Source organism: Ambystoma mexicanum, chromosome 2q, assembly GCF_040938575.1.
Source record: "Ambystoma mexicanum isolate Mex_15411 chromosome 2q, UKY_AmexF1_1, whole genome shotgun sequence".
In the NCBI taxonomy this organism is placed as follows: Eukaryota; Metazoa; Chordata; class Amphibia; order Caudata; family Ambystomatidae; genus Ambystoma; species Ambystoma mexicanum.
This window is the reverse complement of record NC_090924.1, coordinates 672,035,494-673,051,239: the sequence shown is the minus strand read 5'-3', so window position 1 is coordinate 673,051,239 and position 1,015,746 is coordinate 672,035,494. Positions and strand designations below refer to the sequence as shown.

The 1,015,746-nt window shown below is 46.1% G+C and overlaps 1 protein-coding gene across 1 annotated transcript; it reads left to right on the top strand.

Moving 5' to 3' along the window:
• The first annotated feature begins 190,730 nt into the window (after positions 1-190,730).
• On the top strand, positions 190,731-831,397 carry LOC138568797 (transmembrane protein 104-like). Its single transcript, XM_069646572.1, has 8 exons — positions 190,731-190,801; positions 191,614-191,701; positions 342,697-342,786; positions 532,969-533,055; positions 656,927-657,013; positions 709,422-709,527; positions 812,892-812,991; positions 831,385-831,397. The coding sequence occupies exons 1-8, from the start codon at positions 190,731-190,733 to the stop codon at positions 831,395-831,397; spliced, it is 642 nt and encodes a 213-aa protein (XP_069502673.1).
• The last annotated feature ends 184,349 nt before the right edge of the window (positions 831,398-1,015,746 follow it).

The window sequence follows — 1,015,746 nt, the reverse complement described above, 5'->3', positions numbered from 1 at the left end:
ACCCTGCAACAATTAAAACTCCTGAGAGGTCTGTGCACGGCTCATTAAACTCCTCGAGTATATAGCAAGTTAGATATTCACAAAAGGGTTATTTAATCAAGCAGGGACACACTTGCAATGAATTTCCTTCATTATGTGTGCACATAACATCCAGGCAGAGCGAGGACACATGGCATGCTGCATCAGGGTCTCCCATGAAAATCGTCAGTGAGCCTACACGACCTCCACCTATGCAGGACTGCAACAGTGCATAGCTAGCTTCCACCATGGAGCACAGTCCTCCCCCTTGCCACAACGCCAAACTGCTCTCCCAGACACCCTGCATAGAAGTCCTGCACCACTTACTGCAGGTACAGTATCAGAGCAGCCAGCCTTTGCCGCCCTCACATCATCTATTCAGGGTTATGGTTACCCATAGCCTTTTAACTGCTGCCTGCCCACTGCCCTTCTGGCTGACTTTGAAAAAACAGGTCAAAATGCCACAGCGCCTGAGCGGCCCTCCCCTGCCTGGAGCTATTCTTCCCCAGGAAAAGTATTTCAATGTTATGGCTTGTAAAGGAGGTTGAATTACAAGCACCAGGTGGACCAGAGGCTGCCAAGTGATAAGAGTAATAGTGTTTCTTGCCACTCACTGCCAGAATTAAAAAATAAAAGAAACCTTGCGTCAACAGCTCAGTGGGTTAAGCACCTGCAGCAGAGATCATTGTCTGATCTGCGATCACAGGTAAGGTTTGGAAGTTGACTGGATAACTGGGTACTCATTTTATTTACTTCACAAGAGTGCATGGATGCCAACATCTATTCCATGCGGGAGACACTTCTGCAATCCGGTTTTTAGATTTGCATTCTGGGAGTTGTAGTCTTGGATTGCCCCATTATAAACCTAGGACTAAGCATCCGAGAATGTAAAGTTAAAAGCAGGACTTGACTAGTGTCCCCAGAATGGATACTTTTCCATGCATAACAGTCGAAAATGAGTTTTGTGTAAAAACGTGAGCCAATGTGTTTAGTAAATGGGAAAAAAGAGACAATAGAAAAACATCAGATAAGATGGTGCTATGCGAACAAGGTAAAATATGCCTGCTGAGCGAAGTAGACTGCGTCAGCAGGGCACAGAGTACTACATGTCTGTATGTGCACAGGTCGCGAGGGCAGGGCAGCACTTTGGAAAGTGATTGTTCCATAATATACACCAATCGCAGAATTTCTCAATTCTTCATTTTTTACGATGGGTAGGTTACATTAAATAAGCAGGAGTTCTACAAGTTAGTGCCTGTTTGAAGTTGCTGTATTGGAATTTGTGTTACATGATGACGGTCTCACTCACTCGAGAGTTAAATTGCTTTTTGTGGTGCAGCCAGCAGCGGGTGACACTCCTTTTCATTTGTATGGAGGGCATAGCTCTCAACTCACCCGCTTTTGGCAGGTGTCACCCGCCTTGCAAAGGGCTGACTCACCCGCCAAGCCTCCTGCACGCCCATTCATTCCAATGGGCGTCTCACCCGCCAGAAACAAAATCGGGTGATTTCACCCGCCTTTGCGAGACAAATGGTTGAGAGCTATGATGGAGGGGCATGATTTATTTGAATGTTTCAATTGTAAAAGCACGCAAACTGAGCCGAACCGCATACAGCCCTAGTCTACATTCAACTTGTGTAAGAGTAATCCTTCATTCATCCGTGCATCACGGCAATCTAGGGAGTAGTGTGCCCCCCCTGTGGGGGCGGTGTTGCCTATCCGAGGAAATTTACCTGTGCTGTGAAATTTATTGTGGGTGTGTTTGGTAGCTTGCACTGGCCTTGTCCCCGCCGCGCATATACTCTCCTTCTGAGAGGAACCTTGCAGTAGGGCGGACCATGCAGTGCATACATTCTTCATGTTTTTAGTAAGCCTACGGGCTATAGGTGACGCATATGGTATTCATGGGAGAGAGGTTTGCGCTGGCTGTGCATATATTCTAGACAAAATTGCACTGCCCTGCCTGTGCTGACTGGCACTCTGGCTGCAAATAAAAAGGAGGGAAGTGGGATGGGGGGACAGATGGAGTGTGGGGGCGCGGGGTACGATTGTCTAGTGGGTCAGGTGTGACCAGGATCACACACTTTGGCTCAAATTGTTGGATTTCAACAGTCATAATGTCTTATGGAGTTGAATTACAAAAAACACAAATTGCATAATAAAGCCACATGACATGTACATCCTTATAGCAATATGTTAAGGCAAAAGAATATAATTGTGGCTTTAATTTTCACCTCCTGAATGGTAAACTATTATGTGCCAGAATACAAGATAATGCCACTCTGAAAAATCTAGTTAACTCCACTGTACTTTCAGTGATTTAAGACTGGTAATACAAGAAGTTGTGTAATAAACAAAGCTAGATATGCAGATTCTTTGTCACAAACTTACTTATTCTTGTATTAAATGTGAGTCATATTATATTGATATTGTGACCATATTTTTCTTAGTGTACGAGGGATATTGCCTTAGGATGGCACTTCCGGCAATGTCACTCAGGGCGGCGGGGTCAAATGACATCACTTCCGCGACCCCAGGCATTTTGGTGAATGACGTCCCTGTTAATACTCTTGACATTCTTGCCTCAGTAATGAGGATCTGCCTGAAACATGCCTCCAAGCGTAACTCCTGGTATGACTCCGAACTTGCAGCTCTGAAACGGAAGTGCAGAGCTGCAGAATGGAAGTGGCAGACCTCAGGCTCACCTTCTGACAAACTGGCATGTCGCCCGCTCCAATGCCAATACCGACCCTCCATTTCCTCCAAGAAAAGGTCCCACATCCAGGCTTGAGTCTCTGGTGCATCCAACAACACGGCTGACTCTTTAAAATCTGAAAGGACCCTTCCGTAGTTTCCTCCTCACCTCTTCCCTCCCAGGCCCTCTGCAACACACTGGCCGCACACTTCACTGCAAAAACTCAGGATATCCTGAGCACCCTTGCCTCCCTCTCCCCCTCCCCTTACCCTACCACCTACCTCCTATAGCCTCCCATCCCCCCTCTGCCTTTCTCTCCTCCTTCTCTCCTATCACACCTGATGAGATCACCAGAGTTGTCCGCTCCATGATAGTCTCCTCCAAACAGGTCTCCCCTGTTCCTCCAGAACCATTAAGGACAATATTGCCTCTCTTGCCCCTGCACTTGGTGATTTTTGCAACCACTTCTTTGCTACTGGATCTTCCCCCTCCTCCCTCAATCACTACCCTGTGCGGCCCCTCCTGAAAAAACCTTCTGCAGACTCGTCTTGTCCAGCCAACTACCACCCCATATCTAGCACACCCTTCCTTGGACTTCCACCAACTGACCCGGCACTCTGTACTTGTTGGTTGCCTACATGACCATCAATCTAGATTCCGAGCATCCAGAGGCACGGAAACTGTTCTTCTGAACACCTGTGAGGAACTGCTTGCATCTCTTGACTCCAACTCTCCAGCTGTTCTCATTCTACTTGATCTCTCCTCTGCATTTGATACAGTCAACCACTCCATCCTCATAAAACGACTCCACAATACTCTAGGTATCTCGGAGCGGGCACTGGACTGGCTGGCCTCCTTTCTCATTGACCCTCCATCCCAGGTTATTCTGGACTTTTTCTCCTCCACCACCTCTATCTCCACCTGCTGTGATGCACAGGGCTCCAACCTTTCTCCCTTGCTCTTTAATACCTATCTTGCTCTGCTTGCACACCTCATGTCCACCTTTTTCCCAAACTTCCAGTGTTATGCAGATGACACACAACACTTCTTCAAACTTCCCTCGGATCCTCTCCTTACCTCCTTTATCATTCCTGACTGCCTATCTGCCATCCAGTCCTGGTGTACTTACAATGATCTCTGTCTCAACGCCAGCAAAACTGAGATCCACCCAATTGGGACTCCTCCTCCCGCTTTCTTCCCCTCACTCGTGCCATCTTCTATGGGTGCTCCCCCTTCTCCTTCATCTGAAGCCAGAAACCTTGGAGTCATCTTTGACTCCTCTCTTTCCTTCCTCCGCCACATTCAGGACCTTGCCAAGAAGGCCCACTTTCAACTCCATCTCCTCAAAGGAATTCTTCCTTTCCTCACTTACTCATACATAAGGCTGTCTGGGGCTGGGGGACCATGCCATCTACAAATGGCTCTCACTAAATACTCTCCCTCCAGATCTTTACATTCCTCAGGCACCAACTCTGTGTGTCAAGCGCTTTTTTTAAATAGTGAGCCGGTGGCCGCACTCTTTCCTCGGCAGGCTCTGTCCTATGGAACAGCCTCCTCCTTCCTCTTTGTCTTGAGCCGGATCTCCTCAAATTCCAGACGCTCCTCAAGACCTTTCTTTTCACCTCCTCCTTGCCTCCCGCCTCTGTTAAACTCCACAGTTGCTGAGATTGGTGACCAGGGCCCTTATGTGTCCTCCTGGGTCCTAGCCTCCCACACCCAATCGCCTTTGGCCTCCGCCCGACCCAACACTTGCTGGCACCCATTTGCCTATACCACCACAGGCCTGCACTTATTTATTGGCAGCTGACCATTCTGACCAAGTCACCTAACAGCTGCTTACCCCCTAGCACTTCACTCTTTGTTACCCCTAGCACTTACCCTCACTTCCTCATCCCTTCTCTCTCTGTACTTGCACATTCTGAATGCTCACAAGGCCTAGTAGGTCCACCTCTATCTTTCATTGTTATATTGGCTTTTCTTTCCCATGTTCCCTCCGTATTGCCCTGTGGGTGCTTTCAAACACAATTTACTTGATGTAAAGCGCCTTACAAATGCACAATAAATAAAAAAATAACCATATAAAGGCCCCAAAGTTTATGTGCTTTGGGCTATCATGTTCGGACGTGGTACTATGCTGGTTTACCAACCTATTTCTGTATAGCTATATAGAAATAAGGCTTGTCTCAACCTTTTCTGCCTGGTTTCCTATTTGGTGAAAAGCTATAGGATTCAACACTTGCTTCTTGGCTTTGCAGTCACAGGGTTATAGAGCAAAGCTCACTTCTTGGGTGCACTGTCTCGAGGTTACCATGTTCAGCTCTCTTCTTGATGTCACATACCAACAAGTCCTTCTCCTCCCCTTGGCATAGGGTATGTGTCAGTCTCAGATACCCTTACCTTCTAGGTGCAGGTCTCCCTCCTGGGCTTGCATTAGTATTTTAAACACCCTCCTGCTAGTATTTCCTTCCCATGCCTAGGGGATTTGTCAGGGTCTGTTTTTGCAACCCTGGTACCCTGGGTTGCACTCCTGGGCCATTGTCTCCTCTGGTGTTTATCAGCATCTTTTGCTCTTTCTATAGCTCTCAGCAGGATTTTGACTTTCCATTCTCTGTGTCTGGTCACAGTAAATGTCTGAGATATGGCCCTCAACAGGGACTTGGATTCCTCGCCTTCTCTGTGTCTGGCCAGAGCATGCAACATAAACCTTAGCAGGATCTTGGACCTCTCTCTCAATTCTACCCCTCCGGAGCCTCTCCCAGTTTCTGGCTCTCTCCTGGGACTTCTCTTCTCTGTCTGTTCCAGAGTCTGTAGTCTGGTCTGTCACACTAATGGCTGAACCCCAGGCCCTTTTATAGGGATCCCGATTGCTTTGATTGTCTAATATTCCTCATGATAGATATTTATCTTACTCTTGTGTCTCCTTGTGAGTGGCTAATCGTCCTTTCCCATCTTTTACTGAGTGCTGTTCTCTTTAAATGAATAGGGGTTCCTGGTTGTTGTTGGTTAATAAGCTCCTGTTTTAAATTATTGTTCCTGCAGCAATGTGTGGCAGGAGTCGAGGGTTCAGAAGGCTGGACTGCAGTCAGGCAAAATCAGTCTTCAGTGTATAACCACGCGTGCATGTTGTGAGTATGGTTCCAGTATTCTGCTGCCAAAATGTGCAAATTCCTGTAATCCTCCAGAGGGAGAGCCTGAGGACCCGTGGTATACTCCCTGACTCCATGGGTGATATTATAAGAGAATACAGGAGAGATTATGAGTGCCATTTCATGGGGTAAGAAAGGGTACTGGCTGAAGGGGAATGCTTTCTTTTATCCCACCTGGACTTGATGTGCAGACTCTGTGCAGCCTCTATTCCCACTAAATAAGAGTAGACATGATGATCTGTGAAATCCACATAGGTTCATAAACTCCTTACCTAGAGGTCATGGGGTTTGGGAAAAGTGCAGAGCATTTCTCTTTCTGAGGGCCTCGAACCGGACAAACAGGATGCAGAGGAAGGGACTGTCTGGATAGAATCAATATAATTCTCTATTTATAGTTTGGTTGATGTTTTGCATGAGGTACGAGGACTTTAAGCTGTCCCACCATAGTCATAGTCATGTAAGAGGGACTGCGACCCTGATTCACCCCTATCTGGGTCCGTTTTACAAGAAGGAAGGAGTATATGGTCTGCTCCTCACAGCGTCCAGGATACATTAGACGGCCTGTGGATGCAATTGGAGATATTCTGGGGATTCCCCCATATATCACATGCAGGCTGCGTTTCTCACAGCTAAGCATCCCTGATCCTCAGAGCCCCTCTGAGACAAAATGAGGTGTAAACAATGTGACTTTGTCACAGGTTGGATACTTGAATGGTGATTGCATTTCTTACAGGAAGTCACACCAGAGTTTTTCTTATGATCACCAAATGTTTGAATCAATACAACATTGTGATTGAGAACTTGGTTTGAACCGCACTCCCAATGTTTATATTTAACCTCGATGAAACTAGGGATGGGTCCCAAAGCATGAAAAGGCTGGCCACCAAAGATGAATTTTGAGAATCTCTGACAAACTGCAAACCTTTCAAGTCTACCTTCCATGGTGAAGCACTACCAGTTAGTAAGCATACCAGCATTCCTCCAGTGACCAGAGCAGGAAAAGCCTGATGCTGTCTTCCTTTCACGTAGTAGAACCATCCAAGTCACATACTCCCCAGAATCATTGCCCTCAGATAAGTGGCAGTCACCCATGCTTGGATCCTAAAGCGAGATGATGAGGACACTGGACTTGTGAGAGCAATGGCAGCCAGAAACTTCTACGACCTGTTGCTGTGACAAGCATCTTGATTATCCAAATCAACATTGCCCGGTGGGTGCGGTTTCCAGCATTAGAGGAAATCCTTGTGGCCTTCTGAATGATTGAACCATGAAGAGAGATGCTGGAAACTACCACACTGGCCACTGCAATTACTGAAATCACTTCAAAGGCATCTTGGGTAATTCTTTGCCACTGCAGTACATACGAGCGTTTTAAACACCTAACCCTTGTCAGAAGATCTGAGCATCCCCTGACCAGGAAGTTGTGCAGTGAAGCATTGGGCTGTTTCGAGAAAAACAGCTCCCCTATTGAATTGCAGAGCTGGGCATCAGAAAAGTACCACCGAACGGGTGCATTCTCACAGGGATTTTCATTGGAACACTGCATTGCTACATTTTGAACTCCCATCAAAGGCATTATTTGAAACCACAGCAGAAGCCCAACCATGAGCTTGTTTGAAGTGCGACGAAGTAACACTGCATGGGCTGCCTGTAGAAATGCAATGGTCATTGTGGAACCAGGTAGGGACCCATTAGGCCATAAGCTATGCAAAAGATTTTACCTACCTGCATCGAAGACAGCCACACAGAATCCCACCCCATGAAACTCAAGTCGCTGGAAGGTGCAGGGACAGGCATATGTGGCAGTGTGCGGGAGACAAGCATTCGGGGGTTGGGGTAGAGCTGCCTTGAAGAGAATCGGTGGGGGGGATTCAGTGAGTCCAAATAGGTGGGCCAAATATTCGGAGGGGACAGATTTGGGAAAGACACATAGATCCATGTGAAGATCTGCCTGGAGGTGGTGTACAAGGGATTCCCCAGAATCTTTACACACCCAGATTATCATGCCTCATATGATCTTTGTATATGTACTCTCTATCCACCCACACACTTTAGCCCACATCTAGGGCAAATTAAGGGAGTAAGACAATCCTTTTCTCTCCACACCAACCCACTACTATATAATGCAACACTTCCCAAGTGACCAACCATTCCATTCCCACATTCCAAGAGTGGACGGAACTGAGCAATTAGTTACTTCAGGAGAGACAAGCAGAGTAGAGGTTGAATTGTGTGCTCTAACTTGGGATACCCTCTGTGACGCTGGAAATGCATTGGAGGGACAGTGCCTCCATATCCTTGTCCTTTATTGCTTCTTCATGTGTGTTCTGTCTTGTTTTCTGCACAGGAGTTCATGTGGGACTCCTGGCGGTGCGGCTCTTCCTCTTTTTGGTCGTGGTGAACAGACCCTTGGGATACACTTATGGCACCCATGGGATACACTTATGGCACCCATGGGTGGGAGTACGTCCCTGTACTCCTAGTGTATGTTTTTGGGCACCTCTGTGTGACCCACAGCTCAGGGTATGGGCTGGTTGCAGCTTCATGCTGAACTGACAGGTGCTCTGAGTATCCTCCATTTTGGGATACCCAGGCCCTGCCATTGGAATCAGTTGATTCCTGATAGGAGACAAGATGGCCCCAGTGGCCTCATGCTTTCTATCGTCTGTTACTTTATTTTCCTGAAAAACACAGGAAGCCCTGACGCTGTCCCTTCCCCCTGGATGGCTGTTGGGTGGAAGTTCCATTATGGTAGTGTGGGGAAGTCTAGGCCAGACTGGCTGGAGCCTTCCCGATGACTGTATGTTGTGGGTACGCTTGTGGGGTGGGACCTGGGTGAATTGAGTGAATGACAAATACGCATTTCATGTTATGGGTGTCTAGTATCTGGTGGTTGACACAATGACTGAGACAGCCCTGCCTGAAACTGGTATGAATGCAGTGTAGAGTGCTGAATGGCAGAGTGCTTGTTCAAATCCACATTCCGTGTTGCGAGTGTCTGGATGGAGAAGAATGGCCTGAATGCACTGTGAGCCTTATTGGCCGCCCGACTGCCTGAATGCCCTTCTGAATGATTGGTTGGCTGAGTGTGACACAGCAGTGAATGGGTGATCAACAGTATATCTGGGGGACTCTCACTGATGGAAATCGTTCAGAAGCTGAAGTTGATACTTGATTCTTAACCTTGAATCCCACTGGAAGAAGAAGAATTGCTGCTGTTGTCCTTCGCCAATCTGAAAGCTGCATGACTGTCAAGGAACTGATCCAAGAGAGGACCTGGCTAAGAGACCTCTTCCCGAGCTACGAGGGACCATCATGCACCTGCTGATCTATACCAAAGCTCCCTGGACGCCAGACCCTCGAAAGGCTGCCAACCGGAGAAGGGGACCACCGCAGAATCACAAAGCGAAGCACCCGGACATTGAAGTCCATCACCGTCGACGACCGCCAGCGACGACCAAAGCCGCAGTGCTCCTACTTTTGATCCAAGGACTTCCTTGCACATTGTCGTCGACCGCTTTCGTCCTGCCGGAGAAAGTCAAGGCCGCCGATGACCGAGGAATAACCGCTGGTGGGTTTCCCGCCGCCGACGACCGAGGAGTAACCTTTGGTGGGTTTCCCGCCACGGACGACCGAGGAGTAACAGCTGGTGGGTTTCCCACCACCAGAAGACCACAGAGACGCTGACGACCCGACGCCCTTGCTGGGCCAAAGTTCTTCATCGACTCTTTGCGTCAACGAACACTTGTCGTCGAGGTGCACCGCACGCCTCAGCTTGCAGGACGTTTTCGACCAATTGTCAACAAGCACCGCAAGAACCGAAGCTGCTGCCGCAACGACAGTGTTCACCCTTTTTCTTCACCAGCCTGTATATATTTACCAATACAGTATTACCAGAGTACAAAGTGTGTTATTGTGATTGTGTATATAACTTTGAATCTTATTTATATAAAGACAGTGTTTTCACTAACATAGTGTGTGGACATTCCTTTGTGGGTGCTTGGGGACTACACTGTACTTAAGAACCAGCCTGCATCACCTCAAGAGAGCTAAGCGTTGATTGCTCCACTGCGTTACCAATAATAGAGAATCTTGGCTGTGGTGCTCTGTGCCTCTCCTCTGTCATATAGAGAGCAGGAGTGCAGACACCCCCCTCCGGTGATTTACACTGGCGGGAGCGGTGGGATGCGTATGGTTTTATGAATCAGTGTGTAACCTTGCCACTTACAAAATATCTACACTTTGTTAAATTGAGGTTTAGTGGTGTACTAGATAACTACATTACAAGCAATGGAATCTATTGCAAATGGTAAATTGACTAGGATGAGCTTAGGGGCTCTCCAGAGTGCTCGTGAAGCTAGGGAGTTAGACTTTGAGGATACGTCTAGAGCTGAACTGATAGGTGCCCTGGTGGACTACCAGACTGATTGTGAAGCTCTCAATGAAGAGGGTGGGGGAGGGTGCAACCATTGAGGCCCCTGCCCATGGGGGTGTTTTTGAATCTGATACTGGGAATGCCACGCCTCTGTCTGTTCTGACCTCCAGCAATGTTTCTTCCGGGAATTCCTTGGAACTTGAATTACTAAGGATGGAATTGGCGTTTGAATATAGAAAGTTGGAAACTGAAGCTGGACTTAAGAAAGAGGAGTTGGCACTGCAAGTTATACTCAAAAATAAGGATCTAGAACTCAAAAACAAGGACACTGAATGTCAGAAAATCCAGCTAGAAAAAGCTAGAGTGGAGACTTCAGCTAAACCAGTTGAGAGTGTCAGGCCTGCAGCCACCAAGTGTATGAAATATTTGTTTGGTATATATGTGGAGGGTTCTGATATCCTCCAATGGATTGAAGCATTTAAGATGGATTGTGGAATCCATGATGTGACAAAGGAGATTGGGCTAAGTGTTTGCTAAACAGAGTTCCTCAGACTGGATATGACTGTATTCTGAAACTGAGTGTGGAAGAAAGGGGTCAGTATGAGTGCATGATGTCTGCTTTGATTGCTAAGTTTGGCAAGACACATACCCAATACCTTAAAAGATTAAGGGAATTTAAGAAAAGAGAGAATGTGTCTTGGATTTCCTGGGTGAGTGCTTCACATATGAACATGATGAGGTGGATTGAGAGGTACAAGGTGAAAACCTTTGTTTAATTGTCCCACCTTTTGTTTTTTGAGCATTTTTCTGAAGCCTACTCACCAGAGCTGCATCAGTATGTTGCTGACCAAAATATTTTAGATCCCTTTAAGCTGTCCAGGCTCGCTGACAAGTGGGTCTCTCACTGGGTGTCCCCTAAGGACTCCAGTGGGAAGAACAAGGACAAAGAGAAGGGGTCTCTCAGAAGTCTGAGGAGTCCTAGAAGCAATCACAGTCGGGTAAACTAAAACCTTCCTCCTAAGACCCATACATCTAGTGGGGATAAGTCTTATGTGGGTGGGAGTAAGGGTAATGGTCCTCCTGCTCCAAAGCAGACTCCCAGTGGCTCCAGTACCGTACCCTGCATTCATGGTACTTGTTGGGACTGTGGGGCTCTGGACCACAAGAAGGGTGACCCCAAGTGTAAAGGTAAGGCAGTTGGAGTCCAGGCTGCCAGCCTGACCTACCCTTACGCCATGCCTGAGGTGGAGACCACTGTCCTCCCCTCCTCTACAGGAATCACATTCAGTGCTCCTGTAGAGCTTTCCCTAGTGTCTCTTGGGGCCTGGGACCAGTACCCAGAAGTACTGGCTACAATCCCACAGAACACCTGTAGGTTTTTGAGAAGTGTCCTCTTGAATAGCCAGCTTTCTACTGGCTTGAGAGACACTGGGGCAAGCATGACAGTAGTGGACAGGACCCTGCTAAAGCCAGAGGACTATGTAGGTACTCCTCTGAGAACCGCCAGGTTAGCTGGTGGACCTCCCAAATTATCGCCTGTAGCCTTATTCAAAAATACGATTGGAGACAAGACAGCAAAGCTTCCTGTCCTGGTTCAGGACAATGCACCTGCTAACATTTTGTTAGGCAATGATTTGGTGGAAATGGGGATGATCACAGATGGTCTACCGATGGCTGCTGCGGCAGTCACCCGATCACAGGTCACAGCGGGTCCAGCTGCGAGTTGGTACCCCCGCCGATAGGGAAAGCCAAGGCACAAAAAAGGAAGAGCAAGAAGGCCACCTCTGCGAAGGGAGCCCCTTCTTTTCCTGCTGCTTCAGCAGCACCCACTGGGATTCATGCTCCGGACGGGCTGGGTCCAGTGGTAAACCCAAACTCGACTCCTGAGGGAGATGAGGCAGAAGACCTCCTGCGGGAGAGGTGCTCAACTGAAGGGGGCCCCTTTAGGGATGACTTCTGTAGGGGTCAGAGAGAGTGCCACTCTCTCGAGGGTCTGAGGAAACAGGCCCTGGCCCAGGCACAAGGAGAAGTGCCTAGGTCATTCCAGATATATTGGGAAGGTGAGCTCCTTGTTAGTGAGCCCACTAAGCCTGAACCTGGTACCCTCAAGAGGTTGGTGATACCCCAGGTTTACAGGCCCTTCCTACTGCAGTTGGCGCATGAGGTGCCCTTGGCTGGTCATCTTGGTACCAAGAAGACTAAGCAGAGGCTCTCTGCCAATTTCTACTGGCCCTGAATGGGAGTAGAAGCAGAATCTGCCCCACTTGTCAGTTGTCTGGCAAGACTGGAGGCAGTATCATTGCCCCACTGCAGCCACTGCCAGTGGTTGGCATCCTATTTGAGAGGGTTGGCATTGACATTGTCAGTCCCTTTGACCCTCCCACTTCAGGTGGACATCGGTTCATCCTGGTCTTGGTAGATCAGGCCACCAGGTACCCTAAGGTTATACCCCCCCCAGACTGTTACTGCCAGGGCGCTCCTGGGTATTTTTACCAGAGTTTGATTCCCTAAGGAGGTTGTCTCTGACAGAGGGTCCAACTTCATGTCGAGTTACATGAAAACGATGTGGAAAGAGTGCTGGGTAACCTAAAAGCTCTCCACCTCTTACCATCCCCAGACCAATGGTTTGGTTGAGAGATTTAATAGGGTCTACGCACGTTCTCTCCACGCCGTAGGGTCCTTTCCTCTAACGGAACGCGGAGCGGCGGTGGAGCGACGGAGGAGCGGCTGGTTTTGCCGAAGTTCGTGGCAGCAGACGAGTATCTACATGACGAGTTTCTGCGTGGTCCTCGGTCCCCCTACGCCACGGGAGCCGCTGTGTAGGCGGAGTGGCGAAAAGACGGGGACTGTGACCACGAAGCCGGCGAGGGGAGTCCCGGAGCGGAATAAGGAGGAGGGGTACTGTGCTCTCTTCTGCCGACTCCCATACACACGGAATCTGGTGATACAGCATCACGAGGGCTTTGCTGTGAATATTGGAGGTGAGTGGTGAGCTGTGAGGCATATCCCTGGGGCCGCACCTTACGTTCTCCGCATCTGATCCTGATATAGTCACCATTGAGGCTCATTGGTTACTATGCTCGCGTCTGTCAGCATAGTAAAATCAGAGTGCCAGCTGTGATAATACAATAACCTGGTGTAGAGTTTCTGCGCCCTATTAACCTCCAGCTGAGCGCAAACCTTCACCTACCTTGAGCAGTGGGGCTTTCGTAGGAGTTTTGCTGGACCCCATACTCATACCTCGTGACCATTTTTCTGTTAAATTTGAGTAGTGGGGACAGTGCTGCCCAACATACGCAATTGGGCCTCAAGGTCATACGTACAAGAGACTGCGGGCTTAGGCCTTTGATCCTGGGCATGTTGTGCTATTGTGAGTGTTGAGCAATTTCTCTGGCCCCAGGTGTGAGGGACTGCCTGGATAACAGTGGCCAATCCCTCCCCATTTCCTCAGGGGTAAAGGGGTTGATAATCCTTCTCCAGTAGTTGCAATACCTTTTTCTTGATATTGTCCCTCGTGATATCTAAGTGCGGAGGACGCTAACTTGTGAAAACCCGTATGCCTCCGAAGAAGAGAACTACACAGTCAAAGTACAACCTTAGAGGAACCAAGGGAATGGAGACAGCTAAGAGTCCCTCGAACAATCCTACTGTGCGGGTAAAACCCAGAAAGAAAGCTAAGAATGGCATACCTGCGGACCAGGGAATGATCACTGAGTTTTTTCCACAAAACCCACTTCCTGAAACTAATTCTACCATGATTGAGGAAGCCTTGGTTCTCGTGCCCTCTAATGTAGGGTCCTTATGTGCCTCTAATTACGATGACATTGACAATAATTCATTATTGGAACTATGTCTTAATATCCAAAGGAAAATTACTCCTGCCCCGGGATCGATACCTACCAACATGAACTGCACCAATGCTAATAAGCTGAGAAATACTCCATCTGTATCCCCTACTCCAGTTGAATCCATGGGCAGACTATCAGCATCACCAAATCTGGCGATGGCTTCTATGGAAGACAGCCCCATAGCTGAAAGTGTATGCCTGGCTGATACATATCCGGGAGCGACAGAGATTGCTGAGATCCAGTCCTCAGTTGCATCGCTGCAATTTGCCCTTAAGGTCTTACTGAAAATGACGGGGAAAATTCTAGATAATTCAAATGCCCTAACCCTAGAGATGGCCGCGCGAGAGAAAGTAGAGGGCACTGCTGAAGTTGATCAATCAGCAGAGTCCAATCTATCGGAAGCCATAAAACTGGCGGACGTAAGTGAAGAACATCTTTCTGAAGAGCTACAAAGCCCGGGGACGGAGACAGACAAAGAAAACGAAGAACCATTCTTTTCGCGTAAGCAACGCAGAATGGCCAGGAGGGCAGCGGGGATTAAAAGAGCTAAAGAAATGGCCATCTCCAAGTCTGTTAGGGAATCCGCTGGGCTCCCCTCAAAGAAAGCCAAAAAACGGGCAGCCAGAGCAAAGAAAAGGAAGAACAGTGGTAAGGGCTGCTTGACTAGTTGGCTAATATCTGACAGAGAAAAAATTATTGAGCCTGAGGAGGTGGAGGATATATGTGAGGAGGAGAATCCGAGTGAAGGGCCGGAGATTGTGGACAAGGACAACCTCGGGAGTCCATTAGAGTTATCAGCAACATCTATCATAACTCGTCCCACCGAATCTACATCTACCATGGAAGGAAATCGAATATGTCTTATAAAGAATTTATATCTAAGTGAAAACTCAAAATGGCTCTCTCGCTCAGAACTGCTAATTAGACTGAGCTATGTGCCACAACTGAGGGTCCTCAAGTCAGACGATTTCCAATTTGTGGAACCACTAAAAGGCCCTAATCCTCAGGTCTCAGCATTGCATTGTAAGTTCCTATCTACCGCGACATTGCTAAGGAACTATAAGACCGAATTGAAAGCAGTTGATGTGGAGGTTGATGCCGATCTCAATGAACCAGACTTAAGACAACTGCCCGCAAAGACAGACCTGACAGCTGAAACCAACCCCCGCCCCAATTTCGCTGAAGGAAAAAAGGTGGACATTTCAGACATACAACAAGCATTAAAATGGCTTGCGGATTCACTACCTGAAGTGCTGCTAAAGCAATGAGATATGTCTATCCTGTCCTGGAACTGTAGGGGTTTTGCTCATTTGTTGTCAACTGAGGGCTCTATTAAGATTTTAGATAAACATAGTTGTTTTTGCCTTCAAGAAACTTGGGCAACGGAGCCATTGATTTTGGATGGCTTTGTCATTTATCAAATGGCAGCTAATAAAGGTACAAAGGGAAGACCCTATGGCGGACTTATCATAGGGGTGGCTAACACGTTTGGTTCTAAATTAGTGAAAACTGATTGTCCCAGTAATCTGATGGCAGTTGAGGTCGACTATAATAACCAGACAGAAATGGATCACTTTCTACTAGTTAGTCTATATAACCCCCCGGGTGCACTAATAAGAGAACAACTCCAGGAGGCCTTACATAATATATTGGCTACCTGGCTGCTAAAACTTGGGAACATTGGGGTAATAGTGGTTGGAGACTTCAACTGCCACATGAGCGGTAACATAGGGAAGTCCTATAACCCTAAGTTAAAAGCAAAAAATTATATGCAACACACCAAAAAAAACGATCCCGAAGGTCAAGGATGGAAACATTTGTTTGACCTATGGGACATTGAAATGCTTAATGGTAAAACTGTGAGCGACTCTCCAGGTAATTATACCTGGTCCAATGGCACTTCAAGAAGTACCATAGACTACATTTTTGTTTCCCCTAGTCTGTATGAGATAGTGGAGGATATGCAAATAACCCCTAATGAGTGGAGTGATCATGCTACACTCATATGCAAATTAAATATCGGGACAAAAGCCCCATCTAGTATTAACATGGGTAACATCGTGCCAAATAAAGCTGGCACTAGGATCAGCTGGTCAGATAAAAACGTCGCTCTTGCTGTGGCAGCTTTGGCTAACATTGATCTAAATTTGTTATCGAACTTCCAGGAGATGTCGAGTGACGCCATTGAATACTGGATTTGCCCCTTTGCTGAGAAACATGCGGTCTGTCGGAGGAGGTCTATGATTAGCTGCGGTAGGGAAAAGCCACCCTTTGACATAGCTATGAGAAACCTGAAGAGAGAGCGTAGAGCGGAACTCCGGCTGGCCAAGAGACAAGCTTATCCTTTAGACCTATATCTTATTAAGGTTAGGAGCGAAAAAACCAAATATAGAGCTATGATCAAGGCCAAACGGAAATTAGACAAAATCATGGCCTGGCAAAGATTAGTAAACACGATCTGTACAGGCAAAACGCGTAATATCTGGGCTCTGTTGGGTGATGCGCAAGGTACTGTACAAGGCAAATTAGCTAACCCTATTAATGCTGAAACATGGATAGCTTTCCTCGAAAATAGGAATTCCAAGGCAGACACAGCGGAACCCCATACATTGATCAATAGGCCGTCAAACCCTCCATTTAATGTGACATATCAAATGGTGCTGAATACAATCTCAGAATTAAAATCCTCCCGAGCCCCGGGCCCAAATGGCCTAGCAAATATTGTGATGAAGGTGCACCCTGAATTCTGGGCATCCCTGTTAACTATAATGTTTAAAAAGATCTTAAAAGAAGGGAGAATACCCCGATCCTGGCAAACAGCGGTGCTCATACCAGCCTTCAAGAAGGGTAATCGAGCGGATCCTAACAATTATAGACTGCTCTCAATGCTGGATGTCACGGGCAAAATATTTGCCTCTCTCCTTCTAAAGGAGCTGCAGCTCTGGGTAGAGCAATCTGATATACTCTGCAAATTCCAGAGTGGCTTTAGGCAAGGGTATTCTACGGCACACAACATCATGGTGCTGGACCTTCTGAGAACACGAGCCAGATCAGGAAGGCAACCACCACTATATGCCCTCTATATAGACTTCTCGGCGGCATTTGACTCTATTCCAAGAGAGGCCCTCTGGCGGAAGTTAAAAGCAATGGGTTGCCCGGAGGGCCTGACCTATTATCTCAGACTACTCCATCAGAACACATATGCTAAAGTAAAATTAGATCAGGAAGGACGCACTACTAGAAGTGTGCTCCAAAATAGGGGGGTCAAACAAGGTTGTGTCACGGCCCCGCTGATCCATAATATGTACGTACATGACATCCCGGAGGCCATTAGGGCTGCGACAAATTGTCCACCGAAAATAGGAGATTCCATCTGCCCTGTCTTGGCCTATGCGAACGACCTGGTTATACTGGACCACACTGTTAGTGGGCTTCGAAGGTCGGCCATCGCTCTGTGGGAATACGCTGAGAGGAACGGCCTCAAAATTAATCTGGAAAAAACTAAGGCAATGAGATTCACCAACAAGAACACCACTCGTGTACCTCTCAGAGTTGGTTCAGATACCATTGCCTATTCCCCTCATTACCGCTATCTAGGTATAGAATTTGAGAGTATCGGCGACTATGGACTCTGCAAGCAGTCACGCAATGTAAAGGCAACCCAACTGACTGCACTGTTCCATAGATTCACACTAAACCAGGGGGGATTTACCATCTGGGGCACGAGACAACTATACGTGCAGGTATTATCCCCTATGATCACCTATGGTCTAGAAGCCCTCCTCAACTCTGACCTGAAATGGCTGCAGGTGATTGAGGGGAAATTCTGGCGCGCTATCCTGGGCCTACCTCCGGGAATCCCAATGGCAATATTAAGACTGGAAATGGGGCTGACCTCATTGAAAGCGATAGTACTAAAAAAGCGTGCCCTACTCTACCTGAGAATGAGGGATGAGACTAAGAATGGGCTACTCAAGGCGGTCTACCTAGAGATTTCGAAGGATAAATCCTCGTGCCCCTTGAAGGAGCAAATGTCTAAATTCCTGATGACCATTGGGTGGCAAATTAGGGAGGGCAGTGTAACTGTAGAAATGCAAAGGGCTCTGGTCAAACGCATAGAGCTCTGGGATTGGCTGGAGAATTACGCTCATCTTCAGAAGCTATAGACTGTATAACTACAAAAATCTGCAGAGCTATCTCAATTTATGCCCGGATAGGAGACTTAGACGTTTTATATTACTTCTAAGGCTAGAACAACTACCTACTTTAATGATAACAGGCAGAAGAGACATGATCCCCCCAGAATTACGGCTTTGCCGGTTATGTAACGGAGTGAATCAGCTAGAAACGGCCAGACATGTATTGACTGAATGTCACAAAATGTCAAGTACCATAAACCTTGGCGTGGGTCAGTTTGTGCATAACCAAGGTTACATTAAAGAGGAGCTATTTTGGCATCACTGTATTAACTCCAACAGTATAAGGCTCCTGATGGCACTGTACAATGTTTGGCTGAAGGTGGAAATAAGACTTAATATAACCATATAGGAGAATATAAAGAGGAGTTGATGTATAGTCATTGTTGAAATTCATGAGAGGCTGTTGGCCAATATAGGCCCCATGTATATAGGAATTGTAACAATACTGAAATTAGATTGTTATTCCATCTGAAACTCTTATTGGAGAATATGCGGTAGGATGTGGTAAGATCTGGTTCCAGAACTATTGTAAATGTGAATCTAAAATGAAGCTGTTTTATATGGTTTTTAGGAAATATATACTTAGAGAATTTAATATATTGTTTTTCTTATTATAATTTTGCTCTTACTTAAGATATATTTTATGTGTAAAGTTTCATTGTAAACTAAGTCATAATAAATAAAAATTAAATTAATAAAACTCTCAAGGGCATGCTAGGTGCTTTGGAAGGATGAAATGGGATGTCCTCCTGCCATGCCTGCTGTTCGCTTACAGAGAGGTACTTCAAGAGGATGTTAGTTTCAGCCACTTTGAGTTACTCTTTGGATATCCCGTGAGGGGGCCCCTTGCCTTGATCAAAGAAGGTTTGGAAGCCACCCCTCCAGGTCCTCAGATGGAGTATGACACAGATGATGGGTCAGGCGACAGCAGAGGTTCATTTATTTATTTGTTTATTTATATATGGGGGCACCAAAACATCGACACAAGAAGACAAAGGAAGACAAGACATATAGACATAGATCAGAGGGGCTAAATCAGATCACAAATAAAGATTACTTGAAGAGAAAGGTTCTTGTCTCAAGGCCAGGGGTAGAGAGTTCAAAAGCTTGGCTGAAAGGACTGTGAAAGATTGTCCCAGTCCATTGGTCCGCTTATAGCTTGGCTTGGTAATCAGCGATTGAGTGGTTGAGCGCAGAGTTCATCTAGGCTCGTAAAGGGTCACCATTTTTTTCAAGGTAGGCTTGCAGCATCCCATGTAAGCATCTGTGAATGAGCACCACTGCCTTGAAGTGGATCCGTGCATGTACTGGGAGCCAGTGTAGGTCGTGTTGACTGCTGGAGATATATTCCCATCTAGATTTAGTTTTGTTAATGCGGACAGCATTGTTCTGTGTAACTTGCAATTTTTGGAAGCATTTTTTGTTAGCTCCTATTAGTAGAGCATTAGCGTAATCAATCCTCGATAGTATTATGGCCCGTGCAATAGATGTCCAGTTGGGCTCAGAGAGGTATGGACGGATATTTTTCAATAATCAGAGATAGTAAGCACAGTTTTTAACCACCTGGTTGACATGAGTCTCATAGCTAAGGGAGGACTCAAGGTGAGTGCCTAATGTTTTTACCTTCTCAGATACCTTAATGTCAGAGTCTTGAATTGAAAAAGATAGATATCTGGGATCGAGTTTAAGCCTTGCCTGGGGTGACCCAAATATCAACAGTTCTGTCTTGTTTTCATTCAGACACATCCAGTTTAAGTTCCTCCAAGACTCAATCTGGGAGTAGATGTGTTTCCATGGCAAGAATGAAGAGCAACGGGTAGAGAGGGCACCTTGGCATGTCCCCCGTCCGATCAGGATAAAAACAGAGGTTGCACCATTGACTAGAACTGCCGTCACTGGGCAATTATTTATTTATTTGTTTAATTATTTAAATTTTTATAACATGCCACATGCCCGTGGGCCTCGGGACGCACAAAGAACAGAGACAAGACAGACAACAAAAGCAGTGGCAATTACATGGGGGGAAGAGCGGGGTTCAAACGGTTAGATGAAAGTGCTTCAGCCTGGTTTGAAGTTGAACAGGTGGGACTTAGTGTATTTAATGTTCTCAGTCCAAGAGGAGCTCATTCCATGCTGAAGGAGCCTGGACATCGAAACTAGTACCACCGAATCTGACTAGCTTAAACCTAGGTTGCATCAGCTTATACCGTAGATTGCGATTAGGATTGCTGACCTTGATGCAATATGATTGGTATTTGGGTGCTTCATTATTCCAACATTTATAGGTCAGGGTGAGGAGTTTATGTAAAATTCTGTGTTTTATGGGGAGCCAGTGAAGGTCCCTCCTTGCATTGGTAATATGGTCTCGTTCTGCTAAACCATGAACCGCACGGACAGCACCATTTTGGGTAACTTGAATTGCTTTGATATTAGCTTGGGAAGTACAGCGCATCACACTATTACAATAGTGCAAGCAGGAGTTCACCAAAGCTGTAGCAAGCAGAGATCTATTACTGAGAGAGATGTAGGGGTGAATTTGGTTGAGAGGTTTTGTGATGTATATTCCTAATATACCTTGCACTCTTCTACCTCTAGTGTTTAGTACTTTCAAGTTTGAATTATGATGTTGGATTATTAATTTTGTGTATTTTTGAGATTGCAGGTGCAGAGGAGAAAACTACATCCCTGGCATATGGGTTGTGTAATAGAAAACTAGAGAGATAAATTCCCTATTTGGGGAACTCACGTCCCCTGCACACTGTTTGTGGCTCAATATATAAGCCCAACGTTTTAGAAAATGCTAACCATGATCATGGGTAGCTGTTAGGTACTTTTTTGCATAGTTCTTTGTAAACAATTTCACGGTGTTCGTATAGTAATTATTTAGTAACAGTGCAACTCCAAATTCAATTCTTCAGATGTTTATCTTTTATTGCCCAACACGTTTCAAGACTATCTATCTCTTCTTCAGGGCTGTTTTTAGACAATATCTACAAAGAATATTAAAAAAATACAATTAGAAAGTTATCAAATTCTCAATATTTCAATATTTCAATTATTCAAAAAGTTTCTAATTTATACTCAATTAATCAAAACAACAACACTTCAACTAGACTCATGTATCTGAGTTGACATTGTGGACTCACATATTCCTTCACTTAATCTTTGATTTCTTAGTATAGTGTACAAACTGTAATTTCTTCCGATCAGTGTAAATGCAGTCTAAATACACATTCCACATATAAAATACCATTCATCTTGTGTGCGTCAGTTCTGTTAGTCTTATACGTTTTTATGACTTAGCTGACTATGTATTTCCATATCGTTGTGACTAATGTATATCCAATAATCTGTCTTATTCATGTCTGTGCCCAAATCAATTGTAATAGACAAATGTTAACAACTTGCTAACCTTTCTTTTTTAAATAAAACAGAGGAAGAAGTCCTATTCTATCTTCTGTGGCCTGATTACTCTGTAGGTTGCACAGGGTCCTTATTCTTAATATCTTCCAAATTTCTTTAATCCACCTAAATAGATTGGATTCAATTAATTTCTTATTAGGTATCCTCAACTAAATTCTATTGGTAGCAATGAAGTATCTTTTACACATACTCTATGTACCTGTATCCATTCAGAGCTGGATTAGTTGGACACCAGTAGTTTAGTTGCAATCTCCTAATTAGGTTTCAAGTCTCTTCAGTGTGGAGTAAAGTTCCTCCCCACTGATCTGTTTGAATAAATAAGGACATGAACATTTTATGTAGGTTTTATGTATTAAGAATAGGGAACCTATCTCTCAGGTTTTGTGATGTAGCCACAAATGGCCCGAATGTGTGCGACCTGTGGTCTCATCGTGAGTTCAGCATCAAGAAAGATGACCAGTGTCTTAATGCTCTTGGACACTGTAATTCTGCTGCCTGCAATGGTGAAATTCTCGTAGTCAGTGTGGAGTTTTTTTAAAATCTTGGTGCTGAAGCAACAATCAAAAGCTCTGTTTTGTCCGCATTGAGGGCAAGTGAATTAGTAACCATCAATGCTTGGTTTGACTCATAGATGGAATTAATGGCCAATGAGTCCTGTGTATAGATGCCTGATAATTCGAGGACAACCTGAGTGTCGCCAGCGTACTTGGTATATTGTACAACGAGGTCATCAAGAAGAGAAAAAAGGGGCATGAAATACATGTGGAACAGCGTGGGAGAAATACAGGGCCCCTGGGGGACCCCACAGGTAATGGCAGCTGGTAACAAAGTGGCATCATCCATAGCAACTCTTGCATTCTGCGGCCCCAGGAAAGATGCTATCCACTGTGGTGTTGTGCTGGAACATGAAACCTGATCCTCTAACTTGGTCACCAACAAAGAGTGGTCGACCAGGTCAAAGGACGCTGAGAGGTCCAGCAGCATGAGGAGGGCTCGTTGACCTTTATCCACAATGCTGACGAGATTGGACTTCAGATCAACCATGTCTAGCTCTGAAGCCTGACTGCCATGGGCTGCGGATGTCATTGCTTTCAATAAACTCCTGGAGCTGGATATAGAGCAGTTTAATCTATTGTGTAAAAGCCAGTTTGAAACCCATCCTAATCATTACCTCACATACGAAATCCCAGCGGGCCGAATTTAAATCTTTCTTGAAATCAATTGCTACTAGGTCTGCGGATTAGTCTCGCTCTACCCAGAGCAATATGGAGTCTGCGATATTCATATGTGTCTCCCTGACTGGCAGGAACCCGCTTTGATCCAGGTGGATCAGAGAGGGCAGAACTTTCAACATCTTTGGTCTAGGATTTTAGCTAGTATTTTAGTTTCAATGTTTCATATTAGCGATATCGGCCAATATGAGGACAGTCACTTGGTGTTTTATCCATCTTGGAGGTAACAATGATACTAGGCTGGGGCAATTCGGTGGGAAGCTCACCCCTATCTCTACTCCCCAGGAACATTGAAAGCCTAGTTTGAAATACTTTGTCACTCATTCTTTTCCATATTCCCACCAGGAATCCATTAGGACCCAGGGCCTTGCACACTTGGAGTGACATTGTAGTCGCTGCCACCTCTTCTTCTGTGTCGTCTGATTTCAGGACACCTCTCTGTTGTTCTGTAATACTGGGAAGAGGGATATCATCTAGTAAATCCACATTGATGGGGTCCAATGAGTCCCTGAGGGCTATTTATAGTAGCTTGTAATAATATGCAAAGGCTTTGCAAATTTTATTATCATACCTGACCATATCATCCTTACTTGTAGTAATTCCCCTCACATATCTTGAGGGTGTGTACCGCACTCCCAACCATGCCAGCATCTTTCCGGCTTTATCATCACTCTCAAATAGTCTGGCCGAGTTGCCAGGTAGGCTTGACGGGCCATATCCATCGCGCATTTGTGGCATGCATTGCTGGATTGCATTAGCAATTTTTGTATCCACTAGCAACAAACTGAAATTAATTATATTTCTAGCTTTCCAAGCTGGATCTCTATGTTGACAAGTTTCTGCAACATTTGTTAAGGATACCAATTGGGCGTCACACACCGGACCAGGACGCTTGGTCTTATCCTGTCATCTGCCACTGAATAGGAATGCTTTTTCTTTAATTTCAATGAATTCAAATTGAGCCGATACCTGACCCGTATCACACCCCCTTTTACAAATACCCCAGGTCACAAAGGACTAGAAATCAGGCTGGTTGGTGAATAATACAATATTTATTTATTTTGAAAATTCACAAAATCACACACATTTTAATATTGGGCAGCAATCACCAATGGGGTGATAATTACAATAGGAATGGAAGCAATGCACTTGGTAAACCTTCTACATGAACATAACCAAAGCACAGTTGAATAGGAGCACTTTTTGAATTAGGATAGATAGAACCCAAGTTAAGGTTTCCCCCTGAAATGTTCCCTCAACCCACCAATATTCGAATTCTGAGTGGATAGAAAGAAGCATCGGGTAGTCAGGGATAAGAGGCAGCAAATAGAATCAAAATCCGACCTTCCCTCACAAAATAAAGGGGGACAGGCCTAAAATGAGACTCAGATTTTGATAAATAATTAATTATATATGTTTTGAAATAATGCTGTGCATATGGTTTATCACAGTATCGGGGATGTTATATCACTAGCGACCATAAGGTAAGGTATCCCAAAAGCATACAGTTCACAAAAAAAGATTTGAAATTGAAAACCCAGTGCAGTCAAATCACACGTTGGAAAGTTGCATTTTTACACAGAAGCAGTTTTAAAGGCAAAAACGGTTTTAGGGGTTCAAAATTTTTATTTTCATAGTAACAAACAAGAACAGAATGAACAGTATTCCAAGAAATTTGCATATAACAACCAAGTGAAAGCAAAGTAACCACCACGTCACAACCAATCCAAAACATCATATAAATATTAAAAAAGAGAACAAGAAGGAAGAAAGGAAAAAAGAAAAGGAAAAAGACAAGGAAGAAAAGAAAAAGAGCATAAATGTAGGAGAAAGGGACCAAGAATGACAATTGCAAAATACTATACATCAAACAAAAGGCACTACAATATCATCACACAAACCATAAGTTACATACAGAGCATGAGCATATAAAGGCATGCATATGATACCCCAGAGCAAAGTCCAGAATTATCCATAGGCGTCAAGAAAGCAGCTCCAAATGTCCCAAAATTTGTCATCAGTGAGTTTATAAATGGCTCTTTCATACGTTGAAACAGTAAGAAGCTCCTCCACCCAGTCATCAATGTTAAATGAAGCACTCCCTTTCCAGGACCTCAATATGATTTTTTTAGCAACCATGCACACACGTAGCAACCAAACATTCTTACCAAAGTCAATGTCCTCCAGCGAAGAGACATCACCCAAAACCAGTCATGAGGCATTCATGGGGATTGTGATGTCCAAGAAAGTTACATTTTTACACAGAAGCAGTTTTAAATGGAAAATCGGTTTTAAAAAAAACACAGGTGAAAAACACTGAATTTGAATGTGGTTTTTGGGCTGGGGGACAGATGTATATCAAAGGGACAATATGGAGGTGAAATGAGGTGTACAGGTGGTGAACTGAGAGAGATTTGGAAGGTACAATGAGGTTCGTTTTTAGGAAAATAGAGCAGTTAAAAATAAGAAAATCGTTTTTGAAAGAAAGGCAAATTTGCCTTAAACTAAATTATCTAGACTATATTGTTAAAGAGGACACAGTAAGCTCTAAGGTTGATTTGCAGAGTCAACCTTGTCACCCCAACGCTCAACTTTATCTGGAAATTAGCTTGATTGCTCAAAATATGACTAAGGTCTTATGATTTACACCAGACAGAAATGAAAAGAGAGATGGCGCTCGCACTTAGAAAGTCAAGGGCAGGGTGCATGGATAATTCTAACAGTTTTAAGTTTTACCAAGTTACCAGGGTATGCATAGGATTGCTTAGAGAGGGAAACAAAGACAAAAGAGTCAAGATGGGGAGACTATGTGTTTCTCTGGGATGAGGAGATACTCAATTTCCACGCTTGGGTTTGGAATTTTGGAACAGCCAACTGGGTCTGGTCACCACACGGCGGGCGTGGTTTACAGCAAACAGTTGGGCAATTCTGGTCACCGGATGGCAAGTACAGCTGGGCAATTCGGGTCAATGGATGGCAGGGTGGCAGCGGACATGCAGTTAGTGGGCAAAAGCCAGGATGGTTTTAGGATGCTTCCTATAAAAATACCACAGCCTCTCCCTTTGGGTATTGGGATTTTTAGTATGGTTTCAGGATTGAGGCCTTGCTGGGATGGCCAGCAAGCTTTGGCCTTGCTGGGATAGGATCAGCTATGCTCTGGCTTTTCAGTGGGATCTGGAGTCTGGCAAGATGTATGTGGAAGATCAGGAACGCCGGCGCAGGAAATTGAGGAAGAGTATCTGTCCAGAGTTCTGTCAACCATTATTTATATAGAGCATGGTGACATCACAGAATTATTGATGGGCAGAACTGAGCTAGGCCTACCTCCAAGACTCGGATAGGTCAGCCTAAGTTAATCGCCTCATCGAGGAGGAGTCCCAGTTTATGAGGTTGCATTTTATGCAGTAAAAAGCCATACCACAGTCCGTTTTGCCAAAATCCAAAATAAATGGCACATTTTTATAGTAGGGGCGTCTAAACAAATTACATAAGCAGGTTACATATTTTATGCAGAACATACCAGTCTAACTCAGCAGTCTGTAAAACATTGTTTCGCCCTTCTAATAATCTCTAGTCATTTTTAATGTGAAACATTCAACCTAGAATTCTATAACTTTAGGTGTGTGTACATATTATCTTGGGGCTTATTTCTGTTCATTTTTAACGTTCCTTCATATGTCCTTTCCCCGAGATTCACATTCTTCTGGCACTTGTGTCCCATACATGCTATTGACAGCCAAGATATCTTATTTGAAAGCCACGAAAAACATATTTAAACTGTATAACTTTTACATTTTTGTGAAGTCCTGTTGCAAAGATAAAAGTCTTACAAGTTTTATTTAAAAAATAGTCTTTGAAACAAATGGGCATCCTTTGTCCTTAACTGGAACAATTTATTTCTCTCCAGCTACCCCCCAACTGTCAGTTCTGCCCATTGTGGAGGGGGTTTCCCAGTTTGTTTGAAGGTTCATGACTTCACAGGTTGGCATCCCAGAAGTTCCATTGTAAGAGACTGGAGCACAGACCAAAGTCTGTAATGATAGCAATTATCACTTGTTTGTTAGGATCTACTGTGAATGGCCTTCTGTTACTAGCATCCCCCCACCCCCAGCAGAAACCTATCTTGGGCTGACTTCTCCTAGGTTGCCAATGCAGTTTAATTTATTTTATTTATTTTTGCTCTGAATTAGAAGAAAACCTGCTGAATAAAACCATCTTATACGTGTATTTCACAGCACAATCCCTTTTCACATTGCTAGGCAAGGATATGTTTTTGTTCAACATAATACTTTTAAAACAGGCATTTTCTCCTTTGGTTTGTGTTAGGGAGACTTCTCAAGAATGTGCTAATTTCCCTTACCTCTTGAGACCCCCAGCAACTTTTCTGGATTTCAAGGATTTAAATGTTTACCTGGAAAGAGTGTGAGCCTTTTTTCCCACTCTTTCATGTATTTTGATGTGTGTTTTACTTTTGTGTTCTTTGGATATGGAGTTTTAAAACAACTCCATAGTCATCATCATTTTCTTGTGTGTCACACAACACCTTTAGTGCAGTGGCACAGTGGTGTCTTTCAGACTCCCCAAGGTTTAAATACCTTCCCTGGGACTGACTACTGTCTCCCAGAGCTAGTGAATTTAAATTGACTTTACTAGTCCTTTTAAATTCATAGACCCAGCACCCCCCTTCTTCCTATAGAGTGCTGGAGGGGTTACTTTGCATCCCCTGTGTCTAAACACTCATGTAACAGTCAAATGTTACCCTTTCCTCTTGAAATAGCTGGTGGCAGTGGTTTTAGAACCAACTACCATGATTTTTCCCTACCGCGAACCCTGGTAGCTAAAAATTGGGCCAGCCATGTTTTTCAATATGGCGCCCATAACCCCTCTGTAAAAACAGACTCTGGTCATCTTTTTTCGCTGTTTCTTTTAGGAAAGGTCTTTCTTGTGTTTAACTCTGCCCGCCAAACCCAGTTTGGTGCCTTTGTTCGATGCCCTTTGGCGGGCTTCAGTGCTGAAGCCCTCCTCTGGTGCCTGAGTGTCTGGGTGGACAGGATGTGAGAGAGGTGCCCAAAACTCCCTGTGCTTAGTCTCCTAGGAGACCTAGGAGACCTGAACGCACTCTGGCGTGATTGGCTGGCTGACTGTCTGGCAAGGTCAGCCACCCTGCTGTGTGGGTGGCTGCTAGGCTGGGATGAATGGGAGAAAACTGTTTAAAAGGCGAGCCTCCAGGACTGGAAGGCAGAGTCGACCACTGGAACGAAAGAACCGAAGACGAGCTGAAGGAAGACGACTGCTGCAACTCCTGGACCGTTGGTTTTCCCGGTAAAGCCCTGCTGCAGTTCCAAATTGCCTGAAACTCCATCAACAGAGAAGCTCCTTCAAGGACGACTTCTTCCCTTGAGCTGGTGGGAACAACCAACTCATAAGCCGCCTGGACACCGTCTCCATACTGGTCGAATTTTCTTTAGAGTGCTGTTAAAAACCGGATAGCCAGTGAGAAGGATACCAGTTTGTGGGCTTTAAGGCACTCACACCTTAAACCAACACTTAGCCAAGCTTGTGGCCTCTTCCCTGGGCAGGGCAGGAACCTCCCTAAGTCCTCCTTCTTGTCCCCACGACTGAAGCTCAGGAACAGCGAGATCTTCAGGAACTGCCAGGAACAAATGCCTCAGCTGCAGCTTTTCTTCATACCTAAGGTACTGTGCAAACGCGATGTGGAACTCGTTTCTGCCGCGGTGAAAGTTTGTGAAACTTTCCTAACTTTGGGGCCTTGTTCACTCCTAAACCAACATATAACTCCTTTTCTGGCAAACTACTTCCTCGAACATTGGCAAAGACTTATCTGTTTACTACCAGAACTGTGCTATCCTATCCAAGACTCTGAACCATTGACTTTGGCCCAGGCCTATTGAATTGAATTGCTGGTTGTAATGAACTGAAACTATTTGCCTTGACCTATGAAAGTAATTGTCCTTTAAATTCTTTTAACCTTGTCTTTCTACCCTTTTGAAAGTAACTGAAGTGCCATTTTGTTCCCACTTCAAGGGAGCTTAACTTGTTCAGAAACATATTGGTTGTGTACTGTAGTGTATTAGAGTGTGATATTGAGCTGCTTTCCTACTAGTGGAATGTTTTCCAAATGACTGCATAAACAAATGTATATTCTTTTACCAATAAACCTTGAATAGTGTTTGTTTGAACTACTGTGATTGTAAGTCCTTTGTGTAACATCTTGTATTGCTCACATTACTATGCTCAGCCACTGCTACCACATAACTGTGTTGTGGGATGTATTGACCCACTAGGCTCTGCCCTGCGACATCCCTGTGTGCTGGTGGCACCAGAACCAGCAAAATGACCACAAAAAGCCTTATGCGCGCTAAACCTATCGAAATTGCACTGTGAAACCGGAAAAGATGGCTGCCAATTTACTTTGCCTGTGTCAGTGGTGGAGGGAGACCACACTGCTGAAACCTGTCACTGGGCTGCCCACCGAGTGAACATGGAAACTGTTTGAAAGGGAGTGCTTTATTGCAAGGAAACCCAGAAATTGCTCTGAAATCCTTTTTTCCTTGTTTCCTGAAAATACAAAATAATGGTTCAAAACATCAGAAAATATCCAACATCCTTGCTGGGTGTTATCCGTCACTTTATTTAAGGAATCAACATGAGCACACAATGCCAGGAAAAGCAGAATCTATCATCAGGATAGCCACATTAAAAAGTGTGCTTGCCTGGGAAAATCTGTCAGAATATGGGCGCAGTACCACCGGCCGCCTGTATGACAGCTGTCATTTAATTGCATTAGAAGCTGAAACTTGTGCAGTTAAAATCAAATGGTTGAAATTAAGTGGCTTGCTATCGAAAGTAATATAGGTTGCAACTATTTAATCTCCTTGTTTTAGAGAATGGAATTGGATTTCTGTTTGCCTGTTTTAAAATTATAAGTTTATTTTCATCAAAGAAAAACTTAACAAAGTGATTTTAAAGTCAGCCTGATGCCAGCCAAAACTACAACACAAATTCCACAGCTTGCCCCAACAAAAGGCCCCACTCCTGCTTCCCACCTAAAGCCAGGAAATCACATTCAGTTGTTGATGAAAAGGGGAGGAGATTTGGGCTGCTGCTCCTGGGAGAGACAAATGACTTCCTTGGCTGAAAGTGTATGAGGATTCAAGTGTCAACAGAAGCCCCTGCCAGAGGAAGAAGGCGGGGATTGCTCTTGAGCCACCAGGAACTTTGTGGGCGGGAACAGACAGTTATGTTGATTCTTAAAGCACAAGAAAGTATATATTTTAAAAGGACTGACAAAGGACTGTGCGAATTTATAAAAATTGTAAAATTACAGTATGGTTAATGTGAATTTTTGATGCACCGTTTAAAAGGACTCAGAACTCTGTGTGATGTTCTAAGAAGGCGTAGTGAAAAATCTGGTTTTGTAGCAATTGTCTTGATGTCAGAAGCATGAAACTTCATATGATTATGCCCAGATATCATGCGCACATATGTATACATTTGTGGACAAATCAGACAATTGTGTCCCAGACAAAAGTGCGAAAAGTTGCCAAATCCGGGCCCAAGCTCTCACAGTAACGGGGCTTGAATGAATACTTGCTCCACCAAATATGTGATATAGATATGCTATTGCTATCAAGTTTGTAAAATTGTAAATATGTATAATATGAAAGTAGATTTCATGTGCAAAAACAAAGGGGAGGTTTTTCCCTGGATCATAAAACACATCATCATGATGACACTCTGTTTCTTCTCCAACCAAGGGAGAGGAAATACCCTAACCAATGGAATACTTAAGGGGGTGTGCCAGGATAATTCAGCATACTGACCCCTTTAGTAAAAACATAAATAGAGACAGCTCAGGACCTAGAAAGACACACACATTCACCCACCAACTGATTGCTGGCGTAGCACTTTGCAATAGAAATCCATATTCCAGACTCCAGAACCCAGAAACTTTGAAAGCAGAAAGGACATTTCCAAAGCTGAACCATTCTCAGCGTGGCCTTTAAAAATCCAGAAACCAGATTTTACCCCAGACCTCTAAGGGGAACCAAAGAACAGCCTGGCTGCGCTGGAGCTGCTATCCTGCTAAGAATTATTGCCAGAATTCAAAGATCCAACCCAGTAGAGCCTTGCTGTGACCAGATAGCTGTGAACTAGAACCAGAGCCTGTGAGATCCAGTCCAGTCCCACCATGTGGTGTCCAGAGTGCTTTGCTGATTGCAGACCATAGCGCCTTGAGTCCAGTCCGGTGTGCCTAGCAGAATTCCCGTCCTAGAAAGTATCCCTGACCAGATCCCTGACGGGTCCTGTCAAAACCCATGTAGTGAGTATCCTTAGCATAGGACTGTCACTAGAATTTACTGTCCGTAGTCATCCCTATTCAAATCAAATCTCTCTTATATCCAGAACTGCATTGTTAGAATATTGTGTCTTGCCTGAACTCTTTCTCATCCCTATAGTCCTTTTGTAATAATACAATAATAGTGTTAAAATCATCTTTGCGCTGATATATATTTTCTGAAGAAAGGCGAGCGTCTCGGCAGGCCAAACCAACCAGAGATATCCTGGGGTGGTGGCTGTGCTGTTGTGTAGTTTGCACCTTCATAGTCTACCCATAGTGTAAAGAAACCTTGTTTGTCATTTTAAAAGCGCATCTTTGTTTTGCAATTTTGCCTCTGTCTGAAAAAAATGACCTCCACAAAAACCTTCATAACTTCTTCACCATATATGCTAGAAACGAAATTTAAGTGTCTACTTGAAGCTCACACCCTAACCTTTCCGATGAACCCAACTCCTATAGTTTTTCGACAATCACGCTTACCACGCGTGGAACAGTTTGGCGCAAACTTTTTGTTTGGCTCAAATCTATAACGGTATGTAATAGCTTTTCATTGCACCCGACCTCAGAATTAAGTTTTCAACTTGCTAGTTACTCTATAATCATTGCTAGTGTTTGTCTGAAACCATACAAAACAGCTCCCACTAGTATTGAAACCATTTCAGTGAATTCAATCCATTTTCAGTGTTTTTACCATTCATGCAAAGCCAACTTTAAACCATTTTTGGCAAGTTTGCCTTCATTCCTGTTTCTCTCTCTGCGTTTGCTGGGGGATATTTGAATTGATACTATTTTGTTGAATTCTGTATTCCTGAAATCTGTTTTCTCTCCTTCCATCTCTGTATATTGCATATTGGGGAGGATTGAGTAGTGTGAAGGGGGAAAGAGTAATCACATTGCATTTTGATTGAACCCACACAAAAGTATTATCTCTGTGCTGCATTATTTTTCCTATCATTACTCCTTGAGATTAAAGAGATTGTTAGTGTGACATCACCCATTGGTGATCATTGTAAAACCATTAAAATAGTTTGATATATATTGTGAAATCCATAAAATAAATATTTTGTAACTTTGCAAACCAGCCTGCTTCCTGGTTCAGTGTGACCGGGGGGGTATTCAAAGAGAGGGGCGTGATATAAGAGGTACATCATTCAGAAATTAAAGAACTTATAGACATAAATAAATCATTAAGGGTTTCAATTGTGCATCACACTCTAGGCATTGACTGGTGAAGTGCCGGGTTGAAATCACTTAGTGTAGTACAGGCTTGTACCAAAGGTGAAATTGTGCTTACACTTGTAGTATTAATTATGTATAGTGTTCCCAAAGGGTACTGCATGTAATTCTGCCTAACAGTTTGCAAAAGCCCAATTTTGACACATGTGGTGACAGCTGCTGGCATTTTCCTTTCAAATTAGTTTTTTTTCCATCTGACTTCCCAATACTGTTCTGTGGCTGTAGCCAGCTTCTTTTACACAATAGTCTGCACAAGGCAAAGGGCTCCATGAAATTGACATGTGCAGAGAAAGCTAAACATTTCTTTTCAAGCAGTGATTTTTGACATTTTGTAGCAAAAGTTTAACCGTTTTTCCGTGCAGCTCAAGTAAAGCTTTTGTGGCTTTTCTCAGATTTGGCTGGCACAGAGCCTGTCATTCAGGGATCATGCTTTCTTCTCCTGAAGCACAATGTGGATATGGATGGGCATGGCAAGGCCTTATTAATAAAAGTAGTTTGATGAAACTCAAATGAAAATAGCGTCAGAGCATCCTCCTTCTTAATGCGAAATATTCCCTTTTTCAATGGGAACTTTTGCCTTGCCTTTGCTTGCAGCAAAGCAGCGCTGCTTTTTCACTGCTCTTATTTTGTACATGTAAGCAACACACTGGTAGGCTTTTTCAGTGTGCCCCCTTGTTTCATCCTGCCCAATATATGCTTCGCAAGGTGGTGCAGCCATCTTTTTGTCGTTGCAAAACACAGTTTTGGTGTGAGGCAATGGTGCTCACAGCACAGTCATTTTGCTGGTTCTGCTGAAGTGCAGCTTTGGTGATGTGGGGAAGTACTGCTGAGAGGGTAAATGTATCCAACAAATGCCCTCCCCCTACTGACTCTTCTGAGATTCTTTATCAAGGGAGAGTAGGGGAAAGGGGGATTCATCAATGGGGCAAAGCGGGGTCCATCAGGCAGGCAAAACGGGGTTAATGAGGTGGGCAAAACGTGTTTCATCGGGTGGATTCCTTCCATCATCAGGGAGCAGCACTCTACGATCCACCCGTTGTCTCTCGTTGGAGCATGGAACGACACCCAGAGCTTTCCCCGAGGTCTTCCTTTATGGTGTTGAGCGACACCCCCAGATTTTCTTCGATTTCTCCTTTCCAGATCCCCGGGGAGGTCCTCCGTGGTCTTTGAAGGGTACAACCAGCAGGAATCTATGAAATAAACACAAACCGGTTACTAAATTTTCCCACTAACTGCCCTCCAAGAAGGTGGACAGCAGTGGGACACACATGCATTCAATAATGACAGTATTTTATACAATAAAGACAAATGATGAAAAATACTCCCTATCAAATAATTATACCTATAAATCTATCGGACCCCTTCTGGTTCTTCTTTTTCTTGTTCTTATTCGTTAGTTGTCTCCTCTATTTGATTTTCTCTTGGCTCCTCAATAAGCTGCAAAGTGTGCCTAGGGTGGCAACTTTTTAGCTGATTAATATGGACATTTCTCTTCTGTCAGTTCTCCTTTGGGGATATGGATTCTGTAGGCGAGGCCTGGGATGGTGATCTCTTCTCAATTTTTTAACTTCAATTGCCTGCGGTAGCAATGGGGCTGACCGGAAGGCTTTCTTTAGGACTGCCAGGGCCCTGAGATTTACTCTCCAATTGGGACCGGTCTTGGCAATAAGTGGGATCCAAATGAATTTCGAGTCAGTTGAGGATATGACTGCCCATGTAAAAGGCGGAAGGAACACCTTGCATGACCCAACAATTATGTTCTATGCTTTTGTCACCTATAATTCTTTTTAGCATAAAACTGCTAAGAAGAAGATGTTTGGAGTGGGGAATTTCCAGGCCCCATACCCACTGATAAACTGACTCCAAAGCGGGTAGGGTCTGGTCTTTTGGGAGTTTCATGAATAATACTTCGCTGATGAAGCTTTCTTTGCTTTTCAAGTCAACTCGGGCGGGAACAGATTCCTTCCCGTCATTTAACTGAATCGGGAAGAAGAGCTGTTCGCCCTTCTTCTGAATGGCAGTTATGGTTTGTGCTGGTTTGTCATCAATTTTGGCTATAGAGTTGGGATTTTCAGATTGTGAATCAGTATAAAATTTCAAAGTATTTCCTTCCAGTGTTGAATGCCACTTAAAACTGGAAGGAAGGTTGATTTTCAGGAATGGAGAGTAGTTCCCATCAACAGTTTGTTGTCCTACAGAAATTATTGTGACACCGGGTATTTCATTGTTTTGAAGATGAAACTTAATTTGATCTGATTTCTGTTCAACCATGTGGCATGTGCCATTTAGACTAACATGGTTGACACTCTGTTTTAATTTCATTGGCCTGTCAGTCTGGGTCCAGAGTACCTTGTTCACACAGTCGATTAGGGGAGACAACCTATGAAGGATGCCATTCCCTAATAGATAGGGGGTTCCCTCTGGAGACACGACTATGACCGGGTGCTTCATCTTGTGTCGCCCTATTTTAATTTCCAGCTCTGCAGTCCCCTCGACAGGAATTTCATTCCCGTCGAAGCTCTGGAGTTGTCCAGGAAGAGGGGTGAGAGAGATATGGTATCTCTCCCCCCTTCCTGAATTTAGCTGTTCAAAGGCCCTTTTTGACAGAAGAGTGGATTGGGATCCACCAGTGCTGGAAATGCACATTGCCCCTGCACTTGAACAAAGGCGTAGAATCTACCTTTTTTCTCCTCCAATGGGCAAAGGTAATGGGCATTCTGGGCAAGCTGGGTAGTCAATTTCTTTATTTTGGACTCAGACACAGGGATAGTTTAGGCATAATTCTGTGTTGGAGTTTGCGAATCTGAAAGCAGAATTTGACATTCTGATATTTGGGGAGTTTCGGGCTCCCCTTTTTCTGATTCTGGGCTTCCCCCACCCCCTTTTTGGAGAGAGTCACCAGACTTCGTTTGGGACGTTTGGGAATCCTCTTGTGCTAGTTCTGGGCTGCCCCCCCCTCTAAGAGGCAGTCACCAGAATTGATTTGGGAAGTTTGGGAATCCTCTTTTTCTGATTCTGGACTTCCCCCCTTTTTTGGAGGCAGTCACCAGAATCAGTTTGTAAGGTTTTGGATCCCTCCTTTAAGATTTGATTCTCTGGATCCTCATTCTGGGGTTCAATGAGGGTCGATTGTGAATCAGTCCCCACATCCACCCAGTCTTCATTTAGATCTCTTGGGACCCATTTTCCTTTGGGAGGAAATCCCCCGTCACTGAAGGAGAAGATTTTTTTCCCAGAATCCTCTGAGGATTCTTCCCCTTCAAACTGGAGGACGCTAACTTCCTCCCCAAAATGGGCCTTTTTGAGGTCTCTATTTCTCCTACCCACCCTCTGTTCCCTGGGTGGCAGATTTTCAGGGGCTGGAGATTTTTGTTCAGGTTCCTGGGTATCCAGGGGCTTTTCACAGGTGAGGAAGGAAGCTTCCTCTAGAGCTTCACACCCCCCTTCCCCCTGTGCCTCCTCCTCTGAAACTGTTGACTTGTCGGGGTTTTCTCCCCGTCAATGTTCTGGGGTGCCAGACGCTCGGTTTGTGGGGTTCTGAGCCGCCATGTTCCACTGAGGGTTCTGTTGAGCCCTCAACATGCGACCCAAATCCTGGGCAAGGTTCCGGACCTGGCGCTCCAGTTGGGACACCCATTCCGGCTGGTACGGGGGTCTTTGCTCATACTTTGGTTGTTCACGGGAAGGGTAACTATCCCTTCTCCCGTAGTACCCTGGAGATGGTGGATTTTGGCAGCCCTCCCCCCTTGGCCTCCCCTCTCCCAGATTGGGTTGTCTGGGCTCCTGAAAGCGGGGAAAGAAAGGAGGGTTGCCCTGCAGGTTGGGGTTTGGTTGATACCGGGGGAAGAAACTTAACCCATTATTGGGGGGATTACTGCCCTCCTGGGGGAAGTTAGGAGGGAAGTTTCCCAGGGCGGTACTTACCTGATTAGGTCCCCACACTTGGGCTGGGGGAGTCCATACAATACCCCAAGATAGCTTGGTTGCCCTTGTATCTGGGACTTATATAATATGGGGAGTTAGGGGTCCCATTGGTGGGATTGCCTCCCTGATTGCCACCTGTTTGTGATTGGCCTGAACGCCTTCTTGGCCTCTGGTTTTGCTGGTTTGGGATTGGTGAATTTTTAGGCTCCCCCATTTCTAGGTTTAAAATGGGGGTAACCTTCACCTCTGCTATCTTAGCAACAGTAGGGGTGTTGGCTGGTTTGGGGTTTTTGTTCTAATTTTTATTTTCAGCAGGTTTTTGGACTTCATAAATGCGGGTTGCCTGCTCTATTACCCAGTCTAGAGACCTTTTATCGTGGAAATCCCTCACCAGCTGGGTCATGATATATTTTGGGAGCGCATGAAGGAAGGTAGTTATAAATTCTCTGCTATCCGTGCGATGTGTGGGATATATTGACCCACTCAACGGCATTCACCACATCACCAAGCTGCATTTGCGCAAGAAGCAGCAAACTGGCTGTGCTGGCTCCAGTGCACACCGGGACCTCAAAACTGCGTTTTGACAGCAACAGCAAAAATGGTTGCACCATCCTGCCTAGCACACTTCAGGCAAAATGGAACAAGGGGACACACTGAAAAAGTATGCCAGTGTGTTCTGAAACCTATATATGGAATCAAGTGAACGGGTAGCACTGCTTAGCTGCAAAAGCCAAAATCCACTTCAAAATGAAACATTTTCACCCTTTCAAATGCTGTTTTGGCGATAATTCCATCTGCTCATTCTGAAACCACTGTGAGTAAAAAGGCCCCGTCATGCCCAGGATATTTCACTTTGCTTCACCAAAACCAGACATAATTCTTGAATGACAGGCCCAGTCTAATTAGCTCTGAGAGAAATCAAGAAGAAACTTCATTTTCACTCGCACAGGAACACGCGTTTATACTTTCCAAATGTATCCAGGTGCAGCAGTTCAATGAGACTTCTAACTCTCTGAGCCGGTCAAGTGGAAATGTATTTATACTTTAGATAAAACTCCTGCTTCAAGGTAATGACTACTGCTGAAAAGACAGTGGGGTCAATCTGAGGCAGCTGCAAAACAAAATTTAAAGAAAGAAATGCTAATAGTTTTAACACATGTGGAAAAATGGGCTTTTGATCACTGAAGAAAAATTGGCCTGTTTAAAAATAAATTGTTGCAAAAAATCCTGCTTACTTAGCAATGTAAAGGGTTTATGTTAGTGGTAATAATACACACATAGGCTATCTTCTTTCACAGGTTTGTTTAATTCAAGTCCCCAAATAAGAAATTAAAGAGTTTAAAACACATGGGCTGGATTTACAAGCTCTCAGAAAAAACAGTCATTCCAGTTGCCTGCCATGAAACTTCCCCAAGGAAGGGAGGGACAATAGAAGTCCTGGGACACTAACCTGTCAAGTGTAAGGGGCAATACAAACTTAAATTAAGATGGGAAACCCCCCTTGCCTACAAGGAAATTGTCATGATGCCTACCTCTAAGGAGCCAGGCCGGGCCCAGCAACCCCAGAGGCAGACATCATTTTCCCCAGGGAAGTCTCAGCGGGCCCAAGTCGGGGCCCTTTGGACTCAGTCCTGGCGACTTAGGCGCCAGGCTCATAGCGGACCCAAGTCCTGGCGCCTTAGGCGCCAGGCTCATAAAAGAGGATATGTGTTTAAGTGCTTGGGTGCACACTTACCTGATGCAGACCTTGCTGCTTCATCCAGGCCCTCTTGAGGCCTGAATGGGACTACTTAACCTGTAGGACTACTTCACCACCGGGGTGTGGTCGGGGAAGGATACATACCTGATTGGTGGAAGGATACATACCAGGAACTTCTTCCAAGGCTATTTAAACCCCACCCGAACAGCCACACATGCTTCGCGTTGTTCTGCACCTAGCAGCTGGACGCTCACCGTGTCAGCTCCTGCATCCTGACTTCAGCCACGCCTGCCAGCACCCTGGAACACCTGCAAGGGGAGAAAGGAAGAGAATAGGAGAAGAAAAGCCCTTACCTGCTAAATTTGCATCCCGGAGTCATTTCTCCAACGGCCCTGAAAAGGAAGACATCATTTTCGTTTCGATCGCTGCAGCGCTGCATTTTACTCACCTTTGCAAGGCGCTTCCATCTTCAGCAGCGATCTTCCGGATTCAGCTACGCCCCGGCGCCTAGAGGAAAAAAGACAAGAACAAAGGTGAGAGGGAGAAAAGGAATAAGGAAAGCTCAGTTTCCTTTTAAGTCTTACCTGTTGGATTATTCCCACTGCATTTCGGGTCCTGCCGCTTCCTGGCATCTCCGGACCCCGGCCCCTATGGGGAAAAAAGACAAAGACATTGAATGAGCGAATGTAAAGACATTACCTGAGCGCTCATCCAGAACTGTTTCACTTCGGGTCGGCGCCATATCTCCGGCACTCCGAACCCCGGCCCCTAAGGGGAAAAAGACATAAGCATTAGCCCTTGCTGCAATTAGACAACGAACATTATTATTAAGCTTGAACTTTTGAACAGAACTTTTACAGCGCCTTACCTGAACAGTCAAGCTTACCTGAACTCCCATCAATCCTCAATCCAGTGAAGTAACTGGGTTTCAACGCGCCCCTGCATCCGAAGCAGGATGGAGAGCTCATCCTTCCAAACCCTAAGGTGAGGCTTCACGGGGAATCGTGGAGGAGGTATCGTGGAGGGTTGGAAGGGAGTGGGAGGCTTGAGCATTGTTCCACAGTTGGTAATACTCCCTTTTCACGCACAGGAGGGTATCCAACGAGCCAGGGAAGCCAGAATAGAGGGGCCCTTCCTGTCCATCTTCAGAGTTCTGCGTCTGCGCCTTCGACGCCGCGCCTCCGTGGGAACCAGGTGAGCGTTACAGAACGCGAAGCCTTACCACAATTTCCCACCTGGGCGCTATGGAGACTTCCGAGACAGATCAGCTGGCCCATCTTTTAGGGGAATTACGGGCAGAAGTGCACTCAGCCCGCCAGGAGACTAATGCTCTAGGAAGGGAACTAATCCTATCCAAGGAAAGAACTGATGATATGGCAAAAAGGTTATTGCAGGGCCAGGCAGAGCACACTCCTTTACCTGTTTCCGGAGATATTTCTACAACAATGGGTTCGAATAACCCGGTACAAATCAATCTACCTGGACACATGCCTTTGGCCCCGCCGGAACGTTTTGCGGGGGATCCCAAGAAATATGCCGTTTTTATGAACCAATGCCGTTGTACTATCTTACCTCAGTGGCTGTGCTGCCGATTGGTCTATTCCATTGGTAAATCAGGATGATCCCATTCTCCGGGATTTCCAGGGCTTCCAGGCCAGCATGGAAAGATTGTTCGCTCGACACTCGCAGGGACAGGCCCTTGACAACGAACTGCTATCCTTACGACAAGGTAATCAGGATCTTTTGTCCTATATCGCCACCTTTAATAGACTAGTTGTGGAAACCGGATGGCCTGAAAATAAAAGGATCACATTGTTTCATCGAGGCCTGCGCGGAGAGCTTAAAGATGTTATAGCTCAGATAGTAGATCCACCCCAGGCCTGCGCAGACTACATAGACTTAGTGGTTCAACTTGATCACAGACTTCAAAATAGAAAAGCAGATCGGCTCAAGTATGAAACCAGAGTACCTATCAAGACCCACGTTAACTCCAAGAGTACTGACGTTTCCGAACCTATGCAAATTGGCAGTGTTAAAGGACCATTAACGCAGAAGGAACGAGAGAGAAGGCGACAAATGCAACTTTGTCTGTACTGCGGAACTTCTGGTCACTTTCTTCAAAGTTGTCCAGTTAAACCACCCAAGAAGGTGGTTGGAGCCACTGATAACGAGTTATTGACACCTGGTTCGGGAAACGACCTAGCCCGACAAGCGTAGGGGTCCGCTTGCCGAGCTTGAAAACAAACTCTTTGACCTCGCATTTTGTCATGCCAATGGTGCTTGTGAACCCAAAACAGCCTCAGCAGTTGCATGCTATAAAAGCATACATAGACAGTGGAGCTATTGGAAATTACATAGACCGTGAATTGGCTTCCAGGATTAAGCTTCCTCTCCGCCCGAAAGTAACCCAAGATGTAATTACTACAGTTGATGGAACCGAAATAGCCTCAGGGCCTGTAACGCATTCCACAGTTGAAATCACTCTGGTGGGTCAGGACAGACATCGGGAAGCAATCGTGTTTGATGTGATCAAGGCCCCACAATTTCAAGTACTTCTTGGAATCCCTTGGTTAGAAACACATAATCCGAGAATAGACTGGCGAGCAAAGAAGATAACTTTTCCTGATTATGAACCAACCTGTTACCCAAGGAATCCAGCTATGGGTCTAGCCTCTGTAACTTCCACCCCTGTACAGCTACCATCTGAATACCAAGAATTCCAAGACGTTTTTCAGAAAGAGCAGGCTAACACCTTACCTCCCCATCGATCTTACGATTGCCAAATCGACTTGGTACCCAATGCACAACTACCTTGTAGTAGGATTTATGCTCTTACTGAACCTGAGAACCTGCATTTGCGCCAGTATTTGGATCAATACCTGGCCAATGGTTTCATTCGCCCATAAAAGTCACCAGTCTCTTCCGCTTTGTTCTTCGTACCTAAAAAGGAAGGAGACCTTAGGGCCTATATTGACTACCGCGCCCTAAATCAGATAACGATTAAGAATCGTTACCCTTTGCCTCTGATACCTGAGCTTATCGACCAAGTAAAAGATGCTCGTGTGTACACCAAGCTAGATCTCCGAGGAGCTTACCACCTGGTACGTATAAAAGAGGGCGACGAGTGGAAGACTGCATTCCGCACCAAATTTGGGCTCTTCGAATATCAAGTAATGCCCTTCGGTTTGTGCAACGCACCTGCCGCCTTTCAGTACTTCATGAATGATGTTCTTCAGGAACTTATCGATGTTTGTGTCATCGTTTATATTGACGACATCCTGGTGTATTCCTCCTCAGAATCTGATCACAGAAACCATGTTAGGGCAGTTCTTGAGAAATTGCGCCAGCACAAATTATTTGCCAAGCTCGAAAAATGCGTTTTTCATACCACAGAAGTGGAGTTTCTCGGATTCATCCTGACACCTCAAGGAATCCGAATGGACTCGCGGAAAGTGGACGCCATTCTCAAATGGCCATCTCCTAGCTCTGTGAAGGGAGTGCAAAGCATGCTTGGCTTTGCCAATTTCTATCGAAGGTTCATCCCGGAATTTTCTCAAACTGTTCAACCCATCACAGCTCTCCTAAAGAAAAATAAACGCTTTGAATGGACTCTTGAGGCTGAACAAGCCTTTCAGGACCTGAAAACCAAATTCACCTCTGCACCTGTATTGAAGCACCCGCGCCCAGATCTCCCTTACATCGTGGAAACCGATGCATCCAGTTCGGCCATGGGAGCTGTCCTGTCGCAAAGAGACCCAGAAACTAACCAACTACACCCTGTAGCCTTTTGGTCCAGAAAATTCTCTCCACCCGAACTCAATTACGCAATTACCGACAAAGAACTACTGGCTATTAAATCAGCTTTCAAGGCTTGGCGTCACTATCTTCTCGGTGCAAGACACACCATCACCGTAATTACGGACCACAGAAATTTGCAGTATTTAAAGACGGCCAAAGCTCAATCTTCGCGACAACTCCAATGGGCTTTATTCTTTGCGGAATTTGATTTTGTAATTACCTATCGCCCTGGCTGCAAGAATGGTAAGGCAGATGCCTTATCCCGGATAGGCATGGAAGAACCCAATTCGAGTTTAGAACCTGTGCCAATCATACCGGAACAAAGAATTCTGGGCTTGACTTCATTGCAAACCATTGAGGACATCCAAGCTCAAGTAAAACAGCTTTTTGACTCTTCTGCCTTACTGGAATGGAGTCAAAAGGGTCCTCACTACACCGTTAAGGATGATTTACCCTACTTCCAAGAGCGGTTATTTCTGCCAAGTAAAGAATTGCAGGAACTTGTCATTACCCGTCATCATGAATCATTAATGGAAGGACACCCCGGTATCGCGAAAACAGAAGAAAAGATCAAACGCCACTTCTGGTGGCCTTCTTGGAGAAAAGACATAAAGTCATTTGTGTTGTCTTGCGGAATCTGTGCCCAAAATAAGAGTCAAAAGAAAAGGCCAGCCGGCCTACTTCAACCTTTGGACATTCCACCAGCACCTTGGCACACCTTGTCAATGGACTTTATAACTGACCTGCCTCCTTGTGGTGGTTACAACACGATTCTCGTAATAGTGGATCTATTCTCCAAAATGGCCCATTTTATCCCTTTGAAAGGATTGCCGTCAGCTTCCACCTTGGCCAAGGAATTTATGGAAAATATAGTGCGGTTACATGGTTTCCCTTCCATATTAGTCTCAGACCGTGGAAGTCAATTTATCTCCCACTTTTGGAAGAAATGTTGCCAACTAGCACAAATAGACGTGCGGTTATCCACCAGCCACCACCCCCAGACCGACGGACAAACCGAGAGAACCAATCAGACTCTCGAGCAATATCTGCGGTGCATGTTACACCAATCCGAGTTGAATTGGAAGGACATCCTTTGGATTGCAGAATATGCATACAACAATTCAGTGCATTCTGGAACCGGACAGACTCCTTTTTATACCCTGTATGGTCACCATCCTCGGACCTCTGACCTAGATCCACCTCTGACCCTGGAGATGCCTGCAGTAAATCACCTACATTCCACAATAACCCAAGCCTTCAAAGAAGCTACAACCCACTTACAGCAAGCCAAGAAAAAGTATAAAGAAAACGCTGATTTGCACCGAAGTAAAACTCCTCCTTACCAAGTAGGAGATCAGGTATGGCTAGCAACTAAACATCTACCCCTCAAGGGTCAGCGAACTTTTAATCCCAGATTCATTGGGCCTTACCCCATCAAAGCTATTATCAACCCAGTGGCCTTTAAACTCGATTTACCATCCAACATGCGGATTCATCCCGTTTTTCACGCATCTCTTCTAAAACCAGTACAACCTGGAACCAGACTGTCTGAGCCCCCAGGCCCTGTCCAAATTGATGGAGAATTAGAATTTGAAGTGAAAGACATTTTAGATTCCAAGATAGTTAAGTCAAAACTCTTCTATCTTGTTGATTGGAAAGGATATGGACCTCAGGAAAGATCTTGGGAACCCAGTAACTATGTTCACGCACCACGATTAATTAAAAGATTCCATCGAAGATTCCCGCACAAACCAAAACCGCCGGAGGAAAAGACCTTGGGAGGGGCCTTGAGGGGGGGTACTGTCATGATGCCTACCTCTAAGGAGCCAGGCCGGGCCCAGCAACCCCAGAGGCAGACATCATTTTCCCCAGGGAAGTCTCAGCGGGCCCAAGTCGGGGCCCTTTGGACTCAGTCCTGGCGCCTTAGGCGCCAGGCTCATAGCGGACCCCAGTCCTGGCGCCTTAGGCGCCAGGCTCATAGAAGAGGATATGTGTTTAATTGCTTGGGTGCACACTTACCTGATGCAGACCTTGCTGCTTCATCCAGGCCCTCTTGAGGCCTGAATGGGACTACTTAACCTGTAGGACTACTTCACCACCCGGGTGTGGTCGGGGAAGGATACATACCTGATTGGTGGAAGGATACATACCAGGAACTTCTTCCAAGGCTATTTAAACCCCACCCGAACAGCCACACATGCTTCTCGTTGTTCTGCACCTAGCAGCTGGACGCTCACCGTGTCAGCTCCTGCATCCTGACTTCAGCCACGCCTGCCAGCACCCTGGAACACCTGCAAGGGGAGAAAGGAAGAGAATAGGAGAAGAAAAGCCCTTACCTGCTAAATCTGCATCCCGGAGTCATTTCTCCAACGACCCTGAAAAGGAAGACATCATTTTAAAGGCATTTCGTTTCGATCGCTGCAGCGCTGCATTTTACTCACCTTTGCAAGGCGCTTCCATCTTCAGCAGCGATCTTCCGGATTCAGCTACGCCCCGGCGCCTAGAGGAAAAAAGACAAGAACAAAGGTGAGAGGGAGAAAAGGAATAAGGAAAGCTCAGTTTCCTTTTAAGTCTTACCTGTTGGATTATTCCCATTGCATTTCGGGTCCTGCCGCTTCCTGGCATCTCCGGACCCCGGCCCCTATGGGGAAAAAAGACAAAGACATTGAATGAGCGAATGCAAAGACATTGAATGAGCGAATGCAAAGACATTACCTGAGCGCTCATCCAGAACTGTTTCACTTCGGGTCGGCGCCATATTTCCGGCACTCCGAACCCCGGCCCCTAAGGGGAAAAAGACATAAGCATTAGCGCTTGCTGCAATTAGACAACGAACATTATTATTAAGCTTGAACTTTTGAACAGAACTTTTACAGCGCCTTACCTGAACAGTCAAGCTTACCTGAACTCCCATCAATCCTCAATCCAGTGAAGTAACTGGGTTTCAACGCGCCCCTGCATCAGAAGCAGGATGGAGAGCTCATCCTTCCAAACCCTAAGGTGAGACTTCACGGGGAATCGTGGAGGAGGTATCGTGGAGGGTTGGAAGGGAGTGGGAGGCTTGAGCATTGTTCCACAGTTGGTAATACTCCCTTTTCACGCACAGGAGGGTATCCAACGAGCCAGGGAAGCCAGAATAGAGGGGCCCTTCCTGTCCATCTTCAGAGTTCTGCGCCTTCGACGCCGCGCCTCCGTAGGAACCAGGTGAGCGTTACAGAAATGACATTTGGTTGCAGTTGAAGCTACAGAAAAAAAATGACCCAACAAAGGAACTGCCTTTTGGTTACAAAAATATTTTTATAAAGAAACTTTAAAGACTTTTTATCTCTGCAGCAAGAATTAGTAAAATGTAAAAAGTTTGCAATTTCAAATCTACTTTATGGGCTGTCTTTTAAAACTTGCTAGAACTCATTGCCGCATGGGGAACAGAAGTTACAGAATATGACAGATTACAAGAAAAGCATCCATGCTGCAAATGTAAACTTTTGTACATACATCCCTAATGACAATACCCACCTCTGTATAAAGTTGTAGAATTTTGAGTGATATAAATCCCATTGAAAAGCGCGGAAAACTGTTAGAGGAGCAAAACCAGGCCTCACGGAATGGAGGTTTGAACTGAAATGTGATGCACAAAATATGTAACCTGTGAATCTGATTTGTTAAGAGATTGCAATTGTGTAAACATATGTTTGTGGCAAAATTAGATTTTAGTTCCAGTAACTATGGGAGGTTTCTGGACACTGCAAAACTCACCCCATAAACCTGACATAATTTTTCTGAAATCCAACCAGCAAAAAGCTAGGCAGAGACTATTAGCCCTGCCCAATCCGGTTGATAGAGGCGGGTGTAGTAAAGCCTGCCCCAGTCATATACTGTGATGTCACTAGGCATTATAAATAAGAGCCCCTGACAACACACCAGGAGACACTAATTCCTGATGTCCTACGCCGGCGTCCTGTTCCTGTCTTCATCTTGCATTTATCCATTTAGACTCCAGATCCCAAACACAAGGCCACGCATTGCTGATCCTGCTTCAGCTAGGTCTCAATTCTAAAATGATCCCAATAACCAAAGGAAACAGTGTGGTGTTTTGGCAAGCATCCTGAATTAACCTGGCTTGCTGCTCACTAAATGCATGCCAGCTTCAAACCTGCCATCCAGCTGATCTGTAGTATCCAGTGACCAGTCCAGTGCCAGTCCAGTGCCATCCATTGACCAGAACTGCCCAGCTGTCTTGCCAGGCGCCTTGTTGTGTAGTGACCAGAACCCTTGACGGTCCAATATCCTAAACTAAAGTGGACTGTAAGTATTATCCCTACCCCATAGAAATCCATAGTCTACTTATTTTGCCTTTGTCCCTATCCCATCTCTATACCATCCTATTCTGACCCCAAGATCCTGTTAAAATTGTCAGACTTATTTGTGCAAGCCTGCTTTGATTCTTAGTGGTAGCGCAGATTTTCTCTTCATTTTTGTTTTGCTAGAACATAACCTGTTAGCGATTTTGATTAAATAAATACATTTTCCAAAAAGGAAACGGGGTACACCACGCGAAGGGTTACAACAGTCGCGTAACTGTGGAGATTCACGAGTGACATTCTCTTTTCCTTAGTCACCAAATCTAGTTTATGTCGAGTTTGTAATCCATTTAAAAGCCGCTTTTCTGTTTTTCTCTGCTCTATTTTCCTAAAAATGAACCTCACTATATCTAGCATATCTCCCTCAGTTTTTATCAAAAACCGTTTGGTTAATTCCAGGTGGGAATCGAAATATTTGCAAAAGTTCCCACGTGTCATTTTGATTATAAACTGTTTTAAATCTTCCATTCAATTTGAATTGTATGCTTTTGCTAAATGCATTGCTTGTGATTGCTAGTATCTTTCCAGTGTTGCTCTAGTAAAGAATTATTTTTGTTTCAAGATTCTTATACACATTCATTGTTTCATTCGGCCATTCCCGAGTGTCATTTTAACATTGCAAGGGTTTCAAATCAGTTTTTCACTCGCATTTGTGGAGGGAAAGTTAGATTTGAATTCCGTTTCCAGAATTATATTCCTAACTGCGTGCTACTTCCTTATATCCATTCAGAAGTGATTATTTGTGGGTTGAGAGAACATTGTAAGGGGAAATCTTAACTTGAGTGCTATCTTTCCGAAAATCCAAAAGTGTTTCTTTTCCCTGGTGTTTTCTATCTGTTTTACTAAAGGGTTGAATTAAGTGCATTGCCTACCTTCCTATTGTTATTATCATCACATTGGTGATTGCTGCCCCATTTGTTAAAACAGGTATGATTTCTTTTGAATTTTTAAATAAACAAATACTTATATCCTTTACCCACCAGCCTGGTTCTTGGTCCATCGTGACCCGGGGTATTTGAATAGGGGGGGTGATATGAGTGGTGTATCTCTCAAATATTGAATCTATATATAAATAAATAAGCATTTCAGTTGTGCGCTGCATACCAGGCTGAGACCAGGGTGTGTCGCCTGATTTAAATCCTTAACAGCACCCTCCTAGTGGTTTGTGCAAAGGCGCGTTTTAGCTCCTGCACAAATTCTCATGGGCCTGATCTTCCCGCACTGCAAATTGTAGGCCGCTTTGCGAGCCTCTTGGGGGTTTCTGTGGCTGGAAAGGTGTTTCAAGATGGCTGCCCTGTAGGTGGACCATCTTGAATGGTTCTGGTCCTCCAGTCCAGCAAAGAAGCTGGAGTACTCTAGAGAGAACATCCATTTAACATACTCTATGCAGTTCTGGTTGTCTTTAAGGTGAAAAGTGTCCATCATTTGCTCATAGAGATCCATATGCCCCCAGACAGAATACTTTGCGTTTTTATTGTAGAGTTTCATGAAACTCCTGATGGCCTTGATGTGCCTAATGGGGTCTTTTACCAGAACTCTTTTTGGTTTATGTACCTTCTTTCACCACGTCACCTGAGTCCATTCGCCCTCAGACTCAGCAGCGCTGCTATTTGAAGTCCCCTCATGATCATCTAGGCGCTCCCTGATTCTTTGAGTTTGGGAGAGGCTCGCAGAATGGTGGCACCTAGTTTCTACTCCCCTATGGCGCACAGGAGAGTAGTCTTCTGACTCCTCCCTGATTCCAGGCTTGGCGGAGGATCCCCCCCCCCCACTGCCCTGATGGGGTGGAGGTCTTTAGGATGCTCTTTTGGGGCCTCTTTACATGTTGTTCCTGTGCAAATTGAACCAACTGGTCCCTTTGTAGGTAGTGATTCTGCAGATCTGATTCCCTGACCTTCTCCTCATAGAAGGGTTCCTGGTCAGAGGCATCAACCTTTTGTACCTGTACAGGGACGCCCTTCTATCAATTTCTGGGGGACGCTGACCTGTCAGCTCCATTATGCTAGGCCTATTTAACTCTGATGGCCTCATGATTTCCGGCTCATGTGAACCGGTTGCCATGAAGTCAGCAGTGCAAAGAGTGTTAAATGGGTTTGAGTCCCTTAGTGCAGAGGTCATTACACTATGATCAGGGGTTGCCCTGTCCCTCTCTGCCTGTTTGGGGTCCCTCCAGTTTCTATTAGATCTAGGATGCTCTTTCTCCAACCTCGCTAGTTTTTCTTTCTCAGGCCCTATCTCTTGATAATAGGCAAAGATCTGAGCCTTTTGCTCGGCTATTAGGGTTTTACTGGCCTCTATGACTCACACTTCAGCTACCACCTGCTGGCGTAGCCCTTCTTTCTCCTCACAGAGGGCCTCATTGTCTCTCTGTGCTTCCTGTATGGTTTGGGAAAAATTAGACAATTTCTGTTGAAGGAGGAGAACCTCCTTTTTCTGCACATTTAGAGCCTCTAAGGCCTGCTCTAGCTCGAGTTGCATTTGTCTCCTATGTCCCATTATTTTATCATATTCTTCTTTTAGGCCAGTCAGTACCTGAAGGTCTGACTCCCTTTTCTCCAGATTGGTTTTTAAATTACACATTTCCTGGTGGAGGGCTTCTTTCTCCTGATACAGAGCGCCCTTTGTTCAGCCAGGCCATCCCTTTGTTGTGTTATGGCGCCTAATTTCCGGCGCTCTTCATCAAATTCTGCTTGGGAGTGGAGGTCTCTCATGATTCATTTACTATTTTCATCTTCCAACCTTTTGACCTGATCTTGCAGCATTTGTCCTGAGCAGACCCTGTTATATATTAATTGTTGAGTCAGCTTCTGTTGACTCTCTTCCAGGGAATCAACCTTTTCCTGACAGTCTACTTTTAATGCGTCTAATTGGGCCTCTTGGTCTACATTAATGTGCTGCTGGAAGACCAAGTCCTCTTTTATTTTTTTATGTAATGTCCAGATTCTACCTCAGAATCTTGGTTCTTTTGCAATTTTTGGTTTGCTAATTTCAGTTCAGTCTGGATTTGAGCTAAAAGTTTGGATTGATTTTGCGCAAGAGTTCTATTTTCCTCATGCTTTTCCCGCATCACTCCCATATGAACATACATATTGGCCGCAATTCTGACAATTTTACTCTGCTCCTCTTTAACTTTTGGAGTCATGTATAATTCGCTCAATGCTTGGTGTAATAGGCCACAGTCCTGCCATATATCCATGTCGATGGCGGTGACCTGTTGCGTTATTTCTTCTAGCCAGACTTTTTCATCCTGTTTTGGCCATTCCCCCCTGACAAATAGTTTGTACAGAAGGTGCTCCCTAGCTATGTTAATCTCTACTGTGGCCATTTTGGTCAGTGTTCTTTCTTTATTAATTTGCTTTTTGTCTATTTTTGGGGTTGCTTTAACTTAAATTTTATACAAAGGCCTGGTACTTAGGATTTTTGTTTTGGGCAGGTGCTTCTACAGTGTAACCCAGTATTCCAACTACACAAACTATCACCACTTTGCAGGTTTGTCTGCTGTGTTAGGCTGTCACGGATGAATAAAGAAACTCAATCCCGGATGAGCCCCCAATGTCTTAAGGATACCAATCGGGCGTCACACACTGGACCAGGAAGCTTGGTCTTATCCTGTGATGTGGCGCTCAATAGAAATGCTTTTTCTTTTATTTCAATTAATTCAAATTGAGCCGATAACCGACACGTCTCACACCCCCTTTTACAAATAGCCCGGTTCACAATGTACCAGGAACCAGGCCGGTTGGTGAAAAATACAATATTTATTTATTTTGAAAATTCACAAAATCACACAAATTTTAATATTGGGCAGCAATCACCAATGGGGTGATAATTACAATGAGAATGGAAGCAATGCACTTGGTTAACCTTCTAGATGAACATATCCAAACCACAATTGAATAGGAGCACTTTTTGAATTAGGATAGATAGCACCCAAGTTAAGGTTTCCCTCAGCAATGTTCCCTCAACCCACCAATAATCGAATTCTGAGTGGATAGAAAGAAGCATCAGGTAGTCGGGGATACGGGGCAGCAAATAGAATCAAAATACGACCTTCCCTCACAAAATAAGGGGGAAAAGGCCTAAAATTACACTCGGATTTTGATAAATAATTAATTCTATGCGGGGTCATTACGACCCTGGAGGTAGCTATGCTGCTATTTACGGCATGGCTACCCCCATTCCGGGTACCGGGTCCGGGTTCCTGGAATGGGGAAATACTGGGCCATTCTGACCTTGGAGGGCCCAGTATTTCCCCATTCCAGGAACCCAGACCCTGTACATCCCCATTCCCATTCGAGCCCCCATAGGGCTCAATGGGGAGGATGCAAACAATGGGCCCGTTAATAACGGGCCTGTTGTTTGCATCCTGGTCTGCTCGTGGGACCTGCTAAGGACGCCTGGTTTTACCAGGCATCCTTACTGGGTCCCGCGAGCAAACCTCGGAATGCGGCGGTAGGGGTTTACGGGGCCGGCAGCTCTACTGGCCCCGTCAACCCCCTACCGCCAGGGTTGTAATGACCCCCTATGTGTTTTGAAATAATGCTGTGCATATGTTTTATCACAGTATCAGGGATGTTATATCACTAGCGACCATAAGGTAAGGTATCCCAAAAGCATACAGTTCACAAAACAGATTTGAAATTGAAGAAAACACAGTGCAGTCAAATCACACGTTGGAAAGTTACATTTTTACAAAGAAGCAGTTTTAAATGCAAAAACGGTTTAAAAAAGAAATGGGTGAAAAACAACGAATTTAAATGCAGTTTTTGGGCTTGGGGATAGATGTATATCAAAGGGACAATATAAAGGTGAAAGGAGGGGTATAGGTGGTGAACTCAGAGAGATTTGGAAGGTACAAGGAGGTTCGTTTTTAGGAAAATAGAGCAGTTGAAAATAAGAAAATCGGTTTTGAAAGAAAGGCAAATTTGCTTTAAACTAAATTATCTAGACTATATTGTTAAAGAGGGACACAGCAGGCTCCAAGGTTGATTCGCTGAGTCATCCTTGTCACCCCAGCGCTCAACTTTAACTGGAAATTAGTTTGATTGCTCAAAATATGACTAAGGGCTTATGATTAACACCAGACAGAAATGAAAAGAGAGCTGGCTCTCGCACTTAAAAAGTCAAGGGCACGGTGCATGGATAATTCTCACAGTTTTAACAAGTTACCAGGGAATGGATAGGATTGTTTAGAGAGGGAAACAAAGACAAATGGGTTAAGATGGGGAGACTATGTGTTTCTCTGGGATGAGGAGATACTCACATTCCACGCTTGGATTTGGAATTTTGGAACAGCCAACTGGGTCTGGTCACCACACGGCGGGCACACCTTACAGCAAACAGCTGGGCAATTCTGGTCCCCGGATGGCAAGTACAGCTGGGCATTTACGGTCACTGAATGGCAGGGTGGCAGCGGGCATGCAGTTAGTGGGCAAAAGCCAGGCTGGTTTCAGGATGCTTCCCAAAAAAATACCACAGCTTCTCCCTTTGGGTATTTGGATTTTTAGTGGGGTTTCAGGATTGAGGCCTTGCTGGGATGGTCAGCAATGCTTTGGCCTTGCTGGGATAGGATCAGTTATGCTCTGGCTTTTAAGTGGGATCTGGAGTCTGGCAAGATAAATGTGGAAGATCAGGAACGCTGGCGCAGGAAATTCAGGAAGCGTCTCTGTCCAGAGTTCTGTCAACTACTCTTTATATGGAGCATGGTGACATCACAGAATAATGGGTGGGCAGAACTGAGCTATGCCAACCTCCAAGACTCGGATAGGTCAGCCTAAGTTAATCTCCTCCTCAAGGAGGAGTCCCAGTTTATGAGGTTCCATTTTATGAGGTAAAAAGCCATCCCACAGTCCTTTTTGCCAAAATCCAGTTTTGCCATAAATGGCACATTTTTATAGTTGGGGCATCTTAACAAATTACATAAGCAGGTTACATATTTTATGCAGAACTTGCTAGTCCAACTCTGCAGTCTGTAAAACATTGTGTTGCCCTTCTAATAATCTTTGATCATTTTTAATGTGAAACATTCTGCCTAAAATTATATAACTTTAGGTATGTGTAGATATTATCATGGGGCCTATTTCTGTTATTTTTTAACGTTCCATCATATGTCCTTTCCCCATGATTCACATTCTTCTGACGTTTGTGTCCCATACATGCTATAGACAGCCAAGATATCTTATTTGAAATCCACGAAAATCATATTTAAACTGTACAACTTTTACATTTTTGTGAAGTCCTGTTGCAAAGATAAAAGTCTAACAAGTTTTATTTAAAAAATACTTATTGAAACAAATGAGCATCCTTTGTCCTTCACTGGAAGCATTTTTCTCTCCAGCTACACCACAACTGTCAGTTCAGCCCATTGTGGAGGGGAGTTTCCCAGTTTGATTGAAGGTTTATGGCTTCACAGGTTGTCGTCCCAGAAGTTCCATTGTAAGAGACTGGTGCACAGACCAAAGTCTGTAAAGTTTGCAATTAACACTTGTGTGTTAGGATCTACTGTGAATGGCCTTCTGTTGCAAGCCCCCCCGCCCCCCCCCAATCGGAAACCTGTCTTGGGCTGACTTCTCCCAGGTTGCCAGTGCAGTTTAATTTATTTTATTTATTTTTGCTCTGAGTTAGAAGAAAACCTGTTGAATAAAACCATCTCATACATGTATTTCACAGCACAATCCCCTTTCACATTGCTAGGCAAGGATACGTTTTTGTTTAACATAATACTTTTAAAACAGGATTTTCTCCTTTGGTTTGCAAAAGCCCAATTTTGACACATGTGGTGACAACTGCTAGCATTTTCCTTTCAAATTTGTTTTTTTCCATCTTACTTCCCAATACTGTTCTGTAGCTGTACCCAGCTTCTTTTACACAATAGTCTGTACAAGGCAAAGGTCTCCATGAAATTGACATGTGCACAGAAAGCAAACATTCCTTTTCAAGCAGTGATTTTTGACATCGTGTAGCAAAAGTTTAAGCATGCAGCTGAAGTAAAGCTTTTATTTCTTTTCTCAGATTTGGCTGGCACAGAGCCTGTCATTCAGGGATCATGCTTTCTTTTGCTGAAGCACAATGTGGATATGGATGGGCATGGCAACGCCTTATTAATAAAAGTAGTTTGATGAAACACAGATGAAAATAGCATCAGAGCAGCCTCCTTCTCAATGTGAAATATTCCCCTTTTCAATCGGAACTTTGGCCTTGCAGCAAAGAAGCGCTGCTTTTTCACTCCTCTTATTTTGTACATGTAAACAACACACTGGCAGGCTTTTTCAGTGTGCCCTCTTGTTCCATCCTGCCCAATATGTGCTTGTCAAGGTGGTGAAGTCATCTTTTTGTCGTTGCAAAAAGCAGTTTTGGTGTGAGGCAATGGTGCTCACAGGAGCCAGCACAGCCATTTTGCTGGTTCTGCTGAAGTGCAGTTTGGTGATGTGGGGAAGTTGTTTGTTTGTTTGTTTTATTATTTCTGATGCGCAGGCATACCCCAAGGTATCAGGGTGCAGCAGTTACATGAATTTGCGAAGCTTAGTTACAGCATTACGAATATATACATAACAAAGCGGTGATAGCAGGATAATATACATATATACAGAAAAATACAGGTGGGTACGATATGTGCAGATGGCAAGAATATGAGAGACTAGACACCTGGGTGTGTTAGTCAACTTGCGTTTCCAGCCATAAGACAACCTTAGATCGGAAGTTTTGATAGGGTAGGTCAATTCTGAGAGCAGGAGGTAGGGAGTTCCACAGTTTGGCTGCTTTCACTGGGAAGCTATTGCCCCCTATAGTGGAACGTTTGAAGTTGGGAACAGAAAGGCAGTCTTTCTAGGCTGTTCGTGTGGGTCTCAGGGAAGTCTGTCTGTGGAATCTGTTGATTAAATAAAACGGGGCAGCGTTATTGAGGGATTTGTGAGTAAGTGACACAGTTTTTAAGAGAATTTTGTCTTTAATAGAGAGCCAATTATTCTGATGGCTATGTAGTGTGATATGATCTCTTCTGGAGATACCCAATGCTGCTCTAAGAGCATTATTCTGAAGAGTTTGTAGTTTGCTAGTGGTGGCTTTAGAGAACCCAATATAGAGAGCGTTGCAGTAGTCCAGGCGCGACAGTATGAGGGCTCTAGCGAGTGTCAGGCAACTAGTGTCGGACAGAAAGGGTTTGGCTGCACGGATCAGTTTACACGTGTAAGCCGTGGAAGAGGCTAGGGAGTTTACCTGTCTGTTGAAAGCCCAGTGTTTTAACCTCTTGTCCTACTTTGATACTATTGCCATCGATCGTGAGGGAGGAGTAAATAGGGCCTAATTTCTTTAAGCTGGCGGTAGTATCCAGGATGATGAGTTCAGTTTTATCATCATTCAGGCATAGTCCATGCCTGGATGATGGATGATGATGTACACTCTATTCACCAAGGCCAAATCCTTCTCATAATCCCCAGAAAGCGGAAGGAGGATCTGGGTATCATCTGCGTAGTTGGTGTAGGTGATACCGAGATGATCCAGATCATCGAAAAGGGGCTTGGTAAATATATTGTACAGTGTGGGGGAGACACAAGAGCCCTGTGGCACACCACAGGTGATAGGTATGGGGTCTGCTGCAGCTGTAGGTGAAAAGACCCTCATGATTCTGTATTTGTATGTAGGCGACCTTATCCAAGATGTTTGGAAGGAATGGTACCGTCGTTATAGGTCTATAGTTTGTAGGCATGGCTGGGTCAAGTGTAGGTTTTTTTAGTAGTGGAAGTACCCAAGATTGTTTTAAGTTGGTAGGGATAGAGCCAGTGGAGAAGGATGCGTTGATTAACTTCGTGATGAAGGGGGAAAGGTCACGGGCGGCATCTTTAATAAGCTGTGCAGGGCACAGATCTCCTTGGCAATTGGAAGGTTTCAGTGACAAAATGATTTTTTCTACTTCAAGTGCGGTGACTTTAGAGAAACTGAAGCGGGCAATTTCTCTTTAGATGGGCTTCTCGGATGGTTTGGAAGGGGGGCGGTCATTCAAGGAGGCTTTTTTACAGGAGATTTTGTTTTGTGGGGTGGTAATCTTGTTAGCTAAGGCATTTTGGATATCTGAGCACCAATTGTTATCTTTGGTACAAGTATCTGGTGGCACTATTGGGGTTTCCACTTCTTTAAGGATGGAGAATAGTTCCTTCATGTGTGATTTGGCTTGGTATATACTGAAGTCAAAGGAGGTTTGTTTTGCTAGGTTGATTTCTTTTTTGTAGAGGGCCCTGCTGATCGGCAGGTGTGGGGATTGGGTAGTAGAAAGAATGAACAATACCAAGTGGTGGTCGGTCCAGGCTAAAGGAGAAATATTGGTGATTTTAGCTAGACAGTTGTAGTCAGCCACCCAATCGAGTATTCTACCTTGGGCATGTGTGGGTTCCATACTTCTTTGGGTAAATCCTAGTTCAGAAAGGGTATTAAACGTAGTGCTGGCAGACTGGTCTTCTGGGTCTTTGAAACCCATATGGAAGTCCCCGAGGGTGAGTACTTGAGTGGAAATTTTAAGGTTGCTGGATAAGATGGTGTTAATGCCCTCATCAAATGTACCTAGTGGGCCTGGAGGTCGATAAATCAAGTGGATGTTGATGGTTTGGGCGTTAGTGAGTGGGACTTTAACTGATAGTAATTCACAGGAGAGGACGCTGATAGCGGTTTCTAGTCTCAAGGTAAGATTACATTTGTGGATAATCGCAACACCTCCTCCTCTAGAGTTAGGTCGGTCTTGTCTCAGGATGGAATAATTATCTGGGACTGCAAACATGAGCATTGGGCCTGCTGCCGGGTGTAACCATGTCTCCGTTATAGCAAGGAGGTCGAGGTCTTCTTTGAGGATCAGGTCTGCAATTTCTGTTTCATGCGCTACTAACGATCTGGCGTTGATCAGGGCTCTCTTGATTTGGGTGCTCACGGTGGTTGTGGTAGTTATGGTGGGGGGGTGGTCTTGTATTAAATCAGGATTGCTCTGTTTGGAGCTGTGTGGAGGCTTATGGTTAGAGTTATGCGATGAGTTAAATTTTAATGTGGTAGGGCTAAGCCGGACTGTTGCGGTTCTTGGTCTGTGTATAGTAGGCATAGAACGGGCAAGAGGCTCGTAGATTTTGGCTAATCTAGCTCTGAGTCTTAGATTCCTGTCAATAATAGGGCAGGGGGAGCTAGTGGGTAGCGATGAATTTGAGTCATGTATATCTAGAGGTGAACTATTAGATAAGTTGATATTGGGTATAGTCAATTACAGGCTCAAAACCTGCATCTTGGATGTCCAGTGCATACTTGCAGCTCAACCCCTCCAAGACCAAATTCCTACTACACACCAACAACACTGAACATCCAGACATCCAGACCTGGCTAGCAACCATGAACATTGAGGGCTTCATAACCTGCACCAAGTCCCTCCGGTTCCACATCGACAAACACTTCTCCTTCAGAGACGCACATAGCTAAGAAATTTCAGACAGCTTGGTATCAGCAATGCCTCCTGCAGAAAAGTCAAGCCCATCCTCCCCCAGACAGCTTTAGATCCACTGTACAAGCACTGGTCCTATCTCCCCTGGATGGGGCCAATGCCTTCCTTGTGCCCCTGAGAGGTGTACTACATGCAGCGGCACACCTCATCAAGGGTCTACGCAGATATGACCACATCACACCGGCCCTTATCGACCATCACTGGCTGCCACTGTACACTGCACGCACAAATGAGCTTCAAGACTTGCTGCATCATTGAAGTGAGGGACTTCCAGGAGCCAAGGTGAGTCTTCACAAAAAGTATACATTTTCATAAAGAATAGAGGCCTTCCTGCTGCAGATGAATCCGGCACCAGAGGAACCTGTTCACATAGATATACAGTGCTGTGAAGCCTTACAAAGATTCCATGTCTCCTGGGAGACTACAAAACATGTTTGTTGTGATTTGTTACATACATGGCAACAATAGCAAGATGCACATTCAAATTGGTCATGAGACCAGAACAGGTTTATGCTTACAGTTCCCACTAGAACCACAACATGTTTATTTTTCACAGTAACCAGGATGTGTATGTCCTTACATGGAAAAGGCATCATAACAAGTTTATTGCAAGCGCTTGTAAATCCCAAAATGTGTATTACATAACAGACAAAATTGACCTTTTAAGGTAACGTTATCTTTATCCAAATTAATTGATAATCTGCTATTATTTGAACAAAATAGGATCAGTGGGAGATATCTAACAATCATCTATAAGGCAGTTGCCCTCAAGTCACCCAGCTACCTCGCTGAGAAACTCAGCATCTACGGCAGACAGCGCACCACCAGAAGCAAGGACACGTGCAGACTTGAAATCCGCTGCTGCAAAAAGGAAACAACCAGAAAACAAGCATTCTCTGCCTATGCCCCAGGACAATGGAACCTCCTCCCTGTCAGCAACAGATTCGCCCCCACGCTCCTATAATTCGGAAAGGAACTCAAGACCCACCTTTCCACAGAGTCTCTCCTCCTCAACACCTAGGCCATCACATCAGCCCCACCCCACCTGACTCACTAGACCGCCCCTCTCTTCCCTGCCACCCTGTACAGCTGTACTCCCCCTCTATGCCCCTCTGTATCCTACCCCCGCTGCATATCTGTTCTGTTGTTACCTCTGAAAAGCACTCGTTATGTATCTGTATTGGTGTATACCTCTATAAAGTGCTCTGTTGCTTCTCTAAGCTAGGTCTGCGCTCAATAAATACCATAATAATAATAATAATTATTATTATTATAATAATACACAATGTAATTAAAATAATTCTGGTATTTTATCTGCTAGTTTCCCCATCTGTGAATCCCAAATAGTTGGCGTTCAGTCACCAGACGAATTGATCATGCGTCCGTGGTTGTCCCATCGTCAACAATAATGGCGAGTGGTCTAAAATTCCCTGGGGGGAGATTTAGAGCATCAAAAACTTGAGAGAGATCTGTATCTGGCATAAAAAAAATAGTCAATACATGATGAGGAGAGGTGCGCTCCAGAGTGAAATGTGTAACCCTTGTGGTGGGGGTGGAGATCCCTCCATACGTCCATCAAGCCCAGCGTTTCGACAAAGTTATAGAGCTTGGTTCAGAGTGGTCCCCAGCTCTAACATTTGGAAACCTATCCTGTGCTTGGTCCATGACATTGTTAAAGTCACCCCCTATGAGGCATAGGTCCACTGTGTGTCTTGCTAACAACCCCTGGAGTTCCAACTGGAGATCCATTCCTGGTGGTGGGGCAGCATTAACATTAAGAACCCTGATTGTCTCTCCCTGCAACAGCCCAATTAATAGAAGTTTACGCCCTCTGGGATCTCGAACTGTCATCTTGAACTCAAAGGGGGTATTTCTACGGACCATAATGATCAGCCCACTGGGTCCCATTGTAAACCCTGCGTCAACTATTCTTTCATAGTTGGTTTTCCGAAACAACTTACATTCATCTCCAACCAGATGTGTTTCTTGCAGAAACACAAATGTCTGCTTGTGTCTATTAAGTAACTGGAGCACTGTACCCCTTTTGATTATATCACACAACCCTTTAACGTTCCGGGACATGTGTGAAAACGTACTGTTAGTAGGGGTACTCATCAGGCCTTTTCAATTTTTGAGGCAGGGACCACAACAACGTGTCTATAAGTGTAGTTAACAGCATATAAAGTAAACCACAAATGTGCACTGATTGCAACCCACTGAAGCCCAACAACTTCCCCAACCCAATACATCCTAGAACCTTGATGTATCCGTCGCCCAACAATAAGAGTTAACTAAATCAATTCATAGTTGGGGCTGAAACAAAGCATAGCGAAATAAACTGCCCCTCTGACTTACTAACATGTCCCCTGTACTTTTAGTCATCGTGGCCAACTGAAAAGCACTATGTCCATATTGCAACAGGCAAGGATATCTGACGCCAACCATATGGTCCCTGGTGTATCCCAGCCAGTTGTGACAGGATGTGTTTCATTACACGGGCAGTGGGGTGATTGTTGATACATCGGCCCCTTCCTGTCCATGATTAGGTGACGTAGTCGCAGTGGCTGGCAGAGATTCCTCAGCACAGAAGGACTCCCCCTCCCCCTGTTGGCAGTCTGGTCTATGCCCATGTTGCATTTCCAGATAAATCACATCAAACTGACCTTTCATCAAATTCACGAATGTAACTTCTAACCTGTAATAAAATAGATTCAATTACCAGATGCCCTAATTACATATTTCATGATTATGAAATAATGATTATGAAATATGTAATTAGAGCATCCGGTAATTGAATATATTTTATTACAGGTTAGAACTTACCTTCATGAATTTGATGAAAGGTCAGTTTGATGTGATTTATCTCTGAATTCCTTGAGTATACTGCCCTTGATAGACCAATGAAATAAGAGTATATTACTTGTTGTAGGTCCAGAAGAATACACAAGATTAACTCACAACAATGAAAGGACAGTTTATAGCCCTGAAGATGGATAGCATTACATTTCCGAAACAATTGAATTTGAAATCTGATTGATTGTTTCATTTCACATTCTACATTCTCACAATTAAACTTTACTGTTTGTTTAAGTCCATACAGGTTTATACACCAGCCTTGCAACTGAAAAGACTGTTTATCTTATAAAATACAGGAACCCCAGGAATTTTGTTTTGTGAAATTTTGATTAAACTCTTTAAGTTGTTAGTAACACGATTCAGTGAAGTATTCTTAGACAGACTCTGGTCCATTAGGAGTGCAAGTGGGTTAACCCGTCGGGAACAACAGGCTTTTCTTTATGTATTTTTCAAAGGTGTACCCACGTGCACCTGAAATATATGCAAACATTAATGGTTAAAGGTACTGGAAGCTTTAGTATACAGATAGACTGAAACTAAGCTGTTGCTCCTCCATTTCATCTCATGATGCATTTCCAGCCACTCCCATGCCTGTGCAGGGTCCCTGAAGGATAAATCTCAGCCTTTTTTGTAGATTTTCAAATTAGCCGGGTAGTGCAGGGCATATTTGATGTCCATAGTCAGTAGTTTTTCTTAATGGCTTCAAAAGATTGCACAGCGTGGGTGAAATCTGGGAAAATCGAGACTTTGGCCCCTTGCCAGTCCAATGTTCCCCTCCTTCTTGAGGGTTCCATGTGATAATATCGCAGCAAAAATATCGCCGTACAAAAATTTCGCCATATTTTTGCGGCAATATTACCCCATGGAACCTGCGGGGGACATCCCCGCAACCCCCATATATTTTAAAAGGGAGCGGGGGATAACCCCCCAACCCTCCCATCCATTTACCCCATAAATTATCCCCACAAAAAATATCGCCTATGGCCGTTCCCGATGACCATATGTACGGCAATATTTTTGGTGGCGATAATATTACCTGACACCTTCTTGAGGCCTATAAAATTACATCTCGATCTCTATAGTTTAGAATTTTGGCCACAATCACCCTAGGCAGGTGTAGGTGCCTTTCCCCGGCTTACTACGTGTGAGAGAAAATAAAATAACCACCCCTGTCGGGGAAGGAGGCACTGAGACCTGGCTGCAAGAGTTCAAAGGATGGTTTATTTCTCCAGCTAGGAAATAACCCAAAAAACCCCTACCAAACATTTACATCATACTCGTATATACATCAATTAAAGTAACTCTAACAAAAAGTGCTAAATGGACCCGATTGGCCAGGCGGTGTGGTGCTGTAGGTGTGGGTGGCATCTCTTCCTTCTGGTTGGCTGAGTGACAGACGTCAAATATCTTGTGCTCCACGCAGGTCAGGGTCCGGTCACTGTGGTCACTACCTAAGCTAATATGTTGTATTCGAAAAACACTAAATAACAAATTATCTAAAACATTTTATGCTACTTTTCATATTTCTACACAAGTTACACATAATAATTATTGTCAGTACAATTGGGTAATTCCTGGCTTTAATTAGAGGCCTTCACCGTTATTGCGCATGTATAAAGGATCAAGCTGTGTTTCACATATCTCCTAAACTTCAAACCTATTAGTATGAGAAAAAACATATATTGTAGTAAAATGCTTAAGGTTAGTAGTGGGTGTGTTGGGTGGGTTTCGCAGCACAGGCGAGGGTCTGGCACTTGAAAGAAATACCTTACAGGGAGCGCAGGGTCAAGATGGCAATAAATTGTTCTAAATGGGGGTGGGTGGCTTGCACGTTTATGGGGGCGAACAAGCAGAAAGTGCTTAGCTCATCCTGGTTCACATGCTGGTTCTCATGCTAGCAGTGATCTCAGAAGAAGAAAACTGTATCATATTGGTTGTTGCAACTTTCTCCAGCTTCTGCGTGAGAATGGGTGCGCAGAGCTTTCCTTCGCAGGGGGAGTGCAAGGGTGGGGGCCAGCCAGCTGCCTGCGCGCCTTGTGTGTGTGTGTGTCCCTGGTCTTGGCTGCTACGGTGGAAGGGGAGCTGAGCATTGCTGTACTATCGCAGTGAGGCCTGTTTACCCAAGATGGAGTCGAAAGGGGGCACAAAAGATGGATGCCCCGTGTCCTGCTCAGTAGTCCCATCTATGTAGCAGTCAACCGTGGTTAACTTTACATAAGGGCAAGGGGCAATCCCACTACCGGAGGCACGTGGTCCAAGCCTTGTACTGAGGAGTGTACGGCACGAGGGGGCCTGGGGACCCCTCACTCCCATACATTCCCCCCTTTCGTTACATCTAAAGTAACAAACTACTTATCTTGTTCTTTCCGTTCTCCCTTCGGTAGCGTTCAGCTTCAGCCACAGCCTCATCCCAAGCGGGTGTACCCTTTATTGGCATCCATGCTTTGCACACACTTCTTAAGCTGTTACATCTTCTTACGTATTCTTCTGGGGTGACCATTAAGTATATCCCACCATCTCCATCTAAATCTATCCAAACCTCGTTATACCACAGCAAGTTCTTTGGTTCTTTAATGGTAGTGTGATGTAGACTATCGACCACGTCCCCATACTGCCTACAGATGGCAGTCATTCTATACTGCGGTGTGGTGTATTCTCCAGTTTGTACTTGGGTATATATCATGGTAGCCACCGTTGTCTGTCGGCCCACTCTTACCATCATCATCGCTGAATTAGGCATATTATTTTCACAGCATCTTAGTCCCAGTTGGCACACACAGAATATTAGGAGAAGAAAGACAATAATCAGAATGAGTATCTTCGCTGCTATGTTCACCCATGATGGTATCCAGCTGAACAGATTGTCGAACCACGTGTTGTTGTCTGCTCCACCTTCTGCTCTCATTCTTTCTCCTAAATTATGCACTGCTGTTATCACGTGTGACAGTGTCCCGTTATCAGCATCTGAAGTTGGTACGAACGCGCAACACGCCCCCCAATTCTTTTGCCAACACCTCCGTCCATCGCCGTGATAAGATCTAAGACATATCTGTTTTGCATCTTCATCAGGCGCAGTGCACAGAGCTCTATTTTTATGATGTTGAATCCTTCTTCAGTGTCGTTAGCCAGCTGGATGAGCTCCCAGCGTGTTATCTGCAGCCATTTCGCGTTTGTCCTTGCTTGAACGCCTGGTGCTAGAAATGATGCAAAAAATGTCTCTGCAGATGAGAAAAGCTTATACTGCTGCGGGATTTCAGCAAGGAGTTCTGACGATTTGGACAAAATATAATTGGATCTTTTGCTGCGTGACAACTTGGTTCTCAATGTTTCTTCTGACAATAGTTTGTATGCTGGGGGCTCCGTGATTGTCTCATTGGGCGCTGTCGATGGTTCAGCCGATTGCCCTGCTGCCGATATGTCAGCCGATTGGCCTGCTGTCGAACTGTCAGCCGAAGGCCTTGCTGTAAACTGAACGTGGCTCTCTGGTATCACCATTAGTGCTGAGTGAAGTGTGGCTAGGGCACAAGTGCCCCTCCAGGATGCTGGGAGATGCAGGTAAGCTCGTTTGCCACAGATCCAGTATATGTCCATTAATGCAGCAGTGCCTTTTTTCATATCTGGTATTATTAAAGTCTTATTGCACTGTTGTGCGGTTCCCATATTCACCTTCCCTTCTCCATGGAAGCAAAGTTCGTGCAGTATTTCCCTTTGAATCTTTATGGGTCTCTCCAGGGGTGTGACCCATGTCAGCTTGGTGATATGCTGTGACCAGATGGGGATGCACGTTTCTTTTGCCCACTCGTATGTTTCGTCTGGCAGCCCTCGAAGCCCCTCAGCTTTGCATTTAATTGTTTCATCATGCCACTTGTCGTCTGCATACCTTGTCCTTTTTATGATGAAAAATGGCTCTTGGAGGCAGATTACTCCTTGTCGTCTGCTGGTGCATGTTTGTTCGTTTTCAAATTTTTCCGACTGTGTGTGCCTGAAATGTCTTTTTTATTCTACACAGCATCAGATGAATCAAACATTGGGCCTCAGACAAGGGTACTTTCTGTGGAACTAACATTTTTGGGGTTCCAGTTGCATGAGGAATAAGTGAGCACACGTAGCAACTTTCATTACTTGCTTGCTTTGCTGCGGTGCTCATGTCTGAATACCATTTATTTGATTGGTTAGGGTGTCGGGGGTCCTCTATTTCATCTAACCCCAGATTGTGATAAATATCATATCTGTTTTTTCCCGCCCCCCTTTTTCTCCTCCTTCTTTTGCTTTTTCATTGGGTACCAACTCGTTGATATTGCAGTGGGAATATTCTGGACCATGCATCATCAATGTTGTTCATAGTGACGTGTGTATTCAGTAGTGGTTTCTGGTGCCGTGTGTGTGTGCATGCTTGTATTTCTGGAGTTGGTCAACCAATAGTAATCGTCATTTACATTCCATCCAAGCTCTATTTCCTTAGCCATAGTATTACTCAACAATGGAATAGCAGTTTTGTTCACGTGTAATTGTACATAGGGTGGTGTTGCATTTATGCTATTTGATTCAACATTATAAGTGTCCTTCAAAATGGTTGTTACTCCAGTCCATATTAGTTTAGACCCTGGTTTTGTCATATTAGCCCCGCTCCCCCTTAGTTCATTTCATTTGCCATAAATAAAACAACATTATACCAAATAAAATAAAACATCATTATTGCAAATAGTATGGCAGCATATTTTATAACGCATTCCACATTACTTAATCTACTGGCCCTAGTGGCATCCCTATTTCTATCTAACATTTCAGCCTGCTCAGCCGTTTCATCGCATTGGCTCATGTTGAACCTATGTGGGCGAGACAAATTCGTTAAGTCATCATGAAAAGAAACATATTTGCATTTGTTCATTCTTTTTCATCTTTTTGCTCAATTAGGCATTTAACAATTTCTTTCCATTTGTCATGTAAATAATGAAGAAAAATAGAAAAAATAACACGATTCATTTGAAATTTAAAAAGGAAAAAAGAAAAAAGAGAGAGAGAGAAAGACAGAATATATATAAAAAAAACATTTTGCTTTTTCACTATTCTTTCCCTGTCTTAGTTGCAGTTTTCATCGTGTCAGACTGTGTTAGCGGTGCCATCCACGCAGTCTGTTTCATTTTGGGGGAGTGCGACACTGCGCACCCTTCTCACATCTGATAGGTGCACCCAGTATTTCAGTCCCTTCACTTTAACTGCAGTTGGGGTGCTGTACACCACTGTGTATGGACCATGAAATCTTGGTGAATTCCACCTTCTTACAAAGCTTCTAACATAGATGTGTTCCCCTGGCATTAATGGCCCCACCGGGCTATCTGCTGCCGGCATGGAGGTGTCTGTTGCTACATCTTCAGTAAAAGGCGGAGCAATTTGTTTTGCTATGCTGCGTACTGCGCGCGTTAGTTGTGCTCGTTAGTTGTGCTAGGTATTCCTTAAACTCTTCCCCCAGCACTGTGGCAGCCAATACGTTAAGCAGTGTTATCGAGTCTTCTCTACACTCTTCTTCTGTTTTGCTGCAGACGAGTAAATCATCTACGTACTGTATAATGGTGCTCCCTACATCTATGTTGCCGATGTCTTCTCGTAGTACTCTGTTAAAAATGCTTGGGCTCTCGCAATACCCCTGTGGGAGTCCGCGGTGTTCATATCTGCTGTTTCCTAATGTAAAAGCTGTGAGGTACTGCGATTCTGGTGCAAGTGGCACAGAGAAAAGGGCATTTTTCAAATCAATGACAGTGAAGCAAGTTGCCTCTTGGTATACTGCACAATATTGATGCCGGGTTAAGCACTAATGGGAACTCTTTTTGGATGACGTCATTGAGTGGGCGGAGGTCCTGGACCATTCTCCACACCCCTCCTTTCGCTTTCTTAATCGGAAAAATCGCTGTGTTGCATGGGGAAGTTGATGGCACTAAGATACCTTGGCTTAGGAGTGCATTCACTGTTTCTCTAATACCTTCCTCTGCTTCTTTGGATATTGGGTATTGTTTCACTCTGGGCGGGAGGGCACCTGGTTTCAGTTTTATCTTTATGGGAGTCACCTCATGCAAGAATCCCACATGTGTGGCCCTGTAATCCAAATTTCAGGTGCTACCCTGGCCATGTCTTCCTCAAATATTGTCAGTGGGGCCTTTATGTTAGCCATGAGTGGGTTGTGTATTTCTCTGAATTGGATCATAATGTCACATGGTATGCTTATTTCCATTATTATTTCTCCATCCCCCTCGTAATCGGTAAACAATTCTTCATCAGTTATATCTTTTAGCATTATGTTTGGCTCTATGCATAGCACACTTCTCCATTTGCGTCCCTGCGCGTCCAGGCCTATGACCACAATGCGTTTGTTGGAAACTTGAACTGCCTCAATGTCTATAGATATAATTGTGCCTGGCACTACATCTGTTGGTGTGATTGGGTGGAATATGAAGTCTGATGGTATTCTCCACTCTTTTTGTGTTATTTCAGGCACTACTCGGGCTAATACCTGTATTCCATAGATGAACATGTCCATGTCAATGGGGATCCCTCTTACTGCAACTTCCTTTGTAATCGTGCTTATCAGGAGTGCTCGTACGGGGCATACCCCTGGCGTCGAGCACACTATCCCTCTTTCAGTAAAGGTTATGGTCATGTTTAACTTACTGAGCAAGTCTCGTCCCATCAAATTGATTGGCGCGTCTTCGTAATACAATAAGGGTGCACGCACTGTTTTTCCCCCTACTTTTACATCAAGATCTTTTGTATAAGGAACTTTTAAAATAGCCCCAGAGAACCCCAGCGTCTCCAAATTTCTTCCCGAGAGCTGAAACCGCCCTTCTGTGAGACATGATTTTTCTGCTCCAGAGTCTACCATAAAGATAAACTGCTTGTTTCCTATCTCTGCCGCCACTAGTGGTTCCTCATTTGCATTTTGTGTGGTGAATAGGACTAGACACGCAAGTGCTCCCTGTGGGCTGTCCTAGTCTTGGTATCTTTGCTGACCTGGCACTGAAAAAACGTTGTCACCTATGACTGTTATGCCACGGAATGGTGCAGGGGCACCGTTTGCGGCCGCTGCAAAAGGGTTATTATTTATGTTCCCTACTGAGTTTTGTCTTGCCATGGGCTGTAGTGCGTTTTGCTGTTGTGGCTGCTGCTGCTGTTGTGGGGCTGGCTGTCTTTGTTGCATTTGGGGGTCATAGCAGTACTGATCTTGTTGTCCCCCTCTTCCCATTAGAGCTCCACAAGGGCTACCTGGGTGTGGGCAGCCCCACCCCTGTTCATTGTTCATGGGCTGCTGCTGTTGCTGCTGAAAATACCCTGATGGTCGCATTCTACAATCTCGTGAATAATGCCCCATCTTCCACAATTCCAACACGACCCCTGTTGTCCTCCTCTTGGTCCTTGCCCACCATACCCTCTGTTTCCCATTCCTCCATATCCACCCCTCTGCCCACGGTACCCACCTCTTCCTTGGGCCGGCCTGTTCTGCCACTGTGATCCTTGGCATGGCTGTTCCTCTCCGTTCCACTGTCCTTGGTCCTCTCCAACCCACTGCGCTGCTATCCCAATGGGTCTTCCTCCCGCGTTTTCCTCTCCTTCGTTTCCTCTGTCTGCAGTTACACTGGCAGTAATGGCGGCGACCTTCGCTAATTTTGTCTGCACTAGTTTTGCTTCGTCGGCCAGCCTCTTTTGTGTGACCTCCTTTTCTTTCTCTTTGATCCTCCTCCAATGGTGTACAATTATGCTCTGAATTTCAGGCCACCCTTTGGCTTAGATCCCAGCTATTTTGTCCAAGGCCTTCTGCACCTCTTCCGGCAACCCCTTTTTAACACTCGTTTCTCTCCCCACTCCACACCATGAGAGCAAGGTCTGCCCCACGATCGCCCCATCTCCCGACCGTCACCCACCAGGCAAGCGTTTTACAAGTGCCGATGTGGTGAGTTTATGTAGAAAAAACAGTATATATTACAAGGTTAGTTGCAGAGCCCTCTGACACTGCGACTACATCCGGTCACAGCGCTCTAGTGCCCCCACAGTGTGCTGTTTTAAGAATGTATCTTGTTTGTAAAGTTAAAGTGTACAGTATTTCATTCGAACAGTTTCAGTTGCCTCTATATAAAGGATTATCCTCTGCATATTTTGAATGGTCTGAATTTATTCAAGAGTTGTAATATTCAACCTGATTTAAAGTTTTATCCCATTGAGCTGTGTAAATACTACTTTTATATCATCTCTCCATGTCAGAGTGAGCTGCTGTTATTCTGCTGTGCTGTTTATCATTTGCAATTACCTTGCATATTATTCTGCCTTGGCGTTTATCAGTTGCATTTCCCTTGTATGTTATTCTGCCATGCTGTGTACTATGGTTTCAGTAATCGTTGTCTTGGGTCTGAAGCCATTCTTGTCTGTGCATTAGGTGTCCCATTACCTTGTTTAAGTGTCAACATGTTTCATTTGCTAGGTTATTTTTTCTTCTTTGCCCATTATTACCGATTGTGGATTGAGGTCTCCAGTCTCCCCGCCCACTTCTACCCTCTTCCAGGTGTCTCCATTGGTGAGGTTTGCACAGCAGATATCCCATCCACACTGTTGATTCAAACTCAGGAACATGAATTCTTCATTCGGCGCTGATTTTGTGGGGTCACTTGCTAGAAAAATCCATGGTTTCCAAGCCTTAACTCAGGGAGTGCCCTTCAAGTGATCTGCCTTTAACTAAACTTCTATTCCACATCTTCACGCCCATTGATTTTAATTTGGGATAAGAAGCAGGAATCTGAATGCAGTACCACCCGGTTTTGGCACATTCAAAGACCAAGTGGAATTGATCCTTGTAAATGCTGCCTGCCATGCACGGACAAGGCAGGCGGCATGTTCCATTAAGTTTATGAATTGGTGTAAAATCGCACAGAAACCAGGTCGCCCAGATTTCGATGCCGAATAACACCTGTTCCTAAAACTAATCAACATGGCACAGAGGACTGCTGCTGCGTTTGAGTATAAGTAAGCGACTTCTACATGCAGTATAGGTGCATGACTAAAACGAACCTTTTGACTACACATTTGATACCTCAAACAAGATAGAACGCATAAAGTTCATTTTATTTCACGGATATTTGTACTGTAGAATACTTTTCCCAACCGTAACCAGCCAGTGCTGACTCTCCCTCTGATTCAATGAAACAGTACTATGCTACTACCACATAGGAAAGCTTTCGGCTATGCCTCAGCCTCAGGTAACATGTCACCCCTCTTGAGAGCATGGTATCTCCCAGGATTTGTGTAATGGTCACATGGTTGCAACCATGTGGCCAAACCAATAAAAGGGACAAGCCGTTTCCGCCTCGTCAGTCGATCCAGAACTGACTCCTGCGTCGTGGTTGTATGCACCATGCTGGTGCCGCGCAGCATGCCGAGGGCCCGTCCACGTGGCCCGGCATCCGAACGGTGCCCCTGCTGGGCAACACAGTCCCAAAGGTTGTATCCTGCCATGTGTACATGGCCGTTGGTGCAGCCCTGCCCTGGGTGCCCTCAGAGCCTAGGTTGCTGTGGGCTGGGTGCCCCCAGTAGAGGTATGCGGCTCTGGTGATCTGGATGCCGCAGGGTGCCCCCTGCAGTCTGCTATCTATGGTATGTGGCTCTGGTGATCTGGATGCCTTAGGTCAGTGGCGTCGGTAGGGGGATATCCGGGGGGCCGGGCCCCCCCTGTGAACCCCTGTTCCCCCCCTTGTGCCCTCCCACCTAAGAGGAGCAGTGACCATGTTCTCCCCCTACCTTTGTCTGCGCCCCCCCTACTTTTTTCTTTGGCCCCCTCTGTGCCCCTCCTAAATTTGATTCCTGGCGATGCCACAGCCTTAGGATGCTCCCTACGGTCCGCCCACTGCATGCCTGCAGAGCGGGTGCCTGTCTGGTGACCCAGGGGCTCGGTGTGGCCTGCCCAGATGCCCATGGCCAGGCCACCACAATACCCAGCTGAAAAAGGCAAAACAGGCTGTATGAAGCTCACCACTTAAAGAGCTTCTTTACTAAAAACATATTGTCACACTGTCTCCTTGAGAGTGTGATTGATGTAATCAGTGACCCATTCTCAAGAATTCTTCTGAGATTGCACACAATCAATAAAAAGTCATCTGTGTACCACCAACAGATGGTACTGTTCTAGACAAGAGTCTTCTTTCAGTTTTGTTTTCTTTCTTCGTGATTGTACGATACTGCCACTGTGTGGTTAAAATTTAATAGTTCAATTTTAAATGTATTTTATACGTCCTTCCTTTAAATTTAACTTATTCGCTTCTCATTCTGTTTCAGGTATAATGCTTCTCAATAGAATGTATATTTTGTTACTGAGACATTGCTCTTTCCCAAGGTCTTAAGAAAATGTATGTGGTAGTGTTTCGCTGTTTCTTCTGCCGACATGCATTCCTTGGTTCCTTGGAGTTTGTCGTCCTACTAGGCACACTTCATCAAGCTTTACCGATTTCACGGCCAACACCATTTTGGAGGCCCTTACGTCCACCAGTTTGTGGGAGCATCCTAGTTCGAGGATCCTGAGGAGTGTGATGCCTGCTTCTCGCAGAATCTGTTTCCGGTGCTTTACCGAGTGACATCCAATGATAATTTGGAGTTTAATCTCATTATTTTTAATTATTATTATTTATTATTTAATATTTATATTGCGCCGGTAGCTAGCAAGCCTCGGGCGCAGATACAGGAACACGATACAGATAGACATAACTACTTGAAGACGGGACAAACCGAGAGATTTACACAGGAGCTAGGTAGTGGACCTCCAGGTGGTTATTATTTGAAGATATGGGTTTTCACCAGTTTGCGGAAACGCATGTAGTTGGTTTCCAATCTTATGTGGTTGGGAAGTTTGTTCCAAAGGTCGGCTGCAAGTATGGGAAAGGATCTGCGTAGGCCGCACTTGAGTTTGTGTGGGGCCACTATGATTTTACCAGGGTAGGAAGATCTTAGTGTTCTGCTGGGTACATATGATTGAATCCTGGATTTTAGGTAGGCTGGGGCTTTTCTAAAGAAACATCTGTGCACGAGTGTTAGTGCCTTAAAGTGTACCCTGTCTTCGGTTTTCAGCCAGTGTAGCTCCCTTCTGGAGTCACTGATATGCTGTGATCTGCTTTTGTACTTAACAATCCTTACCACATTGTTCTGGACAACTTGGTAACTATGCAAACACTGTTTAGTGGAACCCAAGGCCAATGCGTTACCATAATCAAGGCGAGACATTATGATGGCTCTTGCAATAGTGGCGCAATTGTCCTCTGATATGTATGGCTGGATGGATATTAGTAGTCTGAGATGGTAGGCACAGTTTTATTTTATGTATTGTGCTTGAGCATCGGCCCCCAACTATGCTTCCAGCATCATACCAAGGGTTTTGACCTTATTCAAGACCAGTATGTGTGTATCTTTGATCTGGAATGACCTAAAGGAGGTGGATAATTTTGCTCTGGCTGAAGGAGAGCTTAATACTATGAGCTCTGGTTTTTTTTCCGTTGAGACAGTTCCAATTGGAATCCATCCATTGTTCCACGTTGTTGTAGATCATAGTAAGCTGGTCACTATCTTTCTGATAGTCGCCACTCAGCTCAAACACCAGCTGCGTATCGTCGGCAAAGTTGGTAAAAAAAGGTGTTAATATGATCAAGGACAAGGCATAGGTATCTCAAGTAAAGGTTAAATAGCAATGGCGACATGCTGGCTCCTTGGGGAACTCCACATAGAATTTCCTTTTCCAGGGAGAACTTGTCCCCCCAATGAACCCTGGATATCCTGTTTTTTAAGAATTACATTATCCAGCCGATGGCTTAATCTGAACAGTTGGCGATTTTCTTTAGTGCAGTCTGGAGTAAGTTATGGTCAAGTAGATCGAACGCTGCGCTTAGGTCAAGGAGAATGAGGAAGCCTGTCTTTCCCTTGTCTATGATGCTGAGCATTTTGGTCTGTAAGTCTAGCATGGCCGTCTCCGTGCTATGGGCGGGGCGGAAACCCGACCTTTGGTGGTGAAGGGAGTTCGATGTTTCCACATGTGCCTGAAGTTGCCTGGTGGCAATCATGTCCATGATCTTTAGGACAAAGTTGCAGTTAGTAATGGGTCTCAGATTGTTGGGATCTCTTTGGTCGAGGTTGGGTTTCTTAACCAACGGCATCACTGTGACCCTTCTGATGGAGTCAGGTACTTTCTGGTCTCTAAAAGATGCTTTGATGATTTTAGTTAATATAGGAGCGAAGATGTCAGTGTTATCCAAAATTATTTTAGGCAGGAGAATGTTCTCCACACATGTGGTGGGTTTCATGGAGGCAGGTCCCTTAGTCATGCCATTGATGGTAATTTCTGTGACCTTGAATGTTTCGGTGTTGAGGTGATGTCTCAGCCGGCATAGTGACTGTAGTCTTTTTGTTGATCAAGGAGTTTGTAATAGAATCCTTGGCTTTGGAGATTTTATTAAAGAAGGCAATCTGAGTTGCATCACATTCTTCTTGTGTGGGTGAGAATGGTGGGGTGATGGCTTTAGGTTTTTCTACGGATTTCAAAATATTGAATAGTTTACTGGTGGAGTTGGCTGCTGTGGTTATCTGTTTGTTATAGAAGTTTTTCTTAGCCTCTAGTATCATGTGTTTATATTTGATTTCACTTTCCTTCCATGAGGCTTTATTGGCCGTGAAAGGTTTTTTCACCAGCCATTTTCTCTATTTCGCTCTCTTCATCTTCGTTTTCACACTCACAGGTTGAGGCCAGGTATCTGAGCCGACCGTGATATTTGTCCAGGTTTTTGTCACTTTGCTGCATGGCTGTGCGCATCACAGATTTCTCGTAATCCGTGTAATCCGTGTTCACCATAGGGTTGATGTAGTCTGTCAGTGTCTTGATGGCTGCGTTATATGAGCCGTCTGCGGGGCGCAAGATTTTGACAAGCTTGTGGACTGCGGGTCTGGCTGAATATATCAGGGTGCACTTCCTAGTTAGGTCATCCTTTTCCCCTGTTGCGTTGAAATACATATCTAGACGCTCCCGCCACAGTTCCCATCTAGGTCCCAGTGGCCCCATCGATGTCGAATACGCATAGGGGAGCAAGTGAGCCACGTTGCTGGGATGACCCTCCCTGCATGTGTGGTGGTGTGGGGGCTGCTGCAGCGTCTTCAATCAACATGACTCCTGGTGTGAGGTGTCAGCGCAGTTATGGATTTAGGGGTGCACAGGTTCTCCGAAATGAGCCGCTGCCCCTGTTCCCTGACAGTACTGTGGGGATGCTGCCATTTCCACAAATACATTTACAGGAAAACGGTGAAGGTGGTCACCGATCACAAACCCCTTCTTCCCATCATGACGGGTGGGTCGGCAAACCCTCCTCCTCGCATTGAAAAGTGGCTGCTGGCACTCCAGGAATACAATGTGGACCTGAAATACAAACCTGGACAGAGCAATGCCGCAGACTATTTGTCTCGACACCGCAAACTGTCAAACACGGTCTCCGAGGAGGAGGTGGTGGCAGCTGAAGCGCACTTATGGCTCGCCATAGAGAGTTCCGCCCCCAACTGCACACTGCGGAAAACAAAGCAGCTTCCGCAAGCGATGGATGCTTCCAAATCCTGTGTGATGCCATGGAGTCAGGAAAATGGAAGTCTGTTCTGGAGGACATGGGCTCCAAGACACAAGAAGCCGAACACACGTTGGAGCAACTGTGGAAAGTACAAGGTGAACTTACTTTCACAGACGAGGGGCTCCTGCTGAGAGTGCCCCACATGATTATCCCCAAGGATCTGATTAACCGAGTGATAACGGCGCAGCCAAAACAAAAAGCTGCCTCAGGCTCAAGGTTTGGTTCCCAGCATTTGAGTTAAAGGTTGAAGAGTTTATCAAGGCCTGCAATTGGTGCCAAGCCACTCACGTCAGAGAACCGGCTATCCAGACCATGCCCAGAAGTGAGGAGCCATGGCACACCGTCCACATGGATTTTGGATCAATGTGAAGAGACTCGCACTTCCTAGTGATGTTAGACCAGTGGTCCCGGTACCCAGAGGTCGAATATGTCCTGTTCTTAGCCCTACAAGACATCATTCCAGTAACGGAAAAAATATTTGCAACCGATTGCTTCCCCAGGGAAGTATGCTCGAACAATGGCTCCCCTTTCCAGAGTGCGAACCTAGAAGAATTCCTAGCTAGACGAGGCATCAGCCACAGAAAAATAACACCAGTGTGGCCATGCGCAAATGGCGAAGCGGAACGCTTCATGCGTACGCTCAACAAGTGTTTCCGCATAGCACTTGGACAAGGATCATGTGAAAAGAGGGCTGTCTTCCAATTCCTCCTTGAGTATAGGACGACCCCACACTTCTCGACAGGATTATCTCCAGTAGAGGCTCTCTTCCAAAGGTGTCTGCGCACATTTCTACCCGAACTGGAGGGGAGAGATCCAGGATCAATAAACGATAGAAGCTATCTCTTCCACATGAGCCCACACTGTTTAAGGTAGTGCGAGTGCAAGGTTTGCAAGTAATGGCCCCCAACAACCACAGGCCAGTTACAGGAAACTTCAGCTGTTTCAGGAGGCTATCAGGCCCACCTCAGCTGCAGACCGACTGGCATGCACAAAATAGGGACACCACAGTCCACCATCCTTATGCAGGCGACATGGATGATGACATATCAGGAGACCCCTACCCAGAAGCTTCCACCCAGCCAACACCCAGGGAACCTGGATGTCTCTTAGGACCGGCGCCTGCAAGCGAGACAGAAAGGCGCTACCCTGCCAGAGATTTGAGAGGGCCTCCGGTGCGACTGAAGGACTATGACCTGAGCATCTGAGAAAGAGACACTCAGGGGATAGAGATCATGACTGGAGAGTACTGTGAGTCTCTCGACATGCGGGGGGTTATGTGATTTGCATGTTTATTTAAACCCAGTTTTACACTTTTGTTGTTTATAAACTGTTCTGAGGGCCCAAGGCCTGTTGTAATAAAAATTGGGAGGAGTGTGGAAGACATGCCAACATTCCGAAGCCCCTGAGAGGGAGATTTCAGCACCGAAATCGGGAGAATGCATTTTCCCCATAGGAATGCATTGGGGATATTGTTATTTTAGGCGGGAGACAGTAAAAAATAGCACTGTTTTGAATGAAAAAATCGGGAGTCTCCCACCTAAATCGGGAGGGTTGGCATGTATGGTATGGTGTCAAGATAACCGTGTCATGACGCGGAAGGGTCAATAAAGAGGCCTGTTTTGCGCCCTTGCGGCAGACCCTAACGGGACCTGAAAGCCACCAGCAGTGTGTGTCCCTCATTGCGCGCTGCGCTGTGCCACGCGCCTAGGCCACAGAGAGCCCCATAACAATATATGTATGTGTTCATCACAGCATTAACCACCGAAATTGTGACTCCCCATGTGTACCAACTGTATAGGCATCTAATATTGTACCAGATCCCATGTTTTACTTCAAATTCCTCTTACACGTTGTTTTTTTTGCCCTCTTTGAGCGAAGTTCAGTAAAACTTTTTAAACACAAAAAAATAACCCAGCTATTTAGAAGGCCAGCTGTTCAACCAGCGGTTACGATATTTCTTAAGCACTGATTTTGTAATGTATAATGCAGCCAGTGTATTAATTCAATTAAAGAATCAGAAATATTTCCAAAATTAATCTTCGAACGGTTTTTCATTCAATGGTTAAAACACACAGAACCGACGAAATTCTCGTAAAATAATTATAGTCCAGTAGTAAATGTTCAGTTGATGTGGTAAAATGCACGCATATATGATATTTTTTACTTGCTTGTTGCTTTCACGGAATGCATCTTCTGAAATAAAGCTTGGTGAAGATGAATAATAGTCACATCCTATGTTTTGCCATCTGCTCTAGGAAGTGTTCAGTACTGTACTGTATGACCGATGCTTCACCAGTCACCACAAAGGCGTTAGGACTGCTAAGTCCAGCTGCGAAGGATGAATGTACTAGCTATGGGCGTGGATAGCGCAGCGACTAGGCGGGCACGGCCCACCCAATGGGTGGACATTGATTGTCCGCAGCTAAGCAGCGAGGGCTGCTCCCCATCTCCACGTCACAAGTCAGGAACGAGGAAGCTCTCCCTGCTTCCTGGTTCCTGTCTGTGGGGAGCCTAGAAGCCGGGAGGCCTGAAGAGCACCTTAGAGGGAGTCATGTCAAGTCTGAAGAGAAATGGGTAAGGGAAACAAAGCATTTTTGTCAGTGTGTAGGCGTGTGTGCGAGGATTATATGTATTGTGTGTATGCAAGGGAGTGCCTGTGCTATGGGGGTCTATGCAAGTACGTGCATATCGTGTGAATGGTCTGGGTGCTCGTGTTAACGACAGAAATCCTGTATGGTTGTGTGTCTGGTGTGTAAATATTGAAGAATGTCCGTGTGGGGAGGATAGCAAGACAACACAGAGCAACACAGGTTTGAATCCCGGTCCGTACTTAGAGACTGGCACCCGGTGTTAAGCGTGTTATAAATGATTAATTAATGTGTGTGTGTGTGTATGTGTATGATGCTGGAGGCCAAAGGGGCATTGGAGCATGGACGTTATCTTACAGGGGCATGCCATGTTTTACTGGAATTTCTGGGCAAATCAAAGCCACCTTGATAAGTGTTATTACATGGAGGAGGGGTTGGGCGTGGGGAGGATATTGCAATGGGGCAGGCATGCTGGATCTTTCTTACTGTGGAATGACTTTGTTTACTATCATTAAGGGCAAATCCACCATAATGAGTGTTGTTACATTAGGGAGGGAAGGACAGCAAGTACATGTTTTCCTACTGTGGAGTGGATTTATACAGGGCTATATTCTTACAGGAGTATAAAGTCATATATTTGCAAAGCCAGCATGCACATATTTTCTTATAGTATCATCACTGGGATTATGGGCAGAGAAAACATGAATATGTTCTCATGTGGGAATAGTGCCATATATAGGTGCACCAGCATGCAAACTGGCAGAATACTTGCATATGGTGGGAAAAGGCATCATGAAAATGAGTTGGGAAAATGCTCCTGTGCATTGTTGGTGATTCGACATCTAATGGAATTCTTTTGTGTCTTACCATAAAAGACTGATTGTAAACTGTGACTTTTAATCTATTTTTTCACTGTGTACTATAAAATGCACAATTTTAACCCATTCTATATAACATTTTCTCATCGGGAGAACTCCCCTCCCCCCAATCTCCCTTAGTTCAGGCTCCCCACCTACGTTTGGTCACTCCAGAAAATGTGGGTGCGGTGGTGGGTAGACGAGAGAACAAACCCCCTTCCCTGTGCATGCACCCCTTGGGGTGTTCCCAAATACTTTTGCTGTAATCATCTTGTTAAATTAATCAAAATGTAGTCATGGGAGCCCCTCTGGAGAACGAATTTTTAGAACAAATTTTGATTATTTCAAGGGCCTTAGGTCAAGTCACCCTACGTTTCGCAGGGGCATCCAGACGTGGACCCCTTGCTCACTGTGCTCAGAGAGGCACAGCTCCACCTCACAGATGATGCCGAACAAGGCCGAAACACGTGTATGCGGTTTCTGTTGGTACACTTGTTCAGAAGCGAATTGCCATAGCATTTCGGTGCTGGACTGCCCATATGGGCGGGGGGGGACAAGGACTGATATGCAAATGGATATTTCCCATCTGTGAATGGTACACTGAGCTAAAGTGTGGCTGCAAACTCTTGAGTGGGTACCTTCCCAAAGAACAGGTCAATGGGCCGTGTTCGATCTCGCACAGGGGCGCCTATGACTACATTTTGATCTTGTTAAACTATCCTGGCTATGTCTCGGTTACTAGTAAATGGAATGGGACATGGCATCACACCTGTTCCCTGGCTCTGCGACAGCCCTACCACCCTTTTAAAGGTACTGCCCTGTCCCCGCTGTCATTTCAGTGTTAATCACTGATTGGCTTAAGTACTGTTTTCCATAGAGTGCAGTATGTTTACACTTCTTTGGATCTAGTGCCTAAGCTGATGACTGTGGTCTTTGGTGACCTGGAGTCTAATCCTGGCAACCTTTGCGTGACCATATTGAGCAATATTGGGCAAATCACTTTACCTCCATGTACCAGAGTTTGCTTCAGTGACAAATTTATGGGCACTGTAATGACAGCATATGAATGTAAGAAATAGATGAAAAATAGATGAACTGCCAGTAATATAATCTGGTATGTTTCATGTGCTCACCTTTAGGTGTGCATGTGTCATATGACTATACTGTACATTATTAACAAATGCAATTAAAAACAAGTCGGGTGTCCAGGAGCGAGCCAAGGGGCACATTACTTTGGTTGTGTGGAATACAGGAATTGCCACTTTTATTATTATTTATGTGATTTATTTTAAAATAATGAACTATATCACGTCTAGCAACTGGCAAATTGGAAAAGTAAGAGGCATTGAGATTAAATCAGTTACCCAGGATCACACAGTTTTGTTAAGCGCTGCAGCAGCAATTTACGGTACATGAACACATATTTTCCAAGCTCCAGTTGTACAGCAATGTGCACTTTTTCCTAAATGTTTTTATAAATAACATACCCTTTTCCTTTATTTGTTTCTATAAGGGTTGAACTATAGCTTTTATCTGGTGTGGATTTTCCATGTCTTAATGGAAGAATAAAATGTCTAAATATCCTACTCTAGGTTTTACTAATGTATTTTAAAGATGCAAAGACACTCAACTAACGAAACTGCATGATAAGTGTAAAGACTGGAGGGGGGTTATCTGTACCTCCATTTGGCAGAGTAGAAGCACCCCAGCCAAATTTCTCTATTGTTGGTGCTATTGTTGGTGGCAATGGACGAGCAATCAAGGATTACAGTTTCAGGAGGTGATGCAGGTTGGTTCTTAAGTACAGGGTTGTCCCCAATCCCCCACAAAGGAATGTCCGCACACTATGTTAGTGATAACACAGTTCTTTATATAAATGAGGTTTTGATTATGTGCACATACAATAACACACTATGTGCTCTGGAAAGTATATAATGATAAATATATACAGTTTCTATGTGGTACCACAATTATTACCCTTTGATTCCATGCATCAATTGCAGACAGTTTCCAATGGCATACAAATCAATTAATAAAGTGAACCAACATTAGACTTGAGGAGGAAAGCAAGTTGGTTAAACAATTGGCAGTATAGTACTCTAGATACTAAGTCACAGTTCTGTGTGAGGATACCCCCACCTGGGCAACCTGGAAATAAAATAATAAACAAACCCAGTCCATATATTGTTTATCAGAGTCTTATTTCCTTCTATAAAAGTTCTACCACCCCAATGTACCTGGTGTAGCAGAGTGCAAGGTCGGGTCGTCAACGGATCCTTCTTGAGTGACTCCCTGTAAGGCAAGAGCCACGGACTCCCGAGATCCCTCGAAGAAAAGGTGCACAAAGGCGTTGAGACAGCAGCTCCGGTCCTGGTGGTGCTCGTCAACGATCAGTCGTGTATGTCCTGCGAAGATGAGGCGTGCAGTGCACCTCGACGATGATAGTTAGTTGCTGTCAATGAAGAACTTTGGCCAAGCAAGGGTGTCGGGTTGTCAGCGTCTTTGTGGTCTTCGGGTGGCGGGAAACCCACTGGCGGATACTCCTCGGTTCATCAGCGACCTTGACTTTCTCTGGCGGGACAAAGCAGTCGACAGTGATGACCAAGGGAGCCCTTGATTCAAAGTGTTCTTAGGCAATGGAGCGTTGCGCTCTGGTCATTGGTGGCACAGCGTCAACTTGTCCCCGGTTCTGGGCAACACGGCGGTCCTCCAAACCCTGGTCAAGGATGGTGGACAGAATGTCTGGGCGCTTCTCTTCAGTTTCCTCGGCGGTCCCCGTCTCCGGTCGACTGTCTTTCGAAGGATGACTTCCAGGGAGCCTTGGTGAAGGTTAGCTGGTGCATGATGGTCCCTCCTACCTCGGGAAGAGTAAGGTAAGTATGTAAAAGCATAAAAGAAGATCCAGGACATTGCGCCTTATTTAAGGTGATTTTAAATGTATTTTATTCTCCTTTCTCAAAAAAGTTGCCCTTGTAATTACGCATGTTTCGGCCCCTGACGGCCTTTTTCAAATTAGGGCTAATGTATCGAATCTGTGATCAGTGAAGCCGAAGCGAGTGATTACCTTCCTTGTCAAATAACAATGGGATTCGACCCAATACATTTTTCTTGAATAAGAAGCCAGTGAGCCCCAGTGTGGTTCGATACATTATCGAACCGTCAGGGGCCGAAACACGTGTAATTACAAGGGCAACTTTTTTGAGAAAGGAGAATAAAATTAATTTACAATCACCTTAAATAAGGCGCAATGTCCTGGATCTTTTCTTATGCTTTTGCATACTTACCTTACTATTTTTGATGGGTTTCTTTGTGGCTTACCGTCGGCCCAGTGATTAGCAACAGATCATTGAATGTCAGTAACAGGGGTTACTGATCCCTGTTTACACTTTGGATCTTTTGCACTTAATTAATTTTGAATGAGTCGCCCAACAGACCAGCTGTAACCCTAAGCCCAGCTTTTCTGTTTATAGCTCGGGAAGAGGTCTCCTAACCAGGCAGGTCCTCTCTTGAATCAGTTCCTTGAAGGCGCAGCAGCTTTCAAATTGCGTCAAAGGTAACAGCAGTCAACCTTCTTCCTCTGGCTCGGCTTCGAGAATAAGCATCTAGTTTCAACTTCAGCTTCTGAATGATTTCCATCAGTGAGAGGTCCCCAGATATACTGTTTGGTCTCTCATTCACTCTGCTGGGACACACTCAGACAACCAATCATTCAGAAGGGCATTCATGCAGGCAGGATGCCAATCAGGCTCACAGTGCATTCAGGCCATTCACTTCCCTCCAGACACTCACAACAAGGAATGTGTATTGGGACAAGTACCCATACATTCAGCACTCCACACTGCATTCATACCAGTTTCTGGCAGGGCTGTCTCATTCATTGTGTTACATACCAGAAACCGGACACCCATAACATTAAGTGCATATTGGTCTCACACTCCATTCACCCAGGTCCCACCCCAAGGTCATTGGGAAGGTTCCAGCCAGTCTGGCCTGGACTTCCCCACAATACCATATATGGAACTTCCACCCAACAGCCAGTCAGGGGGAAGGGACAAGTCTTCCAAGGACTTTGGGAAAACAAGGGAACAGCCAATAGAAAGCAAGAGGCCACAGGGGCCATCTTGTCTCCTATCAGGAATCAACTGATTCCAATGGCAGGGCCTGGGTATCCCAAAAGGGAGGATACTCAGAGCACCTGTCAAATTCAGCATGTGGCCGCCACCAGCCCATGCCCTGTTCTGTGGGCCACACACAGGTGCCCAAAAAACATACACTAGGGGTACAGGGTTGTACCACAAACCCATGGGTGCTATAAGGGTATCACAAGGGCCTGTTCACCATGACCAAAAAGAGGAAGAGCTGCACTGCCAGGAGTCCCACATGGATGCCTGGGCAGAAAACAATACAACATACACATGAAAAAGGAGTACAGGACAGGGTGACCCTGTCCCTCCAATGCATTTCCAGCATCACAGTCGCCCCCCCAGACTGAGGTTAGGGTGGTCTAATCTCGCACGAGATTGACACCTTCACCCAGACGGTCAACATACCTTCTGGAAAGGCCATTTGCATTATCGTGACTCTTCCCTGGTCTATGCTCAATGGTGAAGTCTAGTCCTTGCAGGCTAATGGACCACCTGAGCATTTTATTCACCCTTCATCTGCATAAGCCACTTCAGGGGCTTTTGGTCTGTTTGGACCTTGAAGGTAGATCCCGTAAGGTAGGGTCTAAAACGCCTAAGGCTCCAAATTATGATGAAACATTGCCTTTCAACAGTAGCCCACCTAAGTTCTCTACCTTTGAGTTTTCTACTGATGAATATGATAGGATGACAAGACAGCTCCAATTCCGGTGTCGCAGGCATCAGTCTGAACGATAAAGGTTTTGCTGTAATCAGGCGCACACAACACAGGTGCCCTACACAGACTTTCCTTCAAACCAATTGTAATTGTATTTGTTTATTCATTTATAGTGTGCGCCGGACCCGTGGGCATTTGGGCACAGAGCAGGTTACAGCTTTACATATAACATGAGATATGAGAGAGAAATACAGGGTATATACAGTGTGCAGAAATATACAAGTGAGGAATACATTTACATATATACAATAGATATAGTAGTTATTCTATTTTATTTGGGAGATGTCTGCAGAGAGAGGTATATGAGAACAGTCCAGGGGTCAGTGGTCTAGGGAGTGCAGCCAGTTTTTGACGTTCGTCTTAAAGTGGTGGAAAGGAGATATGGCTCTTAGCGAGTCAGGAATGGAGTTCCAAAGATGCACAGCCAGGAATGGAAAGCTGGCGCCTCCTGTTTTTTTCAGCTTGAACTTGGGTATTCTGAGACTGTTGAATTGTGCTATTCTGATGGATCATGTAGAGGTGTGTTTAGTGAATCTGTCTGTGAGGTAAAGGGGTGCCTTGTTGGACAGACATTTGTGGGTAAGGTTCAGCAATTTAAGCTTGATTCTGTCATTTACGGAGAGCCAATTGATATCACGTCTTACGTGAGAGATGTGTTGAGCCTTGGGTATGCCTAGGGCTGCTCTTGAGGCATTATTCTGGATTGTCTGTAGTTTAGTGGAGTTGCATTTGCTGGTACCTAGATATAGGGCATTGCAGTAGTCCACTTTGGAGAGGATTAAGGCTCTTGCAATTGTGGTGCAGCTGGTTGTAGATAAAAATGGTTTGCATGCATAAATCAGTTTGCACGTGTAGTTGGTGGCAGATGCTGTAGCGTTAATTTGTTTATTGAGGTTAAGAGCCGAGTCTAGGTAAAAACCTAGTGTCTTGACCTCCTTAGAAACTTTCATCCTAATTCCATCAATGAGGACAGATTTATACAGGGTAGGTAGGTTGGTCTGTTTTTTTGGGGACCCAACCATGAACAGCTCAGTTTTTTCGTCATTGAGACATAAACCATGGGTGCCCATCCATGTTTGTATAATCAGATACATTTTGTTGATCATGATTACGTCTTTGTTGTAGTCGCCTAGAATGGGGATGAGAATCTTGTTGTCGTGTGCATAGTTGGTATATGAGACACCCAGATTCTCAACTATGTCAAACAGGGGCTTTGTAAATATATTGTACAAAGTAGGGCAGCCGCAGGAGCCTTGTGGTACTCTGCATGTAATAGGTACTGGGTCTGCTGCTGAGGAGGGGGAGAAGACTTGCATGGATCTGTTGTCCAAGAATGAGCTTATCCATGTGGTGGCTTCTGAAGAGAAATGGGCGGCTTTTTTAAGGTGATTGCATAGGACCTTATGGTTGACAAGGTCAAACGCGGCGGACAGGTCTAACAGGCGAAGGATGGAGGCTTCACCTTTGTCTTTCCGGTCATCTAGTTGATTTTTCAGGTCTATGAGGGCTGTCTCAGTTCTGTGTCTAGGCCTGAAGCCTGATTGGCGATTTCCCAGTAGGTTATTGATCTCCAGATAAGCTTGAATCTGGAGATAGGCTGCTTTTTCAAAGATTCGGAGAAGAAGGGGTACAGTTGTGATTGGTCTGTAGTTGGTGGGGATATTTGGATCTAGGTTACGTTTTTTTAGTAAGTGTAGTACCCAGGCATCTTTGAGATTGGTCGGTACTGAACAGGATTTTAAGGAGGTGTTTATGAATGTGGATATGAACGGGGCTAGTTTCTGGCGGCTTCTTTAATAATAGGAACTGGGCAAGTGTCTCCTAGACATTTAGATGGTTTTAGGGAAGAGATGATTTTTTCAGTCTCAGTGATAGAAATTGATTTGAATTTAAATTGGTGGCTAGGTCTGGTTTGTTTGGAGGAAGTTTCTTGCAGAATGATCTCTTGAGTTTCTAAGGCAATCGTATGTAGGGTGGCTTTTTTCACATACATTTTTTCTTGGAGCAGTGTTATTTTGTTACATAGAGCATTTTGGATGTCTGTGCACCAGGATTTATTTTTGATGCAGGAATCCTTGGGAGTGACTGGGGTTTCTAATTGTCTTAGGATTGTGAAGATTTCTCTGGTGTTGGAACTGGCTTTTCTATTCTCTCATTAAAGGTGTCTTTTTTTGTTTGAATGATTTCCTTTTTGTATTTAGTGGCCAGGGATGTGAGAAGGATCTTGTTCTGAGTTGTCGGGTTATTTCTCCATCTAGTTTCGGCAAGTCTTTTCTCGATGCGTAAGGCTTTTAGGCTGGGAGTAAACCATGAGTTTAGGTGAGCTACAGGTTTTTCTTTGCTGAGTTTGAGTGGTGCAATAGTGTCTATAGCTGAGTTGATGGTATTATTGTACAGGTCCACCAGATCCGTAGGATTGGAGGGTAAATTCGCTGGATTGGTGATGGGTTGTAAGTTTGGGCAGGAGGTTGGGGACTGTGATGTTTTTTCTGTTTCTGGTTAGGGTTGGAGGGGCCATGGGTCTATCCGCGTTAGTTTGAAGACTGTCTTGGATGGTGAATGAGATCAGGTTGTGATCTGTTTGCGCGCATGGTTCAGAATTTGTAATGGATGATAGGCAGTTCATGTCTGCAATCCAATCCAGGGTGCGACCTTATGTGTGCGTAGGTCCATTGTTCCTAATGGTGAGGCCTGCTTGTGTGATGGCATTAGAGAGGATGGTGGCATTTGGGTTGTTAGGGTCATTCAGCCCTAGGTTGAAGTCTCTGAGTAAGATAGTTGCGGAGCTAGGTTTGTTGTTGAGTAGAGTTGTTATGTCTTCCTCAAATGTCCCTAGAGAGCCTGGGGGATGGTATATCAGGTTCATGGAGATGGTACAGGATGCAGATAATCATAGTTTGGCTGATAGCAGTTCGGCAGAGTGAAAAGGTGTAGATTCTGTTTCTCTTATGTCAAGGCTGGTTTTGCATATAAATGCTATGCCTCCTCCTTTAGAGTTTTCTCTGTCTTTTCTGATTATGGTGAAGTTGTTAGGGACAGCCTGCTGCTTTTTTGTGGAGCCATGTCTCTGTGACGGCAAGGAAGTCAAGCTGGTTGGTTGTGATAATGTCAGCGATTTCAGTGGCGTGGGCTATGAGAGATCTAGCATTGATGAGTGCACCGCTAATTTTGTGGGTTTCCTTAGTCTTTTTGTTAGTGGGGATTTTCTGGGGGGGTGTTGGAGGAACGGATTCCTTGGTAGATTTAGAGTTGTGGTTGGTGGTGCAAGTGTTAGGTTTTGAGGCTGCCTGGATGGTGAGTCTGGAGCCTAGTCTGTGATTTCTCCAATTAGTGGAGCACGGTTGGTTAGGTTTGGGCTTACTTGCGAAGCAGAGGATCCATTACGCAGGTGACAGTATCTCTGTTATGAGTTGGGTGTCTTTGTTGATAGGGTGTGTTTTCTGTTTTGTGGGATTAATAGGTGGTAGGAAGTGGGTGGGCCTGATTTGATCCGACGGTGGCAGTGGTATTTTCAAGGGTAGGAGTCTGGGAGTAGGGATGGTGAGGGCCATAGTGGTATGAGCCGTCATGTTGGGTGGCGAAGACAGGTAGGTAGGTTTGGGTGATGAGTGGGTGTTAGTGTTAGCTAAGAAATTTATCATTAGGATGGTGATAATTTTGGCTAGGACAAGATACATTGCTTTTTTGGTGGGCACTGTGGGCTAGATGTGGGTTTCTGTGGTCAGTCACCGTAGGCTGGATGCTAGATACAAATTCCCAGTAAGGGCTGAATGCTGAGGCACTATGGGTACAGTACAGTTTTAATTATGGGCACAGTACAGTTTTCACTATAGGCACAGTGCAGTTTTCACTGTAGGTGCAGTGCAGTTTTCTACTATGGGCACAGTACAGTGTTTTAGTCTAGGGTGTAGAGATAGGCACTAATGGCTAAATACAGTTTGCAGTGTGGGCGTGGAGATGGACATTATGGCCTAAATGCAATTTTACTATTCTAAGGTCCAGGATGATGCATTATAGGCATAAAACAATTCTCCAGTGAGGGTGCAGATGTAATGCACGTATACAAAGGCATGCAATGGCAGATGCATGGATATACAGGGCACAAAGTGGCATACAGGCAATGAGAGCACAGTGTTGCACAATAATGCACAATATTACAATAATGCACAGTAATACACCTATCTAGGTCAAGTATACAGTGACAGGTACTGGTATTGAGGACAATGGAACTAACAAGATGTGAGAGCTAAGACAGGTGGGTGGAAGACACTGTGCGAGTCACAGCAGCATTCGTTCTAGGACCAGTAACAGGTGTTTAGGTAATGGCTATGCAGGCTGGGTCACAGTGAGGCAGACCCGAGAGTTAAGCAAAATGCACGAGGGCCAATAAGGGGGTAGTGCCGGCATGCATGCTGTAGTTAGGGGGCAGGCCGTTGGAGGTGAGGTAGCAAGGTCTACAAGTTATAGGAGTGAAGAGGGTGAGGCCGCCATTATTAAGCGTTATGAAAGGATAGGATAGGGGCAGCTGGAGGCATGGTCCAGAAAAGTATGTTTGGTAATAACAATGGGGGATGCATACAAACTAGCAGATACCATGCAAGACGTTGGAGCAGTGTAGCGCCGGATACGTGCTGCAGCATTATATATAAAGACCTTTCTAGTGCAAGTGGAAGCTTATGATACAAAACATGCAATAGTCTCTGCATTCAGAATGTGCCCAGGTGATTACAAGTCATATGTTATGGGTGTTTGCAACTGTGAGCGTGAGGCTCGTGGTTGTGGTGTAGAGAAAAATAACCCATCTTTATAATCTTGAACATCAGGTCGTGCACTGTGAAGAAACATGGGGCTGCAGATAATAAGTGTTCAAATGAAAGTCAAATTGGATTGCGGCAGTGCTGTGATAAAGGTAGTAAAGGTTATGGATTCGCAATTAAGTACTTACAGCTCTGGTTATGTCTTGTGAGGAAGACGAAGTCGGGCCAGGATATTGGGCTAGAGACCCTGCGGGCCGGACAGGTCCAAACGGGTGATAGCCTTGCTCTTATGGGGCCTTAGGTATAGGGGGCACGGCTAACGCCTCACAGTGGTGTACGGCAGCCTATGAGCACGCTCGTCGGCGGTTGCTTAGCAACCAGGTAAACAGATGGGGTTTGCGCCAGCCATTTTAGGGAGAAATTGAGCCTGTAGAGAGCGCAGATCACGTGGGTAATGGCAGCAGGTGGCTGGGATCAGCTTGATGCACTCCGTTGTGGGAGATTGACCTAAAGTAGAGATCATATGTTTGGGTGTACGGCCTGCAAGGGCGCTGTGCTGGCAACTGAAGGTACAGCTGCTCCTGCAGCCTAAGCAGATCGTAGGTACAACTGCTCCTGCAGCGTACGTGTGGTGAGGGCTTCTTCCCAGTGGCGAGGGGTCTGGATGAAAGCCCTCTGACAGTCCAATTAACCTTCCTCAGTTGTTTAGGCGAAGCCAGAGCTGTCAGAGGGGCATCTATGGTTCCATAGTCCACCATGAAGTTACATTAATACTCAGTGAGGTCCAAAAAGGCTCTCACTTGGGTTTGAGTAGTGGGAGTCTCCCAGTCATGTACATCCTGTACTCTACTGGAGAGAGGTTGGATTCAACCCCCTCCTATCCCATGACCAAGATAAGTGACTTTCCCCTGAGCTACCTGGCACTTGGTGGCCTTGATAGTGAGGTTAGCCCTTTTCAAGGTCTGCATCACCTTATCCAAATGAGTCAAATGCTCTTACCAGGTGGAACTGTAGACAGCAATGTCGTCTAAGTAGGCCACACAAAAGGCCTCCAGCCTACTGAGCGCATGGTTAGACTAATCTTTGGAAGATGGCAGGTGCATTTTTCAACCCAAAAGGCATGACTCTAAATTGGTGAAGCCCCTCAGGTGTTGAGAATGCAGTCTTTTCCTTGGCATGGTCTGTCAGAGCTATTTTCCAATAGCCTGAGGTAAGGTCAAAGGTGCTAAAGAATTTGGCAGCACCTATCGTGTGCATGAGCTCATCAGCCCTGGGCAATGGGTGCGCGTCAGTTTTGGTGACGGAATTGACCCCTCTGTAGTCCACACAGAACTGGCAATCCTTAGTACCTGCCAGGGAACTTGCCTTGGGGACCAGGGACTGGTTGAGGGTTCAATAACACCCAGATCCAACATCTTGGCAACCTCAGCCTGTATGTAGTTCTTCACAGTGTCTGACATCCTGTAGCATCTGCTTTTGATAGGTACACTGTCACCAGTGTCAATTTTGGGCCTGCACTATGGGGTGAGGCCTGGTGTTAGTGAGAACAGAGGGGCATACTGCTGGAGCAAAGCCCTGCAGGCCCTCTGCTGCTCTGGTGCCAGATCTTGAGAGAGATGCATTCCATCCATTGAGCCATCCTGAGAGTTGCTATGAAGCAAATCAGGAAGGGGCTCACTCTCATCCTCTTCTTGCTCTGAAGCTAGCAAGAAGCATGAGACATCTGCTCGCCTGTGGAAAGGCTTGAGCCTGTTGACATGGAATACCCGAGGGGCTACCCCAGGGACTCCCATGTCAACCAGATAATTGACTTTGCCCATCTTGGAGAGTATCCTGAAGTGTCCAGTCCACTTATCTGCCAAGGCTCGAGGCTTGGTAGGCTCCATTACAAGGATCTCCTGTCTTGGAGTCCAATCCACTTGGGATGCTTTAAGGTCATGCTAGTATTTGTTCAATTCCTGGCTTGCCTTAAGGTTCGCTGTCGCCTGGCCCGTCATCTGTGTCATCCTCCGTCTGAGGCCTAACATATAGTCTCCCACTTGCTTGGCAGGACCTGGAGGGGTGGCTTTCAAACCTTCTCTGATCAAGGCAAGAGGCCCCCTCACGTGATGTCCAAAGAGTAACTCAAAGGGGCTGAAACCAACACCCTCTTGAGGTACCTCTCAGTAAGCAAACAGCAGGCATGGCAGGAGGAGATCCCATTTCCTCCTTAGGGGCTCTTCCAAAGCACCCAGCATGCCCTTGAGAGTTTTGTTAAATCTCTCAACCAGATCATTGGTCTGGGGATGGTAGGAGGTGGAGGACTTGTAGTTTACCCCAAACTCTTTCCACATTGTTTTCATGTAACTCGACATGAAGTTGGATCCTCTGTCAGAGACTACCTCTTTAGGGAGTCCAACTCTGGTGGAAATGCCTAGGAGAGCCCTGGCAACCACCTTGGCAGTAACAGGCAGAAGGGGTACAGTCTCAGAGTACCTGGTGGCATGATCAACCAAGATCAGGATGATCCGATGTCCACCGGAAGTGGTAGGATCAAGGGGACCGACAATGTCAATGCCCACCCTCTCAAATGGTGGGCCAACTACTGGCAACAGCTGCAGTGGGGCAATGACACTGCCTCCAGTCTTGCCAGACAATTGACAAGTGGGGCAGGTCCCGCAGTGGGACTCCACTTCTACTCCCATTCGGGGCTAGTAGAAATGGGCAGAGAGCCTTTGCTTTCTCTTCTTGGTCCCAAGATGACAATCTAAGGGCACCTCATGCACCAACTGCAGTAAGAAGGGCATGTTAACCTGGGGTACCACCAACCTCTTGATGGCACCAGGTTCAGGCTTAGTGGGCTTACTACAAAGGAGCTCACCAACCCAGTAAATCCGGAAAGACCTAAGCACTTCTCCTTGTGCCTAGCCAGGGCCTGTTTCCTCAGCCCCTCGAGAGAGTTGCACACTCTCTGACCCTTGCAGAGGTCGCCCCTAGAGGGCCTCCCTTCAGCCAGTAGGCATTGAAGGTCAGGGTGGTCCTCTGGGTTGAGCACCTCTCCCGCAGGAGGGTATTCTCACTCTTCTCCCTCAGGAGTTGAGTTTGGGTTTACTACTGGACCCAGCCCGTCTGGAGCCTGAATCCCAGTGGGTGCTGCTGAAGCAGCAGGAAGAGAAGGAGCCCCCTTCACAGAGGTGGCCTTCTTACTCTTCCGTCTTGCCTTGGGTCTCCCCTTTGGCTTGGGTACCTGACTCAGACCCGGTGTTACCTGTGACCTAGTGACTGCAGCAGCAGTCAGGTGGAGACCATCAGAGATCAACCCCAACTCCACTAGATCATTGCCTAACAAAATGTTAGCAGGTACATTGTCCTGAACCAGGACAGGAAGCGTTGCTGTCTTGTCTCCAATCATGATTGTGACTAGGGCTACAGGAGATAATTTGGGAGGGCCACCAGCTAACCTGGTAGTTTTCAGAGGAGTACCTACATAGTCCTCTGGCATGAGCAGGGTCCTGTCGACCACTGACCACTGTCATACTCGCCCCAGTGTCTCTCAAACCAGTAGAAGGCTGGCCATTCAGGAGGACACTTCTTAAAACCTACAGGTGTTCTGTGGGATTGTAGCCAGTACTTCTGCGTACTGGTCCCAGGCCCCAAGGGACACTAGGGAAATGTCAACAGGAGCACCGAATGTGATCCCTGTAGAGGAGGGGAGGGCAGTGGCTTCCACCTCAGGCATGGGGTAAGGGTAGGTCAGGCTGACAGCCTGGACTCCAAATACCTTACCTTTACACTTGGGGTCACCCTTCTTGTGGTCCAGAGCCCCACAGTCCCGACAAGTGCCAGGAATGCGGGGTACGGTACTGGAACCAGTGGGAGCCTGCTTTGCAGCAAGAGGACCACTACTCTTACTCCCTCCCACATAGGATTTATCCCCACTAGATTTGTGGGTCTTAGGAAAGGAAGGTTTTGGTTTACCCAACTGTGATTGCTTCTGGGACTCCTTCGACTTCTGAGAGGTCCCTTTTTCTTTGTCCTTGTCCTTCCCACTGGAGTCCTTAGGGGACACCCGGTGGGAGACCCACTTATCAGCCAGCCTGGCCAGCTTAAAGGGATCTAAAATGTTCTGGTCAGCACCATACTGACAAAGCTCTGATGAACAGGCTTTAGAAAAATGCTCAGAAAACAAAAGGTGGGACAATTCAACAACGGTTTTCACCTTGTATCCATCAATCCACCCCATCATGTTCATATGTGCAGCACTCACCCAGTCAACCCAAGACACATTTTCTCTTTTCTTATATTCCTTGAACATTTTAAGGTATTGGGTAGGTGTCTTGACAAACTTGGCAATCAAAGCAGATGTCATGCACTCATACTGACCCCTTTCTTCCACACTCAGTTTCAGAATACAGTCATACCGAGTCTGAGGCACTCTGCTTAACAAACACTTAGTCCAATCTCTTTTCCCAACATCATGGTTTCCCCCAAGCCATCTCAAATGCTTCAATCCATTTTAGGATATCAGAACCCTCCACATACACACCAACCAAATCTTTCATAAACTTGGTGGCAGGGGACCTGACACTCAACTGGTTTGGCCGAAAGTTTTTTTTTGAATATTTTTTTTAATTTGAATTTAGCTGAGTAAACTCAACTTTTTCAAAACAAATTACATTACATCCATAGAAAATGACAAAAACGAAAGTGAATGCAATGAAAAACCGAGTCAATGATCCATATAGGTTAAAACAAGACAAAATACTTATATAACAATAAGTATGAGGTAATACAAGAACAGGCAAACATACAACAGGAGTAAAACAAAAATAAAACAAGAATAAAAAGCATCACAAAACAATAGCAATAATTTGAGCCAATGAAACAATTCACACGATGAAGTCCAATAAGACAACAGCATTAGGTGTACAGTGATGTTGAACTAAGGTCAATCAATCAATCAATAGTCGGCACAACACACCCATCTAATTATATCAACTGCTTTGCATGTGATGCAACATCATGTAACAGGATTTGGCTTTTTAAGATTAGTTTGCCTCAGTATCATTGGTCACACCCAATTCCAGTGCATTCAGAAAATTAAAAGTGTACTAAACATTTTTGGAATAGAGCACACAGGTGCCATTCATAGACAGACAACAGTGAGGTCAGGCCCAGCTCATGTAGCAGCCACGGTCCAGGTATGCATGCTTGAAGGCGCAGAACACACCTCCAAAATTTAGCCTCAAATTTATTCAGAAACACAGCTGAGATTATATTTTTAGACTCTAATCCATATAAGATAGTTGGCATCACTTTTTGGCACCAGTATGTGACTGATGGGCCAATAGAAAATGTGCCATAATTAGATAAAATGAGCCACGTCTGTGAAATGGCTGAGTCAAGCTTGTCGACAAGCATTTTTAACTGCGAATCAACATGCGGAAGGCCGTCCATTAAGAGTCCCAAGTATAGGTAGGTGGGAACAATTTCATCGTTAACATTGTTTTTGTCATTCCAGTCCATTCTCAATCTATTATTTAGTTTTGGCGCATAGATCACAACTTGTGTGTTTTTTTAAGATTAATAATCAATCCATTCTCATCTAAGTATGCACTTAGAGCAGTTAAAAGAATCTGCAAACCACTAGGAGTTTTTGAGACCACAACAAGATTATCAGCGTACCATAGGGCCCTGACTGCAAGGCCCTTCAATTTGGGCGAGTCTGAACATAAGTGAGAAAAGGCGGACTTCACATCATGAATGAAAAAGTTAAAGAGGGTTGAAGCAAGGATGCAACCCTGCTTCAGCCCTCTATAATTTGCTATGGCCGCAGACAGTAGACCTGCCAATGACAGCCTAACCTTTATTGTAGCGTTAGAATGCAAAGCATAGATGATATTGCACAGGGTGGCAGGGCACTTGGCATTCAATCATTTCGACATCAGTTTGCCTCTTGAGACTGAGTCGAAAGCCGAATGCAGGTCTCCAGAGGCAAAATACAGCGGTTGTTTCGTTGTCTGTGCGTGGTCTTGAGGGCATTCAAAGTTAGCAGATTGACTGCCGTTCCAAGGCCGGCAACAAAGCCTGTCTGGCAGGGATTGTGAGTCCACAGGGCAAAATCTCTCAAGACCAGTCTTGAAAAGATTTTACCAGGTGCATCAAGTAGTGCAATCGGCCGATAGCTAGCAGGTGCTCCACTGTCGCCTTTTAAAAAAATTGGCACAATCACAGCCGCCATGAGTCAGGTAGCTTTCTAGAGAGTAAAATCTGTTGGAATACGTTATTGAGAATACAAGCCCATTTTTGTGGATTTGCCTTAAACATAAAATTGGGCAGGGCATCAGGACCGGCCCTGCACGGGAGGAAGAAGATTTGCATATATATTCCTCATTTAACTCTTCAGAACGCTCTAAGTGCCAGGTTGTAGTGGATTGTGTTTCATATTTATAGTCAATAAAGTTTTCATCCGCATACAGCTGGGCAAAGTGAGGCAACCATTGCGCTTCTGAAACCCCGTTCAGTTGCAAGGTAGTTTGCGGTTGATGTGACGATCCACACCTGCACAGAGCTTTTATTCTGGATAGCACTCATGAAAGCCTCACTGTCAAGCTGTAACAGAAGGGTCTTCCCAGCACAAATCCAGTTCCGATATTTACACTTGATTGTTTTGCGGATCTGTGTTCGTTGAGGTAAAGGTAATTTCAGATTATCTCTTAATTCTTTCCTATTTGCAATTTTCGCCTGTTGTGTAAGCAAAACAAACTCATGTGTATGATTAGACCGGAAAGTGGATTTATCAATGTAGATGTTTTTGAAAGAGGATAACGCCTCTACATAAGAATCCTGTTGACGCTCTTTCTGATTGTTTAGAATGGTCCTATTTAGCACCCAAAGTGAGTGGTCAGACCATCTAAAGCGAGTCTTGGCATTGTTTATTGTTAACGTTTGAGTGTGCCATTGTTGTGTATTGCCCAAAGGCTCCTGATCCCATTGCCAATGTACCAAATGTGGATGATGATCACTGGTAGACTGAGGAATGATTTCTAACTTTGTTGCTTGTTGGAATAGAAAACTAGACAGATAGATATAGTCTACGTGAGATTTAGACTTGCCCCTTTGCCAAGTGTGATGTGCTGGGATATCTCCCATGAGGGCACCATTCATCATATGAAGATTATGATCAGCAACAAAGTTATTCCATCTCTCTTTGTCTTGGGTACAAGAGGATTTGCACACCCCCAGACAATCCAAGTTGATGTCACCTGCTAATATAATAATACCCATGATGTTTGGTGTTTGTGTGTCAGGCTGAGAGGTCCTGTATCCGCGGAAGCTGCTGAACCCCCGACAATCCCCCTGAGATGTATTTCCCAGAACTAGTTTTCAATACAGCTCTGTAAACTACACCCCAAAGGGAAAGGGGGAATGGGACAACAAAACAACACCAGGCAGACTGCGTCAAGGCTAATCAGTGCTGAACCTGCAGAGGATAAAGAATAACATATACACTTCCTTAATTCACTTACTTAACCTTATGAATGGGAAATCATTAATCCTTAACTAATAATTGAGAATCCTACCTGGTTCTTCTCTTGAAATTTCTTAGAGAAGCGGATAAGAAGCTGAAAATCTCTCTTACTTGCGATACTTGAAATTCCCAGCAACTTCTTACATTAGGCAAAACTGGAAGTCTTAGTTCTTTGTTTGTCTTTTTTCCAACATGCACTGGTAGTTCAATTAGATTGTCTTTAAAATGTTCTTTCTTGTCATTTCAAAACTTTTCAAACTATTTATAATTATCTTGAGTCTTTGAATCCTTGAAGAAAGAGGAAACACGTGCTAACTGCACACGCAGGTTATTTCCATTAAAATTATCGATGAACTTCACATAGAAATCTTCCTGGTTGAAGAACACGCGCAAACGGATGAAGACGCGCGATCAAAATAATCCACACGCGCAAAAAATCCACACGCGCAATAGTCCACACGCGCAATAATGTTCTCCTGCGAGACACGCGAAATAAGAACACCCGCGCTATTGAGTTCAAACGCAACGAAGTGATTCTCACGCGCAAAATCACTCGCGATGGAAAAAACACACGCGCACTCACAAGGCACGCGACGAACAGATTCTCGCGCTTTGTACCCCCGCGCTAAAATCACACGCGCTTTGTATTTCACACGCGCTTTGTATTTCACACGCGCTTTGTACACTCGCGCTAAAAATCACACGCGCTTAGTATTTCACACGCGCTTTTTATTTCACACGCGCTTTGTACACTCGCGCTAAAAATCACACGCGCTTTGTATTTCACACGCGCTTTGTATTTCACACGCGCTTTGTAGTTCTCACGCAGCGTATAGCTTTTCGCGCAAAGGATCACCCGCGCAATAAAACACACGCGCGTTTAAAATGGCACGAGACCAACCTCTACTCGCGCTCGAAATACACACGCTAGAAAGCACGCGCTCACTTGAATACGCACGCGACAGACAAAATCTCGCGCTAAGGAACACCGCACTGGAAACACAAGCGCATTCCGATAGTTCAATAGTTTTAGTAGAAACACTACTTTTAACGAATTTTCAAGGAGACTGTTATTAAGATGAACAGATTTACAGTAGAAATAAAGTCACTTATCTCCTGAGCGAATTCACAAAGATTTCCTGCTTTTCCTATCTTCAAAACGAATTCCTGCCAGCTGAAGACTTCTCCTGAACCCCCAAGAAAGTAGCCGCTCAACTGCTGAGATCTGAAGGATAAAATCCACCAGGCCTAATACTAAAGCAGGAGCAGCCACTGAACACGTCCTCTCAGATGGGGTATTGATGATGAAAGGCACAGAGTGACAGTTTAGAATGTTCATTGTTGTTCAGCATTGTCTTCCAGCCAATCAGAGCTGTCACTGTGAGGCTCCATCTTGCCTTGGGTCAGAACCAGGATTCTGAATTAACAAGTTAAGGCCTAACCAACTATAATGGAAAACTTCCCACCCACACAAAGCTAATCTGAAAAGGATAATAATAAAAAGGAAACTTGAATAAGAGAAGGAAACCTGACATTGTGATGCTAATTCTACAACAGCGGATAGATCTTTGTAAAAATTGTTATCTGAAATGCCCATAGGATTACGATGGAGATTAATCACCGCCACAGATTCGGTAGATTTTGAGATCTTGACCATTTGAATAAAATTGTTTGGGGAAGACCACTTGTAGATCCTCAATCCTCTACTGGATTTGACCGCCACCATGAGACCCTAGTGAGCCACACACAAACACGTCTCTTGGAGAACTACTATGTCAAATTGGTTTATGAAATTATTTGTGCCCCACTGCAAGTGAGAGTGCCCCCTCATGTTCCAGCTAGCTAGTGAAATGTTTTTTGATGTAGTTTCTGTTAATGGTTATGCCTGATTGAGAGGACCATTCTCACGTTTCTGCGACACCAACGGACCACAATATGGACAAGAACAAAGTTATTTACACAGAAGATCAAATTGAGGGGTGCTCTTTTTCACGATTAAGCGTTCTGGGTCTTGCGCGATCAAAAAGCCCAATTTGAATAATTCCATCTTTGCTCTCTAGATCGTATTTAAGACTAGGCCTGATTTGATCCAGAGCCGCACGATGGAAAGATTTCGAGTACCCACAAACTCCACCTGGTCAATATCAGTTGATACAATGTCCTCCAAACTATCAACATCCCAAATATGTTTAAAATGCTTGAGCGGCATAGGTCATATTTGTCGAATGGAGCATCACGACACTTAACGATGAGAGAGTGACAATTGTTAAATGAGTTTTTGTTCGATCGATTCGGAAGGCTTGATCTGACAGGTGGTTTGTTGTTCACGCTTTTGGTGGATGGTAAAAGTAAGCCCTGATCCGCTCGTGAACAAGGTGGGTAAGACGGGCTCACACCTCCTTTATTTTGTAAATTGGAAGGTACCCCGTTTGCAACGTCAACATGCATAGGTGGAATAATTCTTGACGCTGACAAAGCGGGCACCCCAACTGTTAGCTGTGAGGGGTTTACTGCCATAGCTTGGGTAACACATTGCAATAAGTAAGAATCAACAGCAGCTTTGATTGACAGAGATCGCTCTCAAAAATCTCGCTCTTCAGCCGACTCATTATTGTTAGTTAACTTAATCGGATTGTGACAACCTGACACTACTTGGCCGTTGATATGTTTAGGATGATTCGTGGGAATGAGAGGTTGATTAACAGGAGATCCAATTAGATCAACTAAGTCCGACAACGGAGCATAGTAATTTAATGGAGCGCTGTGAGGTTGGACTTGAGGAATTGTGATCACCTCTCCCGGTAAAGATATTGCAGCAGAATTTTTAGGTGCATTATTGACAATTTCTGGTTCTGCTCTAGCTGGTTGCGATTGCAGTGTTGAAACTACTGTAGTATTGTGTGGCTGTGAGTTAGAATTTGGAAGAGCTTTAGTTGTTGATTTACGGAAGACCACTCTGGAGTTTGGACATGTTCTTTTAGCACGTGTTTTAAGGTTCGGAATAATGGAGGAGGGTGCACGTGTCACAACACTTGGTTTAGACCAAATTTTTTTTTACCTTCATCTACACTGATCCAAGAGTCATTCAGAATTATCACATTAGGAATTGGAGGTTCAATCGGACATATGATGTTCTTAAATGTGGGCACTGACGGAATAAATGTGTTGTTAGTGGTATGTTTGTTAGTCATAATGGGCAGTCCAGACACTTCCTCGGTCAGGTACACATTTTCATCGATTTGCTGACTAGGCATTCGCAAAGAAACAGGGAATCCAGTCTAAAATGTGTTGGATTTGTTTATTTTGCAACACAATTTTTGTGTCCAATGTTTCAAATAATTTGAATAGACTGGCAACGGTAGTTTTAACCGCTGCCAATGTAATTTCAATTAAGGCCAAATTTTCTGAGGGGTTATCAGCACTGTCAATAGGCAATCTGCGTCGTGGTGTTGGTTGTAGAAATGAACCCACAATTGAGTGAATAGACTGAATTGTGGAGTCCATCGAACCTGGAACTTTATAGTTCGAGGTATTCGAACCAGGCGAGCTAATGGACCTCGCATGGATCGAAATATCAGCGAACGAAGTTTCAATGCCCTCATTGACTGGCGACATGTGATCAATATGGTTATTGCTATTCCTTTTATTGGGTGTGGTAGCAATTGTCAAGATGGTAATGTCAGATAAATCTTGGGGAATAGGTTCCGTACGAGGGCCGCAACTAGAGCGGTTCGTCAAGTCTACCGGACAACATTCTCCTTCTAATCGTGCATCCGGAGGCCCTTCCTCCGTCATGCACTCCTTCCTTTTTGCACAAAATGTGCAAACGTCCCTGTTGGACAGTTGGGTTCTCAGAACCGGAGTTAGAGTTATGGTTTTTATTGGAGTGCGCATGGCAGATTTTGATTTGCCACTCATGTTTTTTAGTGAATTTAGCAGCAAGCCTATACCGTCAGGTATGTTTGATTTTAGAGTATACTGACGGAATGACATAAACTCACTCTGAATCCAAGTCTGTTAAATTAAGACCAAATCAAGTAAATAATGTAAAATGCAATACAGAGTGTGTACACGGATTAGGCTGAAACAAAATAACTTACTCTCCCCAAATACAGACCAAATCAAGTAAATAATGTAAAATGCAATACAGAGTGTGTGCATGGATTATGCTGAAACAAAATAACTTACTCTCCCCATAAATTATCTGCAGCAGAACGCTCTGCTCAATGACAAAACAAAACACAGAGGCAAAATGTCAGGCACCAGCACACGGCAAAGCGGCCAAGCGGGACTTGCAGGGACTTGCTCGGGTGCAGATACAGATCTAATTAGAGATCAGCTTCAATACAAATTGTTAAAAGGTGCATTTCAACTGAATCCAGAAGTTATTGCGGCGTAGTCGCCCTAGGCCCACACTCACCGCAAAGATATAGTCACAGCGTAAGGATTGCTATAATGTTGAAAAAGCACAACTTTAGTACTTTCAATAAACAATGCGGTTCAAAGGCCCTAGGCCCGCAGTCACCGCAGTTCAGTAGAGCATACAATTCTCAGAATGCATTTAGTTAGACAACTCTAAGGTTGTTATGATATAGAACAAACACAACTTTTCTACTTTCAAAAGTCAATGCGGTTCAAAGTCCCTAGGCCCACAGTCACCGCAGACAAAATAGAGCACGCAAATTCTCAGAATCCACTTTTGATTGTACAAAGAGTCAACACAATACAAAAGACAGTGGTTCCACTGTATTACTTAGATCTTGTAATGATCAATGCAGCTCACAAGCCCTAGGCCCACAGTTGCTGCAAAGATATAGAGCACACAATTACCAGAATGAACCTTTGATAAATAAAAAAGCAATGCAATACAAAAGGTGCTAATTCCAATATAGAGCTTTAGTTCTTCACAATAATCAATGCAGCTCAAAGGCGCTAGGCCCGCAGTTGCCGCAAAGAAGTAGAGCACACAGTTCCCAGAATGCACCCTTGATGGATAAAGAGTCAATGAAATACAAAAGAAGTGCTGGTTCCACTGTAGTACTTAGTTTTTACGATAGTTAATGCAGCTCAAAGGCCCTAGGCCCACAGTTGCTGAAAAAATGAGGAGCATGCAATTCCCAGAACGCACCTTTAATGGTTCACGTTATCAAAATAATTCCCAAGGCACTGATCCCATATGTGCAGAATTTCAAGTTAAAAAGCTTTACAATCCGCTTACAGGGAGGCAAAGGGACAAGTATCACACAAGCGGAACTCCCCACTGGCAATGATTTATGAGCTCTAGTATAGTATCAGTATGATATCACATGTCAGCAACTGATATGGACGCCACTGACCGGGGACTCCAATCCAATCAATACTTCTGCTCGAGTGAAGCACACCAAAGTTACTCATGAGTACGGTAATGATGCAATGAAATGAAGACAGGCGAGTCCGGTGAACACTACCGTTGAACTTAGGATAGTATCAGCCTTCCACTTTGCGATACACAGTGTGGGAGAAAACGAAGAAAATGTCTTTTACTTTTAAAGGTATCTCGGATCACGGCAGGCGAGCAGGCGTGCACAGACTGCTCTTCCCCACTCTTGTCCACTCCGCCCTGAATATTCTGCTGCAGATTTCCAAACAGAGACAAAAAGATGTTCGCTGCCACCACTCCCCCACGAACACACTGGTCCTCACACTCCTCTTCACGCACAGCTGCTGTGGGGATGAGGAGGCAGCGCTCACTGGAGCAACAAAATGAGTAGAGAAACTCTCACAGCAGTACAGCTTCCACTTAGATTCTCTGCAAATGGCCGAAGTCTCCACTCTAGCTTTCTCCAACTGGATTCTTTGATATTCAGTGTCCCTATATTTGAGTATCACTTGCTGTGCCAACTCATCTTTCTTAAGTTCAGCTTCAGTTTCCAACTTTTTGTATTCAAAGGGCAATCCTTAATAACTCAAGTTCCAAGGCATTCCCTGAATAAACATTGTTGGGTTTTGGAATAGAGGCAGCCGGAGTGGTGCCACTCCCAGAAACAGATTCAGTAACAACCCCAGGGGCAGGGTCCCCAATGGTTGCATCCCCCCCTTCAAGAGCTTCACAATCAGTCTGGTAGTCCACCAGGGCAGCTATCAGCTCAGCCCTAGACTTATCTTCAATGTCTAACTCCCTGGCTTCACAAGCACTCTGGAAAGCCTCTAAGCTCATCCTAGTCAATTTACAATTTGCAATAGATTCCATTGCTGTAAGGTAGTTATCTAGTACAAAACTAAACCTCAGTTTAACAAAGTGTGGATATTTTGTAAGTGGCAAGGTTACACACTGATTCCTAAAACCATTAGCATCCCACCGCCTCCACCAGTGCAAAGACTGGAGAGGGGTTATTTGTACTCCTGCCCTCTATTTGGCCGAGTAGAAGCACATAGCACCCCAGCCAAGATTCTGTATTGTTGGTAGCAATGATATGATATGATATAGCATTTATAACGCGCCTATACACAAGTGTTTCAAGGCGCGACGAGGCAGGGGAGAGGGAACAAAGGGAAGACAGAAACAGCAATCCCACTAGGCCAGGTATCATTCAGATCGCGCAAGTGCATGGGGAGGAGGAAAGAGGGGAAAGTGCAGTACATGGGATAGTTGGAAGAATAAGATAAATAAACTTTCTCAGGTGGCAAGTGCAAGGTAAGTGCAGACATAAGTGCTTGTAGGGGGACTGTAGGGATACAGAAAACAGTCCGCAGGTGCCGAGGTTGCCAGGGAGGCAGTGCAGGTGGGCAACTGGCGGGGCCTGGGCCCGAGAATCAGAAGGGGTGGCCAGGTAACCAGTGCCGTTTCAGCCAGGGATTCAACAGGGGAGAGGTAGAGAGAAAGCAGAGGCAAAGAGGAAGGTTTTGAGGTGCTTGCGGAACCGGAGATGGTTCTCCTCAAGTTTCAGGGAGGCAGAAAGGCTGTTCCAGAGGGAGGCACCTGCTGAAGAGAGAGATCTACCACCAACTCGTTGCTTGGAAAAGCGACTGACCCTGAGGGAGTTGGATGAAGGTGAGCGAAGAGCTCGAGAAGGAAGAAATTTAAGAAACGAGAGTTGAAGGTATTGCGACCCCAGTAGGCCTTGTGGACAATGCAGAGGGTTTTGAACTTAATCCTCACAGCCACTGGGAGCCAGTGAAGAGATTTCAGTCCTGGAGAGATACGGTCCCTGGGCTTGAGGCCAAGGACAAGTCTCGCAGTCCTGTTTTGGATCAGTTGCAGAGGGCGGAGAGTAGAGGCAGGCAGATCTAGATAGGGACTGTTACAATAGTCCAGCCTAAAGAGAACCAGGGCTCTGGAAACAGTGAGCTTCTAGGGGAAGGAGAGGAAAGGAAGGATACCTCTGAGGAGGACGAGCAATCAAGGCTTAAGCTCTCAGGAGGTGATGTAAGCTGGTTCGAAGTGCAGGGTAGTCCCCAATCCCCCACCAAGGAATGTTCTCACAATATGTTAGTGATAACACAGTTCTTTATATAAATAATGTTTTGATTATGTACACATACAATAACACACTTTGTGCTCAGGCAATTCTATAATGATAAATATATATAGAGTTTCTATGTGGTACCACAATTACTCTTTGATTCCATTAAAATGTATCAACTGCAGACAGTTTCCAATGGCATACACATCAATTAATTGTCATGATGCCTACCCCCGGGGACCCAGACCAAGTCCAGCAACCCCGGAAGCAGGCATCAAGTTATCCTAAGCAAGCCCAACAACCCCTGCTAGGGGCTATTTGGGTCCAGTCCTGGCGCCTATGGCGCCAGGCTCATATGGAGAGTCAGTCCTGGCACCATAGGCGCCAGACTCATAGATTAAAACTTCCCTGAAGCAGACCATACTGCAAACTTACCTGATGCAGAGCATGCTGCAAGAGCTCCAAGCCAAAAGAGGCTTGGAAGGGACTACTTTACTTAGGGACTATTTTTTTACTCGGGCGGGGCTGGGGAGGAATACTTACCTGGGACTACTTTGGAGGCTATTTAAACCATGCCCGAAGAGCAGTACACGCTTTGCGTTATTCTGCATCCAACAGCTTAACGCTCACCGCGTCTGCAAGTCTGCATCCAGCCTTCTGCCACGCCCGCCTCGAGTTTGGAGCTCCTAGAAAAAGGATCCATCGCGCCTTCGAGCTGGAAGAAAGAAGTTATTTTATGCGCGTCGCCTCGCCTGCTGCAGCGCCATGCTGAACTCACCGGCCTTCGCAGCATCTTCACATTCCACCGCATCCTCCTGCATGTTCCCGCCGCACTCCGGCACCTAAGGAGAAGACAAGAACAGCAAGGTGAGCCAAGGGAATACCATAGAATTACCTGATTTTACCACTGGGGGTACTATTCCTCTTCACAGGTTGGCGCAGCTTCCACTGCATCTTCGCCAAACCTCGGCCCCTAAGGGGAAACAAAAGGACAGCAAGCTGAAACAAAGGGACTAACAAGGGGAACCCGCCTCACCCACAGACTTACCTGATTTTACCGCCAGAGGTATTATTCCCTGAGACTTCATACTTTCTCTCAGCGCCTGAATAAGGGAGAAAGCAACAGGTTACATATTGACATTATTTTATCGAACTGTGTTGGAAAATACAAATCCTTACCAGAATACTACCGGTTGCCATGAGGAACTCTTCATTAGGGTCAAGCTGCAACCTGCAAGGAATCGGACAAGAGTGAAAGTCAGGCATTTGAACTCTTATGAACTTTATACTTACGGCGTCTTGCCGGGAATCTCGGAGTCAATATTGTTCTGGAACTCACCAATTCCTTCGAGCCAGTCAAGCAACTGGTTATCAACACGCCCCTGCGCTCAATGCAGGATGGAGAGCTCATCTTTTCAAACCATCAGGTGAGACTATAAGAGGGGACATCAAAGGTGATCTGTGGGGAGAACAGCAGGGGTGGGGGGATTTACGCTCAACTCCACGGGTGGTTAATTCCCTTTCTCCATTTGCAGAAGAATATTCCTATGGGCCAAGCAAACGAAGCTAGGTGGGCCTGTCCAGTCTGTCATCTCGGCCCTACGCGTCACATTGGTGGAAACCGCAGCTGTCCAGTTCCGATCGACGCCTCTGTGGGAGCCAGGTGAGCGTAACATTAATAAAGTGAACCAAAAATAGACTTGATGAGGAAAACGAGTTGGTTAAACAATTGGCAGAATAGTACTCTAGCTACTAAGTCACAGTTCTGTGTGAGGATTCCCACACCTGGGCAACCTGTAAATAAGATAATAAACAAGCCCAGTCCATATATTGTTTATCAGAGTCGTATTTCCTTCTATAAAGGTTCTACCACCCCAATGTACCTGGTTTAGCAGAGTTTGACGTCGGGTCGTCGACGGATCCTTCTTGAATGACTCCCTTTAAGGCAGGAGCCACGGATCATCGAGATCCCTTAAAGAAAAGGTGAACAAAGGAGTCGAGGCAGCAGCTTCGGTCCTGGCGGTGCTCGTCGACGATCGGTCGTGGACGTCCAACGAAGATGAGGCATGCGGTGCACCTCAATGACGATAGTTTGTTGCCGCAAAGAGTCAATGAAGAACTTTGGCCCAGCAAGGGCGTCGGGTGGCGGGAAACCCACTGGAGGATTCTCCTTGGTTTTTCGGCGACCTTGACTTTCTCTGGCGGGACAAAGCGGTCGACAGTGATGAGCAAGGGAGTCCTTGATTCAAAGTGTTCTTAGGCAATAGAGCTTTGCGGCTCTGGTCGTCGGCGGCACGGCTTCAAGCTGTCCCTGCATCTGGGCAACAAGGCTTCAGCAGGCTTCCAGCGGTCACAGTGGTCCTCTGAACCCTGGTCGATGACGATGGACGGAATGTCTGGGCTCTTCTCTTCAGTTTCCGCAGCGGTCCCCGTCTCCGTTCGACACTTTTTCGAAGGCTGACTTCCAGGGAGCCTTGGTGAAGGTTAGCTGGTGCACGATGGTCCCTCGTAGCTCGGGAAGAGGTCTCCTAACCAGATCGTCTTTTGGATCAGGTCCTTGAAGGCACAGCAGCTTTCAGATTGCGTCGAAGGTAACAGCAGTCAACCTTCTTCCTCTGGCTCGGCTTCGAGAATAAGCATCAAGTTTTGACTTCAGCTTCTGAAGGATTTCCATCAGTGAGATGTCCCCAAATATACTGTTGGGTCTCTCATTCACTCTGCTGGGTCACACTCAGGCAACCAATCATTCAGAAGGGCATTTATGCAGGCAGGCAGCCAATCAGGCTCACAGTGCATTCAGGCCATTCACTTCCCTCCAGACACTCACAACAAGGAATGTGTATTGGGACAAGTACCCAGCCATTCAGCACTCCACACTGCATTCATACCAGTTTCGGGCAGGGCTGTCTCATTCATTGTGTTACATACCAGAAACCAGACACCCATAACATGAAGTGCATATTGGTCACACACGCCATTCACCCAGGTCCCACCCCAAGGGTGTACGCAAAATATACAGTAATTGGAAAGGCTCCAGCCAGTCTGGCCTGGACTTCCCTACAATAACATGTATGGAACTTCCACCCAACAGCCAGTCAGGGGAAAGGGACAGAGTCAAGGCTTCCAAGGTCTTTGGGAAAACAAGGTAGCAGGCAATAGAAAGCAAGAGGCCACAGGGGCCATCTTGTCTCCTATCAGGAATCAACTGATTCCAACGGCAGGGCCTGTGTATCCCAAAATGGAGGATACTCGGAGCACCTGTCAAATTCAGCATGCAGCTGCCACCAGCCCATTCCCTGCTCTGTGGGCCACACACATGTGCCCAAAAACATACACTAGGGGTATAGGGTTGTACCCCCACCCATGGGTGCCATAAGGGTATACCAATGGTCTGTTCACCATCACCAAAAAGAGGTAGATCTGCACTGCCAGGATTCCCACGTGGACTTCTCGGCAGAAAACAATACAGAGCACATAGGAAAAAGGAGTACAGTACAAGGACCCGGAGGCCCTCTCCCTCCAATGCATTTCTAGCATCACAGTAAGGCCATCCGCTTTTACACAGTCATAACTCTAGTTTTTATTGATGCAAAGGACACTTGAAGTTCTAGCTAAAAATCCAACAAAGCAGTTTAAAGACAGGCATTTATTGTAGGTGATTTACATATAAAATGGACTTGAAAGAATTCCCTGACAATCCATTCAGCAGAGCTGCATGCAGTGTTTCAGATGCAGAAGCTCACACTGCACTTGTAAGCACCAAGTCATTAGCACCTGTTTGAGAACAGCTTTTACAAACAATGGGCACACCTTGGTCCATCCAAACATGTTAGGAGTGTTCACAAGCAAAGAGGATGGTGTGGCCTGCAAGGTTAGGCCACACCAACAGGCTTCGGGGTAAGTAGAATGCATAGCCTCTTGTTGGTTTTTCCCTATTCCCCATGGCCCAGTTCACCACCACGAACATGCGCGAATGGTGAGTATCAAACTGGGATCACTTACACATGTTGCAAAGGTCACACAACCATGTGGATACCAAGTTGTCTGCATCCTTCTCTGGACACATACAGTGATGCAGTGATCGGTTCCAGTGTGGGTGGATCAGAATCTTGGGTAAGTGCCCAATAGTGATGATTTACAATTGATCAGGATTGTTCCCACTGTTCCTCGTCTGGCATTAACAAGAGACAGATAGTAGGACACAGCAAACCACTCTTTCTTCATTATTAGGTTCACATTTCCTCAAACCTCTGGGCCTTGCAAAGGTTGGAAAGAGGTTTAACATACACTGCAAACTGCTTTAAAAAATAAAACAAAAAAAAGAATGGACATCATATTTTAGTGTAATTTCAGAACTCACAAGCATTGTTGTAAGCAGATGTACACAAGTAAGTGTAAGGTGTGTTTGCCCTTGGTTTAGGATGGATGGTGTCACTATATCTGTTCTCCCCTAAAATGCAATCTGTTCACCAGGAACCTTTAGTCAATAGAAGCTGGTCACACACCTTACCGCACACATGCACTCTTTGTTGCTTCCCGGGAAAGTCCTAGGGAGGTAGAATTTAGTTTCAGGTACTACCCTTGTGATGTAGTGCATCCACAAGGAGTGGGATAGGGGCTACCTCCTGGGATTCCACAGCTGTAGAAGTAAAAACTGATACACTCCTTCCTCATATGTAAAGTGCGAATAAATACAGTTGAACTTGCAGGCACAAAACACCCCACGATACACCATTTTTATAAGTGAAACCAGCAAATGCAACCTTTATATAAGAATGTGCATGAACAGCTACAAATTAAATAAATAAATACATAAATACATAAATAAAGGCCAGTGATGGGGAATAAATAGACCACAGATAAATCACTTTGGTCCTTTAAATAACTATTACACAACATTTGCATGGTCAGAGGAACAATTCATTCATGTACCAGTATCATTATGATTGTCCCAGGAGCATAAATCACCCAATCCCCGCAGGTTGTAGAATTGGCACCATTCTTTACAGCTCCTAAAACAGAGGGCCTTATTATGAGTTTGGATGTAGCCATGCTGCTATTAGCGCCATGGCTGCCTCCAAAATAGGGTCTGGGTCCGGGTTCCTTGAATGAGGAATTACCGGTTCATTCCAACCTTGGAGGACCCGGTAATTCCTCATTCAAAAAACCCATCCCCATTCCCATGTGAGCCCCTATAGGGCTCAATGGGGATGGAGCTAATAACGTGCCTGTTAATAACAGACCTGTTATTAGCTCCCTGGTCATCTTGCGGGACCCGAAAAGGATGTCTGGTCTGACCAGACGGTCTGAGTGGGTCCCTCAAGGGAACCTCGTAATAGGGCGGAATGGGTTTACTGGCACCAGCACCATTACCGGTGCCGGTAAACCCATTCCGCCCACCTCGTAATGAGGCCCAGAGTCTCAATGTCCTTTGTAGCTACACATAGTTAGTCTGTGTTTGTATCTTTCTCCTTACAAGAGCTTCCCCTAAGAGTGTTAATGTTCAAAAACCAATGTAGAAATCTAATGGCAAATGCAGGACACCAAATGTGACAACCTAACTGCCACCGTTAAACAACAAAAAAAAACACAATCCACAGAGGGGGTCCCCATGAAAACATTTGATACGCTGTGTCCAAGGGGATGCTTGCTCCTGCATACAGGACTCTGGTAGGATCAGCTAGGGCTGTTCTTTGTCTTGTCAAGTGGCCATAACACAGTTGTTTGATGCACAAAAGGTATGTTCTCCTCTTGCTGATTTATGGCAGCTCTGCTGTGCTTGAGGTGTTGTTTCCTTTAGATTTAAACTGGTGCTTAACTGGTTAATGGACCAGTAATGGTGAATGTAGACAGACCTTAGAGCTAGGTGTAGGTTTAATGGGTGACCCCACAGAGGCAGTTCTGGGCAAGAGGAGTAAACGGCAGCTAGTACTCAAATGATCCCAGCTTGATTTTGATGCAAGACTCCTATACTTGGATGCACAGCTTGACGCTTTCCAGGCAGGCAAGGCTGGAACTCAGTTAATACTCCTAGTGTGAATTAGCCCAGAACAGGTACATTCTGGTCACAGAATATTTGTTTAGCAGCAGGTTTACGACGCTGTGACAAGAAAAATCAAGTGGGAGGGATAATATTTACTGTTTGACAAATTGTGTCTGGAAAAGAAGGTTATGCCTTTTCTCTTTCTGTGTTAACAGCTACTATATCAAATATGGGCTTTCCTTAATAAAACTCCAAACGTGAACGGTAACTGACTTTCACCCATTATTAACCGTCCATTCATTTAAAGACAAAATCCCCTATGCGATCAGTTGTCAATCTATGTTACTGTGCACAAACAGAGAGAACACTAATACCGGCCTGCACCGGATATTAACAGTAGTCTGAAATACAATGAGATCCCAGAGCACCCACTACTACTCCCAAGAGAAACTCTCCAGATTTACTCCACACAAGCACAGAGGGGCTTTGGGTTTTTATACTTCTCTTGTTTAACTTCATGGCTGATGTCTTTCATTCGCTGACTACAGCCACCCCAGGGTAAAAACAAATACTCAGTTTGTGAATGTGCTAATAAACAAAACCCATCCCTCTCACATCCATTTAGCATTAAACTGGAATACTGAGTAACCATCAACATAAACAGAGTGCATTAACCAACTCTCTTGCATAAGAAAAACATAATTGTTGGATAATATCGAGTGTCTACCCAATGTGCTAGCTCCACCTTAGCTTGTGACCTTGTAGGAGTTGCACAGCTTTATTTTTTCATCTAGTTGCAAAAGTTCATTTTCATTCGAAATCTACCGTTTGCTGCACTTACGTGTAGTTCCAAAAAGACCACACTTCCCTGGTGGTCTAGCAGCAATTTAGGTCCCTTAGTGGCACGTCAGCGCCGGCGCGTAAGCAGAGGCTGGTTTTCGCCTACTTATAGCCTGCTTTCACCTGCATGCATCATTATTGCTTTAGACTACTGTGAGGCTCTGTGTGACTGACCTTTACTAATTGTGTGCTTCAGGAATAACTTGTTAGCACAATCCATTTCCTGTTTCATTATTCATTTATTTTTTCATCTAGTTGCAAACGTTTATTTTCATTCGAAATCTACCGTTCGCTGCACTCAGCGTGTAGTTCCAAAAAGGCCACACTTCTCTGGTGGCATAGCGGCAATTTAGATCCCTTATCGGCGTGTAAGCAAGGGCCGGTTTTCGCCGGTTTGCACCATTTTGCAGCATTCGGCACAGGACTCTCCATCTCCCTCCCGCCGCAGGATACACTTTGCTATGATGGGCACATTACAGCAGAATAGACATATGGGGAGATTTAACGATACAGGAACTATTTCCTCTGAGCCGGTAACTTTTTTTTATGACAGAACCCTTACAGCCCCTCGCACGGTCCACATTGAAGGAATTTGTTGAGGCCGTTAAGCGTCGTCTCTCCAACTCAGTGACCACAGTAATTACAGCGGACAACAACAATCACTTGAAAATAGACCACGCTGATAGTAACTTGAGACACGTAGGGGCCCTTAATTAAATGCATGCTCTTAAATACACGGTTGCTCATCAAACATTCAGTGGATGTAGCAGATTATATTGAATCACATGAAATCACCTTTTGTGCCTTTACGGTATCGTGGCTGCACTAGGCTGCGGGACGTGCCCTAACACTCGCCTTGGCCACTGATTTCAATGTATTGAGAGCAGATTTCGGTAAAGGTATGGGTGGAGGGGTATCCCTTTTGTACCATAACTCACTTCACATTAGGAAAATTGATAACATCTGCCTAGCAGATTGCGAACTATTAAAAGCCAAGCTATATATAAATCCCAATGAGACTGTAAATATCTTCCTCATTTAAAGGTCACCTCAGAGCATGCCAGACTTTCTAAGTAACTTCAGTGGCCTTATTGCAGCCAGCACCAAACCCAAATCAAAAATACTGATTTTGGGTGATTTTAATCTAGGCTATGACGACACATCAGTTTCCCAATCGACACTAGTTAATAAACACTGATTGTTGAGACATGTTAAGACACCCGCCCACGTTAAGGGTAGCATCCTGGACTGGGTTCTTACCCAACATTTCTCCATTAGCAATTTGTTGTGTATCCCCTGTCCCTGGTCCGATTATTTTATATTGGACTGGAGTATGTCTTTTCCAAGCTCCCAGAAAAATAAATCTGAAAAGATACGGGTGACTTGCAGGAATTTGTGCAAACTGACCGCGGATACTATGGCCCCTTTTATAGCCGCCACTATCCATAACCTAGACTCTCTCAACACCACCGAAGAGCTGCCCAAGGCTTATGATGATACTCTTATAAGATCCACAAATCACCTGGCTCCATTGAAAACACGCTTGTCTAAAGACAGGACAAACAAAAAATGCTTTTCTCCTGATATTCACTCCCTACGCACAGCTACATTTAGGGAACTGAAACAATGGGGAAAAAAAAACATTCAGCAGAAGATAAAACCATGTATGCCGATACGAAAAAAAACATATAAAAGGGCTATCTTAAACGCCAAAAAAGGTTACTATGATAAAAGAATCTCCGGAGCAACTTCCAGCTCAGGTCAACTATTTAAGATTCATAAGGAACTGGAGGATCCTTGCCCAGTTGCCTCACAGGTGGCAAATGATGCCTGCTTGTGTACATCTATCCAACAGGCCATGATGTATAAAATAGAGAACATACAAAAAAATCTAGTAACCAAAATTAACTCTGGTGTTGAACCTAACGTGACTTCGCCACCGGTATGGCCCAAAAAGGACTCTGTTGAATTTGAGTTTCAGCCCATTTCCGAGCAATACCTCTGTAAGGTACTCAGTCGACTTAAACCAACTAACTGCAAGGGGGATGTTTGCCCCGCCACAATAGTTATAGAATGCAGCAGCCAATTTGTCCACTCATTACCAAATGTATACATCTCTCTTTTAAAGAGAGTATTGTTCCCACTTACACCATAAAGGCCTGGATCTCCCCACTTTAAAAATAAAAACACCCTGGACCAGAACGTGCCAGGTAACTATCGACCTATTACGAATGTGCCGTATCTACTGAAGATACTTGGCTAAGTGGCACAGTTACAGATTGAGGAATTTGTGCTTGAACTTAAGGTTCTGGGGCCAAAGCAATCAGGCTTTCGACGAGGCTACAGTACTGAGTCAACTCTTCTCGACCTAAAGACCAGTATGTTCAACATCTTTGATAAGGGAAATTCTGCATTTGATCTTGTGGATCACTCCATACTTGCGGACAGACTATGTAGCACGGCACATTTCTCCGCCGCAGCAGCAAGATGGGTCCAATCATTTCTATCTGACCTTACTGCAAGAGTTTTCATTCAAGACTCATGGGCAGAGGAATTGTGGGTCTCCTGGGTGTGCCGCAGGGTTTCTGTATATCACCAATGATATTTAACATCTTCATGCTCCCACTGTTTCAACAAACGGTTGCAGCAGAGATCATTTTATGCTAATTATGCTGATGATACCCAGTGCCTTATGCCACTCTCAGTTGACCATCTCACTGACTCTACTGCCCTAAATTGTATCTATAGGAGGATACAATCTTGGATGCAGGTGAACAGACTAGCACTCAACAACTCAAAGACCGAACGGATGGTCGTGGGTACAGCTCCCCAACTGCAGAAACTTGGTCACAAATACTGCCAGTTCAACATAGCCAGATGCCCCATCAAAACTCAACCTAAGGTTAAGACTTTGGGAGTCACCCTTCGTCAAAACCTGTCAATGAAAGCACATGAGTGCAGCCTGGTCTCCTGCTCTTCATATTATCTTCAACTATTAGCCCAGCTTCAACCCTTTTTGAGCAATGCTAACTGTGCCATGATCGCCCATGCCATTATAGGGGCCAAGCTTGGCTATTGTGCTAGACTTTTGCTGGGCATAACCAAAGGGGAACTACTTCGACTGCAGGTGGTCCAGAATAATGCTGTGCGCATTGTAATGGGGGTGGGCAGGGCAGACCCTGTTTCTCTAGCCAGAAGGCCTTTGCAATGGCTGCCAGTAAATAGTCGTGTCCTGTTCCACGTGCATTGCATAACACACGATGCCTTTATGGCTTGAGGCCAGAATATCTGGCCAAACATCTTTGCTGGTTGCCTGCTCACAGGATATTGCGCTCGAACAACACTTCACTTCTGGTGATGCGATACCTCTAAACACTCCTGTGTGGCAAGAGGGTAATTTCCACATGCAGCCCAAGGCTCTGGAATGTGCTTCCTCTCAATCTGAGAGCTTGTACATCCCTTCCTGCCTTCAAGAAGAAGGGCTTGAAGACAGCACTTATCTGCTGAGCCCTCTATGAACTATAACTGGCCCAGCTACTTTCTGCTTTCTCACTTTTGTCATGTTGTTAACGTCTTGTTGAAGTGCCCCTTGTCTATTCGCTATATGAATAAAATAAATAAATAAATAACTAAAAGGTGAGCCGAGGGAAGGCCACACTCTAAATAGGGGTGCGAATGTGATAACAGTAGCAACCCAAACACCAATAGTACACAAGTTCCAAAATAAAAGAATGTCCAATCAAGGTTCTATAAAAATATATATAGTTTAACCAGACAATAATACAACTGACCATTAAATACACTATAAAAACCCCACCCCTGTAAAAGAAGTAAGTGCAGAACATGTATGTATAAGCTCACTGAATACTTTAACCATGAGGGGATAAAGGCAATAATTGCAACAGTGTAACTGAAAAGGATATGTTTTTCAGGAAAAAGGTGTAAAAAGGACTTTTACAAGTCACTAAGGCCCCTAAAATATACTAAAGAGACAAGGCCTCTCAACAGTACTTGATTCCAGCTTTTTGGCGATTCGACAGGTAAAGCCAGGCTTCGAAATGCAACGCTTGTAGGCCGAACTGAGTTCGAAGGCAGTGAGTAACGTTGATCCCAAGTGGAGAGTCAGTGTTGAGTCTGATTCAAAATAGTGCTCTGTGTGGTTCAAAGGCAGTGTCGAGTGATATAGGTTGGTGGATCACCACGCTAGATTGTGGACCCCTTGCTTTATCTGTGATATTATAAAAATGGGTTCTGGTGAGAGAGGTAACTCAGATTGTACTTTATTGGAGCCCTTCAGAGGAGGTTTCCATAGGACTGGTATTTCCTCCTTTCCTTTCATGTGGCAAACAAAATGTTCATCCCCTGTTTGGGATTGGTTCGCTACCCTCACACTAACTTCCATTTTGAGTGAGTCATTGAGATATGTTTCTGAAAAAGGTGGCTCTTGTTCTTTCTGCCCAAGAGGATAGTCTTCAGTAGGGAATCTTGCTGTGAGGGATCTGGGTCCTGTAAAGACAATAGCGGATAGTCAGAGGGTACCTTTTTATCAGAATAGAGTGTTATCTTTGAAGACCTATCTCTCTTAGTGTAAGGCATTGTTTCCTTTTTTCTACTAAATGGGTCTGGATGGTCATTCTGATTCTTGGAAAAATCTAGTATCTTTGGGGTTTTTATGGATTTCTGGGATAGGATTGCCCCCATACTCTAATATACAAGGTTTCTCCACTACCTCACCCCTTATTAATCTTTATGGGAGGGGAAGAGAAATTGAGTAGAACAAATCACAATTCATCTCCAGAGGAGAGAAGCGGTAGTATTTTTAATTGTCTCTCTCTGCGGGGTATCACTTAGATACAGAAGCTGGTGGAATAATATATTTGTAGATTATTTTTGGAATAACTTATTTGTGGATCCACAATCTAGCGTTGTTCAATGAGTACCACTGGTGCAGGTCGATGAGTGATGTGATGCTCCAGCAATTTGAGGCAAGGTTCGATACTAAATCCAGGGGGTTTGATACTTGGTTTAAAGACACAGTTGTTTGAAGTCATCCGCATAGTGCTCTGGTGCTTGAGCCAGAGAGGTGACAAGCTCTGCTGGGACAATGCGGCATCCAACCGGGTCAAAGGATGCAAGCAGTGGTTTGAGGTTTTTAGACAAAGGCAGCAATGTGGGTCCTGGTGGTGCAAAGGTGTTTGAATTCAGTTTGAAGTGCTTTAAGCAATGAAATCAGGAGACCTGGCTGCTTTGGCTTCTCTGGAAGCTATGATACCCACCGCAACAGCTTTTATATTTTCTTTTCTTTTTTATTTATTTCGCATTTTGGCTTATTTCAAACCTTTCACTTTAGAAAATTAATCGAAAAAAATGACCATTATATACAAGATAATGCAAAAATGCATCTCCAAATTATATTTAGTACATACACCCATAAAATGTATTACAAATCATACATCAAATCGCAATTCTAAGGATCACAAAATATTGATTTTTAAAAATGGAATATATAGCTAAAATCATCACTCTACTCTCACCGCTTGTTAGGCAGAATTATATGCAGTACCTTTTGGGAAGACCACACACAATTAAGACTACAAGTGACAGTACAAATTCAACGTTGGTACAAGCCTGTACTACACAGTAAAGTGGTAGCGATGGCTGAGCAGCCAGACTTATCTCAAGGGTAAGTGAGCAGCATCAAATAGTTACACAAAGGACAGCAATTACTATGATTCAAACAAACACTGACTCAACGTTTCTGAGTAAAAGAATATACATTTATTTACACATCAGTTGTATAACATTTCACTAAAGTAAAGCAGTTTAAAAATCGCACTCTTAATATGCCACACTACTCCCAATAAGTTCCAGACAAGTTAAGCTCACAAAATGAAGTGGGAGCAAAATGTCACTCCAGCAATTTAAAAGGGAGGGAAAGACAAAGTTAAGCAGAAATTAAACCACCTCAACAGGTAAGTACTCAGGACAATTGAGCAAGAGGAACCACAGTGATAGAATCAGGTAAAAAAGGCTTAGGGCCAAAGTCAATAGGACACAAGTCTTTTGCTCAAGATCACACGGTTCAGGGTAGTTCGCAGTAAAGTTCGTGCCACGAGTGCTGGACGAAGTTGGTAGGCAGAAAAGTTAGTGTTAAGAGAAGAGAAGGACAAGCCCTCGGATTGGAGAAAGATTTCACACACTTTTACCGTGGCTGAACGAAATGAACAACCAGAGTTTGCACAAAGTGGAGAGGGAGCTGTAGCTGAGGCGGACGTTCCTGGTAGTTCCTGCAGGCTCACGGTTCCTGAAGCGACTGTCGGACTGACAAGAAGTAGGAAGACTGGAGGGTCCTGCACTACCCAGGGAAGAAAACCAGCAGCAGAGCAAAACAACAAATAAAAGGTGCGCTCCTTAAAACCCAAGCAGGGTCCAAACTTCCTGGCTATCCGGCCCACTGTAGCTCTGTACAGCGAATTTGACCAGAGGAGGGGTCCTGGCTTGAAGTTTGGGCGAACTGGTTGGTCCTTCCAGCTCAAGGGAAGAAGATTTCTGGAGGATCCACTCTGTCGTTGGAGTTTGAAGATTCGAACCTGCAGCAGGGCTTCACTGGACGGTTCAGTCGTGGTAGGGGTCCTCTTCTATCAGCTCCTTGTCGGTTCTTTAGTTCCAGTGGTGACTCTGCCTTTCCAGTCCCAGAGACCTCCTTTTTATGCAGTTTTCCCCCATTCACACAGCCTGGCTGTCAATCACACAGCAGGGTGGCTGTCCTGGCAAGGGCAGTCACCCAGCCAATCAAACAAGAGTCCGACTTAGGTTACCAAGGGAACCCATGGCAGGGGTCCTAAGACCCCTCCCTCACATCCTGCTTACCCAGACTTTCAGGCGCCTTAAGGAGGGCTTCTGCAGAAGCCCGCAAAAAGACGGTGAACAAAGGAACCAAACCTGGTTTGGCGCGCAGCGTAAAACACGAGAAAGAGTTTTACAAAAAGAAATGGCAAATCAACCCAGCCGGAACCGAAATAAAATATATTTGGTCAAGCGGGTTTATGTTTGAGGCTAACAAAATAGCCTAAAACAATATCATGGTTATTTAAAATAACCGCAGTATCAAAAATAGGTTAGTTACCACTGCCACCAGCCAAGTCTTGATGAAAAGGGAGCGAAACAGTGCTCCAAGAGAAACAGACAAAAAGGGATAAAGATGAACCCTTTCCAATACTCATGTAAGATGGGGTGTACTGGGTCAGTGGTTAAAGAGACTAAATAAAGTTAATGGCAACTTTATCTTTTCTGGGGGACAGTAGTCAGCCCCAGAAAAGGGAGCCAGAGGTGGGAAGTCTAAAAGACAATCCTGTGTCACTGCACTGAAGGTGATGTGTAACACACAGTAAAATACTGAGGAGTAGGTGAGGCTCCTCAGCCCAAGATCACACAAATTGTAAAAACACACACAGCAAAGCACATGTAAGTGTGGGAAAAAGCCTCACACTCTTACCAGGTGAAAAAAATAAATCCTAGAAATCCAGCAAAGCTGCTGAGGGACTCAGTAGGGAAGGGAAAATAGCCATTCTGGAGAATTCTCCCTAACACCGCTGCAAACCATCCTCCAACATTCTTTGGTAGTTAAATGTTTTAATTCTCTAATATATGACTGAAGTACAGAGTCCTGGTCACAGTTAAGTGAATGCAGAACACTATCAAATGCTTTAGGGTTTCAATTTCGGTATTAATTCCAAAGAACCTATGCACACAGTCATTTCTTTCAAGTTAAGAACGGAAACAAGCACTTCAAGGGTGGGGGTACAAAATAAAACAAACCCTTAAAAACTGATTTCTACATAATTGATTGGGGAATTTCTCTAGATAGGCTAGTAATGGGTTTACTTCATGCTTAAAGTGATAATACTGTTTATATAATTTACAATCGTCCTGAGTATTTATCACTCCTTCACAATTTTACTTTGATAGCCATTGGACTTTCAATCAGAAGATCACATGTGGTATCTAATGAATTTAAAATCTCCAAACAGTCAATTTCCCACTGCAGCACAATTTTGTCCTTACCACCGCTTAACGCCCCATTCAAGAACTGGAACATGGACCTGCCTTCAACTACCAGATATTTCTGATAGAAGGTGAGCACTTTAGATCAGACCATCAACTGCAAAGATATCAACCCAAGCTTCTAGCGGATAATCTGTATTAGTATGCTTTTTGGCAGAGTCAAAGCTGTCTTCCAATAATGACCCTCCAAAACGCTACATACTTTTGATGTCAAACACAAAAAGATTTCCACCCCGTATGTTAAAACTGGGATAGTCTTCATTTTATATAATTGGAGGGCAGAAATGGGGGGAAAAGCACCCAAAACATTTATCCAAAGCGCACCTTTGCGCTGCTAAACCAGTATCCTTCGTTCTAAGAATTTCTTCATTTGGAGCGTCTGAAGAGCTAGAGTTTATACACTGACGTAGCTAATTGAATGTGTCTACTCTCATTAATGGACCCTTATTCAGATGCCATTTAACTACACTTTTCCTCATGGATTGCATTATCATGACAGTTGACTTTGTAACATTTAACGTTAAATAATTAATATTGGCATGCCTCTGAAGTATCTCAAGTTATTTCTCCAGACCAATTTCCATCTGATCCAGTAACACCAGATCATCGGCAAACAAAATGCATCCAATAAGTCGGCCGTTTATGCGTGGGGGAAATATCTTGCCCTGGTCGGAGTCTCTCCAAGATCTGATGTATGAAGATTGAATAATGCAGGTGCTAATCCCCCGCCCGCACTGCCAGTCTCTTTCTCAATCATACGACCCATGAAGCGAGTGTCATTTGCTGGTTTTGCTGCCACTTTCACTCCCACTCCTGCAATTGACTCTCACTCTGACACAGCCCTTGCTAACCTTCAATTCTCCATCTCCAACACTCTGCACATCCTTGCCCCTGCCATAAGAATCCGCATGAAACCTGCCTCCAAGTTCAACTCCTGGTATAACTCTGACCTGGCCTCTCTGAAACGCAAATGCAGAGCAGCTGAGCGGAAGGGGTGGGCTTCAAACACATCCTCTGACAAACTGGCCTGCCATAAAGGCAATAATGACTTTCCATCTGCTCGAAGAAGAGGGCCTATATCCAAGCCTGCATCTCTGGGGCCACTAACAACAAATCTGCAAGGAACTCACCAATCCTACTGCTGTCTCCATTTCTCCTCTGCCTTCCCTGGCCCTCTGCACATCCTGTCCTCTATCTCAACACCCCACTCTTCTCCCTCACCTTCTCCTTAACCCGCTCTCAGACCTCCCTTGCCCTCCCTTCTAGCCTACTCCCTTCTTTCTCTCCCATATCAGATGATAAGGTTTCTAGACAAGTTCGCTCTATGAAAGTCTCAGCCAAACACATGCTCCCCTGCTCCTCCAGAACTACCAAGGACATTGTCTCCCTTGCTCCAGTCTTGGTTGATTTCTGCAATCACTTCTTTGCCACTGGATTCTTCCTGTCACTCCTCAAGCACTCTTGTGCACCCTCTCCTCAAAAAGCCTTCTGCCGACCCTTGCTGTCCTGCTAACTGGCACCCTATCTCTATTGCCCCCTTCCTTGGCAAACTCTTGGAGAAGCTGGCCATCTCCTCTTTCGTGTGTGGCAGAACCCGTTCTAGTATTTGAATTTCAGGAAGGAGTTCCAATTCACAGGAACTCTTGGCAGACGTATTTTCAAAATAGCAAACTGTGAGAAATCTGAGGGCAGTCTCATATTTAGCCCTCTTAGGACCCCCTCTCAGACAACCAAGAGAAAGGCAAGGCCACTGGATCCCAACCCCGGTGGTGAATCTGCGAGACACTACTTGGGTAGAGGGTACTTGAAGAGCAGGATTAGGAAGTCAGAGGGTGAGACATGGTGTCCCCCCTTTTCCAAATATGACCTACCCTACCCTCCCTCAACCTTCATGGTGTATTTCCACTCATGCCCTGTCATTTCCTTTGAGATCCCACAAAGTACTGTGAAAAAGAAGAGGCAAAGAGGTAGTGCAGATCTCCTGTTGTAAAAACCACTAAAGTACTAGGACGAAGAAGAGGGACCAGAATGAGTACAGGACCGAAGGTCAGGCATGTCCCACTGATTGGCTTAATAATGGTCAGGCAAGTCAGGTAATGCAAACCCAGAACTCACACCTGAAGCCTATTAGCCAAACACAGGTGCATAAAAGGTGGAGCTGCCAACAGCAGAGGGTCAGTTAGGAGAAGGAGAAACTACAGACCTGTTTGTTGAAAGCAGCAGTAGAGGCTATAAGGAAGCAGAGGAGTAACATCAGCTGTGGGAACTGTGGCAGACCATTGACTGCTGAAGAAGGCGCTGAAGTACACCCTAAGGACCAGAGACTGGATGAGGGTGGCGCTGGAGTGGGAGCTCTGTATCACAGAGGCGCATAGTGGGACATGGCCTGGCAGTATGCCAGCCCCTGAAATCCTGTGAAAGCTGTTGTGAAAGCTGCTTGTTAACTCAGCAGACGATCAGGGCTCCGGAGCGTCAGAGGGGCAGATTGAAGACCCCTGCGAGTGGCACCAAGCAAGAGAAAGTGTTCGCTGGACATACCAAGTCAACAGGATATACCAGTGAGTGTAACTGCGAACTGAGGCACCGGGTTGCTCTATACGAGAACAATTGAAATAGTATCTAAGATCGAAGTGAGAATTGTCGAAGATATAGTTTTGTGACGATCGGGTATACGTGCGCATGAATAAAAAATGAATACTTTGTATCAGAGAGGTCGCTGGCGGCTTTCTGAACAAAGTAACAATAAGTGAGCATATATCGAATATCATACTGAAAATAGGCAATATATTGAACACAGCACAGCAAAATTAGAATACTGAATAATCATTTGAACTGAAATGCTGAACATAAGGAAGGACTTGAGGCTTACTCTAAGATTGAATGCAGTAAAGAGGGCTACTGAGCCCGTGGCATTATCAAAGTGCTAGTATTGGCTGCAAATGTGGAAAAGGGGCTAAGGGAGCCCATATAGTGAATCTTTAGTGACTTTGGCTAGATGGGCTGTCGTAACCCACATCACAGAAACTGTATCCTGCTATTGTTGCCAAAGAAATACCTCAAAAGAGATTTTAAACTTGTGAACCATTGAACATCAGCTAAAGGGAACCTGTGGTTGCGAAATCTGTGATGAGTGGACCGTATGGTCGGACAACTGCGCCTAGACCATTGGGTTTCCTTATGTACACTTTGCTAAGAGAAAGATTCAAGCTACAAGCAAGACAGTTGGCTTCTGGTTGTGTGACCTGTGATGGGTGGACCGTGTGGTCCGACAACTGCGCATGGACCAGCGGCCATTAAAGGTTTGACATGTCACAAGAGGTGTAAAAACAACTGGTGAAACTAACCAAAGGAGGGTCAGGCAGATCCTGGGTTTTTCTAATGAACTTGTGAACCAAAAATACTTTGAAGTTGCTATTTCAAAAGCTAGGAGAGCGACTCTTGGTGAAGAGCCCTGAAAGGTAAAGTCTGGAGAGCCTTTGTCTTGGGGAAGGGAGTCCTGAAGTGTTGTGTGAACATTTCATTGCATTTGATCTTGGGGAAGGGAGACCCCTGAATCTTCATATTTATTTTTATTTTGTATTAACTTTATTTATTGAGCACTTGGTAACCAGGCTGCATGAAGTCACATTACAAGAGATCCAATTTGACACATTCAAGCAAAATTATTGTTAACTCAACACTTAAAGAAACATACAGCTGCATATGGTCATTATAAATCATATAATAGGAACCAGAAGGAGTGTAGAGGGGCTTCAAGTAGCAGTCCTAGCTAGATACAAACAAAAGTCCTGCCAAATGTCTTTGGGGCGGCATGTGTTCAATAGCAATTGTGCATATAGTTCCTCATTGTTATTTGCCCATATTACATCATGTAGCCAGTACAACATCTTAGGTGGAGTCTGCCAGGACCAACGTGTAAATATTGCCCTCTTGGCTAGCAATAGTCCCAGGTTTATAAATCTTTACTGCAAAGTAGCCATCTTCCCAGTATACCCCAACATACAATCCGTGGCCGTTAGATGCAATTGTCGCTTTAATATTTCATCCATTGCCTGGCATATCGCTTCCCAGTAACCAGCGAGCTCGGGGCAGTCCCACAGCATCTATCTATATATAATATATAATATATAAATAAAAATGTAAATGTTTGTTTGTTCAAAACCTCAAATCTCCGAAAGTTCTTCACTGTTTGCTTTGAAATTATTACACAACGTTGCATTCGAATAGGCGTGTGTTTTGACATACCTACTATACAGAGATATCACACCTCTGACAGATAAAAAACATGCTTTTTCTGAAGAACAGCGCCATCTGTTGGATGTAAAAGCAACACACGCTATACTAAACATTTTACTGAAAACCAGCACCATCTGTTGGACGTAAAAGCAACACATGCTGGCTAAAATACGTGCCGAGGAAGCAGCAGAGCAATGTGCAGCCAGATTTTAGGATGCACGGTTGCGAGCATGGCGATCGCGTTCTGCAGCTTCAGATCTAATTCAAACGCGACAGGCTAAGAGTGGCTGAGCAGACCAGCATCAAACACGACTCCATGCTCAGCAATCACGCTATTACAATTGCCTTGCATTCCGGTACAACCAAGCTGATGATTATAGTTTAAACCGGCATGTTCTCATCGGCACCATGACAGAAGTGTGTCCTTATTGGAGGGCTCTGAAATTTGATGGAGAAACGAAAGGAATGTGTTGCGCCGCCGGGAAAATGAAACTGCCTCAACTTGGAGAACCGCCAGAGCCATTAAAAACTACCCACAAGCATTGTGCGTCAAACACAACTCCGTGCTCAGCAATCACACGATTACAATCGCCTTGCATTCTGGACAACACAGCTGATGATTATAGTTTGAGCCAGCATGTTCTCATCGGCACCATGACAGAAGTGTGTCCTTATTGGAGGGCTCTGAAATTTGATGGAGAAACGAAAGGAATGTGTTGCGCCGCCCGGAAAATTAAACTGCCTCAACTTGGAGAACCGCCAGAGCCATTAAAAACTACCCACAAGCATTGTGTCATGATCTCTGCTTCCAAAAGGTCAGGGTTTTCCAAACTCCCTTGGAAGCAGATCCATAACCCAGGTTCTGAGTGCCAACCAGTCCCAATTGGGACCTTTTGGACCCAGTCCTGGCGCCAGTGGCACCAGGCTCATAAATATGCCCAGTCCTAGCGCTGGAAGCGCCGGGCTCATAATGCTTGGGTAGACTTACCTGCAGCAGACCATGCTGCTTACTTGCCTGCCAGTTGAGCCTCTGATCCTCTTCTGTTTGGAACTACTTTTCCTGTTGGGTGGGGCAGGAGCCACTCCCTAGATTCAGAACACTGGAACTCTTCTGGAAAGCAGGAACTCTTTTCTTACCTAGGCGTGGCTGTGGAAGGAGACATCTAAGCACTACAGGAGGCTATTTAAACCACACCCGATGGATGAATCTTGCTTTGCGTTATTCTGCATCCTCTGCAGCAGAACGCTCATCGTGTCTTCTGCATCTGATCCTGGGCCTAAGGAAAAAGGCTTACCATCCTGAATCCAGTCTTCAGCAACACCTATAAAGACAAGAAAGAACAGGTTAGCATTACGGTCTTCAGTGACAGCTCTTCACTTACCTGGTCCATCGGCTGTCACCAACGCCTCGCGCTGCATTCCGGCATCTGAAAGACAAAGGCTTCCCTACTCTTCGTGCGCTCCGCAGGTCTTCACACTGAATTCCGGCATCTGAAAGACAAAAGCTTACCAACTCTTCGCACGCTCCGGAGGCCTTCGGCGCTGCATCCCGCATCTGAAAGACAAAACAAGGTGCGTTTAAAGACATTGGGGAACTTTAATACTCACGTGCCATTACTCCTTTCCACATCTAACCCAGTGGGTATTCCGGCACCCTGCAGCCGCTCCGAACTTGTACCTGCAAAATAAAAAGACAGTTAGAGCGCATCGTGAAGCAGGCAACAAGCGCTTACTTACATGCTTCCAGGCGCTTCTATTCATCACACGGGCTCCATCTTCAACTCACTTCAGCCCGTCATCCGCCATCGCCGGAACCCTGCAAAACAAGAAACATCATTACTAAAGACTTTAAAAACATTAGAATTACTCAAAACTTACCGTTCGTGCAGTAAACGACGGACAGCAGTCCTCTGAAGTCAAGAGGCCTGCTCCCCTTATCCAGTGAAGAAACTGGTTACAGCACCCTGCCCCGAGGCAGATGGAGAGCACGGCGTTCACTTACCTAAGGTGAGAGCGTTAACCTTTGGGTTCTACAGGAGAAGAGAAAGGGAAGAAGAGAGAGACATTCAATAACCCAGTTCCTTAATCCCATATTTTCTATCTGCAGACATCTTACCCTTCGAGTCAGACATACAGTGCACAGAGGACCAGCCCAAAGAGCCAGCCGTGTGTTACACATCACCTTTGAAGATACGGTATACGCCCAGTCAAGACCGGCGCCTCTACGGGAATCAGGTGAGCGTTACAGAACGCAAAGCCTACCACAAAACTCCCGTCCAGGCGCTATGGAAACCTCGGATACCGACCAGCTAGCCCAGTTACTTGGGGAACTAAGGGCAGAAGTGCATGCAGCCCGTCAGGAAACGAACGCTCTAAGAAGGGAACTGATTATTTCCAAGGAGCGAACAGATGATCTCGCTAGACAATTGCTACAGTCACAAGCCGGACAGACCCCGTTACCCGCATCTGGGGGAAATCTTCCTTCTACATCCTCTATGAATCCAGTGCAGATCAACCTACCTGGGAATGCACCTCTGGCTCCGCCCGAACGATTTTCTGGTGACCCAAAGAGGTTTGCAGTATTTATCAATCAGTGCCGGTTGCATTTCTTATGCCGGCCAGCAGCCTTTCCAACTGATCAAGCTAAAGTAGCTTTCGTGCTTTCGTACCTTAGTGGCAATGCGGCAGACTGGTCGATCCCTCTAGTAAATCAAGATGATCCGGTCCTCCATGATTTTCAAGCTTTTCAGCTCAGTATGGAAAAACTGTTCGCAAGACATTCACAGGGGCAGGCCTTGGACAATGAGCTTCTTTCGTTGCGACAAGGTAATCAAGACCTTTTGGCTTATATTGCGTCTTTCAACAGACTGATAGTGGAAACTCAATGGCCTGAGTACAAAAGGATTACGCTGTTTTATAGAGGTCTACGTGGAGAGCTCAAAGATGTGTTAGCCCAAGTAGTGAATCCCCCACAAGATTGTTCGGACTATATAGACTTAGTCTTTCAAATAGATCACAGACTGCAGAACAGGAAGGCCGATCGTTCCAAGTTTGATGCTCGAGTATTTTCCAAACCGCCAACTCCTTCCAAAGGAGTAGACTCCGGGGAACCCATGCAAATAGGGGGTCTGAAAGGTCCTCTAACACAAAAGGAGCGGGAAAGGAGAAAACAGTTGCAATTATGCCTCTATTGCGGAAACTCAGGGCACTTTCTTCGAGACTGTCCGGTGAAACCTGCCAAGAAGGCAGTAGGAGCTGCAGTTACCAAAGTTACAAACTCTGAGCAGGGAAACAACCTCGCCCGACAAGAATAGAGGTCCTCTTGCCGAGCGTGAAAACCAGTTCCGTGACCTCGCATTTCGTGATACCTATGGTCCTCATTAGCCCTGATAATCCGGATCGATTACATGCAATTGAAGCTTACGTCGACAGCGGTGCCATCGGCAATTATGTGGATCATGAAATGGTTTTGAGGATGAATCTAACTCTTTGTCCCAAGGCTGTAAAGGACGTCATTACTACGGTGGATGGTACGGAGATAGCCTCCGGGCCAGTAACGCATACCACTCAAGAGGTGACGCTAGTAAGTCAAGATGGACACCATGAGAAGATCGTGTTCGATGTGATCAAGGCCCCTCAGTTTAAGATTATTCTAGGAATACCTTGGTTAGAGAAACACAATCCTCTGATCGATTGGCGAGCAAGAACGGTCCAGTTTCCAGAATGTGTCTCTACTTGTCACCCTCCACCTGGTGTTGCACTGGCAGCAATTTCTTCAGAGACTCCCCAGTTACCTCCCGAATACCTAGAATACCAAGATGTTTTCCGGAAGGATCAGGCTAACTCTCTACCTCCTCATAGGTCTTATGACTGCCAGATAGACCTGATACCTGGATCTACTCCTCCTTGTAGTAGAATTTATGCCCTCACCGAGCCTGAGAACCTTCACCTTCGACAATACCTGGATCAATACCTGGCAAATGGGTTTATTCGTCCTTCCAAGTCCCCTGCTTCTTCAGCTTTGTTCTTCGTTCCAAAAAAGGAAGGAGACCTTAGAACTTGTATAGATTATCGCTCCCTGAACCAGATCACCGTTAAGAATAGATATCCGTTACCTTTGATCCCTGAACTCCTGGACCAAGTCAGAAAAGCATGCATATATACAAAGCTGGATCTTAGAGGAGCTTACCACTTGGTACGAGTAAAAGAGGGCGATGAATGGAAGACGGCCTTCCGCACCAAGTATGGGCTATTTGAATATCAGGTCATGCCCTTCGGACTTTGCAATGCCCCGGCCGCCTTTCAATATTTTATGAACGATGTCCTCAGAGAGCTCATAGATGTGTGTGTTGTTGTTTACATTGACGACATCCTCGTTTATTCTTCATCGGAATCTGAACATCGGAAACACGTGAAAATGGTCCTCGAAAGATTGCGTCAACACAAACTTTTCGCTAAGTTGGAAAAATGTGTTTTCAACGTGACTGAAGTTGAATTCTTGGGATTCCTATTATCACCTGGCGGAGTGCGCATGGATTCAAAGAAGGTCGATGCAGTTCTCAAATGGCCATCACCATCCTCCGTAAAAGGTGTGCAAAGCATGTTAGGCTTCGCTAACTTTTACCGCAGGTTTATCCCCGAATTCTCTCGAATAGTCCAGCCCGTCACTGCCTTGTTAAAGAAAAACAAACGTTTTGAATGGTCTACCGAGGCGGAACAAGCTTTCCAGGATTTGAAGACTAAATTTATCTCTGCACCAATCTTAAAACACCCTCGCCCCGAACTCCCCTACATCGTGGAAACTGATGCTTCAAGCCTTGCCATGGGGGCAGTTCTATCACAAAAGGACCCGGTAACCAATCAGTTGCATCCCGTGGCATTTTGGTCCAGCAAATTCTCGCCTCCTGAAATCAATTACACGATTACTGACAAGGAACTTCTGGCTATAAAGTCTGCCTTTAAGGCTTGGCGGCATTATCTGCTGGGGGCCCGACACACCGTTACTGTGATTACGGATCACCGAAACCTGCAATATTTGAAAACCGCAAAAGCCCAATCCTCTAGACAACTCCGTTGGGCATTATTCTTTGCCGAGTTTGACTTCATAATTACCTATCGACCTGGTACAAAGAACGGTAAAGCTGATGCCCTTTCTCGGATGGGAGTGGAAGAACACTTGATCAACCCTAAACCTGTACCAATCATTCCCGAACAAAGAATTCTGGGTGTAATCGCCACAGAATCCATAGAGGAAGTTAAGGATAAAGCCAGGCAACTTGTAACTCCAGCAGACATACAGAATTGGCATCTGCAGGGAAAGGACTTTGCAGTAAAGGACAACTTATTGTATTTCCAAGAACGATTATACCTACCCAGCACAGATTTACAGAAAAAAGTAATCTCTTGTTATCACGATTCTTTAATGGAAGGACATCCCGGTATGGCCAAGACCTCAGAAAAGATCAAGCGCTACTTCTGGTGGCCGTCTTGGAAAAAAGATATCAGAGACTTTATAATGTCCTGTGGAGTATGCGCCCAAAACAAGAGTCAAAAGGAAAGACCAGCAGGCCTCTTACGCCCTATTGACATCCCACCTCGCCCTTGGCATACGCTTTCTATGGACTTCATCACCGATCTACCTCCATGCTCCGGATACAATACAATTCTAGTAATCGTGGACTTATTCTCCAAGATGGCGCATTTCATTCCGCTCAAAGGCTTGCCAACAGCAGCAACTCTGGCCCGAGAATTTCTCGAAAACATCGTCCGACTGCACGGTTTTCCTTCGGTTCTAATTTCGGATCGAGGTAGTCAATTTATTTCTCATTTTTGGCGAAGTTGCTGTCGGTCGGCTCAAATTGATGTGAGACTATCGACCAGTCACCACCCTCAGACCGACGGACAAACCGAGAGGACCAATCAAACTCTGGAACAGTATTTACGCTGCATGCTGCAACAAACTGTAAAAACTTGGAAAGACATCCTTTGGATAGCCGAATATGCCTACAATAACTCTGTCCATTCGGGAACTGGGAAAACCCCGTTTTTTCTTTTGTACGGCAGTCACCCTCGAACCTCGGGGTTGGATCCCCTCCAAGATCTTGAAACACCAGCAGTAGACTACCTGCATTCTACAATCACCCAAGCCTTTAAGGAAGCTGTTTCTCACCTTCAAAGGGCTAAAGAACAATACAAGAAAGGAGCAGATCAACATCGGAAGGAAGCCCCTCAATATCAAGTAGGGGATCAAGTCTGGTTATCCACCAAATATCTACCTCTAAAAGGGCCACGCACATTCAACCCAAGATACCTTGGTCCCTATTCCATCACTACCATAGTAAACCCAGTAGCGGTCAAGTTGGACTTGCCCCCGCACATGAAGATACATCCGGTCTTCCACGTCTCTCTATTAAAACCCGTGCAACCTCAAACCCGACTAACTAAATCTCCAAAACATATCCTAGTTGATGGAGAACTCGAGTTTGAAGTCAAAAGCATTCTGGACTCCAAGATCTCCAAATCTAAACTATTTTACCTAATTGACTGGAAAGGCTACGGCTCCCAAGAGAGATCCTGGGAACCTGCTGAATATGTCCACGCTCCTCGCCTAATCAAAAGATTTCACCGAACATTTCCTGACAAGCCAAAACCCCCGGAGAAGCCCGGTTTGGGAGGGGCCTTGAGGGGGGGTACTGCCATGATCTCTGCTTCCAAAAGGTCAGGGTTTTCCCAACTCCCTTGGAAGCAGATCCATAACCCAGGTTCCGAGTGCCAACCAGTCCCAATTGGGACCTTTTGGACTCAGTCCTGGCGCCAGTGGCACCAGGCTCATAAATATGCCCAGTCCCAGCGCTGGAAGCGCCGGGCTCATAATGCCTGGGTGGACTTACCTGCAGCAGACCATGCTGCTTACTTGCCTGCCAGTTGAGCCTCTGATCCTCTTCTGTTTGGAACTACTTTTCCTGTTGGGTGGGGCAGGAGCCACTCCCTAGATTCAGAACACTGGAACTCTTCTGGAAAGCAGGAACTCTTTTCTTACCTAGGCGTGGCTGTGGAAGGAGACACCTAAGCACTACAGGAGGCTATTTAAACCACACCCGATGGATGAATCTTGCTTTGCGTTATTCTGCATCCTCTGCAGCAGAACGCTCATCGTGTCTTCTGCATCTGATCCTGGGCCTAAGGAAAAAGGCTTACCATCCTGAATCCAGTCTTCAGCAACACCTATAAAGACAAGAAAGAACAGGTTAGCATTACGGTCTTCAGTGACAGCTCTTCACTTACCTGGTCCATCGGCTGTCACCAACGCCTCGCGCTGCATTCCGGCATCTGAAAGACAAAGGCTTACCTACTCTTCGTGCGCTCCGCAGGTCTTCACACTGCATTCCGGCATCTGAAAGACAAAAGCTTACCAACTCTTCGCACGCTCCGGAGGCCTTCGGCGCTGCATCCCGCATCTGAAAGACAAAACAAGGTGCGTTTAAAGACATTGGGGAACTTTAATACTCACGTGCCATTACTCCTTTCCACATCTAACCCAGTGGGTATTCCGGCACCCTGCAGCCGCTCCGAACTTGTACCTGCAAAATAAAAAGACAGTTAGAGCGCATCGTGAAGCAGGCAACAAGCGCTTACTTACGTGCTTCCAGGCGCTTCTATTCATCACACGGGCTCCATCTTCAACTCACTTCAGCCCGTCATCCGCCATCGCCGGACCCTGCAAAACAAGAAACATCATTACTAAAGACTTTAAAGACATTAGAATTACTCGAAACTTACCGTTCGTGCAGTAAACGACGGACAGCAGTCCTCTGAAGTCAAGAGGCCTGCTCCCCTTATCCAGTGAAGAAACTGGTTACAGCACCCTGCCCCGAGGCAGATGGAGAGCACGGCGTTCACTTACCTAAGGTGAGAGCGTTAACCTTTGGGTTCTACAGGAGAAGAGAAAGGGAAGAAGAGAGAGACATTCAATAACCCAGTTCCTTAATCCCATATTTTGTATCTGCAGACATCTTACCCTTCGAGTCAGACATACAGTGCACAGAGGACCAGCCCAAAGAGCCAGCCGTGTGTTACACATCACCTTTAAAGATACGGTATACGCCCAGTCAAGACCGGCGCCTCTACGGGAATCAGGTGAGCGTTACATATTGTGAAATTAAACATGTTACAAACGTGCGCTTTCTCTTTTCTTTCTTTTCCATTTAACCAGACTGAGCCACAGCAATGCGTGGCCGGGGACAGCTAGTATGTAATAAATTAGCCTCTGGGCTATAACATCTGGGAAATACCCAGGGTTCCTCAAGCCGAAAACGTCATGAGTCTAATAAGGGTGTAATACAATCTATTTAGTACCTTGAATTGTATAAGGCAGTATTTTGAGTTTAATTAAATACCTCTCGTTAATGAGCAAATGTGTTTCCACTGCTGGTCCATTAATTCAGTGTGTAAGTCACCCTCCCACCTGGCTCTATTATTCGGACCCTGTCTAGTCTACACGACTGAGCCAGTTTTATAAGACCGATATTGATTTCTTACCCACATTGTTTGACAGAATATAAGATAAGCATGGGTGTGAGGCTGGTTCAGTCGGGAATGTCAGCCAGCACGCAGCAACCACTGCCTTAGGGCGATAGTATTGTAACATTTGAAGTGGCATGTCCCCAACGTGTTCCTTAAATCATCCCATTCAATGAAATGGCCAGACACATACAGATCACCCAGCATCCAAATACTAGCCCTACCCCAGACTTCCTCCACTAATCTGTCTGTAGTGGGCTCCATCACCGACATTCTCCATAGGGGCATACCTTTGTCATATGGGGCCATAATCTTTGTCCATCTGTATAATTTCTGCCATGCATCCCCAATGGCCTCCACCGGATCTACAAGAAACAAATGAATGGGGACACCTGGTATGTCGAACAACTCCAGTCGTACCTGGTCAGCAATAATATATATATAGGGGTACAGAAGAGACTGGAGTTGTGATGCTTCTGTGAAGTGAAATACAAGGTAATAAGACTGTCTACTGATAGCACCTAATCACATGTCTCATCTAAAAAATAGAGACTGACATAGTTGAACATGAAAGGATTCAATTAATAACCAATGATTCAAATATACAATACATTTATTGTTTTATCTTAAAAAGATCCATTGAAGGAATTGTAAAAATTCATAATATAAATGTTCTCTGACAAATACAAACATAATTAACCAACACACTTTAATTATAAACAATAAATGTGTAGTGTAGAAAATATCACAAATATGGGAAAAAATCAAAAAGAACCTGTGTATATCTCAACAAACTATCCATACCAAAAAAATCACCCAAATCAAATTTCAAAGATTAGGTAGCAATTGAAAAATCAATCAGAACTGAAATTTAAGTACATATTTAGCTAACAACAAAAACTAAATATAATATTCCAAAAAAGCAAAACACAGTTAAATACAATAGTTGCCTACCTAGATGAATCTAGCCGGTAACTGTTAATATTAGGTCGTAATTCTTAAAATCATACTAGAAAACCCAACATGTTTCTTTCCATCTCCGCTGTAATCTTCAATTGTGTGGAAATTCATCAAGGGTTGGGTAACATAAAAGTCTTCGAGTGATAGCAGTTCTTTAATAATTGTTATACACCACAGTCATGTGCCTTGGATTTCACTCGGTAGACAATTTATTAGTCATTCTGGGTGGAACAGAAGGAATATAAATGTCTTCCTGAAACTGGAACAATGTCATCCAAACCACAGTGTATAAAAGTCAAGATGGATGGTTCATAATAACTGTAGAACCATAATCGTAGGTGTGGGCTAGTGCTGTGTAATCAGTCACGGATACATGGTAACCCCATACAAATTGCAGGAGGTCTGCTACCGCAAGCAAAATGAGGATTCACACAGCTCTTCTGTGCTCTTGAGACACAAAGTGTGTCTCGTACGGATGCTCAATACAGTAATCGTCCCATCAATACGATATCCTATATGCGTCCTCCTCGATCAAGAATCCATCTCGTCACTGTAATTCCACCGGATCTAAACAGTGTGTACAGCAGTGTGTTTTGCCGGCGAGCAGTAGTACCACAGGAGAAGAACCTGGCTGTAGCCTTTCTTATCTGGCATGAGTAGCCTCTGGATACTCTGCTGTCCAATAAACGGCAGAGTGCATTTGAGCCATCAAACAGTATAGTTCAGAGCCCGGCCCTGACCGTCAACCCCTCTCATAGGGGCGGGTAAAATGTTCCCACTTCATCCTGACCTGCCCATCTGCCCAGAGAAAGGATGAGCACACAACCACCAGATCAGGAAAAAACGCCTGCCCCGGCCAAATTGGAATGTTGTGAAAAAGGTAAAGAAGTTTAGGTAATACTGTCATCATGATCAACGCCAGTCTTTCTGCCTAAGGGCAGTGGTATTTGACTCCATTTCTGTTAATCGTTTGACGTATGTCCCATAGTTGAATTCTAACATTAATGGAGCCGACCGTGCCACTCTAATCCCCAAGTAACGGAAATCATTTGCAGCCCACATGAGTCCCAACAAGTCATCTGGTTTTTGTCTACTCTCCAACAGTGGGAATATTTCGGACTTGCTACTATTAAGGCAAAGGCCTGAATATTTATCAAAATCCACCACTGCCTGAATCATACGTGCCAAGTGGAGTTCAGGCTCTCTCATGTATAGCAAGATATGAACAGCGTATTATGATATGATTTTGGGTTTCCCTCCCAATCGCATACCAACCCCCTTAAATCTATCCTGTATAGATCCGCCAATGGTTCAATTATCAATGCAAATAATAAAGGCGATAGGGGACATTCCTGTCTTGTGCCACCTTTCAGATGAAGGATCAGGGAAAACATAGCATTAGTGTGCACTCGAGTGAACGGTCATGAGTACAGAAGCCTCACCCAAGAAATGAAGTTGGGGCTAAACACAGAGTTAGCCATCACCCGAAAAAGGAATGGCCAGGAGACTGTGTCAAAGGCTTTCTGCATATCCAAAGCCACCGCCACTGCTTGGCAATCTAGCGGGATATGTGCCAGAATATTATAGAGCCTGCATGTATTGGACGATGTTGAGCGACTATAGAACTCAGCACAGTAGCCATCTGATACTGGAGCCTTCCCCTCAGGAAGCTCCATGATTGCGTTTCTTATCTCTTCAATCGTAATCAGAACTTGAAGTGCATCACTGGCTTCATTAACCAACAGGGTTGTTGAGATCCCGTTCAGGTATTGATCTAAGTCTGGTGGCCTATCCAAATGTTGCAACTCCCTTTCAGCTACATCTCTAAATGCATCTAGCTCAGTCTTTATAGGACTCCTCAGAGTAGAGAATGGGGTTCGAGCGTATTGATGTTGCAACACAGACAGGGCTGTTTCACGTTGTCCCATTTCCCTCCTGATATTCTTGAGGACTTCAAACTCTGTTGACAGCGCTATCCCTGTATGTACACCTTGAATGCTTGCCACAGTGTGGCAGCTGAGGAGGCTGAGCAAGTGTTCGTCTCGAACTACAATGAGACATGCTCGCGCATGTTCATTGAGAAAATTGGGTCTCAATGCCGCTGACTTAAAGTGCCAGGGAGCCCACACTCTGCTTCCCTTCTCCTGTTGCTGATTAAGTAAAATGGGGGTGTGATCCGATAGCGTGTGGGGAAGAATGGTGCATTCCCCTACGCTATTGCGCAATGGGCCAGATACCAGCCAAATGTCTATTCTGGGATGCAAATCATGTGCAGATGAGTAGTACGTGTATTCCCTCCCCTGCATGTTCAGTGAACACCAAACGTCCTGTAGGTTCAGGTCTTTCATATTGGTGCATATGGCACGGCCACATTGGTAAGTTCCCTGGGTCTGTTCGACGTGTGGCCCAGTGCCGTACACAGTATTGTGTTCAAATCACCTCCACAAATCACTGCAGCCAACGGGTACTGCAAGCAAAGCCGAAACACCCCTTTGTAAAATTCAGGGTCATCTATGCCCATAAATATTTGCCATGAGGACCTCTTGCCCGCAAGTGCCTTTTATACCATGAACGAGTACATATCGCCCACTTTCATCCACCTTAGTATCTAATTGTACACATGGGAGAGATCGATGTATCAGGATCATAATTCCTCTGGCTCTAGTCGAGTAGGTTGTGAAAAATCTGTTCGTACCCCAGCCCACAGCAAAACGCTTGGCTTGCCTACTCAACATATGTGTCTCCTGTAAGAATAGGATGTTAGCCCCTTTTCTATTTGCGTAAGCAACTATCTTGTGAGCCATTATGGGGCCCCCCAAACCCCTAACATTCCAGCTGAGTAAATTCACTGCTGAGCTCAACCTATCCATCTGTGCCATAGGTGTGTTACTGTACCACTGCAGCCTCTTAGTGCAGAGTCACACTCCCTGTTACCGCTGCAACCCGCCACCAAGGGCCTTTTATGCCTTCCATCCCCAACAGACACCCAAACTCCTCCACTACCCGCCCTCGTAGCCACCTAAACATTGGCTGTGCATTCCCCCTTGCTCCCCAACCCCAACATTAAACCTTCCAAATGCACCTGCATCGGGACAACCATTTCCTTACAGAGTGGAACAATTAGATGTGTCACTGGACATGACGATAGGATGCATATGTGTTCTCTCCGGCTCAAAACTTACTGAGCTACAATCTACACTTATTTGTGAGATCTACTTGGTACATTAAATATCGACCTTGTATTAGGGGCAACCGCCGTCCTGAGGGGCGGGTAGCAGGATTTGCACTTCAATTAAAGACAGTGCCTCTTCTAGAACTGTAAAAAAGTAGGATCTGTTGTTATGCTGGATCTTGAGGCGGGATGGAAATAGCATGGCATAGGGAGTATTGCTCTCCCTGAGTAACGTCTACACCCCCAGGAAGGTGCGCCTTTCTTGTTGCATCGCCATTGTGTAATCCAGGTAAATGTGTCCTGTATTAGACCCAAGCTTGAGCTCCTCTTTTTCCCTCCCAGCAGGCAGTGTTAAGTCTCTGTCCCGGTAGCTCATGGTGCGTGCTATGACTGGACGTGGGTAGTCCCTGGATTTCGGTCTTGCTACAAGTGCTCTGTGGGCATGCTCCACTGTGAAGTCTGGTGACCAACCCGGGTCGTCCAGCAGATCCCAAAGTAAATTCTCCACTGCTGTTTCCACATTGCCATGGAGCGCATCTTCCGGTATGCCAATAGTGCAAATATTATTTCTGTAGGACCTGTACTCTAGGTCCTCACATTTTGCCTTCCCTCATGTCTCTGGTGAGCTTAGAGACTGCCGCCTGTAACATTGTCACATTATCTTCCATAGTACTCATCAGACCTTCAGTGTCTGTGATACGCTGTGTCTCTTTTTCCAGCAGAGTCCGCATAGATGATACATTAGCAGAGATACTGTCCAATTTGACATTAACTGAGGCGAAGAACTGCTGCATCATTTCCAGTATGTGGCCAAGATCAATGTGGCCCCCCGTCGCTGGGTGCAACGCAGGACCCGGAGGTTGTGACGTTTCACTGTTAACTGTGGCAGGCTTCGAAGCAGGTTTGTCAAAGCGATCTATTACGCCGCCTTTTTTTGCTCCTAAGCCTTTGGTCAACTCGGTCCCACAGGCAGTAGATTTCTGTAATTCCACCTTGATGAGTGAGAGCAATAATGCTACCAGCGAGGGCACAGCACCAGTCTTTGATGTCTCTGAAGGCAGCTGTGTGTCAAGCACAGTCAACAAGCAAACCATGTCCCTCGCGCAAGGCCTTATTTGATGTTTGAACCTTGCCTTTTATATACGATATACAGCCCGATAAGTTTCTTCCACACAGTGGGGTGGCACACACTTCCAGTCACGCAGACCTTTTCTTCACTATAAATTACCTTTCCTGCGCCGCCCTCTCCAATGTACTGCTGACCTCCGGACCTAGTTTCCCTCTGTCATCGTTAGCCTACCGGTGTCCGTCGCCATCCCGCTACAGTGTTGATGGAAGCAACCCGGGGCCCCTCTGCTGCTCACTGCTCATTGTAGTTTTGTTGGCCCACCAGTCCTGCCTGGGCCGTCTACGGCCCTGCACCTCCAAGCTCCTCCACCGCAGTGAGTGCTGTGACCCATTCCTTCATGCATCAATGGCACTGGAGGACATGCCACACTCCTCCCCCTCATGGGTCCGCCGGTGTCTTGCCTCTGGCACAGTCGCAATCACCAGTCCAATGATGGGTTCCGAGCAAGGGACACCATGCAGTCCGTGACCGCACGCTAAGCCTGCACCACTTAGCGCCAAAATCTCCACCAGGGTGCCCTTCCTCTCATGCTACCCGTTGGTAGTTCAGAGCTAATGTGGCGCAAGAGGTCCCCAGAGCGAGGTCTCGATATTTCAGTTTTCACAGTATGGTGGCCATCCGCTGCAGGGTCTTTGTGCACTCGACTTTGTTGTATCCCAGAATATTACTAAAAAAATTACTGGAAAACACGTAAGATCGGAGAGAGTAGCGAGTTTAGTTCCACTCTGTATGGCGATTAAGAGTGGTCTGCCATGTTGGCTCGCTGCTCAACAGCAGCCCACCACCCTCCCTGAATCTTCGTTTTGATGTGAACTGTGATATTAGTGAATCCATAGAGGGTAACCTCAGAACTTGTACAATTCTTTCTGAGAAAAAACTATATTGGAATTGTGTTGAACTTGAACCAGAGAACTTTATGGGAACTTGAATTGACATTTTTTGAACATTTGCTTTGGAACACTGACCTTGGTTGAGAGCATTCCCCCACTAGTTTTGCTGTAGTTGTGAGGATAGCATAGATTTATGACACAGACAGACTTTTGCTTTTGGACATTCTGACACTGACGTTCCATAGGTTTCTTTAGGCAGGGAAGTCCCGCCATATTATAGGGTTTGTTAGGCGTTACACCTTCCTGATTATTAATAAAGTGGTTGAAAATATACTTTTGTTGTCAGTGTCATCTCTCTTGATACTATGACTATCTCACAAAACCCAATCTACTTCTGACACTGGGTGGAATAAGCTTCCATACTTCAGGTGAGTGTTTCTTACACACTGTAGATAGCATTTTCTCGGTATCCTGTTGAATTAAAATTGCTTTATGCAAGCGCAGCCAATAGTTATAGGCTAATTTAAATGTTTTAGTTTTAGGTACACTTTCTACCCTAGGTATTTAACCCAAAGTTCTTATTTCCTCTTTAAGCTGTCTTTTCTTAAATTCTTTTGGGTCAAAAACATGCTCGCGTTTATAATATGTTCTACACCCATCCGGTTCTGACATGTACAATCTGGTTAGGATTGGTACATAGTCTGTTCTGGCCTTCTCCTCCACCCCCCATTCAAGTATTCCATATAACTCGTTTTAAATGTCTTGACTACTTACGTCTTATATAATAGACAAGCACTTCCTAATGTTACCTCTACTTTTGGCAAATAGCCCGTTCTTGCACCTATCTTCACAAACAACTATGGCATTTTAAGGATTAAATCGTCACTTTGAGAAGTTACAATCACCTGCAGTAAGGCTGCGTATGTAAAAATATGACTTGTAAAAAACAAAACATATAGTCCAGGGTAGCAGTTTATTGACCTCTGGACCAAGTTGAGTTAGTGGGAATATCGCCCCTGACCTAACGGTTCAATATATCACAATAAACCTGATTTGGATGATGGAGTTATACAATCGCTAATATTTGTGAGGGGGATTCCTCTGAGCATCAAAGCATGTTGCAATGCATTTAAATCACCTGCAATTAACACTCCTTGCAAGAGGGGTCGACTCTGCAGTTATCTAACAAATCGGCCACATAGTCTAAAAATTCTTCGTCCGTCATTGCTGTTGGGTTGCAATATAAATTTATTAGGGCAAACGTCCCAATACCTGGAAAGCACATCTGATCCCACACTATCTTCACCACCTGGATGAGGGAGTTCGGGTTCTCCAACTAATTCTATCCCCAAGCCATTCCTTTCTGCTATTAACAGGCTTGAAGCTGGTCTCCCCCTTTGTTGCAGGATTTAACAAAATTGAATACCCATCCAATAATGGCATGGACGGTAGCTATGTTTTCTGTAATAGGAGGATGTTGAATAACTCAAATTTAAAGTCTCCTACTCTACGTAGGTGAGTAAATCCATAGGTATTCCAGGGCCCAACGACAATGCCATTCAAAGTATTTATTAATTTATTTATTGTGAAAATTGTGTTTCAAAGCGCCCACAGGGCAACGGGGAGGGAACATGGGAATGAAAGCAAAATTTAAAAAATGAAAGAGAAAGGTGGTCCTATTATGCCTTGTGAGCATTCAGAACGTGCAAGTACAGAGAGAGAAGGGATGGGGGACGGAGGGTAAGTGCTAGGAGTGCCATGGAGGGAAGTGCTAGGGATTAAGTTGCAAGCAGCTGTTAAGTGACTGGCAGAGATCACTTGGTAAGAGTGGTCAACTGCCAATAAAAAAGTGCAGGCCTGTGATAGCACAGGCCAGTGGGCGCTAAGGCAAGTGCTGGTAGAGGGCGGAGTCTGAAGGCGATTGGGTGTGGGAGGCCAGGACCCAAGTGGACACTTAAGGGCCCTGATCACCAATTTCAGCGACTGCGGGGTTTAGCAAAGGAGGGAGGGAGGGAGGGAGGGAAGGAGGGAAGGAAAAGGTGAAGAGGAAAGTCTTGTGGAGCTTCCGGAATTTGAGGAGATACTGCACAAGACGAAGCGGAATGGGGAGGCTGTTCCATAGGAGGCAGCCAGCCGAGGAGAGAGATGGGCCACTAGCTTGCTGTTTAGCAAAGCACTTGACACACAGCAGAATTTAGCTAATCTTAATTAGCCGTAACAGCTGCTGCTAGCCAGACCAATCCAATCCTTGGCAACTTGCTAGGTCATTAGGAGTATCCAACACAACCTTACGAGAATTAATACTAGCTTTGTCACATCTCTCTTGCAAAGGTGCATCATTTGGAGACTGTTTAACCTTCAACAACCCAAACCCATCTTCTACCTTATCTTCACCCCTTGACATATGCACCACTGTCGTTTGCCTCAGCATATTTTCCGATAAAGCTTCTGACTCTTTAAAATCTGCAAGGAGCTGGCTAACCCTGCTGCAGTCTCTACCTCTTCTGTTGCCTCCCAGGCCCTCTGCACGGCCCTTGCCTCTCATTTCATCTAAAAAACCCAGGACATCATGCCCACCCTCTCGCCCTCTCCTCCTCCTCCCCCTTCTCTTTCTGATACCTCTGGCCCCCCTGCAGCCACCTCTCCTACCGCTTTCTCACCTTTTCCTCTGTTCTCCCCTGATGAGATTTCCATACAAGTCTGATCTATTAAGGTCTCGTCAAAACAGGTTCTCCCCTGTTCATCTAAAACCATCAAGGACCACATTACCCACGGGGATGATACAGGCACGGACACGGCTACGACAGGTACAGATGACGACGGAGACGACGACGGGACGTGTCCCCCGTCACCCCCTGCTCGGGCGTCCACGCCCGACGAGATTGGATCCTTCCATGCCATGATTTCCAGGGCATCCGAGCTCTTCCAGCTCTGCCCCGAAGAGAAGAAGAAGGAAGGGTTCCTTTACCAACGGCGCAAGGCTAAAAGGAAGACGGTCCTCGCCGTACCACTTCTTGATGACGTCTGGGATGAGGGGCTCGCCCTCCTCAAGAACCCTGCCACAGCGCCTGCAAAGAGGGACCGGTACGAGAAGAAGTACCGGGTCCCCGACGCTGCCCCCTTGTGCCTTTGGGCGCAATCTACCCCAGATTTGGTAGTCTCGGTGGCGGCAAAGAAGAAAGCTGGGGGGGCATCGGCCTCAACATCAACTTCCCCGCCGGACGGCGAGGGCAGAAAGCTCGACACGATGGGACGACGGGTCATCTCATCCGCAGCGATGACTATCAAGGCTGCCAACGCCCTGGCTATCGTAGCCCGCTATGACAGGGAATTGTGGTTCAAAATCGCCCCTCTATTGGACTTCCTTCCGGATGCCAAAAGGGCTGAGGCCCTTGAAATCTTACAGGAAGGTGAGATTGCTTCGGACCACGCCATCACGGTGGCAATGGACATTGCCGACACCGGTTTCCGTCAGTTGGGCAACGGCGTTTGCCTGAGACGACGAGGATGGCTCAAGGCGACGGATTTCCGAAAACCAAAGTTTTGGACATGCCCTTCGACGGGAACAACCTGTTTGGGAAGGCGGTTGATGAGTCCCTTCAGGCTATCAAGACAGACACGGAGACTGCTCGGGCTCTGGGAGTGCTCCAACAACGACCGGCCGTCCTTTCGGAGCTCCGGAGGCAGACAAGGTGCCTCCAAGGGATCTGGCAGTGGCTCCTCGACGTACCGCCAAGCGGCAAGATCTTCGTCTCTGGAGGCCTACAGGGTATGCGGCAAGTCAGGTGGTGCCCGTCGTCGTCGACAGGGAGGTCAAGGAGGCATGGCGGCCTCCAAACAAGATTGAACCGACCGTGGGGTCGGGCCCCCACCGAAGCACCCCGGTGGAAGGCCGGCTAACAAGGTTCGTCAGCATGTGGGAGTCCATCTCCACCAACCGTTGGGTGCTGAACGCCCTGGCCCAAGGGCACGCCCTCGAGTTCCAGAAGAAGTGCCCTCGCGTTCCACCCGTGGCCAGGAAGGAAAATCACGTCCCTCAGCTACTGTTGGGGCCCTCAGGTCTTTTCTTCCGTCCCTCAAGGGCAAGGTGGTGAGGATATTCACCGACAACACCACCACGATGTTCTACATCCGGAAGCAGGGCAGAACCAGATCCCCTGCCCTATCCAAGGAAGCCCAGGATCTCTGGCATTGGGCCGTCGCCCAAGGGATGTTTCTGGTGCCTTTTCATCTGGCAGGAATAAAAAACACCATCGCCGACTCACTCAGCACAGAGCTGCGCTCGTGGCACGAGTGGGAACTACGCCAGGATCAAGTGGATTGACTCTTCCGACGATGGGGCGAACCCCAGATCGATCTCTTCGCGACGGCGACGAACTCCAAGTGCCGGAGGTTCGCCAGCAGGTTCCCCCAGCCGAGGAGCATGGGCGATGCGTTCCCCTGGGACGGCCTATTTCTTTATGCGTTCCCTCCGTTGCCGTTGCTGCTCCGGCTCATCAACCAGCTCAAGAGGTCCCGGTGCAGGATGTTCCTTGTTGCACCGGCGTGGCCGAGACAGATCTGGTTCCCGGACCTTCTGGACTTGTCAGCGTCCACACCAGTCAAGCTGCCGACGGACCCGGATCTTCTCTCCAGAAAAGGAGGCTCCATTCTTCATCACAACCCAGTCGCTGAACTTGCAGGCCTGGCTCCTGCAGCACTAGAGTTTGGAGGGTACGACATCCCAGCCGACCGTTCTTGCAAAGGCCAGGGCGTCCTCAACTCTCAAGTGCTACGGGCATAAATAGAAGAGGTTCTCTGTCTGGTGCCGTGCACAGAAGATTAACCCTCTGCGGATTACGGCCCCTCAAGTATTGCCGTACCTACTGTCATTGGCCAAGGCTGGACTAGCTCACGCTTCCATCAAGATACATCTGGTCGCCATCTCACGATACACCAGAACTACGGGACGGGCGTCCTTGTGGTCTCATCGGCTGGTGAAGGAATTTATGAAAGGATTGTTCTGATCATTCCCACCGGTGAAGGCCCCTGCCCCGGCGTGGGAGCTCAACATGGTGCTGGCCAGGCTCATGGGGGCCCCGTTTGAGCCTATGCATTCGGCACTGTTGAAATTTCTGTCGTGGAAGCTTTTCTCGTGGCCATCACCTCCGCACGACGAGTGGGAGAGATCCAGGCCCTATCTTGCAAGCCACCATACTTGAGTTTTCACGACACGAGGGTGGTGCTGAGGACGCACCCCTCCTTCATGCCCAAGGTGCCGTCGGACTTCCACCTCAATGAACCCTTGGTGTTGCCAGTTTTCTTCCTGTCGCCTTCGTCGTCGGCTGAGAGGACTTTGCACTCGCTGGACGTAGCTAGAGCGCTGAAGTTCTACGTGGACCGCACAAAGAGTTTTTGGAAGACATCACAGCTGTTTGTAAACTTTGGACCTGTGAATCAAGGGAAGGCTCTCTCGAAGGCTTCCATTTCCAGATGGCTCTCCGGCTGCATCATGCACTGTCACCGGTTGGCAAACCGACCGCTGCCCGGCCGTCCGAGAGCCCACTCGACCGAAGCGATCGCTGCTACCACGGCGTTCCTATCTGGTGTGCCCCTGCTCGACATCTGCAGGGCTGCGACGTGGAGGTCGACACACACCTTCACGAGATTCTACTGCGTCGATCGGGACTCCATGGAGGAGTCTAGGGTCGGCCAAGCAGTGCTGCACAACCTGTTCGCTTAAGGTGAGCCAGGTGAGGAGGTAAGAGATGCTTAATGTTGAGTTTTTTGTATTGCTTAATGTTGAGCCTGTTGCCACCTCCCGTGGTTGTGCATGTGTATACTGCTATGTATTCTTATATTCATGAGCATGTGAATCCATGCCAGACCCCATGCTGGAGAAGGAACAAGTTACTTACCTGTAGCTGTTGTTCTCCTGCATGGGTCTGGCATGGATTCACATGTGAACCCTCCCGCCTACCCCTCTGCGGCTCTTCACTTGGTCATACTGCCACTTTACGTGCTACCAAATCTGAGGATGGCTGCCAGAGGCTGGGCTTAGGGAGAGGGCTGTCATTGGCTGGGGGCAGATTGGTTACTACTAAGAAAGACAGATCAGAAACGAAACTGATACTGATTTTTTCTATACCGAGGATTCCCAGCCTGACGACTGGAAATATTCATGAGCATGTGAATCCATGCCAGACCCATGCTGGAGAACAACAGTTACAGGTAAGTAACTTGTTCCTTCTCTCTAGGCTGGACTATTATGATATGAGATGATATTTTATTTGTATCACGCTCATGCACAAGTGTTTTCCGAGCTTGACGAGGCAAGGGAGGGGAAAAAGGGTGAACAAACGACGATCTTACTAGGTCCAGTGACATTGAGAACGAGCAAGTGCAGGGGAGAGGGAAGGGGGAAAGTGCAGGGGGAGGGGAGAAGTGGAAAGTGTTTTTCCGCACACTTTTCTTTTATTGTAACAGCCTCTTTCTAAATCTGCCTGCAACCACTCCTCTGCAGCTCATCCACAACAGGACTGCAAGACTTGTCCTTGGCCTCAGGCCTTGGGATCTTATCTCTCCAGCCCTTAAATCTCTTAATTGGCTTCCAGTACCTACAAGGATTAAATTCAAGACCCTTTGCATTGTCCACAAGGCTTTCTGGGGCCTGGGTCCACAATACCTTCAACTCTCCCTCCGTAAATACATTCCTACTTGAGCTCTTCGCTCCTTCACCTCCAACTCCCCCAGGGCCAGTCGCTTCTCCAAGCAACAAGTTGGGGGTAGATGCCTTTCCTCGGCTGGGGCCTCCCTCTGGAGCAGCCTCCCTACCTCTCTGAAACTTGAGGAGAACCCTCTTCGGTTCCGGAAGCACCTCAAGACCTTCCTCTTTGCTTCTGTCTTGGCTCTTACTCTTCCCTGCTAATCTGTTATGCTTTGGCACCGGGCATCTGGTTACCCTCTGATTCCGGGCCCAGATCCCTGCCCTCACAGCCACACACCCGCACTGCCTCCTGGCAACCCCTGCACTTGGGTCTGTATTTGCAACCCTACAGTCCACTTCCAGCACTTATCAGACACCTGTTGTCTACACCTTATTCTTGCACTTACCACCTGCTGGCCACACTACCTGTTGTTGTTCTATCACGTGTTCATCACTTTCCACTCCCCCCTAACCCTTGCACTTTCCCCCTTCCCTCTCTCCTGCACTTGCACATTCCCAATGTCACTGGGCCTAGTAAGATAGTTGTTTTGTCCTCCCTTGTTCCCCTCCCTTGCCTCGTCACTCTCTGAAACACTTGTGTATGGGCGCGATACAAATAAAATATCATATCATACATATCATGTATCAGAGAAGGATGGGGATCTTCTAAAGGTAACATAGGTGGGGTGGGTATGGCTTCTAGATCAGCTTCCAGATCTGCTGCTGCCTCTGGATACATCTGCGACTGACCAAGTTCCTGATTACCAGATTGTCTTGGACTAATCAGGGATACCAAGTGAGACCTCTCCTTAGAAACCTCTTTTGGAGGAGCCTTTTCAGTTGAAATAGTTTCTAGGTCGATACTGCCTTGGTGCTCCTGGTAGACCTATGTGGAGTTAACTAGCCTGATTTATAGGTTATTTGAATGGTTTAGATTAGCTTTGAGAGCGGTTATAAAACCTTCAATGAAAATCATTTTGGAGTTTAGCATGGCGAGCAGTGATGCCTGAACCTTAAAGTTATCATTAAGCGATTCATGCAACTTCAAAAAAGGCATGAGTGCCAGGGTCACTGTCAATGTGATGCGGGCATTCATCACTGGAGCCGCTGCTGACGTCTGTGGTGGAGACAGCGTAGAGTTAGCTAAAAATAGTGAGGAAGATGCACTTGATGTAATAAATGAATCCTCTATCTCTCCCCATAAGTCCTCTGTATAGCAGATCAGTTCCAGACAACCATTGTCTCTTGTTTCCTGATGGTTTAAAGCCGTATTTGTTGCTGAATTAGGTGCTGGAACAGGTGATGGAGTGAACATAGAATCTCCTGCAATTACATTTAAAACTGTCATCTGTGAATTAGCATCGGACAGTTGAAGAGGCAGAGGGAAAGATTGGGAAGGAACACACCTTGATGGAGAGGGGTCAAGTTGAATATGATGACTCTCAGCCCCCTCCAATAAGTCAGCATCTGACATCTGATATCACATTTGCTGTTATATTTTCAAAACTGAATTTAGTCTCCCTCTCGGGTGCATATTTACAAAAATATGCTGTGATTTTGCTCGAGGCTTAGAGGGCTCACTGTCAGGTTCCTCCGGTAAAAAGGAGATCTACATATTCTTCTCAAGCAATCAGTAAAGTACACAAACTTGATCATGCATTAGCTGGACCAGGTGTAGAGAGACATTTATAGTACACCATGCTGCTGTTAAAACTGCATTCACGGTTTCCGTTCCTTCTGGTACTTCAGATGTTTCAATGTCATCAAGATGACTTTGGCTTTCTGAAATCAATCACTCACCTGGTTTTCTTCGGGCCTTTCGAACCCTTCCCGTGTCCTTCCAACACCAAACTACAATTTGCGCCTTGCCGATGCCTAATAAGTTTTAATTGTTGCACACCCTACAACCTGAACACAGCTTCCACATTTGATCAGGTAAGGCAAGTAGAACAGGATACTGGCTCAGTCACTACCAACACAGCCTGCACACGCCCTGGACACAGCTTCCACGTTAATCAGGTAAGTCAACTAAGTCTCTTAAAACAGGATGCTTGCTCCGTCACTGCAGACTCCTTCAGTTCAATTCAACCAATGATTCAGTTATGATTGAAAATTGCACAGTGTTTTCAGAGGAGTCAGGTGAGCTGTCAGGTAAGGGGTCTGCAAGTCAAGCCGCACTGACTACATTCCCATCAGCCACTTCCGACTCGCACACTCCCTTGACACCTTTGAAGCAAAGAAAGCTGTGGCACCACAGTCAACAATAAGATGTACCAAAAATTCTTCTGTGCTCAGACCTCAACCAACCAAGACTAACCCAGGCCTGTCTTCTTCTTTGGTCTTGTGGTCAGACCCACCCGCACACCAGCACGACCCCTGCGTGGGAACTGCCCACTACTGTTGCTGATACGCTTGTGCTTGGGCTTCAGAGTTTTTCAATACACACCCAAAACGCTTGCTGCTCTGCCTCACACAGTGCTAAAAATCAATCAAATCAAACCTCACTGCTCACTGCAGGAACTGCCCGCTACTGCTGCCGCTACGCTGGTGCTTGGGCTCTGGCGTTTTTTAATACACTCCCAAAACCTTTTCAGTCACTACTTTTCCAGTCTAGTGAGTTGTGCTAACAGAGTGGCAGGCCTTTGTCCGAGCAAAAGTCACATCCAATGTGCCCTGCAGATGGGTAGGGAGCAGAGCATGCCCCTTACTTGGAAAACCTGTCTTCACCTGTTGCAGAGGGTTTTGGAAAGGACTGCTCTCCCAACAGTGTGAATTCTGTCGGATATCCTTGGCAGTTCAAAAGTGAATCAAAGAATGTGTGGGAGTGCCCCTATTTCAAAGGTAAAAGTTCACAGTGGATTGGAGGAAAGTACACCTGCTTTAAGGGGTCCAATGCCTGTCCCTGAGACAAAGGACCTTTGTCTCCTGATGTCATCCCGAGAGTGCCTTGCTCCAGAGAAAGTGGAGAGGACAAGGGAGGAAAGGGAAGCTCACAGAAAAGCAAGATGGAGGAATCTTTCCTCAAGACCCCTTGTGCCCTCTGGCTGCCCTATCTCCGCCCCCTCACTCAAGCTTGAAACTTCAACAAAGGCTCTCTGGTGTGCAGCTTCCTAACGTGAGGCAGACCTTTGATATGAAATTGCCTCATTGAAGTTAGGCTTGCAGGAGATCTCCTGGTGGGAGCAACATGAACTGGCAAGGAGGAGATCCTCATCCTCCCAGAGAGTAAACAGAGGTAGACATGCACCACTGGAATGCAGACAGTCAGGCTGCCTGGAAAACACATCTCTCCTGGCTGGTGTGAACTCACAGGGTTCACACTTGTGCGATCCCAACTTGATGTGGCTTTAATAATCGTGTTTCTATCAGTCCCCATATTGAAATCAGTATGACTTTCTCTCATAGTTTACCATGACACCAGATTGATAGATTATGATAGTTTAAATCAGAGGTGCTTAACCTAATGCAGCCTCTGCCTGCAAGAGCATTGTGCTTCAGCAGTTGTCAAAAGGGCACATGTGAGCTTTGAACATGCTCTGTGCCACTGGAGAGCATATGTTGCAGCTCTATCAGGAGACTTGTGCAGCAGTCACATGTGGACAATATGCTTTTGGCATGGCATTTTATTAAAGGGTGGGTCTGGTTAGCATACCACCCTTTCAAAGATGTATTTCCTGCATCATTTTATTGTTAATAAAAATCAGAAAAGCTAGGGCCTCGGCACCATTTCCAGATGTAAATTCTTCACACTATGAGCATGACTAGTTTTAATACCCCTAATCCCACACAGGTGCCATGTAGCAATGAAGAGCCCAACATTTCCTTCATGGCCCAGGAGGGCCTCCATACCTCAGAGGATTGGGACTTTGGCTATGCCCCTTTTCCATTTCAGGAGCGGTAATCCCTGCCTGGGCCAAATCCCCCCGGGGACAAAGGGCACATGGTGGCCCACAGCATTTCCTTCTTGACCCAGGAGGGCCTCCATATCTCCAAGGATCTGGACTTTGGCCACGACCCCTTTTCCATTTCAGGAGCGGTAATCCCTGCTGGGGGCAAAGAGGCGGGGTGTTGAGCTCCGTAAGGGTGTAAATGCGACCGAAGGGGTCGAACAACCTGATGCCATCTCCCACCGATTGAAGATCCATTGAATGGGAAACTGATGGAAAACACAAAGGAGCACTCTTCCCCTGTTTCTCCAAGGCATCGCGCACAGGTGAGGATGCATAGGGGGCTGCACCTTATCTGAGACCCCTCTGAACTGTTATTGAACTGCCACTTTACTATTAGATACTGACTCCCTTGCTTTTTTGTCCTGGTTTGCACTGACATGGCGATGGCTGCTGTGGTCACGGATGGTGTTATCTCTCCTTCCTTCTCCAATACAAAGCCCACCTGCGCTCTTCTTGGTCAAGAGGAAAATTGTACTAGGGAAGTGGAGGTTACTGGATCCATTCACTTTAGCCTGTGACTTGGATGAGAAGACCAGTGCCCATAGGCCGGCCATGTTAACGGGTGATGCCTACAGTTTGATCAATGTAATCAACACATTCTTGGGAAGTGCCCCATCCATCTTGGGGGGTAATGCAGCCACTGACCCCTTGGAAGGCTGCTTAGATCGGCAGGAGACTGTGGAAGCCAGCATACCATCTTGTTCGGGGAATTCCTGCCCTGTTCCCTCAGCAGCAAGCACAGTTGCGAGTGATACCTCTCTTCGGGAACTACCGAGTAATGGAGGGCACACATCAGATATGTCGGGTATAGCTCTTTTGGGGACTGGCGGCCTAACTGTCTCGTCATTTATGGATGTATCCGTTTTCGCCTTTCCTTATTTTCCATGCCCATACCCACACCCACACCTTTGTTTTTGAAGACCCAGACTGTGACTCCTATGAATAAGCCACAGGTGAAGTATAAATGCGACCCTGACCCTGCCACTCCTGCTACTCCTGTACCTTCCAACACAGAGGTAGTCCATGCTGCCCCTGTCAAGAAGGTGCCATCTAGCCCGCTATATACAGGTATGTAGGTAACAGGTGCACAGGAAATGTGGACCGCCCTCTGCGCAAAGGATTGCCCCCCCGGGTACCATCGAAAGACACCGTCCATCATGCAATCGGCACACGAGATCCATCCAATGGGAGAGGGCTTCTGACGGGTACTAACTCCCCTGCGCCCCCCCCCAAAGAACACCTGTTCCCCTTTCCACACCCATTGCTCCACCTGTTGCTAAGGAACCAGCACAGGGCTGTCAATGCTCTCTGGTCCTTGCTGAACATGTGGCTCTCAAGAAGCTTTTTACATCATTTATTTTACAAAAGGGTGGAGGCAAAGGAAGGGGTAACCCAGGGGAGCACCAGCCAAATATCAAAGACGATACAAGGGGATCAGACCCACTAGTAAAGAAAAGCTGAACTGCCCCAAAGACAGATGTGTTTCAACCTGACAGGAGTGACCATAGAGTGTCCATTGAAGTGGTGCCTATAGCGGATTCTAGGGGTATCTACCTATGGTACTTCCAGTAACTATCTGCTTAAATCTGCTTGTACTCCACAGCAGGGTGACCATGGGGCCCATGAACAAGGGGACCAGTACACCCGCCAGGGGGGCAAGGCATGGGGGGGCACCGCAGTTGACCACGGAGTGACCATAGCCCTGCCAAACTGTAGAGCACCTGAATCTCAGGCCCCTAACTTCCCAGGAAATCAACACCAAGAGTTGGTGCATGGATCCAAGGGGGGGAAGGGGGCTGCGAAGAATGGGTGTGATTGCACACGGTCCCTAAATGCCCCAGCAACAAGTTTGAATCAAGAAATAGAATCCCTCATAAATAAGTGCACTCACTGGCTGAGAACAGTCTATGGCTGTTATTTCCTGATTAGGGAGGACATCTTATGTTGTAAACGACTACCTTATAATGCGGATGGGTCCCATGATTACATCCGAATAGAACTCAGGTTCCCAAGCTTGGCCAATGGCCTCTTAGGAATTAGCATGCGGCGGGACCCAATGTTAAGAAGTCTAGTTGTTATTAGCGACTCCCCCCTTCTGAAGAACCTGGTACCAACAGGAACTATGCTCCCAGTGGGAACTGGGTGCCAGACTACAAGACTCTCTGGAGCTATTCTAGTGCAACTGGGGACAAGACCAGCAGGGCCCACTAATGTGGGAGGAAATCTCCCTAAGGTCCAAATATAGCAAGGCTCAAATATAGTAATTAGTTATTCCACTCGTGGTAGTAGACTTCGGAACTGTTGGACTATTGTACTGTAATTGATATGTTGGATATGTTCACTTTTATGGCCTTAGGGCCGAATGAAGTTAAATGAAATGAATTTAAAGGTACCAATGAAACAAAGAATGTTAACATTTATTAAAGTAGTTATGAAAAATTCTTTTTAGGGAAACGGGACTATGTGTAATTCCTTCTCACTTGCCCATGGTGGCCATCTTGTTTTGTAGTGTTTTTCAAGTTGAAAAATGGAAAACAAACCGTTTCTCAACTTTAAAAAAAAAACGACTAGCATCCTGGTAAAACATACCGGATGCTAGCAGCAAAAAAACTCCTCCGGGCGTGACATTACCGGATCGTGTATTACCCGGGGCTAACGGTAAAGCCTTCACTTTGCTCGGCCTGTAACTCAGCCCTGGAGCATTATCTGACCCAGTAATGCCCCACCCGTCGGGGTTTACTGCTTAATTGATAATAAATCGGAATCAATCTTGGATAAAGATAAACACCCTATAGAATACTGTGGCTGCAGCGTTCTGCTTATATGCTATTATACATGTTTGTAACACTTTGGTCAAGAACATTACGCCAATGACCCATTTTATACTTGTTATTAGAAAGAAATATGGGTTCTATGTGATAATTCTGCATTTTAAAGACCGAACACAAAGAAGGCCGAGTATTTTTGCTTTTGTGTCGGCTTTAAAAATGACTGCTCCCCCCCTCGCATGTTGATCCTTTCCCCACCCCACCCTCTCCTGCTGTTTGTATTCTTAATCGGGGGGGATCAGCCCACCCCTTGACCTCCCATTTGCCCACCCATCACCCCCTTCCCAACACAACACACCCTTACTACACACACATACACATACAGATACACACACAGTGTGTGTGACAGTTCGATTTAGAAAGACACTGCTTTTTTCAGTAAATTGATAACTAGCTTTTTACTTAATATCAAAATATGTATATGGGAATCAGTTGGGGTTCCTAGACTAGAGATGGTCCCTGCAGCTTGCCTCGACCTTTATGTGGGCTTTCACCTCCGCAACCCAGGCTTACTTATTCCCTCATAATGATTCTCAAAATACTGGTAGACTATTGCAAGGTGACACCCTACTGTCTTGATCTATCCCTTATCCTAGGGTGGGGCCTAAAGGGCATGGCCTTATCTAGTTCTCTCCCTCATGGAATTCCTAAGGGACCTAAAATTTTGTCTGGTTGTACTGTCTCTTTAACTTTGCTAACTCCACAGATTCCTCTCTCTCTCTCTCTCTCTCTCTCTCTCTCTCTCTCTCTCTCTCTCTCTCTCTCTCTCTCTCTCTCTCTCTCTCTTTCTCTCGCACACACACACACACACACACACACACACGTGTGCACACGCAGCTCCTTCTCATTCTATCTCTCTCTTTCTCTTCTCCTATCTTGTACTCTAACTGGTCTCTCGCTATACTCCTGGTCTTAACTATCTCTCGTTATACCTCTTTGCCCACACTATGTCCTCTGTTCTTGACATAGTCCAGCCTACCCTGTTATGGAGTTGCTCCTGGTTCTGATTGGCCCTTTAGATCAGGTGTTCCCAATTGGTAGATGATCTATTCCCCTGTGGCCAGGAGGTCCCCTGGAAGTCTTTAAGAAAGCTTATGACCCTGCCCCCTTTCAATCTCCATTCTTGTGCAGACAGTCATGTGCTGAGGCTGATCATTTTTTCCACGATTCTCTCCAAGCTTTGGTGAGTTTTGCTTCCAACTGGGGTTGGGGAGAATTTTTGGGTTTCCCTTGCAGTCTCTTTTGATTCTTTGTCCTTTTTCTGTTATCCCCCTATTCACTTGAGGTCTTCCTGGGGTTGGTGGGTCAGTTGTTGGGTGTCTCATTCATTTTGGGAAGGGACAATTGCAGTCCCTTTGAAATCTGGTTATGGCTCTATTCCCCTGCTTTCAGGCACGGTGTGCCAGTCTGCACCCAGTTGCATTCTGGGAGTTGCTGTTCCAGTCTCCCGCTACTTGTTCTTGTTTCCTTGGTTCCAGGATTTCTATCAGGCTTCACAGAGGTTAGGTTTTCAAAGGTCCTTCTGTGTTCAGAAAAAGAAGAAAAGGTGACTAGTCCAGGAGAGAGGCTGATAGGTTTTGAGGTAGGGAGAGGGGTACCAACATCCCTGCATATATTCAAGCCCTCTTGGGTGCCAGGGACTGCAGTTCCTTTCAGCTAACCCACACTACCCGCACCGTGTAGGAACAGCTCTGAGTGTACCCCGATAGGACACCTATGCCAGATTGGGAGGGGTCGCTATGCACTTTATTAGCCAGCCTAGAGTTGTACGTGGAAAGTGGAACGCTGCTGCCAAACTCTGCATTTATATAATTACTGACCATCTGAAAATGTAATGAGGAAACTGAAATGAATCATGAACAACCTTCTTAGCATAAAACAATCTACATCCCAAGCCCAAGCCCAAGAGTGAACCTACTAGCAGATACCTGCCCAAACTCATTAGGAAATATTGTGAATCCATAAGAATTTGAGAATCTCACCTCTATATGCATTATAGCCTTGAAGAAGACCACCCAGGTCGAAAAACATGTTGGCATTTGCACTAGAGGTTTATATTATATAATAAAACCTCAATAGAATACAAGAAAGGATTGTTATACATTTCTATGAAAGTAATCTAGTACTAGTTGCGACATGAGCACACCTATGCACAACACTCCAATTAAAAAGTAATATTGACTGAGGCCTTGTGTATAGCCACACTGTGCGTGCGAGTGTTGCCATCCTAATCACGTAAAGTAACCTTAACCTATCGCAGAACACAGTGGGCCTCATTACGAGCATGGAGATAATGAAAAAAGGAAGGCGGAATGGTTTTACCGGCATCAATTACCGGTCCGTCCATTACGAGCCGACAACCCGTTAATGCCGCCCGTACCGTGCCCCTTCTTACCGGCATGCGTGCGTACACGTGCCCCTTCGCGGCGGCAATACCGGGATGCCGCTAACAGGAGGACATCACAAGTCACGCAGGGATGCACTTACCGGCATCCCGAAGGCGATAAATAGGGCCTGCACAATGGCAGGCGGTATTACGGGCATCACGGACCACCCGTAAATAGCAACCTGCAGTGTAGCCAACTGCCACAGGTGCACACAATCACCACAGGTGGAGCCAATGGAGCCTCTCCCAGCACAAAAGGAGCACACCCACACCCCACACCCCTTCCAACACCAAAATGATCCCACTTGCTGTAGCAATCCTGGGGCTGGAGAACATGCCTGCACTGCTACATCAGCAACAACAACAACTACAATGACAACAACAACAACAGCAACAACAGGCAGCACAGAGGAGATGCAGGAGGAGAAGGAGGGTGGGACAGGCCCAGCAGGTCCCACCAGTGCAGCCAGTGGTACCACATAGGCAGCCACCAATACCTTGCCTCAGAGCCAGTCCATTCAACCTAACCCCCATGCAGATCCACACCCTGTACCGTTTGGACCGGGACACCATCACCACCATAGTGGACATGATACACGACGACATCGTCAGCCTGATAGAAATCCGTACTGCCATCCCCCCTCTACTGAAGGTGGTGTCTGTGCTCCACTTCCTGGCCACAGGCACCTCCGAGCACACAGTGGGCCAGCTGCATGGCATATCACAACCACTCTTTTCTCGCATGCTGACCCAAGTGCTTGATGCCCTCCTGAAGCATGCAAGCATCCACATATCCCTACCACGGGCTGGCCAGGAGCTCGCTGACACTAAAGTAGGCTTCCATGCACTGGCAGACATGCCCAATTGCGTCGGTGTCCTCGCTGCACCCATGTAGAATTGGTGGTCCCTCATGCCAATGAGGTGGTGTAACGCAAGCGTAAGCAATACCATGCCATCAATGTACAGATGGTATGTGACTCCAGCAAGATGTTCACACATTGTTGCACTCGATTTCCCAGATCTACACATGATTCCATGGTGCTGCGTAACTCCACGCTACCCCGCTACATGGAGCGACATGCTGGACAACGTGCCTGCCTGCTTGGTAAGTTGCCTGACTGGGCCATGGCAGTGCAGTGGGGTTGTGAGATGGGGGGGGATGCATACTCCACCTGGCTGAGATTGGGGGGGAGGCATGCTCCACCTGGCTGAGATTGGGTTGTGGGATGCATGCTCCAAATGGTTGAGATTGGGGGGGGGATGCATACTCCACCTGGGTTAGATTGGGCGGTGAGTGGACAATGTACTTACAGCTATACACTGTTGCCCTGAACATCCCATCCTGAACATGACACATCAATGGCATACATAAGACCAATGCTGCACAGCAGTGACATCATGCTAGAAGCACAAGCAGGCCACCATGGGCATGTCAAGCGATGGATGACTAAACATGATTACACCTGTGGCAATGTTGCTAGTGGGAATACGTACAGAGTACCATACACCGCAAATATGGGTGACAAGACATTTGTTCCGCATCCACAGTACATCTGCATCAGCATGCAAGTAAACACCCTGCATCATCTGTACAACGCAATCCACACCAGCAGACTATACTCTAGTACACAATGCATCAAATGAACCTGTGTGCATACATCCAGGCACATGTGCATGTCAATACCAAATAACTGCAGCCATGGCAGTGATTCCTAAAGGTGTCAGGTTACATATTGACTCACACATACCTCATTGTGCTCCCATGCAGGTGATGGTGGCTATCCCTTGAAGCCGTGGCTTTTTTACCCCTGTACAGCACAGAAGGATTCTAATTTTGGGCAATAAATTGGAGGTAATTTTGGAGCCTCCAAATGACATGTAGGCCTTGGACATTTCTAAGGTCACTTCAATATGCATGTTTAGCCATCTTCATGATACATTGGTGTTCACCTGGATGATGAGACAATTTAAGTGATTTTTGTCTTTTCTCAAAAAATGTTCTTTAAGAAGTGAGAAAAACACAATCCACACCTACACCTGAAGAAGGGGTCTGGGTAACCCCGAAACACGTAGTGGACAAGAACATCTGATTGTGTGATTATATATTTTTGAACCACTTTTGGTTGACAAGAGATTTAGAAATTCTGAAATTCTATTGGTTATTTCTCTGAAGTCATTATTTTTGAAAACAATGTCTGTTAATTCATTGAATAATTGTTACTTTTGTATTAATGAATGACGTAATTCATGTTATTTTGATATTTTGTAATGAATCCCTAATACAATTGATTAAAAAAAAAGATATACACTTTGTATCTTCTCTTTTTCTTTATCTTAGATTTAATTGTGTAAATATATTTTTTACACTACATCTATTGATCGGGAAGAGATTTTTTCCTGATTAGAGTGACCAGGTTTTCGCCTTTCAGGTTTCTGTGGTAATAATTCTAGTGATTCCTAAAGGTGTCAGGTTACATATTGACTCACACATACCTCATTGTGCTCCCATGCAGGTGATGGTGGCTATCCCTTGAATCCGTGGCTACTTACCCCTGTACAGCGCAGAAGGATTCTAATTTTGGGCAATAAATTGGAGGTCATTTTGGAGCCTCCAAATGACATGCAAGCCTTGGACATTTCTAAGGTCACTTCAATAAGCATTTTTAGCCATCTTCATGATACATTGGTGTTCACCTGGATGATGAGACAATTTAAGTGATTTTTGTCTTTTCACAAAAAATGTTCTTTAGGAAGTGAGAAAAACACAATCCACACCTACACCTGAAGAAGGGGTCTGGGTAACCCCGAAACGCGTAGTGGACAAGAACATGTGATTGTGTGATTATATATTTTTGAACCACTTTTGGTTGACAACATATTTAGAAATTCTGAAATTCTGTTGGTTATTTCTCTGAATTCATTATTTTTGAAAAAATTGTCTGTTAATTTATTGAAGAATTGTTACTTTTGTATTAGTGAATGACGTAATTCATGTTATTTTGATATTTTTGAATGAATCCCTAACACAATTGATTAAAAAAAAAAAAGATATACACTTTGTATCTTCTCTTTTTCTTTATCTTAGATTTAATTGTGTAAATATATTTTTTACACTACATCTATTGATCAGGAAGAGATTTGTTTCTCGATTAGAGTGACCCGGTTTTCGCCTTACAGGTTTCTGTGGTAATAATTCTAGTGATTCGTAAAGGTGTCAGGTTACATATTGACTCACACATACCTCATTGTGCTCCCATGCAGGTGATGCTGGCTATCGCTTGAAGCCGTGGCTACTTACCCCTGTACGGAACCCGCAGAACAGGCACGAGGACGAGTACAATTGGGTTCATACCCGTACTCGTGTTGTGATTGAGCAGAGCTTTGGCCTGTTGAAGGCACGGTTCCGCTGCCTCAGCAGGTCTGGTGGATCACTCCTTTATGGGCCTGAGAAGGTGGCAAAGATCACCATGGTCTGTGTCATGCTGCACAACATGTGCATCCGGAGAAACATACCACTGCCACCTGATATTAACCTGCATGCTCCGGGTGAGGATGATGAGGATGATGATGGAGGAGAAGCAACACCCCTGGCAGTTCGTAATCCACAGATGGCCGTGCTGCGTGCCAATCACTGATTGACGATTACTTCTGAACCACAGGGACGTTGATGGTTATGTGTTAGTACTACACTGGGCACTGGGATCGTGTGGACAGGGACACAGGGTGTGTGGGGAGTTGGGCATTGTGCGCTATCATGAATTGAATAAACACACACAAAATGAACAATGTCCAGTAATGAAATGATTTTGAACACAACAGGTGTATTAGGAAAAATAACAATATAGTGCTTCATCCCTCCACCTCTCACATGTCCTCCTCTGTCCCCCCAAACACCCCATACCCCCCAAACACCCCATAACCCCCCAAACACCCCATACCCACAATAAACACCCCCAAGACTCCCCAAACACCACCAACACCACCTCCCCCTCACCCATTGTCATCCCACACACGGTGTGGGTGGGCTGGCTATTTCCGGCCTCTTTTCGAATCTGGGGGCAGCATGTCTGTGTGCCTTGCACTGCGCCTCATCATCCGCACAGGGCTTGAGGGAGTTGAGCTGGCAGGTGTGGTTGATGGGGTGGAGGTGGTTGGATGTGGCACCACCGGTGCAGGTTGTTGCTGCTGCATGTGGTCCAGCATCCTGCTAAGGACCTGTGTCACCGCCCCTACACTGTCACGAATTACTATGGCGCTTGCGTTGATGGCATTTACGGTTGTGGCATTTGCCTCCCGTATTTCACGGCGTGTCTGATACCCCTCGGACACATACTGGCGGACCAATTCTATCATGGAGTCCTAGCGGACCTCTACCCTGGTCAGGCGTGCCTCCATGTCAGCGGGGGCTGTGGAGGTGGACGGTGCTGTGGCTGGATGGACCATTGCAGGGCTGCCCTATGATGTGCTGGACAGATGCGGACTCCCCAGTAGAACCACTGGTACCTGCATGGGGCATGCTGGTGTGCACTGTGTGGAGTGGTGGGAGGTGGACTGGGGGCTTGGAGTATGGGGACATTCAACATGGATGATGTCATCAATGTCCTGGTATTTCTCAGCGTGCACATCCACGTCACTGAGGGGGACCTCACCTACAGAACTGGTGGCGGCGGACTGCGTACCATCAGCCTCTCCCCCTGCAATTGTTGCCGACTCTGTATCTGCAGTCTCGTCAGCTGCTGTATTCTCCTCCTCAGCTGGCCTGGCCTGTACTGGTGCCCTGGGTTGCACTCTGGCCCTAGGTGCTGCCCTGGAGGTGGAATGCCCAGTGCCCTCTGGTCTGGCCCTGGATGACTTAGAGTGTGTATATGCCCTTGGGACAGGGTCCTGCCCTTCACTTTCTGCATCAGTGCCTGTTGGGGAACAAGAGATGCAGGGCATCAGTGATGGTGTTACATGCAAGATGCATGAGTTGGTGCTGTACAGTGTTTCATTTTTCATGCATTGCATTCTTGTAGGTGTGTCACACAGGGTACTTTCAAGGGGGCGGGGGGCATATTGGCATAAGCCATGGCCTGTCCATTATGTACTGATGTGTACCAGGTGGCATATCGTTGTATTGCGGTTTGCGTTATATGTGACATGTGAATGGTCCCTGTGTGTTGGGTGTCTGTTGGTAATGGGATTGGCACGCAGCAAGCATTTCATTGTGCCAGGGTTTGGGCCTCCATCTGGACATGGATCTGTATATGTGTGTATGATGGCCCATGCATTGGCTTGGTTCACTTTCACATCTGTTGTACTACGTCATGTTTTGGTCTACTGGGGTTTGCAGGGTCACTCACCTCCATCTGCCGATGTCGCTGCACCCGTCTCCATTTCACCGAAGCCCTCAATCGACTCCATATTTATGGTGGTGCTGCAGGTCTCTTCCCATTGCAGCAATTTGACAGGTGAGTGGGCACCCCCGCCTGTAGCCATGGCCTCACTGCGATTTGATGCTAGGATGTTATGCACCTGGAGACGTAGGTCATCCCATCTCTTCTTACAGTCTTTCACCATGTGGGGGGTGGTGCCAACCGCTGTCACCTTCCGTGCCACCTCCTCCCATATTTGTTTTTTTCTGAGTTGCACTTCCCTTTTCAGGTTGTTGGCGAACACCTCATCTGCATGGGCTTTAAGCAGGGGGCATGGGCTTCAAGCAGGGGGTGGTCTTGCGGGTTGCCTGAGACATGATGGATAGTATGGCCCTGCTCTCAACTCTGTAGCACTGCTGGATTGACAGGATTGCAATGGATTGTGTTTTTTAAGATGGCCGCCGCTGCATTTCCCATTCCGGCGCAATGACGTTACTTCCGGGTCCGGTATTACGAGGCTGGTATTTGCATGATGATATTACCGGGTCGTTATTAAGGGGTTGCTCCTTGGTGATGGTGCTATTGGGGGGATGGAGGGGATGGAGGGGGATGGAGGGCCTTTGGCGGCATGGCGGTGCACCATTACTGGCATGGTGGTTTGCGTGTGCTCGCGCACTCGTAATCAGCTGCTATTAGCGGCGTCAAGGGTGCACGGATGCGCTATTACCACCATGCCGGTAATGACTCCGTTTTTACCTCCATGCTCCTAATGAGGCCCAGTGTATCTGTATGTGTTACGCTCACCTGGCTCCCACAGAGGCGTCGATCTGGACTGGACTGCTGCGGTCTCCCCCAATGTGACGCGTAGGGCCGAGATGATGGACTGGACTGGCCCACCTAGCTTCGTTTGCTTGGGCCGTAGGAATATTCTTCTGATGATTTGAAAAGATGAGCTCTCCATCCTGCATTGAGCGCTGGGGCGCGTAGATAACTAGTTTCTTCACTGGCTCGAAGGAATTGGTGAGTTCCAGGACAATATTGACTCCGATATTCCCGGCAAGACGCCGTAAGCATGTAGTTCGTAAGAGTTCAAATGCCTGACTTTCACTTTTGTCCGATTCCTTGCAGGTTGCAGCTTGACCCTATTGAAGAGTTCCTCGTGGCAACCGGTAATGTTCTGGTAAGGATTTGTATTATCCAACACAGTTCGATAAAATAATGTCCATATGTAACCTGTTGCTTTCTCCCTTATTCAGGCGCTGAGAGAAAGTATGAAGTCTCGGGGAATAATGCCTCCGGCGGTAAAATCAGGTAAGTCTTTTGTGGTGAGGAGGGTTCCCCTCGTTAGTCTCTTTTTTCACCTTGCTGTACTTTTGTTTCCCCTTAGGGGCCAGGGTTCTGCTAGGATGCAGTGGAAGCTGCGCCGACCCGTGAAGAAGAATACCACCCCCGGTGGTAAAATCAGGTAAGTCTATGGGGGTATTCCTCTGTGTATTCCCTTGGCTCACCTTGCTGTTCTTGTCTTCTCCTTAGGTGCCGGAGTGCGGCGGTAACATGCAGGAGGAAGCGGTGAAATGTGAAGATGCTGCGAAGGCCGGTGAGTTCAGCGCGGCGCTGCAGCAGGCGAGGCGAGACGCATAGAATAACTTGTTTCTTCCAGCTCGAAGGCGCGATGGATCGGGAATTCAGGTAAGGATTAAAGGTATTGCTCTTGTTCTAACCTTTTCTCCTTCTTTCTCCCTTTTTCTAGGAGCTCCAAACTTGAGGCGGGCGTGGCAGAAGACTGGATGCAGACTTGCAGGCACGGTGACCGTTACGCTGCTGGATGCAGAATAACGCAAAGCGTGTGCTGCTCTTTGGGCATGGTTTAAATAGCCTTCAAAGTAGTCCCAGGTAAGTATTCCTCCCCAGCCCCACCCGAGTAAAAAAATAGTCCCTAGGTCAAATAGTCCCTTCCAAGCCTCGTTTGGCTTGGAGCTCTTGCAGCATGGTCTGCATCAGGTAAGTTTTAATCTATGAGCCTGGTGCCATAGGCGCCAGGACTGCACCCAAATAGCCCCTAGCGGGGGTTGTTGGGCTTGCTTGGGGTAACTTGATGCCTGCTTCTGGGGTTGCTGGACTTGGTCTGGTTCCCCGGGGGTAGGCATCATGACAGCACTCCCCCCCAAGGCCCCTCCTAAAGTCATTCTTCCCTGTGGTTTCGGTTTGTCTGGGAAATTTCGGTGGAATTTTTTCACCAATCGGGGTGCATGAACATGGTCACTAGGTTCCCATGACCTTTCCTGTGGTCCGTAACCTTTCCGGTCGATTAAATAAAAAAGTTTTGACTTTATCAGCTTGGAGTCCAGGATGTTCTTAACTTCAAATTCGGGTTCTCCGTCTACAAGGATGGGGTCTGGTGGCTTAGTTAGTCTTGTCCCTGGTTGTACTGGCTTCAAAAGTGACACATGAAAGACGGGATGAATTCGCATATTAGCAGGTAAGTCCAACTTGACAGCCACCGGGTTGATAATGGCCTTAATAGAGTAAGGTCCCAAATATCTGGGGTTAAAGGTCCATGTTCCCTTTGGAGGTATATGTTTTGTGGCTAACCATACTTGGTCCCCTATTTGGTATTGTGGAGAATCACTTCTATGCCGATCAGCATCTTTCTTGTATTTTTTTTCCACCTGTTTTAAATGTGTAGTTGCTTCCTTAAAGGCTTGTGTAATCGTAGCGTGCAGATGGTCCACTGCGGGCATTTCTAAGTCTTGGGGTGAGTCATGGTCGGAGTTTCGAGGATGGTGCCCATATAAGGTATAAAAGGGGCTTTGTCCAGTTCCAGAGTGTACTGAATTATTGTATGCATATTCGGCGATCCAAAGAATGTCTTTCCAATTACTCTCCGTCTGATTTAACATACAAAGCAGGTATTGTTCGAGAGTCTGGTTGGTCCACTCCGTTTGACCATCGGTCTGGGGGTGGTGACTGGTCGATAACCTCACATCAATCTGCGCCAATTGACGCCATTTTTTGCAAAAATGTGAAATGAATTGACTGCCCCGGTCAGAGACCAACACAGACGGAAATCCATGTATGCAAACAATGTTTTCGAGGAATTCTTTGGCCAGGATTGAGGCTGAAGGTAGTCCTTTGTAAGGAATAAAGTGGGCCATCTTGGAAAAAAGATCCCCAATAACTAGAATAGTGTTAAACCCATTACAAGAAGGTAGATCGGTAATAAAGTCTAATGATAAAGTGTGCCATGGTGTAGGCGGAATGTCTGAAGGTTGTAAGAATCAGGCTGTTTTTTTTTTTTTACTTTTGTTTTGGGCGCAAATGCCACAAGACATCACAAATGATTTAATATCCTTTCGCCAGGTGGGCCACCAGAATTGTCTTTTAATTTTAGCTTCAGTTTTTGCAATACCTGGGTGCCCCTCCCTTAGGGTATCATGATAACGGGAAATTACTAGCTCTTGTAGTTCCTTGTGTGGCAGAAATAGCCGCCCTTGGTAATAAGGCAGATCATTGGTGACAGAGTAGTCCGGGCCTTTCTTTACCCAGTCCTGCAGGGCTGTAGGATCAAAGAGTTGCTGGATCTTTACCTGAATGTCCTCTAGTGTCTGTAGAGTAGTCATGCTAAGAATCCTTTGTTCGGAAATTATAGGTACTGGTTCTGGGTTCACTTCTGCCTCTCCCACCCCTATGCAGGATAAGGCGTCTGCTTTACCATTCTTACAACCTGGTCGATAGGTTATCATGAAATCGAACTCTGCAAAGAACAATGCCCATCGGAGTTGACGTGACGATTGGGCCTTGGCTGTTTTTAAATACTGTAAGTTCTGGTGATCGGTGATCACAGTAATGGTATGCCTGGTACCGAGAAGATAGTGTCGCCAAGCCTTGAAGGAGGATGTAATGGCTAATAACTCCTTGTCGGTAACCGCATAGTTTAACTCGGATGCCGAGAACTTTCTGGACCAAAATGCTACTGGATGAAGCTGGCCAGTTTCAGGGTCCTTTTGAGACAGGACAGCTCCCATGGCTAGACTGGATGCATCAGTTTCCACTACGTATGGAAGTTCAGGGCGTGGGTTCTTTAACACAGGTGCAGACGTGAATTTCGCTTTCAGCTCTTCAAAGGCATTTTCAGCTTCTTCAGTCCACATAAAGCGTTTATTTTTTCGCAAGAGTGCTGTGATGGGATGTACGACATGTGAAAAATCTGGGATGAATCTGCGGTAGAAATTGGCAAAGCCGAGCATGCTTTGTACTCCTTTAACTGAACTTGGTGATGGCCACTTAAGGATTGCGTACACCTTCCGTGAGTCCATTCGGACTGCCTTTGGGGTCAGCATAAACCCAAGGAATTCAACTTCTGTGGCATAAAAAACGCATTTTTCTAGTTTTACATATAGTTTGTGCTGGCGCAATTTCTCAAGCACTGCTCGGACGTGTTTCACATGGTCAGATACTGAAGAGGAGTATACTAGATTATCATCGATATACACGACAACACAAACGTCAATGAGTTCACGAAGAAATCATTCATGAAGTATTGGAAGGCTGCTGGTGCATTACACAACCCGAAAGGCATCACCTGGTATTCGAATAACCCATACTTAGTGTGGAAAGCAGTCTTCCATTCGTCGCCCTCTTTTACACGTACCAGATGGTATTCCCCCCGGAGATCTAATTTAGTGTATATACAAGCGTCCTTCACTTGGTCTAGTAGTTCAGGGATCAGAGGCAACGGGTATCGGTTCTTAACAGTTATCTAGTTCAATGCGCGGTAGTCTATGCACGTTCTGAGGTCACCTTCCTTTTTGGGTACGAAGAACAAAGCTGAAGATGTAGGGGACTTGGATGGGCGAATAAAGCCATTGGCAAGGTACTGATCTAAGTATTGTCGTAGGTGACGGTTCTCAGGTTCCGTAAGGGCATAGATCCTGCTACAAAGGGGTTGTGCACCGAGTATGAGATCGATTTGACAATCGTACGATCTGTGAGTTGGGTAAGGTGTTTGCCTGTTCCTTTTGGAAGACATCCTGGAATTCTTGGTATTCTGGACGTAGTTGCATGACTGTTGTGGTTACTGTGCGTTCTGATTTTTCTTTGGGTAACAGGTTTGTGCACAATCCGGGAAGGTTATTCTCTTCTCTCGCCAATCAATACAAGGATTATGTGTTTCCAACCAAGGTATCCCCAGTATTATTTGGAACTGTGGGGCTTTGATTAGATCAAGCACAATAGTCTCTCGATGCCCATCCTGACCCAATAGTGTCATCTCTGCGGTGGAATGAGTTACAGGCTCAGAGGCAATTTCGGTTCCATCAACTGTGGTGATGACATCTGAGGTGGTTTTTCGGCAGAGAGGTAGATTCATCCTGGAATCCAATTCATAGTCCACATAGTTTCCTATGGCCCCGCTATCAATGTATGCCCTTACTGCGTGCATACGCGACGGCTGCCCTGGATCTACGAGGACCATTGGTATGATGAAATGCGAGGTCTGAGCATCCTTCTTCAAGCTCGGCAAGTGGACCTCTACGCTTGTCGGGCGTGGTCGTTTCCCGAGTCTGACTCCATATGGCTTTTATCAGCAGCTCCTACCACCTTCTTAGATGGTTTTACAGGGCAATCCCGTAGAAAATGTCCAGAAGTTCCTCAATATAGACACAATTGCATTTGCCTTCTCCTTTCTCTTTCCTTCTGGGTTAAGGGTCCTTTAACCCCTCCGATTTGCATGGGTTCTGAAGCATCTGCTCCTTTGGGGTTAGCGTGGGTTTTGACCAACACCCGATTCTCAAACTTGGCTCGATCAGCCTTTCTGTTCTGAAGTCTGTGATCTAACTGGACCACTAAGTCTATATATTCCGCGCAGTCTTGAGGTAGGTTCACGACTTGAGCCAAGACATCCTTGAGTTCTCCTCGAAGCCCTCGATGAAATAACGTGATTCGTTTTACCTCAGGCCATCCAGTTTCCACTATTAACCTATTAAAGGTCGCGATGTAGGATAGAAGGCCCTGGTTACCCTGTCGTAGGGACAAAAGTTCGTTACCTAGGGCCTGTCCTTGGGAGTGCCGGGCAAATAGTCTTTGCATGCTAGTTTGAAAGCCCTGAAAATCCAAAAGAATTGGGTCATCCTGAGTAACTAGTGGAATTGACCAATCAGCTTCACTGCCGCTGAGATATGACAATACAAAGGCTACCTTGGCTTGATCGTTTGGAAAGGGTCCAGGTCTGCATAAAAAGTGCAAACGGCATTCGTTCATAAACACGGCAAACCTTTTGGGATCTCCGGCAAAGCGTTCGGGTGGGGCTAAAGGAATATGTCCTGGTAGGATTATTTTCACAGGGTTACTCGATAACACAGGAGCTGGATTTCCCCCGGAACCAGGTAGGGGGTGCTTGTCCAGCCTGGCTTTGCAATAGTTGCCTAGCAAGATCATCAGTTCGCTCCTTTGACAAAATCAGTTCTCTCCTAAGAGCATTGGTTTCTTGACGGGCGGAATGCACTTCAGCCCTCAGTTCCCCTAGTAATTGGGCTAATTGGTCAGTCTCTGAGGTATCCATAACGCCTGGATGGCAATTTGTGGGTAGGCTTTGCATTCTGTTACGCTCACCTGGCTCCCACAGAGGCGTCGATCTGGACTGGACAGCAGCGGTCTCCCCCAATGTGATGCGTAGGGCCGAGATGACGGACTGGACTGGCCCACCTAGCTTCGTTTGCTTGGCCCGTAGGAATATTCTTCTGACAATTTGAAAAGATGAGCTCTCCATCCTGCATTGAGCGCAGGGGCGCGTAGATAACCAGTTGCTTCACTGGCTCGAAGGACTTGGTGAGTTCCAGGACAATATTGACTCCGATATTCCCGGCAAGACGCCGTAAGCATGTAGTTCGTAAGAGTTCAAATGCCTGACTTTTTTGTCCGATTCCTTGCAGGTTGCAGCTTGACCCTATTGAAGAGTTCCTCGTGGCAACCGGTAATGTTCTGGTAAGGATTTGTATTATCCAACACAGTTCGATAAAATAATGTCCATATGTAACCTGTTGCTTTCTCCCTTATTCAGGCGCTGAGAGAAAGTATGAAGTCTCTGGGAATAATGCCTCCGGCGGTAAAATCAGGTAAGTCTATGGGGGGTATTCCTCTGTGTATTCCCTTGGCTCACCTTGCTGTTCTTGTCTTCTACTTAGGTGCCGGAGTGCGCGGTAACATGCAGGAGGATGCGGTGAAATGTGAAGATGCTGCGAAGGCCGGTGAGTTCAGCGCGGCGCTGCAGCAGGCGAGGCGACGCGCATAAAATAACTTCTTTCTTCCAGCTCGAAGGCGCGATGGATCGGGAATTCAGGTAAGGATCAAAGGTATTGCTCTTGTTCTAACCTTTTCTCCTTCTTTCTCCCTTTTTCTAGGAGCTCCAAACTTGAGGCGGGCGTGGCAGAAGACTGGATGCAGACTTGCAGGCACGGTGAGCGTTACGCTGCAGGATGAAGAATAATGCAAAACGTGTGCTGCTCTTCAGACGTGGTTTAAATAGCCTTCAAAGTAGTCCCAGGTAAGTATTCCTCCCCATCCCCACCCGAGTAAAAAAATAGTCCCTAGGTTAAATAGTCCCTTCCAAGCCTCGTTTGGCTTGGAGCTCTTGCAGCATGGTCTACATCAGGTAAGTTTGCAGCATGGTCTGCATCAGGTAAGTTTTAATCTATGAGCCTGGCGCCTATGGCGCCAGGACTGACTCTCCATATGAGCCTGGCGCCATAGGCGCCAGGACTGCACCCAAATAGCCCCCAGCGGGGGTTGTTGGGCTTGCTTGGGGTAACTTGATGCCTGCTTCCGGGGTTGCTGGACTTGGTCTGGGTCCCCAGGGGTAGGCATCATGACAGCATGTCACACCTTCAATATTATCTTTAAATTAAAGGTTTGCTGCCAGAACATTTGGAGAGACTAAAAATTGTCAAAAACTGTAAAAAATATCCTATTGTTTGCACCAATCAATTTCCACCCCTTGGTATGGTCCTTGGCTCTGTTCATTGGCGGTCACAACATAACAGAATATCCATCCATTAGGGGCTCATCCATTAATAAACCCTTTTGAAGCATACAAACATCATGGGAACAATCCTTAAAAAGCAATTGTCTGTGGCTCCCGGCATTCCATGAAATAAAATTAAGATTTTGAAAATGATCTAAAGAGACTTGGAATTATTCCTCCCTGCAACATGCCAAGAAGCCACACGCAATCACTATCACTATTTTGTCTAATCGTTATGTCCCTGTGATGTCACTCCACTTTCCAGGGTCTTCGGTGTTGCACGAATAACATATTTGTCGCAATCCTTGGTGTCAATTTGTCTTAGTTTCAAGGGCTGATCCCATCACACCCATCGTTAGCATCCATGAGGTTATGTTTCCCCAATATGTTTCATATTAAAGCCTATTATATTCAGTTTCCAAGTTTGAGCCAGAATTAAAATGGCAACTGCTAGAGATCATAGATTAATTTTCACCTTACATACATTTTCATCTTCTATAAATTCCACATAATCAATGTCCTCTGAGATACTTAGATCTTAGATACTCCTGAAGAATGGGCACTAAAATCCCAACCACAGTGACATGTACTTTTCCTCATTTCAGCATGAGAAATCTGGAGTAGTTTGTTCATGGACCTATTGGGATTACAAACACTCGCCAACAAATTTCAGTTGGGATTACAAACACTCGCCAACAAATTTCAGTTGAATTAGAAATTAAGGTGGTTTTAAATCTGCTAGGAAAATTTGATTTCATGAATGTTCAACTGTTCCATTCGGGCCCTACCAGGGCTACTGATCAGGGCTGGCTTAAGCCTTGCAGGACCCAGTACGCAATCATTCAGGGGCCCAAGTGATTGAGAACATCTCTGCAGCAAGCCAGCGCAAATATGTTACTAGGATTGAAACCTGTAACCAGCAGGCTACACATCGATCTCTGCAGCAGGCACCTTAACATGCAGAGATAGGTGATTGGGATTGGAGTCCATAACGGCTGCGCTACCTCAACAATTTACTGTAGTTGATTTGCATAATGTGGACAGTCATCCATGTTTTGCTAGGCATTGAGGGCTATTTTTTTTTCTTCAAATTTGATTTTGTTTTATACATGAATAAACAAATAACATACGTTTGGAATTAGTATCAAGTTACAATCACTTATTGAACCTAGGTCCATCCTGTTATCCAGAGATACTGTACCAGCAAAAATAATGTACAATCCCCCTGTCCCACCCCCCTCCCTCCATGACAGGTCACCAGCACATTTGTATTACATTACCATGCATGCATATTTATTCCGTGTGGGGCCAGCTTTAAGGCGTGTTTGACATGACTAACAATTCAGAGAGTCTCAATGTCCGTAGCAGGGTACTTCAAAGATTATTGGGCTATCATGATGCGGTTTCACTCGAGAATGTTACTGGTTCCGTCCTCAACCATTGTCGCATTCATGTAAGGTTCCTTACAGGGTAGGAGCGTACATATCTACAAAATCATTCCACAGTACTTCATGTTGGGCCGATATCTCGTGGAGAGCAGCAGTGATTCTTTCCATTGTACATATATTTGTGGCCACTCCGATCCATTCTTTTTTAGAGGGGGGATGCTGTGCCTTCCACCTGAGCACCATGCAGGCTCGAGCCGCAAGTAGTAAGGGGGCCGCAATTCTGCCTACTTTTGTTACTCCGTCATCGGCTTCTTCCAGACCAAACAATACGAGAAGAGGTGTTGCGTCTCGAGAGATTCCTTCAATCTGCCTAATCCAGACCAGGACTTAAATCCAGTACACCCGCACCCGAGGGCACTCCCACCACATGTGCCAATAATTGGCTCTTTTTCCACACTCCCGCAGCACATAGGACTAGTAGTCTGAAACATTTTGGATAGTCTATGGGGATCATACTGCCACCTATGCAATAATTTAATAGCATGTCATTTATACTATGCAGCAATCGATACAAGTGAGGGTGTTTTACATATCTTCGCCCAGGTGCGTTGGGAGAATTCTCTACCAAAATCTAATTCCCACCTTTGTTTGAGCTTCGTGATTGATCCAGAGCCGGTTTCTAATAGTGCACAGTACATTTGCGTAATCAAACCCTTAGTTTCAGTCACCGTATCGAGGAGCTTCTCAAACGGTGTTCTCTTTGTGTTTTTACTCGCCAGTCTTCCCTCGATAGTATGCCTTTAAGCCGTAAGTAGAGGAAGGCTGAGATCGTGTTTAGTTGGAGCGCCTCCTCGAGTTCCAGGACTGTCAGGAATACCCCTCCCCTCCACAACTGTCCGACTCTCTCCAGACCTGCTTTGAACCATGATTGGTATCTCGAGTGATCCGGAATCTCTTCACGGATGTCCAGGGCCCATAAGTGGCTTAAGGGGGATGGCCACGTTGTGACACCTACCATGTCCGTCCCTCCCTTCCATATGTCCCACATAGTAACAAGTATGGGGTGGTCTCGGAGTCTTCGCAAGAGTTTGGGTCTCGGAACCCATAACCATTCTGAGACCGTGGCGGGGGCTAGATTATCATTGTCTAGTTGGACCCATTGTGGATCTTTCCTATCCCTTAGATGGGGGATCAGCACGCGCAATTGGACCGCTGGATAGTACAATTTGATGTCCAGGAGGCCCACCCCACCTTTTTCCTTGGGGAGTATGAGGACATTACATGATATTCTCGGTTTCTTTCCCTCCCACAAAAAATGTAGCATGGTGCTTTTCACTTATCTAAAAAACCCATCTGGGATCTTCAACGGGAGGACCTGGAAAGGATATAAAAAGCGAGGGAGGCATACCATTTTGATGGCGTTCAACCTCCCCATCCAGGCCGCCATTTTACCAAATCTCCATGAAACACGGAGAGGAGCTGTGGGAAGCTAGCCTCATTCATTTCATAGAGGTTTCTTGTCAGATGAATCCCCAGGTAGCGTAATGTTGAACCTCCTATCACCAAACCTAGCTGAGAGAGTTCCCTGGATGACTCGGGAGTGGGTTCATGTAAGGGACAGAGAATAGATTTAGATCGGTTGATTTTGAATCCTGATAACGCGCCGTAGGTCTCAATAAGTTGTATGGCCCGGGTTACTGAGGTCAGAGGATTCTGTACATGGAGTAAAATGTCATCACTATACAGGGCTAGTTTGTATTCTCTTCCGTTTACCCTCGAGCCTTCCACCCGGCTGTCAGCCCTGAGCGTTTGGGCAAGGGGTTCCAGAGAGAGCGCAAACAGTATTACCGAGAGGGGGCAAACCTGTCTTGTGCCCCTCTCAAGGGTGAGCCACCTAGAGTATTCTGAATTCACCATGACCGACGCTTAGGGCGATGTGTACACTGCTTTAACCCCTTTCCTGAGTATCGGCCTAGTGCTATTTTACTTAACACGGCTTCCAGGAAATCCCATTCCACTCTGTCAAATGCCTTCTCAGCATCAATAGACAGGAACGAAGGGACGTTTGAGATTTTCCATGCTTCATGTATTAGATGTAAGGTTTTACGAGTTGTGTCGGCACCCTGTCGGGCCAAAATGAATCCGACCTGGTGGGAATGTATTAATGATGGCATATGGGTTTCCAGCCTCTCTGCTAACACACATGTGTAAATGTTTGCGTCTATATTAAGGAGGGAGATGGGGCGGTAAGATGCGCACTGTTTGGGGTCTTTACCATCCTTAAGAATTAATGAGATCAACGCTTGCTAGAAGGATTCAGGTGCTACCCCCGTTTGAAAAATGTGATTGAACAGATCAACCATAAAGGGAAGGAGGGGTCAGAGGAAGGTCTTATAAAACCCTGCGGTGTACCCGTAATTTCCCAGTGCTTTCTCCATTGGTAGGCTTTTAATGGCATTCTCCACCTCATCAGAAGTTATTGGAGACTCTAGAGATTCAACTTTGTCCCGGGAGAGTTTGGGCATATTTACCTCATTCATGTAACGATTTATGTTTGCCTCCCCTTGTATAGTTTCAGATTTATAGAGGTGCTCATAAAAGTCAGCAACGTCCTCGGGAATACTCTTAGGGTGCATAGGTAGGGAGTTATGATCGCTTTCTATAGCTGCAACCCATCGCTCGGCTCGTTGCCCTCTTAGTCTAATGGCCAGGTGTGCATCAGCCTTGTCTCCTTTTTCGTAGTATTTTTGCTTATGGAATTGGAGCTTGCGTATGACTAGGCCTTCCTCCAACAGCCGAGTTCATCCCTCTTTTGGACCGCCTCAGCTATTCTGTCTCTCCTCCCCTGGTCGTTGGATTGCACCAGAAGGTCTAATTGCGCTATCTCTTTTCTTATAAGTTCCCTCCTTAATCAATATGCCCCTCCCGGTTGCCTTCTCAGCCTCCCACACTGTTTTTGGATACCTCCCCTGTATCATTGTGATCAAAATACTCTGATCTCCTTTGCTAGTTGTTCTCGAAAGACGTGGTCCTTCCACAGTGGTTCATTGCATCGCCATCTTGAGTTTTTATGCGGGAGAGCCAGGAGGCTAACCGTAGTGGTAACCATATCATGGTCCAACAAGGAGATCAGGGAAATCTCTGAGGCAGATGCAGCGTTGCTTAAACCAGCGGTAAGATATATATAATCTATTCTCGTAAATGTGGAGTGTGGGGCCGAATAGAATGGATAGCCAGCGTGGTGAGGGTGGAACTGGCGCCATATATCATGTAACCCGTATAGGCCCAACATTTTAGTCACCTCGGTATGTCCACCATCACGTGGTTCATTTGACTGCGGGTTGACGGCTTGCCTATCAAGTGTGGGGTCTGCCCACATGTTAAAATCGCCCCCAAGGATGACCTCCCCTTTGGCCTCAAGCATAATCTTTGGGATCATGTGCTGAAGGAATCGAGACTGTCCTGTGTTGAGTGCGTAAAGGGATGCCATAGTGAGAGTAGTGTTGCACAGTTTGCCTACCAGGACAATGGCTCTCCCTCCTACGTCTGACCATGTTTTTATAACTTCAAATTTGAGTCCCTTTCTAACTAGAATACCCACTCCTGCTTTTCCTAAGCGGCCCGACCCCCAATATTCAAGTCCTGTTTTGGCATAAAGGACCTTACGTTCATCCCCCCGTATATATCTAGTCTCTTGAAGGAAGAGTATGTCTAAATTGGTCCTCCTAAATTCTCGGGAGACCAATGATCGTTTGGTGGGGGAATTAAGACCCTTAACATTCAAGGTGCCAGCCCTAAGAAATCCAGATTTGCCTGCTAAACTGTCAGTTGTCATGGACATAATTGTTATCAAGATGTCTGTTCATTGGCCCTAACCAGTAATCGTGAAAACATCCATGTTATGACTTTGCATGTATCAATATAATTACCTGCCTTGATCACCCCTGCTCCCCCCCACCCTCTCTGTGCGGCTTCCGATCCAGCTGGGTTATCCTCACCCAGTCAGTCTCGGACTACCAGCGAGGACCATACCCCTTGTGGTCTTTTAACATAACACTTCAACTAACAATGAGCCCCCTGTGATTTGCCCCTCCCCCGTTCCCATGTAAATCCCACTATCTGGTAACCTTGTCTTCATTGCCTGTTGCTTGGTTGTGGCTGACCTTGTTACGGGAGTTCCTTCTCTGGAAGAGGTCAGCTAATTGCCAACCTGGGCCGATTTTCCGGCAACATGTCAGTTCATAGCGAAGAGTTCAATGTTCCATGTCGGGGGATGCGTTCATCCTCCTAAACTTCCTTGAACATGGAATCTTTCTCCGCCTTGGTCCTTTGATCCTCCACTCTCTGTCCCTATTCCTTCCTGGATCTGTGTGCCACATCTAGCCTTGTCAAGAATGCAAGCTTTGTTTGCATAATTGTGGAATCGAGCTAAAATTGTTCTTGGGCCCCCAGCCAAACCGTCAGCACGATGGATGCGATCAAGTTTGGACTCATCCACGGAGTCATCCTCAAACAGTAGTTTCATCAGTGTGTGCAAAGTTATTTTTAGATCGATCTCTGTTTCCCCCTCTCTTTCCGGAACTCTGAAGACGCGTATATTATTGTGTCGCTCACGATTTTCCAGACCGTCGACCTTCCAAAATCTGCAATCCTGGAGTCCATCTGTGATTCCAATGCAAGGAGGTCTGATTGTGCTCCGCTTCTTCCAGCCTCTGCTCCATTTTCTCGATCATTTGAGTTATTTTGTCTATTTTTCCACTTATATTGGCTCTCATACTCTTCATTTCAGACGAGGTCAGCTTCGTCCACCTTGGTTGCAGCTGCTTCTGGTCCTGAGGATGCCATCGCAATGTCGGGGTGGAGGGCGTTGTGAGCGCGATGTGGGGAAAACTTGTAAAATGCAAGCTTTTCCTTAATGTTCATGTGTACACAACTCAAGGCTCTTATAGGGGTGGTATTTGAGGAGATGTGTTAAGGCGATGGACGATCCAGTCCGTTGTCTCTCTTCCGTCGGGGGAGAAGAGGGCACACGCCCCTAAAGAAAAGGGGGCCCAACCTTCTCGGTAGAGTATGGGGTTCAAGGGCAGCGAAGAAGATGAATTTTCTCCTTGGTAATTGCGTTTGGTGCGAGAAACAATAGGTCTTGATGTACCCTCGTCATGCCCCAGCAGTTGCACTTTGGTTATTGGTAGAGTACAAGGTTGGACATTGTCACAAGGGATTTACCGGTGCAGGGAAGGGTAGAATCTGTGATCTGTACTGTTTAGGGAGAGAGCGCCCGCACTGCAGGGCCGGGGCACAACCTTCTGTTGAGTGGCTCAATAGGCGAGTACTTAGGAGTGTCGCAAGCGCCAAATTGTTGCCTGTCTCCTCAGGATGCGCCGTCGTTCACATTTGGAAGTGTTGTGGGTTTCACAGAATGTCTGTGGTGCTGTGGGAGTGTCTGTCTGTCGCTCGGTGAAATGTTTGACTACTGTGATCTTCCTTTATTGTCAGTTATTATAGCTCTATGTGAGAAGGATCTCACCACGCCACTTGCGGAGTGATTTCGGGCTGGCCGGCTACGTCTTTAACGTTCTAAAGTGAGGACGGATGTGTCCAGAATGATTCCAGTAGTAGGTGGTCTGAGAAGTACACTAATCAGATGCGCAGCGGCTCTCTATAGTAGGGGAGCTGCAGAGTTCTGTTAGGGTGTATTACGCTGCAGCGGAGCCCCACCCTTCGTTCACCTCTGTCTTCGGAGGGAGTCACCTGTTTGCCCACACATCATGGCTGCCCAGGACAGAGCCCAGAACGTAGTGCTGGAATTCACTTGGGTGGGGGTATTCGCCCTTTCACAAGGGCGGAAAGAAGTCTATGTCCAACAGGCTATAATTGCAGTGTTGTTTCCCTACGACGGGTGGGGATTAGCGTTTCTTATTTCCCACTTTCTTCTTTATGCCGTGGTAAACCGGGGGTCCGTGCGTGCAGGGGACTATGTTGTTCACGGATGCATCACTCCTGTGCAATCTCTGCTTCTCAGATTCTAGGCGGCGTCAGAATGAACCTAGGGACACAATTTTTGCTCTGTCCCTCGCTCGCCAGGCACACGTGAAGCGCATAGCTCGTATCCGTATCCGTATGTATGGTAGGTTCTACTTATAGTTCCAATTGACCGGGCCCCCCACCGGAGCGTGTGTTATAGGGCAGGTCTGAAGCCCTTGCTAGCCCAGCGTATCCGTGTGGAATCTGGACCACTGATATTTCCACTATGGGTTAATGGGGATCACTTACTGCGTCTTTTGCTGCTTGTGTTTCAGGTTGCCATAATACGGTCTGGGTTCAGCCAGTCCAGGGTGTCCGCCGGTCAGTGGGCGCACCACTTCCTGTACCAAAGTTCTCTTGGGGTGTGCGCCTTAGGTCCGTTGGAGTTCTTCAGACCGTCCAGAGTCAGCCGAGCACCCGGGACGTCTCTTCGGCATCTCTGTATGTGCTCGCGGCCGCGGAGGGCTTCTTCTTGCGTAAGGGGGATGATATGGGAGTTCTCTCGGGTCCGCTGTTCCCTGGGCGGCCACGTACTGTGAGCCACTAGGCCCCCAAACCATTCACCTCGGATCAGCTTCTGACAAGGAAAGCTCCAGATGGTCTGCCCTAGAAAGGTGGAACAAAGCGGTTTCCCACTGCATCAGCGGGGCTCACCTTATCCGCTTCGATGAGTTTGTGGTTTGCCTATCTCCCCGCACACCAGATTCACTGCACACCCTCCAGAGGTTGTGTGGGACGGTTGTCAGACTGGACTTCGTGCCCCACTCCGGAGAGACACTCCAATTCCACCGTACATCCTGTGAACGTCGCAGCACAATTAACATGCACCGGGTTTAGTTTTGCTTCAGTGTTGACATCACGTGGGGGACCGTCATGTTCACTCGGTGATTTCTTCATGAAATCTTTACCATAGATTGCACAACAGGAATTAACATTATTGCAGCAGCAAAATCTAGATCATGCTTTCAACAATGAACATAAACATGCAATGATAAAAGCAAATTATCTTTTGCAAGACACATGTCTGATTATTAATTTTAAGTACCTTATTTACAGGTTGATAAAACTATGTTTTGTTTATATTAACTCTGGTAGTGTTTCACCCTGGTGCACTATATTGTCTACCACTAAAGGCCTGTGCCTCGTTTTCCATGTTTTGGCACTATTTTGAACCACAGCTAAATATGTTGCTGGTTTAAAAATTCCTAACCATAACACCTTAGTCAGTTCTTGAATTAAACATCAACTGTATTGCATCAAAACTCATTTATTGACAATGCCACACAAACTAAATGGCTTGAAGTTTTACAACATATATTGTCTGCCCTTTTTAGAGAGCAAATATTCATATCATTAATACTTTTAGAAATGTTGCCAAATTTAGTTGCATAAAGACAGAGCATGGCACATGCTGCTAGGAAACAGTCCTTGAAGTTTAGTATTTGTTCTTTGATACCATCCCAGTTCACATGCAAATTACACTTAGTGGCTCCTGGCATTTATGTGCCAAGGAAGTCGCCCGTGCAGCAGAAGGGCACAGTGGCCACGCCGTCAGCACGCCGGAGGAGCACTTAAGGCAAGCCCGTCTGTGCCCGGGATGTGCAGGATGTGCGGCATGCTGCCGGAACCGGGATGGTCCCTTGCAGGTTGGAGGGCAACATGCTGCTCTCACTGGCCCCTCCTGATACCCGAAGGCCCACTGGTTTTACAAAGCCCCCTGCTACCCCTAAAACTACAAAGCAACAGGCTGCTTTGAAGTGCGGTCTACTGAACACATGCTCCTTGGTTGGTCGCTCATTCTATGGACTGTTATGATCTTATATCTAACAATGATTTCAAGCTCCTGTTTCTCACTGAAACATGGTTGAGAGACATCGGGCCCTGCTCTTGTTCAGGCCCTTCCTGCTAACTATGCTGTGGTTCACCTGGATGGTGTGGCCCCCCACCCTGGTGGTGGGGTGGCCATGATCCATAAAACCAAATATAAGGTCCGTTGTACCACCCCTAAGCATTCCCTAAAAATAGAATGCCTTTTGATTTGTATTTTAGCATCCTCTAATGACACTCTTTCTGTTCTGCTGGTATACCGGCCGCCAGGGACAGACAGTACTTTTTCACAGCGTATCCAAAGCTGGTACGTGAGCTACAAATCACACACCCTTGCTTGGTAGTTATTGGGGATTTCAATGTTCCCATTGTAGCTAACTTTATGGCTCTTATGTCAGACTTAGGGCTCCCGCAGAGGGTTAATGAACCAACCCATCACCAAGGTAATTTCATGGACCTTATCTTCGCCCCTGAGACACTTATTGATATTGCCCCCGCCCCCATTGTCCTGTGGCATGGTCAGACCACTTGCTCGTGCCCTTTTTATTTCTTCTCAAGACACCCCCCCTCTACTTTTCTTAAACCTGCCATCTGCAAACATAGTTGGCTAGGGGTCACCAACCTTTAGCTGGTTACCTCCCTTTTAGCTCACTGTGGTCAGATAATTGCTCCCTGCTTACTTTAGAGAACGCTTGTATTGCAACGGCTGACCTATTAGTCCCCATGCAACTATGCAAACAAAGAAGTCGTCCTCCTGAACCCTGGTTTTGTAAGGAACCTAGAGCTTGTGAACTTCAATGTAGGCTGGCTGAGAGGAAATGGTGCTCTACGTACTCAGACGAAGCTAAAACCATCTTTCACAGTGCTCTCACTTCTTACCATAAAGCAATTATGAATGCCAAGAAAGCCTACTTCAGCCACACGGTGGAGGAGGCTCTAAACAAACCTTATTTGACTTGGTCCAGTCACACTCTACTCCGGAGACAGGTTGCCCCTCGGTACCGCCTTCCCAGGATCTGTGTGACTCTCTTTCTACTTTCTTTGTGAATAGAATATCGGCTATTAGAGACACGATAAAAGATGAGGCGGTTGCATTGACCACTGATAGGGTACATGTTGAATCCCCCCCAGTTACGGGGTTGTGGTCCACTTTCCCCCTTTTCTCCCACTCTGATATTCTTTTAGCTATTCAGCAATTAAAATCTGCCTCCCCTGCGGACGCCATACCTCTGGCCCTTATAAAGGAGTCATCAGGTGATATGATTGCTCACATTACCTGCTGGTAATCTTTCATTTGCTACTGGGGTTATTCCACCTTCACTCAAGCATGCTCTGGTAAGTCCTTTGTTAATAAAAAAACCTCTTTGGACCCTGAAGTGCTGCCCAATTATCGCCCATCTCACTGTTCTCGTTTATGATGAAGCTCCTGGAAGCCTTGGTATCTCCCCATTTGTCCAACTTCCTAGAGTCCTCTCGGTAATTTTATGTGTTTCAATCTGGCTTTCGGCCGGGAAGAGGCACTGAATCTGTCCTGAATTCGGTACTTGATGACCTAGTATGCTTGGTCGATCAGGGTGGTGTCTGAGCCATCCTGTTATTAGATCTGTCGGCGGCGCTCGACACGGTCGATCATCCTACCCTGGTCTCCCAGCTGTCTGCGGCGGGATTATCCAGCCAAATTCTTGATTGGTTCTCAGCTTTTCTTGCAGACCGCTCTCAGTCGTTATCTCTCCCTCCTTTCTGCTCGGCTCCCATCTCACTTGTATGTTGGGTCCCGCAAGGATCCCCCATCTTGTTTAATGTTTATATTAGACTCTTGCTAGTCCTTAATCCTACTCCGACGACACCCAGATCCTTGTTCGCCTGGACCTATCTCAGTCCGAGACAGCTGACCGACTGAGGAAAGGCCTTGAGGAGTTGGTGGGATGGATGCCATCTAACTGGCTAAAGCTCAATGCTAGCAAAACTGAGGTTTTGGTTGTAGACACTACCTCTCCCCATCTGTTCTGGAACGCTGATTTCTGGCCTTCTCTTGGCACCCCTCCCAATGCCTGTTCTGTCGGTCAGAAATCTGTGGATAAAAATCACTGCCTCCCTGTCCATGGACGAGCACGTGGCTGCAGTCTGCATGACTGGCCATTTTAAACTGTGGGTCCTGCGGAAGGTTCTTCCTTTTATTCCCACAGCCTGCCAAGCACCGGTGGTAGCTGCCCTAGTTTTGAGTGGAGTAGATTACTGCATTTCACTGTATCTAGGGCAGCCTCTCTACCTGATCAGGCGGCTACAACTTCTTCAAAATGCAGCGGCCAGAGCCATTCTTCGCCCTCCATTTGGAACACACCTGTCCCCCTTGTTGAAACAACTGCATTGGCTCCCTTTGGTGGCTCGGATTATGTTCAAGTCTGTGTGTATTGTGCATCAGGCTTTCTACGGTATTGGAGCAGAGTATATGCAAGCCAAATTTGTGCGCTACTCTTCCACTTGTGCTCTCCGTTCCCAGTCAGCCCTCTTGATAATTGTCCCTCGGTTTAGGCTGGCCCGCTCAGGGGGGCGTGCCTTTTCTGTGGTGGCCGCAAAAGCTTGGAATGAGCTTCCTCTTGCTTTATGGAAGATTGTCGATCACCTTGTCTTTCTGCGGAAATTGAAAACTATACTATTCTAAAACCGCACTTTACTGAAATCTCCTGTATGCCTCCGCGCCATGATGCCTTTGGGCGTACGTGCGCTCAACAAGTTCCGATAACATAACAAAAAGGAAATAGCGTTCTGGTTACATAATATTTTTGCCCGTTTTTTGATGTATAGCAATGTTGTCTTGTGTAGCACAATTTATGACATTTGGGCCGTCTCTTTTCTCTTTCACTTAAAGCACCACATTAAGAGAAAATACTAACCTTATTTGCATTATAGGTGTGTGCTGGGGAGCATAAAAGCACACAACGCCCTTGCATGTTGGTCAGTTTACAAAAGAATATACAATGATCTGAACATGCTTTTATTGGCAAAGACACGTCTGACAAACATAAGTGTGACTGCAAGTATGAAATAAAAAGCAATGTTTTTTTAAATTATCAATTGTAATACTTTTTGCATCATACATTTAATGACAAACAACAATAAATAAATGTTAAAAAGTCCTCCATAATTAATGAATCAACTTTTAAAATTACTTAAAGCACCACATTAAGAGAAAATACTAACCTTATTTGCATTATAGGTGTGTGCTGGGGAGCATAAAAGCACACAACGCCCTTGCATGTTGGTCAGTTTACAAAAGAATATACAATGATCTGAACATGCTTTTATTGGCAAAGACACGTCTGACAAACATAAGTGTGACTGCAAGTATGAAATAAAAAGCAATGTTTTTTTAAATTATCAATTGTAATACTTTTTGCATCATACATTTAATGACAAACAACAATAAATAAATGTTAAAAAGTCCTCCATAATTAATGAATCAACTTTTAAAATTACAAATAAACTTTTATTGACAGACTGTTTCGCACTACTTCATGTCCCATCGTATCAAACAGTTAATTGTATTATAAATGATATCTCTCCATCCAAAATTCATGTTTCTCATTTAACAGATAAGTCCTGTGAGTGCCAGTATGTCCCTATTATGACCATATCATTCATTTACTATTTTAACTCGGTAGCTATTCTCTGCGACAGCCTAAATAATGTCAAATTTAGATGAGTATTGCTTTTTATTGATATGGTAGAGAAAAGTCAACCTTTCAATATATACAAGATAACAATTTAAAAGTTAGTATTAACATCAAAAGGACAAACATATCACATTTGAAAATACAAATATATCATAATACATTGAAACTCAAACTTAAATTACAATTCATGCAAACAGTAACACTGACTCTTGGGGGACAATTGTGTTGTGTCTGGCCAGTTCAATATAATGATTCAGAATTCAAAGAACAGAAAAAAGGGGGTACAGGAGAATTGAAGTGGACATATGCATTCCAAATTTAAGGATAGCAATAAAATATAATTTTGACACATATGCACTGACAGTTAAAGATGTTCTCCCACAAGGACTCACATGTCAAGATTACGTAATCTCGAAAATGATGCTGCAAGTAAAATAGTCGCCTCCCTAGTAGCGCCGGGCAAGAGGTCAGCAAATGTTTCAAAGTTTCATGCTTTTTTGGATCATGACAGAATGTACTTACTTTGCCAGATTTAGGAATGATTCTACGCTTTGCTAGAACATCCTTAGTTGGCCACAAATTCAGCCAGAAACTCAAGAACAAGTTCCTGTAGTTGGAGCATGGGAACCTATGTAGATATGGTTCAGGGGTATGACATTTCTTTATATCCAATCGCTCTGTCTGAAAATAGCGGTAAGTCATGCATGATTGTCTCGTGCAAATCCAGTCATATTGCCACCATTTTTGCTTGGCTCGAGTGGAATTGGTCAACTGCAGCTCAATTAATATGTCGGCCGCTGCCATGATACCAACTGTCTTCTGTCTCCAGATTGCCATGGAGGAGTGTTCAGTAGAGCTCACATACATGGATAGGGCGTTCAGTAGAGAGCCTGGATTGGAGGTTGACAGATATTTCCTGTATAAGGAACCCATTTTCTAGGCATATGAGATGTTTAAGGACTGTTGGCCCAGTTCGTGCCTCACTATACACATTGATGACTCTGAGGGAGTGATAAAACTTGCTTCCAAAATAGAACTTCTAGTCATAACCAAAAAGATTCAGGTCTCCAGGCTCTAGCTTCAGCACCATATAAGTCATGAATTGGACTTTCTGGTTATAAAATGTAAGTAATGGGACAATAGAGAATCTGCTCTATTTCGCATGTATGATGCAAGTTTGGGCAGAGGCTGTCTGCATCATCCTCCTTAGTTCTAACAGATAGGGAAGGTCAGAAACGTGGTTGTTAGTGTTTAAACGCAGGTAACTGTATTCATTGACCACTTGTAAGCGCTCCCTATGAAAATACCAGGTGTAGGAAAACATTTTAATTTGTTGTTTAGAGGCGGATAGCAGAACTTTTATCTTCTCTAGATTAATCGTGAGTAAGTTTGAATCAGCATATTTCTCTAGAGCGGACAAAAGATTTTGCAGCCCCTTAGGGGTCTTTGCCAAAAGAACAAGATCATCCGCATAAAACAACCAAGACACAATTTATTTTCCCAATTTCGGGGAATCAGAACGGACTTCGCTGAACTGATGTCTCATGTCCGATATAAAGATAGTAAATAGTGAAGATGCCAATATACAGCCTTGCTTAAGGCCCCTGAACTTTGGAATGGGGGCCGGGAGTTTTCCATCTAGGGTCAAACGTATCTGAACCGTTGTGTTAGTGTGCAGTTGTAAAATCAGCACTCGAATATGAGTGGGGAACACAGCGTTGATCAGCTTGGTTCTCAACAGATCTCTGGAGACAGAATCAAAGGCGGTTTTAAATCAATGAATGCCATATAAGTAGGTTGCTTAATTTGGAACCTGTGTATTTTTATTGCATTTATGGTTTGCAGATTAACTGCCGTGCCTAAACCCCAGACAAAGCCCATTTGAAACAGGTCATGGAGATTTTTGGGAAGCCATCCTTGAATTGAAGTCTCTTAGAATTAGATAGGCAAACAGCTTGCCTGGGGCATCAAGCAATGTAGTAGAACGGTAATTCTTTGGCGAATGGCGATCTCCCTTTTTAAAAATTGGGACAATAATTGACTTGTGCCATGAAGGTGGAATTTGTTGAGATTTCAATACATGGGTAAAGATGGTGTGGAGGATTCTGGCCCAAGCTTCAGGATACAGTTTGAGCATGGCATTGTTAAGCCCATCGGGGCCCTGAGCTCTGGAAGAGCTGAGTTTTGAGATATAAAAAATGTCTTCTAGATCGAAAGCGATAGCGATATCGCTGGAAGAGGTTTGTACTGGTGGCTGACCGCAACAAGGAGCTGGGGCATACAAGGCATGATAATAAAGGGCCCAGACATCCTCCGGGACTGCATTAATTTGCATGGGAGTTTGGGTGACATGATTGGCCCGATTCAATAAGCCCCAAGTCAAAGCTGAGGTTTTGGAGGTTAAGGCCTGGAGCATCTGTTCAGCATCTTTCTGCATAGTTAAAGCTTTCCGCGACTTGATCCAGTTTTTATACTGTGTTTTAAGTTGTCTCAATTTTTATGGATCTAGTCATCGGAGACAGATAGAACAGGTTTCTTTTAGCTGAATGAAAGGCGTTTTTCCTTATGTTCAATACAAGATCGTAGGCGTGCTTGTGTTTATGGCTAGGCTTAGCGAAAGAGGATGGTTGTAATTTGAACATCTGCAAGGCTGTGACATAGAGACCATCAATGTATATTAACTCAGGACTCAATATGTCATCTGGGTTCTGGATTTGCATATTCAAATCACTCAATAGGCTTGGGGTCCACCTGAATCAGTTTCTGCCACCAGACAAGCTAAGAGCAGAATTGTAAAAAGAAAGAGGGCAAGACCATGTGAGGGATAGAAGCTCGTGATCACTAGATTTCTGAGGTTTCACTTGAAAGTCATCAATGACAGTAAATAGATCACGGTCTGCATAGACACAATCAAAAATTGCTTTTTGTTTGTCTCTCCTCCTGGTGTTTTGAAGAGGGATGTCACTAGTAGTTCCATTGATCATGATTAGCTGTCTATCATCCATTAATGAGGACCAGCGATGTACAAGGGCTGCATTTTGTGCAGATCCTTTAGACAGGCAAATAATATTAAGATCGCCAGCTAGTATTATGTGATCTCTTGAGCTATCATTGATGATTAGATCCAATACTTCTTCTAGATCGTAAAAAAACACATCAGTCTTTATACTGCCATGATTCCAGTATATGTTAATAAAGGCCAAGGTTTTAAAGGGGGTTTCGATTTTTACTAGCTGTGTAAACATGTTTGGGGAAGCCCATAATTCAAGTTGCAGACCTGTCGCAGCTTTCACTGCTACAAGAAGACCAGCCATAGGCCTGCCTCTAACTGGAGCTTTGGCTGGAAGTATAGAGAGTCTGTAACTATCCCAAACTTGCAGAGCAATGATGTCATAGAAGTTCAGCGGGTTCGAGACAGTTGTCAAAAGATTCTTAAAGCCTCTGGTGTTCCAGCAAGCTAGGCTATAGGCACAAAGTTTACTATCATCCTTGAGTTGTTAATTTTGATTTGCATAGCGCGATTGTGAAGGGTGATTTGTTATAGGATCTACCTGACGGAAAGATTCAAAGGCTCCTTGAGTACAAGTTATCTTTAAGGGCAGGGAACATAAGTCTGTGCCCGTTGACAAAGCACTCTCATCTCAGGATTCGTGCACTGTAGATCGAGCTAGTAAAGGCTGTTGGGTGAACAGAAAGCCCAGACTGAATAAAGCATCTCTGGATTGCCATATGGTGTTGACCCGATATACCCGATTGCATCCAAAGTCTTGCAATCGATAGATCATTGTCATTTAGAAACTCAACCTATGATATGTTGGAGGAGCATAGATCTTCCAGCAATGGAATATCGCTGAAGATTTTTAAAATGCTGATCATCAAAATCATAGATGGAATAGGGGCTACCTCTGCCTTCGAGGGTTAAATGATGATAGCCAAAGAAGGTATTTGCGGCGTCCTTATGGTTGGAGACAGGCTCACACAGAGATTTCTGGGACATTTTTGGGTCAGAGCAGGAGCACCATTAGTTGTTGGTTATGATTGGGGCCACATTGCTTGCTCGGCTGGGGAATGCAAAGTCTGTGACTGTTTTAGTAGAGGACGCTTATGCATTGTTTTTTTATAATTCCAAACGTGTGTGGTTGAGCTATGTAGCCTAACTTGTGGAAGAGTAGTGAATAGGGCAATTGACTTTGCAATTTCCGACCGCTTTTGTTCTAAGGTTAGGAAGTCATTACCTCAAGGTGACGGAAATCCATGAGCAGGAGCAATAGAAACAGGGGTAGGAACTATTTGAGAGGACGGAATGGGCTTTGAAGTTGTTTGATCTTGAAGTTCTACTTCTTGTAAAAGGTCGTCTAGTGGTTTATCAAAGTCAAAGAATGGATAAACTGCTGTGAGCTCGACCTATTTGCTGTCACTGATGACTTCAATTTTTTTTTTAGGGGTCTTGAAGTTTGGTATGATATGGAATTTATAACGCGCCCATACACAAGTGTTTCAAGGCACGACGAGGCAAGGGAGGGGAACAAAGGGAGGACAGACAACGATCCTACGAAGCCAGGTGTCATTCAGATTGCGCACGTGCGTGGGAAGGGGGCAGGGACAGCGCAGTACATGGCAAAGATGATAACAATAAGTAAGTAGCGGCCAGCAGGTGGCAAGTGCATGGTAAGAGCAGACATCAGGTGTCAAGGGCTGGGAGGCGGACTGTAGGGATACAGAGACAGTCCCCAAGTGCAGGGGTTGCCAGGTGGGCAGTTCAGGTGTGAAACGCTGGTTGGGAAGGACCTGGTCCTGAGATCAGAGGGTGTGCAGGTAGCCAGTGCAGTTCCAGTTACAACTAGGAGGTCAGCAGAGGAGGGGAGGAGAAAAAGCAGAAGCAAAGAGAAAGGTTTTGAGGAGCTTCCGGAACCGGAGATGGTTCTCCTCCAGTTTAAGGAAGGCAGGGAGGCTGTTCCAGAGGGAGGCCCCAGCCGAGGAAAGAGATCTCCCACCAACTCGTTGCATGGAGAAGCGACTGACCCTGAGGGAGTTGGAGGCGAATGAGCGAAGTGCTCGAGAAGGGAGATATTTAGGAAGAGAGAGTTGGAGGTATTGAGGCCCCAGCCCCCAGAAGGCCTTGTGGATGATGCAGAGGGTTTTGAACTTAATCCTCACAGCCACTGGGAGCCAGTGCAGAGATTTCAGTCCTGGAGAGATACGATCCCTGAGCTTAAGGCCAAGGACAAGTCTCGCAGTCCTGTTCTGGATAAGTTGCAGAGGGCGGAGAGTAGAGTAGAGTCTATCCAACTAACTATAACCACACTTGAATTCCGCCAGCTGCATTTATTCAAGCCAGGTCCTAATTGATGAATCCAATGCTTCAGGATTAGCCACTACTACGGACATCTTAGCAACTTATTTTACAAAGATCCATTGATAAATGTTGGTGCGTGATCATTCGTGTGCTGTATGCGCCGGGATGGACACTAGGGTGACTTCTGCACCTTGCAACTTTGCCTAGAAGAATTCCCCCCTATATTGATTTTGGGGATTACTACCTCTTACTCTTGCCCTGAGGAAGGCGTTGTTCTTTGACATCAAGGGCCTTACGTAATTTTGGTCTCTTTTCGTTGGAACTCAAACCAGATTTTTTATGAGATCATTTCTCTTTTCAACATGAAGTAATGTGAAAAGTTGACGTTGGCAGACCTGTTTTTATGCATTTATATTCGTGCACAAATGTCTTTCCTTCATGTAATTATATTTTTTTCAAACTTTGAACATCTGCTTAAACTAAGGTGCTTTAATGTTCTTTAGGCACCATGCTATCACTATTACCATTGAATGTTAAATTATGATTATGGTTTTATTATGCTTCCCCTTTTTTTCTTTGTTAAATAAATCTGTTTTCATATACATTGGCTTCATATTATGTGAGATTCCCTTAGATTGTCCTCAGTTGCCACTAGGGATAATTTAAGGATATCTTTTGATACCTTGTCCATTAATCATTTGAATTAAGACCGTAGTCTAATAATTGTATACAGCTTTTGAATTTGTTTGTTTGAATACTTGAGACCCCCTCATTAGCTGTACCACCAATTGGGGCAATCCCCTATTTTTGTAACGGAGAGTAGAAGCAGGCAGATTTAGGAAGAGGCTGTTGCAATAGTCCAGCCTAGAGAGAACCAGAGCTCTGGAGACAGTGAGCTTCTGGGGGAAGGAGAGGAAAGGAAGAATTTTTAGGAAGAGAGAGTTGGAGGTATTGAGGCCCCAGGCCCCGGAAGGGTGAGCTTCTTTGTCTTAGCAAAGGCGGCAAATTCTGGTCTAATTGGGGATTGTGGCAAAATAGGCTCATTATGGGGTTGAGTATTGGGAATTATTATAATCTCTTCAGTTAGGGACAGAACTGCATCTGATGATGGAGTCACACCTTCTGCAGGGGTTCCATTGGAGTTGTCATTAGCTAATGTGACTCTATTAGTCGGCTTCTGATGGAGGGTGTCTGTAGAAGCACGTGATTCATGTTTAACTAACTGCACTATCATGGCAGTCTGTGTATTCATTTTGGTGACTAAGTTTTCAAAAAGCTTAGTCAGGGACAGAAATGCTGTTTTCGTGGAGCTAAAAGTAAGCTCGGCAAAAGTTATGGTGAAGTGTCTAGGAGATCCAGACTGATTGCTTCGTGCAAAAACTGGTCTTCTTGGGGTGGGGTTTGCAAAGGAAAGTGAAAGAACAGATGAGTTGTGCGTAGAATTTGTAAACATAACCGGGGATTGCGATAGCTTAGTCGGGCAAGGATTAGACAAAAAAACAGGGGGAGACACATGGGGGTCAGCTGCATGTGAGGAGAGAGGAGCATCGGGAGAGTCATCGGAAAGGTCAGTTTCGGCATAGCTGGAGAAGGGTCCCGCTTCCGGGTTCTGAATATGACCGGATTGCGCATGTTCGGTGTATTCTGAGCTCAAAGTGCTAAAAAGGTGTGGGGGGCAATTGTGCACCTGGGCTACAATAACAGTTTGAGCACAACCATCAGAAGTTGCAGCATTAAAGTTATTTGAGACTTGGGGAGGCATAGCTGACAAACTCATAAAGGGAGAGGCTGAAGTGAAGGCACTGATGATGAGGTAAAGCCAGCTGCCAATAGCGAATCAGGTGGTGTACACAGGTCTATTAACAGCAGATTGGCAGTAGAGTTGTCTGCAAGAGAATGAAGAACCGCTTTGGGTACAGAGTCACTGTTCAGGGATTTGTGAATCGACTTAGCAGGACTACAAAGCCTCGAATATTGTCAATTAAAGACTACGAACGAAGTTGCGTGGAGGACTTGCCGTTCCGGGTGACATTCAAAATGTGTGTCACTGGTTTTGGCGTGCGTTTGGATTGCTCAAGTAGTATAGTAATTTCCTTAGGAGAAGGCATCGCTGTTCTAAGTGAATATACGCCAGTCATATAGCTACAAGAATATGCCTGAATTGTAATCACTACAGAGCAGCACGATTTAACAAAGCTCAAAATAATTATTTATAATACACTCACTAGCGAAACATCACTTGACACAAGCACTTCCCACAAATGCACGCACTCACCGTTGATATAGGGCATCTGGGGCAAGTGGGAGGAGCAAGTTCCGTTATACACAGAATGCTTCAAAAGAACAGTATAATGCCTAAAGGATGAAAGAAATAATATCCAATTAGGGTATTGCAGGCAGTTATATATATATAAAGTACACAGCATTAATAAGGAGTAATGCATTCACAGTATCTTCGCCGTACCCAAATTGTTTTTCCAAGGGACCACGGGAGTCGGGACAATCAAGGACAGAGAAACAGCACTTGACACAAGCACTTCCCACAAATGTGTGCCCTCGCCGTTGGTATAGGGCTTCTGGTGCAAGTGGGAGCAGCCAAGTTCCATTATACACAGAATGCTTCAAAAGAACAGTATAATGCGTAAAGGGGCCGTGTTTGAGCCGGTAGAGGGGCTCCCAGAACCACCCTTGTTTTGCATATTAAGTAACTTTGGGATTAACCCTAAGTTACCAGGGGAATCCAGACGCTCCACAACACTGATGAGCCCCGACGAGGCCGAAACACGTGTCTGGGGTTGCTGTTGGTACTCTTGTTCAGAGTAGAATTGCCTAGCATTTCGGTGCCGGACTGCCCCTGGGCAAGACAAAGACTGATATGCAGGGATATGTCTCCTCTGTGAAAAGGACAGTGAGCTAAAGACTAGGTTGAGACTCTCCCGGGGGCCATCCACCCAAGAACAGGTCAATGGGCTGTGTTCATGCCGGTAGAGGGACTCCCAGAACCCCCCTTGTTTTGCATATTAAGTAACTTTGGGTTTCACCCTAAGTTACCAGCGGGGAATCCAGACGTGGATCCCTTGCTCACTGTTCTTAGAGAGGCACAGCTGCACCTCACTGATGAGGGCAGAAACATGTTTCTGGGGTTGCTGTTGGTACTCTTGTTCAGAGGAGAATTGCCTAGCATTTCGGTGCTGGACTGCCCCTGGGCAGGACAAAGACTGATATGCAGGAATATTTCTCCTCTGTGAAAGGGACAGTGAGCTAAAGACTTGGTTGAGACTCTCCCGGGGGCCGTCCACCCGAGAACAGATCAATGGGCCATGTTCGTTCCAGTAGAGGGACTCCGAGAATCCCCCCTTGTTTTGCATATTAACTAACTTTGGGTTTCACCCTAAGTTACCAGGCAAATCAAGACGTGGACCCCTTGCTCACTGTTCTTAGAGAGGCAAAGCTCCACCTCACTGATGAGGCCCCACTAGGCCAAAACACTTGTCTGGGGTTGCTGTTGGTACTCTTGGTCAGAGGAGAATTGCCTAGCATTTCGGTACTGGACAGCCCCTGGGCAGGACAAAGACTGATATGCAGGGATATTTCTCCTCTGTGAAAGGGACAGTGAGCTGAAGACTTGGTTGAGACTCCCAAGAACAGGTCAATGGGCCGTGTTCGTGCCAGTAGAAGGTCTTCCAGAACCCCCCTTGTAGTGCCTAAAGGATGAAAGAAATAATATCCAATTAGAGTATTGCAGGCATTTATATATGTATAAAGTCCAGAGCATTCATAAGGAGTAATGCATTCGCAGTCTCTTCGCCCTACCCACATTTTGTTTCCAAGGGACCACAGGAGTCGGGACAGCCAAGGACAGAGAAACAGCACTTGACACAAGCACTTCCCAACAGTGCACATGCGCAAATGTGCGTGCTAGCTATTGATATTGGGGTTCTGGGGCAAGTGGAAGGAGCCACATTCCGTTATACACAGAATGCTTCAAAAGAACAGTATAATGTCACAATCTTTTTTCCAAGGGACCACAGGAGTCGGGACACCGAAGGACAGCGGAACAGAACTTGACACAAGCACTTCCTACAAACGTTTAAGTGCATGTGCTCAACGTTGTTATAGAGCTTCTGGGGCAAGTGGGAGGTGCCAAGTTCCGTTATACACAGAATGCTTCAAAAGAACAGTATAGTGCCTTCACACGAGTGCACGCCAACTATAGTGTTGTCTCTATCGTTGCTTTCTAAGACTGAAGAAAAGATGGCCCACTCTGCTCCTGCACTCCGCTCAGCTTAGATGAGTATTCACTGCCATTACAGAATGTCTCCAAAATGCATTGGCCTTTATAGTTTCCAAGTTGTGCACAAATTCTCATAAAAAGGTCATGCACGTGCAAGCCTGGGTTCTACACCTTGTCATAACATGTCTATTAGTTTCTGTCACTTCCTTGATTTTACACAACCTACATCCCCTCTAACCAGGCTGAAGCCCCTTTATTGGACCAGTAACACCTAAAGTGGCAAGCTGATTGAGGAGTAGTAATACAGTGAATCAACAGATCTCTGGAGAAGGGGATAATTCCAAGTAAGGTTTGGGCTTGGGAATGCCTCTTGGGATCACAAATAATCTTTATGGGTCTTTAGATTTTTCAGATGGTCATGATTGCTTCCCCAATCCCAATCTTTTATCTTTCTTGTGAACTCCTGCACAAGTGAATGTAATTATGTTCCAAGTTCGGGCACAACTCAGTTAGGTTACAAATGGCTTTATTCGCCATGAAATATTCCTGAGCTACCCTCCCACACGAGGCTATCATGTTATTACCCAGTAATGTAAATAAGGGGCACTTAGGTTGTTTTAACACCCGTAGTAACAATATTGCTTGTCTTAAGTATAAGTGTCCGCTAAGTGAAGTCAGACTAAGTTCCAACCTGATGGCCTCTTGGGCACATACTGAGGAAGCCCTGGTATACACCTCCAGATTCTTCCTTCAATCTGTTTAATACAACTGCTATCTGTTATAGTTGTTCCATCAAGCCCATAGATGAGTGACAATATTATACTCTGTTTGTAAATTAGCATGACAACACGCATACTGAACCCTGCAGACTTTACAGCAAAGCTTTTCAAGGAGCCAGCTAAGACAAGTGCATTACTAATCTTACCCAATCTTTCCTATTGTCCTTCCTTATGTTTTTTATACCCAGTTACCTAGTGTCGTTGGGTATTTATACCCAGTTACATGCTCAATACAGCCTTCTTCTAGTCTAAGGCGACGTTCAAGTTTATGTCCTTGCCCACTCTCACAAATGTAGTCTTTTCATAATTTATATGCAGTTTGTTCTCTTTAGAATATCGAATTAACTGTGATCCTTATAAACTCTGCCAGAGTGTGGTCCATCAGGACCACATTGTTGCCGTAAGATAGCCTGATCACATGGTTCTCACCAATACATCAATACATCATCAATAGTCGCTCGGGTAAATCAGCCAGGTACAAGTTGAATAGGATGGGGGCCAGCACACATCCTTGTTTTAATCCTTTTCTTTTACTGATTTCTCTTGTGCAGGCTCCCATACTATCCAACCTGAGCTGGACCCATGTGGTTTCATGAAAGTGTTTCAGAATGTTTAACACATTTGATGAAATCCCCCATCTGTCTTTGACCACAATTTTCGTCTGTTGACAGTATCAAATGCTTCTTTAAAATTGATATGAAGAATAGATAATGGTGGAGTGTTATTTTTACGTGCACCATTGTTCAAGGAGTTAATAAAGAATAGTTATGGGACGTTGCTGAGCCGGCTGTGAACCCAGTTTGGAAGGGCCCCTAGATATTTTGGTCTTCAACCGATCTGGTGAATGCCTGTAATACAATAGAGGTACATATCTTTCCAGAGACATCAAGTGAAGATAAGAGTCTATAATTTCCAGACTCGGTTCGTAAAATCTTTTTGTAAACGTCAATAAGAATAGCTAATTTCTATGAGTCAGAGATGAGACATTTCCGACACACTCTATTAAAAAGAAACTATAGTATCTCACCCCACACAACCAGATTATTGATTATCACCACATATTGCAGACTATCAGGGCCTGGGGCTCTAGATACTTTTTGGTTTTTTATGACTTCAAGTACTTCTTTTTCAATGTCCAGTTTGAAGGGGTGAGATGATGTTTCAACATTATCTTCTTTCCAAGAACTGTTACCTCCAAATTCCCTTTTTATGTATCTTATCCTGGATTCCTCATCAATGGGATTAATTATGGTTTCTGTTTTACTCATCCTGCGTTCATTGAAGACTATCCATAGTCTTTTTGAGTCACCCTTACCTACAATCTCAAGCATATACAGCCACTGGGCGTTTTTTGCATATATCCTCCACCCTTTCACCCAGTTTCTGTATTCACATTTTAGACTTTTAACTTGGGTATGGGCTCTTTCCGCCACAAGTCCCTGTTTTTTTAATCTGTCTGATTCCCTTCCTTAACTGTCGCTTGGTGGATTTTATCGCAGGGTTGTAGACTCCTTTATGTCTGGGGCTTTCTTTGTAGGCCAAATGTTTTTACTGTGTTTTCGAACAGCAATGTGTAATACATAATACAATTAATAATATTGCCCACCGAGTAGGTGTCACTATTACATATATTCTTGATTTCGTTCCCTTGCATATAGGCATTCATAGCAATCAGGTTTTTGTTAAAACACTTTATCCTGTTTTCCCCAAAATCTATCTCAATATCTCCAATTTATTTTTTCTGAGGATGAGTGTATACACAACTGCAATGTGGTGTGGTCACTATATTGATTAAAATCAGAGGTAGGCGATTCTACGAAATCAATGTAGCAGCTTTTAAAAAAAAAAAAGAATCTAATGTTGCCAATTTATCGCCCATCCACCACGTGTAGTTACCTGGGATGTCATTCTTAGTCCTCCCATTCAACAGATTGAAACTCCAGTCATTACCAAACGCACACCAACATTGACCTTGCCCACTAGAGTTATGATGTTTCATTGTACATACAGCCGTAACACAGCCAATAACATCTGCAATTCCTTCATCAATACAATGAGCATTTAAATCGCCTCTAATAGCACCAGCATCTCACCATTTCATTTTGTCCATTCAGCAATAAGTTCACTTACAGTTTCCTTTATGCCACTTGTAAGAAGGCCCCCAGGAGGATCATAAATATTCTTTATTCCTATTTTCTCCTGCTCGTCCTTTTCATTATAAGTAACTTCCACCGCCATAAAATTAGCTTGATGGTCATGGATCTCTATTAAACGGGTGCTCATATCTGCTCTCACCCCAATTAACATACCACCTGAGGGCCGCCTTCCCACGTTCCTCCTTTAGCATTAGACTGGAATACTGAGTAACCATCAACTTAAACAGGGCGCATTAACCAACTCTCTTGCATAAGAAAAACATAATTATTGGATAATATTGAGTGTCTACCCAATGTGCTAGTAAAGTGAAAATGAGCCCTTGTACTCTACAATATTATAACCATTAATCATGGCCTTTTTAGAGGTTTACTCTTTAACAAATCCCGGGCCTGGGCCGCCAGATCCTCATTAAAATTTACTTCCCTGACAACCATTCTCCCAGACCTTGTTGTGGTGATTTTCAAACCACCAGCCCCTTTATTAAATCCCTAATTACCACATTCCTAGGGGTATCTGCCCAGACCCTCGGAGGGAGGGTGTGGATTTGCCTCAGCGACCGGCCACCAGATTTGTTATCAGTGATAGCCATATTTTCTCTGCTTTTCATGTAGGTCACTGGTTAAATATCATTTCCTAATTTTAAGAAACATGATAGGTAAGTTCTATCCAAATCCACCATGGCACTACAATAACAGTGCACTTTTGTGGTCGGTACTTCAAACTCTTCCAGTAATTCAATGTAGTCAAAATCACTCAATTTTAACACACGCAGTTGTGCGATTGTATCCAATAACAGGAGGATTTGCAGCCTATTGATTACCTTTCTCCTTTGGTTTGTCTTACAATAAACTTGTTGAAATCCGTCCCCACCCTCTCTTTTGTCAGGCTGTTCTTAATTAAAGTGACAGATCGATTATGAATTGGCGCGGGTTTACCCATGCAGATTTGTCTGGGGCTGAGCAGTTTTCCAGTGCATAGGGGCATTCTCCCAATGTAGCGTCACTAATCTCATTGTTCCATTTCTTAATATATTCCTAGTGAATTAAACAGTCATTATTATATGTCCATGGAACTATATTCCCCTTTGCAAATTTGTAGAGTTAAATCAGTTCTGTTTAGTCATGGGTGGTATTTTTCCAAGCAATTATCCCGGGAACACGCAGAGCGCTGCCATCAGATTTGAAATGCCCAGGTGAGGATAATCATCCAGAACAGAATCAAGAATTAAACAGGACATAGCTGGAAATAGACCACGATCTACAGCCACACACCAATATACGTTGATGTGGATTAAAGCAATAACACATAATTACTTTGAAAAATAGTAATATAAAAATAGTAATAATAATAATAATAGTATACATATAATAATGACCTATAATAATGAAGGGTTTTAAAGGAGGCCTATTATACTGAGACGCGGACAACATGGTCAACAAAGGTTTGAAGCAATCACTCACCGAACAAACCTAGCTAGCAAATGTTCCTTCTTGCAAGAAAGTTATTTGTACTGGATGGAGCCATTTTATAGTGAGCAACTCTTCCTCAAATTTCACTATGCAATATTTCTGTTAGCTTCACACACCAAGAATTCGACCACTGGAACTACAACATTTTGCTTATTGCGCAAATGCTTACAATCCAATGTCCCTCCATCCGCTTCAAAATCAGATGCAGGCAGAGAGGCAGTGGGATTTGAGAGACGGAGTGGATGGGGAAGTGCATTCGGAAAATAAGATCTGTGCCCTCCCCATGTCTCAAATCTACCAAAAGCGCAAAGTGAGTAAAAACTACACAATATGCACTCATCACTACTACTAACAAAATGACCCTCATAGTGTATTTGCAAATCTAGCTTCTTTGTACGCTATGAATAATTGTTTTCGTCTCCCTAATCTACTGTGATTAATTTTTTTTAAAAATCAGAGCATTGCGTTTACACATGGTATTTCTTCGATACACAGACATTAGTATAAACTGTGATGTTTTGTGTTACTTTTCCAGTTATATCACAGTGACCTTCATGATAGAAGTCATGGCCTCTGCTAACGCCCATATAATCTGGATCCGAGGAAGGGACCAGCAGGACGAGGTTAGTCTGTGTATTGCTTTTACTACTTCTAGATCGAAATCTTTACATTGGTAACACTGCCCAATATAGTTTTGCAACATAGTCACTGTTAATTTTTCAGCAAAACCAAGACCTGCAGGATTCGCCCAAATTGTCGTTGATCAATGCGACCATGTAGATACTGCACACTACGGCGGAAGTCATCCTCTTGACGCTGTTGATCTCAGACCTCAACATCAGACATTCTTCCATGGAGAATAGATGAGTTTTAAGCAGTGTCCTAAAGCAAAGATGACGGGCTTCAGAGCGAATGATGAGAGGGAGGAAATTCCACTGTTGAGGTTCCTAGATGCTATAGCATGTGTCTCCTCTAGTTGAATTCTTGAACCCAGGGACAGTCAAGAGAAAGGTGTTATTTGAGCTGAGGGCCTGATAAGAAAGCTAAAGAGAATAAGCCTCCCCTTTCAAGCCCCCTCCACCCTAGTTTTCTCTCCCAAAATTTCAGACTCCTTTTCGACTTGTCTGTCCTCTCGTTTGCCAACTTTCACTGTGGCCACTACTTCCCCCACTCTATGCCCGGTGGTTTCAACTGTCACATCCTGCCTTATTAGAACCCTGTGACTTCACCACTCCTATCAGTTTGTTCTGGGATACTAATACCTGTAATGCTCTCACCAATGGACTTTTCATGGTGGCAAGAGAGCCTATGGGCCACTCAAAGGGATTTTAACTTGGATTACTGGCTGTTCGTGGTGATGAAAGCCTGCCAGAATGTGTATTACCACTTGTTGATTGTTACTTCAAACAGTAACTTCAAACGCAGACAGGGAAACCACAATGCAATTTCCAGGAAAGACTTCTTTCTACAAGACACGTCTTCTCTGGGAGGGCTTTTTTTTACAGCGACTTCCTATTTAACACACTAGAGAGAAAGCTTAAACATGCTTTCACTTTCTTATTGATAAACAGTTTACTTTTACATGATAAACACACAAGAGGATCTTAATGGGATGGCCGGAACCTGTACAAAATCCCAAATACTAAACACACACAAGGTACAGGTCGATCGTGCTTGCTTCTAAAGTTTAAGTTGCTTACAAATAGCCTACTTAGCCCTCCATCCGTGACTAGCTGACCCCTGAGAGTGGACTATCCCTAGATGGAGGGGACGAGCCGCCTATCTAGGGTGAGGGGACAGAGAAGAGACGTGTCCTCCTTTAAATTAGGGTTGAAAGTCCAAATGAATAGATTTTTGCTAGAGATCTGCTCAAGTAAAGGTCTGGGAAAAGAGGCCAGACTCAAGAAAACACAGAAGGAAAAAACACTTTAATACTTCCACTTATATGCTTAGAAACAATAAAAATTAAGAAATGTAAAAGAGATTTCATATTCAGGGTGCCAGTTACCAGATGAGCATCCCATTATGGTATACAGTTAACTGGTTTCAGTGGGCTATTTAATTGCTTTTCTCCCACTTTCTTCAGGACCCAATAGTAGATAAAGGCAATTTTACAAATACTGCCAAGCTGGTCAGAGGTTTGAAGGCTGGGCCACTGTGTCTCAATAGTCTGGTTCCCCATGGAGTACAATGGTACTTAATCCCAATTCGATAACTTTTGCTGATTTAATTACGGGGATAGCAGCCATCTGAATTTAGACTTCTAGAAACACCTTATCACCAGGCCAGTGACAGATTACTGATCACTGTGGCACATTGTTCTGCCAATTATGTGTTGTGTCAGTAGAGTGTACCATGTGTTGGTAACATTTATTTTCAGACACTGTTCACTGCATACATTGATCTATGGATATCAAGATCATAAATGAGTGCATGCATCCTTCCAAAGTTGTGTTTGATGTCTGTCTTCAAAAATTACTCTCTGGTCAGTTCAGTTCAGTGTTTCTCTCTTGGTAGGAGTATTGACTATTTTGTTGGGGTTCTCCTGTTGAGGTACGTGCACTGCAAGAAACATCATTACACTGGAGAAATCTGCAGGTTCATGTTGTGTGGGCCACGTTAATACACTTGTTAGGGATCCTCCTAATGATGGGATATTGTTTTTTTCACTGTAGGTCTGACTATTGTAAAATGCTGCCTAACCGCCCTTGTAACGCTTGGCTCTGTGTGTTAGAGACACCTCTCTGGTCATGCTGATTCATTTTTCATTGAAAAATGTAAAATAATTTAGTCACTGTCTTTGTATGGCAACATAGACCATCAAAGTGCCCTAGGGTTAAATACTTTCTCATGGTTACAGGTGGTTTGATATTTTGAAATGTAGGGTCCGTCTCCAGAATGTCTTATCTCTTGATCCTGCAGTTATCTTTAACCTTCTCGTGTTTAAAAATAAAATAAAATAAATCATCTTATTTCACTGTAATATGCCTTTGAGGTAATTACCTTTTGAAGCCCACCTAGCCATGTTCCAAAAGGCGATTCGGTGTGGCTATTTCACTTTACAAATTGATTAACTAATTCGCTCACAGGGGCACTGTTGTGCGAACGGCATGATGGATGCCTTTGCGTGAACTTCGTGGGAGACGAAGAGTATCCGGCATAATTCAGCTGATTAAATGGAGGGATAACCGCAGAACTTGTTGGAAAGGAGCGTGAAGGGGTCCAGAGGTTCCTGACCGAGCCGCGAGAAAATCGCCCCGGCAGGACGAGAGATATTCGATGAAGCCTGGCAGGCCCTGACAGGTAGAACACACAGCAGCACTGCGACAGCTGAGAAGCTCCTTGCTTCTGCGGGCCTGGCGACTGCTGACGAGCGGCAGAGAGCAAAGAAGAAAAGGCACACATGGGGACCATACGCCTGCAACTGAAGATACTGAGTGTCGCTGCATAGTAGCCCTAAGTCGATAAGGATTGAGGCTGAACCAGCAAAATCTATTTGGGCTCCGAGGTGGAGAAGGAAGCATCCAGCGCTGCTGGCTGAGCCTGCAGGTGGGTCTCGAGCCAACGGACGGGCGGGTGGAGGACCCAACTCCCCCCTGTGTTGCGGCTCTGGTCCGGCTTGAATAGTGCAAAGAGTACCAGCGAGACCAGGAGGGGACCCCACCGGTAGGTTCTGGATCTGAGCCGGTGGGGCCATTGACGATACGACTGCACTGCGGGCTCTGGGCCACGTGTGGGAACTCCAGTGTGTTGCTGCTTCGCCCGAAGGGAAGGGGCGAGCTGCCCCGTGACCACACAGTGAAACACTAATATTGTGAACAGTCTCAACAATTCAAGGAGACACTTCCTGACACCAGTAGTGCCCGAACCCAGAGGGAGGGCATCTCCACGGGCTGGCTGACACGGTCACTGAATTACTGATGTGACGCTCCGGCCCACTGATGGAGAGTCACTAGCTTTGGTCCCGAACACTGAAAAACTGATAAGGTGCTCATAAGCCTGCACAGCTATAGGGGGCCACAGGCGCACGGCACCAGCGTTTGAATCGCAGCTTGCTGTGCGCCCTGGCGACAAGGAGGAGGATAGCCCGGAGAGTGTGCTCCTGAGCACAGCGCAGAGACAGAGGACATGCTGACCTTGGTGGAATCAAGACCTCGGAGTCAGAATGCACATTGGCGCTGTCCCACACAGGTAAGAACCATTCGAATCAACGCTGGCGAGGCCCCGATGCGAACACTGGCTAATGGTAGGGGAGGGAGTTTACCCTGACCCATAATCTGACCTGTTGGCGAGGTCCTGCCTTCAAGCATAGCTCATTGAGCTCTTTAAATAGAGCCCCGCTGGCCGCCCGTGGGTCAGCACCACCTGGGAGAAAAATGGACACTACCTTCGCTGTACCGTGGGGGCAACCTGCGGGTGCTTGGGGCAGCACGGTGGAAACCTAGACTATAGGGACCGGACGGAGTGATGTCTGCGAGGGCCCTGATTATATCGGAGAAGCTGGGGAAACAAATGTGAGAGACATAAAGTGTTGTATTATACCGGGCTCCCCAGAAGATGGGCATTGGAGTGCAGGCTGACAAATAAACCCCTCGGGAGGACTGACTCTCGCAGACTCAGCCGGCGAATACTACACTGTAGATTCCTGTTGTGCAACAAGAGACATTAAACACCAAGTTGGAACCAGATCTGGCCTTGGCCCGTACTGTTGAGAGGGCGGTTTACTGAGAACCCATATTAGACTAGGTGGAGGGGCTGGCCGTGACAGACACACCAAGAGCACTTTTAGTTACAGCTTTAAGGCGAGTCAAGAGGCGACGCCCCGGGCAGGAGCTGGACATATCATTGTGTATGAACACACTAGCTGGAGAAAAAAAGGGAAAAAAATAAAACACTCTTTAGACAAGGGGAACCTCTGAACTTACCCACACCGTAAACTGCGACGTACTGAATACAGTGAACCTTCCAGTGGAATAATTTAATGCCTAAAGGAGCCCCATAAAAAAAAAGTGTCACAATGGACAAATTCACTTAACCGACCACTAAGGTTCAGGACGCTGCAGGCGAAGGGATAAGCAGCCAGGAACTCCCAACGATAGCCCCGGTGACAACCCCTGTAGATTTACAAGGAGTTCTGACCATGATGCAGCAGGTGTTATTATAACAAATAAGAAGCTGGATGACATAAACATCAGCGTCACTGCGATCCACGGCCAGCTAGAAAAAACTGTGCAGCGTATTACAGAAACTGAAACTCGGATTGGCATGGCAGAGGATGGGATAGAAGCATTGCAAGCACAGTAACAACCATGGCGAAGGACCTAGGCACCATCAAGCTGAAATGTGAGAATCTCGAAGCAAGATCACATCGGAACAATATCCGTATTATGGGGGAACCAGAAGATGCCCTAAAAGGCCCCATGGAACTGGCTGTAGAGGGACTACTAAAGGATCTGCTGGGGGACCCCGGCTGGTCTCAAATGTTAATTGTGGAGCGCTCACACAGAACGCTAGCAGCAAGACCTAAGCCAGGCGCATTCCCCCAGCCGATAATAGCACGGCTAATGAACTATAGGGACAGGGACATGGTTTTGAGGGCTGCAAGAGACAAACAAGAGCTGAGGATGGGATCCAGCGTGATCCACATTTTCCTGGACTACACTCTGGTTGTGCAGCAAGAGAGGTGCCCATTTGTCAGGGTTAAGAACCTACTGAGAGAGCGCAACATACTCTATGCCATGCTATACCCGGCTAGATTGCAAATGCAGTTAAAAAACAAAACCTACTTCTTCACGTTTCTGGAAGAGGCAGTATCCTTTGTGGAGGCTAACATTCCTATTGATGAGAAGCAACCACCAGGAGAAGCGGACTGATTGTTGCAATGTTGTATAATATACCTTGAGGGTACTGAATACGCTATGTACTTTAAATATGTAGACACAAAATGTCTGAAAATGTCTGATTACGTGATACATCAGAGACATAATTGGGACCAGTGGGAGTGTATTGTGTACAAAGGGCGACATAGTAGGCCTGGGATGGTACGCATGGTGAGGGAAATCCTGTGCTATGTAGGTGGCTATGATAATTCATAATGTATTCTTGTAACGTTGAATGTTGGTATCAGCTGGAAAAGTATAGCCTAGACAAAGTTTGAATGTAGTACAAGTCGGAAATCGAACCACCACTGAAGCAGCCGCCCCCAATGCGAGTGCACAGTTTGATTAAACGGGGTGAAGAGTGGGTGGAGGTTGTAGGTTTGGGCGTAACATAGAAGTTCGGGGCACTATGAGGGAGGGGGAGGGGGAAGTTGGGGAATGTTGGAGTGAAACAGTTACAAAAATGCAAAGGTGGAGTACAATAGGTCAATACCAAGTTGAAAGAAAGTACAGAGCCGTGAAAAATGCCTGGGGATATGTGAGAGACGATGGTGGACAGTGGACCGACGGTGGTCAAGTTACTTAGTTGGGATGCAAGAGGCCTAGGCATACCCGTGAAAATGCGTAAAGTGATGGCATCTGTGAACAGACATGGATCTCAGATATTATTCCTTCAGGAAACACATTTACTAGAGCATCAAGCACGCAAGATCCTCCCGGGGTTGGGCGAGTATTGCTGTTACACTTCTTATTCGACCAGGGCCATAGGGGTTATGATTATAGTTCATAAATCACTTCGATTCACACACTATATGACAGAAAGTGACCCTTGCGGCAGATTTGTGATTGTACATGGAAGGCTGGGGGGTACCGAAGTGTTATTAATGAACATATATGGTCCTAATGTGGATGATTCCGAATTTAACAACAAAGTGTTTAAAAAATGTGCCAGATACCCTAGTGTACACGTGATCTGCGCAGCAGACTTTAACACTATACTCAACACAGACCTGGATCGTACATCTGTTGTGCCCAGAGCACTGACGAGTCCAGCGTGTACAATACATGTACACATAGAAGATCTGGGCCCGAGGGATGTTTGGCGCTCATTACATGGGACGAAGAGGGCCTTTACATTCTGCTCCTCAGTCCATGATATGCACTCCCGAATAGATCTGTGGTTAACATCGCGAAGGGTGCTGAGTTAGGTAACAAAATCCCTAAAACTACCTAGAACACTGACGGATCATTCCCCTGTGACGATTTCACTGAAAAACCTGGAGGGTACCCCCCACAGAATGCAATGGTGTTTCAAAGCCACGTCCCTGCTAGATCCAGTGTTTAAGTCCAGTATGGCACAACATGTCGAGACCTTCTTCGAAATCAACGAGGGGTCAGTGAGTAAAGAGGGTGTTCTTTGGAAAGCGTTTAAGGTGTATATATGGGGAGTGGCGATGTCCACTGTGTACAGGGTGCTGTGTCATATAAAAAGGGGACTTAAAAGGCGGGAGAACACCTTAGCAAAACTACAGGCCAAATATGCTGGTAACCCGACACCACATATTAGTGCAGAAATGAAAAAGCAATTGGACGAATATCGAGAGGCGGCAGACAGAGAGCTGCGCTATTTCGAAAGACCGGCAGCTGCACGCAGATATGGGGAACAGGAGAGACCGGGAGACTCCTAGCATATGCGGTACTCAATGAGAGAGGTGACATCACCAGCCCATGTATTATCAAACAGGACAGAGTGGTGGTTACTAAAATTGAAGAGCTCGCAGAGGTTTTTTATGAATTCTATGAACACCTTTAATCGCCCCAATGCAAGGCTACAGCCGGTAAGATTAATGCATATTTGGCCAGGATACCAACGACGCTGCTGTCGGCAGGCGCATGTGAAGCACTGGAAACCCCTATAATGCTGGCGGAGATAAAGGAAGCGATCAAGAGTTTACCGAGAGGGAAAGCTGCCGGTTAAGTGCAGAGTTTTACAAGGAGTTTAAGGACGCATTGGCCCCCGTCCCTTATCAGTGTGGACTGAGTCATTAGAAACTGCCATTCTATCAGAAACTTTGTGAGAGGCGATTATAACTCTATTTTTGAAACCCAGGAAGCCGCCAGCAGAATGTGAGTCGTACCGACCGCTATCTCTCATTAATACAGACGCAAAGATAATGGCAAAGATATTAACAACCCGACTTAATCCATTCATGCCCTATATTGTGCATGAGGATCAATCAGGATTTATCCAGAGGTGGTCGACGGCATCGAATATTCGTAGGTTCTACAATATACTAGCAAGAATCCAACAGGATACTGAGGGGGTCGCAATATCCCTATACATGCAGAAGGCATTTGACACTGTATGCTGTTTTGGGTATTACACAAGTATGGATTCGGCCCCCACTTTATCTGGTGGGTACAGGTTCTATACACGCAACCATATGTCAGGATATGTGTGAACAGGGTACTATCCTCGCTTCTATCACTAGCCGGAGGCATTAGACAGGGATGCCCGCTTTCTCCTTTGTTATTCACACTGGTGATAGAGCGACTGGCAGATCTTATGAGGGCTCGACAAACGTGAGGACGTATTCCTATGGCAGGTCGAATAGAGTTGATAACATTATATGCAGATTATATCTTGCTTTATGTGAGGAACCCCGTGAAATATCTACAGAGGGTCTTAGATGCGGTTGAAGAGTTTGGGGAATACTCGGGGCCCCGTCTGAATACCAGAAAATCCGAAGTATTTCCGTTGACAGATACGACGGGTATACCGAACGATTTGTTCGGACTAAGAGGGGCCCCCCAACAAGTGAAATACCTAGGTGTAGAGATGGCACGCACAGCAAATATGGTACGCTCCCTTAACTATGACACTCTGGCCAATGCAATATGTACTAAATTAGATTGCTGGAACCAACTCCCTCTTTCTCTCATGGGATGATTAGCATTAGTGAAAATGATTGTTCTGCACAAACCTTTCTATCGCTTCAGCAAGATACCATTGTGGCCAGGTAGACCCTTTTTCACGAAGATAACTGATGCATGTTCTGTGTTTGTGTGGAAAGGTCAGATGCAGGTGAGCTGGAAACATCTTACGCTGCCATATGATCAAGGGGGGCTGGCTGAGCCTGATTACAAGCTGTACTACCTGACAGCACAGGGGCTATGCAGCCCACTGGGCAGAGGGCGGGCCACACACATCATATGTGGACTTGGAGAGACAAGGGAGGGATAAAGTCTCACTATTGGAGTGGCACCCGGGAGGCGGGTAAATAGCAATCATCTGAACCCTGTGTTAGTCACACAACAAGCATGGGTGAGGATAGTTCAGTCCCCCCTAACACTATAATGTACAGCCCTGGTATACCTATCTGGAATGCACCTTATCTGAGCCCGTCAAGGGACTCAGTGCTGGCAGCACATTGGCAGGGGAAGGGTATGTTACACTTTGGAGATCTGTATCGAGATGGCCACTTTGTGTCCTGGGATGATGTTAAGATGCAGGTAGGGGCCCCATTACAGAAGCTACAGTATTTCAGGCTCCGCTCTACGGTGGCGTCACTGTGGGATGGATTCCGACAGGCACCAGTCTCACATCAGAGTCCGAACTATGTAATCTCCTCTTTTGCGATGAAGAAAACAGCCTCAGCGTTATATAAACTTGTATAGCCGACTAGAAGGGTACTGGCACCAGATATCAAAAGTGATTGGGAAAAGGACCTGGGGGTCACCTTTACGGAGTTACACTGGCTACAAATATGCAGACTTATGAAAAAGGAATTTAACTCCAGGTACAGCTTGATCCACTTTAATATATTGAATAGAGTACATCTCGCCCCGGCCCACCTTTAGAAAATGTATGTGACAGCAGAGGGGAAATGCCTGAGATGTGGGACGGACGACGCTGATCTAGTGCATATGTTGTGGTCTTGTAGGGCGCCGTCTTTGTACTGGGGTAAGGTGTGTGATGTGCTGGAAGAAATGGTGGACCAACCTGTTAACTGGGAGCATACATCATGCATACTGGGTTATACATCTAAAATGAACGCAGTGAGGCGTAAACTTATAAATAAGGGACTATTGCTGGCCAAACGTGCTATACTGATGCAGTGGAAGAGTAAGGCACCCCTACGGTCGAAGAATGGATGCGTGACATGGCCTGGGCGAATGACAGGGAAGAGTTGTATTCCAGCCTGCTCCCTCCAACTAATCTCCCTAGAGACATATGGGGAGTACTCCGCCAGTACCTGGCTGATAGAGATGAAGGGGGAAATTATGGAAATGTACCACTGTGAAAACGTGTAAAATTGGCTAATAATTTAGGACTGTGAAACAACTACTGTACTTGCATTACTTGATTATATGGATGGATTATATGGATTATATCATACTCTGTGCAAAGTTAATAGAAGTTTTTTTTAAAAACGAATTCACTCACTGGGCCACATGTACAATTATATTTGCTTTAAAAGTAAACAAAATCTCAAAATGGACTTCTCTGGCCTTATTTTCTATCTGCCTTCGACATGGTAAACCACAACATCCTTATATACCATCTCTGTGATACCCTGGGCATCACAGATCTGGCCCTGGTGTGGCTTGCCTCCTTCCTCTCTGACCATCCCTCCCAGGTGGAACTTGGGTCCTTTCTCTCCTCTATCATTATTTCTACTTGTGGTTCTTCAATGTCTACATGGCCCCTCTAGCCCACAGGATCTCTACCTTCACCTCAAACGTTCAGTGTTATGCTAATGACACTCAGCTCTCCTTCAGGCTACCCTCAGCCTCTTCTTCCTCCTTGCTCATTCCTGACTGTCTACAATTCAGTCTTGGTGTGCTGCTAACGATCGCTGCCTCAGTGCCAGTAAGACAGAGATAGTCCTCATTGGGACCCCTTCCCCCGCTTTCTTAATTTCCCACTGGCCAGCCTCCCTTGGCTCTGCACCCTCACCTGCTAGTGAGTCATAAAATCTGGGGGGCATCTTTGACCCCACTCTCTTCTTCTCTTCTCACATCTCGGACATCTCTAAAAAGTCCCACTGCCAGCTGCACCTCCTCAAAGGTATTCAATCTTTTCTCACCTTCCCCCAAAGGATCACTGTCCCCAGAGCCCTTTTTTCTCTCCAGGCTGGACTACTGCAACAGCCTCTTTCTCAATCTTCTCAATCTTCCTACTTCCACTCTCAGTCCGCTACAACTCATCCAGAACCGCACCGCAAGACTTATCCTTGGCCTCAAGCCCAGTGACTGCATCACTCTGGCGCTGAAATCCCTCCACTGGCTCCCTGTGGCTGCTAGGATCAAGTTCAAGACCCCCTGTATAGTCCACAAGGCTTTCTGGGGCTGGGTCCCGCACTATCTGCAACACTCTCTTCCTAAATATTCTCCTTCCAGAGCCCTCTGCTCGACCTCCTCCAACTCTTTGTGTGTGAGCCATTTTTCCAAGCAAATATTTGTGGGTAGATCTTTATCCCTTAAGGTGCCTCCCTCTGGAACAGCCTCGCTGCCTCTCTCCGTCTTGAGCCGGAGCTTCTTAAGTTCCGGAAACTGCTCAAGACCTTCCTCTTTTCTTCCTTTTTCTCCTGCCCTCTCCCTTGCTAACCTCCTCTCTCTTTCTCTCCAGTTTCACTCCTACATCTCTTTCTCACTCTGTTCAGCTTTGCTGACTGGTTGCCTGGCTCACCTCCAGAGCCTCATAGGTTCCAGGCTCCCCCCGCCAGTCTTTGCAGTTGCCTCTGGGCCTCTGGACTATGCACAGCACTACTGTACTTTCAGCATATGCTCCATTAGAGGGGTTACCTCTCTGCACTTAACCCTGGGCCCTACTGGATTTGGCGCGCATGTTCCCCCTCCCTTGCACCTCCGACTCTACACTTGCATGACCTGAATTTACCAGGCCTAGTGAGTTCTGTTTTGCCCCTCCTTTATCTCACCTCCCTTATCTGGTTGTGCATGTTACACTTTCATGCACTTGCACTAGGAGAAATGCTGCAGGTCTAGTATGCTAGTTACTTTTTTGTTAGATCATTAGAAACGTCTACTGTAGACTGACTACTGAATTCCCTTGTTCCCTTCCCGCCTTGGAGTGCTTTGAAGCACTTCACTTGTGTATAAGCGCCGTACAAATAAATGATTACACAGATTTGCAACCCGTATACTGTTTGAAGATACCCGTACGGATGCTTTGACATCTTCAGAATGTTCCACAGCCCATTCAGAGAGGTCAGTGAATTACATCCAACAAGCTTCAAAAGAACCCACTGATCTAAAAAGAAATTGGAGAACTGTCAAAAGCAGTAACCTTTGAGAGACAGCGTGTATTTTAACAGCTGGATGATGCCTCAGGCAGGCCCCGAAGAAATGGCCTGTGCCAGCCAACAAGCGTCACATGTTGGATTTATGGAGGTTTGTACATCTCATTCCACAAATCCTGGATGTTTTGAGGGCCAAGGATGGGGTTGCATGTTCTCGCCGATCAGCAATGGGCATACCTTGATTGCATCCCCCGCAAGGGCCGATGGAATGTCGGGGAGCACCAACACAATGGAGTTGTTTTGCAGATGCAGCAATGGGCATGGCTGGATTGCAGTCCGAGCAAGGGCTGATGGAATCTCTGGGGGCCCCAACGAGTGACAAAAGATTGTTTAAGACCCTAGTGGGCTATTATGGTTTCTGTGCTGTTCCCACATTGGACCGTGACAACCAATATCTTGGGAATGGGGCAACAAATGTACACCTAACTGGGGTTTTGGCGAACTAAGTTACTCCCCTGTGTTCTACCAGTTCACAGGGCCATGCAACGTAAATAGCACATTTAACACATCATCAGCCCTGGAGTGCTATAGCGGGTGGCCTGGTTTCAAACTCTGGTCATGAGGTTGCCCCCCACACTGCCGGTGCGCACAAGGGATATCACAGGGCATTTAAATGCCGAAGCTTCCTTTGTTCGTTTGGGAGGGCCTCTCTATTACCAGCGTCTTCAGGGACACCTTTCATTGGTTTAGGGGTGAAATGCTGTTTTAAAAGTGTACAGCCGCAGGCCAGGCATACTCTAAAGCAGGAGCTGGAGTGTGGCAAAAGTCATGGCACAATGTTGAGAATTAATTTCATGTCGTGAGACACTCACAGTGTCGTGGCTCCCGGATGTGGCTCAGAAAAAGTATAGGTCCTCTTTTACACAATAACAATTCCTATCAATACACAACACGTCTTACACAACATATCAAGTCCAAATTTACCCTTCTACACTTTCCCACAGCAATCTGCGTTTCCCTTACACAGAGAATAGACACATTTTGTTTTACTTTGTGCCACTTTGCGCGCAAAGTAAAATAAATTGTAACACCTACTTAAAAGTATAGGATTAATTCAACACAATCTACAACATGAACTGAAACGGTCACAAAAACTTAAAAGAAGCCAGTTTATAAACATTGCCAAACACCTCTTTGAAAAATCCTAATATCCATATATATGTAACACCCCAACACTTGTCACCTTAAAAAATGTCATTTACTCCACCGCTTTGTGCAAATAAATCTCAGCGACACCATTTCTGCAACATTTGGAATCTTCGATAAAAACTCAAATACTTAAATAATAACTTTACATTGCACTAATTGTGAAACCGAATCATGATCTGTCTGTGCTGAATATTCACACACTTGAAATATTTTACTAAGTTTATCAGCATGTGTCATTCCTAAAGGTTAATATAGTCTGGCCCTTTGTAACAAGGAACAACAGGGAATCAGAAAAGTTTTGAAAAATGGCGCAGTATTACAGGCCATTTAGCGCCTCACACTCAAGATCCATAAATAAATATTAAGGTTTATTGGCGTGTGAACTATAAAACTCATTTTCAAACTTGCAAATTGTTTGAAGTCATCCGAGCCGCGCTGGCCGCTGAAGATTACATTTTGTTCTAAAATGTCATCTCTTGGGGGTGTAAGGTTATAGGCTTAAGAGTGCTAAATTTTCAGTATTACTTAAATAAGCCCCAACTGCCCAGTGTGTATACTTAGAGCAGTGTAGGCTTAAATAATTATACAGGGGTGTTAGGAAGGGATTTTACCCCCTCTATAATTTTGATCTGATACTTTCTTAGCTTTAAAATGTAGGTGCTGGATTGATTGTGTGACCATTAAAACACTTACAAACACTGCTACACATTATCCAAGCCAACATATAAATCCACAGAACACAGGTTAGTGCCTTTGGGTGCCTTCCTAAGCACTAAAAACATATTTAAGCGGCCTGCCTCTGAAAAGGGTTTGCAATATCAGTGAAATACAGTATCACACAAGTCTGTGCTCTTTACATTTGAATACAATCTAAATAGTTCACACTTACAAATACCTCTACACATTATCCAAGCTCACGTACACATCCACAGAACACATGATAGCACCTTTGAGTGCCTTTTAAACACTAAAAACATATTTAACCAGACTGCCACAAAAAGGGTGTGCACTATCAGTAAAATACAGTATCACAAAGGTCTTCAAACACCTTTAAAACAACATTTTTGATAATCCTTCAATATGAAAGCCCACAAAAACAGTTTTTCTATTGATATAGTTGACTTGCAGTTTTTCAACATATACAACATAAATATGCATTTTTTTATTTAATTATATGTATAAGTATAAAAAGTGACAATCTTCTGAAATTCAGAAAAGAGAAAACTGGCATATTAACAGATATAACAATTAAAATGCTTGTTAAAATTCATATCAACAATTATATATAATAAAAATAAGATGCAAAATAGTGCAAGACAGAATATTCAGTCTCACCGTTATTTCGCACACAACTTAATAAAAGCATGGAGATTGCACATGTTATTTCAGCTATGAGTCTAAACTTTGATATTTATCAATTGTTTCAGGATGTTAATCATCTATGCGATCGAGTTGCAAAGATTTAAAAAAGACATTGCAGCTATGGTTACTGAGTTACAATCTCCATTAAAAATGCTAACCCATAATGCATCATGTGAAACAAATTAATATTTCTGGAATAAACGTTCTAAGTAGAATCTTCTTATTTGGAGCAAATCGGTGCAGTGTACCAATAGATGCTTAAGTAGTGTCTCAACTGCCTTAGGGTTTTTACAGAAGTAACACCGTCTTGAGAATTTCAGCGTTTTTGTTCATTGTCCTGTAACCTCACGGGTTGTCCATAAATTGAGCCTAAAACATAGGAACCATGGTCCGTCCTCAGTTTAGGGTCTAGAAATGTTATTAAATATTGTTCTGGATTGTTCATGCTCATTTGTTATATAAGTTAAGCATTTTCCAAGAGCATATTGCACTAAGGGATTGCAGACCCAATTTGAGTCGAATTAGACACATAGGTTAACTTGGTGGGAGCAAAAGCACTTTTTTTCTCCAGAAAAAGACGTTCTAACCTAGTCCAATACTTTGTGTCTTTAAAAGCTCTAGTTTCTGCACCATACATTATAGCAGGGACTGCTTTTTGTCTATTTTATTTATTTATGTATTTATTTGAATGTATATAGCGCACATCACCGCAGGGGCATCGCAGCGCTGTTACAGTATGCCCACTTGGTACAGGAATACATTACAAGAGGTAGGCACGTTCATGGCGTCTATAACTTTAACTTTATGATTGGTTCTAGCGAGAATTTACCATATTTTGTATGTATGACTGTCACTTGAGCTGCGGTGGTCTGTACTTTTCTAATTCACTCCATTTTGTATGGTAGGTCAGAGGGATGATCATTTGTATTGAGGCCTAACTAGCAATATTCTTTTGTGATGTCTATCCGATTGTCATTTAGAAGACAATTAAAATTGGATTTTGTATTACTTTTGGATTTACCACAGATCAAAATTTAAGTTTTACTTTAATGTATCTTTAGCTGGTTGTCTTTAGCATAGGATTCCAGACCTTTAAGTGTCTTATACAGCAACACCAAATTGTCAGCATACAAAAGCCAAGGAAGCTTATATGCACCAATTTAAGGAGTATCTGCCGTTACGGATCTGAATTGATGACCTATGTCAGATATAAAAAGGTTAAATAATGAGGCAGCTAATATGCAACCTTGCTTAAGGCCACAGTTAGTTATTATTGGTTCTGATAATTTACCATCAATGCTTAGGTGAATTTGAATAAAGGTATTTGTGTGTACTGGTAGTCCGGGTCCAATATATAAGGTGGACAATTTGCTCTCTTTAGTTTCTCAAACAGTAGATCTCTAGATATCGAATCAAAAGCTGCTTTGAAATCAATAAAGGCCATGTAAATTGGTTGTCTAGTCTGTTGTCGATAGCTCTTAATTACCCATAATGCAAGCATATTAATTGTAGTACCCAATCCTGGAACAAATCCAGTTTGGTGCAAATCCAGGGCATTTTTAAAACATGTCATTAGAATACACACAGTTGTTTAATTTGCAAGTAAATACAACTCACCTTTTTTCTGGGTGTTATCCGAATAAAATACCAGGCCTGTTTCCAATAAAAAAAGCTGTGCAGGGATTCCCAGAGCCATGATCAAATTCAATTAACTCCAGATAGCAAGGTTTCCTCATAGAGTTAGAATCAGATGTTCCAATCAATTATTCGTTCAGTGGTGAAAACACCAGGGCACAGCTGTGCCGGAATTCCCAAGCCCAGACAAGAGATACCCCTGTGCAGTCAGAAGCTGGTGAAAATGCAAAAGTCTTTAGTTTGGCAGATATAAACCCCACCACACTGCAGCGCTGCTTCACAGCTGATCAGCCCCGTCATTTCTCTCTGGCACACACCACATGTGGCCCTGCAGCCCTTTTAAATCGCATTCATTCTAAGAGAACTGTGCATTGTGTTCATTTAGAAACTGACAAAGCCAATAGCCTATGTTTTTGTATAGGTGTGATAAAGTCAAAGTTTAATGGCGAGTTAAACTTGTGTATAGACTCTGTGAAACACACTTTGCTTATAATATAAATCATTTTCATTATTTAAAAGAAACATGACTTGTCAAAGACCATAGTTTGGACTTTTGTATAGGCTCTAGAACACACACTTTACTTATGAAACAAATTGTTTTCATTATTTAAATCAACATACATTGTCCAAAGACAATAGTTTTGGGTCTTTTGTATAGGCTCTAGAAAACACACTTTACTTATAAAACAAATTGTTTTCATGTAGCACAAATTCACATAGGTCCAGCGTGCCAGCCTCTATTTACACTCTATATCAAATCTATATCCAAATTTAATGTTACTAGCCATTGATGCTAACTCTCTAGCCAGTTTCATTAAAATGATAAAATCCTGACATCATCTATACTATATATAGAATTTATATACACTTCATATAACATTAAAGGCCAAACACCGCTCCGGCATCATCACTGCGTCACTCTGCAAAACCCTAGGTTCACAGTCCCTGTCTTCAGAGCTCATTTCACCCTCAATAGTTATCCAGGCAGCACCACCACAGGCTGCTCCAATGTTTATACACATTTTCACATAAAATGTATATTCACTTTATATCAAATCATCTCAACATACTATCAAAATATTTTGATAACCATTTTATACCCACTTTATATAAAATATATATTTTATATCAAATCAATCTAATTTTTGATATCATTTTTATATAAAATGTACATTCACTTTATATCAAAGCCCTATCGAAAGGGAGAGGGACTAAGACCAGAAGCAGGGGTTGTTCCCACCTGTCAAAATGTTGATATGAGTGAAAGGGGGCCCATACACTACTTCTATCATTTGATTGGCTTTTGCTCTCTGTCTCACAATCAACGTAGGGAAATTAACACTCATCACGACACACAGAATACAATACCTCAACCTAGTTTGGGATTATACCTAGGGCAGGGTCTATCCCTCATTAGAATGGATCCAGTCCATATGCACTGCATGCAAGGGATTCCTGGGGAATGCATGCATCCCGGAAATAACATGTCCGTGTCTACTGGGGCTGATGGCCTTGTGCATCATGGTTGTCCCTTATTTCAGGCTGCACATGTGACTAACACAGATTCACCCCACAGTGAACTAGTCACAAAACTCAGTCACACATCCTGGTGTCCTTGCACCCAGACTGGCCCGGCAATGGTGGATGTAGGAAGACAACTTCTCGGGGGGATTGCCCCTCCTCTCGAACTGCCTACCAGAACTCTCTCCATGACTCAAGTCTCTCGGGGTGGAGATCAGTGCTGGAATGGTGTGAAGTTCATGATTTCTGTAGCTCGGAAGAATGCCTTCTCTGTATGAATCTGCTAGAATTGAAAGCCATCTTTCTGGCAATGAAGACCTTCCAGTCCCATATGCAGGGTCAATGTGTGCAGAAGTACACGGACAACACAATGGGCATGTTTTATCTGAACAAGCAGGGTGGTATGAGATTGCCCCCGCCCTTTTCTTTTCTTGTTCAGGAAATGTGTAACTGGTGTCTACAATATTTCATTTTCCCAATTAACCTCCTTGAAACAAACAAAAGAACATGGTAATTGAACCCAGTGGGCACTCTTCTGATAATTTTCACATAATGGTCATCCTTATCAGAATGTAAGCATGAACTAAATAACCTTCCTTTTTTTCAATGGTTTAATAGACAACAAAAATTTGAAGTGCCTCCTGCCAAGTTGCCAAATTTGATTCACGAGGTGCACGTGGCGCACAAGACCAATTGATAATCGCCAGCAAGGATTTTTTGGACTGCTATCTGTTAGGGAGAAATCTCTGTTAAGGCTAATTTCCCAAACCTAGCGAGTCCCCCAGCAGCTTTGCTGGATTTTTTTTTTTTTTCCTGCTAAGAGTGAGACCCTTTTTCTCCCACTCTTAGGCATGATTTGAGAATGTCCTTTGACTGTGAATGTATTTTATGGGCTATGGGGTCTTTTACTCCATAGGGCTTCATGTGTTTTTGGTATGTGTGTTACACAATACCCTCAGTGCAGTAACACAGGGGTGTCATAATAACCCCCAAACATAGACTCCATACCCTGGGACTGACTACTGTCTCCCAGGGCATGTAAAGTCACCATTGGCTTTACTAGGCTCAAATTGTGAACAGAACCAGTACAAACCATCATATTGAGGAAGTATTAGTAGGGGTAATTCGATTGCCCCTGGGTCTGTTTTCCAAGGGGGCGCTGTCCAGTACCCCCTTGTCGAGTTTCTGGCTGGTGGCAGTGAATACCACGCGATTTTCCTATTGATTTTAAACGCACCACTTTTTGGTGCAATGTTAAAGATACCGCCGGGTTATTTATTTAGTATTTATTCCCCAGTTGGGTCTTTTTGCCAGGACTCGGTTTTAAAATGGCGTTTGTGTTTGCCTCTCAAACTCCAAACCAAGTCGAGCCCTTTGTTCCACTTTTTGGCAGGCTTCTGCACAGAAGCCCTCCAAATGGTGCCACTCTGTCTGGGGTCTACAAGAGGTGTCGGAGGGGGATTAGGCACCCTGGACTGAGTTGCCTTGGCAACTGAAGTCACACTCTTGTGTGATTGGCCCAGTGGTGAGCCGGCCGGCTCACCACTTAGCATGTTTGAGTGACAGCTAGGCTGTTGAATGGGGGTTTTTCTGCATAAAAGCAGGGCTTTGGGGACTGGAACTTCAGAAGTCACCACAGGACCTAAAGAATCCGAAGAGGGGAGAAGCTGAACCATCTACAACGACGGTGGAGCCCTGCTGTACGAACTCACCACTACCCCGACGACAGAGGAGATCTTCTGCCAGGAGTGTCTTCTTCCCTTTGAGCTGGTGGGACCAACCAGTTTGCCTTTTTTGTCTTCCTGGACGTCTCGTGGTCGAATCGCTCGTGCCAAGCACCCCGGCAGCCGGATAGCCACGCTTCACCACTACCGTGAATAAAAGGGTTGTACCTTTTAATCGGGAACTCCGCGGCTGGTTTCTTCCCTGGCAGTGCAACGACCTCCAGCTTTCTTCCTCGTCAAGATCATCTCTTCCCCTGGTCGAAGCCACGACTGGCACCCGCTGCCAGGAACAACCACCACTGCTGGAGCTTTCTCACCATTTCAGGTACTGTGTCCCACCTAGTCTCCCTTGCACCAGATTGTCCAAGGTGTCCCGTAAATCCTTGACTTTCTAACTGGGTTGACCTCAGACCTGCTAACTTTGCCTGTCTGAACTGATCCAACCCCTTTTTGACTTTTCTGCAAAGACTTTGAGTGCATTTCCACTGTGTGATCTTGGGCACATTCCGCCTTGCTCTCTCCAAGAGTGGGCCTGGCCTATGAACTTTTTGTTCTACAGTAGACCCTGCCTCTCTTGACTTGCTGTGGTTTCTTAAAAGTGTTGGTACCCTGCTTTTTCTCTCCCTTTTTAAACGAATTATTGGAGTGCCATCTACGGTTACGCGCTCACATCTGTTTTGCTAAATAAGTGGTGTCTTAACCTAGATTTGTCGAATAATTAACTAGGGAGGTGTATTTCTAGCCCTATTGTGTATACTCAATATACTGCCTAACTCTTCTTGAGAGAAGTCTGACTGCTCAGCCACAGCTACCATGTAAATCTGGATGGTGCAGACTGCTACCAATTGGGTTTACTGCTTACTCCTCTGGTCTTAAACTTTTTGCAGTGGTCCCTAAGGGAACTGCACAGGTTTCTGCCTAACACTGGTGTACAGCGGTGGGATTTGTATTGAGTATATATTTTAGTGTGCTTTTAAATACCTTAGTGCAACTAACCACAAAGCTTAGCACTAAAAAGTGTATTTTCTAACCTGTCAGCTATGGAAAGTTATAGTCAAGAGTCCCTTGCTACAAAAACTGCTGATTGTTTAAGAGTTCTCTGTAAGCATATCTCCTGACTAAAGGCAAGAGAATGGAGCTAATAGAAATATTGTTAGCAAACCAAATTCTGGGTAGTGGTTCAGAGGAGCCTACTCTCCCAGAAAATGTAGATAACAGTGATGATGTTGATATGGATCAAAGTATTGATAATCTTGAGGCAGAGTCAGAAGAGGAGGGTGAGGCTGTTGTAACTGTCCCCCCTAGGCCTCTGTCTGCTCTACCAGCTGTACCTACTGGACCTTTGCCAGGTCCCACATTTAGTCCTCAATGTATTGAACTAGAGAAAATGAAGCTTGAATTGGAGTTTAAGAGACTTAATGCTCAAGCAGAACAAAGGCACCAAGAATTAAACCAAGAACTAATGCTCAGAGAAATGGAGCTCAAGCATGAGCTAGAGATGAAGAAATTGTCTGTTGAAAATGATTCTCTCTCCGGATCCTCTAGGAGTTCCAGTCCCAAAAGACCCTGGATGCCTAAAGAGATTGTGGCTATGTATGAGCCTATGTTGGATGTGTTAGATTGGTTGGCTATGTTTGAGTATAATCATGGGCTCCAGGACATCTCAGGGAATGAGTTATTTCCTTGGTTGTTCTCTAGGCTCCCCCCTGTTGCATCTGATGTGGTAATGGAGTTGGAGGAGGTGGATAAGAAGGATTATGAAGGATTATGCATGTGTGAAGCTAGCTTTAATAGCTAGATTTGGGAAGACCCCTTCCCAGTACCTTAAGAGGTTTAGGACCCTCAAAAACCATGATGGTACCCCTTGGGCTAACTGGGTGAGTGAAAGTTTGAAGAATTTAGAGGGATGGATTAAGGGTTACAGGGTGAACACTTATGAGGGAATGAAGAATCTTGTGATGTTCGTGTCAATTTATGATGCCTGCTCTCCTGAGCTCAGACAGCACTTGGATGATTCAAAGGAATTAGATTCCAGGAAGCTAGCTAAGGCTGCTGACTTGTGGGTTGCCACCTGGGCTACTCACAAGGACTCTGGGGCAACTCAGACAAAGTATGAGGGAAAACAGCCTAAAAAGGACTCCAAAGAGAATTCTAATTATTCCAATCCCAAAGAGGGCCCCAAACAAAACAATAAGGGTAAGCCACAAGGGAAACCAAATCAGGCTAGTGTACCTTCTGGTGCCAAACCAGAAGGAGGTCAGAACAAGCCACCATTCCAAAAAGCATTTGGTAAATGCTATGTTTGTAGCTCTACTGACCATGTGAAAGGGGATCCCAGATGTAAGGGTAAACCTTCAGGGGTCCACACTGTTTCCTTAGCCTTCGCTCCAGAGGAGGAAGTACACATGGCCAGTGGAAACTTTCTACTACTGGCTGATGATCCCATTGGAGTCTCAGCCAGTGTTTCTTCAGTGTCCCTGGGGTTGTGGGAACAACAGAATTTAGATGTATATAATTCTATCCCAGATAATACTAAAGAGTATTATAAGGACAGTGTCCAGGTGAATGGTCAGGAGACTCCTGCCATTAGGGACACTGGGGCCAGCATAACTGTGGTGGATGAATCATTTTTCAAGGCAGAGGATGTTGCTAAGGCACCCAAACGCCTCACCAAGTTAGCTGGAGGGCCTGTGCAGATGCTTCCCCAATTACCAGTTCTCATCCAGTGCAATGATATGACTATGAAGATACCTGTCAGTGTACAATGTGAGGTACCAGGAAGGGTCATGTTGGGAAATGACCTGAAAACTCTTGGAGTAGTGTCACACACCCCCTGACCTCCTAGTAAAAGGTTACAGGAGCTAACCAGACCTGCAAGAGAGAAAACCATAAGAGGTTCTTCTCTGGAGATGATGAAGAAAGATATGACTCCTTCTCCACTGGAGCTACTTACTGCAGTCTCTAAACAAACAGAAGCAAAGGGGCAACCCAAGACATCTAAGAAGAAGCCAGCAGCAAGCACTCCAGTGCTTCCCACAAGGACTTCCCCTAGGTTGTCCAAAGTTACACCTGTAACTCCACCTCCAGCTGAGGCTGAGAGGGAGGCACAACCCTGTGTGGTTGAACTAAACTCTGAAGAAGAGCTAGTAGAACTTATTGGAGATCTGGGCCCTGTTAACCATCCTGAGCTGCAGTCTTTACTGGCAGAAGGTGGACTCAACAGGGCAGACTTCAGTAAGGGACAAAGAGAATGTCCAACTTTGGAAGGTCTTTGCCACCAGGCAGCTTCTCAGGCAGATGGGAAAGAGCCTGGGAAGTATAGGTTGCACTGGGAAGATGGCCTCTTCTACAGTGAACTGACTGAGTCTGCACCTGGAGACTACAAGCGGCTTGTAGTGCCTCAAGAAAACAGACAACAGTTCTTGCAACTAGCCCATGAGATTCCTTCGGCTGGTCACTTGAGTTTCAAGAAGACCAAGGAAAGGCTCTCACTCTACTTTTATTGGCCACAAATGTGTCATGATCTCTGCTTCCAAAAGATCAGGACTTGCCCGACTCCCTTTGAAGCAGACCCATAACCCCGGTTCCGAGTTCCAGCCAGTCCCAATTGGGACCTTTTGGACCCTGTCCTGGCGCCAGTGGCACCAGGCTCATAAAGATGCCCAGTCCCAGCGCTGGAAGCGCCGGGCTCATAATGCTTGGGTGGACTTACCTGCAGCAGACCATGCTGCTTACTTACCTGCCAGTTGAACCCCTGATCCTCTTCTGTTTGGGACTACTTTTCCTGTTGGGTGGGGCAGGAGCCACTCCGTAGGTTCAGAACACTGGAACTCTTCTGGAAAGCAGGAACTCTTTTCTTACCTAGGCGTGGCTGTGGAAGGAGACACCTAAGCACTACAGGAGGCTATTTAAACCACACCCGATGGATGAATCTTGCTTTGTGTTATTCTGCATTCTCTGCAGCAGAACGCTCATCGTGTCTTCTGCTTCTGATCCTGGGCCTAAGGGAACAAAGGCTTACCATCCTGGAATCCAGTCTTCAGCAGCACCTGTAAAGACAAAGAAAGAACAGGTTATCACTACGGTCTTCAGTGGCAGCGCATCTCTTACCTGGTCCATCGGCTGTCACCAACGCCTCGCGCTGCATTCTGGCATCTGAAAGACAAAGGCTTACCTACTCTTCGCATGCTCCGGAGGTCTTCGCACTGCATTCCGGCATCTGAAAGACAAAAGCTTACCAGCTCTTTGCACGCTCCGGAGGCCTTCGGCGCTGCATCCCGCATCTGAAAGACAAAAGAAGGTGCGTTTAAAGACATTGGGCAACTTTATTACTCACCTGCCATTACTCCTTCCCACGCCGAATCCAGTGGGTATTCCAGCACCCTTCAGCTTCTCTAAAGCTCGGAACTTGTACCTGCAAGATAAAAGGGACAGTTAGTGCGCATCGTGAAGCAGGCTACAAGCGCTTACTTACGTGCTTCCAGGCGCTTCTATTCCTCACGCGGGTTCGATCCTCAACTCTCATCAGCCCGCCATCCGCCATCGCCGGAACCCTGCAAAACAAGAGATATCATTACAAAAGACTTTTAAGACATTTGAAGTGCCCAGAACTTACCGTTCGTGCAGTTAACGACGGACAGCAGTCCTCTGAGGTCAAGAGGCCTGCACCCTTATCCAGTGAAGAAACTGGTTACGGCACCCTGCCCCGAGGCAGATGGAGAGCTCGGCGTTCACTTACCTAAGGTGAGGGCGTTAACCTTTGGGGTTCTACAGGAGAAGAGAAAGGGAAGAGGAGAGAGGCACCCAATAACCCCAGTTCATTAATCCCATATTTTCTATCTGCAGACATCTTACTCTTCGAGTCAGACATACAGTGCACAGAGGTCCAGCCCAAAGAGCCAACAGTGTGTTACACATCACCTTTGAAGATACGGCATCCACCCAGTCAAGACCGGCGCCTCTGCGGGAATCAGGTGAGCGTTACAGAACACAAAGCCTACCGCAAAACTCCCACCCAGGCGCTATGGAAACCTCGGATACCGACCAGCTAGCCCAGTTAGTTGGGGAACTAAGAGCAAAAGTGCATGCAGCCCGTCAGGAAACGAATGCTCTAAGAAGGGAACTGATTATTTCCAAGGAGCGAACAGACGATCTCGCTAGACAATTGCTAAAATCACAAGCCGGACAAACTCCGTTACCCGCATCAGGGGCAAATCTTCCTTCAACATCCTCTACGAACCCAGTGCAGATCAACCTACCTGGGAATGTACCTCTGGCTCCGCCCAAACGATTTTCTGGTGACCCAAAGAGGTTTGCAGTATTTATTAATCAGTGCCGGTTGCACTTCTTATGCCGGCCAGCAGCCTTTCCAACTGATCAAGCTAAGGTAGCTTTCGTGCTTTCGTACCTTAGTGGCAATGCGGCAGACTGGTCGATCCCTCTAGAAATCAAGAGGATCCGGTTCTCCATGATTTTCAAGCTTTTCAGCTCAGTATGGAAAAACTGGTTGCAAGACATTCACAGGGGCAGGCCTTGGACAATGAGCTCCTTTCATTGCGACAAGGTAATCAAGACCTTTTGGCTTATATTGCATCTTTCAACAGACTGATAGTGGAAACTCGATGGCCTGAGAACAAAAGGATTACGCTGTTTTATAGAGGTCTACGTGGAGAGCTCAAAGATGTGTTAGCCCAAGTAGTGAGTCCCCCGCAAGACAGTTCGGACTATATTGACTTAGTCGTTCAAATTGACCACAGACTGCAGAACAGGAAGGCCGATCGTTCCAAGTTTGATGCTCGAGTATTTTCCAAACCACCAACTCCTACCAAAGGAGCGGGAAAGGAGAAAACAGCTGCAATTATGCCTCTATTGCGGAAACTCGGGGCACTTTCTTCGAGACTGTCCTGTGAAACCAGCCAAGAAGGCAGTAGGAGCTGCAGTTACCAGGGTCACAAACTCTGAGCAGGGAAACGACCTCGCCCGACAAGAATAGAGGTCCTCTTGCCGAGCGTTAAAACCAGTTCCGTGACCTCGCATTTCGTGATACCTATGGTCCTCATTAGCCCTGAACATCCGGATCGATTACATGCGATTGAAGCTTACGTCGACAGCGGTGCCATCGGCAATTATGTGGATCATGAAATGGTTTTGAGGATGAATCTGACTCTTTGTCCAAAGGCTGTAAAGGACGTCATTACTACGGTGGATGGTACGGAGATAGCCTCCGGACCAGTAACGCATACCACCCAAGAAGTGACGCTAGTAAGTCAAGATGGACACCATGAGAAGATCGTGTTCGATGTGATCAAGGCCCCTCAGTTCCAGATTATTCTAGGAATTCCTTGGTTAGAGAAGCCCAATCCTCAGATCGATTGGCGAGCAAGAACGGTTCAGTTTCCAGAATGTGTCTCTATTTGTCACCCTCGACCTGGTGTTGCACTGGCAGCAATTTCCTCGGAGGCTCCCCAGTTACCTCCTGAATACCTAGAATTCCAAGATGTTTTCCGGAAGGATCAGGCTAACTCTCTACCTCCTCATAGGTCTTATGACTGCCAGATAGACCTGATACCTGGATCTACTCCTCCATGTAGTAGAATTTATGCCCTCACCGAGCCTGAGAATCTTCACCTCCGACAATACCTGGATCAATACCTAGCGAATGGGTTTATTCGTCCTTCCAAGTACCCTGCTTCCTCAGCTTTGTTCTTCGTTCCAAAAAAAGAAGGGGACCTTAGAACTTGTATAGATTATCGCTCCCTGAACCAGATCACCGTTAAGAATAGATATCCGTTACCTTTGATCCCTGAACTCCTGGACCAAGTCAGAAAAGCATGCATATATACAAAGCTGGATCTTAGAGGAGCCTACCACTTGGTACGAGTAAAAGAGGGCGATGAATGGAAGACGGCCTTCCGCACCAAGTATGGGCTATTTGAATATCAGGTCATGCCCTTCGGACTTTGCAATGCCCCGGCCGCCTTTCAATATTTTATGAACGATGTCCTCAGAGAGCTCATAGATGTGTGTGTTGTTGTTTACATTGACGACATCCTCGTTTATTCTTCATCGGAAACTGAACATCGGAAACACGTGAAAATGGTCCTCGAGAGATTGCGTCAACACAAACTTTTCGCTAAGTTGGAAAAATGTGTTTTCAACGTGACTGAAGTTGAATTCTTGGGATTCATATTATCACCTAGCGGAGTGCGTATGGATTCAAAGAAGGTCGATGCAATTCTCAAATGGCCATCGCCATCCTCCGTAAAAGGTGTTCAAAGCATGTTAGGCTTTGCTAACTTTTACCGCAGGTTTATCCCCGAATTCTCTCGAATAGTCCAGCCCATCACCGCCTTGTTAAAGAAAAACAAACGTTTTGAATGGTCTACCGAGGCGGAACAAGCTTTCCAGAATTTGAAGACTAGATTTATCTCTGCACCGATCTTAAAACATCCTCGCCCAGAACTCCCCTACATCGTTGAAACTGATGCTTCGAGCCTTGCCATGGGGGCAGTTCTATCACAAAAGGACCCAGTAACCAATCAGTTGCATCCCGTGGCATTTTGGTCCCGCAAATTCTCGCCTCCTGAAATCAATTACACTATTACTGATAAGGAACTTCTAGCTATCAAGTCCGCCTTTAAGGCTTGGCGGCATTATCTTCTGGGGGCCCGACACACCGTTACTGTGATTACAGATCAGCGAAACCTGCAATATTTGAAAACCGCAAAAGCTCAATCCTCTAGGCAACTCCGTTGGGCACTATTCTTTGCCGTTTGACTTCATAATTACCTATCGACCTGGTACAAAAAACGGTAAAGCTGATGCCCTTTCTCGGATGGGAGTGGAAGAACATTTGATCAATCCTAAACCTGTACCTATCATTCCCGAACAAAGAATTCTAGGTGTAATCGCCACACAATCCATAGGAGAAGTTAAGGATAAAGCCAGGCTACTGGTAACTCCAGCAGACATACAGAATTGGCATCTGCAGGGAAAGGACTTTACGGTGAAGGACAACTTATTATATTTCCAAGAACGGTTATACCTGCCCAGCACAGATTTACAGAAAAAGGTAATCTCTTGTTATCACGATTCTTTAATGGAAGGACATCCCGGTATGACCAAGACCTCGGAAAAGATCAAGCGCTACTTCTGGTGGCCGTCTTGGAAAAAAGATATCAGAGACTTTATAATGTCCTGTGGAGTATGCGCCCAAAACAAGAGTCAAAAGGAAAAACCAGCCGGCCTCTTACGCCCTATTGACATCCCGCCTCGCCCTTGGCATACGCTTTCTATGGACTTCATCACCGATCTACCTCCATGCTCCGGATACAATACGATCCTAGTATTCGTGGACCTATTCTCCAAGATGGCGCATTTCATTCCACTCAAAGGCTTACCAACAGCAGCAACTCTGGCCCGAGAATTTCTCGAAAACATCGTCCGACTGCACGGTTTTCCTTCAGTTCTAATTTCGGATCAAGGTAGTCAATTTATTTCTCATTTTTGGCGAAGTTGCTGTCGGTCGGCTCAAATTGATGTGAGACTTTCGACCAGCCACCACCCTCAAACCGACGGACAAACCGAGAGGACCAATCAAACTCTGGAACAGTATTTGCGCTGCATGCTACAACAAACTGAAAAAAACTTGGAAAGATATCCTTTGGATAGCCGAATATGCCTACAATAACTCTGTCCACTCGGGAACTGGGAAAACCCCGTTTTTTCTTTTATACGGTAGTCACCCTCGAACCTCGGAGTGGATCCACTCCAAGATCTTGGAACACCAGCAGTAGACCACCTGCATTCTACAATCACCCAAGCCTTTAAGGAAGCCGTTTCTCACCTTCAAAGGGCTAAAGAACAATACAAGAAAGGAGCAGACCAACATCGGAAGGAAGCCCCCCAATATCAAGTAGGAGATCAAGTCTGGTTATCCACCAAATATCTACCTCTAAAAGTACCACGCACATTCAACCCAAGATACCTTGGTCCCTATTCCATCACTACCATAGTAAATCCAGTAGCGGTCAAGTTGGACTTGCCCCCTCACATGAAGATACATCCGGTCTTCCACGTCTCTCTATTAAAACCTGTGCAACCTCAAACCCGACTAACTACATCTCCAAAACCTATTCTAGTTGATGGAGAACTCGAGTTTGAAGTCAAAAGCATCCTGGATTCCAAGATCTCCAAATCTAAACTATTTTACCTGATTGACTGGAAAGGCTACGGTCCCCAAGAAAGATCCTGGGAACCTGCAGAATATGTCCACGCGCCTCGTCTAATCAAAAGATTTCATCGAACATTTCCTAACAAGCCCAAACCCCCGGAGAAGCCCGGTTTGGGAGGGGCCTTGAGGGGGGGTGCTGTCATGATCTCTGCTTCCAAAAGATCAGGACTTGCCCGACTCCCTTGGAAGCAGACCCATAACCCCGGTTCCGAGTGCCAGCCAGTCCCAATTGGGACCTTTTGGACCCTGTCCTGGCGCCAGTGGCACCAGGCTCATAAAGATGCCCAGTCCCAGCGCTGGAAGCGCCGGGCTCATAATGCTTGGGTGGACTTACCTGCAGCAGACCATGCTGCTTACTTACCTGCCAGTTGAACCCCTGATCCTCTTCTGTTTGGGACTACTTTTCCTGTTGGGTGGGGCAGGAGCCACTCCCTAGGTTCAGAACACTGGAACTCTTCTGGAAAGCAGGAACTCTCTTCTTACCTAGGCGTGGCTGTGGAAGGAGACACCTAAGCACTACAGGAGGCTATTTAAACCACACCCGATGGATGAATCTTGCTTTGTGTTATTCTGCATTCTCTGCAGCAGAACGCTCATCGTGTCTTCTGCTTCTGATCCTGGGCCTAAGGGAACAAAGGCTTACCATCCTGGAATCCAGTCTTCAGCAGCACCTGTAAAGACAAAGAAAGAACAGGTTAGCACTACGGTCTTCAGTGGCAGCGCATCTCTTACCTGGTCCATCGGCTGTCACCAACGCCTCGCGCTGCATTCTGGCATCTGAAAGACAAAGGCTTACCTACTCTTCGCATGCTCCGGAGGTCTTCGCACTGCATTCCGGCATCTGAAAGACAAAAGCTTACCAGCTCTTTGCACGCTCCGGAGGCCTTCGGCACTGCATCCCGCATCTGAAAGACAAAAGAAGGTGCGTTTAAAGACATTGGGCAACTTTATTACTCACGTGCCATTACTCCTTCCCACGCCGAATCCAGTGGGTATTCCAGCACCCTTCAGCTTCTCTAAAGCTCCGAACTTGTACCTGCAAGATAAAAGGGACAGTTAGTGCGCATCATGAAGCAGGCTACAAGCGCTTACTTACGTGCTTCCAGGCGCTTCTATTCCTCACGCGGGTTCGATCCTCAACTCTCATCAGCCCGCCATCCGCCATCGCCGGAACCCTGCAAAACAAGAGATATCATTACAAAAGACTTTTAAGACATTTGAAGTGCCCAGAACTTACCGTTCGTGCAGTTAACGACGGACAGCAGTCCTCTGAGGTCAAGAGGCCTGCACCCTTATCCAGTGAAGAAACTGGTTACGGCACCCTGCCCCGAGGCAGATGGAGAGCTCGGCGTTCACTTACCTAAGGTGAGGGCGTTAACCTTTGGGGTTCTACAGGAGGAGAGAAAGGGAAGAGGAGAGAGGCACCCAATAACCCCAGTTCATTAATCCCATATTTTCTATCTGCAGACATCTTACTCTTCGAGTCAGACATACAGTGCACAGAGGTCCAGCCCAAAGAGCCAACCGTGTGTTACACATCACCTTTGAAGATACGGCATTCACCCAGTCAAGACCGGCGCCTCTGCGGGAATCAGGTGAGCGTTACAAAATGGGGGCTGAGGTAGATACGTTTTGCAAGAGCTGTCACACCTGCCAAACTTCTGGTAAGGTTGGTTCCAAGAATGTGGCACCTTTAGTGTCTCTCCCAGTAGTGGGAGTCCCATTTGAGAGGGTAGGGATTGACATTGTTGGTCCCCTTGATCCCCCAACCTCCTCAGGCAACAGGTTTATCCTTGTTGTAGTAGACCATGCTACTAGATACCCTGAGGCAATTCCTGTGAGGACTGTTATAGCTCAGGCTGTGGCTAAGGCCCTCCTTGGTATTCTTACCAGGGTTGGCTTTCCTAAGGAAGTAATCTCTGACAGGGGGTCAAATTTTATGTCCCACTACATGAAGGCCATGTGGAAAACCTATGGCGTTACTTAAAAGTTCTCAACCGCATACCACCCTCAGACAAATGGATTGGTAGAAAGGTTCAACAGAACCATGAAGAACATGATAGGTGCTTTAGAAGAACCCCTTAAGAGAAAGTGGGACCTTCTACTGCCATGCCTTCTCTTTGCTTATAGAGAAGTCCCTCAGGAGGGAGTAGGTTATTCTACCTTTGAACCTCTTCATGGCCATCCAGTCAGAGGTCCATTGGCCCTGATTAAGGTGGGGTTGGAGAGTGCTCGTTCCCCCAAGCCATTCAGAGTGACTGACTATGTGATAGGTCTCCAGAGGAGAATGTCACACATGATGGCAGAAGCTAGTGATAACCTGAAAGCTGGACAAGCTTTGGTCAAGCATTGGCATGATCAAAAGGCTAACATGGTTGAGTTCACTGAAGACCAGCTAGTTCTAGCTATGATCCAACAAGGCAGAGGGCCTTGCAAAACAAGTGGATGGGACCCTTCAAGGTTGTGAACTATCTGGTGGACTTGGGCAATCCCAAGGAGGCTCCCAGAGTCTTTCACACCAACAGACTAAAGGCGTATGTCTCTAGTCCTGAAGTAGGAGCCTTGCTTCTAGCTTCATCAGAAGACAAAGAAGAGAGTGAAGCTCTCCCTGATCTCCTCAGAGGCTTACCCTTGGATGAAAAGATTGAAGGAGTGAATCTCTCTTCAAATTTGACATCTGATCAACAAGAGGAGTGCAAATCTATGTTAAATCAGTTTGCCTCCCTGTTCTCACTTTCACCAGGCTTGACCCCTTGGGGCCAGCATGATATACTCACTGGTGACTGTCTGCCTGTCAAAAGCAGAGGATACAGAATGTCAGAGAATGTAAGGACCCACATCAAAGGGGGAGGTCAGCAAGATGCTTGACCTCGGGGTAATAGAGCCCTCTACTAGTCCATGGTCTAGCCCAGTTGTGTTAGTACCAAAGGCAGGATCCAAAGAATTGAGATTCTGTGTGGACTATAGAGCTCTTAATACAGTCACAAAGACTGATGCCCACCCTTTGCCAAGGACAGATGAGTTGGTGGATAGACATGGTTCAGCCAAGTTCCTCAGCACATTTGATCTGACGTCAGGCTATTGCCAAATAGCCCTGACATACCATGCTAAGGAGAAAACTGCATTTTCTACCCCAGTTGGCTTATACCAATTTAAGGTTATGCCTTTTGGACTGAAAAATGCACCTGCTACATTCCAAAGGATGGTAAATCAGGTTCTAGCAGGGATGGAGGAATTCTGCATTGCATACTTGGATGACATTGCAGTGTTCAGCCACTCCTAGGAAGAGCATGTGAACCACCCATGACATGTTTTGCAGGCTCTTGAGAAGGCCAATCTGACCATAACGGCAAGTAAATGCCAGATTGGACAGAGTAAAGTGGTCTACCTTGGGCATGAGGTAGGAGGTGGAGAAATAAGGCCTTTGCTCAGTAAGTTTGAAGCTGTGCAAAATTGGACAACACCTACTACTCAAACCCAGGTGAGAGCCTTCTTAGGCCTCACTGGGTACTACATGAATTTCTTCGAGAACTATGGGACCATAGCTTCTCCACTGAATGTGATCTCCTCTCCAAAATTCCCTAAGAAGGTCAGATGGAATGAGGAGTGCAATCAGGCCTTTGAAAACCTGAAGAAAGTTCTTTGCCAAGCTCCAGTATTGAGAGCTCCTGACTACCACCAAACTTTCGTTGTTGTCAGGGCTGGCTGGATTAGTAATCAGAAAGAGTATGTACATAGAATTGGCTGAGTAGTAGTCAGAAAGAGTTTGTACATAGAATTGACATTGTGCTTGCCCAAGTCAAGATGGAGAGAAAGAAACTTAGTCTGATTGATTGGAGGAACAATGGTATGTTTGGTTTACCTGATTGGTGGATAGGACAATGGGTTTGATTCTTTTGAGGTGAGCAAGATTCTGAACTGCCTTTCATCCATAGAAATTCAGTGGCTGGTTGTACATTAGTTAAGCTCCTTAAATAAGACCCTGTCCGAGTTCAGAAGATTTACCAAAGAAGTAAGAAAATCGTTGGCTGAGCCAGAGTGAACAAGAAGACATCAGGTGGGATTGTTCTTTTTAAAGGCTTTAAGATTTTCACAGTGAACTTACATTTTTTCATAAGAAAACTTAAAGAATTAACAAGTTTTAAAGTTTACTGAGAAAAAAGACATTTTACAGTTAAGTTACTATAAGGAAACAAGTTTGAAGACTGTGCGCTCAAGTTTAAAGTTTGTTAACTACGTGTAATGTATTTAAAGACCGTTTAACGCGTGCGTGAGTTCGCATGACGTCGTTGGCGTTTATATGGGAGCGCGCGGGTATTCGGAGCGATAGAGCGTGTGTCCAAACGAAATGCGTGAGTGGATTTTAGCACGTGCACAACTTTAACGTGAGAGACGTTGCGTGATAACTGCGCGTGTTGGGTTGCGATATAGCGCGAGTCCATTTTTAACTAAGTGCGAGTTATTTTGAATGCGTGTACTATTTTTACGTGATTTACGTTTCGTATAACCGCGTGTGTTCGGTAGCGATACAGCACGAGTCCATTTTAACTAGCGCGAGTTGTTTTTTAGCGCGTACACGTATTTTCACGCGCATATGTTTCGTTAAGTTGCGCGTGTGTATTTTAAACACAAGGACAATTCTTCACGTCTGGTGATTTCACGTGTTTATCGCACACGCTTGTCAAGAAAGAATCTATACGTTTGTATGTGTAAAAAAGAAAAACGATTCACACGCAGAAGGAAAGCAGCATTCAAGAAAGTTAATGAGTTTCTTTTTAATGTAACTTTATGCAAATGGAATTCAATACTTCAGAGAAAGACTGCATTTTACAAAAGCATTTAAAACTCAACCTTCACAGAGCTAAATGAACTTAAAAAAGTAAGAAGAATATCTAAGTCTGCAAGGTGCTTGCAAGGGTCATTACTTTAGGATTCTAAAGAGACTTGAATGGCTTGAAACTATATGCCCCAGCAAGATAATAATTTACAAGATATTCCACACAGATAATTAGCCTCTAAGTCTTTTACTGAGGTTTAAGAGGTAAAGAAGCTAGAGTTTGTTTTAGAATAATATTGGAAAAGATGTTTGTTAACATATAAGTAATCAAGTGTATTTGTTTACTACAGATACCAGAGCCTACCAGAAGGTTGCAGGGCTGCAGTGTCTCCGTTGTTATTTTCTCCAAATTCCCCTTTCCCTTTCTTGGGGTTCTCAGCTCAGCTTATACTTGAGGGTTGAGAGGTGAACTCCTGGTGAGGGTCTGTGGGGCCAGCATCAGCTCCTGTGGAATTCAGTTAAGCCGGACCTTGACAGTTGTACAGACAGATGCTTCAAATGTAGGTATAGGTGCAGTCCTTAGCCAACTGGATGGGAAAGGTAGGGAGCACCCCATTTGCTTCAACAGTAGAAAGCTGAAGGATCCTGAGACAAGGTGGGCAACAATTGAAAGAGAGCGTTTTGCCATTGTGTGGGCTCTGAAGAAGTTTAGGCCATACATGTATGTTTCTACTTTTGCCATTCAGACTGACCACCAACCCTTGAGATGGTTGATGCAAATGAAGGGGGAAAATCCAAAACTATTGAGATGGTCAATCTGCCTTCAAGGGTTTGATTTCACCATTGAGCACAGGTCAGGGTGTTACCACCAAAATGCAGATGGTCTCTCAAGGATGTATGTCATCGACTAGAGGTATGAGATTCATCCAGGAGTGGATTAAATCCTCCTGTCCCTTAGTCTGGGGGGGGCAGTGTTAGGGAGAATTCTCTGTTAAGGCTAATTTCCCAAACCTAGTGAGTCGCCCAGCAGCTTTGCTGGATTTTTGGGGTTTATTTTTTTCTCCTGCTAAGAGTGAGACTATTTTTCTCCCACTCTTAGGCATGATTTGAGAATGTCCTTTGACTGTGAATGTGTTTTATGGGCTATGGGGTCTTTTACTCCATAGGGCTTCATGTGTTTTTGGTATGTGTGTTACACAGCACCCTCAGTGCAGTAACACAGGGGTGTCATAGTGACCTCCAAACATAGACTCCATACCCTGGGACTGACTACTGTCTCCCAGGGCATGTAAAGTCACCATTGGCTTTACTAGGCTCAAATTGTGAACAGGACCAGTACAAACCATCATATTGTGGAAGTACTGGTAGGGGTAATTCGATTGCCCCTTGGTCTGTTTTCCACGGGGGCACTGTCCAGTCCCCCCTGTCGAGTTTCTGGCTGGTGGCAGTGGATACCACGCACAATATTCCACCAGAATATTTACTATGGGATTTTCCCATTGATTTTAAACGCACCACTTTTTGGTGCAATGTTAAAGATACCGCTGGGTTATTTATTTAATATTTATTCCCCGGTTGGTTCTTTTTGCCAGGACTCGGTTTTTGCCAGGACTCGGTTTTTAAAATGGCGTTTGTGTTCGCCTCTGAAACTCTAACCCAAGTCGAGCCCTTTGTTCCACTTTTTGGCGGGCTTCTGCACAGAAGTCCTCCAAATGGTGCCACTCTGTCTGAGGTCTACAGGATGTGTGGGAGGGGGATTAGGCACCCTGGACTGAGTTGCCTTGGCAACTGAAGTCGCACTTTTGTGTGATTGGCCCAGTGGTGAGCCGCCCGGCTCACCACTTTGCATGTTTGAGTGACAGCTAGGCTGTTGAATGGGGGTTTTTCTGCACTTTGGGGACTGGAACTTCAGAAGTCACCACAGGACCTAAAGAATCCGAAAAGGGGAGAAGCTGAGCCATCTACAACGACAACACCACCGGTGGAGCCCTGCTGTACGAACTAACCACTTCCCCGACGACAGAGGCGATCTTCTGCCAGGAGAGTCTTCTTCCCTTTGAGCTGGTGGGACCAACCAGTTCCCCTTATTCGCCTTCCTGGACGTCTCGTGGTCGAATCGCCCGTGCCAAGCATCCCGGCAGCCGGATAGCCACGCTTTACTACTACCGCGAATAAAAGCGTTGTACCTTTTAATCGGGAACTCCGCGGCTGGTTTATTCCCTGGCAGTGCAACGACCTCCAGCTTTCTTCCTCGTCGAGATCATCTCTTCCCCTGGTCGAATCCACGAATTGAACCCGCTGCCAGGAACAACCGCCACCGCTGGAGCTTTCTTACAATTTCAGGTACTGTGTCCTGCCTGGTCTCCCTTGCAACAGATTGTCGAAGGTGTCCCGTAAATCCTTGACTTTCTAACTGGGTTGACCTCAGACCTGCTAACTTTGCCTTTCTGAACTGATCCAACCTCTTTTTGACTTTTCTGCAAAGACTTTGAGTGCATTTCCACTGTGTGATCTTAGGCACATTCCTCCTTGCTCTCTCCAAGAGTGGGCCCAGCCTATGAACTTTTTGCTCTACAGTAGACTCTGCCTTTCTTGACTTGCTGTGGCTTCTTAAAAGTGTTGGTACTGTGTTATTTTCCTACCCTGCCTTTTCTCTCCCTTTTTATAAATAAATTATTGGAGTGCCATCTACGGTTACGCGCTCACCTCTGTTTTGCTAAATAAGCGGTGTCTTAACCTAGACTTGTCGAATAATTAACTAAGGAGGTGTATATACTTATAGTGACTGTGTTTGAACTTGCTTGATATATTAGTGCCAGTGTATTTTCACAAGTGTGTTTTTAAATACATAATTATATACTTTTATACCAAAGCTCTGAGAGAAGTCTGACTGCTCAGCCACAGCTACCAGGTAAATCTGGGTGGTGCAGACTGCTACCAATTGGGTTTACTGCTTACTCCTGTGGTCTTAATATGTTTGCAGTGGTCCCTAAGGGAACTGCACAGGTTTCTGCCTAACACTATCCAGTCTAGATGCCATAGAGCTACGCTGTGGCTTCTTACTAACACGAGCGAACAGGACCCTCCCACCACAAATTCTCTTTTGTCCTGATGATGGCATACCAATACGCAGCTACACAGTGTAGCAAGAAATGGCCGAAACACAGTTGTGTCGACTTCTTTTCCCAGTGTCCAACACCCACACTGTTAAAGCTGTGTAATTAACTACTCTTTTTTTGAATTTTTACATTTGTCTCAATGTTATTCCTCGCTGACTGAAGGGTATTTAAATGTCTTGTACTGTGACCCAAGTTAATTCTCTTGGGTGAACACCAGTGTATCATGTGTAGATACTGTTCCTGTGAATTGATGAATGTCCTGTAAATATGTTTTAACTCAAATACAATTTTTGTTGTCTATTAAATCTTTGAAAAAAAGGAAGGCAATTTAGTTCATTTTTACGTTCTGATAAGGATGACCATTGTGTGAAAACTATCAGAGGAGTGCACACCGTGTTCAGTGACCCTGTTCATTTGTTTGTTTCAATTGTCAACCCACCTGGGTAGAGCAGGGCTGTAACCATGAGCCCTTATATTTGATAGCCCAATTAACCTCTGACATTGGTGGGTAGATGAAAATCTTTCCCACCCATGCCCCTCCATGAGTGGGAGCTGCACAAAGACGTGCTATGCTGTATTTTTCCAACCTTTGGGGACACTGATACTTCTCCTTTTTCCCACTTAGCAGAACGGGAAATGCACCTTGTATGCCTCCTGTAAGGGGGAAAGTAGAGCAACACAGTGGTAGAGGATCATTCTTCCTCCTGAGGGGCGGACATACTCTCTACGCATTCCTGCCTATCACATTAGTTTCGAGGGTTTTGCAGTAGTTACAATGAACAAGGTGCCGGCACCTTTTCAAAATAGCACAAAATTACCCAAAAAGAATCTGGTACTCAGACTTCAAGATCAACGTACCGTGACTCCTGCCCGTGAGACCAGATCTTCTACAGCAACAAGGGGGATGATTCTGCAGCCCAATACACAATCACTTTCCTGAGTGGCTTAGTCCATGAGGACCTCGTTTTTGGTCACCTTAAGCTTTCAGAAAGGAATATGGAGACTATTAGAGCTACACGGAAGAGCACTAAAAGATCGCAATATGTGAATAAGTGGACTCACATCTGCCATCGCTGCCTAGCGGGCCACAAAAACCCACTTGAGGTGGGTCTTGATGATGTGCTCTCTTTTGTCATACACTTAGCAGCATGGAGGAAAGGGAACTGGATCTAAGAGTAAGAAAAGGTTACTCAACATAGTAACAACTATTTTCTTAGTCCACAGTCCCCTTTCCTCCATACGCCCACCTGACATTCCCGCTAATAAGTCTACAAGTCTGTTGAAGTAAAGGGACTGATTGGTAGGCAGGGCAAGCAGTGGAGGTGCCACATGGTGGATGTACCACTCTGCTGCTTAGCAGAAAGTTATAGAATATCTTGCTTTGCAACAAGCTCCAGTCCTGTCCCTATTCCGTGCAAAGTCCCAAGCGAATGGAGCAAAGATGACTGTGGACTAAGAGTGCAGTTGCCACTACAGTGAATAACATTTTCATATTAAGCTCAGCATACCCTGAGGTAGAGAGTAAATAATACTCAGCTGAGATAACTCATGTTTGAAAGACATAGAAAACAAATTAAACTCATGAAATAAACAAGCTCACAATTAAAAAAGGAATGCTCAGTCTCCAAAAGAGGGAACAACCGCAATGAAAATCTGCAGTGGCACATTGCGGGAGAGCAACTGGAGAAACTCAAGAGCTTTATATATTTGGGCATAACACTCAATGGTAGCCCGCAGGAAACCACAATGCAGACAACACTCTGTGCCCAAATCAAGAGCCTAACTTCACAAACAAAGGTAATGGACAAAAAATGTGGTCGCTTCTCAATGAAGCCGGCGATTAACTTTTACAAAGCCAAAGTGATACCATCTATTGCCTATGGAGCAGAAGCCATGCCATTTATTCCCGAAAGGATCTGGGTAAAATTGGAGGTATACTACTGGTGGAAAGTATTAAGCCTACCATCTTCAACCCCGATGGCCTCTATCAGGAGAGAGCTGAGTTTGGTCTCACTCAAGGCCATGGTGGATTTAAACGGCTTGTTGCTGTTTAGGAAGATCCAAGTAGCCCCTATGCCAAAACATTTTGAGATTATCCACACAGAAATGGAAGGTTGAAAAAACAAAATGCTAAAAAGTTTACTGGGCAAAAAAAGAACTTAACATTACTGCACATGATTGGAAGCACGGAGGAAGAACTCGAGAACAATCCAACAAAAACAAAAAAATGACTAAAAGAGTGGGACTGGATCCAAACACTGGAGGCAGCGTCCACGAACAAGTTAACTGTACATTTACCAAGAAACACACAAAAAGTGAATGAAACAATGGAATGCCGATATTGTGAAGAAAAGGACAAAGTAGAAATGATAAGACATCTATTTCTGTCGTGCCCAGGAACAACTAAAACAAGAACCACATACATGGGATACCTTCTTAAAGACCTTCCGATTCATGATGAGGAGACTTGGTGGTACCACCTGATGAGCGGAAAAAAGACAAAATCACTGATTGCCTTAGCACTATTTTTCCAGAACATAGGTCTGGAGTTGGTTGAGGAAATCAGAATCTGTAACTGAAAAATTGACGTTTTTGAATTGACGTCCAAGGAAACAAGCTGGCAGCGTAAATCTGAATTGAAGACATAGGCGAATCCACTCTTCGATTACTCTACTCTTCATATTTTATTCTTTTGAGAAAGGAGAAACGTGAATTTTTCTTGCAAAAATTGTAAATACAATTGAGTCAAGAAAATAACAAAAATTAAAAAAATTCAAAAAGAGAGAACAAGTACACCATCATTAGAACAGAAAGTGACACATTGTAACCATTCTGTTGTTCAGAAGAGTGTGTCCTTCGCAGACGGACATTTAGAAACTGGCAAAATTAAATCAGGAAGATAACACTTCTGGATTACAATTGACAGAAGACACAATACTTTCCCTCTAACAAGGGAAGCCATTTGATAGAACACTGCAAAGGAGCAAGTTTAACAGACACTAAGGTACAACCTAAATGGTTCTCAGCTAAGATATACTGTGTTGAGGACACCATTCAAAGACTTGTAAAACAAATTTGACAATCCTACAACTAATAAAAGGAAGGCCCAATCTCTAAAAGTGGAACCAAGCATGCCGGCAGTGCAGCAGGAAGGCAGACTCTTAAAAATTGGTAACATTAAATTAGAAAGACAACACTTCTGTACTAATACTGACAGGAGACACACTTCTTCTCCTCTAAAGTGTCAGGCAGACGAATCTACGTCAAGCAAGTGGGTGAAAATCTCTCTATATAAAACACTTAGGTATGTTTCCTTACATTTCTGTACATTTCTGTTCAAGTTTCATATGTTTCTGTACATTTCCGTACAAACTTTGTTACATTTCCCTACAAGTTTCATATGTTTCTGTATGGTTCCGTACAAGTTTCGTTACATTTCTGTACAACAAAAATGACATGTAAACACGCTAAGACTAAACACATGACAGACTTCATGATGGCTGAATCGTGGAAGAGCATTACCTACGGAATATGTCTTGCAACTGTGTGCACTGTAATGCAAGATATCGGGGACATGAGTTCAACACATCAATGCGAATGATCAACAAGCTGTGATCAACGTGGATGCAATGGAGTTTGTATCGCTGGGCGCCAACATCAAATCACTGCCTGCAAATGGTCCATACTGTTTTCGACTACACAGCCACATTTACCATTTGGTCTCACCACTATATTCAAACAAAGCAGATAAGGCAGTGTATGGACAACATTATATTGTTCTTCTGAAGCAACAAGGTGCGATCATATTTTATGAATTACCTTTAAGATACGCTAGAGCGGCGTATGTTACCGTGGGAACAGCTAGTATTCTCAGAAATCCTTTAGAGACCTTTCAACACATTAAAAGGTGCTAGAAAAGAAAAACTCCATAACAGAATCCTGAGGGCCTATAACTGCATGATTTCCAATAAAATGGCAGATGTGAAATAAATCCACATTTACCATTTCGAGTAAAGCCTATTCTGAAAACACAGCATTCAATTCAATAATACATGTTCAGGCTACATGTGATACACAGCCAGCAATGAAGAAGGCATCCAATAATAACATATACAAAAGCTAATTTCAAATAAAACCAATCAAATTAGTAACTGAGTAGGAAATACTTTCTGGCTTTACAAAAGCATTCAGACTGTCCAAACATGCATCCGTGCACATCTGCATAATAGTGATACAAAACATATCTGTAGCATTAGCTAATAAAACAGAGGTATATTTTATTATACATTGGAAAGGGACTATATTATGCTGTAAAACAGTATAAGTGTAATGATTTTTACATTATACACATGTGTTCACAAATGATTGGTACTGTAGAATCCTACAGCTCATTACCAAACAATGCAATAGGAAACTAGGCAGGAAATGTAGCGACAAGGGCACAGAAACCTCTGGGGTTTTATAGACTTTTACCAAATGAGTCTTATACACAAAGGTATGTATGATACATTTAGCTGGTTACTTTAACAATTGACTTCCTAGCGGTACATCCTCTGGCCATGGAGAGCATGGCTTTACAGCACAATTTGAGACTTTCACAATTCTGCTCTGCCTACCCAATTGATATAACCATTGCTCCTAACTGTTTATTCCATTACACACAAAATAAAGCTTGATTGGGCACTCAGTGCCCATGTGACTCTCATTCCGGTTTGCCGTCCGTATAGTCCACCTTCAGTGATACTGCGCTGGAATCTGGGTGTACAGTTGCCCTGAACAGAGGCTGATTTAACACCCGCCGTATGGGTTCCTGCATGCGTGCCAATCAATCGGCTTCCTCACTAGGCCCTAAACAATGCTGCGGTTGCCAAGTCATCTAATATCATGGCTGTGTCTATTCTCCGTCCAGGGCTCTTATACATCTACGACTAATGCAGAAATAAAATGTTGTCAGCTTTGACAGCTCTTTTTCTAAAAAACATAAATACAGACAAAATTCAAACAGATCAGTTTTGATTACAGCTCAATTGTCTTAGATCAATGTTTACTAGAAAATGCCCTGTGTGTTTACACCAAGTAATATAACCAATACATTTAAGCAAACACATATGTTAAGCTAATTTATTCACAGACATAGCACTTAAGAGGGCATAATGGTGCCTTTATGGTGCAACAATAAGCCTGTTCTCCAAGAAAGAGACACGAATATCAGTCAGTTGGCAACAGTGGAGGTTAAATAGAAAGCAGCCCTCCACTTTACTGCAGACAGTAGGCGGGGGAGGGGAGACAAGATCATATTACAGAAATGTGTGTACCTTCTCTACTCATGTAGAAAGAAAATAAGAGAGATTTAAGAAATTATGTTCCAGAAACAATGTTTTCCAAAACAAAGTGAGCAAATTAATAATATACATTCTTCTATACATTGCCTAAACCAGAAGTAAAGGGCAGCACATGCACATATAGCCAAACTGCCTCAAACTGAATATGATGCAGGGGAAACATACAAACAAACTTTAAGAGAACACAGCAATATATACAAAAGAGAGAAAGGTAAACATAACACATTCAGGTTCAGAAATATAGCTATACATTTCAGATAGTATTTTTCTATAATTGCATGCAGTACACCTATATAAAATGTACTCCCCAGAAAATAGTTTTTACAACCACAGACAAAATGCAAATTATTTTTACAAAATTGAAAGACAGAATTTCAAGAGGTGAACTTACAGATATTAAGCGAACATAGGAGGAATTATAACATAAAACTATAACCATCCAATACTTACAAAAATAAATGCTATAAACTAAACATACATTAGTACTGGAAGACAACAGACGAAACACGTCTGCATGCAGATACATGACATCATGTCACATGATACAAAGTCAACTAGAAACCTCATCATAGCATAAAAGAAATGCAGAAGACTGCCTTACTGTAGTTAAGTGCATACAACAAGACCTGTTAACTAGTGCCGTCATATATACATGCTCAGCATCCAATAAAGGCCAACCAGACAACTTAGAAGCTGTTGGGGTTAATTCTACAAGACCGTGGATATCACAAAGAAGGGATGTCATACACTCTTTTTACACTTACAGCTCATTCCACAAAGGCGAGGGATTATAGCTGAGTTAAAATGCCTGTTAATATAATACAGCATAACAGAAGTTGTGCTAAAATACTGTCTACACTCAAGCTGTAGATGCACACATGAGGCAGACATACTTCTCTGTCGTGCTGCTTTCCATCCTTCCCAACTGGCTGGAAACACCTGCATATGCATATGCATATGCAGGCAAGTTGGAAAAGGCTGGCTTCGAAAGATAGCAGTCCCTTTAAACTTATGAGACTCTTTTACGTGCGCGCATCCTTCTGCACGCAAGTCCAACCCTTCACCCCCATGTCACCAACCGCCATGCCCAGTTCCTGTTTTTTCAACTTAATACGTGGGTCGGAAATGCTGCGCTCCGTGACAATCCATTTTTGGAAGGGCCTTACTTTTTACTGTCTGCTAAAAAGAATTATTCAGGTTGGTGCGTTTTTCTTTTTCTTCAATGTGTTGCCTTCCTCTATACCGTGGGATTCAAGCAATGCATCCATTGCATGAAGCTGTTTTTGGTGGCTGATCGTCACAATGTATGTGTCCGGTGCCTGGGGATATATCACCCGGTAAGATCATGTGTACCTGCTGTGGATTTCACTGTGGTTTCTGCAAAGTCGTCTTCTTTCCATGTCGGAGCTGGGACGGGTACTGAAGGCGATGCAGACTTTGTAAGGACCAGGAAGGAGACTGACATTGGTAAGAGGGAAACCGTAACTGTAGGTGGGGTATGTGTATCGGCACTGGCCCTCTGTACTGAGGTGAAGACCGCAACCTCTGTTCAAGGGTCTTCAACAGACCATTTAGAGGAATATCCTGGGCGTCTATATCTGCGAGTATCCCGGGGTGGGAAACCATTAGTACCTCTTAGTGGGAAACTGTGAGTACCTCCAGGTGGGAAAGAATCCAAAAGGATCCACCTAGTAGGGTTTGTTCATTCCTGACACAATTGTTACGGTACTGGGGTAGAGCTCTTCTGTCTCTGTTAAGAACGAACTGGCAAGATTAGCCTTAAAGAGGAAAGATGCTCCAGGGTTGAATCAGTACCAACTGACTCCCTGTAGCTGTGTCTCTACCCAAATTGGCTACTGCAGACAAAACTTCCAAATCTTTAGTATCGAAAAAAAAGACCTCTTATAGAAGGGACAAAGAGCATTCTTGGTCAGCACTGGGCTGGTTATGACCTTTTCTCCAAAAAGGCAGAAGAAAAAGAAATTGTTAAAGGAGAGATGCAAAGAGAATGCATCGGGACTGAGGGTTAAACATGAACCATGGATCTCATTTCTGATTCTGAGGAACTGGAACTGTGAAAAATGTTTACAATACCATCATAGGAACTTTTTGTCAATCCAGGTGCAAGACCCTGGATATTTTTCTTCAGTTTTCTCCAGAGGCTCAAGAAATGTTGGTTGAGCTGGCTCATTATACACTGCAGTTGGTGTTAGGGAGATTTCTCACACAAGTGCTAAATTCCCTCTACCTTAGAGCCCTCCAGCTCTTTTGCTACATTTTGGGGCTTTGAACTTTTCATTTTCAATGTGTTTTACTGTTGTGTTCTTTGGTTATGGAGTTTTAAAACAACTCCATAGGAATCATCTTTTTATGTGTGTCACACAGCACCTTCAGTGCAGTGGCACAGGGATGTCTTTCAGACTTCCCAAGGTTTAAATACCTTCTCTGGGACTGACTACTGTCTCCCAGAGCATGTAAAGTTAAATTGACTTTACTAGTCTCTTTAAATTTACAGACCCAGCACACACTATCTTCCTATAGAGTGCTGGAGGGCTTGCCTAGCATCCCCTGAGTCAAAACACTCATGTAACAGTTAAATGTTACCTTTTCCTACTTGAAATTGCTGGTGGCAGTGGTTTAGATCAAACTACCATGATTTTTACCGACCGGGAACAACGATAGCTAAAAATTGGGTCAGCCATGTTTTTCAATATGGCGCCCAAGACCTATCTGGAAAAACAGACTCCGGTCAACTTTTTTCACCATTTCTTTTTGGAAAGGTTCTTCTTGTGTTTAGCTCAGCGAGCCAAACCAGATTTGGTCCCTTTGTTTGTTGGCCTTTGGCGGGCTTCAGTGCTTAAGCCCTCCTCTGGCGCCTGAGTGTCTGGGGTGGACAGGATGTGAGGGAGGTGCCCGAAACTCCCTGTGCTTAGTCTCCTAGGAGACCTGAATGCACTCTGGCGTGATTGGCTGGCTGGCTGTTCATAAGGACAGCCACCCTGCTGTTTGAGTGACAGCCAGGCTGGAATGAATGGGGGAAAACAGTTTAAAAGCAGGTCTCTGGGAACTGGAAAGCAGAGTCGACAACTGGAACGAACCGAAGACGAGCTGAAGGAAGAGGTCTGCTGCAACTCCTGAATGACCGGTGAAGCCCTGCTGCAGGTCCGAATTGCCAGAAACTCCATCGACGGAGAAGCCCTTCAAGGTTAACTTCTTCCCTTGAGTTTGGTGGGAACAACCAACCCGCAAGCCACCTGGACACCGTTCCCATCTGGTCGAATTTTCTACAGAGTGCTGTTGAAAACCGGATAGCCAGAGGGAAGGAAACCAGCTCGTGGACTTTAAGGTACTCACATCGTAAAACCGACGTCTTGCTAAAAGCTTTTGGCCTCATCCAGGGGCAGTGCAAGAACCTCCCGATGTTCTCCTTTTTGTCCGCACGACTGAAGCTCAGGAACAGCGAGATCTGTTTGAACTGCCAGGAACAACTGCCTCAGCTACAGCTCTTCTTCACTAACAACGTACTCTGCAAACGCGGTCCGGAAATCTTTTCGGCCATCGCAAAAGGTTGTGGAATCTTTCTCAAATTCAAAGGCTTGTCCTTCCCTAAACATTCACCAAACTTTTCACCTAGCCAAATTCTCCTAAACTCCGTGGCAAAGACTTAACCCTTATCTACCAGAACTGTGCTATCCTATACAACGACTCTGAACCACTGACTTTGGCCCAGGCCTATTGAGAAGAATTGCTGGTTGTAGTTAACTGAAACCCTTTGCCCTGCCTATGAATGTATTTGGGCTGCCTTTCTTATAACCTTGTCTTTTTATCCCCTTTTTAGGTAAACTGAAGTGCCATTTTGCTTCACTTCAGGGGAGCTGAACTTGTTCAGTAACATATTGGCGTGTATTTTAGAGTATTAGTGTGTGATATTGAGCTGATTTTACTAGTGGAATGTTTTCTAACTCACTGTGTAAATACATGTATATTCTTTTACCAAGAAACCTTGAGTAAGTGTATGTTTGAATCACTGTATTAGTTGGTCCTTTGTGTAACTTGTTCTACTGCTCACTCAACTCTTGAGATACGTCTGGCTGCTCAGCCACTGCTACCACATAACTGTGTAGTACAGGTTTGTACCAAAGGTGAAATTGTACTGACACTTGTCTTAATTGCATGTAGTGTTCCTTAAAGGGTACTGCATGTGATTCTGCCTAACAGTTGGTGTTGACAAACATTCAGGTACCGAGACCTGTGGCATTTAACCTTTATAACCCAAGTAATTCAGGGTTTGATACATCAGCCAGTTAGAGTAGATTCTTCTACGTCTCCTATGAGCACGGAGGAAGATCAATGAGTACACCATGCTGTTTGAACCTGTCCTAGAGGTTTTTGCACAACAGATTAATAAAAAGAGGGGACCTTGGACGATTTCTCAAAAGGTGGGTTCTACAGAAACCCAACCATTATCTACATCAGCACCTGTAAACACTGTTCAGTAGGGAGATGCTCCTCAGAACAAGAAGCAGAAGGTGTTGATAGATACAGGCACAGATTCAGATGGCAAACACCCATCTATTTCACCTTAGAAATTGCTTCATGAAATCTTGGCATACGCCATGCAGGCACTGGAGACTGTTCCAAAGGACAAACCAGAGACTTCCGGTGCATTTGGAAAGTTGCCTACTCAGCAGGCATTGATGTTATTAACAATAGAATAATCAGTGATGGAACACACATTCAGCCATTTGGATAAGCCTTATTCAGTCCTGCATGTTTCAAAACACTGGATGCCAAATATAAGGTTCCCAAAGAAGAACCATTTGTACTAATGGGAAACCTACTGAGTCAGTCTTCAGTGGTGTCTGCAGCCTTAGGTTCAAAGGGCAAAGGGCCAGCACCATCACCCACAGCAGTGTTGGACAAGAATGCAAAGGGATGGTAAACACAGGGGAAAAAAAGTCCTATGCGAATGCTTCCTTACAGCTGAGGCAGATCCATGCAGCCAGGGTACATTTAGGCTTTAAAATCCTTTGTTGGGAGAATTTAGATTGTGTTGCATAGTTTCTCTCACAAGAAGCGGCAGACGAGTTAACCTTCTGGGTCTCAGAAGGGAGAAAGGCAGCTATAGAACACATACAAGTCATAAATGACTTGACTGATAACACAGCAAGAGTGTAGTCTGCATGGGTAGACATGCATATTTGTCTGCTACATCTTTGTTTGATCAACAACTGATGAGGTATTACGAAAATGCAAGGCAGCAACTTATTTGAGCTCTATTTTGGTTCGACAACCTTACCATCAGAATTTCAGGTTGTTTAAAACGACTACTACAAGTAATAGTAACGCATCCTCATCTCCGACCAAGCCTTATTACTCTGCCTTGAAGAAAGGAAAATACAGGCCGAAGGTAAAGACAAGCGGTACACCTTCAACAGCTACGCCACAGGATCAAAGAAGTCTGTTAGACTTCCATCTGGGGATTTATGAACCATCTGTTCAGATATTCATCAAGGTACATAGATCCTCACATAGATCCCCAGTAGCAGGAAGGATTGCAAAACTCCTATATCAGTGGGAAAACATCACGCAAGAGTATTGTGTCTTCAATATCATTCATATAGGTTGCTCTCTAACCCTTCCTGCTACACCACATTGTTCACCAACAAAGCTCTAGAAGTCCTCACCAAAGCTTCTCAGAGAGATGCAAAAACTTCTCTCTTTGGGGGCAATAGAATTGGTTCCAGAAAAAGAAATAATTCTGGGGTTTTACTCGTGGTATTTTAGAATTTAAAAAAAATGGCAATTCTTGGATCTTTCAGATTTGAATCAATTCCTCTTAGTGCAGATATTTCACATGGGAACAGTACCTCAGATTCTAGCGGCACTCCAACACAACAATTGGATGGCGTTTCGGGACCTTCAAGACACCTATTTTCACATACCCATATTGAAGGATCACCATCAGTACCCGAGGTTCACTTTAGGAAAAGTGCATTACCAGTATACATATTTTCCCTTTGGGCTAAATTCGCTCCCAGAGTCTTCACCAAGGTTTTGGTCGCGGTTACAGCCCACCTGCGGTTGAAAAAAGGTACATCTTTAACCATAACTAGATGACTGGCTGATAAATGCCAAACCTTTGTAAGAGGTGTTGCAAAAGGTGCGATAGACATGCACTGCAATGACTGTTCAAGCTGAGATTTTCGATAAATTAGGCCAAATCAAAATTACACTAAGGCATGCCACCATAGTCGAGGATATTCTTGGTGTAGGTCAAAAAAACGACCAAATACACCATAATTCTGAGACCCGTTCTTTGGCTTTTTTATCTGCTTTTACCTGTGATCCTCCATATTTGTATTCCGCTGACCTGGCTGTACCCTGCCAAGTCACACAGTGGATGCCTCCCATTGGCATAAGGCTGTTGTTTTCTGCCACATGAAGTTAATTGAACTAATTGATTTGATATGCAGAGCTCCTTGGAGGCGTTGATCGGCTCATGTTGTCTATGGAGTCTCGTGATGCAGGTTGATCCAACGGCCTCAGGAGTTCTCCGCCTAAACAGACTATTAAGTTTAGATCTTGGTGTGCTTCAGACCCGGCTGCCAAATTAATGGATAACTTTTGTTTATTTATGGAGTCTTTTGATACCTCAATGTTGCAGGAGACAGGTGTAACCCTTTATTAATGCAGGGGTGTGACCATTGTGTAAAGCAATGTCATTACGTGTATTTTATGTCAGCATATTTGTAATATTTTTTTGCATGCATTAGTTACAAAACTTTAAGCACATTTTAAAATATGACAACACAGAGCGAATAGAATCGATAACATATAAAATTCACCACAAAAATGACCAAAAATGGTCCTTCATAAAATCAATACATTTTAATTTTTTACTCCAATAACAACATACGATCAAACATTTCCTCCTTAGACTTGATCCTCTATTTTATCCTTAGTAACTCGCTATTAGCGGCATGGCTACTCCCTTACCGCATACCGTGTCTGGGTAGGCGGTATGGGGACTTACCGGGTCATTCCGACCCTGGAGGACCCGGTAAGTCCCCATGCCAAATATCATTCCCCATCCCCATTGAGCCCCAGAGGGCTCAATGGGAATGGGGAAGGAGCTAATAACGGTACCCCAATTTGCGGTACCGTTATTAGCTCTGAAGCCCCTCAGCGGGTCCCGTCCTTAATGCCTGGTCAGACCAGGCGTTGAGGACGGGACCCGCTGAGGGACCTCGTACTAGGGCGCTAAGGGATTACCGGCACCGGTGACCTTACCGGTGCCGGTAATCCCTTGGTGCCTACTGTGTAATGAGGCCCAAAGTATTTTTAAAACAACATAAGAGTGATTGTGTTGTTTACTGTGTCATTGTGCAGGAACTGCTCCACATGGGATTACAACTCAAAGCCAAATGAGAAAGAGAATTTAAGTGCGGACAAAAAGAAATTGGTAACTGAATTCGGGCTTTATACAGCTGTGATGTATTTTGAGCACTGTGGCGAATCAGAAGAAGGACTCAAACCAGAAGGTTTAGGTTAAGACTTTGTTATTTAAATAAAAAAAGAAAAACGCCTTTCAATTCCTATTGCTAAAAGGGGGGATACTCTTCCTAACAAAACTATACTAAAGTGCTCGTGAATAGTCAAAATAATAAATGAAGGGCTCTGTCCAAACCTATCTTCTATCTGACCCTGCCACTGAAGAAAACGTAACCCAAACTAAGCAGGAGATCCTGCCTCCAGAGTTTTGTAATGTGATCTCTCCTGGGTCTGTAGGGGGATCTCTTCTTCAGTACCCTCTTTTGTCCTTGTCAAAAAGTTCACAAAAAGGCTCTAAAAAAATACCAATACAAAGTCTCAACTTTCCAAAAATATTGAAGATCTGAATTTGTGTAGATGGAGGGATGTCTCCTTAATCCCTTTCTACCGCTTGGCCTCTCCTCCCTATATTCACACTTTGGTTTTCCCGTGAGTCTTTATTGAACTCGTTCTATATTTATCTCTGTTTGTTCTTCTGGTGCAGGGGGCTCTCTCAGTTTCACATTCTCATTTATTCTGCAGGGTCGCTGGTAACCCCATATCAGATACTCTTCCCTGGGTTCTGCATAGTGTCTGCACGCTGTTTGGCTGGTTGTAATACTTGGGTCTGCTGCCCTCTCACAATCCTTATTCTTAAGGTGCTCTTTGTCTTCCACTGGGCCTTTGCGTCCTTGGTCTGAGACTGGGGCAATTCCTCCGGTTTCCTATTGCTCTCTCTGGCTTCTCTTCTCACAATCTTTATGCTTAAATGTCACAATCCTGGGTGGTTAATGGTATAACACTCTCAAAGCGACACTTCACTCGAAAGTCTTTAAACTGACTTTTAATAGACTTTCCCCACAAGAGCGGGGCCTGCAGGATAATAATTCACCTAAGAGGGGCTTGAGTGAAAAGGCAGGAGCAGCAACAACAGAACTAGGGAAAAGAACAATAACAATAGTTCAGAACAGCAGCCGAATATACCAACTTGGTAACAACCACCCTCACCTTCCCACTCTTACCTGCTGAATAAAGGAGAAAACCAGAAACCTACTTGGTGCCAAAGACGTCAGTGAAGTATTTGATACTCCACAATCCCAGAGAGTTCATGTTTGACAGTCTACAATCCCAGAGAGTTAGTGTTGAACCACCTAACCCGAACAGCACAAGGGCGCCAGCTAAAGCAAAGTCCCAAAAGAAATCCTTTGGAAACCAGCAGAGCATACACAAACAACCAAAACAATAGGTGACCAGTGGTGAAGTCAGGAGAGCGTCCAAGGGGTCACCTGCTTTCCAAGATAGGGGTCCTTGAATCTCAGCAGAGCGTCCAGGGGTGCAATCAGCAATGGAAAACAAAAAACAAAACCTTACGAGAAGTGACAGGGTGTGTGTTTTAGGAAGTTGGGATGTGGTAGAAAGTGCTTGTAAGATGAAAACAGAGAAAAGTCAAAAAAAAAGGAAATAGTGCACAGGAATTCGTTGTCAGGGATGTGTTAACCGCTTAAAAGATAAGCGCTAACACACGGAACGGAAACTGGAAACCAAATAACGTTACTACGGGGCAGAGCAGAACAAGATAATCCATAAATGCGAGAGCCAGCGTCCGGTAGCCAAGTGAATCAATCATAGGGAGCCAAGCGCCGGAGATCAAAGGGTAATCCAAAATGCAGGAATCCGTGGGAACAAGCAGGGTCAGAGAGCCGGAATCACGCTGCAGAAGAAACAGGATAAAGTGCACTCAAAAACTGGCACGTAACACAGTTAAGGAGCACCGGAGCCGTGGCTCGAATTACTATAAATAGTTAATACACGTGAGGACGCAAAAAACATATTACGCGCGCATCTCACTTGACTGCTATGGACGGGACATGCTGCTGGCGAGGTGTGCTGGGAAATGTGTTCCGATTAGGACCGCAGATCATGTTGCACTGACAGAGGCGCCAGGGCAACCTCCAGATGACATGAGGTAGGTCCAGACGCTGCTGCCGCCGCTGCACAGGGACCCGAGGTATGACAGTATCCCCCCACAAAGGGCGCCATCTCCTGGCATTTCGTGAGCGTTCCAGCCAGAAGGCGTGTAGGAGCCGTGGAGCATGCAGGTTGGAGGCTGGTTCCCAGGTCCTGTACTCTGGGCTATACCCTTTCCAATCTATCAGATAGAATGCACCCTGTGTCGCAGCCGGGTATCCAGTATAGCGCGCACCTCATACTCATCCTCCCTCTGCACTGAGAGCAGAGCTGGGGCAACAGGAAGCCGGGTGCCGGGCACAAAAGGGTGGAGCAGGGAGACATGGAAAATGGGATGTACTCGCCAATGGGACGGAATGTCCAGACGAACATCAGCGGGATTGAGACAGTGTAGAATTTTATAGGGACATAAATAACAGGGTAACAGCTTCCGCTTACCCTGAATGGTGAGGTGTTTCGTAGAGAGCCATACGCGATCCCTGCGGGCATAGGAGGGAGCCGGTGAACAGTGTTTGCCTGCCTGTTTCTTTGTTCGAGACTGTACAGCCCGAAGATGACAAAGAACCGTGTTGCGTATGGCAACAAGGGAATCCCTTGCGTTCTTAGCAGCAGGAATCTGGTCCAAGGAAGGGAGAACAGGTGGAAGGACCCTTGGATGTAGACTGTACAGGGCATAAAACAGAGAACAACTCACCGACAAGCGTCTGGAGTTGTTGTATGCAAATTCAGTGGTCCCCAAAACTGATAACCAGTCTGATTGATGTTGTAAGCACAGGCAACGGAGGTACTGTTCCATGGTAGCATTAGTACGCTCGGTTTGTCCATCGGTCTGCGGGTGATAAGCAGAGGACAGTCGAGCATCAATACCTAATGCATTGGTTAGGGCGCGCCAAAAACGTGATGTAAATTGTGAGCCACGGTCAGATATCATTACCGTAGGAAGCCCAAAAAACCGAACCACATGATCAAAGAACAGAGTTGCCAACAGGGGGGCTGTCGGTATGCCGGGACACGGTATGAATCGTGTCATTTTGGTGAACACATCAACTACCACAAGTATGGCCGACATACCCTTGACTACGGGAAGTTCCACCACAAAGTCAAAAGTAACCATATACCAAGGATGCAGAGGTAAGGGCATGTTCACCAGAAGTCCCATGGGTTTCCCCGGTTGTCGTTTACACTGGGTACATATAGCACACATAGAGATGTATAGATCAGTTTCTTTTTTCATTCCGGCCACCAACACCATCGGTGTAATAGTTCATATGTTTTGGTTTGACCTGGATGTGCTGCCAACCTGGAGTCATGCGACCACTCGAGAGCCATTCTCCTAGTCCTATTGTCCGGAAGTTACAATAGTCCATGGATGTAGGGAAGACCCGAAACAAGCGTAGCGCCCAAACCATCAAGAGATGAGGCATGATCCCTGGCCCATTGCCGTACCCTGTCCAAGAGAGACGGAGAAGCCGAACACCCACATTCCACTGAACCAGAGGGCAGAATCGGCGTGACCGGTTTCTGGGTGTTGAGATCGGTACCTATACAGGATAGGGCATCAGCCTTCCCGTGTAGAGGGCCAGGGCGATAGGTAACCGTGAAGTCGAACAACGTGAAGAACAGGTGCCAACGTATTTGCCGGCATTGGTACATTTTGCATGAGACAGGGCTTGGAGATTCCGATGATCGGTATATACCGTTACCGGGTGTCTTGCCCCCAAGAGGGGATGTCTCCACTCTTTAAATGCCGCTCTGATGGCCAGGAGTTCTCTGTCCTTTATAGTATACTTGCGCTCCGCTGGTGACAGCTTCCAGGAGTAGTACGCTACTGGATTTAGTTGCTGTGTAGAAGGATAGACCTGTGTAAGGATAGCCCCCACTGCAATAGCAGAGGCATCAGCTTCCACAGTAAAAGGGAGAGACGGATTGGGATGCTGCAGAACAGGGGCGGTAGTAAAGGCCTCTTTCAGGGCTTGGAAAGCAGACTGTGCAACGGAATCCCAAAGGAACGGAACATTAGGGCTGGTAAGACGGTAAGTGGGGCCACAATCTCGGAAAACGAGACTATAAATCGTCTCTAAAAGTTCGAAAAGCCCAAGGAAGACTGCAGTGCTTTCACTGAGGTTGGGACAGGCCAGTCCAATACCGCCTGGACTTTGGAAGCCCACAGGTGCACCCCTTTTGCGGATATTTGAAAACCTAAAAACTCAACCAAGGATGCGTGGAAGACGCATTTCTCCAATTTTGCATATAAGGAGTGCTCACGGAGGCGTTGTAGAACAGAGCAGACATGTTGACCATGTTGTTGTAGCGAGTTCGAGAAAAAAAGTATATCGTCCAGATATATTACCACATAGCAATCTAACATGTCTCTGAATATATTGTTGACAAAATGTTGGAAAGTGGCTGGGGCGTTACAGAGCCCAAAGGGCATAACAGTATTGTTAGAGCCAGAATTTGGTCTTAAACGCGGTTTTCCATTTGTCCCCACTTCGCATTCTTACCAGATTATAAACCCCTCTTAAATCGAGCTTAGTGAAAATGGTGGATGAAGTCAATTTGTCAAGCAGTTCCAATATAAGAGGCAGTGGGTAATGGTTTTTAACAGTGACCTTGTTAAGAGCCCTGTAATCCACACAGGGTCGTAGGTCCCCCTCTTTCTTTGGTACAAAGAATATCGGGGAGGCAGCAGGGGACCGAGACGGTCGTATGTGTCCCAAAAGCAAAGCGTTGTCCACATATTCTTGCAGATGGTCTTCCTCTTTCTGTGTCGGGGAATAGACACGACCATGCAGGACGACAGCCCCAGGTAACAAATCAATGGGGCAGTCATAACTTCAGTGTGTAGGGAGTTTTTCAGAAAGTCCCTTGTCGAAAACATCAGAAATTCTCTGTATACCGAAGGGATTTCTGAAGTAGAGTTTCGCAACGTGACGCTAGCCACCATTGCCAAACAAGGTGATAGAATCGGTACATCCTGAGGATGAAGGCACTGCTGACTACAATATGCAGAAGAAAAATGCACCGTCTGCTGGACCCAGTTGATAGCAGGGTTATAGGTCTGTAGCCAAGATAGGCCGAGTATGATCCCAAACTGGGGAGCGGAGATAAGGTCGAAGACGATGTGTTCAGAATGGCCTTTCGGGGTAGACATCCGAAGAGGACCTGTCTGCTCTGTTACTTGTCCTGAAAGTAGGCGAGAGCCATCTACCGCATGTTCTTCCTCAGGTCTCTCCTTGGGAAATATAGGTAACCCATGGCCGTTGGCCAACTGTACGTCCATGTAGTTACCGCTGGCACCTGAATCAATCAGGGTTACAGAAGGAGACAGAACCTGGGGCTGTGAAGCACATAGAAAGGAACATATGACAGATGAAAGGGTGCTCACCTGAGACGTCCGTTAACTGACTCATCCTGCAGGCACGGGTTAAGGACGAGTCTTGGCGTTTCCCGCCGTTTTGACTGGTCTCTTGGGGCATACCCGAATGAAATGACCTGATTGGCCACAATAGAAGCATAGATTGTTGGCCATGCGTCTCTCTCGCTCAGCCTTGGTTAGTGGGCCCCTGGTTGCCCCTATTTGCATAGGTTCCGCTTCTCCTGACAAAGCAGGAGTGCTTGCCTCAGACTTGGACGAGGTGCAGAGATTAGGGACCCTGCGTTCACCACTTCTCTGCCGAAGCTGGGCATCTACCTGTAAGACCAGGTCCACAACTCTGGAAAACCTGATGGTACTGCTGGTACCACTGACAGAGCGTCTTTTAGTTCTTCAGAGAGTCCTCTATAGAAAAGGGCCGCTTTGTTCTGTTCAGGCCACACGGTCTCGGCTGCTAACTGGTTAAAGCGAGCGAGATAGGTGAAGAGATATGCCTTGCCCTGAGTAATGGCAAGAAATTCAAGGTCAGAAGTCTGTGCCTTGTGTCGCATATCAAAAACAGCATTAATGGCCTGGATCAGGGTATCCAAGTCATACAGAGCCGGACCGTTTGCTTCTAACAGACGATTAGCCCATGCCGCGGCAGTCCCACCCAAATGGGACAGAACAAAAGCCGCGTTAGTAGTGGCGTCCGGGAAAGCTAGCGGGCGACAAAGAAAATGCAGATGGCATTGATTCACAAAAGTCCGGAAGGGCTTAGGAACACCCATAAAGCATTCCGGCGGAGCTAAAGGAAAGGCCCGGGCAAAACAACCACGGATGGAGCAGGTGGTTGGGCTTGGTGTACCGGAGGGGCTGCATCACTGAATTCCTCATCGTGAGGTAATGGTTGCACAAAACTCTGTAACATGTCCATACACTGATGTAAGGTCGCTTGAGCAGATGCCATGTCAGTGTGCAGAGCAGCGAAAGCCTGCATGAGCGCCACCATCGGATCCGCCCCAGGATCCATGCCTGAGAGGCGTTATAAGGGCTCCTTAATCTGTCACAATCCTGGGTGGTTAATGGTATAACACACTCTCAAAGCGACACTTCAATCGAAAGTTTGGAATCTGACGTATAATAGACTTTCCCAACAAAAGCGCAGCCTGCAGGATAATAATTCACCTGACAGGCCAGGGGCTTGAGTGAAAAGGCAAGAGCAGCAACAACAGAGCTAGGGAAAAGAACAATAACAATAGTTCAGAACAGCAGCCGAATATACCAACCTTGGTAACAACCACCCTCACCTTCCCACTCTTACCTGCTGAGTAAAGGAGAAGACCAGCAACCTACTTGGTGCCAAAGAAGTCAGTGAAGTGTTTGATAGTCCACAATCCCAGAGAGTTCGTGTTTGACAGTCTACAATCCCAGAGAGTTTGTGTAGAACCACCTAACCGGAACGGCACGAGGGCGCAAGCTAAAGCAAGGTCCCAAAGGAAATCCTTTGGACATCAGCACAGCGTCCACAAACAATCAAAACAATAGGTGGCCAGTGGTGAAGTCAGGAGAGCGTCCAAGGGCCCACCTGCTTTCCAAGATAGGGGCCATTGAATGTCAGCAGAGTGTTCAGGGGTGCAATCAGCAATGGAAAACAAAAAAAAAACCTCACAAGACGTGGCAGGATGTGTGTTTTAGGAAGTTGGGATGTGGTAGAAAGTGCCTGTAAGATGAAAACAGAGAAAAGTAAAAAAAAAAAAAAAAAAGGAAATAGTGCACAGGAATTAGTTCCCAGAGATGTGTTAACCGCTTAAAAGATAAGCGCTAACACACGGAAAGGAAACTGGAATCCAAATAACGTTACTACGGGGCAGAACAGAACAAGACAATCCATAAATGTGAGAGCCAGCGTCCGGTAACCAAGGGAATCAATCATAGGGAGCCAAGCGCCGGAGATCAAAGGGTAATCCAAGATGCAGGAATCCGTGGGAACAAGCAGGGTCAGAGAGCCGGAATCACGCTGCAGAAGAAAAAGGATTAAGCGCACTCAAAAACTGGCACGTAACACAGTTAAGGAGCACCCGAGCCGTGGCTCGAATTACTATAAATAGTTAATCCACGTGAGGACGCGAAAAACACATTGCGCGCACGTCTCACGTGACTGCTATGGACGGGACATGCTGCTGGCGAGGCGTGCTGGGAAATGTGGTCTGATTAGGAACGCGGATCGTGTTGTGCTGAAAGAGGCGCCACGGCAACCTCCAGATGACATGAGGTATGTCCAGACGCTGCTGCCGCCGCCGCACAGGAACCCTAGATATGACATTAAAGTACTCTTTCTCTTCCTCAGGGCCTTTGTGCCCTTGGTCTAAGTTTGGGGCAATACTTCATGTTTCCCCTTGCTCTCTCTAGCTTCTCTTCTCACAATCCTATGCTTAAGATATTCTTTAGCTTTCTCAGGGCCCTTGACCCTTTATATGAGACTGGAGAAATTCTTCATGTTTCCCCTTGCTCTCTCTGGCTTCTATCTGCCCCTCCACCGTGAGCAACATATGTACCTTCTCTGACGCAGGGCTAGCTCCAGTGAATCGGCTACCACTAGTTTGCAGTGTCGCTCTCTGGCATTTTCCTGAGTGTTGTACCTCATTCGTCTTGATTTCTCCTTGCTTGTCGACGGTGAGTGGAGGACTCGTTCCTCCCTCGCTGTCTGGATTTTGCCACGTTTCTTATGCCCCATGACCCCCACATCCCCTGCATGGTCATGCCTCCAGCTGGGAACGGGTTTGCTCAGTCCTGTTTTTCGTGTGGTTGCACAGCTCCTTCTCCACTCCTGCCCTGCGCTCCGCTGTGAAGCACAGCTCCGCCTACAACTGACATACACCTTTTTGGATGGTCACCGCTGCTTATTCCTTATCCTCCATTCTAGGCTGATTGCGCTCTTATTCTTGGCCCATGACCAAGAAGAGGATTGGTGGGTATGATCAGCTGTCAAGCCTTCCGAATAACCAGCGTTACCTTCAGATAAATGTTCGTAGGTAATTTCAAGATTGTTTTGAGTCCCATGGTTAAATTAAACATCTTCTTCCTGAATTACCATCTATGCAGATATTGCTTTCTTTAAAGGGAGTTCCGCACAGGAATGGGAGTCCGTGTTCCTAGAGGCAAGTCACTCTCAGTGAGGTCCCGCTTTCCCACCCACCTAGGGAGGATTTTGCTTAGTGGCCCCACCTGTCACGATGCCCGCTCCCGGGGAGCCGGCTCAGGCCCTGCGTCCCCGAAAGCGGACATCAAGTCCCCGGGGAAGGTCCCAGCAACCCCTTATAGGGGCCCTTTGGAAAGCGTCCTGGCGCCTATGGCGCCAGGCTCATAGAAAACGTCAGTCCTGGCGCCATAGGCGCCAGGCTCATTATGAAAGTGTTTGGGTGCACTTACCTGATGCAGACCATGCTGCAGAACCCCGGCCTCCTTGAGGCCTGAAAGCAACTACTTTACCTGTGGGACTCATTTACCACCCGGGCGTGGTCGGGGAAGGATACATACCTGATTGGAGGAAGGACACATTCTAGGAACTTCTTCCAAGGCTATTTAAACCACACCCTATCAGCCACACGTGCTTCGCGTTGTTCTGCATCTAGCAGCTGGACACTCACCGTGTCTGCTCCTGCATCTTGACTTCTGCCACACCTGCCAGCATCCTGAATCACCTGCAAAGGAAGGGAACAAGAGAACAGAAGAAGGAAAAGGCCTCACCTGCTAAATCTGCATCCCAGAGACATTTCGCCGACAATCCTGAAAAGGAAGACATTTATTTTTAAAAGCACATCGCATCAATCGCTGCAGCGCCGCATTCTACTCACCTTTACAGGGCGCCTCCATGTTCTGCAGCGACCATCCGGATTCGCAGTCGCGCCCCCGCGCCTAGGGAGAAAAAGACAAGAACAAAGGTGAGAGGAAGAAGGGAAAAGGGAAGCTAAAACTCCATGTCAAGACTTACCTGTTGGGTCATTCCCTTTTCATTTCGGGTCCACGCCACATCCAGGCATTTTCGGACCCTGGCCCCTAAGGGGAAAAAGACATCAGCGTTAATTAGTGAATGAAAAGACATTACCAAAACACTCATTAAAGACTTACCTGATTTCCACAAGGATTTCACCGCTCACCTCGGGTCGGTGCCTGTTCCCCGGCATTCCGTACCCCGGCCCCTATGGGGAAAAAGACACTAGCATTAGAACATTAATGCATGGACACAAGGGGAACCACTTATAGAAGACTTACCTGGAAACCAAGCAAGTTTGGTTCTCACCCATCCGAAAATCCAGTGACGTAACTGGATACCAACGCGCCCCTGCATCAGAAGCAGGATGGAGAGCTCGTCCTTCCAGACCCTAAGGTGAGACGCTACGGGGAAGCACAGAAGGGTTTTGAGGAGGGTGAGAGGGGTAAGTGGGAGGCCGATTGTATTACCCCGCAGACAGTTAACCCCATATTCTCACCTACAGAAGGAAACTTCTGCGAGTCAGACAAGCCAGATCTGGGGCCCGGTCCAGTCCGTCTTCCGAACCCTGTGCATCACCTTAGACGAGGACACAGCAGCGCGAACCAGGCCAGCGCCCCCGTGGGAGTCAGGTGAGCGTTACACCACCTCCCTAGCCTCAAAGAGGATGGTTTCTCCTATTGAAGAAGGAACGAATACCCTGGAGTCATCACATGACACTGTTTTAAGCCCCCTTAACTTTTAAAAACGTTTATTCAATGTTGTAAATTATTATTTCCTTTCATTCAAAAACTTTGCTCATAGATATTTCAGAAGGGTACTTAATGCTTATTTTTTGTCAGAAGCTATTTGAGAACTGCATCTAATTTATATAATGGTTCACCCTGAGAGGGGTTTGAAGAACACTTCTGTGCGAAACCGAATTATTGGAGCTCTCACTTACTTCGACTTTATGCATTTGTGCCTGTGATTGTATGGGTATTTAATGTTTCCATCACAGCTTGGAGTTCCTGGAGTACATCACTGATTATCAGTAGTAGGTATACTACACTCACACACGTATAACCTGTATTACCAATTCATTTAGGCCAATCCCCTGATCCTAGAAAAGAAATTAGTTTCTCCTAAAGAGTTTCTAAGACCCTCTTGAGGCATTTGATGATGAATAAAAAATCCTCCAGATTATTGGAGTGCTTTCAGGAGTCTAAATCACTAGAGAGGCCAAGGAAGTTTCAAAATCACCATTAAGAGGCCCTCATGATGAGTTGGCAGGTCCGGAAATAAAGTGCGGGTAACAACGTATACCACCACCTTTCCGGACTGGCCAACTCGATGTCTGCTATTAGGGACTCTGATCTACTGGAGAAGCAGGTGTATGTTCTGAGTTGGGATAGAATGGGGCTACAATGGGGTTATAGGCAACCAAAAGTCAGTTAACAGGCCCAAACCAAGAGTAATAATGTTCCTTGGTTCTGTGAGGTAATAGAAGCTATGCAGTAAATGAATAGTCAATGGGAAGCAGAGGTCAGGTAAAGGGTGAGGTCGGCACGGGCCTGGCTTAAGCATGGGTGGGGAGGCTAACAATAAGTCATCTACATATTTTGCCAGCGCTGACTTTACAGGAAATATAACGTCATCTAAATGTTCACATTTTTATTGAACAATTTCAGAGTTGAGAATCAAAGACCGTACATAACAATATAAAAATAAAGTTTTTTTTGCTTTGGGTGAATATTATCAGTCTGTGTGCTCTACCCGTGGTTTAGTTTGTTTGATTTCCTTTCTGTTGTTATGTTTCGCTCATAACTGACCTGTCCACATTTAGATGGGGGGTCAGTGTCTGCATGGCTCAGTAGGGACCGATATTCACCTGTCATCTATTTGTTATGAGAGAAGGGGTTTTTCCAAAGTGAGCCTTTGCGTTTAAAGTTCGGGTGTCCCCACAGGTTCACAAATCATATTATTATTGTGTGGTACACACTTGTTAGTGTTTTTCATACAGTTTATACAATATTCAATATATTCTACATTCATATCATAAACACAAGCAGTTTCACTTAATGTTTGTTCTGTTTTGTTCCACATTCATCAATACGACACAAGTTATGTCAATTAGTGTATTCCCTTGTGACATTAGCAGTGACTTTTTTAGTGAGAGATGCGTTATTATTTCTTGATACACGCATATTCTATATATGCTTGCAGGTATATACACAAGATTATTTCATTTTTTCATGTTTTCCGATCGTGCCTCCATTGCTTGCATGCTTCTCGAATAGCCAAATAGCTCCTATTCAATCACTGCATAATGACACTGGCTAGTGGTGAGTTTGCGGGATAAATAGGCTATGTGATTTTCCAGCAAGGTGACAGGGTTGGCTTGTAGCAGTATAGTGCCTATGTCTCTAGCTGATGCATCGTTTTCAATGATGAAAGGTTGCGTGTCATCAGGATGTCGCAATATGGGTGCCTGCATGAATGCATTTTTTATGGCTAGAAAGGCATTCTCTGCCATTTCTTCCTAAGTAAAGGTTTGGTTGGCTTTAAGGAAGCGGGTCAAGGAGACAGGTAGATGGGCATATCCAGATATAAATCTACGTTAGAAGTTGGCAAACCCAAGAAACCATTGTGTGGTCTTGATGTCATCAAGGCTTTTCCATTTAAAGTTAGTTTGCACTTTCTCAGGGTCTATTTCCATGCCCGTTTCACTGATGATAAATTCCAGGAGCTCCAAGCGGCTTTGGTGAAAGATGCATTTTTCATTCTTGGCATAAGGGCGGTGTTCAGTGAGTTGTGCCAGGACCTTTTTCACGTACTGCTGATGGGTTGTTAGTGAGGGGGAAAGATGAGAATGTTATCCAGGTGAACCCAGACTGAGAGACCTATGAGATCTGAAAGGATGTGATCCAGGAAACTCTCGAAGATGGCAGGAGCATTACAAAGCCTGAAAGGCATTACATGGTTTTCGAAATACCCGAGCGTGGTCTTGAATGCGGTCTACCATTCATCTACTCCCTTGATCCAGATGAGGTGGCAGGCTCTGCGCAGGTCTAATTTGGTGTAGCTGATAGCAGACTTCAGGGATTCCATGGTGTCCCTAATCAGAGTTAAGGGATGTCGGTCCTTGCAGGATATCTGGTTGAGGTCCTGATAGTTAATGCATGGCCTGATGCCTCCTTCGTTCTTCGGAACAAAGAATAACAGTGCCCTGTCCGGGGAATGGGAAGGAGCGATGTAGCCTTTGACAAGGCTATCATCTATTTTCTTGCAGTACCTCCCATTCTTGTGGGGTCAGTGAGTAGACACGGCCATGTAGTATAGGTTTGTTGGGTATGAGGTTCATTTCACAATCATATATCCTAATGGGTGGCAAAGGTATGTCTTCTGGATCTGAGAGTACAGTCCAATAGCAATGGTGTCCGATAGCAAAGGTATTCCACTGGGACTGCAGGCAAAGAGCATATACACTGGACTGGGGAATTTCCTGTAGATAGAGGGCGCCGACAGGAAGCAAGATAACAAAGAACAGCATTGTTGCATGCATTTATCCCATCCAAAGATCATGGTCTGTGGTGCCCAACTGGCGTAGGGGTTGTGGTGAGTCAGCCAAAGTAATCCTAACATGATAGGGTAGAATGGTGCCCTGATCACGTACAAAGCTATCTTCTCTTCTGAATGTTGATCTATCGAGAGCGTGAGTGCTGCTGTCTGGATAGGACCTGAAGAAAGAGATGTGCCATCTATGGCTTCCACTCTGATCAACGTTGCTTTTCCCATCAACGGGGGCGCCATCAGCTCAGGAGAAGACTGAATCAATATAGTTCCAGTTGCCCCAGAATCCAGGGGAGCAAAGGTCTCTAGAATGGCCCGAGATGAGTGCCATTTTATTTCAATACCAAGTGCTAAAAGATGTGCAGCTGGGATGGGATCAGTGGACCTTATGTTTTGGGGAAGAGCATCAGAGTTTTCCGGGATTGTGCGTTTCTGCCCAACTGGCAACAAGCCCATTAGTTTTCCACTGGCATAGGTGGGCACAGAGGGCAATTCCCCATGTAGTGAACAGATCATCCACAAAACAGACACAGATGTTGAGTGCGTCTTCTTGTATTTTCTGCTTCAGTAAGGGCCCCCAAATTGATCCACCTGCATGGGTTCTCCGGCATTTGCTTCGGTAGTGGGACTTGGAAGCAATGATGGAGGTCTATTCATAGACTGGTCGGTTCTCCTCTTTTCACCCCCTCTTTTGGAGAAACAGTGATCGATCTGTATAACCGGATTGATGAGAGTTTGCAGATCTACTGGTTCAGGGACATGTCCTAGCTTATCTTTCAAGTCTTCTCTTAGGCCTTGCCGGAAGAGATTTCTGTGGGTGACTTCAGGCCATTAAACATCACTGACTAATTGCTGTAAATGACTTTTGCAAGTCACAATGTCTTGATGACCTTGTCGTGCATCAACCAGCTCGTTTTGGGCTCTAGAGACCAGGTTCGGTGACTGGAACACCTCAAAGAATGTTTTTCAAACTCACAACGTTTTTCAGCAAAAGGTTGAGACGTAGGCCGCAGACCAGGCCAAGATGCTTCCAATGAGGTTCCCAAGTAAGTTGTCCGGGTGTGAATAGAAACTGTATTTTGCAGTGATTTCAAAATTCCAAAAGCTTCAGAGGGTCCCTGTTGAACTTCACCGTGGTTGAATGTGTCATGGTATTATCGTTGACGGCGGTAGAAGCGCCCTGTGTCATGGCATCCTTCAGGGCAGCATTCTCTTGCCATAGTGTGATGACTTCAAGACGCAGTGCTTGGAGTTCATCCCTCAGTGATTGAACTGCGTCCATCTTGGAATCGTATGGTAGGCATCTTAATCTGTCAAGCTGTGCCTCTATCCGGCACCGACTAGCTGTTTCATGGGTTGCCGTCTTCTTCCTACTGGCTTCCAGGCTGAGTTTGTAGAAGCGGCATAGAGTGTAGTGCAGAGGGCCAAGCCCACATGATTCCACGAAAGTGGTAAATGGGGATTAGTGGAATTCATCTCCCTGCAACACAGGACAGCCTCTCAGTAATTAACGGGGTGCAGAGATAGTGCAAGCACTGTAACTGAGAGGCAAAGATGGAATGTCCAGGATCAGGTGAAGCAGGCAACAGCCAATAATAGGCAGTCGTCTGGCGGGGCAGCAAGAAGTAAACCAGACAGTCAAACAGGGAAAAGGACAGAACTGGAAATAGGAGGGGAAAAAACGGACTGACAGGGAACAGAGCTGAAGTAAGAAGGAGAACCAACCTGGTAAGGAACAGGGCTGAAGAAAGCAATAAAACAGAACTGGCAGGGAACAGGGCAGGGAACAGGGCAGGGAATGGAGCAGGGCTGAACTGGCAGGGAACAGGGCTGTAGTCAGGAGACAAGGCAAAAGGACAATAGATAAGGAAGGTCAGAAAGCAGGAGACCAAGGACTAGTGGGGAGCCTCTAGCAGCATAGGAGACATGGGCAACTAGTAACGGCATTAAGAGGCAGGGTCCGAGAGGAGGAAGAAGCCTTATAACCACCAGAATGAAGCCCTAGGCCGGTGCCAGCGTTAATGGTCATGGGACTAAGGAAGGAAGACGTTGGGCGTATGTGGGAACGCATCATCACATTACCACAAGAATATGATGGGAAGATGGTGTTGCTTGCCGTGTGACCCTGCCCGGTCCCTGCCAGAAGATCCCTGGCCATGCCGGTCTGTCATCCATGATCTCCTGCACCATCGGCAGTACAGTCACCAGCCTCTGCTGACCCCAGGTGAGTCGTTCGGTGCAACCACGTGCGTGACACACTATCCTTCCAGTGCTTATAATAATTATAGGCCATCGGGTCTATATACTTTCCAGGATGTCAAGGTGGATTCCCATTTGGAACTCCACTTCTCCTTCCTCTCCCTTTCCCCCAATCCACCTCTGAACCCCCTCACCCTCATCTACTGGGGTCCCCCTGCCTCTGTAGATTCTGTATTGTTAAAGTGAAACGTTTACTTTTAATAGTTTCTTTCTTCTTTTCTTGGTACTTTACATTGTGATTTGAAACCATCACTAATTCCGAAAAAGTCTTTTTCTACCACCCCATGCAAATCGTTTTCATCTGTGCTTGGAGCCTAGGCGGAAGCCCAGAGACAAAGGAGTTATCTCATCCTGTTTTGTGATAACTGAATGCTGTGTGAACACTACCTTCAAATAGTTCAAGTAGTCAGCTTGTCATTCTCCCTTGTTTGGCTGGCATTTACTTACTTTTACCCAATATATATTTCTGGGACATATTTCAGTAATAAAGTAAGTCTCTGTCTAACCTCTGGCGCATAACTACCCTTATGAGCTGGTTAATATCCTCCCAGGCAGGAATATAACACTATATCACTGTTTTGGAACTCCTCAGTGAAATGCTGAGGCTCCTCCCAGATGTTAGGGAAATCCATAGCCAGGTTTGTGAAATTACATGGAGTTCATGGAATATGAACTATCAAAAATCGATTGTCGTACCCATCACCTCCCTCAAGCCTTGGCATATGCCTGAGGGTTGCCTGGAAGGTCACGCTGTCCCATCCATAATTTGTGCCACCCCTACTCATTGATGCAGCAAAAAGGAAGCAGCAGGTATTTGTGTTAATTTAGGGCCTGCCTCCCCCCCCAAAATCTGTGACTAGAGGTTCATGAGCGCTTGCTGTATGTTGATGCTCAACTGGTACGAGATGCAGTTTGGTCGGTGCAGGTGGTCGGAATGGCCGACTGTGCCCCCTGAATAACCAGTGTACATATAATAAGGAAAAGGTCTATGACGTCCTAGGCAGCTTCCTCATCCTATTCTTCGTCCACAATCTGTGGGCACAGTAGTGTATAGGTCTATCCATTTCCCATCACCCCCATTTCCCTACATGTTTCGTTTGGTCACACAATGTTTAATTTGAATTCTTCAATTCCCTTATTTTGAATGCATTGTGTTACTCTGAAGCTTACTCAAATCATGTGACACACACCCTTAATTATTCTGGACCTGTTTACCCTTCTTTGATTCTAATGTGTGCTTTAATGTGGACAACCGTTCCAAATGGACGGTACCTTCCTGCGTCAAATGATGCCAGACTGTGATATAGTCGTATGTGGCAGTGTTACTGTTAGTAAACGCATAGTGATCAGGCATGCCCCTAAGTAGTAAAGAAACCTGCTTTAACTGACCTGTGCTCATAAATGTCCCAGATATTTGTGCAACTCATTGAAGGTTCACTCGCCCCTGTTCCACTCATACTGCAAGTCAACTTTCTATCCAATTCTGGAAGGAAGGGACTCAAAAACAGAGACAAAGCTAAGGGATCAGGGCATGCAATTTCATTAACTTTACATACCGAACCTAGCTAGAAAATTATCAAGCTAGAACAAATGTACCAACACCAATATCACGCCGATCAACCAGTCTACCACAATTGCCAGACCAAAATAACCAAACCAGAATCTCAAATCACTATTGGCATAACGCCGAAAGATGTCAGTGTCACTGTGAAATCCCTTGGCTCCCCTGAGCAGTTACGCAAGTGCAACACTTATGGTCAGCCTAATTGGACTACCCCGTGAGAGATTTTTAAGTATGGCTCCTTATCTCCTATTTATGTGCGCAGGGTCGTTTGAGAGCAAGATCCCTGAAAATAACCGATGCACCCACATTGCGTGGCAGGTCCAAGTGGCGGTACCAGGATTGTCAGAGAAACCAAACTTACACAACAATTTTGGGTGACCACAAATATTATCTCACAAGATAAAAAACACAGCAACTTACATCTAATGGGATCTGACTGTACTAAACTAACACGCTGTATAGACCCCTCGTCTTTACTTGTCAAAGGCTGCCTGAATCAAAACTAAGAACATTCTGGAAAACATCACTAAGTCTTATGGAAGGAGCATTCTGCCTCCCTCCACACAATACATCCTTTCATTTCTGTTTAGCCCTTTCCCTATATTCACTTCCGATTACTGCATCATGTGGCGACTTTCTGTCTCGCGCTTCATGTTGAGGACCATAGGCATCCTACCGTCATGACGACATCTTCACACCATGAGTAGTAGCCCATTGTACTAACCAAACACAACCAGTTTCTTTGGTTCTTTGGAAACATCACAAAACTACAAACTCTGCTGGATAGAAAGAATTATTCTAAGAGCTTACCAGTGCAATGAGGGTGTGGCCTGATTTTCATTTTTATTTGGGTATTTTACTTTATTGATTATCTTTATTCCTTTCACTTCTCCCTTCTCCTAGTCACCTATTTTGACTTTCATCTTCTAATCTCACATCAGAATCACCTTTAGCTGCCACTTGGTCCTCTTGCTGTCTCACTGTCTTGTCCAGGAAATAATCTTCTTTTATGCTGTATACATTTTGTTTTTCCGATAGGTCTTGCTGACGGGTCAAGAGGTTCGTGTACTGTGGGCTTGTATAGTTGTGGTCTCATTATGAAACCGCAACTATCCGAGCCCGCAGTGCAGGTTTTTTAGTTCACCAGACAGGATTAGATACTGGCCCTCATTACGACCCTGGCGGAAAGTGACTGACCGGACCGCCACAGCGTAAATAGCGTTTCCGCCATTGCACGAAGGAGCAAATTGCGGCCCATTCCGACCCATCGGGCACGAGCACCACGGCATGGCGGAAGTGCAAAGTCCGCGATGGCGGAAATGACCCCAAAACGGCCCACACCGCCGCCGTACGGCGCCCTAGGTGCAATACCGCCACCCATCACAGCGGGCACCGCAGAGTGCGCCTACCGGAAAGTACGGTGACCGGAAATATACGGAAACGGAAGTTAAAACATGGTCCCGGAACGGGAAACATCCCGCCGTGCACCTATAAAACCACCAAAACCACACAACCACTAAAAACACTACCCCGAGACACACCCCAACCCGTCATCCACCCTAGCGAAACCAAGAAAAATGGGAAAAGTAGCGAAGAAAGCGTGCGACCGCAAGCGGCAGGTCCACTTCTCCCGTGAGGAACTCACCGTGCTAACAGAGACCCTCCAGGAGAATGCTGCCGTCGTCTTCTCCACGCAAATGACCAGGACGGCACTTGCGAACAAGAAGGCCATATGGGCTCTGGTGGCACAGCGGGTAAGCGCGGTGGGGACCGCACCCCGCAACCCACAGCAATGCAGAAAGCGGTGGGACGACCTGCGGATACGCGTCCGCAGCATACTCTCTGCCAACCGCAACATTGCCACAGCCACCGGGGGAGGTCCTGAATCACCCATCAAGTTGACCCCCTGGGAAGAAATCTGTGCCTCCACCATCGGAATGGAGAGCATAGAGGGAGTCGGAGGGATGGAGAAAGGAGTGCAGACATCAGAAGAATCAGGTAGGTGGCCCAGATAAAACAATGCCAAAACCACAATGTCCAATCATGTGAAGTACCACGTGCCCACATAGTGCAACAGAAACACATGTCCAGGAGAACGTCCACACACATCGCCCTGATAGTGCACCTTAAAACCACAATAAATACATAAATAATTAAAAACCCCTAAAACACCCACCACACGTCCAGCAGGCACACCCTAACTGCAGGCTGCCAAACAACTGCACCCTCACCCCACACACAAATAAAAGCACCTCCAAGGCACCGACCCAAATCACCCTCATGTACCACCCCAATGCATGTGATACAATGCCATTCCAATACCCACAGACCCATTAATAACCCTCGCCCTCCTTTACTCCACCACAGGCTCCGATCCAAACGACGAGCATCAGGACACCCCTACCAGCACACCTGCAAAGAGGGCCAAGACCAACGGCCAAAGACCCTCCACCTCAGCTGCACGCATCAAGACACGGCAGCAGCACAAATCAGGTGGCAGCACAGAGGGGGGAACATCAACAGGCACCCCAGCAGCCAGCATGCCCACAACACCACCACCACAGGTCCCCCCAACGGATGCCACAGAAGGCACTGCCTCTGGTGGCAGCAGCACCATAGGTGACACCCCATTGATGGCAGCATGCTCCGACACAGAAGACGGGGATGTCGAAGTCAGATCCATCCATGACCTGTCCCATTCCCCCTGTCTGTCCCATCCCGTACAACATGAGGATACCACGCAGGGGCACCCACAAGACGACGACTGGCCATCCCCCCCAAGCCCTGTGGCAAGGCAACATGAGGTCAACAGCCCCTCTGTGACACCCCCGCAAATGGCCATGGCCCAGCAGAGGCAACAGTCCCTCGACCAGTTAATCGTGCAACAGCAGCAACTGGCCACGCTCCTCAAGGACCATGCCGATGAATGTGGGCGCACTAAGTCAGACATAGAAACATCAACTGAGACACTCAGGGCAGAAATGGAGAGAAGTACAGAGACACTAAGGGCACAAATGGAGAGTAGCACCGAGAGCCTGAGAGTCCAAATGGAGAGAAGCACCGAGAGCCTGAGGGGGGAACTGCATGCGACGTCCAAAGACGTATGTGCCGAACTTGCCGCAGTGCGCCGTGTGCTCACTGAGCTCTCACAAACCCTTAGGGACATGCATGGACGTGAGCAGGCAGAGACGTCATCCGTTGCAAGTTCCGTCCAGGGCAGCCCCCAACGTAGATCTGGGAGGAACCTGCGCTCCACAGGCAGGGGTGCCCCTGATACCCGCAGAGGGGGCTTGCAATAGCGACAGCCCACTGACAATGAGCTTCTTTGGACACTGGTGTTCGGGGGGGAGGTAGGAGGGTGGAGGGGGTGTGTTGGGCTCACTTGGGTGGCGGGTCGATAGGGTGTTCAACATGATATCACATATGCCATAAACAGTGCACGATCAACCAATGAGATGTGTGGACAATGATCTTTGTGTACTAGGCCATCATAGGCGTACAGTCCATATTGTGCATGTACCAGACACACACAGTGCCACGAGTCCCGTGTCCATGTATCAGCCACCAGGCGTGAGTGCTAGAAGCATGCATCAATGAGATGCTGACGAATGTCACGGCCCTCCGGTGCCTCGCAGACTCCTTGAGGTGCTGCCACATCCCCACCCTCATCATGACCATCATCAGGTGCTTGCAGTTCAGCGTCAGGGGGCATGGGCACATTTCTACGTACGCACATGTTGTGGAGCATGACACATGCCATGACCATCTTTGCAACCTTCTCATGGCGGTACAGGAGTGCCCCGCCAGACCTGCTGAGGCAGCGGAAACGAGTCTTCAGTAGGCCGAATGCCTGTTCAATGACTACACGGGTACGTGAGTGGGCATGGTTGTAGTCCTCCTCATGCTGGTCCCGTGGGTTCCGGACTGGTGTGAGGAGCCATCTCTTCAGTGGATACCCAGCATCACCTGTATGTGGACGATAAACGTATGATGTGGAATGCCATTGCTACGTACGCACCCCCCCCCCCCTTCCTGGCAGTTCATTGCCGCATCACATACCCCACATCATCATGCATGAAATGAGACTCACCGAGTAGCCAGGATCTGTTCCCTGCGTGTCGCTCCATGTAGCGTGGTATAGTAGAGTTCCTCAAGACCATAGAATCATGGGTTGATCCAGGGAATCTGGCACAACAATGTGTAATGATCCTGTTGGAGTCACACACCATTTGTACATTCAGGGAATGAAATTGTTTTCGGTTGCGGTACTGGGCCTCCATGGCATGTGGAACGACCAATTCCACATGGGTGCAGTCGATGGCACCAATGCAACCCGGTATGCCGGCAAGTGCATGGAATCCCACTTTTGTGTTGGTAATTTCCTGCTCCGAGCGTGGTAGAGAGATGTAGTCGTCTGCGTGCTGCAGGAGGGCATCGAGCACTTGCAATAGTGTCCGTGAGAACAGTGGCTGTGAAATGCCATGCAACTGTCCGACTGTGTGCTGGTAGGTGCCTGTGGCCAGGAAGTGGAGTACAGACACCACCTTCAGTAGGGGTGGGATGGCGGTTGGGCTATCTATCATGCTGACAAGGTCAGCCTGTGTCATGTCCACGATGGCGGCTATGGTGTCCCGGTCCAAACGGTAGAGGGTGTGGATCTGCTCATCAGTGAGGTTCAACGGATGTGCTCGGAGGCGTGGGATTGCGGGCTGCCTGCGTGGTGGTAGTGGCTGTGCTGGCGGCCCTTGCTGGCCCTGCCTTGCCCTCCTCCTCCTCCTGCGTCTCCTCCGTGCGGCCGGTTGTAGTTGGTGTTCGTCTTCTTCTTGGAGTTGGAGTACTTGCAGTGCTATCAGGTCCCCCAGGGCCAACATCGCGAGTCCTGCCGGTAGCATTTCGGAGTGGGTGTGGTTGTGGGAGGAGACTGGGTGTGCAATTTATGTGTTTTCAGGCTGTATGGCCTCCACCTGTGGTGATTCATTCCACCTGTGCAAGCTGCTCTCCCCTTTGGCCGAGCACGTCCCGCACACAACGCTGCAATTCGAGGAATGGCATCTTGCTCTTGCATTCATGTATTTGTACCCGGTGGCCGTGTAACATTTGTTGATATGTACATTTGGCTATGGTCCCATTGTTTCACATACAATCTTTGCAGTCGCGAACAGACTTGTGATGGGTCAGTGGGACGTAGTACTCGAGTAACGGTGGGCCCTCATGCATCACTGTACCGAGTTGCAACGACGGGCGGGGCGTCCCATTCGTGGGTGAAGGCAGTTGCCATTTTCACACACAGCCGCACTCGATGGATTAATTTGTGATTTCAAACGGCCACAGATGCCTTTTCGACGTGATGTTGCAAATGAGGAATTCGAAGGCCGGCGCTTTCGGTTTTCAGCTAGCGCCGGGGAGATGCCCACAGGTCTGACTGCAAATATAACGTTCTTTTGTACGATGTCCTTGAGACAGGGGCCATGGCGAGGAAGCAATGATTGATATGAATAGTTTTGGATGCGCAATAGTGACGTGGGCGATGAGGCCGGACGTTCCCAAATACATGTAACTTCACAACACTGGAATTACGGGCTGGGGCACTGTGGATTTTGCAGGCTGCATAACGCACAGACTCAATGGTAAGTTCGAATGTTTTGTGAGTAAATATTCAGGCGTTTTTATAACAGGATGAGGGAATGATGAATGGATGCATGGGCAGGTGATTTGATACAGGGTTTGCCATGTACAGGGCTTGTTGGAATCTATCCGCCTCCCCTGCGCTATGTGATGCAGGGCTGCCATAGTGGGACCATCGTCTATCTGGCCTTGTTGAGGCCTCCCTGTCTCGACGCGCCTTCAGACACTTGTGTCCATGCACGTTAACATTCCCATCTGATGGAATCTGTTCTGACAGACGCATGCACAGGTACACTCGTTTGTGATGGTGTTTACACCTCGATATAGATAGTTATGAGTCGCAAGTGGTTTCGGGGTGGTGATGATCCTTTGGAGTGGGCTAGCATGCATATGACTGTGGATTTAGTGTGATCATTGAAGTGAGTTGTTCGAATGTAGTTCTGATGGCCATTCTGTTCTTTTTCTTTTCTTTTGGTTGACAGGTATCTCCTCCCCTTTTGCCACTGCCATCTGTATGCCACTCCTGCAGATGGCGTTTACTCCCGACACCTGCTGCTTCGTGTTAATCAGTGGAGCAGCATTACGATCTTATGGGACGATCGCCAATGGGCCACATGCCCTTACGCAGTACTAGTGGCTCGGAGCAACATTTCGGCCTTTCAGCTGGACTAGTGCCTCCCCATTGGGACGGCCCTGCGGGTCTGTGCGCTTCCATGTTGCCTTTTCGTACGTGAATGTGGCTCTGTGTACCATGATGGAACAGGGCGTCACACAAGTAGTAGCTGGTCATTCCTTGCGGATGCAGCCCACAATGGTGATATGTGTTTTGGAGTTCATGGACTAATGGCTGTATGGGCTTGGTGATTTAGTTGTGCATTAAATTTCTATTCTGATATGGGCCGTGTAGCGTTCTTCTTTGCGAGTGATGTGGCATATTCCTATTTGGGGAGCGATGTATTGTGAGGAGATCTGCATTGGGTTCCAGCTTCGGAGTTTAGTCGCGTGGTACTGTGCTGGGCGCGTTTGCCTACGGAGCCCAGTGAGGTCAGGGATGGGGGCTGCCAATGTGACTGTTTGAATGTTGTCATGCTCAGGGGCGGGGGAATGGGTTTTGTGTAACAGATGCCGGTCAGCCAGGTGGACTGGTGGAATGTTGTGATTTTCGGAATATTGCTGATCACAGGTGCCTGTGTTTGCGTGCGTTTCGGGGGGGGGGACTGTGGTCATGTCCATTGGAATGGCTTCTGTATTCGTGCCATCTGTGCCCTGCAGCTCCCATTGGCCCCTCTTGTGTTTCTTTTGTTCGTTGGCATGCATGGGTGACTTGTACATTTCACTGGTTGCATTGTGACTTCATTGCACCTACGGGGAGTTGTACTTTGTGGGCAGGGAGCGGTGTACAGGCACTCAGTGGGGCCGTTTACGGTTGATTCGCGATGCCGTACTTCTCACCATGGCGGATTGGTGCTTTCCGCCATGCTTGATGGCGTTAGGTACATGTCCGCTAGGGTCGGAATTCGCGTACCCTTGCGCCATGGTGGTATTTACGGTTTGGCATGGCGCGCGCGCGCGTACTTGGTGCAGTTAGCGTTGGCGTTCACTACGGTGTCGCTAATGGCTTCGTACTTTGCGGTGACGGGTCATAGTCGCACCGAGCGGTATTTGATGGCGGTATTGCATTTCCGCCATCGTTTTTCGGATTCCGCCAGGGTCGTAATGAGGGCCACTGTCATTTGTGTTCACTATATTTTGTTTTGGATGGGAATTCTTCTGTTTTTAATTGGTGTATGTTGTTACTTGGGTATGATTGACGTGTGGGTTATTTCTGGGTAGGGCTGTGCATGTAACCATGAATTCTATTGGATGATGATTCTTTCTGTTTGTTCAATCGGACATTTGTTTTTTCCGTGTTTGTATTGCTTTACAGTTATTGCATTTATTGTGCCTTTGTTATTCATTTCTTATATTGCATTTTACCTTTGATTGTTTCAATTGTATACACAGGACCTTCTTTATTGTGCTTTTGCCATTTGATCCCCATTGGTCCCAGGTGTTTCCGATTAGATTGGGGTAACCTCTTGTTTGTGGTGGTCTCACAGTCTTGTTGCAGCAGCTCATCTATTATCTTGCACAGACACCTAAACTGAAGCACATGCAATAATGAGTGTTGCCGTAGAAACATAGCAACAGCTAGGAAACAGCTACGGAAAATAGCAATATTTTGATCAGAAAGAATAGAGTCCAGCATCCAAATTATGGATTGTTGCCATGTATAGGCACACCTACTTCCTAAACTGTATGGTACTGTAAACCAGTACTCCAGTTAATCCTTTTTTGGATGTTTTTAAGTACATAAAATGGGTCAAAACCTCAAAAGGTCTGTGAGTACAACAACCCACAACACCCCCTCACCTGCTAATGTATACTGGATTGTGCAACTGTACTGATGCTTAATTACCGTGTTATGTGGATGTGCTTTCCACTGATATGATAGTAGATGTCAGAATTAATAAAGTGAATTCAGAGTGACAAATCTTTGCTGCATTTCTGTAACGGAATACCAAGTGCCATAAATCTCTTACAGCTTGGCACTCATCTCTGGGCTGATGCATTTAGGCATGGGCCTCATCACGAGTTGGGCGGTATCCCAGCGCTAATACCACCAGCATACCGCCTAATGCTAATAGCACTACCACAACTCGGTCCGGCGCAAATTGTGGCGGATCACAAGTTGCGGCAGGTGGTAAATCCCCATTGGGTCCATGGGTTGGGGAGTGCTATTACCGCTGGTGGTAATTGCACCAGTGGCAATAGCGCCAAAAACGGCCAAAAACGTCCCGAAACGGTCATTTAAGGCCTCATCACCAGTTGGGCGTTATCCCGGCTGGGATACCACACAACTTTATTAGCGTTAGTGCCCAACACGTCTGGCGATATTACTGCTGGACCACAGGTTGGGCGCTAACTGTTACTTCTCATTCCCCATTCGGTCCACTGGACCAAATGGGGAATTTTTGGTGCAATTAACGCACAGTAATACCACCAGCGGTAATTGTGCCGAAAAGGGGATTTTTTTCGGCATGTTTATCTTCAGCTCTGAGTTGGGGGTAAACACGCCAGACTTGAGATTGGGTGGCCCCTTAAATGCAGCGGTAATTCCATTACTGCGGCATATTAGGGTTGCCGCCCAACTCATGATGCTCCTACCTCAAATGACAGACACCTCTGGAACTGACTGTGGAAAAGGATCTAAAAAGAGAAGATAAGTTTTGAGTTCATATTGCCTACAGTATGTTTTTGTTTAATGTGTTGCAAGTGAACAAAAACAACAAAACAAAATACATTTTAAAAAAACATTTAAAAAAAGGCTTTACCAGTGTTGCAACCCTGCTGTCACAGACTTCTCCTCATTTGTAGGCCACGCCGTAAGCACTTCACAATCCATTGCAGAATGTGTTAAGCCCATAGAATTGTAGATACACATTAACATTCCCTCATATGTCAACAATGTGCTGGTATAGGCCAAAACCTTTCGCATGGGCAGTGCAGTTTCTATCTAGCAGCACACCATGGAGAGAGTGGAGGGGTTGAACAATGTGGTCTAAAAACAGGCAAAAGCTGCACTGCGCGATGGGTGAAATAAATTCCGATAACAAGTATTGTACCTCACTGAATCCATACCTTTATACTCTCCAGCACTCCCCTTTGTAGTCCTCAACAACCTCTCTGCCACACACCACCTGTACTGCCTCCTGACTCCATTCCTTTATCTTACCAAACCCTCACCACTCAAATGTTCTTGAACTGTGTTGCTCTCAGTCTGCACCCAATGTTCTTTTTTTAATCTTCTATGTTTTTTCAGCGGTTTACAAATCACAACTAGTGTGAATGAAATGGCAACTTTAGCATCATATTTTAAGTGTAAATTAGGGTTGCAAAGGTTTCCAGAAATCGAAGTTTTGTTCAATATAATGTTAACTGGATTGTGCATTTTTCAGTATACATTCAGTTAGCAAAGATTCACAGAAATTAAAGTTTTGGTAAACCCAATGTTTAAAAGGTTTTGTCATTAGAGTTTAAAAAATGGTTTGCAAAGTACTGATGTTTTGTAGAAAATGGTATTCAAAATATATTTGCAAAATTCTCGAACTGGAGTTTCAAATGGACTTGCATGGCTACATGGCTTGCTCATGCGTTAAAGAAATGTAAATCCAAACTTTACACTAAAGTTTAACATGTGCAATACTTTCAAACGTATGGAGTATGGAGTCAACTCACAATTTGTGTTGTGGGTGTCTGGTTTTGGTTGTGTGACACAATGCCGGTGAAACTGGAGTGAATGCAGTGTAGTGCTCTGAAAGGCTGGGTGTTACCTCCAATCCACATTCTGTGTTCCACATTCTGTGTTATGGGTGTCTGGTTTTGGGTGAATGGCCTTAATGCCTGTGAGCTTGATTGATTGCCTGCCCACATAAATGCACCTGTGTGTGATTGGCTGGCTCAGCCTGGCCCAGCCTGAGTGAAAGGCGAATATTTGTGTATAACTAGGGGCCCCTGACTCACCAATTTGTTCTGAAGCTGATGTCCACGGAAGCTTGTATTCTGGGTCCAGTTGGAGGAAGGAGTCTGCGGCTGCAAGCCTTCATCAAATCCGAAGACTGTTGAGCTGATCCAGGAACGGAATTGAGAGAGGACTTCGAGAAGCAACCTCTTCCCGTAGCTATGAGGGACCATCGTGCAGCTGTTGCTCTTTACTCAAAGTGTCCTGGAAGCCAGTCCTGTGTGCCTGCCGTCCGGAGAAGGGGTCTTTGTGGGTCCAGAAGAAGAGTGCCTGGACATGCTGAGCCCAAGATGTTCATCTGTGGCGCCCAGAGTCCGGAGGACTCTTTGTGACCACTGGAAGCCCAGCTGCTGAGTATCGCCAACAAGAGGGGGTACCCCAGCATAGTGCTGCGTGACACCTGGAGCTGCGAAAGTTCAAAAACACTGAAGAATCCTTCAAGGGGCATTGCTGCTATGACACCTATCCACTTTTCCATGCTGGAGACAGTCCAGGGTCGCTGTCTGCAGAGGAGTGTCCACCCAAAGGTTGCCCGCCACCAATCCATGAAGAAAGTGTGCAAAGGGTCCAGACTTGGTGAGGGTCTGCAGCCCAGTGGTCATGTCAAGGTCACCAGAAGCCATCCTGAGGCCTGCGCTACAGATGCAGCACCAAATAACCAAAAGGCTATGAACTGCGAAATCCTTAAACCCGACACCCTCTTCTGCCACTGCACCCATTGCCACCTAGAGTCATCAAAGCACTTATCTTCTTCACCCAGGCCTTGCCAAGGTCCACAGCAAGTTTCATCTTCATGGGACCTCCACAGCTGGCATAACAACCCAACATCGGAGACCACCGCGACAGACCTGCATTGCTGCCTTTCCGATACTACTTGGCTCCCTTCTCCTGCTTGATCCTGACGTCAAGTGGCTCCTTCTTCCAAGGAGGTGGTCCATCCTCAAAGGGCATCAAGTGAAACCGAAAAACTCCATCACATAGTCTTCCCACTCCAGGTACTGTGACACGGAAGAGCATGTTCCTTCCTCAGCATTTATCCAGGGGTCCCAGATTCATGTTGGATCCGGTTCTCCTGTGTCCTCCCAGGTACTTTGAGGTAGTGGGATATGAAGAAAGAGAAACATACTATTAATTAACATATTTGGACTGGGCTGTAATGTACATCATAAAGCACACCTTAACTTTTCTTTATGGTTGCCCAGGTGGGAGGATCCTCACACAGTATTGTCTTTTTATACTAAAGAAAACATTCTGCCTATGTTCTAATTATACTCATATGTCCTGTCCCCTTTCCTCCATCCTTGTGGGAGTCTCCCAACATAAGGACTGATCCCAGAACATTTTGTAGCAAAAAAATGAGATTCCCCTTTAACATTTAATATAAGAATTGGAATGCCCTGCCCTGCCCTTTGGCACCTCACCTCAGTCCCTTTTTCCGCACGGACGGTGTTGCACGTGGCAGCCAGCGCAGAAACTTTTTTAGGTGTCCGATTGCTCCCTGTTTTTGTCAATTCTCATTTCCCTTCCCTTCGGTGCCTCGCCTCCCCCAGGGAATGTCGACCGTAGGAAGCTTCACAAGATATGCCTCCTGTGACCATTTGTTCACGGCCTCGGACCCCCAAGCTCTCTGTCTTGAGTGCTTGGGGACTGACAACTGTTCGGCCTGCCGCGCTCTCGTTCACAGGGTATTGAAAAATCTTTTGTCGCAGTGGAGGGAGATCTTCCACACTTCTCCTCAGACCCACTTCAAGGACTTTGTCTCCAGTGCCTCTCGACAAGACATGGTATGCGTTCTGTTCAGCACGGCTCCACAGTGCAGATTCAGGTTCTGGCAGGCCCGAGGCCTCTAATGCTACCAGCTCCAAACCCGAGGGGCTCAGGAGCTCTTTCAAGTGGTCCAGGGACAGACCTGAGGCCTTCCAGGCTACCGGCCCCAAAGCTGAGAGGCTCAGGGACCCTACCAGGCTGTCCTCGGAAGGACGATCTGGCTCACTCACTTCTTCTACCACAGGGGGTAAGGGATCGTCGAGTGCCACCTCCAAGAGTCTGTGCTCGGCTAGATCCAGCACGGCTACCGCCAGAGGTGCTGAGGGCTCCAAACCTCGCTACGAGGTCATGAATCAGGGCCCAGCGGCTACCCGAAGGATCTCTGAGGTCGACGCTGCTGCTTCAGATGCAAGACCCAAGCTGTATCCTCTCATGTCTGAGGCCTCCCTCGGCTCAGGGCCTCCATGCGTTCCTGCCCAGGGCATGGTTCAAGGCTTCAAAATGGCAGGGCGGGATGTGCGGAGCTTGCCAGGCAGGCTTGCCATCTTGAATCCGGCTTAGGGCTCGCCAGTGCTTTTGTCCATCGAATAGGCTTTGCTGGATGATCCTAGCCCCCTTCCTTCCGGAAGCGGCAGCAGATCCTACGGTTCAGGTAGGATTAGGTTTCTGATCCCCGCAGGGATTTATCTACCCATCACAGCCGTATGGCAACGTACACCACATGCCTCAGGACTTTGACCTGGAGTGGAGGCCCAGTGCCCAGTGCCTCGGAGGGCTGGGCTCCTAATGATCTGGCTGCTTGTGAGGACTGCTTCTTTGATTGCTTCCTCCTCCTCATGCATTCCCCTGAGATGAAGGGGCTCCTGAAGGACATTGTGAAGGAGGTAACCCCGCAGGTGGTGCCTCTCGGCCCCCTTCTCTGGTTACTACGCCTGTTCCTGTAGTGCTCCCAGTTCCGGTGTCAAGCCCTCCACCGGTTCAGGCCCCTCAGGTTGTTCTGACCCCCCCACCACCTCCTGTACCACCAATGCCTCCCCTCAACAGCCGTTGGACCTGTCTGTGGATTCAGACCTGGGGGGGCCTCTGCCGGCACTTGTGTCCCAGGGCCTAGATTCCCCTCGGTTTTTAGAAAAGGGGGTGCAGAACTGGCGATGATGATGTTGATGACGGTGACGGAGAGGGGGGTGAATCCCCCTACATACATTGAGTCCTTTCATGACCACCTTCAGGGCCTGGCGGTGTTCTTGGGGGTCCCTCTTCCTGAGGAAACCCCTCAGAAGTCGGGTGTGCTAGCAGAGGTCTTGGGCAAACGCATGATCCAGTCTGGCATCCCCTCCAGAAGATGTACTGCAGGTGGTGCGGAAGAGAAGCCCAGGACCAACACCCAGATGAACAAGAAGTTGGAAAGCAGGTATAAACTGATGGAGGGGGATCCAATCCTCCTTGCCTCCCACCCACAGCCCCATTCCTCTGTGGTGGCTGCAGCCTCGTTGTATTCTAAGCCATCATCTTCTTCCTCCCGAGGAGTCCCCTCCAGTTGCCTCGCCAAGGAGGATAACGTTTTTGAGTCTTTGGGAAAGCACTTTTACTCAATCTCAGGACTGCATCTGCGGCAAGCCAACACGGATGCCCTCTTGGCTGCGGCTAATCAGAAGCTGTGGTGGGAGCTTGGGGAATTTCTGCCCAACCTACCTTCGGACAAGCAATCCTCCTTCAAGGCCGGTCTGGCAGATGCTCAAGCCATTGCGCAGGACCTCATGGAGTCTTCAGTCTCCCACATCGACACAGCCAGCAGAGGATTGTGCTTGGGGTCGAAATGAGAAGGACGGCGTGGATGTATGCCACAAAGTTTTCTTCTGATGTACAGGAGCGGATCCTGGATCTGCCCTTTGAGGGCATGGACCTTCTTCATTCGTCAACCGATGACAAACTGACAAAGAAGAAAACCTCTACTCAAACTCAACAAGTATTTGGCCATCCTGACAAAACCAGGTCAGAAGTCCTTTCCTCAATCCCAGGGTAGGTCAGAGTTCAAACCCTGCGCGTTCTCCAGGTTAAATGGGTTCCGAGACTGTGGTACACAGAGGCCTAACAGGTCACCCAGCAACAACAGGAGGAAGCAGCAGAGGATGTTGCACAGGTTTTTCCACTCCACCTCCTCTGCCCATGCCTCTAATGCCAAGAAGCAGTGACATCAAGGTCAGGGAACACAGCTTTCCTGTGGGGGGGCTGTTTGGCTCTGTTCCAGGACACCTGGAAGCGTCTCTTCAGCAACCCGTGGATCCACTCTGTAGTCTCCAGAGGCTTCAGCCTTCCTCTTCCTATGCCTCTTCCATGCTCTCCTCCTCTTCGTCAGATCGGGTCCCTGGCTCTTTTACGAGAGGTCCTTTTGCTCTTGGAGATGCAGGTTATAGAACCGGTTCATCTTGTAGACAGGGACTTCAGTTACTATGCCAGGATTTTTGTGGTACCCAAGAACAACCAGGCTGGCCTGTGGATAGTCCTGGACCTGTCATTTCTAAATCAGTCCATATCGCTGAAACGCTTCAAGATGCTTACTCCTGCGCACATAGCCAAGTCTCTGTGTGCAGGGGACTGGATGTGTTCCCTGGACCTCAAGGATGTCTACCTGCATTTACCCATATATCAACCACATCAAAGAGTTTCTGCGATTGACGAGTATGTCGTACTACTTTCAGTGCAAGGTGCTGCCCTTCAGCCTGAACTCTGCCTCTCGTGTCTTCACGAAATTGATGAACGCAGTGGTGGGCCTTTTGCATTTGGAGGGCCATCATCTATACCCTTAACTGGATGACTGGCTGGTGAGGGCTGGGTCATGCGAATGGGTGGTACACTCCTGCCAGAGACTGGCAGATATCCTTCATCTGCTGGGGTTTTCCCTCAACCGGAGGAAGTCACAGTTGTGCCCATCTCAGGAACTGGTCTTCCTTGGGGTGCGTTGGAACACTACCGTTCAGTGGGTTTTTCCTACGCCCAAGAGGCTTCTGTCCCTCCGCAAGGCGGTGGGGCACTTTCTGGCCAGCGCAACCACCTCACCATGCTGGTTCCAGCACATTCTGGGCCTGGTGACCTCCTGTGTGCTCACTGTACAGCACACCCGCCTCAAGATGAGGCACCTCCAGCTCCACCTGATGGCCAATTGGGATCAGGAGATGGTGTCTTAGTTGGACAGGATCCTTATACTGCTGCTCCTTGTGCCGATCTTCGCTGGTGGCTGATGTACAGCAATACTTTCAGAGGGAGCCCCCTTCACCTGGTGGTGAGAACGGACTCCTCTCCTTCAGGCAGGTGTCTACTCTGGAGGGCTTTGCGATTCATGTAACATGGTCCAGGATGGAAGCCCTCCAACATATCAATCTGCTCGAGCTCAGGGCAGTGGGCCTGGCCCTCAAGGCATTTTTGACCCCCATCAGGGATAAGTCGGTTCTGGTCAGGACGGACAATTCTACTACGATGTTTTACCTGAAGAAGCAGGGTGACACATGTTCCCCCCTCCTCTGCATGGAGGTGGTTTTGATCTGGGAATGAGCCCTGATGGAGGGGATTTGGATTTCGGCAGTCCACCTGCCGGGGGACAGCAATGCAGAAGCGGATCAGCGGAGTCGCTTGGGGTTCAACACCTACAAGTGGAAGTTGCACAGCAACCCCTTGGTGCCCCTGTTTCAGCATTGGGGGTTTGCAGACCTGGACTTGGTCGCATCCCCCCAGAATGGCAAGTGCCCCCAGTTTGCCTCATGGGCAAGTGGGGGTCAGGGGTCACGGGAGAAACCTTCCAGATCTGTTGGCACAGCCGCAGGTTTTATGTGTTCCCGCCCACCCCTCTGCTCCAGCTGGAGAAGGCTGCTGAGATTGCGAAACCCAAGGTCTTTCCAGGCTTCATACAGATGGTTGAAGGACGGGTCATCCTCGCTGAGGCCTGTGAGACCAGGACCAAAAGCAAAAGTTGAAACAGGTGTTTTTAGATTTTAAAGATTTCTTTGCTGTGGACTTGTACGACTGCGGTCGCACTGAGATACATACCACCTCAATTCCCACGGACCCTGGAATGACTCCTGTATTCATGAAGCAATATCTCTTGCCTCTCTCGTCTATGGAGTCCCTTACAGAAATGATTAAAAAAACCTAGAATTCCGTGGGATAATTTTTCCAGTCCACAGTACCTTTAATAATATGGTACTGGGGATTTTAAAACAAAATGGCCAATGGAGACTTTGCACAGACCTTAGGGCGCTGAATAAATGGGTCCATATGTCCCGATGGCCTCTTCCCTACCTTGACAAGGGACTGGCCCAGATCCAGGGGTCAAAGGTGTACACCGCCATTGACCCGACCAACGGATACGGACAGTACCCGGCAGTAGGAAGGACCAGTACAAGCTGGCCTTTACCTTTGGGGGGCAGCAGTACACATGGACCTGGATACATAAACCCCGGAAATGAATTCAACATCTTCCTAAACAAGGCCATGCCCGACTTGGGTGAAAGGGGTAACCTGGCCTATGTGGATGATGTCCTGATTAAAAGCTCAACTGTGGAGGAACACATAGCGGAAATCTGCTATGTTCTAACCCAATGGAGGTTTGCCAGAGCAAAACTTTCCTTCCAGAGGGCACAGTGGTGTTGGACCCGTGTAAACTTCTTGGGACATGAAATCGCCCCTGTGGGTATCTGTCCCCAAGCGAAGAAATTGGAAGCACTACTAAAACTGAAAGACCCCACAACTTTGCATGAACTAAGGAGCCTTCTTGGACTGACTAATTACAGTAGGAAGTTCATTGAGGATTACGCAGAAGTAGCAAGACCCCTGGTCCATCTGTTGAAGGGGGGGGTCAAGTGGGAGTGGGTTCCAGAACAAGCCGAGGCAGTAAAACAACTCAAAAGAAGTCTCTCACAAGCGCCTTGTCTAGCTTGCCCTGTCGAAAACAAGGAGTTCTTCTTGGAAACGGGGTTCTCAAATACAAGCTTAACTGCAGTATTATATCAAAAGCATGACAAGGTCAATAAAGTCATCTCCTGTGCAAGTAAGACTCGATTGGGGTCTCTAATAAAGTTTTCAACAATAGATCGGACATCCAAGCTTGTAGAGTATGTTTGAAACAACAAAACTAACACTTGGTGATCATTTTTATTAATGTATATTGGAATCCCGTCTGCTCCAGCTGCAGGATTTCCTAGAGGTCTTGTCGAAACTCCTGGAGGACGTCAAATTAGCACACGAGGGAGCACAGATAATACTGGCTGGGGACCTAAACTCCCAGTGTGTTACATTGTTGCAAAATACTGTAAACAGGAGCACACCGAGAATCTCAGAGAAGGGCAGAAATTGGGTGGAGTTCCTTGTGGGTTGGGGCCTTAAGGTTGCAAATTGGTCAATCCCACGGGACATCCCTCCCAGCCCTACCTGGTATAGAGGCAAGTCCACCTCAACTCTGGACTATATTTTTTTGTCATCTGAATTGTTCACTCAAAAGATCTCCCTGAACATCAGGCCGGAGGGTGAAAGCGATCATTTGCAGTTGTTGCTGACATTTGCTGATATTGCGGTCAGATTGCCGGATAGTCAAAAACAGTCCCTGGGTGAATTGGAAAGGGAAAGTCTGTCTCCACAAATATAATAGAGATGGGAAAGCCCTAAATAGCAACCTAACAGCAATCCCAGACAATGTTCAACAGGAGAATTTTCGCCCGGATAACTTTGTCAAATTCATCTGGTCTTCACTCCCACCAAGTGTGGGTGGGGGTGTGGGATACAACAGGTGCATCACCATGCCTTCAATGAAGAAACAAGGCAGGCAAAAATACTACGGGCTCAAAAATTAAGACAGCTTAGAAAACTGGCATTGACTGAGGAAGACTATAGGAGGGAACTCAGATGTTGCCCTCGCACTACAAACAATGGACAGTAGACAGACAATTATCCGTCTCCAACAGGATGGGGAATTAATGCTAAAATTGATTAACAACCAGGAATCCCGGAACTTCTGGTCGGTGATCAATCAACTGGAGGGAAATTATCATAGTGGTCAGTGCAATCTGGTGAGGGAAAGAGAGTGGGTGGATTTTTTGTCTGGTGTCTTTAAGGACCCAATACAATCAAATTTCTGTCCGAAGATGGATGCTGCATGGTGCCTTCCGTTGGATGAACAGAGTTTGAGAGAACTAATATCTAAGTCCTCACCCTCAAGCGCCGCAGCGCGAATGGCCTAACATATCAGGTTTTGAAGAACAATCCAAACCTATGGACGAAGTTACTTTTTTGGCTCTTTGAGGACATCTTGGTAAGGAAGACATTTCCCTTATCATGGAAGACAGCAACTATCATCCCGCTGTTCAAGGGGGGCGATCGGACTTAACCTATAAATTATTGTCCGATCGCACTCCTGGACATCCAGAGCAAGATATTCATGAGGATCCTTTTGGGCGAATTGGAGGGTTAGGTACAGGAAGCAGGCAGCTTGTCCAAACACCAAATGGGCTTTAGAAAGGGTCTTTCTACAGCATTAAATGGTTTGACGTTGAATGTCCTGAGTGAGAAGACAGGGCACAGAGGAGAAAAACAACTGTATGGGGCCTGGTTCAATTTCTCGAGGGCGTTCGACCTAGTCGACCGAAACAGATTGTGATCAAAACTTAGACAGTGGGGTATTCCGGAGGGCCTTTTGGCAATGCTGGTCAAACTTCATAAAGATACAACAATCAGAGTTAGGCTAGATCAAGATGGACACCTTTCGGATCCCATCAGGGTCGACAGAGGCGTCCGCCAGGGCTCTCTGGGGGCTCCACTGTTTTTCATCTTATACCTAGCTGATCTGGGGATTTTTTGGTACCTTCGGCATTGGCCAGTCCCGTGATCAATGGTTCTAAGATTCACTGGCTGGCCTATGCCGATGACGTGGTTCTATTAGACCCAACTGCAGTTGGGTTACAGCGGCTGCTAATCAGATTGGACTGTTACGCAAGGGAGAATGGCCTTGCAAAGAAATCTAAAATTGTGGTGTTTAGACACCCGCATAAAAGGGTGACATTTGCGCAATGGTTGTTGGGGGGCCAGCCAGTAACAAGAGTGGAAGAGGTGATCTCTCTGGGTTACAAAGTTTACGCTTCCCCATCCATCTCCAAAGTGGAAGCTGATATCGGGAACAAGCTGATACAGCTAGTTTCCCAGATGGAAAAGGTACTGACAAAATTCGGTAAGTTCTCGATTTTTCCTTTGATAAAATTCTATTCTGCTACGGTGGTTCCCGTACTGTTGTACGGACTTGAAGATAAGCCTTCCTTATGGAATGTGGATTGGCAGCGGCTGGAAGGTCTAATTTGGAAAAGGGTCCTTGGTCTCCCCATGAATCTCCCCATGGCCAGTCAGAGGTTCAAATTGGGCTTACGTTCACTGAAGACCTTGGTGGGCTGGAAATTAAGCTCTCTCCTTTGTCTTATCATCACGGCCAAGGAGGGCTCGCTGTACTCTGATATTAAACATCATTTGAGCAATCAGAGGTCCACCCTCCTCTCTGGACTAAAAACAAATGGTTGAAGAATGGTTAGCTTGGGCAAATACAAATCGGGAAACACTGATGGATAACCCAGGAAAAGCAAAGAGAGCCTTGGAACAGATGGGCTGCTCGGAAACGATTGGCAATATGCGATCATTGGTCCCAGTCAATCTGTTGCAGAAAGTGGATAAAAACAGGGGTTTCTAGCCAGATATTTAGTAAAATTTCCAGATTGGAGAATTCGGATGAATTTTATGAGCATTCGCCTAAATGTAGCCCATACAGGGGAAATTTTGCACAAAAGGGTCTTGGAGAGATCTGCAATTGCCTTGTGTAGAATCTGTGCTAACCCAGCTAACCAATTTCTCAAACATCTGTTGTTAGATTGTGAAGGTACTAGGCCAACAAGACTTCTATTGTTTGGCAGGTTTGTGGTGGGAAATGAGAAACACCTGGAGGGTATGTTCTGGGACAGACTTGTGGCGGGTCACAATGTAGCAATGACAGTCGCAGTGGTTCAAGTCCTGGAGAAAATAAATATCGTACTCTAGGACTTTACTTCTATGCAAGAGGTCTGGCATAACTTCTTTAAGGTTTTTTTTTAATTGTTTTTTATGTTGTACTTACAGCACCGCCACTCCATTCAGCCTCCCCCACTCAAGTCAATTGGTTTAAGCTCCCTTCCTTCTCCGTCCCCTTTTCCTTGTCTCACAATGGGGTCGTTTCAGCAAAAAGACAAGCAATTGTACCTTTGGGGGGATGCTATGTTATTGTTTAAGGGGAAAAGACCTTTAAATGTCCATCTTCTTGTTTCTTTTTTTTTTCTCTCCCCCTCTTTCGGTTATACTGCTGGACTGCCTCTTGACCTCTACCCCAGTGTGTATATTTGTGTATTTATGTGTATTATTGTGTTTTATCATGTATTTTTGTGTTTTTTAAAATTTTTATTTTACTATTGTATTTTATGACATCATGTTGCGTTCATGTAGTATAGTTTTTTTTTTAATTGATTGAATAGTGTGTAGGCTCTGTGATTTTGTATTGTAAAAGGTTTTTCTTTACCATATACAATTAAACAAAAAGTAAGACTTAATCCTCTGTGTAGGAAAAATTCAACGATTGTGAGAAGGCACTCCTGGCAACTGTGTGGGCATTGAAAAATGACTGCCCGTTCATCCAGGGGGAGCACATCATAGTGGAGACTCTGCACCAGCCTTTACAATACCTCCAAAGTGACAGAATCCGGCCAGGAAATGTAAATAATTCCAGAATTACTTCCTAGATTCTGTCCATGCAAGCCTTTCCTGTGGAGGTCAGATATGGACAACACAAGAAGAGCCCCTCGCGCAATGTTTGGCTGACTTGCATGATTGTGCCCGAGAAAACTGTCCCGAGGATGAAAGTCTCCAAACCCAAGACAACATGGAGGTGTACCTGAATTCCCCGCACAAGGTCCATGAAGAAGACACATGCAAAGGAATGCCCACAGTTTATGTGGACGGGTGTTATGCTCACCTGGTATTCACGGGAACGCCACCCAGCACTTGTTGGATGATTTGCACTCTCAAACCCTCTCCTGGTCCCTTGGTAAGGCCTCTGGTTAAAGATGGGTCTGCAATATAGGAGAGCTGGATTCAATACCAGATTGTATTTATGTTTTCCCACCTTACTTGGCCTCAACTCCTTCCTCCCCCCTGTGCCTTCTCTTCACCTTAATATTGTAAAATATTGTAAAAGGTAGATTCTCCCTCCTGCTCCTCATGACAGGGGCGCGTAGATGTGGGGAGCAAGCAGCAACCAAGTTACTTCACTGGTGCAAGCCCCCCTGTGGGAATCCAGGCCTGCTGCGAGTCCGTAGGTTTGCTGCTTTACAGGCTTCATATGCTGTTCTTATGTTCCTCTTAGTTCGAATAATAATGTCTTGCTTCTTTCCTTTTAGGTATGGAAAGGTATTTTGGTGTTGTCATGCAGTTTAAAGATAAGCATGGGCCAGTAGGCGAAAGTGCGGTGTGCGAGATGCTGTCCGGTGAGTAATGCGCAATGCGCGGCGCTGTTTCACCTTTTATATTGCTAACCTGTGTCTTTTCTCTCCTTGCAGGTTGCGATGTTCCTCGCCGAGCGCCGTAATGTTCCAGCAATGATACTGACCCGGAGATGACTACCCAGGTAAGAATTGTGTGTCTTTCTTCATTCGGGAGGAAACGTGAGTAAACGCTTACTAATGCTGTCTTTCTTTCTCCTCTTTCCAGGTTATGGTATTCCAGGATACATATGGTGCCGGATGATGGAGTTCGTACCATCAGGTGAGTGGAACTGAAGTCAGCGATGGATTGAAGACAGGATTCTGTATCAGGTAAGTTTCGTAGTGTTCTTTCTCTCTCTGCAGGTCCTTGGTTTCAGGTAAGCTGGAATCAAAGAACTGGACACGGTGAGCGTTACGCTGCCCATAGCAGAATAACGCAAAGCATGTTCTGCTGTTTGGGTGCAGTTTAAATAGTCTCAGGTAAAGTAGTCCAGGTAAAATAGTCCCAGGCCTGCCACACCCAAAGTAGTCCAGGTAAAGTAGTCCCAGGCCTGCCACACACAAAAGACTAGACCGCATAGCTCAGTTCCTTGTAACTGAGGTATGTGTGTGCCTCCATGTTGGCTGAACCCCCCAAGTTAAATAGTCCCAAGTAAATAGTCCCATTCTAATGTTGGTCTTCATGATGGTTATGAGCCTGGCGCCAAAGGCGCCACGACTGACTCCAAGAGAGTCTTGGATGAGGTTTTACGGCCTTTGACCTGGCCCTAACTGGAAGGCTGACTTGCCAGTGAGGGCCAGGGGCAAGGGTCATGACAACGGGTGCTCCTACCATGTTGATAACAACGGGGAAAAGGAACTGGTGGCCTGTGTTGGGAATGCCTGGGTGAATGATGCCCCGGAGCCCTCGGCTGGGTAAAAAATGGGTCCCTGCAGCAGTCAGGTGGTGGAGTTGATGGCAGTTCAGCAGGCCATCCTGCCGTGCAACACCGACTCCACGAACTGCTCATAATCACTGATTCAGATTATGTCCGGAACGGGTTAGTGGAGCACCGGATCAATTGGAAAACCAGAGGCATGCTGTGTGCAAACAATAAACCACTTAAACATGGCAAGCTCATACACAATATTGATGATCTATTGGAAAAAGATTAAGGGTCATTCCAGAATAGAGGGACCAGACAAAACTGGAAACGACCTGGCTGATCAGTTGGCCAAAACCGGAGCCATTCAGGGGGATCTCCTTGAGATCGAGTCCCTGTTGGGGGAAATCCAGGGTACTGCTGTCACCAGGTCCCAGATAATTGCTCACAATGAACTTTCAACTGCCCAGTGGGGTAAGGAGACTCCAGATGCTGATTTAATTACGGCACAAAAAGGGGATCTGATTATTGGGAAATTTTACCAACAAATTGAGGACACTGTGAACTTTCCTCTGATGGAAACAGATTACATTGGGAAAGAGGATCTCAGGGTGTTGATGAAGTTTCCCAAAATGCTCCGAATCCAAGACAGTTTGTTGGTAAGGAGATCCATCTCTGGATGTGACCAGTGGGTGGTACCATCCTCATTCTGAAGCCTGATGCTAAGTCACTCCCATGACGCAGCCACAGCCGGTCATCGGGGGTTTCACACTACTTCAGAAATCTTGCCAGAGGTTGCATACTGGCCACACATGGGGCAGGACCTCGACCAATATTTGAAGGGGTGTCTTGTGTGTGCACAATTTGACACAAGTTCACTCACACACCAAGCTCCCCTCCAGAAGATGAGGATGACACTGCCTTGGTCAGATTTACAAGTAGATTTCATTGGGCCCGTGATTCGCTTCCCTAGAGAGAACAAGTACATATTAAAAGTAACATGCATCTTTACCAAATGTGTGGAATGGCTCCCGGCCACAAATTGCAAGTCAGAAACAGCAGCTGCCCTGATGACATCTTCTCGCGTTTTGCCCTTCCCCAAAGTATTGAGTCAGACCGAGGAAGTCACTTCACTAGCGAAGTGATGACAAAGAAGTGGGAGATACCTGGGGTAAAAAGGAAACTCCATATTGCATACCGCCAGCCTCTAGTGGGGTAGATGAGCGGTACAATAAAACCATTGTGAGCATTCTCAAGAAGTTTGTGGCAGATTCTGGGCCAAGTTGGGACATCTGATTACCACTTGTCCTGATGGCCATCAGATCTACACCATCTTCTGAGACCAAAATGTCTCCATTTGAGCTAATGACTGGACGAAAAATGGTGCTACCTCAGAATCTGCTCTATAGAACACAAGAGCAGACACTGATAAACGCCTCCACAACACATGAATATGTTGAGAATCTAAGAAAACACCTTCAGCATGCTTTTACGTATGCTCAGCGGAATCTGGAGAAATCAGCAGAGTGGATGAAAACCCACTACTATTTAAAAAAAACTGAAAAAAGAATACCAAGTAGGAGACAGGGTCTACTTATACAATTTTCAGAGGAACCAGACTAAGGAGAGACAATTCTTCCCCTCCTGGCGCGGTCCCTTTGAAATTGTAGACAAAATTTCACCTGTCGCCTACAGAATCTGCATCCCCAAAGGAGAGCTGTCAGAAGAGAAATGGGTCCACATCAATCAGTTAAAAAGTTGTCATCCAAGACACACTTTGCAGCTGATTGATGAGCCAAAGGAAAATCAAACAGAGGAACTGTCGGATGAATGAAAAGAAAGAAAAGAAAGAAAAAGAAAAAGCAGAAGGACATATATAGGTGCCATAGGTATAGTATTTTTCTTTAGTGTTACTGTAATAATGAATAAAATGTGTTTTAAAAATCAAATGGTTGTTTTGTTCGGTTGCGTAATCTACTTGGTGTGATGGTAATGCTGAGAAATGTTTATGTCCTAGAAAGCTTGAGTTGTAATTATTGTCCCGCTGTCTAACTCTTCCAGGAATACTGTCATTTAAATATACTAAAACCTATTTTTATCTATCTCCTATTATATAATTAACTTAATTAACTCCTAGTCTGGCGAGGACGTCACCGGGGACCTGGAAAGGGAAGGAAAGGGGGTGCCGATCCATACCCTCTAACCAAAAGACAGAAGGAAATCCTGGTGTGCCGTTCCCTGATGAAAGAGAACTCCGTCAAATGAACCCCACTCTGCCCTACTCTCCCTAAACAAGAAGGAGCAGGGGGGATATGTGGGGTACATTTAAGGCCTAAGGCAGAACCCTCCTACAACAAAAACTGCATTTCAGCAGTTACCCAAAAATGGCTGTGCTTTGGTCTGCTAAGCACATATGGGGCGAGAGTTGATCACAGCCACCCCAAGAATAGCTGCATTTGGTTGTCATTTACGTGAATCCAGAGAAAACAACTCAAAATCATAATGGCTGTGCATTGATGTTCTGTCATTTAAATATTCAAGGCTGCACAGGAAAATGACTTGCATTTAAAACGGCATTGCACTGGTGCTACTTTCATTTCAGTTTGGTTCTATTAAAAACACAGCCCTGTCCGTGTATTTCATTTTGAACACCATCAAATAAGGCCATCCCTCCCAGAACGGCATTGTTTCTTCAGTAAAGTCCATGGAAAGCAAAGGATTGCTGCTTCCAGTCGGCACGGCTTGGATTTACTTTTTGAAATAAATCAACACACGCAAAGTACTTCAAAGAAAAGATGCTCTCTCTTGCCTTTGTCAATTACCAGAAACAATTTTCAAGCATATCTCTGTCTCCAGAAACTGACCAGATCTATAAAGAGCACTTCAGAAAATAAATGCCAAGGAAGCTGTGTGCGCAGAAAAAACACATATTGTGAAATGAACAGGAGAGAAAAAGAACATGTGTAAATCTGCTTTTGCAGGAAAATTACATTTTGAAAACTAAATGTGAAATAATACCATTACTCGCACAGAAACAGTATTATATATGTGGGGATGGGGTTGGCTCTGAAATGTATATTGTATGTATTCCCAAATAGACTTGGTTTCTGTTGAAAGAAAGAAAAAACTTTTGAAACCAGCAGAACAGGTTTGGCCTAGGCAGGCACTTCAAAGGTGCTCTGCCCCCCATGGGAAATGAATTCCCTCCACAAATGGACCAGCCCCCATGAGCATATGAAAGGGCTAAGTGTGGAAGTTTGCGCCCTCATCAGATTGACTGGATGCTCTGCCAGAATGAACGAAGGCGGCCAAATTGGGCTGGGCATAACAGTAAGGTGTGATTTCCTCAAGAACTGTCGAAAATTTCAAAAGACATCATAAAAAACTCTTTGTTGCCAGCCAAGCTGGGCAGAGACAGTTGCTGTGGGGGTTGGAAAGACCACCCACATTTGGGACAAATCCACCCCATTTGATTTTTAAGACCTTTTCATATTAAGACATTTCTCCCAATGCCCTGAATAAGCAGTAATGTTATATTATGCCGGTATTTTATGTGAGTTATAGACAAACCCAAAGAGACTAAGCACTTATTCCTATCACCTGGGGAACTGGAACAGCAGAAAAAATGCAATTCTGGGGGAAGCGTAAATGGCACAGATATTAAATGTGGGGAAAATATGCCAAATACTGTTATGCATATGTGTAGCCATTTGCAGAATTTTAGATAAAATGTTTCTCCCGGCATATTCCTTGTAAAATATGGGATCTGCCCATCTGATTTTTATGATGGTGACTATTGTAAATATGACGTTTTGTTCTATAAGCCACTTTTGTGAAAAATAGGCTTGTGAGACAAATGGAGTCATAAAGGTACAGACATTTAAGGTGAGGTCACTTCTCCTGACCAATCAGCCAGCAGGGAGGAGGGGACACCTGTAGCCTGGCCTATCCCATGCAAGGGGTAGGTCCAGAGTATTTCCACCCAGATTGTAAAATTCTGGGATGTCACTTTAGCTAAATAAGGGGTAGACAGGGAGACACAGGGATATTCAACATTCAAAATTCACCCTTCAGGATTCCAAGACTGCAAATCCAGATCCAGGCAGAACCACCTATTCAGATCCAGTCCTACCCAATAATCCAGGGAGAAAGAAGGAAAGGCAACTGATTCCCCTTAGGAGAATCCAGTGACCAGAGTTTTTGCCCAGCCTACTTATCCTGATGTCCACAATGACCAGACTTTCCCCAGCTGCTCCCCACCAGGATAGCCCAGCTGACCCAGGAACCAGAGCTCTTGACCCCGCTGCCCGTGACCAGATCTGTGGCCCTACCATCTAGAGACCCAAATTACCAAACCCAAGCTTGCCTTATAAGTATCCTATCACCCAGTACCCAAAACTACAAATCCGGCTATCATACCTTGCACCTTGTTCAAACCCTATTCAAATCCCATTCAAATCCCATAAAAACCTTAGTCATTTTCCCAATTCCCAGTATCGTTTGTTCATCCTTTCCCTAGAGGAATCTGTTTAATCTATATCTGTTAGCATATATGTTCTTTATTTTCTTCAGTTACCTGTGTAATTCCCTAATATCATTTGGAATAAATAAATTAATTCCCCATTGGAAACGCACATTCATTATTGTTGCACTTTGAAAGTAACAATTCTGTCAGGTATTTTAACTAAAAAAAAAGAATCATAATAATTATAGCCTTAAAATATGGTTTCAGTGCAACTAATCATTGTGCTAACAAAAACGATTTTGCCCGTGTAGTTTGCTTTCTTAAACAACACTTCCCATAATAAAACCCATATCATCATCCCATAAGAGTAATCCCTTTCCCTTAGCATCCTATCTGTTCTGTGTCTTTGTTCCCATCCCAAAAACCGATTTCCAATTTTGCCTGCTAAGCCAATTTTCCTAGCTGTTTGCCAGATTAAAGCCTGTGTGAAATAAGAAATTGCAATTTTGCCACGTGTGATTTTTGTTGCATTGTTTTCCTCCCAAAATCGATCTTCTCACCTGTGTCCACGTTGCTTAAGTGCTCTGATCAGTAGCCTGCAAGCTTCCTTGTCTCTTTAGCGCAGCTGCACGAAATTCAGTCCTATCTACCCTACCTCAAATGTAAACTGATCTCTAAGTAACAAGTGCAATCCGAGTATGATATTTTGCTTGCTCAATTTGAAGGTTTTTTTTTTTTGGCCTCCCATTTTGGGGTGGTGGGTCGAATTTAAAAAACGATTTTTCCCTCTTCTTGTTGACTCCTTGCCACTGCTTTCCATCCACACAGAATTTTGTTGGTAGGTGTTTGGGGGAGTGTTGCAGGGCGAGTGCATAACGTAAGTGCCATCGTTGACTGGGAAAAAAAGTGATTTTATTTCCATTTCTATTTAAGGTTTATGTAGAAGTGTCAGAAAGTTAAAATAATTGTATTATAACATTTTGCATTATATTTTTACCACACTTTTTTAAAATTTGTTTCGCTTAGATTTTTCATTTGGATTTAAAAAATAAATAAATATTTCTTTGTTACACACTGGCCTGGTTCATGTCCACTACGACCCGGGGTATTTGTTAAGGTGGGTGTGAGATGGGTTGGGTGCCTCTTCAAGAAAGAATCCAGGGTTCCAATAAAAATAGAAAGGCGTGTTTTATTGTGCGCCACCTTCAGTGTCCGTAGAAGAAGTCCCTCGCAGGAGTGTGCCATGCCATACAATCTGTTACAGAATTCTGGCACTTGCAGAACTCCTATCCTGTTCAGCTACCCAAGTCTCAGTCTGTTATGGGTGAATGTGTGTAAAATGTTTGGGCCCTATGGGATTACCCTGTAGGGTAGTCCTAGGCACAAAGGCTTTATGGCATGCAGTCAGAAGCACACCTTTATGCTTTCACTCTACTATTAGGGGAGTTCCATTTTGGAAATCTACTTGTCACCAGTTGTGGGTGTCCTTGCTCCCACCTCTCTGCTCTCAGTCCTTTCTATGCCTGCCATGTCAATGACAAAGAGGGCATTGACACGGATGAAGGACGAGAAGTGGAAAAGTAACCCCTTTGGTGGTGGTGGAACACTTTCTTTTATTCTACCACGAGACCCAACACATGGCACTTCAGGTGATACCACTACTTTGTCTTGTCTATGGTAAGGGCATGGGTGGAGCTGGTGACCATCTTGTCCCGATTCCTTGGCCTGCTGAGCATCGAGTCAGTGGTTTTGGGACTTGAACTGCCCATTCAAGTGGAGTTCCTCCTTGTCAGCTTCCTCTGCAAGGACCTCCAACTGCACTGCTGGAATGGGGCAATGCAATGCGTCAGACCACTGCTTGTTCTGTGTTCAGACAGCAACAGTGTTTCTAGTTTTTTTTGTGTTGAGGTTGCAGATTGGAAGTACCCTGAGCTCTGCATCCTTGTAAGCTTTCTAGGTGTAATTGTAGGAGGCATCAACGGCTTTGTGTACGGTGGGGTGGCCTTATGCCTATAGTGTGGGTTTATGCTGGCCAGGGGCAGATTATTTCAGTTGTAGATAGAAATGTACATTTGTGATGTTTGAAGTATGGGGAGAGGGTTTTTAGGTGGTTTGCATTTGTGTGTGGTGAGTACTTTGGAGAGAAATTTAAGGGTTAGTCCAAAGGTCTGGGGTGCTTTTTGGGTTTGCTTGGGGCTTTAATAAAGGCATTGCTGTCAGTTGCATTATGGTGAGAAGTGTTTGGCTTTAATGGTTTATGTGTGAAGATGTCCCGTGTTGAGGTTTAGATATTCTGGCAGACATGGAAGGCATTCTCTTAAGGTTTATGCAGTGCCTTGTTGTGATGTCTTTCAGTCATTTTAGTTTTGTGAGTACCATGTGATGTGTTCTTAGGCAGAAGGTTGGGGTGGCAAAAATGCTGTTCCCCTAGGTTGTTTCTGAAATTGTTAAGTAAAACTATTGACAATAGTTGGTTTTGTTGCTTGATGGGTGTAAGCATTGAAGAACCGGGTTTTTAGACTTTTTCTGAATTTCAGGTAGTCCTTTAGGGTGTGAATTGACCTTGGTGGCACTTTCCAGTGTTTGCCGACCATAGTTGAAAAAGGCAGAGACTCTGTGTCTTTCTCTTGAAAATCTTCTGTCTTCTAAAAGGTATGTCATTTCTCAATATTAGGTCTCTGGTTGGTTGGTAGAGTGAGATTTTGTTTTGGAGGAATCCTGCTCTTTGATCTTCACTTGCTCTGTGGATGATGCAGGGGCCCTAAACTGGACCCTTTTTTTATTAGTAGCCAGTGAAGTGCTCTGTGAGGCGGTGTTATTTGTTCCTTCCTGATGAGTCTGGGTAGTACTTTTGCTGCTTTGTTTTGGATCTGTTGAAGTTTTTTTGTGAGGTACCTAGGAATATGCTGTTTGTGTAGTCGATTATTGAAGGCATCATGGAGATGATGGCCAGCCCTGTGTGTGTAAAGAAGAGGTAGGGCATAATCCATCGGATAGAGTGGGGATGGTAGAAGCACTTTTTGACTGTTACGTTGACTTTCGGCTCCAACCATGAGTCTGTTGTCCATCAATGTGCCTAGTTTCTAGATCACTCTAGATGGTTTAAGTCAGTTACATATTTCCAAAGGCCATGGTAGAGGTGTTTAAGGGCCAGCATGACATCAGATCATCATTAATTCCAGTTTATTCTAGGTTGAGTTTTAGGTTGTTGGCCATCATCCATTCATTTATTTGCATGAGTCAATTGCTGAGGGTGGTGCTGGAATTACAGTTGTCTGTCATTTTGTGTATGATTTGCATGTCATCCGCATAGTTATTACAAAGGATCCCATAAAATGTTATGATCTTCATTAAAGGGATCTTATAAATGTTAAAGAGGAGCATCGAAGGGGGACTTGACATGTAATGGGTTTTGGGTTTAAACTGAAACGGGGGAGCCAGGTGATATCTGTTTGAGCACAGGGAGAACAATTTTAAATTCAGCAGTTCCCTAAACAAAATGTGTACCTGAATTTTAATCTGGTATGGAAATCTGCATAGATCTGAGTTTTCATGCTGATTTATGACTAAACACGACAGAATGTAAATGATGTATGCCGTGTTTGTGACTTGTAAGTGGCATTTACATAAATCCCAATGGATTCCGTCCAGTTCATGCACAAATTCCATCCTGATTCTAGCCTCTGCCCTTAATAAAGTAAATGTAGTGAGTGATCCATGTGCGTGGGGTGAGGAAGGCGAATTCGGTTCTTGCCCTTTGCCACCCTGATTCCTGCAGTAAATGCAGAAATTGAATGCTTAGTAATTTTTTACTTGCCTGCTTATAATTGGCCCTGACACTAATATCAAGAATGCGACATAGGATTCATGCCAATTAAGTTCCAGGCCTTGCAGGCAATATTCACCTTTTTGGTAAACGTCGCTGATGGCTCTCAAGAATCAAGTCACTGTTTAAGCTGCCATTGAATCTGGATACCTCCTCCTTCTGCTATGCCCATACGTAGATTCTGGTTAACAGCTGCCACCCCCCTCCTCCCGTTGTTGCCTCCTTCAATGTGATCTCTGCCATGCCACCATTCACCTCGGGCACAACTGAAACAGGTGAGAGAATTTTTTCTCCAGGTTGCCAAATCCCATTGCTCGACAGCCATCTTTGTGTGTCCTGATCTGTCCTTTTCAACAAATAAAGTGGCACAGCCTAGGAACCAGTTGTATGGCTAAATGCTAACAGCATTATAGCCTCTGCCCTCTGGCAATTCGGACAGTTATGTTGCCTGAGTCCTTCGTATACGCCCTCGCCTTTGGTTTAGGTTGTTAGGTCATTATAGCCAGTCCCTGCCCGATTGCCTATAACGTTTAATTAAAATACCCAATTTCAGAAAGGTATCTGTCCAGAGAGCTTTCAATACGTTTATTACAAATGCCATATCCGCAGAAATTCATTAGCAATGTGATATTGAGAATTTAAATAGTGCTATGTTTGTATTGTATTTAGAAAACTCCTCTCGTTTCCCGCTGTAGTGCAGTTTGGAGGGCGCAAATTCATCAAATTGTGTGGGAGGTTTAGATCTATCAATAATGTCAGGGAATGTGTGTTGGCTATGGTATCCTTAAGTTGTAGTATGGTATTCTTTCAAGATTTGACTAATTTACAGTCTTCTTCTTTGTTTACATTTTAGGATGAAAAACCAGCAATAAAAACATCATCTAAAGCAGATATTGACCCGCCTTCACAATCTAAAGAAGACCATGTCAATGACAAAAAAGACAAGGTTTTGTAAATATTTAATGTTACTGAATCTAAAATTAATTGTGCATAGGGGGTGTAAAGCAAGCAAGGCATTGGCATGATGCTGCCTACACTACAATCACATGATACAGGACACATCTAAGCCAGATGATGCAATTTATTTGAGCCCAAGTGTGTGACTGGACAATGATGAATATTAGGGAGAATTCTCCAGAATGGCTACTTTCCCTTACCTTCTGAGTCCCTCAGCAGCTTTGCTGGATTTCTAGGATTTATTTTTTTCACCTGGTAGGAGTGTGAGCCTTTTTTCCCACTCTTACATGTGTTTTGCTGTGTGTTTTACAACTTTTGTGTTCATAGACTGTGTGTCATGATCTCTGCTTCCAAAAGGTCAGGGTTTTCCCAACTCCCTTGGAAGCAGATCCATAACCCAGGTTCCGAGTGCCAACCAGTCCCAATTGGGACCTTTTGGACCCAGTCCTGGCGCCAGTGGCACCAGGCTCATAAATATGCCCAGTCCCAGCGCTGGAAGCGCCGGGCTCATAATGCTTGGGTGGACTTACCTGCAGCAGACCATGCTGCTTACTTGCCTGCCAGTTGAGCCTCTGATCCTCTTCTGTTTGGAACTACTTTTCCTGTTGGGTGGGGCAGGAGCCACTCCCTAGATTCAGAACACTGGAACTCTTCTGGAAAGCAGGAACTCTTTTCTTACCTAGGCGTGGCTGTGGAAGGAGACACCTAAGCACTACAGGAGGCTATTTAAACCACACCCGATGGATGAATCTTGCTTTGCGTTATTCTGCATCCTCTGCAGCAGAACGCTCATCGTGTCTTCTGCATCTGATCCTGGGCCTAAGGAAAAAGGCTTACCATCCTGAATCCAGTCTTCAGCAACACCTATAAAGACAAGAAAGAACAGGTTAGCATTACGGTCTTCAGTGACAGCTCTTCACTTACCTGGTCCATCGGCTGTCACCAACGCCTCGCGCTGCATTCTGGCATCTGAAAGACAAAGGCTTACCTACTCTTCGTGCGCTCCGGAGGTCTTCACACTGCATTCCGGCATCTGAAAGACAAAAGCTTACCAACTCTTCACACGCTCCGGAGGCCTTCGGCGCTGCATCCCGCATCTGAAAGACAAAACAAGGTGCGTTTAAAGACATTGGGGAACTTTAATACTCACGTGCCATTACTCCTTTCCACATCTAACTCAGTGGGTATTCCGGCACCCTGCAGCCGCTCCGAACTTGTACCTGCAAAATAAAAAGACAGTTAGAGCGCATCGTGAAGCAGGCAACAAGCGCTTACTTACGTGCTTCCAGGCGCTTCTATTCATCACACGGGCTCCATCTTCAACTCACTTCAGCCCGTCATCCGCCATCGCCGGAACCCTGCAAAACAAGAAACATCATTACTAAAGACTTTAAAGACATTAGAATTACTCGAAACTTACCGTTCGTGCAGTAAACGACGGACAGCAGTCCTCTGAAGTCAAGAGGCCTGCTCCCCTTATCCAGTGAAGAAACTGGTTACAGCACCCTGCCCCGAGGCAGATGGAGAGCACGGCGTTCACTTACCTAAGGTGAGAGCGTTAACCTTTGGGGTTCTACAGGAGAAGAGAAAGGGAAGAAGAGAGAGACATTCAATAACCCAGTTCCTTAATCCCATATTTTCTATCTGCAGACATCTTACCCTTCAGGTCAGACATACAGTGCACAGAGGTCCAGCCCAAAGAGCCAGCCGTGTGTTACACATCACCTTTGCAGATACGGTATACGCTCAGTCAAGACCGGCGCCTCTACGGGAATCAGGTGAGCGTTACACTGTGGAGCCTCACCTACTCCATAGGCATCATCTTTTTACTGTGTGTTACACAGCACCATTAGTGCAGTGACACAGGGTTGTCTTTTTCAGACTTCCCACTTTAAACTCCATTTCTTTGATTGACTACTGTCTCCCAGAACATGTAAAGTTGCCATTGACTTTATAAGTCTTTTTAAATTCACAGACCCAGTACAAACTATCTTACATAGAGTACCGGAAAGGGTTAATAGTTATCCCTTTTTGTCTGTTTCTCATGGAACATTATTTCGTTCCCCTTTCTTTAAGATTTGGCTGGTGGCAGTGGTATCTACCCTATTTTTTCTACCGCAGTATTTGTATTGTATTATATTTATTTGTATAGTGCACCAGGCCCGAGGGCAACCAGGCGCATATCTTAGAGCAAATAGGTACATGAATGGCATGGATACAGTTACAGTCAGTCAATTACATTCATAAGTAAAGTACAAAGCAGTTCAGGTTGGCAAGCAAAGTAGCAGGAGAGAGGGTGGAGAGGATCAGATGGCCTGAGAAGGCAGTTGGTCATATGGAACGGATAGCCAGAGCTTGGCTTTGTGTTTGAATAAGGTAGGAGAAGGCAAGGTTCTAATGGTGAGTGGCAGTCCATTTAAATAGCCTTGGTACTGTTTTAGGCGAAGTTAGACTAAGTTAGTAGCCTCAAACTTAAATCTGCTGGACCCCATTTACTTTTATTTGGTTCCGGCTGGGTTTATTCGCCATTTCCTTTTGTAAAGGTCTTTCTCCAGGTTTGTTTCCTTTTTTCGCCGTCCTCTGGCGGGCTTCTGCATAGAAGCCCTCCTTTGGCACCTGAATGTCTGAGGGGGACAGGATGTGAGGGAGGGGTTTGAGACTCCATCCACAGGGCCTCCTTGGACACCCATGTTGCACTCTGTATGATTGGCTGTGGTGACTGTCCCGCCAGGACAGCCACCCAGCTGTGTGATTAACAGCCAGGCTGTGTGAACAGGGGGAAAACTGCATAAAAAGCAGCTCTCTGGGACTGAGAAGGCAGAGTCACCACTGGATCGAGAGAAACGAAGAGAAGCTGACAGAAGAGGACCTCTACCATGGCTGAACCTCTGTCATGATCTCTGCTTCCAAAAGGTCAGGGTTTTCCCAACTCCCTTGGAAGCAGATCCATAACCCAGGTTCCGAGTGCCAACCAGTCCCAATTGGGACCTTTTGGACCCAGTCCTGGCGCCAGTGGCACCAGGCTCATAAATATGCCCAGTCCCAGCGCTGGAAGCGCCGGGCTCATAATGCTTGGGTGGACTTACCTTCAGCAGACCATGCTGCTTACTTGCCTGCCAGTTGAGCCTCTGATCCTCTTCTGTTTGGAACTACTTTTCCTGTTGGGTGGGGCTCGAGCCACTCCCTAGATTCAGAACACTGGAACTCTTCTGGAAGGCAGGAACTCTTTTCTTACTTAGGCGTGGCTGTGGAAGGAGACACCTAAGCACTACAGGAGGCTATTTAAACCACACCCGGTGGATGAATCTTGCTTTGCGTTATTCTGCAACCTCTGCAGCAGAACGCTCATCGTGTCTTCTGCATCCGGTCCTGGGCCTAAGGAAAAAGGCTTACCATCCTGAATCCAGTCTTCAGCAACACCTATAAAGACAAGAAAGAACAGGTTAGCATTCCGGCATCTGAAAGGCAAAGGCTTACCATCCTGAATCCAGTCTTCAGCAACACCTATAAAGACAAGAAAGAACAGGTTAGCATTCCGGCATCTGAAAGGCAAAGGCTTACCTACTCTTCGTGCGCTCCGGAGGTCTTCACACTGCATTCCGGCATCTGAAAGACAAAAGTTTACCAACTCTTCGCACGCTCCGGAGGCCTTTGGCGCTGCATCCCGCATCTGAAAGACAAAACAAGGTGCGTTTAAAGACATTGGGGAACTTTAATACTCACGTGCCATTACTCCTTTCCACATCTAATCCAGTGGGTATTCCGGCACCCTGCAGCCGCTCCGAACTCGTACCTGCAAAATAAAAAGACAGTTAGAGCGCATAGTGAAGCAGGCAACAAGCGCTTACTTACGTGCTTCCAGGCGCTTCTATTCATCACACGGGCTCCATCTTCAACTCACTTCAGCCCGTCATCCGCCATCGCCGGAACCCTGCAAAACAAGAGACATCATTACTAAAGACTTTAAAGACATTTGAATGACTCGAAACTTACCGTTCGTTCAGTAAACGACGGACAGCAGTCCTCTGAAGTCAAGAGGCCTGCGCTACCTATCCAGTGAAGAAACTGGTTACAGCACCCTGCCCCGAGGCAGATGGAGAGCTCGGCATTCACTTACCTAAGGTGAGAGCGTTAACCTTTGGGGGTCTACAGGAGAGGAGAAGAGGAAAGAGATAGGGACACCCCAATAACCCCAGTTCATTAACCCCATATTTTCTATCTGCAGACATCTTACTCTACACGTCAGGCATACAGTGCACAGAGGTCCAGCCCAAAGAGCCAACCGGGTGCTACACATCACCTTTGAAGATACGGTAGTCGCCCAGTCAAGACCGGCGCCTCTGCGAGAATCAGGTGAGCGTTACAGAACGCAAAGCCTACCGCAAAACTCTCGCCCAGGCGCTATGGAAACCTCGGATACTGACCCCCTAGCCCGGTTACTTGGGGAACTAAGGGCAGAAGTGCATGCAGCTCGTCAGGAAACGAATGCTCTAAGAAGGGAACTAATTATTTCCAAGGAGAGAACAGACAATCTTGCTAGACAAGTGCTACAGTCACAAGCCGGACAGACCCCGTTACCCGCATCAGGGGCAAATCTTCCTTCAACATCCTCTATGAATCCAGTGCAGATCAACCTACCTGGGAATGTACCTCTGGCTCCGCCCGAACGATTTTCTGGTGACCCAAAGAGGTTTGCAGTATTTATCAATCAGTGCCGGTTGCACTTCTTATGCCGGCCAGCAGCCTTTCCAACTGATCAAGCAAAAGTAGCTTTTGTACTTTCGTACCTTAGTGGCAATGCGGCAGACTGGTCGATCCCTCTAGTTAATCAAGATGATCCGGTTCTCCATGATTTTCAAGCCTTTCAGCTTAGTATGGAAAAACTGTTCGCAAGACATTCACAGGGGCAGGCCTTGGACAATGAGCTTCTTTCGTTGCGACAGGGTAATCAAGACCTTTTGGCTTATATTGCATCTTTCAATAGACTAATAGTGGAAACTCAATGGCCTGAGGACAAAAGGATTACGCTGTTTTATAGAGGTCTACGTGGAGAGCTCAAAGATGTGTTAGCCCAAGTAGTGAATCCCCCACAAGACTGTTCGGATTATATAGACTTGGTCGTTCAAATAGATCACAGGCTGCAGAACAGGAAGGCCGATCGTTCCAAGTTTGATGCTCGAGTATTTTCCAAACCGCCAACTCCTTCCAAAGGAGTAGACTCCGGGGAACCCATGCAAATAGGGGGTCTGAAAGGTCCTCTAACACAAAGGGAGCGGGAAAGGAGGAAACAGTTGCAATTATGCCTATATTGCGGAAACTCAGGGCACTTTCTTCGAGACTGTCCGGTGAAACCTGCCAAGAAGGCAGTAGGAGCTGCAGTTACCAAAGTTACAAACTCTGAGCAGGGAAACGACCTCGCCCGACAAGAATAGAGGTCCTCTTGCCGAGCGTGAAAACCCGTTCTGTGACCTCGCATTTCGTGATACCTATGGTCCTCATTAGCCCTGATAATCCGGATCGATTACATGCAATTGAAGCTTACGTCGACAGCGGTGCCATCGGCAATTATGTGGATCATGAAATGGTTTTGAGGATGAATCTAACTCTATGTCCCAAGGCTGTAAAGGACGTCATTACTACGGTGGATGGTACGGAGATAGCCTCCGGGCCAGTAACGCATACCACTCAAGAGGTGATGCTAGTAAGTCAAGATGGACACCATGAGAAGATCGTGTTCGATGTGATCAAGGCCCCTCAGTTTCAGATTATTCTAGGAATACCTTGGTTAGAGAAACACAATCCTCTGATCGATTGGCGAGCAAGAACGGTCCAGTTTCCAGAATGTGTCTCTACTTGTCACCCTCCACCTGGTGTTGCACTGGCCGCAATTTCTTCAGAGACTCCCCAGTTACCTCCCGAATACCTAGAATACCAAGATGTTTTCCGGAAGGATCAGGCTAACTCTCTACCTCCTCATAGGTCTTATGACTGCCAGATAGACCTGATACCTGGATCTACTCCTCCTTGTAGTAGAATTTATGCCCTCACCGAGCCTGAGAACCTTCACCTTCGACAATACCTGGATCAATACCTGGCAAATGGGTTTATTCGTCCTTCCAAGTCCCCTGCTTCTTCAGCTTTGTTCTTCGTTCCAAAAAAGGAAGGAGACCTTAGAACTTGTATCGATTATCGCTCCCTGAACCAGATCACCGTTAAGAATAGATATCCGTTACCTTTGATCCCTGAACTCCTGGACCAAGTCAGAAAAGCATGCATATATACAAAGCTGGATCTTAGAGGAGCTTACCACTTGGTACGAGTAAAAGAGGGCGATGAATGGAAGACGGCCTTCCGCACCAAGTATGGGCTATTTGAATATCAGGTCATGCCCTTCGGACTTTGCAATGCCCCGGCCGCCTTTCAATATTTTATGAACGATGTCCTCAGAGAGCTCATAGATGTATGTGTTGTTGTTTACATTGACGACATCCTCGTTTATTCTTCATCGGAATCTGAACATCGGAAACATGTGAAAATGGTCCTCGAAAGATTGCGTCAACACAAACTTTTCGCTAAGTTGGAAAAATGTGTTTTCAACGTGACTGAAGTTGAATTCTTGGGATTCATATTATCACCTGGCGGAGTGCATATGGATTCAAAGAAGGTCGATGCAGTTCTCAAATGGCCATCACCATCCTCCGTAAAAGGTGTGCAAAGCATGTTAGGCTTTGCTAACTTTTACCGCAGGTTTATCCCCGAATTCTCTCGAATAGTCCAGCCCATCACTGCCTTGTTAAAGAAAAACAAACGTTTTGAATGGTCTACCGAGGCGGAACAAGCTTTCCAGGATTTGAAGACTAAATTTATCTCTGCACCAATCTTAAAACACCCTCGCCCCGAACTCCCCTACATCGTGGAAACTGATGCTTCAAGCCTTGCCATGGGGGCAGTTCTATCACAAAAGGACCCGGTAACCAATCAGTTGCATCCCGTGGCATTTTGGTCCCGCAAATTCTCGCCTCCTGAAATCAATTACACGATTACTGACAAGGAACTTCTGGCTATCAAGTCTGCCTTTAAGGCTTGGCGGCATTATCTGCTGGGGGCCCGACACACCGTTACTGTGATTACGGATCACCGAAACCTGCAATATTTGAAGACCGCAAAAGCCCAATCCTCTAGACAACTCCGTTGGGCATTATTCTTTGCCGAGTTTGACTTCATAATTACCTATCGACCTGGTACAAAGAACGGTAAAGCCGATGCCCTTTCTCGGATGGGAGTGGAAGAACACTTGGTCAACCCTAAACCTGTACCAATCATTCCCGAACAAAGAATTCTGGGTGTAATCGCCACAGAATCCATAGAGGAAGTTAAGGATAAAGCCAGGCAACTTGTAACTCCAGCAGAGATACAGAATTGGCATCTGCAGGGAAAGGACTTTGCAGTAAAGGACAACTTATTGTATTTCCAAGAACGATTATACCTACCCAGCACAGATTTACAGAAAAAAGTAATCTCTTGTTATCACGACTCTTTAATGGAAGGTCATCCCGGTATAGCCAAGACCTCAGAAAAGATCAAGCGCTACTTCTGGTGGCCGTCTTGGAAAAAAGATATCAGAGACTTTATAATGTCCTGTGGAGTATGCGCCCAAAACAAGAGTCAAAAGGAAAGACCAGCAGGCCTCTTACGCCCTATTGACATCCCACCTCGCCCTTGGCATACGCTTTCTATGGACTTCATCACCGATCTACCTCCATGCTCCGGATACAATACGATTCTAGTAATCGTGGACTTATTCTCCAAGATGGCGCATTTCATTCCGCTCAAAGGCTTGCCAACAGCAGCAACTCTGGCCCGAGAATTTCTCGAAAACATCGTCCGACTGCACGGTTTTCCTTCGGTTCTAATTTCGGATCGAGGTAGTCAATTTATTTCTCATTTTTGGCGAAGTTGCTGTCGGTCGGCTCAAATTGATGTGAGACTATCGACCAGTCACCACCCTCAGACCGACGGACAAACCGAGAGGACCAATCAAACTCTGGAACAGTATTTACGCTGCATGCTGCAACAAACTGAAAAAACTTGGAAAGATATCCTTTGGATAGCCGAGTATGCCTACAATAACTCTGTCCATTCGGGAACTGGGAAAACCCCGTTTTTTCTTTTGTACGGCAGTCACCCTCGAACCTCGGAGTTGGATCCCCTCCAAGATCTTGAAACACCAGCAGTAAACTACCTGCATTCTACAATCACCCAAGCCTTTAAGGAAGCTGTTTCTCACCTTCAAAGGGCTAAAGAACAATACAAGAAAGGAGCAGATCAACATCGGAAGGAAGCCCCTCACTATCAAGTAGGGGATCAAGTCTGGTTATCCACCAAATATCTATCTCTAAAAGCGCCACGCACATTCAACCCAAGATACCTTGGTCCCTATTCCATCACTACCATAGTAAACCCAGTAGCGGTCAAGTTGGACTTGCCCCCGCACATGAAGATACATCCGGTCTTCCACGTCTCTCTATTAAAACCCGTGCAACCTCAAACCCGACTAACCAAATCTCCAAAACCTATCCTAGTGGATGGAGAACTCGAGTTTGAAGTCAAAAGCATTCTGGACTCCAAGATCTCCAAATCTAAACTATTCTACCTAATTGACTGGAAAGGCTACGGCCCCCAAGAGAGATCCTGGGAACCTGCTGAATATGTCCACGCTCCTCGCCTAATCAAAAGATATCACTGAACATTTCCTGACAAGCCAAAACCCCCGGAGAAGCCCGGTTTGGGAGGGGCCTTGAGGGGGGGTACTGTCATGATCTCTGCTTCCAAAAGGTCAGGGTTTTCCCAACTCCCTTGGAAGCAGATCCATAACCCAGGTTCCGAGTGCCAACCAGTCCCAATTGGGACCTTTTGGACCCAGTCCTGGCGCCAGTGGCACCAGGCTCATAAATATGCCCAGTCCCAGCGCTGGAAGCGCCGGGCTCATAATGCTTGGGTGGACTTACCTTCAGCAGACCATGCTGCTTACTTGCCTGCCAGTTGAGCCTCTGATCCTCTTCTGTTTGGAACTACTTTTCCTGTTGGGTGGGGCTGGAGCCACTCCCTAGATTCAGAACACTGGAACTCTTCTGGAAGGCAGGAACTCTTTTCTTACCAGGAACTCTTTTCTTACTTAGGCGTGGCTGTGGAAGGAGACACCTAAGCACTACAGGAGGCTATTTAAACCACACCCGGTGGATGAATCTTGCTTTGCGTTATTCTGCAACCTCTGCAGCAGAACGCTCATCGTGTCTTCTGCATCCGGTCCTGGGACTAAGGAAAAAGGCTTACCATCCTGAATCCAGTCTTCAGCAACACCTATAAAGACAAGAAAGAACAGGTTAGCATTCCGGCATCTGAAAGGCAAAGGCTTACCATCCTGAATCCAGTCTTCAGCAACACCTATAAAGACAAGAAAGAACAGGTTAGCATTCCGGCATCTGAAAGGCAAAGGCTTACCTACTCTTCGTGCGCTCCGGAGGTCTTCACACTGCATTCCGGCATCTGAAAGACAAAAGTTTACCAACTCTTCGCACGCTCCGGAGGCCTTTGGCGCTGCATCCCGCATCTGAAAGACAAAACAAGGTGCGTTTAAAGACATTGGGGAACTTTAATACTCACGTGCCATTACTCCTTTCCACATCTAATCCAGTGGGTATTCCGGCACCCTGCAGCCGCTCCGAACTCGTACCTGCAAAATAAAAAGACAGTTAGAGCGCATAGTGAAGCAGGCAACAAGCGCTTACTTACGTGCTTCCAGGCGCTTCTATTCATCACACGGGCTCCATCTTCAACTCACTTCAGCCCGTCATCCGCCATCGCCGGAACCCTGCAAAACAAGAGACATCATTACTAAAGACTTTAAAGACATTTGAATGACTCGAAACTTACCGTTCGTTCAGTAAACGACGGACAGCAGTCCTCTGAAGTCAAGAGGCCTGCGCTACCTATCCAGTGAAGAAACTGGTTACAGCACCCTGCCCCGAGGCAGATGGAGAGCTCGGCATTCACTTACCTAAAGTGAGAGCGTTAACCTTTGGGGGTCTACAGGAGAGGAGAAGAGGAAAGAGATAGGGACACCCCAATAACCCCAGTTCATTAACCCCATATTTTCTATCTGCAGACATCTTACTCTACACGTCAGGCATACAGTGCACAGAGGTCCAGCCCAAAGAGCCAACCGGGTGCTACACATCACCTTTGAAGATACGGTAGTCGCCCAGTCAAGACCGGCGCCTCTGCGAGAATCAGGTGAGCGTTACAACCTCCCCATGAAGCCCTGCTGCGGGTCCGAATCTCCAAACTTCGACGACAGGGAAGATCTGCAAGGAATTTGTTTCCCTTGAGCTGGTGGGACCAACCAGTTCGCCAAACCACAAGCCAGGCCTCCCTCCTCTGGTCGAATTCTCCGTGCACAGCTACAGTGAACCGGATAGCCAGGAGGATTGGACCCTGCTTGGGTATTAAGGAGCGCACCTTTTATTCGTCACTTTGCTCCGCTGCTGGTTTCTTCCCTGGGCAGTGCAGGACCCTCCAGTCTTCCTTCTCCTTGTCAGTCCGACAGTCACTTCAGGAACCGTGAGCCTGCAGGATCTGCCAGGAAGGTCTGCCTCAGCTACAGCATTCTTCTGCTCTAAAGGTACTCTGCTAACCCAGTTGTTAGTTCCGTCCGACCGTGGTGAAAGTGTTTGAAATCTTTTGCCAATCTGAGGGCTTGTCCTTCTCTATTCTTTAAAGTAACTTTTCTTCCGACCAACTTCGTTCCGAACTCTTGGCAAAGACTTAACCACAAACTACTCTGAACTGTGTGATCCTCTCCAAAGAGTCTGGTCCATTGAATTTGGCTCAAGGCTCTTGATTTGATTTCCTCACTGTAGTAGCCTTTTCTAGATTGCCCTGCTTACTTACTTGTTGGTGCTGCTTAATTTTTGTCTAACCTTGTCTTTCCCTCCCTTTTAAATTGCTGGAGTGCCATTTTGCTCACACTTTATTTTGACCTTAACTTGTCCAGAATCTATTGGTTGGTGTGTAGTATATTGAGAGTGTGATTTTTCTACTGCTTTACTTTAGTGAATTGTTTTACAACTGATATGTAAATAAATGTACATTCTTTTACTCAGAAACCTTGAGTCAGTGTTTGTTTGAACCATAGTAATTGCTGTCCTTTGTGTAACTATTGATACTGCTCCCTTTACTCTTAAGATAAGTCTGGCTGCTCAGCCATTGCTACCACTTTACTGTGTAGTACAGGCTTGTACCAAAGCTGAATTTGTACTGCCACTTGTAGTCTTAATTGTGTGTGGTGTTCCCAAAGGGTACTGCATATGATTCTGCCTAACACTTGTGTTCAACGGTGAGGATCAAGTATAGTGATTACACTTAGAGTGCTGCTATTACCTTGGATCAACTAACCACAAGGCTAAACATCACTAAAAAGCAATATTAATCGTGTCTGATATGGAAAGCTACAGTCAGGAGACCCTCCTTAGTTACACTGTTGATTATCTGAAAAAATCTGTCTAGAGATAGGAACCTCTCTGTTAAAGACAAAAAGTCAGAATGGATTGAAAGGTTGCTAGAGAAACAAAGTCTGGACATTGGGTCTGAAATACCTAACCGCTCAGCAACTGTGGAAAATAATGAGGATGATAATGTATCAATTTATGAGTTAGATGCGGCAGATGTGTCTCACAATGTAGGGTTCACTGATCCTCTGCCTGCTCAGCAACCTCAACCTTTGTCCACTGTGACCTCTACAGGTCCTACACTCAGTCCTGAATTCATTGCTCTAGAAAAGATGAGGCTTGAATTGGAATTTAAACGTATAAATGCTCAAACTGAACAAAAGCATCAAGAACTTAAGCTCAGAGAACTGGAGTTGAATCATGCCTTAGAAATGAAAAAGTTGTCTTTGGAAAATGCTTCCCTCCCAGAGTCTTCTAGGTCTTCCAGTCCTAAGAGACCCTGTATGCAAAATAAATTGTTGGTATGTATGAGGCTAAGCGTGATATTTTGGATTGGTTGGCAATGTTTGAATATAACCATGGGATTCAAGACATTACAGGGAATCAGTTGCTTCCTTGGCTCATCTCTAGGCTACCCACTGTTGCATCTGATGTTGTGATGGAGTTGGGGGAGGTGGATAGGATGGATTATGAGTGTGTGAAGCAAGCTTTAATTGCTAGATTTGGGAAGACCCCTTCCCAGTACCTTAAGAGGTTTAGGACCCTCAAAAAGCATGATGGTACCCCTTGGGCTACCTGGGTATGTGAACGTTTGAAAAACCTAGATGGTTGGGCTAAGGGTTACAGAATAAACACTTATGAAGGTATGAAAAAACCTGTTATGTTGGAGTCAATTTATGATGCCTGCTCTCCTGAGCTCAGACAGCACTTGGCTGATTCTAAGGAGATAGATCCAAAGAGGTTAGCTAGGGCTGCTGACTTGTGGGTTGCCAACAGGGCTACACACAAGGATTCTGAGGCAACTCAGAAGAAGGATGAGGGAAAGCAGCCAAAGAAAGATAACAAGGAGAATTCTAATACCTCCAATCCAAAAGAGGGCCCCAAACAGCAATATAAGGGTAAACCACAAAGAAAACTGAATCAGACTAGTGTACCATCTGGACTCAAACCAGATGGAGGTTAGAACAAACCCCCATTCATCAAAACATTTGGGAAATGTTATGTTTGTGGGTCAACTGACCATGTGAAAGGGGATCCCAGATGTAAGGGTAAACCTTCAGGGGTTCACACTGTCTCCTTAGCCTTCTCCCCAGAGGAAGAAGTACGTATGGCCAGTGGAAACTTTCACCTACTGGCTGATAAACCAATGAGAGTCTCAACTAGTGTTTCTTTAGTGACCCTGGGCTTGTGGGAACAACAGAATTTAGATGTATATAATTCCATCCCAGATAATACTAAAGAATATTATAAAGATAGTGTTCGTGTGAATGGCCAGGAGACCCCTGCCATCAGAGACACTGGAGTCAGCTTAACTGTGGTTGATGAAACATTTTTCAAGGTGGAGGATGTTGCTAAGGCACCCAAATGCCTAACCAAGTTAGCTGGAGGCCCTGTGCAAATGCTTCCCCAGTTACCAGCTCTCATCCAGTGTAATGATATGACTGTCATAATACCTATTCGTGTGCAGAGTGAAGTGTCTGGGAGAGTCCTGTTGGGTAATGACCTGAAAACTCTTGGAGTTGTGTCTAGCACCTGGAAGCAAGCATCCCCAGAAGGCAGTACGCTCCCCACAATGAGAGGCAATAAGGACACACCCCAGGAGGGAATGAGACCAGGACCAAGTGCAGGTGATGTAAAAGGGCGTTTTATGTAATCAAAACTAGGGCATGCAAAGGACTCTGCAAGCTCCGAGAGCGCTCTGTCTGACAATAGCAAAGCCAGTCATATTTATTACAAAACCACGTCATAAATCCTATCCGCTATAGGGGGCACATCATCTCGGGGATTGGGTGGCATCGACTAAGCTATAGGTGGTTCGCTGATGGGCCGCTCCGGGATTGGTGGACATCCGTGTGGTGTCAACGTGGGGTGGACGTGTCAGCTGGGCTCGTTGGGGTGGAGCTGTTAGGCCAGGCGCGGTCTGAGTCAATGATTGATGGCTGCACTAACACTTTGCCCTTGTGGCCACACACACACAAATCCAGATGTCCTGTACATCCTACAATATGTTACTCTAAGAAATACTAGGAGACGATAGAAACAATATGCAATGTGAGGCTTCACCAATACATCAGTGCACTATTACCTCTGACCTGCTGACCGTGTGTCATAAGTCTGGGTGTTTGATCTGAGGGCATAAGGTGAGCTGCCTTGGCCTTCTGTTCTGTTAGATGTGGTGAGGAATCACTTTATGATATGTTAGTACAGGGTTGAATACCTATCTCCAAAACCCATTAACTTGGGGTGAACTGGAGTATTACTGGATCAGCGAGTGTGCACCTCTGGCCCCTAGAGGCGGTGGGGTTTAGGACCAGGTTGTAAATAATTCATTTGGCTGACCATGGCGGCCTCGGATATTGGGGAGGTGAATACTTGATGCGGGTCCAGCAGAATGAGGGGAGGTGAGGCTGTGCTGCCCGCGCACCAGCAAGCCCTGTCGGGCCTTGGCGGGAGGAGGGGGAGATGGCCTTGTGGCTCTGCGTGATTCTCGGTGCGTGGGCTGCACAATATACCATATGCGAGGACAGTTAATAAAGTTAGTAGCATTAGGATGATTACATATTTCTATTGGTTATACATTCATGTACTTCTTCATACGTAGCTATGAGAGTCTGGCAGTGTCACAAATATCACATACCATTAGTTGAACACATATTGGTAATTCATAAGGCGACAGATGGATAACACGTGAGGTAGCATCAGGTTGGGTTGTGTACTCAGGAGCATAGAAGCAATACGTTCATATGTGATTAAGCATTTGCATTCTTGGCTATAACACTTACACGTGTCCCACTATATGACACACAAGTATTTTTAGTAATGCTTTTTCGCCTTCCTTTGTACATTAGCAGCAATCGTTAGTTAGCACTAGGTGGGCTCCAACAGGCCCTTTCATTGAGTCTTCAAGGCACATGGTGTCTTACAACGGGCTGAGGTAATTCTTACTTTATCAGCTTTATATACTTCATCCCTTCCAAACACCCGTATTATATTTTTCAAAACCACTCTGTGAATCGTTGGGCTCTGGTATGCAGTAAACACTTCATTTGGGGAATGTGGGCAGGGGTTCATACATTGAGGTTATTGACACAATATATTTTAAATGTTAGGGGTTAGATGCCGGGTCGAGGCCTATTCAATTGGGATGGTTCTTGTTATTTTCCAGACTTAAACCATGAGTCAGGTCACTTCGGGGACAGTGATGTACTGCAGAAGGTAAATGATACAGTGTTTGTTCTGATACTCGTTTGTGTCTGGTTGCTCATGAGAACGGGCCTTCAGCGGATCTGCCATGAGGTGGAGGCGCAGGGGGAGTGCATGGCTCCCTATGCACAGTGAGCAGGGGCCAAGCTGCAGCTTTCGCAGGCAGGCTGTTTCATTGGGGTTTTGGTCGCCTCTACCTAAAATGGAGTCTTGAAGCTTTCAAAATGATGTCCATGGTATGTTACAGTACAAGCCGATTGGCCCTGTGTGTCGATCAGCAGCCACTCTGCCACCCGAGCACAGGTTCATGGGGGGCTGCTGTCGAGCCACGAACCTCCCATACATTTCCCCCCTTTCGTTACTTAAGTAACAAATACTGTAACTCGGCCAACCTCTGGCGCTCTTTCTCATTCGCAACAGCCTCATCCCATGCTGGTGTGCCTTTTATTGGCATCCAGGCTCTACACACACCCCGAAGGTTCTCCCCCCTCCTAGCGTATTCATCTGGTGTGCAGGTCATATATATACATCCCACTCTTCTTCCAAGTCCACCCATACCTTTGTATACCACTCCTGTTCTTGGGGCTCCTTTATTGTGGTATGATATAACCTATCTACAATGTCCCCATCATAGTATAAAGGCACCATTCTATACTTTGGTTCTGGGTCCTCACCTGTTTGTACTTGAGCTTCTTGCATGATCTGCGCCATTCCTCTAGTGTTGCCCATTGTCACCATCATCATTGCGCTATTTGGCACTGCATTTGCACAACATCGAAGACCCAGCTGGCACACACAAAAAATCAAGAGTAAAAATACCATGATAGGCATCAGCATTTTGACCGTCAGTCCAAGCCATGATGGTACCCAGGAGAAAAGGTTGTCGAACTAGGTGCTGGCGTCTGCTCCACCTTCGTTTTTCATTCGTTCCCCCAGGTTGTGAACGGCTGCGATAACATGTGATAGCGTACCATTGTCTGCGTCTTCAGAAGGCACGAATGTGCAACATGCACTCCTGATTTTTCAGCAAACTCTGCCATCCATCGCCGTTAACAAGTCTAGGACATACCTGTTCTGCATGGTCATTAACCGCAGGGCCCTTAGCTCCACCTTGATCACGTTAAACCGTTCTTCAGTGTCGTTGGCCAGCTGGATCAGCTCCCAGCGCGTTATCTGGAGCCATTTTGCGTTTGCTCGCGCCTGGATGCTCGGGATAAGGGAGGCAAAGAATGTTTCTGCGGAATTGAACAGCCGGTACTTGTCTGGAATCTGTGCCAACAGCTCTGAGGAGGCTTTGGATATGTAGTTGGATGATCTCCGCCGACTCGATAACACATCTTGCACATTGCCTGGAGACAGGGCATATAATTGTGGTTCTTCTGTTGGCTGGGTGTTTTGTTCGCGATCGGCAACTGGCACTTCTCTTCCTCCTGTGATGTGGCTCTCCGGAATTACCATTAATGTGGAATTCAACATTGCCAAAGAACATGTGCCCCTCCAGGATTGTGGGAGGTGCAAGTACGCCTGTTTACTGCAGACCCAGTAAGTGTCCATAAGTGCTGCTGTTCCTTTCTTCACGTCTGGGAAGATGAGTGTCCGATTGCAGTTCTTGTTTACACCTATAGTGTTCTTTCCTTCGCCATGGAAACACAGATCGTATGATATTTCTTTTCTGCAGTTTGAACAGTTTTTCTATGGCGGTGACCCAGGTCAGTTCCGTGATGTGCTCCTTCCAGACTGGTGTGCAGGTTTTCTCGATCCACTGTAACTTTTCTGTCGTCAATCCTCGTAGTGCTTCAGCCTTGCATGATATTACTTCATCTTTCCATTTATTGTCCAAAAATAATGTCCCGTTAATCACGAAAAAAGGTTCTTTCAAACATATAACTCCTTTGGCTCTTGAGTGACAGGTTTTCTCGTTTTGCAGCACTTCGAAAGATACTTTGTGTGCCTGGAAGGTGTTCTTAATTCTGCACAGAGTGAGAGGAAGGAGACACTGGGCATCTGCAAGAGGGAGTTCTTTAGGCAGGAGGACTTTAGGCGTACCTGAGGCGTGGGGAATCAGGGAACAGACATAACAACTCTCGTTGGTTGTCTGTTTTGCAGTGGAGCTCATAACTACGTACCATTTATTTGACTGATGTGGGTGTCTAGGGTCTTCTATTGTATCTAGGCCCAGGCCAGAATATTTGTCTTATTTTTTCCTCCCCACCTCCCTCCTTCTCCTACTGCTTTTAAGATAGCTCTTTGTTTCTCTTGCCGCTTGTGACATCATCCCCACTCTCCCCATGCCCCCCTTTTGCCATTCATCATATAGAGCCTAAAACCTCTCTGCCATTTCTTCATTCTCTTCCTTCCTACGCACAGGTGGTCTAGTCTCTGCAGTTGTGGTGACTTCTGGTGTGCGCATTGTGGCAGTAGTGTCGTACAACCATGATATGACAGACGGGTTACGATCATTTAGACTATAAACATTATATTCTAAGACATTTGAGGGCGGGGCTGGGCTTGTGATCGGGCTGTTGTTAGTGTCGTTTGGAGGTTGTACATGGGTACGGTCTGTATCATAGCCCCATATAAACTGAAATCCATCCCATATTAAATAGGCCCCCTCCTTAACCATTTTGGTACCATTCCCCATGTTAGTTCCATTCCTTCCCCACTCATTCATCTTGATAGAGATGAATGCCCAGAACCAGTAAGTGACAAGACCAAATATCATGGCAAAAAATAAAACAGCACACACAAACAGGCCACATTCATACGAATATCTGCGTAAGTCAAATGCATTATTTATATTTCTAACTGCCCTAATATTATTTGTTGCGGGCTGCCCTTTCGTTGCCATGGTTACTCCTATATGTTAAAACAGAAAAGTGCATTAAGCATACTCAAACATTTATATTCATCACTTTACTATCTAATGGAGGAGATATATAAGGAGAGAAAGACAAAGAGAGAGAGAGATTGAGAGAGAGAGAGAGAGAGAGAGAGAGAGAGAGAGAGAGAGAGAGAGAGAGAGAGGGATTTCACATTTACAGGTCGATCTTATTTACATTTTCCATTTGTTGCAGACATAATTGTGCATAAATTAATTTTCTTGTTATCATTCGTTACCCTGTACCCATGTATAATATAGATGTTTCTTGTGTTATTTTAGGGTGAGACATCTGCTGTGGTTTGTACCTCTTCCTCTTGTTCCTCTCTGACACTGTCATGTGCTTTGCGTACGTCTGTCAATTGTATCCAATATCTCCGGCCCTTTATTTTTACAGCTGTCGGTGTGCAGTACACCACCTCATATGGGCCATGAAACCTTGGGGCATTCCACCTACGTACAAAGCTTCCTACATATATCATCTCACCTGGCATTAACTGGCCTTGTGGGTTTTCTTCTACAAATTGAACTGCCTCATTTCCTTCTTCTCGTGTGAATGGTGGTGCGAGCTGTCTTGATATCATGCGGGCTGCTCTGGTGAGTTTTGTCAGGTAGTCATTAAATTCTTCACCTAATATTGTGGCGCTTTCATGGGCATCTAAATGTCTGCGGAGTGGAGAGTGTGCTGTGTGCATGCGCCTTACAGTTACGATCTCGTGCGGTGACAGATGGTGGTCCTTGCTGGGCTGATTTCTCAGCTCGAACAAGGCCAGAGGCAGGCAATGCACCCAGTTCTTTTTAAGGGAGAAACAAAGTTTTGACAATCTCCCTTCAGAAGGCCGTTGATCTTCTCAACCATGCCATTGCTTTGTGGATGATAAATCGAGCACACTTTATGCTTAATTCCTAACAGAGCTGTAACTTCTTTGAAAAGTTCATTGACATTGACTTCCCTCACTAAGAATTTTGCAGCACATTTGGCATCTGGACGTGCAAATGGCCCTGCTTCAACCCATCTGGAAAATGGACAAACTACCACTATCATTCACCGCGCCCCATTGCACCTTTCTCCCATATCTGCATAATCTATATGCAGGTTTCTGAAGGGCCCTACAGCTTTGGGTATTGTTCCTCGCAGTGTCCTTAGGGTCATTCCTGAGTTGTATATTTGACAAGTTGTACATTCCATTGCAAACTTTGATATATGTTCCTGTAGACCTGGCACAAACCAGTCCTCTTGTATCTCTGCTGCAATATGCTGTTTGGCATTGTGTGCTGGGAAGTGTAGTTGCTGGAATGCTATTTCCAAGAGTTTGATTGGCATTACCACCTTCCCTGTGTTATTCTGACGCCACAAAAGATCAGTTGATGACTGTCTGCATCCTCTCTTTTCCCACAGCCCTTTTTCTTCTTCACTTGCTCCTTCTTGTAACTCTAGTATTTGTGACACAGGCATAGTGTTGTAGCCATCTGGGAGATCTTCCTCTACTCGTTGGTGCATTAGGTAGTCACCTGTCCGTTCCTTCACTAGATAAGAGGCTTTCTTGGCTGCAGCGTCTGCTGCTGCGTTTCCCAAAGAGATAACATCTGTGTTGGTAGTATGGGCCTGGCACTTGACTATGGCTACCAGGGTGGGCTCTTTCAAAGCCTCAACGAGCTCCTTTAGGAGTTCTGCGTGTTGTACTGGTGACCCATCTGCTCTGTGGAACCCTCTCCGTCCCCACCTTGCCAATCCACCGTGTACTGTAGTGGTCATGTAAGCTGAGTCTGTGTAGATGGTGACTGCGCACCCTTTCGCTGCATGCTTCAATGAGTGCTATGAGTTCTGCTGCTTGGGTTGAGTAATGGGCTTGCAGGCAATGCTGTACTATCACTTCGTACTCACCTTCATCCATGCTCACAACAGCCACCCCCACATGTTTTTCCCCCGTGTCTGGGTTTATTGAGGCTGACACATCTATGAACAAAACCTCTCCTCCGTTTAGTGCGTTTTCGCTTACAACAGTGCTTCCTCCCTCCTCCCCCTTGTAAGTAGTACAGTTGTGTGCCTGCATGTCTTCTAATGTGCATGGTTCTGTAATGAATCTCACTGGATTTACTGTTTTACATCGAACTACGTGGATATTTGCACTGGATAATATTATTTCATAGGCAGTTGCTCTTTGTGTTGTCAGTGTGCTTTTTGATCTTTCCAATATAGCGAACAGGGAGTGTTCCACAAACAGTGTCACAGAGCATCCCATCATTATTGTTGCACTTTTTTCAATGGCGAACGCTGCGAGAGACTGCTCGCAAGCGAAGTGTCCTTGCATTACTGCGTCTAGTGGGCCGCTGTAGTATGCAAGAGGCTTGTGCCCCAGGGACGTTTTCTGTGTCAGTCCTGCAGTCATGAGGATCCCCTTGCAATGGGAGAACAGGTAAAACTCGTGTTCGTAATCTGGGTTTGTGAGCACGGGTGCACTTGAGATCAGTTCCTTGAGTCATGTGAATGCGTCACTCAGCTCTGCGGACCGTTGTATTTCTGTGTTTTCTCATTGGACCTCTTTGAGTGCCTGTAATAACGGTCTTGTGTATGCTGCATAATCTAATATCCATGCTCGGCAGTAATTACACATGCCAAGAAATGTTTGCATTTCCTTCACTGTGTTTGGCCTGCTTACAACTGTGATGGCAGCTACTCTGTCTGGTATTATTTTCTTACCATCTTGTGTGATTAGTTGTCCCAAATACAACACTTCTCATTGTCAGTACTGCAGTTTTCCTCTGTCGACCTTGTAGCGTTTATGGGCCAGCAATGTCAAGAGAGAAATTTAGTCTTTTCTGCATTCTTCCTCATTCTTTGTGCAGATGAGTAAATCATCTACGTATTGAATAATCGTGCTCTCTGCTGTCATGTTCCCTAGATCTTCATGCAGGATGCGGTTAAATATGCTGGGACTTTTACAGTACCGGTGGGGTAATCTGCAATGCTCGTATCTCTTTCCCCCCAATGTGCATGCTGTCAGATATCTACACTCTTCTGCCAGTGGGATGGAGAAGAAGGCATTTTTCTAATCCACTACTGTGAAATGTGACGCATTCTTTGGGATGCTGCACAGTATCGATGCCGGGTTAGGGACCAACGGGAATTCTTTTTGGATGACGTCATTTAGGAGGCATAGGTCCTGGATCATCCTCCACGCCCCACCTTTTGCTTTTTTGATTGGGTAAATGCAAGTATTACATGGCGAATTTGAGGACACTATTATTCCCTGGGCTAGTAATGCACTTATTGTTTCTTTTATTCCTTCTTCTGCTTCTTGGGACAGGGGTACTGTTTACCCTTGGTAGAATGGCTCCAGGTTTAAGTTTTATTTTAACTGGTGTGACGCCATGCAATAATCCCACATCATGGGGGCCTGTGGTCCACAAATTACTGGGCACTGATTTCATGTCAACAACGAAAAAGGAAGGAGGTGCTCCTACCATTGCCATTAGTTGTACTGGCACTTGTCTTTCTTGTATAATGATATCACATGGTATGGCTATCTCCATTATTATCTCACCATCACTTTCTGAGTCTGAGAAAAGGTCTTCATCTGATAGATCTCGCAATGCAATGTCAGCATTGATGCACAATACCGTGCGCCACTCACAGCCATGTATGTCCATTGCAATGATGGCAATTCTTTTAGATGAGATCTGAACTGCATGCAAATCTAAGGACATCACTGTCCCGGGCATAATCTCTGGGCGGGCTATCGGTCGGAAGATTAACTCTGCGGGTACTCGCCATTCTAGCTTTTTCAACTCTGGGACCACCCGCGCCAATGTTTTTAGCCCTTGAATAAACACATCAGGATCTACCGGTATGCTGCGCACTTCTGGCGCTGTTGCTCGTGCATGCACCACCAGCATTACGTGCATGGGACAGATCCCTGGAGTTGAACAAACTATTCCTCTCTCCGTAAAGGAGATAGTCATATTAAGCTTACTGAGGAGGTCCCTTCCCAGTAAGTTAATCGTGGACTGTTCGTAGTACAGTAGGGGTGCCCTCACTGTCTTACCCTCCACGGTGACATCTAAATCTTCTGTGTAAGGAACTTCGACAACAGCCCCAGAGAACCCCTGCGTCTCCAATTTACGATTAGATAGCGGAAACCGGCCTTCACGTAAACATGATTTTTCAGCTCCCGAGTCCACCATAAATATGAACTGCTTATTCCCTATCTGCGCCCCTATCAAAGGTTCTTCTGCTGCATTGTAGGTCGTAGATAGTACAGGACACGCAAGTGCTCCCTGTGAGCTGTCCTATGCTGGATGTCTCGTGCTCCCCCCTTGGCTAAAGACATTACCCGATACCACTGCCACTCCACCGTACGGTGCAGGCGCACCGTTAGCTGTTGTGGCGAAAGGGTTGCCCTGGGTGTATTGTATATGCTCGCGGCTTTGTGGATGCTGTTGTACATTATGAGGTGGTTTTCTTTGTTGCTCTACATACCCTTGCTCTGGTTGCCCTTGTGCCCCTCCCATGGGTAATCCGTATGGGCTTCCCAAGTGTGGATGACCATAGGGTTTATCGTCTTGGTACACATTATTTGGTCGACTTCTGCATTCCCATGAGAAATGTCTCCACATACCACAATTCCAACAGTTCCCTTGTCCCCCTGTAGGACTTTTCCCTCCATATCCGCCATTTCCCCCATACCCTTGATCACCCCCTCTGCATCCTCTGTACCCACCTCGTCCTCCGTGGGGGGCCCACACTTGCCACTGCGGTCCTCCGTACTGCTCCTGTCCATTCCACTGTGGCTGCCCGTTGCCTGCCTAATTTGCTGCCATCCTCCACTGTATTGCTACCAGTCCCTCCTCCCCTCCCCCTCCCTATCTTGGGGGTTTGCTGCTACAGCTGTGGCGACCTTCACCAGTTTCGTTTGTACTAGCTTTGCCTCATCTGCCAACCTTTTTTGTGCAATTTCTTTCTCTCTTTCTTTTATTCTTTTGCAATGGTGAACTATTATGCTTTGAATTTCTGGCCAACTCTTTGCTTCGATCCCTGCTATTTTGTTGAGTGCTTTCTGTACCTCTTTTGGGAGCCCTCTCTTTATTATAAAGTAAAATAGGGATGTTGACTTGTCCCAGGGCATACCCGTCTCGGCTCGCCACATCTCCTACACCCGAAAAATGAAATCCATAGCATCCTCCCCCTCATTCATGGTGCACTGCATCACTGACTGTAAGTCTGGTGTGTCTGGAAATGTTTCCCTCAATGCATCCCAAACTCTTGCACGCACTGTGTTAAAAGATGCTCCGTCATGGCGATCACAATCCAATGTTACTACTGGGAAACCAGCTTTTGACCACACTCCTATCTAGCTGGTCACCTACTGCCGACACCAGTAAGCTTTTAACATCACCTACTGACAATGGCACTCCTGCGGTATGTTTCTAAATGCATATATCCACTTATTTGCCCCTCCTGATAACGGGGGCAAGGACTTTAACAGATTGGCTTTGTCTATCTGGGCCCAGGGTATGCAATTTGGCCTCCCTCCTCCCCTATGTATCAATGGGAGTTGTAGTTTGCTCTTTGTCATTTTGCCTGTACTCACCTTCAATCCTTTCCTCCCTAACGTGGCATTTCTTCCCATTCTATTCCTTAATCTTCCCGTCCCCTCATCTTCCATGGTTCTTCCCAGGGGCGTCTCGTCTCCTCTACCTGATCTTCCTCCTGCCGCCACACCTAGCCTTCCACTTTCCTGTTCTTCATCCTCAATATCACACCACAGCTCCTCCACCCCCCAGTAGCCATTCCCTCCTCACCTGTGTTTTCTTTCAGTTCCTGTGGCCCCAGTTCTATTATTCGAGTTGGTTCTTCCTGAATTCTAAATAGTATTTCCCCCTTCTTGCACCCTTCTTCGGACGACTTGCTTACCTGTCCACGCTGTCGGGGACACTCATATGGTGGCAGTGCAGTTGGTCGTGGGGTGGCTGTAGGGGCCGCGGTGGGCACGTATGTGGGATCACTATACCTTTCTGCTGGCACTGGTTTGTTTAGGAGGGGGTACAACCGTGTTACCTCTATCGATCCTTCTTTCCCTGTACTCTCGCTTCCATTTTCATGTGCGGTTAGGGGAGTGTTAGTGGTGGTGGGCTGATCAGGTACTGTCTCTTTCTTTTTCAGTTGAGGCACTTCTTCAAATAGCCTCCACAAATCTAATATCTCTCTTCTATTATGAAACAGTTTTCCTTTGTATTTTATGAATATGCACGTGGCTACCATATCCAAGACACCTTTTTCAAATGATCCCCCTTGTGGCCATACCTGGGGTAATCCCTCTGCTTTTCATTCTGTGACCCACTGGTCATGGTACTTGTTTATACGTTCTGCATAACCAGGTAGATTTTTGAAAATGTGGGCCAGGGGTGTTTCTGCCCCCATACTGTATGTTCGTTGCTCACCTTCCTGTATTAATTGTAACTCTCACTGTGTGTCTCTTATCTCTATCAATTCTTGTTTGGTTTTTTCCCCCTCTCTCTTTTTTTTCTTTTCTTTTAAACTTGTTCACAAAGTTACTATACTAGAAGCTCACCGGGTCACACTTACAATGACCATATTACAGAACCGTTTAACATCACTAACTTAACATCACTCTTGTATAATACAATTCTTTAAAACATTACGCGCTCATCATATGCAACATGGAATCGACATTTAACAGACTTTTTAACTTACAACACATAACAATTGCCCCCCTCCCCTTTCTCTTGCTGTGCACTTATCTTCCCAACACGGCCTCCTAACCCTTGCCCACTACTTGTCCCTTCACCTTTACGAGTTATGCCACTTTCTCTAGTATTGAGGTACTGTTAGGCAGAAACCTGTGCAGTTCCCTTAGGGACCACTGCAAAAGGCTTAAGACTACAGGTGTTGGCAGTAAACCCAATTGGTAGCAGTCTGTACCACCCAGATTTACCTGGTAGCTGTGGCTGAGCAGCCAGACTTCTCTCAAGAAGAGTTAGACAGTATGTAGAGTATACAAGATAGGTACCAAAATACAGTAGCACAAGCAAACACTGACCAGAGCTTTGGTAACAAAGTATATAATTATTTATTTAAAGACACACTTAGAAACACTCCAGCACTATTATTGTAAGCAAGTTCAAAACACAGTCACTATTACTATATATACATCCCTTATTCCTTATTAGACAAGTCTTAGTTAACACCACTTATTTTCAGACAGAGGTGAGCGCTTAACTCAAGATGGCACTCCAATAAGTTAGAGAAAAAGGGAGGGAAAAGGCAGAAATTAGAAAAGCACACAACACAATACTTTAGAAGCACTCAGCAAGGCAGGAAAGTCAAAGTCTACTGGTGAGCCCAAATGTTCAGAGGCCCGGCTCCCTCTTAGAGAGAGTAGGACACCAATGCGCCCAAGATCACACAGTTAAAAAGGCTTGAAAAGTCTTGCAGAGAGTTTAAAAAGGAATTAGTTCAGCTCAGAAAAGTTCAGTTAGTCAGCCTAAGGCCAACCCAAGTGGTAAATTGAGGATTTACTAGACACCCCACACACACCGTTGCGAGGGAGGCCAGGCGGACACAGTACCTTGAAAGTGGAGAGGATCCTCCAGCGGGGGCAGTTGTTCCTGGCAGTGGGTGCAAGTCGCGGCGTCGTCCAGAGGAAGAGAAGATCTCGACGTGAAGGAAAGCTGAAGGTTGTTGCACTGCCAGGGAAGAAACCAGCCACAGAGTTCTTTGGTTAAAAGGTACTACCCTTTTATTCGTGGTAGTGGTAAAACGTGGTATCCCGGTTGCCGGGGTGCTTGGCACAGGCAAGGCAGCCACGAGATGATCTGGGAAGGCGAAAAGGCTGCCAAACTGGTTATCCCCACCAGTGAAAGGAAGAAGACTCTTCGGGATGAAGATCTCCTCTGTCGTTGGAAGAAGTGGTGAGTCGGTTCAGCAGGGCTCTGCCGGTGGTGTCATTGCAGGTCGGCTCATCTTCTCCCTCTTCGGATTCTTTGGTTCTTTGGTCCTGTGGCAACGTCTGAAGTCCCAGTCCCCAAAGCCCTGCTTTTATGCAGAAAACCCCCATTCATCAGTCCTAGCTGTCACTCAAACATGCTAAGTGGTGAGCCGGGGGGCTCACCACTGGGCCAATCACACAAGAGTGCGACTTGAGTTGCAGAAGCAACTCAGTCCAGGGTGCCTAAACCCCCTCCCACACCTCCTGGGGTACCCAGACAGAGTGGCACCACTTTGGAGGGCTTCTGTGCAGAAACCCGCCAAAAGTGGAACAAAGGGCTCAACTTCCGGTTGGAGTCACAGAAGCGAACACAAACGCCATTTTGGAACCGAGAACTGGCAAAAAATACCAACCGGTGAATTAATATTAAATAAATAAACCGGCGGTATGTTTGAGGCTATGTTAAGAAGTATTAACCTCGAACAATGGGAAAATCCCATAGGAATATATTTGCGGTCGAATATAAAAAGTAGTATCCACTGCCACAAACCAAAACTCGCTCAGGGGGGACTGGACAGTGCCCCCTCGAACAACAGACCCAGGGGCAATCAAATTGCCCCTACCAGTACGCCCACAATACGATGGTTTGTACTGGTTCTGTCCACAATTTAGGACTAGTAAAGCCAATGGTGACTTTACATGCCCTGGGAGACAGTAGTCAGTCCCAGGGTACAGAGTCTATGTTTGGGGGTCACTATGACACTCCTGTGTTACGGCACGGAGAGTGCTGTGTAACACACATACCAAAAACACATGAAGCCCTATGGAGTAAAAACCCCAAAGCCCATAAAACACGTTACAAAGTCAAAGGATATCTCACATCATGTCGAAGAGTGGGAGAAAAAGAGTCTCACTCTTAGCAGGAAAAAAAATAAACCCCAAAAATCCAGCAAAGCTGCTGGGGGACTCACTAGGTTTGGGAAATTAGCCTTAACAGAGAATTCTCCCTAACAGGTACCGAGAATTAATGAGAAAAGAAAAGCAGTTTCTAACGTATACACAGTGTCTCCCTATTCTCGGACACTTTTATTTTATTCTCCACTATTCAACTTATTCCCAGCACTAGTCGAAATAGCACTACGCGACGCCGCCTTCTACCCCCTTACAGAGCTAGGTTCCCGTCTTTATCTTCGCTTATTTCACATTTTCCTCCTAATAGCCATATGCAGAGAAAGAAAATAGCATTACTAGATGAAAGTACCAGTTAACTGACCTTGTATAATATGGCTCCCTCCCCTTCTCCTTTTATAATCATTCGCACTTAATACTCACGTGCCCATCTTGATTCGAGATTCGCCGGACTGGGTCCATCCAGGCGGCACTGCCTCACACTCAATGGCCGCCCCCTGGCTCCGGCAAGCGGTACTAAGGGGTTTTTTGGAACGGGACCCATACCCTTTGGTCTACTGTGTGCGCACGTCTAAGCGTACCAGTTGCGTAGGCGGGCAGCTCTCTTGAGCGGGCGCACCGTGCGTCTCCACTGTCGCCCGGCATTTCTCGTGCCAGAGGGGACGATCAAAAAATCTATCACGTCTTCGGTGTCACCACTGAAAGCAAGCGTCCCCAGAAGGCAGTACCTTCCCCACAATGAGAGGCAAAAAGGACACACCCCAGGAGGGAATGAGACCAGGAGACCAAGTGGTGGTGATGTAAAAGGGTGTTTTATGTAATCAAAACTAGGGCATGCAAAGGACTCTGCAAGCTCCGAGAGCGCTCTGTCTGACAATAGCAAAGACAGTCATATTTATTACAAAACCACATCATCTCGGGGATTGGGTGGCGTCGACGAAGCTATAGGTGGTTCACTGATGAGCCGCTCCGGGATTGGTGGACATCCGTGTGGTGTCAACGTGTGGTGGACGGGTCAGCTGGGCTCGTCGGGGTGGAGCTGTTAGGCCAGGCGCGGTCTGAGTCGATGATTGATGGCTGCACTAACACTTTGCCCTTGTGGCCACACACACACAAACACTCATCCTGTAGACGAATGCAGTTGTGCTGTAAATCCTACAATATGTTACTCTAAGAAATATTAGGAGACGATAGAAACAACATGCAATGTGAGGCTTCACCAATACATCAGTGCACCATTACCTCTGACCTGCTGACCGGGTGTCATACATCTGGGTGTTTGATCTGAGGGCACAAGGTGAGCTGCCTTGTCGTTCTGTTAGATGCGGTGAGGAATTACTTTATGATATGTTAGTACAGGGTTGAATACCTATCTCCAAGGCCCATTAACTTGGGGTGAACTGGAGTACTACTGGATCAGTGAGGGTGCACCTCTGGCCCCTTGAGGCGGTGGGGTTTAGGACCAGGTTGTAAATAATTCATTTGGCTGACCATGGCGGCCTCGGACATGGGGGACGTGAATACTTGAAGCGGGTCCAGCAGAATGAGGGGAGGTGACGCTGTGCTGCCCTCGCACCAGCAAGCCCTGGCGGGCCTTGGCGGGAGGAGGGGGAGATGGCCTTGTGGCTCTGCTCAATTCTCAGTGCCTGGGGCTGCACAATATACCATACGAGGGGACAGTTAATAAAGTTAGTAGCATTAGGATGATTACATCTTTCTATTGGTTATACATTCATGTACTTCTTCATATGTAGCTATGAGAGTCTGGCAGTGTCACATATATCACATAACATTAGTTGAACACATATTGGTAATTCATAAGGCGACAGATGGATAACACGTGAGGTAGCATCAGGTTGGGTTGTGTACTCAGGAGCATAGAAGCAATACGTTCATATGTGATTAAGCATTTGCATTCTTGGCTATAACACTTAAACGTGTCCCACTATATGACACACAAGTATTTTTAGTAATGCTTTTTCGCCTTCCTTTGTACATTAGCAGCAATCGTTAGTTAGCACTAGGTGGGCTCTATCAGGCCCTTTCATTGAGTTTTCAAGGCACATGGTGTCTTACAACGGGCTGAGGTCATTCTTATTTTATCAGCATTATAAGCTTCATCCCTTCCCAACACCTGTGTTACATTTTACAAAACCACTCTGTGAATCGTTGGGCTTTGGTATGCAGTAAACACTTCATTTAGGGAACGTGGGCAGGGGTTCATGCAGGGAGGTTATTGACACCATATATTTTAAATGTTAGGGGTTAGATGTCGGGTCGAGGCCTGTTCAATTGGGATGGTTCTTGTTATTTTCCAGACTTGAACCACGAGTCAGTTCACTTCGGGGACAGTGATGTACTGTGGAAGGTAAATGATACAGTATTTGTTCTGATACTCGTTTGTGTCTGGTTGCTTGTGAGAACGGGCCTTATGTGGATCTGCCATGAGTTGGAGGCACAGGGGGAGTGCATGGCTCCCTATGCACAGTGAGCAGGGGCCAAGCTGCAGCTTTCGCAGGCAGGCTGTTTCATGGGGTTTTGGTTGCCTAAAATGGAGTCTTGAAGCTTTCAAAATGGTGTCCTTGTTATGTTACAGTACAAGCCGATTGGCCCTGTGTATCGAGCCATGTCGAGCACAGGTGCATGGGGGGCTGCTGTCGAGCCATGAACCTCACGCAGGTGGGGCATGTCGGGAGGGGGTCTTATATACCTATCCTCCCATACACACCCCCAGGCCTCCCAGTAAAAGGATACAGGAGCTCACTAAGCCTGCAAGGGAGAGGACCTTGAGAGGCTCTCCAGGGGAAGAGATAGAGGAAACTATCAACCCCACTCCACAGGAGTTGCTCACTGCTATTTCTGGAAAGAGGCAAAGCGGAAACCCAAGACCTCCAAGAAAAAGACAGATAGCCCTGTGCTACCAACAAGGACATCCCCAAGGTTGTCCAAAGTTACACCTGTGGCTCCTCCACCTGCTGAGGCAGATGTGAGGTACAACCCTGTGTAGTTGATCCAGTTTCTGAAGAATCAGATCTGGAAGAAGACATTGTTTTAGTTGGAAATCTGGACCCTGTTGAGCATCCTGAGCTGCAGTCTTTACTGGCAGAAGGTGCACCCAACAGGGCAGACTTCAGCAGAGGACAAAGAGAGTGTCCTACTCTTGAAGGTCTTCGCCTACAGGCAGCTTCTCAGCTCGATGGGCAAGAGCCTGGGAAGCATAGGTTGCACTGGGAAGATTGCCTCTTCTACAGTGAACCGACTGAGTCTATCCCTGGGGACTGCAAAAAAGTTGTAGTCCCCCTAGCAAACAGACTCCAGTTCTTACAGTTGGCCCATGAGATACCTTTGGCTGGTCACTTGAGTTTCAAAAAGACCAAGGAAAGGCTCTCACTATACTTCTACTGGCCTAAGATGGGTTCAGAAGTTGACACATTCTGTAGGAGCTGTCACACTTGCCAAACCTCTGGCAAAAGTGGAGCCAAGAATGTGGCACCCCTAGTGCCTCTCCCAGTGGTGGGAGTTCTTTTTGAGAGGGTGGGCATCGACATTGTTGGTCCCCTTGACCCTCCCACATCTTCAAGGAACAGATTTATCCTGGTTGTAGTAGACCATGCTAATAGGTACCCTGAAGCTATACCTATGAGTACTGTTTTGGCTCTGGCTTTGGCTAAGGCTCTACTTGGTATTTTTACCAGAGTAGGGTTTCCTAAGGAAGTGATATCCGACAGCGGATCCAATTGTATCTCCCGCTACATGCAAGCCATGTGGAAAAACTGTGGTGTCACTTGCAAGTTCTCTACAGCCTACCATCCACAGACAAATGGACTGGTAGAGAGGTTTAATCATACTATGAAGAGCATGATAGGTGCTTTAGAAGAACCCCTTAAAAGAAAGTGGAACCTTCTGCTGCCATGCCTTCTCTTTGCTTATAGAGAAGTCCCTCAGGAGGGAGTTGGTTACAGTCCCTTTGAACTTCTCTATGGCCATCCAGTCAGAGGTCCATTGGCCCTGATTAAGGAGGTGTTGGAGAGTGCTCCTTCCCCCAAGCCAGTCAGAGTGACTGACTATGTGATAGGTCTCCAGAGGAAAATGTCTCACATGATGGCAGAAGCTAGTGATAACTTAAAAGCAGGTCAGGCTCTGGTCAAACATTGGCATGACCAGAAGGCCAGCATGGTTGAATTTACTCAAGACCAGCTTGTACTAGTTGTAGTGCCAACAAGGCAGAGGGCCTTGCAGGACAAATGGATAGGACCCTTCAAGGTTATGGGCCAACTTGGAGAGGTGAACTATTTGGTGGACTTAGGCAGACCTAAGGAGGCTCCCAAAGTCTTTCACACCAACCGTTTGAAGGCGTATGTCTCGAGGCCAGAAGTGGGAGCTTTGCTTCTAGCTTCAGCTCAAGAGGAGGAGGAGTGTGAACCTCTACCTGACCTCATCAGAGGCCAACCTTTGGATGAGAACATAGAAGGAGTACAGCTCTCTTCTAATCTGACATCTGAACAACAGGAGGAGTGCAAGGTTCTGTTAAATCAGTTTGTCTCCCTGTTTTCACTTTCACCAGGCTTGACCCCTTGGGGCCAGCATGATATTCTCACTGGTGACTGTTTACCTGTAAAAAGCAGAGGTTACAGAATGTCAGAACATGTGAGATCCCACATTAAAGGAGAGGTCAACAAGATGCATGATCTCGGGGTTATAGAGCCCTCTACGAGTCCATGGTCTAGTCCAGTTGTTCTAGTACCAAAGGCAGGATCCAAGGAGTTTAGATTCTGTGTGGACTATAGAGCTCCAAATGCAGTCACTAAGACTGATACACATCCTTTGCCAAGGACAGATGAACTGGTGGATAAACTTGGTGCAGCCAAGTACCTCAGTACGTTTAATCTGATGTCAGGCCATTGGCAAACAGCCCTGACAGACCATGCCAAGGAGAAAACTGCATTCTCAACCCGAGCAGGTCTCTACCAGTTTAAGGTTATGCCTTTTGGATTAAAGAGTGCACCTGCTATATTCCAAAGGATGGTCGATCAAGTTCTGAATGGAATGGAGGACTTCTGCATGGCATACTTGGATGTCATTGCAGTGTTCAGCCCTACTTGGAAAGAACATGTTGATCACTTAGGATATGTTTTTAAGGCTCTTGAGCAGGCCCATCTGACCATAAAGGCAAGCAAATGTCAAATTGGTCAGAGCAAAGTGGTCTACCTTGGTCCTGAGGTAGGAGGAGGTGAAATAGGGCCATTGCCTTGCAAAGTACAAGCTGTACAAAACTGGGCCACGCCTACTGCTCAAACCCAAGTAAGAGCCTTCCTAGGTCTCACTGGGTACTACAGGAATTTCATTGCAAACTATTTGTCCATAGCTTCTCCTTTGAATGTAATCTCCTCTCCAAAATTCCCTAAAAAGGTCAGATGGAATGAGGAGTGCACTGAAGCCTTTGAAAACCTGAAGAAAGCCATTTGTCAAGCTCCAGTCCTAAGAGCTCCTGATTACCACCAACCCTTCATTGTGCAGATAGATGCATCCAATACAGGTATAGGTGCAGTCCTTAGTCAACTGGATGAGAAAGGTAGGGAACACCCCATTTGCTTCATCAGTAGGAAACTGAAGGAGCCAGAAACAAGGTAGGCAACCATAGAGCGTGAGTGTTTTGCCATTGTTTGGTCTCTGAATAAGTTTAGACCATACTTGTATGGATCTACTTTTGTGATTCAGACAGATCACCAACCCTTGAGATGGTTAATGCAAATGAAAGAGGGGAACTCAAAACTCCTAAGGTGTTCAATATGCCTGCAAGTGTTTGATTTCACGATTGAGCACAGGTCAGGATGTCACCACCAAAATGCTGATGGTCTCTCTAGGATGTTTAAAACCGACAAGAGTGAAGAGATTCATCCAGGAGTAGATTAAATCGTCCTGTCCCTTAGTCTGGGGGGGGTGGGGTGAGTGTTAGGGAAAATTCTCCAGAATGGCTAATTTCCCTTATCTACTGAGTCCCTCAGCAGCTTTGCTGAATTTCTAGGATTTCTTTTTTTCACCTGGTAAGAGTGTGAGCCTTTTTTCCCACTCTTACATGTGTTTTGCTGTGTGTTTTACATATTTTGTGTTCATAGATTGTGGAGCCTCACCTACTCCATAGGCATCATCTTTTTACTGCGTTACACAGCACCTTTTGTGCAGTGACACAGGGTTGTCTTTTTCAGACTTCCCACTTTAACCTCCATTTTCTGGGACTGACTACTGTCTCCCAGAACATTTAAAGTTGCCATTGACTTTATTAGTCTTTTTTAATTCACAGACCCAGTACAAACTATCCTACATAGAGTTCTTGAAAGGGTTAATAGTTATCCCTTTTTGTCTGTTTCTCATGGAACATTATTTCTCACCGCTTTCTTTAAGATTTGGCTGGTGGCAGTGGTATCTACCCTATTTGTTCTAAATAGCCTTAGTACTGTTTTAGGCTACGTTAGTAGCCTCAAACTTAAATCCTCTGGACCCCATTTACTTTTATTTGGTTCCAGCTGGGTTTATTCGCCATTTCTTTTTGTAAAGGTCTTCTCAGGTTTGGTTCACTGTCCTTTGGCCGGCTTCTGCACAGAAGCCCTCCTTAGGCGCCTGAATGTCTGAGGGGGACAGGATGTGAGGGAGTGGTTTGAAACTCCCTGCACAGGGTCTCCTTGGAGACCCATGTCACACTCTGATATGATTGGCTGTGGTGACTGTCCCGGCGGGACAGCCACCCTGCTGTGTGATTGACAGCCAGGCTGTGTGAATGGGGGAAAACTACATAAAAAGCAGGTCTCTGGGACTGAGAAGGCAGAGTTGCCACTGGATCGAGAGAACCGAAGAGAAGCTGACAGAAGAGGACCTCTACCAGGACTGAACCTCCCAGTGAACCCCTGCTGCAGGTCCGAATCTCCAAAATTCGACGACAGGGAAGATCTGCACGGAATCTTCTCCCCTTGAGATGGTGAGACCAACCACTTTGCCAAACTACAAGCCAGGCCTCCTCCTCTGGTCGAATTTGCTGTGCACAGCTACAGTGAACCAGATAGCCAGGAGGATCGGACCCTGCTTGGGTTTTAAGGAGCGCACCTTTCATTTGTCGCTTTGCTCCGCTGATGGTTTCTTATTTATTTATTTATTTATTTATTACATTTATATAGCGCACAGGCAGCCCTGGGGCATTGTGGCGCTGTTACTTGTAGGGGAACTTAGTTACAGGTACAGGTACAGGTTGTGCCATGGGTTACAGTAAGGCAAGATCCTTTGTTGAGCGATAAGGAGTATCATACACCATAATACATCATACACCATAGTACATCATACATGTTAGTCATGAAGGTTTAAACATGTGGGGTTGGGTAGGTGAACAAGGTAGTTTTCATGGCTTTGCGGAAGGCAATAATGAGGGTTCAGCTCGCAGAGAGGTGGGCAGGGTGTTCCAAGAGCAGCAAGGTAGGGGAAGCTGGCGCCACCTGCTCTGGCTCTTTTTACCCTGGGTACGGAGAGCATATTGGCATAGGGTGTCCTGGTGGGTCTGGTGGAGGCGGCCGGGTGGATTCTCTGGGATAGGTACGCTGGGGCTGAGAGGTGGATGCATTTGTGGGTGATGCTTAACGCTTTGAATAAAATCCTTTCCTTTATGGCGAGCCAGTGGGATGCTTTTCTGGCAGCAGTGATGTGCTCTTTCTTGGCAATGCCTTGTGCAGCACGCAGGGCGCTGTTCTGGATTACTTGCAGCTTCTCGAGGTTTTTGTTAGAGGTCCCTAGAAAGGGAACATTACAGTAGTCTAGCCGGGAACCAGTTATGGCTCTGGCTATGTTGGTGCAAGTGTCTTTGGACAGAAATGGCCTGATTGCGTTGAGGAGTTTTGCATGGTAAGCCGCAGAGGAGGCGATTGCATTTACTTGTCTGGTCAAGGACAAGTTGGAGTGAAGATAGACCCCTAGTGTTTTTACTGTGTCCAGTACTGCAATTCTGATTGAGTCAATGGTGAAGTGGCTAAACTGGGCGTCAAGTTTCTTGAGGGTGTCTGGGGAACCTACAAATAGGAGCTCAGTTTTGTCGGAATTAAGGCAAAGGCCGTTGATGGCCATCCACATTTGGATTGTGTCATATATGTTGTTGAGAGTTGCGCAGTCAGTGTCATAGTCACCTGTTAATGTGAGAAGGATCTGAGTGTCGTCGGCGTAGTTGGTGTATGAGATGCCCATGGCGTCGAGGATAAGGAAGAGGGGGCGGGTAAAGATGTTGTATAGGGTAGGGGAAAGGCAGGAGCCTTGGGGCACACCACATAGCATGATGGTGGGTGACGCAGTGGCTAGGTCAGAGAAGACATGCATGGTCCTGCCTTGGAGGAAGGAAGTGATCCATGTGGTAGCTTCTTGGGAGAAGTTGGTTGTGGAGGTGAGGTGATGGCAAAGGATGTCGTGATCTACAAGATCGAAAGCTGCAGAGAGGTCGAGGAGGAGGAGCAGGACAGGTTTGCCTTGGTCCCTTGCGTCATCCATTTGGTTTTTGAGGTCGAGTAGGGCGGTTTCTGTCCCGTGTCTAGGCCTAAAGCCAGATTGTCTTAGTCCTAGGAGGTTGTGCTCTTCGAGGAAGTGCTGGACCTGCAGGTAGGCTGCCTTGTCTAGAATCTTGAGGAGGAATGGGACTGTGGTTATGGGGCGGTAGTTGTTATGGGAGGTGGGGTCAAGTGTTGTTTTTTTTATGAGAGGTAGGACCCATGCTTCCTTGAGGCATGAGGGGACTTTCCCCGTGGTGAAGGAGGCATTGACGAAGGCTGTTAGGAAAGGGGCAAGGGTGTCTGCGCAGTCTTTGATGATGGAGGCGAGGCAGGGGTCTCCTTTGCAATTTGATGGTTTTATGTTTTTCATGATATTAATCATGTCTTTCTCCTGGATGGTTTTGAATGAGAAGGTAGGGGGAGCCTCTGTGGCTGAGGAGAGGGGAGGTGTTGGTGGGGGGGTAAGGGGAGTAGGGAGCGCTAGTTTGGTATTCCGAATTTTGGTTTGGAGAGAGCTGATCTTGTTTTGCATAGCTGTTTGGATGTCATCGCACCATGCTTTATCTTTGGTGAAGTTTTGGGGGGTGGGTGTAGGGGTCTCAAGTTCCCTGAATATGGTGAACAATTCCTTGGAGTTTGATTTGGCCTCAGAAATTCTATCTTCAAAGGATTTGGCTTTGGCTTTGATGATGGCTTTCTTATAATCATTTGCGCGGGATTTGAAGTTGAGTTTGTCTTTATCATCATGGGTTGATTGCCATTGGGCTAAAGCTGCTCGTTTGTCTGTGCGCAATTTGAGAAGGTCTTGGGTGAACCAAGCATTAGTGTGTCTGGTAGGTTTGGTTTTGCGCGGTTTAAGTGGAGCGATAGCATTGATTGCTGACGAGATAGCAGAGTCGTACTTCTTGGCAAGAGTTTCTGGGTCGTTGGAGAAGGGAGGTCTAAAGGCAGGTCCCTGTAGGAAGGGTAAGAGTCTTTCTTTGGTTAGTTGGCGGCCACTTCTTGTGAGGGCTGGTGGAAGGGGTGGTGGTGGGGATGTTGAAGATGATGGTGTGGTGGTCGGACCACGGGGTGGGGGTATTGCCTGTGACTGTGAGGGGGCAGTTGTGATGGGCTATCCAGTCTAATGATCTGCCTAGGGCATGAGTGGGGTCTGTGATGGTATTGGCGAATCCTAGAGTGGCTAGGGCTGCGTCATGTGATTTGGCAGCAGGGTCTTTGGTGTCATTTAGGCCTAGGTTGATGTCACTGAGGAGAATGGCTTTGGATGACTTTTTTAGGTTGTCAGCCAGGAGGTGGGTGAGGGAGGCCTGAAAGTCTCCCAAGGGGCCTGGTGGCCGATAGATGAGGTGTAAGGTGATGGTGCAGTGGTGTGAGATAGTGAGTTTCAATTGAAGGTAGTCGCTGTTATCGTTGATAGTTTTGTCTATTTTTCTGATGGTGATCGAGTCTTTGGCTATGAGAGCGACACCGCCTCCTGTGGTCAGGCGATCTTGTCTTGTGATAGCATAGCCTTGTGGGAGAGCGAGGGATAGAGCGGGGCCTGAGGCTTCGTGTAGCCAGGTCTCAGTGACCATTAGAAGATCTAGATCTAGGGTGGTGATGAGGTCGTGGATGTCTAGGGCGTGAGCATTGATGGATCGGGCGTTGATGAGGGCACATTTGAGGTGGGGTCCAGGGGTGGCATTGGTGGTTGTGGATCGCATGTATGTGGTAGAAGAATTGCACATTGCGGTATTCACATTCAAAGTAATGGGGGGCACATTTTCTGGGGTCCTAGACACAGGTAAAGTAGCATTTGCATCAGTGGGTAGCAAGGTTGTGGTAGAAGAATTGCACATTGCGGTATTCACATTCAAAGTAGTGGGGGGGCACATTTTCTGGGGTCCTAGACACAGGTAAAGTAGCATTTGCATCAGTGGGTAGCAAGGTTGTGGTAGAAGAATTGCACATTGCGGTATTCACATTCAAAGTAGTGGGGGGCACATTTTCTGGGGTCCTAGACACAGGTAAAGTAGCACTTGCATCAGTGGGTAGCAAGGTTGTGGTAGAAGAATTGCACATTGCGGTATTCACATTCAAAGTAGTGGGGGTACATTTTCTGGGGTTCTAGACACAGCTAAAGTAGCATTTGCATCAGTGGGTAGCAAGGTTGTGGTAGAAGAATTGCACATTGAGGTATTCACATTCAAAGTAGTGGGGGGCACATTTTCTGGGGTCCTAGACACAGGTAAAGTAGCATTTGCATCAGTGGGTAGCAAGGTTGTGGTAGAAGAATTGCACATTGCAGTATTCACATTCAAAGTAGTGGGGGTACATTTTCTGGGGTCCTAGACACAGCTAAAGTAGCATTTGCATCAGTGGGTAGCAAGGTTGTGGTAGAAGAATTGCACATTGAGGTATTTACATTCAAAGTAGTGGGGGGCACATTTTCTGGGGTCCTAGACACAGGTAAAGTAGCATTTGCATCAGTGGGTAGCAAGGTTGTGGTAGAAGAATTGCACATTGCGGTATTCACATTCAAAGTAGTGGGGGGCACATTTTCTGGGGTCCTAGACACAGGTAAAGTAGCATTTGCATCAGTGGGTAGCAAGGTTGTGGTAGAAGAATTGCACATTGCGGTATTCACATTCAAAGTAGTGGGGGGCACATTTCTGATAGTGTTAGCCATTGTTCCAGTTGCATTATGGTCAGGGCCTTGTATACTGTGTGGGCAGGGGGTCATGGTGTGGCGCAGCCAATGGGATGTATGAGTTGCTGAGGAAGGAACGTTAAGGTACCCTCCAGCCTTAACGTTCCTCCCTCAGGGACCTGGATTGCAGACGTGTGTTGCGAACGTCTGTGGACAAAGGTTTTGAGTGCAGTGCACATGTAAGGGTGCAGGCACGCAGACGCTGAAGTCTGGAGGAGAGTGCTTTGAGTAGCTCAGGAGTTAGGGACTCCTTACCTTGTACATCGGGCAGGGTTCCACGGCAAACGGCAGACTTCGAGCAGCGGAGCTGCAATGAGGAGTGCAGGCCTTGTCCTCTGGCCTTCTCTTCGCGGCTTCGCCTGGCGGTGAGCCCCGTCTCCCTTTATGGTGGGGGGGGGTGGAGCCGGCAGGGCGGGAAGCCGTATCAGGCTGCGGGCTGCGGGCGGGAAGAGGCATCGATTCGGCGGGAGATTCAAAAGATGCTTTTTTAAAAGCATTGTAGGCGGTGATCATGCCTTCCATGGTGGAGGCCTTTGCAATATGCGCGAGACGCGCTGGATCAGCTGGGGCTCCGAAACGAAGATTAAAGTCAGCAGACAGCTGATCGAGCACAGCTGATGGAGGCACTCGCAGAGGAGCTGCAAAGAGGAGTGCAGGCCTTGTCCTCTGGCCTTAAACTCGCGGCTTCGCCTGGCGGTGAGCCCCGTCTCCCTTTATGGTGGGGGGGCATTTCTTCCCTGGGCAGTGCAGGACCCTCCAGTCTTCCTTCTTCTTGTCAGTCCGACAGTCGCTTCTGGAACCGTGAGCCTGCAGGATCTGCCAGGAATGTCTGCCTCAGCTACAGCATTCTTGTGCTTTAAAGGTACTGTGCTAACCCAGTTGTTCGTTCCGTCCGACCGTGGTGAAAGTGTTTGAAATCTTTCGCCAATCTGAGGGCTTGTCCTTCTCTATTCTTTAAAGTAACTTTTCTTCCGATCAACTTCGTTCCGAACTCTTGGCAAAGACTTAACTGCAAACTACTCTGAACTGTCTGATCCTCTGCAAAGACTCTGGTCCATTGACTTTGGCTCAGGCCTCTTGATTTGATTTCCTCACCGTAGTAGCCTTTTCTAGATTTCCCTGCTTACTTGTTGGTGCTGCTTAATTTTTGTCTAACTTTGTCTTTCCCTCCCTTTTAAATTGCTGGAGTGCCATTTTGCTTACACTTCATTTTGAGCTTAAGTTGTCCAGAATTTATTGGGTGGTGTGTAGTATACTGAGAGTGTGATTTTTCTACTGCTTTACTCTAGTGAATTGTTTTACAACTGATATGTAAATAAATGTATGTTCTTTTACTCAGAAACCTTGACTCAGTGTTTGTTTGAACCATAGCAATTGCTGTCCTTTGTGGAACTATTGATACTGCTCACTTTACTCTTGAGATAAGTCTGGCTGCTCAGCCATCACTACCACTTAACTGTGTAGTACAGGCCTGTACCAACGGTGTATTTGTACTGTCACTTGTAGTTTTAATTGTGTGTGGTGTTCCCAAAGGGTACTGCATATGATTCTGTCTAACAATGAAACATCTAAACATGTGACTGAAAATGGATGCAGCAGGTAGAAGATGAGAGGAATCAGTATTTATTGTTGTGTTTGTGTGCACAAACAGCATTCTGAATATAGTTCCAACATTTATTATGCATTGCTTGTCAGATAAACATTTTTCATGTAAAAATATACAACTGTTAATGTAATCTTTTTATCTATTCACATAGCTACAGCAACATAGAATTAGTGTAAAAAAATACTCCACAAAAAGTGAAGACCCCAAGCTACATTGCTTGCTGTAGCACCAACGTCAATAAATGCCCAAAAAAGGGTAATCATTTCAGAAAATATACAGGAAGAAGGGGAACAGGGAGACAATGGGTTGGAGGGCCGGGACAAGAAGGGGAAGGAGGAAGAGGGACCAGGGCAAAGAGGGGGTGTCAAACCAGAGAAGAGGGTTGGAGCAAATGATATAGATCAAGATAAGGAAACCCAAATCGACCTCAATAACCAATGATTTCCTTCAAACCGCACACCATCCCCCAGCCTTGCAAGTATGCCATCAGGCAACTCCTTCTATAGAGTATGGATTTCCTCAGCAATCATCACAAAAAGGAAAAATAAACTCTACAGCTTTTCTCATGGAGGATTGGCGATCACTCCTCAACACCATAGTTTTATGCGATCCCCTTATGAAATACCTCTGCTGCATCGATCTCCACAACATAAAATATTTGCCTTGATCTCTCTTGATATCCATCATCTTCCTCACTTGACCTGGGGTAGACTCTGAGATCAGGGCAAACAAAATCTTTCTACTGTCCATCTCTACAGGTCCTGCTTTGCAATATTTCTTAAAAAAGTCCCCATGAATAGGGCTACCTGTGTGCCATTATTACAGTTTCACCCCAGAGTGTCCTTGTGGATTGAACCTCCACGAAGTGAGTGAATAGGCTCCATCGCCATTGTGCCAAAGTCTCACTATGCACAGTAACATGGATTGAAGAGATTCAATTAACTGGGCCGCTGTCACTCAGGTAACCCCAAAACACGCACATTTGTGGATTATCTTTGATTGTTGGCAAACTCAAGTTTATTTTCATGAAAAAAACATTGATTCAGCCATCCTCTTCTTTATTCCCTGCATGTCCTGTAGCCATGTTTCAAAGGGTTCCACTCACCAGTCTAAATTGAACATCTGGACCACTCAGCAGAAAGACTCTGCTCTGCACCTTAAATATGTGTCTCCATCAGCTTCAACAAGCCTCCACATAGGTTATTGATTTTTTCACTTTCTCCATAGCCGCCCACAGAGTCATAATGCCACCACAACTTCCCTGAACACAGAGACATATCCAGGGCCAGACAGAATGAGCACTCCCTACTGGGAGCATACAGTCTGGGAGTAGGTTGCAGGCCAAATACATCCTCCTTCTCTCTTGATTGCCATAGGTATTGCCAACAATGCCCCTCACTGCACACAGCTGCTATTCCTTGGTCACCAGTCCCACTGGGTGGGCAGAGACTACCAACTGAGGTATGATCACTTCTCTTGAAGAGCCGTCAGGTCAATTGGGGCACCCGAATAAGTGAGGGTCTGAGTCTGCTCCATTCCTTAGTGTGCTACAGATAAGCATTTTGAAGCCCTCACACAACAATTTCACTGGATCGTAAAAGAAGCCCCTTCAACACTCCGACAACAATGCTCCACCTGGGCGTACAACCTCTGATTTCACTTTTTTGTCTCCCTTAATTGTGACGGCACCACTGCCTGATTTTCATTGTGCAGGGAATGGGATACATGTCACAAGACCATGCCATTTGATGCTACCATGGGTATGCTATGTGTACGATCCCCCATAGTGTCAATCAGCCCCCCCGGAATGTCCCTGTATGTACTTGTCTAGTGAAGGTCCAAGAGTGGGTGTAAAGTGTGGTGATTATCCTTAGGTGATGAAGGCAATGTTTGATACCCTGGCAGGCCTCTGGCCTGGGATTCAACTTTTGGAAACCTATAGGGATGTGATGAAGAATGATGCAAAGGAGCCATCTCGCCCTTCAAGTTGTCTCAATTGCCTCTAGTGCTGCATCCTCTTGATGATTTCTGAGAGGAGTGTAAACCTTACGGACATGGCCTCCTGCATTCACTGTGCATGCAGCATTGCAATAATTGTACCTTTGGCCTGCAGGAAGCATGGTGACTGAGGTGCCTGCCCATCTTTCTCCCTATTCCCATTGTTGGGGGAGGGGTTGTCTTTCCCACCCCCTCATCATTCCCACAATTAATAGATCTCATGTGTGCCAAAGGGGGGAGACATCCCCCTCTCCTTTCTATTATTCACACTACTTACTAGTAGTAAACACTCAAATAACCACGCCTTCATTAATGCATAAGAGACTCAATTTTGTGCCAAAATGATCTCTAAATGCTGCCTCTCCCCTGCCAAGCACCTCGCACAGACAGCCCAGGCCACCCCCGCCTCATGCCAGCTCTACACAAGCCCTGCTCTCACGGAAGTCCAGCCATTCATTGTTGCAACATTTAGTATCATCCCAGGTCAGATGAGCTCACTGCACTGTGTGAGACCAGAGCAGGCCCCAGCCTGTGTGCACATCCATCTCCACATCCATCTCCACTAACCTGCCTGTGCTCCCTCAACCCCCACCCCACCAGTCCACTGAGCCCATGCCCCTATGCTCTTTGATGCAGATACACATCCGGCCCCTTGCAGTGAACAGATGAGGACACCCACCATAGCCATAATCCTATGCACCAACATATCCTCCTACACCTAACACATGTCCACCCATATCATGAGGCATCAGGTAGATCAAAACCCACAAGGCAGGCACCTGGGTCTGGGGCGCTGTGTTTTATGAACGCCTGGTTACAAGGGTTGGAATGCCAATATATTTGTTAGTAAATTCTGAAAGTATCCCCATCTATGCCAAACTTTTATGCTTGCCATTTGTCTCATACCATCAGTTCCTGTTGTCTCAGCTTAGATAGATAGAAATGTAGAGCTCCTCTGACCCGACCTTCACACCGCAGGGATGAGCCCAGCAGACCCACGTGTATCCGGAGCGAAGGGGAGCAACGTCCAATTAGCATCCAACCTACTCAATACTATCCAGTATGGCATATGCCTTCCCCCAATCAATTGCTAAAATTGTACCCTATTTTGAAACGTCATGACTGACAGTGTGTGTCCTTTTAATGTGCTGCCCGTGTATTGTTTGGCAGAGCACTCTCGAGCAGCAGAGTCCTCTACTTGCATTTTAATTATATACATTTGTTTGACTTGCAATTATTCTCCTGGCCTCATTCCCTAGCGGGGTGTGTCCATTATTTGGTCTCAGTTATAGGTGCAATGTTGGGTGTGAGCCTTCATTTGGTGACCCTCATGCGTGATATTCCTCGAGATACCCCCGCACTTGCGGAGAGATCCAGGGCTTCCCCAGAAGGGCCTCTCCCACCTACGGCTGACCAGTCCACAAACAAAACGTGTACGCAGAATAAAAGGTTTTGTGGGTCCCGGCTTTGTGAATACCCAACTGCTCGCCAGAGCCGGATGAGGTCACGACAGGGAGGCCCAGACGTTGTGGATAGACTGCAAACGGAGGCTCTTGGAAGAACGCGGGCGCCTGAGTATTAATTGCAAGGGAAAACAAATAAGGGAAAGTGGGAAAATGTTCTATGGGGTTTAATAAGGGAAGGGAACATGCATGGTTAGGGTATGAATGAGTAGGATGAGTGTTTGAAAATAAGTATTTTCTTTTATGGCCATTGTTTTTATATGGAAGAACAAGTTGAAGAATAGAGGAGAAACAGGAACCTAGCTCTGCAAAGGGGTAGAAGACGCCGCTGCAGTGCACTGTCTGGACCAGTGCAAGGAATAAGTGGAAAGGAGGATAAAAGCAGGAGCCTCGTATAATTAGTCGGCTCGGGAATAATTAGTGGTTATTGTTTTAGTTTATTATTTTAGTGTTCTTATAAACTTTGTGGAGGCAGGCCCAGAAGGGGCAGAGATGATGTGAATGCTGAATGAGAGAGGGGGTATGGTCTAACAGAAGGGTCCAGGGTACAAGTGAATATTTCAAGGTTTACGTTTTATTGTTCAGCATTGTCAGCATATTTGTTGGTTGTGTTTTGTCAAAGTATTCAATGGTTCATGTTTTATGAGTGTGTCCTGAAAAAGTTAAGTAATGTTTTAAGTGAAAAATATTGTATTGTTGTTGTTACACCAGAGATTCAGATGTAAAGGTGAAAGTGGGAGAGAAAGAGGCCCCTTGTAGAGCATCGGGATGGATACCCCACTCTCACACATTTGTAAGCACCTCCCCTTGTACAGTGACCGAATAAAAAAGTACCACGGTCAATGGGTAACTGAAACAAAGGGGGATGGATCACCTCATGCATGGCCAGAAGAAGGGGATACTTGATGGCCAAATACAAGGGGAAACCGCTACAAAATAGATAGGAGGTGTTAGATTTGTGGAAGATGTTTGAGGAGACGCCCGTCCCGCATAGCACGGGAACAGCAGGGAAGGGGGCCATGGAAGTAAAAGAAAGCGAGGAGAAAGAAGGGCAAGGGAGTGAAGAACCCAAGAAACTATACCCACTACTCACGAGACCCGCAGATGGATACGCTGACCCAGTGTACGTGCCCCGAGGAAGTGCGCCAACCAGACCTGCCACCGCTCCTCCACCCCATCCTTATGTTACATTAACCACAACTCCTTCCCCCGCAGGACCAACTTACTGAGACTTAGAAATAGTACTAACGTCCACTCAGGCAAAATTGGCCCAATTACGCACATTGTGCGAGACAACACTGCCACTACCCGGGGGAGGGCAAGCACCATTACAAGCCCATTGAAAAGCTCTAACTTGTTGCCAGAAGACAAATGGAAATCAGGGGACTTCCTCTTCAAGATAGATAGTGCCCCAATCAAAACAGTTTGGGAAGAAAAGGGGGGGGGATAGAACGTGCGGGATATGACACAGTGGCATCAGTGAGGGATGAGGAGTGTTGGAGTGATTTTGACGAATACGATGAGGGGGCTGTGGGAGGGGTACAATGGGTCTCCCCGCAGGTGATAGAGGAAGAAGAGGGATGGGAACACAGACTCTGCAACAGAATAGGGAAAATAGCCCTAGCGAAATAATAAAGGAGTAAAGGTAAGTAAGGGAAAGCTGAGATAGAAATTACAAATGCCTCTCATCCACAAGGGAGCAGGGCGGCCTCATTATGTGCCATGGGCGATGATAGATAAAAACAACCTCCTCAAGTCCCTCCCCCTGCTCACGGCGGGCGTGGGAAAATGGATCTATGCCTTTGAAAAGAATACTTTGGGAGTGCCTCTGGCCATAGGGGACATCAAAAGCCTGTTAGTATCTGCACTGGGAGATCAAGCAGACTCTGTGTGGGTGAAGGCAGGGTTCCCGGGGGTCACCACATGAAATAATACACATGATGGAGTGTCTTTTAACAATGTCCGTGCAAAAGTTTGGGATGTACTGCGAAGGACCTTCCCAGACACCCCCAATCTACACTCAAAAATGCAATGCACTATGGGGGATGCGGAAGATGCTGTGCAGTTCATTCTTCGGGTGTAGAAGATGTGGTGGGTGGAGACGGGCACGGCATACACTCAAAAATGCAATACACTATGGGGGATGAGGAAGATGCTGTGTAGTTTATTCTTCGGGTGCAGGAGATGTGGTGGGCGGAGACAGGCACGGACAATCCACCTCCCTATTTTACTTCATCATTAAACAAGGCCTCCCGAATGAAGTACAGAAGGTCCTTGATAAAATAGCTGGGATAGAAGCCAAAGAGTGGCGAGAGATTCAGAGCATCATAGTACACCATTGCAGGAGGATCAAAGAAAGGGAAAAAGAAACAGCTCAGAGGAGATCAGCAGAAGAAGCAAGACTTGTACATTGCAAGTTAGTGAAGGTTGCAGCAGTAACCACAGTTCCGCCCCCAGAGCAGCAGGGAGAGGAAGGGGAGGTGTAAGTAGCGATATAGGCTAGGATGGCTACAGCATGGGCAGAGAATGGCCAGGTACATGGGAACCCAATGACAAGGAAGACCCGGAAGAGGGAGAGGTGGGTACAAAGGACAACGGGGAGGAGGAGGGGCATATGGAGGACAAGCACCAAGCCGGGCTGGACCCGGACCATGCTGGTCGTGCGGGAGCTGGGGTCATTTTGCAAGGGAATGCCACATTCGGCCGTGGCCGATTATCAGACAACCAGAGATATAACAATGAACAGCAATATGGGCACGCACAGCCAGGTAGCCCATATGGCCTGCCCATAGGAAATTATGAATCAGATGGCCAGCCTGATAGTAGACCTATACCAGGGTACAATACGCTTAGATACCCTCTGCAGTCCCGCCCAACCTGTCAAAATCAAGTGACACATACGCACGGTGCACCATCTCCTTGTCAGGGAACACGTGTACTGAGTGAAAAAAAAAATTCTTGCCGTGGAACAAACACCCATCTAGATTAGTACAGCCCACAGAGAGCACTTGCGTGTCCAGTCCTATCAACTACCTTATGCCCCGACGAGGAACCACTGGTGGGGGCAGAGATAGGAAATAAACAGTTCATCTTTATGGTGGACTCGGGCAGAGAAATCATGTCTATGTGAAGGTGATTTCCCACGATCTGGCAAAAATCTCGAGACGCAAGGATTCTCTGGGGCTGTGGTCACGGTTCCTTACACAGAAGATTTGGATGTTAGAATAGGGGGTAAAACAGGACGAGCACCCCTCCTTTACCATGAAAACTCACCTGTTGTGTATGTAGTGAAGGAGAGGAGACATGCCTGAGAGACTCTGTTGCCATGCTCAAATTGCTGGCCCAAAAAGGGTACAAGGTAGACAAAAACAAATTACAGTAGTGTCTGAATGAGGTCCTGTACTTGGGCCAACTGATTTCAAAAGATGGTAAAAGGATAATACCTGACAGGACGGCAACAGTGCATGCCTCAGCCAGACCCCATACTGTTAAGGTCATGCAGAGGTTTCTCGACATATGTAATTATTGCAGGGCATGGATATTGGACTATGCCACCTACACATGACCCCTATTGCAACGATTAAAAGAAGCTCAGAAAGACAAAACAACAATTACATGGAGACCTGAAATGCACACTGCTTTCACAACATTAAACGAAATGATATGTACTGCTCCGTCATAGCCACACCAGACTATGAACTGGACATTTTTCCTATTCTCACACTCAAATGGAACACTGATGATTGCAGCGCAGACACAAAAGACATCCTAGGGCCATAAGCTACTAGCTTATTACGGCGACACTCTTGATTCAGTAATGCAAGGGCACTTTTCTTCTGAACAGGCTCTTGGAGCAGCTGCCTCCGCAATTGAAAAAAGCTCCACAATTGTGATGGGGCGTTCCATTACATTGTTCGTTGAACACTCCCTGTTTGCCATACTCAAATGATCAAAATGCACATTCACCACACAGAGTGCCTCAGCTTACGAGATCATAATATTAAGCCCAAATGCCCATGTAATGCTATGCAAAACTGTACACCCAGCCACGTTCCTCCCAGAACCATGCATGGTAGAGCACATGCAAGATCATGACTGTGCCACTTATGAGGGACAAGGGGACGACATTCCCAAAGCCAAAGAAAATGCCTTAGAAGAGGGGAGAGTGTTCTTTGTAGATGGGTCAGAATCTATTTGCCCAGAGACTGGTGAGAAACATGTTGGTGCAACAGTAGTGAGATTGGAGGAGGGAGTGTACGCGATTCTGGTACAAAAACGCTTATCCAGGCACTATTCGGCCCAAGCAGCAGAATTAGTAGCACTAGTTGAGGCCCTCCATGCAGCGAAAAGATGCGCAGTAACCATGTATTGCAACTCAGCATATGTCACCACTACGGTACATGCTGGATTATCTCGCTGGAGAATAGGGGTTCAGAAGGGCAGATGGGTCCCCAGTACAACATGCAGAGTTACTGAATAAGCTAATCAAGGCCCTCGCTGAGCCATCCGTGGTAGCCCTGGTAAAATGCCAAGCCCTTGCAAACAACAGTGATGAAATATCACTGGGAAACGTGGAGATACATGCTGCTGCAAAGCAAGCAACGTACTTCCAAAAACCACAAACCATAGAATGTCTACTAAAGGGGAGACAAGAAGAGCCCAAGGGGGAAGGATACAATGCACTGCCAATAGCAGAAATAATGGAAATCTTAAGAAAAGCACCATGTGCAGAACAGGAGCTATGGACAAAATGAGGGTGCACCCATTCAACTACTGATCTCTTATGGAGGCAGGACACATCAGGGAATGTAGTGAGGTCTGTAGAGCTGATGCAGGTAGCATTCCAACAACTACACTTTCCGGCCTACACCTCCAAGCAGCACATAGCCGCAGATATCCAAGAGGATTGGTTCATACCAAACCTCCAGGAGTATCTTACTAAAATGACCATTGAATGCATCACATGTCAAACATTCAACTCGGCGATGACTCTCAGAAAACTGTGAGGAATGTTGCCCCTGTCCCATTGGACCCTTCTGTGAACTGCATATTGACTATGCAGACATGGGAAAGAGGTGCAATGAGGCAAAGTATTTGATAGTGGTGGTCTGTCACTTTTCACGCTGAGTGGAGGCAGGGCCCTGCGCCTGTCCAGATGTGAAGTGTGCAGAAAAATTCTTAGTGAGAGAAGAGGGAATATGCAATGTCATATGATCCGACAACGGAACACATTTTGTAAATTACCTCTTCAAGGAAGTAATAACCTTATTAGGAATAAAACATAAAATGTGTTCAATTTACCACCTGCAAGCAGATGGAATGGTCGAAAAAATTAATGGCATCCTTAAAAGCAGACTGTCCAAACTATGCCATATTCTCAAAAAGAACTGGGTTCATTGTTTACCATTGGCCTTATTCCAGTTGCGCAAACAGCCCAGCAAGGACCACCACTTTCCCTCCCATGAAATAGTGACTGGTAGACGTATGTAAACACCAGTGGCCCCAGAGAGAAGAATGTCAGATGCACACAGAACAGTGACATGGTTAGGTGAGTAATTCAATGAATACCTCACACAACTCACAAGAGCGGTAAGGAGCATTGTAAAACAAGTTGCCCCACCATTTACAAGAGAAAGGTGAAACAGACACCACTACTGCCTCAGCTGACAGCCCAGCAAAACCTGAAATGCCTGGTGGACTAGTATATGTTCGAAGCTTTGTGCGGAGGTGGAACTCGCCAAGATTCCACGGCCTTTATGAGGTAGTGTATTGCACTCCTCTAGCAGTAAAAGTAAAAGGACTCAAATATTGGGTCCATTTGTCAGATGTCAGAAAACCGCATGATAGTGTAGCACCACAGAATACACAAGAGAATGAGTGAGAAGCAGCAGTGCCTTAGAGAAGCAATAACAAACTAGAGAAACATATTGACACAGGAAGACAGATAAAAAAGTCACAATTGTAAATGCAGTAATTGACACAACATGTACATCAAATGAAATATTATATTGTGATGTGCAAAGATTTGTCTTTTTCTCTTTACACCCCATTTCCATGCTTTGCTCTGTTTCTCCACTGATCTTACATCTTATTCAGCCTCAAACCTTATTAACCCCCGTCCCCGTTATGTCCCTCTCTGTAGGTGCTATGATGCTAGAGAGAACACCACTTATGACTGTTAGAACTCAGATAGCAGTAGAACTGAAATAAGTGCCACTAGGGCGCTCTCTTATGAATTTGGGCTGTATTTTATGGCCATAGTTTTTTCTAGTATCATGCTTGGTTTGGGAATATATTGGGGCACCTCTTTTATGATCGGAGACATAAAAGAAGGTGGGGAAACTAATATAGGAAGGGGGACAACTAATATGGGATGGGGTTACACTAATATGGCATGGGAAGGCATCACCAAACCTCACTACCTTACACAAGAATCACACAAAAGTAATCCCATAGCCTGGGTTAGTGGTAAATAATGATAATGAAAGAGTAATGTATGTACAAAATGATTAATTTTCTACTCCAACAATGATTACAATGCCACAAACTGCCTCACAGCCAACCGAGAAACCTACCTCAAATGTTGATGATGTGTATACTATGTCTCCCACTGTTAGGCCAAGTGCCCTCCTAAGTACCCAATACTGGCAGCTTAATATGGACACAAATGTAAATATGGATACTGGTATTTTTCCAATCTCCCGCCTGAAAATCATGAATGTACACAGACACCCAGGGAAGACAGACATTTTGTCCAAAAGGTCATTTGCTAATGATAGATATCGATTGATCAATAGAAGGAAAAGGCAAGTGCAACAGTACAAATATGATGTGCATCATGGATTGGGGTTGAACAAGGTAGAAGACCTCCGCCATCCGGACCAGTCTAACAAATGGTACTCTGACATGAGCGCCACTGGGAGACAGGCCATGAATGGTAGCTGCTATGTGTTGGTAGCTGCTATATGTGTTCACTGATACCTCAGGAACGATTATGTTTTTAGTACCTCAAGAAACTCTGCTAGTCCAATGCCTGGTTCATCTCACGCTATGTAGAATCAGGAGCACCTTCCAGGCACACACAGTAAAACTACAACTGCTTCCTCCCGATGAGAAGATATGCAAAAAGAAACCTGAAGGTGCAATATGTTTTAAGGAGCCGTTTTTAGCAATAAAAGGGACAATGTTCGCTGAAAACACATGGCAAGATGCAACATTAATGTGCAAGGCAGAAGCGCTACTCGGCTTATCAGATGAAAGACTGCAATGGATGGAAGATACATGTGCCCAGATATGGTCCCAACACATCACAAAGCTGACGCCAGTCACTGCCCTAGAAAAACCGATGAAGATCCAACATGAAGAAAAATATCAACTGTGCTTTCACAGGGAAAGAAAAGTACCCATGGGTTCAAACACACATTGCAACAGAACCCTCATCATCCCTGATATGCAGAAAGGAACAGCTGCCCTGATGGACCATTACTGGGTGTGTGGCAAACAGGCATATTTGCACTTCCCGTCATCATGGAGGGGTTACTGTGCTCTGGCAATGCTGCACTCTGCACTGTTGGTGATACCGGAAAAGCATGTCCAGGGAAGGGGTGTCCAACAACCAGCAAGTTGCACCCAAACCAATGAATGAAGCGCCCCCCATCTATGACATACTGTCGGAAGATAAGATGCAGGATCAAGTGTCACGCAAAAAGAGAGCATCCAACTACCTCTCTAAGGACTCTTCTGACCTCTTGGCACAGATCCCTGATGAATATAAACTTTTGAACTCAGCAGAGATACTTTTTGCATTACTGATCCCCAGTATTCAAGCATGAGCAAATGCCAAGTGGCTCCAGATCATCCCCTGGGAGATGATCCAACTGGCAAACGACACTGAGGAGGGGTTCAACGTCATCAAGGTAGAACTAAGAGCACTGAGACTAATGACAATGCTAAATAGGTAGGTGCTCGATTTCCTCACAGCTATGAAGGGCAGTGTTTGCCGAAAAATTGGGTGTGCATGTTGCACATTCGGGACCTCTTCAGACGCTGATAACGGGACACTTTCACACGTGATTGCAGCAGTACATGAACTCGGAGTAAGAATGAAGATAGAAGGTGGCGTACAGCCGAACGATTGGTTCAGTGCAGCATTCGATTGGGTACCGTCATGGCTTGGAACGGTAATGAGGATGCTGGTCCCCATCATCGTCTTCCTTCTGCTGATCTTCTGTGTGTGCCAGTTAGGGGTTTGATGCAGTGCAAAGGCGATTCCTAGTAGTGTGATGATGATGGTGACTATTGGTAAAAAAAAGAGTAATGGTAAAATGCCTGATGATACTAGGGAAGCCCAAGTACAAACTGGTGAGAGTTATGAGCCCAAATACCGCATGGTGGCCATATACAATACAGGGAATGTAGTAGATAACTATTATCACACTACCATTAAACAACCTAAAGACCTTGAAAATTATAAAGAGGTGTGGGTTGACCTGGAAGGGAATGGGAACAGTATATATATATGGCATGCACACCTGAGGAATATGCATGACGTGGGGAAAGTTTGAGGAGCGTGTGTTGAGCTTGGATGTCTATAAAAGGTGCCCCCCCTGGGATGAAGCAGTAAAGAGGGCTTAAGAACGTAGCCGCACTAGGGGAGGGTATTCGTTACTTAAGTAGTAACGAAAGGGGGGAATTTCGGGGGAGGCGGTCTTTCCCACCCCCTCATCATTCCCGCAATGAATAAATGCTGTAGTTGCCAAAGGGGGGAGACGTCCCCATCTTCTTTCTATTATCCGTACTAATTACTAGTAGTAAACACTCAAATAACCAAGCCTTTATTAATGCATAAGAGACTTCATTTTGTGCCATACTAGACGCCATCTTTTACTAAGCCCAGAAATGGTCTCTAAATGCTGCCTCTCCCCTGCCCAGCACCTCGCACAGGCAGCCCAGGCCACCTCCGCCTCCTGCGAGCTCCACACAAGCCCTTTTCTCACAAAAGTCCAGCCATTCATTGTTGCAATATTTAGTATGATCCCAGGTCAGATGAGCTCACTGCACTGTGTGAGACCAGAGCAGGCCCCAGCCCGTGTGTGCATCAATCTCCGCTAACCTGCCTGTGCTCCCTCAGCCCCCTACCTGCCAGGCCATAATCCACTGAGCCCATACCCCTCTGCTCTTTGATGCATATACACATCTGACCCCTCGCAGTGAACAGATGAGGACACCCACATTAGCCCTAATCCTATGCACCAATATATCCTCCTCAAACCTAACACATGTCCACCCGTATCATGAGGCATCAGGTAGATCAAAACCCGCAGAGCAGGCACCTGGGTCTGGGGCCCTGTGTTTTATGAACGCCTGGGTACAAGGGGTGGAATGCCAATATATTTGTTAGTAGGTTCTGAAAGTACCCCCATCTATGCCAAACTGTTATGCTTGCCATTTGTCTCATACCATCAGTTCCTGTTGTCTTAGCTTAGATAGAAAAGAAGTGTTCCTCTGACCGGACCTTCACACACGGGAGATGAGCCCAGCAGACCCACGTGTGTCCGGAGCGAAGGGGAGCAACGTCCAATAAGCATCAAACCTCCTCTATACTATCCAGTATGGCATAGGCCTTCCCCAATCAATTGCTAAAATTGTACCCTATTTTGAAACGTCATGACTGACTATGTGTGTCATTTTAATGTGCTGCCTGTGTATTGTTTGGCAGAGCGCTCTCGGGCAGCAGAGTCCTCTTCTTGCATTTGCATTATATACATTTGTTTTACTTGCAATTATTCTCCTGGTCTCATTCCCTAGCGGGGTGTGTCCATTATTTGGTCTCAGGTATACGTGCAATGTTGGGTGTGAGCCTTCACCATGAAGGTCTGCTGTACAAAGCACTGGGCCTTCACCTTTCGTACTTCCAGCTGCGCATGAGTATCATGCTGCATGTCCATGCCACAGAGCATCTTCAATACCAGCTGGTGAGCAGAAGAAGGGTAAACATGTGGGAGCCCTGGTACATACCCTCATCTCCTGGTAGGGGATGAAATGAGGGTCTGCAACATATACATGATCATCGCCCTAGTCATCATCTGTACTGGGTGGCAGGTAATTCTGATGTTGACTAGAGAGATATGTACGTGGTTTTCAAATCATAAAAGCAGGTTACAAATCAGAATAGACAAAAACGACAGTAAAACACAAAAGCAAAAATAATCAATTATAAGTGTTATAAATCTAGTATTTATATGAAAACCAAGTCTTACATATAAAAACACATGCCAAAGAAAAACAGCAAAAAACAAATCAATGCGAAATCCCAGTTAGATTTATCATTTCCAGAATTGTTTACTGCAGTTCCAGGCCCTGAGTAAATTACTAGAGATTGCCTATGCTCTAGACATACAATTAGGCATTTTGTAAAACTCCAGGGCCTCTACCGCAGTGCTTATATTGTCTGCCTTTGGGGTCAGAACAAGTCACCTTCTCCTGAATTGCCTCAAAACCGGACAAAATAAAAGAAAATAGTATACATCCTCCCTTACAAACTCACAGATTGGACAGCAACTGTGTGGACCAGTTCCTGGAATTCAAATGTAAGGGTAAAACATCTCAACAAAATTGTACATAAAGGTTTCTTGCACCTGTCTGATCCAAGAGAGATATCCAGGAGGTTTAGATCTATCAATGATATCAGGGAGACTAATGAATGTTTGTCGGTTACAGTATCATTAAGTTGTAGTGCGTAATTTTTCAAGATTTGACTAATTTGCACTCCTCTTCTTTGTTTACATTTTAGGATATAAAACTAGCAGCAAAACCATCTAAAGCACATATGGACCTGCCTTCACAAGCTAAAGAAGAACATGTCAAAGAAAATAAAAACCAGGTTTTGTAAATATTTCTTGTTATTGAATCTAAAAGTAATTACACATAGGGAGTGTAACAACAATCACATGATATAGGACATATCTAAGCCAGATGATGCAGTGTATTGGAGCCCAAATGTGTGAATGGACAATGATGAAACTTCTAAATACGTGAATGAAAATGGTTGCAGCAGGTAGAACATAACAGGATCAGCATTTACCGCTATATTTGTGTGCATAAACAGCCATTCTGAATGTAGTTGTAACATTTATTATGTATTGTTTGCCAGATAAAAGTTTTTTATGTAAAAATATAAAACCGTTAATGGAATCTTTTTATTTGTTCGCATAGCTACAGCAACATAGAATTGGTGTAAAAAAACCTTCACAAGAAGTGAAGACCCCAAGCTACATTCCTTGCTGTAGCACCAATGTCAATTAATTACCACAATGAAGGTTCAGCATTTAGGAAAATATACAGGAAGGAGGGGAACAGAGAGAGAGGGGGTTGGAGAGCTGGGACAAGAAGGGGAAGGAGGAAGAGGAATCAGGGAAAAGAGGGGGTGTCAGACGAGGGTAAGAGCAAACCAAATAGATCAAGATAAAGAAACCCAAATCAACCTCAATAACCAATGATTTCCTTCAAACCCCACACCATCCCCAATCCTTGCAAGTATGCAATCAGGTAGCTACTTCTATAGAGTATGGATTTTATTCAGCAATCGTCACAAAAAGGAAAAATAAACTCTACAGCTTTTTTCACAGAGAATTGGTGACCCCTCCTCAACACCATGGTTCCACTGGATCCCCTTCATAAACGCCTTAGTTGCATCGATTTCCGCAGAATAAAATATTTGGCTTGACCTTTAATATGGTGGGGTGCCATCTGATGCTGCCACTCCTTTATTCAGTAAAGCTCTCCTGATATCCATTATCTTCCTCACTTGACCATGGGGTAGACTCTGAGATCAGGGAAAAGGAACATCTGTCTACTGCCCATCTGTACAGGTCCTGCGTTTGCAATCTTTCTTTAAAAAGTCCCCATGAATAAGGTTACCTGTGGGCCATTATTACAGTTTCACTTCAGAATGTCCTTGTGGATTGATCCTCCATGAAGTGAGAGAATAGGCTCCATCACCATTGTGCCGAAGTCCCACCACACACAGCAACATGGATTGTACAGTTTCACTTAAATGGGCGGCTTCCACCCAGATAGGTAACCCCAACTCAAAACATTTGCAGATTATCTTTGATTGTTGGCAGCCTCTAGTTTATATTGATGAGAAAACATTGATTCAACCATCCTCTCCCGTATTCCCTGTATGTCCTGTACCCGTGTTTCAAAGGTTTCCACTCACCAGTCTAAATTGAACATCTAGACCACACAGCAGAGAGACTCTGCTCTGCACCTTAACTGTGTCTCTCCATCCGCTTCAAACAAGCCTCCACAGAGGTTACTGATTTTTTTCACTTTCTCCATAGCCGCCCACAAAGCCATAATGCCACCACAACTTCCCTGAACACAGAGACATATCCAGGGCCATAGAGAATGAACACTCCTTACTGGGACAATCCATTCTGGGAGTAGATTGCAGGGCAAAGACATTCTCATTGGCCCTCATTACGACCCTGGCGTTGGACCATGGTGCTAATAGCACCATGGTCCATGCCGGTAACTTACCGACTCCGCCATGGCGGAATGGGGAATTACCGCCCCATTCCGAGGTTGGCGGGGCGGTAATTCCCCATGCCGCCATGGCCCTTCCCCATTCCCATTTTTGCCCCATAGGGCTCAATGGAAATGGGGAAGGCGCTAAGTACGGTGCCGCAAATTGCGGCACCGTACTTAGCACCAAGGTCCCTTTGCGGGTTGGTTTTTAACGCCTGCAAAAAGCAGGCGTTAAAGTCTCCGACCCGCAAAGGGACCTCGTAATCAGGCGTTAAGGGTTTAACGGCGCCGCCACCTTTTACAGCGCTGTTAACCCCTTAACGCCTGGGTTGTACTCTCTTGATTGCCAAAATGCCCCTCACTGCACACAGCTGCTATCCCTTGGTCACCAGTTCCACTGGGTGGGCAGATGCTACCACCTGAGGTATGATCATCTCTCTTGATGAACCTGTAGGTCCATTGGCGCCCCTGTGGAAGTGAGGGTCTGAGTCTGCTCCATTCCTCAGTGTGCTAAAGACAAGCATTGGAGCCCTCACACAACAATATCAATGGATCGCGAGAGAAGCCCCTTCAACACTCTGACCACAGTGTTCCATCTGGACGTACAGCCCCTGATTTCACCTTTCTGTCTCCCATAATTGGGTCAGCACAACCGCCTTATTTTCATTGTGCTGGGGCATATGTCACAAGATCATGCCATTTGATGCTACTACGGGACTGCTACGTGTATGGTCCCAGATAGTGATAATCAGCCCCTCTGGAAGATCCCTGTTTATATTGGTCCAGTAAAGGTCCCAGAGTGGGTGGAAAGTGTGGTGAGTATCCTTAGGCGATGAAGGGGAGGTTTGAGGCCCTTGCAGGCCTCTGGCATGGGCTTCCATGTATAGAAACCCATAGGGATGTGATGGAGAATGATGCAGTGAAGTCATACCGCCCCTGGAATTGTCTCAATCTCCTCTAGTGCTGCATCCTGTCAAGGATTTCTGAGAGGAGTGTAAATCTTTGGGACATGGCCTCCTCCATTCAATGTGCATGCAGCATTGAAATCATTGTACCTTCGGCCCACCGGACACATTGGCGGCTGAGGTGCCTGCCTATCTTCCTCCCTATTCCCATGAAGGTCTGCTGTACACAGTACTGGGCCTTCACCTTTCATATTTCCAGCTGCTCATAAGCAACATGCTGTATGGCCATGCCGCGGAGTCTGGACAATATCAGCTGGTGAGCAGAAGATGGATCAAAAATGTGCTGGCCCTGGTACATACCCTCATCTCCTCTTAGGGGATGGTATGTGGCTCTGTAGCATATGCATGATCATCGCTCCAGTCCATCTATACTGGGTGGCAGGTCAATCTGATGATAGCTAGAGAGATATGTACGTGGTTCTGCACTCTCAGTTCTTTTATGCACATCACTTCCCCCTACTGCACTACCAAGACAGCCTAGGCAGGCCTGAGGAGACTAATGACTACAACTAGTATTGCCAGTGATGTGGTGGACACCTGTGCTGGGGCTAATGGTTCAGCTGTAGGTAGATCTGGCCCTGCTGCAGATGTATGAGCAAACAACCTGCTGAATCTTTGTTTCAGCCAGCATTTGCCCAAGGAGCAGGGCACAACCCAGTTGAATGAAAGAATTAAAGAATGCTTTATGTGATGAATCTGATGATGTCATCACTCCTTTTCCTGGTGTATCCTCTTCTCATGTGGCCAGGAGACGGCATCCGCTACCTGATGCTGACCATGAGTGCGGCTATATGTGGGTGGTCCACATGGGAGGAGGCGACCCTCAGGGGGATAACACAGCATCATCAGAACCAGCTGAATACCCCTCGTTCCCTTTTAAGGAATGTTCCCTCTCTTCCTCATGCCTTGATGGCATATTGTGGTACTCTCCCTGAATCTCTCACCAAGTTTACTTCAGGTATTCCACAATACCCCCTAAAGAATAGATTATTAACAACTGAGACGAGGAAGAAGCACGGAACAGTGATGATTACTCCCAAAGAAGTTCAATGTCACCTTTCTCAACATTGCACCAGAAACAATGCAACCACTGAGAAGAGATAGAGGTGAGGAGTGATGTTGATCACTTCCCACGAGGACCATGAGCAGCAGTATAGTCGCTGAGAAAAGACCATTGGCCCGACATGGGTTAAATCCATGCTGGGAAGAGGAGCAGGGAGTTCTCCAGCTCACGGTAGAGCAAGGTACCGGTGGTGGTGCAGGAGTCCAGACAGCTACGAGGTGTGAGAAGGCAGCCCGGTGAGTAGCACCCTTTGAAGAGGCTTGGAAAATGTGGAGAAGATCTCGAGGAAGCAAGTTGTGCTTTCTGAGGACTACAAAGGCTGGGACACCGTCCAGAGTGCAGACACTTACCTAAGAAGACAACAGCAGTAGGGGGAGCCAGAGAAACACCTTACTTGGAGCCAGGAATGCTGAAAAGCCATAAACAGAAAGCCGGTGAACCCAGGGAAAAGGTTGGGACATCGAAGTACTGTTGGGCAGCATCACGAAGGCCCTAGATAGTGGCACTGGGATCTGGGACCCTCAATAACAATTCGGGGAATACTAAGGAGGGAAACCAGAGAGCGGATGAAAAGTATCAAACATACAGTCGTGATAATATGAGTAGATGAGAAGTATCGGTACGCAGAATGCCCACACGTCCTGGCAGGAGAGTAAACCAGGCAAAGTCGAGCATTAGAAAGGAAATGCACACTTGTCCTGGCGGGGAAGTAAACCAGGCAAAGCCAAGTGTTGAAAATAAATAAGCGTTTGAAAGGAAATGCCCACAAGTAAACCAGGCAAAGTCAAGTGTTAAAAACAAATGCATGCAAGTCATGGCTTGAGAGCATACTAGGCATGATTTTAGATGAGTACATTCTTTAATATATTAAGTAGTTCATGCTAGGTCTCCAGATCACCCCTGACATCTTGTTACCAACAATATAAACACAACTCCTTGTAGGGACTATTCATCAAAATTTATTTCACATGTGATGTCATCAATGACATTTGTGATGTCATCTTTGATGTCCTGGGTGTTAGTCTTAGCAGTGCACGGTGGTGGCGCGAGTTATGTTTGCTTAGTTTACCATAACTGGCGAATTTCTGGGGTTTTTCGGTTTTACTTGTAACCTTAAGATCCCTTTAACAAAGTTTTTTAGTGAATTTCAAAGGTTTTTATTAGTGCAACTTAACCATAACGTCCCCTTAACAAAGTTTTTTCATTGAATTTCATAAGTTTTTTTAGTGCGTGCTATTTTCCTACAACTTACTAATATCATACTTACCCAAAATAGCTATCTTTTTTTGTCCATTTTACATAATGTCACCTTAAAACATTTCAATTTCCCACCTTCCAGAATCATTCTTAACACTGCTATACACTTTTTGCAACAATTTCAACTAGTTTTGCATCCGTTGACGTCTACGAACATCTGACTTCATTGCGAAACCTCCGGACAGTGCCACATGACCATACGCTGGCGCACAGCAGGATGTCGTGTCCGAGATCCCGTCTGCACTTCATGATAAAATCTGTACTTCGCGGACAGTTCAGAACTGCATTTGCTACTGATCTAGGAACTTTCAACTTCAAAACGTCACTTGCACAGCTCCAACACCTATTCCTACTCATCCATTAACAATCTAGTGCACGGTACATACTTTTAGCAAAACTCCTATTTATCTTAAAATGGAATCAGCTAATGCCATCCCTCCTCCCCAAGAGACACCACCACTGCTGTAATCAAGGAGCATGAGAAACACTGCCCCCTACCTTAGAAATAACACAAGCGCAACATTTTCCCCTATCCACCTGCCCCTCCATATTAGTGTTTGGTTCCTCTTCCCTCATTTCCCTCCCCACCTTTCGTTCTAAGATCTCCTGCCAAAAAAAAAAATACATCCAAAAACAATAAAAGAAATGTTCCTTTAGGAACCACCTTTCTCAGTTAAAAAATAGAGCTAAAAAAACTTATCGAATAACTTCACCACAAAGCCAGTCCCAGGTGGACATGGCCACTTTAACCCCATGTGTTGTCCCTCGTGGTCATGGCCAGTAGCCAGATTGTTCGGATCATCCCCTTATTCCATGACCCGGACAATCTGGGCGCTGCCCATGGCCATAGGCTGCACCACAGTCACCAAAGGTATATCGCTATTTTTTGTACATATATTATAGCACTTGTAAAAAAATAAAACACGGGCACATTTGCAAAACCATGCTTTCAGGTCCTTGCCAATGTTCCGTACACAAGTTTGCTGAAATCCACCCAAGTTTAATTTTTTCAAAAGTGTCAAATGTATGCACATACAATAGTCATATAACCTAGCCCACTTGACAAAATCCATTCTGAGTTTACGAAAACATTTATAGCTAGATCTATAATCTTTTTACAAACCTTTGTGTAGATTTCTCAAATGGCACCACATTTATAAGCCTTTACAATATTTTGGAACCCTCCCTCTAATTTTGCCCCCTCTTCAGAAAATCCCACCAAACTTTTCAAAAACATTTATATGTAGATCTATTATCAGTGCACCAAAGTAAGTATAGATGTGTCAAATGGCACCTCATTCATAAGCCTTTACATTATTTTGGGACCCCCCTCTAATTTTGCCCCCGCTTAACAGAATCCCACCAAACTTTGCAAACTCATTCGGAATTAGGTCAGGAATAAAACTGCAAAGTTTCATGCAGTTTCATTAAAGGAGTATCACGCTCAAAAATATTATCCCAAGCGTTCGGGCAAGTGTGTTTACGCATACTTTGATCGATCGTAAAAACTTTTCCTATGCACCTTACTGTGGGTTTCCTCACTTTTACATATGCGAAATCAGGTAGCAGGGCACGGCCATTTTGTGCTAATCTTATCCATTGCCGCATCACCCTAAGTTCAAGTGTCCCTGCCCCTGAAGCTGATATCACCATTCCTAGCGATATTCTCCACCTATATCCGTGATGCTACTGTACAGCGTAGCCAAACGCAGCCAATCATCACCTACGTCCAGACATCAGTTGACGCAAAACCCGGAATATCAACACACATCCTTTCACAGCACAGCACGTCCCAATTCTGAATACAAAACACTATCTTTAAAGGAAATCGCAATACTCTGCAATTTAGAATGTGCTTTTATTTCACAATAAACGCTCCAAGCCCATCTGCCGATTTCCATATTCAACCACATTTTTTGTTGCATTCTTTGTTTTCGATACAGAAATGTTTATCGTGAGTCACACAGTGTTCCTTTGGGTATAAGCTCATTGGATGGAGGCACTGTGATTCGCAAGGCCTCGGCATCAGCTTGTTGCTACACCACTGTAAACGATGTCAAGGTACTCCTTATTGCCGGTACAGCTAACGGGCATATGGGCACAGGGCGATCATCCCAAAACAGCGTTATGCTCATCCAAACATTAAGGTGTATCATCAACTGCCGGATGAAGAAGCCATCAATTGGTATCTGGAAATTATGACATTCGCAGTAGGGCAGGATGTGGCTGTGTAGAAAACATAACAGAAATGTGTCTCAGTAGCCATTCTTAATTCTATTCTAATCAATCCATTACTTATGCACCGTGTGAAAACTAAGGATGAACACAAACGAGAAACAATGCAAACACAGAGAAAACAACGTGCAATGTTGGAGTCAACTATGTAATTGAGAGGTTAGTGCTATGCAGTGTGTTTAGCTCGCAATGGGAGGCCGATGCAGAAGATGACTGAAGAATTCGAATAACACAAAGACAGCATTTTAATGTAACATTAGCCTAAAATCGGCCGTTGGTGGTACATTTCGGTGCTGGACTGCCCACGTGCCATGGGACAAATACAAGTACACACCGGTTTTTTCTGAGTCTCCTCACCAATTGTCAACAAAGAAAAAAACATTGCAATGTTAGTCAGCCATCCATACCGGTCATAAAATGAAACCTTGACTCTTTTGTCTACAAGTTCGTGTACAGCAAAACTTACATAATAATCGGCATTTCCATTCTCTTGGCGTAACTCAGAGTGTCTTTTCAGATCAACACATTTTCATCAAAGTAAATGAAACGTTACTTTGTCCAGTTTTGGAATGCTGACCCTTATCATGTTTGACGTTTTTACATACCTCATTCTATTCCTTTCCTTTCCTTACGAATCCTCCCTTTATTTCCAAGGACAAAAAACAATACAGGCTTATGCCTAGTGAAAGTGAGCATCCCCCAATACGGCATTTAAAACTCCCCAGTGAGAGTCAATAATGGACACACCCCAAATGGGAATGAGACCAAGACTAAGTGCGGGTGAAGTAAAAAAGTAAAAGTTTATCTAAACCAATATAGGGCGTGCAGAGAACTCTGAAAACTCCGAGAGCACTCTGCTGGACAATAGAAAGACATTCATATTTATTACAAAGTAACGTCATCAGCGAGGTAAGCTATAGGGGGCACATAGTCGTGGGGATTGGGTGGCGAAGACTAGATACTATGTATTGTGTAAGGTCGGTGCTCCAGGATTGGCGGAGAGCCACGTGGTGCCAGTGCGGGGTGCTCAGGTCAGCTGGTCTCATCTGGATGGAGCACTGGGTCCGAGGAAATCCAAGCTGTTACAATTTATGCTACATAACAGTTGCCCTTGTGGCCACAAATACTTTGACCATATTCTATCTAAGTTAACACATGAGAGACATTCTCTTAAACGTTTAACCTGAACAATAAAAGTGAGAACACATGGGTCCAAGTGGCAAAAGTCACATTCACCAATCATTCTGTTAGATCTCCTAAGGCAATTATTTATTGTTTGTTTGTGTGAGAAGAATATATTGCCACACAGGGGGTTAGGGGTTAGCTGGGGCGGTACACTTCAGGACGGGCATTCACTCTTACTTCAAAAAGCATTACGATTAAGATGAGGGGCTTACTGCATATATTTCATTAACCAGAGTCTGGGGGGGCCAGGCAGATTCATGGTAGCATCGTGAGTTACCGGGGCTGAGGAGAGGGTGCATGCTTGGTGCAGGCTCAGCGAAAGGGTGAGAGGTTACAGTTGTAGCATCACATCATTCACAGGGCTGAGGCTTCGAATCCTGGCTCTGCCAGAGGGGGAGGGTAGGTAGAGGCTGTGAACGCGGTGGTACCCGAGAGGGGTGAGGGAAGAAACGGGCAGTAGCATGTTGGGCCGTACATTCACTACATTGTGAGGGGCACACATAGAGCTTACATTCAAAAGAGGTAGAAAAAGGTTAGTGTGTGCATTGGTACAGTGAGAAGTCTGCAACGTTCTGCTTATAATATGACATGCATAACTCAATGCTCATAGGGTAAACAAATGCTACAAAGGACACTCTATTATACAGTCAGCACCCATTTCATTAAAACCATACATATTGCAATACTTAATTGGATATATTTGAAATCGTACATTTTTAGGGCATCATTGTGTATATATTGGTATCTTACATTACTTTGTGTATTGTGCAACCACAGTAATCCTTGATTAGTAATGAAAGGCTTGGTCATACACTTCATGGTTTCGTATGCGATCTGGGATGGGTGAGGGCCATTTTAGAGCAATATGTATGTCATGGGTACCAGGCAGGTAGTTGGGGCAAGTTGGGTGGAGGATTGGCAGGCCTGGCATAGACCCATAGCAGATACCTTCTTTTAATTCCTTCCTAGTGTTTATAGAACTTCCTGGTTTCCACTTCCTGTTGCCAAACAGGAAGTGCAAGACAATTCATGAACTCTCTGGTGTTCAGGTGTGGCTGGCTATATAAGCCACACCCAAGATTCTTCCAGTGCTTCGTGTTGCTTACTTGAGCTGCATCAGCAACACACTCGCCATTCTCCGGATCATCCAGCTTCTGCTTACCTGCTCCGGATCATCCTGCTTTTGCTTACCTGCTCCGGATCATCCTACTTCTGCTTACCTGCTCCGGATCATTCTGCTTACCTGCTCCGGATGAACCTCTGTGCTTTCTCCACACCGCAGCTTTCTCCGGTCAAGAGGGGACTTCTACACCGGCACCTGTAAGCACAAAGAAGAACTGCGTTAGCGCGTGCACTTCAGTAACGCTGCGCATACTCACCTAATCTTCCCGCGATGCTGGAATCCAGGTCTGTAGTCCGAGCGCTCAAAGTCTTGCAAAAAAAAAGAAGACACATTATTCATTGCGCTCGCTCCAATAACGCAGGGACTTTATTCACTGCGCTCTCTCTAATAGCGCGGTTCATACTTACCAAAGCCTCCGTGCATACTCACCAGACGACTAAGTCTCCAGTAGCGCTGAACCCAGACTCGAGGCGCTATACCTGCAAGGGAAAGGAGAGATATTACCAGGCGCGCTTGAATCTGAGACGCTGCGCATACATACAAGCGGCTGACTCTACATGCAGTGCTACTCACCCAAAAAATACCGTAGCAAATAAAGACAATACGAACTATTCTGGACACTCAACATTCTCCGCGCAACGTTCACTTGTGGAAAGGACTTACTAGCCAGTGAAGAAACTGGCGGATTGAAAACTCTGCCTCGCTGTGAAGGCATATAACAGTGTCTGGCATCAGAACTCAGCCAACAGACATTGCCATCATTCCTAGGAGTGAATTGCGCCCCTGCGAATGCAGGATGGAGTGCACACCCACTAAAAATCAAGGTAAGCCCTTAGGGGACATCATTGAACACAGTAAAGAGAAGGGAAGGGCCCAAGGGAATCAGGTGAATTCAGGTCCGAGTGTACATCTTGTATTGGACAGGTATCCCTCTGGGTGAAACAGGGGAAGTGAGAACTCGGGCTCAAGGGGGCTCATCCATTTCTCCTGCAGAGACACAGGTGAGTGTGACAGAACACAAAGCCATCCTCAATACCTCTGCCCGAGCGATGGAAACCTCCGAGGTAGACCAGCTTTCCCTTTTGTTAGGCGAACTACGGGCCGAGGTGCATGCAATCCGCTCTGAGACAAATGCCTTAGTCAAAAGGGACAAAACAGACGACTTGGCAAGACAGCACTAACAGACCAAGCTGGTCTAGCACCCCTACCAGGTGGAGTCCCTCAGGGGCAGCCTACCGTGGCACCTGTAGTCACACCTGTTCAGGTATTGCTTCCAGGCAATATCCCTTTAGCACCCCCAGAACGCTTCTCTGGGGAGCCCAAGAAATTTGGAGCGTTCATGAATCAATGCCGCCTACACTTCATATGCAAACCAGACACTTTTAAGAACGGCCAAGCTAAAGTAGTTTTTGTCCTCTCCTATTTAGGAGGGCACGCGGCAGACTGGTCTGTCCTGTTAGTGCTTAGGGATGACCCTTTACTGAGAAATTACCCAGGTTTTCATCGCAAACTGGAAAAACTATTTGCCCATCGGACTCGAGGTCAGGCCCTGGATGACGAGCTACTCCCTCTGCGACAGGGTGGTCAGGATCTTATTTCATATGTCGTCACATTCAATCGTGTAATAGCTGAATCATGTTGGCCAGAAGAGAAACGAATAATGTTATTTTATCGAGGACTGAGAGGAGAATTAAAAGATGTCTTGGCGCAAGTAGTTAATCCTCCCGAAGATTGTAGTGAATACATCGATCTAACTATGCAACTAGACCACCAGTTACAGGATCGCAAGGCCGACCAAACCAGATCGGAATATAGACCAGTGTATGTCCGACCAAAAGAAGCGTCCCATCGACAGGCCTCAGAAACACACTCAGAGCCCATGCAATTGGGTGTTCTCAGGGGACCACTCACCAAAGCAGAGAGAGAACGAGGCGTCAGGAAAAACTTTGCTTATATTGTGGTCAATCTGGTCACTTCCTCCGGAACTGCACGGTTAAACCACCATGGAAGACAGTGGGGGCACTAGATAACACAGGGGAAGACACTGAAGTGGAAAACTCCAACGCCCGGCAGATGTAGAGGTTGGTCTGTCGAGCCAGGAACGGAGCACTCAGATCTCACATTTCAGCATTCCTGTGGTTCTGGTAGATCCTTCACAGCCTGCCCGAATGCATGCCCTCAAGGCTTTCGTAGACAGTGGGGCTATAGGGAACTACGTGGATATAAACACTGCAAAGACCTTGGGATTCGCATTCCACTGTAAGCGCACCGTTGAAAGCGTGACAGCTGTGGATGGGACACAACTCCTTTCGGGACCAGTAACACAGTGTATTTCCACCCTCACCTTAATCTGCCAAGATGGCCATAGGGAAAGTATTAGATTCGACCTTATCGCTGCACCCCAATTCCAGCTGATTCTTGGGATACCATGGCTAGAGACGCACAACCCAAAGATAGATTGGCGAGCTCGAACCTTACTCTTTTCCATGAAATGTTCCTCTTGCTACGACAACAAAGGGATCCAAAGAAGCCCATTGTTAGCTTCACAGGAAAAGATACCAGCTTTAGGCTTGGTGGGCACCTTACCAGCGGAATACCTGGAGTTCCAGGATGTGTTCGCGAAGGAGCAAGATAATACGCTACCGCCACATCGAGTTTATGACTGCCAGATCGATCTACAAACAGGGGCACAAGTACCGTGCAGCCGCATTTATGCATTAACCGAGGAAGAAAACACTCCTCTACGGACCTACTTGGACCAATACCTGGCCAACGGCTTCATTAGGCCATCTAAGTCACCAGCCGCCTCCCCACTCTTCTTCGTACCGAAGAAAGAGGGGGACTTACGATCATGTATTGATTACCGGGACTTAAATCAAGTCACCATAAAAAATAAGTACCCATTACCTCTGATACCAGTACTCATAGACCAGGTGAGACAAGCGAAGATATTCACAAAGCTAGACTTACGCGGCGCATATCACCTGGTACGCATGAAGAAAGGGGACTAGTGGAAGACTGCGTTCCGTACCCGCTATGGCTTGTATGAATACCAGGTCATGCCCTTTGGGCTTTGCAATGCCCCGGCTGCGTTCCAGCATTTTATGAATGAGGTGTTACGGGAACTCCTCGATGTCTGCGCAGCCGTCTACATCGATGACATTCTGATTTACTCCACCAATCCCCAAGAACACGGAACCCATGTGCGAGCAGTACTCTGCAAACTGCGTGAAAACCAACTGTACGCAAAACTAGAAAAATGCTCCTTCCACGTCACTGAGGTGGAGTTTCTGGGATATTTACTGACACCGCAGGGAATCAAGATGGACAATAGAAAAGTGGAGGCAGTCCTCACTTGGTCCTCACCCACGTCTGTAAAGAGAGTACAGAGTTTCCTAGGTTTTGCAAACTTCTATCTATGCTTCATACCAGGATTCTCCCATACTGTACATCCAATTACGTCCTTGCTGCGCAAACACCAAAAGTTTGAATGGACACCAGCGGCGGAAGCAGCCTTCCGAGCCCTCAAAGAAAAATGTACCTCAGCCCCAATACTGCAACACCGACAGCCCGATTTACCGTACATCGTGGAAACGGACGCTTCAAGCATTGCCATGGGGGCCTTATTGTCTCAACAAAATCCGAAACTGGATGCCTTCATCCCATTGCCTTTTGGTCAAGGTAATTCTCCCCAGCAGAATTAAACTATGCAATTTCTGAGAAAGAACTCCTAGCAATTAACAGTGTACTGTGTGAATGGCGACATTACTTAATAGGAGCAAAACACATCATCACAATAATAACAGATCATCAGAACTTGCAATACTTACGCTCAGCAAAAGCTCAGTCTTCTAGGCAGCTCTGTTGGGCCCTATCTTTAATGGAATACGACTTTGTGATCACCTACCGCCTCGGAGTTAAGAACGGGAAGGCAGATGCGTTATCCCGCATTGGCACAGGAGAGGAAATCTACAATGCCCCTAACCCAGTGGAGATCATATCCGGCTTCTGCATTGGCCCATCTCCGTTAAACACACTGCAGGAAGCAATAACAGAAAATATGTCTGAAGAAGACCTACTGGCTTGGGACACAAAGGGAGATCAGTTCACCATTCAAAACAAACTACCATACTACCACAAACCCCTCTACGTTCCAACTAAGGATCTGCAACAAGCAATTATATCAGACTACCACGACTCGCCATTAGAAGCCCATCCAGGTATAGCCAAAACCAGAAGAAAGTAAGCAAATCGTACTGGTGACCAACTTGGTGAGAGGCTACTGCCACCTACATAGGCAACTGTGAGGTGTGTGCACAATACAAGACATCCAGGCAAAAACCAGCCAACCTCCTTCAGCCAATCACCATTCCGCCAGCGCCCTGGCACACAGTATCAATGGACTTTGTCACTGACTTACCTCCTAGCTCAGGTTATAATACCATCCTCGTAGTAGTGGACCTCTTCTCCAAAATGGCCCATTTTATAGCTCTAAAAGGTCTTCCCTCAGCTCAGACTCTGGCGCAGGTTTTTCTAGACTGAATCGTCAAGTTACACGGATTCCCTACCGTAATCGTTTCTGACAGAGGCAGCCAATTTGTATCTCGTTTTTGGAAGAAATGCTGTGCCCTGGTAAGAGTAGAAGTCTGTCTGTCTTCTAGTCACCATCCTCAAACGGGCGGCCAAACCGAGCGCACAAACCAGACCATGGAACAGTATTTGCGCTGTCTATTACACCGAACAAGCCAAAGCTGGACAGAAATACTATGGATGGCAGAGTATGCCTACAACAATTCAATACATTCATCAATCCAAGCAACACCCTTCTTTACTATATATAGTCGAAACCCCAGAACATCGGTCTACGATCCGCCAGAAAACATTGAGATGCCCGCAGTAAAGAATCTGCATGTCAGCATCATGAAAGCAGCCAGAGAGGCCAGCAAAAACCTACAGCAAGCCAAAGAAATACAGAAAAGAAACGCTGATCGCCATCGACGAAAAGCCCCAGATTATCAAGTGGGAGACTCGGTCTGGCTGGCAACTAAACACATTGCTCAAAAGGGTCCCAAAAAATGTCAGCCTAGATACATCGGCCCATATACGATTGAGACAGTGATTAATCCAGCAGCTTGAGACTGGCGTTACCTCAACATATGCGTATACATCCCGTATTTCACGTGTCAATATTAAAACCAGCACACCCAGGAACCCGAACTTCCACACCTCCCACACCCATACAAGTGAGTGAAGAAGCACCAGAATATGAGGTAAACAACATATTAGATTCCAAACTAGTACTTAAGACCCTGATTTGCACACACGGGCATGCCCCCCAATTGGTGCGAAAATTCCATCGGGACCATCCTGAGAAACCAAAACCCACACACACACCATTGGGAGGGGTCTTGAGGGGGAAGACTGCCATGTGTACCAGGCAGGTAGATGGGGCAAGTTGGGTGGAGTCTTGGCAGGCCTGGCATAGGCACACAAAAGACCCATAGCAGATACCTTCTTTTAATTCCTTCCTAGTGTTTGTAGAACTTCCTGGTTTCCACTTCCTGCTGCCAAACAGGAAGTGCAAGACAATTCATGAGCTCTCTAGTGTTTGAGTGTGGCTGGCTATATAAGCCACACCCAAGATTCTTCCAGTGCTTCGTGTTGCTTACTGTGAGCTGCATCAGCAACACACTCGCCGTGCTCCGGATCATCCAGCTTCTGCTTACCTGCTCTGGATCATCCAGCTTCTGCTTACCTGCTCTGGATCATCCTGCTTCTGCTTACCTGCTCCGGATGAACCTCTGTGCTTTCTCCATGCCGCAGCTTTCTCCGGTCAAGAGGGGACTTCTACACAGGCAGCTGTAAGCACAAAGAAGAACTGCGTTAGCGCGCACACATCAGTAACGCTGCGCATACTCACCAAATCTTCCCGTGACGCTGGAATCCAGGTCTGTAGCTGAGCGCTCAGTCATGCAAAAGAAAGAAGAGACATTATTCATTGCGCTCGCTCCAATAACACGGAGACTTTATTTACGGCGCTCTCTCTAATAGCGCGGTGCATACTTACCAAAGCCTCCGTGCATACTTACCAGACCACCAAGTCTCCAGTAGCGCTGAAACCAGACTCGAGGCGCTATACCACATAATCCACTCCTGCAAGGGAAAGGAGAGACATTACCAGGCGCGCTCGAGTCTAAGACGCTGCACATACCTACCAGCGGCTGACTCCACCCAGCGCTACTCACGCAAAAAATACTGTGGCAAATAACGACAATACGGACAATTCTGGACACTTAACATCCTCCGTGCAATTTTCACTTGTGGAAAGGACTTTCTAGCCAGTGAAGAAACTGGCGCATTGAAAATTCTGCCTCGCTGTGAAGGCATATAACAGCGTAAGGCATCAGAACTCAGCCAACAGACATATGAGTGAATCGCGCCCCTGCAAATGCAGGATGGAGTGCACACCCCACTAAAAATCAAGGTAAGCCCTTAGGGGACAACATTGCACACAGTAAAGAGAAGGGAAGGGCCAGGGGAATCAGGTGAATTCAGATCCGAGTGTACATCTTGTGTTTGACAGGTATCCCTCCGGGTGAAACAGGGGAAGTGAGAACTCAGGGTCAAGGGACGCTCATCCATCTCTCCTGCAGAGACACAGGTGAGTGTGACAATGTACAATCAATCTCATGGACTCGAAGCAAATTTATTATCCCTTCAGATGGCTTCGTTGCATGGGTGAAACAGGGTGGCACACAGGCTTTGCATATATGTCTGGCACTTCAAACGGGGAACAGGATTGGGGGTTATACCCAGCTTCAGTCCGATCATCTGCAGGTCAATGATGGACTGCAGAAGGTGAAAGATACAGTGTTTGTCATGTAACTAGTTCGCGCCCAGTCTCCCATGAGAACAGGACTGCAGCAGGGACGCAGAGGGGAGGAGAGCGAGGGAAGCGCCGGGCTCACTCTGCACGGTCAGCCGGGGAGAGCTGCAGCCCTGCAGGCTGCTTGGGCCTGTGAGGCCTAAGTAGTTTTGTCTCAAGATGGAGTCTGAGTGTGTCATAAAATGGAGTCTGGTACCATCCTAACAGATGAGCATTGCACCCACATGTGTCGGTCCGCAGTCATCAAATTACCTCGTGGGCAACGAGGGAGTAGACAGCTCAAGGCATTGACCTTCAGGCCTACTGCATTGATTCCCATGTGAACCACTGTAGCATTAGGAATATTTCTGAAAAACAAATGAATTGTTTGCTTGCATACAACAATGCCGCGCAATATTTCCAGAGATTTACTCATTTTATGAAAACACTCGGAATTCATAATCAACCTGTCAGCTGAGTAGGTCTCCAGTTTTCTACTAACGAGCTCCGCGCACAGGGAACAGCAACAGCCCCCACATTTGCAAAGGCTGCGCACAGTGAACAGTATTTATTTATTTATTACATTTATATAGCGCGCAGACAGCCCAAGGGCATTGTGGCACTGTTACTTGTAAGGAAAACTTACTTACAATGGGTACAGGTTATGCCTTGGGTTAACAGTGAGGCAGTGACCTGTGATCAGATATAGGTGGTGTCATACCACGTAATGCATCATACATGAACATTCATGAAGGCTAGGCATATGTTTGTTAGGTGAACAGGGTCGTTTTCAAGGCTTTCCGAAAGGCGGCCAGTGAGGGTTCAGAGCGCAAGGAGCTAGGGAGGGTGTTCCAGTGTACGGCAGCGAGGTACGGGAAGCTAGAGCCCCCTGCTCTGGCTCTTTTTACCCTGGGTACTGAGAGCATGCTGGCATAGGGTGACCTGGTGGGTCTTGCGGAGGAGACCGGGTGGATCCTCTGGGAAAGGTACATTGGGGCGGCAAGATGGACGCATTTGTGGGTGATGCTTAGAGCTTTGAATAAGATCCTTTCCTTTATGGGGAGCCAGTGGGATGCTTTTCTGGCAGCGGTGATGTGCTCTCTCTTGGCAAGCCTTGTGCAGCACGCAGGGCATTGTTCTGTATTACTTGGAGCTTCTCAAGGTTTTTGTTGGAGGTCCCTAGGAAGAGACTATTGCAATAATCAAGTCGCGAGCCAGTTATGGCCCTGGCTATGTTAGTGCATGTTTCTTTTGACAGATAAGGTCTGATTGCGTTAAGGAGTTTTGCATGGTAAGCAGCAGAGGAGGCAATGGCGTTTACTTGTCTGGTCATGGATAGGTCGGAGTCTAAGTAGACGCCTAGTGTTTTTACTGTGTCTAGTACTGGGATCCTGATTGAGTCAATAGTGAAGTGACTAAACTGTGCGTCAAGTTTTTTGATGGTGTCAGGGGAGCCTACGAGTAGGAGCTCAGTTTTGTCGGAGTTAAGGCAGAGGCCGTTGATAGCCATCCACATTTGGATTGTGTTGTAGATGTTGTTGAGGGTGGCATAGTCCGTGTCATAGTCTCCTGTCAGGGTGAGAAGGATCTGTGTATCGTCGGCATAGTTGGTGTAAGAGATGCCCATGGCGTCAAGGATGAGGAAGAGGGGGCGGGTGAAGATGTTATAGAGGGTGGGGGAGAGGCAGGAGCCTTGGGGCACCCCACATAGCATGATGGAGGGTGATGCCGTGGCTAGGTCACAGAAGACCTGCATGGTCCTGCCTTGGAGGAAGGAGGTGATCCATGTGGTGGCTTCTTGAGAGAAGTTGGCTGTGGAGGAGAGGTGGTGGTAGAGGATGTCGTGGGATACAAGATCAAAGGCTGCCGACAGGTCCAGGAGAAGGAGCAAGACAGGTTTGCCTTGGTCCCTTGCGTCGTCCATTTGGTTTTTAAGGTCGAGTAGGGCAGTCTCTGTCCCGTGTCTGGGGCGAAAGCCAGATTGTCTCAGTCCAAGGAGGTTCTGTTCTTCAAGGAAGTGCTGGACCTGCAGGTAGGCTGCTTTGTCTAGAATCTTGAGGAGGAAAGGGACAGTGGTGATGGGGCGGTAGTTAGGGGAGGTGGGGTCAAGTGTGGGTTTCTTTATGAGGGGTCGGACCCATGCTTCCTTGAGGCATGCGGGGACTTTCCCTGTGGTGAAGGAGGCGTTGACGAAGGCTGTTAGGAAGGGCGCCAGGGTGTCTGCACAGTCTTTGATGATGGAGGCAGGACAGGGGTCGCCTTTGCAATTGGAGGGTTTTATGTTTTTCATGATGTTGATCATGTCTTTTTCTTGGATGGTTTTAAAAGAGAAGGTGGGTGGGGCCTCTGTGGGTGAGGGGGTGGTGGTGGCGGGGAGGGTGTAATGTGGGTGGAAAGTGATAAAGTGATAATTTGGTGTTCACGATTTTGGCTTGGAGGGTGCTGATCTTATTGCGCATGGCTGTTTGGATGTTGTCACACCATTCTTTATCCTTGGTGAAGTTTTGGGGGGTGGGTGTGGGGTTTTCAAGTTCCCTGAATATGGCGAACATTTCCTTGGTGTTCGATTTGGCCTCCGTGATTCTATCTTCAAAAGATTTAGCTTTGGCTTTAATGATGGCTTTCTTATAATTATTTGCAAGGGATTTGAAGTTGAGTTTGTCTTTATCATCCCGGGAAGTTTGCCAAAGGGCTAATGCTGCTCGTTTGTCGATGCGTAGTTTTAGAAGGTCTTGGGTGAACCACGCATTAGCGTGTCTAGTGGGTTTGGTTTTGCGTGGTTTAAGTGGGGCGATGGTATTGATTGCTGCCGTGATGGCAGTATCGTAGTTTTTGGCCAGGGTTTCTGGGTTGTTGGGGAATGGGGCTCTGAAGGCAGGTCCCTGTAAGAAGTGAAAGAGTCTTTCTTTGGTCAGTTGACGGGCACTCCTTGTAAGGGCTGGAGGTAAGGGTAGAGGGGAGTGGGAGGTGGTTGTCGTGGTGGGGATGTTGAAGATGATGGTGTGGTGATCAGACCAAGGGATGGGGGTGTTGCCTGTGACTGTGAGGGGACAATTGTGGTGGGCGATCCAGTCTAGAGATCTGCCTAGGGCGTGTGTGGGGTTAGTGATGGTGTTGATGAATCCTAGGGTGGCTAGGGCTGTGTCAAGAGCTTTGGCCGCGGGGTCTTTGGCGTCATTGAGGCCAAGGTTAATGTCTCCAAGGAAAATGGCTTTGGAGGACTTTTTAAGGTTGTCCGCCAGGAGGTGGGTGATGGAGGCCTGGAAGTCTCCTAAGGGTCCTGGTGGTCGATATATGAGGTGTAGGATGATGGTGCATTGGTGAGAGATGGTGAGTTTCAATTGAAGGTAGTCGCTGTTATTGTTAATAGTTTTGTCCACCTTTCTGATGGTGATCGAGTCTTTGGCTATGAGTGCGACACCCCCTCCAGTGGTCAGGCGATCTTGTCTCGTGATGGCATAGCCAGGTGGGAGAGCGAGGGATAGGGCGGGGCCTGAGGCTTCGTGTAGCCAAGTTTCGGTGACCATTAGAAGATCTAAATCTAGGGTGGTAATGAGGTCATGGATGTCTAGCGCGTGCGCACTGATGGATCGGGCGTTGATGAGGGCACATTTGAGGTGTGGTTCAGGGGTGACATTGATGGTTGAGGGTGGCACATCCGAACCAGTGGGGTGCGCATTTTCTGGTGTCATAGACACAGATAAAGTGGCATTTGCATCATTAGGTAGCATGGCAGTGGTAGAAGAATTGCAGATTGCGGTAATTACATTCAGACCAGTGGGGGGCATATTTTCCGGGGTCATAGACACAGATAAAGTGGCATTTGCATCATTAGGTAGCATGGCAGTGGTAGAAGAATTGCAGATTGCGGTAATTACATTCAGACCAGTGGGGGGCATATTTTCCGGGGCCATAGACACAGATAAAGTGGCATTTGCATCATTAGGTAGCATGGCAGTGGTAGAAGAATTGCAGATTGCGGTAATTACATTCAGACCAGTGGGTGGCATATTTTCCGGGGTCATAGACACAGATAAAGTGGCATTTGCATCATTAGGTAGCATGGCAGTGGTAGAAGAATTGCAGATTGCGGTAATTACATTCAGACCAGTGGGGGGCATATTTTCCGGGGCCATAGACACAGATAAAGTGGCATTTGCATCATTAGGTAGCATGGCAGTGGTAGAAGAATTGCAGATTGCGGTAATTACATTCAGACCAGTGGGTGGCATATTTTCCGGGGTCATAGACACAGATAAAGTGGCATTTGCATCATTAGGTAGCATGGCAGTGGTAGAAGAATTGCAGATTGCGGTAATTACATTCAATCGTGTGGGTGACAAGTTATCGTGAGACTTAGACATTGTATCCAATGCAGATGGGTCAAGGCGATGCTTAATTAGTGGGCTCGGTTTCGCTGTGTGGCTAAGTCTACGGGATCTATGCAGTACTGAGGAAGGAGCCTTTAGGTTAGTGTCAGATTTCATGGTTCTTGACTGTAGGCGTGTATTGCGTGCACTTGTGGGGATGGGTAGAGCGAGCAATACGCTCGGGAGAGTACGTGTGTGTAAACGCTGTTGCCTTTTTGCAAGTGAATTGAGGAGTTCAGGAGTGCGGGACTCCTTACCTTGTGATTCCTGCAGGATTCCACGGCGATCGGCAGACTGCGAGCAGCGAAGAGCTGCTAAGAGGAGCGCTGGCCTTTTTCTGCGGCCTTCTTCTCCCGGCTTCGCCTCACGGCACCCTCTACCTCCGTTTAAGGCAGGAGGGGAGGGGAAGGCAGCTCGGGGGAACGAATCAGCATCCGGGCCTGCGGCGGTGATTTTTGCGGCCTGCAGGGACGCTCCTGGAGTCAGGTGGATGGCGGCAGCCATCTTAGGAGCCGCGTGGCTCGCGGCAGGCAGATGGTGAACAGCTGATCCGAAAGAAATGAGATCAGCTGTTGTGGCCTCCGCTCTCAGATGCGCTCGCAGCGGAGCTGCTAAGAGGAGCGCTGGCCTTTTTCTGCAGCCTTCTTCTCCCGGCTTTGCCTCACGGCACCCTCTACCTCCATTTAAGGCAGGAGGGGAGGGGCATGCAGGTCGGGGGAACGAATCAGCATCCGGGCCTGCGGCGGTGATTTTTGCGGGCTGCAGGGACGCTCCTGGAGTCAGGTGGATGGCGGCGGCCATCTTAGGAGCCGCGTGGCTCACGGCAGGCAGATGGTGAACAGCTGATCCAAAAGAAATGAGATCAGCTGTTGTGGCCTCCGCTCTCAGATGCGCTCGCAGCAGAGCTGCTAAGAGGAGCGCTGGCCTGTTTCTGCGGCCTTCTTCTCCCGGCTTCGCCTCACGGCACCCTCTACCTCCATTTAAGGCAGGAGGGGAGGGGCAGGCAGGTCGGGGGAACGAATCAGCATCCGGGCCTGCGGCGGTGATTTTCGCGGGCTGCAGGGACGCTCCTGGAGTCAGGTGGATGGCGGCGGCCATCTTAGGAGCCGCGTGGCTCACGGCAGGCAGATGGTGAACAGCTGATCCAAAAGAAATGAGATCAGCTGTTGTGGCCTCCGCTCTCAGATGCGCTCGCAGCAGAGCTGCTAAGAGGAGCGCTGGCCTTTTTCTGCGGCCTTCTTCTCCCGGCTTCGCCTCACGGCACCCTCTACCTCCATTTAAGGCAGGAGGGGAGGGGCAGGCAGGTCGGGGGGAACGAATCAGCATCCGGGCCTGCGGCGGTGATTTTCGCAGGCTGCAGGGACGCTCCTGGAGTCAGGTGGATGGCGGCAGCCATCTTAGGAGCCGCGTGGCTCGCGGCAGGCAGATGGTGAACAGCTGATCCGAAAGAAATGAGATCAGCTGTTGTGGCCTCCGCTCTCAGATGCGCTCGCAGCGGAGCTGCTAAGAGGAGCGCTGGCCTTTTTCTGCCCCCCACCTTTTTCCTCCAGCACCTGTGTCAGACTAGCCTATTTGTCCCGGCTGGTCCACCGCAAAGTGTTATAATTAAAACAGTGTATTGGTTTTGCTTCCACAATTTATACTTTTGATAGATTTGAAATTCAAGTTACATATGTTTTCCATTGGTCATTGCAAATGTGTCAAAATTGTTGAACATACAAATAGCTGATAATCATTTGTTTCGGGAGGCCAACTGTTCCATGAGTTCTGCTTTCGTTGACCAGAGCATGTTTGCAATGTTTTGTGGCAATGTATGTGTCTTAGGAACCAAACCACGAACGATTCCATGAGTATGCATGTCCAACACACTCAAAATCAGATCTTTCACGAAATCGAATTCCTTTTCCTGGTATATTGGCTTGACCACCGACTTTTTGGTTCTTTTTCCTAAGGCCATTTCGTATTGAAACATCCCAAATTGGCCAGCAGTTCTTGATTGTTGCCTACCTATGTTCTCGTTATGCACTAATAACGCAAGTAGTGTGCGAGATTCCATACCCTGTATACCGAAATGCAATCTCTTGGGACGTTACTTTAGGCACAAATTGTGAAACACCTCCAAATCTCCTGTGTGACAGAATTCTGTCAGTCCCTTCAGATCTCTTGATAGAGTTTTATCAAACATGATCTTCTCAAGATTTTTTGTGTGCAGGTGAAGATGGAACCAACCACTTCTTCTTGCGTTCCTGCTCCTCCGTTAAAGGTCTATGTTCACATTTGTGAAATTGTTGGTTTTCTGTCCATGAGTGAACGTTGGACCAGTGGTGCAGCAATGAGCGCCATTTTTCAATTAGAATTTCCAACTGCTTTTCACCAAACCTGTAATGCTAAGGTGTCCACGAACTTCTCACGATCTTTCGTGGTGAAAAGCACCCATTTTTTTGCTTCTTGCAGCCATATCGCATCCCATCCACATCACCCCTCACCTCCCCAGAGAATATTTGATAAGTTTGACAAATGCAATGTTGTGTTTTTTAATGTTTTACCTCGATGTCCGAGGACACCGGTTGCTCTCCGCGAATCCAAGATGGCGGGCGTTTCCAAATATCTGACGCACTTCACGCTTTTCACCAGCCAATCAGTTGTCACGTCTGATGTCCCCGGACACCACGTTGCCTTCTAAACCAATCAGAATCCTGTCCGCGGAGCAAACAGGGAAGTGTGTACGCGGAGAGGACATAGATATCATACATTTTTTGGTACCTACTCTTTGGTCATTTACAGAAAACTACTGGACGGATTTCCACCCAAAAAAATCTGTCCAGCGGTTTGGGCTGTAGACGTGCGCAAAGTTATTTTTACATTCAGTCTATGGGAAAAAAATAAATTTTGGGATCCCCCTATAACTTTGCCTCCTCTTCACCAAACCTCACCGAACTTTGCAAAGAAAGAGTGGCCCATATACTTTTTCTGCAAAGTTTGGTGAGGATTCGTCCAGGGGGAGCGAAGTTATAAGCCGCCCAAAAAGTGCTCTTCCTATGGGTTTAGCAACTCAACCATAACTACATGGCCGCTACTGCAGGCCATGTAATATAAAAACCAAGTCTTACATATGAAAACACACGCCATAAATAAACAGCAATAAACAAATCACTGCAAAATCCCAATAAGATTTATCATTTGCAGAATTGTTTGCAGCAGTTCCAGGCCCTCAGTAAATAACTAGAGATTGCATGTACTCTAGACATACAATTAGGCAATTTGTATCAAAAGGCAATTTTTACCATAACGTTTTTACCATGATAAAACCATACTTAGTGTTTAACCTGGTTATTCTGAAGAACATTCATCATTTCCCCCTTATATCCCTTTAGTTCTTTATTGGTCTATAGATTGACCCTGTGTGGTATAGTGAGCGGGGTGTTGCAGCGGACTCCCCTGCAGCACACCCAAAAAAAAAGAAACGGGGGCTGCGGGGGTGTCCCCCGCAACATCCCGCTCACTATACTTTATGGTATAGTGAGCGGGGGTTGCGGGGGAAACCCCTTCAGCCCCCGTAAAAAAAAAAAAAAAGACCCTGCGGCGCCGGTTCCCGATAACAAAGTGAAAGGGAACTGGCGCTGCAGGGAGACAGCGCGAAGAGAAGGTAAGTAGGGTTTGTTCATGTTGGGGGTGTGGGTAGGGGTTGTGTTGAGGGTGTGGGTGTGGGTATGTAGGAGTTTTGTACGTGTGTTCGCATGGGAAATGTACAAACCTTTGTGTTTCGTAACTTTTCACATGCACATTTTTCGGCCGCGGTAAAATCAGCTGCGGTCGGATCATGTAGATCCTTCAACTGTGCATGGTAGTCAATTCTACAATTCTAGACTGCCGAATTTCCAACTTGACAGCCACACTCAAACTGCTTGTGGGTATCCCTAATAGCTTCTTAAGGAATTTGTTTTCATAGATTTTCAGATACAGTGTTTGGAGGAACCCCCACATTTCAGCAGCATACAAGACAGCCAATTGTGTTTGGGCCCTGTATACCTCTTAGGTAGATTCAATTACAGAGCCCCAACATTTTTGGGGGTCTGTTTAATGCTTTTTATTGGCAGTCATTACACTGCCAAAACAATAACAAAACATAAAAGAAACGTATATAAGAAACAGCTTGCCGATAGCTTTAGTCCCAGAGGGAATTATATCCATAAGAAATAAGAATTTCAAATTAAATGCTGAGTCAGTGAATATACACTATTGGCAACTGTAATCCCGCCCTGGGCCCATATTCCATAACAATCACATTCCCCAGTCGTAGCAGCTAAGAAACAGAGTATTTCAATGTTAGGCAGAATCATATGCAGTACCCTTTGGGAACACCACACACATTTAAGACTACAAGTGACAGTACAAATTCACCTTTGGTACAAGCCTGTACTACACAGTAAAGTGGTAGCGATGGCTGAGCAGCCAGACCTATCTCAAGAGTAAAGTGAGCAGTACCAATAGTTACACAAAGAACAGCATTACTATGGTTCAAACAAACACTGACTCAAGGTTTCTGAGTAAAATAATATACATTTATTTACATATCAGTTGTAAAACAATTCACCAAAGTAAAGCAGTAGAAAAATCACACTCTTAATATACTACACCCCACCCAATAGATTCTGGACAAGTTAAGCTCAAAATGAAGTGTGAGCAAAATGGCACTCCAGCAATTTAAAAGGGAGGGAAAGACAAGTTGAGCAGTACCAACAAGTAAGTAAGCAGGGCAATCTAGAAAAAGTAATTACGGTGAGGAAATCAAATCAAGAGGCCTGGGCCAAAGTCAATGGACCAAAGTCTTTGCAGAGGATCACACAGTTCGGTGTAGTTCGCGGTTAAGTCTTTGCCAAGAGTTCAGAACGAAGTTGGTCAGACGAAAAGTTACTTTAAAGAATAGAGAAGGACAAGCCCTCAGATTGGCAAAAGATTTCAAACACTTTCACCGCGGTCGGACGGAACGAACAATACCTTAAATGAAGAAGAAGGCTGTAGCTGGGGTAGACGTTTCTGGCAGGTCCTGTAGGCTCACGGTTCCTGAAGTGACTGTCGGACTGACACGAAGTAGGAAGACGGGAGGGTCCTGCACTGTTCAGGGAAGAAACCAGCAGCAGAGCAAAGCAACAAATAAAAGGTGCGCTCCTTAAAACCCAAGCAGGGTCCATTCCTCCTGGCTATCTGGTTCACTGAAGCTGTGCACAGCAAATTCGACCAGAGGAGGGAGGCCTGGCTTGCAGTTTGGCCAACTGGTTGGTCCCAGCAGCTCAAGGGGAGAAGATCAGTCGTGGTAGAGGTCCACTTTTGTTAGCTTCTCTTTGGTTCTCTCGATCCAGTGGCGAGACTGCCCTCTCAGTCCCAGAAACATGCTTTCTATGCAGTTTTCCCCCCTTCACCCAGCCTGGCTGTTAATCACACAGCAGGGTGGCTGTCCCGGCGGGACAATCATACAGAGTGCGACATGGGTCTCCAAGGAGACCCTGTGCAAGGACTGTCAAACCCCTCCCTCACATCCTGTCCCCCTCAGTCATATAGGCGCCTAAGGAGGGCTTCTGTGCAGAAGCCCACCAAAGACGGCGAACAAAGGATCCAAACCTGGTTTGGCGCGCAGAATAAAACACGAGAAAGACCTTTACAAAAAGAAATGGCGAATAAACCCAGCCAGAACCAAATAAAAGTAAATGGGGTCCAGCGGATTTAAGTTTGAGGCTACTAACTTAGCCTAAAAGAGTACCAAGGCTATTTAAATAGACCGCGGTAGGAAAAATAGGGTAGATACCACTGCCACCAGCCAAATCTTAAAGAAAGGGAAACGAAATAATGTTCCACAAGAAACAGACAAAAGGGATAACTATTAACCCTTTCCAGAACTCTATGTAAGATAGTTTGTACTGGGTCTGGGAGTTTAAAAAGACTAATAAATTCAATGGCAACTTTACATGTTCTGGGAGTCAGTAGCCAGACCCAGAAAATGGAGTTTGAAGTGGGAAGTCTAAAAAAGACAACCCTGTGTCACTGCACTAAAGGTGCTGTGTAACACACAGTAAAAAGATGATGCCTATGGAGTAGATGAAGCTCCATAGTCTATGAACACAAAAATGCTAAACACACACAGTAAAACACATGTAAGAGTGGGGAAAAAAGGCTCACACGCTTACCAGGTGAAAAAAATAAATCCTAGAAATCCAGCTAAGCTGCTGAGGGACTCAGTAGGTAAGGGAAATTAGCCATTCTGCAGAATTCTCCCTAACATTCAGCACCCAAGTGGTTCTATGTTCAAAGTGCCATATCATCAGAAGGAAAGAACAGTGATTGTATAAGTGAGTTCCAAGCCAGAATATTATCATTTTCATCTTGTGTACTCTTGTATACATTCCCATACCGACGTGATCCCTAAACGGCATGTCAGTTAATGCCTCAGCCCTCAGTCTCCATGTCAGCATGGGGGGTGGACTCCTACGTAGCAGTCAAGTGGTAATCAGCAGAGCATGGTCAGATAGTGACAAACCCATTTGACTTGTGGTAAAGAACTCATGCAAATACTATGTTCCAGTGAACAGGTAGTCTGCGTTAAAACCTTGTGGGGGGAGGGGGGGTCGAGTATGCTCTATGCTTTGCATTTTCAAATGACCAAATATCTACAAGGACCAAATCAACCAAGGCTTTGTTCAGGGTCCCTGCAGGTGGATAAGGCCATGTGAATTTATCGTCTGACCTATCTAGCACTGGGTCTAGGGTACAGTTAAAATCCCCCTACCCCAAATCCACAAGCCATCCCTGAATGGGGCCAATCTCCTATATAAGAAAAGAAAAAATCTAGAGGCATCCTGGTTGGAGCCATAAGTGTTAATAATACACACCTCCTTATGTTCCACTTATCCATGGACTATCACCATTCTACCCTTGTTATCAGTACGGACCACTAGTAATGTAAAGGATACTGAAGCCACCACCCAAATCAAATCTCTCCTGGCACATGTGGAGTAATTAGCCCTGTGTCCCATTACTCCCCATCTACCTATGAGGTCAGCCTGTCTGGCATCTGTAAGATGAGTCTCTTGTAAGAGTGCTATCATCACCTGTTTCCTGCAAATATATTGTTGTAAGGGTCCATATACAGCGCCACCCAGTGGGACGCACATAGCAGTTACGTAAGTAACGTGATGACGTCCAAGTGACGTGGCGGATGACAGCCGAATCAGGGACGTCATTGAACATGGCGCAGGTAGCATAGGTATGCGTTTTTATGACACAGGAGCAGGCCCAGTGCAAGAAGAATGGAATGGAGGGTGTGTAATTTATTTAGAGATGGGGTAGAAGAGAAGGCGCAGCGCGGCACAGGTATAGGGGCAGGGCTGTAAAGAGTTTTAGGGGGTAACATAGTAGGAGGGTTTTGAGCATTATGGAAACAGCAGAGAAGCCATTTTTTGTAGGCCCAAGCAGGAAAGCATTTTTGTAGACAGCTTATAAAGGGCTGCAGGCCTATATTCAGCAGAACCAGTGCACTGTAATGTTGCAAGACTGAGGTTTCCCAAGAGAACACATAGCACAGTCTCTTCATGAGATACTTTCGAGGCACAGAGCTAGGCACCTGGGTGTCCAAGAAGAATTGGCAGAGAAATAGAAATCAAATACTGTTTATTAAAATCCAGCCACAGTGTGGTGCTGTTTTCCAGAGGACATTTGGCAGCAACGTGTGAGAAGGAAGCTGGGGGGCTAGAGCGATGGGGCAGGGGCATATGACAGGGAGCCAATCAGCAGAGAGAGGATTTGGTGTCCTTTTTTGTTCAGCAAAAGTGGCCTCGCTGATGTCCATGGTGCTCATGATTGGCTAGACTCAGTGAGAATGTCTCGCCTATTGCCATCTCAAGATGCCACGCCCAATCAGTATGCATCAGGTTATCCATCTGTATACTGGGCATTGCCAACCAATGGCATATAAGTGTTTTTGTCTGATAAACACAATTACGTAATTGAGAGGTGGTGTGGAAAGGTTAAGGCAGTCATGAGGAATGTCAATGCGATTCTATTACCAAAAATGTTTTATCCAATAAGATCCAAGTTCAGTATAGCTTATTATATGGGTCTGACGTAGTTCCACCAATCAGCTCCTGTGACCTGCCCTAAAAATATAGCTCAAATGTCTTATTATAATTTTGTAAATTGTGTATAAAGAGTTCAGCCGCAGTGGGCGGTGTCGAGAGCTCATTTTGTTCAGTTCAGTTCCGCTGGGCTGTCTGAACCGTGTCTCCCAGCTGTTTGGGTCCAATACATTTGTGTTACTTCTTGCATGATGTATACTCTTTATTTGGATTGCTTTTTCTTTATTGAGGTTACGTTTTGACAGAGGTCCCCTTGTACATTGTGGAGGACCCAGCGAGATGCTCAGTTCCCTCGGCAAGCTGAGGGTATTCTTGCTGCACACCTGGGGGCATGGGCCAGATGGGGTGAGACCAGTTCAGAGTGCACTAACAAGGAGGCCCTGCAGATGCCGAGTTCACAAAGGTCTGCTGGTCCTGAGCAACACCCACGATCTAAGTCAGGTGCAGGCCTTGGGTGAAGACTCAGCGCCAAAATGACTTGAGGATCTCTAGAGCACATGAATGTACGCTTACATGAACATGCATCGCTGTGCATGCACGCAGGCGGCAGGGGTTTTATGGTGAATAGGATGTATCCCACATGGGGGAGGACAATCAGCCGTAGTAGTTGTAGATATTAGTTCCACCTCTCTGATAGGGAGAGAGTGTGTGGCGGGCACATCTATAGTAGAATATATCATTTTGTAGACAGTGGCAGACTTCCATTAGATGGAGTGGTGCGTAGCACAGATGATTTTATAGTTGTGTAATTTTTCTTTTTATTATAGGGATTGAGATGAGATTATTGAGGTTAGCGCTGGTTATTGTTGATGAGCTTGCAGTAGATTAGAAATGTTGTGGTGTACAGCCATAAATCGCCTCTCATACACAGAAATAAAACTCACTCCTATTTACAAAGTATTTTCTCGCCCCCACTCATTTGCCCAAAATAAACTAACATTCTATCCCTATACAGCGCTGTATTTCCTCTCCTAAGAGCAGTTCCCAAACCAATCTCTGAAAGTAGTGTGCTCCTAACAGCGTCTGCTGCTGTGGGGTTATTAGTTCTGTTACTCGATTAAACGCTGAGGTAGTCGTTCTAGCCCCCATTTTCTTCTTGGTCACCCCTTTTTGGGCCTTCTGCTCATGTCAGGGGTGTCCCGGCTGCACAGCAGCAGTCTCGGCCAGTCAACGAGACTCCAGGACCAAACACACAATCTCTAGGTTCCTCACATACCCGTTTGATCCACTGCGGCCGCGTTACTTCAGGAGTACTGGCCAGCCAGCTTCAGGGACAGGGGCGTGTCATCTCGCTTCTCCCAGCACAGTCCCTCCGTCCCTGACTACCACAGTGGCAACTTGGAAAGGCCGGGGCCTAAAGCACAATTCTTGTGGATCGAGTTCAGCTCACAGTCCGCAATGAATGGGGAAAATCAGGGCTTGGGACGACTGCGCTTGCCGCACCTCACTTTTCAGTGCCTCAGGCGACCTCCAAGCACAGACAAATCATCAAATAGGCAGGATCACCCAGAAGCTCGAGAGAGCTGTATCTTCACGCCATGGAAGTTTGCCACACCCCCACGCTTTACATAATTAACATACTTTTCTGTGTGTGGGAACTCCAGTCCCCATATTTGTTGAATCATACATAAATATATATATATAATATATATATATATATATATATATATATATATATATATATATATATATATACTAGCTTATCTCCATTCAGCTCTAAATCAATAAGAGGTAATGTTTTTTGTTCTTTCTATAACATATCCAGACTTGGTTTTTGTTGTACTAAGTATATGTTCCTACTTAGCGATGTAAATTTATCAAAGGCCTTCTTTATGCCCTGCTTCGTTGTAGATGATAAAAGCGCGTCGTCTGCAAACAATAAGCTGGTCCTGCCTCTGCCTGCCTGCTGCTGGTGGCTCTCCTCCCAAGGGTACAAGGGTGCAGAAGGGTACAGAAATATAAATGGTATCGAGTGAGTGCACGGCGAGTGCTGTTCTGCTGGGGAGCTACTTTGGAGCTAAGAAGCACCCTACGCTGCTGGATTGCTGTTGGGTCACTCGTTGGCTGACTAATCACATTGGACCATTTGGATTTGTTTCTGTTGAACTTTTTCTTTGCTGAACTGTGGTGCGATATTCACTCACTCCTAGCATTTACTGTAATCCCATATAGCTCACAAACAACTAAACAATCTTCTTTTTTGTCATAGTGGAACGCTAAACCCTGCCCCCTCACCCGGAACCACTACAAATACCAATAGGCGCATGCATCGCGGGCGCATCTCAAGTGAGTGCCCAGTGAGTGCTGTTCTGCTGATGAGCTACTTTGGAGATAAGAAGCACCCTACGTTGCTGGAATGCTGTTGGATCACTCGTTGGACGACTAATCACATTGGACCATTCAGATTTGTTTCTGTTGAACTTTATCTTTGCTGAACAGCGGCATGATATTCACTCACTCCTTGCATTTACTGTAATCCCATATAGCTCACAAAAAAACTAAAACAATCTTCTATTTCATCATAATGGAATGCTAAGCCCCGCCCCTTCACCTGGAACTGCTACAAATACCACTGGGCGTGCGCATTGCGTGCGCGCATCGAATGAATGCACAGCGAGTGCTGTTCTGCTGTTCAGCTGAGCAGCTAGCAGCGGGCATCTGAAACTGTAAGTGGGGTTCCATACACAGTGCGTTTCTTGGTAGTGGTGCTCAAGTCACGACACAATCAAATGCCTATTTAAACTTTTAAAACAGCTATGCCATTGTATGCGGATAAACTGCTTACAGCAGAATTAACAGAGAGGTCCACATCCTATAAACCAAAGTGTACAACCAGGACAAAAAATATTAATAAAAAAAACAGAGCGCTCAAAATCACTAACTGCTGATATCAGACAGTTTTTTGGCAACATGGCCCGCGGGGTGTGACTGCTGCCTCGGATATACAGGCGGCCGCTAGTATCAACCACAATAATCTGCAACCACCAATGCCTGTTTTTGTAACTAACAGTCAAACTAGCATAATTGATCTACACCATATTACTGATGCTGACTTATTGATAGTACCAACTCAAAGTAATTCAAATAGTCAAAAGACCTCATTGACACATAATCCCACGACTGCAAATCTCCAAGAAGATACAGTAGTAATAACACCTGTAACAACTGAAGCAGTAATACATGCAATTGATAATACACAATTACCAACCCTCTACTATCAAATTGTCAAAACCACAGCGAAAGAAACAGCGGCCACACAAGTGTGGCAACTTGCAAGTGGGCCCTGTTTACCATATCCCATACCTACTGACATCCCAGTAGGTCTTAATATTAAAATTGCAAACACTTCTCACATAGGTGTGAAACTCTATTAGACGAAACTTTGCGCATTTGCCCGTTACATTTATCACACTTACCTATTTTATATCCTGATTCAGCTAACTCAACCTTTAACTCTTCTGCTACTTGCCCCATGTCTTTTGTAAAACCAACCAAGAGACCCTCCTTTGGGCTGAATCCAGCACCCATCCCCTTGTATGAGATCACTCTAACAGAAATGAACAACGGCATGACTGGTCTAACCAAAATCTTTGAAACTCTGGATAAGAAGACCAATGCTCAGACTTCTCGTCTTAATCTTCTGTCATTAAAAGTCGATTGGCTAGCATCGCAACTGAGAAACCAACAGCAGCTCTTGTTGGAAGAGTGATCTAATTTGGCCTTGTTTACACCTCCTTCTGAGGTTCCTTGTGTGACTCTGTAACCCGCAATGGTGCTCAGAGTTGGTTCACAGACCGTGGAAGAGGTAGATATCATAGATCAGGGTGGCACCATTATACAACTTGACCCCACCAAACCCCTCAACTGCTGAAGCTGTTATTGAAATACAAGATCCGCAGGATTGAAATACAAGATCCGCAGGAGCCGTTATTTGATGTATTTAAAACACAAAAACAAAGGAAAAGACTCAAACGTACTGTTAACACCAAAAAAAAGCTAAAAATCAACCTGCTACAGTAAGACCTGCAACAAGTACAACAAAAGAATTCATAGAGGCATTGACCACCCGTTTACGTAACACATCGCCTACGTTGCGACTCAAATCTCATAAAAATGCCGTTGACCAACTCATAAAATCCAAAGGTGAGGTTAAGAGAAAACATTCCTTCTCTAAATCGTCTGATCCCCTAGCAGTTGATACAACCGTAACGAGTTGTATGGAAGACGATGAATTAATGAACCTATCAACATACTCCATTTCCTCCTTACCGCAAAGTACATCGATCCAAGATTTCCTTGTCTCCATGTCTCCCAATCGGGAAGTTTGAGCGAATAACAAAGAAGAAAGTAGCATTGAGACCTCTGAATTTGTTACACTGGAGTAAAAGAGAACCCGGTCTTGCAAGCTCCTGAGAACTTCAGAGACTATACCCCCAACCGTGGAAAGATCAAAAAAACTGTTTCTTTAACATTCAAGAAGCTCGATTTAGTCCTCAAAGAAAATCGCACAATAAAGAGTGCTTAAATTCATTTAAAAAAGAAAGATATGCAACTTCATCACTAGCTGATAGTCGAGATGTCCCCCATACTGAAAACTATGACCTCAAACAACTGGATTCCCTCATTTTAACTATGAAAGACAGACAAAGAGAGGATCCCTTCCCTAACAGGATCATAATTTTAACCATGTTCAAATCTATATCTAATTTGAAATGAGTACAATCCCAAGATATTCAATACATTCAATGTATTAACAATAACAGGGTGGATACAGTCAAATTGACTATTCCTTCGCAGATAGTAAGGGTGCCATTATGGAGCACGAAAGATAAATTGAGACATCATGGCTTCAAACTTAAATTGAACAGAGCAACTAACCTGTGTAAATCGTTGAGCACACCCCACTTTAGCGGTGTGCTATCTTATTCATCACAGCCTAATACATTTGAAACTTTATTCATCAATTGTCAAGGTAAACAGGGACATCTAAGACGTGAAGTATCTTTTAAAGATGCTGAAAGCGAGCGTCCCCAAAAGGCAGTACCCTCCCCACAATGAGAGGCAATAAGGACATACCCCAGGAGGGAATGAGACCAAGACCAAGTGCGGGTGATGTAAAATGGGGGTTTTATATAATCAAAAGTAGGGCATGCAAAGGACTCTGCAAGCTCCGAGAGCGCTCTGTCTGACTATAGCAAAGACAGTCATATTTATTACAAAACCACGTCATAAATCCTGTAAGCTGTAGGGAGCACATCATCTCGGGCATTGGGTGGCATCGACTAAGCTATATGGATATCCGCGTGGTGCCAACGTGGAGTGGACGGGACAGCTGGGCTCGTTCGGGTGGAGCTGTCAGGCCAGGCGCGGTCTGTGTCGATGATTGGTGACTGCGCTAACATGTTGCCCTTGTGGCCACACACACGCAAACACTCATTCCTTAAATGACTCTTGTTGACCTGCAAATCCTGCAATACGTTATTCTGGGAATATTTAGGAGACAGGAGAAACAATATGCAATGTGATCCGTCACCAATACATCATTACACAATTACTTTTGACCTATTGACCAGGTGTCACAAGTCTGGGGGTCTTGTCAGAGGGCACAAGGTGAGCTGCATTGTCGTTCTGTTCTGTTAGATGTGGTGAGGAATTATTTTATGATATGTTAGTACAAGGTTGAATACCTATCTCCAAGGACCATTAACTTGGGGTGAACTGGAGTACTATTGGATCAACGCAGGCACACCTCTGGCCCCTCAAGGCGGTGGGGTTTAGGACCAGGTTGTAAATAATTCATTTGGCCAACTTTGGCGGCCTCGGACATGGGGGGAGGTAAATACTTGAAGCTGGTCCAGAAGAATGAGGGGATGTGAGGCTGTGCTGCTCGCACACCAGCAAGCCCTGGCGGGCCTTAGCGGGAGAAGGGGGAGATGGCCTTGTGGCTCTGCGCGATTCTCTGTGCCTGGACTACACAATATATGATACGAGGGAATAGTTAATAGAGGTAGTAGCATTAGGATAATTACACATTTCTATTGTTTATACATTCGTTTGCTTCTTCATACATAGCTATGCGAGTCTGCCAGTGGCATATGCATTACATAACATTAGTTGAACACATAGTGATAATTCATAAGGCAACAGATGGATAACACGTGCAGTAGCATCAGGTAGGGTTGTGTACTCAGGAGCATAGAAGCAATATGCTCATATGTGATTGTGCATTGGCATTCTTAGTTATAACACTTAAACGTGTTTCACTGTATGACACACAAGTATTCTTAGTAATGCTTTTTCACCTTCCTTTGCACATTAGCAACAATCATTAGTTAGCATTAGGTGGGCTCTATCAAGCCCTTTCATTGAGTCTTCAAGGCACATGATATCTTACAACCGGCTGAGGTCATTCTTACTTTATTTATGTTATAAGCTTCATCCCTTCCCAACACCCGTGTTATAGTTTACAAAACACCCCTGTGAATCGTTGGGATTTGGTATGTAGTTAACACTTCATTTGGGGGACGTGGGCAGGGGTTCATACAGGAAAGTTATTGACACCATATATTTTAAATGTTAGGGGTTAGATGCCAGGTCGAGGCCTGTTCAATTGGGTTGGTTCTTGTTATTTTCCAGACTCAAACCACGAGTCAGGTCACTTCAGGGACAGTGATGTACTGCGGAAGGTAAATGATACAGTGTTTGTTCTGATACTCTTTCGTGTCTGGTTGCTCATGAGAAGGGGCCTTCAACGGATCTGCCATGTGGTGGAGGCGCAGGGGGAGTTCATGGCTCCTTGAACGCAGTGAGCGGGGCCAAGCTGCAGCTTTCGCAGGCAGGCTGTTTCATTGGGGTTTTGGTCGTTTCTATCTAAAATGGAGTCTTTAAGCTTTCAAAATGGTGTCTATGGTATGTTACAGTACAAGTCGATTGGCCCGGTGTGTCGATCAGCAGCCATTCTGCCACCCGAGCACAGGTGCATGGGTGGCTGCTGATGAGCCACGAACCTCACGGAGGCGGGGTATGACAGGGAGTGGGTCATATAGACCTATCCTCCCATACATTTCCCCCCTTACGAATACTGTAACTCACCCAATCTCTGGCACTCTTTCTCATTCAACCCATGCTGCTGTGCCTTTTATTGGCATCCAGGCTCTACATACCCCCCAAAGGCTCTCCCCCCTCCTAGCATATTCATCTGGTGTGCAGGTCATATATATACATCCTCCATCTCCTTCCAAGTCCACCCATACCTCTGTATACCACTCCCGTTCTTGGGGCTCCTTTATTGTGGTATGATATAACCTATCTACTATGTCCCCATCAAAGTATAATGGCACCATTCTATACTTTGGGTCGTCACCTGTTTGTACTTGTGCTTCTTGCATGAGCTGCACTACTCCTCTAGTGTTGCCCATTGTCACCATCATCATTGTGCTATTTGGCACTGCATTTGCACAGCATCGAAGACCCAGCTGGCACACGCAAAAAATCAGGAGTAAAAATACCACGATAGGCATCCGCATTTTGACCGTCAGTCCTAGCCATGATGGTACCCAGGAAAAAAGTTTGTCGAACCAGGTGCTGGCGTCTGCTCCTCCTTCTTTTTTCATTTGTTCCCCCACGTTGTGCACCGCTGCGATAACATATGATAGCGTTCCATTGTCTGCATCTTCAGAAGGTATTAATGTGCAACATGCACTCCCGATTTTTCGGCAAACACCTCCATCCATCGCCGTTAACATGCCTAGAACATACCTGTTCTGCATGGATCAGCTCCCAGCGTGTGATGTGGAGCCATTTTGCATTTGCTCGTGCCTGGATGCTCGGGATAAGGGAAGCGAAGAATTTTTCTGCAGAATTGAACAGCCGGTACTTGTCTGGAATCTGTGCCAACAGCTCTGAGGAGGCTTTGGATATGTAGTTGGATGATCTCCGCCGCCTTGATAACACATCTTGCACATTGCCTGGGGACAGGGCATACAATTGTGGTTCTTCTGTTGGCTGTGTGTTTTGTTCACGATGGGCAACTGGCACTTCTTTTCCTCCCGTGATGTGGCTCTCCGGAATTAGCATCAATGCTGAATGCAATGTTGCCAAAGAACATGTGCCCCTCCAGGATTGTGGGAGGTGCAAGTATGCCTGTTTACCGCAGACCCAGTATGTGTCCATAAGTGCTGCTGTTCCTTTCTTCATGTCTGGAATAATGAGTGTCCGGTTGCAGTTCTTGTTTATACCCATGGTGTTTTTCCTTCGCCATGGAAACACAGATCGTACGATATTTCTTTCTGTAATTTGAACGGTTTTTCTATGGCAGTTACCCAGGTCAGTTTCGTGATGTGCTCCTTCCAAACCGGTGTGCAGGTTTTCTCGATCCACTGTAGTTTTTCTGTCGTCAATCCTCGTAGTGCTTCAGCCTTGCATGATATTACTTCATCTTTCCATTTATTGTCCAAAAACAATGTCCCTTTAATCACGAAAAAAGGTTCTTTCAAACATATCACTCCTTTTGTTCTTGAGTAGCACGTTTTCTCGTTTTGCAGCATTTCAAAAGATACTTCGTGTGCCTGGAAGGTGTTCTTAATTCTGCACAGAATGAGATGAAGGAGACACTGGGCATCTGCAAGAGGCAGTTATTTTGGTAGCAGGACCTTAGGTGTGCCAGAGGCGTGGGGAATCAGGGAACAGACATAACAACTCTCATTGGTTGTCTGCTTTGCAGTGGAGCTCATGTCTGCGTACCATTTATTTGACTGATGTGGGTGTCTAGGGTCTTCTATTGTATCTAGGCCCAGGCCCGAATATTCGTCATATTTTTTCCTCCCCACCTCCCACCTCCCTCCTTCTCCTACTGCTTTTAAGGTAGCTTTTTGCTTCTCTTGCCGCTTGTGACATCGTCCCCACTTTCCCCACGCCCCCCTTTTCCCATTCATCATATAGGGCCAAAAACCTCTCTGCCATTTCTTCATTCTCTTCCTTCCTAAGCGCAGGTGGTCTAGTTTCTTCGGTTAGGGTAGCTTCTGGTGTGAGTATTGTGGCAGTAGTGTCATACAACCATGAAATGACAGAAGGGTTACGATCATTTAAACCATCATAAACATTATATTCAGAGACATTTGAGGGTGGAGCTGGGCTTGTGATCGGGCTGTTGTTGGTGTCATTTGGAGGCTGTACATGGGTAGGGTCTGTTTCGTAGCCCAATATAAGCTGAAATCCATCCCATATTAAATAGGCCCCCTCCTTAACCATTCTGGTTCCATTCCCCATGTTAGTTCCATTCCTTCCCCCCTCATTCATCTCGATAGAGATGAATGACAAAAACCAGTAAGAGACAAGACCAAAAATCATGGCAAAAAATAAAACAGCACATACAAACAGGCCACATTTATACGAATATCTACGCAAATTAAATGTATTATTCACATCCCTAACTGCTCTAATATTATTCGTTGCGGGCTGCCCGTTCGTTGCCATGGTTACTCCTATATATTAAAACATAAAAGTGCATTAAGCATACTCAAACAGTTATATTCATCATTTTACTATTTAATGAAGGAGAGATAGAAGGAGAGGAAGACACAGAGGGAGAGAGAGAAAGATTTCACATTTGCAGTTCAATCTTATTTACATTTTCTGTTTGTTATAGACATAATTTCGCATCAATACATTTTCTTGTTGTCATTCATTACCCTGTACCCATGTATAAAATAGATTTTTTTTTTTAAACTAGTGTGACACGTCTGCTGTGGTTTGTACTTCTTCCTCTTGTTCCTCTCTTACACTGTCATAGGCTTTACGTACGTCTGTCAAATGTATCCAATATCTAAGGCCCTTTACTTTTACAGCTGTCAGTGTACAGTACACCACCTCATATGGGCCATGACATCTTGGGGCATTCGACCTACGTATGAAGCTCCTCACATATATCATTTCACCTGGCATTAACTGGCCTTGTGGGTTTTCTTCTACAAATTTAACTGCCTCATTCCCTTCTTCTCGTGTGAATGGTGGTGCAAGCTGTCTTGATATCATGCGAGCTGCTCTGGTAAGTTTTGTCAGATAGTCATTAAATTCTTCACCTTATATTGTGGCGCTTTTGTGGGCATCTGAATGTCTGTGGAGTGGAGAGTGTTCTGTGTGCATGCGCCTCCCAGTCACAATCTCGTGCGGTGACAGATGGTGGTCCTTGCTGGGCTGGTTTCTCAGCTCGAACAAGGCCAGAGGCAGACAATGCACCCAGCTCTTTTTAAGGGAGAAACACAGTTTTGACAATCTTCCCTTCAGGAGGCCGTTGATTTTCTCAACCATACCATTGCTTTGCAGATGATAAATCGAGCATAGTTTATGCTTAATTCCTAACAGAGCTGTAACTTCTTTGAAAAGGTCATTGACAAAATGTGTGCCATTATCCGAGCGAATTCCCCAGCGTGGGAATACTTCCCTTACTAACAACTTTGCAGCGCATTTGGCATCTGGATGTGCACAAGACCCTGCTTCGACCCATCTGGAAAATGGACAAACTACCACTATCATATACCGCGCACCATTGCGCCTTTCTCCCATATCTGCATAATCGATATGCAGCTCTCTGAAGGGTCCTACAGGTTTGGGTATTGTTCCTCACAGTGTCCTTAGGGTCATTCCTGAGTTGTATATTTGACATGTTGTACATTCCATTGCCAACTTTGATATATGTTCCTGTAGGCCTGGCACAAACCAGTCCTCTTGTATCTCTGCGGCGATATGTTATTTTGCATTGTCTGCTGGGAAGTGTAGTTGCTGGAATGCTATTTCTAAGAGTTTTATCGGCATTATCACTTTCCCTGTATTATTTTGACACCACAAAAGATCTGTTGCTGACTGGCTACATCCTCTCTTTTCCCACAGCCCCTTCTCGTCTTCACTTGCTCCTTCTCGTAACTCTAGTATTTGTGACACAGGCATAGTGTTGTAGCCATCTGGGAGTTCTTCCTCTACTCGTTGGTGCATTAAGTACTCTCTGTCCATTCTTTCTCTAAATAAAAGGCTTGCTTGGCTGCAACGTCTGCTGCAGCGTTTCCCAAAGAGATAACATCTGTGTTGGTAGTATGGGCCTGGCACTTCACTATGGCTCCCATGGTGGGCTCTTTCAATGCCTCAATGAGTTCTTTTAGGAGTTCTGCATGTTGTACTGGTGACCCATCTGCTCTGTGGAACCCTCTCTGTCCCCACCTTGCTAACCCGCTGTGTACTGTAGTTGTCATACAAACTGAGTCTGTGTAGATGGTGACTGTGCACCCTTTCGCTGCATGTAATGCTTCAATGAGTGCTATGAGTTCTGCTGCTTGAGCTGAGTAATGGCCTGGCAGGCTATGCTGTACTATCACTTCGTACTCACCTTCTTCCATCCTCACAACAGCTACCCCCACGTGTTTTTCTTCTGTGTCTGGGTTTATTGATGCTGACCGTCTATGAAGAAAACCTCTCCTTCGTGTAATGCGTTTTCACCGACAACAGTGCTTTCTCCTTCCTCCTCCTTGTAAATTGTACAGTCGTGTGCCTGCATGTCTTCTAATGTGCATGGTTCTCTGATGAATCTTGCAGGATTTACTGTTTTACATTGAACTACGTGGATGTTTGCACTGGATAATATTATTTCATAGGCGGTTGCTCTTTGTGTCGTGAGTGTACTTTTTGATCTTTTTAGGATAGCGAACAGGGAGTTCTCCACAAATAGTGTTACGGAGCATCCCATCACTATTGTTGCACTTTTTTCAATAGCAAACGCTGCGGCTGCGAGAGATTACTTGCAAGTGAAGTGTCCTTGCATTACTGTGTCTAGTGTGCCACTGTAGTAGGCAAGAGGCTTGTGTCCTAAGGACGTTTTTTGTGTCAGTACTGCAGTCATGAGGATCCCCTTACAGTGGGAGAACAGGTAAAACTTGCATTTGTAATCTGGGTTCGCGAGCAATGGCGCACTTGAGATCAGTTCCTTGAGTGATGTGAATGCTTCACTCAGTTCTGCGGACCATTGTATTTCTGTGTTTTCTCATTGGGCCTCCTTGAGTGCCTGTAATAACGGTCTTGTGTATGCTTCATAATCTAATATACATGCTCGGCAGTAATTACAAATGCCAAGAAATGTTTGCGTTTCCTTCACTGTGTTTGGCCTTCTTACAGCTGTGATGGCAGCTACTCTGTCTGGTATTATTTTCTTTCCATCTTGTGAGATTAGTTGTCCCGAGTACAACACTTCTCGTTGGCAGTACTGTAGTTTTCCTCTGTCGTCCTTGTAGCCTTTATGGGCCAGCAATGTCAAGAGAGCAATGGAGTCTTTTCTGAATTCTTCCTCATTCTCTGCGCAGATGCGTAGATCATCTACGTATTGAATAATCGTGCTCTCTGCTGTCATGTTCCCTAGATCATAATGTAGGATACGGTTAAATATGCTGGGACTTTCACAGTACCCCTGGAGTAACCTGCAATGCTCGTATCTCTTCCCCCCCTATGTGAATGCTCTTCTGCCAGTGGGATGGAGAAGGCGGCAGTTTTCAAATCCACTACTGTGTAATGTGACACATTATTTGGGATACTGCACAGTATGGATGCCGGGTTAGGGACCAAAGGGAATTCTTTTTGGATGACGTCATTGAGGGGGCGTAGGTCTTGGATCATCCTCCACGCCCCACCTTTTGCTTTTTTGATTGGGTAAATGCAAGTATTACATGGCGAATTTGAGGGCACTATTATTCCTTAGACTAGCAATGCACTGATTGTTTCTTTTATCCCTTCGTCTGCTTCTCGGGACAGGGGGTACTGTTTTACCCTTGGTAGAATAGCTTCAGGTTTAAGTTTTATTTTAACCGGTGTGACTCCATGCAATAATCCCACGTCATGGGGGCCAGTGGTCCACAAATTACTGGGCACTGATTTCATGTCATCATCAAAAAAGGACAGAGGTGCTCCTACCACTGCCATTAGTTGTACTGGCACTTGTCTTTCCTGTATCATGATATCACATGGTATGGCTATCTCCATGATTATCTCACCGTCACTTTCTGAGTCTGAAAAAAGGTCTTCATCTGATAGATGTCGTAATGCAATGGCGGCGTTGATGCACAAATCAATACAATACAACACCGTGCGCCACTCACAGCCATGTATATCCATTGCAATAACGGTATTACCCAAATTGGTTGTTTACAATTGTTCGAATGAACAATTGACCGAATTTAAAGGGTCACAATTGACCTATTCACAATTGACCAAATATATATATATATATATATATATATATATATATATATATATATCGGTTTGGTAATATATATATATATATATATATATATATATATATATATATATATATATATATGGGTTTGGCGTTGGGTGGGAGGTTGTGGGGGGTTTCCCCCCACATATATGGTACAATTGACCTTCACAATTCAGTCAATTGTGAAAAGGTCAATTGTCATTCGAGCAGTTGTAAAACGATCAATTCGTATACAACCGCAATAACAGCTATCCTTTTAGCTGAGATCTGAACTGCATGCACATCTAAGGACATCACTGTCCCGGGCACGATCCCTGGGCGGGTTTTTAGTCAGAAGATGAACTCCGTGGGTACTCGCCAGTCTAGATTTCTCAACTCTGGGACCACCCTTGCCAAGTTTTTTAGCCCTTGAATGAACACATCAGGATCTACCGGTATGCCGCGCACTTACGGTGCTGTTGCTCGTGCATGCACCACCAGCATTACACGCATGGGACAGATCCCTGGAGTTGAACAAACTATCCCTCTCTCCATAAAGGAGATGGTCATATTAAGCTAACTGAGGAGGTCCCTTCCCAGCAAGTTAATCGGGGATTGTCCATAGTACAGTAGGGGTGCCCTCACTTTCTTACCCCCCACGGTGAAATCTAAATCTTCTGTGTAAGGAACTTCAAACAGGCCCAGAGAACCCCTGCGTCTCCAATTTACGATTAGATAGCGGGAACCGGCCTTCACATAAACATGATTTTTCAGCTACCGAATCCACCATAAATATGAACTGCTTATTCCCTATCCCTGCCCCTATCAAAGGTTCCTCTGCTGCATTGTAGGTCGTAGATAGTACAGGACACGCATGTGCTCCCTGTGGGCTGTCCTACGCTGGATGTCTCGTGTTCCCCCCCCTTGACTGAAGACATTACCCGATACCACTACCACTGCACCATACGGCGACCTTCACCAGTTTCGTTTGTACTAACTTCGCCTCATCTGCCAACCTTTTTTGTGCAATTTCTTTCTCCCTTTCCTTTATTCTTTTGCAATGGTGAACTATTATGCTTTGAATTTCTGGCCACCCCTTTGCTTCGATCCCTGCTATTTTGTCGAGTGCTTTCTGTACTTCTTTTGGGAGCCCTATCTTTATTATAAAGTAAAATAGTGATGTTGACTAGTCCCAGAGCGTACCCGTCTTGGCTCTCCACATCTCCTGCACCCGAAAAATAAAATCCATAGCATCCTCCCCATCATTCATGGTGCACAGCATCACTGACTGTAAATCTGGCGTGTCTGGAAATGTTTCCCTCAATGCATCCCATACTCTTGCACGCACTGTGTTAAAAGATGCTCCATCATGGCGGTCACAATCCAATGTTACTCCCGGGAAACCAGCTTTTGCCCACACTCTATCTGCCTGGTCACCTACTGCTGACACCAGCAAGTTTTTAACATCTCCTACCGCTAATGGCACTCCCGCGGTATGTTTCTCGAATGCATATATCCACTTACTTGACCCTCCTGATAGTGGGGGCAAGGACCTTAACAAATTGGCTTTGTCCATCTGGGCCCAGGGTATATAATTTGGCCTCCCACCTTCCCTATGTATCAATGGGAGTTGTAGTTTGCTCTTTGTCATTTTGCCTGTACTCACCTTCAATCATTTCCTCCAAAACGTGGCAATTCTTCCCGTTCTATTTCTTAATCTTCCCATCCACTCCTCTTCTATGGTTCTTCCCAGGGTTGTCTCGTCTTCTCTACCTGATCTCCCTCCTCCGCCCAGCCTTCCACTTTCCTGTTCTTCATCCTCGATATCACACCACAGCTCTTCCATCCTCCCAGTGGCCATTCCCTCCTCACCTGTGTTTTCCTCCAGTTCTTGTGGTCCCAGTTCTATTATTCGAGTTGGTTCTTCCTGAATTCTAAATAGTATTTCCCCTTTCTTCCATCCTTCTTCAGACGACCTGTCGAGTGCCTGTGCCCTAGGTGTTTGTTCCGTTCTTGCGAAACTTGTTCCACTCTGCTCACAAATATCTCTTATTCTAGATAACTTGTCTCTTGCCATTGAGAGCCTAGAGTCTAGGTCCTCTGTTAATTTTCAAATCTACTGCCGGGGTACTTACCTGTCCACCTTGTCTGGGGCACTCATATGGTGGTAGGGCAGTTGGTTATGGGGTGGCTGAAGGGGCAGTGGTGGGAACATATGAAACGCTCACCTGACTCCCACGGAGGCGCTGGCCTGGTTCGCGCTGCTGTGACCTCTTCTAAGGTGATGCGCAGGGTTCGGAAGACGGACTGGACCGGGCCCCCAAATCTGGCTTGTCTAGCTCGCAGAAGTATCCTTCTGTAGGCGAAAATAGGGCATTAACTGTCTGCGGGGTAATGCAATCGGCCTCCCACTTTCCCCTCTCACCCTCCTCGAAACCCTTCTGTGATTCCCCGTAGCGTCTCACCTTAGGGTCTGGAAGGACGAGCTCTCCATCCTGCTTCTGATGCAGGGGCGCGTTGGTATCCAGTTACTTCACTGGATTTTCGGATTGGTGAGAACCAAACTTGCTTGGCTTCCAGGTAAGTTTTTTGATAAGAGGTTCCCATTGTGTCCATGCATTAATGTACTAAAGCTAGTGTCTTTTTCCCCATAGGGGCCGGGTTACGGAATGCCGGGGAACAGGCACCGACCCGAGATGAGAGGTGAAATCCTTGTAGAAATCAGGTAAGTCTTTAACGAGCGTTTTTTGATAATGTCTTTTCATTCGCTCATTAACGCTGATGTCCTTTTTTCCCCTTAGGGGCCGGGGTCCGGAAATGCCAGGATGCGGCGCGGACCCGAAATGAAGAGGGAATGAATCAACAGGATTTAGTTTTCCTTATTCCCTTCTCTCTCTCACTTTTTGTTCTTGCCTTTTTCTCCCTAGGCGCAGGGACGTGACTGCGAATCCGGGTGATCGCTGCTGAACATGGAGGCGCCCTGTAAAGGTGAGTGGAATGCGGCGCTGCAGCAGTCGACGCGATGAGCTTTTAAATAAAAGTCTTCCTTTTCAGGATTGTCGGCGAAATGTCTCCGGGATGCGGATTTAGCAGGTAAGGACTTTTCCTTCTTCTGTTCTCTTCTTCTCTTCCTTTGCAGGTGATCCAGGATGCTGGCAGGCGTGGCAGAAGTCAGGATGCAGGAGCAGACACGGTGAGCGTCCAGCTGCTAGATGCAGAACAACGCGAAGCACGTGTGGCTGTTCGGGTGGGGTTTAAATAGCCTTGGAAGAAGTTCCAGGTATGTATCCTTCTTCCAATCAGGTATGTATCCTTCCCCGACCACGCCCGGATGGTAAATTAGTCCCACAGGTAAAGTAGTTCCTTTTAGGCCTCAAGGAGGCCGGGATCCTGCAGCATGGTCTGCATCAGGTAAGTGCACCCAAGCACTCCCATAATGAGCCTGGCGCCTATGGCGCCAGGACTGATGTCTTTTATGAGCCTGGCGCCATAGGCGCCAGGACACTGTCCAAAGGGCCCCTATATGGGGTTGCTGGGTCTTTCCTTGGGGACTGGATGTCCGCTTTTGGGGATGCAGGGCTTGAACCGGCTCCCCGGGAGTGCGCATCATGACAACATATGTGGGATCGCTATACCCTTCTGCTGGCACTGGTTTGTTTAGGAGGGGGTACAATCGTGTTACCTCTATCGATCCTTCTTTCCCTGTACTCTCGCCTCCATTTTCATGTACTGTTAGGGGCGTGTTAGTGGTGGTGGGCTGATCAGGTGCTCTCTCTTTCTTTTTGAGTGGAGGCACTTCTTCAAATAGTCTCCACAGATCTAATATCTCTCTTCTATTATGAAACTGTTTTTCTTTGTATTTTATGAATATACACGTGGCTACCATATCCAAGACACTTTTATCAAATGATCCCCCTTGTGGCCATACCTGGGGTAGTCCCTCTCCTTTTAATTCCATGACCCACTGGTCATGGTACCTGTTAATAAGTTCAGCATAACCAGGTAAATTCTTAGAAATGTGGGCCAGGGGTGTTTCCGTCTCCATACTGTATGTTCGTTGCTCACCTTCCTGTGTTACTTGTAACTCTCACTGTGTCTCGTGTACGTGTGTATCTTATCTCTAACAGTTCTTGTTCGGTTTCCCTCTTTTCTTTTTTTTTTTTTTAACTGGTTCACAATATTACTATCTTAAAATATTACCGGGTCATACTTACAATGACCATACCACAGAACTGTTTAGCATCACTAACTTAATATCACTTATTGTACAATACAGTTCTCTAAAACGCTGCACGCTTAACATATACAACATGGAATCAACATTTAACAGACTTTTAACCTACAACACATAACAATTACTCCCCCCTTTTTCTTGCCCTGCACTTTTTCCCCAGCAAGGCCTTCTTACCCTTGCCCAATATTTGTCCCTTCACCCTTAAGAGTTATGACACTTTCTCCAGTATTGAGGTACCCAGAATGAAGAAGAAGAAAAAAGCAGTTTCTAATGTATACACCGTGTCTCCCTATTCTCAGACACCTTTATTTTATTCTCCACTGTTCAACTCATTCCCAGTACTAGTCAAGATAGCACTACGCGGCGCCGCCTTCTACCCCCTTGCAGAGCTAGGTTCCCGTCTTTATATTCCCTTATTTCACCTTATTGTCCTAATGGCCATATGCAGAGAAAGAAAATAGCATTAATAGTTGAAAATACCCATTAACTGACCTCATATAATCTGGTTCCCTCCCCTTCTCCTTTTGTGATCACTCACACTTAATACTCACGTGCCCGTCTTGATCTGAGATTCTCCGGACTGGGTCCATCCAGGCGGCACTGCCTCACACTCAATGGCTGCCCCCTGGCTCCGGCGAGCGGTACTAAGGGGTTTTTGGAACGGGACCCGTACCCTTTGGCCTACTGCATGTGCACGTCTAAGCGTACCAGTTGCCGTAGGCGGGCAGCTCTCTTGTGCGGGCGCACCGTGCGTCTCCACTGCCGCCCGGAATTTCTCGTGCCAGAGGGGACGATAAAAGAATCTATCACGCCTTCGGGGTCACCACTGAAAGCGAGCGTCCCCAAAAGGCAGTACCCTCCCCACAATGAGAGGCAATAAGGACACACCCCAGGAGGGAATGAGACCAAGACCAAGTGCGGGTGATGTAAAAGGTTTTTTTTATATAATCAAAAGTAGGGCATGCAAAGGACTCTGCAAGCTCCGAGAGCGCTCTGTCTGACAATAGCAAAGACAGTCATGTTTATTACAAAACCACGTCATAAATCCTGTAAGCTATAGGGGGCACATCATCTCGGGGATTGGGTGGCGTCGACTAAGCTATAGGTTGTACACTGATGAGCCGCGCCAGGATTGGCGGATATCCGTGTGGTGCCAACGTGGGGTGGACGGGTCGGCTGGGCTCGTCGGGGTGGAGCTGTCAGGCCAGGCGCGTTCTGTGTCGATGATGCCCTTGTGGCCACACACACACAAACACTCATTCCTTAAATGACTCCTGTTGACCTGCAAATCCTGCAATACGTTATTCTGGGAATATTTAGGAGACAGGAAAAACAATATGCAATGTGATCCGTCATCATTACACAATTACTTTTGACCTATTGACCACGTGTCACAAGTCTGGGGGTCTTGTCAGAGGGCACGAGGTGAGCTGTCTTGCCGTTCTGTTCTGTTATATGTGGTGAGGAATTACTTTATGATATGTTAGTACAAGGTTGAATACCTATCTCCAAGGAGCATTAACTTCGGGTGAACTGGAGTACTATTGGGTCAACGCAGGCACAACTCTGGCCCCTCAAGGCGGTGGGGTTTAGGACCAGCCAACTATGGCTGCCTCAGACATGGGGGAGGTAAATACTTGAAGCGGGTCCAGAAGAATGAGGGGAGGTGAGGCTGTGCTGCTCGCGCACCAGCAAGCCCTGGCGGGCCTTGGTGGGAGAAGGGGGGGATGGACTACACAATATATCATACACGGGAATAGTTAATAGAGTCAGTAGCATTAGGATAATTACACATTTCTATTGTTTATACAATTGTTTGCTTCTTCATACATAACTATGAGAGTCTGCCAGTGGCATATGCATTACATAGCATTAGTTGAACACATAGTGGTAATTCATAAGGCAACAGATGGATAACACGTGAGGTAGTATCAGCTTGGGTTGTGAAATCAGGAGCATAGAAGCAATACGTTCATATGTGATTGTGCATTGGCATTCTTAATTATAACACTTAAACGTGTTTCACTGTATGACACACAAGTATTCTTAGTAATGCTTTTTTGCCTACCTTTGTACATTAGCAGCAATCATTAGTTAGCTTTAGGTGGGCTCTATTAAGCCCTTTCATTGAGTCTTCAAGGCACATGATATCTTACAACGGACTGAGGTCATTCTTACTTTATTTACGTTATAAGCTTCATCCCTTCCCAACACCCGTGTTATAGTTTACAAAACACCCCTGTGAATCGTTGGGCTTTGGTATGTAGTTAACACTTCATTTGGGGGACGTGGGCAGGGGTTCATACAGGAAGGTTATTGACACCATATATTTTAAATGTTAGTGGTTAGATGCGGGGTCGAGGTCTGTTCAATTGGGATGGTTCTTGTTATTTTCCAGACTCAAACCACGAGTCAGGTCACTTCGGGGACAGTGATGTACTGCGGAAGGTAAATGATACAGTGTTTGTTTTGATACTCGTTTGTGTCTGGTTGCTTGTGAGAACGGGCCTTCAGCGGATCTGCCATGGGGTGGAGGCGCAGGGGGAGTGCATGGCTGCTTGTACGCAGTGAGCGGGGCCAAGCTGCAGCTTTCGCAGGCAGGCTGTTTCATTGGGGTTTTGGTCGTTTCTATCTAAAATGGAGTCTTGAAGCTTTCAAAATGGTGTCTATGGTATTTTACAGTACAAGTCGATTGATTCCTGTTTGTCGATCAGCAGCCATCCTGCCACCCGATCACAGGTGCATGGGGGGCTGCTGACGAGCCACGAACCTCACGGAGGCGGGTATGACTTGGAGGGGGTCCTGTAGACCTATCCTCCCATACATTTCCCCCCTTTCGTTACTTAAGTAACGAATACTGTAACTCGCCCAACCTCTGGTGCTCTTTCTCATTCGCAACAGCCTCATCCCATACTGGTGTGCCTTTTATTGGCATCCAGGCTCTACATACCCTCCGAAGGCTCTCCCACCTCCTAGCATATTCATCTGGTGTGCAGGTCATATATATACATCCCCCATCTCCTTCCAGGTCCACCCATACCTCTGTATACCACTCCTGTTCTTGGGGCTCCTTTATTGTGGTATGATATTACCTATCTACTATGTCCCCATCATAGTATAATGGCACCATTCTATACTTTGTCTCTGGGTCCTCACCTGTTTGTATTTGTGCTTCTTGCATGATCTGCGCTACTCCTCAAGTGTTGCCCATTGTCACCATCATCATTGTGCCATTTGGCACTGCATTTGCACAGCATCGAAGACCCAGCTAGCACACGCAAAAAATCAGTAGTAAAAATACCACGATAGGCATCAGCATTTTGACCGTCAGTCCTAGCCATGATGGTACCCAGGAAAAAAGGTTGTCGAACCAGGTGCTGGTGTCTGCTCCTCCTTCGTTTTTCATTTGTTCCCCCAGGTTGTGCACCGCTGCGATAACATGTGATAGCATTCCATTGTCTGCGTATTCAGAAGGTATGAATGTGCAACATGCACTCCCGATTTTTCAGAAAACACCTCCATCCATCGCCGTTAACAGGTCTAGGACATACCTGTTCTGCATGGTCATTAACCGCAGGGCCCTTAGCTCCACCTTGATCACGTTAAACCCTTCTTCAGTGTCGTTGGCCAGCTGGATCAGCTCCCAGCGTATGATCTGGAACCATTTTGGGTTTGCTCGCGCCTCGATGCTCGGGATAAGGGAGGCGAAAAATGTTTCTTCGGAATTGATCAGCCGGTACTTGTCTGGAATCTGTGCCAACAGCGCTGAGGAGGCTTTGGATATGTAGTTGGGTGATCTCCGCCGCCTTGATAATACATCTTGCACATTGCCTGGGGAAGGGCATGCAATTGTGGTTCTTCTGTTGGCTGTGTGTTTTTTTCACGATGGGCAACTGGCACTTCTTTTCCTCCCGTGATGTGGCTCTCCGAAATTACCATCAATGCTGAATGCAACGTTGCCAAAGAACATGTGGGAGGTGCAAGTATGCCTGTTTAACGCAGACCCAGTAAGTGTCCGTAAGTGCTGCTGTTCCTTTCTTCATGTCTGGAATAATGAGTGTCCGGTTGCAGTTCTTGTTTACACCCATGGTGTTTTTGCCTTTACCATGGAAACACAGATCGTACGATATTTCTTTCTGTAATTTGAACGGTTTTTCTATGGCGGTTACCCAGGTCAGTTTCGTGATGTGCTCCTTCCGAACTGGTGTGCAGGTTTTCTAGATCCACTGTAGTTTTTCTGTCGTCAATCCGCGTAGTGCTTCAGCCTTTCACAATATTACTTCATCTTTCCATTTCTCCAGCATGGGGTCTGGCATGGATTCACATGCTCATGAATATTCCCCGTCGTCAGGCTGGGAATCCTCGGTAAAGAAAAAACCAGTATCAGTTTCGTTTCTGATCTGTCTTTCGTAGTAATAACCAATCACTGGTCTCTGCGTCATACTGACCACAGCCAATGACTGCCCTCTACCTAAGCACCGCCTCTGGCAGCCATCTTCAGATTTTTACCGCACGTTCATGTGTTGGGATCCTCGTGCTATTGCTCTCGAGCGTTAGTGCTATTTTTTCGCGCTTTTTACAAAAAACTTCGATTCTTTCGGTCAAAAGAGCCTCAAGCTCCACCGATCCTACATCCGATCAACGGGGACCCGTGTCGGATTCATCTGTGCCCCTCAAGGGTGAAGATTTCGTCGAGCTACACTTCGGAGGACTCCAGAAGCTTCTCAGGCCCTGTCTCGGAGATGGCCCAGGAGAAGGGAAGCTCGACGCCCGGAAAGCTGTTCAGGGTCTGCCCTGGATGCCAGCTGCAGAACGTCTTCAAGGAGGACGAACACTCTTTCTGCCTTTACTGCCTTCATGAGGACAAGACGCACGTGGAGAAGGACTGTGCGTTTTGCGGCAACATGTCGGAACGGACCATGAAGGACCGCCATCAACGTCTCGCCAACTGGCTGGAGGGTAAGAGCCCGTCTGGCGAGAAGAAGAAGAAATCCGAGCGGTCTTCTAAGACCTTTGAGGGCGCCCCGGCGACGGGGGCCCAACATAAGGCCAAGCACCGCGAGTCCGCTGGCACCGGGAGCGCCGAACGGTCGGGCTCTGCGGGCGCCAGGCAGGGCGCACCCTCCCCGGCACCATCAACCACGAGCCAACGCTCTGGGTCGGGTAAGAGGAAGGCCGAGCACCCGGCGAAGCTCCTGGAGAGGCCCCGGTCGAGCTCTAAGGCAGAGGAGGAGCGTGGCAGTGCCCCCTCCCTCAAGGATAAGGCGGTGAGCGCACCTAAGGTGGTGAAGGCCTTGATCCATCCGGCCAAGCCCTCTATCGAAACGGTCGCGGCGGCCCTGGCTCAGCCTGTGGTGGCTGCACCAGTGGTGGCGACCTCAGGGCCCAGAATCTCCCTGCCTCCTCGGAGGGAGTCTTCCTTTGTGCCCATCGATAGGACCCCCGTGAAACCCTCCGTGGGGAAGAAGAAGGGGGGGCAGGGCGTCGTCGTAGAGTCGGCCTCAACCTCAGAAGAGGAACTGATCGAGGTCTTAAGCCACGGCCTAGGCGTGGAAGAAGGCCAGCCCGTCGGAATGGACCCCGACGCAGGTGACGACGACGACATCGTCGAGGATACCGACGGGGCCCCTGCTCGCCTGTCGGATTCCCCTCTGCCAGCGCCGCAAGACAACTCGGCGGCCATTTTGTTGGCCATACAGTCCTTATGCTCCGAGATAAGGACGAGGCTACCGTTACCGACGGAGGAACCTCTCCCGTCGGGGGATCCAGAACCGGGACCTTCTGGTGTTCCCCCTACCAAGAAAAGAAGGATCCATCCACCACCTCCTTTTCAACCGTCGCGCCCCTTCCAGCCCTCCTCCCCGTCCACCCGAGGGGATGATACGGGGACTGACACGGCAGCGACGGGTACGGACGACGAGGCATACGACGAGGATTTTCCGTCGTCGCCTCCCACCAGGGCCTCTCCGCCCGACGAGATCGGATCTTTCCACTCCATGATCTCCAGGGCTTCCGAGCTTTTCCAACTCTGCCCTGAGGAGAAGAAAAAGGAAGGCTTCCTTTATCAGCGGCGCGAGGCCAAGAGGAAGACGGTCCTCGCAGTGCCTCTGTTGGACGACATTTGGGATGAGGGCCTTTCCCTCCTCAAGAACCCTTCCACGACGCCAGCTAGAAGAGACCGGTATGAGAAAAAGTACCGGGTCCCGGACACGGCCCCCCTATGCCTCCGGGCGCAGCCTACCCCGGACTCCGTCGTCTCCGCGGCAGCCAGGAAGAAAGCGGGGGGGGGGGTGCGGCCTCCACATCGACTTCCCCGCCGGACGGCGAGGGAAAGAAATTGGATACTATGGGGCGTAGAGTCATCTCGTCGGCAGCGACGACGATTAAAGCGGCCAACGCCTTGGCTATCGTGGCCCGCTACGACAGGGAGCTCTGGTACAAGATGGCTCCCCTGCTGGATTTTCTGCCGGACGACAAGAGGGCGGAGGCCCTTGAGATCCTGCAGGAAGGTGAGGTGGCCTCGGACCACGCCATCACCGTGGCGACGGACATCGCCGACACTGGATTCCGCCAGCTGGGCAACGGTGTTTGCCTTCGACGTCGTGGATGGCTCAAAGCTACGGACTTCCGGCAGGACGTCCAGACCAGAGTCCTGGACATGCCCTTCGACGGGAACAACCTGTTTGGCAAGACAGTGGACGATTCCCTTCAGGCCATCAAGGCGGATACTGAGACGGCCCGGGCCCTTGGAGTCCTGCAACGACGGACGCCCTTTCGGAGCGGCGGAGGCAAGGGCGCCTCCAAAGGTTCCGGCGGCGGTTTCGCTTCCTACCGTCAAGCGGCCCGCTCGTCGTCGCAAGAGGCCTACAGAGGACGAGGCAAGTCTAGCGGACCCCGCCGTCGTCGCCAAGGAGGTCAAGGCGGCAAAGCCGCGTCCAAGCAGGATGGAACCGGCCTTGGGGTCGGGCCCCCACCGAAGCACCCCGGTGGGAGGCCGGCTGGCGGGCTTCGTCAGCGTGTGGGAGTCCATCTCCACCGACCGTTGGGTGCTGGACGCCCTGGCCCGGGGCCACGCGCTCGAGTTTCAAAGAAGGTGCCCGCGCGTCCCCCCCGTGGCCAGGAAAGAACTTCACGTCCCTCAACTTCTCCTGGAGGTAAAGGCGATGCTCAGAAAGGGCGCCATCGAACTCGTCCCAAAGAGGCTTCGGGGCTCCGGAGTCTACTCGAGATACTTCCTCGTGAAGAAGAAGACGGGAGGATGGCGCCCCATCCTGGACCTGCGACGTCTGAACAAGTTCATCAAGGCGCAGAAGTTCCGGATGGTCACCCTCCAGCACGTCCTGGGTCAGCTGGAGGAAGGAGACTTCCTATCGTCATTGGATTTGGAGGATGCCTACTTCCACATTCCCATCCTAAAGGGGCACCGCAAATTCCTCAGATTCGTGGTCCAAGGGCGTCATTACCAGTTCAAAGCCCTTCCCTTCGGACTACGGTCGGCACCCAGGGTATTCACCAAGTGCCTTGCACCGGTGGCGGCGCAGCTGCGCCGCGAGGGGATCCACGTCTACCCCTACCTGGACGACTGGCTCATCCGCGCCAAGACGAGGGAGCTCGCCGTGGTCCACACGGCAAGGACCGTCCAACTCCTCACGGACCTGGGATTCTCCGTGAACTACGCCAAATCCAACCTGGTGCCCGCGCAAGTCGCACTGTTTCTGGGAGCGAGGCTCGACACAGTGTCCCTTCTGGCCTCCCCGTCGGAGGAGAGGACCAGGACCATCTTGGGCAAGGTGCAACGGATGTTGGTGGCCGACGCGGCCAAAGTGAGGTCCATCAAGTCCCTCCTCGGGATGATGTCTTCCTGCATCTACCTCATTCCCATGTGCAGGCTCCGGATGCGCCCGTTGCAAGAATTCCTGGATGCGCGCTGGATCCAGACGACGGGCAGCTTCGAGGAAAGGATCAAGCTCGACGAGAGTTTCCGACGAGCGATACGGTGGTGGGGCACCCGCGCGCATCTGACGGCGGGCATGGACTTCCAGACCCCAGCCCACCAGGAGACTGTGACCACGGATGCCTCCCTGGAAGGGTGGGGAGCGCACACCGAAAATCTGCACGCAAGGGGACTCTGGCTCCCGACGGAGAAGTCCCTACATATCAACGTCCTGGAGCTCCGTGCAGTGTTTTGGGCCCTCAGGTCCTTCCTTCCGTCCCTCAAGGGCAAGGTGGTGAGGATCTTCACCGACAACACCACCACCATGTTTTACATCAGGAAACAGGGCGGAACCAGGTCCCCAGCGCTGTCCAAGGAGGCGCAGGACCTGTGGCATTGGGCCGTCGCCCAAGGGATTTTTCTGGTGCCGTTTCATCTGGCAGGGATAAAAAACACCATCGCCGACTCACTCAGCAGGGAGCTGCGCTCGTGCCACGAGTGGGAACTACGGCAGGATCTGGTGGATCGCCTCTTCCGACGGTGGGGCACACCCCAGATCGACCTGTTCGCGACGGCGACGAACACCAAGTGCCGGAGGTTCGCCAGCAGGTTTCCCCAGACGAGGAGCATGGGCGATGCTTTCTCGTTCCCCTGGGAGGGCCTGTTCCTCTACGCGTTCCCTCCCTTGCCTCTGCTAATCCGGCTCGTCAACCAGCTCAAGAGGTCACGGTGCAGGATGATCCTCGTCGCACCTGCGTGGCCGAGGCAGATATGGTTCCCGGACCTTCTGGACTTGTCAGCGTCCCCGCCGATCAAGCTGCCGGCGGACGCGGATCTACTCTCCAGGGAAGGAGGCGCCATCCTCCACCACGACCCGAAGTCGCTGAACTTGCAGGCCTGGCTCCTGCAGCACTAGAGTTTGGAGGATACGACATACCGGCCGATTGCAGAGAGGTTCTTGCAAAGGCCAGGGCGTCCTCGACTCTTAAATGCTACGGACACAAATGGAAGAGGTTCTCTGTCTGGTGCCACGCACAGAAGATTAACCCTCTACGGATTACGGCTCCCCAAGTACTGCCGTACCTGCTGACGCTGGCCAAATCTGGTCTGGCACATGCGTCCATCAAGATTCATCTTGCTGCGATCTCCCGATACACCAGAACCACGGGCCGGACGTCCTTGTGGTCTCATCGTCTGGTGAAAGAGTTCATGAAGGGACTGTTCAGATCGTTCCCGCCGGTGAAGGCTCCGGCCCCGGCGTGGGAGCTCAACGTGGTGCTGACCAAGCTCATGGGACCTCCGTTCGAGCCTCTGCACTCGGCCCCGTTGAAGTTTCTATCGTGGAAAACAGCTTTTCTTGTGGCCATCACCTCCGCACGACGAGTGGGAGAGATCCAGGCCCTTTCCTGCAAGGCCCCGTACTTGACTTTCCACGACACGAGGGTAGTGCTCAGGACGCACCCCTCCTTCATGCCCAAGGTACCGTCGGACTTCCATCTCAACGAACCCTTGGTGTTACCTGTGTTCTTCCCGTCGCCTTCGTCGCCGGCTGAGAGGACTTTGCACTCCCTGGATGTAGCTAGAGCGCTGAAGTTCTACGTGGACCGCACGAAGGGTTTTCGGAAGACGTCACAACTCTTTGTGAACTTTGGACCTGTCAATCAGGGGAAGGCTCTCTCGAAGGCTTCCATCTCCAGATGGCTCTCCGGCTGTATCATGTGCTGTCACCGGTTGGCAAACCGACCGCTGCCTGGCCGTCCGAGAGCCCATTCCACCAGAGCGATCGCAGCTACCACGGCGTTCCTATCTGGTGTGCCCCTGCTGGACATATGCAGGGCTGCTACGTGGAGGTCGACGCACACCTTCACGAAATTCTACTGCGTCGACCGGGATTCCAGGGAGGAGTCCAGGGTCGGCCAAGCAGTGCTGCGCAACCTGTTCGCCTGAGGTGAGCCTGGTGAGGAGGTAAGATGCTTAATGTTGAGTTGATGTGATGCTTAATGTTGAGCCTTTGCCACCTCCCGTGGTTGTGCATGTGTGTACTGCTATGTATTCTTTATTCATGAGCATGTGAATCCATGCCAGACCCCATGCTGGAGAAGGAACAAGTTACTTACCTGTAACTGTTGTTCTCCAGCATGGGTCTGGCATGGATTCACATGCGAACCCTCCCGCCTACCCCTCTGCGGCTCTTCACTTGGTCATACTGCCACTTCACGTGCTTCCAAATCTGAAGATGGCTGCCAGAGGCGGTGCTTAGGTAGAGGGCAGTCATTGGCTGTGGTCAGTATGACGCAGAGACCAGTGATTGGTTATTACTACGAAAGACAGATCAGAAACGAAACTGATACTGGTTTTTTCTTTACCGAGGATTCCCAGCCTGACGACGGGGAATATTCATGAGCATGTGAATCCATGCCAGACCCATGCTGGAGAACAACAGTTACAGGTAAGTAACTTGTTCCTTATTGTCCAAAAACAATGTCCCTTTAATCACAAAAAAAGGTTCTTTCAAACATAACACTCCTTTTGTTCTTGAGTAGCAGGTTTTCTCGTTTTGCAGCATTTCAAAAGATACTTCGTGTGCCTGGAAGGTGTTCTTAATTCTGCACAGAGTGAGATGAAGAAGACACTGGGCATTTGCAAGAGGCAGTTCTTTAGGTAGCAAGACCTTAGGTGTGCCTGAGGCGTGGGGAATCAGGGAACAGACATAACAACTCTCGTTGGTTGTCTGCTTTGCAGTAGAGCTCATGTCTGCGTACCATTTATTTGATTGATGTGGGTGTCTAGGGTCTTCTATTGTATCTAGGCCCAGGCCCGAATATTCGTCATATTTTTTCCTCCCCACCTCCCTCCTTCTCCTACTGCTTTTAAGGTAGCTTTTTGCTTCTCTTGCCGCTTGTGACATCGTCCCCACTTTCCCCGTGCCCCCCTTTTCCAATTCATCATATAGGGCCAAAAACCTCTCTGCCATTTCTTCATTCTCTTCCTTCCTACGCGCAGGTGGTCTAGTTTCTGCGGTTGGGGTAGCTTCTGGTGTGGGCATTGTGGCAGTAGTGGCATACAACCATGAGATGACAGAAGGGTTACGACCATTTAAACCATAAACATTATATTCTGAGACATTTGAGGGTGGAGCTGGGCTTGTGATCGAGCTGTTGTTGGTGTCATTTGGAGGCTGTACATGGGTAGGGTCTGTATCATAGCCCCATATAAGCTGAAATCCATCCCATATTAAATAGGCCCCCTCCTTAACTATTCTGGTTCCATTCCCCATGTAACCCTAGAGAGACAACTTGGTTATGGTTGAAGAATGCGATCAATGATACCAACTATTGAGATAATCATTAATGCCAGGCAAGCTTGTTGTCCCATAACCTCAAGATGGCTCTGGGGAATACAAGAGGATTCAAACATTTGATGCGAAATAACAAAAACCATTCCCTAGCCTCTTATGATATTATTGCGCTCCAAGAAACATGGTTAACCACTGAGCCATCTTTGCCGGGCTACGAAATCTGCTGGATTGCAGCAATTAAACATGCTAAAGGGAGACCCCCAGCAGGACTCCTAACAGCAGTGAAATTAGACTTGGGTTGCAGGTTATCACAATTGGCATCTCCTCATCCATTTATTCAATTACCTAAACTTACTTCTGCAAAGCTTCTGAATCCTCTCGTCAAAGATACAGCCATCTTGAATTTGTATTGGAACTAAATTGCAAATCCCAACGACTACTGTTTTGATCTAGTAGGCAATATGTTGGACTTAAGTAGGAGTGAACCTTCCGCTGACAAGATCCTAATTGTTGGTGATCTCAATATTAGATGAATTAGCGCCAACGATTTTCACCTCTCTACTCGAGCGGCTCAATGGCCGAATCTCATGAGAGAGAGGGGTTTCAGTATGCTAAATGGAACGCTCGAAGGTGACACTCCCCCACGTCCAACTTGTCATAGAGATACATTGTCTGCTATACTCTATTCTGTGTTTATAACCACATGGTCAATTAACAATTTAGAAAGATTTGAAATCATTCCAACAATAGATAGTGACCATAACATTCTAGGAGTGACCTGGACACAAACAGACCATACGCAACGTGATTATTAAAAGTCGTCCATTAAACTACACAGGGGGAAAAACAGGGTGAAATGGTCTGCATCTAAATGTATTAAGGTTAGTTATACAATGACTTCTATGGCTTAGATATGCATATGAGTGTCCCTTATACTGAAACATTGCATCTCTTTGCTGAAGCAGTCCAAAGTGGCTTTCGCCTGGTTCACACATAGACATCCCTATGACCCCTTAGTTCAAAATATGAAGGCCACAGTGAGAAGAGAAATGAAACGTATTAAGTTAGTTAATTCTCCCCACATACTATCTGAATTAACTAGAATTCGTACCTTCTGTAAAAATTGGGTCAGACAGCACAAAGCACACAAATTACAACTAGATGGAGAACGCATGATAATGGCCTTAGCATCTAAATCTAGTGCCCAGATCTGGGGATTACTTAAAGATGGTATGAACACTGCCAAGTCCTCCCTGTTGCTTAATGCCATCAGTGAACAAGCATGGGTCACTCACCTTTTGACCTTATTTGCCGAGCCTACTTCCTCCATTAATTCTCCTACTCTTTGTACAAACGATCTTCATCTATTAGTATTTGATCATGTCGACATTCTAATGCAAATCAATAGATTAAGCACATCTAGAGCCCCTGGTCCAGGTGGATTATCCAATACTACTCTGAAGTCCCATCCTGATTTTTTGCCCTCCATTCTGCCCTTAATATTTCAAAAAGTGATACTTACTGGTCAGATCCCTTTATCGTGGAAATACTCTATAATTATTCATATATTTAAGAAGAGTGATTGGAAGGAACCTACCAACTATCGTCCGATAACCCTTCTTGATATCCTGAGGAAACTTTTTGCACGCTTAGTCTTGAAAGAACTACTCAAATGGTTGAAGGCGACTGCTCAGAAGGACATTTACCAATCAGGATTTGTCCCAGGTTTAGGAACAACTGTTAATCTATTTCTCCTAACAGCCATTAAAAATCGCGCTTTATTAACTAATCAACCGATATACTTAGCTTTCAGCCTTTGATTCCATCCCAAGAGATTTACTATGGCATAAACTATATAAAGCTGTCTGTCTCTCCATCATCCTTAACTTACTCTGCCAACTTTACTTTAATACCTATATTTGAGTAAAGATAAATCAAGAGGGCCTATTATCTCAGCCTATTGCAACATACCGAGGCCTGAAACAGGGATGCATTTTTAAATTTTACATCAAGGACTTGAATATACATTTGCAAGCAACCAGATAATTTACGCCCAAAGTAGGAGAATCACCCGTGTCTTGGCTCCTCTATGCGGATGATCTTGTCTTGATAGACAAGACATCAATAGGCCATCAGAGAAAACTAGGTGCCTTGGAAAACTATGCACTGTCTAATTCTTTATCGATTAACATACAAAAATCAAATATTCTGATTATGTCCCCATGTAAAAGCAGAAAAAACGTAGCCTTTAAATGGTCAATTGGAATGCAAACATTGGACATAATCCATCAATTCAGATATCTAGGGCAAAATATCAATGATAACAAACACGATACGCCATACAAAAGAAAAATCTTATATAAAATGGAAATCATGACCTCTCAAGCCTTTTTAGTACATCAGAAGTAGGGCAAATTCTCCTGTCCGCCAGTAATAAACTTTTACAAACAGAAAGTTGTCCCAGTTGTCATATATGGCGTTCAAGCCAACTTACCAGAGGATCAGCCAAAATGGGAGTATTTAGAGGGCCTCTATCTAAAAGTTATCCACTTTGAACTAGGTCTGGTATTGTCATGATGCCTACACCCGGAGCACCAGGCCAGGCCCAGCACCCCCGGGAGCAGGCATCACGCCCCCGGGTAAAAGCCCAGCAGCCCTTTATAGGGGCTCTTTGGACTCTGTCCTGGCGCCGTTGGCGGCAGGCTCATGTTGGACATCAGTCCTGGCGCCATAGGCGCCAGGCTCATAGGGGGAAGTGTTTGGTGCACTTACCTGAAGCAGACCATGCTGCACACTCTCCTGATGCAGACCATGCTGCATGAAGAATCAAGGCAAATGAGGCTTAGGAGGGACTATTTTTCTGAAGGAACTATTTTGTTACTTGGGTGGGGCTGTGGAAGAATACTCACGTGGAACTTCTTCCAAAGCTATTTAAGCCACGCCCGGACAGCCACACGTGCTTCGCATTGTCCTGCATCCCAGCAGCTGAATGCTCACCGTGTCTGCTCCTGCACCTGGAATCCAGCCACGCCCGCCTCGAACCTGGAACACCTGTAAGGGAATAAGAGAAGAGAAAGGTGAAAACGAAGAACTATTTCACCCTTCTTACCTGCATCCGGAATCTTCACGTCAGCATTCCTGAAGGAAGACTTCTATTTAAAAGCACTGCGTTGCTCGCTGCAGCGCCGCGCTTCACTCACCTGTTCCTGAGACGCCGCCCGGCTCCATCGCGGTTCTCAGCACCGGTCGCCACATCTCTGCACCTAGGGGAGAGAAGAAGAGACAAAAGGTGAGCAAGGGAACACAAGAGTAAAGCCGAATTTTCAGCCATATTACTTACCGGCTTTTCTTGGTGAACCATTCCACATCTCGGGTCGGCGCTGCATCTTTGGCAGGTACCGCACCCCGGCCCCTATGGGGAAAGGACAAAAGACATTACTGGGGAATTATAAAGACATTTAGAGGGGTCGCCCTCATCACTAACTCACCTGATTTAACCACCGGCAATTTAACCCCTCAACGCATCGCCTTTGTTCTGCACCTGAAATAAAGGACAGAAAAAAACAACATAAAAAGAGGCTCACACTTGAACTTTGCATCTTCATACTTACGGCGTATCGCTCAGAAAAGTCAAGTGGATGTGCCAGCGCCATTCTGAAAACCAGTGAAGTAACTGGACGAACGCGCGCCCCTGCACCAGAAGCAGGATGGAGAGTTCATCCTTCCAAACCATAAGGTGAGCTTAAACAGGGGGTTTTGAAGGAAGTCAGAGAAGAACGAAGGGGGAAGGGGGAGCAAGCACACTATTCAGCAGACAGTTAATCCCCTTTCTCATCTGCAGAAGGATATTCCTACGGGCCAGACAAACAAGATTTGGGGGTCCTGTTCAATCAGTGGTCCGAATTCTGCGCATCACGCTTGAAGAGGCCACAGCAACCCAGACCAGACCAGCGCCTCTGTGGGAGCCAGGTGAGCGTTACAGAACGCAAAGCCTTCCTACAAATTCCCACCCAGGCGCTATGGAAACTTCCGAGACTGACCAGTTGACCCAACTACTGGGGGAATTACGGGCCGAAGTACACGCCGCTCGTCAAGTGACCAATGCTCTCAGGAGGGAAGTCATTGTAACAAAGGAAAGAGCTGATGACCTGACTAGACAACTTTTGCATGGTCAAGCTGGACAAACACCTTTACCCGATTCCGGAGGGGACCCCGCTCCTGTGCTTTCCAGTAACCCGGTGCAGATTAATCTACCTGGAAACATGCCGCTGGCCCCACCCGAACGCTTTGCTGGGGACCCCAAACGATTCGCCGTATTTATGAATCAGTGTCGTTTGCATTTCCTGTGCAGACCTGGGGCCTTCCCTAATGACCAGACCAAGGTAGCCTTTGTATTGTCATATCTCAGCGGCAGTGCTGCCGATTGGTCAGTTCCACTGGTAACTCAAGTGTGATTTTCAAGGATTTCAAGCAAGCATGGAAAGGTTATTTGCTGTTCACTCCCAGGGGCAGGCTCTAGATGACGAACTTCTATCTCTGCGACAGGGCAATCAAGACCTCCTTTCCTACATTGCAACCTTTAATAGACTAATTGTGGCCAGAGGATAAAAGAATCACGTTATTTTATCGAGGTCTACGCGGAGAACTTAAAGATGTCCTGGCCCAAGTTGTAAATCCGCCCCAAGAATGCTCAGAATATATAGACTTAGTGGTCCAATTGGATCACAGACTGCAAAACAGAAAAGCAGATCGGCCCAAGTTTGAGACCCGGGCGTTAGTCAAGACCCACACTAACCTCAAGGGGGCTGAAGCCTCTGAGCCAATGCAAATCGGAGAAGTTAAAGGACCTTTAAGGCAAAAGGAACGTGAAAGAAGACGGCAGATACACTTATGTCTTTATTGTGGATCCTCTGGACACTATCTACGAGATTGCCCGGCAAGGCCGCCCAGGAAGGTGGTGGGAGCCACTGATAAAATCCATGAAACCTCTGTATCGGGAAACGACCCCGCCCGACAAGCGTAGGGGTGCGCTTGCCGAGCTTGAAAACGAACTTTCAGACCTCGCATTTCACTGTGCCAATGGTCCTCGTGGATCCGGAACAGCCTAAGAGGTTGCATGCAATAAAGGCATACATCGATAGTGGGGCTATAGGAAACTACGTGGATCGTGAATTGGTCTCTAGGATTAACCTCCCTCTCCGTCCTAAAACCAGCAAAGATGTCATCACCACAGTTGATGGAACTGAAATTGCCTCTGGATCGGTAACACATTCCACTACTGAGGTGACTCTTATTGGTCCCGACGGCCATCGGGAGGGTGTTGTGTTTGATGTAATCAAGGCTCCACAGTTTCAGGTTATTCTCGGAATCCCTTGGTTAGAGACACATAATCCTCAAATTGATTGGCGAGCGAAGAGAATAACCTTTCCGGAGTGTGCACGAACCTGCTACCCAGAAAATCTGAAGATCAGTCTAGCATCAGTAACCTCTGTCTCCATGCAACTACCTCCGGAATACCAAGACTTTCAGGACGTCTTCCAAAAGGAACAGGCCAACACGTTACCTCCTCACAGATCATACGGTTGCCAAATCGATCTGGTGCCCGGTGCACAACCCCCTTGTAGCAGGATTTATGCCCTTACTGAGCCGGAGAATCTGCATTTGAGACCATATTTAGATCAATACCTAGCCAATGGTTTCATTCTCCCGCCTAAGTCTCTGGCATCCTCGGCTTTGTTCTTCGTGCCAAAAAAAGAAGGCGACGAATGGAAAACGGCCTTCCGTACAAAATATGGACTATTTGAATACCATGTGATGCTTTTCGGGTTGTGCAACGCGCCTGCTGCCTTCCAATTCTTCATGAACGATGTCCTTCGGGAACTCATCGATGTCTGTGTTGTCGTGTATATCAATGACATTCTGGTGTACTCCTCTTCGGAATCTGATCACAGAAAACATGTCAGGGCCGTCCTTGAGAAATTGCGTCAGCACAAACTGTTTGCAAAGCTGGAAAAATGCGTTTTTCATACCACCGAGGTTGAGTTTCTTGGATTCATCTTTACACCTAAAGGGGTCCGAATGGACTCACGGAAAGTGGATGCCATCCTCAAATGGCCATCACCTAGTTCGGTGAAAGGTGTCCAAAGCATGCTTGGTTTTGCCAATTTTTATTGCAGGTTTATCCCGGAATTTTCACGGGTGGTGCAACCCATTACTGCACTCTTGCGGAAGAATAAACGTTTTGAATGTACCGAGGAAGCTGAACAGGCCTTTCAGGAATTAAAAGCTAAATTTACGTCCGCACCTATTTTGAAACACCCGCGTACTGATCTCCCATATATAGTCGAAACCGACGCATCTAGTTTAGCCATGGGAGCTGTCCTGTCTCAGAGAGACCCCGAAACCAACCAACTGCACCCCGTAGCATTTTGGTCCAGAAAGTTCTCACTGCCGGAGATAATTATGCAATCACCGATAAGGAATTATTAGCCATTAAGTCCGCCAGGCATACCATCACCGTGATCACTGATCACCGAAATTTACAATATTTAAAAACTGCCAGGGCTCAGTCTTCACGACAGCTCCGATGGGCTTTATTCTTTGCTGAGTTCGATTTTGTAATCACCTACCATCCCGGCTGTAAGAATGGGAAAGCGGACGCGCTATCTCGAATTGGAATGGGAGAAATGGACACAAACTCAGAACCTGTGCCGATAATTCCCAAACAAAGAATCTTGGGGATAACCACTTTACAAACCCTTGAAGACATTCAAGCACGGGTAAAACTGTTCCTGGACTCTTCAGCCTTGCAGGATTGGATCAAAAGGGGGTCTGCCTTTTCAATCAACGATGGCTTACCTTACTTCCAAGGATGTTTATTTTTGCCAGAAAAGGAATTGCAAGAACTGGTTATTTCCCGTCATCACGATACTCTGATGGAAGGACATCCTGGCATTGCCAAAACAGAGGAAAAAAATTAAACGACAATTCTGGTGGCCGTCCTGGCGAAAGGATATTAAATCTTTTGTGATGTCCTGTGGAGTTTGCACCCAAAACAAAGGTAAAAAAACAAAACCCACTGGTCTTCTTCAACCCTTAGACATTCCACCAGCACCTTGGCACACCTTGTCACTAGATTTTATCACGGACCTGCCCTCTTGTAATGGATACAATACTATTCTGGTTGTGGTAGATTTATTTTCCAAGATGGCCCATTTTATTCCGTTGAAAGGATTACCTTCAGCTTTTGTTCTTGCCAAGGAATTCCTCGAAAATATCATCCGTCTGCATGGATTCCCGTCCATACTAATCTCCGATCGGGGAAACCAGTTTATTTCTCATTTTTGGAAAAAGTGTTGTCAACTGGCACAAATCGACGTAAGACTCTCAACCACCCACCACCCACAGACCGATGGTCAGACGGAGAGAACGAACCAGACCCTTGAACAATATCTACGATGTATGTTGCACCACTCGGAGGGTAATTGGAAGGATATTTTATGGGTGGCTGAATATGCATCCAATAACTCGATACACTCTGGAACTGGTCAGAGCCCCTTTTATACCCTATATGGACATCACCCTCGTACTTCAGACTTGGACTCACTTTTGAGCCTCGAAATGCCCGCAGTGAACCATTTGCATTCTACGATTACTCAAGCCTTCAAGGATGCTACTGCACACTTACTACATGTGAAAGGGAAATACAAAAAGAATGCGGATCTGCATCGAAAGGAGGCGCCTCCATACCAAATAGGGGATCAAGTATGGTTGGCTACCAAACACTTATCGCTCAAGGGACCTCGGACTTTTAATCCAAGGTATTTAGGCCCTTACTCGATCAAAGCTATAATTAACTCATTGGCAGTCAAGCCAGGAACCAGATTAATAAAGCCACCAGAACCAATCCAGATAGATGGGGAGCCTGAATTCGAGGTGAAGAACATTTTGGACTCTAAGATCTCAAAATCAAAACTTTTCTATCTAATTGATTGGAAGGGGTACGGGCCTCAGGAAAGATCTTGGGAACCCAGCGACCACGTACATGCACCTCGGCTAGTAAAAAGGTTCCATCGGAATTTCCCGAACAAACCGAAACCTCCTGGAGAAACGACCTTGGGAGGGGCCTTGGGGGGGGGGGGGGACTGCTGTCATGATGCCTACCCCCGGAGCACCAGGCCAGGCCCAGCACCCCCGGGAGCAGGCATCACGCCCCCGGGTAAAAGCCCAGCGGCCCTTTATAGGGGCTCTTTGGACTCTGTCCTGGCGCCGTTGGCGCCAGGCTCATGTTGGACATCAGTCCTGGCGCCATAGGCGCCAGGCTCATAAGGGGAAGTGTTTGGTGCACTTACCTGAAGCAGACCATGCTGCACACTCACCTGATGCAGACCATGCTGCATGAAGAACCAAGCCAAATGAGGCTTAGGAGGGACTATTTTTCTGAAGGAACTATTTTGTTACTTGGGTGGGGCTGTGGAAGAATACTCACCTGGAACTTCTCCCAAAGCTATTTAAGCCACGCCCGGACAGCCACATGTGCTTCGCGTTGTTTTGCATCCCAGCAGCTGAACGCTCACCGTGTCTGCTCCTGCACCTGGACTCCAGCCACGCCCGCCTCGAACCTGGAACACCTGTAAGGGAATAAGAGAAGAGAAAGGTGAAAACGAAGAACTATTTCAACCTTCTTACCTGCATCCGGAATCTTCACGCCAGCATTCCTGAAGGAAGACTTCCATTTAAAAGCACCGCGTTGCTCGCTGCAGCGCCGCGCTTCACTCACCTGTTCCCGAGACGCCGCCCGGCTCCATCGCGGCTCTCAGCACCGGTCGCCACATCTCTGCACCTAGGGGAGAGAAGAAGAGACAAAAGGTGAGCAAGGGAACACAAGAGGAAAGCCGAATTTTCAGCCATATTACTTACCGGCTTTTCTTGGTGAACCATTCCACATCTCGGGTCGGCGCCGCATCTTTGGCAGGTACCGCACCCTGGCCCCTATGGGGAAAGGACAAAAGACATTACTGGGGAATTATAAAGACATTTAGAGGGGTCGCCCTCATCACTAACTCACCTGATTTAACCACCGGCAATTTAACGCCTCAACGCATCGCCTTTGTTCTGCACCTGAAATAAAGGACAGAAAAAACAACATAAAAGGAGGCTCACACTTGAACTTTGCATCTTCATACGTATGGCGTATCGCTCAGAAAAGTCAAGTGGATGTGCCAGCGCCATTCTGAAAACCAGTGAAGTAACTGGGCGAACGCGCGCCCCTGCACCAGAAGCAGGATGGAGAGTTCATCCTTCCAAACCATAAGGTGAGCTTAAACCGGGGGTTTTGGAGGAAGTTAGAGAAGAACGAAGGGGGGAAGGAGGGAGCAAGCACACTATTCAGCAGACAGTTAATCCCCTTTCTCATCTGCAGAAGGATATTCCTACGGGCCAGACAAGCAAGATTTGGGGGTCCTGTTCAATCGGTGGTCCGAATTCTGCGCATCGCGCTTGAAGAGGCCACAGCAACCCAGACCAGACCAGCGCCTCCGTGGGAGCCAGGTGAGCGTTACAGGTATTGCTTAGAACCACTGCAGCTTTGCATTCGCTAGCACTTTTTAGAAAGTGCTTACTGAACAAAACATTCCCACTAAGTCTAGTACCAGTACTTCTGTCTGCTTTAGAAGAAAAATATGATAAATCATTAAAAACATGAAAAGCACATTGTTCAACAGTAATGAAGAAAGCTGACATTGAAGAAAAATTACTTATCTTTAATCATGACCGTGAAAAGAGGAAATTGTGGCAGTTCGACTGGGGCGCAACCTGGGACAAGTTAATCAGTACAAACTATTCTCTAATGGAAACTTTATAATAAAACACCTTCATCAAATATCCATATATCTTCGAACATTTCCGGACCAGAACTATTGTGCCCACTTAATGAGATTGCATTTTAACTTATGGTCCACTGAAGCACTCTTAGCCTCTCGCTCCAAAGATTTGGGACATGACAATTCTTGCAGATTCTGTGGTCTGGCTAATCAAATTGAGACCTTAGAACATTTGCTTGTAGAGTGCAACAGTCTGGCTGTCTTGAGAAAAGAACAGTTTCATACATATTTTTTTGCAATGTTATACTTCTATCGCCCCATCAAATGTGGATTATGATATTTAATGCAAAACAAATCTCTCTAAATCTAGCTACGATAAGTTATCTCTTTACATTTAAAACTGTAGTTGTGAATTAACATTGATGTGGTTGGTCCAAAATGTTGTATATTTTGGCTGACTTTAGCCTTTTAAAGCAACTATTTCAAACTAATGCACCTTGCTTATTTTGCACATGTAAATATAGACACAACAATGTCACTATACTTACAAACTGTGACTATAACTATAAGAATGTATTTTACCATTATTTTTTATGATTGTGTTTTTCAAGTGTGATTTTATAAGGACATTTTATCATGTGTATGACAATGTGTCGTTCAAGTGTGGTTTTATGCGTTGATGAATTAATTTAAATGCATAGGAATAACCATGATTATAACTATGTCAATGTATCTTAAAATTGTGCTATAAAACTGTGTTTTTTTGCTGTTCTGTTTTAAACTGATGGATGAATGTATTCTTATAGGAATCTTCCCGACTGTGAAAATGAACTGTAAACAAATGTGTACTTTATTTTGTGATTTGAAAGGTTCTCATTTGTTCAACCAAATAAATAAAATAAAATATAAAATATGTGGACACGTTCCTTATTTATCAGTGGGGAACCAGACCAATGATGAATAATATTAATAGGTACGTGGCCATTACACATTCTTGTCTTACATACATTCTTGACCACAAAGGGCTCTGCCATTTCTCCCTTCTGGCCCCACCAGACTACAGCTGTGTTATCAGTATAAAGGGTCTTAACACATTTGATAAGCTGAGGCTGAAGTCCAAGATCAAACAAAGTGGCCTACAGCAGCCTCTGATGAATTTTATCGAAGGCAGCCATTAGGTCAATGAAGACCTGGGACAAAGGCATATCCTTCGATTTTGTCTGGTGGGAACAACCAATCCCAAGACAAACTTTGATTTGAGCCATCTCCCGAGTTCCTGTGAGTTTCCAGAGCTGCGGAACCCCAATACCAGGAGACCTTCTGCCCATTCCAAGTGTATCGTTGTGGAAAGGCCGAATCCATCCAAGTCTTTTCTGAGCCCTCAAGGCCACTCCAAAGACACAATCCAACTTGTCCAGAGAGTATGGGACTGCAGGAACCAAAGAAGTTTGACCGGACAAATCGTGTCCTTTGTTGGTGTTGAAGAAAAGGCTCCTAAACCGCAGAGTGACCAGAGAAGTTGATGAAAGCCATGCCAGAGGTCCTCCCTCCAGACTGCTGCTGAGAGATCCAGGCCACTGTCCTGCCTTTCATTACCAGACCGAGGAATCCAGAGGTCGGGTCCAGAGCTGCAACATCGCGAGCATCCACTATGAATGTTTTCTTTAAACCTAAGGTACTGTGGGGACAAAGGTATTACTAAACGTATTCTAGAAAGTCGCTGCAGATTGTTGGAGTGCACACAGAGGTGTCCAGTGCAACCCCCTCTTACCTTCGACATAAGCCGCTGATTGTGTCCCTTTAGCAAGTCCTTTTAAAGGCTCTCCAACGTTGGTTAAGCCTTCTTGTATCTTCTTTCCTAGAGACTAGAAAGTATCCACAGGAAATGTTGACTTCTGCTGCTTTTTGAGAATGTAAGCCTCTCCGAATTGTCTTTTAGCTAGGGTTGCGTTTTGGACTTTAAAAGACTTGCTGTGCAGGGAAACTGCCTCTAGAACCTGACGCTCTGCTAGGATAACACTAACCAACTGTTTTCCATCCCAAAATCACTATCTTATATATGTATGCTGACTAAATGCAATTACTGTCTTACTTTTTGGGTGCACGTTATTATCGATAATATGGTAGACCTGTCAAACCTCTGTAACAATTGTGCACGTTCAGCAACTACCAACTAAGAAGTGGCCTTTTGAAAGTATTGAGATGTATGCCTATTTGTGTTGGTTTATTGTGCTAAGTATTTAACAGTGACTATTGTATAAATATAATAAATCTATATTTTAATATAAATGTATTTGTAAGTGTTTCTTTGATGTTCATTACTAACTAGGTTCAGTGTGCTTACCTACAGCTCACATCTTCCTCTTAAAATAAGCCTGACTACTCTGCCACTCTGCCAATGTCTCTGAGTAAAACAGACTGATACTAAGAGTTGGAGATCTACAAACCACTGAGATAGCTTACTGAAGTCTTACCTCCAAGTGGGACATTAGGAAAATTCCCCTAACAATAGGGAACCTGGAATTATCATAACTGGGGCTAGATCAACATTTAAACTCCCTTAACACTATTTTCCAAATGTTTTTTGATCATGTTCATGAGTCGCTTTTATTAATTCCTCCCATCTCGACTCAATTTCTGCTTCTTTGTTTGATTTCATCATATATTTATACAGAGATTTCTATAATTACTTCTGTTTTATCCTTACGGTTAGATTTAATGGCATTCTGATGATTTTTGTTGGCAAGCCTATCATCATTACCAATCCATTATTCCTTTTTTGACATATTAGCAGCACTTATATTCTTAGCAGGTCAAGTAAAAAAGGGTTGTAAAAACCTAATGAAACTTTCATGAAAATTCTGTTTTGGGATGCATGTGTGGAGTTATCACCTCATGGATGTGCGCCCTCACTTCTGTACTATTTATAGAATTCTGTTTCAAACAGCAACCGCTTATTGATCTATAAATACCTTCAATTGGTGATATCTCTTGATTACCTTGTACTGCGTAGTTCAATTCGCCATTGCCTTACATCGATTAGACAATAATCAGTTAGACTAGAGGTATATTCGAAGCCCGGTATGTTGCCCTAGCCGGGATGCCACCCTCTATACGCCTGTTTAATGCTCTGAAACCTCTTGCAGTCAAAATAGTGGCACGTTCTAAGGCATGACCAAAAGGAGATTTTATTTTAGTCACCATAGCCCTTGGGACACTCCAAATTGCATCGTACTCATCCTCAAATATGTCAGCCAAACATTTCTGAGGTTCCAGTTGAGCATTTAAATTCCCCAACGATCAGAATTGCATCTGTCCTACTGTTGTCCTCTGGTGTGGTTAAAACATCAATCCATTCAGTTAAGCAAGTAATGGCTTTCGCAGAAGACGCACAAACAAATGATCAAACACAAACATTATACATTTAAACCACTAGGGAAGTAAATCTGAAGAAGCTGCACATCCAGGTAACCAGTTTCCAATTCCATAACTTTGGCATGCAAACTCATTTGTATCCAGATTAATAAACCACCCCTGGATCTACCTCAAGTCCCCTTTAAGGCAGGGACTGCATAACTTGCATACAATTGCCTGACAGGCAACCTACCTACCCGGGTCCCTTGAAATAGGATTATGTGAAATTCTTCCAAGAAAATATTCCAGTCTGAATCAACATCCTTGGAGCAGAAACCAGCTACATTGCATGAAATGAATTTAAACAAAGATAGTACTTTCCTTTTTACAGGTATACACAGAGGGGGGGCAGGGTGTCATGTTATATATGCCATATCATAAGAGGCTTCAGGGTCCCATCATTATAATTGTGAATAGGATCACTAGGCAAACGTCATACCTGGCGTTGGTGCTGCCTCAACATAGGGGAATGAAGCCCTTTATCAATTTTGATTATTATCTGTATTGATGAGGTCCCTGGGCATGACCTCCTATAGTCTAGAATGTGTAGCTCTTCTGCCATTGTTATTGGAGCCAGTCATTCAATGATGTCAGGTTCATGATCACTCTGTTCAGTGATTGTAGTGACTTTCATTATGTCACCCCTGATAAATTATAAGCAGCCTCTAACGTGACGGTGCCAGTGGGAATTGTATTTACTAATGATTTTACATTTTCATATGTGCTTCCAGAAGGTTTGGGAACACCTATTAAATACCCTTGACCTTCCTCCTCATGTTTTCCTTCAAGCCAATTATGTCGATTCTGGTTAAAGTCTCGATAATACCGAGGCAGGGCAAAAGTGCCCTGCAAGATACAAGGGACATGTCGGACTTGGGTAGGTTTAACTCTTGCTTGCATTTGGCCATGGTGCTTTCTGAGCCTGCCTTTTTATAACACTTAACACAGGGTCCGGAGCCTTTGCTTGGGGTTGCTGGACTGCAGGAGGCTTGGAGGCTATATGGGTTTTGGATGTTAGTGACCCCCCTGGCCAGTAATTTTCTGGTCACAAGTTATACCGACATCCTTATTTAAGGTTCTAAGCTCCAGGGCTCTATTACAATCTTGCGAGGCATTGCTTCTGGGCAACCCTCTATTATCACTGAGTGATTTCATTTCTCCAATAGCTCTTCTCATATCTGCCACCAATTTTTGCAAAGATGAAAATTCTGCCTTAAGTTCCAAAATGTCCTTTCTCAGGGAAAGACAATCAGAGCATCCTGTATGGACTAGTACTGTTAATGTTGGGCTTGTCACTGTTTGATGTGTGGTTAGATCCGTTAAGGGTAAATAACCATCACCCAAGGAAGTTTGTTCAACAATACCTAGGTGAGGATTAACTGTGCCATTTGTGTTACCCTGAGTACCCATCAGGAGTTTAAATCAATTTAAATGTGGGATCGAGGGCACATAAATGGTGTCTTCACTACGTATTGCCTTGTTCTGATCATCAGGACTATTTCCCCCAGTAACACTTTGACTTTGGGCCTCCTGGTTCGCCACACTGTGGTCAGGTTCAGATTGTTAAAAGGGCAAAGCGTCGCTGGCAGTTAACCCATAGCAATTAGCCGTGGTGGCATAACACTTGCTGCCTTCCTGGGTTGGTGGTTGAGCGATTTCACACCAATTTGGCCATGGAGCTAGGGAATTAGAGGATAGGCTATTTGAAAAGGTTTAAAAGGTACAGTAGATTGGGAACCTCCGCTTTTAATTTCACTGCCAGTACTTCCTGTAATTGAATTTTTAGAGTTTTTAGAATTAACATGATTTTTGCCCTTTTTACCAGTAGATGCGGGAGGACTGACTGTCTTTATCAGTTTCTGTAGGGGTCAAGTCTTCCAGGAGGACTTCAATATCATTCATTAACATGTTTGTGTCATCAATTGGCGCCATTCATTTCGCAGTTTTTCTAGCCTTTCCATCATGTAAAGACAGGATAGTTGCATTCCTTTGAACATCTACACCTGTGTTGGGGAGCAAAGTGCAATACACAAGTGCAAAGACAAATCTCAATAGCAGTTAGAGCTGAGTAATATATGAAAGATTAAAACACATGCATTTTGTTATGACAGTGAAATTACAAAGATTCTGTCAAACAAACCAACAGTTAACAAAATGTTTAAATATAAAATGCAACGAAGCAGCCGACAGAGGCACACCCGATTGGCTTAGAGGGCTGCCAGAGTCCATATCCCTCCCCTCTGGACTGACTCACAAGATAATATCCATAGAAGCCAATCAAGCTAAAGAAGGGCTTAATCAAATGATTTAATTGAGAAAATCCTTTTCCAGGAGCTATTGTTTAAATATTAAATGTAACAAAAGAGTCCACCGAGGCACGACCGAATGGCTTAGAGGGCTGCCAGAGTCCGTTTCCCTCCCCTCTGCTCTGGCACACAAGATTTAATCCATATGGACCAGCAATCAAGTCAAAAGTTGGCTTGATCATATTATTTATTTGGAAAAATCCTTTTCCAAAGGTTGTTAAATAGCAACTATTGCCCTCCCCCCAAAAAGGAGACTAGTAGTAGTGACTCAAGCAGCAATCAAAAAATGCAGCAAATAATCAGAAAGTAGCTTACATAAGCCTCTTGAAACTCACCCGGAGACTGATTATCTGTCCAGCTAGGCTGAACTTTTGTCATTGGATTTAGCCACATTCTAATGACATGGTGTTGTGTGATATGTCATCAAGTAGCGTATTATTGAAGATGAGTGCAGGTGGGTGGCCATGCCTAGGGATATCTTCCATTGACATGGAGTGTGATATGTACCTGTGTGTCCTGGCTGGTTTCTTGTTTCGTTGACATGGCGTGGATCCTGTCCTTCGGTCTGCTGGAGTCCTTTCTCTGTGTCACTCAGGTCCGGCACCAGCAGGGGGGCCAACGGGGCCTGGCCCCCCCAGATCTAGCCACTGCCCCCCCCAAAGAGAGGAGGCCATGTCAGTGGTGTTATACATAACTGGTAACCGAGGGAGTGGGGGGTGGATGTCACTCTAAACATTCAGCAGCACCCTCAGAGACATCATTCTGAAAGGCTGAATTGCTGGAGGCCCAGCCAGGATTTGTTTTCTTGCCCCAAACAATTATCTATGCCCCGCAGCCATGAAAGTACAAATGACCAGGGAGATCAATGGCCATTCACACCGATACGTGAGGTAGCTTGCTGCCTACAACTATTTTCTCAAACCTAAAATCACAATTTTGGTTTCTGTAATTTAAAGTATGTTTGTTCTTTGTGAGAATATGGTGGTTTTCCACATCATGCTTAATAAAGTGGTTAACTATATCAAACAATAAATTACAGCTAAATTGCTTGAACACAGATTTCTGCAGAAGTTGCGTCAATTGATTGGGGGCACTTCCAAATTACATTCAAAGTATATATTTTGATGCATTAACTTCTTGAGTATAAGTGAAAAGATAAGGTTGACAGTAACGCAAATTTTATTCTGGAGGGCAGAGTGTAGTAAAATCAAAAAGTGATAGATGCAAGGCTTTGATTAAACATTTCCACTACCGTTGCTCTGCGCAACTTTCCAATGCCATAATTCTGTAGTATGTCTGTGCGATTAGAGAAGGGGACAAGCCTTTAGCAAATGGTGCTGCCACTAAAAGGTGAAATTCATTCTCAATTGCTAGGCCGTGTTCCATCTACACTGGAACACAAGCAACCACATGCATTTTTAGGTCTTGTGATCTAGCAGTTTTGGAAGGGATTCCGACATTAGTGACAGGGCCAAGGCTGATATGCAAACAATGGTATGGAAGGCTGGCCATAGCAATGCCAGTGGTTCTCATTTATTCAGAGACTTTTTACCTATAAAATGTGGCAATAAAATGTGAGGAGAAACACACATCCTATGGGTGTGTTAGGTCATTTACCCACCTAATGACCAGTCATGGCTATGTTAATGCCTCACCACCAAAGCCTAACCTTTCTAGATCTCTTTGACCAAGGACAATCACAAAGTAACCCCAAACGTGTTGCTGTATAGGGCCTGTGAGTGTTATATCTAAGCATTCTTGTGTGTGTTTAATTACTTAATTGCCTCTGTAAATGAGCTCCTGGTGTAGGAAAATTCTCTTAATGTGTGTCTTCAGCCAGTTGATTTTATAAGCAATATGTTTGTCAATGCCTCTGTGACTTGCACTGAAGTCCTGTCTTGAACAAGCAATCACAAACCCAACAGTTCTGGTTTGCGTATAGGTATTAGCAGACATTTGCCAGGCAATACCATAATATGCCCAGTTACTAGCACCCTTTTCCAGCTGTTCCCATTTTGTGGCCAGGTGGTACAATTATGGCAGTGCCTGGCAAATGCCTATCCATGCCTAATCAAAAGCCCACGCTGTTGGCTTTGCCAATGCATGTTGGCTTCTGTGTGTCTCCCTAAGTGGATGTGTATATGCCAAGATGTGGGTGTCTTGCCTGCTCCACCTAGGGAATCAAGCTGCACCTCACTGAGCTGGTCCAACAAGGCCCTACCTGACAATTATAAGGCTAGGTTGGCAAGTTTTGACCAGTTTCAGAATGTTCTCATGCATAGTTACCAGTTGGGCTCCGACCTAAATAGAATGCATCTTTGTTTGGAAGCCTAGTCTAATCCACCAGAACGTTTCATGATTCAAACTGATAAGTATTGACTTGATAGCCTCATTCTGTTTGAGTAACTTCACAGAGCTCGCATTCAAACAATATATGTCATGTGTGTTGTGGGATTGTTTGGAAAGTATGATGTAAAGTATGTTTAGGCAGTGCTGGAAATGAAACATGAACGCCTGTAAATTAACAAAAAAAGAAGAGCATTTTCTATAATGTTACGGGCAAAGAATACAGGGTGTACATCTTCTATAACTAAAAAGCAGTATTTAAATATTTTCTAAAAAGTGTAATTAGAGGTGAATTTAACATTTGGAAAAGGGACAAATGCCAATGCCGCCCCCTCCCCTCCTGCTCTACTCTCTCCTCTCAAATAGAAACAACAGGGCTAAACAGGCCCTATCAGTGAGATATCACCTTTCTAACATGTCTGAGAGGCAGATTATTTACAACAGGAAGTGAATGGAGATGAGAAAAGGTAAAAAGCCAATGGCCATTGCTGTGGTACTTTAAAAAATAAATATATATAGGGTTTTAAGAAGCTATTTAAGTGTGATTGTTGGGTGATTAGTAATTAAGGGGATACAGAACAAGCTGTGTGAAGCAATACCTTGTCATGCACTTAGCTAAAGTCATAGGGGATTATTTTCCAGGTCAAGCGGAGCTGAAGAAGTGGCGCTAAATGCATTTAGCTCCACTTTTTAAGAGCTGCAGGATTTTGTATGATTTGATAGGTGAAGCTGCAGAGCAGATTGGACTAAACAAGGTCCCCCTGCCAAATGCGATTGGTATTCCACCAGCATGTATTTTTACATCTGCAGAAAACCAATGGATTCCAATGGGATCTGCCTGACTTTTACACCTGGGAAAAGCGGGCAGAGTCCAAAGGAATCCATTGTGGATGGCTCCCACCATCGTTAATTGTGGAAGTGATATACACTTTTCCAGACATGTAGTGGTAAAGTAAAGAGCAAAGACGATATTCGCCTGTGCTTTACTCTTTGCTTTTCCAATACATGGTGGAAACAATACAAATTTATGGATGACCCCTTTTGCAAAATGTGTAAACACGAGAATTCCGCTCAGTGCAATTTAGGATTCAAAACAAAATGCCCCCTTAATCTTTTCATCAACATGTTTCTACAATGATGAATACATTGGCAGGTTGGTTTATCATGTGACTTGTGCATTTTTAAAGTAATCTGTATAAAATGTAGTATAATTTTAGGTATTCAAAGCCAAACTTCAACACATATTTGTACCAACTTGAGCTCGGAAGATGAATGGTCACGTATCTAAATGTCAGGCTAGGTTCAAATTATGGCTTTACCACATGACCAAAGTGTGATCCTGGGCATATTTTTTAATTTCACTATGCCTTACCTGTTAAAACTATGTGTCCCTAGAAGTGATTCAGTTTGCATTATGAGCTATTCCATAAATTGTGTCAAAATCAAAGTAAACACATCAAACAAAGAGTCATCATGGACAATTGCATATTTTAACCAGTATGTAAACAATATGTACCAGAAAATGATATAGAGGGGCACACCCCACCAGGAGCGATATCAGGAGGCTGCAAACCCCTCAACCAGCACTGTTTTCCTAATGATACAGCCGCTACAGTCCTAGAACTCCCTTGCACTCTCAACTCAATTAAAATGTGCTGCAAAAATGCAACAAAAAATAACATTTTGTATTTAAAATGTATTTTTGGACATGAACCATTGATGGGAGACATTCAGAATGGAACTACTGCAGGGGTTCGGTTGGAAAGGGGGGGTTTGAATGGGTGGGTGAAGGGCGGATTGTATGCATTTGTATGTTATTGGAGGATATGTTGTTGTGCTGGAAATATTTTTAAGATCAACAAGACTACCTGTATGGATTGGACATGGTATGTTCTTTTCTTGAAATTAAAAGACGTTTGAACAAAATGTAATGCTTTAGGAAACAAAATCTCACATTCTTTGCTTCAGTATTCGGGGAGGGGAGTCTATCTTTCACAACAAGATGGAGGGAGCACAAGCATCTCCTCCGGCGCCTGCTCGGAATCGCCACAGTGCTCAGGAAGGTATTGTTGGGTGGACACCATCTGAGATGGAAGAAAGACTGGGGGCCTCACTGCTCAGCCCTCTCAGAGGATGAGGCGGCATCACCCTCAATTCTCCCAAGCCAGGAAAGACATGCTGGGTGCTGGTGTGAATAGGTGGGGGGTAAAGGGGAACAGTGGTTAGGGCAGCTGAAGGAAGGTGACTCGATGGTGAAAGGTGAAGGATGATCCGATATAACAGAAAGGGGAGAGCTGATCGGATGGGAAGATAGGTAGATTGATGTTGCAACACTATTTTCCTTGCTACTCTTTTGCTATCTATTGTTTTTTTTATAGAGGGGTGCAAATGTATTTTTTCAGATCTGGGAAGACATTTTTGCTGGATCAAGGATCTAGGAAATCTGTATCAACACCAGCACTTTGTTTAGGGTACTCCTAGACCCACACCCAACGGAATGTGGGCCCCCCTGATTACAACCCTGGCCCACCCAGATGAAAATTCCTGGAGCCGGGCTTGGCTGTCACTCAGTACATTCTTTTTTTTTTTTTTTTTTTTAACTTTTATTTTTATTGGCAGAGGTTCACAGGGTACAAACATCGGGACAACAAGCATATGAATCGAGTGACTCGTAGAGCTGCTAGCGGGCCACTTTAACATCTTTACAACAATGATTACAATATTTTACAAACAAAGGAGGAGACAAGAGAAGATCACAATGCATGGGTGGATGCCGGGGATGGACAAGACCCCGATGCGGCATCGGACTGATTATTGAGGTATGTGGTGAATTCACTCCAAATGTTCTTGGGAACAGAACGGGCAGGCAGTGTACCCAAATATTCCTCCTCGCAGTTCCGTGACCATGTGAGCAGGCCCAACCATCTCTGAGGGGTCGGGGGATAGGAACACCTCCAGTTCTGGAGTGTACACTTCTTGGCAATCATGCAACTTATATCTAAAAACTTTTTCAGGCGTTTAGTTTCCTCTGTGCTCCAAACCCCAAACAAAACTGCCAGAGGATCGGGATCAATAATGGTCTCAGTTACTGCACTAAGTGTGTTCATGACCCCTTCCCAGAAATCAGACAGCTTATGACAGGACCAGAACATATGAAGATGATCAGCATCTGTGGCCCTACAGCGCGGGCAGAGGCGCACCTCGGAGCGAGCAAACCCAGAGGTCCTGTGAGGTGTGTAGTATAGCCTGTTGAGGAGTTTATACTGCATGGCCCGAAAGCGGAAGTTGAAGGAGACTCTTTTGGTGTGGAGACACATGCTTTCCCACAGCCCATCAGGCATCTCTAGACCCAACTCATCAGCCCATTTGTTACGCGCCCCAAGAACCGGAGCAGGGGAGGCATCCTGCAGGATGTGATACAGGGATGAGACAACGCCCCGTGCCCCGCCCGAGTTGGCAATGTACGCTAAAGCCGGGTCATCTGGGGGTTCATCTGGGAAGGAGGGCCACATAGTGCGGAACGCAGCGCGAAGCCTGTAGTATTGAAGGGTCTCTAAGGGAGATCTAGTGTGACCCGGCCTCCAAGTCTGGGGATCTATAAATTTGCCCTCTGGATAGAAGTCAGACAATGCCCTATAACCCAACGCCTCCCAGTGGCGGGTCAAGGCCACGTCGAGCGTGGGTTCCAGCCCCGGGAAGGCCCACACGGGCAGCCACTTGTAATACGGGGAAGTCCCAGCTGATGGGCTTAGTATGTGTGACCAAGCGAACAAGGTCGCGGCTATGGGGTCAATGGGGGAGTCCGGTGCATAGTGTCGGTGCAGCACTAGGGTCATCAGATTAATACCCGAGGATGCCAGCCGTTCCAGCTTGACGTGAGGGCGCCCTGGGGCGCCAGGGTACCAGTGGGTGGCGTACTGGGCTTGGGCCGCGATCCAATATGTAGCAAGGTCAGGAGCAGCCATACCCCCCCGTCTGTACGGGAGTGCCATGTCAGTCCACTTCTTGCGCACCGCACTAGAGTGCCAGAGGAACTGTGCGCAGAGCGTGTGAAGCTTAATGAAGTATGCCTTCCCAGGCCATAGGGGCACGTTACTAAAGGTGTACAGGAGCTTGGGGAGGAGGATCATTTTGATCAGGGACAGTCGACCCGCGACGGACAACGGGAGAGTGCGCCATCGTGAAATTTTAGTCTCAACTGTCCGCGCTACCGCGGAGTAATTATCGGTGAGTAGGGTGGGTTTAGTGAGGGATACATGTACTCCCAGGTATTTAATACCGTTAGGGGCCCAGCGCAGAGGATATTCAGAAGTGGGGTGTGTGGTAGTTTTAGTGAGCGGGAAGATCTCCAACTTGGAGTAATTGATCGTAAAGCCGGAATGTGTACCAATGCGAGTGATGTCTCTCAATATGGGATTGAGGTGAGTTGTGGGATCTCTGATGTAAAGTAGGACATCGTCTGCATATAGGGATATGATTTCAGGCTCCTCTATCAATCTTATTCCCTTGCGGGAATGTCTTGAACGTACATAGTCCGCCATCGGTTCAATCGCCAGTGCGAAGAGAATCGGAGAGAAGGGGCAGCCCTGCCGGGTGCCTCTGAATAGCGTGAAGATCTCAGATGTAAGAGAGTTAACATGAACACGCGCCACAGGGGATGTGTACAAAAGTCTAATGAACCCTATCATGTTGGGGCCAACACCCATTGTCTCAAGGACCAGCCACATGGAAATCCAAGAGACCATGTCAAAGGCTTTCTGGGCGTCCAACGTAACCGCTATAGCCTGGGCGTCTTGATCTATGCGGGACATGACATTAAACAGTCTCCTGATATTGTGGGAGGTGGACCTGCCCGGGACAAAGCCCGCCTGGTCCTCATGCACAAGGTGCGTCATGATTGGCAAGAAACGGTTGGCAATGATTTTAGCAAAGATCTTTGTGTCAAGGTTCATGAGAGAAAGGGGTCTGTATGACCCACACTCGTCTTCAGGCTTACCCGGTTTGAGCAACACCGTGATTACCGCTTCCCGCATGGAGGGGGGAAGGATGGAGGCTTGTAGTGCCTTGTTCCATACCTCGAACAGACGAGGGGCCAGGACAGCTATGTGCTCCTGATAAAAGTCGGCGGTAAGGCCGTCAGGGCCAGGCGCCTTGCCTTTGGGCAAGTCAGAGATGGACGACACTATCTCGTCTAACGTGATCGGGGAGTCTAACTGGTCCCTAGTCTGTTGGGAAATTTCTGTAGTGGGGATTTGCCCGAGGAGTTCGCGCATATGCTGCTCGGTGTGCTCTGCGGGCTGGGAATAGAGGGAGCTATAAAACTCAGTGAATGTCTCTAGTATTTTTGGGTCCGCCCACTGAGCGTCACCATTTCGATCTTTGATGGAGGATATCTGTGTACGGCCCAATTCCCCCCTAACCAGGGTCGCGAGCGTTTTCCCAGGTCTGTCGCCCTCCCCATATCTCCTGGCGGCCTGGGGGCGGCTGAAATAACTGACTTCGGAGGTGGCCAGTGTATTATATACTTGGAGTTCGTCAGAGATCTGGGCAAGAATGGAGGGGTCAGAGCCGGTAGTGGCGCGTTGCTCAAGTTGTTTCAATTTGGTCTCAGATTGCCCCAGGGCAGTTCTAATGGCCTTCAGCACCCCGGCCTCCCGGGAGATGGACATGCCTCTTATATATACCTTGAAGGCCTCCCACCTAACCGCGGCGGTCGTATCATGGGGTGAGTTAAGTTCAAAAAACGACTCGATATCCGCTAGTATTTCGGCCTTAAACACGATGTCTTTTAGGGCCTCAGACTTAAAGCGCCAAGTGCTGACCGTTGGGACAGGAGTGCCCAGTCTCAGGGACAGTGTGATTGGAGCGTGGTCTGAGAGCGTGCGGGCCAGAATGCCCGCGCCCTCCACCCCGCCCATCACCCCACCAGAAAGCAAAAACAGATCTATCCTGGACGAGCTGTCATGCACAGATGAGTAGTAGGTGTATTCGCGTTTCTGCGGGTGGAGAGTCCTCCAGGCGTCACAAATGTTGAGGGATTGCATATGGCCCCGTAACCTGCGCGCCGCGCGAGAGACTGCCCTAGGAATCGTGGATGTTCTGTCTAAGACAGTGTCCAATACAAGGTTTAGGTCTCCTCCCCATATAATGTGCCCTCCCACAAAACCCAGGAGTATGGTGGCTATTGCGTCAAAGAATTCCGGTGAATCCACATTGGGGCAGTAGGTGTTGACAAGCAGGTATTCCCTATTGACTAATGTGCAGTGTAGTATAACGTAGCGACCCTCGGGGTCGATGTAGCTTGTATGAAGTCCAAACTTAATTGATTTATGGATAAGCGTGAGAACCCCCCTAGATTGCGTGGAGTAGGAAGTGAAAAATCTGGCGGGACCCCAAGATGGGGCAAGTGCCCTTGGTATCAGACCATTGGAGTGTGTCTCCTGCAGTAGCAGGATCCTAGAGTTATGCCTGTTGACATACGCCATGATCTTGCGGGCTTTGGTATGGTTGCTCAATCCTCGAACATTCCAGGACATTATGACAGTAGGCATTTCAATTGTAGCCATATTCAACCGCAATGTTCATCCTCGGTGAACATCCCAACCCAGGTGGCCGTGTGGGCTCCCGTAGTTAAGACAGCATGCGCGCTTGTGCCCCCTCAGTATGCGCCTCGCGAAACCTCGTGTGCCTTTTGAAAAAACAGCCCCCTCCCCACCCCCCACCCGCACCACTAACCGTAAATCAGCAGTGTACCCATCACCCACCCTTAGCCACCCAAAGATAGGCCAACCCCAACCTGGCCAGAACTTCCCAAGGGCCCAACGGGGGCCAACCCATTCCAGCAGAACAGAGAAGAACAGTGCAATCGCAATGGGGTGCGCCGTTGCCACGCACTAGCACGCTTAGAGCCAACGGCTCTGTTACCAAACAAACAGTAGCAGTGGACTTCTAGCGCAAGTGCCCGCCCGCAAGCGGGAATGCGGGGACAGCGCGCAAGCCCCTGCGGTTCCGCAACTACCAGACCAGTGTCAACAGTCGAATAGCATCTACCCCATGTGTCCCCTGAGTGGGGAACTGGAGCGGTCTTAACGAGGGGGGGGTCTCGTAGTGGTGCCGTTGAGGGAGGAGAACATAACAGTTGGGCAGCAAAACATTACAATGTTGGTCTTATGTAAAGTGTCATTTCAGTCCCAAGGAAGATTAGGGCCTGGGCATTACAACCCAGGCAGTAACGGGTGCATAGACCATCACAGTGAGATATTGTAATTACAAAGACAGCAAATGCAGCGAGTAAACCCACTCCCCAACACCCCGTCAATTTTCATCAGCAATGGCATCACCAGGGCCCTGGAGCGGTATCTCCATTTCAATAAATTTTGCCGCCTCTTCAGGGATGGTAAAGAAAAAGAGTTTGCCCCTGTGGGTGATTTTGAGTCTGGCAGGAAATAAAATGGCATATGGGACTTTGCGCTCCCGAAGCATCTTCTTGACGCCGAGGAACTGACGCCTTTCCTGCTGCACAGCCATTGAGAAATCCGGGAAGATTCGGATAGTATTAGACTCCAAGCGCAGCTCACCCTTCTCGCGTGCCAGGCGGAGAATGAGGTCCCTGTCCCGGTAATTGAGGATCTTGGCTATAATGGGCCTGGGGATATCGCCAGGCTTGGGGTGCGGGGACAAGGCCCGGTGAGCTCGCTCAACAGTAAAGTAAGGGGAAAGGTCCGGGTCACGCAGCAAATCCTTAAGTAGACGCACGACCGCCTCCTCCATTCGACCCTTCAGGGCGGTTTCAGGGACCCTGATGATGCGTAGGTTGTTTCTACGGGAGCGGGATTCCAAGTCGTCGCATTTGGCCTTTACGTTCTTCATGTCGCGCGACAAGGCAGCCACAGTGTCCTGTAGTGTGTGTATCACATCTTCATTGGTCGAGATCCGATTCTCGGCCTCCGTAATTCTGGAGCCAGCCTGATCGACACGTGTTTTGAGCGAGGCCACATTAGCATTGATGTCGTCAAGCTTCTCATGAAAGGAGGCAAAGTTTTTGGCCATCGATTCCATCATGGCAGTGAGATCAGGGGATGGAGCCCCGGAACTCAGCTCGGTATCAGGTTCCTCCGGCGTAGTAGATGCGTGGCCCCCCTCGGATCGAGGGACCGCCTTCGTAAATTTGTCCATGGCCCCCCCTCTAGCGCCGCTCTTAGAGCGATTCGACATGATCGGTAGAAGAGAATGAGAGGGGAGATGCCAAGCTGAGAGTAGCCAGATACAGCTGCACGTGCTGCTACGGGCACGTAGGAGGTGGCCAAGTAGGCCTAGGTCGGTAAAGCCCCTGAGCCGGGAGGAGAGAAGACCATATGCGTGGGAATTGAGAGTATTTACCAAATGTAGGGCTCACCAGAGGGACCAGCAGCCCTCCCAGCGCAGTCCCCGTGGTGGTCTCCACCAGAACGAGCAGCATGCAGTCTAGAAGAGGTTGGGGCGCTGAGGAGGTGAGGTGCGCGGTAGAGGTGTTGCGGAGCCGGAGCGAACGGCCCGGTGCGGTATAGTCCACCGCTAGTGGCGGGACTGCTCGATGTGGTGAGGGGTGAGCAGGACCAGGCAAGCGAGAGTCCGTTGGGTGTGGTGCAGGTCACCCACCCGAAAGGAGGTATAGTGCAGCTTAGACTCAGGAGCGGGGTGAGGCCCCAATGCAGACCCCAGCAGGGAGGGCCGCGCACAGTGCATCCAGGCCTCAGCAGGCCATCGCGCTGGGAAGACGGAAAGACACAGCCGCCCCTAGGCCTCACCTCATAGTTCGCCGCGCAGCAGGCCCGATCCAGGCAGGGCCGCCGCAGCGAAATGGACCGCCAGCAGCCCCTCGATCGCGGAGGGAGAGGTCGCAGATCTGTGGGTCACCTCCAGGGTCCGCAGTCGGGCGGGCGACGGGCTCCGCCGCGGTAACACTCCAGCAGGCCCGCTCAGCCCACGCCCCCAGCCGCGGCCCGGCGGCCGGCGCAGTAATGTTCCTCCCACGGGAGGGGCGGGCAGGCGGAGACAGCAGGGGCTCCGGTCCAGTGGCGAAGAGGAGCCGCGCCCGAGACGCAGGCACGAACCAGCAGCGATGGGGGCGGCGGCGAGCGCCCACTCGAGGCCCACTCGAGGTCCGGGGCACTCGGAAGACGTCCGATGGCACAGGGCCGCGCCGCCGCCCGCGTAGCACGTAGGCAGATTACGGGCACCTGGTGTCCGATTTCCTCCGGGATTCGGCGTGCAGAGAGCCCCCTGCAGCAGCTGTCGTTTGTTCGAGGCAGGGTTACAGGATCAGGCAGGGAACCGCAGATGTAGCCGGATAGAAGGCGGCTAGGCGTGGAGCTCAAACACTAAGCGGCCATCTTGCAGGCTGCTCAACAGCGCCCCCCCCCCCCTCAGTACATTCTTTAAGGAATTCATTGATGCCCCAGCCTATCTGACAGGAGTATAAATTAACCCGATGGGCGGAATGGAATTCGTCAGGGTGCAGGGGGGAAAAGCCAGGTCTTGCGGGCCTTCTGGAAGGTAAGGTGATTCTCTAAGCGGCAGATCCTAAGGGGAATCGCGTACCATATTGTGAGTGCTTGGACGGAAAAGGAGGCTGCCCCTATTCTGATCAATTTGATGGAAGTTATGACAAGGAGGAGTGAGGTGCCTTATCTCAGGTTTCAGTTGGGTTTGCATGGGGGAGCTTGTGTAGTAGGTATTCTGGGTCTGTTTTGTGCTTTGAAAGTGGACCATCGACCGACAGGGAGCCAGTGGGGCAATCAGAGGGCATCTGTGATGTCTCTCTGGGGCCAAGGCCTAGGAGGAGCCACCCTGATGTGTTTTGAACCCTTTGCAGTTTTATGAGTTGAGATGTGGGGGCTCCCAGGTATGGGGAGTTAGCGTAGTCAAGGCGAGAGAGGACGTGTGGCGAGAGAGGCGAGAGAGGTAGGTGAAGATGCATTGGAGAATGCCACAAGGTGGTTTTATCCCTCGCATCTTCCATCATGGCCGCCGCCATCCCGCTGCACACTAGTGCTGGGCTGCCTACCCGGCCTCCCATCTGATTGGGCAGCCCAACCTACTTCTGCGCCAATCGGCAGCCGTTAGGTGGAAGTCGGCCCCTGATGCAAAAGCTCTCATTCAAAGGCCCTCTCTGTGCCTGTCTGCACCTGGGTTGCCTGGTTGCCCCCCCCTCCCCTTTTAGTTCTCCATCTCTACCCCCAGCACATCCCTGCAAAATCAAATGGTTTTAGGGGTTGTTTGGTGACCTTTCCCCGCCTGGCCAGGATTCATGGCACACATGCAGTCCTTCCTGTGAGTAGCCAACTCATCTTTTCTTGCATCACCGTGACTTTGATATCTGCAGCCAGTGCTGATCCATGTGTCATTAGTGTGCCCTGCTTGAAAATCGAATGTAGGCGTTTTAACATCTCAGCCACTGTTGATTCATGTGTTATTAGTGTGCCCTGCTCGAAAATCGACTTTAGGCCATTTTCTTGTGCCTGGTTGTGTTGAGTGTGCCACCCCCACCCCCCTCACCCTCCCCCCTCTCTTTCTTTTTTCGTGTGCACTTATTTTTGTTTTGTGCATCTTACCCCACTCCCCCTCCTCCCCTCTCTCCTTTCTCTCCTTTCTTCATGTTAGCTCTTGCATTTTGTAACGGCCGTCAGGCACGTGCAATATCCCGGTCATATGTTGTAACAGTTCTGTATTCCGTCTGTATTATGTTGTACCTCTAAAACGCATTGCACTTGCCCATTTTGGATATCCCAATGCTTAGTAAGAATGTTATTCCTTGTCTAGCCTTTTACCCTCCCTGCGTTGGAGCACTTTGAAACACTTGTTTAAGTGTATAGGTGTTATATAAATGACCAATAAATAAATAAAGGGGTAGATAGCATGATTTATACACAGAATGGATGTGGTGTGACAGTATCAGATCTGTGTCCATGGTACATCCATGTTACTGAGTTGGATGTAGTGGAAGAAGGGCCTAGGGAGGACGGCTACATGTGAGTTGGGGGAAGAGGGTAGTCTTCCCGCAGATCAAGATTTTGTTTTTTCTGGGGTTGACGAGGAGGTAGTTACCTGTCATCCAGTGGTCGAGTTCTGTGAGGCATGAGCGAGGTCAAGGGGGGGGGAGCGACTTGGGGATATTGAAGATGATCTGGATATCATTTGTGTAGTTGTAGTACGTTAGGCCATGTGAGCGAATAAGAGCAGGAAGGCTCAGGTAGAGGTTAAAGAGCAGGGGGGAAAGCGAGGTGCCCTGTGGTACTCCATTGGTGACAGGTGTATGGGGTTGAGGAGAAAGGCAGTAAGTGCGTAATTTGTGATCTGGTGGTGAAGTAGGATATTCACGTCAATGCTGTATCTGTGATGCCGAGCAAGTGGTGTCTGTCTGCGAGGATGCAGTGATCGATAGTAAAGGCAGCCAAGAGGTAAAGGAGGATAAGTGCGGCACAGCCTTCTGAGTCTGTTGTTCTTTTGAGGGAATCCCAGGGAGACTTGGGATGATTCAGTTCATCGTACGGGTCAGAAGCCGGAGTGGGCGGGATTGAGGAGGCGGTTGGATTCTGTCAAAAAGCAAAGCTGGGAGTAGGCTGTTTGGTCAATTAGTTTGGCTATGAAGCGGTTGTTAGAGTTGTAGTTGGCCGGTAGGAGTGGGTCAATGAGTTTATTTTTTAGCAGGGGTTTGGTGTAGTTTGATGTGGGTGGGATGTCTTGAAAGATGCTCGGAACGTGCACCAATGTGCCTGATGTGAGAGAAGAGTTAATGATAGACCCTGTGATGCTGCCTGCACAGATTGAGGAAAGGATATCTTTTAGGAGAGTGGGAGGGCACGGATCTGCTGAGGGATGGCTGCATGCAAGTAGCTTCAGGAATTCAGGATCGCAAGATGGGAGAGAAGGAGAAGATAGGGCTGGCATTGGGAGAGTCTGTGAGATCGGGTTGCCTGCAAGCGATCAGGAGCGCTACAAATTAAGCGCCAATGGTGAGATTTCTTTCCACTGTTATGTTGTGGAAGTGGTCAGAGAGGGCATCTCAGAGTGCTTGGGAAGTGTGACAGGGGGAGGAAGTGCAGGGAGGGGCCTTAAATTCTAAGAGGATCTTGTGGCGTTCCCTGCTGGTGTTATTGGCGTTAGAGATTCTGTTCCAGAAGAAGGATTTTTTGGCCTTCTTGATTTCTGCCTTGTAGGCTTTAATCTGCCAGACGTATGTAGCCCTATTCTGGGGTGAAGGGTTGGCATGCCATCTGCGTTCCAGGTTGTGGTTGTGGTTTTGTGTTTTGAGGGATTTGAGAGATGGAGTGAACCATCTGGGGGAAGGGTCTTGTCTGTGGGAGGAGGATCTGAAGGGGGTGAGAGGTTCGAGGGCAATGGAGAGCCACTGGTCAAAATGGCAGATGGAGGGCAGACCTCCCTGGAGAGAGAGACTGGGAGTCTGCCAAGTCTGGAGTTTCTATGACCTTGTTCCACTATGGGAACCAGGTCGCTGGTTCAGGGTTATTCAAGCAGGGAGTAGGGGTTGCTGTCAATAGCTTGAAGAAGATGGTTGTGTGGTCCATCCAGATTAGTGGTTGGGGGGAGCGTAGAAATCAGATTGGAGGAGGATCAAAATGCATATTATGATGCATGCTTAGGTGGATAGATTTTGGAATGGATGTGTGCATCGTTGTAGGTCACCTTCAGTGGCCTCCCTGATCAGTGTCATCAGCCATGGTAACTGCAGATAGCCATATTCACCTGAAAGATGAAGTCCGATAACAACGGTTTATTGGCATGTGCCAGAAATCTTTACCATACTCAAGCTGTGGAGGAGCCCCAATCTGTCATGATTTGTGCCTAGTGAAGCTGTTTATGTGCATAATTGCTGGTTGCTGGCGCTATCTCTTCTGCTGTGGTGGCGGTGGCAGTGATGGAGGTGGTGATGTTGGTTGTGGCAGTGATGGCAGTAGTGGCAGTGATGCTGCCGACTGTGTGTGGTGTTCATAATGGCTGGATCACTCTACCACCTTGAGAGTCTTGATTTAATTAAAAGTTGTCAGGATGGAAACCACCAGGGGCGCGGAGCATGCCAGACGTGTAAATCTCTCACCCCTCCTGCACCGCCGGGCCTAGTGAGCTTTCCCAATCCCCGGCCAGGATTAGCTGGCGAACCCGGAGAGGACCCTTGCCCAGGGTGGCCCTCCCCTCCGAGCCTGTGGACTTGGGGACAGAGCCCAACACAGCTGAAGACCAGGGTGCCTGGGGAAGGCACCCAGAACGATCTCTCTGGCCGCGCACTGCCTATGCTCGAGCCCCCGGGTACAGGACCCTGACTTGTGCCAGTGACCCCCTGGAGGACCGCGCAGGGACCCGGGGGGTCTGAGACATCCCCCGCAGCTGCTGGACGCACCCGGAGAACTTGGGCGGGGGTTGGCGCATACGCACCCATAGCACCGGAGCAGTGTGGGGGCGCTCTGAACCCCGTAAAGATGAAGACACCGGAGCGGGCTGAAGGAGTCCCCCACCGCCAACGACGGAGAGAACAGCCCACTAGATCTGAGGGGGTGGTCCCTTGACTCGTGCCCCTACCAGAGCCGCCTGACTGCTGACTGGCGTAGACCTCAGCGCCTTGGACCATCGAGCACCAGAGCCCCCGGATACGCCTCGTGCGGCTGTGCCACCGGCCCCCCGGCGAGGCCGCGGCGGGCCCAGTGGGGCTGGAGCTCCCCCCTGCCCTCTGATCACTTCTGGAGCCCGAGAGCGGGGCACCCTGGCGCGCGAGGCCCCCCCACCCGCTTACATCAGGCCATGGCCCAAGTACAGTGGAGGGTCCAGGGGGTGTCCTGAAGAGCCCCCCGTTTGACCGCAGGGGGAGCACCCCGGCCCACCCTGAGAGAGGAGGCCGGCGTGGCCGTCTCTACCCGCTGCCACCAGCGGAAGGAGGAGCCTGGGACTAGAGTGCTGGCCTGTATCGTAGAAGACTACAGAGAGAAAGGTGAGGAGACCAAGGGGGGAGGCGGAACACTGAGGAGCGTGGGTGGGCTCCCCCAGGTGGGCCCCCCCCCAAAACTCGTCTGGGGCCGTAGTCCTCACCCCACCTCCCCCCAAAATAGAAGGGAGACACAGAGCGGAACGCAGCCCGCCGTCGGAGCCTCATTTCCTCCAGCCTACACAGCAAAGGCCCACAACATCACGCAAGCTACGGCCTCGTTCGCTGGAGGCCCGGGGGCCCCCCTGCACATTAGCAAAGCGAAGAGCGGGACACTCGGCGCCGGGTCCACTGGGTGGAGCTGGGGCCCCCCCACTGGGCCTGGGGACCCCAGGGAGCCTGCCCCGCTTAAAGCACCACCTCAAGAGGCGTCGAATCAGCAACATCCTGGAGAGGCCCACAGCCTCCAGGGCAATCGTCTCCCTCCAACGCTTCCACCGCTCATAATTAACCTCGAATGAGGCCCGTGGTGCCACCATACCCTCAGGCAGCGACCCCCCTCCGCAGTGTTAACGAAGGACGACCTTAAGGACATCCTTCTGGAAATCAAGGCTATTTGCACTGGCATACAGGCCTCCATTGTGGACCTTAGAGGGCGAGTGGACACCTTGGAGGAAAAAATGGAAGGAATGGAGAACAGCCATCTCCAGACAGACCTGTTGGACATGAAATATGAGGCCAGGCTAACGGACCTCGAAATGAGGGAGGAGGACATAATTTGGAAGATGGACGACCTCAGAAACAGGGAACGCCGAAACAACCTACGCATTATGGGTGTGACCCAGCAAAGAGGGAAGACGGCTGCCGATGTGGGGAGGAAGGTCCAGGGATTGATCAACCAACTCTTCACACTAGGAGGGGGCAAGGAAGTCCAGCTGGAGAGAGCACACAGGGGTGGGGGGGGTGTAGAAGGGGGCCCAAGATCCATCGTGGTGCGATTCCTCAGGTACAGAGAGAAAATGGAGGTCCTGGAAAAGGCAAAAGGGCTTGAAAGCTTTCAATTTGAAGGGGACACAATCAAGATCTACCAAGACCTCTCCAACCTCACACTCACCCATAGAAGAGAGTGCCACCCGCTCACCCAGTGGCTTACCAGCCAGGATATAAGATATAGATGGTCGTTTCCATTCGCCCTCTCTTTTGAACGAACGGGCGTAGATTACAGGGTGACCAGTGGTAAGGAGGCCCTGCAGGTGCTCCGAGTACTCAAGGGCGATGTGCCCGAGGAGGGGAACGAAGAAGGTACACAAGCGTGGCCAGAGCCTAGGCGACAACCTGAGGGCCCCTAAGTTCAAGGAGAGACCAGCGGTGTATGGATACCCACTTATCCTGGTGGCTTGCCCGTTGGCAGGCGTCCAGAAGTACGAAGGGAGGGGGTTGGGGGGAGGGGAGGGAGGGTGGGACAGGTGTCCTCAGGTCCAGAACTCACCACGCACCAAAAGGGTACTGGGCAACTCCTATAATACCAGGGTAAAGAGGAGCACAAGGCAAGCAACTAATGTCACACAATGAGAGGAAGGGCTGGACCGAAACCCTTAGAACAGGCTCTCTCAATGTAAAGGGGTTCAATTCCCCAACGAAGTTAAAAATGCGAGAAATTAAAAATGCGAGAATCGATATCCTCTTTGTACAGGAGACCAGAACGATCATGGGGGAGGAGAGGGCCATCCCGGGATCCCATGTGGATCAAACCTTCTGGGCATCCGGCCACACCAAGAAAGGGGGTGTCGGGATTATACTGCACAAGAGTCACACGCTGACAGAGGTAACCCAATGGGAAAGGGAGGACGGGAGAGCCATGGTACTAATAGGCAACCTACACAACGCTAGAATCACCCTAGCCACTGTGTACTGCACTAACGTGGGACAGGTGGGATTCATTCAGGAAGTCCTGGGGGAGGTGTTGGCCAGAGAGTAAGGACTCCTCATTCTGGGGGGGGGGACTTCAATATGTGGGCTGATCGGGAGCTGGACCATAGTGGTAAAACCACTCTACCAGGTTGTGGATGGGTACGACCAAGCAGAGTGCTCCGGGACCTCATGTGGGAACAGGGATTGGTGGACATATGGAGGGAGTTCCACCCAACGGAGAAGGGTTACACCTTTTACTCCGCGGTGCACGGCACAAGGACAAGAATAGATTACCTATTCACGGGGCACCAGTACATGAGCAGAGTGGAAGCCTCCGAGATCCGCCCAGTCAGCTGGTCAGACCATGATCTGGTCTGGTTTGACACTAGCATATCGGGCCTAAAATCTAGGGAATCCATTTGGAGATGCAACGACTTCCTTCTCAGGGACCCGTTCTTTAAAGTAGAAATGACAAAGGCCATCAGAGAATACTTTGAGCTAAACGACACCGGAGAAGTCGCTCGGGAGATAGTATGGGAGGCGGCGAAGGCAACCTGGAGGGGTAGGTTGATCAGTGAAGGGGCTTCCAAAAAAAGGAAGAGGACTCACAGGCTGAGGTCTGAGATTATAACCCTTGAGAGATTGGAAGTGAAGTGGGAGGCGTAGATGGAGAGGGACCTGGGAACTGCAAGAGGGAAAAGGCAGGAATTGAAAGACCTAGAGTTGGGCAAAACGGTAGCGGGACTCCAACACATACGCCAAACATTTTATGAAAAAGGCGACAAGACCGACGCTATGTTGGCAGCCAAACTTCGAGGTCAGTGGGCTGAAAGATGGGTGAAAAGAATCGTAAGTGGGGAAGAGGGAGAAACATCAGATCCTAAGAGAATAGCGGAAAAGTTCACCGGTTTCTACGAAACTCTATACAGGAGGGAGGGGGATGTGGAGAAGGAAAGGCTAGATGCATACCTCCACGGGGTTACCCTCCCCACCCTTCCGGCCCCTGAGGCTGCCGCCCTGGACGCCCCAATTACTGAGGAGGAGGTACTTAAGGCAATATCAGGTCTCAAACTGGGAAGGGCCCCGGGAGAGGATGGGTACTCCGCAGGCTTTTTCGGGCCTCCTGGCGGGATTTCTGGCAAGCCTATTTTCCAACATCATGACCACAGAGAGGGCACCCCCATCATTTGGTAAAGCACTAATCACTATGATTCTGAAGGAGGGGAAGGACCCGGCAGACTACCGCTCCTATAGACCAATCTCCCTCCTGAATGTGGATGCAAAACTTTTTACCAAGATCATCGCTACGAGGATCGATGGCCATATGCCGGGGCTAATCCACACCGGCCAGGTGGGCTTCATACAGGGGAGGCAGGGGGCGGATACCCTTCTCAAGACCCTCCACGTTATGAGGGAGGCAGCACCTAAAGGGGATAACCCGGTTCTAGTGTCCATCAATGCCGAAAATGCGTTTGACCGTGTGGACTGGGGGTTCTTGCACGGGGTGCTTGAGAAGCTGGGCTTTGGGGCGGGTATCAGACAAGCAATTAAGGCCCTATACGCAGCCCCTTCAGCTAGAGTTACGGTCAATGGCCACCTGTCACACATTTTCGGACTTCAAAGAGGGACCAGGCAGGGTTGCCCCCTCTCCCCACTCCTGTTCGACATGACCATGGAGATTCTCGCAGGATACCTTAGAGGCTCCCAGATAGTGCGGGGTATAGGCATAGGTGACCGTACCTTCAAACTCGGTCTCTATGCAGATGATATCCTGCTACACCTGAGGGAACCAGCACGATCGGTCCCAGCTGCCCTGCAGGTCATTGAGCGGTTTGGTTTCTTCTCAGGCTTCAGGGTAAACATAAGCAAGTCGATGATGTTCCCTTTTGCTGTAGCCCCAGAGAGGAACCTGACCGAACTGATCCCCCTGGGTCTCCAAATTTGCACGAGGGTATAAAATACTTGGGGATTCAAATTGTAAGGCCTGACTAGGATCTGAGCCAGGCGAACTACCCCCCCTCTTCGATAAACTCTTCAGGGACATGGAGGGCTGGGCGATGGGGCAAATCTCATGGATGGGAAGAATAAACGCCATTAAGATGAACCTCCTCGCCAGGGTATTGTATGTCTTCCAGATGCTCCCCCTGGAAGCCCCGGAATCCTACCTCAGTGAAGCCAAAAAGCGAATTACCAAATTCATATGGCAGGGCCAGAGACCCAGAATTGGATATGAGACTCTCACCCTCCCCAGGGAAAGAGGAGGAGTAGCCCTCCCAGACTTGCAAACATATCATAGAGCGGTTCAACTCAGGGCGCTCGCCCCACATCTCAGGGAGGACCCCAACAAACAATGGGTTTATCTCGAAAACTTCAACCTGCACCCAGTCACAGTAGGCGAATGGTTATGGGTTCCTCTGAAGAAGTTACCAAAAAGAATTAGGGACCACCCCATCCTTGGAACTATGTGGAAAGCTCTTGCAGGAAAGGGCCCAAGAGAGCAAGTAACTACATGGCCCTCGCCACTGAGCCACATCTGGTCCACGCCAGTCCTAGAGGAGATCCCAGGCCATGAACACTACCAATCCTTGTTCGATGCTGGTCTAGCTAGAGTCGGACAGCTGGTGAGGGAGGACACCTTCATACCGATTCAGGAGCTGGAGGAAGCTCTGGGAATCGGTAGTCTCTCCCCGCTCCTATACTTACGACTCAAGGGCGTCCTAATGAAACCAAAACTAAAACCATGTATACAAAGAAAGCTCACCCCTGTCGAAAATGTTTTAGATTTGCACACCGAAATGAAAGGACTCATCTCCCTCCTTCATGGAGCCCTCATGATCCCACCAGACGGAACAACTAAAAGCCTCTGAAGGAAATGGGAAAGGGACCTGGGCTGTGGAACCGGGATGGCCTCTGGGGACGCATTTGTAGTAGGGCATTCAAGACATCCATCTCCTTCCAATATAAGACACACACTGTCAAACTTCTTCATAGATGGCAGTACGATCCAATCACCCTCTCCAAGATGTTCCCAGAGGTGGACCCGGTGTGTTGGCACGGATGTGGAGAAAAAGCCAACTACTGGCACTTGTGGTGGGCATGCAAGAATGTTCGAGCTTACTGGTCAGAAGTCCTAAATTGGATAAGGGAGGCGGGAGAGGGGACCTACCCACAAGACCCGATCCTGGTAATGTTTGGTCTGCAGCTAAGGGATGATCATTGGGAAAGACTCCCGAACCTGACACACTCGCTTCTTTTGGCAGCCCAAGCAGCCCGAGCCAGGTCATGGAAGAGGGCCATCCTTCCCACGAGAAGAGAGTGGGTGGCAGTGGCCAAGGACATTTATTTTATGGAAAGACTCACAACAGCAATACAGGGCCCATGTACCCAGATAGAGACGGACTGGTTACAGTTCATGGAGGCGTTCGGCCACACAGAGGAAACGCCTGGAGATCCCCAGAGGCCCACGACCCGGCCCGAAACCACTCCTATCACGTAACGCCTTGCACCAGTCCTGGGGGAGTCGGTCAACCACCGACGGCCAAAGGCCCGGTTGGAGTTGCCCAATCAGATGTGTTATGATCCTTCTGTTCTTGCGACCAGAGACAATGTACTGGGGGGAGGGTGGGGAGAAAACATCGAGAGAACAATGTTTAGATTTTTGAGTTATGTGGGGCTTCAGCCCGAAAGTTTGTGTTCTAAAAGCTTCCTGTTACTACGAAAAAGCAATAAAAATTGTTTTAAAAAAAGAAAAAGTTGTCAGGATAGTTCTTCTCCTCAGTGGTGCAGTGCTCTGGGAAAACCTATCTAAAGAAAATTTCTTTCATGAAAGTAAAGTGTCACAACAAATGTTCTGCGATTATTCTGTAAGCCCATGCGATGGATGTCACAGTGAAAATCCACATAGTGCTTGTGCGTTCACTGTTCTGGGTTTAAATGTGTCCCTGCACCCAATTCTTCACCATTTTTGGGTTCTTCTCTCTTGAGTTCTCTGTCTTGGGTCTAAGGGTTCCCACACCCTGTTTCCCAGAGTTCTCAGGATCTTTTCTCCTTGACTCTTAACGCAGTACTTGAAGCTTGTGGGTGGATTTGACAAGTAGGGTCATCAGCGGCAGATCTTCTAGGATGGATTTGAGCCAGAGCATGGCAAGAGGCTTCCCTGATGCCGAGACAGGGTTCACACAAGGTTCCCCACTTCCTTCCTTTCTGTCAGGGTTCTGCTCCTCTCTGTGTCCTAGTATTTAGTCTCAGGTCTCGCTCCCACAATATCTTTTTCTCTGTCCGCTACCTTTCTTGGGGTAGCCCTTAATGTCTTCTGTACTACTACCTCCTCTTTTCTAGAATGTCCCCCATATACCTCTCTGTAATACACCCTTCCCTAGTCCTTCACAGGTCTTCACTTCCTTCTACAAACTCCTCTTTCTGAAAGTTCATCCACTTGTCAACCTGATACAACACTTCCGCTACCTACTCTGCTTCATTCCCCCCTTTCTCCTGTTCTTCCCTGATCCACCCCTCATCAATAGTGTCTTTGAATTGCTTTTTATGCGTAACCCCTTTGGGCCCCTCTCTCACCCACTAAAAAAATACCAAATCTCTTCCATTTCACTGATCTTCTTCATCCCTTTAGGCAGTTCCATCATAACCAAAACGGTTCTCTACTTCCACCCTGTCACTGCCACTTTTCTGGAACATCTTTTTGACAGCCAACTGAGTCCTTCTTCGGCCAGCCCTCTGGGTCTCTTATCTCCCCACCTCTTGGGTCTACCTTTAACCATCTGCCTAAGTTCTCCTTGCAGCCTCCTGTCTTCTCTTTATGCCAGCCTTCTGGGTTGCTCCTCCAGCTTTCTTCCTCATGCTTTCCCCGGCTCCAGGGGCAGTGCTGAGGTTTCCTGTCTTCATCTCCTCCCACAGCTTCTTCTCTTCCTTTCTCCAGCCAGCTCCAAAGAAGCTCTTCCTCTTACCTCCACTACCTAATAACTGAGCAGCTGAGATTTTATGGGGCTTTGGCCCCTCTTTCCAGCCTCCCTCTGGAAGAATGGGTATCAGGCATGGAAGTTTCATATGTGCAACTTGGCAATGATTGATCTTTGGGCAGCCTGGATGGGTCAGGACTGCATCTTTGAAAACCATGTACGCCAGACTGAAGTTTCCAACCCCCTATTGTACCTTTAGCTGCTAGCTGACTATAATGGGGAAATCCTGGTCTAGTACATGTCCTCCTCTTGGTTTAAACAGATTTGGGACCAGCTTCAGAACTCGTGTGAGGGTAGTCCAGCATACCAGCACTGCTGGCCCCGCAGCATGCTGGGCTGGAGTATTGACTGTTATCCTATGACGTGTGCTCAGTTTGAGAATCCACCATCCACACATTTGGATAAACAGGGCACGTCATCACATCAGTTACTCGGTTGACTGAGTAAGTTGAGAGTGTGCCTACCAGCAATGACATTTGGTGTCCATCAGCGTATTATGTGTCAGAGATACAAGGACCTATTAGTTCTTTGTGCGTTCCTTCGTATATGGCCATGGGAAAGATCGTCTTAAGAAAATGTCATGTTGCCCTGCACCATGTGACCATATGTACTGTTCCTTAAAATATCTATGAATGTTGATTGAATGTCACCATGAGGTCTTGTCACTGTTGCAGCACCTTCACATGATGTATTTTGCGATGTGCTATGTGGGCAGGTGGGAAGACCTGCTAGTTTGTGTTCATTCAGTCAGGGGATAACATCCATTTGTAATGTAAAGATGACAATAGTAGAGTCTGATAATGGTAGTGTCGAAGAAACTAGGCTCACACATCAATTTCATGTAATGACAGAAAGACATAGCTTTATTTTTGTTTTGCCAGACAGGTATCACAGCATCCTATGTTTGCTGGGATCTGATTGCTCCACCTGACCCACCCTCAACTTTTTAGGACACTAGTCAGCTGACAGATTCAAAACCTGCGAACATTCTGGAAACCATCACTAAGCCTTCAGGCAGAAATATCCTGCCTCCCACAAACACAATACATCCTTTCAGTCCTTCTTTGATATCAACTTCTATAACCGAATCAAAAGTCTTTCATGAAAGTGCCCCACCAAGTGGCATACACACCCATCTTATTGTGTCATCATTCATACTCTCTGAGAGATCCTTTGTGATGTGTTTTGGTTTTCAACAATAATGCCACCACTGTATGGGGAACTGCTATCACTAAAGGAGAACCGAGAAATCTATGTTGTCACAAAATCTGCACTGCTATGGCTGGAGCAGCTTCTGACTAGAGACATGGAGGCATTCTTGCTGCTGGCGAACGTAACTTTTCGCAATAGTATGCAATGGGTCTCTGATGCTGACTATGTGTTTGCGTAAGTACTGTCAATGCAAACCTATGTCTCTCATAACAATACAGGCTGAATTTCCTCAATCCTGGAGGACTAATGCAAGCAAATTTGCTAAAACTTTGTTGAATGTATCAAATTTCCCTTTTTCCTGTGGTATCCATTAAAGCAGTTCTATTGTATTATAATTATAATTGTTCTTTTATAACACGCTTAATACCAGCCAGTGGTTTCTAAGCGCGGGATGGGGATTCGTACCTGTGTTGCGCTGCGTTGTCTTGCTCCCAAGACAAACACGTTGCCCCTGAGCTATCCTTCCTCACCATTGGCATTTGTATAGTGTTTTAATGGTTTGACTATCTCAGCATAGCCTAACACCCATTGTGTACAATAACCTACCAAGCATAGAAAAGTTCTAATTTGTGTGACAGTCAGAGTCTGTCATGATCTCTGCTTCCAAAAGGTCAGGACTTACCCAACTCCCTTGGAAGCAGACCCATAACCCAGGTTCCGAGTGCCAACCAGTCCCAATTGGGACCTTTTGGACCCTGTCCTGGCGCCAGTGGCACCAGGCTCATAAATATGCCCAGTCCCAGCGCTGGAAGCGCCGGGCTCATAATGCTTGGGTGGACTTACCTGCAGCAGACCATGCTGCTTACTTACCTGCCAGTTGAGCCTCTAATCCTCTTCTGTTTGGGACTACTTTTCCTGTTGGGTGGGGCAGGAGCCACTCCCTAGGTTCAGAACACTGGAACTCTTCTGGAAAGCAGGAACTCTTTTCTTACCTAGGCGAGGCTGTGGAAGGAGACACCTAAGCACTACAGGAGGCTATTTAAACCACACCCGATGGATGAATCTTGCTTTGCGTTATTCTGCATCCTCTGCAGCAGAACGCTCATCGTGTCTTCTGCATCTGATCCTGGGCCTAAGGGAAAAAGGCTTACCATCCTGAATCCAGTCTTCAGCAACACCTATAAAGACAAGAAAGAACAGGTTAGCATTACGGTCTTCAGTGACAGCGCTTCTCTTACCTGGTCCATCGGCTGTCACCAACGCCTCGCGCTGCATTCCGGCATCTGAAAGACAAAGGCTTACCTACTCTTCACGTGCTCCGGAGGTCTTCGCACTGCATTCCGGCATCTGAAAGACAAAAGCTTACCAACTCTTTGCACGCTCCGGAGGCCTTCGGCGCTGCATCCCGCATCTGAAAGACAAAAGAAGGTGCGTTTAAAGACATTGGGTAACTTTATTACTCACGTGCCAGTACTCCTTCCCACGCCGAACCCAGTGGGTATTCCGGCACCCTTCAGCAGCTCCGAACTTGTACCTGCAAGATAAAAGGACAGTTAGTGCGCATCGTGAAGCCGGCAACAAGCGCTTACTTACGTGCTTCCAGGCGCTTCTATTCCTTACACGGGTTCCATCCTCAACTCACTTCAGCCCGTCATCCGCCATCGCCGGAACCCTGCAAAACAAGAGACATCATTACAAAAGACTTTTAAAGACATTTGAAATACTCGGAACTTACCGTTCGTGCAGTAAACGACGGACAGCAGTCCTCTGAGGTCAAGAGGCCTGCACCCTTATCCAGTGAAGAAACTGGTTACGGCACCCTGCCCCGAGGCAGATGGAGAGCTCGGCGTTCACTTACCTAAGGTGAGAGCGTTACCCTTTGGGGTTCTACAGGAGAAGAGAAGGGGAAGAAGAGTGAGACACCCAATAACCCCAGTTCATTAATCCCATATTTTCTATCTGCAGACATCTTACTCTTCGAGTCAGACATACAGTGCACAGAGGTCCAGCCCAAAGAGCCAACCGTGTGTTACACATCACCTTTGAATATACGGTATTCGCCCAGTCAAGACCGGCGCCTCTGCGGGAATCAGGTGAGCGTTACAGAACGCAAAGCCTACCGCAAAACTCCCGCCCAGGCGCTATGGAAACCTCGAATACCGACCAGCTAGCCCAGTTACTTGGGGAACTAATAGCAGAAGTGCATGCAGCCCGTCAGGAAACGAACGCTCTAAGAAGGGAACTGATTATTTCCAAGGAGCGAACAGACGATCTCGCTAGACAATTGCTACAGTCACAAGCCGGACAGACCCCATTACCCGCATGAGGGGCAAATCTTCCTTCAACATCCTCTATGAATCCAGTGCAAATCAACCTACCTGGGAATGTACCTCTGGCTCCGCCCGAGCGATTTTCTGGTGACCCAAAGAGGTTTGCAGTATTTGTTAATCAGTGCCGGTTGCATTTCTTATGCCGGCCAGCAGCCTTTCCAACTGATCAAGCTAAAGTAGCTTTCGTGCTTTCGTACCTTAGTGGCAATGCGGCAGACTGGTCGATCCCTCTAGTTAATCAAGATGATCCGGTTCTCCATGATTTTCAAGCTTTTCAGCTCAGTATGGAAAAACTGTTCGCAAGACATTCACAGGGGCAGGCCTTGGACAATGAGCTTCTTTCGTTGCGACACGGTAATCAAGACCTTTTGGCTTATATTGCGTCTTTCAACAGACTGATAGTGGAAACTCAATGGCCTGAGGACAAAAGGATTACGCTGTTTTATAGAGGTCTACGTGGAGAGCTCAAAGATGTGTTAGCCCAAGTAGTGAATCCCCCGCAAGACTGTTCGGACTACATAGACTTAGTCGTTCAAATAGATCACAGACTGCAGAACAGGAAGGCCGATCGTTCCAAGTTTGATGCTCGAGTATTTTCCAAACCACCAACTCCTTCCAAAGGAGTAGACTCCGGGGAACCCATGCAAATAGGGGGCCTGAAAGGACCACTAACACAAAAGGAGCGGGAAAGGAGAAAACAGTTGCAATTATGCCTCTATTGCGGAAACTCAGGGCACTTTCTTCGAGACTGTCCGGTGAAACCAGCCAAGAAGGCAGTAGGAGCTGCAGTTACCAAGGTCACAAACTCTGAGCAGGGAAACAACCTCGCCCGACAAGAATAGAGGTCCTCTTGCCGAGCGTTAAAACCAGTTCCGTGACCTCGCATTTCGTGATACCTATGGTCCTCATTAACCCTGATCATCCGGATCGATTACATGCGATTGAAGCTTACGTCGACAGCGGTGCCATCGGCAATTATGTGGATCATGAAATGGTTTTGAGGATGAATCTAACTCTTTGTCCCAAGGCTGTAAAGGACGTCATTACTACGGTGGATGGTACGGAGATAGCCTCCGGACCAGTAACGCATACCACTCAAGAAGTGACGCTAGTAAGTCAAGATGGACACCATGAGAAGATTGTGTTCGATGTGATCAAGGCCCCTCAGTTCCAGATTATTCTAGGAATACCTTGGTTAGAGAAACACAATCCTCAGATCAATTGGCGAGCAAGAACGGTTCAGTTTCCAGAATGTGTCTCTACTTGTCACCCTCCACCTGGTGTTGCACTGGCAGCAATTTCTTCGGAGACTCCCCAGTTACCTCCCGAATACCTAGAATTCCAAGATGTTTTCCGGAAGGATCAGGCTAACTCTCTACCTCCTCATAGGTCTTATGACTGCCAGATAGACCTGATACCTGGATCTACTCCTCCTTGTAGTAGAATTTATGCCCTCACCGAGCCTGAGAACCTTCACCTCCGACAATACCTGGATCAATACCTAGCAAATGGGTTTATTCGTCCTTCCAAGTCCCCTGCTTCTTCAGCTTTGTTCTTCGTTCCAAAAAAAGAAGGGGACCTTGTATAGATTATCGTGCCCTGAACCAGATCACCGTTAAGAATAGATATCCGTTACCTTTGATCCCTGAACTCCTGGACCAAGTCAGAAAAGCATGCATATATACAAAGCTGGATCTTAGAGGAGCCTACCACTTGGTACGAGTAAAAGAGGGCGATGAATGGAAGACGGCCTTCCGCACCAAGTATGGGCTATTTGAATATCAGGTCATGCCCTTCGGACTTTGCAATGCCCCGGCCGCCTTTCAATATTTTATGATCGATGTCCTCAGAGAGCTCATAGATGTGTGTGTTGTTGTTTACATTGACGACATCCTCGTTTATTCTTCATCGGAATCTCAACATCGGAAACACGTGAAAATGGTCCTCGAGAGATTGCGTCAACACAAACTTTTCGCCAAGTTGGAAAAATGTGTTTTCAACGTGACTGAAGTTGAGTTCTTGGGATTCATATTATCACCTAGCGGAGTGCGTATGGATTCAAAGAAGGTCGATGCAATTCTCAAATGGCCATCACCATCCTCCGTAAAAGGTGTTCAAAGCATGCTAGGCTTCGCTAACTTTTACCGTAGGTTTATCCCCGAATTCTCTCGAATAGTCCAGCCCATCACCGCCTTGTTAAAGAAAAACAAACGTTTTGAATGGTCTACCAAGGCGGAGCAAGCTTTCCAGAATTTGAAGACTAAATTTATCTCTGCACCAATTTTAAAACATCCTCGCCCCGAACTCCCCTACATCGTTGAAACTGATGCTTCGAGCCTTGCCATGGGGGCAGTTCTATCACAAAAGGACCCAGTAACCAATCAGTTGCATCCCGTGGCATTTTGGTCCCGCAAATTCTCGCCTCCTGAAATCAATTACACTATTACTGATAAGGAACTTCTGGCTATCAAGTCTGCCTTTAAGGCTTGGCGGCATTATCTTCTGGGGGCCCGACACACCGTTACTGTGATTACGGATCACCGAAACCTGCAATATTTGAAAACCGCAAAAGCCCAATCCTCTAGACAACTCCGTTGGGCACTATTCTTTGCCGAGTTTGACTTCATAATTACCTATCGACCTGGTACAAAAAACGGTAAAGCTGATGCCCTTTCCCGGATGGGAGTGGAAGAACACTTGATCAACCCTAAACCTGTACCTATCATTCCCGAACAAAGAATTCTGGGTGTAATCGCCACACAATCCATAGAGGAAGTTAAGGATAAAGCCAGGCAACTTGTAACTCCAGCAGACATACAGAATTGGCATCTGCAGGGAAAGGACTTGGCAGTGAAGGACAACTTATTGTATTTCCAAGAACGATTATACCTGCCCAGCACAGATTTACAGAAAAAGGTAATCTCTTGTTATCACGATTCCTTAATGGAAGGACATCCCGGTATGGCCAAAACCTCAGAAAAGATCAAGCGCTACTTCTGGTGGCCGTCTTGGAAAAAAGATATCAGAGACTTTATAATGTCCTGTGGAGTATGCGCCCAAAACAAGAGTCAAAAGGAAAAACCAGCCGGGCTCTTACGCCCTATTGACATCCCACCTCGCCCTTGGCATACGCTTTCTATGGACTTCATCACCGATCTACCTCCATGCTCCGGATACAATACGATCCTAGTAATCATGGACTTATTCTCCAAGATGGCGCATTTCATTCCACTCAAAGGCTTGCCAACAGCAACAACTCTGGCCCGAGAATTTCTCGAAAACATCATCCGACTGCACGGTTTTCCTTCAGTTCTAATTTCGGATCGAGGTAGTCAATTCATTTCTCATTTTTGGCGAAGTTGCTGTCGGTCGGCTCAAATTGATGTGAGACTATCGACCAGTCACCACCCTCAAACCGACGGACAAACCGAGAGGACCAATCAAACTCTGGAACAGTATTTACGCTGCGTGCTGCAACAAACTGAAAAAACTTGGAAAGATATCCTTTGGATAGCCGAATATGCCTACAATAACTCTGTCCACTCGGGAACTGGGAAAACCCTGTTTTTTCTTCTATACGGCAGTCACCCTCGAACCTCGGAGTTGGATCCACTCCAAGATCTTGGAACACCAGCAGTAGACTACCTGCATTCTACAATCACCCAAGCCTTTAAGGAAGCCGTTTCTCACCTTCAAAGAGCTAAGGAACAATACAAGAAAGGAGCAGATCAACATCGGAAGGAAGCCCCCCAATATCAAGTAGGAGATCAAGTCTGGTTATCCACCAAATATCTACCTCTAAAAGGACCACGCACATTCAACCCAAGATACCTTGGTCCCTATTCCATCACTACCATAGTAAACCCAGTAGCGGTCAAGTTGGACTTGCCCCCTCACATGAAGATACATCCGGTCTTCCATGTCTCTCTATTAAAACCTGTGCAACCTCAAACCCGACTAACTAAATCTCCAAAACCTATCCTAGTTGATGGAGAACTCGAGTTTGAAGTCAAAAGCATCCTGGACTCCAAGATCTCCAAATCTAAACTATTTTACCTAATTGACTGGAAAGGCTACGGCCCCCAAGAAAGATCCTGGGAACCTGCAGAATATGTCCACGCTCCTCGTCTAATCAAAAGATTCCATCGAACATTTCCTGACAAACCCAAACCCCCGGAGAAGCCCGGTTTGGGAGGGGCCTTGAGGGGGGGTGCTGTCATGATCTCTGCTTCCAAAAGGTCAGGACTTACCCAACTCCCTTGGAAGCAGACCCATAACCCAGGTTCCGAGTGCCAACCAGTCCCAATTGGGACCTTTTGGACCCTGTCCTGGCGCCAGTGGCACCAGGCTCATAAATATGCCCAGTCCCAGCGCTGGAAGCGCCGGGCTCATAATGCTTGGGTGGACTTACCTGCAGCAGACCATGCTGCTTACTTACCTGCCAGTTGAGCCTCTAATCCTCTTCTGTTTGGGACTACTTTTCCTGTTGGGTGGGGCAGGAGCCACTCCCTAGGTTCAGAACACTGGAACTCTTCTGGAAAGCAGGAACTCTTTTCTTACCTAGGCGAGGCTGTGGAAGGAGACACCTAAGCACTACAGGAGGCTATTTAAACCACACCCGATGGATGAATCTTGCTTTGCGTTATTCTGCATCCTCTGCAGCAGAACGCTCATCGTGTCTTCTGCATCTGATCCTGGGCCTAAGGGAAAAAGGCTTACCATCCTGAATCCAGTCTTCAGCAACACCTATAAAGACAAGAAAGAACAGGTTAGCATTACGGTCTTCAGTGACAGCGCTTCTCTTACCTGGTCCATCGGCTGTCACCAACGCCTCGCGCTGCATTCCGGCATCTGAAAGACAAAGGCTTACCTACTCTTCACGTGCTCCGGAGGTCTTCGCACTGCATTCCGGCATCTGAAAGACAAAAGCTTACCAACTCTTTGCACGCTCCGGAGGCCTTCGGAGCTGCATCCCGCATCTGAAAGACAAAAGAAGGTGCGTTTAAAGACATTGGGTAACTTTATTACTCACGTGCCAGTACTCCTTCCCACGCCGAACCCAGTGGGTATTCCGGCACCCTTCAGCAGCTCCGAACTTGTACCTGCAAGATAAAAGGACAGTTAGTGCGCATCGTGAAGCAGGCAACAAGCGCTTACTTACGTGCTTCCAGGCGCTTCTATTCCTTACACGGGTTCCATCCTCAACTCACTTCAGCCCGTCATCCGCCATCGCCGGAACCCTGCAAAACAAGAGACATCATTACAAAAGACTTTTAAAGACATTTGAAATACTCGGAACTTACCGTTCGTGCAGTAAACGACGGACAGCAGTCCTCTGAGGTCAAGAGGCCTGCACCCTTATCCTGTGAAGAAACTGGTTACGGCACCCTGCCCCGAGGCAGATGGAGAGCTCGGCGTTCACTTACCTAAGGTGAGAGCGTTACCCTTTGGGGTTCTACAGGAGAAGAGAAGGGGAAGAAGAGTGAGACACCCAATAACCCCAGTTCATTAATCCCATATTTTCTATCTGCAGACATCTTACTCTTCGAGTCAGACATACAGTGCACAGAGGTCCAGCCCAAAGAGCCAACCGTGTGTTACACATCACCTTTGAAGATACGGTATTCGCCCAGTCAAGACCGGCGCCTCTGCGGGAATCAGGTGAGCGTTACAGAGTCTTAGGAATCTTATACGCAGTTTCCTTTTGGCCGTCCGCTATGAACCTTTGACCATCATAAAGTCATGCCGCAGATAGTGTTCCCTTTTCCTGCATAACTGCACTTTCTGTTTGTATGCTTTAAGTCCTTTCATCACAAATGCAGTTAATAAAACTTGGGTGTCTTGTTTGCATGCTTCATATGATGGGGAGACTAACAGATTGTCTACATACAGCACCAAAACTGACTCTCCAGGGAATCTAATGTCATGCAAATCCTTCTTGAGTTGTTGTGCAAAAATAGTGGATAATTCTCTGTACACCTTTGGGAGACTTGTTCAAGTACACTGAACTCCATGCTAAGCAGATGTGAATATAAACTGGATTTCTTGGTGGTGGGAATAGGCAAGAACGTAGAACACAGATTTACTGCAGCAAACTGTGAAGCAGTCAGAGGGAATCAGGTTCTGATCGTAGCTGGGCTAGGCCACAGAGAAAGCAGGAAAATAACGACTAAATTTACAGTTCTTCTTAAAGGAATTTTTGAACCGGCATAATCAGAGTGTTACAGGAACCAGAAATTGTCACTATTGTTCTGTGCGTTAATAAGGACTCTATTAATGGTGCTATACTCGATTTAGCTTTCGGATGCAAAGCATACTGGGGAATACGTGGCAGTTGCTTAGGCTGCTCTATTCCAATCTTAACCAGTTCAGCACTTCTACTACAGCCTACTTCATTGTTTTGTCGTGACCAATGGGATTTGGGAACTGTATTACTCAAACCTTGTAGGTCTGGAGACCAACTATTATCTGTACTGTTCTAGTTGCTCCTGTCGGACATATAACATGGCCAGGGCTGCCTCAGTGTTCTTACTGGGGACACTGAAGAAGACTCTGTACAGAGTACTGTAAATGGTGTACAATTTTCTTTTCACAATGGAGCTCATGTTCCTTAAAATTGTAATGTTTCAACGGAGAGCCGTTATGTTTGCACTGCGGCTCTCTGCCACCAAATGTTGGTCATTTGAATGATGGGGTGCAAAATTGCAGGGCAAAAGGTGGCGTACACATGTGTACACCGATTTTGACCTGAACATTTGTACTCTGCTGGGCAAAGTGAGTAAACGCTGCCTGGCATGCGGGCTGACTTTATCCTGTTGTAATAAGATCTAATAGGTTGGGATGAGGCAATGGGTGTTTCCCGTTGGACTCTCGAGAATGTTCACATGGTAGGACTGGAAAAGTATATTCTTACAGAAGCCAAGTTCTTTTAGACCCACCTAACTGTATAAACTGGTTAAATCTGGTACAGTCAAAGAATCGTTCAGCGGGCTTGAATGATGACACTATGAAAGGCGTGGGCACACCCCGCAGCGGCACACTTTAACGGCAGACTTGTCATGTGATGCAGTAACCGGAAGCTGATCTGAAGAAAAGGACTACACCAAAATGAATGGATGTATTGTGGTTGAGAAAACAGGATATTTCTGGTAGAAGGCCTAGATGTGCTTCCAGAATGTTTTTAGGTTACAAAACTGTCATCTGACTTGTGACCTACAAAGGTGAGGTATCTGAAGGGCAGATGAAGTTAGAGCTTTGAGTCCCCAGCAGATGAAGAATGCTGTGATACTTGTCTTGCAAGACAACAATAAAGCTGTCTCTATTTGTCATCACCCAAAATTGATGCATGAGTCTGCTTTCTCTGGCAATTCTGGTGGCATGGACTCAGACTTGATGTGCGCTACTCGAACACAAATGACTTGCAGGCTTCTTTCTACAAATACCTCTGGTGACCTTCAGCAGCGGTAAGGAGTCCTAGTTCAAAACTCCATGGGGGTGTTCAGCAGGAGGCTGACTGTATATAGTGCACTTGCACAGCCACTTAGGGTAGCTGACGGTTTTCACAGTGACGAAGCATGACACAGAATTTGTTCAGGTTACGCTGATACTGGATGCCACTGAAATTCTGGTTAGGGTATTTTGGTCTGATAACTGTTGTGACATCGTTAATCAGTATGGTACTTGTTCTGTTATATTTATTATGGTGCGGTAATGGTCTGGCAACCTTTTAGTAAACTGTTCTGCTTGTGTTGGTATTTTTATATTGGTCTGTTAATGGTCTAGCGACCTTAGGCAAACTGATTTGGTCAAATGTTAAAACAGGTTTATTTAATGAAACAAGAATGAGAGACAGGGGTAGTTAATTCTAAGTAGGGTCATATGGGGTGAGTGCAGAGGGAGTGTGCAATCCCTTTTTAGGACTACTCAGCGATGTATCTGGTTTGTGAACCCCTTCCCTCTTAGGAACTCAGAGAACGTGGAGTTGCAGTATGGGTGTAACAGGCAATGGTGGACATTAGATTGACTGGTGCTAAAACAAGGGACAGTCATCTGCACGCGTTAGTTAAAGCAGGTGCCTATACAACTGGATAAACCTGCCAATTTTATCTTTACTAATTATATTAGTGCCCTGCGCAAGTATATCAATGTCTGTCACTATTTGGTGCGAGAGAACAGACATATGCGCATTCCCGCTGGATGAAATGTTCCATTTGGAACCGCTAGCCTCGTTGAAGCACACATTTGAATCAAACAAGGGAACAATAGGTTGGAGTCAGTGTGGGGCTTATGCTGCCTGGTTTGAGGAGGCTTAGAGAGGGATTGAAGAATTCAAATTAAAAACTACAGGGACAAATGAAGCTGGAAAAAGAAACTGCTGAAGATGACATTGGATTTGTTACAGTCTGTGCCTCACGGACTTCGGATGACTTGAGAAGCATGGCTAAATATATCTCCCCAATATCTGGGAGGCGCCTGAGTGTTTCATTGAGGAGCTCCAAATGGTTATTCAATGTAACAAACCTACCTGGGTGGTCATGAAGTCGTCCATGACGATAATTAGGCCTCCAGATGTGAGACATAGTTGTACTCTGCAGGCCCAATGACCAATGACATGTTGCTGTGTAGGAGACCTGTTAGAAAAACCCCAGAATAGAATAATAATAGCTACCCCAAAGGTATATTTCAGAAAGACAGATTGGGGAATATAAGCAACTGCAGGCAGGATAATGGAGAATCCCCGGCCAGTTAGTTAGACCAAATGAAGTTAATGTTCACTCACCATTCAGCCATCACCAGGTGCGATGGCCAAAGAGGTGATGGCTAACTTTTTCGTCTCCAACCCAAGCTCCAAACTCAGTTACTGACGACATGTGTAGGGTGGCAAGATTAACCCTTATCAGAATTGGTGACGGTTGTGAATCACTATGTAGTATGCCAAGAACACAAGAAAAAGAATATTGAAAACAAACTCATTGTGCTACAGTTATAGAATTTACTGGGGTAGGGGCCAACCATGGGTAGGAGTAGATTTAGCGGTAGCTTTGGAGGAAGAGGCAGGGGGGCGGGGAATAGGAGCACCATCAGTAAAACCAACAGTGGCATCCTAGGGAGTATCCAAGTCCTATGGCTTGTAATTATTGCAAGCAGAGGGGCACTGGAAGAACAAATGCCCATACTGGTTCCAGTGTAACAATCCTCCTCTCCCTCCTGGATAGGGCACATTATCTAACTCTAATGCACCAAAATTCCCACCCAATAAAACACACACATACCCAGCCAGACTCTGTTTCTGAACCAGTATTGATTACCCTAGGGCCAATCATTGACAGACACACTTTTCTCCTTAATCCTTCTGCATCTGCCAACCTGTTAGGGAAATCATATTGGGGCTCATGTTCCATAGAGCCGTAACGTGAATCCAAGGCATAAAAGCAAACTTGCTTTTTCGCAGCTCCCTTCCTCTACGCCATACAGATGCTCCAGCATTTGCGCTGGCATGGATTTTCATGCTGACGTAAATCAATTGTTTAATTGTAATTGTGAGAACCAAGTGAATGGGGCATTCTAAGCATATTTTTAAATTCCACAGTTGGTAGAAGTCATATGCACCCTGCTAGTTTTGCTCTTCAAAAATGTGATCAATTGGGGTGTACTACACATAAGGGTTCCATCTTTCTCCTTTACTGTTTAATATCTGTATTAGACAACTATTTGAAATATTTCCAACTGACACTGCCACTCCTGGTTGGTCCTGCATCTTGCTATCCTTCCAAAGTCAAGAACTCTGGCTCCCATTGGCAATACTATCTCGACTTTACTGTGCAGATAAATGAGACAGGGGCAGTGACATAATTTACACTTTGTATGCTGTATAGAATACTCCCGTACATTGATAAGGCTTATCATCAAATGATTAGGTACTTCTGAATTGCAAAGATCACACCTGCAGAGAATTCCAAACATGGCTATCTTTCATATTTTCAACATAGCAATATCTGTTCACATCCCTTTCTGTCAATCACTCTATTGGCTTCCGGTACGTTGCTAAATTGTTTCCAAGATGTTGTGTTTGGTGTTTAAATGTCTCTATGAGCTTGCTCTGAGATTTCTAGCACAAAGGATTAATTGGTACCAATCCCTGCCAGTACTACGCTCAGCTAATACGTTGATGCTCAAACTCCCCAAATCTAAATTGACATTTTGTGGAGATCACATTTGTGGTAGCAGGTTCTCAGTTGTGGAACGCCTTACCTCCATATCGGCAATAAATAAATGACTATGACAGTTTTTGAAAATCCTTACTACTTTCCTTCTTTGCTAATAGTACTTTATCCATTCATGTATTTACCTATGCTCCTTGATGCAGTTAGGTCTCCCCTTAGCAAGTTATAAATCCCATTAATAAATTAATCTTTTGCAACAGGCTAATTACCGGAGACCAGGTCGGACCCGGGATTCAGACCTGTATTGCTCTGCGTTTTCTTGCTTCCAAGGCAAACGCGTTGCCCCTGAGATATCTTCCCGGCCTGTAATTACATTACATTATATTGCATTGTCCTACCCGGTCCCTTTCATGTCTAGCACTCAGGAATGGATTAGTGTACAGGGGTTTGGAGGCCATGGTGGATTAACCACACTTCTGTGCAGTGTATCCTGGTTGTGTATGCATTTTATGTGTGAGGCGTTGTGGTATTATTCCAAGTGGGTCAGTCTCCCCCGCTTTTATTTCCATCACACGTACAATATCTCTACCACCCACAATCAGCATATAATGAAACCCTAAACAGTGAGAGAACTTCATACTGATTGATGACAACACAACAGGCCTCCAGTTTCTTCATAAGGACAGCCTGGACGTCTATCAGTTTAGGCAATCCCTGGACTCCGATAACAGGACTCTTGAAGAGTACTCAACCACGTTCCCTTCTCCACCTAATCAATTCACCCTCCACCTATTACAGCCCTCACTCTACACACAAACCTCTGACACATGGCAGCTGTATCCCTGCTGCTCATAGCATCACCTCCATGAATGTACTGTCGCTCACAACCCACTGAACGGTCTGTTACATCCTTAGACATATTACTCCTCAAATTCCCAACTGCAGCTCTGCTGGTGCTCCAGAGCTATTGTTTTTTTCCCCCTGCTCGAATAAAAATATACCAAAATGTGACTGCCACAAATCACATAGAACCATACCACCAATAACTACTCTAGTACTTCTGGCCTGCATTTACCAATGCCAAAGGACTCCATGCTGCTTCTCCCTCTACTCCACTTACCAACACCGCCTCTGCTTCTACTCGCAGATGTATGCATCATAATGTGCTGAGGTACTCTTTACAATACTGGTTTACATCATACTGTGGGACGTATTTTCTCACTATCATCAGTCACTGTGTCTACATGTGACAGACAACTGGGCGTTGCCTGCTAGATGGCTCCCCCCATGGCATGTGGACACAATGACAGTTAGCACAATGGACTTTAAATGGCTGTATGGTGCAGGTATCCTACTTGCCAACATACCCTATTACATTCAGGAGATGCTTATCCAGTTCGTGCCATTCTGAGACTTGTAATCCTGGATTTTAAATGAGGAATCCAGGTATGAAAGCCCCACAATGTGAAGGTATGAACTGGACTGTACTGAAATCTTCTGCATAGAAGGGGATTGTTAATATGTATGGATATGAGTTCCTCCTTGCTCCCGATTCCCTTCAGGCTGACAATGTCCAGTGTACCAGCAACCTTTCCTCCCAAGCCAATATTACCAGCAATGGCACACTTCCCCCTCCAGTGGCCATGGTCTCCCTCCAGTGTTGAGACACAAGAGCTGCTTGTGAATGTCATCTGTGGGCCTGCAGACCTCCATTTTGTCCATAATCTGCTGCCATATTTGCTCTTTCTTTGTACCACTTGTGTTGATGCAAAAGGCTCTGAAGAGAGTTGGGCTCTCCTTCAACGCCTTATCTGTCATAATTGTGGACTGGTGTTCACTGAAGATTATGTTGTGCAGGTATTCCTCCCTTCATGCATCTCATCTCCCTGTACCTCTTTCCTGGGATTTCTCCAATGGATGGGATCAGTAAGGCAGTGATTCAAAATAGATTTGCATTTCACAAAATTGCCACCACATCATTTTCAGTCCTAGTTAGGGTGATAGCCTGCCTATACTAACAGTATGGGCCTCACTACAAGCATGGCGGTCCAGGAACTATGGTACTAGTAAGCATGCTGGTACCGTAGTTCCCGAACTGCCATACTACCTGCTCTGCTCGCGGGTGCCGTTTCAGCCGCCAGGTTTTTCCTGGCGGGCGTAATGACACCCGTGAGCAGAGCACATCGGATGCACCGGCACAACTCTGTATGTGCCGGTGCATTCAACCTCCCCATCCCCATTCAGCCCTATGGGGCAGAATGGGGATTGGGAGGACCTTGATTCTGGCACCAGAAAATGGGCAAGAACCGGGTCCGCCAAGCTCGGCATTACCTGGTTCTTGCCCATTCGCGGATGCCGGAAAAAATGCAACTCCGGCAGCAGCCGTGTCCTTAACAAGGGCACGGCTACCGCCAGAGTTGTAATGAGGCCCTATGTGTTTCAAAGTCTAGCGGCATTGACTGTCTTTTCACAGTGATCTCTGGTAGAAATGGTGTTTTGGTCATTTACCATCATCAATGGATTAACATTACAGCCGAGTAGGTGGTAATTCTCTTATGAGGTTGGCTTACTCGAATAACCACCAACTGAAGTGCTAATTACTGCTGCAGTATTTTGGCCATTAAAGCTGCAGAGGGGGTAATGAGACCTTAATAGTATCCAAACATGGAGTAAGTTTCTTATCTAGAACATACTGTGATTCATCAACAGGCATGTACCAGTTTTAACCAAAAGGCAAAAGGACGTCCACTGAACTAGCACTGAACAACCCCCTTAGCTGTGCTCCAGCATCACCCACATCTGCACTTAATACCAGCAAAAGTTGCAAAGCTTCTACAACCACAAGAAAATTACTTAAATACAAGGGATCATTCTAGTAGTTTAATGAGTGAACACTAATCTAAGAACAAGTGAATTCCTCGACTAATTATTTCAATTATTGGATTAGTTTCAGCCTTGAAAAAGCCCAGTTGGGAAAAACTAGTGTTGGCTGGCTACTTTTCGCTGATTTGTACAATTAGGTTGAAAAGCAACTAATGGTTAGAAATAAATTGGTTTATGACAATAAACTAGGCTGTTTATGAACATTTATTAAGAATAATATTAATTTAGATAAAGAATGGCAAACATTTGATAAGCAGATTAAATTTTCTCTAAGGATCCTTAATGTATACCTAATGTATACGTAACTTAAAACGAGCGATGAACGCGTAATACCTGGAAAAAACCATATGCATCTACAACCATGTTTCATCACCCCCTGCTTCTTCTGAACCCACGCCAAGTGAAACCCTCCCTCACTCACCACAGAAAACACACTCCTTCTATCCTTGTACTGCCCATATGAAGAGCAAGTCATCCTAACGTAGAAAGACATTTAGCACCTAGGAAGCAGTGTCTCCACTCCATCTAACAGTCAACCATCCTTTTTGATAGCCTGTGCCCCTATAAGCTTGTGTGCTCGAAAATCCCAGCAGCCATGGGTTGTACATTGTTCAACAAGCATGGCTGGGACGTGCTTCACAGTAACCAGATGCAGCACACATGCACGGACGCCCATGGAAGGAAGGTACACTAGTGCACGGCCTACCGGCCATTGTCTGAGAACAAGTAGTGGCCACAAGAAGACAAGCATGCCTGCAATTAGTTCCAGCACAAGGAGGTGCAAAGACATATAAAAGATGTTAGTATTGTTGAATCCCTACCTTCATATGGGCCAACAAACATAAATGAACATATGCATCAGAGAACAGACGTGCACCAGCTACACACACCATTGGCATCTGTGAACACCTAATCATGGCCAAACGATTTGTGAAAGTAATGTGATGCATTGAAAGTGACTGATCATGCATTGTTGAGTGGGCAGCATCTGTACAACCATCACCGACCTGATAATGCAATGCAAGCACACACATCCACTATTTGAGTGCCACTCATTGTGTAACTCCCCCCATGTGGCTGGAGGACGGCAGACGCTACCTGGTCCTGACCCTGGGGCTGACTATATGAAGGAGGATCACATGGGAGGAGACCACCTACGGGAGATGGCATGGCTTCTTTGGATGAGACATGGTATCCTCCATTTGCCCATGAAGATAATCCTCCCATGCCCTTATGGCTTTTTGTCATTTGTCTTCACCTCCCACTTTGAAGAATAGGGAAAACCTTTCCCCACAACAAATGAGCCAGACCTCCAACCTTGAACTATCTTGTAGAAATTACAATACCACCATCTCCAGTTCCATTTTTCAACCATTTTAAAGTATTTTGCCATTTAAAACTATTTAAGTGATTATTCAAGCTTTGGAAATCAATCATCAACAACAGACTTCTTGTTGCAGAATCGCTGAAGTACTGGGACGAAGAAGAGGGAAAGAGTAATGCAGAGTGGGAGAAGCCACAAGCCCAGAGAGCGTTCTAGTATTTTCCCTCAGACACCTGTGCCTGGTTAATTTAAAGGATGGACTCAAGGAGCTAGAGGCTGCTGTTGGGAAGACAATGTTTCACCTCTTGTTGAGGTGCAAAGGACCGAAAAGCAGAAGCAGGTGTGCCGGAGCCGGCTGGCTCACCAGCAAAGAGAGCGGATCATGCTGCCGGGACGCCAGCTGCCAGGGAAAGTCTCCTGGGCGTTCGCTGACCTCCACATGCAACCCTTTTCTTACCGGAGTCTGAGGCAAAGCAGGCAATGGAAGAGACGCCGCAAGAAATGGGAAAATTAACAGGAAATAGCCACGAAGGGAAATCAGATGGCGTACCGTCACTGAGCTACTGCGAACAAGCCAGGCGATGCAAGCAAGAGCCGGTAAGTAAGCCCAAAGACAGTGGGGACCTGGGGCATATCAGTGATCACGCCAAATACCAACAACGGTAACAAGAACTGCAGAAAGTGCGAAAGCGAAGAGACTAACTGTAAAAAGAGGAACAGAATGAAAACCCTTTTGTGTATGTGCATGTATAGAATCTAAGTTCATGGGAACACCAAAGCGAAATGTATATTAAGAGGATATACTATCCAACCAGATAAATATACAATTGTGGAAATGGTTAGAAACCATGTGTGAATGCAAGAAGCCCTGGATGGAGAATATCCCAGGCAATTACATGTTTGGGAACACGAGAAGTCCTGGCAGGAAAGTATACCTGGCAGTTACAAGTGTATAAGCACAAGAAGCCCCACAGCAGAGTATACCGGTCAATTACAATTGTGAAAGGAGCAGAAGTCCTGGAGAACTGGAGAACCACACACCTGCGACCCTTGAGGTCTCCCTTGCTATCGCTAAAAAAAAGAAGAAAAAAAGAAACGTTTTTTTCATTTAAAACAAAAACAAATTGAAGCTCCTGGTCTGTGGCCAGTGCCATGTGGCTCTTTCTTTCTAGAGTGGCTGATTTTCTTGTTCCGGCTTCTTAAAAAAACAGGGGGTTCCATAAGTGTAACACTTTGAGCACTGACCCTAAATAAAAAAAGAACAGGAATAACAAATAATTGTTCTTTCTGGAACTCTATACAATAATTGCTACATTCATTAAATGTTTATTTCAGGCACACTTCACGGGGTGAGTCACTGATTTAGTCTGCTCTTAAATACATCAAATTTACAATGCAGACAAAAACCTCCCAAAAACATTTAGAGTAGAATAAGCATCCATTTCAAACTGTATTTTGCTTTTCCCAAGTTGCATTATAGCATGTTTTTTTCTGCCGTTGCTTCTGTTACGATCATCACAAGACATTCCATCTCAGTGTCCTTGGTCACTTGACAAAATCCTTGTGCCTTAAAGCTTGTGTACAGTGTAGAAATGTTTGACCGTAGCACATAAAGTGGCCCTCGATTTCACTGTGCCACAATGAATACTTTGTTGTAATGTATTTTCCTATCTCCATGGCATGCTGTTCAGGATGTTTGTTTGCATGTATGAGGTAACAACTGCCCAGAGTACGGGATGCCTTGGGAGAGTGCTGCTTTCCCTGCGCTACTCTAAATTCTTTAATACACAGTTATGAACCCTCCCAGTGGTATGTATTCTGCCAACCTCCGTAGCCTGAAAAGTAGATCAACGCAGGCTTGACATGTGGCCAACTTTGAACCAGACCTGCAGATGAGCTGGCCTTCTGTTAAATCTCAGTTACCGGTTTACTACAAAGTGTAATTTGCTTTCTGACTTTGAGAAAATTCAGACATGTAATTGCTCATTTTACTATAGCCGGTAAACTAACTATAGCCTGTAAGAAAGCTCAGGGGGTTGAGCGCTTGCTGCTGCGTTGTGTTTGTGATCTGCAGGTTGCAGGTACGAATCCTGGCAAGGCTAAATCAGCCTTCTTCTTTCTGGGGTTGATAAATGAGTATCAACACAGGTTGGTGATATTGTATGTATATTTGTTCTATATAAAGCGTTTAAGTGTAAGTGCTATATATCAACACATCATTATCTTTTGGCCTTGGCCATCTGCCTGCATTCACAGTCATTTGGACATATGGGGCTATACACACTGATATTAATGATACATAAGCAATCCATTCTTGTATGAAATGTATATCACATTACAGTGATATTATAACCATATTTTTCGTAGTGTACTTAGGAAAAATGCTATGTGGTGCCACTTAGCTTTGAATATTCTCATACACAGTTGCCTTACAGGGACAGCTATTTCCCCAATGCTTTTCAACCTGAATCTGCAGCCACTCTCCAAATTCCTTCATTCTTTTAGTGTGAGATTTTATATATGTGCTGATGATAACTAGTTACTTAAACATCTGAAGGAGCTTCCCATCACTGATTCCAATTGTTCTCGCAGTACAGCGGCAGTCAGGGGCTGGGTGCATACAGCAGGTTGACATTTAATACAATGAAAGGTGGGATTCTTTGAAGTGGAGTCACCGGCAATATTGGTGATCCCCCTGTTTGTCCTTCTGCCCTTTGCCCAAGTCCATTATCTACTGACCAGGTGCATAATCTGGATGTCACAGCTGACAATGAATTTGCACTGTTGCCACAGATTAAAAGGGGATTGGAGTCTTGCATCGGTACTTTATGCCCCATTAAGAAACAGTTGTCTCTTTTTATATTTATCACGTTCAAATGACTAATGCTTTTGTGTCCTCAAGTTTGGATTTCAGTATTGCGGTATGTATTGGATTGCCCAATTGGTTACTGGAATACCTTCAAGGGGTGATCGGTCATGTTCCATCGCTTCCCGTGATGTCACTTCCGGGTTGGGGGTCCAATGACATCACTTTCTGTGCTATTATCAGAGGTGAAGGGTCATGTGATGTCACTTCTGCTGCCCCTGGCATTTTGGTGAAATGACGTCCCTGATAAACAAAGCAAAAAACAAAAATACAAAGTGAAAATAACAAGGTGCATGTGTATATACAAATGTGAATCAAATGCAACATAGCAAAATAATAAACACATATTTTGTGCCAAGATCGGTAACAGGAATTCACTAACGGGGGATACTGTGCTAATGACTCAATTATTTAGCTACAGGCAAAGCAACAATTCTTCTGGAAAGCACATTACGTTTCCACAATCCCAATTTGTGGCCGAATTAATCTGATCCTTAATCCGAAAAACAGGGTTGACTGTAACTAGAGTGTTACAGGAAGTTTCGGCGAAATGGATGGATACATTACTGTATCTTCAGCTATTTGTCTTTTTCCACAGTTTTTACGCTTCAGGCCGGTTGGGTTTTTCATGAGCCCTCCATTCCTAGGCATTGTCCCATATTGACACTGGCCGGCTGTCCCTCCCACGTCATCGTGACGTTTTTCCATAACACGTCATTCGTGTTGCGTGTCTCTGGTGTTACCCGGAGTGCCCGTGAGTCCCCTCACGCCTACACACTCGGGCTGACGCTGATGTGATTGGTTCGGGCTCCCCGGTCCCTCTGCAGCGGCCGGGAACACCCCTTTTATTTATAGGGCACGCAGCAGAGTGCAACGTCACTCCGATGCGTGTGTGTGCCCTTAAAGGGGCAGCACCACACTCCTCCTTTTTCATAACAACAACAATGAACAAAGGATTACTAGCTACCAAAACATATAAGCACACAGCACACCAACATTACCAGAGACCCCTTTAATGACAGACACGCTGGTTCCCTTTACGACTGTCAGTACCCCGGGCATTACTACCAGTTCAGGACTCCAGCACATAATCAGCGAGGCGGGCAGGTTTCCCTTGCCCAGTCCTCTGGGGGACCTCCTGCCAGCCTCCCTGATTGGAGTTCCGTCACCTGCCTCACTTTAGCTGGAGAGCTTGGCATACACACAAGGCCACCGCCCTCGTCGGGCACTTCCGTCATGTCCTTGCTCTGTGCCGTCTCTGTCCTGGACTCGCCTAGCGTCTTGAAGAAACTGGTGTTGTGAGTGACGGACGCAGTCCCATCAGAGGCGGTCACCATTGACCCTTTCACCGCCACCACATCCATGGGCCACGGCTCATACGTTAGTGCCATCTTCCCGTGGGGGTGCCTGTTCCTTACCAGCACCTCATTGCTGGGAGCAAAGTGCTGAGGTCTCAGTCCCGTCTGAATGTTCTCCTGATCCGTTCTTTCCTTCCTCTCCCTTTCCACCCGCTCATTGTCTATGACGGTGGGCTCACACTCCTCCGTTTCTGGAAAGAAACCCCGCAGACATCGCTGAAACATTGGCTCAGCTGGTGCCACCCCGGTGGATATGTGGGGGGTGGTTCAGTATTCCCGCAGAAACTTGTACAGGGCCCTTTGCAAACACTGACCGTGTCCCTGAGCAATGCAGAACACTTTGTTGAGAGTCCTCATCATCCGCTCTGCCTCACCATTCGCCCTTGGCCAGAGCGGTGTGACTTTACAGTGATGTATTACATACTCCTCCATCAAACCAGCAAAACTCTCGCCTTGGAAGGGTGCACTGTTGTCTGAGCACAACACCTTGGGCAGTTCATGAGTGGTGTTAGGCAGAAACCTGTGCAGTTCCCTTAGGGACCACTGCAAAAAGTTTAAGACTACAGGAGTAAGCAGTCAACCCAATTGGTAGCAGTCTGCACCACCCAGATTTACTTGGTAGCTGTGGCTGAGCAGTTAGACTTCTCTCAAGAAGAGTTAGGCAGTATATAGAGTATACACAATAGGGCTAAAGATACAGTAGAACAAGCAAACACTAGTGGGCCTGATCACGACTTCGGCGGTAACCCTTAAATCCGGCGGTAGCGCTAATACCGCCGGATTTAAGGGTCCGCCAAATCAGGGCTTCGGTGGATTTCGCCCCAGCTCTGAGCTGGGGGGAAATCCGCTGAAAATTCGCGCTATTACCGCCGGCAGAAAATGCGCCGGCGGTAAGAGCGTGAAAATTCCCCATTGAGCCCAATGGGGAATGGGGCATTCCTGAATGGGCTCAATGAGGAATGGGGAATTACTTTACCGCCGAACTCGTGATCCGGCGCTATTAGTCGTGATGTTATAAAAGTATATAATTATTTATTTAAAAACACACTTATGAAAATACACTGGCACTAATATATCAAGCAAGTTCAAACACAGTCACTATAAGTATGTACACCTCCCTAGTTAATTATTCGACAAGTCTAGGTTAAGACACCACTTATTTAGCAAAACAGAGGTGAGCGCGTAACCGTAGATGGCACTCCAATAATTCGTTTAAAAAGGGAAAGAAAAGGCAGAGTAGGAAAATAAGACAGTACCAACACTTTTAAGAAACCACAGCAAGTCAAGAAAGGCAGGGTCTACTGTAGAGCAAGAAGTTCATAGGCCAGGCCCGCTCTTGGAGAGAGCAAGGCGGAATGTGCCCAAGATCACACAGTGGAAATGCACTCAAAGTCTTTGCAGAAAAGTCAAAAAGAGGTTGGATCATTTCAGAAAGGCAAAGTTAGCAGGTCTGAGGTCAACCCAGTTAGAAAGTTAACGATTTACGGGACTTTGGACAACCTGTTGCAAGGGAGACCAGGTGGGACCCAGTACCTGAAATGGTAAGAAAGCTACAGCGGTGGCAGTTGTTCCTGGCAGCGGGTGCAAGTCGTGGCTTCAACCAGAGGAAGAGATTATCTCGACGAGGATGAAAGCTGGAGGTCGTTGCACTGCCAGGGAAGAAACCAGCCGCAGAGTTTCCCGGTTAAAAGGTACGACCCTTTTATTCTCGGTAGTGGTGAAGCGTGGCTATCCGGCCGCCGGGGTGCTTGGCACGGGTGATTCGACCACGAGACGTTCCAGGAAGGCGAAAAAGGCAAACTGGTTGGTCCCACCAGCTCAAAGAGAAGAAGACTCTCCTGGAAGAAGATGTCCTCTGTCGTCGAGGTGAGTTCGTACAGCAGGGCTCCACCGGTGGTGTCCTTGTAGATGGCTCAGCTTCTCCCCTCTTCGGATTCTTAAGGTCCTGAGGCGACTTCTGAAGTTCCAGTCCCCAAAGCCCTGCTTTTATGCAGAAAAACCCCCATTCAACAGCCTAGCTGTCACTCAAACATGCTAAGTGGTGAGCCGGGCGGCTCACCACTGGGCCAATCACACAAGAGTGCGACTTGAGTTGCCAAGGCAACTCAGTCCAGGGTGCCTAATCCCCCTCCCACACATCCTGTCGACCCCAGACAGAGTGGCACCATTTGGAGGACTTCTGTGGAGAAGCCCGCCAAAAAGTGGAACAAAGGGCTCGACTTGGGTTAGAGTTTCAGAGGCGAACACAAATGCCATTTTAAAACCGAGTCCTGGCAAAAAGACCTAACCGGGGAATAAATATTAAATAAATAACCCGGCGGTATCTTTAACATTGCACCAAAAAGTGGTGCGTTTAAAATGAATGGGAAAATCCCATAGGAAATAATCCGGTGGAATATTTCGCGTGGTATCCACTGCCACCAGCCAGAAACTCAACAAGGGGAGACTGGACAGTGCCCTCTTGGAAAACAGACCCAGGGGCAATCGAATTACCCCTACCAGTACTTCCACAATATGATGGTTTGTACGGGTTCTGTTCACAATTTGAGATTAGTAAAGCCAATGGTGACTTTACATGCCCTGGGAGACAGTAGTCAGTCCCAGGGTATGGAGTCTATGTTTGGGGGTCACTATGACACCCCTGTGTTACTGCACTGAGGGTGCTGTGTAACACACATACCAAAAACACATGAAGCCCTATGGAGTAAAAGACCCCATAGCCCATAAAACACATTTACAGTAGTAGGACATTCTCAAATCATGCCTAAGAGTGGGAGAAAAAGAGTCTCACTCTTAGCAGGAGAAAAAAATAAACCCCAGAAATCCAGCAAAGCTGCTGGCGGACTCACTAGGTTTGGGAAATTAGCCTTAACAGAGAATTCTCCCTAACACTTGGCAAAGATCTTCTCAACAGCCACCACTACATTTTCAAACGCCACCGATTCCACGAACTCCCCCTCTGGGTACCGGGACCACTCATCCACAATGACCAAGAAGTGCGTGTCCCGGGTCGTGGATCCAGAATCCACATGGACCACCTCCCACGGCTTGGTGCCCCGCGTCATGGTCTCTAGGGCAGGCTCCTTCTGTGCTGGTGACGCCGCCTGGCATCACACACATGCTGCCACAAAGTCCTCTACCCGCCTCTCCAAATCCAGGAACCAGACCTTCTGGCAAAGACTGGCCTTCGTTGGTGGGGCCAGCTCGATGATCTGCAGTATCCTCTTTTGCGGGATCACTATCCGTTCCCCTCTGAGCAGCAAACCAGTCTCACCAGTCTCCGAGAATGCCAGTCTGTCCCTCACTCTCCACAGTTGTTCCAACAATGCTTAAGTTCTTAGGGCCAGCGTGTCCAGTACCGTCTTCCACAAACCCTGCTGGATGGCCGCCTTGAGAATGAGGAAACATTCATCCTATGCTGAGGCCTGCTCCAACTGTCCCAACGGCACTGAGTTCGGTGTGGCCGCCTCCACCACCAGCCGACCGTACTCATCCGCTTCTTCCACGCAGATGTTGCAGGGCTCTTCTGACTCATCTCTCGGGTGTCTGGAGAGATAATCTGCGGCGTTGTTGCTGCCAGGCCGGTACACCAGGGAGACCCCATACTCTAACAGCGCCAGCATCCATCGTTCAATCTTCACTGGTGGCTTGGAAGATGACCGTGCCAGAATGGGTAGCAGGGGCTTGTGGTCCGTAACCACCATCACCGGTCTCCCCAGCACGTACAGCCTGAAGTGTCGACAACCCCACAGGACTGCCAAGGCTTTCCGCTCAATCTGCGAATACCTTTGTTCTGTTTCCGACAGGGCTTTGCTGGCGTACGCAACAGGGTGGACTCCCAGATTTGCGTCCACCTGGGTGAGCACGGCCCCTAGACCAAACGGGCTGGCGTCCACCACGATCTCTGACTAAAGGGCCGGGTCAAAAAAGGCCATGGTGTCCTCCTGGGTCAGAGCCCCCTTGATGTCCTCAAATGCAGCCTGCTCGAGTGGCCCCCACTTCCAGGTGACATCCTTCTTGTTAAGGGCTTGCAGCGGCTCAGACCGTGTCATGATGCCTACCCCCGGGCATCCGGATCGAGTCCATCAGCCCCGGGAGCAGGCACCCAGAAACTCATTAAAACCCCAACAGCCCCTGGTGGGGACTGTTTGGATTCCGTGCTGGCGCCTTAGGCGCCAGGCTCATCATAGAAATCAGTCCTGGCGCCATAGGCGCCAGCCTCATAGACTTTACTTACCTTATGCAGACCCTGCTGCAAATGTGTCCAAGCCAACGTGAGGGCTGGATGGGACTATTTTATTACAGGGACTATTTTTCACTCGGGTGTGGTTCTGGGGAACTTCTTACCTGGGACTACTTTGCAGGCTATTTAAACCATTCCCGAACAGCAGCCCATGCTTTGTGTTATTCTGCATCCAGCAGCGTGACGCTCACCGTGTCTGCAAGTCAGCATCCAGTCTTCTGCCACGCCCGCCTCGAATCCGGAGCTCCTAGACAAAAGGCAAAGAAAGGAGAAGAGGTGAGATCACAGACATTATTTGATTCCTTACCTGATTCCGGACCCAGCACATCTCAGAGCCTGGAAAGGACATCATTTCAGCACGAGTTGCTGTGCCAGCAGCAGCGCCGCGTTGTACTCACCAGTCCACTGCATCTTTTGACTCGGCGCTGCCTCCATCATTTTCTTTGTCGAAACTCAGCACCTGGGGGGAAAACAAAAGGAATAACAAGGTGAGCTGAGAAAACCAACAAGGACAATCTCTTTGCCACCATAGGCTTACCTGCTTTGCCACCAGAGGTATTATTCTTTAATTTGCCGCATCTTCCTATGCCACACCTATAAAGGGAGAGAAAACAGTAAGTTAAACTCATGCAACTTTTACCGGACAGTGTTTGGTAATACAGACTCTTACCTGAACGCCATCAGCTGCCTCTAGGCAATATTCTTTTGGACCCAGCTGCAACCTAACGAGGGAATGGAACAAGAGTGAACATCGGACATATTCAACTCTTTGAACTTTATAGACATTGGAGTCAATATTCCTCCGGAACTCCTCTAGTACCTTCAACCCAGTGAAGTAACTGGTATCTATGCGCCCCTGCATGCCATGCAGGATGGAGAGCTCATCATTTAAAAACATAAGGTAAGGTTACCAAAAGGGAATATCGGAGGTGATTAGTGGGGAGAACGAGAACTGTTGGGGGCCATCACTAAAGTCCACGGGTGGCAAAATCCCTTTCTCCACTTGCAGGAGAATACTTCTACGAGTCCAGCAGACAAGATTAGGCGGGCCAGTCCAGACTGTCATCTCTTCACTACGCATCACGTTGGTGGAGACCGCAGCTGTCCGGGTCTGATCAACGCCCCTGTGGGAACCAGGTGAACGTAACAGAACGCAAAGCCTATCTACAAATCCCCACCCGGGCGTAATGGAGACCTCAGAAACCGACCAACTAGCCCAATTGTTAGGAGAACTTAGGGCAGAAGTGCACTCCGCGTGCCAAGAAACTAATGCCCTCAGGAGAGAACTGATTGTGTCAAAGGAGCGCACTGATGATCTTGCCAGACAACTGCTGCAAAACCAAGCCAGGCAAACACCACTACCTGGACTTGGGGGGAATTCAACCCCCGTTTCATCGAGCAGCCCTGTGCAAGTGGTTCTACCAGGGAGCATTCCTTTAGCTCCACCCGAACGCTTTGCTGGGGACCCGAAAAGGTTTGCCGTGTTCATGACCCAATGCCGCTTGCACTTTTTATGCAGACCAGGAGCTTTTCCAAATGACCAAGCCAAAGTAGCCTTTGTACTGTCCTACCTTAGTGGCAGCGCAGCGGATTGGTCAATTCCATTAGTCAACCAGGATGACCCTCTTCTCCGGGATTTTCAGGGTATTCAATTGAGCATGGAAAGATTATTCGCCAGACATTCACAGGGACAGGCCCTGGATAACGAACTTCTATCCCTACGGCAAGGAAACCAGGACCTGCTAACTTATATCGCAACCTTCAATAGGTTGGTGGTGGAAACCAGATGGCCAGGGGTAAAGCGAATTACATTATTTCATCGTGGACTTCGGGGTGAACTCAAAGATGTTTTGGCCCAAGTTGTGAACCCACCTCAGGATTGCGCAGAATATATAGACTTAGTGGTCCAGCTAGACCACCGACTTCAGAATAGAAAAGCTGATCGAGCTAAGTTCGAGAATCGGGTATTGGTTAAACCCAATGTTACTCCCAAAGGAACAGATGCATCAGAACCAATGCAGATCGGGGTGGTTAAGGGACCCTTAACTCAAAAAGAAAGAGAAAGGAGACGACAGATGCAGTTGTGTCTGTACTGTGGGGCCTCAGGACATTTTCTACGGGATTGCCCTATAAAACCATCCAAGAAAGTAGTCAGAGTTGCTGATAGAAATCAAACAGAGCCTGATTCGGGAAACGACCATGCCCCACAAGCGTAGAGGTCCGCTTGCCGAGCTTAAAGAAGGACACTCAGACCTTGCACCTAATCATACCAATGGTCCTTATTGATCCAAGGCAGCCATCACGTATGCACGCAGTTAGGGCATACATTGATAGCGGGCCGTAGGAAACTATGTGGACCACGAATTGGCTTCTAGGATGAATCTACCTCTTTGCAAAAAGACCACTTCGGATGTTATCACCACAGTCGATGGAACTGAAATTGCCTCTGGGCCTGTAACTCATTCCACCACAGAGATGACGCTGTTGGGATAAGATGGGCATTGAGAGACTATTGTGTTTGACTTAATCAAAGCCCTGCAGTTCCAAATAATACTGGGGATACCTTGGTTGGAAACACATAATCCTTGTATTGATTGGCGAGAGAAGAGAGTAACCTTCCCGGAGTGTGCACACACCTGTTACCCGGAAAAAACCTTGAACAAAAGCCCGGCCGCAGTCGCTAATCCAGTCATGCAGTTACCTCAGGAATATCAAGAATTCCCGGATGTTTTCCAAAAAGAACAGGCAAACACCTTACCACCTCATAGATCATACGATTGTCAAATCAACCTCATACCTGGTGCACAATCTCCATGCAGTATAATCTACGCCCTTACGGAACCCGAAAACCGTCACCTACGACAATACTTGGACCAATACCTTGCTAATGGCTTAATTCGTCCATCTAAGTCCCCTGCATCTTCAGCTTTATTCTTCGTGCCCAAAAAGGAAGGTGACCTCAGAACGTGCATAGACTACCGCGCAATAAACCAGATCACGGTGAAGATCCGATATCCATTGCCTCTGATCCCCGAACTACTAGACCAAGTAAAGGATGCTTGCATCTACACTAAATTAGATCTCCGAGGGGCATATCATCTGGTACGTGTAAAGAAGGGCGACGAATGGAAGACTGCTTTTCGCACCAAGTATGGATTATTCGAATATCAGGTGATGCCCTTCGGGTTGTGCAATGCACCAGCAGCCTTCCAGTATTTTATGAACGATGTCCTTCGTGAACTCATTGACGTCTGTGTTGTCGTATACATAGACGATATTCTAGTGTACTCCTCCTCAGAATCAGACCATGTTAAGCACATTTGTGCAGTCCTTGAGAAACTACGCCAGTACAAGTTATATGCAAAATTGGAAAAATGTGTTTTTCATGCTACAGAAGTTGAATTCCTTGGATTTATCCTGACTCCAAAAGTAGTCCGAATGGACTCTCGAAAGGTGGACGCAATTCTCAAATTGCCATCACCCAGTTCAGTTAAAGGAGTGCAAAGCATGCTTGGATTTGCTAATTTCTACCGCAGATTTATTCCTGACTTCTCATATGTTGTACACCCCATCACAGCACTTTTGCGAAAAAACAAACGCTTCTTGTGAACCGAAGAGGCTGAAAAAACCTTCCAAGAACTGAAATTGAAATTCACGTCGGCACCTGTCTTAAAGCATCCACGCCCCGAGCTCCCATACATAGTTGAAAACGATGCATCCAGTTTAGCCATGGGGGCTGTCGTGTCCCAGAAGGATCCAGAAACCGGTCAACTTCATCCAGTAGCATTTTGGTCCAGAAAACTCTCGGCCCCGAATTAAACTATGCGGTTACTGATAAAGAGTTGTTAGCCATCAAATCCGCCTTCAAGGCTTGGCGGCATTATCTTCTCGGTGCCAGGCATACCATTACTGTAATCACCGATCACAGGAACTTGCAGTATTTAAAAACAGCCAAGGCCCAATCATCGTGTCAACTTCGATGGGCCTTATTCCTTGCCGAATTCAATTTCGTGATCACTTACCGACCAGGTTGTAAGAATGGTAAGGCAGACGCTTTATCCCGAATCGGGATGGGAGAAGCATATTCGAACTCGGAACCGGTGCCTATAATTCCTGAACAAAGAATTCTTGGGATAACTACTCTACAGACCTTAGAAGATATTCATTTAAAGATCCAACAACTTTTCGATTCAGCAGCCCTGCAGGACTGGGTTAAAAAGGGCCAAGATTTTTCAGTTGTCAATGACCTACCTTACTATCAAGGGCGTCTATTTCTACCACACAAGGAACTACAAGAATAAGTCATCTCCAATTACCATGAAGTTCTGATGGAAGGGCACCCAGGTATTGCAAAAACAAGCTAAAATTAAAAGACAATTCTGGTGGCCCGCCTGGCGAAAAGATGTAAAGTCATTTGTACTGTCTTGTGGCATCTGCGCCCAGAACAAAAAGAACAAAAGCCAAAAGAAGAAACCAGCTGGTCTTTTACAACCTTTAGATATTCCACCCACACCATGGCACACTTTGTCTTTAGACTTTATTACAGATCTACCACCATGTAATGGATTCAACACCATTCTAGTTATTGTGGATCTTTTTTCCAAGATGGCCCACTTTATTCCTTTAAAAGGATTACCTTCTGCTTCAATCTTGGCCAAGGAATTTCTCGAAAATATTGTTCGAATACATGGATTTCCTTCCGTATTGATCTCTGACCGAGGTAGTCAGTTCATTTCACAATTTTGGCAGAAGTGTTGTCAATTGACACAAATTGACGTAAGGTTATCAACCAGTCACCATACCCAAACCGATGGTCAGACGGAGAGAACCAACCAGACTCTTGAACAATACCTACGTTGTATGCTCCACCAAACCGAAGGTAATTGGAAGGACATTTTATGGATTTCTGAATACGCAAACAATAACTCTGTACATTAAGGAACCGGACAAAGCCCCTTTTATACCATATGGACATCATCCTTGAACCTCAGAACTCAATTTGCCCCAGCATTAAGAAATGCCGGCAGTAACTTATCTGCATTCTACTATTACACAAGCCTTTAAAGAGGCAACAAAACATTTGAAACAAGCAAAAGAGAAATACAAGAAAAATGCTGATCAACATAGAAGTGAGACCCCACCATATCGAATCAGAGACCAAGTTTGGCTGGCTACAAGACATATTCCTCTGAAAGGAACTCGGACTTTTAATCCTAGATATTTGGGACCTTACACCATTAAGGCCATTATCAACCCGGTGGCCGTAAAATTAGAATTACCCTCTACTATGCGGATTCATCCTGTCTTTCATGTTTCACTTCTAAAACCAGTTCAACCCGGGACAAGATTAACCAAACCACCTGTCATGATCTCTGCTTCCAAAAGGTCAGGGTTTTCCCAACTCCCTTGGAAGCAGATCCATAACCCAGGTTCCGAGTGCCAACCAGTCCCAATTGGGACCTTTTGGACCCAGTCCTGGCGCCAGTGGCACCAGGCTCATAAATATGCCCAGTCCCAGCGCTGGAAGCGCCGGGCTCATAATGCTTGGGTGGACTTACCTTCAGCAGACCATGCTGCTTACTTGCCTGCCAGTTGAGCCTCTGATCCTCTTCTGTTTGGAACTACTTTTCCTGTTGGGTGGGGCTGGAGCCACTCCCTAGATTCAGAACACTGGAACTCTTCTGGAAGGCAGGAACTCTTTTCTTACCAGGAACTCTTTTCTTACTTAGGCGTGGCTGTGGAAGGAGACACCTAAGCACTACAGGAGGCTATTTAAACCACACCCGGTGGATGAATCTTGCTTTGTGTTATTCTGCAACCTCTGCAGCAGAACGCTCATCGTGTCTTCTGCATCCGGTCCAGGGCCTAAGGAAAAAGGCTTACCATCCTGAATCCAGTCTTCAGCAACACCTATAAAGACAAGAAAGAACAGGTTAGCATTCCGGCATCTGAAAGGCAAAGGCTTACCATCCTGAATCCAGTCTTCAGCAACACCTATGAAGACAAGAAAGAACAGGTTAGCATTCCGGCATCTGAAAGGCAAAGGCTTACCTACTCTTCGTGCGCTCCGGAGGTCTTCACACTGCATTCCGGCATCTGAAAGACAAAACAAGGTGCGTTTAAAGACATTGGGGAACTTTAATACTCACGTGCCATTACTCCTTTCCACATCTAATCCAGTGGGTATTCCGGCACCCTGCAGCCGCTCCGAACTCGTACCTGCAAAATAAAAAGACAGTTAGAGCGCATAGTGAAGCAGGCAACAAGCGCTTACTTACGTGCTTCCAGGCGCTTCTATTCATCACACGGGCTCCATCTTCAACTCACTTCAGCCCGTCATCCGCCATCGCCGGAACCCTGCAAAACAAGAGACATCATTACTAAAGACTTTAAAGACATTTGAATGACTCGAAACTTACCGTTCGTGCAGTAAACGACGGACAGCAGTCCTCTGAAGTCAAGAGGCCTGCGCTACCTATCCAGTGAAGAAACTGGTTACAGCACCCTGCCCCGAGGCAGATGGAGAGCTCAGCATTCACTTACCTAAGGTGAGAGCGTTAACCTTTGGGGGTCTACAGGAGAGGAGAAGAGGAAAGAGATAGGGACACCCCAATAACCCCAGTTCATTAACCCCATATTTTCTATCTGCAGACATCTTACTCTACATGTCAGGCATACAGTGCACAGAGGTCCAGCCCAAAGAGCCAACCGGGTGCTACACATCACCTTTGAAGATACGGTAGTCGCCCAGTCAAGACCGGCGCCTCTGCGAGAATCAGGTGAGCGTTACAGAACGCAAAGCCTACCGCAAAACTCTCGCCCAGGCCCTATGGAAACCTCGGATACTGACCCCCTAGTCCGGTTACTTGGGGAACTAAGGGCAGAAGTGCATGCAGCTCGTCAGGAAACGAATGCTCTAAGAAGGGAACTAATTATTTCCAAGGAGAGAACAGACAATCTTGCTAGACAAGTGCTACAGTCACAAGCCGGACAGACCCCGTTACCCGCATCAGGGGCAAATCTTCCTTCAACATCCTCTATGAATCCAGTGCAGATCAACCTACCTGGGAATGTACCTCTGGCTCCGCCCGAACGATTTTCTGGTGACCCAAAGAGGTTTGCAGTATTTATCAATCAGTGCCGGTTGCACTTCTTATGCCGGCCAGCAGCCTTTCCAACTGATCAAGCAAAAGTAGCTTTTGTACTTTCGTACCTTAGTGGCAATGCGGCAGACTGGTCGATCCCTCTAGTTAATCAAGATGATCCGGTTCTCCATGATTTTCAAGCTTTTCAGCTTAGTATGGAAAAACTGTTCGCAAGACATTCACAGGGGCAGGCCTTGGACAATGAGCTTCTTTCGTTGCGACAGGGTAATCAAGACCTTTTGGCTTATATTGCATCTTTCAATAGACTAATAGTGGAAACTCAATGGCCTGAGGACAAAAGGATTATGCTGTTTTATAGAGGTCTACGTGGAGAGCTCAAAGACGTTTTAGCCCAAGTAGTGAATCCCCCACAAGACTGTTCGGATTATATAGACTTGGTCGTTCAAATAGATCACAGGCTGCAGAACAGGAAGGCCGATCGTTCCAAGTTTGATGCTCGAGTATTTTCCAAACCGCCAACTCCTTCCAAAGGAGTAGACTCCGGGGAACCCATGCAAATAGGGGGTCTGAAAGGTCCTCTAACACAAAGGGAGCGGGAAAGGAGGAAACAGTTGCAATTATGCCTATATTGCGGAAACTCAGGGCACTTTCTTCGAGACTGTCCGGTGAAACCTGCCAAGAAGGCAGTAGGAGCCGCAGTTACCAAAGTTACAAACTCTGAGCAGGGAAACGACCTCGCCCAACAAGAATAGAGGTCCTCTTGCCGAGCGTGAAAACCAGTTCCGTGACCTCGCATTTCGTGATACCTATGGTCCTCATTAGCCCTGATAATCCGGATCGATTACATGCAATTGAAGCTTACGTCGACAGCGGTGCCATCGGCAATTATGTGGATCATGAAATGGTTTTGAGGATGAATCTAACTCTTTGTCCCAAGGCTGTAAAGGACGTCATTACTACGGTGGATGGTACGGAGATAGCCTCCGGGCCAGTAACGCATACCACTCAAGAGGTGACGCTAGTAAGTCAAGATGGACACCATGAGAAGATCGTGTTCGATGTGATCAAGGCCCCTCAGTTTCAGATTATTCTAGGAATACCTTGGTTAGAGAAACACAATCCTCTGATCGATTGGCGAGCAAGAACGGTCCAGTTTCCAGAATGTGTCTCTACTTGTCACCCTCCACCTGGTGTTGCACTGGCCGCAATTTCTTCAGAGACTCCCCAGTTACCTCCCGAATACCTAGAATACCAAGATGTTTTCCGGAAGGATCAGGCTAACTCTCTACCTCCTCATAGGTCTTATGACTGCCAGATAGACCTGATACCTGGATCTACTCCTCCTTGTAGTAGAATTTATGCCCTCACCGAGCCTGAGAACCTTCACCTTCGACAATACCTGGATCAATACCTGGCAAATGGGTTTATTCGTCCTTCCAAGTCCCCTGCTTCTTCAGCTTTGTTCTTCGTTCCATAAAAGGAAGGAGACCTTAGAACTTGTATCGATTATCGCTCCCTGAACCAGATCACCGTTAAGAATAGATATCCGTTACCTTTGATCCCTGAACTCCTGGACCAAGTCAGAAAAGCATGCATATATACAAAGCTGGATCTTAGAGGAGCTTACCACTTGGTACGAGTAAAAGAGGGCGATGAATGGAAGACGGCCTTCCGCACCAAGTATGGGCTATTTGAATATCAGGTCATGCCCTTCGGACTTTGTAATGCCCCGGCCGCCTTTCAATATTTTATGAACGATGTCCTCAGAGAGCTCATAGATGTATGTGTTGTTGTTTACATTGACGACATCCTCGTTTATTCTTCATCGGAATCTGAACATCGGAAACACGTGAAAATGGTCCTCGAAAGATTGCGTCAACACAAACTTTTCGCTAAGTTGGAAAAATGTGTTTTCAACGTGACTGAAGTTGAATTCTTGGGATTCATATTATCACCTGGCGGAGTGCGTATGGATTCAAAGAAGGTCGATGCAGTTCTCAAATGGCCATCACCATCCTCCGTAAAAGGTGTGCAAAGCATGTTAGGCTTCGCTAACTTTTACCGCAGGTTTATCCCCGAATTTTCTCGAATAGTCCAGCCCATCACTGCCTTGTTAAAGAAAAACAAACGTTTTGAATGGTCTACCGAGGCGGAACAAGCTTTCCAGGATTTGAAGACTAAATTTATCTCTGCACCAATCTTAAAACACCCTCGCCCCGAACTCCCCTACATCGTGGAAACTGATGCTTCAAGCCTTGCCATGGGGGCAGTTCTATCACAAAAGGACCCGGTAACCAATCAGTTGCATCCCGTGGCATTTTGGTCCCGCAAATTCTCGCCTCCTGAAATCAATTACACGATTACTGACAAGGAACTTCTGGCTATCAAGTCTGCCTTTAAGGCTTGGCGGCATTATCTGCTGGGGGCCCGACACACCGTTACTGTGATTACGGATCACCGAAACCTGCAATATTTGAAGACCGCAAAAGCCCAATCCTCTAGACAACTCCGTTGGGCATTATTCTTTGCCGAGTTTGACTTCATAATTACCTATCGACCTGGTACAAAGAACGGTAAAGCCGATGCCCTTTCTCGGATGGGAGTGGAAGAACACTTGGTCAACCCTAAACCTGTACCAATCATTCCCGAACAAAGAATTCTGGGTGTAATCGCCACAGAATCCATAGAGGAAGTTAAGGATAAAGCCAGGCAACTTGTAACTCCAGCAGATATACAGAATTGGCATCTGCAGGGAAAGGACTTTGCAGTAAAGGACAACTTATTGTATTTCCAAGAACGATTATACCTACCCAGCAAAGATTTACAGAAAAAAGTAATCTCTTGTTATCACGACTCTTTAATGGAAGGTCATCCCGGTATAGCCAAGACCTCAGAAAAGATCAAGCGCTACTTCTGGTGGCCGTCTTGGAAAAAAGATATCAGAGACTTTATAATGTCCTGTGGAGTATGCGCCCAAAACAAGAGTCAAAAGGAAAGACCAGCAGGCCTCTTACGCCCTATTGACATCCCACCTCGCCCTTGGCATACGCTTTCTATGGACTTCATCACCGATCTACCTCCATGCTCCGGATACAATACGATTCTAGTAATCGTGGACTTATTCTCCAAGATGGCGCATTTCATTCCGCTCAAAGGCTTGCCAACAGCAGCAACTCTGGCCCGAGAATTTCTCGAAAACATCGTCCGACTGCACGGTTTTCCTTCGGTTCTAATTTCGGATCGAGGTAGTCAATTTATTTCTCATTTTTGGCGAAGTTGCTGTCGGTCGGCTCAAATTGATGTGAGATTATCGACCAGTCACCACCCTCAGACCGACGGACAAACCGAGAGGACCAATCAAACTCTAGAACAGTATTTACGCTGCATGCTGCAACACACTGAAAAAACTTGGAAAGATATCCTTTGGATAGCCGAGTATGCCTACAATAACTCTGTCCATTCGGGAACTGGGAAAACCCCGTTTTTTCTTTTGTACGGCAGTCACCCTCGAACCTCGGAGTTGGATCCCCTCCAAGATCTTGAAACACCAGCAGTAGACTACCTGCATTCTACAATCACCCAAGCCTTTAAGGAAGCTGTTTCTCACCTTCAAAGGGCTAAAGAACAATACAAGAAAGGAGCAGATCAACATCGGAAGGAAGCCCCTCACTATCAAGTAGGGGATCAAGTCTGGTTATCCACCAAATATCTATCTCTAAAAGGGCCTCGCACATTCAACCCAAGATACCTTGGTCCCTATTCCATCACTACCATAGTAAACCCAGTAGCGGTCAAGTTGGACTTGCCCCCGCACATGAAGATACATCCGGTCTTCCACGTCTCTCTATTAAAACCCGTGCAACCTCAAACCCGACTAACCAAATCTCCAAAACCTATCCTAGTGGATGGAGAACTCGAGTTTGAAGTCAAAAGCATTCTGGACTCCAAGATCTCCAAATCTAAACTATTCTACCTAATTGACTGGAAAGGCTACGGCCCCCAAGAGAGATCCTGGGAACCTGCTGAATATGTCCACGCTCCTCGCCTAATCAAAAGATTTCACCGAACATTTCCTGACAAGCCAAAACCCCCGGAGAAGCCCGGTTTGGGAGGGGCCTTGAGGGGGGGTACTGTCATGATCTCTGCTTCCAAAAGGTCAGGGTTTTCCCAACTCCCTTGAAAGCAGATCCATAACCCAGGTTCCGAGTGCCAACCAGTCCCAATTGGGACCTTTTGGACCCAGTCCTGGCGCCAGTGGCACCAGGCTCATAAATATGCCCAGTCCCAGCGCTGGAAGCGCCGGGCTCATAATGCTTGGGTGGACTTACCTTCAGCAGACCACGCTGCTTACTTGCCTGCCAGTTGAGCCTCTGATCCTCTTCTGTTTGGAACTACTTTTCCTGTTGGGTGGGGCTGGAGCCACTCCCTAGATTCAGAACACTGGAACTCTTCTGGAAGGCAGGAACTCTTTTCTTACCAGGAACTCTTTTCTTACTTAGGCGTGGCTGTGGAAGGAGACACCTAAGCACTACAGGAGGCTATTTAAACCACACCCGGTGGATGAATCTTGCTTTGCGTTATTCTGCAACCTCTGCAGCAGAACGCTCATCGTGTCTTCTGCATCCGGTCCAGGGCCTAAGGAAAAAGGCTTACCATCCTGAATCCAGTCTTCAGCAACACCTATAAAGACAAGAAAGAACAGGTTAGCATTCCGGCATCTGAAAGGCAAAGGCTTACCTACTCTTCGTGCGCTCCGGAGGTCTTCACACTGCATTCCGGCATCTGAAAGACAAAACAAGGTGCTTTTAAAGACATTGGGGAACTTTAATACTCACGTGCCATTACTCCTTTCCACATCTAATCCAGTGGGTATTCCGGCACCCTGCAGCCGCTCCGAACTCGTACCTGCAAAATAAAAAGACAGTTAGAGCGCATAGTGAAGCAGTCAACAAGCGCTTACTTACGTGCTTCCAGGCGCTTCTATTCATCACACGGGCTCCATCTTCAACTCACTTCAGCCCGTCATCCGCCATCGCCGGAACCCTGCAAAACAAGAGACATCATTACTAAAGACTTTAAAGACATTTGAATGACTCGAAACTTACCGTTCGTGCAGTAAACGACGGACAGCAGTCCTCTGAAGTCAAGAGGCCTGCGCTACCTATCCAGTGAAGAAACTGGTTACAGCACCCTGCCCTGAGGCAGATGGAGAGCTCAGCATTCACTTACCTAAGGTGAGAGCGTTAACCTTTGGGGGTCTACAGGAGAGGAGAAGAGGAAAGAGATAGGGACACCCCAATAACCCCAGTTCATTAACCCCATATTTTCTATCTGCAGACATCTTACTCTACATGTCAGGCATACAGTGCACAGAGGTCCAGCCCAAAGAGCCAACCGGGTGCTACACATCACCTTTGAAGATACGGTAGTCGCCCAGTCAAGACCGGCGCCTCTGCGAGAATCAGGTGAGCGTTACACCACCTGACCCCATCCTAATAGATGGAGAAACTGAATTCAAGGTAAAAAACATCGTGGACTCTAAAATGGTTAAATCAAGACTTTTTAATTTAATCGACTGGAAGGGTTACGGACCACAAGAAAGATCATGGGAACCTAGTGACCACGTTCATGCTCCTCGATTGGTGAAAAAATTTCATCGGGACTTCCCAGACAAGCCAGGGCCAAGGGGAAGAACAACTTTAGGAGGGGCCTTGGGGGGGGGGGTCAGGGTGGAGTGCTGTCATGATGCCTACCCCCGGGCATCCGGATTGAGTCCATCAGCCCCGGGAGCAGGCACCAATGTTCCCTCTAAGCCGTGCGCATGTGCGCTTGCCCAGCTTCCTTCTGGGTGCCGCTCAGAAGAATTTTAGCAGCGCACACAGACAATTCTCACCTATTCAAAAAGATTCAATAAGGTACAAGCCACAGCAATTACCTGAAATGTTCTCTCTGAAAATAAGCAACTTGTCTTGATATTCTGCTAATTCCATAACAGCAAAATACAACATAAGAGGTTAAAAACTAATATGAAAAACTGACTTCATGAACAGAAGAATCTAACCAAGATATGTCTGCACACATTAACCAAAAATGTTCCCTCCCCACCCATCACTCCTAAACCTGATTCTAACACAATTTAACCTTATGACTCTATCTTCTGCCAGAGAGTACATTAAGATATTACCAGACAACCTTGACTCTTCCTCTCTTGGCTCTGCAAAAGGTTAACAGACGTATACCTAAATCCACTTGTTTTATGTTTGTTGTAACATGAAAAACGTTCACACGCCAGAATTTCTGTTACTCATTGTGCCTTACCAAAAGCGTCACCCATACTATAAAGTCTAACTACCAGCTCAAATATCGGATACTGACTGTAAATAGGCAGGCTACTTGGATGTGTAACCAAATCCCATACTTCCTCTTCTTTGTTCATATGTCACGCAAGTGCTTTGAAGCGGCCCACTTGTAAGTTAATGCATTATGAAAATCAAATATTAATTTGCCCTCTAAAGATTTTGAAAAGACAAATGTGATGTTCGTCTCCTAATTTAGCATTACTAACATTACCCTATAAGTAGAGAGCAACATGGCAATATTATTTACTTAGCCTATAAAGAATAATGTCTATGGACTATGCCTGGGATTACTCGTCCATGGTATCAGGGCACAGGATATTCACACAGGAGAATGCTTTTCCCAGAATCTGCATCATTTCCAAGTGTTCAGAGTTCCTTTGGGCATAGACCTTCACACATTATATGGTAACTCGCTTCTATACAAAAACAGTTTCACTGAGCACTTGTGTAATCCTACACAATGACATAAGGGTGGGGTATGTTGCAAACAATCTTGTATGCACTGCAAAAGAATTATGTACATGTGACATTCTTGAAATGCACATCATATGTTGAGGCATGTCTTGCTTGCAAAGTATTGTGGGTCTGCAAATATCCCAGTGAGTGTTTACTGCTACAATCCATCACTTTTTACAGTGCTCTATCAACTAGTATTGGAGGCAAGGACAGGGGTCGGGGAAGGGTATGGGTGGAAGCATCACTTCTTGTCAACAAAGCAGTACATTTCAAAGACAAAGTCAGACGTTTCGGCAGTACACTGGAGGAAAGGTGTTGCATGTTTGCTAAAGGATAGGAAATTCTAGTACCCATTTAGACAACAGCACCTTATATTTCTTTCTATGCTCCACTACTGAGGGCTTTTCAATATGACCATGTGGTTCTGTGTGTGCAGTCTCTAGCATCTCTGTGCATGTTATTTAACTGATCATAACGAATTACAGAAGAGGGATCCATAATTATAGAAGAAGGCACTAAATAATTTGTATCTCCGATTAATTGATGCATTTAACTTAACTGGCATATATGTGTGATTTTCTTCAACAAGGCTCCATAATAAACCTCAGTAAGGCTCTTGTTTAATTTTATCTAGGCTGTGGTGCAGAAGGGTGGGCGAAACTATACACTTTATTATGGGCCCTGTCATTTTACTCCCTATGTCTGGGGTACAAGCATGGTTCTAATCAGATTTTGCTCCCTACTTGGAGTCAAATGATTTTTCAGGGAGTAAAAAAGTAATTAGCTTTGCCAATAGGGATACTTTCTGCTTATTAAAAGATGTTCTTTCCCCATAAAATTCGTTGTGAGATTGGGCATTAATATTATTAGAGTTCCTTCCTGCGCCATGCTCTACTGGTCACTATTTTGAAAAAATATCAGTGGAGCTTTGTGGGTTGAAGCAATGATATGTTCATTGTTTCTTGTTTTTGTTAGGTGCATGCTCCTTTTTTAGGGAGTAAAAATGCATGGTGCATATGTCTTTTAGCTCTAAGGCTGGTGTTATCACTACCAACAGGAGAACGTAATGTGGATACTAACCAGAGGCACAGGAATTTTGGATCATCATATTCTAAGGTGCAGTTATTCTGATACAATTATCATCCTTACACAAATTATTTGAAGAATGTTCTCCTGCCCCTTGAATTACTTCATTAAAGTGGCACTTGAACTCCTTTCATCATGTTTTTGACACATTGCTTTTAATTGCCATTAATCCATCAGCAAATGCATTCTGGGTGAGTTTCTTGACAGCCACATCAGTTATGACAAGACATATTTGAGGGCGACAAACGCCAGGGACTTAGCTTGTAGGAGTAAGAGGCTGCCAAGCAAGCCTATTCAAGGAGTGGAACCCCCCTACTCCACCCCACCACCCAGAGCCAACCTACCTAATTGTCAATGAACAATAATGCACCAGCCTTGATAAAGACCCCTTGGGTCGAAACACGTGTCAGCTGACCACGAGATTATCGCATCAAGAATAAAATTCTCTTTTTTTGAAAAATCAGAATACAAAGACACATTTCTTTAAGAATAAATATTGTTTGCGCAAGATATCTGGGAACACAAATAAAACATTTGTGTTTTGTAATACAAATGAGTGATTTTCCAGTGGCATAACACATACAGTGCCTCATTAAGACTTGGGGCAGTATCCCGGTGTAAGTCCACCAGAATACCGCCAAAACAAATTACTGTTACCACCACGTGGTCTGGAGGAATTTCCACTGGATTACAACTGGTGTTGGAGGTGTAATTCCCCATTCATACTGAGTCCATATTGTGTCCATAGGACTAAATGTGGCTTTTTGGTGGAATTACCGCAGTGGAAATTCCGACGATTTCAGCGTTGAGTTGGAGGATTTACCTCCAGGATTTTCCTGGAAGCAAATCTTCCATTCCAGGCCCGAAATCGTAATTTGGCGTAGTGGTAAAGTTGGCAGCAATGGAGTTACCACCAACTTTACCACTTACCGCCAAACTCGTAATGAGGCTGATATTTTTCTCTGCGCGGAAGTTCCTTTGCAAGGTAATATGGTAGATATTGAAGTCTTGGACTGGTTGATTAGTTTTCTGTATAACCACTTATGACATATTCTATTTTCGCCCATTTGTTTGGAAAAGGTATTGTAAGATTTTTAAAGAATTGCAGTGGTTGGGAAGAGGAAATTCCTTTCCAAACTCTCTTCTAAAATGGTAGCTCAAAAAGTGGCTTACCTCATTAGTCAGATGCGCACATGGAAAATAATGTGCGCACAACAGCCAACCGGTTCCGCACATAGAGAAAAATAATTAGAGGGAACATTGGCAGGCACCCAGATACTCATTAAAACCCCAACAGCCCCGGCTGGGGGCTGTTTGGATTCAGTCCTGGCGCCTTAGGCACCAGGCTCATCATAGAAATCAGTCCTGGTGCCATAAGCACCAGGCTCATAGACTTTACTTACCTTATGCAGACCATGCTGCAAATGAGTCCAAGCCAACGTGAGGCCTGGATGGGACTATTTTATTACAGGGACTATTTTTCACTCGGGTGTGGTTCTGGGGAACTTCTTACCTGGGACTACTTTTCAAACTATTTAAACCACGCCCGAACAGCAGCCCATGCTTTGCGTTATTCTGCATCCAGCAGCGTGACGCTCACCGTGTCTGCAAGACAGCATCCAGTCTTCTGCCACGCCCACCTCGACTCCGGAGCTCCTAGACAAAAGGCAAAGAAAGGAGAAGAGGTTAGATCACAGACATTATTTGATTCCTTACCTGATTCCGGACCCAGCACATCTCAGAGCCTGGAAAGGACATTATTTCAGCACGAGTTGCTTCGCCAGCAGCAGCGCCACGTTATACTCACCAGTCCACCGCATCTTTCGACTCGGCGCTGCCTCCATCATTGTGAAGGGTTTTGACCCATGCTGAATCAATAGACTGGGTAGATGTGGGGATGAGCTGTCGCCGCCCACATTCACGCCAGAATCCAGGAGAACTGCGCAGTTGGCACAAGACCACTCCAAAGATACAACCTTCTTGTGGGGGGTTCCACATCACCACTCTACTGTAAGGATGCCATCAAAACAATGTTAAGCAAGGGTCCTATACTATCAAGCAAAAGACCACTCTATTGAAATGCAGTAATTGAAGACAGATACCAAAAATGGATGCAATACCGGTACTCACCACTATCAGAAAGCCGGTGTTTTAAAACCACCAGACTTTTGTGTAAAACTGAACAGAGGAACCCAAACCAGGCCAAGGAAAGACTTGCTAAGAGGTGGATACAATGTAAAACTATATTCTGAAATGACTTGAAGGAAGTAATTATTTAATGTATATGTAAAAATTGGAAGTTTTGATTTAAACTGGGAACTAAAGTGACATTTAGCTGAATTCTGCCTGACAACCCCAGACAGGAGTTGAAACTTGATCAAACTGCATTCCCAGGCCTGGCTGCCTCCTGCTTCCCCACCAAAAGGAGATGGCACCTCTCTGATTAGATTAGGGGAGGGGCACCTGCAGGAGGTTGAACAAAGCCTTGCCCTGGACTCAGGCAAATGTTATATTGGGGGGGCCGTAAAGTGGCTTCCTCTTGGGAGAAGTGGGAGGAGAAGTGCCTCTGGGAGCCACCCGAGCTGGAGGCAGGGACAGACAGAAGCTTCCCCCATGTGCTTTGGAACCTAAACCACACCCATCTGGGCCAGAGCATAATTTAAAAAAAAGATGGATAATTCATAGTACGGACTTGTCAGAATTATATAAGTAATATCATTATTCTGGTGATTTTTCTGTGCACGTTTTAAGAGGTGTTAGGACCCTGTGGTGTATTCTGGGGGGTTGCTAGCGGAAAATAGGGTCTTACTCCAAATGTCTGCATGTTAGAAATCTGACACTTCATCAATTAATGTCCATACTCCTTGCGCACATGTGTGTAATTTTTGGTAAATGTCCGATATTGGTAAACCAGTCAAAAAGCGCAAAATGTTGTCATTTTTTAATGCAAGCCCCCAGGAAGATCAGAGGCGGACAAGCATGGACCATAAGGAATATATAACGTGTACATGTAATTTCAACAAATTGTGTATCTGGGAAATATGTATTTGAATCAAATATAGATTTGTGGGCAAATTGACCAGGGGAGGATCCTCTGACCCATAAACAGACCTCATAATGATGACAATCCATTTCCTTCCCCCAATCATGGGAGAGGGGAGAATTGGTCCAATGACAAGTAGAGAGGGGCAGTCTCAGTTATGCCACGCACACACCCACTTCCAAAACACATAAAAAGAGACTGCTGGGACAGGTAGAGACATTCAATTACATTTGCTGCGGAGCGTGCTGACCAACGACTTCACATCCAGAGATCCAACACTTAGACTTCCAAGCTAAACAGAGACTACAGAAATTTGAACCAAGAAGGCCCACTGCAAGCAAAAGTATTCTCAGCAGGCCTTCAGAATCCAGCAAACCTAACCAAACTATTCAACAGCCGGGCGAGCTGTTTGAAATCTTTGCCAAGAACATTTGCCGGAACCGCAGACCAGACGAGACCACTGTGAGCAGAACCAGAGATCCGGATCGCTGTGAGCAGAACCGGTGCCTGATTGACCCGCCGAGCAGAGAGAACCGCCGCTGGATGTGTTGACCAGATCCGTGACGAGGCCCATTCATTTCAAAATTAGGAGTGAGTATCCGCCAGAACTGTGCAGAACCCAATCTCCTAATTAAAATAATCTAATCCAAACTATTTTAACCTAATTAGAACAGCCTCCTAGAAATCGTGTCATCTGTCATTTTTAAAGCTGTACAACTGTCACATGTCAATTCTGCAGCTGCAAGCTGTCACCTGTCATTTTGAGTTTTACTTTAAATCCGTAAATCTACCTTTATTAAATCATCCGTATCTCTTGAACCGTTTGGGCTAGTAACGAAATTTCATTTTAAAGCTGTGATTCTAGGCTTTCCAACGAACCTAGTACCGACTTCCTACTCCCTATACTTTTTCTCCACTTGTCAAAATAGCAGCTCCATTCTTTCCTTTGTTAAAATCCGTTTGCAACCTGGTAATAACTCATAGAGCATTGCTAAAGTGAGCCTGAACTAATACCAACAAGCATCTCTCACTCACCCTGAATCTCTAGAGGGAATTAAAATCAGTTAGCACCTTTTCCCATCCATTGCTATCACATTTAAAAGCATTTTGGGCCTGTGTTTTAAAAAGCATACCTGTTGTCTAAGCTTGCTGGGGGGGGAACTGAATTCCGTATTGTATTTGATTGTATTCCTGAAGACTGTGTGTGTTCCTTCCATCTCCTTGCATTGCATATAGGGGGGAGGGTGAATTGCCACCAGGGGAAAAGTGAACATATTATCTCTTGTGAAACCATATCAGTTTATTTTCTGTACTGCATTTATTCCACCTTGCATTTCCTTGAAACCATACAGCATTTCAGCTACCTCATCCTCTATACTACTTCTAAGTAACCAAATCAGTTTACCAGTAGAGCATTATCCATTGTTGATCACTGTCATATTTTAAGTGTGATATCCAATATTAATTTATTATAAAAGTGTGATAGATATATATTGTTATATTTCTCAAATAAACCTTTTCAATTTGCAAAACAGACCTACTTCTTGGCTCAGTGGGATCAGGGGTATTCTAAGAGAGGGGTGTTATATAAGGGTTGTCATCCAGAGTACATGAACTGGACCTAAAAATATATCAATAAGGGTGTCCCTCAGCATCCCAGACTAGGCATTGACTTAGCTGTAGTGTTGAAGTGAAGCCGCTTAACAAAGTGGGGGCTCGCTGCCGGAGATTCTGGGTTAGATCTATCACTTGTGCAGATTAATACAGTGTGCTAACTGACAGGAGACATACATCCGGTCGGATCACCACGCTGTGTTACGCTGTAAAGCACTCCTCAAAGGAACGCTCTATGGAAATGGTCTGTTTTGCAAAATAAAATACAAACTTCTGTAAGTCAGGAAGGAACTCAAATTCCAGAATGACGACACTGGTAGACATCAAAATAGCCAGAGAGCACTTCTTACATAAGCTATTTGTGAGAGGTGAGTGGACTCATCAGGACCAAACGGTCTGGTTGCAGGCAATCGCGCAACAGGTCACTGAAACAGGGTCAGATATATGGAGAGATCAGGGTCCATTACATGTGGCCCGGAGTGAATTATATATGGCTCCTAAAGCTAAAGATGAACACGACAAGATGGTTAGGATAGCGGCATATTTGTATCTATATATGGGAGCCATGCAGGACAAATGTGCTGAAGGCCAAGATCTGGCAAATAGGCAACAGATGGCATTAGAGAAGGCCCAATCTGATCTGGACTCTTCTGAGCAGAGGCTGCTCAGGAGCCAGTAGTCAGAAAATGACAGCAGACAGTACATCACTAAAATAAAGGAGGATATGGATGTGCTGCAACAGGAAAAGGCTGACCAGGATACCGGATTACTGGCCTTACAGAGGGAGTACCAAGAAGGTTTGGACTCCCTACTGCAGAGCCAGAAAAAGGTGGAGCAACAATTAGATTTCAATAGGGCATGTGCTGAGCAGGTAGTCACCCTGAAAAGCCACCTAGATAGGGAAAAAGAGGAAAGCAATAAATTGATTCTGAAAGACCTGGATACCCAGGCTGAGTTTGATCAGGAGCGCCAGAAAGCTGGTGCCTTCCAAAGGCAAAGGGATGACCTGGCGGCACAGATGCAGGCTCTTAGTCAGGAAAGGGATACCTTAGGCCAGGAAGTCTGCCACTTAAAAAGGAAAATGGAAGAACATCACTTGGCCCTCCAGGGACTGGGTGACCTCCAAAAAGAAGACCTGAACTTGTTAGAGCACACCAGGAGGGTGGAGGAGGCTCTGGCAAGAAAGGAGGAGGCCAGTAGGGATGGGACTCAGGAGGTAACCCTCCTGCAGCAGACACTGGCCCAGTACTCCAGGACCAATCAGGAGGCACAGAGAGAATGAGGCTCTCTGCCAGCACAATGATAGGCTCCAGCAACAGGTAGCGATGCAGGAGAGACTGATAGTCTAGTAAGACCTTAACTGAGGAACTGAAAGCGCAGGCTCTTGCATTGCAACAGGGAGCAGGGGCGGATAGAGATGAGGTTCGCTGGGAAAGCAAACTCCGGAGCATAACCTCAGGAGCCCTAGTACCAGAGGCCTTCATCTCTCCCAGTCCCTGGACTCTGCCACCCCCGTGTCCCCTCGCGCACATGAGCCCAGGGCCACGGCTGGCAGATTACTATCCAGCTAGAAGTATGGGGCTCATAGGCCAGTACCTCCCAGGAATGGATGGGCGGGCATCCGGGTATGGGCACCCAAGCACAGTGCAATTTAGTGGGGAACCCCAGGAGAGTAGGCCCATTAAGGGCATCCTGAAAACCTCTGTTAGGTCAGTGGGGCTGTACCCATCAAATCCTGGCAGCAAGGAGGGATCTGAAGGCTCCTCTGAGCATTACAGGACACAGGAGACCAGGTCCCCACATTCTGCCAGCCATTCCCAGGCTCGCAGAATCTGGGAAAACCTGGAAGATCAGACGGGCACCTCTGGGAGCAGTGCTTCTGAGTCAGAGGATGAATGGACCAGGGTTACCCGAACCAAAAAGGGCCTTGCTTATGGACCCATTGAAACAAATAAAGGCAATAAGGAGTGTCATCACGCCTTATCATAAGAACGCCAAGTATTCTGTTTGGGAACACTTGGAGCTCTGAGCAAATGATGGAGACTTTCCATTTGAAGGACAGCAGTAGCTGCCTCCAGTACGTCAAATGGACCTTCTCACCAGAATACTCCAGTTTCTTTGCAGGGCTGGAGGATCAAAACCATTCAAGGTGGTCCACATACAGGGCGGCCATCTTGAAACATTTTTCTGTGCACAGAAATCCTCAAAAGGCTCGCAAGGCAGCCTACTATTTGCAATGTGGGGAGAATCAGGCCCCACAAGAGTTTGTGCAAGAATTAAAGCGTGCTTTTGCGCAGACCACCAGAAGGGTGCGCACGGATAGCAGAGAATGTATCAATACTTTTTTCCATGCCTTACCCAAATACATAATGACCCAGCTCGTGAGAGATTTTCATGAGAAAAGATCTTTAGACTGGGTCATTGAACAGGCTACCCGGATCTATGAGGTGCAGAAGCCCATCGAAAATAAAAATAATGCACAGAAAAACCCCAAAACCAACAGCACCCCTGCTGCTGCCAAGGTAGCAGAGGTAAAGGTCACCCCCGTTTTGGATTTGGAGATGGGGGGGCCTAAAAACCTACCTGCACCTAATAATGCCAAGCCCAGAAGGCCCTCGGGCCAGTCACAGACAGGGAGCCAAGGAGGTAGTCCCACAAATGGGGTCACTCACTCCCCTGATTATGTCAGTCCCTGCTACAAGGGAAACCGACCCATCCTGGGTTATGTGTGGACTCCTCTAGCCCAAGGGGGGGATCCAGCCAAGCACCTAACCCAGGGAACTTCCCTCCCAACTTCCCACAGGAGGGCAGAAATTCTCCAAATCCTGGGCAGAACTTTTTCCTCAGGTATCCGCCCAACTTCCAGCCCCAAAATCATCCATCCTTCTTTCCCCACTTTCCTGAGCCCAGACAACCTAATCCGGGAGAGGGGAGGCCAAGGGTGGAGGGGTATCAAAATCTTCCCAACCAGGGGTACTACCAGAGAAGGGATAGCTACCCTTCCCGGGATCAGCCCAGGGGAGAAAACAGGACCCCGTATCAGCCTGAGCGGGTTTCCCAGTTAGAGCGCCAGGTTCAGAACATGGCACAGGATTTGGGCCGCATGCTAAGGGCTCAACAGAACCCCCAGACGGGCATGCCGGCACAGAATGCCTCAAACTCTGGACCTGGTGCTCCAGACCAATGATGGGGGCAGCACCCCGATAGCCCACCGGTTCCCAGGGAGGAGGCACAAGGGGAAGGGGGGTGTAAAGCCTTGGAGGAAGCTTCCTTCCCCACTTGTAAACAGCCCCTGGAAGCCCAGGAACCGGAAACAAAATCTCCTACACCTGAAAGTCTGCCTCCTAAAGAGCAGAGGGGGGTAGGAGAAACAAAGTACCCAAACGGACCCACTTTGAGGAGGAGGTACAGATCTTCCAATTTGAGGGAGACGGATCCCAAGAGGATCCTGGGAAAAGGATCTTCTCCTTCAGAGATGGGGGAACTCCTCCCAAGGAAAAATGGGTCCCAAGAGATTCCAATCCGAACTGGGTAGATGTGGGGATTGAGCGGTCGCCGCCCATCATCCTATCCCAGAACCAACAAAACCAAAAACCCCTGGTTCAAACCCATCCTGGTGACTGCCTCCCAAAAGGCAGGGGCGGCCCAGAACCGGAACCAGGGGAACCTAAAACCGAATCAACAGACTGGGGAGATGTGGAGACTGAGCTACCGCCGCCCATCATCTCATCCCAGAACCAACAATACCAAAATCCCATGGGTCAAACCCATCCTGATGACTGCCTCCAAAAAGGGGGTGGCGGCCCAGAACCCGAAACCATTTCCAGTTGCCAACTTTTTCTTTCAGATTCCCCAGGCTCTTCACAGAATTCTGCCCAAATCTCTTCGCTAGCAATGTCCAAAACAGAAAGTTAGCCCACCAGTTGTCCAAAAATGTGCATTATCTGTGCCCCCTTGAGGAGAAGGAGGGAAGATATTATGCCCCGATACAAGTACAGGGGCAGGGTACAATTTCGGCACTGGTGGACACTGGATCCCAAGCTACCCTTCTGTCCAAAGGGGCCTTTGATGAACTAAGTGCAGGAAAGGGGGAGAATTACCGTATTCCTCTCACCTCTCTTCCTGGACAACTGCAGAACTTTGACGGGAAGGAAATTCCTGTCAAGGGGACTGCAGATTTGGACATCAAAATTGGGCGACAAAAGGTGAAACATCCGGTCATAGTAGTGACTCCAGAGGGCACCCCTTGTTTACTAGGGAATGACCTCCTGAGAAGGTTGTCACCCCTAATAGATTGCGTAAACAAGGTCCTCTGGACCCAGACTAGCCGACCAATAAAATTAAAACAGACTGTCAACCATGTTAGTTTAAACAGCACCTGCCACATGGTTGAACAAAAATCTGACCAAGTAGAATTTCACTTCCAGAACAACCAAATTCCAGACGTGACAGTAATTGCAGTAGGACAACAGACTGGTGGTGGGGGGTCCTCTCTATTTCTGAAAATCAACCTTCCTTCCAGTTTAAGGTGGTATTCCACACTGGAAGGAAACTCTTTACCAATCCACAATCAGACACTCCCACTCCTATAGTCCAGAAAGATGTGAAATCAGCTCAGAGCCTGGCTGATATTCAGCAAATTGGAGAGCAGTTGTTCATCCCTGTTCAGTTAAATGATGGGAAGGACTCTGTTCTCGCTCGAGTGTGTGTGAACAACGGTAAGAGCTTCATTAGCGAAGCCATGTTCCGCCAACTCCCAAAAGATCCAGCCATTCCCACATTCAAACTGATAGACAAATGGGAAATGGACCTGGAAGCACCTAATTCCAAACATCTCCTGCCAAGCAGGTGCATGCTCAAAATCTCCATTGGCAACAAGAGCATAGTCCATAATTGTTGGGTCGTGCGAGACGTCACTGCCGCCTTTTACTTAGGCAGTGACATTCTCAATCGCTTTGCCATTAGTTTGGACCTAATAAACTTCAAAGCTTGGTCCCGATTAGCGGATAATCCCATGGACTTTGATGATCCAGAAAAAGCATTTAGGTCAGCTCAATTGCTAGTTTATGCAGTTGAAATTCAGATGAAAGAGGAAGTCACCATCCCAGAAAGGACCCGACAATTCTCCCTGGAAGTGAAAGTTAAAAGAGGACAAAAATTGAAAAACCCTGATGCTTACATACATCTAAATGCTTCTCTCCAACAGCAAGGGTTGGGGGTAAACCCAACTCCATTAGTCAACATAGAACATGACACCATTCCAATAGAGGTGGATAACAGCGACTTAAAGAGTATTACTCTAGCCGCAGGCACCATCATTGGAATGGCGATTGATGACCGACATTTCTCCATTGATTTAGGAAATGAACTGTTAGGACAAATCCCCAAGGACTGTTTTGACAGTGACAGTGATGACAATACAACACCAGACAGGATTTTCACCCGGCATGGGGGGAACTTCCTGATGTACACTTCTTGCCCTTATGATAAGGAAGATGTGACTTGTGACTTCAGGAGGGATGAGGTGATTTTCCAGGTCCATGAGGGCTGCCTTTCCCACCTGAAGCCTCCAGTCCAAATCAGCACTCTGACCAGGGACTTCTCCACCCAGCTGGAGGAGGCCGCTGAGATAGCCAAACCAGAAGTCTGTCCTGGCTTCAGGCAGATGGTGGAAGAGAGGGTCAACCTAGCTGATGCCTGCGTGACTCTGGAACAGAAGCAAAAGTTGAAACAAATTTTCTTGGATTTCCAAGATCTCTTTGCGGTAGACTCATTTGACTGTGGTCGCACCGGCATCCACACCACAACAATTCCCACGGACCCTGCAATGACTCCAGTGTTTGTGAAGCAATATCGTTTGCCTCTTGTATCCATGGAGTCCCTTACTGAAATAATTAAGAACCTTGAGTCCCGGGGAATAATCCGTCCAGTACACAGCACCTTCAATAATCCGGTGCTGGGAATATTGAAGCCAAACGGCCAGTGGAGACTGCGCCGACCTTAGGGAGCTCAACAAACAGGTCCATACTTCCCGATGGCCTCTGCCCTACATTGACCAAGGGCTGGCCCAGATTCAGGGGTCAAAGGTATTCACTGCAATAGACCTGACCAATGAATACTGGACCGTGCCTGTCAGTAGGGAGGACCAATACAAACTGGCTTTTACCTTTGGGGGCCAACAGTACACATGGACCCAGACTCCCTTCGGATACCTCAACTCCGGCAATGAATTCAACATTTTCCTACACAAGGCCATGCCCGACCTGGGTGCGAGGGGTAACCTGGCTTATGTAGATGATGTCCTCATCAAAAGTTAATCTGTGGAGGAACACATAGCGGAGATCCGTTATGTTCTGACACAGTTGAGGGCCGCCGGAGCAAAACTTTCCTTTCAGAAAGCACAGTGGTATAGAACCCGTGTTAATTTCTTGGGGCATGAGATTACTCCTCAGGGTCTCTGTCCCCAAGAAAAGAAAGTGGAAGCACTCCAGAAACTGAAGGATCCCACAACTCTGCGGGAACTAAGGAGCCTCCTTGGACTGACTAATTACAGCAGAAAGTTCATTGAGGGCTACGCAGAGATCACTAGACCCCTGATTCATCTCTTGAAGGGGGGGTCAAGTGGGAATGGGGTCCAGAACAATCCGAGGCAGTAAGACAACTCAAGAGAAGCCTCTCACAAGCGTCTTGCCTAGCCTACCCTGTCAGAAACAAGGAATTCTTCCTGGAGACAGGGTTCTCTAATACGTGCTTGACGGCAGTATTATACCAAAAGCATGACAAGGTCAATAAAGTAATCTCCTACGCGAGCAAAACTTTATCCTCTGTGGAGGAAAAATTCAACGATTGTGAGAAGGCACTCCTGGCAACGGTGTGGGCATTGAAGAATTACCGCCCGTTTATCCAGGGGGAACACATCATAGTGGAGACTCCACACCAGCCTCTGCAATATCTCCAGAGTGACAGAATCCGGGCCGGGAATGTGAGTAATTCCCGAATTACTTCCTGGATTCTGTCAATGCAAGGCTTTCCTGTTGAGGTCAGATATGGCCAAAACAAGAAGAGTCCCCTCGCGCAAGGTCTGGCTGACTTGCATGATTGTGCCAGAGAAAACTGTCTCGAGGACGGAAGTCTAAAAATCAAGGACAACATGGAGGCATACCTTAATTCCCCACACAAAGTCTTTGAAGAATACAAGTGTGGGGGAATGCCCACTGTCTATGTGGATGGATGCTCGTACTATGTTGACAACAACGGGGAGAAAGAACTGGTGGCCGGCGTAGGGAATGCATGGGTGAATGAGTCCCCAGAACCCTCCGCTGGATACAAAATTGGTCCCCGAAGTAGTCAGGTGGCAGAATTGATGGCTGTGCATCAGGCCATCCTCACTGCTGTCCAACATCAACTCCACGAACTGGTCATAATCACAGATTTGGATTATGTACGGAACGGGTTCGTGGAGCACCTGGTTAATTGGCAAACCAGAGGCATGTTATGTGCTAATAGCAAACCCTGGAAACATGGGAAACTAATCCAATATATTGATGATCTGGTCAGATCGAATGGGATGACCATCTACTGGAAAAAGATCAAGGGTCATTCCAAAGTAGAGGGACCAGACAAAACTGGAAATGACTTAGCTGATCAGCTGGCCAAAACCGGGGCCATCCAAGGGGATCTAATAGAAATAGAGTCCCTGTTGGGGGAAATCCTGGTCACTGCTATCACTAGGGCCCAGACAAATGCTCACAATGATCTTTCAACTGCACAATGGAGTAAGGAGACCCCTGATGCTGATTTGATTACAGCTCATAAGGAGGATCCAATAATTGGTAAGTTTTACCAACACATTGAGGACCTTGAGAACTTTCCCCTGAGGGATACCGATTACATTGGGAAAGAGGACCTAAGAGTGTTGATGAAATGTCCAAAGAGGTTCCGAATCCAAGACGGTTTGTTGGTAAGGAAATCCCAAGCTGGCCATGATCAGTGGGTGGTCCCTACCTCATTCCGAAGCCTGATGTTAAGTCACGCCCATGATGCGGCCACCGCCGGTCATAGGGGGTTTCATACAACACTGGAAATCTTAAGAGAGGTTGCATACTGGCCACACATGGGGCAGGACCTCGACCAATACTTGAAGGGGTGTCTGATGTGTGCACAATTTCAGCCATCATCCCTCACACACTGTGCGCCTCTCCAAAAGAGGGGGATGACACTGCCATGGTCAGATTTGCAAATCGACTTTGTAGGCCCTGTAATTCGCTCGTCTAGAGGAAACAAGTACATGTTGACCGTTACATGCTTGTTTACCAAGTGGGTGGAATGCCTCCCAGCCCCAAACTGCAAGGCAGAAACAGCAGCTGCCCTGATGATTAACCACATCTTTTCCCGTTTTGGTCTATCTCAAAGGATTGAGTCAGACAGAGGTAGCCACTTCACAAGTGAAGTAAAGTAATGACAAATATGTGGGAGATACTGGGGGTTAAAAGGAAGCTACACATTGCTTACAGGCCAGCTTCTTCTGGAGCAGTGGAGAGATACAACCGAACCATTGTGAGCATATTAAAAAAGTTTTTGGCAGATTCTGGGCCAAGTTGGGATATCCGATTACCTCTGGTCCTAATGGCCATCAGATCTACCCCTTCATCTGCAACTAAAATGTCACCATTTGAGTTGATGACCGGACGCAAGATGGTGCTTCCCCAGCATCGGCTCTACAGGACCCAAGAGCAGACACTGATAAATGCCTCCACAACTCATGAGTATGTGGAGAATTTAAGGAAACACCTTCAGCATGCTTTTGCCTATGCTCAGCGGAATCTAGAAAGATCAGCTGATAGCATGAAAACCCACTGCGACCTAAAGACCACCAGGAAGGAATATACTGTGGGGGACCGGGTCTATCTATACAATTTCCAAAGGAACCAGGCCAAACAGCGAAAATGTTTGCCTACATGGAAGGGACCGTTTGAAATTATAGACAAGATCTCCCCTGTAGCGTACAAGATCCGCATCCCCAAAGGCAGTTCGGCAGAGGGGGAAGACAAGTGGGAACATTTAAATCAGTTAACGTGTTGCCATCCCAGGCACACCCTGCAGCAACTGGAGGAGTCCTCTGCGATACCAGAGGGGGCCGCTCCAGAGTAAGTCAGTTCAAACTCTAAAATATTCCACATATCAAAAATATAGTAACGTAATGAAAATGTTCCCTGTTATATATTGTTCCTAAAATCCGACTGCAAAATGCATTCGGATGCATAAAATGTACATGTTCGCCACACCATTAATAGTGGTGGAAAAATGTCTAGGAATGTGTATTGCCGCTTTTGCTTTATCATCCTAGGAGAGAGGAAACCATGGAGACTGACCAAGGAGGACGACCGGGGACCGGGAGCAGAGACCCGAGGTGCCTGGGGTACCGCCCAATATTCCCATCAGGACCGGCGAGGAGAACCGATCGATCCAACTGGGTGGAGGAAAAGATGCTGAACTGTGCCATCTACAGAATTGGAAGAGGATAATGTGGACATACCAGCGCAAGGGCTCAAAACCTCCTTTGCACCCGACTTCCCCTTGACTTGAATCAAAGCGTAGTGGGGCGGGGGGGTTTGTGAAGGGTTTTGACCCATGCTGAATCAATAGACTGCGTAGATGTGGGGATGAGCTGTCACCGCCCACATTCACAACAATGTTAAGCAAGGGTCCTATACTATCAAACAAAAGACCACTCTATTGAAATGCAGTAATTCAAGACAGATCCCTAAAATGGATGCAATACCGGTACTCACCACTATCAGAAAGCCGGCGTTTTAAAACCACCAGACTTTTGTGTAAAACTGAACAGAGGAACCCAAACCAGGCCAAGGAAAGACTTGCTAAGAGGTGGATACAATGTAAAACTATATTCTGAAATGACTTGAAGGAAGTAATTATTTAATGTATATATAAAAATTGGAAGTTTTGATTTAAACTGGGAACTAAAGTGACATTTAGCTGAATTCTGCCTGACAACAACCCCCGACAGGAGTTGAAACTTGATCAAACTGCATTCCCAGGCCTGGCTGCCTCCTGCTTCCCCACCAAAAGGAGATGACACCTCTCTGATTAGATATGGGGAGGGGCACCTGCAGGAGGTTGAACAAAGCCTTGTCCTGGACTCAGGAAAATGTTATATTGGGGGGGCCGTAAAGTGGCTTCCTCTTGGGAGAAGTGGGAGGAGAAGTGCCTCTGGGAGCCACCCGAGCTGGAGGCAGGGACAGACAGAAGCTTCCCCCATGTGCTTTGGAACCTAAACCACACCCATCTGGGCCAGAGCATAATTTAAAAAAAAGATGGATAATTCATAGTAGGGACTTGTCAGAATTATATAAGTAATATCATTATTCTGGTGATTTTTCTGTGCACGTTTTAAGAGGTGTTAGGACCCTGTGGTGTATTCTGGGGGGTTGCTAGCGGAAAATAGGGTCTTACTCCAAATGTCTGCATGTTAAAAATCTGAAACTTCATCAATTAATGTCCATACTCCTTGCGCACATGTGTGTAATTTTTGGTAAATGTCCGATATTGGTAAACCAGTCAAAAAGCGCAAAATGTTGTCATTTTTGAATGCAAGCCCCCAGGAAGATCAGAGGCGGACAAGCATGGACCATAAGGAATATGTAACGTGTACATGTAATTTCAACAAATTGTGTATCTAGGAAATATGTATTTGAATCAAATATAGATTTGTGGGCAAATTGACCAGGGGAGGATCCTCTGACCCATAAACAGACCTCATCATGATGACAATCCATTTCCTTCCCCCAATCATGGGAGAGGGGAGAATTGGTCCAATGACAAGTAGAGAGGAGCAGGCTCAGTTATGCCACGCACACACCCACTTCCAAAACACATAGAAAGAGACTGCTGCGACAGATAGAGACATTCAAATCCATTTGCTGCGGTGCGTGCTGACCGACGACTTCACATCCAGAGATCCAACACTAAGACTTCCAAGCTAAACAGAGACTACAGAAATTTGAACCAAGAAGGCCCACTGCAAGCAAAAGTATTCTCAGCAGGCCTTCAGAATCCAGCAAACCTAACCAAACTATTCAACAGCCGGTCGAGCTGTTTGAATTCTTTGCCAAGAACTTTTGCCGGAACCGCAGACCAGACCGCTGTGAGCAGAACCAGAGATCCGGATCGCTGTGAGCAGAACCGGTGCCTGATTGACCCGCCGAGCAGAGAGAACCGCCGCTGGACGTGTTGACCAGATCCGTGACGAGGCCCATTCATTTCAAAATTAGGAGTGAGTATCCGCCAGAACTGTGCAGAACCCAATCTCTTAGTTAAAATAATCTAATCCAAACTATTTTAACCTAATTAGAACAGCCTCCTAGAAATCGTGTCATCTGTCATTTTTAAAGCTGCACAACTGTCACCTGTCAATTCTGCAGCTGCAAGCTGTCACCTGTCATTTTGAGTTTTACTTTAAATCCGAAAATCTACCTTTATTAAATCATCCGTATCTCTTGAACCGTTTGGGCTAGGAACGCAATTTCATTTTAAAGCTGTGATTCTAGGCTTTCCAACGAACCTAGAACTGACTTCCTACTTCCTATACTTTTTCCGCAATCGCGATTTACGCACTCGCGAAATTTACCGCGATTTGCGATTTGGCTCAATTTCTCCACTTGTCAAAATAGCAGCTCCATTCTTTCCTTTGTTAAAATCCGTTTGCAACCTGGTAATAACTCATAGAGCATTGCTAAAGTGAGCCTGAACTAATACCAACAAGCATCTCTCACTCACCCTGAATCTCTAGAGGGAATTAAAATCAGTTAGCACCTTTTCCCATCCATTGCCATCACATTTAAAAGCATTTTGGGCCTGTGTTTTAAAAAGCATACCTGTTGTCTAAGCTTGCCTGGGGGGGGGGACTGAATTCCGTATTGTATTTGATTGTATTCCTGAAGACTGTGTGTGTTACTTCCATCTCCTTGCATTTCATATAGGGGGGGGGTGAATTGCCACCAGGGGAAAAGTGAACATATTATCTCTTGTGAAACCATATCAGTTTATTTTCTGTACTGCATTTATTCCACCTTGCATTTCCTTGAAACCATACAGCATTTCAGCTACCTCATCCTCTATACTACTTCTAAGTAACCAAATCAGTTTACCAGTAGAACATTATCCATTGTTGATCACTGTCATATTTTAAGTGTGATATCCAATATTAATTTATTATAAAAGTGTGATAGATATATATTGTTATATTTCTCAAATAAACCTTTTAAATTTGCAAAACAGACCTACTTCTTGGCTCAGTGGGGTCAGGGGGATTCTAAGAGAGGGGTGTTATATAAGGGCTGTCTTCCAGAGTACATGAACTGTACCTAAAAATATATCAATAAGGGTTTCCCTCAGCATCCCAGACTAGGCATTGACTTAGCTGTAGTGTTGATGTGAAGCCGCTTAACATCATTTTCTTCGTCGAAACCCAGCACCTGGGGGGAAAACAAAAGGAATAACAAGGTGAGCCGAGAAAAACAAGAAGGACAATCTCTTTGCCACCATAGGCTTACCTGCTTTACCACCGGAGGTATTATTCTTTAATTCGCAGCATCTTCCTATGCCACACCTATAAAGGGAGAGAAAACAGTAAGTTAAACTCATGCAACTTTTACCGGACAGTTTGGCAATACAGACTCTTACCTGAACACCATCAGCTGCCTCCAGGCAATATTCTTTTGGACCCAGCTGCAACCTACCGAGGGAATGGAACAAGAGTGAACATCGGACATATTGAACTCTTTGAACTTTATAGACATTGGAGTCAATATTCCTCTGGAACTCCTCCAGTACCTTCAACCCAGTGAAGTAACTGGTATCTATGCGCCCCTGCATGCCATGCAGGATGGAGAGCTCATCATTTAAAAACCTAAGGTGAGGTTACCAAAAGGGAATATCGGAGGCGATTAGTGGGGAGAACGAGAACTGTTGGGGGGCCATCACTAAAGTCCACAGGTGGCTAAATCCCTTTCTCCACTTGCAGGAGAATACTTCTACGAGTCCAGCAGACAAGATTAGGCGGGCCAGTCCAGACTGTCATCTCTTCACTATGCATCACGTTGGTGGAGACCGCAGCTGTCCGGGTCCGATCGATGCCCCTGTGGGAACCAGGTGAGCGTAACAGACCGGGACACAAGGTTCTTGATGAACCGGCCACAATACAAGACCATCCCCAGAAAACTACGCAACTCTGAGATGTTTTTGGGCCGACGTGCCTCCATTATGTCCTTCACCTTTCTCAGGTCAGGTGACACTCCCCCCTTCCTTGAATACGAATCCAATGAATTCAATGGTAGTTTTTAGGAATTCGCATTTGTCTCGGTGCAATGTTAAGCCCAGCCACTGGAGCCGCTCGAAAGTCTTTGCAAGTTTGTTCAAATGCTCAGCCTCGTACTTGGCGAACACTAAAATGTCATTGTTGATATTGAGAACACCTTCCAGGTCAGCGAGGTCCCCACGGATTATCTTTTGGAACACCTCAGCAGCGGACGACACCCCGAAGCTCAGTCTCTTGTAGCGGTACAGGCCACTATGGGTGGTGAATGTGGTAATGTATCTTGACTCAGGGTGCAGTACGACCTGATGGTACCCAGCCCTCAAGTCCAGCTTCGAAAAGAACCAGGCTCCTTACAACTCTGTGATGATGTCGTCAATCTTTTGATTGCTTTGTTGCAGAGGCGCATATCCACATCTATCCTGACGGATTCAGGCTGCTTTAGTTTTCTCGGTATGACAATCGGGGAGACCCACGGAGTGGGGCCCTCCACCTTTTCAATGATGTCAAGCTTCACAAGGTTGTCCAACTCCTGGTCGACCAGGACCCGCAGGTGGAATGGTACCCTCTGATGTTTCAAAGCGATTGGCTGGATGGATTCATCTATGTGTAGCCTCACTGGGTCACCAACCATGCGATCAATCACTTCAAACTGGCGTGCCTACTTCTGCAGCAGCATCTTAATGTCTTCCACATACACGGAGTAGGCAAAACTGACGATGCCCACTGCTTCCGCATCCGCACAGCTAAGCAGGGTATTGCTGCTAACTGCAGTAACAAAGAAGAATGCTCTGATTACTGAGCCACCATGCCTCACATCAGCCACAAAGGCTCCGTCCAGCGGGATTGGCTGTGCCCCACCAAACATGAATAAACGGGCCTTCAGTATCGCAAGCTTTGGTGGGCACTCCATGGCATCATAGTGCTCGCGCGCCATGGCGTTCACTGACGCTCCTGTGTCCACCAGCACCGGAACTGTTGACTCATTCACTTGTACTAGGTATATTGGTTGTCATCTAGTCGTAGACCATAAGACACCCACACTGGACACGAAAAAGACGTTCTCCTCCTCTTCTTCTTCATCCAGCGCGGCACCTTTCTCCCATTGATCCACCTGGGCAACGTTGGGTGGGCGCTGCTGGTGAAAGAATCCCGCTCTGACTGGACCACATGCAGGCATATTGGTCCGCAACGCCACATCGGTCTCATGACTTCCCCACCGCCAGGCATTCTGCAGGGTGTGGAAGGTCATACCCACACTTCGTGCACAAGTCCACTGACCTGATGCCTCTGTCCCATTGGTTCCCACCTGGACGCCTGGCCCCTCTGCCACCCCGGCCACGGCCCACCGCACAGATGTCCTGCATCTTTCCGGTGCACACCCCAGCTTCCATCTGGGATGCCCTCACCTCTGACACCTCCTGACACCACCCAAGCTCCAGGATGCGAGGCAGAGAGATGCCGGGTTCCCGTAGCACCTGCTTGCGCAATTTCCCTGAGGCACAACCCTGTATGAGCCAGTTCCGTATCATGGTGTCAGGATTGTGCCAAGCACACGGCACAGCTAGCCGTAGCAACCTCCCATAGAAGGTGTCCAAGGTCTTGTCATCCTTCTGGCGAGATGAACTCATGACGAAGCGGTCTTAGTCTGCGTTGGCAAGTGTCAGAAAATAGTCATGTAGAGCATCCTTCGCTGCATCATAGGAGTTGTTCAGAGATTGAAGAGACAAAAAAACCTCATGCACTGCAGGCCAAGCAGAGTACAGCAGAGTTACCAACTTGCTATCGTCATTGGTCTCCATGGTGGCCCGAAAGTACATCTCTAGCCTATCAATCCACATCTTCCACCTGGGCCCATGCTGGATGGGGCACCTGAGATATCAAACTTGGGCATTGGATGTAAAGCACCAGGTGGTCTCTTCCCAGGCAGTTGTTGCACGGGAGCTGGGGCGGCTGCCCAGGGGGCTGCTGAACTTCAGCTTGATTGGCATTACTGATGATGGCAAGAGCACAGGCACCCCACTCAAGTCAAATGGGGCTGCATCTCACCACACCCTTCTCTTGATGGCACTGGGGCTCAGCACACACCATTCCACCTGTTGCAGCACAGTTTTGATCACCCCCAAAATGTTCAAGAATAGAATAATCTGGGGTCCCAGCAATACACTGCAGTCCACACTGCACAGGATGGGCAGATGTTACAGCCAACACATCATGCCAGTCAGGGGCTCCAAAAATTGAGTTGGGTGGGCCCAGGGCTCAAACAAAGAACAGCAGGCCTCCCCTGGCTTCTCACCTCAAACTCAACGAAATACGAAAAAAATAACTTTACAGCGCACTTCACATGTAGGATCAGCTGTTCGCTGAAAATTGTCCAGAAATTAAGCCTGGATGGCACACAGGCACTCCCAAAATGGAGCCGCTACCACCCCAAACTCTTTCACAAAATGGCTGCCAAAACCGGGTGGTCTGTCCCTTCTCCGCAGCATTCAGGGCAGTGAAAATTAACTTCAGAAGTAAAATAAAAATTCACCGCCTTCACCACCGTGCCCGGGTGACTGATCCGATCTCCGTCGCCACTATTGTGTGTCTCCGGTGTTACCCAGAGAATCTGTGAGCCCCCTCCCATCTACAGACTCAGGCTGATGTGGTCAGTTCGGGCTCCCCGGTCACTCTGCGGCGGCCGGGAATGCCCCTTTTAGTTTATAGGGCATGCAGCGGAGTGCAACCTTACTCCGCCGCATGCGTGTGCCCTTAAAGGGGCAGCACCACACTTCATCTCTCAGCTGTGCATTACGCACCATACGTAGAGACGTCAGGGCTGACCTGTCACAACTGCCTTTCTTAGGTAAGCTCATTCTTTCAACTTTTCCCCATCATATGTGTAAACTGTTAGCGGAGCTATGCTTCTCCGCCCTTGGCTACGGGACATCAACTAAGTTGCAACACCTAACTACTCAGTCCCTCTAGTCTCTTGCAGGTGTAACTTGCTCCTTTGCATTTTTTGGCAAATATTTCCATCCATCTCTTCAGGTCATACGTGGCCCAAGAGCCATAAAAATTCTGTCAAGGCCGTTATCAGGGCTTCATTCAGGTAACGCGTTTAGTCCTTTTTTGCAACTTGCTCGCTCCTTTGGGATAGCTGTTTTTTGGACAGCACTCATTGGGTCATTTTTCCACATGCTTGCTCTTTGTCCTTTCAGAACGATTTACCCAGAGGAGTACTAAGCCACTCCCACTATTGGGCCTAGAAAGACTGCACATGTGTCCCCTCTCCCTCGCACCCTGATTTAATGGTGAGTTTATTCTACAATGTTAAGTTACATTTCGCCAAACTGGCATTCTGTACCTACAGCGCCCATTTGTTTTAATTCTTCAGGACAGGTTCTCCCAGCGCGCACAGTCCTGACAAAGGCATTTTTATCCATCCATTTTGCTGAAAACGTCCTGTACCGCTCTAGTAATCGTGGACCCTGTTATTCGGACTAAGTCTCAGATTAACTCCACCACAATCAGAAGAGTTATTAGTGAACTAAGGGGACTGTGCCAGGCCTGCGCCCTAGGGCTCTGAGAGGAACCCCGAGAATGCTTGATGCTCTTCAATGGCCATCTGTAGACTGGCTAGCCAGCTGGCTCTAATGACAATTTCAAGTAATGGGATGATGGGATGGAATGCAAGGTATTGTAAAAGGCATTATTTTTATTTTATTTTTATTGTGTTTTAGCCAAAACAAAATCTTGACTTTTTACACATTCCTTTATACAAAATATCAAAGCTATCAGCGAATGATTAATAAAATGAAATCATATAAAATACAAATCTCATACAGTTTTAAAACAATACAAATTTCAATGAAAAATAAACAAGAAGAGAAACGAGAAGCAGAAAAGAAACGCAAAATCAAACACCAGGAAGAGAACAAACATCTAATGCTTTCAAGTTTCTTATTTTATATTTGTTACTGTCCAGTGAGTGTAAATTCTTTCAAAACCTTCACTACTTCTACAGTAAGAAATAGTTTGTTTCCCGAAGCCAGTCTCTCTCTCTCTCTCTCTCTCTCTCTCTCTCTCTATATATATAATTATCTAATGACCCAACATTATGTACAAATCTTTGGAATCTTTGCAGTCTTAAATCCCAAGTCTCTGAGCATTTCAATAAGAGATGTTGAATAGTTTGTTTCTCCGCTTGATCACATTTCTGACAGATGTCTGTGGGAATCGCTACATTATCTGTAATATGCTGAATTTCTAGTGTAGGCAAGATGTTAAATCTAAATCTAAGGAAGTCTGCTCTGATTTTTGGATCCAGTGGCTTCCTTAGATAAGAAGGCAGGAAGGATCTGGGTTTATTGGTTGGGGTGAAAGGAGATGATATTTTTGCTAATCTCATCTTCTCCAGGCATTTTTATTGCATCCGTTCTGACCATAGTGGTCTCACATTGTAGAGGTTTTTAAGGTAAGCTGGGGCAGACCTTGGTCTCTGGAGGGAAAGAAAAAGCGGAGCTGAATTTTTCGCAGGCGTGAAACTGCACAACTCTGGTGAATCGGGGGGAGGGCGGGGGGAGAGTGGTGTTATTGGTTATGTGTACCTGTGTGGTAATGTGTGTGATATGAGCATGCTAATACACACAGCTTTAATAGACGACTGACTATACAGGGAAGTGTGCAGGTTTATTTATTTGCGACTTCTGTTATGTTAAGTGCTATTTGTAAAGCGCAATAGCTCCCATTTTCATGCCTTGTTGCCACTGACATCTGCCACGGACACGAGGGCTTGTTTCTCCTGGGGTGGGTTGCTCCAATGGAAGATTTCCCCGGGGAGAGGCGAGCAGCTGTGGTACCGTGCTGCATCTTTAACACAGTAGCATATGTTATGTAATTTTATGTTAGTGATCTTTTGACTGCACCAAATCATTAATATAGTTGTTTCAAAGTGCTGAGGCTTGCCTGGAAGTTGGTGATTGTGCACCTGCCCAACGTATCCAGAAGCTACTCTCCAGATTTTCTGCACTACTGCACCCATATAGTCCCCCCACCAATGACTTTACAAGTTAGGGCTGATGGGAGTTGTAATACAACACATCTGTAGAGCCAAAGATTGCACGTCCCTGTCCTATACCATACTGTGGATGTCATGCTCTATATTAATCGACATTTTGAGGACTTGGATCTTGACTAAGAAACACGTCTGGGTCAATGACATGGTTGTACTGAAGGAACAATTCAAAGGAAGTAAGGGTCTGGAAAGTTTGATAAGGGCATGAACAGGCTATCCACAGTGGTGATCACCCATTGATGACTCTGGCCCCCTTGAATATTACCTTGACACCATTTTAACCTAGTCGGGCTGATCACTTAAACAATGAACTCTGATCATTTTAAACTTCTTGTGTACCAGAGAGATTGGGAAATCCTTACTGATTTCTATCCTTATGGTGAAGAAATTGGGAGACTGCAAAGGTGCAATGCTTTTTTTACTCTCAAATATATATATTTAGGAATTCTGGCCGAACTAGAAAGCGTTCATGTAAATTTCAGCCTGAGGGTATTTTAAAGTACATGTTATATATTCAGAATATACTTGGAGTTTCATTTTAGGAAATTACAGTACTCGTCCGCTCCCGCTCCTCAATACTTGTGGGAGAAGATGTTATCAAGGGCCTATCATCCTGTATTATTTGAAGACTCTTATTTATTGGTGTTTTTTTTAACATTTAAAAAAAGCGCACCCTGACCTATAAGTAATGGAGCGCTGTACAAGGTAACATACAGTATCAATAACACCAGATAACAAATTTAATAGTTGCATTTTGAATAGGCCAGTATACTTTCTAACACCTTTCCTTATGGCTGTCACTTAGCCTATGGCTTTAAGAATACATTTTCTTATGGTGTACTGCACAGTATATTCACCGCACAGGTCAAGGCAAAGTTTTAGAGGAGAATGTCCTGTCTAATACTGCTTACACATCTTTTCCAAAGAATGTGTCTGGAAAATGTATATATTATTGACAAGGGTGACCCGCAAGGCCAGTTCATTGCATTGTTGATGAGCAAAGAAGAGCCCTGGAGGATTGCAGTGACTGTAAAACGAGAAAGCTAACATCCCACAAAGAAACAAGATGGGAAGATGGCAGTTCAGCTTTTGGAGGCAAACAGAGAAGAAATGCTGTTTGTGTTTAAGTCATGTTTACATCGTTTTTTAAAGTTGTCTAGATGCTATTTTCATAAAAGTGTCAATGGGAGCAGGGAGAGTACACAAGGAAAGGTGTTGCTTTTCACTAATATGAAGTAAGTGAACTTCAGTACAATGTGTCCACAGTTTGACGAGTGTAATATTATCCTGTTTGTCTCCTTAGACAAAGACCCCTCTGCCCTTTTGAACATGATTAAAGGGTATCACAGGCTGAAGTTGATGTTAATGGCCCTCTATGTTCGCAACTCGTCATAGGGTAAAAACACGGCTTTGATATATGATATGGCATTTGTAACGCGCCTATACACAAGTGTCTGAAGGCGCGAGGAGGAAAGGCAGGGGGAACAGATGGAGGCGGACAGAGACAACGATCTTACTAGGCCAAGTGACTTTGAGACCGTGCAAGTGCAGGGGAGGGGTAGGGGGGTGGGTGCAGGGGAGGGGTAGGGGGGTGGGTGCAGGGGAGGGGTAGGGGGGAAGGTGCCAGGGGAAAGAGGAGGGGGCTGTGCTGTACATGGGATCAAAACAATAACAAGAAGTCCGTCCAGCAGGTGGCAGGTGCAAGGGGAAGTGCAGACAGCAGGTGTCCAAAAGTGCATGTTGGGGGACTGTAGGGTTACAGATACAGACCCAAGTGCAAGGGTTGCCGGGAGGCAGAGCAGGTGTGCAACTGGGCGGGCAGGGACCTGGGCCCGAAATCAGAGGGTAGCCAGGTGACCAGTGCAGTATCAGACAGGAAATCAGCAGGGGAGAGGAAGAGAGAAGGCAGAAGCAAAGAGGAAGGTCTTTAGGTGCTTCCAGAATCGGAGATGGTTCTCAAGTTTTAGATAGCCAGGGAGTCTGTTGCAGAGGGAGGCCCCCACCGAAGAAAGATCTACCACCAACTTGTTGCTTGGAGAAGCGACTGACCCTGAGCGAGTGGAGGTGGAGCAGTGTTAGGGAGAATTCTCAGAAATGTGCTAATTCCTCTCTACCTTAGAGACCCCAGCACTTTTGCTGGACTCTAGGGGCCTCATTACGACTTTGGAGGCAGCCATGCCCTTAATAAGGGCATGGCTGCCTCCAAAATCGGGTCCGGGTTCCCTGAATGGGGAAATACCGGGCCATTCCGAGTATGGAGGGCCCGGTATTTCCTCCTTCAGGGAACCCGTGCCTGGTCCTTCCCCATTCCCATTTGAGCCCTCATAGGGCTCAATGGGAATGGGGAGGTAGCTAACAACGGGCCCATTACGAATGGGCCCGTTGTTAGCTCCCTGGTCCCCTCACGGGACCCGCTATGGACGTCTGGAAAAACCAGATGTCCAGAGCGGGTCCGGCGAGGGGACCTCGTAATTGTGCGGAAAGGGTTGAATGGCGCCGGCACCATTACCGGCACCGTTAAACCCATTCCACACAACTTATAATGAGGCCCCAGGACTTTTTAATGTTCAACCTGGAGAGAGTGAGACCTTTTTCCCACTCTCTCATGTAATTTTCTGTGATTTGAACTCTGTTTCTTTTGGTTATGGAGTCTGACAAACTCCATAGGCATCATCTTTACATTGTGTCACACAGCACCCTCAGTGCAGTGGCACAGGGAAGTCCTTCAGATTTCCGAATGGTTTAAATACCTTCTCTTGGATAAACTACTGTTTCCAAGAGCAGTGAAGTGAAATTGACTTTACTTACATTTTGTAACTTGCTAGACCCAGCACACACTATCTTACAACAGGGTTCTGGAGGGGTTACTTAGTATCCCCTTTGTCTAGTTTGTCATGTAACATTTTTGTGTTACCCTTTCTACAATTAATGGCTGGTGGCAATGGTTTACTTTTAACTGCCATTGGTAGCTTTTACCGCAGGCTGTGTTCGCAGCTGCAGTAAAGCACCCATGGGTTCCCATTTTGTCAAAATTACCCGGTCTGCTTTTTTCGCCATTTCTTGTTGTAAAGGTCCTTCTTGAGATTTACTCTGTGCGCCAAACCAGATTTGGACCCTTTGTTCGTTTTGTCTTTGGCAGGATTCACAAGTGAATCCTACCTCTGGCTCCAGTATGTCTGGCAGGGGCAGGAAGTGAGGGAGGTGCCCAAAACTCCCTGTGCTTAATCCCCTTGGTTACAGGAATGGACCCAAAGGTGATTGGCTGGCTGACTGTCCGGCAAGAACCGCCACCCTGCTGTGTGATTGACAGCTAGGCTGGAATGAATGGGAGAAACCTGCATAAAAGGCAAGGCTTTTTGGCTTGGAAGGCAGAGTCGACCACTGGACAAAGGAATCTGAAAAAGAACTTGGAAGAGATGCCTGCTGCAACTCCTGGACCGTTGGTTTGCCCGGTGACACCCTGCTGCTGTGCTGAAGCTCCGAATGTGCTTCGACTAGAGGAGCCCTGCAAGGACGACCTCTCCCCTTGAGTTGGTGGGACCAATCAACTCCAAAGTGAACTCGTTTGGACATCCTCTCGAAGCTGGCTGAACTTCCACTGTTTCTGTTGCTGGAACTGAAGTGCCAGGGAGAGGAACACCAAATCGAGTGGAGCGCTTTTAAGTCGGACCCATGCGCTAGGAAGATCCTCCGGACTTCCCTGATGCAGGACTGACCAAGCCTGAGCCACCTCAACAGAGTGCTGGACCCCAGAAGCAAGGAAAGTCTGAAGTGGTATCCGAGAACCGCAGTGTTGCTATTTGCTGTCAGATGCGAGGAGCTGAAACGCTGAAGTGCCACTGAATTGTAGTTTGCCCTTTGCTGTCGCGGACCGACCAGTTGTGTTGCAGGAGTCCCCAGAAGTGCTCACTCTTGTCCCCATGACTGAGGGACAGGAACAAAAGGATCTGCAGAGCCACAGAGGAACAAAAGCCAGCTAGAACCATTTCTTCTAACCAAAGGTACTGTACAGTTTAAGAGAACTTTTCTCTTGTCTTGTAGCCTTACTTGTTCTCAGTTGAGACCCGTCTAGGTTGCTCCTGTAGAGATGCTTGCATCTTCTACACCTCACAAGCCTCCCTGCTTGTGGCCCTACTATGATTCTACTTTTTCTACAAAGACTTCTGAAACATTGTGCAAGACTTTTACTTACCTGCAAGAAGTGTTTCAGTACACCTAGACTTTTGCCCAATTGACATTGGCTGGCCTGGCTCCCTGAATGACTCTTCTCTCCTTTGATAGTGTTTTTACCTTTCCTTCCAGGAAGGGGTTAATTTACTTTGCATTGGGGGGTTCAAAAGTACTTACCTGCTTAAGAATATTTGTGGGACCTCTAAATGTACCAGTGATATGTTAATGTCCACGGTGTCCTAGCTATTTAAGTCACCTGAGGGTGTAGGACGTGTCTGTGTGCCATCCCAAAGGGGTACTTGCTGATTTAGAGAAACTAAGAGTGTGTATTTCGGAGTGTATTTGTGTGTTACTGTTATATTGCCCCTTCTGAAGAAGGCTTACTCAAACTGACTGTTAAATAAATTAATAATTGTTTAATCAAGAAACCTTGTGTGTAAGAGTTTATTTGGATACTTGTCACTGCAAATCTCTGTGTAACCACCCTACTGCTCACATTGACCCCTCTTGAGATAAGCCTGGCTTCTCAGCCACACTACCAACCTGTGTAGTACAGACATATACCAAAGGTTGGGTTCCTATTGCCAGGAGGTCAAGGTTGTTGTAGTGCACCCAAAGGGTACTGCACCAAATCTTGCCTAACCAGGAGCAAAGAGTTTGAGTAGGAAGGTATTTGCGGAGAGAGGGTTGGAGGCATTGAGGGCCCAGGCCCCAGAAGGCCTTGTGGACAATGCAGAGGGTCTTCAACTTATTCCTTGCAGCCACTGGGAGCCAATGCAGAGATTTCAGTGCTAGAGAGATACGGTCCCTGGGCTTGAGGCCAAGGACAAGTCTCACATTCCTGTTCTGGATGCATTGCAGAGGGCAGAGAGTAGAAGCAGGCAGATTTAGAAAGTCTGTTGCAGTAGTCCAGCTTAGAGAGAACCAGTGCTCTAGAGACAGTGAGCTTCTGGGGGAAGGAGAGGAACGGAAGAATACCTCTGAGGAGGTAAAGTTGGACTTCTTAGAAACGTCAGAGATGTGAGGTGAAAAGGAGAATGTAGAGTCGAAGATGACCCAGAGGTTGTTGGCCTCTGGGTCAGGAGAGTGACAGGAAAGAAGGGTGCAGGAGAGTGACAGGAAAGAAGGGTGCAGGTGTGCAGATGAGGAGGATCTCTGTCTCACTGGCATTAAGGCAGTCAGAAATGAGAGAAGGTGAAGAGGTGGCAGAGGGGAGTCTGAAAACCAGCTGACTGTCATCCGCATAGCCCTGAAATTTGGACCAGAGAGTGGCAATGCAGTGGGTGAGAGGTGGCAGGTATTGGTTGAACGGCCAGGGAGAGAGGTTAGACCCCTGGGGAAGTCCACAGGTAGAAAGTGAGATAGAGTACAGGAAGGACCGAAGTTGGAGCTGGTCAGAGAGGAACAAGGTCAGCCAGGCCAGAGCCTGATCGTTGATACCCAGGTTATCACAGAGACGATTGAGCAGGATGGCATTGTTGACCGTGTCAAAAGCAGAAAGAGATTGAGTAAGATGAGGACAGAGGGGAGATTAGAATCAAGGTTAGAGAGTATGTCTTCACAGATGTTCAGGAAAGCAGTTTCCATGCTTCTGGGTGCTCTGAAACAAGACTGATGGTCATGGAGACAACCAACAAATTCAGTGTGAAGATTATGCTGAGAGATGGCCAGAAGTTTGCCCAGGGAAGGAGTGATGGAGATCGGGCGATAGTTAGCTGGGCAGGAGGGGTCGCCTGAGGGTTTCTTGAGAAGAGGGTGCACAGTAGAGTGCTTCAGGCGGGAGGGGAAGGCTCCAGTAGCAAAGGAGTGGTTGCAGAAGTCATCCAGGGCAGTAGCAAGGGTGTCAATGTGGTCCTTGATGTTTTTGGAAGAACAGGGAAGAACCTGTTTTGACAAGACTTTCATAGATCAGACTTGTCTAGAAACCTCATCAGGGGAGAACAGAGGAAAGGAAGAGAAAGAAACAGGAGAGGTGGCCACAGGGAAGAGAAGCCAGGGTGGTGGAGAGGGACTGGGAGGGGACAGTAGAGGTAGAGACTGCAGCAGGATTGGCCAGCTCCTTGCAGATTTGAAAGAGTTTTGCTGAGTTGTTAGATTCTGCAGAGACGCAGGCTTGGATGGGGTCTCTCTTCTTAGTGCAGACAGAGAACTGGTATTGCCTTTGGAGCAGGGGGCAGGCCAGTTTGTCAGAGGCTGCACAAGAAGCTAGCTATCTCCTCTCAGCCACCCTGCACTTGCGTTTAAGGATGACAAGGTCAGAGTCATACCAGGAGTTGCACTTGGCTTTTCAAGTGGATCCTCATGACAGCGGCAAGAACATCAAGAGTATCAGAGATGGAAGAGTGGAGCATGGAAAGGGCTGTGTCAGGATGTGAGTCAGCCAGAGGAGGAGGAGTGGGCAAGAAAGTGGCAGCAAAAGCCTAAACTGACACACGCTTCATGGGTCGGATGACCAAGAAGGTAGGGGTAAGTGCTGGAGTTGGTTTGGCCTGAGGGGTAGAGAGGGAGAGATGGGAGGAAAGGAGAAAGTGATCACTCCAGGAGAGAGGAGTGGTGAGTCGGGCCAGAGAGGAACATAGAAAGAGAGAGAGAGTCGCAGAGGTCGCGAAAGAGTCCAGAGGAGAGACAGGAAGCATCCAGGTGGATGTTAATGTCTGCAAGAAGGAGGAGTTGAGTGGTCGAGGCCAGGAGGGAGGAGGAGAGGTCCGCCCACTCAGAGGAAGGAGGTGATCTCACTAGGTGGCCGATAGATTAAGAGAGTGGCCAGGAGAGAGAGAGAACTTGCAGACAAGGTATTCAAAAAAAAGGAGTAGGCCTGCATAGGAATGACAGAGGCAGGAATCCACGCCGGGAAGATCAAGCCTACACCTCCATCCAGAACAGTTGGATCTAAGCACAGAGAGGATCTTGTAGCCATCAGGGAGGAGATTGTCAAAGCTTGTGACCGAGCTGGCCATGAACCACGCCCGGAGCAAGGTCGCCAGATTGGAGAAACTAAGCGGATTTTGAGCGCGAGAAAGTGGAGATCCCGGCGCCTGATGACCAGGGTGCACACTAGTTGCAGTTGTGACACCTGATAACACTACATCAGCGAGATATGCAATAAGAAGATCAAGTTATAAGATGCACAACTGTGCGCAGAGCAGATCACGAGCGCGTGGAAATGACACTCCAGCGTTTTCCCGATTCATTGTGGCATGTAATAAACAGTACACCTGGTAGATATTCATTTAGAAAACCCAGTCACAAGCAGTCTCATGCTGCACAGAGCAGCTCAATCCAGAAGGTATTGAACTATTTGAGCATTTAGGACAACGCCCATAGTTTTGTACAACCGCCAAGATTGATAGGGGAGATGATGATCTACCCTGAAGCAAGGCATACTGTGTTTAGCTTCCGTCCTGATGAAGGTTGGGCCAACATAGGGCTACACATCAAAGCCCAGTGTAACCGCCCGAAACACGTGTCGCCCAAACATCTTCTGGTGTTTTCACAGATAGACACATTTATACCAGAAGGGTTTTTAGAAATACTTTGTTAATAATTTCTGTTAGATGGTTATATGCATTATGGAACCATGTGTTAATGTGGAGAAATAAGAACCGTGTATGAATGGCTCAGTGCGTGTGAGCGATTGAGGAATTTAAATTGAGTTTTTAATTGAATATATGCCTGAAAAAACCTTTGTTTTCTTTGTACCACAAAATGAATATATTTATTTTGAAGAAAATTTTGAGAAAATAGTCAGTGACTAGTGTTTTGCCATCCTCGTTCTAATGGTCCATTTTGTTGTATATATCAGTGAGACCGAGGACATCGAGATCAAGTTCTTCCAGGAGGCAGCAGATGTCAGAGGAGTGTTTGACAGCTGAGCAAGAGTTGAGAGTGGCAATATGGAGAAGGTTGCCAACCTTGAAAGACTTCCGGGGAGGGGTACAAATCAGAAGTACGCCCTGCGGAGGTGTAGAAGGAGCCCGAGGGGGGGGACAGAAGAGGAAGGAGGGGAGGGAAAGGTAGCCAAGGAGGAGGCAGAGGGGGAGGCAAGGAAGCCGAGGAAGGGACAACAGGAGAAGAAATGAAATTGATGAGGCACGGGAAGCGTCTATCAAAGAGGAGAAGATTGGCCTGAGGGCCTTGGACCAAGACGGTGTCATTCAGGTAAATATTAATGATGGCCTTAGAGGAGTGAAACAGGGCCAGGAGGGTTTCCCACCGGGTGCCACCATTAATGGGAGAAGAAGAGAAAGGAGAGAGCACAGAGACCATAGGTCTGGTGAGAGAATGACAAAGAGGATGTCAGTGAGGGTCTGCCTGGAGGAAGCACTGGTATAGGTATCAGCGATAGGGAGGCCTGAGTTGGAGACCAGCATATCCTATTTGAACTTCTTCCTACCAAACCTAGTGAGGAGAGCAGGATAGTCGATAGAGAAGCAGTTTGAAAAGATAGGAGAAACAGAGAGCAACATAGTGTAGGCGGGGGAAGAGGGGATAGGGAGAGGGGTGGAGGGGAAAGCTGGCGGGAGACACTAGGGGTGGACACAAGGAGGTGAGCAAGCAGACGAGACAGAAGGGACAAAACAATAGTGGACGATTGACTAAGTAGACAAGAGCTCAGATGGAAGAGCAGGCAGAAAACAAAGCAGTCTGGTATGCAAATCAGGTCACCAGGGCATCAGGAACAGAGTAGTCATTAAAAAGAGAACATAGAGGTGGGTGGAGCACAGCAGAACACAGAACAATATACAAAAGAACAAAGCAGTCGACAAATGTAAACCTAGAAGAAGGAAGAATCCAACAGAACACAGAGCAATACAAATACAAAACAGGGCAGTCAATGAGGAAGAGCAAAGGGGGCATACTTTGTAGTATGTACGCATTGGCTGCATGTGCCATGTGCCATTATGGGCTTTTCAGATGTAAATTCAACCACGTCAATGGGAAAGAACATTTTCCATCTTTCACACGTCTATTGTGCCATGCATCTGTAGGTGTGAGCAGGGGCATTGCTAGGTTTGTAAACTATCCGAGGCTATAGTCCATGGCAAGTTTAGACGTCACATAACTAACTATATCATATGAACGCACATGCTGCGTCGTGCTTTCGAGCATTAATATTGCATACTATACTGCTCATACTATTGGGAAGTACTGCGCCAACATGTAGGTATACTCCCACTCCAAAGTGTAAACATCCATCCAATAGACCTAGGTAATACTTTCTGAGGTTATCTAAGACAAAGAAAAGCCTTTGGACAGGACAGCCAAAGACCTGCTGTGGACTGAGAAATTCTATTTAAGCAGCAGCTAGAGAGCTACCTGTTTGCCAGTAGCACATTAGCCATACAGTCGCTTGCTGATGGTTGTTGGGCTGACAAACTGATAGGGGATAGCTAGTGGTCTTAAAACATGGTGGGACATAATGAATTTAATTATACAATATAGCGAGTGAGTACAGTGAGCAAGCCTGAACTTGACCAGTTGGGCACCTGGGGAGGGTGTTTCCTCCCCCTGTAAGACATTTTTGAAAGAAACCTTGTCAACATCACCCATATTTCAGCGTGATTTTTCCAAAATAACTGGAAAAGTGCCTAAGTTTCTTAGTGATCTAAATGGCTACCGAATACTGTAGTGCTAATGAGCTGCAGCCAGTGACAAGCAGGCGGGATACAAATACCCAATATAACATAACATTACTAACAAATGAAAAGCATTTCCAATTCCAACATAGCTTTTTAAACATTAACATGTGTACATTTATTCCATTACCATGTGAGTTGCATTTAGTTGAGATGAAGGATGGACAGAACATACTCCAGTAAACATGAAAGACGTATTTCCAATTCCAACACACCAATTTGTCTATGGAACAGCAACATCACGTGCTTGCTGACAATTCTTTGCCCTGGGAAACCATGCTGTATTTCCAAATTACATATGTGACCACTTCACCAAAGTACAATACCAAGACTCTTTTCTTCTTTTTTCACTGCTTTTTGTGGTAGAAAATTCCTCCACACAAAAGCATTACTGCATATGATAATATTGAATTTCCTGAATGGTTTTTAATGACTTCAAATGGGAATCACGTGACTGACGGCTTACGTACACGAGGACTATGGAAGTGACGGACGAGACACATTGAAAAAAGCCTGACCATCGCAACATGCAGGAAGAGCAGGAAGAGCAAGTTCACCAGATTTAAGCCGAGCAATTAGGATTAACGGGCGACAACAGATTACAAACAGTTTAAAACTAGTTGGCGACGATAACACACGGATTGCCATTGTTAATAGTTGCAACGTGGTGTTGGCTAATTGTACGTGGTGTTTACTACAACAGAGGGCTGTTTTACTTTGAAGACGCGCCTACTACACTGTGGACAGCATTATTTATTAAGGCTACCATGGGTCACAGATGAACATTATTACACGAAGTGTGGAAAGAAAAGAAAACCTGCACGTTGAATTTCCCCTGAAGAAGTTCTATCATTGTTCTAACATAATGTTGCACAAAGAACGAAACATGTTGGGCGTTGTTGTTGCTAAAATAATTTAGGCAGCATTGAATAATTAATTATTTAGTTATGTTTGAATAACAGTGTGTGATGGACACATTGTGAGTCAGCAAGTGTATGCAAGGTGTGTTGTTTGAAAGGAAGCACTATTGCACTTTGTGAGTTCAAATAACTAAGGTGTGAATTTTAGGCAGCTTATTGTCTGCATAGTGTGTTTTTTGTCAATGATTGTTTAATACATTTTTAACATATTGTCTTAATAAAAACATTTTTGTTACATTAAAACTTTCTAGTGGTTGAGTGAAATTTTAGAAATGGGTGTGGGCACCCAATAGTGTTCGTCTTCCCGTTAGTGGGGCACAGTATAAAGGCAACAAGGTTCTTTTGTCCAGAAGAATTCGCAAGTCCATTAGGGGGGACGAATCCCGTGGCCGGTAAAATATTCCCCTCAATCTTTTGATTGTATATGTGGTCGAAATGGGAAACAACAGAAGGGTCTGCTTGACTAACAGTATTACCATAGATAATACTGCCAAACATGTAATCTGGCTCTACATGTGTGACCTCATGTGGATGAAAGACAGCCATAACTTTTCGAAATTCTTTGCAACCAATTCTGTATTCATCCTTTTTGAAGTCTTGTATATTGCCTTGGCATCCACATTTGTATTCCTCCCCTGAAGACTACAGGGGATGTCGCTATATATATGAACAAAAAGTTAGAGGTCATGTATGCAGAAAGGTAACCTGTCCTGATCTCCCTCGTCTTTTCAATGCCAGCTCCTCTACGGAACAATCAGAAGTGTACTTAAGTGTGTCTTGTTTTTCAATGTAGACTATGCTTCTTGCAAAGAGATGTCCGCATGGTAAACGTGTAGTCAGAAAAAATACCTTTCTGCATCAATAAATCTGCGGCTAAGCGGTCCGTAAAATGAAAGGTGATAAGTGTTGTGGAGGGCCCGTGTGCCTAGCAGTAACGGAGGGCCCAGGCGCCCAGCAGAAAAATGGGACGGAGGGCCCGTGAGCCCTGCAGCGGAGGAGGACGGAGGGCCCGTGAGCCCTGCAGCGGAGGAGGGCGGAGGGCCCATGAGCCCTGCAGAGGAGTAGCCCAGGTGCAGGACTTGTGAGCCCAGCAGCAACGAGGAGGACAAGAAGCCCCAGCAGGAAGGACCACAGTGGAAGGAGCGCCGCAGCGAAAGCACAACAAAGACAGCCAAGAAGGTTGGCCGCCCAACAGAAGGCAAGTGCGCAGTGCCCAGCAGCGAGAGCAGCCCGGCGCCGCAAACCCACAGAAGAAGCCAGCAACGCAGACTCGCCTGCAACCGTCAGCCTGCACACCGGAACAGTGCGGGATGAACACCGCGCCCCCAGCACATGGCGGACAGGAGCGGGTAAGCAGCCCCACATGCCCCGACCCTGAATGAGCCAAAGCCAGCACAGAGGCACCCCAACGGCCCAACCAGTGCACATGCTGGAGCGGTGCAATTAACTGTGGGACACAGTCAAATTTGGGTGGGAAGCCCATGAACCAGATAAATGGCCCGTAGGCAGACGGCAACACCCTTGGCCACCTCAACCAGCACACCTGAAGTGGCACCTTCAAAATTCAGGGTGGGAGACCCACAAAGGGGACAATACCTAAGAGGGAAGCACTACCCTCATTAACCTAATTCTGTCACACGGCATAGGAGCCCGCCACCAGCAAATCCAAAAAAAAAAAAAAACTATGCGCCGTCCACAGCACCGCCACGTGAATGAGGCACCAGACGAATCAGTGGCACCTGTGCCATCGTATAAGTGCAACCATGACAGATCCAGCACAGGCAGCTGCAGACACAGGGACAGCCCCCGTTGCCGATGCCAGCCTTATATCACATGCCAGCCTTATGAGGAGACCAAGCCCATTTACACTTAACCCACACCACGACCAAGGCCAGCATTGGGAAGAATGGGTTGAGGAATTTGAAGACTTTGTAGGTGCCATTGGCACACAAGATCCCCCCCAACAAAATCAGCATCTTTACCAATGTCGCGGGAAGAGAAATTAAAAACACAATACGCACAATTCCCCTGCAAAACTGCGCCACTTATCCGCGCCTCTTAGAACCCATCAACAAAAAGCTTGTCATAACACCCAATCGTGACTACGAGCGCTATACCTTCAACCAATGTGCTCAACACCCTCATGAATCGATAGGGGAATTTGTCATACGCCTCCAAAGGAAGATCATAAAGTGCGACTTTGCCAACTTCAATGACGACGAAGCAATCAGGCTGCGCATAATAGAAGGATGCATATCTTCAATGTTCAGGAAACATCTTCTGAAAAAGCCTCTATCCCTCAAAGAAGTACTGGACCTGGCCAGGGTATACGAAAGGATTGATGTCCAGGCCGCAGCAATGGAAAACCCCAAAAAGGGTGATGTCATCGCAGCCATAACCCCCTATACCCGATACCCGAATGCTCAGGGCAGACCACCTCCCAGGTACTCCTTGCAACGTACCCAAAGTAATTGACAATGCTACCGCTGTGGATTTGAATATCCACACAGGGGACCATGCCCTGCAGTTGGCCAGCGATGCATGCGATATGGACAAGAAAACCACTTTCAAGCGATGTGCAAGGATCAACTTCCTGAGGTGAACCCAATCCGCCAAAAGAATACCGGTCGCACACCAGAGACTCACAGAGAACAACATGACCAGCATCCTGTTGAAAGAGTAGTGACCTACCCCACAAACACCTACCAACGCCCAAACACAGTGAGAGCACTAGAAGGATTACAGATTGAACCTGACAGAAAAGATCATGAGCTCTATGACCTCCATCACCGTGACCCAGTGCAATTGGCCGCGCAAGAGAGACCGTACACAAGAGAACTCCCGCCATCTCACGAACAGGACAGTCACATCCTACCCTTTCCCTTGGACATCGACCCATACGCTAACTCCCCGCCAAGATATCATCAGGAGGAAGTGCAACAATTCCAATACCTACAAGACGGATATGACACGGAGTACGTCCGACTCCTCAGCGTCGACATCGAGGACATGCCAGCCCCCAGGGTCACGATATAAATGGGACACACCAGAAACCAATTTGTCGTTGACACCGGAGCGAAAGTAAATATCATGAACGAAGAACTATACCATGACATTGCTAACCTCTACCCTCTGCGGAAGTCCAAAACACACATCTTCCAGTGGGGAGCTGCCCTGCCCATGACGTCCAAAGGACAATTTCAATGCGACCAGACGCATCGCGACCTCACGATAACCTCCACAATTCACGTCATAAGGATTCCCTCTGTAGGTCGCTGCCTTCTCAGCTACTGAACAGTCAGAGCCCTAGCACATTGACCTGCAATACGACCAAACAGAAATAATAAAGGGACACCCGTCAGAATGCAATGCCATCATGTCAATAACATGCCGACCCCTCACCAAAGAGGATCTCAAGGCTCAATTCCCCAAATTGTTTCAAGGAGTAGGTATGCTCAAAGACTCTGTTGTCAAACTGCACATCAACCCCAAAATCACGCCAGTACCACAACACCTCCGCAAGGTGGGCTTCCACCTCCAGGCCCAAGCATCAAAAGAGATCCAACTCCTCCTCCTCAACGACATCATTGAAAAAGCAGAAGGACCAGCACCCTGGGTATCCCCCATAGTAATAGTGCCAAGGACAATGGACGCCTACGCACATGCGTCGATATGCACATCCCCAACACTGCCATTCAAAGGGAGAGGCACCCAGGCCCAAGCCTAGAGGACATGCTTATCAGGCTGAACCAACTGACGCATTTTTCAAAACTAGACCTCAAACAGGGCTATCACCAGCTTGTCATAGATCCTGCTTCAAGAGCAATCACCACCTTTGCGACACACGAAGGGCTGTTCAGATATAAACAGCTCAATTTTGGCATATCCTCCCCCGCAGAAATCTTTCAAGAGACAATCAGACTCCTAATATCATGCGAGGTGAACACCCTAAACTACAGCAATGATATCCTCATCTTCGGGAAGGACCAAGAACAACACGACAGGGCACTCGCGGCTGTCTGCAAGATCCTCCAAGAGGCAGGCTTAACGCTGAATGGACCTAAGTGCGACATCAACAAGACCAGCCTCAGATTCTTTGGGCATATATTCTCAGACAAAGGCATACAGGCTGACCCGGACAAGATAAAAGCAATCACTGACCTCCAAGCTCCCACGACAACTGTGGAACTACGCTCATTCCTAGGAATGTCAGGATACTGTGCGTGCTACCTTCCAAACTATGCCATGATCACCAACCCGCTCCGTGTTCTCCTCAAAAAGGACCAGCCATTCTTCAAGGATGTACACTGCCAGATGGCATTCTCAACCATCAAAGAGAACCTCGCCAACCATCGCCAGCTAGCGTACTTCCACCTGGAGTGGCACACCATCATCACAGTTGATGTCAGTCCAGTTGGCCTAGGGGCCATCCTGGCCCAAACAGATCTCAAGGACAACGCATGACATGCAGTCGTAGCCTATGCCAGCCATGCTCTATCTCCCACCGAAAAGGCCTACTCCCAAGCTGAACGAGAAAGCCTCGCAGCTGTATGGGCCTGCAAAAAGTTCCATCACTTCGTAATTGGCTGAAAGTTCACCCTCGTCACGGATCATCAAGCGCTCCTCTGGATATTTGGGAACCCCAAGACGAAAATGCCTCCCCGAATAGAGCGCTGGGGGATAAGGTTACAAGAATATAACTATGTGATCATCCACAAGCCTGGAAGGGAAGCCAACCCGGCAGACTACCTGTCAAGACACCCACTGATGGGAAATGACACCCTAGCCCAAACGTCTCGTACTTGTCTTCCAACGCTATGCCACCAACAATCTCAACGGCAATATTTGCAAAATGAAGTAAGGCCGACCCGACAATCAAAGCCGCCATACATCTCACCAGCTCCAACAAATGGAGAGAATGCCAAGAAAGAGGAAACAGAGGGGGGCGGGCAGACAAGAAAGGCTTAGACCGCCTTGCCAAAATACACATGGAGCTGGTGGCCACTGATCAAGACATACTACTATGAGGGAACAGGCTAGAGACCCCAAAAGATCTACGGAAGACACCAGTAGCACTAGACATTACAAAATATGAGGGGGCAAAGGGTAAAGTCAACAGCGAATGCCCTTATTAAATCAATTGTATAACACGAAAGGTATGGACAATTGCCAACTGTATTCCAATTTAGGTAAAAACAACCAAAGCCTAGTCTGTTTTCCAAAGTCAGGTACTCAAACTGTACGTCAGAATAAAAGCACCGTGGTTGAGGGCACAATTAGTTGTCACAAAGAGGAGAAAAACACTGTGGGTTTTAACACACACAGGAGCAAGGCTGTGTAGGAGGACAGAAAAGGATAGAGTGAAATTCCCTTCCTGATCAGCTGTTCTGTCCCTATGTAGCGCTGCTGGGCCGCCTACAAAATACAGGGGATAGAATAAGAAGAGAAACTAGCTTCTTCTAAATGTTATACACCATTCAGCCTTGCAGCAAATGTGCCCACAACCACTCTCTCCCCCTATGTGTTTGCATGGGGAGAGACAAATACCAGATCTAAAAACAGTGTTGTTCTGATGGGGAGCAACAATATCCTATGGGTTGTATACAAGTTTATTTACCCAAGGATTGTTAGTCACGATTCATCCACTGTGATTTTTTTTAAAAACAAGGAATATCACAAGGTCAGGTTGTGGTCACTCTGAGCTTGTGTTTAGTCCAACATCAAAAAGACCAAAATTACAAAATTCTCCACTTTGCCTTCTTCTAGATCTTCCTATTGGTCTAGCGAGTGGAGAATGGTAAAACATGTGCTCATTTATAGAAAATAAATTTGATATCTATGCTATGTAGCAATTACTGTCTACCGGTTTCAGCGGCTCATGTTTGTTAAGGTCGCTTTCTTCAGGACAGTCTTTTTCTATGTGTTTAACAACACCGGGGAAGAAAGATAAGTGCTATGCCCCATGTGTGCTTTCTGGTAAGGAAAGTGGATAATAGATACTTTACCACCTCCTTGATATGGCAGGGCTGAAACAGACACGTGACCGGTGTAGGAAACAAAAACATGTTCAAATACACGAGTCACCATAGGTTGTTCACTGCCAATCAATGGCTTTTGAGATTAGCAATTTTTTAGTGCCAATCCTGATCTAAAACCCCACTACGCTGGACGTGGTATGAGTTACCTCTTTCACAAAGTTGTTAGTCAAATGATGGACATGCACCCATTGTAACACCAAGGGAACCCCCGTCTACCAAGGGCTATCTTAAATATTTTGTAACATATCACATGGCCCATACCTAGGTCAGTGGCAACGTATATAACCAGGTTAACAATAGATAGATAGATAGCATGACCCAGCACACTCATGAAAGAGTGACCAACAACTTTGTGAAAGAGGTAACTCATACCACGCCTAGCGTAGTGTGTTTTAGATCAGGATTCCGTAAGCTTGATGTTGCTTGAGACTTACTTGCAAGATATCTATTGATTTAACTCGGGAATGCGAAGTAATTTTAGTTCAACTGTCCCCATCATCAAGGGGTACAGATGGTCATGAATGAATACTCCCCAATTTTGTGTAGTTCCTAGTCCAAACACAAAAGTGTGGCTTTTAAAGTTTCACAATCTTACCAGTGGTTAAGCCACCAAACCGGATGTTTTAGTATTTTGAATCAAAGTTTTAAAGAAAAGCTCCCAAATAGTAGTCTTCAATAATAATATGTGGGGTCATAACATCCAATTTGTGGATCCAGTAGAGTTCCTGTTGTGACAGTCACTTGGCTAAATTACCTTCTCTGGGTAGAGGGTGTAGTACTTAGCTGAGCTAAGCGTAGCTGAGAGATGGTGTGGCGGTTTTCATGGAAGTGTCTGTACAGAGGAGATTTGTTGTTGGCTGTTCTTATGTTGGACTTGTACTCCGACCAGCGTTCTTTTGCCTTTCTTGTTGTCTTACCCACATAGTATTTCCCGCATGTGCATAGTATGGCATAGATAAGATTCTTACTATTATACGTTGCAAAATCTTTGAGGGGAATTTTCTTGCCTGTGTTCGGGTGCCTGATGTAGTCACCTTTGAACTGTCAGCACTGTACTAGCATCATCAGACACGCAAAAGTACCCTGTTGTGGTTTAGCTATTGTTTTCTGTCCAATGCATTTGGGTCTTTCAGCTCGTATCAGTGTGTCTCAAAATTATTTTCCTCCTGTATAAGCTAGCATTGGAGGTTCAGGAAAAAGTCTGTTAAGGTTAGGATCTTCTTTGATAAGACTCCAATTTTTAAGGATGATTCTTTTGATTTGAAAACTCTGGCTCGAATATTTCAGAGTATCAATTTTGAACCTTCTTTTCTTTGATTGCCTTTAAGCAGTGTGTTACGTTGCAATGGTTCTGTTCTGGTAATGGCTTTGTTGACGGTGTCTTCAGGGAAACCACATTTTGTGAATCTAATACGCATGGTGTCAAATTGCTGGTGTAGATTCTCAATTTCTGAAGTAATTCTCTTCAATCTCAGAAGCTGACTATAAGGCAGATTGTCCTTCAAATGTTGAGGGTGAAAGCTTCTGTAGTGGAGAGTACTGTTGACATCAGTGGGCTTCCTATAGATTCCCGTGATGATGCCGGTCTCAGTCATGGTTACGTTGACATCCAAAAAATGTATGATTGGTTTGCCTACCTCTATTGTGAAGGTGATCCTCCCGTTACAGTTGTTAAGGTAATCAAATAATTCTTTCAGTTCTTGTTCAGTGCTATTATGCTTGTTACAATGTTATTGTGGAGTCATCTGATAGTTCCTTAATGAGCTTCAACTGGTGCCTCCTGATGTTGCTTTTGTATGCTGAGTCGTATTTCAGTTGTCTCAGATCCTTGGTCATCTTAAGTTTAAACATGTTAATGAGGGGCTGGTTAACCTGTGGGTGGAAGGTACTTTTGGCCTTCATTTCTAGATATTTGTGGGTTTCTGCTTCCACTGTTGTTTCACTTTTGTTGTCAAAAAAGACTTTGAGCTCCATTTTCCCAAACTAGTTTAAACAGGTTAACCTCTTCAAACAAAGTGGTGTTGTGTGGGGATAAAGGAAATCCCTAAATTAAGGGTGTCCAGTTGTGCTTTCGTCAATACTTTAGAAGAGATCTTGAGTACCAATGAATCTTTTACTTGTTCTTCTGGCGAGGTTTTTCTTTTTTCCTCGTATGGTCTTGGTTCGCCTAAAAAAGGGGTTGGAATCGATGGAACATTTCTTATTGCACTGGATTGCTGTGGTACAATATTTTCAATTTGGACGACTTCTGGTAAGTTATTTAATTCAGAGTTGGCGTCTTGCAGGTCGAGTAGGTTGTGGTCTTGCGTTGTAAAACAAATTCTTGCCACGTATATATTATAGGAATCCAGTTTCCGGTTTGTGTCCTCCAATATTGTTTTCAGTTCTGCTCCTGTCTTGAGTTTGGATAACTGTAGTGACACTTCCTCAATTCCCCGATTGATTGAGGACAATGATTTGGCTAGTTCTTCTATTGTTAGAAAATTAAATCTAGTGAGCATTTGTTAAGAATCTGCTCCCAGCGTTTTACCAATTCCTGATTTTCTTTGCACAGTGTTGGTCTCAAATAGACACTTAGACCTCTGGGTATTCTTGTTGATTTAAGGTACTAAGTTAGTGTTGTCGCATGTCATTTTTGCAATATTTCCCAGCGTATTAATCGAACACCAACACGCTTTTCAACAAATCAAGGACTCCCTGTCAAGCACCACCAGGATGGCATTCTTCAACACAAACAGCACCACAAAACTGCTGTTAGGACTAGGGGCAGACCTGACACAAATCAACCAGGAAGGCACCATATTCTCAGCCTCTTTTGCCACATAGAGAAAGAGGCACTAGCAATACTGTGGGGGTGTCACCATTTTCAAGTTTACCTACTGGGTCAACCGGCGAAAATATTTATAGACCATAACCCTATAATGCCAATGTTCAAGGGTTCTGCCACACACCCTCCAGCATGCCTAGAAAAGTGGATTCTGCAGCTACAACTTTAACATCGAGGTGATATACCGAGCAGAAGACAACCCTGCAGACTATTTGTCCCGCCACCCACGACCAGCCACTCCTCAAGAAAAATAACATTCCAGAGAAACAGAAGAACATGTATGTCATGTAGCACCATGTGCCCGCCCTAAGCAATGACACTTCAGGAAATAGTGGAAGAAACCGAAACAGATGCCTGCCTTCAACACACGAAACACACCATACAGTCGAGGGACTCAAAAAACATTTTTATCAGTGGTAGCCCATGGCACTGCAACAGCACAAGAGCAACAGCAGGCTTTGTTCGGCATACTGAAGGGACATTGCATCGTTGTGCCGGAGCTACTGGAAGAAATAGCCCTGCGGGTAGCACACGACGGACACCAGGGCATTGTGTATTAACTCAGGCATACCTCAAGTCCTGAGAGTGGATGCTGAGAATGCAGAGTAGGGTAGTTGAACTGATTGAGACTTGTGCGCTGTGCCAATCCTCAAGGACACAACTGGTGCTAGAACCCATCGCAAATGCGCCTAGAAGCAATACAGGTTGGAATCAATCAGTGTAGACTTCTGTATCATTACCGGAGAAGGCTACCTCTTTGTTCTAATAGACGAACCCAGCCGGTACCCGGAGGTTAAAAACATCAGATCCACAGATGCCTCATCGGTCATAACTGCCCTATAAAAGGTATTAGCTATACACGGTCTACCATGTAAAATGAAGAGAGGTAATGGGCCTCCATTTACCAGCCGCAAACTACAACAGTTCCTGACAAGCCTCAACATAATCCACCAGAAAATCACCCCATGTTGGCCACAAGCAATCGGAGACGCCGAAAGATTCATGTGACCATTGATCATAAGAATTGCAAAGGACCAACAACAACCTACGCTGCCAGCCGTATATCGATTCCTCAGGTCACACAGGAAGACCCCCCCACATCTGCGAGAGGCAGCCTGGCTGCACTAATTTTTGGGGTACCCATTCAAGCTGAACTACCACTAGACCCCACCTGGGTAGCCCCCGAACCTGACATGCCACTAATCGAAGAAACATGAGAAAAACTAAATGAAAAGGAGAGCCACGCTCGTGGAGCACAACACCGAGAGCTGTTGGTCAGCGACACTGTGCTATTCAAGAAATGGACGCCACCAAATAAAATGACCCTCTCTACAAGTCCTGCCTCTGGACAGTGCTTAAACCTATCCACAGCATGATAACAGCCACTAAAGGGCATGAAGTGGTAACCTGAAACATATCACACTTTCGCATGGTACCTGCGATGCTCTGGAAAGACCAATCCCCATACATGCCTGAAAGAGCCGAAAGACTGACTCCACCAGAAGAACACTCTGGGGCAAATGACAGCACACCCCTGCAGAACGAGGCACTGCCACTGCCCAACCTCGGCGATGAATCAGGCGAAGACCAAGGCAGATGAGACACCAAGAGAAGAGTCAACACCCGGTACGGCTTACAGGGGAAACCCTGACCATCGGTTCAAGGTATATACACACACTAATAACACACTTTGTGCTTTGGCAAATCTATTATGGCAAATATATACAATGGGCCTGCCAGCCCGGACAGGCTGATTAAGAGTCCTGCAGGCGGGAGGTGTCACTCCCGCCAGGTCTGACCTGGCGGGTTTAACACCACCCGCCTACAGGCGGAAATGGAAACACCGGCTCTGTCAAAGACGGAACCAGTGTTTCCATGGTCCGCATCCCCATGGAGTCCTATGGGATTCCATGGGAATGAGGACTTACAAAATTCCGCCTCTGGAATTCCCAGGTCACCGGGGTCGGAATGCCCCGGTAATTCCGGGAATCACGGTGGCGGAATTGTTACGAGTCCGGCGGTAACTGGCCAGTTTTTCCAGCTTGGTTACCGCCAGACTCGTAATGAGGCCCCATGTCTATGTGGTACCAAACTTAACTATTGACTTGTTTAAAATGCACCAACTGCTGACAGTTCTAATGACATACAAATCAAACAGTAATGTGTATCTTGCTACTAAGACACATTTCTGTGTGAGGATCCCCTCACCCCCACCTGGGCAACCTGTAATAAAGTGTATTAACAAGCACAGTCCATTAATGTTAAAATAGTCTTGTTACCTATTCAAAAAGGTTCCACTACCCCAATGTACCTGAGTTTAGCAGAGTTTCTTCGACGGTTCGTCGACAGATCCCTTGAGGGTGGACTTCATTTAAAGCAGGAGCCAGAGGGTGTCGAGAGTCCTCGAAGATGTGAACCCTGGCATTGAGAGTCCTCGAAGAAAGAGTTTGGTGCCTCAAAGAAGACTCGATGAAGAACGTAGGCCCGGCAGCAGACGTCGAGTGTCTGCGTCGGATGTCGGCATCGACGATCCGGTCTCGACCACGTATGGACTTTGGATCTTCACTTGTCGGTGACTTTGTGGACTTCGGGTGGCGAGAAACCCACCAGCGGATTCTCCTCGGTCGTTGCCGACCTCAACTTTCTCGGACGGGACAAAGCGGTCGACGGTGATGCAAGGGAGCCCTTCTTTCAATGTTCTTAGGCAAAGATAAAGTGCTGTGGCTCTGGTCGTCAAGCAACACAGCGTCGAGCTGTCCCCGCTTCTGGGCAACACGACTCGACTGGCTTACAGCGATTACAGCAATCCTCCGAACCCCGGTCAGTGACAATGGACTTTGATGGCCTCAATGTCCTGGTGCTTTACTTTGAGTTTCCTTGTCTACGATTGACAGCCTTCTGGGACTGGCTTCCAGGGTGCTTCGGTGAAGATCAACTTCTGCACGATGTCCCCTCAGGGAGAGGTCTCCTAGCAATGTCCTCTCAGGACTGACCATCCAACCCACCTCAGGACCCCATAGAGGGCAATCAACATTCGCCAATAGCCTTTAAAAAGACCCACGGGTCGAAACACGTGTCGGCTGACCACTACTGGGACCATGAGCCCACACTTCAAACAAGCTAATGAATAAAATCTCTCTTGCACTTACCACTTAATGATTAATGGTGTGGAAAATCCATTTGTACAAACTAAACGCATAGCGAGGTAACCAGGATATTCCCCTAATAACGTATGGTTGGTTTCTCTGCTCTACCAGTGAAGTCTGCATTACATGGACAAATATGTGAATCTGCTAAAAGAGTGACATGTGACCGGATGCAGAAGTGATAGAGTTAATTTCTGATGATTCTCTGTTAACATCAAAATGACCCACTGCTTTGGGCAGACATTCATGTAGACAAATCCTAAATCACTAACAAGGGGCTTACAATTATTTCAAAATTAGTTCATATGCCAATTCCAATGTATTATGAAAACATTATGTACAAAGAGCCAATCATGTGTTACACAATAAACAGTTGATTTCTTCAACAGCAATGAGAGCACACATTTACGAAATTTTGGATGCGCAACAACAACACAAATCAAAATGCTTCAGTTCAGAAAGTCACCCATATGGCGGTTTTGCAAAGTGTCTCCACATATGCAGTAGTTACAGGAATTCGTATTGGCTGCATTGCTGCATAGAACATTTATACCCTGTTCGGTTTGCATTGTATACAGATGACCTACTTTGATTCTTAAGGCAAGCAGTGGCCTAACCTGTGCTGAAGATGGTGGAGCTAAACATACTTTCTAGTGGGCAATCACAGAACATTGCATGGGAGCTTTAGCCCGCGCAGGGTAAGGGCGTGGTGTTGTGCGACGCAGGACCGCAGGAGACGATGGCCGTTTGATACATAGCGCGTTGAGCTATGTTCCATGCATCGGATCCTTTAAGAACAAAGGATCAGACCCTCTTCGGCAAAACCTGCGTAGTCTTAGGGTGCAGTGTTGTGCGACGCAGGACTGCAGGAGATGCTGGCCATTTGATATGTTGCACGTTGTGCTACATTCCACACATTTGATCCTTTAAGAACCGAGGAGCGGACCCTCTGCGGCAAAGCTCACGCAGGCTTAGGGCGCAGTGTTGTGCAAAGCAGGTGTTTGGCAACGAAGGGGTTGCAGCCCAGAGTACGAGTACACTGCGCAGCCGTCAACCATCAGTGACCGTACGGTAAGAAAGGCGTGGGTAGGGGGAGCAGCCATTACTGCTCTCTACAAAACTGTTCTGCCCTTGGGCGTACTTCCACTTAAACGATTGTCTCAACGTACACTGTGTACGCGCGCCCATTAGGGTTCCTCTCTCACGATTGCCTCACTTTGTGTTCCCAGCTGTTTCTTTTGCATTTCTCCCTCTAGGTGTGTTGTTCCTGTGCTGTTACTTTCACTCTGCTTCTGTTGTGCACTGTAGGCCTTTTTCCCTCTCTAGCCCCCCCCCCCTGTGCTTACTGCTGGTTTTTCGTTGGTTGTACTTTACATTCTGCTTCTGTTGTGCCCCCTAGGTCTTTTTCCCTCTCTAGGGTCCTACCACTGTGGCTCATTGTTGTTTCCACTTTACGCTCTGCTTCTGTTGTGCCCCCTAGGCCCTTTTCCCTCGCTAAGGTCCACCTCTGTGTTTACTATTGGTTATTGTTGGTGCTCACTAGGCCTTCTCCCCCTTATAGGTGCCTGCTCTTTTGTGCGTCCACTTGGGCTACTGTTGGTTGTTGTTAACTTGGACCCCCCTCTAGTCCTGTTGCTCCCAGTTGTCTGCCTCCTTTGCCCTTTCCCCTGCATGTTTGTTCCCACTATTGAGTCTATGTGCTTGTGCTTCTCTGTTACATTCCTTACAGTGCCTCCTTCCCCCCAGCTATGTCCCCACCTGTACCATCCTGTGTGCGTAGGTCTGTGCTGTGCTTCCTCTCCTCGCTCTTCTCCCTCTCGCTTTTCCCTCCTTTTCCTACCTATACCCCTCTATGGTGCTCTTGGTCTCACCCATCTTCTCTAACTGCCTTTCTATCACCTATCCTATCCTTCTCACAAAGTCTGGAAGGAAGAGGTTCAAGAAGGCATCCTGGTCTCCAATCCAGGCCTTCCCATCGCTGACACCTACGTCAGTAGCTCCTCCAGACAGACTCTCACTGACATCCTCTTTGTTGTTCCCTCTCCTGACCTATGAACCCTACATATGGTTGCTGTTTTCTCTCCTTTCTCTTCATCTCCCATTAATGGTGGCACCTTTCCTCCAAAACCATAATTGTCTATCTAAATGGGACCGTCATGGACCAGGGCACTCAGCCCAACCTCCTCCTCCTGAATACGCATCTCCCACGTCTTATCAACTTCCTCCCTTCTCCTGCTACTCTAACTACCACTTCTCTGGCTCCTCAGCCACCTTCCTCCTCTACCTCTCGGTTCCTCTGCCACTCCTTTCCACCTACGCTGCCTCCTCTGTGGCTCTCCTCTCTGCCTCTTCTCTGGGCCCTTTGCCACCTAGTGCTACCTTTACCACTACTCTGGCTCCTATGCCACCTTCATCTTCTACCTCTCTTGCTCCTCTGCCACTCACCTCCTTCTCTGCTGCCTCCTCTCTGGGCCACCTGCCCCCTCCTTCCACCTCTGCCCTCTCTTGAGCCCCACTGCCTCTTCCACTGGGTGTACCTCACTCCTTTACCCCACCCCAGAAGTCTTTCAAAAGAGGACACCTGGTCCACGTAGCTACACTCGCTCTGCTGTCAAACACTGCTCTGACATGTGCCACCTCCTGAAATACCCTGATGTGGATGTTCTCACTCTTACTAAGACTTGGTTCATGGCCAACTCTGTCACAAGTTTTGACACTCTCCTCCCTGAGTGCGCCAAGATCCTCTCCGAGGCCAGGACCAATCGACCCAGAGGTAGAGTGGCCCTGATCTTTCCTGAGTGGGTCCCTGCCGCGATTATTCCCACCCAGGCTTACTCCTCCGTTGAAAGCCTGGTCTGCAGGCTCCTTATCTCCCCTGGCCTCTCTCTGACTCTGTGTGTGTTAACTGGAGGGACAGCCCTAGAGGTGGAACCTGAGGCTGAAGTATACAATGTATCACAAGGGGAGTGGCCACCAGACAAAGTTAGGACATACTACCAATTCTGTATGTTACTATTTAGAGTATATTGGCGGTGTTTTATAAATCACCAGATATCCATCATTATGGTCTAATCATAGGATCCCTTAGGTGTTAAGACTAAATGCAAACTGTACATATATTCGTAGTCTTATTTGAAAAGGAGTTTTTTATGAGTTTTATTGTCATAAAGCTTAAAGTACCGGATATGCAACATTCAAGGTAGAACATACCAGTACATTTGAAAATAGGCAAACATAATCAGAGCATGTGTCTCAAATTTGTTCTGCATCAAGACATTTCAAAGACATAAACTAAAAGAACATGTTTCTCACAATCCGTTTAACAATACAATAAATAATAAATAATACAGAAGAGAAAATGAAAAAGAAAAAGGTAACTTCATTTCCAACAATGTAGAGAATGCAACAAAGAAGTCGACTGCAACATAATTAAAGCAGATATACTAGGCACTAGTTAATGGTTCAATAGCATACTGCAGACAGGATTAAGAAAAGACACTTGTCCTTCTAAAATGCAAAAAGCCCCATATGCTATAAGATTGTCTGTGATCTATTGGTGACCAATCCTCGGTCTAAGTCGGGAACATGAACTTCCCAAGAGTGTTTACAGAACGAGCAAAAGTAAGGCTTGGTCCTAGGACGTTTCGGCTTCCAGATGTGGTGCCTTCTTCTGGGCCTTAGGATTGTGTCTCCCTATAGGTAGTAAACAGAAAGTGAAGGGCTTTTTTAAAAAAAATCTCACAAGGTGGAATGTACCATAAAGTGGTACCATTAATGACAGAATGAGCACAAGTAAGTGGCTAAAAGAGAAGAACTTCTCTCTCTGACTCTGGCCACCATCTACAGGCAGTTCACCCGCTTCTTCTCTGAATGGGCTTATCTCTCCTCCTCACTTCTTGCCTCTACCTCTAAGCTTCTGTTCCTCAGGGATTTCAACATCCACTTGGACTCCTCTGACGACTCTGGGATTTCCACAACCTTTGTGACTCTCTCTCCCTCCCTATTCTTCCCTCTGGTCCGACACACTCAGCCGGACACACCTTGGAGGTTCTCATCTCCTCAGACATCCCCCTCTCTATCCCTTTCACTACTCCACTCTCTCGGACTGACCAATTTCTGCTTTCCTCTTATCTGAAACTGTCTGTCCCCCTGGCTAAATCTACCCCAGCACCTTCCTTCGAGGTCATTCGACCTATGAAGCGGGCGTCAGTTGCCACTTTTGCCTCTACTTTCTCTCCTCCTCCTACTCCTGCGGCTGACTCCCACTCTGACACAACCCTCGCCAACCTTCATTTCTCTATCTTCAATGCTCTCAATATCCTTGCCCCTATCATGAGGATCCGTCAGAAGTCTGCCTCCAAGTGCAATTCTTGGTATGGCTATGACCTGGCTGCTCTGAAACGCAAGTGCAGAGTGGCCGAGTGGAAGTGGAGGGCTTCGGGCACATCCTTTGACAAACTTGCCTGCCCCCTGCTCCAAAGGCAATACAGACTCTCTGTCCTCTCCAAGAAGACGGTCCACATTCAAGCCTGCATCTCTGCAGCCTCTAACAGCACGGCCAAACTTTTTAAAATCTGCAAGGAGATGGCCAATCCCATTGCAGTCTCTACCTCTCCTGTTCCTTCCGAGGGCCTCTGTATGGCCCTCGCTTCTCATTTCACCACTATAACTCAGGACATACTGTCCATTCTGTCTGCTCATTTCTCTCCATCTACCTCTCCCAGGCCCCCTCTGGCCACCCTTCCCTCTCCTCTCCTCCCCTCTCTCTCTCTCTCTCTCTCTCTCTCTCTCTCTCTCCTATAATCCTATAACACCTGATACGTTTCTAGACAAGTCCGGTCTATGAAAGTTTCATCCAAACAGGGGCTCCCCTGCTCCACCAGAACCATTAAGGACAACATTGTTTCCCTGACTCCAGCCTTGGCTGATTTCTGCAATCATTCCTTTATCACTGGATCTTTCCCCTCTCTTCTCAAGTACTCCCTTGTGCACCCCCTGAAAAATCCTTCCTGCCCAGCCAACTATCACCCAATCTCTATCATTCCCTTCCGGGGCACAGTCTTTGAGAAACTGCCCGTCTCTCAGCCAAACCTCCATACTGAATCTGCGGGTTATCACCATGACCATGAGTCTGGCTTCCGATCGGCCAGAGCCACAGAAACTGCTCTCCTGAACTCCTTTGAAGAACTGCCCTCCAACCTTGACTTCAGCTCCCACTCTGTCCTCAACCTCCTTGACCTCTCCTCTTCCTTTGACACGGTCAATCATGCCACCCTGATTAACCGTCTCAGTGTGAACCTTGGCATCATTGACCTTCCTCTTGGACTGACCCTCCCAGGTCCAACTTGGGTCCTTTCTCTCCACCACCTCTCTTTCCACGTGTGGTGTTCCCCAGGGCTCTATCCTCTCACCCTGGCTCTTCAATGTCTATCTGCCCCCCCTCCCGCGACCCACCTGATCTCTACCTTCTCCTCTAACTTTTAGTGTTATGCAGATGACACAGCTCTCTTTCAGCATACCCTCAGCCTCCTCTCCCACCTCACTCATTCCTGACTGTCTATCCGCTATTCAGGGATGGTGCACCTCTAATCACCTCTGCCTTAATGCCAGTAAGACAGAGATTCTTCTCTTTGGGACCCCTGCTTTCACTTTTCCTCTCTCCCTCTGGCCGCCCTCGTTGGGCCCCCTCCCCTCACCCTCCTGTGAGACTTAAAACCTTGGCGTCATCTTCAACTCCACTCTCCTTCTCTCCACACATCACAGACCTTGCCAAAAAGGCCCACTTCCAGGTGCACCTCCACACAGGTATCCTAGCTTTTCTCACCTTCCCCCAGAGGCTCACTGTCTCCAGAACTCTGGTTCTATCCAGGCTGCACTACTGCAGCAGCCTCTTTCTCAATCTTCATAACTCTACTCTTTGCCTTCTTCAACGAATCCAGAACATGACTGCAAGACTTATGCTTGGCCTCAAGTCCAGGGACCGCATCTCTCCAGCTCTGAAATTGCTCCACTGGCTCCCATTGGCCACGAGGATCAAGCTTAACACCCTCTGCATCATCCACAAGGTTATCTGGGGTTGTAGTCCTCTCTATATCCAACACTCTCTTCCTAAATACCTTTCTTATAGAGCACCCTGCTCAGCCACCTCAAACTCTCTGTGAGTCACACGCTTCTTCAAACAGAGAGTGGGGGGGTGGATCTCTCTGCTCTGCATGTGCCTCCCTCTGGCATTGCCTCCCTGTCCCTCTCAGACTTGAGCCGGATCACCTGAAGGTCCCGAAGCTGCTCAAAACCTTCCCATTCTCTTCTTTCTTCTCTCTCCCTCTCCCCTGCGGATCTACCTGTCGTCTCGTCCTGACTGGTGGCGTAGTTGCCCTCAGAGTCAAACAGGGTACCACACCTACCTACCCTCCTTGACCAATCACCATGCACTGGCTTCTGGCTTACCCAGCACTTCTGGACTGTCTGGGACGGCACCTGTGCAGTCTTCTTCCGTCCTCGCACGTATTCAGAGCCCTGCTGCCATGACTGCACTTCCCCCTCATACCCCTTCACTGCACTTCTCCCCACACCCTCTCCCCTGCACTTTCCGTGGCACATGCACGATCTGAATGTCACAAGGCATGGTAAGATCGTATGTTTTGTCATCCCTCGGTCTCCCCTCCTTTTTCTTGTGGTGCCTAGAAGCACTTGCTTAAAAGCGCTTTATAAATACCAACTCATATATCATATCATAGACAGTTCAATGATGTAAGAGAGACTGTTGCATGTATAGCAGCTACCATATAGTTGTGTTACTAGTATATTTCTATCTAAATACTCACCAAGCGACTTCTCTTTTACATTTTAGAACAAATCAACAGTGAAAGCATCTGAAGGACATCCCGATTTGTCTAAAAAACATAAAGAAGACGATGCCGAAGAGGAAAAAGACAAGGTTTTCTTAATATTTCCTTTTACATATACCAATATTAATCGTGGGAAAGGACTTCAACACAAGCAATAGACATGCAATGTAGACCATATACAACAATATAGTCATGATATAATATAGTCTATAGTAATATAGTATTATGATTCAATCTCTGACACTGTCATTGGCCAATTGCCTGGAAACCAGCGCTTTCACAAAAACACATTTTATAAATCAATTGTTGCTTTATACGCCTCGATGACATAGTACACAGCTATGTCATGTGCTTCAATTTATTTGTGCAGATACGAGTGAATGGACAAATGTCAAACGTACACAGCCTAGTAACATCATCTGTTATTATCTTTCAGAGGATTAATAGCCAACCTGCATATAGCTACCGTTTTCATGTACAAGTCAAGTTTACATGTATGTGCTATTTCATGTGGACCCCTTCATGAAAAAGATAATCATTGTCATCCAATGTCAAATCATACACAAATCACCACCTATTACTTAATTCACTGGGCCAGATTCTCAACACTTTTTTTTGGTGCTGTTTGTGTTAAATGCTCTCCCAGTAACCACATTGTCCTATATTGCAGTCAGGAGCGTGCTCCCGACACTAATGTATGCAAGAGGGCTGACCCGTGTTTCTTTTACACTGCTATCCAGCCCTCCTCCCCTGAAATGCGTTGCCCACCTTTGAGAATAAGGAGACCTGTACATTTCTGCATGTGCGAAAATGAAAAAAGCAAGTCCTCTGTGATTTTAAAATTTGAGCTCATTTTTGGGAATCTGGCCCTTTATCCTCCATGATAATAATGAAACACTTACAAATTATATTCAGCACCTTACAGCAAGCAAAGAATGGCTACTACATCAGATACCTCGGTTCATTAACTGACCAATAAAAATGGAATTGCCATAGTTCTAATCCGGGTTTAACTAGTGCAGGCATTAAATATCACTGGTACCCTTTCTTTAGTGGACAAAAAAAAAACATTGGACAGGCATGAGTCTTGACTTTTCTTATCACAAGCACAGACTACTACATACTGTAATTTTCCTCCAATCCAAGCCTCACCACAACATCTGGATAGCAATATTTCTTAGTCTTGCTTTACAAATGTCCCTCCTAATCTCACTTGAATATACTGCAGATATCAAATAAAGCCATTGTAGAGGAAGGGTTTTAGTCAGGGTGGTCATAAATTTGCATAGAACGACATGCTTTCTTCTTACCATGGCAAATTCTGATACCATTACTACTGCCACAAAACTTGCGCTTAATCCTCTACATTCCAATTTGTCATTATTCCCCATTATGGTGTCCCATAGGATACAATTGGGGTTTGTTATTATTATTATTCTCCGGCATGGGGTCTGGAATGGATTTACATGCTCATGAATATTCCCAGTCGTCAGGCTGGGAATCCTCAGTAAAAAGAAAAACAGTTTCACTTTCACTTACACACTGTATTTTTCCTCTAAACCAATCGCTGTCCTCTGGGTCATACTGCCCCCATCCAATGACAGTCCTCAACACTAAGCCCCTCCTCTGGTAGCCATCTTCAGTGTTGGAGTCCTCGATTTTGATCTGCGAGCTACTTCTATGTTTTTTCGTGACTTTTGTGGAAAAAGGTTCTCTTTTTGATCCGTAAGAGGCCATGCGCTCTTCTCTCCATCTGCTGACAGCAGGGATCTGTTGTCAGTCAAGTTGAGCGCCCCTCAAGGGTGAAGATTGTCGAAGTTTCCAGAAGGCCATCGGCTTACTTCATGCCCTCCGACCATGACGGAGGAGAAGGAAGGAAGGTCCGTCTTAAAGTCCTGCACCAAGTGCAGGCTTTGAAATGTGTTTGTCGAGGACAGTGACCTGCAATGCTTCTACTACCTGCATCCGGGCCACAAGGAAGAAGATTGCGAGATATGCTGCAGCTTCTCCAAGAAAACGACAAAGGATGCCAAGGCCTCTGCCATGTGCTCCCAAGGCCAGTCGCTCTGAGGAGCGGGTTTCTAAGTCCTGTGGGAGCACCTCATCCGTGGGGACCCAAGATAAGGCCAAGCACCGCAAGTCCGGGTCCACTGGGGTCGCCGCGGAAGGGGGTCCCATGGCAGACAGGGTGCGATCGACATCATCTTCCGCCTTCATTGCCAGCCAGAAATCAAGCTCCTCCTCGAATAGAAAGTTGTGCAACCCAGCTAAACTGCGGGAGAAGCCTGAGAACCCACAGACGGAGGAGAAGAAGACTGAGCTGCCCAAGAAGGCCCAGGCGGCACATGATAACTCTTTGTCGATGATAGAGCTGGTGGCGGCTGCTCCCTCAAAAGCTAATCGGACTGACCCTGAGAAGGTAGCCCCCAAAGCGCAGAAGGTATCCCTCCGAGGCGCAAAGCCGCTCTGTTGACTTTGTCAAGGTCTGCCGGCACGCCTGAGAAGGGGACACCGTATCAGAAGCCGGTTCCAGCCTCTCAGGGTGGAAAAGGGAGGCAGGGGACAAGGAGGCCCCTGGTCAGTTTGTGGCCCACGCCATGGAAATTCTGTCCACGGACGACGAGGACCTGGAGTCCCTACACACGGTCTGCGAGGACGTGGAAAAGGAGGACTAAGGCAACAGCGATATTGACGCGGGCCTAGTGTTCTGATCACGCCAGTTCCGCCGAGATGTCGGAGATCCCGAAGAGGATGCCTCAGGGGCCCATTCCAACGGTCCCCCAGGCCCCTGATCAACAACTGACGACGAAGACGAAGCACCATCCTAAGCCCCCATTTCAATGTCCACATCCGCATCGGGCCCCTCTTCCCCAGCAGACTCAGCAGACCCAGACACGGTGCCCATGATGACGGACGACGTTGGAGCAAGCAGCGGGTCCCCGCAGCCTAGGGCATCCCCACCAGATGAGGTGGGGTCGTTCCATTCCATGATCACCATGATCGCCTGAGCCTCCTGAGCTGTTCCAGCTTGTGCTTGAAGAAACCAGGAAGGAGGGTTTCCTGTACCAGAGGCGCGAGGCCAAAAGAAAGACAATCATGGCGGTGCCTCTCCTGGATAACGTGTGGGAGGAGGGTCTGGCGCTCTTGAAGAACCCTTGCATGGCTCCACCCAACCGAAATAAGTACTGGTACCGGAACCCGCGCCCAAGTGCCTTAGGTCGCAACCATCGCCAGATTCGGTGGTTTCGGCGGCTGCGAGGAAACAATCATCTAACCCGTCCTCATTGTCTTCAGTCCCTCCGGACAGCGAGGCTAAGAAGATGGACGCCATGGGGAGGAAGGTGATTTACAGTGTGACATTCACCATTGAGGTGGCCAACGCACCGGCAATCCTAGAAAGGTACGTCAGGGAGCTGTGGTAAAAGCTGGGTACAATTTTGGCGTTCCTCCCGGGCAGTAAGAGGATAGAGACGATCGCCATCTTCCAGGTGGGAGAGGTAGCGTTGGATCACGCCATCACAGCGGCACTGGACGTTGCCGACACAGGGTTCCAGCAGATGGGAAACAGTGTCTGACTTCCTCGCCAAGGCTGGATGAAGGACACAAATTTACGCAAGGAGGTCCAAACGAAGGTACTGGACATGCCTTTCGACAGAGATAACCTTTTCGCGAAGGTCGTCTACTAGTCCCTAAAGACCATCAAGGCAGATACAGAGATGGCTCGTTCCCTGGTCACCCTCCAGCAACACTGCTCTTCCTTTCGCTCGTCCATAGGAAAGTCTGGCAAGTCTTTGAAAGGATTCTCCTCCTCGTACCGTCAGCCTTCCAGATCCACAACCCAGGAAGCTCACAGAGGTCATTCCCAGGCCTATGGTGGAGGAGGACAACGTCGCCAGTAGGGTAGGGCATCAGCGCCGAACCAAGACGTCAGGCCCCTTTCCAATGCACCCGGTGGGAGGCGGCTGACGAGGTTTGTCAGCTAATGGGAAAAGATCACCACCGACCAATGGGTGCTGGACAATCTCGCCCAAGGACATACCCTGGAATTTCAGCACCGGTGTCTGGGGATCCCTGTGGTGGCCCGTCAGGAGCAGTACATCCCTCAGCTCTTGGAAGAGGTACGGGCCATGCTACAAAAAGGGGCAATAGTGCTGGTTCCTCAGCGACTCCAGTGCTCCAGAGTCTATTCCAGATACTTCTTGGTAAGAAAGAAGACAGGGGGAGTGTTGGAGGCCCATTCTAGACCTGCAGCATCTGAACAAGTACCTCAAGTCTCAGAAATTCAGGATGGTCACGTTGCAACATGTGCTCGGCCAACAGCAAAGAGAGGAATTCTTGACCTTGCTGGACTTGGAGGATGCCTACTTCCATGTACCCATTCACAGGAAACACCAGAAGTTTCTCTGCTTTGTGGTGCAGAGACAGCACTATCAGTTCAAACCCCTTCCCTTCGGCTTGAAGTCGGGCCCCCAGAGTGCATTCAGGGGGAGGTGCAGCAGCTGCTGTCGATGAAGACGGCCACGGTGTGGACCATCAAGTCGTTGCTCGGCATAATGTCATCCTGCATCTACTTCATCTGGCTCTGCAGGTTACTGATGTGACCTCTTCAGGAGTTCCTGGGTGCAGGTTTCCAGAAACTTTGTGGACAAGATCACTCTGGATGGCGAGTTCCGTCGGGTGATAAGGTGGTGGGGCGTCTGCTCCAACATCGCCCGGGGCACATGGTTTCAGAACCCTCCATTCCAAGAAACGGTCACCGCAGATGCTTCCCTGGAAGGCTGGGGAGCCCACACCGGACGTCTGCATGCCAGAGGCCTGTGGCTACGGGAGGAGAAGGAGCTCCGTATCAACATCCTGGAGCTACGGGCAGTGTTCTGTGCCCTCAAGTTTTTCCTTCTGTCTCTCAAGGGCAAGGTGGTGAGGATCTTCACAGACAACATGAGCACAATGTTCTACATCAGGAAACAAGGGGGCACTCGGTCCCCAGCACTCTTCAGGGAAGCGCAGGCCTTATCGGAATGGTCCGTTGGACAAGAAATGTTTCTTGTCCCTCTCCACCTAGGGGGAGTCAAGAACACCATCGCGGATTCCCTCAGCAGGGAATTGCACTCCTGCCACGAATGTGAACTTCGGCAGGACAAAGTGGACCACATCTTCGCCAAGTGGGCACGACCCTGGTCAATCTTTTTCCGACGGCGGTGAACTCCAAATGGCAGAAGTTTGCCAGCAGATTTCACCAACCAAGGAGCCTGGGGGACGTGTTCTCCTTCCTGTGGGAAGGGATGTTTGTGTACGTGTTTCCTCCGTTGGCTCTCCTGCTATGAGTTATCAATGCACTCAGTGTCAGTGTCAATGCAGGATGATACTCATCGCCCCGGCGTGGCCAAGGCAGATTTGGTATCGGGACCTTCTCAGTCTGTGTCACCTCCAATCAAGCTACCAGTGGTCCCGAATTTTCTCACCAGAGAAGGAGGCGCAATCCTGCATCACAACCCAGGAACACTCAACCTGAGGGCTTGGCTCCTGCAGCCCTAGAGTTTGGAGGATATGAGTTGCCTGAGGATTATTTTGTTCTTTCCCTCCGGTGAAGGCTCCTGCCCTGGTGTGGGAAATCAATGTGGTCCTGATGAGGCTCATGGGGGCCCCCTTCGAGCCTATGCATCAGGCCCCAGTCAAGTTCCTCTCATGAAAAACGGCTTTCCTGGTTGCCATCCCTTCCACCTGGAGGGTAGGTTAGATACAGGCCCTATGCTGCAAGCAGCCATACCTGACTTTCAACGAATCGAGGGTGGTGTTGTGGACGCACCCCTCTTTCATGCCAAAGGTTCAGTCGGAATTCCACCTCAACAAACCTTTGTTGCTAATTTTTTTTTTTTCCCCTGAAACCTTCTTCACCAGCTGAAAGGGCCTTTCACTCGCTGGACGTTGCTCATGCTCTGAAGTTCCATGTGGCAGACACAAAGGGTTTCCGAAAGACTTCACAGCTGTTCGTGAACTTTGGTCCTGTGAACCATCGGAAGGCCTTGTCTAAGGCTTTCACCTGAAGGTGGCTTTCTGGCTGCATCATGCACTGTCATCGGTTGGTGAACCGACCACTGCCCGACCGTCCGAGAGCCCACTCCACCAGAGCGATCTCTGCGACGACAGCGTTCCTAGCTGGTGTGCCCCTGCTGAACATCTGCAGGGCTGCTACGTGGAGGTCCACGCACACCTTCAAAAGGTTCTACTGTGTCGACAGGGATTCCAAGGAGGAGTCCAGAGCTGGCCAAGCAGTGCTATGAAACCTGTTTGCTTGAGGTGAGTCTGTTCCAGAGGTAAGAGTTGATTGCTTCTGTTGTTTGTTGAGCCTTGCCACCTCCCGTTGTTGAGTAATGTTGTACTGCTGTGTATTAGTTATTCATGAGCATGTGAATCCATGCCAGACCGCATGCTGGAGAAGGAACAAGTTAATTACATGTAACTATTGTTCTCCAGCATGGGTCTAGCATGGATTCACATGCGAACCCTACCTCTGTCCCCTCTGCGGCTCTTCTTGGTCATACTGCCACTTTACGTGCCACTAAATCTGAAGATGGCTGCCACAGGAGAGTCTTAGGGAGAGGACTGTCATTGGATGGGGGCTGTATGACCCAGAGGACATTGATTGGTTTAGAGGAGAAATACAGTTTGTAAGTGAAAGTGAAACTGTTTTTGTTTTTACTGAGGATTCTCAGTCTGACAGGGAATATTCGTGAGCATGTGAATCCATGGCAGACCCATGCTGGAGAACAATAGTTACAGGTAAGTAACTTGTTCATTATTGTTATTATTAGTATTAATTTATTTAGGGTTTGGAGGAATTACCTGTGGTAATTTTGCCAGCATTAATTCCTCTATTATTTAGGTGTAGGGTGGAGCCAAGGGCTAGGTCTACTTCCACAACTTTCCCTACAAACTCAGAATATGATAGTGCAGTAAAAGTGGCAATCAATTTGTTTCCACCACTTTTTTTTTGCTATACCACCATATACGTAATATGGCTCTATGGACCTCATTGCTTATTTGACGGTAAATCAGCGGTAAGTTCCTTAATTTTATTTACATCAGTGTTCTAATCAAGTCAGGTAAAATATTCAGGCAACTCTTTATAGCCTTCACCCTGCACATATTCATGTACCCACAATTCAGGTAGAGGACTAATAGTTTTTCCAGCTGACATGGCCCAACCAGAAAAACATTTTCCACAGACGTTCCTATTATGTCCAAAAGTGAATGGCCAGTGGTAGGTGTGATTAGGATTCTTCAATCTGCAAGTAAAATCATACTTTTATAGCCATTTGTTTGTTAGACAATTCTTTATCATAAGGTAATAGGAAATTCAATGTAATTTTTTATTTGCGTTTGAAAAATTATAAAATTGAAAACAATCCATCAACGTATGTTTGTGGATCTGCATTGCACTTAACGGAAGCTCTATGTTTTTGGAGATATCTCTAGCAGCACATTCATTTGTGCCTGCTTCAGTCATGATGTCTTTGACAAATCAAAGAACATGTCATCTTTTAATTTTAGTTTTTAAGAGTACAGAAAAACATATAACGAGCCGTAAAAAGCAAAAACTCTATTTCTCCACTATGCCCTTCACAAAAATGGTTATCATTTTAATATAAAACCAAAAATAAATAGCATAAAATGGTAATCATTTTATCCTACTTGCTTTTTGATTTTATAACTCTTATAAACTCTATCATATTTTTCCCAGTTGTAGATAATGTATTATCATTGTAAGATAAAATGTATATTTGTTAAAATTGTTTCATGTGTGCATTTATTATGTGGCTTCTATGGAAGTGATTTGCGAAATAAAGATTGTTTTGAATTTGCAATGACTATAAAACATTCCTCTCTTCCTAATATACTGAACATTTCTTTGGCCTAAACAAATCCCAATGGGTGACATTAAGTAACTGTTTATTTTTATTTGAGATATTTTTTTATCGTGCTGACCTCAACCCAATGGGTGAGGGTGCTTTATATTATAACATTGAATTCAATGGAAAGTGGAAAACATAAACAGTGGTAAGGCACAGATTCAGGAGGGGTGGATAAAGGCATTGTGGAGAGAGGGAGAAGAGTTAGAGTAGTGGAGTCGAAGCGATAAAGTAAAATCTAAGTGCTCGAGCGGAGGATATGTATTAATCAGCAACCATGGTATTGTGTTTTTATTATTGATAATATGCTGTCTTTTGTGTAAGAGTGATTAATGTAAACTTGTGGTGAGGTGTATTGTAGTGTGAGGGAGGAAGAGGTGAACGGTTTTTGAGGGACTTTGGAATAATTTTGAGGAAATTGGCTTTTGTTTGGGGATTTTTCATTTTTTGGCATCCCGCAGGTTCGGCGTGTGTTTAGATTTATGTTTTTCTTTTTTTCTTGGATTGTAAAGGGTTATGGAGAATCTGCTTGATCATCTGTGTCAGTCGCTTCCAAATTATAAGGACATTCTTTTTATATTTCACAGAGAATGGGTAAAAGAAAATAAGGGCAGAATGTTCAGATCATGGCCCAAGAAAGGTACACATGACGCAGGGGTGTTGGAGAATATCTACACCTTTTAACCAACAGGTTATACGGGTAAGAAATTAGAGACGAGGCAGAGCATTTTAGATTTGTGGAGGATGTTTGAGGAGGCCAGGAGGGTAAGATGGGAGAAGGGGAGCAAATGGGGATTGTAGAGACCCCGACAGCCCCAGCACCACATGGGTGCTTCCCCTAATCACCTGCTGGTGGATATACTAATCTCCAGTATTTGCCACTGTCGTCTCAATCCTCCACTCGAATAAATTCAAGGAGGAGGCAAGCAACACCTCTGGTGGCGCAAATGGAAGAAAGATTAAGACTAGTGGTGGAGAAGCAAGAGCACAGAAATTTGTAGGAAGCACTGCAGCAGGCGGAGGGAGAGCGGTTACAAGCAAGATGGTAAGGAAGAGAGGAGCAGGGAGAAGGAGACATGCGTGTAGCAGGAATAGGATTGGATTAGTGGAGGTGGGACAGTTCATTTTTAAAGTTGACAGTGCCGTTATAACAGACCTCAAGGTGTACTTCTCTCAGAGAGATATGTCCTTAGACAGGGAACTTGAGACATTAGTCCCAAAAACAAAGCACTGTGGTAGAGCGTGCCACGATTTGGGACGGACAGAGGAAGTAAGGAATATAGGGGATGAAGATTAAGAGGAATGGGAGAGCAGGGTGCTACAGCATTGGAAGTAGCAGTTATGGTAATTACACCATGGGGTCTTAGGACACGCCATGGTACTCATATAGCAGTAGTGAAATGTAAATTTGTAACAGGGAAACCCCAATAAAGGTACAGGGAAGACAGTTTCCATTGCAACAGAAAGGGTTGGGTAGAGCACAATATGTCCCTTGACCGCATATGGACAGGAATAATCTTATGAATTCACTACCCTCGCTCATTGCACAAAAGTGGATTTATGCATTTGAAAAGCAAACAGCAGGCATTATGTTGGCTCTGAGAAATATGAAAAACATACTTGCTGCCCTTATAGAAGAACAAGCAGATGTAATTTAGAGGAAATCAGGGTATCCAGGGGTACAGCTAGACACAAATAACCACAATGATTCACCCTTTAACAGTTGCAGGGAAAATGTGTGGGCAGCTTTAAGAGCTTTGTCTCCTGACACACCAGATATTAATTTAATCATGGCTAGTACCATGAAGGCAGATGATGACCCTGCTGCACATATAAAACCGATTCAGGAGATGTGGAGAGCAGAGCCAGAGGGAGCATGGGATAAAAATATGGCCATTTTCTGTCATGTGTTAAAAAGAGGAATCCCCAAGGAGGTAAAACAAGATTTGGATACAGTTGCAGAAATAGAAGCAACGGGTTGGCCATAGATTCAAGCACATATAGTGCACCATTGTAAAAGGAGGTAGGAGAAAGAAAAAGTAGCAGAGCAGATGCAAAAAGCAGAGGCTAAATTGATTTAAAAGAAATTGACTAAAATAAGTTTAGAAGGAGCTATGATTACAAGCTGAAGGGCAACAGGGACAGCAGGGACAATTTGAATCAAATATGGCACAAGGGTGGATGGATGGATATGCTCCTGATTTCAGAGACATGGGAGAGTGTTCAAGGGGCAGAGGCAGTTTTCAGAGGAGAGGAGCGGGTGCATTTGGTGGATTTAGAGGAATGGGAGGTCAGTTTGGAGGACCAAATGGAGTCGAGTGTTGGTCCTGCGGAAGAATGTGACATTTATCACAGGATTGCCGGAATCAGCTATCATATTTTAATGATCCACATGCTAACCGAAATGGACCAGCAAGCAGGTTTGCGGGTTATCCCACTCCCCAAATGCAGACCCCAACAATACCCTGCATCCCAGGCTCTGTGCAACCGCAGCAAGCATGGGTAAGACAGATCCCAGAGTCTAAGGCTGTACAGACCTATGTACCACAGTCAGTTGTGTCAGCACAGGCACCAGTACAGCCGTGTTCGAGGAATCCTTTGCCTCAAGGTACCATCACACATTACACAGGAGTGTGTGTTTTTGGGGGAAGCCCTTTCCTACTCTCGCGTACAAATTCATACCCGGATTAGGACAGCTCACAGAGAGCTCTGACGTGTCCAGTGCTGTCTGTTACTGCTGATACAGAAGGGGAACCCCAGGTAGGTGTAACCGTAGGCAATCACATTTTTTCCTTTATGGTCGATACAGCGGCAACTTAATCTTGCATCACGGAAGGTAAGTTTCCTCTTTCAAGTAAAATGTTGGACACTCATGGATTCTCTGGAGCTATTCTGTCGGTTCCATACATGGAGGATTTACCTATCAGGGTAGGCACTCAATATGTATCAGCTCCTTTGTTGTACTGTACAGATAACCCATGAATCTCTTGGGAAGAGACTTGTTAAGTAAGTTGATTATGCCAATCTCTTTTACCGAACAAGGTATAGGGCCTCATTACGACCCAGGCGTTAAGTTACCGCCTGGGTCGTACCTTTACCACCATGGCGTAAACTATGTTTACGCCATGGTGGTTGGCGGACTTACCGCCCCATTCCGAGGTTGGCGGGGCGGTAAGTCCCCAATCCCCATTTACCCTTCCCCATTCCCATTTTTGCCCCATAGGGCATAATGGGAGTGGGGAAGGCGTTAATTACGCCACCGTAAATTACGGTGGCGTAATTAACATCAAGGTCCCTTAGCGCCATGGATTTTAACACCTGCTAAAAGCAGGTGTTAAAACCTCCATGCGCTAAGGGACCTCGGAATCAGGCGGTAAGGGTCGGCGCTGTTTACGCCGCCGTAAACCCCTTACCGCCTGAGTCGTAATGAGGCCCATATTATGTTCGACCCCAGGTTTGCATCCTGTGAGAACTATGATGCTTTTGCAAGTATGTTATAGTGACCACACAATAAGTGATGTCTGTACATTCAGATGTGTTTCTTTATGGAGCCATGGTGGTGTTTGGGTCGGTTCCTGGGTTTCAGGATAGAGCATTACAAATATCAGCACAGTTTTTGTTTCGGCCCGCAGTGTCACCAGAGAAAGTGCCAGGTACGGTTGTTAATATGATTCTAGATGCTGTAACTGTTAAAAAGGTCAAGGTGGTTCTCTCAGGCACTGATGAGGAAGGAGAGGAATGGCACATAGTTTTGTGCATTAATATAACACTATAATTGAGGGAAGTGTCTGACAAACAATTGTTCGAGGATGCTGAGGACACAGGAGAAATTATCTTTGAGGTGGGGATAACGTGTCAGATAATGATAGAGCATAGGGAGATACCTCAGCCTATATCTATTGTTAGAACCATGTCCCCATATTGGAAGGAAGATATGGAGAAGTACCTATTCACTTGTGGACTAGCAATCTTCATGAGGTGGGGTTACTCAAAAGCACAGGAGCGGTAAAGATAAAATTGAAGCCAGGTGCAATGTTGCCACAGGTGAGACAGTGTCATGATCACCTCCACAGTTTCAGGGTTGGGATCAGGAATTCAGGCCAGAAAGGGTTCTTGGTGCAGATCTGTGGGGGCTAGGTGGGTACTAGCATCGCAAACCCGGCGTTCTCACAATCCTCAGTACCAAAACTACAGTGGACTCCCATAGAGATCCAATGGTTAATAATTTCCCTTAAAATGGCCACCCTGTGGGTCACAGACTAAGTAGTAATTGGGAACTAGTAGTTGGGCATGTAGGACTATAAAAGCCCCAATCCCGCAGTAATACGCTCTTCGCGTTAGTTCTGCTGACAGCGGTGTAACGCTACCAGCGCTCATCTCACAGACCTGTTAAGACAACAGAAAAGTCATTGTTATGAACTTGTTGAATTAACAGAAAATCCATAGACCTAAGTTGTTCAACGTACCTGACAAGAATGTCCGTAGCAGCAGTCCTCCAACAGGTGACTTCTTTCTCCGTAGTTCCGCGGTTCAGTCAGCGATCTTCTTCCTCAGCTGCAGCTTCATTATATAATCCTCTGAAAACCTGCAAAGATAAGGTACAATAGTTAAAGAAAGAACATTAAAGACATTGTAGCGAGTGAAAATAAAACTACACGCTTACGTACCTGAAGCTCTGATGAACTCTTCCAAGCATTCCAAAGCCTAGCCTCACAGAGAAAATACCATAGCTTGGTAACGAAGGCACGATGCGCTGCGGGCCTTTCCCAACTACGCGCGCATTCTTACCTCAAGAGAAGACTTCATGTTTTTTTTCTTCAACGACGCCCATGCACCTCAAGTGAAAACTCTCTCTTCAATGAACCTGCAAAGGAAAGAGAGAGTTGTTAGATTTACATCAAGAGGGAGCTCTCTCCTCAGAACCTTTTTTTCTCTCAGAGACTTCAACACCCAAGTGACTAAAATCAAAAGATCCCGCCAAGAATCAAGACACTTACCTTTAGAGGCCTTTTCAATGTTTTCCAGTCTGAGTTCATTTTGAGCCTCAACACCAACGCACCCCTGCATGAAAGCAGGATGGAGAGATCCTTAATATCGAAACACAGGTGAGTAGGAAACGGGGCACATAGAAACTATAGGGCAGTCACCAGGGTGGACAAAGGGGTGAACCATAGTTAGAGACCACATAATATCCTATACCCACCCTATGTTTTCTCTCCTTTATGACAGGGGAAATTCCTGTTTAACCAGTATTGGCAGATCTCGAGGGTCCCAGACCATTTATGCTCCTGCGGGGCCAAGGTAAGCGTTACAGACAGTACCCCATGTCTAGGGAGATGGATGAAGGGATTTATGACACCATTATGGCATTGTGGGAGCAAGGTATTATCCAACCTTCCTTGTCCCCATGTAACAAGGCTGTGTGCTGTAAAAAAGGCAAATGGGTCCAGTTGGAGGATGGTACAAGATTTGCATTCTCTGAATAATATTGTTGAAGCAGAGTTCCCGGTAGTCCCAAATCTTGCTACCATTCTTGGTAACATCCGTACTGTATCCACTAACTTTACTGTGATTGATCTGAAAAAAAAAAAATCTCGGTCTCTTTGCACCCTGACTGTCAGTATCTTACTGCATTTACATATAGAGGCCAAAGATTTCCACACACAAGGTTACCACAGGGCTACTGTGAATCCCAGAGTATTTTTAATTAGGTGGTACAAATAGATTTGGGAAATATACATGTGCCCAGTACCGTGATTCAGTATGCAGATGATTTGCTAGTATGTAGCATTTCGGAGGAGCAGTGTTGAGGAGATTCAATTAGGCTTCTCACCCTGCCCGCTGAGAAGGGATACAAGGTGGACAAGGAGAAATTACAGTATTGTCAGAATAAGGTAGTGCATCTAAGGCAAACAATATCGCCTGCAGGAAGAAAAGTAATGCCTGAGAGAGCCTTTGCAGTACAAAATACGCCACAACCAGCAACCATAAAACAGGTGCAGCAGGGGGGACTCTATACCTATTTTAGATCTTGGATCTTTCACTACTCTAGTCAAATGAGGCCTTTCTTACAAGGTCTCAAGGGAGCGCAGAAAAACTTGTTTTAAGGCTCTCAAAACTGCGATCAGCAAGGGTCAGTTTTGGCGACTCAAGATTACAAGATTATAAGAAGTCATTTTATCTGTTTTCATACTCAAATGGGCAGGGAATGACGGCGGTCCTAATCTAGAAAACATTGTTGGGTCATAAGCCTTTGGCTTATTATGTCATACGCCTAGACCCAGTTATGCAAGGGCACTTTCTGTGTGAGCAAGCATTGGTGGCAGTGGCCTTTGTCATTCAAAAGTCTTCAAACATTACTATGGTTTGCCTGGTGACACTGTATGTAGAGAATGCAGTTTTTTTGATCTTTGAAATGTCCAAATGAACCTTTACCACGCAGAGGGTCCGGGGGGTATGAGGTCATCTGGTCTAATGCCTCTTTACATCCAGTGGTGTCATACAGCCAACCCCTTTTTACATTTTTAGCTGAACCAGTAAAACTTGATGACATTGTACAAGACCGTGCAACCTAAGAGGGGGAAGGAGATGAGTGTGAATGTTGAGGAAGATGCATTGGAGGGAGGGGAAGTGCTCTTTGTTGATGGTTCATCAACAATAGATCAGGACACTGGTGAAAGGAAGACAAGAAAGGCAGTTGTGGACTTGGTGCATGGTGAGTAACCAGTCAAAGTGAAAAAGAGATTGCCTTTGCATTTACTGCGCAAGCGGTGGTATTGGTAACACTCATATAGGCGCTTGAGATCAGTAGGGAGAATGCAGTTACTATTTACTCTGGCTCGGCATATGTCACATCCACAATGCTATTAAGGTTATATATGCTATCCACTCAGGAGGCACTGCGCCAGGTTTTTTCCCAGATCCGACAACTACCACTGCTATCTCCCACCAGCACAAGACCTAACACGGCGGAACAGACTGGTGCCTTTCTTCTCAGGCTCACAGCGCCTAGTCTCCACGAGATCCGACAGCAATCCCCGCTGTCTTTCGCCCGCCCAAGACCTAACGTGGCGGAGCGGCTTGGGCTTTTCTACTATGGAGGCGCAGCGCCAAGTCACCTGCGGCGCACAAACATGATCTACCGCCTCAGGCACTCTGCAAGACCTCTGCCTCCCTGTGCCTAATTCCGGGACCTTGCCTGCTCACCCAAGCCCCTGTCCCGAAGCACGAATCGCAGCGCCCTACTCCCAGACCATCAAATGGAGGCAGGTGCACACAATTACGGCTGACCCTTGCCATATCGGCCCCTTGGACTAAGCGATTTCTCCGGCTCTTCTTCGCGTGGTGTCGACCACTCCACTGTGACAAAACACGCCTCATTCCAGCTGAACCTGGCGAGATCGTAGCACTACCCCCGCTGTGGGGAACCCCATCGCACTCTAGACCGCACCTCCCACAACAGCTGCAAGCCCCTCCATTCTCTGCCGCTACTGCGGTTCTACATGGTATGACACACTGCCTGTAACTGCACTTGTGAAAACAACTTACTGAACCTAAGTGTCCTTATCTGTCTCCCATCATCACTTGCATACCTCCTGGAAACCTGCAAGTCCTTCCTCTCACCCCCTCCATTGTGGTCTTACCCCAGCCGCCACTTTGAACTTGTACTGCACTTGAGTAAGTTTCTGGGAAACCTGCGAGTCTTCATCTACTGCAGCCAGTGCTTGTGCACTCACGCTCCCCTCCCCACCCAACCCCTCCAGCGAGCTCTTCCACATCACCACCACGGTCATCACCTGGGTCTTTGAAGAACTGAAGTCTAATCCGACTCCCCCTTTCTCCATGTTGCGCATTCTGGATTGCCCTGCACTGCCTTTTCTTCACTTAGACTCCTGTGGACTCCCCCAGCTATCTTCAACCCAGCAAATATCTGCCGGGTCTATCTCTAACATTTTCTCCCTGACTCTTGTCTCTCTCACCCTGAGGTAATCCGCCTGCCCTCCTACACAGCAACCATCGCACCAACTAATGCAGCGATTTCCTGCTTGCTCCACTCTAACTGTCACCTGTCTGGTCTCCGACCACCGCACCTACTGCTGCAACACCCTCCTGACCTCACCCCTTTCACCTCCGTCCCTCATAACTCACCCCTGAGTTCTCCTTGGAGATCCCTACCTCACCTCTCACCCCCTGCCCAGCATACTACCGCCTACTGCCTACATGCTTCCTCCCCCCTTACAACATTGCCCTACCCATTAAGTTAATCTGGCCCACTACCATCCTGCCCCTATCCTACCACCTGGCATGCGCATCCCCAACCACCACTTCCTCCCACGCTCTCTCCCCCCTCCTCTTCCTGGCCTTTCCTCAAGACCCTCTGCTTCTTCATCATGACTATATCCACACTTAATCTTCCCTCATCGCCTCACCCCTGTCTGACCCAACGTCCATCTACCTCACCCACCCCAATCCACTGTCATAACCTCATATACCCCCTATTGCTGAAACCTTCAGTGTCATCGACATAGCCTTATGGAATGCTAGATCTCTCTGTAAAAAGACTGCTGCCGTATTGGACCTGTTTCTACAGTTAAACCTTAATTTCCTTTGCATTACTGAAACCTGGATTCCCCCCTTCAACTTAACTGTTCCTGCCTCACTCACTTCCTCCTCCTCTTCTTTCACTCATGTCTCCCACCCCTCCGGTCGTGGAGGTGGCATTGGTCTTCTCTTTCACCCCAAGTGCCTTTTGTCTCCCCCTCCTACTCCTCTCCCAGTCTTCCCCTCTTTTGAATACCTGTTTAAAATCTTCTCCTCCCCCCACGCTATTTCCTTTCTCATCATCTACCGTCCACCTGGCAACCTCACATCCTTCTATGATGACATTGACCACCTCCTAAACCTCATCACCCCCAGCCTCACTCTCCTAATTGTACTTGGCGACTTTAACCTCCATATCTCCACCACCCATCTATCCTCCCCCCATGTTATCCATACTTGACTCCTACCTTCTCTGCCCCCTCCCTACTGCACCCACTCACTCCTCCGGTTCCACTCTTGACCTCATCTTTGTCTCTTCCTTCTCTGCCTCATTGGTTTCTAACCTCCCCAACTACCTCTCTGAGCACGCCTTACTCTCCCTCTCCCTCACTCCCCCTATCTCTCCTTTTCCTCTTCCTTCATCCTCCACCTCATTCTCCTGATGCGACCTCCGTAACTTTAACCTCTCTCACTTCTATGACACATGCGCCTCTTCTCCCCCTCACTCACTTTTCTTCTCTCTCTGCCGACGATGCTTTATCCATCCTATCCTCTTCCCTCTCTTCCAGTCTTGAACAGCTCCACCCTCTCACCCCCTTCTGCCCCTCCCGCAAGCCTTCCCATCCTTGGCTCGCCTCACGCCTTTTATCCATGCGCCGCCTTCTCCGACGCCTCGAAAGACGTTGGCTCAAACACCACTCTCCAGCCAACCAAACCTCCTACTTCTCTTACCACGCCCTCTATGACTCTTGCATCAGCACAGCCAAACGATCCTACTTCTCTAACCTCCTCCAATCCCAGTCTTCCCATCCCCGCCGAATCTTCCAAACCTTGACTCACCTTCTCTCTCCTCCTACCCCAGACCACTCCATTGCCTCTCCTCTATCACCCTCTGACTTCGCCAACTTCTTCTCCTCTAAGATACTCACCTTACGCCAAAACATTCTACGCCCCCTTCTTACTCTCCACCCTCCTAGCTGTCTAACTTCACACCTGTCTTACTCTCTGAAGTTTCCTTCCTTCTGTCCAAAACTCATCCCACCGCTGCTCTTGCTGACCCTTTCCCCACATCGCTGATTCACAAAATATACCCCCTCCTCATACCTTACCTCACCTCCTTTTTCAACATCTGTCTCACTAGTGCAACCTTTCCCTCAGCCTTCAAACACGCTACTATCATCCTTATCCTGAAAAAACCCTCCGCTAACCCCCTCCTGGCTTCCAACTTTCACCCCATCTCTCTCCTTCCCTTCCTCTCTAAGCTCCATGAACACCTCGTCTACTCCCAACTCTCATCATTTGTCTCAAGCCTCTCTCTCCTCCCCCTACTCAATCTGGATTTCGCCCCAAACACTCTACTGAAACTGCTCTCATCTCATTCTTAACACCCTCCTCACCACACGCTACTCTAAGCATTCTTCTGTTCTCATCCTCCTTCACCTCTCAGCCGCCTTTGACATCGTTGACCACCCCTTACCCCTTAACACTCGTTCCTCCTTTGGTCTCAAAGGATCTGTTCTCAACTGGTTCTCCTCCTACCTATCTAACCGCTCCTTTGTAGTTTCCTGGGGCGGCCGCAACTCCACTACCCACTCCCTTGACTTCGGCATCCCCCAAGGCTCTGTGCTTGGCCCATTCCTCTTCTCGCTACACACCTTCTTAGCCCCAATCATCTCTTCCTTTGGTATTTCTCACCACTTCTATGCTGATGACACTCAACTCTTCCTCTCCTTCTCGTCCTTCACCCCGACCTCCACCTTAAACTCTCTTCCTGCCTTACTGCTATTAAATCTTGGATGTCCTCCCACTTTCTCACCCTTAACACCAACAAAACCGAAGTTTCCTCCCTGCCAACACCCTTACTCCCCCTCCTCACATTCTCTTTCCCCCTGCGCAACTCCCCCTCTCTCCCTCTACATGCTACCTTGGCTTGCACTTTGACTCTATCCTCTCTTTTACCCACCATATCTCTCTCACCTCCCGTGCCTGTCGCTTCTATCTCTACAACACTTGCAAAATCCAATCTTTCCTTACCTTTCACGCTACTAAGCTCTTGATATCCTCCCTGATCTTTTCCTGTCTCTTCTACTGTTCAGATCTCCTCTTTGGCCTGCCTGCCTCACACCTAGCCCGTCCTAAATCCCTCTACCACTCTGCCATCCGTTCTCTCTGTCTCCTCTCACGTCATGACTCCATCTCCTCCTCACTCTCCACACTTGGCTAGCTCTTCTTTCTCTCTCAACTCAAATTCAAATTCCTCTGTCTCGTCTTCAAATCTCTTCATGATCTCGCCCTCCCTCCTCTCGTTCTACTCCCCCTTTCGTCCACTCTGCTCTGCTGACCACTTCCTACTCACTATCCCACCTGCTCCATGCGCCCCTTCTGCTTCCGCTCCTTCTGAATCCTTGCCCCACTCCACTGGAATTCTCTCCCTTTCCCTATCCGCACCATCACCTCTTACTCTTCTTTCCACACCTCCTTAAAATCCCACCTACTTCAATCTCCCTCCTGACTGTTCTCTACCAGTTCCCTCAACTATTTAGTCCCACTCATGTTTTATTCTATGATCCTGGTTAATTGTTATAAATACTGTTCTTTGTTACTTGACTCATGACTTGTAATTTTGCTTCTGGAGTTACTTATTGTGGCTCTAGAGCAATTGCATCACCCGTCACACATGTCTCAACAACAAATAATGGCAGACCTCGAGGAGGACTGGTTCATTCCCAACCTACAAGAAAGGTGATTCAAAGTGCATCTAACTGTGTGACCAGTTCAATCTTTGAAATACATTGAAAACATTAAAAGGAACTTTGGCCGAACATTGAGGGCCCTTCAGAGAACTTCACATTTTTGCTATCTTATTGTTGTCGTTTGTCCATTTTCTCGATGGCTCAAGCCTGGACCCTGTGCATACCCTGATGCTAAATCAGTGGCAACATTTTTGCTAAGGGAGGTGTTTCCAAGGTGGGTTATATGCAAAATGTTGGGGTCTGATAATGGAACTCACTTTTTTAATGAACATTTTGCAGAAATAACTTCTTTGTTGGGTATAAAGGAAAAGTTGTGTTCAGTGTACCACCTACAGGCCAACAGTATTGCGGAAAGAATTAATGGTTTATTGAAGAACTGGTCATGCATATTGTGGTATGAATTGAAGAAATCATGGCTGCTGTGCCTTTCCAAGGCACTGTTTTTTTTAAGGACTGAGCCAGGGAAGGACCACCACCCTAATCCAAACGAGATAGTGACAGGGAGAAGAATGCATACACCACTCTCACCCACACACACAGCATCAGATGCTCAAAGAGCTTCAGACATATAAGGAGATGGGTTTAGGGCCTACCTTAGGGACTTAATCTGAGCTGGCAAGATCATATCCTCACAGTTTGCTTCTTATCATCAACAGCCGGCTCTAGTGGAGGGCATCGATCAAGATTCAGGAGTCCTGATACAGCCACAGCTCTTGCTGGGTGATGAAGTACTGATTAGAACATTTGCTTGCCAGTGAAATGAAAGTCGGTTTATGGGCCCTATGAATTGGTCTGTGTGGCTCCAAGTTTTGTGAAGGTGGAAGGGAACAAACGTTGTATCCATTCGAGCGGGTACGGAAAGTGGCCTGCGACTCTCCATCTTTACAAGAACAGAACTCTAGCGGGGCAGAGTCAACAGAAAATACTGAGTTGAGTATTCCTATAGAAACTGGGGCTCATTTCAGCAAAAACAACAGAGTGAATAAAGAGACTTTTAAGTTCCTGCACAGATATTGAAGTCTGTTCATAAACATGAGGGATAGGATGGATGTTTTGTTGTTTTTCCTTTTTCCTTGTTTAGGTGTGACAATGAATAATAATGTAGATATGGGTAATATGTTTGAAAATTATGAAATGTTGAAACCCCGAACCAAAAGAGGTATGGGCACAGAGAGATTTATAGATGAGAAGGTGGGTTTTGACCAGATGGTGAATGCACATGTCTTTGCTCCTGATAATCTGTGTTATAGGCATATGATGAGAGTGGGGAGGGAAAAAGTGGCAGACCCATGCTATGTCTGTTTGCTTATTCCGCATGCTTCTGGCGTTGCAAGATTATTTATTCCTGATGAATTGTCACCACAAATAGTACAATGCGTGGTACACCTATCTTTGCTCAGAGCGAGGGGCTTATTTCAAGGACAAGCAGTCCGGGCTACTACCATACCATTTGATCAATCTGAATGTTTAAGGAAAGAAAAGAAGGAGCATGAAGATCTCCGATGTAGTCTGTGATCACAGTTGGAAAATTAGGAGGTTTTATTTTTATGCACAATGAATGGGAACAGGGGGTGAACAATTGTAAAGTGGTAGGAATGAGTACATTTACTGAACGACATGTGGAGAACGTCAACAATGAATGTTCAGATGTTTTAAAGGATTATGTAAAAAGTTGATGGGCTGAAACCAAAAAAACACCTTTTAAGATCCCGTTACTGACACACGTTTTCTTATGTTTCAGAGGTGATGGCACTATAGCAGTCGGGACTAATAAGAATTATACTAAAACTTTGCAAATTGCGGATTTGACCAGTGGGAGTTCTGCCATCCTCGATAATGATTGGGTCGGCGTTACCCTGGCATACCACCAACTCCCACTGGCCTCGAACGGAGTAGGCAGCATGGCTACTTTGCACTCCACGATCTTGGTAGTCCCGAAGCTCATCTAGTCATCTCTAATGTGCCACCCCAAGCCACCTTTGTGCCCTAGTGTGTCCACTCTTTTGTTGAATAAATCTGAAATTAAGCCTGCTGAAGGACATGCAGCTATTGAACTTTTTAGGTGACCGATCCAGAGTAATTATTTGTCATCAACTTCTTCAGAGGCGTTAAAAAGAAAATTAGAAAATTTTAGAATCTTCTGCAGAACAGTGATGATTTTTGCCTCTCTCCTGGCTCTGCGGGTCCAAGCCATTGTTAATGCTAAATGGCGTCAGATCTCCCGCTACAAGCTCATACAACTGGCCAATTATTCTGAGACTGATTTCAATGATATACGTGAGGAGATGAGAACCTTGGGACTCATGATGCTGCAAAATAGATATACCCTGGACCTTCCTACTGCAATGGAAGGCGGGTGTGTCAGAAAATAGGCGCTTCCTTTTACATATTTGTGCCACTGAATGATATGGACAATGGAACTTTATCAAATACCATTAGAACTTTACATAATGTTTGTGAGGCCATGGAAAGTGAGGCTGAGATCATATGTGATACTTGGCTTGATTCACTTTTTGCCTGGGTTCCATCATGGCTAAGCCTACAAAAATGTTGATGCCACTTTTTGTTTTTCTGTTTGTCCAGTTTTGTTCCTGCCAGATACTTTTAAGATGCTGCACTGCTAAGCTATCACAAACAGCTGCTATTATGTCAGTCACTCTGTCCACAGGTAGGGCCACTTCCATCTCCAATCATATAGGGACACAGATTGAGTTAGGGTTGACTGGGCCTCCAAGTGCTGTCTGTTGTCTCCCGCCTGATTCAAAGAATATGATGGAGGTTCATACAGTGTGGATTCGCAAAGATGGGGTTGTTGAAGAGCGGGAAAATATGTTGGTAGATAATATATTAACTAAAGGGGTGAATGTTGGGGAAGACATTTTAAGCCTCAACGCGAGAATGAGATTTACATTGTGCAAAGTATATTAGGGCCGAGTGCGGTAGAGTTGAGACGCAATGTATTCACTAAAACATGTGATTCAATGTAGCTAGAGGAATGCAGTTTTACTTTGTATTCATAGATTACAGTTGCAGTAGGTGGTAACATTATTAGCAGAATGTACAATGTATTCTGCGATGTACCAATTATAGCACTTAGAGGCAAAAAGCGGGAAGCTCTGCACACATGGGGAAAGAGGATCCCAGCAAATTGAAGTTAACGTGTGGGGACACGCTGTAATTCTCAAAATTATGTATATATAAGGGTTTGACAAAGGCTTAAAATGTAAAAACATTATAGTATATGAAGACATCATGGAACGTGCAAGGGTTTTCATTTAGTTTAAAAATCTATGTAAATTGCACAATTTGTTGGTTTGTAGGGAAGGGGATTTTTGGCTAGTCTAGAAGGCGGCATGACCGGGGTCACGATAGGTGGGCTCGGCGGATGAAACCCCCTGAATATTTTTTTTTTAAACGCATTTTAAAGGTCTCAAGAGAAAAAGATCTTTACAGTGCTGGTTTTCCAACCAATATAAAATCGGGCATTGTAAGTCAGTCTTTTACTCTTGAGACCTTTTAAAATGAGGCCTTTTCACATAGAACAGTACAATCACCATCTGAGTTAATGGGGTTTGGTCACATGGCATGAACAATAATAAACGTGGTTATTTTTGAACAATATTTGTATCATGTGGAACTACATCATGTCTGATGATGGAAGATTGCATTTTAAAAGGGGTGTACCTTATGAAAGTCTCCAATGCGAATTTTAGAGTTACAGGGATTACGTTACTTTGTATTAGTGTTGGCCATAGAGGGACTTAAGATGATTTTATAACAGAATATTTGTAATTATGTAAATTGTTTAAACGGTATATAAACTGCTATTTTTGTATTGAACAGGGAACTGGGTTAGTTGCTCAGCTCTAAGGAACTGACTAGCACCTCCCGATGATAAGCATGCAATAAAACGGTTTTCTAACAGAAGTGCATTTGTCTCTTAATGGAAACTGAGCTTTTGCATTGGAAGTGTTCCGGCATGTGCCAATGCTGGCATTGATACACTGTGGGTGTCATTTTGTACTGATTGGAGTGCAAAATTAAAGCATAGACCTGTCTTTATGCTTTCGTTCTGTGCTCCATTTTATTTGTGTGCCTTTTCAAGGAGTAGGAAGGCAGCAAAGTAGCATTTGCATCTCTGCTTTGATTTCTTCCTTCACGTGAAAGATACAGGCGTACATCCAAAGTATTCTTATGGAATACACCTTGCATTTAAACCTGGTATATAGCAGGAGAATTACATAGGAATTCATTGTAAAATTCTGCCTACAAAGAGTATTTTACAGGCATCATTTTATTTCTCACATAGTGGCCAGTAAAATTGAAGTGTAAAAAGGATTTCCCCTTCATTTATTCTTCTCAAGTGTACCCCGCATTTGTGAGTGTTGAAAATTGCATGCAGGGACCAGCATGGTTGGTCCCTTGCATGAAATTAGAATATTGTTTAAAATGACCCCATGTGTTATTTGAAAGTGGTGTGTTTGGAAAATCATGAAAGGATTACATGTTGTTTATAAAGATGCCATCCCATATTACCCTAATCCACACAGTAAGCTATGTTTTCCAGAGACACTTTTCATATCCTTTCCTCACTAACATGCATACTGACCACTCGCGTTACAGATATATCTCTATTCAAATACAAGAACAGACAATCACACTGCACTTCAGAAATACCAATCAAGTATTCACCCAACCTGTAAATATACAAACAGGCTGCAATTGGCAGAGCCTGTGTGTAGACATGCTGAGCAAAGACAACATGTCAAGAAATGCAGCTTGTCTATGTACATTCACCCATGCACAATGCAAAAGTATACATTAGTCAGTAGTAGCACATATATTTCCTTCCCTTCGAGTATAGGACACGCCAAGTGCCCTTCCTAAGCAGCATCAAAATAAACTATTGCTGGCTCGAAAGGAACTGCCCAGCGCCCCTGCTGCAAAGTAGCAACACCATGTGCTTTGTGTTGCTTTCATTGTAAAATTCTAACATACAATGCACACAGTAAATTGTGACAGTACATATGTTAAGTTCCGAAAGCACATAGTTCAGGTGTTTTCACATCTGCACAGCACAGATCACACCTGATTTATTCTTATATCCCCTTCACCATTAACGCTGACACACGAGCACTATAAAGATCTCCCTGTGAGGACCTCAGCATCATGAACGGGAGGCACCCTTTTGCAGCCAATATCCAAGACAGCTACCACAGGAATCATGGGACTGGTTGTCCTGTTAGCATTTATGTTCACCTGTTCACACTTTGCCTGCCACTTTCCTCAGAAGTGTTCTCAATCTCTGCTGCCTTACATGTCTTGGTCATGACTGGTCATAAGAGCCTCCAGCATTTGCACCTACGTCTACTGCCCTGTCAATGTTGGTGATGTCTGCAATGTTGGTGATATCAGTGATAACAAAAAGGTTGAATAAATGCCAAATGGGGATGGGATGTGGGGGTTTGTGTGCACAAGTGGCAACTTTGATCTGGAGTTTGAGTTTTTTTTCTGATAGAACAAGATTTTTAGATAATGTGTTAATTGATGTCAGTCATTTAGTTTATTTAATAGCTGAGGGATATGAGCTACTGGTATAAGGATTATGGACCATTAATCTGCACTGCAAACATGGCAGATTCCTTGTCGTCTTGGGTAATGGTGCTTATATAGAAGGTAGATTTTGCTTGTTTGATGTGTTATTCCCTATTGGAATTAGTAGTTTTGAGTAGTTTGAGGATATAAAATGTGTGATGAAGTTGTCCCTTTCCCTGCATTGATGTAACCTGACCACATGTGCCATTGGTAGTAGTGTGTGGAGAAGCAGTGTCAGTGCAGAGATGCTGAGGTTTTTCTAAATTGCTCAGGTATCGCGATAACAAAAAGATAAACAGTCAGAGACAGACATAAATCAGGCATGGGTCCGCAGAAAGCTCTGGAAATACTGTATTCAAAGCAGTAGATAGGTGATCGCAGGTGTGTGAGAAATCCTGCAGTCAAACCATCCACAATGAGCAAAGGGAGAGGGAGATAACATGTTCCTCGAGCCATTCTGACATAGAAGCAGCGACTGATGGAGACAGCCATTAAAATTACTGCCAGCGAGAGAGATGTGGAGGAACAGTTGATGAGGCCAAACCTGAGGCCAGAGGAGCATATGGGCTTTGCAAGAGAAGGCAGAGAAAATAACTAAGAGAAACCTGTCAGGAAAATGCAAGTGGGAGGTGCAGTGCAACTACATCTGCAAACACGCACTGATGCACTGGCTAAATCAAGTTAACTAAAGGAAGACATAAACTGCCGGCATTGCGGTTCAAACTTGACAAAGAATAATGGTGTTGCATGGATAAAGTTAATTGAACCAAACAAAGAATTGAACACTGGGAATTGTGGTTCAACCTCTTAAAAAATGTATTGTCTGGTGCTGGCAAAGAAAAGTGAACAGAAGAAAGCATTGAACAATGGAGCTGTGATTCAAACACTCCAAAGACCAATTATGTGGTGCTGATAAAATCAAGTGAACCAAAGATATAATTGAAGTGTGGAATTTCTGGTTCAAACAGTGTGTGGTACTGCTACAGTCAAGTCCCCAAAGGAAGGATTCTGACTCAAACACTCAAACACTCTAAAGGCGGAGTGCCAAAGTAGCTTGTGGACGTTTTGGTTCAAACAACTGGGCAGTGAAAGCTTGGAAGCACTGACCAAGACACACAAGAATGCTGAGGCACTTTCAAAAACAAAGAAATGCAAGAGCACAGAATACTGACGAAGTTAAAGAAATCTAAGCGCTGGAGGTGCTGACAAAGTCCAAGGTACCGAGAAAGATTCAACCACAGAAAAGGGGGAGGACAGAGGCAGTGGGCCTCATTATAAGTTGTGCGGAATGGGTTTAACGCCGCCAGTAATGGTGCCGGCGCCGTTAAATTAAACCCACTCCGCACTATTACGAGGTCCCCTCGCGGGACCCGCTCTGGACGTCTGGTTTTTCCAGACTTCCATAGCGGGTCCCGCGAGGGGACCAGGGAGCTAACAACGGGCCTGTTTGTAATGGGCCTGTTGTTAGCTCCCTCCCCATTCCCATTGAGCCCTATCAGGGCTCGAATGGGAATGGGGAAGGACCGGGCCCTGGTTCCCTGAAGGAGGAAATACCAGGCCCTCCATACTCGGAATGGCCCGGTATTTCCCCATTCAGGGAACCCGGACCCGGACACGATTTTGGAGGGAGCCATGCCCTTATTAAGGGCATGGCTATCTCCAAAGTCGTAATGAGGCCCAATGACAAAGTCAAAGTAATCTGAGAGAGCATAGGTGCTGACAAAGACCAAGGAAGTGAGAATGGTTCAAACATTGAAAAGGGAGAGCTTGGACAAGCTGACAAAGTGAAAGGAACTCAAGAGCGCAGAAGTACTAATGATCTCAAGTGAGCCAAAGAATAACAGCCTTGATGGTATGGTTCACACATGACAAAGACTGCGTGCAGAGGCGATGATCAACCCAAGTATGCCGGGAAATAGTTGCTTTGTGGGTGATGTAGTTCACACATGCTAAAGATTGAGTGCAGAGGCAATCACGAAAATTAGTGATCGGAAAAGACATTGCATACTCGGCGCCATTGCTCAATCACCCCCTCAAACTCAGTGCAAGGCACTGAAATAGAAATAGACAGAGCAATATTGCCTACTGAAAGAGGAGAACTTAGTGTGTCATGTAGGGCAGGCGCTCAGCTGAGAACGAGAGAACTCAAGACTGATTCTTTCCTTGTAGTTGTAGAGTGAAACAAGAGGAAGAGAGAACTGTTTGTCAAGGTTTTGTTCTTAACATTAAAAAAAGGAATGAGGAAAATCCAGATGAGATTGAAAGATCATTCAGTCAAGAGAGAGAAGAGAAACGTGCAGAGTTGCGCAAACTTGGAAGTGATTGAAGAGACTGTTTTATGTTTTATTAGCAAAAATACAGAATAAAAAAAATTAAGATAACACAATTGAAAATGTAAAATAGTAGCTAAGTCACACATAGAGGCAACCAATTCAATGTTCACAGAGTTTTACATAATCCAAACCAATTTTATTCAAGGAGCAATGCAGTAAATTCACAGATACTCATTTTAGAAGTTGTCCTTCTCAAAACATTACACCTACGGTACCAATTTTGTTTAACATAACCAGGATTCCAGCACTCATACAAATATTTCTGATGGCCCATTGCTCGAAATACCCTCAACTAATTAAGATAAAAAAAAGTCTAATAATTGAGAATATTGTGAATATCAAACCTGCCTTGAAGGGACGTGAAGTGTTTCCATCTACTTGCAATTTGGACTAAATCAGGCTGCATATGACTATTGACAAGGAATACAACTTTCAGAAAAATGTACTGCCAACATGACTTCAACTGATTACAAAAGAAAAGCATTTTCATTAGTCATGCTGGGGTATAATTATACCAGTAAAGAATCTTATGATGATTCTAATTTATGACTAAGTGAAATACAAGTACACGTCCAAGGCTGTAGGCTGCTGTGCATAGCGACCTCTGCTGCCCTGAAGGTGTTTCCAGTGGCCCATTTGCTTGACACTTGATAAGCGACAACTATATTATATTGAATCTCTGCGTGATGATTCCAGCGTTATGATCAAACTGGTAGGTAAGTGGAATGGGGTGGGACAGCAATTATGAATGTAGCAGATTATGAAAGTAAGTAGAAATACAATTGAATCAGGAGGATAATTAATGTCTTTTAACATATAATCCCATATGTGATGTAGAGCAACAATTCAAAATGTGTTTAACACAAGGTTTAGATTTCAGTTTAATCAAAAATGATGAATTCTGGAATCCATATTTTGATTTGTTTTTATTGCAATTGGTTTAAATTAAACCTTTACAAAATCATTTAGTAAAAAAACTATTCATAAGACAATCACCATATAATTCACAACAGGTAAAACAAAACAGATAGATAAGAATAAAGAACATAAAGTACCCACGTAACCACACTACAATACATCAAAGGGATTTACAAACAAGTCAATAATTAAGATAATATGCATTACAAAAAAAGAATATAAAGTATATAAGTATCTTCCTGTGGTTACTAAATAAAAAATAAAAATAAACAGAGAAATACATTTCATCACTTCATTAATACAATTTTATGCATTCTTCCCAAAAAGAGAGCAACAGATGGGAGCATTAATCAAACTCAAGACCAATAATTAACTCACAGGGGGGCACTTTCCCAGGCTAAACAGACTCACTTCATAGGACTTCGTTCCTCATTTTTTCAGAATGTTAGGGCCTTTAATAAAACCTGATAAAGCCAAACCCTCATGAACATTCTGAATACTAAGGCATCGTTTCCACACTGTATCCTCACTGCAATCCATTTGGTAGTGCCTCAAAGTCAAGAAAAATGTAGTCCTCCGGTCCAAGACTGCATCACAGTTTAGGACGAAATGCTTTATAGACTCTTGTTTCAAATGGCAGAATCTACAACCAACTTCATATTCCATTATGTGTTTCCGCCTGAGCATGATATCCTTGGTAGGTAGAAGAATTCCACCTTGACCTAAGTAACCACCTGCGGTAGCAGCGGTTAGGGAATTGAAGAAGGTTGAAAGAGATGGGTCCTCGCTGTTTGTGCTCATGAGCGAGATTGCTCCAGATAGCATCAGTAGTCAGAATCCAATCAAAGTCCAGTAGGGACCTTTTAGTTTGCAGGGGATTATTAATCAGGGTCTCCAAATTCGAGTCAATATTGAGCAGAATGGATTCACATTGTTCCTTGAAGACAGACCAAGTTTGTACCTAATAGCTGATATTGGGACTACATTCGGGCCACCTAGGATCCATCTCCATATCCTACCCTCAATTTTGTCAAGTGTTTTTGCAATTCTTTCAGTCATCAGTTCAAGACCCTAGATTATTTTAGGGCCAATCTTCCCTTCAAAGAACATAATCGCTGGTTTGAGCGAGAACCTTCCAAACTTGCAATCAAATTTTACCATCTGGGATTCAAGCATCTTGGCCTTTTGCATCAAGGCATTAGTACCAAGTTTTAGGCCTTTGTGTGATCGATCCAAAGTGGAATCCTAGATACCCGACGCTCATGGATGTCTGAACAGTAGTCCCTTCAATATGCCACAAGGGTGTATTGTTCTTCAATCTCCCTCTCGTGAATGCCAAAATGTAGTTTTTAATGCGATTAATAATAAGCCTGTTTTATTTGGCATACCCCACAAATATATTTAAGAGACGTTGCAGACCAACCCTTGTTAGATTGAAAATCAAGATGTCGTCTGCATATGTTAGCCAGGTAATTTCGGACTGTCCTACTTTGGGGGCTATCAACCCTTCATTAGCCAGACTGATCTAAACATCCAACATATACTGATTGAACAACCAGGGGGCTAGGGCACATCCCTGTCTGACCCCCCGATGAGAGTGAACTATCTGCGAGACATCCCCTTTTTGAGATAAACGATCTTGAATCCCACTGTTCTCGTATACCCCGTGGATAAGCCTAAAACGGCCTGCTGGCAATCCCCAAGCCGCCAATTTAGCCCAAAGTTTGCTGTGATCTACGCAGTCAAACGCGGTCGAGAGATCTATCGAGGCCATGAATGTACAACCATTTGGCCTCCTCCATGCATCTTCTTGAATACATTTGAGGACCAGCCTGTTAATGTTAGTCTCATGACCCTTCCGGAAGCCTGTCTGTAATCTATCAAGGGGGTTGGCCAATTTAGCCCATCCTTCTAGGTGTGAAAGTAAAAATGCTGAAAAGATCTTACAGTCGGCATCTATTAGGGAAATAGACCGGTAGATCTTAGGATCGGACCTACTTCCACACTTGAAGATAGGAATCACATGGGCCGTACTCCAGGACACTGGCGTAACTCCTGTATATAGGATATCTTTAAATTCCAGGTACAGTAGGTTCGCCCAGAGGTTCCGATCAGCCTTAAATGTGTTATTAGTTAGGCCATTAGGTCTGGGTGCACGTGAATTTATTAAGAATATTAAGAAAGATATAGTCCGAAAGAGACGAGCTGTTTCCCCTGATGCCAGGTAAGCCAGTCTAGCTCATTAGATTGAGAACATGTTTTCCCCACCAGAGGCTGTAGGCCCAGGGACCCCAGACTCACATACCAGATTTTCCCAGTCCACCTTTTCAGAGAAGAATCAGCATCATCTAGGTGCATATCACAGATATTGCAGGCATTTTCATGAAAGCCACAGTCAGCATTTAAATCACCCACCACTAGGGTTCCACCATTGAGCTCAAATGCAGTCCATTCAGCAATCAAGTTGCACAATTTCTCCACAAACACACCCACTGCTGAGATACCTTTATGCCAATAGATGTTAACAATCCACATTTTCACAGAGCCATCCCTGGAGGAGAAATCCACCCCCAGCGTTTGTCAAGGGTTTTGACCCATGTTGAATTATTAGTCGACAACAAAAACCTAATCAATGGACTGGGTAGATGTGGGGATTGAGCTGTCGCCGCCCATCATTCTATCCCAGAACCAGGAGAACTGCACAGTTTGCGCATACCAAAACGGTAGCCTAACCTGCCACCCACCAGTGCAAGCGTGATGGACCGGAAGCGCCAGGGGTGAAAGGTGGTGCCAAAGGAAAAATAGCAGTGCCTGTTAGATCAAAAGCGCCTTGAAATCACTGCTGTTTCTCTGAAGTGCAAGCTCAAAATGTCCATTTCAATTTGTTCAAAATCTGTTTTTAATTGATGTCAACAAGTTGCTAAAATCAGGGGCACAAGACCACTCTAAAGATTCAACCTTCTTGAGGGGGGTTCCACATCACCACTCTACTGTAAGGATGCCCATCAAAACAATGGCAGCAAGGATTAGAGCTGTCAAGCAAAATCCTCCTGTCAAATTCAAGACAACTCCTAAAAAAAATGGGGGCAGTACCAGCTTTGGACACAAGCCGGCGCTAGCGGTCCAAACTCTGACAGTAGAACTGTACTTCAGGAGTTGCCAGCCTCCTGAGACAGCTGGAAACTTCAAAGCCTTTTTGGTTAATTAAAAATGTAAACACTTGCTATTCCTGAAGACAGGCTGATTCAATTAACATTGCAAGAGGCTGGGAAACCTTCTCACCTCAGAACTACACACAAGAAGCCAGGAGATCACATGGACATGCTAACCAAATGCAGAGTGGCTCCCTGGCCTGCTGACTTCAGCCGACACAATAGACTCTTGCAATTGAATGGGGTATGTTAATTTGGGTGTGGACTGTAAACAGAGCTCTGCCTGGCAGAAGAGACATGTGATCCCTGACTCCCAAGTTTCTGGGGCGGACACTTTTTGTGAATTGAATTGAAGGCAAATATGTTTTATAAAAACACTGATAACTAATTGTAACCAGATGACAGAAATGTACAACTTTGGGATCTTTAAATTGACGCATTCACTCCCAGTTCAAAACTAGGCTGGTCGCTCTGTGATGTTCTGAGCCAAAATCCTGCTAATTATTAATACTACAGACAATGTTTATGCTAGAGACCTAGTAAATTAATGCAATATGGGTAGAAAGGCGGTGTACATGTGTGCCATTTTTGGTAAACGTCCGATATTGGTAAATCAACTAAAAATGAAAATAAGTTGTCATTTTTGAATGCGAGCTCTTAGGAAGATCAGAGTTGAACAAGCATGTACCTTAAGTAATCTGTAATATGTACATGTAATGTCAAACAACTGTGTATCTGGGAAATATGTGTAGTTATGAAAAATGATTTCTAAGGTAGAAGCAAAGGGGCGTTTCTTCAATAGATCGTAAATGGCTGACATCACTCTGACACACTATCCTTTCTCAAATCAGGGACCAAAGAATCCTTTGGCTTATCAAATCTTGATACGGCATGCAGAATTAGCCGACCCACCTATTTTCAAAACACATAAAAAGAGCCACTGGAAGCCAGACAGGGACTTTCTTTTTCACTTTCTGCGGAGCATTTTGACAGACAACTTCACATCCAGACTTCAGACTTCACATCCAGAGATCCAGACTTCAAATCCATCAATCTCCAGAGACCAAAAATGAACTCCAGAACTTGTAGCAGAGAGGCCTGAATCCACAAGTTGAATCCTTTTTCAGCAGGCCTCCAAATCATTTGCAAACTATTCAACAGCCGAGCGAGCCGTTTGAATTTTTGCCAAGAACTTTTGCCAGAACCAGAGACCCAGAAGGCAGAATTATCCAGAGAGACCAGACCCAGACCAGATCGCTGTGCAGTGCTGAGAGCTGACCCAGATCGCTGTGCGCGGAACCAGTACCAGAGAACCGCAGCCAATCCTGACCCGATCCGTGACGAAGTCGCATTCCTGTCCAACATATAGTGTGAGTACTCAGCCAGGACTGTGCGAAACCAATCTCTTAGTTTAAAATAATCTAATTCAAACTATTTTAACCTATTGAGAACTGCATCATAGAAACCGTGTCCCTTCCTTTTGATTCAAAGCTGAAAAATTGTCCTCTGTCATTCTGAGCTTTGCTTTTATTTTGAGAATCTACCTTCACAAAATCGGCCGTATCTCGGGAACCGTTTGTCCAAGGAACGGAATTTAACTTTCATCTTAAAGCTAACATTCTGGGCTTTCCAACAAACCAAGAACCGACTTTCTATTCATTATACTTTTTCAGTAATCGCGCTCGACGCACTCGGAAAAATTGCTGCGATTTGGCTCAATTTCTTCACTTGTCAGAATAGCAGCTCCTTGCTTTCCTTTACTGAAATTCGTTTGCAACCTGACAATCATTCATAGAGCATTGCTAAAGTGATCCTGAACTAATTTAAAGTAGCTATCACTCACCCTGAACCTTCTATAGGGAATTAAAAGCAATTTGAGTATATTTTTCACTTCATTGCCACCACCTTTAAAAGGATTTTGCCTGTGTTTAAAATCATACCTGTTTTCCTCTAAGCTCGCTGGGGGGAACTGGAACTTTGTATTGCATTTGTGTGTATTCCTGAGAATTGTGCGTGTTACTTCCATCTCCTTACATTGCATAGGGGGGGGAGTGAATTGTCAAAGAAAGAGGGATCACATTATCTTTTGCTGAAATCATATCAAGTTTATTTCTGTACTGCCTTTTATTCATCTTTGCATCTCCTTGAAACCATAAAGCATTCTCTGATACCTTATTCTCCTGTTCCTAGTCATAAGTCACCAGAACTGTGCTATTGTAGGATTACCTATTGCTAATTACTGTTATATAAGGGTGGTCATCCAGAGTACACGAACTGGACATAAAAATATATAAATAAGGGCTTCCCTTGAGCAATCCCAGACAAGGCACTGACTTAGTGGGACTGCTTGATTGGAGTCTTTAACACGTTCCAAAGGGTAGAGTTTCAATAATAGCCCCATTCAGGCCCAATGAATGTTCAACTGCAATGAGCAGACAACCTGACGGCCTCCCCCCACCCTCACTGCCTTTTGCACGTTGAGTGAACATTTTATATTCATATAGAATAGGTTCAGATAATTACCATGTTTCTTGTAAACATATGCAGTTGGCCTCTCTCAGATTGGATTAGTGAAAAGATGTTGATTACCCCGGGTATTTCAGGACTTCAAGCACATGGGGATCATTATGTGCTCAGTGCCGAAATGAGTCGAACGTTTATGGGACACGTTTCTGCCACAGGTTTGAGATGACTGCAGCCCAATCTATTGATTTTTCTGACCCCTTCTCCACATGGGTTCCCAAACTGTCACCCACTTTAGTCAAAGGTTGAGCCATCATTTTTAGACTGTCTCTCATGCCCACAAGCCCCCCCCTCTTCCAACTGCACCAGCTTGATGTCGAAGCTCAGCTTCAAAAGACCTTCACGTTGTGTAAGAATCAGCTCCTTTACCAATGGAGAGAGCAAATGTATAATACAAGTATCAGGATGCTCTCTATCAGGAAAAGCCACTCTCCCAATATCAGAAGAGCCTATCAGGGCCAAGGCTGGTATTTCAGCAGAAATCATTAAAATGTTAGACCGGTTGAGGAAAATACAGTAGTTACATGGCACGGGTCCGAGCTCCCGGGTACAGTAGTTTCAGAGATTTCAATAATTTCCGCCGAAGTCCCCCTACATCAACCCCCGCCACAGTTAGACCCAAACCCATGGGACAAAAATGGAGCTCAGACACACTGCCATCCAATTTGCTCTTTACCTCTGCATTCAACACATTTGTGGATTTTAGTACAGCCCAGATATTATCATATGATATGATAGTTTATTTGTAACGTGCTTAATAGCCAGAGGTTTCTAAGCGTGGACCCGGGATCAAACCTTTGTTGCTCCGTGTCATCTTGCTTCCAAGGCGAGCACGTTGCTGCTGAGCTATCCTCCCGAGATATAATGCTACAAATGAACTCAAACCATGTTGACAGCAGAGACAGTTGGATGAGTCAGGTGAATCCTCTCATCAATCTCCCTCAGGGTATGGTGTGGTCCTGGGGAGACTCCCTGGTCACCAAGTCCCCACAAACCATCTGATTGAATCTGCACGTGGCCCTCAGGATCACTTCCGATGTCATATTTATCAATTATGATAGTAAGGTCAGTGGGTGTATCCTGAAGCAATGCATCGCAGGTTTGTTGTACCACGCTTTCAGAGTTGTCACAGGCAGCAAATTCTTGGTTGGTCTCCTGCTCAACCGATTGGTCGGCAAATTCGATGATGCTAAAGTCAGTCAGATCTTTTAGACCACCAAAATGATCCTGCAAGGTCATAACAGACCGGTCTAACATAGCTTTTCCTCTTACTGCCGAGACTAGTTTCAGTTCCGTACTAGTTATAGCTGAATTAATGAAATAGTGGTCCATAAAACGTTGTCCTGTATTCGGCCGGGTCATGTAAGTGCCACTAGGTGTTTTGAACTGAGACAAGGGGCATGTAGAAGAATTACCTGCAGGTTCCTTCTTGTCAATGATTACAGTTGGTATTAGGTAGATCGGGTTGGGAGGGAGAGGTGCCGGATTAAATTGATAATCCAAATTTAAAGTCAATTGCGACACCAGATGACCATGATTATTGCCAATCCCCCTCTCCAAGTGCAGGTTCTCCCCCAAAGAGGTTGTAGGGGAAAATCTACAGAGCGAAGTTGACACAAGTGGTAGGGCCTTGCAGTTGCTACCCAGCACCACAAGGCCCCCAGTCTGGTCCAAATTTGCAGGGATTGTATTACGTCCTGGTCGGACATCCTGGCCCACTTGACTGCGTAGTCCGGAGAACTGGATTCTCCGGACTACGCATTCTGGAGAACAGTTTATTCAATCAGAGTGCGAGCCCACAGCTCACGGGGCACCAAACAGAGAGAAATATGGAGTATGTAATGAGTAAATGAAATCTCGGACAAGAGAAAGGGGTAAACGTGAGCTCAGATCAAAGGGCAAACCAAAAACTGGAAGGCCCACAGTCTCTGACCGTGATTTCCTAGGCTGCCTTCAAATCCGGATCAAAGGGTACGCCACCTAGTGGTAACCCCACTCTGCCCCACTGATAGAGTCAGGCATTTACTAATTATCACTCACACCTGACACCACTTGACCGTTTTCAAAACTATAAAAGGTGTGGTCTTTTTCAAGAGGGAATACGAGCTGGGGCTGCTGTCTCGACCAGAGAAGCTAAGGAGCAGAGAGTGACGGGAGCTGAGGGCTGGTGGAGAACAACCTGCCAATACGCTGGCCTGGTGTCTGTGAGGGGCTGCAGTATGGCGAGAGAGCCGTGTCTCCAAGGAGCCGGAGTGAGACTGCTTCCTCCTGCTGGGGGCGTCCAGGAAAGTGCTTGTTCCCTTTGGACTTGTGCCGGTGACTGAGGGGCCGCCAGGTGGTCAGACCCTGACCTTACACCTGTGTATCCTGAAGGGACCACCAGTCAACGCGTGGCTGCCAGGTGAGTTTCGTGAAAACAGTGAGAAAGAAACTCTGGAGCTTGTGTGTCACTGTAGTGGAGTGGGAAAAATTCCGAGGTTGGTACAATAACGGTACAGTGTCCGGTTTGGTGCAATGGGGACTTACCGGTCTAATCCGACCTTGGCGGGACCAGTAAGTCCCCATTCACCAACCATTCCCCATTTCCCATTTGAGCCCCCATCCTTAACACATGGTCAGACCATTCAGGCATGGTTGTAGTCTCGTGGCCTGGAAAGGGTGCTGGTACATTGCTACCGGCACCCTTATTTCCAGACCGGCAAACTTAAAATGAGGCCCATTGACTAAACTACATCTGGTGAGAAGACCACTTGAAACCAAACTTTGTTTGTTTGTTTATTTATTTATAGTGCGCACCGCACCCTGAGGTATCTGGGCGCAATACAATGATATGCAATTTCTTAGTTACACAAAGTATGTAATACAGTATGCTATATACAATGGACAGCATAAGAGGACATACAATAACAATTGGCAGGAAGCAATGCTAAGAGTACAATAATATTTACATAGTACAGTGTTGTGTGTCAAGTCAAGTACAGGTATCCGTAAGGAAGACCGGTGAGTCTAGTAAGGTGCATCATTAGTGATAATCCAGTTTTCCATATCTTTCCTAAATTTATAGAAGGGCTGGTGTGCTCAAGAGTCGTGGGTAGAGTATTCCAAAGTTGGGCCGCCAGGAATGGAAAGCTCCTGCCACCTGCTTTTTTAAGTTTGTATCTAGGTACTTGTAGACACCCTGAGCTGGAGGATCTCGTTAGTCGGCATGATGGGTTTTATGGAATTTGTCCATAAGGTACTGCAGAGCTGAATTATTGAGGCATTTATGCGTTAGGGATGCTGTTTTAAGTTGGATTTATTCCTTAATAGAGAGCCAATTATTGTCTTGTCTAATCGAGGAGATATGTTGTCTGCGAGGAAAGCTCAGGGCTGTTCTAAGGGCATTATTCTGTAGGATCTGTAGTTTCTTAATGACCTGTTTATTGCCACCTAAGTATAGTGCATTACAATAGTCGATTTTGGAGAGAACTAGGGCTCTAGGTAGAGTAATGCAGCTTTTTTGTAGAGAGCAAGGGTCTACAGGAGCTTACAAGTGTTGCCGATGCTGTTGCGCTGACCTGTTTGCACATGTTCAAGGAGGAGTCTAAATAGAAACCTAGCATTTTTACTTATTTAGCGACCTTGATGATGTGTCCGTCAATGTTGAAGGAGCGGTAGAGGTTGTTCAGTTTAGTGATATTAGTGGGGGTAGCTAGGAGGAGCAGTTCAGTTTTCTCATCATTCAGTCAGAGACCATGTGGCCATCCAAGCCTGAATAATCAGATATATTCTGTTGACGAGGGCTTTTGTCATAGTCACCTGTCAAGGGTATGAGGATCTGGGTGTCATCTGCATAATTTGTGTAGGTGACACCCAGATAGTCCAAATCGTCAAACAGTGGTTTTGTAAAAGCATTGTACATAGGTGAAACACATGAGCCCTGTGGGACGCTGCATGATATAAGGATTGGGTTTGCTGCAGCCGATGTGGAAATAAACTCTCATGGACCTGTTGTTTAAGAATGAATTGATCCGGGCTGTGACTTCTGGTGAAAAGTGGGCTGCTGTGGAGAGATGCTTGCAGAAAATGTTATGGTCAACCAAATCAAAGGCAGCCGACAGGTCCAACAAGAGCAAGAGGGCTGACCTGCCTTTATCCTTTAGATCATCGATCTGGGTTTTTAGGTCAATCAAGGCTGTTTCTGTTCCATGTTGGGGCCTGAAGCCTGATTGACGGAGACTGAGTAATTTATTAATCTCAAGATCATTTTGTATTTGATTATAGGCTGCTTTTTCTATAATCTTTAACAAGAATGGAACTGTGATTATTGGTCTGATGTTGGTGGGTATGCTGGGGTCCAACAAAGGTTTTTTCAAGAGAGGGAGTACCCATGAGTTTTTCAGTGCAGGTACGGAAAGAAGCATTGATTAGAGAAGTAATAAAAGGGCCAAGTATGCTTGCTGCATCTTTTATGACAGTGGCGGGGCATCCGTCCCCTTGGCAGTTTGAAGGTTTGAGGGAGGCTATGATTTTTATTACTTCTTGGGTGGAAACTGAGGTAAATTTAAATCGTTGAGGCAGATTAGGGAGGTTAGGGTTTTGTTTCTGGATGTTATCTAGTGACAGAACGTGTTGTTTTTTGTCAGCAATTTTCTTTTGGAGCAATAAGCAGGGATGGACAGCAGGATGCATACAATTTTTAAAATTGATGACTGGGGACTGAACATAGAAGAAGATGAACCAGATACAACAGAGGGTGATCATACTGCATCATACTAGGAGCATAGCAGTGACAGTGACAGCAGGGATGACGACTTTGAAACATGCAATTCACCAAGTGTGAGTAGAGGAAGGAGGTGAAAAGATGGGGATGAAGAGCAAAGAGAGGAGCACGCAGGGAACTGAGGATATAGGCTTCTGGGCAAGAAAGCAAGGATGGCGGTAGTAAAAATAGCACAACGGGGGGCTAGGCACCAAGCACGGACACTGTTGCCCCTTCTACAGAAGGCAAAAGGGGAATTGCATTACGTACCCTGGCAGACAATGGATAGAGACAATCTAGTGTACAGTTTACCTTCACTAATGGTAGGGGCCAGCAAGTGGATATAAGTATTTGAAAAGGAGACCGCAGGTTCCCCATTGGCCACAGGGGACATTAAGAGCTTATTGGCAGTATTGGTGGTGGAAAGGGGTGACAAAATCTGGCAGCAAGCGGGATACACAGTGTTGAAGGTAAGCTCTAATATACATGGCAGGGCACCTTTTAATAATTACCGTGCACACATATGGAAGGCTCTGAGAGAGCTGTATCTAGCCACATCAGATATGGCATCAATATTAGCATGAAAAAGGAAAGCAGATGAGGACCCCGCAGAGTACATACGATTGATTTAAGAAAAGTGGACCCAAGAAAATAAACAATCAGGGATGACAAAATTCCCCTAATTTATCTCATTCTAGTGAGGGGGCTTCACACTGACGTACAAGCTTCCTTAGAAAAGGTGGTTAGGATCGAAGCATAGGGATGGCTTGAGATACACGCGACTATTGTACATTATTGCAAAAGGAAACAGGAAAAAGACAAGCAGGCCGTAGACAATGCGGTAAACGCAGAAAACAAACTTGTGCAGAATAAAATAGCCAAAATAAGCATTGAAGGGGCAGTGCTCACTAGACCAGTCAGCTTTCCACCGCCCAACATGGGGGCCTGTCAATGGACAGTGACAGTGCCACAAGGGGATACACACAAACACTGTATAATCTTCAGTGGCGGATGCAGCAGTTACAACAGCAGCCTGGTTTTATAAACACAACACAGCCTAGATAAGCACACACCGGGTATTACAATGGATTTCTAAACTCTGGCCTGGTGAACAGAAGTTTAAGAGGCCACCCTAGTTTAGTGAAACAGGGAATCTTCTGGACATGCCAGACCAATCACAGTAGCTTGGCAGGCGGTCAAGACTAAGGGCCTCATTACATGGATGGCGGTAAGGGATTACCGGCACCAGTAAGGGCACCGGTGCCGGTAATCCCTTACCGCCCTACTACGAGGTCCCTCAGCGTAGTTACACCACACGTTAAGGACGGGACCCGCTGAGGGACTTCAGAGCAAATAACAGTACCGCTAATTGCGGTACCGTTATTTGCTCCTTCCCCATTCCCGTTGAGCCCTATGGGGGCTGAAATGGGCATGGGGAAGGGCCATGGTGAATGGGGAATTACCGCCCCCGCCAACCTTGGAATGGGGCGGTAATTCTGCCATTCACCCTGCCGGACTCCGGCGGCAACCATGGCGCTAAGCGCCATGGTTACCGCCATCCGTGTAATGAGGCCCTAAGTTTCAGGAGGGGTGAGAGTGATCAGACTCCCACAATGAGCACACACAGTAAAGATCCACAGAATACTCTTAGACAGGTGTATATCAAAGATACATATACATTTATTTTAGGCCAAATAAAACAACACGGATAACCAAACTAATAATGCAAAAGTTACCACACAAGCATTTCACTATCTAACATATATACAACTACTGTAGCCTAATGTGATGAAGAGAGTAAAACATTCACAACCTGTAACAGAAGGTGGGTTAACACAATGTACACATTAGACAGTGTTCAGGGTGGAACCCCTAACTTATTCAGTCGAGCCCAACGAAGTGGGGAGCCTTGTGCTCAAAGTACAGCAGTGCGTAAATACGCACAGTCATGCGTAAAACGACGACAGTACCTTTTCAAGATGCTGGGCCAGTTAGGTAAGGGTCCTGAAGTGGGTAGAAGGAGTTCCTTCTAATCGCCAGGGAAGAGTCTGTCCTCTCAGACAAAGCAGTTTCTGACTTTAAGAACAGGACAGGAAGCGACAGGTCTCTGCTCCCTGATGCCTGTGGGATCTGGTGCAATATAAACCAATAAACAAACAAGCTCTGGCTATCCCAGCCAAAGAGAGGATCCCAAGGAACCCTGGTGCATAAAGACAAATGTATGAGCCAGGGGCCACCAGTGAGTTATGCAAGTACTCACCGCCCCTTGCTTCAATCCAGACCAAACTATGCCAGTTTAGTCAAATTCATCTGAGGTTATGAATTCCACCTTGGCTCACGGATCCAGCTCTCTGGTGCTGCGGGATATGACAGTAGTCTGTGACGGGACAGTAGCCACAACTCTGCCCACGAAGGGGGGAAGAAGAAAATTCCAGTGCAGCAGGACTCTGGGCACAGTAGACAAGGTGGGAAAGTCACCCACAACGACCGTCACCACAACCCAGTGACGCTGGAACCGCAGAGGCTTGCAGCGTGACACACTCTCCTAATTCGCTAGGCCTATGAAAGTTGTTGGGGGAGTGTTGAGAACCACAAGCTAGGGATTCCCAAAGTTTCAAGCCCCAGCACGAAATGGCGGCGCTCCTGTGCGATGTCCTAGGACAGAGCTGGTCACTTCACTGGATGGCCCAGGAACACTTTTGAGACCGCTCTTTTGGCGGGAAATCAGGAGATGCTGATAGTAGTTCCTACTACTCAAAAGGGTCGAAGCACCCTTGCAGGCCTTCTAAGGTCGAGGGCAAGGCAGGGGTCCAACGGGACAGCAGCAGGCTCATGGTGCCAAACCTTCCAGCTCTTCACCGGCAGGTCCACGGGTCTCCTTCAGCTCACAGGATACTCGGCTCCTTCGGTAGTTTGCTATGAACCACTGTAGATTGACCTGGAATGGATGCAGGGCCCCTTCTCTTATCCAAAGTTCAATGTGTGATCGAATCTGGACAACCAATAGAAGATCTGCTCCCTTGCATGCACACCAGCCGTGGTCCAATCATGGTGCACGGTGGTCCTCATGTATTCATGAATACCCGGCATCCTGGCACCAGTAGTGTGGATTGGGACCAGACAGTCCCAACCCTCTTCCTGGTGGCCTGCACACGTGACATGCAGGTCCCTGCGAAAGATGCGTTTTTCACGGGAGGCTCCGTGCCCAAATAAGGAAGTCCCGGGTCAGCTAAACCTCGGGGAAGGCAAAGGGACAAGATGGTCAAAAAACAGAACAAAAGACAAGTTATCCCAAGCAAGCCCAACAACCCCTGCTAGGGGCTATTTGGGTGCAGTCCTGGCATCTATGGCGCCAGGCTCATATGGAGAGTCAGTCTTGGCGCCATAGGCGCCAGGCTCATAGACTAAAACTTACCTGATGCAGACCATTTTGCAAACTTACCTGATGCAGACCATGCTGCAAGAGCTCCAAGCCAAAAGAGGCTTGGGAGGGACTACTTTACCTAGGGACTATTTTTTAGTGGGGTGGGGCTGGGGAGGAATACTTACCTGGGACTACTTTGGATGCTATTTAAACCATGCCCGAAGAGCAGCGCACGCTTCGCGTTATTCTGCATCCAGCAGCGTAACGCTTACCGTGCCTGAAAGTCTGCATCCAGTCTTCTGCCACGCCTGCCTCGAGTCTGGAGCTCCTAGAAAAGGGGAGAAAGAAGGAGAAAAGGTTAGAACAAGAGCAATACCTTTAATCCTTACCTGAATTCCCGATCCATCGTGCCTTCCAGCTGGAAGAAAGAAGTTATTTTATGCGTGTCGCCTCGCCTGCTGCAGCGCCGCGCTGAACTCACTGGCCTTCGCAGCATCTTCACATTCCACCGCATCCACCTGCATGTTCCCGCCGCACTCCGGCACCTAAGGGGAAGTCAAGAACAGCAAGGTGAGCCAAGGGAATACACAGAGGTAATATTAGTTACCCCACATAGATTTCCTGATTTTACCACCGGGGGTACTATTCCTCTTCACGGGTCAGCGCAGCTTCCACTGCATCTTTCCCGAACCCCGGCCCCTAAGGGGAAACAAAAGGACAGCAAGGTGAAACAAAGGGACAAACAAAGGGAAACCTCCTCACCACAATAGACTTACCTGATTTTACCGCCTGAGGCATTATTCCCTGAGACTTCATACTTTCTTTCAGCGCCTGAATAAGGGAGAAAGCAACAGGTTACATATTGACATTATTTTATCGAACTGTGTTGGATAATACAAATCCTTACCTGAATATTACCGGTTGCCACGAGGAATTCTTCGCTAGGGTCAAGCTTCAACCTGCAAGGAATCGGACAAGAGTGAAAGTTAGACATTTGAACTCTTACGAACTACATACTTACGGCGTCTTGCCGGGAATCTCGGAGTCAATATTTTTCTGGAACTCACCAATTCCTTTGAGCCAGTGAAGCAACTGGTTATCTACGCGCCCCTGCACTCTATGCAGGATGGAGAGCTCATCTTTCCAAACCATCAGAAGAATATTCCTACGGGCCAAGGAAACAAAGCTAGGTGGGCCAGTCCAGTCCGTCATCTCGGCACTACGTGCCACATTGGTGGTGACCGCAGCTGTCCAGTTCAGATCGACGCCCCTGTGGGAGCCAGGTGAGCGTAACAACCACCTGAGCTCTCTGTCCTTAAGCTGGCGGTTAATAAATCCAATTGGGTGTTCATTGCCTTTCCCATCTAACTGTACCTATGCCAATGTCAGAAGCATCTGTCTGCACAATGAAAGGTTGCTTGTAGTCAGGGGCCCTGAGACAAGTGGCCTGGCACAGGGAGTCTTTCAAGCCTTGGAAGGTCTTCTCACATCCCTCAGTACAAGAGACCTTCTTGGGCTTCTTTGGAGTAGTGAGAACAGTCAGGGGGGCAGCTATGTTCCCATAGATTGTCATAAAATTCCTGTAATATCCAGTGAGGCACAAAAATGCTCTCACTTGGGTTTGGGTAGTGGGGGCAGGCCAGTCTTCTACTGCTTGTACCTTACCGGGAAGAGGATGAATCCTCACTCCACCAACCTCATGCCCAAGGTAGACCACTGAGTCCTCACCAATTTGACACTTGCTGGCTTTCCTGGTCAGTTGGGCCTTCTGAAGTGCCTTCAACGCTATTCCTAGCTGTCCCACATGCTCTTCCCAGGTTGAGCTGAAAACTGCAATATCATCCAGATATACCAAGCAGAATTCATCCAATCAATTCAGAGCATTATTAACTAGCCTTTGAAAAGTGGCAGGTGCATTCTTCGACCCAAATGGCATTACCCTGAACTGGTAAAGCCCTTCTCTAGCTAAAAATGCTGTCTTCTCCTTGGCATGTTCTGCAAGGGAAATTTGCCAATACCCTGCAATGAGGTCAAAAGTGCTGAGGTACTTGGAATCACCGAGCGTGTCCACCAATTCATCAGTTCTTGGCAGAGGGTGAGCATCTGTCCTGGTGACAGTATTCAGAGCCCTGTAATCCATGCAGAATCTCAACTCAGAGGTACCTGCCTTTGGCACCAGACCCATAGGACTGGACCATGGACTCAATCACCCCTAGATCCACCATCTTACTGACCTTTGGCTTGATGTAGGATATCATTTTATCTGGCATCCTATAACCCCTACTGTTGGAAGGTACACTATGTCCAGTGTCAATATCATATTTGTACCAAGGTGTCAAACCTGGAGTAAGTGAGAACAAGGGGGAGAACTTCTTCAACCTCTTCTTGGTCTTCTTGATCCCAAGATGACCTGCAAGGTGGGCTTCATGCGCCAATTGTAGGAGGAACGGTCTTACTTGAAGGGGGGCCACCAACCTCCTATGGTCTGCTTTATTAGACTCTGTGGGCTCACTATACAGGAGCCCACCTTCCCAAAAAATCCTTGGTTTCCCAGGAGGTTCACCATCAAGCTGGGCACAGGCCTGTGCCCTTAGGCCTTCTAAAGATCGGCACTCTTGTTGGTCCTTACTAAACTCATCCCTATCAGGATCCCCTTCAACTAACAAACTTTGGAGTTCAGGATGGTCATGCGAGTTGAGAATTTCAGGCAGCACCTCTTCTTCGTCAGGTTCAGGTGCTTGGCAAACTACCTCCAACTCAGTGGTAGGTGAGTTATGGGGAATGTTTTCTTTCCCTATTCTGGTTTTCTTGACTCCCTTAGCCTTGGGTTTCTCCTTTGGCTTTGGCTCAGCTTTGGAATTGGCCAAGGCAGCCTTTGTTTGAGACCTTTTGTAGGGTCTGTCTGCTGTGTCGCCCACAAGACCTAAGTCTCCGAGGTCATTCCCCAGCAAGCTCCTCTGGGTTTACCAATGTGGAATCCACCACAGTTTTGCTGGCCCCACTATTCCTAAGTGCAGGGGTGTTAACCCCATTCACTAGCACACTGGGCCTCATTACAACCCTGCTGGTAGCCGTGCCTGTAAAACAGGCATGGCTGCCGCCAGAGTTGTATTTTTTCTGGCGCCCAGAAATGGACAATTACTGGCTCATTACGGCCTTGCCGGACCCGGTATTTGCCCATTCCTGGGCGCCGGAAGAACATGTCCAGATGCACAGGCACCTTTACCAACGTTATCAACGGTGCCTGTGCATCCGAAATACTGTGCTCGCGTCTGCCTTTCATTCCGCCTGGTCAGACCTGGTGGAATGAAAGGCACCCACGAGCACAACTCGGAGTTTGCCGGTCCGGATACAACAGTACCGGCAAGCTTACTGGTACCGTTGTATCCGGACCGGCAAGTTCGTAATGAGGCCCACTGTCTTTAAAGTAGTGCTTGGTATTATCAGGTGTGGAGGCCTAGACCTCAGCTACTCGAGGTTCCCAGGATCCCAGGGAAACTAATACTACTTCAGACTCTATCCCACAGGGTAAGGAGTCTGAAGATAATGATGCCCCTGTGAGTAGTTCTTCCTCCTCATGGGGGAAGGCCAGATTCGCAGTTTGGACCCCCAGGGTTCTGACCTTAGATCTGGGGTCCCCTTCACATGGTCACTTGCTACACAAGCTGCACAAGATCCATTGGGTCTTGGGACATAGGGAGGCTTGTTGTAACCAGAGCTATGCTTGGAAGTATTAGTCCCTACCCTGAACATTTTCCTGGAACTTACCTTTTTTAAACCTTTTGTGGCCTTTATGGGAGGAAGGTTTTTCAGTACCCCCACCCTCTTTCTCTTTCTGATTCATCCCCTTCTCCTGCTTACCAGAAGCAGGTTTGTCCTTATGGGACACTCTGTGTGACACCCATAAATCAGCTGCAATGGCCAACTTTTTTGGATCAATAGGCTTAGAATCAGCCAAGCGCTGCTTAAGCTCAGGGTAACAGTAAGCAGAAATATGTTCAAGCATGACCAAATTAATCATACCCTCAAAGGTGGGGCACGTCTAACCTTCCCAACCAGTCAAGTTTTTCAAGAAATCAGTCATATATACGAAATCCAAGTATTACCTTCTTTCTTTTTGTATTCTCTAAATGTTTTCAAATATTGGGCAGGAGTCTTCCCAAACTTTAAGATTAGAGTTTGATTTAATTTCACAAAGTCTTTTCTGTCATCCTTTGACATCTCCATAATGGCACTGCAGCCAGAATGGGGTAGTCGACTGAGCACCATGCACTCTTATCAGCATCCACAATTTCTTGTCCTACACATGCATACTCAAATGCAGTTAGCCAGTCCATGATGGTATTTTTGTCATCATATACACTTAGCATATCTTTGGGAAACCTTGGATGAGAAGGGGGGCCCGCCCCATTACCAGACCCTCTAGAGGAGCCATTGGCAGTTTGCAGCCTAGCAAACTCCAATTGGTGATCCCTGTCCTTCTGTCCTTCTCCTTTCTCTAATTCCAGCTTAGCCCTGTTGAATTCAAGCTCTCTCTGCCTAAACACCAGTTCTTTTGTCTTGAATTCCAGCAGGGCCTCTGCCTCAGAGCTGGCAAAGGAGACTTGGGACTCTACGTCATCTTCTTTTAAACCATTCCCCTCCATGCTGGCCAAAAAGGCCAAGTGATTGCTTGCAAAGATAACAAGTTTTAATCGCACAAAAGGTAAAGGTGCAAGCAGAGGACTCTGCTGATCGAACATTCTGGGAGAGTCTGCATGAACAACCCATTATAAGGGTGTCCGGCGTCATCAGTTACATCCTTACATACAGTCAAAAATCGCAAGACTGGTTGGTTAGGCCTATGCATGGGCCTGCTCCATAAGGGATGCCAGGCTATGAATGGCTGTGGCCTCTGCTTGTCTCTTCTCACGTGGGGTCTCCAGGGACTGAAGGTCAGGCTTTTCACATGTTGCAGTTCCATGGTTACTTTACTACAATAACACTACTACATCATTATGGCATGCACCTGGGAAACTTGGGGACTGGCACAGGGGAGGGCCACGGTTATGCTGACCTATACACTCTCTGCTCGGTTCATATTACACTCTACGCACCTGTGGGATGTCTTAACCCACTGTTCCAAGCCCTGCAACATCACTGTGCATTGCTGGCAGCGGAAACCTCAGAGATGGCCACTGGAAAGCATGCTGCTCCCTAGAAATCACCTGAAAGTGTGCAGTGAAAATCTGAAAAATAGGCCGCCATCCACTTTTGCCTATGTCAGTGGTAAAACAGGAGACCACTGCCAAAACCCATCATTTGGCTGCCCACAGAGCAAAATCATTGCAAAAGAAGCAGAGCTGTTTCAAAAATCCATTTTTATTTATTGTCAAATTTGCAAAAATCATGGCTCACAAACCACCCAAAAAGATCCAACCTCCTTGTTGGGTGGGCAACATCATTCTCCTTCAAGAATCTACATAAATATAAGGTCCACAGAAGTATGTGTTATCTGAACAAAGTCCACTTTTGAGGATTGCTTGCTGGAAGAAATCTGTCAAAAATGGGTGTTATACCGTTACTCACCTCTATCAGAAGCTAGCGATTTAAGACCATCATGTGTAAAGTTGTACATTGCACTCAAACTATGTGAAAGAAAGACTTGCTATCAGAAGCCTAAGAGGTGGATACAATTTGAAACTATATTCTGAAAAGGCTTGAAGTAAGAAATTGTTTGATGTATGTGTGAAAAATGTGAGTTATATTATAAGGCAAGACAATTTTTAGACATTGGGTTTAGGAGTTAAAGTTTCCCACACTGTGCTTCAGACAAATTCCACACCTCCTCTCCGAACAAAGGAAACTTCCCCCTGCCCTTGGCTAAGAAATTGACAGGCTGTTGTGAGAAGGAACTAGGAAGGGCACCCTGGCCTTTTGCTCTGAGTGCAAACAATGGATTCCTTGGGCTGAATAGGAATGCTAATTCGGGTGTGACTGACAACAAACTGCTGGCAGGAAGAAGGACATGTGACCCTCTGAGTCAGCCCAGCTCTGGAGGCGGACCAGCCTGAAAATGTGGATTTAACATTGGATTAAATATATGTTTAAGGAAGTACTTCTAAAATATTTTACCGAACTGACAAAAATGTAAAACTTTGAGATTGTTAAAATGAAAAATGTGCTCACAGTTTAAGACTAAGCTGGAATCCGTGCGATGTTCTGAGACTAAACCCTGGAATTTGTTCATATTGTAGCTACTGTGTTTATGCTAGGAACATGAACAATTACAGAAATGTGCTCAGATGGGATATGCATGCATGTATAAAAATTGGTGCAGAATTAATATTGAGAAACCCACCAAAAGCGCGAAAAAGTTGTCATTTCTGAACCAAAGCTCTTAGGAAGATGACAGTTGAACAGAAATGCACCTTAATTAATCTGTGATGTGTATATGTAATATTAACAAGTTGTGCATATTGTAAATATGTTTTTTATGAAAAATAAGATATACTGTACAGAGACAAAGGGGAGGGTTTTTCCCCTAAGCCATAAACATGACACATGATGACACAGGATGACAGACTGCTCCTTTCTCCAATCAGGGGACAGGAAATTCCCTAACCTATCAGATCCTTAGAGGGTTGGGCATAAAGAATCAGCCTCCCCACCCACTTTGGAAATACATAAATAGGGACTGCTGAGGACAGGCAAGACACACACTTTTCCACTCATCAACCGATTTCTTGGCGAAGCACCCTGCAGGAAGATCCAGGCTCCAGGAAGATCCAGACATAGATGCAAAAATCAGACTCCAGAACCAAGCTCTAGAACCAAACTCTAGGACCTTGAAGCAGAGAGGCCTAACCCAAAAGCTGAACCCTTCTCAGCAGGCCTTCAGAATCTTTTGCAACCTGATTCTAACCCCTAAACTTCCACGGGGCCTAACCAAACCATTCAACAGCCTGGCTGAGCTGTTTTGCTATTCTAGCTAAGAACCCAGATCCAGACCCAGAGAGCAGAGCTGTATCCAGAACCCGTCAGATCCAGACCAGAGTGCCGTGTGGAGAGCAGAACCCAGTGCCTGAGACCTGTCCGGTGGCGAGAGAATCCCAGCCAAACCCTTGACAAGATCTTTGACGGGGCCCACTACATTCCAAAGCTATGGGAGTGAGTATCTAGTCTAGAACTGTCCATAGTCATCTCTTAGTTTAAAGTAATCCTATTCCATCCATTTCAACCTATCCAGAACTGCATTATAGAATCTTGTGTCCATCCTGAATCCTTTTCATTGTATAGTCTGTGATAATTGTAGCAATAATCATCTATCCTCTGATATTTTCAAGTGTCTTGACGCACAACAATCAGAGCGGAAGGCTCCCTGTTTCTGCTGGTTGTCCCTTTAGGTATCTTGTAGTTTCATAGCCCCTAGTATAAGTCCATATTTATTCCAAATCTTTAAAGTGCAATCTTTCATTTGGAAATCTTGACTCTGTTTCTGAAAAATCTACCTTCACAAAAACCTCTGTAACCTTTGAACCGCACGTCCTAGAACCAAAATGTAACTGTAATTTTGAAGCTAGGATCCTAAGCTTTCTTACGAACCTAAAACACCATACCAATTCCTTATAGTTTTGTTGTAATCGTGTTTTCTGCATGTGGAAAAGTTGCAGCGAATTGCAATTTAGATCAATTTCACCACTTGTCAAAATAGCTGTTTCTAGTTTTCAACTGCTGAAATTCGTTTTCAATCTGATAATCATTCATAAATCATTGCTAGGTTTGACCTGAACCAATCCAAAGTAACTCTCACTAGTGCTGAATCCCATTTAGCGAATTAAAGTCATTTTTAGCATTTTCCCTTTCATTGCAAACCACATTCAAAAGTGATTGACCTGTTTTAAAATCATACCTGTTCTCTCTAAGCTTGCTGGGGGAACTGGGATTGAACTGCATTATTGATTGTATTCCTGAAACCAGTGTGCTCTCATTTCCATCTCTTCATATTGCATAGTGGGGGGAGTGAGGAATAACAGGGGGAAAAAAGTGATTATATTGGGCCTCATTACGAGTCAGGCGTTAATGGGTTAACGGCGCCGTAAACGGCGCCGACCCTTAACGCCTGATTACAAGGTCCCTTAGCACCATGGTGATTTTAACGCCTGCTTTTTGCAGGCGTTAAAATCCATGGCGTTAAGGGACCATGGTGCTAATTACGCCACCGTAATTTACGGTGGCGTAATTAGCGCCTTCCCCACTCCCATTATGCCCTATAGGGCAAAAATGGGAATGGGGAAGGGTAAAATGGGAAATGGGGATTTACCGCCCCACTCACCTTAGAATGGGGAGGTAAATCCACCATCCACCATGGTGTAAAAGTAGTTTACACCATGGTGTTAAGGGTACGACCCAGGCGGTAATTTACCGCCTGGGTCGTAATGAGGCCCATTGTCTTTTGATTGAAGTCATATCAAGTTTTATTTCTGTGTTGCATTCTTTTCTATCTTGCATTTCCTTGAACTCATACAAAGTATTCACTGCTACAATATTCTCCTATTCCTACTGCTAAGTGATTAAAGAGATTGTTGATATTGCAGTATTCCCCTTACTGATCACTGTTCATATCCATAAGTGTGCTATTTAGATATTATTCCTATTCATAAAAGTGTTATATATATATATATTGTTCAATTCTTCAAATAAACCTTTTAATTTGCAAAACAAACCTACTTCTTGGCTCAGTGAGGTCGGGGAGATTCAAAGAGAGGGGCATTATATAAGGGTTCATCATCCACATTTAAAGAACTTTTGACATAAAAATATATAAATAAGAGTTTCCATTGGGCATCCCATACTAGGCATTGACTTAGTTGGAATGCTGGATTGAAGTCACTTACACACCCAAGGTTTCCACCCTTGTTTTGAGCTATAATGTATGCCTCCATGTACCTCGTACTACAAAGGGTGTATTTATGGGATAAGGGGAAATGGTTGTGTTCGTTTAGATATTTTATGGCCATTGGTTTAATTGCTGGTGATCGGAGGTTGTGCACGATCGTGGAATGCAGGGGTTCTTGGAATGGGTTAGTGGTGGGCGTCATCCCTCCTGGTGGGCTGGATGGGAGTTGGAGGTCTGCTGTTGGCCTGCCTGTGATAAATGCACGCAACAAGGAGCCTGGTCTTGTCTCATGGCCTTACAGGGTGCATTCCACTCTGGGATAATAAGTAATTGCAACAGTTGAGGAACAAATGGAAGTTTTTGTGAGAATTAACAGCGTGGGTTCATCTGCCTTCAGCGTTGGCGCCAGTTCAAGTTTCTTTGCCGGGCCTAAGTTTACCGCGCAGCCATGCAGGACTGATTGTGTCTACCATAACTAGAAAATGGCGCCTCTTTATATGCGCACCCTACATCTATGCATTTATGATTCCAGTGATATTGTACTCGTGCCGGGTTTCTTAGCACACCCCTTTCCCCCCTGGTACATTGCACGTCTATTTATGGGACTCACCTCACTCTAAAGCACCTAGGGGTGTGGGAAAGGCTAAGTTTCTTCCCAACATTCATCCCTTTCGTTACTTCTATAGTAATGGATTCCTCTGCATATTTACACTCGTTTTTCCTTCTCACCACAGCTTGATATGGGGGCATCCACGCCCTACATGTTCCGCAAGCTCTCTCCCGCTCGCGCTTATTCTTCAGGAGTACATATCATATAAATTCAGCCCTGCTAAATCTTCCCACACTTCTTTATAGTTTTCAGGTTCAGGGAGGGGGAAATAATGATGTGGTATAATCTGTCTACCTCATCTCTGTACGGTATGGTGACCATGAGGGGGATGGGGTTGTCAGTTTGTGCTTCTATCTCTTTTGTATTATGAGATACTTTTGAAATGCCAATTGACACCATCATCATTGCGCTATTACGTACTGCTTTGGCACTACACCGGAGTCCCAACTGGCACGTGCAGAAAATTATTAGGATAAACACGATGATGTACACCTACATATTCACCAGTGCTCTCAGCCAGGACGAGGCCCACAGGACGGGGCCCAACTGAAGGCCAGCGCGAACCAGTCTTCCTCTTGAACTCCAGATTCTTTCTTCATTTTGGCTCCTAGGTCGTGCAATGCAGCAATGACGTGTAACAAGGTCCAATTTTCCACATCCTCAGAAGGTGCAAATTTGCAACATGAACTCCCAATATTTATGCACACACCTCCCTCAATTGCCGTCAGCATATCTAAGACATACCGGTTCTGCATTGTCATTAGTCTTAGTGTGTGCAGCTCGACCCTTATGATGTTAAACCCTTGTTCAGTGTCATTCGTCAACTGGACCAGTTCTCAGCGCACAATTTGGAGCCACTTGGCATTAGCTCATGCTTTGTAGAACGGGTAGTAAAAGTGATGCATACAATGTCTTTGCTGAGGTGAATAGCCTGTATTCTTCAGGCATCTCTTCAAGCAGTTTCGATGAGTCTTTGGATAGATAGTTCTATGTTCTCTTTTTCCTCCTCAGCTGGCTATATGGCTCCTTCCCAGGGAGGATGCAAATGTCTGGTGGTGGCAGCGTGTTTTGCTCTGCGATCGTTGGGCACACTGTCATTTCTTCATCGGGCAGTGGCCCCCCTTTCAGGTGTTCGCTTTTTGGCCACACACCTAATAGTAGTCCATCAGTGCTGCTGTGCCCCTCTTTAGATCTGGAATCAACAATGTCCTGTTGCATCGCTCGTTGGAGCCGACAAAGACAGTTTCTTTGCTGAAATTTTACAGGTTTCTCCATCGCTGCAATCCATGTCAGTTTTGTAAAGAGCTCTGTCCATGTTTGTGCACACATTCGTTCCATGAGGGTCACTGTTTTTTTCTTGAAACCCCAGGATGCCTTCAGCTCAGCAAGTGAGAGTCATTTCCTGCGACCTTTTGTTAACAAACTTTGCTACCTCGATCGCCAAATGTGGTTGCTTTAGACAGTTGGTGTTTGTCAGACTGGCTTTGCATTTCTGGGCATCTGGATCGGCAAGTTGTAGATGCACATTGTGTGCCTGGGAGGTACCTTTGAGCCTAGATAGCGCAAGATGGATCAGGTATTGTGCCTCTATAATCAGTACTTCTTGTGGTACTAAAACCTTGGGTGCCCCTGATGCGTGCGGTATCAACAAGCATACATAGCAACTACTGTTTGTTGTTCGTCTACCCACTGCACCCATGTCAGAGTACCAACTATTCGAGTGCTCGGGAGGATGGATATCTTCAACCGCATCCAGGCCTAGGCCATGGTATGCATCATATTTGAGCCTACGCGCTTGTCTTTTCATCATGTCATGGGGCAGTATATACCTCCTTGGTGATATACTCCTGCTAACCGTGGTGCTATTACTACTTTTTGTGCTACAAAAGAGGTTTTTAAGAGTGGGAAGTAGTATTTCACACATTTTACTCCTGCATACAGTCATACACCCACTGGTGTTACTTACTTGGGACGTGTTATAAATATATACAGTTATGTTAGTTACATTGAGAGGTGTGCTTTTGTTCAGGTTCCCCCCTCCTCCCCTCTTTTAGATGGCTCACCCAGATAAAAGACGACCCCCAATAGTAACATAAGGACGGTAAACAAAATGGTCATAAAGTGCAGGCCGCAATGATAAGAATACATTCTAGTGCAACTAATGACATTACTATTGCAATTAACAATTTGACAGTGAACGATGCATCTTCTTTCACTCGTAATGGGAACAAAAACTGGTATGAAGAGAGGGATGGTAGGGCGATGGGAGAGGATGAGGGGAGCGAGTCTGGGGATATAGTGGGAAGGGGGGAGAGAGAGCGAGAGAGAGATTGTTTCAATTTACAGAGTTTATGCTTTTAGCAGCAATTCATGTCTGGTGTCTGCACATGCACTCATATTGAAAGCATTAAGCTAAGTAAGGGGAGGTAGACTGGCCGTGTTAACTTTAAGAAGAATTTGGTGGTGCTCTTCGAATGTCTGAAAGGTGTATCCAATATCAAAGCCCTTTCACCTTTAGTGAGTGGTGGAAAACACCACTTAGTAGGGCCCATGGAACCTGCGATTGTACCACTTGCGCACAAAACATTGTACATACAGTAGCTCCCCCGGCAACAGTGGTTGGGTGGGTGCTGTGTCAGCAAGTGGAACTGTAGTGTTTTGAGTGTCGTCTGGGTGAGGTGATGCAATTTGTTGTGCGACACATTTAATCGCACATGTTAAGTTTGTCAATTATTCCTTGAACTCCTCTCCCAGAACTGTTGCAGCCCAATGGACATCTGATGACCTCCTCACAGGGGATATAGGCGTGTGCATACGCGTGCCGGTCACTACGTCATGTGGTGAGAGGTGGTGGTCCTTGCTTGGCTGAATGCACAAGTTGAACAAGGCCAGGGGAAAACCATGCAGCCAGTTCTTCTTTAGGGTGTGGCAGAGTTTAGAAAGCTTGCTTTTAAGCAGGCCGTTGATTCATTCCACAGCACCATTTACTTGTGGGTGATAAATTGAGCACATGCAGTGCTTTATTCCTAGCAATGCCTTGATTTCCTTGAAGAGCTCATTAAAAAAGTGGGTGCCATTTTTGGATCTTATCTTAAAATATTGCACGTTCCCCACCGAAGGAGCATGTCGCTTACAAGGAATTTTGTGGCACATTTGGCATTCGGGTGGTTGTAGGGGCCGGTCTCAACCCACCACAAAAATGGGCACACCACTACAATCAGATACTGGGCTCCATTACAACTCTCGCCCATGTCCGCATAATCAATATGGAGCGTGCAGAATGGCCCAATAGGGTGGGGGACGCTACCATGTAACGTGCAGAGAGTCATTCCATTGCTAAACACTTGGCATGTAGTGCACTGTATGACCATTGCTGTGAGGTGTTCTTGGAGATTTGGTATGAACCAATCCTCCTGTACCTCTGCTGCAATGTGTTGTTTTGAACTGTGTGAGGGGTAGTGTAGTAGTTCAAAGGCTCTGTGTAGCAGTTGCAAAGGCATTACTGCCTTCCATGTCTATTGCTGTCTCCATTGGAGATCAGTTGGTGATTGTGCACACCCGCACTTGAGCCAAATGTCTTTGTTTTACCGTTGGGCTCTACATTGAAGCTCTATTATTTGTGTTATGGGCAGTGCTGTGTATGGGTATTTCTCTAGTTGCATGGAAATGGTAGTAACAACATATTCAGCAGGGATAGTTACTGGGAGGTATGCTACCACTTTGGCCACCGCATCTGCGGCTGCGTTTCCCAAAGAAAGTTTGTCAGTGTTATTGGTATGGGTGGCACATTTTACGACCGCCACTTCAGATGGTTCTGTTAGGGAGGAAATCAGGGCATTTAATAGCACTGCATGTTGCATGGGGGAATCTGTCTGCTTGTCGGAAGTCCCTTCTCCTCCAGTAGGAGAGACCAGCATGCACCATTGTGGTGACGTATGGTGAGTCAGAATAAGTGGTTACATAAAACCCCTTGGATGCTCAGAGTGCGTCTATGAGCACTACGAGCTCTGCTGCTTCTTCTGAGTAATGCATGGGTAGTCTTTTCATTACTAGAGTTTCATATTCTACGGCATCTAGGCGTGCCATTGCCGCCTCAGAATGCCTTTGTCCCGTCTCCTGGTCGATTGTTGCTGATCCGTCAACAAAGAGCACCTCACCCTCTCCTAGTGGACTATCCTTTGCTTTGGGTAGGTCATATTCTTTGCCCTCATAGGTTACGCAATCGTGTTGGTGTACATCCTCATCTGTGCATGGTTCTGTTAGGAACGTGGCAGTGTTTACTGTTTTACACCTTACAACATGGACATTTGGGCTTGAGATGATAATCTTGTAAGCCGATTCCCTCTGGGTGGTGAGGGTGGACTTGGACCTTTCAGGATTGCAAATACTGAGTGTTCCACGTATGTTACCGAGCACCCCATTACAGTTGTGGAGCTCTTCTCGATCGCGAAGGCCGCTAAAGCGCGGGCTTGTTTATATGCAAACTGCCCTTGCATTACTGAGTCTAATGTACCACTATAATAGGCCAGTGACTTGTGGCCCATTGTGCTTTTCTGTGTCAGTACAGCTGTCATAAGTGTGCCGTTCAAGTGTGAAAATATGTAAAATTCCTGCGTGTAATCTGGAGTGACGAGAACTGGGGCTGTGGAAATCACTTCTTTCAGATCGTTAAAGCTTTGCCCCATGTCTGCTGTCCACTCTATCTCATGGCTGTATTTTTGTGCTTCTTTGAGGCCCTGAAAGAGTGGCGTTGTGTAAGCTGCGTAGTCCAGAATCCAAGCCCTGCAGTAATTGCACAACCACAGGAATTCCTGCATGTCTGTTACTGTGACTGGCTTAAGCACGGTGCGCACTGTTGCCACCCTGTCAGGTGTAATTCTCTTGCCATCCACTAAAATGAGTTGCCCTAGATAGAGTATCTCGGGTTGACAGTATTGAAGCTTGTCCTTATCAACCTTGTAACCCTTGCATGCTAGCAGTTGCAGCAGGGTGATAGAATTCTTGCGGAAGTCTTGCTCACTTTCGTTATACACCTATAAGTCATATACCTATTGGATGATAGTGATGGGTACATAGATGCTAGCTAGGTCTTTGTGTAATATCCTGTTAAATATGCTAGGTCTCTCAAAATACCCTTGGGGCAAACAAGAGTGCTCGTAGTGCTTTCCGCTGTGTGTAAATGCTGTGAGGTACTGTGAGTCTGGGTGCAATAGTATTGAGAAAAAGGCATTTTTTAAGTAGCCCGCTGTGAAGTGTGTCGCTTCTTTGGGGATCCTGCACAAGATGGAGGCCCGGGTTTGCAACGAGAGGAAACTCCTCTGCACTACGTCATTGAGGGGGCGGAGATCCTGGATCATTCTCCAACTACCCCCCATTGCTTTCTTAACAGGGTATGCAGCCGTTTTACATGGTGATGTAGAGGGTATAACAAAGCCTGTATTGTGTACTTTATCCCCACCTGTGCCTCCTTCAAGAGTGGGTATTGTTTCACTCAGATTAATACTGCTCCTTTTTTTGTCTGATTCTAACTGGGGTCACTTCTTTTAGGAGTTTTACAGTGTGTGGGTTAGTTGTCCACAACTGTATCGGCACACGTTGTAAGTCGCCTTGGGTGAATGTGGGCAGGGCGACAACGACCATGAGGGGGCTCTGCACTCTCCTATAGTGCACCATAATATTGCAGGGGATGCATATTTCAAGTATTATTTCCATGTCGCTGTCATTGTCCTCAAAGAGCTCTGCATCGGTTAGTTCCTTAAGGTGACAGTGGGATCAATGCACAGGACGGTGCACCATTGGCATCCTTGAGTGTCAATACCTAGTACCACAATTCTCTGTGCTGACACCAACAGCCCCTCCAGGTACAGTATAGTGCCTGCCACTAACTCCGGGAACACTAAAGGATGGAAAATGAGGTCGGTTGGCACTCTCCAACAGGTTTTGGTGATTTGCAGTACTGCCTGTGCAAGTACTGTTATGCAGTAAATGAACATGTCTGTGTCCACGGGGATGCCTCGCACCACCATGTCCCATGCCATGGCTTGTATCACAAGCATCACCCTCATTGATCACATGCCTGGTGTGGAGCACACAATGCCACTGTCTGTGAAGGAGATTATCATGTTCAACTTGCTAAGCAGATCCCGGCCGAGCAAGTTGACGGGAGAGCTTTCGGAATACTGGAGGGGGCACATACCACCCTCCCTCCTACCTTCACATCCAAATCTTTTGTATAGGGAACTGTTAAAACAGCCACAGAGAATCCCTGCATGTCGAGAGTTTTGCCAGATAGCAGGATGTCACCTTCACTGATGCATGATTTCCCTGCTCTTGAGTCTACCATAAAGATGTATTGTTTATTCTCCATCTCTGCCTCCACCAATGGTTATTTTTCTGGGTTTAGGGTCATCAACAGGACTGGACATGCAAGTGCTCTCTGTGGTCTGTCCTAATCTGAATATGTGTTTGTTCCTGCGAATGAAAAAATGGTTCCCCCCACTACTGTAGTGCCTTGAAACAGGACCACTATAGTGGAGGGGGGGGCAGGCATCTGTAGGGGTAGCTGGGTGTAAGACTGGTGAAGCTTGTATGGTATTGGGGTCATTCTGAGGGGTAGTCCTTGGGGGTTCCCTTGGGGCTGGAGGCATAGTTCTGCTGGCCATAGTCATACCCCATCCCTTGCCTACTCCTGCATTCCCTTGAAAAATATCCCCACTTCCCACATGTCCAGCACTGCTCCGTTCTTCCTCCCCTGGGTCGCAGGCCCTCAACCCCTGCCCCTTGATCCTCTGAACCCACCTCACCCTCGCTGCTGTCCACTTTGCCACTGTGGCCCAGAGAATCGCGGGTTTCTTCCCCACTGTCCTTGTCCTCCTTCAGCCCACACCTCGGCTATTCTTGCATTTGTGAAATTGGGGGTATCCTCCCTCCTCTCTCTGTGCTTGCGTCAGTCCCGATGCCACCACAGCCACTTTTGCTAATTTATTCTATACTAGTTTTGCTTCCTCTGCCTGTCGCCTGTGAAGCGTTTTCTCTCTCTCTCACTCTTTTATTCTCCTAAAATTATGTACTATAAGGCTTTGAATCTCGGGCCACCCGTTCACCTCAATCCCAGCGATTTTGTCAAGCGCTTTTTGCACTTCTTTTATTCTAAAATAGAAAAAGGGTACTGACTGGTCCCAGGTGTTACCCATCTCCACCCTCCATATCTCTTGCACTTTAAGTATAAACTGTGCAGCATCTTCATCATCTTCCATTGTACATTGCATGATGGACTGTAAATCTGGCGTGTCTGGGAATGCCTGCCACAGCACATCCCAAGCGCTTGCTCTGATCTTATTGAACGCTGCTCCACCATGTTTGTTAATGTTTCCCCGTGCCCGCTGTGGGTGTCGGGGGTGCCTTAAGTAAGTTGTTCTTATTCATCTGTGACCAGGGTACGTATTGTGGCCTCCCTGATCCCTTGTGTATTAGAGGCATTTGCATCATTGTCTTGCTTTTTCCAGCCTTAGTAGCACTTCCTTTTTTCTTGCTATTGCCATCCGGCCAAACCTTTCTCCCAACCTGCCGTCCCACAAACGTTCCACCCTCGGGGTGCGTTGAGACTCTAACTCTGCCTCCCCATCTCCACCTTCTTCAACCTCATTGAACTCGCTCCACTCCTCTTCGTCTTCCCTGCGGGACCCAATATTCTCGTAGCCCAAGATATCCATTTCGCCGCCACGCTCTACGTGAACTGTCTTTACTGGCACGCTGTCTATTCTGAACAAGAAATCTCCTGCCTTCCACTCATCTCCTGCTGGCTGCACCGGTGTCTCTGATTTTTTTACGTCACATGCTGCCCGCAATCTGGCTAACTCTGTTCGTGTCGTTGCAAGTGCTATTTCTAAATCTCTTGTGCTTACACTAGTATGTGCTGTATGCGCCGTGACTTCTGGAGGGGAGACCTACAAGGGAGGTAGTACCATTGCTGCTGTCGATACATTCATACCCATTGACACATAACGTTGGGTTTGTGTATCCCTCCGCGGGATGGGATGGTAAAGGGTAGATTCCTTTCTTCCCTGCCCAGCCCTTCCCCTCCTCTGAGACTATTTCTGTCCTCGTCCTGTGTCTCTTTCCACCTTACTGTCCTCTGGATCCTCAAACATTTTCCAGAGGTTCAATATTTCCCTTCTATTCTGCAATTTTCTCCCCTTAGACTTTGCTGTCAAGAAGGTAGACATGTGTTCCAATGCACTTCTGTCAAAGGAGCCGTGCTCTGGCCAGGAGTGGGGCATCCCTCCTTTTCTGGTCTCAGCCACCCACTGATTGTGACACTTCTTGATTTTGTCGTGATACAATGGCAAAGCCTCGTACATGTACTCTATGAGAGTTTCAACCCCAATGGTTGCGTCTCACGTTTGCCTGCTCATTTGAGCTACGCCTGTAGTAATGCGCCACAGTTGTACAAATGCCGTAAAAGAAAAAACACAGAAAATACAAAGGCCCTCATTACAAGTTATGCCGGTAGCCATGCCGCAATTTGCGGCATGGCTGCCGGCAAAACCGCATCCGTGTCCTCGGAATGTGGACTTACCGGACCATTCCGAGTTCGGATGGCCTGGTAATTCCTCACTCGAGGACACGGACACGGTTCATCCCCATTCCCATTTCAGCCCCAATAGGGCTGAATGGGAATGGGAGAGGGAGTAAACAACGGGCCATTACGAGATGGCCCGTTGTTTGCTCCCTCTTTCCCTCGCGGGACCCGGTATACACGCCTGGTTTTCCCATGCGTGCTTAACGTGTCCCGCGAGGGGACCTTGTAATGTGGCGGAACAGGTTGAACGGCGCCGCAGCCTTTTACGGTGCCGTTTAACCCGTTCCGCCAGGGTCGTAATGAGGCCCAAAGTCCAATTCCTCCTTACCCCTGTCCCTGTTAGAACTTCTTGTCTACCCAATCTGCACTTCCCATATACACACACCCACCCACAAACACACACACACACATCCCACACACCGACCCAACTGGGCCTCCTCCCTACACAATAAGAGAACACAAACAAAATGACCTTAAATAACAAATTAAAATAACAACCACTACTATTGCCGAGCTCTCTAATTATACAGAGCTCCTATGTATTTCCTCCTTAGTTAAACAATACTTGTGGCAGCACCTTCCCACCTCAGGCGGGGCGTTTCTTTATCTTCCGTTTTCCTTTTCCTTATTATTCTCCTTAAAAAAATCAATAAAACCAAAAACCCATCACAATTCACAAACATGCCACACTCCTACTTCCATTTACTGCATGTTCATACTCACTCATCCCCAAACATTTGTACCCCAACTTGTTAACCTTTGCAAGCCTATAGTCATGTGTGCGCAGTCACCCAAACTCCTCCATTCACGGGTTTCCAACACCGGCCTGTACATCTTCTTGGGACCGCACCCCAGTCCAAAGAGCAGGCAGGATTCTGCAAAGACGGCTCCTGCATGGCCACTGGGAAGTACGTGTTTTTGGGGCTGGTTGTTGTAGCTGGGCGCAGCCCTTGCAGAGAGGTCACCTGGATACCGCTGCAGAGCACGTCAGGGTCACCAATTGAAAGCACTCCCCTGTACCTTCACACCAGAATAAATGCAACCCACTAGGGAAAAAAGGGCAAGAGATTGCTTTCGAAGATAACAATTTTTAATTGTACAAAAAGGTAAAGATGCAAGCAGAGGACTCTGCTGCTCGAGAACATTCTGGGAGAGCCTGCATGAACAACCCATTATAAGGGTGTCTGGTGTCATCAGTTACATCATCACAAACAGTCGAAAATCGCAAGAATGGTTGGTTAGGCCCTATATATGGGCCTACTCCAAAGGGGATGTCAGGCGATGATTGGCTGCGGCCTCGTCTGCTTGTCTCTTTTCACGTGGGGTCAGCTGGGCTCATCTCTCCAGGGACTGAAGGTCAGGCTTTTCACATGTTGCAGTTCCATGGCTACTTTACTACGATAACACTACTACATAATTATGGCACGTACCTGACGAACTTGGGGACTGGCCCATGGGGAGGGCCACGGTCATGCTGATCCATACACTGTCATCGGTTCATATCGCAATCTACCCACCCAAAGTTTCCACCCTCATTTGGAGCTATAATTTATGCCTCCCTGTACCTCGTACTACAAAGGGTGTATTTATGGAATGGGTCACGTTCGTTTAGATCTTTCATAACCATTGGTTTTATTGCTGGTGATCGAGGCCGTGCCGTATCGTGGAATGCAGGGCTTCTTGGACTGGGACAGTGCTGGACGCCATTCCTCCTGGAGGGCTGGATGGGGGCTGGAGGTCTGCTGTTGGCCTGGCTGTGATTAATGCGCGCCGCAAGGAGCCTGGTGCTGTCTCATGAACTTGCAGGGCGCATTCCTCTGTTGGATGATAAGTAATTGCAATAGTTGATGAACAAAGGGAAGTTTCTGTGAGAATTAACAGCATGGGTTCATCTGCCTTCAGCGTTGGGGCCTTTTCAAGTTTCTTTGCCAGGCCTACGTTTACAGCACAGCTATGCAGGACTGAGTGTTTCTACCATAACTATAAAATGCTGTCTCTTTATATGCGCACCTTACATCTATGCATCTATAATCCCTGTGATATTGTACTCGTTCCGGGTTTCTTAGCACAGCCCTTTCCCCCCTGGTACATTGCACATCTATTTATGGGACTCGCCTTACTCTAAAGCGCCTTAGGTGCTGGGAAAGGCTCATTTCCTTCCCAACAACTGTTGCAGGGAACAGCGCCAGCACCCTCTGCACAATTATAGGAGGGTAAAGCTAGCTTCCTGCTTTCCTGCCAATCAATTATTTTTGGGATAATTTCAGATTTGGTGCCAGAGGCTGTCAGGCCTCTTTCTGCACAAATCTTTCTCAATGTCTCAGACTTTGAAGTACCCAAGGTAATGACAGCAATTGTTTCCATGATATAAGTGTAGCAGGCCACATAAAATAAAAGGTCACTGTTTCCTTTGGAAGTGTAACCCAGGTCCTTCACCAGTGTGCAGCACTGGTACCTCCAATCTTATCCCACCGCTGTACACCAATATGTTAGAATGGATTTCTAAACTCTGGGCTGATGGACAGAAGTTTAGGAGGCCACCGTAGTTTAGTGAAACGGGGAATTTTCAGACCAATCACGGTAGCTTGGCAGGCGGTCAAGACTAAGGGCCTCATTACGAGTATGGAGGTAGCCATGGTGCTATTAGCGCCATGGCTGCCTCCATACCAGGCTCCAATACCGGGTTCCTGCAATGAGGATTTACCGGGTCATTCCAACATAGGAGGACCCAGTAATTCCTCCTTGCAGGAACCCATTCCCATTCCCATTTGAGCCCCCATAGGGCTCAATGGGAATGGGGAGGGAGGTAATAACGGGCACATTACAAATGGCCCGTTATTACCTCCCTCTTCCCCTCGAAGGACGCGAAAAGGACGCCTGGTTTTTACCAGGTGTCCTTACAGGGTCCCGCAAAGGGAACCTGGTAATTGCGCATCCCGTAATGAAGGGTGCCGGTCCCGTACCAGCACCCTTCATTACGCGAGCGCAGGCCTCGCAATGAGGCCCAAAGTCTCAGGAGGGGTGAGAGTGATCAGAAGCCCACAATGAGCACACAGTAAAGATACCACAGAATACTCTTAGACAGGTGTATATCAAAAATACATATACATTTATTTTAGGCCCAATAAAGCAACTTGAATAATCAAACTAATAATGCAACAGTTACCCCAAGCATTTCACTATCTAACATACATACAACTACTGTAGCCTAATGTGATAACGAGAGTAAAACATCCACAACCTGTAACAGAAGTTGGGTTAACACAATTTAAGCATGGCATTAGCAAGTCTTCAGGATGGAAATCCTAACTTATTCAGTCCAACCCTACAAAGTGGGGGGCTTTGTACTCAAAGCAGCGTGTAAAAACATGCGGCCGTGCTTAAAGCAAAGACAGTACCTTTTCAAGATGCTGGGACAGTTATGTAAGGGTGCTGAAGGGGGTTGAATGAGTTCCAATTGCCTGGGAAGGGTCTGCCCTCACGGACAAAGCAGGTTCCGACTTTCGGAACAGGCCAGGATGCGAGGCTATATGAGCCAAAGAGAAGATAATGATGTGTTATTTATATAGCACCTTTATCCAAAGTGCTTTACAGAGCACATATTTACATACAATATCACCCAACGGAAATTGGTACTCATTTATTGACCTCGGAAGGATGAAAGGCTGAGTTGGACTTGCCGGGATTCGAACCTGTGACCTGCAGATCACAGCAGCGAGCGCTCAACCTGCTGAGCTATCTTACCGGCTGGATCCCAAGGAACCCTTGTGCATAAAGACAAATGGATGAGCCAGGGGCCACCATTAAGTTATGCAAGTACTTACCAGCCCTTGCTTCAATCCAGACCAAAGTATGCCAGTTTAGTCAAGGTCGTCTGAGGTTGTGAATTCCACCTTTGCTCGTGCTCCGGCTCGCAGGTGCTGCCGGACAAGGCAGTAGTCTGTGATGGGACAGTAGCCACAACTCCACCCGGGGCATAGTAGTGAAGGTGTGAAAGTCACCCACAATGTCCGTCACCACAACGCAGTGACGCAGGGGCCGCAAAGGCATGCAGCGTGATACACTCTCCAAATTCACGACCAAGAGGAGCTAGGCCTATGAAATTTAGTGGGAGACTGTCGAGAACCACAGGCTGGGGATTCCCAAAGTTGCAAGCCCCAGCTCGAAACAGCAGTGCTGCTGTGCAATGTCCCGGGGCAGAGCTGGTCAGTTCACTGGACGGCCCAGGAACACTTCCGAGAAGGCTCTTTTGGGGGGAATTCAGGAGACTCAGAGACTAGTTGTTTCCACTCTTCAAATAGGTTGAAGCACCCTTCGAGGCCTTCTAAGGTAAAGAGCAAGGCAGGGGTTCAACAGGACAGCAACAGGCTCAAGGAGCCAAACTTTCTAGCTTGTCTCCGGCAGATCCATGTGTCTGCTTCAGCTCACAAGATATTTGGCTCCTTCGGCAGTTCGGTATGAACCTCTGTAGATCGACCTGGAATGGATGCAGGTGCCCCTTCTCTTATCCAAAGTTCAATGCTTGATAGAATCTGGACAACGAATAGAAGATCTGCTCCCTTGCATGCACACCAGCCGTGATCCAACCATGGTCCACGGTGGTCTTCATGTATTCATGCATACCAGACAGTCCCAACCCTCTTCCTGGGCGCTAGCACACATGACATGCAGGAGCCTGCGAAAGATGCGAAAGATACCGTTTTTTCGCAGGAGGCTGCATCCCCAAATAAGGAAGTCACGGGGCACCTCAATCTGGGGGAAGGCAAAGGGACAAGATGGCCAAAGGACAGAACAAAAGAATGTGTGGCACAACCATTTTCGGCACTGGCCATCTGTGGTAAATGCGGTATGGTTCGATTAAAAGTAGTTAAAATACCAGAAAAGTAATCTACTGCCACCAGTTCGCACACTTGTACATTCACCAAAAATCCTTAGAGGGTGCCTATGGCCATAAAACAAAAGGACCCCAGTGCATTGTACAATAATGTACTTTGTGCCCTGATAAAAAGTTACCAAGAAATGGTAACAAAGTAAAAGACTAAGGGAACATAGTTTCCCAATACTGACAGCCTGAAGGATGAGTCAGTTTCCCCGTAACAAATTAACAAAATCCCGGGTAAGCGCATCTGAAGGCTGTGCTCCACTGGAGAAAGTCAGGTCAGGATAGCCAAACAAAAGCAAAAAGTTTGGGGGGGTCCATAATATGGAGGGCAAATTGCATTCAGAGAAATCTTTCTTAACAGTGGGGGAATAAGCACTTACATGGGACAATATTAAATGGGAAGGGAATACTAGCCAAGGGGAAGGGGATTTCGATATAGGGGAATGGGGCCCCGGTTTGGAGGACAGTGCTTCGTCTGTGGGAATTTTGGTTATTTTGCCCGAACATGTCCACCCATTCCACAAACCGGACAGCAGGAAGGTATGCAGCCACAGAAACAGTATACACAGACGTACATACAACCATAGCAGGCACAAATCGTGCTGCAGCAATAGATGCAAGTACAGCCTATACAGACACAGGTCAGGACCACACAGGGACAAGAACCGACCCTAGGGGGAGCAGAAGTACAGGGTACAATGAGTGTATTACAGGCACCAGCACAGCCACTCTCACAAGAGACGGTCACAATATTGGGGCAGAATGAGGTACCTCATTACACAGGAGTGGCAGAGGTGGGAGGAAATCTATTTACATCCACAAGCAATAGACTTTCCCAATATGGGTGCCCATGGGTAGTTATGAGTGTGTCCTGTCCTAGCAGTAACTAAGACCCCAAAGAGGAGCGTGAGGTAGCAGTTCACATAGGACAAAGGATTTTTCCTATCTAATCGATACCAGGCCTACTAGGTCCTGTATAAAGGAAGGAGGATTCCCATTATCTAACAAGAAATTGGACACGCAAGGCTTTTTGGGGACCATCCAAGAGGTTCCTCTGACAAAGGATTTACCATTGACAATAGAGACACAGCATATAGTAGCGCCATTATTGTATTCTAAAGACACATACATCAGAATATTAGGGAGAGATTTGGTAAACAAATTGAATGCTACAATTTCATTCTCAGAGAAAGGAATGGTGTGCACCATACCTGGGATGTACCCAACCAGCATGGCAGTGCTGATACACGCACACTATACACACACAGCACTTTGAGAGGGATACCCACACACACACACACACACACAGAGGTTCCTGTATGGGGTACAGGTACTACCATAATGAATACCAGGGATACAACGGAAGGTTTTTCCTGTTCAGAACACAGTGCCCCTCCATCATTACACCAAGCACATACACACTGCTATACCTGGAGGAAATAGTATTGAGAAGAGACATTGTTGTACTGGTTGCTACCGATGACGATAACATGGAATGGCAATCGATATTGTGCACCGAACCCACACTAAAGCTGACAGGAGTGACCAGCACAGAGTTATTCGCTACACTGGAGAAAGTGCCCAAGGATTTATGAACAACAGGACCCCATGATGTGGGAATACTGAAAGGGGTGGGGCAGTTCACATTAAGATAAGGGAAGGGGCACTGCAACCACAAGTGAAGCAATACCCCCTTTCACGAGAAACAGACAAGGGCATATATGAGACACTGCATATAGAGGGGTCTACTTCACCATGCAACACAGCGATATATCCAATTAAAAAATCAAAGGGTGGGGTGTGGCATTTCATACAGGATTTGTGCCCTCTTAATAACATTATAGAGGCAGAATATCCACTGGTTCTGAACCTTGCAATGATTTTGTGTAGCATTCCGGCAGAACCACACTACTTCACTGGAGTGGACTTGAAGAATGCCTTATTCTCTATTACCCTGCATCCTGACTCTAGGTATCTCACCGCGTTTACTTATCGCAGGATGAGATTTGACCACACGAGAATGCCTTAAGGGTACTGTGAGGGACCCAGCATATTTAACAGTGTAATACAAATGGATTTGAGCAATTTACAAATAGGGAGCACAGTTATACAATAGGTGGATGACCTTTTAGTCTGCAGCACAACAGAAGACGAATGTAGGAAGGATTCAGTGACACTACTGATTTCCTGGCTGACAAGGGGTACAAAGTGGACAAAGAGAAATTGCAGTTTTGTCAAAAGGAAGTGGTTTACTTGGGGCAGATTGTGTCAGCAGATAGGAGAAAGGTAATAGAAAGAGTGGAAGCAATACATAAAACACCCCGATCAAAGACAGTGAAAGAAATGCTACAGTTCCTGGGCTAATGTAATTAGTGCAGTGCATGGCTTTTTGATTACTCTACATACACCAGGCCACTCCTTCAAGCACTTAACGAAGATCAGAAAAACAAAAGTAACATAAAATGGACAGCAAAGATGAACGAGAATTTTGCCGATCTCAAACATGAATTGTATGATTGTAAAGGTTTTTTGCCAGGTCACACTTTTAGAGTGGTACGGGGAACATTACCGCGGCCGCAGGAGCTATTCCGGCACTTGTAAATTCGGCTATGTCGATATGTAAGACTGATGTACCTCCTATAGGTATATAACGCCTGGAAGAGATGACCATTTGACTCCTCATGAAATTGTTACTGGTCAGAGAATGTATGGGTCTATCTCTCCAACTCGTACAATTTCTGATGCTAATACCTGATCTGATATATTGAGGGAGGAATTTCACAAGTACCTCACAGAACTTCGAAAATTGCTTACGTATATATCCCAACAGATAAAACAAAGAGTTTGTACTGAGCAAGTTAGTGAGCAGGGAAGGGACGTTCTGCAAGCAGCAGCCCTTTACCCTGGGCACTAGGTATTCATAAAAAAGAACACCAGGAAGTGGAAAGACAGCAGATTCTCTGGTCCATACACGGTTATCTACGCAACTCAAACCGCAGTTAAAATAGAAGGATGCAGAGGATGGGTTAATCTTACCAGTGTGCGCAGGGACGGAGCACTGGCTCCCCTGGAGAAGAGGGGCAGAGGGCAACTTGCTGGGAAGTATACATCAACTTTCTTTGACTTTCTTTTCAGCAATAAGGTTCTAAAGGGAACCAACAAGTGAGGATGGAGAAAGCAATGTGCAGAAAAATGTTCTTAACAGGCAGCAAAATATATATGACTTTTGGAGCGTAATAATATTGATATGCATTAGTAGTGGACTGATATTACTATTATCCTTTTAATATAGAGAAAAAGATGATTTACATAAAAAAGCAGGTGTGAAAAGGGGGAAAGAAATATGGCAAATGAAGAGGAATTCCATCATGACACTGAACAAGGGCAGGGTACATCATCAGGGAACGTTTGGTATGATGAAATGTTGTGGGTGGGAAGAGAAAGAACAAATGGCACGAGTTACGTTTGTTCCCTCCTCCCACACCTAACAGAGGCACCAAAGCTTTTCCTACCTCAGGCTGTACCATATGAGGTGGCAGGGTGCTTAATGGACATGTCCCTCTGTAAGACTAGAGGTCTTTTTTAAGAAATAAGTGTATCTGTCCAGTGGGTGAATGAAGGGGGGGAGGTGTACACAGATAATTATGTGCAAATGGACAGCATCACAAAAAACAAACAGATGATAGTAGAATATATAACAGAAGGCTCTAAAAGGGGGGAGCAGATAATAAGTGAACACAACCAACTGCAGTGTATAGACAAAGAAGGGAACAGCATTCCTTTGTGTCATGCAAGACCATTAATGAGAATAAAAGGAGCGGTGCAGTATAGTGGCCAATGTGAGAGGGAATAATGCAATGGCATGCTGAAGGTCTGGTGCGGTTAAAAAAAACATGGTGTCTAAGATAAATGATAGCTGCAAGGCAGTCTGGGGAAAATATGTACATGCATTGACCTTGATTGGTTAAACTCTTCAACCAGTTTACACAAAGAGCTTTCCATGATTCCCTTTGTGTTTCAGGTCCAGTGGGTCCATCCTTTTGGGAACTAACACTGGCTGTGCCAAGGTGATGAGGGGTGCGGTGCTGATGCAGGGGACAGCAGTTATTATGGGTTTGTGGTGGGCATGTGGATTGAAGGCCTACGCCCAGCTTCCTTTGGATTGGAGTGAGGTTTGTGCAATCGTTAAACTGCACAGCCCTGCCCTGGTGGTGCCCCCAAACAGCAGCAACATGGGGCTCTTGTTAAAGGAGCAGTCAGCCGTGCCAAAGGAAAAGATGGTTTAACAAAGCCAGGAGAAAACACTACTGAATCAAAAGAAAAGATGTAACAATTATTAGTCTGAAAAGAGAGCTGAAAATGTGGCCGCAGTCCCAGAGAAGTTCTGACTGTTCTGCTTCCGGGTGTGCAGGCTGAAGCTAATGCGAAATGGCTTCAGTTGACATGGTATGAGTTGCTGCAGCTGGCCAACTCAATAGCTAAAGGCCTAAATTGATTAAAAGAAGAGTTGAGAGCTCTGCGTCTAGTGGCTCTTCAGAACAGATTTGTGTTGGACCTTCTTACTACCATTGAAGGAGGAGTTGTGCTAAATTTGGAAGCAGTTTCCACATGGTAGTTCCCAATGGAGAAGCATCAAATGGAGCTTTGAAAGCAGCAATCAGTGAAATACAGACAGTCCATGAAAAGATGACACATGAAGTTAGTGGGGTGCAGTCAAATAACTGGCTGGAAAGCATCTTCATTTGGGTACCCACTCGGCTTTCTGGAATATTTAGAGTGATTGTTCGCGCATTGGTCTTCCTGCTCATCACCTTCTGCATTGGCAAAACCCTGTTTAGACTCTATACTAACAAAAAGAGAGGAACATTGATGCTGCCCCTGAATGTTGACGGGTTAAAAGGCAAAAATGAACATACTAATACATTAACAAAGGATGAAAAGATTGATTAGGACTTTGACTGGGTAACAACACAACCTGAGGATTTAGAAAACTACAATGCATTCCGAATTTCATGCAATAAGGATGGGGGGTGTATAGTAATGGAGACCCTTGAAAAACTGGGAAGATGATATGGGTGATATGACCAGACTAAAAAGAGTGTGGATACCCAAAATAAAAGTAGCTGAGGGAGGGCTGGTGGGGGAAGAAGAGTTAGTTATTGATGGATCAATAAAAGGGGTGAATAATGTTGTGGAAATGCAAGTTCAGTGTAGTAAAAAGGCACAAACTTATCAGCTGCAGGAATAGCCCACTAAAAGGGCAGGGTGGCTTTAGTGATGGCCACATAGGGTTATGCATTAGGCTGGAGAATGCCCCAAGTAATGGTATTCTAAATAGATAACAGACAGGAAATAAGGTTTAAATTACAGGTCAGTATGAGGGGCGTAAGATATTTTCCAAAGTTTCTCTGCAGAAGAATGCATGACCTAGCTTAAATTAATTTGAAGTAAAATAAGGCTTGCTTTAGTCATGAAGCAGATACGTTGGTCCAAAACTATAAAGATAAAGAATACGAAACAGGTGAAAGGATCTTGTGGGGGGGGGGCGGGAATAGTGGGCCTTGCTGCTGAGGAAAGGGGCAAAAATACAATGTTTGGGAGATATACATCTGAAGTTAAGATATTAGTAGAAGAAAATCCTCTATGAATTTGTTAATTTTTACAGTACTCCATTACCAGGAGGACAGTGGTTTATAGAAGGAAATTGATACTTTTTTGTTAGTACTGCAGATATCACAACTAACTCTTGAAGCACAAAGTCAAATCTCTTACCACATTGTCCTCACAGACATTAGATTGGCAATTAAAGAGCTTGCCAGAGGCAGATGTCCTGGCACTAGGTTTCCTGAAGTTATTGAAGAGATGACCACACTTAGACCTTACCCAGCATCCGGGGGATGGGCTACTATGGCTGTAGTTGGAAAGCAAGGGAAATGTTGCCAATATGTTGAATTATACCAGCAGAAATCCTTATTTAACAGTGCTAGTAAGATCTATGCCAAACAGATGGTAAGCATGTTGTAAACCTAATGGGATGTGAACAACAAGCTTTTGCATCTGGCCGGCCAACGGTAGAGCACATAGGCTCAAGTGTTTTCCACATACCTGTACCTTTGTGGATGCTGAAAAAGTGCTTGACCGTGATAGTTAGGATTTCTTATGAGTGGTGATGAGGAAGATGTGTATCCCTGGCTATCTAATAGTTTTGATTGAGAGCTTTTCTGTTAGTTTGTTGCCCATGGTGCTGATTGAGGGCAAGCAATTGGGCAAGTTTGTGGTTACAATTTTGGCATGGTAGTGGGGTCCTAGTCTCCCTTTTATTCTGTATCTGCATGTAGAACATTGTATCTTACTGATTAAAACCCCAACAGAAACCGTCTCCCCTTTTATCTTCCATGGCCTTGAAACTGGGACTGCACTGAATAATGGTGGACTGGTAATGCACTCTTCTTCAGACCCTGTCTGAACAGTCCCAAAGATTTGGAATATGCTGACATACTTAGGTGTCCTTTGGACATGAGGTAAATAAAGATAAAAGTCTGAATGTGCAATATCAGTTAATTGTCCAGAACACAAGAATAACACTCAGACTAATCTATATTTATAAAAGTGAAATTGTGTGGGTTTGTGGCTTGGCGAAGCGTTCCTTATACAATTCCACACCGGTTCACCGATCTGCAAGACATTTTGCATAGTTACCTGTTAGGACCCACTGGAAAATACTGGCTACATGACATTTGGACACCCCACCCCATTCCCCGAATTTCAGCAAAAGTCAACATTTGTCTGTGGGTTTGTGGCTTGGAGAAGCACTGTTCATTGTATAATTCCACACCATTTCACCAGACTGCCCCAAATGTTGCATAGTTACTTGTTGGGACCCTGCAATCATTTCTGGCTACATGACATGTGGACACCCCTCCTCTTTCCCCAGATTTTAGCAGCAGTCAATATGTGACTGTGGGTTTGAGGCTTGACGAAGCGTTGTTCCTCATTCAATGGCACACCATTTCACCAATCTGCACCACATTTTGCATAGTTACCTATTAGGACCCTCTAGACATTACTGGCTACATAACATTTGGACACCCCACCGCTTTCCTCAGATTTCAACCCCTTCACACACCCATGAGACAGTTGCCTGAAATCGGCGAAATATCAATGTGGTCGTAGAAGGACCAGTCATCTACGCTAGAATGCATGGTTTCTGGGACACTTGCACCTCAATGCACCAGAAGGAACTGCACCACCACAGGGTGATGCAACAGGTGGGCAGAGAGCACAGTAGGTCCGGGTATGCAGCAGCACACCAGCTCTCGCCTCCCTCCATCGTCTGCTCAAGGGTATGTCAGCCAGCCACACTCGCCCACTCTCATTGGGCCTCATTACGACTCAGGTGGTAAGGGTTTTACGGCGGCGTAAACAGGGCCGACCCTTACCGCCTGATTCCGAGGTCCCTTAGCGCCATGGAGGTTTTAACACCTGCTTTTAGCAGGTGTTAAAATCCATGGCGCTAAGGGACCTTGATGTTAATTACGCCACCGTAATTTATGGTGGCGTAATTAACGCCTTCCCCACTCCCATTATGCCCTATGGGGCAAAATGGGAATGGGGAAGGGAAAATGGGAAAATGGGGATTTACCGCCCTGCCAAGGTTGGAATGGGGCGGTAAATGTAGTTTACGCCATGGTGGTAAAGTCACGGCCCAGGCGGTAACTTACCGCCTGGGTCGTAATGAGGCCCATTGTATTTTACTTCAGAGTGCAAAGCACATCAAGCGATAAGCGAATCGGAAGAGCAATCTACAGGATCATAGATTTTCACCAATTGATGCAGTGTTGTCATATGTGTCTAAAGAACTTGTTCGGAGAATGGGTACTTTTTGGTAGTGTAATATATTTTTGCACACATTTACATCAGCATTCTGCAACGATTACCAAAAACAAATTTCAATAAAATATTGAAAAATTACTAGCAACATAGCTTGGGAGGCACTCTGGAAATCTATTTAATATTAAAAATCAATATGTATTATTGATTGTAGAGTGAAAAAAATGTTCCACATCATACATAAACATTACATTGAAGGGTGGGGAGGCAACACACCCAATATGTTTTTCTGGACCAGAGCTTTAATAAGGTTGACTAAATTGTATCACATACACATTTTAAAAGACAAAAAAGTAAATTTACTGTACAATGCAAGGAAAAGTGAGGTGTATGGGTATAACTACTATGGAGTGCACTTTGGCCACTTTGAGTCTGTGTTGTGGTAAGCTGCATTACCAGTACCAGGGAGTCTGCCCATAAAAACCCCTAGCATTAAATCATAGGATTGGTCGTGTTGGGTTTTGCGCGGGCCCCTTAAACCGCATAGGAGAATGATCACGCGGGAGCCGGGCTACGTGCGCCTAACTTTATTTTAACATGGCAGGAAACTGCCTAACATCCCATACCCCCCTCCCTAGCCCAACGTCACTTCCCTCTGTCCGGGAGAGTAAGACCGCACCGGCGGTCTGCCCACACAACGATGTGGGCGGGCTACAGAGCCCTCATGAACGACCTGACACCTCCCCCCTTTTTAACAAACGAGGTGCTGGCCCCTCCTCACTCCATTTCTTCTATGAGTCTGTGGGGTTTGATGCGGCTTCTCTGGGGTCGACCACTGTAGCCGGGCGTCCGCTCGGCTGGGCCCTGTGGTGACAAACTGTCCTCACCTTCTGAGGCCTCGCTCTCCTCCATGTAATAGCTGTCCTGAATGTGGTCGTCCTCACTGTCTTCTTCTCTGTCCTGTACGTCCTCTGTGTAATACCGCTTGGGTTTGAAGTACGACACATTTCGAGTGACGGAGGATTGGTCGGTTCTCTGGGCCGTGATCATCATCCCTTTCTTGTGCGTGACCGTCAGCGGTTCCGGTGCAAACGTGGCATCCTCCCTGCGTTGTTTGGGTTGCCGCAACCACACTTGGTCTCCCAGTTCAACATTAGACTCCTGTGCCTTTCTTTTGTGATCAGCGGTGTCCTTCATTTTGGCTTTGGCTGTGTCGTCATTGTGTCTGGCCTCCTGTTCAAGGGGCGTGGCCACTGCCGAGTGTGTGTCTTCCGGCAACCGTGTCTGAATTGGTCTGCGTAACATCAAGTCGGCTGGGCATATGCCCGTCGTGCTCTGAGGGGTGTGACGATAGTCCCTGAGGAACTGATAGAGTGCTTGTTCGAATGGTTTATAGAGTATGGTCGCGATTTGCAGGGTTCTTTTAATATTGGCCATAAACCTCTCGACCATCCCGTTGGCCTGTGGCCATCTCGGTGTTATCTTCCGATGGCGGAACCCCATATATCTCACGAAGTTTTCGAAGTCCCTGCTCATGAACGACGCTCCGTTGTCAGATTTTATGATCCTGGGTATTCCGTATGTGGACAAAATGCGGTCCAGTACAGGGATGACGCTGGCGGCTGCGGTGCTGTCAACAATTTGTGCGTCTGGGAATCTGGAGTGTTCGTCTATTAGCACTAACACATAGGTGCCATCTCTGAGGGGGGTCCAAAGAAGTCCACCGCTAGTTCTTCCCATACGTGTCTCGGTAGTGGTGACATGTGGAGTGGGTTTGGGTGTGGAGGCGGTGCTACCTGCGCACACGTCGTGCATTGTCCTATCATTTCCTCCACCATAGTGTCCAGCCTGGGGAACCACACTTTTTCCCTTAGTAGTCTCTTGGTGGCAAGCACCCCTCGGTGGCTTTCGTGTGCTACTTGGATTGTTCTGGTGCGCAGCGATTTCGGGGGGAGTACTTTGCACCCTTTTAGTATTACATGATCGTCGACAATGGAGAGTTCGTGGTCTTGGTCTATTTGCTTGATATCTTCTTGGATCTCCTCCGATTCCTGCTGCGCCTGTTGACGCATGTGTGCCCTTCTGTCCTCCTGTATAAAGTGTTGCACGATTCGTAGAGCCGGGTCTTGTTCTGAATGTGCTATGATGTCTGCCCACCACACTGGTAAGGGTTGCAAGTGGTGGACAACGTAATTGATCGTATTCATCGGCGATGGATGGTTGAGGGTTGGCAGAGCCGGTCGGGTGGCGAGACATATAGTCCGCTGGGTTGTCTTCTTTTCCCGGGCGATGTTTGATGACGAACTTATAGTCCTGCAAGCGTAGACCCCATCGGGCTATCCTTGGCGGCATTCTTGATTTGGGATCTCCGTAGATTGTAAGCAACGCCTGGTGGTCCGTTATGATGGTGAACTCCTTGCCATACACGAACAGGTGGAAGTACTCGCATGCCCATACCACCGCTAGGCTTTCCTTTTCGGCCTGGGAGTATGCTTGTTCTGTCGGGGTTAGGCTCCTGCTGGCGTATGCGACTATGTATACTTTTGTGGGTTCATGTGGGTCAATTTGTGTTAATATGGCACCCAGACCGACGGGGCTGGCGTCAACGATTACCTTGGTGCGTCTTTTGGCGTCATAGTAAGCCATGTCCTCCGCTCTCGAAATGCCATCTCGTATCGCCTCAAAAGCTTTCTGGCAGTCTGCGGACCATGTGTAGGGTTGGTCTTTACGCGTCAGTAGGCGCAAAGGGTTGCTGATAGTTGCGTAGTCCTTTAGGTACCTGGAACAGTAACTGGCCAGCCCTAGGAAGGATCGAAGCTCCGTCGTGTTCGTCGGGGGTGCAGCTGAGTTGAGCGCCGCGACTTTGTCTGGGTCTGGTCGCATCCCTTTGTCAGAGCATATGTGGCCGAAGAACCTCAGCGAGCCTTTCCCGAACTTGCATTTGGCCTTGTTAAGTGTTAATCCGGCCTCTTGCAGTGCTGCACACACTCTGTGGAGAGCTGTGTCGTGCTCTTCTTTAGTCTTTCCAAACACGAGGACGTCATCCGAGTAGTTCAGGCAGTTGGGCACGTGCCTGATGACTCGGTGTATTTCCTCTTGGAAAATTTCGGCTGCGGAGGATATCCCGAAGCTGAGCCTTTTATACTGGAATAGACCCAGGTGTGTGACGAATGTCGTAATATATCTGGATTCGGGAGCGATCTCGATTTGATGATAACCTTTCGTGAGGTCCAATTTGGAGAAAACCTGTGCCCCGTGGAGGAGGTGGATCATGTCAGTGATCCTGGGCGCCTGATGTCTTTCCCTTTAAATGGCCATGTTGGCTCTCCTCATGTCGACGCACAAACATATCGATCCGTCCGGTGACTTTTTGGGGATGGGAACAATGGGGGACACCCATGGGGTGGGCCCTGAGACTGGTTCAATGACGTTGAGCTTAATTAGCTTGTCTAGCTCCTCTTCGAACTGGTGTTGTAAGTTTACCGGTATGGGCCGGTAGTGCTGGGCGACAGGCGGTACCTTCGGGTTTGTATGCAGCTGTACCTTTCTGTGTTTCAGTTTTCCTAGGCCTTTGAACAGATTAGGAAATGTTTGTTCAATAGCGTCCGGTCTGGCGAAGTATTTGTGGGCCATGAGTTGGTATAATATGTGCACCAAACCCATCTCGACGGCGGTCTTAAAGTTGAGGATGCACTCGCTGTTGGCTTCAGTCTTTAGGATGTGTAGCGGTATCTTTGCTGCGTGCGATTTGTGCACGCACCATGCGGATATATTCCCTTTGCAGGGTAGTGGGGTTGTAGCTCTGTATGGGTATATGTCCACTGACGCCTTTCGGATCTTTGGGGGGTTGGTGAGTGAGTTGTATGCCTGTTCGCTTATTATGTTGACTGTCGCCCCCGTATCAATGAGGAATTCCAGAGGTGTGTTGTTGACTTGTAAGGTGAGCATCGGACTATGTTGGGTGACTGTGGCGTTGTTTGGTGCCCACACATACCCTTTTTTCCATTGGTCGTCTTCTGATGACTGAGATTCACTGCCTGATGGGGATCTCATCTCGATGTAGCGGACGAACCGTCTTCTTTGTGACCGCCTTGATCCGTCGGATGGCCTTCTGTCGTCTCTGACGTATGAGCTCCTTCGAGGTTTTTCTTCTCTCCGGGGTCCCGTCTGTTCTTCTTCTCCTCTCCCTGCTGGTGGGCTGTGTCACGAGCTTCTCCTTCTCTCCTGTTGTCTCGGTCTGCTGGGTCCTGGTCCTGGAGGATTCTTGCAGACTGCTCTGTAATGGTCCATTCCGCCGCAGGCGGCGCATTTTTGTCCTACTGCTGGGCAGTCACCCACATGTGGATACCCGAACCCACATCGGTAGCACGTGGCGTCTCTGCCTTTCCCTCCATGTGAGGGAGCGGCATATAGTCTGTTAATCGCGTCTGCGTTCGGTGTCGGGTGTTGAATGGTGACCTTGCCCAGGCTGTCAAGCTGCGACGCAACTGCGGCTTCCATCCTGGCGAGTGCGAGGATTTCCTCGAGGGACCTTTGCTTCTGGAGCAGTTGTTTCCTGAAGGGTTGCGAAATGCAGCCGGCTATGAGTTGGGATCGTAGAGCCTCGTCATTTGAGTATTTATGGAATTCACAGTACTTTAGCTTGATGCGTAGGCGCATCACAAAGTTGTCGAGTGACTCTCCTTTTTCCTGTCTAGTAGTATGAAAGACATGGCGCTCGTAGTCAATGTTTGTATGGGGCGTGAAGTATTCTGATATCTTCCCATGCAGTTCTCCATAGGTGACCGTGTCTACCTTCATCAGTTCGTCTGCAATGTCCCTGACAGCGGGGCCTACTGTCATGAATAATGTGTTTTTTAGCATTGCGTTATCAGTCAAGCCGATTGCCCCCGTTTAGAATTTAAAATCCCTGAGCCATATGACCCATCTGGGTCCTAGATTGGAGGTGTCTCTGACATCGAATGGGCCCGGTATAGGTAGGTTCTGTGAGGCGGTACCTGATGCTGGTGCCTGTTGGGGGTCATCTGCCACGGCTCCAGATCCGCCTGCTGAGGACGCTGCTGGGCTCTTTGGGGCAGACATGTCCGCTGTGGCTGTTGTGCTTCCGTGGAGGCCTGGCGTGCCTTCGGAATCTCTTGTCGCCGCTGTGCTGCAGCCCTCAGCACGTGCGGCGCCCTTGTGGCGCACGTGTTGTGTGCTGGTGGTAGGCTGCTCTGCGTCACCTTTGCGGGCTGCTGTGTGCCCCTTTGTACTGTGCCCTGGGTTCCTGGGCCTTCGTGGTGCCTCCCGCTGCCTGCGGGTTGATGCGAGAGGGGGGGGCGGGACCAGCACCCGCACCGGCCTGCGGGTCTGCCGCGTTCGCCTTGTGGAGCGCGAACGCGCCCGCGTGGTGTGTGTGAAGGGCGGCTCCCTTCCTCGGCACTCTGTGCCTGCGGCTGGTCCGGCGGGTCCTCGTTTACATGAGGAGCGCCGACGCGCTACACCCGCTCGACTGCGGGCCTCCAGTTGACGCGGGCGGGTACGATGTACCCCTCGTCGCCAATTGTTGGGTTTTGCGCGGGCCCCTTAAACCGCATAGGAGAATGATCACGCGGGAGCCGGGCTACGTGCGACTAACTTTATTTTAACACGGCAGGAAACTGCCTAACATCCCATAGCCCCCTCCCTAGCCCAACGTCACTTCCCTCTGTCCGGGAGAGTAAGACTGCAACGGCGGTCTGCCCACACAACTATCGATGTGGGCGGGCTGCAGAGCCCTCATGAACGACCTGACAGGTCGGTGCTGGCAAGTCACGCTTTGCCTCTATTGTTTGTGCTGTACAAAATGATTTGATCAATCACAATAAAGTCTTGATAAATGTCTTCTGTTTGGAGTTTATTTTCAAGTATCAGCCGATACTCTTTAAGTCGTCTTTACGGCCTGCATCAAGAATCCTGTTATATATATATATATGGGCTGTAATCCCAGGTGCCGCGCACGTGACCCATAATGTTAGTGCATGCCATTTTAGAGTGGAGTGAGGTAGCCGAAAAGCTTTTATACATGTAAATATAAATCCGTTGAAAACCTTATCCTAATGATTTACATGGAAGGTGTTAAACATCAACACAATAAAGTCTTGATAAATGTCTTCTGTTTGGAGTTTATTTTCAAGTATCAGCCGACACTCTTTAAGTCGTCTTTACGGCCTGCATCAAGAATGCTGTTTTCTTAGTCCAGTGTATAGCGCGCTAGTATCTCAGACTAAAATTAAATTCCTTTTCTCTTCTGATTCCTTAATTTGCAGGGTTGTATCCCTGACGTTGTCCTCTTACAATTCAGTGTCTCCTTTAAAGTTTTCCTTTCTAAATATATATATATATATATATATATATATATATATATATGGGCTGTAATCCCAGGTGCCGCGCACGTGACCCATAATGTTAGTGCATGCCATTTTAGAGTGGAGTGAGGTAGCCGAAAAGCTTTTATACATGTAAATATAAATCCGTTGAAAACCTTATCCTAATGATTTACATGGAAGGTGTTAAACATGCCCGACTTAAATATCATTACAAATCACTCATATCATATTTACATATCTTATGTTCTTGGTAGCAGGAGAAATCCAGACAAACATTCAAAAAATCACCCTCAGAAAGTAAAGAAGATTCTCGTTAGGTATGTACATCACAGATGCTACTGTCATCTGCCTACTTCATTATTCTGCCTAATGTTTTTCCGCACTCATTTCTATTTACATTAATATCAACTAATATTCACATAGTTCAATCCTCCAAACTCACTGCTATACAGTTAACAGAAAGGAAACACATTCTCTAAAACAGGCAGACAATGTTTCAAGAACAGATCCAGGCCTTTGTAAAGATTATGGCCCCTACGATGCAAGGTCTGAAATCAAATTATCGTTCTGGCTTCCATCTGTTTAAATATTTGTTCCCGGTTTCCATATTTGTTACTCATCGCTATTTTTGGGTCGCACAGAACGTAAAAAAGCTGGGATCACTCGAATGTGCTTCCATATATTGTACAGCAAACAAGTTTTTTTACTGTCTCCTCTTTTAATGGGGAAGACATTTTGTATAAGCACTTCGGTCAATTAATACTGCTCCGCATATGTCGTTTTTCAACAGAGACAAATAAGTATATACCAAACATGATGTGTTACATTTAATAAAGGGCTGCATATTCTGGAACATACCTGTATTTTCAGCTTCATACACATTAGTCTTATTACTGCCATATTGTGACAAAATTAGGTTTGAGTAGTGAATAAAACACCTACTCAACCCTCGCACTTCGACAAACCAATAGTGAAGTTAAAACAGGCACAGTCAAGGGATACATCTTTCTCCTTTTGTGGTATTGTGGGCTGATGGAACTCTATACTCTCAAGAGGGGTGTGGATGTGATTCAGTAGTGACCCAAACAGCAAAGTATGATAGCTCAAAATAGAGGGAATGTCCAATCAAGATTCTATAAAAACATGTATACTTTAATTAAACACACAATCCGCAAGAAAACGAAACAGAAAACTACACAAAACTCACCCCAAGGAAAAGAGGTGAAAAGGAAATTTCAACAACCACATTGTGCTTTGTAAAAGGATACGTCTTGCGGGGGAAAAAGGTGCACAAGTGATGTAACCAGTCCCTAGGGCCCATATTGGACCAAGGGGGAAGTTAATGGCCTATAGCACCTTCTTGGCGGTTCGACTACGCCAAACCAGGCTGTTTAGTGCTGGTCGAGGCTGTTCAAGTGCGGCAGTTGTGGTGTCCTAGACGGGGAGCAGTGTTAGGCAAGATTGTATGCAGTAACCTTTGGGTGCACTACAACAACCCTGACTACAGGTAATAGGAAACACAACATTTGGTATAAGCTTGTACTACACAGTTTGGTAGCGTGTTGAGCAGCCAGGCGTATCTCAAGAGGGGCCAATGTGAGCTGTAGGGGAGTTACATGGAGATTCACAGTGACAAGTATTCAAATAAACACTTACACACAAGATTTCTTGAATAAACATGTATTCATTTATTTATCAGTCGGAGTAAGCCTTCTTCAGAAGGGAGCAATATATAGTAACACTCAAATAAACTTAATCAAATACACACTCTTAATATCTCTAAATCAGTGAGAACGCTTTTGGGATTGCCCACAGACACAACCTACACCCTCAGGTGACTTCAATAGCTAGGGTGCTGGGGACATTAATATATCACTGTTGCATTTAGAATCATTTAGGAGTAAGTCGAAGGAAAAGGTTATTAGAACATACAAGAGAACACAAATATTCTTAAGCAGGCAAATACTTTCAGGTCCCTTAAAAAGAGTCATTCAGTGAAACAGGCTAAGCCAGTCAATGGGCAAAAGTCTATGTGAGCTGAAGCACTTCTTTGTAGGTAAGTAAGTCAAGTCTTTGCACTGTTTCAGAAGTCTTTGAAGAAAAAGAAGAATCAATGTAGGGCAACAAGCTATTAGACTTGTGAGTCGTAGAAAATGCAAGCAACTCTACAGCAAGAGGTAAGTTCTCTCACACTTTTGTATTGAAGAAAAAAAGCAGCAGATGACTTCAGTTCCTGAGCAGCTCTGCAGATCTCACTGTTCCTGGGCCTCAGTATTGGGGACAAGAGGAAGGACTTCTGGGGACTCCTGCACTGCAATGGGACGGTCACCGCTCGCAGCCAGCAATCTTAAAACAAGTGGCTGTTTGGTGTTTCAGCTCCTCGTGTCTACCGCAAATAGCAACACTGCAGTTCCTGGCTGTCGAGATGGACTTTCCTTGCTTCTGGGGTCCCACACTCTGTTGAGGGGGCTCAGGCTTGGTCAGTCCTGCTTCCTGGGAGTACATAGGATCTTCCTGGAGCTCTTGGCCAGCTTAAAAGCAACGCCCACAATCTGGTGTTCCTCTCCCTGGCATTTCAGTTTCCAGCAGCAACTCTGTGGAAAGTCAACCAGTTCCGAGAGAATGTCCAGGTGGCTTACTTTGGAGTTGATTGGTCCCACCAACTCAAGGGGAGAAGTCATCCTTGCAGGGGCTTCTCTGTCGATACGAATTTGGAGTTTCAGCACAGCAGCAGGGCTTCACCAGGCAATCCAACGGTCCAGGAGTTGCAGCAGGGGTCCTCTTCAAGTTCTTCTTTGGTTCCTTTGTCCATTGGTCGACTCTGCCTTCCAAGCCAAAAGCCTCGCCTTTTATTCAATACTCTCCCATTCATTCCAGCCCAGTTGTCAGTCACCAAGCAGGGTGGCTGTCCTTGCTGGACAGTCAGCCGGCCAATCACTACAGAGTGTATTTGGGTCTCCTAGGAGACTACGCACAGGGAGTTTCGGGCACCTCCCTCACTTCCTGCCCACCCCAGATACCTTGGAGCCTAAGGCAGGCTTCACTTATGAATCCTGCCAAAGTCAAAGCGAACAAAGGTACCAAACTTGGTTTGGCGCGCAGAGTAAATCTCAAGAAGGACCTTTCCACAAAGAAATGGCAAAAAAAGAAGACCAGGGCCATTTTGACAAAAATGGCACCCTTGGGTGCTCTACTGCAGCTGCGAACCCAACCCGTGGTAAGTGCACACCACGGTAGTTAAAAGTAAACCACTGCCACCAGCATTCAGTGAGGAAAGGGTAACATAAAAATGTTACATGAGAAGCTAGACAAAGGGATACTAAGTAACCCCTCCAGCACCCTATTGTAAGATAGTGTGCTGGGTCTAGAAAGTTACAAATGTAAGTAAAGTCAATTTCACTTTACTGCTCTGGGAAACAGTAGTTTATCCCAGAGAAGGTGCTTAAACCTTTGGGAAATCTGGAAGACTTCCCTGTGCCACTGCACTGAAGGTGCTGTGTGACACAATGTAAAAGATGATGCCTATGGAGCTTGTCAGACTCCATAACCAAAGAAACACAGAGTTCAACAATCACATTAAAATACATGAGAGAGTGGGAAAAAGGGTTTCACTCTCTCCAGGTTAAAATATGAAGTCCTCAAAATCCAGCAAAGTTGCTGGGGATCTCTAAGGTGGAGGGAATTAGCACATTTCTGAGAATTCTCCCTTATCAAACAGGGGTGAAACGGGGTTCATTGCTGTTCGAAGGTGATGCATCGAGGAGAGCGGACTTTGAGGGCCGTCAGAGTTGGTTCGATGGTCATTTCGAGGCTGTTGACTGGATGAGCTAGTCTGCAGGATCGCTTTAATGAAGCGCTTGAAGGGCTGCCGATTGTGAGGGCCACCAGAGTTCAGCCGCACACAAGTACGAATGTGCAGTTTGAGTTCTAAGAATTTGGCCAGAGCCAAAGGCTGTTCCAGAGGGTCCTAATAGTTTGCGATGCGGTGAACCTAGTTCGATGAAAGTTTAACCAGTTCGGTGCAAGCAAAACTCAGGGATCGTGGCTGTCTTGGTTCTCAGGAGGCTGTGTGTCCCACTCTGTGGTCTCAGGGACAAGTTCAGCTCGTGTTCTCGGGCTCCTAGCTAGAGAGGCTGGTGCACACCTTTAAGGTGCCTTCATCACAAGGAGGTCCTGGCAGCAGTGTGACTGACAGAGATGCAGGTCTTGTACCAGCAGCAGGTTCACCCTATATGTGCCCTGGGGAGGGGCAGGGAAAAGAGTTTGCCTCTGCCTTAGACACTCACTGGTGGATGGCTCTAGAAAGTGAACTCTCCCAACAGAGGTCCAATGATATTCTTCTTAGGTGTTGGTTCCAAAGTGAATCTAAGAAGTAGTGGGAGACCCTTTTTTTGAAGGCAAACACCCTGAGGGGATTGGATTAAAGTAAGCAGGCTTCAGGGGTACAATTGCTGTTCTTGATACCAGTGGACGTTGGCTTCTGACATCGCACCCAAAGTGCTGTGTGCTACAGTAAATGGGGGAGGATGGGGAGAATGGGCAGGAAGGAAAAATGGAGTGAGAGAGAAACACGATGGTGGAACCTTTCTTCAGTTGTCAAGAGCTCTCTCTGTCTACACTAATCCCGCCCCTTCAATTCTAAATAGCATCAAAGATCTTTATGCAGCACCCTGGTGAGAGGCTACTCCTGCATGCATAGGTGTGCTCCTTTGATTCCTTCTCCCAGGTCAACTTCCTGTGGAGTGGCTGTTTTCTGAGGAGAACATTTCCTGGCCTCACAAAAGGAAGAAAGAGAGGCAATCCCCAAGGCTACAGTATTGCCAGCAGTTACAGAGGCAGCCTTGTCTGGGGATACACATAGTCCTTTCATTGCTGGGCTGGGCTCACAGGATAACATGTTTGACGGCGAAGGCATAGCGACGTAGATAACATGTTTGACGGCGAAGGCATAGCGACGTAGACAGTGAGTGCGGATGACCTCACCGTCCTGTCTGTGGCTGCAAGGTAAGAAGGTGTTGGAAGAGTTAGCTTGCTACTCTCCCCGCATCCTCCCCTGATCTGGTGACCTTCTCACTCTTGCACACACACATGCGTTGGTCCCTGTGCCCGGATCTCACATGCCCGGCATATCCCCTGTCACATCTAGGCTGCACTTTCCTTGTATCTTATTCTGCTTGCGCTCCCTCTCATCTTGGCCGTGTGTGCTCCTTCTCATCTTGGCTGCGTGTGCTCCCTCGCATCTTGTGCTGTGTGGGCTCTCTTGCATATTGTGCTGCGTGGGCTCCCTCGCATCTTGTGCTGCGTGGGCTCCCTCGCATCTTAGGCTGCGTAGCCTCCCTCACATCTTAGGCCGCGAGTTTCCCCTCGCAACTCTTAGGTCACGGGCGCTTCCCTCTCTACTTGGCCACGCACTCCCCTCTTTTCTCTTAGTCACTGCACTCCCTTGCATCCTAGGTCCCTTCTCTCCCTGCCATCCCTTCCCTCCCCCTGTGTTTACTTTCTTGAGGTGTCTCCATTGTTATTTGTCCTACACTGTATTGCATTGCCTGCATTCTTTCTGTGTTCATTCCTCACTCTAGGTTCCTCTGCTGTTTGTACTGTTCCTGTCGTTTTGTTTCTCCACGGTTGTTGGCTTCCATTGCATTGCCTGCATTTCTGCTGTTTTCCTCCCCTACCTCTAGGTTTCCTCGGTGATCCTCTGTCCTCCTTTGTTCTGTTGTACTTCACTATACTGCCTTCCTCTAATCTAGGCCCCCTGTCGTAACTCTCTGCTCTGTTATTGTCCCCCTGTTCCGTTCTGTGCCTTGTTGCTCGTTACCTACTACTGCATCCTTCTTCTTAGGTACCTTATTGTGTGCTGTACATCGCTGCTATCTATACATTGCATCTGATTTTCTGTCCGTTGTCCTCTCTGTTGTCCTGTCCACCTTGACCCGCCTAGTGTTCCCCACATGCCTGCTCCCCAGCGCTCCCCGGCACTCCCCACCCCCTCAACCCCCCCTCTCTTCACCCTCTCTTTCTCTCTGCACCCTTTATGGTGCTCTCTGTCTCACCTATATTCTCTAACTGCTTTTCTATACACTATCCTATCCTTCTCACTATGTCTGGCAGGAAGAAGTTCAAAAGGGACATCCTGGCCTCCAACCTAGGCCTCCCTATCGCTGATACCTACGCTAGTGTTTCCTCCACACAACCCTCACCAAAAGCAACTTTGTTTTTCCCTCTCCAGGCCTATGGACCCCCCCTCCCCCAATACGGTCTCTGTTCTCTCTCCTTTTTCCTCTTCTCCCATTAATGGTGGCACCCGGTAGGAGTCCCTCCTGGTCCCCTTCCATTCCTCCAAGACCATCATTTATGCCCTCAGGCCAACCTCCTCCTTTTTGATAGACGTTTCCCATGCTTTATCAACTTCCTTTCCTCCCCTGCTACCCCTTCTTTCCCCTCTCCGGCTCCTCTGCCGCCTCCATCCTCTGCCACCTCTGTAACTCCCTCTGCTGCTTCTCTGGCCGCCCCATTGCCCCCTTCCTCTGCCACTCCTCTGGCACCCTCTTCCTCCTCTCAGGCTAGCTTGCCTTCTCCCCGTTCCTCCTCCTCTGCCCACGCTTGGGCACCCCCAACACTTCTGCAGGGCATACCTCTGACCTGTGCCCCACCACCACAGAAGTCTTTGAAAGGGGGCAACCTTCTCCACATTGCTAGTCTCAACTGGAGCTCAGCGGTCATACACTCCTATGACATCTGCCATCTCCTGGAAGAAATTGATCTGGATGTTCTTGGTCTCACCGAGACATGGTTCATGGCCAGCACTGTCACAAGCTTTGACATTCTCCTTCCGGATGGCTACAAGATCCTTCCCAGAGTGGATCCCTGCCTCTATCATTCCTATGCAGGACTACTCTGCCTTTGAATGCCTGGTCTGCAGGCTCTCTATCTCTCGTGGCCTTTCTCTCACTGTGGCAACTATCTACAGGCCACCTGGCCAGGCCGCCCTCTTCCTCTCTAAGTGGGCTGACCTCTCCTCCTCCCTCCTCACCTCTACCTCTCAGCTTCTCCTCCTCGGAGACCTGAACATCCACTTAGATGCTACTTGCCCTTCTTCGGGACTCTTTTGCAACCTCTGTGACTCTCTCTCTATTCTTCCCTCTAGCCCAACTCACTCTGCAGGGCAAACCCTGGATGTTCTGATCTCTTCAGACCACCCTCTCTCTAACCCTCTCACCACTCCTCTCTCCTGGACTGATCACTTTATCCTTTCCCCCCACCTCTCTCTCTCTCTCTCTCTCTCTCTCTCTCTCTTTTCAAATAAAATGTATAGTGAAATTGGTTCATTAAAACCATATACACTTAATAAAACTTTAACCAAATATAATTTCAATTTTTACAAACGTAAATACAATATTTCCATATCTCTCTCTCGCTCTCTACCCCTCGCGCCAAGCCGACCCGCAGCACTGCCACCTACCTTCTCGGTCATCTGACCCATGAAGCGTGTGTCAGTTGAGGCTTTCGCTGCTACTTTCTCTCCTCGTTCTGCACCTTTGGCTGACTCACACCCAAACCATTTTCTATCTCTAACTCTCTTGATGTGCTTGCCCCTGTCATGAGGATCCGCTTGAAGCCCAAATCTAAGTGCAACTATTGGTATGACTCCGACCTTGTCACCCTTAAGCACAAGTGTAGGGTGGCTGAGAGGAAGTGGAGGCCATCAAGTGCACCCTATGACAAACTGGCCTGCCGCCTGCTCCAAAGGCAATACAGACTCTCTGTCCTCACCAAGAAAAGAGCCCACATCCAAGCCTGTGTCACTGCGGCATCTAACAACTCGGCCGAACTCTTCAAAATCTGCAAGGAGCTGGCCAACCCTGCAGCAGTCTCTACCTCTCCTGTTCCCTCACAGGCCCTCTGCACGGCCTTGGCTTCTCATTTCATCACTAAAACTCAGGGCATCCTGTCCAACCTCTCTTCTTCTACCTCCTCTTCCTCCACACCTAGCCCACGTGTGGCCGTCACTCCTCCTCTCTTCTCTTCCTTTCCCTTGTTCACCCCAGACCAAGTTTATAGACAAGTCCGATCTGCTCATCTAGAACCATCAAGGACCACATTGACACTCTTGCTCCAGCCTTGGCCGATTTTTGGCAATCACTCCTTTGCCACTGGATCCTTCCCCTCCCCCTCAAGCACTCCCTTGTGACCCCTTCTTAAGAAGCCCTCGGCCGATCCTTCCTCTCTGGCTAACTAACTCCCGATATCCATGACTCCTTTCCTGGGCAAACTCTTGGAAAAGCTGGCCATCTCCCAGATGAATCTTCACACTAAATCTGTTGGTAGTTTCCACGACCACCAGTCTGGCTTCAGCTTTGACAGAAGCACGGACACTGTTCTCATGAAACACCTGTGAAGACCTGCTCTCGAATCTTGACTCTAACCTTCCTTCTGTCCTCATTCTTCTCGATCTCTCTTCTGCCTTTGATATGGTCAACCATGCCATCCTGCTCAAGCGCCTCCATGATAACCTGGGTATCACTGATCAGGCCCTGGCCTGGCTGACCTCCTTTCGCACTGATCGACCATCTCCGGTCTAACTGGTGTCTTTCCTCTTTTCTATCACTCTGTCTACTTGTGGTGTCCCCCAGGGGTCTATCCTTTCTCCCTGGCTATTCAACCAGTACCTGGCACCTCTTGCCCACTGCATTGCCACCTCCTGCTCCAACTTTCAGTGTTATGCAGATGACATCCAGCTCTCTTTCAGGCACCCCTCAGCTGCTTCTTCTCCTTCTCTCACACCAGACTGTCTGGTCGCAATTCAGGAATGGTCCGCCGCCAATGATCTCTGCCTTAATGCCAATAAGACCGAGATCCTCCTCATCGGTAACACTAGCTCCCTCCTTTACTCTCTCTCTCTGGCCTCCCACTCTGGGCCCTCTACCTGCTCCTACCTGTGAGTCTAAGAACCTTGGTGTCATCTTTGACTCCACCCTCTCCGTCTCTCCTCACATCTGATGTCTCTAAGAAGTCAAACTATCAGCTGTACCTCCTCAGAGGTATTCTTCCTTTCCTCACTTCCCCCAGAAGATCACTGTCTCCAGAGCTCTGGTCCTCCGTAGGCTAGACTACTGCAACAGCCTCTTTCTAAATCTTCCTGCTTCTACTCTCCGACCTCTACAACTTATCCAGAACAGGACTGCAAGACTTGTCCTTGGCCTCAAGCCGAGGGATCTTATCTCTCCAGCTCTGAAATCTCTTCACCGGCTCCCTGTGGTGGCAACGATCAGGTTCAAGACCCTTTGCATCATCCACAAGATTTTCTGGGGTCTGGGCCCGTGCTACCTCCAACTCTCACTTCTCAAACATCTCCCTTCTCGAGCTCTCCGATCATCCTCCTCCAACTCTCTGAGGGTCAGTCGCTTCTCCAAGTGGAGAGTTGGGAGCAGATCTCTCTCTTCGGCTGGGGCCTCCCTCTGGAGCATCCTCCCTGCCTATCTCAAACTTGAGCAGTACCACCTCCGGTTCCGAAAGCAACTCAAGACCTTCCTTTCTTGCTTCCTCTTTCTCTCTTCCTCTCCTCTGCTGATTCCCCGACTGCTGCACGCACTGGTCACCTGGGCCCAGGCCCCTGATGTCAAGTTACCCTTTGCACTGCCTTCTGGCTCCCCAAGCACTTGTGGTCTGTATCTGCAAACCTACTGCCCCCTGCTCTACACTTATTAGCCACCCGCTGGCTGTACTTAGTGAGTTACCAGCATTTGCCACCCATTGCCTACACTTGAATTTCCTGCACTTCTCCCCTCCTCTCTCCCCCTCAGTGCTTCTCTCCTTCCACTTCCCTGCACTTGTGTGATCTGAATGACACAAGGCCTAGTAAGATCGTTGTTTTGTTCTCTCTCTGGTTCCCCTCCTTGTCTTGTCGCGCCTAGAAACACTTGTGTGCAGGCACGTTATACATGCCCTATCATATCATATATAATATTATATCATGTGTGATATTAAACTGTTATGGCTGTAATAATTGTGAGTTACCATCCACCATACCATAATCCAGTTACGGCTTATATTTAAAAGATGTATCTGAAACATGAATGTTAACTCATCATTACTGGGTTTTGGTGCCAGTGTGTATCTCTTAAATGCTACTCTGGTGCTGCAGGGACTTGGCTCTCACTGCAGCTGGCAGATGGACACTTGTGTCCTCTGAACCTGCTCGGTGCCACTGAAGAGTAGGCACTGCAAATTCAGACTACTGATGCAGCAGGGCACCAGTGTACACTATGCTTTGGGCAAGCTGTTTATGAAAGAGGAATCTGATTGGCAGATTACCCTTTCAGAGATGTCATTACAGGCCTCATTTTATTAATTAATAAAAAAGAAAAGTCAGCGCTTCTACACCCTTGCCAGATGACAATTCCTCACAGGCCCCCAGCCAAAAATATTGATACTCAAACTGAGCCTGGCTCATCCTCCTTTCAAAAATACATACGGATGCCATCTGCATTGGAGTTCTGCAACCCAAGTTTGTGTTGGACATCCATGTCCAATCACTGCAGCGATATGGCCCAATTCAATAACCTGAGATTCTGTCCCTGCATGGCCAAAAGCAACCTGAGGGATCTGTGTCTAGACAGTAATGTGAGACCAAACGATGTAGGATTTCAGCTTGCGTATCACCCAAACTACAACAAAGGCGTCCTTTCCAGTGGTAGCCCATTTCTGCTCTCGCTTGGTCAAGCGCCTACTTAGGTTTGCACATGTTTGGTCCATCACCTCGGAGTTCAGCTATGCTAACACTGCACCAATTCCAAATTGTCTGTATTATGAATACTTGTCCATAATCCAGGATCTTGAGTACTGGGGGTTTGAACATGCCATCCCTCAAGCTCTGGAATAATGTCTGACCGCCAGTGTTCCAGGTGACCACCTTTTGCAACCTTTTGGAAGTGACATAATTCAGAGAAATGACAAGTGCCCCATATTCCTTGATAAAGAGCCTGCAATACATAGCTCTTACTTGAGCCTTAGTAGGATGTCACAATCCACAACTGCCTGGACTTTGTCTTGGAGAGGCTGATTCCTACCGCCACCCACCTGTTGACCCTGATAAGGCAGTCCCCTACTTTATTTGGCACTTGGATGCCTTAGTAGTCAAACCAGCCTTCTGCACGACTTGAAGCCCCAGTTTCAGATGGTATAGGTTAACATCACAGGTGTGCAATGTCTTCTGGGTAGGCAAAGTTGAAGTTTTCTAGTTGTGTGTTCAAAATATTCATCACAATTCATACGTGTCCTTAAAGATTTTTGCATGACCACTTTTGGCATTTAACAACGTATTACAAGCAGTAGGTTTAAATAAATTCATGTGTCTAGTTGAAGTCACAGACACATATCGTAAAATCAAGGTAGTCAATTGTTTAACTCCTATATTGAAATGAAAATTCATGATTTACAACGTTAGCATTCAAATTCTCAACATGTTCTTCTTAGAGGGGCTAGCCACCATAACATAGAATGAAGATATTGGGGGTCATTCTGACCCTGGCATTAAGGGGTTAACGGCACCGGTAAGGATGCAGGTGCCGTTTACCCCCTACCACTGCATTCCAAGGTCCCTTAGCGGGTCCCACTAAGGCCGGCTGGTTTTACCAGCCGCCCTTAGCAGGAGCTGCTAAGGGACCAGGGAGCTAATAACGGGCCCGCAATTTGCAGGCCCGTTATTAGCTCCTTCCCCATTCCCATTGAGCCCTATGGGGGCTCGAATGGGAATGGGGAATGGTTTTCAGAATGGGGATTTACTGGGTCCTCCAAGGTTGAATGGCCCGGTAAGTCCCCATTCTGACTACTCGGACCCGAGTTTGGAGGTAGCCATGGTGCTAATAGCACCATGGCTACCTCCAAACTCGGAATGACCCCCATTTTCTATATATCTTAGTCATAATACCTATAATAATGCCTATACTGGGGGTCCTCAAAGTGATACAATTTGGTATTCAGGCATACGATTATTATTTCAAAGAAAATTTAACGGAACTTGATCATAATTCTAAGAAGCTACTTACTGCTTCTATTCCATCTGAGTGCTTTATCTCTGTAAGGGGATTTAAGGTCATGAGTGACCATTAGCTGGTCTTATTACCAAAGTGTTTAATTCATTCAGAGTAGTACATCCTATCTGTCATTTACATATTACAGTATATGGGGGTAAGAAACGCATTGACATAAATTACTTTTCTTACAAATTGAGCCCATTGTGGAATCTGTTGGTCTCCCCGGAAGCACTACCAAAGATATTTGTATCTTTGATAAGAGATGGAAACGGGGAATTACTAGAAACTTAACTGTAAGTAAATTCCTTTATCCACTGGTAAGCATACCTTCATCATGCGATTCAAAAATATGTTCTCAAATTATAGTTTCTTCACCTCTAAGTACTCTCAGATCAGTTACTTCATAACAATCCTTAATCAAAAATTGTGAGTAGGCATTTTTCTGTACTCTTCCCTACACCACAGAACAACATTTCCTACTATACCAGAGGCCTTAATAATCACTTCCTGGTTGTCCTGTAGTGACTGATTAGCGTTCTTATACTTCTAGGAATGTCCTGAGGAAATAGATGGTCATTTCTGTCCTTCTGTTCTGATGCAGTTAAATCATCAAGAGCTATTTTTCAAATAGTTGCAACAACACACAGGGCCTCATTACGAGAAGCGCGGTACAAACGGGTCATTACCGGCATGGAGGAACTAGCAGGTCCATGCTCGTATGACACCGCTAATAGCGGGTGATTACGAGTGCGCGAGCACGCGCGAACCCCCATGCTGGTAATGGCCATACCGCCATGGTGCTAAAGGCCCTCAAACCCCCCGATTGCGCCATCACGGGACCCGTCGATAGGAAGCACCCCTTATTACCGACCCGGTAATAACATCATGCTAATACCGGCCTCGTAATACTGGACCCGGAAGTAACGTCATCGCGTCGGAACAGGAAATGCGCCGGCGGCCATCTTTAAAAACACAATCCATTGCAATCCTCCCAAACCACCAGTTGTGTTCAGGAGAGACCAGTGCCAATCTATTCAACATGTCTAAGACTACCAAGAAATCGAACCCCCGCCTGCGCAAAAAGCCTTTTTTCGGACAACAAACTCAACATGCTGGCAGACACCGTTGCTGCCCATGCAGAGGAGATCAACCAGCACAACCTGAAAAGGGAGATGCAGCAGTGAAAAAAGGAGTTCTGGGAGGAGGTAGCCCGTAAGGTCTCGGCAGTCGGCACCATCCCACGGACAGTCAAGGACTGTAAGAAAAGGTGGGATGACCTCCGCCTCAGGGTACGGAACATCCTGGCCAGCAATAGAAGGGAGGCCATGGCCACAGGCGGGGTCCCCACTCACCCATAAAACTTTCACGCTGGGAGGAGACGTGCAGTACCTTTGTAGGGGAGGACTGGTCCAAGACGACCCCCCTCGCCTGCACTTTCTCCCCAGGTAAGGACTATGGCTCTCTTGGGCGTCTCCTCATGCCACCCGGGCCCAGGTGGTGGAGGGCTCACCCACTGGAGACATTGCCCGCACGTATTAATTGCCCACACGTATTAAAATTCAGCTAGGCCTAGACACCATTTTGTCTGGTAAAGATGGTGTGAGCTCAGCGCACTGTAGCGCGGCCCCCACCCTCGGAGGGTTTCAGTCATCCTTGTTGCCGCAGCACCCTGGTAGATCCGCTGCGAGCCCGTTCCCACGAACCAGAAGGATATGAGCTAGTGTAATACACTAACATTGTAACAGTTCACCTCCCGCAGTGTATCGTATCATCGCTCCCAGCATGACCCGGCCAGCAGGCCTAGGCAAAATGAAAATGAACAGTAAAATGGTCGTCACAGGCCTGACAATCCTCGCATATCAATGTGTAGAATACTTGCAAAGGATGCTTTCCTCTCATAAAATCCCTGATATTATAAAAGCCCGTAAAATGTATGATTAAAAGAGATCATGCCCCCATGGTATAAGCAATGATGAGCATATACCATTGCAGTTGGTTGCAAATAATAAAGGAACGCACCAGGAAGCTATTTGTTACGTGTACTACTGAGATACTTACACCCCATGGGCTCGCGCCATAACTGAACTAATGCTGCTAGAATACACGAGGAAACGAATGTAACCAGACTGTGGAACTCATGTGAAGGATGCGCAAGAAATGCACTTGTTATGTGTGTATGTCTAAGCTTCTTATGTACCACCGTCACGTACAGTGGCGAGTCATTTCCTATGTATTCCACCAACCCGACTACTACCTCACTTACTGCAAATATATGTGCATATAATTAAATACTGTAGTTGTTAAAACATAGTGTACGAATACGGTGTACAGACTGGGTATAATCGAGACACATCCAGCAAAGTTGAAATGCATGTTCTAAAAGGATTTGAATAAGTATTATAGAATGTTCAAATGTTTGATGTTTTTACCTAACTCAGCAACACACGAGGGAGATACCTTTGTGAAATACTTGCAAGGCCATTCCCCCTCCCACCCTGTGAGGGCCGCCAAAGGCATGAGAGCAGTGACCGCGCCGCGCTGCTTTACCTCCCCCAACCAGACTGGAGCCGCTTCAAAGACTTGTAACCCCCTCTGTAGCACCCAAGGCCACCACCCGCCACCTGCATTATTTACAGCACAGCAGTAAACCTCTGCCTGAACGTACGCGCCCCCTCGTAAACCTCACAAACCCACCGGACCACCTCAGACTTATGGCCCTGTGCAGTAAAGACACCTAACACTTTGACAAAACACAGCGGAACATCCATAACAACTTCTAACAAGGCAGAAAGACATGTACCGCCCGTGCCAGGCCCTGAAGCTTAGCCCCTCGACCTATGGCCCCGGTCAACAGGACACTGGTAACCATGCCCTGACGTATTGCCTCCAGTCCCCTCACAAGGTGCATTCCTCCTGTGTTGCATTAACCTGTTGTATAACCTATTGTAAGATTTACTGAAGAAGATAATGCTAAAAATGCTCGAATGACTGCGGTGTGCATGGCATAGGGCTAATAAGTCAGGAAGAGACATTCATCTCTGCCACTGGCCACGATGGCCCCACAACACCGCCTGGATGAACTCCGCCACCCGGCCAGGCCCAGCCCAACCCACGAGGCTGCCCAATGACGTCTTCCAGCCAAAGCCAACCACATCACAGCAGCACCTATAGTTAGTCGTCGCCACCCAATCCCCATGAATTTGTGCCCCCTATAGTGTGTAGGTTCTTATGACGTTTTTTGTAAATATATACGCCTGTCTTTGCTATTGTCAGACAGAGCGCTCTCGGAGTTTGCAGAGTTCTTTGCATGCCCTATTCTGATTGATAAACTCCCATTTACGCTCACCCGCACTCTGTCTTGGCCTTATTCCCATTTTGGGAGAGTCCTTCATTGTCTCTCATTGCGGGGAGGATCGTGCTGTTTGGGGACGCTTGCCTTCAGTGGTGACCCCGATAGCGTGATTTTATTTCTTCCTAAACCCATTATAACCGTCCCCTTTTGGCACGAGAATCTCCGGTCGAAAAGGGATACGCACGGTGAGCCGGCTCCGGGAGGCTGCCCGCCAACGGCGACCGGTACACTAAGAAGTGCGCACTCAATGAGAAAGGGTACGGGATCCCGATTGGAAAAAAATCCCCTTTGAGTGCCGCTCGCCGGAGCCGGGGCCGACTGTTGAGTTAACGGCGACACTGCCTGGACGGACCCAGTTTCGGAGACTATCGGTTCAAGACGGGCACGTGAGTACTGAGTGTGAGCGATTGTAAAGGGAGCGGGGAGAGAAGGGTAGGACAGGGAACGAGAAGGGGGTACGAAGATATACTAAGGATTACTCTAAAATTTCCTTTCTTTTTCTTTGCATATGGCCATTAGGATTACGAGGTGAATAAAGAGATAGAAGTGACGGGAACCTAGCTCCGAAAGGGGGTGGAAGGCGGCGCCGCATAGTGCTATATTGACTAGTGCTGGGAATATATGACGAAGTGAAATACAAGATAAAAGTGTTCAGCAAAAGGGGGCACTGAGAATATATTAGTGATCGCTACTACTTCTTTTTCTTTTTTCTTTAGGGGTAGGGGGAGAATAAAAACGGAATTAGCACAAACTTGGGAGAAAAGTAAGAGAACAAGGGTCCTACTAGAGGGGGGGGAGAAGGTTAAAACCTATAAATATATGCATATGCGCTAAGTAAGATAGACAGGGACAGCCGGCTAGGGAGGAAAGGGAGGGCAGCGTGAATGGTGTACAGAGTGTTACCAAGAGGTGTGTGCACCTCGTATGTGTCAAGGGACGACTTTGATGTTGCGAATGTGTAAAACGGCTATAAATGTATAATTGTCAAATGGTCATGGTAAGTGTGACCGGATAAAAACCCTTTTGAAGCAACGCTGAGACAGTGACGTGAGTGGGTACCTTTTGATTTCCGGGGTGATAGTGTCAAAATAAATGATGGATTGCTCTTGTATGTGTCCCCCGAAGAGAACAAAGTAGAAATTGTGTACAGACAGTTTTTGTATTGGGCAATTAAGGGAGGGAGAGCCCAACCGAGCATAACACTGGATGTGAAGTAGAATACGAAAAAACAATATCGATACTACAGTAACATTGGAGTTGCAGACATACAGAGACACATAAGCACTAGGAGGGCACACAGAGATGGGGCCTGAAACACCATTATCACATATTTGTAAAAGCCTTCCAGGACACGCGGAGCGGATTAAGAAATACCACGATCAATGGGTAACCGAGCTGAAAGGAGAGGGGCTACCCCAGATATGGCCAGAGGGTGGGTCATTTGACAAAAGCGTCCTAGATATGGTGATGACATGCATTTTCTTGAAGTACCGAGGGAAACAGCTGCAGAATAGGAGGGAAATATTAGATCTTTGGCGGTTATTCGAAGAGGTACCACCGCCTAAAGCGCCAGCACCAAATCCTGATCTCCCATCTACTACAGACAATCCACTGGTGTTACAGAAAGATATCAAAGACTTGTCAGGTGTAACACCACCAGTAGAGGTAATAAGTTTATACCCGATATTAAAGAAACCTGTACCCGCAGAAGGATACAGTGATCCAACGTATGTACCTCCCCCGACAACTACCACACCCCATCGGCCCACTGCACCCCCACCTTATGAAAGTACAAGGGAGCGAGGCCAGGCGGGTACACAAAGGGTGGACATAGAGAAACTGACAGATGATCTAGAATCAAGACTGTCGATAGCAAAAGATGAGCTCTCGAGGATAAAAAACATATGCGAACGGACAGCACTGGATACAACTAGAGCTGGACGTACGTCTAGAGCATCGGAGGAAAGCAGAAGGCCCGAAGAGGGGTGGAAGAAGGGCGAGATCCTGTTTAGGATTGAGGAAGAAGAAGTAGGGACCCGAGAGGAAGATGGTGGTAACGAAGAAAGGCTTGGGGGACTTAGAGAGGAATTACTATGTGATATTAGAGAAGAGCTAGACGAAAGCGACAGATTGAGTATGGCAATAGGAGGGGGAAGCGAGGGGGAGGAAGGTCCATGTTCTATGAGAACCCTAGATGATGAGTGGTCGGGACGACTAAGGAACAGAGTGGGGAAAATGGCATCAATGGGAAAAACGGGTCCGGATGCAACAACGAAGGGAAAGTTACAGCTCCCATTGATACATAGGGGAGGAGGAAGGCCTAACTATATCCCATGGGCACAGATGGATAAAGCTAATTTATTAAAGCTATTGCCCCCATTATCAGGAGGGGCTAGTAAGTGGATATACGCCTTCGAAAAACATACAGCTGGGGTACCACTAGCTGTAGGAGCTGCTCGTATCAGCGGTGGGCGACCAGGCTGAAAGAGTATGGGTTAAAGCCGGTTTCCCGGGAGTAACATTAGATTGCGACCGCCATGATGGGGCCTCCTTTAACACAGTGCGTGCTAGGGTGTGGGACGCCTTACGCGAAACATTTCCAGACACACCTGACTTACAGTCCGTGATGCAGTGTGCCATGAATGACGGGGAGGAGGCTATGGATTACATTTTTCGGGTCCAAGAGATGTGGAGAGCGGAAACGGGCACGCCCTGGTATCAATCGACATCTTTATTTTACTTCATTATAAAAAGGGGGCTCCCAAAGGAAGTGCAGAAGGCGCTTGACAAAATAGCAGGTATAGAAGCAAAGGGATGGCCGGAAATTCAGAGCATAATAGTACACCATTGTAAACGAATCAAGGAAAGGGAGAAGGAGGTGGCGCAGAAAAGATTGGCAGACGAGGCGAAGTTGGTGCAGACAAAGTTAGTGAAGGTTGCAGCAGCAGTAGCCGCGCTCCCACACAGCAGGGAGGGGGAAGAGGAGGAGGAGGGGCTGATAGCAATACAAGGAAGGATGGCAACTAATTGGGCGGGAACAGGACAGCGGCAGTGGAACGAGCAAGAGCAGGGTGGAGGTGCGCAGTGGCAAGAGTGGACCCCTCGAGGGGGACGAGGTGGGTACAGGAGCCGAAGAGGAGGTGGACCACAGGGGTACGGAGGAATGGGAGGAAGTGGATGGCAGGGTCCCAGGGGCCCTCAGGGGAGTTGCTGGAACTGTGGGCGATGGGGACATTACTCCAGGGAGTGCAGAAGTAGACAAAACAACGGGTTCCAGGAGGTGGAACAGTATGGCCATCCCCACCCGGGAAGCCCATATGGCCTTCCGATGGGACAACAGCAACTGAGAGACCCAAGCCAGGGTAACACGAGCCAGCAACAGGGACCCCAATATAGAACACAGAACCACCCACAAAACATGCCTAACAACGACAGCATGCAATATACACCAGGCAACCCTTTCGCGACAGCAGCTAACGGGGCCCCCGCACCAGCACCTTATAACGGCATGTCAGTGGTCTCAGGTAACGTATTTAATGAAGGGGGGGCCATGAGACACCCCGCATAGGACAGCCCACAGAGAACACTTGCGTGTCCAGTTCTATCTACCACCCACAGTGCAGCAGAGGAACCATTGGTGGGGGCGCAGATAGGAGACAGGCAATTTATATTCATGGTTGATTCGGGAGCGGAGAAATCATGTGTCAGAGAGGGCCGATTCCCGTTATCTAACAGGAAGTTAGAGACGCAGGGGTTCTCTGGGGCTGTAATTGAAGTTCCTTACACAGAAGCTTTGGATGTAACCATAGGGGGCAAGACCGTAAAAGCACCCTTACTGTATTATGAACAGTCCCCGATAAATTTGCTGGGGAGGGATCTTATGAGTAAACTTAACATGACCATATCATTTACCGAAGGAGGAATAGTGTGTTCTACACCCGGGATATGTCCCTTGCGTGCAATGTTGGTAGTGCAAGCCTACACAACCACACAGGAAATACGAGGGCTGCCACAAAAGGAAGAGATGTTTATTGCAGGGCTAAAGACTTTGGCCCTCATAGTCCCAGAGCTAAAAAACATGGATTGGAGGATTCCAGCAGAATTCCTCTTCCGCCCCATAGTGTGTCCGAATGCAACACCAGGATCAGTGGTGTCGTTGGATTTGCACGCTGTGCAGGTATCAACGAAACGGATCGCTGTGATTGGAATGGACAGAGAAGGATGTGAGTGGCGCACCGTACTGTGTACAAACGCCAACCTTGCCCTACGCGAGGTAACAGATGAGGATCTCTTTTCAGACACAGAAGTAGATGGTGAGATAGTAATGGAAATAGCGATGCCCTGTGACATTTTGATCCAAGCCAGAGAGATCCCCGTCCAATTGATGGCAGTGGTAGGAACACCACCGTCATTTTTTGATGACGACATGAGGCTAGTACCAAACAATTTATGGACAACAGGCCCACATGATGTAGGGCTGTTGCATGGAGTACAACCTGTGAGAATAAACCTAAAACAAGGAGCTATCTTACCAAGAGTTAAACAGTATCCATTGTCCCGTGAAGCTGAAGAAGGGATAAAAGAGACGATAAATGCACTACTAGTACAAGGAATAATAGTGCCTTCAAACTCCCCATGTAACACATGTATTTATCCAATCAAAAAAGCAAAGGGGGGATCTTGGCGGATGATACAGGATTTACGCCCCCTCAATGATATAATACAAAAAGAGTTCCCTCTAGTCCCGAACCCTGCATCCATACTATGCAGTATCCCAAAAACAGCATCACATTTTACAGTAGTGGACTTGAAAAACGCATTTTTCTCAATACCTCTGGCTGAAGAGAGTAGATACCTTACAGCGTTCACACTGGGGGGAAAAAGATATGAACACTGCAGACTGCCACAAGGATACTGTGAAAGCCCGAGCATATTCAACCGCATATTGCATGAAGACTTGGGGAACCTATCAGTAGAGAGTACGATTATTCAGTACGTGGACGATTTATTGGTGTGTGCACAAGACAAAGAAACGTGTAGAAAAGATTCAACAACGCTCCTGACTTTACTGGCCAACAAAGGATACAAGGTAGACAAGGAGAAGCTACAGTATTGTCTGCCTGAGGTCCTATACCTGGGACAGCTCATATCGAAAGATGGAAAAAGAATAATTCCCGACAGGGTAGAGGCAATAAGATCGGTAGGAGAACCCACAACAGTGAAAGATATGCAGAAATTTTTGGGGATGTGCAATTATTGCCGAGCATGGATACTAGACTATGCAGCATACACCAGGCCCCTCCTACAAGCACTCAAAGAAGCACAACAGGAGAATGTAAAAATAAAATGGTCAGAAGAAATGAGCACATCGTTCAAATCACTGAAAGAGCTAATCTCAAGCGCTCCAGTACTAGCAAACCCTGATTATGGACACGAATTTTACCTATTTTCCCATTGCAAAGGAACACTTATGACAGCGGTGCTGACACAAAAGACATCCTTAGGACACAAGCCCCTAGCTTACTATAGTGGTACTTTAGATGCCGTGATGCAGGGTCATTTCGCGTGCGAACAATCGCTCGCAGCAGCCGCATTTGCGATTGAAAAAAGTGCCACAATAGTAATGGGATGCCCTGTGACATTGTTTGTGGAGCACTCATTATTTGCAATACTTGAAAGATCAAAAAGCACACTGACCACACAGCGGGCAACAGCATATGAGATTATATTGTCCAGCGCCAACATTCACATAGTGAGATGTAAAACAGTGAACCCCGCCACATTCATTACAGAAGCGTGCACAGTAGAAGACATGCAAAATCACGATTGCGCAACCCACACAGGAGAAGGAGGGGAGGGCACAGTGGTGTGTGAAAACGCTCTCAGCGAGGGGGAAGTGTACTTTGTGGATGGGTCCGCATCAATTGATATGGACACGGGAGAAAAACACGTTGGCATGGCGGTAGTGAGATTAGAGGAAGGTGAGTTTGAAACATTAGTACAGTACCGCCTCCCGTCGCATTACTCTGCACAGGCAGCAGAACTGGTTGCGCTCATAGAAGCACTACACGCAGCAAAGGGCTGTGCAGTTACAATATACACAGACTCAGCTTACATGACAACGACCGTACATGGAGGTCTAGCAAGATGGGGCCGTAGGGGTTTCAGAAGGGCAGATGGAACACCAGTGCAGCATGCAGAATTGTTAAAAGAATTAATTGAGGCCCTACAAAACCCTACTGCCGTAGCAATAGTGAAGTGCCAGGCCCATACCTCCAACTCAGACGTTGTGTCTTTAGGGAACGCGGCAGCAGACGCTGCCGCCAAGGAGGCTTCCTATTTTCAGAAATACGACACCGGTGAGTTCATGATCAAGAACACAACAACCAAAGAACTGTCAGAAGGGTATAACATGATGTCCTTATCACAAATACTAGAATTACAGGAAGGAGCTAGTGCAGAAGAAAAACTAACATGGACGAAACGGGGATGCAGCCAATCAGGGACAGATCTACTATGGCGGCAAAATAACTCAGGGAAAGTGGTAATGCCACTGCAGTTACTAGAAGTTGCATTTCAACAGTTACACTTCCCCGCACACAACACCAAGCAGCACATCGCAGCAGAGATACAGGAAGAATGGTTTGTGCCCTGTCTCCAGGAACATGTGTCTAGATTGACAATGGAATGTACAACATGCCAAATATACAACTCAGGAATGACATTACGCACACTCCGGGGAACAATCCCCAAACCCATTGGCCCCTTCAGAGAACTGCATATAGATTATGCAGACATGGGGGAAAGGTGTAATGGCTCGCGGTACATGATCGTGGTGGTGTGCCCATTTTCGAGGTGGGTGGAAGCGGGACCATGTGCGCGACCTGATGCCAAAAGCGCCGCCAAGTTCCTAGTAAGGGAAGTGTTCCCGCGCTGGGGAATTTGTGACGTAATACGCTCAGACAACGGCTCTCACTTTGTGAATGAACTTTTCAAGGAAGTTACCACGTTATTGGGTATAAAACATAAATTATGTTCGATTTATCATCCACAAAGTAATGGCGTAGTGGAAAAGATGAACGGCCTGTTAAAGGGCAGATTATCAAAACTATGCTTCTCATTAAAGAAAAATTGGATTTACTGTCTACCCCTGGCTCTATTTGAGTTGAGAAATCAACCAAGTAAAGACCACCACTTGTCCCCACACGAGATCGTGACTGGGAGACGAATGAACACAGCACACTCTCCACTGCGTGAACACTCAGATGCTCACAGAAGCGCCGCAATATTGGGGGATGAGTTCACAGACTACCTAAGAAAATTAACAAGGGCAGCGCGCGCAATATCGAAGCAACTCTCCCCACCCTTCACTAGAGAAGAGGGAAATGTAACAGGATCTGTCACGGAGCCAGAGCAACAGCTACAGTTAATGCCAGGCGACTCAATTTATGTCAGAAGCTTCGTGCGTCGGTGGAATGCACCACGATTTCATGGCCCATACGAAGTAATATTTTGCACGCCCACGGCAGTAAAGGTGAAGGGTTTGAGATACTGGGTGCACTTAACCGACGTACGAAAAGCATACAGCAATGTACACGAGGAGATAGACGAGGAGGCACAGACAACAGCAAACGATGCAAATGAGTAGGATGTCTAAATATCGACTTGCGTGAGTGTGTGTGTCAACACTGGACCTGAATGGAATAATGTCAGCACTGGAATTGAATGAAATAATGCCTGACAAGGATATTACAAAAAAAAAAAAAAAAAAGAAGGGTGTGTATGTGGGATTTCTTTTTTTTTATCTAGGTGAGTGATGTATAATTAATGAAATAATAATATTATAACTTGTATATACCCTTGTCTGTGAATACCCCTCCCCCGCACCCCCACCCGCTTCCATTCCCCGTCAAATGTATTGGCACAGATGGTGCCAGCAAAACGTTTACATGCATGCACTTAATGCACTTTTATATCTCAAACAGGAGCTTCCATGGCATCTAACGGGCAGCCTGCAACGAATAGAATTAGTAGAATGAGAGAATTAGTATATGAAAGATGTAGATATTCGTATGAGTGTGGATTATCAGTATGCATCACATTGTTTTTTATGATAATGTTTGGCTTGGTTACATATTGGTTTATAGCGTTCATCTCTATCGAGATGTACGAGGGGGGAGGGAGTAATAACACTACTGGACCAATTAACAGTACCACCGGGCCCAATACAACTACAGATGTCAATACCAGGGAAGGTGATTTTTTGATATGGGACGGAACTAAACTTGTCTGGGGGTATCATACCACACCATCAAGTGTTGTGACCGCACAAAGAGAAAAGCCACATGGTGAAATGCAGAGCAACACAGTGTCTCCACCAGGGGTATCCAGTTACAATGCCCATAGTCTCAACGATCGAAACCCGTCTGCCATATCATGGTTGTATGACACCCCCACCAGCAAACTTGCCCACATTCCAAAAAACAATCTGCCAGATAGCGTCAGGAAAGAAAACGAAAAACTACTAGAAATGCACGAAATACTATATGATGAATGGGCCCAGGGGGGCGGGAATGAGAAAGGGGGGTCTAGTTTGCCCACTGCTCAGGGGGTTGGGAAGTACATGAGTAACAAGAACACCAGACGAAAGAGAGAAACAGGGAGGAAGAAGTCTGATGAGTATTATGGGCTAGGTCTAGATAAGATGGAAGACCCACGACACCCCCATCAAACAAATAAGTGGTATGCAGACATGAGTGCCACAGCTAAACAGACAACAAACGAAAGCTGTTATGTCTGTTCCCTCATCCCCCATGCATCAGGTACACCCAAAGTATTGTTACCCAAAGAGTTGCCTATTGTGGATGCCCAATGTCTCCTTCATCTCACGCTGTGCAGGATTAAGAACACCTTCCAGGCACACGAAGTGATTTTTCAAATGCTGCAGAACGAGAAAACCTGTTACCCAAAAACGACAGGAGTTGTATGTTTGAAAGAACCATTTTTTGTGATAGGAGGGACACTTTTTTCTGACAACAAGCGGAAGGATGAAGAAGTGCTGTGCAAAGCGGAAGCACTAAGAGGTGTGGCGCCGGATAAATTACAGTGGATAGAGGAAACATGTACACCAGTATGGAGAGAACACATTTCGAAGCTAACTTGGGTAACTGCCATTGAAAAGCCATTCAAACTACAGAGCGAAATGGACTATAAACTGTGCTTTAAAGGAGAAGGGAGAACCCCCATGGGAACAAACAAGAACTGCAACAAGACCCTCACCATCCCAGACCTAAAGAAAGGGACTGCGGCCCTCATGGACACGTACTGGGTGTGCGGCAAACAGGCATACCTACACCTCCCCCAGTCATGGAGTGGCAGCTGCTCAATGGCCACTCTACACTCGGCACTAATGGTGATACCAGAGAGCCACATCGATGGGAGCAAAAGGACACAGGAACGCATGCAGAGTGTGGCTCAACCCACTGCAGAGTCACAAATATATGTCCTGTCTTCTGGAAGCAAGGGAGAAGTGCTGACCCGTAAAAGACGAGCATCAAATTACATATCAAAAGCATCATCAGAATTATTGGCCCAGATCCCAGACAAATATCGATTATTCAGCTCAGCAGAAACATTTTTTGCCTCACTAGTCTCAAGTGTCCAAGCAAGGGCAAATGCAAAATGGCTCCAGATAACACGCTGGGAACTGATTCAGCTGGCGAACGACACTGAAGAAGGATTCAATATCATCAGAGTCGAACTAAGAGCTTTACGACTAATGACCATGCAAAACAGGTATGTCCTGGACCTGTTGACAGCGATGGACGGTGGTGTTTGCCGAAAAATAGGAAGTGCCTGCTGCACTTTCGTACCTTCCGAAGACGCAGAGAATGGCTCCCTGTCCCATGTAATCGAAGCAGTCCATAACCTAGGAGAAAAAATGAAAATGGAAGGTGGAGCAGAAGCGAGCACCTGGTTCGACAACATCTTCTCGTGGGTTCCCTCATGGCTTGGAACAACTGTGAAATTTTTAATACCAGCGGTTGTGTTCCTCCTTCTACTTTTTTGCCTGTGCCAGGTGGGCCTTCGAGTCTGTGCTAACGCAGTACCAAACGGTGCAATGATGATGGTGACAATGGGCAACTCACACGGTACAATAAAAACAATGCAAGAAGCACAAGTACAAACAGGGATAGATAATTCGCCCAGATACCAACTGGTGCCCATATACCACGATAAAGATATTGTAGATAAGTTGTGGCACACCACCATCAAAGAGCCCCGTATACTAGAATGGTATGAGGAAGTTTGGGTAGATTTAGAAGCAGATGGTGGGTGCATATATCTAACGTGTACTCCAGATGAATATGCCCGGAGAGGTGAGAGCTTAAGAGCAGTGTGCAGGGCATGGATGCCCATCAAAGGAACTCCGGCATGGGATGAGGCAGTGATGGACGAGGCAGAATGTAGGAGGATAGAAGATTTAAAGAATTCGTTACTTTAGTAACGAAAGGGGGGAAATGTAGGGGAGGACTGGTCCAAGACGACCCCCCTCGCCTGCACTTTCTCCCCAGGTAAGGACTATGGCTCTCTTGGGCGTCTCCTCATGCCACCCGGGCCCAGGTGGTGGAGGGCTCACCCACTGGAGACATTGCCCGCACGTATTAATTGCCCACACGTATTAAAATTCAGCTAGGCCTAGACACCATTTTGTCTGGTAAAGATGGTGTGAGCTCAGCGCACTGTAGCGCGGCCCCCACCCTCGGAGGGTTTCAGTCATCCTTGTTGCCGCAGCACCCTGGTAGATCTGCTGCGAGCCCGTTCCCACGAACCAGAAGGATATGAGCTAGTGTAATACACTAACATTGTAACAGTTCACCTCCCGCAGTGTATCGTATCATCGCTCCCAGCATGACCCGGCCAGCAGGCCTAGGCAAAATGAAAATGAACAGTAAAATGGTCGTCACAGGCCTGACAATCCTCGCATATCAATGTGTAGAATACTTGCAAAGGATGCTTTCCTCTCATAAAATCCCTGATATTATAAAAGCCCGTAAGATGTATGATTAAAAGAGATCATGCCCCCATGGTATAAGCAATGATGAGCATATACCATTGCAGTTGGTTGCAAATAATAAAGGAACGCACCAGGAAGCTATTTGTTACGTGTACTACTGAGATACTTACACCCCATGGGCTTGCGCCATAACTGAACTAATGCTGCTAGAATACACGAGGAAACGAATGTAACCAGACTGTGGAACTCATGTGAAGGATGCGCAAGAAATGCACTTGTTATGTGTGTATGTCTAAGCTTCTTATGTACCACCGTCACGTACAGTGGCGAGTCATTTCCTATGTATTCCACCAACCCGACTACTACCTCACTTACTGCAAATATATGTGCATATAATTAAATACTGTAGTTGTTAAAACATAGTGTACGAATACGGTGTACAGACTGGGTATAATCGAGACACATCCAGCAAAGTTGAAATGCATGTTCTAAAAGGATTTGAATAAGTATTATAGAATGTTCAAATGTTTGATGTTTTTACCTAACTCAGCAACACACGAGGGAGATACCTTTGTGAAATACTTGCAAGGCCATTCCCCCTCCCACCCTGTGAGGGCCGCCAAAGGCATGAGAGCAGAGACCGCGCCGCGCTGCTTTACCTCCCCCAACCAGACTGGAGCCGCTTCAAAGACTTGTAACCCCCTCTGTAGCACCCAAGGCCACCACCCGCCACCTGCATTATTTACAGCACAGCAGTAAACCTCTGCCTGAACGTACGCGCCCCCTCGTAAACCTCACAAACCCACCGGACCACCTCAGACTTATGGCCCTGTGCAGTAAAGACACCTAACACTTTGACAAAACACAGCGGAACATCCATAACAACTTCTAACAAGGCAGAAAGACATGTACCGCCCGTGCCAGGCCCTGAAGCTTAGCCCCTCGACCTATGGCCCCGGTCAACAGGACACTGGTAACCATGCCCTGACGTATTGCCTCCAGTCCCCTCACAAGGTGCATTCCTCCTGTGTTGCATTAACCTGTTGTATAACCTATTGTAAGATTTACTGAAGAAGATAATGCTAAAAATGCTCGAATGACTGCGGTGTGCATGGCATAGGGCTAATAAGTCAGGAAGAGACATTCATCTCTGCCACTGGCCACGATGGCCCCACAACACCGCCTGGATGAACTCCGCCACCCGGCCAGGCCCAGCCCAACCCACGAGGCTGCCCAATGACGTCTTCCAGCCAAAGCCAACCACATCACAGCAGCACCTATAGTTAGTCGTCGCCACCCAATCCCCATGAATTTGTGCCCCCTATAGTGTGTAGGTTCTTATGACGTTTTTTGTAAATATATACGCCTGTCTTTGCTATTGTCAGACAGAGCGCTCTCGGAGTTTGCAGAGTTCTTTGCATGCCATATTCTGATTGATAAACTCCCATTTACGCTCACCCGCACTCTGTCTTGGCCTTATTCCCATTTTGGGAGAGTCCTTCATTGTCTCTCATTGCGGGGAGGATCGTGCTGTTTGGGGACGCTTGCCTTCACCTTCATACAGATGGAGTCCATCGAGGGCTTTGGGGAGATGGAGACGGGTGCTGCAACATCTGGAGATGGAGGTGAGTGACCCTGCAGATCCCAGTAGGGGAAACCATGACGTAGCACAAGTGATGTGGCAGAGAGTCTAGGCAAGGCAATGCATGTCCCAACACACACATTAACATATCCTTGTCCAGATGGAGGCCCAAACCCTGCCACACTGAAATGCATGCTGAGTGCCAATCCCATTACCAACACACAGCCACCATACACGGACCATGCCCATGTAATACATCACAAAAACCCCAATACAACGGCATGCCACCTGCCATGCAGCATCCCTGCATGAAGACGTCACAGCAAATGCCAAAATGCCTCCTTCATACTACCCTGTGTGACACACCTGTAAGATATGAATGCATGATAAATGAGATTCTCCACAGCACCATATAATGCATCTTGCATGTAACACCATCACTGATGCCCTGCATCTCTTATACCCCCCCCAGGCACTGATGGAGAGGATGCCAGTGAGGAAACAGCCACAAGGGCATCCACGTCCTGGCACAAGACAACCCCCACAGGCAAGACCACCTCCGGGGCAGCCTCGCAGGCCACACCGAAACCCAGGGCAAGTGCCCAGGCCATGGCCACACATGAGGGCCCCACATCAATGCCTGACATCGGGACCACAGAGCTGGCAACACCAGTGGAAGGCGAGGCCAGTGGCACACTTTCGGCAGCAACAAGTTTGGTGGGCGAGGCAGCAGCCACTGCCCCATTGAGCGACTTCGAAACTGCAGTGGAGGAGTATGTGGATGAGGATGGACTAACCCCCGAAGCCCCGTGTCCACCCCACAACCCCACACTCAGCCCTCACCCAGCAGCAGCAGCTTTGTGGATCCTTTACTACACGATTCGGACATCAGCATCCCCCTCCACCCCCCCAGCCCTCCGAGGACAGCACTGCCAATGCAGGCCCTGTCGCAGCACCCTCAACCACTGCTGCTCCCACCACCAACCTTGAGGCACGACTAGCAAGGGTGGAGGCTAGACAGGACTCAATGTTGGACCTTCTCCGACAATACGTTAGGGATGGGGAAGACACAAGGTGTGAGATTGCGCAGGCCATAGCGGCGAACACAGATGCCGTCAATGCCTCTGCGTTGATGATGCGAGACAGTCTGGGGGCCGTCACGCAGGTCCTCACCTCTATCCTGCTGCACATGCAGCAGCCACAACCTGGACCAGCCGTGCAAATCACCACGGCTTCCACCCCATCCACCACACCCCCATCCTCCACACCCGCTTCCTCTGCACCCGCTTCCTCTGCACACTCTTCCTCTGCACCCTCCAGCCCTGTGCGTCCAACAAGACGGAGTGCGAGGCACTCAGAAATGCTGCCCCCGGACAACAAGAAATCAAGAAAATAGTGTGGGACAACAATGGGAGTGGGTCAGATGGTGTTCGTGGTGTATGGGCGTATTAGGGGGATTTCATTGAGGGGTTTTGGGATTTCATTGGGGGGTTTTGAGATTTCATTGGGGGGTTTTTACGAGTTCATTGAGGTATGGGGAGTTCATTGGGGGGTTTTGGGAATTCATTGGGGGTATGGGGATTTCGTTGGGGGTATGGGGAGTTTTGGTGTTGTGGGGGGGTAGCACATTTCTGTTGTTGATATTAATACACCCGTTGTATGAAAAATCCTTCAATGCCTGGACATTGTTCATTTTGTGTGTATTCATTTAATTCATGACAGCGCACAGTGCCCAACTCCCCACATTCCCTGTGTGCATGTCCACATGGACCCAGTGTACAATGTGTCACTGACACATATCTATCGACGTCCCTTTGGGTCAGAAGTATTTGTCAATCAGTGATTGGCATACTGCACGGCCATCTTGTGCATCATGTACTGGCAGAGGTGCTGCTTCTCCTCCGTCTTCATCCTCATCATCCTCACCCGGTGCATGCATGTCAATGTCAGGTGGCAGTGGTATATTTCTCCGGACGCACATGTTTTGCAGCATGACACAGACCATGGTGATCTTTGCCACCTTCTCAGGCCTATAAAGGAGTGCTCCACCAGACCTGCTTAGGCAGCGGAACCGCGCCTTCAACAGGCCAAAGGTCTGCTCAATCACAACACGGGTACGGGTATGAACCCGATTGTACTCCTCTTCATGGCTGTTCCGCGGGTTCCGCACAGGGGTAAGTAGCCACGGCTTCAAGGGATATCCTCCATCACCTGCAAGCGAATACAAATAGGTCTATGTGAGTCACTCTGAGCTGCCACCTTCAGGATTCACAGCCATGGCTGCAGCTATTTGCTGTTGACATGCACATGTCCCTGTACGTATGCACAAATATTATCTAGATGCATTCTACACTGCAATATGGTGTGGTAGTCTGGATGGCATTGTACAGATGATGCAGGGTGAATTCTTGCATGCTGATGCGGATGTATTGTGGTTGCAGGACGATGTTTTGCCTCACATTTCTGCTGTGTATACTACACTGTGCATGGTCACACTAGCCACATTGGCACAGTTGCAATCATGTTTAGTCATGCATTGCTTGACATACCCATGGTGGCCAGGTTGTGCGTCTTACATGTTGTCATTGATATACGGCATTGGTCCAATGTGTGCCAGTGATGTGTCATGTTCGGGTTGGGAGGTTCAGGTCAGGAGTGTTTAGCTCTCTGTGCATTCTCCACTCACCGCCCATTCCCACCCAGGTGTTGTATGCATCCCCCCCATTCCCACCCAGGTGGTGTATGCATTCACCCCACCCCCATTCCCACCCAGGTGGTGTATGCATCCCGCCCCCCATTCCCACCCAGGTAGTGTATACACCCCCCCATTCACACCCAGGTGGTGTATGCATCCCCCCCATTCCCACCCAGGTGGAGTATGCATCCCAACACATCACAACCCTGATGCACTGCCATGGGCCAGTCAGGCAACTCACCAAGCAGCCAGGCACGTCTTCCAGCATGTCGCTCCATGTGACGGGGTAGCGTGGAGTTATGCAGCACCATGGCATCATGTGTCGATCCGGGATATCGGGCGCAACAATGTGCAATGATCTTGCTGGAGTCACATACCATCTGCACATTGATGGAGTGGTATTGCTTGCGATTGCGGTACACCGCCTCTACGCAATGGGGGACTACCAATTCTACATGGGTGCAGTCAAGGGGACCAACACAATTGGGCATGCCTGCCAGTGCATGGAAGCCTACTTTGGTGTCGGTTATCTCCTGGGCAGTCCGTGGTAGGGATATGTGGGTGCTAGCATGCTTCAGGAGGGCATCCAGCACTTGGGTCAGCATGCGTGAACATAGTGGTTGTGAAATGCCATGCAGCTGGCCCTCTGTGTGCTGGTAGGTGCCTGTGGCCAGGAAGTGGAGCACAGATAACACCTTTAGTAGCGGGGGGATGGCAGTGCGTATTTCTATGAGGATGACAATGTCGTTGTGTATCATGTCCACTATTGTGGTGATGGTGTCCCGGTCCAACCGGTACACGGTGTGGATCTACTCAGGGGTTAGACTGAATGGACTGGGTCTGATGAGAGGGATTGGTGGCTGCTTATGAGGTACAACTGGCTGCACTGGTGGCAATTGCCAGCCCTGTCTCAACCCCCTCCCCTTCCTGCGTCTCCTGTGTTCTGCCTGTTGCTGTGGCTGTAGTTGTTGTAGTTGCTGTTGTTGCTGTAGTTGTAGCATTATAAGCATGCTCTCCAGCCCCATGATTGCAACAGCTAGTGGTATCATTTTGGTGTAGGAAGGGGTATGGTGTGTGGGTGTACTCCTTTTCTACTGGGACAGGCTCCATTGACTCCACCTGTGGTGATTGTGTGCACCTGTGGCAGTTGCCTTGACTGCAGATTGCTGTTTAGAGGTGGTCCGCGATGCCTGTATGGCTGTCATCGTGCAAGCCCTAATTACCACCTTCGGGATGCTGGTAATGGCATGCCCGTGTGAGTTGTGATGTCCTCCTATTACCGGCATCCCAGTATTTACACTGCGAAGGGGTGCGTGTACGCGCGCGTGCCGGTATGAAGGGGCACGGTTAGGGTGGTGGCAGTATTGGCGGGTGGTCGGGTCGTAATGCCCCGGACCCATTAACGATGCCAGTATTACCATTCCGCCTTCCTTTTTTAATTACCTCCATTCTCGTAATGAGGCCCACAATGTGGCTACATCACTGATCTAAGTGGCATGAATCTTGACCCTCAACTTAAATCACTATCACTACTGACATAGAAGTTAGTACCACAAGAATGGGTAAAACCAATGATGGAACTAAATTCCATGTCCCGTACATCTTCATGTGTTAGACTCTACATTATGGGCCTCATTACAGGTTGTGCGGTAACCATGGCGCTATTAGCGCCATGGTTGCCGCCGGTATTGTCATTTGTCCGCCTTGGTGGATGGCGGAATTACCCGCCTACTCCAAGGTGAGCGGGGCCGGTAATTCCCCATTCGCCAAGGCCCTTCCCATTCCCATTTTTGCCCTCATAGGGCATAATGGGAATGGGGAAGGTGGTAATTACGGTACCGCTAATTGGGGTACCGTAATTAGCACTGAGGTCCCTTTGCGGCACCCTACTTTAACGGCTGGTAAAACCAGTCGTTAAGGTCGGGTCCCACAAAGGGAACTCGTAGTAAGGCGGTAAGGGTTTACCATCCCGGTGCCCTTACCGGTACCGGTAAACCCTTACCGCCTACCGTGTAATGAGGCCCTATGTGTGATGTTTTGTGGTCAATGGTGGAGAATAGGCTCGTTTCTACAGTCTCAATAATGGAAGAATGGTCTGCTCTTTCTTGATCCTTAAAGCGTATGCATTTTATGAATAGGCTTTAAGAGATCAATTCAAGTTTCCACAAGATTGAAATTTTGCAGCGGGGACAATCCAAGTCTCAACTCTAGGGGCCTCATTACACGGATGGCGGTATTAGCACATGGACCAAGGTGCTATTAGCACCTTGGTCCATGCCGGTAAAATACCGGCACCGCCTTGGTGGAAAGGGGAATTACCGCCCCATTCCAAGGTTGGCGGGGCAGTAATTCCCCCTTCCACCACTGCCCTTCCCCATTCCCATTTTTGCCCCATAGGGCATAATGGGAATGGGGAAGGTGCTAATTACGGCACCGCAATTTTGCGGTGCCGTAATTAGCACCAAGGTCCCTTAGCGGGTTGGTTTTTAATGCCTGCAAAAAGCAGGCGTTAAAGCACCAACCCGCTAAGGGACCTCGTAGTAAGGCGGTAATGATTAACGGTCACCGTTACCATTAACGGTGACCGTTAACCATTACTGCCATCCGTGTAATGAAGCCCTAAGACTTCTACCTTCTCTTGGGTAGTGGTGCGCTTTGATATGTATTCCACAATCGTTTTATTTGACTTTTCTTCTGTTGCTAACCCGACTTGTCTGTGCTGTTCCAGAACCTAGGTATCGCCTCTTGATTGCCTCTTCATCTCTTCAACCTCCGTTGTCTCATTTTGCATGTCTTCTTTTCTTGATGTTTGGATCTAAAACCTGTTTTCTGTCCGACTGATTTCCCATCCTGAGAAGGTTTATTTCCTCCAAAAGAAAGTCTCCACCTTGTCTGGGGGGCTGGTGAGGGTTCTCCTTTCATCAACTGGACCCTTTACTTCTGATTTTGAAGGACTTTTATCTATTTGTTAACTTCAGGATATGGAACTTTTATTTACTCTCAATGGTCCAATTCTTAAGTTCTCAAACTTATGGGCAAAGGTGTAAATCTACCCACATTGGTAATTATCATGATCTCATATAAACTTGCAGCTCTATTCATATTGTTTTATCTCATTTTGACATCTTTTAATGTTTCTGTCCATTTCTTCCGGTGTTCCCTTTCTTGCATCACCTGGAAACTGGAAGTGGCTCTTTGTCACAATCGTATTCATCTCTTTTCCATTTCTCTTGCTACATATTTGATCGGGTCATGTATCCTACCATTTGAGTACTTCTTTGTTATTTCCAGCCATTACTTAATGAGTACATGGTACACATCATATGAAGGAACTGCAAATAGCTTCAATCTCTTTGGAATTCATTTGACCTTATTAAGGTAACTTTCCAAGAAATAAACTCCTACCATTTATGATTTTCCTTTCCAACTGCTTTTTCTCACCTGGAAATTAATTATTTATGTTCAGTATCTGCTATACTGGATTGTATTGCTGATGCACAAGGTACTACATCTGTGTTGGAAATGACTTTAATGCCATTAATCGCTGTGACTCCCCCCTACTTGCCATGTTATTTGTATGGCTTAAATGATTTACTTTTTTTCAAAACCATAGACCAGTTTAATTATATCATCATATCTCTTCAACAGTGCTCTGTCTACCCACATATTTAACAATGTTAAGAAGCAACTCCAAGCGGTGGAATACTCTTCCCATATCTTTTATTGGATGAATTTATTTATTTGAAATGGTTGTCCCATTTAAGTTTATTCCATTCTATCCTTTTTTTATTATTGACATAGATGTACTGATCGGGTGACGTGTGTCCATGTTGTTGAAAAAACATACTGCAGCATTCAAATATTCAAATATTCCAAAGAGAGTGATCAGCAGTTGAGCACCTTGTCTCCAAATCTGCAAGTATATAGCTGGGCAGCCCACATTTTCTGGAAGAAAATCAAGTATGGGGGAAGTGAAGGACTCTTTAGAATCATTACAATACTTCTATAATCTTACATGAACTACCTTTTGTAAACATTGTCAGGTTTAGGAATACATACTACCAAACTCAAGCAACACGATTAGGGGCCAGAATAACTAACATTTGCAGCGGTGCGAAAAATTTGTCAAATGCATTTTGCATCCGTTTTGATTTTTGGAAAATACGGAATGGAGAAAACAGGCATTGGGCCTCACTACGAGGTGGGCGGTAAGGGATTACCGGCACCGGTAAGGGCACCGGTGCTGGTAATCCCTTAGCGCCCAACTACGAGTTCCCTTTGCAGGTCCTTCCTTAATGCCTGGCTTTTTCAGGCGTTAAGGACGGGACCCACAAAGGCACTGTAGAGCTAATAACGGTACCGCAATTTGTGGTACCGTTATTAGCGCCTCCCCCATTCCCATTGAGCCCTACGGGGGCTCAAATGTGAATGGGGAATGGCCCTGGTGAATGGGGAATTACCGGTCCCGCCAACATTGGAATGGACCGGTAATTGCTCCATTCACCAGGGCGGAGTTGGAACGAGTTTGGAGGCAGCCATGGCGCAAATAGCACCATGGCTACCTCCAACCTCGTAATGAGGCCCGGACTAGATCAACAAGACCCCACTAATCTTAGACCCATCACCAATTGCAATTTCCTGTTGAAGGTACTCGACAAAGTAGCAACTAAACAACTGCAAGAGTATGTAGATCAACACAGCCTGCTACACCCCCAACAATCGGGCTTTAGAAGTGCCCACAGCACAGTCAGCTTTGCTGGACTTGCAGACCGAAATGTTGAGCATTTTGGACAGAGGTAAAACAGGACTTTTAATCCTCTTGGACCTCACGGCTGCTTTCGATTTGTTAGATCATGGAAAGCTCTGAGAGGCCCTAGGCGCAGCTGGAAACTGCTCCCAAGATGCAATAGATTGGGTTTCATCATTCTTGGAAGACAGGAATTCTAAAATCAATTGGGGAAGCCATTCCACCTCTCCCAAACCTGTAGATTGCGGCGTCCCTCAGGGAGCTAGTTTCTCTCCCTTACTCTTTAACTTATATATTTGCTGCCTCTATAACATTCTATCACAACTTGGAATCTTTTTCAACAATTTCGCTGATGATACACAGCTCATTCTGGAATTGAGTGGAAATCATTCGACAACGACAAGCTATCCGTCATCTATAACACCATTGAAAACTGGATGTTAACACACTGGATGTGTCTTAATAGTTCCAAAACGGAACTTATGACCTTTGGAAATGCCAAAGCCTTAAACAATCTTGGCCCGGATTACTCCGAATTCTCTATAAAAGACTCTACCATCAAGGTATCAAGTAAGGTCAAAACCCTAGGTATTTACCTACAATCCTCCCTAGGTGCAGAAGCCCAAACCGCTTATCTTAAGCGAAATTGCCATTACTATCAAAGGCTCCACTGCCAAATCAGACCATTCCTAAACATCAAGAATAGTGCCACGATAGGGAGAGCTACTATTCTGTCTCGCTTGGATTATGGCAATGCATTAATGCTTGGCACCAGTAACAACTGCCTGAAACAATGCCAGATCATTCAAAATAATGCTGTCAGGTCCATCGTAAACAAATCTAAGCGTGAACACATCACTAAGGACAGAAATGATCTTCATTGGCTGGCAGTGAAGGAACGGATCCTGTTTAAATCACTGACCTTAACCCACCGATGTCTCTACGGCACGGCGCCAGCATATTTAAGAAGAAAATTCAGCTGGTATGAGCCGAGTCGCTGCTTGAGATCCACCAAACAAGGATTGATCAACCCCAGTCTCCCAGGCAAAGCCACCGGCCTTGGTCGAGCTTTTCCAAACCTGGTGATCTCTCATTGGAATAAACTGCCTTGCAGCCTTAGACTGGAAAGCAATATTCAACTCTTCAGGAAGCAATTGAAGACCTTTCTCTTCAAATACCTAGGCTTCTACTACATCACATTGGGTCGCTACTTTTGCTTCCCCTCTCCTTTCTTTTGTGTTGTCCCGTGAATCTCTGGTCCCGGAGTCTTTTTGTCGCGCCCTGATGCTTGCGAGCTTCGGCGCATAATAAATAAATAAATAAAAATAAATTGTCTCAAGACGTATTATCTAAAAAGGTTTGCCCTAGGGCCTGCAGCAGAGTGCTTTTAATACTAAGATTAAAAAAAACAAATGGGTTTACTGCAATTTGTTTAATGTTCCAGGGCAGATTGAAAAATAAATCCCACTCTGTTTCAGTTTGGCCCATAGTGAAACAATTTGTAAATACTGGTGTGCAAAACATTTTTGTTCCATTCCCTATTATATGACTGCAAGCCACCTGATTTGACTCTTCCAGCCTTGCGCTGAGCATATGTGCTTGTAACCCACCTGATCTGACTCTTCTAGTCTTGCATTGTGTTTGATACATGCCTGTACCCTACCTGATTTGACACCCCCAGCCTTGCGCTGGTTATATGTTTGTCTAACCTACTTGATTGCATCTGTACACCCGATTTGACTCCCCTAGCCTTACGCTGGTTTTATGTTCCTGTAACTTATTTGATTGCACCTGTACACCTAATGTAGCCCCATATACCATTAGGTATGGCTCTACCAGGCTGTGCACCTACCCTGATTGTGTCCTATATATCCGTACACTGGATGTAGCCCTCTGCACTGAGACGTGACTTTACCAGTCTGTGCACCTACCCCAATTGTAACATGATGTATCTGTACACCTAAGTAGCCCCCTGTACCACAAGGTGTGGCTTGGCAACTACCCTGATCGTGTCCTGTTGTGCCTGTGCACCTTCTGTGGACTCCCCTCACCATGAGGCGTGGCTTTGCCAGACTATGCACCTTCCTTGATCAGGCTCTGATGTAACTGTACACCTGAGGTAGCCCCCCATACATTGAGAGCTGGCTTTACCTGACTGGACACCTACCCTGATTGTGTTATGATGTATCTGGTCATCTGATGTAGCCCCCTGTACCATGAAGTGTGACTTCACCAGACCATGCACCTACCCTGTTTGTGCCATTGTACCACTTGCATAATGTGATGTTCTGTAACCATATCCTTAAGAAGAAAACTGAAACCTGAAGCATAAAAAGTAACATTAATGTGCTGTAATCGTAACCTTAAGAAACCAAAGCCTTGATGCCTACGGGTTAAGTGCGCTTTACAAATGTAAAAATAAATAAAAAAATAAAAGCACCAGCAAATTGGTGCTTAAACCATTTGCTTATTTATTTGAACAATGACAACGTTTAAATTTGTGTCAGGTAGCCATATTCTGCTTTTAGCCTATTTGTGTCAGGTAGCACATTTCTACTTTTACCCTAATTGTGGCTTGTACCCATATCCTGTTTTTAGCCTAATTGTGTCAGGTAGCAATGTTCTACTTTTAGCACAATTGTGCCAGGTACATTTAGCAATTGCAAGGACCAGCCACGCATCTGACTTAGATAGAATTGTGAAGATTAGCCATGCGCCACACTAGATAGATTGTGAAGTTTAGCCATGTGGCACATTTAGATGCAATGGTGAAGACCAGCCATGTAGCACTTTTAGATAGAATTGTGAAGATTAGCGATGCATCATACTTAGATAGATTGTGAAGATTAGCCACGCTCCACATCTAGATAAGATTGTGAAGTCTAGCCATGTGGCACATTTAGATAGAATGGTGAAGATCAGCCATGCAGCACTTTTAGATAGAATTGTGAAGAGTTGCCACGCGTCACACTTAGATGGATAGTGACGTTTAGCCACATTATCCTGTACCCCTGCATGACCAATGTATGACCAATGCTTACTAAGATTTCCACTGCATAACCTCTGTACCCTAAGATCTGTACTGTAAATTACAGGATCCGGTCATTTTTTCAAATGCATTTTTTCTAAATGCAATTATCTCGAAAACATTTCATCTAAAAAAAAATTCTAATGTATTCTTTTTTTATTTAATACGTTTTTTGGTGGTTTTGTAAGTAAAAAAAGTGTTAAAAATAAAACAGGGGTTTGGGGGGATAAAAACAAATAAATATTCGAACAAAAACATTTAGACGAAATGTTTTCGAGATAATGCCATTCGAAAAAATGTCATTCGAAAAATCACTATGAACCGTAAATTACGTGTAGAACTGTAACCATAAGCAATATAAGTAATCATATAACCAATTTGCTCCTGTAACCATTGCCTAGATGCCCCCGGGCTAAGTGCGCTTAACAAATGTCTAAATAAATAAATAAAAAAGCACATTTAGATAGACTGGTGAAGATTAGCCACCTGTCACATTTAGATTTGTGAAGATTAGCCACGTGTCACTTTCAGATACATCTAGATTGTGAAGTTTAGCAGTGCAGCACATTTAGATTGAATTGTGAAGACTAGCCACGTGTCACACTGGGATAGATTGTGAACTTAAGCCATGCGGCACATTTGGTTAGAATTGAAAAGATCAGCCATGCATCACTTTTAGATAGACTGGTGAAGATTAGCCACGTGTCACATCTAGATAGATTGTGAAGTTTAACCATGCAGCACTTTTAGATAGAATTGTGAAGATTAGCCACACGTCGCATCTAGATTGTGAAGTTTAGCAGTGCAGCACATTTAGATTGAATTGTGAAGACTAACCACGTGTCACACTGGGATAGATTGTGAACTTAAGCCATGCAGCACATTTGGTTAGAATTGTAAAGATCAGCCATGCAGCACTTTTAGATAGAATTGTTTAGATTAGTCATGTGTCACATTAGATAAAATTGCTTAGCTTAGTCACATAGAAGAATGTAGAGAGCAGCCAATCTACTAACCACCCCGCTCCTGCTTTCTCCTACACTCCACCCAAATACTATACACGCCCATTGGGCTAGCCAACCTATACACTAACACACACCCAACACAAGTAACAGACGCTTACAACAAACAAACTCGGACACTGGACCTTAGCCATACGGATACAGCAAGCCAGTGTGTGCAACCTTAAACACAGGCCAATCTACACATAAAACACACAAGCACACCCCAAAATAACAAACGGTCGCATAGAATACAACCCAGGCATTGGATCTCACCCGTACAAATACAACAAGCCAGTGCATGCAACCAACCATCTGCAACCAAACACACAAACGCCAGTTTCTCCTGGTTCTGGACCTACCCTATCACTCTACTGCCACTAACAAACCACGTCTTCTTTCCTGCAGAGCCACGTGAGCACCTGGAGACTGCCCTTGGGTGGTAGCAGAGCACGGTATAAATCAGGGTATCTGAGGGGCACTATCTAATATTACTGTATGAATATTTTCATCATACTGTTAAAAACAAATCTGCCCCTAACATTGGGCTTTGGGGTGTGCACTGGTGTATAGTCTGATTCATGAAAGTTTACAAGCCTGTGCTGAGACAACAAAATATGGTTTACATCATCATATGCTTCTTTTCGGATGTTAAGATGCACCAATGATGAACACATAGATAAGAAAGGGTCACACGGTGTGGGGATATGATGGAGGGGATATGATGGAGGATTTAATGCATATGGTTTTTCTGTGCTGCAAACCTCTTACTTACTGGACATATGCTCTTGAGATTATAATTTGGAATACGGGGTGAGATCTCTTTTGCTAGATTCCTTCTCTGTTGTTTTAGGTGTATCAAGTCAGTGGGAGGGCAGGAATGTTAAGAAATACTCTTTCATATTTAAAGCTATTATGACTGCATGATTATTAATTGCTCATGACTTGAAAATCTTGAACACCTCCCACCTGTGAATTAATTGGTGTGATGAGAGGATTGAGGCCTTTGCTTGGAGCAAAGAGTCCCCCTGCAATTTGAGTGAGTCCAGGTTACGAAAAAGTTGTGGTTTGTCCTTGAGAATATTTTCAAGAAATATAGAAACATTGGAAATTGTATGAATGAAATGATCATTGCTGCATAACTGAAAAAAGTGGTTAAGATGTAGCCGATAAGCTATAAATGTAATTTCAATTACGTTTGCCAAAACCAAAATATTTAATATAAAATGTATGAATCAAAGATGGGACTTTTATGTTATTCTTGACTGACTTTGGGAAACCTAAGGCCCAATTCACTAAGAATCATACATGTCAGCATAATACAGTGGATTTGCTTTTTGAGTTGCTTGATTGTGAGAAAAAGGTGCATATTACTGTATTCACAAAGGTGATCTGCCCGTTTCTCGAGGCCATGTGCTAGTGAAAATTATGTACTGACTGCACCTGGAAAACATAATTTTTGGCTACATGCCCAACACTAATATTTTATGGGCTCACAGCATTCAACTAGTTGTTGGAAAGGCATTTCATTATGATAGACTCACCTCATGGTGGAATGATCAACAACAGAATAGACATTCAACCAGCATTTCACGGGTTCGTACATTTGCTGTCCAAGTTTAAAAGAAATGCAAAGAAGGGTCATAAATACCCTTCCCTGCAACCCTTCTCTGCAACACATAACTGGTCCTTTTCTGAACAGGAATAGGGGAAGTTTTTCCATTATCATGTATTTCAAAGCACATTACATTTACTTTTGGTGATGCATGTTTGAATTACAGGAAAATGCGAACTTTTGCTCAGTGGTTTTTACAATTGTGCACAGTGGGATAAAACATTTATAAAAACCAGATTAATTAATTTCAACCCGTGTTCAGTATTTATATTCAATGGATACACCTGTAGGAATGTATTTGTTAATGTAGCAGACTAAGGGCCTCATTACGACCCTACCGCTCCCGTAATGAAGGGTGCCGGTACGGGACCGGCACCCTTCATTACGGGAGCGCCTATTACGAGGCTCCCTTTGCGGGACCTTGAACAGATGTCTGGTAAAACCAGACGTCCTTTCGGGGTTCCGCGAGGGGAAGAGGGAGCTAATAACGGGCCTATAGGGGCTCAATGGGAATGGGGAATGTTTCCTTCAAGGAGGAATTACTGGGTCCTCCAATGTTGGAATGACCCGGTAATTCCCCATTGAAGGAACCTGATATTGGAGCCCAGTATGGAGGCAGCCATGGCGCTAATAGCACCATGGCTACCTCTATACTCCTAATGAGGCCCTAAATATATCATACGGGGCCTCATTATAACCCAGGCGGTACGGGGTTAACGGTGCCGGTAAAGGTGCTGGCGCCATCAACCCCGTACCGCCTGATTACGAGTTCACCTCGCGGGACCCGGTCTGCACATCTGGTTTTACCAGACGTGCAGAGCGGTTCCCACGAGGGGAGGAGGAAGCAAACAACGGGCTGCCCCGTAATCGGCCTGTTGTTTGCTCCCTCTCCCATTCCCATTCAGCCCTATGGGCCTGAAATGGGAATGGGGACGGTCCGGGCCCGGGTTCCTAGAAGGAGGAATTACCGAGCCCTCCGAACTCGGAATGGCCCGGTAATTCCTCATTCCGGGAACCCGGACCCAGACGCGATTTCGGCGGCAGCCATGCCGCCAATAGCGGCATGGCTACCGCCGAGATCGTAATGAGGCCCACTGACTTTTGTGTATGAAGCCCACTGTGTAAAATGTTTAAAAAAATCACTGAGGTTTCTGTGCTTTGGCCTTCAATTGAAGGATGGGGATAACATGCCGGTTTCCCGACCTGCATATATACAGCTGTATAGCAATATATATTTTTTTCTGTCATTGCTGCCTGTCTCCTTATTGTATTATTTGGTGATGTGCTTCAGGTTTCATAAAAGTAAAATCACATTATAGTCTGACTTAAATTGGAGCATTTCTAAGTAAGAGCGTGCAGAGCGTAGTATCTTACTGCATCTTACTCCAAAGTATCTCACTCCATACTATCTATTCCTAAACTGTCAATTGAGGACAGCACATTCAGTGTAACACAGTCCTTTTATCTTCTTGAAGAAGTGAATCAGTGATCTAACATAGGCATCTAAAAGTGCATGAAAGCAAACTGAAAGGGAGTGCTAAAGTTCAGAAACACACAAAACATTACATTTCTCATATACTGTACTGTACAGCTACCTGTAGAGCGATTTACTGGAGTGGATACATAATACTCCTTTTCTGTGCGTGCCTTCCCTCTGGAAAGATAACAAAGAGCAGACCATGTGAGGGAAATTCCAAGCATGAAGAGCCACTGCTTGATTTCTTTGATAATAAACCCAGTGACGAAAAATCTCACAGCTTGGCATTCCCGCTCCCATACAGTTCCAGAAAAACAGAGGATACAGCGGGTCCTCTCTTAAACAATACAAAGTTCTGTTTATAGGAAAAAGATTAGCGCTCCACTCTAAGAAACAGTGCCATCTTCGAAAACGAAACACTTAACCATTGTGTGGCACGTTTCACGTAATGTCACCAAAATGTTCCACTACTCAATATGTATCCCGCGAAAGGGCCTCAGCCTCTCTGAAACAACAAATACAAATGTACTGTGCCCTATAAACAGCAGGAAATCCACTCAACCTACAGTATGTCCGTGTGTCAGAACAGCCATAATAATTCCCTGTGCTTTCTACAACTAAGAAGATCACAAAAACAAGCACAACCCTCATTTCCACCAACCTTGCCTTCCCAGAAGCAGTCGGAAAACACTAGAACAGCCAACCAAACAGAGCTCAATCCCAGGTTTCCTCAAATATGTAAACAGACATCACCAACTGTAGAAAGACCTAATCTATAGAAAGCAGACTATAAGCAAATCATCTTCCAAATACAGACGCCCCACAATTCGATAACATCCAGAAAATAAAAATATACACATAAAGACTGTAGAAAATGCTAAAAAATTAAAAACACAAAAATATAAATTACGTACAAAATAATGGTAGGTACAACGTCTGTTTCTAGCACCAGTTAGGGACAGACATAGAAAACATACTACAAAGAAATAATTCTACAAGAGTAGCATCCCTGTGGTTCTATATGATAATACATTTAATTGAAAAACATTTGGATAAGTGTAGGGTTAATGGTTGGTACTTTGGAGTTAAGTATTATCCGCATTATTTATTTATTTATTATTTTTATTTTTACTTTGGTTTAGTTATGATTATAGATCTACCATTTTAATTGGTATATTTGTTTATTGTATGCATTATTATATAGAACCACATGGGGTGTAAATCTTGTAGAATTCTTTCCTTGTAGTATGTTTTCTATGTCTGTCCCTAATTGTTTTTAGAAACAGGACTAATGGTCCAAAATGTGCCAAACAATACCCGCGATTCCATCACACTGAGTACGTGTATGCAAATGTTGTTACATAGAAGCATTCTGTATCATCACTAGAAACCTTTCTGTACAAAGAATTTAGAGAATTATTAAAAAACATTTTTTGTGAATTTTAGTGGTTCTGTTTTATGACCACATGAAGGAGTGCAGACTCTCAGTGGGGTGTTCCTCGCTGCATCTATAGTTGTGATTTGAGACTTCTGGCATTTCATGGAGAGAGTGGAGACACGCTGAAGGTTTTCGTTTAGGCGTGTTGACGACAAGGACATAATAAACAAATGTGCTGGATGCAGCTCACCGCTTTACAAGATGTTGTATCACGTTAAAGGGCACATTGTAATGTATGTCTCTGAAATTGCAAACGTCAGTGACAATTACTGTAGATAGAATTAAGTAGGAGAGGGAGAAGGTGTAAGGCTCATATGTGCCTGACATTAATTTTCCTCCTCGAATGCACCAACTGTATGTTCCACTTTGGTTTTAACAATTACATTGAAGGTCTGAAGCTACAAAAGTGATATGTTTATAACCCTGTATTAATAACAAAACTATTTGGTAAAACCCTAAACAGGCATTCATTTTGTGAAATCCTATATCAATAACAAGAATTGTATAATCTTAAATGCATTTGATGTACAAGTTGGTATGCATTATATGTGCAGTATTTGCAAAGGGTAATTCTTTCCTAACACAAAAAACAATATTAGCATTCATTTCACATTTTTAGACAGTTTAAAATGCAAATTGTGAGAACGTTACCTCTACAGAGTCTGTTATATGTGCCGCAGATGTGTATCCAGTGCCATTGCTTAATGTGTTTAAGCAATTATAAAACATTGTCATTGTAAACATCCGCTTCAAGATTCCACTACTCACAGTTCTTCTGCTTTCTTTATATTTTTAGAACAAAACTGAAAAACAAGTCTCCAAACAGGATTCAGCCATGTCTAAAGACAACAAAGAAGACGATGCCAAAACGAAAAAAGACCAGGTTTTTAAATGTTCCTTTTGTTATATTGTTATCTCAACGGGCTAAATTGTTTATGACCATCAAAAACAGAGGAGTTGATCAATCACTAATTCCTAGGTTCGAACACAAGATAAAGGACATGGCTACACCAGACGTAAGCATTCGTTAGAGCCCATTGGCAAATGTACTGATTAAGTTCAGGCTATCCTCATAAACAAAGTAGTTGTCTTCCTCTTCACAGTCCTTTTGTATCAGGTTGAGTCCTTTTTGGAAAATTAACTCCTGGGTATAAAACACCTGATCAGTCACCCATAACCTTGTTAGTAATGCTCAGATAATACCCTTCTATGTTACACATCACATAGACTCTTAGGAGAAGAAAGGTTGAATTCAGTTCATTGAAGATTACCTGTAAGCAATCAGAGCTTTGCTACTTTGCCCCTCTTGCTCATCACAGGCCTTATTCTGGGAATTTAGTAAACCGCGCTGAGTCTTTGGTGACAACCCATGGCACCCGAAACACAGGTCATGAAACAAACATGAACCAAAAGGAAATTCAGTGGTCACGCAAGTACTGCTACTGTAATCCCAACTGGTGTAACCACACAACTGCTGCCCTTAAAGTAACAGTAAACAAGGCCTCAATGTGAAAGCCAATTTCTTTATTTTTAGAATTTTTTTGTATTTGTGTTATGGTTTTATAATTTAAACATTTTGCATGTTAATCACACTCAAATAAACATTACAATTATTAGTGGGTCCTGATATAAGGACAATGGTTGGTTATCATACAAATCCAATTATAGGAGTATACTGCAACATTAAGTTAAGTCATAACGAAGGCTTCTGGTTTTATGGTATTTATTTTTCTGCCATATCTGTATTTATCCATATTTATTTTTTGGACTTTATATCTGTATTTATCCACATTTACTTTTTTGTCATATGGAAAGATAATTCGCCACCAGTATTTTGTCACATTTATTCTAATTAAAAATGAATTTACTAAAGCACACAGGCAGCCATAGTGGAAAGGCATGCTAGGTCAATTTCTTCCATAACAACAAACGGTTGCTTCTGTGTCTGCTGCCTTCAGATATGTGCTGTCTGCAATTTAAAGAACTTTAATGGTATTTTTATACAAATTTTACTCTCCATGCTGCCAATCTGCAATGCGAGTGGCCTGCAATGTATGAGTGACATCATAGAGAACCAGACAGAAAGACATGTTGTTCCATTTTTTTCAATTTTTATAAATACAGACAGAAAGTAGATTGATTTCTGTCTGTATTTGTGTACAAATCAGTAAAAACGGAAAACTGAAAGCCTTACTATAACATTTCATGAATAATTACATGAACAATCCATAATTAAAATATAATTCAAAGTGCATATTACCTTGCTTTTTGCTAAACGAAAACATTTCAAGGATGTGTACTCCAAAATTATCTCATGACATCTCAAATTTACATTAATAATCTATCAAGATAAAATAAAAGTTACTTCACAAAACCTACAGTGCACCGACAGATGCATAAACAGCACGTTCAGCTAAAAGGGCAAATTGGCTGACTTTTAACAAGTCGCAAATTTCAAATGGCAAAGTGACAACTATATTTATAAAAGTGAAAATATGTGGGTGGCCGGGTTTGTGGCAACGCACTGTTCCTTACACAATTCCACACCGTTTCACCAATCTGCACCACATTTAGCATAGTTACCTGTTAGTACCCTGCAGACATTACTGTCTACGTGACATTTGGACACCTCACCCCTTTCCCCAGATTTCAGCACCTTCACACATGAGACGGTTGTCTGAAATCAACAAAACATCAATGTGGTCGATGCGAGGAACAAAACTCGAGGTCCCACGTTTCAAGGTGAAAGGCCCTATGATGCATGGTTGCAGAGATATTTGCACAACAGTGCAATGCGATGAACTGCACCATGCCAGGGTGAGGCGACAGGTGGGGAGAGAGCAAAGAAGGTCCCAGTATGCATCAGCACACCAACTCTCGCCTTCCCCCAACGTCTCGGGCATTTCATCCAGCCACACGCGCCCATTCTCAGTGCAATTTACTTAAGGGTGCAAAGCACATCAAGCGATAAGCGAATTGGAACAGCAACCTACAGGATCATTGATTTTCAACAATTGATGTGTTTTATGTCTGTCTACAGAACCCATTCGGAAAACGTGTACTTTTGCTAATGTGCTATAAAAAAACAATATATACATCACTTAACAATAGCCCTAACCAAGTATTCAACCCACTACCCAGAATTCAATAGGTTTCTTCCCACAGAGTAGTAGAAATCTCTATGAAAGGAAATGAGGGCTAAAGTCAGGGAAAGCTGTTTACCATACATAAGTCTAGTACACTCTGGTACACGAGTGGTCAATGCTTTCAAAATGTTTTCATATCGACTAGGGCAACAGATTATTATTATCTTTATCGTTTTTGGTTTATGAAAGGGCAACATATTGGACTACTATATACCTTAAAGGTTCTTCATAATTAATTTTATATTGACCACAGTTACGTTGGTTGAGATCCAAGTTCCTTTGTGGGGCTATCACTTATTTTTTTTGTAAACTTTATTTTCGGCTGACATTTACATGACATTAAAAAACATTGTACACTTATCTATATGGATCTTATTGAAATACAGAGTAGGAAGGTCAATCTATTGTCAGAGATTGCTTAGCATTCAGGGCTTGGCGGCTCAGCTCCTCCTCCAAACCATTCCGGGTGTTGGTTAGATAGCGTCTCAGTGGGGCCCAAATATCTTTCGGTCTGCATGTGGAGGCCACTCCCCTAACGTAGCTCTCTTCGCATTCATATATGAGAATCAAGTGTTTAAGCCACGCTTGGGGTGTGGGAGCGATCTTCACCTTCCAACATTTGTGTATGTTCCGTTTGGCCACAGCGCCCGCTACTGAGAAGAGTCTGCACGTTTTAACTGGCACTTTCCCTATATCTCCCAGTAGGTACTTCAATGGAGTCGCCGGGATGTGTACTTCGAGTATGTTGTTAAGGATAGTAGCCACCTCTTCCCAGTAGTGTCTGATCGGGGGGAATTCCTGGTACATATGTATAGAATTTACTTCGAGGGTGTTGTATTTAACACATGGTGTATGCTTGGAATGGTCGAATTTAGCCATTTTACTAGGGGTTAAGTGTAGGTGATTCAGTATTTTGAACTCTATCAGTCTAAAATTGGCACAGAGGGAGATAGACTTAGGGCCTCATTACACGGATGGCGGAGAACCATGGCGCTATTAGCGCCATGGTTCATGCCGGTAAAATACCGGCACCGCCTTGGTGGAAAGGGGAATTACCGCCACATTCCAAGGTTGGCGGGGCGGTAATTCCCCCTTCCACCATTGCCCTTCCCCATTCCTGTTTTTGCCCCATAGGGCATAATGGGAATGTGGAGGGCGCTAATTATGGTACCGCAAATTGCGGTACCGTAATTAGCTCCCTGGGTCCCTTTGCGGGTTGGTTTTTAACGCCTGCAAAAAGCAGGCGTTAAATTCCCCAACCCGCAAAGGAACCTCGTAGTAAGGCGGTAAGGATTTACCGGTACCGGTAAAATACCGGTACCGGTAAACCCTTACCGCCATCCGTGTAATGAGGCCCTTAGTGTAGTAGCAGTATCTTGCCCATTGCTAGTCTTCTATAGTTATGATATGATATGATATGGCATTCATAACGCGCCTATACACAAGTGTTTCAAGGCGCAACGAGGCAAGGGAGGGGAACAAGGGAGGACAGACAACGATCCTACTAGGCCAGGTGTCATTCAGATCGCGCAAGTGCGTGGTAAGGGGGGGCAGGGACAGTGCAGTACATGGGAATAGATAATAACAATAAGTAACGGCCAGCATGTGGCAAGTGCAGACATCAGGTGTCAAGGGCTGGTAGGGGGACTGTAGGGATACAGAAACAGTCCCCAAGTGCGGGGTTTGCCAAGCGGGCAGTGCAGGTGTGTGGCGCTGGCAGGGGAGGGACCTGGGCCGAGATCAGAGGGTGTCAAGGTAGCCAGTGAGTTCCGATTACAGCCAGGAGGTCAGCAGAGCAGAGGAGGAGAAAAAGCAGAAGCAAAGAGAAAGGTTTTGAGGTGCTTCCGGAACCGGAGATGGTTCTCCTCAAGTTTGAGGGAGGCAGGGAGGCTGTTCCAGAGAGAGGCACCAGCCGAGGAAAGAGATCTACCACCAACTCGTTGCTTGGAGAAGCGACTGACCCTGAGGGAGTTGGAGGCAGAGGAGCGAAGAGCTCAAGTAGGAAGATATTTATGAAGAGAGAGTTGAAGGTATTGAGGCCCCAGGCCCGAGAAGGCCTATGTTCAGATCTCTTTCCCAATTAGCCTTCATTGTGTTTTTGGAGTGGATGTGTGTTTGCACCACCTTGTATGATGTGGAGGTATTGCCTTTATATCCCTTTTGTGTCATAATGTTTCTCAGGAACGGATGTGGGGTTTGTGCGGATGGGAATGATGGCCATTTGTTTCTACACGCTGCTCTCAGGCGATGATATTGTAGTGCTGTGTGAGGCCGACTCCGAGTTTCCTTTTCAGGTCCTTTAGTCGTACGAACCTCCCCTCTGGGAACAGGCCTCCCAGCCACATTTCCTTCCCCGGGTCCCAGCTTTTCGGTAGCGTTGTGTCCAACGTAGGTGTTATATCTGGGTAGTGCCAGAGGGGAGAGGAGGGCCAATATCGTTCTGTGCATTCCACCCTACGAAATAGTGCCATCCAGGTCTGTACTGTGCAGGTTACTGGATGTACATCGCTCATGTCTTTACTTGCTTTGGCATACATCATGGATTGCAAGTCTAAGGGGGCAGCTGCGAATTTCTCTACTTGTATGTGGGCGTATTGTTCTGTGTTGTGGGTCCAGTATTTTGAAAAGTGTGCCTGTGCAGCGTGGTAGTATAGTAGGACATCTGGTGCCTCCAGCACACCTGTGCTGTATTTTTCACATAATTTGGGCCAGTTGAGTCTCACCGCGATTCCTCCCCATATGAAGTGGGAGGCACGTCTCTGTAGTTTATCAAAAAATTGACGACCGGGCCAAATTGGAATATTACTAAATAGATATAATAATTTGGGTACCACGACCATTTTTAGCAGGGCCATCCGGCCGTATATAGATATTGGGAGTTTATTCCAAACACTCAGTTTGGTCTCGAGTAGCGTTTAGTACGGTTCCTAATTTGCGTTATAAAGGGTACGTTTGTCTGTAGCCATTATAATGCCTAGGTAACGCGCCGAGTTCGGGGACCAGCGGAACTGCGATGTGGCTGCTGCTCTTGCTGTACCTTCTGTTAGGCGGATAATCTCTGATTTGGCTTGGGTAATTTTATAGCCTGAATATTTTGCAAATGCATGCATTTCTTGCATCCGGAGAAGGAGGTTGGTCTCAGGATCTCTTATATATATATAGCATAGTGTCATCGACATAGAGCAAGATGAACTGAGGAGGACCCCTAATGAGGATCCCTCTCCATGAATGTTTATATCATAAGCATGCCGCCATGCCCTATATGGTAAGAGTAAAGATGAGGGGGGAAAGATAGGGGCAAGTGGGCAGCCCTGTCGAGTACCTCTGTGTAGTGTGAATTCAGGTGATACGGTATTGTTTGTTCTGATTCTGCCCTTAGGATTTTTATATAGCAATTGAATAGTATGGCATACATATACCTCCAGGAGACCGAGTCGAATGCTTTCTCAGCATCGAGTGCGACCGCCACCATTTTAGCTTTTGGATCTAGTTGTGATGTTATGGTGAAGAATCTACGGAGATTCAGGGCGGTGGATTGTAAGGGGATAAATCCAGACTGGTCTGGATGTATTAGTTTGTTCATATATGGTAGGAGTCGATTGGCAATCGCCTTAGTGAATATTTTGTTGTCCGTGTTTATCAAGGACAGGGGGCAGTATGATGTGGGCTCATGTGGGGGTTTATATGGTTTGAGTAAGACCGTTATAATGGCCTCTTTCATGGACCCTGGGAGCCTGCCGGTCCCCTGGGCCTCCTCCCATACTTCCAGAAGTTTAGGGGCCAATTCTGCACTAAAACTTTTATCTAGGTCTGCTGGGAGTCCATCTGGACCGGGTGCTTTGCAGGCTGTTAGATCTTTGATAGCCTGTCCGACCTCCTCAATGGTAAGGGGGAGATCTAAGATCTCTCTTTCGTCCCCTTCTAGCACGAGTAATGGGAACAAATCTATATACTGATCGAGTTCGTCTGGTGTCACTGGGCCTACCACTTCTAATGTGTGTAATACATTAAGTCAGAATTTTTAAAAATAATCGTTTTTTTACATAGAATTCTTTTTTAAGTCCATCATTGGAGATATTATTATAGGGGGATATTTGAAATAGTCTTTCAGTAATGTACGGGTGGTTAAAATGTCCAAGTTCTCTATAATGTGGAACTCCATGATTTTTAAAAAATGTGGTTGCTTTTCACTTGTACCGGCAATTCAATTTTATAAACTGAAGGTGATGGCAGTGCTAACGTATGGGTCAGAGACATCCTTGTGTTTTTTAATAGCACTGTTTGGCTGATACTGGAGGGCTCCTTCTGGAAAAGATTCCTGGGTCTACCAGTATCATTCACTATACAAACTGGGCATAGTGTCCCTCTATGGCATGGTTTGCTGGAAAAGCCTATCCCTCTATCGCAAGTGCATCAAAGAAAACCAAAGGCCGTTATTCCAGATGTTAAAAACTGCCCTGAACTCTTTCTAGAGGACAGGGATGGACTAATCTTGCAGTAGGTGGTGGTTTATTTGGCTGCACTGTGTTTGACATAGGGTTCTCTAAGTGTGGTCTCCGTTATTGGTTTTTATAGATAATGACCTGAGCCTTCGAAGTGTGGATGAAGCAAGTAGGAGTCACATTGCTACCAGACCTAAGAAAGTATGTAGTGTTTTTTCAGGTCCTAGTAGTGTTGATCGATAATTTGGGTGAGATGCAGTGAGAAAGTGTGGTAATTTTTCTTGATGCAGGGTGCAATCTTTTGTGTCTTTGCAGTGTTTTGGCGTGGGTAATGTTTGGATGCTGTAGAAACCAAAGGGTGTCTCACTTACTAGTCCCTGGGGATCTCTCTCTCAGGTGGCAAGGGCACGGCCATCACCTTTTGATCCCAACCTTGGGGCTGGACCAGTGCGGGAGGATCACCTGGGTGAGAGGTTTTCGGGGAGTGAGGATGAGGCAGCCGAGGGTGAGATGCAGTATTTCCCCCTTTCCGGTATGCATACTCCATCCTATTTTATAGGATCCTCCAACATCCAACTCTCCCCCCTTTCTACACAAACACTGGGCTGAGGAAGAGGGCACAATGTGTTTTTGACACAATGATGCTCCTTATAAGAGATATATCTTTCTTTGAACCGTGTGGGTTTGGGGTGTCACTGTGTGCCTTGAGACTGTGTTACCCATTAATGGTTGATGTAAAAATGTCTTCACGTTTGCATATTCCATGAAGATGTTAATATGTCTCTATATTGTATATTTTATTAAGAATTATAGCTGATTTTCACATCAGATGGTGAGCCTGTGTTTAATACTATACATTCAGAAGAAAATGTGTTTGAAACCACAAGCACACATTGGGACAAAGGTCCTTCCATTAAATATACCACATGTATGTATTATTTCTGTAACCTTTGCTGATAAAAGATTTTGCTGTCAAAACTTTCGAATGCATAGGAAAACTGCAATATGTAATCTTTTTTAAAAACAATGTGCAATGTGACAGGTTTCTAAATAATTCATTATGCTTTTTATGGTAGACTCAGCTCACAATGTATTGTTTGATTCCATGTATAATGATATATTGCCATCTGACTATTTGTTTCATGTGTGTAATAATGCTCTCAAGGTGATCAATATTTTGTGCCCTTACAATCAGACTATTAATGGTTTCTCGACATCGTTTGGGTTATAATATAAAACACTTTGCATTATCGCTCAAATCAGATGCGTTGGCTTGTGGTCTTCAGAGCTGTAGACAGGTACCTGGTGTTTTGATGTTTTTCAACTAATGAAACGTCCATAATTGCGCTTTTTTTTTGTTAAGAGGTCTGTGTCTCTTTGCAGAGCAGTTTTCGAATGGGAGTCCGTTGTTTATGTTTAGTATTGTAGAACGTGGATGCCAGCTATTTGATAGCTGTTGATGGGATCGCCGTGAGGTTTTGTGTCTGCACTGTTTCAGGGAGTTATGACAGTGTTTGTGCTTGGAGTTGGTAAGCGGAACTGCTAAGTGGAGAACCCATCTATTTAGTTTGTTGTTTGGTGATTAATTTACATCACCACGTGGAATTCATTGAGGGACGCTGGGGCAGTGGTGTGACCAGTACATTTGTCTGCTGCATTCAGTGGTGATCGTGGTGGAAATCTTTACACTGGGTGTATGTTGCTAATCTTTCCATGTATTTAGGGACGTTTGGGATGTCCTGCATGTTGTAATATGTCCCCAAGCGATCGGGAGAGCTGACATTGGGGTAAGAGAACATCTGGGTAATTTTTCATATGCTGGCCTTCACTGTTGAAGTACACTTTCTAGAGTAGAGGGATGGACTAATCTCGCAGTATGTAGTGGTTTATTTTCCCGCAATGTGTTTGACATAGGGTTCTCTAAGAAGTGTGGTCTCCGTTATTGGTTTTATAGATCATGACCTGAGCCTTTGAAGTTTGGATGAAGCAAGTATGTGTCACATTGCTACTAGAGCTAAGAAGGTATGTAGTGTTTTTTCAGGTCCTAGTAGTGTTGATTGATGATTTGGGTGAGATTCAGTGAGCAAGTGTAATTTTCTCTTGATACAGGGTGCACTCTTTTGTGTATTTGCAGTGTGTTGGTGTGGGTAATCTTTGGAAGCCCTTTTCTACCTGATATTAGTCCTACTTAAGAGGAGCATGACTGCATTGATGCATTAAAGAATATACCGAGTACAGGCATTAGGTATCTATGATCAAGCTTGGTTGTTTGATGGTGCACTATTTGGCATCTATCAGATAGCTCTCCATATATGGTGCAGTCTGTGTTAATTTTTATCGAAACAATTGGTGGCGTCTACATTTTTGGTGACTCTTTCCCTTTCATTTTCCCTTAGTGTTTGAGTTTGAATAAGTGTATGGTGTGGTTGCTACGCTATGGAAACCATTTCACCTACCCGTTAATCATTTTAGGATTTGTGGCTGTTTAGCCCCTGAAGAATGTCCCAGTACCTATGTTTGGGGACTGAAACATAACGGGCTGTTTAAATAACCACACAGTCTGGTCCACTGTAGATTTGTACTATGGCCCGTCTGTGGGTTTGACTATTAAGGCAAATGTATTTTTGTTTGTATGAACTTGTGCAATATATGTTCATGTATGTTGTGGGTTTTATGTGGTGTTACATTTTATGCAACAACTGTTTTTAATATATGAATTTTACAATTAAAGTATGTTTAACCATGCAATTTGTTTGGTGTAGGAATAAATAGGGGATTGGATGGAAGTCACTAGCAGCTGTTATTAATTTGTGTTGCTTTTTCCCTTTTTGTCCTATACTAATTGTATCTCTACCCAGATAGTAGATAGGAAGGTCCTGTGGCTGGTGCCACATATAACCTGTTTATACATAAATATGAAATGAGAGCATCCGGAACGGTGCTGATGTATTTGTCGTAATTATTATTTTATGAGCCAATTCTTTAGGGTAAGCATTAACTTATACTTAACAAGGGAGGTGTTGGCATCACGCTCAGGATCAAGGAAGTTGGCCATTGATTGTCGCTACTGTAAAGGAAAGATGGAGCGAGAAACACTGAAACACTAAAACACCTCCTGATGTCTTGTAGGGGTTTTAACCCATCAGAGAGGACTGTGTATATGGGGAAATTCTTCATGCGTAATAGAACTCTATCAATCGAGGAATGCTGGGCTGTTTTAATAGGTGGTGAAAATGTTCATCTGGTTTTATCTACTTTTAACTTCGTAAACAATATTTTAAGAGAAATTAATTAGTTATGACGATTTTAGAGGAGGTAATTGTGCTGATCAATTGTGATGATTGGTCTTGATCTTGATTTTGATTTTAAATTGTTGAGTTAATTTGATGTTTCATGTATTGAACTAGCTTAAAGGTTTGTGATAAACCAATGCTTATAAATAAACAAACTCCTTGATTTTCTATTTGACTAGGTTTGGATTTTCACAAGCCATTTGTTTCTCTAAATTGGGTGTTTCATCCATTTCCTGCTGTGCTATCTTTCCAAGCTCTGCAAATAAATGTCTACTTTTAGATTTACTTATCGTATAGATTCCGTTTGTTTCATTTTGTAATGGAGACCCAGGGGTGCAGGCCCAGCTCAAATCTGATTGCCCCAACAGGAAGTGCTCCTGGAAGTCTAAATAGATATTGCCAAATCTTACCCTTAAGGTTACTGACCATTTACAGTTGTTTATCTCAGTTCGTTTTAACCCATTTAATGTGCTGGCGGTTAGTTTAACCATATTGCAGTGAATTAATGGTTGCATGGTAAAATGTCCATACTTGCTCAGTATGATTTTCAATTGTGCTATAAAAGCACTCACTTTTAGGGTAAACGTAGCTTTAATACAATTGGTCTGTTGCCTGTTTGAAATAAGAAATCCTAAATATGTGAAATGATTTACTTCTTCAATAAAGGCATAATTAATGTGCCATTTAAATCTTTTGCATTTCTTATTTCTTTATTTCTTTTAAAGTTAATGACTTTAGTTTTAGTACAATATATTTCAATATTGTTTTCCACAGTGAGATCCCTAAAAGTAATTCAGGCTCCTTTGTAAGCCTATAGGCGCAGTGTCAAGCAAAATTACATCAGCATATGTTAAACAGCCTATATACAGTGTGCCAGTTTTCGGTGGATACAGGTTAGCCTTAAAAAGAGCGTCCTGCATATCTGAGATATACAGATTAAACAGACAGTGGGGCAAAATGCACCCCTGTCTGAAATGCTAGAAAATATTTACCTCCTTTGATAGCGAGCCATCCGGGTGTAATCTGATTTGAAGTGTTGTGTTTATGTGGAACATAATTAAGAGTCCCACAGGGATCTCCCGGGAAACTAATTTTCTCCAGTGTATTTCTATCTATACTATCAAATGCAGCTGTCATATCTAGACTGTGATGACTTGCCATCTGGAAAGGGTGCAAAGGTCCTATTCATCTCAGCTCCCCACCATACTGTGCTCGCTGAAGCGTGTCGTTGTCTCAGCGCGAACCAACGAAGTACCACTGCTTTGCATTGCTTGAGTCTCCGTCCGAAGCACCAGCCCCGTCATCGCCATGCCTGTAAGTCGATTGACCCAACCTTGGTGTCCCCTGAACAGCAGCCTCCGCAGAGAATCTACCCACCTGCACATCCAGGTAGCAGCTCACCATTGCCGAACTTCAACCGCCTTCTGAACCCGGGGACCGCCCGATCCACTCAGCGTGAGTAGATGATTCAAGATCTTAGCCACCTTCCGTTTGACCCCCACTCAACACCTGCTTGTGGCTGCACTACCGCACATGCAGCATCTTTGAACTGTAAAGACCCCCATGATTGACACCAAGGAGCCTGGTTCGATGCTGTCAAAATACCTAGACTTTTGGAAAGGTATTATTGACTAGTATCTGCTCCCCTGGTTCATCTGTGGGCCCTAGAGACTGGATAGGCCATTTGAATGCATTTTGCAACCTCAAGAACATATCCTTTGAACATTGTGTCTTAATTGCCCTTTCCGCCCTTGCCTCAGAATACACATCTATACTATCTCTGCATAATCTGTGTTCTTTCTACATGGTTGGGATTTTTCAGTGTTTTCTAGTTAGTTATTATTGTGCATGGTGTGTTTGACAAAAGTATATATTTTTATAGAACCTTGATTGGACATTCCGGGTTGGAACTGAACCACATTCACACTCCTCTTAGAAGTATTATCTTGCCTTGGCCCACGTTACCACAAAAGGCAAATGAGATACATAGCTTAACTGTGCTTCTTTTACCTTTATAATTGTGTTGGCTCTTGGCTTGTAGAGGTCTGAGGGCCTCTACACACCCCTGTACTCCTTTGGGCAGAAGTCCATTTGTGACATAGACATACAGAATATGGAACACATCCCTGACTTCTAACTGCTTTCTGCTTGCATATTAAGTAAATTAAGCCATTCAGGGAGGTCTCCATATTCTTCTGAAAACATGTTAACCTGCCAGTGCTTTAAGTCCATCTAGTGAGATATTTTAAGACAAAAGCATCAAGAACCTTGCTACTTGTATCGATTAGGGAGATAGGTCTATAATTATGGAGGGGCAATCTGATCTATCCCCCTTCTTCTAGATCAGGACTATAATCACTGTATGCCATGATGAGGGAAAAATTCCACTTGTTGAAACATGAGTATATGATAACATCAACATTTCTCTCCATAAGCTAGCATCTGCCTTACGGGTAACATCAATTTTCCTCTAATTCATCCACATCAAATTGATTGACCATATTTGAGATCTATTAGAAGATGACAAAAGCACCACATTGAGGATCTCATTATATAGTTGCTGAAATATGAAACCCAGCTTGACTCCATTATACAATTTGCTTGTTTATGTGGTTGATTTTCCATGTCATTGTTTAGCAGAAGGATCAGGAACACATCAAGGGATCCACTCAGTGAATCCTGATTTATATATGACTGTCCACCGAACAGAGCATAAACGTAACACACTAGGTGTACCACTATAAATAACAGATGCCCTACTCTTAAGCTACTGTATTGTCTCTCAGAACAAAAGGTTCCTGTGAGTAGACAAAGAACTGGCCCTAAAGTGCAGTGAGGGGCCGCCTATCTAAAAGGGACATTCAAAGATATGACCCTATTGATAAAATATGAAGGTAAGTCTCCTTCCATTGAACAAGTGCATCAATAATACTACAAGTAGAAGTAATCATTATTGCCCCCTTATAGAGGAGTAAACATCTACTCACAGGCACATGCCCAGGAGTGGGACATGCTTACGTTTTAGAAAAAACTAAAGCACTGAATGTCATGTAATATGTCAATTTATTCATATCTAATATAAAACTCTTTGGTTACATTCGAGAAGGGATTTCAACCATTATTTATTCCACCACCCTCAAGTGTGTAACTCAAAAGATTGAAGTTAGAAAAGCATCATTCAGTGCCAAGTGAGGTATCCAACAACCAAAGTAGAGGATATCCCTGGGTTGGGTCGACTGGTTTCAGTGACTTGATTATTTGTGTTACCTTAATCAGGACCAGGGTGTTTCCATATTCATTCTCGTGTGTGGTAGAATTAGGAGAATCCTTATTTTAGGTTCTCCCTGTGAAAGTGACAAATTAACAAGACAAGAGCGCTAAGTCTTTTGTCCAGGACCAGCTGTTCGAGTGGTGCACCGAACGGTGTCTGGCAGCCTTAATTACCTGTGTGTCAGTGATGGCATTTTGGTTAAATGCAGTGCCAAACTAAAACTTGTTGGCCGGGTCCACCATCTTGGACTAGTGTTGTCTAAATGGTTTGGATCGCGAGAGAGCTTGTGGCACAGTTTCTGCTTGCACTTCAATGACATATATGTTTACAACCTTAGCAGATGAGGACTTGTGTGTTATATTAAATAAGTGTTTACATACAGCATGTTAATACATATATGTCAAAGAAGTCATACTTTGTTCTACAATTCCCCATATGGACGCTAGTGAGTTGTGTATAGCAACATGTTGAGGCAGTCTGTCCTATTGTCTCACCTCACAATATTTGTGGCATGTTGGCATTATGCCAAAACATACAAGAGTATAATGGCATTTCTTCTTAAAAAAAAGACTAGCTATTTTTCAGAATTGTACAAAAGGGCTGCCATAGAGCTTAAAAGCATAGATCTGTGGTGAAAATGCAAGTTCAACGTAGTAAAAAGGTGCAAACTTACCAGCTGCAGGACTAGCCCATTAAAAGAGGAAGGGCTTCATTGATAGCCACACTGTTATATGTGCTACACTGGAGAATGCCCTTAATAATTGTGTTTTAAGTTAATAACATATAGGCAATAAAGTTGAGTCACAGGTAGGTATACAAAGTTTAACGTTAGACCGAGGCACTGCGAACAGACCTCAAAGGATGCTTTTTTTAAAACACGTTCACATTTCATTAACTTGCTTAGTGGGAATTGTGGGTTGGACTGTGACTTCACAAGGGTGGTGTGGTAAGGTTTGCGGGACCCAATCATTTTAAGATAATATATGTCCCTCTATAAGGGAATTACACAATCCCACCAATCAGCTTCCCTCAGAGGAATGTCCTAATGTTGCAATGTGTTCTGATGCTAATTAATTTATGAGATTATAAAAGCTTTTGTTTTGTGGCATACCTTTGACAGCACTTTTCATGCAGTTCTGTTCTGTATTCTTTTTGAATATCACTTTCCCAGCTGTGCCTGGCCCTAGAATAAATTGCGTTACTTCTTTCCTGGTGTACCCTCATTTTTAGACAACTTTTGTAATTTTTACGGTGAGTTTGGCAGCAAACCGCAGTACAGATCCTGCATGATGGGAGACATTCTTACCATACGTGTATGCCATTATTTCACCTCTTAATGTAGCACTGCGAGATCATGTGATTGAATGGCCTCATTGAATCGCTGTTTGTCTGCGTGGAGTCTGCATATCCACTGTTGTTCTTTTTTGAGTAAGAGGGCTGCGAAAAGTCACCATCCGTTTGTGGTATCTGAATCTTTTCTAGGACAGTCCATTTCAGTTGTTAGGCTGTGTGACTTTTTTTAATGAAATGCGAGACCAGGGGTGATGTAAGCTTCCTTGTCCTGATATTTGATTTATGCTCAGTAATTCTTTTTTGATCGGTCGGCTGGTCATTCCGATGTATCCAAGATTATATGTGCAGGTGATCAAAAAAATTACATTTGCTGAATTACAGTTTGTAAAATGTTTTTGTCGCCAAGGGGTGTGCCACCCTATATAAATCAACTTGCTTATAGATGTTTGTTAACACACCATACACAGCCTGCATCCACAACCCTCATGGTGAGTGTCAGGTGACCTCTAGTGGGTTCCATAGTTTCTTTTGTGGTGAAGTAATGGGTTGGTTCTTCCGTGGTTCATGTACAGCATGTACTACCATGTCACGGATATTACCTCAGCGTTTGATAGCAAGTCATGTTTTTTCAATGGGTACTTTGCCTGTGTTCAGAATCAGACATAGTTTAAGGATCTCTTTTTTTCATCTTGTTGAACAAGGAGGAATAGCTAAACACTGCTGTTATCAGATCAGGTCTTTTTACCCTTTGTTTTTATTGTAGGGCTACTGCTCTCAGGATATTGTGAACTGTTTTGGATGCTTGTTTAACAATCTTTGATGGATAGCCCCTTTGTGTGAGTTGTCCAGGCAGTGCTTTTGCTTGGACTCTATAGTCCTACGTGTTGGAGCATCACCTCCTGCACTTCTTGCTCTCTCCCTATCCCATCCCTTCCCCCTGATCTCCCCCCTCTCCCTGCACTTCTTTTTTACTGCACTTGCACAACCTGAATGTCACAAGGCCTAGTAGGATTGTTATTGTTGTTTTCTCCTTTGTCCCCCATCCCTCTTTTTGTATTGTGGCACCTGGAAACACGTTTTGCTGTATAGGCGCCATACAAATGTTCAATAAATAAACTAAAAAAATAGACAGAGCAGCCAAGCTTATCAGGAGGGAGAGAGGGATGTAGCTTGGTACAATGTAGCATACATATGGTCCAAAGAAACACTGAAATACTATGTATTGTAAAAAGAAAAGGGTTTATTTAAATACAAGTAGGCCAAGATAAATGTTGGGTAAGTAAGTACTATAGTGAATGTGAATCTGCTTAGAATCACATGCTGTGCATATAGTCCTGCATCTAGTGGTAATCGCAGAGCATTGCATCTTTCTTTCGAAGATGGAAAGGGGACGTCGACATGGACGTGACTGTAAGACTATCCCTAACATGACGTGTAGTGTACCCAAAATCCCTCACGCGTCGAGGTCCCTTAGATTGATTTTTTCTACCCAACTAGTTGGTCGCCTTATGCCGAGCGTGCAAGAGTTAATATTGCTCGTTAATGACTTCATTGTCCCATGACAGATGGTCGTCTAGTCTTTGACTACTTCTCTTTGACGACTGCTTCGTGGACTCCTGATGTCGAAGACATCTACTACTGCTTGGCGTATTGATCAACGTCTGTCGACCGCGTGGCCTCGGCTCTCCAGCCAGGCCCTTACAGTAGGGAGAGTGGGGCCCAGGGTTTATTCTTTTTCAAGAATGCATTTCCTTTTCCCTTCTCTTTTCCCATTTGGTCTGCTGCCATCTCCCTCTGCTATGGAGAGGATGCCCTTTAAATTTTGTCCATCGGGTAACAGCAAATTCCCATAGAAGGACACCCATCGCCCTTGCAATAGGTGTCTACCTCGCGACCACGACGAGCATTCTTGTAAGTCCTGCAAGCTCTTTTGTCCCAAGACGTTAAAGGACAGGCGGACAAAGCAGTGGGCGGCCTACGCGATGCAGGTCGAGAGTCATTCCCCCATCGGCGCCATTGCTTCGGATGACAAGGATTTCAGCGTCAGCCATGGCTCTGACCTGGAAGCCATAGACCATTCAGCAGAACCATTAGGTTCCTAGGTATCCATCCCCAGCGCGACAGACAGACCACCGGTTCTGTTATGGGGAGTTCATACCTCAGTGACAAAGGCGCACATGCACCACCTAAGCCAAAGCACACAACCCCTAAGGCTTCCTGGACGGACATGCCGAAGCAGCGTCAAACACCAACAGGTCTGCCAAAAACTTTGATGGTGTCTGCTGAAACTCATGGTCCGGCGCTCTCCGCGCAACTGTCTTCTCGGCATGCAACTGGACTTTCCTCTCACAAGGCATTCGCACAAAAAAGCACACGGTTACTGACACGTCGTCCAAGGGCATGCAAGCAACTAAGACTTCGCAGAGTCGACAACCGCGATGATGTGGCAAAACCCAGCATTCAGCCACCGAAAATATGCGAGAGTCTTGCGGCTATTGATTCGGCAGCGGAAGACCACAGGAGCACCCCCCCTCGTTGAGAGGAGTACTCTGAAAGCGCCCAGTCTCTCTCAAGGGCTTTATCAAGAAAATCTCCCACTTCTGACCAGCCTTTTCCTCCTCCAGACCCATCTGCTTCATCCCTGTGGACTAGGCAGAGATTTGAGAATTTTATGGACAAGATGGCACAATTTATAGACTTCTCTGATAAATACATTACTCCCAAGAGACCTAGGGAGCAAGACTCCTGCCCCATTCCACCAAAGCTGCAGAATATTACTGTCCCTTCACAAATCCATCAAGAGGATTGTATTTGAGTATTCAGAACAAGAAGAAACATGCAAGGACAATGCTTTTGATCAGGACACAGCTCACCAGGACCCGGACTGGGATCAAATCAGCCAACAGATCAGAGGCTTTGGCTCTCACCGACTCATACCCCAGACCCAGACATTATTTGTCTAGACCCGCCTTCTTCACCTCAACAGAGGCAGTCATCACCATTAGATTACATTTTTTTATTCAATGCCATCTAAAGAGTGCCTCAGATCATTTTCAGATCGCTACACAGGAGGCTGTCCAGGACTCTGACTTCATTGAGGACATTCTCAAAGAAAAACCTCCCACTAGTCAGGCTATTCCACTACTCAACTCAACTCAATAAAGAAACACCTAGCTCCTTCTTTATTGTCTCCGTCCCTCACAAGGGCAGTCAACCCTCAGGTTGAAAAATAGTTTTCCCCTCTCCATCTGACCCTATGTATATTGGAGGTCATGCCACACTGGACCAGAAAGAGAGCAGGGGTGCCACTGTCTATGGCAGAGGCTCCCGGATAAGGATTGCAAAAAACTCTATGACCTTGGCAAACTTATTACCAAATCTGCAGCCTATTCAACCAGGATCGCGAATAATACGACCCTTCGCGCTAGTTATGGTGATGTACAATGGGGCCTGCTCTAAGAAGGCCTCAAGGAGGTCCCAGACCCCATGCAATCACGCCTGCTGGTGGTTGTGACTGAGGGCAGACAGGTGACCCATAATATACTAACGAACACTCTAGACGCTGCTAACACTGCGGGAAGCACTCTAGCACAAGGAACTCTACTCAAGAGACACGCCTGGCTGAAGAACTCAGGCTTCAAACCAGAGACTCAGGACTCCCTGATAAATAAACCCGTTGAGGAATCCAACTTATTTGGTATGGCTGTAGATGACACCTTGGAGATGGCTAAACAAGAATATGAGATGCTGAAATCGCTCAGCCAAATTACGGCCAAGGCCTTCCAACAGCTCAAACTCTTGTTGTTCCTTTCGCGGTCAGTCTTTCTCCCGATCTCCCCATGGTTAATATGGCAGTGGAGGTACCCCATGGTCCTCCGGGCGAGGCTCATCTGGCAACAGCCAGTATCAGCAAACAGGACAATGCCGAGGCAAAGGTAGAGGAAGGAACTCTACGTCAAGGGGCTCCCCGGCCTCCACATCAGTGACTCGCCAGTCTGGGTCGCCTCCAATGCCGCCCCGGTCGGGGGACGTTTGTCATCATTCATTCACGAATGGAAGGGGATCACATCAGACCAGTGGGTGTTAAAGACCGTCACCCACCGTTATTGCATCGAGTTCCACTGGCCACCAAGAGCAGATGTCTGTCCCCAGCTCACCTGTGAATCCTACTTGAAGAGGTGCAGATCTTTCTGGAAAAGGGCGCCATAGAAGTCGTCCCCATTCACCAGGTAAACAAGGGTATTTATTCAGTGTACTTCCTTGTACCCAAAAAGGATCTCACCATGTGGCCTGTGTTAGACCTGCGCCCAGCGAACAAATATGTCAAACCGCAAACATTTCGAATGACAACATTGCAGGAGTTAATCCCACTGCTGGTGCAGGGGGATTACATGGCCACATTGGATATGAAAGATGCATACTTTCATATTTCAATGTTGCCAGAACTCAGAAAGTACCTAAGGTTCATGATAGAGGACACACACTATCATTTCAAGGTTCTTCACTTCGGCATCGCCTCAGCTCCAAGGGTGTCCAGGAAGGTACTGGTGGTAGTAGCTGCTCTTCTGTGCAGGCAGTCCATTCCAGTCTATCCTTACCTCGACGACTGGCTCAAAACAGGGGATTTGTATGGATCATGCCTATCAAATACCCAGAAGATGGTAGATCTCCTTTTCAGCCTAGGCTTCTCGATCAATGAGAAAAAGTCCAGTGTAGACCCCAGCCAAGTAAAACAGTTCTTGGGGGCTCTTATTCAGACCAAAGACAGTCTTGTCTTTCCCTCCAACGAGAGGGTTCAAAACATGCTGTTCCAGATCCCTCAGTATGTAGTCAGTCACAAGGTGACCGTACGGAAAGCCATGTGACTGTTAGGAATGATGGTCTCCTGCATTTACCTAGTTCCACACACATGCTTGTGCATATGCCCCATGCAAGAGTGGCGCTCGAGCCAATGGTGTCAGGCCAGAGTACAGTGGGATGATATAGTGGTTGTCTCTGCAGCCCTCGTTCAGTTTCTGCAGTGGTGGTCAAGGGAAAACCTTCTGCAGGGAAAGACCTTCACCACCCCTGCAGTTGAAGCCACTCTTACCACAGATGCATCTCTGATGTGGTGGGGTCTCACCTCCTTCAACAGATGGCGCATGGCGTGTGGTCTCTAGCGTTAGCATCCAATCACATAAACTTGTTGGAATTGTAGCAGTGTTCAAGGCCCTGAAGGCTTTCCAAACACACCTCCATGGCAAGACAGTTCTAGTCCTCATGGACAGTACTACGGCCATGTATTACCTAAACAAACAGGGGGGCTGTCATGATCACTGCTTCCAAGGAGCCAGGATCAGCCCAACGTCCTTGGAAGCAGGCCCCTAACCCTGATCCTAGGCACCAGCCGGTCCCCACAGGGACCTTTTGGACCTTGTCCTGGCGCCGGTGGCACCAGGCTCATCAGAAGCATCGGTCCCAGCACTGGAAGCGCCGGGCTCATCATTGGTGTGAAGGTGCTTGGGTGGACTTACCTGCGGCAGACCATGCTGCTTACTTGCCAGACTCTTAGAAGTCCTCAGTGAACTGGGACTACTTTCTTACCTGGGTGGGGCAGCTCCACTCCCTGGATACAGCACTGGAACTCTTCTGGAAGCAGGAACTCTTTTCTTACCTAGGCGGGGCCGTGGAAGGAGACGCCTCATCACTCCAAGGCTATTTAAACCACACCCGATTGATGAAACGTGCTTCGCGTTATTCTGCATCTGCAGCAGAACGCTCACCGAGTCTGTTCCAGCATTTCTTCTTGGGATCCTGAACCTGCAAGAATTATACTTACCATTCCTGTACCCGAGCAACATCAGCACCTGCAAAAGACCAGAAACAACAGGTTAGCAGAACGAACTTTCACACGCAGTGCTTGCTTACCTGATCCATCGGCAGCGGCCGTGTCTAACGCTGCACCTTCGCCGGCAAAGATAAACAGCATTATTATACTTACCGGCACGCTGTGCACTCCAGATTCTTCACGCTGCATCTGCACCTGCAAAGATAAACAGCATTATTATACTTACCGGCACGCGGTGCACTCCAGATTCTTCACGCTGCATCTGCACCTGCAAAGATAAACAGCATTATTCTACTTACTGGCACGCAGTGCATTCCGGATTCTTCACGCCGCATCTTCACCTGCAAAGACAACAGCAGTGTCACACTTACCGGCACGCGGCGAATTCCAGATTTCTTCATTCTGCATCTTATTTATTTTATTTATTTATTTGCATTTATAAAGCGCACAAAACTGCCCTGGGGCATCGTGGCGCTGTTACAGCAGACTTAGTCTTGAACACAAACATAGGAATATGTTTACAGATGTAAACCGAGTTACAGAGTACGTTTCACATTGGTAATAAACATTGAGCTTAGGGGTTATGCTATGCTGTGGTTACAATGCAAGCATGAATGTGCATGTGGAGGAATGTGCATGTGGAGGTCTCCTGCAAAGACAAAGAAAGAGACAGTAAGAGCGCTGCCATACTTACGCAACTCCAGGCGCTTAAGTGCCACGCATAAAAGACTATAAAGACTAAAGGTGTCCAGAAACTTACCGGTCGTGCAGTCAACGACCGTACCCATCCTCTGAAGTCAAGAGGCCCACGTTTCACCAGTGAAGGAACTGGCAACGGCACCCTGCACTAGACGCAGATGGAGAGCCCAGCATTCACCTATCTAAGGTGAGCACGTTGACCTGGGAGGGGGGTTCAACAGACAAGCTGGGAGGAGAGAGATAGGGACATTCAGCAACCCAGACCTTTAATCCCCATATTATTTCACCTGCAGAAACCTCACCCTTCGAGTTCGACACACAGTGCGGAGAGGGTCGACCCCAGAAGCCAACCGAATCCTGCACATCACGTTTCGTGTTACAGACACCTTCCTGCCAAGACCCGCGCCTCCGTGGGAATCAGGTGAGCGTTACAGAACGCGAAGCCCACCACTAAACTCCTACCCAGGCGCAATGGAAACTTCAGATACTGATCAACTAGCCCAGTTGCTTGGGGAATTAAGAGCAGAAGTACATGCAGCTCGCCAGGAAACGAACTCTCTAAGAAGAGAACTGATAATTTCTAAGGAGCGAACAGGGGACATTGCTAGGCAGTTGTTACAAACGCAGGCAGGACAGACACCTTTGCCCGTTCCAGGAGGAAGTTACCCTTCTGCCTCAGCTTCAAATCCAGTGCAAATCAATCTGCCCGGTAATGTGCCCTTGGCTCCGCCCGAACGCTTTGCTGGTGATCCAAAGAAATTCGCAGTGTTCATCAACCAGTGCCGCCTGCACTTCTTATGTCGACCAGCTGCATTCCCAACTGACCAGGCCAAGGTGGCTTTTGTGCTTTCTTATCTCAGTGGCAGCGCTGCAGATTGGTCGATCCCTTTAGTCACCCAGGATGATCCGGTTTTACACGATTTTCAAGCCTTCCAGGCCAGCATGGAGAAACTGTTTGCAAGACATGCACAAGGGCAGGCCTTGGACAATGAACTTCTCTCATTACGACAGGGTAACCAAGACCTCTTGACTTATATAGCCTCTTTCAATAGACTCATAGTGGAAACACAATGGCCCGAGGACAAGAGAATAACGCTTTTCTACAGAGGTCTGCGTGGAGAGCTCAAGGATGTGCTAGCGCAGGTTGTGAATCCTCCACAAGAATGTTCAGACTATATTGACTTAGTTGTCCAACTAGACCATAGACTACAGAACAGGAAGGCAGATCGCTCCAGATTTGATACCCGAGTGTTTTCCAAACCACAGACCTCGAATAAGGGAGCTGACACTGCGGAACCCATGCAAATAGGGGGCATGAGAGGACCTTTAACCCAGAAAGAGCTTGAAAGAAGAAGGCAGCTACAATTATGCCTCTATTGCGGTAATTCAGGACACTTTCTTCGGGACTGTCCCGTGAAACCAGCTAAGAAGACTGTAGGTGCCGCGGATACCTGTACCACAAATTCTGAGCAGGGAAACGACCTCGCCCGACAAGAGTAGAGGTCCTCTTGCCGAGCGTTAAGATCTGTCCCGTGACCTCGCATTTCGTGATACCCATGGTCCTCATTAGTCCTGAACGTCCGGATCGTTTGCACGCAATTGAAGCTTACATTGACAGCGGAGCAATCGGTAACTATGTGGACCGTGAAATGGTGTCAAGGATGAATCTACCCCTTGTCCCTAAGGCAGTAAAAGACGTCATCACTACTGTGGATGACACGGAGATAGCCTCCGGACCAGTAACGCATGCCACCCAAGAAGTGACGCTGTTGAGTCATAATGGACACCGGGAGAGAATAGTGTTCGATGTAATCAAGGCCCCTCAGTTCCAGATCATTCTGGGAATCCCTTGGTTGGAGAAGCACAATCCTCTGATTGATTGGCGAGCAAAGACGGTTCAGTTTCCGGAGTGTTCTACCACTTGTTATCCTCGACCTGATGTTTCACTGGCGGCGATCTCTTCTGAGGAGATTCTCAAATTACCTCCCGAATACCAGGAGTTCCAAGACGTCTTCCAGAAGGATCAAGCTAACACCCTACCCCCTCATAGGTCTTACGACTGTCAAATAGATCTGATACCTGGAACAACTCCTCCTTGCAGCAGGATCTATGCCCTCACCGAGCCAGAGAACCTTCACCTCAGACAGTACCTGGACCAATACCTAGCTAACGGGTTTATCCGTCCTTCCAAATCTCCAGCTTCATCGGCTTTGTTCTTCGTTCCGAAAAAGGAAGGAGACCTTAGAACTTGCATAGATTACCGCGCCCTGAATCAGATCACTGTTAAAAAACAGATACCCGTTACCTTTGATCCCTGAACTCCTGGACCAAGTCAAAGATGCCCGTATATACACAAAGCTGGATCTCAGAGGAGCCTACCACTTGGTAAGGATCAAAGAGAGCGATGAATGGAAAACGGCCTTTCGCACCAAGTACGGGCTATTCGAATATCAAGTGATGCCCTTTGGACTGTGTAATACTCCTGCTGCTTTCCAATATTTTATGAACAATGTCCTTAGAGAACTCATTGACGTGTGTGTAGTTGTCTACATTGACGACATCCTCGTCTATTCATCATCGGAAGAAGAACATCAGAGACATGTTAAAAAGGTTCTCGAGAGATTGCGTCAACATAGTCTTTTTGCTAAGCTTGAGAAATGCGTCTTCAACGCAACAGAAGTCGAGTTCCTGGGATTCATATTGTCACCTAACGGAGTCCATATGGATTCAAAGAAGGTTGATGCAATTATCAAGTGGCCATCACCAACCTCTGTAAAAGGAGTTCAAAGCATGTTAGGATTCGCTAACTTTTACCGCAGATTCATTCCTGAATTTTCCCGGATAGTCCAGCCCATCACCGCTCTGTTGAAAAAGAACAAACGTTTTGAGTGGTCTTCTGAAGCGGAACAAGCTTTTCAAGACTTAAAAGCTAAATTCATTTCTGCACCTGTTTTAAAACATCCTCGCCCAGAACTTCCTTACATCATGGAAACGGATGCTTCTAGTCTTGCTATGGGAGCAGTGTTATCACAAAGAGATTCGGTCACAAACCAACTACATCCGGTTGCCTTTTGGTCCCGCAAGTTTTCACCTCCTGAGATCAACTATTCAATTACGGACAAGGAACTTTTGGCCATCAGATCGGCCTTTAAAGCCTGGCGGCATTATCTTCTAGGAGCCAGACACACAGTCACCGTAATGACTGACCACCGCAATCTACAATACCTAAAGACAGCCAAAGCTCAGTCTTCCAGACAACTTCGCTGGGCTCTGTTCCTAGCAGAATTTGACTTTATAATTACTTATCGACCAGGTAGTAAGAACGGAAAGGCGGATGCCCTCTCCCGGATGGGAGTAGATGAACATTTGATCAATCCAGATCCAATACCCATAATCCCAGAACAAAGGATTTTGGGTTTGGTCAGCACTCAATCTTTTGAAGACCTCAAGAACACGGTGAAATCGCTCCTAACTCCGACCGATTTGCAGGACTGGCAATTAAAGGGAAAGGATTTCTCAGTAGATCAAGACCTACCATATTTCCGAGGACGATTGCACTTGCCCTGTGAGAGACTACAAAAACAAGTAATCTCCGGTTATCATGATTCTCTAATGGAGGGGCACCCTGGCATTACCAAAACCATGGAAAAGATTAAAAGAAATTTCTGGTGGCCAGCGTGGAAAAGGGATATTAGAGACTTTGTAATCTCCTGTGGTGTGTGTGCCCAGAATAAAAGTCAAAAGCAAAAACCAGCCGGCCTATTACAGCCACTTGACATCCCTCCCTGTCCATGGCATACCCTGTCCAATGGATTTTATCACGGACTTACCTCCATGCTTGGGATATACTACCATCTTAGTAGTCGTGGATCTATTCTCGAAAATGGCTCACTTCATACCCTTGAAGGGTCTGCCTTCAGCCTCAGTATTGGCCCGGGAATTCTTGGCGAACATCGTTCGCTTACACGGTTTTCCTTCGGTTTTAGTCTCCGATAGGGGAAGTCAATTCATCTCCCACTTCTGGCGCAGTTGCTGTCGTCTAGCCCAAGTTGATGTAAGACTTTCGACCAGTCACCATCCCCAAACGGATGGACAAACCGAAAGGACAAACCAGACACTAGAGCAATATCTACGCTGCATGCTCCAACAAACAGAAAACCCCTGGAAGGACATTCTTTGGATCGCTGAATACGCGTACAACAATTCGACTCATTCTGGAACCGGGAAGACTCCTTTTTTCCTATTATATGGACACCATCCTAGAACCTCCAACCTGGATCCTCCCCAAGAAATTGAAGCACCTGCTGTGGATCACTTGCATTCGGAAATTACCTGTGCTTTTAAGGAAGCCACTGCCGATCTGCAAAGAGCTAAAGCTCAATTCAAAAAGGCAGCCGATCGGCACCGTAAAGAGGCCCCTCACTACGCTGTAGGAGATCAAGTCTGGTTATCCACTAAGCACCTGCCTTTAAAAGGACCCCGCACTTTCATCCCGAGATACCTTGGGCCCTACCTCATATCTGCCATAATCAATCCGGTGGCTGCCAAATTGGAATTACCTACGCATATGAAAATACATCCAGTATTCCTTGTCTCCTTATTAAAACCAGTACAACCAGAAACCCGATTGACTGAACTCCCAGAACCCGTTTTGGTAGACGGAGAACTCGAATTCGAAGTGAAGAACATCCTAGACTCCAAAATTTCCAGGTCTAAATTATACTATCTGGTTGATTGGAAAGGATACGGTCCCCAGGAAAGGTCGTGGGAACCCTCAGAGCACGTCCACGCACCTCGTCTGGTCAAGAGATTCCATCTGAATCACCCCGACAAGCCAAAGCCCCCGGAGAAGACACACTTAGGAGGGGCCTTGAGGGGGGATACTGTCATGATCACTGCTTCCAAGGAGCCAGGATCAGCCCAACGTCCTTGGAAGCAGGCCCCTAACCCTGATCCTAGGCACCAGCCGGTCCCCACAGGGACCTTTTGGACCTTGTCCTGGCGCCGGTGGCACCAGGCTCATCAGAAGCATCGGTCCCGGCACTGGAAGCGTCGGGCTCATCATTGGTGTGAAGGTGCTTGGGTGGACTTACCTGCGGCAGACCATGCTGCTTACTTGCTAGACTCTTAGAAGTCCTCGGTGAACTGGGACTACTTTCTTACCTGGGTGGGGCAGCTCCACTCCCTGGATACAGCACTGGAACTCTTCTGGAAGCAGGAACTCTTTTCTTACCTAGGCGGGGCCGTGGAAGGAGACGCCTCATCACTCCAAGGCTATTTAAACCACACCCGATTGATGAAACGTGCTTCGCGTTATTCTGCATCTGCAGCAGAACGCTCACCGAGTCTGTTCCAGCATTTCTTCTTGGGATCCTGAACCTGCAAGAATTATACTTACCATTCCTGTACCCGAGCAACATCAGCACCTGCAAAAGACCAGAAACAACAGGTTAGCAGAACGAACTTTCACACGCAGTGCTTGCTTACCTGATCCATCGGCAGCGGCCGTGTCTAACGCTGCACCTTCGCCGGCAAAGATAAACAGCATTATTATACTTACCGGCACGCTGTGCACTCCAGATTCTTCACGCTGCATCTGCACCTGCAAAGATAAACAGCATTATTATACTTACCGGCACGCGGTGCACTCCAGATTCTTCACGCTGCATCTGCACCTGCAAAGATAAACAGCATTATTCTACTTACTGGCACGCAGTGCATTCCGGATTCTTCACGCCGCATCTTCACCTGCAAAGACAACAGCAGTGTCACACTTACCGGCACGCGGCGAATTCCGGATTTCTTCATTCTGCATCGTCTCCTGCAAAGACAAAGAAAGAGACAGTAAGAGCGCTGCCATACTTACACAACTCCAGGCGCTTCAGTGCCACGCATAAAAGACTATAAAGACTAAAGGTGTCCAGAAACTTACCGGTCGTGCAGTCAACGACGGTACCCATCCTCTGAAGTCAAGAGGCCCACGTTTCACCAGTGAAGGAACTGGCAACGGCACCCTGCACTAGACGCAGATGGAGAGCCCAGCATTCACCTATCTAAGGTGAGCACGTTGACCTGGGAGGGGGGTTCAACAGACAAGCTGGGAGGAGAGAGATAGGGACATTCAGCAACCCAGACCTTTAATCCCCATATTATTTCACCTGCAGAAACCTCACCCTTCGAGTTCGACACACAGTGCGGAGAGGGTCGACCCCAGAAGCCAACCGAATCCTGCACATCACGTTTCGTGTTACAGACACCTTCCTGCCAAGACCCGCGCCTCCGTGGGAATCAGGTGAGCGTTACAGGGGCACTCACTCTCTAGGGCTGTCCAAACTGTCACAGAACACCTGGAAATGGGCTCCCAAACACAAGATGTTCCTCCTGTCACAACACGTTCCAGGGTACCTCAATCTTCTGGCGGACGTACTCAGCAGATACTTCCCCCTTCCCGTAGAGTACGAGTGTAAACTACACAAGGACATTGTACTCAACGTCTTTGCAGATTGGGGGTTTCCAGAGATCGACTTGTTCGCAACTCTGGAGAACGCACAATGCCAAGATTAAGCCTCCAGTTACCCTCAGAACCACTTCAAGGGGAACGGTCTCTGGATAACATGGTCAGGGAAATGTGTCTACGCTTTTCCCCTGCTCAACAGAATAGTGCACAAGATGCACAAAGAGCCAGTCAGGATGATTCTGGTGGCCCCAATGTGGAACCGTCAACCTTGGTTCTCCCATCTCATGGCAATGTCAGTCTCCCCTCCCAGGAAGCTGCCATGCCCTTACAACATGCCATCTCAAGACAAGGGAGAGACACTACATTCATGCTCTCAAACTCTCAACTTAGCAGCCTGGCTCCTGAGGTCATAGAGTTCGGGCATCTCAAACTCCCTCAAAGATGTATGGACATACTTGCGGAAGCACAGAAACCTAACACCAGACACTGCTACTGCAGCAAATGGAAACGCGTTATCATCTAGTGTAATAGCAAGGGTATCAATCCTGTTGATTGCACACCAAACCATATTGTCCTGTACCTAACTTACCTGTTAGATTCCGGTCAATTCCCTAAAGGTCCACTTAGCTGCGCTTTCAGCATAAAGCACGTCCCAAAAGAAGGTTTCGTGGAGGACATTTCCAGTGTTTAAAGCGTTTATGGAGGGCTAAAGAGGATCCATCCCCCTATTTCAAATCCAGCTCCGAGGTGGGACCTGAACATTTCACAGATTAATGGGGCCTCCCTTTGAACCATCTCACATGGCTTTCATTAAAGCACTCACCTACAAGACCGCCTTCCTGGTGACACTCACCTCAATAAGGAGAGTTAGTGAGCTGCAGGCCCTTTCAGTTTAGAACCCATTTGTCACGGTTCACAAGGATAAGGTGGTCCTGCGCTCTCTCCCAAGATTTGCGCCTATATTCATATCAAAGTTCCATATAAACCAGTCTGTAGAACTACCCACCTTTTTCCAAAACCCCACTAACGTGGCAGAAAGAAGCCTTCACACATTAGCTGTTAGGACAGTGGTTATCTATTATCTGGAAAAGACAAAGCTACTAAGAAAAACAAACCAGTTCTTCACAGTGGCAGCTAGTAGAGAAGGGGACCCTTTCTCTGAATCATCTGTCTCAAAGTGGATCGTGAACTGCATCACACTGTGTTACACTCTTGCCAAGAGAGAGCTGCCCGACACACCTAGAGCACACTCTACTCGGGGCACAGGGGCTACCATAGCATTCATTGCAAATGTTCCTCTTGAGTCCATTTATAAAGCAGCAACCTCGAGTTCTGTATACACCTTTACACAACACTAATGCCTAGATACTAACTCTAGGTCTGATTCTCAGGTGGAACAAGCAGTGCTAAGACATCTCTTTGCTACTGTTCTGTATGGGAGCGAGGGGTCCTTAGGCCCCCTTGCGTCGTACGCTCCTCAGTACGAGGCTTGGACAACGTTCCTCCGGTAGTGGGATTGCCCCTTGCCCTTATGTGAAGTTAACCACGGTTGACTTCTACATAGATGGGACTACTGAGCAGGATACGGGGCATCCATCTTTTGTGCCCCCTTTCGACTCCATCTTGGGTAAACAGGCCTCACTGCGATAGTACAGCAATGCTCAGCTCCCCTTCCACCGCAGCAGCCAAGGACAGACACACACACACACACAAGGCGCGCAGGCAGCTGGCTGGCCCCCACCCTTGCACTTCCCCTGCGAAGGAAAGCTCTGCGCTTCCATTCTCACGCTGAAGCTGGAGAAAGCTGCAACAATCAATATGCTACAGTTTTCTTCCTCTGAGATCACTGTTCATCTGAGAACCGGCATGTGAACCAGGATGAGCTAAGCACTTTCTGCTCGATTCGTCCTCATAAACGTGCAAGCCACCCACCCCCATTAGAACAATTTATTGCAATCCTGACCCTGCACCCCCTGTAAGGTATTTCTTTCAAGTGCCAGACCCTCGCCTGTGCTGCGAAATCCACCCAATACACTCCTTACTAACCTTAAGCATTTTTACTACTATATATGTTTTTACTTGCACTAATGAGTTTGAAACCTAGGAAAAGATGCGAAACACAGCCTGATTCTTCTACATGCGCAATAAGGTCAAGGCCTTCAATTAAAGACACGAATGACCCAATTGTACTGACAACAATCATTGTGTGTGACTTATGTAGAAATGTGACAAGTAGCATAAAATGTTTTAAATAGTTTGTTATTTAGTGTGTAACATATTAGCTTAGGTAGTGACCACAGTGACCGGACCCTGACCTGCATGGAGCACAAGATGTTTGACGTCTGTCAGCTACTCAGCCAACCAGGATGAAGAGATGCTACCCACACCTAAAGCACCACACCGTCTGGCCAATCGGGTCCATTTAGCATTTTTTGTTAGAGTTACTTTAACTTATATAAATACAAGTATGATGTAAAGAGAGGGGAGAGAGTTTTTGGGTTATTTCCTAGCTGGAGAAATAAACCATCCTTTGAACTCTTGCAGCCGGGTCTCAGTGCCTCTTTCCGCGACAAGGGGCTGTGTCTACTATTTTAATTTTTCTCTCACACATAGTAAGCCGGGGAAAGGCACCTACATTTTTGGTGACCCCCGCAACATGATTTAGAGAGGTGCCTTGAGGCCTGCGACGCCCGGCAGCGAGATCCAGGGCACCCCCCAGCAGAACCATCGCCTCCACGGTTGACCAGACTGTGCACACCAAGAAGAAAGGGTCAAGGGTTCCCGGTTGACAAATACCCGATCGTAAAAGCTGCTCGCCAAGGCAGGCCACGGCTTGGTTGGGGGACGGACCTGAGCGAGGTCCGGCCGTGAGCGGCGACCCTCGGAGTACCTGACTGAACACATGAAGTCCCGGTTGCAAAGACCCCAAAGGAAGGTAAGGGGAAATACGGGAAGAAGGGAATTAGCAACAAAGGGAAGGTAGCCAAGAATAGGGTCTGCGTGAGTGACGGTGAGGCTTTTCTGATCTATCCTTTATGTGGCCATTAGGTGTTGTAAGAAGTGAGAAGAAGAAGAGAAGTGGTATCCTAGCCCGTAGGGGGTAGAAGGCGGCGCCGAGTATCATTTGTCCCGACCAAGTGCAGAATAGAGATAAAGAGAAAAATAGTAAGGGTCTCGTGTAGGCTCGGAGTAGTTTTTAGAATATTCTTTTTCCGTGGAAGTAAGAAATCTTGAGACATAATAAAGGTGAAAGAGGTGGGGAGTGAATGCGAAATAGTAGGTAGTATAGGGAAGAAGAAAAAACAGGGACAGTAATGGGAATAGGCAAAGAACAAACTTGCGCAGGCAGTGCATGTGTATGTTGCATGATTATATGTTTGTTGGTCCGCTTTTATGTATATGTCTTGTTGAACACGCTAAAGTATTTTAATACAAGTAATTTGTGATTGATATAAGGTAAAGCAGAAGAAATAAACTGTGAGGGGTGATCAGGTAACACCTCTCAGAAAGCTAATGTGACATATGGTAGTTGTGAGCATTGATAAAGAGCATATTATTTCCACATATTGTAACTGACATACCTAGTTAGAGGTGGGAAGAGATTCAAAGGTACTAGAATACACAAGAAAGGAAAATAAACATTGCCCTGGGGGGAGTAACACCACTAGCACATATTTGCCAGCACCTTCCACTTTATAGCGACAGGATACAGAAGTATCACGATCAGTGGATCACTGAGATAAAGGGAGACGGGGTCACACCAATTTGGCCAGAAGGAGGATCATTTGACAAAAGAGTGTTGGACCTAGTATGAACACATTTGTTAGCGCGATATAAAGGGAAACAGTTACAGAATCGGAGAGAAGTGTTAGATTTATGGCGAATGTTTGAGGAAGTTGACCCCACGGCAGAGGTGGTTACAAGCCGAATGACAGAAAAGCAGAAAAACCCTGAAGAAGTAGGCGGGACACCAAAAGGGGAATGCTCAACAACAACAACCGAAAATGAAGTAACAAAAATCTATCCCTTAATGACTAGGCCAGCGGTAGGGTTTAGTGAACCCCTGTATATACCACCCACCGCCACTGCCCAAGGCGGGGCAACAGCCCCCGAACCTCCACCATATGACAAAGGAGGCCTGTATGGCCCCACAAGTGCGCCTCCTGTGGATATAGCACGTTTAACAGGTGATTTGAACCATCAGCTAGCACATGCACAAATGGAAATAACACGGTTAAGAGCTTTATGTGACAAAGGGCAAATGCTGCCAGGGGAGGGGAGGTACCCCCGCTGTGACTGGCAGATCTCACACCTCCGATCGCGGCAGCAAGCAATGCAACCCCAGCAGCCTTGGTATCAGGGCAGTCTATAGTATCACAAGGGACGTCATCGCAGCAGAGGCAAGAACAAGAGTGGCAGTCAGGACAGTTCCTGTTCCAATTGAATAACAAACCAGTGAGAATTATACAGCCAGATACACCAGAGAGTCAACAAAGTGGAGACCAGGGTGAAAGACAAGGAAGTGAACCTAGGAAAAACTGGGAGGATAATAACGAGCTAGAGTCAGAAATAGAAGAAATATGGGACAATTTAGATGAATACGAAGAGGCAGCTGCTGCAGAGGGGTCCCCACTACCAAACCGCCGTTACCCAGACACACTATCGCCACCATTATGGCAAGGTAGATTAAGACAACGAACAGGGAGGATAGGAAACATATTAGTAAGTAAAGGGAAGACAAGCAGAACGGGAAAGAAACACAAACTACAAATGCCACTGATACATAAAGGAGGAGGTAGGCCAAACTACATTCCGTGGGCCCAAATGGACAAAACCAACTTGTTAAAACTCCTCCCCCTCACTGACGGGAGGGGCAGGTAAGTGGATACATGTATTTGAGAAGAACATGGCAGGTGTGCCGTTAGCTGTAGGTGATGTAAAAAGTCTATTAGTTTCAGCAATCGGCAACCAAGCAGACACAATCTGGGAAAGGGCAGGGTTCCCGGGAGTAACGATATGTTGTGACCGACACAATGGATCACCATTTAACAATGTTCGAGCACAAGTGTGGGATGCATTGCAGCGTGCATTTCCAGATGTTCCAGATTTACATGCAGTGATGCAGTGCACGATGGAGGAGAACGAGGATCCTGCGCAATTCATTTTGCGAGTGCAAGATTTATGGAGAAGCGAAACTGGTATGCCATGGAATCAATCAACAGCTTTATTCTATTTTATCATTAAAAATGGGTTGCCGAAAGAGGTGCAGTAGGCCTTGGACAAAATAGCTGGGATCGAAGCCAAAGGGTGGCCTGAAATTCAGAGCATAATTGTACACCACTGGAGGAGGATCAAAGAGAAGGAAAAGGAGGTCACGCAAAAAAGGCTGGCTGACGAAGCAAAATTAGTACAGACAAAATTAGTGAAGGTTGCCGCCATTACTGCCAGTGCAACAGCAGATACAGGAAACGAAGGAGAGGGAAACGCGGGAGGAAGGCCCGTTGGGATAGCAGCGCAGTGGGTTGGAGAGGACCAAGGACAGTGGAACGGAGAGAAACAGCCATGCCAAGGATCGCAGTGGCAGAACAGGCCGGCCCAAGGAAGAGGTGGGTACCGTGGGCAAAGGGGAGGATACGGAGGAATGGGAAACAGAGGGTATGGTGGGCAAGGACCAAGGGGAGGACAACAGGGGTCGTGTTGGAATTGTGGGAGATGGGGACATTATTCACGATATTGTAGAATGCGACCATCAGAGTATTTTCAACAGCAGCAGCAACAGCCCATGAACAATGAACAGGGGTGGGGCTGCCAACACCCAGGTAGCCCTTGTGGAGCTCCAATGGGGATGGGGGGACAACAAGATCAATACTGCTATGACCCCCAAATGCAACAGAGACAGCAAACCCCACAACAGCAGCAACAGCAGCAGCACCACAACAGCAAAACGCACTACAGCCCATGGCGAGACAAAACGCAGTAGGGAACATAAACAATAACCCTTTTGCAACGGCCGCAAACGGTGCCCCTGCACCATTCCGCGGCGTAACGGTCATGGGTGACAACGTTTTTTCAATGCCAGGTCAGCAAAGATACCAAGACTAGGACAGCCCACAGGGAGCACTTACGTGTCCAGTCCTATCCACCACACAGAGTGCAAATGAGGAACCACTAGTGGCGGCAGAGATAGGAAACAAGCAGTTTATCTTTATGGTAGACTCTGGAGCAGAAAAATCATGCCTCACAGAAGGGCGGTTTCAGCTCTCGGGAAGAAATTTGGAGACGCAGGGGTTCTCTGGGGCTATTTTAAAAGTTCCTTATACAAAAGATCTTGATATAACAGTGGGGGAAAAACAGTGCGTGCACCCTTATTGTATTACGAAGACGCACCAATCAATTTGATGGGACGAGACTTGCTCAGTAAGTTAAACATGACCATAGCCTTTACTGAAAGAGGAATAGTGTGTTCGACGCCAGGGGTATGCCCCGTACGGGCACTCTTGATAATAAGCACGATTACAAAGGAAGTTGCAGTAAGAGGGATTCCCATTGACATGGACATGTTTGTCTATGGAATACAGGTATTAGCCTGAGTAGTGCCTGAAATAACACAAAAAGAGTGCAGAATACATCCGACTTCATATTCCGACCAATCATACCAACAGATGTAGTGCCAGGCACAATTATGTCTATAGACATTGAGGCAGTTCAAGTTTCCAACAAACGCATTGTGGTCATAGGCATGGACACGCAAGGACGCGAGTGGAGAAGTGTGCTATGTATAGAGCCAAACATAATGCTAAAAGATATAACTGATGAAGAATTGTTTACTGATTACGAAGGGGATGGAGAAATAATAATGGAAATAAGCATACCGTGTGACATTATGATTCAATACAGAGAAATACACAACCCACTCATGGCTAACATAAAGGCCCCACTGACAATATTTTAAGAAGACATGGCCAGGGTAGCACCTGAACTTTGGACTACAGGACCACACGATGTAGGATTGTTGCACGAGGTAACTCCCATTAAAATTAAACTGAAACCAAGTGCCCTCTTACCCAGAGTGAAACATTTCCCAATATCCAAAGAAGCAGAGGAAGTTATTAGAGAAACAGTGAATGCACTCCTAAGCCAAGGTATTTTAGTGCCATCAACTTCCCCATGCAACACAGCGATTTTTACGATTAAGAAAGCGAAAGGAGGGGCGTGGAGAATGGTCCAGGACCTCCGCCCACTCAATGACGTCATCCAAAAAGAGTTCCCTTTAGTGCCTTAACCCGTCATCAATATTGTGCAGTATACCAAAAGAGGCAACTTGCTTCACTGTCATTGATCTGAAAAATGCCTTTTGCCTTTTTCTCTGTGCCACTCGCACCAGAGTCGCAGTAGCTTACAGCTTTTACATTAGGAAACAGCAGATATGAACATCGCAGACTCCCACAGGGGTATTGCGAGAGCCCAAGCATTTTTAACAGAGTACTACGAGAAGACATTGGCAACATAGATGTAGGGAGCACCATTATACAGTACGTAGACGATTTACTCGTCTGCAGCAAAACAGAAGAAGAGTGTAGAGAAGACTCAACAACACTGCTTAACGTATTGGCTGCCAAGGTATACAAGGTGGACAAAGGAAAGTTACAATACTGCCTTGATGACGTTGTGTATCTTGGCCAGCAGATATCTAAAGATGGAAAAAGAATACTACCAGACAGAGCAGCGGCCATTCAACACATTATTTTACCAAAAACAGTGGAGGACATGCAGAAATTTCTTGGCATATGTAACTATTGCCAAGTGTGGATCCTCGATTACGCAGCATACGCATGGCCAATGCTACAAGCACTGAAAGAAGCACAAAAGAACAGAGCCCCAATAAAATGGACACAGGAGACAATTGCCCAATTCTCTCGATTAAAAGACCTTATTTCAGACGCCCCAGTCCTTGCAAATCCAGATTATGAAAGGGAGTTTTTCCTGTTTTCACACAGCAATGGTACATTAATGACAGCAGTTTTGACACAAAAGACATCTCTAGGCCACAAACCATTGGCATACTACAGTGGAATATTAGACCCAGTAATGCAGGGACATTTCGCTTGCGAACAGGCCCTCGCTGCAGCGGCCTTCGCCATTGAGGAAAGTGGCACAATTGTAATGGGATGTTCAGTGACGCTATATGCGGAACACTCTTTATTTGCTATCTTGGAAAGATCAAAATCTACTCTCACAACACAGAGAGCTTCTGCTTATGAAATAATAATATCAAGTCCAAATGTACATGTGGTCAGATGCAAGACAGTGAATCCAGCCACATTCATCACAGAGCCATGCACAACTGAGGATTTACTGGAACACGATTGTAGCACATATGAGGGAGAGGGCGATGACATTCCCAAAGCAAGAGAAAACACCCTTACAGAAGGAGAAATGTATAGCATCCATAAACTCAGAGACAGGAGAGAAACATGTGGGGATGGAGGTAGTGCGCATGGAAGAAGACACATACGAAGTGATTGTTCAAAAACGCCTCCCCTCACACTACTCTGCACAAGCAGCCGAACTGACTGCACTAATCAGTGCGTTACACACAGCCAAAGATTGTGCCGTGACAGTATATTCAGACTCAGCTTATGTCACCACCACAGTTCACTCAGGACTATCATGTTGGCGAAGGAGAGGGTTCAGAAGAGCAGATGGGTCCCCTGTACAACATGCCACGCTGCTTAATGAATTAATAGAAGCTTTAGCGAAACCATCGGTAGTAGCGGTGGTTAAATGCCAAGCCCATACCAATAACACAGACGCCGTCTCATTGGGGAACGCGGCAGCAGACGCAGCAGCGAAGGATGCCTCGTACTTTAATAAGACACCAACATCAGAGTATATTGTGAAAACAACCACAGCAGAACAACTAGCAGAAGCCTATAGTAACACGCCCATAGCACAATTGATAGAACTCCAGAGAAGTGCCCCACCGGAAGAGCAGGAGTTGTGGGGCAAACAAGGGTGTAAGAAATCAGCCACAGATCTCATTTGGAGACAGGAAACAACAGGCAAGGTAGTGATGCCCGTAGAATTATTAGAAGTAGCATTCCAACAACTGCATTTCCCAGCTCACGTTACAAAACAACACATTGCCTCAGATATTCAAGAGGATTGGTTTGTTCCTAATCTACACGAATATTTGTCTAAATTTGTGATTGAATGTACTACATGCCAAACTTACAATTCAGGAATGACATTACGAACCCTGCGTGGCACTTTGCCACGCCCTACAGGTCCATTTAGAGAACTACATATCGATTACGCCGATATGGGAGAAAGATGTAATGGAGCAAGATACTTGATTGTGGTGTTATGCCCTTTTTCACGGTGGGTAGAAGCGGGCCCCTGTCCCCATCCTGATGCAAAATGTGCTGCCAAGTTCCTTGTGTGAGAAGTATTCTCACGGTGGGGAATCTGTGACGTGATCCGTTCAGACAACGGCACGCACTTTGTAAATGACCGCTTCAAGGAAGTGACCTCCCTTCTGGGGGTGAAACACAAACTATGTACGTTTTATCATCCAATGGCCAATGGAGTTGTGGAGAGGATCAACGGGCTGCTCAAAAGCAATTTATCGAAATTATGCAGCACGTTCAAAAGAAATTGGGTATATTGTCTGCCCCTAGCACTGTTCCAACTCAGAAACCAACCATGCAAGGATCATCATTTAAGCCCGCACGAAATTGTGACGGGAAGGAGAATGCACACACCGCTCTCCCCTGTTAGGAGGGCGTCTGATGCGCACAGGGCTGCCACAGTGCTGGGAGAAGAGTTTAAGGAATACCTAACACAGCTAACGCGCGCAGTACGCAGTATAGCAAAACAAATTGTTTCACCATTTACTGAAGATGTAGCAACAGATACCTCCATGCCGACAGCAGACAGCCCGGAGGGGCCTTTAATGCCAGGGGAGCAGATTCTTGTCAGAAATTTTGTAAGAAGGTGGAATTCACCAAGATTTCATGGTCCATACACAGTGGTGTACAGCACCCCAACTGCAGTTAAAGTTACGGGGTTAAAGTACTGGGTGCACCTCTCAGACGTGAGAAGGGCACACAGTGTTACACCTCCCCAAAATGAAACCGACTGTGTTGATGCCATCACTGGCACAGGTTGACATGATGAAAATTGCAACTTAGACAGGGAAAGTATAGGGGAAAAGCAAAGGTTTTACATATTTTGTCTCTTTCTCTCTCTCTCTCTCTCTCTCTCTCTCTCTCTCTCTCTCTCTCTCTCACTCTCTCCCTCTCTTTGTTTTCTTCTCATATAAATCATGTTGTTTTTTCTATTTTTTCCTCATTATTTCCATGATGAAATGAAAAGGAATTGTTAAATGCCTAACTGAGTAAAGAAATGAATAAGAATGAACAATTGCAATTATGTTTCTGTTCATATGACTTAACGAATTTGTCTTGCCCACATAGGTTCAACATGAGCCAATGCGACGAAATGGCTGAGCAAGCTGAAATGTTAGATAGAAATAGGGATGCCACTAGGGCCTGTAGATTAAATAATTTGGAATGTGTTATAAAATATGCTGCCATACTATTTGCAATAATGATGTTTTATCTTATTTGGTATAATGTTGTTTTATATGTGGCAAATGATATGAACAAAGGGGGGAGCGGAACTGATTTGACAAAACCAGGGTGTAAACTAATATGGACTGAAGCAACAGCTATCTTGAAGGACACTTATAACATTGAATTGAATAGTAAAAATATAATGTTGCCCCTTGAACAATTGCACGTAAACAAAACTGCTATTCAATTGTTGAATAATACTGGAGCCAAGGAAATAGAGCTTGGATGGAACATAAATGATGATTACTATTGGTTAACTAATTCCAGAAATACAAGCATGCGTACACACACTGCACCAGAAACCACTACTGAATACACACATGTCACCATGAACAACATAGATGAAGCATGGTCTAGAATGTTCCCGCTGCAATATCCACGAGTTGGTACCCAATTAAAAAACAGAAGGAGGAGAAAAAGGGGGGAGGTGGGAAAAAACAGATACAATATTTATCATAACCTGGGGTTAGATGAAATAGAGGACCCCCGACACCCTGACCAATCAAACAAATGGTATTGAGACATGAGCGCTGCAGCAAAGCAAGCAAGTAATGAAAGTTGTTATGTGTACTCACTTATTCCTCACGCAACTGGAACCCCAAAAATGTTAATCCCACAGGAAGTACCCTTGTCTGAGGCCCAATGTTTGATTCATCTGATGCTGTGTAGAATAAAAAAGACATTTCAAGCACACACAGTCACTATGGAAAAATTGGAAAACGAACAAACTTGCACCAGCAGACGACAAGGAGTAATCTGCCTCCAGGAGCCATTTTTCATTATAAAAGGGACAAGATATGCAGATGACAAGTGGCATGTTGAAACGATTGAATGGAAAGCTGAGGGGCTTCGAGGGCTGCCAGATGAAACATACGAATGGGCAAAAGAAACGTGCATCCCCATCTGGTCACAGCATATCACCGAGCTGACATGGGTCACACCCCTGGAGAGACCCATAAAGATTCAAAAGGAAATACTGCACACACTTTGCTTCCATGGAGAAGGGAAGGTGAACATGGGAACCGTGCGACAGTGCAATAAGACTTTAATAATGCCAGTTATGAAAAAAGGCACTGCTGCATTAATGGACATATACTGGATCTGTGGCAAACGAGCTTACCTGCATCTCCCAGCATCCTGGAGGGGCACTTGTGCCCTAGCCACACTTCACTCAGCACTAATGGTGATACCAGAGAGCCACGTCCAGTTTGCAGCAAGGCCTTCGGCTGACACATCGACAGCAGGCCAATGGACTGACACATCGGCAGCAGGGCAATCGGCTGAACCATCGACAGCGCCCGATGAGACAATCACAGAGCCCCCAGCATATGAACTATTGTCAGAAGAAACTTTGAAAACCAAGTTGTCACGCAGCAAAAGATCCAATTATATTTCGTCCAAATCGTCAGAACTCCTTGCTGAAATCCCACAACAGTATAAGCTTTTCTCATTTGCAGAAACATTCTTCGCATCATTTCTAGCACCAGGCGTTCAAGCAAGGGCAAACGCGAAATGGCTGCAGATAACACGCTGGGAGCTCATCCAGCTGGCCAACGACACTGAAGAAGGATTCAACATCATGAAAATAGAGCTCCGAGCATTGCGCCTGATGACGATGCAAAACAGATATGTCTTAGATCTTATCATGGCGATGGACGGTGGTGTTTGCAAAAAAATTGGGGGGGGCGTGTTGCACGTTCGTACCAACTTCCGATGCTGATAACGGGACACTGTCACATGTGATAACAGCAGTGCATAATCTAGGAGAAAGAATGAGAGCAGAAGGTGGAGTAGACAAAAACACATGGTTCGACGATCTGTTCAGCTGGATACCATCATGGGTGAACATCGCAGCAAAGCTACTCATTCCCATCATAGTCTTTCTTCTCCTAATATTCTGTGTGTGCCAACTGGGACTAAGATGCTGTGAAAATAATATTCCTAATTCAGCAATGATGATGGTAACAGTGGGCCGATAGACAACGGTGGCTACCATGATAGATGCCCAAGTACAAACCGGAGAATACACCACACCACAGTATAGGATGACTGCCATCTATAGACAGTATGGGGACGTGGTCGATAATCTACATTACACTACCATTAGAGAACCAAAAAACTTGCTGTGGTATAACAAGGTTTGGATAGATTTAGATGGGGATGGTGGGATATACTTAATGGTCACCCCAGAAGAATATGCAAGAAGAGGTAACAGCTTAAGAAGTGTGTGCAAAGCATGGATGCCAATAAAGGGTACACCTGCTCGGGATGAGGCTGTGGCTGAAGCTGAGCGCTACCGAAGGGAGAACGGAAAGAACGAGATAAAGTAGTTCGTTACTTTAGATGTAACGAAAGGGGGGAATGTATAGGCCCCCTCACGTCGTACGCTCCTCAGAACGAGGCTTGGACCACGTGCCTCCGGTAGTGGGATTGCCCCTTGCCCTTATGTGAAGTTAACCACGGTTGGCTGCTACATAGATGGGACTACTGAGCAGGACACGGGGCATCCATCTTTTGTGCCCCCTTTCGACTCCATCTTGGGTAAACAGGCCTCACTGCAATAGTACAGCAATGCACAGCTCCCCTTCCACCGCAGCAGCCAAGGACAGACACACACACACACAAGGCGCGCAGGCAGCTGGCTGGCCCCCACCCTTGCACTCCCCCTGCGAAGGAAAGCTCTGCGCTTCCATTTTCACGATGAAGCTAGAGAAAGTTGCAACAATCAATATGCTACAGTTTTCTTCCTCTGAGATCACTGTTCATCTGAGAACCGGCATGTGAACCAGGATGAGCTAAACACTTTCTGCTCGATTCGTCCTCATAAACGTGCAAGCCACCCACCCCCATTAGAACAATTTATTGCCATCCTGACCCTGCACCCCCTGTAAGGTATTTCTTTCAAGTGCCAGACCCTCGCCTGTGCTGCGAAATCCACCCAATACACTCCTTACTAACCTTAAGCATTTTTACTACTATATATGTTTTACTTGCACTAATGAGTTTGAAACCTAGGAAAAGATGCGAAACACAGCCTGATTCTTCTACATGCACAATAAGGTCAAGGCCTTCAATTAAAGCCACGAATGACCCAATTGTACTGACAACAATCATTGTGTGTGACTTATGTAGAAATGTGACAAGTAGCATAAAATGTTTTAAATAGTTTGTTATTTAGCGTGTAACATATTAGCTTAGGTAGTGACCACAGTGACCGGACCCTGACCTGCATGGAGCACAAGATGTTTGATGTCCGTCAGCTACTCAGCCAACCAGGATGAAGAGATGCTACCCACACCTAAAGCACCACACCGTCTGGCCAATCGGGTCCATTTAGCATTTTTTGTTAGAGTTTCTTTAACTAATATAAATACAAGTATGATGTAATGAGAGGGGAGAGAGTTTTTGGGTTATTTCCTAGCTGGAGAAATAAACCATCCTTTGAACTCTTGCAGCCGGGTCTCAGTGCCTCTTTCCCCGACAAGAGGTTGTGTCTACTATTTTATTTTTTCTCTCACATGTAGTAAGCCGGGGAAAGGCACCTACAGTTCCTTCACACATCCCACCACCTTCTCTCGGTACTGCTCGCTAGTCTATGCGCAGCATGTGATTCTAAGCAGATTCACAACCATCAGAAGACATGCATTACTTACCATGATAGCATTTCTGATGATTGTATCTGCCTTCTTAGGTTCTGTCTAAAAATCCCCCTCCTCCTCACCTCCTCACGGTTCCATGTAATAATGTTCCCTCAAAAATATTGCCATGCAAAAATATCGCTGAAAAATTGCCGTTTTTCGTGGGGACATTATTGCATGGAACATGCGGGGGACACCCCCGCAACCCCAAACCCTTTTTTTAACTTTTTTTTTTTCCTGCCCCTGTCCCTATATATATGGTCACCCATATAATATCGCCACAACCTTTTCCCGGCGATATTATATACGGCGACCATATATATGGGGATAATATTACCTGATACCCTCCTCACCTGTTTCTTCTGAACTGCACGGAGGGTCCTTGCCTTTTTTTCCTGCGTGTATCCTTCTATTTTATGTAGAGGTATGGCTTCCCTTAAGTCGAAGCCACTATGCCGTCTTAATGTAAGAGACCGGCTAGGGACCCCTTCCTGAGGAAGCCAGTCAGAGGAAAAAGTCGGTTGGCAGAAAAAACCTCTGAGGTGTTGCAGTTCTTTACAAAGAATAGGGAAGTGGTAGGAACTGGTTGTTCAGGGTGTTGGTAAAGACCTTCTCTGTGGCTGTAGATAGCTCAGAGGAAACATCTGAATGATAAGTTGAAGGTAAGTCCAAAAAAAACCAAAAGGAGAAGGTTCTCCAGTAAACAATAAGCAAGGTGCAACAGTATAGAATGCAGAGGCAAAGAACAATGCTGCAGTGAACTACTAATGGAACCGTTGGAAGTAGTGTGCTTAGGTGGTGGAAATGAGAGAAAGAAAAAGGAGGAAGAACGGAGAGCAGGAAGGCACAGTCTGCAAGGGGCGGTGGTAGAGAAAAAATTGTAAGAGGAAAAGGCCGAAGAGAAAGGGCAAAAACAGCAAGACCGTAAGCGGGGGCAGGGCTCGAAGCTGCCAAAGGAAGAAAGCACAGCAGACGCAGGAGCGAGACCCGAAAGGAAGGAAAGCGAGTGTGAGGCACCCAAAAGCAAGGATAAAGAGAGCAAGCGTAGCAAAGAAGAAATGTAACTGCAAAGGCAGTCAGGAAATAACAGCGTCTGGCCCAAAGCAGCGAAGTAGCAGGCAGGGTTGAGACACAACGAGAACAGGAAGAAGGAATGGCTAAGAAGAGTCGGGAGGCAGCCATGACAGTTGAACAACAAGACCGTGGCAGCATGTAGAACAGGAACGTGATGTGCCATTCAATGGTGGCGGTACCACAGTGGATTTCACAAGCACCAGGATGGCAGGCACGTGACAGATTCACATGCACCCACCATTCCTCCCCTCGTGTAGTCGAAGGAACATAGACATCTTACACCTATTCTCTTCTGTACTCGCTCACGCTGACTATAAGTCTCCCTCATGGCAGAAAAACACAACCAGAGGGATTTTGGGTACACCACACGTTACGTTGGGGATAGTGTTACAGTCACGCCCATGACAACGTCCCCTTTCGATCTTCGAAAGAAAGAGGCAATACTCCGCGATTACTACTAGATGTCGGACTATATGCACAGCATGTAAATCTAAGCAGATACAATCATCAGAAATGCTATTACGGTAAGTAATGCATGTCATATAAACACAATTATAAGAACAAACTCCCAGTTGGCCTCATTACGACCCAGGCGGTAAGTTACCGCCTGGGTCGTACCCTTACCACCATGGTGTAAACTATGTTTACACCATGGTGGATGGCGGATTTACCGCCCCATTCCAAGGTGAGTGGGGCGGTAAATCCCCATTTCCCATTTTACCCTTCCCCATTCCCATTTTTGCCCCATAGGGCATAATGGGATTGGGGAAGGCGCTAATTACGCCACCGTAAATTACGGTGGCGTAATAAGCACCTTGGTCCCTTAGCGCCATGGATTTTAACGCCTACAAAATCACCATGGCGCTAAGGGACCTTGTAATCAGGCGTTAAGGGTTGGCGCCGTTTACGGCGCCGTTAACCCCTTAATGCCTGACTCATAATGAGGCCCAGTGTCTTTTAATGGCCACCCATTTCCTCATGACTTTTCCTTGAACGTAATCCCTGTAAGCCATTTGGGTGGGGGATGTATACATGGGGAAGCCCATGTGCATTTCTCAACTACTTCTAATCTGGTGTCGTCCAACTTCCAGAAAAAAAGTAGTTTTCCTTCTTTTTCTCTGCCCCATTATCATTACTTTTATCTTGTTTGCGTTTATGGCAAGGTTGTTAGCGGTGGCATAGCTTCGTAGAGTGTCAATGAGCCGCTGAAGCCCAATCTGCATACTATTCATGAGATCTGTGTCTTCCACATACATCTGCCGTGGTGCTGGCACAGTCTCAATTCTAGGTGGAAAATTTCGGGTCGTCCTCAAGGCTTCATCTAGGCCAGGGACGTAAAGATGATATAATAGTGATTCCAAGCCACAGCCCTGCTTGAGTCTGATGTTTACTTTAAGTTCAGCTGAGGTGTCTCCCTCTTGATTTAATCAGATGGATACACTAGTGTCCGGATATAAAACCATGATAAACCATAGCAGTGAGGGTTCAAGACCCCAGTTTCTTAATTTTTTCCAAAGTAAGGGCCGGGCTATAGTGTCAAATGCCCTAGAGAAATCGACATAACACAGATACAAATTCCTCTTTGTAGCAGCCATTTCTCTGGCAAAGTATTTCAAAACGCAGGTGCTTAGTACTGTGCTATGGGATTTCCTGAATCCGGTCTGATATTTGGTCAACCAGTGAGTTGTCTCGGCCCAGGTCTGCAGCTTATTCAATAGTATTGATGCAAAGATCTTTGAGCAAGAGTCCATCATCGCAAGCAACCTGAAGTTTGAGGGCTCTAGTCAGTCACCTTATAGATGGGGATCAGGATAGATGTGTACAACTTGTCTATATATCTCTAAACTCCCGTTCTAGAACCTGGGCCCAATAATCCGGCTTGGATTTGTATACAATATTAGGAACTCCATCAGGACTCGGGGCTCTAGATTAATGCATACGCTTAATTATCATCTTTATATCAAGTGTATCAAAGGCCAGTTTCAGTGCGTCATCTACCAGTTTAATCAGCGGCTCCGTCTGCAGTTTATCGTCATTGAAGAGAGATTTAATATAAGACAGCCATGTAATTTCTGCAATGGGATTTAGTTCGTTCATCTCTTGGGCAGCCATGCCTCTTCGATGGTGCGCCCAGAACTTCCCATTGTCATTGGTGTGCAATAGTTTTAACATAACCTTCCAGTTTTCACTCTGCAGGGAGTTCTTATGCTGGCATATCCACTTTTTATATTTGGTGGTGAGCAAGGTCATGGCGGTTTTCCGCTCTATGTGTGTTAAATTTTGATTTCTATGTAGCAGTTTTCTTCTGTCAAAGATGGCCACGTCAAATAGGCATCGTCCTGCACCAGGGTTTCCCTGAGGCCAATAATATCATTGTGACTTTGTACATAACCCATCCATAATAAGCCAATAGTTTAGCCATCTACTCATGTCCCAACAACGCATGTGTCTCTAATCTATCTATGTTAGCTTTTGACCATAGTAGTCTGTTGCCTTGGCAATTTACACAGATTTCCCAGAAATCAAGCTTTTTCCTGGGTTTACCAGTTCCCTGGTTGTAAGTCCAGCTCAAAAGGTTCTGATCACTGGGTGTATTTGAGACATAAGTGATTTCACTACATGGGTGCCAGAGTTCCATGACTTATAAACACATAGTTGCTTGTATTGGGGCACCGCTTCTCCCCTTAGTGTTAAGACAAATTAAGTCATGGGCTTCTAAATAATTGCCCCAAACCGATGTTTTATGGCCTTTTGTTTTGTTTTGAATGACTGCATACAACTCATGGACAATCTCTTCCTCATGATATGGTTCACATTCTGTGGTCTCATTAAAATCCCCTGCCACGATGACGTGGTCATCAGGATGCAATTCAAACCAATAATACAGGACAGTATCGATTTTCTTCCTCAGTTCCTGTGTAATTTCCCTCCCGGGTGGGTCATATGTGTTTATAACAAGTATTCCTATATTCTCACACTCGTGGTCAAATATACTGATCAACTGTATATGACAAGATGCAATACTGTAAGAAAAGGGGTTAATGTGTATGCGGAACTTGCACCAATAGCCTGTCCTCCCTTGGGACGCCCCCTCAAGCCGCCTATGGCAGGCACGCACACTACATTATATCCATCAATGACAACGTTTCAAGAAGCAACCAGGCTTCTTGAAACAAGAACACAGTAACAAAGATAGGCCAACGGGGTTAGTCAGAAAAGATTAAAAAATACGGGTGTTTCATGAGATCCATTTGCAGCTCTTAGTAATGGCCCTAGTGGGAGGTCACAGCAATGTTTCTAGAATCCATTTGTCAATTACCTTACGTGTGTCCACCTTGGGCTTTGTCATCAGCAACGTGGCCAGTAAACTGGACATTTCATTTGCTTGGCTGTTTTTAAATGTAGTTGATTGGCCGCCGATTTCATCATTACCTGCATGGGTGGACTGCTTCCTGCATACAGTTAACAGAAAGCACATTTTTTGAAGAGCTGTGTGGTATATGCTCAAAAGGGAAGAGATGAGTTCTATTACGACCCAATTCATTGGGCTATCCATTTTCAGAAGATCCAGGTGCGCAATGTCTTCCCTTTGGATATTGGTAAGTGCCAGAATATTATTAAATAAATTCATGACAAAGCCACGATTCATAAAAGGGCTCTGTGCGCTGGGGTTCATTTCCTCTAATTTGATCCATTTGCCCCAAAGGGAGATATGCATTGCGGTTCATCTGAGGGCTTTCTTCTAGGACTACTATCTGTGAAACAATGTCACAATCAATTATTGGCCTTTCTTGCGTGAAGTTTGGGTAATCCACCTGGTGTGTTGCACACCATTTATGATTTGCCATAGTTTGTGAAGTGCGTATTAAGCGTTTTATGCGTTGGCAAACAATTAAATGTTTCCACCTGGGGGTTAGATACACATGTCTTCTCATGTCGATTCATGTGGCTCAGGGTCATGTAATTCACACCCTCTTGCTCCAGCACCATATTAGTTTCAGCTCTTGTTTGTACAGTTCCTAGGTTTTGGGCTGGGCAGACAGGGAGCATGGCGTGTTTAGCGGGCCTGTTTGAACTGAATATTTGTGGCTCCAATGCGGTTGTTTTGGGGGGGGGGCATTGGCTTGCAGGTATCTGTCAAGGGGACCGTGCAATTACAATTCTCTGATTGAGCCGTCCTCATGGGTAGAACTGATCCTTGTGACACCTGTTTTCACACTCAATACTTTAATTAGTGGGTTGCTTGGTGCTGTTGCAGTTATTTTGTCTGGGCTGTTAACTTGCAGCCATCTGTCGAGGGCCCCACAGGGTTGTTCTTCTCTATGTGGTCCTTCCTCTAGGGCAGAAATGTTCCTTATAGGGCCCGTTGTCACGCTCTGGGCATTATTTACTGGGTTGCTTAGTGTCCTTGTGCCACTAATGAGCGCAGATTTTGTTGGTTGGTTAGATGGTTCCGAGGATTTCTTTGTACTGGGTTGCATCTTCCTTTTGTCTGCCTCAATGTTGTTTGCCTCAATCCATTCTTTCGCCTCTTACGTATTTAACGTGCCGGATTTGTGTTGTCATAGTGTGTCATCATTGTATCCATATTATTGGCAATGGTAAAAGACATGTTTTACGAGGCAGTTGAGCAGACTTCTCTGATGATCACTGGATTATCTACCTTTTGTTTCGTGGGTATGAATTGTGCTACAAGTTCAATGATAGGCGACACAGAAGGGAGGGCCGGACACACCTCAATGTTAGGTAGTGAAAGTACTGGGTTCATCTGTGGTTTCACTGTCAAACTGTGATTACCCTCATTTCAATGCATGATCGTGTCCTCCACTTTGTTCAGTGCGTGTTTGAGTTCCAGCTGCTCTGATGCCATGTTTGTACAGAGGATGAAAAGCACCTATTGAGAGGAGACAACCGCATTCAGTATAGGTAGGGGGGGTGATTACCTTCCTCCCAGAGCTCTGTGGAGTGGAAGAGTCTTATGAGACGGTTTCGCTGTCAGAGTCCTCCTCTGCTTCATCACTGAATAGGAGTCAGTTCGAGCTTGAATAAGACAATATTTGCTTCATGTCCGGGTATTCGACAAATGAGTCAACAGTATTGTTTAAAAGAGTGGATAAGTTACAGATTTTCCTCCTTGCCCCAATGTGTTCTTTCTGAAAACCTTGCAAAGATTTAGTAAGGAGTGATTATTGTCAATACCAGGGGATAGAACCGGATTTTCCTCCTTTCGATACAAATGCTATAGTCTTCACGCCGGCTGTTAAATTCAGCTGCGCTGCTCTGCCCATTCATTTGCAGTATTCTCTGATATGTCAGGGTGTTTTATGATTTTTGTTAATGGAGCATTTAGAGTTACTTTGGCGGCATCAGTGTCAGTTGCCGTATTTATTGGGGGGCTTTTGTTAATGGGCTTCGTCCTCGTTTCCTCACACGTGTCACTGTACTCTGCAAGGTTGGTTTCATATCAAAGAAAAGGCTCCCCTTTCACAAGCTTTTAATCGTCTGTACTTACCCAGTCTTCTAGTGGTTGTGGAATGGCAGAGCCGCGGCCAACCTTGGCCAAACCCGATCAACCACGGTTCACCACTCCTCGTCTACTCTCTGCGCTGCACTGCGCGCAGTGAAAGCTGTTATAAACTGGATACAAGGTGAACACACAGTAAGCTCCTCCTCTGGGTCAACTGCAATGGAGAACAGACTTTCTCCAGCGGGGCACCACGGTTTACCACTCTTCATCCACTCTCAGCGCCAATAGCTTACAGATAGAGTTTACCTACCTTGAAATATTGGGCCTCATTAGGAGTTTGGAGGTAGCCATGCCGTATTTAGCGGGCCCGGTAATTCCCATTCTCGGGACCCGGACCCGGTACATCCCCATTCCCATTTAAGCCCCTAAAGGGGGAGGATGCTAACAACGGGCCCGTTAATGATGAGCCCGTTGTTAGTATCCTGGTCTGCTAGCGGGCCCCGCTATGCACGTCTGGTCTGACCAGGCGTGAAGAGTGAAGCGTGAAGAGCAGGACCCGCTGCAGACCTCATAGTGTGGTGGCCCGGAAGGGCCATTGTGTCGTTCTTAAAGTGTACCATTGGGTTTTGCTTTCCCTGCTCTGCTTTACACAGATCTAAAACAGTCTTACGGTTTATACTTACCTTTAAGTAGCTGGATGCTCTTCTAAAAAGTATATAAGTCATTTTACTGTTACAATAGTCAGTCAAACCACTACTAGTTAAATATTGGAACTGCCATTACCGTCATTTTACTATAACAACTGTGGGCGCGAGCGACTACTATTTAAGTAGTCACTTGAAAAGTAATACGTTTTGGTACTGTTTTGTTATTCTTAACGGAATGAGTGTAAAACCTTACCAATAGGGTTTACCTACCTTAAGTAATAGATTGTTCTTCTTAAAGGGTACCAGCGGGTTTTGCTTTCCTTCATCTACTTAGTACATTTCTGAAATAGTCTTGAACTTAATACTTGTCTTTGAGTTGCATGTAACCTCTCTTAAAAGTATATGGGTCTTTACTTACCTTGAACAGCTGTTGCTCTTCTAAACTTGTAACACTGGGTTTTGCTTTCCCTGAATTGTTTAGTGCATTCTAAAATAGTTATTGAGTGTTTATATTTATCATTGAGTAGCTAAAGGGTCCTCCAGAAAGTATATGACTTACATTATTAGCTGTGAACTGTGTTCTACAAGGTAATATCTGTTACAAGATGCATACTTGTAACTGGGTTGGTTTATTAAGTGATTTCTGTAACTGGGTTGATTTATTAAGTGATTCTGTTACTGAGTGTCACTGCATGACTGGCAGGGTCTTCTACCCTTGAATTACTAATTGTATTCTAAAAGTATATGTAACCTGGCTTTTTCCCCAAGAATAGCTGACTGCCATTTGGAATGTGTTGTAGGTTTGACTCACCTTCACTGCTTATTGTAATTTAAATAAGATTATACTTTGGGTTGTAACCCATAAGGATTGAGTTGGTTCTTATAATTGTGTTTATATAATATGCCATAGTACTTACTTACCCAAGATTTATCTTGGCCTACTTGTATTTAAATAAACCCTTTATTTTTACAATATATAATATTTCAGTGTTTCTTTGGACCATATGCATGCTACAATGTCTTTGTACCAAGCTACAGCCCTCTCTCCCTCCGGATAAGCCTGGCTGCTCTGACTATTTATTTTATTTATTTAACATTGGTATGACGCCTATACAGCAAAAAGTGTTTCCAGGTGCCACAAGACAAAAAGAGGGATCGGGGGGACAGAGGAGAAAACAACAATAACGGTCCTACTAGGCCTTGTGACATTCGGATCGTGCAAGTGCAGTGACAAGAAGTGCAGGTGAAGGGGGAAGATCAGGGGGTAGGAATGGGATCTGGAGAGAGTGCGAAGTGCAGGAGGAGGTTGCCTCAAGGGATGGGTAAGTGCTAAGGGGAGCCCAGGAGGGCGAGTGCCCAAGGAACAAGGGGTAGGGGTCAACTAGTGCGAGGCCAGGGGTGGACCAGACTCAGTAGACTAATCAGGCAAGGGTGCCTGAGGGCAAGTGATGGTGAGGGGAGAAGGGGAAGACTGGTTGAAGGAGGGCCTGGCCGCAGTAAGACTCATAAGGGACACATTAAACCAGTTGCTCTAGCAGGGGAGATTAACAAGGCAGGGGGAGAAGGAGAAAATTAAGGTCTTGAGAAGCTTCCGGAACTTAAGGCTATCCAGCTCAAGTCAGAGAGAGGGGCAGGGGGGCTGTTCCAGAGGGAGGCTTGTGCCGAAGAATGATATCTACCCCCAGTTTGAGCCAGAGGACCGAAGGACTCTAGCAGAGAGGTATTTAGGAACAGAAAATGTAATGTAGCGAGGTCCCAGGCCCCAGAAAGCCTTGTGGATGATGCAGTGGGTCTTGAATTTGATCCTTGCAACCACTGGGAACCAGTGGAGAGCTTTTAGGGCTGGATAGATGCAGTCCCTGGGCTTGAGGCCAAAGATTAGTCTTGCAGTCCTATTGGATTAATTGAAGAGGGTGGAGGGAGGGAAGAGGTAGGTCTACGCTACCAAATGTTCTCAGGTGGTACGGTTTTATACCAAGAGTCGATTTATGTACTTCATCAGTGTATGGTTTTATGAAGCCCTTAGGTGGACTCTAGAAACAGTGTCCTATCACCCTTACAGCATTATGGGTGATCCGGGCTTTTCAGTGCAGTAATGGGGTTTGCTGGTCGTCAAAGAAGTAAGGCTTCATTACAGGTTTGGCGGTGCGGTAACCAAGCTGTAGTAGTTCTTACATCAATTTTTTGGGGGGCGAGGGGGTGGATGGAATGACTGCTACTTTTAATGCACCTCAGAATTCTGAGTTTTGATATAGAAGTGAAGCATTTTCCGCCAGCAGGGTAAATCCATCACTTTAGCTACATTTACCTGCAGCAAGGTAAATCCACCAGTTTAAGACCACAGATTGGAAGATTTACCACAGCTAATTATTGCATGCAAAAAAAAAAACATGGAGTCCTATGAAATCCCAAAATGGAGATGTACAATGCTTTACTACCAATATAATCGCCAGACCGAGTGGTGGCAATGGTAAATGATTTTGGCAGTAATTTCACACAATTACTGCACAATTACTGTTAAGCTTGTAATGATGCCCTACGTCCTTTTCTGTGAACCGTTATCAATTAATGAATATTTATGTAAATAAAATACCCAACTTGTGCTTTGCACATTTTTTCTGCCTTTTCAGTGTTTAGTTTGTAGTACTTAGTAATATCTGGACCCTGGTCATTGCAACCTTAAATTACAAATGTGATTGGTTCCACGAGACGGAAAAAAACTTGCTAAATCGTTTGAGATGATCTGTGAACACGTGTGTACCGATTCTTTTAAACCTGGGATTCTGATGCCCTTCTTTTATATGGACATATCTACAAGCTTTACAAGAATCCAACTGTACTGTTTTCTCACAGTACATAGCTGCCTTCTCAAGCACACACCCTCACTCAAGACACTGATACTGCAGTATTCTGCAGTGCCGGGTCTGCAGTGCCCTGTTCCACCTTTTCCCGGAGTGAGCCAATGGAGAGATAGAAAACTGTACTACACAAATCCCTGTTCCAGGCTGTTTGTTAGAGAATATCCTACAGCTCTCATACAGCACCAAGTGTGCAGAGAGCTTTTCGCTGTACATGCTACCGTCATAAACAGACACAAAAGACGAAATCAAGTGGTTTATATGTTTTCAGAACTAATTTCTTTACAATTTACGTTACGAGGAGGAGTTGTGGTAGTTCAGTATTTTAAGACCGTCACATTTTTTCTGTCTTGCCTTTCTAATACTAGAAATTACAGTACCTAGCGTATAAGGAAGCGAGTAATAGCTTGCCGCAAAGGATCATATGTCAACAACCTATTTATACAATGTGTGGGGTTGGGGTATCTGAGAAGATCACTAAGTATCCCATTGTTAGCCCTGATATCACCTTACAAGTATTATTTTATTTCTTGATTGTTTAGGCAAAATGGTGGAACTGTTGTAGAAAAAAAGATTCAAAGCCAAGTATTTTTGATATAACTGAGTCTACGGCTCTCACCGACCTGACAGAGATGTACTTCAATACAGGTAATGTTTGGGGGCAGAACCGTCAATTTTATTTCTCAGAAGATGACTTAGAAATTGTTAAGCTAGGATTTAAACTGCATCACAGAATCTTTAAAGTCTATAGTTTCTGTAGTATTCCTTTAGTGGCTAGATGTCTTGCATATTTTGGTTGATAGAATGATGCACCCATGTTCAGTGGACTGGTGTCGGCGAATGTATTGAAACACATTTCAAGTGTTGGCTCCTGTGCGGCGCTTTAGCACGACCCTAAGTGCGCAAAGAATAACGCAATAGAGAAACTAGTGCGATGTGACATGCATTGGACAGAGCACGTTTTTTAGAATGCTTCCACTCTCGGGTTCAATAGGCATCACTCGCTGCTTAACCCTTTACTTGCTGTTTGTTATCCCCCATTTCCAGTCACATGACGTTTATTTTTTGTGAAGGAACACTGCTTTGTATGCAAGACTCAATGTGTGTCTGGAGGAGTGTCATTATCCATGTGATTTTCGATTGTGTAACCATTGGTTAATCACACAGCAGTAAAGTATAAACATTGACAATGCATTGATGATTTAAAATGTACATTTCTTTATAATGCTGTCTTATCCTCTTAGAACTAGTTTGTCAACATCAAACACCCGTGACTATTTTCACACTAAGGAAGTTGTATTAATTACAATCAGAAGTCGTCAGTTTGGGATCGATCAATAGTCGCATATGGCACTGTTCTCCCGCAGGCAGAGTGCAGGTGCTTTTTGTATTAACTGCTTTTAGATACTTCCAAACAGTGGTAAATGAGTTTTAAAACAAAGTGTGTATTTACCTATTGTGCTTTAAATAGTGCGCATTCTAGCTATCACTACGTATTTCCAGGATATCACCAATACACATCATTCTGTATTTCCCTGCCTGGCAAATGGTATGACCAACCAATGCTTCATTTGTAAGAAAATAAGTGCCAGAGCCCAAATATGTTCTTGCATGTCACTGACACATCGGGGTGGACACCACCCATGCCTGCTCTGTACAGTACCAACATAATTGGTGTGAAGGCTGCAAATACCACTGCTTCATTGAGGATGATGGAGGCATGGGGCGATTTGCCAATTAACATAACATATTTTTATTATTTCAAGACACAGTGGGCCTAATTCATGGAACATTTCACGCAGTGCAAGTGACATCACAAAGAGTGATTATCCCTGCATCTCCATTTAAAGGGGTTCTTGGCAGGGGGTCGACACAAAGGAAGAAAAGGCTGAATCACTTGCTTATATAGGAGAGCTTCAGGCTTTAGAAAAATGCCCTGGCTTATAATGGGCTGGAGTTACCAGGGGACTTTAGGAAGCCCCAGCAAGGCCCCATCTCCAACACAATTTTCAGAGCCTGCATGGGACCCGGCAAGCCCCGGCCCACTTAAAGTCCCGCATACGGAATAGAAATGCAGATGGGACAGTAGCAGTTCATATCACTAGTGTGCCATCTTGGCACTAGCTTCCCAGTTCTAAATCTACATTTTCTTTATATTTGGGGGTTCCCCCTGTTCCCTTTTCATATTATTGAATCCCTATCCGTACCCCCTTACTCCTTTTATCCCTTAACTCGCCCCCTTTATTTTTCTCTGAGTTTTTTCGATGAATATGTTTAGTTAAAAACCTGGCGGCAAAACAACTGTATACAATATTTTGAACACAGCCTTGTTAGTGGAGGTTAACTTTAGAGGATATCCACCCCATAATCATGCAGGATTTGGCACACACACTGTTCCTCAAATACCTAAGGAACCCAAAATTAGGCTAACTTTGGAAACAGGAAGCAATTGGCGAAGGCAGCCACAGAGACACAGGCAGAACTCCATGTCTCGCAGGCTTACCTCACCCTTATATCTTATTTGCTTCATATAATGAAACTTTTTGCGCCACAAACTTGTATTATCCAGAAGTACTAGCCGAGACCCACGTGTAGGCACCCTTGAACAGTGTAATCACTTTGGCATGACGTCACAAAGAATCACATTCACGTACACGGATATTATGCATGACTTCAAACGTTGTGAAAAGAAACATTTAATACATAGTAGAAAAGTTTGCGATGAAGTTGTTTTCCCTAATCTCTGAACATTAGCATAGTTTGGGAATAACATCTAATTTCGTCAAAATATTTGAAATACCACCAGTTTTTAACATAACAGCTACCTCACAATAGGTCCCTAACTGTCCTTTGTCTGAAACAATGTACATTACTCTTTGGAAAGTCTGGTAGATAGTCTACCCAGCCTGTAGAACTGTGGTATAGTCACTTTTACAATTCACTCATCATCAGTCGGGGCAGCTGCCACAGAAGGCAGCAGAATATGGGTTAACAACAATCCTCTGTATTCTGCTAGCCCTTTTTCTGACTTAACGTAAAAGGGAATTGCTGAAGATCATAAAAAACATTGTCACCAAACACAACACAATGCAACACACTTAGCTGGAAGACACAGGATACTCCGTAATTGAAAATTCATACCGGGTTATTGGGGTTCGTTGCAAGACACAACTGCTGCATGGTTGAGCCGCTGAACAAGCCCCCCTTTACCAGCAGTCCCTAGTCTGCCAAATATCATGGTTGTCTCCTAATCACACATACTTTAACGGGGAACATTAAACGCCAAGACATATCATCCTAACTGTTGCGAAATGACTTCTGCTCTGGCTAAACCGGCTACTCAGCCCCCACACTTCTACAAACCAATAGTGATCCCAATCATCAAGGTAGAACAAGGTAAGAATATCTCCTTCACCTTTTGAGGTTACGTGGGCCGAGTGACGGCTATCCTCTCTCGAGGGGTGTGAATGTGAGACAGTAGAAACCCAAAAAGCAATGGTACAACAGTTCCAAAATATTTCATTTCATTTCATATAACTTTATTTCAATTCAGACAGATCATAAAAGTCACATGTAACAATTCAACACTAAAAAGGATATAATCGGACATAACTAACATGAGTAATGATACAAATGAAAACAAAGACACATAAAACGCACTGGTCAAATTCATGAGACAGTAAAATACAATCAGCTAACCATCCAAGACTAAGACGACCTTGGTCAGACAAGTAACATATTTAAATCTCTTCCTCCAACCCCGGTAAACATAAATCTCCATAAAATGGTATGGTATGGTATGGTTTATTTATAAAGCGTCTATACACAGGCAAGTGTTTCAAAGCACTCAAGGAGGGTGGTAGCATGGGAAAAAACAACAGTCGCTCAGAGCCCTTGAAATGCTGAGGCGATAATAGTCTGCACAGGCAAAGTAAGTGCGTATAATACATTTAACAGTTGAGACACGGCAAATAGGCCTGACAGCGATTCTGCCGTTTTACCAGTGCAAATTATGGATGAAGACAAGGGAGAACAGACAGACGATCTTCAGGCATGGTGCATTCAGATCATGCAAGTGCACAGACGGTGACAGGGAGGTAGAGGTCCAACTGCACTCGGTCAGTGGACACTAGGGTATGGGCAGAGAGACCCACTCTCTTGGGTTATTCTCAAGTGCAGTGAAGGTGGGTGGGGTGTGGGGCCCTAAGGCTAGTGTGTGAGAGGACTGGCAGGGGTGCCTGGGACCTGTGAGACTCTGAGGTACACCAGACGGCCAGCCAGCAAGCTGTTAGGAGGAGGAGGGAGAGAGTGAAAGAGCAGATATCTAGGTTAAATGGGCAGAGTGGGAGAGAGAAAAGGAAGGTCTTGAGGAGTTTCCGGTACTTTTGAAGATCAGGCTCAAGACAGAAGGTGCTGCTACTTCGTTCCCCCCACCAGACATGAACTGAGAGCATCTGTTACACTTCTTATACGTAGCTGGTTGAAAAGCAGTATCAAATATTTATTTCTGATTTGCAGATACTCTGTGCCAAAAAGAACAAAGTACATAGTGCTTTAAACTACATTCGGACAAAATGGGCAGTCTGCTGTAGTGTTCGGGTTCCAATTGTGCTTCAAGCCATCAAGAGGCAGAATGCCAATGCACAGCTTTGCGTATAGTGCTCTCATCAGTTTCGGCTGCATCTTATCTAAATACTGTTCAAAGCTGGGTTGTTCCTTTCTTGACACATATAAGACTAGACTGGTTGAATTTACTACTTTCACACGGGATTCATTTTCCCACTTTATTTCACAGGCCTTTTTCAATTGGATCTTAACATTTCTTGGGATTGATTCAGGGTAGAGCCAATAACTTTCCCACCCCATGATAGTCAGCTCATTTCTTATAGCCGCCAGCCATGGTAGGGCAGGGCGTCCCGGCTGAGATAAGACATCTTTAATAGCTTTTCTATAAATGTCCAGATTAGAAATGATGCACCTGAGGCGAGCCCAAAGAAACACTCTTCTCGCTCCACAGATAAAGCCAATGCTCTATGAATCTGTGTCTCAAAAGACAGGAACATTAAGAGCTCTTATACGCAAACCCAAAATGCTTTTTAGGAATTTTTGTTCCACTACCTTGAGCGTACTTGTATTACACATGCCTTAAAGGGCTGCTTGTCTGGCTTGACTCTTATAGATCTGCAGGATGACACTCACCGGGCCTGCCACATTGTCCTGGGTAAATCTAGACAAAGCCCCATAATACCTAGTGAGCTTAAGTGCCTCCCAATTTGCCTGGTCATCCATACACAATTATCCTTCATTCTGATCCCCAAATAATCATATTGTGTGACCTTCTCAATCAGGTGATCGCTCAGTCTAGTTACGAGGCACAGTTTTCGCTTAACCCTACTTCTGCTAAACACCATCGACTGTGTTTTCTGCACATTAACTGTGAGACCATTTACATCGCATAAATATAAAAAAAATAACCACTTGCCTCTGGAGGCCCTTCGGGATAAGGGAAAGAAGGACAGCCTCATCGGCAAATAAGAGAATTGGAATCTTCTCATTTGCCAATGATGGCGCATCAGTAGGTTCGGCCACCAGAAAGGCAATGACACCATTGATGAATAAACAAAATAGGCTGGGGACAAGGACAAAACCTTGCCTAACTCCAACATCTATTTTTACTTTGTATGTTGTTTGGCCATCCAACAAGTGCCTAATTACTGCCCCATTTTTTGTATAAAGGGACTGAACTGCTTTCAATTTGCCAGAGGTGATATCCAGTTTCATCAATGTCTGCCACAATCTTGCTCTAGCGACACTGTCGAAAGCAGTTTTGAGATCAATGAAAACTGCATAGATGTTCATATTCCTCAGCATGGCATATTTATCCAAGATCAGACGGAGCCTCATAATTTGATCTATGGTGCTAACGTTACACTGGAACCCGGCCTGGAGATGGTTCAAAGCCCCCACCTCCACACTCCATGTGTCCAAATGACCCAGCACTGCCTTTGCAAACACCTTGCCTCACGCATCAAGAAGGGGATGGGTCTATAGTTGACAGGGACTTCCAATCTCCCTTCTTGAATATGGGGACAAGTACTGCTTTTGTCCATGAGTATGGGACTTTATTAGCTGCTAACAAGGCGTTAAACAATTGTAGCTGATAAGGGGTCCATATTACCACTTCATGCCTGTACCAATCAATGGGAACCATATCAGGTCGAGGCGCATTTCTCCAATTTGTGTAACATGAGTGCTGTTGTAATATCACTCATAGACAGCACTAATGCGACTTGATCCTCCTCCCGTCCAAGGTTGCACCATCTATCAAGCTCAAGGCCAAATTATTGTCTGCGTAAAGGTTACCAACATAGGCAATCCAAGCTGTCTCTGAGATGCCATTTTGGATTAGATTTTGGTCACCACGGTTCTCTGCCCCAACACACTGGGCAGCATTACAAGTTTGGAGGTAGCCATGCCCTTAATAAGGTAGCCATGCCCATGATTTGGCTACCTCCAAACTCGGGTCGGGTCCGGCAAAAGGGGACTTACCGGGCCATTCCGATCTTGGAGGGCCCGGTAATTCCCATTCGTGGGACCCAGACCCGGTACGTCCCCATTGCCATTTGAGCCCCCATAGGGCTCAATGGGAATGGGGAGGATGGTAGCAGCGGTACTATTAATAACGGTACAGCTGCTGCCATCCTGGTCTGCTCGCAGGTGCCGCTCTGCACGCCTGGTTTGACCAGGCGTCCAGAGCGGCACCCGCGAGCAAACTCGCAATGTTGCGGCGAGGTAACGATGGCACCGGTAGCACTACCGGCGCCGTTGTTGCCTCACCGCGACACTCATAATGAGGCCCACTGCCTAAAGCCCTGTGAGTCCCCAATTTTAGAGGCTTGGAGAAGATTGTCCCATAACGAGTCTGAATAATCTGCTTTCTTCGATTTCAACAATTTGTGGTATATAGCCCTGGAATCAGCCTGGGCTGCTGCGCCCCCATCGCTAACCCCGTTAGCATGCTCGAACAGTACCTTTTTTGCAGCACAGCATTCGGCATCATACCATGGGTTTTTACGCACTGCTTTCACTCCAACAGCAGTTTGGGACTTACTCAGAGAGTCCCCCAGTACACTGACCATCTTTTCATGCACAGTTTGATTAACATCCTTTTCCTCACTGGAGCAAAAAGCCTCAATTAATGTAAAAATGCTTACATAGATACCTGGTAGCTTTGACTCCAAGTCGAGGTGACTCCACTTTAAAACACGTCAGGCTTTGCCCTTTATATCTATTGGAATCACACGCTGCACGTTAGCGTCCCTCTTCAAGCCAAATAGGGTCCCCGAGACTGAAGCTAATACAGGATCATGATCGCTTTCTGATCTTTTCATCCCCCCAAAATCCTGTAGATGTTTCCATGATTCAATGTTGACCAAAATGTAGTCGATTGATTTGCAATTAGTGTGGGAACCAAAAGTCGTGTTGGCTGGGCGGTCACTCACAAATCTGCCATTGCACTCCCTAAGGCCTAATGACAAAAACACAATGGCTGGCACCTCATAATTTCTATATTTCCGGCTAGAGCCTGCTGCAACCAATTCTTCAATGCCCCATCTAGCATCCTCCTCCTCAGTAATCCCTATTATATTCTCAAGCGGTTCAAACTGGAGATTCAGGTATCCCATTATGATGATTTTTTACTGGGTCTTTCTGATTTTCGCTCCACTGGGAGACCCTTTCCTCCAGCAATAAGAACATAGAATTACCAACAGCAATTCCATGACGGTTGTACAAATTAATAAGCAAGAGGTTAGACCCATCAGTGCACCGCAAGTGTATTTCCATATAGTGCCTTGAGTCAACAGAATACATATATATTGACGTGAATAATTTTACATTCACCCAAAAGGTTAGACTGCCATTCGGGCGCCCTCCCCTCCCCTTGGTTGCAGGAATGAAAAAAGTGGCAAAGCCCTGCATGTTATGGGCCACCAGAGACCAGGTTTCTTGCAGAACCACTATATCATCGGAGCGCACCAAATCTAACCAAGTTGGATCGTCCATGTACTTTTGGAGACCAGCAATGTTCCAGGACATCAGACGCAAGGCACCAGGTGGGACATTCAAGGGAGTTACAGATTGCATCTCGGGGGGGGGGGGCAGAGGTGACTTCATGATTTCTTTTTCTTAAAGAGGAACTTCCTCTGTGCACAAGTGCCCCCTTCCCACTGAGGTCATTGCCCCCGAAACTCAAAATGGTGTTCGCACAGCCAGGGCACTCCATCTAAGACCAATAACAGGTGTGGGCCAAGCAGTGGGTCCTCATATCAGGTCCGTTCTTATGTTAGTTGGAATACTCAGAAAAGTAAGTCCTGTTCTCATACACGAAGTCACACATCTGTCCTTTGCACTTGGAATACCATCAATGGGCCAGGGACTCTTGGCTGCCAGGGAAAAAGACAACGGTGGGGGGGGGGTCAAACTGAACAATGTCGCCAGCGTACTGGGAGGCATAGTCCTCTGTTCCATGTCCAACAGCCCTTCCACCAATGAGTTAGATTTTAGGTCCACAAAGTCTTTGGACAAGGTGTGGGGCAGGCATGAGCACTGAACTATGTTGCTCCTAATGATTAACAGACCGACCCTCCTTCTGTCTCAGCCAGTGACAAACTATCTTAGTTAGACCTTCACCAGATTCTTTAAATTGACTTTCTGCTCTTGGAAGGTTAATCAAAAAGAATTGGGAGTTACAACGCTATGCACTAGGCACCTGCCAAGCGAAAAGCAAATGGGTGTTCTCCATCTCTCTTGACACCTCCCACATATTTTGCCGGGCTGGGGGGAGGTGGTTCCTGGGGGTTACCAGGGGGCACCGCTAAATAAATGAGCCCGGCCTTCCGGCACCCTGCCCACATAGTCCTCTACCCCCTTCTTCCAAGTACCTCGACCACTTCCAATAAATGTACTCAATTCATTCTGTAATTCACCTATTAACCTCTTCAATACTTCCATTTCCTTTGCCACTGATCCAAGGGCCATGTTGGCCTGTTCCACACTACACAAAATTTTGGCCACCTCCGTGCGGTTACACGCAGGGCCGTGGGGGATACTCACCCTGCTCAATGCATCCGACCCAGCCTTTACCAGACCTCATAATTATCTTTGCATGGGCTTTCCCCCCGCACCCTTGCCCTTACTGCAGGGTTCAATCGGGGTACCAGAAGAAACATCAGGATCACTATGATCCCTCCCCTCCCGACCGACCTTCTGTACTGTTATTGATCTTATTGCCCCCAACCCATGCCCCAATGAATTCAGGGGAGAAAACCTATTTGACAGGGGAACCAATATTGAAACTTAAGGGCCCTCTTTTTCCTCACCGTCAATAGACAGTGGGTGATCTATTGTACCATCTGTATTGCAGATCACAGTGTCACCCAAACCAGATTTTGCATTACACTCAATTGGTACAACATAGCTTTTTCCCTCACTCTGCACTGGGGGGTTAGGTACCTCATATCCTGGCAGGTTCGTGGCCACCTCCAACAACACAGGTAATGGTACATTTGCTGCATTTAAGGGAACAATAATTTTTTCATGCATTTCAGCATGAGTCAATGGCTTTTAAAAAGATGACAATGGTACAGTCCTTTTACTTATTGGTGAGATACTAATACTTTCCAGAATCACATTGTCCATCGCTACACAGTTCCTTGACTGGTGGGTTAAGTTTCTGGCCCTGTTTTTGCCCGTTCCACATCAGTGCCTTTCACGGCCAGTTCATTTGGCTCCATATCATATAGGAGCAAAGCAATTTCCTCAATCATCGCGTTTGCTTGGTTGATGGGATCAGTTAGCTTTGCCATCTTTTTCCCCGGCTGACTCATGAGGAGGGATTTAATGACCTTGTGCTTTGACATTGTGCCAGCGGCAATGTAAATAGTTTAAAGTTCAAGACTCCATGTTGAAAGTTAAAATTATTTGGGTTTTATGGTACAGCATGCAGGATAAAAATAGACTAATACACATCACCACAGAAGTAAACAACCGGGACATTTGACAGCCGCGGGCACATTGATGAGAATTGGCGTGTGCAGAGAGGGTGCCAGATGGTTCAGGGGCACACTTAATCCGAGGCCCACTCCCCCTTAATCCACCGGGTCCTTGTTCCGCTCCTTCTGCTAGGTAGTCTGCTTAGCTCTTAGTAATTCACCAGTCAACGAGCGTAAATTGCATTTGTGAAGATACAGCCGTAGGGCGCAGACTACTGCTTGAAGTAGTACAAAAAACAACCCCACCCGTCCACAAGAAGAAAAAAGTTGCCGACACACCTGACCGGGTTATGAACAGTTTTTCACCCCGACCTCAGATCTCGTATAAACAGAACAGAACAAATTGGCTCAAGAACACAAGTTAATGTTACCTTCCATGAAAGTGAGCAATGAGTCACATCGGGAGAAAAAACTGGGAACCAGATTACAGGCGCTTGAGCCCCCAGCAAGCGCGAACACCTAAGCAGGCGCCAACGCCCGAACCCCTGACTCCCCGCAGGCTTCACCCTTGTGGGGAAGTCTGCATGTTAAAATCACTCTGGTGTATGGGAGGTGGGCATGACCAATGAACGCACACAGCATCTGGGTTCAGAGAGTTCCTCCTAGCACCATCTGCCACACCTTTGACTCCCTGCAGGCTTCACCCTCGCTGGGAAGTCTGCAGGTTATAAGCACTCCAGTGTATGAGAGGTGGGCGTGGCCAATGAGCGCACACAGCAGCTGGGATCAGAGAGTTCCTCCTGGCGCCAACACCCGCGCCCTTGACTCCCCACGGGTTCCAAAATATAAGAATGTCCAACCAAGTTTCTATAAAAATATATACTTTAATCAAATAAATCAATTACAGAAGTAACTATTATAAACCATGTCAAAAACCCACCCCTAAAAGAAGTCAGAAGATGCAGAACAGAAATGTATAAGCACTCTGGATACTTGGTTAAGAATGAAACAGGCAAGAAATGCAACAATGTCGCTCAAAAGGGTATGTCTTGAGGGAAAAAGGTCCAAAGGGGACTTAACCAGTCTCCAGGGCCCATAGAAATGCCCTATTGGGACAGGGTCACTTGAAAGTACCTGATTGAAATGATAGTTGGTTTGACAGTGTCAAACCAGGCCTTAGACTGTGGTGCTTGCGGGTCGTATTAGATTTGAAGGGGCGGAGTGCTTGTCCTTCGTGTGGTTCGAAGGCAGCATCGAACAATGCAGGTCAAATCGATCACTAGGAGCGATGCACCGATTGAGCGTTTCAAAACTATATGTACCTCTGGTTTGGGTGAACAAGTGATGTGATGGTCCAGCAGTTTGAGTCAAGTTTTGATGTAAAGTCCTGGTGGTTCGATACTTGGTTTGATGTGATGGTTCAAATTTGTCTGCACGCTGTGCTGCTACTAGAGTCAGAGAGGTGACAAGGCTTTGCTGGTGTGATACCAGGTCAATCCAGTTCTATAATGCGAGCAGCAGTGGTTCAAAGTTTGAATGAGTGCTAAAGGCAGCACTGGCGGGTCCTGTTGATTTGATTGCGGCAAACACAGTTTGAATGTGGTTCTATGTGATGAAAACCGGGATCCTGGCTGTTGTGGCTCTCAGGATGCTGTGAGTCCCATTCCATGGACTTAGGGACAAGATGAGTCCTTGCTCTCGTTCACCCACCTATGGGGGAGGCTGTTTAACACCTAGAGCAGTCCTTAACCTTCAGTGAGATCCTGGGTACTAATGTAGCTGGCAGAGATGGAGGTCCTGCTGCAGCATCAGTTCACACACCAATATGCCATGTGGGTGGGTATGGAAACGGCTTGCCTCCGCCATGGAGCACTTCTTCTTCACCTCAATGGCTGAAGCATTTGGAAAGATCAACTCTCTCAAAAGAGATCCAAATTAATTATTTCTTTAGTACTCGAAGGTCCAAAAGTGAATCAAAGAAGGAGTGCAAGACCTCATCTTGTATAGGCCAAATGCCACATGGGGTTGTAGAAAAGCAAGCCCGATTTGCGGGGTCCAATCCCTGTCCTTGTGACAAGTGCTCCTTGCCTTCTGATGTCATACCCAGAAAGCCTTGTTCTGAAGGTTGGTGCAGGGGACAGTAAGGACAGAAAAGCCCACAGAAAAGTAAGATGGAATAACCTTTCCACAAACCTATTGGTGCTTCCTTGACTGTACTAACTCTTTCCCTTACCCAGCCTGCAACTACAAAGGCTCTCTGGTGTCCAGACCCCCTCCCCCCAGTTTGTGGCAAGCCTTTGTTATGGAATTGGCTCTTTGAAGCTGGGCTCGCTGTACATCTCTATCTGGAATATCCCAGTCCTGGCAAGGGGGGTGTTATCTTCCCTTCCAAAATAATTACTAGAATGCAGACAGACAGAGGCCTGACATTCACATAGCCTCCCTTAGCTGTCTGAGCTCATAGGGCTGACTCTGGTATGCTAGAAGTCAGATGTGGCTTTAATAATTTTGATCTGAAAAGTTGTCAGATGTCTCAGTCACCTCTAAGTGACCAGCAAGAGTGCCAACAGCCAAGTCTAGTAGGAAACTCCGGAGGCCTCAGTCCGCAACCAACTTCTGGCCGTACCATGCATCAGAATTCTTGGCCTCCTTTTATGTGAACTAGTCAGGGCTTTTCCCTTTCTCCAGTTCCCTGTTTTGGAAGAGGCCAGTGCTTTTGCTCTGTGCCTGTTTCCCTTTTTGGAATGGCTCAGGGCCTCAGCTTTGTGCCTGGTCCTCTGTCTGCTTACACAGACCTATAGAGTGGCACAGTCCTGTGTACCTGGCAAACGTCTTCCTGACCTGGGACTAAAGTCAGCAACAACCCTGCTCACCATCTAAGGTTATTTTTCTATGCCAGTAGGCAACCCTGAGATCACTGAAAGTGGTGATAAATCTATAGACACCTCATTGGACGCTGAGCCCTCTCTCGCAAAAGTGGGTGCCTCATGGGAATTCAGTAGATTGGAAGTTTCTGGTGAGACTGGTCTCGCACATCCTCCATCTAAGAAAGCCTCAGAGCCTTGGTCCTCAAGCACTTCCTTCTTTCCTGCTTTCAGAGTTTGCCCTCTAGTCACTACCTCGACTATTTCTGGGTTAGGGGGGTCATTTCCCAACAGACACCCTACTGGAATTTAGACTTTAACTGCAGCATGGTGCAGGGAGGTTTTGCCTCTCTAAGTAATCTCTACCATTGCCAAGGGACAGTATGTTATGGCCCCAATCCCCATTTTCAGCTGGGTCGGGCCTGGTATGTACTGCCCTTTCTTCACCTATTGCAGCCTGGCAGCTGAGATACCCGCAGCAGTGTCACAGAAAGTGGAAGAATTGTACCCATTTATGGTTACACGTTGCAAAAATATCTGAGTATTGGCGGCAACTTGGGCATGCTCTAAGGACCTGGCACCGTTCCCACTCAGTAAGGGAACTTTTGGCCACACCCTAGACTTGCAGAACTTCATCTGTTAAGATGCCCGCAGTGACTATGACCTCCTCCTCCAGGAGGCCAACAGTCCCAATAGCCTGTTTGTGTTTCTCTTTGCAAGGCAGATCGCCCCCTTTCTATTTGTCAACTCCCCACACAGAAAACAACCTCTTGGTTTTGAGTGTGCAGATGCCTCCATAATAGACGTATACTCCCTCCTCTTTTCTGTGGGGGTTGACCAGCATTGGCCTGGAATCTCCCTTCATTTTTTCGGAAGAAGGGTCAGAAATTCGATCCTTTCCCTCCTTATGTTTGTCATTATCAGATGCCTTATCATCTGATATGGATGTATTCACCTGAGCCTTTTTATGGACTTGAGTACTTACATACCTGTCAGAACCTTTTGCAAGTTCCCTTGGCTCTTGGTTACTCTGGTCCACTAAACTCTGGTGTAATTCCATCTCACAATTTTCAAGAATATTTTCACATGCAACTACATTATAAATGCCCTCAAAAGTGTTACATTTGTTACCGGTGACCCTACCGCTACGATACCTTAAGGACTAATGTGCAAATGCCTCAAAGCTTTGACTCCCCTTCTTTCTGAGCTCTCTAAAACTCCTGAGGTACTATTCTAGGGTTTGTAGAACTTCCTGAGGATGGTAGACTTAATTTTGGTATAAATGGGCCTCTCCTCAGAAATAAACTGAATGATAACATTATTACGAGCCGTCGGTAGGTGGCTCATAAAGGCTGCTCCGCACAACTCCTTTTCACCTCTGCTTGGGGGAAATCTATTTACAGTATTATGAACCAGCAAAAATATTCTTCCCCACCTCATGTGGTTAGTCTAAGTCTTTGGGTATGTGGCGCTTCGGCTATTTCTGGGAGTCACCAAAGAAAACACTTAACTCCCCAATGGGAGTTTATTTGTGGGCCCCCTTCTGATCAGACAGCTCAAGCATCACAGCATCTCACTGTTTCTTTTCTTCTAATGCCAATCTCTGCTTCTCTATGTGGATCTGCCACTCAGACAGCTCTGCATGAGAGGGATCACCCTGGGATCGGCTGAGACACCGGACCTTATGGAACCCTGGGACCTACCAGAACCCTGAAACCTGTGTGAGGCTACACTTCCCAGTCTCTTGTGGGTATGGTGGACACTGACACCTTCGTCACTGTCCCCTGATAAAGGGACAGTAATGAAGGTATCAGTGTCCACCTCTATGCCCCCCAGATAAATGACTTGGCTTGGAGCTCCATATTTCTGCTGACCCACGGAAACTCCTCCATTCCCCTAGCTTCCTCAAAGGCCTACTTTCTTGACCTTACTGCTGTAGAGGAGTCCCCTGTTTTGACACAGTTTACAGGGCTTGCTTGCTTTCAATGTTTGTGCAGAGTTCATGTCAATTTCCATAGTAGCAAAATGCCTGTCAGTGTTTCTAACATTAACTGTACAAACTTTTATTTTGGAAGACTAAACTGTAGGGACACTCTATATCAAATCCCAACCGCTGCAACCATTGTGACAAACTGACTTCTGCTCTGCAGTATAAAGCTAAGCAGTGGTTAAACTGCCTACTCAGCCTCCGCATTTCTACAAACCAACAGTGATTCCAATTATAAATGAAAAACAGGCACAGCTAAGAGATATAATTCCTTCACCTTTTGTGATAAAGTGGGGTGGCGGTAGGCTATACTCTCAGAAGAAGTGCGAATCTGAGACAGTAGCAACCCAACAGCAACAGTAAAACAGTTACAAAAGAAAAGCACGTCCAATCAAGGATTATAAAAATACATACTTGAATCAAACATAAATTATTCAACTATCAGAAACCCACAATGTAAAAGAAGACAGAAGATGAAAAACATATATGTATAGGCACTTTGGATACCTTCTCTGGGATAATATAAACATGAAAGGTAAAAATGTTAATATAAAGAATATGGCCCTCATTCTGAGTTTGCTGGTATCCTAGGATGCCACCAAAATGGAATTAGCATTCACGCCACCTGACATCCCGGTATTAGCTCTACATTCCTAATGGGCTCCATGGAGGGAATGCAGCAATTACCGGCACTGGTATTACCAGTGACAGTAATTGCAGCATTTTTTTTGACGGTGCAGGCCTGATCTACCAGCAGGTCAGGCATGGAGGTAGATTTGTGGCCCCACCAGCAAACTTGTGTTTTCCCGGTCTGGTAAAAATGCCGTAATTACCGCCAATTTTACCAGCATTTTTCCCTGGACTGAAACCATGTAAGGACCCCGTATGTCTTGAAGGAAAAGGTGCAAAAGGGACTTAAACAGTCTCTCTGGACCTAAAAGTGGACTAGGGGGTTTGCGTCACTTGAAAGTAATTGGTTCCAATGTTAGGTGGTTCTACTGTGTAGAACCAGGCTTCATACTGTAGTACTTGTGGGTTGAACCAGGTCCAAAGGTGTCAAGTCATTTTGGTCCCAGGTAGCGAGTCAGCTTTGAGTCGGATTCCAGTGGGTGCTCAGTGGGGTTTGAAGGCTTCAAGATATGCAGTTTGAATAAATCCCCAGGAGCAGTTCAAAGATTAAGTGGGATGCAAAATGATTAGTACCGCTGGTTCAGGCCAACAAGTGACGTGATGGTTCAGAGGTTGGAGTCAAGCTTTGATGCAAAGTCCTGGCAGTTCGATGCTCAGTTCAATGCAGCGGTTCCAATTCATCTGCATGGCACTCTGCTGCTCAAGGTGGACAAGGTTCAGCTGTGGTGTTGTGTTGTCGAGCTGGTTCAATAATGCATTCAGCTGTGGTTTGAAGTTCAAGTAAATGCCAAACGCAGCACGAGTGGGTCCTCTGCAGTTCTAATGTGGAAAACACTGTTCAAATGCAGTTCAATGTGACGGAAACAGGAATCCTGGCTGTTCTGGCTCGCAGAATGCAGCGAGTCCCATTCCGGGGGCTGAGAGACAAGATGTGTCCTTGCCCTCGTTCTCCAAACCCAGGCAAGACCATCTAACATCTGCAGGCGTTCGTCACCTTAGTGAGGTCCTGGGTACCAGTGTAACTGGTAGAGAGGCAGGTCTTTCTCCAGCAGCAGTTCACGCCCACCGTGCCCTCGGAGTGGGCAGGGAGCAGAACTTGCCTCTGCCTTGGAGCACATCTCAGTGCAAGAGGGCTCTGGAAAGATCAACTTGCCCAAAATAGGTCTATATGAATTCTTTCTTAAGTCCTTGAAGGTCCAAAAATTCATCAAAAAGGCGTGGTAAACCCCCTCTTTTATAGGCAAAATACCACATAGGATTGGAGGAAAGCAAGCCTGATTTAAGGGGTACAATCTGTCCTTGTGACAAGTGCCCCTTGCCTTCTGATGTAATACCCAGAGTGCCTTGTTCCATAGGTAGTGGAGAGGATATAAAGGATAGAAAAAGCCCACAGACAAGTGGAGGAACCCTTCCTCAATATACTGGTGCTTCCCTGCCTGTCCTAACTCCATCCCTTTCGCTGCAGCATTTTCAAAGGCTCTCTGGTGTGCAGGCCACTAGTCTGAGGAAGGCCTTTGTTATGAAATTGGTACTTTGTAGTCAGACTGTCTGGGCATCTCCAGCTGGGCGATGCTAGGCCTAGCAAGTGAGGTGTTACCTTGCCCCCTAGAGGGTTAATTGAGGCATGACTCCTGCTCTTTTGTCTCATTTTCTGGAATGCTGATAGGCAGGGTCCTGAAACACATCTCATACCATAACTGTTTGAGCTGACAGGGTTGACACTGCTATGTTACAAATCATATGTGGCTTTAATAATTATGGAAGTACCAACCATCACACACAAATAGGATTGGCTTATATTTTAAAATCATACCGTCACCAGGTGGGTAGCTTATCATAATTATAATGGTTTTGGAACAGAGGTGTAGACTCAAATTCAACCACTGCACTCAAGTAACTTGGCTTTCACACAAGTTATCAAACAGTGCACCTGTAACCCCTGAACCTGCTCCGTGCCACAGAAGAGAAGGAGCTGCAGATGAGGATACTGATGCAGCAAGGATAGGTGTACACTATGCTTTTGGCATGGTGTTTAATAAAAGAGGCGTCGGGTTAGCAGACTACTCTTTCTGAGATGGAATTACTTACATCATTTTATCTTATATATAACCCCGAGGCCACAACCTCGATGAGGAATTGTATACCTTTCTAGGTAGCTGATATCTTTTGAGGTTTCTGTTGTCTGACATGTTTCTCTCATTCATATTTTGGTGTCTCTTTTAGATACGTCTCTATAGCTGCATTGTTATACTTTAATACTATGTATGTTTGCCTCTCAATTACTATACACAAAGTGAAAGGATCATTTCTTTATCACTTTTTTTAAATCAGTTTTTATTGTGAATTTTGAAAAATATGGCTTTGCATCAGTGGGCATAGGAAATTTGTTAAGACACACAGAGATTTTTGGACTCTTTAGGATACGGTTATGCAAGTGTGGAATAGTAGCCAGAAACTCAGAGAAGTGTTGCAATGTGCACATTTTTGTTTGAATTTTTAAACATCCCAATACAAACAAGAGTAAGGGCTATATGAGATAAAAAAATGTACTATGCACCAGGCACTTTACTGTGAAAATACTTGAATGCACTATGCACTTTGTTGGTATTATGCACTAGGCACTATGCACTTTATGAGGTTTGCCGCTTTGTTAATTTGTACATGCTTATTTGCACATGGTACTGTGTGTTTTTTAACTTTAAGTATTAGCCCTCCCTCCCCTTATTGGGATATTGCACATATATCAATGCTATTGGTAGCTTTTATATTAGTAAGAGTGCCATGTTAAATCGAATATGGGGATTTGTGTTTTTTTATTATCAGCTAAATAAGTGGATATCCAGCCCATAGGACAGTAATTGATCTGGCATGGTCCCAGTTTGGCAAAATTATATTGCCAAGTTGTGAGCAATACTAGGATCACATAACAGTTGTGCGCTAATGTCTGCACTGAACCCCATAGGCGAACACATGCCACTCTTTTCTAGGCTTCATTTTCTCCGGATATGTATTTTGCATGTTGCATTTTGTATTTGACATCTTAATTTATATGAACATGGCTGCTTAATTAGACTTTCCACAATGGCCGACCTGTGAGTGAACAATCAAACATCCATATGCAATGGTAGACACTCCGTAGTGATCATAGAGAAATATGTATATTTATTGTCCATCATCTGTGTTTCCTCCTACCCACTTGATCAAGCGGTCGGAGCAACGCGAAACGCGTCGTCCTTTTTACAGGTTCTTCCTTTTTCATCAGCACACTAACAATAAAATTGCTGTTGCTGTTGGAACCTATTGTGCTGTTTTCTTTTTCAATGCTGTAAGGATATTTTGTTCCCCAGCTGCTCTGGGAGTGCAGCCCACCTCAAGTACTCAGAACGAAGATTTTTTCTATATATATATATATATATATAAAAAAGTCAAAAGTTGTGCATGGGTTTGTGGCAAAGCATTGTTCCTTATAAAATTCCACACCATTTCACCAATCTGCTCCACATTTTGCATAGTTACCTGTTAGGAGCCTTCGGCCATTACTAGCTAAATTACATTTGGACACCCCACCCCGTTCCCCGGATTTCAGCACAAGTTAACATGTGTTTGTGGCTTGGCGAAGCATTGTTCCTTATGCAATTCCACACCGTTTCACCAATCTGCATCACATTTTGTAATGTTACCTGTTAGGACTGTTTGGACATTACTAGCTACATGACATTTGGACACCCGACTTCTTTCCCCGGATTTCAGCATGAGACTGTTGCCTGAAATCGGCAAAACATCAATATGGTAGTAGAAGGACCGTCCCGACATGAGGAACAAAACTCAAGGTCTCTGTGGTACCATCGAAAACGCAGTTTCAAGGCGCTATGATGTATGGTTTCCAAGATATTTGCACCCTGCCCCTGCACTGCACCACTAGCACCAGTGGAATCCCCACCTCCAGACCCCGTCTCTGTCCCTTGCACAGCCTCCTCCTCCACCAAACCCCCCATCAACCTGGATGACTCTGTGCCATCTTCCTCCGTCGGGCCCTGTGGGGTCTCAGCTGCCCCTTCTGCTGCCGAGGAGTCCAACTCCGACCTCTGCCTCTTGGACTTCCCCTCGGCAGCTGCGACCTGGGACGCGGCACCGGACTCCTCACTCCCCGACGAGATGACAACCTGGGAGGGGAGCCGGGCCTTGCGTCTCCGGCTGGTGGTGCGATCCCTGCCGCTGTTCTCCACAGCACCCTCTCCGCCCTCTTCATCAGTCAACGCTGCAGACGGGGAGAGATAGGACACAGGCATCAGGGCACTGTACAATGGACTCATACACACATGACAGTTGCACACGAGTGTCATTGTCAAACTTCAGACATGGCATCACAATCCCCAACACACATGTCATTTCAGATCACACACATGAGCTATTCCACAGCCATATCGCAACAGCCAGCAACATCCATACACATACAACAGCATGAGCAGGCAACGGTGAGCCAGACATCACATGAGACACAGGGAGTGCACTAGACATGCACACACGCCACCACACTTACATGCATGTGTACACCTCCACCAAGTGTCGCAGTGATGAGATCGGCATCCATGTCACATCTGGCAATCAGTCTTCTACATATCAGTCTCACATGCATCCATGTTGCATGACAGTTGCACACTTGTCAGATACACATACATGCATGTGTACACAGTGCAGATACATGCAGCTGGAACCAACATCCATGTGTGACACCACAACCTTGACAACTGCCATACACAGTCATTCAAACATGTGTGCTCACAGATCTGCATTTGGCCTGCATGCTTACCCACAAATACACCATCCATGTGTCTCACACATGAAAGGACTCGCATGTGTCAGCCTCATGGCCCTGTACATACACATCATACATGGCCCTACAAAATCACATGTGCAACCTGCACACTACTGGCACACCACCACACGCACAGCTTCTAATCAGTATGCATGTACACTTACCGCTCGACTCCAGACGGGTGTGCCTCTCAAGGACCTGGACGTGGAGCGCTGGGTATACGCGTTCCAGGACCCTCATTTGGTCTTCCGACAGGTGGCCCTGGCGCCCCTTAGCATCTGCTGCCTTCAAGAGGCGCCGGGCCTTGTTGAGGGTCCTGGACCTGAAGTCCTCCCAGCGCTTCTTGACATGATGGAATTCGCGGACTGCCACCCCCTCCGCGTTGATGGCAGTCACGATGTCCGTCCAGATCCTGGTCCCTCCTTCCATGTCGGCGCGCGACCTTCCGAAGAGGGCATCATACTGCCTCAGGACTTGCTCCACCAGGACACCAACTTCAGTGGCAGTGAAGCTGGTGGCCCTCTGCCTCTCTGGCTGGGGGTTGCCAGTGCCGCCAGATGGTGTAGTGCTGGACATGGCAACCCCAGAGGCAGGAGTGGGTGGGCAACTGGGTCCTGGGGCTGGGCTGTGGAGCGATGGAATCCCAGTCTGGAGTCTTCGGTTCCAGCAGGGGTGGTCACAGCAACAGCACCCCTGGCTGACGTGCAGGCAGCAAATGGCAGGGCACGTGGGCAGCAGGCAATTAGGCAGCAGCAGATGGCAGGTGGGAGCGTGCTCGGGGCTCTGGGGGGCAGTAATTCGGCCTTCTGGGTAGGAGCGTGGTCTTCCGTGTGTGAACGCGTGGCCAGCTTGATACAGAGTGATTTGGCACGTGAAAATCTTGCACATCAGCGTGTAAAGCACGTCAGCGCACGTACGCAATTTCATTGGACCAAAGGCCCTTAGCACGTAAGCGCGTCTGTGACGTGACGCGTGCGGGTGTTTCCCTCATAGCACGTGATGACAGAGCACATGTGGAAAAGCTGCACGTCGGAGTGTCAGCGCGTGTAATTGGAGGAAAGGGCGCTTACACGCGTAAGTGACGTGTACGCGTGGGCCGGTTCAAAAGGTACGTGTAGGACGCCATTTCCTTGTACGTGCTTTTTTTGGAGAGCGAGTGGGTGGATTCTGTACTTCTTGACGGTTCACACGCGATTACTTCACAGCGTTTCAAGTTCGTACTCCCTGTTACCTCTGACAGCTTTCATTTTTCTACTTTTTTTGGGCCTGTTTCCTCAAACAGTGTTCACTTCTCCTTTTGTCCTGTCTCCTCAGACAGCGTACAATTCTTCTTTTGGCAGGGGTGTTGCCAGCGCGCACACGTGCGTATTTTTCACATTCTTTTTCCAGGCAGACGGTGAGTTCTGCACGTACTTAGCAACTGTGCTTGCCCCGTGTCTCGCATACCCCTTCAGAGGTCATTGTAGGCTGCGTGTATCACGCGTACGCCTATTTTTGTGTTTCTGGGTATCACAGCATAGTGCAGGTTCATTTTTCCACGCACGTGGTCTACGAGGGGTTGCGTGCACGTTTATTTTTGTTTTTGGGCTGCCTGTGCGTTGCGTGACCCGTCATCTTCCCCCAGGGGTCACAGACAGCCTTGTTAGAGCACTAGGGTACGAATTCCATCTAGTACCCTACCCCTTTGACCCCCAATTGCCCAGGACAATAGTTTACTGCTCCTCCCATACGCACAACAACATCAGTGCCATAGTGGGGCGGCGACCAAGCGGTAAGGGAGACAAAGGTGGCCGACCTTCAAAAGGTGGACGTGGTGGGCGGTAGGGGACGTGGCCGGGATTTGCAGGGTGCCCCTATACCCCCATGTGTGGAGGACCAATCAGGGACACCCATGCCCCCCCCCCCCATGGTTGAGGGAAACGTGGCTGAGACCATCCCAGCTCAGCCCTTGTTGGACCAGCCCATTGTGGCACCTGACCTGGCACAGGATGACTCCCTGGCTGACTTCCAGGTCAGCAAGTCTAAGCCACGTGTGGCAGTGCAAGTTGTCACCAAGCCACGTGGATCTGGGGCAGCTATGTCATCTGCTGCCCCAAGTATGCAGGGTGGTGAGGCTGCAGGGGCAGCTGCAGCTCCATCCGTCCCAGCTCTGACTCTCCCAGCCAGGACAGTGTCGGTCTTGGTCCATCATACTGATGTTCCCCCTGCCAACATCACACTTCAGACAATGCCTGCACCAAGTCCTATGGTCAATGTGCATTCGCACACTCCAACAACCCAGTCCACCGGTGATTCTGCCCCTACTGACCAGAGCGGCGTTAGCCTCTCTGGCTATGCTCCATCTTCTAAAAAGAGGAAGAAGGGTGCTCTGGCACGACAGGCTGAGACCCCAGGCACGACTACACACTCTGGTACCTCAAGGAAGCCTTATTTCAATGATTCGGAACTTGATGCACTTGTGAGCTATGTGTTGGCACATAGCCACGAAATGGTGGCGACTGCAGGGTCCAAGATCACACCTGGTCAACGTAAGGCACACTGGCAGAACATCGCCGACCACATAAGTGCCCTTGGATTTGTGAGGCGCTCAGCTGATGATTGCTACAAGCGTTGGAACGACCTGAAACGCAGAGCAAAGAACAAGCTGGCCTCAAGTCATGCCGCTACTCTGGTGACTGGCGGTGGGTCTCCACAAGAGGACAACGAACTCACTGAACATGAGTCTGTTGCTGGCACCTTCGTCACAGAGGAAGAGATCCGAGGTGTGGGAGAACTACCCGATTATGACACATTGTCCGGTGAATGCCCATGCATGTGTGTGTAATGCATGTGTATGTTGTTTCGGTGACGGGTTCTGATTGAGTGGCAGGTGAGGGTGTGTGTGACTGAGTAGTATGGGTCACCCATGTGCTTCATCCAAAACATTCTGCGGCCTTGAATTTGGGTGTGACAGTATCCCTTCTGCCCACAGTAGTAATTTAGCGCAACATTACGGCAGTTACCCTTGAGGTGGCATCATGCAACAACGTTGTTTGTATTTTTCAGTGTTCTTTCAGGCTGATTGTTTCAATTCTCCCACTTTTGCAACACATTCCTCAGCCCTATTGTGACATATGTGACATGCTTGTGTAATTGAAGAACCCCACATTGGCCCACATGTGTCACCTTGGTAGTTGAATGATTTGACCACTCAGGCTGAATGAGTATTGTCCTGATCACATGATGTTTTTGTGCCTGTTTGAATGTGGAACATGCTAGTTGTTTCCTGTCATGTTGAAGTGCACAACCATTGATGTGTACATGGCCCTGCAATCACTGTATTTTTGTACAATGGATGTGTTGCAGTGTGTGGCACATCGTGTATCTTTTCACACTATGTGGCATTTTTCATCTCTTCATGTCCATCTCACATGGATGGGTGACAGTACTCATTCACTGACATATGGATGTACTGCTACATGCCATCTGTGTGATGGCATGTGTCATTTATGTGTGTAGGACATTCCACTCACAGGCCAATGTGTGATGGCAGTGCTACCCAGCATGCAGCAAATGTGTTGCTCTTCCATCTTGGTGTCATCAGTGTCTGACTTTTGCCTCCCCTTCCAACTCTGTGACAGTGCATGCATGGGAGGGTTATAGTCATGTGGGACATGTGTAAATCATGTACTGGTTCTGTAGCTTGACAGGCCTATTTGTGTGCTATGGTGCTAATGCCTGTTTCCATTTTTTGTCTTTCATGTTTTTGCAGGGGATGACGCTCTTGATGCTGTTGAGGAGATGGTGCAGACCCAGGAGGAACCTGAGGCACAACCGGCCACCAGTGGGGGACGTGGTGTGGTGGTGGGTGAGAACCCACTCTTGCTGCAGACGATTCTGTCAAGGGGTGTCTCTGGGTGCACCTCCCCAGACCTCTATTCAGGTGCTGATTCGGATGATGAGACCTATGTGGCGTCGCAGGTAAGTGTTTCTGGAAGGGGTTCTGTTCTGTCCAACCCACCTGCACCAGGAGTAGAACCCTCTATGGGGATGTCAGTGTTGGTTAGTCAGCCTTTGGCGGTTACGGGTGCAGGGTCACACTCCACAACATCTGATCCTGTTCCTGGGCCCGCAGATCAGAGGGGGAATGCAGTCCTGCAGCCTCAGGCAGTGCCGGCACAGCCAGACGAAGATCGCCTTGCCCCAAACAGGTGTGGTGCCCGCCGACGTGGTGGCCGTACGCCACCAGGCAATACCTCATGGGAACAATCCATGTACGGTATGGCAACCCAACAGGCAGCATCAGTTGAGATGATGGCTCAAGCAATGGAGAGGGTGGCCACATTCATTGTCCCCCCTGAAAGGCAGATGGAGCAACTACAGCAGGCAACAAACTCCATTTGCCAATCACACAGGGAGGACATGTTGGCGTCCAACAGGGACAGACGGGCGGCACTGGAGACTCTACGCCAATCGATATCAATAGAGCCCCAGGGCCACAGGGAAGCCCTGAGGGTAGAACTCAATCACCTCAGGGAGACTCTTGTTGACCTTGAGACTTCCACTAACTTGAGGACAGAACAGCAGCTGGAGCGGCTCACACGTTCGCTCTCAGCTGAGATGCAGGCAACTCGGGAGGAGATCCGGGCATCACGTCAGGTGCTGCATGGGGATCTCCGCATTATAATCCTCCAGAACGAGACCTTCCACACCCGCATGCTTGCTGCCATGGATGACCATTCCAGGGCTTTGCGTGGGCTGCCTCCCATAGCACCACCACCTCCTGATGCAGCAACAGAGGGTCATGAGAGCGACGGCAGCAGTTCTCCCACATTGGCATAGCCGTGCAGGCCATGAGCCCATGGAGGTGTTTTATTTCCCAACATCCACACAGGTGGCTGTTGGTGCGCACCCTGTCCTCGGACCTCCTGGGTGCCCCCCCGCCCACACATGGCCATTTTTGATTTTTGATTTTTTGATTTTTGATTTTTGAATATTTTTTGACAGTGTGTTGCCTTGTGTGGCTCCCGTGGGCATCCACTGTATTCCGGCTGGGCACATGCAGGCTTGTCCTGAGTTTGGGTTCGATGATTGGGTTCGTGAGACACACACCCCTCCTGCTTCCCGTTTCCATGGGCTTGCAAAGGGTGTGACCAAGTGTTAGCGCACATTTTTTTAATGTGCAGGGACGCTACCGCCTGCCTTCGTGTGGCGGACATGTGTTGATGTACATAGTTGACTTTTGGTTTGTGTCATGAGATCGCCATTTCACTGCTGGGGGGTGGGGTGCAAGGGGACCTAAGTGGGACATGAGTGGGGGCCTGCTGGCAGGTGCGCTGCACTGCTGGGGGGTGGGTGTGCAAGGGGACATGAGTGGGGGCCTGCTGGCAGGTGCCCTACACCGCTGGGGGTGGGGGTGCAAGGGGACATGAGTGGGGGCCTGCTGGCAGGTGCCCCTCAGTGCTGGGGGGTTGGGGTGCTGGGGGACATGAGTGGGGGCCTGCTGGCAGGTGCCCCTCAGTGCTGGGGGGTGGGTGTGCTGGGGGACATGAGTGGGGGCCTGCTGGCAGGTGCCCCTCAGTGCTGGGAGGTAGGGGTGCTGGGGGACATGAGTGGGGGCCTGCTGGCAGGTGCCCCTCAGTGCTGGGGGGTGGGGGTGCTGGGGGACATGAGTGGGGGCCTGCTGGCAGGTGCCCTGCACTGCTGAGGGGTTGGGGTGCAAGGGGACATGAGTGGGGGCCTGCTGGCAGGTGCCCTGCACTGCTGGGGGGTGGGTGTGCAAGGTGACATGAGTGGGACATGAGTGGGGGCCTGCTGGCAGGTGCCCTGCACTGCTGGGGTGTGGGGGTGCAAGGGGACATGAGTGGGACATGAGTGGGGGCCTGCTGGCAGGTGCCCCTCAGTGCTGGGGGGTTGGGGTGCTGGGGGACATGAGTGGGGGCCTGCTGGCAGGTGCCCCTCAGTGCTGGGGGGTGGTTGTGCTGGGGGACATGAGTGGGGGCCTGCTGGCAGGTGCCCTGCACTGCTGAGGGGTTGGGGTGCAAGGGGACATGAGTGGGGGCCTGCTGGCAGGTGCCCTGCACTGCTGGGGGTGGGGGTGCAAGGGGACCTAAGTGGGACATGAGTGGGGGCCTGCTGGCAGGTGCGCTGCACTGCTGAGGGGTTGGGGTGCAAGGGGACATGAGTGGTTGCCTGCTGGCAGGTGCCCTGCACTGCTGGGGGGTGGGGGTGCAAGGGGACCTAAGTGGGACATGTGTGGGGGCCTGCTGGCAGGTGCGCTGCACTGCTGAGGGGTTGGGGTGCAAGGGGACATGAGTTGGGGCCTGCTGGCAGGTGCCCCTCAGTGCTGGGGGGTGGGGGTGCTGGGGGACATGAGTGGGGGCCTGCTGGCAGGTGCCCTGCACGGCTGAGGGGTTGGGGTGCAAGGGGACATGAGTGGGGGCCTGCTGGCAGGTGCCCTGCACTGCTGGGGGGTGGGTGTGCAAGGGGACATGAGTGGGACATGAGTGGGGGCCTGCTGGCAGGTGCCCTGCACTGCTGGGGTGTGGGGGTGCAAGGGGACATGAGTGGGACATGAGTGGGGGCCTACTGGCAGGTGCCCTGCACTGCTGGGGGGTGGGTGTGCAAGGGGACATGAGTGGGGGCCTGCTGGCAGGTGCCCTGCACTGCTGGGGGTGAGTGCGCAAGGGGACATGAGTGGGACATAAGTGGGGGCCTGCTGGCAGGTGCCCCTCAGTGCTGGGGGGTGGGGGGGCTGGGGGACATGAGTGGGGGCCTGCTGGCAGGCGCCCCACAGTGCTGGGGGGTGGGGGTGCTGGGGGACATGAGTGGGGGCCTGCTGGCAGGTGCCCCTCAGTGTTGGGGGGTGGGGGTGCTGGGGGACATGTGTGAGGGCCTGCTGGCAGGTGCCCCACACTGCTGGAGGGTGGCGGTACAAGGGGACATAAGTGGGGGCCTGCTGGCAGGTGCCCTGCACTGCTGGGGGGTGGGGTGCAAGGGGACATGTGTGGGACATGAGTGTGGGCCTGCTGGCAGGTGCCCTGCACTGCTGGGGGGTGGTCGTGCAAGGGGACATGAGTGGGACATGAGTGGGGGCCTGCTGGCAGGTGCCCCTCAGTGCTGGGGCGTGGGGGTGCTGGGGGACATGAGTGGGGGCCTGCTGGCAGGTGCTCTCAGTGCTAATGGGTGGGGGTGCAAGGGGACAGGTGTGGGACATGAGTGGGGGCCTGCTGGCAGGTGCCTTGCACTGCTCGGAGGTGGGAGAGCAAGAGATTTGTGTGGGACATGAGTGGGGGCCTGCTGGCAGGTGCCCCTCAGTGCTGGGGGTGGGGGTGCTGGGGGACATGAGTGGGGGCCTGCTGGCAGGTGCCCCTCAGTGCTGGGGGGTGAGGGTGCTGGGGGACATGAGTGGGGTCCTGCTGGAACGTGCCCCTCAGTGCTGTGGGGTGGGGGTGCTGGGGGACATGAGTGGGGGCCTGCTGGCAGGTGCCCTGCACTGCTGGGGGGTGGGTGTGCAAGGGGACATAAGTGGGACATGAGTGGGGGCCTGCTGGCAGGTGCCCTGCACTGCTGGGGAGTGGGGGTGCAAGGGGACATGAGTGGGACATGAGTGGGGGCCTGCTGGCAGGTGCCCTGCACTGCGGGGGGTGGGTGTGCAGGGGGACATGAGTGGGGGCCTGCTGGCAGGTGCCCTGCACTGCTGGGGGGTGGGGGTGCAGGGGGACATGTGTGGGACATGAGTGGGGGCCTGCTGGCAGGTGCCCTGCACTGCTGGGGGGTGGGGGTACAAGGGGACATTAGTGGGGGCCTGCTGGCAGGTGCCCCTCAGTGCTGGGGGGTGGGGGTGCTGGGGGACATGAGTGGGGGCATGCTGGCAGGTGCCCCTCAGTGCTGGGGGACATGAGTGGGGGCCTGCTGGCAGGTGCCCCTCAGTGCTGGGGGGTGGGGGTGCTGGGGGACATGAGTGGGGGCCTGCTGGCAGGTGCCCTGCACTGCTGGGGGGTGGGGGTGCAAGGGGACATGAGTGGGACATGAGTGGGGGCCTGCTGGCAGGTGCCCTGCACTGCTGGGGGGTGGGGGTGCAAGGGGACATGAGTGGGGGCCTGCTAGCAGGTGCCCCTCAGTGCTGGCGGGTGGAGGGGGTCATGCGTTGGTGATCAGTAGTGCAAGCTGACAAGTGGCTTGCCTGGAGGGCATGCCCATGGTGGATGGGCTGCTTGCAGGACATGACCAGGGGTGCAGGGTAGTCCCCTGTGGTGTGGGCTGCCTGCAGGGGCCGTGGAGGGTGTAGAGGGAACACCTGGGAGGACCCACACTGCCAATTCACGGGTAGGACTGCCCTGCACCCCAGATATACACGTACCACACTCGCACAGGGCCTGTCGCGTGTGAAACTTCCCAGGCACCCCCGAAATACACGTACCCCACTCGCACAGGGCCTATCACGTGTGAAACTTCCCGCGAACCCTAGATTTACACGTACCCTGCTGAAATTGCGTGTGAAACTTCCTGCGCACCCCAGAAATACACGTACCCCGCTCGCCCAAGGCCAATCGCGTGTGAGACTTCCCGCGAACCCCAGATTTACACGTACCCAGGCCAATCCCGTGTGCAACTTCATGCGAACCCCAGGAATACATGCACCCCACTCGCATAGGGCCTATCACGTGTGAAACTTCCCGCGAACCCCAGATTTACACGCACCCCGCTCGCCCAAGGCCAATTGCGTGTAAAACTTCCCGCGCACCCCCGAAATACACGCACACGCTATTTTTGACACAGAGGATGTCCGTGTTTGTGGCGTACCCCTTTGCACGTCATTTGTCCTAGAGGGCCACAGTATGGGACAATCATCAGAGCTGTATATACATGCTTTTTGTTAGCGCACATTTTGGCGCACATTTTTTTCATGCGCAGGGACGCTACCGCCTGCCTTCGTGTGGCGGACGTGTTTAGGCCTGTGCGCGTCTTCGCCCGTGCGCTGGTTTGCCCTATTCGATTCCATGAATACGTGTTGTAGGCCAGTGTGTGGGCATTCCGCGCACTTGCCTCCTGTACTTCCCCCGTGGCGCCCACATTTTCACGCGTTGTTCCCCATTCCGCGTGTCACGCCCCGTGTTACGCTTACTTTTGTTATGTGCGCCGCGCTATGTGCGCTTTCGCTTTGGCCGTAGCGCACGCCGTTAGATGACCTGTGCGCCGGCGTGCACCACGCAGATTTCAGCGCACATCCCTGATTTTACTCGCGCACGGACTTCCATGAATCAATGTGCGCAGGTTTTGCTGCGATTTTCGCACTTGCACTGCGATTCGCACGGTTTCGCACGCTTGCGCAGGAATTTTCAGTGCACATTAATTCTTTGAATCGGGCTGTGAATTTAGGGGCTCTGGTTCAATGCACTGTGATGTCACTGCCACAGAGGACAGAATCCCAGTGACCACTTTGCATGCCATTCGTAATCAGATTGTGGATCACAAAATTCTTTGTAGGCAGCCGCAGTCTAGTCTGTAATGGAGTATGTCATCTTCGTTTGGTCAGTCCACATACTTTACTTATGAAGACTTCTTTACTGCAGAATGTGCACACACTTGCTGCTGTCTCTGCCTGTGCCTTAAATTGAGTCAAGGGTCAGCACTGCCACCCCCAGGAGGTGCCCAGACGGTAAATAGCAAACAGGAGTCAAGAGCAGTAGTAGCTCCGTCAATCTCCTCCTCTTCCGTGCCCCTTCCTCTTGCACCTGTCCCTTTGTCTTCTCATCTGCCTGTTACTGCCCCTCAACCGCATTCTCCTGTTCCAGTGCCTCATGTCTCACCTGCGTTTTTAAATGCTGGTATGGAGATACTAGAACGGGTGTCACAACAGAAGTTTACAAGCCAAAGATGTAGATACAATGTTATATGGAGCATTATAAGGTACCCGGAAAACAAGTAATGCTTTCAACAGTTTAAAATAATATTTTTAAAACAACGCAGAGCACATCGCAAACCAGTGCAAGTAAGGTAGGCCATTATAAGGACTGGAGTTGCCAAACGAATGAAATATGCTTATCGAAAGACGTCTCATATTTTGAGCACAGATGTCCGCATATGACTCTATAACCCTCAACATTCTAATAGAACTAATTAGAATATAAAAGTTACCAACATGCCATATCCAATATCTACTTCAGATGAGACAGCACTTGTACGATTCAAATGACTCAAAGCCTAGTAGGACCGATTTTGTTTTTGTTCCTGTTTCCCCTCCCCCGACCCTCTTTTGTCTTGATGTGCCTTGAAACACCATTTGCTTTATAGGAGCATTATAAATACCCAATAAATAAAAATGAAAATAAATGAAAATGCTGAACCGTTAAATGGGCATGGTTGCGTAACACCATTGTCATCAATAGGAACTGACAATGTGAAGAAAAAAAACAGTTTTGAGTAGTTAGACACAGTCAAAACGCAGATTGTGGCCTAATGAAAATAAGCAGTGCAGTCCACTTCTATGGTGTCTATCTTCTATTTTGTTTTTAGTTATAAGACGCCACAGGTGGCGTGCTTGCCATGGCCTGTGCAATCTTAATTTGTACCTTCCTTCGTTCAAAAGCCCAGACAGGTGTTAACACGATGGGGTCCTCATTAAACACACTCAGCGTCTGATTTAGAGAGCGTTTCTCTATGGGATTGCGACATTATAAAATGCTTATGTGAATCAGGCCCTCAGTCTGCTTGGGCCTGTTACCTAAATAACTGCCTGTATTCACGGTATTCCAAGCATTGTCTTACTTGTGTTAGGGAGAATTCTCCAGAATGGCTAATTTCCCTTACCTACTGAGTCCCCCAGCAGCTTTGCTGGATTTCTAGGATTTTATTTTTCACCTGGTAAGAGTGTGAGCCTGTTTTCCCACTCTTACATGTGTTTTGCTGTGTGTGTGTTTAACATTTTTGTGTTCATAGAATGTGGACCCTCACCTATTCCATAGGCATCATCTTTTTTTCTGTGTGTTACGTAGCACCTTTATTGCAGTGACACAGGGTTGTCTTTTTCAGACTTCCCACTGTAAACTCAATTTTCTGGGACTGACTACTGTCTCCCAGAACATGTAAAGTTGCCATTGACTTTATTAGTCTGTTTAAATTCACAGACCCAGTACAAACTATCTTCCATAGAGTACTGGAAATGGTTAATAGTTATCCCTTTTTGTCTGTCTCTCATGGAACATTAGTGCATTCCCCTTTCTGTAAGATTTGGCTGGTGGCAGTGGTATCTATCCTATTTTTTCTACTGCAGTCTATTTAAATAGCCTTGGTACTGTTATAGGCTAAGTTAGTAGCCTCGAACTTAAATCCGCTGGACCCCATTTACTTTTATTTGGTTCTGGCTGGGTTTATTCGCCATTTCTTTTTGTAAAGGTCTTTCTCGTGTTTTACTCTGCGCGCCAAACCAGGTTTGGTTCCTTTGTTCACCTTCCTTTGGCGGGCTTCTGCACAGAAGCCCTGCTTAGGTGCCTGAATGTCTGAGAGGGACAGGATGTGAGGGAGGGGTGGTGTATAGTATATTAAGAGTGTGATTTTTCTATTGCTTTACTTCAGTGAATTGTTTTACAACTGATGTGTAAATAAATGTATATTTGTTTACTCAGAAACCTTGAGTCAGTGTTTGTTTGAACCATAGTAATTGTCCTTTGTGTAACTATTGATACTGCTCACTTTACTCTTGAGATAAGTCTGGCTGCTCAGCCATTGCTACCACTTTACTGTGTAGTACAGGCTTGTACTAAAGGTGAATTTGTACTGTCACTTGTAGTTTTAATTGTGTGTGGTGTTCCCAAAGGGTACTGCATATAATTCTGCCTAACAACTTGCAAGCACAGATGTTAGATGACAAAGTATTGACATAATAATTGGCCAACAGCAAAGTAATAGAAATGCAGCGAGGCAAGTGATCAGTGTTTGGCGCCGCTCTGGGGGCCGTGAAACTCGTGGGTTCCCGCATTTTCCAGGCCACGCCCCCTTGGACATATCTTTGCAGCAGTGTCCCGCAGTGGTGAAGCCTGCAAGGACGCAGTGTTTGGCGCCACTGGTGTTCGGCGCAGTGGGAACCTAAGGTAAGGCTAACCCGGAATGATCCTGGATCCCTCTCTGAAGCCCCGAGGTGAGAGCAAGGCTAATGTAAGCTGGGACTGAGTAGGAGACTCCAGCGGATCATTGAGATGTGTGCCTGTTGGCCCATCAATCTGGCACATTGGTAGCTCTGTCCCACTCATGGAGCACATGGAGCCCTCGCACACCTCCCATTTTCCCCCGCTCATCTTTTGTCCACAGCTCACCCCTCAGTACGCCATAAAAGGCCAATTAGAGCATAGGTCCCAGCGCAAGATGCTGGTTGTGAGGAGACACGAGTCATGGGAGGAAGTGTGCTGGTACCTCTGACTTTGTTCTTGGGGGGGAAACTGGGGCATTCGCAAACAATCCCAGCAACCCTGTGTGGGAGGCATACTCCTTGATAGAAGAGATCCACCAGTTTCTGGGGTATAGTCAAGAAGCTCCGGGAGGGGCAAGAACTGCACTGGCTGACTGCTGCCACCAAGCAGTGATGTCTAGCAGCTTGAGTGGCTTCTAGCCGTGTGCCATGTGGTAAGTCGCGCAGCGATAAACTGAATGCTGATCCTTTCGGAAGCAGCCTCATTTCTATTTCACTTCACTTCACTTCCGAGGTGCGGCTTGGCACGGGTTGCTGGTTCACGTTACGTTCACATTACGAGGTCCTTTCCTCTATTCTACTCGAAGGCTACTCGAAGGCTGCTCTGCTTGGCTCACTGCACTGTTTTTTTTTGTGTGGAGCCGGTAAACTGGGAAGCCCTGAACCTGTGCCTGAAGTCCCAGACCGGAGCATGGAGCACAGAGCACAGAGCTCCAGAGCACGAAGCTCTGTACATGAGGCTGTGCCCAGTTCAGCTATCCGCTGCAACCTGGCATCATTAGAGAAGGTAGGAGGAGGCAAATGGAGGCTAAACATAGCCAAACGTAGCTGCCCACTTTTGGGAAGCTTTGGAAGCTCAGGCAACCAGGATTGAGCGCGGGTAGAAGCATAGATAAGTCTCTGATATCCAGTGTGTTAGTGGAGCCCTAGGGGGCGCTCTGAGACTCGTAGGCTCTATGTGGTGAAGCCTTAGCGGGATACCGTCAAAGGACTGCAAGGAAGGTATGGTAAGGATCTTTGCTCCTCCCATATACAATTTTCATCTGGGGAGCAGCGAGAGACTGTCAGAGGTTTCTCCTTTGATCTCGCTGGTCCTGCATTACTGACGTGAAGCTGGGAAAGCTCTGCAGAGCCTGCTGCACCAGAGACACAAACACACATCAATCACAGCGAAAGTGCTGCTAAAGTACCCAGTGTTTAGCGGTCCTATGTGGAGAGGCTAGAGGGTGAGAGTCTTCTGAACTTAGCCGGCTCCTTGCTGGGACCACTTGCTTCAGTCTGATAACTAAGAGCTGATCGAGGACTGCAGGTCTAGTACCTTTGACTCGTTCAGCGCCTGTGATATTATCTTCTGCCTATTTCCCCTACCCTTTAGCCATCTGGATTCTGAGGTGGAAGGGGTAATGTCAAACATTTGTAACTTGAGGAGTGGGCCTATGGAGGACAAAATAGCCCTAATTGATCCTCTAGGTAACTCTACCCCTATGGAACGGCCAAATGTGTCGGGAAAACCCTCTCGCCCGCCCCTCCAAATCGGGGAGGGGAAGTTTCCTGGCACCAAAGCGTACCTTTCCAGAAGACTTAGAAGTTCCTTCAAGTTCCGGCCTACCTGTAAGATAAACACTTTAGAGGATACAATCCATTCTACTCACTTGACTTTGGCTGCAAAATCCATATTAATGTCGATATTGAATTATACGGTCACTGCGGTCACTATGAAAAATACAATTCTGTATCCTTGGTTGCCGCAACAAAAGATCTCACTCCTTCGTTAACGCAGGATCTCTCAGCTCCAGATCGACCACCGTGTTCGCTACATAATCAAAGCTATCAAACCCTACATTCCTCTGTTGATGCTTCCGATCTCCCACGTATAGACTTGTCTACTGAGCAAAATCCTGTAGTGGAACTATGGCCGGTGGTTGAGGAAGAACGCCCAATGGATCGTCAAATCTCCGTCCCTGTCTCTGACCATCAGAAAAAGGACTCCAATCAAGCAGGAATTGATGGGAAAGATTTGGGACCTCCCACTATAGCAGCCTTGAATGTTATATTAAGCTCGCTGGTGAAGGTCTTTTAAAATATTAAATCAGAAGTGGAACACCACTCTGGAAATTTGTTGTAACTAACAAAGGACATGGAGTCAGTTGACCTAAATATGGTGGCACTAAAAACAGCCATAAAGGATGAGACAAATACATCTACGAATCTCTTGAATTCTTTCCAGAAGTCTCAACTAAGTAAAATGGACCTTCTGTTCTCTCAAGGTGTGGACCTAAAACAGGATTTAAATATGCTGACTAAAAAATGGGAACTGGGCCCAAAAAGCCCTGGTTACCCCGTTGCTCCTACGGGTACGGAGATTGGACAAACGGCCAATGATTGGGAAGATACACCCCTGTCAGCGTCCGTCATGGAAGAATTTATGCGCCTAGCTCAGCTGGCTGAGGATGAAGCTTCTCCAAACCCCAATTAATAACATAATCGAGGAAGCTGATCCAGTGAATGAGAAGTTGGACAAGGGGAGAATTTGGACAAAGTGATAAAGAAACCAAATGGAAAGACAAAAAAAAAAGGAAAAGGAAGGCGGAAGAGCTCAAATTAACACAAAAGAACAACAAGCTCCTAGCAAAGAATAGGAAAGCTGAGCATCTCTCGGAGAACAGTAAGCAGTCTGTCAGAACACTGAAAAGAGGAATTTGAAAGGCCTGAGGCCGGGCTGGACTAAAAATTGTAAAGCTAATTAGCAGAGCTGGAATCAAACAAGAACATGGATGCGAGCACCCCGGCCATTATTAAAGTGAGAGTCAGTAGCCAGACAGACTTTTTGGCTCCGCCTAAGAAAATTGCTCCCATATTCCTTCCTTCCCCCTAAGAAAAAACCCAAACCAAATGTGCCCCCTTTGAAAATTGCCCCAATTTTACTCAAACAAAAAAATGCGAAGTGTGGCAATCAATTCTGCGACTCCACTAAAAACTGATACAGATAAAAGTCAGAACACTGTGAAAGAGAGTAGACTAACTGAAGATGGCCGGAATGGCAATCCCCAGATGGAGAAGGATGGCCCAACAAAATTTAAGGCCTCCTTACCACTGTGGCCTTCTGTGAAGTCTGCTGTCTCTTCTGTTAAAAATGGTGCGAGTAACACCCCAACTCAGAGGATCTTTCTATATAAATCCCAGGATAATAAATCTCAGAGTCCCATTAATCGGCCAGTTATTCTGGAAAAGATGAAGTCTATGAACTTACTGAAATTTTTGACTTCAAGCGATATAGATCGAGTTTGCTTTCTGGATTATCCGAATACATGTTCATCTGAAATTGTAATGAAATCCAGACTATCTTCAGAGTCAGTGCTTGAGTCAAAGGAGCAATGGCTAAAAATGGGATACATTATATCCAGAATCAGCCCCAGTATCATTGAAAATAGATCATCTATGAAGGAGACCTCTAACCAGAGGGGGTCACTGAACCTTTGGGAAATGGTCCCAGAAATCATAGCCCATGTGTTTCAGAAAATGGGCATCCCTGAACAGAAACTCTAGCCAAGCAGGAAATCAGGTGTTTATCTTGGAATTCTAGAGGGTATAACTCCTTCTCTAAAGACAATCAGAGATGTTTTATTTTTAAGAACTTTGACTTGATTTCTTTACAAGAAACCTGGCTTGTGGAGGCTCTGGGCATGGAGGGTTTTTCTGTTTTTTTCTCAGTCTGCTGAATATAGAGGGGCTGAACGTCCCAGTGGAGGACTGCTACTGGCTTGCAGAAGAGAGGTTTTTAGTTAATGTACTCTGATATCAAACACATTCAGGATCTCCTGGTGGTTAGAATACAGATCAAAGAAAATATGATCTTTTCTTGCTGGGTTGTTATTACAATCTATTGGAACCCAATGGCGATTTCTCTCATAGCTTTCCTGCAGTCCTTGTCTGATATATTGGTTGAAGTTGCTTCCCAATTCCCTTTGGATGAATTGATGCTGTTGGGTTATCTGAATATGCAGTGTACTAATACAAATGTATCGCCCTTTCCTTTAAAAAAGAAATCACACAATGGTTATGTTTGGGATGAGTTTATGGCAGAATGGGATTTGGCGATGCTCAATGGGAATGTGAATGGAGATATTCCATGTGCTCCTTCCTGGTAGAGAGGTAATGCTTTTTCAACTATCGATTACGTGTACGTCTCCAGGAATATTTTCAACAAATGTCTAAATCTGAATTTTGCTCATACCCAAGACAGCGACCATGCCATGTTGGATTTTGTGATAAGAATTGAAGATACCTCACTATATCGACAGTGTGCTCAGCCTGTGGAGGTGAACACTGCGGGTAATCGAGTTGTGAAGTTTGAAAAAGGGGGTCAAACACTTAATGACAATTTGGGAAGAGTTATTAGGCAGACACCTACTTGCCAATTGATAGAGCAATGTGAACCGAAAAAAAGAGGCAATGAAGAGCCGAGAAATACAAAATTAAAAAAACAGCAAAAAATGGTATGGACAGCCTAACCCAAATTAAACAAATTAATAACTCATACAAGAACTGGGTTAAGGGTACAGGTTTATGCTGTCTCACAGAGATGTTGAAGAAATGTTGAAACCTCTATCTCAGCGAAATTCTAAGAACTTTTGGTCAATTGTTAACTCAGTACAATCCTCTATTGACTCGACTCAAATGTCAGTGATTGACGAAAAATGAAAAAGTATAGGTGGAACATTTCTCGAAGGTCTATACCCCTCCTACTTCTCAAGTGCCTTTCTTTCAAAAGGAGGCAAATTGGACTCTCCATTTTGAGTTGGACGATATCGAGTGTTTAATAAAGAGATCCTCCAATTCAAGGGCTCCAGGCTCCCGGCCCAAACGGCTTATCAAATTCAGTTATAAAGAAGAATCCAACTGTCTGGGCAATAATATTGAAGACACTGTTTGACAATATCCTTGTTTCAAAAACAACCCTGGACTCATGGAGAGAGGCAATTATTATTCCAATCTATAAAAAAGGTGACCGTACCCTGCCGGTCAACTATTGCCCCATCTCACTACTCGATGCAGATAGTCAAATCTTTAGTCGGCAATTTTTAGTGGAATTGGAAAGTTGGGCAGAGTCTAAGGGGATAATCCCTAGGGAACAGACAGGCTTTAGGAGAGGTCTATCAACGTCTCTGAATATATTGATCCTTAGCTGCATTACTTCATCTCCACTGGTGAAAGCTGGTGCTCTGCTTTGTGCCGCCTGGGTGGATCTTTCCCAGGCTTTTGACTCCATAAACAGGAATAAACTATGGTGCAAACTAAAAAATTGGGGCCTACATCTATTTGCATCAAGGTTCTGTACTCAGAGTAAGACTTACGAAATCTGGCTTGCTGTCCACCTCTATTAAGATAGAGAGGGGGGTTCGCCAGGGCTGTCTGCTAGCTCCTTTTCTGTTTATTCTGTTTATGGCAGATCTGTCTCAATGGTTGTTGGAAAGGGGCCTGGTGGCTCCTCAGATTGGAACAGGGAAAACCTCCTGGCTGGCTTACGCCGATGATATTGTGGTTATGGATCACACCCAAGTCGGTTTACAGCGGTTACTTATAGCTCTAGCGGAATATTCCTCTCTGAATGACTTGTCTATAAATCCAAACAAGTCAAAAATTGTTATTTGTAAACATCCTCATAGAATAACTAAGCATTATGTATGGCATTTGAACAACTCAATGATCTCTATAGACAAAGAAGTAACCTATTTGGGCTGTCAGATCCCGTCCTATCCCTCCATGTCCCATCTCCTAACAACCATTGAGCCTAAACAAAGAAAGCTGGGTGCGCAAATGAAGAGAGTTTACTCCAGGCACTGTAGATTTTCCTTGGTTCGACTGATTAAATACTATGTGGGGAAGGTTCTTCCATCCATTACTTATAGTTGAGAGTGCTATTCGCAGGCTTTCAATGTTAACTGGGATAAAATAGAAGGCCAGATATGGAAAAATTTATTAGTTCTACGAAATTCCATACCAATCCCCTGTGTACGATACGAACTGGCCCTGGGCTCATTGCTATCAGTAATGGATGGAAATAGCTGAGTCTATATAAGTTGATTTTGCTTCTTCAGAAAGCATCTCTCTATGTGGAAGTTGCACAGCAGATGAAAGTGAACGATAACTTTTTTCTTAATAGCCTGAGATCCTATTGTAACAACCTATTAGAAGTGGCAGATACCTCAATTGATATCCGAATCCAGAATCAACTAAAGGTAAAAGAATCTGTCAAACGTATGGACTGGATCAGAACAATAACTGAGATGAGAGCTGCCAAACTATCGGCATCCTGGACACAAACTGACAAGCCTTTACGCTTTTTTCAACCGTATTTGAAGAAATCATCAAATCCAAGGACCAGATCCGATTTCATGAGATTTAGGTTAATTTTGGTTCTCTCTTTGGATTTTCAGCATATTAGAGATCCCATGGCTTTCCCTTTTAATGTTTGTGACGAATGTGAAGACAGTGTAAAACAAACTGTCTGCCATTTGTTGGCAGAATGTGTGGTGACGTGGCTCTTCAGATTGAAAAGATTTTGAAGATTTGTTCACGACCCAAAAACCTTGAACTCAAAACTGTTTTAGCAAAGACTGTCCAGGGCCATGAAATCTTTCTCACCCATGAAGTAACATGTCTTCTAAAAGAATTGAAATTAATTGGGAATGTGACTTAGAAGCTTCGTCTTTGTTTCTACAAAATCTTGGATATTTAGGTATCTATATCTGTCTGAGATGTCGTGGAACTGAATCAGAGTATTGTTTTTTTTTCTTTCTTTTTCTTTTTTTCTCCTTCTTGTGATGTTTGAGGATTATGTTTTAACTTAATTCTACGGGAAAAAATTGTTAATGATTAGTTGGAGTTAGTATTTTCTATTTTTACATAATGTTCTCTGATATTAATGATTATTCTGTTTTTATTTCTTTTCTATCCTTACTTTAGATTTTTCTTTGAATGCTGGTTTGTATATAAAAAAGTTATCTGTAGAATGTATTTTTGTGTAAAATTTTGACTAATATCACTATAAATAAAAAACATTAAAAAAGCTGTAAACTAGGAAGACTCAACCACTAAAGGAAGTATGCCCATCATTGGAGGGAAACCTACATGCATGGATACTGACAATGACAAAGCCTGCCAATGACAAGACCTGCCTGCGCTTATGCGCAAGCAACACTAAGACCTACCTATCTTCTCTTTCAGAGATGTAATCAATTTGGAGATATATTCCATCTCGTCTTCCATGCACCCCACTCTTGCCGAGAGAACATAGACTAGTAAACGCGTCCTTTGATTACAGTGAAGTTCCAGAAGCCATTAAAGCTGCCTTCTACATCACTGCTGAAGAAGGCAGGCCTGGACCCAAAAGATGCAAACAATGTTAGACCAATTACTAACAGCAATTTCCTGCTGAAGGTTCTGGATAAAGTAGCCACTAACCAACTTCAAGCTCATCTTGAATCAGCATCTATCTTCCACAGCAAACAATCAGGTTTCATAGCGGACCATAGCACGTAGACCGCACCCCTTGACCTGCAGACTAATATGCTTGAAATGGTGGATGAAAGGAAAACTGGGCCCCTGGTCCTTCTTGACCTGTCTGTGGATTTCGATCTGCTTGATCATGAATGGTTGATCCACACCCTCTCAGGCATAGCGAGCTGTTCCCCCTAAGCCTCTAGTTGGGTTAAACCATTCCTGATGGGTAGACAATCATCTGTTTGCTGGGAAAGTGCCTCCTCTAAACCGGCTCCCATCTCCTGCAGAGTCCCCCAAGGTGCCTGTATTTAACCCACACTTTTTAATCTATACATAAAACAACTCTGCCATTTGTTAGAGACCTACAGGGTCTCTTTTACGAATTAGGCAGATGACACCCAGCTCATTCTGGAAATTACTGGGGACTATGTAAAGGATACCAAGGCTCTGAACGCCATTTATGGATTAATCGAACAATGTATGACAGTGAATCGGATCTGTCTGACCAAAGCAAAAACTTAACTCCTACTGTTTGACAGCCTGGGAGCTAGAGCTAAGCTGGGGAAAGAATACTTGCACCTGAGCACCAATGAGTGTTCTATAGCAGTAGCAGAAAAAGTCTCTGGGGGTGTTTCTAGATTCGACCCTGGATTCTGAGACTCAGACCAGTTACATCTCAAAAAACTGCAACTACTATTTAAGACATCTTAAAAATATCAAGCCTTTTATTTCAGAAAATAACTGTGCCTCAATCGGTTGAGCTATCATTCTCTCTCACCTCGACTACTGTAACTCACTGTTAATAGGGACCAATAGAAAATGTCTGCACCTGCTTCAAATTGTCTGAAATGATGCAGTTCGTATCATCAAGGGCATCCCCAAGCGGGATCACATCTCATCTGGGAGGAAATCACTACATTGGCTCCCCATTTCGGTCCGCATTCACTTCAAAGTTGCAACGTTAGTGAACAAGTGTTTGTACGGAAGGGCAACACCTTATCTGAAGACCTGCATCACTGAATACCTACCTACCCGTGCAAACAAACCGTACCTTCACCCAGGATTTGCTGACCCACTTGGAACTACTCCACTCACCTCCCCCTAACTGGTGAACATCTTACTTCTTTGCGAAGGAGGTCTAGTGGGGACTAATGTGGCTGGTTGAGGAAGTCTGTGGTATTTTGATCTGGGCCATGATTATAAATTAAGGGATGACCCAACCAGTGGGCATTGCTATTGTTTCTCCTATACTATTGTTGCTCCTTTTCATCCCTCTTCTTTTTTGACATGTTGTACTTTGTTTAGTATGTATAATAATGTGATAGGATGTACTTGTATGGCCTGAAAGCCAAATAAAGTTATTTGATCATGATGAGAAACGCTATTAGCACATTGGAGCTCATGTTCTATGGGGTCGTAATGTTAATGGAAGACATAAAAGACTTTCGTAAGGCTTTTATGCCTCTCATTAACATTAGCCTCCATTTTCATTCATTTGTATGGTACAGAGAAGGGGTGGACCACAACTTGCATTTCTGCCGCCTTCCATCGTCTCCACCATACATTTGCGGCGGCATGGATTTTCATGCCGGCGCAAATGCTGAAGATACCTATGGGGTCCGCCAGCTTTATGCACAAAGCAGGCAGACCCCATAGGTATCCATGGTATATACTGCCTGCCATGCTTGCATGGCAGGCATCATTTACAGTTACAATTAACACTGCTCAACATGCTTGCATGCCGGACAGCGTTTATTTGTAATTGTGAACACTGCTTCCCATGCGCACATGCTAAGCAGTGGTCACAATGGAAATTAAACACTGCCTGACATACAGGTATGTTGGGCAGCCTTTAATTGTAATTGTGAGCGCCACTTCTAAGCAGATGGTTGGCAAAAAGAGAGAGAAACTGGGCCACCATCAAATATGAGGGTTTTGAGTAGACTGCTCACAAGTTGAGAGCCTACATCTTTGGGTCCCACTTCATGGTTCAGACCGACCACACACTGCTTAGGTGACAATTCAGGGGAGAATAGCAACTTTTGTGTTGGGCCAAATAAATACAGGGAATACATATCAACATCCAAGACAAGTCTGATAGCCTTAGTTCATACCTTCACTTAGAAGGTGTGTCAGAATCTTTAGAAGAGCTTGTCTTCCATTTTTAATGAAAAGTCATGTGACAGAATGCCATCTGCAATAGAGACCTTTTTCTCTTTTTGCTATGCAAAGTGAACATCTGCAGGAAAGCTAGTGTTACTAATCAGACACACTATCAACATATGCATTATTTCTAAAAAATCTAATGTCCGTTATTATCCAAGAGTTGTACCAGGGTCTGTGATATCGAACACAATCATTGCCCTTCATACAAGAGATTGAGCTATATGTATACTTCCACTGGGCACTGCCTATATGCACACCAACAGCTAACATGCGAATTAGCCACCTTTCAGACACAAACGTATCACGGGCTTCAATAGTGCACATGCAGACAATGTGCAACAGTTACATGTAATGTTTGCAATGAAAAATGAATTTGCTGCTAATGGAACAAACTTAAAGATGACTATTGATGAACATTATTTTATTAATCAAAGATAATATGATAAAAGAAAGTACTGCATGAATTTACAAACAGTCTACCAAAACTAAACTAATTTTTAGCAGAAAAGGGACTGCTCTTTTAAAGTGCAGCAGCAGCTGATTTGTCAATCTACCCTAGTAACCTGCTTTTTTGGAATACGTTCTAGACATGAGCCTTCAACTTGGCTCGAAAGGATTTGTCTGTAGTATGCGCAGAAATAAAGTTGTAGCTAAAATCACAGTGGCCTTTTTGGAAATTAAAAACATAAATCGTTCAATCGAATTTAAGATTTCTCAAAAGACGAATGTTGAGGTACATTAGCAAATTAGGTTATTAACAAATCTTTTCAACCTTTCCACTCCTTGTTGAGCACATGGAAGAGCACAACTGCTGCCAGCTCTGCTCTACCTTTTCAAGTTGGCAGAGTGAACAGCTGGGAAGCTGCCCCCCAAGGAGGGATTTGCGTCCCTGGTTAGAAACTAACACCTCAAACACATGTAGAAGGTTGCTTACATTGGCCAAGTTGATTCATTGTGCATTTCAAAGTCACATGTTGGCATGGAGTGGGCCGTGTTTAGGAGGGACATTTATCAAGGAGATTCTTTGCTCTGTCAGAGACAGAGGAGGGCAGGAAGTTGAGTGTGGAGAAGTGGCAAATTACTCACATTTTATTTGTAACCTTTTATTTATTGGCAAACATATCAGAGTACAAGGGAACAAGGTAGCTTCTTAGTACTTATACAGAGACATGAAATACATTATAGGTGCAATACTTCAATCAGAGAAATCACAGTACGTTACATTTACGTTTGCACAGTTAAGTCGTCAACAATGATTTAGTGAGGTAGTTACATTTTAATCCTCAAAATGGTTGGATAGGTATGTATGGAACTCAGCCCATATGTTCTTGGGTCGGGAGTGTGTGGACAATGAGTTTAAGTATTCTTCCTCGCAAGTTTGAGTCCAAGTTAGTGCTGCCAACTACATTTTGAAGTTAGGAGGGGATGTCTGCTTCCAGTGTTGGAGTATACATATCTTGGCTATAACACAGTTTATATTTAAGGAAGCTAACATTTCTTTATTCATCGTGCCGTTCCATACACCAAATAGAGCCCACAGTGGGTGACATTCAATGGGAGGCGATTTCTGTGAGCGCTTGTAGGACTTTACTCAAAATATTCTGGAGCTGGGTGCCAGACCAAAATATATGTATATGGTCAGCCTCTACAGACTGGCATCTGGGGCATGTGTAGAGTGACTGTCGGGCGAATCGGTTAAGTCTTTGGGGGGTATAATAAAATCTATTCAGCAATTTATACTGTATACAGTGAAATCTGAAATTGAGGGAGACAGTACGTGTGTGCAAGCACATGGATTTCCATTGGGCATCAGAAAGGTCTAACTCTAGCTCGTTCACCCATGCAGCATGTACCTGGTTGATGAGTCCGGGCTTTTGTTCAGCATCATCTTAAATATGGCGGAAACTATCCCATGGGTGCCATATGTATTGGCAATGTGTTGCAGTTCCTGGGTTTCAGTGGGTTCAGCTGGAAAGCATGGCCATAGAGATCGTACTGCTGCCTGCAGCCTATAGTATTGTAGCATTTCCAATCCTGATCCAGAGTGTCCCCCTCGCCATGTTTGGAGCGTGACGAACTTCCCATCTGGGAACAGATCCGCCAACGTCCTATACCCCAACCTATACCAATGGTGCATAAGCTTTGTGTCCCATGTGGGTTCTAGTCCCGGAAACCTCCACCTAGGGAGTATGGGCGTGACTCGTTCACAAATGGTAGTACCTGGCACCACAGCAGCAACGTTGCAGATGACAGGTCAAATGGAGAGTCGTCTTTATAGGTTAAGTTCAAGATAAGAATTTTGAGGTCAGAGACTCCCGCTGCTAGCTGTTCTAGTTTAATGTGAGGTGGGCGTTGAGTGTCATTATACCAGAAAGAGGCGTATTGGGCCTGTGCTGCTATCCAGTATAGCTCGAGGTTGGGGGCTGTGAAGCCCCCTCTCTCGTAGGGTAGGGTCATATCTGCTCCTTTATTCCGCACAGCCCTAGTGTGCCATAGGAATTGCGCGCAAAGACCGTGTAGTTTAGCAAAATACTGCTTGCTAGGCCAGATGGGGACATTTGCGAAAATATATAGCAGTTTCGGTACTAAAACCATCTTCACTAGGGATAGTCTGCCCGCCATAGTGATGCGGAGTCATCGCCATCTGGTTAGCTTATTTTCCCCCCAAGGCTCACCTCCAATAGGGACACCGGTAAAGGATGTGGGTTAGCCCCCCGCGCCATGTAAGATGAATTCCAGCCGCAGCACCTCACTGGTAATCACTGTAGTCATGGTCGTAGACCTCCACCAGCTACCACCAGCCTCAACGTTCCATCAGGTGCAGCAGCATCTCAGCCGGCCATCTTCCGTTACACACACGGGCTCAAGTTGCTGAAAAGTTCCTGATTATGGATAGATGACCCTGCGGTATGGACGAACATGAGTGGGTTCACACGCCTGGTCGCCTACTAGGTCTCAGTCGCAACCATTCACTGGAGCACTCTCGACCCGATCATGCAGTGTTCCTGCTCCGACGCAGGCACCTCTGCAGCAGGTGTGGTTCCTCAGCTCGTCATGTTAACGGTCCAACGTATCTCCACTTCGCAGTTGCCACAGCAGTGACTTTCCGGCTACAGGTAGCCCCCGCTGTCAGAACAATATATTTGCTAATAGTTCAGTGTTCTATCATGAAAAGGATGGCCCATTTCATGCAAATAACATGCCATTTCATATGAATAACGCGGGTCTCGGCAGAGTGATGTCGGGTTACACTTTCAACAGCTCGCGCTCAACAGCACCCCCGCAAATGACTCACAAAAGGAGAAATGTGCTATTTTGTAAAATATTATGACATCATTTCCTTGAAACCTCCCTTGATTGGGACTGACACAGCAAAGAAGAGAACACTTCTCAAAGTGACAGTGATAGGCTCCTGATAGGAGACTTATAAACAGACTAATTCCCTGTCAGGATTTCACTGTTTTTTAGAATGGGCTCCTGTTGAATCATCTTGGAGAAAGTTAAGAAAAATCTAGCTTGGAATCTTGCCTAGGTTGAAGACCAGCATTTCCAGAACAGTTGACAACTATTTCGTTAACCACTGCTAAGAAGCAAGAGAGGTGACCTGCTGTAAGATATAAACATACTAAACTTAACTATTAATGAAAAATACTGGTACCCAGGAAACATATTCCCTGTTTTGTAGAAAGCCTCCTTCAAGTCTTTTGCATCCTTCCTGGGGTGGAAAAAGCAGAACCAAGTCCCTAAGCTCTTCAAGGTGGCTTGTAAGAAGAGCCACTGCTTTGTAAAGTATAAGGGTATTACATTGGGCTTTGCTGGTGTCCTGCACAACAACATTTTTGATTTAATATACTTTAGTTACATGTGTAGCAGGGGTAACTATGATCGAGACACTGAAGCTTTCCGTGCCCACCCACCCAATGTCTGTGCCTCCAGCAATCATACCACACTGCTGAGCTGCCCAGATCACCAGTGGAGATATCAGGGTCCAAGCTGTTTACTTCCCATTGAGCCTCTTCAAGCTGACACAGCATATCAAGATGCTGTAACTTAATCTCCTGCTTTCTTAATTTCGTGCCAATTCACCGTGTCGGACCTGAACTCAAATCATTTGAAAGCTACTAGAAGGGCGTCTTGATGCTGTTGAGATACCAAAAAGATGTTAAAGTTTAGTTTAAGTGAAGTATAGGTCCTTAACAATACTTGTCTAGATTTTGACCCTCCATGGTATTGTACCATGGGCCTTAGAGATGGTTTGAAACCTATTACCCTATCATATCAATGCATTCAAAGTAAACATTTTGTATTTAACCAGCTTTCACCATTCTTTGCTACATTGTATCCTCTTGTTCATCCATTACTGAGAGTATAGAGCCTATCTGTATCTAGTCTGCATTTTATGTTTAATTGCCTTATAGGTGTGGGTGTTTAGTGCTTTTAGTATTTTATTTGTGTTTAAAGTACATATTTTTTCAGACATTTGTTTGAATATTTCTTTTATTTGGCATTTACCATACTGCTGTTTGGTGGCTTCTACTTTTGCGGTCAATTCCTTTGGAAAATACATCATTCCCTCGGCCCACACTACCAAAGAAACATCAAAGGAGATTGACAATTCACTTTCTACCTGTGTTACCTTAATGATTGGGATACTGTTTAGCACAGTTGTAGTACAAAGGATGCCTTCACTTTTCCTTGCACAACAGCTGATCAGGATTGTTTTCATCACAGAACATTTAATCATGGGAAGGTAGTCTTAAAAACTGAACCCTGATACCTTCCTAAGGTTGTTGCAAAATGTAATATGAATCAATCTGTCTCCTTTCCTACGTCTATGGAGACCCCTCTTCACCACCAGCTGAAAGGATGCTGCGTACATTAGATGCCAGAGGTGAGCTCCATTAGTGATTAAAGAGAACAGACATTTTTCGGCAGTTGGGCCAACTCTATGTAGCATTTAAAATCTCCAATCAATCATAGTCTCTTTCCAGGTAGGGCAACTTTGGTTGGGTTGCTCCCTCCATAACATTCTGTTGCAAGGCTTCTAATGGGTCTATTCAAAGATGAGTACATGGTAATTTGACCAGAGGCAGAAAGACAAAAGGCTGCATTCTTTGTTGAGATTCCTATCCAGGCCATCTGTCAGGAGGCAACTTGTGAATGTCAAAACACATTAACTAAGTACCACTGCCTGGAGGCAGATGCCAGATCTGATATGCTGATGGTTCACGCTGTATAATGGCATCTGTTACATTATGAGTGATCTATTGTTGATTTATTAGTACCTCTCCCCACTTCCTCCTCATATTGTGTCACTTTGCAATGTATTCTAACCATGTGCATCTATGAAAGATCCAGTGCTGGAGAAAAAAGATCACTTACCTGTAATTATAGCTCTTCATTGTTGGTTTCCTTTATATATTCACATGCCACTTCTAGTTGCCAATTTGAAGCATGGAAGATGTATTGCTCGTTACAAACATCTAAAGATGGCTCCTTGGGCTGGGAATTATGGCTATTGATGTCTAGACTTCAATAAGGTGGATTGCCTACTTTATAACATTTTTATTTATTTATTGTGTTTTAGCCAAAAATCCATTCGACTTTTCACAAAGTACAAAAGAAGTGTACAATAAATAAACAATTACATATTTCATACTTGTATTAACAAGGATTACTGAAAGGAAACCAAAGCAATATCACAGAACAAATAAAGAACAGAAAAAAAAAGAAATTTAATAGATCACAATTTGGGGCACTTCTGTATTACTTTTCACTTTAAAAGCACCAGATTGCACAGAAACAATACTACTTCCCTGGTCAGAAGACATTCTTGAACAGAACGTAAAATTTCTCAGGTGTCTGCAACCTTTGGCTCTCCAGATGTTTGGGACTACAATTCCCATGTTATGTGGAAATTCAATATGCTGGTTAGGGAAGATGGGAGTTGTAGTCCAAGACCTCTAGAGAGCCAAAGGTTGCAGACCCCTGACGTAAATGATCCCAGAAAGATTGAGTATGCAGCCACCCCTCCTTATCTACAAATCTCGAGAACTTAGCCACCCTATTTGTAAGATTGCCTCGGCATTCTATCAGAATGTGTCTTAATGTCTCTACATACCCAAGATCACACCATTGGCACATATTATCACTGAACTGATTCTTGTGTCTAGAGTGGAAGATTTCACTCTTGGGTAAATTTAGCCTGAATCTTAAGAAATCATTCAGACTGTTAGCATTAAAATGGGTTAGGTAGCCTGGTAAGTGTCCCTGTGGTTTGTCATATACTAGATTAGAAATGGCATTTTTTTACCTCATTTCTTCAATAGTTTTTATACAGTCCTTTCTTTTTTCGCGATTTTTTACAAGCATTGCATTGTTGATAAGATCAATAACTTCACATTCACAGGATTTCAGAATTTCCAGGGCCTACAAGCCCTGGTGAATCTTGGCACCATGCTCTAGTTCCCTACAGTCCTTCACTCCTTCAAGTCTCCTTTCCAAAAGTTCTTTGCCCTATCCTTGGCCAGTACACTCTACCTTACTATCCACCTAGTGCCCACATGCAAACACATCACACCTCTGTTACCTCACTCATGTTACCATAACACAATACCTATGTCTACCTACAACACCAATCCTTACCTTAACAACCCAGCCCTATGGCTCCAACATTTTGCATCTAAACCCACTCCTATGCTACCATGCTCACTTGCCATGAGAAACACCAGACATGGCAGTAGACTCACTCACGCCTCCTACCACCATTTGACCTCCTTCTGCCAAAATAAACACCCACTACCTATCACCAGAACTGATTCTTCTCCACACACATCCACACCCCAACCCATTAATCCCATTAATGAACACCATCAAAGGGACGTTAATTAATGCCAGATCTCTCACAGCCCACGCCTCAGAGGTGGTGGACCTCATCCTTACCCATGACCTGGACTTTTTGGCCGTCACGGAATCCTGGCTGCACGCAGCCTCTGGTCCCCTACTTTCGCTAGCCATTCCAACAGGCTATATATCATCAGACATGACCGCAATACCAGCCAATCTAAAGGTGGTGGCATTGCCATCATCCACAAAAACTCCCTCAACTGCCATCTCTCCACAGTTTATCAAATCTCATGCATGGAAGCCCTAACAGCCAAATTGGCCCTCACCCCCAACCACACCATCTCATTCCACCTACTCTACAGGCCTCCAGGGCCACTATCCTCCTTCGCTGAAGACCTTTCTAAAATCCTGACAGACAACACTAAAACCAACTCCCAAATTATTGTACTAGGTGACTTTAACCTAGAACTTACTGTCCCCAACTTCACGGCTGCCTTGACGATTGACAACCTGCTTACTAACGCAGGTTTTACCCAGCACATCAACACCTCCACACACTCCAAAGGTATAATCCTCGACTGGATTGCTGACCTCAATTGCGGAATCAATGTGGTAGCTAACCAACCTTGTGCCTGGACCGACCGCCACTTAATCACCTTCAACATCCCTGCCAAAACCATCAGCTCCACTCCAGACGTGGCGCTTGCCATCCCCACACGAAATAAGTACGACATAACCTGTGACAAACTCCTCCCCCTCATCCTTCCAGTCCTGAATGAATAAGCGTTATTATGCACTGACCCTACCGTCCTGGTTGACACCTTCAACCATACTATGCTCAAAGACCTTGACCTCATTGCCCCTTCAAAACTGAGAAAACCTAAACCACAAGCTCATCTCAACTCCTGGTTTACACCCCAACTAAGATTTCTTCGTAAAGAAAAATGAATCGCTGAATCACACTGGAAGAGTAACCCTATAGAAGTCAAAGAATCCAGTATCACCCTGGCTACATTAAACTATAAGGAAGCTATACTCCAGGCGAAAAAAGACACTTATAACAAACGTATTGAGCATGCTAAATCTAATACTAAAGAACTGTTCAGAATCTTGAAAGAATTGGAAACCCCGGTCACTGCACCTGACACTTCCATCAAAGATGGCACCGGGTGCACTAATATCCAAAACGCTCTCCTTGGTAATATAGCCACTCTCCAAGCCAAAATTAACAATAAACAGACTAATCTACAATCTAACTTGCAACCTAACTCTCTCCCAACTATAAAGAACTCTATCCCAGATTCTTTGACTCCATTCAGCTTCTCACCCTTATATATCATTGAAGTGGAAAATATCATCAATAGCCTTAACCCTTCTAACTGCCAAGGGGACCTCTGTCCAGCGCCCATCATCAAGGAAGCAGCCCACGAGCTAGCTCCATTCATCCCTACTCTCATCAATTCTTCCTTCAGCACGGGGATTGTACCAGACAATTTGAAGGATGCCTGGGTTATCCCGCTCCTAAAAAACAACCTTGGATGCCAATCTACCTACAAATTACAGGCCCATCACCATGGTGCCGTTCTTACTGAAAATCCTTGACCGAGCTGCATACCTACAGATTCAAGACTATCTTAAATCTAACAAACTCTTGGGTCTAAGGCAATCTGGGTTTCAGCCCCGCCACAGAACTGAAACTTCCCTTATCGACCTCAAAACACAGATCGAAGATGTAAGAGACAAGGGTAAACTCACTCTACTTCTTCTTCTCGATCTCTCTGCGGCTTTTGATCTTGTCAATCATCAAATTCTGTGTTGGCACCTTAAACTAGCCACCCATTTTTCTGATAAAGCCACAGCCTGGATCAGTTCATTCCCGGACAATAGATCGATGCATGTCTTCTCTCCACTAGCAGCAGCATCCCCGGCACCTGTCACCTGCGGGGTACCACAAGGTTCTTGTGTCTCTCCCACGTTGTACAACGTGTTCACAAAACCTCTATTTGATATGTTCGACTATCTGGGCGTCACATATACCAACTATGCTGACGACACCCAGATACTCATCCCAATCTCAGGAGACTACGTCACCAGCTCTCTCTCTGTAAATGCAATCTACCTAGTCATCCAAGCCTGGATGGTGCAACACGGACTCTGTCTAAATGATGAGAAGGCAGAGCTCCTAATTCTCGGCTCTCCTCAAAAACTATCCAAACTGGCCCCTGATTTCAACTCCTTCATCATTGATGGCAACACTATCAAGGCCTCTTAGGACACCATGGTGCGGATTCATGGAAAAAACGTGCGCCGAAAATCCCAGCGCAAACAGGTGCAAGGTGGCGCAAGCGTGAGAAAGCAAGCGCACGCGTGCTATTCAAGGAAGGCACTGCGCTTGTTTCCCACTGGTTGTGCGCCAAATCGGTGCATGTCACACGCGGGCACACACGTCATCAAACGGCATGCGCTACGTGCACAGCAAAAGCGCACATAGCACCGTGCACACAACAAAAGTGGGCGGAACAGTGGGCGTAACACGCGGAATGGGGAATAACGCGTGAAAAAGAAGGCGTAACTGGGGAAGTACTGCAGGGAACTACACGGAACGCCCACACGCACGCGAACAACCCGTATTCATGGATTCGATTACGGGAAACACACGCACGGCAAAAGACGCACACAGGCGTGAACGCGTCCGCCACACGAAGGCAGGCGGAAGCGTCCACGCGCACAGTATAAAAGTGCGCGCAAACAACAAACACGTATATACAGCTACGATGAATGCCCCATTTGTCACAGCACTGATCGTGGAACACCGCAGGAGGAGGAGAATAGCCAGGGCACGCATTTATTCACCACGGACAAGCCTTTTTGGGATGCCTGACGACCAGGTCTATGGTGTCAGGACTGGCTGGGTTAGTAACAGGAAGAGTAACAGGATTAACATTGTGCTTTCAGAGCTGGCTGGGTTAGTTGTGCTTTCAGAGCTGGCTGGGTTAGTAACAGGAAGAGTTTGTACATAGAATTAACATTGTGCTTGCCCAAGTCAAGATGGAGCGAAAGAAACTTAATCTGATTGGTTAAAGGAACAATGATATGTTTGGTTTGCCTGATTGGTGGAAAGGCCAATGGGTTTGATTCTTGGGAGGTGAGCAAGATTCTAAACTGTCTTTCATCCATAGAAATTCAGTGGCTGGTTGTACATTAGTTAAGCTCCTTAAGTAAGGCCTTTTCAGAGCTCAGAAAATCTACCAAAGAAGTAAGAATATCGTTAGCTGATCCAGTTTGAACAAGAAGACATCAGGTGGGATCGTTCTTTTAAAGATTTTAAGATTGTCACAGTGAACTTTCATTTTCTTTTATAAGAAAACTTAAAGTTATTTGAGAAAAGAGACATTTACAGTTAAATTTATTATAAGGAAAAGTTAATTAACTGCGTGTAATGTTCTTCAAGAATGTTTAATGTGTGCGCGAGCTCGCAAGTCGTCGTTTACATGTTTTTTGAAAGTGCGCGAGTATTCAGAGCGATAGAGCGTGTGCCCAAATAAATTGCGTGAGTGAATTTTAGCACGTGCACATTTTTAACGTGAAAGACGTTTCATGAGAAAGCGCGTATTGGTTTGCGATAAAGCGCGTGCCCAAATGAATTGCGCGAGTGAATTTTAGCGCGTGTACATTTTTTAACGCAAAAGACGTTTCTTGGGAAAGCGCGTGTTGGTTTGCGATTGAGTGCGAGTCCATTTTGATTAAGCGCGAGTTGTTTTTAACGCTTGAACTATTTTACGTGAATTACGTTTCGTTTCTCCGCGTGATTTCGGTAGCGATAGAGCGCAAGTCCATTTTAACTAGCGCTTGTTATTTTTATCGTGTTTACGTATTTTTTTACACGCGCGGGTTTGATAAAGAATCGCGTGTGTATTTTATACGCGAGGACAATTCTTCAAGTCTTCTGATTTCACGTGTTTAACGCACACGCTTATCAAGGAAGAACCTATAAGTTCTATGTGTAAATAAGGAAACAATTCACAAGCAGAAGGAAAGCAGCATTCCAGAAAGTTAAAGAATATTTATTTAATGTAATTTATGCAAATGGAATTCAACACTTCAGAGAAAGACTGCATTTTATAAAAGCATTAAAAACTACATAGAGTTAAAAGAACTTTGAAGCAAGAAGAATATCTAGTTCTGATAGGTGTTTGCAAGGGCCATCACTTTAGGATTCTAAAGAGACTTGAGTGGCTTGAACTATATGCACTACACAAGATATTATTTACAAGATATTCTACACAGATTATTAGCCTCTAAGTCTTTTACTGAGGTTTAAGAGGTAAAGAGTTTAGAGTTTATTTAGAATAATTTTAGAAAAGAAGTTTATATTATCATATAAGTAACCAGGTGTATTTGTTTACCACAGATACCAGAGCCTACCAGACGGTTGCAGGGCTGCAGTGTCTCCGTTGTTATTTTCTCCAAATTCCCCTTTCCCTTTCTTGTGGTTTTCAGCTCAGCTTATATTTAAGGGTTGAGAGGTGAACTCCTAGTGAGGGTCTGTGGGGCCAGCATCAGCTCCTGTGGAATTCAGTCAAGCCGGACCCTGACATACGGCAGGTATAGGTTTCCACCCCGTATCATCCTAGACCTGGTCAGGGAGTGGGAAGATGACCTTACATCCCCCACCCTTTGCTCCCAAGCATCGAGCCCTTTGGAGAAGGTGCTCAATGTCCTGCATTTTTTGGCCACTGGGTCATTTCAGCGGACTACTGCCATAGTGGGGGGGTCTCCCAGGCCACGCAGTCACGCTGCCTACACCAGGTCTTGGCAAACATGACAGCGCGCCCCTCAGTCTGCAGGCACATATACATGCCCAGAACACCCGCAGAAAGGCAGGCCGTTGTCCTGGACTTTTACAGGTGGCACACTTCCCTGAAGTGCTCGGTGCCATAGAGCACATCTACCAAAACCGCAAGCACTGGCATTCCATTAATGTACAGGTGGTATGCGATGCAAAGGGAATCATCACATCTGTCTATGCAAACGACCCTGGCTCCACCCATGACAGTTTCATATACAGAATGTGTGCCCTGAGCCGGGCCCTGGAAGCTGGGCAGCATGGCGACACATGGCTCCTAGGTGAGTACAAATGCCCTTGCACATGCATGCATGTCAAACACACACACACAAATACACAAACCCCAATAATCACAACCATTATCACCTCTCCACGGGACAGTGCCTACCCTCTGAGCAACCACATGATGGCGCCAATCCGGAACCCCACCACACCACCCCTGGTAAGATACAACGTGGCCCATATTGCAACCAGGGCCATAGTGGAGCGCACATTCGGAGTGCTCAAGTCACGCTTCCGCTCGCTTGACTGCTCTGGTGGCCAGCTACTCTATACACCCCCAGTAGTGTGCAGGATCATTGTGGCAGCATGTGTCCTGCACAATGCTGCAACACGGCAGGGCGTACCGGTGGACATGGTGGTGTCCCCACATCCCCAACCACAGGCCTAGGCGCTGCCCATGGGTGGGGATAGGGCACCTGGCGAGGAAGCCCGGACCCAGCTTGTGGACACATTTTTCACCTAAACTCCCACCCCTACGGAGTGCACACAGGCCTGGCATATACAAGGTGACAATCGATGATGACAAAGAGACAGTCAACTGTCACAACCTTACCACCCTGAGATTGTTGCCATGGAAGTGCCACATTGTGTGCATCCCTAGCTACTTAAACACAAGCAATCCTGTGTGACCAAAAGTCACACATGCAAGGTGTGAATCACACACACCTGCAAAACAGGCCATGACTATCACTGGTATGTCACCCAAACCCTCCCAAACCACAACATGACATGGCAAGCAATAGCCATACACCAACACAGTACCAATAAGGTACACATTGCCATGTGAAAAATGTAAATTGGCATCAAACAATGATGCCTGACATGGAATCAGATGAAATGACTGACCAACAACCTCCCACCCAAAATAAGTCATACCCAAATGCATTCCAAAAGTCGTAGTTGCAACATAACAATGAATGCCTGTCTGCATGCACATTGTGCATTGCAAAATCAACACTGCAGCTTCTGTGTGCCATGTCCACCTCCTGCAACACACTGCTCAGTGCACAGCACAGTTAACAGCCATTGCGTGTGATGCACACCCTGAGCATCACATCTAAGCGACAAACCACATCAAAGAGCAAATTAGGCATGTACAGGATCCACAATTGGTCATAGGACATGTGCTGCAGGGACACAGTGGGCACCAGAAGGAAAACAGAGTGTACACGTGGACACGGAAGGGTGGTTGTACATGTAGTGCATTATAGTGCGAGTGTGTGGGTCAGTAGGGACAAGCACTCAACATATGCATGTGCAATCAAGTGACCATCAGTGTCCTCTACACATCACATGTGAACATTCACCATGTGTACACCCCATCATGTCAAACCACAACTATCCCCTCACACCTGAAAGGTAAACACAACACATGAACAGGCATTGATCAGCAGAACACATCATATACATAGGATACCACAATTACAATGTCAGGGTGCCCATCACACTGCAGGGCAAGGCAACTATCACCAACAAAGCACCCCCCCTCCCTCACAAATCGCCATGACCCACTGAACAACTGCACCGGGGTTATGGAGCCTTCATCCGTGAATTTCCCCTGGCCACAGGATCACCCTTCCCCTTTGTCACCATCACCCACCTTGTGTGTAAAAAGTTGCCAGCACCCTCAGAGTCCACCTTGATTTGTAAAAACACTACATCCAAGAGAACTCAAAGCAGGCCATCACAGAAGCCAAGCAAAAAGCCTGCAGGCAGAAAAACTAACCAGAACAGCCTCCAGTAGATGACTTGAAGTAGCAGTACCTCACAAAGGCCAAGTACCACCACAATGACGTAACAACCAAGGTAGCACAGTAAAACAATGTCACAACAGGAGGTGTACCATGTGTGGTACATAACATAGAATGATGCACCACAAACGGATGTGTACTGTCACTGCTCCCGTGTACAGGCGCAGGAGTGGCACGAACCAACCACCCCCACCGTGGTCAAACTCACACAGGCCTCTGAGACCCTGGTGGGGAAGGAGGGTCAGGTAAATGCAGTCGGGACAGGCGTTGGCATACTGGATAACCGGAATGAGGGGCAGGAGAGGGGAGTAGGATTGACAGGGGAAAGTAGGGAATGCCCAAAAATGTAGTAATCACATTAACACATACACAATCATACCAAACTTGTTCATCATGCACATAGCAGCAATTCACTGAAATGGAAGTCAAAGAGAAACTTATCTCTGGGGTGAGTGCTGGCCCGGTAACAGGAGCACTTCAATACTGCAAAGAGAGCCACAGTTAAAAATCTGTGCGTGCCCATAACACACAAACACACCACCAAATATGCCCCAAAGTAACAAACCACTCTACAAACAGACAATCTTGTGTGGATGCTTCATACCCATATGTAACATTACCCCTGTGATGGTTCATACACAGTCAATGCAGTAAGTCAGGCGCCGGTGGGTGCATGGCAAATGGAGCACCAATGTGTCACGATTCACACAACATGCAATGTTCCCTGGGTAAGCAGACAGACGCATATAGCAAGGTATTACTTCAGAATAAGTCGTGTTCCACCATGACCGAAATAAAGTAGGCAGTGCATGTTTCAAATTCTACATGGAAATGAAATGCACTGCACCCAAGTCTGTCCCTTGCTGTCTGTCCGTGTGAGCTGCTTCTTTCCATGTCTTGGAACGCTACATGGGTGATACAAGTGCTTCAATGGACAATGGTGGACTGGAGGGTATGTGCCACTGCCCCTGCAGGTGCCCCAGACAGCCTTACAATCGACTAGCCATGAGTCCACCAACACATCTGAGCTGTATTGTGCGCTTCAACACCAATATTCGTCCAAGCTCACCCTCAGTGCTGCTACTAAGCATGTATGTGCAACTGGCCTGGTGGAAGGCTTGCTGTGTTGTGGCCCCCCTGTGCTGCTCACCTTGCCTGGAGTCCCTTGAAACACGTCAGCAGTTTTAGGATGTATGATTGCAATCCCAGTGCCTCTGCTTGCGCACACATGTGCATGTGGGCACCACCAAACGTGTCCAGATTCCAGACGTCCAATGGCCCATGTCTGCTGGCAAAGGTAGTCTGGAGGCTCATCCCCCTGCAGAAAGGGCATGAAACACATGATTAATGCATTAGATTCATCTGTGTGTGTCTCTTCAGGCATCACATCACTGGACCATGTCAGAGAGGTACATCAGAAATCACACCATCAGTCCGTCTTTCACAGCCAAAGTGTGGAACACACTATCTACGGCATGAATTGCAACAAGCACATGTACAGTAAAGATAAGAAACATACTACACAATGCATAGCAATGAATGTACACATGAATCATGAAACACCCCATCTAACAAAAGCAGAACAGTAGTCAATAACACCCCAATTATCCCCACTAGGGGTGTTAACACAAGTTCCACAGCAGCAGACATGCCACAGATATGACAGTCCAAAGCCCTTGTGTAATAGGCTGTTACACCAAACCATCCTTGCGAGCCCATGGATAAGGGAAGCAGGAGTGGCATATGTGAGTCAAGGACCCCAAGCAGCAAACAGATACACAAGACAAGCCTGAAGGGCCCAGCTGGAACAGACAGTGGATGCTTTCAAAAGCCACAAAGCACCACACTGTCACATGAAAGCACAATAGACAAGCAATTTTAAACTATATTAACTAATTGCACTAACTATGAAAAACCTACATTACCTAATTAAACTAACTATCAAACAGAAACTTAACTAACTAAACTAAAAGAAAAATAAAAAATGGCCACATACTACCCGGGGGGGGGGGGGCCAGCAGGGGGAGGTACAGGGTGATGCTCAACACCCACATGAAATGATGCTCAGCAAAAAAAACAACCTCCATGGGCTCAACGCCTGCACAGCCCGACCTATGTGGGAGATAGATTGTCGTCCGAGTCTGGCTCATCCTGGAAAGGAGGACGTGGCACAGTAGCCTGGCCATGCCTCTTCGGCAGCAAGTCTGCCGGACAGGTGAGCCTGGTTCTGTGTGGCGATGACATGTAGGTCTGCATGCAGAACCACCCAAGATACACGTGCTTCCTCTTGCAAGGTAGCACGTGTAACACAGAGTTCCTCCTGCAAGGCCTGGCTGGACAACCGCTGCACCTCCCGGCAAGCCTGTAGCTCAGCCGAGATGGTACGCTCAAGCTGTGCAAACCTCTCCTATGACCGCTCCCTCTGGAACATCAGAAGGACACCCAGAGTGGATCTGACGGAAGCATACTCCTCCCTCAGGGCCTCCATGTGTGCCGCTGCGTGAGCAGCAATTGCTTGACGCAGAGACAACATTTCAGCCTGGCGTGCCGTGTCTGAGGCCGCCATGCCCAGCCTGAGCGGGCGGGCCGTGGACTGTGCCGCCTGCTGCTGGAGAAGCACCTGCCTAGCAGGGGGGAGCATGGATCGGGCCACACGCTCCATGCTCTCAGCGTTGTTCTCCATTGCTGCCCCCTGCAGTTCTGAATTGGCAGTCATGTCTTGCTCCCACTCAGTATACTGCGATTGTGTGCGGCGACCGTGTTGCTGGGCTTGACCCCTGTGGGACCCAAGGACCGGGTTTCCTTGTCGTGTTGGCACCGCCCGCGGCTGCACGACTACATGCCCCGTCAACATGATGTTCCAGGCACATCAGTGACTGGTGTGGAGGGTGACCCTGCGTCCCGATCCACCACGGGCGGAGGTTCCAAGACTGTCTGACCCCTTAGTGCAGGTGTCGCGGACAGAGGAGTGTCCACATCAGAATCACTCACCCCTGACACATGGACCTGATGCTCATCCAACTCGACATGGACGTCAGAGTCGTCATGAGGGCTGGACTCATAGGCAGCCAGGGACAAGATAGACTGTAGCACTTGGGGGATTTCGTGGCCTGCCACCCCACAACCCCCACTTGTGCCGGGTTGATGTAGTGATAACAACCCTGTGCCTGGCATGACAAAACCATCCTCTGGCTCCATTGCATCATCATCTGAAAAATAGAGAGAAAGAAGGTCACTACACATGGCAGAAGCACACAACACACACACACACCGACAACAAACACATCAGGCAGACATGTGACACACAAAATAGAACCTGGCATGCATGCTGGGTCAACTTGGAATTGCTTCTGTGATCAGACCTACTGAAAGGTGGCAGTTTGCATTGAAGTGGGTCTATGCAGTGCAGCCAATGTGTATGTTACTCACTACCTACATGTACAAGTACTTCATGGTGTGTGTCAGAAAATGTGAATGCAGTGCAAGGTCAACTTCAGGCATTAAGTGCAATGTGCATTTAATGGGTAGCATATCTACAAGCAAAGCACCCCTCCACCCAAGTGGCAGCCAGAGACAAGATAGACTGTAGCACTTGGGGGATTTCGTGGCCTGCCACCCCACGACCCCCACTTGTGCCGGGTTGATGTAGTGATAACAACCCTGTGCCTGGCATGACAACACCATCCTCTGGCTCCATTGCATCATCATCTGAAAAATAGAGAGAAAGAAGGTCACTACAAATGTCAGAAGCACACAACACACCGACAACAAACACATCAGGCAGACATGTGACACACAAAATAGAACCTAGCATGCATGCTGGGTCAACTTGGAATTGCTTCTGTGATCAGACCTATTGAAAGGTGGCAGTTTGCATTGAAGTGGGTCTATGCAGTGCAGCCAATGTGTATGTTACTCACTACCTACATGTACAAGTACTTCATGGTGTGTGTCAGAAAATGTGAATGCAGTGCAAGGTCAACTTCAGGCATCAAGTGCAATGTGCATTCAATGGGTAGCATATGTACATGCAAAGCACCCCTCCACCCAAGTGCAAAAGCATGGATGCCTAGCATGGTATCAAAAGGCTGACCATAGACCTGTGTATTGACAGGCAGCGTTGACTAGCATCAACAGCTTCATGTGAGTCAAGTGACAACACTGCAAATGATGATGGGACAGTAAGCAGGACACATGATGAAATGTCTGGAGGCCACCCATGTGTGAAGAAGACACTACACCAGTTGGACAGAGTCATTGGCCATTAAACAGGCTGAGGCCTGTGACCCACCCAGATTGTCAGACCCTAAACATGTGTGCAACGCAGTACTGAGCCACAGTTGACATGGGAAGGCTGATGAAATGCCATGCAATATATGTCACCCAGGACTTGTATTACAGTGATCATCCAGTCAAGGACACATAGGGGCATGCGTGCAATGCACATGGAGCATGAATGGGCACTCATGTCCCTGCGGGCCATCTGACCTCTGCACAGTACAAGTGAGATACCCTGCATCAAGTACTAAGGCTGTACCACACAGCATATGTCTGGCAGATTGGTTGCGCGAAGTTAACATGTACACAGGACGCATGAACAGGGAAGTACCCAATGGCAATATTGAAGCAGACCAGTGCAAAGGTAGAATTGGGGTGCAGAGCGGGGGGTGGAGGGGCAAGGGAGCATGCCTACATGGAGTACCCACATGCAGGCAGAGGACACATGCACGTCAGTCATGCTATGACATCGTGCCTGGGCTGAGAGGAAGGTCACCCCACGTACATGCAGAAGGGCCAGTGAGCTGGAACATGGACTGGAGGGGCATACTGGTAACCAGCATGTGAGTAGGGTGCAATAGTGTTGATGCGGACAGTCCCCGTCTGCTCCACATGTCCACATGTCCACCATCCAGCAGAGCAGACATGCATCACTGAAGCATTGCATTACTTGCACATCAGAACCATGTACACGTCACATGTAGTGGCAATCATGCACAACACATCCCACAAGTAAAACACACACGTCCTCAACAAACACGCGTCAACAGTCACTGGACTGGGCATCAAAGTCCGGCATCTCTCCCACTCCTTCGACCGATTCAGATGGTATGAACTCCGCAACGAGTGACTCATGCGAAGTGAGGACTTCCTCCTCTGGTGCAGGCCTACCGCCAGTCACCAGAGTCAAGTTGTAATTTGAGGCACGCTTAGCCTTAGCGCTGTGTTTGATGTCATTCCAATGCTTTTTGCACTCTTGCGCCGGGCGCACCCCATGGCCGAATGCACTGACATGTTCCACAACATACTTCCAGTGGGTATCACGTTGGGACGTAGTCTGACTATTGGCACCCACTAGCATGTCACGGCTGTGGCCCCGCACGTAGCCCACGATGAAGTCCAGTTCCTGGTTGCAGAAAGGCTTCTTCCTCGACATGCAGGAGGTCGTGGCTGTGTGTGGGGTCCCAGCCTGTGTTGCAGGTGCAACCTTCCTCCTCTTGGATTGTGGCTCAGACCCTGGCTGGCTAATGCCGCCCTGACCAGTATGGCCAGTGGGTTCGGTGGATTGAGCCAAGGGAGTGGCAGGTGGAGGGACGACCAAAGGCCTGACTTCTGTCAGTGGCAGCTGGGTGCCCTCTAATGGACCCTGCGCAGCAACATCCGCTTTGGCAGGGTCATTGACCGCAACTGTCCTGGTTGGCAGACTCACAACCGGGTGTTGTTGGGTGCATCTGCCGCTGCACTTGCCAACACCCGGCTGTTCGGGGCAGCAGATGACATAACTGCCCCAGGGACACGTGTCTTGGTCAGGGCAGCCCTGCGTGCCCCTATGGGTTCCCTCCTGCCCTGTTGAAAATCTTCCAAGGGCTCCTCAAGTGCCAACGCAGGCTGCGCTGGCAGACCCTGAGCCTGGGTGGCGGTGTCCACAGCTGCACCTGCAGCTACCACTACCCTTGGGCCTGTGGCAGTCGATGGAACGGACTGCCGGGTGACACGGGCGCCAGTGCCAGATGCAGAAGCTGCATCTCCCGGAACCACAGGGGGTGGTGGCATGACTGCACCGACACATGGCACGACATCATGCTCAAGTGGCGCACCCCTGCCTCTTCCTACTCCGCGGCTGCCCTGGACACCCTGGAGTCCCCCTATTCCCTGGTCACCCCGGCCTCGTCCCTGACCATGCCAGCCACGAGGAGTACGCCCAGCTGAGGCGCCCCTCACCTTTGGTGTCCTCCCAACCATGGCACAGATGTAGTAGTGCCGGCACAGATAGAGTAGTGCCAATGGGAGGTGTACACCACAATTGACCAAGGCAATTGGGGTGAAGGGGGTGGGAAACAAGATGTTAACAGCCCCCCTGCAAGGCTGTATGTGACCCTGGTGATGTAGTGACGGGTCACGCAACGCTCAGACACCCCAAAACTGCTGGAAAACCGTGCACGCAACCATGCCGCCTACGTGCGTGGAATCAACCTCCCGCAGTACGCGGTGGCACCCAGTAACACTAAAAACGCGTACGCATGGGACACGCAGGCTACTATGACATCAAAAACGGTGCGATACACAGGGGCACCCGCATTGGGAAAAATAGCGTGCACGACTCACCGTCTGACTAGCGCGATGCAGAAAAACACGTGTAGCCAATACCCCCGCCAAAAGAAGAGATACGTCCTTGATAGCTGTGAAGTTGTGAAGGCGCGCGAAACAACACGAAGCAGCAACACATGTCGGTCTCTACGCAAGACACGTACAGCGAACTGCTGGCCCCGCTCACCTTTAACCCGTGCTGAGGGAAACACCCGCGCGCGTCACGTCACTTACGCGCGTAGGCCCTTTCCGCGGATTACACGCATTCACATGGGGACGTGCATTTTTTTCGTGCGCGCGCTAATCCGCTATGCCCATGTCACGGGGGAAACGCCTGCGCACGCCCGCGCACATCACGTCACAGAAGTGCTTACAAGCGAAGGGCCTTTGGTCCAATGAAATCGCTGACACGCTTACACACTAAGGGCCTTTCCTCAAATTACACGCTGACGTGCAATTTTTTCACGTGCCAAATCACTCCGTATCAAGCTGGCCACGCGAAAACACACGGAAGACCACGATCCTGCCCTGAAGGCCATTTTCCTGCCCCCCAGATCCCCGAGCATGCTCCCACCTGCCATCTGCTGCTGCCTGACTGCCTGCTGCCCACGTGCCCTGCTATTTGGTGCCTGAACATCAGCCATCTGCAGGGGTCCAGTTGCTGTGTCCACCCCTGCTGGAACAGAAGACTCCCGACTGGGATACCATCGCTCCACAGCCCAGCCCCAGGACACGGTTGCCCACCCACGCCTGCCTCGGGGGTCGTCCTGTCGGGGCAAACACCATCTGAGACCACTGGCGACCCCCAGCCAGAGGGGCAGAGGGCCACCAGCTTCAGTCAGAAGGAAGTTGGTGTCCTGGTGGAGCATGTCCTGGGGCATTATGATGCCCTCTTCGGAACATCACGCGCCAAGGAAGGACGGGATAGGATCTGGGACGACTTTGTGGTTGCCATCAACGCGGAGGAGGTGGCAACCCGCAACATCAAGCAAGTCAAGAAGCGCTGGGAGGACTTGAGGTCCAGGACCCTCATAAAGGCCCGGCGCCTCGTGGAGGGGGCCCGGGGCAGCATGAGTACCATCCAGATGAGGGTCCTGGAACACGTAGGCCCAGCGCTCCACGCCCAGATCCTTCAGAGGCAGACCCGCCTGGAGTTGAGCGGTAAGTGGCCAAGCATTGCTGTGTGAGACAGGGCATGTTGCAGGGTGCTGGTTGTCTGATACTTTCCTGTATGTGTGACATAGGCCATGTATGTAAGTGTGTGTGCAGGGACATCATGGTCATGCATGTGAGACCAGTAATGTGTGAACCACATGGTAGGTGAATGTGTTACAATGCAACATGTGGAGCAGCATGCGGAATGCACACATTAATGAATGCCTGTCTTTGTTATTGGACATGGTTGGGGTGTGAGAGATGGGTGCTGCTGTCATGGACATGTCTGGTGTCCATGTCTCTGTGTCTGACTTGCGTGTCTACGGTGAAGTGTGTGCATGTGATAGGCATGACCCATGATGCATGTGAGTTTCAAACCAGCATTGTATGTTTCAAGAGTCCCTTGGACATGTATGCTAATGTTCATAGCATGCGCCATGCCTGTTACTGCATGTGTTTTGCCTGCACTGACCCATGTGTTGTGGAGGGACATGATGAAAGTGATGTTTGACAGTGCCACTCATCTGCTATTGTTTCCTGTCTAGGGGACCATTGTACAGTACCCTGATGCTTGTGTTCTATGTCTCCCTCTACACAGCGGCAAGTGATGAAGAGGGCGGAGACGGCGCTGTGGAGCAAAGCGGCGGGGATGCCCCCACCGGCCAGCGACGCAAGGCCCAGTCACCCACCCAGAAATTACCATTGTCCGGGAGTGAGGGGACTGGTGCTGCGTCTGCCACTACGGCTGCAGCGGAAGGGGTGGGTGAGCCCCCACAGGGGCTTGCAACGGCGGAAGACGGTGTGGAGCCATCCAGGTTGGTGGTTTCCACAGAGGAGGAGGAGGCTGCTACTGAGCCGCACATGGGGCCTGGTGGGGGTGGTACCACTGGTGCAAGTGGTGCAGTCCAGGGGCAGGAGGCAGCACAGGTCCCCGTGGAGGGGCCTATGCATGTCACTGTCCCTGATACTGAGTCTGCACCACCATGCACCAGCAGGGATGCCCCATCCCAGGCCCGTCCGCAGGTAGGGGGGATGTCCATGTCATCTGACACTCCTTTACATACGGACGAGGGGACCCCTAGCCGTATGGAGAAGGTCCTGATTGGTGTCGCGTTGCGCACGCGTGACATTCGTGATGATGTGCGTGCTTCCCGGGGGGAGCACGCACGTCATCACGAAGAGCAGCGTGCCAACGTGGCCCAGTTGGGAGTGTCCATGGTCGGGGGTTTTGTACATGTGTCGGCCACTCTGGCGACCCTCCCCGCCTCTGTGGAGACTATGCGCCAGTCGTTCTCCATGCCGTCTTCCGGCCCAGATGCCACCAGGGCCCCCTGTGGACCTGCCCTGACCAACGCAGCCAGCTCGGTGGGGATCCCATCCCTGCCACAGTTGGGAGTCGGAGGTCCAGCAGGGGTGGACATCCCAGCAACTGGACCCCAGCAGATGGAGGATGTGCCGGCATCATCGGGCAGGGCACGGGCACCACGGTGTCGGTGGATTCCATCAGCCTGGATGCCGTCGTGCTGGCAGAGGCAGTTGCGTCGGAGGCAGCGGCAGGCTCAACGTGGGAGGCATCATGGCTCGGGGCCATCTACATCAGAGGGGCAGGCATCGGCCGGAGGTCAGGAGGACCCTGGAATGGGAGTGTCTTCCGTGTGGCAGCTGTTGGGCCAGCAGATAGGTGTGGAGCGGCGGCAGGCGGAGGAGGCACGGCTCACAATGGTCAGGGCGGAGAACGACATGCGCAGGGCGCTGAGGCGGGCTGAGTGTCTCGAGGGAATTTGCAGGGAGTTGGAGGTGGACATGGCGTTATCCCTGCAAGACCTCGGGGCCAGAGAACAGGCCCGTCTCCAAGACATTGAACAGGAGTTCGATGATGCCCTGGCCCATGACATCAACAAGTGAGCCGTTGGACTTGCCCGCCGCCATTGTATATAGTTCATTAGTGTTAAGTTTCATTTCTTTTTTCTTTCATTTGGGGCGCATGGACTATGCCCCACATTTTTGTATATAGTTAGTAATTAGGTAGGTTTCATTGTAGGTTTCATTTATGTCGTTGGGCTCATGGACCCTGGATTTGCTATTTGTACATAGTTTTACAGTGGATTTTTCTCCTTCATCTTCTTTTTTTTCACCATGGAGCAATGGATAGTACGCTTTTCTTTCCCTTTGGATTTGCTTTGTTGGACGGTGACTTTGGACACATTTTCATTTGGATTAATTTGGATTCTCATTTTATTTATTTATCATTCTTTGGGACATGCTGCATTTTGATTATTGTTGGCATTATTGTGTGTTTTGATTTCATTCCCTTCATTTTGACTTGAATACATTTTTGTTTCTTACTTCAATGTGTGGTCTTCTCTCATTGGTTTCATGCATGTCACAATGTGGGTTTTCTCAGTCATGTGTTGCCATTGTGTGGGTCTGACAGTCTGTACTCATACACATACTGCTTATTTGTGATCTATCATGTAATGGGGATTCCAATTTGGAGTGGATGTAAAGCTTGGTTGGGTGTTTGGACTGGGGTGGTGTGGGGTGGGATTTAGATGGCCATAAGAGCCAGGGATCTAGATTGTGATGACGTGTTGGCTGGGGAACATGTGTCAGGGCCTGCTGGCAGGTGCCCCTGACTGCTGGGGGTGGGGGGTCTGGGGGACATGTGTCGGGGCCTGCTGGCAGGTGCCTGTCAATGATGGGGGGGTGTGGGGGCTGGGGGACATGAGTGGGGGCCTGCTGGCAGGTGCCCCTCACTGCTGGGGGGTGGGGGTGCTGGGAGACATGAGTTGGTGATCATATTGCAACGTGACATGTGGCTTGGCTGGGGGGCATGCCCATGGTGGATGGGCTGCCTGCAGGACATGACCAGGGGTGCAGGGTAGTCCCCTGTGGTGTGGGCTGCCTGCAGGGGCCGTGGAGGGGGTAGAGGGGACACCTGAGAGGACCCACACTGCCAATTCATGTGTAGGACTCCCCGCGCACCCCCGAAATATGCGTTCCCCGCTCTGACAGCAAAATCGCTGTGAAACTTCATGCGCAGCCCAGTAATACACGTACCCTGCTCCAATCGCAGGTAAAACTTCCCGCGCACCCCTGAAATACACGTACCCTGCTCCAATCGCATGTAAAACTTCCCACGCACCCCTGAAATACACGTACGCAGGCCAATCGCGTGTAAAACTTCCTGCACACCCCTGAAATACACGTACCCAGCCCAATCGCGTGTGAAACTTACCACGCACCCCTGAAATACATGTACCCAGGCCAATCGCGTGTAAAACTCCCCGCGCACCCCTGAAATACACGTACCCAGGCCAATCGCGTGTGAAACTTACCAGGCACCCCTGAAATACACGTACCCAGGCCAATTGTGTGTGAAACTTCCCGCGCATCCCTGACATACAAGTACCCTGCTGAAATCACGTGTGAAACTTCCTGCGCACCCCTGAAATACACGTACCCTGCCCAATCGCATGTGAAACTTCCCACGCACCCCTGAAATACACGTACCCAGGCCAATTAAGTGTGGATCTTCCCACGCACCCCTGAAATACATGTACCCAGGCCAATCGCGTGTGAAACTTCCCGCGCACCCCTGAAATACACGTACCCAGGCCAATCGCATGTGAAACTTCCCGCACACCCCTGAAATACACGTACCCTGCTGAAATCGCATGTGAAACTTCCCGCACACCCCTGAAATACACGTACCGTGCCCAATTGCGTGTGAAACTTCCCACGCACCCCTGAACTACACGTACCCAGGCCAATCGCGTGTGAAACTTCCCGCGCACCCCTGAAATACACGTACCCAGGCCAATCGTGTGTGAAACTTACCGGGCACCCCTGAAATATACGTACCCTGCTGAAATTGCGTGTAAAACTTCCCGCGCACCTCTGAAATATACGTACCCAGGCCAATCGCGTGTGAAACTTCCCACGCACACCTGAAATACACATACCCTGCTGAAATTGCGTGTAAAACTTCCCGCGCACCTCTGAAATACACGTACCCAGGCCAATCGCGTGTGAAACTTCCCGCGCACCCCTGAAATACACGTACCCTGCTGAAACCGTGTGTAAAACTTCCCGCACACCCCTGAAATACACGTACCCAGGCCAATCGCGTGTGAAACTTCCTGCGCACCCCTGAAAAACACGTACCCAGGCCAATCGCGTGTAAAACTTCCCGCGTACCCCTGAAATACACGTACCCAGTCCAATTGCGTGTGAAACTTCCCACGCACCCCTGAAATACATGAACCCAGGCCAATCGCGTGTAAAACTTCCCGCGCACCCCTGAAATACACGTACCCAGGCCAATCGCGTGTAAAACTTCCCGCGCACCCCTGAAATACACGTACCCTGCTGAAATCAAGTGTGAAACTTCCCGCGCACCCCTGAAATACACGTACCCTGCCCAATCGCATGTGAAACTTCCCACGCACCCCTGAAATACACGTACCCAGGCCAATCGCATGTGATACTTCCTGCGCACCCCTGAAATACACGTACCCAGGCCAATCGCGTGTGAAACTTCCCAAGCACCCCTGAAATACACGTACCCTGCTGAAATTGTGTGTGAAACTTCCCGCGCACCCCTGAAATACACGTACCCACGCCAATCGCGTGTGAAACTTCCCGTGCACCCCTGAAATACACGTACCCTGCTGAAATCGCGTGTGAAACTTCCCGCGCACCCCTGAAATACACGTACCCTGCCCAATCACGTGTGAAACTTCCTGCGCACCCCTGAAATACACGTACCGAGGCCAATCGCGTGTGAAACTTCCCGCGCACCCCTGAAATACACGTACCCAGGCGAATCGCGTGTGAAACTTACCGCGCACCCCTGAAATACATGTACCCTGCTGAAATCGCGTGTGAAACTTCCCGCGCACCCCTGAAATATACATACCCAGGCCAATCGCGTGTGAAACTTCCCACGCACCCCTGAAATACAAGTACCCTGCTGAAATCGCATGTAAAACTTCCCGCGCACCCCTGAAATAAACGTACCCAGGCCAATCGCGTGTGAAACTTCCTGCGCACCCCTGAAATACACGTACCCTGCTGAAATCACGTGTAAAACTTCCCCCGCACCCCTGAAATACACGTACCCAGGCCAATCGCGTGTGAAACTTCCCGCGCACCCCTGAAAAACACGTACCCAGGCCAATTGCGTGTAAAACTTCCCGCGCACCCCTGAAATACACGTACCCAGCCCAATCGCGTGTGAAACTTCCTGCGCACCCCTGAAATACACATACCCAGGCTAATCGCGTGTAAAACTTCCCGCGCACCCTTGAAATACACGTACCCAGGCCAATCGTGTGTAAAACCTCCCGCGCACCCCTGAAATACACGTACCCTGCTGAAATTGCGTGTGAAACTTCCCGCGCACCCAAGTAATACACTATCCCCGCTTGGCTTTGCTGTTTGGCAGCCCTTTAAACTGGTCCAGGGTTAGCGCGGCCCTTTGCGCTGGATTGGGGATTTTGATGGCTTTTCCTTGCACTAGAGGCGTTCTTGGGGGCGTAACTGGCGCTGCTGCAGGGTTGCTGCGCCACTCTGCGCCACGGCTAGTTTTGGAGGCTAAAATCCATGAATACGCTGTGCGCAGAAATGGATTTTAGCGCACGCGGCTGGCACAGACATTCGCACACGCACACTGTGCGCCAGCCGCGTGCGCCACTTGTGCGCTGAATTCTATGAATTACCCCCTAAAACATTAGGGGTTTACCTCAACTCTACTTTATCCTTGGCCAGACAAACAAATGCAGCTTCCTCTGCAATGGCATACACCTGCAAGCTTATTACAGCCAGCCACTCTTTCCTTTCACCAGCTAATTGTGTCATACTTGCTAGGACTCTCGTGCTGTCAAAAATGGACTATTGTAATGCCCTCTACCTGGGCACTAACAGATGTAACTTAAACAAGTTACAAATCATCCAAAACAATGCTATTAGAGCCGCTCTCAACATCTGGAACCAACACATCTCAGACACCAGACGTAACCTACGCTGACTCTCCGTCCCTCAACGAATTACACTGAAAACACTTGTACTCACTCATAAATGCCTATCCAACCAAGCTCCTTTCTACTTAGCCAACAGATTCACCCTCCACAATAATAACAGACCTCGCAGAACTGCTCAGACTAACTGCCTCTCTATACCACGCTTCAACCTTCAAAGATCTGGAAGAGCCAGCTTCCCAGTAATGGTGGCGAAACTCTGGAACTCGCTTCCTAACTTGCTAAGATCTGAACCATCCCTCCACAGTTTTAAAAACATGGCTAAAGCTTGGCTAACCGCCCAAGACCCCTCACATACTTGCCAACCACCGCCCATGCGCTAGCCACCTCTTGTACATAGGCTATGTCCTCCTGATCACCCGTAACTGCATTATGTATATATGTTTATAAATGTTAATGTAATTTTAAACTGTCATTTAAATTGTAATTGTACTGCCATGTCTGCCTTATCATGTTGTAACTAAAATACGCGCCCGGTTGCCTTCGGGCCTGCTGCGCTCTATAAATAAAATAAATACAAATACAAATTAGCGAGGCCAGACAAGAAGAGGTTATCGTTTTTAACTCAATCTTTTTTAGATCTTCATACAGAGTATAATCTTGTGGTTCCCAGATTAATCTGAAGACCGACAGTATTCTCCACTCGATATATGAGCGGAGAGATAACAGACCCAATTCGTACCTCAAAGTGGAGATAGGGAGGGACTGAGGGGGTGTTAAAACATGTTTCCATAGTAGACCCACTTACCTATCCCAATTTATTGTATTAATAGCAGGATTGTCATCTACTCCGTATATCAGGATAGGGATCGCTTTACTGATATAGTATTTAATCAGTGGTGATAACGAGAACTTGCAGTACTTGGAGTTCAGTTTCTTCATTTGACTCAGTAGTTGGATAAGTTTTCCCTCCATGCTGCCCTTAACACACCCCTGAGAAGGAAAGGAGCGGATTTTAAATCCCAGGTATAGCCACAGCTTGGTCAAACATTCTCCAGGTGAAATTGGGCTCCCTTGTCAATGGACGTTTAAAAATTACTATTTTGGATTTGGAGGGATTCATTCTAAGGTTGTTAGACTCACCCAGGGCGTCCAGAAGACACTGAAGCCCAATGGGGGTATAGTCCAGCAGCACAATGTCATCTGTGTATGCCACCCAGTTCAACCTCTCTGATCCCACTACAGGACTCGAGAGGCCCTGCCACTGCAAACTTATGGACAGATCGGCCAAATAATGGTTAAAGAGGCATGGGGCTACCATGCATCCCTGTCTCACTCCCTTGAAGGTTGGAATTTGGGAGGATATGTTAGCACTAGCATCCAATCTTATCCTCAGAAAAGATTTCCTGTGGAGTTCTATAATTATTGCTAACAGATTCGGGAAGCCCCCACTGTCTCAGCTTCTGCCATAACCAAACTCTATTGACTGTGTTAAAGGCCTGGGAAAGATCGACACAGGCCACAAACAGTCTTGGGCCTCCCTTCTGAAAGGATTTTAACAATGTTGTGCTTAAAATCAGGCCATTCAGGGTGGTAGACAGGTCCGTACGGAACCCTATTTGGTTCTTTGATAGGAATCCCTGTTTCTTTAACCAGCTTTCAAAGTTCCTCAGGACCAAACCTGCAAATATTTTGCTGTCCGCATCAAGGAGGGAGATCGGGTGATAGTTTAACGGACCAGCCCGATCCCCCTTCTTATAGATTGGTATCACAACTGCTTCCCTCCAAGAGTCAGGCAGGATTCCCGAGCTGATTATCTCGTTGAAGAGATCGTATGGGATGTTTGACCATAAGGGACTATACGATTTAAAGATTTCATTTTTGAGACCATTTGGCCATGAGGCCCTAGATTCCGATATTTTCTTTATTACATCCTTTACCAGGTCTATGATGAGATTTAATCCCCAGCTGGCTTTTACAGGTCCCGGATCTGGTGAATCTTCCAATGGCTCATATAGGGCCATGAAGTGCTTCACCCAGACCAGCTCCTCTATGACATTACTCTGGGCGATCACTTGCCTTTCCTCTCTCCTATTCACTATGGCCCAGACGTTTCTGGAGTTGTGTTTCCCTAGGGCCCATAGCATCTGTTCTCCATCATTTTGTAGTCGAAAGTGTACCTCTTGGATTTCGACCAGTGTCTATATTTCAGACATAGACTTCTTCACTCAGTAGTTGATTCTTCTAAACTAAGGTATTTTTTGTTTAGCCTACGGAGTTCTTTCCTTAGTTCTCTTTTTAGTAGGGTTTCCTCATTGAAGGAATGCTGGTGATTCTTTCCAGACCACTCCCCTAATGTTTTAGGATTATGTACATCCCACAGGAAAGCCACAAATGTAGGATTATAGAGGAGTCGATACTCTAGGTCCGTCATACACCGAACACTTCGCGTGATTTCCTGGTTCAAGCGAAAGCCACCACCTTCAAACTTTATGAGACGGTTTTTCCCACTATTCACACTTGGAGCCGGTGCATATCGATTAACCATGCTCGTTGTGACGACTTCAAAAAAGCCTGTTAACATAAGGTGATCACTCCAGTGCATTGACTTGATGATACATTTTTACACTGGATGAAGAGATCTTTCAACAAAAATGAGTAGTCAATAGTGGACCACTACATTACCCTCTTCCAGGTGGCTGCAGGAAGCACACCCCCCCCTTGATATTCACATTGGCCATAAAAAGATTCCAGCCCATTCAAAATTACAGCCACAATCAGCCATTCCGCATGGCATCCCTCCAGAGATATTTCTCTATCTGTGATTTAATGCACTGGGCATTAAATTCTCCTGTTCGGATAACACTCCCCACCCCATACTGAATCCGGAACTGGGTCAAGACATGGGCCAAGCTATTCAGAAAGGCAGGTAGGGGAGAGATAGCAGGGTTCTAATAAATATTAATCACACTTAAAGTCATTACCCCTTCGGTTACCGAACATTTGGTAGTGATTGCTAAGATACCCAGGGTTTCAACGCTGACTTTCTCCATACCTGAGAAGATTGAGTTCAGTAACGCAATTAACATCCCCCCAGCAGGTCGCCCCTTTACTTTATGCATGGCTAACTATTCTTTTATTGTGAACCTGTCTGTCTTGAATTTATGCTTTAACTAGGTCTCTTGTAGGTCTATTATCTCATATTTACCAAAGATCTCCTCTCTACTTACCTTATTTAAAAAAGCTAGAACCCCTTGTGTTCCAGCCTAGCCAATTTAGCTCTCTTGCAGCTAAAGTGATGCCTCCGCCAATCCCAACTTATGGAAAACCTGGAAAATTTTCTCAGGTACCAATGACCAGGGACTTTGAGGCTTTGTGAGTAATTGAGGAGATTTGTGTGTGACCATTAGCTCCTTCAGGTTGGAAGTTGTGTTTTTTTTAAAGACCGATGATCCCTTGTAGTTCTGAGCTTTCCTGTTTGGCTCTTCCGGGGCTTAATGTATCTCCCTGCTCACTCATGGATTTTGATGATACTTCTATGCCTAAAGTCCTTAGAACTGGTGCAGCTGCTAGAATAGCTTTTGGTCCTAGTCTGGACTTCAGACCTATCTCTGGTATACTGTAGTTTCTGTGATCCGGAAATTTGACGTATTCAATATCTGCAAGGAGAAAAGGAATAACTCATCAACTTGATGGAAGATTGATAATATTCTGCTCCTGTTAAGAAACTTTGATTTGAATTGAAAGGATTCAGGGCCCAGTTTGATTCCTAAGCTACGTTAATTCTCTTCCCCAAGTATTGCTCATCTAAGGATCCCTCTCCAAGCTCCAATGGCTGACCTAAATCTGCGTCTCTTGCCCCCTTGATTGTGTACTATTCTTTTTTGGTTCTAGAGCCACTGGAATAATCTCTGTTGATTAAACATTTCTCCGGCCTGGGATCTTTTGCTTCCCGCAAATCCCTAGATGTTATGGCGGGAGTGCAGTTCTTTTCTATCTTTCCACAAAGGAATATTGGAGCTATCCTTAGAGATTTTGATGGGGACATTGTATTTTATCCCAATTTTAGTTTTAGAACAGCCCTTCATCAACATTTGGGTTCCTTCCCCGCTTCTTTTCCCTTTACCCCTCTTTGACGCCCCTCTATTTCCTTTATACATCTGTATTCTATGCCAATTTGAGGGTTACATTTGGGAGCATTGTCAATCGACAAAGGTTTTATTGGATTTGGGTGGGATTCTAGGGGTAGAAATGGCTCTTACAAACTGGGCAGTTGCCTATTTAATTTTTCCTAGGTATTTTGTGCTTTTGAGATTTTTGAGGCTAAGATATAAACTGCAGTGTTGCATGTTCCCTGTATGCACTTTTTTCTTTTTCTTCCTCTTTGTTTTACCATTGCTTTTGTTTGCCTTATGAGCCTGTTCGACCCTGACACTATCTGTTAAATCAATATGGCATGAGTCTATTACCTCCTTTCCCTGTTCGAGATCGCAAGTTTGTGCTAGCCGAATAAATTCCTCCACAATTGATATTCTTCCTCTCCTCATTCACTAAACACTGTCTCCTTTGGACCTCAACTTGAAGGGATGCAACAGTAGCAGTTAAAGTATCGACTGTACTACGTGTTGTTAACCAATTCACCTGCATCGTCTCTGTACCCTTGGATTGTTCCTTAATAACTCGTTTTAATTCAGAGAGTGGGGCAAACAGGCCATCATTGATGGCTGATTTCAGGCCAACCATGGAACTTTAACACTCCCCTACTTCCCTAGTTAGTTCCAACAGCAGCCCTGAATGTGTTTAAACTTCCCCTCTTAGTAACTCAAAGACATTAATCAGGGAATTGAGAATGAAAGTTAGAGCCGGCAGAGTTTCTTCATTCGCCCATCTCTGTTGGCCTTATTTAGCCTCCCTGCCTCCTAGAGTCCCCAGGCACCCTTCATCAGTTACTGACCCACTAACCTCGGCCTTCTCAGGTGTTTGGATTGGGATTGGGATGGAGGCTAAATTCGATGGTAAGGGGGTTAGTTTAGAAGTAGGGTAGGATATCTTCTTATGACATACTTTTGGTGAGCATCTATCACTATTACTCATCTGACTCGAATTTGAATTAACAATGAGGTCCTCTAATTCAAAAAGATCAACGTCCCCCACACTTCGAAAGTTCCTTCTAGGGAAGAAATCTTGTATTGTTATTTTCATGGAGCTTGTCGAATGCTAAACCCTGCATGTCTTAGGCACTGGACCATTCTCTTGGGCATTCTCTCTGCCTCCTTCAGACGACAAGGGCTTTGCCTGGTCAGATGAAGGTCCCATTTAATGCGCTTCAGATGTTAAACCCAACGGAAAGGGATCATTTCCTGTAGAGTTCCCTGTCACCCCCGGGTTGTCGAGTTTGGGCGTTCTTGGGTCATCCTCCAAAACCCCACTCTTTAGGTAGTACATGCTTGACATTTCTGAGTTTAAATCATGATACTAAAGATGTTACTGTCCCCCTATTTTTACAAACACGAAGGATTGAAATTTTTTTTATACAATAAGAAAGGCAATTAGGGCAGCTGAAAGGTTCTAGGCCCGCAGTCGCTGCCCCCAAAGAGAAATAAACAATCGTTTCTCTTAAGGAACTTCTTGAAATGTAAGCAATTGGCTCAAAGGCACGAAACGGTCCACAGTCACTGATGCAAAAGAAACCAATCAAATATAAAACGTGAGTGGCTCAAAGGCAGCTAATGCCCGCAGTCACTACCCACAGAATATTGTCTGTGTTAAAAAAAAAACAAAAGTTATCTCTGTTAGGCTGGTTTTATGAGATAAATGCAATTGGTTCAAAGGCACTAAAAGGCCTGCAGTCACCGTCGCTAAGAAGGGCCGATCAGTGTAACACGTGGGGGGCTCAAAGGCTTTTAATACCCACAGTCACCACCCACTAGATGGAACTCTGATTTCCTGAGAGGTCAATGCTTAGAGGTTTGTTGAGTTATTTGTATACAGTTCTCAAAGACCTTTCTTATTTACTCAATGGCTCAAAGGCTCTCCCGGACTGCAGTCACCGAAGTGAATAAAGCAAATTAATGTCGGCTGGCTTATAGGCGAATAGTAACCACCGGCCTCCCTCGAGTAACTCTGTAGCACTTAGTCCAAAGTTATCCCAATCCTGGAATCGCAGAATTATAGCATTTAGCACGCTAGATGCACTTTCAGTGTCAATTTGTCTGTGGTCTCCAGGTGATGCGAGATCTTTGCAGAATATAGTGCATAATATAATGTTCGGAACTACCGCAACACACATTATTTGATAGCTCTACTTAACTGCAAAAGCTATATCTCACTTATGTGTCCAGCCTGACTGCACCAGGAAATGATTTTGGTGCATATATATAATTAATGTGTACAGACATATCTGTGCACAGAGAGATGTCTGTAAAACCTGCTGTCTAGACCAGATTTATTTGTCCGGCTGGTTTAGTCACGTCTGATTAACAAGCACTGTGCCCTATTCACAAAGTGTATTTACAGCATACAGCGCAACTCAGTAAATAGATTGTTTCTTTCAACAAAGAACATTTGAATGTCTGCCTCACTGTTGATCCTGGAAGCAGAAGACGGTCTTGACAGGGCACCTTAACCACCGCCTTATTTTTTGTATTGGAAACGCCGGTAGCAGAAATAGGCCCCTCACCCGGCCTACTCCGACTGCCTCTCCTAGCCTTTCCATGGAACTGCGCGGTGTTCGAGAGGTTTTTTTTAAAAAACTTTTGTTTATTGGCATAAAGGTTAAGACAGGCACAGCACAAATTACATAGCAATGAGCTGACAACATAACCGCACAAGCGGCAGCACATCATGGCTAAAATGAACATCTAAAATTGATGACGAGTGATATCTCAGAGAGGCCACAATAAGCACAAAAAAAGAGAAGAGAAAAGAAAAATAGAGAAAATTACACTTCACATGGCGTGTCGGGCTGTACTGGTAGGGGAGTTGAACTCCATTCCACTTCATCCCTATTATTCAAGTAGCTACATAATTCCGACCAAACATTTTTGGGACGTGATGTTGAAGGCAGGGATCCAATGTATTCTTCTTCGCACATTTGTGTCCAGGTAAGGGCTTTCAGCCACATCATAAAAGTGGGGGGATTGCGGCGCTTCCAGCATCGCAATATACATCTTTTGGCCACAATACCACTTACATTCAAGAATTTTGACATTTTCCTTACCTCCTCCCCCTCCCAAGCACCAAACAATAGGGCAAGTGGCTCCATATTCACTGGGGAACCAACTATCTCGGAGAGAGCCTCTGTCACCGCCACCCAGAACGTGTTGAGAGCGGGGCAAGACCAGAACATGTGTATGTGATCTGCTTCGCAGGATTTGCATTTAGGGCACACCGGAGTCGAGGTACCTGTAAATGACGCCACTCTGAACGGTGTATAATAGAGCCTGTTGAGGAGCTTAAATTGTATGCAGCGGAATCTAGCGCTAAGGGAGACCCTGCGTGTGTGTGCACACATTGTGCCCCAAATATCGTCTGTGATTTCCGTTCCAAGTTCCCTAGCCCAAGCTTTGCGTGGTTTGAGAGACTTTTCCAGAGTTTTATTCAGCTGCATTTTGTACAGATTGGATATTATACCTTTGGTGCCCCCGGAGTTTGCTATATATTGTATTTCGGGAGAGTCTGGGGGTTCGATTGGGTATGAGGGCCACATAGCTCGTACTGCAGCTCTAAGCCTGTAATACTGCAGCATCTCAAGCGAGGAATTGGAGTGTTCTGGGCACCACGTTTGAGGGGTGATGAATGCCCCATCAGGGAAGAGGTCAGCAAGGGCACGATAGCCCAGATTTTCCCAGTAGTGTACGAGATGTTGATCATGTGTGGGGGGGGAGTCCGGGAAACTGCCACAGAGCAAGCCACTTATAGTATGGGCGTTGTTCCTGGTGAGAGCCTAGGATACTTCTCCAAGCCCTGAGCGTGGTGGCCACCGGGTCTGCCTGAGCGTCTGTATGGAATGCGCGGTGCAATAGCAGGGTCATGATATTGGTCCGCCCTCCCGCCAGTTTCTCAAGTTTTACATGTATGGGCAGATTCTGGAACATGTACCAATGGGAGGCATGTTGGGCATGTGCTGCATTCCAGTACAAGCGAAGGTCTGGGGCTGTGAAGCCCCCTTTTTCATAAGGCAACGTCATATGCTGCCACTTCTTGCGGACCGAACCTGGATGCCAGAGAAATTGTGCGCACTCCATGTGGAGCCTCTTAAAGTATTGTATCCTGGGCCAGATCGGTACGTTAACAAAGACATAGAGGAGCTTGGGGACCACTACCATCTTTATTAGAGAGAGTCTACCCGCCAGAGATAGGGGTAAATTGCGCCATTTGGAGAACCTGGAGAAGACAAGTTGAGCCGCTGCCTCGTAATTGTCTGTCAATAGGGAGGGCTTGGCTAGCGATATCTGTACTCCGAGATACTTAACCCCACCCGGGGACCAGCGTAGGGGGTACTCACAAGATGTTTGTTGAGTTGCCACAGTAAGAGGGAAAATTTCAGATTTAGAGTAGTTGATTGTGAAACCTGAGAATGTGCCTATTTTGGTAATATCCCAGATGATCGGGTCCAGATACATGGAGGGATTTCTGATATACAGGAGCACGTCATCTGCGTATAGTGAGATGATTTCTGGTGCATCCAGCTATCAAATGCCTTTATTGCTGTGCCGTCCTCTTACGTGGTCAGCTATGGGTTCGATAGCGAGTGCAAAAAGGAGGGGAGAGAATGGGCATCCCTGGCGAGTGCCCCTATGTAGCGTGAAGGGAGAGGAGGGAACAGAGTTTACAAGGACCCTAGCTAGTGGATCCGTTTATAAAAGTTTTATGTAAGAGGTCATATTTGGACCCACTCCCATTTTCTCCAGCACGGCCCACAGATATTGCCATGAGACCATATCAAAAGCCTTTTGGGCATCCAGAGTTACCGCCACAGCATCAGCGCTTGGGTCAATTCTGGCCATCACATTAAACAGGCGGCGGATGTTAAGCGCCGTGGACCGACCGGGGATGAAACCACATTGGTCTGTGTGGATCATGTGGGACATGAAAGGAAGAAACCTGTTTGCGATTATCTTCGCAAAGATTTTCGTGTCAGTATTAATAAGGGATAGGGGCCTGTAGGACCCACATTCATCCGGGGGTTTTCCAGGTTTGGGGAGATCTGTTATTAAGGCTTCCCTTAGGGAAGGGAGGAGGCTGTCCAAGTGAAGTGATTCGGCCCAGACCCCATGCAGAACCGGCGCCAATATAGCCACATGTTCCTGGTAGAACTCAGAAGTGAGCCTATCCGGGCCGGGCGCCTTGTTTTTGGGAAGGTCTGATATTACCTGAACAATCTCCTCAAGGGTGAACGGGGCATCTAAACGCTCCCGGTTGTCTTGGGAGATAAGGGTCATAGGAATGCTCTCCAGCACGTCATCTAGGTCCTGGGCCGAGTGTTCAGGTTGGGGACCAAATAGATTGGCGTAAAAGCTAGTGAATGTGTCTAGTATGGCCTGATCTGACCAGTGTCTCACCCCGCTCCCATCTATAATACTATCAATGCGGGACTTACCAGTCTTCTACCTGGCCTGTCCCCCTCTCCATATTTATGGGCAGCAACAGGGCGAGCATAATATTGCACCTCACTCATGGCATGTGATTCAAACCTTTCCAGCTCAGATCTGATCGCGGCTAGGGTTGCTGGGGATGAAGTGGATAGGTACCCCTGTTCAAGAACTTTAAGTTTAGTTTCAGAGGTAGTTAGGGCTTGCCTTATAGCTTTCAGGACCCCCGCTTCCCTAGAGATGCACATCCCTCTGATGTAAACCTTAAAAGCCTCCCACCTAATCCCTTCGGGTGTGTCCGTTGCATTGTTCTTTTCTAAGAATGTGGTTATATCCGCTAGAATCTCGGCTTTGAAGACAATGTCAGATAGGGCGGTGGATTTGAAACGCCAGGCAGGTCGCACCAGCGTTGTATTGCCGAGTTGGATCTGTAGGAGCAAGGGGGAATGATCAGATAGCGTGCGTGCAAGGTTCGTGACACTTGAGACCTTACCCACCAGTTTGCCAGACAAGAGGAACACATCTATTCTTGAGGGGCTGTCATGCACTGTTGAAGAAAAAGTGTAGTCCCTTTCATGGGGGTGGAGCGTTCTCCATACATCATGTACATTGAGAGAGTCCATGTGCATGAGGAGACGTTTGGCTGCTCGTTATGTGGCTCTGCGAGTGGTTGTAGTCCTGTCTGGTACATTGTCGAGTATCAGGTTCATGTCCCCCCCCATATTATAGGGACGTCTATATATCTCATGAGTATGGCAGTCACATCGTCAATAAACTCGGGGGAGTCAGTATTGGGCGCGTATATGTTGACCAGTAAGCATTCTTCGTGAGCCAAGGTGCAATGTAGGATCACATATCTACCTTCCGTGTCTATGTGGGATGAGCGGAGAGTGAAATGGACTGACTTATGGATAAGGGTCAGGACTCCCCTAGCTTGGGTGGAGTATTGGGTGTAATATCTATTAAGACCCCAAGTCTGTGCAATGTTCGATGATAGGTTTTTAAGGGCATGTGTCTCCTGTAGTAGGAGTACCTTGACCCAATGCCTCTGTGCGTAGGCTGCGATCCTACGAGACTTTGTGAAATTTGTCAGGCCCCGAACATTCCATGACATCATCTTAATCGCCATATAGGCAGTCTACGTGACATCCCAAACAAAGGATCTGCCTCTGATGAACACCATGAGTGCTACCCCAGCCCAATAGTGCCGCCCTTTGGAACCGGTCTCAACCCCTACGCCATTTTGAATATAAACTACCCCAACTTTCCGACCCCCTGCCCTCACCGCCCTGTCCCAACTAGCAGTGTGTGGATACCCACCCTTAGAGCGAACTGTTGCATGACATCCCCAACTCAGCAATGCTTGGAAAGACGCCCAACCGGGGCAAAAACACAAACACTTAGACTCTACAGGAATTGCAGCTGCAGTGGGGGCCACCGCTGCCGTTCCGCCCACCAGTAGTGATACTAATTTTGATAAAACAACATGAACTGAAGCTCGGCTAATGCAAGTGAGATTACAAAGCAAGGATATATGTACTGAAGGGTATCAAGACAAAATCACAAGAGGAGAACGAATGTGCGGTCCTAATCATTGTCCATCGGTACCACGGGAGGATCCGCTAGTGGGATCTGCACCTCGATGAATTTAACAGCCTCGTCCCGGACCGTGAAGAAGTAGAGCTTGTTCCGATGGGTGAATTTAAGGCGTGCAGGAAAAAGCATTGCGTACTCGATCTTCCTATCCCGTAGCATTTTCTTCACCCCAGTGAATCTGCGTCTCTCCATCTGCACCCCTACTGAAAAATAGGGGAAGATTCTGATTATTTGCTAATCCAGCCTTAATTCCCCCTTCTCCCTGGCCAATCAGAGTATCTGATCCCTGTCCTTATAGCTGAGCAGTTTTGCTATTATAGGTCAGGGGAAATCCCCCGGCCGTGGCCGAGGTGCCAAGGAGCGATGAGCTCTTTCAACCGTGGGGAATGGCGAAAGATCGGGGTCACCCAGGAGGTCTTTGATGAGTTTTTCAACCGCCAGCTCTATGCGCCCTTTGAGTGCAGATTCGGGAACCCCAATTATGCGAATGTTATTCCTTTGCGACCTCGATTCGAGGTCATCACATTTTGCTTTGACTTGTTTCATATCTTGGACAAGCTCTGGCACTGTGTTTTGTAGAACGTGCACATTGTCCTCAGTGGTGCCAGTCCTCTGTTCCACTTTGGTGATCCTGGTCCCATGTTGGTCAAGCTTAGCCCTTAATGAAGCCACATTCGCATTTATGTCATCTAACTTTTCATGAAAGGCAGCAAAGTTTTTGGCCATGGAATCCATCATATCGGCCAAGTCCGGTTGCGGGGGGTCCGGCAGGAGGTCTGCCTCCTCTTGAGCTGAAGCAGATGTCGCCTGGTCTCCCCTGGGCATCGCCCTGGCAAACTTGTCCATAGCCCCCACCTTGCTAGTGCCACGTGCTCTGTTAGACATTGCTCCGGGTAATAATCACAGCCGACGCGGTGAGGTAGGTATTTGAGGAGGACGGGACTCCGCAGCCGGGGAGAGCAGCGGCGACAGTCCTCTAAAAGGGGGCAGCATGCGACACAACGTTGATGAGGAAGCAGCCGCCGCCAGCACCCAGCCCGGCGGCCCGTACAGCGCTGAGCCCCACTGGGGCCCCGCCGCGGCCAAAGGCGAGGGAGCAGCGTGAGCAGCGAGACCCGGGTATGTTTGGTCTCACCAGACGATGCGCCCCCAGTGAGGCCGGTAGAGTTCCTCCCCTTTCTTTAATACCTTAAGATTTGCAGGTGTGTGGTGCGAGCGCTCCGGCAAGCGAGAGCATGTAGCCGCAAAGGCGGCGAAGCAGTGACACTAAATCCAGTTTCCGTACGGAAGGCGCCGGCCATATAGATCTCACTGGCAAAGAATATTAGGGGGAGGCAGAGCTGGCTTATATGCAGGCAGTGACACCGGGTAAAGGCAGGCAGAGGGGAGGGAAGAGGCCCCCTTAGGATGAGGTAGGGTGAAAAGTCCCATCCAGTAGCAACCACCTCTCAGCCGTATAGGGTGGCTAACACGCGTGCTGCCAGCGTAGATCTGTCCGTGCAGGTCACCGTGTGAGGGCTCCTCTCCTCTGCCGTGACCGTCAGCGCAATGCAGGAGTTCGGTGGGAGCAGCATCAGCCGGGGCCCAGCAGGCCAGGAAGCCCAGATCCAAACACACAGGCGGCCGCGGGGGGACAGCTCTGTGAGCCGCGGCCGCAACAGCTCTCGTGTCGAGTTTGTGCGGCAAGCAGGGCCAGCCCGCCCCCCGGTCCGCGGGGCCGCGGGAGCCCCAGCTGCGGCTCGGAGCTCTGCCTCAGGGAGCCCCGCCTTCACAGGCGAGGGGGCTGCGCGCTTGCGTACATGAGCGCAGGTCCCTCGGCCCTCAGCCGGCCCCCGCACCTAGGTGCAGGCCGCCACCCCGTACAGCCAATCATGTCCTGCCCAGGAGCTCCAGGGAGGCCAGGGGCACGTCTGCGGCCGAAGCGCCAGATGTCGTTGGCGCGCATTCCAGGCCGCGGCCACAGGAAGGGGTCCCATGCAAAGTGGAGCGCAGCAGGCAGAGGGCAGGTGACAGCGCCCGGGACACCAGAACTGCCGCGCCTCCAGGCGGGGGAGCACCCGCGTCAAGAGCGGAATCGCAGGAAGGGAGGCCGCTGTGGGCCCAGTCGCCCAATCTTCAGGATACAGGCTGCGTTTTTCCTCCAAATTGCGGCCACAGCAGCAGAAGAGCCCCAGCAACAAAATCGTGGCACCAGCTTGGGAGAATAGTGCGGATTAGCGCCGATACAACGGACAATCTGGTGGGCAAGAACGGAGCTCCCAGACTAGGCAGCCATCTTCCTCGGCTGCTCAACAGCGCCCCCTCGGTGTTCGAGAGGTTTTAAGGGCTAGCTCCACCTCTGCAGCAGCAAGACTGAATAAAGACTCTGGGAATACTGGAAACTCGACCCCTCGGTCCGGACTGGCTCTCTCAGCCTCTCTGTGACTCTCCACAGAGTTCGAGAGGTATTAAGAGCTATCTCAGCCTCTAGAGCAGAAAAAAGACTCTGGGAATTCTGGAAACTCAATCACTCTGCCCCGACTGCCTCTCTGAGCCGCTCTGCGCCGCTCTGCGGAGTTCGAGTGGTTTTAAGGGCTAGCTCTGCCTCTGCAGCAGCAAAACTGAAAAAAGACTCTGGGAATACTGGAAACTTGATCGCTCTTCCCGACTGCCTCTCTGAGCCTCACCACTACTAAATTTTACTTCCTGAAATTTCTATTGCAAATACATACTGACTGTTTTAACCATGTGAATCTATGACAGTTATCAACATTGGAGAACTATAGTTACAGATAAGCAACTTTTTTTGTGGTTTCTCCATCGTATACCATGGATAAAAGATGTTAATGACTTTGGTGTTTCTAAAGTCTTTTCTACCGAAAACAATGGGCAGAAAATGGCTCACAGGCAGAAAATTGATATTACCACATCTAATGTTGTGTTGTTCATGGTACCATGGTTGTGCTTGGTTCCTGTACAGTTTGGATAAACATTTATAAGCATAGACAAAGGGAACATTTACAATTATTATCAATTTTTTATACCACGCTTATTCCTGAAGGGGTTTCTAAGCACCTACCCACAGGATTTGAACCTGTGGTCTTGCTTCTGAGACAAGCACATTGTCACTGAGTTATACTGCCCGTGTACACACTCCCAATGGTGCCATAAGATTTCTTCTTGGATTTGGGGATTTATTTAGAATATTTAAGCGTAATCTGGGGTCCTCTGAAGTGGGTTAAATTTGTAAAAAGTAACTAGAATTTTAGGGTTAAGTGAAACACAAATTTGCCTCTCAGAAATGCACATCCCATCCGCTTAACGATTATCTACGAATGAGAGATGAACAAAGTACAAAATATGGTCCATGGACAATGGTCATTCCATACACAAATAACATGGAATATTTTCAAGGCTTAACTTGTATGAGGATACATAACTATTGTCCCTGCTCATGCAATAACTCTTCAATGGACAAATCTAACAAACTTGATCCATGGACTAACAGACCACAGGCAAAAATGAGGGGCAAACCATGGATGTCCTTGTATATACCTGGACACCTCTGGTTTTCATGATACCATAGGGAGCACAATAAAACACTTTAAGGGATTGTCACAAAAACATTAGAATGCATTGGATTGCCTCATTCTCTTCTCCTTCAATCCTAATAACTGACAACCTGACACACACACACACACTAGAATACACACTAGAGAGCAGTTGTAAGTATGGCTACACAATCTGGGGAAATGATATTCAAGAGAATGCTTACACATGCATGTTGTATTTCAAAGAAAGCATGGTAGCCCAAATGCATCAGAAGCAACTACACATGTTTGGCACGGTTGTATTGAACCAGAAAATATATATGTATTATATTTGGTGGGCTTGTGCAATAGCCCACGTGTCCTGTCAGAAAGACTTACTTTCCTATTTATGTCTTTGGAGCCAACAGTGCTCTACTGAGAATGACTGCATGAACATATTGTGAGAAGCATCCAGCAAGCTATTGACTCATATCATGGCAGCTGCAGAGCTAACTTAAGTCCACAGAGTAGATATAGGAAAACGTTGATTGCTGTGAAACAAATTGCTGTGGCAGTATACATTCACTCCAATTATTTCTGTGTAAGTGTGGGAAGGGTTTGCTTTCATGAGCACAGTGTTTTCCATGTGTGCAACTGTCTAACGAGGTAAGTCACTTTGTGAGTATGCAGTATTAGTGAGCTATAATTTCTGACTGGATTGAGGAAGGGAATTTCCCTCCCCCTCAGTCACTGCAATTATTTCCGTGTATGTATCATAGCATTGCATTCTCAGTACAAACAATGTGTTTAGTTATGGTCATTTGTTTGTGGAGTGGCCAACACTGCTGAAAGTCAGTGCATAGCATGTTTTATGCCACTGGGATAAAATAGTTCATGTGTGTTACAGCAAACATGCCAATAAGGATTCATATTCCACTAGAATTACGTAGTTGGGGGGCCAGCAGAACGTGCATGTCATAACAAATAAATAGAGAATGACAATCAGAAAATCTGTGTTCCATTGATTACCAAAGACATTATATTTCCCTGAGAACACAGCAGTGACGACACCACACTCAAAACCAGCCCTACAAACAAGAGGCAGATCAAGCAATGTTTTTCCCTAAAGAAAGGCAACACCCCCTACTAAGACTATTGGGAGAAGAAACGTGCCTAACCATGAACATGAAATAAAGGTATTGGGGCTGATTCACGGGCGTAATCCCATAGGAAAACGTTTTGCGTATCAGGCCCATTGTGTCTTACATGGAGAAACAATTCGTCTCTTAACTTAACTCTTTTATTCCTTTTGTACCAAACAAATGCCTATTTAATATAGAATGGTTCTGGGCAAGGATTTTAAATAATTGCAAACTTTCTTTGTATATAGCAGTTTTTACTTTTTTAAACTTGCATTGTATGTAATGAATTGATTTTGTATCAGTCTAGATCTGAAGATCTGTTCTTTTTATTCAATGTTTTAGTAATTTGTTAATTGTATTGCACTGAAGTGTGTTTTATTGAATTGAAATGACTGTTTCTTATGTCTGTTTTTGCAATAAATAAATAAATAAATAAAACATGAAATAAAGGATGCATAGCAGCCTACCTCCTAATACCTCTCATAAAATTCCAGTGATATTTTCAGTTTAGTGATACGACCAGAGCGGTGGCAATAAGCATGAATTTGTAAGTGGAAAGAGGTTTGTATCACAAAAAGATATCGGTTCAAATAGATTTTCACTTGCCTAGAAAGTAGCCCCATTGCAAATGCCCCATTGCAAATGCCCCATTGCAAATGCATATACATTCTTTACTACCAGAAACATCATTTGACTCCAAACTTCCACACATGTGGCATAAAACCTTATCAGGGCCTTTCTTTTAACCCTGTCATAGGAAATTGAACAACTGGACTCCAAATCTAGCCTATAATTGTTTTGCCCTCAATCCTTCCTCACCCCAGCCTAAGCAAAATGAAATAAATAATATTCTCACTGACGTTTCTTAGGGAGTCCCTTAAAAAACTGCATAGCATTGCCTTACAAAACAATAGCAGCACTGCTCAGAGGTATATATCAAAAGGAGCGGCTTCTCCTGTAACAAGAGGTCCATTCTCTGCAATTCACTGTTAACATTTAAACAAGATGAAGGGGGAAGGTACAGGCTCTAAACACAAAATACATTATTATGTTAAAAAGCCGTCCTCAACTGAGCACAGAAAAGCATCAGAAAGCACAGTTTCCTATACTGTTGTTATAGGTTGGCATCCCTTAATGCAAGTAAACAGAACCTTTTCTTCTCTATACTGTACTGTCCTGCCAAAACCTTTGACTTGGATTTTGAAAGTGTCTCATTTGTTGTTACCACCCTGGAACTTACTCCTGTACCTCCCAGTCTCGTGTGCTGGCCTCCAATACTAGTTGACAGTGCTCAGTAAAATGTGATACAGTACTTATGGGGATTGTAGCCATACAAGACCAGGGGTGGACTGGCCTATAGGAAACCCAGGAGATTTCCCGGTAGGCCGCTTTTGTGTTTTATTTCCAAATGTTCTCATTTGGAACCAGGAGGGTGACTTGGAGTACCCATCTACAAAAAAACTTGATTCTAGGAGTTTTACTGCTATTGGATGGGACAGTGTCCCTAGCGATACTTACTATCACTCATTGAGGTATAGTAGTTTGTTGCTTCTTTGAGAGGAGGGTCCAATTTGGGCCTTTCTCAAACCTTTTTTGGACAGTATCTGTAATGTCCATAGGGTTACTATGGATAATTATAATCCTTTGGCTCACTGTCTGATGTGTTGGTGTTGGTTATCGTCCTATATAGGTGACTCCTTTGTTGGATTACCTTACCCTTTGACTCAGGATCACATGGTGGTGAAAACTTATGCAAAAACGTTCTCTCCCCTGAAGAAAGTTCTAGCATTTGGAAGCCTGAAGAACTGAAACATGTCGGGATATGTTGTTATTCGACACGTTGTTTAATGTTTAGTGGATGTTAATCGTCATATGTCTGTGAATTGTGTAATGTTGTAAACATTGTGGTATATTTCATCCCATTTATTTGGTGTTATACCCACTGTGTGGGTTATTATCTTGGATTTCATAGTGTGTTTTAAAACAAGTTGTTTTAACAATGTTTTATCAAATTTTGAAAATAAAAATTAAAATGATTTAATGTATAAATTAGTGTGACACACCAAGTCCATTCTTTCAGGACTAATAGGTAGGGATGATTATTGATCATCTTCATTTAGACAGATGAGTAATGGAATAGACCAAAGGACGTGTACCTTTTCTCCTTTGTGTACATATATTTATGGTTAGCCTCGGACCGTGGAGTTAGGTTTCCTACGAGGCATCAGTGATCTTATGTATACTGAATCACATAAATAGTGCCAGGAATATTTCCATACACATAATCCTTTGCAGGCCAAGCAAATGATATTTCATTCGCACATGGGGAAGGGCCATTAGCCAAACAGGTGGCTCGAAGAGCGGGTGAGAATAGACATTCTCCACCCATGTTTCCAGCCACCCAAGGTCCTTCTTAATGTGGGGAGGCAACAGGGAGTCACTCACTGTTGCCTCCCTACTCACTTTCCCAAAAACAGTCCAATTCCCTTCCTCACTCCCTTCTCACTTACCTGCTGGACTGGAGCCTTGTGCTCTGGCCTCGGCCCTACTCCTGTCTCCTGTCTGCCGCTGTAGACATGGACAAGGGACTTAGTCTTTTTTTTCTTGTTTTGGTCCTATTATTTTCCCCTCTGGAGGTTGGCTGCGCAAGCAGCGTGAATCTCCTGGGGGAAAAATGTGCACCCCAGATAAACCCTGGGATGCAAATGGCTTTCACCCTCTGGGTGGGTCGGTACCATGGCCGGTAACGGCCCACAGCCCTCGCCGAGGCCTATGCTTCACTCTGGCCTACCTTGGCTCAGGCTGGTGGGCCATTACCGGCCATGTCTGCCCCCTGCCAAGGAGGTGAAAGCCATAATGTTACCCTCCCCTCATAAGGTAGTGTTGCCACTGCTTAGAGGGTGATCCTAAATTATGCCTACCCAAAATTCTGAGAAGACAATTTAATAGGTGTGTAATGTCACCCTCGCAACGTGGGGGCATGCAAAAAGGGATATACCAAAATATTAAGAAAGTAAGTATAATTTAACTTTTTAATAGAGAAAGCAAATGGTAGATAACTGCTGTGTCTTTTTCTTGTAAACAATTGAGAAGGCCAGCAAAGGCTCAGGCTGTTTGGAGCCTGAGAATGAGGGAGAAAGCTCCACACCTGCCGTCCATTTAGTTGCCCTCCCTCTGCATACACATTATAGGCCAGCAAAGGGCCGAGGCTGATTGGAGCCTGCAGCTTTTTAGAGCTCTCTGCTGAAGTCATGTGGGAGACAGCTCTTGTCGGACTCCACCGGATTCGCCTTTGGGGATGCACATAATCCAAGCAGCACGGATGTATGTGATTTCACTGAATCCATTTCTCCTAATGGTTTAATCTTCAAATTCTTTTTTAAAAATTCTTTTTTAATTATGTAGGGGGAGACTCCCCGCCACCACGCACTTCCTCTACCTTATCCTGTACCCTTACCCCACCCCATCTATGTTTTAAAATGTAACCACTTACCAAACAAATTCGAAGAAAAAAAACTTCAAAGATTTCTCATTCAGTGAAATGGTATTCGGTGAAATAAAGGTATTCGAAGCTGCACTGCCTAAGTTTGTTTGTAAGCCTCCGAAAAGGTACATTTTTCTTTTGTCTTTTCTCACTCTGGATGATCATACAGGCAAATAGTGTTAAGACAGTGGCGATGTGCTTCACGTAAGGGTGCCCTGAATCTTGCAGATTTGTTCAGATTTTCTTGAGCTCTTTGTAGGAACTGCCTTTGGGCCAGGGGCAGGGAGTCGGACCAAGGGTGCCCTGTAAGTCAGTCGGGCCTCCGTTGGCCAAGGCTGTTTCCATGTACTCAACACCTTGAAAGTACTTTAATTATTTCGGTGCTAAGAAGCAAAGAAGTCACATTGTGTTTTCCGATTAACTCGGCGTTTCAAATTATTTTACTATTGCCTTTGATTTTAAGGCTTCAGTACCCGTGTTTGTGTTTTTAGTTTTTAACATGGGTAAAAGAAAAGCCATGAATCCGATTTCTGCAGTGATGGGGCCAAGAAACATTTGTATTTATTTAAGCCTATTAAAGATGTGAATGAACTCATTACAGAGATAAAGGACTTACTGGAGGACATTGATGCCATTGATGCCATACCCATCCCTAGCCAACAAGAGTTTTCTTCCTTAACTGTGGTGAAGGAGGTGGCCCAGTTTCTAATTGTATTGCAGACCCAGAGACTATGGATCTGTTACAAATAACTGCTGACCCAACAGTAAATATTTCGATTGTAACATCAGGCAGGGTGAAACGTGGTAAGGACAAAAGTGAAATTGATCCCTTAGAGGCCTTTCGGGTTGCAGGCCCAGCTTCCTGTGCCAAAGGGAAAAATGATGTTATTCCTGTATCTGGTTTAGAGTCTTGCCCAGGAATGGATGCCATTGAAAGTCATTTGCAGCATAATTTAGCTATGCCATGGGAGCAGGTGAGTGTTGGTGATGGTTTAATTGTTGGGCACCAGCGCTCCTCATATGTCAGTCCTGTGAGCTTGAACGCTAGTTTGGTGAACACTGTGCCGGCAAGGGAAAAGGCGAGGATGTGGCTGTAAAACTCTGTATGGGAAATAGCATGGATAAGTTACCTGTTGACACTGTACTCAAGGCCCCTCCTGAAGTCGATAACCTGCTAGGCGCCCGCAGGGAACTAGCGGGGCAGGCCGTCCTGAGTGCAGCTTCTATGATTATTGCAGCGGATGTTCCTCTGTCGAACTGTTTTGTAATATTGAGTGTGGCGAATGGTGATGGGTCGTTGGAAGATGGGGAGGGGAGTGGACCGCATAGACGATATGGGGAATGCCTGGCTTGAGGAGAAAGCAGTGACGGGGGAAGCAATCGGGATGCAGGAATGGAACCCAAAATGAGCCCTATGGGTGTTCTCATAACAGCAACACTATGAATTCAACTCTAACAGATGGAATTCCATCACCAACAGCAGTAATTCCGAAAGACTAGGGCCTCGTTACAAGTCCGGCAGTAACCCGCCGGTGCTACTGGGGGGTTGTCACTGGACTCGTAACACAGTTTCCACCGTCTGAGATCCCGGTGCCACTGGGACATTCCCAGAGGCCCGGGTTATCAGGCAGCGGAAAGTGTAAGTCCCCATTTCCATGGAGTGCCGAGGACTCCATGGAAATGGAGACACGGAAGCACCAGCACCATTGCTCACGTTGCTGGTGCTTCAGTGACAACTCTGCCTACTGGGGCCGTTGCGTCCGGCAGGTCAGACCTGCCAGGCGCAATGATCCAGGAAGGCAGAGTTGTAGTGTGGCACTCAGGAAAGGGTGCTGGTACGGTGCTACTGGCACTCTTATTTCCGGACCGCCACACTTGTAATGAGGTCTTTAGGAAACATCCATCAGAAGGGCGAAGCACAAAACTCCATCCTGGGCCTGGTATGTGTCCTGATGGCCATTTAGGTCTTTTTGGTTCTAGGGAGTCCTCAAAAGTTGAAAGCCTTAATACTGTGTATAATCATGGTGTTCCACGTCTTGGTGCGGGATGTTTTGAAAACCAGATCTCCTTAGTCAATAAGACCATCCACTGTCTCTGCCTTGTTAGGGGTTGTAGATAGATTATACGTGATGACTACATGAAATGTGATAGAGAGGGGATGCCCTCCGGTTTAGGAGATTTAATTCGTATTTCCTTAAAGAATAAGGAGTTGGAGAATTAAACCTGTTGTCTATTAAACTCTGTACATTCCCCCCTGCTGGCACCAATATCACTCTACGCCCGAGTGCTCCCATGATGGATGATTCTAGTATAGCTGGACATGGTAGTGGCCATGGAAGGAAGTTTCAGTTCAGACAGGTGGGAGAAAGGGAGGAGGACTTACAGGGGGTTCATTGTTATGTTATGTTACTTGCCATTTATATAGCGCTCTATATATCATTGGTATGATCTCAAAGCGCTGGTAGGTTGAACGCCCTCGGGAACCGCAGTTCGGGTCAGTAGGGAGAGGTGGTGTCTTAGAGCATGTGGGTGCACCAGTTATGTGTGCAGCTGATGTAATAGATGTATAGTAGCTGCATTCTAGTGTCAGGTGTGGTGTTGAAGATATTATTTGGATTTTGTGCAGTCTGGTGGGTGGACATCCAGACTGGGATTGGCTGCGTTAGGCCTGAAGGATGCTTATGTGAGCAGCTGGGCCGGAATGTCATCAGATAGCTGCATTTTATCAGGGTGTTGAGGTGTTCATGGGGTAGTGTTCGTATGTGAACAGCTAGGCCGAATTTGTCAGGGGTATAGCTGTGTTCTAGTTGAGTGATGGTGCATAGTAGAGAGTAGGCGTAATGATATGATATGGAGGTTCATTTTGTTGACACACGGACGGACAGTGACAGTGGGCTAGGCTTACGGTGACAGGAGGGGGCATACAGATATATAGTAACATCATGGGGATAAGAAAGAAGAGTGCACAGTGATATATTGGCACGGTGGGCTCACATGATGACGAGAGGGGTGGGTAATACATTGGGATACATAGCAACATTACAGGAACAGCATGGCAGGGAACTCAGCGATGCACGGTCACACAGTGACAAATGGTGGGCTTACAGCGATAGGGGTGGGGTGTAGGGTAATACGATAACCGAATGGGGAGGAAGTAAGCAGGGTACACAGAGACACGTGTATGATGTATGCTAAGGTTCACAGTTCTTACCAAGTGTGGCATTGCTAACAATCACAATCCTGTCTAGGTCTGATGCAGGCTAAAGTTCATAATTCTGACTAAGTGTGGTGTTGCCAACCATCACAATCCTGTCTAGATGCGATATATGCAAAAGTTTACATTTCTAACTAAGTGTGGCATTGCTGACAATCACAATCCTGTCTGGGTCTGGCGCAGGCTAAGGATTCATAACTCTCACTAAATGTTGGACTACTTAATAATCACAATCCTTAGTTAGGACATCACAATTCTTTCTAGATGTGATGCAGGCTATTGTTTTGCAATTATAGATAGGACGGGCATTGCTTACATTGACAAATATGACGTAGGTAAAGTTGAGTGGCAGGGGTTTCTGGCGTAGAGTGATTGCTCTACTCCCCACCCATACCACACTTACTATTGTGGTTGCTGCTGGTTGAGGTCTGGTCGGCTTCACTGGCTTCCCCTGCGGACACCTGCTGACACTTTCTGGACCACCTCTGTTGGAGCCGCCCTCTGCCTTGGGGACCTTAGCCGCAGGGGCTGCCAGGCAGAGGGCTGCCTTGGAGTGAGTGGTTAAGGCACAAGAGCGCCCCATCAGCGGTGGTTGGCGGGTTGGAAGGCGGGAGGGACGTGGGAAGAGGAAATGGAAACTGGGAGAGGGGGCTGGGGGAGCACGATGCACACAGTGCCTGGGGGAACCAACATTTTAAAATATGGCATCAGGAGGACGCAGTGCAGTGTGGCTCACCTGGATGCCAGGGCTGCATTATGGAAAGCACTTCCGCGTGCTCGTTGGCCTGTAAATTGTAGTGGGGATAGGGCGGCCAATCAGGGTTGGTGGGCGGGTTGGAAGGCGGGAGGGACGCGGGAGGAGGAAATGGAAACTGGGAGAGGGGGATGGGGAAGTGCGGTGAGCGTGGTGCCTGGGGGCACCAAACTTTTAAAATATGGCTTCAGGAGGTCACGGGGCAGTGTGGCTTACCTGGATGCCGGGGCTGCATTATGGAAAGCACTCACCGGGCCACCTGTGAACCCTTGTTTGCTAACTATCCCTGTACTGTCGCCTCCAGTGGTTATCACTGAGCCTGTAGAGGTTAAGTTGTTATCCTGGAATGAGGCAGGGTTGCCGGGCCTTTTGTCTGACTCAGAGTGGGTACGATTTGTTCACTCCTTTGATCTTGTTTGCTTGCAAGAAACATGGACTTCGAATGCTATTGAACTGCAGGGTTTTAACTCTTTTTCTATTCCTGCAAAAAAAGGTGTACGAGGCAGACCTAAGGTTGGTCTGGTAATTCTGGTGAGCCCATCACTCAATACTGATTTTAAAATGATCCCAACGGAATCTGATTACCTCCAGTGTTTGGAAGCTGTTCTCTTGAGCAGGATGCCTATTCTGATATTTAACATCTATAACATACCTTGTGGCCCTGCTCCTTTGGAAAGCATTAAGAAAATGGTGGACATGATTAAGGAATATGAACATAAGAATGAAATGACTCCCTAAATTCTGGCAATGGGAGATTTCAATTTTGAGTTTGAACCAACTGATGATTGAAAGGACCAGGACACTGCTTATGGGATACCTCCTTTGGAGACAGAAACCCCCCCTGGGTTTCATCAATATGCCACTGAGGCCGCTAGCTTGTTGTATGAGGCTGGTACGGGCTTGCAATGGAAGATTTTCACCTGATAGGCCATCAGCGTATACATTTGTTGACCTTCAGGGGAGTTCGAGAATCGACAATGTTATGATTAGTATGCAAACTGGGATAGTGTGCTGAGTCTTGAGTTACTTAAGTGTGGTGATAGTGATCCTAACCCTTTGAGTGGTGTTTTGCGTTATCAGTGGAGTGGTCTGCACAGTGAATCAGCAGTAAAAATTGATATTATGGGGCATGTAAGAAAACCTGTGAAGTGCTCCTCTATTGATTTGTGTCGCAAAACCAAATATTTATGCAATCATTGAGCCATTGATTTATTTGTATATATTTATTTATTTTGACATTTGTAGAGCGCACTAAACCCGGGGGCATCTGGGCGCTGGATACATGAAGACTTGGTTACAGCAAGATTACAGGCAAAGGAGGTACATCAATTACAGGTAGTGGTTACAGGAGATATTAAAGCAAGTGTTGTCTACAGCAATATTTCTAGTCAGGATCAGGGTGGAGACGGTGGTGGCGAAAGTTAGAAATATTAAGATGAGTTTAAATTTTTAGGTCTTGTGGGAAGAGTCAGGTTTTGAGGCCTTTGCGAAGCACCAGAAGGAGTCATCCAATCTTAAGGCTAAAGGGAGAGCATTTAAAGTTTGGCAGTGATCACCGGGAAGCTGCTTTGCCCTGCTTTCTGTTGTCTGTATCTGGGGATGACGATTAAATGAGAGTAGGCATTGTGGGTAGCTCTGGCTGGTTGGGCCTTAGATATTTTCCTGGACAAGTAGGTAGGGGTAGGGTTTGAGATACATTTGTGGGTCAGTGCTAGCGTCTTGAATGTGATACGTTCTCGGACTGGGAGCCAGTGGATAGTATGTCTGGGTGAGGAAATGTGGTCTTTCTTCGAGATGTTTAAACCTGCTCTTATGGCGTTATTCTGGAGGATCTGCAGTTTTTTTTATATTGTGGGCATTGGTGACAGGAAAGAGGGAGTTGCAGTAGTCAATCGTGGATAGTATGAGGGCTCTGGTGAAAGTGATGCAACTGTCGGTGGACAGGATTGGTCTGCAGGCATTGATCAGTTTCACAATGTATGCTGCTGATGCAATACAGTTTACCTGCCTGGTTAGCGATAGCGTGGAGTCTAAACATACTCCCAAGGTCTTTAACTCTTTAGCGATGGTGCTGGTTATTGAGTGTGTTTAGCCGAGATTGAGTGCCAATAAGGAGTAGTTCTGTTTTCTCGTCATTAAGACATAGGCCGTGTTGTGCCATCCAGGCCTGGGTGGTTTGGTATAGTTTCCTGAGTACATTGGAATCAGTGGGGGTCATTACGAGGTTGCCGGCCCGGAAGCAACGGTACCGGTAAGCTTGCCGGTACCGTTGTTTCCGGACCGGCAAACTATGAGTTCTGCATGCAGGTGCCTTTCCGCTCACCAGGTCTGACCTGGCGGGCCGAATGGCACCCGCGCGCAGACGTTGACAGATGCACCAGCACTGTTGCACACAGTGCTGGTGGATCCTTCCTCCCCATTCCCATTGAGTCCAATCGGACTCGAATGGGAATGGGGATTTTCTTTTTCCGGCGCCTGGCTGTAGGGACCGCCAGGGCCGTAATGCCCCAGGAAGTCTCCATTGCCTGGTGCCGTTTTTAACGGCACGTCTACCGCCGGATTCATAATGAGGCCAAGTGTTGTAGTTTCCGGAGATGGGTAGGAGGATTTGGGTGTCATCAGCGTAGTTAGTGTATGTGACACCCAGGACATCAAGGAGGTCAAAGAGGCCGGCTTCACCTATTTCCAAGCACAGCCACTCTCCCTCCTACTGAACGCATACGCACCAGGATGCTTCCATAGTCATTCTACGTGCCAGCTGGCTGCTACAATTCCCAGCATGGCCGGCCTCCTTTCCTCTGCACGCATCCGTATTAGGACACTTCCTTAGTCACTCTCATGCCAGCCGGCTTCAGCAATCTTAGCATGGTCGCCCTGTTAGGCGGAATCATATGCAGTACCCTTTGGGAACACTACATGCAATTAAGACTACAAGTGTCAGTACAATTTCACCTTTGGTACAAGGGTGTACTGCACAGTAATGTGGTAGCAGTGGCTGAGCAGCCAGACTTATCTCAAGAGTAAAGTGAGCAGTACAACAGGTTACACAAAAGACTAGCAATTACAGTGATTCAAACAAACACTTACTCAAGGTTTCTTGGTAAAAGAATATATATTTATTTACACAGTCATTTGGAAAACATTCCACTAGCAAAAGCAGCTCAATATCACAATCTAATACACTACAATGCACAACCAATCAGTTTCTGAACAAGTTCAGCTCCCCTGAAGTAGGAGCAAAATTGCACTTCAGTTACTTTAAAAAGGGGTAAAAAGACAAGGTTATAAGAATCAACAGCACAAATACTTTCAAAGGCAGGGCAAAGGGTTTCAGTTTACTACAACCAGCAATTCAATTCAATAGGCCTGGGCCAAAGTCAATGGTTCAGAGTCTTGTATAGGATAGCACAGTTCTGGTAGTAAACGGTTAAGTCTTTGCCATGGATCTTAGAAGAATTTGGTCAGACGAAATGTTAGATGTTTGTTTAGGGAAGGACAAGCCTTCAAAGTTGGGAAAGTTTCACAAATTTTCACCGTGGCCGAGCAGAGTTCTGCACCGCACTTGCACAGTACCTTGTAAGTGAAGAAAAGCTGTAGCTGAGGCAGTTGTTCCTGGCAGTTCCTGCAGATCTTGCTGTTCCTGAGCTTCAGTCATGGGGACAAGAAGGATGACGTTGGGAGGTCCCTGCACTGCCCACGGAAGAGGCAACAAGCTTGGCAAAACATTGGTTTAAGGTGTGATTGCCTTTAAGACCACAAACGGGTATCCTTCCCACTGGCTATCCGGTTTTCAACAGCACTCTGGAGAAAATTTCGACCAGTATGGGGACGGTGTCTAGGCGGCTTACGAGTTGGTTGTTCCCACCAAACTCAAGGGAAGAAGTTAACCTTAAAGGGCTTCTCTGTCGATGGAGTTTCAGGCAATTCAGACCTGCAGCAGGGCTTCAACGGTGGACCAGGAGTTGCAGCAGTCGTCTTCCTTCAGCAAGTCTTCGGTTCTTTCGTTCCAGTGGTCGACTCTGCTCTCCAAGTCCCAGAGACCCAGAGAACTGCTGTTAAACAGGTTTCCTCCATTCATTCCAGCCTGGCTGTCACTCACACAGCACGGTGGCTGTCCTTGCCGAATAGCCAGCCGGCCAATCACGCCAGAGTGCATTCAGGTCTCCTAGGGGACTAAGCACAGGGAGTTTCGTGCACCTCCCTCACATCCTGTCCACCCCAGACACTCAGCCACCAGAGGAGGGCTTCAGCACTGAAGCCTGCCAAAGGCCAACGAAGAAAGGGACCAAACCTGGTTTGGCGCACAGAGACAAACACAAGAAGGACCTTTCCAAAAAGAAATGGTGAAAAAAGTTGACCAGAGTCTGTTTTTACAGATATGTCTTGGGTGCCATATTGGAAAACAAGGATGACCCGATTTTTAGCTACTGGTGTTCACGGTCGGGAAAAATCATGGTAGTTTGTTTAAAACCACTGCCACCAGCCATTTCAAGTGGGAAAGGGTAACATTTGACTGTTACAAGAGTGTTTAGACTCAGGGGAAACTAGGCAACCCCTCCAGCACTCTATAGGAAGATAGTGTGTGCTTGGTCTGTAAATTTAAAAAGGCTAGTAAAGTCAATTTAACAGTAGTCAGTCCCAGAGAAGGTATTTAAACCTTGGGGAGTCTGAAAGACACCCATGTGCCACTGCACTGAGGGTGCTGTGTGACACACAGAAAAAGATGATGCCTATGGAGTTGTTTTAAAACTCCATATCCAAAGAACACAAAAGTAAAACACACATCAAAATGCACGGAAGAGTGGGGGAAAAAAGCTCACACTCTTCCCAGGTAAAAAATCAAATCCTAGAAATCCAGCAAAGTTGCTGGGGGTCTCAAAATGTTAGGGAAATTAGCACATTTTTGTGAATTCTCCCTAACACGCCCGCACTTACATGTTCACTATGACACGCCTCCGTGTCCTCACACCTCAACAGTTTACTAACCTCCCCAAGCCTGTACATTGGCTTCTTTCTGACTTCAGACAAGTTCTACTTCATTATTTCTCCCACCTATCAGCCTGACTTCCAGGTTTCCCTCTGTGCTGGAGCAGCAGCACACGTGAGCACACCCTCCGTGTGGCCCCTTGATCCCTGCTATACCTGGGACTAGCTGCACAACCCGTGACACTCGCCACATCCCCTGCATGGACACAGCACCATGTGCCCCTCTGGGACAGGCGCTTCTCAACTTCTCAATTCATGGGTTATTTGCAGCCTCACTCTCTAACCAAACCACCAATATTTTCACAACACGGCCACTCCTACCCCAGCCGCACCACGAAACACACTTGTGTCCAACAGTCTGCTTTACAATTAGCAGGCCCTCCTGCCCCTCCACCCCTTCGTAATTGACTGACTCTCACAGGTGACTCTGGCCCCCGTCCACACCCACTCCATGCACATACGCAACCACCTGCACACCCATCTCTGTCTTTTGTCGACCTATGCTAGCCACTCAGATCCTTTACAACCCGCCTCCAGGGACCAGCTTGCTCCTCACCGCCAATCATCCTTGTTTGGCTAGACTTACGGGAGCCTTTTTCTATATGATCAAACACTGGCTTATCTTCCCCCAGATTGGTTATCCAACTCACCGCACTCTATTACTGGGAGGTCTCTACAGGCACTCCATTCCTAATCAGGATCAACTACCAACCTTCTGGTAAGCACCAGCCCTTCCTACCTACACCAAACCAGCAAACACAGCTCCTCTGTATTCTAATCCTCTCCTCCTTGCTTTCCCACCTTCCCCATCCTGTTCTTCTCTCCTTGGTACCTTGACACTCATTCAATTTGCTTATTTGCAACTTGACAAATGTTTAAATTTGAAAATGTACCTATTTGCATTCACACATGTGCTGCTTCAAAATTGCCAATTAACTTGTCACTACAACCACAACTCACACTCTGCCACCTCAATGTGATATGTGACCATTAATACTGTATGCTAACTGTATAGAACTAATGACCTACAACTGCTGCGCCGCTATGCACTTCACAACCATCACGTCACTACACCACCCATCACAGCCTTGATAAAGACTACGGTCGAAACGCGCATCGGCTCTTGTTTCACCTTCACCTGGCATGCCCTGCTAGGCCTGCGAATTATGTGTTTAAACCATTATTGATGACAACAAGTCAGGAGTACCTTCTCTATTATTCCAAATATCTAACAACTCAAATAATTAATGGCTACAACCTTTGGTTAACAACCAACCGCCAGCGCCATCACAAAACAAGGTTTGTCACACCTTCCGAGGTCAAAGAAGTGTTTGGTGAAGGTATTCTACAAGGTTGGTGAGACACATGAGCCTTGAGGCACTCCACAGGTGACTGGTCAAGGCGTGGCTACTGCTGAGGCGGCAAACACTCTCATAGTGCGGTTGGAGAGGAAGGACTCTATTCAGGCAATGGGTTTGGCCAAGAAGTGGGCAGCTGAGGAGGGGTATTGGCAAAGAAAATTATGATTGAATAAGTCAAAGGCTGCTGAGAGGTCAAGGAGGAGGAGGAGGATGGCCATATTGCCATTGTCTTTGATTTCGTCCATTTGGATTTTGAAGTCCAGGAGGGTGGATTCCATTCCGTGGCGGGCGGAAGCCTGATTGGCGGATGCCGAGGAGATTGTGGGATTCGAGATGGTCTTGAATTTGCAGATAGGCTGCTCTGTCAAGTATATTCAGGAGAAAGGGTACGGTCGTGAAGGGGCGGTAGTTGGTGGGGATGCTGGCATCTAGCATGGGCTTTTAGAGGAGGGGGAGTACCCTGGCGTCTTTTAGATTCTCTGGGACATTGCCAGTTGAGAAGGAGGTATTGATAAGCGTTGTGATGAAGGGGGTAAGCTCTTTGGCACAATCCTTTATGATGTTGGCCAGGCAATTGTCTCCTTGGCATTTTGATGCTGTTAGTCCTTTATTGATCTTGATGGTTTCAGTGGCTGTGAATTTGAACCAAGAGGTGGAAGGAGAGGTGAGGGGACGCTCTCGTTGGGGCCGGTTAGGTGTTAGGAGTTTGTTCTTTGCAGGAATTTTGGTTTGGAGTAAGGACATTTCTTACACCAGCTGAGATCTTTAGGGGCATTATCTGGTGGGGGAGCTGGTGTTTCGAGATCGCATAAGATTGCGAAGAGCTCTCTTGTGCCCAAGCTGGCTTCTTCAATTCTCCTGTTGTTTGTGGCGCTTTTGGTTTGCAGAATAGATTGTTTGTACTTCCTGGAGAGGGCTCTGAAGTGCTGTTTGTTCTTGTCAGAGGGTATTTTTATCCAGGCAGTCTTTGCCGCTTTTTTAGAGGAGCGTAGGGTTTTGAGACTGGGGGCATACCATGAGTTAAGGTGGGTGCTTGGTTTATGCTTACGTAAACTCAGAGGTGCTACTTTGTTGATGGTTTGGTTGTAAAGCTCAACCATGCTAGTGGGGTCTGTGTTTGTGTGAGTTGTTAGCGGTAGTAGTAGGGGGAATATGTTGGCAGGAGATATGTTCCATGAGTTTCTTGAGAGGGAGGCTAGAGCTGGTTGAGATGAGACCTCTGAGCGAGCTGTCTCAGTAATATTGTAGATGATGACATTGTTGTCAGACCAGGGGCAAGGAACGTTGGTTAGAATAGTGGTGTTACAGTTGAGGTTTGCTATCCAATCTGGCGTGCTGCTTTTATCGTGGATGGGGCTTGAAATCAGGTGTGTGAAGCCTAGGGATTCAATGGTTTTGGCTATGGTATGTGCATGGGAGTCAGATGGTTCATTGAGACCTAAGTTGATATCTCCAAAGAAGATGATTTTGGAGGAGGGCTTATTGTGGAGAGGAGTTGCGCAATGTCTTCCTCAAAGGTAAGCAGGGGGCTGGGGGTCTGTAGGTTAAGTGAATACTAAGGATGGCTGTGGTGGACAAGCTAATTTTAATTGAGAGTAGCTGATGGTTTGGTTAGGGATTTCTGTAATGGGAAGGGTATTTTTAGCAATGAGGGCTACTCCGCCTCCTTTGGTTATCAGTCAGTGACCAGCAGCAGGATTCAGCCGTGTTTCTGTGATTTCTAAGCAGTCTAGTTTGTTGTTAGTGATGAGGTCAGATATGTCAAGGCCATGGGCAGAGAGGGGTCTGGGGTGGAGATAGACTTATTGGGTGTGTGTTTTAAGCTATTACGGTCATTTGTATGGTTTCTGTTTTGGATCATCAAATTCTGCATCTATTTAATGACATGGTGAGGGCATTGAGTCCTAATTTAACCAAACCAGTCCAGAATAATAGAAATGTTGTCCTAGGAAATAGGGGCTGGTTTGATGAGGAATGTTAGTCTGCTAAACTTGAATCTGCTAACTTGTTTGAGGAGCTGTATTGAGAATAATAAAGTCTGTAAAAAGAACTTTAAGGGCAAGATATAAGTCAGTTCTAACAACAAAGAAAGCAGAATATGTTAAGAATAAGTGGGATGCTCTGGCGGGATTCTGCTCAAGGGGGGATCAGGTGAGCTTTTGGAAGCTCATCACTAGGAAACACCTAAACCCTGTGGACTTGATATGTTGTTATATATCGGCAAACTCTTGGTTCCTTCATTTTAGTTGTTTGTACAAAACCTCTGAGGGTGCTGGCCCAGAACCGAATATGGATCCCCAACTGAATTGTTCAGTGGATAATCCACCCATTTGCAATTAAGGAAGTTGACGAGGCAAATCTCACCTTGGTGGTGGGAAAGCCCCTGGCCCAGACTCAATACCCATTGACCAAGTGAAGGATGAAAATGGCATTTTGGATACTGTGTTGGCTCGGGTGTTTGATGCTGTTGTTAGAATGGGAAGCGTCCCAGAATCATGACATGAGGCAGTTATTCTGCCTGTTTTTAAGAAAGGGGACAAGAAAGTACCAGTAAATTATATACCTATATCCTTGCTGGATGCCATGGGTAAAGTGTACACCAAAGTCTTCACGACTCATCTGCAGCAGTGGGTAACCGAGGAGTCCAAAATCAATCATCTCCAAGCTGGTTTTCAACGTGGGGTCAGCACGGTTGACCAGTGTTTTCGGTTGGGACTGATTTTGGCAAAGTATGGGCCTCATTACACGGTACTCGGTAAGGGTTTATCGGTACCAGTATTTTACCGGTACCGGTAAATCCTTACCGCCTTACTACGAGGCCCCTTTGCGGGTTGGGGAATTTAACGCCTGCTTTTTGCAGGCATTAAAAACCAACCCGCAAAGGGACCCAGGGAGCTAATTACGGTACCGCAATTTGCGGTGCCGTAATTAGCGCCTTCCCCATTCCCATTATGCCCTATGGGGCAAAAATTGGAATGGGGAAGGGCAATGGTGGAAGGGGGAATTACCGCCCCGCCAACCTTGGAATGGGGCGGTAATTCCCCTTTCCTCCAAGGTGGTGCCGGTATTTTACCGGCATGAACCATGGTGCTAATAGCGCCATGGTTCTCCGCCTACCGTGTAATGAGGCCCTATGTCTCTTTAATGCACACCAAGCTTTACACAACATTTGTGGACCTACGAACAGCATTTGTCTGTGTTTCTCGAGTTAAGTTATGCGCTATTTTGAAAGGTAAAGGAAGTCCCGGGCATCTGTTAGCTTGTATCCAAGCACTGTATACCACTAATAAGTCCACGGTGAGATGGGGAATGGGGGGTGACTGCAGTGTGCTTTAAGGTTGAAAGGGTGGTGCGCCAGGGCTGTGTGATGGCGCCCCTCTTATTTTGTCTATATATTGATGTGATTGTAGAGGATTTATTTGGATCAGGATCTAGAGTGCCCCTGAGCTAGTTAAATAGAGAGAAGCTTTGAGTAATCTGCTGAATGTGTCTGGTTCTGGTTTATAATTTTATTTATATTTAATAATAGGTTATTTATAATGTGCTTGAAACACAGAGGTTTTTAAGAGCGGATCCCGGGATTGAACCTGCGTTGTTCCACGTCGTCTTGTTTCCAAGGCAAGCGTGTTACCCCTGAGCTATCTTCCTGAGACTGGTTTACTTCCATGGTTCAAGTTTGTCCGCTCTATGCTTATTGAGCTGGACTTAGAGGGTTAAACCCTGTAGAAATGGCACCTGGGGCAAAGGCTCTGGTTAGAAGGGCTTGTAACAAGGCCAGCATCATTAGGATGAGGCTGGCCTGTCAGGTTCTAAGTACGGGCCATCTGTTTACCAATATAAACAGACCCGGGGTTTTGAAATGTATCTTGACTGTGTTAGTCTGCGTTATGCCTGTGCGCTCGTCATACAGTTACGTACACATACTTTGAGGTTGGCCTCATTTACCCCCAAATGGAAGCAGCATAACATGCTGACTCGAGGGCTTGTTATTTAATCCTGCTTTTTAAAATGAAGAATGTCAGACTGACTGGTGCTGCTGTAGATATTTGTGTAAATACTGCTGACCTCAATTCAGTTTATTTTGTCTTGAAAAGTGTGTATCACGCTTGGCTACGAAGAATGAAATTACATATAGCCTGATTATGGCAATTCTATTATGGATTCTAATGCTACTCTAGGTTTTTATGTAAGATGAATTGGTTAATTCTGCTGTATTAAGAACATTTATGTTTTCATTGTTGTATTCGTTGTTCATGCTGTGCTTTTATGTGTTTTAATGCTGAATAAAGCTTTTGTGTACAATTGAGAAGGTGGTAATTGTGTGAGTTGTTAATTCTACTCCGCATGGCAACCAGAGGGAAGCTGGGCATATGCACATGCACACATCTGACAGGGAATATATGTGACAGTACAACCGGAATGTACCACATTTCTCCTGTCTATCAATTTCGTTCACATAGAAAGGATCAACCTGCAAAGAATCTATCCTCTTCTAAAAAAGGGAGTGGGCGGGTGTGAAAAAGAAATTGATTATACAAATATGAAAACACATATGAAGCATACATGTCTGATAGTTTAGGAAAGAGCAGTACCTGGTCCTGAAGGTGAGATTCTAGACCTAGCATAAATCAGGGTCAATTTGATGTTTGCTATATTGTGATTGGAGCTGAGCAAAACTATGTATGCTATAGACATTGAAAAAGTGAATACAAATACATATAAAAAAAGAATTATGCTAACGACTGTTTGTCTGAGAACAATGTCTGATATTTGAAGGTTTTTTTCTATCTTTACTTGTTCCAGTTGGAGACGCCCTCAGCCGCATTATACTGATTTTAAGCATGTATGGTACATTGGCCATGTACAGTACCATGGTACCTGTCAGTTTAACTGAACTGTTTTGGTGAGTAATGCTTAACTACATAAAATGGCTAAGTCCTTGTAAGAAATAATTGAAGCGATACACCCACATTTGTAATTGTTGATTTTCTAACAACAAAAGCGGTAACAATCACCAGCTTGCGGAAATTCTGACATTTTCTAACGTTAAACAAATCGTACTCATTTCTTAATGTGTGATTGGAGTGATCTCATTTGCTGAACAGCCATCATTTTATAGTACTCAATAAGCAAGTACAGTAGACACGAATACATGTTTACTGGAATACAGTAATGCCCTCAACACCACAGATCTTTCTTGGTATTATTTCAAACCCACAATACAGTGGTGCGCCCCCCTGCCCATGTGGTAGTCTTTTTCTGCTAACTGGTCCAACTTGCATGAATCTAGGGTGCCTCAAGCCTTGCATCGCCAAGCTGTGCATATGAGTTTCTCCGCCTCCCTAGTCCTCATTCTGGTTTACACAGATGTGGGCCTTCTCTGTGGAAAAAGGCCCTACTTGACAAAGGTCTGCGTTCGCATATTCAATTGCCTTCTGACATTGCGCTTTTTCTGCAAGGGTGTGGAACCCTCACCTGGGCAGAAATGCTCCAAGCTACTACAACTATATATAATCTCCTGCGCTCAGGTTGGTGACATTTGAGACACTGCAATGGATTGTTTTGGCGGCAGAGATGTTGAGGGGGAATAATGATGGAAGGAGGGTGGGCCTGGCCAATCCCTGCTGTTTCTGCTGTCACTGCTAAACTCCTATTCAGAAGAATAGAAACTCGGCCATCAGCCCGTAGGTGTGCAAAATCGGAAACAGCAGGGGTCAGGAGCAAACCCCTACTCTTCTATACACATCCCCTGAAAAAACCCATACTAAAAAGAAGCTGCAACCTAAATTATCTGTTTGTGATTTGTTGCTAAGCACCTCGCTGGATCTCCCACACAATTCGTTGTGGTCCTCTCCGAAGTAATGTCGCTGATCTTCCAGCAACCTATGAACATCTGTGTTACATTTCATCATTTGCAAGAATGGTACACCGAGAGCTGGGCGTGCATCTACTCTACATTATTCAGCTATAATAAATGGGATAGTGCATTTGATGCACAAGTTTGTTGCAATAATTAATTTGTGCATGGGAATGTTGGGCGGGGGGTCTTCTGAAGACAATTTAGTGAAAAAGAGCAATATGTGGATAGTGTATGTTTGAATATTTGTGCAACCCCCACAATCTAATTTCACTTATTGTATAATGCATCATCTATCAAGCTAGAGCTGCTTGAGAATATTATGTTTCAGTTGAAAATTCTTCTTTTCCCGCGGCTAACCTGTGATTGGCTTATTTCACCTTTACACTGTAATACAGATCCTGTAGTCATATGAGTTATACGCCGTCTGGATTTGATTTTCACTAGTGAAGAGCGTACTTGTGTAGACTGCGCTATACATATGCCCAATAACATAACATAACATAACACAGACGCTGAATGGGTGGGCCCGGATGGGAGTTGTTTCACAAATTTGGAATGCTTCCTTCACATAGGCTCTTATACATTGAAAACAAGGTAATTACAATGGGCACTCAGTTAACACATAAGAATCCCATAGGAAGGGTCGACCGGTTTCAGTGGTCTTTAGGTTACTTTTGACACTTTCTTCGGGACCCGCGGTCCCTTATCTGTAATTCCATAAAACCAATGGTCAAAAGGTTTCAAGCCTCAATTCTTGTAAAACAATTTCTCTTTGATTCCTCTTATTTTCATTTTACATTTGGACACCTGTAAAGGGAGACAACAAACACATATGCCAAGGCTTAGTGACTTGTAATAATGTTCGTTGGGCAAATTCTTATCATTTATTTTAGTCCATGCCCAACAATATTGTTTGGTGGCTCAAATTAAGTACAAGGAAAAAGAAGGGATCACCTTAACTTTATCATTGCCGATCTGTTGCGTGTTACATTAAGGATTACCCCGCTGCTCTGGCCCCTTGTGAGCCCATTTTAGGTGGAAACAGGTAAGTCAACAGCCCAGAAGCGTTGCATTTTGTTCTTTAAAAAACATTACTAACAGTGTTCCCTCTATTATTTCTGTGACTGAGAATGTAATATTCACAGAAAAGAAGTAAAAATACAGTGAGTTGACTAATTCACAAGTCATCGATTCAAAAAACTAAACAAAGTCGTCTCCCAGCTGTTTCAACAAATCAGGAGGAAAAAGAAAGTTCCCTTATTGTGGAAAAAGGCTGTGATAGGGCCAATCTTCAAGAAGGGCGATAGAATGAATCCGCACTAACACCCTTTTGACATCCTGGGAAAACTTTCTGCTGCTCTGAAAATGGACCATCTATCGAAATGGGCAAATGAAGTGTTAGTCTTGGACCTCCGTCAGATGGGTTTTGTTAAGGGTGTAGGAACCTCCCCCAATCTTTTCCTGCTGAATCTTTTGAAAATGCAGGCTAAAAAGGCAAAAACTAAAATCTACATAGCCTTCATGGACGTACAGCAGGCGTTTGATGGTATTAGCAGGGAAAGATTGTGGAAAAAACTGGAGGGGTTGCGGTGCCCCACCCATTTGCTACTATAAAGGAATTATATTCCGGAACATCTATACAGGTCCGATTGAAGATGCAGGGGCAGTTGTCTGAAGAAATCAAGACATACCGAGGGCTCAAGAAGGGATGACCCCTAGTGCAAACCCTGTTGGACCTGTATTTGTCAGACTTAGCAGAACATCAGGCTCAAGTCATAGCCCTCCCTCCTAAAATTAATGGAACCCCAGTACCCTTGGTCCTATATGCTGATGACTTGATCTTAATTGACAAAACACCTATAGGCTTGCAAAGAAGACTTACGTGCCTACAAACTTTCATCAGGAGCAATGATTTGAGAATCAACACAAAAAAATCAAAAGTGATGATTCTAAATGCCGGTAGAGGGACCAAAAAGCTTACATTTAAATGGAGAATTGGGACAGAGTGTTTAGAGAGACTAGAGAGCATCATGTATGTGTAAATAGGAGCATGATTGAGGCCCCATGGGGTTTGGGCTTGAGAATAAAAGCCGAAAACTTGGCTGTCCAGCATCTGGCACTGCATAACAAATATGGGAGATTCTCAATGGTTCCCATTTTGACCTTTAATGCCATTAAAGTAATTCTGATCTTGTAATACGTAGCAGAGTTTGGACTAAATCTCCCTTGGCAAATTTGCGAAACTTTAGAGGGAATTTTCTGGAAGAAGGTTTTGCGACTTCCAAAGGGGCTTCCCATGGCTCTGATTAGATTTGAACTAGGGCTACAATCACTTTATTCAATAAGCCTCTGGAAGTCGATAACTCTATTCTGAAAATCCCTCATCGCCAATTCCTCTCCGCCTTTGAACATTCTAGAATCGCTTCCAGATAAATGCCTAATGTGGCCTTTGGACTATTGGAAGGAGATGTGCTAAATGTCTAACAAATCTGAATGTGACATTAGAAGACCTAATTGTCAATTCAATGGGAGTAAAAGCTTTATTGTATTGAGATGACTGGATATTAACCCAAGACAAAAGGAACTCGAATAGACCAATGAGGGACTATAATGGAAAATGTAGAGCCCTGAGATCAATCCAGAAATACATGTTAACAGTTTTGTGTAGAAAGCATATAGATCAATTTATGAGAATATGCCTAAACCGCTACCTAACTAAGGAGATGCTGGGAGCTGGAAGGCAAATTGAGAAATCTGAAATGTCTTGTAGATTCTGTGTTCAAAAAGACTTTATAGAGACCCCGAAGCACATAATAGTTTATTGTAGTGGTTTGACGGCCCAGAGAACTCTACACTTGGGAAGATTTATAAAGAGAGTGGCGTCATTGTCGGCAAAGGACTCGTGGAACAAATTAATATGGGGAGAAAATCCATCACTTATCTTTGCATTAGTAAAATTCACCAATAACGTTTTTGATATCGAAATGAAATGACGATAATGATAAAATGTAAGAACTAGGTAAATCCTGGATAGGATTTTGAGATCCTTGAGAAATATATGGAATGGTGGAGGGATAAAGAAGGGATGCAACTGGCCGTGGAGGGGTACTGGATAATGTCCTTTGTCTGTGCAACGTTGAAACAAATATTGGATTTTTAACTATCTTATTTTAAATGTGATGTAGTGACAACTTGTTTTTAAGGAATTGGCAACATATATGGAAATGAAATAAGATAACATTGTTAAAGGTTTAAAATAAAACCAATAATAAAAAATAATTCAACAAAGATAAAGTTAAGGTGGGCAACAAGGATGTTTCAGACAATATTGCAGATACGAGTTTATTGGAGATAATGAGTCTAAATAACAATGATATATCTGATAATATGTGGGATCTGTCTGAAGCAATAACAGCCAGAGCAACTGACTGTAGTCCACAAGCACTTCTTTCATTGTTGACAGACCCCTAGAGACAGGCAACGAGTATCAACTGGTTGGGAGTTCAGACTGTCTCTTGCTCTCCTCAGATTTTTATCTGCAATTGAATTAGTAACATTGTGATAAATATGGCAAGAAACAAAAAGAACTCTTTCATAGAAATATGCACTTTATATGTTTTCTAGGCAAGCACTATGCACTTTCAGCATAATTTGCACACTGTATGCTGTCAAATTTTGCTTTTTGGGCTGAATTGTAATTGTCCTTTCATTACTTGTGTGTTAAATGATAGTTTTATATATTTTATTTAATTTATTCATAATGTGATACAGTTTATAAATACATTTTACACATGATTACAATATAAATTAGAAGAAAAAAGTAGATACTTATACAATTAAAAGACATCTCATTCCTACATACTTCCTAGTTAAAGTGTCATCAAATGCAGTCATGGAAAAAATGCTTGCAACACTAAAACAAAATGATAACATCTTTTCCACTTCTCTGGATGTTATTTTTAGCATTCATCAAAGTACAGTATGCCTACAAGGTTAGCACATCTCACATCTAACATTGCTTCACCAGAACTACATTTATTAAAGTAATCTTATAAACGAAGCTTAAATCCATATTTCTATCCTGAGCTGACCTAGTGCCCAGGAATTAGTGGGACTTTCTGCATTGATTTTACAGATACTAGAACTGTCAATTGGTCTAAGATTGAAATACTCAGGAGGTTTTCAATTTTGAACCAGACAGTAAACATAGAAATTAATACATTGACGCTTTGGGAGTTAATACAACAAGACCAAAACATGGATTCTCTAATAGACTCCCGGTCATGTACATATGTATTTATGATGAAATGTGTTTTTATGATAATTTTATTTACTAATGAATTTTATTTAATTGATGTTCTGTTGCTGGATATCTGTTTGTTTGGTGCAAAGGTTTCAATGAAAATGAATAAAGCACATAATAAAAAAGATTCTAGATGCAATTGTTAACATAATTTGTAAAACCTAAAAAAGTATTTTCGGATGGAAATTGTCAGTCATTTTCACACAGAGGTGGCAGCTTTAAAATGCGAATATGTTGGTTATACCTAATAATTTACAATGGAGAGTCATGTTTCTGTTAGTGTCACTGAGGCAAGTCATATGCATTTCACTTTTCAGTGATTTCAAAAGTAGTACGAAAAGTGAAATAACAGAACTACAGCACAGGCAATACCACCACCTCATACCCCCTGCCCCCCAACCCCCTGGTAATCACACTTTCTAGTCCAATCCTCTTTCACTTCGTTCTGTATCAATCTTTATTGCAAGAACCACTTCCCCTTGTTGGAAAAGATGCTCTAAAACCACAATTTTGCCTCTCTTTGAAGAAACACTTCACAAACATGTCTGGGTATTGTTGAAACCTACCACAGCTGGAAGAACAGATGCAATGCCAGGGGGCAGAAATTATGGTTCAGATAATATTTGCCTGTTTGTAATTCATAGAATCCTGACTCTCTGTCGTACATTACTATGAATAATCAACATACTATGGCATGGCTAGAGACTTTGTATTATGCAAGTTCAAAGTTGATCAAAAACCTTGCTTGAAACATGCATCACAGGTTTATAATAGCAGTTGTGAAAACTATGTTCATTAGACCAATCTGCCGACCCAAGAATGCCCTCCAGCCTGGCACTAGACCAAAAGGATTTGGTGGCCATGAACACTCTAGAAACCCCAAGCAAGGAAACATCAATGCCAGTTTGCAACATAATACAACGGATCCAACCTGCCAAGGTGGGAGGAGAAACAGGATCAAAAGATCTATGAACGGACAAGAAAAACTGCAGTACAATACTTGCAAGTACAGAGGCATCTCACAACAAAGGCGAGGAAAGTTATGAAAGTAGTGGAAGTCAGTGATCTTACCACTAATTTTAGCCCTACTACGGATGCAGAAAAAACCTTCAGAGTACAATAAATGACCTAATATGTCCAATGCCCAAACATATGCCAACCTCCTAAAGGAAACCCATCACATAATCATCCCTGTTTTAGCTGAAAGAATGTGCATAGTAATATCATTATATGACCAATCACTGAACAAGGGCAATGAATCTGAAAATTGTTGAATCCTTCTGTGCGTAGGACGATCTTGAGAGAGAGTTAGACAGGTGCTCATCTGGGAGGACTGAGCTCAATGTAAAGTGGTGAAAGTACTGATGTACCACCTTAACTCCAAACAGGTTAGGGCCTACATTTTCCCTGATCTTTGGTCTTTGCGAAGGCCCCTACTTTAGGGCTGATATTGATCAGAGTGCTCTTGCCCATTTCATGCTAGGTAGAGGCCGTAGAGTGTCCCAGAAATCCCAAATCCCATTGATCACAGCTAATCATTTCTTCTGGGTCTAAAGCATGCCCTGTGAACGTCATCTCCTCCACAAGGGCAAGAATCTAACCCAAGGGACACATAGTTTTAAGCACTGTCTGTCTTTTGTAATGACCCTGTTATACCTCTTAAAAGATACTGCATTATTGTGCTCTATAGATTGGGTGGATGAGAACTTCCCAGGGAGAGAGGGGCTAGGGCACTCTGCCTTCATCTTAATACCAGCTGACGGATCCAAATAATCCTACATCTCATCCCCTTTCCTCCATACTTGTGGAACATTCCGTCCTTCGGGATGGGACAGGAGCATTTTTGTCAAAAAGCATAACATTTTTATTTTTGTCCTTCTTTTATTTTAACGCTGGGCCACTGCACATGGCCATAACCCTGCCCTCCTGAGCTACGCCCCGCGCATCGCTGTTCAGTCCTTTAATCTGCGCAGTCGGGCCAGACACACTGGCATATACAGGATTTTTTTCTTTTATTCCCTTTGTCCTTCCTTCCTGTTCCGGTTCCACGGTCATCATGTCCTTCGTCTTTGCCAGAGTGTCTGGGATTCATGTCCTGTTCATCCTGCGAACGCCATTTCGCGAGGGCAGAGCCCCACTCTCTTTGCCTGGAGTGCCTATGCCTGGAACACCGTTGGGACTGTGCTTATATTGTGACTCCCTTTCCGTCCGGGCACTCCAGCATCATCTTGTCCGGTGGGAGGAGTTGTTTCAATGCGTTCCTCCACCACATTTGCAGCTCTTCATCGATGAAAAAAAGAAACACCCAGTGAGTTCTTTCCTTTTTAGGGCCCCCCGGCCCGGGGACTCCTTCCTGGGGTCTTTCAGGACCAGGAGGGGCTCAAGTAGCTCTTCTACCAGGGGTATCTCTGAGGTGTCCCGCAAGGGGCCTAATAGGCGGACCAGAGCTTCCTCTGAGGGTCCCCACAGTGGGCCTGCCAAAACCAGACATTCTTCCGAGGTTCCCCGTTTGGGAGCTAAAGTTAAGCCCAGTTCTTCTGTAGCTCTGGGTACCAGGGTTTTCCCTGAGGTCTCCGTTTCTGGAGCTTCCCACACGAGCCTCGGCTCGAGGCCCCTCTTGAGGGAGATAAACATACCGGGTTCCATCCAGAGGTTCCCCTTCCTGGGGCTAAATCCAGTGCCGGCAGAATTGAGGAATCCTCTTCGAGGGTCCTGACGGTGAGGTACATCCCTCAACCTTCCCACGTTCAGGGGTGTGGTGGTACCAGCTCTGTCGAGGGGGCAAAGGCGGTCACGCACCACAGGCCTTTGAGTACCGGCTCTGCCGAGGTTCCTTCACTGGAGGCTAATTCTGGGGCAGTCCCTAAGGTGTCCAGTAAACACCATAGATCTGCCAGTACCGGCTCCACCGAGGGTCCTTGTTTCAAGACTAAAATGTCACATAAGACTCCTGACTCCCCTGAGCAGACCATTGCCTCACTTTCTCCTGTGACGTAGTTCACCTCAGGTGTCGACAAAATGGTGGCCCAACCTCTGCGGAGGTCCTTCCTGGCAACCATCTTCATTGCATTCATAGGAGTATGCCCCTTCCGAGCAGCTTCTGCCCACTCCAGCACCTAGACCTTCGTCCGAGGATGCGTTTTTTGGGAAATTTCAGACGCTCATGCATTCTGATCCCATGAAGGCGTACTTTAAGTATCTGATTAGGGAAATGTATCCTTGACCTCCTGTACCGCCTCCTGCTTCGACAGATCCTATGCAGGCCCTGGTGGTTCTACCTACTCTACCTCTTCCTGCAGGAACTCCTCCACCACTTCCTCCCCTGCCTCCGCTTTACCCAATAGAAAAGACGTTGGGTGCTCTGCCAAGCAACACTTTAAGCCCTGAGGCGCCATGTGCAGCGGATCAGCCTTCTGCTCCCGCTTCTCTGGATGAGGACCAGGTGGACCAGGACAGTGATGAGCCACCCGCTCTATTAGACCGGGTGCTGGACATGATGGCCCTGCTTGCCATTCCAGTACCTGAGGCCGCTGCTCCGCAGGAGGGGGTGCTTTCTGGAGCCTGTACTCTATCGCCTCAAGAGCGCACCGGCCTGTTCCTCCAGAAGGACGTCTTGGCTGAGGCCTGCGAGGTCTGGGAAAAACCTCATTCCGGGCAGCATCTCAATAAGAGGATTGACGCTCGATCCAAGCTTCATACCTCAGAGGACATATCTTTTTCGGCTTCCATCGTTGACAGTGGTGGCAGCAGCCACCCTCCAATCCAAGCAGGCCTCTACCTCCGCCACTGTAGCAGCCCAATCCTCTCTAAGGAGGACAAGCTTCTTGACGCCATTGGCAAGAAAGTAATTTCCTATTCGGCGATCCAACCTCGTCAGGCTAACACTGAGTTTATCCTGGCAGACCTTCCTTTTGATGGCAAGGAATTGTTCCATTCCTCCGCAGATGAGGAACTCACGAAGACTAAGGCAAGCACTTTAACAGCCAAGTCTTTATCAGTCCTGGCGAAAACTCCAGCTAAGGCTCCTTATACACAGAGGTCAGGGTCCCAAACTCGGTCCTTCTCTGAATTCAGGGGTTTTCAGGCTCACCGTGCATGCCGATCTGACGTGGCTGTTTTTTCTCTCAGCCATCAGCCTCCTCTCCAGGGACCGGTAGTCTCCCTGCCAACAAATCATCCAAATTATATTTTAGTCGGTCACACGAGACTCCAGTGGGAGGACAAATTTTGTCTCACCTGGAGGCGTGGCAGACCATCACTGAAGACTGATGGGTTTTGTCAATCACTCAGGCGGGCTTCCGCTTGCCCCCCCCTACCTCACCCTTCAACCCTCCCTTCCAGCAGATTGGGTCGCCCTCCCTCAGAGCTGAGGTACAGAAACATCTAGACCTCAGAGTGGTGGAGTCTTTTCCCCTCAGGGAGCAAGGGGAGGGCTACTACTCCTGTCTGTTCACAGTGCCCAAACCCAACCAGGCTGGCCTGCGCACTATCCTCGATCTTTCCCAGTTCAATCTTGCTCTTCCACAAGAGAAATTCAAGATGATCATGCCTTACCTGATAAAGTCCTCTCTCCAGAAGTGCGACTGGCTCAGTGTGGTAGACCTCCAGGATGCATACATGCTCATTCTGATTTGGAGCCCGCATCGAAAATATCTGGAGTTCTCAGTGGGAGCGGACACTTCTAGTTTCGTGTACCCCCTTTTGGTCTCAGCTCGGCGCTGCCTGTCTTTACAAAGATGATGTCGGTCATCGCAGCTTTCCTCAGATTGCAGGGGATTCATGCATATCCATACTTAGATTATTGGCTCCTGCGCAGTTCCATGCAATAGACGGCCTTGACCAATCTTAAGTCTCTCCTTCAGCACCTGTTCCATCTTGGGCTGTCAGTGAATTAGCGGAAATCGTCCCAAGACTGGATTTTCCTTAGTTTCTGTTGGAACACAGTCAGTATCAAGGTGTTCCTAACAGCAGACAGGATTGCAGATCTATCTACCATGTGTCAGCTCTTCCTCCAGTCCTCGCACATGACAGCCCGGTGGTTCCAAAGACTTCTGGGTTTCATGGCCTCTTGCGTACTAGCTCTACCTCCACCTCTTGCTCGTCTGAAGATGAGGCACACTCAGCTAGCTCTCCGGAGCTGCTGGTCTCAGGCATCAGACCCGGATTCCAAGATAATTCCAGTTCCATCATGCTTGACACAATGGTGGTCCTCGACCAACAAACTTTCAGTGAGGGCCTCTTTCCAGGAGCCCTGCCCACAAGTGACACTTACTACAGACTCCTCCCTCCTGGAGTGGGGATCAACGCTGCGTTACTTTGAGGTTTTCGAACTGTGGACACCTCAGGACAGGCAGTTTCATATCAATTACCTGCAACTTCTGGCTGTGTTCCTGGCGCTCAAAGCTTTTCAGCTGTCTATCAACAACAGGGTAGTCCGTATTCGCACAGGCGATTCTGTGGCGATATTTTACATCAACAAGCAGGGCGGCACCAAGTCACTTCTCCTTGTGGATCTTGCCATACAAATTCGGGACTGGGCCATCCAGCACAAGGTCTGGCTCCAGGCTGTCTGTACACATCCCGGGTCACATCAATGTGACTTCAGATTCACTCAGTCGTCAGCCAGTTATGATTGAGAAATGAACAGAGGTATCCTCTCCAACTCCATCAATGGGGCACTCCAGAGGCGGACCTCTTTGCAACTTCTACAAACAGGAAACTTCCTCTTTATGCATCCAGGGACGGGCTTGGAGCGTCCTCCTTGGGAGACGCCCTCGGGATTCCGTGGGACAACATGAATGCTTACACCTTCCCTCCATTGCCACTGATTCACCGGTCACTCTGCAAGCTCAGGGCTACATCAAACTGCACTCTCCTGTTCATAGCTTCTTGGTGGCCAGCCATATTCTGGTTTTCGGAACTACAGCATCTGCCGATTCTTCTTCCGATCAGATTGCTGCTGATACCTGACGTTCTTCACCAGAGCGATCACCAGCTGTGGCACCCCTCCCCTTAATTGTTCAGCTTGGCGGCCTGTTGTCTGAGTTCAGATCTTTAGCGCAGTTCAATCTGTTCAAAGACAATATGCGCATTATCCAAGCAGCCTGCAACCTTCTACGAGGGCCCAATATAGGAGCAAATAGCTCCGCTTTTGCCACTAGTGCTTAGCTAAACATCTCCATCTCAGGCATGCTACGGTCGACACCGTTCAATCCTTTGTGTCTCACCTGGCAACTTCTGGCATTCATGTTCTGTCTTGCAGGACTTATTTATCCGCCATTGCGGCCTACCTGTCCACGGACAGCTGTTCCTTTTCATTGACTAATCCAGTCATCAAAGGGCATTTTGCGGACTTCTTAATCTTTTCCTGCCGGTGCAGACTCCTCATCTCAAGTGGGATTTAAATGTGGTCCACACCGCTTTATGCCATAAGCCGTTTGAACCCATGGCCACTACTGATGATCTTAAGTACCTTTCCTGGAAGGTTGCTTTTCTGAAAGCAATAACATCTGCAAGGAGAGTAAGCAAACTACAAGCGCTTTCTGTGGTACATCCATTCCTCACTTTCTACAAGGATAAAGTTGTACTTCGCACTCATCCTTTCTTCCTTCCTTCCGAAGGTGGTTACTGACTTTCATTTCAACCAATCTATACCCTTACCAGTCTTCTTCTCGAACCCGGCATCTGATGCTGGGAGATTTCTACACAATTTGGATGTCAGGCGAGCCCTGAAGTTTTACCCCGATAGAACGAGTGAACTCAGGAGCTCTTCACAACTCTTTGTTACATTCTATGACCCTAAAGGGAAACTTGCTTCAAAAGCATCCATTTCCCACTGGATTGCCTCATGTATTTCAGAGGCCTGTACTATACAAGGCCTTCAACCACCAAAGGGCATCCATGCACATCCATTCTGTGGCAAAGCGGCTGCTGTTGCCTTTCAAAAGTATGTTCCTTGGCAGTCCATCGCCAAGGTGGCTACGTGGGCCTCCCCATTGGCTTTCTGCAAGCATTACTGCTTAGACCTGAGCTCCAGGGCTGATGCCCAATTTGGCCAGGCTGTCGTCAAAAACTTATTTCAGTGAAGGGATTTTCCATCCATCCGTACTACCTGTGCTTGGGAATCTCCCACAAGTATGGAAGAAAGGGGATGGGCTTTAGGAGCATAACAAAGTTACTCACCGTAGTCCCCTTTCCTCCATACGCCCGCCGTCCCCTCTAAAAAGTATCTTCTATTGTTGCTTACATAGTCTCAGACCTGGCGATAGAAAAGGACTGAAGGGCGATGCGCTGGCGGGGCTCAGGAGGGCGGGGTTATGGCCATGTGCGGTGGCCCTGCGTTAATATAAAAGAAGGACAAAAATAAAATGTTTGCTGCTTTTTGACAAAAGTGCTCCGGTCCCGTCCCGAAGTAGAATGTCGCACAAGTATGGAGGAAAGGGGACTATGGATTAGGACTAGGAGTAAGATAGTCACTATGGTGAGTAACTTTGTTATTATTGTGAGAAAATGTGCTGGCTTATGTCCCCAAAGTGGGAAAGGGTCCACATTCACTGGAGGTAGGATGTGTAATGGACTTGGGGCAGAACATGGTATTCCCCACCGAATCCTGTAAACCTGAAGGTCCAACTACAGGATCAAGCAAGGGATCTACATCCACTGGGAGAGGATTCACATCCTTGTCATCCCCTGAAAACAAAGGTGTAGAGTTCATAGCTGGTTCTCATTATTCTGGCTTGCTTGCCTTCCTATGTCCCCTCCTTGAATCCTGATGACCTGAGGAGCACTCGAAGAAAGTCCATCATGGATGGTCCCAGGGCAGTGCTGTAATGCAGCGGTAATGGTATTACCACCACATTTTACTTGCACCGCCCAACTCATAATGATTCTCAATAAGCCAAATTCGACCTGTCAAGCCTCTCCACCAGAAGTATGTGTTTCTACCCAGCACTGTTCATTGGGCTGGATTTTCCCTGATCTGGGAGTCATTTGCACTTGTGATGCTGGAAATGCCTTTTGGAGGGACAGGGCCTCCTAGATCTTGTCCTCCCACTTCTCTGTGTGTGTTTTCTATATGTTTTCTGCCACTGAGGGCCAGCCTGGACTCGTGGCAGTGCAGCTCTTCATGTTCTCCTTTTGGTGAACAACACCCATGGGATACTCTTATGGCACCCATTGGTGGGGTACACACTTATATTCCTTGTGTTTATTTATGGGCTCCTGTGTTGCCCACAGAGCAGGGTATGGGCTGGTGGCAGCTACATGCCAGTGTGTTCCATTTTGGGACACCATACCCTGCCATAGGAATCAATGGATTCCTGGACAGAGGCAAGATGGCCACTGTAGCCTCTTGGTTTCTATTGCCTTTACACCTTGATTCCCAAAGTCCTGGGACACCCTGGCTCTGTCGCTTTCTCCCTGACTGGCTCTTGGGTGGAAACACCATAAATGGCTCTGGGGCTGCCTCCTGTCAGACTGACTGGAGCCGTCCCTGGGACTGTGTGTTGTGGGTACACCCTTGGGGTGTGACCTGTATGAATGGAGTACGATGTCAACTCACATTCTGTGTTGTGGGTATCTGGTTTTGGTTGTGTGACACAATGCATGGGCCAGCCCTGACTGAAACTGGAGTGAATGCAGTGTAGTGCTCTGAAAAGCTGGGTGCTTACTCCAATCCACATTCTGTGTTATGGGTGTCTGGTTTGGGTGAATGCCTGTGAGCCAGAGTGGCTGCCCGCCTGCATGAATGCACTTGTGTATGATTGGCCAACTAAGCCTAGCTGAGCCTGAGTGATTGGGGAACAAATATATATATAACTATTGACATCTAATTCACCAATTTGTTCTGAAGCTGAAACCTGAAGCTTAGACCCTGGGTCCAGTCAGAGGAAGGAGTCTGCAGCTGTATTTCTTCATGGAATACAAAGATTGCTGAGCTGAGCTAAGGACGGAATCAAGAGAGGACCTGGATAGGCAACCTCTTTCCGAGCTACGAGGGACCATTGTGCACCTTCTACTTTTCATCAGAAGTACCCCGGAAGCCAGCCCTGTGTGCCTGCCATCCAGAGAAAGGGTCTTCATGAGTCCAGAAGAGAAGTGCTTGGACATCTTGATGCGAAGAAGTACATTTGTGTCACCCAGGGTCCGGAGGAGTGTTTGTGACCGCTGAAAGCCAGATTTATATGTATCCCCCAGAAAAAGGGGGTACCCTGGCAGAGTGCTGCTTGACACCTGTAGCTGCAAAAGTTCCATCCGATCAAAGAATCTTTCAAGGGACATCCATGACATGACAGCTGACCACTGTTTCCTGCCGAAGAAGATCCCAGTTCGCTGTGTGCAGAGGAAAGTCCTCTGGTGGTTTTTCTGTTACCAAAAACTGAAGATGTCCCCAAGGGTCAATCCTTGGTGAGGGTCTGTAGTACAGTACAGTGGTCGAGTACAGGTCACCAGAAACCCTACGGAGATTCTTGCTGCGGCCGCAGCACCAAAGAACCAAAAGACAGTCAATCGCAAAATCCTGAAACCCGACACATACTTCTGCCACTGCACCCATCATCACTGAAAGGCATCCCCTGTTTCAGCCAGGCCTTCGCACAGTGCACAGCAAGTTTCACCTTTGTGGGACATCCACAGCTGGAGTAACGACCCACCAACGGAGACCACTGTGAAGACCGAAAGTGCTGCCTTTCCGACATTGTCTGGTTCCTCCTTTTCTCTTGGCCTCGGTATTTCAGTTACTCCCCTTGCTAATGGGGTCCATCCTCAAGGGTTCCCATTGAACAAAGCCAAGAAACTCCACCACTTCGCTTGCCAAGGCACCAAAGGTACTGTGACGAGGAAGAGCATCTTCTAACCTCAGGAATCATCCAGTGGTCCCAGTTTTGTCTTGGATCCTGTTCTCCTGCAGCATCTGCGGTACTTTGGGGGGTAGTGGAACCTGTGGGAGTAAAGCAGAACATTATTGAACATTTATGGATTGAGCTGTAATAGACAAGATAAGGTACACCCTAACGTTCCCTTTACAGGTTGCTCAGGGGGGGGGATCCTCACACACTATCACTATTTGAGTCTAGAGTATACTGCCTATATTCTGAAACTAATCTGTCTTTCCTCCTTAATCTTTGCAGTTACCCATTACTTAGCAATTCACATGCTTTTTAAAGACTGTCAGCGGTTGGTGTATTTCTTATGAATCTGAGCATTGTTTGGTACCACATATAGTATATATCATATTGTCATTATGTATTTGAATAGTGTAACCAAAGTACAAAGTGTTATTATGTATATGTATATATTTAACTGAACCTTATTTTATGTAAAGAAGCTGTTATCACCTAACATAGCGTGTGGGCATTCCTTTGTGGGGGGTTGGGGACTGGCTGTACTTTATTTATTTATTTATTTTTTAATTTTATTTGTAACAATTGTAAAATTCCAAATGATCAACTCTTTACAGATAATCACAAGAAAAAGGGCAAGCAAATTAAATTGATCTGATAAATAGATTACATTTCAGTCAACCGATCACATTGAATGGAGCAGAAATAACTTTGTTCAAGTTATTCGCTAAGAAATCACTCACAGCACATGTAAGAGTCACACTTGTGCCAGACAGCACCCAAAACCACCATTTAGCGATATCGCCATGTGCAGGAGCAAATTTCCCAAGATAATGAGATCTAGACAGCGTTAATTTTTGACATTCTGTAATCAGGTGTTTCAATTATTCGATTGAATTTCCACAAAACCTGTAATGATTGTCAATGATGTTTGCATCACGTCTGAACCATAGGATCTCTTTTGTTCTGTATATATTCAGCCGAAATCTTAGGAATTGGTTACAATGTTTTCTTGATGGAAATTTTTGAAGGTATTTAGGTAGCTGATCTAAGCTATTTACTGCAAATCCCAAGTCAATTGATGATTTCAATAGATTCATTTTTTCTCAATTTTGAATCCAATTTGCAATTTGTGGCGTTAATAGGAGTGTTTCCCATTTTATGTCTGCATAGTCAAGTATCAATTTTAATCTGGTTGCCCATATCAATAAGATGCCGTGATGTTGGTTTGATATAACAGATGATAAGATATGGTATGCGGGACCCGAATCTTCCAAAGACATCTTCCGTAGCACAGCCAAGGATTTCCATACAACTATATTATACATGGATTCAATCCCAAGCTCATGTCTTATGGAGATCATTGAGACATTCGTAGGCAGTTTTAAAATTTGTCTCCAAAATAACCCCTCAAGAGAAGACCAGAATTTGTGACTTAGTTTCCAGCCAGCCTCGGCACCAAATGTGATTGACAGGATCACTTTTTGAGTATAGAAAGTTACAACTGGTTTCAATGTAAATTTACTGTATTCTGCATGTAACTTTGCCCCTTGAAATGTGAATGTTACCATTCGTTGTTTCAGGTCGTTCATCCATTCGTATTCTCTAATTGAGGTACTGAACTGGATGCCTAGGTATCGCACCACTGGAACAAGCATGATTTGTGAGTCAGTAAGTTTTCATCTGAATGTTTTGATTATTTTCTTCGATGATCCCCCAATTGCCATGATCTTGGTCTTTTCTGCATTAATTTCCAAAGCGTTGTCATTGAGATATCTTTCTAATAGCGCTAATAAAAGTCTTTGAAGACCGATTGGAGTTGAATCCACTAGAACGATATCATCGGCATAAATGGTCCAACTGATGGGCTGACCATTTATTTTTTGGGGGAAACAACGAACTTGTTGAAATGCTTCTGCGATGTCGGATATGAAGAGTTTTAAAAGAAGGGCAGCCAAGGGGCACCCCTGTTTGACTCTTGTTTGTCATTATTTCCTCAGTGAGATCACCAGCTTCATTTATCAACACTCTGATGGAGGTTTTGTTATGTAGTGCCATTATTCGCTTTAGTAGATACAGAGGACAAGACCATTTCTTCAATTTAGCCCATAATTTGTGCCGATTGAGAGTGTCAAACGCTTCATATCAATGAACGCAACAAACAGGTTTTTCCCCTGTTTAAGCACTTCCAATTTTAAGTTGAGTATTATCAGGTTCATTTCCTTCCGTGCCCACACCTTTGGTGAATCCGGTCTGGCGTACATCAAAACGACCTGAAACCAATGCCCACTTCACAAGTTTTTGCTGCAGAAAAGGTGTAAAATCTTACCCATAATGTCAAGAAGGGCAATGGGACGGTAGTTTGCTGGATCGTCCCGAATGCCCTTCTTGAAAATGGGAACTATGATGGCAGAGTTCCATGATTGTGGGAGCAACTGAGTGGTTGCTATCAGTTGAAACAAGTGTTCAATAAATGCTGCCCAATGTTCGTTATTTGTTTTTAACATCACATTTGTGAGGCCATCAGGTCCAGCGGCTCGTGAGTTTTTAAGATGTTTAATTGCTGTTGTGATATCATCTTTAGACTCAATTACGTCCGAAGAATTTACCAATAAGGGAGTTTCATCACTTTGTTCGATTTCGTTAGTATTGAAGACCTTATCAAAATGTTTTTGCCAACTCACTTTTGATATGCCATTATGAAACTTTGCATTCTGGAATACAGACTTGTTATTTATTATATTCCAAAGATCTTTTGTCTGATGGCCTATGATCATCTTTAGAATTCGCTCATCACGCTCTTGGTCTCTTATGATTCGAAAACTCTTCAGCTAATTTCGGTATTTCATTTTACGATGTTTCATTAGAACGGTCTTATTTGGATCGTTAGTATTGAAGACCTTATCAAAATGTTTTTGCCAACTCACTTTTGATATGCCATTATGAAACTTTGCGTTCTGGAATACAGACTTGTTATTTATTATATTCCAAAGATCTTTTGTCTGATGGCCTATGATCATCTTTAGAATTCGCTCATCACGCTCTTGGTCTCTTATGATTCCAAAACTCTTCAGCTAATTTCGGTATCTCATTTTACGATGTTTCATTAGAACGGTCTTATTTGGATCTGATCCTTTTTTCAATTTTCTGAGATCTTTCTGCAATTGTTTTTTTTTTTTTGAGATACCAGCGTACTGAATTCATATTTCTTTACATAGATGCAACTATTTGAAAGGTTGGACTTTGTTCGGAATTGCAACAGCAGTGATGTATAATTTCATTTGTCTTTTACAGGGACTACATCTGAAGACATATTTTTCATCAGAATATTAATTTGACGAATATTCATTTTGAGTCTATTGCCTCTTTGATGTATTTCCAAAGGCTGACTGAATTTTACATCAGATGTATTTGATGGCGCTGTCCAGGTTAATTCTAGCGGATTGTGGTCACTGTGAGCTGAATCCAAACTCCTCATGCAGACAATCTCATTTCCCAGTGAATTTGAGGTCCAGATGTAATCAATTATTTTCTTACAGTGGTCACGGTGCTATGTATAATTTGGGGGAATATCTCCCTTTGTTTGACCATTGAGCATCCAACAGTTTCTGGCTGTCATTGCTGTTTGAAATTGATAGCCTCTACATGACACAGTATTTTGATGGTTAGGCTTTATTAAATTCTTAAGATCGTCAAACCAACTAAAATTCCAATCGCCGCACAGAATCACATTTAAATCTATGTAGATTTCCATACTGGCATCGATCAGTTTTGTTATAGATGGTATGAAACGAGTAGAGGAGATCATTGCTGTATTCCAATACGTATTAAGTATTAGCAAATGTTTAATTTGTTCCCCAAGGCCATTTTTACTCTGTAGCACTGTTCCTTGAACAAAGAGGTTTGGTGAAAAAGACTGCATAATCTCCCAGCCTTTTGCGTTATTTATCATAGTCAACAGACCAGAATAGGGTCGACCGAATTGTTTTTTCCGGCTGGGTTCAGTAGCATAGAGTAGCCATCTCTAAGTGGCGCTTCCCGCAACCACGTCTCCTGAAGGCACACTGCAAAGTTGTTTGTCATGGAAATTTCAGAGTTCTGGAACAAATGTCGAAAGCCTCTGGTGTTCCATGATATCAACACATTTTCAGCCTCCCGACTGATTTGCGATAGTTAGGCTCTTCGAGGATGGTAATTTAGGTCAAATTTTGAGAGAGGATTTTGAGCGGAAGGTTGTGGATTTCTTCCACTTGCCACTCCTTTTATATTAAATTGTTTCCTTAGAGCTTCACGTCTTTGCTCGTGTGTGAATTCAGTGTCATCTGACACTCTCTCATCGACTGTTTCTTTTGTTATTTTGGCTTCTAATTTTAAATCGAAGCTATATGACAGCAGTTCAGCTTTGGCCATAATTAGTGTATTCTCGATGGCTTGTGAGTTGATGTGTAAGTATACCTTGTCGAGTGAGTCTTCCGAGATATATTCAACGATTGCTATATCGTTAGAGTTTATCGTTCTTAACGAGGGAAAATTGTGTAGACGGCACATCACGTTTCTGTGATTTAAATTCACCTCGTTCTCATCTGGAAAAATATTCTGAAGCCGGAACTTCCAGTCTGTTTGATCTTTCTTCTGCTTCGGGATTGGCAACTCTTTTTCTTTAGTTAGATTTTGATTGTGCCATTGTGCAGACGTCACCTTCGGGTTTAGCTTTGTCGAGATCTCTCTTGTTTTTTGGTCAACAGCCCTGTCAATTTTCTGTTTCTGGCTTATGTTTTTCCCAAAGGAACCGCTTGGAACCAGACAGTTTGCTACATCATTGTTTAAACCATCTTTTACTTTAATTGGGGGCTGGATTTTCTTAGTTGTAGGTCGGGTATTTGTAGCTGAAGGCCGTGATGTATCTTGATCCGGGGAAAGAGAAGTCACTTTGTCCGACTCAACTGAATATGTAGATAGATCACACAGATCCGTGACACTTAGATCACGACTGTCGGAACTGGAATCTGAATCTAGTCGTCTTCTTTTATTTCGATTAGTTTTTTCAGCCACAGTTGGATTAACAATGGCGTTTAATGGTGGCTCAACTGGTGGCACGTTTCCGCATCTACCAGACTGAGAATTCTGTGGACATCGAGAAAAAAGACCAAGCTTTTGTGGAGTCGAGAGATTTCTGACAAATTGCTTAGTTTTCAGTCTGCTTTTACTCACATTAGATTTGTTCTTGGGCGAATTCTTTTTCTTGGTTGATTTTTTTGTGATCTTTTCACCTGTTGTTGCCCTTTTATTTGGTTCAAGAGTTTTTGCAGAACCTCGTAAAAATTCCATAGGTGTTACATTTTTCTTTCAAGGAAGGTGCATCAAAACTATTCAATTTTTCTTTCAAAGGGGCTGCATCTGGTACATTGTTATTTGTTGGTAGACCGAAGGTCAGAGATTGAATTTCTGACAGTTGTAGCTCCTCAGAGGTCTCCTTTGGAATTGTTACGGCCTTTGGGTCAAATAAAGCCATTGACACACCAATTGGCTCAATCATTTGGCAAGCTCCTTCATTCTTATCAAGGATGGTATTTTTCTTGATTTTATTTTTTATACAAGTCTCCACTAAGTTTTTCCTCGTGTTTGAGCTTCTACTCACTGAATGCAGAAGTTTTCTCACTTCTTGCTCATGATCGCCAAACACCGATCTCACTTGCTCTGAATGCCGAATCCATTTCAGTGTTTCAAGGATGGCTTCCATTAAGTCTGTTTTGTTGGTGTTGGCTCTCATTGCGAGGTCGCCTAGCTGATTTTGCCATTGAAATGACAACTCAGCTTCACGTTAGCCTCTTACAGGTAAATGAGCATTAGTTTCTTCAAGTGATGATATTTTGCTCAGAAGATTATGCAACAGTGCACTTTGATCTTTCAATGTTTCACTTAAAATTGCATACAACTTAATGAACGGTATCAGGGCTAATGATGTTGCTGCCAGTACGTTGTTATGGATCTGGATCCCTTCTGCCACTGATAAGTTTGTTTTATTGGCAATTTCCATCTCTGCCTCCTCTGTAGGGGTTTCTTTTCCTTCATTTAGGCGACTTTCATTTGTTGTTGAAAGTTGAGCGAATTTAGAGTTAGAATTGTCGCAAGAATTTAAGTTTGACTCATTTGTAATTTTTTTATTTAAGTTTTCGGTCAATGTATTGACCATATTTGACTGGCATTGCGCACCTTTTTGATGTGGAGTACTAGTCCGAGATTTGAACGAGTCACTGCTTAGTCGCTGTAACAGATGTTCTCCTTTTTCAAGGTTTAAAGGTGATTTAGATTTTACAGTGCTTAAGCTTGGTGAGGCACTGGAGAAACCTGTCTTTTACAAGCTGATAATCAGCGGTAAGTCGTTCTGTCAGCCGCGCTTCCCGGCAAGCCAGATCTAATCCAAGAGTTTTTTTGGAGATATTTGTCGGGTGGAGACGCTGTAGTAGTCGACTTGTAGCAGGCCATGCTACACCGACATCAAAAGAGTCCAACATGGCTTTGGAGGCCATGTTGTCAGGAGCAGCATTTAAAGAAGTCGACATAGGAATTGGCTGATCGCTACTATGTAGCACACCGTTTGGTTCTTCATCAGTTGTTAAGATTCGTGAAGTTTATGCTGCCGAAGCTTGTAAGGCAATCGTGGCTGCCTGGTCAGAATTAGTTACATCCTTGGTTAGAGATCCAACATTAACATTACAATCTAGATTTTGCACGTGGGTCTAGCAACCTACAAGGTGTTGGAAAGACACCCATCTCGCAGCGATGTTAGTTTTACCGATCCTCCAAAAAGATGCAAATTGTTACTTTCATCAATCAGAGTGGAGTTATTGCAACAAGCAGTTAAAGGAGGAACAAAAATAAAATGTGTCTGTTCTTCCACTCCACTGGGTAATTTTGATGCCAAAAGTCCAGTATCTGTAACATCAAATGGTGACTGAAAGGAAGCGGTGTCAATTTCCACCACTGCGTTTGCATCACATAATCGAATTGCTTTCATTGCAATGTTAGCAGTGTTCTTGTCGATTGGGGGCGGCAACATATTAAGTTCTGCTTCGACAGTAATGACATTTGCAGATTTTGAAAGTAGATTTGCAGTCAGCGCCACAGTCAGCGCTGCATGCTCAGATCTTAAACTCACATCATTTCCCGGTTCAGAGTTACCAAAACCGGGGGCACTCTTGCCTGCAGACGACGCTACGGCCGATGCTATTGAAACAATTGTTTCCATTCTTTCGGCAACGTCAGCGTCGACCACCAGAGGTGTTTGCAGGCTGGCTGGCGTTAGCGGTGAAGGCGGGGAAGCGGGTGAGGGAAGGGGAAAGAGAGGGGGAAGGGGGAGTGGATGTGGGGGAAAGGGAGTGTTTACCGCACCCGTACCCAAAGAATCGAATAGGGCAGACGGGGCTAACACAGCTGACACATCTGACGCTGTGGGCTCAATAACAATGGACAATTCCCCGTGGCCACGAGCATGTAATGTCTTGAGGCGAGTTTCAGGCCTGGTATCAATCACCATTGCTCTTACCAGTTACCAGTTGCACCTTAGGAACACTGCGCCTCTGCAGCTGAGGCGGGCTGGAGGCAGACTGGACTCTGCACCGGACTCTGCGCCACGCTCCGCGCGCTTAATAGGTTTTTAAAGAACAAATTGATGAAAATAGCGATGGTACTGAACACGTCCTCTTTCACCAGGTAACAAAGCAGAGACTGGAGGCAGACTGGACTCTGCACCGGACTCCGCGCTGGCTGTACTTTAGAACCAGCCTGCATCAGAGCTTAAGCCTTGGTTGCTCTTCCATAGCTACCATATAGAGAACCTTGGCTGGGGTGCTTTGTGCCTCTACCCCAACCATATAGAGGGCAGAAATACAGCTACGCCCCTCAATTCTTAACAGCACCAGTCTGGGGTTTTAATGTTTTCGATCTTCTTTTGCTGCCACTGAGATTCGAACTCAGGACCAAAGTCCAGAGAATTACCCACTGGAAAGTCTGAACAGGATCTTTTTAAATATGCTTGTTAGACTTGTACACTGCAGAAATTATTTAAAAACAACTGTGTAGGTTTCAAACCAGTGTGCCATGTATACTTTGCTTGCAGCATTATAGGAAATACTCATCCTTTCTTGTGTTATTTTCCAGTTCTTAATAATTTATTAATTCATCTCTTGAGATGGAAATGTTTTTTTAATTGGGGAGGGTGGAGTGTAGGGGAGAAAAATCTCCTGCGTCCCAACATTTACTCAGAGTGTGAATACCGCATCATTCATAGCATGACGAAATCAGGGGCGGCCTGGCCTATAGGGAACTCTGTATATTTCCCAGTGGGCCGCCTCACCCTAGGACTCTTTTGTGTGATATTTCCATTTTTTTCCATAGGAAATATGATTGCTGAAAATGTGTAACATGGGGCCACTTTGAAAATTATTTCCAGGGCATCTTTTGGTTCTTAGTGTACCCCTGGACGTACTCACATAAAACGTTCACTCTGTACCAAATATGATCGAAATAAAGAAATATTAATCCACGTAAAATTGCAATTTTAGAAATAAGGATCTATTCTCATCTGTGAAATTCTTCAGTAAGAAAAGAGTACGTGGTTCTTGCAATAGAGGGCTGACGGGATGAGATCACCCAGGGTGGACATTTATGAGAGCTGTGTCTTTCTTCATTTCACTTTTGTTTTCTTAATGCTATTTAAATAAACGAAAAGAGTAATACATGATAGCAATCCATGCCATGGAATTGTATAGCCACGATATACACGTTATGCTCCCCTATTTTTATGCCCCCAAACATGCCGTGTTCCATCACTTTATAAGTAAAGCCTGTGTTGCTGCCAAGTAGTTCGTTTATTTTCATGGCAACCAGCAGGGGGCAATAGCGGTACAGCAAAGTTTTTTTTTGCTCCTTTAGTACCGCTGACTGAGTAATACCCAGAGGAGGCATTGTGTGAACCTCAAAAGCAGTAACGGCACAAATCATAAAGAAAAATGATTGTTAAATTCCTTCATAAGCAACCAAAGGAATCATTGGATTCTTGTTCTCGCCGGGCAACGTTAATAGCACAATATCCATCAGCCTTTTCGCAATGTCAGGAGGCCACACAAAGGGTTCGATTCTCATTTCCAGTGCCTTCTCGTGGCATGGGATATCCTGAAAAGGTCACATATATCCCACCGTTAGCAATCTGCTTTAAATTTCTGCCCTAGACTTTCGCAGATGGATTACAAAATGATTCTTCTCACTGCATGCGGGTTCCATCGCAGCTTCAAGTCACACAGTTTGCTGGCTGCACTGATTTATAAAATGTTTTAGATGGGACGAGCCTTCTCTGTCACATCTGTCAATGCGAACTCATCTCGGGTGAGACGTCCTCAGTGCATTCGAATGCACTCGTCAGCTGTTCCTCTCTGACGGGAAATGGACACTTTACCAAATACGCTTATATTTAGCGGCGATATATTTTAAAACGTGGACTTATAAAGCTGCCTCAGAGGGCCGCCGTTTGGCACAAGCCGTTGGTTTAATGTTCGTGGTGCTTGCTGAATGCCACCGTGTGTAGTGAATTTTAGAAATGTTAACCAAAACGTTACTGAATTTGCAACCTTACTCTCTGCGTAATACGTAACGCTGGGAACAGAACACGAAATGGGGCAAACAACTAACCCGGCAATTTAGGCGCCTACTATGAATACTTGCGCCACACACCTCAAACCATGTAGGCCTCAGGAAACAGGTCGCCGGCAGTACAATCTCTGTGTACGTCTGTGAAACCGCCATCAGTTGCCAAAAATACAAAACATACATGAACGCAGGGTCTGACTGGGACAACAAAGCAGCCCGTACAGCAAAAAGAAAGTGGTCCAATACCCAAATCGTCTCTAGGGACAAGCAATTTTGGAATGGATGGCACAATGAGATTAAATGAGTTACACATGATCACACACTTTGGTTAAATGTTGAAACCTGAATATGAGCCCCGTCTCCAATTTACACATTTGACCACACTGTTCTGCAGCTTAATTTGCACTGCACGATAAACATAAAACTTGTGAATATGTGGGTTTGAAGATCTGAAATTATGATCTGTTTTATAGTGTTGACTTGCAGTGTAGCCACAGTTTATGATAAACCAATGATACATCAACCTAACTCTATTTACATATTTTGTAAAAAAAAAAAAAAAATATAGAAATGGAAGCTACTCAAAAAGAGGATGATTGAAGCTTTGGTTTTCCTATTTTAAGTGGAAGAGAAGAAGTATCAAAATTCATAGTGATATGAGACTATGGTCCTAATTACAAATTTGAAGGTAACTGAAAAAAAGAAGCAATAAAATGACCTCCTTTTTCAGCACGCCTGATTATGGGTTGCAGGCCCATAATGGGATAACTCTATGCATGTGCTGGAGGTATTGCCTCAAAATAAATGGAGCAATTATTTTCTCTCTGGAGGTAATGCCTCTGTGCTCCAATGAAGTCATATTGGACCACACCCCTCTATACGCACACCGTAGAGTACATACAACCCGCTAGGGAAAAAAGCCAAGAGAGAGCTTTGCAAGGATAACAAGGTTTACTCATGCACAATCCAAGTACCCGCAAAGAACTCTGCAGCTTGAGAGCTCTCTGGTCTTACATTAGCAAACATGGGTTTATAAACATAGAAATCGTCATTCACATAAGGGATGATTTGGTGCCACTGATTGGAGCCACCCTACACATGGGCCTGCTCCATGCCAGGTGGTAATTGGCTAGTTCTTTCCCGTCGATCTTGGTGCACATGGACCAGCTGGGCTCATCCTCGTGGTGAAGGTCAGGGCATGCATAAAGTACAATGCTTGTGACTAAACTAAACAACTGAGATGGACTATACATTTGTTATGGCAGGCACCTGGACCTGGGCGCCACAGGAAAGGGGTGCCAGGGAGAGGGGAGAATAAAATACAGTCTTGCTGACCTATACATTTGGCTTCATAGATACCACAGTTCCCGCACCCCACCTCTCCCACTTGGGGATTGATCTTTGATTTACTCTTCTTCCTGGTACCTCATGTTACAGGAGACGTGTGCGTCAGCTGGAGAGAAATAGTCATGTGGGCTTTTAGGTCAGTGGTGGACACTTTATGGCGGTAGGACCTGGGGGTCTTGTGTTTATCAGGAATGCAGAGGTGCAGGGGTCGAGTGAGTGGTGTGGGGCTGGCTCCAGCCTGGCTGGGTGGGGGTTAGAGGCCTGATGGCAGGTTAGTACAGATGAATGGACACAGTGCAAAGCCTGGTGCTATCTCACACTCCTCGCGCATTCCTAAAGGCGATACTAAATATTCACAACACTGAAGGGACGGGAGGGAAATGGACTTCCGTGGGAACAGGGCTCAAGCAGAGCCAGCATGTGGTGTAGAAAATGGGTATTTCTAGTGCTAAGCACCTACTTCCATTTGCTGCAGGGTCTTTGTCTGGCATCTGGTGATGCATAGTGCTCCCCCCTCGTAGATTATATTGCCTCATATGGGGTTTGCCTTATTTGGGAGCACCTAGTGGGGTGGATAGACTAATTTCCATCACAACATTCCCCCTTTCATTACTTCTACAGCAAAAAATGTACCTCCCATACTTCTGCTCATTGGCACATCTTTCTGCTTCTTCCCATGCTGGTGTGTCTTTTATAGGCATCCATGCTCTACAGACACTTCTTAGACTTTCCCCATGTTGTGCATACTGTTCAGGCATGCAGGTCACGTATATGCATCCCCATCCCCCGCAAAATTGACCCAAATTTCCTTTTAATTGTCGGGGTCTGGAGGCAGTACAATGCTGGTGTGGTACAGAGTGTTATGTTACCTTCACTTATACAGCGCACGGTTGCCCGACGGCATCATGGCGCTGAGGAGGAAGAACTGAGCAACTAGGAGAGGCCGCAGATTAAAGAGTTAGAACAGGATGGTCTCTTCTAAAAGCGAGGTGGTTAGAAGTTTTCTTCATGCTGGGAGGGAGACCATTCTACAGGTTGGCTGCGGCTATAGAAAATGCCCTGCTGCCAAATCTAGAGCGATGATATCTTGGGACAACAAGAAGATCCGCGGTGGAGGAGCGCAGGTCCCGCTCTGGGAGGTAGTGGGAAAATTTGGCCTGTAAAAACTCGGCCCCTTGACCATGGATAGCCCGATGGACAATGCACAAGGCCTTGAAGGAGACACGCTGGCTAACCGGTAACCAATGGAGTGAACGCAACACCGGGGTGATGTAAGCTCCATACGGAGTACCCGTAACCAACCTAGCCGCCAGATTCTGTATACGCTGTAGCCGTTGAATCAGACCAATAGGCTGTGACAGATACAAAGAGTTGCAGTAATCCAAGCGGGAGAGGACCAGTGCTGTGAATACCGGGGGCGCAATGGTGCGGGTATCATTGGTAGAACCTTCTTCAGAACCCTGAGATGGTGGTGGCTTGCTTGGCACACAGCTGTAACTTGATGTGACATAGAGAGGGAAGCTGAGAGAATAACACCTAGAATTTTTACCTTGCTGACTGGGGTGCAGAGGGGACCCAAAAAAGCGGACCAGAAGGTAGAGGTCCATAGTGAAGAGTCCGGGGGGCAGCGTACCACCAATACCTCAGTCTTGTCACCATTGAGCTTGATCAAGTTTTGGTCCATCCAATTGCTGACGGCAGTCAAACAGTGGCAAAGGCACGATGACACCTCTGCTCGATCCTGATCTAAAAGGATCAAGATTTGGGTGTCGTCGGCATATGAATAACAGTTGAGGCCGTTGGCACGGATAAGGCACACCAGAGCCCAGATATAAATGTTAAACAGGATCGTGGATAAAGAAGAACCTTGCGGGACACCACAAGTGAGGACACAAGGCGAGGAGAGAAATGGAGGCATGGCTAGGGTCTGGATGCGGTCTGATACAAAAGAGGTAAACCAAGCATGGACCTGGCCAGATATTCCGATCTGTGCCAGGTGGGACAGCAGGATGGAGCGGTCGACCGTATCAAAAGTGGCCGAGAGGTCTAACAAAATCAACGCCCCAACCCCACCTGAGTCAACCACCCTGGACATGTCATCCTGCACGGATACAGTGTCTACTTCATTGCCCCTGGAGAGAGCGATCATGTATTGTTTGGGCCACCGTCCTGCTCAGTTTGGATCTCTACTTCCTGTGCGTCATGAGATACTTTATTATCAGTTTTCCCAATTGTCACCATCATCATTGCACTATTAGGTACTGCTTTGGCACAACAATGGAGACCCAATTGGCATGTGCAGAAGATCACCAGAATAACCACAATGATAAAGACCAGCATTTTCACCAATGTTCCGAGCCAGGATGGCACCCAGCTGAGTGCCATAGTCACCCAATCGTCTTCTTGGATCCCAGCTTCCTTCTCCATTTTTACGCCCAGTTCATATACTGCTGCAATGACATGTGATAGTGACCCATTTTCAGTGTCTGCAGAAGGTATTTATGTGTAACATGATCGTCCGATCTTTTTGCAAACACCTAATTCCATTGCTGTCAAGGGGTCTAGAACGTATCTATTCTGCATTGTCATTAGTCTGAGGGCCCTCAATTCCACTTTGATGACGGTGAACCCTTCTTCAGTATCATTTGCCAGCTGAATCAATTCCCATCTAACAATTTGGAGCCATTTGGCGTTAGCCCATGTCTGGATGCTCGGTACTAGGGATGCAAAAAATGTCTCTGCAGAACTGTACAGTTTATATTTGTCAGGTATTTGTGCGAGTAGATCAGATGAGTCTTCAGACAAGTAGTTGGATGATCGTTTCGTTCATGGCGTTCTTTTTATAGGAGGACATGGAAGTCTGGAGATGGTATAGCGGGTATTACTTCTGTGGCTTCAGGCACCGCTTGTTCTTCATCAGGCAAGGGTTCCCCTCCAGGTGTTCTTCGGGTACGACCAGCAGAGCAGAATGTATCATTGCAAGCGAACAGTAGCCCCTCCAGGATGGCAGGAGTTGCAGGTATGCTTTCTGGCCACAGACCCAGTAGTAATCCATCAGCACTGCCGTGCATTTTCAGAGATCTGGAATGAGCAGTGTTCGATTGCATAGTTTGTTTGACCCTATCGAAACAGTTCCCTCACTGTAAAAACAAAGTTCATAGCTTTCTTCTTAGTGCACTTTCACTGGTTTTTCAATTGTTGTGATCCACGTCAGTTTTGTGACATGTTCAGTGCATATTTGTGCACACACTTGTTCTGCAAGGGCTAGTGTTTTTTCTGGGTATCCGACAAGTCCTTATGCTTTGCACATGAGAGTTGTTTCTTGCCACTTATTGTCCGTATACTTTGGCCCCTGTATGGCTAGGTGCGCTTCTTTGAAACAGTTGGGGTTGGTGGAACTTGTTTGGCATTTTTGGTTGTCTGGCTCAATGAGTTGTAGATAGATGTTTTGTGCCTGAAAAGTGCCTTTTACTCTACATAGTGCAAGATATTGATATTGATATTTTATTTGTATCATGCTTGTACACAAGTGTTTCAGAGCGCAACGAGGCTAGCGATGCGAACAAGGCACAACAAAAACAACAATCTTACTACGGTCAGTGACATTGAGAACGAGCAAGTGCATGGGAGAGGTGGAAAGTGGTGAGCAAAAATAAAAATAATTAAATAAAACATGAATAAATAAATAACAAAGTCAACAAACAGTGGTATTGCATTCAGCAAGTGGCAAGTGCTAGGAATAAGGCAACAGACAGGGTTTGTCTGAATAAGTGCAGAAAAAGAAAAAAGGGGGGACTGTAGGGTTACAGATACAGATCCCAGTGCAAGGGATTGCCTGAAGGCAGTGCAGGTGGGTGGCACAGTGAGCAGGTACCTGGGCCCTAAAGACAGAGGGAGAACAGGTGCACAATGCCGATACAGAAAAGATCAACAGGGGAGAGGAGGGGAGAAGGCAGAAGCAAAGAGGACGGTCTTGAGGTGCTACCGGAACCAGAGGTGGTTCTCCTCAAGTTTTGGAGTGGCAGGGAGGCTGTTCCAGAGGGATGTCCCAGCTGAAGAGATCTACACTCAGCTCGTTTCTTTAAAAAAAAGCTGACCCTGAGGGAGTTAGAGGTGGAGGGCGAAGAGCTTGAGAGGGAAGGCATTTATGGATGGACAGCTGAAAGTATTTTGGATCCAGACCCCAGAAAGCCTTGTGGACAGTGCATAGGTTCTTGAATTTAATCATTCCAGCCACTGGGAGCCAGTGAAGAGATGCCAGGGCTGGAGAGATACAGTCCCAAGGCTTGAGGCCAAGGACAAGTCTCGCAGTCCTGTTCTGCATAAGTTGCAAAAGGCGGAGAGCAGAGACAGGTAGATTTAGAAAGAGGCTGTGGTAATAGTCCAACCTTGAGAGAACCAGGGCTTGAGTGACAGCGAGCTTCTGGGGGAAGTAGACGACAGGCAGAAAACCTCTGAGGTGGTGCAGTAGGAAGTTTGACTTTTTTGAGACATCATAGATGTGGGCAGTGAAGGAAAGCGTGGAGTCAAAGATTACCCAGAGGTTCTTGGACTCGCAGGTGGTGGTAGGAGCAGGCCAAGGGATGCCAGCCAGAGAGTGACAGGAAGGAGGGTGAAGGTGTGCCGATGAGGAGGATCTCAGTCTTGCTGGCATTCAGGCAGAGATCATTTGCGGCACACCAATCCTGAATGGCAGATAGGCAGTCGGAGCTGAGAGAAGGAGAAGAGATGGGCAAGGGAAGCCTGAAAATGAGTTGAGCGTCATCAGCATAGCACTGGAAATTTTAGCAGAAAATGGCAATGTTGTGGGCGAGAGTTGCCAGGTATTGGTTAAAGAGCCAGGGTGAGAGGTTGGACCCCTGGGGAACACCGCAAGTAGAGAGGGAGATAGAGGAAAGGAAGGATCCAAGTTGGACATAGGAGGGTCAATCAGAGAGGAAAGAGGTCAGCCAGGCTGGAGCCTGATCAGTAATGCCCAGGTTGTCACAGAGACGGTTGAGAGGGATGGTAGGTATGGTTGACCGTGTCGAAGGCAGAAGAGAGATCGAGTAGGATGAGGGCAGCGGGAAAGTTAGAGTCAAGGTATGAGAGCAAATCTTCATGAATGTTCAGGGGAGCAGTTTCTGTGTTCTGGCAGCTCTAAAGCCAGACTGATGGTCGTGGCGACAGCCAACAGAATCAGAGTGGAGGTTAAGCTGAGAGATGGCCAGCTTTGCCAGGAGTTTGCCCAGAAAAGGAGTAATGGAAATTGGGCAATAATTAGCTGGGCAAGAAGTATCAGCTGTGGGATTCTTGAGAAGAGGATGCACAAGAGAGTGCTTCAGAGGGGAGGGGAAGATGAATTAGACATTGGCCCTCATTACGACCCTGGCGGAAAGCAACTGACCTGACCGCCATAGCGTAAATAGCGTTTCCGCCATGGCACGACAGAGTAAAGTGCGGCTAATTCTGACCCATCGGGCACGAGCAGTACGCCTTGGCGGAAGTGCAAAGTCCGCGATGGCGGAAATGTCCCCAAAACGCCCCTCACCGCCGTCGTACGGCGACCTAGGTGCAATTTCGCCACCGGACATAGCGGTCACCGTAAAGAGCGGCAATCGGAAAATACGGTGACCGTAAATATACGGAAACGGAAGCAAAAACATGGTCCCGGAACGGGAAACAGCACGCCGTACACCTATAAAATCAGAACATTCACACAACCATTAAAAATACTACCCTGAGAGACATCCCAACCCGTCATCCACCCTAGTGAAACCAAAACAATGGGAAAAGTAGCGAAAAAAGCGTGCGACCGCAAGCGGCAGGTCCACTTCTCACGTGAGGAACTCACGGTGCTCACAGAGACCCTCCAGGAGAATGCTGCCGTCGTCTTCTTGACGCAAATGACCAGGACGGCACTTGCGAACAAGAAGGCCATATGGGCCCTGGTGGCACAGCGGGTAAGTGCGGTGGGGACCGCACCCCGCAACCCACAGCAATGCAGAAAGCGATGGGACGACTTGCGGATACGCGTACGGAGCATACTATCCGCCAACCGTAACATTGCCACAGCTACCGGGGGAGGATCGGAATCACCCATCAAGCTGACCCCCTGGGAAGAAATCTGTGCCTCCACCATTGGAATGGAGACCATAGAGGGAGTCGGAGGGATGGAGAAAGGAGTGCAGACATCCGAAGAATCAGGTAGGTGGCCCAAATAAAACTATGCTAAAACCACAATGTCCAATCATGTGAAGTACCATGTGTCCACATAGTGCAACAGAAACACATGTCCAGGAGAACGTCCACTTACATTGGCCTGATAGCGGACATTAAAAGTCAAATTAAATAAATAAATAATTAAAATTCCTAAAAACACCCTCTACACATGCAGCAGGCACCCCCTAACTGCAGGCTGCAATACAACTGCACCCTCAATCCACACAAAAATGAAACCACCTCCAAGGCCCTGACCCGTATCACCCTCAGGTACCACCCCAATGCATGTGATACATTGCCATTCCAATTTCCACAGACCCATTAATAACGCTCGCCCTCCTTTACTCCACCACAGGGTCCGATTCAAACGACGAGCTCCAGGACACTCCTACCAGCACACCTGCAAAGAGGGCCAAGACCAACGGCCAAAGACCCTCCACCTCAGCTGCACGCATCAAGACACGGCAGCAGCACAAATCAAGTGGCAGCACACAGGAGGGGACTTCAACAGGCACCCCAGCAGCCAGCATGGCCACAACACCACCACCACCACAGGCCCCCCCAATGGATGCCACAGAAGGCACTGCTTCTGGTGGCAGCAGCACCATAGGTGACACTGCATTAATGGCAGCATGCTCCGACACAGAAAACGGTGATGTCGATGTACGAGCCATCCATGACCTGTCTCAATCCCCCTGTTTGTTTCATCCCGTACAACATGAGGATACCACGCAGGGGCACTCACAAGACGACGACTGGCCATCCCCCACAAGCCCTGTGTCAAGGCAACATGAGGTGATCAGCCCCTCTGTAACACCACCGCAAATGGCCATGGCCCAGCAGAGGCAACAGTCCCTCGACCAGGTGATCGTGCAACAGCAGCAACTGGCCACGCTCCTCAAGGACCATGCTGATGAATGTGGGGGTACCAAGGCAGCCATAGAAACATGTACAGAGACACTAAGGGCAGAAATGGAGAGAAGCACCGAGAGCCTGAGAGTACAAATGGAGAGAAGCACAGAGAGCCTGAGAGTACAAATGGAGAGAAGCACCGAGAGCCTGAGGGGGGAACTGCATGCGACGTCCAAAGACGTATGTGCTGAACTTGCCGCTGTGCGCCGTGTGCTCACTGAGCTCTCACAAACCCTTAGGGACATGCATGGACGTGAGCAGGCAGAGACATCATCCGTTGCAAGTTCCGTCCAGGGCAGCCCCCAACGTAGATCTGGGAGGAACCTGCGCTCCACAGGCAGGGGTGCCCCTGATACCCGGAGAGGGGGCTTGCAATAGCGTCTGCCCACTGACAATGAGCATCTTTGGACACTGGTGTTCGGGGGGGAGGTAGGAGGGTGGAGGGTGTGTGTTGGGCTTACTTGGGTGGCGGGTCGATGGGGTGTGTAACACAATTTCACATATGCTATAAACATTTCACAATCATCCAATGAGATGTGTGGACATTGACCTTTGTGTACGAGGCCATCATAGGCGTACAGTCCATATTGTGCATGTTCCAGACACACACAGTGCCACAACTCCCGTGTCCATGTATCAACCACCAGGCGTGATTGCTAGAAGCATGAATCGATGATAATCTCACGAATTTCACGGCCCTCCTGTGCCTCGCGGACTCCTTGAGGTTCTGCCACATCCCCACCCACATCATGACCATATTCTGGTGCTTGCAGTTCTGCGTCAGGGGGCATGGGCACATTTCTACGTATGCACATGTTGTGTAGCATGACACATGCCATGACCATCTTAGCAACCTTCTCATGGCGGTACAGGAGTGCCCCGCCAGACCTGCTGAGGCAGCGGAAACGACCCTTCAGTAGGCCGAATGCCTGTTCTATGACTACACGGGTACGTGAGTGGGCATGGTTGTAGTCCTCCTCATGCTGGTCCTGTGGGTTCCGGAGTGGTGTAAGGAGCCATCTCTTCAGTGGATACCCGGCATCACCTGTATGTGGACAATAAAGGATGTTTGAGGAATGACATTGCTACGTAAGCACCCCCCCCCTTCCTGGCAGGTCATTGCCGCATCACATACCCCACATTATCATGCATGAAATGAGACTCACCGAGTAGCCAGGATCTGTTCCCTGCATGTCGCTCCATGTAGCGTGGTATTGTAGAGTTCCGTAAGACCATGGAATCATGGGTTGATCCAGGAAATCGGGCACAACAATGTGTAATGATCCTGTTTGAGTCACACACCATTTGTACATTAAGAGAATGATATTGTTTTCGGTTGCGGTACTGGGCCTCCATGGCATGTGGGACAACCAATTCCACATGGGTGCAGTCGATGGCACCAATGCAACCCGGTATGCCGGCAAGTGCATGGAATCCCACTTTTGTGTTCGTAATTTCCTGCTCCGAGCGTGGTAGAGAGATGTAGTCGTCTGCGTGCTTCAGGAGAGCATCGTGCACTTGCAATAGTGTCCGTGACAACAGTGGCTGTGAAATGCCATGCAACTGTCCGACTGTGTGCTGGTAGGTGCCTGTGGCCAGGAAGTGGAGTACAGACACCACCTTCAGTAGGGGTGGGATGGCGGTTGGGCTATCTATCATGCTGACAAGGTCAGCGTGTGTCATGTCCACAATGGCGGTTATGGTGTCCCGGTCCAAACGGTAGAGGGTGTGGATCTGCTCATCAGTGAGGTTGAACGGATGTGCTCGGAGGCGTGGGATTGCGGGCTGCCTGCGTGGTGGTAGTGGCTGTGCTGGTGGGCCTTGCTGGCCCTGCCTTGCTGGCCCTGCCTTGCCCTCCTCCTCCTCCTGCGTCTCCTCTGTGCGGCCGGTTGTTGTAGTAGTTGGTGTTCGTCTTCTTCTTGAAGTTGGAGTACTTGCAGTGCTATCAGGTCCCCCAGGGCCAACATCGCAAGTCCTGCCGGTAGCATTTTGGAGTGGGTGTGGTTGTGGGAGGGGGTTGGGTGTGCAATTTATGTGTTTCCAAGCTGTATAGCCTCCACCTGTGGTGATTCATTCCACCTGTGCAAGCTGCAATCCCCTTTGGGCGAGCACGTCCCGCACACAACGCTGCAAATCGACGCATGGCATCTTGCTATTACAATCATGTATTTCATCCCGATGGCAGTGAGATATTGCTTCATATGTTAATTCTGCTATGCTCCCATTGTTTCACATACTATCTTTGCAGTCGGGAACAAACTTGTGAAGGGTCAGTGGAATGTAGTACTCGATTAACGGTGGACCCTCATGCAGCGCTGTACCGCGGTTCACCGACGGGCGGGGCGTCCCATTTGTGAGTGTAGCCAGTTGCCATTTTCACACACTGCCGCACTAAATGGATGGATTTGTGATTTCAAGCGGTCACAGATGCCTTTTCGACGTGATGTTGCAAATGAGGAATTCGAAGGACAGCGCTTTCGGTTTCCAGCTAGCGGCGAGGAGACGCCCACAGGTCTGACTGCAGATAGAAAGTTCTATTGTTTAATGTCCTTGGGACAGGGGCCATGCCGAGAATGCAATGATTGATATGAATAGTATTGGATGCGCAATAGCGTAGTGGAGGATAAGGCAGGACGTTCCCAAATACATGTTACTTCACAACACTAGAATTCCGGCCTGGAGCACAGTGGATTTTGCAGACTGCATTAAGCACAGATTCAATGGAATTTTCTAATGTTATGTGAGTAAATAATCAGGCGTTTTTATACCGGGATGAGGGAATGATGTATGGATGCATGGACAGATGATTTAATAGAGAGTCTGCCATGTACATGGCTTTTTGGAATCTATCAACTTCCTCTGCGCTATGTGATGCAGGGCTGCCATAGTGGGACCATCGTCTATCTGCCCTTGTTGAACCCTCCCTGTCTCGACGCGCCTTCAAACACTTGTGTCTATGCACGTTACTAATCCCATCTAATGGATTCTGTTTTAACAGACGCATGCACACAAACACTCGTTTGTAATAGTGTTTTCACCTCGATTTATATAGTTATGATTCCCAAGTGATTATTGGGTGCGAATAATCCTTTTGAGTGGGCTAGCATGCATATGGCTGTGGATTTAGTGTGATCTTTGAAGTGAGTAATTCAAATGGAGTTCAGATGCCCATACTATTCTTTTTCGTTTCATTTGGGTGACAGGTATCTCCTCCCCTTTTGCCGCTGCCATCTGTATGCCACTCCTGCAGATGGCTTTTACTCCCGACACCTGCTGCTTCGTGTTAATCAGTGGAGCACCATTACGATCTTATGGGACGATCGCCAATGGCCCACATGCCCTTACGCAGTACTAGTGGCTAGGAGCAACATTTCGAGCTTTCAGCTGGACTAGTGCCTACCTAATGGGACGGCCCTGCGGTTCTAGGCGCTTCCATGTTGCCTTTTTGAACTTGGATGTAGCCCCTGTGTACCATGAAGGAACAGGGCGTCACACAAGAAGAAGCTGGTCATTTATTGCGGATGCAGCCCACAATTATGAGATATGATTTGGAGTTCATGACCTAATAGCTGTATGGCCCGGGTGATTTTGTTGTGCATTAAATTTTGATTATGATATTGACCTTGTAGCGTTATTCTTTGCAAGTAATGTAGCATATTCCTATTTGTGGAGCGATGTATTGTGAGGAGATCTGCTTTGGGTTCGGCCTTCTGAGCATAGTTGCGTGGTACTGTACTGGGCGCGTTTGCCTACGAAGGCCAGTAAGGTCAGGGATAGGGGCTGCCATTATGACTGTTTTAATGATGTCATGCTCATGGGAGGGGGATTGGCTTTTGTGTAACAGATGCCGGTCAGCCAGGTGGATTGGTGGAATGATGTGATTTTCAGAATATGGCTGGTCACAGGTGCCTGTGTTTGCGTGCGTTTCTTGGAGGGAGACTGAGGTCATGTCCATTGGAATGGCTTCTGTATTCGTGCCATCTGTGCCCTGCTGCTCCCATTGGCCCCTCTTGAGATGTGCCTGGCTGCTCAGTCACTCTGCCAACTTGTGTGGTACATGCTTATGCTGCTGGCTGGTTTGTTTACTGGCAGGAGTACAGGGCTGGTGCAGTCTCACTCAGGATACTGCTTTGTATGTTGCCTTGCACTGGTGTCAAGCGATGGGGGGCCTGTTTTTGTTTGTCTCAGTTTTCAGTTCATGTTGCTGTACTTGGAGCTTCACATGCCTGTGCTGCATCAGTACGGCAATGGTGCCATGGCTAATATGGATGGCCACTCACAAGGCACTTGGAGCCCCTACATTCATTTGTTCGTTGGCATGCATGGGTGACTTGTACATTTCACTGGTTGCATTGTTTGACTTCATTGCACCTACGAGGAGTTGTGCAATGTGGCCAGGGAGTGGTGTACAGGCACTCAGTAGGGCCTTTTACGGTTGGTTTGCGATGCCGTACTTCTCACCATGGCGGAATGGTACTTTCCGCCATGCTTGATGGCGTTAGGTACATGTCCGCTAGGGTCAGAATTCCCGTACCGTTGCGCCATGGTGGTAATTACGGTTTCGCAGTGCGCGCGTGTGCGTACTTGGTGCAGTTAGCGTTGGCGTTCACTACGGTGTCGCTAATGGCATCGTACTTTACGGTGACGGGTCATAATCGCAACGGGCTGTATTCGATGGCGGTATTGCATTTCCGCCATCGTTTTTCGATTTCCGCCAGGGTCGTAATGAGGGCCACTGTATTTAATCCTAACCCATGATATGCATCGTATTTGTGTTGACGTGTCTGCCGTTTTCTCCTATCACTGCGCAAGGGAAACCTTTTCCCCCTGACATTGTTCTTTGAGGAATACTAGCGTTACATAAGGAATGTTGTATACGTGGATTTAGTAGTTAAAACATTACACTGTTACAGAATGTGGATTGGGAGTTGCTACAGGTGACATTTGTGGTATTATGCATTGTATCGTTTGTTACTGTCTCGACTTGTTCAATATCCACTACAGGTGTGCTTTCATTCATTCTTTCATTCAGGGCAAACTGAAGGGAAAAACCTTTGGTCGCATCTGCAAAAGAGATAGAGGTTTGGAATTTAACTTCTCGGGAGGGTGTATGGGTAATGTTTGGGTCATCTAGTGATTTTCCGGTTATAATTCTGAATGACTGAGTAGAATTTAGGGCCATTTCTGTTATATTTCGATGTAATCTTGTTAGGTTCAAGAGTACATTCCCACTCCAGGTCCATTTATATCCATCACATGTCCATTTGCCCCCCTCGCCTCCTTTTTTTTATATGGGCAGCCCAGATAAAAGACGGTCCCCAATAAATTCCCAATGCAAACATTAATAAGGTAAATTGGATAGCTATGAAATGCAAACCACAGTCGTAACTATATGCTCTTGTGAAACTAATTCTATTCCTAATGCTATCTACTTTTGATGTTTCTTTCAGCTGCGTCATTTCTATGATCTTTGCATCTGCGGAGAGGGAAAATATGGGGCGGGTAGAAGAGGGAGGGAGAAAGGGAGAAGGAAAGAGAGAGAGTTTTAGTTTTTGTAGCCCATGCTCTAGCAGCAATGTATGTTCTTTTCCTATTTCACATGCACAGATAAGGTTGGCGTAGGGCTACTATGTCGAGGTAGTAGTATTTTCCCCAGTTGGTATACCTTGTGGGGTGTTGCTTGGTGCTTTACGAACATCTGAGATGTGTATCCAATATCTTAACCCTTTTACTTTTACTGCAAGAGGGGTGAAGAACGCCACTTCATAAGGTCTATGGAATCTGGGTGTGTTCCACTTTCGGGTGAAACGTCTGACATAGATCCACTCACCAGGAAACAAGGTTTGGGTTGGGGTGGTGTCTATTGGGGAGGACAAGTAAGTAGGGAGAAGGTGAGATCAAAACTGCAGATACCCTTAATCAACAAAGGAGCAGGACGACCCCATGATGTGCCTTGGGCACTGATGGACAAGAACAATCTCCTCAAAGCACTTCCACCACTTTCAGGGTTGCAGGGAAATGGATATATGCATTTAAAAAGAATACAGCGGGGGTCCCATTAGCGACTGGAGATATTAAAGCCTTTTGATATCTGCAGTGGGAGACCAAGCAGACGCCGTGTGGGTGAAGGCGGGTTCCCGGGAGTAACCATGGGAAAATTACATGCATGTCTGGGCTTCCTTCAATAACGTAAGGGCGCAAGTATGGGATGCGCTGCGGTTGACCTTCCCGGATACCCCAGATTTACACTCGGTAGTGCAATGCATCACAGGGTGATGAGGAAGATACTGTGCAGTTTATTCTCCAGGTGCAGGAGATGTGGCGGGCGGAGACGGGCACGGCCTGGGACAAATCCACCTCCCTGTTCTATTTCATCATTAACAGAGGCCTCCCGAGGGAGGTACAGAAGGCCCTTGATAAAATAGCTGGGAGACAGAAGCCAAAGGGTGAACATAGATACAAAGCATTATAGTACACCATTGCAGCAGGATCAAAGAGAGAGAAAAAGAAATAGCTCAGAGGAGATTAGCGGATGAAGCAAAGCTTGTGGAGAGTAAGTTGGTGAAGGTCGCGGCAGTAGCTGCATTGCTGCCCCCAGAGAAACAAGGGGAGGAAAGGGAGTTGTCAGTGGCTATACAGGGTAGGATGGCTGCAGCATGGGCAGATAATGGCCAGGAACAGTGGGGTGGAGAAGAACGGTATGTTAGACCCCAATGGCAAGGAAGACCCGCTAGAGGGAGAGGTGGGTAATGAGGGCAGCGAGGAGGAGTGGGAGGATATGGATATGGAGGACACGGACCAACGGGGTGTGGACCCAGACCATTTTAGTCATGCAGTAGCTGGGGGCATTTTGCAAGGCAATGCCGTATCTGACCTGTGGCTAACTATCAAAATAACCAGAGGTACAGCAACAAATAAAAATACGGCCACCCACACCTGGGAAGGCCATACGGGCTACCCAGGTGTGGGTGGCCGTGTTTTTGTTTGTTGCTGTACCGTATGGCCTTCCCATAGGGAAATATGAACCAGATGGGCAACCCGAAAGTAGACCCATACCAGGGTACAACACACTTCAACAACCCCTGCAATGCCTGCAATCCTGTCCTACCGGTCAGTACCAAATGGCACATACACATGCAAACCCATTTGTCACTTCTTCCAACGGCGCACCAGCACCTTACCGGGGAACATGTTTATTAAGTTAAAATGTTTTTTCTTGCCCCAGGACAAACACCCACCCAGATTAGGACAGCCCACAGAGAGCACTTACTTGTCCAGTCCTATCAACTACCTTATGCCAAGACGAGGAACCACTGGTGGTTGCAGAGATAGGAAACAAACAGTTCATCTTAATGTTAATGTTAATGTTAAAGGACATTTGTACCGAGCACTATCACCACCGGAGTGGTCCCCTGGCGCACTGGCGGCTCTGAAAGAGGAAGGGAGGGCGAGTTAGTGGGGGAAAGCAGGAACAGTGCAAGAGAGCAGTGATGTGCTGTTGGCGGCCTCAGCCCGGTGGGTCCGTTGGCTGGGCCTAGGGTGTTTGCGGCCGGTAGTCGTCATGTGCTGTTGTAGAAGTCTATGTGTGGTTTTTTTTTTGTGTTGTTGCAATGTAGTGAAGTTTGTGCGGTTTGTTGTGTTGTAGGTTTGTAGTTGTACTTGTTTGGAGTTTGAGAGGTGTGTGCAGAGGAGGGAAATTGTTAGTGCAATTGGTTAGTTGGCATCTCTATCCTGAATTGAGGCGCTGCGCTTGTGTATTCTCTCCTGATGCGCCACTGATCTGATCTGGGCCCATCTTGTGTTCAGTGTCTCTTTCACACCTGTCCCCCATCTGAACCCGCCTCCTTCACAACCCCCACCTGTCCTACCTACTTCTGCGGTTAGAGCACCTGCCAATGTCCACCACTCAGCAAGTGTGGTGATTGTCAGTGTCTCGACAGATCAATTGACACTTTGGTACCTGGTGGCAACTAAGGAGGGGGGTGAGGTTGTTGGTGGGATTGTCTGGGGTAGTTGACTCCGTCTCCATGGGTGTCACCTGTGTTTCAGTCTATCTGGTGTCATCCGTCCGGTACTGCAGGAGCTGTTACGCTCACCTGGTATCTACGGGGACGCCACCCAGCTGTGGGGACTCTGGTATCCTTCTCAGCGGCTCCCAGGTATGATCAGCGGAGAAGTTCTGCCTGGAATACAGGTGGGCAATGTTCAAGACTGCAAACAAAGGGGGGTCTGGGAATCTCTCTACCAGCACAAACAGCCCAATGGCCCGTTCTTGGGTGAATAACCCCTGGGAGAGACTCTACCAAGTCTTTAGCTCACTGTCCTTTTCACAGAGAAGAAATTTCCCCGCATATCAGCCTTTGTCCTGCCCAGGGGCAGTCCAGCGCCGAAATGCTAGGCAATTCTCCTCTGAACAAGAGTACCATCAGTAACCCCATACACGTGTTTCAGCCTTGTTGGGCATCATCAGTGAGGTGAAACTGTTGCCTCTCTAAGAACAGTGAGCAAGGGGTCCACGTCTGGATTGCCCTGTTAACTTAGGGTGAAACCCAAAGTTAATGTATGCAAACAAAGGGGGGTCTGGGAATCTCTCTACCAGCACAAACACAGCCCAATGACCTGTTCTTGGGTGAATAACCCCTGGGAGAGACTCTACCAAGTCTTTAGCTCATTGTCCTTTTCGCAGAGAAGAAATTTCCCCGCATATCAGCCTTTGTCCTGCCCAGGGGCAGTCCAGCGCCGAAATGCTAGGCAATTCTCTTCTGAACAAGAGTACCATCAGTAAACCCATACACGTGTTTCAGCCTTGTTGGGCATCATCAGTGAGGTGATACTGTTGCCTCTCTAAGAACAGTGAGCAAGGGGTCCACCCTAAGTTAACAGGGCAATCCAGACGTGGACCCCTTGCTCACTGTTCTTAGAGAGGCAACAGTTTCACCTCACTGATGACGCCCAACAAGGCTGAAACACGTGTATGGGGTTACTGATGGTACTCTTGTTCAGAGGAGAATTGCCTAGCATTTCGGCGCTGGACTGCCCCAGGGCAGGACAAAGGCTGATATGCGGGGAAATTTCTTCTCTGTGTAAAGGACAGTGAGCTAAAGACTTGGTAGAGTCTCTCCCAGGGGTTATTCACCCAATAACAGGTCATTGGGCTGTGTTCGTGCTGGTAGAGAGATTCCCAGACCCCCCCTTTGTTTGCATACATTAACTTTGGGTTTCACCCTAAGTTAACAGGGCAATCCAGACGTGGACCCCTTGCTCACTGTTCTTAGAGAGGCAACAGTTTCACCTCACTGATGATGCCCAACAAGGCTGAAACACGTGTATGGGGTTACTGATGGTACTCTTGTTCAGAGGAGAATTGCCTAGCATTTCGGCGCTGGACTGCCCCAGGGCAGGACAAAGGCTGATATGCGGGGAAATTTCTTCTCTGTGTAAAGGACAGTGAGCTAAAGACTTGGTAGAGTCTTTCCCAGGGGTTATTCACCCAAGAACAGGTCATTGGGCTGTGTTCGTGCTGGTAGAGAGATTCCCAGACCCCCCCTTTGTTTGCATACATTAACTTTGGGTTTCACCCTAAGTTAACAGGGCAATCCAGACGTGGACCCCTTGCTCACTGTTCTTAGAGAGGCAACAGTTTCACCTCACTGATGACGCCCAACAAGGCTGAAACACGTGTATGGGGTTACTGATGGTACTCTTGTTCAGAGGAGAATTGCCTAGCATTTCGGCGCTGGACTGCCCCAGGGCAGGACAAAGGCTGATATGCGGGGAAATTTCTTCTCTGTGTAAAGGACAGTGAGCTAAAGACTTGGTAGAGTCTCTCCCAGGGGTTATTCACCCAAGAACAGGTCACTGGTCTGTGTTCGTGCTGGTAGAGAGATTCCCAGACCCCCCCTTTGTTTGCATACATTAACTTTGGGTTTCACCCTAAGTTAACAGGGCAATCCAGACGTGGACCCTTTGCTCACTGTTCTTAGAGAGGCAACAGTTTCACCTCACTGATGACGCCCAACAAGGCTGAAACACGTGTATGGGGTTACTGATGGTACTCTTGTTCAGAGGAGAATTGCCTAGCATTTCGGCGCTGGACTGCCCCTGGGCAGGACAAAGGCTGATATGCGGGGAAATTTCTTCTCTGTGAAAAGGACAGTGAGCTAAAGACTTGGTAGAGTCTCTCCCATGGGTTATTCACCCAAGAACAGGTCATTGGGCTGTGTTTGTGCTGGTAGAGAGATTCCCAGACCCCCCCTTTGTTTGCATACATTAACTTTGGGTTTCACCCTAAGTTAACAGGGCAATCCAGACGTGGACCCCTTGCTCACTGTTCTTAGAGAGGCAACAGTTTCACCTCACTGATGATGCCCAACAAGGCTGAAACACGTGTATGGGGTTACTGATGGTACTCTTGTTCAGAGGAGAATTGCCTAGCATTTCGGCGCTGGACTGCCCCAGGGCAGGACAAAGGCTGATATGCGGGGAAATTTCTTCTCTGTGTAAAGGACAGTGAGCTAAAGACTTGGTAGAGTCTCTCCCAGGGGTTATTCACCCAAGAACAGGTCATTGGGTTGTGTTCGTGCTGGTAGAGAGATTCCCAGACCCCCCCTTTGTTTGCATACATTAACTTTGGGTTTCACCCTAAGTTAACAGGGCAATCCAGACGTGGACCCCTTGCTCACTGTTCTTAGAGAGGCAACAGTTTCACCTCACTGATGACGCCCAACAAGGCTGAAACACGTGTATGGGGTTACTGATGGTACTCTTGTTCAGAGGAGAATTGCCTAGCATTTCGGCGCTGGACTGCCCCAGGGCAGGACAAAGGCTGATATGCAGGGAAATTTCTTCTCTGTGTAAAGGACAGTGAGCTAAAGGCTTGGTAGAGTCTCTCCCAGGAGTAATTCACCCAAGAACAGGTCATTGGGCTGTGTTCGTGCTGGTAGAGAGATTCCCAGACCCCCCCCTTTGTTTGCATAATGTTCAAGACTGGGCAACTGGGGTAAGAGCCTCCCAACACCCCGTATGCCCGCAGCCCTCCCCCGGACCTTTCCTCACCTTGTTATGGGTTTTGGCGTGCTCTCTCTCCTGCTTTCTTGGCAGGGGAGCGTTGTGCTTTGTGGGCGAGTGCGATCTAGTTTTCACTGATGCCGGCCCTTTTGAGTCTTTCAGGTAGGTCTTAATACTGTTATGCTTGTATGCCTTTCTTTGGTTTAAATAATGTCTTTTCTCTTTCCTTAGGTGTGCGGAAGTTCAATGTGGAACGTTGGCTAAGTTGGGGCTCGCCGGTAAATGATGGTGTATCGCGAGCGCCTTGATGCGGTAAGTAGGCGCTATGCGCAGCGCCATGATGCCTTGCCTTTGCTAACCTGTTGCCTTTTCGTTCCCGTAGATTGCGGTGCTCACCCAGAGCAAGAAGTCCCAAGGCGATGCTGGTCAATGGGCGACTCGTGAGATAAGCTTCCGGCACGATAGTAAAATGTCTAATGTCCTGTTTCTCCCTTTTTTGCAGATCCGTCGCTCCTGGTGGCTCGCTGATCCTTGGATGCTGTTTGCAGGAGCTGAGGGCAGCTAGCGATGGAATTACAGGTAAGCTGCTGCTATTAACGATGTCCTTTTGTTTTTCAGATGCTGTTCTTCCGAGGTTCGCAGGTACAGCTGAACACGATGAGCGTCACGTTGCAGGCTTGCAAAGTAACGCAAAGCGTGTCATTCAAGTCGGGTGTGGTTTAAATAACTTCTGAAAAGTAGTCCAGGTAAAGTAGTTCCTAGGCTACCACACCCAAAACACTATACCGCATAGCTTGGTTCCAAGGGAACCAAGCTATGTGGGTGCCTCCATGTTGGCTGGTACTGGAAATAAAGTAGTCCCAAGAACACAAGTTCTCATGAAGTATGAGCCTGGCGCCAACGGCGCCAGGACTGGCCCCACAAGGGCTTCAGCAAAGGATGCATGAGTTTGTTAGAGACCCGATCCAAGGCCCCTCCTGGCACATGGGCTGGCCAGGGTTTTTTTTTTTTTTGATACGGGTCGTGACAGCACTCCCCCCCAATGCCCCTCTCAAGGTGTTCCTTGTGTCCGGCCAAGGCTTAGTTGGGAAGTTTCGATGGTATTTTTTGATTAGACGTGGTGCATGAATGTTCCCACAAGGTTCCCAGGACCTATCTTGGGGTCCAAATCCTTTCCAATCAACTAGATAGTAAAGCTTGCCCCTTGAGTACTTGGAATCCAAGATGCTTCTGACTTCGAATTCTGGTTCCCCGTCAATAAGTATGGGTTTTGGTGGTGTCCCAATCTGTGTACCAGGCTGCATCGGTTTTAGAAGGGACACATGGAATACCGGATGGATTTGTATGTTAGCTGGTAAATCCAGTTTGACGGCCGCCGGATTAATAATTGCTTTGATGGTGTAAGGCCCTAAGTACCTGGGTTGAAATGTCCGGGTTCCTTTAATGGGTACAAATTTGGCGGCCAGCCAGACCTTGTCTCTTAACTGATAGTCAGGGGCCTTTTTCCGGTGTTGGTCAGCAAATTGCTTTTGTTTTTCTTTGGCGTGAGTAAGATGTTCTTTGGCCCTTTTGAAAGCTTGCGTGATGTTGGTGTGAAGCGTTTTTACTCTTGGCATTTCCAAACTGGTTGGGAGATCTAGTTCTGAGGTACGTGGATGTCTACCATAAGGGGTATAAAAGGGTGTTTGTCCAGTACTAGAATGCAAGGAATTAGTATATGCGTACTCGGCTATCCAAAGTAAATCTTTCCAGTCTCTTAGTTCCTGGTACAACATGCACCGTAGGTATTGTTCGAGGGTCTGGTTGGTCCTCTCGGTTTGACCGTCCGTTTGAGGGTGATGGCTAGTTGATAGCCAGATGTCAATTTGTGCCATTGTGCAACACTTTCTCCAGAAGTTGGAGACAAACTGGCTTCCTCGGTTGGAGATCAGGACTGATGGAAAGTCAAGTAGTTTGACAATACCATCCAGGAACACTTTGGCTAGCATAGTTGCGTCAGGGAGGCCCTTGAGTGGAATAAAATGTGCCATTTTTGAGAATAAGTCCACGACTATGAGGATGGTGGGAAACCCTTGGCTGGGAGGTAAGTCAGTGATGCAGTCGAGGAAAAGAGTGTGCCATGGAGTGGGAGGAATGTCCAAAGGTTACAGAAGACGGGATGGTTTTTGTTTTTGTGACTTATTTTGTGCACAGACTGCGCAGGACTGAATATATTGGATGACATCCTTACGCCAGGCAGGCCACCAGAAGTTCTGTTTTACCTGGGCTAGAGTCTTGGTGATTCCAGGGTGCCCTTCGATCAGGGAATCATGATAACCTGAAACAATTTGTTGGGTACATACAAACGATCCTTAAAAAAGGGTAAGTGATCTTTAATGGAATATTGTTCTCCTTGCGCTTGCCATGCGAGGAAGGCATCTGGGTTCATGGTTCGTTGAATCTTATCTCTCAGTTCTACTTGGGTTAAGGCCGTAGTGAGGCCCAAGAGTTTGTCTTCCGGTATGATGGGGACTTGGTCTGGGGTCGTATATACCAAGTCATCAGTGCCTGTACGAGAGAGTGCGTCAGCTTTTCCATTCTTGACCCACTGGTCGAAAAGTGATGACATAGTCGTATTCGGCGAAGAAAAGGGCCCACCGCAATTGGCATGAAAACTGGGCTTTAGCTGTTTTAAGGTATTGCAGGTTTTGGTGGTCTGTGATAAATGTAATGGTGTGTCTGACCCCCAGAAGGTAGTGCCGCCAGGCCTTAAAGATGGATTTGATCGCCAAGAGTGATGGCATAATGAATCTCCGGAGGAGAGAATTTTTTTGACCAGAAGGCCACTGGATGTAGCTGGCCTGTTTCTGGATCTCTTTGTGAGAGGACAGCTCCCATCGCTATACTGGAAGCGTCTGTTTCCACGATATAAGGAAGATCTGGGCGAGGATGTTGCAGGATTGGCGCGTAGGTGAACCTTTTCTTGAGTTCCTGAAAAGCCTTTTCTGCTTCTTTGGTCCAGGCACATTTTTTGTTATTTTTTCGTAGCAATACAGTGATCGGGTGTACGACCTGTGAGAAGTCTGGTATGAACCGGCGATAGAAGTTCGCAAAGCCCAACATGCTCTGTACCCCTTTTATGACATTGGTGATGGCCATTTCAAAACGGCGTCTACTTTATGCAGGTCCATTCTGATGCCTCCTGGAGTAAGAATAAAACCCAGAAACTCAACTTCGGTGACGTGAAAGAAACCCTTCTCCAGCTTTGCATATAAACGATGTTCCCAGAGCTTGGAGAGGACTTAACGGACGTGCTTGATATAATCCTGTTTTGAAGTTGAGTACACTAAGATGTCATCTATGTACACTAGGGCACAGACATCAATCAACTCTCTCAAGTCGTTATTCATGAAATGCTGAAATGCTGCTGGAGCGTTGCATAACCCAAAGGGCATGACTTGGTATTCGTACAAACCATATTTGGTGCGGAAAGCAGTTTTCCATTCGTCACCGCTTCTGACCCGCACCAGGTGGTATGCTCCTCGAAGGTCCAGTTTGGTGTAAATTTGGGCATCTTTGACCTGGTCCAGCATTTCAGGGATGAGCGGCAAGGGGTAACGGTTCTTCACAGTGATCTGGTTTAATGCGCGGTAGTCCATACAGGTTCTTAAATCCCCTTCTTTTTTCGGTACAAAGAACGAAGGACTAGCTGCAGGGGACTTAGATGGACGGATGAATCCATTTGCGAGGTACTGGTCTAAATAAGTTTTCAGATGAAGGTTCTCGGGTTCCGTGAGAGCATAGATTCTGCCGCAAGGAACTTGAGCACCGGGAACAAGGTCGATCTGGCAGTCATAGGGCCTATGCGGCGGCAGCGTGTTTGCTTGGTCCTTCAGGAATACATCCTGGAAATCGTGGTATTCTTCAGGCAAGGTATTAGTCACTCCCAGGGTTGCCACTTCAGGAGTCGTAGAGATACTGAAAGCAGGTTTCTGTTCTTGGTAATAACAGGCTGGGGAGCAGTCGCTGGGGAAGGTTAATTTTCTTGCCCACCAGTCAATGAAAGGGTTGTGAGTGACTAACCATGGCATCCCTAGTATGAACCGGAATTGAGGTGCCTTAACGAGATCGAACGAAATAAGTTCCCGGTGTCTGTCCTGGCACAGCAAGGTTATCTTGGCTGTGCGCTGGGTTACGAGTCCGGAAGCGATTTCTGTCCCATCCACCATGGTTACCTTGGGCCTCATTACGACCCAGGCGGTAAGTTACCGCCTGGGTCGTACCTTTACCACCATGGCGTAAACTACGTTTACGCCATGGTGGTTGGCGGACTTACCGCCCCATTCCGAGGTTGGCGGGGCGGTAAGTCCCCAATCCCCATTTACCCTTCCCCATTCCCATTTTTGCCCCATAGGGCATAATGGGAGTGGGGAAGGCGTTAAGTACGCCACCGTAAATTACGGTGGCGTAATTAACAACAAGGTCCCTTAGCGCCATGGATTTTAACACCTGCTAAAAGCAGGTGTTAAATCCTCCATGGCGCTAAGGGACCTCGGAATCAGGCGGTAAGGGTCGGCGCTGTTTACGCCGCCGTAAAACCCTTACTGCCTGGGTCGTAATGAGGCCCCTTGTCTGTAGTCGGCTTGGAACACAGGGGAAGCCCCATCTCTGCAGCCAGGTCCTGATCTATATAATTCCCAACTGCTCCGCTGTCGATGTATGCTTCAATGGCATGCATTCTTGACAATCGTTGGTTATTAATTAAGATCACCGGTATTGCAAAGTGTGAGGTCAGTGGCTCTTTTCTCTCACTCGACAAACTGACCTCTACGTTTGCCGAGCTGGGTAGTTTCCTGACTGACACTCCTTCTGTTCATCTTTTTCCGTGGTCCCGACGATCTTCCTCAGAGGTTTCACTGAGCAGTCCTTCAGAAAATGCCCTGACCTTCAGCAATACAGACATAGTTGTTGCTGTCTCCTTTTATCTCGCTCTTGTTTTGTTAGTGGGGGTCGTACCCCTCCGATTTGCATAGGCTCCACAGCATTTTCTTGCACTCGAGTTACACTGTCTCTAGGTCGAACGTACACTTGCCGAGGGTCCATTTCAGAAAGGTCTGCTTTTTGGTCTTGCAACCAGTGGTCCAGTTGCACAACCAAGTCTATGAATTCAGAACAATCTCTAGGAGGATTAACCACTTGAACTAGAATGTCTTTTGATTCGCCCTGTAAGCCCCAATGAAACAACGTGGTTCTTTTGTTTTCAGGCCACCTAGCTTCAGCAACCAATCGGTTGAAAGTAGCGATGTAAGTTAACAAATCCTGATTCCCCTGGCGGAGGGAAAGGAGTTCATTGTCCACAGCTTGATGGCGAGCAAAACGTTTTTCCATTTCCCTCTGAAATCCCCCAAAGTCATGTAATAAAGGATCATCATTGGACACCAATGGTACCGACCAATCTGCGGCGCTGCCACTTAGGTATGATAAAACAAAGGCTACCAGGGCTTGGTCATTTGGGAATGCTCCCTGCCTGCAAAGAAAATGAAGGCGACACTGATTCATGAAAGCTGCGTATTTTCGTGGATCACCAGCAAACCTCTCCGCTGGTGCCAAAGGAACTGCACCTGGTAACACAACTTGTACTGGAGTAGAGACAGTGGATGACATGGTAGGATTTTGCATCGGTGGGTTGTTCCCAGGAAGAGGCGTCTGACCCGCTTGTGATTGCAAGACGTGCCTGCTGATATCTTCGGTACGCTCTTTAGTCACCAATAAGTCTCTCCGGAGAGCGTTTGTCTCCTGTCAGGCAGAATGAACCTCGGCACGAAGTTCTCCTAACAATTGGGCCAATTGGTCTAATTCTGATGTTTCCATGGCGCCCAGGTGGATTAGTTTGGCAGGCTTCGCGTTCTGTTACGCTCACCTGGTATCCACGGGGACGCCACCCAGCTGTGGGGACTCTGGTATCCTTCTCAGCGGCTCCCAGGTATGATCAGCGGAGAAGTTCTGCCTGGAATACAGGTGGGCAATGTTCAAGACTGGGCAACTGGGGTAAGAGCCTCCCAACACCCCCTATGCCCGCAGCCCTCCCCCGGACCTTTCCTCACCTTGTTATGGGTTTTGGCGTGCTCTTCGTCCTGTAATCTTGGCAGGGGTGCGTTGTCCTTTGTGGGCGAGTGCGATCTAGTTACTTCACTGATGCTGGCCCTTTTGAATCTTTCAGGAAGATCTTAATACTGTTATGCTTGTATGCCTTTCTTTGGTTTAAATAATGTCTTTTGTCTTTCCTTAGGTTCGTGGAAGTTCACTGTGGAACCTTGGCTAAATTGGGGCTCGCCGGTAAATGATGGTGTATCGAGAGCGCCTTGATGCGGTAAGTAGGCGCTCTGCGCATCGCTATGATGCCTTGCCTTTGCTAACCTGTTGTCTTTTCGTTCCCGTAGATTGCGGTACTCACCCAGAGCAAGAAGTCCCAAGGAGATGCTGGTCAATGGGCGACTCGTGAGGTAAGCTTGCGGCACGATAGTAAAATGTCTAATGTCCTGTTTCTCCCTTTTTTGCAGATCCGTCGGTCCTGGAGGCTCGCTGATCCTTGGATGCTGTTTGCAGTAGCTGAGGGCAGCTAGCGATGGAATTACAGGTAAGCTGCTGCTATTAACGATGTCCTTTTGTTTTTCAGATGCTGTTCTTCCGAGGTTCGCAGGTACAGCTGAACACAATGAGCGTCACATTGCAGGATTGCAAAGTAACGCGAAGCGTGTCATTCAAGTCGGGTGTGGTGTAAATAGCTTCAGAAAAGTAGCCCAGGTAAAGTAGTTCCTAGGCTACCACACCCAAAACACTATACCGCATAGCTTGGTTCCAAAGGAACCAAGCTATGTGTGTGCCTCCATGTTGGCTGGTACTGGAAATAAAGTAGTCCCAAAAACACAAGTTCTCATGAAGTATGAGCCTGGCGCCAACGGCACCATGACTGGCCCCAAGAGGGCTTCAGCAAAGGATCCCTGAGTTTGTTAGAGACCCGATCCAAGGCCCCTCCTGGCCCATTGGCTGGCTAGGGTTTATTTTTGATACCGGTCGTGACAGCGCTTCCCTGTTGGTTCTGGGGCCGCCAGTATCCTTTCCAGTTTAGTCATCCTTTTTCAGTGCTGTTTCGATTTTTAGTTTGAGTCTGTGGTCTTGAAGAGCCAGGTTTTTAGTAATTTTCTGAATTTGTGGTGGTCTTCCGTGTTTCTTATCTGTTTTGGGATGTTGTTCCATGTTTCTGCGGCTAAGTGGTAGAAGGAGGTGCCTCCAAGTTTTTTCTTAAGGTATGGTTTTAGTTCCAGGCGGATTTCGTTGCTGGATCGGAGGGTCCCTCTTTGATTTGTAGACTGTTATTTTCTTTTGAAGGAATTCTGCTCCTTGTCCTCTGATTGCCCGGTGCGTTATGCACATGATTTTGAAGGTGATGCATTGTTTTACTGGGAGCCAGTGTAGTGTATTTAGGGCAGGAGTGATGTGGTCTCTTCTGGATAGTTTGAGGAGTAGTCTGGCTGACGCATTTTGGATTCATTGTAGTTTCTTCAGAAGGTATTGTGGTATTCCGATGTAGAGGCTGTTTGCATAGTCTTTTCTTGTATGATGAGGGTGACGATGGTGAGTGTTTTGTGCGTAAAAGAGAGGAAAGGTAGGATTCTTCTTGCCTTGTGGAGGAGGAAGAAACATTTCTTCACTGTTGCATTTATTTGTGGTTCTAAGGTTAGGGTGTTGTCCATCAGAGCTCCCAGATTCTTTACTACCTTAGATGGTGTTGGTGCGGTTCCCGTTTCCGTTGGTCACGGGATGGTGGTTTCATTCCCTTGGTCTTTGTATATGATCATGATTTCGGTCTTTCCTGGGTTGATTTTCAGGTTTTTGGCATTCATCCAGTTGAAGACTTCTTTCAGACAGTTGATTACAGTTGAGTGATCCGCTTTGTTGTATTTTGTATGTAATGTTGTATTTTTTGAAGATTTTGATGACCGGAGTCTGGTAGATGTTGAAATATAGTGGTGATAGTGGTGGACTCGGGGCAGAGAAATCATGTCTATGTGAAGGTGATTTCCCATTTTCTGGCAAAAGGATTCTCAGGGGCTGTGGTCACAGTTCCTTATACAGAACATCTAGATGTTAAAATTGGAGGAAGAACGGTACGAGTGCTCCTACTTTATCATGAAAACTCACCTGTGAATTTACAGGGACGAGATTTATTGAGTAAACTTAACATGACCATCACATTTGCAGACAGAGGGATAGTGTGCTCCACCCCAGTATGTGCGCCATATGAGTGATACTACTTATACAAACATTAGCAAATGAAACAGCCATTCGAGGAGTACCAAACAATGCAGACATGTTCATATATGGCATACAGGTACTCTTGATCTGCAAGGGGTAAAGGGGTACTGGTTTCAGCAAAACATATTGTGGCGATTGGTCTGGACACGCATGGCTGCGAATGGCGGACAGTACTGTGTATAGACCCAAACATACCACTGCGAGAATTAACTGATGAAGAGCTGTTCACTGACAATGACACTGACAGGGTAAAAGTAATGGAAATGTGCATGCCTTGTGACATAATGATACAAAACAGATGAGTGACAAACCCCCTCATAGCCATTGTCAGTGCACCACCATCTTTTTGTGATATTGATTTGCAGCTAGTAACACCAAATGTATGGACTACGAACCCCCATGATGTAGTGTTATTGAAGGAAGTAACCCCAATAAAAATAAAGCTTAAATCAGGGGCAGTATTGCCCAGGGCCAGACAGTACCCCCTATCAAGAGAAGCAGAGGAAGGAATAAAAGACACAATATGCGCACTTCTACAACAGGGCATTATTGTCCCCTCAAATTCCCCATGCAATACTGCGATTTATTCAATAAAAAAAGCGAAAGAGGTGTTGTAGCGTATGGTGCAAGACCTTCACTCACTTACCGAAATTGCCCAAAAGGAGTTCCCGCTTGTTCCAAACCCGCCATCTATTTTGAGCAGCATTCCAAAGCAGGCCACGCACTTCACAGTGGTGGACCTGAAAAACGCCTTTTTCTCAGTACCCCTTGACCAAGAGTCCCAATACCTAACAGCTTTCATTCTTGGGGGGAAGAGGTACGAACATTGCTGACTGCCCAGGGGTACTGCGAAAGCCCAAGCATTTTCAACAGAATATTGCACGAAGACCTTGGCAGTATTGATGTTCAAAGCACCATCATTCAATGCATTGTTGACCTCCTAGTATGTAGTGAGGGGGAAGAAAGATGCAGGGGGGACTCTGTCACTTTGCTTATATTGCTTCTCAACAAGGGGTACAAGGTAGATAAGAATTAACTTCAATATTGCCTGGCTGAGGTATTGTACCTGGGCCAATTGATCTCGAAATATGGTAAGAGAATAATAACTGACGGAGCAGCAACAGTGCAAGCAGCAGCCAGACCCCACACAGTAAAAGACATGCAAAAGTTCCTAGGCATATATAACTATTGCAGGGCATAGATTTTAGATTATGCTGCCTACACACAACCCCTATTGCATGGATTAAAAGAAGCACAGAAAGAGAACACAGCAATAACATGGACACATGAAATGTATACTGCTTTCACAACATTAAAAGAACTTGTATGCACAGCCCCCATCCTAGCTACACCTGATTATGAACCAGAATTTTTCCTGCTCTCACATTCAAATGGAACGCTGATGATGCAGTACTGACACAGAAAACATCCTTGGGCCACAAGCCACCAGCCTACTACAGCGGTACTTTTGACTCAGCAATGCTGGACCATTTCGCTTGCGACCAAGTGCTTGCAGTCGCTGCTTTTGCCACGGAAAAAAGCTCCACAATTGTGATGGGATGCTCCGTCACATTGTTTGTGGAACACTCCTTGTTTGCCATACTTGAACGGTCCAAATGCACGCTCACAACACAAAGAGTTACAGCCTATGAAATTACCATTTCAAGCCCAAGCATCCATGTCATACGCTGCAAAATGGTAAACCCAGCTACATTCCACACAGAGCAGTGCACGGTAGAGCACATGCAGAACCATGATTGTGCCACCTATGAGAGAGAAGGGGACAACATTCCCAAAGCAAATGAAAATGCATTGAGTGATGGGGAAGTGTACTTTGTAGACGGGCCAGCCTCCACCTGCCCAGAGACTGGCAAAAAAACATGTTGAAGCAGCAGTAGTAAGGTTGGAGGAAGGAGAATATGAAATATTGGTACAGAAGCTTTCATCCAAGAACTATTCTGCACAAGCAACAGAATTGGTAGCACTAATAGAAGCCCTCCATGCAGCAAAGGAGTGTGCAGTAAATATATATTCAGATTCAGCATATGTAACCACCACGTTACATGCTGGATTATCTAGATGGAGAAGGAGGGGGCTCAGAAGGGCTGATGGGTCCCCAGTACAACATGCTGAATTGTTGAATGAATTAATAATAATTAGGCACTTATATAGCGCTACGAACCCTCAGGTATCTGAGCGCTGCTTATTATTACCCACGGTGTGGTGCTCATTTATTGACCTCAGAAGGATGAAAGGCTGAGTTTGGCCCCGCCGGGATTCGAACCTGCGTTAGTAGGCTCTGCACAGATGTCAAAGTGAGCGCTCTACTCGCTGTGCCACTTGACCGGCTAATTGATCAAAGCACTTGCAGAACCATCAGTAGTAGCACTTGTAAAATGCCAAACCCATATGAACAATAGTGATGAAATCTCACTAGAAAACGTGGTGGCAGACGCTGCCGCAAAACAAACAGCGTACTTCCAAAAACAACCAACCACAGAGTGTGTGCTAAAAGGTAGAGTAGAAGAGCCTAAAGAAGAGGGATACAATGTACTTCCAATAGCACAAATAATAGAGCTCCAAAAGAAGGCACCACATCTAGAACAAGAACTGTGGGCAAAACGGGGATGCACACAGTCACCCACAAATCTCCTATAGAGGCGGGACATGACAGGAAAGGTAGTAATGCCATTAGAGTTGCTGCAAATAGCATTCCACGAATTACACTTTCCCGCCCACACCTCAGAACAGCACATAGCTGCAGACATCCAGGAGGATTGGTTTATCCCGAACCTCCAAGAATACCTTACTAAATTTACTATTGAATGTGTCACATGCCAAACATTTAATTCAGGAATGACTCTCAGGACACTGCAAGGAACACTGCCCCAACCCATTGGATCTTTCTGCGAATTGCAGATCGATTACGCAGACATGGGAGAGAGGTGCAACAGGGCCAGATATTTGATAGTGGTGGTCCGTCCCTTTTCGCGCTGGGTGGTGGCGCGGCCCTGCGCCCACCCAGACGCGAAGTGTACAGCAAAGTTTCTATTAAGAGAAGTTTTCCTATGGTGGGGCATATGTGATGTCATACGCTCTGACAATGGGCCACATTTTGTGAATGACCTCTTCAAGGAAGTGACAACATTATTGGGAATAAAACATAAAATGTGTTCAATTTTCCACCTGCAAGCAAATGGGGTGGTGGAAAAAATGAACGGCCTCTTCAAGAGTAGGTTGTCCAAACTGTGCCACACACTCAAAAAGAACTGGGTCTATTGTCTTCCACTGGCCTTATTCCAGCTGCACACACAACCTAGTAAGGACCACCATTTGTCCCCTCATGAAATAGTAACTGGTCGATGTATGCAAACGCCATTGTCCCCAGTAAGAAGGATGTCTGATGCACACAGAACTGCAACAGTGTTAGGTGAGGAATTCAAGGAGTACCTCACGCAGCTCACAAGAGCAGTACGAGCAATTACCAAACAGGCAGCCCCAGCATTCACCTGAGAAAGTGAAACAGATACTTCAACTGTTTCAGCAGGCAGCCGAACAAAACCTCTAATGCCTGGGGAACTAGTGTACGTCCGTAGCTTTGTAAGAAGGTGGAATTCTCCAAGATTTCATGGCGCTTATGAAGTAGTATATTGCACACCTTTAGCAGTAAAAGTGAAGGGTCTGAAGTATTGGATCCACCTGTCAGATGTCAGGAAGGCTCATGATCGTATAATACCAGAAATAGCACAAGAAAATGAACGTGAAGTAGCATTGCCTTAAGAGGTGTTGGAAGAGAAAGCACATTACCAAGCAGATAAAAGCACAAAGGCAAAGGAGTATTATAGAGAAATATGTAAATAGATGAGTAGTATATGTATGTATTATGTAAAAGATAATGGGCCTCATTACAACCCAGGCGTTAAGGGTTTAACGGCACCGTCGGCACCGTTAACCCATAACGCCTGATTATCATTTTAACGCCTGCTTTTAGCAGGCGTTAAAATGCAAGGCGCTAACACGCCTCGGTGCTAATTACGGCACCGTAATTTACGGTGCCGTAATTAGCGCCTTCCCCACTCCCATTATGCCCTACGGGGCAAAAATGGGAATGGGGAAGGGTAAATGGGAATGGGGATTTACCGCCCCACTCACCTTGGAATGGGTCGGTAAATCCGCCATCCACCGCTGGTAAAGTAGGGAACTTACCGCCTGGGTTGTAATGAGACCCAATATCTCTCTCTCTCCATATATACACACACTTTGTTCCTATGATGTTGCATCTGTTTCTTTACTGCTCTCATCTCTTAATAAACTGAAGGTATGTTGAACCCATTTTTATCCCACTTTGTAGGTGCTAAATTGGCAAAGACAAGGCCACTGGCTACTACTAGAGCTCAGTCAGATAGCAGTAGGGATAACATAAGCGCCACTAGGGCATATTCCTATGACTGTGACCTTTATTTCACGTCCATAGTATTTTCAATAATTCTGCTATGTTTGGGGATGTACTGGAGCATATCCTTTATTGTTGGTGACATAAAATAAGGGGGCGAGGGGGAAAACTTATACAAGAGGGTGGACAACTAATATGGGATGGTGTGAGACTGGTATGGGAGCACAACACCTCATCAAACCTCACTACCTTACACAAAAATCGCACAAAGGTGCCACTGCAGCTTGGGCTACTTGTAATGAATGACAGTGAAAAAGTAATCTATGTTGAAACTGTGTATACTCCGTCACCCACTTTCACGTCAGATGCCCTCCCAAGTCCTCAATACTGACAGCTTAGTAGTGATACCAATGTAAACTCGGGTGTATGTATTTTTCCTATTTATCGTCTACATACTTTGAGTGCACACAGAACCTTGAGTGTTGATAGCAAACATTACAGAAGGTAATTTACTGTTGGTAGACATACATTGATACTGAGACAACAGCAGCAAATACAGCAATACAAATACGATGCATATCACGGGCTGGGGTTGGATAAGGTAGAGGATCATCATCATCCGGACCAGTATAACAAGTGGTACTCTGTCATGAGCGCCATGGGAAGACAGGCCATAAATGGTAGCTGTTATGTGTGTTCACTAATACCTCATACCTCGGGAACGCCTAAGGTTTTGGTGCCACAAGAATCCCCCCTAGTAGAAGCCCAATGTCTAGTTCATCTCGCACTATATAGAATCAGGAGCACCTTCCAGGCACCCACAGTAAAACTACAACTGCTTCCTCCTGATGAGAAGATATGCAAGAAGGAACCTGCTTTAAGGAGCTATTCGTAGCAATAAAGGGGACAATGTTTGCTGAAAATAAATGGCAAGATGCAACAATAATGTGCAAGGCAGAAGCGCTAAATGGCCTATCGGACGACAGACTGCAATGGATGGAAGACATGTGTGCCCAGATATGGTCCCAACACATCACAATGCTGACATGGGTCACACCTCTCGAAAAACCAATCTTGATCCAGTATGAAGAAAAATATGAACTCTGCTTTCACGGGGAAGGAAGAGTACCCATGGATTCAAACACACGCTGCAACAGAACCCTCGCATTCCCTTACATGCGAAAAGGAACTGCTGCTTTGATGGACCATTACTGGGTTTGATGGACCATTACTGGGTGTGTGGCAAACAGTCATACTTGCACCTCCCGTCATCATGGAGGGGCTACTATGCACTGGCAATGCTGCACTCTTGGTGATACGGAGAGCCACATCCAGGGGGAAGGGGTGCCCGACATACAGCTACTGGCACCCAAACCTGCAAATGAAGAGCCCCCCATCTATGACGTATTATCGGAAGACAAGATGCAAGACCAAGTGCCACATAAAAGGAGAGCATCCAACTACCTCTCTAAATAGTCTTCTAACCTCTTGGAACAGATCCCTGATGAATACAAACTTTTCAACTCAGGAGAGAAATATTTTGCATCCTTGATCGCCAGCATCTAGGCACGAGCAAACGCCAAGTGGCTCCAGATAATACGTTGGGAGCTGATCCAACTGGCCAATGACACAGAGGAAGGGTTCAATGTCTGTGATAGTGCAATACATTTAACTGCAATCAGGAACTATAACTGCCTATGCCCATAGATGTAAAGATTACCACGTTTTGACCTAATTGAATGCTGGAGTCACCATTACTGACCACAAGCTTTGGCAAGTCTAAGATGGCCGCCCGCATGATGTGAGGTCCACCCTCTTCCACTTCAGTTGCCAAGTCCACTTTCGAGCCCCTGATCGGTAGCCTGGTGCTTTTCTGCACCTATTGCGAGCCGGCAGGCAAATTTGAGCCGGTCCACATCATGAAGGCACACCATCACAAAGGCTGCCTTCCTGCCTGTCTGGAGCCTGTCACTAGCCGTCATGCCGTCGGCCAGAGCCCCTGCATGAGTAGACTTATTCCCCGTGCATTATCACGGTAACATTACAGCCCCAGTTGCTTTCGAACCTTTGACTATGCTGTTGATGTATCTCTCCTTATTGCACTAACACTATGCACCTTTTGCTGTTTGAACTCGACTGTGCCCCATATGTATCCCAATCCTGCTGTTTAAGTGGCCCAGGTGTCAGTGTGTTATTGTGATTTGGCCCAGGTGCCCAACTGCCTTACTTGCATTGCCTCATTTTCGTGTGTTATTGAGATTTGTCCCAGGTGCCCAACTGCCTCACTTGCATTGCCTCATTTTCGTGTGTTATTGAGTTTTGGCCCAAGTGCCTAACTGCCTCACATGCACTGCTTAGTATTATTGCACAACTATAAATCTTCGCTCAGATGCCTCATATGCACTGCCTACCCAGCTGCTTAACTGTCTGGCCTAGGTGCCCCTACATGTACCGCCCGACTTTTACTGCTTAATTGGGAAAACTGTTAAGCCTAATAATTCTGTTCTACACAATGTCGGCCACCCTACTCACAGGTACTAGAAGCCAAGTTTGTCCGTCTGAGCTCCCACCAGTACCTACCTAGACCCTAGCCTGCTTAATCTGACCAAGACAGCTATGAATAATGCCACCACCGTCCACCGTCCAACCCAAACATTTTAGTGCCTCAGGGACAGCAACCTATTTATCTCTACCATGCGCCACATCTAACAGAAACCATAGACTCCGCGCTAGATTAACAAAACTGCATGAACCTCTCAGAAGATCTCTACCTCCCACCAATCTCAAAACAAACTATCAGCATACTACGAAACCCAGTCATACTAAGTTGTCACTGCCACCCTATACTTCCAATATAGATGCCCTCCTAACCAACAATCATAAGCTCAAGTTAACTGATACCATTACATCTAAGCCCCTCTAAGCCAAAGCTGTAATTGAGACCCCTTCCCTTAAAGAAGCACTTCTCAATGCGGGATCGCTCGTCGCCCACGCCCTTGACATAGCCGACCTAATCACAGTAGGTAATCTGGACTTCCTTGTGATTACGGAGACGTGGCTACACAACGCGGCAGGACCATCGCTTATGTTAGGCATCCCAGATGGCTACACAATAGTTATACAAGACCGAGATGGCGCAAGAGGAGGCGGTATCGCCATCATCTCCAAAATGAGCCTCTCCCTCAGACTAGCCCCTACTCAATTGTTACAATCATGTGAAACCCTATCTGCCAAACTCCAGATAAACAATTCACAATCACTGACCATCCATCTAATATATAGACCTCCTGGTCCTCTTGGTACCTTTGAGGAGGATCTGCATAACTTACTTACAACAACCTTAAACCATCCTCTCAACTACTCCTATTAGAGGATTTCAACACAGGCTTTCATGAGCCTATGGACAAAAACGCCTCGGATTTAGCTAATATGATCAATCCTCTAGGTTTGTCTCAAAAAGTTAACAAACCTACTCATTTGAAGGGGAGAATGCTAGATTGGATAGCAGACTATAAATGCACAGCTACTATCTCTTCTATCATGCCTCTACCTTAGACAGACCATTCACTGGTGTCCTTTAACTTATCCACCACTAGACCTACTCCCACGGCCCCACTACTAGCCCCACCATACTTTACCAGAAACAAAAAGAGCATCACAGCAGAGAAAGTTATCCCTGCTATGCTACCCACTCTTAATGCATTGTCAGAAAATCTAGATCCCAGCATCCAAGTTCATGAATTCAACAATATCATGCTCATTACTCTAGACAAAATGGCCCCTTTCAAACTTAGATTGAGTAAACCCAAAGCCCATCTAAACAAATGGTTTACGCCACAACTGAGAGACCTACGCCTCCTGAAAAGAAAAAGTGAAACCACTTGGAGGCTCTGCCCCTCGAATGACAATGAGGCTAAATTAACCTCTCTCACCTCGCTTTATAAGAATGAAGTTTTTCTGGAAAAACACAACTCCTATGCATAGCCAAATCTAACTCCAGTATGAAATAACATTTTCCATACTAAAAGAACTAGAGTCACCAATAGCCATACTGGATATCTGCACCAAGGACAATTCTTGGTGTACAGATATCCAACATGCACTAGCAAATAAAATCAACTTGCTCCAAATTAAAATACAGTTAAAAAAAGAAACACTAAATCTTCAGGAATCGTCCAAAATTCCTCCGCCCACCAATCTTCCTACGGCACATAATAACACATTTTATTTCACCAAAATGTATAACCTGGAAGTAAAAAAAAATATCCTCTTGCTTAAACCTTCCAATTGCAAAGGTGACATTTGTCCTGCACAATTAATAAAAGATGCTGCCAGAGAATTGTCTCCCTTCATCTCCAAACTGATTAATACCTCCTTCACCTCAGGCACCATCCCAGCTAACCTAAACCACCCCACCGTCCCATCACCACAGTAGCTTTTCTACTCAAAATACTGGACAAAGCTGCTTACAACCAGGTTCAAAAACACCTAGAACTGCATAAACTCTTAGGTGATAGACAATCTGGCTTCCGCCCACTTCATGGAACGGAAACTGCCCTAATTGATTTAAAATCCCAAATTGACGAGCTGTGAGACAAAGGGAGGACAGTACTTCTGCTACTTCTTGATGTATCAGCGGCCTTTGATCTAGTGGACCACAAGGTCCTCTGTAGACACTTGGATTCTGCCGCTCACTTCTCCCATGAGGCCATCAGATGGATTGAGTCATTCCTGAGCGAGAGAACTCTCCATCAGCAGCCGCAGACCCTACCCCAATCTTGTGCGGTGTTCCTCAAGACTCTTGTATCTCCCCAACTCTATATAACATCTTCACCAAGCCCCTGATCGATGATCTGGACCATCTGGGTATCACCTACACTAACTATGCAGATGATACACAGACCCTCCTCCCGCTTTCTGGGGATCAATGCAAGGACACGGAATTGGTGAATAGGGTATATTTTATGATCCAGGCATGGATGGCCACTCATGGCCTCTGCCTGAACGATGATAAGACTGAGTTGATAATTATGGGCACTCATACCAACATTAAAAAACTAGGCCAAGAATTTTCCTCATTTAATATTGACGGGAATATCATCCAAGTCTCCAAGGAAGTAAAAACCCTTAGTTTCTACCTTGATTCCACTTTGTCTTTTGATAAACAGGTAAAACCCTGGCCTCCACCATGGCTTACACTTGCAAGCTGATATGAGCTGGAAAGCCATTCCTCTCCAATGACAGTTGCATGATCCTGGCCAGATCCTTAATGCTCTCCAGAATTGACTACTGTAATGCCCTATACAATGGAGCTAATGAAACCACCATCAGTAGGCTACAAACATTATAAAATAACGCCTTGAGAGCAGCACTTGGCATAAACAAAAGGACCCATATCTCCTCTATCAGACGCCAACATAAATGGCTGTCTACTTATAACAAAATACAGTTAAAAATGCTATCTCTGACCCACAAAGCTCTAAATAACGCTGCCCCTAGTTACCTTATAGACAAACTTCATAGGAGAATCTCTCTCAGACCAATTACAGCTGGCAATGCTAATTGCCTGGCAATACCTAGATACATGCTTACCACAATCGGTGGAAACAGCTTCCCAGTGAAAGCAGCCAAAATTTGGAACCTACTGCCACAAGACCTGAGAGCAGACCGACCCTGCTTACATTTCAGAAAAAATGTAAATAAACATCTCATCTCTACTGACCCCTATTCTCCCATCACCTGACGCTGCCTACTGCCACTTGCCCTTTGAGTAATTGCTTAGATGACTATGTGTTACCTACTCTAGTGTAATACTGACTTAGTGTAAATACTTAGCGTAATATCTGGTAAATTGTACTTTTGTATATTGTATATTTTGTATCTATGTGAGATTTAAATATGTATATTGCATATTGTATACTGTTTTATTCTGTAACCATGTAAGCTTTGTATCGTCTTATTGCTGCGCCCTGTTACCTACGGGTCTGGTGCGATTAAAAAAGTGAATAAACAAACAAACAAACAAACAAACAAACAAACTAAGAACGCTAAAACTGATGACGATGCAAAACCGCTATCTTCTAGACCTCCTCAAAGCAATGGAGGACGGTGTTTGCTGAAAAATTGAAAGTGCATGTTACACTTTCACGCCTTCTTCAGATGCTGATAATAGGCCACTTTCACATGTAATCGCTGCAATGCATGAACTTGGAGTAAGAATTAAAAAAGTAGGTGGTGTCCAGCCCAGTGACTTGTTCAGCATGGCATTCAATTGGGTACCATCATGGCTCGGGACTACAATTAAGCTACTGGTCCCCATCATCGTCTTCCTTCTGCTGATTTTCTCTGTGTGCCAGTTAGGAGTCTGATGCTGTGCAGAAGCAATTCCTAGTAGTGCAATGGTCATGGTGACAATAGGCAACAAAAAGAGTAATGGGAAGATGCCTCATGATACTAGGGAAGCCCAAGTACAAACTGGTGAAGGTAATGAATCCAAATGTTGCATGGTGGCAATTTAAAACACAGGGGATGTAGTGGATAATTACTATCATACAACCATCAAACAACCCCAAAATCCAGAACACTATAAGGAGGTGTGGGTTGACCTAGACAGGGACGGGGATTGTAGCTACATGACATGTACTCCGGAAGAATACGCACAGCGTGTGGAGAGTCTAAGAAACGTGTGTCGAGCCTGGATGTAAATAAAAGGTACTCCCGCCTGGGATGAAGCAGTAAGGAGGGCAGAGGAACGTAGCCGTACCGGGGGAGGGTATTCATTACTTAAGGAGTAATGAAAGGGGGGAATATTGGGGGAGAGGTGGTCTTTTCCGCCCCTCTTACCATTCCCCGCATGGACGGATCTCGCTTATGCCAGAGGGGGGAAATGTCCCCCCTCTCTCCGACGCGTAATCTGTATTAATCACCCTCTAATTACTAACAAGGAAAACATGTGACCAAGCCTTATTGAAGCACAGAGACTCCATTTTTGTGACACACCAGACGCCATCTTTTACTATGCCCGAAAATTATCTCTAGAAGCCTGTCTCTGTCCTGCCCAGCACTTTGCACAAACAGCCCAGGCCACCCCCGGGCCCTACTAGCTCTGCACAAGTACTATTCTGACGGAAGTCCAGCCATTCATTGTTGCAATATTTAGTATCGCCCAAGGGGAAGATGAGCTCACTGCACTGTGTGTGACCAGAACAGGGCCCAGCCTGAGAACCCATTCATCTCCACTAACCTGCCTGTGCCCCCTTGACCCGCACCCCACCAAGCCATCGTCCACTAAGCGCATGCCCCTCTGCTGTTTGATCAAGATACGAATCTGGCCCCTCCCAGTGACCAGATGAGGACACCCACCATAGCCCTAATCCCAGACACCAATATATTCTTCCTAAACCTAACACATGTCTATTCGTATCACGAGGGATCAGGTAGATCAAAACCCCCAAGACGGGCACCTGGGTCAAGGGAACTGGGTTTATGGGTGCAGAGGGTACAATGCATATATAACCTGTCAGTGAACTCTGAGAAGCACTCCCATTGATGTCAAACGTTTATGCTCGTCATTTGTCTCATGCGAAGATCCTGTTATTGTATCGTAGACAGTCACGGAATGTATCACTTTGCCAACACGACCTTCACTCCACTGAGATGAGCACAGCTGACCCACATGCTGCCGGAGTGACACCCAAGCAACTGCCAATCCAACATGGTCATCACCTAAAGATACAAAATGTGCTAGTGTGTCTCACCAATTGTATTGTAGAATTGTGTAATTATAGCATGGCGTCCCTAGTGACGTGATTTCATCTTATAATGTGCTGCCCATGTAATGTTTAGCAGAGCGCTCTTCGGGCAGCAGAGTTCTCTGCATGCACAACTTATCTTATATAAACTTTGTTCCACTTGCAATCCATCTCCTGGTCTCATTCCCTAGCGGGGTGTGTCCATTATTTGGGTTTTTGGATATTGTGTCAGGGAGTGGGTGCCTTCAAAATCCAGGCACGACTCAATGACAAGAAAGCACTCACCCATCTGACTTGAGGAAAACCACTGGGAGACCAGGTTCGTAGGTGAATTCGATCTGTTGTTTGCCGAGAAAATTCAGAGTTCTAAAGGGCATGCTCTTCGGAAAGGATTTCATGGCAGGCAACAGCCCAGGACCATGATGACTGCAGGGGCCCAGGCCAGGGAAGGGAGAGCAGGCAGTGTCACTACATCAATTCAAAAAGTCAAGTGGACAGGGGTACCTAGCAGCACTTCTTTCCAATTGCAATCGTTTGCCGCTCCTCTGACCCCTGACACTACAACTACCGATGCACGCTGGAAAAAATATAAGAATGGCATCATAGTGTCCTCACCTCATCAGTCATGCATAACAATGAGCTGGTAAAGTGTTCATATGTATAATACTTTTTATCCATGTGTAGACTCTGAATAAAAGCTAGCCACATTGCACTTAATTTTCTTTAGAGGAATGTGGAGCATGCATTCAGTATAATAAAAAAACGGCTTACACATTGGCCAGGAAAACTGGTCTATATTTTTGTAAACATTTACCGGGCATTGACCAAACACCCGTTGGACCAATCCAACCCTGCATGAAAGGACATTAATATTTGTCACTGTCTCCTTTTACTTCTGCTGTCTCGATATTGGTCACTTCTTTACCATTGCTTTTTTCTGCGAGTCCTTTATACCCTGCCCTTTCAAATTCTCTTTTGCTCTCTTTCTTCTATTATTTCCTATCTTTAATTTCTTTCTCTCGCTTAATTTGGATATATTTCACTCGTTCTCTTTCAAAGATATAATTTCAATTCTTTTTTCTCTGTCAGTCACCTTTTCTCTCACTGTCTTTCTGGTTTTCTATTCACTTTTTCTACCCAGGACTATCTTGTGAACTGATTCTCGATTATGAGCTCTAAAAAGTACACTTTGCGCTCGCTAAATAACATTTTCTGATTCACAGATCAGACTTTGTGCTGGCCTTTCCCACTTAGCGCCCTGCATGAGCACTTTGCGCAGGATAAAACTAAGTGCGCGGGAAGGGCCAGCGCAAGGAAGCAAAAGGGGGCAGAACATGCAAATATCCTCATTAAAGTAGGAAAATTAGGAATAACATGGGCGTGGGGAGTTAGGCACTGTGCAAACAACAAACACGCCCATCAAGTGCCAAGTAAACCGTATTCACAGAAACACAAATCGCTATGGTATAAGCAGCGCAATGCAATCCCAACAAACAATCGATTGCTACAATGCTGGATCCTGCATTCCTAACACTGATATAACAACAAGGAAGGAGAAGGGGAGCAAGAATCCTCCATCTACAAACAACATTATTTGGGATGCCAGATGTGATGTATGGAAGATACCGCTTCACTCCCCATGTCATACTAGACCTGGTCTGGGAGTGGAAGAATGTCCTGGTATCACCCACCACGTGTACACAGGCTATGACACCTCTGGTCAAAGCGCTATTCGCCTTATACCTCATGGCCACAGGATCATTCCAGCATACTACAGTCATTGTTGGGGGTATATCACAGCCCACACAATCAAGGTGCCTCCACCAGGTCTTGCGTTGCATTCTAGCACATATGCATAGGTGCATTGACATGCCACACACACTGCAGGCAAGGCAGAGAGTGTGCCAGGAATTTGATGCTTTAATTATATTACAAACCTTTAACATACAAAACACAGCACCTCAGAGAGACACTTCTTTCTCCAAACATTTGCCCTTCATTCACTCATCTCTTATTCTTCAACTTCTCATCTAGGTTAGGAGTCTAAAAAAAAGCCTTTTGGATTTCAAACAATCTTTTAATATATTTAAATATATTTTTATAGATTTAGTGTAAACATTATATATATATATATATATATATTTAATATCACAGGGGTCAATAATACACTGAATATAAAAGACAATGTGTAAGCCTTGAACACATTTATTTAACACTCAGATAAAGAGTTATTTTTACAACAAATCCTAAAGTTGTGGGACTAGTACTTTAGTGCCATACTTTCATCAAAACAGTTAACCAATTTTACGACACAGTATTTAAACTTTGGAGACACAATATACTGGCCTGGATTGTCCTATCCTTCATTTCAATATTTTAGTCTGGTCATCTTTTATCTTTTGTACACTTTAAACTCCTTTTCCTTGGCCAGACATATCATCAGCAAACCACAAGACTAGGATCATAGGGCAACCCAGTCTGGGCTTTTCTTTCTCAGACCATAAAGTTAATCTAAAACATGTCACCACTTGTGTGTTTTGGCCCTTATTTAATAGATCCGCTCGTGTTGGGCAGAGCGCTCCTGATTAATTTCAATCAGGACAAATATCAATGAAAAGCCCCAAACCAACATAATTTGTTTAGACACAAGACTTCTGGATAATGGTTTCTCAGGCCTTCTTTCTTTTTTTCAATGTTCTGCTCCTATAAACCAAAATCATACAATTCAATCAATCCTTAATCTCATTTTCAAAATCAAATACACGACAGACAAATGATTCACACATTCAATACAAGGTGTGGAGAAAGAGGCTTACTTGGGACCTTTCAAATTCAATCCCTTTTTAATGCATTCTATGCTGTTGTAGTATATGATATATGTTGTGGCATGTATATAGTGCCTGTACACACTTGTTTCTAGGTATGACAAGACAAGGAGGTGCAAACAAATGGAGGACAAAATAACAATCTTACAAGGCCTTGTGCCAATTAGATTGTGCATGTTCGTGGAAGAGAGAAGGGGAGAAGTGCCAGGGGGAGGTGAAGGGGGAAGTACAGTTAACTCAAAAATGAAGCCAGCGTGTGGCTCATAAGTCCAGAGAGAAGGGACTGTAGGGTTGCAGATACAGACCCGTAAGTGCTGGGTAGCCGTAGCAGTGCACGTGCAACTGGACATGCAGCAGCCTGGGCCCGATTTCAGAGGGTGACCAGGTGACCAGAGCGCGGACCAGTCAGGTGCATCAGCAGGGGAGAGGAAGAGAGAAAGCGGAATTTGAAAAAGAAGGTCTTGACTTGCTTCCGCAACCAGAGATGGTTCTGCTTAAGTTTGAGAGAGGGAGGGAGGCTGTTCCAGAGGAAGGCTACAGCCGAGGAGATAGATCTGCCCCCAACTCTCTGCTTGGAGAAGCAGCTGACCCTCAGAGTTGGAGGTGGATGAGTGGAGAGCTCAAGAAGGAAGATGTTTTGGAAGAGAAAGTTGGAGGTCGAGAAGTCCCAGGCACCAGAAAGCCTTGTTGATGATGCAGAGGGCTTTGAAGTTGATCCTTGCAGCCACAAGGAGCCAGTGAAGAGATTTCAGAGTTGGAGAGATATGTTCCCTGGGCTTGAGGTCAAGGACAAGTCTCGCAGTCCTGTTCTGGATAGGTTGTAAAGGTTGAAGAGTAGAGGCAGGAAGATTTAGAAAGAGGCTGTTGCAATAGTTCAGCCTAGAGAGGACCAGAGCTCTGGAGACATTGAGCTTCTGTGGAAAGTGAGAAAAGGGAGAATACCTCTGAGGCCGTGCAGCTAATAGTCTGACTTCTTAGAGATGTCAGAGATGTGAGGAGGAGAGGGTGGAGTTGAAGATGACACCACGATTCTTAGCCTCACAGGAAGGAGCAGGAAGAGGGTCTAGAGTGGCCGGCTAGAGAGAGGAAAGGAGGGATCGGGTGTCCCAATGAGGAGGTCCTCAGTCCTACTGGCATTAAAGCAGAGATCATTGGCAGCACACCATTTCTGAATTGTGGCCAGACAGTCTGGTATGAGAGAAGATGTAGAGGTGGCTGACAGGAGCCTGAAAGAGAGCTCAGTGCCATCTGCCCAACGTTGAAAATTGGAGCAGAAAGTAGTGATACAGTGGGCAAGAGGTGCCAGATAGTGTTTGAACAGCCAGGGAGAGAAGTTAGACCCCTGGGGAACACTGCAAATAGAAAGAGAACAACTGGAGATGGTTTTCTTTACTCTTCTCACGTCCGCCCTGAACATCTGGCTTTCTGTTCTAAAATAACAGTAAAACACACAAACTCACTTTATTTGCCAAATGCGAGCTCAATTTGTAGGACAGACCATGTTGTGGAATTAGTTTCTCAACCCACTTGCTTGACCTGGGCCTTTTGTTTCACCCTTTCTCTCTTTTACTCTTCCTTCTGTGCCCTTTACTTCTTCAATGTTCCTCTCTGGGACTTCTGATCCCAAACAAGGTCCTGTTTATAAACAAAATGCATATACTTCGATATAAACACTATCTTCATGTTTGTTCCACAACGCTACACTGGACTTATGACTGTGGTTCCTACTGTTGCCCAATAAAGGCAGTTACATTCCACTAATGTTTTTATGTAATCATCACCATTACTTTCATTATACAACCTTTCGTGCAGGACAATTTTTCTGCATCTGTCCAAAACATGCCTCATCAATGTGAGCACCTGGTTGAACCTAATGGTCCCTCCTAATGTGCATAGTGTTTTGTGGTGAGCGCTGATGGTGTAAATGGTACGTTTTACAATTCACACAAAGTGTGCGTTTACATGGTACTCATCAATCATTGCCAGTCAAAACATACGGTTAATGACTTGTGATTCCATGAAACAAGCTTTACTTAAATTGTATGTGTTTACCTAATTTCCGCGGTGGATCTGCTGCCCTCCTACTGCTGTGCTTGAATTATTTGCATGTTGCTTAGCAATGTTTCTAAAATAGCTTCCCTCTCATGAACGGAAGTAGTGAGGCTGGACCGGTACGGTCACAACTATGCCGCGTCCAATCGGTGGCTCCATTTTGGAATAGCGGTCAAATATCTAATTTCTCATTTTGACTACTTTCAGCCAACAAAGATCTTAAATTCGATTCTTATGTTTTACCTTTCACCTTGCACTGAATCCCCTGCTCTTCTATTGCCATGCTTAAGTTGTTAGTTGCTCTAGCAACGTTTCCTAAATCACTTCAATCTCTTACGAGGGAAATTGGAGGCTGGACCGGTGCAGCTACTGCTCTGCTGTGTCCTGTTGCCGACTCCATTAAGGAGCAGCAGAGGTGAATCTGGTTTCTGATTCTAACTCCTGTCAAGCCTGACTGTAGTGGGGGGTGGGGGTACCGTTTATATCACCACATTAATGTTCATACAAAATTGTTAAATTCAGACAGAGGATGTGCATATGGTTTAAATGGCACTTTGCTAAATGTTTCTGAAATAAAAGTTCTACAAATCCGTTACCTATGCCTTTTCGTTTATTTACCACTGCTAATTGATTTTAGTGGATGCAGAATGGTAGAGAAACGGAATGGCCGCAAAATGTATTTTAATGAAAAAGTGCCTGAGTGAGTACTTGGTAGATGGGGATGTATTTCTCATATCTCAACTGACTCCTCTTCATCAACGTCACTGAACCCATCTGGGCACAGTTATTCATGTCGACCTATACAAGTGCACCCCACTCAATGCACACATTCAGACCTTTATTGACTGTGTTACATTTTTGTATCAATCTCTGCTTCTGTGGAGCATGTCATCTCGGTTTCCTATATAATTCACGTTGGTGGAAAAAGAGGCATTACACCTGACCCCATCTATTTTGATGTGAAACCTTTATACAAACAATTAATCAAATATTGCATAGAAAAACACAGCTATTAAGAAGATAATTTAATTTAGTTAAAATACTGTAACATAGATCTTCTGTTGTTTTAAGAACACCACCCAAATATGAAAAGCAGCAGTAATATGTTTCGCCCAGCAAGAATTGCTGCCCAAAATGTATCCGACCCAATGCTCCCAATTTCATGAACATAGAAACTATAAACAACAATATAATTAGGCAAAAGTTTTGGGCACCTTGTTAAAACATGACAAACATTTTCGATATCAGAATTACATAATCTGTATAATCTATCAGCAGAAAGAATACCATTTCAAGCTCCTAAAATGTCTTGGGTGGGTAACTGATTCACCGGCATCGTAATACAAAATCCCTAATCTTTTTATTCTTCAAGTTCATTATATATTTAAAAGGGTCAGGAAAATGAAATGTGTTTCACATAATCCCTAAATTTGGTCTTGAGTGCCAAATGCTGTATACGTTTGCTTCTATTCCAGCATTGTGCTTTGCGTTTTCATTTATTTATAGAAGCTGATAAGGCTAAAGGTAAATCCAATTTAAAATCAATAGCATTATAAAACTCCCAAATGTCCACTTCAAATTGACTAAAAACATTGGACTGTGTCAAATTCCCTTTAGCCACCTGGACAAAATATTGTAGCAAACTTTTACAGCTGGTATCCAAATCCAATAATTTAAAATAAAATATCCCCTTTTTACTTTCCAAGATGTTAAGAAGGAGTGAGCCAATTCACAGTTAATGATTTCAATAGGAACACATTGAGGTAGCTGAAGAAAATATGTCCATATGTTTCCTACTAATCCATGCAGCCACATGACTTCTCCCTCCAAAAAGGACTAAAGGCCATGTAACACACCTGGAACTATACAAGTGTTATACAATTTAATTAAACCCGCTACAGCGTACCCTCTTCTGTGTGTAACAATAGATTTCATTAAACATATCTTCTTCAGGTTTTTGCCTCCACATACTTTCTCAGAACCTCTGCATTTAGTCGAGGAGAGAATGGAATCCCTCAATAATAAATATTTGTGTACAATCTTAATGGCAGTGTCATCCAATTTCCAAAAACACTTTCTATCTTTATTTTTCAGACCACCAATAATCATAATTTTCAACCTTTATAGATAAACCATTCAATTTCAAACATCTACTAAGTGCTGAAATACTAAGCTGCAGTGCGAATGCAGTCCTATCTAACAGAAGAGTATCATCAGCATGGAAAATCCACATCAGTGGAGTTTTGCCAAGTTTAGGAGGGAAGTTGTTACATGCTCTCCAACACAACTGCATGTCTGAAACAAATAAATAGAATAGTATGGGAGCTAAAACGCAGCCCTGCTTAACTCCATGATTAGTTGCAATTTCAAACGTGGTGGTTCCATTATCATTTCACCTGATATTTACAGAGGTTCCTTCATTGCCTGATCATTTCTAACACAGCCCATAGTGAGCATTTATTGCTGTAATAAATCCTGTGGTAATGAGTCAAAAGCTTTACTATAATCTAAAAAACAAATATAACATTTTCTGTCATTTGACTTCATAGTTTGTCTAATAAGATATATTGGAGAGAAGATATTATATACAGTTACAAACCACATGGCAAAAACCAGTCTGCTGAAAAGGTAAAAGTGTATTCTCATTAATCCATACATTTAATCTCTCTCTCAGACAGGTTGCAACGATTTTAGATATACTGTCTGAGAGAGCCAATAATCATTAGTTATTAGGATCATCTTGAATACCTTTTTTAAAGATGGGAATTATATTGGATTTCTTCCAAGAGAGGGGGATTCTACTGGATTGTGCAATATCCAGAAATAATCTGTGCAAAATATGTGCCCACATTACCGGCCTAGCCTTAATAACCACATGCAGTATATTGTCTGGTCTTGGGGCCCTCGATGCTTTACACTTTTTTTTATTATTCTTATAATATCCTCAATATCATGCACAGACCATTTGCAGTTGTATAAATAGCAATAACCGAATGAACCACCTCCACAGCGGGTACTGTCGCTGTTTGCTTAGTTCTAAAGTATTGATTCCTGATATAATCTGCCCATCTTTCTTCTGCAATAGGATTAACCATCACATTCGGATCTTTATTCAATTATCTATTGACACAATACCAGAACTTTGCATCATCTTTCGAAAACAAGGACTCATAGAGAATTGCTTAACCAGCACTGCTCTCAGATTGTTTGTGATCTTATCCAGTTTTTATATTTAGTTCTTCGATTTCTGATAGCATTCATCCTAACCATGATATCACGTGTAGAATATTTCTTTATTTTCCTCATCTCAGCACAATACCTTTTCCTTCTCTCAGCTACCAAAGCATCATAAACTTCATAACTCTTCCCATAGTGGTGGGCAAACCTTTTGCTTCTAGAATGTATTATACATTTCAATTCATTCATCCAGTAATGGGATAGCAGATCATTATATAACTCTGTTTTTACCAGACCATTTTAAGCAGTTCGATTGCATATTGCAATCAATCAATCCCATCTTAATATTTTCTCTTTGAATATGATGAACATCGAAATAGCCCCCCCAACATAATGTGATCACTAAGACATGTATATAAGGGATTGTATTCTTTCAAAATATTTTGAAAGGAATGAGAAAAAAAATATAATCAATCCTTGACTTTTAGTTGTTCCTAGTCCAAGTGTATATACATTATTAATCACATTCTAATCTTGAGTTCAAATATTTCATCTGCCACCCAACGAAGAAAATGGATCAATCATCCACATTTTCATAATCACCTGTAGATAAATTACAATGATTTCCTTCAACCTCCTGACATCTCACATTTAGATCTCCCATGATCAAATAGTATATTTCTCTCTCATGATTAAGCCACACGTTTAAGACATACACTCTCATTATAGCTTTGTCGGTATTCCTCTGGTAATTCTGATGGGATACTAGCAAACCTGCCTTAGTGTCTTCGTTGCCCGAGATCCCAATATTACCAGGATATTACGGGTGGCGGAGAGCCAGTAAGTTCCCATTCCCATGGAGTGCCATAGGACTCCACGGGATGGGAACCACAGAATCATCGCCACTGTTAGTAACAATGCCGGTGATTCAGGCTTTTATTTGTCAGTAGGGTCCTGAACTATTGGCAGGCCTGAAGTGGCCGGTCTGGAAAAAATGCCAGAGCCAGAATTACTGGCATTTTACCCAGACCGGCACCCTCATGAGGTCCATAATCTAGATATTTTTGCAGAGCTTTGGTTCTCAGCCTACAAGGAGGATTGTAAAAATTGACCAGAAGCATTTTTAGTTTTGCCCCCCCCGCCCCCCCAAATCCAGAAATGACCACAGCAAGTGCGTCCTTATCTTTCTGATGGGTTAAACTTTTCTTAATATGAAGATGCTTTATAATTCCTGTTATCAAACCACCAGAAGGTCTTCCTTGGTTGTTCTTTAACAACCATCCTCTGTGTTAATGTGATGCCATCCATATAGCATTCCTTGGAAAACCAGATCTCTTGCAAACAAAATGTATCAAACGCCACTACCAGATTGTGACCCTCTTCTATAGGCAAGAATGATTGAAAGCCTTGTGAGTTCCAAGAGACCAAACTGGTTATTTTTTGCACCTAACATCCCTGGCCGTCATTCTCGATTCATTCTCCCCTGGTCTATTCCATCCATGATGTATTCAACTTTCCTTGAAATAAAGCTGCTTTAAAAGCATCAAGTGTGTACTCGAGCTGTCTAATCTCCTGACCTAGATCAGATTGAACTATTTTAAATAAAGATTTTTCAAATTTCATGAGGAATCCGCCCCAATATCAGCCTCAATGGTCTGGCGAAGTAACACCTCAAAATCGAGTTTTCTAAGCTCTTTGAATGTAACAGAACATAATCCACAAACAGAGGTGAGCTGAAGTGCACTTTTGCCCAATTAGGTTGACTATCTGACTGGTAGTTCTATGAAGGAGATGTCGTTGGGTTCAATCACTGACAGTTTATGTATATTGCTCATAATCTCAACCAATATTTTTTTTATATAACTCGTGTTTCCAGTGACTAAAGGTTCAACGATTTTTATTTTTGTTACATTCAGCATATTCAGCTTTGCAACGGGACCATATGACCACTTTTCTGCCCCATTTACTAATGACTCAGTCATAAGAGCATGGTTTTCTAGATTTTCCATTCTAGCCTCAATATCGTTAACAGATTGGGGGAAACAGCTCAATGAACCAGACTCTTTGGCCTGATTTTCCACGAGCCAAGGAAAAATTCTCAGCCTAGTATCCTTTGATGCCAGCCATTGATCCATAGGTACCTGTTTTTTACCTTATGGATGTTGACAGTTTTTCTTTCTTTATAGTTTTTCTTAGCCCCTTGCAGGCGCTTTTTATTTTGCTTCCACATCTGCGCTACAGATGAATTAGCAGTTACGTTTTTACCTGATGCTACACCAGACCATCTGACCATCTTGACCATTTTGACCATCATTCTTCGATATCTCACAGTCCACTGATGGCAAAGTACTAGGTGGTTCCAATATACTTAGATCCTCCGAAGAAGAATTCTTATCAGAGTTTAGGTTACCTTCAGACGTGTGCATTAAGATAATAAGATCCCCTCCAGCAGATAACCCACCATTTCTTAGAATAATATCCACTATATGACTTATGCAAACAACAGTTATTTTTGATGAGCCACTATCTTAGCCACAGTGCAAATAATGCTTTTACTGTAGCCACTAAATCTGAAAGCTCAGAAAATAAAACATTTGTGATATTCAATATATTATCAGCCTCTGTTCCATTTACCACTTTTTCAGTATCAATAATCAGTTCAGGAGATTTTGATAATCTTTTATTCACAGTTGGGGTGGCATCGAGTAGCATAGGTTTAGAATAGAGTGATTGTTATCAATTGAGGGCAGCAGTAATGAATCTCTCTCACCACAGGAATTAGGTGATGACGTAACTATCAATTCAGGCCTCAAGCCACTTTCAGCTCCTCCCTCCAGAACTGGGAAAAAAGATGTAATTTTCCCAACAAGAGACGCCGAGCAGCTGACCCTTTATGAACCACACCAACACCATTTTCCGACCTACCCGAGGGACAAGCCTCTGTTATGTTCCCATCAGTTCCATCTGCTTCTCAACTTCTGAGGACCGGAGCAATAGAACGTCGGTTAAAGCACCAATCCACACATCCAATAGTAATATTCACCTGTAACAAATCAAACATGTTGCAGTTAGCAGAGCACCAAGAGAGGTTTCCCACAGCGAGACAGCACTTGTCATGCACTTGCTCCATGCGCACACGCCTGTGCATGCAGCAGTGAGTTTATACGTGCTTCTCAACCTCTGATGGGCTGAGCAATAGAACGCCAGTTAAAGAACCAATCCACACATACAATAACAATATTCACCTGGACTTGTGTTTTACTTTCCACCTCAGTGTGCTGCCTGTTTATGGCTCTGATCCGAGAAACAGACCCTAGGAATATTATGTTGTTGCACACTTTCCGCATGTCCTGGGAGCCATGGCTGCACACATGTAGCACTGCAAACCCCCAACACACTGAGCACATGTATCGCAGTAGGAAACATTGGCATTGCATAAATGTGCAGGTGAGCTTTGAGGCCAAGGGGCACATCATGCATGTGAATTCCAATTACTCAGAATGCATTTGCGCCATTCTTCTATACACCAGGACACCTAGCTCATCTATGAGGATCAACTATCATGCACACCCAAGCAGTCACATGACAAACAGAAACACAAGAAATGACACTCCATGAAATCAATTATCATGATCATAATTATTGTTATAACGGTATTAAGTGTAGACCGACCTAGCTTCAGTAAGCAACTGAGCACTCTACAATCTTAAGGGGAAGAACATAACGAGGGAAGCAGAGATACATGGAGAAGGGAGCTAACGGGAGGGGAAGAGTGGGCAATTGGCAGCAAAGGATATACAATCAACCAGAGGAGGTGACAGTGGGTAGCAGATCACCGAGCCTCAGGTAGGGTATCGAGGGCGGGGTGTATGGACCTACATGTTAGAGAGTAGCCATTCATTGAAGAGGAAGGTCTTGAGCTCTTTCATGAACTGTAGAAGCAATGAGGCAAGTGTGATATTGAGGGGGAGGAGGCTCCAGACTCTTGGAGTGTAGACAGGGAAGGTCTGTCTTCTGTTTCTTTCCTTCCGTCACTGTCATGGTTCTAATCTGCACATTTCCCTACTTCTGTTGGAACACAAGCCTCTGGAGATGCTGGGTTTCTCACTGAGGTAGCTAGGGGACTTCAGGGTGACAGCCTTCTAGATGATGCAACATGATTTGAAGATGATATGGGCCTGCAGCGGGAGACAGTGTTGCTCGATGAGGGTTGGGGTGATGTGCTTGAATTTGTGGAGTCCTTTGATGAGTCTTGATGCAGCATGCAGGACACTCAGGGGGTCCAGTGTAGTTGCTGGAATGCCTTCCAAAAGGGCATTGCCACCATCCCGGTCGTAAAGGACCAAGGCTTGGATAGCGGATCTGAAGTTGTTTTCTGGGATGAAGGTCGTGATTTTATGTATGAAATTAGCTATCAACACGTTTGTGTCTTCCTTTCTATGTGCTGTGTGAGACAGGCATGGTATCAAGAGAGACACAGATTCAAACGTAACAGTTTGAAAACCTTTATTATTAAACTTTGTGGGGTTGGTGTAATGCCTATCTGGCCCTAACTCCAAGGGGGTTGTTCCCTCAACTGATGTTTCCGAGGGCCATTGATGTCCGTAAGTTAAAAACCAAAGTTCGTCTGTGACCAACCGTATGCTCACCCTCAATCTTAAAACAAATGTGATATGGGGTCTTCTTAAAGAAGAAAATGGTGATTCAAAAGAAAATGTAAACCACAGCTTGTTTCAGGTAGGCTTACCATAAGGTGTAGTACTGCCAGTTCAAAATAGCTCAACTCAAAAGGGTTGCCCATGGAACCTTCCATGTAGGGCTCTTGCAACAAATCAATAATGTTCACAAGGTTTCTGGGTCTCTTGGGGTTAGGCCTCTCAGGGTTCCCTTACCCAAGTCTAGGCCTCTCTTCACAAAGTTCAAGAATATCTTTAGTGGGCCTCTTAGGGATTCCTTCCCCAAGCCTAGGTCCCTCTGGTTCACAGAAACAAAAAGATCCTCTTGTCAGGATGTACCTTTCACCGTACAGTTGTTTCATGGAGGTAGTATCAGAGACTTTCGAGAATGCTGGTTTCTTTGCTCCTCCCAGGCGCGACCATTCTGACCTCTAACTCCTCTACCTATTCGCCAGAACCTTTTCCTCTTCTGTGCCTCTTTCACTCTGTCCTTTCTTTACTGTGTTGTGCGCCCTGTACACCTTTTCTTGTAGTGCATACTTTCACCTTCTTTCCACCTTTCAGTGCTTCTTGCACACATCTCTTTACTTTTCAATGTGCTCTTGTGCACCCTCTTTCTTCTTACCATGCTTTCTTGCACCCTCTGTGTTTCTTGTGGGTTGCTTGCACCCTTTTCCCATGTTCGGGTTACTTTCACTGTTCATTTTGCTGTCTCTCTCTGTTTTGGGTCACTTGTGCCCCCTCTTAGCTGCTTTCGTGCCACCAGCATACTTGCTCGGTCTTTCTTTACTTCTGCGCCTCTAGCGCACCTTTCACTGACATTCCGCTTTCTTTCTCTTGCTGCTTTCCAGATTTCACCTACCTTGCATTTGCCTTTAACTTGTTTCGCTCTGCTTTGCTGTCGTTCCACATTGGCTCACCGAGCTCTTCCTTTCACAGCGCTCCTGCTCCTGCTCTGGACCCCCGCACGCTAATGAGTTTCTCCCTGCTTCACGAAACTCATCAACAATAGTGCGGCACCAGCGAGCGGGTCAAATCAGTTGAAATGGATTTGGGTCAAGTTCAGAGTCTCACAACCTGCCCCTTAGGCACTCCTGGGACCCGCGCACGTGCCAGGGGAATGAGCACTTGCCTAAACAAGGCTGATAGACTGCCTTGTGTCCTGCTCCAGATCCCTAGAGACACGACTCCCTCACCTCGCTGCAGCCCTTCACACACACTGGGCCAGCATCTTGCTGTCCTGCTCTCCACATGTCCTTTTGGGCTCCTTCCGTTCCTTTATCCTCCTGGTTCCATCCAGCAACCCCAGCTTGCTCAATGACCCTGGCAGAATCATCCTTTATATACATCAGGTGAGAGTCAATTGCAGTCTGATGTGCACAATTGGGGAAAAGTGCCTGTCCTTGCCTGACTCTATTAGTTGGACAATTCAAAGGTGTTATATGGTAGGCCTCACTTTGTATCCCTATGTTGTTGCTATGGGTAATCATCATAATTCTTGTTTGCCTCTTCATTGTCGCAGCACTTGTTGGAAATGGGGAGGGGGAGATGGGGTGTGATTGAAAATACCCCATTAGGGTTGAGGGAGAGTGGGTTGGTGTATAATAAGTAAAGGGGGGATACCATGTCTCACCCTTGGGTATTCTCCTCCTAATCCCCTGTGACCCTCTACTCAGGTCATCCTCCCTCGCTTGTCCACCCCCAGAGTCGGGATCCAAATGCGATGGCCCTTCCCTAGCCACCTGAATGTAAGATCCCGGGGGAGTAGGTGGAAGAATACCATCAGGTTTCTCAAAGCTATTTGAACCTGAGGTGTCTGACGATGCTTAAACCAAGATACTTGGCACAGGTGGCCAACTGGGGTGTAAAGTCCTCGAAGTTCATAGCAGAGAATCAGGTCTCGATGTCAGGGTGTTCGGTGTTGATGGTCAGCATTAGGAATTCAGTGTCTGAGGAGTTGAGCACCGGGTAAGTACTGGACATCCAGCACTGGATCAATGTGAGGGAGGCCTTGAGGCTGTGAATGTATTCGATGGTGGATATCTTCAGTTATATCTGCATGTCATCTGTGTATTGGTGAATGCATGATGTTGTGTGGAGTGAGCAAGGTTGGTTCCATGTAAAGATTAAAGATGACAGTGTACAGGATTGATCCTTGTTGGACTCCAAAGGTGATGGATACAGTTGGCGAATTTGGAAGAATCCATTTGAATGAACTGTTGGTGATTAAAAAGATAGGATTGTAAGCAGCCGAGGACCATCTTGCAGATCGCCATGTGTCTATGTAGATTGTCAGTGAGTGTCTGGTGGTCTACTGTGTCAAATGCTACTGAGAGGTCAGGAGAACTAGTAGCAAGGATGGCCACCATCAAGCATTTTAAGGGCATCATCGATCATGCAGATGGTAACCATGTCTGTGCTGCATCTGGGTATGAAGCCAGATTGGTAGGAATGAAGGAGGTTATTGGCTTTGATGTGTTACAAGAGTTGCGTGGCTACTGCTTACTCAAGGACCTTACCTAGGAAGGGAAGATGGGTGATGGTGTGGTAGTTGCTGAGATCATCAGGGTCCATTGTTGATTTATTAAAATGTGGGAGGATTTGTCCGGTCTTGAGGGTCGAGGGAAAGGTGCCTGGACTTGGGGAGCAGTTGATGATTGTCAGGTAAAGGTAGAGTGCTTCAGTTGGAAGGGTCTTCGATATGGAGGCAGGGAGGATTTCATCTGTATACTATGTGGTCTTTAGGATGCTAAGGTGTTGTGAGGTCTTCAATAGTTAGTGAGTGTCTTGAAAGTTGTCCAGGTAGGTGTGGTTTTGTGAGATGAGATGTGTAGTGTGTGGTCAGTTGTGGCATTGGTGTCTATGTGTTGGTGGATCATGTTGATTTTCTTGACATTGGCTTTGGTACATTATTGACCTTGGCTATGGTGTTTCGGTAGTAGTTGAAAAAGAAAAACTAGACATGCTGAATACACAATAGAGATCGGGCACACTAAACATAAGGTTACTAACGTAACAGAACTACAAATGTATGAACTAATACAAATAAAAAAAGATTAAAAGTTGCAAGTCTTCCTCAGAAATACAATCTACCTGTCACTATTGTAATTCTCTAATGTTTATAATCAAAAATCCTGAGGCTGTTATGCACTAGTAGAAACTGGTGCATAACAGCCTAAGGAGTTTTTTATTATACATTTCGGTGGTAGTTGGCCTTAGCAGGGTTAATCAATCTTTTGTGTATAGTGTGGAGTTCCTTGAGCAGAGTGAGGTCGGATGCGTTGCTGGATTGATTTCCAACAATTCTTTTCTCGTTTACTGATGGTTTGTTTGTTGATGTTGAGTTCTTAAGTGTATCGGTGCAGAAGGTTTAGGCATGAGGGTGCACCATTTCAATGGGGCATGGTGGTTGATTTTTGGAAGGGTGGTGTTGAGTACTTGGAGAACCGAGTTGCAATTCTTTTTAGTCAGAGATAGATGAGCCCATGTGAGGTAAAGTTTGGAGAGGTCTTCCGTGATATCCTACACTGGGAAGTTCTTGAAGGATTGGAAGGCTTATTAGCTTGGCTTAAAATGGGTTTGCTTGAGAGGTGTGGTGTGACTAACCTCAAAGGGGATTGGCCGACAGTCTGGACAGTAAAGCAGAATAGGAGGGCTGTAATGGAGGGTGAACAGGACAGTGATGATGAGGTTGAGAATATTATCTTTCCTATGAGTTTGGACTTCATGTGCTGTGTGAGGTTCAGTGTGTAAGAGATATCTTCCTTTATTGGCTCGGTTGCTGGGTTGGCTGGGATGTTGAAGTTGCTGCGGAAGATACTAATGGCATGCGTGAGAGACATGGTGGTAACCAAGTCCTTGAAGTCTTCGATGAAGGAGACGTTGGGCTTGGGTGGTCTGTAGATAAGGTGAAAAGTGACTGTGTGACTGTGTCTGCCATGACGATTCCGGAAACATTTTACAACAAGGTGGCGGCTGGGTTTAGATCTGCAATTCTCACCAGATGTGCACAGGCGCTCGGATTGGTTTTATCTCCACACATGGAGGTAAGATTAAATGGAATCCCACGTGACAGTATACAGGTATGATCATTACTACCACGTGTGGGACGACGGGGACAAAACTAAGTGCCCTGTGCCCAGGTATGCAGCTCCCAGTTACCACTGTAACTGTAACATAAATTATGAGCGCGGAAGATCTCTATTGCACCCGCCTTCCAGGTGCAGTAGTTGTACCAGACACGGGACACTAATAAACCAAGATTCTCCTTGTCTCTTTTAATTGTCAAATAAATTGACCGGACGTGGCGAACTATGCATGCTCTCCTATGTCATTTTTTAGGCTTATCAGCCCGTGTTGATAGATTGGGATCACGAAAGGACATCCCTCCACATGGGTAACCAGTAGGTTCCTGCACAGGATTTCTCAGGCCCAAGACCACTTACCAGTTGGATTGTGCACTTTGAGTCGCATGCATCAAGCGCAACAAAAATGTCTCACCTGACTGCCATCTAGATGCTGGGTCCCTCTGCACCATTGCTGTTGGTCCTGCTTACCTCCACTCACCACTGCCATGTACGTGCTTCTGCAACCAGGAACACCAACAGCTGCCCAGCCGCTGTACCTGTTTGCTTTCATTTCCCTCTCCCGACCTCCCGTTAATACGTTCCCTAACCCTGCCACTTACATCTACTTACCCCACTCCATGATGTAACTCTCTTCAATTCTCTGTTCTTCCCTGCAGTCATCATCATGCCCTTCACATCTCCTGTAGCACCCTGTACCACTGCACATACCATATACCACTGCTGTCTCCGCCACATCTCACCAGGGTGGGCTGAAATCCACACACATCTCTGCTCCTACCTGGGTGGGTACTGGCCTACCCACGACCCTGATGCACATGGCGTTTGTGGCCATACTACCTGATGGCCAGCCTCTGTCTCCAACCATGATGTAGCCCCACTCTGCCACTGCTGCCCTGCCACCACCCCTGGCAGAGTCAGACCACTTTGCTTGCCATCTGTGGCCACATTTGTTGTTGGAGTCCTGCCCAAACACCCACCCTCCCTCCTGCTCCCAAGAGCATACCCTAGTACACTATATATGAACAGGTGTGGCATAAGTGTCTACAACCCGTTACCATGTCTTTCAGAAACCCCCATCGCCACAGAACCTCTTCCCCTATACCCCACCAACACAGGACCCACATCCTCTGTCAGCACTCTAGAACCTTGTCAAGGCCCTCACCCGCAACATTATCCATGTCAAATTTCCTCTACTCCACCCACTCCTGTTACCTTCCCCTCTATCGATGTGCGAGCAACCTTCTCCTCTGGGTTGGCATCCTACCACTTTGGAATTCCCTGTGTCAGTACAGCCACCTCCAAGGCATCCCCCCTCAACCGCAACCTGACCTGTCACAACTGACATCAACTCAGCCAACTGCTACATTCATGCCCTACCAATGAGATAAAGGCACACCCTCTGCGTCTCTCAGGGGCCATGCCTCACCATTCCATTACTATTCACGCCTGACCACTGGGCCAGGAAACAACTGTAATGGGTGTGATGAATCAGCAATGATTCTCCCAGAAAACCTGGCCTGGGACACTTCTCATGTGGCCAGGGAAAGGCAAACGCTTTCTGATCTCGACCTTGGCGGTGGTGTTTAGCGGGAGGATCGCATGAGGGGGTAAGCAGGTCAGGAGAAATAGGAAACCCCCTTGTTCAACTAACCCGAAGCCCTACTCTCCTGATGGTTTGTTGTAAAACAACAGCACTAAGAAACCCTAACTTTGTCATTAAGGACTTCGAGTCCCATAATCCTCCAAGTACTGTGACAATGAAGATTACTGAAGAGGTGCAGTGTCAAACGAGTAGTCAGTTCACTAATGCATATTACCCACACTTGAGAGAGGGTGAGAGGCTTAAAAGGCCCCCTCAGGTGATGGCCATTGTTAGTAGGCGGAAAGAAAGAAGCAGGAAGCGGTAGCAGTGTGGTGTATGCAGACTATCCAAACTGCTGGAGGAGAGAAAAGGCACCATGACCATACCATGCAGAGGATTTAGGTTTCTTTCACCTTTCTCACTTCCTGGACTTCGACTGTAACCCCATTTCCTCCTGCCTTTATGTTTTTTGTTTGTACTGTCTTTGTGCGCTCTGAGGCCTGCGGGCGAGTTAGCGCCTAATAAAAATTCAATAGAATAGAATAGAGCAACTGTTGGTCCTAAGATGGTCTGTGCCTCTCAAATCCTGAATTGCAGAGGTCGCACAGCAGGAGGCGTTCGAGAGGGAAGCTTGACCTCTGGCAATCAAGTCTGCAGAGGCTGGACAGTGGAATGCGAAGACAAGGGAAGTTTTCTCTTCCCGCAGGCCGTCTCAGGTGGCTGGTGTGTAACGGAGGGCCTTGAGGTCTTTGGTGGCTGGCGTGCATCAGAGAACCTCAGGAGCAATGAGGGCTCCATTACCACGAGCGGCGGTGGACTAGAAGAAGAGGTTTGCTGCATTGTCAGAGGCCAAAAGAAGAAGAATCAGGCAAGCGGCGAGAGCAAGAGAAGAGCATATCTTACCCAGTGAGTTCAAAGTCTGTTTGTGAAGCCCGGAAGTGCTCCTTCCCCACTCGCGTATGCAAGGAAAGGGTTCGGCGAGTGAGAGACACTCGCGTGTGATTGAAAGTAACTGGAAAATCACTTTTGAAACTCGCCTACCAAACCAAAGCAAAAGCAGTACTCGCGAGCGAGTGAGATTTACAGGGTACTTTTGAATACCAAAGTCCTAAAAAGCAGCAAAACCATACTATACACAAGAAAACAGATTGTAATGTTATAAATGTGCATCTATGGAAACACCAATAGTATTAAGGGGCAACATGGTCAAAAGGGAACACCTACAAACATTGCCCAAGCCAAGAGAGAGGTAAAACAAGGGAATTTAAAATAACAAATATTGCCAACCACAACAAAGGGCCATTGAAAGATTAATAGACAGTGGCATTTGTTGCTCATATGCTACACAACCTGTGTTGAAAATTGGTATGAACTCACATTATCCAAGTCAGAGGAAGAGAATTAAAGACCCTTTGCATATCAGTCATTGGTTACTTGTGTAGCGGGTGAAAACAAGAGTGTCACGAAGGCTACACTTCTGGGAGAGAGGGAGAGAGAGATCCAAAGGGAGAGGAGCAGAGGAGCATTACTGTGTGAAGAGTGTTAAACAGCACTAATATAAATCTTGTTTTCCCTGAAGAGTTGTTGGAAGTTTTTGAAACTGCAGTTTGTTGAACAATTTGAAGTTGTGATGAAACATTCATCAAATGATATTTAACCCTTAAGGCACTTGTGGTTGTGAATTGCTGTTCAGGCAGGGGAGTAAACCTGAACTGCAAACTCTTGAAGTGGGCCTGGCCTGCGAGCAAACCAGGTGGTAGTGGAAGAATTGCTTAAAAGGGTACTGATGAATATAATTTGTGTTGACGGTGATACTAAAGACATTTGTGGCAAAAATCATCCTGAACAAGACAATTATTGTTGCGATTGAAGAACTGAAGAATTGTCAAAAAAAGGGAATGAACCTTCTATTTTCTGAGCTGGAACTTTCTGTTGATAAATTGAAGTTATACCAAGTGGAGTTGGAACTTTCTGTTGACAAAGTGGAACTATCTGAAACTGAGATACGAATTGGTTTGCTCCCAAGAATTGCGCACACAACCAAAAATTAAGTTGCTTGATTGCGGATGATTTAATGTGAATCAGACAACAGCCGAAACGTGTTTCGAGCAGAGCTCTTCTTCCAAGGCTGAGAAAATTACCCAAATTATGTACAGTTTTGACAAACATTAAACAGCAGTTAAGCATCATACAGATCCAAAAACATACAGTAAGCATATGGGTGGCAGGGGAAAAGCAAAATAGGCATCACAATGTTAACCAACATTTTGCGCCAATTATTATGCATTGCAAGGTAGAATTGTATGACATGACAAAATAAAAATTAGACATGAAAGGATATATAAACCGTAGATCATTGGGGTGAAGCGAGCCGTCAAGTCAATGTCATATATAGAGAATGAAAAGGAAAAAAAGATATATACAAGAGAGTAAGTGATGGGAACGGACCTGTAAACACAAGACTCATCATACTTGTATCTAAATAATGGAAATCGTTAATGAATTAGTTTTTACCTGAGGAGGCTTGGCTCAAGACTACTAATTTAGAAAACAATAAACAAAAACCAAGGGTATTTGTTTGAGAATAGCCATATCAATAATTAAACAGAACGCTAGAGATAAGATTGCCATGTTTGATTGTATAAAGTCTTACCTAATTAAGGTAGATAAATATCCGATGTATGCGGGACAAAAATATAAGTTAGCCTTTAAACTAATGGTGGGATTTAGTACCATGTTAGATGGACAATCTATAAGTTAAACATAAAATGGAAACTAAAATTTAAGAAATAAAAAATCATACCTATATAGACGCGTATGCGTATTCAATTGTAGCTGTCAGCTAAAGCAATAAGAACCTAATGCGGTAGAGTTGAAGTAGACACGTGGCATCGTGTAATGGGGGAGACAAAAAGGAGAAAGAACTAATTAGTCAATTCAAAGGCACTCGCAAAGGCGAGACGGTCACATGCGTGTCCCCGCAGGGTGAAGTAACCTTAGGGGTCGTCGTGAAAGACCTGCATTTACCGGCGTTTCCGCCCGAACTGATGAAATGGAGCCTCGCGCATAGTTGTTGAGCTCGTATTTAATACAGCCAAGCCCAGTTGAGCAACTAGAGCTCTGATGTAGGCTCTGGCAGCCATATTGGGTGTAAGCCCAAGTTGTAGTTTTAAAGGTACAAAGATCCATACACATTTGAGTTGAGGATCAAGCGATAGTTAATACTAAATAAGAAGGCCATTTTACATAAGGTGACTGAAAATGTATAATTTTTTATGTAATTATGAAAGTTAATTTATGGTAGATGGTCATAGGAGACACGAACAATGCAGCCTGTCTTATGTTAATTAGTAAATAATAATGATAACATAGATCATAACTGTTATTTTAATGACCAATCTACTATATGAAACTGAGTTGGAACTTTATATTGACGAATTGAAGTGTAAACTGTTGTTGAACATTATTGCACATTAGGATTTCCTTATTTTCTTTTTTTGAGCTGTAAAACAGAATCACGCTTAAACTTGGGTGGAAGGAGAATTTGCCCACATTACAAAGAGATACTGTGGTGACACTACATATTCAATTATTATTTGTTGAGTATTGCTATACATTTTCTTGTTAATTTTCTGTATGGAAAAGATATCCTTTGTGTTTCCTTTAGTTTATTTTCGGCATAGAAATCATCATCAGGGTCAGGATAGCAAGGCATTCATCCAACAGTATCTTATTATAAAATGGCACTTGGTGAGAAATCCTCACAAAGTTGTCTGCCTCACCAGGTCTGTGTAGGCAAAGGTACCCTTGCAAAATACCATTAATGAACACAGCCTATTCACCCCTGGTTGTTAACCACCCTGTGACAATTGGGCCCGTTACACCAACACCCCCAGTGACTCTCCCTGCCAAACACAATATGGAGCCCTGTCCCCACCCACACTCTCATGCACTGGGCAATGCTTGCCTCCTTTGCATGCCCCTCGTCACATGGTTGGGCCTGCACTGTAACAGGTTGCTCCAGCTCCACAGGTAGATCCATATGTCGTCATGCCTAGCCTACCCCAAACAATACACAAAACCTTGTCTGCCCAGCAGACATTTCCCATGTATGCCCGGTCACACCCCGTCCTGCTCTCCTTGGCCCCAGTACAGTGTCAAAATATGCCTGAATAACAAAGTGCAATGTGTGCCCTCCGGGACCGTCCATGCACAGCAAGCACACCCAAGCACATACATCAGCGCATCCACGCACACACCTCAAAACATCACTGCCAAATGGAACACACATGTACAACGTGCTCTGCCAACTCCCACAACACTAATGGCGAAGGGTGTTGCCCGCCATGTGAAGACCATACCAACACCATTGCCAGCTCATCCTTTGATAGCACAGCCAATATGTGTAGAGCCAGCTGGACTACAACCTCCCTGTCATTGTCCCGCAACCGCCACCCAATGGCGGAGTTCAGAATGACCTGCTGCAGGGCTCACACATTTCTATAAAGTCACGTATTTGCCATATGATCCTGCACAAGCCATCCATAGTGAAAGCCAACTCATGAGAGCCACTTCAATTACCCCTGGATCTCCAACACATATGTCATTTGTGTACTAGAACCTCCTACGGACATGGATCAGGTACACTTGCATTGTAAGCAGCAACAGAAACACACAATTATTCACAGAAAAGTCTGCAGAGTCCTTCTGCTCACCCCACTGCATCAGAAACAAATACCAACTCATAGGCAGCATGCACTATCACTCCTTCATCCACCTACAAGAAAGCCTTAGGGCAAAGAAGAACCATTGTGTGCACTACACAATGAACCTTCCATCTACTTTCTGCCAGCTCCCATTACCCCTTTGGCCCTCTTCCTGTCCCTCTACATAACAAATACGTAGGTCAGCCACTGCCACAGGTAGCATAGCATGTACTATAGAAGAAGTACTTCAGATGATTTGCAACAGTACTCCTACAATGTGAGGATGGCCACTCCTCCTACACCAATGGATGGATGACGTGTGTGTGTCCTAACACATGTCCAGTGTCTGTGGATGTCTAAGACAATACAGGTAAATCATATGAGGTGCCTGCCCTAACATGTCTCAGGGTGTATTCTACCCTCACCGTCAGACACTGTGCAAGACGTACACATTGGTTGTGTCACATTGCTCACCTTTAATGCCTACAAGCAAGACTCTATGGATGGCAGGTAAGACAAGTTGGACAGGACACTTGTCAGGCAGGTTGCAATTGCCTTGTGTTCTTCCTGTAAATGGCATGTATCATCCAGATGTGCAGTACTTATAACTTGTCAGGTGACATATCATTTGAACCCTCGCACCAGGTTTTTCATGCTACACACCCAGATGTTCGTGAACCGGAAGTGGGCAGAGTTGGTAAAGTGCCAATACTGACCTTGTTTTGCTCTTATTTTCTGCATTTTTTGTTTCCGTATGCTATATTTTATGTGCTTTGTTCCTCGAAAGGATGGGTCTTATAATGGTACAAACTGTGAAAATGCATCAGTAGAAATGAATGTTTCTAGGTCAAAGCATTATCCCAGATAGATCTACTGATGTGCATCACCACTCAGAGGAAAATATGTGGTTTCACTGCATACCAGCAGTAGGAAGAGAGACATTGAGTGATCCTTGTTTTGTTTGTTCATTAATTCCTTATGCAGCAGCCACACCTAGGTTATTCTTTCCTCAAGAGATGCCACTAGAGATAGCCAGTTGTTTAGTTCATCTGGCTTTATTTCGGGTGTGAGGGACAATGCAGGAATGCAAGGTGCAAGAACAGTGGGTGGAAATTAATGCAACAATGTGTGAAAACAATTTTGTAGAACTGACAAGGGACAAAGGGTTGAGTGATCTTACATATACATATCAACAAAGAGCACAGGTGCATATTACTGACTTTCAAGAGAAGCAAGTTAAAAGAGGTGCATTGATATTCACAATATTGTATGCATCATGTTGTCTCAATGGTACAGGGAAAAGCCAGTCTCCTTGTGAGGGGAAACCTAGGTTGCAGATCAAAGGTGCTGAATGGGTCGAGGGTCTGATTGGGTGCTGGGTAGGAGGAATGTTTGGGCTACCTAAAGGTGAGGCCGTAAAAATAGATGAAACGTGCTCTACAATGTGGACCAAGTATGTCAACAGTCTAACATGGATAAATCAAAATGAACTTCCGATAAGAATCACAAAACTTACACAGTTTTCCTGATGTTTCAGAAGCAATGGCAGTATCTTTGTGGGAGCGAATGTCAATTGCAATGCTACTGTTCACCTCCCCGATAGTCGGAGTGGCACCGCAGCTCTCATGGACAGTTACTGATTGTGTGGAGGGCTAGCCTATACATGACTGTTGCTGTCCTGGGGAGGGATATGTTCGATGGCTATGCTGGTTGTCAGACAAAAGGGATTACATAGGGTTGTGGAACATACACGGGTTGGAGAGCAGCCTGGGAATCTGCACTGGGCAGGGTGATGATACTACTCTTTGAAATCAGATTGCAATGGACCTGTTGGCGGCCTTCGACCTGGTCGACCATTCTATACTAGTCGACAGGTTGATGGGCCTGGCCGGCTGTACCCAGAGGGCGGCAGAATGGGTGGCATTCTTTTTTGGTCCACGAGTATCAAGAGTATCCATGGAGGGGGCACAATCACCTCCTAATACTCTAAATGCCGGAATACCTCAGGGCTCTTGTATTTCACCAGCATTGTTCAATATTTATATAAGACCACTATTGGACTTCCTTGACCACCTGGGTGTCCGTTATACGAATTATGCTGAAGACACCCAGGTGGTCTTTCAACTTTCTGTGGATTACAAATTCCAATCCTGATATGATATATTATATTGCATTTATAACGCGCCTATACACAAGTGTTTCAAGACGCGACGAGGCAAGGGAGGGGGAACAGATAGAAGACAGAAAATGATCTTACTAGGCAAGGTGACATTGAGATTGCGGAAGTGCAGGGAGGGGGGGAAGGGAAAAGTGTGGGGGGGAGGTGGCAGTGCAGTACATAGGATAACAGTAAATTAAATAAAGACAATAAATAAAAGTGCGGCCGGCTGGTGGCAAGTGCAAGAGTGATAGACATCAGGTGTCAAGTGCTGGTAGGGGGCTGTAGGGATACAGAAACAGTCTCCGGGTGCAAGGGTTGACATGGAGGCAGTGCGGGTGTGCAACTGGCGGGGAGGGGACCTGGGCCCGATATCAGAGGGTAGCCAGGTAATCAATGCAGTTTCAGTTTTAGCCAGGGGATCAGCAGGAGAGAGGAGGAGAGAAAGCAGAAGCACAGAGGAAGGTCTTGAGATGTTCTCCTCAAGTTTCAGAGTGGCAGGGAGGCTGTTCCAGAGGGAGGCCCCAGCCGAAGAAAGACATCTACCACCAACTCGTTGCTTGGAGAAGTGGCTGATCCTGAGGGAGTTGGAGGCGGATGATCGAAGAGCTTCAGAAGGAAGATATTTAGGAAGAGAGAGTTGAAGGTTTTGATGCCAGAGGCCCCAGAAGGCCTTGTGGACAATGCAAAGTGTTTTGAACTTAATCATCGCTGCCACTGGGAGCCAGTGCAGTGATTTCAGTCCTGGAGAGATACGATCCCTGGGCTTGAGGCCAAGGACAGGTCTTGCAGTCCTGTTTTGGATGAGTTGCAGAGAGCGGAGATTAGAGGCAGGCAGATTTTGAAAGAGGATGTTGCAGTAGTATAGCCTAGAGAGAACCAGAGCTATGGAGACAGTGAGCTTCTGGTGAAAGTAGAGGAAAGGAAGAATACCTCTGAGGAGTCGAAAATGACCCCAAGGTTTTTAGCCTCACAGGTGGGAGCAGGAGGAGGGCCAAGAGAGGCCTGCCAGAGAGTGAAAGGAAAGGAGGGAGCAGGTGTGCTGATGAGAAGAATCTCGGTCTAACTGGCATTAAGGCAGAGATCATTGGCGGCACACCACTCCTGGATAGCAGACAGTCAGAGATGAGGGAAGGAGAAGAGGTGGCTGAGGGGAGTCTGAAAATGAACTGAGTGTCATCCGCATAGCACTGAAAGTTGGGGCAGAGAGCGGCAATGTGGTGGTCACGAAGTGCCAGGTATTGGTTGAATAGCCAGGGAGAGGGGCTAGAACCCTGGGGAACACCACAAGTAGAGATAGAGGTAGATGAGAGGAAGGAACCAAGTTGGACCTGGGAGGGTCGATCGGAGAGGAAAGAGGTCAGCCAAGCCAGGGCCTGATCAGTCATACCCAGGTTATCACAGAGATGGTTATAAACTCACTTGCTCTCAATGATAGCAAGACTGAGCTCCTTATTGTGGCAACTAATCACAAGCTAAACAAACTTGATGCTTCATATAAGAACTTTTCCATCGCTGGTAACCAGATCCTTGTGTCTACCAGTGTTAAAGCACTAGGTGTTTATGTTGATGCAGAGCTTGATATGAAAGATCATGTATCTCATATTTGGACCTCCTGTGATTACGTAATTAAACTTCTTCACCAAATTAGACCCTACATTTCTGTAGAGAATAGATCTACCCTGGCATCAGCACTTGGGTATCACACCTTGATTATTGTAATGGTCTCTTGGCAGGGACCACAAAGCCAAATATTGAGTCCCTGCAGATGATGCAGAATACTGATGTTCGCACCGTTTGCGGTTTGCAAAAACATGATCATGTTTCTGAGGAAAGGAAAAACGTACACTGGTTGGCTGTAGTGCGCAGGATCCCTCATTAGATTCTAACACTGGCTCACAAATGCTGGTCACTCACTGCCCCTCTTTATCTCATGAAACAACTGACTCCCGATAAACCTGCACGTGCCTTGCAATTAGGGGATTCGCACAAATTTAAAGTCACGTTCCAAACTGTCCAAATTTGGTGGGTGCAATTTTTCAGTGCAGGCAAGGAATGGAATGATCTTCCAAACAATATACGATCTATCTCATCCCTGTCCTGATGTAAGAAAGCAGTTAAAATATACTTTTTTGGTTAGTCCACCTGGCTTGCATCACTTGCTTAGTCTTGCACTCTATTACCTACTTCTTTGTACGTCATCTTTCCTATTTTAAGAAATCTGTCAAAATGCACTATTGTTTGACTAGTCCTCCTGGCTATGCATCATCATCACTGTCTTGTGCTCCTCTTTTCCTGTATTCATTTTGTGTCTGTACATCATCTGCCGAGGCCTATGGGCATGTGGCAGGTTAGAAGAAACAAACAAACAAACAAACAAACAAATAAATAAATAAATAAACATGCATACTCAGGAGTCTGCTAGGAAAACAAGTAATGGTTAAGCCAACTTTAATAAAACATTGGAGCATCACAATGTATGCTAGAAGGAAATAAATATCTGAAGGGCTTCACTCATGATATGTCATGGGGTATGTGAACTACAACGTAATTCACTTTGTATATTCATTTATTTATTTCCTTATTTCCTTTATTTATTTCATTTCCCCCTTTTCACACAAGGGTGTGATTTTCTTGTCCACAATGCTGTATTCTCTTATAAATCTTCAAATTCTCTGCTCTGAAAGGGCAGGTCGTTATCAGAACTCACTGACTCAGGCAGTCCTATGTGTTGTGAAAATATCTTTAAGTTTGTGCACCACAACTTCGACTGTTTGGAAGGGGATGAAACGGACCCCCGGGTACCTGCAGAATTGATCGAAAATGGCAAGGAAATTCTGGGAGTTAAGAACAGTGCCAAAATCAATATTCAGTGTTTCCTTAGGTCTGTGCTTCTTATAGGTATTAAATGTTCTTATGGCTCTATCCTGCACCAGGTACAGTTGGCCAGCAATGAGTCAACTATGTTCTCCAGGTCGGGTAACCAAACATTTTGCCTCAGTCTCATTTTGGTTTTTCACTCCCATTGATGCCCTGTATGACCAGCTGTACCACATGTTGTATGAGATCTGGGGGCATTGCCAGCCGGGAACCGTGATGAGGGACTCCTGCAGAACCTGCTGAGAGCTCGGCTCTCACCCGCTCGAGGCCCTGTAAAAATGCCTATGCTTCCGTCAAGTGCATAGTGGTGGTTGTATTAAATCACACAATTGCGGCATGCCCCTGAATGTAACTAAGCTAGGGTCATCTGTATCCTGTCATGGTTGGCTGTAGCATGGGCTATCCTGCAGCCTTTGACGTCATGTTGACATGTTTATCTGCTCCTTTGTCTATGCAATGTCAAGGCCATTTCATGGGGGTGGCTGCCTGGATAAATAATCTGTGGAGTTATCTGACCCGCTCCGAATTGAAGTGAGACTCCATAGTCTTGAAGTTGCATCTACCTCGCCATCTGGATAGTTGGTCTTGTTGGTTAGCTGTGCATGATCTGCAAAAGAGCATTGTGATCTGTAATCACCATAATTAAATATCTGAATATGAAGAGATGGAAATGCGGCTGCCTCAGATCACCGCTAGTGCCTCACATGCTGTTTGCAGTAACATTGTACTGTGGGCGTGAGGGCTTTGCTCGCATAGGTGTTGGGCCACCTAGTCCCTTCTTGGTGCAGATATACGACTGTCCTTAGACCCACCAGGATGGTGTCCATGATTATTTCTGATTGCTTGCTCGGTTTAAAGAAAGCCATCATTGAGTCTGCAACGAATGCACCTCTGGTTCAGTACAAAATGGCTGCAAAACTTTACTATACTGAGGAAACTCCTCACCTCAGATGGTTATGAGGGCGGGTTCATCATTTTGATGTCTTGCATTTTCTTGGGGTCTACCGCGATCCTTTGGCCCCTGGAAGATGAATCCAAAGAAGTCAACGCTCTGCTGCATGAGTGACACTTTTTCTTGATCAGCATTAGCCCATGTTCTTTAATGAAATGGGTGATAGTAGCTGTAGCCATTTTCTCTCCGCTGGTAATTATATCAGCACATTGTGGCTGATGTTTATCACCGATAAGAGTCCCAGCAGTACACCCCTTAGTCTATTGAAACACCTCTGTGGCTGATGGGACTCTAAAACTCAATCTTTAGTATCTAAAAGGGCATATTTGTGAAGGGAATGTTATTATCCGCTGTGACTCTTCTTGCAGAGGTTCTTGGTGATAATCAGAGTTGAGGTCAATGGTAGAAAACACTGTTGATCCCTGCAGCCTGGCTAGGATATCGCCTAGTATAGGGATTTGGTGCCTCGCACACTTAATGGCACAGTTAGGCAGCCTCATGTTAATGCAGATTCTTACTTTGTCCAGCTGCTTCGGCATTTGGGCCATGCAATTAGGAAGACCCATGATGTGGGTCCCTCTGCCTGCTCAATAATGTCTGCCTCTTTCAGTTGCTTGAGGTCCATCTCCACTTTTTTCCTCTTGTGGAATGGAATACTTCATATTGACAACTGGTAATCTTGCAATACAGAATTCATGCTTCCTGGCCTTGTAGGCATCCTACACCCTTGAACACACCTTGATATGTATGTAATAGTGGAGAGATTTTGGGCCTCATCACGACTTTGGCGAAAACCCTTAAATTCGGCGGTATCGCTATTAGCAGTGATTTTAAGGGTCCGTCGGATCACAAGTCAAAATACCGCGGGCGCAAGTTCAGCCGGTGCAAGTACAGCCGGCTGTACAATCGCCGGCCATAACAGCGCCAGGAACCATTCACGCTAAAACATCAGCAATCACGAGTCCGGCGTAGGCGCTATTAGCGCCAGAAAAGCGGCGGATAATCCGCCGAAAATACCTCCAGCAAAAAGCTGGAGGTAACAGAACACAGGCCACAGCAATAATGGCCCAGGTGGAACCAATGCAAATCAGAGGCTTACAAAGGAGCCACCCATGCACAACACACCCTCCCTAACACCATTACACCAGCAGGAGCAGGGAGGAGACAGCAATCAGGGCCCAGGTGGAACCAATGGAAATCAGAGGCCTACAAAGGAGCCATCCATGCACAACACACCCTCCGCAACACCATTACACCAGCAGGAGCAGGGAGGAGACAGCAATCAGGGCCCAGGTGGAACCAATGCAAATCATAGGCCTACAAAGGAGCCACCCATGCACAACACACCCTCCCCAACACCATTACACCACCAGGAGCAGGGAGGAGACAGCAATCAGGGCCCAGGTGGAACCAATGCAAATCAGAGGCCTACAAAGGAGCCACCCATCCACAACACACCCTCCCCAACACCATGCTGCCATTTGGAGCCAGGAGCCTTGATGTTGACTCCTACCTGCTGCGCCTGGAGCTACAGAGGCCAGCCAACCAGGCCAGGGCCCTGGGAGTGCAGGGCGCAGTGGGGATGAGGAGAAGGAGGAGGAGAGCAGCACCAGCAAGGCGGCCAGCCATCCCCAGGGTCAGGCCAACACCCTGGGCCCTGACTGATGGTCAGTTGGTGACAGAATATCGGCTGGACATGGCAACCATCACCCAGTTGCTGGACACAATCCAGGGTGACATTGGCAGCCGCATAGCCACCAGCACGGCAGTACCTCCCCTAGTGAAGCTCGTGTCTGTGCTTCAATTTCTTGGGACTGGCAGCTACCAACATACCGTTGCCATGATGCATGGAATGGCCCAGTCCACATTCAGTGCCATGCTGTGACAGGTGCTTGATGCACTGTTGAATCATGTGAACGAACACATTGCATTTCCAGCCACACAGGCACAGGTGCACCAGCTGAAGGGTCAATTATATGCCATTGCTCAAGTCCCGAATGTAATAGCAGCCCTGGACTGCACACATGTGGCACTCATACCACCCCAGGCACATGAGGCTGCCTACAGAAACCGTAAACAGTACCATTCCCTCAACGTGCAGATGACATGTGGACTTGACCTCACCTTCAGCCACTGCTGTGCCCGCTACCCAGGATCCACCCACAACTCCATGGTCCTGCGCAACAGTACCCTGCCGGCGTACATGGAAAGGCACCGTGGCCAAAACACATGGCTGCTGGGTGAGTACAAATGTATACCATAAAGCATGTCAATCCACAACTGATGGTGTCTGTCACAGAATCCATTATTCCCAATAGGCAGCAGCATTACTGCAGCATTCCCATTCAAGCACCTTGCACGATAAACCTTGGACATGTTCAACACAGCAGAACACACCCATGCAGGATGTAAGACATGTGGCGGCACAGTGACATATGGAAGCCCCACCACAATAAAGCCTCCTGTGTGAGTAGCACCATGGCTCCCAACACTGAGACAGTACAGAAATCCCACCCTGGCCATCCGACAGTAATGAAATTCCAAACCATAAGCTGGCACATCCACAAATGCACCACACATAAGTAGGCTGAGTAATGACAATGTACATCCCACGAACACTGTCCAAAAAATGGCCAGAGAAATGCATGGAGAACAGTACAGAATAGTGACGACCAGCAAATGCAACTGTAGCCAAATGAGTAATACATCTGTAGCTGTAGTGAATGAGTACTGTTACATACAGAAACATAGGCGTCCCATGAGAGTACCCCATTGATTCAATCGTGCCCGTAGACAGCACACTCCACAATGTCATAGGCCATATGACAAATATGGCAAAATCACACTGATGACAGAGCTCAGTACACCCACTGGACTTACCTTGTCTCCATACCGGCTTTCTCTCCCCTGCAGGTGATTCTGGATATCCCCAGTACACGTGGCTCATGACCCCTGTGCGTCACCCACACACAGCGGCGGAGCAGGCATACAACCATGGCCATGCCTGTACACGGATCTGCGTGGAGAGGGCATTTGGACTGCTGAAGGCATGCTTCCGGTGCCTCGACCTCAAGGGAGGGGCAATGATGTATGCACCAGAAAAAGTTGGCAAAATTGTACTGACATGTGCCATGCTGCACAACATCTGCTGTCGCAGAAATGTGCCACTGCCCCCTGATGCTCATGTGCAGCCACCTGAGGAAGTTAGTGAGGGCGATGAAGTGCCAGAAGGTGTTGAACATGCACAAAGGATTGGGCTGAGGGAGGGGGGGTTCGCAAAACAGGGATTGATAGATGGATTCTTTTAGAAATGGGTAATGGGTAAATTGGAAATATGTCACTTCAACATTAAATTGCATTAGTAACAATCACTACTGTCCATGCATTGTGATTTTTCTAACGTGATTTATTTTCCGTCCAACAAACCCCCTCCCCCCAGTAAACACCCAGCACAGAATCCTCCCTCCCCCCAGTGAACACCCAGCACCCAATCCCCCTCCCCCAGTAAACACCCAGCACACAATCCCCCCCCAGTAAACACCCAGCACACAATCCCTCCTACCCCCAGTAAACACCCAGCACACAATCTCCCCTCCCCCCAGTGAAGTACCCTCAACTGTGCAGATAGGCACATGTGTCTTATCAGGGCACCAACAACGATGCCATGCACCACTAGGATGGTCGTGGGCACTTTCCTTTTCCGGGCCCCTCTGGTGTGCGTGCCTTTAGGTGGCGCATGGACCGGCGCCTAGGAGATGGCTCGAGGGATCCCTCCGTGGGTGTGGTCGATGTCGAAGGGACTGAAGGGGCGGCCATCATGTGCTGTCGCATGAGGTTGTTTCCCTCCCTTGTTTGCTCAGCAAGTGCTGAGACTGCCTCCGTCAACTCCCTCACTCGTTGCCCAAAGCCTGTCAGTGCAGCGGTACATTGTTCAACGACTCTGTGTGTGCGCGCATTGTCCCGCGCTATGTATTTGCACCCATGCCGTATAGATGCACTGACAGCCTTGATGTGCCGGCTCTGCACCTTGGCCAATGATTCCACCCTGGCCTGTTTTGCCTCAATAATGTTGAGTTGGCCCATCACTGCTGCCCCAGTGAAGAAGGGCACCCCTGGTGTGTCTTGTGTTGGCCTGCGACTTGTGTGCTGTCGGGGGGGGCTGCATGGTGACATGGCGCCAGCTAGGACTGGGCTGCCTGGCTCAGATTGCCGGTCTTCTGGGCTGCCATATGATGGCATGTCCACGTCCGGCTGTGGTGTGCAGACACGACGCACAGGCACATGTTGACTTAGTGCATGGTGTGTGCCTGGGCTTGGGCTTCCCTGGGGTGTGACCATCCCTTCAGCCTCACTGCTTCCGGGAGAGTGCTGTCCTCCAGCATGATGGCCACGTGGAGGTGTTGCTCCCACGTCGGGCTCAGATCCAGACCTCTGTCCCTCAGCATCAGGGCTGTGACTGGTGGCTTGGGGTGAGCTGGCAGTGGCCTCCCTGCTGCCATGTGGCTGCTGCTGCTGTCTGGTGGGGCTGCGTTGGGGTGAAGTGGGTGTTGGCCTGGGTCGTCTCCTTCCGTACGGCCTCTTTGTGGAGTGGTGGTGCTGGTAGAGGCGCGCTGCCGTGGGCGCTGTGTTGGTGTGGCCTCCTCCCCATCATCTTCGTCCCGTTGGGATGGACGTGTTCCTGTGGGGTACATAGGGTGTGGTTTGAGTTCAATGCTACATATATTTGTGTGATGCAGTGCATGCCAACAAGTGTGTTTGAGGACAGTATCAATCACGCATTCAACTTGCATTCTGTTCAGTCGCCATTTGGTGCTTGTTGTGAGTGTGTATGGAGGTACACTGCATGTGAATGTTGGAGTGACAAGATTGCATGCGTGGTTGGGGTGCACTGCGCTCTGTGTTTTGGGGGTGTATTCATGCACACTCAAACTACGTAGCTGTCCTATGGCTATGGATGTCTATCCCCTGCCCCTGTCATTCATGCACTGCATGTGCAGGGTCGTCTAGGCAGCACTACGGTTCACTTATGGGTATATGCAGTACTTCACACACATTTCTTTGCATTCATTCACTCACGGTCTGCATGTGTGGTACTTTCAGCTGCATGCATTCGGGGGTGGGACTCACCTGCAGTTGGGTCGATGCCAGTGCCTGCCTCTGCTCCACCAATGCCCTCGATGGTGCCAACATCTATCAGGGCTGTCATTTTCTCCTCCCAAGGTGTGAGTTTGGGTGGGTGTGGTGGTGGGCCTCCTCCATTGGCCCTACTTGCACTCCGGTGCTGTGACAGGATGCCACGGACTCGCACGCGCAGGTCCTTCAGGTGCTTGCGGCAATCCTCCCCATCCCGGGGCACGCGCCCCACAGCACTGACCCTTTGGCTGATTGATCGCCAAATTTGTGATCTGCGCTGGCCACTTGTTTTGCGCTGCTGCAGCTCCTTGTGGTGTATCTCGGCCTCCTCGACCAGTACAGTTAGCTCCTGGTCACTGAATTTGGGCTTTCGCACCCTGTCCAGGGCGGTCTTGCCCCTAGTGCGCACCTGAGACATGTTTTGGGGTTGGATGGCGTGGATGGCTTCCAGGGGCTGTGATATCTGACGGATTGTGATTGCCAAGATGGCCGCCGCTTTATTTCCTGTTCCGGTGGCGACGCGTTTCCCGCGCGCTATGAGCGCGATATGGCAGTAGCGCACGGTGCGCCGGATTTAAAGGTTCGCGATACCGCCATGGACCGGGGCGCGTGCACGATAACTCGTGATCTGGCGGATTATCCGCCGGGGGCCTTGGCGTTAGCGCTATTTATGTCCGGCGGATAATCCGCCGCATTACTGCCGAAGTCGTGATGAGGCCCTGAATAGTCACTTAGGGCAAAGCAAACCAACCCCAGCTCCTCTGCTATGTTGTAGCTCAGCAATGTTTCTTGGACTTGAGTCACATAGAATGTTGTGGGAACCGATACTCCGTCTAGTGTCACTCTTGTGTGGAACACACCATCAAAGGGAAGTGTTCTGGTGTCCCCATAAGTGAAGATATTGACCTTTGGTTTTGATAGTCTTGGGACAGGGCTCAGAAGGCAGAACTGCATGGTTGGTGTAGCATTCACTGAAGTGCTGTATATAAGCACTGTCACCTGCACAGAAAGTACAGTATCCAAACATCAGGGTTGGTACTGTGTTCCTGCCTGCCTTTGGCAGACTACTGAAATGAAGAAATCTTTCTTGAAGTAATCCTCATTCACAAGGCTTTATCTTGGCCTTTGGTAGCCCTGTGAAATCGTGTCCAGCCTGGCCTGCCATAGTCAATTGAATGATGCATGGTTATAGGATGTCACAGTGCCCTAGCAACCTTGGTGTGGTAATTGACCTTGCCACATCTTCCACAGGTTTGGCTCGCGGCCATGCCATTTGAGGAATAGGGTAAAGATCCTCGCAGGACTCACACCTGGCTCTTGTCAGAGCTGCTGTATTGAACAGCTGACCCTTGTATCGGCTTCCTTGTCTACCTCACTAACAGAGTGGGCATCTCCCACTTGTGTGGCCTTTATGGCTTCCTTCCTGTGTGTCACTTGATTTTTTTTAAATTCATGAGATCTTTCAAGTTCTAATATGCGGTGCAATGAAATATATGGTTTCAACAAAACAGTTCTTGATACTTTGCACCTTAATCCCATCTTCTATGTCCTTGAGTGTGCACGACATGGCCAGCCCTTGCAGGAAGGTATAAAAATCATTAAATAAATTGGATTCCCCTTGGCTGGCTTGCGATAGGCTGAACCTTTTTATAGTCCTTATTGACTAGAGCAGTGAAGTAATTGTTGAGGGAGTCTTTTGCTGTTTGGCATTATCCATCTCCTGCTAGGAGTGTTTTGAAGATCTTTTGGGCAGGGGTATTTCTAGCTCTGGAAAGGATTGGGGGCTAGGCTAATGTCGGGAATGTCGGGATTTGGGGCTAGCTAGTCTTTTGGTTGTATCCCCTGAGCTTCTATCCGGGGCTACAACCAAAAGACCCGGGGCTATAGCCCCTTGTAGCAACGCCTCTGCTTTTGGGTATGGCCACCAGCTTAGAACAGGAGCATTGTCCCCTTTGCAGCGTTACCTATTTTTCTGGATGCAATAAAGAAGAGCTTCATAAAGCACAGAGACACATGTGCCGTGCTGAATTAGTCTCCTTATCTGCAGCACCTGCTCCAATGGCAGAGAGCAGGTTCAGAGATCACAGGTGCCTGCCTATTCGACAGCTGCTGTGACAGCCAAGTCTCTATAGCACAGATGCTGCATTTGAAATCTGAACCTCTTTTCCAAAACCACACAGGTATGAGGAAATACAATTATAGTGACAGCTTAACCTTAAACATAAAGCCATACCTAAATATAAAAAGCCATGCCTGTATCATGTATGTGTCAACACTGTTAGCCCAGGCCAACTGTGGAAGGATTGTGTGCATTCTGTTCAGACAGCCTCTCGCTGCCAGCCAGCAGGACACAAGACTGAAAGACTGCCTCTCCTTTGATCATTTGCGAAGTTAGGTAACACCTCTCTCTCCAACAAGACAGCCCCTTAGCAAGAACTGCCTTGAGTAACAGGAATCAAAAGGCATACTCTACACAAAGGCAAAGGGACTAGCCTCGCGCCCGGGTGTTGCAAACTAAGGCCCCATTGATGCAATGGGTCTGCGAAGGAGGCGTAGTTAGTGTACTAAGGGGCAGCACAGCACACGTAGAGAAGGGTTCCATCATCGTGTTTCTCTTTGCATCTCCTTCCTTCCTCTCCCCTTAACTTGTATGAGCCCAAAGCACTTTGGGTATGATGCAAGAAGGCAAAGAACACCTGTCTCAAGGACAGGGATTGGACCCCTCAGGATTGCTCTTGTCCACTAGCATGTGGCCTTCTGCCTATGAAAGAGGGAGTGTCCCACCCCTTCTTTGATTCATCTATGGACTTCAAAACACCAAGAAGAATTTGTGTGGAACCTGTTTGGAGTGTAGTCATTTCCAGAGTCTTACAGTCGTGAGGTGAAGGCAGGTGATTCAAGGCAGAGCAAAGTTCTGCTCCCTAACTATCCCTAGTGCAGATCAGGGGTGACCTGCTGCCAGCGCAGAGCAAGACCTGCCTCTGCCAGCTACACCTATACCCAGGATCACATTGGAGGTGAAGAACCCCTGCATGTGTCTGTACGCCTCACTTGTGTTTGGGAAAATGAGAACATTGACCTATGTTTTCCATGAGCCCCTGGATTGAACCTCACAGCAACCTGGGAGCCAGATCAGCCAGCATCCCAGTCTTCGGCCTCATGCTACTTTGTGCTGCGTTTCAAAGCCATTCAGCACATTTGAACCAACAAGACCCTGCGGTCCTGCTTTTGGCACTCTCCCGATCTTTGCACTGATGTGCTGCACAGTCGATTTAGTTAAGTGCTGCACCACGCCAGCTGAACGCATTGTTGCCTCGACACCAACTAGAAGCTCATTGCTGCAACTGCCACATTGGAGTCACCTTTCGAACTGCCAGCCATTTTGGTGCCAAATCAAATCGACAGCCAAACTGACCCTGGTGGGTTTATAGAACAGCAACCCTTGAATGCTGCATCAAACCATTGCGACTGGAGCTGCACATTTAGTCACAAGGATATTAATCATAGAAATATCTGTCGACCTAAGAACTGACCCTGTTGGCGCCCACTATCTGCACTCTTAGAATGCAGATTCGAACCACAGTGAATTTGAGATTAACCCTGACTCGACACTTGCTCCCCATCTGGAACAATGCGACTGCCTCATTCGAGCATTACTCAAACCATTGGTACAATCTCAAGAAGCCTGGCTCGATGCTATTGAATGGCCAAGAACAGCTGGAAGGTATTATTGACTGCTAACTGCCCCCCTGGCCCGCCTTTGGCTCCTAGAGACTCGTTAGGTCACCTTTAATCCCTTTTTCACACATTAACATACCCTTTTATGAACATTGGGTAATGAAACATGCGTGAAAGTCAAATACCACATAGTGTTGTAGCTATCTATCTTTTGCATATTCTGTGTTTTGTCCACTAGGGTGGGTTTGTGTACTATGTTTCTATTCAGTCATTTTTGGATATGGTCTCTTCAATTAAAGTATATATACTTTTATAGAATCTTGATTGGATATTCCTTTTTTTTTGTACTGCTGTTTGGTTTGCTAATATTTAATTCCCACACCCCACTTAAGAGTATAGCCTGCCTATGGCCCACATTACTGCAAAAGGTGATTTGATTTTGGATATTTATAAAAACTCTCAGGACGGACTTAATCGTATAGCGGTGCAGCAAGTATCGAAAACAAATCACCCGCAAAGCAGTAAGCATACAGAGATCCAATTTAATAGAAAGATGAGACCCTCCCCCGTAACTTCACAACCTCATTATTTAAAAAGGAAGGTCTGAGAGCTCGACAAAACTGATAGAGCATCTCGAGGGCCCATCTCTCGGGATGCTATTTCACAGCCTCTGGCCAAACAGCAAACCTTGTGTCTTTTCTTGAGACACATAGGACTGGGGAACAGTCAACAGCAGCTGATCTCTTGATCGTAGCTGCCTCGTAGGCTGGTAGCGACAGATTTTATCTCTCAAATAGGCATGGGCCAGTCCATTTGAACATATAATCAGGCACACCACATTAAATTTGATACGGCTCAGGTGAAAGAGGGATATCTCTTAACCGTGCCTGTTTCAACTGTATGTATTTTTTCCAAATATTTTTGGGGAGAGCCCACCAAACTCTATTTAGATGGACTGGGCTTGCTCATATACTGTAAATATGAGGGCCAATTTAAAAAACATTTCCAAGTCCACTTTTAGTTCCCAGTCCACCCACCCAGCTTCAAGATGAGAAATTAAGAAAAACATGATTCTCTCTTTCCGTTAGACAGAATACATACATTTCTAATGTAACATTAGAAAAGTTCAGGTACCAGAGATTCATCAGGCAATAGAAGGCCCTTTCTCAGGGACGTCATTTCACCAAAATACCAGGGATAGTGGAAGTGACATCACATGACTCTTGACCTCTCTTGACATTACATAAAGGGATGTTAATTGACTACGCCCCAAGTGACATCACGAGAATTGATGGCACACAACGTTTTACCCCTTGACAAAACAGGAAGTGGAATCACATAGTATTGTCAAGTACACTAAGATCAATGTGATAACGATATCACTGTAATATGATATACATTTCATACAAGAATGGATCACCGTATGTAGCATTAATATCGCTGTGTATAGCTCCACCAACCATAAGGCAATAAAGCTCTGCCAACCGGCTGGTGACAAACTATTGCTGCTGGAACAGTGTATGAACAACCAATATAGTGAGAAACAATGAGGTCAATATATGCCCAGAACAAAAAACTTTTAAAAAGCTTTTTACAGCCTGTAAACTTAGCTTCTGCCCAAAGAGAAAGGGAGGACAGCCTGCCTTTGCCTGCTATTGTAGGTGGTGACTATTTGGCACAGTTAACGAGTGGATATTTTCCTTTTATCGAATCAGCAGTCAACAGCCAGTTATCCTGCGAAAAATAGGATTCTTGGTTTGTGGGCTGGAATCGTGGCTTTTCAATGACCGTTACACCTTTTTAGTACATGCCTGCCCCTAATAGACAGGTTGTTTTTCCACAGATAATGCCTTATCTCTTATCAAAAGTTCATTAAGTCTCAGCCCAATACATTGAATATAAGCACTGGGTTGTACTGTGACCATTTCACAGAGTGTGTCTTTTTTGTGTGCATTTTGGTCAGGTTATTTCCAGCGGTTTGCAGAAAGGATATGTCCAAAGCATCACAAGGCTGGACTTGCAAGAAGCTCATTCTTCAACCACGAGGTGCAATAACAGCAAATGTAATATTGGCACTTTGTGATGGGATCTCTGAGGCCTCAATCTTTGTTTTGAAAACTGAGCAAAGAGTAGGAAAGATTGACTGACTGTGCAATGATTTCCCACACAACACAAATGGGAGGCTCCTTCCTTGGGCTAATTGGGATGTCTGTGGTTGTTCCCCAAGGTGCAACTGGTGATTGACCTCAATATGAAGATATCCATGGGAGTGGCCCAATAAGAAAGAAGAAAACTGTCATAATACAGGCAGCAGGGATACATTTGCATGGAAAACCTAAAGCACCAAACTGTTCAACATAGAACAGAGCTCTCCAAACTAACCTTTAAATGCTGTCTTTGTACAAATTGTCCTTTGTGTTTTTTCTTGGAAGCATATGTATACCTCCATTAGCATCTGTGGGGTGCACATACAAATAGGGCACACATGGCAGGTGTTGGTGGTATGGTGTGTAGTCTGAGCTACTACATTTATATTGCTTTCAGTTATAATTTCTAAGACTGTATCTAGAGCAGGATGTTCAAGGCCACCGCATCATCCCTTTCTTTTGATTGCTGAGGATTCTGCATCTTGCAGTTGATCTATGTTTTTTTTGGATCGATGGATGGATATGATGATCTATTTAGCAGTCTCATGTCTAGCTTTTAGGAACACTTGAGATAGGGTCTTTCATTGGAGAGATGGTTTGTTCATGGTCATTCGGTCTTCCCAGATGGTCAATGCAAGATCTTCATTTACTGCTGCGGAGAATCATACTTATATTGCTGTTTGGCCCAGAGAAAGTTTTGTTCCCAGCCACCCGTTTATCTTCCAAGGTATAGTTTTGGTTTAAAACAGATTCCGAATATAATTTAATCTAAAATTCCTTTGGCTTTCCTCTATAGTCTCATTTTCAAGGTTCAACCACCCAAGAGCATGGATGGAGGTTCCTGGCCGATGGCATGTTCTGCATTTCTGTAGGACATTAGAAACCATAATTGGATTCGCTCATGGGCAATCATTTGTCTTGGAAGCAAGACAACGCAGAGCAACACAGGTTCAAATCCCGGTCCCGGGCTTAGAGGCTGGTCCCCGGTATTAAGCACTTTATTTAATTGGATTAATGTGTTAGCATGTTCTTTGCAGACCACAATGCATGTAAGTCTATATGAATTGGCACAGATTAAAACAGTTCATGATTTTTCTGCCTATTTAAATGGGGCTCTTTCCAGGTGCCACCTGATGGTCCAAGTCTAATGATGAACACGATTTCTCACCCATGGGCCATTGTCCTCCAAGACGGGTTTAGTGCATTGATCCTTCCCATTGTTTGTTTATATTATAGATTAGCCTTTTCCAAATGAAATTGGAAAATAAATACTATGACTATCTATCATGATTGCTCCGTGCCTCTTCCACCTTGCCGCCCATTTCCCCAGTTCCACCAGATGAACTGTCCGCAAGACACAGCCGCTAATTGGTCACATGTCATGTGATCATGTGATTTCCCCCAACAGTGCCCTGCATAGCCATACTGTGAAGGCCTGGCACAATATTCCAGAAATATATTGTGGTGCATCACGTAATAGTGATAAAGTAGGGAATTGATCATTTTACGTTCTTACTCTAGAAAAGAGATGTCGCTTACAATGTGGTCTTGGACCAAATCTGTAGAGACAAACATCATAGATGTATCTCTATCCTATTCGGGTTCATCATGCCTCAATCGTGGCATGAAAACCCATTCCTTTCTCACTGTGCATCGCCCTTCGGCTACTAAACTCTCTTGCGGCTATCCTATATGCTCTGCTCTAAATGCTACCTTCCTGCGGGTGTTCATTTATGAGTATCTCGTTGGGTTCCAACATCTAGACTGCATAGTAACATTTAAAACTACCGTCGCCATGTTTGATGATGTTCATGCCATCCACCACTATACCTGCCACAACAAGCTCTGTTCTAAGATAGTCCGCCAACGGTTCTGAGGCCAAAATAAACAACATAGGGGACAGCAGGAATCCTTGTCTAGTGGCCTTCTGTAAATCCCGAGCATCCAAAATAATTCTCCCTCTTCTTGTTCTAGCTTTGGCAAAAATGTAAATCAATCGAACCCACTGAAAAAAGCCTTTGGCAATACCAAAGTGTCGATGTACAACATACATCCACTCCCGGTGTACCAAATCTGTGGAATCAGAAAAATACAATATTAAGGCTTTTACACCATGCAAAGAGAAATACACCAACACAGGGTTGTAAAGATTCCCAGAATCTGTATTGCAATACTGTACAGTTTACAAAACAAAGTACACAAATAGCTATTTGGCCGCCGTCAGTACATCACAGAGACCACCAGCAGGTTCAATGTGAGTAGTGAACAGGAATTGCTAGCTGGACATCAGCATATTTATACAGTTTCTTCATAACGATGTCCAGCCTACTACAAGTTAATCATGTACTGGGCTTGGGTTCGCGCCAGGTTCATTCCTAATTTACATATCTTGTGCATGCGGTTTACTTTTTTAATACATTTACTAACAAGCACTATTATTATCTGGGTTTAACTTTACACTCTTTACACATGTGCTTTAATGCAGGTCAAACAGATGTTTCGCATGCCATGTTTAAACAGCGTTATTGTTCTTGTACACTTGTAGGTTAACATCGCCGATTCAAGTAATCCCCTGATCCCGAGGTCAACAAAGGACAAGGTCTTCATGACCCTAACATGAAGCCTGCAGGCAGGTTGGACATTAACTCTCCTACAAAGGTTGAAGAGGTTAAAGTAAGAACACAGGTCGGCCATTTTAGGCCACAGGGTGACTTTGCACGATAAACTAAAATGGCGGCTTTAACCTAAAATGGAGGCTTGATTCACTTAAGGTCACAACCTTGCAATACGGATTTACTCGCAAAGCGACTGGGCATAGGCCAACATATACAATGAGGACGAAACAATATTATATCAGTTTTAACAAATCAAATCCTTTAACAGCAGCTAACGAGGCTACCCATAATGTCCATCCATTGTTCGAGTCCTATCGATGACATAATGTAGCCTTCTCAAATTCAGCATATTCCCACCAGATACAAAACCCGGCTGATCCCGTCTGATCTGCATGTATAAATCTGGTGATTGTGTGTCTCAATCTACTGGCTAACAGAGCTGTAAGGATTTTGCAATCTTGGTAACATAGAGAGGGGTCTATAGGATTCACAATATTGTTGCGGCTTAGCTGGCTTAAGAATAAGTACCATCAAGAATGTGTGCAAACTAAGAGCTAGGATCCCAGTGTCAAAGGCTGTGTGATACGTCTCCAGTAGTCTCAGTATTATTTGCCCACTATACGCCTTATAAAACTCAATTGGAAGACCATCACCTCCCAACGTCTTCCCTGTCTGTATGGAAGATATTACCACCCGTAATTCCCCTTCTGTCAGTGAGACGTCTAGCATATCCACTTGTTCCTGCGTCACTCTGGGCAATGCAATCTGGGAGAAGGTCTATTCATTCTTGTCCATATCCATAGACCCAACCTCGCCATAGGGGGCCTCGCATTACCTCTGAAAATCCCATTAAGCTCGAATTGGGACTGCCAGGTCTCCCTGCATTCATCCACTATCGAATCTATCATAGATCACAGTGTTAACCTTCTGCACAACCAGGCGAGTAACCTACCAGTCTTGTCCCTTTGCTCATCAAGCTTTTCCATGTACGTTTCATGATCATATTTACCCAATCTTTCCCAGGCTCTGATACACCACTGTCTAAGAGCAACTAGGTTCCGCTCTGAATCACCACCCAACATCGGTACGTTTTTTAATATCACATATGGCCGCTTCAATACTATCCACACTGCCCACATTCATCTCAAAGAATTCATCATTTTTATCTGCCAGGTGATCGCTAAACAGTGCATCGGTCAGTGCCAGTGCTCTTCATTTCCATGTGGGGATGGGTGGTGGGCCATGATGTACAAGCCAGGTGGTAAACAGTAGAGCATGATCCAACAACGATCTGCTTATATATTCAGTGTTCAAAAATTCTTGTGCATCTTCTGTTCCAGTAAACAGCAATATATGCGTGTGAAAACCTTCTGTGGAGACGAATAATATGAGTATGCTCTATGTTTGGCTTTCTCTTTGCTCCATGCATCCATTAGATCCAAATCAGTACGTGCCCTGCATAGTGTCCGGCCTGGGAGAGAAGGGTCCAAATATCTATCATTGGTCCTATCTAATTTCAGATCTAGTGTGTAATTAAAGATCTTGCCCCAAATCCAAACAGCATCCCCGAATGGAGCCAGCCACACATATAAGGGATGGAAAAAAGTAGATGCATCATGGTTGGGGGCATACGTTTTAATTATACACACTTCCCTATGTTCCACATATCCATGGACCAGCACCATCCTTATTGGTATGGGTCTCCATCAATCTAAATAGCAATGAGGCATCCACCCAAATCACCCCCCCTTGCATATCTAGAATAATTGCCACCATACCCTGTCCCACCCCATCTACCGATGAGTTCTGCCAGTCTGGAATCCGAAAGGTGAGTCTCCTGTGGAAGTGCAACCATCACCCATTTCCTACGTAATATGTCATTACTCTATTCTGTTTAATATATCCATTCAGCCCCTCACATTCCAGGACATAGCATTAATTTTATTCTCCAAGGCATACTGTGGTATAATATCCTGCTACGTCAACCAGCAGCCCACCATCTCCATCCCCAAATCATCTGTCAAGACCACCATCCTCCCGCCTCCCAGACCCAGCCACCTCCATATCAGGATAAAGAATAAAGACAGTCGACATCCCAGATAGGCTAAAACAGCAGTACCCAAGGAAGCAAAGCATTCTATCAACCAAACAATAAAATCAAAAACAAAGCTCAATAGGTCAGTGCTATTCATGCAACTATGCCTAACCCTTCCTAACCAGAACATGAGCAGTGGTAGGCATTGGCGTACCCACCACCAGGTACACCCCTGAACACAAAAACATCTGGGGGTTCGTGGGGTGCTGTCACACAAAAAATCAGCGTAGAGAAAAGGAACACTTGTAAAGAGCGTGTACACCACAATATGGCGTCTGAGTAATTCGAACAGGAGTATGCAGCGTGCGCGCATATTTAGGCCATGCGATCCAAACATCCATAGCCAAAGATGGTAATCTTATAAAGCGTTGAAACTGGAGGAGCCGTTTCTTGGCAATCAACATTTGCACTTGTATTTATCTTGCATCAGTACCTTTTTGTTAATATCCATCCAGTGGTGCACTTCCTCCAGACTATTAAAGAAATCATATTTCCCATTGTTTAGCACCTTCAGCTTCACAGTGTAGAGAAACACACACTTCAGACCTTGCTGGAGGAGTCTCTCTTCTTTATCCAGGGCAGACAAATTATGCCTCCTTTGGACTTGCATAGTGTAATCAGGGTAGATAGCTATTGTGGAAGACCAGGGGTCAAGTCCTAAAAATAAAAGTGGGGGGGGACTCAACAAACGCAATGGGGTGTGACGTCACCAGATATTACCATATGAAAGAGAAATATGCACATTTCATTAAATTGGCTCTGCATAACCACCCAAATTGAACAGGATGAATGACATGTGCCTTTCATAAAATCAACACACACACAAAACCAAGACAGGATATTTTCTTCTAATAGTGTTTTTGAAAACGTTAAAAAGGTGTGCATGTTTTAAACTTCAAGAACCAATGCAAATGTTTTCCCTGTAACTTGCAGTACAGAAATGGGACATTTCACCTATGGTTGTTTGTTATTTTTCATCAGGTTAAATAGTGCAGTGGTGAAGTGTCCGGCCTACAAACCTGACGACTGCGGTTCAGCTTTAATTTATAAATTCAAAGAGGACATTCAATGTTTCTCTTTTAGCTGGGGGCGGGAGGCGGGGGCAGCTGAGTCTACCCTCTGAATAAAGTGAGGGAACTACGTCCCCCTTCGTGTACCCTCAACTTCAGCCCTGTGGAAGACGCTATCCGAATATGTCCACCTGCCCTGGAGAATCGCAAGATATGATCCCTATCTTTGAAGTTTAGGATTTTCACAATCAATGGCTTTGGAGGGGCCCCAGGAGGCGGCTTCTTCAATAGTGATCTATGCGCCCTCTCAACTGTAATCCCCTGTGTCAGCACACCAGGGCCTATGTCTTGTAGCAAAAAAATGTCTGTAGGACTGTCCTACCTCGCCCAAAATCCTAATGTTATTCCTGCATGCCCTTCCTTGGCCTGTTTTCCAACATCTCGGTCTTCGCAGTCAATTCCTGTACCAGTGCCTGCAGCTCTTTTGCTGTTTGCATGGTTTTAAATATATTGTTCTCAGCCATAGACATTCTTTGAGCGAGGAACCGCACATGCTGTTGTAGTAAATTAACATCCATTTTAACTTCATCAATTTTAGTCTCCACAAAATCCTTAGAGATGCCATGGCCTCCAAAATCTGTGTGTCTCTCGTTTGTTTAGCAGGAGACTGCGTCGTCTGCACTGGTTCTGAAGCACGAGGGTGGTCAGGCCTCGAAGGGTGTTTACTAGTGAAGGATTCCCTCTTAGTGTATTTTGCCGTCCCCAAGGGCTTCGGGTCTGCATATAGCAGAAGCACAGGACCCCCTCTTCCCACAACGTAGGCTGGGGAGGGCCAGTCCAATGGAATCCATCCATGCCCAGCAATGCAATACGTCCCAAGCATTGTCTCTGCTATGTACAGTACACCTAGGTTCCAGAGTAGACCACAGGAGTAGCCTATATAAAGGTTGTGATTCCGCACCTCAGCATAGTTTCGTGTGACAAGCAATCCTTCCCACCTCAACCCAACCACGGCATTGGCGCCTCATCCTAACTCTGTGGGCCGGGTCGGGATGTTTCGGTCCCAGAAGTTCACCACATCAGTCGGGGGCCACAGCCCATCTCCCCTGCAGAGAGAAGATCACCAGCAGTCAGCTCCCCAGCTTCCACAGGAGCTTGCACATGCTGCAGCGGATCAAGCACAGCCAAAGCAGCAACTTACAAATGACATGTGATGCTAACCTGAGCATCATGCACCTCCTCTCTGCTGGGTCACCCCATAATGCCCTGATTTTGAACCACAACACTCTTCCGTGGTTCATGGAGACACACATGGGAAGACAGATATGGCTCCTAGGTACATTCATGACTGTTACATCATGTAGCTGGTATACATATCCCCACACTGCCATATAAACTGCCTACACCACCCTCCTCCCCATCTTCAATTTCTCCCTGTTATCGCCTCAATTCCACTCCCTAACACTACCAGCACTGTGCCTGCTCTGATGGGTGGCCATGAAAGTGCACTTGGACTAAAGTGGCGGGCAAGGCACACACCCTATGCACAACATTATATGAATACAAGTAGAGCCACACATGTGTGGGTACCCACTGACCAAATTAAATTAATTTTCCATTCAGTTGACTCAAGACCCAGGATTTTCACTGATCCCCTAACTTACATGTATCTGGCACCCTCAGAGGAAATGGAAACATTGATAAAATGAGGCCCATGTCAAGAGGCACTGAACCTTCGTATGGCCTTTGGCCTCCTCAGTGCATGATTAGTGTGCCTTTACTGAATAAGGGGACATTTATATACAGACCTGAGAAGGTGGGGGACAGCAGCATAGTCTGCTGCATGCTACCCAACATATGCATTATGTGTCATGTTAAAATAGCCGCATAGAAGGACGCACAGTGGTGTGTGACAGTGAAGATGAGAATTATGATGGCCTAGTGGATGCATTTTCCTCCAGGAGTTTATCAACATTTTTCTACAGGAATATTCACAAATGGCATTTGCCCTAATTCAACGCCACGTGTTGCATGTGTTAATATAAAATTAAGAAAGCATTGACCACAGACAGAGTATAAGTGGGAATAAAGAAGGTATTTCACAATATACATGCTGCCAATCCTCAGTGATCCTACCTAGCCCAACTCCTCCAATCTATGCTACCTCTTTTCTTCATACACATTTCAATTGCAAACTTGGTTAAACTGGCGCGGGCTTAAAACGAGCATGCATGAGGGTCATGTCAAAGTAAACTCTTTTTCTAAAAGAAAGTGAAAGCATGTTCCCATGTTTTAGCTTCCTCGTTGGTGTGCTAAATAGGATATTGCATTGAAAAAAATGGTTCTCTTAGAGAGGACGTGTCTTGTTGAAAGACATCTTGCCAGGAAATTGCATTATTGTTTCCCTGTTTGCTTTTGAAGTCAGAACGTTTAGAATGGAATCAATACCAGTATTTGTTGACAGCACTCTGAACATTCTGATTGGCAAAGAGGAGGTCAATAACGATTTTCCTACAAGTACTTGGGAGTATACATATTATTCTGAGCCTGAATGGCATGTGAACATTATACATGGATACTTTTACAAGCATAAACAACGTGTTTTGAAACATTATCCTGCTGTTCGGCTTGTTAACTCTTAGGGCCTCATCAGGGGTTGGGTGGAGCAGTAAACATGCAGCAGTAATAGCGTTTCCGTTGCATTATCGGTCCGCCCAACCCCTAGTTTGAGTGGAAAGTTTGTGATTTATCTCCAGCTTTGAGCTGGAGGTAAATATAGTCACTTTCCGCCCATTCTTAGTGCAATTACCACGGCACAATTTGCACCGCAGTAAATGCGTCGATACTGCCCCATAGAGTCCTATGGACTCTTAAAAAAATGCGCCGGACCGAGTTGCGGTAATTGTATTTGTGTTGGGCAGTATCCCAGTTTATCTACCGCCGGGAGAGCGCCTAACCCCTGATGAGGCCCTTAGTCACGTAAATAGAATTTTAAGTTCTGTTTTATCACATTAATTTGAAGGAAATTTTGGAACTGTTGAACAATTTCACGTACACTTGCTTGTTTGACATATGGTGTAATTCAAGGATTTGTACAGCAGATTATTTGCCTTACTTTGTTGTCCAACGCTATAGGATTTATGTGGTTTAATATAGTGACTTAAGTGATTATTGGATAATATAAATCATTTGATGAAGGTAATTCTTTTGCAGTTGTTCCTTGTATAATTTGTGCCAATCAATCGTGGCTTGTTGTGGGTCAGCCTCATCAAATCAGTATTTATGGCTGTGGTTCTGTCCTGTTTGGAATTAACCGTGCGCTCAGTGCTCATAGGAAAACATACATTATTCACTCAGTATTCACAGTTCCACCTTACAAACACAATTCCCAATAGTTTTTTTTTATCTCAGTGAAATTGTAAAATGCGCTAGGAAATCCTATCCCTCTCCGGGCCCTTCAGAGAGCCTTTATTTTCCTCGTTCTACTTGCACAAAGTAATTCTAAATCAGGAAATCTAGCACATGTTTATTCGTGAATAGGATACGTTCATTATTGCATCAATATCTTTAGTGGGTTCATCAATCTTTTCCTCACCTATTGCCGTTATCTAAATGCTAGCTAGCAACCTGGACAGCGTTCGATCCATGTGTACAAGAAATGCTTTATCATGGATCCTTTGGAAGCAACATCAGAACAAGAAAAATACTATAACTGTTAATCACCCGCATATATCGATTTGCTTTGATGTCTGGGAAGAATATGTTTCTTGGTGTAAAGAGGGTGGACTCTCTAAGTGCTAACTTAAATGCATTCTTCTCAGCTTTGTATGCCACTTGCAAAATATGCATTTTTTTTTTAATGTCCTCGATCTACAACACCAGGGTCAGAAAAAATGGAAATCACCTTCTTTACCTACCATCAGGGCTTTAAGTGGGGTACGAAATCGAGGGGGCGGGGGCTCATTTGTGGGCGTGGCTTGTGGGGGGGGCGTGGCCTAAAACATACGCAAATCGTAAGGTATGCACACACATATATATACATGTTATATATCTGTGTACGTACCTTACTATGGTTTGTGTACTTTGCAAGCCATCTTTTCTAAATATATTTTTAGAAAAGATGGCTTGCAAACTACACAAACCATAGTAAGGTATGCACACAGATATATAACATGCATATATATATATGTGTGTGTATACCTTACGGTATGCCTAGTTTTCAGTCCATTTTTTTTTTTTAAACCGTTCGGGTTTATAAAAGATGGCTTTGAAAGTACACAATTCAAGCCATCTTTTATAAAGCTTTGACTACGGACAAAATTGTCCGTCTGCAAGTACTTTTCAAGCCATCTTTCATAAACCTCGAAAAATGTCGAGGGATCCCCAGGTTCGCCGAGGGTTAAAAACGCCTCGGTGACCTGGGGAAACAAAGGGACAGTAACTGGCTCTGGTGACCCCTCGCGCGAGGGGTCACCAGAGGCAGTTACTATGACTGACTGAAGTGGGAGCCAGGCACAGCATCACTGTGATTGGCTGCCACTTCTGTCAGCTAGCCTGACTTCATGGCAGGCGCATCTCCCATCCCAGCCCCGTCAGGCCCCGGCCCACTTAAAGCACTGCCTACAGTCCCCTCGCCTATCTCTTTCTAGCCTGAACTTTTTGTTCCCTTTCCCAAGAATCACAAAATTGGCATTCTCTTTGATAGTGACCTCCCACTGCAACAATTCATCACTACCATCGCCTACCTGATTGTATTCACATTTTCACCATTTGGAAAATGTGTAAATTTTGCATTCATTGCTCTACAAAAACTTTAATATCCACCTTCATGCTCACGAAACTCGACTACTTCTCAATTGTACTCCTTAGCCTTCCTCTCTGCATGTGCCTTCCTTTGGACAAAGTCTTCACCTGAGCTACCCACACTCCTCCCCCACTTCTACCTACCAACACCATGCTGGTTGTATCTCCTTGCATAACCACTACCTTTTCAAGTTCATTCTCTCAGTTTGCAAATATACCACTGATCTTGCTCCTCAGTACCTGTCTGATTGCATCTCTGTCTACTCATCATCTGTCCATGCACCCTGCTGTGCCTCCTCTCTGTTACTCTCTTTCTCCCTACTCACCCTGCTGCATTGGAACCTGCTGCACATCACAATGAAAGCCAGCCCAACTGGGGATCTCTTCAAAGCTCGGCTCAAACTTTATTTGCTTGCGGAAGAGGGAGCTCTCTGTGCCATTTTACCCATTCTCCATACCTGACCCTGCCACTCCCTATAGTGCAGTGTAATACTGTAACTTTGTATATTTTCACAGTACTCCTCTTTTGTTTAAAACACCCCCCATTGTAATGTTTTTATGTAAGGTACCCGTTATATTACAGAGCCTGCGGTAACGGCCCTAACCTGTAGTTATGGTTAAGTTGCTCAACCCATAGGAAGAGCACTTTTTGTGCAGCTTATAACTTTGCTCCCCCTAGACAAATCCTTACCAAAGTATATGGCCCCGTCTGAATTTTTTTTGACAAGTTTGGTGAGGTTTCATCAAGGTTTCATCAAAGGGTGGCAATGTTGTGGGGGGGTCCCAACTTTTTAATTTTTTCCATAGACGCAAGACGGAATTTTTTTTGCTCATGTCTGCAGACAAAACTGGTGGACGGCTTTTCACCAAATTTGTGGCAATTGGTTGGTCCCAAAAAATGTGCTTTTGTAAATTTGGTTTAAATCTGTGCAGTAGTTTTCTTTAAAATGGGCCAAAAGTAGGTTAAAAACATTAGTGATATCTGGGTTTGGTCTGCAGACTCATTTCCCTGTTCACTCCACGGACGGACCTCCGATTGGTCGAGGGCCTGGTGTGATGTCCACGGACATCAGATGCGCCCACTGATTGGATGGTGAAAAGCGTGAGGTACGTCATATTTTCCGGAACACCCGCCATGTTGTATCCGTGGACAGCGAGGTGGGGAAAATGTCTGGAAAACACATTTTGGGTCATTGGTGTTGGAAAGAGGGGCTGGGAAGGGTGGGGGAGTTAAAAAAGATGATATGGGGCTCTTTGTTTAGGTGGAAGAAGAGGGTGCGGGTGGTGCGCCAGTCCGCAGACATCATGGTAGTCTGCGGACAGATTCTTGGGCGGGCAGCTTGAGAAACACATTCTGGCTTATTTGGTGACTGAAAGAGGGTTTGGGCGGACAGCTTGGGTTATTTGGTGATTGAAAGAGGACTTTGGGGGACAGCTTGAGATACACATTTGTTATTTTGTGACCGCAAGAGGGTTTGGTCAGGGTAGGGGAGTGGAATCTAGATGATATGGGGATATTGGCATAGGTGGAAAATAGGCTTGGTGATCAATTTCGATGTCTGCAGTTGTGATTTGAATTGGGGAGTTTAGGGCAAGTTGTGGTGTGTTAGTTGTGGCCAGTGGGCAGAATCTTGGGTGCATGGCCGTGTTATGCTGTGGGGGTTGTGGCCAGTGTCTATATTCTTGGGTGCATGTAGTAGTATAGATGAAGTTAAATACTAGTTGGCATATTCTAACTGTTGATTGTTTTATAGTTCTGAAGGGTATTTTTTGAAAAAGTTAGATACATGTTGGTGTATTCTAACTATGCTGCTATTCAAAAGTAACATTGCACTATTATGATGCGCTTAAATACCAGTTGTCGTATTCTAACTGTTGATAGTTTTATAATTCTGAAGGGTATTTCTTTAAGTACTTCGATATCTGTTGGTGTATTGTAGCTATTTTTCTATTGAAAAGTAGCATTGGAGTAGTATGTGTTAGGCAGAATCCTGTGCAGTTCCCTTGCGGAACACTGCAAAAAGATTAAGACTACAGGAGTAAGCAGTAAACCCAATTGGTAGCAGTCTGTACCACCCAGATTTACCTGGTAGCTGTGGCTGAGCAGTCAGACTTCTCTCAAGAAGAGTAGGGCAGTATATAGAGTATTCACAATAGGGCTAAAAACACAGTAGAGCAAACAAACACTGACCAGAGCTTTGTATAAAAAGTATATAATTATTTATTTAAAACACACTTTAGGCAATATACTAGCACTCTAAATCAAAAACAAGTTAAAACACAGTCAGGTAAAGTATACACACCTCCCTTGATAACTATTAGACAAGTCAGAGTTAAAACACCACGATTTGTTAAAACATATGTGAGCACGTAACCTGATGGCACTCCAAGAGTTCAGTTAAAGGGAGAGAAAAGGGCAGAGCATAGAAATAAAACAAGTCCCAACACTTTTAGGAGTTCTCAGCAAGGGAATAAAGGCAGTATACACTGTAGAGCCAAAGTTCATAGGCCAGGCCCACTTTAAATGGAGCAAAGCGAAATGTGCCCAGGATCACACATTTTAAAATGCACTGAAAGTCTTTGCAGAATGTTCAAAAGAGGTTGGGGCGATTCAAGAAGGTAAAGTTAGAAGGTCTGGGGCCATCCCAGTTGGAAAGCCAAGGACTTAAGGGTCACCTTGGGCAAACCGAAGAAAGGGAGGCCAGAAGGACACAGTACCTTAAATAGAGAGGAAGCTCCAGCGGTGGCAATTGTTCCTGGCAGTGGTTGCAGTTCATTGTTTCGACCAGGGGAACAGAGGATCACGCCGAGGAGGAAACGTGGAGTCGATGCACTGCACAGGGTTGAAACCAGCCGCGGAGTTCGTCGGTAAAAGGTGCGTTCCTTTTATTCGCGGTCAAAGTGGTGAAGCTTGGCTATCCGTCTGCCGGGGTGCTTGGCACGGGCGATTCGACCAAGAGACGTCTTTGGAAGGCGAAAGGGGTGAACTAGTTGGTCCCACCAGCTCCGAGGAAGAAGACTCGTCCAGTAGAAGATCTTCTCTTGTCCTTGGGAAAGTGGTCGTTGCAGCAGGGCTTCACCGGTGGTGTCGTCGTTGCAGATGGCTCAGCTTCTTCCCTCTTCGGTTTCTTAGGTCCTGTGGTGACTTCTGAAGTTCCAGTCCCAAAGGCCCTGCTTTTATGCAGAGAACCCCCCATTCAACAGCCTAGCTGTCACTCACACATGCTAAGTGGTGAGCCGGGCGGCTCGCCACTGGGCCAATCAGAATAGAGTGCGACTTGAGTTGCTAAGGCAACACAGTCCAGGGTGCCAATTCCCTTCCCCACACATCCTGTGGAACCCAGACAGAGTGGCACCATTTGGAGGGCTTCTGTGGAGAAGCCTGCCAAAAAGTGGAACAAAGTGCTCAACCTTGGTCAGAGTTACAGAGACGGAAACAAACACCATTTTAGAAAAGAGTTCTGGCAAGAAGACCCAACTGTTAATTTAATATTAAATAAATAAACCAGCAGTATCTTTAACATTGCACCAAAAAGTGGTGCGTTTAAAATCAATGGGAAAATCCTGTAGAGAATATTCCGGTGGAATATTTTGCGTGGTAACCACTGCCACCATCCAGAAACTCGACAAGGGGGGACTGGACAGTGCCCCCTTGAAAACAGACCCAGGGGCAATATAATTAACCCCTTCCAGTACTTCCTCAATATGATGGTTTGTACTGGTTCTGTTCACAATTTAGGACTAGTAAAGTCAATGGTGACTTTACATGCCCTGGGAGACAGTAGTCAGTCCCAGGGTATGGAGTCTATGTTTGGGGGTCACTATGACACCCCTGTGTTACTGCAGTGAAGGGGCTGTGTAACACACACATAAAAAATAGATGATACCCTATGGAGAAAGAAACCCCATAGCCCATAAGCACATACAAAGTCAAAGACATACCTCAAATCATGCCTAAGAGTGGGAGGAAAAGAGTCTCACTCTTAGCAGGAGAAAAAAACAAACCCCAAAAAATCCAGCAAAGCTGCTGGGGGATTCACTAGGTTTGGGAAATTAGCCTTATAAGAGAATTCTCCCTATCAGTATGGCTGCAGTTTGATACCAGTTGGCATATTCTAAATGTTGATAGTTCTACAGGTGAGTGACTAAACTTTGTAGACCCTCATAATCAGTACATTGCACAGTTGTTGTTTCTGTTTGTATAATCATTGGGTCATTGGGAAAAAAATATATACAGCATAAAAGGAATAGTGCGCTCAAATTGTGTATTGTCCCAAGCGTTCGGGCATGTGGTTTTATACAAACTGTGATCAATCGTAAAAACATTGCCTGTGCACTTTACCTTAGTTTTCCTCACTTTTACACATGCGAAATCAACCAGAGGGGCACGGCCATCTTGTGCTAATCTTATCTGTTGCTGCATTGCCCTAAATTAGACTGCCCTCGCGGCACTAAATCATATCACCCGCCCCTGAAGCTGACAGCACTATTCCTAGTAATATTCTCCACCTACTTTCATGACGTTAGTGGGCAGCATAGCCAAACGCGGCCAGTCTTCACCTACGTGCTAACGTCAGTTGACGCAGAACCCGGAAATTCAACAATCACATCCTCTCACAGCACAGCACATCCCAAATCGGAATAGAAAAGACTATTTCACAAACAACATGTCATGGCCACTGGTCATGGGCCAGTTACCTCACATCCTGCACAGTCCCAGTGGACCCAATCTTGGCGCCTTTGGCACCAAGCTCATTTTAAAGTGTGCTTTGCTCACATACTGTTGAAGGCACGTGCATCTGGACAGGGCAGGCCCTAGCAATGCATGGAAGGCACGTGCAAAAGGCAGGAGGAGTTGCAAGGTGGGGCCTCAGGGTGGGGCCTAAAGGGAGTGGCCTGGGGCCAGGCTATATAAGCCGACCCCACCTGCATGCTGGCACTTCGCGTTAGTCTGCCAGAGCAGCGTAATGCTTACCCCCGTTCAGAAGACCTTACCTGTTTCAGCACGTGTATCCTCAGACTCCGGAACCCTCCAGCATCTTACCTTGAGTCAGCCATGCCACTGCTGGAAGCACTGCCACAGCTTCACTTCTGCAGCTACGCGCGCATCTTACCTGAGTCAGCCGCATCATCGCTGAGAGCACTGCTATCGCTTCACTTCTGCAACTATGTGCGCCTCTTACCTGAGTCAGCCGCACCATGGCTGGAAGCACTGCTATCGCTTCCCCTTCTGCAGCCATGCGCATATCTTACCTGGATCTGCAGCCCCTCAAGTCCCGAACTTCCATCAACACAGGATCTTCTTCCAACGCACCATCCTCAAGGATCTTCATCTCCGGTCACCTGTAGGAGTTCGGAAACTGCCCATCAAGCACTGATCAGCTGCACCTGCAAAGGGAAAGGAAACACAAGGTTAGCACTTGCATAGACTTTCATACTCTAAGCAGCGAGCTTAAGGTAGAGGCCACTTACCTCTGGTAGCTTCCTTTGTCATCACACGTTCCTGGGTCATCTTCATACCTAAAGAAGAAAGAAAGGACAATAAAGGGTTACAGACAATAATCATGGAGGAAGATTAACACAATCAATATGAACAATAATCATAGTTACAAAACTTACCTTCAAGACGGAATGTGCGCCGCCAGTCTGGACCTTCACACCAAGGACCAGTGACGCAACTGGGTCCATCTACAATGCCCCTGCTGGAAGAAAGCAGGACGGAGAGCTCATCTTTCAATCAAAACAGGTGAGCCTGCATGGGCAAACTCTTGCTCACAACCTTCTGGCACAAAAGGGTTGAGGAGAATCCCGACGTCACCTTGCCATTTTCACCATCTCTCATCCTGTCTCAAGAGCAGAACCAGTATCCTGGGTCCTCGATAACGCAGTGGCTGGCAGAGAGAGCTGATCTACAGGAGCCAGGCCCTGCGAGGGCTCCAACCATGCCCCAACGCCCCCGCAGAGACCAGGTGAGTGTAACACAACGCTCTAAGAACATCCGCAGATTTCCATTTAACACCAATTTTTGAATGTCCTTGGGTTACAGCATCAAAACTTTATCATGATGCACACAGTGTTCCTTTCGGGAGAAGATGCGCATTCGACACACCTCGATTTGCAAGGCTTCGGCATCAGCTTCTTGCTAGACCACCGAAAACAATGACAGGTTGCTCCTTGTCGCTGGTACCACGAAAGGGCATATCGGTCCTGGCGATCGCCCCACATCAGCGTAATAGACATCCATCCATTTAGGCGTATGTGCCACTGCTGGTTGAAGAAACCGTCACGCGGCATCTGGAAACGATGACATTCGCAGAAAGGAAGACTGTATCTGTGTACAAAACTAAATAAAAATATATTTCAGCTGCTGTTCTTTATTCAAATGTATCCCTTTACCCTTTAATTCTGTGCTGGGTGAAACATAATAACCAACACAAACAACATACAATGTAAACACCCAGAAAACATCGGGGAAAGTTCGAGTCTACGATGAGATTGGGAGGTAAGTGCTGTGGAGTATGTTTAGCTCCCAATGGGATGTGGAAGCTGACGGAAAAATTTGAATAACACATAGATGGCATTATAACGATTAGCAACAAACTTGGGGTTGGTGGAACCTGGACTCCATGCTCACTGTGCTCAGAGAGGCAGAGCTCCACCTAACTGATGAGGCACAACAAGAACTGAAACACGTGAATGGGGTTGCATTTTCGGTGCAGGACTGCCCATGTGGCTGAGATAAAGACAAATATGCAAATGGTTATTTCCCATCTGTGAAAGGTACACTGAGCTAAAGGCGATGGCTGCGGGCACTCAAAGTGTCAAAAAAACATATAACGGTTTATCATGCCATGTTCTTTCTAGAGAGGGGCGCCTGCTACCCAATAATACAACGTTGATAGCACACACTGATATGCCATGGGACAAAGTGGGTTAGATATCACTAGCCTGCATACAGGTTGTGTTTGCGTGTCATCACAATATGCCCCAACCATCAACCCATCACAATGTGATCAAGAAATACCGGTCAGAAAAGGAAACTTTTACTCGTTCGTCTACAAACTCGCCTTTAGTCAAACTGATATTTGGTATTTCCATTCTCTCGGCGTAATGCAGAGTGTCCGCTCAGAACAACGATTTTCATAGAATGAAAATAAATGTTCCAATGTCAAGTTTAAAAACAGTGAACCTTATTGTTTATCCGGGTATTCCACAACGTCATTCAATCCATAGTGAAACCTCCCTTTTTCCAAGGCCGAACAACAATTGAACCTTCTAAGGAGCGTATATGGTAAGTTTTGTTTTAGGGAAGGAAAGCCACAAATCACAAACATACTGTACAAGATGCATCGGTGTGAACTACAGAAAAGCTACATCAAACAAAGTGACCTTCACTCCCTGGGAGCGATTAGCCCACCGGCCGACCAACGTGGCATTTGAAATGTGTTTGAAAAATAAACAAATTATTTGCTCGCATCCGCCTTTGCTGCGCTATTGTGAATACTTTTGTAGCCATCAATAGTTTTGGAAAACAGTTTCGGAAAACAGTTACAGTTAGGGTAAGTAAAACAGATAACGATGAAACCATTTTCAAATAGGCCCAATGAAATCTTTCTACTAGGCCCGAACATCCATCTCTCTTTGTACAAATGCAACTCTCCCATCCCCAGCGCCTAGCTCAGCCAGCCCAGCCCATGTCCTTGCCACGTCTGCGTGAGCCCTGTTCTCGCGGAGGAATTCACTCTGCAGATAACGTGAGACACTGACAAGTCATAATTCCAAGTGGCAATTCTTTTCCACTGAACTACTCTGCACCAACAACCTACAACCCGCCATGCCTGATCCCACCTGCTCAAATCCTGCAGTTCCTTTCATTGCTGATATCCATCTGACCCTCCCGTGCCCTGATCAGTCAAGGACCCACAAGAGCGAGGCGAAAGCAGGAGGGGGTAAAACAAAGAGTTACAGTATGGCCACTTATGTTGAGCTTTACAGACACCAAGCAACCACAGACTTGCATGTTATAGTTCGAGATATAAATTAATGAATCATAAACCGGATTAAATGTGCATAGTAAAATACTTCTTAATACTTTTAATAGCTTTGAAATTTGAGTTAAATAGCATTCCATTGTTCATAGCATTCCATTTTTCATGTACGAACACCGCTGTAAATCATTTATACCGGGAAGTCAGCTGTTCAACGAGATCCGCTTTCGGTGGACAGGGCACGTTTACAATGCTTTGTGGCAATGTATGTGTCCTAGAAACAAAACCAGGATCGATTCCATGAGTATGCATGTCCAACAGAGTCAAAGTGAGATCTTTCACAAAATCGAATTCCATTTCCTGGTATATTGGCTTAGCCTCCCATTTATTGCTTCGTTTCGCAAAGGCCATTGTGTAACGAAGCACCCCAAAGTTTCCTGCAGTTCTCGATTGTTCTCTCCCTATATTCTCATTATACGCTAATACCGCTAGTAATGTCCGAGCTTGCATACCGTCTATACTGAAATGCAACCTTTTGGGTCTGTACTTTAGGCACATATTATGGAATACCTCCAAATCTCCAGTGTGACAGAATTACGTGAGTCCCTTAAGGTCTCTTGAAAGAGTTTTATCAAACACAATGTTCTCAAGAGCTTTGTGTGGAGGTGAAGATGGAACCGCTCCTCCGATAAAGAAAGGTCCATGTGCACATTGGTGAAAATGTTGGTTTTCTGTCCAGGAGTGAACGTTGGGACAGTGGTGCATTAATGAGCACCATTTTTCAAGTTGAATTTCCACAGACCCATCACAAGTTTTGGAGCTCCACCAAAGATGGTTGCTGAAAAACTGAGACCACTGTAAAATATTTTCCGAACCCTTTTTTTTACCAGCAGCTGTCTTTTTTTTACTCACTGATTTGGCAACGAGACATACTTCAAATTGATGACGAATGTTTGGAAACTGCTTTCGCATGGCCATAGCTATTGAAACATGTCTGTCAGTGGCTATGAGGTCTATTTGCATTCCCCTCGATTGAAGATGTTCCAGGGATTTTATGAAACCATATTTCTCCATGGCCACCGAGGATTTACATTGGGACACCTGCATGATCTCTGAAATCACAATTAGTTTTGTTTCCATGGCCTGAAAGTGGTATGTGTAGTACTTTGCTGAAAATCCGGGGCTGTCACACTGTCCGTCGCCAGCTATCCTGAACCGTTTGCCTGAGAATGTGCTTTCAATTGACATTTGTTCAATTTTCCAGGCTTGACTAATAGCATGGTATAAGAATTCTCTTTGATATTTGTAGTACTGCGCTTTAGAAAGGACCTGAACTCCCGCAAATTGACAGAAACTTGACAATTTACTAAAAGTAGAGCCACCTAAAAGTAAAGCTGCTGAACATAGTAGATTTCCAGCTGGCACTTTGCCCAGCATTGGTTGAGCGGACCATGAAAATGTATCATGGAGGTGGACACAGGTGGCTTGGATTTTTAGGTTAGTGCCTTGTAATACACGAGTCACATTCACCAATGGTTGCCCGCATATTTTCCCCCTCACTTGATGGACACATATCAGCATCAGTATAATCTCTACCAGGCAGCTGTTGAATACAATGTATTTCTTCTCCTTTATAAGCCAATCGTCCTGCATGATTGTGGTTTGTGACTCAACTGTGGTGGACAAATCGGCCAAACTAAACAAACTATAGTCAAGATCTTTGGCAAGTTCCTCGTTCAATTGCGTAGAAGCTTCAGTCTCTGTTAGTTCAGCTTGTGTTATTTGCTCACGAATTGGAGAAACCATCAACGTCGATTGTTTATTGGGTGGACCTTTTTTTGCGGGTGTAGATTGTGTGAAGTGGTCTGCGAGGAAATCCAGTGGATCTTCGTTATATTCAGTTTTATCTTGTAGAGTTCTCACATTGTAGCAATGGTCCAAGAACACTGCTTTGCCGGTCCGATTGCATTCAGTTGACAATCTGGTAAATATGCAAACTTTAGTAAGACAAATTTACACCAGAAGCACCAATCCGTTCATGGAGTTACCTGTTCAGTACCCCACCGCCTACAGCTAATTCTTCACCCGGGACTCACCTGAGGCAGCGTGTGGATCAATAGAGTTGGAATTGCATTTGGAAGCAATTTTTACGAAACACTCTCGGTCGACCCTTTTTTGTGCTCGTCGATTGGTCGTACATATCCTGGCTAAAGTGCAGGCTGCAGATGCGGAATCGATCTGCCCTCAAGTCTCCCAAGACTTCCTGGGTTCTACTTTCAATCTCGTCCCCTGCAAAATCACAATGTCGAACCCATCTTCTTATTAAATGAATATCCTTTGGGAATGTATGCAGGATTTTGCACTGACTTTTGACATGGCTCCAACCCAAAACCATACAAGCAGGCATTCTTGAAAAGTCGATAAGATCTGTATAAAAATATCAAGGGGTTTATAAAGGATTAGAAAAGTGGATGTGTATGTGAATGTGTGACATGTTTCTGACGCGTTCTGATTCAGGGGAGCCTGGAGACCCAGGGTATGGGTTGGCCGTGTGTACAAGGGCCCCTGTGCGGAAGGAAGATACTTTTGAAGTGTACATGGTGTTTGGCACCTTGGCTGTTCCCACCCTTCCAGCCCCCTTCGGAGGGCAGGGCAACAGGTGCGAACTGCCATTGAAAGCGGAGGTGGGATGGATGGGCAAGAGGCATGCAGACAAGGCCCAGAACACTGCTACAGGGGTGTGTTCTGCTTCAGGGGAGCCTGGAGACACTGGGTTTGGCACCTTGGCCGTTTATAGTGGAGAGGGGATGAATTGTTGTAGATGAGGTGACCGTAAAAGGGTACCAACCATTGTTGCATGTCACTCATAGCCAAGCGAGCGTGTCCCTGATTCACTGAAAAATGTAAACAACTATTTGTAAAAGATCATTTGTATTTTATTTTGTTGCTGATGTTTATGGCACCAATGTACTACATATTGTATACTTTGGGTTGCAGATCCCCAGTACTGACCGCTGTCACTGGGGAATTTGGTGCGAATGGCTCCAATGACACAGGCGTGTAATACTCGTTGAACGCGGTATCCAAGCCTCCCATGAAGCCACCATGTAAACAAATGATAGGCCACCAGCCTGTACCACCTGTGGATGAGAAACCTACATACTGTATTTAAATGGACCTGATAAGTGTACATACCTTAGTTGAAAATGCAACCTGTATCCTATGGCATAGTTGCCCGTACAAATGTTACTTCATGGATCAATCAACTTGGGCTTTAATGTATGCAGTATAGTGACCTGCAGTGGTTGTGGCACCAGTGTGGTAGATTATGCCTACTGTTGTGAAGGTTTTCTTGCCAAGAGATACTTGTCTGTGTTTGAAAGTGGTAAGCTTGCAGTTGTTTTTGGTACCATCTGCGCTGTACTGTAAAAGCATTAGTATTACATATTGGCTATGTGAGCTTATTTGGAAGGTGGAACGATTGTCTGAATTGCAAAAAGTGCATAATATGGCATGATTTGCATTTTGCACCAGCTGATGAAATGGAATGGATTCACAATTTGGTATGCATACATACAGGTATATAGGTATGTTTTTGGTTTCCAGCAGGTTTCCCAGGCATACTGTGCACAACATAAAGTGACAAACCACGTGGGTGGGCCAAGGTTGAGTAGCATACACCGTACATCTGCATGCCGTCGGAACCAGTACTCTTTCGTACCACGCATGTTTGCCAAGAGATTTGTAATACTTGACTGTACACTGTCATCTTTGTCTTGCACCTTTTGAAGTAGCTGTGTAGCAGACATGTTTTGAAAATGGGAACCTGTTTTCAATGTGTGTGCAACTCCAAAACATAGCGTTGCTAGTTCACTTTCAAAGAGGAGGTGAAATATGTATTCCATGTTTTGTCTAAATCTAGGGTCTTCAGAATACATTTGTAAAGAGCGGTATTCTGATGCTGTTATTTGTGTGCATCTTTCATCGTATCTTTCACCTTTTCCAGTCGGGTAGAGTAGATGAAAGACTCGTGCTTCTACACTTTTTTCCCATATACTAATTGGCGATCCTTTGGATCGTCTATGGTGTCTTTGGAGTGCAGTGGGTGAATTGTATAGTGATATAAACTATTGGAGGCTGCAGTAGGATCTAGAGGTTCAAATTGGCCAGTTGTTGAGGAGTCCTGAATTATTTCGATGGTTTCTCTCAGGTTTTCTTTAATATTTATTTCTTTGTAGTATTCATTGTTCTCTTTAAGGTATTGCAAGGCTTTCCCAACTTTGTTTAAGTCCACCAGTTGCTGCCAATTTATAAAAAATCTTTTGTAGGTACACCATTTACCAGGATAATCAAAGCTTGTTCTATTGGCCTTTGCACTCGTAGAGTGTCTACATTTTCCTTGAGATCTAATGGTAAATAAACTACTTTCCCATGAATGACTCTTAGTAATTCAGTGGGAGGCAATTTTACTCTGAGTGTTTAATGGCTAGTATGGAGTGTTGAACAGAGATGATAGTGTTAGATGCAGAGGTCTTCAATGTGATTGGTGGATGCCTGTGTGACTGTTTAACAGTACCCAATAAGGGAGTGCTCCATAAGGAGTACTGGAAAGGGAAGAAGGACGGCCCCATCTTTACTGGGGTGCGACCCTCGCAGTAATTGGGGAAGCGCACGTGGCACATGCTGTCCTTCTTACTAAGCTTGGCATGGAAATGGGACTGCAGATTATCCAATCAGGTGCTGAGGGTGTGCTTAATAGGAAGGGGTGGTAATACTAAAACACTGTCGCAGAAATTGTACATCTTTGGCATAAAAGTGCTGTCCCATACAGAATGTGGCTGGTATGAAGCTGCAGACCGTTTAGCAGGCACCGCCTTATATGGCAAATCTGAAAACATAGGGTGGCTAAGCCTTGGTCCTGCTGCATCCAGAAAAAGAATTCTCAAATCAGACATAGAAACAATAGCCAAGAACGATCCCAACAGCCAGGACATTTTGAAAAGCAACTTATTGAACACAATCTATCCAAACAGGAGTATTACTTTAGAAACCATATGCCTGTACCACATAGCGCAAAACTTCTCATACAAAAATAACATTAAACCAGATGAGAAAAAAGGTAGCTACAGAGTCGAAAGTTGTGAAGGCAACCTGGTGAAACTTACGAAATGCAGCCTGATTAATCATATGAAATTGTCATTACAAACTTCTCAACACAAAGAACTGTACTACATGGCTCTACTGCAGCTTTTCAAACCATGGAGAAAAGAAGATTTATTAGCCACCAGTGCCTCCTATGAAGATGCTTACAATGCAAGTGAAAGTACCATAACAGATATAAACATTACACGGTACAAAACAATATTGGACAATGAACGCCAACAAGAACAAGAACTTGAAGCACAACTTCAAGCACAACTAAATGTAGACACTCCTGAGAGCAGTGACCCTTCTGTGACAGGAAGCCAAGAACCACTTGGACAGCCACTCATAGCAAATGAGGCAGAATTAGCCATGACAGAAGTAGAGACCACCATGTGTCAGTATGGTGTGTTTGCTCCACTGAAATCCCAACTAAACAATGAGCAGCATGTCATTTTTCTAGAAGTAAGTAAAGAAATTGAACATGGTATACAGCACGAAACTAAACCTTGCACCTGTGAACACTACAAAACTGTACTGCTATATAAAAGTGGTTCAGGGAAAACATTCGGATAGGGGTAGATCTGACATGAAATCAGTTGAGATGATCTGCCAAGGCCAGTCTGGAATAGGCAATCTAGCTAGTAATCCCAAAGGTGGTGATCGAGGAGTCTTAGCATGAGCACAGATTTTACAGGCTGCAACATAGTCCTGGACGTCAGATCTAATAGATGGCCACCAAAAATGCTGTTGTATTAGTTCGAAGGTGGAGAGGAACCCACGATGCCCTGCAGCTCGTGTGTCATGGCAAGTCTTCAACACTTCCAGTTGTAAGGAAGGGATGGGAATCAGTACTTGAGTTCCATGAAAGTAATATTCAGTTTCCTTGGTAAGATGATGGGTCGAAGCAATACATTCACATAACTCTTTATTAAGATTTGTAGCTGTCCGTAATTCTTGGAGGAAATCAGTCAGAACTGCAACGAATTGAGCATTGGGAAACATCTTTTTGGAGCAGAAAGTGGATGTCGGAGAATCCTTACGAGATAAGGCATCTGCCCTCAAATTATGTTTCCCAGGCCAGAAGCTGAACTTAATCCGATAGGACAGAAAGAAGTAAGCCCATCGGGCCTGTCTACTGTTAGTGGTATAAGCGTTCTGAAGAACTTTGATATTTTGGTGATCCGTGCGCACCCTTACTGGATAAGGAGATCCCAAAAGTAGATGTCTTCACTCTTCGAAGGCACGCTTAATAGCCATCAGTTCTTTCTCGAGAACAGAGTAGTTCAGTTCCGCTGGATTGAAAGTCTTGGATAAGTATGCTACAGGTCGTTCATCCCCCTGTTATGAAGAAGCCACTCTCAAGATAATGGTGGACGCAATACTCTGACCCCAGAAAGAGGGTCCCAGCAGACCAATTTATGAACGGGTTGTGAAGTCTTAACCAAGGGAGCCCCAGGATGATAGGGTAGTGGGCAGTCCTAATGACATCGAAGACTAGGGGATTTGCCAGCATGCACGTAAGCGGAATGGTCTGTTCTTTAATAGGCCCAGAGCTTAAAGGACTACCATCCACTCCCTGAATGGGAGTGACAACAGTCTTTGGAACCTGGGGAATTCCGTGTTTCTTTGCCCAATCATTATCCACAAAGTTTCCAGCCGCTCCACAGTGAATCAAAGCAGGGATTCCCGGTATAACGTTCTCAGATAGTATCAGAGACAAAGATACTACCACCATGGACTGGTTAATAGGAGAATTGTCGAGTGACATACTTGTCTGATGTGGGGAAGAGTGCTTCTGTACGCTTACCGGTCTTCCCCTAACGGTAAGACTTTGAAGTTTCCCGACTTCTGGTTCGGAAAACGGCGTGGAGAGCAATGTTCCCTCTAATTATTTTTCTCTATGTGCGGAACCGGTTGGCTGTTGTGCGCACATTATTTTCCATGTGCGCATCTGACTAATGAGGTAAGCTACTTTGTGAGCTACCATTTTAGAAGAGAGTTTGGAAAGGAATTTCCTCTTCCCAACCACTGCAATTCTTTAAAAATCTTACAATACCTTTTCCAAACACATGGGCGAAAATAAAATATGTCATAAGTGGTTATACAGAAAACTAATCAACCAGTCCAAGACTTCAATATCTGCCATATTACCTTGCAAAGGAACTTCCGTGCAGAGAAAAATATCAGCCTCATTACGAGTTTGGCGGTAAGTGGTAAAGTTGGTGGTAACTCCATTGCTGCCAACTTTACCACTACGCCAAATTACGATTTTGGGCCTGGAATGGAAGATTTGCTTCCAGGAAAATCCTGGAGGTAAATCCTCCAACTCAACGGTGAAATCGTCAGAATTTCCACTGCGGTAATTCCACCAAAAAGCCACATTTAGTCCAATGGACTCAATATGGACTCAGTATGAATGGGGAATTACACCTCCAACACCAGTTGTAATCCAGTGGAAATTCCTCCAGACCACGTGGTGGTAACAGTAATTCGTTTTGGCGGTATTCTGGTGGATTTACCGGGATACTGCCCCAAGTCTTAATGAGGCACTGTATGTTTTATGCCACTGGAAAATCACTCATTTGTATTACAAAACACAAATGTCTTAGTTGTGTTCCCAGATATCTTGCGCAAACAATATTTATTCTAAAAGAAATGTGTCTTTGTATTCTGATTTTTCAAAAAAAGAGAATTTTATTCTTGATGTGATAATCTCATGGTCAGTTGACACGTGTTTCAACCCAAGGGGTCTTTATCAAGGCTGGTGCATTATTGTTCATTGACAATTAGGTAGGTTGGCTCTGGGTGGTGGGGTGGAGTAGGTGGGTTCCACTCCTTGAATAGGCTTGCTTGGCAGCCTGTTACTCCTACAAGCTAAGTCCCTGGCGTTTGTCGCCCTCAAATATGTCTTGTCATAACTGATGTGGCTGTCAAGAAACTCACCCAGAATACATTTGATGATGGATTAATGGCAATTAAAAGCAATGTGTCAAAAACATGATGAAAGGAGTTAAAGTGCCACTTTAATGAAATAATTAAAGGGGCAGGAGAACATTCTTCAAATAATTTGTGTAAGGATGATAATTGTATCAGAATAACTGCACCTTAGAATACGATGATCCAAAATTCCTGTGCCTCTGGTTACTATCCACATTACGTTCTCCTGTTGGTAGTGATAACACCAGCCTTAGAGCTAAAAGACACATGTACCATGCATTTTTACTCCCTAAAAAAGGAGAATGCACCTAACAAAAACAAGAAACAATGAACATATCATTGCTTCAACCCACAAAGCTCCACTGATATTTTTTCAAAATAGTGACCAGTAGAGCATGGCGCAGGAAGGAACTCTAATAATATTAATGCCCAATCGCATAACGAATTTTATGGGGAAAGAACATCTTTTAATAAGCAGAAGGTATCCCTATTGGCAAAGCTAATTACTTTTTTACTCCCTGAAAAATCATTTGACTCCAAGTAGGGAGCAAAATCTGATTAGAACCATGCTTGTGCCCCAGACATAGGGAGTAAAATGACAGGGCCCATAATAAAGTGTATAGTTTCGCCCACCCTTCTGCACCACAGCCTAGATAAAATTAAACAAGAGCCTTACTGAGGTTTATTATGGAGCCCTGTTGATGAAAATCACACATATATGCCAGTTAAGTTAAATGCATCAATTAATCGGAGATACAAATTATTTAGTGCCTTCTTCTATAATTATGGATCCCTCTTCTGTAATTCGTTATGATCAGTTAAATAACATGCACAGAGATGCTAGAGACTGCACACACAGAACCACATGGTCATATTGAAAAGCCCTCAGTAGTGGAGCATAGAAAGAAATATAAGGTGCTGTTGTCCAAATGGGTACTAGAATTTCCTATACTTTAGCAAACATGCAACACCTTTCCTCCAGTGTACTGCCGAAACGTCTGACTTTGTCTTTGAAATGTGCTGTTTGTTGACAAGAAGTGATGCTTCCACCCATACCCTTCCCCGACCCCTGTCCTTGCCTCCAATACTAGTTGAAAGAGCACTGTAAAAAGTGACGGATTGTAGCAGTAAACACTCACTGGGATATTTGCAGACCCACAATACTTTGCAAGCAAGACATGCCTCAACATATGATGTGCATTTCAAGAATGTCACATGTACATAATTCTTTTGCAGTGTATACAAGATTGTTTGCAACATACCCCACCCTTATATCATTGTGTAGGATTACACAAGTGCTCAGTGAAACTGTTTTTGTATAGAAGCGAGTTACCATATAATGTGTGAAGGTCTATGCCCAAAGGAACTCTGAACACTTGGAAATGATGCAGATTCTGGGAAAAGCATTCTCCTGTGTGCCCTGATACCATGGACGAGTAATCCCAGGCATAGTCCATAGACATTATTCTTTATAGGCTAAGTAAATAATATTGCAATGTTGCTCTCTACTTATAGGGTAATGTTGGTAATGCTAAATTAGGAGACGTTGAACATCACATTTGTCTTTTCAAAATCTTTAGAGGGCAAATTAATATTTGATTTTCATAATGCATTAACTTACAAGTGGGCCGCTTCAAAGCACTTGCGTGACATATGAACAAAGAAGAGGAAGCATGGGATTTGGTTGCACATCCAAGTAGCCTGCCTACTTACAGTCAGTATCCGATATTTGAGCTGGTAGTTAAACTTTATAGTATGGGTGACGCTTTTGGTAAGGTACAATGAGTAACAGAAATTCTGGCGTGTGAACGTTTTTCATGTTACAACAAACATAAAACAAGTGGATGTAGGTATACGTCTGTTAACCTTTTGCAGAGCCAAGAGAGGAAGAGTCAAGGTTGTCTGGTAATATCTTAATGTACTCTCTGGCAGAAGTTAGAGTCATAAGGTTAAATTGTGTTAGAATCAGGTTTAGGAGTGATGGGTGGGGAGGGAACATTTTTGGTTAATGTGTGCAGACATATCTTGGTTAGATTCTTCTGTTCATGAAGTCAGTTTTTCATATTAGTTTTTAACCTCTTATGTTGTATTTTGCTGTTATGGAATTAGCAGAATATCAAGACTAGTTGCTTATTTTCAGAGAGAACATTTCAGGTAATTGCTGTGGCTTGTACCTTATTGAATCTTTTTGAATAGGTGAGAATTGTCTGTGTGCGCTGCTAAAATTCTTCTGAGCGGCACCCAGAAGGAAGCTGGGGAAGCGCACATGCGCATGGCTTAGAGGGAACATTGGTGGAGAGACTAAGTGGCAATCTTTCAGAACATGAGAGGAGGACCCACAATCAATGTTCCCTCTAATTATTTTTCTCTATGTGCGGAACCGGTTGGCTGTTGTGCGCACATTATTTTCCATGTGCGCATCTGACTAATGAGGTAAGCCACTTTGTGAGCTACCATTTTAGAAGAGAGTTTGGAAAGGAATTTCCTCTTCCCAACCACTGCAATTCTTTAAAAATCTTACAATACCTTTTCCAAACACATGGGCGAAAATAAAATATGTCATAAGTGGTTATACAGAAAACTAATCAACCAGTCCAAGACTTCAATATCTGCCATATTACCTTGCAAAGGAACTTCCGTGCAGAGAAAAATATCAGCCTCATTACGAGTTTGGCGGTAAGTGGTAAAGTTGGTGGTAACTCCATTGCTGCCAACTTTACCACTACGCCAAATTACGATTTTGGGCCTGGAATGGAAGATTTGCTTCCAGGAAAATCCTGGAGGTAAATCCTCCAACTCAACGCTGAATTCGTCAGAATTTCCACTGCGGTAATTCCACCAAAAAGCCACATTTAGTCCAATGGACTCAATATGGACTCAGTATGAATGGGGAATTACACCTCCAACACCAGTTGTAATCCAGTGGAAATTCCTCCAGACCACGTGGTGGTAACAGTAATTCGTTTCGGCGGTATTCTGGTGGATTTACCGGGATACTGCCCCAAGTCTTAATGAGGCACTGTATGTTTTATGCCACTGGAAAATCACTCATTTGTATTACAAAACACAAATGTCTTAGTTGTGTTCCCAGATATCTTGCGCAAACAATATTTATTCTTAAAGAAACGTGTCTTTGTATTCTGATTTTTCAGAAAAAGAGAATTTTATTCTTGATGCGATAATCTCATGGTCAGCTGACACATGTTTCGACCCAAGGGGTCTTTATCAAGGCTGGTGCATTATTGTTCATTGACAATTAGGTAGGTTGGCTCTGGGTGGTGGGGTGGAGTAGGTGGGTTCCACTCCTTGAATAGGCTTGCTTGGCAGCCTGTTACTCCTACAAGCTAAGTCCCTGGCGTTTGTCGCCCTCAAATATGTCTTGTCATAACTGATGTGGCTGTCAAGAAACTCACCCAGAATACATTTGATGATGGATTAATGGCAATTAAAAGCAATGTGTCAAAAACATGATGAAAGGAGTTCAAGTGCCACTTTAATGAAGTAATTCAAGGGGCAGGAGAACATTCTTCAAATAATTTGTGTAAGGATGATAATTGTATCAGAATAACTGCACCTTAGAATATGATGATCCAAAATTCCTGTGCCTCTGGTTACTATCCACATTACGTTCTCCTGTTGGTAGTGATAACACCAGCCTTAGAGCTAAAAGACACATGTACCATGCATTTTTACTCCCTAAAAAAGGAGAATGCACCTAACAAAAACAAGAAACAATGAACATATCATTGCTTCAATCCACAAAGCTCCACTGATATTTTTTCAAAATAGTGACCAGTAGAGCATGGCGCAGGAAGGAACTCTAATAATATTAATGCCCAATCGCATAACGAATTTTATGGGGAAAGAACATCTTTTAATAAGCAGAAAGTATCCCTATTGGCAAAGCTAATTACTTTTTTACTCCCTGAAAAATCATTTGACTCCAAGTAGGGAGCAAAATCTGATTAGAACCATGCTTGTACCCCAGACGTAGGGAGTAAAATGACAGGGCTCATAATAAAGTGTATAGTTTCGCCCACCCTTCTGCACCACAGCCTAGATAAAATTAAACTAGAGCCTTACTGAGGTTTATTATGGAGCCCTCTTGAAGAAAATCACACATATATGCCAGTTAAGTTAAATGCATCAATTAATCGGAGATACAAATTATTTAGTGCCTTCTTCTATAATTATGGATCCCTCTTCTGTAATTCGTTATGATCAGTTAAATAACATGCACAGAGATGCTAGAGACTGCACACACAGAACCACATGGTCATATTGAAAAGCCCTCAGTAGTAGAGCATAGAAAGAAATATAAGGTGCTGTTGTCTAAATGGGTACTAGAATTTCCTATCCTTTAGCAAACATGCAACACCTTTCCTCCAGTGTACTGCCGAAACGTCTGACTTTGTCTTTGAAATGTGCTGCTTTGTTGACAATAAGTGATGCTTCCACCCATACCCTTCCCCGACCCCTGTCCTTGCCTCCAATACTAGTTGATAGAGCACTGTAAAAAGTGATGGATTGTAGCAGTAAACACTCACTGGGATATTTGCAGACCCACAATACTTTGCAAGCAAGACATGCCTCAACATATGATGTGCATTTCAAGAATGTCACATGTACATAATTCTTTTGCAGTGTATACAAGATTGTTTGCAACATACCCCACCCTTATATCATTGTGTAGGATTACACAAGTGCTCAGTGAAACTGTTTTTGTATAGAAGCGAGTTACCATATAATGTGTGAAGGTCTATGCCCAAAGGAACTCTGAACACTTGGAAATGATGCAGATTCTGGGAAAAGCATTCTCCTGTGTCCCCTGATACCATGGACGAGTAATCCCAGGCATAGTCCATAGACATTATTCTTTATAGGCTAAGTAAATAATATTGCAATGTTGCTCTCTACTTATAGGGTAATGTTAGTAATGCTAAATTAGGAGACGTTGAACATCACATTTGTCTTTTCAAAATCTTTAGAGGGCAAATTAATATTTGATTTTCATAATGCATTAACTTACAAGTGGGCCGCTTCAAAGCACTTGCGTGACATATGAACAAAGAAGAGGAAGCATGGGATTTGGTTACACATCCAAGTAGCCTGCCTACTTACAGTCAGTATCCGATATTTGAGCTGGTAGTTAAACTTTATAGTATGGGTGACGCTTTTGGTAAGGCACAATGAGTAACAGAAATTCTGGCGTGTGAACGTTTTTCATGTTACAACAAACATAAAACAAGTGGATGTAGGTATACGTCTGTTAACCTTTTGCAGAGCCAAGAGAGGAAGAGTCAAGGTTGTCTGGTAATATCTTAATGTACTCTCTGGCAGAAGTTAGAGTCATAAGGTTAAATTGTGTTAGAATCAGGTTTAGGAGTGATGGGTGGGGAGGGAACATTTTTGGTTAATGTGTGCAGACATATCTTGTTTAGATTCTTCTGTTCATGAAGTCAGTTTTTCATATTAGTTTTTAACCTCTTATGTTGTATTTTGCTGTTATGGAATTAGCAGAATATCAAGACTAGTTGCTTATTTTCAGAGAGAACATTTCAGGTAATTGCTGTGGCTTGTACCTTATTGAATCTTTTTGAATAGGTGAGAATTGTCTGTGTGCGCTGCTAAAATTCTTCTGAGCGGCACCCAGAAGGAAGCTGGGCAAGCGCACATGCGCACGGCTTAGAGGGAACATTGCCCACAATACATACACAGCTTTAAGGACCTTCTCCTCTCCCTTTCAGTAGCAGATATCAGTCCTCGGACGGTCCCGATCTGCATGGGTTCTTCGGTTTGCGAATGAGCCTTTTGGATCACTGGGGAATACTCAGACTGAGATCGAGTTCCTTTGCTCTTTTTTTTCTCATATGTCCGTTCATGCATACAGTAATCGATTTGCATGGTTAGTGTGATCATATCCGCCAAGTTAGCTGGGCGAGGGACCTTAGAGACCTCATCCTTGAGTTCATCTGTAAGGCCTCTCCGAAAAAGAATAAGGAGACCTTCATCGGGCCAGCCCAGTTCGGATGATAGTTGTTTGAATTGCGTAATGTACCACAGTAAATCTCTACTGCCTTGTTTTAAATCGAGAAGCCTTTCCTGAGTGGCTACCGAAATTTCCTTCCTACCAAACATAGTTTTGAGACTGATGCTGAAAGCGGAGTAGGAATCAAGGATAGCATTGTTGGAGGTAACTAGAGGGGTTGCCCATGCTAAGGCAGGCCCAGAAAGATGTGAAATCACATAGCCTACCTTATCTTTATCCGTAGGAAAAAAACGAGATTTAAAGGTAAATTGGATTGTGCAGCTGCCGAGAAATTCCTTAAGTTTATATGGGTCACCATCAATGTTCCCTCTAAGCCGTGCGCATGTGCGCTTGCCCAGCTTCCTTCTGGGTGCCGCTCAGAAGAATTTTAGCAGCGCACACAGACAATTCTCACCTATTCAAAAAGATTCAATAAGGTACAAGCCACAGCAATTACCTGAAATGTTCTCTCTGAAAATAAGCAACTAGTCTTGATATTCTGCTAATTCCATAACAGCAAAATACAACATAAGAGGTTAAAAACTAATATGAAAAACTGACTTCATGAACAGAAGAATCTAACCAAGATATGTCTGCACACATTAACCAAAAATGTTCCCTCCCCACCCATCACTCCTAAACCTGATTCTAACACAATTTAACCTTATGACTCTAACTTCTGCCAGAGAGTACATTAAGATATTACCAGACAACCTTGACTCTTCCTCTCTTGGCTCTGCAAAAGGTTAACAGACGTATACCTACATCCACTTGTTTTATGTTTGTTGTAACATGAAAAACGTTCACACGCCAGAATTTCTGTTACTCATTGTGCCTTACCAAAAGCGTCACCCATACTATAAAGTTTAACTACCAGCTCAAATATCGGATACTGACTGTAAGTAGGCAGGCTACTTGGATGTGTAACCAAATCCCATGCTTCCTCTTCTTTGTTCATATGTCACGCAAGTGCTTTGAAGCGGCCCACTTGTAAGTTAATGCATTATGAAAATCAAATATTAATTTGCCCTCTAAAGATTTTGAAAAGACAAATGTGATGTTCAACGTCTCCTAATTTAGCATTACTAACATTACCCTATAAGTAGAGAGCAACATTGCAATATTATTTACTTAGCCTATAAAGAATAATGTCTATGGACTATGCCTGGGATTACTCGTCCATGGTATCAGGGGACACAGGAGAATGCTTTTCCCAGAATCTGCATCATTTCCAAGTGTTCAGAGTTCCTTTGGGCATAGACCTTCACACATTATATGGTAACTCGCTTCTATACAAAAACAGTTTCACTGAGCACTTGTGTAATCCTACACAATGATATAAGGGTGGGGTATGTTGCAAACAATCTTGTATACACTGCAAAAGAATTATGTACATGTGACATTCTTGAAATGCACATCATATGTTGAGGCATGTCTTGCTTGCAAAGTATTGTGGGTCTGCAAATATCCCAGTGAGTGTTTACTGCTACAATCCATCACTTTTTACAGTGCTCTATCAACTAGTATTGGAGGCAAGGACAGGGGTCGGGGAAGGGTATGGGTGGAAGCATCACTTATTGTCAACAAAGCAGCACATTTCAAAGACAAAGTCAGACGTTTCGGCAGTACACTGGAGGAAAGGTGTTGCATGTTTGCTAAAGGATAGGAAATTCTAGTACCCATTTAGACAACAGCACCTTATATTTCTTTCTATGCTCTACTACTGAGGGCTTTTCAATATGACCATGTGGTTCTGTGTGTGCAGTCTCTAGCATCTCTGTGCATGTTATTTAACTGATCATAACGAATTACAGAAGAGGGATCCATAATTATAGAAGAAGGCACTAAATAATTTGTATCTCCGATTAATTGATGCATTTAACTTAACTGGCATATATGTGTGATTTTCTTCAAGAGGGCTCCATAATAAACCTCAGTAAGGCTCTAGTTTAATTTTATCTAGGCTGTGGTGCAGAAGGGTGGGCGAAACTATACACTTTATTATGAGCCCTGTCATTTTACTCCCTACGTCTGGGGTACAAGCATGGTTCTAATCAGATTTTGCTCCCTACTTGGAGTCAAATGATTTTTCAGGGAGTAAAAAAGTAATTAGCTTTGCCAATAGGGATACTTTCTGCTTATTAAAAGATGTTCTTTCCCCATAAAATTCGTTATGCGATTGGGCATTAATATTATTAGAGTTCCTTCCTGCGCCATGCTCTACTGGTCACTATTTTGAAAAAATATCAGTGGAGCTTTGTGGATTGAAGCAATGATATGTTCATTGTTTCTTGTTTTTGTTAGGTGCATTCTCCTTTTTTAGGGAGTAAAAATGCATGGTACATGTGTCTTTTAGCTCTAAGGCTGGTGTTATCACTACCAACAGGAGAACGTAATGTGGATAGTAACCAGAGGCACAGGAATTTTGGATCATCATATTCTAAGGTGCAGTTATTCTGATACAATTATCATCCTTACACAAATTATTTGAAGAATGTTCTCCTGCCCCTTGAATTACTTCATTAAAGTGGCACTTGAACTCCTTTCATCATGTTTTTGACACATTGCTTTTAATTGCCATTAATCCATCATCAAATGTATTCTGGGTGAGTTTCTTGACAGCCACATCAGTTATGACAAGACATATTTGAGGGCGACAAACGCCAGGGACTTAGCTTGTAGGAGTAACAGGCTGCCAAGCAAGCCTATTCAAGGAGTGGAACCCACCTACTCCACCCCACCACCCAGAGCCAACCTACCTAATTGTCAATGAACAATAATGCACCAGCCTTGATAAAGACCCCTTGGGTCGAAACATGTGTCAGCTGACCATGAGATTATCGCATCAAGAATAAAATTCTCTTTTTCTGAAAAATCAGAATACAAAGACACGTTTCTTTAAGAATAAATATTGTTTGCGCAAGATATCTGGGAACACAACTAAGACATTTGTGTTTTGTAATACAAATGAGTGATTTTCCAGTGGCATAAAACATACAGTGCCTCATTAAGACTTGGGGCAGTATCCCGGTAAATCCACCAGAATACCGCCGAAACGAATTACTGTTACCACCACGTGGTCTGGAGGAATTTCCACTGGATTACAACTGGTGTTGGAGGTGTAATTCCCCATTCATACTGAGTCCATATTGAGTCCATTGGACTAAATGTGGCTTTTTGGTGGAATTACCGCAGTGGAAATTCTGACGAATTCAGCGTTGAGTTGGAGGATTTACCTCCAGGATTTTCCTGGAAGCAAATCTTCCATTCCAGGCCCAAAATCGTAATTTGGCGTAGTGGTAAAGTTGGCAGCAATGGAGTTACCACCAACTTTACCACTTACCGCCAAACTCGTAATGAGGCTGATATTTTTCTCTGCACGGAAGTTCCTTTGCAAGGTAATATGGCAGATATTGAAGTCTTGGACTGGTTGATTAGTTTTCTGTATAACCACTTATGACATATTTTATTTTCGCCCATGTGTTTGGAAAAGGTATTGTAAGATTTTTAAAGAATTGCAGTGGTTGGGAAGAGGAAATTCCTTTCCAAACTCTCTTCTAAAATGGTAGCTCACAAAGTGGCTTACCTCATTAGTCAGATGCGCACATGGAAAATAATGTGCGCACAACAGTCAACCGGTTCCGCACATAGAGAAAAATAATTAGAGGGAACATTGGTCACCATCATAAATGACTGTATGTAAAGATGACGGGGGAGTGTCAGAAAAGGCTCTGGCCACTTGATGTCACAGTTGTGCATTGTCTTGTTTTAAGGATTGCATCTCAAGGGACATGGCCTGCATTGCCGCCATTAGTTGCTGCATTTGTTGTTCCATTTGGGATATCGACTGTCAATATTATGGCGTCGCTTACTGTTATGTTTGTATTAAGCAGTGTAATAAAGCTGTTGTAAAAGTCTACAAAGCTCACCTTGACAGATCGATGAAACCAAATGGGAGGACCAATGCAGCCGTGAAAGTTACCCTGGACAACCCTGACCTCTCCTACCCAGGATAAAGTAACCCAGGAGAAAGGGCAGGACCGCCAGGGAAACCCTCTAATGGGAAGAAAACCCTGGTCGAGTTCCCCTTCGTCTGGATCTGGAGGAAGTTGAAGTGGAAGGTTCCCCGACGGATGGCAGAAAAGGACTTCACACAGGAGGCTTCTCCTAAGAGCACAGGAGAGGGAAAATTAGGAGAATGTCAGAAGAGGGAAAAAGTAGAACAGTGAAGGGGAAGCAGAAAGTAATCCTCTCACCAATGAAGGAACGAAGTTGGAGGAAGACTGTTCGGAACTGGAGATCGGAAGTATTGTGGAGCAGCGCGAGACTCTGGAAGGAAAGAACAGGTGAGTAAGCTAAGAGAGAGGGGGGAACCCTAAAAGGACTAAACTTACTCTAACGGAAGTCTGGGAGAGACGGGAGACAAATAAGTCTGTCGGATTGGTCTGGATGAACAGTGTGCAGGCGAAGGCTGAAGGGAGAATCTCAATGAGGGGAGAGAACAGAGTTAGGAGAAACGGAAGATACAAATAGTTTTGACTAGTGGAGGTAGGTAGAAGTTTCAGAAGTGAACTCACGGAGCGTCAAAAGCAGAAGCGACACGGAGCACCGTCTGCTTCGATTCCGGTTAAAGGATCCCGTGAGCGGTTGGCCGTACGTCGAAGAGACGTGCAAAAACTGGACCTGGATGTGTAACACTAACCTTAGATCAAGCATTAATTGATATTGGCAGCACATTCTTTAAAGAAGGCAAGAGTTGCGTAGTACTGTCACGCCTATGTACATTTGAAGGACTATATCTAGTCAATTTTGATGCAAGTACAGTCAGCGCTTACATTCCTTGCATCATAGAGTACAATATCTACACACCCCATCTCAAAATGTACCCTGTTCCTCAAAAACGCAAAGGTTTTAAAAGAAAACTCATGCAATCAGAAGTTCTAAATGATATACCAACAGTACCACCAAAGAAATTAAAATCAGCTCATACTGCATCAACTATCAAAAACACAGAAAAATGGACTGAAAAGGACAACAAATACTGAACTCCACACACAAAGAGAAGTACCTCTTCAAAGAAACCATGTGCACTTCCATCAAAGTACTCAGACACAAAACGACCTGGCCCATTCAAATTTTCCAATACAACTGGTGTAAATTTCTATGCAAATGTAGCAATGAATTTTCTATTCCAAATGCCACCAATTGTTGAAAACATTTATTTAAATGGCGAGGACCAGTTGTGTGTACAAATGCTAATCCTTCACAGAAATGCATCAAATAATCCTGAAAACACTTACAGTGTCTCAGAAATAAGGCAGGAATTGGACTACTCTGCTGGAATAGTGAAGTTCACGTTAAACAGACAAGAAGATCCATAGGAATTTCTAATGTACTTACTACAAATACTGGAAATCAAAAACATACCCATAAATATAATCTTTCAGATTTCCTTCATGTGGAAACATACATGCACTCTGTGCAACCATGTTATTCAGGAACACGTCTCTAATAAGCACTTTGTCTATGTATCAATACCTAACTGTGATTCCATTCCATTTCAGCAACTGGTACAAAATCCAAACCATACTATATTGTGTACTTCTTGCAATTCCGATAATCGTTCAACGTTACATACACAATCACATAGTCAATATGTAATATTAATGCTTTTAAGGTACAATGCAGATGGAACCAAAAATAACGGCAAACTTACTACCTTCACACACGGACAGTTATCACTTGGCAAGGAAACCTTCACAACAGTAGCCATAATCTACCACACATGTGACACAACCAGTGCAGGCCACTATACTGCATACATTAGAAATCAATGGTCATGGGTGGAATGCAATGATACTTCCATTACTCCAAAGCTGAGATTACCAGCAAATCTCTCAAATGCCTACTTAATATTCTTGAAGACAAAATGTACTCATTGATGTACAAAATTAGAATATCCTAGTCCCCAACACCCACCAGTACCTACATAATTGAACAAAAAAAGAATTACCTTCTACACTGTGGAATTAGAACAACTTAGTAAACAGTAACTATCCAACAAATACCTCAATGTGTCTGTTATACAATTGTTTCCCCAATGAACCCAATGATTACACTCAGAGAAAGAATAAGTGTACACAAATCACACTACTTTTGTTATCTACATGATAGATAAAAGAAAAACTACTAAGTATGAGGGTTCAAAACTATCCTCAGTAACCTCTGAAACCACCAACTAAGCAAATTAATCGCCTAATAATGCCCATACAAATTCAATACATATGCAAATATCATTATGTAAACTCATAATGGTGCACCACCACTTCAGAATGTGGAAAGATGTGAAAGTACCACAAGGAATGCAGAAGCTTCTAAACGTATCCTATAGAAATGGGAAATTGTAAACAGTTAGAATACACCAACTGGTATCTAACTGCAACCAGAATACTTCAATATTACTTGCAACATTGAAACAAACTGCCCAACGCAACCTTCAGCAACCAATGTGCTACAAACATATCCTCAAACACTTCCAAACTATGAACAGTTACAGTACACCAACAGGTACATCACTGCCCTCACAATTCTGCAGTAGCCCAGTTCAATGGCACAATACTTGTAAAACATCAGCAGCAACCAAACACATAAAGAAATAGTGCTAAAAAAGGAAATAGGTAAACAGTTAGAATACACCAACTGCTATATAACTTCAACCATACTACCAACACGTACAAAACAGAAATTGTACACCATTGCAATTCCTCCTACTGCAGCAGCGCACCTTAAACATTGCTATAATCAGTGCAAACATTACTGTAATGGACTCTGCAACGTAACATCAAATACATTTGGAAGTTTATTTTTTATCTAGCATGGATTTTCTTTTTCCCACAGATCCAATGATTATGCAAAGAAACACAGGAACTGCGCACATTACACAGTACACTTGTTTAAAGCATAGTCCTTATGAAGTAATAATTATGAGGGTCCACAAAGTGCAATAATATCTTCAATGTACTGAACTGCAAAATAACGAAATACCTGCTCTAACATGTTTTGTTCTCTTTTTCCACAGATAATGAAGCAACGATTACTACAACATTTCACATCTCAGACACAAAAACTGCACAGGCCTTCCACAATAGAAACAGTTAGTATGACATTATTAGTGTTATACATCTTTATGATCTGCAAACTATAATCTGTCCACATATTTCTGCAATCCACATACCAATGGCACAATGTTCAATGTACAGCTATATTACACTATGCTGCTTGTGCCCACAGCCCACATGCTTCATTACACACTGTACAGTGTACGGGCTCCAGCCATGCACTCAATATTGTAGACCCTGGCCACAACTACCACATAGAACCATGCATAGAAACATCTATCCACTTACGACAAACCCGACAGATAACACAGCCACCTACCGCTTAGCCACTTCAGTTCACATTGTATTACATTACTTCCACACAATGGACAACATATTTAATGAATGCCCTCTTCACCCAAGCCTGTAATAGGTGGATGCATTCAATGCACCATAATACAGTAATCTACCTAATAATCTGCACAATCACAACAACCCAAACACAAAAAATGCATCCAAATGTCTTACATAACTGTGCTATGTTCCGTACAATTTGCCTCATCGCATGCCACTGGCACCGTTTATGGCATTAGTTCATCTTTGTTGTTATGTACACCATTTGACTGTGAGGTACATGGTGCACAACTCGGCAACCAAATTTGAAAGTATGCTGTACTCCTTAAAAGTTCAAACTTCTGCTTCTCTTTTTTAATGTGTAATGGAGACACAATTTGAAAACCATACACCCCTTACAATGTTTGAAGAATTTGTTAAGTAATTCCCTTTGTTTGATGAACGAGAGCCCCAAATATCTCTGTGCTGAAGGACATCAAACTGCGTCAGATGACCCTGCCACCCACATATGCAGAGCCAACGCACACACAGTCTACCAACGTACACTGTTGCTTCATAAAACACTGCACATATAAATAGTACATAGGGGCTGTAAATGTACATTTATGTATGTGTCATCTGTGCATTCAGTGCAGCATGTATAAGGTACCATCATCTCTCCATGTAAGTCATACCAACTTCTATGTAACTACACTACTGACATTCGGAAATGCACAGTGAAATCGTAACACAGTGCCGGCTGAACCTTTTTTTTTAGCCGCATGGTCGCCGGAAAGCGAAACCTACAATACCTCTCTTTCAACAGGACAAATGCTCATTGTAAAACAACCTTGAGTGGTATGCATGAATTGCTCCAAGGGCAGACATTGTATGACATTTTAAAAAGTACAGTCGCAGCGCACATGTTCCACAAAGGTAGTCTGCAACTGAACAATACGCTGTACAGAGCAATTTCCTGTCCACACAGTATAACCATGGAATTTGCAGAAGTTATGTAAGTAAAACTTTATATTACATGTTTATAGGGATTACAATTTAGTAGGATACAGTTCTGTATGCATAATTACGAAGGTACCATCCTGTAGACTTTGTCCGTATGCACTGTACTGGGGTTTGTAACAGCAGTGGTCACTCTGCGTTACAGTGCCATGTGTCCACCATTCAGAGTAAATGACAGCTATGATTGTTGTTGGTTTTGTTGACATGGTTCTCCAGCCCATGCAAACCTATATAAAAAGCACAACACTGAAAGTGAATGCAACTCATGCACTGAAACAGCACACTGTATGTTCAATCGTGTGCTGCTAGATTGCCTATAATGTCCTTACAATGACCTTTCAAACACTTAAGAGTTGTACGCGCCTTTATTCTATTAAAATTAATAATGGCCAGAGGCCCATATACCAATCGGCCAGCACACAGGTAATATTGTAGTGTTGCATCTTTTGGCAAAAGAGCTTTTGGCAAAAGAGCTCATGCATTGTCCTGCAATCAGAGGGGACCCCCATGAGGACTTATTTTTTGTATGTTTGTTTGGACACACACACAGAGAATGTGCCGTGGGTCTGATGACACTCGCTGGCACTGACATCTTTTGTGAAAAGCAAACACATGAAAGGAGGGTGTGTTGGCAACATTTGAAAGACGATTCACATGTGTGTAGCCGTAGAAGGAGAGTGGCACCTACAAAACAGAGAGCAAAGTAGTGGGTGAACATCCAACGCTACTCAATAACACACAGTAGGTCACCCAAAGGTCCATGACCCGGCCACCTAGGGCACGTTCATGACATCCTTCCCACAGACCCTTGTCCTTTACGCTGCCACTGAGAACGGCTACTTAAATGTATTCTTATTCCTCTATGTTCGCAGATACGTTGCACCTTACTGCCCGTGTCACACCTTCCACATCCCGACAGACGGATGGTGGAGCAATCATTACAAGATTACCATAAGTGGTGTGTTCTCGCTCATTGTTATCTGGGACGACCGCTATGGCCCTGTATGTCCATTTGCATTTCCGGCAATAACAAGCAACATGCAAACCTTTATGATGTAAGGCATCACGGAGACAACAGCTGTCACCTTTCCTAACTTACCAAGATTGTGTGTTCTCCCACATGAACCACCAAGACCATAAATGAATCCTTTTGCTGCTTTGCCAGACAACAAAAGAAGTACAGAAAAGCACCGCAACCGTATGCTCTGTGTGCACATGTCTGCTTTAGCTTCTGTTTATGTTCCTGTTTCCCAACCGAGCTCGTCATATGACATGTTGGGCTACACTGGGCACGCACGTTATGAAAATACCTGGAGTGCACGGTTTGAGCAACTACTGTCAACAACTAATGTCAGCTATGGAGGCGAGTGTTGTGATGTGGTGCCGCGCCCTCACGTAAAGTTAGTGCAAGTGATGCACACATAACAATAGCACAGAATGGCAACGCTGAGCGCGTTCTTTGCGCATCTCAAAAAGTACACAAAACAAAGGTAATAGTGAGTTGGCCAACCATCCTGTATTTTGCGGGACTTACAGCATGATGGTTTTGTCCGGTGATTTTATGCCATTCTCTGCAGACCTCTAAACATGCCGAGTTTGCCTTCACCTCCTGCCTGAGTGAAACCTTTTGTGCCCTGGGCTCACGCTTCTGTGTGATAATTGAACGCCAGGGCAGAAAGGTGGTAGGGGAGCTCTCCCAGGATGTGCTGCATTTGAAGATGTTGCTCTGTTTAAACAGAGCACTGCAATGGCAGTAGATAAACATCAATAGGGGCCAGAGGGGGATATTAGCAAGGACTGTTCTCCCCTAAGAAATGTGCACTTGGAGTGATTACAAGCGGCAGTGCAGCATGTTGTCTGTCAAGAAAGACTGTAATTTTTCAGAGTGAAGTGTACATTTTTTTCTCCGACAGTAGTGTGTCTAGTACTGCTGTACCTTCCATGCGGGATGGGGGAGAAAAGAATAACAGCATACTGATTTCACTAAACATATTTCTTCTGTGACCAATTATATAGTGCACGGTTATGTCATTGTGATATGCTCCTTTTATTGTAATGGGATATGTTTTCTTTCCAAAGCATTTCTATAAGGAAAACATTTCATACATATGTATGTGAAGTAGACCTTCAATTATATGTGGGTAGCGACATACATTTTCTATATTGTTAATGTTTGATTCTAAGGAAATCCTTTCATGTTGCAATGTCTTACTGCACTCGCTAAGGAAAGGGTGTGATCAAATGGCAAACCATTGCAAACACAAATGCTGGCATGTCACTCCGTAATGGGCAACAAGTGTAATGAAGTACAGCATATGGAAGTGCATGCATTTCAGCTCCCTTCTGGTGCTCTACCAAGTCTAAAATATCCTCCACAAACATTCTGTAAAGGTGACTATCCTAGGAGAGATCCATATTTAAACGTGTCTATGATGGAGCAACGTATGGTTAGAACAACTTACCCAAATGACGAAGGAAAAGAAAATGCACTCTGTATACATATTTGTGCAATCCATATACCAAGTATCACACTGTTTGCATGCATGGCTGCACTGCGTTGCAGTGGTTGTGGCCAAGGCCTAGCCTCTTGGGTGCATGCAGAGGCATACGGCCTCCGGCCATGCACCCAAAAGGCTAGGCCTTGGCCACAACCACCTCAATGCAATGCAGCCATGCATGGGAACATGTGGCCACTTACCACAACCCACACACGTAACACAGCCACCGGCACCCCTACCTAACCCTGCAACATAATACAGCCGTGCATGCAAACATGTAGCCAGTTACCAGAACCCACAAACATAACACAACCTCAGGCACCCCTATCCACTTGCGTTCACATACTATTATTCTACTTCCAACCAAACCACAAAATCTTCTGAACATTGCCCCTGCACCCAACACTGTATTAAGTACTGATAACCAATACATCATAATACAATAAAGTACTCCGTCATCTGGCCAATGGGCACAGCCCACATATATGAACCATCCACTGGAACCCTATCCACTTCTATACACACAGTATTGCAACACTTCACCCAGTGGACACACTGCAGGACTATTGACTCCATCACCTCCAGCATTGAGCGAAAACTGTAGGACGTGCTTTACATTCACCACAAACATGCAACCAACAATGGGTACACTGCGCACAAATGACACACACAAGCCAACAGCGTGAAGTGTACTTGCAACCAGTGGGCATACTCTTCGGTGCAAGGCCACCGGTCATGCACCCAAGGCACAAGGTGCTTACCACACTCAACACAGCATAATACACCCAATACAAATATCCTGATATCTGCAATCCACTCCCCATCCCCAATTGAGCAGCACCACAGAAGCTAGTCGCCTGAGGAGCTACCCGCGAATTGCTGCAGTACTCGCGGACACCGCTCGCACACCACGGCCTTCTTCCACCTAAACAAATATATCATATGAACCACTTTTCACTCCCCCACCATTTCCATCCCCTCTTCTCACCAGCAGATGCCGCAAAGCATGTTTTCCAGCCCCTTTCACGCCGCACTATCCTCTGATACAACATGGCGGCGTTACCCAAAATTGTGACACACATCACGCTTCCCTCCAGCCAACCACAGGGCCCGTCCAATGTTCGCTGACATCACGCCACATTCCTGGCCAATCAGACTTTAGACCGCAGAGCGAACAGGGAAATGGGACCGCGGAGCGGAACCAGATCTCACCTATTTATTGAGACGTATATTTGAGCTGTTTTAAAAAAAGGACTGGATGGATTTTCACCAGATTTACAAAAGCACGCTTTTGGGACCAAGACGCCGCTCCTGCCACATATTTGATGAAAAACCGTCCAACGGTTTGGGCTGTATGCGTGTGCAAAGTTTTTCCATTCACTGTATGGAAAAAAAACATTTTTGGGACCCCCTTATTACTTTGCCCCCCCTTCAGGAAACCTCACCCAACTTCCCAATAAAATTCAGAGTGGGCCATATACTTTTTTTTGCAAAGTCTTATGAGAATTTATCCAGGGGGAACAAAGTTATAAGGCTGCCAAAAAGTGGTATTCCTATGGGTTGAGCAACTTAACCATAACTACATGGCCACTACCAGAGGCCCTAAGACAACTAATTGACACACATTGTTATGCTAAATTACAGGATGATCCCTCACAGGCCATGAGTAATCAATTATGTGAACTCTTACAAACTAGGAAGGAGAGAGACTTGTTAGATGAAGACATCTGTACATTTTTACATCCCAAATTCCCTATGATTCCAACGATCTACTTTCTGCCCAAAGTCCACAAGAGCTTGACTAAACCCCTGGGCAGACCAATAGTAACACTATGTGGGGCATTGTTGGAAAATGTTTCAAGATTTGTTGATGAGACATTGGTTTCTTTCGTGATTACCTTAACTTCATACTTAAGAGATACCAAAGATTTCTTGAGTCAGATAGAAGGTATACCATGGGAATCGTCTTACTTACTAACGACATTGGATGTAGTCTCCCTCTATACATCGATTAGACACTCTGATGGCCTTAATGCATGTGAACACTTTTTGTATACCAGGTCTATGAATTACCTCCAACATGGGCACATGATGCTTGAGATGATTAAACTCTCTTTGACTAATAATTGTTTCCTTTTCAACAAAGAGTTTTTCATCCAACTCCAAGGCACTGCTATGGGCACCACGTTCGCTCTCTCGTATGCGAATTTGACAATGGGCTGGTGGGAGAAGTGTGTTGTCTGGCATCCCAGAAATAGCAAATACACAGAGAAAATAGCTCTGTGGTTACACTATATTGACGATTTATTTGTAATCTGGGACAGTACCAATTTGAAATGGTTGGATTTTGTAAAAGCACTGAACATTAATGAATTACATCTGCAATTCACTGACAGCCATAGCAAGATTACATTTCTGGACATTGTAGTCACTGTGGGTCAAGGAGAACTTACTACCAGTTTATACAGGAAGCCTACCAGCTCAAATATACCACTTCATGCAAAGAGTAGCCATCCCACAGCCTTTAAGTGGGGTATCCCCTATCGGGAATTTATTTGCATCCGGAGAAACTGTTCAAAAATCGATACTTTAGACAGCGAATGTGCCTTGATGGCTCATAGGTTTAAAAATCGAGGCTACCCTAAAAAAGCTCTCGCCTTTTTAAAAGCTAGAAACACAGACCATTCTCTACTATTGGTTTCCAATATTGTGCAAGACAAGACCATAGACAAGGTAGATACACGTCTTATTCTGAACTATGGTAATGACGCCCAGAATATCCGTCAGGTAATACAGAAACGTTGGCACGTTCTTAAATTGGATGAACACCTGAGCGGTATTCTGTAACCAATTGGGGGCCAGCTTGATGAATATTAAAAAGCCGGGCTTCCAAACATTTTCAAAATGTAAAGCCTGCACCTATGCTGCTAGTACCACCTGTTATTTATATTTTAGGAGAGAACATTAAGATCTTGTCCAGGATAACATGTGAAACTGAGTTTGTGGTGTACGTGTTAAACTGCCCTTGTGACAAATGGTATGTCGGGAATGCAAAAGGTGAACTAAAATTGAGAGTGCTACAGCATACTAGGGCAATTAAAAATGCCGATCCGACATACCTGATGGCCCTCCATTTTAAGAATGAACATGGTGGTAAACTAGTGGGATTCACGTTCTTTGGAATACACACGGTTGTCAAACCACTCAGAGGTGGTAATCGCGAGCTTACATTGAGACAATTTGAAACAAAATGTATTTTGGACCTTGAGACAAAAAAAAAAAACAGGGGACACAATCTTGATGAGGAGTTATATACGTTCCTGGGTACATGAGGTCCATTACACAACAGCCCTCTGAACTGCATGTACCCGATTGCTTTATGTATCTTATCCAAAGGAGCCCACCTTCTGAAGTATTTGGGCATCACTTTTGTTATATTATGCTGTTGGGCTTTTGATGTTTTTGCTCTCAAGTACTTTTGAGTATTTTCTCATTTAACCTTCAATTTGTTATCAACATATATGGAAACATGTTCTAGTAACTTCTTTTTTAGAATTAGTGTTTTTTGTAAATGTATTGGACTATGTAAGTTTGTATAGGTTTAGGGTCTTATTATAAGTAGCCCTTTGAACACAGAGACGTTTGGACTTGTTTTACTCTGCTTTTTCTACTATATCTTATATTATCCACATAGAGTTCCTGCATGCAGGTTTATTAAAATGGTATTCTTACCATTGATTTTAATTATGTATGAAGTTATGTTTGCAGTTAACAAATATGAACATTCACATTAGGCATTTTATAAATAGAAATAATGTATGCACTATGCACTTCAGAAGAGAGCAATATTTGCACGCACTGTGCACTTTAATGAAAGATGATCCCCCTTTTTTTCATAACAGCCCAGGCAAGCACTCAAAGCACTGTGAGAAATGCCTTCAAGGGAAATCTTCCCATCTATTCAACATTATGAGGGCATTCATTGCCACATATGGACATAAGACAAATGAGCTTGATATTTCCTGAATTGAATGCTTGGACAGAGAGCACTATGCACTTTATTTTTGCTGCTATGTAAACTATTGCTGCTTTGATGTATTTTGCACATTCATTTATATTGCTGCTCTTATGTATTTCCACTTCCTTGTCATGGGAAATATCACCATACTGTTCCTTCTAAGCTTGCTCATACATTAATGCGGTATTAGTATATTATGTAATTCTAACTGTTGCATCACATATGGAAGAACAGAATTTTATCCACTAGAGATGGCCTGTAATTCTAACTGTTGCATCACATATGGAAGAACAGAATGTTATCCACTAGAGATGGCATAGTAGGCACGCACATTGCTGTCACTGTTCTGATCGAGCATTCGTTGATCGATCGTCCAAACATTTCCAATGTACCTTACAGTACAGGGTGCAGCCATCTTGTGATAATCGTACCCGTTGCTACATCCCCAAAGTGCATTGCCCTGGCGGCACTACTTCATATGCCCCACCCCTGAGGCTGACATCACTAAACATCACTAGTGATATTCTCCGCCTATCTCCAGGGCGTTACTGTGCAGCGCAGCCAAATGCGCCCAGTCATCACTTACGTGTTACCGTTAGTTGACGCAGAACCCGGAATATCAACACACATCATCTCACAATGCAGCGCGCCCCAATTTTGAATATAAAACTATACTTTTAAAAGAAATAGCAAAACTGTACAATTTAAAAAGTACTTTTATTTCACAATAAACGCTCCAAGAACATCCAGCGATTGCCATATTCAAGCAAATGGGTAATTTATTTCTTTGTTCGCGATCTACAAATGTTTATCGTGAGTCACGCGGTGTTCCTTTTGAGTAAGGCTTGGGTATCAGCTTGGCGCTAGGTCACCGTAAACGATGTCAGGTTGCTCCTTATCGCTGGTACCACGTAAGGGCATATTGGCCCATGACGATTGTCCCAAAAGATCGTCATTGTGATACAGCCATTCACGTTTATCTGCAGCTGCCGATTAAAGAACCCGTCAGTTGGTATCTGGAATCGATGACAATCGCAGAAAGGCAGGCTGTAGCTATTTGAAAAACATAACAGAAATGTGTCTTAGTAGCCAATCTTTATTACAATTGATCATTTTACCCATTAATTAGCCCTGTGTTAAAACCGAGGATTAACACACACGTGAAACAATTTGCTTCAGAGGTTAGTGCGATGAAATATGTGTAGCGCGAAATGGGATGTAAAGGCTAACGCTACAATCAGAGAGCAAGCTAAGTGCAAGAAGAACAAATAGACAAACTTTTAATTAAATATTAGCGTTCAATTACCCCATGTGGGCGAGATAAAGGCCACTACACACACACGCTGTATTTGCGTGTCATCGCAATATGACACAAACAACAACCGAGTACAATGTAAGGCAGCAATAACGGTTGGTGAATGATAAGTTGACTTGTTGCTCTATAAAATCGTTGAAAGTAAAACGTACTTAATATTTGGCATTTCCATTATCTCGATGTAGAGCTGACACTCCGTTTAGGGCAACCCATTTGTGATGTCATCTTTGAGGTCATGGGTGTTAGTCCTTGCAGTGCACAGTAGTAGCACGAATTTTGGTTGCATACCTTACCATAACTGGCACATTTTTGGGGATTTTCGGTTTTATCTGTAACCATAACATCCCTGTAGCAACGTTTTTCCATTGAATTTCATAGGTTTTTTAGTAGTGCAACTTAACCATAACATCCCTTTAACAATATTTTTTGTTGGTTTATTTCATAGGTTTTTAGTAGGGCAGTGGATCCAGAAAGTTCCTTCAGTATAGATTTTTCAGTGAAGGTGATAGGTTTTTAGTAGCACAACTTAACCATAACGTCCTGTTAGCTGTGTTTTTTGTTAGTGAATCTGATAGGTTTTTGGTAGGGCACTGTTACCAGAACATTGCTTTAGCATACTGTTTTCTGTGAAGGCGAAAGGTTTGTGGTAGAGCAACTGGACCATAGCGTGCCGTTAACAACATTTGTGCATGGAATCCTTGGCTGCCCTCATGACAACTTGTTGAAAGGGCAAATTCCCCTGTGTATGTATCCATTTGTACTACCCCTTCCCTTTGCTAACAGTGTCTGTGTATCTTAGGAATTGAAGGTGTACATGTTAAATGTTGGCGAGTGTGTGAGTGGTTTTTCTTTTTCTGTTAACAATGCATGGTGAGTCTGTGGCGCACAGTATGTATCAGATGGCTGCAGGGGAGTAATATGGAGGTTTCTTAGGGAGACTGCACCTGGCTGGCGTATGTGCAATCACAATGCAAGTTTCCATAGGACTCCAGTACTGGCCACATCTTCCAATGCACGTTTTGGTAGTTGTGGGAGCGCACGTCTGTCTGTTGCACAGCTATTCACATGCGTAGGGCAACCTCTGTGGCTGGTAACACCGCGCCTGTCGCCAGGCCTATGGATTCATACGGTAGGCTACGGCATTTCAAGCAGTCATGGTGACTGCGTGGGTTGCTGTGCAGACCTACCAATGTATGGATGCAGCTTGCCTGGCTCTATGAGGCCCACTGGAAAACAAGGAATAGCAACCTCCAATGTATGGTGGGCTTGTTAAATGTTGTATTAATTTGATTGATGTGCTGCTTGCCTTTCCATGACCCGTGAAACAGACACACCGTCTCTGCAGTGAGCACTGTGACGGAAAGTGTCAAGGGTTTGCCGGCCGGTCCAACAGTTGGAGTAAACATTTAATTGCAGGTGTAACAGTCTGCAGTGAGTCTGCAAAATGGCAAAGCTGGTGTGCCTTGGGCACTCACATGCAAGTGCATGTAAAGAGAATTAAACAAACAGCACATTCTTTGGAGAGCAAAGAATATCAGTGGTGGTTAGATAAGTAGTGTAGACGCATGGGTTTCGCTGAATACTTCTCTTCCTGCTCCACGTAGTGAAGCTGCATTTCACCTTGTTGTAAGCATTCTTTTATTTCAGAATGTATTCATGTCTGTGAATATTGGTCCTACGGCTAATGGTGTACTATGAAGTGTCTGTACTGCATGTGACGAGAACTGATATCAGAGCACAAGACACCAGTGGACAGGGTACTCCCCTTCCAACAGTGCACAAGGATAATTTCATGTACAGCATTCTGCACGGCTGCACCGGCCACGAACAAGAAAAGTAACGCAGTCACATCCGTGTCTGCATAATGCGATACAAATGTATGCCTTAGATCGGAAATGTACGCATGACCTAGGCAAATGACTCCTTCATCGCAAACAGTATGGTAACTCCAGTAACATATTGTGCACTTTTCCCTCCACAATGAAGAACAATAATGGCGGCATTATCGCGCATCACCAAAGTCTCACAAACACAATCCAAAAGCAGTCGCTGCATTGCAGGTACTCCATACCATTTCAAATCCACATAGTAGAATCCAAAATGAGCAACCAATGCACAGTGTGTTCCATTCACTTTCAATCAATATATTCCAAACTCCCCCAAAAACCGTACACTGTGGCGCGTGAAGCACGCAGTCATAACTGCAACTTCCACATTTGTATCGACAAATACACTGTGTATCACTGTTTGTGCATAGAAACCACACCCAGAAACCTTATTCAGCAATGCCTTAGCGTGCAAAGGGCCATTGTTATGGCCACCATCTGCAAAAGGGCCAGATGTGGCACGTGCAACCTTGTATCTATCGCGATGTCCACAGACTTATCGTGCTGTGCACGTGAGAGTGGGGTAATAAATGTCAACCAGCGTAGGGGATTTCGTTTGCAGTGGTGGCTCTCAAAAGAGCTGTTTTGTATTTTTTTTTAAAGCTGCCTCCATAGAAACTTTTTTTTTCAAGGTTTTATAAGTGTTTTTGTTTGTTGTACTTCGCCTCACATTCTTACAATAGCGTCTTCAGTGCAGGCTGTAGATCCGAAAACAAAATGTCATTGCCACTGGGTGACAAAGAAATGCCATTTCCATTGAGAAGGTGCACATATTGATAACCAATGTTACCAATGTTGTCGTTCTCACAGGAGCACATCCTAGCAGCACACAAGAAGTTATACATGCTTCTGTTGATAAGATACCTTCTGACCTCTGGCTGACGACAACCTTCATTGGAATAGTTATATACTGGACTTGGTGGTATAAATGAGAAAAGCACCTTCATAGTGAACGACCACAACGTGTACAGTTGCGCAAGTGGCCACTCGTCGACATTCTGCAAGAAACTGTCCGAAGCTACGCACATTGACACTGCTCCACAAAGCCTCCACTTCGTCTAAATTCAAATGGCCATTAAAGCTTCTTTCCACGGCATACTGGAGCAGATCTAGCACAAAGCGATCACCCACTATGAAAACTGTGTATCTCGCCATCTCTGCCAGCCTCAGTACACAGAGTAATGAAACAATATATGCCGTCCTTTCCTGCGACACACACCGTGACCACCTGATTGGACAATTTGCACAGTCCAAAAAGGTGAGAAGCGCAGATTGTGGCACGTGCGCTCTCCATGTAACACTAGCAGTTCTGTATAAAAGTCCCCAGCGTACATACCACACCCAGAAACATTGTTGCGCAATCCCTCAGCCTCCACAGTCCCATTTCCATGGCTGCGTGCGTGCATGGGGGAAGAAATGTCAACCAGGGTCAGGGCTTTCGGCTGTAGGGATAGCTCTGAAAAGAGCCGTTGTGGTTTTTCTTTTTATTATTATCTGCTTCCACACAAAGAGCTTGTTTTTGGTTTCATAGAGTAGTGCGTTTTCTGTTCATCCTCAGGTCTTACAGGAACCTTTTGAATGTATCTTGGAGATGAGCAAACAAAACACCATTACCAATGGACAACAACTAAATGCCATTTGATAGCAAGACCTCCGCTTTTGCAGAACTAATGATCTAATTGTTACAGAAAAACATGCCCTGAGCGCATAGATCTTCAGACATGCTTCTGCTACTCAGACACCTTTCAGCCTCTGGCTGGGTAGAACAGACAATATAAGTGGTCCATACTCTTCTTGGTGGCATGGCAGAGAAAACCACCTGGCCAGTGGGAAAAAGCCTCTTCACTGCATTCATCAGCCTCTTGAATCGACGGAGCAAACGTAAACAAGACACGTAACCCAAATGCAAGCCACCTAATGCATGACGACAACATGCACAGTAGCAGAACTGGCCAGGTCTCTGCAATGTGCATGCATATCGACTAAACTGAGGTTATCGACAGCGCACCACAATGCGTCCTCTGCTTCCAAACCGAAATTGCCATGAAAGTTTCTTTCCTGGGCATACTTGTGCAGATCTATCAGAAAGGCATCACCCAAACTGAACACAATGCGTTTCTCCATGTCCGCCAGCGTCACTACGCAGAGTAATGAATACCAGTATAACCGCCCCTTCCTGTTACCCACACCCTCAGTACCTGATAGGATAACCCAAACACTGCCATTTCCATTGGTCAGCATTGTGAGAAGCACAGATTGTGGCACGTGCGATTCCCAAAGTACTGTGAGGGCCGCCCCCCAGTAAAGCACGAACTGTTCTTCTTCCCTTTCCACTATCCTCTTCCCACCACACCCTCATTAGGTATTGTTAAGTAGTCACACACACATCCACCAATGCCATCCAAGACGTAAACATCTAACACTGTCAGTTCTCCACAAGACATCATATGGACCGTTACAAATTCAGCCTGCAAGTGTGCTGTTATTGGAAAGCACGTCCGGTGGAAAGTTCTGTGAACATTGCAGGACTTGTGCATGCACATTCATCCACATGAGCACCCATCACCACAAAGTAAATGAATGAAGATTTTTTTGGCAGTATATTTACAATTCTCATATAAGTGCCTCTGAGCACGATATCTGCCACTAAGCGTCCATTATGTTTTTGAAAAGCATAGTGGTTTTTCCACCATCTCCTACCATGAAGTGGCACTTCAATGGTATCGGCTTGCAACGTTTTCATTTAGCCATATCATACAGTGTATTAGCTAAACAGGAACTTTCTTCTTTCCTTCCGACAACGCTACAAATTGTGTTTGCCACTAACCCATCTCCTACATAAATTGTAAAAATATGGCACCAAAGCCACCACTGAATGTGTCTTACCAACCTAAAGCAGTTCCCAAAAGGTCAGTGTGTGCATGGCTGTGGTTCTTTGTACGCTGCACTATTGCCACAGACTCTTTTTAAATCTGACAGCTTCTACTCTCCGCCCTCAGCAACTCATCCATAAGAGGACTTGTCCTTGGTTATCTCTACTGGACTAAAATGTCTGCAATAGCTCCCAGTGGCTGCGAAGAATAAAATAAAAACCCTGTGCATTAGGCACAAGGCCTTCTGGTCCCTGGGACCTCAATACCTTCCACTCTCACTTCCTAAATGTTTCCATGTTCAAGCTCTTCCCTCATCCTCCTCCTTCTCCCTCAGGGTCAGTTGCTTCTGCACAAAAGCAGTTGGAGGTAGATGTCTTTCTTCTGCTGGGGCCTCCCTCTGGAACAGGCTCTCTGCCTCCCTGCAACCCGCGGAGAACCACCTTAGGGTCTGGAAGCACCTCAAAACCTTTCCATGTGCTTCTTCTTTTTTCCCTCCTCTTCCGTGCTCACTTCCTGCCTAAAACTGCTTGTGCACTGGTTTCCTACTCACCCTCTAATCTGTGCCTCAGCCCACCTCCCTCCTGATAGTTCCACCGCTGCACTGGCTTTCTGCCAACCACCACACTTGGGGACTGTTTTCTATAACCCTAACAGTCCAACTACCACTTGATGTCTACAGTTATCCTTGCACTTGCCAGCACCGGCCATAGTGCCACTTATTACTATTTTTTCTTGTTCCAATGTACTCCAATGCATTTTTTTCAAGGCTTTTGCATTCAATGCTTTGGATGTCGAGGCTATCACTAGGAACCAGATAAATGTCTCTGTGTGGCCTCTCTTCCGCCTCCCTTTCCTCGTGACGCCTTCACACATTTGTGTGTAGGCGCGGTACAAATGCCACAGCATACCATTTCACAGCATAGCATATGATACACACAATGCATTCATAACAACAAGATGCCTCCCACATACCTTGTAGACTTCACACAATGGTCTTTCCACTGTAATCCATGTGCTACAAATGTTGGAAAAGTGCTCCCACAGAAGCAGCATGCAATGTATGTTAGCAACGTTAAGCAAGTGCGTGCAGTGCATGCATACAAACAGGATGCCTGCCACTTCCCTTGCACACGTTTGCCATAGCCTCCTACATTTCCCGGTACAAACAGATCTTCTGCACAGTATTTGTGTACACACCACAACCAGCAACCACATTGCGCAATGCCTTAGCCTCCACAGTGCCAATGCCATAGCTGCCATCCTGAAAAGACATGTCTAATCTTAAAAGTATTGTGGAATCAGTGGATTTACCGTGCTAGGAACAGGAGGGGGAGGGAGTGGGTGGGCTGTAAAATAGGGTAGCGGAGTGTGTCTTTAGTACTGTCTCTGAAAACACTTATGGTTTTTTTTTCTCCTGTTTTTGTTATGAATGTGCGTGCGTGCGTGCGTGCATACATTTTTTGTGTGTTTTCTCTCTTTCGCTGACTGCCTGTTTGCTTCACCTCCTGACATTTCTATCGACTGAAAGTTAACGCTTCTCTTACATTTATACAGGATTGTCTGCAATGCTTCGTGCAGAGTGGCAAACAAAACAGCATTGCCAATGGAGGTAAAAAAAATGCCATTTCCTTGGAACCACTGGAAATCTTGTTGGTTATTAATGCTTTCATAGGCAGTGCAGAGCATCCCAGCACTTCACATAAAGTCACACATGCTTCTGTTTATCCAACGACTCCCGACCGCTGGCTGTGTACAAGGTACACCGGCATGGTCCCATGCTCCTCTTGGTGTTATCAATGAGAAAATCACCTTGGCAGTGGGAAACATCTGCATCACTGCTATCATCAACTTCTTTAGGTGAGCCAGCAAACGTGAGCACGACATGTACCCCAAATGTAGTGCTCCGAAATGCACGACCACCACATCAACAGTACCAACAGAGCACACCATGTGCAAAGGAGATCCATGCACCCGAAACCACACTCATAGGGCCTCATCACGACCTCGGCGGTAACCCTTAAATCCGGCAGTAGCGCTATTTCCGCCGGATTTAAGGGTCTGCCGAATAAGGGCCTCGGCGGATTTCAACCCAGCTCTGAGCTGTTGTGAAATCCGCCGAGAATTCGCACTCATACCGCCGGCGGGAAATCCGCCGGCGGTATGAGCGCAAAATTTCCCCATTGAGCCCAATGGGGAATGGGGCATTCCCGAATGGGCTCAATGGGGAATGGGGACTTCTAAGTCCGCCCAACTCGTGATCCCGCGCTATTAGCGCCGGGGGCTATGGCGGTCGCGCTAATAGCCCCCGCGCTAATATCGCCGGCGTTACCGCCGAGGTCGTGATGAGGCCCATAGACTGTGTCACAAAAAGCCTCCACTCCTTCCAACTGAAAGCCTCTTTCCACGGCATGCATGTGCAGATCTTGCACAAAGGTATCACCCATGATTAGGACTCTGCGTCTCGCCATCACTGCCAATGTCACTACATCGCGTTTTGGGTGAAAATGTTACCGTCCCTTTCTGTGAACCACACGCTTCACACCTCTTTGGATAATCCCCATAGTTCCATTTACAAGGCCACCATGCTCAGAAGGGCAAAATGAAATGTACCACGTACCTCTTCCCACCTACAGTAAGGGCCGCACCCCAGCAAAGCAGACAAACTACTTCTTCCATTTCCACTATTACATTTGCAACACTCCCTCATTAAGTAGAATGAAATTGGCACACAAGCATGCATCAATCACATGCAAGACCTCTGCATTGAATACTATCATTTCTGTACAGCACTACAGACGTACCGTTACACACTCACAGTACACTTGTACTTAGTGATGCTGACGAGTTTTTCTCATGGCACAATGTGTTAAGACACTTCTTCAAGCAAGTGTCCTGTACAGGGCAACCCATAGCAAATGGAAATATTTAGAAATTGGTTCCTAATGTACAACGTGTTCATTGCACATTCCATGTGCTAGTGAACGCATATTACCTCCCTTTGCTTTTTACATCAAGTGTAAAATGTTCTCGACAACCACTCTTCAAAGGTCACCATCCTCGGAGAGATGCAGAGTTAACCCTTTTTGGCGGCTTTATGTGGTGCTGGGTGTACCCAAGGCCTACTCTCTTGGGTGCATGGCCAATGGCCTACGGCCTTTGGCATGTACCCAAAAGTGTACACCTTGCCCAGACCCCGCACAACATATTGGCACCAGGAATGGGAACATCAGCCGCGTGCCTCAATCCACAAATGTACCACACGATGAGTGGTATAAAGGGCAACCCATACCAAAGGCAAATGGCGACATGTGGCTACCTACTGTGCAATACATGCAATAATGTACACCATATGGTACTGTATGCATATCAGTTTACTTGTGCTCCTGTACCCTGTTTACAATTTCCTGCTCCACCATTCTTTAAACGTCACCTCCCTCGGTTTAAACTGCATGCCTGCATTATGGTGCCATGGCTACGGTGCAGGCCTAGGCTCTTCTGTGCCTGGCCTACAGCCTTTCGCCATGCACCCACCAGTGTAGGTCTTGCCAACACCTAGGAGAACATAACCGAGTCATTCAGGTGAACAAGTGGCCAAGTACATACCGTGCAACCCTACCACTTCTAAGCACCCAGTACTTCACCACTGCACCCAGTGAACACACTACATGACGGGTCACTCCATGAGGTCCAGGCATGCAGTAGATCTCTATGATGTGCTACAAATCCCCACACCCATGAAACCAACATTGTATACATTGATGGGCCATCAGTGACCACAGAAACAGGTCACCTCACCAGCTACGGTGCTGTAACGCAGACTGCCTGTAGTCCCCACACAAGGTAGTCGCCTGTGGAGGCAATATGCATGGAATCTGCAGACACACGACCGTCTAATTCCACCTACTTACATATATCCCTTGAACCACTTCTCATTCCCCCACCCTCTCCTTCCCTTCTTCCCACCACCACATGGCGTACAGTATGTTTGTCAGTCCCTTTCGGCGCTGCACTGTCCTCCGATACACCATGGCAGCATTTTCCAAAACCTTTGACGCACAGCACGCTTCCCTTCAGCCAACCACCGGCAGGGTCCAATGTTTGCCAACAGCATGGCCACCGGCCAATGAGACTTAGGTCCACGGAGCGAGCAGGGAAATGGGTCCACACAGCGGACCCAGATATCACTAATTCTTTAGGACGTATATTTCAGTTCTTTTCAACAAAAGCACTGGTCCGATTTCCACCAAACACACAAAAGCACGCTTTCTGACCCAGGACCCCACTCCTGCCACAAATTTGGTGAAAATCGGTTCAGCCGTTCGGCCTGTATCCGTGCGCAATGTTTTTCCCCATTCAGTCTATGGAAAAAAATACAATTTGAGACCCCCCCCTCTAACTTTGCCCCTCCTGCACGAAACCTCACCCAACTTGGTGAAACAATTCAGAGCCGGCCATATACTTTTTTTTTTGGAAAGTTTGGTGACGATTGCTACAAAGGAGTGAAGTTATAAGCCCTCGAAAAAGTGCTCTTCCTATGGGTTTAGCAACTTAACCATAACTACACGGCCGCTACCGCAGGCTGTGTAAAACGGGTTTGCCACTTATTGTCGTCTTTGTGCTCTTATACAGGCACACTTCCAGGGATTGCCTCTGCCATCTGTAAATGTGTTATTGTAAGTAATTCCTAATCGAAATTGATATCCCTGTTCTTCAAATAAATACACATAATATGGATCAAAGATTTGCCTCTTTAAAGCACACCAGCAGACTGTAAAGAATACTGGGTTCTTCAAATAAAGTAAAAATAAGCACAAAGTTCATATCATCCTTTAGTCCCTCAATAGAACTGATGCAACTATCATTCAACATGGATGGTTTTCTTCTGTTCAACATCAGTCCTTCCACTTCATTTTGTGAGCAGATCCTTCCTCCAACAGTCATTATGTAGCCAGACATGAGCTGGTCCATGCATTGAAACCGTGGAAGTTCCATTGGTCACAAAGTCCATTTAGTTCCAGTTCCGCTCCACGTTTCAGGTTCTGCTTCGGGGATGCTCATAATTTAGTGAATGGACTGTCTCGCAACTCTGATTTTCCAGATGTCTCTTTAGCTTAGGATTGGATTAGGACTCGGCAGGATCTGGTAGATAGGAACCCGTACTCCTCACAGCAGAGAAGGAACACTGCATGAACGTGCACTGATAACATTTGTTTTGGCAAGATAGCAAGCTGGAAAACCTTGACAGATTCTGCCTTAGCCAAAGTGTAGATGGCAGTCCCAAAGCTGATGCCAGTACTTCAGAGTAGGATAGGTGAGCTATGTCATCTAGGATGGCTCTCAATTTCTTATTTAGGTAATCCTTGCTCTCTGCGTATTCAATATCCAATTCGACCCGCTGACCTGCAGAGGTGATATCAAATCTGAGACTTGTTAGCACACCTTGCCTTACATGGCTTTACTACTGAATTACATTTAGCTCTCCCATGCTCCCATTTACATTCAAAAGCTGAGCACCCAGTATTAACCTTGAAGCAGCTTTTTCTAAGTGGCCCAGCCTATTTTTATGTGTCTGATTTTTATATACTGTTCATACTGATGTCATAGTATTGGTACGATCCCAGACATGACCTTTCACTGTGCCACATGAATAGCTGCTCCGGTTTGTAAAATGGGATGTTACTTAAAAGGTCAATAATGTCAAAAAGAACCACATTTAGGCTAATGTTGAATTCACCACCTCTTTATCTGTGTGGACCATTCCATCGCTTTGGACCGAGTACCTGAACATTTCTTTCCTTCATAAGATATAGTGCCTCGTCACATGTTGGGTGGTAATCTGCTGATCTTCCACCAAGCAGAAACAGCATTACTGCCGGTTCGTGGGGTGGCATCACAACCTGGCGTGAACCTGCCCTCGACTCCAGCTGCTACTCTATTAGTGCCTAGCAGAAACTGCACCAAAATAATGGTTACCACAGGGAAACCAGCGCTAATAACACAACCGCCGGCTATCCCAGCGCTAATAATGCCAGTGGAATTCTGTCATTGCCTGAACAGGTAGCAGTATGGCAGCCATTTTGAAGAACACAATCCATTAAATATCTCCACTTTCTGCAGTCATCCGGTCCGGTAAAGAAGCAAGAATGTCCCAGGAGACGATAAGAGGCAAGGTGGCAGTTCACTGCCTGCACAAACCCATATTTAGTAAGGGGAAGCTGGTGATCCTCACAGATGAAGTAATTGCCCACTGGGAGGAACATTATGGCAGTCGGCAGCGGATGACCACTGGGCAGTGCAGGACAGCCATCTAGAATGCCATCTGTCAGAAGGTGACAGCAGTGGCAAGTGTACCCCATGATGGAGAGGACTGCCGCAAGCGGTGGAACGACCTGAGGGTCAGGGTGCGTGGACTGCTCTCACAACACCGCCAGGAGTACCTGCTGACTGGAGGAGGGACTGTGAAGCCACTGGTCCTCAATGCCTGGGAGGAGAAATTCAGTACAGTGCTAGCCATCAAAGGGATAGAGGGAGTTGGCAGTGTGGAGGCGGGTGCCAGGTGGCAGGAGGAGAGTGAACACCCCCCACTACACAAGTGCATGCACAAGTGACACCCCAGCATAAGATGCCCCAGTAGATAGGGACACATGTCAGCAGATGCAGAAGATGGGCATGCCAACAGGGTGGAGTGAGAGAGTGGCACATCAGCCACCCTCCTCAGCAGCCTTTGGGTAGGGCACCAAAGGCACCCCTGAACATCAGAGCAGTGGGAAGGGGTGGCAAGTGACCCAACCAAATGCCATGTGCACCACACCCCTGCTGGCGCACCCTGTGTCAGTGGGATTGAGGTGCGTGAGTAACCACAACACTGTGCAGCAGTCACACCAGCATGTTGGGCACAGTTGGCCTGACCCATGTTGGCAAAGCAGACAAGCCACAGGGACGTACACGTCCCCCACACCAACATGTGCTCATCCTGCCAATCACTGTGTAACAGTGCCCCATGGAGCCATGACAGTGCCATGGACTAAGCCACCACCCCCACCATGTGAGTGTCTCCCGGGGAGGGGATGTAGGGGCATGAAGGAACATAAGCATGCATGCCAGACATAAGCTGCCCCAGCATGGACACCTTGCCCTCCCCAGACAACAGGCCAAACAACAACTGGTCATGTTTCACACACTCATTGCTATAAGCAACCCCATGATGCTGGCCTCACATGCAATATCCCCTGAACAACCATGCCCATTTGCCCATATGTGCGGGGTCCCAATTTGTACCATAGCAAATGTGTCTTACAGGCCAACTCACATGGAGGAACCATACCTGATGACATTTCCTAAATCCCCTAAAGGCACTCATGCATCTCCGGAGGCATCAGAGGAGGAGGAGGTTGCAGGCCCATCTGGGAGCAGCGCATCCAGGCCCTCAAGGTCTGCCACCACCACCCTGCAAAGGCCACTCAGGCTACGACAAGGTGGATGTCTCACCATGTAACACCAGAAAAAAAAACACAGCAGGGCCAAGTCAACGCCCACACCACAAGCCACCAGGAGCAGTGCAAGGCCAATTGCACTGACACCTGCAGCTGAAGGCACACACACAGAGGCCGCACCTGCTGGCAGGGTGACTGAGGAGTCTCAGGGGGACACAAGCCCGGAGTCACCACCTGCCGAAAGGCCACAGGCCCCTGAGAGCCCTCCACGCTGCCAGTGTCCAGACTCAGAGGATAGCCCTCCACACCGCCAGCGTCCACATTCCCCGGATAGCTCTCCACACCACCAGCATCCACGCTCCTTGAATAGCTCTCCACACCACCAGCATCCACACACCCCAGATAGCCCTCCATGCTGCCTGCATCCACAGGACTAAGGCAGCTCTAGCCGGTGGTGGCGTGCACTGTCACCTGAGCCGGACATTGACACTCCCTCATATGGCTCTCCTGAATCCAGCCCAGGTCCAGTGCAGAGTCCCTCTCCCACACAGCACACGTCTACACGCAGAATGCTGTTGTGGAGGGTTGAGGACATGGATAGCAGACAGCGGGAGATGGAGATAATTGGCCACACGCACTCTGAACACCAGCTGGCCATTAGGGACAGCATTCGAGGGGCCACCCGCATGATTTTGCAGGCCATCGCACGGAAAAGGGCTGAGACACTGCCAGCATGGCTGCCCTGACCATGTACACCCAGAGGGTCAGGGAGATGACTGACTGAAGGCACCTCTGCACTGGCAGACGCCATCCGGCAGAGCTTGAAGGTGCAATGCCAACCAAACCTGGGGACAGGCTCCGTCCCTTCCACTTCAACCACACCCGCAGAGAGGTCACAGCAAGGCATCCCAAGGCATCAGTCACAGCGCCTTCTGTGCCCAAAATCACTGGCGGCTGGAAGTGGGGGAAAGAGGTCATGGTTGTGAAGGACTCTGAGACACTTATTGCCATGAGTGGCCATGCTGGGGAGTTGGTGGTGGTAGGGGGAGAGGGGATTGTGTGCTGAGGGGTTGGTTGGCGGAGACAGGAGGGGGATAGTGTTCTGGGGAGTTGGTGGGGGAGGCCAGAGGGCCAATAATGTGCTGGGGAGTTGGTGGGAGAGACGGGAGGGGGATAGTGTGCTGGGGAGTTGGTGAGGGAGGTGGGAGGGAGGAAAGTGTACTGGGAAGTTGGTGGGGGAGGTAGGAGGGGGATAATTGGGCACTTCATTACATTAACACTGTTCAACTTCATAAATGCAAGGACATTCCTGATTGTGTCATTGTCATGTTTATTGATAGCGGCGAGTGTCACACAGTCGTGCATGGCTTGTGTATCAGTCCCTGACGGGCCAATCTCTCATCACTTCTGGCAATGCGTGCAATTGCCTCTACCACAGGCACTGCATCCTCATCCTCTGGTGGTGGCATGTCCATGTCAGGGGGTAGCAGGATATTTCTCTTCAGGCAGATATTGTGCAGCATCGCACACACAAGCACAATTGTACCCACTTTCTCTAGAGCGTACATTGGGGCTCCACTGGTACGGTAGAGGCAGCAGAAACATGCCTTCAGAAGGCCAAAGGTACGCTTGATGCATGCACGGGTCCAGCTGTGAGTGTGGTTGTAGGCATTATACTGTGATGTTTGTGGATCACGCACAGGGGTTATTAACCAGTTCAGCTGTGGGTATCCAGAGTCACCTGCATGGGAGAAGGCACAGGCATTAGTCACAGTGTAAGGTGTAGGGGTGGGCTTTCATAATATCAGGGCAATGGACAACTTGTGAATGGAAATGGGCCTTCTTTTCATATCATGTGCCGATTCTCTGTCTTTGCATGCTGTGCCACTCATGTCATGCAGTGTTTCTGCTTTACATGCACCCTGTTCCCTTGTAGCATATGTTACATGAGGTGTATGTCGTTCACATGTGCAGCTGACATGGTGGCTGTCATGTGGCAGTGCATTTCCACTGTGCATGTGGCATGCTGGTTGTTCCCATGGGCCCTCCCTGAGCATCCGGGTCTGCCAGGTCGCCATTGTGGGCTGGCTGCCCATGCGTGCATGGCTGTGGTACTGTCAGGGTTGTTTTTGTGTGAGGTGATTTTGCCATTTGTCACCATTGCTTTGGTATGTGCATGTTGCATTGTGGTACCTGTAGCCATGTTGGTGTTTATAGCTGCTACTGTATGTGTACATCAGCTTCTCCATGCAGGTAAGTCCGACATATGCATGCTCCCTGGCCTCTACTGTGACGTTGGTGCAGAAGGTGATCAAGTACGGAATTCGCGATCGCTTGTCATGCCATCCTTTCTGTAGTTATTTGCACCCACCTACCCATTCGGCCATGTGCTTCACAGCACATGTGTGCTGGCTTTTCTACTCACCCACTATCCAGGTCTGCTGTCCTCTGTGCCTCTTCATGTATCCTGGCAGTGTGCTGTTTCATAGGGGCATGGCATTGTGGGTGTAACCAGGGTAGTGGGCAAAGCAGCGGGTGATGTACAGGGTGGGGTTTGGGTTGCAGGTCACCTGCACCTTCAGGGAGTGGTATTGCTTGAGGTTACGGTACACTGGTTCATGGGCAACGGCACAGAACTGTGCCTTCATGGCATTTACCTGGGCTGGGGTGGTAGGCAGTGAGATGTGGCATTGCACTTGCTGCAGGAGGGCTTCAAGCACCTGGCCCAACACTCTGCAGAATGTGGACTGTGCCATGTCATGCATCATAGCCACTAAGTGCTGGAAGGTACCAGTTCAGAGGATCCGTAGGACTGACACTAGCTTCAGCAGTGGGGGCACAGCTGTCCGGATGTTGATCCTGGTCCCTATGTCGTCCTGTATTGTAGTGGTTGCTCTGTTATGGTCTCCCTGTTGAGGGGGTACAGGGTGACCAACTGCCTGTCGGTGAGGGTCCAAGGCAAGGTCCTTACCCTGGGGTTCAGTCCACACCTTGCCTGGGCTCTCCTCCTCCTCCCTCCCCCGTACTCCCTGTGCCCTGGCCTGGTTGTCCTGCCTCTACTTCCAGCCACAGAATGAGCAGCTGCCTGTCCCAGTTCACAGTGGCTAATCTCTGCATGGTGTTGGAAATAGTTTTTGGGGTAGGGTTGTGCCTTATGTAGTACTCTGGGATAGATTGGGATCACCTGTGGCTTCATTTCAGGCACTTGCGTTCATTTACCTCCAGCAGGAAGCGGGAGGTAACTGGGCCGTGTTTTTGGTGGTTTTTGTGTCGGTTTTCAGCATTCATACCGCAGAACCTGGACTTGTGATGCGGCTGTGTTCGCGCCGTGTGTGGCCAGCTCTAATAGCGCCGGCTTTAGCAGCGCTGGCTCATTTTATAGTCAGCAGTATTTGCACCGGCTCATAATCCGGTGTAGCGGTATTTGCGGTGCTAATTCCGTTACCGCCACTTTTAAGGGTTACCGCCAGACCTTTGATGAGGCCCATAGTCTCGTAATGTTTTGTTTTTGGAGCATGATAGGATGTATATTGAAACAATGTGCAGCTTACATATGAAATTGATATAACAAATCCATTCATTATTTTTCCTTCTGGTATGCATATTTGCTACACAATAGTTTCATTGTATACTAGAAGAGTAAGCAGAACTGCCCTTATCTTGTTTCATTACCTCTTCCTCTGGTATTTACTTCAAAGTGAGGAAATGAGTCACCCTCTCTGATAGCCTCATCTACTATTTTCTCTGTGTCAGTTCTCACAGTGCCATTCGTCATCCACTGAATTAATATCTAGTAAAGATGAGTCAAACACAAGAGGACAGGTTAATTTTCTGTGTAGATCTTGTTCACTGTGTTGCCTGCGTTGTAAGAACATTGACTTTTGGGGATTGGATGCTCATTTTTAGAGCCACTTTTTTCTCACATTGCTCTTAATGTGGGTGTCGCCTAAGATAAAGCCACTCTTGCTCCTTCATTGGAAAGCCAATTAGGAAGAGCTTCACAGCTTGAGTTCCCTGGTCCATATGTTCATTGGGTTGCTCATGGCAACTATCCCAAATAGTAAGCTGCGCTTCCATAAATCTGTCCCACAAGAAAGCCCTAGCCACATCACAACAGTTTATCTCTTCTGTTATGCCCAGTTCCTCATTTATTCATTGGTAACAGTATAAGTGTCCCTAACAGGCTCTTGAGCAGCTCCCAGTTCTTTTCTCACATTTTGCTGACCAAAGTTCTCTTCACCTTGAAATTATGACCATAACAAAGCCAGTTCACTAGTTATGACTGTCAGACACATGGGATGGCTCTGCTTCCTTTCGAAAGCTGGCATGAACCCACGCCAATACATCTTTCCACCATATTGCTGTACTCATAGTTAGTAACACCACAAAGCATTCATGTCAGCAGGATGCCAGGCAATTCTTACATTGGTGACTTTTGATATGCACGAACTAGACAAAAATGTGAGAGCCCTGGATAGAGAATGAACAAGGACAAATAACAAGTTCAATGGGATGGTTCTGACTCAGGAGCGTATCCCGCCACATTTTAGTTGACTGCACCTTTCGCAGAAGAAAAATACCTGTTTGATTATCAGTCTGTTCCCACTCACAAAGAAACCCAAAAAGTACCAAAATGCGAGGCAATTCTGCTTTGAACAAGAGTGCCAACAGCAACCCGGACACATGTGTTTCACTTAGTGGACATCATCAATGATCTAAACCTGTGCCTCTCTAAGAATAGTGAGCAAGGGACCTGCATCTTTATTATCTTTAATATTGTAGGGTTAACCCCCAATTTTTCAAAATATGCACAGATGTGGCAGTTCCTTGATTGAGAACAGACACGGCCAAATAACCCCTTCTATGGGCTGGTTCCCACTCAAGAGAGTCTACATTCATATTTTAACTCACTGTACCTTTCACAGTAGGAGAAAATCCATTTGTAGATCAGTCTGGTCCCACCCAGAAGCAATGTCCAGCACCAAAAGGACCCTCGACTTAACTAGAGTCCCAATAATAACCCCCAGCCACATCAGTAAAGTGAATATGGGTTTCTTTAAGCCCACTAGTTACCTTGCGTTAAACCCCAGGTTTTTCAAATATGCAAAAATGTGGGAGCCTTTGACTGAGAATGTTCACAGCCAAATGTCATGTTATATGGGTTATTTACCACGTAGGAGGGTTTGTTTTCAGCTCACTGTACCTTTCACATTTGCATGTCAGTCTGGTCCCACCCACAGAGACAGGCCAGGACCAAAATACTAGGCAATTCTCCTCTCAAAAGGAGTGTACCAACAGCATCCACAGACACATGTTTCAGCCTTGTTGGGTATCATCGGTGAGGTGAAGATGTGCCTATCTAAGCACAATTACAACAGACCCACATCTGGATTTACCCTTAGTAGTGTTGGGTTAAACCCCAAGTTTTTCAAAATGCACACAAATTTGGGAGCCCCTTGATTAAGAATCAATACGTCAAAATAACCTTTTGTATGGATTATTGCAGTATTCGTAGTTAGTAACACAACCCTAATGCAATTCCTCTTCTCCCCGGTTACTACGGAAGACATCACTACCATGATATTGCACCTCAAAACCTCTAACTGCAAAGGGGATGAATGCCCAGCCCCACATTGCCAAACTTGGTGCGTCAACCCTTGCAATAGCTATAGCCGATCTCGTGAATGACCAGTTTGCTGCCAAAAATGTCCCCCTGTGTCTTAAAGCAGCCTGGGTTTCACCACTCATCAAGAAACCTTCCCTTGGCCCACCCACCCTACAATTTACAGGCCTATACCTACAGTTCCTTACCTCCTGAAAATCCTTGACCGCATTGCAGATTCCCTGGTGCTAACCTATTTTGAACATCACAAGTTACTGGGCACCAGACAATCAGATTTACTGCCTCAACACAGCTCAGAATCTGCACTCTTAGACCTCAAAATACAACTTGACAGCTTCAGAGACTCAGGCAACATTGCCATCCAGCTCTGCCAGCATCTTGTAATAAACTTTCACTTTACCCAAGAAGCAAACCTCTGGGTTAAATCTTTACTGAGCAAACTCACCTCTAGCATCTTCATCTGCACGGCCACTGCTGACCCCATCCCATGTGGGGTCCCCCAGAGCTCATGCGGCTCCCCTGCCCTTTACAATACCTTGACTAAGCCCCTCTTGGACCACCTTGATTCCTTGGGCATACCCTTCACAAACTTTGCAGACGATATGCAAATACTGCTTCCAATTTCAGGAAATTACGACAAGGACATCAAACCAATTGACCAAACATACAGTGTCATTCAGAACTGGATGGCTACCCATAATCTCAGTCTCAATGATGACAAAACTGAACTGCTACTCGTGGGCTTCACTCACCACTTAAACTCCTTGGACCCTTCTTTCTCCTCCTTTGCTATGGACGGAACATCCATTCAAGACTCCAAACATGTGAAGATGCTGGGGGTTTACCTTGATGCCAAACTTAACATGACCCAGCATATCAATGCTCCTGCCACTGCCACTGCGCATACCGCCAAACTCATCACCCTGAGCAGAAAATTAATCTGCCCAAAGAACTGACTCTCGCACACACCATCATTTGCAGCAAGATTGATTATTGCAATGTTCTTCGTTCAGGCACGTCCTTCAGCAAGCTTGCTAAACTTCAACTGTTACAAAATAAGACACTAAGGGCTGCACTAGGTCTGAAACACTCTGATCACATATTCACCACAAGAAGAGAGGTCCACTGGCTTCTTTTTAAAGCAAAAATTGAATTTAAAATATTGTGCACTAGCCACCGTTGTCTACACAAGAATGCGCACTCCTACCTTATCCCTTGCATTATAGCTAAAACATCTGCATGTTCCCTACCCTCTGTCTTACTCCATTGAGCTATGCATGCCTAGATTTAACCACAAGCGTGCAGGGGGTTTAAGTTTTTGCATCACTGAAGCCACCATCTGGAAGGCTCTACCTGGTCACATAAGAAAAAAAGATCTCTCCTTGCCTTCAGAAAAATGTGGCTGCTTAATAAGTATGCATAATTTAGCCATCTATTGCCTGTATTTTTCTTTTGACACTGACTCCAGTGCCATGATACCTTTGGGTTTGGGCGCTACATAAATGCAAAAATAAATAAATAAAATAAATGAAGGTTCCACAGCAGTGGGATGCTAGATAATTCTTACATTGATGACCTTTGTTATACACTTGATTTCAGTGGGCTTGAGCTGGTGATTAAGCTACCTCCGGTTCATTCGGTTATGCCTTAGGACCAGAAAATAAATACACCTGGCGGGTTGATCCAGGGTTTGATAATACTGCAGCACCACTTCATATAGTAATTGTACAGTTGCTCTGGCTAGCAGAAGTTGTGGTGGTTCTGGTAAGCTCATTGGTCTGCCAGTGACGATTCCATTAGGGCTGAACCCCGCTTTCTCTTACTTGTGATGCTCAGCATGATCCTAAGGGCAAGTGGTAGCTCATCTGACCAATTCAAACCAGCTTTAGAGCAGATTTTTGAGATTTAGTTTTTTCGTACCTAATTTTATCTTTCCGCTGCCCCTCCTGATTATGGGTGGTACGGCCAATGGAGCTTCTACAGGATCTGTATTACTTTGGAGAATTCTTGTATAACTTACCCCATGAAATGTGTCCAACAGTCAGTATTCATCCTCACTGACACTCTTCAGATTCTTTTATCACATCTTTGATTTCTGCGTTTGTGTCAGATCAATGGCATGGATATGCCTTGATCCAGTTAGAAAAATATATCTACAATAACCAGCACACATTCCCAGCTTGTAGCCTTTGGTATTTAAATGAACTCACAAAGAATATTAATAAAAGGGGCCCATGATATCACATTACTGCTCTTACTCAAATTTCAATGCTGGCATATCAATCTTTGCATACTGTGTTTTTCCATTATGTGGAAAATTGCTCAGACACAATTTGCATTCAACAGCATACATCATCATCTGTTTGCAGATGTGTACGACACGATAATGCAAATAGGCAAAATAATTAAGGAGAGATTGAGTGCTACTAACAACCCATTAGCTGAGCAACACCATTTTTAGAGTGTAATGCACAACTTGCTTTCATCCATTTGCTCTTTTCAGTGTCTGGGGAATTTCCTTGTATTCTAGCAAGTTCCTTAAAAGTAGTATAATGAGGTGGCTGTGCTTGGGTTTGAGGTACCATTTTCTTTTGTTTTACTTTGATTATTAGATTTTCCAAAGGATACAAACAGCAATAGAGGAACATCAAGCAAGCAAGTAAAAAGGTAGCAACAGCATATCATCAACAGTAAACAACCTCTACATACAGAGAAGGGAAAGAAAAAAAAGGCGGGAGGTGGGGAGGGAAAATTAGTAGTATACATACAGTTCATTAAAAAAAAACCAAATGTCAGAATACTTATCAAGCTTTTTCTGGGGGGCGTGGCCAGCGCCGATGGTGTAAAGACGTGTCTGTGAGGAGCTCCCGTCTCGATCCTGGCCTAGATCCTTAATTCGATCGAAAATTTTGACCTGAACAAGTTCCAAGCCCATACTCCGGTGGGGGAAGCGATTCTGGCCCTGCCCGGCGCAGGAACGAAGAGAAACGGAGCCGGCGTCCCTGAAAACGCAGCATCCGAACTGATACCCCCGGGAGAAACAAGATGGCGGACGGCGCCGAGGCCTGACGGAAGAGCAGTTTAAGTCGGCAGCGAGGCAGCAGGGAGAAGGTCGCGTCGAAGGAGTCCCTGTGAGTAGAGCGGAAAGACCCCAGTGGAAACCAGGCGCAGGACCGGCCGCCCTTAGATCTCCCTCCCCCCCAGAAGCCCCTGAGCGCACAGGAGAGCCTCCGCATTACCCAGGGGAGCGAACGGAACTACATCCGAGGCCCTGGGACCGCTGCAGAGGAGACACAGGGGGTAAGCGGACCGCTGCCATTTCGAGGGAGACCCGTCGGTGAACTGCCAGCCGCGAGTGCGGTGGGGCTCCGTGGGCCAGAGAGGCAGCAGAGTAAACGAACCCTTGCCGCTGTCGTTACAGCGTACTGCACGGGGCCCTCCTCCCTCCCTGAACAGGCAACCGCGCGGTTGAAGAGGGAACGGTCCACGCTCAGATGAACCGGAAGACTTGCAGACCCTAACCCAACACCGGGGAGCAGGAACTCGCCCGTGCCGCAGACAGCAGGGCCTAGCAGGGTTACAGGACAGCGGCAGAGCACTCCATTGCCCAACCGGGAGAATACCCTGCGCAGGAGCGTATACTTAATTGCACCCCCCCTGTGTTCTCCGGTGCCATCACGGACTAACACTGTGCATCACTGCATAACGCTCGCCTTGTTACTCACTGTCTAAGGGCTCGTATCTGCCTCCACAACATCAAGAGGGACTAATGTCTACCTCACGAAACAAAAACAGGGGTGCAACAATCATGGACTCGTTCTCAGGGGCTAAACCTAAACAGTCCAGCCAATATGAGATCCCCACACAGACGGAACCCCCTGCAACAGTTGACGACCCCAGCAACGCCCAAGTGCTGCAGGCCATTGCTACACTCCAAACGTGCATGGAGACCAGGATAGATGAACTTAAGGTAGACATGCAGCTCATCCGCCAAGATGCCCGCAACCTAGCGGAAAGAATAAACACGATGGAAATAAAACTGCAGGACACCACAGACATTGCCAAGGACTTAAAGCACAAAGTTATCGCACTTGAGAAACAAGTGGCTCATCTCGAGGCGAGGTCTGAGGAAGCAGAGGGAAGGGCCCGCCGCAGTAACATCCGAGTCCTTGGCGTTCCGGAAGGGATGGAAGGTACCGACCCCACGGAATTCATTGAATCCCTATTAATACAAGAGGTGGGAGCTGGCAAGCTTACACAGGGATTCTCCGTCGAGAGAGCCCACCGCTCCCTACAAAAACGACCCCCACCGGGATCACACCCACGCCCGATGATAGCCAAGATTTTAAACTTTCGCGATAGAGAGACGATCCTCAAATTCTCGAGGGACGGAGGCGAGATCAGACGCAATGACTCCAAGATCGTTATCTACCCAGATTATACCCCACAAGTGCAGCGTGCCAGGAACTCATTTATACCTGTCAAAGCCCAACTGCGGAAGCTGGATCTCAAATACATGCTCCTGTACCCCTCGCGCCTTAAGATACTATACAAAGGCAAAGCTGTATTCATGGAGACTCCGGCAGCAGCCACTATGTGGATGGAGCACAATAATTTGGCTGAGGGAGAGGATCACGCCCTGACGCCCAACGGCTGATCACGAACAGATCTCTTTGCTGTAATGATCAATTGGTTCTTTCAAGGACGGGAGCTATAAGGACTACCCATGGACATTGTCACAACCCACCCCACCCCAAGCATGGCTGGCCTATGGCCAACACCACATCCGCACCTCACGGCCCGGATCGGCCTATGGGTAGCGGAAGCCCCCGAGCGTTGTCCTCCCAGAACGACTGCTGGGGGCAACACACAGTTATCTTTCATATTCGATCCACCTGTTCGAGTGGAAGTTAAATTTGTTCATAAGTCTCCGTTTAATATATCAACACAACAATCATGGGCAACAGGAAGATTACAATGCGCATTGCTGACGGCCGACCCAGGGGGCATTTGTTCAGCACACGAAGCTGGCTTGAAGACGGTTGAGACCACCATGAGTTCAGCGCTCCAACTCCTCTGCCACCATCATGTCTACACGCCTTAAGATCGCCACTTGGAATGTGAGAGGTTTGGGTACCTACTTACGCCGCAACAGAGTTAAATCCTTTCTACACAGGAAGAAGATAGGGCTGGCCCTATTACAAGAAACCCACTTAACCAAGGAATCCACCGCGACGCTCCAATCATACTGGGGTGGACAGGGGTTCGGGTCCGCCTATTCTAAATTCGCAAGAGGGGTGTTCACTTGGATCAGCCCTCACATCCCCTTCCAGCTCAAAAAAGCCGAACAGGACCCGGAAGGAAGGTACGTGATACTCTGGGGCCACATCGAACAAACTGAGGTATGCATTGTCAATTCATACCTCCCCAACAACAATATCCCCGCGCACCTTGCTATGTTGTACACAAAGATTACACTGTATAGAGACACATTCTTTATCTGGGGAGGCGATTTTAATTGCGTCAGTGACTCAGTGCTTGACAGATCTGCTCCTCCCTTGGGGGGCCCGTCGACCGCTACCACCGCCATGAATGTCATGCTGAACCGCCTAGACCTGGTAGACATCTGGCGGGAGCAACACCCAGGGGATCGAGGCTATTCCTTCTACTCCTCGCCACATAATCTTCACACCAGAATTGACTACCTCTTTACTGGCAGAGAAAGCTTTCCCCAGATTGCTTCTTCCAATTATTTGGGCCGCACCATCTCTGATCACTCCCCCCTGGTAATTGAATGGAACATTACGGGCCCCAGACCTCCTATACCTACATGGAGGATGCCCACCGAGGCACTTAAAGATTCGGAGTTCAGGGAAGATCTCAGGGAATCCCTAGAGGACTACATTCGTGAGAATAAAGACAGCGTTGACCACCTAAGCACAGTCTGGGATGCTCTCAAAGTGGTTGTAAGGGGAGAGGTCATAGCAAAGGCTGGAGGAATGAGAAAACGCCTAAGATCTGAACTTGAATTACTAGAGACTGAAATAGAACAGCTAGAATCCAACACCCTGGACCCCCAACCGCAGGAAGACAGGCTTGCCAGTACAAGGGCCACCTGCAAGGAAGCTTGGGACAGACTGGCCAAATTTGATTATATCACCAGAACCAATAAAGCACACGCCCACGCTGATAAACCTGGTAGACTGCTCGCCTGGCTGTGTAGGAAAGAACACCCTAAACATCCGACTACAGCCTTAAGAGATGCTGATGGCACATTACATCGGACCCAACATGGGATTAACGACACTTTCGGGCAGTTTTATGCCCAACTATACTCCCATAATGACGTGGTGCCCCCCGAGGAAATTTCAAACACCTTGGATGAAATTGGCCTGCCCCTACTCCCGCCGTCACATAAGGAGGCTTTGGATGCTGATATCACCATAGATGACATAACCGATGCCATCAAGTCTCTGGCCACTTGTAAGGCCCCGGGCAGTGATGGGCTACCTGCCGAATTTTACAAAACCTACGAGCCGGAATTGACTCCGCTGCTGCACGAGGTGTTCCTAGAGGCCTACGAGACGGGTATCCTGCCTGGGAGCATGCGTGAGACTTTGGTGGTTCCGCTCCTCAAGCCAGGTAAACCTGCAGATGACTGTGACTCCTATCGCCCTCTCGCGATGCTCAATTATGATGTCAAAATTCTTACAACCATTCTGGCTAAGCGGCTGTCCAGGGTGATCGGAGGAGTGGTGCACCCCGACCAGAGCGGCTTTGTGCCGGGCCGCAACACCACTGCCAACCTTCGTAGGCTACAACATGTATTATCACATTCCACTCATGTAGGGGAATCTTATGCCTTGCTCTCTTTGGACGCCATCAAGGCGTTCGATTCTATTTTCTGGGAATGGCTAATTGCGGTGCTCCGGGAGTTCGGCTTTGGAGAACGATTCGTTAGATGGATCACAGTTCTCTACACTAAACCACGAGCACGAGTAAAATCTGGCCGGCTCATCTCCACGGCATGGGACATACAAAGGGGCACGAGGCAGGGCTGCCCGCTCTCCCCTATGTTATATATACTTGGGCTCGAACCCATCGCCATCTTTTTTAGGAAACAGTTCTTCGATGCTGGTATAAGGCTAGACGGGGTGGACCACATAATTTCCCTGTATGCAGATGATGTCCTCCTTTATGTGAGGGACCCGCAGTTGAATGTCCCGACCATGCTGGAGGTCCTCGGCAACTTTGCCAAGGTATCAGGCATACACTTCAGCAGACATAAGTCTTGTCTGTTTCCGTTAGGCGCCCTCCAAAACACACACGTCGATGACCTCCCCTTGCTGGGTATAAGTTGGCGCCCCATCACGTTCCGCTATCTGGGCATTAATATTTATCACACGCCTGAACTTATGCACGTCAACAACACGGCAGCGGCGCTGCCTCCCTTGCGCAGGTCGATTAAGTTTTGGGCTCGCCTCCCCCTATCCATGATGGGCAGGGCTTCCATCATCAAGATGATTGTTCTCCCCAGATTTCTTTATGGTTTCCAAAACATTTTTTATTATATTAGGACACCCTTCTTTCGCCTTTTGGGGAAGATACTTAAAGACTTCCTGTGGGGAATTAGTAGGCACAAATTTGCATTATCCACGCTGACCCTACCCTATGAGCAGGGAGGCATTCGGCTCCCTGATCTGGAGCGATACTACCTGGCTGCCCAACTAAGCTTCGTGGCTAAATGGCTAGCTGATGATGACACCCCCGAAACAGCGCTTTTACAACGCTCAATTGCTCCGATCCGGCTAAACGAACTCATCTGGGCCCCTCAATGTCTTGTGGATGGGATCCCATATTTAGCTACCCTGGGTCGTCAGATATGGCAAAGGGTTAAAATTCTTCTCCACTTGAAACATAGATATACTCCGGACACACCGCTCCTGGCCGACCTGTGTCAGAACTCTGTAGACCTTGCTTCCATTAGATACTGGGAAAGGCTGGGAGTGTACACTTGGGGGGATCTATATAACGAGGGCTCCTTCCGGGATTTCTCCTCCTTGCAGTCAGTAGATGGCGTCCCGGCTGGCCAATTCCTTTGGTACTTAAAGATCCGTAAATTTGCTCGGACCAAATGGGACGCGTGGCCAGAAGAACCTGAAACTGACCCCTTCATAACACTCCTATATAGTTTGGGAGATGGATGGAGGCCTGTGTCCCGTATATACAGCCACCTAATCGATAGGCCCAATCCCCGCAGTCAGGATCTCAAACTCAAATGGGAAGGAGACTTGGGGCATGAATTGTCTGAAGCAGAATGGGGCAGAGCACTAGCGTTCCCCAACGTGGTATCTAGAAACTCTAGATTTAAATTGATTCAGCTTAATATGTTATATCGCTCGTACCTGACACCACTTAGAATAGCCAAAATATATGGGCTACCCCAACATAACTGCCCTTGGTGCGGCAGAGATGAAGCAAATCTTTTACACATGTTCTGGGGATGTGTCCAGGTCCGGCAACTCTGGGCGAAGGTGGAACTCCTCTGTAGCGAGGCAGGCATGACCAGATATGAGTGGACCCCAAAGGAGTGCCTTCTCGGAACGTATCCCAGACTGGCCAAGTTCAAACACTCAGTTAAGCTCATGGACCTAGTATGCATTCTGGTCAAAAGGACCATTGCTATGGCCTGGAAGCGACCTGGAGGCCCACGATACCAGGTATGGCGTAACGAACTGGAGCGCTGGATAGGGGCAGAAACCTCTGCTTGGGAGGATGGGGTCACCACATCCCCCGAAGACACGAGCTTGGCACTTTCTGCCTGGAAAACTCTCACCTGGGCCTTACTTAACCCCCCCAATGACGATAAACCCCCTTGAGTAACTTGCCACTATCGAAACATGCTATCTGACACAGAACATTTGCGCAGTCCATAACTTGAACTTATTTGTTGCCTGATCTTCCTACGTTGCTTACGCCACTGACCATACGGAGACTTGTTAATGTTGTTTACGTTTTGTTGTTTCTGTTTAATTGTTAATTTCTATTTGGCCTATCTTGATTAATCCTGACTTATACCAATGTGATCGCACAATGTTACGATGCAACTGTCTCTTATATAAATGCCAATAAAGAAATTTGAAAATAAAAAAATAAATCAAGCTTTTTCTTAACCTGAAGGACACCCTCGCTCTGCCTGAAAGAATTGACAAATCATGCAAGCATTCATCCACGGAGGGTCTAAGATCACTTTTCCAAAATGTGATTAAGATTTTGCTGCTTTCTAAATTGCTGTATCTCTTTATTATACTTGCTCTTCCTCTCTTGAGTGAGTTGCTTCGAGATATAGACAGAATTTTCTGTACATTCTTATGGGGAGAAGGTGGGAAATCCAGGATCCTGAAAGACATCCTTATGAGTCCGGTACACCTGGGTGGTTTTGGTTTTCCCAATATTAGTCTATATCATACTGCTTTTTCATAGCGTATCTTACATTTCAGACTTAGGTATGATTACGCAGATTGTCCAAACTGGGTTGCTATTAAGAGAGAGTCTGTCCGCCCTATCCCCCTCAATAGCCTACTTTGTGTATGGATATGAAATTGTCTGTTGGTCAAACCATGCTGTTAATTAAGTATGTCTTGAAGGAGTGGATGAGGGGCTGTGAGGGTTGGAGAGTGAAATACCTGTTGAGTTTGGATTCTTCTTTGTGGAAGAACATGGCATTGTGAATCGACAATCCCCAACTCTCCTAGTCTTCATGGGAATCGGCAGGGATCTGGAGATTGGGGCACGTATATGACGGTGTTTCCATCCTTGCCTTTGAATTTCTGCAGTTTCAATACAAGCTGCGGTCTTCAGAAGCTCCCTGTTGTCGTGTGTTATGTGATCTTTTTGGGACTTTGTTTTTTCGCCCCTGAATGCCTCCTTGCATAGTTTGCATACGGTTTTGATTTTGGCTAAGAGCATGCAACTCTCAACTTCATTGTTCTACAAGTTTCTTGCGCCAACAGAGTTTAGTACTGTGCCCAAGCTTGCTAGGGCCACATGATGTTCAGATTTGGGATATGTGTTCTCTGATGGTAATGGAGTCATGTGTGTGCAGGACCTTCTAGGTTAAAGCTTGACTTGGACTTGACTTATGCCCAACAGCGGATTTCTCATTGCATTTATTAGTCCACTTGGAGGATGAAGCAATGAGGCTTAGCAAAGACGGCACTTGTTGGAACTGCAGAATGGAGGTGGGCATCTTTCTGCATATGTTTTGCTTTTGTCTGAGATTCCAGTACTTTTGGGATGATGTCCTCCAATGCGTGGATCTTGTGTTGGGCCTTTCTCTTACTCGTAACCCTTTGACATTTGTTCTAGGCTTGTTTCCAACAAGCTTAAAGTGCCTGTTGGTTTACTCTTTTGGGCCAAGAAACACATTTTTAAATTGAAGAATCATTTTCACTGCTAGGTAAAAAGTGGAAAGGGCTGCCACCTTTGCTGCTTTATCAGCGAGGGCATTCCTTTTTGCGATGACATCTCTTGAGGTTTAGTGGCGGCTCACTTTACTACCACCAATTCAGTAGGAAACGTTAGGTTTTTGAGAAGGGCATCTCCATGTAAAGCATGTGTAATTGGCTTGCCAGCTGCAGTGAGAAACCCCCTTTCTCTTCTAAGTGACCATAATCACGTACCACGTCAATAGCTCGGCAAGAATCTGTGTAAATTGTAACTATTTACCTTGTGACAGTCTAAACACTCTGGCTAACACAGTCAGTTCAGGAAATTGAGCAGAACATACGTCAGTGATTTGTGCACCTTCAATCACCTCATATTCCTATTCACTTCTCAAACAAGAGCTATTTGCAAAATATTCAAGGTCTGTATTCTGAAGTGGGTGCAGCCCTGCTGTGGGTCCGAATCTCCAAACTTCGATGACAGGGAAGACCTGCAAGGAATCTTCTCCCCTTTAACTGGTGGGACCAACCAGTTTGCCAAACTGCAAGCCAGGCCTCCCTCCTCTGGTCGAATTTGCTGTGCACAGTGAACCGGATTGCCAGAAGGACTGGACCCTGCTTGGGTTTTAAGGAGCGCACCTTTTATTTGTTGCGTCGCTCTGCTGCCGGTTTCTTCCCTGGATAGTGCAGGACCCTCCAGTCTTCCTACTTCGTGTCAGTCCAACAGTGGCTTCAGGAACCGTGAGCCTGCAGGACCTGCCAGGAACTTCTGCCTCAGCTACAGCCTTCTTCTTCATTTAAGGTTCTGTTCTAACCTGGTTGTTCGTTCCGTGCGACCACGGTGAAAGTGTTTGAAATCTTTTGCGAATCCAAGGGCTCGTTCTTCTTTATTCTTTAGAGTTACTTTTCTTCCGATCAACTTCAATTTGAACTCTTGGCAAAGACTTAACCGCAAACTACTCTGAACTGTGTAATCCTCTGCAAAGACTCTGGTCCATTGACTTTGGCTCAAGCCTCTTGATTTGATTTCATCACCGTAGTAGCCTTTTCTAGATTGCCTTGCTTACTTACTTGTTGGTGCTGCTTCATTTTTGTCTAACCTTGTCTTTCCCTCCGTTTGAAATAACTGGAGTGCCATTTTGCTCACGCTTAATTTTGAGCTTAACTTGTCCTGAATCTATTGGGTGGTGTGTAGTATATTAAGAGTGTGATTTTTCTATTGCTTTACTTTAGTGAATTGTTTTACAACTGATGTGTATATTCTTTTACTCAGAAACCTTGAGTCAGTGTTTGTTTGAACCATAGCAATTGTTGTCCTTTTTGTAACTATTGATACTGCTCATTTTACTCTTGAGATAAGTCTGGCTGCTCAGCCATCACTAGCACTTTATTGTCTTCAGGAAGTTTACCAATTCTTGTATTCTCATAGGTAGTTTCACACAAGACAGTTTCAAGAAGAGGCATGATGGGAGCACCAAGTCCTAATCCATACTATCTCATTTAACAATGCGCCTACTCGGCCCTATTACTTTACCAGCTACATTCCCCTTGTTACTGGATCTATGCCCTGGCTGCAAAACATCCATCACTGGCATTAATTGGAGCGTCCAGTGGTCGCTCTCATACCTCTCTCTGACCGAAGAGGTTTTTACGAGTTCCCACATCTCTAGGTTAATTAATACATAATCAATAGGACTCTGATATCCCTGATAACATAAATTGGTTTTGCCGGTTGATCACCACAGCCTCAACTATTACAGGCTCTAAGCATGAGGGAAGCAAATGTTCCAGAATATTCTCTGGAAAACTTACAATGCAACTCTCTACCCACATAGAAAGAGACATAGGCCTCATTACTAGTGTGGCGGTCGGAAATAAGGGTGCTGGTCAGACCGTACTTTCCGGACCGCCACATAACAACTCTGTCTTCCTGGGCCATTGCGCCCGGCAGGTCAGACCTGACGGGCGAAACGGCCCTGGTAGGCAAAGGTGTCACGGAAGCACTGGCACCATTAACAACAGTGCTGGTGCTTCAGTGTCCCTATTCCCATGGATTCCTATAGGTAAAAATTACTAACAGCCATAAAAGAGAAAGACAGTCCACCGTTTTGGAAATTAATAAGCAAGGGTTAGGGGAGCACCTAATACTCATATAATATAGAATACCAGAGCCAACATGATGTGAGCAGTGTAGGGACCTTTATGCAGAAACACGATCATATCTTCAGCAGGAGGGGGATAGTGAGCACTTAGTTTATCTAAATTCTATGCATTTGGACCTTACGTTGAATTAGGTTAAATTGGCCATACAGGCTCAAATGATAATAAGGCTTAGATAGCATCCCGGCTGATATGTATAAAACAGAACTTTGAAGATGAGCACCTTATTTAAACAGACTATTGAATGCAATAAGTGCAAGTAGAATGCCACCAATAACTTGGACAAATGCAGAAATTGTCCCTATTTTTTAAAAGGGAGGAAGAAAGGAACCCTCAAATTCTCGACACTTTCCTTACTTGACGCGGGAGGCAAGATTTATGCAAGAGTGTTACTGGTCCACTTAGAAGAGTCGATGCAGGAAACAGGGCAGATTAATCACTTACAAGCACGGTTCCAAACAGGGATTAACACAGTGGATCAGTGCTTTCGACTGCACCTGCTGGTCGACAAGTATGTATGTCTCAGGAAACTTTACCTCTATGTCGTGTTCGTCGACCTGCAGACTGTAGAACACCCTTAAAGGCCTGGGGATCCCACCATTACTTTCCGCATTCTTAATTTTTTTTTAGAATAATGAAGCCTCTGTAAAATGGAATACCAATCGGGAGCTATCCAGACCCAGTCCTATAGGACTCCATGGGAATGGGGGACTTACACTTTCCGCTGTCTGATATCCCGGGCTGCTGGGACTTGTAATGTCCCGGCGGCACCGGGATCTTAGGTGGCGGAAACAGTGTTATGAGTCCAAGCCAACCTGCTGGTAGCACCGGCGGGTTACCCTCGGACTCGTAATGAGGCCAATGGCGGTCCAGAAATAACGGTGCTAGGACTCCATGGGCATGGGGACGCAGAAGCACTGACACCATTGCTAACGGTGCTTCTGTGACATCTCTGCCTTCCTGGGCCGTTGCGACCGGCAGGTCGGACCTGCTGGTCGAAATGGCCCTGATAGGCAGAGTTGTCATAGGAGCACCGACACCATTACCAATTCTGTCAGTGCTTCCGTGTACCCATGCGCATGGAGTCCCATGGGAATGGGCACTTACATTTTCTGCCGCCTGATATCCCGGACTGCTGGGCCTGTAATGTCCCAGTGACATTGTGATCTCAGGCGGCGTAAATGGTGTTACTCATTTGAGGTAATCCGATGGTAGCACTGGCGGGTTACCGCCGGGCTCATAATGAGACCCATAAAGAAAGGACATGAGAGCACTCAGAGAGAAAGAGCTAGAGAGTGCAATAGATCTGTGTATGGTTTAGGGTGAAAGACCCAAAACCCGACCAATTAAAAAAACAATCCCAAATAATTGATGCACCATTTGCAAGGAAAACAATGTTTTATTACATGCAAACGCATCAGATGGTTTCATAGAACCAGACTAACACAGAGCTCGCCCCACCCAAAAAAATTACATCTTGGATAGCGGAAAACCACAAATTAACAGAACTACACATACGAAATATTACAACATGAACCCCAACTTCTCATTGGTTAACACCTATACACAATTCTATCCCCCATAGTCCATTACCTTATTTGTCACACATTATCTAAACACATTTCCCTAAACAAGTGACCTACCACATCATAACTATGATACTTAGGAGTGGATTAACTGGTACATTGTTACCATAATACATTTCTTTAACGAGTAAATATTCTTGGCCATCACATGATGTGCACCCCTCCGTCTGATTCTGATAAAAATGTGAATAGCGAGGTCAACTCTGTTTTAATAATACAATAGCCCTCTTCATTATAGCAGTCACAGTGGCATGCACAACCAGCTCCCTAACCTAGTAGATACATGTATTGGCATCACCTCTACTCCTCCCACCCCAAATCATGGTACAGCCCTAGCACATCTCCTCCTTATCTCTCTGGGAACCCAGGTGCCCATGAATGACATGCTAGGGGCACCACTCTTATGTCTGAATTTTGCTTCTTTATTCATCCCTAGAGTGCCTGCAGTTCACATAGGATGACTGCTCTTCGGACGAGGGCAGTAGTGCTCTAAATCTTCACCAAGTTTCTTGGCATCACAGAATCCCATGCCCTGCTTGCATGAATTTAACCTTCAAAAGTCACATCCCAACCCTTACTCCTTGAACCCAACATTCCTTTCCCAGCTCTTCCGAGCTCTGCAGCTGCACTCAATGAACTGTTATCAACACAGCACGGCTTTCTGTGACCGTGACATCATAACTTCTCTCTGTGTGGAAGGAAGGCGGACGTGTCCCAGGTCTAACTGGACAGAGCCATTCCACGTTTCTCTTTCGAAAACACATCTTGTAGCATTCCCTAAAAACCAACATTGCGGAACTCCTGCTACCTTAGCTCCTGGACCTAGCCTTTACCGCAACACTTTTCTGACTCCATCTCCTACACCTACTTATGTAAGTTGCCTACATGCACATCCCTTACAACATAACACTTTACACTACAGCTAAATGCAAGATACATCACCTTTCTTTAACCTCTCAACCGCAACGTAAATACTTTGTTGCTCTTTCTGTATGACTATATGGTGTTTCTAATATGTGTCAAAGCTAACTGCAAATTGGTACATGCACATTCTGCTGTGCCCATTGCGAACTGCTAGCATTAGGACGCTTGCTAATATATTTTTTGCAGTCTAAATCTCTCCTCCTGACTAGGACGTTGCACTTGCATCTCAACAGTGGTACATTGAGTACAGCTAGTACACAATAAAGACAGTTACTACCATAATAACATATTTCACTACAAGTTTAAGGCACATATTAATGCCATTGCACATTATTGTACCTGCTGTCCAAGGAAGAAAGGCTCATTAAAGGGAACTGTCTCTACTAGCAAGCACATCTTTTTTTAACTAGCATCTCAACCAAGAGAGTTATCTTTCCAGATTAAGCCTTCCTTGAGTTTTGCAATTACCATACCTGCTTTTAATCTCATGACCTTAAATTGACATCAGCAAGCCGCTATTCAGCTTCCAATTTATTACCAGTTTTCCTTTTCAGAATAATAGTTTCTATTATCTTCGGTACTCAATGACCCATTTTCTTCAGGCTCTATTCATACTTTATGGTTGTTTCATCATTCAGTGACACTTTTAAGAGAACTGCCGAGAGACTGCACGTTAAAAGCCACCCTCGCATTGCCTTTAATGTCCAGTGCTGCTTACAGTACCAGTCATGGCCGAATGGTAGCTGAAGAATATAAGAGCCACTTTAAAGCTGCTCCTTTCCCTTTCCTTTAAGCATTTAAATCATGAGTCAAAGTAGGACAGAGATACACACCAGCAAAGCTTCTCCCATCTGGGGGCGGAGTGGGGCAAAGGTTGCAGACCCCTAAGTGAATTGTGTCAAAAGCTTGCAAGAAGGGTATGCTTCCAGCAACGTTAATTCACCAAACATAACAATTGTCAGTGTTCTTCGTAATGAATATTGTGATCACGTTAAAGAAGTAATGCTAAGTTCAGGCAGGCTGTCCTAGTGGCCTGCACATTTGCAAATGAAAGTAAACACAGCTGCTGCCATGTTGACGTTGTGCTCCTGACACTGTTCCACTCACCTCTGTTCCAGGGGTCTCAGAGGCAGTACCAGGGGTACGAAAAGAGAGCCAGGCAGCTGCTCCTCCAGGTGACCCTCCAATCACGTCCTTGTAGTCATATCTGTGTTTAATAATGCTTGCTAAAAAGGGAGGTAATGGTGAAAATGGCTTCCATGGGAAGATGTAGTGTTATGATAATGTGCAACGTGTTGAAGTCATCCAGACAAGGTGTTAATTCATTTCTTACATGCTCGTTGTACTCTCTGTTGAGTCCTCTTTTGTTCATTTTCTTCTTCACGCATTGTTTGCATACCAGCAGTGTTTTAAGTGGGCTGAGAAATCTAAGGGGGCTCTAGCAACGTGGGTGGAGGGGTGGCTAAATAACATTAATTTTGCTTAACCCGTCCAGTGGTGGTTGCTGAATATTTTAATTGGAGGGCTGTAAATATTTCCCACAAATATGGCCTAGTGACCCAGCGTAGTGAGGGACCCAGAACCAACCAAGGAGGGTTTGTGCGGAGAGGGGAGGCCTGGGAATTCTTTTTAATATTAAGTTAAAATAGTGCAATATACAACCTGGAGGATAGCTCAGGGGCAACATGTTTGTCTTGTAAGCAAGACCCGCAGAGAAACACAGGTTTTGAATTCCAGTCCAGCGATTAGAGGCGGTTTCCGGTAATATAGCATACTATAAAAAGTGCATTATAAACAAATAATTCATTATATATGTTAAGACGGATTTCTGAACTCTGTCCTGGTGGAGCAGAAGTTCAGAAGGCCAACCTAATTACTTGGAACAGGGTAACCTCTGGACGAGCCAGACCAATCAAGGTAGCGATCGCGGCGGTCAAGACTAGGTCTCAAGAGGGGTGAGGGTGACTGAAAGCCTGCAATGAGCACATAAAGCAAGAACACTTACAAACTACTCCAAACAGTTGTTATATTAAAAATATATACACATTTATTTCAAGGCCTTTAAAACAATGATCGTAGTGAGAAAATCACAATATAACGATAGTAAACCAACACATACCATATCAACACAATATATATACAAATACAACAAGTCTCAAGCGTTATATGCCCGAAATGTGTAGTCCACCTAAAAGGGAGGGAAAACAGGCAGTGCGCAATAATGCTTAGACCCAGTTCGCCTTCAGAGGCACCTAACTAGATGGAAGTCCGAGCCCTGCGAAGAGTGGAGCCTTGTGCTCAAAAGTACCTGCACGCGCTGGTGCCAACGGGCAAAAGGAGAAGCTGTTCGAGGGAAATCAGGCAGTTCAGTTTAGTGCACAAAAGAAGAAGAACAAGTTCCGCGACTCAAGCGCAGGCTCCACAGTGGGCAGAAGCAGAGCGCGAGTACGGAAAAGGGTGCTGTTTGACACAGCGGGGAAAAGCAATGGGCTCCTGCAGGAGGGCGACCAGATCCTAGCTATGCTACTCACCGGTCCCCGATGCAAGCAGACCCAGGCTTCTCCGCGTCAGTTTCAGCAGCTGGCAGGTTCAGAAGAGCAGGGAACGTCTCGTCGTCGTGTTGAGTAAAAAGACGTCCCAATCGAAGAAACCCGCACAGTCTGTTACCACAGCAGGGCAACGAAGCGGCCGTATGTATCTGAGCCAAATGTACACTACTCACTTCAGACCTGGGAACGCCAATTGTACGAAGCGTGTGAGAGTGACAAGGACTCGAAATACTACACAACCTGGCGGCGGTTACAGAGAAAGACTCCCGTGTAAGCTGGTCAGTCAGCTGGATGGCCCAGAGACGCTTCCGAAGGCTTACTGGCAGGAGATGGTGAAGATGCCGAGAATAGCTGTTCCCACTATTCCAAGGGTCGAAGTACCAGTACAGGCCTTCTGGTTCGATCAAAGGTGAAAAGGGTTTTACAAGGCGACAGCAGTGCAGAAGAGAAGTCCTTCAGCGGGTCACCAGCGATTCCTCGGTCCAGCCTCTTGGTTGCAGGATACTTGGCTCCTGTATTCCTTCGTTCGTGAGAACTCAGGAGATCGACATGGTAGTGGTGTTTCCAGCCCCCTCTTATCCACGGTTCCCTTCGCGCCAAAACGGAGGGGACCCAATGGGAGATCCGCTCATCAACACTCACACCATTCGTGGACCAATCACGGACCACGGTGGTCCCAGGCATTCACACCACCCTAGACTCTCTGGCACCCAGGATGTGTATTGGGACCAGACATCCCAGCCCACATCCTGGAGGCACCCACAATACATGTAGAAACCCGCGAAAGCATCCGTGTTTCGCGGGAAAGTACATGCCCAAATAAGGAAGGCCCCGGGTCGGCTCGACCTGGGGAAGGTGAAGGGAGCAAGACGGTCAGCGGACAGGACAAAGGAGCCTCGTGGTCTGGCCATTTTGGGAGCCAGGCCACCATTTTGGGTTAAGCGCGGAAAACGCGCTTAGAACGCCAAAAGGAGCTCAAAACACAAGAAACGATCGCTGCCACCATTCCCGTCCCTGAATCACTTGCACCAATCAGTTACAATCCTAAACGAGTAACTAGGGCCTGTAGAAGGCTAGAGACCCAAGAGAGCTGTAACTTAGCTTACAGTGCCCTCTTGTGTCACGTGTCACGTGGCACGAAAGCCGCAACATGATAAAAGAAACTACGGGAAACAGCGTCCCCCGGTACTGACTGTCTTAAGGGCATGTCAGTTTCCCCGTAAGAAAGGAGCGAAAGCCCAGAGGAGTGCGGCAGAAGGCTGCACTTCTCTGGCAAAGTCGAGAACAAGGTGAAAAACAACAGCAAAAAGTTTAGGGGTTGCCACATGGAAGGAAAATTACCTACAATTACGAAATCTTTCCTAACACTCGCCCCTCCCAGACTATGGACAGGGGGAACTAATCCACCCCTGGATGAGTCTCTTGTTCAGGTCGATTAAACATTCTGGACAACCCATCAGCATTGCTATGTTGGACACCTGGCCTATGCTCAATAGTGAAGTCGAAGCCTTGTAGACTTATGGACCACCTAAGCAACTTTGGATTCTCCCCCTTCATGTTCATTGGCCACTTTAAGGGCTTATGGTCAGTTTGCACAGTGAAGTGGGTCCCATAGAGGTAGGGCCTCAGCTTCCTTAGGGCCCACACAACAGAGAAACATTCTTTCTCTACCGTGGACCATCTGAGCTCTCTGTCCTTAAGCTGGCGGCTAATAAAACCAATTGGGTGTTCCTTACCCTTCTCATCTACTTGTGATAGTGCAGCTCCTATCCCAGTGTCAGTGGCGTCCGTCTGCACGATAAAAGGTTTGATAATCAGGGGCCCTGAGGACAGGGGCCTGGCACAAGGAGTCTTTTAAGCCATTGAAGGCCTTCTCACACTCGTCGGTCCAAGTTACCTTCTTGGGTTTCTTCGGAGTTGTGAGGGCAGTCAGAGGGGCAACTATGGTGCCATAGTCTGCCACAAAATTGCGGTAATACCCCGTGAGTCCTAAGAAGGCTCTCACTTGGGTTTGCGTAGTGGGGGTAGGCCAGTCTTGTACTGCTTGTACTTTACTGGGAAGAGGCTGTATCCTCCCTCCACCTACTTGATGTCCAAGGTAAACCACTGAGCCTTGTCCAATCTGGCATTTACTAGCCTTTATGGTCAGGTGTGCTTTCTGAAGAGCCTGGAGCACAATCCCGAGGTGTTTCACATGGTCTTCCCAGGTGGCACTGAAAACTGCTATATCGTCCAGATATGCAAGACAGAATTCGTCCAACCCATTCAAAACATGATTCACAAGCCTCTGGAAAATGGCAGGTGCATTCTTCAACCTGAACGGCATTACCCGGAATTGGTAAAGGCCGTCTGGAGTAGAAAATGCTGTCTTCTCCTTGGCATGTTCTGCTAAAGCTATTTGCCAATAGCCAGCAGTGAGGTCAAACGTGCTGAGGTACTTGGAGGCACCCAAAGTATCCACCAGCTCATCTGTTCGAGGCAAGGGGTATGCATCTGTCTTGGTGACAGCATTCAGAGCCCTGTAGTCCACGCAGAACCTCAATTCAGAAGTGCCTGCCTTTGGAACCAAAACCACAGGGCTGGACCAAGGACTACTAGAGGGTTCAATCACCCCAAGGTCTAACATCTTGTTGACCTCGGTCTTAATATAAAACCATACTTTGTCTGACATCCTGTATCCCCTACTTTTGGTAGGTACACTGTCTCCTGTGTCTATGTTATGTTTGCACCAAGGTGTCAAACCAGGCGACTGTGAAAACAGGGGGGAAAACTGCCTAAGCAAACTTTTCACCTCAGCCTGCTGATCAGAAGTCAGGTGAGGGGCCACTCGGACACCCTCAAAGGAGCTATCTGAAGGACCGCTTTGGAACAGGTTGGGGAGAGGTTCAGACTCCTCTTCCTCAACGTCTGAAGCCAGTAGCAGTGCTGCGATTTCGACTCTTGGGACGAAAGCCTTCAGCCTATTCATGTGAAACACTTTTGGAGCCTGTCCAGGCCTTCCAGGGTCCACTAAATAGTTAACCTCACCCAGGGGCTCCACCACTGTGTAAGGGCCTGACCATTTGTCCTGTAAAGCTCGAGGCCTTATGGGATTCATGATCAGGACTTGCTGACCAGGTGTAAAGTTGATGAGGGAAGCTTTCTGGTCGTACCAATGTTTCACCAGCACTTGCCCTGCCTTCAATTTATCACTGGCCAAGCCCATCAGAAGTACCATCCGTTTTCTGAGCCCTAGCACATAATCAACTACGTTGGTAGTAACAGCGGGAGTGGGCATCTCCCATCCCTTTTTGACGATGGCTAAGGGTCCCCGTACGGGATGACCGAACAGAAGTTCGAAGGGGCTGAAGCCAACACCCTCCTGTGGTACCTCTCGGTAGGCAAACAGTAAGCATGGTAAAAGAAGATCCCATTTTCTTCTCTGAGGTTCCTCCAGAGCCCCAATCATGCTCTTTAACGTTCTGTTGAAACGTTCCACCAGACCATTGGTCTGGGGGTGGTATGCAGAAGAGAACTTGTAGGTGACCCCACATTCTTTCCACATAGCCTGCATATACTTCGACATAAAGTTGCTGCCACGATCCGACACAACTTCTTTAGGGAAGCCAACCCTAGTAAATATGCCAAGTAAAGCTTTTGCAACTGACTTGGCAGTTACAGTTTTCAATGGGATGGCCTCAGGATACCTGGTTGCATGGTCGACCAGCACCAGGATAAACCTATTGCCCGAGGATGTTTGCGGGTCAAGGGGACCAACGATGTCGATGCCTACACTTTCAAATGGTACCCCCACAACTGGGAGCGGTACCAACGGAGCTTGGATTGTTGTGCCAACCTTACCAGACAACTGGCAGGAGGCACAACTCCTGCAGTGACTTTCTACTTGCACCCTCATCTTGGGCCAGTAGAAGTGCATGGATAACCTTTGCTTGGTTCTTTTCATACCAAGGTGACCAGAAAGGGGAACTTCATGCGCCAACTGCAGGAGGAAGGGCCTAACAGCAAGGGGAACCACCAACCTCCTATGGTCTCCTTCTGTAGACTCTGTGGGCTCACTATACAGGAGTCCACCTTCCCAATAAATCCTATGCGCCCCAGGAGGTTCACCCTCAAGCTGGGAGCAGGCCTGTCTCCTTAGGCCTTCCAGAGATGGGCACTCACGTTAGCCTTTACTGAATTCGTCCCTATCAGGAGCTCCTTCAACTAACAAGTCTTTTAGTTCAGGATGATCGTGGGGGTCAAATACTTCAGGCATCGCCACCTCCTCGTCAGGCCCGGGCGATTGACCAACTTCCTCCACCACAGTGGTAGGCAAGCTCGGGGGAATATTCTCTTTCCCTCGTCTTGACTTGTCGACTCCTTTCGCCTTGGGTTTCCCCTTTGGCTGGGGCAGCGTATTGGTCTTGGCCAATGCTGCCCGTGCTTGAGACCGTGTGTAGGGTCTTTCGGCAGTGTCTCCTACGAGCCCTAAAGCTCTGAGATCATTACCTAACAAGACCTTTCCCGGGACGTTTCTCTGAATGCTCACTGGAATCCTGACTGCTGTACCATTTAAAGTAAGATTTACAGGTATTACTGGGAACATACGGAGTGGGCCGTCAGCCAACTTAGTGGGCATCAGAGTAGCTCTGGCAACTTCCTCTGAGTCTACCAAGGTAGAATCCACTACAGTGCGACTGCACCCACTATCCCTAAGAGCTGGAGTATCTACTCCATTGATCAGCACACTGTCTTTAAAGTAGTGCTTGGTATTATCCGGAATCCTAGCATAAGCCTCTGCGACTTTAGGCTCCCAGGAACCCAGGGAAACTAAAACTACCTCAGCCTCTATCCCGCTGGGAAATGAGTCTGAGGAGAAGGATGCTCCTGTAATCTCTTCTTCCTCGTAGGAGGAGAAGGCCAGATTAGCGGAGTGGACCCCCAAAGGTCTAACCTTACACCGGGGATCCCCCTTCACGTGGTCAGTTGCTCCACAAGCAAAACAAGATCCATTGGGTCTGTTTACATAGGGAGGCTTATTGTAACCAGAGTTCTGTTTCGGAGGCTGACCTCCACTACCCTGGGAGTTCTCTTGTGTCTTACCCTTATTTTTCTTTTTGTGGCCCTTATGAGAAGAAGATTTATCAGATTCTCCACCCTCCATATCTTTGGACTTTTTCCCTTCCTCCTGCTTACCAGGATGAGTTTTGTCCTTATGGGACACTCGATGTGACACCCATAAGTCTGCTGCAATGGCCAGCTTCTTAGGATCTATCTCCTTCGAATCGGCCAAATGCTGCTTAAGCTCAGGGGAAGAAGATGCAAAAATGTGTTCCAGCATGACAAGATTTATCATGCCTTCGAAGGTAGAAACCTTATAACCTTCGACCCAGCCAGTTAGGTTTTTCAAGGATTCAGTGACATAAGATACCCAAGTACCACCTTCCTTTTTCTTATACTCTCTGAAACGTTTCAAATATTGGGCCGGAGTCTTCCCAAACTTTAAAATGAGAGTTTGCTTTAACATTGCGAAATCAGCTCGCTCAGCCTTCGACATTTCCATAATGACACTACAACCAGAATGGGGCAGTCTGCTGAGTAACCAGGCAATCTTATCAGCATTGTCAACTTGTTGAACTTCGCATGCATACTCAAACGCCTTCAGCTAGTCCATAATGTCATTCCTTTCTTCAAACACACTGAGCAGATCTTTCGGAAACCGTGGATGAGAGGAAGCCCCAGACCCATGTCCAGGACTCTTGGACCCATTTGCAACCTGAAGCTTGGCCAGTTCCAACTGGTGATCCCTGTCTTTTTGTTTTTCCGCCTGTTCGATTTTTAGTTTGGCTATGCTGAATTCAAGCTCCTGCTGCCTAAACCGCAGCTCTTGCTTCTTGAATTCAAGCATAGCCTCCCCATCAGCACTGGCAGAGGAAACATTAGACATCTCATCCTCCCTGTCCTCGTGGTCGCGATGGATCAGTGCAGCGGCAGAACCGTCGGTTCTACCAGTGAGAGCAGCCCCAACTCCTTCCGCACTGTCCTCAGAAGTTATAGCGTCAAGCTGCGCTTCTTGCCACGCCACGATTCTTTGGATCATTTCCAGTTTCGTGCCTTGAGAGGAAACACCTCTCTCCGCACACATCTTTTTCAATGTTTCTGATTTGGAAGCATTTAAAGTTAACAAGGTATTTGTTTCCATACTGTTAGATAGGACTATGGCCTTTTTAAAGTTATACTACAACAATTCACTACGTGTCCTGGTTGGAATAACCTGAAATGCCTTAGTTCGTGCGCAACACTGGATACCTTCAGTCGTATCCCACCGCTGTACACCAATTTGTTAAGACGGATTTCTGAACTCTGTCCTGGTGGAGCAGAAGTTCAGAAGGCCAACCTAATTACTTGGAACAGGGTAACCTCTGGACGAGCCAGACCAATCAAGGTAGCGATCGCGGCGGTCAAGACTAGGTCTCAAGTGAGGTGAGGGTGACTGAAAGCCCGCAATGAGCACACAAAGCAAGAACACTTACAAACTGCTCCAAACAGTTGTTATATTAAAAATATATACACATTTATTTCAAGGACTTTAAAACAATGACCGTAGCGAGAAAATCACAATATAACGATAGTAAACCAACACATACCATATCAACACAATATATATACAAATACAAGTCTCAAGCGTTATATGCACGAAATGTGTAGTCCACCTAAAAGGGAGGGAAAACAGGCAGTGCGCAATAATGCTTAGACCCAGTTCGCCTTCAGAGGCACCTAACTAGATGGAAGTCCGAGCACTGCGAAGAGTGGAGCCTTGTGCTCAAAAGTACCTGCACGCGCTGGTGCCACCGGGCAAAAGGAGAAGCTCTTCGAGGGAAATCAGGCAGTTCAGTTTACTGCACAAAAGAAGAAGAACAAGTTCCGCGACTCAAGCGCAGCCTCCACAGTGGGCAGAAGCAGAGCGCGAGTACGGAAAAGGGTGCTGTTTGACACAGCGGGGAAAAGCAATGGGCTCCTGCAGGAGGGCGACCAGATCCTAGCTATGCTACTCACCGGTCCCCGATGCAAGCAGACCCAGGCTTCTCCGCGTCAGTTTCAGCAGCTGGCAGGTTCAGAAGAGCAGGGAACGCCTCGTCGTCGTGTTGAGTAAAAAGACGTGCCAATCGAAGAAACCCGCACAGTCTGTTACCACAGCAGGGCAACGGAGCGGCCGTGTGTATCTGAGCCAAATGTACACTACTCACTTCAGACCTGGGGACGCCAAGTGTACGAAGCATGTGAGAGTGACAAGGACTCGAAATACTACACAACCTGGCGGCGGTTACAGAGCAAGACTCCCGTGTAAGCTGGTCAGTCAGCTGGATGGCCCAGATACGCTTCCGAAGGGTTACTGGCAGGAGATGGTGAAGATCCCGAGAATAGCTGTTCCCGCTATTCCAAGGGTCGAAGTACCAGTACAGGCCTTCTGGTTCGATCAAAGGTGAAAAGGGTTTCACAAGGCGACAGCAGTGCCGAGGAGAAGTACTTCAGCGGGTCACCAGCGATTCCTCGGTCCAGCCTCTTGGTTGCAGGATACTTGGCTCCTGTATTCCTTCGTTCGTGAGAACTCAGGAGATCGACATGGTAGTGGTGTTTCCAGCCCCCTCTTATCCACGGTTCCCTTCGCGCCAAAACGGAGGGGACCCAATGGGAGATCCGCTCATCAACACTCACACCATTCGTGGACCAATCACGGACCACGGTGGTCCCAGGCATTCAAACCACCCTAGACTCTCTGGCACCCAGGATGTGTATTGGGACCAGACATCCCAGCCCACATCCTGGAGGCACCCACAAGACATGAGAAGCCCGCGAAAGCATCCGTGTTTCGCGGGAAAGTACATGCCCAAATAAGGAAAGGCCCGGGTCGGCTCGACCTGGGGAAGGTGAAGGGAGCAAGACGGTCAGCGGACAGGACAAAGGAGCCTCGTGGTCTGGCCATTTTGGGAGCCAGGCCACCATTTTGGGTTAAGCGCGGAAAACGCGCTTATAACGCCAAAAGGAGCTCAAAACACAAGAAACGATCGCTGCCACCATTCCCGTCCCTGAATCACTTGCACCGATCAGTTACAATCCTAAACGAGTAACTAGGGCCTGTAGAAGGCTAGAGACCCAAGAGAGCTGTAACTTAGCTTACAGTGCCCTCTTGTGTCATGTTGCACGAAAGCCGCAACATGATAAAAGAAACTACGGGAAACAGCGTTCCCTGGTACTGACTGTCTTAAGGGCATGTCAGTTTCCCCGTAAGAAAGGAGCGAAAGCCCAGAGGAGTGCGGCAGAAGGCTGCACTTCTCTGGCAAAGTCGAGAACAAGGTGAAAAACAACAGCAAAAAGTTTAGGGGTTGCCACATGGAAGGAAAATTACCTACAATTACGAAATCTTTCCTAACAATATAGCATACTTTCTGTGAAAAACTGGGTAAAAAGCCAATCAGTTTTGTAGGGTTACGCCAATCCAAAATAGATGCAAGTCCCCAATAGTGCACTAGAACATTCCCAAGACAGTCTCATAATGTCTTCTCTCAAGATATATGCCAGTATAAAAACATTTTCACGCTGGCTGTGCCCATACATTTCCATGCTGGATGCACCAATATGAGAACATGCTCATGTTTGTTCTGCACATAGTGCAAGTAATTATACTATATGAAAACAAGGCCACACTGCCTCTGCCAATATATGTCAGGTTCCCCAACAAATAACATACTCCTGTTGGCATTGCCATATAAAATGCCATGCAACTATAAGAACACATGCCCAAACTAGCTTCACAATGTAACCCAGTCCAGACATGTACTAACACTTATCATGTTTGCTTTATCCTTGATGCCCAGTAAACAAGCATTGGTAATGCCAATAGTTTGGGCTTTTGTGTAGGCATGGCAAAAGCACTTCCCAGGCACAGTCATAGTAGTAGCATTAAATGCCCATTGATGCAAAATGGTGCAAGTACCTGAACATCTAATAGCAGTGCCTGGTGAATGCTTATTCTTGTACACAAGCCTACCCTATTGACTTTGCCAATGCTTGCATTTAACAGGACTTCAGTGATTCAACTGGATAAAAGCAGCCCTGGTTAAAATATTTTTAATCACACCAGTAGTGAGTTTACAACTCCAATTAAGTGAAAAAGACTGCTTTGAAAAAACACTGGAAGGTACTTGAGTGCAACATTTGATGGTAATGCTTGATTAAAGTGAGCTCAAAGAGATCTCACGAGGCAGTTCTGACCGCAACACTGTGAGCTTTGAGCAGATTGGCCACCACACGACTTCATCTCCTTGTCTCTCCCGCTCAGTCACTCCAGACTGCTTCTCCCGCCTCCCAGCACCACCATTGGCTGCATCATCCCAGAAAACCAGCAACCTATTGCCCGCATTATCGTAATGACCCCACTGACTACCTCCAGCCTCGAGGTAAGGCTCTCCCCATTCTGCCCATCGGCGGCCTCGCTCAACCTCCATACCCCACTGGCACCTAATAGCACTCGAGCGCTGCCTCCTCCATCCAGCACCCCACTCCCACCATCAACCACAACACTGTGATCTTTGAGTAGGGCAGCCACCACACAACTCCATCTTCTGGCCTCCCTTGCTCCGTCGCTCCAGGCTGCTGCTCCCACCTCTCAGAACCGCTATTGGCCGCATCTTCACAGGAAACCCAGTGCCCCATTGGCTGCTCCCCATCACTCCCACTATTGTACCTCCTGTCTTTGGGGCAACAGTTGCTCTGGCGCATCCCAGCAAACAGCCAACAGCTTAAGGCCTTATTCCAGCCTTCCTCCAGCCTCTTTGCCTCTTTGCCTTTGATCTATTGCTATGCCGTCCCCTCCAACTCTTCTATAGGTTATACCTGCACCTCTCCCCTAAGCCTACCATCATCATGTTCTGCTCTTCCTACCTATTTCTCTGCTTCCTACTTCTCTCCTCTCACTCCTTTGCCCATAACTAGTTTACCTCCCTCCCCACTCCCATCATCACATTTGCTCAACGTCACCCCTCCTCTTGCTCCTCTGCTCTCTCTAACCACCACTCCTTCCCCCCTACTCCCAACTAACCTCCCCTTCCCGCATCTACCCCATCATCTCTCCGCCTCCCAAACTCAACACTCTATGCTTCTATGTCTCACTTTCTTTCTATTGCTCTGTGTCTGCAACAAAACTTTTACCTTCTTTCTCACTCCCCCTCTCTTGACCTTGTAAGAGGATTCAATTCAGCACTACAGCCAAGTCAACGCCTAGTCTAGAATACTGAATGAAAACCCTTATTGATATATCTTTATGTCCAGTTCATGCGTTCTGGATGACTACCCCTATATAACACCCCTCTCTTGGAATCCTCCTGACCCCACTGAGCCAAGAAGTAGTTCTGTTTTGCAAGTTAAAGGTTTATTTGATAACTTAAACAATATATATTATATCACGCTTTATAATAATTAATAATTGAATATCACACTTAATCTGATATGCTAAAGATTAACAACGGAGAATCTGGCACTAGCACACTTCTTTATAATCACTAAGGAGTTGACATGAAATGGATAATGTAGCAACAATACTTTTATGGTTTCAAATGGATGCAATGTGGAATGAAATGCAGTAAAGAAAATAACTTGATAGGATTTCAGCAAAAGACAATGTAATCACTTTCTTGTACAATTTACCCCCCCTTTATGCAATGCAAGGAAATGGAAGGAAGGCACACAATTCTCAGAAATGCAATTCAAATGTAATTCAGTTCACCCAGCAACTTAGACTACAGAAGTTGAAACACAGGCAAAAGTGCTTTGATATGTGCTGGCAATGGAGTGAAAATATGTTAAAATGCTTTTAATTCCCTCTAGGAGGTTCAGGGTGAGTGAAATCAAGTTAATATTAGTCCAGGCTCACTCTTGCAATGATTCAGGGATGATTAGCAGGTTAAACGAATTTCTGGCAAATGGAAGGCAAGCAAACTGCTGTTTCACACGTTGAGAAATTTGCAAATCGCGGCAAAATTCGCGGGTGCGCCGGGCGCGATTACAGAGGAACTACAAGGACAATCACTATCGTTTTGGGGCCCTAGGAAAGCCTAGGATCTCAGCTTCCAGATGAAAGTTACTGCAAGTCTCTAGCACAAACGGTCACGGAGATATGAGCGATTAAATAAAGGTCGTTTTTCAGATTTGAAATTTTAAAGTTCAAAAAGACAAGTGTAGCTTGCAACTAGAAAATAACAAGTGACAGTTTTACAAATGACAGATGACAGTTAGGAGGCAGTTCTACTTAGATTAAAATAGATTGAATTATATTATTTTAACTAAGAGATAGGTTCTGCACAGTTTTCTAGGTACTCACACTATATTCTTGAGTTAAATGGGCCTCGCCACGGATCTGGTCAGGTTTTAGACTGGACTCTGGTCTCTGCACTTCACAGTGATCTGGGTCAGCTCTCTCTGGTTCTGCTAACAGTGGTCTGGATCAGCTCTGCTCTGCTGGTCTGGTCTGGGTCTCTAGTTCTGGATAGATTGAAGTCTCCAGTTTGGCTCTCTGAAGGTTGAGGAAGGTAAAGTATGGATTTTCCCGGCAGAGCTTCCAGCTGCAAATGGATTTGAAGGTCCCTATCTGTCCTGTCTGTCTGCTTTTATGTCTTTTTTTAATGGGTGTGTGTGAGCAGCATCACTAGCCAGCCCCTCTCCACTTATCATTGGCCAAGCTTTCATTTCTCCCCTGATTGGGGGAGCTAAGTTGTGTCAGAGTGATGTCATTTTACAGCCTGCAGAAAGTCCACTCCTCCTGTCAACTTGCACACAAATCTAGATTTGAACCAAATACATATTTGCAGAGGTACATATTGTTTTAAAATCATATGCACCCATCATGCATTGCAGGAGGTATACCCTGTCCAAATCTGCTCTTCCTGAGAGCTTGCATTCAGAAATGGCTATATTTTGCACTTTTTAACTGGTTTGCGCAAGGAGTATGGACATTAGTTGATGAAGTGTCTGATTTTTCACATGCACACACTTTGAGTAATATCCTCTTTTCCGCTAAGACCCCCCTGAACATACCACTGGTTCTAAAAACCTCTTAAAATGTGGGCAGAAAAATCACAAGAAATATGGTATCATTTATAAAATGTTCACATGTCCGCTCTATGAGTTATTCATCTTTTTAGAGTTAGGTTCTGGCCCCAAAGGGGTGTGGTTTTCCTCCAGCACAAGGTTGAATTTCTGGTTTTTCCAGTTCTGCCAAGCCAGCTTGCTCTCACAGGCAGTGCCCTTCCCCTTTGCAATAAACCATCTGCCTGGGTCAGGACAGGGCTTTGTTCAGAGCTCCTGTATTCTGTGGGGGCTCCCCTTAATTCAATTATCAGAGAGATGGCATATCCTTAGTGTGGCCAGCAAAAGGCAGATAGGCCTGGGAACACAGCTGTGACTCAAGTTTCATCTCCTGTCGGGGGTAGCTGGTGGGCAGAATTCAGTTCCTTAAGCCAGGTTTCAGATAAAATGTCACTTTTTGTTACCCAGTTTAAGTCAAGACATTTTTTTTTACATATGCAGCTAGAATGCTGATTCTAAGTTTAAAACTATGACATTTCAACAATTGCAACCTATGTGACACTCAAAAGTAGGTCACTCAGTCAATTTAAACATTTAGATAGATTTTTTTAGTGTCTTTCAGTCCAAATTTACTTAAACTGCTGAAATCCACAGCTCAGCCAGTCTTGTTATAAACCTTCAAGTCACTTCAGAATATAACTTTACATTGGATCCACCTCTCAGTAAGTCTTTCTTTGGCCTGTTTTGGGTTCATTTATTCAGTTTACAAAAAGTAAAATCTGGTGTTGTTTTAAAATGCCGGCTTTTGGATAGTGGTGAGTACTGGTACTGCACCCATTTTTGGGATTTAAGAAAATGAATTCTCCACAGTTATGGGTTTGCTTTTGGCAATCAGCATTGCCATTCCCAATGGTTTCAGACTACTGTGTGGGTAGTCCAATGGTGGTTTTAGGCAGTGTCCTTCTGTGCCCATAACATCGGCAAAAATGAGTGGCAGCCTATTCTTCATGCATTTCCCTGTGCATTTTCTGGGAAGCTCTGGCCATCATGATGTTTTCCATGTCAGTACTGCACAGTTTTGAGGTAGGGCTCGGATGCATACATCCCACAAGCCCCCCTCTCGCGATGGCCATTCGGTTTCACTGATGGGACTCGCAAGACCCGGGATGTTTTCTCATCTTCTTCCAATAGATGGCACAGTTCAGCATCTTTTCCTCCATCCGGTCGGATCGATCGGTTCTCCTCGCCGGTCCTGATGGGAATATTGGGCGGTACACTGGGCCCGTTGCGTCTCTGCTCCCGGTCTCCGGATCGTCCTCCTTGGCCCGTCTCCCGGTTTTCTTTCTCCTAGGACGACAAAGGAAGAGCGGCAATACCTATTCAAAGACATTTTTCCACCACTGTTGAGATAGTGGGGCAGCATATGCATTTCATCATAACAAAACATTACATTCTTATTTTGAAAAAAAAAAACAGTATAACTAAGAGACAGTTTCATGCAAATCACAATAGGTTAGAGACTAGATGTGGTATGTTTTATGGTTGGAACTGAATTAATCTGAGACAGTACCCGCTAGGATTCCAGAGGATTCCTCCAGTTGTTGCAGAGT

What these genes read in the sequence shown, in the direction of transcription:
- LOC138568797 (XM_069646572.1), top strand. Translation starts at nt 190,731, where the DNA reads ATGGGTGGTATTTTTCCAAGCAATTATCCCGGGAACACGCAGAGCGCT. An exon ending in TCAAAGAAAATAAAAACCAG is followed by an intron (nt 342,787 to 532,968) that starts GTTTTGTAAATA and finishes TTTACATTTTAG; the next exon opens with AACAAATCAACAGTGAAAGC. An exon ending in CCGAAGAGGAAAAAGACAAG is followed by an intron (nt 533,056 to 656,926) that starts GTTTTCTTAATA and finishes TTATATTTTTAG; the next exon opens with AACAAAACTGAAAAACAAGT.